Genomic DNA, 1,078,206 nt, shown 5'->3' on the forward strand with positions numbered 1-1,078,206 from the left:
TTTTGTGGTCTTTTCCAGAAGTACCATGTGGTTTACAAGCCAATTCTGTGCCGAATGTGCCATAGTTTATTAACAAATGCAACAAAAGGCTAGAACTAAAGACTACATCCTGCAACTATTTTATTATTGTGGCTAGTCTCAGTGACCTAAGTTTCCATGCTCAAATATGGAATCAAGATGAAAGGGCAAAGAACAAACAAGTAAACATAAGTACATGATTCCAAATGTTATGTGTAGGAACTATAGCTAAATGCAAGAGTGACCTTAAAAATGTCACACATCCTGAGGAAATATTACCAACTACCATCCACACCCTGACCAATGGATCTCTGTGGTTCACCTACCATAATAGTCTTAGCTGGTGCTTACAAGGTCACACCAACAGATAGCTCCTCCTTGTTCCACTTCTAAGAGCTCAGAAGAGTAGCCAAGAAGCTATCAGTATCCTACAGTGGTGCTTCCCCAACACAGAGCATTCTTCCATGCACCTATGCAAGACAAATTGGATATTCAACAAATCTAGTACTATTTTGGATGCTGTGGCAGCCAATATCTACTCCCTTGCCTAAAATGCATGCCCCCTCCCATCCATCAGTGACTGTACCTACTCATTTGCATAGTCACCAGCACCAGTTGTTCCTCATGGTCATCATTGTAACCATTTGCTTGCTTGGCAGGAAGAAAGCAGGCAGGCGGTTGCACTTATTGCTCCTCCTTCATGCTACCATTGTTGTTGATGATGATATGTGCTTTCAAGTCTTTTCTGATTTATGGCAAATCTAAGGTGAGTCTATCATGATGTTTTCTTGATAAGTTTCTTCAGAGGGGGGTTGCTATTGCCATCCTCTGAGGCTGAGAGTATGTATGCTTGAACAGGGAATCCAACCCTGATCATCTGTCATAGTCCAATACTCAAACCACTACACCATGCTGGCTCTCACTACCATTATAATCTGTCCCAAAATGAACAAAGGAAAAGCAAGCTGAGATGGTGAAGAGGAGAAAGAGGTCCATAGGCCAGTGGGCCCTGCAGGAATCTTCCCAGATTCCTACTGTTGCCCAGATCTGCTGCTGGATAGAAATTATTCTCCTGCAGTACTTTGCCAACGATTCATATATTTTCAAGCCAGAATCGTAGGCCTTTTCACAATGATCAGACATCAAACCCACAAGCTTTGTATGAGTCATTCAGTAGTCATTTGAAAACTATTCAGTCATGGGGATAGGTTTTGAATGTGATCAGGGACAGAACTGGACAGAGGATACAAAAGAGGAAAAATGGTTGTGAGCCAAATAGGAGACCCAGGACTGCATGCTGGCTAAAGCAAGGATTTTCCAGAATGAAAAGAAGATACCACTGCAATAAGTAGTTATACTGAGGTAGGGATGACTCATGATTTTACATGAATGTGTAAAATTTTGGATCAACAACACTACATTGTGACCACTTGTCAACCCCTTCAGAAGATTTTGTCTCTGCCATAAAACCAAGTGCAGAAATTAATAATAATAATAACAAATGTTATTTTCTTATATATTATATACTGTATATATTTCTTAAATAAGAGAAAGACTAAGAGTGTGGAGTGCAGCTATGAAATAACTAGAAAAGAACCTAAAGATATCCAACTGAGCACAAATGTTAGTATTGCATAAGCCATTGTTTTCCTATCACCAGAGAGCTGGACAGTGAGGAAACAGATAGGAGGAAAATCAGTTCATTCAAGAAGTGGTGCTGGAGAAGAATGCTGAAGATACCATGGATAGGCAAAAAGACAAACAAATGAGTCTTAGAACAGATCAAGTCTGAAATCTCCTTGGAAGACAAGATGATAAAGGTGAGGCTGTCATACTTTGATCACGTCATGAGAAAGAATGATTTATTGGAAAAGACAATAATGCTAGGAAAGGTGGAGGGATGTAGAAAGAAAGGAAGACTGCATGCTATTAAGGAGGTCATGGGTATAAATTTACAGGAACTGAGCAGAGCAATAGAAGATAGGGAATCTTGGGGGGTTTATCCCATGTAATTTTAATTCCCGCCTGGGCACAGGACAGAATCAGGCTGGAACAGGTTAAAACCGATTTTACTACATGCAAAATTGCTGCTGCACTGCCACCTGACCATCACCTGTCCTCCAGCAGTGCTCTGGCAGCCGATTCTGGTACTGTACTACAGAAAGCTTCCATAGTATCAAAATCAGCCACCAGAGCATTGTTGGGTGATGGTCAGGTGGCAGTGCAGCAGCAATTGTGCATGTGGTAAAATCAGTTTTAACCCATGTCAGTCTGATCCCATGCAGTGCCCGGGTAGGTGTGAAAATTATATATGATAAACTCCTTGGAGATGTCTCATCCACAGGGTCACCATGAATCGGAATTGACTGAAAGGTAATTAACAACAACAACAAACTACTATTAACAACACAGTAGAACAATTTTAATTTCTTCATAAGCCACAAAGAGTGTTTTCCCAAAGATATTTATTGACCTCTTGATTTGAATTTGTTTTCAGGCAAAATTATAGTCAAATGGAGTTTAATGTTTCATTATTTATGCTCATATTTACCTTGGATTAAAAATCCAAAACTCCAAGCTGTTAAAATTATGGAAGAGACTTTTTTTTCAGGATCCTGATGAAATAACTAGCTAAAAATGTCTGACAGTTGCTCAGGAACACAGTGTACCTATGGATCTACGACTACCAACAGGTATGAAAAATCAATAAACCAACTTTTGGTTTATCGGATACCTAGGCTGCATACATACTGTAGAAATAATCTGGTTTGACATCAGTTTAACTGCCATGGCTCAGTGCTATGGAAGTCTGTGAACTGTAGCATGTTGTGGCACTAGAGGCTAGAAAAAATAAAATTCCCAGAATTCCATAGCATTGAGCCCAGGGCAGTTAAAGTGGTGTCAAACCATACTATTTCTGCAGTGCAGGTGCAGCCCCTGCTAATGAAAATGTGCTTCCTTCATCTGTATCAACATTTTGCTTTTGCTGATTATAAGGAAATATGACATAAATTGTTGCTGAAATTCATTAAAACTAATATTCCCACCAATAAAGGAAAGAGAGCACAAGCCATCTGTGCATGGTACCTGCTACATGAAATGTTTCATGTCTGCCTATTCTTCTTCCCTTTGAAATCAAGTGACTATTTATTCATTTTCCAGTAAAGGAATGTCATAAACACAAGAATTAAACAAGTGAAAACCACTCATTATTACAAAGGAGAAAGAAAATGAACTAATGCTCATCTACTCATGCTGCCTACAGCTCCTTGACAACAGATAAAGCAGAAAAATTAAAATTACTGTGACAGAAGTAAGCGTGTGGAAATCAGTGATACACACAAAGAGGCCTTCAAGGAGATACAGTTTCAATCTGATATAAAGTACCATATGTTATCTATAAAAATAACACTCAGCACATATGGCTACAACACATCTGATAAGAATCAAGCATTTGCCCAAGATTGGATTTTGGTTGATAAGAATAATAAAAAAAAACCTGAAAGGGAGGGGGCAGATGTAAATCCTGAGTTAAATAAACTTCCCAGAGACTTCCTAGACACTGTTATCAGATTGATGTAGTGCAAGGGATAGTCTGAGCCATATTGCCCATTCCTTGCATATTTCCATTATAAGAAATGGGAGTATTCTAGTTCCAGGAAACTGCATGAAAACAGCACCAAGCATGAGAAACTAAGCACACTTCCTTCCAGAAAGGCAAATATGGTCAGTATCTATCACTTCCAGTTCCAGAAAAAAGCACCCTTGTCCAGAACAGACACATCAACAGGGAGATGCGGCAGCCAAAAAAGTCAATGTGATTTTAAGCTTCATCAACAGAAGTATAGTGTCTAGATCAAGGGACGTAATAGTGCCACTCTATTCTGCTTTGGCCAGACCCAACCTGGAATATTGTGTCCAGTTCTGGACACCACAATTCAAAAAGGATGTTGAGAAACTGGAGCATGTCCAAAGGAGGGTGACTAAAATTGTGAAGGGTTTGGAAACCATGTCCTATGAGGAACGACTTAGGGAGTTGGGGATGTTTAGCCTGGAGAAGAAAAGGTTAAGAGGTGATATGATAGCCCTGTTTAAATATTTGAAGGGATGTTATATTGAGGAGGGAGCAAGCTTGTTTTATGCTGCTGCAGAGACTAGGATCCGGAACAATGGGTGCAAGCTACAGGAAAAGAGATTCCACCTCAACATTAGGAGGAACTTCCTGACAGTAAGGGCTGTTCAACAGTGGAACAAACTCCCTCAGAATGTAGTGGAGTCTCCTTCCTTAGACATCTTTAAACACAGGCTGGATGGCCATCTGTTGGGTATGCTTTGATTGAGATTTCCTGCATGGCAGGGGGTTGGACTGAATGGCCCTTGTAGTTTCCTCCAACTCTATGATTCTATGATATGTAAACTTCCGCCTGCAAAGATACTAAAAAAAAGCATGCCTTTGACTGTGACATGTGAACATTATTATTTTTACATATATTTCTGTCTTGCCTTTATCCCAGGTTGAGACTTAATTAAAGAACAATTAAAAACAACAATAAGCAACAATTAAAAAGCATTACTGAGAATCACAAAATACAAATGTTACGTCTGCAAAACAAAAACAGAAGGGTACTAGACTAATTTCTCTGGGAAGTGAGTTACAGAGTCTGGGAGCAAGCATTGGAAAGGCCCTCTCCCATGTTCCTACTAGATGTACATTTGAGGGTGGTGGGACAGAGATAGGCCACTCTCTCTTTCTTTCTCAAAGAAACATGTTTCTTAAAGAAACATATAAAGTGTGTCTGTTCTTGACAAGGGTGACTTCTTCTGGAACAGGAAGTGATAGATGCTGCCCGTATGTGCCCTTCCTGATGGTCCTGTGCTTGTTCTGCTTCCACTCAGTTTTCTAGAAGTGGAATACTTACATCTTCCTCAAAAACATGAATTGGATAGACTGATCATTGGCAATCCGGTCACTGGAAAGAGGATGTGCTTCTTCAGTAAAATCAGTTCATGATTTAAAGCAGGGGCTTTCCAAACATTATCACAATGAGCCTCCCCAAGTGAAGAAATAACTCACAAACCATAAGCCAGCCTGAAGTCAGTTGCTGTTAGATCATCTATTGAAAAATGTTCTAGGCTACTTTAGATGTTTGTTTAGCAACAGGGCTGAAGCTGATCAAAAGCAAGGAACAAGATGTGTATTAATTGCATGAGAAGCCTTATTTGTTAAATGGTTTATCTATAGGCTTGCCATTTCCCGGTTTGGGGCGGGGCCACACAGCCCCGCCCCGGTTTGGCCCCTCCCCCGGACCTCCCCCCCCCCCCAGCAAGGCCCTGGAGGCAGTTCCAGCCCTCCCCATGGCTGTGTGCCACCTTCCCCGCTTCCCTGCCTGGCTTAGCCTAGAGAGCAGGGCTTCAAGACATCTGCCACTCAGAGCTATTGCCAGCCCACTTGGTATATATACCCTGCAAAAGGCATTACTTTCAGGTTACAGTGAGCAAAGAAAAAAAGGCCATCAATCGTTCCTGTTTCCCTGGGAGTCTAAATGCCTCATCTTTTAAATGTATAGCACTCAGTGTTGTTGTAATTCTTTATCACAGGGTCGTTTTTGAGGCCCTAAACACCTTTACTTGTTTACTAGTTTGACCCCCCCCCCTTAAACATCCATGGCTCAGTGCTATGGGATTCTGGGAATTGTAGTTTCTTGTGGCACCAGAGCTCTTTTGACAAAAGGAGACTGAATGGAGGCGTTGCCTGGCTGGGGGCAGAGCCTCTTGCCAGCAGTGAGAAGGCTGCGATGATGAGGAAAAGCAGGGGCTCCTCTGGTGGTCCTGGCCACTTCCCTTGGCTCCCTCCCTCCTCCTCCTCTCAGAGCTCATTCACACTCCCTGGCTTTTCTCTCTCCCCCCCCCCCCCCTCTGCACTTTGAGACCCCTTTAACTGCCAAAGCTCAATGCTCTGGAATTCTGGGGTCTGTGAGGCATTTGGCCTTCTCTGTCAGAGAGCTCTGGTGCCACAATAAACTACAATTCCCAGGATTCCATAGCACTGAGCCCTGGCAGTCCAAGCAGTGTGTTTTGGACACAGAGATCCTCCAAATGAATCCAGTCCCTAGCTTTTATATCTCTCACACACACTGCAGGAATAATAACCCACTTTGAGACTGCTTTAACTCAGTGCTAGGGAATCCTGGGAATGCGAGTGTTTGGGAGACATTGAGACTTCTCTGTCAGAGATGGCTCTGAGGCCACAATAGACTACAATTCCCAGGATTCCCCAGCACTGAGCAGTCTCAAACTGGACCATTTCCTCAGTGTGGATGCACCTGGGGAGGAATTCTGGGCACTGCAGTTCAACTACATTTGGAGGGTTATGGGACTCCCTGTCAGAGATAGCTCTGGGGCCACAATGTACTACAATTCCCAGCATTCCCCAGCACTAACCCAGGACAGTTAAGTCACTCTCGAACTGGATTATTTCCTCAGTGTGGATGCAGCTTTGGTGAGGAACTCTGGGCATTTCAGTCCAGCATTGTTTTATTTCTGCAGTGTATTTTGGACCAGAGACAAGGTGACCAGGCATCCTCCTCCTTTTCCAGGACATGTCCTCTTCGGTCAAATTTCAAAGTGTCCTCCATTTGGATCATGGCTAAGAAGCATGGATTTATAATTACATGGGTGTTTTTAGCTTTTATTTACATTTTTTTGCTTGGGTGCCCTACATTTTGGGGTGAGGGCATTGGTCACCTTGGTCAGAGAGCTTTCCAGGGGTTAACTGCCATTCTGCTGTGGTGCTGGAACAAACCACCATTCCCAGAATTCCATAGCATTCAGCCAAGACAGTTAAAGTGGTCTCAAACCAGATTATTTCTCCAGTGTAGATGCAGCCCAAGCCTTTTGCCTCTCTTATGCCTGAGATTTCAAAGCCCAGCCTTGGCACCACAACAAACTACAAATCCCAGGATTCCATAGGATGGAGTGATGAGAGTGAAACCAGTGTGGCAGCAGCCTAAGTGTGCTTAATGCAGTTCTTAACATCGTGCACCTCTTGCCTACAGAGTCTCACAAGACTTTTTTGTTTAACAACTTGTACCCATTAACTCCATTTCATGTCTCCTTTATTTAGTGGGGAGGAATACAGACAAAACAAGTCAAAATGAAGAAAAACCAAAGTCCCTTGACCAAAGGGTTTGGTTGTGGAATAAGCCTCTGAAATATGCAAGAGGCAATGTTAAAATAAAGCCATGTTCAATGCTCAAATGTGCTGTTTGGAATGGGGAGAGGGGGTGGCCAGAAAAGGAAGTACATTTCCGTGATCTGTCTACGAATAATGTCAAAATGTCCTCCATTTTGATCATGCCTAAGAAACATGGATTTATATTAACATTTCTAAAAAAGCCTCAATTTTTTTGCGTGTCCTCCATTTTTAAAAAATGTGTCCTACATTTGAAAATGTTGTCCTGCATTTCTCCTACATTTGTCCCGGTTTGGAGGTCCTCACTTATGGCAACCCTATATAGGGCTCCAGTTTCTCTCTCCTCCTCCCACTTTCCCCTTTCATCCTCAGCTTCCTCCCAGACCGGGAGGAGGAGGAGGCTGCTTCCCACCGCGGCAATCGCCACGACGAGGGGCGGCCCCCGCCTCCTTCTCGGCCTGGGAGCCGGCCGCGGCCTCCACCCAAGCCGGGAGGAGGACGAGGCTGCTTGGCACCACGGCGATCACCGCGATTCCAAGCCGCCCCGCGCCCCTTCCCGGCCTGGGAGCAGGCCTAGGCTTCCTCCCAAGCCGGGAGGAGGAGGAGGAGGACAAGTTTTAAAAATGTAGGACCTTTTTTTAAATTTCCTAGCCAGGAATTTTTTTTTGTAAAAAAAAGTCCTACATTTTCAAACCTTGTCCTACATTTGTCCCGGTTTGGAGGTCCTCAGTTATGGCAACCCTATTTATCTACATAATTTAAACAATCTCAGACATTGATCACAGAAAGCAGATAGAAAAGACCATCAGTTCTGTTTACACTAACTGGCTCTTATCTCAAGCAAGATTCTTGACAGGTTTATCTGAGAAGATCAGTGGTGACTGGGGTGATTTATCTGCTCAGATTTTAGTTCAGTTTTTAAAGTAGTTGTCTAAAACCCTGTCCCCAAAATGGTATGTTTAAAACAGATTAAGACTCAAATGATCCACCACCCCACTATTGAAGCCAAGAGTTGCAACTGCTAAAGATGCAACCTTCTATGTGCAAAGCATGTGCTCTGACATGGAGCCTAATGGTTTCCTGAGTGAGAATTGCACTGGCATTTGAGAAATCATTTGAATGTCATGAGAAACTAATCCACCTTCAACCTGTTTTTATATGTTCCAGAAGCCTTCATGCGTTTTATCACCCACAGCATGTTTTAAGGCACTGGAATCTCCCAAAAAAAATCACCACTCTGACTATGGAATATGAGGAGTTATTGGCAAAGGGGAAAATGGAAGAAGAACTTTCTCTGTTCATATTTTGCTTTGCTTTTCACTGGAGCAAAAAGCACAGAAATCAAAAAGCACATCACTGCTCTGCTTGAAAGCTTTCCAGCTGATTTCACAGCATGGGAAAGCCCCCCCCCTCTCTTTACTACAACCTTCAGAATCCCCTAACCAACATAGAATTCTGAGAGTTTATAGTTCTAAAAAGTCACTTTCCTAAACTCAAGTAAGTATTTGAATCGGACACACTTGAAAATAGAATAATGGACTATCAAGCAAAGTTCTTCTTAACGCTTTTATATTTTTAACCCGGCAGATCTGTCTTGTTCTTGAGTTGGTCTAAACTCTAGCCAAGGCTGGCACATCAAATGCAATTCTTGGTCCCTGTCTTTTACATGTATTTATACAAACAGAGAACATTTTGCTTTTATTGGCTGCTTGTAATAGATGTCAGTTATTCTCTGGAGGTATTATGTTGAGCAGTGCTCAGCATCCAACACAATGCACATTCCATTCTTTGATTGCTTGCAGTTTGCACCTATCTGACAAAAATGACATATTCAAATGTGCATAATGTTTCTTGATTAGATAAAGGTTAGGCTACATAACATAGCCATCTGGAAGAGCATGGCAGTGTGCAGTCTTCCTTTAAACTCTACACACACACACACACCCCCGCCAAGGCTGATTGAAATTCTTTGAATTTATCTTGTTTATTTTACACAATCCTTATTTTTTTCCTTACAGATGTACATGATCTTTCAAAGTCTTGGAACGTTTTTTCCCATACCAAAAAACAAACAAACAAAAAAAAAAAAAACCACCCTATTTAAACTACCATCTGTTCTTTCTATAAGGGCACAGAAAGAGCAGAAACCATTTACAACTACATAAATTAAGAACAGAAATGTGTGTGAACAGTTCATTACAAAATTAGGAAAGACATGGTTTGAAATCTGATGACAGACCCTTTGCTGGGATATTCTTCATGAGGGAGTATCAAAGATGGTCCTTTCTTGGAGGCCTATGAAATCAAGAGACAGCCTCAGTTACTTTAATGGAAATACACCTGAGCAAATTATGTGCTTCAGTCTCCAGCTAGCCCTTAATCTATTCTGCACTGGATAAGAGAGCCATATTAGTAAGAGATAACATATTTTGTATCTTCAGCTAAATGCTGCAGTCCAAAATTTGGCTGCCTATTTCATATCAATATGTAGACTGTGGGATCTTGCAGCGTTGCTTGTCTTAGTCACATGATCTGACCGTCAGTGTCAATTCCCTCTTTCAAATTTCTTCCTCTCAGAAGGTCTTCCCAGACTTTCTCTTCTATCCTTAATTCTCCTGGAACTTTCAGTTAACTACATCGGCCTCATACAGACGGGCAAAAAGCGCTGTCCTGGAACCAAAATTAGGGCTCGGGAGAGCAGAGTGACGTTCCTGAGGCCTACTGGGCCATAATGGCATGCCCCCATCTACATGGGGGCCACCATGATGGTGTACGCGTGGTGCAGTATCCAAATAGCACCGCACTGCACGGACGCCAGCAGTGTGCACGAGGGCACCAATGGCGCTGCGCGCGTGCCGTAAGAAGAATATGCTGGGAGTGGTTTCTTTTTAGGGCTCCCAGAAACCACAGTTTGGTTTCTGTGGCCTCCGTGTGGGGCAGAAAGGGGTGGCATCTCGGCACTCCTTTCTGCCCCTGTGTATCATGCCTTACTCTTGTAAAAGTTTATTCCCTCAACATACTGTGTTCTTGAACCAATTACTTCTTTCTTTCTTAGGCCTTTCTTTCTTTGACCTTTTGTTCTGCAGGCCTTGCCTTGCTTTGCTTTGCTGGTGTCTAGAATCTGAGGAGATGAACCAAAAACCTCTACAGATATTATTATCTGCCTAGTCCACCCTTAAATAATATGGCAGATCAAGAGAAGCACTGTTGTTGTTATTAACTGTCATCAAGTTGACTTCAATGCATGGCAACGCTATGCATGAGAGGCTTCCAAGTAACTCTACCAACAACAGCCCTACTCAGGTTTTTCAGACTCAGGGCCTTGAGTCTATCCATCTGTAATGTATGTCTTCTTTTCTTACTGTCTTCTGCCTTACCAAACACTGTTGTCTTCTCTAGTGAAATGTCTTCTCAAGATATGTCCAATGTATGACAGTCTGCTTAGTCATCTTGTTTTCTAGAGAGAGTTCATGCCTGATTTACTCTAGAACCCATTCATTTGTTTTCGTAGCAGTCAGCAGTATCTGTAGAACTTTTTCAGCAAGACATTTCACATGGGTTAGTTTTCTTCCTATCAGCTTTCTTCACTGTTCAATTTTCACAACCATGCATAGAAATTGAAAATATCTGTAATGTTGTCCCAAGTGCAGCTTCCAGTTCACTTTCTAAAGTTGTAGGTTCATCTTCAAATGGTTCTTTCTTGAATGAATCTCTTATCCTTCCATTTTTTAAACAACTTTATAGTATAGTATTTTAACAACTAGTTTTATGTGTTTTTAATTTGTTTTGTATTTTAATGCAGAATCCCACTCTAAGCCTTGAGGAGAAGCAGGAAATAAATGTTGTTGTTGTTGTTATATTCAGTATATTGTTTTCATCATTTTTTATTTCTACTTGGTCATGTAATGCATTGCCTTGCTGGCTGTAGACACTAGTGCATCCCTACTCTTGATTTAAATTTCCCTTTGATTTCTCGAATCCTGTGAAAGAGGCCCTTTTCTTTTATTGCCATTTTCTGCTTCTCTGCATTAATTTAGAAGTTCTCCTTGTCCTTGCGCAATAATCATTGAACAATTGCATTCAGGGTTTCTGACTACTTCTGACACTTTTTACTTTTGTGTCTCATATCTCCATAACTGCTCATTTCATCTGTCACCCATTGAGGCTTCTCTTTCTTTTTTGTTTCTTTTTCTTTTCTTTTCTTTTTAGCTGCACATAGCATCTTTTTGCATTTCTCCCTGTTAATGTCCCTGATTTTAGTCCAGAGTTCTTCTGGCTCCCAGTGAATTAGGCTTAACAGTGCAAATCTATTCTTGCCTTTATCTTTGAATTCCACAGAGATGTTCTTCAAGTTGTATTTTGACATTATGATTGGTTTAGTGTCCTTCTATACCATTCCTTTACTTTTTTTATATTAACAGTTCATGGTCTGTGCAGCAATCTGCTTCTGGTCTTGTTTTTGTAGGGAGAATGGAGCTTTGCCATCTTCTGTTTCCAATTGTATGATCGATAATTTTTTGTATTGTCCAACAGGCGAAGTCCATGTATACAGTCACTTCTTTGATTGCTTGAAGAATGGGTTTGCCATGAAAAACTGTTGGCCTTGCAATATTAAATCAATCACTCCCCTGTTTCATTTCTTGATCCTAGGCCAAATTTTCCTACAGTCTGATTCTGCTCTGTTCCCTATGTACACTGCTAATAAGTGTTAGTTATGGTGCCACTGCCATTGTTTCTGAAAGATCCTCTGCCAGTATCACCCTCCACTCAGACACTATTGCTGCTGCTCTGTAGGTGTTTCATATATTTAGGCCCGGTATATACCTCTCTAGAAGTCTGGGCTGCAGGCACCCAGTTTTTTTCTAGAGGGATGCCGTGGCAGCCAAACCGCGCGGCATCCCTCTGGACCAAAAAGAATCTGAAAAAATGGGCACGCATGGACGACATCATCAGTGTGCTATTGGCACACTGTGATGCATCCATAACGCAAGTGCAGCAGCTAGAGGTGTGGATGCTGTGCCACGCTTACATCATGTATATGTGTTCCGTATGGACGGGAGCCTGGCATGATGGTGGCGGCAGCATGTTCTAGGGTTCCCGAGCATGCGGTTGCTGGGCACTCCACAACCCTAGAATCAGCGCAAGATTGCCACTTCTCCTCCGTCTAGGGTTGCCATAATTCTCTACTAAAAACTGGGACAAAATGTAGGACAAAATTTAGACCAAAATATAGGACAATTGTAGGATAAAATTTAGCCCAAAATGTAGGACATTTAAGGCCTCATCTATCTTGGGCCTTAATCTGATTCATCAGCAAAAGCCTGTCTGACATGTCTACCAGCAGCATTTCTGCCATCAGCATAGCCTCTTGTCTCACCAGAGTACATGATCCCACTACTGTAGAAAGATAGTACCAAGGTAGAAAGAAGCTTTATCAACACTATAAAATCTTCAAATGCACTTCAGCATAGATGACAGGTTACGTTATGTAATGCATCTGCTATACAGTATTACATGATTTTAAAAGAACATATGAAGTAACAACAGCAAAATACTTAGGTGCTATACAGACCATCCTTTTGGGGCGGTTTGCAGCTGCCCCTTTCCTGGCCAGATCGGGGCTGCGGCAACCTCATGCCACAGCCTCAATCCAGCCTCCAGAGAGCGCAAAAAGGAGCCACAGAAAGTGGCTCCTTTTTGTGCCCTCCAAGGGGTGCCATAGCCATGGTGGTTCAGCTTTAAGATGCCCCTTCAGTGCTGCATCATGTGGATGCAGCACCAGGGGGGTGTCATCATGGTGCATGAGGACTGGTGGTGCCAAAATGATGCTCTGGGGGTGGGGTTAGGGCATGCAGTGTGCAGACACTGCACCCTAACTCCATCCACAGGCTGGCCCAAAGTGCCAGTCTGTATTGGCTCTTTGTCCCTATGTTGTGCAAATTGCTGCAGGTTTAGGGGAAGCCAAAAAGCAAAAAGCAAAAAGATACTCAAATGTATTTTGACTATGTCCTAGAGGCTTCATGACTAACCAGCAATAGAGCTGGCTAAGCCATTCTTCCATGGCCACAAATATCTTTTATTGGTCTTCTCTGTAGTCCAGAGAGGTAATATCAAGATCCTGCTTTGAGCAAGTGGTTGGAATCAATGACCCATTATGCCCCTTCCAAATTCATATGGATATAACTCTGTGACTCTGTCAGATCGGAAAAGAACCTATACATCAAAATCTCACTTAAAACCACCATGCACAGACACGAACACCCACTGCCTGAGGGTGGAAGTCTATTCACTGTTGTAGACAACTGTTCATCATAGTCAATATGCAGTTTCTGTTAGTAGTGTTAATAGGAGTCGTGTGAGCCACATTCCATCACATGCCACAGAGAAAATGTAATCCTTATTAAGAGAAGAGTGATGCTTGAAGAGAGTTATACCTCACTCTGTATGTGTGTGTGTGTGAGAGAGAGAGAGGTTGACTTTAAGGGAACAAACCATAACTACTTTTTTTAACTGTGATGCATTACTTTTAAAATACTGTTAATTTTGATTGATTAGAAATCATCTGAAGTCACGTATATAATTAGTCATATGCCCTATGAGCAGTAAATGAAGATATTGCACTTTATTTGCTACCTTTTGCAATTTACAAGATATCTTAATAGTTCACACCAATGTAAAGGAAATTCTGTGAAGGAAATATGGCTATTCTCAGGCATTTTCCATCACACAAGACAATGGAATTAGAAAAGAAGGAAAGGAAAGTTTTGAAGGTGCAGACGCCGTCAGCATCTAAATTATTCTCTGATATTTTGCAACACACACAATCTGCTTTTGCAAGGGCTTAACTCTGTACAGTTTCATATGGCTTGCATTCAATATGTCACATTGAATCATGACTCCTTGACTTCCACTCAAGAAAATAAACTTCACTTTCCCTAAATATGTGAGGTTAAAAAAAAAGTTCCTTACTTTACAGTCATAGCCCAGAAGCAGCTTCTGAACTAACTGCTTCTCATTTGCAAAAAAGGGATAAAACATTTCATTAAGACACACCTAATAATATGATTACTTTTTCCCCCTTTTCTGTTTCTTTTTTTAACCTATTCATTTGATGTAGTAGGCAGGAAAACAGATTGCAAAGAAATTCTGCACAATGCAACCTCCTTATATTTAGTTGTTAAAAGAGTGTCCAATAAATCCTTATTATGACATCTACATTTAGAAGTTTGTCAGACAGAAGACACTTAGCAACAATTTAAATTGTGGAGAGCTAAATTTTAAGAGCTAAGTCAAACTGTAGCAGAGCAAGATAAAATCTTTAGAAACAGGAGAGCACAAAAGGAAGGACAATTAAAGATAAGCAACATATTTTAAAGTTTATGTATGTAAATACTAAAACATCCACTGGAAATATTTAGTCAAGCACTGCAGTTAATATGTAAAATTACAGACCTGTAAATGTAGTTAATGTTTCTTATAAGCTTTTGTCTCCAGTCATATTACTGGTGCTGTTTCCAAGGGCTGCTTACAACTCACAAGTTTCTTTTCCCAGCCCTGTCCAAAGGAACAGCCCAGATTTTGTAGTGTAATCTGAGCAGGGAAGTACCATGTGCCTATGATATAGTTAATTCACTTTTTACTTCACTCTGATGTACAATAGGTGGGTGGATGAAAATGAAAAGACTGTTTTCTCTCAAGCAGGCTCTAGAAATTAACAGTAGCACATTTATATGTGGCAATTTATTTATTGACTATGCATCAAAATACATTCTCTGCCTTGAAATGCCATAACTTAAACATTCAAAAAAGTCTAGCTCTAATCCTTCATGCTTGCCAGATACACATATTTTTCTAACTTTTCTAACTTTACTTGGGGGAATGTGGAGGGGACGTGGAGATCAATCATACACAAAATAACAATCATACATTGCACAGCAAAGCTCAGACTTTCTTGTTTGAAGAACAGCTGAAAAATATAATAATTTATTTTTTCCCTCTGCTTTTCAATAACTTCTACATCCTAACATCTGTAGTGTTTGTTTACTTCTTCACTGATACCCCCTAATTGGTCATAACAAATATATTGGGAAAAAACTTTATGAAACATCAACATACCTTCCAACATTTCACAGATGAAAAACAGGATATATGTGGCCAAGCAAAATCAGAGTGTGGTCAAAGTAAATCAAATCAATAACAACAACAATGAAGACGAAGAAGAAAACACAAACTAGGAGAGGATGCAGCAGTTTGCTTTTCCCTGAGCCTACGGGGAAGGGAAATATTGCATCCTCTCTCCTCTTCCCCTGCTGAGTTAGTTGGGTACAAACTACCCAATTACTGCTACTGAAGTAATATGAGGACAAAGCAGGGAAGGTAAGAGGAAAAAGAAAGAAAGTAAACATTTTAAAAGCAGCTGACAATGTGGGACAATGGAGATTTAACCAGGACTGTCCCTGCCAAATCAAGATAGTTGGAGGGTATGCACAATGTGCTAAATAAAATCAGAATTCCTTGCAAGCAACTGTACTTTGGATAAGTTAAAATATCAACATAAGTAATAAAAGCACTGGATTTTGAGTTAAAACAGAACTTCATGCAATTCCTCTGCAACTCAGTTAAGATGGCTATAATAAGTTTAAGGACCATCTGCTCTCAAATCAACCTTCTTGATCACGATAAGCTTCAGATCATCGATCACAGTAAGGATGCCCTTACTGTCAGAGTTAAGGAAGAAGAGTGATGAACAAGAACATGACCGTCTCAGTGGCTGTTCCCTCCCTCCCTCCCTCTTCCAAATGCCCCTTCCTGAATAGTTCATGACAAACACATTACTAACATTTTTATATATCTGTAGCTCTTTTTTGAATAGTACATAAGAGGCTATTGAAACTACCATCCCCAACCAGCAGCCAAGCCCCATGAGGCCACTGCTACAGGGAAGGGAGAAAAAGGGATGGAAGCAAACAGGCAGCTGAGAAGATTTCTTATCATCATACAGTCTGAGAGAGAGAGAGAGAGGAACAACAATGTTATTACTCTGCCTCTCAAACTACAGAGGGGTGAGAGGCAGTCACAACTCTCCAGAAAACAACTCACATCTCCTACATGGCTGCTTAGTGACTAAGGAGCAGCCCCATGGGGGAAGGCAAGCAGGCATGGAGCTACAAATATGGCAACTCTTAAAACTCCATGTGTGCCATCTAGGATCTTGGCCTATATTGTCATTTATATTGTTGTTATTTGCTGTCAACTTGACTTCAATTTATTGTGGCCCTATGAATGAGAACCCTCAAAGAGACCTGATTATCGGCTACCCTCCTCAGGTCTTGCAAACTCAGGGCATGTGGCATCACTTGAGGGGTGCAGGTGTGTATATACAGAGTGCACATAGTGACACCCCAGAAGAGGGATGATACCCAACTGAGTGTGCCACACCTCCCTGCCACAAGTGCCCAGTGCAGCTCCTTCCTGCCCCGCACCACTTTCCTCGCAAGTACTCAGCTTTCACAACCATACATGGAAACAGAAATACTATGGCCTGGACAATTCTGACTTTGGTATTTCATGCTATATAGTTATACTTGGGGATCTTATCTACTTCCTTTGTAGCTGCCTTTCCAAGTCCTAGTCTTTCTCTGATTTCTTGACCACGTTCTCCATTTTGGTTAATGAATAAACCAAATAAAATAGTTAAAGAAAATATTTAACTATTTCACTATTTCTATTAACCACTTACAAGTTACATAAATTATCTGTGGTCATTATCTTTTTCTTCATAATTATCAACTGCAACTCTGCTTTTGCACTTTCTTTTTTACTTTCATCAGTAGTCACTCCAAGTCTTTGCCATTTTCTGCAAGTAAGATGGTATTATCAGCAACCTACAGTGTTGATGTTCCCTCCCCCAATTTTCAGATCTGCTTCCTCTAAATACAATCCTTTTATCCATATGATAAATTCTGCATATAAATTAAACAGACAGGTTGATAAGATGCACCCTGGACTGATGCCCTTGCTAATGGGAAACTGTTCTGTCTCTCCATATTGTGTCCTGAGAGTGGCCTCTTGTCCAGACTATAGGTTATACATCAGGACAATCAGAAGTTATGGCACAGCCATTTCTTTTAGAGCAAACTTTAATTTCTCATCATCTACACAGCCAAATGTTTTTGACTGATTGAATTTCTTCTGATTCTTATGTGCATTCATTTATTTAACATATGATGGGATTCCCAGTGCCTCTGTTTTTTGAACCCAGCTTGAACATCTGGCATTTAATAATCTCTCTATAGTAAAACCCTTTCTGGAAAAATCTTGAGCATCATTTTGCTTGCATGTATATTGCAATGGTCCAATGGTTACTGCAATAGCTGATGTCCCCTTTCTTGGGGACTGCAATATATATTGAATGTTTCCAGTCTGTGGGCTGTTGTTTTGTGTTCCACATTTGTTGGTAGATTTTTTGTTAGAATCATAGCATTTGAAGCAACCTCAAGGGCCATCAAATCCAATCCCCTGACATGCATGAATACATAATCCAAGTACCCCAAACAGATGGCCAACTAGCCTCTGTTTGAAAAACTTCACAGAAAGAGAATCTAGCACACTCTAAAATAGCATATTCCACTCTCAAACAGTTCTTACTGTCAAGAAGTTCTTCCTAATGTTGAGGTGGAATCTCTTTTCCTATAGTTTGAATCCATTTGTCTGGGTCTTATTCATTGGAGCTGCAGAAAACAAACTTGCTTCATCTTCAGTATGGCATCCTTTCAAATCATATCGCCTCTTAACCATCTCTTCTCCAGGCTAAACATACTCAGCTTCCTAAACCTCTCCTCATAGGGCATGGTTTCCAGCCCATTCACTATTTTGGTTGCCCTTCACTTTGTCAAGATTCTTTTTCAATTGTGGTACCGAGAACTCGACACAGTATTCTAGGTGAGGCATGACCAAAGCAGAATAGAGTGATAGCATTAGTTCCCTTGAACTAGACACTATACTTCCATTGATCCAGGCTTGAATTGCACTGGCTTTTCTAGCTGCTGGATCACACTGCTGACTCATGTTCAACCTGTGGGTTACTAGGACTCCTAGATTCCTTTCACATGTACTGGTGTCAAGTCAGATGACACCCATTCTATGCTGGAACTAGAATGGATTCCTTCTCTACAGCCTAAAACAGCTGTATTGGAATGCCATCTGTTCCTTGGTGACTTATTTCTCCCAAGTGATTTGAGAGCTTTTTTCACTTCATTTTTTTTAAGATTATGGGTTTAACTTCAGCTGGGTCTTCCTTGAAGAATATGTCATAATTTCAACTCTTCTATATAGTTCCTCAGTTTACTGCTTCCATCAACTTTTTATTTTGTCCTGATCATACAATGAATTCCTCTATTGGTCATATACCAACCCTATTGTTGGTTTGAATTTTCCATTATTTTCTCAGATCCTGTGGAAACTATTTCTTGTACTACCTTTTTACTTTCTCTCTTCTATTTCTTTGCACTGATTACTGTGATAGCTCTCTGTGATCCTACGCAGAAGTTGTTGAACAGTTGCATTCAGGATTCTGCCACTTTAAACTTTTGTTACTCATCTGTCTTCATCTGTCATCCAATAAGGCTTTTCTTTCATTCTGGCTAGAGAAGATGGTTGAGATTCTAGATGAGCTGCTTAGTTAACTAGTTAATTAACTAAGTAGCATCTCCTGGCCCAACCCCCTTCAATCCTGCCATAACAAGCATCAGCCTCTCTGTGCAATGGAAATCTGTTCTTCTGTTGATTGGGAACAGACTGACATTTCCACCTCCTCCCACCATCTCAGTTGCAACAACATGAAGCAGAATCCTTCTTCAAATTCCTCTTCTCACCAGAGATCACTGGTGGCAGGAAGGGTTGAAATGTCAGTCTGCTGTGTCCTGATCAGCAGAAGGGACTACTGTCATTTGCAAAGGCTGCTGCCTGGTAAAGCATGACTAGAGATTTTTATGATCTCTACATATTCCCTACACTATTGTCATTATTGTGAATACACAGTGATCATTAATAGGATCAAAATTCAAAATGACCTTAATAGATTACAAAGCTGGGCCAAAGCTAACAAAATGAATTTCAAAACGGAGAAATGTAAGGTACTACACTTAGGGTGGAAAAATGAAATGCACAGATATAGGGTGGGTGACACCTGGCTGAACGAGACTACATGTGAAAGGGATCTGGGAGTCCAAATAGACGACAAATTGAACATGAGTCAACAGTGCAATGCGGCAGCTAACAAGGCCAATGCAATTTTAGGCTGCATCAATAGAAGTATAGTGTCTAGATCAAGAGAAGTAATAGTGCCACTGTATTCTGCTTTGGTTAGGTCCCACCTGGAATACTGTGTCCAGTTCTGGGCGCCACAATTCAAAAAAGATGTTCAGAAACTGGAGAGTGTCCAAACGAGGACGACTAAAATGGTGAAGGGTCTGGAAACCATGCCCTATTAGGCACGATTTAGGGAGCTGGGTTTGTTTAGCCTGGAGAAGAGAAGTTTAAGAGGTGATATGATAACCCTGTTTAAATACTTGAAGGGATGTCACATTGAGGAAGGAGCCAGCTTGTTTTCTGCTGCTCCAGAGAACAGGACATGGAGCAATGGATGCAAACTACAGGAAAAGAGATTCCACCTCAACATTAGGAGGAACTTCCTGACAGTAAGGGCTGTTCGACAGTGGAACAAACTCCCTCGGAGTATAGTGGAGACTCCTTCCTTAGAGGTCGAAGGATGGCCATCTGTCGGGGATCCTTTGATTTAGATTTCCTGCATGGCAGGGGGTCGGACTGGATGGCCTTTGCGGTCTCTTCCAACTCTATGATTCTATGGCAGGTTACAGACCGCCCAAAAAGGGTGGTCTCCTGCCGCCCGTGTTTGCTGCACGAGGGAGCCACAGCGGACAAACTGCATGGCTCCCTCGCACCGTAAAAAGCACCCGCAAAAAGCGGGTTGTTTTTGCAGTGCGATTATGACACTGCAAGGCGCCAATGGTGCACTTGTGGCATCATAACCACGCCGTGACATGTGGACGCTAAGCGTCCACCACATCAAAATGGCGGCGCCCATGTGTACTGGGCGCCGCTTTTTGACGTACCAAGTACGTACTAGGGGTGAGGCCTGATTGGATTCTGCTTCCTCAGCCAACCACTACTACATAATGGGGGTGGGCCAAAGGCCTGTGTGTAAAATGCCTATGAGTCTATTATTCATTCCCAGTAGGCTCAGGCAAATACAAACTGCTAGAACCTTTCCTAGCATGTTCTTCATTAATACATATTGACACCAAATGGTTTCCATCTCCTTGTCATACCATTAATTTCATGACTAAGCAGAGGTTACACCATCCCTGGCCTGAAGACAGATGGACCTTCATTTCAACTCCCACTGCCCTGGAGAGAAGAGGCAGGCACAGCTCCACCATGCCTAGCCCAGACGAAGATGAAAGGCTCTCCTTCCATTGCAGCTGCCATCAATTTGACCTCAGAGGGAGAGAAGAATTGGCAATATCTGCTGGACTTGATCCCCTTCTCCACTACCGTTCCCTTCTCCTTTTGTGTCATGATTTTTTAAACTGTAAGTCTGAGGGCAGAGAACTGTCTAATTAACAATTTGTAAGCCGCTCTGGCCAAAGAGTGAGGTATAAATACTCTGAATGAAAAAAGGAATGAATGAATGAGATGAACTTGGGTCTTTCTGTCCCAAGTCCAGCCCTTTAAACATTACTCTATGCTGGTTCTTTCAGATCAGTTATAACTGTAAAAAATGACATGAAATTCAAAATAGAGTGAGGAAGGGGTAACAATTAAAAGTGCTTAATTTGCATAATTAGAATGTAAATCAGTAACTTGTATAATTAGACTACTATGCATAATTTCAACTTTATATGACTGTATTTGAGTGAGTAGAATATGGCAAGCCTAGTGTAACACACCAATTCAGACCAGCTCCCCCATCTGAGGTGGTTGTTTTCAGACTGTTTTAGATCCAGGAGTTTTTAAAGAAACACAACAGAAGTGACCCCTAGTCACTAGCCTAAAACACAAAAATGTACTTGAAGACCTTTGCTTTTTGCTTTTCCAACATCTGAAACACTGATATGCATTGGGCTTCATCCAGTCTCTTCTGCTTTTAATATGTGGTGAACTTTAAAAGAACATCTTAGAGATAAGCTGCAAACTCACATTCCACAATGATATGGGAGGAGCTCATGTTCTCTTTAACAGTTTGGCACTGGACCTGCCTTCATGCTTATGTTATCTCTCCCCTTCCCTCTCTTTCTCTCTTTCTTTCTCTCTCTCACACATGCACACATACACACACTCCTAGTATTTATGAATCACTTATATTTAAAAAATTCTGAGCAAGGGGGAGGGAGGGAGATATTGATGATGAGGAGGAGGAGGAATATACTGTTTCTCACTTAGATTCATAGAGTTGGAAGATACCACAAGGACCATCCAGTCCAACCCCATGCCCTGCAGGAATAGATGTGGACTAAAACTGTTATCTTCAACACCAGAACAAAGCAGTTGGAGGTAGCTGATGGCTCCTGTGTTAGTAGAACAATAAATCTACTCAGGATTTTAGTATCAACTATCAATATTTTAGCTTCACCTATTTTGGGTTTATGGTTCAGTACCTTGGATAGCTCCTTGGACTAATACACTAAATGGATCGATCACCCTGTTGACATGGGAGCCCTAAGGCAGAAGACACCACTGATAGCTATTCAGTAAAGACATAGGCAGGTTACACACCGCCATAAAGTATGTGCGGAGCGCGTACTAGGGTTAGGAAGGGGCGGTGCTTCCGCACCCCCCTAACCCTAGTACGGGCTCCGTGTGCACAAAATGGCAGTGGCCGTTCCACACGGCCACCGGCATGATGGCGTCACGAACGCGCCACCTCCAAACGAGGCGGCGCGGACGTGACGCCATTGCTCCGTGTGAGGGCGCTTAATGCGCCCTTTCGGCGGAGCAGGAAGGAGCTCCGTTTCGGAGCTCCTTCCTGGCTTGCATTGCTGGTGCAGCTGTGTGAAGGCTGCACCAGCGACGCAAATCAGAAAGGGTCCGAGCGGCCCCTTTCTGAGACTCCCCGCTGCCGTTGGGGTGTCCTTGGGGCTTCAAGCCCTAAGGACACCCCTTTCCAGGCTGCGGCGAAGGGGCCTTTTGCCACTTCCCCATGGCCCGGAAAGCGGCGAATCGGGGCCTCAGCGGCTGCTGTTCTCACCGCTGAGGCCCCAATGCACCGGGGAAAGGCATGCCTACAGGCCGCCCCAAAGGGGCGGTCTGTAACGCACTATAGTAACCCAAAATAAGAGGGGGGTCCAAATCACTCATAGCTAAGGGTGTTGTTATTACTGTTATCTAACATCAAGTCAGCTTCAACATAGGACAACTCTATGAATGAGAGACCTCCATAAACCCTGGTAATCTATAGCCCTGCTCAGATTTGCAAACTCAGGGCAGCCATACCTTCCTTGATTGAATCAATCCAACTGTAAAATGGCCTTCTACCTGTTTGTGGCCTTTCCTACTGCCACTAAGCTAGTTCAGCAGAAGATTTTGTTGTTGTTGTTTATTTGCTGCACAAAATGCCACATATTATTGGACTTCTTTTTGGTAGCACTGCTTGCTGCATATCCACTGTGATGCTATCACAAAATTAACAGGTGGGGGACACTAGCAGGAAAACCACAGAAAAACAAGATATGAGGCAATATTCTACCTCAGCTATTTAGATAAGTATACATGAATACAGAACAGTTTCCTAGATTTACTCATCTGTAATTGTTCTGTATTCACTATTACAACACTATTTCCATGGTTGTAACTCCCTGCTCTCACCACTTGGCATTAGCTGCATAGGGGGAAGGAGGTCCATTCACCCAGTGGATGGAGTAAGTGTGAATGACATTTCTGTATCATTTGTAGGAGTTGAGCCAGGAGTGGCTACTTACTTTTTGTTGTTATTAACTGCTCTTGAGTTGACCCTGACTCATGGTGACCCTAGGGATGAATAATCTCCAAGACCCACTATCCTCCACTTTTCTGTGTAGGACCTGCAGACTCAGGCTTGTGACCTCATTGATTGAGTCTATCCATCTGGCATGCAGTCTGCCTCTTTCTACTACCTTCTACCTTTCCTAGTATTAATGTCTTTTCTAATGAATCATATCTTCTCATGACATTGCCAAAGTGTGACAACCTCAGTTTAGTCATCTTAACTTCCAGGGAGAGTTCTGGCTTGATCGGTTCTAGGACCCATTTGTTTGTCTTTTGGACCATCCATGGTATTCTCAGTACTTTTCTCCAGTACCACATCTCAAATGAGTTGATTTTCTTTCTATCTTTCTTTATTGTCTAACTGTCACATCCATACATGGTGATGGGGAATGCAATGGCCTGGATTATTCTTATTTTAGTGTTCAGTTGTATATTTTTAACACGTTACCTTTTCTTGCACGTTCATAGCTGCCCTTCCCATTCCTATTTTTCTTCTGATTTCTTGACTGCAGTCTCTATTCTGGTCGGTATTTGATCCAAACAATGGGAAATCTTTGACTATTTTGATTTCCTCATTATCTGGGTTGAATTTATGTAGATCATCAAGTATACTTAAATTGGTAGCTGATGGAGAATACTGGCCATGAAGCCTACAAAAAGAATGATTTGGCAGTGACTTTCTCTGCCTCCTTCTCAAATCTGAATGCAGACATGTTAAGAAGATAATGGCGGGATACAGACGGGCAGGGGAAGACATCTTGGAGGTGTATTCTGCTGAATACGGAGCCTCCAGACCGCCCGCCCCGGGGGCGTGGCTCAGGAGATGGGGCTTCCACATGGGGGGCAGTGAAGACGCCTCACCTGGGGCCGTTTCAGACCCGGAGTTTCCAAACCGCCGCCTCGGAGGACGCTGCAAAGAGAGAGGCAGCTTCCTCACGGGCGGCCAAAAACGGGGCTTTTTTTTTCTTTTGCCGGCTGGCGGGTGCGCAGCTGCGCAGCTGCAGCGCTAAGCAGCGGCGGCAGAAAGCCTATGGGCACATTTAAAGTGCCCAAGCCCCTTTAAAACTTTTTCCCCCGCTCTGCCCAAGAACAATGGTGGTCTCCTGCCAGCTGGTGATCAGCTGGTGTTGGCATCCTTGCCCGCTTGCACTTTGCCAGTGTCACCAGCATCATAGATGCCTCCTCTCCTTTGGTCCCCGCGCTCCTGCTGAATCTGCAATGCACAGCCACAGCTGTCGCCGCTGCCACCGCTGTCCCCCTGCCATCCCCCATCACCTCCCTTGTACATATGTAAATATTTACAGTTTTAGGGGTTTTTATTGTTAGGTGAAAATGGCACAGGAATGTGTGTAGGGGCTCACTTTAAAGTCCAAACTTTCCAAGCAGCACATGCCTACATGTTGCTCTAGGGTTAGGGTTAGGGTTAGGGTTAGGGTTAGGGTTAGGGTTAGGGTTAGGCTGTGCTGCAACTTCCACACCTGCATGGCAGCTGACGCTGCAATTAAAGCCTGACTGCAAACTGCGCATGTTCCAGGACCCCGACTCATTATGCGACGCAGCAGACACGGAGCATTTAAATGGGCAACTTAAATTAGCGGTGTAGCAATTCTGGCGTACCGGTGCAGCAGCTTACAGACAGAGCTGTGCAGCTGCGCATCAAACGGAAAAGAAGCGGAGAAAAGCAGCACCTTTTTAATGCCGCTTCTTCCCGCTTGGGGCGTGCGGGGGGCGTGTTCATGGCGGCATTCAGGTAAGGCCTGTCTGAAGGCTCTACCTTCATGACGTCATGAATACACCCCTTTTTGCCCGTCTGTATCCTGCCAATAATTCATTTGGCTTTTGTTCTGGACCATTGATTCTGAGAGACAATCTTATGGGTTCAGCCCCATGAACTCTCTTCCATTTCATGGAGATGTGTCAGCTTCCCAGTCTTGGGTCAATTTTACTGCCTTTTTGGATGAAATCAAGCGTAAAATCTAAGTAAAATGAAAGATATTGATAACTTCCATTGCCTTGCCATACACCCTTAAAGAGAGAGAGAGAAAACACCTGGAGAGGAAAGTTACATGACAAACAGCTGTAAGGAAAGATGAAAGAGAAGCAAGAGCAAGAAATCTCACAAAAAGGAGGAACAGATATAAACCCAGATGGCACAGGAAACCTAAAACAACTGATTACAATTAATGTGCAAACTCGAATCTTTAGAAGTTAGCCTTTAAAAACCCCTTGCTTATACAATGGACTCTTTAGGGCCCATACAGACAAAGTAAAGCTGCTTCGAGTCACTTTGGAGGTATGCTGTTTAAATGCTGCATGTGTCCTAAGAGGCCAGAAGCCACGCCAAAGCCACGCTCCAGTCTTAAGGACTACAGCATAGCTTTGGCGCAGCTTCTAGCCTCTTAGGACGCATGCAACATTTAAACAGCATACCTCCAAAGTGACCTGAAGCAGCTTTATTCTGGCCTGTCTTTATGGGCCCTTTAAAAAAACACTGCATTGTTTGCAATGTATAGTGTGTAGGAATGCCATGGATAGAGTATTGGACTATCACTGGAAAGATCTGAGTTCAAATCCCCTCTTTGCTCTAGTTCACTGAGTACACTTGCTCAGTCATCAGCTCTCAGATTAGTCTGCCTCACAAAACCATACACTGTCTTAAGTCCCTGGAAAGAAAAGTGGGATATAAATGCAATTGATTGATTGATTGATTGATTGATTATTTAATAATCTCTTACACACACTCAAAAATTCTGTTATGAGTAGAAGCCTGAAGAAAATGGTTCTTCATTCCCTTAGATGAAGAGTGCACAATCCTTATCTTTCCCTCTACTTTATATACTTCCCTATACAGTCCTATTTTTGTCTGTTTCCATCAAGTAGCTCCATTCACTGATGACATTCCATTACTTGCTGCTTGGAAACCACTTGCTATTACATTACATAAGCTTGCTGATGAAATGTGGTAAGAAATATGGTATATAATTATTCTTGTTGTTATGTGCCTTCAAGTTCATTCCAACTTATGGTGACCCTCTCATGCAGTTTTCTTGTCAAGATGGATTCAAAGCCGTTGCCTTCCTCTAAGGCTGAGAGAGTCTAATACCCAGTGGGTTTCCTTGTCCAAGTGGGATTTGTGCCATGGTCTCCCAAGGTCCAACACTCCAACAATACATCACACTGGTTCATATAATCATTGTTGTTGTATACCTTCAAGTCATCTGTGACTTATGGCAATCCTAAAGCAAACCTATCATGGCAGAATTTGATCAGTGTGGGTTTGCCTTTACCTTCCTCTGAGGCCGCATTACCCAGTGGGTTTCAATAGCTGAGCAGAGATTCAAACCCTGATCGCCCAGTGTCCTAGTCTATCACTACTACACCACGTTGGCTATCCTTCATGTAGCCATACCCTTTAACATTGCACAGATGAAAATTAGGATGTATGTACCCAAGCAGCTTCAGAGGGTGGCCAAACCAGAAAAAGTTATTAATGAGGAAGAACACACAAGCTAAGAGAAGCTGCAACAGTTTGCTTTTGCCCAAGCCAACTAGGAAGAATACAATACTATCTCCATCTCTCCTCTCCTCTCCTCCTGCTGAGTTAATTGAGTGCAAACTACTTTCGCACTTTGAATTCAGTTTTCAGCAAACTGACAACAAAGGGGGGAAGTGAAAGGAGTGAGAAACTTGAACATTTTAAAAGCAGATAAAATAGTGAGATGACAGCGAGTTAATCAGGACTGTTTTTGCAAAGTCAGAACAGCTGAGAGGTATGTTTAACAACTACAAATAAATAAGTGGCCGTCAGAATTTCAGTGTATATTTTATGCTGTTATAGCTAACTGGCCAGTATTTAGGCAGGCACAGAAGGGATAAGAAACCAGTACCTTACACATTAAATGTAGAAGATTCAGAACAGGAGCAGAGTGGGGTGCATATAATTTACTTGGTATACAGTTGCAAAAGTACAGAAAGAACACTCTGTCAGTGTGTAATCTTGGGGCATAGAAACAGTGTGCACCTACCAGTCATATGTATGCCAATGTTGTGCATGACCTCTCCCCAAGTGGAGAGAAAAAGCACTGACAATTCTTCAGTTGAGTAAGTAACCCTTAACTGTATTCCAAATATTTTATCTATGCCCTCTCCCCGACTTTTCTCACTGCTTTTTGTAAATTTGCCCAGTCTGGTTAGAAATTATGTAGTCACTCCATGGTGGTTCCCCCCCCCCCCACCCCTTAAATCCTTCACTCATTGTGTTATTCTTGTATTAGGAGAAAGGTTCTACTGGCCTCGAACATTGATATTGCCTTCATGTTCTTTTGATTAGAATGACAACATTTAAATTCAAACAAGGATTCCTTTTGGTAGGTGGCACTGTTTTCTTTCTCATTCACTCCACTGCCCATGACTCCCTCACATTTCCTTGTTTACAGCGGTTAAAGCATTAAGGAAACAAAATATCTTATCTTCCTCCCATTATGTTGTAAGTTGAAGAATTTACACAGTTCAAGATGGATAACAGTGAATTCCTATGCAAACATTCTGTTTCAAACTTCATTATAGTTGTTCTTCAGCCAGAAACTCTGGTCAGAAAACCTTTAGAAGGACAACTGATGAAAAATGTTGCCTTCTTGAGGGAGGAGGTCATAAAACCTAATTTACTATTGGGCTATCTCACCACACTACTACTTATCTCACTTCCATGGGTCATTCCATGGGTTTTTGTGAAGGAAATTGTCAACATTAATAGAGCATCCCCCACAAGGCTCTCTCTCTCCCTCTCCCTCTCTCTCTCTCTCTCTCTCTTTAAAAATACAAACCAATAGCACTTCTCCCATATTTGTCTTGGATCCCAGAAGGATGCAATCAATCACTGTATGTCACTTTTGGTTGTTGCTGTGTGCCTTCAAGACGCCCTAAGGTAACCTATCACAGAGTTTTCTGCAGCTGAATGTGACTCACCCAAGGTCATCCAGTGGATTTCTACAGCTAGGCAGGGAATTGAGCCCTGATCTCCAGAATCATAGTCTAATGAGGAAACCACTGCATTATGTTGACTCTATATATATCACTACACACACAGTGATTAACAAACAGAACTAAAATATAAAATGAGCACAATGTCTCACTTTCCCCCTTTTCCAGTTGCTAAAGATGAAACTGGGCTCAGTTACCTCTTTAGCAACTGAAGAAAGCAGGAGCTGAAATTTTTTTTTGCTCATTTTATTTCATTTCATTTTATGATTTGTTCTATTAATCACTTCAATAAATACAGTCATATGTATGTATATACATATGCACAATACAGAGATAGATAGAAAGACAGACAGATAGATGGACTTATGGATGGACGATGATAGGTAAATCAATATATCTATAGGTCAGACTCTGTATTGGGGGATGGCAAGCTATCCAGGCAGAGAATTAGTTCAGCTCAACATACTGCTGACAGTGTATCTATGATCTTGGTTGGATTCACCCATACAAAGCTTACACAAAAAGAAACCTCATTGGACATCCATATTCATAGCTCTAAGTGGTTAATATGTGCAAACTACAGGTAAAATGTGCAGCAGTGTAGCAGCTATATAGTTAGGCTGCAGAAGAAGCTTTCATCTGGTTGAGTGCTGCTCTTTGTTTTACTGATTTTCCTTGTTGTACTTCTAATTTGTTTTGTGTTTTAATGGTTTTTTAAAAAATTTAGTAATTCATTGTTAGGCATCTAGAGTTGCCTGGTGCATATCCAAATAAATAAGTGAACAACATGGCTCCTCAGCTCTTATGAGTGGATTTCTGCTGACAGGTCACTGCTACTGCTACTGTCATAAATGGAGAAGAGGATTTTCAATACAATTCCCAGTTCTTCTTGTAGCCCCTTTAGTATCTACTCTGGAAAATTCTGGAATCCTCCAGAGTAGCACAGGATGCTGCAAGGAAAAAGATAATCTAGTGGAAATCTCTCTCCCCCCTCCCTCCCCCTCTCTCTCACACACACAAGCATACAAACAACTCTAAGAGCTGGGGCTGCTAGTGGAACAAATGCTTTTCCACAATAGAGTTACCCTGGAAAGGTAATATTTAGTGCACAGATCAACATCACAAGTAGCAGTAAATTTACTTGCTATGTTTGGGCTTTTCTAAACATGTTAATTTTACATACACAGTGAGTTAGTCTCCTGCTCTGTCAACAATTAATTAGATTATTATTAAATAAAAGAGTGATGTGCCTTTATTATTCTTCAGCATTAAAAACCACTCTGCAATTTGTAGACTACAGGCATCATGACTAAATTAAAATAAACATTCTAGCCTATTAATCTAGTCCATAAATCCATTAATGGAGTGTTTCTGAAATTATGCCTTTAAACATTCTTGGTCCCAAATTGTTCCAATTAACCTCATGCTCCCAGGCTCCAAGCTACAAAAGTATGTTAGCCAATTAGTAAATCGGAGACTTCCAACTCAAACAGAATTGGTGTACTCTGTTTAGAGGTACATAAAGGTTACAACTGACTTTTCCCATTGAAATAGACAACAAAGGCCCTATTGATTTTAGAAGAGCTGCATTTTGCCCCCTGCTCCAAAATCTAAATATGTCAAATATTAAGTCAGTAGTTGATCACCTGAGAAACTAATGGTTTAATCTAGGTAAATACTTGCCCTATTCAGTCATTCAAACAATTATAATAGTGTGAACAGCAAACAAGAATGCACTTGGTGGTCCTGTTTCTTGGTAATTTCATCACTGAGTAGCCCTATTGTTTCCTCCTCCTCTGAGGTGGTGAGTCAATGATAGGTGTATAGGCTCCCTACAATGTGTACAACTTTATACAATCATAGTTCTGTATAAAGAGATACCTCTTCATATGGAGGAGGACTCCTATTTCCTCATAACACATTGAAGGTGTTAGGGCAGGTAAAAAGAAGTATGTCCAAGAGTGTGATGTCAGCAGATATGGCCACATTCTGTTTCTTCTCATGACAGAACATTCCTCACTCTGGATGTTACAATATCTAGAACATTCTATGAAAATAAAATGGTGGCATCAGGAAGACCATGGAAAATAGTTCTGCTGGCAGAAATCCCCTTCCCTAATACTGGATTTAAGGACAAGTCAAGTAGTCTGCAGTTCAGGTCACAGATTCTGTGAGGCCTCTAAATAAATAAAGAATATGCAAAATATTATACTCCTTCCTCTCCCTAAAAAAAAAAAAAATGGTGCGATTAAGGCACTTTCTTTTTAGTTGTATGGAGCTTCGTAAAACGGACACAGCTTAGGGCTTCAACATATCTCCATTTGGCCGTGTCTTCATCTCCCTTAGCACATCTATGGGGTTCTTTCACACTACACAGTTATATGACAGATTGCACTAACTGCTATGGTTCTGCCCTAGGGAACCCTAGGATTTACAAATTCAGAAAGGGATATTAAGAATTCTGGAACAAAAAATTCTAGAGCTTTCCTGAACTACAGTTCTCAGGATTCCATAGGATGCAGCCATGGCAGTTAAAGTGGAATTATAGGCCTGTTACAGACTGCCAAAATAAAGCTGCTTCGGGTCTCTTTGGAGGTATGCTATTTAAATGATGCATGCACCCTAAGAATCCAGAAGCTGCACCAAAGCTGCACTCCAGTGCTTAGGAATGGAGTGTGGCTTTGGTGCGACCTCCGGACTCTTAGGACCTATGCATCATTTAAATAGCATACCTCCAAAGAGACCCGAAGCAGCTTTATTTTGGCAGTCTGTAACAGGCCATAGTGTTGTAGTTTTATAGTTTCAAAGGCCCGCAGTAAAGATGTGAGTACTGAACAATAAACACATTTGTGCCCATTCATTCTGGAACAAATACAGAAATGAGCTAAACGGAGTTCTTTGAGTTCACTTTTTATTTAATGATGAAACAAATAAAAACCCCTTGCTATTGAGAGCTAAATTCTGACAGGCATCATGCATTGCTCCATAAGTTCTTGTCCCAGCCCTGTGATTGTTTCACCTTCTTTGCTGAAAGAAGCAGAAGTTTCGGTTGTGTCTACAGAAGTCTCTCTTTTTTCCTAAAACAAATATAGTTTCTAAGTGGATACACTGAAATTTTATTTATTTTGCGGTCTCAAAAGAAGAAATGACTATTAATATATAGTTTCCCCTCCTCAGCTCTAAACAAGAAAATTAGTAACTTTATTATTTATTTATTTATTTATTTATTTATTTATTTATTTAGCGCTGTAGATTTGCACTTGGTGCAAATGGCTGTTTTTACACTGATTAAGAAGAAAGTAGCATTGTTTGTTGTCAAGGGGAAATGGCAAAGAATAGAAAAAATAACAACATGTTCAAACTAAACCTTTAAAACAGGAATTTCCATTGCAGTTGCCAACTCTGAGAAATCTCCCAGCTCTAATATAACTTTCAATAGCAAGAGTGGGTTTTACTAATTCTGCCCCCTTCAGAATCCTTTATGAATGAAAAGGATATAGGAGTTCTCTCTTGCACAAAATATATACCAATGAAATCAATCCTGATGAATATAAAGCCATGTCATTTCATGAGGGGAAGATAGTTGAAAAGTTCTGTGTGTTTAGTTATTAGACATTCTTGGTGGTCTTTATTAGACTTTACACAATAGGTAGATACATGCATTACCTGTTTAATACAATGGAAAAATTAATCTCCTCACCACCACCACCACCACACACACCATGGGTGTTTGTCTCACTGGCTGCCTCTACACTGTAGAAATAATGCAATTTGACACCAGTTTAACTATTATGGCTCCATCTTACAGAATTTTGGGATTTGTACTATATGGGGCACCAGTACTCTCGAGCAGAGAAGGCTAAAGACCTTGTAAAACTACAGATTCCATGATTCCATAGGATGGAGCTACAGCACTTCAAATGGGGTCAAACTGTATTATTTCTACAGTGTAGAAATACATCACCCACTGGGTTTTAATATAATTTTTAAAAAAGCTATCCAAGGTGCTCAATCCTATCCCCAAAACTGGATCTGAAACTTGGATATAATGCTTTTAAAGTTCAGACTGTAATCCAGAGTAGATTCAAACCACCACCACCCTACACATACACCAGGCATCAATGATGGGGTACCAGATATGCATATAAACCATAGATATAAAAGGCATTATGGTTAGAAAATATCAAATTTTGCTGCCGTGATGGTGTTGCACATATAGTATTTAAAAAGATCTGTCTTTATATTGTTTAAAATGTTATAATTGGTTATAATTGTAAGCATGCTGGGCCCATAACCTGTAGAAAAGTAGTGCTGTTTAATTATGTAGGATGTGCAGCATGTCCTCAGTGCCTCTGAGCTATTTTTTTTAAACCAGAAGTCCAGATGTACTGGGGACACACTGGACATTATGCATAATTACATACAATCTAAATACTTTCCTACAGCAATCACACTGGTTATTCATTACTAGGGTCATGATAATTTGTCATACAGGTCATTCTTGTTCTAATATAAGGTTACCTGATTGCTATTTATATCACAATCAATGATGGGGTGCCAGACTATTGGAGCCCACATTGATATCCAGATCTGAAGTATAGATATTTTGAGTTGTTTGTTTTTTGTTTGTTTTTCCTAATAGTCTTAACATGGTGGAAAGAATCCATGGCTTTTGCACTGGCCAGGTCCTGTTGCTGGGAAGCAGGATAGATGCTAATCAGCACTCCATGGAGCTTGGTATATGAAAGCAGCCTCATCACATGGATTTGATGGAGTGGGGAAGCACAAATCCTTTTGGGATTAGATAAGGATGCATTGCTATCTTGCTATAAAACCTCAGCACATCAAACTGCTGATAACACTGAATTGATTATCACAAGCTGCAAGCCTGTTCTGTATTTTGTTGTACTTACATTAAACCAAAACCATACAAAGTAAAGAACAGATAAAGAACTTTCAGAAAGAAAGCTCTTTTTGGTATTATATATAAAATCCTTTCCACATGCCAAAAAAAAAAAAAATCCCTATAGATTTCAAACGAAGTTACACAAGTAATTTGGAATGGGAGCATTACATTTAAGAGTGTAGCAAAGGAACATTTATTATGACAATATTGAGGATATATTACACCTACAAATAAAAGATTTTTTTTACAAACAGAGAAGTTTTAGAACATTTACAATATCATTTACTATACTAAGAATATCACAATAAAAATTAAAGTAGACTGTTAAAGGAATTGATAAATGCACACTTTTTGCTTCTTTTTTTCTTGCTGTAGAGCACTGTATTATAAGTGACACAGTTCATGCTCATTGTGTTTCACTTTAAATCCTATTATATGCACAGGATATAAGCTGACTATTTAATTTGCTTTGGATGTTGCAAGTTTAGCCATTATAACCATAATGTAAAAACCTTAAATTCGGTGAAAAGGAACTGATAACAAATAATTAACACATAATTTTATATACTGGTGTTCCGGTGACCAATCTGGCTGCTGCATTTTGAACCAACTGAAGCTTCCGAATTTGGTACGAGGCTAGCCCCAAGTAGAGCGCATTGCAGAAATCTAACCGAGAGATTACCAGTGCAAGTACTACTGCTTCAAGGTCCTTTCGGTCCAGGTAGGGACGCAGTTGGTGTATCAACCGAAGCTGATACCAAGCACTCCTGGCCATCACATCTATTTGGGATGTCAGTTGTAAGGACGGATCCAGGAGTACTCCTAAACTGCGAACCTCGTCCTTTAGGGGCAGTGTGACCCCATTCAGGACTGGGTGACAGAACTCCATCCCTGGACTTGGGGTACCTATCGCGGGTACCTCCGTTTTTTCTGCATTCAGTCTGAGTTTGTTTTCCCTCATCCAGACCATTACTGATCCAAGATAGGCATCCAGAGGAGAGATGCCATCCCTAGTCACGGCAATAGTCGGGGACATAGAGAAATAAGTTTGGGTGTCATCAGTGTACTGATGACACCACGCCCATGTCTCTGGATGATCTCTCCCAGCGGCTTCATGTAAATGTTGAAAAGCATGGGGGACAGAATGGCGCCCTGAGGGACGCCAGATGTCAGCTCCCTTTTGGAAGAGCATCTGTCCCCCAGCATCACCATCTGGAATTTGCCCCAGAGGTAGGAACGGAACCACTGGAGCGCAGTGCCCCCAATACCCAACTCCCTCAGGCGTTCCAGAAGGATACCATGGTCTATGGTATCGAATGCCGCTGAGATTTCCAAGAGCACCAGCAAGGTCACACTTCCCCTGTCGATGCCGAGACGGTCAGAATGGTCATATACTATGAATGGGTAATAAAACCACATGAAGCTCATACAAATCTATGAAATCTATGAAATAATTTTAAAGTTAAGTTTTAACATGTGTGGAATGTACACATGGATGTAACTTTTTTTAAAAAAATTGGATTAGTATATCAAAATATACAATTTCAATGTGTTTCACCTTGGGTCCTGTGCTAGCAGAAAGTGGAATATAAATAAAATAAATATCATATAAGCTCAGGATCATTTAGAATTGTGTAATCAGATGTGAAAACTATCTGTTCTCACTACTCCACCAATGCAGTAAATTTCTGTTAAGACATTCATGAGAGTTGACCATCCAAACTGTTTAAAGCCCTCCAATGGAGGAGAGTCCATCATCTTCGGAGATTGCTCCATTGTCAGACAGCTCATATTGTCAGGAAGCTCTTCCCAATGTTTATCTGGGGTCCCATTTATCAGCCCAATGCTCCTAGATCCAAAATGGCTAAACATCATAAAAACGATATCCCAATACCACAAAAATCTTTGCTGCCCACTACCCCCAATCCCTCAACCTGAAAAAATCAGCTACATTTGGGGCAATTCCAAGAACTGGAAGTGCCACAGTGCCACTTCCTATCATGCCAGGAACAGCTATGTGGTGGGGGAAGTGAATTCTGCAGTTGTCCACCCTGGTCTAATGGCAGAGCCCACCATACTTATTTCTCACTCAACATATTTTGATCAATCTACCAGGCAACATATTTTGATCAATCTACCAGGCAACACTGTGTATGTGCCACTAATCCAGGATGGTCTAAATTTCAGCACGGCCAATGACAATTCTGGAAACTGCAGTCCAACATCTGAAGAGCTGCACATGACACACAAACCTGTCAACTGGACCATCGCAGCTTCTAATTCCTACTTTCATTCATGAAATGAATGTTGGTTCAGAATTTTTTTAAAGCATCAAAACAATTATTTCTAATCACACTTACATTCTTTTCATCATATTTCATCACCACCAGCATGGAATCTAAGCTGTTTATATTTTCTCTGTGCTTTTTTGGACTCAGTCCAGGAACAGAGTTCATTAGCAAGTAGGTCAAAAAGGAAACAACCCTCTAGAACAGCAATTACTGTAAACTGGACCTTCCTTTTAAGAGAACAGAAAAAGCAAGTAGGACAGGTAACCAGAAGATTAAAAATACTCAACAGAACATCTGCTTCTTTTAACACCATAAAAGTCAATCTAAATCAAGAAACGTTTGACCACCTCTTTCAAATTTGACTGGAAAATACTTCTGGAAACTTCAGCTTCAAGAATCCAACAGCCAGCGGAGACACTGACCATACATCCACCAAATATTCTGATCTGGCAGGAACAGTCCCAGTTAATCCACTGTCATCCAGTTTTTCCAGTTGCTTTTAAAATATTACAGTCCCTCCCTTTTCCTCTCATCTTCCCTCTTTGTCCTCAGCTTACTTTAATTGCTGAAAATTGAGTTCAAAGTGTAAAAGTCCTTAATACTCAATTAAGGGGTGAAATAGACCGTCCTGAAGAGACAGCTTCAAGATAGCAGTGACAAAGCCGGATTGGGGCTGTGGCAACCACACGCCATGGCCCCAATCTGCCTTTTTACTGGCCAAAAAAGGAGTAGCAAATAGCCACTCCTTTTTGCACAATCAAAAAGCTGACTTTTCCACCCCGCCATGGTGGGAAGCCGGCTTTAAGGTGCTCTGACAGCATGCAGCGTGTAAATGCCATGCCACCAAAGTGCCCGGAAGATGGCCCACATATGGGCTGCTACTGGGCTTGAAGCCAGCTTCTGGGCATCTTGGGATATGCATCATATGTATGCCACAGTCCCAAGAAGCCTGGATGCAGGCTCTTTATGCCGTTCTGTTTTACCCCTAACTCAGCAGGGGGGAGAGGAGTTGAGGAGAAAGAGTCTTGTCCTTCCCTGTAGACTCAAGCAAAAGCAAAGTGTTACAGCCTCTCCTGGCTTGTGTGTTCTTCCTCATTAATAACTTTTACCATCTTTACCACACACTGATGTTACTTAATGACCCAGTTAATGGTTAGGCTATTCTAGGAGTTGTCTTCCAAAAAAGGATTTTTCCCAGCTCTGAAAAAGGTCTTATCTTTTCATTGGTCAACCAATCATCAGTCAACCATTTCCTGAAAATCAGAAATGCAGTCTGTGTATTAGTGATGGGGAAACAGTGGCCCTCCAGCTGTTATTGGATTCTAACTCTTCCCACTTGCAGCCAGCAACATTAGCCACCAGAATGATCTAACTTATAGTCTAAAACAGTAATTCCAAAAGATTGGTCCCCTGGATGTTTTTGGATTTTTGCTTCCTGAATTCCTAACTATTGACCAAGCTGGCTGGGGCTTCTGGTAGTTGATGTCCAAAACACTTGGAGAACCAAAGTTTGGGAATCCCTGGTCTAAAATTACAAATGGGGGGGGGGTACATTTTATCTAAAATCTAATAGTTTATTGCTGAGCAGGTAGGAAATTCAGAAGAGTATGACTATCAGGAAATATTCAGTAATAGAGAGAAGAAACTGAAAGAAAATATTTTGGACTCACACAATGACAGTGTAGCTTTAACAACTCTCACTGGAAGCCAAAATGATTAAACCAAAGTTGTTGCCCTGTGATTATATATTTTGAAACATGTTAAGGGTCCAGTGTGCCCCACTGGCAAATAGAAAGAACCCCTTAATGAAATTACACACACATACATTTTAGAAAGTTAGGGGCAAAACAGACTTGTTAGAAATGCCAGCATCAGGGTGAAGTGGGAGCTTGGCAGCTGCATGCCGCACACCCTGACTCCACCCTGATGTCACATCATGCCACATGCCCAACTACATGGTGGAGGGTGTCACAGCACTCCTTTGGCACAGCGTTTATACGTGCTGTGCCAAAGAAATGCCAAAAAGCTGCTGCCGCCACAGCAAGAGCAGCTTTTTTCTGGCTCTAAAAGGAGAGACATTTTGCCATTCTTTTAAAAGCTGGCAAAGCACTGGATCAGGGTGCAGCATGCAGTTGCCATGGCCCCAATCCAGCATTGAAAGGGGTGGCAGGAAATTTCTCCTTTGGGGCCATCTGTCAAGCCCTTTAATCAGATCACTGGATTTATCAGTACTTTAGAATGAGCAAAAAATGGGGAAAAGGCGAACTGCCATCAGATCTCCGAGATGCAGTCATCATCACCCGATACAAGAAAAAAGGAGCAAAATCGGATTGCTCAAACTATCGAGGTATAACACTGCTCTCCATTGCTGGAAACATCCTTGCAAGGATACTGCTGAACAGATTAGTCCCTGCTATTGCAGAAGAACTTCTCCCTGAAAGCCAATGCAGCTTTAGAGCTAATAGGAGCACTACAGACATGGTATTTGCCCTTAGACAACTGCAAGAGAAATGTAGAGAGCAGAACAAAGTACTCTATGTAACATTTGTCGACCTCACCAAAGCCTTCAACACTGTGAGCAGAAAAGGTCTGTGGCAGATTCTGGAACGACTAGGATGCCCCCCCAAATTCCTCCAAATGATCATCCTGCTACATGAAGGCCAGCAAGGTCAAGTCAGATATGGCGATGCCCTCTCGGAGCCCTTTCTAATAACTAATGGTGTGAAACAAGGCTGTGTTCTCGCTCCAACTCTATTTACAATCTTCTTCAGCATGATGCTCCAAAGGGCTATGGCAGATCTCAAAGAAGAAGACGGCATTTATATACACTACCGTACAGATGGTAGCCAGTTTAACTTAAGCCGCCTGAGGGCCCGCACTAAGACTCTAAACTATCTAGTCCATGAGCTGCTTTTTGCTGACGATGCTGCCCTCATTGCCCATACGGAAGCAGCTCTGCAGCATCTAACATCTTGTTTTGCAACAGCTGCAGAGCTCTTTGGACTGGAAGTCAGTCTGAAGAAAACGGAAGTTCTCTACCAGCCAGCACCTCAGGAAGAACACTACCATCCCCACATCACTGTAGGCACATCTGTGCTTAAATCCGTCCAGCAGTTCACCTACCTGGGAAGCATCATCTCTTCAGACGCCAAGATTGATAAAGAGATCGATCACAGACTGGCAAAGGCATATAGTGCATTCGGAAGGCTTCACAAAAGAGTCTGGAGTAACAAACACTTGAGGCGAAGCACAAAAATCAGTGTGTATAGAGCCATTGTATTGTCTATTCTCCTCTACGGGTCTGAAACCTGGGTCACCTATCGCCAACACCTACGACTCCTTGAACGCTTTCATCAGCGCTGTTTACGCACAATTCTAAATATACACTGGACTGACTATGTGATGAATGTTGCTGTCCTTGAGCAAGCAGGGATCACCAGCATTGAGGCCATGCTATTGAGGACGCAGCTGCGCTGGGCAGGACACGTTTCTAGGATGAAGGACCATCACCTCCCAAAAATAGTATTCTATGGTGAATTCACCATGGGTCAGCGTAAGAGGGGCACCCCAAAGAAGAGATACAAGGACTCCCTGAAACAACATCTCAGGCTTGGTCAAACTGATCACCAACAATGGTCCTCCCTGGCCTCGCATCAGGAGGCATGGAGACGCACTATCCACGATGCTGCAGCCTTTTTCGAAAGCTCATGGCGAACGAGTCTCAAAGAGAAACGACAATGCAGAAAAGAACCACAACCTGGAAACATCACCCAAAGAGACTTTCTGCTGTGCTTTCTGCAACCGGACTTGTTTATCTCAGATTAGCCTTTTTAGTCACCAACGCGCTTGTACAAAGCGCGGGATGAGTCCTTCCTGAATCTTCATTCGCGAAGCAAAGCCAGAGAGAGAATGAGCAGAAAATTCTGTTTTCATGCATGCAATGTCTTGGCTACAATCCTGTATGGCTCAGAGTAGTGTAATTGTTCTCCATGCAGGCCTATGCTAAACTGAGCCATATACAACCCCCAACTTACTAAACAGCCACTGAAGCTACCCCATGGCCATTCATTGCCTTGCAGGAAGTAGGCAGGATCGGAGGAGTGTGGCTATGTCCCTGAAAACACATACAAAATGATTAGTTCAGTGCTGAGATCCATCAGCATCGTCTAGAGGTATCAGCACTTCTGCAATCATTTGGTTTCAAGTACATAGCCAGATGCTTCTTCTACCCTGCTTGCTCCCTACAAGGCATAGACTACCCATGTGGGGGCAGAGTTTCAAAAGCTGTATAGTAAGATGGGGGTACTTACTGGGGAGGAAGTGAATACAAACTGCTTCAGCATTTGAATAGGTAATATGCAGGTATATCTGCATATGCCATAGACATGTCAGCCATTGGATGGGAACTCCATATTTTGCCAAGCCACCTATGAGTGGCTGCATCAGATTATATTCTAATGTGTCTCTTCTTGACATTCATGGGAGACTCTTTGGGACCATGAGAGCTATAGGAACAAAAATGAGATTGGAAAGCCTCACCCTACAGATAAAATTCCATTCGCATTTTTCAGATTCATAGGAGTTTGCAAACTTGGAGGGGGGGGGGGTGACATGTTCTAGAATTCCCAGCCATCATGGTGTTTGGTGAATCCATGGCTTGTTTGAGTTCTTTCGCTGTTTTGTTTAGCCATTTCCATGGCAAGTGGAAGTAGTATGAACAGCATGATGCTCTTTCATCACAAGGCCCCCACAAGTCAGGGTTCCCATTTGTTGTGCCATGCAGATATATCTTGCGGTTTGATACTCAGTTTGTTTCACAAGACATAACCAAACTTCTAAGCCAAGAAGAAAGCCAATAAATTTCTGCTCTGAAATAATTAAAATCATAATTAGCTAAAGATGTAACAACCACACACAAAGTATTGTAATTGGTTTTATTATACTTGGTTATAAAAAAATTTAAAAATACATATAGGAAGCTCTGGATTAGCAGTTTCCAGCTCGACTGGAATCTGGACCCATTTCAAACCGGCTTCAGGACAGGATACAGAGTTGAAACTGCCATGATCGCCTTAGTCGGTGATCTCCATCTGGGTATCGACAGGGGAAGCGTGACCCTGTTGGTACTCTTGGACATCTCAGCAGCATTTGATACAATAGACCATGGTATCCTTCTGGAATCCTAAGGGGGTAAGGTACTGGGGGCACTGCACTCCAGTGGCTCCATTCCTACCTCTCAGGCAGATTCCAGATAGTGATGCTGGGGGGCACAGAATCATAGAATCATAGAATCATAGAGTTGGAAGAGACCGCAAGGGCCATCCAGTCCAACCCCCTGCCATGCAGGAAATCACAATCAAAGCATCCCCAACAGATGGCCATCCAGCAGCTGCTCTTCTAAAAGAGAGCTGACATCTGGTGTCCCCCAACGTGCCATCCTGTCCCCCATGCTGTTCAACATTTACATGAAGATGTTTGGAGAGCTCAACCGGAGACATGGGGTGTGGTGTTATCAGTATGCTGATGACACCCAAATATGTTTCTCTATGCCTCCGACTATTGCAGTTACTAAGGATGGCATCTCTCCTCTGAATGCCTGTCTTGAGTTGGTAATGGGCTGGATGAGGTAAAACAAACTCAAGCTGAATTCAGAGAAAACAGAGATACTCCTGGTCTGGGGAAGGAAATTTGTCAACCTGTCCTGGACGGGGGTCAAACATAATAATAATAATAATAATAATAATAATAATAATAATAATAATAATAATAATTTCCGCTTAATCACTTGAATTCAAGCGGATTACAACAGTAAAACAAGATACAGTTAAAAATTCTAAAAACCGCTATCCCCCCCCAGGATAAAAACATAGTAATACTAAAAACAGATAAAACCAGAAAGACAGTAAAACAATAGTATAAAATAACAGTTAGAATCAATAGAAGATTAGTAAGAAATTTATAGCAGGGTCCAGATCGGATGGAAAAGGGAATGGAGAAAAGGGGGGGGGGGGGGCAGGTAAATAGAGGTGGACCTTGTCTGGAAAGCCTGCTGGAAGAGATCCATCTTAATAGCCTTCTTAAAGGTTTCCAAAGTGGTAATCTGACTGGTCTCATCCAGCAGGTCGTTCCAGAGTCTAGGAGCAACTGCTGAAAAGGAACACTGAGTCACTACCAAAAATCGAGTCCTAAAAGAAGAAGTTTGCAGTTTGGGAGTACTCCTAGACCTGTCTCTACAGTTGTCATCTCAAGTAGATGCGACAGCCAGGAGTACTTTGTACCAACTTGAAACAGTGGTACATGCTCTGGTAATCTCTCATCTTGATTTCTGTAATGTGCTCTACATGGGGCTACCCTTGTACCAAGTTCGGAAGCTTCAACTAGTCCAAAATATGGCAGCCAGACTGGTCACCGGTTCTTCAAAGTTTGACCATATAACACCTATCCTAAAAGATCTTCACTGGCTGCCTGTTAGCTTCCGGGCCCAATACAAGGTGTTGGTTATTACTTTTAAAGCCCTATATGGCTTGGGGCGGAGTTACTTGTGGGAATGACTCTCCCTACATAATCCGCCCCGCACTCTCAGGACATTTGGGAAGAATTTGCTGGAATTACAAATGACCGGACTAATTTCAACTTCCCAAAGAGCATATACCACAGCCGCTCCAAAATTGTGGAAAAATTTCCCAGAAGAGATCCGTCTCACTACCTCCTTGGAGGCTTTCAAGAGGGCAGTTAAGACAGATCTCTTCCTTGTAAAATTTTAATTTCTCTTTGTATTCTTTCTTTCTCTTTTTTCTTTTTCCTTACTAGTAGCTCTTGCTCTTTTTCTTTAAGTTCCGCTTTTAATTTTATCTCTTTTTGTTTTTCAGACCTGTTCAGTTCTATCATTCTTTGTATGAATAAACCCCTTACAAATGCTTTTCCAGCGTCCCACACCACTTTCATTTTGGTATCCTTATCGCTATTTTCTTTAAAGAAAAAATTTAATTCATGTTTTATTTTATTAACAAATTCCTCATCTTCCAGTATTCTTTTATTTAGCTTCCAGCTTCTTTTCCCATATTTAACTAAATCAAAATCCACTTCTAACATATTATGAACTGAAAAAATTCTTGGCCAAATTTCCATTCTTGTTGCTTGTGTCAGCAGCCTTTTGGAGGTTAATATTAAATCTATTCTAGAGTGCGATTTATGCACATCCGAAAAAAAAGTGTATCCCTCTTTAGACCCTTTCAGATGTGTCCATATATCAAATAAATTCAACGAATCTTTCATTTCAAAAAAACTCTTGGGTAATTTGCCCTGAAATTTTTTGGCTTTCCTTTTAGTGGTCTTTCTATCCTTTATGGGGTTTAGAACTCCATTAAAGTCACCCAACACGATCAAATTTTCAGTTCCTATAACGTTTAATTGCGCATGTAGTTTTTTGTAGAATTCATCCTTTCTCTCAAGGGGACCGTAAACATTACATAACATATATTTTGTATTACCAATTTTGATTTCTACACAAATCCATCTACCGTCTGTATCTTTTGCCACAAGCTTCGGTTCGCATTTTTGTTTAACAAACATTGCAACTCCTCTTTTCCTTTTATTAATGATGGCATGAAATAATTTTCCTAATTTATTATTCCTCAAGTATTTCACATCTCCATCTCTCATTTTAATTTCTTGTAAACATAAAACATCAAAATTTTTATTATTTAAAAAGTGCATAACTTTCCTTCTTTTTCTTTCCTGGCTAATTCCTTTAACGTTCCAGGTTGCTATCTTGAATCCCATTCTTTATAAATTGGTTTACTTTTAGTCAAAAGAAAAATGGTAGAATTATATTCTGTAGAGAAAATAATGTGTTAATCCATGGAGATTAACCCAATCCTCCTTCTCCTCCTACCGCGCCTGAGTCTGGGGGCGGCGCGTCTAAATCCAACAAATCCTGGCTACCGCTTTCGCCCGGTGTGTTACCTAAACGATTTTCCTTCCTTGTACTTGAACCGTTTCCCTCCTCCTCTCTATCCCTCTTCTCTCTTTTCTCCTTTTCCTTCTTCCTCTCCTCGTGTTCCCTAGTTTCCCTGGTTAGCTTTTCAAAAAAATTTTTGCCTGATCAATTGAGTTAATTCTGTATCTTCTTTGCTGGTAATTAAAGATTACACCTTCTATTTTATCCCAACGGTATAGTATCCCTTTTTTCTGCAGAAGCGCGGTCAAAAATTTATATTCCTGCCTTCTTCGAATTATTTGAATTGGCAAGTCTTTATAAATTATAACTCATATAAGAAACACTATTCGATCTCCTTGATTAGAATTGGAGTTTTCCCATCACACCACCACTTTTGATGCTTCGTTTTTAATTGTTAACTATGTATTTTATTGTTGGGTTTTTTGTCTATATTTTTATATTGGATTGTAATCCCACCTCTATCCACCAGGGAGAGGTGGGAAAATATAATAATAATAATAATAATAATAATAATAATAATAATTATTATTATTATTATTATTATTATTATTATTTACTCTTCCAGACTGGTTAAGTTAGCAGGTGGTTAAAAATATGGAATCTAGAGCAAACTCTTGAGTCTAGAGAGTATCATAGAGAGTATAATCAAATGTGGATTTACTGATACTTTTGAAGGCTGAATCAGTACAGTATATACCAGGGGTAGGCAACCTTTTTGAGCCGGGGGGTGGGTTGCTGTCCCTCAGACAACTGGGGGGCCAAAGCCAAAGAATAAATAATAAAATAATTTTTAAAAAATTTAAATAAATAAATAAATAAAAAATAATTCCTACATACACTGCACACATCATATTTTGAAGTAAAAAACAAAATGGGAACATATACAATATAGGCCCGCTGCGGCCGCTGGAGCCCTGCTGCAGGGCTCCGGCGACCACAACAGGCCTCCTACAGGCCCACCGCTTTGTTCTAAAATGGCAGCGAAGTCTTGCGCAACCTTTCCCGTCCTGCTCCGCGAGGGGAAAGGTCACGCGAGACTTCGGCCGCCATTTTAGAACACAAAATGGCGTCCAGAGTGGCGCGGAAACTGTGGCGAGGGCGTAGGGTTGCCATAAGTCAGGACCTCCAAACCAGGACAAATGTAGGACAAAATTTTCAAATGGAGGACATTTTTTTTAAAAAGTGGAGGACTGAATTTTTTTAAATGTTAATATAAATGCATGTTTCTGAGGCTTCTATAGACAATTGCCCCCCCTTGCCCCCCCTTGCCCCCCCCTTGCCCCTGCTTGCTTCCCCTTGCCCCTGCTTGCTCCCCCTTGCCCACCGCTTGCCTGCTTCTTGGCCCCCCTTGCCCCCCCCTGCTCACCGCTTGCCCCCTTGCCCCCGCTTGCCCCTCCTTGCCCCCGCTTGCCCCCCCTTGCCCACCACTTGCCCCATTTGTTCCACCTTGCCCCCCTTGCCCACCGCTTGCCCCCGCTTGCTCCGTCTTGCGCGCCGCTTGCCCCCCTTCCCCGCCGCCAAAGGCCCCGCCGCTCATGCGAGAGGCCAAAGGCCCTGCCGCTTGTGCAAGAGGCCTAAGGTCCCGGGATTGGGGAGAACCGGGCTGGGGCAGGCAGGGGGCCCCCAAAAGCGGGATTGTCCCGGGGCTGCTGGGATAGGGGCGGCAATCGGCTGCAGGATCAGGCTGGGGCCGGTCCCAAGGCCTCGGCGGGCTGGATCCGGCCCACGGGCCGTAGTTTGCCGACCCCTGGTATATACTATCTTGCACTGGCAGCTGGTGGCTGCAATGTCAGTGGGGTGGTGAATCTACTCCAGGTCTTAACCTGGACATTAAAGGACCTATCTGGGTCCTGAACTACTTCTGTGTGTAGGATTCAACATCTAGAACTACTCACAAGATGCCTGACAACTTATGGCAACCCCATGCATTTCATCAGGTTTTCTTAGACAAGAAATATTCAGAGGTGATTTGCCAGTCCCTTCCTCTGAAATACAGCCTACAGCACCTGGTATTCCTTGGAAGTCTCCCTTCCAAGTACTAAGTAGGGCTGACCTTGCTTAGCTTCCATGATCAGATGGGAGCTGGTACTAAAAGCCAAATTAGATTCAACATTTTGCTAGCATGGAAGCCATCAACTACCACTGCTCATTTCCAATTTGCTTGAGGGGTTTTCATGCATTTTCACTGCCCAAATGAACCTTTCTAAAAGGAAATGTTCTTTCATCAGAGCAGAACAAAATACCACCGTGATGTAAACCAGTCACATTTAATTTTCCTGCATACAAAAAAGTCGATCATTATACAAAATATCATAGTAAATTATACTATATTATGGACAAGACATTATTTAAGTAATTAGAAAATGTGGCCTTGGAACCCTGGATAATATTCTTGTCTCCACAATGCTACACCACACCTCTTTGAATTTTCAGTTTGTTAGAAATGGGGCAGAATCAAAGAAAAATGACTCAGAAAAGAACATCTTTCCTCCTCACACACATACATGTTTCTTCACTAGGGAACTGTCCAACAGAAGAAAACAACAAATGCAAACAGTACAAATGCCAGAGGCCATTTTTATTGGGATGCTTCCATTTGAAGGGCTTTCCTTTTGTCCCATGAAAATGAGTGTTCTTTTTCCCACAGAACACCATGGGTTATTGTCACATTTCCTTACAGCTTAAACCATTCATTTCATGGCCAAAGTGTCTCTTGATCATGGATATCTGATCTTGTTGATTTAGGAATTTGAACCACCCAGAGGACTACAATATAAATATCATACACAGTGTAAATAAATGCATAATTCTTCTTCCTTGCTACAAAATATGGAATGAACCTTTCCATAGACCTAACTACAGTACCATGAAGGAGATCAACAAGTTGCAAAGTGTCCAGAGAAAGGCAACCACGATGATCAAAAGTCTGAAAAATCAAGCTTTATATGAAACAGCTTAGGGAGTTCGATATGTTTAGCCTGGAGAAGAGAGAACTGAAAGGTGACATGAGAGCTATCCTTAAATATTTGAAGGGATATCATATAGAAGATGAAGTAAGCTTGTTTTCTGCTGCTCCAGAGACTACAACACTAGCAAAAGGGAACAGAACCAAGGGTAAATAAGGTGCTGCAGGTGCATGTTGCATCTGCATGATTTACATTACAGCAAGGTAGCTAGGGATTTGAGCCAAGAGCTTCACATAAATTGTGGGTTTTAAGGAGTGGATTGAAGGTTATAAGAGAGGTGGCAACATGGAGCTGTTGTAGAAGTCCGTTCAAAGATAAGAAACAGAAATGGTGAAAGGGCTGAATATTCTGAGGGGAAAAAAGAGGATAAGGCAGGGAAGGACAGAAAAGTGAATATCACAGACTGGGCTGATTTAGAATATAAGCACAAAGTGACAGGAGGAGTAAGAACATGGAGGTAGGTACCAGAGCTAGGCCTGGGTCCTAGTGCACAATCCACTTTAGGATTGTCTCAAAGAGTATAAAGACACCAGATCCCCTCTGATCTTGAAAGCAAAGCAGGGTAAACCCTGGTGAATACTTGAATGGGAGACCACCAAAGAATACTGGTGCTGTAGGCTATATTTCAGAGGAAGGAACTGGCAAGACCACCTCTGAAGATTCCTTGGCTAAGAAACTATGGGCTCCCCCTAAGGTAACCTGAAGGCATATATAAACATAGACACACACACATCATTTGACAGGAAAAAAAATGGAGATAACATATTTTGGCAGCCCAATGGAGAGTAGATTCAGGCAAGATTATCTATTGTATAAACAACAGTGCACATAACAGTATAGACATATATGCTCTCTTTGGATAGTCATCCAAGTGACAAATGGTATTGAATTCTATCCTTGTATTAATTCCCAGTACAGGATGGGGAGACTTCAGCCTGCAGGCCTCATATGGTCCAAGGACCCTGTTTACAAACCTCAAGGCATTCCAGAAAACCCCTAAAGTCCCCAGATCTCCCCAAATACTTTAAATGAACCCAACCAGCACATTTTTTAGATGAAAAGCACCTCCAAACACCACAAAAATGATATTTGGGATACCGTTTCACCATAAACTCCATCAAAACCTGTAAAATTAACTTCTTTCAGTGGTGCCAGGATTGACACTGTGGCCCGTGGCGGGGGGGGGGGTCATGGGGAAAGACTTCTGCCCAATTTACAGTTGCCCATCTAAGTGTTAGCACATTGGATCATGAATTAGTGCCATGACATTATTGGATACAGGCCCTAGACTATGGAGGGGGAGGGGAAATTAAGGAGCTGAGACTGCTGAGCTGTATCAGAAGCAGGAAAAGATTAAGGAGAATGAGGGTAAAATAGAGGCCTTTTCCCTGTCCTGGTAAGCTCAGCTGTAATCTTTGACAAGCTGTACAATTAGGGTTATGGGTCATCAGCCTGCCTCTCCCTGAGATTTCAGGGTCAAGCCTTAAGAGTAGGGGGCAAGTCCTTGTGATGCCATAGAGGTGGAAAGGAAAGAGGAAGACAAGAACTGTAAATACGTCAGTCAAGAGCTAAGCAAAATAAAACAGAGCTCGGGAAAATAAGATGAAACAAATGAAAGTTAATTGCTAAATAAGCAGCAACGGGCAACCAATAGCTGCAGTAGTTACCGTCATTGTCACTAAGACTGACATCTGTGTGGCCTTCCTTACAGCACAATAGGAAGTGTCTCCAAGTTCTGTGTTGCTCGAGGGGCTTGTGGGAGGCTTGTTGGCCAGCACACATCCTGCTCATTGGAACTTAGATTGCCACATACCACTACTACACCCCAGACCCACACACACACACACACACACACACACACACACACACACAACCTTAAAATGGTTCTCAGTATCCTCTAGGATGCCAGTTTTGCATGAAAGGCCATTGTCTTTTGGTCTCTTATTTAAATACCTTTCCTTTCCTGGGCCTAAAAGAGCCTGGAAGAGGGGTCATAGTGTAATTGCCCTTCTGTGACTTTTAGAAGGCCTGGGAGGGATGTTGAATTATTAACAAATAAAAACTGGGGCCAAACTTTCCCTAGCCCTGCTTTAAATGTACCCCATTCACCAAATTAATTGCCTTCTCCTCTAGTGACACTCATTCTGAGATTTGTCTCTCTGCCAGGAGTACTGGAAAAGCATAACAATCCCTTCAGATTTTGGTCAGTGCCCTGAGGCTTGACAACTTTGAGTTGCCAGTTTCAACACAGTCTGCTCTTCCATTTATTTCATAGCCTTGGTTAACCATATTCCACTCCCCCACCCCACCATGATTCACTATATATAAATCTTATGTGTTTGCTGTGGTTTGTTTTATTTTTATTCAGTTATCTTCAACAGGGATTGGATTTTTTTTAATCTTCCCCATATTACAGTGGCCATATTCAGATTACTTTTCCGAAGCAGTCGGTAAATTGGCTGGGTGTGTGTGCCTATCAATTTATGGCAACCCCATGAATTTACGGAATCTTGGGCGCGTTACAGATCACCCCTTTGGGCACAGAAGGAGCTCCTTCTAGTGCCATGGAAAGGGTGCTCTATGTGCCCTCGCACGACGCAAAGACGTCACGTTCGCGCTGCCCCGTTTGGAGGCGGCGCATTCATGACGTCATAATGGCGGCCTCTATGTGTATAGGGTGCCGCCATTTTGTATGTCCTGGGGACGTACTAGGGTTAGGTGCATGCATAAGGCACGCACTTTCCCTAACCCTAGTACGTCCCCAGGACGTATTTTACACCTGTCTGTAACGGGCCATAGAGTTGAAAGAGACCTCAGGGGCCATCATGTTCAACCTCCTCCTATGCACAATGACACAATCTATGCACCCCCAACACACGACCAATTTATGATCCACAATAAACCCAAGGTCATTTTCACATGTAGCACTGCAGAGCCAAGCACCCTTCATTCTATACCTATTAAAATGCAAAATTCTACATTTAGGCAACAAATATCCAATGCACAGATATAGGATTTCATAGGGTTTTCTTAGGTAAGGAATACTCAGAGTGGTTTGTCACTGTCTTCATCTGAAATATAACCTTCAATACCTTGTGTTCATGGTATTCCCATGCAATACCAAGCATAGTTATCCCTGTTTAGCTTCTAACATCAAAAGGGATATTACCTTCAGGATATTTAGGCCCTGATCCTAGAGACAGAGTCTCTATAAATGCTGTGTGTGTGTGAGACAGAGAGAGGGGGGGTATATTACAACTCTTTTTAAATGACTCCCATTCATCTATAGGCTGTCAGCTTCTATTTGCTGTCCTCCTGGTGAAGTTGTCAGTCATTCTGAATGTCATGCTTTAGGGATGAGTCATGCTACACTTATGCTTTCCAACACCTGCTGGCTTCCTCCAGGTGCATTCCTAAGCCCAAAGTGGTTAACATCCATGTTAGACATGGTGTCTGCTCAGCTCTATTGTTTCAGGAAAGAGTTTTGAAAGGTTTCATAAAAAAGCAGAGGGAGAAGATATAAGAAGTACCAGAGGTCTTTTGTTTATTACATGTGGTTTGAAGTCCAACTATTATATCAGTAGCCCAAAGGATGTAATTGTGTGGGAATGGGGATGGTACTTGGACACATAGGTTCCCAATCAACAACAAAAATAATCCTTCTTTTCAGGTGCAAAGATTCATCCCTGTATCCAAAATCAGAAGGTGTAAAGTGGTATAGTCAGCCGCTCTAAGATAGCCAATGCCAAATATTAAAGGGCCTATTGCAGTCCCACTCATCTAATTTCCCTTTTTTCTCCTCCTCAGACATGGCAACTGGGAGACGTTCCTGTCAAAAGACTACTTTTAATGACAATGAAAGTCAGATAAGAAGCAGACTGTGAGGTTAAAAGCTCATCTTCTTGATGGCACAATGATCCAGACTCCTATAATGCTGCTACTTAGAATTTAGGTAGCTCTTTCAGCAGTTCAAACACCTTCACATCCATTTTCTTGCAACCTGTACAACTATCTGACAAGGTGAGTCAATACTATGGGTGTCATCCCAGGAGAAAATCAGGACATCTTATAATATATAATAGAAATACTCCCTTGGGAATGGCTTGCCTAAAGACACCAAGTGATGGTAGGGCTCAGATAAGACTTCTCTTAACTTATGTCCTGCCTGCTTTACTCACAATGTAAAATAGCGTGAGATGTGGTGGTAAAAAAATAAATCTCTCTTATAATAAGGTTCAGAGAGATAAAGCCAAGCAAATACAAACTGCAAACTTCTTCCAAGGGTAATGTGTCTAGACTTTAACTGAAATTCAGGAAGACTAGTGGAAGAACTTTTGGTGGGGTGGAGACTGTTTTTGCTGTCCTAGCACCCCGAGGCTCCTGGAAGCATTCCCTCCTCCAGCCCCAAGAGTTGGCCAAATCTGTCTGCTGTCCTTGTACACATGGGCTGAGGTTACGGTTGTGAGGTGAAATAAGGGACCTTGTTCCTGTCTCTTTCATGGTTGGATAGAAACAGGAATTCAGCAGGTGCAACTCTTACTGAAACTCTGTCTTCTACACAACCATTAAAGGGACAGGAGCCCTATCCCTGGCAACCCTAGCTGAGGAGAAGAAGAACTGGATGGCTCCTGGCCAGATAAAGGAGCTGTGCCTGAAAGCCACTGGCACAACTATGGAACAAGGTGTGGCGTAAGGAGGTATGGGAGACCTCTTTCAACTATGTCCTTTAAGGCAGTTGGTCCATACACGTTCTTATGATACAGTATGGCTTCTTGAAGACTGTATGTTTTTGCTGATTGTTGTCATGCCTGTGTGCACTTGTTTCATTCTGGGGTGGGGGCTCCTTGTGAATATTTCTTTGATCTTTACCAGGGTTCTTCCAGCATTTTTTTTTTTAAACAAACATGATATTTTGCTGAGGTTGCCTTATGGTTCAAAGAGCTCATTCCTTCTCTATGAATTATTTTTAATTTCTGGAATTATAGAGCAAAAGCTCTATATTATTATTTTAAGTGAGACAACTGAGAAGAGAGGGATGTTTTGTGTTCCAATATGGTAGGAAATTAGAGAAATCTACTCAAGGTGGGAATAAAACCATGCAACTGGTGCTAGAAATTGCCAGAAAACAGTCCAGGACAGCAGAAACATCATTTAGGTATTTTAAAGAAACCCACGAAGTACAGAAACAAACAGCAGTACTTCTTGACTCATGTCTAAAGGAGCCCCCAGAGCTCCCAAATATCACCATTAAGTCACCAGTAGCCTAAGACTCACTTTTGTATTTGATGTATCCAGCCTGGTGTAGTGAGGGCCAGCCTGATGCAGTCTGAATGTTGGACTAGGCCACTGAGAGACCAGGACTCGAATCCTCGCTTTGCCATGGAAACCCACAAGGTGGTCTTAGGCAAGTCACACTCTCACAGAGGATGGCAGTGACAAACCTCCTCTGAAGAACCTTGCCAAGAAAACCCCACGATAGGTTCACCTTAGATTCTCCATATGACTTGAAGGCACAGAACAACAACATGCTAAACAGACAGCAAGTGTACTAATGGTTGGATTAGGTTATTTGGGAGATCCGGGTTCAGGTTCCCACTAGCCCTTTAAACTCACTGGGAGTCCTTAGGTCTCCCTCATGCTCACTTTCCCTCTCTCCCTGGTCTACCTCACAGGCTGCTGTGGACTATAAACATTACTGGAGGAGAGGTGGCATATCAATGAAACCAATAAAAAATAATGAATGGCACGCAATAGACAGGATGCTACAGAATGACAACCTTCACACCCTTTTCCATTTTGCTCACTGCTGGGACTCTTACAATATTCTTTCTTTGTAATACTTTCTCTATAACCTCACAGTCAAAACCCTCACTTGGGAACCACTACCTTGAAGCCAAGTTTTTTCCATAAAAGTCTTGATACAAGTAAGTTCTGAAGCATCTCTTGGGCTGTAAACCTCCACCCAGGAACACTTTGGATGCATTTTAAAATGGGTTTTGTTTTGTCCTCCCCCATGCCTGCAACTTGCTAATATAATGTAACATCTTGTTTTAAAAATAATTAATTCATTGGAACCTACAAACTATCTTTCCTGGCTCATATAATCTCATAATCTATGGGCCAGTGGTGGATTTTACATGTGCTGTTACAGTTTCCATCACTTCAGGAGGGCCACATGCTGTTCAATCCCATTAAGGGCACTAAAAAAAATTCGTAGAGCCTGAACTTTCCAGAGTTCAGATGGCGCTGCGTGGGTTTTCTCAGGAAAGGTTTACAAAAGGAAGCCCCCTTTCACATCCCAGGAGCCACAAATCTTGGCCTCTCGCCCTTTCATTCCTTTGCAAAAAATTGGAAGTGCCCCTGCCTTCTTTTTAAAAAGACAAAGTTGGTTTCTAACAACAACAACAATAACAACAACAACAACAAAAAAGCTGGAGAAAGATTTCAGGAGATCCAAGGCTGACATAACAGCAGTAAAACACACACACAAACACACACACTTGTTGGAAACCAACTACACCCAACTAGTTTGAGGGAACTAATGGGTGGTGGATCTCCATGGCACAAGACATTGGGGATGATGGGGATTGCTTTCCAAGGGAAGTTTGGACCAAGTCACCAGAGAGGTCAACTCATCCCTTTTTGAGACACAGGGAGAAACGGGGGGGGGGGGGGAATTACTCTCTTTGTTTTGGTCTCCAGGCTTCCAGAATGAGTTTTCCCCCAGTCATCCAAATTGGTTTCTGATGCATTGTGTCCTAAGTGGAGAAGGAAGAAAGTCCCAGAGCCTTGCAGAGAGGAGGAGAAGAGGGAGGGATGGGGGAAACCCAGGCAGGGCACAGAGAGGCTCCCTGTTTTGCAGAGGGGAACCTGGGCTCCAGTGGACTCTTCAGCTGCCTGGCCTCCCCCTCCAGCCGCCTGGATCGCCCCTCTTTTACCCACCAGAGGAGACTTACCCCCAGACACCCTCCAAGCAAGCGGCCAAGCGGAGGAGGCAGCGGCTGCTCCTGCCTCTGATCCAGCTCCCTTGTGCAAAAGGGATTTTTTGGAAAGCAGGAGGAAGGAGGTGGGAGGAATGGAGGGAGGAACTTTGGGGGGGAAAAGTTGCTGTGAAACTGACCAACTGCGTCAAGTGTTTATCTAACCTGACACCCGGAGGCGGTGGTCCATCCATCATTGTTAATGACACTCTGAAGCCAAAGCCTTCAAGGCACTCCTCGATCTCTCGCTCTGATTGCATCCGCACTGCAGAAGTAATCAGGGTTGACCCCACTTTAACTGCCAGGGCTCCAGATGGAGCCCTGGCAGTTAAAGTGGGGCCAACATTCTGCAGTCCACCTCTCAGTTCTGTGACCCAACCCACATATTCCCTTTACCTTTTCATGAGAAACACCAATGTGATCCCTTGCCTTGTCCCATGGCTATATCTTTGAATTCTAACATATGAGAAATAGTTGTTGCTTTAAACAGCAACCAAACTCAGGTCAGCTCTTCCTCTCTCTGTTCTACATCAACACTGTGGATGCAGCAATATTGTTTCTCTATGCCCAATTCCCCCAATCATGAGAAAATGAGAAATGTGACTATCAATCGAGGTCTGGCACAGGATGGGCTTGGGACTTTGCTTCTCTCTGAGGCTCACTGGTCCAGCTTTATCTACAGAGGTAGGCCTCCTCCTGGGCTGGACATAACTTTGCAGGAAGATTACATGCAAGAGAGAAAGAGAGAGGAGAGAGTTGGGGAGGCAGAAATGTTAGGAAAGAACTTGGAAAGGAAAAGACTGGGGGAAATTTGGAAAGCTTTCATTCTGGATTGAAAGAAGTTGAGTCTCTTCTCTGCATCATCGTCCCCTTCAAGACAGCATAGCATCCTATCCCAATGAATACACCATAAGCGCTCCTCTCTTTCTGCAGCCAGAGGGAGAATTGGGCACAGAGAAACAATAGTGTTGCATCCACAGTGCTGATGTAGGAAAGAGAGAGGAAGAGCTGGCTTGAGTTTGGTTCTGTTTAAAACAACAACTATTTTTCATATGGTAGAATTCAAAGATATAGCTGTGTTAGTCTGTAGAATCATAGGGTCAGTATGTAGAGAGATCTTGTAGCACCTTTGGGACTTGTCAGTATCAGCTTTCTTAGACTTTCATTCCTCCAAATGCATCTGAGGAAGTAGACTTATGTCTGTGAAACCTCATACCGTCAACTTCTTTCTTTCAGTTAGTCTCAAAGGTGCTACAAGATCTTTCTACATATTTTTCATATGGAGCAGCTCCAATTTGTTGTTTAATGTGTCACCCAAATAACAGATGCTGTGTATAAAAAAGCTGCCTGGTAGTTTCAACCAAATTAAGCACACACAGAGACACCTGTAGACAGATATATATATTTTTATTGTATATTTTATTGTTAACAAAACCAAACTGAACAAAAATGAATACAAATAGTAAAAACATAGACAAATTCCAGACAAAGACAAATATATCTATAGAAATATTTTCCATATACAATACAATCTCATATTAAACTTCTATAAGCCAAGCTAATAAAATGACTTCCTTGCCTCTATTCTCTGAGCATTGTTGATATATGAAAGAAAAATAAAGTTCTCTTTTCATTTTAGTTTACTATAACTATTTACATATTATTTCCCCATGTTCTTCTTTGAATTCTTTCCCTTGCATAAATTCAACTATACACAAATGTTTCATTTGTTTAAAAGAAGTAAGAATCATTACTGACCTCCACAATCCACAAAAAGAATGATAACTCTATTGCACAGCCAAAATGCATAAAATACATCACGCAAGCTTCTGAAGCTTCATCAGACAAATATGTTTAAAATCATATATGATTAAAAAAGGGATAACTTTGGAGCCACAGGCTTACATTATGTACCATATATTACTTCTGTTGTCAGTTAAGATGGTCTAATCTCAATGTAGGCAAAGGCTGCTCACCTTTTTGGTTGAGTGGGGACTGGGGACAAAGAGCAGTACATTAATGTTGTTTGCAATGAAGAATGTTTACCCATTTTATTGGTAAAGGTATGTTTATAGGAGAGTCTGTATTTAGAAAAATTCTGTAATTTTTCTCAACTTCACCATCATCTTATTAGCATTAGCCTTAGCATTAATATGAAGGTTCTGGAAACCATGTCCTATGAGGAAGCAATATATTTTTAGCATGGGGAAGGGAAGGTTAATAGGGGCATGATAACCATGTTTAAATCTTTGAAACAATGTCATATGGAAGAAGGAGCAAACTTGTTTTCTGTTGCTCCAGAGACTAGGACATGGAACAATAGATTCAAGCTACAGAAAAAAAGATTCCCCCTGAACATTAGGAAAACTTCCAGATGGTAAGAAATGTTCAACATTCCCTTGGAGAGTGGTGGACCTTCTTTGGAGGTCTTTAAACAGAGGCTGGATGGCCATCTGTCAGAGGTGCTTTGATTGTGCGTTCCTGCATGGCAAGGGGTTAGAATGGATGACCCTTGTGATCTTTCCCAACTCCAGTTTTATGATTCTGAAAACAAGTCCCTACCTCAAGAACTTACAACTTCAAATTTGGGGAGAGAGGTAGCCAAAGTACACCCTACAGATTGCAAGCTGCCTTCCAGGTCTGTTTACCCATACCCCGATGACACCTGGAGCCTCTTCACCAGCCATTTAAAAAATGAAGGGGGCAAGGAATGGTCAATTCCACCACCCAAAGTGTCTCAGAATGCAAACTGCCCATTTGGGGGCATTTACAGAGAGATCCAGGCCTGTTTAAGACCCAGAATCTAAAGCCATTATATAAAAACAGGAAGTATCATATACTGTAAAGGAAACAGAGGGAGGGGAGAGGAACTGTGTCAGTGATGAACAGAGAAGGGGTATGTAATTCTTGAAGTAAGAGGTACTTATGTTTTGTTAAAGGCTAGGTTATAGCAGGACATAAAGCAGGGTATAGATAGATTTTTAAAAAAATTGAAGGGAGTTCTATCCCATTAATAATGTATCTTTAAGGAACTTGGCAGATAATTGCTTGCCATTCCATGCCCTATTTTCTTTTCTTTTTCTTTGTACTGCTCAAAGACTCCTGAAATCAAAGCTGTGGAGTGGTTCTCAACCTTGGTCCCTGTAGATATTTGAAATTACAATATCCAGAAGCCCTCACAGCATGGTCAATGATAAGGGATTGCTGAAGTCTAAAGCACTTGGAGAACCAAGGGTTGGAGGGGGGGATAAATAAATCCATAAGTATTGGCATTATTTTGAACTTGGATGTGGAGACCTGAGTCTGAATCTCAAACTTGGAGGAATCACTCCTTTCCAGCCTAGTGTATATATAAGTTAAAACAGGTATGGGGGTTCTGTTGGCTCTCCAGATATTTTGGGTTACAAGTTCCAAAGTCTGTTACCATTGGCCATGCTGGTTGGGGCTTTTGGGGGAGAAGTCCAAAACAACTGGTGGCCAAAATGTGTGATAAAGTATGGTACTAAAAGTGGCTTAAATACCCTGAAGGTACCATCTGATCTGGAAGCTAAACAGGATCAGCCCTGGTTAGCACTTTGATGGGAGACTGTCAGTGAATACCAGGTGCTCTAGGCTATGTTTCAGAGGAAGGAACTGGCAAAACAACCTCTGAGTATTCCTTGCCTAGGAAATTCATGGTGTCACCATACATCAACAGGTGACATGAAGGCATACACATGTGCACACACACATAATACAAAATGTCCGTATGTCCTTTGCTGAACCACTTCTTGACCTTGCTATCAAAATGCATTCTTTTGGCTGAAAGTGTAAGGAAAAAATGGTGGGGAAATCTTTAGACAGAGTGTGTGATCTCAACCTCCCTCTAAGATTCCATGACTAAGACAAGGTAATTGTGTAATAATAGTCTCACCTGGGAGCACCCACACAGGATAGATGGGACAGATAAATGAATTCATTTATTACATGTTCACTTCCACACAATTGAAATCTTACTACCTGAGAATACATTATTTAAATGCTTTTGAAGCTGAAACATAATAACCTCCTTGCATCCATCTGGAAAACAGCAGTGATGCCCTTTTTTGTGAAAGTGCTTCAAAGGGCACAAAGTTGAATCATGACATAGAACAAACACCCACTCAAATTCATCTAAGCACCAATCACTCAAAATAAGTGGCACAAATCTCTTAAGCATCTCACCAGATCACCATCTTGAGAGTAAAACACACACACTGGCTGAATCCTGGACATCTTTTCACTGTACTTGGGCCAATTAAGAGTTACCTTTTAAAAAATGCCCACTACTTCTACTGACCCATTTCTGCTTTCCATATGCTGTTATTGAATCAACTTAGTCCCAGACACTGCTGAACGTACAAGAAAAATTGCCATGTAATTATAGGCTGCTGTCACTCTATAGAATTAATGCAGTTTGACATCGCTTTAGCTATTATGGCTTCTATGGAATCCTGGGATTTGCAGCACCAGAGCATCGAGCCATAGCAGTTAAAGCGGTGTCAAATTACATTAATTCTGCAGTGCAGAGGCAGCCATAGAAGATCTGAAATGAAAGGGTTTCCATATTTCAGAAAGATATATCCTGCTTCTCATGTTGTCAATGATAATTTTAAAAGTATTATAAAATGAATAATAGACTTAAAAATTCATTGTTTTTGTACATTTTCCCCTTGTGCCTCTGGTTATCATTACTTTTTGTTATTCTGTTTTTTAAAGACAATTATACCTGGTGATTGTAGAATGACAGTCTAAAGAAACACATTGCTTTTTCCTGTGTGTAAACATTACAATGTAAAGGATGTTTGAATGATAAATAATGAATTAAAATAGGATCTCCTAGTCTGAGTCTCTGAATTTGTCTTTTGTATATGAAGGAAAACCAAAAAATGATCAAATGAAAGTACTGTACAAAGTTTTAGTTCTGCTGAGCAGTAGTTTTATAGTGTCTCATTAAAGATTAAGTACTGTTGTAACTGGCTGTGTGTATGATAGAAAGAAAATGTAGTATAAAAATTAAAAGAAAGTGCATTGGAACATGCTTAAATGCCACTGTGACTAATGTAACTAGCATTAGAAGTAATACAGTATGTTGCAGCCCATTATTGACTGCATGCAGCCCAAGAGTCCTTTTGTTCATCAGCAGTTTTTAATAGGGGAAACTGAATCCAGCAATGATTTGTATTTTAAGAAGGTCTAGGCAGATCCAGGGGGAGATGAAGGAATGGAAAACACACCCAGGTGGACTGTGTGGAGAGTTAATATGATCAAATGCGATCTAGTTTGAAAGAAATATGTCAATGACAAGAAGGTTAATGTGAAATGTATCATTATTTCTTTTGAGAAATCTAATATATGCAACTACATTCGCTCTCTCTTCCTGTTCTCCAAACATAGTTTGCCTGTCCTGGGCCATCTTCAGTGTCTTTTTTCTGCTACTGGTGCTCCTGAAATTAGTGGTAATGGCATCTGATGCTTTGACACCTTCCGGATAGGAAAACATTGATGCACATATGTTGTTTCCCATGCCATCTCATCTGTTTTCTGCACTATTTGTTTTTACCTCTTTCTGTTGCAACAAGGGCTCAAAATTTACAGATGGCAGGCAAGAGAGACCAATGGTTCCTACAAAACAGAAATAAGCAATCCTAGAAACAAATCCTGCCAAACCAACTGTATATTCTGAAGATGCCAGCCACAGATGCTGGCGAAATGTCAGGAAGAAACTTTTCTGGAACATGGCCACATAGCCTGAAAAACCCACAAAAAACTATGGATGCTGGCCATGAAAGCCTTCGACTTTACAACTGTATATTCATTTTTTATTGGGTCACTAGTTCAGTAGATGGTGAGAATGATGTGGATGTCATTTATCTCGATTTCAGCAAAGCATTTAATAAAGTCCCCCATAATATTTTGATTAGCAAACTGAATAAAAATGGAATAGATGGAAACATCATCAGATGGGTCCATGATTGGTTGGAAAATGATGTTGAAAGTGTTGTGATCAGTGGCTGTAATTCAAACTGTAAGGAGATTTTGAGTGATGTTACTCAGGGTTCTATCCTAGGGCCATTATTGTTCAACATTTTTATTGATGAATTGTATGATGGGGTGGAGGGAATCTTATCAAGTTTGCAGGTGTTACAAAACTGGGACGAGTAGCTAACACATTGGAAAAACAGAATTTATAAGTACCCAGATAAACTTGAAAAATTGACATAAATTAATAAAATGAAATTCAATAGAGAAAATCCAAAATTCTACAGCTAGGCTACAAAAACCAAATGCATAAGTATAGGATGGGAGAATCTTGGCTCAGAATTCCCCTCCCCCCCCCCAAATTTTCTTTCAGTTTCCAAATTTCTGGCATTTCAGAAATTAAAACCTCAATTGATCATTTAGAAATACAGGACCAAAATAGATGGCCCTGAAGCCACCCCTTCTGAAGACAGATTGGGGCCACAGCAACCACACGCTGTGGCCACAATCTGCCTTGCAGCCAGATGAAAAAGAAGCAGCAATTAGCTGTTCCTTTTTGGGCTGGCAAAAAGGCTACTTTTTCCACCCTTTGTGGCCCATGGGCAGCTTCAAGTCACACCAATGGTGTGAGGCATATAAATGCCATGCCGCTGGAGTACCCAGAAGTTGGCCTACATCTGAGCACTGGCACAACTTCTGGGCATCTTGGGGGCTTGCAGCATCTGTAGGCCACTCCCACAAGCTGGAAGCAGGCTTTTCTTGCTGGTCTATTCCACCCCCCCCCCTCCAGTCTAGACATTCAAAGTAATGGAGCAGGCCAAGTTATCAAGGGAGTGCAAGCACAGCATTAAACAATCTTCAGTATTTTACTTTTTGCAATGCTAAAAATTTGAAGTGTAAAGGAAAAATTTGTTGAGGGGGGATTGCTATTGTTGGGCAATGCCTTCATTCCCCCCACTCCCTATAGCTACACCCCTGGGTTCCACCCTACCATGTGTGAAATGAGGAGTGGATTTGTTTTTTGAAGTAAAAAGATTTAGTGGGGCAGAAAGCTGTGCCTCATCTCTGTCTGCTGTTTATCTCTATACCCCATCTCTGCCTGTCATAGTCAACCACTTTTCTGAGACCATGGCTTAACTGAAGGAAAAATGTCTAGAAGCAACAGATTGAGAGAATGTTATATCTCTCATCTGTACACCCCTTTCTTTTTGCTCTGAAACTTGAATGCCACTCTTTCCTTTATGTGTGACTGAAGCAGAGCCCCATTAGTGACAACAAGCTCCCTGCAGCAGTATAGTCAGCACATGTTTATTTTTGTATTATTGCCACAGATGTCAAGTAATAGAAGAAAGGTCATATTATAAAACAAATCTAAACAAAATCATGATCTTGTAAGCTGTACTAGCAACTTATGATAAAGTGCTCTTATCTGCCTTCAGGTCAGCTCTGAGTTTTGGTGACCCTGTGCTAGGGTTTTGTTTTGTTTTTGTTTTTTGTAATACTAATTCAAGGGAAGTTTCCCTCCTCCAATGCTGAGAGACAGTAACTCACCCAGTAGATTTCCAGGGATTCAGAGCATCATCTCCCAGAATCCTAGTCCATGTTGGCTCTCTAAACAGTAGCTATGTAGTGGCATCACTAGGAGGTGCAGAGGGTGCAGACAGCATCAGGTGACACCCTAAAAGGGGGTGACACCACTGCTCTTCAAACACCTAATTTTTTGCCAGAAACAAGCTGTTGCATTCACCTGCTTCCTTTTAATATGATTTAAGAGATGGTGGGAGTGGGGTGAAGCTCAGTGGGAGGAGAAAGGAGAGCCCTCAGAATTTTTTTAAATTAAAATTTCAAATTTCAAAATTTTATTTTTAAAAAAATGAATTCTTTTTTAAGTTTTCTTTAAAAACATCACATTTTAACCAAATCTTCACTATGTATATGTAAATACATTTAGGTTGTGCATATGATACTATAATTTGGAGGTATAAGTTTAATTTTGCTAGTTGTTTATGTAGCTATGTAAGATAAATATAAGACAGTGTATAATATTTTGCATCATATTAAAAGATGATAAAATATGATACACAATCAAAGAGTTCTAAATGATTTACAAGTAAAGAGAATACTCAAGTTATCCAAGAACTCTTAATGTACCCCTATATGTTAATTCTTAAGATGTCAGTCAGAATAATATGAATGAAAAACATCCATTGCTATGCAACTGTTCTGCTCATATGACAGAACTTTTTCCTTCTCTCCTCCCCCCTCGCCTGCTGTGCCCCTTCAGATCTACTCTACACAATTCCTCAATCCTACAGGGCTGATTCTGAACATATGTATTAGACCACAAAGGGGAGAGGAAATCCCCCTCAAGCAGTTAAATCAGAAGGATAACCTCATTGGATTTCATCTTGTGTTGGGAACAGTTGTACACACAATAAACTTTTTCTTCCTTGTCCTTCTTTTCTTTTCTGCAGCTCTCAGCCTAATTTGACTGTCTAATGCACAGCTGTCTTGATGCACTGTTGAAATTTAATGTAGTTTGCAAAATTGCAGTACTAGACAAAAATCCATTACTGTTTGTGTTCGCATCTCCACTGACACTTTTTTTTACACAGTACATCTAAAAGACCTGCATGAGTATGATTTTTAAACCTACATTTAAAACATAAAAGTGTGGATGCAACTTGCTTGGGTGAGTGTATCCCTGAAAGCATGGTGACTAGCTGAAGCTCAACCTCCACCCTCCCCAGAACTGTAGCTCAATGTTTAGTGACAAATCTATCACCCTTAACAGGAAACCTAGGTTTAACAGACAACTCTTTACATCATCTTACAGAAGAAAGAGAAGCATTTGCATCAGTAGCTATAAAAGAATCAGAACAATGAAAACTTATATTCATTGTCTCATTGCTGTCTGTGTACCCTCCCCCTTGTACTGGAAACAATAGTGCAGATCCAGAAAAGTTTTGTTGAAGTGAGAAAATGTATCTTCTTTTTCTCTAGGCAGCCCCTTTACTCTTCTCATTTCCAATTCTCCTGCAACTTCCCCCATACACCTGGCACTCCATTTCAAGCCTTTCCCATGTGGGCTTCTGTGAAGTTGAAAGGGGCTATAGGAAGGGCAGGAAATCCCCATAACAGGAAAGGTGTGTAATTCCACTTAACTGGATCCAGCCCCAAACTTGCAATTTGGACCCCTATTATGCATTTGCAGCAAAAGAGGAAAGGGACAAACTCCAAGAGTGCAGCCGTGTTAATGTATCCATTTTTATTGAATTTATATATTATTGTGAACCGCCTTGAAAGGGCAGAAAAAACATTCTCAAAGGCCGGATATAAATATATGCTGAATGAATGAACAAATGAAAAAGAGGCAAATGGAGCAAATTCAGATTGCTCACTGGCTTGAATAGAAACTAAAGCTGGTTGAATAAGCACCAGTCTTTGCAGGGCAACTATCTGAGCCATGTTTCTAGAAAAACAAAGTATGGAATTCCATTTGTCAAATTATCTGTTTGATGTCAAGAAAGGATTTTATTGTGAAGTTGAAGAGTGCTGATCCTGCTGAGGTAATGATTCTTACAAGGTCAGCCGTCTCCCTTTCACTTCCTTAATCTCATCCGCTGATGCTTGGTGTGATCCATCTGCAGGTAGCTTGCCTAATACATAGCATCTGGGAACCAACTTTCAAGGAAATGGCTTGGCTGGATGGGGTCCACATGTCAAATGTCAGTCGAGAAGAGGTTGCTCATTAGGGAGCAGGCAGCTTAAACCTGACACTGATACAAATGGTCAGATGTTAGTTGCAGTTTGATTTTTCCAGCAATCCAGCCTTGGAATTTCCGCTCACCTCTTTGTAAGCATATTCCCCCTCTCTCAAAAAAAATGGAGATCTGTAAATTAAGTCAAGTGAAGTTAGGAACAAAGACTTTGCAATCAGCATTTTTAAAATTCATTCATTTACTTTTATTTATTTATTTCTGTTACATTTTTGCAAAGTCTTCATCATTTGCAGGGCTTTTTTTAAAAAACTCAAAGCCTCAAAATATTGCTACATTTTAAAAAAAGGAAGAAAGAAACTTTTTTTGGGGGGGAATACTAATGCTTCAGTACATTGGGAAATGGCATCTTAATTAAATAGACTTTGAACTTAAATCTGAGAAAGATGCTGAATAAAATACACAATGCATTATCAGCATTTTGTTGGGCATCAACTGCTGTGTTTCTTTTGGGAACAGAGCCTTTCCTCTAGTGATACTTACTTACTTTCTAAAGTAATTTTTATTGTCCAGAGGCATAAATATAGTACATCTTTACATGTATTCATTTTGTACATACAACTGGATTTTTCAAGAAATGTTATCCCTACACCCCATCCCACTTCTCCCCCCCCCCCCACCCCAAATCATTTGTATTTCATTGCTGGTCCAGGCTTTGACCACTCTCTTGTTATTTATTCTTCCCTCCATACAAAAATTTCTATCTTTCGGCCTCCTCTAAATCATCCTCTGTATGTTGCTTTCCAGTCATATTCATGCTCCTCTAAATGAGTGTTCTTATTACTTTCTAGTCATAATTAGTTGTAATAAACAACAGATATTAACATAAATAGTCATATAAAATATAAATTATTTTCATGTACTGTCATATGTCATTTTGTATGTTTATATTATATTCTTAAGTTTAATATAAATTTGTGAAGTTACATCCTGATAACTAATTTTCTTGTATACATATATATGTTTATTTTTAATATCACGAATTATCTGACCATCTCTTTTAATAAAAGCTTATTATCCGATCTAGTGATACTTTCAAGTCAAAGGCAACTGACTCTTTGATCTTTGAGTTATGGCCACACAAAAATTTACCAGAGAATTTTGCTCTAAATCAATTTTGTACTAACCCAATGAAAAACCAAGCTCTAGCTACATGTATCGTTTACTTTGCAGATGTAGCCTAGGAAAATTCAGGATATTCACCCTGTGGTCTAGACATGTACAGCTTCTAAGGATTTGGCCTCTGTGCAGAAGCTCAAAGGAGTCTGGAAACCATGCCTTATGAGGAGAGACTTAGGGAGCTGGGTATGTTCAATATGGAGAAAAGAAGGTTAAGAGGTGATATGATAGCCCTGTCTAAGTATTTGAAGGGGTGACATATTGGGGATAGAGCAAGTTTGTTTTCTGCTCTTCCAGAGATTAGGACACAGAGCAATGGATGCAAACTACAGGAAAAGAGATTCTACCTCAACAATAGGAAGAATTTCTTGACAGTAAGAGCTGTTCAACAGTGCAAAACATTCCCTCAGAGAGTGGTGGAGTCTCTTTCTTTTGGGGGTTTTAAACAGAGGCTGGATGGCCATCTGTTGGGGGTACTTTGATTCTGTGTTCCTGCATGGTAGGGGTTGGACTGGATGGCCCTTGTAGTCTCTTCCAGCACTAGGATTCTATGACATGTGGAGAGCAAGGATATTAGATATGATCCTGCTACCCTTCATCCACACACTGACTGCACACAGATTGTAATCTGCATTAAGATATTGACTTCCAACATACCTGCTTTGGATCTAACCCGTCCAAGATATTTTGCTATCTGTGGACAAGATGATGTTTCCCACCATTTCACAAACTGAAGGCAACTGGATGGGTGGCTGAATCTGAGAATCTTTTACTGCACCTGAGAACAGCACTCATGTTTAAGAGAGGCAGGGATAGCAATGTAGCACACAGTTCTGGCTTCCAAGAGTGACCAGATGGCTCAAAAGTTGTTATGCTCTGCTGCCACATCCCTAGTCTCTGTTGCACGAGGCAAGTGGCTCAGTCTCCCTAATGGTAGAGCCAACCCTAAGTCCAATAGATAGTCCTTATACTGTTTTTATACACATTCATGGTGTGATCACATCTGGAATATTCCACAAAATTCTGGAATATCTTCTAGAATTCTGGAATTCTGATCTTCCCACCTTAAAAGGATATTGTAAAATCAGCAAAATCTATAGAAGTGGCCAATAAAAATGATGAGAGACTGGAACAACTGACATACAAGGAAAGACTTGTAACCTTGAAACTGTTAGCTTAGAAAAAAATAAGATAGGTAAACAGAAGAAATGATCAAGGTACATAAAATTACATGTAGTATGGAGAAAGTAACATTGTCATGACACTACAAACTAGAGTCATCCAATAAAGAAGAATGGATTCATATTCAAGGCTGATAAAAGGAAGTACTTCTTCACACCATGCATAGTTAAACTATGGAACTCATTGCCACAAGATGAGATAATGGCTTGGAAAGGGAGCTGAATAAATTCATAGAGGAGGGGACCACAATGCAGTTAGATCCATGTCCTATTCATGGGTACCTGACTGACCACAGTATGAACAGAGTGCTGGACTTCATAGACCTGAGATTCATCCAGCATGACTCTTCTTACATTCTTATGTTCTAAAAGTCTTTAGGACAGCTTTGCATGACATCGCACAGGTAGTAAATAATGTCCTTATAAGGCTCAGCTCAAGACAAAAGAAAAAGATGCACCAACAAAGTGAAGTTTGTCACTTTTGCTTTATCTTTTCCTAGAAAATCAAATATGTCTACATATTGACAGTTTGTTCAATAAAATCACAATACTATCCACTTGAGTTTTCAATGTAAAGACATTTTCCTGCAGGGAAAAGTGAGGGAGGGGAAAACAAGAATACATAATAAAATCTTTGTTATTTTCTTGCACACACACACACACACACACACACACACACACACACTTTACTGATTTAAGGGGATTTTTTTTTTAAAAAAAAATGGAATACTCCAGGCTGGGAGAGAATATTCAAAGCATTATGCACAGCAAGTGATCCTACATCCAGTGATGCTTACAAATTTTCCAAATTGGTTTTTGCATACTGTATATAATTTTTCTAGTTCCATGTACAGCAATCAACACTTTACTCAGAACATTCTTCTCTGCATGTGTTTAGATCCTGAATTTTCTTATTTGCTTCTCATTAAGATTATTGGTTAATGTAAATATAGCTTTTAAGGGATCACTGCACACCACAGGAGGTGTGGATTCACCATTACCAATTGATTAGAAATAGCACAGTGGTGCACCAGAATTTGGACATCCATGACCAAACCTCTCTCTTTTCATCAATTTTTTTCCTTTTCCTCTCTCCTTTCTCTTTCACTCTTCCTCTCCTCTCTTTCTGAATCTGGGTGAGACTAGAAAATAACAATGTAATGGCTCTATTCTTAAGTATAAACTATGTATTTTACAGGTTACATTCAGCTCTACTATAATAGAATTATCTAAAGACTGCCCCCCTTTTGCCTTCAAATTATGTGTGTTCAGCCACATTTTTCATACAATTTGTTCTACTTTCTATAGAACAAATCTTCTATAGAAATAAAAGAGTATTCCCCAACATAAGCTTTCATGGACAATAGTTCCTCTTATCAGATGCATGAAATATTATCTTCATTTGGCATAAATAGACACACATGGGTGTAAAGGGAATGTTGTAAACAATGGGGTCAAATAGCAAGGAGATGCAGAAAAATGTAGCCTGTGACAATTTGATTAAATCATAGCTAAAGCAAAATTACCAGTTACCACTGGGAACAACAGTAGGTGGTATTATCAAAACTATCCTAGATTTCCTGTGTAAATGAACACTTGTTGAGAGCCAGGATGTGTTTCCTCTATGCCTTGCTGTACTTTAAAAAGTGTGAATATAAAAATATAACCAAACAGAGTCAATATTGATTATTCCTCTTGACATGGCATCTTGGGGGAAAATGGTAAACCAGTAAGAGAAACCAGTATGAGACATCAGTAGAAAATAGTATGCCAATAAAACAAAATGGAAAATGTATGTGAGAGTCTGTCTCCTCTTTGCTATAGTTTAGTAAGAGAATACCAGTGACCTTGTAAGTGTAATTTTGACAGAAAAATAGAGAACTTGAATGCAGTGAGTGAGTAATGGAGCTTAAACTGTGTGATCTAATGCAAAGATGCCTGATAGAGTGGTATCTAGATACACCTAGTTATGACTGGTGTCTGGAATACAACCTGTACACTTGGAGGCATCCCAAGTTCATACAGAGTTCCTGTATGAAGTCAGAACACACCTTTCTGTCAAAAGGTATCCTCCTCAATTTTCAAGGTGCTAGGCAATGCAGGATCATTATGGTATAGTAATACATGACCAGTTGAGTGCACATGCTCTAGAAATGTTACCTGCTACTTAGTGACACTGTACCTAGGTAGAGATAGGATGCTCTGCAATTACAGTGGGACTTGAATATCTGCAGACTTGCCATCTACAGATTTGAGTATCTGCGGATGGCAAGCCTGTGTTGTCTCTAATGGTGGTGCATGCATGCAGCCATACCACCATTGGAGACAACTGCACTGAAGTCTGTCATCCCTCCCTCCCTCCCTTCTGCCCTGGGCTTGGCTTCTGCCCTGGGCTTGGTGGTTTGGAGGCAGAGGTTGGAGCCCTGTCAGCCGAAGGAAGCTGAAGCCAGTGCAAGGCCAGAGCTTGGGACTCGGAGCCTCCCCTCCATCCCTGGGATGGAACCTCCAGGCTCTGAGATCCAAGCCTCGGCCTGTGATGGTTTTCTCTGCTTCCTACCCTGTCTTTAATTCCCCCTGCCCCCAGGAATAAAACAGGAGCAGAGGAACCCAATGCCAACATAAGAAGGTTCTCTATGGTCCTAATCCACTCTGCTGAGCTGGATGGGATCCCTTGAGACCACTTTAATCCCCAAAACAACTTGCTCCCACCACACAATGATTAACCTGTTATACCCCAGCAATGCACTGGGACATTGCTGGGCCTTCTACTGGTAACCAACAATCAGTAAAGCACTAGCCAGTCTAAGGCCGTGGAAAAGAGTGAAGAAAGAGGCAGAGTACTCAAGAAAAGTTTATTATGAAGTAAAGAACATCAAAGAGTAAGACATGAATGACAACTGGCCCTCCAAGCACAAACTTAAAAGATAAGTTACAAAATAATAATCATTGCAGCCAAACATACTCCAAACCTGATTCCCTAAGACCCTGTGCAGACCAGCACTTTGGGCTGGCCTGGAGGCAGAGTTGGGATGTAGAATCTAAATGATGCCCATCCCAACTCTGCCCCAGGGTGCCATGACACCACAAACCACACCACATGGTGCACAGCATCACAGAGTTTCTCCAGTGCTGTGTCTGCACGATGCAGCAACGAAGAAGTGCCGTATAGCCACAATGTCTTCACTGTTGCACCCTTTCCAGGGTGGAAAAAGGAGCCGCTTTTATGGGTCCTTTTCGTGCCCTGGAAAGGCCAGATTGGGGCCATGCTGTGCAGTTAAAAGGGGCGGCTGGAGGCACAGCCCCTAAGAGACAGGCCCATAGGCTGAGGCCCTGCTGTCCCTCAAGCCTTCTTCCTCTCTCTCAGCCACCATCTAGAAGGCTCTCCCTCAAAGCCCATCTGATTGAACAGTTGCCCTCACATGACAAGTGACATCAGCTCACCTCACAAAGTCACAGTACTTCCTCTCACAATCAACCCTTTGTTTGTAAGGGAGAAGACTCTAATAAATGGAGGGACTCCCATTTATCACACAGCACCAGCTCCAGCTCCCTCTGGCCAACAGAGCTCTGCCTCTGAAGCCAAGCCCAGGGCAGAAGCCTCAGAACAGGAGAGAGAAAGGGAGGGAGGGAGGAAAGACAGACTCACTCTAATTTGTCTCTAATGGTATAGCTGCACTGCCATTAGAGTCAATGGGACTTGAGCATCCACAGATTTTGGTATCGGGGGGGGGGGGGTCTGGAACGGATCCCCTGCCGATACTGAGGGCCAACTGTATTATATGGAAGAGTATATCTGCATGAATGCTTTTTTTTCTTTCATTTGTGTCAGTCTTGAGGTGGGATATAAAAGATATTCAGATAAGTTGTAACAGAATGTAGAAAATATATATACGGAATTATGTATTGTATAAAATTCATTGTATGAACTTTAGTTTTAATACAAATTATTAAGTTAAAAATGTGACAGTCTTTTGGGGTCAGGAGACCACTGGCACCTATTTACTGCAGTTAAATAAATCTTTTTATTCTCTTCCCTGCTGTGTGGAAAATTGGCTTACATGCACCTGGCAAGGACTTTATATTTTCTTGGTTATCTTTACCATGCCCTATACCAGCACCAATATACTAGTGTCCCAAACCTCTGAATTGTTTTTTGGGGGGAGAAAGTTCAGATGCCGTTGAGGGATGAAGGGCAAGGAGATCTGCTTTCTACCAGTCCAGCAACAGAAACCTAAACCTGGAACCAACCCATAGGCTTCTTGATTCTGCAGTGTAGATGTACCTGTGAGATAGTTTCTTTTGTTATAGAGGAGGGGGGGGGGGCGTAATACGCCATTGGACCTGAAGAAGAAGGCCCTCCCTCCTTGCCAACTGTCATCTTCTGGCCTGGAGGGAGTAAAAAGACAGGCCCAACATCATCGGGCCTGGTTTCAATTAAGAAGAAGAACCCTCCCTCCAGTCCATCTACCTTGGTCCAGGCCTCAAAGGAAGAGAAGAACTACTGGACCTGATCCCCTTTTCCACCGCCATCCCCTTCTCCTTTTGTGTCGTGTCTTTTTAGATTGTAAGCCCGAGGGCAGGGAACCGTCTAATTAAATAATAATTGTAAGCTGCTCTGAGAGCCTTTAGGGCTGAAGGGCAAGGTATAAATACTGTAAATAAATAAATAAAATAAATACAGCTACTGAGAGTCTGGGATAAGGACATTTTCCACCAGTAAAATTTTTGCTTCCCAGTGAAATTTTCCTTCAGTCCTCACATTTCTAGCAGAGAGTGAAATACTGAAGATTGTCCCCACTCTCCCCCACGATTTCTTCTATGTGGCATGTTAACTTTCCCTTGGTATCTTTCCCTGGAACTTTTACTTGGATGTCTGTTTCTAAATGCTCAACTGAAGTTCAAGTTACTTGCATTTTGGGGACTGAAGGAAACTTGGATTTTATAGGCCCAAATGCTTATTTTGGGCCTCTGTATTATACCCCTGATGTGAGATTGGTGTGGCTCTGTGACTCTTTTGGTAGCCCATAAAGCCACTGGGCCAACATTTTTTAAAACTCCTAGCAACCCCAAACAGTGCAGTTTACCCTATAGTAGCCCCCAACGCCTCCAAAACACAAAACCCTCAAAATGAACAAACCAGAAACAAAGTGCCAGTACAACACACCAAGAAGGATTTGAGAGTTTTTTTAAAAGGACCCCTAATACCTCTGCTTTATGGAGGGGCTACAGTGCCCTTTAAAAATGTTATGACTAACACATTTACCAGATAGGGCTTTCCCCATCATTGCATCTCTATTTCTCACAAAAAATACTGCCTGAAATGTTTTACCCTGTGTTTTGAACAATCAATACACAGGTGTGCATTATATACTAAATGTTATAATGCAATACAGTTCATAACAGCTGTTTTTTGCCTTCTAGATTACTGGATCCATCATGATTAATAGAAAATTCTGGGTGAGAAATGCTGAAAGTTGGAGCGCAAATGGGTAATTGTTCCAAGCTCTCATTCATAAAGACTGGCATGAGTTATTTAAAGTACTATGCATGTACTCTCAGGAGGAACAAGAAGCCCAGTACCATCCATTCCTAAAGAAAACACTGCAGACCTGAAACAACTCATGTTTTGTATGTTCTCCTCAGTATGTTGTATTTCACATGGTACTCTTGTATGCCTTACTAGAAATCTGGTATACAAGGTAAGCAAAGAAATTAGAGAATATGTACCAACAAGGCCTCAGAATTAGAAGAATGTGGACTCAGATACCAAGGGGATCTGGTATCATGAGTACCTGGCTCATGCATATCTTCAACACATAATTTTGTTTTGTTTTGTTTTTACAATAGGTTGTTGCTACTGTTGCTGCTGCTGTGTTATTGTTGTTGTTCTCAGGGAAGGGAAGGAAACAATTCATTTTTTTTCGGTGCATACATAAAGACATTTGTCTCTGAAAACTGTCCCAAAGGGATTGCTGTGTTGTTGCTGATCCTTCCAATAAAAGTAGACCAAACCCAGATATTACTGAAGGCAGGTTCTTCAAGAAAGGGCAGTAGCAGGAAATAGTTTTAGCTCTAAAATGGCCCATCCAGTGCTTCAGAAAATTATTGTGGGGGAAGCTTGTATCATAAATGTTCCTGTTTAATCCTCCCATTCCTGAATGCGAATACCTTTTGAGTTTGAATTTTCTTCACTGGCAACCTATATGAAAATTCATCCTCTGGTGCTGACATCCATGTGTTACCACATTAAAAAAAAAAAGCATGGCTCTTATGATTGTGTTTCTAGAACTGGATCCTATTTAAAAGCCAAATGTGTTGAAACATGTACTATTATACTGAATGCTGCTCTCAAATTTCTATAAAAAGAACTACATGATCCTCATAGAACAGAAGTAAGGCTTTTTTTGCAGCTGTCTGGAATTTTATTCCTAATTTTTCACCAGATACTCCCTTGTAGATCCAGATCATAAACACAAGGTGCATGGGAGGAGGTGAAAGGTGATTTATATTCCATTTTCATCTTAATGGTACTAAAGAGGATGAAATGTGGTCTTGTATTTTACAGTTTCATTAAAAACACTAAAGATTACAATTATAGCAGTCATCTCTGTTCCATTATATGCCGATTTGGGGGTATGTGAATTACTGTAAGTGGTCGACGGTGGCCTGCCTAAGGGTGGTCTTTCATGTACATCAAGTAGTAGGCTCATGGAACCTTAGGTTTTCCTTTAAGAAATCTATTTCAATGCCTTTTCACTGTTACATTACTGATACGTATTAAAGGTCCATATGTTTGATTGAAAATAAACACTCCAACATAAAATAATTTATTTTATGTTACATATAATTAGGACCAGGGACATTAAAGGATTCTTGTTCTGCAAATGGAGCATTGGGGAGAAATGAAGCTACAAGTTTGTATTATGACTGTTCCAGTCGATCACACCAACACATCTGAATCCACAACTTTACATTATTTTCTCTGCAGCTCAGAGTCCTAAAATGGTTCTTGGCATTATAGAACTAGGCTGCAGTGGGCATCTATGAATGAGCTCATGATTTTTTTCTCTCTCTTCTTTAAATGCAAGGAACGTGCTAATTTGATGTAAGAAACAACATGCTCTATAGAATAATATTTGTGTGTGTGTGTGTGTGTCCCACCTCTGGATGGATCTAGGTGGGTTACCATACATTTCAATAAAACACAGAAATATACAAAATATACAGAATACAAATTATAAAACAAAACTAACCCTACATAATCCCCTAACCCTCCCCTATAAACAAAAACAATAGCAATAAAAATACAAATTAAAAATAGTTAAAATCAGCGGACAGAAGTGAGGCAGCTTGGGGCAGAGAGGAACCATCTATATTAGTATAATGGGAGGTCAATCTCAGTCTGGGAAGGCCTGCCGGAAGAGATCCGTCTTGACAGCCTTCTTAAAGGTATCAAGAGTGGTCATATGATGGATCTTCTCCAGCAGGTCATTCCACATCTTAGGAGTGGTGGCTGAGAAGGCCCTCTCGGAAACCACAGACAACTTGCTCTTCTTTGGCTGTAGGAAATTCTTCCCAGAGGACCTGAGTGTGCAGGGTGGATTATATGGAAGAAGGCGCTCCCTCAAGTAATCTGGACCCAAGCCATGTAGGGCTTTAAAGTTTATAACCAACACCTTGTATTGCACCCAGAAACTAATTGGCAGCCAGTGGAGATATTTTAAGATTGGTTTATATGGCTGTCGCTGGTTTTACCGGCGACCAGTCTGGCTGCCATATGTTGCACCAGTTGAAGTTTCTGAACTTGGTACAAGGGTAACCCCATGTAGAGTGCATTTCAGAAGTAGAGTCAAGATTTTACCAGCTCATGTACTACCATTTCAGGTAGGGTCACAGCTGGCGTATCAGCTGAAACTGATAGCAAGCACTCCTGGCTGTCACATCTATCTGTGCTGACAACGAGAAGCTAACATGACTAAAGTGAGGCTGGCATGCATTTGGCATATCATACAATGATATTACTCACTAGAAAGTATTATAATGCTTGGCAAAGTGAAAGGTGGTAGGAAAGAGGAAGATCACATTGCAGGTGAGTAGATTCAGTCAAGGAAGCCACAACCCTGAGCTTGCAAGAGCTTAACGTTAATAATAAGGTGTCTTAGAGGTCTCTCATTTTAGGGTCACTATAAGTCCAAGTCATGTTCATGTCAAATAATAAATGAGAGTGGAATGATCTCGGCTACAGTTTGCTGGGAGGAGGGATGCCAGCATGATATATACATGATGCTACCCCATTGTAGATGCTACTCATGTGTAAAATGTATATCTGGGAAAGGGGACAATATGACTGCTCTCTTACTCCAAAGATGAATTTCCTTAATTATTATAGATGGAAACTTAGGTAATGAGTCCTTGAGGTTACAAAGGGTACTACATTTTAGATCTTAGCTAAAATGTAGTGCCAAGGTTTCATCTTTTGTTTCCTCATTTATCTTTTATCTTTAAGAATGAACACCAAAAGAAAAAGTCAGACATCAAGAGAAAGAAAAGGACAGGCATACATCATTTAAAATTAAATTAAAAATTTACAAATTGTGTCATGCTGTAAACTAGACTTGGAAGTTGAATACCAAGGCTATTATAAAACAAGGCAATGTTTATTCAATAAGCACATAAAGCCAAGTTTTTCACAAAATCATTATGATTGCATTAGCAGTGCAACATACAGGAATATCAACCAAAAATGGAGGGGGTGACCTGCTGTCATCTTACTCTTTTCTGAGTATGGAATAAGTTATAGATTCACGTATGTTGGAAAAGTCACTGGATCAGTGTAAGGAAGGTTGAGCACAAGAGAACACACCAGCTGAAAAGCCTAAAACAGAGGAAACCTATTAATTGCAAATGAAGCACATTGTGTATTGTCCTTTAGGGTGACCTTTATTGCACTGCAGAGCATGAAAAGGCAGCTTTAATTTTAAAATTCTAACAAGCAGGTTGTACATAATCAATGTTTTCCAAGAGAGGCAAAATGCTTAAAAGTTATTACAAGTTAGACTTTAAAATGTAAAAGAAGCAAGGCTTTTAATTTAATTTGTGCACAAAACTATTACTAATATAAAGAATTTGCAAACTCAGCTGAGAGCATTACTAGTTACAGGATGTGGTGAGTGATGATCATTTGATAGCTGCAAGCCACATAGTCACAATATCGCTGTAGCAATTGGTAGGTGGCAAATGGCAGCAACAGAAACAGCACCCCCATGCAGTTCATACACTGGCCATTCTTTTCCTCCCTGTTTTACAATCCAGTCACTGGTAAAAAGAAAAAAAGTATGTTAAGCACAATTCAGATTATTTGAAGTTTAAGGTATGGCAATATGCATGTAAAGCTAAAGTGCAACCACAGATTTTATCACACAAAGCTAGAAAAGCAGAATTTTAACATGATAATAGCACCTTTAGCTGGTATTGTAACATCATGTTTGTCCATGCCTTGCATTCCATGCCTTGCACCTTTGTCACTAGGCTTTCAATCTCACTGCTATGTCATTATTGCCTTCATGAAATAAGTTCCTTCCACTGCAGTTCTATCTCTCAGGCAGCCACATGGTGTGAGTGGACATGATTCTGATTCTCTCCCCCATCGCACCATCAACACCTTCTCAAAGCAAGCTGCTGTATGGCCATTCACACAGTAGCCAGCTTCAGGAGACACCTGGTGGATGTGACAGTTCTTTCCCACCCTTCCTCCCAGAAGGCTGCATTTGGCAGTGCAGAAAAAAGATCATGTGACTATGGCTCACCAAAGCACTATTGTGGAGAAAAATGTGATCAGAAATAATGCCAAGCTGATATGCTTCCATTCTTAAAATAATGCGATTGTGGTGGGACAGCAGGCTGGCATGATAAAGTCCTACTATCCAGCAGCAATTGCAATGCAAATTGCCAGCCAAACCCTGTTCTCAAAGCATTTCAGATCTCTTTGTGACTCTCACTCTAGTATACATTTCACATAAACCCTCACCAGTGCTCTCAGGTTGATCTAGCACTAAATATCATTTTATCCACCTGATTGATCCTGAACTAGGCAATGGCCTAGCTATCTCTCAGGAACTATGGTTTCTTCATGCTTTGTATATAATACCCTGTTGGGAACAATTAGCTGTCATTGTTACTATTGCTGTCATCCCCTCTTCCTTCTCCTCATCCCAATGGATTTTTAACCTCCCTTTCAGGAAAAATAATTCATCCAAATTGTCTTTCAACAGTCTATAAAACAACATAATAAGAATATACAATGTCCTGAGAGCATTCCAACACTTGTCAAAGACCTTGGACTGCATCCAGCATCCATTGGTGGGTCATCTAGAATTTTATTCCCTTCTTTTCAATTGAAATCATCCATGCTTTCTGGAAACCATCTCTGACAGCCCAGAGGGGCATAGAGGAGGCTACAGTAGGGAGGGGGCATTGCTCCACTAACATTTCTACCGGGACTCAGGGGCTGTACAGGCCACCCATTTTAGTGCCAGATCAGGGCCGTACCACTAAAATCAGCTGACAGAGCATGCCCAGGGGATGGGGGATGGTTGGGAGGCAGCACAGCAGCAATTTACTGTGCGATAAAACCTGTTTTTCTTCATTCCAACCTGATCCCATCCAATTCACATCCAGGGCAAAAGATAGGCTTGTGATAATCTCCTCTAAAATATTCTATCAGTTACATCTATTTAAAATATGGCATTCTATGCTATTTCCACAAACGAAGATGTCATATGTACATACAGCCTGTGTACAAGGCTTGAGTAGAATAGTTAGCATGATGTCAGCAAGGCTGTTTAATAAATCCTATTTAATACTATAGATTTAGACCAGGGTATGCAAAGTGTCTCCTTTAGACATTGTTAGACTGCAGTTCCCAGCAACTGTAGACAGCATAGCCATTGGTGAAGAATTCCTGGAGATGCAGTTCACCCACCTCTGGAGAACTGCACAATCCACACACCCAATTTAGATTACAAAAATGTCCTGAGGTCTGTGAAAGTAATCCTATGAATATCTACCTTCTCAGAAATAGTTTTATTTAGTTCCACTAAATTCAGTGAACACCACTGACTTATTGAGATTTATTCCTATTAAGTATGCATCAGATCAGATTTCATACTTAATGCAGGTGGATACTATAAACTATTAACTAGTTTTAAAGCAATATATCTGTCGTAACGTCTCTTAAGACTACTCAAGATTTTAGTTTTACAAGGATAGTGAAAATTAGCATCCTTGTAAATTAGGGAGAAGGGTAAGCCAGCTCCATCAGGCCTTCCCTGAAAGAGGAGCCCACCCCTCCATCCACCATCATCCGGAGAGGGAGAAGGGGAAGCCAGCTCCATCAGGCCTTCCCTGATAGAGGAGCCCACCCCTCCATCCATCATCATTCGGAGAGGGAGAAGGGGAAGCCGGCTCCATCAGGCCTTCCCTGATAGAGGAGCCCACCCCTCCATCCATCATCATTCGGAGAGGGAGAAGGGGAAGCCGGCTCCAACAGGCCTTCCCTGAAAGAGGAGACCACTCCTCCATCCACCATCATCCAGAGAGGGAGAAGGGGAAGCCAGCTCCATCAGGCCTTCCCTGATAGAGGAGCCCACCCCTCCATCCATCATCATTCGGAGAGGGAGAAGGGGAAGCCGGCTCCAACAGGCCTTCCCTGAAAGAGGAGACCACCCCTCCATCCACCATCATCCAGAGAGGGAGAAGGGGAAGCCATCCAGCCTGGGGGGAGTGAAATGGCAGGCCCAACGCCATCAGGATTATCCTTAAGAAACCAAGCCCTCCTTCCAGTCCATCTGCCTTGGTCCAGGCCTCAGAGGGAAAGATGAACTCCAGGACCCGATCCTCTTCCCCACAAATAAATAAAATAATAATAATAATAATAATAATAGTAATAATAATAATAATAATGTCTTTATAGCCAACATGGCTACTCCTGGATATGTTTACTGAAAATTATGTTTGAAACATGAAGACTTTCAAATTTATAATTCCCTTCATGGTAGGAAGAACCAAGACAAATCAAGCAATTAAGACTTGCTATAGAAACTCAGCTGAAATGCAAGTACGTACTTTGGGTTAAACTTTTGTGGCTCAATATGCAAATTTCAAGAATAACCAGTTTTATGCATTTTTAAAAAAGTTAGAATCTTGGGTTTATGTATGTAAAATTTATAAAGGATTTTATAAAGTATTCAGCTCCATTTCCTTTACAGCAACTGCCTCTTATTGTGACTCACAGTTTTCCTGCAATTTGAAGCTATTCTGCCAGCCTATCGTTATTTTACTCAAATCAATTTACTTTCATTACTTTGAGAAGGAGTTCAAAGGCAGTAAGCTGTTCTTACCCACCAGATGCATTGCTTACAGGTGATTTACATGAGAAAAAAAAGAGTGCAAGGAATAATCAACACTTGCATTTTTAGCATTATTTCAAGATGTCTGCTCATTCATTTTTTTCTACTTTCAGTATACGTAGAAAGCTCACTTTGATTTTACTATAATAGCACATGAGTCTCATTAGCTTAATGATGTGCTTAGATATTCTTCATCAAAATGCTGCTACCAGGATGATTTCTTTAACTGCAGCAAAAGGCCAGATGAATTACATTTGTTTTCAAGGGTCCAGAACGATTCAGTCTGTAATTGACTTAAGAAATGACCTAAGCCAGTGATGGAGAACCTTTTACAGACCGAGTGCCCAAACTGCAACCCGGACCCCACTTATTTATTGCAAAGTGCCACATCCCTCTGGCTTTCTAGTAAGAAACTCTGGCAAACTCTGTGCTAGGGCAATAGCATGTGTGCCCACAGAAAGGGCTCTGAGTGCCACCTCTGGCACGCGTGCCATAGGTTCGCCATCACTGACTTAAGCAATATCAGATATCAGTTACTAGATCTACGTACTTTGTCATTTATAGTTACTTATTTCGTTGTTTTTAAAGCAAGGTATTGCAACTTAGTGATTGAGTTTACAATCTTTCTTCAAACATTCTTAACCTGTTGTTTCTACTATATTTTGCATCTGCACAAAACAGAACTCTGGAACACACCTCCCCCCACCCCCACCTTCCTCATAGTGGTGCCATATGCTTATATGAGAAAACAAAATACATCTTAGTAGAGAATAGGGGTTTTGGGTTGATACATTTTTGGTATTCACATGTAAAAGTGTGGCTTGAATCCAAGTTCATCTTCTTTCAGAGAGAGTGTCCCTTCATCTGCAAAAAGCTTTTGACTGAGTTGATCACTGGATGCTAGGAGAAGGATACCATCTTTGCCTGGTTTTTTTCTCCCTTTGCAGTCTTCTGCCCTTTGTCTGCTCTCAATATCTGGATGTATGAGCCAGAGGACCTTCTAGAACAACATGGGTAATGGCAGCAAAGGCTTTATAAAGAAGAGAAATCAGCAAAAATTACTCTACCTCCCACCCACCCACCCACCCACCCAGATACACACAGGCCTTCTTTCTGCAAGTTGGAAGGCCACGAAGAGATGTCTGCTGAGGAGGTGTTACGACAGACGGGCAGGTAACCTAGATACAACTTAATGAAATGTACATACCCTGAGCAAGATAAAAGCTTCCCATTCCTAGCTGTATTCAGTCCATAAAGTAAATTGTTTTAATGTAACTTGAGTGCCACTGATTTCAATTGTCATTTTAATATGATTTCTTCTCATAGCCATGAAGCAAGTAGCAATAGCAAGCACATTTCTATACCACTTATCAGTACACTTAAGCACTCCCTACGTGGTTTACAATGTGTAAGCTAATTGCCCCCAACAAGCTGGATACTTGTTTTAGTGATCTAAGGAAAGATGCAAAGCTGAGTGGAACCTGGAGACCTGCCTCAGGTTGAACGCACAACCTTGTGGCTGGGAATGGCTTCAGTACTGACTTTTATAATTTAACCACTGTAGCACCAGGGCTCCTATGAAGTACATAGCAAAAGCTTTCAGAAGTTAACCATAAACTACTATGAAATTCAAAACAATAGAAATGATTGGGAAAAAAGGGCCAGTAACAAAATGAGTGGAATTCCCACTCATGCCCACAGCCCCCGTTCTGTCTACCAGGAGTTGTTTTGAAATATAGGCCAGATCCGTAGGCAGGATTCATCCATGATATTCTGCCTATGTGTTTTGCCTCCTTATCAGTTGCAGGATCTGAGTCCCTTAGATTTCCCGCCATAGCTGCTTAAAGACTTTGTGTGTTTATGGTATTATTAAGAATGGATGATGGATGGGATGTGCTTTGTTAATAATGTAGACTGCTCACTTCCTGGGAATGGTTAATGAACAGCTGTATGGTGAGTAAAGATAATGCTGGGAGTTTGAAGGCTGGTCTCACGAGAACAGCTGATATGCAGCTGGAAGGAGAGGAAACTGTGGGAAAGGGGAAATGCAATATATGTTTTGTTGAAGAGGCAAATGGGATACAAGCTCACCAAAAGTATGAACTGTTATGCTTTTATTATGCTCAGTAACTGCCATTATTTTAGTCCTGACAACATAAGACTGCTGTGAACATCTCTGGTTTCTGAATAAAATTGTCCTCTGAATGGGATGCGCTGCCTCGCACGCCCTGCACACACCCCGTGGCTTGAGCGAGTATGCTCAAGACCACGTAAAGCGCGCCCGCGTATAACACGGGCGCACTGTATATTTGTATATAGATATATCTGTGTGTGTGTGTGTGACCTAGAACATAACTACTTCTCCCCTCAAAAATTTGAGTACCAACCCACACTGCAAGTAGAAACAAATTGTGATGTAAAAAGCCTAGAATTTGATTACTAGAAGGAAGACTATCTATCTACACTGATGAAGTAAAGCATTTTCAATCCATAGGAAACATCATCAGTTTTTAATTATCAGTATATCATCAGTATATCATTAGTAGTACATCATACAAATTTCAAATGGACTTTTTTTCTTTTCTTTTCTTTTAAAAATGTAATACCACACTGTTCAAGGAAAGAAATGTAATGATATGTTATGGTATACCATCAGCAATCAGTGTGATGAAACTGAAAATAAGTCAGGTGGCTAAAGTGTATTGAATAAACAAATGCAACAGGCAAAACAACCAAGAAAATATAAACCTTTATTGTAATGAGAAACAAAAGCACCCATTCAAAGGGGGTGCTGTGCGATATAATGTGTTCTCGTTACGTTATCATCCCGTTATTACTTTTCAAATGCGATGAGTCCTGTTCCCAGATTGTTCTGTCATGGAACCTTTTTGGAACTCTATGGGAACGTTACAGGTTCTGATGGAATAAAGTTCTATAACTATAGACATTTTATTACACACTGTTGGATTTTCTGCAGAAAGAATAAAATAGATTTTCTAGAATAGAGTGGGCAAATATGACTGTTTTATTTTATACTATATTCAAATTTTGGAAATGTTATCACGTTCTGATAAAAAAAAAACAGAGCTTGGAAAAAGGCACAGGGGACTTAGGCAGAGCAATTATGTGACAGGGGCCCGTTAACAAACGGGCATAAAGTACGGACTGGGTCCCTATTAGGGTTAGAAAAGGGCGTCCCTTCCGGACGCCCCTAACCCTAATACAGACCCAGTCCGTACAAAATGGCGGTGACCGTTCCACACGGGGGCCGCCATTGCTACGTCACCACCGCGCCGCCTCCAAACGAGGCAGCACGGTTATGATGTACTGGCGCTGCGCCAGGGCACATAGAGCGCCCTTTCGGCGGTGCCATAAGGAGCTCCAAAATGGAGCTCCTTCCAGGATTTGCATCGCTGGCGCAGCCTTTAGACAGCTGCGCCAGCGACGCAAGGGAGAAAGGGGCGAGCGCCCCTTTCTCTGCATCCCCGCTGCTGGCGGGTGTCCTTGGGGCATGAAGCCCCAAGGACACCCCTTTCCAGGCCACGGGGAAGCGGCCTGGAAAGTGGTGGATCAGGGACTCAGAGGCTGCCGTTCTGGCAGCTGAGGTCCCGATCCGGTGGGGAAAGGGCCAGTTACAGGCCGCCCCAAATGGGCGGTCTGTAAACCCACCAGGGAGATCAGTGTGAAGCCAACCAAAAAAGTGAGCAAATAAAGCATTGCAATTCTGAGAACAGCATCTAGTGATAGATCTACATTTAATCATATGTAGAGTATACTTATTGAGATACATTTAATGCAATTCCTGCTGCAGAAATGCCAGATATCTGTAAGTCACTCAAGGAGAAATTTCATCAGAATACTCACCTGAATGCTGCAGCTACAGAGCGAGTGAATGTCAACTCTTTGCTGCTCCACTAACCCAGACTTTATGAACCTGGTTACCTCCATCTGGGAAAAATTGAAGACATGATCCATATAATCTGAAGGGAACCTAGTTAGGTGTAGCTGCAAATTTGTATGAAATTTTAATTTCATTTACCAATATGTAAATGAATTGTAATTCATTTAAATATTGTGTATAATTGTGTGCATTATATTGCTGCATGTATGGTATGAAAGCGGAAATGTGTGAACAAGTGTCAGGGTATAAAGTTAAGAAGGTACTTTGTACTGGATAACATTTACTTTTGAAAGTCTGAAAGAGTGCAATAGAACAAATGTGAAGTACAACTCAGTAGCAAATAACAATAGTATTCTGTAGCAAAGCAGTACAGGAAACAGTTTTATTAGTAGAGGAAAAGAACATGTGATAGGAAACACCTTGCTAGCTAGCCATTTATAATGGAAAACCTTTCAAGACTAATTAGTAACTTCTGTGCTGATAGCGCTTTATAGCTTTTTATACTAAGCTTTGTGCAGGAATATATATCGTAGAATTTTGCACAAGTTGTGGGAAAATTTTCATTTCCCAGGAATTGTTTTAGATAATGGGTTTCTACATTGTTCTAATAGTGGAGAACAGATTATAAAACTAGACATCAAGAGATATTTTGGACTGTTTTATATGTACTCCAGGTGAAATCAAAACTGAAGGACCTTGTGTCCAGGTATCTCTTGGAACCCGGCAAATTCTTAGACAAGAGGAACAAAAAGGCTGTAGAGAGAAGGAAAGAGATTGCATGGAGAATTAAATAAATTAAACAGACTGTCGAGTTCCCAGTCTCTTTACACTGGTAATTAAATCAACCTGGGCATGGCAAATATATATTTTTAAAATACTTATATCTGGAAGAACAAAGATGAGTCTTGTATCTTCATCATTGTTATCAACATATTCATCACACACACACACACACACACACACACACACACACACACACACCTCCTGACCAGACTGGTATACAAACAATTTTAGGAAGTAGTAGGCGATCTCCTTCACAGACTTACCCCCAAGCCAATTTAAAATTACACTGTGAGAAACCCATCAAATAGTTCTAAGTAAGTACAGTAGTTGTATTTGCTGGTACGCTTTGAAATTTTATTCCCAGAACAGTTTTACAAAAGGGATTTTAAAAAGTTATATGTAAATGGAGGGGGGAAGGAATGAACATAAAGCCACACCATTACAAAAGCAATGCAAAATAGTAAGAAAGAATAAAAATGCATCTTAAAGGGTTTGGGAAAGCAAAAGATTTTTGTTGGGTGCCATAAAGATAATAAATAGGTGCCAGGGAAACATAATGCCCAGTGCAATTTATGCCTGCATATGTCACTAACAAGATGTCAATCAATGACAGCATCACAAAGATTCATCAAAGTTGTTGTTAACAGCCATCAAATTAACTTCAGTTTATAGTGACCCTATGAATGAGTGGCCACCAAGTAACTCTGGGATCAAACAGCCTGGTGGCTTGGCATGGCCTCTGGCCACTCCAGCCTCAATCGAGCCCTGAGCAGGATGGGACTGGACAGCCCACTCTGAAAGCAGGGTTGCTACCATGGTCAGGACTCCAGTAAATAATGGACTTTCCTCAGTCCTTTTTGTGCTAGCTTTTCCTGGCTGGGTGCACTGTCCACGTGCCTTCCAGTCACTCTGGGGGCATGCATCATCTGCATGCCCTGCCTCCAAAGTTGCCAGAAGCCACTCTTTCCTGCCTATCTGTTTTTGGCCTCTATGAACAGCCTTGCTCAGGTCTTGCAGACTCAGGGCATGCACTCTTCCTCTGGTCCTACTATTTTCTACCTTTTGAAGCATCAATAACTTTTCTAGTGAGCATTGTCTTCTCATATATGTCCAAAGTACAACTGTCTCAGTTTAGTTATCTTGGTTTCTAGGGAGAGTTCAGGCTCTAAGGTACATTTATTTTCCTTTTTAGCAGGCTTTGGTATATGTAGAAATCTTCTCCAGCACCACATTTTAAATGAGTTGATTTTCTTCCTATCAGCCTTCACAACCATACATAGAAATTGGAAATGTGATAGCATGGACCATCCTTACTTTAATATTCAGTGATATTGACACTTCAGGATCTTGACTAGTTCCTTTATAGCTGTCCCTCCAAATCCTAGTCTTCTTCTGCTTTCTTCACTGCTGTCTCTATTCTGATTAATGGCCAAGCCATGACTTGGGGTTGCAACCTTACGTAGCACTTTTCTTTTTGGTAGATGAAGCATGTACCCACAGTATTTCCATCACCTCTGGACTAAACTAAAGCTTATTACTCCTCTTCCAATCCATTATCACGGTTAAGTGCCACTTTACCTGAAGCATATTAAGTTTATTTTTTAAATAACTAATTAGCTGTCATGTACTTACTCCAAACTCCTGGAAGTCAGGAGATTCAATAAGGAAGAAGAAATAGAACCCATGTGGGTCATAATCTCATAAAGGCCAAGGAGATGAGGAGTGCAATGCTTACTGTTTTAGATTAATCTTTCAAAATAATGTTTTAACTGGACTTCATGTTTTTGAAACCTTTTATCACATACTGTTTTAGCTATTTTTGTTTTAACTGCTAATGTAAGCTCCTCTGAGTTTCATTCTAGGAGAAAGGCAGGATATAATCAATCAATCAATCAAATTATATTCTGGAACTGCAGGCTCCAACAAAGGACTCATTCTATATATAGCATAAGACCTACACTCCTCACCCTATTCACCCCACCCAAAAACATACCTTGATTGATTTGAGATGTCTCAGTGAAACAAAAGGGCCACATCTCCCATCTTTCTCCCAGCCCCACTGGGACAACACATCTAAAGCTCCCCTGATACCAAAACCAATCTGGAATTCTAGTTGAAATAGTCTAGATAGGCAATCCCTTCCAGAAGTGCTTGAAGCTTCTTTATTAGTCATTCCCAAGTATGTATCTTGTTACTGATGATGTGTGCAGAAGTCAATATTCCTGTTTATTTTTAGTTTGGGAAACTCATCTTAGAGAAAACGCTCATTAACCATGTTAACAGAGTGCTGTGTTGAGTGTTATTTGAGACTGTTGAAGATCAAAGGAAACCAGCGAGTATCGTCTGCAATCGCTCACTCTGCTATCTGAAGTGAATCCTTCTGGAAAAAGGTTTAGTTAGTTCTTGTGGGTTCACTGAGACAGTGAGACCAAAGAAGCAAGTTATTTCCTGAGTATAAGACAAAAAGTTTAAAAAAAAAAAACCCTGATATACTGAAAAGTTTTCAGTAGTCAGTTGACAGGAGGGCAGTAGACACTAAGAACTTTAACTACTCATTATGTCATACTTACATTATAAAAAATAATGAAGAGGTTAAAACTCCCCCCCCCCCCCCCTTAGTAGGTTTTTAGCAATTGAGTAAATGATGAAAAAGGTTCGCAGGGTGGGTTGGATGATTGGGTGCTGCAATTTTATGACAATGTTTTTTAAACTGCTTTTTAAAAATCAGCCATGTTTTCATATCATATTTTTGAAAATTGTGCCTTGGAGTTGTAACTTTTTTCTGATTTTTACTTGCAACTTTTTAATCTCATGAGTAATCTTCCTGTTTTAGTTTTGGGAGAAATAAATCAATAAATGAATTTTAAAAATACATATTTAATTAGAATTTTAGGAGAGTGTGTCTTTGTCTATTTACCCATCCATTCATCTGGCTAATACTACCTTGACTGGGGAGTGGGTGCATGGCTATGAGGGTGAAGCATTTAGAGCCGCAGTGGAATTATACTCCCATTTTAGGATGGAAGCAATAACAAAAGTCAAGCAAAGCTGGTAGAAGAAAAGCCATGTTGAACTCACAATTAAATAGTACTGGCCCCTTGTGAATAACTGATTAAGATAATTCCTCTGTCGTCTATACTGAGAGCTTCAAGTGAGATAAAGATCCCTGTTCTTGAGTAAGAGCATGGCCTCTCCTCTTCATTTGTTGACATTAGATAAACCAAAGACAAGTGACTTGATGATAAGCAATCCATTGTGCATGCTCTCCACAGAATAAAAGCTATTTGATATTCCAAGACACCTAAAGAGGCTCAAAATAGCTTTCTTTTGCCTTATAATCCCACTGAGCACAAGTTTCCACATAATGATTGGATTAATTTTCTTTATACCTAATGAAATGTTAGAAAGAGCAAAACAAATTACCCAGTCTAACCTATTAAGATGATAACAAATAGAATCTCATTAGTATGTTCGAATGGTGATTTAAGAGCCCAAAATGGATTAAATGGCATTTAAGAATTAGATAGCAATTAGGTTCAATATCCTCAAAGTCTGTATTATCGCACTTGTGGTGACAGAGCACAATGAAATATTCATTCGAGCCACAGCTTTTTAATTTACAGGGAACAGCAGTTATCAGCATTTTAGGATCTACTCATAAGCTCCTTTATTTCAAACTCGGGGCTGTGAGGTCTTTAATGCATGATATCTTTCCCACTGCATGCTGGTATGATAAAATTGCTGTGGAGAGAAAATATTTCTCAAGACATGACATTAATACTTCCTCACATATTCCACTAATATAGACTCAGACCCTGAATATTAATTTCTTTTTAAAATTCAGCAATATATATTTTTTAATTTTAACCATTAATTTGGGTGGGCTTTTTTTAGTAATAATTAACAGTTCTTGCTTCTTTAGGAATCTAATTTCTAGTTGTTATTGCTTTTTAAAAAGGGGGGTGGCATTCTGTTTAGTAATTACAGTGTTGTAAACATGATTTATGTCATCATAATTACACGAATACATTTTATAGCTTTAGCACCATTGCAGTGCAGAAAGTGTCCCCCAGCCCAGACTACCTTTTTAGACATGCAGCCCACTGAAATAGAAAATGTTAAGGCCCTGAAGACTAGAGTGGCATCAGATGCACTTCAACAGATTGTGGCTTAAAAGTTAGGTTTGGGGGGAATACTATTGGTATGTTGTCATAGCCATGTCCCCTGATGCAGGATCTTGGCCAAAATTTAAGAATATTGACATTTTAACAGGTAAACTAACAAATCCCATACAACCCTAATAGAGAAGTCTCATTGAACACATGTGTGGTTTGATGTGTTTAGAACTGTACTTGATTAATTACAATCTTGTGAAAAGGGATCTTGTAGCACCTTTGAGACTAATGGTGCAAAAGAGGTTGTAGCATAAGTTTTCATAGACTTGGTTGACTTCCTCAGATGCATGGAGTAAACTGGTGCTCACTGACGAATACATCTGAGGAATGCATGTAAGGAACTAGACCAAGTTGACAAAAGCTTATGCTATGACTTCTTCGAACAGCTAGTTTCAAAGATGCTGCAAGATCCCTCTGCATACTGATCTTACAGATTAACCTGACCATGTCTCTGAATCTTGCTGAAGTAAAAGGAATGAAAGAAGAAAAGCTTTTAAATTTTATTTTCTCCCTCTGCTTTGCATCTTGATTCCTTTTTAGAATCATTCTGAATCACTGGGCTGCATGTAATATAAATTATTCAATAACATATTGTTCAATTACAGATTAAGAATTAGTGAATCATTTATATGTGATCTAGAAACTGATTTAATAATAGAGACATTTGTTCAATTAATTGATTCAGCATAAATGCAGGAAATATTCATTGGATTTCTTATTTGCCATTAGTATTCAAGCATATCTAACTGAGGAATATTTAATCTATAATTTGGTATGGAAAGAAGTACACAGGAAAATTCTAAATGCAGTTGTGGCTTTCTGTTCAGCATGCAGAGCAACAAACCATTCTCTCAAGGGCAGAAGAAAAACTACTACAAAAATAAGCACATCTTGATGTTTAACAATGTCAAGGAAGTGTATCTCCTGTACTTTTTTCAAAGCAGGAACACGTACAAGCATGACAGACCCTCCTGGATCTGGTTGGTGAAACAGGAGCTAAAGAGGCTTTCAGGTTTCTTCTGTTGTTTCTGATAAATGAATACACAGGAAAGTCAGAAAATGATTGAGCCAAAGTGAAACTCTTCTTTTCTTTGATGCAGTTCTTACTTCAGCTAGCCTTTGAAATGGTAGCACTTTTTTGCAAGACATTTTATGTTTCTAATAAAAAGCGTAATGCTGCATTTAACTGGATGAAGATTTTTTCCTAAAGTTCAATGTGGTATACAAGTTGAATCTATACAGTCAGAGATAGGCACCAGTGATTTCAATGAATCTAGATCTGGAGTTCTATGGTCCATGCAAAGTAGAGACTGTCTCCACCTCACTATGGCAGGATGAGCCCTACTCCTTTTGGACCAGAAGTTACTCATGTTCCAGGGTAGTTATGTTTACCAGTACTCTCATTGAGGTTTTATTAGTTTTCATTTATTTAGAAAACCAATGGAGCTATTTTGCACAGAATGCTTGCTCTTTTGAGTGTGAGTGTGTGATTTGTTTGTGCTTTTACTCTGCAGATTCTTCTTGGGGGCATGGGGGGTGTCACAAATGAGTTCCTATACTTCTAATTTTACCATTACACCACCAGGGATTGGCTATTGTACCCAAAAGTTTTCATTGCTAGATCTATGGTATATTAGACAGATGGGAACTTTGAATGAGTGATGCCAAGGGAAGTGTTGCTATACATATAAACTAATTTGTTTGATCTAGGGCTCCAACAGGCCAGGGTTCAAATCCTTAATCAATCAGGGAATTTCTATTGGATGATTATGGGCAAGTCATATGCCCCAAAATGGTAGGTTGGACACTGGCCTGATTCCACTTTAAAGTATGATTCTATTTTAATCACACTGGCTACTTCCTGTGGATTCCTGGGATTTGTAGTTTGGTGAGGCCAAATTCTCTTGCTGAGAATTTTAAATGCCTCTCAATAAACTGCAGGATTCCAAAGGAGGGCGACTAAAATTGTGAAAGGTCTGGAAACCATGCCCTATGAGGAATGCCTTAGGGAGCTGGTTATGTTTAGCCTGGAGAAAAGAAGGTTAAGAGGTGATATGATAGCCCTGTTTAAATATTTGAAGGGATGTCATATTGAGGAGGGAGCAAGCTTGTTTTCTGCTGCTCCAGAGACTAGGACCCGTAGCAATGGATGCAAGCTGCAGGAAAAGAGATTCCACCTCAACATTAGGAGGAATTTCCTGACAGTAAGGGCTGTTTGACAGTGGAACACACTTCCTAGGAGTGTAGTGGAGTCTCCCTCCTTGGAGGTCTTCAAATGGAGGCTGGATGGCCATCTGTCGGGGATGCTTTGATCTGGATTTCCTGCATGGCAGGGGGTTGGACTGGATGGCACTTGTGGTCTCTTCCAACTCTATGATTCTATGATTCTATGTTGCCACAGCAGCTTAAGCAGAATCATAGCACTGTAGTTATGCAATGTGAATGTTTCGCAGTATGAAAAGTGAAAGTCAGGAGACCTGGCAGCACAGTGGTTATATGCTGGTACTGCAGCCACAATGTTGTAAATTCAATTCTAGAGGACTGCTCCAACGTCCACTCAGCCCTTCATCCTTTTGTAGGTCGGTAAAATGAATACCCAGCTTGTTGGGGCCAATTGGCTAACACATTGTAAAATGCTTAGGGAGTGCTAGTTCACTGATAAGCAGTATAGAAATGTACTTGCTATTGCTATTGCTACTGAATATTACAAGGGGGCAAAAGGCCAAGATCATATTTCCAAAATTCAGCTTTCAGTTAACATAATTATACATTATATTAACTGTTGTTGTTGTTTTAAAAAAAACCCAACAGCTACTGTTAGTCCCTACTACAGTAGACCTATTGAATTAATGTAGCCCACCAATATGTTAACTGACCAGTCAACAATTGATTGAATGCTCCATAGGATGCACAACTGAAACCAATTTTTTCCAAGCAGTTGCCTTAAAGGAGCCTTGATGGTGTAGTGGTTAAATGCCTATACTGCAAGCCACAAGTTGTGAGTTCCATCCCAGGCAGGGGGTCCAAGGTCCACTCAGACTTGCATTCTTTTGTAGGTCACTAAAATGAGAACTCAGATTTTGGGGGGCAATTGGCTTACACATTGTAAACAGCTTGGGGAGTGTTAGTTCACAGATAAGCAGTATAGAAATGTACTTGCTATTGCTATTCCAGCTGTTTTGCACTGCAATATCCAGTATCAAATCCCATTAGCATGGCCCTGATGGGAGTGTTAGTTAAGAGCTTGGAAATGTAACTTTTCCAAGCTCTGGTTTTAGTCCAACACATCTGTAGATTCCAGCTTTGAGAAAAATGAGTTAAACAATGGAGGAAATTTCAACTTCATTCAGTCATTTCCAACATTTCAGCAACACTCCCAACTCTTGGACCACCTCTTAACTTCTGTTTAACTAGCATCTTAAATGAGGTGCCATTATACTCCAAAGTAGTAATTCTTTGGCAATTACAAAAGTAAAAGGTAGCATAAACCAGGTCATTGTTGCTAAATCTGTCTACATACCAAGTGTTAAGGAATGGGAAAATGCCAACGGGAATCCTGGGAAAAAATTCTTTAAAGGACTTGGAAAGGGGATTTAAAACCTGTAAAAGAACAGAATAGCTGGCAATATCATCACCTATAAATAGAGTAAGAGTCATAGGTGTCCATGAAGAGGGAAACTTCATCCACCCACAATTCTACATTTATTTATTTTAATGTATACCCTAAAGGCACCAGATTGTGTCCGATCTCTGGAAGTTAAGCAGGGTCAGCCCTGGCTAGTAGTTGGACAGGAGACTGCCAATGAATACCAGGTGCTATATTTCAGATGATGGAACTGGTAAAAACCACCTCTGAGTATTCCTTGCCTAAGAAAACAGAATACAGAAATACTTTAAATAAATAAATGCAACCGGTCATCATAAACTGACAGGCAATGTGAAGGCACATACAGGGAGAGAAAGAGACATACAAGCAGCAACTGAACAAGAAGTTTAGAATGATCTCTGAGATGACTCCTCCTGAGAGTCTAACAGACTTGAACTCCCTGTGTTGTTTGGAGTCAACAGCAGCTAGAATTAATGGTGAACATTCTGATGCTGTTTCTGCAAATTTGACATGATTGAAAAGATGCTGTTTCTGGAAATGTGACATGATTGAAAAGAAATATATTCCTAGAAATACAATGATAATATAAAATAGTGGGGTGAAGGTTTGCATAAATATGAACTTTAATGTTTTTATAGCTTTTATAGTTGTTTGTAATAACATTCAGGCTTCCTTTAAAGTATCATATATATATATAATACAGGAACAGTGGGACACAATCTGTGGTATTATATTTGTTAACTATATTTGTTCACGATATTATCCTGGCAGTCATGGACATCTGCAGGTGTGAAAGCAAAAGAACGGTTCTCAGATCAGCCATAATTCCCTAAATCTAAGCTGTTGTGGTGATTGTAAAGCAAGTCTCTAGAGTTTGTTGAAACCATGATATGAGGCAAGATGTGCTGCCAATATTTGTAAGCAACTAGCCTAATCTTGAAATATTTCTGTATTTTTACTTAACAAATCAAGGGTGTTTTTCAGACTGGTCAGATATCTCAGGAAGTCATAGTTTTTTACTGTTTTTTGTATCACTTTTTAAAAATCCCATTAATCCAACATTTTTTTCATCAAAGGATGATTACGACTTCAGTGACATCACTAGGGTTGGCATCAGCTCATGCAGTAGCTTTTCAAATGGACACAGGTGAGCTCCACATTCTGTTTCTGCCAAAGTATAGATGTTTGGGGAGCATGATGTCACCCAACTTAGTTATACCCCTGTGTTACTTTCCTGACATTTTTTATCCATGGATGAAACTGTTTCTTCCTGATATTATGTGGCACCATTCTGTCTCATTGGTGGGCTGTGGCAGCGTCTGTGGGTTTGTCTCACCCTCTCTTCATTTTTCTGCTGAATTCATTTTGTTGCCAGATTCATCTCCTACCTCTTTTTCTCTGCAACAAGCTATTTACATATACAAGTCTTTCACCACCCCATCTAAGGGAAGAGTGAGCTGGGAGAGTGAAACCAGCTTTGTAAATGCCCTCCCTGCTTTTTTGTCATTCATGCCATCACCTTCTTTTCCTAGCCTTCCTTGAGAGTTTGAATATTCTTTCCACCCCTACCTCTCATTAATTGGAAGACTCAGACATGGCTGTTGGAAAGCCCACCCTTTACACAGTTGTTGTTATTATGTGCCTTCAAGTTGTTTCGGACTTATGGTGACCCTAAGACAAACCTATCATAGGGATTTCTTGGTAAAGTTTGTTCAGAGGTTAGCCTTCCTCTGAGGCTGCTGAGAAAATGTGACTTGCCCAAGGTCAGGCAGTGAACTTCCACAGGGGATATGAATCCAAATCTCCAGAGTCCTGATAACAGGCTATAAACATACAGCATAGCATCGGGGTTTGGGTGCTCATTTGGATGGTTGTGGAGGACATCAGAGATGACCACTGTCTAAGCTCTGGTCTGCACTTGGAAGTCTCCAGTGCAGGTTAAAGATTAATCAAATTAATAAATAAATGTGGAATTAATTTATCCCATATCTTTATTTTTAGTGAGTGTACAGTCTTCTTCCCCATCTGCTTCTTACATTGTTGTTGTTTTAAAGGTCCCCCTTTCCACATAAGGTTTGATTGCAATTCATGGTACCTCATTTACTACCAAATTGAAAGTCTAAGGATTTTCTTCACACAGTTTGAAGGGTTCTGAATGTCACTGGAGGGAATGCTAAAACACACAGGGGTGTCATAGAAGTAGACTATGCATACAGATCATGCTCACATGCCACTAAACAACTTTACATCCCATCCGTCAGGGCCTTGTAGAAAGATTTTGATGATTTCACATGCCATTTCTGAACATATGTTTTGATATTATTGGAACCATTTGAACTACCAATTAATTATTCTGAGAGAATCCTGTCACATTATAACAACTAGCAGAATCTGTTGTCACATCCTTGATGGCATGCTTGCAAATTTCTTGGTCATTCATCTTAACTAAGAAATACTAGAACTTCCTTTCACTGCCCTTTTGTTTAAAAAAGAATTTAACCTTAATTCCATAAATGGAAGGGAAAAACTCAAGTGAGAAATTCATATGGACTATGCGATGTAACATGTTTGCAGTGATTAAATAATACACTATGGAGAATATTGTTCTATGAGCTGGAGGAGAAGTAAAAGAAACAATGATCTCTTTAAATGTTCATTTTTCTTTGTAAAATTGCCTACGGACTAATTCCATTATTAAACATGACTGAGTGGCTTTAATATGTTAATGATAGATTATGTCACAGCAACCTATTTCAGTAATTGGGTTCCTTTCAGCTCCATATAGACTAATGGCATACTTATGGCAATTATTAAATTTCATTGGAAGAAGAAAAAAAGCTATTTTAAAATTATTCCAAAATGATGAGAGCAGCTACAGTTGGCTAAGAGTCAAGCTTGATATGATGGGGCAGACGTGTGTCCTTCCCATTTACACCCATGGGGCCAGAGAGGGCCTTGGAATCTGCTAGTACATAGTTTGGATATCATGAAAGCAAAGTCATGGAAGATAAGGGTAATATATTTCCTCAAATATTCAAGGCAATCTGCCCCTCCATATCAGTTGCTGGGCAAAAAGAATGGAAGGATGCTGTTGCCCTCACGTCCTATTTGTGGGTTTCCCACAGAAAAGCAGTTTGTCCCTGCAGGAACAGATTGTTCAAGTCTTGAGCTTGATTGAACATGGTGTTTGGTATGTTCTTAGAAATAAATAAAACATTTAGGAAATGGTTGATAGGCATTTCTATCTACCCTCCTTGCCTCGTTTCCCAGATGTTTGAAGCATATTTGTTTGTCTCTGGCTCACCACATCCAGGAGTATTGCTACAGGGGAGAGGGGAAATTAGGACATTGCCCCCCATATAGGATTCTGCCACCCTGGATGAAATTTGCCTTAAATCACTAAATGTCTAGTATTCCAGAGAGTGAGACATTGAAAAATGTGAAGTCCAAGGCTTTTATGGCTGGCATCCATAGTTTTTTATGTTTTTTTTTTAGGCTATTTGGCCATGTTCTAGAAGAGTTTATTCCTGATGTTTCGCCAGCATTTGTGGCTGGCAGCTTCAGATAAGATCTCTGAAGATGCCAGCCAAAGATGCTGGAGAAAGGTCAGGAAGAAAATCTTCTAGAACATGGCCACATAGCCCAAAAAACCCACAAAAAACACTGGAAATGTTCTTACTTAGAACAGTTATATTTGATGTGTTTGCATTCCCTTGGTAACTTTTTTCTTTGGATGTCTAAACTCTATTTCTAAATGCTCAATTCAAATTTTATGTTCTAGTAAATGCTAGAAATTAGGGGACTGAAGGAAAATTTCATAAAAGGACAGGATTCTTACTTGGAGGTAACACGCTCATCCTCCCAGCCCACCTCACAGCTACACGCCTGGTCTCATCTGGAAATGGAGCAAAGTGGTAATGGACTGAAGGAGGCTAGGGTATTACTTTATTTATTTATTTATTTATTTATTTATTTTTAAGGGTAAGACTGTCTTCCCATGTAGTCTATTTACTCTTAAATTAATTCACACACCAAGGGCCCGTTCATATTATAGAATTATAGCAGCATAATCCATTTTAGCAACCATATTTCCATCTAATGGAATCCTGTGATTAGCAGTTTAAGGAGGGGAATATAGAATTCTCCACTAAAGCATTTATAACCTAAGGATTTCATAGGATGTAGTCATAGTAATTAAGTGGAATCATAACACTATAATTGTGTAGTATGAATTGGCTCTAGGCAGCCATCCTGTTAATGAACTGTGCAGATGTAGGTCCAGCTTGAAGAACTGCAGAACTAACGTGTATGCCCAACTTTTGCATGCTACTTACTTCCAACACCAGGGGCATCACTAGGGGGGCACATGGAGTGCAGGACACACCAGGTGACACCTGGGGGGATGTGGCACCACTTCTCCTCAAACATCTATCTTTTGGCAGAAACTATTATTATTATTATTAACCTTTATTTATGAAGCGCTGTAAATTTACACAGCGCTGTACATACAATCTTTTTAGTTAGACGGTTCCCTGCCCTTGGGCTTACAATCTAAAAAGACATGACACAGAAGGAGATGAGAGTGGTGGAGGGAAAGGGTAAGAGGTCCAGCAGTTCCTCTCTACCTCCAAGGCCTGGACCAAGGCAGATGGACTGGAGGGAGGGCTTGGGTTCTTAATGGATGGTTAATCATTTTCAAGGGAAAATACATACTCTCAAGTTGGATAATGCATATACAGTACATAGCAATACAGGAAATGGTTTGATAAACAGACAACAAAAGAACACCAAATAGCAAGCGACAATTATGCAATGCCTGGGAAGGCTACTCTGAACAGGATGGTTTTCAACTCTGTTTTGAAGCTGGTTAAAGAAGTGATGGCTCTTGCTTGTGGGGGAAGAAGGTTCCAGGAGTGAGGGGCAGCAAGTGAAAAGGGGCAAATCCAGGATGGGGCAGAGGAAATCCTGGGCTGAGACAGCAGATCTTGACTACCAGAACGGAGGGCCCTGGTGGGAAGGTGAGGAGAAAGAAGATCTGATAAGTAAGGAGGTGCCAGTCCATGGAGGGCTTTAAACGTCGACAGCAGGAGCTTGTACTGAATACGGAAAGGGAGGGGGAGCCAGTGAAGGGATACCAACACAGGAGAGATGTGGTCAGAGCGGTGGGTGGAAGTGATAATGCGTGCAGCTGAATGCTGAACAGAGATTAAAGGACGGAGGTGAGAAAGAGGAAGCCCAGCCAGGAGGACATTACAGTAATCAAGTTGTGAGATCACTAGGGCATGGACCAGGATCTTGGCAGTAGAGGCGGAGAGATATGGTCGGATTTTGGCAATATTGTACAAGAAGAATCTACAAGCCTTGGCTGTGGTCTGGATCTGAGGGATACACGACAGAGAAGAGTCAAAGATAAAACCAAGACTGCGGGCTTGCTGGACTGGTTGAATAGAAATGTTGTTCACATAGACAGAAAAGGAGTGTTGAAGGGTGGACTTAGGAGGAAAGACAAGAAGCTCCGTCTTGGACATGTTGAGCTTCAAACGCCGATGGCGCATCTGCTGCGAGACAGCTGTGAGGCAAGATGAGACTTGCTGTTCAAGCCTTGGAGAAAGGTCGGGGGCGGAAAGATACAGCTGGGTGTCATCGGCATACAGGTGGTAGGAAAAGCCAAAAGAGCTAATGAGTTTTCATAAGGACAGTGTGTAGAGAGAAAAAAGAAGGGGACCCAGAACAGAGCTCTGGGGAACTCCAACAGATAAGGGAACAGGAGAAAAAGTCTGACCCCCTGCAACTACTGCAAAAGATCTGCCAGACAAGTAAGATCTAAACCAGTCGAGAACAGAGTCTGAGAACCCAAGGTTAGAGAGTATGTCAATTAGGAGAAAGTGATCAACAGTGTCAAAGGCTGCAGACAAATCAAGAAGGATGAGAACAGAGTAAAGGCCATTAGTCTTGGCCTGTAAAAGGTCATTCGAAATCTTAGTGAGAGCTGTCACTGTAGAATGCCTTGGGCGGAAACCAGACTGAAAGGGATCGAGGATGGACTTGGCTTCAAGAAACTCAAGACAGTGCGAATAGACAACCCATTCCAAAACCTTAGAAAGAAAGGGGAGAACAGAAATCGGATGATAGCTAGACAAGGAGGAGGGGTCAAGGGAAGGTTTTTTCAGAATTGGGGAAATGAGAGCATGTTTGAAGTCCGATGGGAAGGAGCCTGTAGAGAGAGAGAGACTGAAGATAAGGAGAAGCGAGGGCAGAAAGGAGGGAGCTATAGAGATTAGAAGACGAGTAGGAATTGGATCAAGAGAACAGGTTGCAGGTTTGGAGGAATTCAGAAGTGTAGAGAGTTCATCCAAACAGGCAGGAGGAAACACAGAAAATTTGTTAGGCGAGGGCGATAGAAGATTAAGAGCAGAAGAAGAATTGGGGGGGGGGGGGACTATCTCAGAGAAACTGCATCCTTTTAAAATGCTGGCGCTCAGTGAAAGAGATTATTTGAGGGGGGGAGGTTCAGTGGGAGCCCTCAGCATTGTTTTTTTTAAAAAAGAAAACATTATTTTAAAATTTTCTTTAAAAACATCACATCTTGCCACTTTAACCCTATGAAACTGTGCACATGTAAATATATTTAGGCTGTGTGTATGATATTGCAATTGAAATGTGTGGTTTTAATTTTGCTAGTGGTTTATGGCACAACTATTGCCATTACATTCAGTGATATGCAGCAATTACAATTTATGAGTAACATTTCTGTAAAGAACATTACTAAGGATTCTGTATGGGAGGAGGACAATCGGGGAGGTGACACCATGAATTACTGCACTGGGTAACACCAATCCTAGTGACGCCATTGCCTCAGTAGCATACTTACATTTGGTATCAGCCAGTGCGATGGGAGTGGGGCCAAAAGCAGAGGGGCAGGGCTTTCATGAGGAGGGATGCTTTGGCCTTGCTTTCCCTCAGGGGTGGGGCCAAAGGGGCCCTCTCCCTCCCTGCTCTGAGCAGCTTTACTCACAAGTAAAGCCACAGGGACAGGAGTTCCGAGGCCTCTCCCTCACTGCCATGTGCCATAGCGAGTGGCAGAGAGGTGGGGGCCGCTCACTGGGTGTCATCCCCGTCAGTGGTGTCACTCAGTGTGGTCTGCACTCCCTGCACCCTCCTAGTGATGCTACTGCATTGCCTAATGCATAGTTGAGGATGTGTGAGATCAGACATACAGGGGAATGTCTGAGAAGCATCTCGCTTTTCCCCTATACCCACATCCATGAGGATGACACCATCCTCTAAGTTCTCCAGAGAACCCCATAAGGACATACCGAATTGCTTCTCTGATTTCTGCTACTCTCCACCAGCCTTTATATGGCCATGTTGGGGGTGGGCAGCATGGAATGGAAAATGGAAAATGGAAATTGAAAATGTGGGTTTACAAGGAGAAGTGACTGGTGACATGGCCTAGTTCTGCCTGTGGAATCTTTATGAAATGTGCCCATGATACAGGATCTTGGCCACTCATTTTATATATGAATGGAACAAACACATATATAATTGTATGACCACAATGTGTTTGACTTTTAGAGGTTACAAATGAATGCACTAATAATGAATTCACAAAGAGGCACTGTGGCTACTGGGACAATGGATTCCTTGGCTGAGATTCATTCTCACTCTAGCAGGATGGTGTGGTTGCTATGGGTTTTCCCTCATAGAATTGCTGACTTATCAAGTGCCAGCATACCCATAAAAATTATTCATTACTCACTCTTGGCTTCCCACACCTGCAAAAACAGTCAGAGGAGGCAAAAGATTGTGAATAAACCTTGCCCTGTTTTTACATTTTTATTCAGTCATTACAGCAGCAGCATAGCCTAACGCTTATTAAAAGAAAGATAATGGCAACTCAAAGCAGTGTATTTAAATTGAAAGTAAGTCCCAACAGAATTTAGTCTGAGCTAAATGTGTGTAGGAATGTAGTCTTATTTAACCATCAATTAGTGGCCTATGGTCCATTTAATGGGAAACAAACAGAACATATCTTGCTTTTGTCCTAAAGTAGAATTAATTTTAGCATTCTCATAACTGCAGAATTGACTAGAATTTCACAATGAAATGCTGCACCAGGCTGTGCTTTAAAAAGTGCTGCAACTAGAAAATGTTATTCCTATATTATTAATAAATCTTAAGAGCATATGTTAATTGAATTCCATAAAGCCAATCCACCAAAAGAATGAACACCCCGGTGGAATGAACATCTTCTTCCCTGTGCAGATGCTTACATACTTCCAAAATCTGCTCTGAAGGATCAAGGAAGTATTTAGAGAAGATTTGGGGGCACAAGGGAAGATGGAAGGGGAAGGAAAGCAAAAGTAAGTCATGTGGCACCACTAGGAAACCCTTTGTATGACACTGGATGATGCCCAACATGAATTAGTTTGAATAATGCCAGCTCTATCAATATGCAAACTGAAATTATTCAGAATTAGAAGGACTGGCAGAATTTTTAATATTCTGACGGGAATGAAATGAGTGAAAATGAAGCAAAATCATAGAACTGAAGTGTACCATATGACTATATTTCTTTATCACATTGGCAGACTTCATCTCAGTGCTAGCTACTGGGCTTTTTAGATGCTGCTATTAAATCTGCAACATTGGTACCAGAAAGGGAATTTCCCAGACTGTCTACACACCATTCTCAAACCCATCTTCCATGAGCCTTTGATTCTCTTTAAGGCATGACCATGACATGAGAGGGTATCTCTTCATTTTCCACAGAATGGATTTCTCCTGAAGAGACTACTTCATAGTTACCTCTTCCTTCCCCAAAACTCTCCTTCTCCATATAAGCAAAGCAACTGTTGCCTTGGGAGTGAGACACTACTGGAACTTTCCCAAAGGCCGTGCACAATAGCCTGTCTGCATCTCCTAAGTCTTTCAGATCAGATATCTTGTAATTTGACATCAAGGAGTTCATTGCACTGAGCACACAACAAACTGTCCAGCAGTTAAATTGTCACTCATGTGTTCTTCTGTACCTTTCATCTGATGACTTTCTACCTCATGAATCTTATCTTCCTTTTCTTAAATTCAGGGATAATTGACAATTGGGTATATTTTACTGACAAAATAAGATCCAGACTAGAGATCATTTTTCTATACTTCCTATTTATCATATTAGCAAAAGCTACAGTAGCAAATGATGATTATCTGCAAATTTCTGAGAATATAGCGGAAACAGATAAGACACAATAATTACTGCGAGCTATTTAATTGTGAGGAGTATAAAACACAATAACTGATATAAATATCAAGACTGAAAACTTTAATCAATTCTATCAGTAGATCAATCAACAGGAGCTTTAATTGCAAATTAAAATTGCCCCCCTGATTAAGCAGTGGGGTCAGGACTGAAGGGCATACTATTATTCAAGCTGCACAGTGCACCAATTCCTCTGTGTGAGTAGTGTGATTAAACAGCACCATTAAGAATGGCTTCTCCTTCCACTTTGCATCTAAGACAAGAGCATATTTTATCCATCTTAACAAAGAGTTGAGCAACTATGGCCCTCCAAATGTTTGGGTTTTTTCTTTTTCTTTACTGGAACTCTCTTCATCCTTTACCATTAATTATGAGCTAATGGCAAATCTAGACCACAAATGGCAAACCCTATCTTAATATAAGTTCCTTTGTAGCACCAAAACTGATTATACAAAATTATACCTTTGTTTCCAGTTGATGCCAAAGAACCTGTAAAAATCCTAGATCACTACATGGATGCAATGGGAGATTAGATGTGAGTGAACAAACTGAACAACAGGTTTAATATATCATTTCAATCTGGCTGTTATGAATATATATTTGTTTTTAATAGTGGGTTTATTTTATGTATGTGCATGCATGCACATACATGCACACACACAAACACAAACTCCGCTTATGGAAGCCAATAGTATTTGTTGTTTCTTGTTAGATGCCTTTGAATCAATCTTCACCCATGGTGACCTTGTGAAGGAGATGTCTCTAAGTCTCCCTATCCTCTACCTTTCTGCTCAGGCTCATGGTCTCTCTGACTGAGTCTATCCATCTGGCGTGTGGTCTTTCTCTTTCTACTGCTTCTAATGAGCTGTGCTTTCTCAGAATGTGGACAAAGTATGACAGCCTCAATTTAGTCATCTTGGCTTCCAGGCAGAGTTGTTCTAGGACCCATTTGTTTATTTATTTTTATTTTTTTTTGGCATCCACAGCAGCACCTTCTCTAGCATCACATCTCAAATGAATTAATTTTCTTTCTTCTTGCTTTCTTCACTGACCAGCTCTCACAGCCATACATTATTATTATTATTATTATTATTATTATTATTATTATGCTTTATTTATATAGCACTGTAGATTTACACAGTGCTGTACATGCAAACAATAAAATAGCTAAACCTGCCCATGGTATACAATCTAAGAAATAATAGCATAATACATATAAATAATACATAACAATACAGGAAAGGGTGCAATAAAGTAAAGCAGGCAACAAATTAAAAATGTCAAATAACAAATAATAGTCACTCAGTGCCTGGGAATGCTTTTCTGAACAGGATGGTCTTCAACTCAGTTTTGAAATTAGTTAAAGAAGTGATGACCCGTGCTTGTGAGGGAAGGAGGTTCCAGGAGTGAGGGGCAGCAAGTGAAATGGAACAAATCTGGGATGGGACAGTGAAAAACCTAGGTTGAGACAGCAGACCTTGACTACTAGAACTGAGGGCACAAGTGGCAATGTGAGAAGAAAGAAGGTTTGATAAATAAGGAGGGGCCAGGCCATGCAGGGCTTTAAAAGTCAACAACAGGAGCTTATACTGAATACAGAAGGGGAGGGAGAGCCAGTGAAGGGATGATAATAAAGGAGAGATATGGTTGGAGCGGTTGGCAGATGTAATAATGCATGCAGCTGAATGCTGGACAGAAATTAAAGGATGGAGGTGAGAAAGAGGAAGCCTTGCCAGAAAAATGTTACAGAAATCAAGTCGCGAGACCACTAGGGCATGGGCCAGAATCTTGGCAGTAGAGGAAGAGAGAAATGGCCAGAGTTTGGCAATATTGTATTTAAAAAATGTACATGCCTTAGCTGTGGTCTGGATCTGGGGGATACACAACAGAGAAGAGTCAAAAATAAAACCAGGACTATGGGCTTCCTGGTCAAATAGAAATATCATCAACAGAAACAGAAAAGGGGTATTGAAGAATAGACTTAGGTGGGGAAATTAGAAGCTCTGTCTTGGACATGTTGAGCTTCAAATGCCGATGCCACATCCACTGAGAGATAGCTGTAAAACAAAATGAAACTTGCTGTTCCATACCCGGAGAAAGTCAGAGATGGAAAGATACAGCTGAGTGTCACTAGCATACAAATTATAGGAAAATCCAAAAGAACTAATGAACTTTCCTAGGGACAATGTGTAGAGAGAAAACAAGAGGGGACCCAAAACAGAGTTCTGAGGAACTCCAACAGATAAGGGAACAGAGGACGAGGTCTGACCACCCGTCACCACAGCAAAAGATCTGTCTGACAAATAAGATCTAAACCAATCAAGAACAGAATCCGAGATCAACGCTGTCAAAGGCTGCAGACAAATCAAGAAGAATGAGAACAGAGTAAAGGCCATTAGCCTTGGCCCGTAAAAGATCATCCGAGATCTTAGTGAGAGCCATCTCAGTAGAATGCCATGGGCAGAAACTGGACTGAAAAGGATTGAGAATGGAGTTGGCTTCAAGAAACTCAAGACAGCAAGAGTAAACGACCCATTCCAAAACCTTAGAAAGAAAAGGAAGAACAGAAATCGTATGATAGCTAGACAAAGAAGAGGGGTCAAGAGAAGGTTTTTTCAGAATAGGGGAAACTAAAGCATATTTAAAGACCGTAGGGAAAGAAACCATAGAGAGAGAGAGAGATTAAAGATATAGAAAAGTAAGGGGAGGAAAGAGGGACCTAAAGAAATTAGAAGACGAATAAGAATTGGATCAAGAGAACAAGTTGCCGGTTAGGAAGAGTTCATCAGTGTAGAAAGTTCATCCAAAGAAACAGGAGGAAACACAGAATTTTTTTTAGCCAAGAGCGATAGAAGATTAGTAACAGAAGAAAAATCAGGAGGGACTACTTCAGAGCGAACAGTGGTAATCGTGAGATGAAATAGTTAGCAAAATCATTAGGAGAGAATGATGAAGAGACAGGAGGAGAAGGAGGTTTAAGCAAAGTGTTGAAGATGGAGAACAAACACTGCGGGCACCTCTCGTTGACGTAGATCAATGATTTATAATAATTCTGTTTTGCAATGGACAGGGCGTGTGAAAAGGAAAAAAGAAAAAAATTGTAATGAATAAAATTAGCCCACTCCTTGGACTTTTTCCAAAGGCGTACAGCCAGTCTAGAGCAGGACCGGAGAAACCTAAGAATGGGAGTAAGCCAGGGGTGAGGCCTAGTCATAGAGGAAGATGCATGTACAGAGAGAGGGGCAAAGCTGTCAAGCGTTGAAGAAAGTGTGGAGTTAAATGAAGACATTGCCGAATCAGCAGAATCCCCAATATTTAGAGGAGAGAGAGATGAATTCAGGGTGTGACAGATGGTTAGAATTAACAGACTGAAGATCGTGAAAATAGCATTGAACAGTATGACAAGGGGGTGGAGTATAAGTAAGAGCAAAAGAGATTAAATGATGATCAGATAATGGAAAATCAAATGCCAGGTAGTCAGAAATGACAGTTTGCAGCAAGAACTAGGTCAAGACAGTGACCGAGAGAATGAGTTGAAGAGTTAGAATGTGGTTGAAGACCAAATGGGGAATACAATGGCTTGGACAATTCTAACTTTAGAGTTCAGCTGTATATCTTTGGACCTCAGGATTTTGTCTAATTCTTTCATAGCTGCCTTTCCCATTCCTAATCTTCTGATTTCTTGACTGCAGTCTCCATTCTGATCAATGTTTGATCCAAGTTATGGGGATAACTAATTTGATTTCCTCATTATCTAGGTTGCATTTATATCTGTCTATGCATGCCACTTATTTTGGCCTTGGCCGGGCTGAAAAAATGGCTTTGTAAATTGTAGGCATGTCATGGGCTACATTTTGCTGATCCCTACTTATAAGAATGGTCTGAACTTTCTATTATCTCTCTAAAGACCCTGCCAAATTTTAATATTTTAATAATATTTTCTAAAAGCCTTCACTAATGATCACAATTCCTTTGTTTGAAAAAATGAAATAACAATAATATTTATTTATACCTCGCTCTTCAGCCAAGGCTATCAGAGCAGCTTACAGTTGGCCAGGTTATAAGAGGAGAAGTAACCTTTTTTTATTTTGTCTAAAGTTTAATTGGTGTAAGCACTCCTAATTTTGTTAAATATATTTATCTCTCTTGGGTTAGCTGCTGAATAAAATATTATTAAGCAAAACAGGCCATGTTTTGGAACACAAGAGAATTTATTATTCAGAGTAGCTAAAATTACATAGCAATTGTTTGCATAGTTATCTAAAATGAGCTTCTGGGGAAAGGTCCCATGGCCTGTGTAAAATTAATCTTAAATGAAGCATATTTAATATGAAAAGTATTCCCAGTTCATAGTATCTTGGAATAAAAAATTAACTTTTCAAAATATATACAAATGGATTTTAGATTACATATTACTGAAGTACAATGAAACTATGCCTTGGATCCAAAATTCTGGACTGAAGCTGGGGACACTGTGAGAGAAGAATGCAGAAAGACACTGTCTGTAGTCAAAAAGAAAATGAAGCATCAATGGATGGGACATGAAACTCTTCAAGCAGTTAAGGACAGAAGAGAAACAAATGTAAAAGTGATAGAAATAAAGTCAAAACTGTGAATATAACTGTTCAATGACTTTTGCGAAGGGACAAAGAAGACTAGTATAATACTCGGAACAGAGAAATAGAAGATGACAACAAAAAAGGGAAGAACAGTAGATCTCTTCCACAAGAGTGGGGATGCTCTTCAACCGGTTGTGGAGCACATTAAATGACCAAGTACAAATAAATCAACAGTATGGCATACTGTTGTAGAAAAAGGCAGGCAAGAATAACTGCAGAGACCAACTGAAGTTCAGAAGCCTCTAGCAGCGAAAGGTGCCAAGAGAGCCCCGATCCAGATATTGTCAAGCATTTATAGAAACTTTCACAAGGACAGGAAAGAAATTCTCCTCTTATTCCCCCCTTCCCTTAGTTAGCTTTTGCAATGCATAATTTTATAAAAACATTCTATAGTTTAAGCAACTTGTTTATGTTCCAAGTAGTGCAGCACAACCGGTTCAGGGAATGTTTTTGGAACATAGAAGATGTTATGGTTTTTGAAGGAACATGAAGCATAGAGTACAGCACTATGACACAAATTAGTCAGAGGGAACATTTCTAATATTCTCACTCTGAGTCTTGTATGGTTCTCTAGTCTGACCTCAAAAAGCATATCATAGACAGTCATAGTCAAGCAAATTCAAATGCATTTCTTTAGCTATAGGCAATTGCACCCCTTCAATACCAATATAGATGGCATACCAATACAACTCTTCAAACTACAGAGACAAAATCTACTCTAGTTAAAATCTGTTAACAAATATAGAAAACAAAACAATGGTCCACAGATTGGAAATGCTCAATATAAATTCCAGTCCCCAAGAAAAGGCACATTAGGGATTGCAGCCACTACAGGACCATTACATTAATTTCCCATGATGCTCAAAATTCTACACAAAGATTTGTTGTTGTTGTTGTTGTTTACCATATGTGGATTGAGAAGTGCTAGATGTTCAGATTGGGTTCAGGAAAGGAAGAGACATTAGTGATCATATTGTAAATATGCATTGGATAATGAAACACACCAACGAATTTCAGAAGAAAACCAGCCTGTTCTTTATAGCAAAGCCTTTGATTGTGTAACTCATGAAAAACTTTGGTTTGCTCTTAAAGAAGTAAGTGTGCCACAACATTTGATTTTCCTGATGCATAACCTGTACTCAGTTCAAGAGGCCACCATCAAGACAGAATAAAGAAAAGCATAATGGTTTCCAATTGGCAAGGGGGTCAGACAAAGCTGCATTTTATCACCCTATCTGTTTAACTTGTATGCTGAATATATAATATGTAAGGCAGGATTAGACATGGAGGAAAGAAGTGTGAAAATTGGAGAAAGGAACACCAGAAATTTAAGATAGGCAGATGACACCATACTACTAGCAGAAAATAGATAATACTATATTTGCTTTATCACACTAGGGTGCAAACAGGATTTAAACAAGAGTTAAACAGGAAATGCTGTGTGATAAACACCAGGCATTTCCTGTTTAACTCCCGTTTAACTCTCGTTTAAATCCTGTTTGTCCCCTAGTGTGATAAAGCAGTTGGAATGGTTACTGAAAAAAGTATAAGAAAAATGTGCAATGGCAGCTTTGCAGCTGAACATGAATAAAGCAAGCATAATGGCCACAGATGATTTACGTAACTTTAACATTGACAATGAACAGGACAGGATCATAGTTCAAAATAATCTTCATAAATTGGAGAGAGGAACTAAAACTAACAGAATTAATTTCAACAAAGATAAAAACAAAATGACATGTATACAAAATGGATTGTATTCATACAGGATGGGTGACACCTGGCTCAACAACAGTACATATGAAAAGTATCTGTAGGGCTTAGAAGACTTCAAGTTTAACGTAAGTCAACAATGAATGCAGCTGCCAAAAAGAAAAATGCAATTTTGGGCTGCATCAATAAGTGCATAGTGTCTAGATCAAGGGATGTAATAGTACCACTCCAGTCAGCTTTGATCAGACCTCATTTCAAGTACTCTGTCCAGTTCTGATCCAGCTCAAAAAGGCTATTGGCAAACTGGAATGTGTCTACAGTAGGATGACCAAGATTATAAGGGGTCTGCAAACCAAGTACTATAAGTAACGGCTTAGGGAACTGGAGAAATTTGACTAGGAGAAGAGAAGATTGAGAGTTGATATATTAGATAGTCTTAAATATTTGAAGGGATGGCATGTTGAAGATAAAGCAAGCTTATTTTAAGCTGCTCCAGAGACTAGAACACAAACCAAGTTGCAAGAAAGGAGATTGCACTTTAAAATTAGGAAGAACTTCCTAACAGTAAGAGCTGTTCCATAATGGAATAGACTGCCTCAGAGAGTGGTGAATCCTCCTTCTATGGAGGTTTTGAATGACTCTCTCAGGCATGCTTTGGTTGTGTCATTCTGCATGGCAGGGGCTGAATTGGGTGGCCCTTGTGGTCCTTTTCAACCTATGATTCTGTGATTCGGCCTGCAGTTGTAGGAAGGGCAGCTATAGGGTCCAGAGTCCACCATCTGCCCTTGCAAGATAATAGGATCATTGAATTGGGAAAGCATGGAATCATAGAGATGGAATGGAGCACGAAGGCCATCTAGTCCAGCTCCCTGCCATGCATGTTGAATAGGTCCAATACCTTGGATAGCTCCTTGAAGTTTGAGCTAACATCTGGAAAAGATTCACTGCCTACTGTCACTGGGTCCACCAGCCACCGTGTGTAGAAATGCCACCAGGCTTTTTTTCTTTGGGAGGGCTTCATCTGGCTGGATGTTCATTTCAAACTTTTTAATCACTTGATTGTGACATAACATAAAAATCCCAGCATTCTCCATTGTTAAACACTCAGTGAAAATAAACTTCAGTGAATTTAGTCGAAGTATTGATAATGCCCATGAACCTTCCAAGGGACATTTACGTTTTTGCATTGGCATCTCTCACACTTCTTCCAGCACTGAGCACTTACAGTTGTGCACATTATACTCCTGCATAGTGTGTGTACCACTGAATAGAGAGGACAGTCCAAAGCCTGTGTTTCTTCTCAAAAAGTTTTGATACTAATCAAGTACTCAGTATGAGAAAGTTGAAGGGAGGCAGAAACTAGTGTGTGGATGACACTGATTGCATAGCTGTTTCCTAGTACTATGAGAGTGTAGCATAGTGGTTTGAGTTTGGGATTAAAAGTCCAGGAGACCAAAGTTTGAATCCGCACTCTGCTATGGAAAGAAGAAAGCAATGTTATAATTTCTCTGAATAAATCTTCCCAAGAAAACCCTATAATAGGTTCTCCATAAGGCAGAGCTAAACTGAAGGCACATGACAACTCCAATAATAATAATAATAATAATAATAATAATAATAATAATAGGATTTATTAATATACCGCCCAATCACTGGGAATCCGAGCGGTTTACAACAGAGGGGATAATAGACGGTTCCCTGTTCTCAGGCTTACAGTGTAAAAGACATGACACAAAAGGAGAAGGGAATGGGGAGGGGGAGGGGATCAGGTCCAGCATTCTTCTCTCCCTCTGAGGCCTGGACCAAGGCAGATGGACTGGAGGGAGGGCTCTTCTTCTTCAGGCTAGCCCTGATGGAGCTGGGCCAGCCTATTCTCTCTCTCACAGGCCGAAAGATGACAGTTATGGAGGCAGGATCCTCTTTCTTCAGGCTAGCCCTGATGGAGCTGGGCCAGCCTATTCTCTCCCTCACAGGCTGAAAGATGACAGTTACGGAGGGAGGAGCCTCTTTTTTCAGGCTAGCCCTGATGAAGCTGGGCCAGCCTATTCTCTCCCTCACAGGCTGAAGGATGACAGTTATGGAGGAAGGAGCCTCTTTTGACGGAAATTTTAGTTCTTTTCAGTCTGTTTTCATTTTTTGAAAAAACAAATATTTGGCCCAAACCACATTTGAGATTTATACTGAAATGGACAAATGTGAGCATCTAGGTCCTGGACCTAGGCTTTTGAAACTCTGAAAACTCTGGGTTTGAAACCTTGTATTTTCAGTATGGTTAAACAAGGGTTGCCGTATCGTCTTTTTCATGAGAAGCTCTTCATTTTGAACATTTGTTTGTCAGGTAGGTACAACACAACACTATTCTATGCTAGGATAACTGTAACTATTGGATTTAGCCACCAAAGTTGGGGGGGGATTAATTCAGTTAATTTTAGATTTCACTCAGATATGACAATTTCTTATAATAAAATAATAATAAAATTTATTTATGTCCTGCCTCTCTACAAAAAGCAATCGGGGCGGCTTCTTCATCTCTGAAAGAAGGTTTAGAAAATGTGAACATTCTAAATGGAGAAACTAGCAAAGGCCCTGTGCAGATGGTCCAAAAAGCATGTACTGAGTACATGATAGGGTTGCCTGGAAGTGTCCTTTTCAGACGCTCCCTAACCCTAGTACGTCCTCAGTACATCAAAACGGCAGCACCCTGTCTACATGGGCGCTGCCGTTTTGACCTGACAGACACATAGCATCCACATGTCCTGTCGTGCTTGCGGCATCACGAGTGTGCCATTTGTGCACTCAGGCATCGCAAGTGCGACACAAAAAGAACCCACTTTTTGAGGGTTCTTTTTCCACCACCGGGAAGCCTCGCCATTTGGCAGCTGAGGTTTCCCGCTGGCGGAAATGGAGGCAGTGGCAGGCTGCCCTTTTTTGGGTGGTCTGTATCCCACCCAAGTTTCTGATCTGCCAGTATTAGGTCTCTGAGTAAATGAGTAAATCTGAGTAAAAAGTAAATGAGTTTGAAGTAAATGAAAAACGCCATCACTAACAGCTGGATCCCTTCTCTGCTTTAACTTAAGGATCTATTACTGCACTATATGGGATATCGCTAAGCAAATTCTATAATGAATGAATTTGTACAATAAGTATGCAAAAGCACAAAGCAAAATGAGATGAAAATCATTCCTACTCCTGAAGCTTAAAAAATAATAATACAGTGAGAAGCCAGTGGTAGCAGAAGTTTTAGCCCTAAAAATGTGCTGCTGAAATGTGCTTTTGCTGGATGGTCATTATATTTGCCACTTACAGACTAGCAAAATTTAACAGAGTGTGGGCTCATCCCATGCTTTCATCTTTTTTCTGGCACTGGTTTATAGGTGGTGATCTGTGCCTAAATTGCAAAATCATCCCTGACATAATGAATTTTTGGTATCCACTCTGTTCTTTCCATTTCCTGTTAAGCAAATTTTCTCTATTCAGCAGCTAAAAGGTGATGCTGAGGTTGAACTGTGGATTGCTTGTTCTCCTGAAAGGTCCCAGTTTTCACAATACAGTCTAGGTAAAAGATTTCCTCTTTATCTTTTCACAACTCCAGAGGGAATTGATATCACCATTTGGCACTCAAGAGAGTCACAAGCTCTTAGTTTTTTGATGCTCATCACTACCATGGAGAGGCAGCCATGGAGAGGAAGAAGCTTCAAAGAGGAAAAGAACAGCAACAAAGCTTTTCCTTCCTTTCCTTGCCAGGAGAAGCATTGGCTTTGCAGAGTAATACAAAGACAGAGGAAATTCAAGATTTTCCATACCTTAGCTCACTTACTAACCAGAATGGAGACTGCAGTCAAGACAAATAAGACTAGAACTTGGGAGGACAACTGTGAAGGGACTATGTAAGATCCTGAGGTGTAAAGATATCATTGAACACTACAGTTCTATGAACACTAACTCAAGTTAGGATGGTCCATGCTATGGTTGTGAAAGCTGGACAGTGAAGAAAGCTGATAGGATGAAAATCAACCCATTTAAAATGTGGTGTTGGAGGAGAGTTCTACATATATCATGGACTACTAAAAAGATACATAAATGATCCCTAGAGCAAATCAAGCCTCAACTTTCCCTAGAAACCAAGATGGCTAAACTGGGAATGTTGTTCTTTGGACATACCATGAGAAGGCATGACTCACTAGAAAAGATAATACTTGGTAAGGTAGAAGGTAGTAGGAAAAGAAGATGATTACTTTCCAGATTATGAGCCTGGAAGACCTGAGCAGGGTTGTTGAGAGTAGGGTGACTAGAGGTCTCTCTTTCATAGAGTGACCATAAGTTGAAGTCAACTTGATAGCAATTAACAACAAAGAGGAAGCAGCATTGTCCATTAAAAAATCATTTTCCTCATGCGCGCCCTCAAACAATCCATACTGTGATGATACTTTTGTTAACCAATCAGAAATAGATCTTTTCATTGGTCAAAATCGTACAAAAAGTACACAGTGAAAGGTAAACAAAAGAGAGAAAGAAGAAGACAGTCTTAAATTAATTTCTTCTGCACGATGCCTTGAGACATAAAGAGGTGCCTACAGCCCTTCAAATGAGGATCATCAGTGATGCAACCATGTTGGCTTTTCCCCAGAGCTGGAGTTAGACTTGCTGGAAGAAGAAAAAGAACAGTTTGGCCCCCCTGGAAATTCAATACCCCAGGATAAACTTAGATTTGTCTCCATCCTGGGCAAAGTTCACAAGCTCCTTTGTTATGTGGAATACAGAGAGCAGCTATGACTTCATATTGGTTGATTGCTTAAGTAGTGATTCAATTTGTTATACGCATTTAACCCTATTTTTCTATACAAGATATTCAAAGCGGCTTACAAAATACACTACTAAAACGTAGTGGAATATGTCTAACAGCCTACATTTGACTCAGCTCTAACAAAGTATCTTAATACTGATTGTCCTTCTTCCATGAAGTCTACATACCCTCCAATTTTCCTGATTTGGCAGAAAAAGTCCCCACTAACCCTGTCACCCTACTTTTTCAACTGCTTTTTAAATATCCCACTTTCTTTCTCTTTCTCTCCTCCTCCCTTTGTTATCACATGACTTCTTTGCTGTTAAGTTCAAAGTGCAAAAGTAGTTTCCCATCAATTAACTCAGTAAGAGGAAGAGAAGAAGGGGGGGGGGGGGGGGGAGAGAATCTTGCCCTTGAGGAAGATGAGGCAAAAGCAAACTTTTGCAGCCTCTTCTAGCTTGTGTGTTATTCCTCATCTATATGCCACACTCTGATGTTACCTGGTCACACATTTCCAGTTTTTATCTATGTAATATTGGAGGGTATATTCCCTATGGTCTGGGTAGCCCATGAGGCAGTGGTCTCAGAAATATGTGCAGCACAGCACTTTTAAAAACACTCTTCCACCTTTTTTGCAGGACACCATTTTAAGTGAAGCTGCAGAATGTCACCAACATGCATCCCATGCTAACCTGGCTGTAAACTCTTCATAGTCACTTCCTTGCAGATTACAAACACGTTCTTATCTCCTACACCAGAGTGAGATATTTAAAACTTAAGTGACTCCCTAACATTAAAAATCTAGACATTTGCTTGGATTTCTTCATGAAATATAAATTCATTTCCTTTTTCTCAACTTAACAAAAGGTATGATTTAAAATTCAGAAACAGCAGGTGCTCCATAACTGCTTTATAATTTTCAGGTTTCCCCCCTCAAATCCTTTAGCTATATGCAGGAGTATTTATCACTGGGAAATGTGGATGCATTCCACTTAGCAGATTTCATAGTTTTATGTTTCCATATGGGAAAGAGAAACACTGCATATGCAATGTACAGGCTAGCTCATTCAATCTATCTCATTACCAATTAATACCTAGAGAGATATCCCATCTCATGTTCATTTGGCTTCATTTACTTATTGTTAGTCACAGTAGATCAGATAGCTTTCGTTTAAGAACTCACAAAACATACTTCTTCCATTAATATAATTTGTGGTGACCTAGCTAGAAACCTACCACTGACTGACTCCAGCCTCGGCTGGATGTCACAGTATATATGCACGCCTCATAAAAGCTCGATGATGCCATTATATTAAAGTGGTGCACTTCAATTGCCCTAAAGATAGGTCATTACTTCACTCATTTAGAATTTTTTTTAAACCCTCTATTTTGTTAGGTTGTAACTCAGGTGTAAACATTCAATGCAGTGATGGAAATCTACTCTGAAATACCTTGGTCCTTGAAAAATCTTGGTCCCGGACACTTTAGGATCTTAAAAGTAATTGAAGTGAGCCTGGAAACAAAATGGTATCTAGTGATGATTACTGGGCACGTTCCAGAGAGTGGTACTAGAAAATTCTTCTCCTTCCTATGCCTCCTAGACAATTGAGCCGTGGGGTGCCCCAAGGTACTATCTTGTCCCTCGTGTTGTTTAATGTCCATATGAAGGCATTTGAAGTGGCCATCAGGATTTCTAGGAAGTGGTATGATGCCAATTCCAACAGCTCCACTTCTCTTCCACATCTGAATGAGATACAGACATGCAAATTTTACTACCGTTTTAAACAACTTTGAAATCTTTGGATATCAGTAGTTTATAAATATTCATTAAAAATAAACAAAATGGATTGGGGTGGCTGCCATCTCCCCCAAAACTTTCTCAGGCTCTGAATGAAAGCATATTAATAGTTCTAATAATACTAAGGTATTTCAAGGTTTACTTGAAAGTCACATGGGTCAATAACAGAACCCCATCCTTCTTTATGCAGGGGGGGGGGGCTTCTTGGTCAGCACAAGTGCTACTATTAAATGCAAATAATATTGGATCTGGAAGGATTAGCAAAGGCCATCGAGTCCATGCAGGAATTCACAATTATAGCACATCTGAAAGATGTCCATACAATCTCTGTTTAAACACACACACACACCCCCCCCCCAAAAAAAAGGTCCTTAAAGGCAAACCTCTGAGGCAGTCTAGGCCACTGTCAGATAGGTCTTATAGTAAAGAAGTTTTTCCTAATGTTTAGCTGGAATCTCTCCATGTAATTTGAATCAGTTGGTTCAGGCTCTAGTCTCTGAAGTAGCAGGAAAGAAGTTCACTCTGACTTCTACATGAACTGAGTAGAGAACCAAGATGGTAAGTAGTGAAGATGGTACAATGCTGGAATAATATACTGCATTTCAAACAAAGGCAACACTAAAAGAGCTGCACTAATAATGCAATTTGTTAAGGCATGAATCACAGAGACCAAATGTAACATGGAAGGGCTTACTTAGATTTCTATTTTTTAATGGTTTTATGTTTTTTTAAAGTAGTGATGCTTTAATGTGATAGATTCTTTAACTAATTTTTATTCACTAGATTTTAACTCATATAACATACTTTAATTTAGATTGTGAGCTTCCATGGGTCCTGTACAGTCATTTATAAATCAATCAAACAAACTCTTTCTCCTTATCTATTCCCAGAACTACATTTTCCTGGCTCTTAGGTGCATACAAGTATTATTAAAACTATGTATTGCTGAACATTTTGCTGAATCTATTCATATGTGACCGTGTAAAATTCATGTCATGTAGATTTTATAAAGCATACTACAAGGCCAAATATATATATTCTTATACATTTACTCATAAATAATGAAATACTACTACTGCGTACTTCCCTTTGCTAGCTGAATAGGAGTGTTCTGTAAATCCAGTTACATTAGGGGAAGTTTCTTCATTTGGATGAACACATGATACACATGAAACTGCTTTCAATGGAACTCCATCTGCTCTTGTTATTTCCAGCTTTGACTAGCTCTGGCTGTACAAAGTCTCCATTCTTCTTAGCTAAAGTCCAAGCTGCTTGCCACTGGCTCCCATTGATCAGAATTAATCTATAATTTGCTACATTCCAAAGCTTACTTATTTGAAGCACCAAGTTCTGAGCCATAGTAGCAATCTCTTGTTTTGTTTTGTTTTGTTTCGGCTCATTACATCAATGTAACCCAATGGGCCAAGTCTGAGGAGTTTCCAGAGAGTACAGTGGAAATTTTGACAATGCTAGTTTGAATCTCACCCAGCTCTTCACTTTATTTTCTTCATGGAATGCAGTGGTTAGAATCCAAAAACACATCCCTCCCTCTTGGCAGCCCCCCACACAACCCCCCAAATCTGCCCAGGATGGTTTCCTATGCCCCCCAGAACCAGTTTGGAAGGTATGTAGCAGGCTACAGGAGGAGGGGGTATTTTCCTCTCCCAGTTCTATTGCCAGAAGCCATTCCTTTGGTGGAACAAACCTACTGGCCAATATAGACATTAATTACAGTTGCAATACATTTTGTTCACATGATATCCATTGGTACTTGACCTTTCATAATGCTACTGTGGATGTCTCTTTATTAACTTTACAGCTTGCCTCAAGAAATGTGCCTAAACCTGCAGCAGCAACATAATAAGTGTTGTTTTTGTTGAACATCTCCCAAAATTTTGCATTGCGATAAATCTAATGTCATTCTTCCTGCAGGCTGAAAATCCAAGTGTAGCCCTTGGGAAGTGAGTCATTTCCCCATACATTTCCATTCTGCTGCAGCTGCAACACTCCCAGTCTTCAGTTGTGCTCAGTGAAAGAGAGAGATTCATTTAGAAACCTTTAATCACACTATCTGGCAATGGAAAAATCTTATATAGGGAACGTTAAATATTCATACTCAATCTCATAGAAAGGGCAATTCAATAATGTTACTAGTGACGTATGTATTAATAGCCTGGAGTAAGGCTATTAAGTGGTATCCCTGCTACAGCCTTACTTAGAGGCAGAAACTGATCAAATTCACCTCTTTTTTAATATACAGATATCATCAGAATCAAACAAATTGTCTCATTTAATAGGCCCATAGTAATATATCACTTGCACCAACCCTGAATACAGAAACAATTCCAACTAGATACTCTTGCGAGGAGGAGGTGTGTTACATAAAGGGGGCATACGCTTATAACATGAGGTAGACATCTGCTGTGTTTACAACAAGCCAGCTTTCAAGTTCTTTGGGAATATGATTCTTTTTTCTTTTTTTTTACAAACCAGGCACACCCCTGCACTTCTACTATTGATGTTTTCAAAAGACTTCATTGTAGGGAAGTTAATTTCTGAACAAGAGTAATGGAAAAATACATAGTCCAGAAATGTTACTAAACTAAAGAGCCAACATTTTCTCACCATTTGTGAATTGTGAATTGAACAGATCTCTAAAACAATATGCAAAGAAGAATAAAGATTTGAGAAAGAACATGTGACAGACTTCAAAACTGTTATAATCAAGTATTTGGAATCATTAGTGGAAACAGAACAGCAGCTGATAAAATATTGAGAGGCATTGCTACCTGAAGCCAAAGCCATTGCCTAGGAAGAAGACTTTCAAATATGAAGAGTCTCTGGATGTTTGTCTCAGGCTTCATTCCCACTTACAGATAAATCAGTGTGCTATCTAAATCGATGGATCGATTCAACAGTGGAGCATAGTTCCCATTACATTTGCCCTGATCACATTTTCTCCCACTACATTTGCCCCAATTACATTTTCCACTTGTGGTTCCCATTCATGAATGAATTGATTCCAAATGATTTGGATCCAGATGGCCGAAGGGGAAATTTAATCGATTCTGATTCGGACGTGGTTCTCACTTGCACAGATTCAACTTATTGAAAAAGAAGTGGAAAAAATCAGTGTCAAAAAGATGTGGATTAAATGGGTCTAGTGCATGGCCCCCTCTCAGAATCGCTTCAGCGATTCGGATTAAGTAGAAACCAGGGTCCTTTGAACGGGTTCAAACCAATTCATGATCTGATTTAAAAGGTAGTGGGAATGAGGCCCCAGTTGAGATAAATTCCACAGTGAAATCACTTTGAAATCATCCAAATAAACTACTATATGTTTTATGAATTTACCATGTTGCTTTTTATATACTATATTTGGCATTTACATCTGAGTAAACTTGATTGATATCCTGAGTATACAGTGAGCCTGTGCCATACATGGGCTTCACTTCTGCGGCTACTGAAGCCCCGGGAGAAACTAATGTCGCTACGCCGCATGCACGTGCCCCATTTTTTTCAACAGGGTGCGAGCCTACGCAATTTTCCCCTCACGCAGGAGGATCCAGAATGGATCCCCGCATAAGAAAAGGGAGCACTATTTTTGATTTGGTCTGCAAGTATAATTATATTCTGAGTGTCATCTCTGGATTAATCAATTTAATTAGGGAAAAACTGGCAACTTCATTTTATTTGGGACATTTTTTAGAGGAAATAGATCCATTGCTAAAATGCAGAGTGTATTGCACATTTCTCCTATTTTCTGCACTACATAAGAGAATAATACATAATTGCCTGTTAAATTGTTGGCTTTACTCTCTTGACAACACAATGCACTAAAATGAAAATTGGCTCAATAAGCAAGCAATGTGTGTACAGTCCATGCTTTCATGTGGATAAGTTGTTCCAGACTCATATTTGCTACTTTGTCCAGCTGAAATAATATGCAGACCTGTGTGAACCAAATGTTCACAGTGGGCACATTTTTCCTCCTTCTGTTTGCAATTTTTTAAAAAGAGGAGGAGGACAAATCAAACATAAATAGTGACACTTCAATCCATCTGTGCTGATGGAAGATGGTGTGAGAACATCAGTGAAGCCTTGACCAAGGGCATGGCTGTGTCTCACATTAACATTATTATGGAGTAAAGAAAAAAGAAAAAAAACTTGTATGCATTTAAAAGAGTTTACATTTTGATGCACACATTATGGTGATGAAGCCAGCATAATTTTATTTTTTATATAACACTTAACAAATGTTTCTGTTGCTGTTGTGTGTCTTAAATCATTTCTGAATTATGGTGACCCTAAAGCAAATCTATCATGCAGTTTTCTTGGCAAGATTTGTATAGAGGATGTTTGCCTTTGCCTTCCTCTGAGGATGAGAATATGTAACTTGTTCAAGGTCACCCAATGGGTTTTATTGCTGAGCAGGGAATTAAACTCTGGTCTGCTGTGAAGTCAAAGGATTTCATGGCCTGCATCCATAGTTTTTTGTGAATTTTTCAGACTATGAGGCCGTGTTCTAGAAGAGTTTATTTCTGATGTTTCACCAGCAACTGCAGCTGGCATCTTCAGAGAATGCTGGCATTGAAGAGAGTGGGGTATATATACTGTTGGTTGAGAGGAAGTGATTTACATGTTAATCTGTGTATTGCTTTGCTGTTGAATGGCAAAACCTCAGGGTGTCTATTTAATTAATAATGTGCTGACCCTGGGTGATTTTCATTTGCATTTGCTGGGTCTTAATTTTGGTGTTTTTCAGGACTGGTAGTCAAACTTTGGTGAAGGATGGACTGCCCTAAAAGAGCGGCCTGCTGGCGGCCTAATTCCCTCTGGAGGCAAGTCGCAACTGCCAAACTGCGCAACTTCCCTCTGGTGGAAAAAGAACCCAGAAAAACAGGTTCTTTTTGTGCCACAAGTCTGACGTCACGAGTGCACCAATGGTACACTCGCGATTTAAGCGACACATGATGCAGTGCGGATGCCGCCGCCATTGTTACACCATATACACGGGCCTGTGCCATTGTTACGCCGCCATGCTGTGCTAGGGTTAGGGACCGTGCAGCTGCTGCACGGTCCCTAACCTTAAAATCAGTGCCAGCATGCTGCAAAAGGGCGATGCATACTGCACCTTTGTTTACTTTAAAGATTTCTTCTTTACTATTGAATTTGTCCCGGTGTTTATGTATTTCAAGGGCTTCCCTGTGCATTCTAACCGGATAGTTATTGGCATGGTCCAGAATATCAGTGTATTCAAACGGCATTTCATGCCCAGGATGCTTTATAACGTGTTCTACTACTACTGATTTTTCTGGCTGACTCATTCTGCAGTGTCTCTCATGTTCCTTGATTCGTGTTTGAACACTGGGTTTGATGGTCCCTATGTAGACTTGTCTGAAGCTGCACAATATGTGGTAAATTCCTGCTGCCATGAGAAGGTCTCTCCTGTCCTTCACTGAGTGCAGCATTTGCTGGATTTTCTTGGTCGGTTTGTAGACAATTTGGAGGTTGTGTTTCTTCACCAGTTTCCCTATTCTGTCTGTGACTCCTTTGACACCTTGCCTTTGAGTGTATATATACCCCACTCTCTTCAATGCTAGCATTCTCTGAAGATGCCAGCCACCGCTACTGGTGAAACATCAGGAATAAACTCGTCTAGAACACGGCCTCAGAGCCTGAAAAAACCTACAAAAAACTTTGGTCTCTATAGTCTAACACTCAAACCATTATGCCACATTTACTCCAGCAATAGAGCATCTTGCCTTCAGTAAATCATACTACAACAACTACTACTACTATGAGTACTACTACTACTACCCCTCTTCCTCATCCTCCTTCTCTCCTTTTTTCTTTCTTCCTTTCTTTTGCATAACTTTTTAAATCTTAACTCATATTCTATAAACAATGGCCTGGACTCTGTTGCTAAACCTACCTACGGTAGATCCACTGAATCAACAGGATTTACTTATGTATTGACTTCATTGATTCATTCAAGGGGCATACTCTATCTATTTTTAATTTATTAATTATTGGATTATTTCTGATGTGGTTCATTCTCTCTCTCAACTTTTTTTTCATTAGCAGTGCGGATATATGAAGCAAAGGAATACAAGTGGACAAACTTGCCTATACAGTGAGCCCTTGTCATACGTGGGCACAGCTTATGCTAGAAGCTGCACCGGAAGGAGCAGCGGTGTATGCCAGAAAAGGCAATAGTGCAACGCACCCAAGGCATGCGCGCCATCGTGCACCTTCATGAGCACAAGCCCCATTCACTTGCATGAGGCTTGAGCATCCGCGTTTTTTCCCTTACACAGGCGTGGGTGGGTCCGGAACGGATCCCCGCCTAAGGGAAGGGACGACTGTATTGCATTTCTATTTGGAGTCGCAAGAACATTTCTGTTGCTCTTATTTTTAAAAAGTAATGACTGGTAATTTCCTGACCTTTTGGTGAAACAATTAATTGTTTTATTGATATTGAGTGAAGGGAGGGCTAAGTTGTTTTTTTCCAGGAATTTGGAAGGTTTTTTTTCCCCAACTTTAGGGTAATTTTTATAGCTTTAAAGTAACAGGAAAACAAAAGCAGTGGAATGAGAAGTGTCATGGGTTGCTTTCTTGCTGATGTTAATGGTAATGAAACACTATACACAATCTACAAGTTACACAATTAATTATTTCTAAAATGTAGCATTCCAAACTGAGCATTGCGATGTTCATCCACCCCCAATGAACAGCCCATCCACTACCATAACTCACATCCAAGTGCAGTAAGGATGTACAGACAGGCCATTAAGGCCGGCCTGGGGGCGGAGTCAGGGTGGGGTGACCTCAACTCCACCCACAGGCCAGCATGACACTGCACCACACAGCAGGCAGCATCATAGCACTCCTCTGGAGTGTCAAAAAGCCACAGCGCTGGCAACTATGATGCCCTTTCTGTGGCTCAGTAAGGAGCCACTTTTGCCACAGCCCAATCTGGCACTAAGAGGGGTGGTCTGTACAGCCCCTAAGTGTTTGGGGAACTTCTGCTACATGTTTCCCCTCATGGTACTTCCAAAGCCATGGGGGTTGCATCTATAGTATAACTGCTCAACAAGAATGGTTGGCAGCTGGACCAAAATGAAAGAATCCTTTGCTCCCAGCCATTGGAAATCCAGCAACCTACTATCACCAATTTGGGTGAACTCCCAGTTTCTGCTTCAAAGTTTTATGATTTAGGGCTGTTCTCCAGCATCTAGGAAAATTCTGCTCACTTTGTGCCTCCAAGGTGGACTTCCTTCCTTCATAAATAAGGTCCAGATGGAGAGGTCTCTGCCTGAGCAAGTACGTACTAGCTTTTTCTCTATTTCCCTCACTTATTTTGTATGTTGGTTGGTCGACATTAGGTAACAGTAATAATACTGTGTGAATTGAGTAGTATTTGAATTTGAAATAGAACTAAGATAGAACTAAGAACTATGATGAAAAATCATGCCACTTCCAGGAATTTAAAAGATACAATTCTGTGGCCATGTGCATTGGTGGATTTCAGTGGGACTGTACTTCTGACGTATTTGAAAGATCATCATGTTACCAAACTGCGAGAATCTGATTTTTCATCAGAATGGCAGTTTTGCCAGTAAGTTGCTTCTCCCACCCACAGTTATCCACTGTAGAATAACTAACATATTTGAATATAACCCTGGCAATCAATGGGGTTGCAGATGTCGCAGCCAGATCGCCCTCACAAGGTAATGTTAGTCTGGAAAATCAATGTGATAAGGAATCTTGTAGAATCTTTGAGACTAAGTGATGCATCTGAGGAAGTAGACTCTAATCTATGAAAACTCATGCTACCAGTTTCTTTCTTTCAGTTGGGTACTACAAGATCCCTTTGCACAATATTTGAATATACAATGCAAAAGCACCTCTAAAATAGTTAAACAATTTGCCTGTGAAGATTTCTCTTGACATGTCAGTCATTCCAATACAATAGTATTCTGCTTAAGAATTATGGCCCTTGATTACTCCATCATTCCTCTGAACCCATGACAGCAAAGTATCCTTGACATTTTCCTAAGTTCTATTCCCATTTCATGAGAGAGATCTATAAGCATGAAAAATGGCTTCCACAACAGCTTTATTGAAAGAAAAGGAAAAGAATGCCTGGCATAGAGCAACAGGAATGGCATAGAGAATGTCTTCACTTTTCCACAAAAGTAATGGGAGAAGAGAAACCAGCTCTGAGCTGGCACTCTTGGGTGTGCAAAGGAGTAAACCTTGTCAATCAAAGCCCAGAGAAACCATCTGCTGAGATAGTATGTCTTGCCTTGTCTGCCAAGAATCATTACAAGAGAGCAAATAACATTGGAATTGAATGTTGTTTTTTTCCATTAAAAAGGAAATGTGTCATATATATGCCAGTAAACAGTATGTAGAGAGATCTGGTAGCACCTTCGAGACTAACTGAAAGAAAGAAGTTGGCAGCATGAGCTTTCACAGACTGGTGCAATCTACGAAAGATCATATTGTCAACTCTACATATTGATTCTACAGACTAACACGGCTATGTCTTTGATGTGAGTAAACAGTAATATTAGCATAATACAAGGCTTGTAAATGGGGCCACCTGACTTACCGGGCCAGCCCAGTTGGTGGGGAGGGGAACCGTTGGGTCCGCACTGCCTCCTACTCACGGTCCAGGCCCCAGCCCCTCCCCCTTCCAACAGGCGCCAGGGCTTTTCAGAAGGTGCCAGTTGCCTACTGAGGCCTTGGGCGGGAGGGACTTCTGGTTTGAGCTGGGATTACATTTCTCAGTGTGCTGTGGGAGCCAGAAGCACCTCCCCACTGGCCTGACCACTGTTGGGGGGGGGGGGGGCGGCTCACTGGTTGACTGGGTAGTCAGAGGGGGTGGGACTTCCAGCCTCCCCTTCACTTGATTGGTTGGCTGGCCTATTTAAGGCCATATGGCAAGACAATTGGCGCCATTGCAGCTTGGTTCTCGCCCAAGACATCAACAGCAGGGAGGCTCGGCAAGGCAGGCAGGCAGGCAGCAGAGGGGAGATCCCGAGAGGCAACCAGACCCAGCAGCAGGCAGCAGCAAGGGAGGGTCACAGAGGCAGCCAGGCCAAGTGAGGGCAGCGGCAATATTATGGCGTGAAAGCAGGGGGGGGGGGAAGAGGTATGATCTTGGTCCCCAGAGATTCTACCAGCCTTCTCTGCTCCTAGCAGGAGAGGCTGTGGCGTAGGCTACAGCTGTCTGGGAGCAGGCCCACTTTCTCAGAGAGGCCTACCTGCATGGATGCTCATCCCACCCCCTCATTAGAGCACCAGACATTTCTTTTTTTAAAAAAAATATATATATTAATTAAAAATACAACAAAAAGAAAATCACAATATATACAAATGACCATATATCTACTAATTACTAACATATACATACAAAACGTATACATTCATCCTAATATCTCTCAATAATCCTAGAAAAGAGAAAGGTATACTCCCTCCTACTTACCCTATTCCAAAACTTTAACGTTCTCCACTTTAAATCCTTTCTTAATCTCTCTCTTGCCTCTACATTTCTACTTCTTTAGTACCATCTTCTTTACTACCTTCTTTCTTCTTATCCTAATATACCTACACTAACCTTCTCTTCACCTACTTCTCCTTTAAACCTAAAACTCTATCCTTTCTTTAACCTCCTCTTCTCTCTTATTCTATTTCTTTCTTACATCTGCCTTTACCTTCACTTACATACATACGCAACAAACAAATTGACTTCCTTTCACCAGTATTCGCTCTATTCTTGTTAGTAATGCCTTTCTTATAATTGTATGTTTAACCATAGATCCGTCTTCCCTCAAATAAATTCCTTCCCTAACTCTTAAGTTATCCCAATTAACTAAAAAGTATAATCCTTTATAAATTCATTACTGCTACTTTGCCCCATCTTGATTCTAAAAATTTGAAAACCTCGGTCCATTCCTCTTTTATCTGATCTTTTGACTTCTCTTTAATTATTTGTGTCAATCTATCCACTTCAACTCCTTCATACAATTTATGTGCCCAGTCTTCAATTGTTGGACCCATCTTACATTTCCATTTCTGCGCAAAGCAAACCCTCGCCAACACAACCAGAGCACCAGACATTTCAACAGGAGCTGTGCAGCCCCTATCATGCTACCCAAAAGTACTAAGAAGGGGCAGGGCTTTGGTCCCTGACCTTCCATCCTGGGCCGTCAGGCACATGACATGGTGTCCAGTACTTGGGGGGGGGGGGTGTTGGGAGGATTGTCAGACTTCAGCTTTCCCCACCTTCATTGATGTTGAGGATCCCCCAGGCATCCATCTTAGTAAAAAGATCAGGAACAGACTCCTCAAAGGATATTTTGTAGATGTGTTCACCTTGCTTAAACTTGAGGGTGAGGAGATTTGTTCCCCTAGGTCCAGCAGGAAGGGAAAACAGGAGGTCAAGGTGGACCAGGTTGACTGGTCCTTCTCCTACTGGCTGCTGAGATATTCCATTCTCATAGGGGTGGTTAAAATGGTGTATCTTGAATGAGACTGACACCTCTCCAATCACATGGCCAATGTCCTTAATGCTCAGGCCATAGCAGAGGAGGCAGTGGCCATTGCATATGATGTTGCTTTCTGCAAGTGGGCACCCCAGAGCAAAAAAGCAAGGTGGGACTCCATCAATGATAGGCTCTGGCTGGTTGAAGTGGGCTCACACACCACAGGGAGGGGGCACCCTTCATGGTACTCAAAATGGGTGGGGGAAAGGGACCCTCACAGGCTTTTGCGCTGGGAGTTCAACTTGGGTAAATGTGTCTGTTCCCATTGTAAATTTGAGCAGAACTGTGAGCTTTCCTGGGGCCCACACATTAAGTTTTCATGCTCCCACCTGACCAGCACCCAGTAACCCTTTCAGACAGTATGCCCCAGCCCAGCAGCCTCTAGTAAGAAGGAGGGAGCCCCCAGTTCTGGAACCGGAGAATTAGGGGGTCCAAAGTAAGTCGACTGAGGCTGCCTGGCCTAGTTTTATCCTCACTCTCATGCCTGTGTAACCTTTTGTCTTGCTGTCACTCTTCCGTAATTACCTTGACAGGAAGGCAGCAACCCTTTTGCTGGAGGGCTTCACTCAGAATCCCTGCTGCAGACCTCAGGTGGCCTCTGATGCCCAGAACCTTAAGTCTGCCAAGGACATGCCACAGGTTCTCAAGGAAAAAATAAAGGAGTGTGAGGCAGACCAGGTGATGGACCCCTTCTTCTTCCTGCCCATGCCCGACTTGCAAGTTTCCCCCCTTGGTGAGGTTCCCAAAAAAGTGTCAGGTGAATTCCACCTCATGGGAGCATCTGTTAATGATGCCATCCCTCCTGAGCTTTGTTCGGTGTGTAACACCTCTTTCAACCATGCTATCCAGCTCGTTCGGGCGTGTGGTCCTGGTGCCCTTTTCGCCAAATGTGACATCCAGTTGACATTCTAACTGCTCCCCATCCACCTTGATGGTTTTTGCCTCCTTGGTTTCGCTCTGCCCCAATGCCGGCCTTTGATGCCAGTCTGTTGAGGCTGTTACTGTCTCTTCCAACTTGACCAACTCTGGATCCAACCCATAAATTAGAACTGTGGGCCTGAACAGACAGGCCAAAATAAAGCTGTTTCGAGTCACTTTGGAGGTATGCTGTTTAAATGACACATGCATTTTAAGAGGCCCGAAACTGCACCAAAGCTGCGCTCCAGTCCTGGTCGCTGGCAACTGACCAAATTAAAAATTATACCTTCAAATTACAATATCATGTACAAAACCTAAATGTATTTACATATACATAGTGGAGATTTGGACAAAATATAATGTTTTTAAAGAAAAGTTTAAAAGAATTATTTTTAAAAAATCAATTTTATAAAAAAAATTAAAATTTAAACTTTGAAATTTTAATTTTAATTTAAAAAAATTCTGGGGCTCCTCCTTTCTTCTCCCACTGAGGTTAACTTCACTCCCAGCATCTTTTAAACTATTTTAAAGAGATAGAAACAAATGCCACAATGGTTCTGCCAAAATACAGGTGTTTGATCAGAAGTGGTGTCACTCCCCCTTAGGGTGTCACCTGTTGCAATCTGGACCCCCCGCACCACCTAGTGATCACACTGAGGAGGGAGCAAGCTTGTTTTCTGCTGCTCCAGAGACTAGGGCCCAAAGCAATGGATGCAAACTGCAGGAAAAGAGATTCCACCTCAACATTAGGAGGAACTTCCTGACAGTAAGGGCTGTTCGACAGTGGAACAAACTCCCCCGGAGTGTAGTGGAGTCTCCTTCCTTGGAGGTCTTCAAGCAGAGGCTGGATGGCCATCTGTCAGGGATGCTTTCATTGTGATTTCCTGCATGGCAGGGGGGTTGGACTGGATGGCCCTTGCGGTCTCTTCCAACTCTATGATTCTATGATTCTACCTTATGCTTTCTGAACCCTCTTTGCAACACTACAGAGAGCACTTCCTCTGTTTGAAGGAAGCAGCCAGCTCAGGAAAACCTGAGTTCTGGAAAGGGCATTGGGGAAGTGCTGTCTTTTTCTGAAGATCTGGTGGGGGTGTCAGTGGATGTGGCTTTTTGTTGGAGTTTTTAAGGTGCACCACAATGTATGTTTATAACTTACTGCAAATGGTACATATCACTAATAAGACTCCAGTTACACCTTTCCAAAGGGATTCAGACCTTGAACTACTCATCAACTGGAAAAGTGTGCTGAGTATAACCATATGTCCTGAGCCAATATATATTGAGTTTCATGAAAATAAGATGGTTCTTATAAAGGAAATAACTAAGTAAATATTGTAGCCAGGTATTCCCATACTGCATTAGGAATGGGATCAGGAAGTTTGAAGATGGCTGTTTAATAGATTACATACTGACTTGACTTCCTGGCTTGTTGTTTCTACAAAAAGTGCAGGCAAGGGCTAAGAGGATAATTGCAGGGGCTAGTAACCATGAAAGCAGCAAACTTTTGAAAGTCTGGTCACACACAGCATCTCCAGCTGCTTCCACACTGCAGAATTAGCACAGTTTGATACTACTTTAACTGGCATGGCTCCATCCTATGGAATCCTGGGATTTGTAGTTTGTTGTGCCTCTAGACTGCTTCTAGATCACCTTCCCTGCCTGCAGTGGAACCTTCAACAGGAAGAGAGAGTCCGCGACAGCTTTAACTGCCACTAGACCACCTTCCCTGCCTACAGTAGAACCTTCCTCAGAAGGAGAGTCAGCAACAGTTTCAAAAGCTGCTTCAACACCTCAGAAAGAGAGAGCCAGCAACAGCTTTTTCTTTATCTTTTCTGTTTTTGTCATTGTCACATCTTGTCCTGTTGATCACTGGGTAGTGAATCCATTTCTTCCCATGGCTCCACACATTTCTCCTAACCTGATCCACATTCAGCCTCTTCCTATCTCCCAGCTTCCATTCTTCTATTTATTTTGCAACTGTCTCTCTGCTGCCCCTAAAGCAGCAGCAATTCACAACCTTTTCCTCTCTAAATCATTTAATCTCCTCGCTCTTACAGAAACCGGGCTCCCAGCCCATGATACTGCTACTTCCGCTGCCCTTTCTTTTGGCGGTCTCTGTTTCACCCACACTAGCCGCCCTGAGGGTAGAGGAGGAGGGGTTGGTATCTTACATTCTAACTCCTGCCAATTTCAAGTTCTGTCTTTTCCGCCCAGCTATCGTTTCTCTTCGTTTGAGTTTCATTCTATTAGACTCTTTTCTCCTTTACAGATCCAGGTTGCAGTTATCTATCACCCTCCTGGTCCAGTTCCTCTCAGACTTTCAGTCATGGCTGACATTTTTTCTTTTGGATGCAGTCTCCACTTTGATCCTAGGTGACTTTAATATCCACTTTGACGATTCCAATAATCCTATAACTTCTCACTTTAACTCTCGCTTAGCTTCTTTTAGCCTTCAACTTCATTCCAACTTTTCAACTCATTCTCTCAGTCACTGTCTTGGCCTTCTTCTTTTTCTTTCTAAGGTTTTGGAATGGGTTGTTTATTCTCGTTGTCTTGAGTTTCTTGAAGCCAACTCCATCCCTTTCAGTCCGGTTTCCGCCACGGCATTCTACATAGACAGCTCTCACTAAGATCTCGGATGATCTTTCACGGGCCAAGGCTAATGGCCTTTACTCTGTTTTCATTTTTCTTGATTTGTCTGTGGCCTCTGACACCATTGATCACTGTCTTCTATTTGATTTACTTTCTGATTTGATTTACTTGAGTTCTCGGACTCTGTTCTTGACTGGTTTAGATCTTATTTGTCAGATAGATCTTCTGCAGTGGTCACGGGTGGTCAAGTTTCATCTACTGTTCCATTATCTGTTGGTGTTCCTCAGGGCTCTCTGTTTTGGGTCCCCTTTTGTTTTCTCTCCACACATTGTCCCTAGGAAAGCTCATTAGTTCTTTTGGCTTTTCCTATCATTTGTACGCCAATGACACTCAGCTGTATCTTTCCACTCCTGACTTTTCTCCGAGTCTTGAACAGCAAGTTTCATCTTGTCTGACAGCTATCTCTCAGTGGATGTGGCATCGACACTTGAAGCTCAATATGTCCAAAACAGAGCTTCTCATTTTTTCACCTAAGTCTACTCTTCAATACTCCTTTTCTGTTTCTGTTGATATTTATATTTGGCCAGTCTAGGAAGCCCGTAGTCTCGGTTTTATTTTTGATTCTTCTCTGTCATGTATGCCCCAGATCCAGGCCACAGCCAAGGCCTGTAAATTCTTTCTTTACAATATTGCTATAATCTGACCATTTCTCTCTTCCTCTACTGTCAAGACCCTGGTCCACGTTCTGGTGGTCTTGTGATTAGATTATTGTAACCCCCTTCTGGCAGGGCTTCCTCTCTCTCACTTCCGTTTGTTGATTTCTGTCCAGCATTCAACAGCACACATTATTATATCTGCTCGCCACTTTGACCATGTTTCTCCTCTATTATCATCCCTCCACTGGCTTCCTCTCCCCTTCTGTATTCAGTATAAGCTCCTGTTGTTGACTTTTAAAGCTCTGCATGGTCTGACCCCTCCTTATTTATCTGAACTTCTTTCTCCTCACATTCCCACTCGTGCCCTCCATTCTGGTAATCAAGGTCTGCTGTCCCAGCCTAGGATTTCCACTGCTCCATCTTGGATTCATCCCTTCTCACTTGCTGCCCCTCACTCCTGGAACCTCCTTCCCCCACGAACATGGTACAACACTTCTTTAACCAGTTTCAAAACTGAGTTGAAAATTATATTGTTTAGGAAAGCATTCCTAGGCATTGTGTGATTGTTTATCCGATTGTTATCTGAGATCTGATATTTGATTTGATATTTGATCTTTTGAATTTGTTGTCTGCTTTTTTATCTAATTCTATCTTGTATTATTATCTATTGTTTTATATGTATTTTGTAGAATGGACAGCATTGGCAAGTTTCATTTTTATCAATTTTATTGTTTGTATGTACAGCGCTGTGTAAATCTACAGTGCTATATAAATAAAGTATAATAATAATAATAATTGTGGCACCAGAGCTCTCTAACAGAGCAAGTGAAATATCTCACAAAGCTGTTGCTGTTGTTAATCATGCTCACATCAATCCTGACTCATAGCGACCCTGTGTATAGGGCATCGCCAAAACTCCCCCTCCTCCATCTTCTGCTTAGAACCTGAAAAGTCATACACGCAAGCTCCCTAATAGAGTCTATCCATCTAGCATGTGGTCTTCCTTTCTTTCTACTACCCTCTACCTTCCCTACCATTATTGTCTTTTCTAATGAATCATACTTTCTCATGATGTGGCCAAAGTATGACAAGCTCAATTTTATTATCTTGGTTCCCAAGGAGGTTTCAGGCTTGATCTGGACCTATTTTTGGGGGTTTTTTTGCTCACAAAGCTACAAATCGCAAAATTCCATTGCACTGAGCCATAGCAGTTAAAACAATGTCAAAGTGCATTAATTCTGTAGTATAAATGGAGTCATAGTCTTTTTTTCTCCAAGCCACACAAAAAACACACAGATACACAAAGACACATACAAGTAGATAATAGAAGAAATTACATTGTTTCCCTGTCCCTTTCATTTTCTCCCCCCTCGCACTCTCTTTCTCTCATTAGATCCGACATCTCCAAGACCCTCTGTCCTTCACTGCTTTGCTCATGTCTTGCAAATTCCTGCCCATTACATCTCTGATTTAGTCTATCCATCTAGCATGAGGCCTCCTTCTTTATCTTATGCCTTCTCCCTTTCCTAGCTTTATTGACTTTTCTAATGAGCCATGCCTTCTCATGACATGGCCAAAGTATGACAGTCTCAATTTGGTCATCTTGGTTTCCAGGGGAATTGATCTGTTCAAGGACCCATTTATTTGTCTTTTTAGCTGTCCACATTCTTCTCCAGCATCATATCTCAAATGCATTTATTTTCTTCTTATCCGCTTTCCCCACTTTCCACCTCTCACATCCGTACCACCTCTCACATCCGTACATGGTGATGGGAATTCAATTTGTACGATTCTAACTTTAGTGCTTAGTTGTACATCTTTACTCCTTAGGATCTTTTCTAGTTCTTTCATAGCTGCCCTCCCTGTTCCTAGCCTTCTACTGATTTCTTGGCTGCAGTCTCCGTTCTGATCTATGTTTGATTCATAGTATGGAAACTCTTTTACTGTTTTAATTTCCTCTTTTTCTAGGTTGAATTTAAGTATATCCTTCATGGTAATTATTTTTATTTTCTTTATATTCAGCAGTAAGACTGATTTTTCACTTTCTTCTAGAACGTTCCTTATTAATTGTTTCAAATCTATGATGTTTTCTGCTAGTAGTATAGTGGACACCAGAACTTTATTTTTAAATGTTCTTATCCTCACCTGCGTTGACATTCTTGGTCCATGATATTTAATGTTGAATAAACATATAAATCTTTAAGGTGCCACAAGACCTATTGGTTTTGTTTATGTCCCAATCATAGGCTCACACAGGTCTCCTAGCCTATGCCCTCCCCACTTGGGGGTATGCACTGTCCGAAGAACATGGAGCCACTGATAAAAATAACTTGTAATATTTTGTGAGTACTGCATGCACAGTTTACAGGATGACTATTTTACACAAGAGGGTATTATTTTGGTGTTGGGCAAATGGAATTTCTTCTCCCAGAAACAGCCTGATGTTTGAAAGGATGTTTGGTACCTTCTGGGCACAGACATCTGAAAATATTATTCTCAGCATCTCTACATGAAGCCCAGCAGGAAATATAATTCCATGCATGTTGCTAAACATCTAATGTGTGTGCATAGCCATGTGGTTCTCATTCATGGACTGTGCAGATGAAAAAACTAGAAAGGAAACTCAAACTCGGTGCTTTGTTCAATGATTCTTGATTCATTTATACCCAGTCATGTATAAAGCAGGAAAGGCCTGATTTCTGAAACCCATTAAAGTTAATGTTGGGGGGGGGGAGGCTGTGAATCAAATACTGGTTTAAAATTTGTCCCTTTGATCCAAAGTTTCCTGCTTATATTTTTAATAGGTTTCATACAAAATTTAATCATTCTACCTTAACATAAAACTTGAAAAGTTCCCCCTCCTCTTATCTTGCCAATCAAGGCAAGAAAGAAATATATATATACAATTAAGATTATCCTTGAGCCCTTCCCAACAAATGTCTATAACCATTTGCTAGTCCTAATTAGACCATTCAACAAATTGCTGAATGGCAAATAAAATCAATTTATCTACTCTAGCTGGTAGTAGAAGCTGGATTTAGGTTACAGATTTATCTGTCTATCCTTATATTTATCAGATTAAATATTCTGACAAATTTGAAATTCTAAATATAAAAAATCACCAGTTAAATATTCATGTCAGATATAAAGAGCATGCACAGAATAAACTGCAACATACTGAAGGCTTCTGAATTTCAGAATCTAATGTATACTCATCTGATAATACCTAGCATTATGTGCTCACAGTTGATGTATATTTATCTTCTGTGCATTACGCTGGAGTATCAAAAGCATGTGGACATCAAGAATGTCAGCTACCTGTGATAACTGAATGTGAATTTCAGGGCCAAGAAAAAGAAAAGCTGGAGATTTCTGAGCAGACTTCTCTTTCATCAACTGTTATGCAAAACTTATATTTTATGCATGTATCCTAGATGCTAGAACAAGTCTGGGCAGCTATCAGGGTTTACTGTGACACATTGCCCCCACGAAGTACTCAGAAGGCCATTACCTCCCTGCTGCAACCCCTGGAAAACATTCAAAAACACTTCTATCTCCAAACAGCCTCCAACACCATCTACAGGTCATGGGGCATTTTCTCGATTTTTATCTTGTCCTCTCAAGCCATTTCAGGCCCAAAGAGGTCTTTTGCATAACAGGAAATGACCAGGAAATTAATGTCTGGCTCATTTCCTATTAGAAAAAGGCCTCCTCTTGGCCTGAACATGGTGAAAATGCCCTTATGCCTTCTAGAGGAAATTTGGAGGGGGGAAATTGGACCATGGGGCTACAAAAATGGCCCTGGGAGCCACACTTTCCACATCTCTGCTCTAGTTGAACTTTGGACAGATAATTTACCAGATTACAGTTCCTAGAATGCTTGGTTAATGTTGATGCTGGCTGAAAAATTTCAGCAGTTATAATCCAAAACAGTTGCCTTCCCAAGATCTACTCAGAGTGTATATATAAAACTGCTGGTTTCAATGCAGGGTTAATTTATATGGAGTACCTATTACACCATTCCCATTCAGGTGCTCTACTCAAAACTCACATTCTGTGTTATAAACATACCTTGTTGGTACATCTTGATCCTCTCCAAAAGGAAATACATGCTTTCCACTCTTGAACTCCTCTGAAAGGAAATACAAGAGGGCCCCATTCTAATTTCACATCAGCAGCATGAGAACTGCTCCCATGCAACTGCAGTTGGACACACTGGCACCTAGAACACTGCCAGCAATTTTCTGAGATGCAGCAGATGATAAAAGCAACTGCAATTCAAGTGACTGGGCTCCATTAAAAAGCTAAGAAAAGTTTGCAGACGGTCCATTGTATGTCTTCCTGATGCTTTGCAACAATGGCAGTGTCAACAGCACAAAGAGAGGATTTTTAGGCTAAGTTTTGAAAGAGGCTTTTATTACCAGTTGCTATTTTACTCCAGTGGGATATCACAGATTCTGCTAAGAGAGGCTTAGGCAAAGCAATCTGACATAAATCTCTATTATGCTTCTCAGTCCAATGCTTCCACTGAAAGAAGCACTAGGGACTTTGACCTGTGTAAAAGCCAAGAAATCTAAAGGGAAGAAGGCTTTACCTAAACCTTATCTGAGGTTAGACTCCAATCACAGATTGTAAAAGTGACAGAAAAACAAAACAAAATGAAATCACCACTCTGAACTAAATGCAGTGCAATAGTTAATGGAAATGTTAGTTAATATAATGGAAACATCGAAAATAAATCAGGAGGGAGAAAAGGGGGATGGCTAAAGCCATACTGTGAAATGTAGCATTAAAGATGTTAATAGACAAAAGTGATGATCCTCTGCAAAAGGTCTAATAATATTTTTTTAAAGGCACATATTTGGAATGGACTATATCTCATTACAAAAATCTAGAATGATTGATTGATTGAATGAAAGATTTTATGCCCCTCCTTTTTGCCGGTATGGGATGCAAGACAACTCACAATAAGGAGATTGTCGCACTTCATTTTTCACCCAATTTGGGCATGGGCTGGGCACGGGCTTGAATGGGTGAAAACAGGTGTCATCACACAGCAAAATGCTGTCGATGCCTCTGGGAGACTACAAGCCATCCCCAGCTGCACTTAACCCACCCATTTTGCAAGTACAGAAAGCTTCCGTACTTTAAAATTGGTGGGCTAAGCATGGCTGTGGAATGGCTTATAGTCTCCCAGCTGCATCAGCATGTGTGGTGCACAGAACACCCGGCTGACCAATCAGAAGGCAGCTGAAGACTAGCCAATAGGATGTGAACTGGAACTTTTGCAAATTCCGTGGGGATAGAGGAGAGATTTGGTTGGGCTGACAGTTGGGAGACAGTTGGGAATCGAGTGGAGGGAACAGTTAAGTCCAAGAGAGGACTGGGTTCCAGAATTTCCTGAGGGAAATGTCAGTTAGGGTTTGGTTTGAGACCAAGAAGGGTCTGTTATGTCCAGTGAGAGACAGTGAGAGAATTAGAGTCTGAAATTAAGAGACTCAAGAGATAACTGAACTCTGGAAGAGGGTTTAGTTAGCTATTATCCTGCGGGATCCAATAGCCTTGATGGCTGAATTAGTCAAAAGAATTGCCTAAAGAGGGACAGGGAAGTCCTGAGGTAGTTAAAGAGAATCTGGGAAAAGATGAATATCAGTAACGAAGTAAAGAGTGCAAATGTAACTAAGTAACAAAAGGAAAAACTATGGCCCGTTACAGACCGCCCAAAAGGGGCGGTCTTGGGCCGCTGCCGGTTGCAGCGCGGAGGAGCCGCAGCAGCCAAACCGCGCGACTCCTCGGTGCTGCAAAAAAGGAGTGCAGAAATCATATTCCTTCCGGCAACCCGGAAGAGCCACTGCAAGTGCCAAAGTGCGCACTCACAATGGCTCTTCTGGGTTTAGACGTCCGGACGCTGCGCGTCCGTTACGTCAAGATGGCCACGCCCGTTTGCATAGGGCGCCACCATCTTGCCGTATGGAATACACGCGAGGGGCAAGGCGCATCCGGAAGCGCCGCCCCTCGCGCGTATTCCTGGTGCAACGACGGCGCCGCTTAGGCCCGTCTGTAAGGCGCCCAAGATAACAACTTCAAATCATTCAAATCAAACTATATACAATTTTATTTTTAAATAAACTTTTGTTATTGTTTAAAGAAACACATGGCCTGAGTTGTAAAACACAAAAACACGCTACTATACCTTGAAGGCAAGAATAGGACGTCACATACTTTGGTGGTGGCTGCCACAATAGGAAAGCTTTGTTACATAATTTGGTGGCAGTGGTGGGATAACAAAAGTTCCAAGCGCCCGACACAATAGAAAGGTTATTCGTTACAGCAGCATTTTTCCATGTGATAACATCTGTTCAAGCATGTTCCCAGCTTGTGTGTTGATTGGGCAAAAAATGAAATACAATAATCTCCTAAAATAAATTAACTGCAGCATTAGGTAAAATTTACTTTTTAATGTCTGACTTCAGTAAGTAATGAAAATCAGTGATGCTTTGACTGTGATTTCCTGCATGGCAGGGGGTTGGTCTGGATGGCCCTTGTGGTCTCTTCCAACTCATATGATTCTATGATTCTATGATTATCTAGACCATTTTCTCCCATATGTTGAAATGCTAGGTACTGGGGTGCTCTGGGTCATGTATGCTATTGGGTGAGAGTGAGAAACATAGCATGGCCCTGTTCCCCACTTGTATAGTAAGATAACCAGTTTTGTAAATGTTTGAACATGGCTTAGGCATCATTTCTGGTAAAGAGGTTTCTCATAGGCAAAGAGGCATTTTCACAGAACTCTCTGGAATGCATCAATGTGTTTGAAAACAGATTCCAGAGTAAAGTCTTTAAGATTGCTGGCACAAACTAAATCAAAAATAGCAGTTATAGCATCCAAATATGCAAAGCCACCCTCCCTGTAAGACATTTTAGGGCTCCATCTTGAGATCTGCATCTACTGAGGCTTGATTAGATCATTGTATTGGCTGCCACCTCAAAGTCTTAACTTTGTACTGTAGAATCATTTAATTACAGAGACCATAATACCCATTCAAAGTAATATCTGAAATCAAAATGTAAATATACATGTAAGCTTGTCATATCTTGCAAACGTCAAAGGGAGGGATCTTTCCCTTAGCCCGGATAAAAGTCCTTAAATTTTATCTCCTGACCAAAGGAAAATTGATATCCAGACTGTTATTCACCAAGACATAAAACAGAATTTGTATGAACCAGGTAATATTTAAGAGTTCTTGGTAAAATATCTATTCCAAAGACAAAATTAGAGCCATGTGACATGGTGATAAATAACCAAGAGAGAGAGAGACCCCAAACATGCATAATGTGAAAATGCAAGAAATTCATTTTAAATAATAATAATAATAATAATAATAATAATAATAGAGGTTATTTCATTAAAATGTAGACTCAGAGGCAATTTTGAACAAAGGAAAATAAGAAAGTCACAAAATAATTGATAAGGTATTGCTCTGAGCCCAGTCCACACAGAAAAACATAATAAATCTCCTTGTGGTGGACATAGCTTGGAAAAATGCCTTGGATACGTACAAGCAAATTCCCAGTGCAGTCATAACGAATTATGGATATAGCACTTATTCACACATTTGAAGATGCCAGAGATTCAGTTGTAGAAACATGAATATAGGAGAAAAGATTACACAGGAAATATATTACTGCAAAAAGAAGAAGAAACCCTTCAGCATCTTGGCAAGGAAAGCAAAAAAGTTATAATGGAAAAGATGGACTTTATAAAATGTGCTGCTTATATGTCTTGGGATTTCACTGTAATGCCTTGGCTGCAGTTCTCAAACCATTAGTGCTAGAGTAGTCCCACTGAATTCAATATGATTTGTTCAAAGGCTTAAGGAATAGGATCCTTTTTCAGATCAAAGGATGCAATATGACCATACTGTATGTTATGGCCTGATGATGATGATGATGATGATGATGATGATGATGATGATGATGATTTCTGAAATATATACAGTGTCAATGTCTGATTAGTGATATGCAAAAATTTCAAACCCAGTGGTGATATGCAAGAGTTTCAAACATTGTGAAACGTTTAAAATAACAAAAAGACAACAGCACAGTAAAAAACTACTTACAAAAACAAATTCAAAACAAGCAATTCACAAAAACAAACAAGAAAAAATAAACTACCCAAATTAGCTGTTGCCAGCCTACAGACCAGGGCCTAAATATCCTACAGGCAACAGATCCCACCTGATCTTGGAAGCTAAGCAAGGGTCCAGTGCTTGGATGAGAGACTGCCAATGAATACATGGTGCTGTAAGCTCTATTTCAGTGGAAGGAACAGGCAAAACCACCTATGAGGATTTCTTGCCTAAGAAAACCCTGTGAAATTAATGAGGTTCCCATAGCTGAATAGGTGACTTGGAGGCACATACACATGCAGAGCTTGCAGACCAATTGTATCTTGCTAATATAGTGAGGAGCCCTTGCAATAGTCCATGTCATTTAATAAATGAGAAGGAATTATTTTGTGCTTCAGAAGCACATACACACGTAAATATTTGTGCATGTTTATTGCAAGAGACAGGAACTGACTGGCTCATATCAAGATCTTAACGTGTATAATTATATCCCAAGTTAATAGCTTGAGAGGGGCTAATCTTTGTTTTCACTTTGACTATGTTTTAGTAATAGCATGCATTTAAAGGTCCCAGGTTCAATGTCTGTCTAGGAAAGGCCAAGAAAGACTTTTATCAGAGAGCTCAGTGAGCTTTGTCACAGTAGGAATGGGGAACCATTTTCTTCTAGGGGTGTTGACTTACAGTTCCTGTCACCTCCATCCCATTTTGATAATGGTAAGGGACTATGAATCTGTAATCAAAAACATTTAGAAGACCAAAGGTTTCTAGCCACTACAGCAGACATTTTTGAGAGAGTTGATCCAAGGGTATGGCTAAGTTTAAATCATTACTCAATGTTGCTAGTTTGAAAGAATGACAGAGAGATCTTGAATTTTTTTTTAATAATGATGAACAAACGCCTACTTATGTTGTACTGTTATATATTCCATTCTTTCCAAACAATACTGTGTTTTTTCTCCCATGTTTTGACCTTAGATGCTTTAGAGCCTCAAATATAGTGCATCACTCTGTCAAAAATATGTGTCCCACCTGGATACCTTTCAATCAAGGGTAAATTTCAAGAGACCTCTGTATTAAATGACTGTCAGTTGACAGCGTCTCCTTTTCAACTATTGTAATAAGGGATTTAAACTAGAAAATAGGTAAGAATCTATATGAAAAAGAAAACAGACAATTGTATTCATACATATTGTTTATTTGATGCACTGCTTCCTCAGTGAAGAGTCCTTAGATATAAACTCAAAGATGATTCCTACACTATATTATCATTTAGGTTGATTTACCTTCAAGACATTGTTCTTCTTGGCTGTTTTCCACCAGGATCATATTTTGTGGATTACGTAAATTCTTCCATCTCAAGAGGACTATGTTGTTTTTCTTTCTTAGTCAAAACTTCAGACATTATTTGCCTATGGATTTCTAGCATAGCCACAGCAGATTTTTCATATTAAATATTTTCTTCTAAAAAAATTATGACACTGTATATTTTATGGAGTGCCAAGGGTATTCTGATTATTAACATTATTCCAAAGGGAAGCTGCTGCATATCAACAGTGGAGGATGTTACAGAAAAACATAAAAGTACATTTGATGCAATGCACATGGCTATCCCAATGCAATGTACTATCTGTATTGACTGCTCAAACCCTTTGAGGTATCATGTTTCCCCATGATCATACCATCACTTATTGGAGTTGGCTTCAAATGTGCAGACCCCCTCAGCAACCCTCAAGGACTGCACAAAGCCAGCTCTCAATAATTCAGACCAGTGAATGGCCTATGTCTGAATAACAAAGTCTTCAATGTGCAGTATTAGCAGCCATCAGTTAGGAAAAGAAGAATGAGTGTAATTCATCAGAGTTTCCAAAAACTTTGGAGTTGTACATTTAGCACAGCAGTTATTCAAAATGTTTAAGTAAATGGTTTCATTGGCATGCCCAGTGTCTCTCTGGTTCTAAATGTATTTCAGTGCCAAGCTAGCTGAAACACTAACTATATGTATGTATTTAATGGGATGGACTTTTATTTAAATAGCTACAGCTCAGGGCGATCAGTTTTAGGAGCATACTGCACATAGAATGGCACCCCTTTCATTATGCCATGGGCTCAGGCCAGATCCCACAGTGTTCAGACTGTCACTAGGAGTAAAGGGGGCTGACAAGATCCAGACTGAAATCTACGCTCATCTATAAAAATTAGGACAGTGAGACCAATTTGTTCAAATACTGAATAAAGTACTTGAGTTAATTCTAATTTATCTCACCTCTGAACTGAATCAAAATCACCAGATTCAGTTCTGGAGCAAAATAGCAGATTCCAAAATGATTTGAACCCATCTGGAGATCTAGACATCAGAAATAATCAAGAAAAACTCAGAATGTGTTTCTCCAACATGACTACAGTAATCTACATTTGCAGCTTTTGTTAGAACATTTGCGTGACCAGCAGTACACACCTCTGAAGCAGTATGCCTTATATATGTTTGTCATCCCTAGGCATTTAGCCCAGCCTCTTTCCAGTGTGTTACATCTATACAAGTCCCCCATGTGGCATGATTTTGCACTTTCTGCCACTTGCTGATTTTATTTCCTGCCATGATTGCACAATACCCCATTGCCTCATCTTGGTCTAAATGCTTGGTCATCATTGCTTCCTATGACCCACAGTAACCTTGTTACCTTTGTCTCACATCAATACATTTTCCAGGATACCTAAATCCTGACAGCTTTGACTTTTAAATAATAAATAAATAATAAAACTTTTATTTATACCCCATTTTTTGTTAAAACAATCAAAGCAGCTTACAACAGTTAAAATAGTACATACATATATACAAAGTATCCCCCCTTAAAAAAAGATTAAACTTTTGCAGATCTGATTATATCATTTGCTAAAACTGCTCAACAGCAACAGATTGAAAGCTGTGGCATGACTAGGGGGTGTGGGGGATGCAGGCTGTACTAGGCAACATCCCAGAAGAGGGGTGACACTTGGCTGAGTGCCCCTCCACACACAAACACACCTCCCTGCCATGCATCATAGCACTCGGAAGGGAGGGAGAGGCTCAAGGCACTCCTTTCTCCCTGCCAGGTGTGGCTTTACTTGGATGGAAAGCTGCACTGGGCAGGGAAGTGAGGGTGTGCCCCTTTGGCCCTGCCCCCTGAAGCCCCATTCCCCACATCAGGTGACACTCCAGCATGGGACGTCACTGATTGAAAGAGCTGTAGCAAAGATTTGAGGTAGGTGGTTGTCAATCAGCATCTCAGTTTGGTCTTGTTGTGTCTCTCTATTAATTTTCCAGTCTTTTGTCTTGTTAAATAGCTTAACTTAATGTGCTTTTTTGCCTTGCTTGTTAATTGGTTAATTTAAGTAGCCATCATTTTATGAGAGAGAGAGAGAGAGAGACAGAGAGAGAGAGAGAGAGAGTGGAGATTGAAAGCTGTGGCAAAACCTTTTCTCTCTGCCTAAATACCACAATTGCCCTGATTGTTACGAGTCTCAGTATGCATATGTGTGGACAACTTTGGTCTCCTAGCAAGCACATTTATTTAATTCACAAAGTTCATATATTGTTTTGATTATATCTATATTTAATCCATATTGGTAAGCAAAGCAAAATACAAATACTTTACAGGTCCTTTGGTCAAACAAGCAAAGCACTAAATTTAATTTCCTCTAAATCTCCAAATTAGTTAAGATAATATATCTCCTGCACTATAGAATTTAGAGTTAAAATTGTTATTACTATGGATTTTATCACATGGGAGGCTTACCATGAGTAAACCACCATGAAATCATCAGAAATTGTGAAAGAAGCATGATCGGGGTTCATCCCCCCACACGCTTCTCCTGTCAGTAAATCTTCATGGAAGATCCCATTATTACCAAATGGCAGCTCCGGAAGCCCTTTACTGACAGGAGAAGCAAGCCCCGATGCTTCCATGACGATTTACTGATGGGAGAAGTGTGAGGGAGTGGGTGGACCCTGATCACGCTTCTTTCATGATTTCTGACAATTCCATGGTGATTTACTCATGGTAAGCCTCCCATGTGATAAAGTCCTACGATTACATCTGAACATTAGTTTGACTTAATCCTGAAGCATCTCTGCAACAATAATATAAATCCACATGGTGCCTATAAGGACCCAGGAGGCAGATTGTTTCCTCTCCCCTGACACCCCCTTAAAGCTCATAAAGGGCAGAGGTTTGACAACACTCTTCCACATCATTTCCCAACCTGAGCCCATTATATAGAGATACCATCAATGGAACCTGTAAAGCTCTGCATGCAAAGCATGTCCCATATCACTGAGCACAGTCCAGTAACAGCACTTTGGTACCACTTTAACTACTATGGATACATGCTATGGAATCTTTTGGTTTGCAGTTTAGGAAGACATTAAAGATTTCTTGGTGAAAAATTCTAAATACTACTCCCTAGAATTCCATACATGGTAACACTGGCAGTTAAAGGAGAATTATACTGCTATAATTATGCAGTGTGAAAAGATCCCTAGATTAAATGAACAACCTAAAGATGACTTCAGACACATCTAGAGTTCTTTGTTCTACCAGCTAAGCTAAATAAATAGTTGTGGTTTTTCTGAGACATAACATAGAAATCCTTTATAAGATGTTAATAACTGGCTCCAGCAATCCTGTGTTCTGTTCTCTGCTGTTTTGATTTATCTGGCAAAGCGACTCAACTTGGGGAGTAAGGGCCTAAACAGACAGGCCAAAATAAAGCTGCTTCGGGTCACTTTGGTGATATGGTGTTTAAATGACACATGCATCTTAAGAGGCCAGAAGCTGTGCCAAAGCGGCGCTCCAGTCCTCAGCAAATTAATCTGGGAAATATACAACCACATACTTACCAGTTCATACATGCCAAAGCCTGTACCCTAAAGACCCTTCACCACTTGAAAAATGACTGCAGACATTATAAGTTCAAAGGTGAATTGTCACTTATGTTTATTGTCATTAGCTACAATCCTTGTGCTCTTTGTATTCTAATCACAGAGGTAGAGAGGTAAAATCTGAGGAGCAGGCCCTCACCAAGACAATCTCTAGCAACAGTCCCCCGGAGAGTCCAAAACTGCAGGTGGCTATGTTAAAACAATTTCTAGTAGTTTTCATTTGTAGTTTGTAGTTTCAACTCCTATTCTTTTGTAAAACCAGCCCAAGTGGCTACATCAGTCCTGGGAAAATTTGTTTCTCCTACACTTACTTCTGGGATTGCTGCTAAATTCAGAGGGAACAGAGGAGTCCAAGGAGGGTGTTAGATGATTTCATAGTCTCATCTCATCAAAAAGTCCCGGGTGTTTGATGCTGTGACCCCTAGCTTCACCACACCTGTGTGTCTATGAACCCTTGTGTTTGATATGTTGTTAGCAGTTCTTCAGAATGCCAAAGAAATTAAATGGGTCCACAAGCAAATGAAATATGTTTTGAAGTGACTATAATAATAACCCAAGTCATTTTCTTATTCTAAGTGAAGATCAGGCGCCTTGGTAGGATGGCCTGCTAAACCTGGCTTGAAAATCCCTAAAGACAACAATCAGAAAACCATCAGAATTCACCAATCTCCAGGGGCAGACTTAGAACACCACTGCTTTGGAGATTGCAGAATACCTGCTCAGTTAATAATTTGCCCACTACACTGGAGTCAACATGATCTCCTAGAGCGATCAATAACTGTCCCCTACACCAATACAAAAAACCAAGTTTAAAATTGGCTCTAACGTATTTGCCAAGTATGTTATATTTTAGACAGATCCTGTTGTGACCTGCCTCCAAAACCCCAGTGCAGACTTTGACACTGGCAGTGAGTACTCAGGTGGAGAGACAGAGCAACAGGGAGACCTGCCAGTACCAGAGTCAGATTATGAGGACCTTACCCCCAGCAGCCACAGCCTGACATAGAAATAGATGGAGATATAGCTGGTCCTCCATATCCATGGATTCTTTATCCATTGATTCAAGCAACCATGGTTTGAAAATATTCATAAAACATATAAATTCCAAAAGCAAATTTTGATTTTGCCAATTTATATAACGGTCATGATTTTATTTTCCATTACATTTAATGCAACCTTCCATTAAAATACAGAAACAACCCACATGTCAGCAAGAATCAAGAGAGAGCAATACAACCATTTTGTTTTCTTATGTATTCTTGAGCACCAGATCCCAGTCAGCAGAATGTATTATAAATTAATCAACAATCTGAATATTTCAACTGGGGGAAAGTCACATCTTTTCCTATATCTTGTTTCATTTCTTTGCAAGAGCTATAATTTAAATATATTAACATGAACATTTGCTTTAATAGCACCTTTCTTAATTCCCATGCTTGGCGTTCCTGAAAAAAAAGAAAAGACCAGTTACAGGTTTCTAAATCCGCTTCCATTTTCTATTATGCTTTTAAGAGTAATCTCCAGTTACAAGTTAAAGGACTTCTCTGTAACCAGGTGCATTCTAGTCCTTGAGCCTGAAATGAAATATCACATTTTTATGCCTCCCTCTGCAGGCACAACAATCTATTTTGTGTTGATTTTTTAAGGCAGGGAAATAAAGAGTTTACATAAAGTAAGGTGAAATACACCCAAATGGTGATACATCATAAGAGAACTTATAGGCTGTTCCCATTATTGTCAGATAATAAGATCAAGGATTTTTCAAAACACCATTGTAAATAATGTTGGTTTTGAGATGTGTCAGTTATAAAGTTTAGCATAGAATTTGACAGGTTCAGAGCTAAGATCTGCAGAAGTACTTACATAATAGTTAATGGAGGAGAAATGAAACTTTTCAAAATACATGCAGAATCAGACTCCACACATTTAATGTAAAGTTTAAGAAAACCTTTTAGTGCAATACTGGGAGAAGCTCACAGCATGAAACTGGAGAAGGTGAAACTTGGCCTAGTTTAATATTGTCCATGCTCAGAGTACTGTATAGCATGTATACTTGAAATTAATACCCAAACTCATCGTAAAATTGGTAGTTTTCCAAATTTTAATCAGGTTGCTATACTAGAAACATATTTCTATGGAATTCGATGAAAGGTAATATTCCAGCTATATATATACTTTTTTAAGACACAGTGGGAGTCCTGGAATTTTTCAGACCATGGCACATATTTCCACATTACTATTTCAGCCAAAATCAGCAGGCTTCATTCATTGTTAAATGGTTCTCCTGGGCATTTGCAGTGGAGACAGGAGTTCTAATCTCTTTCAACTAAGCCAGATCAGCCCAAATTCCACACAGATTCAACAGAGTTTTCCTCCAGTAAAAATACAAATTCACAGGTCTCCCTAACAAAGTCTTTCAGAAATGGCTTTAAAAAAAAATTATTGCAGGACCAAAACACACCATAATAATAGTATCATGGCAAAGCATTCTAGGATTTTTGGCTGCCAAAGTAAATGTTTTAGACAGAAGAGGTAGCTTGACAACTGTGGTATTCATTATCTCTGGTATTCATCATATTCTAGAGAAGAATCCCTCAGCAACATGGGACAGCTAGTTTAGCATGGTGGTATCTGAATCCATCACACATGTTGGCCTCAGATTAACTAAAAGCATCATCCTACTTATGTCAGATCATAAGTAAAATGCACTGCATTAAATGGGGCTTGCTCCCAGGTAAGTGTGCATAGAACAGCATGGTACTATTAAATAAGTCAGTACTGGGAAAGCTGCAAAACTCTCCTTCCCCTGGTTTTTAATAGTGAATAATATGAATCTTTTCAAATGTGGGTAGACTTCAAAGACATAGCCATGTTAGCCTTGAATAGCAGTATGCAAAGGAATCTTGTAGAACCTTTAGGACTAAAGTAGACCAAGGGGTGAGGCAGACAGCCCTTGACCTGGGCTGCCACTGCAGTCCTAAACAGGGAGCCAAAAAGGAGCAGTATTTTACAACTCCTTTTTGGGCCACTTCTTTGGGAAAGAGCCATGCCTAGGGTGGCTTCTGGCCATGCTTGGGGCATGCGTCATTTGAATGCCAAGCCCCCAATGCAGCCCAATAGCAACTCTTTTGGACTGCCTGTTTGAGGCCTATGTCTACAAATCTGGGGAAGTAGACCAAGTCTGTGAAAGCTTATGCTACAACTTATTTCACACAGATAGTCTCAAAGGTATTACAAAATAACTTTACGTATTGATTTTCAAATGTGTACTTGTATTGCATTAAACAAAATTACCCAGTTCAAAGGACATTATTCAGCCAAAGCAAAGCACATTTAATTATCATTTTTTACAGCGGACTCTCAATATCCGCAAGCTTGCCATCCTCAGATTTAAGCATCCACAGATGGCAAGCCCCATTGCTTTCAACGGGTGTGTGGCCACATGCACATTGCACCTGCCATTGAAGAAAATGGGACTTGAAATCCCATGTTTATCCTTATCCATGCGGGTGTTTGGAATGGATTCCCCCATGCATATGAAGGGCAGACTGTATACAGTATGCTTTCAAGTTGACTCTGACTTATGATGGGCCTATTCTATGGTTTTCCTGGCAAGATTTATCTCGAAAAGGTTTGCCACTGCTTTACTCTAAGACTGAGGGAGTATGTCTTGCCCAAAGTCACCCACTAGGTTTCCATGGTTGAGTGGGGTTCACACCCTAGTCTCCCAGAGTTCTTATCCAACATTCAAACCATTCCATTACCTGACTCCAAGTAATGACATTACATTAATAGAGAGAAACTTTATTTGTCAAATTTAAACTGTGGGGTGCGGGGAGTGTTAAGACTGGGATTCTTGTATTTGCAAGAAGCATAGGCCCTAGCTCTCAGGATGGAATCTCCAAATGCCAGCAAGCACTTCCTCTACACTGGGATAACAATTTGGTTGGCATGTTTTGTAGAGCTTGGAAAGGTTACGTTTTTGGACTATAGTTCCTAAAATTCCCCTGCCAGAATTTTTTTTTATTTTAAAAAGGGAACTAAGGAGCTGAACAGACCACCCCTTTCAGCACTAGATCAGGGCCGTGGCAACGATATGACGCAGACCTGATCTGGCCTTTCCATGGTGCAAAAAGGAGCCACAAAAAGTGGGTCCTTTTTCTGCCACAGAAATGGTGCCATAGCTGCTGGCGCCACGACTTTTTGGTGCCTCTTTGGCACTGCATCATCTGGATGCAGTACCAGAAGAGCGCCAGGATGCCACCCGCCCATATGGATGCTGCACCCCCACTCCACCCTGATGCTGGCCTTTGATGTGATCTGTCAAGGCTCTAGCTCTTCAAGCTCTGTTGATTTCCATCAACCCTGGAAGACAATACCACATTACTAACTACACTCTTATTGTGCTGCTATTCCACTTTAACTGCTCTAGCTGCCTCCTGTTACATTCTGAGATTTGCAGTTTAAGGAGGGGCATTTAGAATTCTCAACCAGAGAGCTCTTTGGGCTCAAACCCCAAAATGCAACAGGAAGCATCCAGAGCAGTAAAAGTGGAATAGCAACACTATAAGAGTGTAGAGTGGTAATGTGGAAAGTCAACGCCACTTCCTGCACATGTGGACCCAACTCTGGTCATCCACCCCTCTTTACCTTATTGATGTTACAAATAAGGCTCATCAATTGCATTGACACAACAGATTGTCAGACCCTAACTCTCACTGATTTTACTGTCAGAATTAAGCATAGATTTAACTGTCACCAGCTGAAATTAACTGTGGACAGAATTCTGCCAAGGAATTTTATTTTGTTATCATTGTATCTATACAAATTGCTTAGAAATAATGAAATGATATAGACAAAGCACTGAGGGCAGTAGTCTTTTCTTTGGACTCATGTAGCTAATTGTCACAATATGTGCTTGGAAAGAAATGAGAGAGAATCCACTGAAGCCAGCTGAGAGATGCTGGTATCCATTTGGTATCATTTGCATGCAGACCAATGACCACAAAGCCAAAGCTGTAGTTTAGTTTACAAACCCAAAGGTACAGTTTACAGAGAGATGTCCCAGTATGTCTAATCACTGCTCATAAACAGACTCTGCATTCCAACATGTGTAGACAACATATGTTTAACTATTGTATTATTCTCATTCACGTCCGGTGATAAATGTTTTTAAAATATTATTATTCTCTGGATTCCTTTTCTACCAAAACTCAGGATTATAAAAATGGGTTAGCACTAAACTAACTTACCTCCAGACTGAGCCAAATAAAACAAATGTTTAATCGTGCATTTAGATTGATGTTGTGACTGCTGGAAGTGGTGGAGGTGGGGAGTTCTATAAAGGAAGCTTTCTCAGTACATGATTCTATAATCCTCTACCAGCTGGAATTCATTACAGGTTGCTTTGTGTCAGCCAAAGGTGACGTGCTCTGAATTGTGTTGCATATGTTTGACTGGGCACTAGAATAACTGAATTGCCACAATTGTTGCTCCTAATGTATGAAAGGCCTGCTTTGCATGTTATACCTATTCTCATTGCCTATTGTGTGAGCTGTGCTAAGCAGCCACTAAATGCATACCAAGTAGCTGCAGAGTAGTTTTAATTGGTTCCTGGCTCCTTCTTGTTTAGTCCATTCCCTGGCCATTCAGCCTCATTCCTGGTAGTGAAAAGGTTGGCACCAGAAGGTTGTAGCCACACAGGCAGAGGTAAAGCTTGAGATGTTTGATGATTTCTTGCCTCTTAACTCATGCAACAAGGCATTTATAGAAAATGAAAGAGCCACCCTTGAAATTACACCCCTCTCTTCTCAAACTGAACTGAAATGCAAACAGTAGTTGGTGCCCAGTGCTACTGAGGTATGAGGAGGCTGGAGAGGTCTATGAAAATTGAAAGTAAATTATCATTATCTAACTTTTTTAAAAAAACAGACTTATCAAATTTGTGATCTGCAACCCTGTTAAAGAAAGTGCACATATATCTCTTGGGTTCTTGTCATCAGGAGGGATCATGTCTGATATATTTCCAGTTCCCCTTCTTCCAGTTTCCAGTTTCCCCTTCTTCCTTTTCAAATTATACACAAATAAATGTGCACACAACTAAACATATGCAACTCTGAATAATGTGCACAAGCACACTTTAGATAATGGAATGAATTACTAAAAATAAATGTGTACATCAAGAAAAACAATTAAAAGGTAAGTGCACTAGGAAAAGTGTGCACCACATTACTCATGATGTTCTACCTAAGATATAAAATCAAAGGGCTCTTTCCAACAATATACTTATAGAACTATGATTTTATTTTAACTGTCATGGTAGCATACTGGGATTCCAGGGGTTTGCAGTTTAGGGAAGAACATTTAAAATTCTCAACCAGAGAGCTGTAATCCCAGGATTTTACAAGATGTTGCCACTTCAATCTACTTGGATATTCTATTTTGATCTTGAGGACAAAGAAACTTATTCTTGAACCAAAAAACAAAACAAAACAAAAAACTTCAAAGGGAGATTGGAAAGAGAAACAGCAGAATTGGAATGTATCCACAAACTCCAGTCCATCAACAGTGTGTTGAACAGAGACAGTGGTTTCCTGGCACACTACACAGATTATTGCACTAGTTAACACACCAGCCTCATAGGGCTCTCTTGGCCAGTTCATCACATCTCTTTTCTAATTCACAGCCAGTATCATACTACACTCCAATAACTCTCACCAGCATTCATATGGATAACTACTCATCCTGGCCTTTGTCCTCCAAAAATAATCATTAAAATTGATCTAGTCATTTATATTATATGACAGCAGTGTTTAGGATTGTATGGGGGGAAAGTTCAATACTATCAATAGAAGTTTGGCTGTTAAAACTAGTAGATGGCACGGAATAAACTGACTGGTCTCATGAAAAATGAAAAATTAGGAAAATAGGCAAAAGATTGGGAACAGATAATGATTTATATAAGTAACCAGTGGGGTACATTGAAAACATTTGGGTTTTTTGGATTAATTGATTAAACTTATATAATTATAACATATTAATCCTTTCATGAAAGTTATAATTAGGCTGTGTTTTTTCTATTGTAATTTAGGAACAGTTAGAAAGAATTAGTTGTACGTAACACTATGTATTTTTAGCATTGGAAGTTAAGATTAGAAGATAAATTATAAATATGGAATCGATAGTGAAGAATATAAATGTAAATTAACAACATTTTTATTATTTGTTTTTTATTGTTTCTTAGGTTTTTTAAATGTTTTTTTTTAAACTGATCTAGTCACCCCATCACCATCACTTGTTGAAGATAAGTTTAAGAGCTAACGTGATAGCTATGGTGCTTTACAGACCACCCAAAAAGTGTGGTCTGCCAGCGCCATCATTTGCTGCATGGAGGAGCCCCAGTGGCTGCACGGCTCCTTCGCGCAGCAAAAAGAAGCCGCAAAAAGCGGCTTCTTTTTGCGGCACGGAAATGGTGTCACAAAGCACCAATGGCGCACTCACGGTGTCATTTCCAATGTGCGATGTGCGGACACTAGGCATCCACAACGTCAAAATGGTGGCGCCCATGTAGAATGGGTGCCGCCATTTTGTACGCACCGAGCACGTACTAGGGTTAGGGGGGTCCGGAAAGGCACGCACTTTTGCCCATCTGTAACGGGCCAATGTTTCAGTTTTTTGAAGGGATGCATCTTAAGGATGGAGGAAGCTTGTTTTTTGCTGCTCCAGAGACTACAGCATTCAGCAATGGATTCAAACTACAGGAAAAGAGATTCCACCTAAACATTAGGAAGAATCTGACACTAAGAGCTATTTAGCAGTGGAATATGCTACTTTGGAGTGTGGTGGAGTCTCATTCTTTGGAGGTTTTTAAACAGAGGTTGGATGGCATCTGTCGAAAGAGCTTTAATTATGTATTCCTGCATGGCAGAGGACTGGACTGGATGATCTTTGTGGCCTCTTCCAACTCTATGATTCTTTTCCCACAGGTTTTGCATTTCTATTATTATTCACACATACAGCCTGCTTATATAGGTCAGCTCCTTGATATACACCACTTCATGCAGCTGAGAAAGTAGACTCAAATCTACCAAGGATACCAGCTTCTGTCTTTCAGCTAGTCTTAAAGATACTTTTGCATACTGATATTCTAGACTAACATGGCCATGTCTTTCAATTTTACTTTAAGACTGTTTTGTATAGGACCTTGAATGCTGTGTCAGGAGAATGGCAGGAAAATAAATAAAGCAATCCATCTCAACATCTCTTCCTAGGGATAAAGGTCAGTGGCTAAATATTTCTATAAATCTATCTATTTATAATTATATTCATATCATAGAATTGTAGAGTTGGAAGAGACCACAAGGGCCATCTAGTCCAACCCCCTGCCATGTAGGAACTCTCAATCAAAGCATCCCCGACCGATGGCCATCCAGCCTCTATTCAAAGACCTCCAAGGAAGGAGACTCCACTACACTCCGAGGAAGAGTGTTCCGCAGTCAAACAGTTTTTACTGTCAGGAAGTTCCTTCTAATGTTGAGGTGAAATATCTTTTCCTGTAGCTTGCACCCATTGTTCTGGGTCCTGACTATCTTCCAAAAGTGGGCCTCAACAGATACCACATACAGCCAAATACAGTACACCTTTGCCATATGCTGGCTCACCATACATGGACTTGAGGTCACATGGATGGTGAGCCCTAATATGGTGAATGGAATACGCGTCTGTATTCCCCACGTAAGACGGGGCGCACTGTATATACAAAACATTAAGAATTCAAATAATAGTAAGTTGTCTATAGAATTAAAACCATGTAAAACTTTAATTTAAATGAGTAGATTAACAACTCCTGACTAAAAGACAGTATTGTAAAATGCCCACTACGCTTTGAAACAAAGGACAGCTCTATGTGAAAGTACTCCCTTCTCTCAAAATATCAAGCTTTCTGTAAGATGGTTGGAATAGGAAAGCATGCATTTGCCCACAGATTTTTATTTTATAAACATTTCAGATTCAAAAGCAGACTAAAGCAAAAGCAACTCCTGAAATTAACTTTGATATATATTGTCTATTCAAGAGGTTATTTTAATTTATCTTATCTTCTCATTCATCTGTTATCCACTTTAGAGGAGTAAATCTTAAAATGACTGTATCATTTGGTCAAGCAATATATTGCTATTTCCTCTTGGAAAATGGAAACACTAAATCATACATTTTTTTTCCTCTGCCAATATTTTGAAAGGTCTGCATTCTTACAATCAGCCTCAAGTTTTCCCACATCTCAAAGCTATTACAGAGCCACTCGAGTTCAGAGGGCATTCCTACTCTAGCTAACTAATTAATCTAAACACAGAGCTGTTTAACATGCAGACTTGGTAATAACACACTTATGCAAAATAAATAATCGTGCCTTCTCACAAGAGATTTATTATCATAATGCACTTGGCTACATTACTGGCTTTTGAACAGAGGTCTGTTTTTTAAAAAAATGCCCATACTCCAGAAAAGAACATTCTAAAGCCCCTAGAGTTACAAAATTCTATTAAGAAGCAGTTGGAAGTGATAATCATCCTGCAATTAAAGCATCATGTTACTGATTGCATAGCCTCTTCACATTACATTTGCTTTTTTAAACATATATTTCTTATTTTCCATGTTATTCATTATTAGTAGTTAACCTTAGAACTTCTGGACTATACAAAGAGTAGAGTCAGATATTAAATTAAGGTTCTTGAAATTCATTTTTCTCCATTATTTGCATTTATTCACTTAACAGTGTAGTATCATACATGCTCAGAAGTAAACCTCACTGAATTCACTAGAAGTCACTGTTAACAAAAGTGAGCCTCAAATTACAGCCTAAATGACATGAAAAGACTACTTCAGAAAACATTACATTAGCAACAGCACAGATTGCTCCAGAGGCAATGGTATTTATATATTCATTATACCTTTTGGGTGCTGGAGGTAATAGCTTCTGTTTCATCACACACACCCTGTGTATAATGATACAGGCTCTCAGATAAGAAGTGCAATTATTATTATTATTATTATTATTATTATTATTATTATTATTCCGCCCTTTCCCCCAAACTGGACTCAGAATGGCTTACAAGTTTAAAACAGTACAATTAAAAACATAGAAAAGTGTTAGATAAAAACAGAATTAAATTATTACAACATTAAAACAGATAGCATATGAAACAATAAAATATATTTTAAAAGACACAAGTGTTTAAAATACATTTAAAAAAATACAACACCCAGCCAACGTTCTTTAAAACCCTTCTATTTGAAATGCCTGTCTAAATATGAAGGTCTTTGCTGGCTGCAGAAGGATAACAAAGAGGGGGCCATTCTGGACTCCCTGGGAAAGTAGTTCCAGAGTCTAGGGGCAGCCACAGAAAAGGCCCTCTCTTATGTCCCCACCAACCATCTTGTGATGGTGGTGGGACGGATGGAAGGGTGTCTCCTGAAGATCTCAGAACCCAGGTCAGCTCATATAGGGAGATACAAATGAATTGTTATTTGGCAGACTGTATCACCACCTTTATATTACCATTTTATGTTGTTTTTTAAAAAAAATTCACTCCTGGAATCACTCTCTGTGAGTTAGCAATTACAAAGACAGTGCCTTGTGTTATAATCTAACAAGTATAAATTCTTCAGATTGAAACTTTAATGGCCTTTGTTGCCTAAAAAGTACCTTGAAAGTGTAAGTGAAGTCTGCTGTGATAACGAGAAGGATATCCCGTGTCAATGGAGCAGCAAATCCACTCCACATTGTAGCTGGAACTTTAAAGAAGTGAGCCAGCATGACAGACTCTATCCCAAAAAGGGGTTCAGGACCTTAGATAGTTCCTTTCTAGTCCACCCATTGAAATAAAAGCCACAAGTCACCAAGCAAAACATGTGCATGTTTTAGAGAGCCAGGCACAATTATCTTTAAAAAGAATAGGAAAAGGGCACTATATGTTTTTGTCTTTCACAGTTCACAAAAGTGTTACTTCACCAACTGAAACACAAGGAAGTTTTGTGATAACGACAGGATTAGTTCCCACGTATGTGTAACTTGTACTACCAAATCAGGAGAAATAGCCATCCATTCTTTTCAACACTTATTATCTCTAATGGTCTTTTTGAGAAGTGTGATGGAATTGTATATCATCTTTTGCTTAACATTACTTTATATATACAGTATAACCCTCGTATTTAGGGAGATAAATTCCCAGACTTACCGTGGTTAGAAAAAAAATCACAGATAATAGCAAACCCTATATTTCCAGTGGAAACTGTCTATAAAGTCATGCTGAAGGACCTCCAGATGTTTAGAGACCTTTATTCCCAAACATGGGTAAGTAAAGTGAGCAGGTACAGGGGGTGTACTGTACTTAGCTAAGTAACAGAGGTGATAAGAAACACTATTAGCGAATTGCAAAGATGCATATCAAGACACCACCAAGAGTGCCCACTGTGCATCAGGATTGATGCACATCAGGCACATTGGGTATATATTGCATTGGGAACATTGCCAGCTCAGCTACTACAACTAAAAGCAGCCCTCTACTGGATACAGACTTGATGAAACTGACTAGTTCTGATTCCTGCACATACAAGTCCACACACAAAGACCTAACTCCCAAATAAAGGGTTCCAGCTGCTATTTTTGACATATACCCCTAAATAACCTGGACTCATCACACTCACCTGTATGCTCCCCACATCTCCATTACAAACTCTATTATTTATCCATTAAGAGAAATGGTTTTAATATCACCTTTTTCAGCTATGAAATGTCTTCTGAACTTTAATGCTGGAAATCTGTGTGGTAATAGTTGACATTTTATCTCAGTGATTGGGACTGACTCTGCCATTAGGCAAAGTAAAACACCCAGTTCAGACAACTGATCTGATGATTATATTGTGTTTGTGAGTCTTTTTTAGATTTCACTTCATGAACTGTTTTATAAACTGAAACTATGGCTAACATTCAGTACTATATTTTTCTGTGGGTTTAGTAAGGCCATTTCATGGCTCCAGGTAGCAAGGATGATCTTTCCACCACTATCTGCTTCTAGCCAGTGAATAGGACCCCTGTTGCAAGTAGGACCAGAGTAAGGCCCCTGTTGCATGTCCTTGTCCTAGCCTCATGGATGCAGCTTTGTTTTCTATACACACATGTAACTAAGTAGGTGATCAAGAATTCTGGCCTATGTTTTGCAACCACTTTGGTAGTGATGGAGCAAAGATCTTAGCAGGTTACCTTTTCCTGCCACCAAAAAAGACATGAAGGACATTCTTTCAGACAAAAATCCAAATAAGAAATGTTTTAAGCAATTATGGATGATACAATAAACCAGCATAGGCATATCAGGGGTTATTCGGTTTGGAAAGGATGTAATTAGAAGAAGTTTTCTACCAAAATTTCACTTGCCCAGTAAAACAATGACTTGGTATATTTCCTACTAAACAAACAATAAATCCTGGTTGGTATAACTATTCTGGATTTATCATAGATCCAGAATGGCTTTATAGTGAAATCAATTTTATTCTCCCTAGCCAAAAGCTGTATTTCCAAGAAGGCTGGTAAATCATATCCACCCATTTGAACATTGCTCTTGCTGAATAATTGTTCAATAAATCATTACACTCCAGGTAGAGCTGAAGTGTGTTTTCTGTGTTCCACCTTTTACAAAGGCCTGAATACAACCACGACTCAGATGGACCAAGTCTTCTGGCCAAGTGGTGCAAGTGATACAAGTGCAAGTGATACAATTGCACAGGATGTTGAGAAGCTGGAGGGTGACCAGAATGGTGAAGGATATGGAAACCATGACTTCTGAGGAGAGACTTAAAGAGCTGTGTATGTTTCGCCTGGAGAAGAGAAGGTTAAGAGGTGATATGATAGCTCTGTTTAAACATTTGAAGGAGTATCATATTGATGGAGCAATATGATGGACCCAGAGCAATGGATTCAAACTACAAGAAAAAAAAATCCATCTCAACATTAGGAAGAACTTCCTGATAGTAAGAGCTGTTGTTCAGTGAAACACACTGCCTTGAAGTGTGGTGAGGTCTCCTTCTTTGGAAGTTTTTAAACAAAGGCTGGATGGCCATATATTGAGGGTGCTTTGATTCTGTGTTACTGCATGGCCCTTGTGGTCTCTTCCAGCTCTGTGATTCTATGAAGAGAACTGATACAAGTGAAACAAGGCCTAACAGCTCCAAAATGGCCAGTCGGCATTTGTTCCCAGTGCCTTTCTTACTCCCAGTGCTGCATTTTTTTTGCCAGCTTCTTTGCTTCCATGTCCTTGCATTTACTCTTACTCGCTGCCAACCCACCCACTCACTCAGCATACTAAATGAGGGACAGGTATGAGCAACAGAGAAGGAGCCAAAGTGAGCCATCCACCCAGGACAGTAACATCAAAGAATTCAGTGAGAGGCTGACCTGATAAACAAAGAGGAAATTGGTTCAAATAGCCAACAGGAATACAGTTCCTTTACCAGTGTGGTGCAGTGGTTTGAGTGTTGGACTGTGACACTGGAGACCAGGGTTCGATTCCTACATTGGCCATGAAACCCACTGGGTAAATCACACTTTCTCAGCCTCAGAAGAAGGCAAGGGCAAACCTCCTCTGAACAAATCTCGCCAGAAGTCGGAAACACCATGAAGGCACACAACACACACACACCTCAAACTCAGACACAACTTTATTATCAGGAGACAAAAGCCCACTCCCTTTCCATGCATTTTCTGTTTTGCTCTTTAGGAACTGAAGCTGAAGGAAAGGTTGTTTATCCATTCCTAATCTGATGGTGGTGGGTGCTGTACTGACAACATATGCAGACCATTAAGGTTGCAAACCTAAGTGCTTGTCAGGATTAAATGAGCTCCATTAAACTCAACTGGTCTTCAACACCCAAGCATGAGATTGTAAAACCAACAGCATAATTGTATACATAGCAGACTGGAAGTTAAGCCCCATTCTGTGCAATTGGACCTTATTTGAATGGATGTGGATATGTGGTGTTTTGGAACATGACAGGCCAAGATTCAACATGGCTGCTTGTTCAGGATAAACAGCTGCATCCCCCCAACCCTCAGCAATTTTTAAGCAAGGAAGAGCTGTAGATGTTTACTGGCCAATGGAGGAAGGAGGGGAGAGGCAAACTAAGGCCCTCTCCAGACGGACCTTTGCGGCACCCCCATCACGTGCTAGGGGTTGTCCAAGGGTGTACCGCCCATACGTGCCTCACCCCTAGCACATGATGAGGGTGTCAAAATGGCAGTGCCCTGTACACATGGGCACCACCATTTTGATTGGTGGATGCCATTGGCGCACTGCGGCATCACAGTGGGTTCTTTTTGTGGGTTCTTTTTGCTCCATGGGGAAGCCCCGCAGTCTGGAGGCTGCGGCTTTCCCATGGAGCAAACCAGGGCAGCTGGAGACCACCCTTTTTGGGTGGTCTGCATCCTGCCTAAGCCAACAAGAAATAGTCAATCCCTTCTGCAAGTGCAATGAAATTAAAAGCATCCACTCCTTTTCTGTCTGTCATTTTAATGAAGATTTCAGCCTTTCATACAGTTAAGATGCATACTTTTCCATTTTGTGTTGTTGTTGTGTGCCTTCAAGTAATTTCTGGCTTATGGCAAGCCTAAGGCAAACCTGACACAGGTTTTCTTGGCAAGATATGTTCAGAGGGATTTGCCTTTGCCTTCCTCTGAGGCTGAGAGAGTGTGACTTGCCCAAGGTCACCCAGTAGGTTTCCATGGCTGAGCAGGGATTCAAACCGTGGTCTCCAAAGTCATATTCCAGTGCTCAAGCACCTACATCACATTGGCTCTCCTTCCTCTTTATATCCTTCTCCAAATAAATGCCTTGTGTGATAAAAGCCTATTGTTTGTAGGCTTGTAAATCTCTCTCTCTCATTCTCTTTCTCAGAAATAGGTCTGTCAAGACAGCAGCCCAATCTACCTCTCCACCCACATACTATCTGCAGTATAAGTTCTGGGTTGCATACAGCTGCAGACTAAGATGGTACTGTACAGTCCTGAGATGATAGAATGAACTGCCAATGAGAGATTCCATTTATATTTCTACATTTAAAAAAAAAAGCCCTGGAAGCAAAAAACTAAATGGAGCATGAAGTGGGCTGGTTAGAATATTTTTCCTATTATGCATTAGATTTTACTTGCCAACAGGCTTTTATGTGGATAAGCATTTTTAAGAACTGCATTCATTATTTAGCTCTTGATGTGGAATACACTGTCTATATCTTGAGCTTGTGCTGAATGTGTAAACCAGGAATGTATTGACATGAATAAATATTTCTTCCTTCTAAAAGAGCCTACCCTCCCACTCCTTTTAACTCAGAAAAATTTATAGACAGACTTTTTGGCAAAGAGAAGGAGGAGCTGCTAGTCCCACACCCATATTTCATGAATTGGTGGTTCATTGTAATGCCTCTTCCAGGAAATAAACTCCTAGCTTACTGAAATGAAATCCCCATTCCTATTTGTTGGATCACATTTGCTGTGATTGTTTTCTGTTTTATTCTATGAAGATATTTCAGCCCCACCCTTCTTCAATGGTCCTCCCGCATAATTATGTCTAGTTTTGTATTTCCAGCAAGCCCTTCTCAAATTCCCCTTTAGAGTTCAGAGACATCGCTATGTTAGTCTAGAATCTCAGTGTGCAAAGGGATCTTGTAGCACCATTGAGACTAACTGTGTGGAAGAAGTTGTAGCATAAGCTTTTGCAGACTCAGGTGCACCTGAGGAAGTACACAGTCTACAAAAGCTTATGCTACAACTTCTTCTTCTTCTGTACCATTAGTCTCAAAGGTGCTACATGATCCCTTACCACTACCACAGTACGATGAAAGTTTAAGGATTTTGTACCAATGTCATGTTCCCAGTGGAGAGAAGGAACCAACTATCCCTTTGGCCCAGTACTGCAACTTTCATAAGCCTGGAGGGACAGAAATCTCTTCCCCTAACTTATAAGAGGGTGAAAACCCACTTTTCTTTCCCCCCCCCGCCCCTGTTCCTTATTGATGTGTGTGAAATAGTTCAAGATTTACCTGCCTACCTCACAGCCACTGCAACCCAAGCCATCATTCAAAAGCCATCCCACCAAGCTGCCTACATGTATTTGGGGAAGATCATGTCATGATTCTTGGTCTGAGAGAAAGTGGTATGAAACAATTTCTAGTAAAAGCATAATAATTTTTGACAGCATCAAAGCAAGTCCTACTATGCCAAATTTTGTAGCACTATTTTTTAATGAAACATTAAGAAATTTTCATTATAGTCATGTTGTAAAGAAGAAGAAAGCAGAGATGAGGCTGTATCTGCACTGCAAAGATAAAGCAGTTTGACACCACTTTAACTATCATGGCTCAATGCTTTGGAATTCTGGGATTTGAAGTTTTGTGAGATATTTAGCTTTCTCTATCAGAGAGCCTTGATGACACAATGAACTACAAATCCCAGAATTCCATAGCACTGGGCCATGGCAGATCAAGCATTGTCAAATTACATTGTTTCTGTAGTGCAGATAAAGCCTGAGAGACAGATGGCTAAATTGTCAAAAGTCATGATTTCTTTTTAATAAAAATGATAAGAGCTAAAAATCAAAACACCAAATCCAGCATCATTCATAATGATGGATGCACATGTACATTCAAAGTAAATTAGGGAAGGGGGGTATATTTTGTACCAGGGTCCACAATTAACTATGGCTGCCACTTGTCCTGGCCACAGCACTTTAGTGATAATGAAGTCTAGTGTTCAAAATGCTATTAGAAGTGTATTTAAAGTAATCATATATTATTGTATCTGTTAATCACTTCCCAAATAGTGGCAATCTGTAATACCAATGGCAATGGATGGGGTCAAGCATGAAGAAAATAGCTGTTAAATTAAGCCTATACTGCTCCTTCTACATTGGCTGGGATATAGAGAAAATATTAGTCAGAACTTCCTTGTGGATACATTAGTTCATATAATATTTGCTACATGGGCTACAACTGTATAACAGAATATACATTCAGTACACCTTCCAATAAATATATGACTCGCGTAGTACTTTTAAAATCTATACTTTACCTTTGTATTAGAATCCCATAGGTACCTTAGTAAAATTTTGATATGTTTTAATGATAAATTAAAATGACAAGAAAAATAACATTCATATTGGTACTAAAACTTGAAGATGCATTTCAATATATTACTTCTTATTATAATAAGACTGATTTTTCTATTGCAGTTAATATGTTAAAAAACCTAGAGACTGGACTACTGTAGTGAAAGCCAGCATGGTATAACGCCAGTTTGAGTGTTGGACTAGGACTCCAGGGAACCAAGGTCCAAATCCCTCCTCAGCCATGGAAACCCAGCAGAGAAATGGCAAAACACAAGAAAACCCCATTTGCCTTAGCGTTACCATAAATCTGAAACAACTTGAAGGCACACAACAGAAACAACAACATCATACGTTGAAGTTATCCCACATAGCTACTTTGGCTACTGCAAAAGTCAGCATTGTCATATAAAAATCTAAACCAAATTTGCTTAAGATCCTGCTGTCATTATACCTTGTGTAATAACTGTCTTTTTAAAAAATGATTTTAAAAGCTTACAACTAAATACAGCCTGTGTTTTCTGTTTATCCATAAAGATTCTTCAAGCATGTTTCAATTGTAATTCAAAATCACTGTAGCAGTGGGTGGTTTGTACATGTGTGTGCATATAGATATGTACTGAGCCAAATATACACCAAGCAAAAATTAAAAAATGACTCATAGAATGGATGGGAGGAAGGCATGTGTTGGTTTATTTCTTTCCTAGCATGTTTTTGCCCATGGAATAGTGTTCTTTGTTAGCTAATAATATACCTAAAGCATCAAGAGAGCAAGAACCAAGGCAAATTTATGATAGGACTGCATCAGGGAGAATCAATAATGAGAGAAATGAAACTCTGGGCTGCATGATGATTTCAGCTGCTTCTCCAAGAGTCAAATCTGTATGGCTGTTGGGGAAAACTTACAAGATTCTGCCCATAATAATGTTTACAATGGAGATATAACAATGGAGATATAAAATCATCACCACATTATACACATATGCATATTTATTTAAGAGGACACTGAAGCAAACTTCTCTCCCTATTTCTATACATAGCCATAACCAGAATGCAACACCAGCAGAAATGTAGCTATGAAGGCTTTTGATTCTCTTGTTTCAAAAATCATTTGGATTTTATGATTTTTAAGAGTAACCATATTCATATCATTGTGTCTGATGTCACACAGAAAATTCAATTTCTGAATATCCACTCCCTAAAATATAGCTATTTAAAAGTCTAGTTCTACAACACAGGCAGAAATATAATAGAGGAAAATAAATAGATAGTTGTTTTCTAAACATTGGTTACTGTTGCTAATTCAAGTGAACACATACAGCGCGCCCGCGCCATACGCGGGCGCACCTTACGCGGCCTTGAGCATACGCGCTCAAGCCGCGGGGTGCGCACGGGGCGGAAGGGGCGGCATGTCCCATTCAATTGAATGGGCGCGTGCACCTGTTGTATCCTGCGCGCGCGCGCCGCCGCCACACACAAGCCCCATTGTTTCCAATGGGGCTCAAGCATAGGCGGAATTCGCCTTACGCGGAGGGATCCGGAACGGATCCCCTGCGTAAGGCGAGGACGGACTGTATTTGCATGAAGCTGAATCCATATGTCACAACAACCAAACTGCATTCAGAGGTTAAAAACTGTTAAGACAATATAAAGGTTTTTAATAAAATTACTGGCAGTATGGGCAAATAGGAGTGTACAATGACAGGGACTCATTTTGGATTTATGTTCTCTCATTTTATCATTGAAGTTCACTGGTTTATATGTAACTGTTTCCAGAGCTCAGAAGTAGCAAAGATAATTTTGTAAAGTCCAAGGCTTTCATGGCTGGCATCCATAGTTTTCTGTGGGGTTTTCTGGCTATGTAGCCATGTTCTAGAAGAGTTTATTCTTGATGTTTCACCTGAATCTGTGGTTGGCATCTTCAGAGAAACTCTGAAGATGCCAGTCACGAATGCTGGCAAAACGTCAGGAATAAACTCTTCTAGAACACAGCTACATAGCCCGAAAAAACCCACAAACCACTAAAGATATTTTAGTTTTTGAGTAATAATAGTTATTGTTGCTACTCTTAAATGTTTTAATGAAAATAGGGGAATGTTAAGGCATTTTCACAATTAGTAACATTTACGTATTACTACCAAAGTGTTCCTTTTTAGGAGGATTTTTAATTTGTATCATTTTTTCCATTTTTGGTGAATTTTTGTTTTTAAAAATTGAGGGAAAAACATTGATAGCAACTCTCTATCTATCTATTGGGCTGTACATATGAATGGCAAAACACCACCTCTCCCGGAGCAGCCAAACTGTGCGGTAACGATATGCAGCCAGGACGATGCTGTCTAGAGCCTTGCGGCATCATAAAAACTGCAACACAGCCCTATGATGCCGCTTCCTGTGTGCGATGTGCAGATGCTGCACATCGTGTACATCATCCTGACAGCCCCCGTGTGGACAAGAGGCCGACATGATGGCGGTGGCAGCATGTTCTAGGGTTCCAGAGCGTGCAGTTGCTGTGCGCTCTGGGAACCTAGAATTGGCACCGCCACGCCACTTCCTGCCTGTGTGTACCAGGCTTATCTATCTATTTTTATGTCTGTCCCACAATTTTGCCTTCTGGGACACAAGACAGCTCACAATATCAATTAATAAAAGGTATCTGAATTAAAACCTAATAATAAAAGGTTACAAAACAATTAAATAAACTGCTATATTAAAACACAAAATATTCTAACACAATATAAAATTCATTTAAAAACATGACAAGACCAACAAAAAAGCAAGCGCACGCACTGCATTAAAGACTGTTCCCCACAGCCACAAAGGTGCATCTACACTGTATAAATAATGAAGCTTGGCACCACTTTAAGTGTTGCAGCTCCATCCTATGGAATCCTGGGATTTGTAGCTTTACAAGGTCTTTAACTTTCTCTGCCATATAGTGCTGCTGCCTCAGAAAACTACAAATCCCAGGATTCTGTAGGATGAAGCCATGGAAATCAAAGTAGTGTCAAGCTGCATTATTTCTACAGCACAGGTGCACCCTTAATCACCAAATATTTGTTAAAATAAAAAAAGTCTTTAGCTGTCATCAGAAGGAAAACATAAAGGAGAGCAGTCTAATCTTCAATGGCAGAAAGTTCCACTTGCTGAGGACATTGGATGCCTCCTATGTCCTTAGTAAATCTTCCTGTAAAGGCAGTGAGACTAAATTAAAATATACATTAATAATGTGTTCATCATTACTTGTAGTGACAAAAACACACCGTGAGTAACATTAATGACTGACAGACAACACATTGATTTTAAAGAAACAATTCCAAGTTCTGTCTGTTTCTAACATGAGGTGATTGGATCAATAAGTACAATCAGATACATCCATTTCTAAACAGATGAAAAAGAAAATGACAGTACTCCATTTGTTTTCTTGAGAAACACATGTAAATACAAGAAATATAAGGGGAAATGAATTAAAGTTCCTTTCATTCTTTTACTCCTATTAGTTTTTCATAGGAAGGCTTCCTGAATATGACAGGAAGCAGTGTAGTCAGTATGAAGAACAATGTGATCTATAGCAACAGTGGGAGGTGATCTCCCAGTGCTCTAAGTAGGACAGGAAAATAACAGTAGCAATAGCATTTACATTTCTATAGCACTTCATAGTGAACTCAGCACTCTCTAAGTGTTTTACAATTTGTAAATCAATTGCCCCCAACAAGTTGGGTACTCATTTTACAAACCTATGAAAGGATGGAAGGCTGAATCAACCTTGGAGGCCAGGGATGGAACTCACAACATCGTGGCTGCAGTAATGGCATTTAACCACTGTGCCACCAGGGCTCCTTGAAAAGGCTACAAATTGAATCATAAAGCAACTAAGAGGGTCAAACATATCCTTCTTAACCATTTAAATGAAAAGCTTTTGTTCAAGCTGTCTTTCACAGATTTCATGTGAATAGTATGTGAATACAGTAAGCCCTCCTTATCCATGGATTTTTTATCCATGGATTCAAGCATCCACGTTTTGAAAATGCTTTAAAAATATATAAATTTCACAAAGCAAACCTTGTTTTGCCATTTTAAATCTTTTCTATGCCATTGTATTAAATGGGGCTTGAGTATCCATGGATTTTGTTATCCACGAGGGATCCTGGAACCAAACCCTAGTAGATAACAAGGCCCCTCTGTAGTACCATTCTGGAAATAGAGCCATTTGGCATCAGAAGACAGCGTGAGTTGCCACTACAATGGATGGCTAAAGAAAACAAAAAATCCCTAATGCCTATCTTACAAATGTGGTGAACTAAAATTCTTCTTGGTTTCATGCTACATCCTATGCAGAAAGCCAGCCTGCATCTCTAACACGGCATGGTGGTGTTGAGAGAGTTGCATGATTAAGTTCACCTTTCTTTCAGCCTTCTTTTTCACAGCTGCCTTTCTATGGGGAGGAAAATTTTCAAATGAGAGAAGCTTTCAGCCATGTGATTCTCGCTTTCTGCTCTACAATAATATAGCTCAGACAAAGGTATCCCACCTGAGTGGGAAGTAAGCCTTTCACAGTGAATGCTTATGGCATTTCTGAGAAGTGAGGAAATTGCATACCAACCTACTGTGAGCATGATTAGATGTTTTGAGATCAATGGTCAAGTGTCAACAATAAATTGTTTTCTATAAATGTTCTGCATCAACGCCAGTGCTGAGACAGTTATTGAAAAAATGAAATTAAAACAGTATCACTCGATTTTTTTTTACTACTGAGTATTCCTTTCTAACTGTATGCTTCTGCCTTACTGCATCTTTTTATTCACTGTTTCTTAGAGCAACTCATGATAGTAACAGAAATGCCTCTTTATGGTGACTTTTTATATGTCTGTGCTTCCAGGTTTACTGCAGAATATATAATCAGCTAAACATCGTGTAAAATGATGGGGATTAAGCTCTGGAAACCATTTGAGAGAACCACAGTATGTTCAGGGTGACAACTGCCAAATCGATTCACTTCCCAGACATCTGTAAAAAAAACCAGTTACTGTCTACAAAAGCTTATTATTGAAACTAAAGAGGGGTGTTTTCTCTTCTAAAAGATAACAATGGATACTAATGTAAAACACTATGCCGAGAGAGAGCGAGAGCGCATGTGCTCATGCACACTCTCAAGTCATCCCCTCAAGTCGACTCATATATCAATGTATGGCAACCCCATGAATTTCCAAAGTTTTTCTTAGGCAAGGGATATTCAGAGGTGGTTTTGCCAGCTCCTTTCTTGGAAATACAGTTGACCCTCCTTATCCACAGATTTTTTTACCTACAGATTCAAGCATCCACAGCTTTAAAATATTCAGAAAAAAGCATAAATTCCAATTAGTAAACCTTGATATTCCATTTTATATAGGAGACACCATTTTGTTATGTCACTGGATTTAATTGGACAAAATCCACAGATTTTGTTATCCATGGGGGATCCTGGAACCAAACCCCAGCGGATAACAAGGGCCCACTGTGTAGTCAACAGCACTTGGTATTTGTTGGCACTGTACCACCAAAGGAGTGCCTATTGTCATGAGTGTGTGTGTGTGTGGAGGGGGGGGGTGCTGTCAGGGGCAGATGTGGCCAAAAGACAACCACAACTCACCCTTCTTTGCCACAGTGGAGGTCACTACTGAAGCACAGCCTGGAGGGGAGAATTTGCCCTTCTCTTTTGCCACCACAACAGCTCCCTCTTCAAGAAGAAGTCACTATCATGGTGAAGTTGGGAGGGGTGCCCTAACCCCTTCTCACCCCACAACAGGATGAGGACCCCATTGTGTGTCACCCCACTTCTGAGATGTCACCCAGGGCAGTGTGAACTCCCTTGCACCTTTCTGTACAAACCAGGGGTGATCATGCTTAGCTTCCAAGTTCAGAAGGGATTTGATGCCTTTAGATGCACACTTAAAAGCATCAGTAGGTACTGTATTTTATTTTTGTTGTTCTGTGCCTCCAAGTTGTGTCCGACATATGGTGACCCTAGGTTGAACCCATCAAGAGGTTTTCTGGGGCTGAGACTTGCCCCATGTCATCCAGTGTGTTTCCACAGCCTAGAGGAGACTTGTATCCTGATCTCCAGATGTATAGTCCAGTGCTCAAACCACTACACCATACTGGTTCTCCAAGACCGATTTAACTTGATGTATTAAAGCACTGCCTCTGCTGGCTGGGGGTTCCTGGGAACTGTGATACAACCAGTAGCTTTTCCAGTCTTTTGCTCTCATCCAGCTATTGATCTGTCCATCTAAAGGTGATAAAGAGATTGGCAGGGAGATTGCTAGCTGTATGACAGGTCCAGCTCATCCAGAGCCAACTTTGCAGTGAAAATTGGCAAAAGGTTTGACATGAAGGCAGATATAGTATAGCCATAAAATTAAATAAGTCACGCCCTTCCATCACTAGCTTTTAAAATGGCCAAATGATTTAGAATAAACATTTACTTGACATAGCAAATGAAACTACAAGATCTAGCAAGAATGTAAGGAGAACACTGCCAGAACATGCTAGCACATTACAGAGCAGTACTGGTATATGTTTCCTGAACTTAATTGTGTGGTTCAGCATACAGCTTATAAAATATTACTGTTGTTGACTATTCTTGTGTGCCTTCAAGACATATGGCAACCCTATCACAAGGTTTATTTGACAAAATTTGTTCACCGGAGAAGGGAATGCCTTTGCCTTCCTCTAAGGCTGAGAGAGTGTGACTTGCCCAAGGTCACCCACTGGGTTTCCTTAGCTGAATGGGGATCTGAACTCTAGTCTCCAGAGTTGTAGTGCAACACTCAGACCACTATACCATAGAATCATAGAATTGTAGAGTTGGAAGGGACCACAAGGGCCATCCAGTCCAACCTCCTGCCATGATGGAATGTAGAAATATGAAAATGGTTAGATCACATGTCCTGATTTTGTTTTTGCTTTCAAAGAAATGTAACTCATTATTTTCTTACTTAGTGCATTCATTGAATGAAGGGATGGAGAAGACATGGCGTCCCTTGGGGTTGCATTTCATAGCCACCAAACCCCAATTTTTATAATGTGGAATTTTGGCCAAAAATACAGTAGCTAGAAACATGACATGAAAGGGATGGTGAAAATAGTCAAACTGACATAGAGGAAATAAGAAAAAAAGTGCAAGGACCCAACAGTTGGAGGGGGAAAAAACTTGCACAAGCAGCAAGTAAATGGGACCCATGATCTGCGATGTCTCTACACTAATGCACAGAGCATGGGAAATAAGCAAGATGAACTTGAACTCCTAGTACAACAAAGCAAATATGATATAATAGGCATCACCGAAACCTGGTGGGATGAGTCTTATAATTGTAATGTGGAAATAGAGGGGTATAACCTTTTTAAGAGAAATAGGCCAAACAGGAAAGGAGGAGGAATAGCACTATATGTCAGAGATATTTACACCAGTGAAGAGATCCAGGACATCAATACTGGCAGCCAGGTGGAGAGCATGTGGATAAAAATTAAAGGGGAGGGAAACAACAAGGATATTATTGTGGGAGTCTACTACAGACCCCCAAGTCAGACTGAGGAATTGGATGATGCCTTTCTAGAACAGATGACCACACTCTCAGAAAGGAGAGATGTAGTAGTGATGGGCGACTTCAACTATCCTGATATTTGCTGGAAGTCAAACTCAGCAAAATCCTCAAGGTCTAGCAAATACCTCACTTGCCTGGAAGACAATTTCATTGTCCAAAAGGTGGAAGAGGCAACAAGGGGGTCAGCTATTTTAGATCTGATCCTAACCAACAAGGATGACTTGGTTAATGGGGTGCAAGTGGTGGGATCATTAGGTGGAAGTGACCATGTTCTCCTGGAGTTTGTTATACAGTGGAAAGGAGAAGCCAGGCATAGTCAAACACACATTCTAGACTTTAGGAGAGCGAATTTCAGTAAACTTAGAGAAGTATTGAGGGCGATTCCATGGTCAGAAGTACTAAAAGATAAAGGAGTTCAGGATGGATGGGAATTTCTCAAAAGGGAGATACTGAAGGCACAATTTCAAACAGTTCCAGTGAGAAAGAAAAACGGGAGAAGTCTCAAGAAACCAGGATGGATGACTAAGGAACTTTCAACGGAGCTAAGTTTGAAATGGAACATGTATAAGAAATGGAAAAAGGGGGAAATCACAAAAAAGGAATTCAAAGAAATAGCAGGCATGTGCAGGGGTAAAGTCAGAAAAGCTAAAGCGCAGAATGAACTCAGGCTTGCTAGAGAGGTTAAAGACAACAAAAAGGTTTTTTTTTTATATGTCCGCAGCAAAAGTAAGAATAAGGAAATGGTAGGTCCACTGCGTCAAGAGGATGGCAAAATGTTAACAGGGGACAGAGAAAAGGCAGAATTACTCAACACCTTCTTTGCCTCAGTCTTCTCAAAAAAGGAAAAGGGTGCTCAACCTGAGGATAATGGAGCAGAGGACAGAATAGGGGAATTTCAGCACAGAATAAGTAAAGAGATAGTAGAGGAACACCTTGTTAATCTAAATGAATTTAAGTCTCCAGGACCAGATGAACTCCATCCAAGGATATTAAAAGAACTGGCAAATGTAATATCGGAGCCATTGGCAATCATATTTGAAAACTCCTGGAAAACAGGAGAGATCCCAGCAGACTGGAGGAGGGCAAACGTTGTCCCCATCTTCAAAAAGGGGGGGAAAAGACGATCCCAACAATTATCGTCCAGTTAGTCTGACATCAATACCAGGAAAGATTCTAGAGCAGATAATTAAACAGAGAGTCTGTGAACATCTAGAAGGCAATTCCATAATCACAAAAAGTCAACATGGGTTTCAGAGAAACAGGTCATGCCAGACAAATCTGATCTCTTTCTTTGATAAAATTACCAGCTTGGTAGATGAAGGGAATGCTGTGGATATAGTATATCTTGATTTCAGTAAGGCCTTTGACAAGGTTTCCCATGACATTCTTGCATACAAGCTTGTAAAATGTGGGCTAGACAAAGGAACTGTTAAATGGATCTGTAATTGGTTGACCAGCCGAACCCAAAGGGTGCTCAACAATGGCTCCTTTTCATCCTGGAGGGAAGTGACCAGTGGAGTCCCACAGGGCTCTGTCCTGGGCCCAGTGTTATTCAACATCTTTATCAATGACCTGGATGTCAGAATTGGGAGCATACTTATCAAATTTGCAGATGACACCAAATTAGGAGGAATAGCTAATACCCCAGAGGACAGGACCAAGATTCAAAATGACCTGAATAGACTAGAAAGCTGGGCTACAGCTAACAAAATGAAATTCAACACGGAGAAATGTAAGGTATTGCACTTAGGGCGGAAAAATAAAATGCACAAATATAGGATGGGGGACACCTGGCTGAATGAAACTACATGTGAAAGGGATCTAGGAGTCCAAGTAGACCACAAGTTGAACATGAGTCAACAGTGTGATGCGGCAGCTAAAAAGGCCAATGCAATTTTAGGCTGCATCAATAAAAGTATAGTGTCTAGATCAAGAGAAGTAATAGTGCCACTGTATTCTGCTTTGGTCAGGCCCCACCTAGAATATTGTGTCCAGTTCTGGGCACCACAATTCAAAAAGGACATTGAGAAACTGGAGCGTGTCCAGAGGAGGGCGACAAAAATGGTGAAGGGTCTGGAAACCATGTCCTATGAGGAACGACTTAGGGAGCTGGGGATGTTTAGCCTGGAGAAAAGAAGGTTAAGAGGTGATATGATAGTGCTATTTAAATATTTGAAGGGATGTCATATTGAGGAGGGAACAAGCTTGTTTTCTTCTGCTCCAGAGAACAGAACCCGGAATAATGAATGCAAGCTACAGGAAAAGAGATTCCACCTCAACATTAGGAGGAACTTCCTGACAGTAAGGGCTGTTCAACAGTGGAATGCACTCCCTCGGAGGGTGATAGAGTCTCCTTCTTTGGAGGTCTTTAAACAGAGGCTGGATGGCCATCTGTCAGGGATGCTTTGATTTGGATTTCCTGCATGGCAGGGGGTTGGACTGGATGGCCCTGGTGGTCTCTTCCAACTCTATGATTCTATGATTCTATTACTGTTTTGTCCCTACATCCTCCCCAGCCTCCCACAGTGCAAAATCACTTCCCAATTCAGAATAAAAAAAATCTAATGAAAACTGGCCCAAAACAGAGCATGTCAGCAATGCCAATGAAACCCCTGTGAGGCAGTCAAATATGGCCCATATCCCCTCCACAGTTTCCTTTACCCATTTAGCCTATCTATAAAAGGTAAAGGTAGTCCCTTGACATGAATGTCTAGTTGTAACCGACAGTAGGGGGCGATTCTGATCTCCATTTCTAAGCCAAAGAGCCAAAATTGTTCAAGGAATGCTCTGGTGGTCATGTGGCCAGCATGCCTCCACTAAAAGCTGTTACCTTCCCACTGAAAAGTGGTACCTATACATTTGCACGCTTCTGAACTGCTAGGTTGGCAGAAGGTGGGACTAGCCGCTGGGAGAGATCATCTGGAGACTGGGTCATCAGTATGCTGATGACACCCAAATTTATTTCTCTATGTCCCTTAATATTGCAGTGACTAGGGATGGCATCTCTCCTCTGGATGCCTGTCTTGGATCGGTAATGGGCTGGATGAGGGAAAACAAACTAAGACTGAATCCAGAGAAAACGGAGGTACTCACGATAGGTACCCCAAGTGCAGGGATGGAGTTTTGTCACCCAGTCCTGGATGGGGTCACACTTCCCCTAAAGGATGAGGTTCGCAGTTTGGAAGTACTCCTGGATCCGTCCTTACAATTGACATCCCAAATAGATGCAACGGCCAAGAGTGCTTGGTATCAGCTTCGGTTGATAGGCCAACTGCGTCCCTACTTGGACTGAAAGGACCTTGAAGCAGTAGTACTTGCACTGGTAATCTCTCGGTTAGATTTCTGCAATGTGCTCTACTTGGGGCTAGCCTCGTACCAAATTCGGAAGCTTCAGTTGGTTCAAAATGCAGCAGCCAGATTGGTCACCGGAACATCTAGGTTTGACCATATAACACCAATACTGAAATCTCTTCACTGGCTGCCAATTAGCTTCCGGGTGCAATACAAGGTGTTGGTTATTACCTTTAAAGCCCTACATGGCTCGGGCCCAAGTTACTTGCGGGAGCGCTTCTCCCTACATAATCCACCCCGCACTCTCAGAACATCTGGGAAGTTCTTACTAGAATATTATAATACCAGGTTAATGACAACTTCACATTCACTGCCGTGGTCCCAAGATTATGGAATGACTTACCGGAAGAGGCCTTTAAGAAGGTACTAAGTGTCTTTTAAGGTTGTAATCCCGGCTCGATCCATGGGAGTAAACTATATTATTATTATTATTATTATTACTATTACTATTACTATTACTATTACTATTACTATTACTATTATTATTAGTGACAGGAGCTCACCTCATCATGCAGCACCCAGGCCTCAAACTGTCAACCTGCCAATCTTGCAATCAACAGAGTCAGTGTCTTAACCACTTGGGCCACTGCATCCCGATCAGTCTATACATTGCCTTTAAAAAGAGAAAAGAAAAAAGAATGTCATTCACAGCATTAATATTGATGTACCCATGGGAAGAAATTTATCTCTCTTATTGTAAACTTCTTATAGTTGACATTCAGCTACGTACCTGCTCTCATTCATTCTTGCTTAATGAGAAGAATGGATGAAAAATGCTAATTTTTGAAACAGAGGTGGCACACAGGAGAATATCTGAGTTTAACTAAGGCAGCATTTATCTACTGTCCTGTTGAGATGCCCGAGGTACCTCTAAGGAGGCTAAAATTTGTATTCTCCAACTCTCAAATGGTAACTAGCTTGCAAGTTAAGAGAGGAGGTGCCAGTGCTATGAATGGCTCTTTCTAGCAACACAAAAAGTCAATCCCCTATTTCAAGGAGAAAACTATTCTAAAACCAACATGGGACAGTAATGAAGAGAAGATGGAGATAACAGTACAGAAGAAATTAATATCCATGCAATTCAGCTGTTTGTGCATTCAACTCACTTCCAACTTAATGGTGATGATCCTATCACAGGCTTTTCTTGGCAAGATTTGTTCGGGGAGAGGATGGCTTTGCCTCCCTCTGAGGTTGAGTGTGTATGTCTTGCCCAAAGTCACCCAGTGGTTTTCATGGACAGGCAGGGATTAAAAGCCTCCACAGTTGTTGTCAATGCTCAGACCACTACACTGGCTCTCTCAGCTGTACATACTAAAGCATAATTTTAGTAGACACAGGTGAATCTGCCCCTACTTGCCTCAGATTAGTTTGGAAAACATAATCATTTTCTGATTTTTGTCAGAAATAACTGTGATCATTGTTTGAGCCTCAACCAGCCAGTCTAGAATAACATAATATGATCTGGGGTTGTGGTCACATTTGTGGAATCTCCGTTCTCAATCCAGCATTAAAATAAATGGCAGTATTTGGATGTGAGCAACAAGAACATTAAAGTAATATATCGGGCTTTTGGAAAAAATCTACTGTTCATCCGTCCCCTGTGTCATTATCCAATGTTTCCCATAAATTACTTTTCATATTAAATAATTGCCACTTCACACTGGTTGAAATCAACTTGTTCTGTTCAGATACTTTTCTACTAGAACAACTACAAGCATGACAGAGGGCTGGGCTGTGTCAGGACCTGCAGAAACCCAAAATCCTAGAGGGGGCCACTGTCTCTGAAGTCCTCATCCCTCCCTGTTTCTCTCCTGTTGCTCCAGCTATGTGTATTCTATGTTTCAGAGCAGTGTGGAAGACATAGGCCATTTAGGAAATGGAGTCCATGGAATGCATCTTGCCCAAGCCTTTTTCCTTCTAAAAACACTAGAACAAGCAAAGGGACTTCAGATGTGAAAAGCTGTCATTCTGACTTGTAAGAGCTCCATTGTGGGAAAAGTGCTAGACATGGGGGATTATTGCACCACTGGTTTGGTTGGCCCAATAACTCATTGTTTGGATGTTATTGGATTTACTATATGACCAACATGGCTACCCCTAGATGTTTTTTGGATTTCAAGATACCACATTTTAGCTGTCACAGGGGAAGAGAGAACCAGTGCACTGGGACTTTGCCATCTGAGGCTTCTGCCTCCAACAAAGGTAAAGCAATTTTTTTCCATATTGGGACTGATTGGCATGCTTTACCGCTACACCACCTAAAGTTTTCCTGATGCAAAACATGAAGACTTCTTGAGAAATTCAGTGTTCTCTACCTGCATAGGATCCTGTGACTTAAGGAGGAGACATGCTGGATTCCAAGAAACATCTTCTTTGAATTGCAAATGGACATTAAATTTCCTTGAATTCGAAAATCTACCAGTGATCATATGGCCAAAGGGGAAGGTGCCAGCTTGCAGATAGCCCTCCCTACCATCTGAACTAAGACCTGAAACAGCAAATGCAGTCCTATAACTAACGTCTTCAATTTCTTTCTCCTGTTTGCCTGATGCAGAAGCCCATGTGCCTTCAGAAACTTGCAACATGTAATTGTGCATTTTGGTTGGCCCAATAAAGGTATCATTGTTTGGATGATATTGAACAACAAAAGAAATTATTGTTGAAAATGGAAATGGAAGATGAACAGGTGAAAGGATGTATGATAAAATGTGTTCAAAATATAGGTCATCCTACACAGGTAGATCAATGGGAGAGAATGTGAAGGGTTTAGGTTTTACTTTAAGCTATGATATTAAGGAGAATTTTTATAAAATGATATATTGATGGTATTTGACACCAGAATGACTACTAAGATATATAAAGGTATCACTAACCTATGTTGGAAGTGTAATCAAAAAGAAGTAACTTTTTATCGTATGTTATGGACTTGTGCTAAGGTGAGAAAATATTGGACTCATATAATTGTGCATTATATGATGGAGGGCATTCTGAAATTTAAATTTAAATTTAAATCAGATTTCTTTTCTATTGGGTTTGATGGATGAACAGATGGAGTAGAAATATGGAAGTATCACCCTATATATGCTCACAGCTGCTAAAATACTCTGTGCCCAGAAATGGAAAAACACAGCAATTCCCTCACAAGAAGAATTGTTTTATTATTATTACTATTATTATTATTATTTTGCTAAATTGGAGACATTGATGCATTTGATTAAAGAAAGCTCACTAAATAATCTTTAAAAGGAGTGGGAACTAAGGGGCAAAACAGACAGCCCGAAAGTCTGGCTGTACGCCAGCTTGGGATCATGATGTTTAGATGCGCTATGCCCCCAAGCCAGACAAGTTGCACTGGTGATTACACACTGGCCAGCTTCTGTTCAGCTTCAGGACATGGCATTTAGATGTCATTTGCCCCAGAGCCAGTGAAAATAAGAGCTGGATTGGGGCCACAGCATGCGGTGACTGCGGCACCCATCTGGCAGGGATGTAGCGAAGGGGGGGGGGGATCCGTGGGGTCTGGACCCCTCCCCTTCCATTAGATACAATGAATGGTGTGCACTTAGTCTGGACACCCCCCTTCCCAAAATCCTGGCTACGTCCCTGCACCCGGCTGTTCCAGGGGCAGCATCACACTCCCTTTGGGCCGGTCTGTTTTGGCCCTATGTTGGTTTTATGAGAAAATATGGGGGGGGGGGGGGGAATAGGCTTTTTAGGACTTGGGAGGGAGGGAGAGAGAGAGAGAGAGAGAGAGAGAAAGGAAGTAGAATAATTTAGTAATTATAACCATGAGCTGGCAAGTTGGAAGTCATTTGTTTCCCGTTTTCTCCATTTGTTATTTAGTTATTTTGTGTAATTGTTCAGTTTGTGTAGTTTGTAGAATTAGTTACGTAGCTTAAATTTGTAGTTTGGACATATTTTTGCAGTTTCACCTTATAGAATCATAGAATCATAGAGCTGGAAGTGACCACAAGGATGATCCAGTCTAACCCCCTGCCATGCAGGAACTCACAATCAAAGCATCCCCAACAGATGGTCATCCAGCCTCTGTTTAAAAACCTCCAAAGAAGGAGATTCCACAACACTCTCAGGGGATTTGTTCCACTCTCAAACAGTTCTCACTGTCAGAACGTTCCTCCTTATGTTTAGGTGGAATTGCTGCTCTTGTAGTTTGCATCTGTTGTTCCAGGTCCTATTCTTTGGAGCAGCAGAAAACAAGCTTGCTCCCTCGTCAAAATGACACCCCTTCAACAGGGAGAGGAAGTTACAGACTCATTTACTTCACAACCCTGCTCACAATGTAGTCACATCATTTCCACTTAGTGACTTTAATAAGAACTAAAAATTGTACTCCAAGGGACACCTCTCTGTGTCATTTCCTCTCAGCACATCTTTGTTGCTATGGTATGTGTACAAAAGTATTGAGTCCAAATAACAGGAGAGAAATAAGAAACAGCAGTATCCAGTCTCTCTAACACATTGTCCTGGCAACCTACTCCTCAGCAGCTGCAAGGATCTAAGCAGCAGCAGTTAGTTTGTCTGAATTCATCCTTTGCCAAGTCTCAGCTAGTGGTACTATCCCCTTGTGCGAACAAAACTGTGTATGAATGGAACATCCAAAAAGAATGTGTTGCCAATGAAAATGTCCTTTGGGAAACAACTGCTTCCTGTCTAAATCTTTTCCACATCACTTCTGCTGTGTTATGGTAGACCAGCGCTGATTCCGATTCAGGGACTTAAAATAAAGGCCTCAACTCTACTGCATTTAACATTATAACCGTCTAAATGGCCCATGGTCTTGCTTAACAGTGGTAGCAAAAAGCCACAAAGTCCTGCTTTAAATAATAATGCAAGCTATTACAGCTGTTTATTATTCAGTTTAAAAACTTAAGTACAAACAATGTCTTGTGGACCATCTGGATTAAACTCTGATTAATTTGTATAGTGTTTTAAAATACATTTTAATTTTTAATATGTAATGTTTTTCTTTTAAAAATGTTTACTTGTTTTTTAAATTTTATATCTACATTTTAATGCTTTTGAATTGCTTTTAAATTGTACTGTTTTAAATTTGTTGTTAGCTGATTAATTTGTATAGTGTTTTAAAATACATTTTAATTTTTAATATGTAATGTTTTTCTTTTAAAAATGTTTACTTGTTTTTTAAATTTTATATCTACATTTTAATGCTTTTGAATTGCTTTTAAATTGTACTGTTTTAAATTTGTTGTTAGCTGTCTTGAGTCCCAATATTAGGAAAAAGGTGGAATATGAATAAAATATTAATCCTCTGCCGTTCTATTTCTTAACTGCCTTTAAAATATCAAAGTTCCTCTCTTCTCCACCCACTTTCAACCTTCATCCTTGTCTTATTTCAGGTGTTGCAAACTGAGAGGTAAAGCAGATGGCCAGGAAGGAGTGAATTCCAGCCGTAATCGGGCCAGGACTGCAACGTTTGCATGGTCTGCTCCCAGAGCAGGCTGCCACTTGCAGCCCCAAGCCTCACCAGCCAGGAGTCAGTTTGAACTGATTCATTTTTGCAGTAGTTTCAGTCTCCCTTTGGCGGTCTTGGATCAGCTCCCAAATACTTTGGGAGCATGCATCATGTAAATGCCATGACCCCAAAATGGCTGGAAGCTGCTTCTTCTGGACCATGTGTTTTGGGCTGTCCAAGTGCTGAGGTAATTTGTGCTCAGTCAATTCAGCAGGATAAATAAATAATAATAAAACTTTTATTTGTATCCCGCTTTTCTGTGACAAGACAAAGAGGCTCACAACACATTAAAATCCACATTTACAAAATTATGTCCCAAATTCCCCCCCCTCCCTTAAAACAGGATTAAACATGTTACAATTAAAATATCTATTAAAAACACAATAAAAAATACAACAAGGACAGAATGGTGGGCTAATACATGATGTGGGGGGCAGTCATTCTGTGGACAGGCACTTTTATTCAGGAAAGGCCTGCTGGAAGAGATCTGTCTTGAGAGCTTTTTTAAAGTTGTCTAAGCTGGCAATTTGACAGATCTCATCCGGCAGCCCGTTCCATAGTTTGGGAGCAATTGCAGAGAAGGCCCTTTGGGAGGTAGCAGTTAGTCTGGTTTTTAAAGGCTGCAATAGATTCCTCCCAGAGGACCTGAAGGTGCGGGGCGGATTATGTGGGAGTAGGTGATCCCTCAAATAGGCTGGGCCCAAGCCATGTAGGGCTTTAAAGGTTATAACCAATACCTTGTACTGTACCCGGAAACTAATAGGCAGCCAGTGAAGAGATTTTAAGACGGGTGTTATTCGGTCACTACTAGTTTTTACAGCGACCAGCCTGGCTGCCATATTTTGCACTAGTTGAAGTTTCCGGATTAGGCACAAGGGTAGCCCCATGTAGAGCGCATTACAGAAATCAAGTTGTGAAGTTACCAGTGAATGTACAACAGTTTCTAGGTCCTTTACTTCCAGGAAAGGGCGCAGCTGGCATATCAGCCGAAGCTGATAACAGGCACTCCTGATCGTCGGATTCACTGATTTCTCATGTGAAGCAACAGATCTAGGAGCACCCCCAGACTGTGAACACAGTCCTTTGTGGAGAGTGTGACCCCATCTAGTACTGGAGGTTGCAACCCTATACCTGGTTTGGGGGCCCCTACTGTAAGTACCTCCATTTTGTCTGGATTCAGCCTGAGTCTGTTTTTCCTCATCCAGCCCATTGGAGAGGAGGTGGGATGGGAGTCTTTTCATTCCTAAACTCAGTACCTAAATCCAGAGTTTCTCAGCTCAAAATAGTTTTGTGTGATTTTTTTATTAATACCTTCTGCCCCATGTTGCCTAGCCACACCCCTTTGACACACTCTGGTGTGGTTTGGCCACATGTGTCCTGGTTTTCTCTGTGAAACGTTGGACAGCATAACACCCTTGTAGATCAAATTAATCTCAGATAACTATCACTATACATTCTCACAATCTTGTGGTTTGTGAGTGAGTGGCTGCAGTACAGGCATTTAACCACTTTGCCACCAGGGCTCCATGTTAAAGAGAAAATACTGCATGTTACAGAAAATTGCTCCAGATTAACTAAGGGCTGGTACAGACCGGCATAATACGCCAGCTCCCTGGTGGCATTGGGGCGTGGCATATGGACGATGCACGCCCTGAAGCTAGCATCATGCCACCCTGCTGCCCACATGGGAAACAGCTTTCCAGCACTCCAGCGGGGTGACATTTAGACACCGCAAGCTACAGGAGCATCAAAAGGCCACAGGGACGGTGGAAAGGACAGCATTTTGCCGCTTCTTTTTGGGTCAGAAAAATGCTGGATTAGGGCTGTGGCATGTGGTTGCCGCAGCCTTGATTCTGAGATCAAAGGGCTGGCATCTGTACCAGCCCTTACCCTCTATAACTATAGTGGTTTCAAGGGTCCATGTTTTGCCTTTGGGACACATATCCCAGACTTTTTGGAGGACAGAAAGTAGGACTACTGGGGGGGGGGAGGTTAAATAAGTAATGGCAATTTCTGGTTTTGAAAAATTTGAAATATTTTCTGTTAAGTCTAGAGCAGGGATTGCAAGCTATTTCGAAGGTTGGATTGCTTCACCTAGAGCCTTTTACCCTCTTGTTTTGCCAGAAGAAGGAAACTGGAGAATGGTTGCAAGCTCAGCCTTGATGACAGTGGCCCTAGGGCCATGCTTTGTCCACCAGTTTTAGAATCTTGTTAAGACAACAACAACAACAACAACAACAATGTTGTTGTTGTTGTTGTTGTTAAGACAAGGAAAAACATGTCTTAGTTATTTCATATACTGAACAGACATTCAAGAATATGGCATTAAAAGGTTTATGATATATATATATATATATATATATATATATATATAGTACATTTCCCACCTGAAATGTATTTAATTATAAGTGCATTCTCAATAGTTATGTAATAACAAGCCTAAGAGCTCAGTAATACAATGTTACTATTTTGGCACACAAATAAGGAAGAGTAGTTAAAATAGATTGGTTCCTTGTTATCTCATCAGAAGCTTTTATCTCACAGAGCCAAGTAATGCTGCACAGTTAAATATTAATCAGGATCTGACTGCAGATTCTTTGCATTTATTTATTTGTTTGCCTTAAATCGCACTGTGAAAGAGCCTTGTGCTCTTGTTTTCCATCTTGCCCCTAAAACCTTTAAGCCTCTCCCTAGGTTTATTATTAGGAGCACTACAGTGGTTACAACAGCAGACAAGTTACTGTAACGCACTCTATGTGTGGCTACCTTTGGAAACTATTCAGAAAGTTCAGCAGGTTCAAAATGCCACAGCTAGAATGCTGACTGGGGCCAGTTACAAGGAGCATATTGTTGAAACAGCTTCACTGGCTACCACTTCATTTCTGGGAACAATTCAAAGTGTTGGTTATGACCTATAAAGCCCTATACGGCTTTGTTATTGTTAAATGCCCTCAAGTTGATTTTCACTAATGGCGACTCTATGGATGAGACATCTCCAAGACCTTCTGTCCTCTATTGCTCTGCTTAATTCCTGCATCCCCATACCCATGACCTCCTTAATAGAGTCCATCCACCTGGCATTTGGCCTTCCTCTCTTCCTACTTCCTTCCACCTTTCCTAGCATTATTGTCTTTTCCAATGAGTCCTTCCTTCTCATGATGCGTCCAAAGTACGACAGCCCCAGTTTGGTCATCTTAGCTTCCAGGAGGTTTCTGGCCTCATCTGCTCTAAAACCCATTTGTTCGTCCTTTTGGCTGTCCATGGAATCCTCAGCACTCTTCTCCAGCACCACATCTCAAATGAATGGATTTTCTTCCTATCATCTTTCTTAACTGTCCAGCTCTCATGTCCATACATGGTAACAGGAAAAACAATGGCTTGTATGATTGTAACTTTTGTCCTCAGTTGTATATCTTTGCATTTTAGAATCTTTTCTAGTTCTTTCATAGCTAGGGCTGCCATAATTGTCCACTTTTACCAGGGACAAAATGTAGGACAAATTCAAGACCAAACTGTAGGGCAACTGCAGGACAAAACTCAGCTCAAAATGTAGGACATTTAAGGTCCACCATTTTTCTTCAATGTCCTACATTTTGGGCTGAGTTTTGTCCTGCAGTTGTCCTACAGTTTGGTCTTGAATTTGTTCCACATTTTGTCCCTGGTAAAAGTGGACAATTATGGCAACCCTATTCATAGCCACCCTCTCCATTCTTAATCTTCTCCTGGTTTCCTGACTGCAGTCCCCATTTTTATCAATGTTTGATCCCAAGTATGGAAATTCTTTTACTATTATTATTTCTTCATTGTCTAGGTTGAACTTTTGAAGGTCCTCAGTGATAATTATTTTTGTTTTCTTTATGTTCAACATTAAACCTGCCTTTGCAGTTTCTTCTTTGATCTTCCTTAGTAGGTGTTCCAGGTCTGTGAGGTTTTCTGATAGTACTATAGTGTTATCTGCATATCTTAGATTGTTGATATTCCTTCCTCCTATTTTCAGTCCTCCTCCTTCTGTTTCCAAGCCTGCTTTTCTTATAATATGTTTGGCAGACAAGTTGAACAGATAGGGTGAAAGGATACAGCCTTGTCTGACCCCTTTCCCAATTAGAACAATACTGTCTTTTCGTGTTCTGTTCTGACAGTAGCCTCTTGTCCCGAGTATAGATTCCTCATCAGGAGTATCAGATGTGTTGGCACTCCCATGTCTTTAAGGGCATTCCATAGCCTTTCATGCAGGCAAAGGCTTTGCTATAATCTATAAAACACATGCTGATTTTCTTTTTGAATTCCCTTGTGCACTCCATTAGCCATTATATGTTTGCAATGTGGTCCCTAATGCCTCTTCCTTTCCTTAATCCTGCTTGAACCTCTGAGATGTCTCTCTCCACAGATGGTTGGCATTTATGTTGCAGAATTTTGAGCATGATTTTACTTGCATGGAAGATCAGTGTTACGGTCCTATAGTTGCTGCAGTTTCTTGTGTCTCCTTTTTTGTAGATGAGGATGTATATTGATTGCTTTCAATCTGTTGGGCATCATCTTGTTTTCCATATCTCTTATACTATGTTGGTTAACACTAGAGTTGACTCTGTCAATGTGAATTGCAGCAGTTCAATTAGAATATCATCTGTTCCCGGTTTTTTTGCTGTTTCTCTTATTGAAGTTTCCACGTCAGTTTTTTAGAATTTGGTGTTCATCTGTCAGGATGGCAGCAGCCAAGGAAAATGTCCCAGATGTAACAATATGAGACAAAGGTGAGAGACTGCTCTGGTTCAAGCAGAAGTTTTTGAGTCTTCTAATAAATTCTTCCCTGTTCTGAGAGTGCGGGGTGGATTGTGTAGTGAGAGGTGTTGCCTTAAGTAACTCGGGCCCAAGCCATGTAGGGCTTTAAAGGTAATAACCAACACTTTGTATTGCGCCCAGAGGCTAATAGGCAGCCTCCCTCCTCCCCCCATGGGTGCTACCAGGGGTTGGCCTATTGTTACCCCTGCATACATTACCCAGAAACTGGAAGCATTGCGATGATGACTGCCACATATACTGCATCAGTGGTCACACTTGCACACCTGTCTCTTACACTTGCCTGCACTGAAATCCCAGCAGACAGCAGTGCCCTTCTTGTCAGCAGAGGCAGCCCTCCTATGCATCTCTTTTGACTACTTACCCACTGGCACACAGAAAGCGATCTGTCTCAACACTTGGAAGAGGAGATGTGAAACCATATTTTTGGTTGCTTGCAGTTCCAGGGGATAGAAGGGTTCAGAGCAGCCTTCATATGGAACTGCTCACCATATTGCAACCAAGCCAATTCCCTGGAAGTGGCATAATCCCTGATTATGCTATCCTGTTACTTGGCCAGATTCTTGCATTCATGTGACTGTAGAGCTTATAGCATTGCACTTGCAGGAATGGGAATGGAACAGGGGGAAACGGGTGTTACCACATGGGAGAAAGCTGCCAATGCTGCTGGGAATCCCAGCCATTCCATAGCACCTGATTTTGAAGAACGGTTCAAAATCATCCTTCAAAATTGGCTGCCAGGAATGGCTTGGGAACTCCTGATGGCATAGGTGACATTCTCCCATGTAGTAACACCCATTCCCCCCATTTCCATTCCCATTCCTGCAAGTGCCGTGTGATAAGCTCCTGTGTCTCAAATACTATCCCCATGTTAATGGACCAGACTGCTAGCCTATAAATAAAGTTTTCCTCCACCTTCAGACTCTTGAACTGCTTCAACATCCGGGTAAGGATGAGCAAAACCCTGTCCTTCACTAATATGCTGGACTCTGTCCCAAAAGATTAGGGTAAAAGCATGTACATACTTTCCAAGGCACTCCTTGGTAGTAGGTGGAGCCCACAGAGACAAAGACATATCCTCATATGGGTTACACTGAGAGGAGCACTCTTACTGTCACACTTACTGCTGTGACTGCTGGTGGTACCAATGCAGAAGAGGGAGAAGGAGCTGCTAGATCACCTTCCAGCCATTGATAAGAAGGGATAGCATCGACACCCATCGCTTACTTACTTACAAACTGACACGGGGCAAGTTGAGGTAGAAGGAGCCACCTTCATTGTTGTACCTGCAGACACTGGCTCTCCTTAAGGTTCCTGTGCTCTGTTGTCACCATCAGAGCAGTAGGGAACTGGCAGATGTGTGTAGCTTGACTGGAAAGGCAGTGGCACCTGCTGTTGGGGTGGGATGTTGCAGTGGCACCTCCAACAGGTGATGGCAGTCCAAGCAGCAGCAGCAGCAGTGTCTGAGTGTTTCCTGTCTTTGATTTGAGTCCCTACAATAAAGTTTATATTTGCTTTGTTTCTCCTAAAACAGTTTCCTGCTCTTTAACTGGATCCTGCACACAGATTCTGCACTCACTCTTTTTGAAATGTAGCTTAAAACCACAGCACAATTGTCCATGAAGGCTGCTCTCTTAAATTCTAAACAACAGTGTGAATTTTAGCAAGTGAGAACTGAGTCCACAGTCTTAAATATCCAAATATGTAGGTGACTAAGCATGGCTTGCTACTATTTCTCTTAAATAGGTTACACAAGGAAGTGTCATTCATTGATTTATAAGCACCGAGCACATTTTTACATCGATACATTAGCTTTGCATCCTTTAATTCAAGCTTTATAACAAAAGTTGCTTTGCCCTTTTGGTTTAATAATTATACTAGAAGTGTTAGAAGACACACATTTAAGATAAAATTGGTAGGATATGGCATGTATACTTTCAATACATGGAGCATTTGTGCGTGGTTCTGAAAGATCAATAGATGTTAATTTGTTTTTTTTTTAAAAAAAGCATGACATTGTTTCCATCCTTCTAATGACTCATTTTTCTTACTTTGTGAGTGTTGTCACTTCCTAATGTATTTTTATATTGCAAACCTTTGTATTTAATAAAAGAATATTGGTGCAGGTACTTATTGCACTGAGTAGAACCTGGTCAAAAATTAGCTAATTGTCTTACTGGAGTTATTGAAATGTAGTCTGAAGCTGGCTGAGAACCTGAAAGGATTCACATTCCAATAACTCCATCCACATATGGTTTAGCTACTCTCCTTGCTTTTAAGAAGTATCTTTCATCCCACCTTTGTCCTCCAACCATCATTGTTAAAACTGAACATGTCAGCTTCTCATCATACCCACAGGTTTTGCATTTCTTTTGCTATTCAAAAACACAACCAGCACATTCATGGGTATAAATGTCTTTCAATAGGCATTCTACTCCATGTATCTTAAACATTACTAATGGGCCTTATTAAACTATAGACCCCAGAATTCCACAGAACGTTGCCATGGCAGTTAAAGTGGAATATAGCATATAACAGTGTGCTGAGGTACATCCAAAATGCACTGCAGAAATAATCCAGTTTGATACTGCTTTAGCTGCCCTGGCTCAGTGCTAGGAAATTCAGGGAACTGTAGTTTAGTGAGACATTTAGCCTTCTCTGTCAGAGAGCTCTGGTGTCACAATAAATTACAATTCCCAGGATTCCCTTTCACTGAGCCAAGGCAGTCAAAGTGGTCTGAAACTGCATTATTTCTCCAGTGTGTTTTGGCTCATAGTTAAAGCAATTTAAGGGGACATATTAAATGCATTCTGGACCATAGACTAATTAGTCTATGGAAATTTATGCTACCAACTGCCTACTCTCAGTCTCAAAGGTTCTACAAAATCCCTTTGCAGGTTCCTATCTTGCTTAAATTATTTATGGCAGGGTTTAAAATTGTTTATATAGAGTGAGACACAGAGAGCCCACAATATAGAATAAAATATACAGTATGAACTCTGTATCTGCAGGACCACTAATCATAGTTTCACTTACCTATGTTTGTGGGGAGGGAGGTCTTTCTAGGCATCTGGAGATTCCCTGGTGTGACCCTATGATCAACTTCTGCTGGAAATATAGCATTAACTGTTAACCACAGTTTCACTTATCTGCAATAACCATAGGAATGAGTCCCCTATAGATAAGGTGGGTCATACTGTAAATATTTAAATAGTTTGATCTTCAACACTAGCAGCAGGTTCTGTAGCTATACACTGGTACCCCGGGATACGAAAGGACCGGGTTACGAAATTTTCGGGATACGAAAAACGCCGCTTGGAAAAAACTGTCCCGGGTTGCGAATGATTTTTCGGGTTACGAAATTCTTTTCGGCGCGAAATTCAAATGATGCAAAGTGCAGCGATAGGCTTTCCAGGGATTTAAAGGGCTAACGGCTAACCCAGGGGGCTGGGTTAGGGGTTAGCTTTGGCGCGATTTTTGAATTTCGTTAGCAGCAGTGATTGGCTTGCGAAATCAAGCCAATCAATTGCATTGGCTAACGAAATTGGGGGGGGTGGCTTGCCTTGAGAAATAAAAGCCGGCTTCCATCGATCTGCCCCCTTTGTCTGGCCCTGCGGACTGGTGACAAAGAGTCTCTTTGGAGCTCTAGTCTTGGTTGCGGTTCAGACTTTTCCTAGCTTTCTGCCTTGGGACTTTTGGACTTTTTCTGGCTTTGCCATATCTTCGGATCAAGACCGGCCATCAGCAATTTCTCTACCGGTAGGTTGATGGATTTTTACCTTCTTCTTGTGGGGTGGGGTGGGCTGAGACAGTGTGACCATGCTTTTGCTCTGGGGTGCTGGGGTGCTGTTTATTTTTTTTAAATTTTTTTAATTTTTTTTTAATTTTTATTTTTTTTATTTTTATTTTTTTGGTGTTTTCAAAGTGTGGATTGTGGGTTTTGCTACTGGCATGTTCAGATTTGTGGATGATGGGCTAGAGCTGCTGGGTTGCATTTTTGGGGGTTTTTTGCTGTTTGGGTAACATGCTCTGATGTGTGGATGATGGGCTAGAGCTGCTGGGTTGCATTTTTGGGGTTTTTTTGCTGTTTGGGTAACATGCTCTGATGTGTGGATGATGGGCTAGAGCTGCTGGGTTGCATTTTTGGGGTTTTTTTGCTGTTTGGGTAACATGCTCTGATGTGTGGATGATGGGTTAGAGCTGCTGGGTTGCATTTTTGGGGGTTTTTTGCTGTTTGGGTAACATGCTCTGATGTGTGGATGATGGGTTAGAGCTGCTGGGTTGCTTTTTTGGGGTTTTTTTGCTGTTTGGGTAACATGCTCTGATGTGTGGATGATGGGTTAGAGCTGCTGGGTTGCATTTTTGGGGTTTTTTTGCTGTTTGGGTAACATGCTCTGATGTGTGGATGATGGGTTAGAGCTGCTGGGTTGCTTTTTTGGGGGTTTTTTGCTGTTAGTGTGGCATGCTCTGATGTGTGGATGATGGGCTAGAGCTGCTGGGTTGCATTTTTGGGGTTTTTTTGCTGTTTGGGTAACATGCTCTGATGTGTGGATGATGGGCTAGAGCTGCTGGGTTGCATTTTTGGGGGTTTTTTGCTGTTTGGGTAACATGCTCTGATGTGTGGATGATGGGCTAGAGCTGCTGAGTTGCTTTTTTGGGGGTTTTTTGCTGTTTGGGTAACATGCTCTGATGTGTGGATGATGGGTTAGAGCTGCTGGGTTGCATTTTTGGGGGTTTTTTGCTGTTTGGGTAACATGCTCTGATGTGTGGATGATGGGTTAGAGCTGCTGGGTTGCTTTTTTGGGGGTTTTTTGCTGTTAGTGTGGCATGCTCTGATGTGTGGATGATGGGCTAGAGCTGCTGGGTTGCATTTTTGGGGTTTTTTTGCTGTTTGGGTAACATGCTCTGATGTGTGGATGATGGGCTAGAGCTGCTGGGTTGCATTTTTGGGGGTTTTTTGCTGTTTGGGTAACATGCTCTGATGTGTGGATGATGGGTTAGAGCTGCTGGGTTGCTTTTTTGGGGGTTTTTTGCTGTTTGGGTAACATGCTCTGATGTGTGGATGATGGGTTAGAGCTGCTGGGTTGCATTTTTGGGGTTTTTTTGCTGTTTGGGTAACATGCTCTGATGTGTGGATGATGGGTTAGAGCTGCTGGGTTGCATTTTTGGGGTTTTTTTGCTGTTTGGGTAACATGCTCTGATGTGTGGATGATGGGTTAGAGCTGCTGGGTTGCTTTTTTGGGGGTTTTTTGCTGTTTGGGTAACATGCTCTGATGTGTGGATGATGGGTTAGAGCTGCTGGGTTGCATTTTTGGGGGTTTTTTGCTGTTTGGGTAACATGCTCTGATGTGTGGATGATGGGTTAGAGCTGCTGGGTTGCTTTTTTGGGGGTTTTTTGCTGTTAGTGTGGCATGCTCTGATGTGTGGATGATGGGCTAGAGCTGCTGGGTTGCATTTTTGGGGTTTTTTTGCTGTTTGGGTAACATGCTCTGATGTGTGGATGATGGGCTAGAGCTGCTGGGTTGCATTTTTGGGGGTTTTTTGCTGTTTGGGTAACATGCTCTGATGTGTGGATGATGGGCTAGAGCTGCTGGGTTGCATTTTTGGGGGTTTTTTGCTGTTTGGGTAACATGCTCTGATGTGTGGATGATGGGCTAGAGCTGCTGGGTTGCTTTTTTGGGGGTTTTTTGCTGTTTGGGTAACATGCTCTGATGTGTGGATGATGGGTTAGAGCTGCTGGGTTGCATTTTTGGGGTTTTTTTGCTGTTTGGGTAACATGCTCTGATGTGTGGATGATGGGTTAGAGCTGCTGGGTTGCTTTTTTGGGGGTTTTTTGCTGTTAGTGTGGCATGCTCTGATGTGTGGATGATGGGCTAGAGCTGCTGGGTTGCATTTTTGGGGTTTTTTTGCTGTTTGGGTAACATGCTCTGATGTGTGGATGATGGGCTAGAGCTGCTGGGTTGCATTTTTGGGGGTTTTTTGCTGTTTGGGTAACATGCTCTGATGTGTGGATGATGGGTTAGAGCTGCTGGGTTGCTTTTTTGGGGGTTTTTTGCTGTTTGGGTAACATGCTCTGATGTGTGGATGATGGGTTAGAGCTGCTGGGTTGCATTTTTGGGGGTTTTTTGCTGTTTGGGTAACATGCTCTGATGTGTGGATGATGGGTTAGAGCTGCTGGGTTGCATTTTTGGGGGTTTTTTGCTGTTTGGGTAACATGCTCTGATGTGTGGATGATGGGTTAGAGCTGCTGGGTTGCTTTTTTGGGGTTTTTTTGCTGTTTGGGTAACATGCTCTGATGTGTGGATGATGGGTTAGAGCTGCTGGGTTGCATTTTTGGGGTTTTTTTGCTGTTTGGGTAACATGCTCTGATGTGTGGATGATGGGTTAGAGCTGCTGGGTTGCTTTTTTGGGGGTTTTTTGCTGTTAGTGTGGCATGCTCTGATGTGTGGATGATGGGCTAGAGCTGCTGGGTTGCATTTTTGGGGTTTTTTTGCTGTTTGGGTAACATGCTCTGATGTGTGGATGATGGGCTAGAGCTGCTGGGTTGCATTTTTGGGGGTTTTTTGCTGTTTGGGTAACATGCTCTGATGTGTGGATGATGGGTTAGAGCTGCTGGGTTGCTTTTTTGGGGGTTTTTTTGCTGTTTGGGTAACATGCTCTGATGTGTGGATGATGGGTTAGAGCTGCTGGGTTGCATTTTTGGGGTTTTTTTGCTGTTTGGGTAACATGCTCTGATGTGTGGATGATGGGTTAGAGCTGCTGGGTTGCATTTTTGGGGGTTTTTTGCTGTTTGGGTAACATGCTCTGATGTGTGGATGATGGGTTAGAGCTGCTGGGTTGCTTTTTTGGGGGTTTTTTGCTGTTAGTGTGGCATGCTCTGATGTGTGGATGATGGGCTAGAGCTGCTGGGTTGCATTTTTGGGGTTTTTTTGCTGTTTGGGTAACATGCTCTGATGTGTGGATGATGGGCTAGAGCTGCTGGGTTGCTTTTTTGGGGGTTTTTTGCTGTTAGTGTGGCATGCTCTGAATTGGGGATGATGGGCTTCATTTGCTGCTTTGATTTCTTCATGGCTGTGCTGTTTTCAAAGTGTGGTGTGAGACTTTTAACACTTTGCCTATGGTCACATGTGGCCAGAGACTCTCACCATAGGGTGGCATTTTCTGATTTGGGGGTTTTGGCCTTATGGGCTTGTGTTCTTGTGTGCTTTGGCCATGGCTGTGATGATTTGAGAGTGTGGGGTGGGACTTTTGCAAGTTTGGGCCAGAGAGTGTGACCATGGGGGTGGGGGTGGTTTCCAATTGTGGCTTTTGCTCAGTGCCTGTGCCTTTTGTCCTTTTTAGGCTTGAGCTACAGTATGGCTCCCAAGCCAAGCGGTGAGAAGAAGAAGAGGACTCCCTTGTCCTTGGAGGACAAGAAGGACATCATCGCAAAGCACGAGAGGGGCGTGCGCTTGGTGGACATTGCCAAGGAGTATGGACGCAACCCATCGACGATTGGCACTGTCCTCAAGCAGAAGGAGGCCATCAGAGCTGTTGTGGCTCCAGCGAAAGGCGTGACGACCATCGCCAAGCAGAGGACACCGAAGCATGAGGAGATGGAGCGCCTGCTTCTCCTCTGGATCAAGGAAAAGGAGCGAGTCGGGGACACTGTGACCACCTCGGTCATCTGCGAGAAGGCCACCGCCATCTACGAAGACCTGGCCAGCAAGGAGGCAGGCGAAGGAACTTCTTCGCAGGAGGAGCCAGCCACCCCGGACTTCAAAGCATCACGTGGCTGGTTCGACAGGTTCAAGAGGAGGACCGGGATCCACTCTGTCGTCCGTCACGGCGAGGCGTCCAGCGCAGACCACCAGGCCGCTGAAGCATTCGTCGTCGCGTTCAAGGCCATGGTGGAGGAGGAAGGCTACGTCCCGCAGCAAGTCTTCAACTGCGACGAGACGGGCCTCTTCTGGAAGAAGATGCCTCGCCGCACCTACATCAGCCAGGAGGAGAGGAGACAGCCAGGCCACAAGCCAATGAAGGACCGCTTCACACTTGCGTTGTGTGCCAATGCCAGCGGGGACTGTAAGGTCAAGCCCCTGTTGGTGTACCACTCCGAGAATCCCAGGGCCTTCAAGGCACACAACATCCAGAAGGACAGGTTGCCAGTGATGTGGCGCTCCAATGGCCGCGCATGGGTGACACGCCTCCTTTTCGTCGAGTGGATCAACAGTGTCTTCGCCCCGACAGTGAAGCGGTACCTGGAGGAAGAAGATTTGCCCCTGAAGTGCCTCCTCCTCTTGGACAATGCTCCTGCGCACCCGCATGGCCTGGAGAAGGACATCCTTGATGAGTTCTCCTTCATCAAGGTCCAGTTTCTGCCACCCAACACGACCTCCCTCTTGCAACCCATGGACCAGCAGGTGATCGCCAACTTCAAGAAGCTGTACACCAAGCACCTCTTCAAGCGTTGCTTCGATGTGACCGAGAGCACACAGCTGACCCTTCGTGAGTTCTGGAAGCAGCATTTTGACATCGTGGTGTGCTTAAAGATGGTGGACTTGGCCTGGCAGGCGATCACCAGGCGCAACCTGATTGCTGCATGGAGGAAGCTGTGGCCTGATGCTTCTTCCTTGGAAGGGTCACAGTCCGAGGGTGCTGAGCCAGGTGAAGAGGAAGAGGTGCACGAGATCGTGTCCATCGCGAGGTCCCTGGGACTCGACGTGGACAACGAGGACGTGGAGGAACTCCTCGAGGAGCACAACGAGGACCTGACAACAGAGGACCTGAAGGCCTTGGCGGCGATGCAACACTCGGCCGTGGACGAGGACGTGCTCCACTTCGACAGGGGCCAGCAGGAGGAGGCTGCGGGGGCATCTTTGCCAACGGCAGACATTAAAGACATTCTGAGGCAATTCCACAATGTGGCTTCCTTTGTGGAGAAGCACCACCCTGAGCAGGTGCTCACCAGCCATGCCATTGCCCATTTTGATAATGTCTGCCTTAGCCATTTTAAGAACCTGCTTAAGGGCCGGCAAAAGCAGACATCCTTGGACCAGTTCTTCCCTAGAGCGGGAGAACCGTCATCCAAGAAGGCAAAAGGTGACCCTTAAAAAAAAGGTGACCCTAAAAAAAAACACCAAATTCTTTTTAAAAAAATGGTTAACTTTGTTAAATTGGTGGCATTGGCTAAATTGGCTGAATTGGTTAAATTGCTTGAATTGGCTAAATTGGCTGAAGTGGTTAAATTGCTTGAATTGGCTGAAGTGGTTAAATTGCTTGAATTGGTTTAAATTTGGCTTTTTGGGCTGCCCCTCTCCTCCTCCTCCTCCTCCTGCCTCACTCCGAGATGCCAGGACCAGATGCCAAGACCAGCAAAGATAAGAAAAACACTTTTGTACTGTATGGTCATGGCTGTGATGTTTTCAAAGTGTGAGATGTGTTTGGCCTTGATTTGATGTGGGCCAGAGAGTGTGACCATGGGGTTGCTTTTTTAGATTTGGGGTTGCTTTGGTCATGGCTATGATGATTTGAGAGCTCCTCCTCCTCCTTCTCCTGCCTCACTCTGATGCCAAGACCAGCAAAGATAAGAAAAACACTTTTTTTCTTTATCCTTTAGAATGGGCCTGACCATGGGGTGGCATGTTCAGATTTGGGGTTTCTGGCCTTTGAGTTTGGGTTCTGGGGTGGCATGGTCATGGCTGTGATGTTTTCAAAGTGTGAGATGTGTTTGGCCTTGATTTGATGTGGGCCAGAGAGTGTGACCATGGGGTGGCATGTTCAGATTTGGGGTTTCTGGCCTTTGAGTTTGGGTTCTGGGGTGGCTTGGTCATGGCTGTGATGATTTCAAAGTGTGAGATGTGAGGTTTGCATGTTTGGCCTTGATTTGATGTGGGCCAGAGAGTGTGACCATGGGGTGGCATGTTCAGATTTGGGGTTTCTGGCCTTTGAGTTTGGGTTCTGGGGTGGCATGGTCATGGCTGTGATGTTTTCAAAGTGTGAGATGTGTTTGGCCTTGATTTGATGTGGGCCAGAGAGTGTGACCTTGGGGTGGCATGTTCAGATTTGGGGTTTCTGGCCTTTGAGTTTGGGTTCTGGGGTGGTTTGGTCATGGCTGTGATGATTTCAAAGTGTGAGATGTGAGGTTTGCATGTTTGGCCTTGATTTGATGTGGGCCAGAGAGTGTGACCATGGGGTGGCATGTTCAGATTTGGGGTTTCTGGCCTTTGAGTTTGGGTTCTGGGGTGGCATGGTCATGGCTGTGATGTTTTCAAAGTGTGAGATGTGTTTGGCCTTGATTTGATGTGGGCCAGAGAGTGTGACCATGGGGTGGCATGTTCAGATTTGGGGTTTCTGGCCTTTGAGTTTGGGTTCTGGGGTGGCATGGTCATGGCTGTGATGTTTTCAAAGTGTGAGATGTGTTTGGCCTTGATTTGATGTGGGCCAGAGAGTGTGACCTTGGGGTGGCATGTTCAGATTTGGGGTTTCTGGCCTTTGAGTTTGGGTTCTGGGGTGGCATGGTCATGGCTGTGATGTTTTCAAAGTGTGAGATGTGTTTGGCCTTGATTTGATGTGGGCCAGAGAGTGTGACCTTGGGGTGGCATGTTCAGATTTGGGGTTTCTGGCCTTTGAGTTTGGGTTCTGGGGTGGCATGGTCATGGCTGTGATGTTTTCAAAGTGTGAGATGTGTTTGGCCTTGATTTGATGTGGGCCAGAGAGTGTGACCTTAGGGTGGCATGTTCAGATTTGGGGTTTCTGGCCTTTGAGTTTGGGTTCTGGGGTGGTTTGGTCATGGCTGTGATGATTTCAAAGTGTGAGATGTGAGGTTTGCATGTTTGGCCTTGATTTGATGTGGGCCAGAGAGTGTGACCTTAGGGTGGCATGTTCAGATTTGGGGTTTCTGGCCTTTGAGTTTGGGTTCTGGGGTGGTTTGGTCATGGCTGTGATGATTTCAAAGTGTGAGATGTGAGGTTTGCATGTTTGGCCTTGATTTGATGTGGGCCAGAGAGTGTGACCTTGGGGTGGCATGTTCAGATTTGGGGTTTCTGGCCTTTGAGTTTGGGTTCTGGGGTGGCATGGTCATGGCTGTGATGATTTCAAAGTGTGAGATGTGAGGTTTGCATGTTTGGCCTTGATTTGATGTGGGCCAGAGAGTGTGACCATGGGGTGGCATGTTCAGATTTGGGGTTTCTGGCCTTTGAGTTTGGGTTCTGGGGTGGCATGGTCATGGCTGTGATGATTTCAAAGTGTGAGATGTGAGGTTTGCATGTTTGGCCTTGATTTGATGTGGGCCAGAGAGTGTGACCATGGGGTGGCATGTTCAGATTTGGGGTTTCTGGCCTTTGAGTTTGGGTTCTGGGGTGGCATGGTCATGGCTGTGATGTTTTCAAAGTGTGAGATGTGAGGTTTGCATGTTTGGCCTTGATTTGATGTGGGCCAGAGAGTGTGACCATGGGGTGGCATGTTCAGATTTGGGGTTTCTGGCCTTTGAGTTTGGGTTCTGGGGTGGTTTGGTCATGGCTGTGATGTTTTCAAAGTGTGGGCATCGATTTTTGCAAGTTTGGCCTTGCTTTGATGTGGGCCAGACAGTGTGACTTTGGGGTGGCATTTTCAGATTTTGGGTTTCTGGCCTATGGGCTTGAGTTCTTGTGTGCTTTGGCCATGGCTGTGATGATCTGAGAGTGTGGGGTGGGACTTTTGCAAGTTTGGGCCAGAGAGTGTGACCATGGGGTTGCTTTTTTAGATTTGGGGTGCTTTGGTCATGGGTGTGATGATTTGAGAGCTCATCCTCCTCCTCCTGCCTGACTCTGAGATGCCAGAACCATCAAAGAGAGAAAAAAACTTTTTTTCTTTATCCTTTAGAAAGTTTAGAATGGACCTGTCAGTCATTGTTAAGATCCTTAGAAAGTTTAGAATGGACCTGTCAGTCATTGTTAAGATCCTTAGAAAGTTTAGAATGGACCTGTCAGTCATTGTTAAGATCATTAGAAAGTTTAGAATGGACCTGCCAGTCATTGTTAAGCTCTTTAGTGCCTCAGGCAACTTGTATTACATTGTATTGTAGGGTACTTAGCTTAATAGGCCTCTATTGTGACTTTGTTTTGACTTGCAGGTTCAGTCTGAGGTCATGGAACGCATTAGTTATTTTCAATGGGAAAAGCGTTTCGGGTTACGAAATTTTCGGCTTACGAAAGGAATAGCGGAACGAATTAATTTCGTAACCCGGGGTAGCAGTGTATTAGTATTAGCTTATATGTGTAGCATATATACCTCTGGTTTCTAAAACTGGATATTACTGGTGACTGGAGAAAGGGGGCTGCTTCTGCCCAGGGCAATCGCATCAACCCCCTAAATGCTGGGGCCAGCCCAGGAGGACTACTCATTCTCTTTAACTCTGCCTATACAGAGTCAATGAGAGGTAGAATGGGGAGACACAATTTGTGAGGCATAGACCTCTAGAGGACCTGGGCTTCTTAGGGCCTAGACAGGGAGAAAACAAGCAATACACTGCAATATAAATACTGGTACATCAACAGACCAAAAAGTGGCTATAGGTTCTGTTGCTAAATTTCAGCATATTCATTTCTTCTATTTTCCAGCAATTACAAATTTGATTTCTATATGGCAAAGTGCAACATAAACCAAAGTGCAGCAAACTATTAGCCCCAATAGTAGTTTAGAGAATTATTACCCCCCCCCCCACCAACTTTTGCTCAAAACACAGTTTTTATAGCTCTCCTGTAGGGAAAATACACAACAAAGTGAGATGATGAAGAAGCTAACACAGGGGAGCATGGGCCACCTCTTTTCATTCAGGCTATGACTAGAACTTGTTAGAACAAGTCTATGGGAATTTTGGCATTGCTGTACTTGAAATGAAATTAAAATTAAAGCATACAAAAATAACTCTGGAGCACAGAAGAGAAAAATAGGGAAAAAGCAATGAGTGGTTTTCATTCAAATATACTACTAAATAAAACATATTGGCACAGTACAGACCACCCAAAAGGGTGGCCTCCTGGTGCCTGTTTTTCCGCTGCAGGGAAGCCACAGCCGCCAAACTGCGCAGCTTCCCACCAGTGGAAAAAGAACCCTCAAAAAGCGGGTTCTTCTCAAATATATTTTTTAATTTTATTATTTAAGCCACAGTGGTGGCATAACAAGTGCACCATTGGCGCACTCATTATGTGAGTGCCACATGTATACAGGGCGCCACCATTGTTATGCCCTCGTCACATGTGAGGATTGTGGGGCATGTGGGCACTCCGCCCTCCCAGGCAACCCTAGCACGTGACGAGGGCGTCGGAAAGCCCATTTGTACCAGGACATTTTAATGTAGTAGTGCTTAAAATGTAAAATGTATTTATTTTCACTAAAGTTTGGTAACTGTGTTCTTTTTAATCAACATATTAACAAAACCATTCTGGAAATTTTTTGTTTATTTTTAATCTTTCTCAGTTTAAGTTAAACCTAAGTAACTTGTTGAAAGAAAGAACTAACATCTGGTTTGTATGAAGAATTATGGAGGTAGACCCAATCTTGTACCAGACTTCAGATGTGCCCATCTTTCCACTTTATTGTCAACATGGGTAGTGATTCTTCATTTTCTGAGATTTTTCTCAGGGTATTATTATTATTATTATTATTATTATTATTATTATTATTATTTATATAGCGCTGTAGATTTGCACAGCCCTGTACATAATACAATAAATATATAAGAGTAAGCCTGCCTATGGCATACAATCTAAGAAATAATAGGATAATACATATAAAATATATAGCAATACAGGAAATGGTTCAATAAAACAGGCAACAAAAAGAACATCAAATAGCAAATGAGAATCATGCAATGCCTGGGAACGCTTGTCTAAACAGGATGGTCTATAAATCATGCAGCATGATTCTGCTTCTTTCTCTCTGCTGACATTGTAAAAAGAGGCAAAAAGTGTCCCAATTTCGCAGAATTGGTCCCAATGAATCCTCTGTTTTACCAGCTGTTTTTAAAATGTATGGTCCTCCCATTTTCCTCCATTGTCCTCAGCTTACTTCAATTACTGCAAATGGAGTTCAAATTGAAAAAGAAGATCACACTCAATTCCTAAGCAGGGGGAAGAGGAGGGGTCTAAATCTTGCCCTTCTTTGTAGGCTCAGGTAAAGCCAAATTACTGCATCCTAGCTTATGTCTTCTTTCTCATTAATAACTTTTGGCATCTTGTCCCGGTTTTGTTCTATGAGATGTTGGAAGGTATCACAGAGCTGGAAGAGAACATCTTCAACATGACATCTCTTCAAATACTTAAACATGGCTATCATGTCACCTTTTAGCCATCTCTTCTCTAGGCTAAACATACCCAGTTCCCTAGGTCACTTCTCATAGGACATATTTTCCATACATTTCACTGTTTTGGTCTCCCTCTTTCTTGAATTGTGGTGACCAGAACTGGACATAATATTCCACATATTAACCACCAATCCTGCCTCCATCTATTCTAAGCTATGAAAGTTGAGTACATAAGAATCCTTTCTTTCTTGATTACTATTGAACCTAAAAGAGAGGTTGAGAACACAAGGGTTCATCAAAAAAATGATAAGCAGAAAGAGCCAAGCAACTGTTGTTTTATTTTCTTTACAATATTTTCACTCATCCCTCCACATTAGCTGGGATTTCCTGTGAATGTGGAAAAACCACAAATAACAAAAACACTATGTTTTTACCAGAGAGAACACTTTTCTAAGAATTTTAGGTCCTCCCGTGAACTCTGTGGTCAACATCTGCCGGACATTGACTATAATATTGTGCTGCAGAAGCTACAAATGCCTAGTGGAATGTTCTCGCTAGGAATCTCTAGGTCTTTCAGTACTATTTTGGTTAAAGTTAACCAAAGAATTGTGCTGGAGGACCTAGAGATTCCTAGAGAGAACATATTAATAACATCCTTGAATAATAAAAGCCACAAAAGTCAACGTCGCAAATGTGGAGGGACGAGTTTATATAATATTGAACTATCAAGGTTTTCTGGGCAGTTTGTAGCAAAATGAAGTATTTAAAATGTTTAAAAAAAAGCCCCAAACCATATAATGAAATACTATAAGGCCAAAGTAAAACAAAGAAAATAACATTACTGCAAAGACTCTTTTAAAAATGATTAAACAATTGGTGTTTAAAAGCATTAAATAGTCTTTACCTGGCACTAAAAAAAAGCAAGAGGAACTAACATCTTATTATTATTATTATTATTATTATTATTATTATTATTATTATTATGGCTCCCTTAAAGGATCTTTATTCAAGCACTTAAGAATATGATCTAAATAAACATTCATGTCTCCCTTTGTTTTCATTATCAGTGAAACAGGGAGGACTTTGAGAGCATGGAGAGGAAATGTTGTTGTTTTGATTTTCAAAAGCTGGCAAGCATGATCGTAATTATTTGCAATCAATCCAGTTAGCAAACAGTATGCAAATACTTCCTCCAACTGAGTGTTAAATATTCTGACATTAAAAGATTTAGGGTGACCTTCAACATTTTCTGCTGCTATTTGGTATTCTCTCTATAGCCCTATTGGAAGCTACTCGTGTGAGTGCTAAAACTGGGGAAGGAAAGACAGACATGCACTCAGTACAGAAAAGGTACATTTGTGGACTGCAACTGCCCGAATCCCCTAGGCAACAGGGCCAGTGATTTCCCAAATTATGACACATGACCCATATTTCCATCCAGCCCCTGTGCTATCAGGAATTATGTTACCTTAGGATTCCCAATTCTCCTGAGAGAACAAATCCTAGTAGGCTGACAAGACCTCTGCTCAACATAGGTAAAGTAATGGTTATGCAAGTGTTCAATTGCATATTCACCCTCACCATTTTTAGCCTTCCGACGAGCAGAATAAATGCCTACATAAGGCGTAAGCCCAGTTGCTATCCACTTTATATTCATTGCTAGGGGACATCTGCAAGTGAGGATATGCCAGATAGTACATTTGTAAACAATGAGGACTGAACACAAAGTAAACCTGTGCTTCAGTAGGCTTAGGTGTTTTCTACATGGGTGATTTACACAGGGCAAAATCCCAAAATTGGGTCCGGACTGTGTTTCATGATGCCCGTATCCAATTTGGGGCTTCTTCCTCATAACCTGCATTTGCTTTGGAATTTTGTGAGATTTCAGCAGCAATAGCTTTTTCATTTGTGGCCTCTGTGAGTTACCCAGTGCTGCCACTATGGATGCAAGTCACTCTGAGGTCAGAACAAGGCACCCAGTATCGATAGCATGGCTGGGTGCCTTGTTCTGACCTCAGCAGCTGTACTGGGAGACAAATAGGTACTGCTTGGAAGGCAGCTGTGCATCATCACAGAGGAAGAGAGTTGAAAATGCACAAGGTAAGGGGCAAATCTTGGGAGAATTCAGGCCAAAATACTCTTGGAGTAGTCTGACAAGTGAAGACAAGCCCTTATATAAAATTTCAAAGCAGTCTACAAAACCAGTCTATACTGAACCATGTATTGCTCAGTTTGGGAGCAAAGCCACATTCAGTGGTTCTGCAGGGTCTATAGTATGATATTACACTAAACCTTTCTTAGCTCTGCATTAAGCATGCCACAATACAGCTACTAGCATGGCACTTCTGTGGAGATTAGGCTGGCCGTGGGGTTCTTCCTCTGACTTTTTTCTCTAGGAGCTCTACCATCTGAGGTAAAATAGGTTACAATAAAGAAGGAAGCCTTTTCAATAGTTCTGTCTTGTTTTTGGAATGCCCTCTCCATTCAGCTGCCATGCTGTCCATTTAGACATATTTCTTTCCTCCAATTTTTTAATCCCTTTGAAACAGAATCTGTTCTGGGGTGGGGAACCTAACCTTGTTGTTATAGCTTTATTTTGTATTGTGCTATTGAGCATTTTTATTGATACAGTAGATTGTTAGTTTCTTCAGGGAGGGGATGTCACATTTTCTACAGAGATTTGTCACTCAGCAATTGCCAATGTGGCATTGGGAATGTGAGAGATTCCAGGCCCTGAGCCAAGGGAGCTCAATCAAAAGACCTAAAATGTGGAGGAAATGGTCCAATACTTCATATTAACAAGAATTTGTACTGGTAGGAGAGTTTAGGAGTTAGTATTTTAGCCTATTTAAAGTTACGTTTTTAAAAAAGTTGCTAATTTGAAAACCCAGACTAATGTCTTGTTTCATTGTCTGGATCCAGTTGCAAACACTGTAATTAACATCTGGAATACACAGACTTCTAGTCTCAATAAAGGCACTGTGTAGCCATAACCCAATAGGAGAATTATAAGCAATACAATTTGAGCTATTTTAAACATCAACATGTATAATGTAGTTTTGTTTTTGCATTTTTATCCTGTAACTGGGGCTCATAGGAGCCCACAGGTTGGTTTATTTCAAGGTAATGTAACAATAAGAACTTTATATATTTATACACATGTTTACACTTAACAGTCATTCTCAGATTATTATTTTTGGATCTTCTTTAACCTCAGCATTTGCACTTCTGAGGGTATCCACAATAAAACTTATATCAAAATAAAACCTTTGAAATATATTCCTTCTCCTTTATCTTTATTTCAGGAGGAAATAGAGAAACTGATTCTGACTTATTTTTATAATACACAGAAAACCTAACATCTTATGATATTTTCTCATCTCCTCAAAGTCTTATCTTTATTTCCCAGAAATTTTCTATAACGGCAGATACTTCAGGCTTGGCTTGAGCTTTTCTAACATCATAAAAATTCTGAAAGTTTAAATTTCCATAAGGATGACAGGAATATCCATTTTATAGAAAAAGGAAGGTATTTTTCTATCCTAGTTGGTGCATTTATGCTGTAGAGGTGCCTGATTAAAAATCTAGTTGTAACATCATTTTAGATTCTAGTATATTGTTTTATTGTATTGGTTTTCTCATCTGAATTCACTTAATCTATACAGTATAGGGTACTACACCTCTTAGAGTATAAGTCATTTGGGAAGTATTTTAATTAAAGATGACTTGATACTTTGTAAAAGAGAATTTTACTCCCAGAAATCCACATAGATGTTTTCCAATTTAAAAATAAGGATGTGTAGAATATTTTGAAATGGGTTTTATTTCTGGGATGCTTTAATTTGCAAAGAAGGAGGTGACTCCTTTCTATCCTTCCTGCTTTTTTTCTTTTGGTTTTCTCCGTGTTATTAAAGTCCAAAATGCTTCAAAAGTAGTTTCAAATAATACAAAACATCAAATGGCTAATTAAATCAGTATCTGTGCATTTTTTACTTTCCAGACCTTTAACCATTTTGGTTGCCCCCCTCTGGCAAGCTGGAGCATATCCAGAGGAGGGTCACCAACATCATGAAAGGTCTGGAAACCATGCTCTATGAGGGATGGTTGAGGGAGCTGCATATGTTCAGCCTGGAGAAGTGAAGGTTAAGAGGTGATATGATAGTCTGGTTTAAATATTTGAGGGGAGGTGAAGTTGATTCTGAAAGTTTCATGGTTGGCATCCATAGATTTTTTTGGGGGGGGAGGGAGGGTTCGGGCTATGTGGCCATGTTCTAGACGAGTTTGTTTCTCATGTTTCACCAGCATCTATGGCTGGCATCTTCAGAGAATGCTGGCATGGAAGTGAGTGCGGTAAACACAGTATATATCTGAAGATGTCAGCCACAGATGCTGGTGAAACGTAGAAACAAACTCTTCTAGAACATGGCCACATAGCCTGAAAACCCCACAAAAATATTTGCTGAGATGTTAAACTGAAGATGGAGCAAGTTTGTTTTCTGCTGCTCCAGATGATAGGACAGAGAGCAATGGATTCAAACTACAGGAAAAGAGATCCCATCTAAACATTGGGAATAACTCCCTGACAGTAAGAGCTGTTCAACAGTAGAATACATTGCCTTGGGTGGAGTCTCCTTCTTTGGAGGTTTTTAAACAGAGGCTGGTAGATGGCCATCTGTTTGGGGTGCTTTGATTGTGTCTTCCTGCTTGACAGGGGATTGGAATGGATGGCCCTTGAGTTCTCTTCCAACTCTATGATTCTATGAAACTGAACAACAAACCTCTAGAAATTAGTTATAAATATAGTAGAAATATAAAAATGTAGAATGAAGAATGGGATTCTATTCTAGCTGATTCTACTGTAGCTGTCTCCTTACAAAAGTTACAGAAGGAGTAACTGTCTCTAGAACCCATTACTAAGCTTTTGTGAACAATCAAACAGAGAGAAAGGGGAGAAGTGAATGCCAGCTCAGAACTATCACCCCTGCAACCACATGTTTAAAAGCAAATATTTATAAGCATGTCCACCAAAATGGAAACCAGAAGAAAAAAGTAAGAGTGATGAAAGAAAAAAAATAATCCTTGCATACATTTCGGAAGAACCTTTCAAGTGTTCTCTAGGAGGTTCAACATGTTTTTTCTTTACTTCTGCAAGACTTACTTGACTTTGTTGTTTCATTTCATGTGTGCAGTTTATTACTTTTGAATAAAAACCTTGCTGAAACATGTCAAACTGTTCTTTTTTTGTGAACTGCTATTATCTTCTGTGTTATTTCTGCCTTTCGCACCAAATTTTCTGTAAAAGACATCAGGGCCAGGAGCACCTGCTTTATCAACTGAGGTATACCTGCACAACTACTGGATTTCATTTCATTCCACAGGATGCATTACAAAATAGTGGGCTTACTATTTGTGCTTTAGCCTAGCAGTCCTTCTCCTATTCCAGTATTAAAGGTCAAACTCATCTGTCATAGAAAGTGCTACAGTGATTATGCATGCTGAGCTAATTAGAATTCTCTTTAAGAGTCTCTGTTGTTCTAAAGTCTATCAATAATGCCTAAAGTATTGCAATGTTTCTGTTAGTAAACTAGAATATATATTTACATTCCAGCCACATGAGGGAGCTACAAGGCAAACTAAATTCAACATACACAGTCTTTATTTAATTAGCTGCAACCGCACAGTCAAAGCTGTAAGGAAATATAGCAACGTAATCTGTGGATTTAAGTAATAAAATGTGATAGCTGATTATTTCATAATTTTCTATGCCCAGTGAATGATGTCAACACTGTTTTTGCACTTTTTTGGCACTCAGCTCTAGTAACAATGATAAACACTGTGTGTTCAATCTTGCCCCTCTCAGTTTTGAAGGCAGTTCATCAAATAGAGTCTCTCTGAGAATGCTCTGGTAAAAAGAAAGGGAGATTTTTAAGGGGTCAATAAAGAGCTGGAAAGTACAAAAGCAGGGTTACAGTTGAACATTAACAAAAACAATGCCCACAGATTATTCATATAACTTCAAAGTGGGTGATGAAGAAATTGAACTAAAGATTTTGTATACCTTGGTTCAGCCATTAATCAAAATAGGGACTACAGTCAAGAAATCAGAAGACTAGGACTTGCAATGGTTGCTATGAAGCAAGTAGATAAGAACATCAATTGCAAAAATATGTAGTTCTATGTATGGTTGTGAAAGCTGGACAATGAAGAAAACTGCCAGGAAGAAAATCAACTCATTTGAAATAAGGCGCTGGAGAAAAGTTCTGCAGAGACCCTGAACTGCACCAAAGACATATAAATGGACCCTAGAGCAAAACAAGCCCTAGAAGCCAAAATGGCTAAAATGACACCAAAATATTTTGGCCATATCATGGGACAATGTGACTCATCAGAAAAGACAATGCTTGGCAAAGTGGGTGGCAGTAGAAAAAGAGGAAGACTGCATTACATGTGAGCTGGCTCAATAATAAAAAAAAGCCACAGTAGTGGTGTCACTGGTGGGTGCAGTCCACACCAACTGACACCATAAGTGGTGGGGGGCACCACTGCTCCCCAAACACCTACCTTTTGGTAGAAACAGGCTGTGGCAGTCACCTGCTTCCCTTAAAATTCCCTTAAAACAACTATTAGCATGACATTCCGTGGTATATGGGAATTACGACTGACAAGTAACATTAGTGCAAAAAGCATTACCAAGGGTTCTGTATGGTGTAAAATGGGAGGAGGTCAATGGGGGATGACCAAATGAGTTACCACACTGGGTGACACCAACCCTAGTTATGTCACTGAGCCACAGCAGGACTTTAGCAGGACTATTGCAGGACTTTAGCAGGACTATTGATGTAAATTTACAGCGCTTCATAAATAAAGATTAATAATAATAAAGTTGTCTGTGAGGTTTCTCATTCATTGAGTTGCCATAGGGAGGTAGACCAGGACCCTCATTCTATCAGTGGCAGATCAAAAGCCTTCAATAGGCAGATGAGATCCATCTTGGGTGCATCTACACTGTAGAAATAATGCAGTTTGGCACCACTTTATGTTTTATACCTCAGTCCTATGGAATCCTGGGATTTGTAGTTTCACAAGGCCTTTATTCTTCTCTGCCAAAGTTTGCTGGTGCCTCAGAAAATTACAAATCCCAGGATTCTGTAGGATGGGACCAGTTAAAATCATGTCAAACTGCATTATTTCTACAATGTAGATGCACCATCTTTGCAAGAAGCATATTCTGGGTCCAGCCCTGTGTTGTTTTATTTATTTTTGCTCTGAAGAACATATGGAAAAAAAATCCTGCTGGGTCAAACCAAAGAGCTATCTAGTCCAGTGTTCTGTTCCCCACAGTGGCTAAGTGGATGCCTAAGGGAAGTCCACAAGCAAGACATGAAGATAATAGCCCTCTCTTGCTGTGGTTCCCTAGCAACTGGAATTCAGGCAGAGTCTTTGAACAAACTGTTTGCAAGACCACTTTACAGTCTGCTTGAGATTATATACTACAATCTGTGCCTTCCTTATTCACCATGCATCTCCTCCTGTAATAAATCTCACCTTCAAATTTAAATTGTGCTACTGCACTGCAAGAAGTCATCTTGTGTTTGTTTTTGCTTGTTTTCAAATCAAAGCTTGAATGGGGGGGGGGGAATAAAGCAAGAGGGCACTTTGGAAAGCCAAGATATTTTTTAAACAAAAGATTGTGTGTGTGTGTGCACCTTCAAGCTGCCTGTCGACTTAGGGGAGCACCGTGTTTTCTTACGCAAGAAATACTTAGACATGGTTTTACCAATTCCATTCTCTGAAATATATTTCAATAAATATATGTTAAAACATTTTAAATGTCATTCATCCTTACAAACAGAAGAAGAGTGTTCAAAGAGTGTTTAGGAGTATGCAGTTGGTGCATGTTCCTGAACCCTAGAATTGGTGACGGTACACCGCTTCCGCCCCATGTGTACTGGGCCTGAGTTTCCCCCTACACATGCTGGCTATTTGTTTGAATTCCTCTGGTGATTTTTCGCTTTTCCATTTCTTGTACATGTCCTTTTAAATCTTAACCCTGTTGAAAGTTCTTTAGTAATCTTACTAAATATTACTTAATGCACATCCCCTTTTTCCTCTTCATTAGAACTGTTTGAAATTGTGCATTTAATATCTCACTTTAAAGAAACTTGTCCATCATGAACTCTCTTCTGTTTTAGTACTCCTGACCAAGGAGTCACAAACAGTATCACCTCAAGTTCTCTGAAATCAGCTTTCTTAAAGTCTAGAATGCATGTCTGACTAAGCTTAGCTCCCCCTTTCCATTATATAACAAACTCCAGGAAAACATGGTCACGCCCACCCAGACATACTATGTGAACACCCTTACATGAAAGTATGGACATGATCATCCCTTTATACACCGCACTCAATCTGGATTGGATTTATGTTGGATCTTACATATTACTTACTATTCAGCCTCTTCAGAATAATTTATTACTGAGGTTTTAGCCTCAGGAAATCAAAAGTATTAGATAAGACAAAATAAATCTGTCTGCTTTGGACATATATAAACTGACAGGGGTAAAATAGGTTTATAATGGTCCTTTTCCATATGTAGGGTTATCTGACCTAATAATAATAAATCTGGACCACTGGTTTTAGACAGGCACTAAATATTTGTGTTATCTACACAAACATGCTCACACAGATTCGGGCTTTTATCTTTATCACTTGCTCAGTGATGAAAACCACTGCCTAGTAGGTCTGAAGAATAAGGAATGCAGTGCTATGTATGTATACTCAGAAATAAGCTTTATTGTTTTTAATGGGGCTTACTCTCTAGTAAATGTGCATAGAAGTCCAGCCTTATCTACAGTTCCAGCATTTGGAAAGCACTTTCATTGTCTTGTCTCCATACCACAAAATCCTTGAATTTGTTGTTTGGTGAGAGACTTAATTTTTCCAAGCCAGTGGTTCTCAAACTGTGAGATGGGATGCGAGATGATCAAGGGGTGTGTGAAACTTGGATGGAGGCCCTGATTTCCCCCCCGCCCCCTCCTTTTCTCAAGCTCTTTCTGTCCTGGAGCAGGAAAGAAAGGCAAGCAAAGGCTTGGGGCCTCTACAGGAGGAGGATGAAGGTTTCATATGTTTCATATGTTTCCTTATAAAATATTAAAATATTAAATATTAAAATATGAGTATACATGAACGTGTGGATGAAATCATGCACATTAAACAAACAAAATACTTTTGTCCATATGTTCACATGTAAATGTAAAGGGAGTCACAAGGGTAAAAAGTTTGGGAACCACTGTTTTAAACATTTCCACTAAACTCACACACAATTCTAAGTAATTCACCAAACTATAAATCTCAAGACAGGCTGAAGCCATGACAATTGATATGGTACCAGAATCCTATACTGTGAAGTTTAGGTACAGTCTTAGGAGCCAAGTATTTCAGAGCCTCTAAGCCATCAAGATTCCAAGCAGATTGCTTCATTAGTAAGGCTCCATTAGCCAGGATCATACAAATACTAATGGAGTCCCTGAAGATCCTGAACTGTCTTTCTTATATCTATCCATAGCCAATGTTGTTCCTGAATAAATGTTGTTATTTATTTATCTTCCTTGATTTCTATGCTGCCTTTCTCCCAGAAAGGGACCCAAGATGGCTTACGAGACAGGCACATCTAAAAAACAAACATCACAATATTTTTTTTAAAAATCCTTTTCTTTTTTAACATTAAAATCCTTTATTTAAGGCAATATAAAGTTAACATTAGACATACAAAATTGAGCCATGGCAATTAAAGTGGTGTCAAAGTGCATTATTACTGTAGTGCAGATGCAGCCAAAGATGTCTGGAATACTGTGTTCAGTTCTGAGCACATAATTCGAGAACCCATCAAAGCTGGAGCATGTCCAGAGGACGGTGATCAAAATGGAGAAGGGTCTGGAAACCATATGCTGTGAGCAGAGACTTAGGAAGCTGAGTATGTTTAGTCTGGATAAGAGAAGGTTAAGTGGTAATATGATAGCCATGTCTAAATATTTGAATGGGTGTCATATTGGGGAGGGAACAAATTTGATTTCTGTGCCTCCAGAGACTAGGGCACAGAGCAATGGGTTCAAACTACAGAAAAAGAGATACCACCTCAACATTAGGAAGAATTTCTTGATGGTAAAAGCTGTTCAGTGGTGGAATATTCTGACTTGGCGTGTGGTGGAGTCTCCTTTTTTTTTTTTTTTTTTTTTTGAGGATTTAAGGCAGTGGCTGGATGGCCATCTGTCAGGAGTGCTTTGATTTTGTATTCCTGCATGGCAGGAGGTGTTTGACTCAATTGTCCTGGTGGCGTCTTCCAGCTCTGTGACACTATGATTCTATGTCACTTCAAAGTACTTGTGAGAATGTAGAGTGGGGTATTGCCAGAAAAAAAGCAATTTTGGTGATGCCTCCAACTCATGACTGCTGTATCCCCTAAGTGAGGTTTGGGCATCCTTTTTCATCGACAGGAGAAGCCCATCACAATTGCTTCAGTCCCGACGATGAAATGTTGCTACTGGAGCAGTTGTGATACTGGCAGTCAAGTGGTGTAAGTGTCTCCCCTATCCCCCTGTGCTCCCCCCCCCTCAATATACCCAAATATATTTATTTATTTATTTTCTGTTTATCTTCTTTATTTTTTTCAAAAACTAAACTCACAGTAGATAATCACGTGAATTGCCTGGATTCGAATTGACCCTGCTTCCCCTTCGCTTCGGAATGGCTTCAGATTAGAGTTCCAATTTTCATGTGTGATAAGGGCCCTACTCCCACAGGGTTTTGTGGCAAAAGAAAAATAATTAATTTTTTTTTGTAAAAAATATAAAAATAGGTTTACTTACCAATTTCTTCTGGAAAATCAATAACACAGTCTTAGGAAGGAATGAGAGAGATAAGAATAGAAAAAAAATGACTGCAGGTTAAAGTAATGTAGGAAAGACAGAGAGTGGGATGCAGGGCAGGGGACTAATAAACAGGAAGTTACCATAAATACATTCTGCACCTTTACTTATAGAGAGTAGCATGCAAACTAACAATTACTTAGTATAGACGCACAAAGGTTGTTAATTAACAATCATGGATATCACCACACAGTAGACCTTTCAGAAGTCCTAGAAAACATGTTAAGATAGCTCTTTACACCCAATTTTCCCAGGCCACTTCAGTCACAAGCCTATAAAAGTTATTAAATATTTAAATTTTTTTGTAGCAATACATAAAACTAACTCCAAAAGATTAGTTTTAGAAATTAATGAAATGCAGACTGTGTTCCTTTTAGGCTATGTAAGAAAAAATGATATTACAGCATGCTTTAAAGGGTAAAAAATTTCTACATCATTCTATACAATCAAACCAATCTCTTTAAAAGCATCATTTATGTGAATACAAAACATCAACAATTTGCAGATTGGAACAGTTTGTATAATCTGTATATCACAATGAAAGCAATTTACTTTTTGTGCTGTTTATTCATAAAAAGCTGAATACTTCAGAAATGCAGCATGGGGGGGGGGGGATTAAAAACTTAAATCCTGAATGCATTACTCCAATGTTCTGCTATAATTTAAAATATTAGGCCACAGTCCAGGGAAGCATTTTCAAACACTTTACATGAAGGAAAAGCTTTATTTGTCTTATTTCCAGTCTTCTACAACACTCTGGTTCCCATTATATATTACCACACATAATCAGACACAAAGATGAATGCCAGTGTACTTGTTAGGGGCTAGCCTTCATTTTAAAAAGTGTGTTCTGTAGACAAAAGCCAGACAATGTAATGCCCCAATGTATAGTGACCTAATGATGTCTTGTCATGTTTCAAGCTTCACCCATGCCTGAATTACCTGCTTATGATTCTTGTTTATCACAATTAAAATAAAACACAGTCAAACTCATAATTTTATTTCATCTTCCTAGGTTGCTGAAAGGTACTAGTGACCTCTGGAGATACTCCTTTGCCTACATGTTGGATGTGCTAGATCTCAACTGTCAGAACTTTGTTCCTTGACTAAGCTCAGGTCCATATGGCCATATTTGATTAGGATACGTTCCTCAACTCTTTCTCTTTACTCTACAAAGTATTGTGTTTTAGATAGGTGGTTCTCATGCCTTGAAATAGTCCTCTTTTAGAACATTTACTCTAGGTTACTTAAAGAATTCCTTGGAATAATGTTTAAAATTCTGTCTGTCACTTTTTTCATCCAAGGACAGCCTAGCACCACATCAATTTTCTGCTAATAATTTTGAGCTCGTATCAGGGTCCTTCCTACACTGCTCTGAATGGCACAGATATTTTGTTTACAAAAACGTGATGTCCTGGGCAGTGGAAAAACCAACCAGCCACCTCATAGACAGTTGTTATATGCTGTTATACTCTGGGGACCCTAGTTATATGCTGGGGTTTGGTTCCAAGATCCCCAGTGTATATCAAAATCCGTGTTTGCTCAAGTCCCATTAAATATAATGACATCGCAAAATGGGGTCCCTTATAAAAAATGGAAAATCAAAGTTTGATATTTGAAATTTATATTTTTTGGAACATTTTCAAACCACGTATGCTTGAATCCATGTATAAAAAATCCATGTATAAGAAGGGCCGACTGTAATTAGGGCAATATTCCTCATTTGAAATGGGTAAGTTTTTTCTTTGGGGTTGTTAATTGCTGTCTTATGAGTTATGGTAATCGTATGGATGAGAGACCTCCAAGAGCATTTTGGATTCTCTCATTATAAGGTTTTCAAGGTAATAGGTATTTAGAAATTGATTACCATTGCTTTTTTCCATGCAGTCCTAATCCCTTTAGAGTTAGCTATGGTATCATTGCTATTGTCTCTGAGAGATCCTCTGCCAGTGTCAACCCTAACTACTGCTGCCACCCAGTAGCTGTTTCGAATATTTAGTCTGACTCCTTAGCAAAATTCTGCCTAAACTGGAAGACTGTACTAGTAGCAATAATATCATGAGCATATCGTCTTACCTCACAGAGTATGCAATCCTACCACCACAAAAAAGCAATACCAGGGTTAGGTAAATCACTGCCTGCCAAAATAATAATAATAATAATAATAATAATAATAATAATAATAAGTAACTCTGAAGTCATTGCATTAACTTGAAAAAGGAACATCAGTTTCCCTTCATCATACTGTTGTGTGCCCTAAAGTATTTTCTGATTTATAGTGACCCTAAGATAAACCTATTGCAGGGTTTTCTTGGCAAGATTTGTTTGGAGGAGCTGTGCCTTTGCCTTCCTCTGAGGCTGAGAGAGTGTGAATTGCCCTCGGTCACCCAGTAGGTTTTCATGGTCAAGAGGGGATTTGAACCCTGGTCTCCCAGTGAATCCAACACTCAGACTACTACACCATGTTCATTATTTCTCACAGTAATTCATTACAGGTAAGAACTGTTACAGGATGCAGTTACCTCCATGTTAGCTGCAATTTGACAGCTTCAGCACAGCTGACTTAATCCACAGGGCCTTCTGATTGTTATACTGTACAATACTTTCTCCTAACTTCCAAAGGTATTTGTCAGTGCCAAGGAGACATAGCTGTGTATCAATTTCTATTACTTATTTCTTTCTCTTCCCACTTACAGGTCCTGTCAGGTCCTACTGCTCTTTCCTCACAGTGTTTTCAGAATTGGCCATTTTCTCTGGCTAAACATATTCATTTTTCCTGTAGTCTCACTGGTCCTCTGGTTACATGTTTTTTTCCCATATTGCCTTTTTAAACACTCAACATTTATTCTTTAATATGCTGCTGCTTCTCACTCTCTCTCTCTCTCTCTCTCTCTCTCTCTTGTATGCTGCTCTGGGCAGTTATTAGTAGGATATTAATACAGTATTAGGTATCAAAAACCTTTCATTTTGATCTCCCATTCTCTTTCATGTAAATATAAAATGATTCATATCAGTCATTTCCTAAGATCTTACTTGGTTTATAAATCCACTTTGAAATCAGGCCAATTGCATTGAAACCCATTCTTGGAGAAAGTAGAATATAAATAAAATAAATAATATAATTTAAACTTTAAGCATCTAATGTCTGTTCATTGAAAACTGTCCCCCATTCTATTATTAATTATCTCTCTCCTCCTTATATTTGTCTGTAGCAGGCTAGCCGGTTTGCTCAGTTGGCACCTTTTTGCAATGTACCATCTTTTCCCAAATACTTGAAATATTCTTTCTCTGTATTGGTCTATTTCATTCTTATTACCTCATGGAAATGGTTTAGTCACCGTAACTAATCCCAAGAGATAAGCAGAGAGAAAGTGCCCTACTCATGTTCCTGCATATCTAAGCAGTTTCCAGTATCATCATTGGTCTTTCTAGATATTTATTTATTTATGATATTTATACCCCACCCTTCAGCCCTAAAAGCTCTCAGAGTGGCTTATTATTATTATTATTATTATTATTATTATTATTATTATTAACCTTTATTTATAAAGCGCTGTAAATTTACACAGTGCTGTACATACAATCTTTTAGTTAGACAGTTCCCTGCCTTCAGCCTTACAATCTAAGAAGACATGACACAAAAGGAGAAGGGAGTGGTGGTGGGGAATGGGATCAGGTCCAGCAGTTCTCCACCTCCGAGGCCTGGACCAAGGCAGATGGACTGGAGGAAGGGCTTGGCTTCTTAATTAATGGTTAAAAGGAGGCTTCCTGGGTCAGAGAGGGGCTCACCTCTGGGAATGCTTCTCTAAACAATATAGTCTTTAACTCAGTTTTGAAACTGGGTAGAGAAGTGATGAGGTGTGCATGTGGGGGAAGAAGGTTCCAGGGGTAAGGGGCAGCAAGCGAGAAGGGACGAATTCGGGAGGGGGCAGTGGTAGTCCTACACTGTGACAGGAGACCTTGACTACAAGAGCGGAGGGTGCAAGTAGGAATGTAAGGAGAAAGAAGGTCAGATAAATAAGGAGGGGCCAATCCATGGAGGGCTTTGAAAGTCAATAATAAAAGCTTGTACCGGATGCGGAAGGGGAAGGGGAGCCAATGAAGGGAGGATAAAAGAGGTGAAACATGGTCAAAGCGGCGAGCGGATGTGACAATACGGGCAGCTGAATACTGGACAGAGATTAAAGGATGGAGGTGTGAAAGAGGAAGCCCTGTCAGAAGGAGGTTCCAATAATCTAGTCGCGAAACCACTAGGGCATGGACTAGAGTCTTGGCAGTAGAGGCTGAGAGGAATGGACGGATCTTGGCAATGTTGTGGAGAAAGAATCTACAAGCCTTGGCGGTGGCCTGGATCTGGGGAATAAATGACAGAGAAGAGTCAAAAATGAAGCCAAGACTGCGGGCTTGATGAACCGGTTGAATAGAAGTGTCGTCGACAGAAACAGAAAAGGAATAGTGAAGGGTGGGTTTAGGTGGAAAGACAAGAAGCTCAATCTTAGACATGCTGAGCTTCAAGCGCTGAAGCTGCATCCACTGAGAGATGGCAGTCAGACAAGAAGAAACTTGCTGTTCAAGGCTTGGAGAAAGGTCAGGGGTGGAGAGATACAGCTGAGTGTCGTCAGCATACAGATGATAGGAGAAACCAAAAGAACTGATGAGTTTACCTAGGGACAGTGTGTATAGAGAGAACAGAAGGGGACCCAAGACAGAGCCCTGGAGAACTCCAACAGATAGGGGAACAGAGGATGAAGTCTGACCACCTTACATTTATTATTATTATTATTATTATTATTATTATTAATTACAGTGGAACCTCGGGATACGAAATACCCGGGTTACGAATTTTTCGGGACCCGAAAAAATCCAATTGGAAATTATTGATCCGGGTTACGAACGTTTTTTCGGGTCCCGAAAAAACTTTTGGTGCTTTTTGCCGCGATTTTACACCAAATCGCGGCTTTTCCCCATTAGCGGCTATGGGGATTCGGCTTGCGAAAGCCGTTCGGGTTACAAAAGCGGCCGCGGAACGGATTACTTTCGTAACCCGAGGCTCCACTGTAGACAGTTCCCTGTCCTCAAGCTTACAATCTAAAAAGACACGACACAAAAGGAGAAGGGAATGGTGGTGGAGAAGGGGATCAGGTCCAGCTGTTCTTCTCTCCCTTTGAGGCCTGGACCAAGGCAGATGGACTGGAGGGAGGGCTCTGCTTCTTAATAGAGGCCAGGCCTGATGGCGCTGGGGCTGCCTTTTCACTCCCTCCCAGACTGGAAGATGACATTTGGCAAGGAGGGAGGGCTCTTCTTCTTCAGGCCCGATGGCATTGAGCCTGTTTTTTCAAGATAGATAGCCTTCTATACATTGGGAATTGGGCTTCATATTTTGTAATGATCTGTTCTTAGTTGGATAGTTGCTTCCAGAAGACTAAGCCATATCATTATACTGGATATCAGTATCAAATGTTATTGGGTTATATCGTCATTCTTAATTAAAAAGAGAAAGTGTAAGTTAACAAAGCTTTAAATGACATATTCTTGTGGAATACAGAATTAAGGCTAAGCAACTTTTACACTTAACTCCAGTATAAACCCCAGGGATGGGTGAAAAGCAGCTCCATTTTTAATTCTGAGAAATGGTGCTTCAGTTACAAGAAGTGTAAGAAGCACAACGTTTTAAACCGATAGCTTCCTGGAGTAAGGACATGGTGTTTTGCTAATGCTATGAATTACCAGGTACTTCGACAGAGCTACATAAATAATATGAAAGCCTATTCTAGAAGTTGTGTGAATGTTATGAATTTGGCTGTGTTTCTAATTAGTAAATCAGGTTGCACAGAACCAACTACTGCCAATGCAGCAATATCATAGCGCATTAAGACCTAACAAAATTATCAGTATTAGGAGAATTCTGGCAGTTGTTGTCCAAAAAGTAGTTTTACCAAGTTCTGCATTTCACTGTGACTCCACCTTTCTACTTGGAAGGTTGCTTGTGACAACACACACATGCACTCCTCAATGGCCTCACCCCTTTGCAGAGCCAACAACTGATTTTCATTTCTGTCCACTAAGCATCTCTCCCCCATACAACCATGTTCACATGGAGTACTTTATTCTTAAGAGAGAGAGAGAGAGAAATAGAAAATTCTATTGTAAGCTGCCCATCCCTGAGTTGGGTGGTAGTGGGTTGAGAAACAAGAGAAAGGAATGAGGCAATTTTGCCTGCCAGCCAGGACTTCCTCACCAGAGCATGGAACAGATCTTTAACTTGGCCAAGAGGGAGAGAGATGGGAGAGAGGGAGTGTGTGTATATATGTATGCTGAAAGCAGGAGCAGGGAGGTAGCAAGCCAAGAATATCAGCAAACAATAGGAAAGCAAGCCGAGGATGTCGGTGACAGCAGTAGGAGGGATTCTACCAGTATTGTTACTAGAGTTGTTGTCATTTCAAACTCCTGGTGTAACCTGGTGCAGTCCACAACCCCTGCACCCCCTGGTGATGACACTGACCTGAAAGCCTTCCTTGAATAAACAGTTCCAAAGCTCAGTCATACACAATTGAATACTATTAATTCCCCATCAGTCTGGAAATGGGGTATTTCAATTCAGTCCCTGTCCACAGAGCTAAGAAGCTATGTCTGAGTTACCATTTCTAGTCATCAGTTTGTCATCAGATTGTCACTACCTGTGCATTTCTAGAGAAAGAGTTTGCCTTTTTGTGGAGTTACAGATGGTGTCCTGTTTTGTCCTTGGGAGGCTAGCCAAAAACTCACTCCAAAATGTCAATGTTTCAAGTGCTGAGGGAGAGAGAAAGGGGGAGCTTGTCATTGGTAGCAAAAACAGTGGTCATAGAGTCCAGTCCAGGTTTATCAGAAGGCTTGAGTTAGTCCAGTGCAGCAGGTTCAAAGGGAAAATCCGAAAGCATAGTCCAGGTCAGAACAGAGTCCCAGCAACAGGCAATCAGTCAGGTTTCAAGGCAACAGGAAGATGTTTCCCAAGCACGAAGGTTGGTTGTCAACCATGGTGAATTAAGGGAGGTGTACAGCCCATCTGGGTCCTGCAGGTACTCCCTTTTAGCAGCCCACCTCCTACAAAACCACAGAGAAAGCCCTTGTCTCTCTTTTCTCTTTGTGGGAGTAGGCACTGATAAGTCTGGCTTGGGTGGAGGGAAATTGTGCTACTGGGAACTTGGTTACAAGTTCCAGAGGCTGCTGGACTGTCTACAGTCCTCGCTTGCCCCCTGAGGTTTCAGCCTCTTCCTCAGACTCAGAGGACATGCCTGGGTCCTATAGGTAGCACATGACAGATGGATGGATTCATTGCATCCAGTCCCTAGCACAGTGTTGGCTGCAATGAATACCGCTGATGAATCAGATCACATGAATAAAACCCTATCTATGTATTTCTATTACTGATTTTGAATATTAATTCCTAGCCAGGTACTATAAAAACAAAACAAGTATAATGTGAATCTACTGATACTTATTAATGTTAATTCTTAAAAATTGGCAAATAGCCAGTTGTTTTTAGTCTTTCTCTATTATCTTGCCATAGCCTACCCTTTAAAAAAAAAGAACAACAAAAAAGATAAATATGGGAAGATGGGAACATGAGAAGGATGAGATTGTGCCCCTCAATAGAGATACTTCTAATTATCCTAAACTGAATCCAAAAACCTGGCAAAAGTGAATTATTCAGGATACCATTCAAAAATCTTCATTTTCAGAGATATAATAATTTGTTATTTCATAATTAATATTACATTTGTTATGCAAAGTTGAACACTGACCCCTAGTAGTGAAATTGAAAAATGCATTGTATATAATTGATTTAAGATTTGCAAACTGCTAGTGCATGCATATACTTAAATAAATTTAAGTTCATAGTGGAAGTAATAAACTAATGAAGATTTTGACATTTTACCCAAAGTATCATTTTGTAGGAAATTGTTTTATAGGGAAATACTAACAGTTCCTGCATATATTTAGTAAGAAACAATGAAAGAAATAAAATGTGGGGGGGGGGGGGAATAGCAATCTAAAATTAGTTTTTTTTATTTTAATAAAGGTATTTAGGCTTTCATACCATGTAAGCAGTATCAGTCAGAACATTACACTTATTATTATTATTATTATTATTATTATTATTAACCTTTATAAAGCGCTGTAAAGTTACACAGCACTGTACATACAATCTTTTTAATTGGACGGTTCCCTGCCCTCAGGCTTACAATCTAAAAAGACACGACACAAAAAGAGAAGGGAGTGGTGGTGGGGAAGGGGACTCTCTAGTAGGATAATACATATAAAATAAAACAGGCAACAAAAGAACATCAAATAGCAAGTGACAATTATGCAATGCCTGGGAACGCTACCCTGAACAGGATGGTCTTCAGCTCCGTTTTGAAGCTGGTTAAAGAAGTGATGGCTCTTGTTCGTGGGGGAAGAAGGTTCCAGGAGTGAGGGGCAGCGAGTGAAAAGGGGCGAATCCGAGATGGGGCAGAGCCTTGCTATTACTATGAAAGAAATTCAGTTATCATACTCAGAAATGTATTTAATGTGGTTACACTTTCCCTATGTGTCACCCATGAAAATCAATAAAAAAAGTCATTCTAGATGGCTAGAATTTCATACAGCGGTGTTCTGTCAAAAGAGTGGTATGAAATATGTGTTGGACACATACTAATGATAAAATCATTGCATACTTTTATGCCTCTTCCACATCAAAAAATCTTCTTACAACATGCCCTGCAAATATTGACATTCGTATTTAAGTGGATTGGCAACTAAGGCTAGGATTTATCACTTCTGGCAAGATATAAAATCAATTCATTCCTACCATGATCAAGAGAGGAATTGCCCTTTCTTAATAGACAGGTCAATTGGCATTTATAATACAACTAATAAGGGTGAGGTTCTATTGCTCTTGTACATTTAAGGCAATTAGTACCACAGTGAGAGGAAAATAAGATAATGACCTAAATGTAACATGCTTGGTGCCACAGCACCAGCGTGACAGAAATGTGCCCTCTTTGTCTTGGTTTCCCTAAAATCTGGCAGGAAAAAGGAAGGCTCAGCTTTCCAGAGCCAGTTTTGGGGATTGCCTGCTCCAGGAATGTGGCTAAGGGTGAGCGGAGAAAATGAAGTCAATACCCCTACAAATAAGCATTCTACCTACCCAAAAAGAAATTTCCCTTTTGTTCCCAAAATTTTGGCATTGGAGTAACTTAAAACTTCAGCTGAGCATTTAGAAATACAGTTTAGGCATCTGAAGAAAAGAGGCCAGCAAAATGAACAAAGGTGTATGAACACAAAGTAAATATAAGAGATGTGAATAATTTTCAATGTTTCACTCTCTGCAGTGTAAGAAATTTAGGAAGTTAAGGGCAATTTGATCTGTGAGGCCAGTGGTGTCACTAGGGCTGGCATCACCTGGTGCAGTAAACCATGGTGTTACTCCTCCACTGACCTCCTCCCATAGCACACCATTCAGAATCCTTAATAATGTTTTTTGTACTAATGTTGCTCATAAATTGTACTTCCCATATATCACTGAATGTAATGGTGACAGTTGTAACATAAACAACTAGCAAAATTAAAATTATACCTTCACATGACAATATCATATGTGGAGACTAAGACCTGGTACAAATGGATGGGAAGCACTTCTTAATTCAGCATTGTGTTTGGGGCTCAAAAATAAGATCATTGAGACACAGGAAGTGCAACATGCCCTAGAGAATTACTCTCAGCTCCTCACGACATTGGCAATATCACTGAGGTGCCTAGAGAGGAGGCCTCGAAATTTTAAGCATAAAGGAATGGCCCCTTGGTTTGAAAAAGCTTGTGTTGGTAAAGTAAGTGTTTTTCTTCTTCGTCTTGCAGCCACAGCAGTGCCTGGTATCCTAGGTGTGTCTGTCTGCCAGTAGCCACAACATTTAAAGAATAGGTCTACCTGACGTTTAATGCAAATAAGTAAAAACAGTAATGCACGGTATGTGGGTGTGGGTGTCCCTTTCATATTGGTGTTGTTCATCCCCTGCATTGATGATGCTTCAAGGAGAGCCGCATACTGTTTAGAGAAGGCTTAAACAACTTTGATAGCATATAGAGAGAATAGTTACTTCTGAATTACAGGCTACAGGATCAATACAACTTTCCAATAATGCTTTCCCTGCTTACAAATCCAGATGGGAAGCATCTAGATCCAAACCTTAGGGAAATGTTTTCTGCATCACTCTACAGTTGCATTAACTGGTTTAATTTGTTCATATGATATAATATTTCAGGAAGAAGCCTCTCCAATTAGCTGGAGTCAGCTAATGTTTTCTATCCAGTTTTAATATGAAGAGATCTGTCAGCTGGTTTCTCAAGCTTTTCAAATACAGATGGCATGCAAGATTATAATTAAGGACCGTCTCACCCCTTGGGCAGTCACTTTAGTTTTCCCTTGTTTTGTATTCTGATGCTGCTTGTGTGTCTTGAAGTATAAAACCTTTCTTTTCAAGAGACAGGCACAAAGTATTTTCTGAACAAATGTCTGTCTAAAATTACATAATAATTGCTTAATGGTTTCAGGTTTTGTATTTTTAAAAGAACATCTTGTGTGGCAGAATTCTATTTTTAACATTGTATTCAATGTCTCCGCAACCCACCCCACTATAATCCTCACTATAATCCTACACTGCGTCTCTAACCTAACCTTTTCCAAAAATTATCTTTGGATACCAAAGCCCTAAAGCCAGGGAGGAAATTTCTTGAGCTCTGATATCCTCAAATTTGTGGGATGGAGAGAGGATTCTCTCTTCCTCCCTCTCTCCCTTCTTTCCATGCATGTACACACACACACACACACACACACACACACAGGAGAAAGAGGGATGAGGAGAGAATGACATCTTTAACTTATTCAACTAACGACTTATGTGGATCACTAGGGCCTTGTCTACACTGGCTATGATACTCCAGGGGCAACCCAAAGAATCTCATAACTTTGGCCTCCATTTCCATGCCACAGCAACTATCAGACCTTACATCACCACAGAACGAGTGACCTGTGGTGGCATTGAATATGCTAGGCAGTCTAGAAATGGAGGGCTCTGGACTTTCCTGGAGCAATAGGTAATTTTGTTTGTTTGTTTTGATGTAGAAGCTTATCGCACACATCCCCCCCCCCCCCCATTATGAGAACAGGAAAGGGATGCTTGGGGCCGTGCATGACCAAGAAAAAATGGATTTTATCACACAGCAAGTCATTCTCAAAATGGCCCCTTTCCATCCCCCAGCGCCAAGCTGCTCCCATTCAGTGCTGAGGCACGTCATTTTGCTTGGCCGGAAGTCCTCTAACCTGAAAATTTGACATGCCTCAGCACTGAATGGGGATGGCTTGATGCCGGGGGATGGAACGGGGCCATTTTGAGGATGATTTGCTGTGAGATAAAATCCGTTTTTTCTCGGTTGCACATGGCCCTGAGCATCCCCTTCCCGTTCCCATAATGGGGAAAATAATGGGTGCTATAAGCTTTGTAGTTATACCCCAGTTCTGGTGCAGAACATACCAGATGTCATCTGGACTGTCCACACCAGAACTGAGGTTTGGGACATGCATAGTCTAAACCGGATGATGCAAAATGGGCAGGGAGAATGGGCCCTTTGGCCTGTGCAGACAAGGCGTAAGAGGATTTAATTTGTTTTTCCAATTTATACAGTCAAATCCTCTGTGATTAGGTGTTGTTGTTTTTTTATTCTGATTGCAAAAGTAATGATCAATAATATGCCAGCAAGATTAATTTTTAAATACTAAGAATGCTAAGGTAAGACTTTCCTTTAAACCAGAATTGCCATACTTTATCAGCCTCAGAGGCCGCATTTACATATTCTGGGAATATCCATGAACCACAAAAGCATCTCAGTTCTATGCAGATGTACTCAGAAATTTTACATATACAAAGCACAGCTCATTTCTATTCTTAGCTATCTGGACATTTTAGGTGTGCAAAGCATAGTTCTGCATTGCAAGTAACGTATAATCAGCTACACACATCCCTTTTGGACACGAGAGCATAAAATTACATTCTGAAAACATGGTGATGAAAGTGAACATTATTTTACTGGTACAATGCATGCTATTTCTAATGACTTCTGCAAGTCAAATGTTACTTTTAGCCTTTTTGAGGCTAAAATCTTCCTGTTTTATGTCAATGTTTTGATGTAATCTTTCTGTTATATGTCAATCCCATAACAATCTTGTGTGTTTTTCAAATAGAAAAATAGCAAAACAAGTTCCTTTATAAGAACGATAAAAGGTAGCAATAAAATGCTTTTCAAATGCAATAGTAACAGGAATAAAGAAGACATCTCAGTACTGTACATTTAAAATGTTAAAACAATTGCAAATTAGGTATACTTGTGTTCCAACAATATACTTTGTATACAAACATTAAAAGGTTCAGTATGGTTGTAACAGTGTATGAGTGTTGTTGTCTGTTCAGTTCAAAGTAGTGTTGGGAAATATTAATGAAGAAGGAGAACATGTGAGGTTAACAAAAGAATAAATATCAAAGGGCATTTCTCTACCAAATACAAACTGAAGATTCTAGCCTCATGTCATTAATTATTTACCTCCATTCTTTATTGTGATTTAGTGTAAAAACCCACAGGCAACTACTAGTGTTTAATTCACTAAATCATTAGAGCAGAAAATGCCAAAATTCAAAGAACAATAATTACTTAGAGAAGTGTGATAATACATGAACACTTAGGATTAATTGGAACATTTAGCATTATCAACCTCCTATTGATATTTAATTTGCAAAAGCTTGAAAACCACTATCAACAGGTAGCTTAGCTGCAACTTCAACTGGATTCAGATTATATGTTTTCAAAACACGGAAACGGGTTGTTTTATTACTCATTTGGTCAGGTTTTACGTGGAATCTAGACATGCCACCTGGTACCCTTTCATTTTATTAACTTGCCCAGGTTCCAAACTTTTTTTAAAAAATGCACATCTCTAGACTTTCTGGAGGCATAGTAGCAGACAGGATTTGAGGTTCAAGGTAGAAGTGGCAGTGACAAAGAGGTTCTACGAGGCAGGAAAAGAAGGCTGGAGGCAAAGTCCAAGGGGGAGAAATGCAGAAATGTGAATGGTAAGGTGATGAGAAAGAGAAGGCCTGCAGGTATCTTTACTATATTAAAAAATGCAACGCACTTTTACCACAGTAAAGTTCAGTAATCTTTAGAGCAAACATAATCTGGAATCAGGTCACTATAGGTATTTTGTACTTTGTAGCAATGGATATAAAGCTAAACATGGGTGCAGACACATATGTATGCATTATCCTACCTTTCTCCCAACATGGGACCCAAGGCAAAGATGTACAAAGTTTGCATATTCATAGGTTTTTGTTGGTTTTTCGGGCTGTGAGGCTGTATTCTAGAAGAGTTTATTTCTCATGTTTCACCAGCATCTGTGGCTGGCATCTTCAGAGAATGCTGGCATGGAAGAGAGTGGGGTATATATACTGTTGGTTGAGAGGAGGTGATTTGCATGTTAGCCTGTGTATTGTTCTGTTGTTGAATAGCAAGGCCTCAGGGTGTCTATTTAATTAATAATCCATTGTCTGCTAGGTGGTTTTCATTTGCATTTGCTGGGTTTTGATTTTGCTGTTTTTCAGTACTGGTAACTAAACTTTGTTTACTTTAAGAGTTTCTTCTTTCCTGTTGAAATTGTCCAGGTGTTTATGAATTGCAATGGCTTCCCTGTGGATTCTGACCTGATAGTTGTTCTGCCACTGCTGATTTTTGCCACTGCTGATTTATTTGGCTGACCCAGTCTGCAGTGTCTCTCATGTTCCTTGATTTGTGTTTGAACACTGCATTTGGTGGTCCCTATGTAGACTTGACCACAACTACACAGTATGCAGTAAACTTCTGCGATTGTGAGAGGGTCTCTCCTGACCTTCGCTGAGCGCAGTATAAACCAACCAAGAAAATCCAGCAAATGAATCAAGGAACATGAGAGACAGTGCAGAATGAGTCAGCCCGAAAAACCAGCAGTGGCAGAACATGTTATAAACCATCCTGGGCATAAAATGGCATGAAAACAATGAAATTCTGGACCATGCCAACAATTATCAGGTCAGGACTACAAATTCCATCTGAGCTGTGAGTAAGGTTAGAAACATGTACTAATCAGTGGCATTAGGGTTTTTGATTTGATTTGCTAGTTTAGCTGAAATGATTGTACACTATAACTTACTTTCTGTTTGTTCTGCATATAGTGGTCTTGCATATAGTTCTGCATATAGTGGTCCTGCATATGGTCCTGCATATTGTGAACTCCTTTTGCTATAGAACTCCTTAGTTAGAATAAAGCTTTTATTTAAAGTATTCTGCTTCCTTGCACTCCATTTCAAGTATCTTGGCTTGGCTAGTTCTTTCCTAAGTTGGCATGGGAAGGTATCAATGGAATACCTTCCCGGCTTTGAAAGCCTTTGACTTTGCATGTAGTTTGCCCCATAAACTCGGGCCTGGGGTGGCAGGAAGCTTGTGCTACCAGCAAGAGAGAAATGTCAAGAAATATATTGGGTATGAACTAAATACTGCAGTCCTATTCTTCCCCAAAGATTAACTATGAAAAGATAGCTCAGGGCTAAGAAAGGTCCTTTTATTAAAGGCACAGATAAGTACCAAGTCAATTTGCAAACGTCTGTATTCTGCTGCTGCTGCTGCTGCTGCTGCACGTTGCCTGTCGTTATAAAACTGAACATGTCATTCTTGTACTACGACAACCAACCAGACACATTCAGCCCAAAGGTAACCTCAGAATGATCTACATTGTCTCCTTTTTCTTGAATACCAAAGAATGAAGAGCAAAGATGAGTCTGGGATGCTAATGAGTACCACTACAATTTCAGTTTTCATTTTTAGTTTTGATTCTACTGTAATTACAAATCTAATCAAAAGAGTAAGTTTTTGACAATTAAGAACTGTATAGTTAGAATAGGCCCTGACAACCATCTAATTCAACTCATATGACAGGCAACAAGAGCAAGAGAATAATCAGAACTATTACTTATAACAATAAGGATACATGAATGAAATGATTTCATGGAAATTATCTTCATAGAGAGCATTAGCCTAGGAAAATTTGCACAAACTTCAAGAGCTTCTGCTTTCTTATTGTTTTAATCTTAAATAAATGTATGATTTTCCTCAGTTTCTAGAATCAAGTGAACATAGTGTCTGAAATCTCATAGGTTTAATTTTCCAGTCTCAAAAATTACAGTTCTCATGTTGTTCAGTCCTTTGAGCCTTGAGCTTTGACCATTTCAGAAAAAGGAACAGTGGCACTACAGACCTAAATTATTGATGGGAAAATAAATGATGTGATATGCAAATGTTTCCAAAGCATGTAAATATTATTTATAAATGTAGAAAAAATGTTATTTGCAGATGAAATAAACTGAACTGTTGTACTCTTTCCCATATGATTATGATTTTGTCCTTTAGGACACCACAGGGCAAAGGAATGAGGTTACATACAAGATGGTGAGAAAATAGGCATGATGGGGGAGGGGGGGGCAAATATGAAAGAAAAAAGTCATGGGGCTTTTGTAAAACTTCTCTTAAATGTATTTTTACAATACATTAGTTTCCCCAACAAAGGGTTTTCCTTAATGTGCTTTACTGTAGAGAAATATCCATCACTTTTCAATATCATTTGTAATAGATACTTTCACAATTCATCTGCATTTATAGCTTTGTTTCAGTAATCTCCTCTTACATAAGCTTCCAGCAGTGTTTGTCCAGAAGACAGTACATCTGCTTACAAGCCTAGGGAAATCCAAATATCATCCTATCTTTAATGGGAATTTTTTTAAAAAAAATGCTGTCCTATATTCTTTATAACAACTGCCTCCAAAAGAGACTGTCAGAGCAATCTGATACACACTGACTCGGGGGTTCAGTGAGTTCAGTAGGTCTTACTGCTAGATAAGCATATACAAGCACAAAGCCTGAATTTAAGATCAGTACTTGAACCCCTGCTCAAATGCACATGATACACCACTGGAACACTGACAACGCTGACAGTAATGTTCTAGACTCCACAGGGCTACTTTCTTTCTCTCCCTCAACTTTCATTGCTTCACAGAGTTGTTGTGAGGTTAAATGTGGGGGGGATGGGGGGGAGGGGCCCATAGATACCACCTTGAGCTCACTGGAGTGAAGGCAAGAAATAAATATAACAAACAACAGATATAGCTCAGTACTGCCTAATGTAACTAATGGGCATTATTATTATTATTATTATTATTATTATTATTATCCTTTATTTATAAAGCGCTGTAAATTTATAAGAAGCAGGACTCTCCCACATTTGCCATCTGAGATGTCGATGTCGACGACGACGACGATGATGATGACGAAGCCAACAACAACGACCAGATAATCTTTATCTATATCCCACCTTTTCTCCAAACATTTAACTGGAAATGCTGGGGCCTGAGATTTTTACATGATTTTTACGTATTTATTTTACATGTCTTGACAAATTGTTTTTAAGGAAGGTCTTAATTATTCATTGCGTTTTCTGAAAGGCAGGTTCGTGCAATTCCTGAATAGTCATTCCCTTGTTTTCTTTAGATCAGGACAGTGGATTCCTATTATATTATTTTATATGCAAATCTGTTTTTGAACAAAAATCACTAAAATATATTTAATACATACTTTAGTTACTGTTCATTTCAGAATGTTTCAGTACAGTAACTGCAATTATTACAAAAGAAGGCTTTTGTCCAGTATAATATTACTACAATGCATGACCCAATAATGAGTAGAACTAGACCATTTTATCTCCAACTGTAATAGTTTGTTGCATTCTAGTTCTTTTGGTGAGTGTTTCCATTATTCTGGTTAGGTCCAAGTATTTTAATAACTCTTTCTGGACTTGTGGGGGAGGAGAGTTTTTTCATTGCCTAGCTCAAATAGTTTTGGCTGCAGTCAATACTATTATAGTTTAATGTGTAAGTCTCTTAGGAAAGTTGTTCTCAACAGTACAACTGGTTCAATGACTTAACAGTCAAACCTTTCCTATTTATTACAGGGGGCATCTCTTTGATTTTTCTTGTTTGTGTAATGTATCTGTTTTTTGTGACATACATCTTTTTTTCTTGAAAAGACAGTCTGAAACAATTTGTGTTACAATGAGATGTTATAAATGGTTTCTGTGTTTATCTCACACATATTTAAGTAAAATTGTCAAACTGCTTTTAGAATTTTACAGCTACAGGACCCCAAACATTTACAATCCTCCTTCATAATATATAGATAAGGATAGACACGATGATAAACTACTTGGTACAGCTGATGAAGCAGACTGTAGTAATAAATCTATTGAATATCTGTTGTTATGCCTGTACTTAATAGATGCATTGCCTTTAGCCCTCCCATTATAAATCAAGTATATCCATCACTTCATCTTTTCCTCCCTACATGCAAAATCTGCCTTTCCACTTCCACTGAAGATTGCAGGCTGTCTTGCCATCTAATTATTGAGCATTTCCAGTTGACCTAATCATGCTCAGATACATCAGATGAAGGCACCTGGAGCCTGCTTGCCCTAATCTGCTGCCCTGCTTTGTACAGGCACTGAACAGAGAGCAGGGATAATCCCATATAGAATTTATTTGGGGGAAAGGCCATGGAGCAGAGGGAATCAGAAACAATGTGATGAAGATCATATTGCCTTATTATTGTTGTTAACTGCTGTCAAGTTGACTTCAACTTATGGCAACATATGAATGAGAGACCTCCAAGCCACCCGGTCATCAGCAGTCCTATTCAGGTCTTGCAGACTCAGGACTATGACTTCCTTGATTGAGTCTATCCATCTGTAATGCAGTCTTCCCTTTTTCTATTGCCTTCTACCTTACCAAGCATTATTATCTTTTCTAATGTCTCATGTGTTCTGAGACTGTCTTCTAATGATATGTCTAAAATATGACAGTCTCATTTTAGTCATCATGGCTCCAGCCAAGATAGGGAAGAGGGACCCTGCACTTGCCTCCTTCTCCTCCCACAATTCCAACTTGGGACAGCTGGAGGACGCTCAAGGAGACCAAGGCAAGGACTTGAAAGCCTTGGTGTTTGCCTCCGGATCATCACTCCTCCAGCCAAGAGAGGAAAGAGTGTGCTCGCCTCCTTCTCCTCCCACAATTCTAATAATTTAGTTTATTTCACTCTGAGAGGAAAGTTTATTGTTGTTAATGCTAGTGGAAGTATAGGGATAATGGTTTTTAGTTGTTATCGATTATCATTGTTTTATACCATATTATGATTTTTGCTGTCAGGAGAGAGTTGTAAGAGTTAGTTAGATTGATATGTTATGTTGTATTTTAATTACTATTATATTATTGTATTTTGGATTCTGTATCTCGTATTGTTATGTCTAGTATTTTGGATTATGTTTAATTTAAGACTGTAAATTATCTAATTATTGTTTATTTCAAGATTGGGATGGGGTGTGAAGGAATTAATTTGCATTTTAATTGGTTTGTTATGTTACTTGCTATGTATTTTGTATTTTGCATTGCATTTGATATACATTTGTATTGCTATTTTTTATTGAAACTGTTATGCATTTTTGCTGTTGTTGCAACCCGCCCAGATTCTACATGACCAGCCTATAAATAAATCCTTATTATTATTACTATTATTATTATAGGGAAAGTTCACACTAGGACCCATTTATTTGTCTTTTCGGCAATCCATGGCATCCAAAGAACTCTCCTCCAACACCACATTGCAAATAAGTTGATTTCATTAATTTAACATTAATTTCATTTCATTAATTTAACATTAATTTAACATTAAACATTAATTTACAAAAGTTAAAAAGGAATTAAATACCAGTGTTATTAAGAATATGCTTACAATAGTTAAAAACGCTTAGGAACTCCATTTTGCCCCTTAAACAATATTTCAGGTACACATACAAACACCCTTGCAAGATAAAATAAAGCACTCTTTTAGTTACCAAAAGTAGCGTCCAGACACTGAAATGTCACTTCTTGGCACAGAAGTAGCAGAAGAAGACCTTTAGCCATTTTTAGTACCATTTCCCCATTGAATCATAGTTGCGGGGGGGGGGGGTTCTTATGGGCCATCAGGTCCAACCCCCTACTCAGGATAGGATCTCCAGCTAGATATAAAATCATGCCTTCTCCTTTATAATAGTCAAATTTTAGACGAAGAGAACTGTTTATCTAGGTGGCCATCCTGAGCACACATACTTTGGAATAAATCCCCTTGAATTCAGTACAATTTAATTCCAGGTAAAGATACCTAGGATAGGATTGCCTGTATCTGCATTACTGAGCTCAGTAACAGGGGAAAGTTTGTCAATTTTTCTCTGTACTTGCTGACTCATTCACTCTTTAGGAGGAAAAAATGTTCTCTTTTTAGTTGTGATAGGACACATGGTGCAATATCAAATTACTAAAATATATCATTATACTTAAATTGTTAATATATAATTCCCTTCACATATGCACACATTGCTGTGTGATTTTACTAAAACCTTTAAACAGTTACTGCATCCTGTTTTGCCAAAAGGTTACATTTATTCTCTACCGAGTAGACAAGTATATGAAGCATTTCAGGATGATAGATGCTCCATGTCTTTATATGGAGGTAAGTGCTAACATTTCAGAGACCCAGTTTGCTGGGATCATTGACATTCTTTCACAGTACTCACTGCTGCTAGGGAATAATGATGGACATGCATAGTGTCAAAATGATTTATACCTCCTCTAATTATATTTAAATGGACTTCCCTTCTGTTATATGTGAGAGCATATTACACAGTGAACAATGCTCTCACTTTCCAATGTAAACACTTTTATGTGATAGCATGTTCCACTGATTTCACTGAAACGTGCTTTCACTACTTGAGCTGAGCTAAGAACTGACTATATTTCTCTATAATTTAGATTGTAAGTCTATGCTCACCTGTAAGTAGGCCTCACTGAAGTCAATTGGGCCTATGTTTAAACAGACATTATATGATTGCATCATTCATGAATTGTGACATTTTAACTGACTGCTAGACACCAGGTGGATTAGGATGAGGATGGTGACATTACTGATGGAAATGTATTCATCACCTTTCAGCCACAAAGGCTCCAGAGGAGCTGCAAAGTAGACAAAATCATTTTCAGAGCAATTTTTTAAAATCTAGCTGTAAACAAAACTAATTTAAAAGAACCCCAGCCCAACCAATCCTGGTTGTAAACACCAAAGGCCATATAAAGCAGTGTTGTCTTAGCAGAGCACCAAAAGCTCAGCAGGGGTGGAACCAACCTGAATTCTCCTGGGCAGGAGTTCCATAACTGAAGTGCCAGAACAAATAAAGTCATCTCTTGTGTCCTCACCTACATAGCCTTTTGCAGTGGTGGGCAACAAAAGCTTTCACTGTGGACCTCAAATTCCAGGCACATTTATATGGAGAGAAGATGGTCTTTCAGGAGTATTAGTTCCCAGATGTTTACAGATTTGTGGGTCAACATCAGGACTTTTAACTTGAGCCCAGGACCAAACTAGAAAGCAGTTCAGTTGATGCAAACATGGTAATATATAATCTTTAAAGGGTACATCAGATAATAATCTGGCTATCACATTTTATCCTACCTGTAGCATTCAAATACTTCCCAAGGGCAGCCCCATGTACAACCCATTAGTTTATCATTGTAGTTAGAATAAAAAATGTGTTTTGTTCTCTGTGTATGTTTGTGTGTTTCTGACCTGAATTAGGCTATAAATATAGAAATGTACGAACAGCAGAGGGCAGTATAGCCTAGAAACACTAGGCAACATTTGAGCAATATCACAATGTCTTGACCAGGTATGTTACTGAAATATATGACATTACAATTAGGTTAGTTTTTTTAAAGTTTTTAGCAACTCTTTCCTACACACATGCACACATACAAAGGTGAACTACTCAATTCTATTATTAGCTGTACATACTGGGGCATATCTGTGTAAATAACTGAGTCCCACGACTTCAGAAACATGCATGAGCCAAACAAAGCAACACTTAAATCAGGGTTGAAGGCCCCTCAACCTACCAGATGTTGATGAATTGCTACTCACATCATGCCTCACCATTGGCAAGTTGGCTAGAGCTGATGGGGTTAGGAAAGAAAGCATCTGGATGATCACAGGTTCTCCGGTCCTGATTTAAATCTTTCTAGTCCTCCTCTTTCCATAGTCATTAGGTAACACAGGTGGATATCTACAGCCTTTAGAAATCTATGACAGGGATAAAGACAGGCCAGCCTGAGACTGCCAGAATTTTACCAGTTTCTACAGTGTTAAAACAGCAATCTGACATAGAAAATTAACAGACCATACTTTAATGGGAGATAAGGTGATATGAAAATTTGCAACTGGTGTAAACATTGTTACAAATAAAGGAAGAGGCAGAAAATCCCACTCCTGAAAATCTCTTCCATTGTTTGCCAAAGTTTGGATTTCATTAATTCTGGTGTTATGTACAAAAGGTATTTCCTTATGCCAAAACAGAGACGTTAATTCTAAACTTCACACAATTAAGTCTGGCTTCATTAGCACAATGCACTTTTTTAACCTATAAGGAAAATATCAGTGTTACTTTGAACTACAGCTCCTCATATCTCCTAAGAAGCATGGGCACTGACCATGGTGGCTCAGCAATTCTGAGAATTGTAGAAGAACAAAGTAACTTCAAACATAGCTGGAAAATATATAAAAATATATGCTTCTGTATGGAATACATATCTTCAAATTGGAATTTGTACAGGTGTTTAAAGAGTCATGGGGTGGAGGAGGCATCTGAAAACTGAGGAGGGAAACTTAAAATTATTTAGAGTTAATCAGCACAAGTTGTGAACTTTTATTTGATTTTTTTAGTGAAGATAATCCAAGGGGAGGAGTGAAAATTAAAGTTTTATGACCAGGTAGCTACCCAGTTTCACTTGAAAAAAACAAAAACCAAACACAGAGTAGAAGGACATCTCATTTCTGCATACATTAGGACAGTAGAACTAACAATATCAGCAGCAGCACTGAAAATTTAAATGCATTTGTTTAACCTCTCACATATATACTAAAAAAGGAAATTTCTCTTCTATAAGCACATCTAATCAGTGAAACTATAACCAGAAACAATAGACGTGACAATATCAATCAAAATAGTGATTGGAAGGCTTTATCATTTTCTTTCGAGAACATAAAGGTTGCCCTGCCATGACAGCACCAGATAAATTGTTTCCAATTTAAAAACTCTTTCCTTTGTGTTAATGCTTCTTTTGATGGATGCCTGGATTTCACCTTGGCATTTATTTGGCAATGGGGGCAATTATCCTCTAAATAGATTCTGTTTCTTTGACACTATCTTTTAATTAACATCTCTTTTTATGGCATCTTTTAATGTCAATACTTCAGAAAGTAGCCAATTTCTATGGACACAGGATGAGGTTTTTTACTGCTGGTTGCTTAATCTGATTGCTAATTAGGTTTAATTTTATTAATTGTACTGCAAAAATAACACAGTATTGCACAGCCTTACAGACTGTCACATTTATTATGGTGTTTCATAGACTATGGACAATTTTGTTAATTGTTAAGATTCCCTAGCCTCAGATTTTCTATTTTTGCTGTGACAAAGTAGCACTGCTGCCCTTTTGAAAATTATCACATGGTATGTATTTAATATGTAGCTACTCTGCAGCTCATAAAAATTGTTTGCATTTGTAAAATTTATTGTATATCTATAGTTAAAAATAATATCTGCATGATATTGCAAAGTTACTCACCACCAAGTGTCCAGTAGTCATGATGGCAGCCATATGCTCATCTACTTGACTCTGAAGACCTTCCTACACCCAGACAGAAAAGAGAGCTGTCCCTATATTTCTAACTGATCTGGGTAAAAAAGAATACAGGTAGCTCAGGGAGACTGACAGACACTAGTAAGAGCTTTATTGGAAAGGGAAGGGAGTAATTTGTGCTTTTGGATGGTGGGTGCCCAGAAAAGGGAATGATTTCAACTCCTAAAATGATAGGGTCCTGAGCCCCTGGTGGAGTGAAATTTGTCACTGCCCATGTTTTGCCAATCTCTGCTCCTTTGTCTCTCCTCGGGAGCACCAAAACATTCTTCTGCTTCTTCTACTGCTACTCTTCTGTGCTTCTGTGTTGTCTTCTGCTGCTTAACATTTTCTGCTTCTTCATCACCAGAAGAAAAGTGGTCTAGGGGAAAAAAACAGAAGCTGAAATAGCAGTCAGAGTGACTAGGAATGGTCTTATCCCTCCCACAAGTGAACCATAAAAGGAACCTCCTCTCTGCAGTCAACCTGTTGGTCTCTTGTGGCTCATCAGCCCCACAATCACTTTCATGGGGCACAAATTCCAAGAGCCTATGTTTGTTGTTTAATTAGCACTACACTATTAAATGACAGCTATGGGGCTGGATGTCAATGTATACCATACTGTAGTAGGATAACTAAAAGAGAACAATCCCATATATGTATATTTGTTACTAAGTCCGACTGAGGTCAACCTAAACTAACCACAGATAAGGTTGTATACAGTTGCAGCTCAAGCCAGCAGCTGAACACTAAAAACCTAGGGCTGTGGCAAAGGTGGCAGAAAAAAATGTAGAATTTCTTATAAGATCAGGATCCAAAGTTCTCCCAATGCAGAGAATTACACAAAGAAGCCTGACTAATACTTGGCTGTCTGGGTGAGGGATGTTGTACAGTTTTGGAGAATGGAACCAACAGGAGAGCCTACTCCCTACTGACTGCACAGAAACATATAACACTTGACAGGGGGTTTAATATGTTACATGCAATCTATCACATGTATCTGCTGTTCATAACTGCTGAAAGTGCTAATCCTTCGAGCAGTTCCCATGGAACTCTTTCTGAGTAAACATGCCTATGAACAGACTACATGCTTTCAGTCCCATGGAAACTTACTCGTACTTGCTTGTAAGGTAAAATGTAATACTTTCTTTAGAAAATTACTGGGGTGATGGAACTGATTCCCACAAGAACCTGATTAGCTGGAGGTTTCTAGACATCATCAAGTAAGATTGCTTGCTTGCTTGTTTGTTTCCTTTGTAGCTCAGTCTGTCAGCTTTAAGCAGTCATTGACTAGAGAACAGCTGGTCAACAAGATGGAAGTTAGGAAAACAAGTAAGAAAAGACTAGAAAAAAGCTAATTGCTTCATACTACCAGGAGAAGCTGGAGGCCTTCTTGAATGTAATTCTTTTAGAGGAAGGCAGGATATAATCCAAGTAATAAATAAATAAATCACTGAGGAGTAAAATAATTTGCCAGACATCTGAAGCAGTTTTGCATTCCATTATCAATTAGAGATGTTTTTTTAAAGTGATTTCTTCTGCCATGCACATTAACAATATGACTGCACAAGGATTATGGAGAGAAAATAAATGTCTTGCAGTATACATAGAGCTTCATTATATGAATCTGAAAGGTATCTTTAATTAGTATTTTTAGTGGAAAACATTTGGAGAACCTGCCCTGTTTAAATCCCTTTGATCCTAAATGCCTTTATCTCTTCCGAGATGGCATGATTGAGATCAGAAACCTATTTCCACCATGTGAGGAAAATGTACGACTATTGATTTCTATAATCCAGCAGTGCAGGGGGAAAAAGCTGTTCTTTTTATAGCACAGAAGCTGCTTTAGTTTTCATATCTTAGTGATGTTCTCAGTTGCTGGGAGCACAAAGCTTAGTTGCTCCGGAAATGTCCCATATTACAATTATGTCAGTCTCAGTGTAACCAAATGTGGCTCAGGCTCACATCCCTGTTAGTAATGAATGTACTGGAAATTCACCTTTTTTAAAAAATGTATTGATTGTCTCTATCCTACCATTTCCTGAAAAACTTAAAATAAGGAACTCATAGTCGGACCTAAGTGCAGAAAAATTCCACTGTGTCCAAATGAGTGTATTCATTCCTAAATGGGTTTACGATTGCAACCTATGTGTGTCTACTCAGAAGTAAATCCAACTGAATTCAATATAATTTATTCCCAGGTAAGTATGTATAGGACTGCAGCCTCAAGGTCAAACTAGAGATTAACAGAAATATTCACTTGCTACATTTCACAAATGTGAACTATTAATCCCAATCAGTTGTGAACCAGAAAAACTTTGGACTGAAACCAGAGTGTGATCAGGGAAGAATGCAAACATACTCTCTCTACAGCTGAAAGTAAAGAAAAGTCTTGTTGAGTGGCAGATGAAACTCTTCAAATGCTTAGAGATATATCACAAAGGGACAGAAATAAGAAAGTGATCTGCTACATGCACTATTCTGAACATTTGTGCAAAGAAATGGAAGAAAATAACAAAAAGCTAGAACAAGAGACCTCTTCCATAAAAACTGAGAAATCAAAGAGAAATTTAAATCAGGAATAGGGATGCTGAATGTTCAACAGAAGACACATTATATGGTCACGACAAAACAGAAAGGCAATGGCAAACTCCTTCAAATCTATTTAGTAAGTGAAGTGAAAGCTGTTCTCAAAGCATTTGAGAGGGGAAAAAATCAACAGATGGCATAACAATAGAACTGTTTCAAGCTATACATTGTTAATTTTGGGTGGAAAAAAATTGCTTAAAGGTGTTAACTACTCCTCTTTTTTTGTAGTGTAGCAATCTATCCTTTCCTTTCCATGTTATTTCTGCCTCTGGTATCAGACTTTCTATTAAAAAATGCAATGCCCAGGAACACAAGTTAATTAATTAAGATATAGCAATATATGGAGTTACAAACACCAGACATTAAATTTGGATTCAGAAAAGTACAGATCATACTGATTATAAAATTCCCAGACTTCTGGATGGTGATCATGGTGAGTTGACATCTCTGCTTCACACTCCAAGGCAGAGGAAGCTAAGCAGCAGGATAGTCAGCAAATTAACAGCTAATTAGTTGGCAGAACTGTCTCCAGATGAGGAAGACAGTATGAGATTGCTGAGTTGTGCTCAGGACTCCTGCTCCTCATGAGGACACTGCTGAATTTGCAACAGTGAAATTCAGTAGCAGAAAGCCCTGGGAGAAATAGTAAGCTTAAGATGCTAAGTGAGCCCTAAAAAGACAATCAACCCATGATTCTCTACTTTCTTATTCACCTTCAGTTACCCAGTTTACAAATAAAGATAGTTCTTCTGTCTGGTGGTGAAAGATATGAAACTTTTGAGAAATGAGTTCATGGATTTGAAAGAGACACTGAAGGAAGATTGGAAAAATGAGGTTAAGGAATTTAAACAAACAGTGAACCAACTAAAACAAGGTGAAGATAAAGTAGAAAGCTTGAATGAAAGCAAAGCGAAGGGAAATGATCTGGACAATTTAGTTTTGGTCAATAAAGAAATGGAAATGACTGAGTCAATGGATGGCCCAGCTCTTAAGTATGAGAATAAAGTTGAATATGGGAATGATGTTAAGTTGACTGCAGATGCAATGTTATTTCAAAATAATTATGTTTAGGTTTGAAATGGAACTGAGAAGGATCTGCTTGAATGGGACAGATTGAATCTCTTGTTGGTAGGGAAAATTTTGGGATGGAAAAAAGTTTTATGCTTGGAGCAAGGTTTCTATCTGAGGCAATGTCTGTTTTGATAATTGATTTTTCACTTAAGCAATGGCAAGGGGAAGTTCCCAGGTTTGTAAGACATGGGGGGGGGGGGGGAATCAAAAGTTAAATATAAAGTGAATATGAAGCTACAGGCTAAGTGTTAAAATGGGTTAAGAACTCTGGCTGTAATATACTGATGGAGTAAAGGTCTCCAAAGGAGGAGACTGCACCATATTCTGAACAGCATATTCCACTGTAAAACAACTCTTACTGTCAGGATGTTCTTCCTAGTTTAGGTGGAATCTCTTTTCCTGTGGTTTGAATCCATTTTTACATGTTCTAGTCTCTGGAGGAGCAAAAAACCAAGCTTGCTCCATACTTAATAAGACATCCCTGCAAATATTTAAACAAGGATATAATGTTAAACATTAATCTCTTCTCTAGCTCTCTCCCTCCTTTAGACATGTTCCAATATCTTTCTTGAAGTGTGGTACTGAGAACTGGACACAGTATTCCAGAGGAGATCTTCACCATTTTTCTCTCACTTTTTGTGCTGTGTCCTTCAACTAGGAGAGACAAAATGATAACCTGTGCATGAAAGCCTTTCTGCTTCTTACCCAGAACCTTGTATTCCACGGTGATATCCTGAAGCCTATGCCTTGCAGTGTCTTTGCTTCCACAGGGACCAAAAGAAAGAGGTAATGGTCAATGACTTGTCAGTCTGTCTGTTACATCATAGATTTTTTACCCCAGGGATACAGTACACCTCTGAAAACATCTGGTAAGGCCTGCAAACCACTTCTGCGGGGAGTCTCCTCCCAGCACCACACATCTCCTCTGCAAATTGGCAGGGGCCATTCCAGGTACTGAAACTTCCCAGGTCACCTGCATGTTCTCTGAGGACTGACACAGTCACTGTTGTTGCTGTCTCTCATAATCACTGATAAGTGAGAGTGCTGTGTTTGCCTTCATTCTATGAAAGTAGTTAGTGTGATAAGTATACCCTGCTCGTTTCCATTTGTTAAACTGTTTTATTATTTGTTAATATTTTATTCATTTATGTCCTACCTTTTTGCACAATACTGTGACTCAGAATAGATTGCAAACTATTAAACCAATATAGTTTTAAGATACAAATCATGAGATTTCGATTACTGCTTAGGAAGCCCATTCAGATGCTTCCAAGGCTATGTTGCAGCTTTTCACAGTGTTTTGTCTGGCCATGTTTCATGGTTTCACACTCTACACTCATCTACATTTCCTTGGTCTACCTGATCAGGGCCCGCTGGGCTGGTTGACAGTTTTATGAATACATTCTTTTGGAATGTATTTTTTATCATTACCACAAGATATTAAATTGGATATACAGAAGGTTCATCATGTTGCTGTCCTACTAGTAGATCTGACAGATCAAGAGCTGCGATACTGTAGCACTTACACAGTTCAGCCAAGAATGATCTCCTGCACCATGCTAGGCAGATGCCTGAGCTTATCTGGGATCAGACAGAAATTGAATCATGCATTTCCTAGATTATATGGGGACACAGTGAACCAGCATGGGGAATGTACAAAGATATATAAAATTGTAAAGGATTTCCAGCTTCAGTACCACTTCAAATATCCAGCCATCTTTTGTGTCAACTATCAGGGGCAACTTAAGAAATTTCAGACTCCTCCAAAGTCTGAATTAATCCAAGCTTGCACTGGATCTCTTTCTAGTCATTGATATTAAATAAATTTACTGTTGTGTCTGCTGGGTCTTTTTAACTTCCTTAGAAGGATGATTAAATGACTGACCAGTTATTACAATCTTAACCTTGATTATTATTACCATACTCTTACAATAGTGATTAGACTTACATTGACTCAATAATTATCTTCTGTGTGGGAATTAGACTACCTTCCAGATCTCATTGGACTACAGATCCCAGCAGCTCTAACCAGAACAAGCAATGTCAAAAAATTCTCAGAGCTGCAGCCCAACAACACCTGGAAAGCTGCATAATTCCCATGCCTGATTTAGTGACCTCAGCACCTAATTATGAAACAAGAAAGTACAACTTGCTTTAGAAGACGTATTGCAAGCACACTATTTTTATTTAAATAAATAAAATCTATCATATCCCTCCCCCCCCCTCCAACTTGGAGTTTAAAATATGCCTTTTTATTTAATGAATTCAGTATTCTAAGATTTAGAAACAAATGGCATGATGAATTAAATTGCTCTGTTAGTAAATAGTTTAGATAGTTTTGTCAAACTAGTGGGTTGCAGCTCCTATCATTATATCTATGTGCTTCATATCCTTATGAGCTTTATACCCCAACTCATACAACAAAAATCCTTGTTCTGCATATCTTGGATACCACAAAGTCTATTTAGTAAAGGACTGAGTACATCTGCTACCTGCTGATACCATATTTCTCCTCAAGCATATCTTAAATGTTTGATATGGTGGTGTTTGTGGTATTTTCATCTGGATAACTCATTGTTAATAAAATCAATTTTGTCTTTGAATTTTACATACTTTCATGTAATAATAATAATAACAATAATAATAAATTTTATTGATATTTCCCGCCTCAATCCACAGGGAGCAAATTACAGCAAAAAATTCAACAATACAAATGCAAATACAATCTTATCTAAAAATACAAACAATAAAATGGTCAGCAATACTGCTACCAGTCATTAAAATATCCAAATCATCATCTGTTCCCATGCTCTTAAATCGGAAATGGGGATGTTCTTTAGGATCAATCATAGCAGATCAGACGGACAGGCCCACTGGAAGAGATCCATCTGAAGTGCCTTCTTAAAGGCTTCCAGTGTAGCAATAAGGTGGATCTCTTCCGGCAAGTTGTTCCATACTTCAGGGGCTGCGGCTGTGAAAGCTTTATGGGAAGTTGTAACTAGTCTGGTTTTCATGTATTCCAATAGTTTCTTCCCTGATATTCCCATATATTCAGTATACTTGAGCACTGGAAAGACAAATGAGTACCCTAGTTAGCCAAAGAAGAGAAGATATCATACCCTTTTCAATAACTGATCATATAGATATATACATATCAATTTAGCATGGACCTTTGGTCATCTTTTCTAGAAATTTATGAACAAATGATTTCTTGATGTATTTTCACACTGTTACATCCTGCCTAAGGCCCAGTACAGATGGGCGCTTTGTGCCAGTCTGGGGCTGATACAAGGGCTCCATAGGTCTGGGCATCCATACACGCCCAGCCCTTCTAGCAGAGCCTGTGTGCCATCTTCCCAGTGCCCCATCCATATGGGGTGGGCAACAATGATACATAGGTGTCCGTGTGCCCAAATGTCTCTGGCCAGAAGAGGTGTGATATTGACATGTGCATGTCACTATCGCACCCCTTCTAGGAAGCTGCTTTTTGCAGCTTCTTTTTGCTCCCAAGAGGGAGCGCATCATTGCCACACCATTTTGTTGCAGCAGCAGTGATGCAGGGCAAAGACAGGCAGCACAGAGCTTCCCATTTGTCGAGCCCCTAAGTCTTTGATTAATTCAGTATCATTTTTAATGTATTTTTCTTGCTAGAAATTCCACTTGATAAAAATAAATGGAAAAAAATATTCATATCTGGCTGGGACAGACTAGTGTGGAAAGATTAAATAATTAATCTTTTTGTTATGGTTTTCATATGGTAAAGGTTTAACTGCAAAAAAAAAATTTGAAAGGAAAAAAGCTTTAAAATTATTTTTCTGAAAGTAATTACAAAGTTGTTTGTTTAAAAGTAACTTATTTTTTTGAAAAGTAATTTTTTTTGTTTGAAAAAAATATTATTTGAAAATGGGTAAACCAAATGTAACTGACTCCTATATTTTGATTCAAGGCTTTTACATTAATTAATTTGAGCCTAGAGGCAGAAGATACAAGCAAATAGAATTTTTTAAAACATCTTTAAATAATCAAAGATTGAGCAATTATAACTGTGAAAAGTCAGTATATTTGTTAATGAGAACTAATCACAGAGTTGGGTGTTTTTTCCACCCGAAAAGACTAAACTGTTCCACAAATCAAACTTATATAGAACACATTTTCCATTGGGAACCTACATGTGATTACATTTCACAAATGCCAAGTTAAAACTAGCATCTTGTAATTAATTTTGTGAAATTAATGCATAAAGTTCATGGAGAAAAAAGGAAACCATACACTGCCAAGTAACTTTGAAACCTTATTCCTGTTTTCCATGAATTAGCATTTCAGATATCTGTTTATATAGATCAACTCTGCAACTATCTTTTAATCGGAATAATTTAGAATAAATTATATCTCTTGCCTAGCGTGTGATTATCATTGTTGTGATAAGATGAATAAAGAGAATGAGATTTTCTTTTTGATTGTTGAATAATATTACTTAAAAAGAAAAAGATTAAATTGTGGGTCACTTTTTTTCCTCCTGCAGTAGAAACCCTAGGTTCAGACCATGATAAGATTACTCCAATCTTGCTATATATCCAACAAAATAAAAAAATAACAACACTTGCTTTGCATTTTCACTCCAAAGGACAGCAGAGAAGCTACAGGATTAATAGGAAGGGAGAAATAATCCCCTTTTCCTTTCTTCCTTCTTCTGCGGAGGACTAAAAACTCTCTTATTTCCCACCTTGCTTTGTCCAAATTAAAATTAAAGTTCAGCACTCCATCTTTGCATGATGCAGTGGCTTAGTGGTTAAGACACCAATTCTGACGATCAGATGATCGGAAGGTTGATAGTTTGAGGCCCAAGTGCTGCACAATGGGGTGAGTTCCTGGGAAGGTAATAGCATTCAGTGCAGTCATGCTGGCCACATGGCCACCAGAGTAGTCCTCTGACAATGCTGGCTCTTTGGCTTAGTAACGAAGATGAGCACAATCTCCTATAGCTGGTTACGACTAGACATTCATATCATGGGACTATGTTTACCTTTACCCCCTCTTTGCTCCATTCCAAAGAGCAGGACTTTAGATGGGCAGGTTCCAGCTGTTCTAAGGGCCAAGCTAGATGTCAAATAAATTGTGATTTTCAGCAGAGGAACATACTTTCTTATTATGGCTTTAAGACTAAGAGTTTGCTTTTTTACCATCCCAACCTTTATTAGGCATCTCAATAGACAATATACAACAAACAATACAATACAAATTAAACTAAAATAGTTTACATGAATACTTTAAAAATTTAAAAATTTATAAAAATTTTATCGTCCTTAAAATCATGTGCTTCGGCAGCACATATACTAAAATTGGAACGATACAGAGAAGATTAGCATGTGCTTTTTTACTCAGCACTAAGAATCTTCACTAATTTTCTTCTTAAAGGCCGCAACAAATAGATTTTGGAAATGTTCTTTTTCCTGCAAGAAAATAATTAAAAACTGCAGTTTTCAATGGCTATTCATAGTTCTGGACTCATTCTGCATAATTTTCATGTTGTTTTGTGTAGTTTTCTCTTCTCCACCAAAATGTTGCTTTCTGCACAGAAAATGCTGTTTCCTGTACAGAAAAAAAATCTATTTCATGTGCAGAAAATGTTATTCTCTTTGAAAAGCAACCACATGCAATGTTTTGATAGAAAAAGTCCCGGACTGTGAAGGCCCTCATAAGTCAAGGTTTATTCTCATCAGAGTCTCTTGACACTCAGAGAGGAAAATTTTACACACACACACACACACACACACACACACACAATATTTTCAAATGTTCTTCCCATCCCTATTCATAATAAGGATTTTCAGTGCCATGTTCATAACCAGCTTCTAACCTAAAGGTGATGAAGAGGTGGTGGGGGAAAAAGCATGGAATGAAGAGTGAGCTGTTAATCTAGAAAGTATATATAAAAGACCACTGAAAGATATATTTAATAATAATAATAATAATAATAATAATAATAATAATAATATCATTCCTGAAGCTTGTCCTATGCTCATTAGCAACTGACCTAGGAGTCAGATGGTTGTAAGGCAAGAGCTGTTGAGTAATTAATCTAGTCCAGGTCAGTTACAGGTTATCCAGCAAGGTAAAGGAAGAAATGAGTGGAATTATAAACTAGTGTAGAAGTTCTTACAGCAAGTCTGTAATCCAGATAAATGAAGCTAGCAAGGAGGAAAACACTGTAAAATATAGTATCATTAAAAAAATAACTTGTCACAAAAAACAATGATGAAAATAAAGTTAGAAAATTCATACTAATATTCCCTTGGTTGTAATAACAACAACAACAAATTATGGGGTTATGTTATCTTGCAGAGAGCTGAACATTACCCCTTATAAATCAGCAGAAATGCATCTGGGAGCATATCAATAAATGGAACTGTATATAAATAATACAAGACATGTTATAGCTTCAATTTAAACATGATTTGGAATAGGGGAAGAGAAGGAGAGAGAGAGGAGAGAGAGATAATGGGAAGGTTGCAGAACAGGAAAGTTTCTCCCCAAAGTGACATTACAACAACAGATTACAATGAACTGTAACAACCCAACATAAGAGAAATGGTGTAAGTAGAGCATTGGAAGTAATAAAAGGTGCTGAATCATGAAAGGCCCTGACATTACTATAACATTCCCAACTTTGATCTGATCATGAATTGCTCTCTTTCAGTAATGCAGTAGAGTCAAAATAGTGCTACTGTGAAATAGGAAAAATACCTGTGGTTTATGAAAAGGAACAGGTATTTCAGACCTGATTGAACATCTCTATGCAAATGATATCCCAGTAATGAATCTAGTAAAGAAATTATGTACCATACAAAGAAACTACATCAGTAAAGACAATCACTTCCAGTGAACCTTGAAAAGATACTTGGGAGAGGGATTAATCGAGAGTTAGTTATAAATTGGGTTAGTTTTGTACTCTCTGCCTATAGAGAAAACCAGCAGTATAGAATGTTAGGAACAGCCAATGACACTTAAGATAGGAAAAGGTGGGGGCTGCTCCCAGGAGCAAGTATAAATAGAGAGCAGGGGCTGTGTTTGAGAGGTGTGTGTCATTCTACCCTGTGGGGTTAACAGCCAAGGAGGCTGAGTGAGGTGCGGTTTGAGGGGTTTTAGGCATGTTACAGACCACCGAAAAGCGGCGGCCTGCACCCACCCCTTTCCCCGCCGGATCGGGGCCTCAGTGGCCAGAGCGGCAGCCGCTGAGGTCCCAATCCGCCGCTTTCCAGGCCGCAGGGAAGCGGCAAAAGGCCGCTTCCCTGAGGCCTGGAAAGGGGTGTCCTTGGGGCTTCAAGCCCCAAGGACACCCCGCGGCAGCAGGGAGGAGAAAGGGGCTGCCTGGCTCCTTTCTCCTCTGCGTCACTGGGCGCAGCCACCTAAAGGCTGTGCCCAGCGACGCAAACCTAGAAGGAGCTCCGAAACGGAGCTCCTTCCGGGGCCGCGGAAAGGGTGCACTAAGCACCCTCACACGGCCCCACTACGTAACAACCGCGCCGCCCTGTTTAGAGGCAGAACGGTCATGATGTAGTAATGGCGGCGGTCGTGTGGAACGGCCGCTGCCATTTTGTGTGCGCTCTGCGCGCACTAGGGTTGGGGGTGTGCGGAAGCACCGCCACTTCCTAACCCTAGCACGCGCAGAGTGCGCACTTTTAGGCTCATCTATAACGGACCTTAGTTACACAAATTAGCAACAAGAAAGGTCCAGAATTAAAGTGTGTGTTGATATTCTGCAGGATTACAGCTGGGAAGGCTGTGGAAACTATTAGAAGCTGCCTGAGGAGCAGATGAAATTAAGAGTACTTAAACTGAGGAAGTTCAGATAGTTACAGTTTGTTGTTGTTAACTGCCCTTGAGTCAATCTCAACCCATGGCGACCTTGCTGATGAGACATCTTCAAGACCCTCTGGCCTCCACTGCTCTGCTCAACTGCTACAAACTCATACTCTTTAATAGAGTCCATCCATCTTGCATGCAACCTTCCTCTCTTTCTATTTACCTTTATCTTTCCTAGGGTTACTGTTTTTTTCCAATGATTCATGCCTTCTCATGATGTGTCCAAAGTGCGACAACCTGAGTTTTGTCATTTTGGCTTCTAGGAGATTTCTGGTCTGATCTGCTCCAGGACCCATTTGTTTGTCTTTTTAGCTGTCCATGGAATCCTTAGCTCTCTTCACCAGCACCACATTTCAAATGAGTTGATTTTCCTTCTATTCTCCTTCTTAACTGTCCAACTCTCAGATCCATATATAGCAATAGGGAATACAATGGCTTGTACGGTTCTAACTTTTCTGCTCAGTTCTACTTCTCTAGTTCTTTCATAGCTGTCCTTCCCATTCTTAACCTTCTTCTGATTTCCTGACTGCAGCCTCCATTTTTATCAATGTTTGATCCCACGTATGAGAATTCTTTTACTGTTTCTATTTCTTCGTTGTCTAATTCAAATTTGCATAGGTTTTCTGTAGTAATTATTTTTGCTTTCTTTATATTCAACAACAGGTTGCCTTTGTACTTTCTTCCTTGATCTTTCTTAGTAGTTCCAGGTCTTTGAGGCTTTCTGCAAGTATCATGGTGTTATCTTATTTATAAAAATATCTTCAAACTGTGGATGGTTGAATCCATGGATAAAGAATCTGTGGGTACTGCATACTGACTGTACACCTACTGTTTCCTCTGTTTTCTAGTGAAATATTAGAGTGCCTGTAATCAAAGTCCAAAATAGCCAGTATCTCTACTGATACCTTTCAATGAAACCTGAAAGGTTTTGTATTTTCTGGATTTTAAAGCTGTAAATTAAAATCTTTTAACAAATTCTAGCTCTGCTTCAGCCTTGCCCTTATGGACATACTCCTAGACCCAAAGAATCAAATCCCAGTAACCGCTTAGCACAGGAGTTGGACTGGATGACCTTTATGATCTCTTCCAACTCTATGATTCTATGAAACAGCACTTACCTAACCTGGTGGTGACATCCTGTACCTTATCACAAATAATAACAAATGATAATTAAAGAAGCAAAATCAGCCATTCTGGAGCTGGGAGTTGCTACTCCATGCCCTCAAGTGCTTGGTTTCACCATTTATTCATTTATTTCCATGCTTTTCTCCCATGAAGGACCAGTGTTAATAGAATAATACTTTGGACATACTTCCATACATTAGAGGCCCAAGCTGAACATAACTAAACAACTTCCAGTCCTCGCATGTATTCTCTGCTAATCAAATGTGGATTTTCCATTGCTTTCATCTTGAAGGAGTGTTACCCAGCATCCAAAACATTCAGAACTCTTCACACTCTATTTTATTGCCCTTTCCCATCCCTTTGCCTAGTGCAGAGGGGAATAAGCACACTGTCAACAGCTATGTTAATATGGCCCCTTAAATTGATTTCACCAAGGTCCAAAACACATTGGAGATATAATCCTCTTTGAGATTACTTTATTGTGGCACCAGAGCTCTCTGACAGCGAAGGCTAAATGTCTCATAAAACTACAGTTCCCAGAATTTCCTACCATTAAACCAGGGCAGTTAAAGCAGTCTCAAACTGGATTATTTCTGCAATGTGTTTTGGATCATAGCTGCATAGTTTCAGAAACAATAAGGGACACAGAAATAGTTTCAGGCACTGACAACACAGCATGGAAAAATAAATGCAGCGGTTTCTAGATGTGTGAATCATGCCGGCATGTTCCTAAAAGTGTCCTGGCTGTCCCCAAACTATTTGTATGAGATAACTCAATACTTGTCATTTTATTATTTATGTATTTATTTATTTTTGCAATCGACTAGGACCCTGTCTCTAGGCTTAGGTGCAAAGCTGGATGTTTTCTGCTATGGCACTCTCAAAGTAAGCCTGTCTGTACTGTATTCTTTTGTAATGTAAATGAAAATTTTAGTTAACCTGGAGGAAAGGAATTCATACCTCTTGATTCTGGTTTTCTGAACTTTTATTGTAGTTATGTTCTATTTCTACACTAGCTTTTACTGGGAATGAAAATAAGTGTAATGCTGTTATTGTTATGGGGTGCACTGAGGGGTTGCTCCACTTGTACTGCAAAAGATAAAACATACAGTATGGGATACTGGCACATTACAATGTAGCCTGTAAAATTACTGAGCTCCAGAATGTGTGTGCCAGGTATCACTACATCTACAATCTCTCTCTCTCTCTCTCTCTCTCTCTCTCACACACACACACACGTTAAAGATACAGCAAGATAAAGTTTCTTTTCAATTACCATCATTTCATCATTTCCATAATTTATATAACTATCACTGCCTATAAGACTTTAATTGTCTATAAGACCTTATATTATATAGATCATCATAATTTGTCTATGAGCAACTTTTATGCACACCATCTTAACTTCACACGTATTTCTCAGCAGTGTTAAATGAGAAATGTCAGTAATAAAACTGAACTCTATAAATCCTACCTTGGTTTTCAAATATATATTGTAATATTAATGCAACAGAGTGATATCTGAGTTTAAAACAGAAATTTAGAAGCTCACTACACTAGGATAACATAAAAATAAAAAGGGCATCAAATAAGTTATTGAAATGATAAAGTTCTCTTCTTTAATCAATATAACATAAATGTAAAGAAGTATGGCTGTGCAAGGAAATAATTAAAGTTATATTATCAGGTGAAAGCCAGTGAGCTACTTGAAGGGTTGAGCACTGGACTATGACTCTGGTAAACCCTCACTCATCCATGGAAACCAACTGGGTGACCTTGGGCAAGTCACACTCTCTCAGCCTTAGCGGACAGCAAAGGCAAATTCTCTCTGAACAAAGCTTGCCAAGAAAAGCACCCTCTTCCAACTCTTCTATATGATATGATTCCTCTCTTTGAGGGCGAAACAAGTCGGGCAGGAAGGAGTGGCCAGAGGCTGCTTCTGACCCGACTGTCCTGGGGACCACCATGCACCACAGTCCTGAGGGTGCCTGCTGTTGTGGTTCCAAATGGATCACAGAAAGGAGTGGAAAATATCTCTTCCTTCTGAGGCTGGTTCTGGGCTGCCTTAGGCAGCCCTGGTGCAACCCTATTTCAACGCGTCATATAAATGTCACACCTCTGGAGCGGGCCTTGGTTGCTAGTCTGAATTTTCTCCATATTAGGGGTGTGATAGAAGCCTAGGAGAGCAATGGATGCCATGTAACAAGAACCTCTTGCAGTATACCCACCCACAATTTTCTCAGTAATATCCCAATAATATCAGAGCTTCAGAGGCAAGAGCTGCTGGTTTTTTGTGAAGGCAGGAAGAGGGGGATCTGAGATTCAATTTCTTCCTCTTACATCAGAACTCTAACCCCTCCCCACTGCAAACACACATTCAGAAATTGGAAAATTAGTCGTATAACACAGGACAAGAGGCCTTACAGTGAGGTAAAACAGATTCCGTATCATTTGTTTATGTACTAATCTCAATGAGAAAACAGGCTGGTATCTGCATTAAAATTGTGGTGGTAGATTAATATAACACTGTGTCTAGTGACATCAGTAGGTTACAAGAAACAGGAATAATATAATATTGAAATACTTTCAGATGGCATTCATTTGTAAAATCTCCATCAATTGTTTTTCTTGGAGGCTTCTGTTTTTTCCAGTGTGAAACTGTGTGTAGAGAGAAAGAAAGAGAGAGTAGGTTAAAACATTCATATGCTTTTGTATACAGTACTACTACAGGATGAATCTACCTTATCCAAAATACTTGGGACCAGAAGTGTTTCGGATTTTTTATTTCTTTGGATTTTGGAATATTTGCATATAGACAATGAAATATTTTGGAGATGAGTTTGTTGTTAACTGCCTGTAAGTCAACCACAAGGACTCATGGCAACCTTGTGGATGAGACATCTCCAAGCCTCTGTATCCTCCATTACTTTTCCTTTTGCTTAGTTTGGACTATCTCATCACAGAGTTTAAAGGGTCTTGCAAGGAAGTTTTCTTTTGCCTCCCACAGTGCTAATGTGTTAGCTATGGTGTCACTGCTGTTCTGAGATCTTACATCTGTGCACCCACCACTACTGCTGCTGGAGATAGCACCAAAGTCTAAATACAGAATTAATTTATATTTTATATGCACCATATACACATAGCCAGAAGGCAATTTTATACACAATATTTTTAATAATATTTGTGTATGAAACGGTTTGTGCACATTGAACTAGAAAGCAAAGATGTCACTCTCTCAGCCACACATGTGGACAATTATGGATTTTGAAGTTCTGGATATGGGGGACCCTACCTGTATTAAACCGCAGCAAGTATAAAATAAATACTGGTAACTATCACACAACATATGCACATAATTTCAAGTCTGAATATTGGTGATAATTATTGGGGGGGGGGGGGGATGTTGCAATACAGTACTGACAAGTATTCCAAGAACAAAACCTAAAGTAAAGCCAATACTTTTGATCACACCACAGCATAAATCTGGGGGGGGGGGGGGGGGGAATATGTCTTTGTAAAATATTATCAGTGACAGACTGCAGGGTAGCATGAAGCACAAGCATTTGATTTTTGTGACATCCACAGCAGGCCTATGACTAACACTGTCATTTTTTCTTTCTTTCTCCTGTATGATTTTTAACATCTTTGCCTGACAAAGAACTTCAAAACCTTGCCACATGTATTTTGTGCATTTTGATTGGTCTCAAAAAGGTATTGCTGTTTTTGTGGATTTGGGGTGCTGTTGTTCTTTGCTAAATGGCCTTAGGACAGTTTCACACAAGGAAAATTGGAAGATTATTCCAAGGCAAATCCGGGGTCATTTCGAAGGAGATTATCAAATGACGTCAAAGGCAACTGAGCGTCAATCTGAATGGAATCACTACTCATCCCCAAAATAGGTAAATTCGGTAAACTATTACATTTACAAATCCTCTACTACTGCAAATTTGCTGTCAATTCGAATTTGTGGTGGTATGAAATGCATCTCTACTTTTACCCTGGGATCCCCCCCCCCCCATTGGAAACTACAATTCCCATGATCATCTGCTGCAATTTTCCCTCCTGTCCCAAGATTGCTGCTGAGAAAAAAGGAGCTGAAAGAAAAGTCTTGGGCAGCCTCCGTAGCCATAGCCATATGAGAGCTGGCATAAAGTAGTGGCTTGAGTGTTGAACTGGAGACTAGGGTTCAATTTGGCCAGGAAAGCCACTGGGTGACCTTATTTATTATATGTTAGATTTTATTCCACCTTTGTGCCAGAAAGGAGTCCATGGCAGCTCACGCATAAAAACATTAAAAAACAAAAACACTTTGCAATAAAAATGTTAAAGCAATTAAATACGGCAAAATAAAAACAGTATACAATTACATACAGTGCACCCACGTCATATACGGGCGCGCCATACGTGGCTTCCAGCATATGTTGGTAGCTGTGCCGGAAAGATTTCTCCTGCGCTCAGGCAGAAACAATGGGGCACGACGGGTGCGCGCTGCGGGAATGAGTTTACGCACATTTTCCCTTACGCGGTGGGGTCTGGAATGGATCCCCCATGTAAGGGAAGGACCAATTGTACGTTTTAAAAAAGCCATAACTACAACACACACCCCATATAAAAGCCATCCCATTATTGTGTCTTAAAAGCCTGCCTGAGTAAAAAAGTGTTCTGCTTGCTGGGGGAAAGGAAAGCAGTTCCAGAGGGTGGGAGCAGCTACTGAGAAGGCTCTCTCTGGTGTCCGAAAGGACTGGCAGGCAGACAACAACAACAGCAACCACCCCAAGAAAAGTTTTAAGAGCAATTACTCTGGTGTCCTTCTTAAAAACACCTTTATTACACAAACCCCAACAGTTTTAGCTAGGGAAAGCAGAGTATAGGCAAGGAGACACAAAAGGGAAAAACACCACCCCTTCCCTCACAGCGCCTCTGCCCCGAGGCCCTCCTTTTCCAGGACATGTCCTACCTTTCAACCCTCTGTCCAGAAGGCATTCCAAAACGTCCTCCATTTTGAGCAGGACTAAGAAGCCTAAACTGATACTCATGTGTTTTGAGCTTTCAATTTGGCCATGCCCTCCATCTTTCCTGCAGGTCCTCCATTTTTGCAGTGTGTTTTGTCCTCCTTGACATTGAGGAGGACCTCTGATCACTATATGAGTGTGGTGAGCTTTTAATTTGGTCATGCCCTCTGTCCTTCTTGCTTGTCCTCGATTTTTGCAGTGTGTCTTGTCCTCCTTGACAGTGAGGCCCTCTGGTCACTATGGACCTGAACAGACAAGCCAAAATAAAGCTGTTTCGGGTCACTTTGGAGGTATGTTGTTTAAATGAAACACTCACCTTAAGAGGCCAGAAGCTGTGCTCTGGTCCTTAGGATTGGAGCATGGCTTTGGCATGGCTTCCAGCCTCTTAAGACGCATGCAGCATTTAAACAGCATACCTCCAAAGTGACCTGAAGCAGCTTTATTTTGGCCTGTCTGTTTGGGCCCTATATGAGTGCGGTGTGCTTTTTAATTTGGTCAGCTTCCCCATATTTATTTATTTATTCATTTATTATGTTGCCCTCCATTCTCCAGTGAGCCTTTGTGCTTGTAAAACCTCGGGTGCCCAGTTCCTCGGCCTGAGAAGCTGAAGCCTTTCCAAACGGGGGAGGCTGAAAAAACCAAGCCACCCAAACATTTCCTCCCTGAGGAGGAGGCGGAGGAGACGGGGGAGGAAGAGGCGGGAGGGTTGCAAAGAGGTCTGGGGGCAGGCTGTCTGTCCCTCCCCGGAGGCCTCCTCCTCCTTCTCCTGAGGCGGGCTCTGCTGCACCTGCTCCTGCCTCTTCAGCTTCTCTCGCCTTTTCTGGGCGCTCTTTTGCGCGCGCGCTGGGGGCTTTGCGCCTCTTCTTCTTCTTCTTCTTCCCCTGTGAATGCGAGGAAGGCTAGTAGTAGTAGTAGTAGTAGTAGTAGTAGTGAGTGCTGCTGAAGCCGCCTCCCCTTTGCCTTAGGAAAGAGCTTAGAGCAACAACAAAAGGCAGCCAGGAGAAACTTTTCCCACGGGGAGGACCTTCCCTTGGGCGCCTTCCTCCTCCTCCAAGCAGCATGGCCCTCTCTGGCCCTCGGTGGGCCCCTCGGCCTGGCCCCCTCCTGCTCCTGCTCCTGCTCCTGCTCTGGCCTTTGGCCGCCCTGCCTTCCAAGCTGAACATCCCCAAAGTCCTGCTGCCCTTGGCGCGGAGCACCAAGATCCACTTCACCCTGGAGGCGAGCGAGGGCTGCTACCGCTGGTGAGTGAGCGAGTGAGCGAGTGGCAGAGAGAGGATAGGAAAGGAAGGAGCAGCAGCAGCAGGAGGAGGGCGGCTGCTGCTGCGGGCAACAAGCTGCCAGGAAAGCGCGCCTTTTACGCCTGGACCAAAAGCCAAACAAAGCCTGGAAATGTCTTGGGCACAAGGGAAGCTGTACATCCTAGAAATCTGGAAGCAGCCAAGCTCTCTCGCCTTTTCCTCACAGAACTTCCCCCTGCCATGTTTTAGCTGGCGAAGCGTCACCAGGGCTGCATCCACGCTGCCGAAAGAATCTGCTCTGGGGGGATTCTGGCACCTGTAGTTTTGGGATCTCCTTAGCCGCCTCTGGTCCTGCAGGGCTAGTTGCTGCAAAACATGCCGTGTGGAAACAGATAAGCCTCAGGGGTGGTATTGGAAGAAGGCCTGCTCTGGTGCACCAGTGAACTATGGTTCCCAGAATTCCATGGCACTGAGCCATCCTGGCAGATACAATAGTATCAAGCTGGGCTATTTCTGCAGGATGCAGCCAAAGGTCCAAAACGCATGGCAGAAATAATCCAATTTGAGACCACTTTGACTGCCCTGGCTAGGGAATCCTGGGAACTCTAGTTCTGTGAGACATTGAGCCTCCTCCTCCTCTGTCAGAGAGCTCTGGGACCACCGTAAACTACCATTGCCAGGATTCCCTGAGTCCAGGGCAACTTAAAGCAGTCTCAAACTGGATTATTTCTGCAGTGTGTTTTGGACTCTTATGCTCCTTCTGTTTCTAGGGTGGCTGCGCCACTGTCCCAGGCCTTAGCTGTGGTTCCTAAATGAAGGTGGGAAACATGCATCTCACAGTCATGCAGAGTTAGCTGTGTCCCCTCACACCAGCCAGGGATCTCTTTCAAAGTGTGGGCCATGAAAAGTTAACGTGCGTATGCATTCGGTTTCCCACCACAAGTCACAGTGTGCCAAAGTGTGGTATCTTAGGTTGCATCACACTAGAGAAATAACCCGGTTTGGCAATGTAATTCAGAGTTTTTTTGTGGGCTTTTTGGGCTATGTGGCCATGTTTTGGAACAACACTTTAGTGAAAGAACACTTTAACTATTTCAATTTTATCATTATCTGCTGGGATGAATTCTTGTAGCTCTTGTTTGGTCATTATTTTTGTTTTCTTAATGTGCAGCATTAAGCCTGCCTTGGCATTTTGCTCCTTGACCTTCTTCAGTAATTGTTCAAGGTCTTTATTGGAGTCTGCTAGTGGTATTGTATCATCTGCATATCTGACGTTATTAATATTCCTTCCTCTGATCTTCAGTCCTCCTACCTATGATCTAAGCCAGCTCTCTGTGGTTGAATAAATAGGGTGATAGTTTGCAACCTTGCCTGACCCTTTTGCCTTGTTACCTGTGCCAAGTAAAAATTGCTACTCACAGACAGGCAGATGAATTCTTGTAAATGAGGTGAGAGTGATGCATGGAGCTCCATGTACTGTTGGACCAAAACTCCTGTACTCCTTTACTATAGCTAGAGTTGATCAGAGTTACCACTGAGGGTCACTGTTTTATTTTATTTATATTCTGCCATTCCTCAAAAAGTGGGAGTTAAGGCACCTCATGGCAAGATTAAAGGAGCTAAAAATTTAAAGCACACACACACACACAAATTAGGTTTAAATTATAATTAAACAGGTCATTTTAAAATCCAACCAAATAAAAGTTTTAAAAGCACATTAATAAAAACTTTAGAATGCATGCACAGGTTAAAAGCCCCTTCCTCAGCACCTAATCACTTGCCTAACCTGTCTGAACAGAAAGTTGCTTTCCCATCTTTGGAAGGACAACAGGATATGAGAAGCAGCCTAGTTTCCCTTGGAATGAAGTTGCACAGTCTGGGGGTTGCATACCCCTGTCAGGCCAAAACAGCTGGTTCTTTTTGCCTCTCCCCCTTTTTCTAAACTGCTGTGTGCTACAAAAAAGCAAAACAAAACAAACTTTTATCAGCAAAGAGACTAGCAAAAAGAATTGTGGAATAAATTAAATATAAATAAATAATGTAAGTTACAAAAGGCCAAAGTCTTTGTTCAGGTTTAATATGCATATTTTAAAAATATGAATTGCAGCTCCTAGAGACTTTCATAATTATCAGGGAAGCAGGCGGGAAGGTGGAGTTTAACCACTTCCTTCTCTGCTTCAGTCTTGCCAGCAACCATGCTTTCAAAACTGCATGAAGAGAGATTTAACATGTACCTTGATGCACATTTGCCTAATAGTAACAGTGAGACTTAGTTTACTAACATCTCTTTCACACTAAACAATTATAGCATTTTGATACCACTTTAAAATATGCTCTAACTGTCCCAGTCTTGCAGGAACAGTCCTGATTGTCCCACTTTTTCAGCTCCTTTAAAAATGTCCCAGGTCTCTCTCTCCTCCTTTCATTTTCTCTTGTTTCCCTCAACTTACTTCAGATGCTGCAAACTAATTCCAAAGTGCAAAAGTAGTTTTCACTCAGTTAATTCAGCAAAGAGAAGGGGCATGTATAATTTTCAGGCAGAGAGCTCTAGTGCCTCACCAGATTACAAAGGCCAGAATTCTATATGATGCAGCTTTGGCAGTTACAGTGGAATTACAGCACAGCACTTAAATAACGGTTGCATCTAACATTTGGTTCTGCCTAAGCACTGTAAACCTTGCATGTAGTTTGGCTCTATGTTTTGTGAACACAGCATGCAAAACTTGAAAAAACAAACTGATTGTTTGTCATAAATCAGCCATAGCAAGATAATTGACTGATGATTTTGTACCAGTACCCATATTACAGAAGTGTTATACTAAACTGACATATCACAGGCATTTAACTGGGACTTCAACTGCACTTACTTTGTAGAATTTTTTTTCCTGTTTTCCCCTTATGTTGATGTACAGGTTAAGTATCCCTTATCCAGAATTCTGAAATACTTCAAAATGCAAAATGGTCCACGTCGGTGGCTGAAATAATCACACTTGTACACTGATGGTTCAGTGTACACAAATTTTGGTTCATGCATACAATTATTAAATATATTATGTATAAAACTACATTATGTATATGAAAAATAAATTAATTTCATGCTTAGACTTGGGTTCCCTTGCCAAGATACTTTGTTATGCATATGCAAATATTATAAAATGCAAAAAAATCTGAAATCAAAACACTTCTGGTCCCAAGCATTTCAGATAAAAGAGACTCAACCTGTATTTTGGTATTTGGTATATCTCCCTCCTCCCCAGCATGGCTTAGTAATGTATTTTGGAAGAGTAGGTTTTGATTAGATAATTTATTGAAACAGCTTGAATCTAAGCTTTGGGACATTGAGTAAAATTGGGAAGATATCCTAATAATAATAATAATAAAATTTTATTTGTATCCCGCCTCTCTCGCAGAATCAATCAATAAATAGATAAACTAACTTCATATGGCCATTCTAATGCCATTTTTAAGAACTTCCTGACAGTAAGGGCTGTTCGACAGTGGAACACACTCCTTCCTCGGAGTGTAGTGGAGTCTCCTTCCTTGGAGGTCTTTAAGCAGAGGCTGGATGGCCATCTGTCAGGAATGCTTTGATTGAGAGTTTCTGCATGGCAAGGGGTTGGACTGAATGGCCTTTGTGGTCTCTTCCAATTCTATGATTCTATGATTATGTTTAAGCCTTTAAACATGACTGACTGGCATAATTAGATTTAATCTGCACGGGACATGCTCAGTACAGAATAACAAATATGTGAACAATAGTGACTATGTTCAGATCATCCTACTGTAAAACCTGCTGGACATTTGGCATTTGACATGTGTGTGGGAGCAATTGTATGCAGCATTGGTCTTGGCCTTTGTCCAAGAAGCATTGGCAGATCAGTTGTTGCAGGCCTTACATAATCAACATAACTGAGTGCCTGGGCTAATTCCTTGTGAAAGATAATTGACACAATAGTATTATTAACAAACTATCCTTCAGAGAAACATGTGTACACTGGTGAATGTACACATTTGTAAATCTAGAACAGTCAGAGCAGATGTTTGATCCATTAGTGAAACTGAATCTCAAAGCCAAGAGTTTACTGACAGTCATGATTGCATGTGAACCTTGATCCAGTCACACCTAAGCAACTGAAGTGCCATTCATTCAATGGGAGAGGGCTAAACATGTGCTCAACTCATAGCATTCACCACCTGACAATCTTGTATTTAGTGAATACAAGAAGCATAATTAGCTCCTGTGAATTTAGCAGGCTTCAGAAATGCGAACAGATGTTAGTATTATTTCAGCCTGTCAGGATTTTCATAGCAGATGAATATTCCCAATGTACTATGTGTAGGCTTAAAAAAAACCCTTTCTTATTAAGCACAACCATAGATATGAACAATAGACTTAAAGAGATGTGAAATTCTGTCCACAACATCTAGATCTGTAAGGATTGAAGTAAGTTGTGGAAATCATATGTAATTAAGTGAATCTACTTAATATTCAGGCCATATTCATCTTAGAATTTTGAATCTCCTTTTTTTTTAAAAAAAAAAATCTAAGCAAAAACTCAGAGATTAAGATTACTAATTGTAAAAAGTGTGTGGAAATAGAACTATTGGTGAGACTGTGTTGAAGGAGCCTGTATGTGTGTGCCTTCAAGTTGCCTGTTAACATACAGCCACCCCATGAATTTCACCAAGGTTTCCTAGGCAAGGAATACTCAGACATGTTTTTGCCAGTTCCTTCCTCTGAAATATAGGGCCAAAACAGACTCCACCCATTTGAGCACTGGATTGGGGCCACAGCAACCTCATGCTGTGGCCCCAGTCTGACTCTTTCCCAGCTGAAAAAGAGGTGACAAAGTGCTGCTCCTTTCTGACCCAGCAATACGGCACCCTTTCAGCCGCTGCCACAGCTTTGCAGCGCTCCTGCAGCATGTGGCATATAAATAGCAGGTGCCACTTCATAGCTGGTGCTGTAGACTATGGTCCCAAACAGACCGGCAGTAAGTGCTAGCTTGTCGCAACACTGTCTGCCATCTGGTCAGGTGGGCAGCATGACACTGGCTTTGGGCGGCATTGGGGCGTGTGTCATCTAAGCACCACACCCCCATACCTCCTCCAAACCAGCACTTACTGCCGGTCTGTTTGGGACCATAGTCTACAGCACTTGCTATGAAGTGGCATGTGGAATATAAATGCCACACTGCCAGAGTGTCGCAACACTGCCCACCATCTGGTCAGGTGGACGGCATGACACCAGCTTGGGGTGGTGTTGGGGCATGTGTCATCTAAGTGCTACACCTCTATGCCACCTCCAAGCCAGCACTTACTGCCAGTCTGTTTGGGACCATAGTCTACAGCACCTGGTATGAACTGGCAGTCTCCCATCCAAGGGGCTGTCCGCACAAACCAAATGGTCCATCCTGTTTGGATAATGCAGGTTGTTAGCCCCAGGCTGGGGTTGAGCCAGGATCCCACAGACCATACATGGATTTGATGGATCTGACCTGATCCTAGGTCAGAAGGGCTTAACACAGGTCTAAATGACCTGCTGTTTTCTGTGGAGTTTCTCCAAAACTTGGTGACAAGCTCCACAAGCCCCTTACCTCCTTCTGCCATTGCCACTAGTGAGAAGACCCCAGTGAGAAAACATGCCATGCCTGACATGGAAAGGGGGTGCCTGACCATGTGGGTGCAGCCTAGTGCCCCATTTCCATGTCAGATGGGAGACGAAATACTGACCAGCACTGATTAGTTTCCAAGATCAGATGAGATTTGATGCCTTTAGGGCATTTAAGCCCCCTTGTACCCCAAAACCAAACCAAACAAAAACAGAACCACACTACAATAGCAGATCAGATTACTGCTAATTTCAAAGTTAAGCAAAAATTAATTCACAACTTCAACATTTTCTCAACTTTAAATCTGTTATGAATTTTCCAGGACTCAGTTTAAAGGTTCTGCTGAATATATCTGATTTTGTAATGGGATCCATGTTTGGCATTTTGAAACCTAATATCTTTCATGTGTATTATTCCCCTTGGACCATTTCGGACCCCCCCTCGCATAAGGGAAATCCCGCGTATAGTGGATTATTTTTATTTTTAATGGGGCTTGTGCCCCATTACTTCTTCTGGGGGGGGGGACTTTCAGTGTATGCTGAAAGCCGCATATATCATGCCCGCCTATGACGCAGGCACATTGTATATTGTTGGCATTTATACCAGTTTTTTTTTTTTTTTTTTTTTGTGGTCAGCTCTAGTTATGTTATATGTTTTGTCATGTTACATGTAATGTCACAGACAGATGCATCTCCCAATGACTTTTTGTACTCTGCTCAATAAGCCTAGGCCACTAACAAAATTTCTAAGCACTAGTCTTATCTTGATGTTCCTTGCTTCTTAGTCTGATGTTTTGTTTATAAGTGTTTCATAAACCTACTTAAAATATCTTGCTGCACAGAAAAACAACAGGAAGTAGAGTTGTTTCACAAGTGTGTTTAATCTTATATTCTCTGTGTAGGAAAAAACAGACATAAAATTATGGCCCCATTCAGACTGGCATCAAAAATCTGGAAGGAACTGGGCTGATTTGGATGCCCCTCCCCCGAATCTCTCCGTTAGCAAGTGCCCACTACAAAAAGAGGGGCATTTTAAATTGAATGCATTCTGTGCCTGCTGTGAAGGTGCCTGCTGTCAATCAAGCGATCGTCATGGTGACGTTTTTGCAGGGGCATCGGAGGTGTTCTCCCCCCTCCTTTTTTTTTAAAGAGCCATGCAAAAAATGCCCTGGTGTCAATTTTTTTAAAACCTCTTTTTTGTGTGTTGCGTGTATATGTGGGCATTTGGGTCAGATCTGCCCCTGTCCCCATTTTCAATCCCATGCAAGCTAATGCATCTCCCACTCCTTGCCCCCCAGAATGCCTCTTACACATGAAATAATAATGATGATGATGATAATAATAATAATAAATTCCTCACCTCAGAAATGCCAGTAAAAGATGCAATTGCCATGCATTTTTTTTCTTTTAAAAGCAATTCAGGGCTGCCTCTGAATTCAGTAGCAAAAGCATGTATCATTGCCTAATTGACAAGAGCAAAAAATGTAACATTTGCATTGTAGGATTGTAACATTTGCATTCGCAACATTTCCCCTTGAAGCTAGCAGAGAAACCCCTTGCACAAGCTGCTAGCCCTGCTCTATCTGCCTCAAGAAAAAAAACCATGTGCATATTTGGTCAAAAATAATTTTAAAAAAATATGAAAAGGGGGGGGGGGGTGCCTGATGTGGGCTCCGTTCATGCCCTGCCTTTGACCTGACCTGACCCTTTTTCTCCTGCTAGAGGAGCTTTGCCATTGCCTTCCACTGAGGCTGAGAGAGTGTGACTTGTCAGTTCCAACTAAAGTAGACCCATGGAATGAATTGGGAATAAAATGGAAATGCAGCGCATACATTCCTGTAGCATCCTCATATAACACAAATAATAATAATAATAATAATAATAATAATAATAATCCAGGAGCAACAGGAAAGTAGAACAAGCAAGCACCCAAAAAATAATGCGCATAAGTTGTCAAAAGAGGCTGATTTCCCTACATGCCCCAGCTTGGACCCACAGCCCTACTTTCCTGGGCAATCCTCCTTCCTTCCGACCCTGTCCTCCCTTTCAGCTTTCTCCACCACCCCCCACCTCCCTCTGACAATAATCCAGGCGCAAGAGGGAATGAAAGTAGAACAAGCGGCCTGATTTCCCTACATGCCCCAGCGCAGCCCCACAACCCAATTCCCCCTGGAAATCCTCCTCCTCCTCCTTCCTTCAGACCCTCTCCTTCCTTGGGGATGCCCACTGACCCTTTCCTCCAGCTCCTTCATCCTCCTCCTCCTCCTGCTCCGTTTTAGGATCACCTCCATGGCTCCCTTCCTCCCACAGCCCCTTTCTCCTCCTCCTCCTCCTCCTTCAACACTTTCTCCACCCCCACCTCTCTCTGACAGCCTTCTGCAGCCCAAAAGTCACCCCTGATTTCCCCCTTTCTCCTGTCATCCTTTGCATCCAGTGATTCCCCTTTTTTCGGCTCTTTCCTCCTCCTCCTCCTCCTCCTCCTCCCTCCCTCCCTTCTGATGATGGGAGGGAATGCTCTGACCTCTGCCCACCCCTGCCCCTAATCCCTCCCTAATTTGCCCCGATCATGATCGAGGGCAAGTTCAAATTTGGCGCAACCCGAGTCTTTTGAGAAAAGACAGTTTTTAGCCCGAATCTGGATACCCCGGGGTAAGGGGCATTTCCTTGTGCAAGTCCTGACTTGGATTGTGACAGAATCAGGCCCAATATGAACTTCACATGGAAGAATCGATTTCAAACCCATTTTTTTCTGTAGTCTGAATGGCCCCTATGACTGTGACTTCACACACAGAGAGACAATTTAGAACAGTGACATATGTTATCTTACTTTTGTGTTGTGTTGTTTATTGTCCAGTTCTATACAATTTATTCAGAAGTAGCCTATTGTTCCCATCCAAGCTAATGAAAACATATGCATGAATATTTTTCTTATTATTAGATCGATATTTGGCTTTCCTGTCTTCAAAATGAGAAGTATGCAAAGCAGGCCTAGGCTGGATCACACTCATGTTGACTGAACTTAACATTATTGTCAGTATGTGGATGCAAGGCAGACCTTAGGTTGACTCAACCAGGAGATGAGTAGAGGCTTGGTGTTTTCTCACTGTGTGATCTACCCATATTAAGGATTCAAAGCCTCTATAAGTACTATTCTCTCTGTGTGTGTGGGGGGGGGGGGGGTAATTAAAAAGGAGAAAATTGGTTGAACTAACCATGCATCACAGTTAAGAAAAACTATTAACCTAAATCATTTGCTGCCAGTAAATATTATAATTAGGTTATTACCAAACTATGGTGTATTTGAACTGGATCACTTTGTACTTATTTAATATTGTAGCTTGCTTCTGCTTCACAGTAAGTAATATCATATGTTTTAGCACTCAAGAATAAAATAGAGGCAAGCTACAATATTAAATAGAGGGGTGTGTGTGTGTGTGTGTGTGTGTGTGTGTGTGTGTGTGTGTGTGTGTTTATCAGCCATTCAGTCTCTCAGAAGAGTTTTGGTTCCAGTCAAGGAAGCAAAAGTAGATCCTTATATTTCTGAAAATGTCAGATTGTGATTGGGTTCATCACCATTTATTTTCTCAAGTTGTTTAGCCCAGCAGATGTTGAAGAACTCATTTATAACAATGAAGAGTGATAGCTACTAGTAGCCACAAACCTGTCAGCAGTCATTTTAGTGCCTTTTTCCTTCCTGTTTCCATCTTCAAGTCAAGTGCATTTTAGCACTTCAAAGTTCAGACTGAAGTTGTTCTTTCAAATATAATGTAATAAGCATTCTTGTCCTGTCTTCAGGTTGATTTCTAAGACACCATAGCAGGATGTGTGGGTGAAAATACTATTTTTATTTTAAAAAATTGAAATATTTGGGGTCACTGTTTGTGTGTACAACAGATGTTAATCTTACTGTTGTGCATTGCAGTTTATTCCAGTTTGCCATTTCATTTCCTCATTTTTGTTTTAAAAGACAGAAAAATGAGAGTAATTTGACAGTTAGACAAATTGAGTTAAATGAGTACAGAGGATATTGATGATTAATTCAAGGCTTCCTGACACATTTGCACAACAAGTTTAAATCTCTTTTATTTCAGTTAACCTTTAAGGCTTTCTTTAGAGGATCATGAGGATTGAAATCCAGTGTGTTGCTCATAATTTTCTGTTAGTGATTCCTAATGGCTACAGTTTGCAGAGCTATAGTGTTACCAGTTTTCTAGGGGAATGGAATGGCTTTGGTATTACAAATGAATTAAGCCACTGAAGTATACCACACCCAACTTACTCTGCATTTTGTTTTGTTTTTTTAAACAAGACTTGCATTGCCTATCTGACTGTCCACTCATCAACTACCAAACATCCTAGCTCTGTGCACTGGGCTCTATATTTTCTGCTGCATAACAAAGCATTGGGCTAAAATCTTGAAATGAGTTTTAACAAAACTACTGCATTGTCGGACTTCTGTACAGAGGAAGTAACCCATGTTAAACATCAACACACTGTTAATCTTCTATTGTGCATATGAGAGGCAAAATAGGGCAAGGAGTTTCAGGTCATGTTCTCGATTTTTCCCCCCTCTTTAATTTTTGGTTGGAGGTTAAATGTTCAGGATGAAAGAACTATTGATTTTTCATTGCCTAATGGTACTATTCCTACTCAGCATGGACTTAGAAAGGACTTGAGTTGAACTTTAATCCTCTAGTCCAGCTCTATAGAATACTGATTCATGAGCAAAAGAGAATTTATTTGTTTATCTTCTTGAACAATTCTTTGAAAAACTGAACCAGTCTTTTGAGTAGCACATGCCAATGGAGGCACAAGAGGACTCAATGGCTCAGAAGGCTAGGGATCAGCTTCAGTTTCTCTGCCAGCTATAGCCTTTCATGGACAGAGCTAATCTAGCCACAGTGGTTCATGTAACCTGCCAAGTATATTACTATGATGTGCTCAATATGGGGTTACCCTTGAAGATAACGGTGGTTGCTACGTCAGGGAACCGCAGCGGACAAACCGTGTGATTCCTGGACGCAGCAAAAAGAACCTGTAAAAAGCGGGTTCTTTTTGCAGCACAGAAATGATGCCGCAAGGCACCAATGGTGCACTCGTGGCTTTATTTCCGACGTACGGACGCTAAGCGTCCGTGATGTCAAAATGGCAGTGCCCATGTAGAATGGGCGCCACCATTTTGTATGCACTCAGCGTGTACTAGGGTTAGGGGCGTCCAGAAAGGATGCCCCTTTCTAACCCTAGTACGTGCTGCGCACGTACTTTCTGCCCGTGCGGAACGGGCCTTAGAAACTGCAGCTGGTGCACGGCAGCTAGACTGCTGAGCAACATATCACCTAGACAGAATTGCACTGTCTTAAAAGAACTACATTGGCTGTCAGTACACTACTGAGCTGATTTTATATACAGTGACATTTAAAGCCCTAAATGTTGTGGGGCTTCAGTACTGAAAGGAGTACTCCCTGTGTATAATTGCCTGAGGACTGAGGTCTGCTGGAAGGGCTAGCCTCTAGTTCCCATCAGTGGGGTCTATCATTTCCTGCTGACATGATCTTTGAGAATATGTGGAGTCTCCTCAGCTGTGGCACCCTGATTGTGGAATGTCCTCCCCTTAGAAGCCTGATGGTGCCAGTGTTGAGTTCACTGTGGCACCAAGTCAAAGCATGTCTGTTTACTAAAGCCTTTGAGTCCTGATTGATTCCAGATGTTTTTGTGCATGAATTACATGTTTTTAGCTTTAAATTTTAAAATAATTTTTAGTCTGTTTAAACTACTTTTATTGCTTTAAATTGTTGCAATCTGCATTTGTAAATTTTACTTGAATCATGTCCTAAGATCTCATGTTCAGTATTTAGTCATTGTTGTTGTTAGGTAAATATGTCATTAGTGCAGTTCAACTCAGTGGCTGTTTAGCATAACCCTCCCCAACCTGTTCCCTTTTAGATTGTACTACATCTTCCATCATCCCCAGCCAACATGATCTTTAAGTGAGCGTTGAATTCATGAGTTCATCTGCCTCCTTCTCTCTTCTGACATGGTCCAAATGAAAGCAAAAACCTTTTATTCCATTTTCAATTAATAATTCAACTTTATGTCCAAACCCAAAATTCTGGTTATGTTTATCTTTGGTTTATTGAAACACGTTGGGTGCAAAAATCACACCTTGAAGCTTGTTTCAATAAACCAAATTAAGAAAATCATGCTTAGGCAGGAAAGCTGCACATCAGCTGAACTGGGTTGCTGGGGAAACCTGTAAATTTTGAGTGAAAATCTGTGTCCTCTAGTTCTGAATGGCATTGACAAGGGTTATTGGCCCTCTTTGGAAATACTGCAGATCTGATTGATGTCCTGGCAGACAGGGGTGGCTTCATCATTTTCAGTACTCATGGTGTGTTGATTTATTTCTTAGGTGGTGTTCGATTTATTCTCTTCCTTGTTGTGTGCACAGCTGCTTCTCCACAGAGTATGTTTCACTTCTCTGTCCCATAACTATCCCTGTCCTGGGCTCTGAGAAACAAAAGAACATTGGGGGCCCCATCCTGAGAATATATTAATTTCAAATGCCTCTCAGAAAATGGGTTCCTGATGTTTCATTCAAACTGCAAGCATTTTAAAAAAAGAAAGAGAGAGGTTTTAGTGACTTGAGTTGGTAACTTCAAAACTCCCTTCTTCCATTGTTTTATCCTCTGCAGGTTAATTAAGAAACATTTTTAAGACAATGTTGGAAGGTGAAACTGCTGCAGGGAAGACAGAAACACCTGGAATTAATTTCTTTGGGATAGAGGGAAAGACTGGATACATTCAAATTACATCACAAGGGGAAGTTTTATCCCAATGCAAACCAAGGAAAGATTCCAGATTTTGCTCTCAGGTTGTTTCTTTGGTTTGTTCACAAGGAACAAAAATGAGAAGAGATGCTGGCTTCTGCCACATAATACAACAGACCAACAAGCCATGGAGCCATTCCTGTTGTGAACAGAAGTTGATACTGATCACCTGATACTGATAGATTAACTACAGTCTACCAGAGAAAAACTAGAAAATGAATTAATCATCCCATTAGAGCAAACAATGAACAACATATTAAAAAAAAGAAGTCCCAGGTCCTGGGAAAATGCCCACATAAAAATAATACCAAAAGAAGATCAAGATGTTACAGATTCAAAATAAATTAGACCAAAAAATTAGACCAATATTTAACATGACTGTAAAATTTTAGTATCCATATTGGCAGAGAGATATTGAGGGGATGGATTGATCAATATCAAATGAGTTTCCTACACCAAAGACCAATGAAAGATAACATCAGGTGCATAATGGAGTATTACAAAAAATATACCAGCTATATTTGAAAACATTTTTACTATTTTTGAATGTGCTTCTTCAATATAACTTTAAAAATCATGAAAGCTTCCAGTTGTTACAATGAAAAATGAAGGAAAGAGTGTTTAAAAACATGAGTGCCTACTTAAATTACTATAACTCTGCAGCAGAGATGAGCTCTAAAGCCTGCTCTGACTCGGTGAAGACCAGCAGACAGGAAGCAGTGGGATTGCATCCTCTTTCAAATCCCTTTGTCTTTGTTTACTGATGAAGGAAAATAGCAAGAAGAGAAATATGGAGGAGGACAGTGGAAGGGAGGGGAATGGAATGGCAAGTGTGGGATGCCAGAGAGGGAAATGGAGAAGGGCATCAGCACGCAGGGTAGCTGGAAAAGCACATATGTAGTTAGAACAGGAATGGAAGGGAAGAGAGTGGACATGGATGATACATTGTAGGATGGCAACAAACATTCCATGACATTATGAAATGCACTATAAAACCATCTGGAAATCACAAGAAAGCTCTACAACATTTAGGAATGATCAGAAAATTGAATACAATATATTAGTTAAAGAAGTAAAGAAAATATAAAGAATTATCATAAATTCTTAGAAAAAAATCTTTAGATATTTTAGAAACCATGGATTAGAATAATTAGAGGTCTCCTAGAGACTTTGAGTTTAAGTCGGAAGAACATACTGGGTGTGTGTGGAAATCTCTTGCCGTACTGCTGTCTCCCCTTTCATCATTAATGCCATTACAAAACTGATGACATTATTTTGTTATACTGTATGTCTATCTTAGGAATTTGAATGATGGCAAACATTCCATAGTTTTACAATTCATGAAATTACTGAATTCTTAGTCATTCAAAATCCCAGAATTTTAAGTTATATTTTTATGTTATAACAGGGATTTTCTAGTTAATGATATATTTGAAATTGATGGGAGATATTGATGCTATATAATTAACCATAGCATGGTTTTATTTAATAAAGTTAAGCAGCTTTTAATGAAATTGATTGATTTATAATCTAATAATTTTAAAAGAATTTTTTTAAAAAAATAGGACTTCCACCAGACCAGAGGTTGCGAGCATAGAAGCTATAGAACAAGACAACCGCCAGTGTTCACAAAAGGCTATTGTCCAAGCGAAATCATCCCAAGTATCACGTCTAACAAGCATTATTTTGGCTGAAGATATTTGTGAGTACAATATTGAACTCCCTTTTTATATGGAGATGTTTTAGTGGGTTTTATTCTGAGACAGTTCTCTAGTATAATAGAGTCTGTACATTTTGCACCCATTCCCATGAGAATCTTAATGGATACACTCACAGTGTGCTTCTGTGCATGGTTACTTAGAAGTGTTCAGTGGGGTTTATTCCCAGCTGTATATAGGATTGCAGCCGAAGTGTAGAAATGAATGATCCTACTTCTCACTCTGTATGTGTGAGGTTTTAAACTGTCAAGGAGAAAGAGAAAGAGCTAGAATTCAAAATGACATATAGTTCACCTGTGCTTCCTGTTCATTTCTTCCAGCAAGTATGACCTTTTTCTTAGACTGATTGGGTTTTTCCCCTTAGAAGGACTCTCTTGCACCAAGGTTTTCTACTATTTGATAGACAATGTGTTAGTAACTACATACAAAAGCATCCCACAGAGATGTGAAGGAAAAGGTGGTTTGATCTATACACATGGTGGAGGGAAAAGCAGAGAAGTATTACTAGGGAACAGGAAGGAGTAAAATACCTGTTGTCTGCTAAAAGAAAAGGCATGGAAGGCAGGGAAAGAATATAATACCTAAAGTCAGATGAAAGAGTGAAAAACAAAATGAAAAAAAAATGGATTAAGGTGAAAAGGTGAGATTTAAAATATCATCTTCAAATCTTGTATTTAACCATTTTTAACTTACACATAGCAGTTATATTGCTAGAGAAGCCCAAAGAATACATTTGTGAATGGACTACTGTAGTCTATTTTGGACTAGTTTGTTTTGTGACAATTTGGGGAAATACAAACAGAGGTTAAGAGTGGTAGCTGCTGCTGGTTGTTTCTGGTTAGTATGCATTTCAGAGAACCAGTGCCTGGGACTATGTACACCTCCATTCTCTCCCCCTCTCTCTTCCCCCCTCCTCTCTCTCTCAGACACATGCACATACACTAGCAGCAAGTTCAGCTGCATGTAGTATGATTTATTTTGAGATGGGTACAAAAAACCATAAAGGGATCTTGCTGATCATTGAATTGATCACAAAAAGAGTGTTGTGAGCTAGATTTTAGCCCTGATACTTCTTTTTTCCCTAAACATTGAACAAAGTGACTTGGATCCAGAGTAATACTGGGGAAAGGGGTTTTCCATAGTGGTAGAATTCAAAGATATAGCAGTGTTAGTCTGTGGAATCAGTATGTAGAGAGATCTTGTAGCACCTTTGAGATGAACTGAAATAAAGAATGCTGGTGAAATGTCAGAAAGAAACTCTGCTAGAACATGGCCACATAGCCTGAAAAACCCAGAAAAAACTATGGATGCCAGCCATGAAAGCCTTCGATTTTACATTGAAATAAAGAAGTTGGTAGCATGAGTTTTTGTAGACTTTAGTCTACTATATGCATCTGAAGAAGTAGACTGAAGTCTGCAAAAGCTCATGCTGCCAACTTTTTTATTTCAGTTAGTCTCAAAGGTGCTACAAGATCTCTCTACTTAGGGAAAGGAGTGTTGATAGATAGTGACTTAAACCTCCTGTCAGCCTCCAAATTTTCTTAACAGATCTCTGCTCAGGATCGAGCGGTGTAGTAGGCTATGTGGTGTGTTGTGTGGGCAATAATCTGTTAGAGACACTTTCCAGTACCAGAGCTCCCATTTACAGGCTGGGGATTTCATCCTCGGTCTTCTGCAACACAGTGCACCCAAATTAAGAAAATTTCTCAGTCCTCATGAGAGGCCTTTTAGGGGTTCAGGTGGTGGTGAACAGGAATGTCACTTGGAGTCTATTTTTTCTTCCTAAATCTCCCTTAATCCAAGCCTGTAAGTCAAAGGAGAACATTGTTATAGGAAGTAGCATGTTCTTTATGTTGAATTAACAAGTGACTCTTCTTGCTGAATACATATTGAAAACCATGCCCCTTCATTTCCATTACTCTGCTATCAGGTTATAATTGCCTCTGTTGTGTGTTGAATAAAAACCTTAAGTTTTATTACCTGAGAAGATGGCTTGTTACCTCAACACATTTAAAACAGACATAAAGCTGTCAGATTTCTTCAGGCCAGTAGGATTGAGTCATTGATTATTTTCCTGTATCTTATCCAGTGACTGGTCAAGTGCTTCGCTGTGATGCTATAGTGGACATAATTCATGAGATCCACATTGTGTCCACTACAAAAGAATTGTATCTAGAGGATTCACCACTGCAATTGAAAATTCAAGCATTAGATTCTGAAGGTAAGAGTCTTTCTGAACTATCCACTTAGCTCTAAATGAATTATTAATTATTAAATTCCCATTCTGCTTTGGTTATTACATATGATCCATACTGATTTTTTTCTTTTATAAATCCAAAATCATGAGTAATATTGGGCAAATGATTTTAAAATAGCCGTTTTCCAAATACATTTATTTCTATGTGCATTTCCTGTATTACTGCTCACCTAATCAGATGAAAGTACTTCCACTAAATATCTTAATTTGGGATACTTTCTGAGCACAATGAGAATGCCAATGTTCTAGTATTACAGGGCATAAAAATGCCTCATGTCTGCAAGAGTGTTTCTTCATGTTGAAGCAAGGGCATTCTCATGCAGAATAGAATCATAGGATCATAGAGTTGGAAGAGACCACAAGGGCCATCCAGTCCAATCCACTGCCATGCAGGAACTCAAAATCAAAGCGTTCCAGACAGATGGCCATCCAGCCTCTGTTTAAAGACCTCCAAAGGAGACTCCACTACACTCTCAGGGAGTGTAGTCCACTGTCAAACAGTCTCACTGTCAGGAAGTTCCTCCTAATGTTGAGGTGGAATCTTTTCCTGGAGATTACATCCTCTGGATCCTATTCTCTGCAGCAGCAGAAAACAAGCTTGATCCATCCTCAATAGGGCACCCCTTCAAATCAGGGCTAATCATATCACCTCTTAACATCTCTTCTCCAGGCTAAACATCCCCATCTCCCTAAGTCTTTCCTCATAGGGCATGGTTTCCCCACAAAAAGGGAGGGGCGACTGTACTTTGGTTGATGCAGCCTAGAATCCTATTCACCTTTTTATCTGCTGCATCACACTGTTGACTCATGTTCAGCTTGTGGTATACTAGGACTTCTAGATCCTTTTCACATGTAGTCTTGTTAAGCCAGATGTCCTTTCATTTTTTATTTTTTATTTTTTTTGCCCTAAGTGCAGTACCTTACATTTCTCCATGTTGAAATTCATTTTGTTAGCTTTGGCCCATCTTTCTAATGTATTAAGGTCATTTTGAATTTTCATCCTGCCTTCTGGGGTATTAGTCATTCCTCCTAATTTGGTGTTATCTGCAAATTTGATAAACATGCCCCTTATTCTTTCATCCAATTAATTGAAAAGGATGCTGAATAGCACCGGGCCCTGGACAGAATCATAGGATCATAGAGTTGGAAGAGACCACAAGGGGCATCCAGTCCAACCCCCTGCCATGCAGGAAATCACAATCAAAGCATACCCAACAAAGGTGGAATCTTTTCCTGTAGCTTGCATCCATTGTTCCGGGTCGTGTTCTCTGGAGCAGCAGAAAACAAGCTTACTCCCTCCTCAAATATTTAAACAGGGCTATCATATCACCTCTTAAACTTATCTTCTCCAGGCTAAACATCCCCAGCTCCCTAAGTCGTTCCTCATAAGGCATGGTTTCCAGACCCTTCACCATTTTAGTAACCCTCCTTTGGACATGCTCCAGTTTCTCAACATCCTTTTTAAATTGTGGTGCCCAGAACTGGACAAAGTATTCCAGGTGAGGCCTGACCAAGTTGTCACATAATGTGGAATCAAAAAGTAAAAACTTCCTTTGATAGAAATCAGCTTATGGCTACTTTGGATGAGAGGGATTCTTACTCATTAATTAATTTAATGGGTGTATTCAGGTATGAGTTAAGTAAAGCTGCTTTGAAGAGTATTGCTTTGGTTTCAAAGAATCAAGCTGGTTCCTGAACATGATGTGCTTGTAATACATGTGCTCTAAGACTGCTGTGGTCAATATCACAGCAGGAATTTCAGTTTTGCTTGGTGTTTGCTGCAAAGCTGCAGCTTCAGCACTATTGAAATTCTCTCTACTTAAAAAACTATTCTATTTGCTTTTCCTTTGTTTCAGCAACATTGTGGGAAGATTTATCTTAGCTGTGCAATATGGAATCATATGTCATGAAAACGACCAATTATGACTCTACATCTTGTATACAATACCCCCAGGCACTTAAATCTATTTTTTTCCTGTATAGTACATTGCGTTTTTGAATAGGAAGTTTTTGGATGGAAGAGCAATGCACAGTAGTTTATACTCTATTTTAGTCACCCACAGTTTAAAAATGTATAAAATCACAGGGAAGATATAAATGCATCACTCTTTAGAGGGACTAAATGAAAGTTAAAGTGTGTCTTTTTATTTAGAGTGTGGCATTAACAGTTTAATTTTAGCAACTGGGGAATGAAATTAAAATATTTTGTTTCAACACCAGACACATAGATGGGAGTTTTTAGTATTACAGGCTGAGCATCCCTAATTCAAAATCTGAAATGCTCCAAAATCCTAAACCATTTGAATGCTGACATGACACCACAAGTGGAAAATTCCACGCCTGACCTCAATTGATGGGTCACAGATGCTGAAGTCCTTATATCTAAAATGGCATGGGGAGCAACAGAGGTGGTGGTAAACTCCAGCTGCCAGGCCTTCATCTTCAGGCTCCTCCACCTCTGGGGAGCTTGCCATCCACCCACATCCACCTTTGAGAGAGGTCTTCGGTGCTTCTGCTTGATTCTTTATAAAAATTTCCTTCAGACTATGTGTATAAGCTGTATATAAAAGATAAATGAACTTGTCTTTAGATCTAGGTCCCATATCCAAGATATTTCATTATGTACAGCCGTCCCTCCGTTTGTGCAGACTTCAAATCATCAACCCTCAATTATGCGTGAGGGGCAAATGCAGGGACATAAATTGTAGTGTGTGCCTGTGCAGGCATGTTGCCATTCAAGCCAATGGGGCTTGCATATTGGCGGATTTCTGTTTTCATTGGGGGGGGGGGTCCAGAATGAATCCCCGCAAAAACAGAGGGATGGCTGTATATGCAAATATTTCACAATTAAAAAAATCCAAAATACTTTTGGTTCCATTTCACATAAGGGGTATACAAGTAAAACAACTAGAAAATAAAAAGTAATTTATAAGGTTAAGAAAAACCTCTTAAATCCCCAAATCTATATTATCGGTTAATTATAAAACCCTGTGACTGAAGCATTAATTTCTGGTCTGGAAGAAGTCAATGAACAGGGTAATGTAGAAAGTATTGTTAGGAATGGAGAGAAACCATCTATGAATATTCAGTAATATTCAAAACCAAACCACTAAATTGCTTTTGTTTAGGTTAATTTAGATTAACAGAGCAATTCTTTACATGCTTACTCAGAAATAAGTTCCACTCAGTTCAGTGGGTTATTCTCAGCTTACTGTGTGTATAGCAGGAGTACGAATCATGCAACCCTACAGATGTTAGATTACATGCAAAGCCCAGGAGCCTTAGCCAGCATAACCAGTTGGAAGGACTGTTTTGAACTGCAGTCACACAACTTCTGTGAGCCACACAGTTCACACCCCTGAGGATTACAATCTCAGTCTTGCAAGTCATTTCTATTCTTCCAGATTTGAGGCAGGAAACATCAAATTATCCCAAATTATAATGTGGTAGTCTCAAATAGAGAGCCAGCATAGTGTAGTGGTTTGAGTGTTGGACTAGGACTCTCTAGAATAGGTTTTGAATCTCTGTTCAGCAGTGTAAAGTCCCTAAGTGACCTTGCACAGGTCACATACTCTCAGCCTCAGAGGGAACCAAAGGCAAGCCAGCTTTGAGCAAATAGTGCCAAGAAAACAATGTGATAGGGTCTCCACAGGTTTGAAAGGACTTAAAGGCACACAACAACAAGCCCTTCCTCCATTCTGCCTTGGTCCAGGCCTCGGAGGTGGAGAAGATCTGCTGGACCTGATCCTATTCCCCACCACCCCTCCCTTCTCCTTTTGTGTCGTGTCTTTTAGATTGTAAGCCTGAGGGCAGGGAACAGTCTGACTAAAAAATTTATGTACAGCGCTGTGTAAATTTACAGCGCTTTATAAATAAAGGTTAATAATAATAATAACAGCCTCAAACAAAAGTAACAGGGAAGTTACTCCATTATTCCTTTTTTAAAAGTTAATTACTGGTAATTTATTAATTAATGATATTAATTAATTAATATCATAACAAATTAATATTAATCAAATTAATATTACTGGGATATGAACTGTGTCAAGACTGACTTTACTAATAGCTCGTTCTGATTAGGCAGGGTTCTGTCCTGGGCCCAGTACTATTCAACATCTTTATTGGGGGCATACTTATCAAATTTGCAGATGACACCAAATTAGGAGGACTCACTAATACCCCAGAGGACAGGATCAAAATTCAAAATGACTTGAATAGACTAGGAAGCTGGGCCAAAGCTAACAAAATGAAATTCAACATGGAGAAATGTAAGGTATTTAGGGCAGAAAAATGAAATGCACAGATATAGGATGGGAGACACTTGGTTGAATGAAACTATGTGTGAAAGGGATCTAGAAGTCCAAGTAGACCACAAGTTGAACATGAGTCAACAGTGTGATGAGGCAGCTAACAAGGCCAATGCAATTTTAGGCTGCATCAATAAAAGTATAGCGCCTAGATCAAGGGAAGTAATAGTGCCACTCTATTCTGCTTTGGTCAGGCCCCACCTGGAATATTGTGTCCAGTTCTGGGCATCACAATTCAAAAAGGATGTTGAGAAACTGAAGCATGTCCAAAGGAGGGCGACTAAAATGGTGAAGAGTCTGGAAACCATGCCCTATGATGAACAACTGAGGGAGCTGGGGATGTTTTGCCTGGAGAAGAGAAGGTTAAGAGGTTATGATAGCCCTGTTTAAATATTTGAAGGGATGTCATACTGAGAAGGGAGAAAGCTTGTTTTCTGCTGCTCCAGAGACTAGGGGGTTGAACTGGATGACCCTTGTGGTCTCTTCCAACTCTATGATTCTATGATTCTGTGACCAAGGAGGTTAGTGTAATAGAATTTAATTAATGCTTATGTGATAGTGACTCTTATGATTTCAGAGACAAAGCCCAGACTTATTGGGTAATTTCGAACAAAAATCCACCAAACTCAAAAAAGGTCACTAGTTACCCCACAAATTCACTAGTAGTGGGGTAATTTGTACAATAAGTTTCTCAAGAGAGTTCAAATGTTACAAGTGTGGGACACTGGGCAAGTATCCTTTTTCTTGAAGTATCTGATTTGTTTTCCATAAGTAGCTGGGAAACAAAGTAACTACTCGCAAATAGTTGTAAGTAGCTAGGGAAATGGGAACATTCTGAAGTACTTACTTTCTTACTAACTGCATACTTATCAAAACTTGGAACAGAATTTGGTTTCTAAAAGCCAGATATCTGATGTAGAACATTTGCATATTAGGTTTCATTGATTCCTGGAATGCCTCACAGTCTGTAAGGCTCTGCAAGCAGTGCTGAACAAAAAGGAGCTGTACTTTTAAAAAAATCATACACTTAATATTTCAGTCCTTTGGATTGATAGGTGTACTGATGGCATCAGGCCGCATCCATGCCACTGTTAATTTCCCACAGTTGCTATTTCAGTTCTGTCAGGTTTAATTTAAACCACGCTTCATGACAAATATAACCAATATGTATATGATTGAACTTCACAGGTATTAACAGTGATTCCCAAAGTGGGTGGTACATCCCCCCCCTTGGTGGGGGTAGTGGAAAGATTTTGGGGGGGGGGGTGAAGTAAAAAGGGAGCAGCAAGGGGATGTTGAGGGGAAAGGGGGTGGCGGGGGGAGCTTCAATTAAAGTACTGATGTGCATGAAAGACAAGAGGAACCAACAGCCTTTAGAGCTGTGGTGGAGATGAGGGTTGCATTAAACTTCTTTTCAGGGGCCTGTTACAGACTGCCAAAATAAAGCTGCTTCGGGTCTCTTTGGAGGTATGCTATTTAAATGATGCATGGGTCCTAAGAGTCCGGAGGTCGCACCAAAGCCATACTCCATTCCTAAGCACCAGAGTGCAGCTTTTGGTGCAGCTTCCGGACTCTTAGGATGCATGCATCATTTAAATAGCATACCTCCAAAGAGACCCGAAGCAGCTTTATTTTGGCAGTCTGTAACAGGCCAGGGTCCCTTAAAACTACCATGAAGCCTCACTTCCTCTGGTGATGTCTTCCGCTCTTCACCTGCCTGCACAAGCTCATTGTTTTAACCACTTCTTTTACTAGTAGTGGCAAGAAACTCCTATGAGGCTTGGATGCAGGACATCATTTTTGTGTCTTGGAGTGGCACCATTTTAGGACAGACAGAGTGAAGCAATTTTGGAAGAAGTGGCAGCAAAAAAGAGCTTTAAAGTTTGAGTCCCTGCTTAAGTTTTCTGCACTCCAGCCTGCTTCTGCTTTTTTTATTGGACAAGCTGAGAGAAGAGACAGCAGAAAAAGTAATGTCTATGTGGAGAGTGAACACTTGAAGCTGTGTGGGGGAGACATATCTTTGGGGAGGAAGAGGAAGCAGTTTCTGGGGTTGATTCTTGGAAAGAGTCCTTTGCCTTGGAACAGGTCCTGTAGATAAAAGATCTCCTTTTCCCTTTCCGCAGCAATTTCCAGTCCAGAGGATGTGGTCTCTGTAAACCCACTATACACACACTGGCTGCAGCTCTCTTCACCCCAGCTAAGAGTGATTGAGAATCCTTAATTGCTAGAAGAAGTTTCTCCCTTTGCACCTGGTCACCTTGGGAGCAGCAAAGGGAGATATTTTATCTCAGCTGGTTGAGCAATGATCAAGAAGCTACTTGGCCACAATGGCCTTTGCTACAGGGTTGGAATTGGCAAGATTCTTCTTGGTCACTGCTCAGATGGCTTCTTGGTTGCTGCTCTGGGGGGTGTGACCAGGTACAAAGGGAGAAATGATCAAGCCACTAGTGAAAAGCTTCTCGCCTGCGCATACCTTTACCAAAAGACTGGCATGGGTGAGAGACTTCTTGGTCAGTGCTCAGCCAGTTGCTTGGTTGCTGCCCCCAAGGTGATGGGGTGCAAAGGGAGCAGTGACCAAGACCAGTTGTTTTGATGTGAAGTCAAAGGCTTTCATGGCCAGCATCCATAGTTTTTTGTGGGTTTTTCAGGCTATGTGGCCATATTCTATAAGAGTTTATTCCTGACATTTCACCCGCATCTGTGGTTGGCATCTTCAGAGAATGCTGAAGATGCCAGCCACAAGACGTTGGCGAAATGTCAGGAATAAACTCTTCTAGAACATAGCCCAAAAAACTCACAAAAAACTACAGTTGTTTTGAATTTGCAGTAGAACAGTAGGCCTAATATCAACAAATGGGCTTTGGGGGCTCTAAGGTTGTTATCCAAGAGGAAAGGGGGAAGTGGTCTGAAAAGTTTTGGAGACCACTTCCATAGCCTATTAAATGGAAATTGCTACCTTCCATTAGGTAAGGAGTTAGCAGTGCTCTGACTGGATCAAAATAATTTCAACTCAGTACTTCTGCTGTAGGTTAAATTCATTCTTCTTGTTTTATAAAAGAGTGATTCAGTTTCATTCTGCTTGTGATTCTCAAGCATTTGTGATGTGACACATGGAATATTCTGAGGTATGAGAAGTACATACTGCAATTCTGACAATTGTTGGTACTCTGTTTCTTGAATTATTTAAAGGAAATACTTTTAGCACTTTGGCGGGGCTTGCTTTTGAGTGGATGGTCATGAAAGGTCCAGAAATGAATGGATTTTCAGATTCTCACAATGCACTCAGGTAAGCATGATTTATGTTATTTATTCATTTTATGCAGTAGCCTGGCTGCATCTGAGTTAAAAACCTCACCTTATTGTCTTTTCCACCACCTCTTTTTCTCTGGTTTTTCCCCTTCCCCTTCCATGTAGCCATAATTAACTGATCCTTTCATAGGCTTCCACAACTGGTTGGTGGGCTGACTTCAGCTAATAGGTTATGCTGATTGAACTACCAAAAAATAGCCCTTTGTCTTGCTAATCTGATGTTAACATTGGGAATGTGTAAAGCAGTGAATATGAGTTAATTAACTTAGATTTATAAGAGTTGCATTTTCCATTTTGTACTCTCATCACAGTCATATTCATTAAAAATTGCCCACAATTAATGTAGAATCAGCTCAATAAATACATAGTCCATGGGTTTAATCCACAACATAGCAATAAACTAAAAAACATTTCTTCTACATATTGTTAGCTAATTCAAGGTATAATTATGGGGTCTAGAAATAGTTTGCAGCCTGATAGTTCTTTTTGAGGAATTTGAAATATGTATGTAGATGAAGATATAATTATAATTTTATTGCATAATGCAGCTTGCATAATTCCAGTAGCTTCATTGAGAATTCAGAATGTTCTTTTGTCTGTGTTTACATCATTTTAATATTGCAAAATACATGAAAGAAGTTTATTAATAAATTAACTTCATTAATTTCGCCCAACATTTCCTTCTAAATTCAACTTGCACTTAAACTCTGGGAAAAGTAAAGAATATATTTTTGCCATAGCTTCAGAGACATTATTTATTTATTTACAGGGTTTGTATGCAACTCAGTAATGCATGTTCTCTGGACATTTCTGATAGAAATTAAAATAAATAAATGAAAACCAAAATCATAAAGCTATAAAACATTATGCAAAGGAGTAGAATATCTTTTCTTCCATTTTTATCTACTGCTGTTTCTATAAATTCAGTCAGGCATATCTTACCAATGAAAGGGGAAATAATTATTATCAGTATTTCCCCCACTGTTCTGCAGAACATACATTGCAAAATTCTTCTTTCCAAATGTCATTGTTCCCTTCCACAAGGAATTTTGTTTCCTTCCTTCTCAGCATTCTAGCTTTAAATCTCATGGGCATATTAAGATTTTAAAAATAACAGATACATTGAAAGTTTATTGGTTTTATTTGTATATATTTTTGAAATACACAGCTAGTTTTAAAATGTATGAATTCTGACATAGAAGACCCTCTGGAGAAAAGAACTCTTACTTGTTTCGAATTTAGCACAAATAATGGTATAAAAGGAGTAGGCTTTCCTGACTGATGGTATGAGATAACAATGAGATGTAAGGAAAGCAACAGCCTCTGTAATACATAGGGTGTAAGCCACATTAACTTTTCATGCCTGGCTCTCCTAGTGTATTGCCCCTGCAGTGATGAGTTGGAAAATTGATTCTTTTTTTCCCCTGGTAGGTTATCCAGCTTGACAATTGTCAATGAGAAGAATTGGACAAAAAGTCCAAAAATAGGAAATTGTTTCCTCTAATTGCTTTGAAATATGGGACTGCACCTGCCATGGGACTCACAGATATAGTTATTGAATAATATTTATAAAACTTGTTAGCAGTGAGAATTGTAAGCCCCAGCTGACCTTTGTAACTCATGTTTTCATCATGGATGAGGTTCAATTGCATATATTAGCTATGCACAATTGACAAAAGGAATAATATATTTCTGCTTTTCTCTCCTGGAAAGAGCCACATTTCACTGCTTTGAGCTAGAATTTTGTGTTCGATTTTCCATTTTGGTTAAAATTCATCAGTTTTAAATGGTATTCAGAAGCAATGTCTCTTTGAATATTTTTCACATCAGTCTTCTCATGTCTTGCTATACCTCTGTTATTGATACTGACTCTTTAAAAATAGGTCTTCAATGAACTTGAATCTCTTTGTATGTCCCAATTTGGTTACTCTCCATCATAATAAATGAAAACAATGGGCATTCCATTTGTTTAAATTTAATGGACTCTCTAAACTACTTTTCTGATATATTTGGGGCTTTCTGGCCACATCCAAGAAGTAGAACACGAAATCATTTCTTTTCTTGTATAAACAGGTTTTCTAGATTACAGCCAAGCAGAACATTAAGTATATTGATTATTAGGAAGCAGATATACAGTACATATAAAATCCAATTGAGGGTCACAATTTGGTTTTTAAATGAGGAAGATAACAGTTGAAACTAAGCCCGTTTTATTCCTTACAGTGTGAAGGCTGAACATTTACCCAGACCTCACACACTGAAAAAATAAAGACTTAAATCTATTTACATCTAGGTGTGTTATTTATCTGAAACATTTTTGTCTTGTATTTCCATCAAAATGCAGTCTTCAGGGTTGCTCATGAAGATGTACCTCAGACAGTAAAATAGTAAAAAGAAAAGAACTAAAAAAATACAGATTAAAAGACGAGTAGCTATTTATGGGGTTGTCATAAATCGAGAGGTGATTTGAAGGCCCTTACACATACAGAGAGCTTAATAAAGTGAAGGAAAAACAAACACAAAGATGCCTACACTGAATCATAGAAAAGCTTCAGGGGTATAGATACATTATCAGCTGGTGCTTATGGAATAGTGAAGTAAGCAGCTAGACAATATGCTTGCAGAACAGGGTGTTCTGCAGTAGGCACATCTTTGTAACTGGCTGCCAAATTGTAGGTTACCTCATTTTTTAAGGGGGTTATTAGGATTCTCGAGGACAGCATTGTTCTAATGTATGTTGATAAAACTTTATTTTATACATACTGTTCCTTACATCACCACATTAATTGGTAAGGTGTTGCAGGAATTTTTGCATGGAGAGGGTTAGAAGAACAGCAAATTAAGGTTTGGGAATACTATGGGCTAACATGCACTTTTGAAAGAGGGGAAGTGGAGGAAAGAGAGCAAAGCTAGATAGAAACATTGTAGTTCGTTTGAGAAGCATCCAGGAACCAAGCTTTCTGGGACTTTCTGGAAGTTTTTTAAAAAGTGGCATTGGGAAATCAACTACCAGTACATTAAAAATAAAGAAATAATCTGAATAGTTTCTTGGCTATCATTTTCTGAAACAAAGTACTCAGACTTTTCTCAGGGAGCTCTCCATATAGTGTACTAAAGTAATTTAATTTAGGCATTGCCAAATTATGGGTAACTGTCAAGGTCATGGTGGCAGTGGTTCAAGATGTTCTGGACCACAGATTTCAGAACACTGGACATCTCCTTAAGGGGAATGACATCTTCATCTAGAGGAGGCCTACAATGCTGCCCCACTATTTGCATTTCTTAATCTGCATCTTGTTCATAATATCAAATCTATTTTTTTTTTTGGTACAACTTGGGCTGACAAGTTAATGTTATATTCCTTATGAATATTTTAAAAACTAATTTCAGGCATGTTATTAATAATTTCTACAGGATCTTGAAGTTCTCAGAATCAACATATACACCACCTTCCTATATATTAGAGATGGAAAAAGTCGCCAAACAAGGAGACATTGTTTTAGTGTCTGGAATGAAAACAGGGAGTTCAAAGCTAAAAGCAAGAATCCAGGAACCTGTTTATAAGGTAAAGTGGACCTTATAAGGCTTCCAGGACTCCCTTCAACATTTGTGACTTTATCTTCCTCCTTCTGCTGATTGCCAGAGTTTGGGGAAACTCCTGTTGAAGCGCACACCTATTTTCCCCCAGAAATGTTTCTAGAGACAATAGTCTTTATTGACTGTTGATTTAATGATTTTTCTCAGTAAAGGGTTTTTCTAAGTAGAACATTAAGAAAAAATTGCATTATATCCCACAGACTAATATGAATAAAGACCCAGTTTGATCTACAGCAAAGTGAACCACATCTATTTCCAGGTTTTCAGTCATTGGGAGGTGGAGATCTCCCTGACATTTTTCATTGTCAGTGATCTGCATTCTCCTGTAAAGTCTGGGTTTATTGGCATGATTTTATTCTGCAAAAGTCAAGACTTATGTAACGGTTTGTGGAGATAAGGCAATGAAGATTCAAGACTCCTTAATGAAAAATAATGCACTCACTTTTATTTCTAGGGTTTGCTTCCTTTAGGGTGCATTTTGGAGTTCCTTTGTATCCATATACTATAAAGGAAAGATTAATATAATTTGTTATCAGGTTTATTTTTAGCCATCTCCAGAAGCTCGTTATTTTATATCAGGAAACCTTTTTGTTTCTAAAGGCCACATGTAAAGCTGCAAGCATTTGGGTACTCACTAACAGAGAGGTGCAGGAGAGAGAGAAATCATTGCACAAACACAGAAACATATAGGGGCTCTGCAGACTGCCCCTAAGGGACGGCGGGAGGCCACACCTTTCCTGGCTAAATCAGGGCCATAGCAATCTCATACTGCGCCCCCTATCCGGCCTTTGGAAGGTGCAAAAAGGAGCTGCAAAAAGCTTAGCGTGGCTATATGGTGCCCCTTCGGGACCGCGTCATCTGTTCACAGCACCAGAGGGGCGCCATGATGCCATGTACCATCTGGAACAGTGCGCAGCATCATGGTACCCTGGGGGAGGAGTCAGGGTGTGTGTCATCAGGATGCTGTGCCCTGACTGCCCACAGGCTGGCCTTTTTGGCTGGTTTGTATAGGGCCATACTCACTCATTCTCCCTGCTCCCCCCAACAATTCCCAGGATGAGAGGACAGAGTGGTTTAAACCACTCTTCCCTGTCCACTGAGATCTCATTGAACCTCCTCCCCTATCTAGAGGAATGGTGCTAAAAATTACAGTGGGTCCTTGTTATCCACTGGTGTTTGGTTCCAGGATCCCCCATGGATACCAAAATCCATGGGTGCTCAAGTCCCATTAAATACAATGGCATAGCAAAATGGCGTCCCTTATATAAAATTAAAAAATCAAGGTTTGCTAGTTGGAATTATACTTTTTAAAAAATGTTTTCTAACTGTGGATGCTTAAATCCGTGGATAAAAAATCCATGGATAAGGAGGTCTGACTGTACTAGATGAATGACACCAGGCTGTAGAGAGTTTGCAGGCTTTAAATGGGGAGTGGTATGTGAAGATGGCTCTCTCTGTACTTCATGCTCCCTGTTTAAACTTGCACAAGGGCTTCCATGGATTTTGACATTATTTATAATAATTGAATAGCATAGATCTCTTTGATAAGTCTGTCTTTTGAAAGAGGAAATAAAATGAGAAGGGGAGTAAAAAGAATGTGACTCGCTGCTGTTTTCTTCTGCAGAACATTAAGAAATCATACATTTTCTTTCTTCATTGCTTAATACTTCTGTATTTGAGTGTGTGCAAGTACATATATATGTACATGCCTTTACACATTGTGTTATACACATTTTTCAGTGTCTGCTCTGTATTTTCTTCATGATTTTAAAGAAAACAGCAGCAGTGCATTGCCAATCTGTTCTAGTTATTCTGGTTTCTTTTCTCTCTCATTTAAGGAAATATTTTGAAAGTTACAAATTTTCAACCAGTGAGTGTAAAAATTGAGATCATGAGGTAATGTGTTAAGATGTCAAAGGAAAATAAGTGTTACAGGATTCATAAACCTACACAGAGAAAGTAGTGCACAGGTGATGGAATGAAAAAAAAAACCCACTTTCTGCTCTCATTTTCCATTTCACCTGGTGGCCTATTTTAACTCCATTCTCCCATTAGTTGTCCAGAGGATTCTTCTTTGAACTTGGCTTCATGTTTATGTTCCACTAAAAATGATCTAGGATCAGAATGAGATTTTGAGAACAAAGAAAGCACTGTATTAATTACTTGTTTCTTCACACTAAATTTACCTCATTCATGGATTGCTTGATTGCACACACTGGTTCAGTGTTTGGAAAATTAGAAAGGCAATCATTTTGATTGGTATGTGGCAATAGAAAGTAATTGTACTACCTCTAAATATAGAAAGGGATGCTGTGTGACTGCTATTGGGCTCTCTCAGTCAATATATATGTGTATGCACATATATGTATCTCTGCGTACAGTCAGCCGTTTAGTTTTGATTATTTGCGAGTTTTGTCCACGGCTTTTCCCCTTGTGTGAAAAAAGCCTGGAGGGAGGGATTAACCAGGAAGGGCACGCAGGGGGAAGTCGGCCAAAGCATGGGAGAAGGCAGGAGGCTTATGTGTGGGTGCTCCCCTCCCCCTATGCTTTAGCTGGCTGAAGGAAGCTGGCCAAAGCACAGGGAAAGGTGGGAGGGGTATATACGTGCATTCCTCTCCCCCCATATGCGCATACACTTCCCACCTTCCCAAACATATTCATGTTTTTCCCACTTTTGTGGGGGGTCTGCTCCCCTAACCCCTGCAGATATAGCAGACCAACTGTATTTGTTCTTCTGATGGAACTTTTTTGAACGGATCCCTTGGCTGCTCAGGGGGGCTGTGAAATCCTCTGGAACAAGTTGGAAGAGAAGAAGGTGTGATGAGATCTTAACAAATAATAACAATAATAATAATAATAATAATAATAATAATAATAATATAATAATAAATTTTATTTGTATACCATTTTTCCCTAGATCAAAATGGTTTACAGACTATAAAACTATTACAAATATCTCATAAAAATAGATAAAAACAAGTAATACAATTACACAAATAAAATCATTCATAGGGTAAGGCAGAGAATCAATGGCATCAAGAGCGCTCAACTTCATTCCTCGGGGAGGGGAGGGGGAGGCTTGGCAAAAAAGAAAGGTTTTAAGCCTATTTTTAAATGTTTCTAGGGGGGTCATGAGACGGAGCTCCTCAGGGAGACTGTTCCTTGAGTATATTTATTCTGCATTAGATAGAACAGAAAAAGTGTTTACTGCAGATCACTCCTGTTTCCCTTTCATCCATAATATAGCTTTAGAGCTTTAAGAGAAGAACTTAACATATGGTCAATTTCCTATGGGGCATAGGTTTCCCTTCAGATATGGTGATCTCAGCCTGAGTGTTCCAGGCACTCAGGTCCAAAACACATTGCATAAATAATCCAATTTGAGACTGCTTCAGCTGCCCTGGCTCAATGCTAGGGAATTCTGGGAACTGTATTGTGTCCAGTTCTGGGCACCACAATTTAAAAAGGATGTTGAAAAACTGGAATGTGTCCAAAGGAGAGCGACTAAAATGGTTAAGAGCCTGGAAACCATGCCCTGTGAGGAATGACTCAGGGAGCTGTGGAAGTTTAGCCTGGAGAAGAGAAGGTTAAGCGGTGATAGATAGCCCTGTTTAAATATTTGAAGGGATGCCATATTGAGAAGGGAAGCTAGCTTGTTTTCTGCTGTTCCAGAGACTAGGTCCTAGGACCTGGAGCAATGGATGCAAGCTCCAGGAAAAGAGATTCCACCTCAACATTCAGAGGAACTTCCTGACAGTAAGGGCTGTTTGACAGTGGAACAAACTCCCTCGGAGTGTAGTGGAGTCTCCTTCCTTGGAGGTCTTTAAACAGAGGCTGGATGGCCATCTGTCGGGGATGCTTTGATTGAGAGTTCCTGCATGGCAGGGGGTTGGACTGGATGGCCCTTGTGGTCTCTTCCAACTCTATTATTCTATGATTCTATGAGACATTTAGCCTTGTCTGTGAGAGCTCTGGTGCCACAATAAACTACAATTGCCAGTTTTCCCTAGCACTGAGCCAGGGCAGTTGAAATGGTCTCAAACTGGATTATTTCTGTGGTGTGTTTAGGACCTAAAGATTACAGCCACAATTTGGGTTGCACTGTGGAACAACAGATTACATGCAGAGATCTTTAGACACTGGTAGAATGTAATATGCTCTGTAGACCCAGTTTATAACCTAGCATCTTTTATAATCGTTTTACAATGCTCTTCAGAGGTAACCCCATAAATGCACTTCAGTACTCTAACTTTTACATCAGCTGGATCTGCACTCCAGAAGTAATCCAATTTGATACCACTTTAACAGCCATGACTGAATGCTATGGAATTCTGGGAACTGTAGTTTGTTGTTCATCTCACAAAACTATAATTCTCTGTAGCGTCAAATTGGATTAGTGTCAAATCAGGGGGAATTCTATCCTTGATTTACAAAGAAAAAGAGAAGGAGCAGGTTCTCACATAGGCAATCATTTGAGAATGTATTGTCATAGCCAATCTGAGGGATCATCTTTTGTTCCAGAATAGCCAGCACCACCATCTTGTTTTGTTGCACCTTTCTCAGTTCATAAAGATCATTGCTAATGGCTGCTGGTTATTTTCCTAATAAAACTTGGTTTTTATTCCTGTCACATCCTCCATGTCATAAAGCCCAGATGGAAGATTTCCTAGCATAACTGTCATTCACAGAGGAGGAAGCCAGGTGGCTATTTTGATGCTGGAACATCCTGTGTCACCCTTGCTAGCATTTTGAATAACAAGACCCAGATGCAAAGATCTCGTGTCTTTTTTTAAAGGTTCAACTTCAGTGCTGCTCAAATGGGCAAATTAAAAACCATCATAAATTAAAAATAATTAATTTACTATTAATTAAGTTTCAAAAATTACTTTTTTAAAAGTAAATTAAAAATGCAGTTTTGCATTTAGCAAGCCTGATTTATTACTTCATATATTCCCCCTTCAATTAATTCTCTAGCACATTCCTGCACATGTCTTCCTCATCTTTCCTATATGAACTTATTGGGCAGTGGAAATTTTTTCTTCATAACCATAACCTAGTTTATAGCTCAGAATAAATAGAAAACTATATTTAATTCACCCATATGATAGTACATAATATTCATGTGGCAATAGAGAACACTATTGCTTAAGTTATCTTACAACATTCAACTTTCTTTGCAAGTTGACATCAGTTTTTTTCCATGAAGTGTCAAACCTTCTGCTTTCAAGAAAATGTAATTACAGTGGGCCCTCACCTTACGCGGGGATCCGTTCCGGATCCCTCCACATAAGGCAAATTCCGCCTATGCTCAAGCCCCATTGTAAACAATGGGGCTCGTGCACGGTGGCGCGGGGGACACAACGGGCGCGTGCGCCCATTCAATTGAATGGGACGCACCGCCCCTTCCGCCCCGCGCGTGCCCCATGGCTTGAGCGCATATGCTCAAGCCGCGTAAAGCACGCCCGCGTATGACGTGGGTGCGCTGTATAACTATAGTATTTAACAACACGTATCTGGTTCAAAAGTTACAGTCAGTAATTTGGACATGGGAAATTTCAGATGTTCATTTAAAGCATGGCGCTCGATAGACGGGCCCTATGGGGCGCCATCGTCATATGCGAGGGGCGGCGCTTTCAGCCCCTCGCACGTGACAAGGGCGTCAAAATGGCGGCGCCCTGTACATTCCGGCACCGCCATTTTGATGTGATGGATGCCTAGTGTCCACACGTATCGGCACGGTTGTGGTGCCACAAGTGCGCCATTGGCGCCGTGTGGCGTCACAACGGCGCTGCAAAAAACCCACTTTTTGTGGGTTCTTTTTGCTGCGCGAGGGAGCTGTGCGGTTTGTCTGCTGCAGCTCCCTCATGCAGCAAACTAGGGCGGTGGCAGACCGCCCTTTTGGGTGGTCTGTATCCTGCCTATCTTTTGCATTAAGATATCTCTTCAACCTTTTTAAAACAGATTTTAAAGAGATTTGTTTGTTTTAAAAAGGCAGAACCATATATTACGGGAAACACTGTCTGGTGCTCCACTTCAAGTAGATTTCACAGCCCTAATTACCAGATTTTGATTTTGTTAGAAGGACAAATCACTGGAGAACTTAACAGTAGTTTAACAGAGCTTAACTGTAGCTCTGTTTTCTCTTTCTGTAAATTTCAATTACATTTGTTTTTCAGTAGATTACATTATTCTTGGTTATAAGGGAGGCACTCATCTAATTCAGGCCATCAAAAAAAAAAAAAAAAGAAAGAAAGAAAGAAAGAAAGAAAGAAAGAAAGAAAAGAAAAGAAAAAAGAGGGACTGTCTATAGAGATAGACTGCCCAAAATGGGGATAAATGCATCCTGGATCAAATTGAGACTGAAATTGCATTAGAAGCCAAACAACTGAAATAAGTCTACTCTGCTTTGGACATATGAAAAAAATTGGAAAATACAATAATGTTGGAAAAAAATGAATGGAGTAGAAAAAGATGAAGACCATATTACAGATGGATTGATTCAAGAAAAGATGCCACAGCCCTAAATTTTGAAGACCTGAGCAGGGTTCACAATAATAGGATTAATTCATAGGGTTTCTCATTGATAAGACTGCCATTGATAAAAACTGAATTCATAGCACATAACACCAACAAACCAAAGGACAGTTACGCAGATCCATCATATGCCCAGCCACTTGCCTGATAAAGGATAAAGAATCCAGTGACTGATGATAAAGGAACTTTCAGCAGTCATCCTGATCTTATTAACCCATTATATTTAGTTGTTTAGTTGAATCTCAAAATTACAAGATGTAAAAAGTGGAAAATATCAAATTATAATTAAAAACAATTATATTGTATTTATTGTAATTTTACACTGTTGCTTAGCTATAGAGTAGCCATGACCACATTTTATATGAGAAGGACTTCTATAGTTTCAATTTTCTCTTTTTAAATTGCTTGTATCTGTTCCCTAGATGTTCCCATTTCTCAAACTTTAATAAATTAACTATTTATGAGGAAACTAATTATTTATTTTGAACCACATGTATGTTTTTATATTTAAAATTTCATTTTAATCAACAGAATGTACCTGCTGCTGAAGTCAGATTGTTTATTTTGGAAAACATCATTCTAAATCCAGCTTATGATATCTACCTGTTGGTAGGAATGTCTGTACAATATAAAGTTGAGAAAATAAGACGAGGGAAGATTACAGGTTTGTCTTCTTTCCATCATTTATATTATGTATATTCATAGACCCATGTACTGATTTAACCATATTTAAATCAATAATATTTCAATAGAGACTGTGAGGTGCTCACTGACTAAACTTTTGATGTTTCATTTGCTACTCAGTCTGGCAGACATATCCTTGAAACTGCTGTAAATGGAAATAAGGTTTCAGTTAGATGGCATCAGAATGATGAACATAAAATAGTTACTAAAAGGAACAACATTTGTTTGTGTGTCAATGCAAAATAAGTGCCTCAGGCCCCATTCCCACTCACCCATTTGCCCTGGATGGAACTGGGCAGATCCGGGCCCCCCAGATCGAATCTCCCCGGAAAGAAGTGCCCACTACCCTTTACCTCAATCAGGGCAATTTGCCCCTCTGAAGTTCACATTTGCGGTACCGCTTTAAAATGGAGCCTCCTTTGCTGTCAATCAAATTCACTTCCGCTTTTGTCAGAGGTGACGTCTCCTACAACCATTGGCCAACAGAATGGGAGCTTTTCCCCCTCCTTTTTTGAAAAGGCTGCTTGGTTGCTCAGGCCACAAGCCTCCTCTCGCTCTCTGCCCTGGTCCTCTCCTTCCCTTCCTTCTCTCTTTTCCCTCTGTTTTGCCCTCCTCCTTCCCTCTCTTTCTCGCTGCTTATCCCTCCTTCCTTCTCTCTCCCTCTTTCTGTATTCTCCTTCCCTCTCTCTTTCCCTCCTTTCCTCTTCTCTCTACTGTCCCACCTTCCCTCCCTTTTTCCCTCTCCCATTTGCTTCATCTGCTTTCTCTCTCTCTGTTTCCCAGAATGCAATCCCTCCTTCTCTCCTATTTGCATCCTCTGCTTTCCCTCCCACAAATGCAGCACAAAGTATTCGCATTGTATCCATATATGTATCCACATTCACATTCTATCCATATATGTATCCATAATTTGCATAATCTGTCAAAAATAGAATCAGAAAAAAAGAGGGAAAGCCGCTTGCAAAGCAACCTGCGAGAGGGGAGGCATGATCCTCCCACTGCCCGCCTCTGACCTAAATCCCTCCCTGAACTTGACCCGATCATGACTGGGGCTGAGTTCTCATTTGCCAGCAACAGGGAAGAGCCGTTTCCCCCCCAGAAATAAACAGGAAATAGCCCGCTTTAAAAAGAACCGCGCTAACGGGGATTTGCCCTGGATCTGGTGTGCAAACCCCTGATCAGTTAGTGTAAAAATCAGCGTGAGTGAGAAGTTCCAACTTTTAAACCAGTTTAGGAACCGGGGTAAAAGGTAGTCTGAATGGGCCCTCCGTAGCAATATATATATATATATATATATATTAATATATTTTAATAACTTTAATTATCCAATAGAATAGCTGGTGGCTATTTCTCTCAATGCCTAATATGCTGTTGGTTAGCCCCAAGAAATGCAGACCCATTCTAGCAATTGCTGAATTGATTGGTAATTGGTAGTAAGTAAATCCCATTGATTTAATGAGTCTACTCTAGTCAGGACTAATAACAGCATTTAGGCATCTGGGTGTGTCTTAAGCTGTATCGGCAGTGCAGAAATAAACCAGGCTGCAGCTGCACTGCAGAAATAAACCAGTTTAACACCACTTTAAATGCCATGGCTCAATGCTATGGAATTGCATAGTTTTGTGAGACATTTAGCCTTCTCTTTCAGAAAGCTCTGGTGCCACAACAAACTACAGTCCTCAGAATTTAATAGCATTGAGCCATGGCAGTTAAAGTGGTGTTAAACTGGTTTATTTCTGCAGTGCAGCTGCAGCCTTGATGTATTAAGGGAGAGTATTAAGATTTCCTTTCTGTCTTGGTCCAAAACTACAATTTAAAATATCATTTTAAATCCTAGCTACCTCTCCACTGCACTGTTGTCCTAAAAATAACATTTCCAAGCTGTGATAAGGAGTTAGTATTAGTAACCTACAGAGGCTGTTACATTTGCCATCCAAAAGCTTAGAGGGAAAAATATCCAAATGTATCAAAGAATAAAGTTTTCAATATTTGAAAATAGTAAGATGTCTCCTTGTTAAGAATCAGAACATGGCATATTGACTCTGATGCTGAGAAATTGAATGTGAATCTATTTATTCCCAACTCATCATATCCAAAAGCCTATTGCTTTATCAGTAAAAAAAAATTGATTGCACTTATGAAAAATACACATTACTATAATTCAAGATTGTTCTGCTATCAATGTCTCATAAACATTGTTTGAATTTAGCACTTGCAGTTTCTCCTAAGAACTAAATTAAGAAAAGTGACATTTTATAATGTGATACAAATGTTTTATTTTTTGTTAATCACATATTTATTGATGACTCATTTTTTTGTATTGATAGGTTCCAAATACTGACACCGTTCTGCTTTCATTGCTTCTGTCTTTTTGTTTTTTGTACAGAGCTTCTGATGCCTTCTGATCACTATGAACTACAGCTTCAAAACAACACATTCAGTCCTGGTGGAGAACCAGCCTGGCCTGTTGCCAGGCTGGATCAGGCAACATCCACAGTTACTGCACTACAACAGGGACAATCTAACATTATACTTTCCCACAAAAATATCCTTTCCACATAGTGTTTCTCAGATCAGCTGAATTTCTGCCCTTAGCCTTGAACTTGATAAAGTGTAGAGTTCTGACTCACACAGCAGCCATCGAACCAGCCACCATGTTTCCAGAAGCCTCTAGCAAGTGTCAAAAGCAATAGTTCCAATCTGCAGACCTACCCTGCTTTAAATTGCCAAGAGCATTATGGATGCTACTGTAACATCCTTCATTGTGCTTTCTTTTATCCTTTCTGCATGAGAAAGGATGTGTCAGAGAGCTGGTGAGCAACCAGGTTGTAGCAGGTTATATAGTATCTGCTGGGGTTTAGTTTCAAGACTGCCCATGGACACCAGAATCCATGGATGTTCAAATCCCATTAAATACAATGGCATAGTGTCCCTTATATAAAATGGCAAAAAACAAGCTTTGCTTTTTTGAATTTTTTAATGTTTTTAAACCATTGATGGTGGTTGAATGTGTGGATAAAAAATCAGTAGATATAGAGAGCCAACTGTAGTGCCATTGATAGGATGGAAAGGGAGATTCAGCAATTGTTATATATGCTACAGTGGAGAACTCTAAAGAGAGGCTTTTATATCTAAACCATCATGTTATTTTTACACTGCTTGAGTAAAGCTATATAGCATATTGAAACACATAATTCTACATTGTTGTGAGTCAGTGCAGTCCCACCATGCCCTCTAGTGTTTTTCAGCCTAACTGGTTACTGTTAATTGTACACCCACAGATTAATTTTTTCATTTGCATGTTCCAGTTATAAATGTTATTAGACATAATGGAATTGTTCACTATATGAAGAAACCATGGCAAACCTCAATCTTGCAAAATCACAACTATCCAGTTATGAAGAGCTCAGAAGCAGATACTTCCCTTTTTAAACAAACAATACAGTGCACCCTTACACAGGGGATCCATTCCAGACACACACACCCATATAAGGCAAATAGCACGTATGCTAAAGCCCCATTGGATATAATGGGGCTTGTGCATGATGTGCGGTGCGCGCACCAAGGATACACACACCATCCATTCTCCTGTTCCCTGGCTTTCAGCATAAGCTGAAAGCTGCGTTAAAGGCACTGTAGTTGCCTGTTGTGTCCATACTTAGGGAAACTGTGGTTTCTTCAAACCATGGGTCAGCTATGATGCTTCTATAAACTTTGTGAAAATAGACCCTGCTATGATCCCTTGCCGTTGGGTGTGGTAACTAAGTTATCTAGGTAGAGCACAGATGCCTGTCTCTGATTAAACTATAGTTCATCAGAAAAGATCAGGATGAAGGAAAGTTTATTAAAAGTGTTATCCCCTCAAACAGTTAATTTCTAGTACTTTTATTTGAGGGCTTGTCCACACAGAGTGAAAGAAACTGCCCCACTCTGTTTCAGATCCCTCTTGGCCAGGCAAGGCATGTGGCTAAAATGGTCCCAAGCTATGCTCCAAGACTTAATACCAGAGCCAAAAAAATAAAAAACATTGATTGCTCCAATTTAAGCAAAAAAGAGGAAAATATCATGTGATGTGGACCTGGAGGGAGGCATGTGAAACAAAATGATGATAAACACATCAGATTACCAATGATGGATTTAACAAAAACAATAGTTAACTGGATACTTAAACAGGGGGCCATGGGGGAGAAGAAAAACTTGTTGTTCCAGGATGGCTTTAAGGCTGCCTTCCATGGCTCTCCATGGTGGCAAGCTTTTGCACCAATTTGCAAGCTGCAGGGGGTGATGAAGATAAAGGGGGCTGCATGATCATGCTGTGCCAATGTGTCACTGGGCACACTGGTGTGCTGTATGGGCAGTAAATTGACCATACAGTCCAGTATACATTTACATGGGGTAACCAATGGGCTGGATGAGGAAGGCAATTGGCTGCTACTAACAGAGCATCCATGCATTCGTGCATGCAAAATAGAAAAAATAATAATGGTACAGCTTGTAACTGATTAAGTATGGCTGAGCCATCCTTACTCTGAGAGGGAGCAGACTGCACATCACTTGTTAGTCTATTGTGGGAGCCAGTGCTGCAGTCAGTGCATTCTCCCCACAAATCAGCAAACCCTGAGGGAGAGCCATCTTTCTCCTGTGTCTGCTTTGACCTCAATGTTTCTTTATAAAACTCCCTTTTCCTTGACTAATTGTTAAGCATTTCAATGCAAGGTGCTTCCAAATTACCAAATGGCACCATTTATGTTGTGCACCCCGGATATTTAGGTTGGTGTTGGTTGGTTGTTTATTGTTATTCTGAACAAGTTTTCTTTGAAAACGATAAAGTAAATATCATTAGCCATCACACTTTGGTATTAATTTATATCCAGTGTTACTTAAGTATTGTGTCATTATAATATTATATTATTAGATCCAGAGTTTATAGTACTGTATCCAAAGTTACATGTTGAATTATTATTTATTTATTAAAATATTCATACCCCGCCCTATATCAAATAGTCTTAGGGCAGTTTACAAATTGCATTGAAACAAATAGTTTAAAAAGTGTAAAATAATTTAAATAAGGTAAAAACCTATTAAACATTATGAATGAGTTAAAAAACAGATTTAAAAGTTTTAAAAAATATGCACAACAGTTTTGGATGAATTAACGAGGCCCAAAGACCTTGATGAACAGGCGTGTTTTAACTTAGTGCATAAGAGAGTGGTGGTGATGATCAGATTTCCAGGAAGAGGACATTCTATAGTGCCATGGCTTAGAAGACCCCTGACTATGTCCCAATAAAGTGTATTGGTCTCATTAGTGGGACATAAATATGGGCACACCCAGCAGACATTGATCCTCAAGCAGGCAAGAGTGTGTTGACATTCATTTATCATAATTCATACCATTAGGAGTTGATAATTATTGGATAGCAACCATTACAGTACATTCCATTCATTCAAATTCTCAAGTACCTAGTATCTAATGTGCAGAAAGCAAATTTTCAGTATTATCAGATCAGTTCATGAGCTGTCTGATAAATATTGACATGAGCTGTCTCCCTTTCTTAATTCTTTGCTTTCCCGTGTCTCCAAGTGTCCTCCCCAACTGTCTTATACCTGGACATAATTTTTATGGCTCATTAGTAATTTCCCATGTGTTCTTGTCTTTTGATATGCTGAAGATCGGATTGATGTCATTTTAACTTATAATTCTCTTTGGTTAATCTTCTTTCTCTGGCTGCCTGAAATTGTATTCATTGGGTGTAGCTACAGTGCACAGTTACAGTAATTTGATACCACTTCAACTGTTGTGGCTCCATCTCATGGAACTGTGGGGTTTGTAGTTTGATTGAAATCCATAGAGCAATTCACTACCTTCTCCCACATGAACCTGTCCATGTATGAACCTATAAGAAGTGCCAGTAACGGAGAGCACTGGGCCCTTATTCTTCTTTTAGGGCACCAGCTTTGGAATACTTTCTCTAGGAAGTTTCCTCTGATATTTTGCTACTAAGAGTGTGTCTATACTACACAGCTGTAGTAGTTGGATAGCTGTTTAATTATGATGGATACAGCCTTTACAATCTTGTGATCTGTAGTTTGGTTAGGTACTTTGAATTCACTGCTAGAAAGTGCTAGAGGAGGGCAGCAAAAAAAAAAAAGAGAGAAAGAGAGAGAGAGGGATAGGTTGATATGGGAGAAGGTAGATACACTACTCAGTGAAAACCTATTTATTTGTGCAGATCTTTTAGATATTTTTAGACCTTCTAGATCTCTGACTTCTTAACTCTATAGATATTATGTCCTCTGCTTTTAGTGCTTGATTTATTTATTAAAAGCATATTGTTTAAATGTTTATTGTGTTCCTCCTAAATGCCTCTTTTGTGCTGATGAATATGGTAATAAACATTAAAACAAATAACAAAGATAAAGCACTTTATTTCACTCTCAGAATTTGATGACTGCTGAGCTGATAACAGGAAGCTGCTTTTTAACCCCCAAAGCTGTATTTTTATAGAAAACAATTTTTATAGAATAACTGTTAATATTATTCTGATCTTACTCTGTTTTGATAAAATATGTACTATGTGGGAATTTATGATTTCAATATGCTTTGCAGGATTTTTAATTTGTCCAGGTGACAGTTGGGTCTTGGAAACAGAAAGGCTTTATGAAATCACTATCGAAGTATACGATAAATCAAGCAATAAGGTGTATTTATCTGATGTAAGTAAAATAAGGGTACAGATTTCATCTTAAATGTGTTTTTCTAAATGTCTAGTGAAAACATCAGAACTTAATTTAAACCAGTAGAAAAATCACATTCCAAATTAAGATTAAAAACAAGGAAACTCAAATGAACAAACACACAGAGAAGTAGAGAAGCAGACCTCAAGCTGATAGTTGAGGTAGTAAATTGAAATCTCAATCTTTTTCTCTCTGTGTATGTTCTTTTAAGGTTGCTTGGTTATTACCTTCTTTATTTTATCTTTTCACCTTGTCTTTAACAAGAGGTTGACATGCTTAAATTCAAGCAGTGACATTATCATAGTTTTTTGTGGGTTTTTCGGGCTATGTGGCCATGTTCTAGAAGAGTTTCTTCCTGACGTTTCACCAGCATCTGTGGCTGGCGTGTTCAGAGAATACTTGCCTGGAAAGGACTTGGGTATATATATTGTGTGACCTGGAAAGGCAGGAGTGATTTGCATGTGTATTGTTCTGTTGCTAAGGGCAGGCCTCAGGGTGGGAGGGTCTGCAAAGGAGGATTAGTGTCTGCTCATTGTCTGCTGGGAAACCCCTGACCCTGAGACATTATCCATTGTATCAGACTCCTGCAAAAGCTACAGACAGCTGTAGCGAAGTGGGGATGGATGATGGGAGAGTTCGGAGGGACGAGATGGGTCAGGTGGAAGGAATGAAGGAGCAGAGCCCGGGGGAGGGTCTAGGGGCGGAGGAAAGGAGGACCCGGGGGTATAAGAGGCGAGGGAGAGGAGCGCAGGGAGAGGAATAGGACGCGGAAGAGGGGGACGCGGAGAGGCAGCTGGACTAGGGAAAGGCCAGGTCACTCGGAACCCCCGGAGACAGGGTCGGCCAGTATCCCTGCAAGGGCGACATGGGACGCTGAGAGTGGGACCTCACCTGGAGGTACGGTTGCATGACCCTAAGGATGAGGGGGACTTCAGATATCCCAAGGAGGGAGAGTGGCGAGAGAAGGAAGGGGGCAGCCTGGAACAGGAGTGGTGGGACGCCAAAGGAGGGTGCTGGCAGCAGGCCCCGGCCCCTACTGCCTGGGAGAAGTCGGAGCGGGAGTCCCTGGAGAAGCACGGAGGAGGCCAAAGCGGGAGAAAGGGCAAGGACGCCGAGGAAACCTAAAGGGGCTGGAAAAGCCTGACACACTGGGGATGGGAATTGGAACTGGCGACGGGTGTTGTTACTGTTAAGGTTGTGTTCAAGTAAAGTTTAAAAGCATTTCTCCAGTGCCTTGAGTAAGTTTGTTTCCCACGTGTTGCCAATTAGAAGATTCTGGGCAAGATGCAGGCTGGCGTGCAGGCCCCACCCACAACAGCATAGCAAATAAAAATGCAAGCTGCCTTAAGTGAAAATCAGGACTTGTGCTCCTTAAGTATAATGAATGTACCAACATCTACCATATATATTCATTTACAAGTTGATCTCGTGCATAAGTTAAGGGAAGGTTTCAGGTCAAAATCCTGGATTTTGATATGACCCATGGATAAGTCAAGGGTAAAACTTAGTGGGTTATAAGGAAGGACGGAAAGGGAGAAATAGCACTTCGGTCCCTCCTTCTCTGGACCTCTCCCAACCAATTCCCAGATGCTGGAGGAGAGGTTTTAACATCGGATTGAGAAAGGAAGCAAGTAGTTTTAAATGGAGAGTTGTTTTCATAGGAAGCAAGGTCTTGCAAAAGGGACCGGAGAGAAAAGCAAGTGGATTTAAATGGAGAGGTTTTTCTATAGCAAGCCAGGGCTTGCAAAACAGATCAAAGAAAGAAGCAAGTGGATTTAAATGGAGAGGTTTTTCTATAGGAAACCAGGGCTTGCTAAACAGACCAGAGAAAGAAGCAAATAGATTTAAGTGGAGAAGTTTTTTCACAGAAAACCATGGCTTGCAAAATGGACTAGAGAAAGAAGCAAGTGGATTTAAATGGAGAGGTTTTCCAATAGGAAGCAAAGGTTTGCAAACAGACCAGAGAGAGAAGCAAGTTGTTTTAAATGGAGAGTTTTTCTGATAGGAAGCAAGGACTTACAAAATGGACTGGAGAGGGAAGGAATTGGTGATCAGGCTTGCTTGCTTTAGGACCTTTCTAAGCACTACTGATGTATTGACCCTTATATAAGTCTACTCAAAATTTTAGGGTCAATTTTGGGGCATAAATTTCTCGACTTATAGTCGAGCATATATGGTAGTCCTGATACTTTGTCGTTACAAGTTGGTTTGCATGTTGTAATAGTTTCCACATTTTGAGCATTAATATTGACCATAATGAAATATATTTAGCAGCTTATTTGCTGTTGTTGTTAACTGCCCTCAAGTCATCCTTGACTCATGGTGACTTTTGTATGCGATATCTCCAGGCCTCCTTATTCTCCACTGCTCTACTTAGGCCCTGCAGATTCATGTCCTCTCTTTCTACTCAGTTTCTGTAATACATTCCACATGTGGCTATTCTTGTGCTTAGTTCGAAAACTTCAAGTAGTACAGAACATGGCAGCCAGGCTGGTCTCAGGTAAAACCAGGGGAGACCATATTAAACCAATCTTAAGATTGCTCCACTGGCTGCCCATTAGTTTCCAAGCACAGTATAAGGTGTTGGTTATCACTTTTAAAGCCCTAAATGACTTGAGTCCAACCTATCTTCAGGACTGTCTCCTCTCATATAACCCAGCCCACGCACTCATGTCCTCTGGGAGGAATCTGTTGCAACCCATAAAAACTAGATTGTCTGCAACTGCCCAGATGACCTTTTCTGCAACCGTTTCCAAATTAGGGAATGGCCTGCTGGATGAGATCTGTCACATTACCACCTTAAATAGCTTCAAAAAAGCTGTTAAGATGGATTTCTTCTGGCAGGCCTTTCCTGAATAGATACCCAGCCACCAAATAAGTTGAACTTGTTATTCCCTGATTTTGGCAACAGCCATTGTTGATTTGTTATTATTTTAAGATATGTTTTAATCTGTAAACTGTTTAATTGTGTTTGGGGAGGGGGTATTGAGATACAGAATCATGTAATTTAGTGTATAAGCTGCTCCGGTTGTGTTGCATAGAGAGGTAGGATATAAATATTATTATTATTATTATTACTCTCAACCTTTCCCACCATTATTGTCTTTTCTGATAAGTTGTGGCTTCTCATGATGTGGCTGAAGTATGACAGCGTCAATTTGATCATCTTGGCTTCCTGGGGTATTTCTGCTTTGATCTGTTCAAGAACTCATTTGTCTATTTGGCTGTCCATGATATCCCAGCTCTCTACTCCAGCACCACATCTCAAATGAGTTGCTTTTCTTTTTATCTGCTTTTTTCACTGTCCAGCTCTCACATCCAAACAATGGTTTGGGCATTTGTAAATTTGGTGCTCAGTTGTATATCTTTACTCTTTAAAATAGTTTCTAGCTATTTCATGTGCCTTTCCTATTCCTAGCCTTCTCCTTCTCTCTTGACTACAGTCTGTGTTCTGTTCAATGTTTGATCCAAAGTACAAAAAAAATATTTACCGTGCAGCTTATTTATCATGTAGGGAAAAAATGAGGATAGTTGTAGTGATTCATGGAGAAAACAATCCACAGCTGGTTACTGGCTTTCTTAGAACCATCCAATGTACCACAAAAATGTTCACAGTTTTTAGTTCTTTAGAACGTTTTGTGAAACTTTTTGTGAGATAGCCTTTGTGCTTTTAGAAACTAAAGCACACCTTTGTTTCTTTCCCCCTAAAGGCATTGCTAGGTATAATCTTGGTATAACATGATCTCTGAACAGATAGCAATGATTCATTCAGTCTGCAGTCTTCATCCAGAAACTAAGTCTAATGCAAGACTAGGATTGTAGGATTGGGCCCAAAGAAGGAAGGTCTGCTTGGATTGAGAAAACCAAGGTTGGGATGTTACTAAATGCTGGATCTCTAAAAATTCACCAAGACTTTTGTAGCCAAAGTGGTTTCACTAGGAATACTTAAGTACATTCTACCCTCGTCTTTCTCAGGACATTGATAAGAAGAGGCAGAGCAAGGTACAGGAATGGAATACAGATCACATTAGGACATTCTGACTTCCTGGTTGTGGACACCAGTCCTTCAGGAAAAACCTTTGAAGTCTGCTGTTTTTAGTGATGCCCTCTAGACCTCTTCTAGCAGACCCAACCATTCTTGAACCTGACAAAATATTTTATGATGAAGGCTCCATTCCCATGAATGAATTATGTTCATGATCAGGTTGTCTGCCTCCACATTGATATAGGCCTGTACAGATTATGCCAAAATTGACCTTATTGACCTTCTGGCCCAGCTGAAAAGATTATCTGTCTCACCGAATAAGTATTGGGACCTGGAGCGTCCTTGCTTGCTTCTTTAAGATTGCATGATGGCAGTATCTGTTCTGATTTGGAGAGATATTTATGCTCAGTGAAGCCAGAGAAGTGCGAAGACTTCCATCCAATTTGTCATGTGGCTAGCCTTCCCAGGTCGATCAAAACCTCTGAGATGACAAGTCCAGGACTCAGGGGGTTCCCATACCATGAGAGTAATCAGTATTATTCTACAAATGGATTTCCCTGCTCAAAATTGGAACTTTGTATCCACTAACAGGAAGAAGATTTCACCTCTTTGGACATGATGAGAGAAAAATGACTGCAATCCCATATATGGTTGAAAAGGCAGAAAAGGCTATTGTAGTTGTCAGTTGGGCACCTAAACAGAGGAGAGGGAAAAATCAAGAAGAAAACAGACTGCAAGGTCTAAAAAACTAAGCAAGAGAGAAAACAAACAATAGCGAAGAGTTCTTATTATTTAAAATTTTATTAAAACAAATCATAGAATGACCCATTTCAGTAAGTAAATAAATTGAATAAGAAACATCAATTTTAGCCATAAGGTTGGTAATTTTCAATGAAATGACTATAGTAAATGAATGAACCATATGTCCATCATGTTTTTGTCAGTCAGGGATAGAAAGTAGTACATCATTCAATGACACTTTGGAGGATTAACAACATCAGATTTATTATTAACAAACTTGAAGTATAGAAACCAAGTAATATGACAGTTACCTAATAAAGTTGCATTTTGAAGCAGTTTTACTGGTGTTCTTCGTGTGTTCATATACAGTGATATCTCAGATAAATGTGCATCACAAACGAATGATAGTCCCTGAAGATCTTTCCATATTGAGACAATTTCAAATCTCACTGCTATACATAGTCATGTAATAAGAGCTTTGTGTGACAGATGCTTATAGTCTTGGAGAAAAAGAGATAAAAGACATATTGCCAGTGAGACAATATCTTCCGGGCTTCTGATTTTACTGATTTCAGAGTAAACATCTGACCAAAATTTTGCTGTACAGGGACATTTCTACCAAAGATGAATGTACCTATCAACCTCTTTACACCCTCACCAGCAAGTAGCCTTCAAACTGGGTGTAGCATTCCATCAATGTACAGATGTAAGTTACCACATGTGAATGGTTTTTAGACATTGTTCACAATGGACAAATTAAAAAGGAAGAAAAATTCAAAATTTAGAGTCTTAGCAAGAACCAGACCAGAAATATGGAGGAAGCACTCAAAGCAGATGAACAATTTAACCAGTACAGCATAGATTGTTTTTTGTGGGGTTTTCGTGCTGTGATGCCATGTTCTAGAAGAGTTTTTTTTCCTGACATTTCGCCAGCAGCTGTGGCTGGCATCTTCAGAGAATGCTGGTATGGAAGAGAATGGGGTATATATACTGTTGGTTGAGGGGAAGTGATTTGCATGTTAAGCTGTTTATTGTTCTGTTGTTGAATGGTAAGGCCTCAGGGTGTCTAATTAATTAGTGATCCGTTGTCTCCTGGGAAACCCCCCTTACCTTGGGTGGTTTTTATTTGCATGGGCTGGGTCTTGATTTTGCCGTTTTTCAGGACTAGTAGCTTAGCTTTGTTTACTTTAAGGGTTTCTTCTTTCCTGTTGAAGCTGTCCAGGTATTTATGGATTTCAATGGCTTCCCTGTGCATTCTGACCTGATAGTTGTTGGCATGGTCCAGAATTTCAGTGTTTTCAAACAGCATTTTATGCCCAGGATGGTTTATAACATGTTCTGCTACTGCTGATTATTCTGGCTAACCCAGCCTGCAGCATCTTGCATTCCTTGATTCGTGTTTGAATGCTGCATTTGGTGGTCTCTATGCAGACTTGTCTGCAGCTGCATGGTATGTGATAAACTCCTGCAATTTTGGGAGGGTCTCTCATGTCCTTTGCTGAGCTGGATTTTCTTGTTTGGTTTGTAGATCGTTTGTAGGTTGTGTTTCCTCATCAGTTCCCCTATTCTCTCTGTGACTCCTTTGATGTATGGTAAAAATACCTTCCCTTTGGGTAGTTGTTTGTCTTCACTCCCATGGGTTTTTCTGGGTCTAGAGGCCCTTTTGATGTCTGAGCTGGAGTAAGCATTAGCCTGTGGAGCCCAGTCTAGGTGCTTCAATTCATCTTCCAGGAAGTGGGGTTCCCAGATCCTTTTTGCCTGGTCCACCAGTATTTTTATTGTGCTTCTTTTTTGTCCTGGGTAATTGTTGGAGTTCTTGTGTAGGTATCTGTCCATGTGTGTAGGTTTTGTGTATACTGTGTGGCCCAACTGTTGGTTCAGTTTGTGGGTGACCAGGGCATCCAGGAATGCAATCTTCTTTTTCCATCATGAATTGGATGTTTGGGTGGAAGTTGTTCAGATGTTTCAAAAACACGGTCAGATCTTCTTCTCTGTGGCTCAAGATGGTGAAAGTGTCATCCACATATCGGGACCATGTTGTGGGTTTTTTTGTTGTTATTTCCAGGACTTGCTTTTCAAAGTGTTCCAATCTCAGAAAAACCCATAGAAGTGAAGACAAACAACCACCCAAAGAGAAGATATTTTTACCCTACATCAAAGGAGTCAATCCTGATTCCATAGGATGTTGTCATGGCAGTTAAAGTGGAAATATAGTGTATGGTTGTGTAATGAGAAAGAGTCCAAAGAAGCAATAGCTAGTCTTCATTTCCGAAATTCCAAAGGCCAATTGCAACTCAGAAAAAGTTATCAGAATCGCAAGTGGCCTTGTTGTTTTTCAAAGTGGACACCAACTAGTTTTAGTTTTTCCTGGAGTGAGAACTGGAGGTGATATTATGGTCGCTGCACCTCTGAAAGGTACCATTTCATCTCACTGTGAAAGAAGAAGCTGTAGATATCTGGTGTTTTGTCTTTGGGTGGAGCCAGCATGATGCAGTGGTTTGAATGCTGGGCTGTGGAGAGCAGAGTTCAGTTCCCTACTCAGTCATGAAAACCCACTGCGTGATCTTCAGCCAATCACACTCTCTCAGCCTCAGAGGATGTCAAAAGCAAACCACCTCTGAAGAAATTTGCTAAGAAAACCCTGTGATAGGGTCACCTTAGCGTCATCATAAGTCAGGAATGACTCGAAGGCACACAAAACACACACAGTGGTGATAGACTCCTTGAACGGGAAGAGTAGAGTGTTCTACTGCTAATTCTTTGACAGTATTACCACTTAAGAAAATTTGAAAAGCTTTCCTTCTTCTATCTATCCCAGTTTCTTTTTTTTCTTTTTTTTGAAAGAAATATTATGGCTATCTAAAATCCTAGTTTGCATTTTTATTTTCCTTCTGTATAGCACAACAATCATATTAATGTGTTGTTTAAAGATTGTTAAATTTTATTGGTCTTTTGAAGTATTTCAAGAAAAAATGAAGGGAAAAGAAGGGGTTCATAGGATACCGATATTTATTAAGTGGATATTGGTGATTAGTGCCACTAATTATACTGTATCAAATCAGAAGTGTGATACAGTATTTTGCTGTTGCTTTGTTGAGAGCATATTCTGATACTTTTTCATTTCAGAATCTCCGAATTGATGTGCATTTCCCAAAGGAATACTTCAAGATTCTCCAGTCCTCTTTGAACGGTTCATATCATTATGTGAAAGTGATGAAGGAGGGTCACACTGTTATTAGTGCTACATTAATCTCTATTGTAGATCAGGTATATCTCTTTAAATAAAGAATTTATTTGGAATTTGTTTCAGATTGAACTTGGTACTTGCATTGTTTGCAATGGATAATAAATTTAAACAACAGATTTCAGCAAAGTATCTGAAAGTAAATAAAATTAATTTCAATAGGACTTACTTTCCATTCTTTAGTTGCATATTTGCAATGTATCCTAAAAATTATACTTGGAAGTACAGCTGAATTCATTTGCCAAGAACCAATGGCATTCTTCCATATCCAGTGCTAGCAGAACCAGGTTTTATATCTTCCTGTCTCCCTCTTGAACTGTAGTGCCAAATACCTGCTCCAGAAGATTTCCCAGTCTTCCAGATCGGTTTTGTAAGGCATACAGAAGCCTGCAAAGGGAAGGAGAAGTGATGATTGTGACAGAAAGAATGACATTCACCATAAATGTACCTTTGGATTCTGACCAGTGAGACTTAGTTTAAAATAAATAAATTTAGGACTGAGTGATAACAGCTTTTCTCACATCACTAGGACTTATTTCTGAGGGGGAAATTTAAATGCAAGTAGCCAATGTGTACAAAATAAAACATCCAATTTAGGAGAAGTTAGGACGCAATTGTAATCTAAAGTACTAGCTCCAGATATGCAAAATAACCACCATAAACAAACAACTTTAAACTCATGGGTGGTAAGTATTCAAACATAGAATCCTTGCTTTATCCTCAAATGCTGTAGCTGCAGCTCAGAAGCACCTCACTCCAGTTGTCACCTGCCAGATTTGAAGAGACTATGTAGCTGTAGCAGTAGCAATAGCATTTACATTTTTGTATCACTGATCAGTGAACTCAGCACTCTCTAAGCGGTTTCCAATCTGTAAGGTAATTGCCCCCAACAAGCTGGGTACTCATTTTACTGACCTACGAAAGGATGGAAGGCTGAGTGAACCTTGGAGCCACTGGGATCAAACTCACAACCTTGTGGCTTAAATGTTTGTGTATATGTGAAGAATCCCTGAGTATCTTCTGAAATAGTGTATTTTAAGATAAGGATAAATATTTCCTTCTTTTTGAAAAATAAGCACTGCATATTTGCTTTAATAGGATGGAGGTGTACACACATTACCTGTTCCAGTACAAAACTCACAAGAAGTAGACATCTATGTTCCAATTTCACTTTTGCCAAGCATTTTGACATTTCCATGGCAGCCAAAAGCAGGAGAATATCAGTATACAATAAAGGTAAGTATTGAAGAAAGCCATTATTTTTTTAAAGACTAGGTACTGATAATTTTATGATTCTAGTGTGTGTTAACTTTTGATGCTACAATTGAGTTTCTATTAGAAAATAAGATTTTGTTACTATTCATCTGCAATATGACACTCTCTTCTTAAAAGCTGCATTTTGTTTTCCCACAAAGCTTTATGATTAAGGAGCCTTCCTCTTAAATTAAGTATGATTGCAGAACATAATTTTGGTTAGTAGCAAGTGACAAATGGAAAACAAATAAAAATGCTTGTGGCTTACTGCATGTGGGTTTCATAAGTCAAAAGCTTTATTGACTACCATCTCCAGAGAAGAATGAGTATCTCCCTGGAGCATTGGCAGTTGACATACTTCGCTTCTTCTGCTTAATTCACTGTTGGAGTAACATTGTTATTGGAAGGCAAAGGCCATGGCTTTTCATGTAGTAGATCTTGCAGCCCTGGCTTTTCTTTTGTACTTTTCACACTTTGTCCCTTTCCATGGCTTCAATTTAACAAGTCATCTTATCACAGAAATACCTCAGAATAAACAAATTCTGTTACGTAATTTTTTTTCACAATATTAATTAAGGCTGTAAAATCCTTTGAATTGTTTACAAAGCTGTTCATCCTCTCCATATAAGAATTATTTCCTTCAAAAGAGAGAGATATATAATATGAATTATGTTTATCAAAAATGGCAATTTTTTTGTTTTGGATGAAAACTTCTGGTTTCTTTCATTTACTTAAAGATGTTGGAAAGAAACAGCTTTACCTTTAACTATACAGTCTGAAATCCTGTGTGGACTTCCTTAGAAGTAAGTCCCATTGAATATCACCCTTCTTGTTTCTGAATAAACTTATATCAAATTCCAGTAGATTAAATTTTAAGTACAGTCAACCCTTGACATTCACGGGGTTTAGGAGCACAAGACCCCTTGTGAAAGTCAAAATTCAGAGCACATGTGTGTGCCCCATCTTCCTTCTGAAGTCTCAAATAGCTCTAGCAAGCCCTCTGAGGCACTGGAAAGGCACGGGAACATGCATTCAAAGCTTTCTCCTTCCCTCCCAATGCTTCAAGGAGCTTTGGTGACAGGAGGAAGTTTGCTTTCCCCAAACTCCTTCCCAAGGCAGAGAGCTGCTTGAAGAAAGAGGCAGCTCTCTGTCCTGGAAAGAGGCAGGATTGGTACGCACACTCTTACCAGCTTCTCCCTCCCGTGCTTTTTCCTTCCCCAGGGGAAAAGCCTGGGAGGGATGAGGAAGAAGAGTGCATGAGCAGTGGCTTTGACCTTGCGAATAATCGAAACCATGAGTGTCAAAGTCGCAGATGTCAAGGGACAACTGCATAGTTAAAATTTAGACCTACAGCATTGAAGTATTCCTCTTAAAATCAAACCAAAACCCAGAGTAAATTGTATTTGTACCAGAAATACTAATCAAAGGATCATTATGCTGCTAATATGTCTACAAAGTGGTAGGCAGAAATTAATCCAGCCACTGTGTTTTTGACCCTTGTCCTTCTACCTTAATTGAAGTTGATTTATGTATCTTAGCTGATCTATATGAGATTTATATATTTCAGTTGATTTTTATGTCTCTAAGTGATCCAGCTCCAGGGTGACGGGGCAGAGAAAGGAAACAAATGGGCAACCATTGGTTGTGTTGGAGGGGGCGGGGCATGTGCCCAGTGGGAAAGGAAAACGGCATGGTGGCCAGCCAGCGCAGCATGGATTACAGGCCCTGGCAGCTGCCACAGGCTAGCTAACTTCCCCCAAACTGAGGGAAGGCCCCCTCCCAGCCTGCAAGGCCGTGCTAGGCCCAGTGGGGGGCAAAAGAAGGAGGTAAGGAGGGAGTGGAGAGAGGGGATTGAAAGGAGAGGGAGGGAGGGAGGGAGACAGAAGCGGGTGGCAGCAACCTCCCGGATGATCAAAACCACGAGTTCCAAAGCTGCGAATTCGGAAGGACGATTGTACATAATACTGTGGGCACTTGGTATTTGCTGGGTTTGAAATGTAAGGTACTGCACTTAGGGCGGGAAAATGAAATGAACAGATATAGGATGGGGGACACCTGGCTGAACGAGATTACGTGTGAAAGGGATCTGGGAGTCCAAGTAGACCACAGATTAAACATGAGTCAACAGTGCACTGCGGCAGCTAACAAAACCAATGCAATTTTAGGCTGCATCAGTAGAAGTATAGTGTCTACATCAAGGGAAATAACAGTGCCACTCTAGTCTGCTCTGGTCAGGACCCACCTGGAATACTGTGTCCAGTTCTGGACACCACAATTTAAAAAGGATGTTGAGAAACTGAAGCGTGTCCAAAGGAAGGCGACTAAAACAGTGAAGGGTCTGGAAATCATGCCCTATGAGGAAAGACTTAGGGATCTGGGGATGTTTAGCCTGGAGAAGAGAAGATTAAGGGGTGATATCATAAATACTTGAAGGGATGTGATATTGAGGAGGGAGCAAACTTTCTGCTGCCCCAGGGACTAGGTCCCGGAGCAATGGATGCAAGCTCCAGGAAAAGAGATTCCACCTCAACATTAGGATGAATATCCTGACAGTAAGGGCTGTTCGACAGTGGAACAAATTCCCTCGGAGTGTAGTAGAGTCTCCTTCCTTAGAGGTCTTTAAACAGAGGCTGGATGGCCATCTTTCGAGGATGCTTTGATTTAGATTTCCTGCATGGCAGAATGGGGTTGGACTGGATGGCCCTTGCGGTCCATTCCAACTCTATGATTCTATGATTCTAGGACCCAGTATGGATACCAAAATCTGTGGATGCTCAAGTCCCATTAATTACAGTAGTATAGTACAATGGTGTCCTATATATAAAATGGCAAAATCAAGGTTTGTTTTTCAGAATTTATATATTTTAAAAATATTTTCAAGCTGTGAATGCTTGAATCCATGGATAAAAACGTCTGTAGATATGGAGGGCTCATTGTACTACAGATAAGGACTGTCATAGATCCTGGCAAATTTGTAATGCACGTTTTCTTGCAGTGCACAGTATAGGATAGTTTTTATTTATTTTAATTTATTTTACAACTTAATACAATGATGCAATATAATACAATGATACGCATAAAAATATATCTAGAAATAACTTCGCCAACTTAGTACCCACCCCTCTTACACCCAGAATCTTCTTTCCTTTGACGTCCTTCAATCTCTTCAGGTTCACAGTTCTATTTCGGTTGAGTCTGATTCTGGAATTATTCAAGTGTTACCAACTTCCATCATCATATTAGTACATCTAATTGACTTTCTAATATCCTTCTCTATTTTATCCAAAATTCAATACATTTAACCATTTCTAACACATTTTCTTCTATAATAACTCAGGCGGGTTATAGACCACCCATTTGGGGCGGTCTGCACCCGCCCCTTTCCCTGATGTATCGGGGCCTCAGTGTGCAGAGCGGCAGCCGCTGAGGCCCTGATCAGCCGCTTCTCAGGCTGCTGAGAAGCAAAAAGCCCCAAGGACACCCCGCGGCGGCGGGGAGAAGGAGAAAGGGGCCGCTTGGCCCCTTTCTCTTTTAGTCTGCTGTGCGCAGCCGTCTGAAGGCTGCGCCCAGCGGACTAAACCAGGAAGGAGCTCCGAAACGGAGCTCCTTCCTGCTCTGTGTTCAGGGCGCATGGCGGTCGTATGGAAGGGCCGCCGCTGTTTAGTGCGTGACGAGCATGCACTAGGGTTAGGGCGGTGCTTCCACACCGCCCTTTTGTAACCCTAGTGCGTGCTCGTCATGCACTAAAGTGCCGGTCTGTAACCGGCCTCAATCATTCTACTAATATCCTTAATAGTCTCCTAGAAAGATGTAGCTATCTCTGAAGTGTGTGTGTGTGTATAATAATAATAATATTTATTTGTATCCCGCCCCTCTGAGAACAGTCAGGGTGGCTAACAAAGTTAAAAATACAGAACATATAAAATCCCTCATACCCTCCCCTCCTTAAAAAAGTATTAAATACAATGAAGAATTTAGAAAGTAATAATAACAATAAAAACATACAACTTAAAAACTGACCAGAAGGTCAAGAACATCACATCAGCAAAACAATCAATGGCAGCAGCAGTATCTTATTCCGAGACGTTTTTCTGAGGCCGGGTTCTCTATTCTGGGAAGGCCTGCCAGAAGAGATCCGTCTTAACAGCCTTTTTAAAGCTGTCTAAGGATGGAAGTAGACGGATCTACTTACGTATATGTAAAATGAAAGAGAATACAGAAAATACATTGTTACTATCATACAAAATTGGAATCAAAACCAAAATCTGCAGATACACTGTTTTATGAACTTTTACTGTAAATTGTATTATTTGTGAAATTCACTAGCTCAAAAGAGATCTCATTTTTTTTAATTAAAATTATATATATGGATTCTCTCAAATGATCCTTTATAAATTGCTTCACCCATTCCCATTCTACTTTGTAACCTTCTAAGGTGTTGCTGTTAATCAAATAAGTTAATTTATCCATCTCTAAAATATCAAACAGTTTAAATAAGTATAGGATAGTTTTAACAGTATTCACTGACTTACATAAATGTAATTCTTTCAGGGTTTTGACTTGGAAAATGTAGAGGACAATAAATTCTGAAAAATAAAGTTATTTCCTCTTTGAACTCTGTTTCTCTTTTCTACAGTGTAATACTGCTCCAGAATAATTGTATAGTACATTATTCTTGATGTGTGCAAACCTCCCCCTCCCTCCAATATGTTCCGTTCTCCACATGCAAGAAGGAGTTAGGGCTGGCACTCAGGAAGCAATTCTGCATTCTAAACATTGCAGTGAGGGATGAGGGGAATTTGCAGAGAAAGATGTTGGTACTGGACTGTGCTCTCACAGTTTTTCTCTTTGCCATAATTAATTACACAGATCTGATAGACATTGGCAGACTGCTACTTGTGGTGGTGGGGAAGCTCTGTGGAGCTGAAACAGATGGTATATATCTCTGATATCCATAGCATACAGTGCTATCCTGCTGCTACATGTGCAAGATCATTCATCTTTCCATAGTCACAGGCTATAAAAATTGTGTCAATCGTATCTTTATACTTTACTCACAGAATGAAATAAGTGTTAGATTTCTATGGTTTCTGTAAAACAATTTTTATTTTTAGGAAAGGGCTTAGATGTGACAACACAGATTGTATAGCTGCTGAATCCTTGGAGATAGGAAGGGTTTTGTGAACAAAAGTGTTTAGACCTTTATGAGAAGCATGGTAAATGCAGGCACTCTTCATTGTTGTCAGTGACTGACTTTTGATGAATTCTTGGAGCCATGAGTATACACAGTTCACCTCCCCTTAAGGCTAAAAATAAAGACATGATGACAGCAAGAAATCAATTTCTCCCTTTTCTCTGCCCGTCTTTACCATTTATATTTCTTAGCAATTCCCATTGGTAGGGGAAAAAATTCAGTAGTGCACAGGTTAGCTGCACTGAGGCTTAAAACATTCAGTTGGCTGCCTCTAGCTTTCAGTAAAAGGAAATTAATCGGAGTTCTAAAAAACACAGCAGTTCTATCAGCTAGGCCTCTTATGTGCTGACTTGCGAAATGATATGCTGACTACAGGCACTATTAATCACTGAGGCATTTCTGAGTATCAAAATTTTTTTTGCAGGAGATGGGCAACTAGAGGTGGAGCGATTTCTTGTAGTATCAGACAAAAACATCTCTGCGAGGAACTATGGAATTAACATGCAATAGTCTGTGGATCTCTAATGTTTTGACTTAACAGAAGGGTTTTGGTTTTGTTTTGGGTTTTTTTTGGCAGATTTCTAACTAGTAATGCTATATTTAAAACATTCTTTTTGTCAGTGTAATTTTCAGAATGATTAATTTAAGGGTATACCTGAGAGTAAGAATACTTTAGTAATATAACTAATAATTTAATTTTATTTGTTTTTTGTTTGTTGTCTAGGCTTATGGGGGAAGTGGCAACTTCACCTGGTCTTCATCTGATCAAAACATTGCAACAGTAACAGTTAAGGGAGTAATGACAACTGGAAATGAAATTGGTGTTGGTACGATACGTGCCATTGATGTTCAAAATCCACTACATTATGGGGAAATGAAGGTAAACAAGACTTAAACTTTTTTTCTCCTTACAAGAAGATGTTGTCAGGTGTTGCAAAGTATACATAAAAGTCAAGAAATGGATGTGCTCCTAAACCATTAATCTTTCTGTGATTAATCATGCAGTGGGATTTTCTCATAAGAGGGACTTTCTTACATTATTTATGTTTATTAAGCAGGCACAGTTTAGAGTGAGAACTTAAAGCTAAACTAAAAATATTTTGAAAGTTATTTCTTTTATATAAGATACCATAAAGTAGGATGTGCAGTATAAAGTTCAAAAATATAGCAGATTATGCATATTGGAAATGCAAGTTCTTTGTGTAGAAAGCTATAAATAAATAGATGATGCTGTGTTTTCTCATTAGCAATTTTACATGTTAATATCTAGATGAGAGAAAGGGAACATGTGGTGCTCCAAATGTTGACTAACTACTTCATTCATCACTTATCACTGGCCAGATTGACAGGGGCTGATGGATATTCGACTCCATCGGCATTGAGAAGGCCACACATTCAATAGCCCTGTTATCTGTCACTGATAGAAGACTAAAACCCTAGAGAAGTTACTGAATGGATGCTGAAAAATCTGCTTCCTTTCAACAGACCTTGCAAAATTCATATTATTGAAATAAAGGCACAAACATAAAGATTGGCTTACATGAAGCATTCTTTGGTCAAAAAGGAAAGCAGGAGGTTTCTCAATTGGTTTACCAAATGATCTATATTTCCCCCATAGCAAAACCATAAACTTTTAATGCTTCTGCAGAACCAGAGTTCCCAATTCTCAGTTGTATTTATATATAATGACTGATATACCTTGCTGTGCCTGGATATATTTTCGTATTCACATGCCAGACAGATGGTTAACTGTACTTATCACCTGTTGAGAAACTGGATTCTTTTCTCTTATACTCCCTTGTAATTTTCTGAATAAATTATTGGCCTTGCCTGAGCTTCACATCAGTGAACAGATGCATGTGCAAAATCCCATAGTGCTTTGTGAGGCTTATTTCCAGGTAAGTGAATGTATTCTTGTTATTATTATTACTATTGTTAGGAAAGGAGGCGCAGCAGCATTATATGTCAGGGATGTCTACACCTGTGAAGAGATACAGGACTTAAATCCTGGAAGCCAGGTGGAGAGCATCTGGATAAAAATTAAATGGGAGGGAAACAACAGGGATATTATTGTGGGAGTCCACTATAGACCCCCAAGTCAGACTGAAGAATTGGATGATGCCTTTCTAGAACATATGACCAAACACTCAGAAGGAAGGGATGTAGTAGTGATGGCAGATTTCAGCTATCCTGATATTTGTTGGAAATGAAACTCAGCCAAAACATTAAGGTCTAGCAAATTCTTCACTTGCCTCAAAGACAATTTCATTGTCTAAAAGGTGGAAGAGGAAACAAGAGGATCAGCTATTTTAGATCTGATCCTAACCCACAGGGATGACCTGGTTAATAGGGTGTAAGTGATGGGATTCTTAGGTGGCAGTGATCATGTCCTCCTGGAGTTTGTTATACAGTGGAAAGGAGAAGTCAGGCATAGTCAGGCACACATTTTAGACTTTAGGAAAGCTGTTTTCAATAAACTCAGGGAAATACTGGGGGTAATCCTGAGGTCAAAAAAGAAGGAAGGTCAGGATTGATGGGGGTTTCTCAAAAGGGAGATACTGAAGGCACAATTTCAAACTCTTCCAATGAAGAGGAAAAATGGGAGGTGTCTCAAGAAACTGGGATGGATGACAAAGGAATTTTCAATTGAGCTAGGTTTTAAACAGGATATGTATAAGAAATGGAAAAGAGGGGAAATCACCAAGGAGAAATTCAAACAAATGGTGAGCACAAGTAGGGGTAAAATGAGAAAAGCAAAAGCACAGAATAAGCTCAAGTTTGATAGAGAGTTTAAGAACAACAAAAGGGTTTTTTTTGGGGGGGAGGGGTATGTCAGCAGCAAAAGTAAGAGAAGAAGGATATGGTAGAGCCACTGCGTGGGGAAGGTGGCCAAATGCTGACAGGGGACAGAGAAAAGGCAGAATTACTCAACAACTTCTTTGCTTTAGTCTTCACAGAAAAGAAAAAAGGTGGTCAACCTGAGGAAAATGGAGCAGAGGACAGAAAAGGGGAAATTCAGTACAAAATAAATAAAGAGATAGTACAGGAATACCTGGTTAATCTAAATGAATTTGAGTCTCCAGAACTAGATGAACTACCTCCAAGAGTATTAAAATAACTGGCAAATGTAATCTCAGGGCCATTGGCAATAATCTTTGAGAACTCCTGGAGAACAGAAGTAGTCCCAGCAGACTGGAAAAGGGCAAACATTGTCTCCATCTTGAAAAAGAGAAAAAAGGAGGATCCCAACAATTATCATCCAGTTACTCTGACATCAATACCAGGAAGGATTCTGGAGCAGCTCTTTAAACAGAGTCTGTGAACATTTAGAAGGGAATGCCATAATCACAAAAAGTCAACATGGGTTTCTGAGAAACAAGTCATGCCAGACTAATCTGATCACTCTCTCTCATATATATATATATATATATATATATATATATTCATTAAGGCTTTTGACAAGGTTCCCCATGACATTCTTGCAAACAAGCTTGTAAAATGTGGACTAGACAAGGTAATTGTTATATGGATTTGTAATTGGTTTACTGGCCGAATCCAAAGGGTGCTCAACAATGGCTCCTCTTCATTATGGAGAGAGGTGACTAGTGGGGTGCCACAGAGTTCTGTCCTGGGCCCAGTGCTTTTCAACATCTTTATCAATGATTTGGATGAAGGAATAGAGGGCATGCTTATCAAATTTTCAGATGACACCAAATTAGGAAGAGTAGCTAATACGTCAGAGGACAGAATAAAAATTCAAAATGACATTAGTGGATTAGAAAACTAGGCCAAAACTAACAAAATGAATTTCAACATGGAGAAATGTAAGGTACTGCACATATTGCAGAAAAATGAATTGCATAGATGTAGGATGGGGGACACTTGGCTTAAAGAGACTACGTGTGAAAGGGATCTAGGAATCCTAGTATACCATAAGTAGAACATGAGTCAACAGTGTGATGCAGCAGCCAAGGCCAATACTATTTTAGACTTCATCAATAGAAGTATAGTGTCTAGATCAAGGGAAATAATAGCTGCACTCTATTCTGCCTTGGTCAGGCCTAACCTGGAATACTGTGTCAAGTTCTGGGCATAACAATTCAAAAAGGACAGTGAAAACTGGAGCATGTCCAAAGGAGGGCGAAGGGTCTGGAAACTATGCCTTAAGAGGAAAGACTTAGGGAGCTGCGTATGTTTAGCCTGAAGAAGAGAAGGTTAAGAGGTGATATGATAGCCCTGTTTAAATATTTGAAGAGATGTCATATTGAGGAGGGAGCAAGCTTGTTTTCTGCTGCTCCAGAGACTAGGAACCAGAACAGTGGATGCAAGCTGCAGGAAAAGAGATTCCACCTCAACATTAGAAGGAACTTCCTGACAGTAAGAGCTGTTTGACAGAGGAACACACTCCCTCGGAGAGTGGTGGAGTCTCCTTCCTTAGAGGTCTTTAAGCAGAGGCTAGATGGCCATCTGTCAGGGATGCTTTGATTGTGATTTCCTGCATGGCAGGGGGTTGGACTGGATGGGCCTTGTGGTCTCTTCCAACTCTGTGATCCTATGATTTTATGAAAAATGTACCAAAATGCCCCCACATACCCTAGAAGTTATTTGGTGGGGGGAATTTTTTTTTTTTTTTAAAAAAATACCTGGATAGAACTGGGTTTCCCAAAACTAGCCTTGGGCCACATGCATCCTACAAGCTGCACTTTGCAAACTAACATGCTATGGTAACATCATAGTTTTCATTTTACTACCATACATATGCCAGACACCTAGTACTTCTTTGCTTCCTTACAATGCACCAACTGTTGGAGAGTGATCTGATTACATCCACTCTCTTATCAGTAGTGGGAATCCTTCAAAGTCCATATTACATTTTTGGCTTCTAAAAGCTTTTTCGTTATGTTATAGACATTAAATTTTGCACAAAAGTGGTGTGAGTTCTAGAATACTGTGTTCCAGAACATTGAATTTTAATTTTGAAAAAAGCCTTATGTGTTTCATTAAATAGGTTTTCAAATTGATTAAGTTCACCTTTACTACTCCAGAAATTGCATCTCTGGTGTTTTTGAAGTTTGAAACAGTTTGCTTTCCATTTAATTCAAGCAGTATATCTATCTTCCCAAAAGTAGTCTAAATAGACATTAAATGCAGTCATTACATATTAAATTGAAATATTATCCTGCTTGTTAAACCATTATTAAACCAAGACAGAGGTCGGCTTACAGTCCCACACTGATGTACCATGCAGTAGCTGTGTCCCAAATGACAGCAAATGACAATTGCCTGCATGAGGCTAAGAAATGATGTCTTTAATTAAAACGTTGCTTTCAGATTCATGATTCAGAGCACTTAGCGATAGGCGTGCTTTTCATCCATTTGAACTTGCAGGAACAAGCATTAAATGAAATGAGTGGCTTCAAGTTAAGATTTTAACCGTCTCTGCTCAAGCTTTGCATCTTGCATTTGAAGCAAGCATCTGTCTGCTGACCTTGATTATCAGGTTATGCAAGTAGTCTATAAGTTTCATGAGGATTACAATTTTAACACTGTACCATATGGCCTATAATTTAACCTGAAGCAGTAGACAGATGGCTGTAAAAGTTAGACATGCCAAATGAAATCTTTGATCAAGCAGTTGTTATGAAATGTTGCTACCCATCTGTGATGGTGTCTTTAATGATAGCTCAGAATAAAATACAAACATACAGTTCAAGCATCTGCTTATCTCCGATTTGAGATAGAAATTACACACAAAGAAAATATGTCATAGAAGGTTTCCCCACAATCCATAATGATCTAGCATGCATGCATGAATCCTGCTGTTCATTCAAGTATCCTCATTCACTTCAACAGGTAGGACATTAGTGGACATAGCAGTGCCACAAACACTTTCCCTTGTGTACAGGAAACTTCAATTTTTCTATTGGAAGGAAAAAAACCTTATATAGGTGAGCACCATGCAGCCATCAGAGAGACTGTGATTCACTTTGACTTTATCACTGTTCTGCCCCCATGTAAATTTCTTCAAGCCCTATTTCATGAAGTAATAATTTATCATCTTATGTAAATATTGAAGTCACTATATGCATGTTACTCTTTGATGAGATAAAAATTCAAACATGGGGGAAAGTTACAGATCTTTTGAAGGTTTGCCTGCACTCCTCCAACCCTGTCCTGCAATTTATACCTACACTGAACTGCATTGCACTGAAATCCGACATATGGATCCATACATTTGGTCCACCAAGTTGATGGGACTAGAAAGATGAACTTCTCACTGTTGTCCCCATCACCATGTAACTCCTTCCCATAAGTAATTCACTTATCCTTCTTTGCAGTGGGTTTTAAAGAGCTGCTTGTTCACATTTGCATTTACCTGATTCATTTGAAGTTAGCCAAGGCTTTAAATGTGTGCATGCCATCTTCATAAATCCAGCTGCAGGGACACAGGCAGATGTTGCTTGGCTGCTCCTCTCACATGCAATTTCACCTTGTATAGAAGATTGCAAAACTATTTGTACATTCCCTAGAAATTGGTGGTTCTTCCATTATCTGCTCAGTAGTTTAAGGTGTTTGCTTTATATGCATACAGAAAATAATCCTGAAACTTACCTATCTCTGCCTTTGGGGTGTTTTTAGGATTCACATTTTTTCAGAGTTTGGAAAATTTCTCATAAGAAATATGACTATAATGATAATGACGTATGGAAGTGATCCACCAGAAAATCCTCTCACTTCTTGTCTGTTGTGAATTGCTCATGTATGTTACTGTATTTCTTCTTAAAAGTAAAAAAAATTCTCTTCTGAGAGGTTGTGGGCTGAAAAGAATGAATATGCCTCTTTGTAATCAAAGATATATGCATGAAGTGCTTGGATCAAAGAGTGTCTCCGGTGTCAGGGATGATGGGAGTTGTAGCTCTTCACCTCTGGCTCGAACTCACCACCTTGTTGCGCACCGACGCTGACCAGTTTTGGCCAGTGGATAAAGCTTTGCTCTAAAGCAGCAGAGTTACAGAGAATAGGCTGAAGACCCTGACAAACTCTCCAAGCCTTCTCACTCTTGCTTCCACAGAAGTCTTCCCACTTCTTCAGGATCCAGCTGGCTCTTGTATCTTCACCCAAGACACCAGACAACTCAGTAGTCTTATATAAAAGATCTACTTTATTCTACTATATACAGCTCCAAAACTATCCAACACAACACTACTCCAATACTACCCAACTACTACCCACACAATACATTGGGATTCATAGTCATTATTATAGTCCTTGGATCATACCACCCACTCTTGTCAGTTTCCACCCAGTGAGCGTGTACATCCACTCTCATTGGTTCTCTTGTTTCTATCCAGAATGTGATGATTTCATCATCTCAGCCTTGACCACTTAACAATTCTCAGGTGTTTTCAATTATCCACTTTACATTTCTGTCCTTGGCATTCAGGCCTTGTTAATTGTATTACCATATACACCTGTGTGGCTTCTGATTTGCTTCTGCTGAGTCACTTTGACTCTCACATACATGTTTTATTTCAATCACTGTAATTCCCATGTTGCTTTTTCCTTAACATCCGGAACTTTGAGATACTTTTGTATCGTACTCACTTCTGACCATAATGGTGTTTTCCACACTTTTCAAAATATACAGGTAAAAACATTTTAATACCAAAAGTTTTGTCTTGAGGCAATTAATCACTGGGAAAACTAAGATCTTTTCAGTTCTCAAATTTTCCAGTTTGGGTTTTGTTTTGTCTTGTCTGACCTCTGTATCTTATTATTGTTTCTTAGGTCTATGTGACAGAACCCAGTGGCATGGAGTTCACACCTTGTCAAGTTGAGGCACGTGTGGGTGAGATATTGGAGCTGCCTCTGAGGATTAATGGCCTAATGAATGAGGAAACCAGTCAGATGGTCACCTTGAGTGATTGCTCACATTTTGATTTAGTGGTTAATATTGAAAACCATGGTGTATTCAGGCCAATTGAAGGTGACTTAAACTAATTCATTCATTTCATCTTTTAAGATAAACAATAAATAAATAAATATGTAATCTACTTTCTGATATGTCAAAGTTCATTTTCTCAACACCATATGTTGATAAATCTGTATCAAAAATTTCACAGATTATTTATGTTGAGGAAAACATGCTGAGACTTTTAAGATGGTTGAATGGAGCATTGTTTTCCTAATAGGGTCGGGGGGGAATGTTCCTTAAAAAAAAAAGCTGTGGCTCAAGAAGCAATTAAAAGTTATATAACAGAAGTAGATTATGATCTCATTGCCTAGCTATACCTTCTTTTCCAAGAAATTGCCTACATAGATCTGCCTCATAAATACCTTTTTAATGGTCCTGCTTTTGTTATACCAGGCAAAAACTATTTTATTGATGTACAGAAGTTGAGGACAAAAGTGATTGACAATCATTGTACATGCATTATGTGTATATATAATGAGATATATGTATCTACTGAGATATCTTTTGAATGAATGCATGAATTTTTCATATGCATCCTCTTGTCCCTTTTATTTAGGCAATATTTATGTACCTTTTTGTTTTTCCCTTTATAGCCATGATGCAGTCTTGTTATGACCTAACTGATCATACAAGAAAGAGAGCCTGAACTCAGAACTTTTCAATGTCACCATGAGACGTATATATGTCTTGTTCTGGCTTTATCTTTTTTTGAGTGTCATCATTATTTTATTATTTATTGTTTGGTTTTCAAACTTCCCTGAAAGTGTTTTAATGACAGGCAGTGTGTGATTTCTTAAAATAAATTAATGGAAAATTGTAATACAAAAGTGTTGTACATTTTAATATTATGTTCATGATAATTTTTTTATTGACAGGGAGGCTGAAGCCAACCCCTGAGTTCTGCAGTGGGGTCAGAGTTAAAGCTGAAGGCCAAGGATACACTGAACTTATAGTCAGTTATACACATGATCATATTCACCTCAGTGCCAGCATCACTATAGCTGCCTACCTGCCACTGAACGTAAGCCTGGATTTTACAGTAATCACTGTAGTTACACTCAACCCCCCAAAATTAGGTATCGACTCAAAAGAAAACATGTATATAGATGGGAGGAGGAGTTCCATGTACAATAAGTTTGGCTTCAGTGCAGTGGTCTTCTCACTCATTCCACCATCCATTATGCTTTTGTCTTTCTCTGTTCCTTTGTTGTTTGTATCTTGGTAACTCCTCAGTTTCAGCCAAAATGTTCTGGGTCCTTTAATAAAGGGATATGGTTCATACTTCTTTACTAAACAGGTATGAGTTTTGATTGCTTACATGAGTCCTAGCTATGTTACCTTTGTGTACTGGAAGTAGTTGTTTTGGCATGGGAGAGAGTCTTTGGAAAGAAGCTTCTGAAGTTTCATTCTAAGAGCCTCTCTATTAAACTCCATGGTGCAACTTCATATTGTTCTCACCACTACCACCACCACTTCAGGCCTCCAGGATGTTCATCTCTCCTTCATTTACACACAGGCCTACTGACACTCAGTATAGCAGAGTCAGATCTGCATTTCAAAGGTGTTATTCTCTCAGAGTCAGCCGTCTGGTTTCAGATGGTTAATGTGTTGCATTTTCTTAATGGATTTTTTGTCATTCCTAACACAGAGAATGGTTAGCTAAAATCATATAAACAAAGTTAGCACAAATTTGAAATTACAAAGCATAAATTCCCAGATGTTATATTTATTACATTGATTACATAAGCATTGATATTGTGTATATGATAAAGTGTTAAAAAGAAAAATAGGAATACAATGATATATTTCCTTTTCTGACTTCTGTGTTGAAAGTTAATTTCAACATTGATTAATAGTTATGTGTCTAATCAGAAGCAAGGCTGAATAGATCACAAAATATTTTAGGTAATTTCAGAATATTTTGAAGGTCAACTGATGTTGGAAGTATAAGTACAAAATGCAGTGGTAATAATTTCTACTCAAAATATAAAAGTAAATAGATGCCATCTGCCTGCACCCATGTATCTAGTCATTTTAGGGGTATATATATTAATTAAATTTGATAGAAATATGGTGCTTTTATAATCCATTTTTACTTTGTTTCCAAATTAAAAGTATACTAAAATAGATAAGATTCTCATCTTTCTAGCTTTAATAATGAAAATGTTATCAGTTACTTGTTCTTGATCTTTATCAGATCATACTCCTGTTTGTTTAACTATGAATCTAAATGTAAGGCACAGTATTAGAAACTTCACACTTTTTTAAAAAAAGGAAAGACAGACCTATAGGCCTAAATCTAACTAGTGTAGGCCTATTGAATCAATGGAGTTCACATAAGTGACAGTATATCTATTTTCCATTAATTCAGTAGTTGTAGTAAGGACTAACAATTATATTCAAACTGTTATTCCTAAAGACAGAATTCAAAAACCTAATAGCCATGTTGGACTGGAAAGTCAATATGCAAAGGGATCTTGCAGCAAAGGGCTTAATGATGTTACCCATAATATTAAAGGGACTTTCACTTGCTTATAACTTCGTTTAACACAAGCTGTATCTCTATTCCCTGATCTGCCTTCTGTCTAACAAGGAGCACCTCTGTCTTGACTGGATTAAGTTTGAAATTGTTTGCTCTGATCCAGTCCATTACTGATGACAGACACTGATTTAAGGCCAGGACAGCCTCCTTGGATTGCGGTGGAAAGGAGTAGTAGAATTGAGTGTCAATTGAATATCAGATATTAGGAATGGGAATATACAAAAACAAGTTGCAGAACACTTCAGTCTTCCTGAGCCTTCCGTCTTGACCTCAGAACAGCTGGTCCTTGAACAAAAAAGAGTACAAAGGAATATTGGAAAGAGAAACAGCAGAATTGGAATACAGTGGGCCCTCCCCTTACAAGGGGATCCATTCCAGATCCCTCCGCACAAGGGGAAATCAGCATATGCTGGGGCCCCATTGTAAGTAATGGGGCCTGTGCCTGTGGCACGCGGCCATGGGCGAACACCCCATTAATTCTTCTGGGGCGCACAAGGGGCTCCTCCGGCGCAGCTTTCAGCACATGCTGAAAGCCGCATATGGTTTACGCGGGCACACTGTATATCAACAACAGCAGTCCATCAGCACTGGGTTGAACAGAGATAGTGGTTTCCTAGCACCCTAAAGACATTATAACACTAGTTATTATAACCTCCATCATGGGGACTCTTCACCAATTCATGTCATCCTCTTTTGCCTTCCACACTAAATCTCAATAATTAACATGGTTATCTACTAACCTTGGTTTTGGCAACATCCTTGCCTTGTTCCCCAACAACCATTGTTTAAAAATAGACTTGTCACCTCATCTCCACATCCACAAAATTCTGCATTCCTTTGGATGTTCCCATACAGAGTCTACTATATATGTCTGTCCCTGGGCTTTTCACTCCATCAAATGCATCTGAGGAAGTAGGCTCGAGTTTATAAAATCTCATGCTACCAACCTCTATCTTTCAGTTAGTCTCAAAGGTGCTGTAAGATCCCTTTGCATACTGTTACTTATGAGTTTAAGTATTTTTAAAAACACTACTTTACATTTGATTGTACTGTAGCAATCATATGTAAAACAACATGGGTGGTGCCAAAGCATATAAAAGAAAATATTGTTCTTATTTTCTTATTTTTCAGTTACTCTGAAAATATTTTTCTTATTACTATCTAATTAAAATAAAACTCATATTGCTAGGTTTAAAGAACTAGATTTAATGTGTCAAAAGAATCTTGATAATGTAGATGGACAGGAGCAACATAGAAATATGCTATCCTTAACAAAATATGTATAATATTTGAAAGCTTTCTTATCATCACATTCCAGAAATGCTCAAGACAAAACAGCCAGGCAACATAGGAAAATGAGAAAAATCATGTTAGGTTAGATGGCTTAAAAACATGGATAAACTATTTTCCATTCCCACTCAGAAGTAAGCCTCATTTGTTAAGTGAGGGTCATCAAATAAGTGAGTATAGAATAGCTGATTTACATTGCAGAAAGATTGTTTAGTGGCATAGGTTTCAATGCAGGTTTCATTCCAATATTCCATTAGGTTTCTGATATCACCTCATTTTCAGATCTCATTCCAAAGCAATTGCAGGAATAAGAATTTAAGTTGGTAATGTGTTAAAATGATAAAGAACTTGTTCTAGCAGGAGTCAATTCAATATGAAATACTATTTTGTTTGTGACAGCTAAATATGTTTTCGATTGGATGAAGTATACTTGTAGTGGAAATTTCTTTTTTTAATGGTTTTGTGCCATAAGTTTGAAGCAACTTGGAGGCACACAATATATGCACACATTGCATTTAGTTTGGAAGAAGGAGGAGGAGGAGGAGGAGGTATTTATTTTCATCAGTATGATGTATCATTTGTAGTATTTTAATCAGTTTATTTTTTTCCTTTAGACTGTTGATCCTGTTACTGCTGCTTTGGTAACTTTGGGATCCTCCAAAGATATAATGTTTGAAGGAGGACCCAGACCTTGGGTTCAAGAGCCATCAAAGTTCTTCAGGGAAGTTAGTGCTGAACATCCAGAGGATACTGGTTTATCTTTAGTAGGACCACCAGCAACTAGGAATCCTTTTCAGCACTGGGTCAGAGCATCTTGCAGAGCCCTGAGTGAACAAGTGAGTGAGACTAAAGCATGTGACAAATATTGTTGGACATTATTATACATAAGGCCACAACAACGGAGATAAATTCTTATAGCAGACAGCTAAAAATATAAGCCTTTGAAAGGTCACAGCACAAATAGTAATAGCACAATATTATATAATTTAAGAATGCTTAATTCTCAATAGTGATTCCAAACTCATAAGAATACAGAAAGAGCAGCAACTAATTCATGCCTGAATTATGTATTCTTATGAGTCTGAAAACACTATTGAGGATTAAACATTCTTAAATTATGCTAAAGTTACAAATATTTTTTCACAGTATGCTAATGTCATAGAAAGGTATTAAAAAGTTGAGTGGATTTCCTGATTATGGCCTGGGAAAGATGGGCAGAAAAAAGTGGCTCAAACCCTGGCTGCCTGAACGGTTCACTCCCAAAGAAGGCTGAATGCACATGGCACTATGTCAAGCCACACTGCTGGATAATTTTTTTTTGTTGCCTCTCCCACCATAAATGTGCACCATTGCAGAAACACACCACCTGCAACCTCCAAGTACCTCCCATGTACTTGGGAGCTAAAAAGGCCAATGCAATTTTAGGCTGCATCAATAAAAGTATAGTGCCTAGATCAAGAGAAGTAATAGTGCCACTGTATTCTGCTCTGGTCAGGCCCCACCTGGAATATTGTGTCCAGTTCTGGGCACCACAATTCAAAAAGGACATTGAGAAACTGGAGCATGTCCAAAGGAGGGCGACTAAAATGGTGAAAGGTCTGGAAACCTTGCCCTATGAGGAACGACTCAGGGAGCTGGGGATGTTTAGCCTGGAGAAGAGACAGTTAAGGGGTCATATGACAGCTTTGTTTAAATATTTGAAAGGATGTCATATTGAGGAGGGAGCAAGCTTGTTTTCTGCTGCTCCAGAGAACAGGACCCGGAACAATGGATGCAAGCTACAGGAAAAGAGATTCCACCTCAACATTAGGAAGAACTTCTTGACAGTAAGGGCTGTTCGACAGTGGAACACACTCCTCCCTCGGAGTGTAGTGGAGTCTCCTTCCTTGGAGGTCTTTAAACAGAAGCTGGATGGCCATCTATTGGGGATGCTTTCATTGGATTTCCTGCATGGCAGGGGGTTGGACTGGATGGCCCATGCGGTCTCTTCCAACTCTATGATTCTATGATTCTGTGTTTGGATGGCTTCCCATTTGAACAGCCACACAGTCACATGTGCAATTCTTCACCCATACAGGGCATCAGAGCAGCGGTATGTGAGCAATACATTGGCAAAAGAAAATCATGGAGGCCCCCTACATGCACTCTTAACTCCTCCCCCCCCCCCGCCCCGTTGGACTGCCTGGTTTCTGAATGTTGTAATTACATCCATTGGAGTTGTTACACTTTCATTTCTTTGCTTTACCACAGCCCCACACTTGCCTCAGGGTGTTTATATGCAGACGTGAAGTTGCGCATCTTCTGCTCTAAACCAGACTTTTCCGGGTTCTGTTTGCTTCGGTTTTTAGTCCCAGAGTGCAGCTTCAGCCCAGTTTCCACCCACTTTGGAGGCATGTGTCATCTGAACAACCTGCCTTTAAAGTGGGCATAAACCACCTTATTTTGTCTGTCTCTTTCACCCTTATAAGGCCACTGTTTATTCTCACAAGACTGTGAACTCAACTGATGGTTTTTTTTAAAAAAAAACGCTTTAACTTAATTATTGGATTTTGTTTCCCTCCAAAGTTAGGGACTGGGGAGAGAATAACCACCTTGCTTCTTCTAGACATTTAAGGAATTTACAAATAGGTAGTGCAATTCTAAGTATAATTTCAAGAAAAGGCAAAAGAAATTCATGGTCATCTAATATATATGAACAGTTCATCCAGTATTGTTCAACAATATTAGATACTGATTTCGATATGTTCAGTTACAGGAGTGTCTCTTAGTTTTAGTGTTCTGTGTGGGAGTATAACAAGCTGACTGGAGGAAAATCAGCACATTTGAAATGTGTTGCTGGAGAACAGATCTACAGATACCATAGCCTGCTGAAAGTCAAATGAATAAATCTTATTGCAAATGAAACCTGAACTCTCACTAGAAGTAAAATTTACCAAACTGGGGCTGTCATACTTTGGATATATTATGAGACAAGATGACTCATTGGAAAAGCTAATGAAACTTGACAAGTAAAAAGCAGTAGGATAAGACAAAGAATATGCTACAAGCAATTGACTCAATGAAGGAAGACCCAACCGTGAGTTTGCAAGACCCGAGGAGAGCAGTTGATGACTTTAGCTCTTGGAGGACATTCATAGAGTCACTATAAATTGAAGTCAACTTGATGGCAATAAAACAGCATGTGAGAATTTGTGTTTGTTTGATGCTGCATGCTCTAGAAAACTATTCTGCAGACTGCAGCACATGTCTTCTGCCATCCATAAATATCTATGGTTATTGTTGGTTTTTACCTGATGATGGTTGATCTAGCCATTATGTGAGAACAATTGCACTGTATCAAATAATATTTTCTCATCAATAAACAACTACCTCCTAAAATAAACAGAAACAAAATCAGTAGAAATAAGGCATCAGTGATTATCTGAGCACATAATTTTGTCTTTAGGTTAATTATATTGAAAGCTAAGCAGAATAACACCTATTTGACCTAAATCCTTTAAGTAAGCCCAACTTAAAAGAGACCCATTGAATCCATGATATTATGGCAACGTTGAATGACCATTCAACAATTAACCCCGGGGGGCTACTCTAGTTGGAACTGTTTTACACCATGCACGCAAGTCTTTTTGGCAATCATGCATATGTTTCTGGTGCAAGCATGATTGAAATGATCTGATGTTGCACATCAGCAGTGTTTGGAACACTACCCCAATGAGTTCCTATTTGTAAAGGAAATAAAAATCTTAAAGCATAAAAAGAAAGTCTCTTAACTTAAACATCAGTATCTATATGAAATTTGCTTTTCTAGAAGAAGAACGAGAAAAAGAAGAAAAAGAAGAAGAAGAAATGAGTGCTCTGCCATCTGTTTCAAAGGGTTTTGGGGTTGATTGCAATATTAAATTGGATAATATAGGGAAAAGAATGGGAATTTGTGTCTTGATAATGGGCTGGTTTTGTTTGTGAAGAAAGGTGCATCATACTGACATTTAATCTTTTAGCAGTGCAGGCTATTAATGAAACATTATGTTGACTTATTTTTTTTGAACTATAAATAAAAAAGGAAGTTTGCATTAGATTATGTGCTACTGTAAAAAAAATTCCTAAACACAACCTCCATTTTCTCTTTTAATTTATTTCTCATATTTTTTATGCAGGTAATATCATTAACAATTGGAAACAAGCCCACTGTTACTAATCCATTTCCAGCTGTTGAATCTGCACTTATGAGGTTAATCTGTGCCACTCCTTCCCGATTCACTTTGGTACCTATATATGCAAATCCTGAACTAGGTCTCTCCTGTCCCTTTCTTCATCAAAATAAGCAAGGGGTAAGTTAGTGAAAAACGATGATAAACTTTGGTTCATAGCTATCCTTTAGATATTATGGTAGCAATTTCTATGGTTTTACCTCATAATGTTCCTGAAACATTCAAAGGACATGTAACTTAGGCCTGGAACAGATGGGAAGAAAAAGTGACTCAATCCTGCTTTTTCCCAAAGTGGGTCGAAACCCACTGCCCACAGCCCATTCGCAAGGCAGGCGGAATGCATGTGGCCTGACCCCATGGTGGGGTGTCAAGCCATGCCACAAGGTAAATTTTTTGTTGCCTCCCCACCATACATGCACATCATCAAACAAACACACTACCTGGAACTCCTAGATATATTCCATGTTCACCCAGATGTCATCCCATTGGATGGCTGTCTCTTTGAATGACCACACAGTTGCACATGTGAGTTATACATTGGCAAATCACAATCAAGGGGGGGAACCAAATGCCCCCTTCACCCCATTCCCCCCCCCCCATTGGATTATCTGATTTGTGTATGTTGTAGTTACATCCATTAGAGTTATTGCACTTTCAGCTCTTTGCTTTGCCACAGCCCCACATTTGCATCAGTGCATTTATATGCAGGGACAGAGATGCATATGTTCCATGCTAAGACAGACTATCCCAGGTTATGTTTGCTCCAGTTTTTAGCCCCAGAGCATGGCTTCAGTTTGGTTTCTGCCACTTTGGAAGTGTGCGTCATCTAAACACCTCTCTTTCAAAGCAGCTGGAAACCACTTTTATTTTGCCTGTCTGTTTCTCCCCTAAGACTGTTAGATTATAATACACTATGGACTGCTTTTATACTACACATTGATGAAAAATATTTATCTTACAGATTCCTGTCTCAAATTATCGCAATCCAGTATTGGAGTTGGAGGTTTATGATCAACAGGGGCGTAAATTTGACAATTTTAGTTCTCTTAATATCATCTGGGAATCAACAAAATATTCATTAGCCAACATAGAGGCCAGTATGCTGCTGGAGATGACTGTGAAAGATCATGGAAGCAATGAGAAAAAAATGCGAGGTGCAATTTCACGCTGTTATGCATTCAGTTTGATTGTATGAATTTATTATACTTTGATAGGTTTAGTACCAGGTCCAAAAATTTTGCTTTCTATAGTTCTGTTTCCCCATCACAACCTTTTCTGTTGTACAGTGATAATTTTGGAAGAAATTTTATATCTTGCTAAAAAAAATCTGTTATTTGTACACATTTAAGAGTATATGAAATGTAAAGGGAGGATTTACTTATGTGATGTGTAATTTTGAAAATTTAGTCTCTGTGCTTCTGTGTGCTGATGAATAGTGAAACTATAAATGCTGCTTTTCCAGTTTTGTTTGTCTCTTTTCTTAGGTTTGCAAACAGTTTTAGTTCAGCATAAACCTGGAACAACGACGATATCTGCTACTGCAGTTGGATATGAACACTTTCAACTTGTTACCAACGAAGTGAATAAACCAGTAATGATATTTTCTTCAAGATTTTCCTCTAACACCTTAATGATGTATATTTGCCACTACCATTTCCTTCGTATAATTTGATATAGTTTAGTAACTTTTTAAAATACTCATCATAATACAAGCAGTTGTGGGCATGAAAGGACTTCTTTTTGAGCACCTATATTTCAGTGCTCTATTTTTACCCCACCTTAACAAAATTTATATAAGTTATTGTACATTGAATTCTGGTTATGCATATAAGAAAGTCTTTGGTCTGCATTTTCATTTATACCGAAAAAGTGACCTTGTTGCTTTTAATATTGAAAAATCAGTAATGCAGATGTTACTGGGAAGGAAATATATTTATGATTTTACTGGAGAACAGAATAAGTGATTTCAGTAATGCACTCCCAAACACAATGACCATTATACAGAAAGCTGCAGTATGTTCAATAAAGATCTTGCTTGACTCCAGTAAAATTTTGGATTAACATTTAACCTCCTGTCCTGTCCACCTAATCATTGCTGTATCACTTAGGCCTGTTACAGACTGTCAAAATAAAGCTGCTTCGGGTCTCTTTGGAGGTATGCTGTTCAAATGATGCATGGGTCCTAAGAGTCTGGAGGTCGCACCAAAGCCATGCTCCAGTCCTAAGCACTGGAGTGCAGCTTTGGTGCATCTTCCGGATTCTTAGGATGCATGCATCATTTAAACAACATACCTCCAAAGAGACACGAAGCAGCTTTATTTTGACAGTCTGTAACAGGCCATAGTTTCTTTAACTGATTGCCCTAGGTAGGTTACTATTGCAATGATTTAAAATGTAAATAATTTCAAGTAGAGATTTGTAACAGCAAGCTAATAACTGAGAGGAACAGTTGAATTTAGATGCTTTTCTGAAAGGATATGGAACTCCACAATATGAACTTTAACCATAAAGAACAATGGCAAAATGTTATATTTGCTTCCACACAGTTTGTGATGTTGTTTCAGCTTTGAGCAATGGTATGCATTTTCCCTAAATTTACAGAAGAGTTGGTCTCTAAACATAATCTGTAGATTTTACATGTACAGTATTTAAAAGAATTTTGTCCACGGCTTTTTTTATCACAGACAGTGGATGGAATTGGTTAATTGAAGAAACTGCTCTAAATCGTTTAGTTGAAAAAAAATAGAAGTCACTCATTAATAATTATCCTTGCAGGGCAGGGTTTCACTTTACACTATTTATTTTTCTTTTTCAAAAAAGTGAACATAGTTTAGTATCTACTATCTTCCTTACATCATTAATGTAAGTAACCTGTTGGAGGGACATGTAGTGAGAACTCTGTTTCTGCAGCCTTGTTTCTAGTTTCATATACAACAACCAACCCATCACCCTTTTCTACAACCCAACAAGCCCTGTTCCACTGTTACAATCAATTTCACTAGAAAGGAAGATAGCAACATCCTTTCTGCCACATGAAGCCATTGATCAATCTAGTTCAACATTATTGACACTGGGGTGAAACTCTCCAAGGATACAGGTGTGAGCCTTTCTAAGCACAACCTAGAGATTCCAGGAATTGAACCTAGGAACTTTTATATACAAAATAATGTTTTCTGGTCCTGAGCTTGTGTGTATGCACAATGGAACTCTCTGGACCTTGTGATTTTGTTTATTTAATCAATATGTATATCACACTTCGTTAAGTATTTCCAAGGAGCTTTACAGAAGAGTTTATAACCTATTCAGTAGCAAGTGGTTTCCCCCCGACACATGGAAAATCTGTGTTCACTACTGTAAAGTTTTGCCCCAACCAAGTACTAACCAGAGATTCCCCTGCTTAGCTTTCAAGATCAGATGGGATCTGGTGCCTTTATGGCATTTAGGCCCACCTTGATTAACACTACTGAACTAATATGAGGAATTTATAAAGTCTAAATTTCCTTTATGGCTTAGATAAAAAAAAGTTTGATGTGATTTAAGTTCCATCATTCATATATGACCTCAAGAATTGTTCATTTCAGGAGCTGAGCAGGGTCAACCCTGGGGTTAGTACTTGGATGGAAAATCACCAACAAATACCAGGTGCTCTGGCCATATTTCAGAGGAAGGAACGGCCAAAAACACGTCTCAGTATTCCTTTCCTAAGAAAACCCTATGAAGTTCATGGAGCTGCCATAAGTCAACTTGAAAGCATGCACGCACGCGCACACACACACAAAATGAGGCATACTTCAATAAATAATAGCTATAAACATAATGCTTTCCCCTGAGAGCATGCGACTCATCCAGGGTCACCCAGTAGGTTTCATGGATGAATGGGGAATTGAACCATGGTCTGCAAAGTTGTGTTCCAACACTCAAGCAACTACACTACATGGGAAGGCAATGGCAAACCTCTGAACAAATATTGGCAAGAAACCCTTTTGATAGATGCACTTTAGGGTCATTATAAATCAGAAATTACTTGAAGACACATAACAATAATAAAGATATTCTGTGGAAATCAAGAAGTCAGGGATGGCAAGCTGGCTACAATATACGTATCTTGTTTCAAGGAAGCTGTCTGTTGCTTCCACTTCCATTGTCCATCTACCTGTATGTATATAGCTATGTTTCTCACAAAATATCAGATTTAAAATCTTAGTTTTTAATTTTCTGCATTACGTCTTGCAGTATGAACCTCTTATACCTGTATCTGCAACTATTGAACTAATACTTGTGGAAGATGTAAAAGTGAGTCCTAAAGAAGTGACCATTTATAATCATCAGAACATCAAGGTAAAGGACTGTCATTCTTTTCTTTTCTTTTCAAAGGTAGAATAAAATGTAAAAATGTGACTTACATTGCATATGCTTTCTTTGGCAGGCTGAACTGCTCGTTATGGAGGGCTCTGGATATTTTTCAATTAATACCAGTGTTGTCAACATTGTAAAAGTAGCTTATGAAGAAGTTCAAGGTGTTGTTGTGGTAAGTCTCATCAGGCAAACATATTCTTCTCACTATAAAGAATAATCATGTAGTAGTCAGATATATTTGTAAAGTTGATTTTGAAGAAGCACTAAACCATGTTTTATTGAACTCGCCTTAAAATTTCCACTGAGGTTAACTTGTACAAGTATACCTCAAAAACAAAGTAGATGTGTTCCTGATTATTTCTTCAGCAGTGAATTTGGTACCAGAGGCAAAAATAACATGGAAAGAATAGGAATAGGTTCCTACACCACAAAAAAAGAGAACAATTAAATGTATTTCAACATACTTTTTTTTCTAGAATTAACAGCATTCACAACTAAGCCTTGTATAAGTAAACAAAGACATTTTCAATTTTCTAGAACTCACTTGAAACCCTTTTTCCAAAATGCAACCAGCCATGACCTTTTCTTTTACCAGTATTCACTTTTCTGTTTCCATCTTTCGCAAATTTCACTTCCAGACTATGCTGTGTGTTCCGATAAAATTATCTCCTTTCAACTTCCAAGTGCTTGACAGAGCTGCATTAGTTTATAAGAATCATGAATCAGCCAACCTGGGCATTGATTTGTTGTTTTCTCTTAAGAACGGTGGTTCCATTTTAAGTAGGAGAAATTCCAAACTGTTAATAATTGTATTTTGTACATTTTAGGTGCATCCATTACATCCAGGTTCAGTATCTATAATGATCCATGACTTGTGTCTTGCTTCTACTATGATTGCCAAAGCTGAGGTGTATGTTTCTGATATACATGAAGTACATCTGGGAGTTGTTGACAAGGTCAGTATTAATTTCTCACTGCATTTGTGCTCGTGAGATATTCTGCCCATGTAGTAGCCCTCTTTAAGGGTTAATCACTCAAAGTTACCAGATTGGAGATTCAGCTAGAGCAGGAGAGGGTAACTGGTGGGAAGAGGTCAGTCCTTCCCTGGGCCACACCAGCATGAATAGAAATGGTGTCATGTTACTTTTAGTTCCAGGATTCAGAATAAAAGCAATAGTTTTCCCAGCCTTTTTAGGGTTGTGGAGGGCAAGGTGAGTCCATGCATCGTGTTTTGTAATTTGGGACTTTTTCAGCTGTAGGGAGGAGGCATGAGTTTTTTTCAAGAACCTGGAGGGCTACAAGGGTGTCAGAGTCCACACTTCCTCTGCCTATAAATTAAAATTTACCTGCACCCCATATATGTTGAAGAGTCATATTGAGAATGGAGCAAGCTTGTTTTCTGCTGCTTTGGACACTAAGAGACTGAGAAATGGATTCAAATTACCGGAAAAGAGATGCCACCTCAACATTAGGAAAAACTTCCTGACAATAAGATCCATTCAAGAGTGGAACACATTCCTCAGAGTGTGGTAGAGTGCCCTTCTATGGAGGTTTTTAAATAGAGACTAGGTGGTCGGGAATGCTTTGATTGTATATTTCTGCATGGTAGGGGATTGGACTGTTCCAACTCTGCAATTCTGTGATTCGAGTCCTGGAAGTTAGAATAACATATGGTCAAATAACTGAATTGTTATTTCACTAGTGCAATCACAAGTGCATGGATTGCTCTAAGCCTTAGATTCTAAGGGCTCCCAGTGCTTTCAGTCATAGCCTGACCAAAATAAGGATTTAATGAGATGGAACTTCTGAGAAGTCTTATCATTTAACAGGTGGAAGATTTCTGAGGTTTCTACAGAAGCTATTTTAATCAAAGGGGTTGTTCCCACTAGGTGAAACCCCGCGTTCTGAATCGAATCCAAGGAGTGGCATTCCTATTAGGATCCGATTTAAACCTAGAACGGTTCTAGAGCAACCCGCCATCGTCCCCACTACAAATCGAATCGTAGAGCGGGATAAAAATCTAAATCGAGTTTTCCTCATTTAACGCGTGTTAAAAAAACACTAGGGTCCGACCTACGTTTTTCCATTTATTAGAGTTAGGAACCGGAGTATTTAAATAGGAACGACAGCCTTTGAATCGGGTTAGATGGATGGGAGGAGCCGAGTGCGATGGGGCTGGCCTTGGGGGAGTTGCCCTTTCTGTCCCCATCCGTCATGGCTGTCGCCATTTTTGCTTCCCTCACCCCTTTGTCCGCTGTGGTCTTTCAACAAGAGATAAGGATTATTTTTATTTTTTATTTTAATGGTTTACAGGCGCTTAATCTCTTCAGCGCTTTAAGCGCCTGAAGTCCCGGCTGCTCAAGCGCCTGCATCTGCCGGTGGATTGCAACCTCCCCTCTGTGTGGGGAGAGCCCATTTCTAACGGAGGAGAGGCAGGAAGGGAAGGCTCCTCTCGAAGAGGCATTCCCTGCCCGCTTGGGCTCTGATCTCGCCCAGACAGGGAAGGGAAGGCTCCTCGCGAGGAGGCATCTGATCTCGCCCAGGCAAGGAAGGGCTCTGATCAATGGAGGGGGGGGGGGATAGAGCCTTTCTCCCTCCATTTCTCAAATGGAATCTGCCTTCTCCTCCAACCCTGGAAAGAGAATCTTTGGGAAGAGTGCTCCCTCCCTGCTTTTCCAGCAGCCTCCTTCATTGATCTCTGGGCTCTCTGAAGGGATTCTCCCTGGCTGTCTTTTGGGAGACATGAAGAGGGGATGCTGTCATGCAAAACCTATCCCATAGTTCCTCTGGAAAGAGCTTGGGTTTCTTAAATTCGCTTTGCCAGAAGCCTCCCCCATTGATCTCTGTGCTCTCTGAAGGGATTCTCCCTGGCTGTCTTTTGGGAGACATGAAGAGGGGATGCTGTCATGCAAAACCTATCCCATAGTTCCTCTGGAAAGAGCTTGGGTTTCCTAAATTCGCTTTGCCAGAAGCCTCCCCCATTGATCTCTGTGCTCTCTGAAGGGATTCTCCCTGGCTGTCTTGGGAGACATGAAGAGAGGATGCTGTCATGCAAAACCTATCCCATAGTTCCTCTGGAAAGAGCTTGGGTTTCCTAAATTCGCTTTGCCAGAAGCCTCCCCCATTGATCTCTGTGCTCTCTGAAGGGATTCTCCCTGGCTGTCTTGGGAGACATGAAGAGGGGATGCTGTCATGCAAAACCTATCCCATAGTTCCTCTGGAAAGAGCTTGGGTTTCCTAAATTCGCTTTCCTAAATTCGCTAAATTCACAAACAGTCAATGAAATGGAAACGATGCCAAAAGATAAATCGCTTCCAAATATTCCGGATTAACGTTACGTCATTCTGACGTACTATTGATTGACAGCTCCAAATAAGGTATGGAGGAGAAGAATCGCTTTATTTAAACACCGATTTCATGCCAAGTAGGAACGCTTGCAGGTAAAAACTTCGATTTAAATAACCAGATGGGAACAATGAACAAAGCGATTCGGATAGCGGGATAAGAACAGTGTTATTTTGAATCGATTTTATTAAAAACGTTGTATTTTAAATCGTTTCAAATCTTAAGTGGGAACAACCCCAAAGTGCTGCTCTCACCTAACCATAGCTGTGAGTTCATAATGCAGAATGAATTGTTTCCTTCCTCAAAAATCTTCAGCCACAATTCAGTCCACCAACTATCCCACCTAAAATGAGCATGTAAACTGATTTGAGGCAAATATGACTTCAGACTGCAGGGAGGAACAAGGCTGATAGTCTTTCTTGATTCCATAATACTGGTTCTGATCCATAATACTAGTTCTTAGTAACTTGATAATGGAAAAGTTTTAACTAAATTGTCAATAAACAGAAGAGGATTTCTTCAGAGGAAAACTGAATATTTGAAAACAAATGTATTGCAGGTAGAAATTGGTAAAAAAGTTAAAGCTTTCATCAGAGTGATAGATGCTTCCAAGAAATACTTTCCAGCTAAATACTTCACCTTCATGGACTTAAACCTTAACTCAGCATCTCAAATTGTTTCCTTAAAGTAAGTTTTATTTTAATTTGTTATTCCCTCTTTTATACAGAAGAAACAAAAATAATATTATAAGTATTTTGTAAAAAGGTAATAATAACAGTGTACATTCAAAAAGATAAAGTTGTAACATGTACAGTCATAATGCATCACTAATATATATAAGATAATATGATTTAGTAATATATTGTGATACGCCTGAAATATTATTTCATTATAATAATCTGCATTGTTTTTTCTTGTTACATTCATGTGTTTTCTAACTAATAAGCCTGCAGTAATTAAAAAAACTAAGCAGAAAAATGCATTCCTTTAGAACACTACTAATAAAAGCAAAATAACACTGATAAAAGTGTATAGATGCCAGTGGCTTGATTAAAAGAAGTCTGCATGAAACAATAACACCTTTATCTACCAGCAAAAAAAGCTCAGAGTGAAGACAAGGTCGGCTTTATTAAAGAAGTTTCTTAATTGGAGCACTAGTACTAGTACTGAGGAGCTCCGTCTCATTACCTCCCTTGAACTGTTTAAAAAGAGACTTAAAACCTTTCTCTTTAACCAAGCATTCACCCATGTTCAGTGAAGTTATGTTCAATCCCCTTTTCTCCCTCTCACTTACATACACCTATGAATTGGATTTTAATTGTATATTGTAATTAATGTAATGTGGTTTTAATTTTACGTTGTTTTAATAATTTATTATGTACATGGCTTTGATCACTGCGGAAAAGCGGTATAGAAATAAATATTATTATTATTATTATTATTATTATTATTATTATTAAGCACCTTGTCTCATATTCCTACAGATCTCACTTCTATAAAGGAAGAAATGTTGAAGCCACTTGTTTTTTGCCATTTTTGTCATAGACTTTTTACCAATGTCACAAAAGCAAGGGGCATAACCCTCAAACACCTCCAACCAATTTTTAGTTGTGTGTTTTATGAACAAGCCAGTGTAGTGGTCTAGTGGTTTGAGCAATGGACTATGAATCTGAAGGTCAGAGTTCAAACCCCTGCTCAGCCATGGAAACCTACTGGGTGACTTTGAATAAGCCACACTCTCTCAGCATCAGAGGAAGGCAAAACTCCCTCTGAATAAATCTTGCCGAGGGTCACATTAGGGTCACCATAAGTCAGAAATGACTTAAAGGCACACAACAGCAATCTTATAGAAAGAGCTCCCAAGTCACCCTTTGCTTCTGGGCTTCTTACTGGGCTGCATCCACACTGCAGAAATAAGCCAATATGACACAACTTCAGCTGCCCTGGCTTAATGATATGGAATTCTGGGAACTGTAATTTTGTGTGGACCAGAGTGGATGCAACCTGTGACAGCACTCTAAACCCTTTTATAAATTCGAGGTCCAAAGCCTCTTACAAGTATTTGGATTTTCTTCATTGCAGAAACTGTCAACTTCACAATTAAGCCTCTTGTTTTGTAAAATCATTTAATTAAATCATTTAGTATCTTTAAATTCACTTAATTACAGCCTCTGGCCTGAGTTATTGAATTCTGAGAAGCAGAAATAACTGGAAGGCTTGACATGGCAATCAATTTGATATAATCATAACAGTCTAATAGACATTTTTAAAAAAATATATATCAAGTTTTATCAAATAAATCATGTTTTGTTCTTGCTTTATATTGTTCATATTCTAATGCTTTCAAATGCTTTAAGTATATGTGGTGTTCCAACAGATCATAACCTGTCTATGAAGCAGACTGGAATCAATAATGTTGTTTGCTGAGATACCAATGCCTTATCCTTGATTTAAAAAAAAACTACTTAAAATTCAGCGAACATTTGTACAACTAATTTGAACCTATTGTATATTATGCTGCTTAGGACTTAAACATTAGCCAGCAACATCTAAAAGAGCAAGATAAGACTTTTGCTACAGAAGGTTCTGATTATTCTTTTTTACATTAATCTGTTTGTCTAATTAATGTATTTTCTTACTGCAGAGCTCTCAGTGAAGCTTCTGATGATCACACTGCTGTTTTTCTAGTTCATGGCATTGCCATAGGTCAAACCAGTCTTACAGCTGTTGTCACTAACAAATATGGAGAGAGAATCAGTTCAGCTCTACAGCAGATTGAAGTAAATATTTTTATTGTTATTAGAAAATAATTTCTGGTTACTTACAATGATTTAATCAAAATTATTAAAATTAATGAAAATAGTATTATCATTTTAAATAACCAGTATCAACAATATTAAGCAGAAATATTGGTATTGTAGATTTCTAGGTGCTCAGCTTGCTGAAGCTACAAGATATATTTTATTAATAAAGTAGAAGCAGTAGCAATCTAGGTTTTGTATAAATTTAAAGGGTAAAAGTCACAGCCAGTGTCCAAGAATTTCATTCTGCCACCCCTTGCAGACACCTAGTTCTGGATTAAACACCGTAATTTTATTTGTCCCTTCTGTTGTACACAACCAGTTATATTAACAGTAAAGACCCCCAAACATACATGATACTGCTTGTGTAGCTGGAAAAATCTGACCACTAACATTATATTGGCATGTAATAATTACGGTTTTTGTATTCAGTCAATATTGGCATGAATTGAAATGTCACTGGAAAGAAACTTCTTGCCATCTTCCTATCTATGCAGTACATTAAAACTAAAACAGGTAGGCAAGGAAGGCACTCGCAAAACTATCTCTGAATAGACCTTGCCTAAGAAATTTGAGGAGTCGCCACATGCTGACAAAGAGTATACACACAGAATCACTGACAATCATGCCCAGGTGCCCCACTGTCTTTATCTTCAGAAACAACTGAGCCTGAAATTGAGGAACAATCTATTTTAAAAAATATCTGGCAAGCATACTGCTTTTAAGTACTCCGTGTAATTAAGGTATTCAAAATATATAAAGTGATTTTTTTATTATACAAGTTTCCATTAATCTTCAAGGATATGGCAAGTTAAAGAATTCCAAAGATATAAAAGAAAAGCACATATCTGTGTAAATTCACGTCCCAGCATTTCAGAAAGAAGAATTAGATGGCTGACTTTTGGTAATCTACTTGTTTTTTATGTTTCTAGCACAGGGAGCTAACAAATAATTTTGTATGACGCTGGCCTACTGAGGAATATTCTGGGGAGGAGGGGAAAGGTGGTGAGGTGTGTCTATGTTGTGCCCAGATCCTCTGTAATTTATAAGTAGGAGATAAACTAGTACAGTATATCTTACTTGTAACTGTGAATAATTCATTTTATAATTAACTACAGATTACCTCTGAGGGAGGACCACAGCCTCAATCCAACATAGTCTTCTCCATCAGCGATACCAGTATTGCCTCTGTGAACAACAGTGGCCTTATTACAGGCACATCAGTTGGCAACAGCACTGTGACAGGGATGGTTCAAGCTGCTAATGCTGAGACTGGCCAAGTTGTGGTGGTTTCTCAGGTAACTATTTGATATACATTATGTGGTTGTATTTCAGGTTATTCTTTGTTCTCACAGTGTTGGGAAAATCGAGACTGCTATGTGAAAGTTAAAGCTCCCTAAGACTGTGAATCTGTCAAGATATGTTACATAACCCTGAACTAGAACCTGTTATTACTCATGTTTAAAACTTCATGTAAGCACCATTTATCAGTTTAAAGCAAAGTAAGGGGCTCTACAGACCGGCATTTTGTGCCGACCTGTAGGCGGAGCCACTGTGGATTTCCCAGCAACTTACAATTAGTATGTTACGCTGGTGAGGGGAGCTCATGAAATTAAACAAAGTCCCATACATGCATTGTCAGGTATGTGCCAGATAGACAGGCAGGTAGACTGACTGACTGAAAGAGTCACTGTTTCCTTTCTTTCTCCCACATAAGTATAAAATGTTCACATCCAGGACTGGCAACACTGATGTGTGATCTCTGTAATGCTACACATGATAGTAGGAGAACGTCCCAGAAGTGCTTCTGGTGAGATTTCTCCCTCATACATCAGGCCTGAACTGAACTTTCAGACTGGCTGATGTGCTTGCAGATGTTCAAACTGATGGTGATATGCTTTCACATTTTCTTGCAGATCTCATTTACAAAATATTTCCAAAATGTTGTTTTCACATTTTTAAACTCTTCTGTTCATGAATTGGCATACTTGTCATATTTTTTGTCTCTAAACAAACTATCCATTGTAGCAGCTCTGATTTTTATGATCATGTGTTTTTGAAACAGATGCCTAGAACACAATACAAGTAAGACGTTCTGCCTTTCTTTTCAGGATAAAGTTGAAGTCGAGGTAATTCAGCTTGAGGCTGTTAGAATCCATGCACCCATTACACGAATGAAAACTGGCACTCAGGTAAATCAAATCACTGTGTTTTGGATTCAGTTCATTTTTATATGTGGTATATTGAATTAGAAGACAGCTGACATAATCTAATTGGTGAAGACACAACAGCTTATTGTTTTATATTTTTCATGTTTGTAAAGATGCACTCAGCTTTAATTGTGGGTACTTTTCAAAATCAAAGTAAAAATGCTTCTGTTCCTCCAGATGCCAGTGTATGTGATGGGTATCACAAGCAATCAAACTCCTTTTTCATTTGGCAGTGCAGTGCCAGGATTAACATTTCATTGGTCTGTCACCAAGCGGGATATCCTTGATGTCAAATCAAGATTTACTGAGGTAAACTTTAAACTGGAATTTGTTTTCTAAATTTTGTCAAGAAGCTAAATTTGACAGGGTGAGATTACAAGAAAATGTGAGTCACACTTTGTGTTCTTTGTTCATGGATGTATTTACTTCAATGCATAGTTTTCTGGTAGCTGACCTAATATGTCAAAGATGCCCACTAACAGCTTTATCACACGAGGCAATAAACTATAATAATAGCTAGTTAATAGTGTTTGTTGCTGGGACTTAGCACATGATATCACCTCCTTTCTGTTGTTATCTTGGTGGGAGAGTGTTTGCCATTCATTTCTTTTCATTCATACAAAATGTCAGTGAATGACCTGCTTTCCCACTTTTATGGTGCTAGCATTTGCAGTGTGATGAATTAGTTCTGCTTTAATCCTGATTTTGGATGGCAGACTTTAGGTGTTACTTACCCTTTGCCTGCCAGTGAGTTCCTGAGTTAGGAAGACAAGATTAATCACTGGCAGAGTAATCACTTTCATTTGCCACTGATTAGCCTACCCTCATTAGTTTCTCCATGTAAGACTGCTTTTAATTTATATTTTATATTTATTTGGGGGGTATCTGTCTGTGTGTGCCAAACTAGGCACACACTGGGTTGTACTGGGTGGACAGTGTCAAATGTTGCATGTGATAATATATTAGTGCAAATGAAGGCTGTAGGGCCAGAAAGATTATGAAGATTACAAAGGTGTGATAAAGAAGAAGTAGTCTTGAATACATAGCACATTTGAAAAGAATGAGATTTTAGTAGCAGAACTCTCTGGTTTGATGAAGTCCTAGGTCAGTGCCGATGTTTCAGACTCCCAATTCCATTGTGTTTGTAAGTTATCATTTCCTTCAGGGTTTTTCCCCATTTCAAAAGTTGTCATTCTTTCCTGCTGGCAAATGGACTGGTTCTTGGTCTTACCAGTATCCTGTCCAAAGTCCTCATTTTGCCACCTGTTAATATTGGTCATGTTTTATTGCCCTGTATACCTCCAATGCACGCTTCCCATTTTCTTTTATGAGATCACTTTCTGCATAGAGACATTCTGTGTCCGCCTCCTAATTTCATATTATATTGTCACCAGGAATCATTCAAACACCATAGGAATATTTCTTTGCCTGGCATATTGTTGGGGCAGATATCATATTATACCTATAGATTTCTGGACATGTTGTGGCCTCCTTGCGGATGGCTCTTGATTAGGGATAACAAGTGCCCCCTTGCCTACAAGAGGTGGTGATTTTTGGTGCTCTTTACCTGAGCACTTATACAACATCATGAGATTTGCTGTTCTTATATTTGAGGTTATCACAGTGATGCACAAACAGCATTGCTGTTAACTGATGCTAGGAGAATTGCTGTACTCAATGGTCGCCTGTTATAATCACAATAAATTCTGAGTTTCCACTGGTGGCAAGAATTCAGTACAACCTCAGTATCAAGCAGAGGATGAATATCCACCTGTATTCTTCTGCACTGACAAGGATTTGGACAAGATGAATCTTTGTCCTTTCCTACTCCATGATTTAAGATCGTTGCACATCTGCGACTGTATGAACAGAGTGGATTTGAGAAGAGTCTAGACAGTTTGAGAGCATAGATATGAAGAGCAGGCTATTGGTCCATGTAAGATGTTGAGGTAACTTCCTTCAGAGCTAAGACTACTATTTTGTCTTTCAGGCTTCTGTTCAACTCTCCATCCAGAATAACTTTGCTATGGATGTTTATGGAAAAGGGAAAGGAAGAACAGGACTGAAGGTTGTTGTCAAAACCCTTGATCCTTCAGCTGGACAATTTTACCACATGTCAAGAGAATTATCTGATGAAATCCAAATACAGGTATCACATTGGTAGTTCATACTGTAAAATCCTGTTGTCTTTTGTGAGTGGAGCAGAGTGTATGTGTTTCTGAATATGTTTTACAATTCCCCCTAATTCCACATGCCTGGTTACAATAGGGCACTGGATTAGAGTTAATAAACTGAGAATACTGATAAAACTGAGGGACTGAAGGTGGACTATAAATCTATTCGGGTGGTATTCACCTAGTTGTGAATAAAGCTGAATTCTACAGAATGGATCAGAACAATAGTTTAAGAGTGTTTAAGTGATGTTTCTTGGTTTTATGCATAGTTTAATGTGTGTTTAATGTGTTATTATATGTGCCGTCACAAGAGCTTTGGGCTGTAGGCCCAATATTACAAGGTGAATCATTGGTGAAAATGATAAATAACTTATTGTTGTGATTGTTAACTGCCATCAAGTTGTCTTCAACTTACAGTGACCCTATGAATGAGAGACCTTAAAGTCACCCTGTCATCAACAGCCCTGCCCAAGTCCTGTGGCTTCTTTGATTGAATCTATTCATCTGGAATGCAGTCTTCCTTTTTTCCTAGTGCCTTCTACCTTAGTAAGCTTTATTGTCTTTTCTAGTGAGTCATTTCTTCTTATTATATTTCCAAAGTATGACAGTCCTAGGCTAGCCATCTTGGCTGCTAAGGAGAGTTCACTTGATTTGCTCTAAGACCCATTTATTTGTCTTTTTATCAGTCCACTGGATCCATAGAACTCTTCTCCAGCACCACATTTCAAATGAGTTTATTTTCTCCCCTTCATTGTCCATCTTTTCACAAGCATACCTCGAAATTAGTAATATGATGGCATGGATTATCCTAACTTTAGTATTTGATAATATATCTTTACATTTCAGGATCTTGTCTAATCCTAATCTTCTGAGTTTTTGACTGCAGTCTCCAGTCTGATTAATTATTGAGCCAGGGTACAGACAGTATTGAACTATTTCCTTGTCTTCATCATCTAATTTAAAGTTATGTAAATCATCTGCAGTCATTAGCCTTACCTGACCCCCTTGCCAGTTGCATACCATTCTGTTTCTCTGCATTGTGTCCTGATGGTAGCTTTTCCTCTGGAGTGCAACTTATGCATCAGGACAATCAAATGTTGTGAAACACCAATTTCTTTAAGAATAATCCTTAGTTTTTTCTCTGATGTATGCAGTCAAACCCTGATTTTCAGCAGAGACTAGTTTTCTTCGAAAATTCCTTTCTGCAGAAATTCTTTAGTGCACTCCAACATTTGTTTTCAATATGATTCCTAGGGCATATGCTTTTCCTGAGCCCAGGTTGGACATCTAGCATTTCTCACTTTGTATATGGTAAAAATCTTTGTTGTAGAATTTTGAGCATCATTTTGCTTGCATGGGAAATTAATGCAGTCGTCCTATGGCTACTGCAATCCCTGATGTCCCCTTTCTTGGGGATTGGAATGTATATTAAGCATTTCCAGTCTGTGGGTCAGTGAAAATTAAAAAAGTACAAATTTATAATTAATAAAATCAGCCAATTCCCTGGTCTTTCCCCACAACTGTTCAACAGCTTGAGAACAAGAACGGAGAACCTGAACAATGGGAGTGAGCCAGGGCTGTAGTTTATTAGAAGAGGTCATACATATCAATAAAGTGGCAAAACTATTGAGGGTTGCCAATGAGATAGAATTGAGTAAGGAGATCGTTGGATCCATGGAGTCTCCAAGGTTTGAGGAAGACAAAGAAAAATCTAGAGCCTGGCTAAAAGAATAGAATCAATAGAATGAAGGTTGCGAAAGTGGCGTTGGACAATTTGACAAGGAAGTGGATTATGGACGAGGTCAAAAGAGATGAAATGATGAGCAGACAACAGGAAATCTCTAGCCATGAAGTTGGAGATTACACATTTTCTCATAAGGACAATATCAAGGCAATGACCAGAAGAGTGAGTAGGTGCATTAGAACATAGTTCGGGACCAAAAGAAGACAACACAGAGCAGAGAAGTACCCCATAATCAAGGAGGGAACTTCATCTACTAAAAATAAAGTCAGCCAGGTCTTGAAATCTGACAAAAACTTAGTAGATGATCATGGTGGACAATAGATAACTGCAACCCGAAGCTGAAGTGGTAGGAAAAGTTTAATAGCATGAAGTTTGAAAGAAGAAAAACAGTGCTGTTGAGGAAAAGATAAGAGTCGAAACCGACAGGAGTTGGATAGCAAGACACTGACTCCTCCTCCTCTGCCCTCCAGGCGACTAGTGTGAGAAAAGAAAACTCCACCAAATGTGAGAGCAGCAGAGATTACGGTGTCATGAGCTGGAAGCCAGGTTTCAATGAGAGCAAGATGAAGAGATTTAGTAAGAAAAAGGTCATGGACTGTCATTGCTTTTGAGCCAACTGATCGGTAGTTCTAAAGAGAGCAATTGAAAGGGAGCTGAGAACAGGGAAGACAACTAATGGAAACCAAATTAGGAGAAATAGTAGGAGCCATAGAAGAAAATAAATTATCAAGAAAAAGATCAGAAACAGACAGCAAAAGAAAAGGAAATATAAAAAGCCTAGAAAAATCAATAGTCTCTAGCATTGCCAGGCTCAAAATATCTAAGTCAATAATAGCCATCCAATATCAAAGAACAATAAGCTGTTAAATTAGCTCACTAGGAGGCCAACTTGAGAAACCAAGTTGCCTTCAAGTTCATCATAATAACTAATATGAATGATGTCAATAATCACTAAGATACAGTATATTTGATTGTGAAATCAATCAATCAATCCACTACAGTTCCTCTTGTTGTTTAAAATACTGTAAGCTGGGATTGTTGCAAAAGAGAAGAAAAGAAAGTCAGCACTCTTCAACTGCTATAAATGGTAAATCTAGCACCCAGACTAATGGAAACCTAGGTGGAAGTAGTTTTAAAGCTCCCACCACCACCGCCAAACGCTCCTCCCGACTGTTGGAGTGGAGTGGTTTTCAAGCCAGACACTCCTCCTAACTGCTGGGCTGATGGAAAGCTGGGGTGGAAGTAGTTTTCAAACCAGACACTCCTCCTAACTGCTGGGCTGATGGAAAGCTGGGGTGGAAGTAGTTTTCAAACCAGACACTCCCCCTGACTGCTGGGTTCATACAATACTTCAGGTGAACAAAAAAAAGCTTTTAATTCAGTGCATAAAATTGAGAAATTGGATTCTAATTTATTCAAAAAAATGAGTGATCACTCAAGGACACAAATCACTCTTTCTTGAACCCCCTGAAGTACCATCTTGCACCCAGATTGGGAACCTCTGATCTAGGACCTCTGGAATCTGAAGTCCAACAACATCTGGAGGGCCACACTTTGTCCACTTCTGCTTTATTCTCATGTGAATTAGGTAAATAAAAGAAAATGGCAGTACAAAATGTACTAAATATACTCTGTAATCCTGTACACATCAAGAAGAGACTCCCAGTCATAACCGTTTTTCAGATTTCTACAAGTATTAGCTTGAATTTAGAGTTACAGTTTGACAATAACCTCCCAAGCCTGTATCAGACTGACATTTAGCACATATTCTGAGGCTCTCTGGTTATTCAGATAGTAATCCGGTTATATTCAGCAGCTAAGTCTTCAGTGAGTCTGGCACCTCAGTCTTAATGCAATTAATACCTTTTAAGTCCCATTGATTTCATTGAATATTAATTTCAAGAAAGCATGCTTAGGATTTCAGTGAAATGAATGAATATGAAATGACATTTTCACAGTGCTAAATAAATTGAAAAATTAAAGTTGGCTATAAAATTTAAATGCAAACTGGATAGCAGCCATCATCTTAAAGGACAATACAGATTTATCAAAGTTAGTCTTGAAATTATGTACATGTCTATTATTTGAATTGGATAAGGTTTTCATGTATATATTGAACTATCAGACTTCTGCAAATACAAGGCACAAGTCAGGCTTATTGCTAGACATAAAAAAGCAAAAATAACTACCATCTACGTAAATTCAGCCTAGACAATGAGAAAATTGAAATAGTTAAAGAGTTCCTGTATCTTAGATCAAACATTGATCAGAATGGAAAGTGCAGTCAAGAAATCAGAAAAAGACTATAAATGGGAAGGGGTGCCATAAAAAAAACTAGACAAGATCCTGAAGTGTAAAAGTACACAACTGAGCACTAAAGTTAGGATTGTCCAAGCCCTGACTTCATATGTGATAGCTGGGCAGTGAAAAAAGCAGATAAAAAGAAAATTAATCCATTTGAGATGTGGTGCTGGAGAAGAGTGCTGAGGATTCCATGGACAGCAAGAAGATAATCAAATGAATTTTTGAACAGGTGAAGCCCAAACTCTGCCTAGAAACCAGGATGTTCAAACTGAGGCTGTTGTACTGATGAGTCTGCAGGACGTGAGCAGAGCAGTAGAGGACAGGGAGTCTTGGAGAACTTTCATCCACAGGGTCAGCATGAGTCAGGACCAATTCAAGGGGGGTTAAGTATGGACGACAATAAAAAAGTATCTTCCAGGGAGCCTGGAGTTTTGATTTCATTTCACTCTTTATCCTCAGCAAGTGCACTTGATTTTACCAAATATTCTTTAGAAAGAAATAAGGCATTAAGATATCAAAGAAACCTAGAAACCAGTCATAGGAACAATACAAGATAAAGGTTAGCATGGTATAAAATGGAAAATGCCTCAATTGTATTTCATATTCAGAGAATGCTTTTTAAATTCAAAGCTAATTCTGAAGACAAGTTCTTAACCATAACTTTCAGTTCTTTTGTTGTTAATGTTTTAACATTTGCTCTCCAGGGTGCTATGTACCTGGCAGAAGAAATACCAGTTTTTCCTAGGAAATGGGCAGGTGGTATTTGTAAAAGATGCTCAGTTTGAAACCCTGAGTGGATGGGACAGGGTTCATGCCAACCAGGAAGTGTTCAAACACATGTCCCAAAAGAGCAGTCAATATCCACAGATGGATGGGCAAAAAATGCTGACAGTATGTAGCAACCCCAGGCAAGCAAAAGATGGTGAAGATGTTATAGGTCACCTGGATAAACTAGGGGCTCTGTTCAATGACTTATTAAACAGAGGAATGAGTTTCCCAGAGGCACAGAAGGCTTATGTTGTGATAGAAAGCCTGAGTGAGAGTTGGGACTTTTTGTTCCACAGCTTGCAAAGTTTGCCAGAAGCAGAGCTGACCTTTAACCGGGTCTCAGCTCATATCTTGGAGGAGTAAGAGCAGAGGAGCTTTGAGGCTGGGAGTTGTGGTCAGTAGTGTGCCAGGAAAAAAAAGAAAAGGAGCAACACCCACGCTCAGCACCTCTGGAGCAAGGCGAGGCTATGTGCAGCCTGGTGATAAGGTGCAACACATGTGGAAGGGAGGGGCATTTGAGGAAATATTGTCCCTCCAGGTTTGGCCACAGAAGCCTACAGACAAGTTTTCCCAGACAGCTTCCCCGCGTAAGCCAAGTAGCGCGTATGCTCGGGCCCCATTCACTTGAATGGGGCTCGTGCATGTGGCAGTGGTGCGGTGGCGCACATGCGCCATGGGCGCATGCCCCATTCATTCCAATGGGGCGCGCCGCCCCACACGCCCCCGGACGGCTCTCCACAGGTATGAGCATGTGCTTACACCCTCATATAGCACGCCCGCGTATGACGCGGGCGCATTGTAAATGCATCTCTTACGAAGGACTATTTTCCATCATGTTTAAAAGAAGCTATAGTATGGCCACTTCTGAAAAGGCCCTCCCTAGATCCCTTGGACATGAATAATTATAGACCGGTCTCCCACCTTCCATTTTTAAGCAAGGTAATTGAGAGAGCTATTGCTCTCCAACTCCAAGCAGTCTTGGATGAAACAGATTATCTAGACCCATTTCAGATTGGCTTCAGGGCAGGATACAGAGTCGAAACTGCTGTGTTCACCTTAGTAGATTATTTTCGCTTGAACATCAACAGGGGAAATGTGGTCCTCTTGGTGCTCTTGGACCTGTCAGTGGCTTTTGATACCATTGACCATGGTATCCTTCTGTAACGCCTGGGGAAGTTGGGGATTGGAGGCACTGATTGCAGTGGTTCAAGTCCTATCTCTCAGACAGATTTCAAATGGTGATGCTTGGAGACAGTTGCTCTAAAAGGGAGCTCAAATCCGGCATCCCTAAGGCACCATCTTGTCTCCAATGCTATTTAACATTTACATGAAACCACTGGGAGAAATCATCCGGAGGCATGGAGTGGGGTCCTTTCAGTATGCCGATGACACCATCTCTCCGTGCCCTGGACCATAGTGTCAACGAAGGATGGCATCTCTCCTCTGAATAAATGTCTTAAGGCACTAATGGGCTGGAGGAGGAAAAACAGACTGAAATCGAATCCAGGTAAAACGGGGGTGCTTGTTGTTGGGGGTCCTAATCCAGGAATGAAGGTTTGTCAACCAATCCTGAATGGGGTCACACTTCCCCTAAAGGACTGTGTTTGCAGTTTGGTGGTGGTCCTGGACCTGTCACTCCAGATGTCCGCTCAGATAGATGTGATGGCCAGGAGTGTCTGTTCTCAATTTCGGTTGATACGCCAACTGCACCCCTTCCTGGATCTTGAGGACCTAAAAACTGGTCCTAAAGTAACCTCCAGTAACCTCATGACTTGACTTCTGCAATGCACTCTACATAGGGCTACCCTTGAACCTAGTCCAGAAACTTCAATTAATTCAAAATATGGCAGCCAGATTGGTCACTGGAAGATCCAGGAGTGATCGCATAACCCCTATATTAAAGTCCCTTCACTGGCTACCTATTAACTTCTGGGCACAGTACAAGGTATTGGTTATAACCTTTAAAGCTCTTCATAGCTTGGGTGCAACTTACTTATGGGATTGCCTTCTCCCATATAATCCTTCCCGCACACTTAGGTCTTCAAGCAAAAATTTACTGCAGCCAGCAAGAACTAGCCTGGCTACAGTTACTCAGAGGACCTTCTCTTCTGCTTGCCCCCAAATTATGAAACAGCCTGCCGGAAGAGATCCAACATATGACCAGTCTTGAATGCTTTACATAGGCGTTCGAGACATATCTCTTCCAGCAGGCCTTCCCAGATTAACATTCTAATAGTTTTTCTATTAATTCCATCAAGCATCCACGACTGTCTGGAGCTGCCTATGCCTTGTTTTAACAATTGTTTAATATTTAATAGTATTTTATTGTGGATGGGTGGATTTGGGAGGGCTGGGATATAATGATGATAATTGTTTTATTGTATTTTAAGGATGTTTTATTATTGTTACTCAATCTGCTTGGAGACGTGGGAACAAATAAATTTTATTATTATTATTTTAAACATGGCATCTTTTTTTAAAAAAATTTTTTTACAGATGGCTGCATGAAACCATATATATTTAATAACAACCACTTTTAGGTCATCTAGGTGCTACTGTGGGTAATGACTCTTGAGCCAGAAATCTTGACAACTGAGAGCTAGTAACAATAACATTTATGATTTTATAACCCATTTTTAGCCCATCTAGATAAAAATCCATTATTGGGGGGGGGGGGAATATGTTTTTGTGTTGTGCAACTAGAGTTGTGGTTTTTTGCCTGTATGGTACATAGGAAAGAAAAGTGAGACTCCAGGCCACATCCCAAGAAAATTTAGGGAGGGGTAATGCATGAGTGCATGCACATGCACCACACAGAAAAAGAAATAAGGAGGAAGGCTTTAAATGGATGTTACCTTAAATGAGTCAACTGGAAATTCCCTCCTATCAAAAAATCCCCAAAACTAAAATTTCAAAACTGTAAATGAAATTTTCTTTTTAAAAACATCAGGTTTGCTGCAGGTGCTGAAAATTTGCCAGAGTTGCTTTCTTCTACTGTCATGCTGTATTTTTAAAGTACATTCAATTTAGAAATTATATGGATCAGACCACTCTGCATAGTCTTACACTGGTTTGTCCCATTGATTGAAATGCCTATACAGTGTCAAAAGCAATGCAGAATTATTTTATTTATTGTATATATTACGTGTTACAACATGGCCAAAGTGGGCTTCCAGTGAGCCTAGTAGAACATGTATGCATTAAAAATGTGTGTACTTCCTTGTTCAAGGTTTCCAAATAATAAATACTAGAGGACAAAAGTAAAAGGATAAGAGGACAATCCAATAATACTACTATTCCTTTTTTTTTTTTTTTTTACTATCCTTTCCCTCCCTCATGGTGGCTCTGATTTAAGTGGGGCAGTGAATCTACTCCAGGTTTTAATATAAATTCAAAAGAAGCTATCTAAAGTGCTTCAGCTATGCAGGGGGACTTTAGTATTTAAAGTTCAGATTAAAGGTTCCACTGCATGAAACCATAGATATTTCCACATATGTCCACCAAGCCCCTCATAGTTTGTTCCTAATGGCTATGGCCATGCTGGGTATATAGAGCACCAAACTCAGTGATGTTCATCCCACCAAGATGAAGACCCTGACTTCTTGGGCTATATCTAAAATTAACTGTCTAGTCTAGTGATGGTGAACCTTTTAGAGATTGAGTGCCCAACTTAATGGTGTTCCCACACCAGGTGTCACCCAGTGTTGGGGGTGGGACTTCTAGGGGTGGGACTTCTGGAGGTGGGATTTTCCCAGAAACAGAGACCTCCAGGGATGGGATCCCACTTCGATCCATGGGGAGAGGCGGGAAGATAGAAATAAAAATTATAATCATCATCATCATCATCTCCCCAGAGATAATTAAAGGCATGGAAGGGTGAGAGAAGAGGAGGAACAGGCACACACCTATTCCTCCTCTTCCCCCCACCCTCCTGTGCCTTTAACTGTCTCTGTGTTCAGAGAGGGCACGTGTGCCACAGGTTTGTCACCACAGGTCTAGTCTATGGTCCAAGGGATTTGGAAAGAAATCCTATATAATGATATGGGTGTCAACAGAGAAGAATATAAGCTAGTACCTAACAGTTTTGATGTGCCTATTTAATCATTATCTATGATGGTGGGGGGGGGGGTGTTCTGACAAAGTTCTGTGCATATTTTTATCATACAAATAGGTCAGCTGATAATAGGTGACCTGCTCTGTCTTTTCAAAGTTAAGAAATTCATAATTCCTTTGCAGTTCCCACCTGAACCAAGTCATCTTTCTGTGTTTAAAAAAGTGTTTTCCTTTTAGCATGTTACACTTTTATCAATAGTTTTTTTTATGCTTGAAGATGAAATATAGTAGATCTGCTTTATAAAAACCTAAATGAAATTATTTTATTATCTAGGTATTTGAAGATCTAATTATTATGGGGGTAGAAGTAGGACAGATCTTAATGTCACCCAATTCCTTTTATAAAGTCCAAACCAACAGGTAAGTGATGACTACATACTTCACACTGCAAAATATTATAAATAATCTAAAGTATAAATAGATTACCAAAGAGTCTGTAGCAAAATCTTATGTAAAGATGGTATAAGAAAGCAACAAAATCATGGATTAAGAGCTGAGATACAAAAAAGTCTTATAAGTGAGTTGTCCTTTGCTCATCTCTTCATGGTGCAAATGAACAAACCAAAACTTAGCTGTGGTTTCCTGCTAAGTCCATAATTAATAGCATCAAAACAAGCCAGGATACGAAACCTTTCTCAGGTCATAGCTTCATAGCCATGGCTTGTACAAAGCCATTAACAAGAGTTTCTTATTCCATTGAAATGAGATAGAAAACTATAGTCAATTGTGTACTAGCTATTGAATTGAAACACAATCAGCCAAAAGCAGTGTTGGAATCTTGAGTCTTGTGGCACTTAACATATTTATTGGTGTGTAAACAGTAATGTATTAGATCTTACTTCCTAAATTATGTGAGAAAGTGAATTCAGGTTACAACCTTGGTGGTGATAATGGTAGCGTTACAGAAAGACTAATATGGCTGCCCCCCTGGAATTAACACACAAGTTAAAGATAACATTCAATTTTAACAAAACTACCTTACCCCACAAACCCCTCAGTTTGGGTGCATTGTTTTGTCTGTGATGGGCATGGAGAACTCAGAGACACTTGGGCATCTTTTCTGGCAGGAATTCTTATGCCATAATGAATGTGTTTCTATTTACAATATTCCAGAAAATGAAAAGCAGTCTTATCTGTAGAGTACTAATAAAGAACAATTCCAAAAGAAGAATGCAAATTACAAATAAGTGGGTGGTATTATTATTTGCAGCATCATACATCTGTGGACAAGTTAGGTTAAATAGCCTTCTATAAATAATTCTAGATTTCAGAAAATAGGAATTTTGGATGACAGCATTTATATACCTCTAAGGAAGGACTAGTTAAACATACAGAAATTTATAAATGAATCAGACAACCACACAGTGTTCTACTCAGGGAATAAAAAGACAAGAAGAAATGGGGTAGCTCTCATAATAAGAAAAGATGTTGCAAAAGCAGTCAGAGGATGCAAAATCAGACCGAATCATCTCAATAAAGCTCCATGGGAAACCTATGAATATCACCATAATTCAAGTATATGCATCAACCACTGAGGCAGAACAAGAAGAAATTGATAGATTCTACAAAGGATTACAGGGGGAAAAACTGACAACACACCAACACAGGATGTCAAGCTGATCATTGGAGACTGGAACACAAAGGTTGGAAGCAAAAAAGAATAAAACAGAATAGGCAGATTTGGACTAGACAAAAGAAATGAAGCAGGTGAGCGTCTGATAAATTTTTGTGATGCCAACAAACACACACATTTTTCATCCAACCAGAGAAAAGATTATACACACGGACATCACCAGATGGCCAACACAAAAACCAAATAGATTATATGATTGGACGTAAAAGATGGCGAAGCTCCATACTGGTGGCCAAGACTAGACTAGGTGCTGATTGTGGCACAGATTATGACCTACTCATATAAAAAATAAAAGTAAAACTCAAGAAGAAAACAAAACCAGTCATCGTACCAAAATACGATTTAAACAACATTTCCACAGAATTCATTGACAATATAAGGAACAGATTTGCAGTACTAATTATAATAGATCATGAACCAGAAGAGCTTTGGTCTGAAGCCAGAGACATACTAAAAGAGGAATGCACAAAGACACTTCTAAAAGACAAAAGGAAAGTGAAGAAACCATGGATGATAGATAAAATGCCACAAGCAATAAAAGATTGAAGAGAAACAAAACAAAAAGGAGATAGGAATAAACGAAGAACTATGAACGCAACAGTGCAACAGCTAGTGCGCAAAGATAAGGAAAATTACTACAACGACCAATGCAGAGAAATAAAAGACAACAACAAAAAGCGAAGGACAAAAGACCTATCCCACAAGAGCTGAGAAATCAAAGGAAAGTTCAGACTAAGGCCCGGGATGCTCTATGACAATAACAACATAATTCAAGACCAGGAAGGAATAAAAAGACATTGGATGCAATACACAGAAGAGTTATATAAAAGAGATGACAACATGAAGGACACATGGAATGAAGAACCATATGAAGATAAAACCCAAATTCTAAAAACTGAGCTGGAAGTTGCAATAAAAAGGATGACAAAAAACAAGTCCCGAGGAACAGATGATATTCCAATAGAACTGCTACAATGACTACAAATATGTGTTTGCAGGAGCTGGGCAGAGCAGTAGAGAACAGGGGGGCCTGAAAATGTCTTATCAGCATGGGTTGAGATAGACCCGAAGGCAGTTAATAACAGCAACACCAATATTTTTTAAATGTAGACTACTCTGTGTAGTGGCCAAAACAATGCCTGAGACATTCTCTGTCTAATTACCGTATATACTCAACTATAAGTTGACTTCATGTATAAGTCAAGGGCAAGTTTTGGGGCAAAATTATGAATTTTGCTATGACCCATGGATAAGTCAAGGGTAAAACTTAGGAGCATATAGCAAAGGATCTAAAGGATGTAGCAAAGTAAAACAATGTCAAATAATTTACAAAATTCCAGCAGGCATAACTCTATGTGCTTAGTCTTAAGGCTGGATGGATGAGAGAGTAGAGAGGGTGAGTGATTCCAGGACAGATTATATTCTTGCTTTTCACCAGGGAATAGTTTCTTATTTTAAATAAGAGTTAAGATACTCTACATATATTGACCCATGGATAAGTTGACTCACGGTTTTGGGGTCATTTTTTTGACCTAAATTTCTAGACTTATACATGAGTATATACAGTAAATCCATTGTTAAATTTTGCTTATATGAAAGGAAAAACCAACAGAAATAATAGATTTCACATAATGAAATACATTGATTACGAGTACAATATAACTTTCATTTACTTTGGTAATCCCCCCCCCCCCCCGAAGCCTTCCTTTATTCTCTGTCAGAGCCGTGTCTATCTGATTAAAGATATTGCCACTTTCTATTTTTCTCTTCTTTTATTTCTAAGTCTTCTTTGCATGTATATTTCTTATAACATTTGCTTTTCCCCTTCTTTTCAATTTTTAACAATGTCGCTTTTTACTTAATTTTTATATCACATATTTACATATAAAATATGTAAAATAAAAAATAATTTTTTTCTATTGAAGATAGTATAAAGGTTTCTTATTTGCAGTGTAGATGAGTCATTTATTAATGTGTAACAGGAAGGGGAAAGCAAAGTCATTCTACGAAATTGTAAATGACAGTTGTGTAATCCAACCAGATTTAAAATCACAGCAAGAATCATCCAGATGTTCTTGTGCATTACACAGGTATATACAGCCCTTCTGAATCCTTTTCAAATGTTTTGAGGGAATTGTTGCCCATTAACTGTATAAATTTGTGCTACTACAGTAGTCCACATAGTCATTGTTTGATTTGGTAAACAAGACAAATCCTCCAGTATGGCCTTAATGTGTCTTTCTTGCTATATTATCTTTGTTACTCTGACAAGATAGGGCCTGTGGAATTACTTGGGGAATACTCTAGACATGGGGAGGAAAGTTCTTCCAGTACTTTTTGTAGAAATGAAAGTGCTTTCTAAAACAATTTTTTTTAAACAAAAAGCTCTTTGTTTCTGTTTGATAAAATGCCAATACCTCCACCAATTGCACTGTCTGTAGGATTATGTAGCACTGTACTGACAGGTAGTTACAGTACTTACATTTATAAGAAAAACCTTTACTTCTAGCTGACTAAAACAGCTGGTGCCATTATATGTTTATAGATTATGTGTCACTCATGTTACTGGTCTGTTTATTACTTATGTTTTGTGTGTTCTTAATACAGCAGTCCATGGAGAGGCATTATTTTAAAAAATCAATCTTGTATACAAATTATTTCCAAGAAGCAACTGAGATCTGCTTAGTCATGTCCTCATCTGTATCTCTGACACCTACATCGAGCCTGACAGACTAATCTCATTCTGATGACGCTTTATAAAAGTATTTCTGAAGCCAGCATCTCATAGTCTTATCCATTATTAGCATACTGAATCAAGTTTGCATCAGCGAATGATGCTGATGCAGGACAGCAAGTATATTGTATTATATGCACAACCATAGACAAGACTATTTAGAAGGAGGTTTCAGTCAAAATTTAAACCTATGAATTTTGGATAAAAATGCTTTGGGGGTTTATAACAACAAGGTGGAGGTGTGTGCAGTTAAATGGCAATGCACTTTATATAACAGTATGCCATAAACATTGATGTTTGCATTTGAATCTTAAGGTGATTTTATTTATAATCTTTTTTGTCTTTGCCTTTATCAAGGGACAGAGTTGCTTCTCTGAGTTACCGTGTACTGAATGATCAAGATACTTTCCCTGTGGTTAAGGTTGATGAGAGTGGCTTTCTTAAGTCTAGATCTCTGATAGGGCTGTCAACTTTAGAAGTAATTTCACAAGAACCATTTGGAATCAACCAGACTCTTATTGTTGCTGTCAAGGTAGTATTTTTTTCAATTCTTTTCTGTGAGCTTAGAATGCATAAGAGAGAATTCCATTTGCGTTTTTTGTACAACTGTAATTTCCCATTATTACTGCAGGAAAAAATAATGGAAGTTTCATTTCTGGAAAGCTTAAAGTGTAAAGAGTACCTATTAATTCTGTTTTATTAGGATGTCAAAATGCTAGTTTTACTCTGTGATAAAGCCTTATACAATTGTATATGTGGAAAATATCAAATATGATGATGGTGGTCAAAAAGTAAGAAAATATACATGACACTCATAGATACTTGAACCTGACTTGTGATACACACATGCAGTAAATGATGGTAGAGGATATATGCATGCAAGATACACAATGCAAGCAATTCCTGAAATGAATGTGGTGTGTGACCAATGCTTGTTCTTGAAAACTGTATACACTTAATGGACAATGGTTCTTTTTGATGATCCTGTAAATTTATCTTGATGCACCATCTCTGAAAAAGCACAAAAAGTAATCCTCATGCTTGTACTATTATTTCCCTCTAAAACTGCATGAAATCACGTGTAGGGTGTGATATTGCAAGATATTTATCACATATGCATATACAACACACAGCAATCAGGGCTTGGGAAAGTTATTTCTTATACTTCGTCTCCCAACTAGCTGAAGATTCTGGCAGTTGCAGCCCCAAAAAGAACTTTTCCAAGCTCTAGGAATAAGCACAATAAGGAAAGAACCTTGCATCTATATCTCTCTTGGATCATGGAAAGAAATTAAAACACACTTAAGCAATGTTAAAATGTGTTGGAGACATTTGAATTGTGTACTATAAAGCAGCAAGGCTATTTTCACAAGTTCTTCTTTTATTTTATATCTGTGTGTGTGCATGTGTTTAAATCATATATATTTCCCTGAGCCTGGTTCTGGGCAGAAAGACAACATACATATGTAAGGAAATAAATGCATCATAGATTCACTTACATTGTTGTGAGAATTGTTGGAGCCAATCTACAGATAAGAGACAATACTCACAGTTGTTTTCTAGGCACTGTACACCTTCATCCCCAGCATTTTATCCTGTACTGTCATAACTGGCTTGAGGGTTTTTTGTTTTTTTTGCCACATTAGTGGTTTCCTGCAAAACAAGCAATTTTAAATTGTATTTCTTTCCAGTGTCTCCTCAAGGCGGGGTACAGCAATTAAAAACATAAACCACAGTTAAAATACAACACAATAAAATCATTAAAATATACTCATAAGAGAACATATGCAATTAAAAAGTCATGATTCAAAATTGACTAGGCAGACCTGCTGGAAGAGATATGTCTTTAATGCTGTTTTAAAAGCAGTCAGCATTTTCAGCTATCATATCTCCTCCAGCAGACCATTCCACAATCTGGGAACAGCAGAGGAAAAAGTCCTCTGGGAAGCCATTGCCAGTATAGTCCTGTCCAGTTGGAGCAAACATTTCCCAGAAAACCTGATTGTACAGGGCGGATTGTACGAGAGAAGGCAATTCTGTAAATAACCTGGACTCAAATCATGTAGGACTTTGAAGATAATAACTAACACCTGGATACTAATTGGCAGTCAGTAGAGTGATTTTAAGATCAGTGTGATGTGATCGCTCCTGGATGTATCTGTAATCAGTCTGGCTGTCATATTCTGAACCAGTTGGAGGTTCCCAACTTGGTACAAAGATAATCCAATGTAGAGCACATTGCAGAAGTCCAGATTTGAGCTTACCAGCGCATTCATACCATCTTTACATGCCAGAGACTGAGCCAAAAATATTGTGATAAACTGTGGAAGGATACAGAGACACAGGTCAGGCTTAGTCCAAATTTCCATCCCACGCCATCCATTCCTTTTCTCCCCAATCCCCCATCTGCCTTTTTATTTATTATTTTTTACAAAGAGGGAGATATTAATTATGGAACGACCTTAATTCTGTCACAGCTGTCAACAATATTATACAAAGAATGAGGGTGCCTGTTTCTAGGAGACAACTGTTATGAGTAAATTGTGTGGAGTCCCATATTTTGGAGTCAAGCTGTCTTTCTTATGTGTAGCTGAAATGTGGAAGAGACACAGGGCCAGAGCAGATGGGCAGGAAAAAGCAGCTCAATCCTGCTTTTCCCCCAGAGCAGGTCAGAACCCTGCTACTCACACAGTCCACTCCTATGGGGAGCCGAATGCTCATGGCCGACTGCACAGTGCAGTGTCAAGCCATGCTGCTGGGTCATTTTTGTTGCCTCCCCACCATGCATATGCACCGTTGCACAAGCTCACCACCAGTGACCCCCTTCACTCAGTGTGAGAGTGATACATTGGCAAAGCAGAACAATGGAGGCCCCCATACATGCCCCCTTCATCCATGCCCCCTGCTGCACTGTCTGGTTTGTGTATATTGCAGTATATTGTAATATCATACATTGGAGTTGGTGCATTTTCATTTCTTTGCTTTGCTGCAGCCTCACACTTGCGTCAGGGTGTTTATATACAGGAGTGAACATGTGCATCTTCTGCACTAAGCTGAGCCATCCTGGGGTCTGTTTGCTCTAGTGTAACCCCAAAGCGGCTTCAATCTAGTTTCCACCCACTTTGGAGGTATCGTCTAAATGCCCTGCCTTTAAAGTGGTTGGAAACCACTTTATTTGGTCCATCCGTTCCACCTCACAGATCCTAGTGAAGAAGTAGGAGGAGAAGCCTCCTAGTTTGTCTGGAACTGCCTGGGCTTCAATTTGGAACTTTTTGTTTCTGTGTATACTAGTTCTATATAGTGATGCACAGAACTTCAGATTGGGATTTCTCAAGTTACTAAACAGAGAGCCTTCCAGTTTGGACTGAGACCTCACCTGAGCAATAAGGTTGTCCTTTCAATGGTATGCTTCCATGTGTTACTCCAACCCACAGTATCTGAATTCACACTTGGCTCTTGGTTTCTTGTTTCTGACCCATATTGACCCTATGGTTCAGTTGTGACCAGAGGTTGAAATATTGCTTTCTTAGAATTCAGCTCTACTGTCTTGGGGATTCAGGGAACTATAGCCCAAATAAATAACTTTCCCAAGATGTGGTGCTGCCATAGTCCAACACCTGGTAGATAGAGAAGACAGAACAACTTTCTTAATAGTGACATGTAGCATTTAAAAAAAAGAATTCATAGTATCCTTTGAACACCTGAGCACCAAAATTCTTATTCTTATGTTTTGGTGGGTAGGAGGCTGCCTCAAAGTGTAAATAGTTCTGTTTATTCCATAGCATAAAGTTTGCTTCTAATTTGAGCATAGAAAATGTGTTACCCAGCTATAGGAAGTTTGAAATACAGTGACATAGAACTAACACCATTAGAAGTGGAAAGAAAATATAATGCTGATAAGAAAGTGACATCCTCTGCTTCTACAAAAATAGTCCCAGTCTGGATTTTTTTTTTTATTTCAAGGAAAAATTATATCATCTTTGTCATTTGCTCAAGGGAGTTAAATGTAAAACTAACTTTATAATATTATTGGAAATGGTGGTTTACTAGTTGCCTGGATCAAATATGTACTGGTAGTTCAGCTTGTAATATCATCTACTAGAGAAGAGAGCTGTATTTACCAGTGTTTTAGCCATATTTTCTCACTTCTAAAATGCTGTTTGCCTCACGCCAAGCAAACTTAGTTTAGAGTAAGTGTTTATTTTGCAGTAAAATATCACAGGCTTTTCAAGATGGGAGAGAAGGGCTTACAACACAGGAGGATTGGAAACAAGAAAAAATTGCCAGTTATTTTCCCCTTTACTTTTTTTCCCCATTTGTTTTCCTAAATATTAGTTTAAAAAAAAAAACTGTTCCCCCTTTCCATTTTTAACAGTTTGGATTCCTGCCGTTTAAATTTAGTAAATTTAGTAGCACCCATGGACTATCCCTAAACAAATTAACCCTGTGTGGTTGAAGTGGATAAATCAGGCCTATATTACCCATGTCTTCACTAAATAAAGGGTGGAAATGATGCACCATACTAGATGCTGTTGGATTGTTCTCAGCATTCTTTCACATTGGCTCTGTTGGATAGGTCAACTGAGTCCAGCAACATTCAGAGGCCCCACATTAAACCATGCAGTCCCTTGAACTACACCAATCCCAAGGATCTCCCAAATTGAAAGAGAAGATGGAAATTCTGGATACTATCAGGGAATAGTGGAAGCAGCAAACCTGCATTCATTAAAAACAAATTCTGTTCTGCCCACTGGAGAACACAGCTGCTTTCAGGACAATGTTATGAAAGGGCACCACATTATTAGTTAATTTGTTGTAGTAATGCGGTAATGAGGCAGGATCATAGAATCGTAGAGTTGGAAGAGACCACAAGGGCCATCCAGTCCAACCCCATTCTGCCATGCAGAAAAACCCAATTAAAGCATACCTGACAGATGGCCATCCAGCCTCTGCTTAAAGACCTCCAAAGAAGGAGACTCCACTACACTCAGAGAGAGTGTGTTCCACTGTCGAACAGCCCTTATTGTCAGGAAGTTCCTCCTAATGTTGAGGTGGAATCTCTTTTCCTGCAGCTTGCATCCATTGCTCCGGGTCCTGTTCTCTGGAGCTGCAGAAAACAAGCTTGCTTCCTCCTCAATATGACATCCCTTCAAATATTTAAGCAGGGCTATCATATCACCTTCTTTTTTCCAGGCTAAACATCCCCAGCTCCCTAAGTCATTCCTCATAGGACATGGTTTCCAGACCCTTCACCATTTTAGTCACCCTCCTTTGGACATGTTCCAGTTTCTCAATGTCCTTTTTGAATTGTGGTGCCCAGAATTAGACACAATATTCTAGGTGGGCCCTAACCAAAGCAGAATATAGTGGCACTATTACTTCTCTTGATCTTGACCAGTGATGGCAAACCTATGGCACGCGTGCCAGAGGTGGCACTCGGAGCCCTCTCTGTGGGTACATGTGCTGTCGCCCCAGCACAGAGTTTGCCAGAGTTTGTTACCAGAAAGCCAGAGGGACATGGCACTTTGCAATAAATAAGTGGGTCTTGGGTTGCATTTGGGCACTCGGCCTCTAAAAGGTTCACCATCACTGATCTAGACACTATACTTTTATTGATGCAGCCTAAAATTGCATTGGCCTTTTTAGCTGCTGCAACACACTGTTGACTCATGTTCAACTTGTGGTCTACTTGGACTCCTAGATCCCTTTCACATGTAGTCTCGTCCAGCCAGATGTCCGCCATCATATATCTGTGCATTTCATTTTTCTGCCCAAAGTGCAGTACTTTACATTTCTCCATGTTGAATTTCATTTTGTTAGTTTTGGCCCAGCTTTCAAGTCTATTCAGGTCATTTTGAATTTTGATCCTGTCCACTGGAGTATTAGCTATTCCTCCTAATTTGGTGTCATCTGCAAATTTGATGAGTATGCTCCCAATTCTGTCATCCAGGTCATTGATAAAGATGTTGAACAGCACTGGCCTCAGGACAGAGCCCTGTGGGACCCCACTGGTCACTTCTCTCCAGGATGAAAAGGAGCCATTGTTGAGCACCCTTTGGGTTCAGCCAGACAACCAATTACAAATCTATGTAACAGTTACCTTGTCTGACCCACATTTTACAAGCTTGTTTGCAAGAATATCGTGGGAAACCTTGTCAAAGGCCTTACTGAAATCAAGATATACTATATCTACAGCATTCCCTTCATCTACCAAGCTGGTAATTTTATCAAAGAAAGAGATCCGATTTGTCTGGCATGACTTGTTTCTATGAAACCCATGTTGACTTTTTGTGATTATGGCATTGCCTTCTAGATGTTCACAGACTCTGTTTAATGATCTGCTCTAGAATCTTTCCTCGTATTGAGGTAAGACTAACTGGACGATAATTGTTGGGATCCTCTTTTTTCCCCTTTTTGAAGATGGGAACAACATTTGCCCTCCTCCAGTCTGCTGGGATTTCTCCTGTTTTCCAGGAGTTCTGAAAGATTATTGCCAATGGCTCCGATATTACATTTGCCAGTTCTTTTAATACCCTTGGATATAGTTCATCTGGTCCTGGAGACTTAAATTCATTTAGATTAACAAGATATTTCTGTACTATCTCTTTACTTATTACGTGCTGAAATTCCCCTTTTCTGTCCTCTGCTCCATTATCCTCAGGTTGAGCACCCTTTTCCTTTTCTGAGAACACTGAGGCAAAGAAGGTGTTGAGTAATACTGCCTTTTCTCTGTTCCCTGTTAACATTTTGCCATCTTCTCCATGTAGTGGCCCTACCATTTCCTCCTTCTTCCTTTTGCTGCAGACATATCCATATTGTTTATTTTTTTTAATCTCTCTAGCAAGCCTGAGTTCATTCTGTGCTTTAGCTTTTCTGACTTCACCCCTACATGTGTTTGCTATTGGTCTGAATTCCTTTTTTGTGATTTTCCCCTTTTTCCATTTCTTATACATGTTTAGTTTAAAACTTAGGTCAGTTGAAAGTTCCTTAGTCATCCATCCTGGTTTCTTGAGACACCTCCCATTTTTTTTCTCACTGGAACTGTTTGAAATTGTGCCTTCAGTATCTCCCTTTTGAGAAACTCCCATCCATCCTGAGCTCCCATCTCTTTTAATATTTCTGACCATGGGATCGCCCTCAGTATTTCTCTAAGTTTACTGAAATCCACTCTCCTAAAGTCTAGAATGCGTGTCTGACTATGTCTGGCTTCTCCTTTCCACTGTATAACAAACTCCAGGAGAACATGGTCACTTCCACCTAATGATCTCACCACTTGCACCCCATTAACCAAGTCATCCTTGTTGGTTAGGATCAGATCTAAAATAGCTGACCCCCTTGTTGCGTCTTCCATCTTTTGGACCATGAAATTGTCTCCAAGGCAAGTGAGGAATTTGCTAGACCTTGAGGATTTGGCTGAGTTTGACTTCACCCATCACTACTACATCTCTCCTTTCTGAATGCGTGATCATCTGTTCTAGAAAGACATCATCCAATTCCTCTATCTGACTTGGGAGTCTGTAGTAGACTTCGACCATAACATCCTTGTTGTTTCTCTCCTCTTTAATTTTTATCCAGATGCTCTCCACCTGGCTGCCAGTATTGATGTCCTGGATCTCTTCACTGGTATAAATATCTCGGACATATAGTGCTATTCCTCCTCCTTTCCTGTTTGGCCTATTTCTCTTAAAAAGATTATACCCCTCTATTTCAACATTCCAATTATGAGATTCATCCCACCAGGTTTCAGTGATGCCTATTATATCATGTTTGCTTTGCTTATTTCCCATGCTCTGTGCATTAGTGTAGAGACATCACAGACCATGTGTCCCCTTTACTTGCTGCCTGTGCAAGTTTTTTTTTACCTCCCACTGTTGGGTCCTTGCACTTTTTTGTCTCCCTCCCCCACGAAACTCAGTTTAAAACCCTCCTGATCAAATTCTTGACACTGTTGGCAAAGCATAAAATAATATGACCACTTATAAACATCTCCTGCAAGAGGAAAAATAATGGTATATTCTTTTCTTTCCTGTTTCCTTCTATATTATATAGGTGGCTCCTGTTTCTTACTTTCGAATATCCATGAGCCCAGTTTTCCACACTCACAACCATGAAGCATTGATGACATTGCCATTGGGTATGACACTGACTTTGATGATCCACTTCCATGACAACTTTGGAGATACTTTCCACTCACAAAATTCTGTCCTTGGATTTGCAATAAACAGGTAGTTGATACATGTATAATTTTACAGAGGCTATGGATAGATCAATATTCAATTAATTCACCATATTGGGACATGAAACTGATATGTACATTGGACCCACTTTCTAAAGATGCTGAATTAGCAGACTGAGAAACCAAAGAGGACAGTGGTAGTGATGGCACTACATTTCATTTCCCCATGCAATTATTTCTATACTTAATTGACAAACTTGTCCATACAGACTGGATCTTCCTAATCCAGAATTCCAAAATCTGAAATATTTCAATAATCCAAACTTTTTTCATGAGTGGCGGAGATAGTGACACCTTTACATGGTTCAGTGTGCACAGACTTTGGCGCTTTACAGACCACCCAAAATGGGTGGTCTTGCGCCGCTGCCGGTTGCTGCGTCTGGGAACCACAGCAGTCAAACTGTGCGGTGCCTGGGCGCAGCAAGAAAGAAGCGCCAAAATGGGGCTTCTTCCTGTGCCCTGAAAAAGGTGCCGCAAGGTGCGAGGCGCGCACTTGCAGCGCCACTTCCGGGCGCAACGTCAAAATGGTGGTGCCCATCTGTATGCGGCACCGCCATTTTGACATACTTATTACGCGCAAGGGGCAAGGCGCTTCAGGAAGCGCCGCCCCTCGCACGTAACGACGGCTCCTCATAGGGCCCGTCCGGAAAGCGCCTTAGTTTCATACACAAACTATTTTAAGTATTGTATAAAATTTCCTTCAGGCTATGTGTATAAGATCTGTATGAACTTAAGTGAATTTTATGTTTAGACTTGGGTTCCATCTCCAAGTTATCTCATTTGTTACGTACAGTCGCCCCTTCATTTTTGTGGACTTGAAATCTGCATCTGTCACCTGTGGGAAGCAAACTGAGAGGGACAACATTGGGCGCACGCCGCCCTTCAAGCCAGTGGGGCTTGAATATCAGCGAGTTTCCATTTTTGTGGGAAGGCCCAGAACAGATCCCTTGCAAAAATGGAGGGGAGACTATATATGCAAATACAAATACTCCCCAAAAAAAAAAAAAAAAAAATCCAAAACACCTCTGGTCCCAAGCATTTCAGATAAGGAAGTCTCAATCTGTTCTGGAAAGCAGAGAAAGTATTGCTTAACTTCCTTGCTTTAAAGTTATGTTCTTTGCAAAAGATAATTTCCAGAGCCTAGAAATTATGCTTTGGGCTTTGTAACTCCCAAATTCCATCAGCTGATCTACTGATAGCTATGCTGGATGGGGGCATTCTGAGAGCTGCAGTCCCAGAAAATAACTGTTTCAAAAACTCTGTTTTGTTCCAAATTCTTTCTTTTTAATAGTTTCTATTCTGAGTGGGATTTCATAGTAATCTTTAACATATTTACTTGGAATAAATATGTAGAACTGATATATAGTTAGAGTCCAGTAATTTACAAATTATTCTAATCACACCTATTTATAAATGACTGATATATAATCATGTGTATATTTTCTTGGACGTTCTGTATAAGAAAGATTGGTAAAGAACTGTTAGAAAGATTAGCTTATTAGTAACTGAGTACTACACACATCTGCCTATGCTATTCTAGACATATGTGAGATATATGGCTATTCTGATCTGCTGTCATTTAACCTTGTCAGGAGCCATGATATTCAGAGATATAATGAAGTGTTATATCCAGAAATGTAATAAAATCAGGCACCTTTTTTTTTAAAAAAATTATTTTTGTTTACAGAGATGATTTTGTACAGGTTGGGAAAGGAGTCTCCAACAACACTTTGATAATCCGAACAATGAATGTAGGCCTGAGTTTGCTTAAGGTCTGGGATGCAGAGCACAACAATATGGCAGATTATGTGCCTCTTCCTGTGCAAGATGCCATCTATCCAGAGCACATAGATATTATCATAGGTGATGTTATTTGCTTAACTTCCTCACTGGTAAATCAAGAAGGTAAGAAATCATTGAATGACAATTGATTTTAGAGTGAATAGAAGAGTCTTCATCAGTGTTAAATTGCCATGAAAACTTTGTACTGTTGTATGCATAGTTCATCTTAAAACAACCAACTGTATTATTCATTATGTTGTTACTATTAAATGTCAACCCCTGTTCTTGCTAACAAGATGAAGTGATTTAATAATCTCCACTATGTATCCATATATAACAAGTTATATCAAAATTATATACCATTTGTTTTGAATTGTGATTTCTATTGATCTTTAAGATAATATATTTAATTTATTAAATATACATTTAATAAATTGCAGTTTCATTATGTGTATGAAAAAGAATAAACTGACCATGATTTATACTTTGTAGGTCACAAGGCAGAATATGTGATTTAGCCTAAATATTTATTTTATTATATATTGAAATGTTTTTATCCTGCCCTGTATCAAGAAATCTCAGGATAGAGTACAGGTAAAATAAAATCTAACAGGTTAAAATAATATTTTAAAAATTTAAGTAGAATAAAAACATATTAAATAAATTTTCAGAATAAAACAACTTAAAATATTAAAACAGGTTAAAAACCTCATGCATAGCATTTGAGGTTAATCAGAGACTGGCATTATATGATATCTGTATGGTATTCCAATCAGCAGTCAAGCCATTGCATTTTGAAATAATTGTGGTTTCCACATCGCTTCAAGGGCTGTCCCACGCAGAGTATATTACAGCAGTCTAATCAGGAATTTACCACTATGGGCACTTTATCTCTATCCAGGAAAAGTCATAGCTAGCATACCAGTCAAAGCTGGCAGAAAGAACTCTGAACTGTCCCTATGCTACATAATGCCCTTATATAGTAGCTCGTGCAAATTGGAGCACCAGGGTTTATTATAAATATAAAATTTACTAATAGCCTCTTTCTTTCTTTTTACAGGTTTGTCAGGAATATGGAGTTCTTCTTTGAACAGTATTCTTCAGATTGATCCAAAGACAGGAGTAGGAGTAGCAAGGAATTTTGGAACTGTGACAATATATTATGAGATTCCTGGAGTACTAAAGACATACAGGGAGGTAAGGAACATCTGAAGTCCACTTGAGTGGTTGATATTCTGTGTTGCATGCACTGTCATTCCATACTGTTCTCATTGGCTTCCCAATGCTGTTTATGAAGATCTGTAAGTTTAAAAAGCATCTTGAGATCTGAAGCTCTTTGGCAAAATGATTTTTCCCCTGAATGTTCTACCAATGTATGGTATACCAACACATCTGCAAGCCAAAGTGTATTTTTAGATGAAATGTGTATGTGCCTTCAAGTTGCCTGTTGACTTATGGTGAACTTATGAATTTCAAAGGATTTTCTTAGGCAAGGACTACTCAGATGTAGTTTTGCCAGTTCATTCTTCTGAAAAATAGCTTGTAGCACCTGGTATTTATTGGCTGTCTACCATCCAAGTACTAGCCAGAGCTTTACCATGCTTAGCTTCCAAGATCAGACAGGATCTCGTGCCTTCAGGGTATCTAGGCTTTTAAATGAAAAACTGAAGTGAGAAGCTTTTTAAAAAAATTATCATCATACATCTTCTAGATACCAGCCATCATTAATATCAAAAGTAGCATGTCACCTGGTTTGTTATTTTTTTCATTTATACTTAAGTTTACTCTTATGTCTCTTATATCTTAATAGGTTTCAGTTAAATGGTATTTTGGTATCATCTGTTCTTGATGAAGCAGAATATTTAAATTTATATATTAACTAGAATGAGCAATACTACGTTAGTCTGAAATTACCTTTCTATAAGTATGTCACCAAATCTTATGTGACATGCAAGTTTCTCTTGTCTTAGGCCCAGTACAGATTGGCACAAAGTGCTGGCCTATGGACACAGTCACAGCAGAGCATTCACACGCTGGATGTTATGACTCCGCTCCCTCACACCATGACGCTGCGCACTGTTCTAGACGGCACACAACATCATGGTGAGATCCTGACAGTGCATCATAAAGCCACGCCGCTGCAGCTGTGATGCCCTTTAGAGGGCACAAAAAGGAGCTGCATTTTGTGGCTCCTTTTTCCGCCCTCCAGATGCCAGATCAGGGCTGTGGCATGCGGTGGCCGCAACCCCAATCCGGCCAGCAAAGGAGCAGCTGCATGCCTCTCCTTAGCGGCTCTTTGTACAGCCCCTTAATGAGTTTTTCATCCAAGTAAGCATGCACGCTATCTTCAATAAGTAATACCATGATCTTTTCCCTTTAAGGTGTCAGTTAATGTACCTGAGAGGATTGTAGCAACTCATATGAGTGGGCTAAAAACAATTTTGCAGGGCACTTCAGCTTCTAAAGTGATCATTAAAATTGGACAGAGAAGTACAAATATGAAAGGTATGCTGATTAACTTCTTTTTTTTTAACCAAAACATCATTTTCATCTGTGGATTTTTTATGTAATATTAATTTTGTATGTAAATATTACAACAAATAATGCTGTGTACAATGTATTAAGTATCATTATGAGAAGTTGTCCAAAGAGCTATTTTTAGTATATCTCCAGTTTTAGTAAGCTAGATCAAGGAAGGTTTTAGTGAAGTAGTTTTAGTGGAGCATGGGCATCTTGTGGAAGAAATATCAAAATTCTATTCCAACTACAATAGATTCCACTGATTTAATAATTCCTACCTATTCTAACTCTGCAGTCATATACGTTTGCCAGGAAGGCAGCAATCAAGAAAATATGAGGAGAGGGGTTCCAAAAACATTGTTGAGGTTGCATGTGGCCCCAGGGATACACTTTGTTCACCTAAGGAAAGAAGATGATTAAACTGGGACTCTGGCCCTTGCGGCCTCTTCCAGCTCTTTGATTCAATGATTCTATACACTTTTACATTCTTTTCCCCTTAAATATCCTCATTTAATGGCACCTTTTTATGCTCAGTGGAGACGAACAATCATCGGTTCCTTCACCCATAGTGAGGCAATTGTTACGTGAGGTGGCCAAACTCATGACCTTTGTGGGGGGGATCCTTTAATGTCCCATAAGTTACTGTTTGAGAACATAAGTGTCTTAAATGGAGAGCTTCAGATTGTGACATCAGTAATAGTTTTTGTGATATGACAAATTTATAATGATTTATAAGTAAGTATATTTTAACAAGAAAAATCAGAGGACTTGGCAATTTCTTATATACTGAAAATATTTCTAAGGGAGCTAATGCCCCATTTTGGTCCAGTAATAAATGACACAATTTATCTTCTTGGCTACCTCTGGAAAACACACTAGTGACACTTCCACAGTATTCTATGCTTAAGGGTTTTCAAAGCCTTCATCCAAAGTTTAAATGAAGTGAAATCACATGCAGTTCAATATGACCTCTCACCTAACAACACTTTACACCTCATTCATTCTCAGTAATGATTGTTGTAAAGCTTTCAGTGTTAAAGTATTTCATCAGTGAGGGAAGTAATTCTGTAAGTCCTTGTGCTCTAATCAACGCCTCTCATTTTTTTAAATACTCAAAATCAAAAGAAAATTACAGTTGTACATGAATTTTCTTACCACAGTGCATTATTGGACTAATGTTTGTTTTTGTGATATTTCATCTCCCTTACTCAATTTTCCTTAGGAGAATGTTCTCCTGCTCAAATTGAAGTAATTGAAGAAATGAAACCTCAGTCTATTATCAGCTGCCAACTTCATTTCAACAATGATATATTTGATCTCCCAGTCTCGGAGGTTTTTACAGCAGAACCTGGGTTTGATGTAGCTTCAGGTGAGATAGAAGCACCACATTGTATTAATTGTTCCATTGCTCACCTGCCAGGAAGCTCAAGCTGATGGGCACAATTTACAGGCAGGGATGAAGGGTGAGGTGTAATGCTGCAGGTGCACACACACTCCTGCAAGATAGTAATAGGCCTTACCTACTCCATAATGATTGTAGTGAGATGCAGAGGGAGATTTGGTGGTGTAGATTGATTCTCTGTTAGGATGATACGATCTCACATGTTTTGAACCACATTACTGTATAGCATTGGTCAATTTAGTCATCTCTACATAAAAGGGAAAGGGGGGGGGGAGAGAAGGGATTTAGTATAATCTTTAATACTAACTAATTTGTTTTAGCATAAGCATTGGTGGATTTCATTACACTTCTTCAGATGCACTGAAGAAGTCATATCTGGTCTATTTTGTCTGTTAAACATTAATGCTGGGCAAGTTTGATTTAGTCACATTTGGTTTGTTAGGAAGGATTGGTGAGCACCCATGGGCATTTACAAAGTGTTTGGTGGTTTCTGATTCCAGTAGCCTTAGATTAATTGGTAAGGTAGGATCCCTTTGGGATTCTTTCTTCTACCATCCAGAATTCATAGGCAACAAGTCTGGAGTGACATGAAGGTATCCCTACCTGGCATATATGTGTATATTTGGCATCCCCATCCTTTGGGTCTGGTTGGGCTTAAAGGTAAAGGTAAAGATACTCCTCATTGACAAGGTTGTCGAGGCATGCCCAACCATAGGAGGGTGGTGCTCATCTCCATTACTAAGCCAAAGAGTCAGCATTGTCAGAGACTACTCTGTGATCATGTGGCCAGCATGACTGCACAGAATACTGTTTACCTTCCCACCAAAGTGGTACCTATTTATTTACTTGCCTTTGCATGCTTTCGAACTGCTAGGTTGGCAGAGTCTGGGAGCTCATCCCATCATGCGGCACCCAGCACTCAAACTGCCAACCTGCCAATCTTGCAATCAACAGAGTAGGCGTCTTAACATGGCTATTTATAATAAAAGTTTTCCTAGAGTATTCCTCTACTGCTTTTGCAGATTATAGTTGTCAGTCTTCCTGCTTATAGGTGGCCGGCCAACCCCTGGTACTGCTGCCTCTCCTCTTCTCTGCCACTTAGTCTCAATGTCCTAGGCTACAGGAATCAGAAACCAGCAATCACTTTATATAAGTGCCCATGGATGCTCACTAATCCCTCCTGACAAACCAAATGTGACTGAATCAACCTTAACCAGCATAAAAGTGTCACATTAAATAAGAGACTGAGCAGCCTAAATCAAAATGTTACTCTTGGGTAGACCCACTGGATCAATAAGAATTTGGGAAAGCCATAATGTTAGTCCCATTGATTGAATGGTCCAGCTCTAACTATTTAGTCTGGTGAATTTCGTTAGTTCCATTTTGAATGTGTCAATGTTATTGCCACATCTTGTGGTAGCAATGTATAAGTACTTAATTGTATGTTACAATTTATTTTTAACTGTTCTGAATCTACTGACAGTCAATTTCATTGGGTCATTCAAATTCTATTATTACATTACAATCCTTAAATCTCCTTCATAATGATTATGTAGAAACTATGTAGAGACTGAGGATTTTGTTTGTATGAATCAAATATTTCAATTGTTTTTTGTAGGATTTTGGGGCTATCTGGCCATGTTCGAGAAGAGTTTATTCCTGACATTTTGCCCGCATCTCTGGCTAGCATCTTCAAAGAATGCATTCTCTGAAGATGTCTGCCACAGATGCTGGCAAAATGTCAGGAATAAACTCTTCTAGAACATGGCCAGATAGCCCGAAAAACCCACAAAAAATATGGATGCTGGCCATGAAAGCCTTCAACTTCAGATATTTCAATTTTTTCTTAAACACAATTCCTATTTTATTAGCAATTTGTTTTTGTCTGTTCTGTGTAAATCAAAGCACTTAGCATGGAAATATATCATCTCCACTATTGAAAAGGAATATAAATAATGCCATTTCAGTTTTACTTTTAATCTTATATTTTCTCCATATTCCTGTTTGTAAGAAACTACATTCTGAGACCCTTTCATATTACACATTTATAGCACTCTGATTCCTCTTAAACTGCCATAACAACATCCTGTGGAATCCTGGGATATGCAGGGGGGGGGGCATTTCGAATTCTTGGCCAGAGAGATCTAGAGCTTCACCAGATTGCAAGCCCCAGGATTGCATAGGATTTAGCCATGGTAATTAACATGAAATCACAGTGTGTAGTTGTTTGGGTGGTTTAGTTTATTTTTGATAGTATATAGAAGTGAAAAATGTGGTATGCCTTCATAGCAATTTCCCATTCTATTCTGATTTTTTAAAATCCTGTTTCATGACTAACAAGTTGAGAAAGCAAAAATAATAAGTTGATAAAAGGTAAAGTAAAGGTTTTTCCTTGACATAAATGTATAATCGTAGCCAACAGAGTGTGTGTGTGTGCGCGTGCACACGCTCATCTCCATTACTAAGCTGAAGAGCCAGCGTTGTTCAAATATGACTCTGGTGGTAGCAACTAGCAATATGTCTGTTGATATCACACATAATCCAGTGCCTGATAGAAAACTATATTACTCAATAAGCTGGGCCAGCAAATAAATTCACTGGGAAGTTAAAATGGGTGAAGATGAAGAAGAATTTCAAAAATGTGGACCAGCCGATGTAACCCACTGTTTCAAGAGCCTTCTTCCTTAGATGAGAAACTGTCGAAGGCACCTAAGTGTTGGCCCTAGGCTGCTTCCTCACTGCAGAAATAATCCAATTTGATACCACTTTAACTGCCATGGCTCAGTGCTGTGGAATTCTGGGAATTGTAGTTTTACTTTTAATCTTATATTTTCTCCATATTCCTGTTTGTAAGAAACTACATTCTGAGACCCTTTCATATTACACATTTATAGCACTCTGATTCCTCTTAAACTGCCATAACAACATCCTGTGGAATCCTGGGATATGCAGTGGGGGGGGGGGGCATTTCGAATTCTTGGCCAGAGAGATCTAGAGCTTCACCAGATTGCAAGCCCCAGGATTGCATAGGATTTAGCCATGGTAATTAACATGAAATCACAGTGTGTAGTTGTTTGGGTGGTTTAGTTTATTTTTGATAGTATATAGAAGTGAAAAATGTGGTATGCCTTCATAGCAATTTCCCATTCTATTCTGATTTTTTAAAATCCTGTTTCATGACTAACAAGTTGAGAAAGCAAAAATAATAAGTTGATAAAAGGTAAAGTAAAGGTTTTTCCTTGACATAAATGTATAATCGTAGCCAACAGAGTGTGTGTGTGTGCGCGTGCACACGCTCATCTCCATTACTAAGCTGAAGAGCCAGCGTTGTTCAAATATGACTCTGGTGGTCATGTGGCAGCATGAGTGCACCAAATGCTATTACCTTCCCACTGAACTGGTATCTATTCATCTACCAGTACTTGCATTTGCATGCTTTCAAAATGCTAGGTTGGCAGAAGCTGGGACTAGTGAAAGGAGCTCAGCACATCATGCAGCACTCAGGCCTTGAACTGCCAACCTTCTGACTTTATGATCATCAGAACTGGCATCTTAACCACTAAGCCACTGCATCCCCTGTAGACTAATATAAATAATAAATAATAATATAATTAACTGGTAGATAAGTAATAATACATAGATGCAGATATGGCAAGAAAGCTTGATGATGATATGATGATGGTAGTGGTGATGATCATGATGATTAGGATTGGCTAGAATTGCTGTGTTAAAGATAACACAACACCTGTTCTTTCTAGCAATTCCAATCATCATCATAATCACCACCATCATCAAGCTTGCTTGACATAGCTGTAGTAAACTGGTGGTACTAAATTTGGTTGTCAGTATCAGTAAACACTCTCCTATCTCAGTGCTACAGACCATGACAAGGGTCCAAAACACAGCAGAAATAATCCAGTTTGAGACCTCTTTAACTACCCTGGCTCAGTGCTAGGGAACCCTGGGAGTTTGTGGCACTGGAGAAGGCTAAATGTCTCACAAAATGACAAATCCCAGAATACCCTAGCATTGAGACAAGACAGCTAAAGAAGATTATTTCTGCGGTGTGCTTTGGACCAAAGTTGTACCTGGCAAAGGTATTCACCGGAGGAAGTAGTTTACAGCAATGCATCAGCAGGAATTTGATGGGGGGTGTCATAAGCCAGAAGAGTGAGCCCTTTCTCCATAGATTCAATCACCCACGGCTTGAAAATATTTTAAAAATACATACATTCCATAAAGTAAGCCTTGATTTTGCCATTTTATATACGGGATACCATTTTCCTATGCCATTATATATAATGGGACTTGAGTATCCATGGGTCTTAGTATCCACAGGTAGGAGTGGAGGGTCCTGGAACCAAACCCCAGCTGATACCAAAGGCTCACTTTACTGTATTTGTGTCCATTGGCTACAACTGGTTTGTCTCTTTTTTCTTTTCTGCAAACTTGCAATGGGCTGCTGCACGTGGCTTGGGGACTAGCACTAGTCCATAGCCCACCCCTTTTGAATAGTGCTGGCTTAGACAGTACTGTTCCACATAGTGTCTGGTAATTCTAAACATGGCATTAATTGTGGTGATTTCACACTCAGGCTCTCCTACTGGCATTAATAGGACATCTTTCTGAATGCTTATATTGGTGGGCACAACATTCAACTGCATATCATCTAGACAACTAAGAAGGTGGGAAGAAGCTATTAACATTCAAATGGGTTTTGTGTTTTTTAGGACACTATACTTGTTCCATCACAGTACAGAGACTTACTGACAAACAGCTAAAGCAACTCAGCATGAGCAAAACCACTATAATTGTTACAGCTTCAGTCCTGGACAACCATTTCTCCATGGAGCAGATCAGCACTGAAGTGCCATTTAATTCAGGATTTTTTGCTAATCAGACTGAAATTATCCTAAGTAATCATTACACAAGTTCTGATGTGAAGATCTTTGGAGCCATTGAGATTCTCGAGAATCTTGAAGTGAGTAATGACAAGTATTTACTCTTAACATGGAGCCATCACTAGAAAATGTTGATACTCTCCAGTCTAATCAATATGATAATATGAGCCGAGACAAGAGAAAATCAAAGCAAACTGGATTTCTGCCAAGTATAAAAACTTGTACAAAAGTAAAAAAGACATTATCTCACTCATCCTGGCAGTCTTTGTACATAAAGTTTAAAATAAAATTGCAAGTACTTTGAGATGTTTTCTATTCACTAGAGAGGGCACTGAAATAAGAGCAAAGCAGTTGTTAAGATGGATAGATTCAGGCTTTCATCTACACTACAGCATGCATACATATATCTCACAAGCTTGCTATTTTACTGGATGATTTTAGGCCTCCTACCACAACTTTGTCTTCCGTTAATTATATTAGCAAGCTAAAAAAATGTAACATTAATTAATTTATTTTCTTTAAATGTACCCATGAGTATAAAGTAGACATTCAAACATTTGTTAGGGGAAACAAATATTCAGACTTCCATTCAGTTTCATGAACCTGGCAAAAAATTATCATTGCCATTTTAGCTGAGCAATTCAGCTGCAGAATAATAGAGAAAAGTGAGAGTTTTCAGCAGGCTGGGACAAAACAGGGATATGATACCTGAAGAAAGAGAGGAGGGAGGGAGGAAAAGAGAGAATATCATCCTACATCGTACTCATTAGTCACATGTACACATTAGTCACCACAATTGTACTATGAAACTAGTTAGACTAAATGACAAAGTAAATCAGGCTGGTTTGTACCTGTCTTAAATCAGAGTGACCCAGTGTGGGGCTGGCATGGAATGACACAGTCCAAAGCACTTTAAACTAATCCAAATACACAAATGTTAAAAAAATAAGCAAGGAGAAAAGTAGAAAGTGTGTTTTCAACATAAACACTAAGGTGGTACGATGTGGAAGGGGAAAAGGAAATTAAGGTTTGATAATTGGTACAGTTGGCTCTCTTCTCCCATGGGCTTGCCATTCATGGAGTGGATGACCCCACCCCATTCTCCAAATTGGCAGCGTGTGTACACAATCGCGCCAACACGGTTGCGCACATATAATGCCACCACTGAGAACAACAGGGCTAGAACTCACATGGATTTTGCTATCTGTAGAAAGGGGGTCTAAAACAGAACCCCCGTGAATACAAAGAACCGACTGTACCTCTATCATGCAATGTAAGACAAGAATTTCACTACCACTCTCCACCCATACTGCTTATGGGTAGGGACTCTGAATTTATATGCAGTTATAAAGCCAGTTATTTCCATCTCTTCATTCATTTACTGACTGTAATAGTATTAGTAGCATATCATGGAAGAGCTGGGGTAAGGAGTGGGTAGTTTCCTATTGTCTTGTCTAATATCCTAAGTTAACGTGCTGTTTGGCTTTCTTGTTAGTTGGTCTGTTTTCTAGTTTCTGTGTGTTCTAGCTGGCAAAACCTATTATTCCCAAACCAACCCACTGGTCTGGGACCAGTTTGCCATAGTAACAAATCTCAGGATTGCTGTCTGCCTCCACTGCAAGCTACAAATGAAAAGGCAGCACCAGCAGCCTACTCAAGCAATTTAAGAGGTAGCACCAAGTACTCTTGTTGAAGACAGAGGCAGAAAAGTCCTAGCATCCAGGAGTAGTGTGAAGACTTGTGAGGCAGGACCAAAAAGTACTAAATCTCCTAAAAGCAGAAGCAAGTAGTCCTCCCCTGTTGGGCTTAGACTGGCAGCTGTGGAAGAGATGAGGCAAAGGAACTGTGGTGCCGTGAAAGGAAAATTTCCAATGTCAGCTCAGATCACCAAATGCATGAAGGAAGATCAAAGGGATTTGTCAGGTGTCTCTCAACAGTTGGAACTGCTGTTAAAGTATCTTGTCATCACCCCCTATTCCTTTATGCTGCATGTTTGAATCTCAGTGATTGGACTGGTGATAGCATAAAACAACAGTACCTTCTCCTCAAGTTATTTGTTGTTTCATTCATATGTTTGATCTTAGCTAAATGTTAACAGATACAGCTGACTGATGCTCTAGGGAGAGAGTGCAAAAAGAAAAGTAGCATGAATTGCCAAAACTGCTGTAGAAGACCCTTGTCAGAATAAGATTACATAAATTACCAAGACTGAGCAGTCAACAGCTTTTTAACATTGTTTGTATTTTCTAAAAGTAGCAACCTTAACAAGTGCCCATCTTAGTGTTTATTTATTTGAAATTTGGCTGGAGTGAACCTTTCTTTAGTGTATCTCATATACATAAAACTTATGTAGATCTGCAAAAAAAATTTAAAAGTTGTAGTCATTCGCTTTCCCAATGCAAGTCAGTGGGGGAAGACTCACAGTCTGGATTCCTGAATCTATTTTGATTCATAGTCCAGATTGGAACAATTTGGATCTAGATGAATTTAGGCTCAAATCTGAATCCCCAGTCTGGACTCTGAACTAAATCAAAAGGTCAGTGTACTGTTCTATTAATTACAATACTCTAGGGCATCAAAATACAGAAATTCAAAAATAATATAATAAGACCATTTGCATCCAGGTTGTCATGAAGAGAGAGTGGACACTGAGCAGTTGTTGCAACATCCATGCAAATCCAGAGGTGTGGCATCAAAAGAGAAAGGAGAATTTGCACTGAAGCATCCAGATATATCTGTCTTATTTTATCAAGTGTCAGGCAGGAGCTCATACAGTGGAACCAGAGATGGAATGGGGGCTTTAGTGCCATTTTTATCTATCAGTTCAGGAAGAAAGTTTTATCTATACTGTATACTCAGGAAGAAATGTCTATTAGATGCTTTTGGTACATAATCCAGATATCTCATTTTACAGGTGAAATCTGGCTCGCCAGTTGTGGTGGCATTAGAGAAGGAGAAATCCTATGGATTGCCCAGTTATGTGACATATAATGTTGCGTTATCAGACCCCAGGCTCACAAGCAGAGGGTCTTTATCTACTACGCTTACTGTATCCAGCACAGTGACTGACCAATCTATCACTATCCCAGTGACAATTATCTATGTGTCTGACAGGATTCCATCATTGAGACGTAAGTTTCTCTTTCTCTATGTTCTTTTGTTAACATTTAAAATATTCTTTTAGATTTTGGCATCTTTAGGATAGCATTCACGTTCTAATGAATGTGTGTAGTTTTATAATGTGCTAACATGTTTGTTTGCTTGTTTGTTTGTTTTATATGATGTCTTTCACCTGGAAAGAGACGGAAGGCAGCTCACAGATAAAATAGACTTTAATAACTTTAAAATAAAAAAATAAACATTTAAAAGCATTTTTCTAAAATGGTATAAAAGTCACATAAATCATACAAAAGTTAAAAACATAAAAAACCCATGCGCCCCAGATAAAAGCCTCCCCTAGAAGGAGTATATATTAAAAGCTTTCTTGATGCCTGCCGGTGAAAGGAAATCGGGGAGGAGGCCAGCCTAGCCTCCCATGGAAAGGAATTCCAGAGGGTGGGAGCAGCCACCAAGAAGGCTCTATTTCATGTTTTCACCAAGGTTTACCCCATAGATCTTAGGACCCTTGCATGTTCATGTGGGGAGATGCAGTCTTTCAGACTGTCTGGACCTAAGCCATCTAGGACTTTATAGGTCATGACGAGCACTTTGAATTGTGCCCAGAAACCGTTTCAACAAAAGTTTTATTCTCCCTATAATTGGCCCCAGTCAGCATTCTGGCCACCACATTTTGAACCTGCTGAAGTTTCTGAACAGTTTCCAAAAGCAGCCCTACATACAGTGCATTACAATAGTCAAAATGGAATGTAATAAGGCATATGTCATCGTAGCCGCATCTGACGTCTCAAGGAAAGGGCACAGCTGGCATACTAGTTTTAGCTGTGCAAATTCATTCTAGGCCACTGCTGAAATCTGGGCATTTAAGTTTCAGAGTTGCTTGGGCATCAGGGTTGAGTCCAAGAGAACACCCAATCTACAAACCTGAGATTTCAGGGAGAGTGTAACCCCCTCCACACAGGCAAAATCACTATTCCCTGATCTGCCTTTCAATTGACCAGGAGCACCTGTGCCTTATCCTGGATTAAGCTTCAGTTTGTCCTCATCCAGTCCATTACTGACAGCAAATGTTGGTTCAGTACAGAGATAGCTTCCTTGGAGTTGGGTGGAAAGGAGAGATATAGTTGGGTGTCATCTGTGTATTGGTGACACCACACCCCAAAACACTGGATGACTTCTCCCAGTGGTTTCATATAGATGTTAAATAACATGGGAGACAAAACAGAACCCTATGGGGCTCCACAGGCCAATGGTCAAGGAGATGAATAAGAGTCCACCTTCTGAATTTACCCCTCCAAGAAAGACCAGAACCATTATGGAACAGTGTCCCCACATCCCATCTCACAGGAGCAGCCCAGAAGTGTACTATGGTGGATGGTATTGAAAGCTGCCAAGAGTTCCAGCAGGACTGACAGGGACACACTCTCCCTGTCCAGTTCCCTGTGTAGATCCATCTACAAAGGCAACCAAAGCTGTCTCCATACCATAGCCAGACCTGAAGCCAAACTAGAGATTTTTAAGCAAAGGCTGGATGATACTTTGAGGGTACTTTGTCAGGGGTACTTTTATTGTGTTTTCCTACATGGCAGGGGGTTGGACTTGAATACAGTGGCATTCTTTGTATTCCTTGCCTAAAAAACCCTATGAAATTCCTAGGTTCTCTTTAGCCAACAGGCACTGCAGACACACAGTGGCTAAAATAAACATTCAGAGCAGACAGTAGCAAGTTGTAAGGAAAGTTTCTGCTTACATTTCATTTGATTAATTAGTGCTTTGAAATCATTGATAACATTGTTTTACCTTTTCATTTTCTCAGATGGACCAGGTGTATTCCAGTATTTCCTTGACTCCTATCAAGCCATGTTTTTTACTCTTTTTGCCCTGTTAGCAGGGATGGCTGTTATGATCATAGGTAAGAATTCTATGTGAAACAGGGGGAAATTCTGTCTAGATTTTTCAGAATTAGTAACCATAATTTTAAATGAATATCAATGCTGTAATTTCCTCTGTAATGTCTTTCAGTGCATTATGCTATATTCTCACCGAAAGAACAGCAAACCCATCCAGCTTTCATCCCAAGGACAAGTCCTCAGCACAGACAATGTAAGCAGATATTAGCCATAGGGTTTTTTTGTGGTTTTTCAGACTACGTGGCCATGTTGTAGATGAGTTTGTTTCTGACGTTTCACCAGCATCTGTGGCTGGCATCTTTAGAGAATGCTGGCATGAAATTGAGATATTAGTCAGTTTAAAATACAACAAACTTTTAATATATATTTTTAATAAATGATATTGTGGGTCTCTTGTTCAGAGATGATCACCTGAGTTAAGTGGCACTACATAGTTACGTATCCATTTTATCTCAAGGGATTACGCACAACCTAAATGTAAATCCACAGAACTGTTTTTGATCCACCTCAAATACCCCTGAAACCACATCATAAACATACATTGCAAGTCTGAATTTTATCATAAGGGAAGAAAAACATTGAAATCAATTTTTGCTTGCTTTAATTGACATGCAATGTTTCACTGAAATTTGGATGTGAACTACTAAAGCAACAAAATGCTCGTGTTAAATGGGCTTATCTTCATTGACCGCTAAAATTGTAGAGGATAGCCTACAGATTTGACCCTCAAGCCTACCTGTATTGCCTGCCATATGCCATATTCTATGCACTGTCTTGTTAGTTACATGTAGCTCCTCTGGCTTCATAGGAGTGAATCGTCATGATCACTCCATAGCAAGAAAATAATAGAATTGGATGAGTAAGCCAAGTCCTCTCTTTGTGTTAATTGTACAGTTTTCCTATAAAGTCAACAAGCTCATGATGAGATGTTTTGAGACTTTTCTTTCTTTAATAGTGGAAAGAAACAGAGGCTGATGATTAATACAAGTATTTTTTTCCCTAAAAGGAATAGTTCATGGTAATTTCCACCCCCTTATCACATGATTGGTGAATCATTGTATAATATTGATATTTAAAAACTGATTCACAATTTCCCCAATCTCAAAGTGCATGCATAAATCATCAGTGCAAATTGTTATCAGGTTAGGGTTCCTAAGATACATTTTTAAAAAATCTGTCAATTCCATTCAAACACAGTTTCTTATGCTTTTTCTTCCCCATTCCCATTGCCTACCTTTCTCTCTGTCATCATGGGTGAGCAGAGCGCTGTATTCTATTGCAATCTGGGAATTGTGAAACTGGAAAATAACCCCAGGGTAGGCAAGGGCTGGATCAACTATTATTTACTTTACTTCATTGTCACTGCATTTTAAGGCAAAGACTAGCTACTGGGGTGGCTACTCCAGTGCTGAGACAAGATTCAGTTGAAAACCTGAACCTTTCAGGCCCATAGTGGAAATATTGGCCATCACCCTGTTGTTAAACAGCATCTCTCAGACTTCCTTGTCATTCGCTATGCTGCCAACTGGTAGTTGCAGACCACCAAAATACCTGGAGGGCTGTGGAATTCTCACCCCAGGTTTAATAGCGTATTCACTGCTTTCAAGTAAATACATGGACATCTATCTTGTTTTTTCTCTTCCCATTCTTGGGGCATGCTGATTCTAAGAATTGTTCTGCTTCCTAAAGTTGTATGATGGAAGAGTGTACCAGTTCTCATGTAAAAACCAAAGCTATAGCCATAGAATATGCAAGACAGCAGCACAGACTACAGTGACCTCCTACTGCAGTTTCTGTTATCTTTCACCATTGACTGTGCTGGCTAGGGCTGATGGGAGTTGTAGGCCAAAACCATGAATAGGACCACAGTTGCCCACCTCTGAAACAAGTCATCATCTAGAATTTGGAGAATATATCCTGAATCTTCACTAATTCCTTAAAATTTAATCTTCAGCTTACCTGCTTGTTAGAGGTTTGCTATGCTTGCATTGCAAAACACAATGTGCATAAGAGATTTTTAATATGTAAAAAATATTCCCCTGTATTGATTTATGTGCACTTTGCACATAACCACCTTGTGAAGTTTTGCAATCATAATAGTTCTCAAGGCAGTTGTTTAGTTTTAAATTTTGCATCCTAATTATAGTTCAAACCCAGCCTCTCAAGCTCACATTGTATGAAAAAATGTCATTATTTTAAAACAAAACTGCAAGCTTACAACCTTACGCATCTCCCATATAGAGGACATTTGATTAAGAATATATTTTATTAAGAATATTTTTTTAAAAATCACTTGCTCTTTCTTCTTTAATGGCATTCTTTTCCTACCTCACATGAAGGGGAAAACTTTAACTTTCACCGACACCCACTTTAAAAAATTCCCAAATCTTTGCTCACTGCTCTATCCTCCGACAGTGAAAACTGGAGAATGAAAACTTTGCATATAAAATAATTAGTAGATATTTATACCTGATAGGTAAAAATGCAGAGAGAGGTTTAGAAGTGTGAATCCATGATCAGCAATCTGTTGTTCTGTAGTTACTGCCATGAATTATCCTGCAGTTTAGGACTTTGTGGAAATCCAGATGGGAGTCATTTTTCACCTTCAGGTTTGCTTGTATTTGGGAAATGTCATTTCCCCTTCATCTTAGTCCATGGTCCTTCACGTAGCTGGTAGTATCAAAAAGAAAAAATTGTTGATGTCCCTATAATTGTAGGCGTCCCAACCATGTTTTCAGAGAGATTGTATTCCCCCTCCCCCTAACCCTTTCTCTACACCTGTTTTCCATTGAGTTTTGGGATTCCAATTTAATTTTTTTCCTACCAGTAGAGAAACACCTTTTCCAGAAAGTGAAAGAAGCAAAAACACAGAGGCAAGGGTAGGGTGGCCTCTATATATGTAAAAACCAAACCTACAGCCATAGAAAATGCAAGACAGCAGCACATCATGCAGACTGCAATTAGCAATCTTTGGGGAGGGCCTACAGGATCAAAATGGCACAGCACTGCTAAAACTAGGAAGTGTGGGGCAAACAAAGTTATGCAGCAAGCCACAGTGCTGGTATGGCAAACAATTTGTGCTAAATCTAGGAAGAGTGATGAGGAAACAAGATTACATGGCAAGGCATCACGTCTGTATGGTAAATAGTAAAATACCCCCCATCCCTCCCACCAGCAAACAAACCCATGAGAGCATCTGGCCAATATGCTTTTAGTCCCTATGATGTTTAAGCACAGAATGTCATGAAAGAAATAAAATCCAACAACAACTCAAATAATTACAAGTAGAGTTTGAAAAGGAGTAGTGAAAATATTCGAGTTATGTCATCCTTACTGAACATAGCCATTGTCTGGCAACAGAGGAAATCTGTAATTCTGAAAACTGAGATGGGGAAAGAGAGAAGGGGACAGGGATGAAGAAAGGTGCTGCCCAAAATCATGCATCCATCATGCACACCACCAGGCACACACCTCTCCAACACCACCCTAACATAGCAGAACATAATGGGCAGGAAATCCGTAGGCACAAAATCCAAAAAACTTGCTAGATTAATTTTGAAGCATGCAAAAAAACTGGGACACCCCATGCATCATTGGGAATGTGCCACAATAAACCACACAGCTCCATGAGCAGCCGACCCATAATATGGACTATTATGCCTATATTGATTTCTACTTTCTCTCCACTACTTTCTGAAAATTCCAGATAATTTTAAATAGACAGTGCCTACAGACAGATAACATAGCCTGAAATAGCCTCCTTATCTACTAGTGCTCTTGGCTTACATATATGCTCGTCTTGATTGTATATTTATACAAGTAGTAGATTGTACCTCAACATTAGGAAGAACTTCCTGACAGTAAGGGCTGTTCGACAGTGGAACACACTCCCTCGGAGTGTAGTGGAGTCTCCTTCCCTGGAGGTCTTCAAACAGAGGCTGGATGGCCATCTGTCGGGGATGCTTTGATTTGGATTTCCTGCATGGCAGAGGGTTGGACTGGATGGCCCTTGCGGTTTCTTCCAACTCTATGATTCTATGATTCTACGATACTGTTTAGATTGTAGATTGTATCTAATATTTTCCAGTTACCTTAACACCAAATTTCCTGTGATGGAAAGCTCAGTGTGTGGAATTAGTTTGTAGAGACTGTACATCTTTTTCTGCCTGTCTACATTAGAAATACTGAATCAAATGTGTGTGTTTCTACAAAGAGTTGCAACATCAAACCTACACAATAACTGGTAATATCACTATTATATATCTAAAGAATTGTTCTGTTCTTTGTAGATGCAGGAATTCATCTTACATCTGTAGGTTCTAACAGTCCTACATCTTCAAGCAATAGAAACATGTCTCCCACGAGGTTATGGAGTCCAGGATATGCTTCCCATTAAAGAAGCCTATTTTCTACACAAAGACTCTTACTTTGATTTTTAAATGCTAATGCCTTTACTAGTTGTTAGTTGAATGTCAAATGGAAGTTGTTAATGCTTAAGCTTATGAATATATTTCTTTTTCAAGAATGCAACATAATTAGGGTCTATGCCTTAATACACATGTCTATAATACTTCAGTTGTTTAAGATCTGTTCCTGTATGATCAATCATTGAGTGCATGGTCCAGTATTTGTGCTGAGAAAGCTTGACTCCCTCCCCCCTGCCCCCGATTTACAAACTTCAGTTCATTTGAGCTATGTCTTTTGTTTGTCAGTATAGATGCATAGTACTACATTTGTCCATTTACGTCCTGTGGATATTATAGTTTTATAATGAGGCTTAAGGCTGGCAAAGAATGGAGGCATAATAATTAAAACATGAGCCAAAAAACATGAAGGAGTATGCCTTCCTAAAGGATTAAAATTTTAGCTTAGCTTCAAATTTTATTAATTTATTTTGAGACTCAGGAATGAACTTGCTGCACTGACACAATTTTGCACTGTTTGGCCTTACAAATATTTGAATTTCTCAGTTCTCAGTTTAGAGAGTAGTTATGCTTGTAATAACTATGAATGGCTGTGCCGTTTTTGTAGGAATGGGAACATAATAGCTGGTGGAGCACAAAGATCCTCTGCCGTTTGTTGGTAAACTTTCTTTTAATTATATGCTATTATAATACTATGCAGACCAACTTTTTTTAAAAAAAAAAGAATTTATTTTAAGCATTTTAAAAAAAGGTTAATATAAAAATAGTTCTTGCAAATGTTAAATACCTCAAAAGAATCGAATCTCTGTGTACATCTGGTGATCATTATCAGTTACAAGGATCAGCAACATTTATTCTTAAAATACTGCACAAATCTGAATACCATTGAAATGTGAATTAAAGACTGCACACAGAAGCATGGTCCATTTGGTGTTGTTTATCACCAGGTAATTCATATAACAGTTAATATTTCATTTTTGTTACATTTTCTGTAATGTTAAAAACTATGTGCATATCCCAGCTTTACTTGAAGTTAATGCAAAGTTACTGCCAGTTGTTAGATAGCACAAACATTTACCTAGAGAATACACACTTCAGTGATTTATATATACAGCTGATCCAGTCAGTACCTCACCTAAATATATACTGAAAAAATTATATTATAAAATTTATATTATAAAATTGCAGCTGTCTGCTAAATTTAAGTCACAGAAGGGATTTCTTATGGACTTTTACTTTCTTTTCTCCTGCCATTGCTGCACAGAGCTGCAAGCTTTTGTTCAGTGGCTGTAACATAGCCACAAACACAATTCTCAGATCTTGTAGCAATAAGGAGCTACAGGTTCAATGGGGAATAATTGTTTCTAAATTCCAGTTTACTAGCCTGTATCTTTGGAAATGTATGGATATCCAGTAGTTCAGAGGTGCCCTTATGGCAAAAGCAATAAGCCCTTCTGTGAATCCATCTTTACCAACTAGCCAGAAAATAAGGCTGACAATAAAATACAAAAATAAAGTGTTTGGAGAGGTTGGAATTTTTAAAATGCAGTGTTACCAAGAGACTGTCTGCAGTATGTAGTCTTAAGATAGAAATATTTCCTAATTTCTGATATAAAATAGTATTGTGTGCTGAAATTTCATCAGGTACCTTTCCCATCAGCCATAAGTAATAAGAAACAGAAAATATCAGGAACTCTTTAAGTCAGGTAGATCAATCCTGAACAGAACTGGAGGGGAGCACTGAGGTGTTGTGTTCTTCCTGCCCACTCCCTGTTTTTCCCAGAGAAAGTGTTTGCTTCCATTGGTTAAAACGTATGACATACCTAGGACTTACTCCAAGTTGACATAGATGAAAGGCTACAAATCAGGTCCTTCTCCTGGAAACAGTGGCTCTGAATCCAGCAGATCTCAATCTGGCCCCAACCAGCAAACAGACCACTATGTTGCACAATTTTCTACTCATTCTCCCCACCAGTGGGAGAACACTGATGCTACAGCTTTCCTCCCAGGAACAACTGCACCACGTACACAGAGGTAGTGCTTCTCTTTGCTGTTGAGGAACTGTCATGGAGGCACCAGTGCAAGCTCCTAACTACCTTAAGCTAACAACTTTGAGAAGTTAGGACTCCAATATAATGATATGAAAGTTTGACTGAACAATTCACTTAACTGTAAATTCTACCAAAAAAAATCTTAATTGATAGTATGGAATTTTAAGTTGCACAAAAGGTCCTGTGAAAAAAGTTGTACATTTCTCTTAAGAAGCTGTTTTGTACTTTGTTTTTGCTGTTTAAATTTGCCTGGTGCTTGAGAAATAAATATGTGCTTTAAACACATGAGAGTTCTTTGAAAATCATTCTGTAGAAGTAAATGTCAGCATTTAACATTAAATGTTTCCATAATATAATGACAACTAGGGAGAATGAATATAGTGGAGGTCAGAGGGGAAAGGACTGTTGGAAGTGCAACAACACTTTGCACTGAAGTCTCAAGAATGTCTCACAGTGGGCAGTAGCAAGAGTTGGAAAGTCTGACCTTGTCTACCTATTCTGTGATGTAAACAGATACTCTTAAGGATAGTTTTTTGTGGGTTTTTGGGGGCAATATGGCTGCGTTCTGGAAGAATTTATTCCTCATGTTTTGCCTGCATCTGTGGATAGCATCTTCAGAGAGTGCTGGCATGGAAATGAGTGGTGTATATATACTCTTAAAGATGTTTCCACCTTTTCTTCCCAGAGTTTCCTCAGCTCTTCCCTAGAATGCAGCTAGTTTAGGTTAGCACATTGAGTAACTTTCCTATATTTGGAATGGAGTTCCTATAATGAAGCCTTTACTTCATTTCTTTAAGCCATTGTTGTCTTTGCTCCTTAAGTCAGGATCTCTAACCACTGTTCACACTCTGTATCTGGGACAATATATAACAAAAGGGGGGAAGCAATGTAATCTTTGTCTTTTGAGTGGAGTATCACAAATTGAATATTTTACAACGTGAAGAGAAACTTAGAGATAAAGGCATACCTGAGTTAGCAAAGCCTTTGAAAAAAGAAGCTCCTGTTTATAAAGTCTTTTCATGACTGCCCAACACTCACTTGGCCACCAAATTGAAAACTGTTAAGAAACATGGAGACAGAGAAGCATAGAATCGGAAGAAACCTCAAGGGCCATGCAGTCTAACCCCTTGCTATGAAGGAATGCACAATCAAAACATTCCTGACAGATAGCCATCCAGCCACTGTTTAAAAGCCTCCAAAGAAGGAAACTTCACTACTCTGTGAGGGAGTGTGTTCCACTGTTGAATAGCTCTTAATGTCAGGAAGTTCTTCCTAATGTTTAGGTGGAATCTCTTTTCCTGTAGTTTGATTCCATTGCTTGATCAATGGAGAGAAGGGGTAAGAAAGTTTATTTGTTTGTGATCCTGTCTCTGGTACAGCAGAAAACAAGCTTGTTCCAGCCTCAATATGATAGACTTTTAAAGATTTAAACATGGATATCATGACACCACTTAACCTTCTCTCCTCCAGGCTAAATATACCCAGCTTCCTCAGCTGCTGCTCATAGGGCATGGTTTCCAGACCTTTCACCATTTTGATTGCCCACCTCTGAACACATTCCATCTCATCATTCCCCTCAGTCTTGATGCTATAATTCTATTGATGGACCCTAGAATTGCATAGGTATTCTGAGCTGCCACATCACAAACAAACAGCTCCATTTATATACTGCTTCATAATGAACTAACAGTGCCTAAACAGTTTAAACTGTAAGCTAATTGCCTCCACAATCTGGGTACTCATTTTCTTGACCTCGGAAGGATGCATGCCTGAGTCGAGCCTGAGCCCTTTTGCTGGGATTGAACCTTATGGTTTTGAGTGAGTGGCTGCAGTACAGGCATTTAACCACTGCGCCATCAGGGCTCTTCATGTTGGCTCATGTTCAGCTTGGGGGTCTGCAAAGACATCTAGATCCCTTTCACATGTATTGTTGTCAAGCCAGGTGTTACCCATCCTGTAGCTCCCTTAATTTCTTCCTGTTGAAATTCATTTTGTTAGTTTTGGCCCTACACTCTAGTCTGTTAAGGTCATTTTGAATTCTGAATCTGTCTTCTGGGGTATAAGCTACTTCCTCTACTTTGGTATCATCTTCACATTTCATAATCATGCCCTCCATTCCTTCATTCTAGTCATTGATAAAAAATATTGAATAGCACTGGGCTTAGGACAGAACCCTGTGGCACCCCACTAGTCACCTCTCTCCAGGATGAACAGGAGCCATTGGTGGACACCCTTTGCATTTGGCCCATCAACCAATTAAAAGTTCACTTATCAGTAGCATTGCCTAGCCCACATTTTACTAGCTTGCTTGCAAAAATATCATGGGAGACCTTGCAAAAGCTTTATTGAAATCAAGACATCCTACATCCACAGCATTCCCTTCATATACCAAGTTTGTAACTGTCAAAAAAAGAAGAAGAAGAAGGAGGAGGAGGAGGAGGAGGAGGAGGAGGAGGAGGGCAGGAAATAAAAATATTAGTCCTTGGAAGATGTTGTCACATGGTCTCTAGAAGGCTCTTTTAATATACACAATGATTCCCTGACCTGGTTGTTTCATTTCACATGTGCCAATTGTTAGTTTTGGATAAAACATTTGCTGAAAATTGTTGAAGTTCTGTTCCCTGTTCTAGTGTAGGAACCTATCCCTTTTCCCCCATGTTATTTCTTCCTCTAATATCAATGTTTCTGTTGAAAAAGTAATGCCCAGGAACACATCTATTAACTGAGGTACACCTTTACTGAAAACACAGTAATATTGTTTTGTGTCCTCAAGTCATTTCTAACTTATGGAGACCCTAAGATGAACCTATCACGGTGTTTTCTTGGCACGTTTTGCCATAGCCTTCTCTGAGGCTGAGAGAGAGTAACTTGCTCGAGGTCACACTGTGGGTTTCCAAGGCTGTGTGGGAATTGAAATCATCTCCCAGAGTCCTAGTCCAGCACTCAAACCACTACACCACACTGGCTGTCACATAATACTTTACTTTGCACTTCATAACAATAAGCACAAATATTTTCTGGAGTGCAACATGTTTGGTTTTGCCATGCAGTTAATACTTGATTCTGTTTCAGTCTCTTCCTGCACAGTTTATAGTTCTGAGCATGAAACTGGGGGGGGGGGGGGGGGGAATACAAGCTGCTCTGCTTAAAGCACTTTTTAGAAACTACATTGCCTCTAGTAAGCAGCATCATAGTTTAGTTCAGGCTATAAATCCTCTGTGACAGATTTGAACCAATTTGCCAGAGGGTTAGGACGAAATCCTGTACACTAATTCTGTCATGGTATATGTGCATGAAAAGCACAATAAAAGCCTAAGAGTAACTTTAATTAGGCAAAATAGGAATTTGTGGAGAAAGAACCCTGTTATGTTAATTTCATTCAGGTTATGCTTCCACTGTCACCTTTCTGAGAACCGTTCATTAATTACTATCTAGCCTTGTTCTGCCTTGACTCTCTGCCAGCTATAACTCAGTAAATATCTTCAGCTTTACTGCCCTGACGTTCCCCTCCCTTTGAGGAAATTTGTTCAATGGCATATGCCCCAGTTTGCCTATGACTTTATCAGACTTATTCTGAGATCTTCCACTGCTGTTTCTTTTGTAATCCTTTCTAATGCTGAGCAAATAAACCTGACCCCAGAAGAGTCGTTTTTTATGCATGCTGTGACTTTCATACCTTTAACATTTAAAAAGTAGTGCATGGGGATGATTTTTGGAATACATTGGTATTGTTAGGGAAAAGACAATGAAACTCCTGCAGCACTTCACAACACACAATACAGAAGACATACTCACAGTTGGAAAATGTACTGTATATTTCAGACATTTTGTGGATTAATTTAGATCATCATCCACCCACCCATCCATCCCTTTATTTATACACCACCTTTCTCCCAAGTTGAGGTTCAAGGCAATTTACAAAAAGACAGAGAATACAATAAAACATATAGTTAAAAACATATCAGTTTAAGATTAAAACAATATTAAATAACAGCCAAATTAAAACTAAACTCTTTATTTTAAATCATTTAAACAGTACAGCAACATAAAAACCATTTTTATCAAAATCAGTTTTCAAAAACTTGCTGGAAAAGAAGGGTCTTAATCTGTCACTGAAAGGAAAAGAAAGGAGGAGCCACGCTATCTTTCAGAGGGAGGGAGTTCCAAATTGTGGGAGCAGCCCCAGGAAAGGCCTGTTGGAAGAAATATGCAGAGATAAATGCAGAGTAATCTTGGAAGCTTGTGAGTAGATAGACAAACGGGCAGACTGGAGCTTTGCCAGAAAAAACAGCTGCTAGATTAAAGCACCGTAGGCTGGCTTTTCTCCAAAGAGGCACAGTTTATTCTTGGTTGCAAAACACACACAAGAACTATACCCAACACCATCCACCAACTACAAAACCCACACTGTACAATGATGATTTGAGCTTATATACACTTTTGCCATGTGGCAATCTAGCTCAGTCCCTTCCTGTACAATTTCCTGTGTTACCTGGATTACTGTCCACCACTCCAGATGACACAGCATATTTACATAAGTGCTATGTGCTCTCTGGCACACTCTGCGACCTTGGACAATCACCTGCTGTCTGGAGCCACAGCTGCAACCAATTCCTGGTTAAGAACAGTGAGTGTCTTAGCTTCTCTGCCACATCTGAACATTTTCAATGCTGCTCCATACCTCAACAAGGCCTTTGATCTGCAAAGGAAAAGCGGGATACAAATAAACAGTTTATTATTATTATTCTCCCAGTTTCCTACCAAATCTGCCTGTGAAGGTGGTAGGATAGAGAGAAGGCACATCTTAGCACTTGGGCAGGTTCATGGGGGAAGATATGGTCCTTCAGCAGGACTCTTCCAATTAAATGTTTTAATTACATAATTACAACTGGAGGATGCATATATTGGATATAAGAGATGGAACAATGTAGAAAAGGGGGACAACAGTACAATCAGCCCTCGGTATCCATGGAATTGCCATCTGCAGATTCAAGCATCTGTGGACAGCGAGTCCATGTTGTCCCCAGTGGTGGTGCATGCACATGGCTGTGCTGCCATTAAGGACAGCCCCCATTGTCCCATGGTGGTGCATGCACCACCATTAAGTCCCACTGCCCCTAATGGCAGCACAGCCATGCCCACATGCCACAATTTAAGTTCCGTTGTCCATAGGGCGTTCACTGCCGTTGTCCCAAAATTATGGAATGGCCTACTGGAAGAGATCTGTCTTATCACTACCTTAGAAGCCTTTAAGAAGGTATTCAAGACAGATCTCTTCCAGCAGGCTTATCCACTGGACTCCATATAAAAGGTTATGACAATCGCCCCACTCTTGACTATGATTGTTGGCTAATTGTTGAATTGTTATTTTAGAGAACTAATAGGAATGTTGGTGAATTCAATATTAGTGTTTTATTGATAGTATTTTGTACTATGTATCATTTTAATGATGTAATCCTGCCTCGATCCATGGGAGAGGCAGGAAATATAAATAAACATTATTATTATTATTATTATTATTATTATTATTATTATTATTATTACTATTATTAGCGGTGCAGTCATGTGTACATGCTGCCATTCAGAACAACGGAATTTGAGCATCTGTGGATTTTGGTATCTGCAGGGGAGTCTGGAATGGATCCCCTGTGGATACCAAAGGCCGACTGTATAATCTTTTGGGAAAGTTAAACTCATTAAAAGTAACATGGGAGCACACTCCTAGGCAACTAAATAAAAATGCATCACATATATTATCCGTCAAAGTACCATTGGCATCACTAGGGTTGGTGTCAGGGTGCCCACACAAAGAGAAGGTGATTTGTGGCACAAACACACAAGAGCGGTGAGGACGATGGCACAGACATCACATACCAAAAAGTGCACTGTGCGCTGGCCACAGGATCAGCTGCCTGGAAGCTGTGCAGCCACCTGGCAGGCCTAATGGGCACTGCTACAATCAGGTGGTAGATTAACCAGCCACTCACAGTCAGGGAGAGTTCAGGATCCAGAATCTGAGCTTAAGCTGCCCAAACACAAGCTCTATTGATGACCATGTGACAGCATTGAAAGCCACCTTCACAGTTGTCCTAGATTACTTGTGTGAGGTCAGAACATAGAGCAGCAGTGATTATCCCATGTCATCTGAATCATAAAGCTACAGCACAACGATGCATACCACACATATGCATGCACTGCAAACACAACCAGCAGCCATCCAGATCCCTCTGGCTGCTCAGCGAACACAGCAGCAACCTGCAACAGCCAGAGGACAGAAGATATGGGCATCAGGGTGCACCCACTAGTGGTCAGGCACTGATCATCCAGGCTGTGGAAGCCCTTGTGGTTTTGGTATACAGCCAGGCAGTGCAACATTGGGTATGTGGCTGCAGTCCACAATCTTGACATCATTGAGAATGCCAGCAATAGCCAGCAATAGCATAGAACTGTAGTAGGAAACAGGAGGTATAAATCCAATCAGTAAATAAGATATGCATCTTATAACATCTCTGCTTCCTTCGGGAGCAAAATAAACTCAGGCCTGTTACAGACAGCCAAAATAAAGCTGCTTCGAGTCACAGTGGAGGTATGGTGTTTCAATGATGCATGTGTCCTAAGAGTCCAGAAGTCACACCAAAGCCACGCTCCAGCCCTAAGGACTGGAGCATGGCTTTGGTTTGGCTTCTGGACTCTTAGGACGCATGCATCATTGAAACACCATACCTACACTGTGACTTGAAGCAGCTTTATTTTGGCTGTCTGTAACAGGCCTCAGATTCAAGCAGACTACTTTGTGAAACCAAATCCTACACCAGTCTCCTGGGTCCATCATCCTGGAGACAGAGGAATCTGTCACTACTTGCATGCCTCTGTAAGTGGGTTGTAGTCTTCCTCAATGTACTGAGCTCACTTGGTGGCCAAGCCCTGTACTTCTCCTTATGTGTGCATGGGGATTATGTGTGCTTTGTTAGTGGGACTGCTGCCATTTGTGGCTGCAGTCCTGTATCACTGTGGGCACCCACAACCATGTCTTCCTTGTCCTCTGGAATTTGTCAAGTGCAGATAGTCCTGATGTATTTATGGTAGAAAGTCATGTCCGTTCACAGCATGTCGGTGGCACTTGTCTGGGAATGGGCAGCTTGTCAGTGAGACTTATCTTGTGACTGACCAGTTGTCTATACCTTCCATCTACTTGGCTCTCCACCTATTGGCTGTTGGGCAGTGGAGAGGTGGTTTTGCCTCTTGGTCATTGAGGGGAAGGGTTACACTGTGAAGTGCTGTGCTTGCATTTTGGAGTGGGAGTGGGGGGATTGAGTATGTTGTTCACTTCCACCTCCCCCCCTCCTCCGGTCCTTGTGTCGATCAACCTTCCCTCTCGTTTGTCTACTCACGTATCTCTGGCACTTTATTTCTTTGCAGACATGCTCTGTTCTGTTATGACAGGACATTGGTCCCTGATACCTGGCCATGATGGACTGGCTTCTCCCACCACCATTGCTCTAAGGGTCCCCATGCTGCCATCCCTGTTTCTCCATAGCCTTTGTGCATGATATGTTGCACATTGCACAATGGTCACAAAGTTACAAAGTTGGAAGATACTAGGGCCATGTATTCCAAACCCATGCCATGCAGGAATTCAAAATGTAGACTCATTATTAATGTGTATTTTGCAATATCACTATTCAACATGGGAGTTGCGTAGTGCTGACATAAAATAACTGTGTGTGGATATTTACACTACACTGAAGGGGTGATGGGTTGCAGCCTATATTTGGTTTGGGAGTTTTTTTACACATGGGGAATCTGATAGGGCATTTGTGCAGCTGGGGGAAAATCCCCTTTATTGGAAAATAAGAGCAAAGACCTTCTGTTAATACCTGGGACCTTTCTCTGCATTTGATTATAATGATTCTACAGCTAATTTTTACAATACTTATTCAAGATTAATGACTCCACACTGGAGGAGTCATACTGATGTAAACTAATCCACAAAATGTTTGGGATACAGGCTACATTTTAAATGCAGAACTACTTCTCCTGTACTCTTGCCATGTGAAGTGCTCTCAGAAATATCACAGGAGTTTTCATAATCTCATATTGGTACAACGCCCCTGGAAAGCATATTTGACACAGAGACACAGTGGCAGATTATAGTTTAATAAATCCTCTCCCAGAATAATGCTGACCCACAGATGCAGTGAGGGAATTTGATTAAAGAGATCTCAGTCCAACAAATCTGGTTGAGGGAAGGGTTTTGGTTTTTTGTGGGTTTTTTTTTTTTTTTTTTTTGGCAGTTGTCATTATCTTCGTGGGTGCCATGGAGTGAAGGGCAAGGAATTAAAGAGATGAAAGTGGGGGGGGGGGGTTAAAAGAGCCAGCATGGTGTAGTGGTTTGAGTATTAGATGATGAGTCTGGAGACCAGGGTTCAAATCCCAGTTTGGCCATGGAACCCAATAGGTGACCTTGGGCAAATCCCATGCTCTCAGCCTCACATGCTCTCTTGCCAAGAAAATCCCATGATAGGTTCACCTTAGGATCACCAGAAGTCAGAAATAACTGAAAGTCACACAACAACAAAGTGAGGTTAAGGGAAAGGTTACATTAAAAGCTGTAGAAAGAAAGACAACAGTATGTTTTGCAAGAGAAAAGGAAAGAATATTTGAAGAAAAGCAAACATTTAGATAGCTGAATGCTCAAAAAGACCTGTCTCTGGATGACACAAGGAGGGAACTGGATGGATCCTGTGGACAGTTCTCTTTATTCAACTGTAATTAGAACACTCTGCTGTCCTGGGAGGCAAATGAATCTCAACACATTCTCTGGGAGGTCTCTTACATGGCCTCCCAGAGAATTGTCATCACATCAAAAATAGGTCCAAACATGAGTCAGGACAGTGGCGAACTGTTGCATACTCAACCCACATCCCTACGTGACATGAAGGCTTTCTCCTGGAGTTTATCCCAAGCATTTAGTATTTGGAAGCATACTTCTCCTAGGACATGCCAGTTCCATTCAGCTGTCATGACTAATAGCCGTCTGTAGATTTATCTTCCATTAACTTCCCTTATCTTTACAAAGCCATCTTGTGACAGCACATTAATTGTATGAAGAAGTACATTCTTTTGTCTGTCCTGCATCTATTGCCAATCAATGTCACCACATGTCCCTGCATTACTGCATTATGAAAGAGAAGGGAATTGTCTCGTTCACTTTTCTCCACTCCATTCGTAATTTGACAAATCTCTTTTCATGTCCTTTCTTAGTCATCATCTTTCTAAACTAAAAAGCATCAAATTTCTTAGCTGTTCATTCCATATTCTTTTAAGGAAAAAAATGAAAGCCACTATGCAGTGCATCTTTTTCTATTGCTTCTGTCAAAGTACAAAGAATTATTTTAAAATACATTGAGCAGAAGAGCCCACATGAAGATAATATGTTAGAGATAATGATATGGAGACTGGATTACAACCGTTGGAACCTGGATCCAAGGTAAGATAGGTTTGCTGCTTTTGAAAGGGTTCTGAGGAAGGAAATAATAACAACATCAAAATACCTTTGACCAATGCTGCCCTTAACAGGTACAGTGGGCTCTTCTTATCTGTGGGGGTTCTGTTCTGGACCCCCACGTGGATGGTATTCAAAATTTTCAATGGCGGCACATGCACATGTGGCCATTGAAATTAATGGGGCTTGCCATCCGTGGATGCTCAATCTGCGGATGGCAAGCCTGCAGTTGGACAGGTGTGCTGTACCAAGCAATAATTACAAATTGGACCTAATTAAAATCACGAAGTGATATCCAAATAACTGTTAGGTAATTTAAGTTTCTGAAGGCTTCAGCATTTAGTAAGGAAACAAAAATATTGGAATATTAAATATGTCAAAGCCAAGCCTGTTAGGGTCTAGCTTTAAATCAGCAGAGTACCAGAAATGTGCCTTTGTCTAACTATACTTCACTGAGACTCAAAAAACAACACATGTAGCTTGTAGTTCAAACAAAGGTTTACTAATAGCTTTAATCTATATTTACATAGAAGCTATATCCTAATCTTGCTAGTGAATAGTTCATGTCAAAAGAAATGTTTATCTCACCATCTTTCCAAAGAAAGTTGAGAGATGAGGAAGATGGAAAACCAAACAGTATAGTTGAAAATCTTGAGAGAATGTCAGTTAGTCCCAAAGGGGGAGTGACCTAAATCGCATGGTTAGTTTAAATGAGAGACAGAGTGAAAGGCAGGAAATCCCTATCTGTCCAAAGAGGTGGGAAAAGAATGCAAAAATCTTCCAAAAATAATCCAACCCACTATTGGAATGGCTTCCTTCAACAGAATGGGAAGGGATGATCACACCTCCCCTGCAGCTCAAATTCTGCTTCAGATGGGACAGAGAAGGAAAGGAAAGTTCTGCTTGTTAAGCAGATCATGTAATACTGGATTTATACAATGGCAAAACCTTTAACTCTTGGTCATGGGCAATGGACAGTTCCATTAAAGTCCACACATTGGCAATGAACCAGTTGCCTGTAGGAATAGTATCTTAACACATGCAAATATTGAGTTGCTTTATAGCCTCTGGTGACTGAAGTATCTAACGGGGCATGTTAAAATCTTGCATTTATTGATGTATCTCATGCATTATAAGTCACTTAGGGGACTGGCAACTATGCTCATCTTATTTCAAATAATGACCTAAAGATGTCCTCATGTGTCCTTGGTCTGAGTGCAAGGAAAACAAGCCAGAAAAGTGAGGGGAGAAAGAACAGGAAAAAAAACAGAAGGCTCTGCTGAGAGTGATCAGAGATCGTACAATGGCCTAGAATCTGGAGGAGGGAATGGGTCAGGGATGTGTGCACCACTACTTCCAAAAGGTTCAAGTTAGCACCCAGCTAAACAACATACTGACTGTAGATCTAATCCCTGGAATCCATTTCCAGTGATTTCTTACTTAAAGGAGTGAGTGAAAGGATCTTTCTTTTTTCTCATTTGACCCCAAATCTTTCTCTCCATCACTAAGAGAAAAACATCTGGAGAATTCCAGCTTTGCTTAGCAACAGTCATCTGAAGATCATAATCTATTGTAATTATTAGTGTTCTGTGGTATAAAATCTACCTTCTTGAAAAGCAGTTTATGATTTATGTGCACATAACATTTTGTAATGGAAAGAATTTTGTTTCAATTTGTGGCAGACAGATAAACATTTAGCATCCCATTATTATATATTGAAAGAGGATCATGATCTTGGGTACAAGTGAGTATTGTCATTATCCAGCAGCACTGGAGTTACAACTGTGCATTATAGGATTCCTAATGAAAATTCTTGTTCATTTTGCCTCTGGTACAGATGAAAACTATCTTGTACTATAAGTATTTTCCCCCTGCAGCTTTTTCATATGATGCAGCTTCTGAGAAAACAGCTGAAGGCTGATTTTATATGTGATGCTGTGCGCACACACAGACACACACACACACACACATATACAAGAGTGGTTTTCATCGAGCACCATCTATAGGAGAATAAAAAAAACAACAATACTTTATAAGCTTCCCAATCTATTTTCATTTGTATGTTGTGTCTTTTATACTATAAGGATTTGGACGAGGCCTTTTCTGAGGCTTCTAAGAGGATGTTATCAGCACATGGTAGATTATGCACTGACTAAAGCAGATGAAATACTTCAAGCAGTAAACAAAACAAGAGAAGCAAAAGAAAAGGTAGATGAGAACAAAAGCAGAACCATGAATGCAACTGTTCAACCACTAGTGCAGAAGGATAAAGAGAACTACTACAATAACTAGTGCAGAAAAAAGAAGACAACAACAAAAAAGGAAGAATGAGAGATCTTTTCCACAAGATCTCAGAACTCAAATGGAAGTTCAAACCAAAGATTGTGATGCTCTATGACCAGAAGAAGAACATACTACAAGATCAAGAAGAAATAAAAAGATGATGGATGTAATACATAGAAGAGATGCAACACATAAAAGAGATGAAAAAATGAATGACACATGTAATTAAGAACCATCCAATGATGAACTCCAAATAGTAGAAAGTGAGGTGGAAACTGCAATAGAGAAATTGGGAATAATAAATCACCAGGAATGGATGATATTCCAATTGAACTGATACAATAAACAGAAACAGAATCAACTACAGTGTAAACGAAAATATGCCAACAAGTATGGGGGGAAAAATGGTGACTAAGGGCAGACAGGCCCTTAGGACTGGAGTGTGACTTTGGCGTAGCTTCCGACCTCTTAGGATGCATGCAGAATTTAAACAGCATACCTCCAAAGTGACCTGAATCAGCTTTATTTTGGCCTGTCTGTTTGGGTCGTAACAGATTGGAAATGATCAAAATACATTCCCATCTGCAAAAAAGGAGGCAGAAAAGACTGCAACAACTAAAGGACCATGGTATTAATTTTCCACGCAAGCAAAATTATGCCCACGCAAGCAAAATTATGTAGTATAGATTCCAACAGGAAGAGAAATCCCAGAAGTGCATGTGGGGTTCAGGAAAGGATGAGGTACTAGGAACCACATTGGAGTGCATCAAGGAATTCCAGAAAAAAAATCAGCATGTCCTTTATGGACTACAACAAATTCTTAGACTGCACAAATCATGAAAAAGCTATGGAATGCACTTAAAACACTGAAATATCACTACATTTGATAGTCCTGATGGGAAATCTACACTTTGGATGAGAGGCTACTATAAGAACAGAATACAGAGAAACAGAATGGATCCCTATTGGTAAAGAGGTTAGGCAAGGCTGCATTCTATCACCTTATTTGTTCAACTTGTATGTAGAAAATATCATAGAAAGAATAGGTTTAGACTCAGAAGAAGAAGGAGTGAAGATAGGAGGAATAAACATCAGCAGACTAAGATATGCAGACAACACCATACTACTAGCACATCACAGATTTGGAGCAATGACTAAGGAAGGTCAAAGAAGGAAGTGCACAGGCAGGCTTACTTTAATTAAGATTACGATTAGATTTTACTTCATAACAACAAAATACAGGTCATAGTCATCAAATTACAAAAATAATTACAACCCTTTAAAACTTCCACAGTCAATTAGTTCTATAACATATAGAGCAATATGTTTACACTAAAATTAAAAAATATTTCATACAAAAACATCACAATTTTTCATACTCTTTTCAAATTAATATAATCTTTTTACTGCAGATTCCCATGCAGACCTTTATCCTCAAAGTCTAATCTAAGTTTAGCTGCTTTCACAGCAAATCTAGCAGTGTTGAATATGACAGACTTAGTTGTATTAGCTAACATGTAAGCGATTTTCTCCAAGTCATTTTGGTTAGCTACAAGTTATAAACTTCTCTTCAGAAACTTATCTCTTGGGGTTTTATATATCTTACAATGTAGCATATAGTGTATGGTGTCTTCAATATCCTCACTTCCATAAATGCAAAGGCAGGCTTACTGCTAAACATAAAGAAAATAAAAATAATGACCATGGAGGATCTACATAAATTCAACCTAAACAATGAGGAAATTGAAATAGTCAAGGATTTCCCATACAATGGATCAAACATTGATAAAAATAGAGACTGGGATCAAGAGATTAGAAGACCAGGAATGGGAAGGGCAGCTATGAAAGAACTGGATAAGATCCTAAAGAGCAAAGATATAAATCTGAACACCAAAGTGAAGATCATCTGAGCCATTGTATTCCCCATGACCATGTATGGATGTGAGAGCTAGACAGTGAAGAAAGCTAATAGAAAGAAAGTCAACTCATTTGAGATATGGTACTGGAGAACAGTACTGAGGATACCATGGGCAGCCAAGAAGACAAACAAATGCGTCTTAAAACTGATCAAGCCTGAATTCACCCTAAAACCCAAGATGATTAAATTGAGGTTGTTGTATTTGGGCCACGTCATGAGAAGGCCTCAATAATTGGAAAAGACAATAAAGACAATATTTTGCTTCAATTTAATGTTTGTTTGTTTTTTTAAATAAGTTATTGGCCCAAATCTGACACTCCACAAGCAGAAAGTTTGAAATGTTCTTTCTCTACCTTCTACAAACTTCCCTCCAAGTAGCCTAAAATCTGACCCCAGTTCAGCCCTTCAGAGTCAATTCTGGGGTGAAGAGGGAATGCAGACAGGAGAAGCAATCATCCCCTGACCTGTCCTAGATCTGCTGATTCTTGCTATTCCTGCTGTGGAGGGATCCACCATTGGGTCCTGCTTGTTGTCATTTGAAATCCATCCTCAGATGGACCTAGGCACCAGAAAGTAACGAGAGAATTTCCTACATAAATATAGAGATGAAATAAGGTTAAACAGCAGAGGGGGCATGTGTAGTTTGCTTTTGGATTGTACACTGCAGCTCTAGATACACATTAGCTACTGACCTTGTTAAAAATGGATTTTGCTCTTATCACAAAATTTATCCAGCTTTGATGTGATTTTGAACAGAGTCCTTGTCTGCACTGTAATCAGCAATCAGCCACAAAAGATACAAGCAAAGTTAACTCTGCTGAACAAGAATCTCTTTCCCCATAATGAGGTCAGACAAGCTGGCACAATGGCAAAGCCTCTTTGGCTGACTTCTTTTGCAATCCTTATGCAGTATCTCAAATATTAAGTAGGTGGTTTTTCCCCCTAAGAATACTTTCATTCTTACATTCTTTACATTCTTTATTTTCTCAAGTCCATGGAAATGAACCCAAACAAAGGTATATGTTGGGGGGGGGGGGGGGGGATGGATGGATGGATGGATGGATGGATATATATATATATGAGACAAGATCTCAAAAAATAATGTGCACTACAAGGACTGTAGCACACAAACATGAATTAGTTTCTTGTAGACTGTAATTTTTCTCTGAAAAAGCTCTGCTATGCTGTTTTTGCTCTTTGTATAAACCACTGTGAGGTTGTGGATCAAATGCCATCAGAGTAGGATCCCTTTTACAGTATACAATTATAGCAGGGCTGTGTTTTATGGAATCCTAGGGATTATAGTTTGCTGAGGAGCACCAGAGGAGCTTTCTGGCTGAAAATGCTAAATGCCTCTCCCTAAACTGCATATCTGAAGATTCCATAGAATGGAACCACAGGGTTAAAGTGGAATCATAGTACTATAACTGTATCGTGTGGATGGGCTGTGGGTAAATAAATCATCATAGGTTTAGTGACTGGGAAAACTGCTTCTGAGAAAGACAATGGGTGGAGAAATATTCGTCCCTGTGAATAGCTGTCTACGTCTGGCCAAACCCAATATATGTAAGAGAAGCCTGGCTTTCTAGTCTTTGTGTGTCCTACCAAGCAGTGCCTTCTGCCTCCAGCTCAAGACTTCACTTCCAGCAGTGAAATCCATGTCAGCCATGCATCTTAGTAGAGAACAGATGACATGGCCATCATAGTAATAAAGTAGTGATGAGGTACTTTATCACTTTTTTTTAACCTCTCTGTGGTTTTGATCAGGGATAAAAAAAAATTGGACCCCACACAGAGGGGATCAAAATCAGTGGTGGTGAGGGGACTATAAGATAATATGGGGCTAAGTCTGCCCAGTTAATTTATATTAACAAAATATGTTCAATGTATTTATATTAACAAAGTGTCTTCCTAAATTCCTGAAGGGGTTGGATGTCCCTCTCCACCACCACAGAGGAAGGTGTGCAGGCAGAGAAGGAGGTACATAAGCAGCAGCAATGGACCTGTTTGGTCCTTTGCCACCATTGATCTTCTGCCATGGCTGCTGTGACAGCAGGAGGAGTGAAAATGAGTGTGAAGATTTTCACACCAGCGCTTACCGTGAGTTAAGCACCAATAAAATGTTCCTGAAGTGTGAAGGTGTGAAAGCTGGCCACACTTCTGAAATGTTAGTGAAGCGTTCCCTCACCTCTACCATCCTTAAACCATTCATAAAGCAGCCATTTCCTATTAATGCAAAGTTCCTGTTAATAGAAAATGGCTGCTCCACGAACAATTCAAGGATGGTAGAGGCATCACTGACGTTTCAGAAGTGCGACCAGCTTTCACAACTTTGCACTTCAGGAACGTTCTACCAGCACTTTACCAGCACTTAACTCATGGTAAGACCCAGTGTGAAAATCTTCCCTGCCAGGAAAGGTCTTGGTTTGACAGGAGTCAAACCCTGCCCCACTGCGATTCCTCTGAAATAAGGATAGAAATTTCTGGAATTAAAAGTAACATTCATATCATATTCCAGATACATGGGAAGCCAGGTCGGGACAAATAATACAGTGGCAAGAATTCTGCATAGTTTTTGCCCAGTATTCACATATCTCAAGGTGTTTCAGGTAATTATTCTGTGCAGAAACACTTTTTTGCATGGTAATTGTGGTTTATTGTACAAGATTGCTGTTCTCCATGCAAAAAAATCTTGCTCAACAAAAGTCTAATGCTATAATGTCTCTTTACTATGATTTATTATGCCTCTTTACCATTTACTATTTACTTTCCAAATATTATTATGCCTCTTTCATTTCTCCATATTTGTCATTTCCAAATAGATTTCCCAAGTATCAAGATGAAAATAACTTTTACTTGGGCAAGATTAAACATTCTCCTTTTAGCACAATGGACTAGTCGGCAAAAGTGAACAACTAAGTGGGATAGAGCCATCATATGTTTGCAATGTGGTCCCTAGTGCTCTTTCCCTTCCTGAATCCTGCTTGGACCTTTGGGATTTCTCTCTCAATGTTGCAGAATTTTGAGCATAATTTTGTCTGTGTGGGAGATTAGTGCTATGGTCCTATAGTTGCTGCAGTCTCTTGTGTCTCTTGTGTACTGACACTTCCATTCTGTTTTCCATAACTGTTTACATATATTAGCACTAGAACTGACTATAGTAGAGGCCTATGAGACCATTAAGTCCAGGGTGTAAAATTATTTAGATGCAGCACTGCCCTTTCTCATTAGTGGTGTCAGCCTTATGGAGTTTGTATGTAGGGAGGGTCAACAAACTCTTTTTCTCACCACCTTTAGAGCTGGTCGAGGTAGTGTCACTTTCAAAGGCCTTTGGAGGAGCTGCTGCTTAAACCATTTCATAGATTTTAAGCTCTTTGTTATGGCTTCTATGGGTTGTTCCTATTTTATCAAGATTTTCAATTGTATTGGGTCTGATCTTTAGGTGAAAAAAATAATGATTTTTTAAAAATAAAAATACAATGACCCCTCTCCTTATGCAGGGGATCTGTTCCGGACCCCCCTCCCTGCGTAAGGGAAAATCCACATATGCTCGCGCTCCATAGAAAACAATGGGGTGTATGCACGCAGTGGTGGCATGGCGCATGTGCAGGCACACACACCATTGTTTATATTGTCGTGCAGCTTCCGCATAAGCAGAAAGCCGCGTATACTGTGCCCGCGTATGGCGCAGGCACACTGTAACAATAAACACACTCATTAAAGTCAATTTAATCTAGCATCATTCTCAACATTTCAGTGGATTTTTTAAAAAGCTATATTTTCTCACCCACCTCTGCACATCTTGTAAAAACATAATGATTCAGATTGTTTGTGGAGGTGGAGAAAATCAGAAAATAATGTACTGTGCAGAGATGCACGTAATTCACCTTCAAGAAGAAATAAATGACACACTGGTCAATCTTTTTATGATTATTCCACAGAACAAGAACACAGCTAAATGGTTCTGCCACTTCTGAGTAACTGTTAGTGGTAGCTATAAATATCATGAGTAGCCAGTCTTCATTTCAATGATAGTTTAAAACAGCCGACATGCAGTTTACTGTTAAATTTCCTTGAACATTGGTTGGAAAATACATATTTATTTCAAGTCTCTTAAAGTTTTAAATATCTTAGAAACTTCACTGAAGGCTTTGATTACAGTCTTTTAACTTTTAGATCAATTGGTTGTTGTTTTTAACCACTTTCAAGTTATGGTGACCCTATGAATAAGAGACCTCCAAGTTACACTGTCCTCAACAGCCCTGCTCAGGTCTTGCAGACTTGGTGCAATTTGTTCCTTGAGTCTATCCATCTGGAAAGCAGTCTTCCTCTTTTTCTGCTGCCCTCCACCTTACCATGCATTATCATCTTTTTAGTGAGTCATGTCTTCACATTATATGTCCAAAGTACAACAGTCTCAGTTAAGTCATCATGGCTTCTAGGGAGAGATCAGGCTTGATTTGCTCTTCAACCCATTTATTTGTCTTTTTAGCAGTCCATGGTATTTGCAGAACTCTTCTCCAGCATCACATCTGAGTTGATTCTCTTTCTTCTTGTCAGCTTGCTTCACAACCATATACAGAAATGGGAAATACGATGGTGTGGACAGTCCTATCAGTATTCAATTATCTCTCTTTACACTTGAGTATCTTATCTAGTTCCTTCATAGTTGTCCTTCCAAGTCCTAGTCGTCTTCTGATTTCTTGACTGTAGTCTTCATTCTGATTAATGAATGAGCCAAGGTATGGAAAATCATGAACTATTTCAGTAGTCTTCATCATCTACTTTAAAGTTATGTAAATCGTCTATGGTCATCATTTTTGTTTTCTTAATGCTCATCTATAAACCTGCCTTTGCACTTCCTTCCTTTCCTTTAGATCAATACCTTAATGAATTCCTAGAAGTGTCTGGCCTACATTTGGATCCTACAAGAATTTTGTATATTTCTCTTAATGATACCTTAGATTTATTACTCCAAATGATACCTTAGAAAACTACATATATAGAAAGGCAAGGATAAAGACTGGCTGTAGTGTAAATGAATTCAGTGCACAAGGAAAAGCCCATATGTCCTTACGTAAATTACCTTATGTGTCATGGCCAGCCTGACTGAGAACTCGGAGGAGGAGGCTGAACCAGGCACTAGCTATGTGATACCAGCTCCAGCAGAGCCTGTGACTTAAGCCCAGCCTGCCCCCAGGCAGAGATTTCAGGCTTGGGAGACATAGAGGAGCAGGACAAAGTCATACCTACCTTCAACCAAAGAAGGTCAGAAAGGGCATGCCTCCATCGATCCAGGAGGTTATATGAGAAATGCTCAGTAATCACAAAACAACTGTGATTAGGAACTGGGCTAATATAAACAGCTGCAAGACGCTGAGCTGCTTTGTCAGACCTTGTCTGTATTCCCCGGCAAAAGTGTCTTGCTCTGACTTCCTTGGACTTTGTTGCCTGAAATTTGCCTCCTGAATTATGGATTGACCTGGAACCCTTGACCCTGGACTGGACTTGCTGACCTGCTCTCTGGAATCCTGGACCCTTCGCTTGCCTCTGATGCTACTCTATTGGACATTGGATTGGTACTGTGATACTGGACTTGGTTTTTTGCTGCTGCAAAAGCCTTGTATTTGTTTGTTTATAAAGTTGGCCTCAGCTTTTTCAGCAGTTCCATTGGCTGCTTTCCTGGACATTATGTCGACCAAGAGTGACAGTCACTACAGAATGTAGTAACTGGGTGAGTCTTCCATGGGCCCCATCCCACTGGTTAGCATGAAATAGAGTACATCTACTGAGTAGACTGTTACATTGTGAATCAATATATTGTGAATAAATTCTTTTGATTCAATGGGTCTAGTCTATTTAAAATTAACAATAAGAATTATTTAAATAAAGATAGCCTCCAAACACATGGCTGAAAGTGACACCACCAATAGCTAACAGATATTGGCCCTGTAAGACTTATGTAAGTTGAAACAATGAATTAAATGTCTCATTCTTTATGTAGAATGGGTGTGGGGCTGCAGGGTAATTTAGCAGAGTGAGTTTTCTTGAGTCTTGGCATGGATCAGATGTTTCAGCAATCATGGCTCAACAAAATAAGGATAGTTTTCTGGATTAAGCCAAATAAAAACTATCATGCAGATCAGGCTATAAGAAATTATACAAGGCAGTACAGCTTCATCTTTCATCATTCTCCTTCATACCATCAATGTATAAGGTACCTTAAGGTAATGAGTCCCAGTTCTAGCAGTGAACGTGAGAAAAACTTGTGTGAAAAAGATGAAAGGAAATGGAACATCAGTGATATGTGGGTGTGGGATTTAGAAATAATAATTTATACCCAGATTTGTATCCTGCCAGCTAACCTAGATATAGGTTCTTAAGGCAACCAACCAAGAAGCAAAACAAATACCTCAGGAGAGATATTATTTGCTGGGTTAAGAAATCTCTCTTCAGGGCACAATATCACACCCATGACAATGCATAATATTTAGTCAATACAGAAAGTGGTGTTGGTCCTGTATACCATGGATGGAAAACTTGTAGCCCTCCATATGTTATTCAAGCGTACCACCCAGGATTCATCACCATTGGCTATGCTGGTTACTGCGGATGGGTGTTGCAGTCCAACATCTGGATGGCCATTAATTGCTCACCTTAGTGTACAGATTTAGCTGTGAGTAGATCCCAAGTCAAGAGAATGAACATCTCAGTGGACGTATATAGGGCTCCACTCTAAAATCCTTGCTTATTCTTTAAGGAAAACTTAATACATGAGGGTTCAGACAGAGAGAGTGGCAGGCAGGAAGGGACATGGAGACTGAGGCTGCATCTACACTGCAGAATTAATGCAGTTTGACACCACTTTAACTATCATGGCCCAATACTATAGTATTCTGGGATTTGTAGTTTTGTGAGATATTTAACCTTCTCCAGTCGAGAGGTCTGGTGCCATAACAAACTCCAAATCCCATGCTGATTTTCTTCAAGAATTCTCCAGTGTATCCAACATATGTTTACAATGTGATCCCTAGTGCCTCTTCCTTTCCTGAATCCATTTTAAAACTTAGGAATTTCTTGCTCCATATGATAGGAGTCTTTGCTACAGAATTCTGAGCATGAATTTACTTGTACAGTCAGCCCTTGCCTTACGCGGGGATCCGTTCCAGACCCCGCCGTGTAAGGCGAATTCCGCCTATGCTCGAGCCCCATTGGAAATAATTGGGCTCGTACGCGGTGGCGTGGCGGCGCCTGGGGTGCCACGGGCACGCCGCCCATTCATTTAAATGGGACGCGCTGCCCCTTGAGCCCCGCACGTGCCCCGCTGCTTGAGCGCGTATGCTCAAGACTGCGTAAAGCGCGCCCGCGTTATATGCAGGCGCACTGTATGGGAAATTAGTGCAATGGTTCCATAATTACAGCAATGTTTTGTGTCTCGATTTTTTTTGTAGATGAGAATATATATTGATCTCTTCCAGTTTGTAAGCCACTGCTTTGATTTCCATATTTGTTGGCACATTTTAGTTAAAACTAAGCTTGATTCTGTCTCTATGGATTGCAGCAGTTCTATTTGTATATTATCTGTTCCTGATTATTTATTCTTTCCCATTGCTTTGAGTGCAGCTTTCATTTCACTTTCAAAAATTTGGCTGGTGCATAACCAGTACTGAGGACAAGAGGCTGTGGTCAGAACAGAATATGGAGAAACAGAATGGTTCTCAAAAGGCAAAGGGGTCAAGCAAACCTGCATACAATCAACCTATTTATTCAGCCTGTATGCAGAAAATATAATGCACAGATCTGGCTTGGATTCAGAGGCAGGAAGAGTGGAGATAGGAGGAAGGAACATTAGCAACCTAAGATATGAAGATGACACAATATAAACAAAAAGCAAAGAGAAACAAACAAAGACCTGGAACAAGGTTGGGTTAAAGCTGAACATTAAAACAACAACAACAACAACAACAACAACAACCAGGGAAGAGCTACAAGAATTCATCCTAGACAATGAGAAAACTGAAATAGTCAAAGAGTTCTATATGTTGGTTGAAATATTGATAAAAATGGAGGCTGAAGTCAAGAAATCTGAAGACTAGCAATGGGAAGGGCGGCTATGAAAGAACTAGACAAGATCATAAAATGTAAAGACATAATTCTCAACACTAAAGTCAGTATCATCCAGTATCAGCAGCTTCATTTATATACTGCTTCATACCTCCTAAGCAGTCTCTAATTGGTTTACAATTGTAAGCTAATTGTCCCCAACAAACTGGGTACTCATTTTAGCAACCTTGGAAGGATGCAAGCCCGAGTCAAGCTTGAGACCTTTCACTGGTATTGAATTCACAATCTTACAGTTGTGAGTGAGTGGCTGAAGTACAGATATTTAACCACTGCACCACCAGGGCTGCTCCAAGCCATTGTATTCCCCATCATCTTGTATAGATGTGAAAGCTGGACAGTAAAACAAGGTTGTTAGGAAGAAAATCAACTCATTTAAGATGTGGTGCAAGAGAAGAATACCATGGATGGCCAAGAAGAGAAACAAAAGGGTTCTAGAACAGATCAAGCCTGAACCAAGAAGCCAAGATGACAAAAACTGAGGCTTTGGTCACATCATGAAGAAAAATGAATTATTAGAATAGACATCGATGCTAGGAAGGTGAAAGATAGTAGAACGACAGGAAAACCACATGGCAGGTGGTTAGACTCAATCCTGGAGGACCCAGGCCTGGGCCTCCAAGACCTGGGCAGAGCAGGTGGGGATAAGGGGTTGTGGAGATGTCTCATCCACAGGGTTGCCATGAGTCCAAGTTACCAACACCAACAAACCCATATTGGCTAGGGGAGATTGAGAATTGCAGCCCAAAAGTAACTTTTTTCTCCTCTGTATAAGAGACAGTGCTGTTCTTTCATATGACTGCTCAAAATAATGTCTTTGCCACAGGCACTTGACTTTTTTGTTGAAAACTCAGATGTATTGCTATTTTCTAGCAAAAATCCAGATGGAGACATTATCGTCAAATCTAAGCTTGCTGATATTGCTTCTACAGTCATAGTCCACCTCTTCAAATCCACCTGCTGTTTTGTTTGACATCACTGTATCATTCAGTAAACATTTTCAGAATGATTTATCAGTAATTTTCGCTGCATAGGTCCTGTTGCAATTAAGTTACATTCTTGCTTGCTCAGGTGAGCTGTTCCCATGATGGAATCCTATATGGAATCTTCCACTGATTCACTAAATTACTGTTATATATTTATGCAACAAGATAATATTACATTTGAGGTAGTTTCTTTCTCAAGCACTTTAAGGTATGGTACTGTACAACAAAGCAGAAACAATTACAGTGCAAATTAACTCCTGTGATAAAATATGTCACAACATTATTTTGAATATTGAATATTGATTTATCTTTGGATAAAGACTTGCTTTGAAGACCAATACTTGATGTCATCATCTAAAAAATGCTCTTGTTCCTCTAGTAAAATAATTGGCTAGAATTATGTTGGGGCCTTACATCATCATAAGTGGAGTTATATATGTGGGAATTACAATTAGTAAAGGGCTGCTGTTATATTACAATGTAGATGAGTCAGTGAGGTGACTGATTTACATTGGTCCCATTGTGTATTGGCTGCATTGTGCATTGAGACGGCAGCTAGGGAGTATCAATGTGCATCAGCTACAGTACAGCCCAATGCACATCAGAACACTCTTGCTGGTGTCCCGTTATGCATTTTCACAATTAATTAACAGGATTTCCATGCACCTCTGCTCTGCAGCTAAGTATATATAAAGGTACGTAACATACACTATGATAGAGGATTCCAGCCAATATTTTATATGGAAGTGTAGATAAAATTCTACATAAGCTTTTCTACATAAGCAGAATGACCACAGTTTGCATTTTTAAATAAGTACTAATTTAAAACTGAAAATAGGTAAACAACAAATGGCTGGTAATTTCAGATGTCATCAGAGCAGCATGAAAGCTGACTTCATGAAAGCAGCAACCAGACCAGTTCCTACCAGCATCTTCTGGTGTCAAGGCAGGGAGGGAGAGGGAGATCTTTCAAATCAAATAATCTTGTGTTTCCTTTTGAAAGCTGTGAAGGCTGATTTTCCACTCTGGTCTTTGAGTGTAGAATGTTGGGCTGTGGGAAAACAGAACTCTTGAGTAGCTCTCGGTAGCTGACTTCACTGCCTGAAGTATAAGCACAAGGCCCTCCCTTCTCATAATACCATCATCTCTTCTTTAAGAAGTGATCTCAAATTTGCAAACAGAAAGAAAGTGCATGGATCCACAATTGCTGAGTGTGAGAAGAACTACAGACAATAACTTCTCTGAGCAGGCAGCTTAGACACTGAAATAAAGAATGTACAGTACTGATTTATCCAAGGAGCCATCAAACACCAAAATAAAGTTATATTCAAATTGCATCTAACTAGACATTGTAAGCTACCCACACCTGTAGATTTTAGTCAGCAGTCCCTTTTCAGAAGGGTTGGGGGTGCTGGACCAAAAATTTAATGGGGTGGAAGCCACATTTTGCCCCTTTAAGAACACACACAACAGATACACTTGTAAGTTGACATATTGGCACAGTTTGTGTTTCATGAATGTTTGCCTTTTTGTTGTAAAGTATTACCTAATTACAATTTGTTTTTTGCATTGGCTGCAGGGGCATCGCTAGAGGGTGCGGGAGATTTGGGCAGCACCGGGTGACACCACTGCTCCCCAAGCATCTGCCTTTTGGCAGGAATGGGCTGTGATGCTGTGTCCCTTTAATACAGTGAAGAAATGGTATAAGTGGGGTGAGGCTTAGTGGGAAGAATAGAATACAATAGAATAGAATCCTAGAGTTGGAAGAGACCACAAGGGCCATCCAGTCCAACCCCATGCCATGCAGGAACTCTCATGCAAAGCATCCCTGACAGATGACCATCCAGCCTCTGTTTAAAGACCTCTAAGGAAAGAGACTCCACTACACTCTGAGGGAGTGTGTTCCACTGTCAAACAGCCCTTACTGTCAGGACATTCCCCCTAATGTTGAGGTGAAATCTCTTCTCCTGTAGCTTGTATCCATTGTTCCGGATCCTATTAAGGAGAGGTTTTTTTAAAAAAAAAAAATTGAAAAATTGAAAAATTAGTTCTTTTTAAATTTTCTTTAAAAACATCATATCTTACCAAATTTTCACTTTAACCATATGAATCAATGTATATGTAAATGCATTTAGACCATGTGCATAACATTGTTTTTTAAAAGTATAAGCTTAGTTTTGCTAGCAGTTTATGCCACTGTTCCCATTATATTCAAAGATATGTGAGAATTACAATTTATGAGTAACATTGGTACAAGAAAACATTACTAAGGATTTTGTATGGTGTGGTATGGGAAAAGGTCAGTGAGGTGGAGTGACACCAACCCTAGTGATGCAGCTGATTGGCTGTAGAGAATAGTTTCATTTTATTTTGGTGTCACATTCCATATACCATTCCATTGTTGTATCATTATTTTTTAGTTTGTGTATCCTTCTCTTCTGTTGCTGTTGCCGCACACTACCAATCACTAAGTGTTGCCAATAACCAGAAAGTGATGTCATGTCATTTCTGTCTTTGTGATTTTGTATAAGTCAGCTTTTAGCCATTTTATTAGAGTTTGGATGAGCTTGGAGACCATGGGAGTTGTTAGACCAGCCCTCTTATTTTCAGATTTGTGTGTTTGTGTGTGGCTTTAAGTGACCAGGGTAAGGGATGTGCAGTTATTAAGTGTGCTATTTTTAATATGTCATATGCATTTCAATAGTTTTGATTGTTTTTAAGTTACTGTCTTAAAAATAGTATTTTAGTTGGAGTGATGATTTAATGCTTTTTGAACTTTTGAACTCCAGATTATTTTCTCTGTTTTAGCTTGTATTGTAAGCTGCTTTCTGTTTGCTAGAAATGTGGAATACAAATTAACTAACTAAATAAATAAAATAGCGGTCCAGAATAGGAAGGCAATCCACTCAGACTTAGGCCTGTTTTCCTGGTTTGTTTGTTTGTTTCTGTGTTTGTTTGTTTGTTCATAAAATAGACTGTCTTTCTCATAGAGTGGGACCCAATGCAACTTATTTTTGTTAAGGGGAAGTATCCACAGTGATCATAGTGTAAGAAATATTGAGATTGTACTATTCACTTTATTCTTCTTAATATCACAAAGGCTGTGGTAAATATGTGGTTCACCCTAAGGTGAACCTATCTCTGGGTTTTCTGGGAAAGATTAGTTGAGAGGAGGTTTGCCTTTGCCTTATTCTGACATCTGAGAGTAAGAGATTGCCCAAGGTCACCCAGTGGGCTTCCATGGCCAAGTGGGGATTCAAACCATGGTGCCCAGAGTCATAGTCCAACACTTAAACCACTACACCATGCTGGTTTTCATGGGATGTATACCAGGGCACATGTTGAGGGTCAGTGGATGCCCTCATGGGCCACACATTTCCAATCCCTGTTATATATACATACTGTCCTGCACATTGCAGTTAATTTCTTGGTGAGTACCACACTGGACAGGTTTGAACAACAATATTAGTAAGTATTTTTGGTGGGTTTTTCAGGCTCATTCAGAGTTCATTCCTAACATTTCACCAGCATCTGTGGCTGACATCTTCAGATGCTGGTGAAACATCAGGAATAAACTCTTCTAGAACACAGCCACATAGCCCAAAAAACCCCACAAAAAAGTATGGATGCCAGCCATGAAAGCTTTCTACTTCACAATATTAGTAAACTTTCTCAATGATTCATATATCCTAAATGATTACAATGATTTTCAAATGAGGCCATTACATGAAATTATTCATAAATAATTTATTTATTATATAATCTTTATAGCCCTTCACCATAGCTTCTCTTGTGTTTTCTTTGTTGGTTTTATGTAGCAGACATTAAAATACTAACTCATGTGTGAATTAGCAATATGATATTAAAAACTATCCATTAATTTTCACAGCCAAACTAAAAGTTGGATTGTTTGTACACATGCAGCATATCATGTTTATTTTTTATAACCTATTTCAAAGAAAAGATTTAAACAATGGACCATATGATTATACCTTTTACTTTGTAATGAACATAGATAAACTGGTCCAGCAGATGAGATCTGAACATGCAAGCAACCAGGCCTCTGTACATTTATCATTTTCTGAATTAGCCATACAAGACAGAAATACTACTGATCAATCAGAATGGCAGATCAGGGTGGGATTACACTCCCTCTGAAACTTCTGGTTTCTAGCTTGGGTGTACTCTTGAATCATCCCTGAACCTGGAAGCCCAGGTTTCAGTGGTGGCCAGGAGTATATTTGTACAACTAAAATTAGTCTGCTAGCTGTGAGTTCCTCAAAAAGTCAGATTTGTCCATGATAACATGTCTTTACATTCTGCTAGGATTAGTGTAACACACTGTACAGTACATGGAGCTGCCTATGAAAACTATTTGGAAAAATTCAAGACATCTAAAATACTGCACCTAGGCTGCTGACCTGGACTGTTTATATGGAGCATATAACTGCCTGGCTAAATAAGCTTCACTAGCTATCTATCCATTTCCAGGTATAATTTAAAATAATTGGTTTCTTAAAAATAACTCATGCCAGACTAATCTATTTTTTTTAATAGAGTTACATGCTTGGTAGATGACGGTAATGCTGTGGATGTAACATATCTTGATTTCAGTAAGGGCTTTGTCAAGATCCCCCATTATATCCTTGCAAAAAAAGCTAGTAAAATGTGGGCTAGACAATAATAATAATAATAATAATAATAATAATAATAACAATAATAATTTATTATATACCGCCTTTCCAGAGATCAAGGCGGTTTCACAACACAACAGATATAACAATAAAAACCATTAAAAACATCATAAAAGCAAATCATACAGTAAACAGTCTTACACTAGTTCAACAATGCTGCTGAGAGGAGAGAGGAAGGGAGTACATCAGGGGTCATCAGGGGTCAGGGTATGCCTGCTGGAATAGGTGTATTTTTAACCCCTTTTAAAATTGTTTCAGCGAGGCGGCCGAGCGGAGCTCGCCAGGAAGCGAGTTCCAGAGCTTGGGGGCCGAGGTAGAAAAGGCCCTCTGCGTGGTGGTGACATATCTAGCCTCTGGAACCCTTAACAGTTGCTTCCCGGCAGACCTGAGTGTGCGGGGCGGATTGTATGGAGAGAGGCGGTCCTCCAAGTACCCTGGGCCCAAGCCATTTAGGGCTTTATAGGTAATAACCAACACCTTGTATTGCGCCCGGAAGCGAATAGGCAACCAATGAAGGTCTTTAAGGACCGGTGTTATATGACTGGTCCTGGAAGTATCAGTGACCAGTCTTGCCGCCATATTCTGCACCAATTGCAGCTTCCGGGTATGGTACAAGGGTTGCCCCATGTAGAGCGCATTGCAGAAATCCAATCGAGAGGTTACCAGAGCATGTACTACCGTTTCAAGGTCCCCCGGCCCAGGTAGGGGCGCAGCTGGCGTATCAACCAAAGCTGATAACAGGTACTCCCGACTGTCGCATCCACCTGAGATGTAAGGTGGAGCGACGAGTCAAGGAGCACCCCCAGACTGCGCACTGAGTCCTTCACGGGAAGCGTGACCCCATTCAGGACAGGTGGAGACACAACCATTCCTAGGCTCGGAGAACCTATCACGAGCACTTCCGTTTTCTCTGGATTCAGGCTGAGTCTGTTTTCCCTCATCCAGCCCATTACCGACTCCAGACAGGCGACGAGAGGCATCCTTGGTCACTGAATCAGTTGGAGACATAGAGAAGACTATCTGGGTGTCATCAGCGTACTGATAACCCCGCGCCCGTGCCTCCGGATGATCTCTCCCAGAGGTTTCATGTAAATGTTGAAAAGCATGGGGGACAGAATGGCTCCTTGAGGGACACCAGATGTAAGGGCCCTCTTGTCGGAGCGCACGTCCCCCAGCTGCACCATCTGGAACCTACCAGAGAGGTAGGATCGGAACCACTGGAGCGCAGTGCCCCCCATTCCCAACTCCCCCAGGCGCTCCAGAAGGATACCATGGTCAATGGTATCGAAAGCCGCTGAGATGTCCAAGAGCACTAACAAGGACACGCTACCCCTGTCCATGCCCAGACGGAGATCATCGACCAAGGAGACCATGGCGGTCTCAACCCCATAGCCCGCCCGAAAGCTGGTTTGAAATGGGTCTAGATAATCCGTTTCATCCAAGATCGATTGAAGCCGGATTGCAACCGCCCTCTCGATCACCTTCCCCAGAAATGGCAATAGCGATACTGGCTGATAATTATTATGCATCAGGGGATCGAGGGAGGGCTTTTTTAGCAGTGGTTTTACAATGGCCAATTTTAAGCTAGATGGAAATTGCCCATCCCTCAGTGATGTATTAATTATACGGTGTAACATGGAAGTTACCACCATCCCCCCCTGAGCCACTAGCCACGAGGGACAGGGATCGAGAGAGCAAGTTGTCTTCCTAACAGTTCTAACAATGCAACCGTTAGGTGTGGATCTGTAGTTGGTTGACAAACTCAACCCAAAGAGTATTCAGCAATGGATCCTCTTCATCCTGGAGAGAAGAGACTAGTGAGATGCCACAGGGTTGTATCCTGGGCCCAACATCTTTATCAATGACTTGAGTGACACAACAAAGGGCATGCTTATCAAATTTTCTAATACCTCAGAGGACAGGATCAGAATTCAAAATGACCATAACAGACAGAAGAGTTGGGTGAAGACTAATAAAATGTATTTCAACAGGAAAAATGTAAGGTACTGTTAGCCTTCCTTATTCACTGATTTTTTTTATCCACTGATTCAAGCATCCACAGCTTGAAAATATTCAAAATATATGCAACACTGGCATCAACTGAGATATTTCAAAGTTGGGATGTCACAGCAGAGAAAGCCCTGTCCTGTGTGCTCATGCATGAGACATAGCAAAGGGGCCCTCCAACAGACCTCATTTCTTTGGGTAGGCATAGATAAGGAGAGACGCTACCTAAGGTACTGAGGTCTCAAGCCATTTAAGACATTAAATATTATAAATAAAAAATAATATCACCAGCATTCAGATCAGAATTCAAATCAGAAACTCAATAGCAGTCAGTACAATGCCTGGAAAAGAAAGCCCATCAGAAAGATGCTGGTAGAGATTTATACTCTGACACAGATCAGACAGGAAGATTTCATCCATAAGGAGTTGTAGTTTGGAAATGTAACTTTTTAAAACTCTTATTTACCTGGCTTCTATGTATTCAGAGGCAGTGTAGAAAAGAAGCACAAAACAGCACAAATATAAAACATTCAGGGGACTCAGGGCAAAGTCCAAGACAGTGTAAAGGATTTTTAAATCATTCTTGAAATGCTTCCATCTCCTATGAGGCTTATTAAGCATTTTGCAGGAGCCAGCAACAGATCAGCAAGAAAAAGCCTAATGACTGGACAGCTAGCTCTTGCCTAGTAGTTTGGAGCCAAAAATGAACACATTTTGATTTAGGCTCAGATTACTTCAGCAGAAGGAAAGGTGACAGGGGGATGCAGAAACAACAAGTGAGGAAAGCTCAAAGGATATTTATTTTAGTGAGCCCAATGCTTTTTCAAAAAGTGGCTCATCCTCAGATGTGCTACAAAAATAAAACTGTATATAATCCATTCGACATCCTCACAGGACAGTGTTTGAATTCTCTTACATAAAAACGTAAATAGAACATAAAAATAAGCACCAACATAGTATAAAATACTAAAATGCTACAGCAATAAAACGGGATTTATGGAATATACAAATGAAGACAGGGAGGTCTTTACAAAGGTTTTAGGTACTATCAAATGAGTGCCTTGCTGCTGATGGAAGGTACCCATCAGTAGAACTACAAGGGATTGTAGTCAATTTCTCCTCCCCCATAGCCGCATGCCACTTCCCATGCAGTTCTGAAGATTGTGGGAGCAAAAAGGGCTGCAGTGGGATCTTCCAGCATCATCTGTGGTGAGGAAAGTCATAACCAGACATAGATCTTTTCAGTTGGCAGCACCTCAGTTTTGCCCTTTTTTCTGTTGGTAGGTTTGCCTGCCCTCAAGTCTGTAGTCTTTTCAGTGCCAGGTGAAAGAGTAATGCCTCTTAGATAATTTTTTTTAAAGTTACTTGGTATGTAAAGGGACCGTGTAGAACCTTTGAGGCTGTGTGAAAGACGTTGCAGTTTCCTTTTGCTGAGAAAGTAGATCAAGTCTACGAAAGCTTATGCAACTTCTTTTGCATTGTTAGTCTCAAAGGTGCTACAAGATCCCTTTGCAAACTGTTATTCCAGACTTAGTCTTTGAATCTTTGAAAGGCTAGGTCTTTGAATTCTACCTCTTTAGTTAACTGGGTTACAATTGTTGTGGGTTTAAGCTTCTTGCTTCATATTTTGGGTTAAAAGGTACTTTGGAGATGTTTCCCTGCAGAGTGGGAAATGAGTAGTTTTGCATAAATAATTGTTACTTAAAACATTCACTTCAAGAAAGGAACAAATGCCACCCTCCAACACAGTGATTCCCAAAGAGGGTGACATGCCTCCCCAGGGGTAATGGAAATATCTAAGAGGGCAGTGAGGGGAAAGGGGTTTACACTGGGACATTCAGTCAGAGTATTGGCACACAAGAAAGACAAGGGGAAGCATCAGCCTTTAGTACCATAGTAGGGATGAGAATTGCATAAAAATTCTCTTTTCAGGGTCCCTTAAAACCCTATGGTGCAGCCTCACTGATCACTTTGTGTACTGCTGTCTTCTGTTCTTCACTTATCTTTCTGAGCTCATTCGCTTAGATAGGCAAAGGCAGCAGTAGTTGGGAAAGTTTTGTGAGACATGGACACAGGGCATTGATTTTGTGACTCTGGGTGGCACCATTTTAGGTCTGTCTGACTACAGCAAGGATTACAGGATGCGGCAGCAAAGGAGAAGTGGTGGCGAAAAGGACCTTTCAAATTTGGGACCCTGCGTAAGCTTTGTGGCTGGCAGACTGAAGCTGCACTATTGCTCATGCTTCATTTCATCAGACAGTCTGAGAGAAGAGGTAGCAGAATAAACAATGGGTTTTTTGGGGGGGCAACTTCAAGCTGTGTGGGGAAAGCATGCCTCTGGGGAAGAAGCAGGAGGTGTATCTGGGGTCAATTCTTGGAAAGAGTCCTTACGGTGGAATGTGATCTGGGGAAAAACCGAACAGCTGGCCAAACAGTGACCAAGAAGCCTCTCTCTATAGTTAAAATCCCCCCCCCCTTTCCTCATCCACGCCAGTCTCCAGTTCAGAGCATGTGGCCTCTGTAAACCCCCTATACACACACTGGCTGTGCCCCTCTCTGCCCTGGCAAAGAAAGATTAAGAGTCCTTCCTTGCTGGGGAGAAGCTTCTCCTTTTGCATCTATTCATTTTAAAGCAGCAGCCAAGAACCTGATTGAGCAGTGACCAAGAAGCCTCTCGCCCACACCAACTTTTACCATAAGGTTGCCATGGGCGAGAGGCGTCTGGGTCACTGTTCGGCCAGCTGCTCAGCTGGTGTTCCCATTGCGACTAGGTGCAAGGAGGAAGTGACAAGAAAAAAGAATATATAAAGGCACATAGCAACAGATAGAGAATGGAAAGAAGAATAAGTCACTAAGGAAGAGTACAGATGTCTATCCCAAGTTTGCAGGAATAGTATAAAGATAGCTAAAGCTCAGAATGAGCTGAGGCTGGCTAGGCAAGCAAGGAGAAACAGCAAGTGTGTCCCACCCCCAATACACTTGAATCAAAAGAATTACTTAGGAGACAATGGGGCCACTGTTCAGCAAGGATGGTAAAATGCTAACAGATCACAGTGAAAAGATAAAACTACTCAATTCCTATGTTGCTTCAGTTTTTTCCCCTGAAATGAAGACAGCATGCTTCCATGCAGCAGTAGAGAACTTGGCAAGGGATCTGGATTGCAAAACAAGTTTGATAGGGAGTTAATCATGAATCACCTAGCTAACAAAAGCAAGGTCAAATTTGCAGGGCCAGACAAACTGCATCCCAGAGTACTGAGGGAAGTTGTTCATATACTCTCTGAACTATTGGCCATCATTTTTGAGAAATCTTGGGAAATAGGTGAAGTGGCAGAGGACTGGAGAAGGGCAAATATTATCCCTTTCTCAAAAAAAAAAAAAAGAAGAAGAAGAAGAAGAAGAAGAAGAAGAAGAAGATCCAGAAAACTACAGACCAGTCAGCCTGAAGCAGGAAAAAATATGAGATTAGATCATGCAGGAATCTGTCTGCAAGTATCTTGATGCTAATGGGCCCAAACAGACAGGTCAAAATAAAGTTGTTTTGTCCAAAACAGACAGGCCAAAATAAAGCTGGTCCAAAGTGACCCAAAGCAGCTTTATCTTGTCCTGTCTGTTCAGGCCCAGTGGAATGATCAGGAGCATCCAGCATGGGTTTGTCAGGAACAATTCCTGCCAAACTACTCATACCTTTTTTCAATCAGGTCATTAGTTTAGTAGATGGCAGGAATGCTGTGGATGTCATTTATCTGACTTTCAGTAAAGCATTTAGTAAGGTCCCACTTAATATTTTGATTAGCAAATTAATTAAATGTGGAATAAATAGGAATACTGTCAGATGGATCCATAATTGGTTGGGAAACCATGCTCAAATAGTTCTCATCAATGGCTGCACTTCAAATTGGAAGGCGGTCTCCAGTGAAATACCTCAGGGTTCTGTTAAAGTGCCACTACTCCTCAACATTTTTACCAGTGACTTAGATGACAGGATGGAAGAAATTCCCATCAAGTTTACAAATGATACAAAGCTGGGAGGGGTGGCTAATACACTGGAAGAAGGAAATTGAATTCAAAATGACCTAGATAAACTAGAAAACTGGGCAGAAAATGAATGAAATTAAAAAGAGACAAATACAAAAGTTAGAGGGTAGTAACAGGTCTAATGGTTTTAAGTTACAGGAGTGCTAATGGTTTCAAGTTACAGAAATTTTACGTGTGGAGAAGCTTCCACCCTTTAAATGTATGAATTGGAGAAATGGATGCCCAGAAGCAAAGTCTTTTCAAATGCCCTGCTAGATACAAACTTTTTGAAGTTTTTGCTGTTCAGATACAACGACTAACTCTTCTTGGTCTAGCCATTAATAACTATGTTGAAAAGGCAGCATGATTTCTGACATAAATCCTGTAGTTTCTGAACTCCATCTGATAAGTTATCATGGCTCTAACCTAATAGCAAGAAGTCTCACATCACATTTCAAAACAAATTCTTTATCAGGTAGCTCAGGCAAACATCTAAAGCCTATAACAATAACTCAGTCCTTAAATAGTTTTTAAAAAAAATAAAAATAAAGAAAATTTCACAAATTTAAAGCAAGTTATACAGAGGCCAGAGAAATCTTACTAAATTAAGCGCACAATTTCTGTAGCCCGATATAATCTCAGCTCAGACACATCCTTAGTGCTTGCACTTTCTAAACTGGCCTTGTTTTGTTGAAACATTGTATCTACTGTATATGCACATATATTACTTATGAGACAAAAAAAAAAAAACCAAAGAAAGGAGGGACCCACTTTTTCTTAATGAGAATGCCAATACTCTCAAGTCGATTCGAAACTACACCTACATTTTGAAAGGTATGACTCTTCCACATAATGTGTCATCAATATAAACAGACAAACAGAATGAAATACTCATTAAAGTGGTTCCTAATATTTTGAGATTCTTCTGAACATTATGCACACAGTTGAATCTTTGTGTTCTGTACTAAAAGTGACTGTCCAGGCTTCTTCAGGTTTCAGTACAGACACATGTGAACCTCAATACACAGGTAACATTTTCTATTGACATTCAGATGTTACTTTTTTATTGTTTATGTGTGTAAATGCCTTCAGGTCATCTGTGGATATGGCAACCCCTATTTTTGTTTGCTTGTTTGTTTGTTTTGTTTTTAGACAAGGAATCCTCTGAGGTGATTTTGCCATTTCCCTTCTCTGAAATATAGCCTACAGAACATGTATTCATTGGCGGTCTCCCATCCATGTATTCACCAGAGCTGGCCCTGCTTTGCTTCCAAGATCAGATGGGACCTGGTGCCTTTAGAGTATAAATACAATACAGTATAAATATGGCTGCCTTTTTCCCCCATTTATATCTCAGACACATGGCCAATAAGACTCCCCTACCCAGCCCTCAAAGAGTAGTGGTCTTGCAGTGGTGTAGGCTTGCATCAGTTGACTTTGACTCAAATTGATTCAAGTCACTAGAGTGACTTGATGTGGACTTGACTCAGCAATAATTGATGCACTGATTCAAATCAACTCAAAACATGTATATCTTTAGTGATCTATTTATTGGCCTTGGTTCAGTAATATAACACATTCATAACATTTCTTGAATGTTAGTCAACAGTCTTGAGGCAGAAGGATTGTTCTAAAGCTTTTCAAGACTTGAGACTTGACTTGAGACGTGGAGTAAAAGACCTGAATACATCACTGTTTAGTTGGTGATACTTCATTTTCAGATAAACCTTTTGTCCTTGATCTCTTTTTAAAATCGGATTACAAATAATTATTTTCCTTCCTGTCTTTGATCTTACTAAAGGAATTCCTTTTATTTTTAGTAGGTATTCATCCTTACCTCTGGATCATTTCTCCGTGGCTATTCATGCTTACTTGTGAGTGATTCAGACTGAACAGTGTCCAGTCATTATTTTTAAAAGATAAAAATAGTGAGTGACCACTGTGCTTTTGTTCTGTCCACTACCATGGAAGCCTCACTCAGCCAGCACTTTCAAAGATGAGATCTGGTGCCTTTAGGGTATTTAGGCCCTTAGGTTTGTGAATACATAATAGTCACAACTGCGTAAGTCTAGGTTATGCATTCATAACTGCCATAGAGGATTCTGGACATAAACATATTATTGCTTAACAGTATTTTAATTATTATTATTCACATCTTTATTATTACATGTTCACATCTAAAAGCATAACCAGATTGTTCCAATTTACAAAGTTGCCAGAGCAACATGGGAGTAACAAAACAGCAAGTTGCCCTATTAGCCTATTTAATCAACACATTCATCCAAACTTGTGTATACCTGAATGGTCAGCTAGCTGTGAACTCACTCTGAATCATGTGTGTGTGCATGCGTGCGTGTGCGCACCTCCAATCCTGTGTTGTGAGATCTCAGGACAGTATACATTCAAGACAATGTAAACACTTTAAACAATTCCAAAATAAAAACAATAATAAAATAATTTAAACAGGCTAAAATTTATGAAAGAACAAGTTAAAGCAACTTAAAAGGTTGAAACAGTTAAAACCACATATACCTTACTGGTCAAGGAAAAGCCATTACTCAGGTATGTTTTTAAGATTAGATGAAAATGCAGCCATTAAAATGGTGGGAAAATGTGATGTCAAAAATTATTCAAAGGGATTTTCAAGGTGAATGCAGCCTGAGAGACAAAAGGGCAATAGTATGCCATAGAATTTCAGCTTTACTGCTATGTAATGCTGCACATGATTAGAATTTTATTATGCCACTTAGACTTCAGTGTGTCTCAGCTGGATGAAATTCAATATGGCTGTGAGATGCAATAAGTTTGGGGATTTCAGGCTGTGCTGATAATTTAAATGACCAGAAGCTATAAATAAATCCAGCTGTCAAGAACAGGCTGTGTTCCTTTTCCTTTATTCTAACATGGTGTTCCTGATGTGGTAGTAGTATCTCCTCTAAACTATTAATATGGCTTGCTTTATTCTAGTAGACCTTTCAAAAGAAAAAAGAGAAAAGCTCGACTCAGGCTTGCATCCTTCCGAGGTCGCTAAAATGAGTACCCAGACTGTTGGGGGCAAATTAGCTTACTTGCTAATTAGCTTACTTGCTGTTCACCGCTATGATCTTTGGAATAGCGGTATATAAATAAAAAAAAAAAAAAAAAAAAAAGGAAGAAAGGCTAATTTCTTCTTTGAAGTAAGTATCATGGTTGGACTTAATGTTATTGCCACGAAATTCTTTCTGTAACAGAAAAGGGAAAAGAATAATACAGTTACTATGGGGCTGATAACATATCTCCATTTCAGAGCTTGGAAAGTTACTTTTAAATAGATCAGATATGCTTTGCATTCTAAATGCATCCATAACTGAATAGTAATAGGATCATGCTTCGCTATCCAAAGCATCAACCTACTACTTCTTAGCTGTGAAGAGATTGAACATGTCATTATTTTAATTCTTAAGAGAGAAGACCATAATGTAATGTTCCATAGATAATATGGTCAATGAAACACTGATGATACAAATGATCTCAGAGTATAAGATGCTCTATTTTATTTTTTAATGGAAGGCGTGTGGTTAAGGGTGATGTTTATTCTATTTATTTGTTTGTTTAATTTCTATGCCACTTTTCTCCTAGAAGGGAGCAAAGGCAGATAACAAAAACACATTAAAACTTGTTACAGTTAAACAATTAAAACAGCACATAAAACCAATATAAAATTACAAACATTAAAACCACAATAAAACACGATATCCACTCCATCTAAGAAACATCCCATATAGAAAGCCGTCCTATGATCACACATTATAAGCCTGCCTGAATAAAGCTGGTTTTGCTTGTTGACAGAAGGCAAGCAGGGAGGGGTCAGCCTTCCTTCCCATGAAAGGGCATTCCACAGGACGGGAGCAGCCACCGAGAAGGTTCTCTCTTGTGATGGGGGGTAGGGCCAAGAGAAAGTCTTCTCCTGAAGTAGGTCTGGTAGGTCCATATGGGAGATACAGTTTCTTGAATAGTTTGGACCTAAGCCATGTAGGGCATTATATATTATGACCAGCACTTTGAATTGTGTCTGGAAATGAACTCATAGCCAGTTAAGTTGTTCAACAAGGGAGTTACAGTATATGCTCCCTGTAACTGGCCCTGAACAGTTTCCAAAGGCAGCCCCACATACAGTGCATTACAGTAGTCCAAAAGGGATGTAATCAAGGCGTGTGTCACTGTAACCAGATCTGACATCTCAAGGAACAGGTGCAGCTGGTGCACAAGTTTTAAATGTGCAAATGCACTCCTGGCCACTGCTGAAACCTGGGCATCCAGGCTCAGAGTAGAGTGAGCTTGAGATTTCAGGGGGAGTGTAACCCCACCCAGCACAGGCAAGGTCCCTATTCCATGAGCTGCCTTATGACTGACCAGGTGCTCCTCTTTCTTGTGTGGATTAAGTTTCAATTCATCCATTGTTTAGTTTAGGACAATCAAGAATGAAATTTGCACAACTCAAGACACTAATCTTGAGAATAGTCTTCAGACACTAGTATGTTCATTGCTCGTTAGGAATAGTGTAACATGGTGAGATCTTAATAAAAGTAGACTTTTTTTCATGAAGGTACCAATAGAATCTGATTTGATCTTTCTGAGCAGAGTCAGGCGGGTTACAGACCGCCATGAAAGTACGGAGTCAGTCCGTACTAGGGTTAGGAAGGTGCGGTGCTTCCGCACCCCCCTAACCCTAGTACGGACTGAGTTCGTACAAAATGGCGGGTCCCCTTCCTCATGGGGGCTGCCATGACGACGTCACAACCGTGCCACCTCTATACGGGGCGGCGCGGATGTGACGTCGTCGCTCCACGCCAGGGCGCTTAGTGCACCCTTTGCGTGGAGCAGGAAGGAGCTCCGTTTTGGAGCTCCTTCCTGGTTTGCGGCGCCGCTTTGCATCACTGGGCACAGCCTTCAGATGGCTGCACCCAGCGAAGCAAGGGAGAAAGGGGCCAAGTGGCCCCTTTCTCCTCCTCCCCGCCGCCGCGGGGTGTCCTTGGTTGGGGCTTGAAGCCCCAAGGACACCCCTTTTCAGGCTGCGGGGAAGCGGCCTTTTGCCGCTTCCCCGCAGCCTGCAAAGTGGCGGATCGGGGCCTCGGAGGCGGCCGGTCTGGCAGCTGAGGCCCCGATACACCGGGGAAAGGGACAGGTGCAGCCCGCCCCAAACGGGTGGTCTGTAACCCGCCTCAGACTACATTTATTCTTTGGTTGACTCAAGTATTTCATGTACACAAATGATCTACTTGAATTTCTTCATTAAAATGCAGTTCTATGGTATGTGTTACTGGCAAATACTATTACTTCTGTAGGGGAACAAAAATGGTTTGGCATGTACTAACCCCCCAAAATTCTTGCAGCTCCATTATTTGTGTGTCCTGGTGTCAAGGAAATTCCTCCAAACAACAAGCTGACACTGTGGAAGTTACATAGCATATTTTATTTACCTTACAGAATATGGTATATGACCAAATGACACCTAGAAGTTTTAACTTCTATCTTGATTGTTGACTTGGAATTTTCCTAGTACTTGTGCTTTGCAGTAGTGACTTGGTAACTGTGGCAAACTATGGGCCTGAACAGACAGGCCAAAATAAAGCTGCTTCAAGTCACTTTGGAGGTATGCTGTTTAAATGATGCATGTGTCCTAAGAGCTCGAAAGCCATGCCAAAGCCAAGCTCTAGTCCTAAGGACTACAGTGTAAGTTTGGCGCAGCTTCTGGTCTCTTAAGCTGTGTGTGTCATTTAAACACTATTCCTAATGGGCAATGAACATACTAGTGTCTCAAGACTAGTGTTTCAAGACTAGTCTAATGCTGCCATGGCAGCAGCCCATGGATACCAAAACCTGTAGATGCTCAAGTCCCTTTGTATACAATGCCATAGTAAGACAATGTCTCTTTTATAAAATAGAAAAATCAAGGTATACTTTTAAAATATTTTCAAGCTGTGAAGGGTAGAATCATGGATACAGAATCTGTGGATACAGAGGGCCAAATGTATGCCTAAAACAAACTATACATGCATACACTACAAAAATATATATTCATAAATCCTGGTAGCGCAGTGGTTAAATGCCCATACTGCAGCCATTCACTCAAAACCACAAGGTTGCGAGTTCAAGACCAGCAAAAGGGCCCAAGCTCGACTCAGGCTTGCATCCTTCCGAGGTCGCTAAAATGAGTACCCAGACTGTTGGGGGGGCAAATTAGCTTACTTGCTGTTCACCGCTATGATCTTTGGAATAGCGGTATATAAATAAAACAAATTATTAATTATTATCCTTGAAAAGGGAAAACATTATGCTAAAAGGAGTAATGACAAAATGCTATTATAATAATAATAATTTGTTTTATTTATTTGTTTTATTTATATACTGCTATTCCAAAGATCATAGCGGTGAACAGCAGGTAAGCTAATTAGCAAGTAAGCTAATTTGCCCCCAACAGTCTGGGTACTCATTTTAGCGACCTCGGAAGGATGCAAGCCTGAGTCGAGCTTGGGCCCTTTTGCTGGTCTTGAACTCGCAACCTTGTGGTTTCGAGTAAATGGCTGCAGTACAGGCATTTAACCACTGCGCCACCAGGGCTCCATTATAGTCGTTGCATCCACTAAGGTTGCTGTGGATTAATTGTTTTATTGGATTCAGTAAATTCTGGAGTGTATCTACATTAGACAGTTATAGCAGTTTGACACTAACAGCCACAACTCCATTCTATGGTACCCTCAAGCTTTTAAATGTGGTGGGGTCCTTAGAAATCCCTTCGATGGAGCTTTATTCTATGTGCCCTGAACTTCTTGTTGTCCCCACCAACTGTCACTGTTAATTCAAATGCTGGGGAAGTTAGCTTTGCAAGAGGATTGTGTAACATTTGGACCTTTTGCACCAGTGTATACCAGTACTAACTGGGGAGGACTCCAGGTTTGGGATGAATTAAGAAGGTTTTATTTAGAAAAATACAGAGTGTAATTACACACACAGGATAGCAATTCTAATAAACATGGCATACAGAGCTAACTGACATGGAAATATGGGAAATGTATAGCCGAGTTTTAGGGGTTTGCAGTGATGTTGTAATTGTCTGTCTAATGAGAAGACCATGGAAAGCTGAAGTGACTGGGAGGTCTAGGGGCGACACAGAACATACACAGAGTGTGGGGGTATATGCCAGCTGTGTGTGAGGTTTTGGAAAACATATTTATAACCTAAAACTAACCCGAGGCTGTAGGCTACCTGGTCAGGTAACAAAGGCTTGTCCTAGGAATCAACAATGGGATTCCAGACTGTAGATGGCTTTAATTTTAGTATGACAAAAACAGTGATTGGATCAGGACATCCCTGAGATGGATGGATGGATGGATGGATGGATGGATGGATGGATGGATGGATTGGGAAGTTTGGCTGGGGACACAACACGGGGGTAGGCAGAGAGTTTTGCTGCTTTGGGTGCAAAGAAATCCTTTATCTCAGGTTTTGTGAAGAAATGCAGATTACTTGGGAGAAGGAGGGAGCACTATAGATGTGATGGTTTTGTTTACCTTGATGTGTACATGCTTCAGGGGAAATTATCCTTTTTTCCTGGGTATCTGACCTGATGTTCCTGAAAGATCATTATATCTCCAGATATGAGCTATAAAATATGAGTACCCCAAAGTACAGTGCAGGGTATGCAGGGGTGCTTAACATCTCCAAGAGAGAATTCAAAGGACTCCACCAGTGCACACTTCCAGGTGTCTACAGGTGGAGCTATACAGGCAAAGGGTGAATCCAGATGCTTAAAAAGAACCCAGACTCCCAGATTTTGTTCCTGTTTGTCTGACTTTATTTTGGAAACTCATACACATTTTGTTTGTTCCAGAATATTTTCTCTCAGCTCCTGGTACAATCAGAGATTTTTATCAGCAGCCCAAGTCAATTTATTTTAACCAAGTATAAAATCAGAAAGAAAAAGAAACAGGAACAAAATATAGGACTTTTCAATCAGTCTGGATTTGCTCAAAGTGGTATCAAACTGTTATAATTGTGTGATGTCCAGATACACTTTTAGGCCCGTTACAGACCACCCAAAAGGGGCAGTCTCAGGCCGCTGCCGGTTGCAGCGCGGAGGAGTCGCAGCAGCCAAACCGCGTGACTCCTCCGTGCTGCAAAGAAGGAGCGCAAAAATCGCGCTCCTTCCGGCAACCCGGAAGAGACGCCGCAAGTGCCAAAGTGCGCACTCACGGCGTCACTTCCGGGCTGCGACATGTGGGCACAGAGCGCCCGCTACATCAAAATGGCGGCAGCGGTGTGGAACCATTTGTTACGGACTCTGTCCGTAATAGGAGTAGGGGCGTCTAGAAGAGATGCCCCTTTTTCAAACTGGGACATCCTGAGGACGTCCGAAATGGCGGTGTATAACGCGCCTTAGTCATCTCTGAGACACAAAGAGACACACACACTGGAGAGAATCCTGTGAACAGCCAGAGAGTCCTTTTATTTTCAACACAGAGAAGACACTGTTTAGTTTTAAAAGTAACTTCCAGTTCCTGAAATAGGAACTACTGTTGAAAAGTGACAGCTACACTCCTTGTCACAGATCTCTTTTTCTTGCCCTTCTTTGAGCTGAGTTTTAAAATACAACCTTATGAGAACTGATGTAAATTCAAAGACAGATGGAACAACATGACCAAAAAGGTAATTGGGATAATGTTGAAGCAGAATGTTGTTCTTGTTAGTGTGTGCCTTTAAGTCATTTCCAACTTAAGGCAACTCTAAGTTGTCTTGGCAAGATATGCAACCTCTAAAAGGCTAACTATCTAAAAGCAGAACCTTACAATTAGTTTGCAATGTGTTTACCTCACAGGCGTACCCTTGATCCAGGTTTTTATCATGTGATGTGGAGAAATCCTTTACATTTTTAATTTTATGGTAGATGGCAGAGATGGGACTGCTGACATTTTCTTAATGGCAAAGCTTTAACTGCTTGTAGAAGACATGGCAACAGTATTTGATGAAAATTATGTGCTGTGTTCTTTCAGGGATGGTAAACCTAGTCCTTGGCCATGTATTAAGAAATGTCACATAAATTATTCAAATGTGTCAGCTCTTGTCTTTTACTTTTTGTAGTATATCACTTAAAGGCTAGGAGAGACACCATAAATAAATAAATATTGTTAATAACAAAACTATGCATGGCATCAAATTGACAAAAGCCCAACTCTATTTCATAAGGAGGCATGGCTGAAACAGATTGTTTAATCAGTAACACAGAATGAAGAAAAGCAAAGAAAAATTTTCTGAGGAAAGTCATTATTTAATTCTTATATATAACAAGTGCCTCCACTCCTGTTTCTTCACCTTCATATAAATTGATGAAGCCTTTCCTGCATAGCAATGGAACAAATTTATCTTCATAAATGACAGGAAATATATAACATTTTTCCAAACTCTTTTGGAAACACTGTGTTAGCATTAGAAACACTCTGGTGAAGCCAATCATGTTAAATGCTGACAGAAGGTTGCAGAAATGAGAAAAATTATACATACAGTAGTATTTTGTCCAAAAGATGCAGTACAAGCAAATGGTTTTCTTCAGCTGTGACTTTGAAATGGGTTTAATATTTACAAATTGCCATTGTTTCTCATGGCCGCTGGCTATATTTGGCTATCTACTGGGTGATATGCTAAAAATGACAGAATTAGTGTATTACTGTTCCAGTTAAAACACATTTATGGGTGTAGTCTCATTACATAGCTTAGTGTCAATTAGGACTTTGTTATATCTGGGCACAGTCAGAAGTTTCCTACATCTTTTCTGTCACTGTTTGCAGAGAAAGGAACATTCTTATCTAATTTCCTGGCTGGTGTGTCCTTTAAGCTTTCCATTACACAGCATAGAAATTAAAAGTCATTGATTCACAAGTAAATACTCGTAGCTCTATAACCTTCACAATCTTTACCAGCTGCCGACAAATGAACATCCACTACTCATCATCATCATCATCATCATCCCCCCAATGGTTTCTACAGTTCTATACAGAGCCCTGGTGGTGCAGTGCTTAAATGCCTGTACTGCATCCACTCACAAAACCACAAGATTGTGAGTTCAATACCAGCCCAAGGGTTCAGGCTCGACTCAGGCTTGCATCTTTCAGAGGTGGCTAAAATCAGTACCCAGCTTGTTGGGGGCAATTAGCTTACACTTTGTAAACCACTTACGGAGTGCTTAAGTGCACTGATAAGCAGTATAGAAATGTACGTGCTATTGCTTTTGCTGTATTGTTGTTTTGAGTCTTCGGGTCCACTCCAAGTTATGGTGACCTTCTCCTAGGGTTTTCATGGCAAGATGTATTAGAAGAGGTTTTCCACTGCCTTCTTCTCAGGTGGAAAAATTTGATTTCCCCAAGGTCATTCAGTGGGTTTTCATGGCTAAACAGGGATTCAAACCCAGGTATCTCAAAGGCCTAATCCAACCCAAGCTACTTCACCATGCTTACTCAGGGTTTGTACACTGTCTACATATTATGGTAATTTTATACAGAGCCTGCACTTTCAAGTGTTGCCATTTTGAGCCTCCCTAAATGAAGAGATAGATGAAGATCTCTTCCAAGCATAACTAACAGCCTTAATAGATTCATTTCAGTTACCAATACAGTCGCCCCTCTGTTTTTGCGGGGGATCCGTTCCAGACACACACCCCACAAAACAAAAACCACCAATATTCAAGCCCCATTGGCTTGAATGGTGGTGCATGCCCCACTTTGTCCCCCCCCCCCACCATTTGCCACTTGCACATAAGCGAGGGACACGGATCCCAAGTTTGTGAAAACAGAAGGACGACTGTATACTATAATACTATTAACACTATTATTAATCTTCTTTGTCTCCCACCCGCTGGGGACTTCCTTCAGGGCAATGTAGATTTATTTTATTATTTATTTTACTTTTTTCTCACCTTTCTCTTGGAACAGGTCACAAAGTCACCCTCTTTGTCATTTGTACACAGACAACAAAGTACTTTTCCTTTCTTTTGATGTCTCCTTTTTAGTTTAAAAGCATAAAAGCGGAAAACAAATAAAACAGAATAACTCAGGTACATAAACATGTTGACAACCAAACATGCATTGGACTGAAACATTGCTGGCATGGTGTTGATGTATGAGTGCTGGACTAGGACCAGGAAACCAGGGTTCAAACCCCAGTCAGCCATGGAAAGCTTCTGAGTGACCTTGGCAAGTCACTCTCTCAGCCTAAGAAAAAGGCAATGGCAAACCTCCTCTGGATAAAATCTTGACAAGTAAACCTTATGATAAGGACAGCATAAGTCAAAAGTCAACTTGAAGACACATAGCAATAAGAAACTGAAATAGTTCTGGCCTGGCTTCAGCGGAAAAGAAGAAGAGGCAGGCACCGCTCCACCAGGCCTAGGCCCAGAAGCAGATGAAGGGCCCTTCCTCAATCCCAACTGCTACTTCCCTGGCCTTGGAGAAAGAGAAGAAGAGCCAGGCATAGCTCTTGTGTGCCTATGCCAAGAAACACTAGATAAGCCTTCCCTTCATCCAATGACTACTGCCCTGGCTTCAAAGGAAGAGATGAAGAGGTAGACACAGCTCCACCATGCTTAGCTCCACCGTGCCCAGAAGCAGATGACAGGCCTTCCGTCCATCCTAAATGCCATTGCTCTGGCCTCCAAGGAAAATATAATGCAGCAGTTTCTGTTGGGCCTAATCCCCCCCCCCCCCCCACTATCTCCTTTTGCTTTTCTGACTGCTCTTAACTAGATTGTAAACCTGAAGTCAGGGGACTGTTTTGTTGTTCTTGTAAGGTGGCATGTACAGTGATGATACTATATAAATAGATTATGGTGATGGATAATAATAATGATGATGGAGGTGGTGGTGTAATTTATATCCATAGTGAAGTCTAGGTTCTCCAGGCCAGCATTGTTACTTCAGTAGTACTTTTATCAGCTGTTCCGTTATGGATTTTTTTGGTGGGTTTTTCACACATTCTTCCCTGTCCATCAGTAGGCAGCAGCCTACCAGGTTTTAACAGCTGTGGGAAAAGAGAAATTTTCATGTTGCACAAAGGGTTACAGAACAGCATCTTGCACTCTCTCCAAAAAAAGGTAAAGGTAAAGGTTTCCCCTTTAACAAGATTGGGAACTCTTGTCTAACTGAGGGGGCGGTGCTTACCTCCATTACTAAGCCAGCATTGTCAAAGATGACTCTGTGGTCATGTGGCCAGCATGACTAAACATTGAATGCTGTTACCTTCCCACTGAAGTGGTACCTTTTTATCTACTTGCACTTTTACATGCTTTCAAACTGTTAGGTTGGCAGAAGCTAGGACTAGTGTCAAGAGCTCACTCAATCATGCAGCACTTGGGTCTCAAACTGCTAATCTGCTAGCCTTGTGATTGTCATTGACAGCATCTTAACCACTGAGATGTCCAAAAGAAGACATACAGATAGGTAAATCACACTTGTGTACACACATGCCATTATAATAGGAATTCTGGCCAAGGTGTGACAAATGCAATGGTAAATAATAGTAGCTACCTCTTCATTTGTTGCTTCCATATTAGTCGCCATGCTGATTTTTTACCTACTTTATTAAGGTTTTAGCTACTTGAGGCTCATAATTCAGCAATACACTTCATCATGTAGTTAAATCTACAGGTACTAGTGGTACAGGCCAATATGAAGCCGTACCATTTGGGCAGTTTGTCACCTCAGCATTTGAATAAAATAAAACCTACCTTCTGGGACTCAGGAGTTGTTCGTTTGTCACTTTTATCATGGTCAAGTTAAGTTAAAATTATTTGTCCACAGAGGTCCCATGCAGGAAACATAAAACTGCTAGACATCTTAGAATATAATCCTATTAGCAAAAACTGGATGCCTGGGCTGTCTAGGAAATGTTCAAGCTCTTATAATTCTATTGTTAGCTGGTTTTTAAGACACATATCTTTCCTCTAGATGGAGATAACCTCTATGTAGAAGAAAGATGAGCACCCCATAATATATGATAATTGCAAAAGTGTCTAGTTTACCATGATTACATATGTCTGGAAGCTGTAAACTAGTGAAACAAAACCTGATAACAGTTCTGCAGCTGCTGCGTAGTTGATTCACTTCCTAATCTTCTGACTATTATTGTCTGACTTCCATTTGTTATCCTGATTGTCTGCTATTTCTCTGCAGTATCTTTTACATTTGGCTGCATGTTTTGTATTGTTTATTTGACATTTTAGAAAGATAGACAATAAGAGAAAAGAGGAAGGAACAAGCTGGGCAGAGGGAATAACTGAACAGGGCCAAAACAAAAAGACATAACACTCATTTTTGATGAAAAACACTAGATGAGAGTCAGGTAAAAGAAAGGAGTGAGTTGAAAGGGAAAGGATTGTTAGAATCAGACCTGCTAAAACAGTTACCAGAAAGGCTGGGTGCCACAAGTTTGTATTTCTGCTGCAAGCCACAGGCTGTAAGGACTATCTGTCTTTTTGGAATACCAGTCCAGGACATTTTACTTCCTGATATGAAAATATCAGAATGGCCTTTCACTCACCCTAGTCAAAAAGCATACAGATTGAGTTTCCCTTATCTGGAATTCCAAAATCTGAAATATTTCAAAACCAAAACTTTTTCATGGATGGCCTGTGGCTTGACACCCTTGCTTTCTGATAGTTCAATGTACACAAACTTTGTTTTATACACAAAATTATTGAAAATATTATATAAAATATATTCAGCCTATGGGTATAAAGTGTATATGAAACATAAAGGAATTTTGTGTTTAGACTTAGCTCCCATCTCCAAGATATCTCATTATGTACAGCTATTCCAAAATAAAATGTAAAAATCCATAATAATGATGATGATGATGATGATAATAATAATAATAATAATAATAATAATATAGTTTATTTATACTTCCCGCCTCTCTCACGGATTGAGGTGGGATTACAACCTTAAAAGACACTTAGTACAATTTACAATCAATACAACAATAAATTACTAACACTGAATTTACCAAGAATTCCTATTAGTTCTCTAAAAATTACAATTCGTCCATTAGCCAACAATCAGAGTCAAGGAAGAGCAGTCGTCATAACCTTTTTAATCTTGGGCCACGGCAGTGAATGCCTTATGCGAAGTTGTCATTAATTTGATATTATAATATTCTAGTAAGAACCTCCCAGATGTTCTGAGAGTGCGGGGCGGATTATGTAGGGAGAAGCGCTCCCGCAAGTAACTCGGCCCCGAGCCACGTAGGGCTTTAAAGGTAATAACCAACACCTTGTATTGCACCCGGAAGCTAATTAGCAGCCAGTGAAGAGATTTCAGTATTGGTGTTATATGGTCAAACCTAGATGTTCTGGTGACCAATCTGGCTGCTGGATTTTGAACCAATTGAAGCTTCCGAATTTGGTACAAGGGTAGCCCCAAGTAGAGCGCATTGCAGATATCTAACCGAGAGATTACCAGTGCAAGTACTACTGCTTCAAGGTCCTTTCGGTCCAGGTAGGGACGCAGTTGGTGTATCAACCGAAGTTGATACCAAGCACTCTTGACTGTCGCATCTATTTGGGATGTTAGTTGTAAGGACGGATCCAGGAGTACTCCCAAACTATGAACCTCGTCCTTTAGGGGAAGTGTGGCCCCATTCAGGACTGGGTGACAAAACTATCCCTGGAATTGGGGAACCTATCACGAGTACCTCCGTTTTCTCTGGATTCAGTCTGAGTTTGTTTTCCCTCATCCAGCCTATTACCGATCCAAGACAGGCATTCAGAGGAGAGATGCCATCCCTAGTCGGGGACATAGAGAAATAAATTTGGGTGTCATCAGCGTACTGTCTCCCCATGTCTCCAGATGATCTTTCCCAGCAGCTTCATGTAAATGTTGAAAAGCATGGGGGACAGAATGGCACCCTGAGGGATGCCAGATGTCAGCTCTCTCTTGGAAGAGCAGCTGTCCCCCAGCATCACCATTTGAAATCTGCCTGAGAGGTAGGAATGGAACTACTAGAGTGCAGTGTCCCCATACCTAACTCCCTCAGGCGTTCCAGAAGGATACCATGGTCTATGGTATCGAATGCCGCTGAGATGTCCAAGACCACCAGCAGGGTCACACTTCCCCTGTCGATGCCCAGATGGAGATCATTGATTAAGGCGACCATGGCGGTCTCAACTCCGTACCCTGAAACCAGTTTGAAATGGTCTGGTCCCAAACATTTCAGATAAGGGGGACTCAACCTGTAGTACCCAAAAGTGGAAAAGTTATTTGGTACATGAAACATGAAGACCTCAAATAGAAGGCCCAAAAGGACCACTGTTGGGCTGTATTGGTGGTGGGGCGTGCACATAATGCATGCCCTGAATTTGGCTGGAAGCCACCCCAGGCAAGTCTCTTCCAAACAGCCAGCCCAAAACCAGCCTGAAAAGGAGTGGAAAAATCTGTTCCTTTTCAGTAGGCCAGTTGGGGACCGCAGCAGCAGCCTGAATCAGTGCTGGGTGCATGTGGCTGATACTGCCCTGACATGAACAAGCCTCGTGCAGTCCCAGGGCAACTCTTTTGGCCCTCCTGTTTCACCCGAAGATCGCATAACTTAATTTCTAATAATATAGCTACAATAGAAACAAATCAAATATTTAACATTTTCTCCCTTTCATTTCACTCAAAGTCTTGAATCCTATTGGATATAGAATAGACTCACTGAATCAACAATCGAATCAACAGTTTTTAGTTTTTTGTGGGGTTTTGGGCTATGTGGCCATGTTCTAGCAGTTTCTTCCTGACGTTTCACCAGCATCTGTGGCTGGCATCTTCAGAGAATGCTTGCCTGGAAAGGAGTTGAGTATGTATATACTGTGTGACCCTGGGAAGGCAGGAGTGATTTGCATGTGTATTGTTCTGTTGCCAAGGGCAGGCCTCAAGGTGGGAGGGTCTGCAAAGGAGGATTAGTGTCTGCTTTATTAGTGCTCATTGTCTGCTGGGAAACCCCTGACCCTGGGAGATTTCTCATTTGCATTTGTTGAGTCTTCATCTTGCTGTTTTTCAGGACTGGTAGCCAAACCTTGTTTACTTTAAGGGTTTCCTCTTTTCTGTTGAAATTGTCCAGGTGTTTGTGGATTTCAATGGCTTCCTTGTGCATCCTGACATGGTAGTTGTTGGCATGGCCCAGAATTTCATTGTTTTCAAATAGCATTTTATGCCCAGGATGGTTTGTAACATAATCTGCTACTGCTGATTTTTCTGGCTGGCCCAGTCTGCAGCTTCTCTCGTGTTCCTTGATTCTTGTTTGCACACTGCGTTTGGGGGTCCCTATGTAGACTTGTCCGCAGGTGCATGGTATGCAGTAAACTCCTGTGGCTGTGAGAGGGTCTCTCTGGTCCTTGGCTGAGCGAAGCATTTGTTGGATTTTCTTCGTCGGTTTGTAAACCATTTGAAGGTTGTGTTTCCTCACTAGTTTCTCTATTCTGTCTGTGACTCCTTTGATGTATGGTAAAAATACCTTCCCTTTGTGTGGTTGTTTGTCTTCCCTCCTCTGGGTTTTTCTGGGCTTGGCAGCCCTTCTGATGTCTGAGCTGGAGTAACCATTAGCCAGTATAGCCCGGTCTAGGTGCTTCAATTCAACTCCCAAGAAATGGCATTCGCAGATGCATTTTGCCCGGTCTACCAGTGTTTTGATTGTGCTTCTTTTTTGTCCTGGGTGATGGTTGGAGTTCATGTGCAGGTATCTGTCAGTATGTGTAGGTTTTCTGTATACCGTGTGACCCAAACATTGGTTCGGTTTGCAGATGACTAGGACATCCAAGAATGGCAGTGTTCCTTCCTTTTCTTTTTCCATAGTGAATTGGATGTTGGGGAGGATGTTGTTCAGATGGTTCAGGAACACAGCCAGATCTTCTTCATGGCTCCAAATGGTGAAAGTGTCATCCACGTATTGGAACCAAGTTGTGGCTTTTTTCGGTGCTGTTTCCAGTGCTTGCTTTTCAAAGTGTTCCAAGTAAAAGTTTGGTATCATCGGGCTTAGAAGGTTTCCCATTTCTACCCCATCTCTCTGTTCTTAGAATCCATTGTCCCACTGGAAATAGCTTGTGGTGAGGCAATGTTTGAACAAGTCTGTGATGTCTTCTGGAAAAATCTGTTGGATGAGCGTCATGGTGTCCATTATGGGGACTTTGGTGAACAGGGAGACCACATCAAAGCTGATTAATATGTCTCCAGGTTTTAGTTCAAGGTTATTGAATTTTCCTATGAAGTGAGCTGAATCCTTGATGTAGTGGTGTCCATTATGGGGGAACTGAATCAACACTTATGTAAATTGGTTGAATGGACTGACTCTAATTGGGATTATCAATAAAATTTAGACCAGATTCCACTACCTGAGCTAGTTTCATCATTGTGCCTAATTATACTGGCCCTGCTGAATGTATTATAGTTCAGTTTTCCTGTTGTACTATGTATTTCATTGTTCTCAGCTCAACACATGATCAAGCACAGCTATTTTTCCTATACATAACAGCATTTTGAAATAGAGATGGAAAGAACATTCAAAAGTATTTGGGAAATGATTTTAAAAAACATGTTTTTCAGGTGTTGACAAACCCTGATAAGAAGAATCTTGAACTGACAAGAATCTTCAAAGTTCAGGACTTAATTGTGCAAAATTCACACATGGTTGTTTTGTGCAGAAAACAATATTTACTGCACAGGAAATATCAATCTCTCTGTGTGTGTGTAAATATTTTAACACAGAAATATTAAATCTTGTCCAAAAATGCTCTTTTCTGTGTTGAAAATTATGTATTTGGGAATTTATTCTGTATAAAATTCAGAGATGGCTGATTTCCATGAAAAAAAAATTGTGCACAGAAAACAGAAAATGGATATTTCTTCATTGAAACAACATGTGAATTTGGTGCATAATAAGTCCCAAATTATGAATACCCTTTCAGAAGCTTAATTTTCAAAGACTTCCTTGCAGCAAGAAAATCATTGCTGAAATTACTCATCACAATCATTGAGAAGAAATGTAGTGAAGAATTACATCCTTATTTTGGAAAAAAAATAGAAAAAAGTAATACACTAGACCAGTTCCAAGACAGATTTTCCTCCTCCCCCTCGAGCACCACATTTCCTTCAGTTTAATTCAGGGAATCTTTGGCCCAGTGCACACAGGCCGTTTACAGTAATAGTAGGGCTCGATTCAGCACAGCATTCATATGCACCGAGTCCTACTATTGGCGCCATTATGTCAGAAGATTGCGGCCCCATCCATACTGGGTGAAGCCTCGTGACATAAGGGCGCCCGAGCGCCCAAATGCCTCTGGGTGGAAGAGCCATCATAGGGCTGCCCTTATGACAGCGCAAAAAAGGAGCCACCTAGTGCAGCTTCTTTTAGACAGTGCGTCTGTCCTGCAACATGTGGATGTTGCAGCACAGATGCGGGGCAAAGATGGGTGGCATAGAGCCGTCTGTCTGTACTGCCCCTTTGTAAGTATATCTCCAGACTTATTTAAGAATGTTACCAATTATCAATTCCCTGAATTACCATATTAATTCCATATTACATTTTTGTATTATAACATAATAAAATTTTCCAAGCAGTTTTATTAAGCTTGAATTAAGTCAAGCAGGTAATAAAATTAATACACAGAACAAACAAAAAGGACTGGATTTTTTAATTTAAAAAAATCAGCAAAAAAACTTAATTCAGTTAAAAACTCATTTGAAAGAAAATGGTGTTTAGTTACTATCCAAAATCCATTAGTGAAGGACACCAAACAAATCATTGAGAACCACTATTGCACCATCATCAACACTGAGAAAAAGAACTTCCTCTAACTATTTCAACACGTGGAATGTAGTAGGGACATTCCATCCAAAAAGCAGTTTCCTTTCAAAGTTCTTTTAAAAACAAACAGTACTTTGAATTCAACCCCAAAATAAACAGCAACTGTGTATAGATCTTTTCTAGATGGTTTCAATATCAGAATGGCTCCACACTGTTCTGCATGGCAATGAAAACGCCTAAGGTTCAAGCTTATCATCAAAGCCTGCTGATGAAATCTCAGTGGGATGGATTTACTAGATTCTAACACAACACATTCAATCAAATATCAAATACACCTGCCTGCAGTGCTCACAATAAGCAAGAATGTGCTGACAGAACAGATGTGTCTCTATACAAAGAAGGAAAGGAACTAACACTCACTTTAAACCTCTTCTACTGTCCTGTTACCCTCAGATCTCTCTTCCTCTTTCTGTGAGTTGGAATCCTATTATTCCCCATGAATTTTTATTAAAAAGAATAGCTTATACTGCTGTAGGGCCTTTTGATTCCATTTTCTATGGTCTCTCTTGTAGCATCATCTGCTATGGAAATAGTTCTGCAGAGCTATGTACATTTACGTAGCTTGGAGGAGAGAAGACTGAGGACCAGTATGGTAGCCACATTTAAATATGTGAAGGCATGTCATGTGGAAAATGGAGCAAACTTGTTTTCTCCTGTTCCACAGATTACAACATGGCCCAACAGATTCAAATTAAAAGAAAAGAGATTCTACCTAAACATGAGGAAGAATTTCTTGACCGTAAGCTGTCTGACAGTGAGATACACTGCCTCAAAGGATGGTAGACTTTCCTTTTTTGAATGTCTTTAAATAGAGGTCTCCCTTTGTTATGTCTTATCATAGGGTTTTCAAGGTAAAAGCCATTTAAGCATTCTGTGCAGTATTAATTCCTTTAGAGTTAGCAGTGGCACCATTTCCATGATGACCAGATGTTCTCCTTTTCCATGAAATGTCCTACGTTTCAATATTCTGTTCAGGAAGAATTCCAAAATGTCTTCCATTGTGAGCATTACTAAGAAGTCTAATGAATAATGCCATGTTCACTATTCCCTTTTGAGAAATTTGTCTACTTGACAGCTTGTCTTCTCTGCATATTAAAGTGATAGCACAGTAGCAGCCAATGTGGTGTAGAGGTTTTAGTACTGGACTCTGGAGGCCACGGTTCAAATGCCCCACTCAGCCATGAAACCCACTGTTTCAGCTTTAGAGGAAAGCAATGGCAAACCATCTCTGAAGAAATCTTGCCACAAAAACCCCAGGGTCAACGTAAGTTGGAAATGACTTGAAGATACACAACAACAAATATGGTAAAACAATTTAATATTATATTAGAAACATCACAATAACACTGCTGTCTTCCTTTGTTCCATAGCAAGGAGCTAACTGCTTGATCTTGAGCTTTAGATTTAGGACTAAATGCCCCTGTTATTGTAGAAAACACAACAGGGAAGGAGATTTATAGTGTTTTCTCTTTCCTTGTGAGCATGGCTATCTGAAAATTTTTCATAATTTGATATATTCAGCAAGTCTTTTGCAGAGTAGTAACATCACAAGAAAGAACATGTGAGCTAATACCTAACGAGGAGATATTCCACATTTGTCATACTGAGTTTTTAAAGAAGTATTGGGCTGCATTTTCTTCCTTCTCTAATGGCTTGGGACTATTGTAAGAGAACTGAAATTGGACCAGATTCTTTTCTTTACACTTTCTTTCATATTCATCCACTTTCTGGCAAGTAATATGCTAATCTCACTTTAAACTTTCTCCTGTACTTCAAACATACATTTAGGATATAATTCTACCATTTTAAAGGGAGAAGCTCTCAGGCGATGGGTCTCTGAAATAATCAGATGATATATTCAGCAACCAAAAGCACTTCATAATATACAAGCCCTAAAGTCGTGAAGCTTTTTCTCAGATGCATTTCCTTTTTGCCAGTAGTTTGTTTGATTTCCATGGGAACTACTTCTATAAGGGCAACTGCCAATGATGAAAGCTTCAAGTTTCAAACGTTTGTTGGAAATCTGAAGAAAAAGGAAATATTTCAGCTTCAGTTTTCATCCCATATTCTTTCCTCCTCCACTCACAGTTCATACCATTTAACCAAGCCAATCTAATGGAGAATCTATCTTAGGCACGGTATAGACCACCATAAAGTGGCGTACTCACATCAATTTTAGGGTTACGGAGCACGCACCAACCGCACGCTCCCTAACCCTAGTTTGTGTGGACAGCGCTGTCATTATGTGGCGCTGTCCACATGAAGTGTGTGATGATGACATCATGCATGTGCCATGTCCAAACGGCACGGTGTGTGCATGATGTCTCCACGGCACCCCAGGCCGCTTACGGTGGCCTGACTGTGGTGTGGGAAGGAGCTCCGAAACAGAGCTCCTTTTCACTGCATGCATCGTTCCCGTGGCAACCATACAGCTGCAGGAACAATGCCAAGGAGCCCCTTTCTTCCATGGCTGTGGCTCCCTGGGTGTCCGGGGGCATGAAGCCTCAAGGACACCCCTTTTCCAGACCATGGAGAAGCAGCATTTTGCCGCTTCTCCATGGTCCCAAAAAACTCCAGATTGGGGCCGCAGGGCTGCCAGTGAGGCTGCCCTGGCCCCAATCTGGTGACAACAGGGATGGCTTCAGGCTAGGTAGTCTGTACCACACCTTAGTTAGGTAAGTTACTTTCTGGGCTACAACTCCCAGGGCAGGTTGTCGAACTGCATTAATTCTGCAATGTAGATACAACCTGGGATAATACTAGTCCCTATCAGATATTTTGTACATGAGTGAAGAAGGTAATTCAAGAAAAGTCTCAGAGAATGTCTGACAATACTATCTCAAGCCGCCTTGAGTCTCTGTAATGGGGGGGAAGGCAGGATAATAATAATAATAATAATAATAATAATAATAATAATAATAATAATAATAAACAGAGTACATCTACAGAATATTCTCAACACATAGTGAATATTCCTGGAGGTCAAGAACACGTGGTGCTGCAATCTTCCTTGAATCACATGCTCCACTTAGAGTTCAGTTAGTAAATGTTGGTCACTGTAAGACTGAAAGATATGGGTGTCTTTCTTCACTGATACACTGATTTACCTAATGGGTAATTCAGGTACTAAGACCAATGGCAAAAATCATCCTTGATGGTGTCAGAGAATATAGACAATTATCCTCTCATGCCTTTCTGCCATGGCATTTATTGGCAAAACAACCCATTATAAATGTCTATTTTTTTCATAAAGATGTTCCAGCCATGTAAATCAACGTCTCAGTAGGTAAATGTCATTGCCACTCAAATGTCTCATTAGCTTGAAAGTCAGTCATCTTCAATTTTGGTAAAAGACTTTGTATAAACCCAATAAGAAAAAGTCAATAAACACACCTGCATTTAAGGCTCCTGTACAATTAACAGGCAGCTGATTATACATAACAGAACTTTTATGATTTCTGGAATCCTGAGCTAATTTATTTTACCATATATACTTGTATATTAGTCAACCTCATGTATAAGTCAAGGGCAGTTTTTTGGGCCAAAAGCATGGATTTTGTTATCACCCGTGGATAAGTCAAGGGTCAAACACTGGGGCATGTTACAAAAGATCCAAAGGGGAAAACAAAGCACCACTTCCCTCCCTCCTTCTCCTCTCTGGAACTCTCCCAAGGGTCACAGTCTCGTCATGGAAAATGGGGAAACAAACCTTGGCACACTCTCTCTCCTTCCCCCTTCCCTTCACCACCAGCATTTCCAAGGCTCATGGCTTGCAAAACAAAGTACAGATCTCTCCCTCTCCCTCTCTCTCTCTCTCTTCCCTTTAGCCCCAGGATTTCCAAGGCTCATGGCTTGCAAAATGGGGCACAGACCCCTCTCTCTCTTTCTCTTCTCTTCACCCCCAGAATTCCCAAGGCTCATGGCTTGCAAAACGGGGTATAAGCCTCAGCATACTCTCTTTATGTCCCTTGCCTCAGCAGCTGTTTGTTAGTTCTGGCTGAGAGGGAAGGCTGAGGGATAAGGCACACACAGAGAGACAGGAGAGTGCACAGGGACTCAAACAGGGAACAGCAATCTCTGCTATGTATTTTTTCCCTAGTCTTTTTAGCAGCAAGAGCAAACAATGCTACGTGCCAGGTCACATATTTATCTGTTTCCATAAGGAGGTAAAGTACTTTTTCTTGAGGGTTTGAAAATATTTTATCCATTTGTTTTTCGGGACTTTTTTAAGCATTCCATCTCTTTCAGCTGAATCAAACATGTTAAGCCTCAGTTCTGTGAAGGCTCTACGCAACTGGACAAAAGTAAGATTGTCAAAATAATCCGGATGATCACAAAATTGTCTGAGGCTATAATATAAAGGGGCACATGGAGATTCATGGACAGTATGTAAATCTGCAAGGACAGTAACTTCTAATATTGTATTATTTATTTTTACCTTCCTTGCAGGATAATCTAACCCTGCCAATTCACTCATTGAAAGCCCATGCTTAGAAATTAATTGGGCTGCCCCATGAACCCAATTATTAACAGGTAATCCATTATTAAGTTCCAAAAGACTTTTTTTTTTTTTTTTTGGTAATCTAGAGGTTGGCATCTCTTGGATCTTAAACCAATAACACAAGATCCTTTTATCTATTTGGCTTTCTAAAGTTGGAACAGAGGTTTTGAGACAAATCATAGCAGTTAGAGTGTCCCTAGGAAGTCCTAGTAATGCCCTTAAAAATACTTCTGAGGCACTTCCAGACCTGAGGCCTTAGGTATGCCCCAGATCTCTGCCCATAAAGGATTTGTGCCAGAGGTTTAGCTTTAAAGACCATTAGAGCAGGGTTTACTAAATTGCCTACCTTATTAACAGCAAAGCTCAAGGTTGCTTTAGCCGATCCATGAGCTTGGATTTTAATGTTTGTCATGTGTTGTTTCCAGGACGCTGATTCAGAAAAGAGAATTCCCAGATATTTAAAGGATTTAACTTGTTTTATTATATGTTCATCTAAATGCCAAGAGTGTGTTTTGGGGCACCTGCCAAACACCACAACCTGAGTTTTATTATAATTCACTGTCAGGACATTTTTTACAGTATAATGAAAATCTGGCAAGCAAACATCTTAATCCCACCTGGGTTCTGGATAAGAGAATAATATCGTCAGCATACATTAACAGAGAAAGCTTTTGATCCAAAATAGTAACTGGGGCATACTGTAAGACCTCTAACTCCTTGACAATATCATTAATATAAAAATTAAATAAAAGGGGGGCTAAAATACAGCCCTGTTTGACACCAGTATAGGTATTTATTTGGGGGGAAAGATGGCCCTCCAAATCTACTCTCATGTCTACCATTCTGATTACTAATTACAGTAACATGACTATGGAGAATACTGTACTACACTCTTATAGTCCTGCTATTCCACTTTTACTCTTCTGGTTGCCTCTTTTGGCATTCTGGGGTTTGTAGTTCAGTGAGGACAAAGAGCTCTCCGCCTGAGAATTCTAAATGCCCTTCCCTAAATTGAAATCCCAGAATGCAACAGAAAGCAGCCATAGCATTAAAAGTTGAATAGTTTTTAAAAACTAACAAACCTTACCAAAAAAACCACAAATAAACAAAACTGGAAGCAACAACTGGGGTGGCATGAGTGTGTTGTCTGATGGAACTGTCTATCTTAGGAGAAAAGGTCAGCATGACAGAAAGGTTTAGAACTTATGGATGGTGTGGAAAAAATTGGGGTGTGTGTGTGTGTGTGTGTGTGCGCCTTTAAGTCACCTATCAACTTTACAACTACCCGAGCAATTCATTGTGTTTTCTTAAGCAAGTTCCTTCATCAGAAGTATAGCCTATAAAAAGCTAAAGGTTTCCCCTTTGACAAGATTGTCTAGTTGTGTTTGAATGAGCAATGCTCATCTCTGTTACTAAGCCAAGGGAGCCAGCGTTGTCAGAGATGACTCTATGGTCATGTGGCCAGCATGACTGCTTGGAACACTGTTACCCTCCCACTGGAGTGGTACCGTTTTATCTACTTCACTTTTACATGCTTTCAAACAGCTAGGTTGGCACAAGCTGGGACTAGTGAAGGGAGCTCACTCTGTCTCCATTATGTGCCACTTGGGTCTCAAACTGCCGATCCGCAACCTTGGGATCATCAGAGTAAGCATCTTAACTTATAGCACCTAGATGGGTGCTCTCCCATCTAAAGTAGACAAGGACAGGTTTTTAACCCTTCTGTCATAATATTGGACCTCAAGACCACTCCCTGAAATTAAATGGTTGGAAATTTAGGACAGATAAAAGGAAGCATTTCTTCACCCAGCACACAGCTTAACCGTAGAATCCTTTGCTAGATGATGGCATGAAGACTGACAAACTGGACAGCTTTAAATGAAGATTGGACAAAACCTTTGATGGTGGTGCTATTATTATCTATTTATTAAGATAGATTTTAATAAATAACAGGATGTAATTTAATGCTGAAAGAAGAAATATAAGAATGATAATACAGAGAGCCATAAACCAGTGTGGCACAGTGGTTTGAGTGTTGGAGACAAGAGTTCAATTCCCCGCTGGGCCATGAAACCCACTGAATAACCCTGAACAAGACACAGATTCTCACTCTCAGAGGATGGCATGGCAAACCTCCTCTGAACAAATTTTGCCAAGAAAACCTTATGATAGGGTCACCTTACGGTCACCATAAGTTGGAAACAATTTGAAGACAAACATCAACAACAATGCACCACCACCCCTCTCCTCTCCCCATTGGTGAGTTAACTGAAGTCACACAGCAACAATAAATTTACTGCTTTTAGTAAAAGTGATTAATATAAAATAGTATTTGCAGGTATATCCAAAGAGTATAGATTAGGAAGTCATTTTACTGTTATTTGTGTGGTTGTTGCTTTATTGTTGTGTTTTGATTTGTTTCAGTTGTGTCAATATGCAAGTGTGTGATAAATAAATTAATAATTAAAAAGAGGATGGTGCCATTATAGGCTAACACTTGCAACAAATCTACATTCATTTATTTTCCAGGGACAGCATGCTTCTTTATATCAGTAGCTAGAGAACATGAATGTGAAGGTATAGTTATACTCAAATCCATTCAGAAGCTGTCCAGTGTACAAACAGAATGTTAGACTAGATAGGCCTTTGGTCTGATCCAGAATGGACCACTCACGGTAAAAACATGAGTCACTCAATGCAACAGCTTCTTTCTTTTCTTTCTTTATTTTAAAAAAGCTTTATAGTTATAAGAAGCCAACCAGGTAAACACACAGTTACAGATTTTTAGTTTACTATTTTTAATTAATATAGTACCATTTTCTCTTATAACATAAACTTATTGCTAGATTAAAATGTTTATCATTAGGGAAGCTCCATTTTATTCCCTATGGTCAGTAAGCTTTAAATGAGTCAAAAATGCAAAGGCAAACATGCTGATGGTATTTCTTTAAAAGGTAAATTTGATCTAGTCTTTTAAAAATGTTTGTTTCTTTGTTTAGCTCTAACATTTCAGGAATGTAGAATTAGCTGCAAAGCGAAGAATGGTGGATGTGGGGGAAAGAGTAATGTTAGCTTTGTGCTTCCCAGTTGAAATAACACACACTGTCTTCTATCTTCCACCCAACTCATAAGATCATTAAACCCTCCAAATTGCTGCACTACTAGTTAGGAACTCATTAGCAAAAACAATAATGTCTGGCAAGTTGAAAAGCAGTAGGGAAGGAGAAAGAGTGCATTCCAGCTGAGTCGGCCCTGGGTTTGTAAGATGTGAGCAGGGTTGTTAATAACAGAAGATCCTGAAGGCCTCCCATTCATAAGGTTGCCATAGGTGTAAGCTGCCTTGAAGTCAAATAACAAGTTGGAGAGCCTCTGGAGTGTCATGGGATAATGTGTAGGCAACGGCACCCAAAAATCAGTCAAGAAGCACTATAGAACAAAGAGAGTTCTGCTAATGAAATCTATTGGGTGATTTAATTTGGGGTTTTTTTCTGACTACAGTGAGAATTGTGGGATTTAAAATATATATGGTGGGGTATAAAAATGTTTGTAGGTCCAGATTGAAGGGCATTCTACAATACCCAAACACCAGAGTCAGAAAATTCAAGAAGTGAATATTTTAGTTGCTGTCAGCCCTCCCTGTTTACAAAGATTGTAGCCAATACTCATGCAACAGATTTGGTGGAACATTATTATCCCTTCCATTTTTCTCTCTTAAAAACTGTGCATGTCAGGTGGCTGAAGTGTGGAGACATAGTTTAAAATTCTTCAGGGGGCAATAATATAAAATGTCTAACTTGTAGGTCTAGCTCTCTGTTAATTCTTCAAGAAAACATGACTCTGGGGAAATAAATATCTCGTCTGCTTTGATGAAGATTAAAACAAAACTACAGACTCCACAATTATTAAATATTTTATTTCAATGATTTCCCATTTCCCGCCTCCATGATTCATTGTTACACATGGATTTCTGACAGAAACAGGTAATCATATGCCTGAAGCATCCCACACCTCTGCCTCCCACCCTCATGCCCCAGTTCCAGGTCCATGACATTTTTAAGTGCTGATAACAAATGGTCTTGGCAAATGGCAGTGTTGGTGTTTGGGAAAGCAGCAGAAAACAAATGTCTAAGTTACATAGAAGCCTGTATGGCCCACCTGTGCCACCCCCCAACAATGCTCTATAAGCTTGTTTTAGACAGAACTCATTAAAAAATAATGACAATAATGACAATTGAAATGTCTCATAGTTGAATGCAATCTGTTCTTTTTCAGCAGGAAGAAAATAGTAATTCTGTGTTGCCTCCATTCCTTCATGTGCTCAGGGGGGAGACAAAAGTGAGTAAAAACATGGCAATTATGATGCTCTCCAGCATTATACTGAGTGCATTATATTACAATTATGATAATCATTTTTGTCACATGAGAAATTTGCTTTCGGGGTGGGATCCATCTGTTTCTTGCACATCTTTGGCTTGCTGAAGCAAATTAAAGGTTTATTTAAAGCAAGTGATGGACATGGAATTAAATCTCATGGCATTGTAGACCCCCACCACCACCACCACCATTCCCTTCTCCTTTTGTGTCATGTCTTTTAGATTGTAAGCCTGCAGGCAGGGAAACGTCTATTATCCCCTCTGTTGTAAACCGCTCGGATTCCCAGTGATTGGGCGGTATATAAATAAATCCTATTATTATTATTATTATTATTATTATTATTATTATTATTATTATGCTCCAACATTTGCTGATTGAAGTTTAAGGACACTGCTGGACTAAGATGGGGCAGAATCAGTTTTACATCACCTAGTATCAAGAAGGAAAAGGCTACTCTCTTTTTATGTTATCCTGAAGAGAGACTCATGGGAAAGTGGTGTGACATATTGTAGGTTCATGACCTCCATTGGTTACATAACTTTGATAGCATCAATCTGGTGGGAGTCAGACATGACTGCAATGATATCAATTGTACACATTAAACCTACACTAAAGTATTTATTTATTAAAATATTTAATATTTTCTCTACTAAAATATTGCCCCTGTATTTTGAGATCTTCTGGGCAGGCCCTTCTTTCTGTCCCACAACTCTCACAAGTGGGAACACGGGAGAGAGCCTTCTCAGTGGCTACTTCCAGGCTCTGGATCTCCCTTTTGAGAGAGGTTAGATTGGCATCCTCCTTACTATCTTTCCACTGGCAGATGAATAACTTTTTCTTTCAGCAGCACATTGAGAACTGATATTTTGAAGGAAAGAGGCCTGGATCTTTATTTGATGTTTTTAGTGGTTTATATTTTAACTGGCTTTATTAATTACTTATTAACTTTTATATGCTATGAATTTTCAACTTTGTTTGTTTTACCTGATGGAAGCCACTTTGAGGCCTCAACTGGGAAAAAGGTGGGATGTAAAACAAAATCGTCATTATTATTATTATTATTATTATTATTAATTTTCATTTAGATCCCACCAATTTTAAAAATTGAATTTAGCTCTTGGACTGAAAGGCATTCTCATCCTATCCAACACTATCTTTTGCATTGTGCTCTCTGTGCAGCCCCTAGACAAAAGTTTCCAAATTATATCCTCCACTGTCTTTCCAGTCAACCTCCCCTTGAGCAGATTTGTGTCCTATTCTATGGTAACAATGCATATACCACTGTTATGGTCGCAAAAATTGCTTTGGCTGCAAGTAAGTTAAGAGGTAGGCATCAAAATGATTCGTAAGAATTTTACAGGGATGATGAAGATACACGGTTCCCATCTGGGGATTTTTAACCTATATTAAATGTGATTTTAGATTTCTGTATTTGTATATTTTCTGTATTACTTACTTGTTATCTGTAATCCATTTCAAATTTATAATTGTTACTGTATTTTACTTGTTTTTTTACCTTATCTTAATTCTATCAAATTGTGATGGCATATAGGTTTTAGCAATAAACACTCATTCATTAATAATTTGAATCAACTGACTTAAAAACAAGAACAAGGAAATGCAGAAGCCCCTATATTTAATCTCTCTAAGTATTGGTATCACTTGCCAGTTTATTTCTATGCTACTCAGTGCTGCTGCCCCTCAACAATACAGTAGGGGTGAGCACACTCTGGAAGAATATAGGGCAACGTTCTGGATGCTGCTCTGGCCATCTGGAAGTAATCACCACCAGTATATTTTATCTTAAAGTAGGTGGGGTTGGGTGAGCACATACCTTCAAGTCGCCTGTCAATTTATGGTGACTCCATAAATGTGGTTTTGCCAGTTACTTCTTCTTAATTATAGCCTACAGCACCTGGTATTTATTGGTAGTCTCCCATCCATGTGCTCATCAGGCTGATGCACTTAGCTTCTCAGATCAGATAGGATATGATGCCTTTTAGGGTATTTAGACCCTTTTAAAAAGTATTTAGTACCAGTAGCTAAAACAATTACCAGTCACCTCCTGAGCCATTTGCTGAGTGGGACTATGGCTGCTTTAATGTGAGCAGACTCTGTTATGAGTTATGCTCAGTTAGATCCAGGGGAACGGATTTCCTATGAACGCAAAGTTTGTGTTCATAGGAAATCTGCTCCCCTTGGGATGATTCAGGGATGCTAGAGGGAGCGACGATTGCATGACGATTGAGGAAGCGCACCAGGCTTTCATACACACGCACACTTCCTCCATGTTTGAGGGACTTTTGACAGACGTTTTACCAGCGATTCAGCTAGGTATGAAAATCTTCTTTGATGCATGAGGCAGGAAAACTGTCTGTTGTTAGATTCAGCACAAATTGTTAAGAAAGCATACTGGACAGCTAGGGCTGCTGATACTTGGACCCTGTCCATCTTGGAAAATCTTTCTAAAGTAAGGAAAATGGCTCCATGGATGAGGGCTATCAAGGTTTAACTTTCTTGTCTACCTCAGCTGAATAGAGACCTGGAAAACTGCTTCAGACTATTACACCTCCACCCCAGCCCACCCTTTGTGAGATATTGTGCAGCCTCCAGAGGTTGTGATCACCAGGTTACACACAGGATTCCTCTCCTATCTTATCCTAAATAGTTGGAGGAATCAAATACCTCAGAACTATCTCTCTAACCCTTGGTCAGTTTCTCTATTATTAAGTGTTTTTAATATTCTTGGTAGCATGTTTTTGATGTTGTTACTTATAAATCACTTCAAGCCACTCCTTTGTGAACGAGAAGGAAAAAAACTTTTATTTACAGACAGAACTTATGATAGTAACTCTTTTGGTAGTTGGTTCTCAAGGCTTGTTGTTACAACATGTACATAACTTCATTTGTTACAAATTATCTTTGTTCCAGTAGTCTCAGTGACTTCAGTTACATTTCATACTGTGTTTTATTTCTTTACACACACACACACACACACACACACACACACACACACACACACACCATCCACTAAGACTCATTCATTCGGAGTATAAATCCTATGAAAGTTTAATTCTATTTATAAGTCACAATTCCACAGAATAAGGTGGATATGCGCTCCCCCTGAACTGGCTCTCCACTTCTCAAATAATGTAATACTTTACCTAATTTCATAGATCTTTCTTTGTCCTTTTAAATCTTCCTTCTTTAAATGGGAGTCTGGATCCGATTAAGGATCATCTCTTTTCTACTAACTGTACTTCTGGCAGTTCTAACTGCACTCCTGGCAATTTCTGACACACTCTCCTAACTTCACTGGACTTCCTTTGTCCCTTTAAATCTTCATTCCTTACATGGGACTCTGAATCCCATTAAGGCTAATCTCTAACTTCACCTCTGACAGTCCATGATACACTCCTCTTTCTTAATGGCTCCTGCTCCTTTTTATAGCTGCTCATCTGGCAGGCCCCCACCTTTTTAACAGCCCATCTCCAATTGGTTGCTCTGAACATTGTAAGAATGGTGCGGAACAGACCGCCCAAAAGGCCGCTTCCCCACGGCCTGGAAAGGCAGAAAGGGGCCTCTCAGTCCCTTTCTCTTTGTATCGCTGGTGCGGCCGTTTAAAGGCCGCGCCAGCGATATGCGCAGCCAAAGGAGCTCCAAAATGGAGCTCCTTTCAGTGCCGCTGAAAGGGCGCCACAAGCACCCTACAGTGGCGCCATGACATAACGGCCACGCCACGGCATTTGGACACGGCACAGCCATTACATCAAAATGGCGGCACCTGTGTGAAAAGGGCACCACCATTTTGTACGTACTCTGTATGTACTAGGGTTGCGGGCATCTAAAAGAGACGCCCCCAGGCAACCCTAGTACGTACGGAATGCGTACAAAATGGTCTGTTTGGACAGGGCCTTAGACTGCTGAGGAATAAAGTTTTAAAGTCCTCATCACCCCCCTTTTCTCTGAGAAACAGCTTGGATTTAGTATAGATTGTTCTGCTGGTTTCTTCTGCTATCTTTTTCAGTCTTTTAATAAAGAAATAATTGCCTTTACTGAAAAGTTAGCTTGTCCTGCTAACTCATTCTCACTTGGAGCCACCCTGATTAATTGTCCATCTTTAAAACCAACTGTAAGGTCCTACATACAGTTCATGCCTGGAAGAGTTCTCTCTCTGAAATCAGTAAAACCGGCACATTACTCTTAACAACCCCTGAAACAGCATATCATAGCTCTGCAAGGGAGATTTTTTCTTTTCAAGGTGATTTTCAGTCATTGGAGGTGCCAGAACCTTTGGGACTCCTAAAATCTATTATTCTAGCCTACAATCTCCCTCCTTCAATTTAAGCCTGTCTACAGACTAAATGGCTCCAATATTTATCCAGAATTTTTATATATTGTTTCTCCCTTCCTTCCTCCCAAGCTGTGTAACATCAGTCTGATGATGAGTTGTAAAGATGTCTCTTTCTTAGGCACCCTAATAAGAGTATTTACACTTTGGATTTTTGTTTTCAGACTCCATGTTTAAAGGAATCTGACTATTGTTTACATTAGTATAATCTAGTCCTCAACAAAGAACCAATTCTACATGTGCATAGGACTGCAGTTTCAATGTTTGTCAATATAACAATAAAAGGAGGAACCTGAGGAGTATGGGAAGATTCTTGTGGTACCTTTAAGACTGATTTATTTTAGCATGAACTTTCAATCCACTTCTTCAGATCACTAATAAAATACAATATTTGAGGTCCAGGTATTTAAGTAACAGTTTAATGTTTTAATGAGTGGGATGAATTTGAACATCTACTTTCCAGTATAATGAAGAATATACACTGTAAATGGAGAAATGAAGAGTTTGTAAAAGAACAGAGGATAGAGAGATGCTATTTCACAAGTCTGTAAGACCAAATTTGAAGATGTGCTGACATTTACTCTGGCTTGCAGGAAGGACATCTTGACACACAAAAGTCATTCTTGACACAGAACATACTTTTTGACATACAAATCTGATGATCTGGGTAGAAGCCTATTTTGGACAAAAAAGCATAGTTTGACAAACAGCTTTCTTCTTACGCTTATGGTTGCTTCTACTATTATATCTAATAATAGCTCACACAAAATTGACTAGAAATTACAGCATGCTTATTATGATCATAGACATCCATGGGCTATAATACACAATCTCACTTTATGGTGTCCTCTGCTCTGACGACCAGCTCAGTGGCACAGTTATCTTTTTAAATAATATTTGCATGGAAATCCCTCTCATAGGAGCCATTAGTTCCTGGTCCTGCAAGGGCTTATCTTTGGGCTATCACATGAGGTAGCAATTAATCACAGGTATCCATGGTCTGAAGAATATCTGAGAATGATCACAGATGTCTTACACCCATGAAAACTATTAGCACTTGTTGTTGCTTTAGTACAGCTTTGCTGAACTTGATGCCTTCCAGATATGGGGGACTACAAATCTCTTTATTTCACATAGAACCTGTCTATCTAATAGCCAGTGGTTGAGTATCAACAAGACTGGGGCCTGTATGGGATCATTGAGAAAAAGAGGTTAGTATCAACATGGGTGCAAAGTATAATATATTTATAAAAGAAATAAAAATGGGAATGGGAATAGGAATGAGTGAGTTGGCCTGTTTGATTTTCTTATCCTGAAACACAGCATGGCTAGCTGAAACCTTGAAGAGGAACATAGTTCTTAGAATCTGAGGAATGTTACAACATTTGGATGTAGGTTCTACTTGTCATCCTTCGGCTTGGGCGGGAGTGAATAGGCTGACCCAGCTCCACCAGGGCTAGCCTGAAGAAAGAGACTCCTCCCTCTATAACTTTCATCTTCCGGCCTATGACGGAGTTAACCAGGCAGGCCCAGCTCCATCAGGGCTAGCCTGAAGAAGAAGAGCCCTCCCTCCGATCCATCTGCCTTGGTCTCAGAGGGAGAGAAGAATGCTGGACCTGATCCCCTCACCATTCCCTTCTCCTTTTGTGTCGTGTCTTTTAGATTGTAAGCCTGAGGGCAGGGAACCGTCTATTATCCCCTCTATTGGAAACTGCTCGGATTCCCAGTGATTGGACAGTATATAAATAAAACCTATTATTATTATTATCTTCTATATATATAGGATGGGGGACACCTGGCTTAACGAGACAACATGTGAAAGGGATCTAGGAGTCCAAGGAGACCACAAGTTGAACATGAGTCAACAGTGTGATGCAGCAGCTAACAAGGCCAATGCGATTTTAGGCTGCACCAATAGAAATATAGTGTCTAGATCAAGGGAAGTAATAGTGCCACTATATTCTGCTCTGGTCAGGCCCCACCTGGAATATTGTGTCCAGTTCTGGGCACCACAATTCAAAAAGGACATTGAGAAACTGGAGTGTGTCCAAAGGAGGGCGGCTAAAATGGTGAAGGGTCTGGAAACCATGTCCTATGAGGAACGCCTTAGGGAGCTGGGTATGTTTAGCCTGGAGAAAAGAAGGTTAAGAGGTGATATGATAGCCCTGTTTAAATATTTGAAGGGATGACATATTGAGGAGGGAGCTAGCTTGTTTTCTGCTGCTCCAGAGACTGGGACCCGGAGCAATGGATGCAAGCTCCAGGAAAAGAGATTCCACCTCAACATTAGGAGGAACTTCCTGATAGTAAGGGCTGTTCGACAGTGGAACACACTTCCTCGGAGTGTAGTGGAGTCTCCCTCCTTGGAGGTCTTCAAACGGAGGCTAGATGGCCATCTGTTGGGGATGCTTTGATCTGGATTTCCTGCATGGCAGGAGGTTGGACTGGATGGCCCTTGCGGTCTCTTCCAACTCTATGATTCTATGATTCTATAATCAGCATGGTGTACTAGCTACTTGGACAATTTAGACTTGATAGTATGAATAAGGCTGTGAACTTTTCATCTGGCAGATGTAACCAACTGCCCTTCCAATCCGCTATAGCAAAGTGTATCTTATAACAGGGCTGGCTTAATGTTGTGCCAATGCCTTTTACGTGGTGGGCAAAAATTAATGGTACAGCCTTTCCTGGCATAGCAATGCAGTGTGGACTAAAGTGGCATCTATTCAGTTTGGAATGGTAACACAAGTCCTATGCCCCCAGCCCTCTGTAAGAAAAATATTAAATTAATATTGTTTCCTTACATCTAAACTCTAACAAGCCTTTATTCTCTTCTTTTGTTTCTGCTAAATAGAAGTACCTCACTACTTCTCACAAGCTCTCTGATCTGCCCTACAAGGTGCTCCAATAATAGGAAAAAATGTGAACCAATATTTAAAGAGAAAGACAGAAAGCCTGCTGTTATAAACTTGCATTTGGTACAGCAAGAGGCAAATACAAAGGTCGGAGAGGCAGGTGACTATCAAAGTTTATGGGTGGTGAGGAAGATCCTGTAAAGTTCACAGAAATAGTGAAATGAAACTAAAGAGACTTGAGTTAGAATATATGTTTGGAAGAGGAGAGCACTAAAATCTTCCTGACCAGAAAATTTAAAAAACATGAGTATAACCAGCATCTAGTAACAGCCCTTGTTCTAGTTGTCAACCCTAATCCAAAATGGATAAATCCTTCCTAAACATAATTTTCCAAATATCAGCCGTTCAATTGTACTACACTGTGGAAACAGAATTAACATTACTCAACAGAAAAATAAATTTTAAAATATATCAATGCCTTAGATTTAATTTAAAGTGGGGGTAGTTAATCCTATAGTTTAGCATCAAAGGCTGCATCCACACAGAAGGAATAATGCAGTTTGACACAACTTTAACTGACATGGATCAATGCAATGGAATCCTGGGATTAAAAACATTCCAGAAGAATTCAAAGAAAAAGTCAGAACAGAATATGGTTCCCAATAGGAAAGTGGATCAGACAAGAGGCTGCATTCTATCACCCTATCTGTTAAACTTGAATGTAGCAAATATTATATTCAGAGCAGGTTTAGACATGTAGGAAGGAAGAGTAAAGATCAGACGAAGTAATATCAATGATCTATGATATACAGACAACACCATATTATAGCAGAAAATATGAACGACTTGAAACAATTTCTAAAGAAATCCAGAGAGGAAAGTGCCAAGCCAGGTTTGCTGTTAAGAAAACAAAATTAATCACCATGGAGGAGCTACTGGAATTCAATATAGACAATGAGGAAATCAAAGATTCCCCATACCTTGGATCAATCATTGATCAGAATGGGGATTGCAGTCAAATCAGAAGAAAACTAGGGCTTCATCTGGACTGCAGAAATAATCCAGTTTGACATTGCTTTAACTGTCATGGCTCAATGCTATGTAATTCTGGGAATTGTAGTTTTGTGAGGCATTTAGCCTTCTGTTTCAGAGAGCTCTGGTGCCACAACAAACTACAATTCCAGAATTCCATAGCATTGTGTCAAACTGGATTATTTCTTCAGTGCGGATGCAGCCTAAGATTGGCAGGGGCAGCTATGAAAGAACTAGACAAGAGCCTAAAGTGCAAAGACATAAGGTGAAAATTAAAGTTACAATCATCTAACTCTAAACCATTGTATTCCCCATCACCATGTATCAATTGAAAGTTGGACAGTGAAGAAAACTGATAGAGAAAATCAAGTCATTGGAGATGTGGTGCTGGAGAAGAGTAATAATGAGGATACTATGGATGGCCAAGAAGATAAACAAATGTGTTCTAGAACAGACCAAGCCAGAACGCTTCCTGGAAGCCAATGTGACTAAACTGAGGTTGTCATACTTCAGCCACATCATGAGAAAAGATGTAGAAAGATAGGAAGACAGCAGACACGATGGATAGACTCACTGCCAGTACAGAGTAGCAAAAAGAGCCGGCTTCCTGGCGGCTTGGGAGTGTGGTGTTTGCATGCCACACACCGCACACCTCGACTCCACCACCAAGCCAGCATCATGCTATCCACCCAACCACATGGCAGGCAGCATTGCAGTGTTTCAGTGGCGCAGCATTTAGACACTGCACACCACTGAAACGTGGAAAAACTGGTGCTGTGGTGGCAAAGGTGCCTTTTTCCCAGTGCAAAAAGGAGTGGCTTTCTTCACTTCTTTTTGCACAGGGAAAATGCTAGATCAGGGCTGCAGTGTGTGGTTGCCACAGCCCTGATCCAGTGCTCAAAGGGGCAGCCAGAAGCCTCTCCTTCGGGGTGGTCTGTTTCACCCTTCAGTCAAGGAGGCCACAGCCATGAGCCTGCAGGCCCTGAACAAAGCAGTTAAAGATGGGGGGGGGGGGGAGGATTAGACATTTCTTACTTATAGGATTGCCATGTGTTGAGGTTGACTCAACAATATAGCCATTTCTTTTGTTGTTGTTGTTCTTTTTAAAGAGCACTACAGTAGCATTTTTTTTTGAATTCCACACGTTCTGTGCATCATCTTTGATATTTTCAGTATGCCATAAACTAACTGTTGGATGCCCCTTAGATCTTCAACTCTGTTATTAATAAGAAACATGAGGTAAATACAAAGGTAGATAAAAGTGCTTTTAGTTTTGATGTTGGTATTTGGTATTTGGTGTTGCATTTTTAATAGTATGCTGGTGATGAACAGTGAAAAGAGAATACAACACCACTATGAAGAAATAGATGTGCATTATCTTCATTCACATAGACTGACATGAATTCCCACAATGCTTTTGGGCTGTGATTGTGAAACATTTCTATTTCCACTTCCAACTTCCTCCAATTGTTATCAAAGAAAGGTGATCTATGTTAGGAAGGATCAAATTAGGGGAATTTAATTAGCTCAAATTTACGAGAGGCGTGTCCTAACAATGCACACAGTGGATCGGGTCCCTATGTGTATACCAGAGGTCATCTAGTCCAACCCCAAGAAACAGAGACTCCAATGCCAATGAGTTGCAAACAAAATATAAACATTTATTAAAGCCACACAACAAAGGGATCACTCTCTCTCACACACACACACACACACACACACACACACACACCTCCTGCCTGATCTTGGAAACTAAGGTTAGCCTTAGTTAGCAATTGGATGGGAAACCACCAAGGAATAGCAGGTGCTACCACCTCTGGGTAGGTTTTGCCTAAGAAAGCCCTATAAAATTCATGGAGATCACCACAAATTAACAGGTATCTTAAATATGCACTTGTGCATGTGCACACATGCGCGCGCACACTTGGCAAAATATCCTGTTCTACTGACAAACTCCTGAAGTCATTTGTTCACTCCCTTCTCACTGTGCAGCAGCAATATTTTTGCCCAGTGACTGGATAACAAACTTTTAAAATGTAGGAACAACATGGGGAAGGAATAAATTCTCCTTCGGGGGATATTTTTTGTATTTCCAGAAAGATAAAACATATGTATCTTCATCAGTTTGGTTGCCATGGAAATGATTATGCTGACCCAGATGATTGCAGCTTCTGAGGATGAATAAGCAGCTGCGCAGACGGTGTACTCTAAAGAAACAAATATCTCATTCTCACTTTTCTATATATGGATAAGTGTACAGGAAACAACAAGATAAACCTGAAATGCCCCGAAGAAGAAATCTTTTGCTAGTTTTAGATAAAATTGTTAACTTTGGATTGTGAGGGAGGAGCCTTTGCAAATGCCATGGGCTGAAACCTGTATTTTAAATAAGGAAATGGACACTTTTTTTAGAATATATGTGCAGTAATAAAAGTGGCAATAATTTACATTATTCCTTCTTTTGCTGACATTTCAATAGCTGGTGCTTACATGGCCAAAAGAGCCCCATGGATAAGAGGGAGGGAGCCATGTGTTAAAGGAAACTTTGGTGGGGGGGCTTGGAAGTAAAGAAATAACTTTTTAGGCACTTGTCCCCAGCTGCAAGCTAGCAATGTTTAAATTCTACTGGTTCTGCATCAGTGGAAGTTGCTAAGATAGGGATCAAAATTTGCTCAACTCCCCCATTTAGTTTCAGCAGACAGCACCCTGCTCAGATGGCTAGTTTCTGGACATCAGACCCAGAGAAGAAAACTTTTCTTTTCCGAGACATTATTTTGGATGAAGAATTCTGCATGTGGGTTCATAACTCAAACGTACATGACTGGAGCTTAGTGAACCTCTACAAATGAGCACAGATAATGGTGGAATTAGCAAAGTGTTTCTGATGGCTATTGCTTTTTTACTATAGGTGAACAGGGCAAGGAACAATCTAGCCATCTATGTACCTACCTATCAGGACAAAGCTTTTCCTTAAAACAATGACAAATTCTTTGAGAATATCTTTATTGATTTTTAGAATGTACAATATCACTTTCAAAGTGTGACCACAACAAATAAATAAATTCTTTATACACTGTATCTTTGGTGATGTCTTCTTCCATTTTTTACCTCCTCTCTTCTTAAAAGAATAAACAATCCTGGTGTTGCTTTTCTGATTTTCATTGATTCTTGCCTATAGATAATACACAATTTAAACCAATAGCAAATAAGTAAACCCAGCCTGTATAAAGACACAAAAATTCCAATAAAGAAACGCTAACTGAAATTGTATATTGCTTTTTTTTTTCCTTCACAGATATCAGACCACCTAACCGTGTTTAAATCCTAGAGATCCCTTATCTTTATTCACAATTCCATGAAGCCTTATTTTTACATTTAAATAGTCCAATTTAACAGATTTGTGTCTAAATCCCACCTTGCTTGCAGGAATACCATCACTTGTGTCCATTCCTTATCCATTTTTTCTTTCCTTTTATTATCCAACTTATATGAAAGCAAGTCCATTTGCCTAATATTCATTAGTTGACCTAGCCATTCCTCAATTTGTATCTTACTTTCGTCTTTCCAATGTTTAGCTACTACTGTTCTCGCCAGTGTAACCATATACAGTAAAATTTTCCACACCCTTCTTTCATCCTCCGTATTTAAAAAATAAGTCATATTCAAAAGATAAATTTCTGGTTTTTTCTTAAAACTAATTCCTAATATTTTTTGTATCACATCATGCACTTCATTCCAGTATTCCTTAATTTTCCCACATTTCCACCACATATGGACTGTCGTACCTTTCTCTTTATGGCATCTCCAGCAGCTATCCGACTCTTTATTAAACATCTTCTTGAGTCTGGCTGGGGTGTAATACCACCTGTTACTAACTTTCAAGAAATTCTCTTTTAAATTCTGGCTACAGGTAAACGATTTTGTTCTCTTCCAAGCTAATTCCCAAGCGTCCAGTGGTATTCCTCTACCGAAATCCTTCGCCCACTCTACCATAAATTGTTTGATCAGTTCTTTTTCATACTCCAGTTCTCTGAATAGGTTATAATATTTAGAAATCTTCCCACTACTGTCATCAAAGATTATTTTGTCTAACTCAGTCGGCTTTAGTTCCAAACCTGGATTTTTACTATCTTCTAGAAATCTTCTCTTTATCTGATAGTATGTATACCAGTTTACATTTATACCCTCACCCAACATTTCCTCTCTAGTTTTTATTCGCAGGTTTTTAGTTTGCGTGGTTTTTATTAACTCCTCATATCTTATCCATTCTGTTCCTACATCCCACCTATTCGCATACGCTTCTTGCGTAGACACCCAGCCAGGAATCCTGAGATAAAATTTATCACGTACAATCTTCCAAACTTCCAATAAAGCTTTCCTGATGGGGTTATTTGCGAAAGCTTTATGCACATCTGCTTTCCTGTACCATAGGTAGCCGTGCCAGCCGTACCTTAGATCTTCCCCTTCTATATTTAATATATATCTGTCCTTTAATTTTATCCAATCTTCCACCCACGTCATTATGCAAGCCCATCTGTATGTTTTGAAATCTGGTAATGCACAACCTCCCCTTAGCTTACTTTCTTTTAAATTATTCCATCTGATTCTTGCCTTGCCCCCTTTCCATACAAATTTCCTCATATCCCTATTCCACTGTTCCATTATTTTATTACTAATATTTATTGGGAGATTAGAGAATAAAAATATTAGCTTCGGGAGAATGGACATCTTAACCACATTTATTCAATGACAAATTCTTAAGTAAACATCTTAAGGACAATTTCAGCCATTATAACCAGTTTTAATTTCCTGCCCATTTGTCTTTATTCTTAGGGCCAAACCAGACATGTTGTTAACTGTAACTAACATGTGTGTTACATTACACTAACTAAGGCCGGTTACAGACCGGTAGTTTAGTGCGTGACGAGCACGCACTAGGGTTACAAAAGGGCGGTGCTTCCGCACCGCCCTAACCCTAGTGCGTGCTCGTCACGCACTAAACGGCGGCGGCCCTTCCATACAGCCGCCGCCGTGAGGACGTCACGGCCACGCCACCTCTAGACGGGGCGGCACGGACGTGACGTCCTTGCTCCTCGCCAGGGCGCTTAGTGCGCCCTGAACACAGAGCAGGAAGGAGCTCCGTTTCGGAGCTCCTTCCTGGTTTAGTCCGCTGGGCGCAGCCTTCAGACGGCTGCGCCCAGCGGACTAAAAGAGAAAGGGGCCAAGCGGCCCCTTTCTCTTCTCCCCGCCACCGTGGGGTGTCCTTGGGGCTTGAAGCCCCAAGGACACCCCTTTTCAGGCTGCGGGGAAGCGGCGTTTTGCTGCTTCCCCGCAGCCTGAAAAGCGGCGGATCGGGGCCTCAGCGGCTGCCGCTCTGCACACTGAGGCCCCGATACTCCAGGGAAAGGGGCGGGTCCAGACCGCCCCAAATGGTTGGTCTATAACCCGCCTAAGCCACACAAAATCTTCTCCCTCAGCTGCTATTTACAGGGAAGCAACGGCAAGCCTTCTCTGAACAAATTATGCCAAGAAAACCCCATGATACATTTGCCTTAGGGTTGCCATAAATCAGAAATGGCTTGAAGGCACACAACACACAAGACACCTTCATTAGAAACAGTGCAAGTTTTCCTTCCAGTGCAAACAGCAACTTGGAGAGAGGGATAGTTTTCATTGAGACCACTGCAGAAAAAGCCCTCCCTTCAGCCACCATCTTGAGGGAGAGAGAGCCAGGCTAGCTCCAAGAAGCCAAGTCCTCCCTCCAGTCCATCTCCCCTGATCCAGGCCTCAGAGGTAGAGAAGACTGCTGGACCTCATCCCCTTCCCTACCACCATTCCCTTCTCCTTTTGTGTCGTGTCTTTTTAGATTGTAAGCCTGAGGGCAGGGAACTGTCTAATTAAAAAGATTGTATGTACAGCGCTGTGTAAATTTACAGCGCTTTATAAATAAAGGATAATAATAATAATAATAATAATAATAATAATAATAATAAATAAATAAAAGATTTCCCTTCAGACTCCTTTCAAGGTGCACTTTAATAGGGGAGAGTCCCACACATGTAAATTCATTCACAAAGTTAATTCATTCACAAGCATCTAGAAGGCTTGAAGTAGGAAACATCTGGGGATCCATGGAGACAATAGGCATGAGATCCCTGAGGCACACCCACCGTTTCCTGGAATTTAACTAATCAGCAAACCTTTTTGGCAATCTTGGAGCCAGTTCCTACTCACAGTGTATCTTAAATGAGGGTTGTTGGTTTTTTTCACACCACAAGTGATTTATATCAGGAATTTAGTCATGAAGAGGCTGTTAGTGCCCTTAACTACCAGTGAGTTAGGAAAGACAGTTGATTTTGGCAGCAACCTTTCTTGAGCTGGAGTACAAAAAAGGCAGCCTGCCAGTTAGTAGGATAAGAAATATATACAATCATTAAGTCATACTGAAATGGTTTTACTGTAAACAATATTCCTGCTGCACCAGTATCTCTGGAAGTAACTAGTTAAGAAATCAGAGTGGAGCTAAAGATAAGAGCTGAGAAAATATCAACAACTATATTGGGATGCTATGGCAAATTAAAGCTGAATAAAGAGTCAAAAACCTTCAAGTTATTTTGTTGTGGCAGAACTTTTACTGAATCCATCTGCAATAACATTTTATAATATTGCCCATAGCCCATATTCTTTGTCAAATCATTGCCTCTCTTAAACCTCTGGAAAATGTATAATGGGATTAAATCTGTTTGCTACTCTAGAGTTATATAGTACTATGGAATAAAATTTGGAAGAGCTCAAGCAAATAGACTCTCAAAGCCTGATTACTACTTTACATGAGAGAAGGTCACAGATGTATGTGTCTTATATCCATCTTATTTCCAAAATATGATTTTGAATGTATGTATATGTTTTCTAATGAGACAACTCTAAAAAGGTCTTGTGCTGAATACAATGTACTCCCATAGGTTAGAAAACATTGTTCATAACACCATTCTGCACAATATGCAACATGTAACAACATATCAAGTGCTTTAAAACTTCTCAGTTTTTCTATTTATCCAAGACTGCAAGTAATTTCTCTGGCACCCAGCAGACACAGTGCATGACTAGTGGGCTGCATTCACACTTAATAGATTTAAAATTGTGCAAGTTTGTAATAATAATTTGCACTGCTTCATCTGACAACCAAATGAAATGGTAAGAAGTAGAGGTAAGGAACTGATGCATATTAATTGGTTGCTTCATGGTGTATGTTTTAAATTACTGTCCCTTGGCACATTTTATTGCAGCTGCTCTGCACCTGTAACAAAAAAAAAAATCTATCAAAACAGCTATTTTTAATTTTCATGTTTGTGTTTGAGAGAAGAAGCTAATGCCCTGTCCATGAAATCAGCTACCACCAGCAAGTTAAAGTCCCAGTGATTTTTAAATCATTGTCACAGGCGAGGCGTTGTCATTCTACTTCCTTGAGAGTCTTATCTCTACATCAGGAATGGACACTTGCCTCTAAAGCAGAGAACTGAGTGTGTGTGTATGCATGCACACCCCTTTGTTCCCCATCCCTGGAAAAAAATGGAAGCCTATTTTTATGTTCATTGATTAAGCACTTCAGGAACAATGGATCTGAGGGGATTGTTCTAGGTGCCTCTTCCCTCAATGGCTACATTCACACTGCAGAAATAATCCAATTTGACACCATTTTAACTGCCCTGGTTCGGTGCTATGGAATTCTAGGAACTGTAGTTGGTTGTGACACCAAAGCTCTCTATCAGAGAAGGCTAAATGTCCCACAAAACTACAGTTCCCAGAATTCCCAAGCATTGAGGCAGGATAGTTAAAGCAAACTGGATTATTTCTGCAATGCAGATGCAGCCTTTGTGGTTTGCCTTGGCTTTCTATTTCATCAATTGTCCCACATCTGAGGAAAATATCACAATACTTGCTTGCTTCCTCTCAAATATCTCCGTATTTTTTATTAAACTAGAAGATGTTCTGATAACAAGACTTCACTTAACCAGAAAGCTGAAGTGGTGTCAACCTGGATTATTTCTGTAGTGAGGATATAGCATAGATGAAAAAAGGACTGCATAGCCAAACAACAACAACAAACCCAAACCAAACAAAAACAAAAACAAAAACATCCCCCCTACCTAAGTTTCTTTAGTGAAAGGAATAAGCATCCAGTTATTCAGAGAAACAATTGGGAGTTATTAAGCACAACTGGACAATACAGCAGACTCTTCTGATGTCACGGTGTGTTTTGTTTAGGTGCAGAATTGAAATGGATCCAATTACAGCTGAAGAAGAGGAGGAGTGAGAAACAATGAATAGTAAAAATCCTGCACTGCTTTTTAGCTTGCATAACACACTTGGACTGTGTTTTACCCTTCTAGTGAGGGCTCCACTGTTTAGTTGAGGTTAAAGAGTTCTTGTGAACAAACAAAAGCACATTACAACTTCAGGCCTATCAATAATTTAGAATCTTGGACAGCATTAATTAAAACACAGTCATTGTGCATCATTTATCAGTGAAAGCACAATACTGAAAGTGGGGAAGGTGAAGCATGCAGTGCAAATTTCCTTTTAAAATCTAATCTAGGGAAATTAGATCCTGAATTAATAAAGTGGCAAGCTTTATTATGAGTTATGAAACAATGCAGGTAAAAAGAGCAACAAGCTTACATCAATATAAGTCAATAACACAGTACTTGACCCTGTTTTATAGCAAGCGGGGACATATTCAGTGCTGACTGTCTTATCTACCATATTTGATTTAGCAAGTAAAGGTTATGACCTAACAAACCACAGCCATTATAGCCAAGGGACTTCCCATCTTCCACATAATAGAGTACTGTGAAAGAGAGAAATTCTTAGATTTACACATATTTTTACCTGAATATGTTTGTGATTTTGAAACTAATATTTGCCCAAGAAAATTCACAAAGGAAAATTAACAAGAGGACAAGCTTCCAAAAATCCTAAATTAGTAGGCTGTTAAAACAGGAAGTAAATCCCTGTTATCATTAAAGTTCCTTACTTTTTGTTGTTGTTGTTGTTAACTGACCCTGAGTAGACCTCAACTCATGGCTACCATGTGAATGAGACATCTCTTTAAAAAAACCTGTCCTCAGTGTCTCTACCCAGGTTCAAGGGCATGACCTCCCTGACTGAGGCTAACCATCTACTATTCAGACTTCCTTTCTTTCTACTGTCTTCTACCTTTCCTAGCATTGTTGCCTTTTCTAATGAGTCATGTCTTACCATTTTTACCCTTTCTCAAATATATTTATAATATTGTTCCTGCAGGGCTATAGTATTTATTTCTGGCTTTTCTTTTGACTAAAATTATAAAAATATTTTAAGTGTCGATTATAATTAATTGCTGGCTAATTAGGGGCCCAAATAGACATGCCAAAATAAAGCTGCTTTGGGTCACTGTTGAAAGGCTGCATGTGTCCTAAGAGGCCAGAAGTTGCACCAAAGCCACGCTTCAGACCTAAGGACTGGAGGGCAGCTTTGGTTTAGCTTCTGGCCTTTTAAGATGCGTGTGTCATTTAAACACCATACCTCCAAAGTGACCTGAAGCAGCTTTATTTTGGCCTGTCTGTTCAGGCCCTAGGTTATCTATATTTTAAAGGAAAAAGCAGCCAGTTTCCTCCTGACCAGAAGCATGAAGTTGTTTTCCTTTTTCAGGCAAGCAAACACTGCTTCCCGTAGGAAAAAAAAGAAATGTTTTACGTTATCCATGCTGCAGGAGTTCAGAAGGCCTTCATACATGTTTCCCTTATCCTATCCAGTTAACAGATGAACTACAGTTTTCCATCTATATATGCTGACTAGTACCTTTCCCCCTAATTGCCTTTCCTTTGAACCAAACTATTCAAAACACCAGGAAATGAATGTAGGAGCCCTGCTGGATCACATCAAGGCCTATCTAATCCAGCATCCTGTTTCCCAGAGTAGCCAAGCAGAGCTGTATCTCTGAGAAGCCTGCAGTGAGGGCATGAAAGCAACAGCCTTCTTCTGTTATTTTTCAGCAACTCACAATCAGCAACATTTAGTAGTAACCACTGATAAGTTTTATTCTCCATCCCTTTGTCAACTTCCCTTTCAAAGCCATCTAATCTGATGGTTATCATTACTTCTTAGAGGTACTGGTTAATTCTGTAGTTTAACTATATATAGTATGAAAACATTTTATCTTCCTGTGCTGAATTTCTTTCCATTTAGCTGCACTGGATGATTCTATATTATGAAGATGAGGAAACTTGCTTTGTATTTCCTTTCTCCACAGGGCAAATGACTAAGATATCATATACTTACTCCCCATTGAAACCCCAGGTATTGTAACATTTTCTTACAAGGTAGTTGCTCTAGTCTCTTGAATGTAATTCATTGCTATTTTCTGTCCCTTTTCCAGTTTTATAACTGCTAGCAACCAGAACCAGGCACAGTATTACTCTCTGACAGCACTATACACAAAGACATTAAAATACTGGCAGTTCTATTTTCAGACTCTTTTCTGATGATCACCAACATGAACACAATCCAAACATGAGGGATTTAGTGTGAATATTCTTAGGACTCAAACAATGAGTGGACTCAGCCCAATCTGCAACTTCAAATAGGGGAGAAATAGAAGTTAAACATTTAATACTTAAGAATATTTATAGAACATTCCCCTCCATAGTTAACAACATATTGTGAGATTTGCTGGAACCATAGAATCACAGACTTGGACAAGACAAGGGGGTTGTTCTCACTGGCTTATACTCCGGTTTTCAAATCGAATTCAAGGTGTTGCGTTCCTACTGAAACCCAAATTAACTCTAGAACAGTTCTAGATTAACCCGCAGTCGTTTCCACTACGATTCGAATCTGTATCGGTGTATTTTATTTAATCCGGGTTAGAGGCTTATAAACTGGAGTAAAAAAATAGAAGGGTCGGCCCTTCTATTTTTCCTTGATTCGGGATAGGAATCGGAGTATTTAAATAGGAACTGTTCAGCCTCTGAATCGGGTTAACTGGATGGGAGGAGCGGAGCGTGATGGGCTGGCTCGGGGGAGTCACCCTTTCTTTGTCCCCATCCGTTGACCGTTGCCATCTTTGCCTCCCTTGTGTTATGCCCAAGATTGTAAAGGCAACCTGTTTATCCTGAGAGCATGTAATGAAAACCTCTCCCTCCGTGGACCTATTCACAGCAAGGCTGAGAAAGACATTGAGACACCAAATTTGGTTTTAAACACTATGCATGTAACATTTATTAAATCACACAAGTAACACAAACATTGATTATCAAGAGCTCTTTCACTTACACATTCATACAATACTCACACACACTTTCCTTCCGCCGAACATTGATCAGTTGTTCTCGAAGGCTGGGGATGACACCGTTGCCGCGGATGGTGCCAACAAAATGGAGATGAAAGTCCAGGGTCTTTATACTTTTTCTTCTCTCTGGCTCTTGGCTGCTGAAGTCTTGCAGTATTGCAGCCCATTACTCAACTTCCTCTTTTGGGAGGACAGACAGGTTGTTCAGATCAGTCCATGTTCAAAGCAACTCGTTCTGTTCAAAGTTCTCCATTGTCCTGTCAGTTCCTCATCATGGCGACTCAGGAGATAAGGTTCTTCCCGGTCATGGTTTGTCACACCTGGACAGCACCCCGCTTCAGCTTCCAAGTTTTCAGACTTTCCTCGCCTCGGTTGCCAAATACCTTCGTCACATCAATGCTTTGCGCGGAACCATCTTGTTTGTTCCTTTAGCTATGTTTAAAGCACAATTCCTTGGTTCTTCGGTTCTTCAGCTCTGGGTTTAAGTCAGAACTCACTCATTCGTCTTACACTTGTCCCTTTGTCCGCCAAGGTCTTGCGATAAGAGAGCAGGAGCAACAGGAACGCCTCCTATTTGCTCCTGCAGGACATATCCCCGCTTCATGGCTTAAAAGATAGCTCAGGGAGCAATCTTCCCCAAAGATTCTCTCCCCATGGGACAAGCAAAGCAAATTTGGAAAACCGAGGCTCTTTCCAGAGGAACTATGGGATGGGTTTTGCAGGACATATCCCTGCTTCATGGCTTAAAAGACAGCTCAGGGAGTTCTCTATAAGCATGAATATTAACACAAACATCTGCTTCAGGTGAAGGTAAGGAAAGCAGTAATGGCAAAAGAAGGAGGGAACAGACAACCGGAGGACTCTTAAAAGCTTGGGCGCTTATGACGCATAATAGCTTAAGCGCCTTCTTATTGGTCCTTTAAAAAAAAGCGCCAAATTAAAAACGAATTACAAACGGTCAATAAATGGAAATGCAGGAAACAGCTAAACTGGTTGATGTTACTCCGGTTTATTGTGACGTCACGATGACGTCGCTTTGATTGACAGCCAAAAAAGGTGAGTGCGAACGAAATAACGCTAAAACTGGTTTATATATACACCGATTCATTCTTGAATAGTAATGAAAGTGGATCATTTACAGCGAATCAGTTGGTACATGAGAACAAAGAAAAAAAACTGATTTGGAACATGGGATAACACCCGTGTTATTTTGAATCGGTTTTACTGAAACCGGTGTATTTTAAATCGTTGTAAATCGTAAGTGAGAACACTCCCCACAAGGGCATTGAATTGAACCCCCTGCTGCACAGGAATACACAATCAAAGCACTCCTGAGAGATGGCCATCCAACCTCTGTTTAAAAAACCCCAAAGAAGGAGACTCCACCATGCTCTGAGGCAGCGTAGTCTACTGTCCAACAGCGCTTATTGTCATGAAGTTCTTCCTAATGTTTAGGTGGAATCTCTTCCTGTAGTTTGAATCCATTGCTGCTTTCTGTTTTCTGGAGCTGTGGAAAACAAAACTTGCTCCATCTTCAGTATGACATCCTTTCAAATATTTGAATAGGGCTATCGTATCTCCTCTTAACTTTTTCTTCCCCAGACTAAACATACTGAGCTCTCTAAGCATAGTTTCCAGACCTTTCACCAATTGTTTGCCCTCCTCTGGACACACACCAGCTTGACAACATTCTTCATCAATTATGGTGCCCAGAACAGATGATTCTGTATTCCAGGTGTGTGACCAAAGCATAATAGAGTGGTACTATGCTATTACTACCCTCAATCTAGACACTATATGTCTATTAATGCAGCCTAATATCATATTGGCTTTTTTAGTTGCTGCATTTCACTGTTGACTCATGTTTACCTTGTGGTCTACTAAGACTCTTAAATCCATTTTGAATGTACTACTGTTGAATCAGGTGTCCCTCATGCTATTTCTGTGCATTTCATTTTTTTTTCTGCCTTAGTATCTTGTATTTTTTCCCTGTTGCAATTCATTTTGTTAGTTCTGTCTTAGTTTCTTAATCTGTTAAGGTCATTTTAAATTTTGATTCTGTCCTCTAGGGTATTAGCTACTCCTCCTAATTGGATGTCATCTATAAATGTGGTAAGCATGCCCTCTATTCTTTCATCCAAGTAATTGATAAAGATGACAGGACAGAACCTGTGGTAATGTACTTGTCATTCTTTTAAAGGATGAGGACGACCCATTGCTAGGTTCAGTCAGTCAACCAATTACAAATCAACCTGACAGTAACCCTGTCCAGCCCACCTTTAACCAGCTTTTTTGGAAGGATATCATGGAGGGGACCTTGTCAAGGGTCTTGCTGAGATCAAGTTATACTGCATCTACAGCATTCCCCTCATCTACCAAGTTTGTAATGCTATTAAAAATAAATAAATAATATCAGTGCACTCAGAAGTAGAGCAGAACAAGTAACATTCTGAGCAGTAAATTACCTGGCCATAGACTCTTCATTAGAAAACTGAATGTTTGTTTGCATAGTTAAAACTGTGGTTCAAAATACTTGGCATTTGAGAAAAGAGACAGAGAGATTTTGCTTCCAAATGTGACATTTACTATTCTCTGAACAGTCCCAGAATTCCTTATTAATGGCAGGAGGGACAACTGGAAGGAAAGAACACTATAAAAAGCAGAGACACCACTCCCAGGAACACTCCCCCCTCAAAAAAAAAAAACTCTATTGAACCAACTTAGAAACGGCACAGTAAGAAAGTGTCTGATGTTTTATTAAAGAACTGTCATTTCACTTTGCAGTTTCCCTGTGTGGTTTGTATGGTGATAGACCTGAATGTAGAAATTAAGGCATAATACTTTGACACTTTTGAAGAGGCAATCACTAGGCAGAACTCAGCTCTTGTAGACTGTACAAGAGCTGTACATGTGCAAATTTTACATCAAGATGTCAAACTACTTAAGCATATTCCATGGATATGGGGTTCTCATTTGTTTTCTGAAGGGCTAATAAGTGCTGCTGTAGGGAAGGACTTGAGTGTTGTATAACTCAACACACTTCCAACACCTATCTAGTGTCTACTTGAGTTCTCTGTCTTTTGAATTATGTCCTCACTCTACTAAACTAATTTGTACTGAGGGAAGGCCAGCTGCAAATTCTCTTAGGGGCTGTGCACACTGGCCATTAAGGCTGGCCTGGGGGTGGAGGGTTGTGGTGTCCACATGACACATGCCCCAACTCCGCTCCCAGGGTGACATGATGTTGTGTGCTGCTCCACACGGTGCATGGTGGCATGGCACCTCCTCTGGCGCTGTGCCCTGGAAAGGCCAGATCGGGCCCACAGTGTGCAGTTGCCAATCCGGTGCAGATGAAGACAGCTGCAGGCCGCCCTTTAGGGGTGGTCTGCATAACCTCTTAATCATCCAGTCCAGCATCTGCTTTCCAACAACGGCTAACCAAATGTTTCTGGTAAGATCATGTCTGTGGTCTAACTCAAACAACTTTTATTCAGAGGAAAACAACCTTAGAACACAAAAGAGCTATTTAGTTGATCTGAAACCAATTACCAGAATTAAAACTTGCAGTTTCCATAAATTACCAATGATGCAACAAAGTACGTCTGAGTCTAAAGCCTGAATGGCCTTCCAGATGTTGTTCTACCTCAACTCCCATAATTCAGCAACACTAGCAATCCTGACTACAGAGCAGAATATCCAGTCGAGTATTATGACATGAGTGCTTTCCCCCTTTTCCTTGACATGCTCATTCTCACAAGCTGTTGTGCACATGGCCTTAAAGGCAGAAACAAACTTTATCCAGTTACTTCTTACAGAGATCCCACTCAAAACACAAAAAAAGAAGCAGATCAATTCTCCTTTTCTCCATATTCATGAACATTTTCCTGTCTGGAGATGGGGACACTCCCAATTTCATTATGAATACACAGGCAGGAGCATCTAATGCCATACTGCCTAAGGAACATGTAAAACAGAACACAACTGCACTCATAGGCTTATTGATACAATCAATACTTCTTCTTAGAATGTGTGTATTTGTCTCACTTCCAGCTAACTGAATGACAAAGTCAGAAGTGCACAATTAAAATGCATTTAAATGAGCAGTATGCTACCTATGCCAATACATTTTGTTTTGTTAGAAAAAGATATTCTTGGTGGCAATACTGTTGTGCAGAAACATTTCCCCCCTTGACAATACACACTGATACAGTTGCAGTGTGAATGAGCTACGGGGATAGGATGAGGAATATTCTACAGCCTCCTTTTTTTTTTATCATTTTGTACCCTAAAAGCATTCTGAATATGAAAAGTATGGTGGGTGAGCTTGGTACAATAGGGTGATTCAGAAAATTGCATAAAAGGCAATTGTTGGCATCCACTGAAGAGCATGGCATGACTCCATCCCTTAGTGGTACTGACACAGCATATGGTTACTTTATATAAGCCAGGGTTTAGTAAAGCATTCACTTTTATGCTAATCCAATATCAGTGCTTGTCATGAGGACTATAGAACAGACTCATGTTGAGCAGCTTTTCTCTTGCTGTCTCTTGTATTGGTTTCACAGTTATACATATATAGAGAATCATAGAGCTTTTGTCCTTAAAGTCACAGGTATGAGTGACATGATGATTTCCATGGGTACAGTGTTCCACAAAAAAGCCTGAGCATTTGCTTCAGACTCAGATAGTGATGCTTGGTTTCTTTTGTCCTTGGCCACTGCTGATTTACATCTGGAATAGAGAACACACCATAATAGAGTGGTGTTACACATCAAATTACACATCCCAAGAAATTGCAGGCCATCTTTTATTTTTATTTTTATTTAACAAAAATCTGTTAATCTGTTGAATTTTGTTGTTAATGGTTGTTACACATTCTGTGTAGAATTTGTATGCTGATGTATACCATTTTGATAAAATAAATAAATAAAATACATATGTAGACAAATATTAATTACCAGGCATTAATCTCAGATGCTGGTAATAGAGATTTTAAAAGTACTGTATATACTCGTGTATAAGTCAAGAAATTTAGGTCAAAAATTGACTCAAGAAACCTGGTCAACTTATACATGGGTCAGTATAGTACTTGACCTGAGAAAGCTCAGCTGGGAGAGACTGGGAAGGGCCCTCCAGCTGAGCTACCTCCTGAAGTCTGACCCTCAACTTATCCATAGATCATACTAATACCAATAATTTTGACACCAAAAGTTGACCTTGACTTATACACGAGGTCGATTTATAGTCATGTATATACGGTATATACGGTAAGCAATTCACAAATTATACTGTTACCTTAACCAATCAACATGGTCTGCGTCCAGTCTACTTGAAGGAACGCCTCCTCCCATACAATCCTTCCCGTACACTCCGATCCTCTGGGAAAAACCTCTTACAATCTAGAAAGATGAGACTGGCGGTGACCTCCCGGAGGTCCTTTTCTGTCACCGCTTCAAAAACTTGGAATGGTGTGCCGGAAGAGATTCGCCAATTATCCTCACTTGAGGCTTTTAAAAAGGCGACAAAAACCTTTCTCTTCCGGCAGGCCTTCCCCGATTGATAATGTCCAGAAGCAATTGAATCCCCCTTTTATTATTTTTATTATTTGTGATTTGTTTTTAACTTTGATGTATTGTACTTTTTAAACAATTTTACTGTTTAATTTTATAGTTGGGAGGGAGGGTTGGGTCGGGGTTTTGTGGGGCTTGTTGTTTTTATTGTTGTATATTGTATTTTCTTTGTTGTTACCCACCTCGATCCTCAATTGGAAGAGGCGGGATATAAATAAATATTTATTATTTTTATTAACAGTAAAGGAGCTGCAAATGATTCTGGAAAAGAATCAGCAACACTAGGTATTGTGACTTTTTCTTAAGCAGAACAACAATTATGAGTCAATAACTATGGGATGGGCTCTCCAACATAGCACATTTTTAGCCAGCATCAAACAGATGATTAGAAGATGTCACTAAAACCAACCATTTGGCTTAAATACATACATAATACAGTATTTCCTCAGGTAGTGTGTGTAGATTTTTCCATGGTATATCTGTGTTTTATGAATACACATACACACTCTGAAGAAATACTGTATTACAATTGGCCCTTCATATTCATGGATTATCCATGGATTCAACCACATAATAATAATAAAATTTATTTGTGTTTCCCCGCTTCTCCCAGTGGATCGAAGCGGGGTTACAGACTATTAAAATCAATACATATCAAAACATAAAAATATTACATCAACACTAATCAATACAACAGTACAAAAATCCATCAACCGTCCAGCATCCGGGGCAAGGCAGAATATCGTTGTCAGCAGGGATATTGGTCTTCATTCTTGGGGAGGGGGGAAGCTTGACAAAAGAGTACCGTTTTAAGTCTCTTTTTAAATGTTTCCAAGGGGGTCATGAGACGGAACTCCTCAGGTAGGCTATTCCAGATCCGCAGGACCATTATAGTAAAGGCCTTTTGGGATGAGGAAACATATTTGGAAGATGGTGTTTCCAATAAGTTCTTACCAGATGTTTTGAGTGAAAATATCAAAAATTATAATAACCTCAAAAGCAAACCTTGATCTTGCTATTTTTTAAAATAAGGGACACCATTTTACTACCCCATTATATATAATGGGATGAGCATCAAATAGAGGAGTGGGTGGGTTCCTTTAACCAAATCTCAATGGATACCCAGGGCCCCGCTCTATGATGTATATCTGGTTAATGAGCTTTCTCCAACTAGGTACCTTCCAACAACATATATCACCCTTTTAGCCATGGGATATGCTTAATAGCTATAATGGGAGTTATAGTCCAGCATGTTTGGTGGCATCATGTTGAGGAAGACTGATATAAGCATCTGTTCCTCAATCTGCTATTTTGTTGCCCTTTGAATCTCTCTTGAAACCACTTGAAAGTGTTCTCAAGTTCATAAGTTCAAAAGATAAGATTGTCACACTAGATGAGACAAGTGGAATTATTATTAGTGAAATTTACTAAGAAGTCCATTGCAAGTGTGATTTACTGTAGTATATAGCAACAAAAGATGTAAGTGTACCTTCAAAACAAACTGCTTCCAATAAACTACTAAACTTTAGCCAAATTAATACCCATATAACATTCTTGTTGGTCCAGACCAACATCCACCCAATCTTCCCACTGTTTTTCTAGGAGCAGCCAGTCAGATACATTTCAACATCCAGCATAGTCAGGTGATTAGCCACTCATAGCCTCTGATATTGAAGGAGATGCTGCCTTTGCACATATAAATTCCCTTTGGCTACGACAGCTAATAACCTTTCACCTAATATCTGTATTCTGTTTCTGCCTATCAAACAGCTATACAAAACACGGAAAGGATCCCAGAACTTTGAAAAGAAATGTTAACACAGAGAGAGGTCTTGTATTAATCATGCCTAAAATTACAGTGAATTCAGTTGGTCTCCTTCTGTAAAGTCAACTTTGATTTATGGTGACCCTATGTGTAAGAGACCTCCAAGTCACCCTACCATCAACAACCCTGCTCAGGTCTTGAAAAATTCATGTCTGTGGCTTCCTTGATTGTATCTATCCATCTGTAATGTGGATCCAACTCAGAAAAAACGAGTTACGGAAGCTCCCTTGACTTTGGAATACAAGTGTGTGTGACGGGGGGGGGGGGGGGAGAGCTTGCATCATCATGGAATTGTTTCATTTGTGTCATTTAGGGAGAGGAGAGAATTGAAAAGTATCCTTTTGAAGGTTCTGCCCAAATACTAAGGAGATGACAAAATTAACATGCAAAAACATGGGATGTTAATGCAGTAATACATCTTGGGATGTTAATGTAATAATGCATCTGGGTCTTTATCTACACTGTAGAAATAATGCAGTTTGATACTACTTTTACTGCCATGGCCCCATCCTACAGAATCCTAGGGTTTACAATTTCTGAGGCACTAGCACTCTGTGGCAGAGAAGGCTAAAGACCTTGTAAAACTACAAATTCCAGGATTCCATAGGATGGAGCTACGGCACTTAAAGTGTTGCCAAACTGCATTATTTCTACAGTGTAGATGCATCCTAAGAAGTATGCATTGCCTATAAACATAACTTGAACTTTACCATATTACAACTGACAGAATTAGGACTGTATAGGCCAAGTATTTTAAAACCATTTGTTTGTAGCTTATTATCACAATTCAGACTTTTAAGATCAATGTAAATGTGGCTACTGTTATCAGACCATTCATTTTGGCATACTAAAAGATAAGAGGGCCTCAGTCATTACATGTACATATGTATGGGAAAGACTTTGAGAGAATTATTCCCCTTTAAGTCAAGATGTTTTCTCATTTCTCACCTCCAAGGAATTCTCTCATCTGAGCAAGCTTATTTTATTCAGCCTAAATCAGCATTCTCCAGCCTGGAGCCTTCCAGGTATGTTGGCCTAGAACTAAACAGAGAGTGAGACCATTCTTAGCCATGAGCTGGGCTATGTAATGAATTCCTGTGGGACCAATTAAGGAGCATAAATAAAGAGAAAGTAAACCATATTCCCTCTGCTTCATAGTAGTGAGATTCAAATTACAATGATTTCAAGAAGGAGACCCAATATATTTTGCTTCAATTTGGCCTTAAATAATGGACTTTTAAATATAATGGACATTTAAACCTAAGTTCATGTGGATCCATCTATCTCATTCTTTATCAGAAAACCACCTATTGGCACAGTTATGCTTTATAACTGAACTAAACTAAGTTATTTAAAGAGTCAGCTTCCTTAAATTCTGAGTTGTTTTCTGCTTGTGGTTATAAAACTGGAGAGCCAGAAAAATAAATTTTCCATGTGTTATTGGAAAGGCTTAGCTATAGCAGCACTATTACTTGTAATAGAGTTGCATGGTTAAATCCCTGTGCATTATGCTGGAAACATACCACATCACATTACTTTAATACACCTTCTTTGGTGATTTAATTTACTTCTGCCACCAGGTGGCACTTTCAGTGGATTTATTACATTCAAAAAATACATTATATTCAATACTGTGAGGCAAAAGGCCAAAATCGATTAAAGGATAGAACACCATTTACATATACGGTTCTCATAAAAGGCTTCTCAGCTTTGGTAAGGATTTGCTTGTGCCAAAAAGCAGCACAGTGTGTGTGTGTGTGTGTGTGTGTGTGTGTGTACAAAATAATCATAATCGTAATCATGATGACAAATATTGCTTTTATTGCAATTCATAATGCAGGCTATCAAAGAGTGAGAACTGCAGTGAAGTGATTATCTCATTATTCCCATCCAATCACATAATGATTATCATATTATGAATAGTAAGAAAGAATCTACAAGGTGTCTCTCTTTCCAAACTCAAGATGAAGCATTTAAATAATATAATATGATTTCAAAACAAAGAGTAGCATCAATACACTTACAAAATCATTAAAAAATAGCAGCATAAAAATAAAACATCATAAAACTTCTCAGCTTCATCCCTGAACATCTAATGGCACTTTGCCTCAGATGTTGCTGTCAAATAACCACAATACAACAGGTTGGAAGTAAGGCCACAACTTTATTTGCAAACAATTGGCAGGGTTGGCACAAAGCATAAGGTCAGGATCTGTGAAATCAAACAACCCGATGTTGTCTGATTATCCAAACCTGGCACCCACCAGGTGCTTGGGATGACCTAGGGGCTAAGGAACATAACTTGACCGCAAACATTGTCTTGCGTTCACAAATTGACAAAGCCCCTAGTCACCAGGAGGCGCTCCTGCGTTCTGGCCCCCGCAATGGCCAAACGCCTGCCCTATTCGCCCCCGGGTACCTATTGACTCCCAAACCAGAGCTCCATAGCCCTGGTACAACAACGTGCAGACCCTGGCCTATGCTGCCGCCACAGGCTATCAAAGAGTGAGAACTGCAGTGAAGTGATTATCTCATTATTCCCATCCAATCACATAATGATTATCATATTATGAATAGTAAGAAAGAATCTACAAGGTCTCTCTCTTTCCAAACTCAAGATGAAGCATTTAAATAATATAATATGATTTCAAAACAAAGAGTAGCATCAATACACTTACAAAATCATTAAAAAAATAGCAGCATAAAAATAAAACATCATAAAACTTCTCGGCTTCATCCCTGAACATCTAATGGCACTTTTAAATTAGATTCTAATCTAGACAAATACTGTAGCTAATGTTTACCAGGACTAACCTGGGAATGAACTTTGATTCAAAACATGCCGTAACTAAACAAGAAATATGAAAAAAATCAAGATTTGCTATTTCTGCAAATTCATTTTATGTGAGATGATTATAAGTGAAAAATTGAATTTAATCTTAATAGCCATCCATTTCCCTCTATTTTTAAGTTATCATGTGCTGTAAGAAGGAAGCATACAGTGGTGACTGTTGGATTCTGTGTCAGTGGATCAGTGAATTGGCTTCATGATTTAATCTCAATTATAATTTATACAGGAGATACACAAGTTGTTGGACTTTTTAGGGGGCAATGATGGGGTACCCCCATGGATAATTCCTTTGAAATCTGTTCTACAGTCTAGAAAGATTCACTGCCCTACTGATGCGGAAGTTACCAAATCAGATATCAATAGACTCAGGATAACTTCAAGGTATGAAGAAATAATATTAAACTGTATCCAGGGATGGAAGTGACAACTTCACTTGTAGACATCAAAGGTGAAATTAAAGATTTCAGTGTGGTTGGGATTGGGCACAATGTCTCTCTACCCACCCACCCCAAAAACCCAGATAGAGGGGGGGGAAAACCCAAATAGGGAAGAAACCTTCACTCCCAACTAACATTTGGACTAAACATGATCAGTGAGCATAGAATGCTGGATGACTATTGGAGAGGCAATAAAGGAAAAACAGAGAAAGCTGAGATGGAGTGTCTAGAAACCCCCCCCCCTCACAGCCATGTACTCAGGGGGGGGGATCCAAAATGGGAAAGAAAGCCCTAAACTAAAATGAAAACTAAACACAATCAATGTGCACAGAAAGCTGGCTGCTTATTGGAGAGGGAATAAAAGAAAATGAAAGGAGGGTGGAATGGAGTGGCTGAATTCCTCAATAGAAAGCATTCCATGTGGCAATATTTTGTTGTAAGGACCCACAAGGATCCACCTGTTAAACTGGCAGAACAGCAATTCCTGTTCCCATGGCCTGTTTTGCTATTCAGCAGTGCAATGCTATGGATTTCTACACAGAAATACACCCAGCAAGTATGCTTTGTAGGATTGCAGCCTCAAAGAATCAGTGGGTAGTCGAAAGCATCGGACTTTCAAGGTCAGACACTATGATGTATTTTATTCACTACTGTGGATATACTTCATCAATGTTTATTAGTTTGTTAAACAGCCAGCATGGACATTACTTTTCCAAGTTGTGAAGCATGTTGGTTTTCCCAGTAATTACCATCCTCAAAAAGTTTTCTGCACTTATCTCACAATCTAACACAATAGTTTTGTTCTTATCTTCAAGCAGCTGATCTGTGCCCTTGTGTGGGCACAGAAAGGGTCATTCAGTAAGACTACTACTGTTTCAACAACCTGGACTCTCCTAAACAGAGTAGAATCCAAGTGATAGTGAACAAAATGAACCAAGGTTTTGGACTGTGCTCTTAGATCCTATAATGGCTCAGTCCAGTATGTTTCATTACAACAGCTACTGCCTTTTTTGAAGAAATGCCTGAATTACAGAGTGGGAAACTTGACATAAAATTGGAGATTTTGAGCTATTTATGTAACTTGATTAGAATTAATCCATGTTGTTCCCTGTAAGTATTATCTCATAGCTTTACAAAAATAATAATGGAAAGATGCAGAACTAATCAATCTTGTATACTTAAAAGTTCTCCTAGTTATATAAAGTGCAGCTGCTGCTATTTGTGTTGATTCACATTAGAAACCAGATACAGACCTATGGTAAACACAGAACTCAACACACACTGACTGTCTGCATGTTCTTGGAAGAAAGGTTCGGGCTAGTTCTCTCCCTGCCTATGTGGAAAGGATTAACATGAGTTAACTACACCGAGTCAACAAGTTTATTTAGAATCAATAATTATAATTAACTATGGAACAATTTCCATGACTCCCCTTGGTGCAGAGATCTGTCAAGGAAGCAGTAATGTGCCGGGACAGAGCAATGCTAGAATTAACTTCTCTTCAGTCATCCAAACCCTGCTGCACTCCGACCCACCATGGGCCTGTGTAGAACTCCCTCTTCATAGACTCAGGCGTATCTCCGAAGGCAGTAATAAAAATGTACCCTCTATTCCATTTGCACTTAATGAACAAAGCACTAATCATTCAAAAGAACTGAAACTAATACTCCTTAATGCCTCTGTGCATATACTTGGGATCAGGTGTGTCCAAGTATTATTGTTTTCTTTCTCAGGGATAGTAATACATATTAATTCTTTCTGCAGAACACTTTTTAAAAATGGAACTGATTTGCATTACCATAAACTATACAGAGAAAGCACTTTTCAGATTGCCACTGTAATCACCAAAGCTGTAGCAGGAAACGACTCTATACACAGATTAATCCTTTTTCTCTTAAACTATAACATTCATAGAAACAAAGAAAAGGCATTTCAGAATATCTATGCAGATCAACACACACTTTAGATGAAAAACATTATGTACTGGAAATTGGATTAAAGAGCATGGATCTCAGTAGCACTGTTTCAGGCTATGTACTCGTATGCAGCTAACCACTTGAGGGTATGTTGAAAAATATGGCAGTGGATGGAAGAGTTTCTTGAAGTAAAAAACAGAGATGCTAACAAAGTACTGTACCAGCTACATATGGTAAAGTGCAACAATGCATTAATGCTTTTAGCCGTCACCTAACACTGGCAAAGAAGGTACAGTGCATTTGTACATTATAGCTATATTTTACGACTTGACAGGAAATTGTGCTTTAAAAAGAAATGTATTTTATGGAAATAAGACATCCAAGACAGATGTTTCTTTGAAACTGGTGGGAGAGGGGGTATGATTTGTAACTACAGTGATTCTTAGTGAACTGGTTTTCCAATATATTAGGAAAAAATGTATATTATAAGCCATGGCTTGAACTTAAAGAGGAAAAATGCTGCAGAAGAATCAGTCAACTCAAGTTATTTTTCACAATATCTTTAACATAAATCCAGGCACCATTGATTGGATTCATCTGCCTTCTGTATTCCAGGGCAAGCCTATCTAAATTATACAAAAGGAACAGGAGATATGTTTTCCACACATTTCTTATATAATTTTACCCATGGAAAGAAAATATACTAAGCGTTCTAAGTGATCCAAAAGTGACCCCTCAAAAAACAACAGGAAGATGGAGAAAAACAGGAGAAAAGGATCTTTTCTTTTGTTGCTGTTGGCAGTGTTCCAGTCAAGCAGAACTTTGCTCACAGGATGCTTCTGCTAGTGGCATAAAATGCAGGATCCAGCCCACTGCTTTAAGCAAAAGTTAATCAAACCATACCAATTTTCAGGGAATTTACAGGGCCACAGCCTTTAGAATGCCTTATTGCAAGTAAACACAATGTTAAAGCTTCCCTTATAAAGCAGGCTTAGCTTGAAATTTCCTGTTTGTCTAACTGGGCAAATTTGGTACTCTGCATCTTCATTCACAGGCAGCTTGCAACTGGCTTTTATGCATACAGAACTTGAATGTGATACTGATGCTATAAATATGCTCTCCCTCCCTTCTAGTTGGCAAGCTTTCTTAATTCATCTGGTGCAATGAAGTGAATAGGCTGTTTAAAGCTCCTGGGAAGAATTGTGATTTCTCTCTCTAAACACTGCAGGCAGGATCCCAGCAGCATTCAGCAAACTAGAGGCTGTTCTTAGAGAATCTTTAAACCAGCTTACGCAACACTTGAATTTTTGTTTTTTCCTACTTTACGGAAAGCTTGCGTCTTAAGAAACGAGTTTTGGAGTGATTCTATCCAGCCAACGAAAGTGGCTATCCTTGACTGACAAGTTAACCAAATTAACCTGTTAATGAACTCTGCAATGTAGATACTATTCCTGATACTCTCAGAAGGGAAAAAGGGACAGATACTATAGAGAAACTCCTAACAGACAGATAGGATCTATCTAACAGAGTTTCTTATCTTAACCTCTCTTGAATTCTCTTACAATAAGGCAAATTTGGAGGCTCTGTGTGTGCAGGATGGCCATATGTCCTCCTTTTCAGGACATTTCCTACATGTCAACCTTCTGTTCAGGAGGAATTCCCAAATGCCCTCCATTTTGAGCAGAGCTAAGAAGCATGAATTTATACTTACATGAGTGCTTTTAGCTTTTCTTTTGTCGTGTCCTACATTTTGCTTGAATGTCCTACATTTTACTGTTCCTTGTCTTCCTTTGCATTTAGGAGACCTGGTCAACCTGTGTGTGTACAAATAAGGACAGCACCTGGGGAAATGAAAATGTTCATGTGATTAAGTAAGCTTATTAAAGTCACAGGAGCCTTGTCAAAAAACAAACCTCAAACAAGATATCGGCTCATCAGTATTTATTTGCAATATTTATACATCATCTTTCAGCCTGCTCTAAGAACTTTCAAGGCATTTTACAGCTGGAAAAAAACATGCAGTAATTGAAATCTAGAAAGAAATACAAACACAGTACAGATGTCCACATGTTGTTGATGAGCTTCAAAACAGAACACCAGGATGAGCATAATAGCTGAAGATAAAGTGAATTAAAGTGAAAGGTAAGTTTCTTCTCCCATCCAAATAAAGCGTGTGAATTCTGAACCTCCAATGAAAAAGAATCTCAACTTCTTGTCTACATGTGATTATTCATAACCCATTTTTTGAGAAAGTATAGGGCATATGCCTCCCAGTAGTAATTACTATTATTGCAGATAATTTTGACAGTGTAAAAATTTATATAACTAATTCAATGAGTATTACAGATTAGAATAAAATAAGGAATCCACAGAAATGAACATCTAAATTATATAAACATATTGACAAACCAGAGCAAATTAATCACATAAAGCTAATGAAATGTAGAGCTACCATGGCATAATGGTTTGAGTGATGGACTAGGACACTAGGAGATCAGCTCGGCCATGGAAATCTCTGGTGACCTTGGGTAAGTCACATTCTCTCAGCTTCAGAGGATAGCAATGGAAAAACCCCTCTGAACAAATCTTGCCAAGAAAACTCTGTGACAGGCTCTCCTTAGAGTCACCATAAATCAGAAATTACAGTCACCCCTCCTAACTTGTGGATGTAGGATCCGCAACCTCAAAAATCCATGGGGGGCGACCTGCTATTTTCAATGGGTTGTGTGCATGGGTGCATGCCCCATTCTAGCCTATAGGGCTTGAATATGCATTAGCCCCCATTTCCATGGGTGTGTGTGTGTGCGTGCGCGTGTGTGTGTCTGGAACAGATTTCCCATGAAAACGGAGGGCCAACTGTATTTGAAGGCAAATATCACCACAATAATTATACAAAAAAGAAAACCTAAAGCATTTTGTTAGTAGTTAGGAATAAAGGTAATCTCTCATTGTATGAAAACACCACAATCGTTTCCTTGAAGTCTTGGGCACATTTAACTAGGAGTTGAGAGCCAGTGTGGTGTAGTGGTTTGAGTGTTGGACTACGACTCTGGAGACCAGGGTTCATTTCCCTGCTTGGCCTTAAAATCCACTGGGTGACCTTGGGCAAGTCACACTCATGGCTTCAGGGGATGGCAATGGCAAACCTCTGAATAAATCTTGCCAAGAAAATCCCATTATACGTTTGTTTTAGAGTCACGAGAAGTCAGAAACTTGTTTAAGGCACATAGCACAAGTTTAGCAAAGTAAGCAGAGGGCTTACTTTGGAGTACGTAATATTGAGGATTACTGCTTCACCTGATTCTTTTCAGGTTTGCTCAAGAAAAAAGGCCCCTGAAATCTACTGTACCCTAGGGAACTTTTAAAATGTAGATTTCAATTCCTTAAAAGATGTTTTGACACAGTTATTCAGTATGTGAGAGTTACCCCCAGTGAAATACGAGAGCTAGCGCATGAGTACTAACTACTACAACACTATGGGGCCATGTTTTGTTTTGTTCCTTTTCCGCCAATCAGTCCCCTTATCTGCACCAATGTCTGCCCAGAGCTCACCAGAGTCAGGGAGGGAGTTCTCCTGGGAACATCATTAGATGGGCTTTTTAAAAAAAAAATTGACAGCTTATGCACATATGTGCTATTGCATGGCCACAGGAGGCTGCACCTTAAATTTTCACACCATCAAAGGTGAGCATGATTTGCTTGACATGTTTTTTTTTTTAAAAAAAGCTCACAGTGGGGCTGTGACTTAGGGATTATTTTTTCCTCTTTTCCAAGAAATAAAACCACAACAGATTCTGCTCCCAAGTTGGTGCAAACTATAGCTCTTGCACACATATATTGCTGGGAGATGATATTATTATATGGCTGAGAGAGTGTGACTTCCCCCAAGGCAAACCTATCCCAGGGTTTCTTGCTAAGGGTTGTTCCAAGGGGCTTTCCATTGCTATCCTCCAAGGCTGCTAGTTTTTTAAAATAATAATAATAATAATAATAATAATTTATACCCCGGCTCTCCAATGAGATTGAGGCAGCTTACAACAGTATTAAAAAGCATTAAAATATAATAAAATACAATAGCACATAAACCCATCCATCCACCATAACCAATAAATCAAAACAATAACAATAAAACAATACAGTTAAGATTATTAAAATGGACAAGACAGGGTAGTCAGTGGGAGATGACTAACATGCTAATCTAGGAAGGCCTGTCAGAAGGGACAGTTAAAGCTGTCAAGATTAGTGATATAGCGGGTCTCCTCTGGCAGCTTGGGAGTGGCAGAGGAGAAGGTCCTCTGGGTAACTGCAGCCAGTTTAGATTTTGCTGACTGCAGTAGATTTTTCCCAGAGGACCTAAGTACATGGGGCAGATTGTATGGAAGAAGGCGATCCCATAGATAAGCTGGGCCCAAGCCATGAAGGGCTTTAAAGGTCATAACCAACACACTGTACTGTGCTCGGAAACTAATAGGCAGCCAGTGAAGGAACTTTAAAATCGGTGTTATATGGTGACCCCTAGATCTCCTGGTGACCAATCTGTCTGCCATATTTTGAACTAGTTGAAGTTTCCAAGTTAGGCATAAGGGTAGCCCTTTGTAGAATGCACTGCAGAAATCAAGTCATGAGGTTACTAGCGCGTGTACCACAGTTTTTAGGTCCCCAGGCTCTAGGAAGGGGTGCAGCTGGCGTATCCTGGTAATCACATCTATCAGACCTGACATATGAAGCAATGGATTCAGGAGCACCCCCAAGCTGCGAACACAGTCCTTTAGTGGAAGTGTGACTCCGTCCAGGACCGGTTGATAAACCTTCATACCTAGGTTAGGGGCTCCAACAACATGCACCTCTGTCTTATCTGGATTCAGTTTCAGTCTGTTTTTTCTCATCCAGTCCATTGCCTCCCTAAGGCATTCATTCAGAGGAGAGATGCCATCCTTAGCTAATGCTGTAGTTTGAGGCATGGAGAGAGATATCTGGGTGTCATCAGCATACTAACAGCACCCTGCCCCATGCCTCCAGATGATCTCTCCCAGAGGTTTCATGTAGATGTTAAATAGCATAGGGGACCGTATGGTGCCTTGAGGGATGCCATATTTTAGCTCCCTTTTGGAGGAGCAACTGTCCCCAAGCATCACCATCTGGAATCTGCCTGAAAGATAGGACCGGAACCACTACAGTGCAGTGCCTCCAATCCCCAACTCCCACCACTGAGAGGTCCAAAAGTACCAACAGGATCACACTTCCCCTGTTGATACTCAGGTGGAGATCATCCACTAGCCAAACAGTGTGACGTAGATGTGCATCATTTGATTGACAGTGTAAAAAAATGATTTTTGCAATGCGCTCTACATGGGGCTACCCTTGTGCCTAGTCCAGAAACTTCAACTGGTACAGAATATGGCAGCCAGATTGATTATAGAAACAACTAGGAGTGACCATATTATACCTATATTGAAATCACTCCACTGGCTGCCTATTCATTTCTGGGCACAGTACAAGGTGTTGGTCATTACCTTTAAAGCCCTCCATGGCTTGGATCCAACCTACTTAAAGGATCGACTCCTTCCGTGTAATCCGCCCCGTATCCTCAGATCCTCTGGGAGGAATTTGTTGCAGTCCACAAAGACCAGATTGATGGCAACCTCCCAGAGGACTTTTTCTGCGATCGCTCCCACTTTATGGAATGCTCTGCCGGACGAGATCCATCAAATTGCTAACCTAGAGAGCTTCAAGAAAGCTGTCAAGACGGATCTCTTCTGGCAGGCCTTCCCGGAATAGAACCCGGCCATGTAACGCTCCCCCCATAGACATATATAACTGTTATTTTATTATTGTATTATTGTATTTAGATTTTATCGTTTGTAATTTTAATGGATAGAATTGTTTAATCCTTTTTTTAAGGGGAGGGGAATTGTATATATTGTATTTTTTAAAGGTTGTACACCGCTTTGATTGTGGTAACAAAAAGCGGGATATAAATTAAAGTTTTATTTATTATTATTATTATTTTTTAAAAAACCTTGAAAATAAGCAAAATGGCAGCTCCATTTTAAATCAATACAAATGGTAATGTGAACTTCATCAGGGTTAAATTGCCATAGAGAGATTCGATTGGGGTGGGAACTTTGATTTGGTATTGCATCATCAAATCTCCCTGGATCTACTCATCACAAAAACGCTAGTGTGAATGGGGTCTATGTGGAAATTGTTTCAAGCAGGTAACACCTACCGTCACAAACCTGATACCACCACTTTCCTCTCTAGAACAGTACAGTTGAGCCTCGCCTTACGTGGGAGATCCGTTCTGGATCCCCTCCCCCCGTGTAAGGCGAATTTTGCCTATGCTTGAATGGGGCTCATGCGTGCGGTGGTGTGGCAGGGTGTGCACCCCATTCATTCAAATGGAATGCGCCGCCCCTTGCGCCCCGTGCGCTCCCCACGGCTTGAGCGCATATGCTCAAGTCCGCATATAGCGCACACACGTATAACACGGGCGCACTGTAATGAAAAGTATGCAGTCCCCTAGATATTGTTTAACAAGTCATAACTGCCCCAGACAATATAGCCAGTGGTGATTAATGCTAGTTGCAGTCCAACGTGTTAAAACATCCTTTCTCTAGGAAGGCCATCTAGAGGACACTTTGCATGTTACTTACGCTAGGGGCAAGTCGCATGCTCTCAGCCTCAGACGAAGGCAATAGCAAACCTCCTCTGAACAAATCTTTCCAAGAAAACCCCTTAGGATTGTCATAAATCAGAAATGGTTTGAAGGCACATACAACAACAACAGCAACATTTCATCATCACTTCAACATATTCCAATTCTAAAACAAAAGTACTTAAAAGTTAGGAATTCCTGTCAGTAAGGAAATTGTGCTTGACATATCCACTGGTTAGCATCCCGATCCAATTATGTTATTCCCAGTTATCTCTCATTAATTTGAAAAATGGGCAAAAGGCTAGTGAGTGAGGGTGAGTCCTATTGCTGGGCAAGAACTTAACCAATAACAGAATTCAGATTATGCTAAAATAGACAGGATTATTAAAAACAGGATAAAGGATCAATGTCAAAAATAAATAAATAAAAGAAAACTTATATGCATAGTCTGACCTATGTAACATCTATGCTTCCAGAGATGGCTTCTATTCTGCAATTTGCTCACCCTGGCCACGGAATTTCACAAGGGATTCAGAGAAGACAGGCCATATTTCAGTTTCTAATCCTCCCATGATTTCCTGCTACTACTCCTGTCTTTTATCTTATTAGGAAAAATAAATCAGGGCTGGGTAGCATAATGGCAGCAGAGACAAAATAATGAAATAGCTACCCAGTTCCTTTTGACTGGCAGCACCTGGAGCTGTCTGCTTGGAAGCCCCAATCCATCTCAATGACTCAGAAGGGTCACCTTAGACAATTTGGAGAGAGTGAAAAGAACATCTGGAATGTTCACTCTTTATCTCTGGAGGGTTGCAAGAAGGACTGTGCAAGGAAGGGCATATCCGGCCTCTCAGGGAGAGTAAACATGTCTTGGCATACCTAAAGGACATCACACAGTGGGCTAGAGGATGTGAATAGGAGCCCTCTCCTCTTACTGAGCTAAGTCTAAGGACTAATGTCTTCAGTGGGCTCATACAACTGTCTGAACCTGAAGCTCTGTTTGGAGGCTCATAGACAAAGAGCAGCTCTGGGCAGAACCAAGAGGTGACAGATTTTGATATTTACCCATCTAGGGTTTTAGGGCATTTCTGATCACACAGATTTATTCTCTTGATCTGCCTTATTAAGCTGGAGACTACACAGATCTTGTAGGACAAGTCATCAAATCCTAATGTAAACAGAGCAGATGTTCACAGCAGATGATAAGAACATGCATCTCAGCTCTATTTACAGAATGCTTTAAGAAATCTATGGTTTGTATTTGGAAATAAACAATAAGGGTATAGCAAAATTGTCTAACTCAAATACAACCCTTTTTCTTTAAGTCTCCTTTCCAGTGCTAGTGAAGCAGAAGGAACAAGCAGATGTCGTGATTCCCAAACTGTGGTCCTTTGAGTTCAAGCAGTGTCAAACCACGCTGACTCTGCAGTGTAGATGCAGCCAAGGATGATAAAAGGTAGACAGAACATCCGTTCTGGTGCCACAACAAACTCCAACTCCCAGAATTCCATAGCCTTGAGCCAGAAGAGTTCAAGCGGTGCCAAACTGGGTTATTTCTCCAGTGTGGATGAAGCCTCGGAGTCAGGCTTTGCAAGAAGCGCACTGGCTCCTCCTCCCTTAAAAACTCAATATTTTATGAAGCCGAGGAGGAGGAGGAGGAGGGCGGTGGGCCCCTGGCATCCATCGCGGTCCGGTCCTTGGAGGCCCCTTTGGAGACCAAACTCCGTGGATGCTGAAGTCCATTCAGTAGACTGGCAGAGGGAAAGGGGGGAAAGGGCAAGGCCAAGGCTCGCTTATTAGCATTTCTATATGTTTCTCGGAACATTTTGAAGCCGCGGAGGCTTGACTCGGCGGGGAAAGAATCCGTGGATACCGAGGGACGACTGCTTCGGCGCTAATATTAGAGAGAGAGAGAGAGAGAGAGAGAGAGAGAGAGGGCCTTCCTGAGAAGCAGGAGGAGGGAGCCCCCATGGCTTGAGTCTCCCAAACTCCCCACAGACGTGGCGTGGCTGGCGGGAAGGCTCTTACCTGTTCTGGGTTGCCTGCCTCCGGTCCAGTTTCTGGGGGGCTGCGACTCAGGGAGGGAGGGAGGGGGGCAAGCCCAGTGTGGGGACATGGCAGGGCGCCCAAGCAGCAGCCAGAAGTCTCCCCCACACTTTCTCCACACGCCGAGAGGGAAAAGGGCCTTCTCCGGCTGCTTGTGGGGCTCCCCATCCCAGCCCCCGTTTGGGGGGTGAAGAGGAAAAAAGGCTCCCCTCAGGGCTCCTGACACCCAGGAGGACCCCTTCCCTGTCCCGCCCAGAGAGGAGCCGCTGAGGAGCACTCGGGGCTCCTCCTCCTCCTCCTCCTGAGGGCAGGGAAGCCTCTAATTCAACATCCTCATGGAAGCCTTTCGGGCTGAAGGGCGGGGTAGAAGTACGCTAATCAACACAAGAAAGCAAAAGAAGGCTCGGCCCTTCCCCTTTCAGCCCTCCTCCTCCTCCTCAGCTGTGCTGCTGCTGTGTCCACTCTCTGTCTCTCTCCCGGAGAGTGTGTACGCCTGCGTGCGCGCGCCCCCGCCTGTCCTTGCCTTTGGAGGGAAGCGCTCTCGGCTGCTGCTGCTGCTGCTGCTGCTGCTGCTGCTGGGACTGACTCCGCCGGCGGTCAGGGGAAAGGGCTCTTCAGGGGGAGAGCGGCGGCAGCAGCAGCAGCCTCGCCGGGGGAAGCGTGGCGGGAGCGGGCCCTCCTCCTCCTCCTCCTTCCTGGGGCCACGCAGCCTCCTCCACCGGAGACGCCGGGCAAGGAGCACTTTCCAAACTCCCGCGCAGCAGGCAAGAGAAGGAAGGAAGGAAGAGGGGCTCCGGTCCGGAGGAAGAGGAGGAGGACCAGGAAAGGGACCCCAAAGGAAGGGCTGCTTTGGGGAGCAGGACGGGGTCCAAAGGGCGAAGGGGGACTTGGCAGGAGAAGAGGGGCTCCATGGCTGGGCTCTCCCTGGCCCAGGAGTGGACTGCTTCCTAGGGCCGGAGGGCGGGGGAGGCTCCCGGCCGGGCTGGCGCTGGGGCTGCTCTGCCTCGCCCTCCTCCTCCTCCTCCTCCTCCTCCCTCTCCGTCTGCTGCTGGGCTTGCCCTCCTTCTGCCCCGCGGGGGCCCGGCGTCCGGCGGCGGAGGTGGCCCCCTCGCTGGCCCTGCAGCCTGGCCCGGCCATGGAGCCCCCCGCCGCCCCCTCCTCCTCCTCCTCCTCCTCGGCCGCCGAGAACCCGAGCAAGGCGGCGGCGGAGTACCTCCAGGAGCTCAACAAGATCATCGAGACCCAGCAGGAGCTGCTGGAGAAGCAGAGGCTCCGCATCGACGAGCTCGAGCAGCAAGTGGCCCAGCTGCACCGCGACAACGCCCGCCTCCACGACCAGCACCGCCGGCACCTGGCCGCCTGCAGCCTCCTCCTCCGCCGCCAGCCCCAGCAGCCCCAGGCCGGCCCCGCGGCGCCCGCCCTCCCGCCACCGCCGCCGCCGCCGGCGGCCCCGGGGGACAGCCAGGACCAGGCCAAGGAGGACAGGTAAGGCTTCTTCGGGGGAGGCTCCCCAGCCCCGGCTCATCCCTCTGGAAACAGGCCGGGGGTCTGGGCTGGTCCAGGCGGAAAGGCTCCAGAGCTCTTGGGGTGGGTTTGGGGCACTCTCTCGGCCCGCAAGGTGCAGCTCTGGGGCCAGCCAAAGCCAGTCCCTGTCTCTGGAGTGAACTAAATCCCATCTCTACCTCAAAGAGTCCTTTGGAGGGCTTTAAAGAGAGGCTGGCTGGCCCTCTCTCCGGGGCGCTTTGACTGTGTATTCCTGCCTGGCAGAATGGGGCTGGACTGGATGGCCTCTGGAGTCTCTTCCAACTCTAGGATTCTGGGATGATTCTCTGGCTCTGGGTTAACGATCCAATCTCTACTCCTGGGGCGAGTTCAACCAAATCCTTCCCTCTAGGGTTAGCCAGCCCAAATCCCGGCCTCGGAGAGTCGGGGAGCCTTAGACAGAGGCTGGCTGGCCCTCTCTCAGGGGCGCTTTGACTCTGCAGAATGGGGTTGGACTGGATGACCCTTGGGAACCCTTCCAACTCCCGGATTCCCTGGGTTAGCCAGACGAAGTCCCTGTCTCTGGGGTTAGCTACATCCAAGGCTCTCCTTCGGACCGAGGATGGTGGCGCTGAGGAAGCAAGGAGGGAAAGGGCCGGCGCTGGAACAGCTCCTTCTAGCTGCGGGAGGAGACCTGGCTTGCGGCCGAAGCCTTCGAATAATAACCAGCTCCCGGTTGCCCTCTCCTTTCCCTTTTGGTCCCCCGGGGGGGGGGGTCTCTCTTCTTCTAAGAAGGAGAAGGGAGTGTTTGGTGAAGAAGGGCTCAGCTGCAGCGGTGGCCCCTTTGGGGCTGGAGGAGAACAGCTATTGGGCCCCTCTGCTGCCAAGGCCAAGGCGGGATGGGGAGGCAGGCAGGGAGGGGGCCAGGAAACCTTGTCCGGGGGCCCCTGGGGCCAAAGGTAAACTTGCTCTCCATCCCGGATGGCGCTATTTCCCGGGCGCTTCACTCGTGAATGAACCCTGGGCTGCTTCCTCGGAATGGGGAGCTGCTTAACTGCATGACTGCTTCAAGGGAGGCCGATTCGGGCGTCGTTAAAGGGCTACAGCTCCCTCTCTCTCGGGCTTGTGTATAAGCAGGGATGGATGGGGAAACCTCTTCCTCAACTGAAGCTCACCGCCTGGAAGGGTTGGCGGCTGCTTCTTGGCTCTGGAGACTGCAGAGGAAAAGTTCTGGAGACTTTATACCCAGCAGCTTATTTAGTGCAGCAAAGCGAGTAAGGTTTGGGTCTCTCATCTACAGCTGCAGGAGTTTCCTCTATTGTCTTTACAATTAATAGGATGACAGCTCTAAGGTTACTAACCACAAAGTATTTAACCCACGGATAGCATCACTGAAAACCCCACTCGCCAGTTCAAGTCTCATTTTTCTTCAGCCTATGCATTCAATAGGATATGGACATGTGTGGCAAACAGGGGTGGAGTTGATGAAGGTGTTCATTTGTATCAACACACAGTATAGGAGCAGTTGCCCTTGTGTGTTCAGTTAGTATCTGCAAAGGAAAGCGAAAGGATTGCTTGCCATTCTGTTTATGTGCCCCTAGCATGGACTTCTTAAGGGCAGTTTTTCCCATTTATATTTTGTATCACAGTAGCAGAGATAGTTGCTGCCTGCTTATAGGGGATGAGAAGCCATTCTTTCTCTTCAGTTTGTTTGTTTTTCACCTGCTATAGTATCTTCTTGAGCCCCCCCTCCCCCCCCCCCATTTAATTACAATTGAATGCAAAGGTCTGGAACTGGACTCTATGGCTGGTGCCGGTAGCTAGAGCTTCATTCTTGCAGCAGACAAACTTTGGGATAAAACTGAGGTGCGCAGATGTGTTGCTACAAGTACTATATATCTCACTTGTAGAGTCCATCCTTTGGTGTCTGCTTTTAAAGGGGAAGCTTTCAAGCATTGCTTCCAAAGGGGCATCATCAACTGATTATATGCAAAGCTGTTTTTCAGCCAGGGAGCTTACCTCATTGCGGATTACAGAGAACCATGTTTTTATACTTGCTGTCATTCATTACTCAGTGTGGCATCCAAGAATGACAACTCTGTGCTTGACATGCTGTTTCCTCAGTCCGCACAGTGCAGAAACATGTTCAAGTGACTTCATTTTCCATCTTGTGTCCGTTCCATCAAAATGCTGCTTTTCTTTCTTTCTTTCTTTTCCTGTGGTGGTGCTTTGTCTGACGCTATCTGTTCAAGAAAGTGTGACTTGGGAGAAAGTGTGTGGCCACTAGCTTTAAAAAAATGGGGGCTAGAAAAACATATTGAGGATAAATCCTTTGAAATAAATGAGCTTGTAAAAGGGTGGTTTATAGGGCATATGCTGCTGTTCAGGAAGCACATCTCCTGCTTTCATAACAAGTGGCCTGGCTTCAGTAACCCATTTTTTAAACGTCTGGTTGTAGACAAGAATTCTGTGAACAAAGTCTGAGAGCTGATCCTGGATGTGTGCTGAAACAGCCCTCCTTTACACTCCAGGCATTGTCTTTCCAAGTGACATACTTGACATAACACAAATAGTTTGACATGTTTTGAAAAGGTGTTTCTCTTGACTGTTTGAGGGAGCAGTCTATCAGCCACAGCCTTGACGACTCAGTCTTTTTAAGTCACTAAGTGGATTTGATGTTGGGATCAGAATTAATCTGGGATATTTATGGAATAGTTATAATCGCTCTGAGGTATGGTCTGAAGGGCTCGTTGGGAAAGTTCAGATTTACCAGGCTTCTGCAGTCCTGTCCAACACGTAGAAGCTGAGCTCGATGGGGGTGGGATGTAGCTGGCGAGGGCTCTTTGATGCTCTGAGCGCATGATTAGAAGATATAAAGATTTAGGCAAGAAATGCCAGCTCTCCTTCTAACTGTCAGCAAGCCATCCTTGTTGAGCTATCATAAATTGCTAGGAGCTGCCCTTTCCTGTCTCTGCATGAGGCAACCTGCTGAAATTAATGCATCCATCTGCTAGTGTTTTGTACATAACATAACTTTTCTAGTCTAGTGTATATAATGACAACAAGAGCCACTGCAACACCTCTCCCCTCCCACCACCAGTAACTGTAATAAAAGAAACCTTGGCTGCTTTTGCCTGTGCATTTTGCCATAGACGTCACACTTAGACTTCCAAGTTGTCTTCCTAGTTAACTAGTTTTATTTAAATTGATTAGGATCATATTAACTTAGGCAGTAAGTTCCCAATGTGGTTTTGTTATTCTTTGGGGACTATCTCTGTCTACATGTTTGGTTATTCAGAGTATTTTCCCTCTCCGCTCTAACAGTAATGTTGGAATTAGTGTACATGCCATAGTTTCCTGTTCATTAAAGCATCCCTTCTCCTTTCTGGCAATGCATTCAGACAAGCAAGCATGCCCACTGAAACACATGGCACATTTTAGCATTCAGAGATGCAACAGGAGCTAGGGAGGGAAGAAATGAAGAAACAAATTTGGGTACCAACTCTTCCCTGTTGTTATTATGTAATGGAATTATGTAACCATGAACTGCTGAAGACCAGATTTGGGGGGAGTAATCCAAATGTGAGTTGATCATAGAAGGAAGCATCGTGCTGTGATGTGGCTAGGTGTACAAATGGTTGTTGATGGATACAGCAACCCTCTGTTTTATTATTATTATTATTATTATTTTAAAATTCCTCATTAGTTTATATTAGCATATCCTCTCCTAAGCGTAGTTCATGCTGTTCCCAAATTCATTTAAAAGCATGACAGTTCTTTAAAATGTATGTATTAACAGCTTACATTAAAAAAAATAGACATAAGACTTTTCCAAACACAGAGAAAGTGTTTATTTTTTTTAAATGCTCCCTACTCAGCTTCTTGCAAAGTTCTGGCAAAGGTTTATAGATTTTACAACCATTGCAAAAACTTTATGATTTGGCAGAATCAGTAATTTTGATGTGCACATCCATGGCCTCATTCACCATAGCGGTGAATAGCAAGTAAGCTAATTAGCAAGTAAGCTAATTTGCCCCCAACAGTCTAGGTACTCATTTTAGCGACCTCGGAAGGATGCAAGCCTGAGTCGAGCTTGGGCCCTTTTGCTGGTCTTGAACTCGCAACCTTGTGGTTTCGAGTAAATGGCTGCAGTACAGGCATTTAACCACTGCGCCATCAGGGCTCCTGCCACTAGTAGTGACGGCTGCAGTTGGGAAACTCTTGTGAGGCTTGAGTGCAGGGCACTGTTTCTGTGGCTTGGAGTAGCACCATTTTGGGACAGACTGACTGATTGGAATGAGGAGATAGAACACACGGTGGTAGGGAGAAGCAGCGGCAAAAAGGAGCTTTCACAAATGGGACCCTGTTTAAGCTTTGTGAGCTTTGCTGGAACTTTCCTGGAAGGCTGGAGCATCACTGCTGCCCCTGCTTTCTTTTCTCAGAAGGTGTGTGGGGAAGCCAAGTCTTTAGGGAAGCAGGGGGAGGAGTACTCACAAAAACAAAGAGCAAACACACTGTGCTAATAATCATCTTCCTATGAAAAAAATATGCACAGTATTTCATTGCACATGAGTTACACACACCTTTTATCATTATTTCATGCAAAAGTATGGGATGCATAACCTCAAGAGTGATAGATGCAAGAGAATTTCTGTCTCAAGTCCCCCCCCCCCCCCCACAGAAAAATTGATCTTTCTCTTTCTGCAGGAAGCCACACTAGAGAACTATGTGCATATCAGCAGAATGTGTTCTTAATTCCAAGATAAGGAAGAGAGCCTTTCATTCTGTTCTTGGGACCAATAATGAGATGGTGATTTTCTTTTTGACTGACCTTTGGTTATACAAGGGCCAGAGCAGGAGTCAGTGAGACCCATTCAACTTTCTCTAGACATTTAATTTTCATGCCAGTTAGAATAGTCTCTCCTAATCCCCATTGAGGTATAGAGAACTCTGATTAGAAAGAGATGGATAAGAATACTTGTAGTGCCACTGGTGTTGTTCTTGATTTGTTTGTGTCTGCTGTTTTGTTAAATCTTAAATGCCATTTTAGGATGGTTTTAATGGGAAAACAATATGTCTCTGCTATAGCCGTGGCTGTTTCAGGTTAGCAGTTTTTGGCAAGGAGTCAAGCGGGTTTGCAAGCAAAGGAAAGAGATAGTGAAGCAAGCAAGCAAAGTATAGAAAACCCAACAGGGGACAACAGGCATGCAATTAATTTGGACAACTTGTCTCTTAACCTGTACTTGAAAATGATAAATGGTTGAGCAGGGTGTTCTTGTCCTTGATCACCTTGGCTAAGAGGAATCTTCTTCAATTGAGGGTGTGTTTGTCTTCATGAGCTATAAGCAAGATGCACATTTGTTTTTTCTTTCGAAGATTCACCAAGTACCAGCATTACAACTAACATTTGTATGAGAAAAACAGACCTGGAACTTTGTCTAGTCTTAATAGTCATTATGTTAAATATGGATGTGCTGTATGTGAAACCAGCTTGAATTTCAGCAAATGCATATTTGGAGTGTATGTATTGGCATACAGCTTACATATTTACTCTTTTGACATGGGCTTTCTCTCTCTTAACACAATCTCTTGGGTAAAATAAGGCAAGTAACCACACACTTTCTGAGTCCCCTTTCCTCCAAGTAAGAAGCTCACATGGCTTTATTGCTGGGGAAGAACATAGAAGCATGATTCTGTCACTTAAAGCTATTTATTAGAAAGATGTTTGATATATACTGATTCCCTATTACAAGGCAACAGAACATCTAAGAGAAAACAAGATATAGGTTAAAAACACACTGTAGAAATAATCCAGTTGGAGACTGCTTTAACTGTCCTGGCTCAGTACTAGGGAATCCTGGGAATTGTAATTTATTGTGGCACCAGAGCTCTCTGACAGAAGGCTAAATATCTCACAAGACTACAGCTCCCAGAATTCCTAAGCATTGACCCAGGGCAGTCAAAACAGTCCCATACTGGATTGTTTCTGCAATGTGTTTTGGACCATACTGAATAACCCCTTTATATTTAAAATGTATTACTACATAATGCTAAATAATACTGTTCAGTACTGTACTTTCCAAACAGAAACACTTTAAAAGTAGAAGTCTCCCTTTTCCAGACATTCAGGCTGCTGTTTCAACATCAGAATAATTCAGCAATATTGCAGATTTGATTTGATTTGATTTAATTTTTTTCCATGTAGATAGTCTAGGTTAAGCATGTGCAACATCTCAAATTAAAAGGGTCTTTGTTTACCTAATCTGAGGTCCTGCAGATACTAAACCTAGGTTATTTACAGCTCCCAAATTAATGAACTGTAGAAATTTATCTTATTCTCTAATCTAATGTTGGCTAAAATAATATTGGAAGCCTTTTAGTCACCTGAGATTATATAAAATGTTCAGGTCAACAAAAGTTGCTTTAAGTTGAAAATGTGAAGATATAAGTAGGGCTCCTAGTGTTGAATCTCCAGGATGTTTTGAAGAGCTAGGACTAGGATATTATCTGCCACTTTCTCCACCCTCCACCCCACCCCATGCACCTGTAGTAACTGGAGCGGGGAATGTAGTTTCCTGCCAATTATTTATTGTTTCACAAGTGTTTGAGGCCTTTAGAAAAGACTTGATTCTGGTAATGATTAAAATTGGTAGAAATTTTTTTAATTCAACACAGCAAGATGCACTTTTGGACTCTCCATGGAGGTGTTGCTATAGAGACTGTCTTGCTGAGGGCCTGTACTTCAAAATTCACCACTGCACCACTGGGCCTTGTTTCCTCCAAATGGCAACAAAGCAATTTATGAAATAATAGAATTTCAGATAAATTTTTATGACTGTTTAAGAATGTTGATAGCTGCATTTCATAATTTCCCAGCTAAATATCGGATGGTTTGCCAAGTATCTTGTTTTTTCTTTCCTTGGCAGGAGGTTCTAAGTTGGAAGTACTTGTTTAGTTTAAATGACAGAATTGAATTGAACACTTAAAAAGCTGATGACACATTACTGATTATGTTTATTGAAATAGACTGAGTTGTCTCTTTAGTGAACATGAAAACAGTATGGAGACAACTTAGACTGCCTGGTCATATGAGGTTCTGTAATCAACAGGCTATTAGATGTTGATTTTACAAGCCACAATAAGCAACTTGGTCTCTAGGGAATGTTCCACACATTACCTTTTTCAGTTATGCAGATGTTTTTGATAAACAAGGCTTGATAACATCTGATAATTGTTTTGTGTGAATGAGCTGTCATAGATCTTGATACAATCATGCTATTCAGTGTTAAATCTTATGTGACTTACTGAAAGTATTAGTTCACTTGTTTAGCTGTCAGTCATAAAGTGTAAAGTAATCAAGAGAAATATGCACATTTACAATTAGTTGAGCTAAATTATTGTCTTTATGTTGTTGCAAACTGATTACTTCTCTGAAACTTGATTCTGGTGGCATAGTGGTTAAATGCCTGTACTGCAGCCCCTCACTCAAAACCATAAGGTTGCGAGTTCAATAATGAAAGGACTCAAGCTTGACTCAGGCTTGCATCCTTTTGAGGTTGCTAAAATGAGATTGTTGGGGGTAATTAGCTTATAGTTGTAAACCGCTTAGACACTGCTAGTTCAGAATGAAGCTATTTGTTTTTGTTTTTTGTTTTGGTGAGTTGTCTCTCAGTGTATTCCATTCCAGGCTTTATAGGTGAGTTTTCATCAACCATTCTCACAAATCTCACAGTGACCAAAACACCCATTTTCTTTATAAACACCATTACCCATAAAAATCAAGATCTGAAAGAAATGCTCAGAAAAAAATTAAGCTTGGCCTATAAAATATCTTAAATTTGATACTAATATACCAAAACCTAGTTAGTACATTCTTTTCCTGTGTGGAGCACTGCATTTGAAGATATTAAAGCTCAAGGTTTTTTTAACTCAAGGGTAAATAATTCTTGCTACTTCCATTCTTAAATGATGCGGGATTATTACAGATGCATCAAATAATAACATAGTTAAAATGGGTATTCAAATAGATGAAACAAGACAGTTTGGAAGAAAGGTCAATTACTGTATATACTCATGTATAAGTCAAGAAATTTTAGTCAAAAAATTGACTCCAAGAACCTGGCTCGACTTATCCACAGGTCAATGTAAATCCTGTACTTTAACTCCTATTAAAAAGGGAACCATCCCTTGGTGAAAGGCAAGAGCATAATCTGTCCTGGAAGCACTGACCCCCTTTTATTCTCTCATCTATTCAGCCTTTAGTGCAATCACAAACAGTGATGCTTGCTGGAATTTTTGTAAGTTCTTTGGCATTGCTTTCATTTGCTTCATTCTTTAGATGCTTTGTTACACACCACTAAGTTTTACCCTCAACTTATCCATGGGTCAGATCAAAATTCATAATTTTGGCCCCTAAACCTGTCCTCTACTTATACATGAGGTCAACTTATAGTCAAGTATATATGGTATTAATGCATAAATGATGTTAAAAATGCAAGGCATACATTTAAATAAATAATGTGCTTAAAATTTTATTAAGGTATTTTAACTGATTTTATTTGGAAGCTGCCTTGAGTCCCATTCTAGGAGAAAGACAGCACATAAATAAAATAAAATAATAATTTTTTGAATTCATTTTTAGCAGCATGCAGAGTCTGGTTCATCAACCAGGCTGCTTATTTTTAAAGTTAGAGGTCTAAATCTAATGCAAGTTAATGAACTTTATACAAGTGTTGAGTTACTTATTCAGCACTTGATTCAATAGGTGTACTCTAGTTGGGACTAACAGCTGTTTGGCCAGAATTAAAATGAGAAGAATGGTACCAGGTATGGGCCTGCTAAAGCACTACTGTCAAGAAAAAATATTGGAATAAGTTTACAATTAACCATAGGATGCAGTTTAGAAAGCTTATATTCATGCAGTGCTAAAATAACTAATTTAATGATTATCTGACTGAACTTTACTGTCACTGTATGAAACATCATACTTTTATTTTAAGCAACATTGTATAATTGCATCATATTATGCATGTAATAAATTGTGTTCCTAAAGTAACAAAATTATTTAAAATCTGTTAATGTCACTTTTTTTCAACATTCCTAACAATTCAATTTTTTTAAATCAAAAAAGCAGAAAAAAATCTCCGCTCTCGCCACAGTTTGAAAATGTATGGAAATTTTGCATCCTCCTGGAACTGGATGGCTTGATTATGTTATTCCAAAGCTGTGAACTTTAAGTTTACTTTCAGTTTACAGTGCTTGTTTTACCTTAAAGCCTTTTTAGGACTCAAGATCATGTTATCTGTAACACTCTTGTTAACTGCCCTCAAGTTGATGGTGACCTTATGAATAAGAGACATCCAAGTCACTCAGTTTTCAAGAGCCCTGCTCAGGTCTTGCAAACTCAGGGCTGTGGCTTCATTGATTGACTCTGTCCATATGGAATGTAGTCTTCCTCTTTCCTACTGCCTTCTACCTTGCCAAGCATTATTGTCTTTTCTGCAGAGTTATGTCTTCTCATGATTCGTCCAGAGTAAAACAGTGTCTGTTTAGTAATCTTGACTTCTAGGGAGAGTTCAAACTTAATTTGCTCTGGGACCCATATATTTGTCAGTAGTCCATGGTATCCTTAGAGCTCTTCTCCACATCACATTTCAAATGCATTGATTTCCTTTCTGTCAGCTTTCTTCAGTGTCCAGCTTTCACAGCCATACATAAAAATGGGAAGTACAAAAAACAACAACAAGAAGAAAGAACAAAAAAAAGGGGGGGGATTACAATGGCATGCACAAAATTTTCCTACAGTCTTTGATTCTGCTCTGTTTCCTGTTTTTGCATTCTGATTGCCTATGATAACAAAAAGTCCTGTTTTGGTGTGTGATCAATTTCCTCCTAGGCTCCAGCGTATAATTTTTCAGTTTCTTCTTCTTCCTCTGTAGTTGGAGCATAAACTTGGATTATGGTTATATTAATGGGTTTTCTCTGAAGTCTTATTGATATGATCCAGTCACTCTTTGCATTATACCATTTGACTGTTTTTGCTACATCACCCATTATAAATGCCACCCCATTTCTTTTTAGATTTTCATTTCTTGAGTAAAACACTGCGTAGTTATTTGACTTAAAATGTTCCATTCCTATTGACATGGGCTTATCCACCCAAGTACAGGGCACCTTTTCCTTACGCGGGGATCTGTTCTGGACACCCCCCCCCTGCATAAGTGAAGTTCCATGAAAGCCTGAGCCCCATGCTGGTGGCAGCATGGCGCGAGTGCATGTGCCATTGCCTTTTATGGCAAGCGGCTTTCAACATAAGCTGAAAGCCGTGTAAAGAGCATCCACATATGATGCGGGTGCCCTGCATTGCAATATTTATATGTTCCATTTCCTCTTTTACTATATCTACTGTATTTTCTGGCATATAAGACTACTTTTTAACCCAGGAGAATCTTCTCAACAGTCGGGGGTCGTCTTATACGCCGGGTGTCATCTTATAGGGCAGGTGCTGAAACTTCTGAGCCAGACTGGAGAATCTGCGGTCACCGCATATAGTGGGGGAAGCTTAAAAACGGCCGCAGACACATCCCCACCATATGCGGCGATCATATGAAAGCAGCTACCACTCTGATAGTCTTGGAGACAGGGAGGACTGGGCAGGCAAGGAGAGCTGACCAGTCCAAGCAGGCTTTGTATACAACAAGGTTTCCTGCTAAGTACTTGCATGACGTTTGAATCAAAATTACCATATTGAAATCAAATCTGATGTTTTTTTAATTTTTATTTGGTGTGCGTTGGAAGAGGGGTAGTCTTATACAGTGAGTATATCCCAAACTCCATATTTTAACTGGAGAAGTTGGGGGTCGTCTTATATGCCTAGTCGTCTTATACACCGGAAAATACGCTAGCTTCCCCCATTTCATGCATCTCACCTTCCATGATCCTATAATATGTGTTGTGCAGCTTCGGACTTTGATTTTTCCTCTGAGCATATTAACAGTTGTACATCATTTCAACATGAGTCCAGTTTCATCATTAGCCAGAGCACTACTTGTCCTTGTCCTCTGCTCTTCCCCAGTAGCTCACTGAGTGCTTTCTGACCTGGAAGTCTCATTTTCTGGCACTATCTTGTTTCATTTTGGATTGTCTCATCATAAGGTTTTCATGGTAAAAGACATTCATAAGGGTTTATAATGCCTACAGTATTAATAGGTATTAGCTATGGTGCCACTACCATTGCTGCCCAGTTTGACACACTTAGTTTGGTTCCTCAGTAAAAGACTGAGAATCTTCCAGCAGCACTGCTGCCATCAGCAATAGCCCCTTGCCTCACAGGAGCACATAAAGTGCCTCACAGGAGCACATGATCACAGAAAGGAAGTTTCTTTATTGATGGGACCTGTAGCATTACTAATTCCTATGTGTATCCTCCACCCAGATTTTGAGATTATCCTTAGGGATTCTTCTCTTGTTGGTTATGTCAAGTGTGCTACGAAGAATAGTGACTGTGGACAAGACTGTTTTGGTAGTGGCACCATAGCCATAAAGTAATTTCCCCAAAGAGGCACAAACAATGACTATTCCAGTGTCAGATGAAGACATTTTTATTTCCCCATGCTTTCAGACAGTGGCATCCCGCACCAAGGTTTTACCTGGTGGGGGGGGGGGGACTCTGGGGCGTGGCTTTGAGGTGAAGCCAAAAGGGCCCACTCCCAACTCCTTGCCCTGTTCAGCTTTACTCAAAAGTAAAGCTGCATGGGGCAGTGCCAGGGGTGCTTGCCCTCTCCCTATCGTGTGCTGTGGCACGCGGCAGGGAGGTGAGAGAGTCTCACCAGGTATCATCCCCCCTTCTGTGGTGTTACTCCCTTCAGTGGTGTCACCCCTGCACCCCCTAGTGATGCTTATTGCCTTCGGATCTCTTATAAAATTTTAAACACTTGTTCTCTCATATTCATATTAGTAAATATTTCTTTAGATTGTGAAGTTGAAAGCTTTCACAGCTGGCATCCATAGTTTTTTGTGGATTTTTTGGGCTTTATGGACATGTTCTGGAAGAGTTTATTCCTGACGTTTTGCCAGCATCTGTGGCTGACATCTTCAGAGAACTGAGTGGAGTATATATACTGTGTGACCTTTGGTTGCAAGGAAGTGATTTACCTGTTAATCTCTGTGTTGATCTGTTGAATGGCAAGGCCTCAGAGTGTTTATTTAATTAGTGATCCATTGTCTGCTGGGAAATCCCCCTGGTAGCCAATCTTTGTTTACTTTAAGGGTTTCTTCTTTCCTGTTGAAGTTGTCTAGGTCTTTGTGGATTTCAGTGGCTTCCCTGTGCATTCTGACCTGTTGGCATGGTCCAGAATTTCAGTGTTTTCACATAGCATTTTATGCCCAGGATGGTTTATAATGTATTCTGCTATTGCTGATTTTTCTGGCTGACTAAGTCTGCAGTGTCTCTTGTGTTTCTTGATTTGTGTTTGAACACTGCATTTGGTGGTCTCTATGTAGACTTGTCTGCAGCTGCATGGTATGTGGTAAACTCCTGCGGCCATGAGAGGGTCTCTCCTGTCCTTTGCTGAACGCAGCATTTGCTGGATTTTCTTGGTTTGTAGATCATTTGGAGGTTGTGTTTCCTCACCTGTTTCACTATTCTGTCTGTGATTCCATTGATGTATAGTAAAAATATTTTGCCTTTGGGTGGTTTTTTGTCTGCACTCCTATGGGTTTTTCTGGGTCTGGCAGCTCTTCTGATGTCTGAGCTAGAGTAACCATTAGCCTATAGAGCCCACTCTAGGTGCTTCAATTAATCTTCCAGGAAGTGGGGTTCACAGATCCTTTTTTCTTGGTCTACCAGGGTTTGTATTGTTTTATTTTATTTTATTACTTTTGATTGTTTGGAAAATTATCCTTTTCTCTGCTGTGTGGGTTTTCTATTTCACTTTTACTGTGTTTACAGTTGTATTGTGATATTTTATTGTATATTGCCCCAGTATCTTGCTTTTGGTCAGATTATAAATATAGCTAGAACTGTAAATAATTACTTGACCCATCCTTGAAACACCCAACACCCTTAAGAAATGAACTGAGTTCTCATTTCATCTAACCAGGCAAAAGAAACCACTTCAGAATTCCATAAAATGAATCTGATAATCACTGAAGCTGTGCAGTTCACATGGCACTTTGTAAAATTTGCTTTCTAGGGTTGTCATGACTTTTAGCCAAAGGTGGAAATCATATGGTTTGTAGGCTGAGCACAATCGTTTCTCCTCCATTCTCACCACCAATCCAACTTGTTATTAAAAATGTACTTTAAAAAATGAAAATCGTGCCTCCACTGTGCACAGTTCTGTAATAAAACAAATATTCCACTTTATTTTGGACCAGAAAAATCCAAACCAACTCAAATATATCTCCCCCCCCCCCAAAAAAAAACCGTAATTGGCCTTCTGGTCACTTCTGGTTTTGACAGAAGGGGTAGGGTAGCCATAACCCGGCTGCAACCGGGTTTTTCCCTGTTTTGGCGGCACCTGCCCGCTCCCGGCACGGGTGCCATCCAAAAACCGGGTAAAGCCCGGTTGCAGCGGGGTTGCGGAGCAACCCGGGGGGCCTCGCTGCCCTCCTCCTCCTCCACCGTGCATGGCCGCACGGAGGAAGAGGAGGGCAGCGAGGCGTGGGGCGGAGGAGGCTGCAGGGAGGTGGCGCCTCCTGCGCGCAGCCGCGCCAACCTCCCCGCCTCCCTGCAGCCTCCTCCTTCCTTCCTGGCCTCCGCGGAGGCCAGGAAGAAGGCGAGGCCCCGGCGATCACCAGCAGCCTCGCGCCTTCCTCCTCAGCCTCTGCAGAGGCCGGGGAAGGAAGGGAGGCCTCGGCGATCGCCCGAGGCCTGGCCCTTCCTCCGCGGCCTCTGCGGAGGCCGGGGAAGGAAGGGAGGCCCCGGCGATCGCCCATGGCCTGGCCCTTCCTCCGCGGCCTCCGATTGCGGCGAGGCCCGGGGCCCAGGCGGGGAGGGAAAGCCTCCTTAAGTGGAGGCTTTCCCTCACCTCTTGGCCTCTGCTCCCCTCCGCGGGAAAATGTAGGACAAAATTTTCAAATGTAGGACACAGAAAATGTGTCCTACATTTGAAAATTTTGTCCTACATTTTTCCCATTTTGGAGGTCCGGAGTTATGGCAACCCTAAGAAGGGGCAGGTACAACCTTCAGGGTGCTAGTTGAGCTACCTCTGTCTTAAGCCCTTAGTGGTGTTCTGGACATTAACTTCCTTTTCTCTAATATAGCATATCAGTCTACTCCTTCCCTTATAATTAAAACATGAAGGTGGTGCCATAGTGAAAAGTCTTTCTGCTCTCTGGACAATTTCAGAATCCCCATGGGCAAACCATATACCAAGCAATTTACTTACAGTCCTGCTTCACTTAGTTCAAATGTAGTAAGTAAATGACTATACAATTAACCTTAGAATAAACAAAGGGAGTGCGTTGATTGTGAGCCCTTTATTAGGACTAATGATCTAGTATAAAGCAATAACAGGAGATGTTACTTGCAAAAAAGAGCTGAAGCATTGTTTCCTAAAGTTAGGAAACCAAGATAACATCTTTCTTGGGTTAGCTTCTATTTTTGATTACAACGCACAGCCAAAAACTGGAAAATAGGGGATACTTTGTATTAAGAGAAACTGTCAAAAAGGCTTGATCTTGGTCCTAAAATCTTCCAGCAATTGCAAGGGGGAGACGTTGGAATGATAAAGCTGTTGTTTCTTGTTGTAACTGTGTGCTGTGATATTTAACTTCTAAGCACTGCTGATGATTTTCTGTAAAGCAAAGGAGGCCAAGTATAGCCCTCCAAATGAAGCTCCCAGCATTCCTGACTATTTGCTGTGTTGGCTGGGGCTGATAGAAGTTACAGCCCAACTTTGCCCACTCCTGCTCTAAAGTTGAAAAGGTACTGGAGCCCTCTTCAAGTGATGTAGAGAGTCTTCGTAAACAAAAAAATGAAGACACACAAATTGGTTCTACCTAAAAGATTTGAATTAAAATGATGTCACTACCTTGAAAAAAAATTTTTTCTTCACTTTGTACCTCCCCTTTGTCCTGCTGTTTTTTCTGAATAAAAAAAGAAGCCATGGTCATGATTGAAGCTGGTAACACATTTATAATGCATACAAATGAAAGCATAATTTTAGCAGTGAATGTACTAAGAGCCACAGCATATAGCAAAATGACACTTACAGTGTTGGTATTGTCTAAGTCAATTGAGGCTAACAAATCAGTACCTTAAAATTAATTTAACAGTGTTCTTATCTAAAGAATGCCTTCCGGCTTATGAAATTAGTTTATGGTTCACATGTCACCATTAGCACTAAGTGCTAGCCTTACTGACAGTCTAAGAGACCACACTGCATGAACAGAGAGATGGCAGAGCCAACTCAGGAACTGGATGTTCCTACTGTTTTCTTGATTTTTTTTTAAATGGTGTCAGTATCACAGATGTCATTCTGCCTCATATCTTTTCCCCTAAGAGGTTGGACATATTCCCCTTCAAGTACTGTGTGTGCATGTAAAGACATGCCTATATTCCCTGGAATCCTTGTTATCCTTAACAATGCCAGTACATCAAACCAGAAACATCAGAAAATGGTCTACATTACAAATGCAGTGTAACTAAATATAATCTTGCCTAATATTCCTGGTTTTGTTTAAACAATATGGGCATAATCCAGTGAAGGGGAAACTAATATGACTTTGCATGGGCTAGCCCATAAAAATGCTTGTTTCCCAGGCTGGGGATGAGGGGAATTTGTTTTAAAGACAGCAACCAAAAACTTAATCGTTTTTTGTTTAAACCAGATTTTTTGTGTTAATGTCTTAATAAAAAAATGGATCTTGTTTATTATATTAATACTGTGAAACTTGTTTTATTGAATACATTTGGCACTGATATAATTTACACCTTTTAATAAAATTAAATTCTAAAATAACAGATCAAAATTAATATCATACCTTCATCATCACTGTTGTTTTCTTTGCATTTTTCTAAATGATTCTTCATTCTTGGCCTTCCAATTCTCTCTCTCTCTCTCTCTCTCTCTCTGTCTCTCTCTCTCACACACACACACACACACACACACACACACTTTTCTTGCATTTGGCTTTACATCTCTTTCTTTCATTTTTTTTATCTCATCAAAAGAGAGCCAAACTAAGTCTTTTTCCTTTCACTCATGTCACTGAATTGCTTCAACTCACTCAAATGAAGACCATAGGAAGCAAGGAATAATACCTTTATAGTTATATAATTATTATAGTAATAATAATTACTTTATAGTAAGTGAACTGGGAATTCCCCTACACAGGGAGATTTCCCAACCGCTGACTTTTGGAATTATATTGACAAGTTGGTAGCTTATATTGGTAGCGTATATCATTGGAGTGTAGAACAATACCAATATAGAACTAAATCAGAAAATGAAGTAGCAAAATGCAGTTCACATTATGGTCACTAGCATAAATAATTCTTTAAAAACTCCTCTTTTAAAACAAGTTGTTTTGATTGAACTTACATTAATTGAAGGATTTATTTCTGAATGACATTTTTTTTGCACCATAAAATAAAGTGATTCTTAAAAAGAAGCAACTGACACTGGATACTCATCTGAAAATGAACAGCTGCCATTAAACTATTAAAGTTAAAATGCTTAAATTCAAACAGTCATTAATGTTCCCAGTAAGAGAATTGGAAATTGGTAATAAAGGTAATAGCCAGATAAGAAGCCGACACTGAGACAGTTACATGGTATATCTCATTCCATATGATATCAAGGGACTGTGGAATGGTTGTTTATCTTAAAGTACCAACTGATACGTAGGCTGTCATCAAAACCTCTATCATAATGGAAAGACTTTGGCATCCACTGGGATTTGGTTCCAGGACTTGCTATGGATACCAAAATCTGTGGATGCTTAAGTCCCATTATATACAGTGGCATAGTAGTCCCTTATATAAAATGATAAAATTAAGATTTGCTTCTTTGGAATTATTTTTTTTTAAAAAAATTCTGTGGATGGTTGAATCTATTGATACAGAATCCATGGATACAGAGGGATGACTGTACTGTGAGCCTTTCAAGATTTTTAAAAATAAAATAAAATGGAGTTTTACTTATGGTTCCCTGCTGCCTGTGGTTCCAGTGTTTAGACACTTCTAATTTGCTTTCCTAATGCCAGTTTGCACATTAGCTGGTTGCTGCCAATATGCTACTCCTGAATAGCTGACTTGTGCACCAGCAAGGTAAGATTTGTAATATGTGGACAAACAAATCACATGCCCCATCTTTTGGGCTTTCTAATGGTAATAAACACATGATTTAGACTGCATATATAATGCAAACATTCCTAATTGCTGGTATAGTATCAGAAAGAGTCATTGGAGAGCAGACCTGCAATAGCTATCCACAGCTGAGAAATAATAAATGTTTTGGGTTCTATATTTGGTAATGAGTGGTTGTGAAGTCTGTATTGAATAAAGTGTCTCTTTATAAGGGGAAAAGAAACTGGTGTCAGGGGCCTGATGTCTTGGTTTTAATAACTGAGTGTAATTGGAATTCCTGTACAGAGATGCAGACCTCCAAAGCCATTTAGGATGAGGCCTCATAGCAAAAGGAAGCTCAGACTTGTTTCTGAAAACTCTGTAATCAGGTTTTTTTAAAAAAAAAAAAAAAACACATGTCTGACTCAAAGGAGGCTATCTTTAGGGAGACATTTCTTTTAATGGCAGATGGTGGAAGCATTGCCAAAAGTGAGATATTTGTGAAACTAGTTTTTAAATTGATACTTCCAAGGGAGGTAAATTATTAAATGAAAAATGTGATAAATTATTAAATTCTTGTCATAAACACACATCAAAAAATGTGATTTCAGGCAAATACTATTTGAGGATAAGAATGTTTTATCTATGTAATGGCAAATGGTTTTACTATAATCATTACAAGGGTGATGATGGAGATCCCAAAAGGCACAAAAAAAAAGTTTCCAGAAAGATTACAACATCATGTGTAGAGAGTAATGGAACTGCATGCTTGCCTTGCCAAGTACCTTGCATAGGCTAAAGTAATGTGCCCAACTTTTAGCCAATCATTTGTTCAGGACTGAAATCTACCCACAAATTATTAATGAACTGTATGTGTGTCAGGGAGGTGTAAACAGCTCCACTCGCTAATAGCAGCCAGAATTACAGTCAATGCACTTCCTTGAGGCCTCTATGGAAACAATGCTGCTGTCATCTTCATTCAGTATAACACAGCAATAAACTGAAAGTTCAGTCTGCAGTTTCACAAAAACAGAGTTTTTTGTCAAATTTTCTCTTTAATTAAAAAAAATCATTGCATTTGTCTGTCATTCCAGAAATGGAACTCTTCAATTAAGTTTCAGAGTAGCACTTCTCTGTGAACTCCCTCCACATTCTCAGCTCTTCAAAATTCAAATTTTCCCACTTTCCAATACCGTTTTTCTAATTGACCCTATCTAACTATATAACAGATATACTCTAGGTTATAGCCTTTCCCCAATAGACCCCTCTTTACAGCATTCCATGAACTGTGGTTAGTAGGCTCTACCCACGCTTGGCCAGCTTCTTGCTTCACAATTCCTATTGGTTTGCTTATCCAAAAAGAAAAAGAAAATCCTGCTCAGGTTTAACATGACATAACAGTTTGTTTTCTCTCTTTTTCAGTAAATAGCACTTAAGTAATATAAGTAAAAAGACTTCGAAGAGTTTTCATAAGTAGCCTTTGCTCAAGTGATAATCAGAACCTTTATATGTTCTGGCTTCAGTGACAGTAATGGTATGCTAAAATAAACTGTCTTCATTATGCAGTGGGATCTTACAGCATCTTTGAGACTAACTGAAAGAACGAAGCTAGTAGCATGAGCTTTACTTTTTACACCCCAGCCTTGCCACTATCACTTATTACCACACATGTTACTTTTGAAATATAACTTTGTTGTGACCTCATTTTCAAAAAAGGAGAGAGCAACTCATTTACTTGTAATTTGTTACTTCAGGACTATGGATTTGCATTAACAAACAATTTCTGGATTTGAATTTTGGTAATATGTAAACTTAGTTTGTAACATATGCTATATGATTTATCAAGCAGTGGTTCACACTCCCTCTGCTGGTTCATTAGCAACAATCTACTATTTTGAAGACTCCTCTGATTTATTGTAATGTAAACATGGGACTGTTATATTTTATTTCTGCTTGAACAGTATCTAGCCCACTGAGGCATTTAGGTGACAGGTGGGAAATATTTATATCTTTCCAAAGTGTATTTATTATGATGCCAATTCAGAGTAGGATAATGGAAGATAAAGCATATTGCCTCTAGCTCAATTTGATGACTGGGAAGAAAAGCCAACTTGGCACAAGAACACAGCCTTCATTTCAATCAATTTAAAGGAACTGTATAACACACTTGGTTTATAATATTCAATAATGCTGGTGCCTCTGCAGCTACGCTATCACTAATGTATCTTTGCACAATTGGGAGGTTTCTTCAGATTTCATGGATTCCACCCTTGAGATATATACACAAGTAAGAAACTGTTATTTTTTCAGAAAGTCCTAAGGGTAATAAAATACAACAACCCACAAACAAAAAAGGGGAGCTGGACATGGTGTGGTGCTGCTGACCTGAGGCAAAGGGGCAGAATGGAATTTAACAAGGATAAGAGAAATAGCTAAGGACCTTCGTGGACTTCCACAAATACACACACACAACTACATCTTGCTTCTTGCTACATCTTGCCTTGGGCTAATGATTATTTACAGTAGTTTAAAAAGTCGTATTATTTTTTTATTATCTAGATTCTAGCATCACACTGCGTTCTATTTATATAAAGCCCTCTTTCTTAGGGAAAAATATAGTTTATACAAGCAAATGTAAGAGATAGTGATGCCCCAAGACTGCATGATGTATTTCATAGCTATATGGAGATAGCTTGAATATTCAGCTTGCATGTGGGAAACCTGTTGTCCCACACTGACTTTCTTGAACATTTCTTCTGTATATGTCTCAGTAAAACACTCGTCTGACTTCTCCTATTTTCCTGCTACTAAATGCAAAACACAAGATTTTTGACATTGTATGAGCCATGATTTCAAAAGAAACGTTTTGTCACAACTGTTACAAAATGTAGTAGTTTTAAAAATTATGGAAGATACATGCAATGCTTTTTTACTACCATTTTAGTAGTTTGCCAAATGACACACCATAGTAATCTTTATGAAACTAATTGTCTGTTGTTACTATCATTTCAAGTAAGTCTAAAATAGTATCCCTTTGTTCCTTTTTATAGTCCCTTAGTTTCGTTCACTTTTTAAAGCATGTCTGATCATTGGTATCTACTCTGGTGATGTCCTGTGGCTGCCCTCCTTATCCTTTCTGCATCTCACAACCATATTTCCTTCATTGGAAAAAAAAAATTCTCCTCTCTGCAGGGTCCTTCTAAGTCTTCCGTACCACCTAGCAACTGTTCCCTAGTACCTCTTTCCTTAGCTCTCCCTGACTTGGCAAGATTTATTGAGAGGAGGTTTGCCATTGCCTTCCTCTTAGTCTGAGTGAGTGTTTTTTCCCCCCCAAGTGGGTTTCCTTGGCTGAGTGGGGATTCAAACCTGTTCTTCCAGAGTCCTAGTCTAACGCTCAGGCCACTATAACCCACTAGCTCACCTTGTAGATATTTTCACTTCCCTAACCAGCTTTAAGGCTGAGCTGAAAACCATATTGTTTAGGGAAGCGTTCTCAGGGAATTTGTGATTGTCATCTGGCTGTCTGATAACATTTGATGTGATGTGATTTGTTTTATATTTGATGTTTTTAATTTGTTTTTCTTTTCTATATGGTAATTTTATCTATTCCCCTTTTAATTGTTATTATCTTAGAATGTACGCCTTGGGCAGGCTTTTATATACTCTTTAATTTTACCGACTTTGTACAGCGCTGTGTATAATTACAGCGCTTTAGAAATAAAGTTTAATAATAATAATAATAATAATAATAATTAAGGAAGGATTTTATATCACTTAGGGTGGCTGAGAACATCACTAAAAACAAATTATATGATAAAACCACATTACCACTAGAAAAGATAAGTAAAAGTATTAAAATCAGTGATCAATAAACACCATAACAAATGAAAAGGTTTGTTGAAGAAAGGTGTCATCACTTTCACCCTAAATTCAGTGAAAGTGAGACCTGTTGTCATGATTCTATAGTCAGAGCATTATACAGTCTGAGGAAAAACATTTTTCCTTTGTTGGTTCAGCATGTTCTGGGTTTCACCAGTCTCACAAGCTTTATCCAGATTAGTATCTGACATGTGCATGATCCTCAAACTGCTTTTGCAGGCATTTCCACTGTGTAAAATTCTAAAGGAATAACTGTTCTGTTTTATGTACACTGTCAAAGTACAGCTGCCAATGACAATTAATGCCTGCCTGTCCTATTAAGGATATATGACAGTAGTGTCTACTTGTATATCATCAACCAGCTTACTGTGGTACATTTGTTTTGGTATCATTTATCAACTCCTCTTCTGACCTCTCTTTGAGGTCTAGTAGTCAGTTTTCCTGCCACTTTCCTTCATTCATTAACCTCATACACTTTCTTGTGATCTATACTTCCATATTTTCATTTGTGCTTGGGACATCTCACATGCTCTTAGTATTTTAAAAGGTTTTTGTCCTGAGTGATTTCTCTGAGATCTCCTTTGAGTTGGATTTCAGTCATATTTTGATTTTGGCCATCTCATTACTGTCCAAAAAAAGCACAATCTTCAGCTACTTGGTGTAATTGTGACTTACTCATCTGCTGTTTCCTTATCCCTTGCTCCCTTTCATAAAATCCTTTGTGTTGAATGGAATAACTTCTTTGAGTTTGTAATATTCCTCAAATAATCCAAATATTACCACATTTTTCTTTCTTTCTTCTGCAGATAGTTTGCTACTATCACCCTGGCAGGGCCAGCTTTTCAGTGGTTGAACTGTTACAGTTGCTCCAGAGTCCCCACTGGCTAGAGCTCAGTGCTGAAGTGGGGGAAAAGAGCTATTGATCTTCTTCTTTGCTAATCCCTTGTTGGATCTTCACAATGCTGAAAGCAGAAGGAAGCACTAGGGAAGGCCAGGCATCAGGAAGGAATAGGATTGCCAGGTTTTCTGAAGATCATATAGAACAGCCAAGGTAGTTCAAGACTGGCTGATATGTGTGAGGCAGGTATGTAATTTATGTGTTGTGAGAGGAGAGACTTTAATTGGGCCCGCCATGTGCTGCTGAGCTCATAGCCTGGATGCTGGCAACTGAGAGCAGAGGGAACATAGAGCAGCCATATTCATAACAGACTGACCATTTCATAAGCAGAAAAATGGCCCCTAGCGCGGGTATATCTGTTGGAAGTGTGACAGCCACTATCTCTTCATGCTCTTAGCTCTTGGTACTCAGGTGATTAAGTTGAGTGATATGTGAGGCAGGTCTATATAAGGTGTGGCTTGGGTTTTGCAGCATGAAGGCCCCTGGTACACTTCCAGGCTCCTACAACATTAGAGATCTTATCTCTCAGGGCTCAAACTGGCTGGAGAGGAACAAGACTTGTGTCACATCAGCATTGATCCCAAATAGCAGACATTGAACCATTTGCCATAATTGCAATATACCACATGCTCAATGGTTGGTTTGTTGGGAACATGGCACTTCCCAGATATGCAATTTGGGGCACCCCATACAGCACCAATATGGGATCAGAATTCATGCCCCTAAATATAGGATGTCCCATATAGAATGGATCCCAGGGAATCCTAGGGAGGATTATTCTCCCTACATTCCATACATGGTTATATTTGAGTCTTCAGCAGCTGTGCAGGACCCAGAAATTTGTTTTGTGGAGTAGGCAGCCACTGAGCATGCCTATAGGCATTCCTGACAAAGCTAAAATATTCATTGCATCAGTGACTGTCCTGTATATAGGACATTAGAGTGATGCAGTAGCAGGCAGTATCTTTAGTAGACACTGTCCTGGTAGAGAGGGCTGGGGTGGAGTTGAGAAACGGCAAATCTGAGAGTAAAAGGTTTGGTTTTGTATGCTTTCTGTGGGAACTGGATCAGTTTGTGTGTCTTCTGTTTGTGTCTTCTGGGGGGCTGTGTGTGTGTGTTTGTGTGTATATACAGTGTGTGTGTGTGTGTGTGTGTGTGTGTGTGTGTGTGTGTATATATATATATATATATATATATATATGGGAAAAATTCTTAAGAGCCCTGAGAAGATCAGAACCAAGACAGTTGGTGGGCTGTCCTCTCCTGTACAGCTCCTGCCCACTTCTTGAGAAAATTTTCATTGAGCCTAGAACAACAAGATTAGAGGGTCTTCTTAGTGGTTGCACCTAGACTTGAAAACTCTCATCCAAGGGAAGTCCACTTTACATGCTCAGGAAAATGACATCCTGCAAGGTGGTGAAAACATTGCTTTTTAGGAAAAGCATTTAGTGTGAAATCCTTGTTTGCTATAATTAAATGGATTGGTATTAATGTACTGATACTGTGTTGTGGCTTGCTGCTATTTTTGCACTTTGTTTTAAGCTTTGTTTTTAATTGTGAAATAGCTGACTTTGTAAGCTTCCTAGAACTCCTGGAAATAAGGCAGGATTTTGTTGTTGTTGTTAACCACCCTTGAGTTGATCTCGACTTATGGTGACCTTGTGGATGAACCATTTCCAAGACCCCCTATCCTCCATTACTCTTCACAGTTTCTACAGATTCATACCTGTAACCTCCTTATTTGAGTCCATACATTTAACATGTGATCTTCCTCTTTTCCTAATTCCTTCCACTTTGTTCAACATTATTGTCTTTTCTAATGAGTCGTGTCTTCTCATAATGTGATCAAAGTATGACAGCCTCTGTTTAGTCATCTTTCAGGTTCTAGGACCCACCTATTTGTTCTTTTTGCTGTCTGTGGTATCCTCAGCACTCTTGTCCAGCACCACCTCTTAAATGAATTTATTTTCTTTTTGTCCGTTTTCTTAATTTTCCAGCTCTCGTATCCATACATGGAAATGGGGAATACAATTGCTTGTATGATTCTGACTTTCATGCTTAGTTGTACATCTTTGCTCTTTGGGGGCTTTTCTAGTTCTTTCATAGCTGCCATCCCTAGTATTAGTTACCTTCTGATTTCTTGACTGCAGTCCCCATTCTGCTCTATGTTTGATCTCAGGTATAGGAACTCTTTTACTATTTCAATTTCCTCCATGTTTAGAGTGAACTTCTGAAGATGGTCTGTGGTCATTATTTTTGTCTTCTTAGCCTGTCTTTGCACTTTCTTGTTTTTAAATAAAGTTGGGGATGACATTTTGGCTTAGTCCTAAAAATATTTAAAGCTTCACATACAGTATTACACCCAGGGTTTGTACAATGTTATTTAGAGCCATAAAAGCTAGAATAAATGGTAAAAGTGAGAACTGAGAGCAAGTCCCAGATCTGTAACATGGCAGAAATAAGGTTCTGGATGACTGCCCAAGCTGTCTTACTGCTGTTATAACCTGTCAGATAAAGTTGCATTCACAGTGATGCAGGAAAGATAAAGTATCATAAATTTAATCATTTCTAAAGAAGAAAAGAAGGAGGAAAGAGAAAGGGACAACCTTAGCAATAAATGTGGAACTTATTTGTAACTTGGCAGGAAAATAAAACAAATCTAAGCATCCTACCAGTATTTAAGGCTTATACATTACTTAAAGTAAAAGGCGACTTTACATTTGGTGTTTTTTTATCTGTGAGGTTTAATCTGCCTAGATTAAAGGACGATATTAATTCCTCTAAGTCTTTCAAAGAAAAGCATGTTTTATCTTGTGTAACACTTGTAAGAAAATATGTGCATTTGGCTTAGAAATATAAAGTTTTAGTATGGCCAATCTATTTTAGGTGCTGCTTGAATGAAGTGATTTTATTGTTTAAAGCACTTCTGGAAAATATCAATTTCGAGATTAGAAAAATTAATAGTTGTGGATCAGAAAATGGGCAAGAGGGGAGAAAAGGTGTCTTTGTTTTCTTTCCACAATTACATTTTTAAATGTAGTAACGGTCATTTAATACCAGTTCAGTTATGTTCTTCAGGAGGCTAAATTACTTAAACGCAGGTTATCAATGCTTATACAGGACTTAAAGAAAGTGTCTTATGCTCTTGCAGAACAGGGATGTAATTCTTCTGTAAGAATGTATTGGAAAACACAGTTTTCAAGGCCTATTTGCAGTCTGGGACTAACTCAGTGTAAAATTGGCACATAGTTGTTTTGCATAAAGACAGCATTTCCTGTTCAGGAAACTGTTTTTTGTATGGGATGTAAAATTTGTATACATAAAATATAATTTCCTGTGCTGCTTTATGCACACAACAACCATATTTTGTTTTGTGTTGTTTGTTGCTGAATTAGCTCAGAACGACAAAGATTCTTGCCAGTGCAGGATTCTTCTCATTAAGATTTCTCAAAAACATGCTTTTGACAATTTTAAATATTCTTTTATTATTATTATTGAGAGTATTTATACCCCACTTTTCAGCCACAAAGGCTCTCAGAGTGGCTTACAAAATGGTTAATTAGCTCTCAGTCTTACAATGTAAAAAGACACACACAAAAGGAGAAGGGAATGGTATTGGAGAAGGGGATCAGGTCCAGCAGTTCTTCTCTCCCTAGGCCTGGACCATGGCAGATGGACTGGAGGGAGGACTCTCCTTCTTCCTTTAGGCCAGGCCTAATGGAGCTGGCAGGCCTTTCTCTCCCTCTGAGGTCTGATGTCAGATGACAAAGGGAAGGCTCATCTTCTTACTCTAGGCCAGGCCTGATGGAGCCTTTCTTTTCATTTGTATTGTGGTTTTTCCCAAATCTGGACTATTTATTTACACAGGAAGGCAAATTTACACATTGGTTCAAAGAAGCAATAAATCTTAATCTTTGGTTTTCCTTTACAGTCCAGAGATGACAATAGTGTACTTTTATGCAGTACATAATACTTAAGTTGAGAATTATGTTGTGAAATTGTTTAATAAAAAGCATACCCTAACTTTAGGGGATAACACAATTTTTTTGAACAGATTTCAGGAGGAGCAGCGAATACAACTGATAGTTTACTATTTCAGTTTACTATTTTTAGAATCCTAAAGGCGATGCTATCATGGGGTTTTCTTTGCACGATTTGTTCAGAGATGTTTGCCATTGCCTTCCCCTGAGGCTGAAAGCGTGTGACTTGCCCAAGGTCACCAAAGGTTTCAGGCAGAACCTAACACTGGTCTCCAGAGTCTCAGCCCACACTCAAACCATTATGCCACACTGTTCGAATTGGAGTACGAGAATGTGTAGCACTCAGTACACCTTGAGTCCAGTTTATTTTAAGTAGGTGTGGCCCTAGGGTAGGGTTGCCATGTCCTGCCCCCCGGCGGGACAATCCCCCTTTTTTACCAGGCGGGGGCGCCCCATCCCGGTTTCTTCCTGGACCCGGGATTGTCCCGGGTCTGCTGCCACCGCTGGTGCCAGCAGCAGCTGTGCTGGCCATTGCTTGCGGTGTTTACACAGTGCGCACAGTGCGCTGTTGCTGCTGCCGCCGCCGAGGCCTTTGCGCCAGCCGGCAGCTTCCTGTAGCCCTGCGCGCGCCTGCAAGGCCACGCGCAGAGCTAAATAGGAGGAGTTTCTCCTCCTGGGGCTGGCTGGCCAATGGCTGCAGGCAGGGGGTGGGCTGTTAGAGCTCCAGTCTGCCCCCATTGGCCAGCCAGCCTCCAGAGGAGGAGCTCCTCCTCTAGTCCCCCCACGTGGGCCGGCCCAGGCCCAGCGAGGGTGCAGGGGCCAGCGGAGGAGGAGGAGGAGGAGGAAGGAGGGAGGAAGGAAGGAGGAGGAGGAGGAGGAAGAGGTAGCAGGAGGAGGAAGAGGGAGGAAGAGTAGCAGGAGGAAGAAGAGGAAGAGGGAGGAAGAGTAGCAGGAAGAGGAAGAAGAAGAAGAAGAAGAAGAAGAAGAAGAATAGCAGGAGGAGGAGGAGGAGGAGGAGGAGTTCCAGTCCATTTGTACAGGTCTGCTTTGTTTTAAAAATAATAGTGGTAATGATGATGATGATATCAGTCAGTTTCTGAGGCATGCACTCACTCTTTCTGAAGGTGAGACAGTGTGACTTTCCAAAGTGCATTTCTATGTATTTTCGGTACTTTTAATGCTAAAAGGTCTGCTTTAACAATGATGATGATGATGACAATGGTGATATTGATATCAGCCGGCTTCTGAGGCATGGCCAATGTAAGTTGCTCTGATTTTTACAAACTCATGCGCAGTGAAGAAAAACGAAAGTACCTTGACCAAGTACACAGTTCTGAGAAGTATAGTTGGTGTAAGACACCTGAAACCAAGGGCAAATCCACTTCTTGTTAAACCACCTTGACATGTTCAATATGCATAGCCATGTTCACCAATGTTCAGTGTGAAACCCAAAGAGTTTGGTTATGCAATAAGCCTCTGAAATATGCAAGAGGCCATGTTAAAATAAAGCCATGTTCAATGCTGAAATGTGCTGTTTGGAATGGAGGGGGGTGGTTTGGCTAAAAAGGGAAGTACCTTTCTGCCATCTGTGTAGGAATAATGCCAAAATGTCCTTTATTTTGATCATGCCTTAGAAACACACATTTATATTAACATTTTAAAAAAAATCATCAATTTTTAGTGTGTCCTCCATTTTAAAAAGATGTGTCCTACATTTGAAAATGTCCTACATTTGTCCTGCATTTGTCCCGGTTTGGAGGTCCTGATTTATGGCAACCCTACACTAAGGTCACTTTGGGCCAGGAGAATGCAAGGTGAAGCTGATTTGTTTCTTTTTTCTGTCAGTGTAGACAATCCCTAGAACCATCATTGTAATGCTGTAGTTGTTCATGTTGAAGTGCAGGCTTTCATCAGGATGGTATCCATAGCTGTGCATCCCAGTCTGCAATCAGTTATGTTGTGCCATATCCACAAAAGAGCTATAGAACTTTTAATCTCTACCACAACCAAGTCTTTTGGTAAATTGCATATTCAAGATCAAGCCACAAAATATTTGGTTGCAGGGGAAATCCATTCCCTTCTCATAGGAAGGACTACTGTGTGGGGGTGGGGTGGGGTTGTAGATTACATAATTGTCCTCTTTGTCAAGAAATGCTGGCACTTTTACTTTGCAAGTACTGACTACTTGGAGCCAGGTTCATTCAACGATTGCCTTTCCTTCCTGGGAAACTAGAGAACAAAGTGAATTAGTCTTTTTTTACTCTATATAAGCTTTTCGAACTTGGAAAATCCTCAGCAGTACATGAAGGCTTATAATAAACAAAACTGCTTAGTGTTATAAAGCAGTGCATTTCTGAGAGAAAAACAGATGTCACAAATCTCCAACAAAGATACAAGGTTCTGTATAAAGTTAGCAGGGGGAAATTTGGCGGGTTATAGACCTCCATTTCGGACGTCCTCAGGACGTCCCATTTTAAAAAAGGGGCGTTTCTTCTAGACGCCCCTTTCCCTATCACGGACTCGGTCCGTTACAAATAGCAGCGGCCGTTCCACACGGCCGCCGCCATGTTTACGTCTTGGACGCATAGCGTCCAGATGGGGTGCGGCGGTTATGACGTCGCGGGTGCGCCATGGGTGCCTTGCGACGTCATAACGGCGCCGCAGGAAGAAGCTCCATTTTGGAGCTTCTTTTTTGCTCCGCGAGAGAGTCACGTGGTTTGTATGCTGCGACTCCCTCGCGCAGCAAAGAGCAGCGCCGGCAGACCGCCGCAAAGCGGCAGTTTATAACGCCTCCCAGATAACATTTTAAAATGCATTTTTATTACATGGGAAATTTGCAAAGTTTCCAGGGGGAAAGAAACAGTCTACTGAGACTATACTGATATGATACAGAGTTCTGTATAAAATAAATGTATCTTACATTTATTTTTAATTAAGACTAATTTTGGATGACATATCTAAAAAATAACTGACACATCTAAAATACTAGACCTTTTCTGAATGTCCTTTGTTTCAAACTCAGGCAGATTTCTGTTCAATTCCAGTATTTTCTAGAAAGGTTTCAGTATTTTCAATTACATGTCAAATCAAATAAATATTATTTGCTTATGCCCCATGTTGGTTTGACTTAAGCAGCTTTGCCTTGAATCACTTCCTTAAACCGTATGACATTATAATGAATCCTGTTAGGGATATTCTACTTAATAAAAGGCATCATTATAAATACGTGCCTACTGTCTGGGACTAAAAATGAAACAAAATCTTCTAAAGCAAGAATAGGATGTTGTTGATCTGAACCTCCCCACAGCTCTGTCCAGCATACCCAGTGGTGAAGAATGCTGGGAGCCGCAGTTCAGAAATATCTAGAACTGCACAATTTCCACCACAATTTCTAGAACATGGCCACATAGCCCGAAATACCCACAAAAAACTATGGATGCCGGCCATGAAAGTCTTCGACTTTACAATTTCCACCACTGTTCTAAACCCATTCCAAAATTCGAGAGCAGCCATTTCACAAGGTTTAGACATTTGTACATCTATAATCTTAATATATTTTATCTATAGTACTCTGGCAAGGTTCCTAATGGAATTTTAGCACCACCATTGGTGAGCTAATGCTCTTGCTACCCTTCATACACTGAACTTTAAATAGGATGTGTAGTGATAATAACACTGGAATATTTAAGCATATTGTAGTGTGAGGTTTTATAGTATTGTACTGTAGTTGTTTGTTTTGCTTTTTAATATTTTACAAATGTTAAACTCTTCACCTTTTATTGCCCATTATCCGTAACTGGGTTAGGCAGAAGAGATTTCAGGGTAAACATTTTTCTAATTTCAGAGGGAATACCTGCTGTTTGGGGTTTGTTGTTTTTAAAATTATGTTGCAACCTATGGTAGTGAAAGAATTCTTGGTGACATCCAATGGCAGTTATCATGGCCCAGAATGCCCCAAGAATAGTATAAATGCCTCTCTGGGGCATTTTAGTTGGCAGTGAATGTGGCAAGACTGACACAATCATCTGCAGAGAACTGCTTGATAGGAATTCTCTTGTGTTGCTCCCAGTCTGTGGAAGAGTCTCTTCAGAGTTGTGATCTGCTTTCACTCTTTTTGCTGTGGGGAAGGATATGAAGGAATGCCTGTTCAAATATGTATATAAAATGCTTAGATGCTTATTTGTTTTTTTTATTATTGTAATTGCTTTATATGATTTGTTTGTTGATGTTAGTTGGACATCTTCAGCTGGAAAGGTAGGATAAAATATAATACATAAAATACATAATAAATAATAATAATAATAATAATAATAATAATAATAATAATAGGTTTTATTTATATACCGCCCAATCACTGGGAATCCGAGCGGTTTACAATAGAGGGGATAACAGACAGTTCCCTGCCCACAGGCTTACAATCTAAAAGACACGACACAAAAGGAGAAGGGAATGGTGAGTGGGGGAGTGAATCAGGTCCAGCATTCTTCTCTCCCTCTGAGGCCTGGACCAAGGCAGATGGACCGGAGGGAGGGCTCTTCTTCTTCAGGCTAGCCCCTGGTGGAACTGGGCCAGCCTACTCTCTCCCTCAGAGGCCAAAAGATGACAGTTAGGGAGGGAGGAGCCTCTTTCTTCAGGCCAGCCCCTGATGGTACTGGGCCAGCCTTCTCTCTCCCTCAGAGGCCAAAAGATGACAGTTGGGGAGGGAGGAGCCTCTTTCTTCAGGCTAGCCCCTGATGGTACTGGACCAGCCTTCTCTCTCCCTCAGAGGCCAAAAGATGACAGTTAGGGAGGGAGGAGCCTCTTTCTTCAGGCTAGCCCCTGATGGTACTGGGCCAGCCTTCTCTCTCCCTCAGAGGCCGAAAGATGACAGTTAGGGAGGGAGGAGCCTCTTTCTTCAGGCCAGCCCTTGATGGTACTGGGCCAGCCTTCTCTCTCCTTCAGAGGCCGAAAGATGACAGTTAGGGAGGGAGGAGCCTCTTTCTTCAGGCCAGCCCCTGATGGTACTGGGCCAGCCTTCTCTCTCCCTCAGAGGCCAAAAGATGACAGTTGGGGAGGGAGGAGCCTCTTTCTTCAGGCTAGCCCCTGATGGTACTGGACCAGCCTTCTCTCTCCCTCAGAGGCCAAAAGATGACAGTTAGGGAGGAGGAGCCTCTTTCTTCAGGCCAGCCCTTGATGGTACTGGGCCAGCCTTCTCTCTCCCTCAGAGGCCGAAAGATGACAGTTAGGGAGGGAGGAGCCTCTTTCTTCAGGCTAGCCTCTGATGGTACTGGGCCAGCCTTCTCTCTCCCTCAGAGGCCGAAAGATGACAGTTAGGGAGGGAGGAGCCTCTTTCTTCAGGCTAGCCCCTGGTGGTACTGGGCCAGCCTTCTCTCTCCCTCAGAGGCCGAAAGATGATAGATAATAAAGGCACAACAACCCCTTTTCTTCATTTTTGTCACATGTAAATGCCATCTGCTCTCATTTTATTTATTTATTTGACTTACATCCTGTCTAATATCTCTCAGAATTGAGACTGACAAAAAGATAAAAATAAGTGCAGATAAAAGCAGCCAAAAGGTATAATGTTAAACATGAGTAAACAAGTTTCAATATTAAAATACTGTTGAGTTCAAAAGCAATTTTCAAAGAGCATTGCCTGCAGGGGATGGAACAACACATCAACCAACCTAGATTCCTGGCAGGATCAAGACAATGTCCTCCCCTAAAGCACTCAGTGACTTATCAAGCTCATATAGCAGAATACAATCTGTATTCTGCAAACTCTATAGCTGGAACCCAAACCATATACAGTCTCCCCTCCAAGTCCATGGACTTGAAATCCACGGACTTGAAAATCCGCGAAGGAGTGACCGCCATTAACCTTAATGGGGTGTGCACCCACGCAGCGCGCACCACATGCATACGCCCCATTGAAGCCTATGGGGCTTGAATATGCACAAGCTTCAGAACTCGCAGGGGATCCGGAATAGATCCCCCGTGAGTTTCAAGGGGTGACTGTAGTTCTAAACTCTAAAAAGATAGTAACAGAAATATAATATTTACCTCTTGGATCAAAAAATCATGACAAATGAGTTGAAAAAAATGGAGTGAAGGACCTGTATGAGCTATAAATAAATAATGAGGCAACTTACACTATAGAGCAAGGACAGACAAACTGTGACCCTCCAGAAGCGATCAGGCTTCAGCTCCCACTATCCTCACCCAGCACAAGTATGAGGGATGATGCCATTTCATCAACATTTGGATTCCTACAAAATGCTGAGCTCCTTATGAAATATGCAGAGAATAACAGAATATATGGTGAAAATGACACATTCTTTCCCCTTTGCCTTCCATCTCCACTTCTGATCATGTTTTGTTCATGGGAATTTCACCATAGTTCTTATGGGGCAGAATGTCCCTGAACCTAAACAAACTGATCTTCTCTAATTATTTCTGACCAAAACCTGGTCATCTGCATCCTGAGTTTTTGCCCTTGGAAGATGTGAATGATCTAACAGCCATAACAAACTGATAATAGCAGAATACATAATCACATTCAGTGGCTGCGCTGGGACATGTTTTGAGCATATTTTAAAAATACCCTATGTGTATTTGTTAGAAAAGCAATGTGTAAATAGATGGCATCTGTCAACTTGATTCTTGAAAGGATAAGCATGCCCAAGTGACAAACCTGGGTTTTAGAAGATGAAGTGCCTTGTTATTAACTGCCCACAAATCAACCTCAACTCCTGGCAACTCTATGGATGAGACATCTCCAAGACACCCTGTTCACCTCTGCTCTGCTCAGAACTTGCAGGACCAGGCGTGTGACCTCTTCAGTTGAGTGTAACCATCTGGCATATGACCTTCCTCTTTTTCTACTGCCTTCTACCTTTCCTAGCACTGTCTTTTCCGGTGATTCATGCCTCCTCATGATAAGGCCAAAGTACAACAGACTCAATTTAGTCATCTGGCTTCAAGAAAGAGTTTGGGTTTTATGTGCTCTTATAACCTATTTTTCTGTCATCATGGCTGTCCATGGTATTCTCAGCAGTCCTCTCCAGCACTACATCTCAAATGAGTTGATTTTCTTTCTGTTGGATTGCTTCATTGTCCAGCTCCTACATCTATACATGGCAATAGGGATATGAGGACTTGGATGATCCTCATATTGGTGTTCAGATTTATATCTTTACCCTTCAGGATTTTGTCCAGTTTTTTCATTGTTGTCCTTCCCAATCCTAGTCTTCTTCTAATTTCTTGACTGTATTCTCCATTCCAATCAATATCTGATCCAAAGTATGGGAACTCTTTGACTATTTCAATTTTTTCATTATCTGGATGAATCATTATATTTTTTGTGGCCATTATTTTGATTTTCTTGACAAGGATATCACTAGACTAAAGAGCCCTGGTGGTGCAGTGGTTAAATGCCTGTACTGCAGCCACTCACTCAACAAACCATAAGGTTGTGAGTTCAGCACCAGCCAGGGGCTCAGGCTCAACTCAGGCTTGCATCCTTCTGAGGTCACTAAAATAAGTACCCAGCTTTTTGGAGGCAATCACAGTTGTAAAACATTTAAGGAGTGCTTAAGTGCACTGATAAGCGGTGTGTGTGTGTGTGTGTGTGTTTGCTATTCCTATTGCTAGACTTTCCAAAACCCCTGTCTCTTAAAAAGCTGCCAAAATGGAACTGGATAAATTTATGGAAGATAAGACCATCAGGATGGCTGTATATATTACCCTCAGTAGATACCCAGTGGTAGTGAGAAAGAGCATGATGTAGCAGTTTGAGCACTAGATGACAACTGTGGAAATCAAGATTTGCTCTCCCCACTCAGCCATGGAAACTTTGGGCAAGTCACACACTCTCAGCCCCAGAAAACCCTATGATAGGTTCACCTTAGGGTTGCCATAAGTTGGAAATGGCTTGAAGGCATACAGTAGCAGCAACATCAGTCAGAGGCAATATCAAAACTGCAAGGAATAATACGATGGAAGGGACAGTTGCACTCATGTCCTGCTTGTAGAGACCCCCTAGACCACTGTTTGAATGCATTGTGAACAGAAATTTGAACTAGATAGGTCTTTGGTCTGATCCAGCATGGTGGTTATGTTCTTAATGTGGATTGTGGTTGTGGAATTGGATGGGGAAGCTGTATGTGAAATGCAGATTATCATAGGAACCAAGTTAATTTCTTTGCCTGATCCTAAATGTTTAGTTGTATAAGAAAGAAGTCATCTGAATCAACTGCATATTTACTCAAAAGGAAAACCCACCGTGTTCAGTAGAGTGTTTTCCATAGCTTACCACTATTTCTCTGGTGGTGTAGTGGTTAATATTGGTACTGCAGCCACAAGATTATGAGTTTAAATTTAGCAGTTTTCTTCTTGGCACAATTCACAGTCTTGGCAATTCCGCTTTAAAGCCCTAAATACCTTAGGCCTAGTGTACTTCCCCCCATATTATCTTGCCATCTCTTTGAACCATTTACTGTGTGTCATGTAGGGTGGAAGTATGTTGTAGTAGAGTGAGAGAAATAGTCATCCCAGTGTCAGTATTCAGATTATGGAATGCCCTGCCTTGTAAATTAGAGTGGGCCTCTTTACTAGCTATGAAGGGCTGCTTTATTTTAACAGGGTGTATAATGGACTAAATTTAATTCAGTGTTAATTCTGCTTAGAATCATTGAAGTGATTGGGACTTATTACTTTTGCCTAACATAAGGGCCATTAATTCCAGTAGGCCTACTCTAAGTAAGACTGATGCTGGATTTATCCTCAACCAGGAGTAGGCCTGCCAGATATTACTCAATTGTATCTCCCAACAGACCGAGCCAACATGGCCAGGGATACTGAAAGTTTCAGTTCAGTGACATCTGGAAGGCTGCATGATTCCTACCACATCACTAAAGCCATTCAACAATTCCCAAGCTGTTATCACTCTAGGGTTAGACTTTTAGAGTCCCCAACCCTGCTTTAGGCTAAATTGTAAAATCTGTATATTTTTATTTTGGCTGCTGACCATGTGTCCTTAATTAATTGCTTTGCATTGTTATTTTTAGAAAACAGAATTTTCTCAGTGTTGATAGTCATGTTGCATCAGAAGGGCTGGATATAAAGTACATTTGCATCAGAAGGGCTGGATATAAATGTTTTAATCATGAGTAAATACATGTTTATCTTGCATTTTTGTAATTGGATCATAGACATGAATTTCCTTGCATAATCTCACAATGTCAGAGCTAAATAACATTTATGTAGATTATTGTGTAAGTCTGGCTAGTTGTGGCTGCCAAAAATCATTTTATTCCTGATTACCCTGTGTTTTTTCAGAGATGAGCTAGAGTTTGTTGACATCTACCAAACTGGACTGGTAGGTCTGAAAATTGTAGAATTGTTTTGACAGTCACAAAAACCGTATTGTTTTCAGTATTTTCAAGGGAAATGCCAGGGCTTGTTAGTGTCACTAAAAGGGACTATATTAACATTCCATGGTTTTTAGCAGAAAAATTAAGAAAATATTTGATCTATATTAGAATTCAAAGTATCTCTCTAAGACTGTTGCTATTGGACTTTTGAAGAACAATATAGCAGTGAATGTACAAATAAATGTCCACGACCATTTTGGCTGCATGTCAGCAGTCCCTGTTGTACTTAGGACAGGAGGCTACTGTTAGAACAGAATACAGAGAAAAATAATGGTTCCGAGTCAGAAAGGAGGTCAGATAAGTCTGCATTCTATCACTCTATTTGTTCAGCTTGTATGCAGAAAACATCATATGCTGAGCAAGTTTGGACTTGGTGGAAGGAAGACTGAAGGAAGGAATATCAGCAATCTAAGATTGCTACTAGCAGAAAACAACAAAGACTTGAAACAATTGTTAAAGAAAGTAAAAGAGGAAATTACTAAGGCAGGTTTAATGTTGAGCATTAGCAAATCAGAAATAACGACTGCTGAGGATTTACATTAATTCAAGTCAGATGATGAGGAAATTAAGTAGTTAAAGATTTCTCATACTTTGGATCATTGGTCAGAACAGATTGCAGTCAAGAAGTCAGATGAAGGGATGGCTGGGAAAGGCAGTGATGAAAGAACTAGACAAGATCCTAAAGTACAAGATCCTAAAGTGCAAAAAGTGAACACTAAGATCAGGATTATCCAGACCATTGTATTCCCCATAACTATGTACTGATGTGAGAGCCAGACAATGAAGAAAGCTGTTAGAAAGAAAATTAACTCACTGAGATAGTGTTGAAGAAGAGAACTGAGGATACTGTGGGTAGCCAAGAGAACAAACAAATGGGTCTTGGAACAAATCAAGCCAGAACTCTCCCCAGAAGCCAGGATGACTAAACTGAGGCTGTCACACATTGGCCACATCATGAGAAGAAATGATTCACTAGAAAAGACAATAATGCTAGAAAAGGTAGAGGACATTAGAAAGATGGCATAACAAATGGATGGGGGGGGGTGTTTAATTTGAGTTGAAATCAACTCAGAGGCAGTTAATCCCACTACCACCGCCATTCCCAGGTGTATTTTTTGAAAATGTGTTTTTCAGAATCTTTGGAAAGAAGAGTTGTTCCGCCCACACACGCATACTAATTCATTAGCATGTATTGATGCTGGGTTCTTCTGATTTTTATGACATCATTTTAACGTATGATAAAATAGTAGTCCGCATTTGTTTCCTTGTTTACTTTATTTGCTTTGCCAGTAAACACCTTGGCAAGGAATCCAGATTGCAAATCAGGATTGATAAGGAGTCAGTCAGAGATCAGCTAGGTCCAAAAAACACTGCAGAAATAGTTCAGTTTGAGACTGCTTTAACTGCCCTGGCTCAATGCTAGGGGAATCCTGGAAATTGTAGTTTATTGTGGCACCAGAGCTTTCTGACAGAGAAGGCTAAATATCTAACAAAACTACACTTCCCAGAATTCCCTAGCATTGAGCCAGGACAGTTAAAGTGATCTCAAACTGGATTATTTCTGCAGTGCATTTTGGACCCTAGTTAACCTAAGTGAGTTCAAATCTGCAAGACCAGATGGAACTACATCCCAGAGTACTGAAGGAACTTGCTAATGTGCCCACAGAACCATTATCCATCATTTCTGAGAAATCTGGGAGAATGAATGAGCTGCCAGAGGACTGGGAAAGGACAAACATTGTCCTTGTGTTCAAAAAAAGGCATAAAAGAAGATTCAGGAAACTAAGAACAGTCACCCTGACTTCGATATCAGGGAAAATATTAGAACACTCTCCAGAGGAGTCTGTCTGGAAGTTTCTGGATGACAGAAGGAGCCAGCATGGGTTTGTCAAGAACAAATCCTGCCAAATTAATCTTTAAAAAAATAAGATAAAGAGTTTAGTGGATGGTAGGAATGCTGTGGATGTCATTTGTCTTGATTTCACCAAACATTTGATAAAGTCCCTCATAATATTTTGATTAGCAAACTAGATGTAAACACTGTCAGATGGATCAATAATGGGTTGGAAAACCATGCTCAAAGACTTCTTTGAGTACTCACATGGGGGGGGGGGGAAGCATTCTGGCTTGTGTTATATTTTGATATATTTTGTCATATTGCAACCCTGTTGAAAGGTTTTCTTGGCATGATCAGAGACAATTTGTCATTGTCTTTCTCTGAAGCTGAGAGAATGTGATGTGCCCAAGGTGGGTTTCTAGGACTAGAAAAGAATTAAATCTCTGGTCTCACTTTAGAAGTTGTTTATGTCTTTAGTCCATCTTAGTGGAACAGGCCAGAGGTTAAAAAAATACCCTGCTGGGACAGATGGTCTTTTTCCATCTGAGTTGCATCTATGATGGTGGAGGGTAAAGAAAGCAAAGAACCACTTATCCAAGTAAGATATGATTAGAAGAGTTTCATTTATTCCATAGGAGCCAGACTCTTCATTCTGATATGGCAATTACTACAACCTCTGCAGCTCATAATTATTGTCTGCCAAGAAGTACAATATAGCCTGGCTTATAAAACAGGTGACGGCACTATTATAGCTACATGCCTTAGATCTAATTTACAGTTGGATCTTTCTAAAAGTGCAGCCATTGTATTGATATTTGTTTGCTACCTATATGTAAGTTAAAAATAGAATTAACTGCACATACTTTTATATAACATCTTTCTCATTGTACCAGCTGTTCAAGTGGGTGAATGGTTAAACTAAGTGCCCTTAAATCATCCACCCGCATTCTCTAAGATCAGCCAACAGCTCCTCTTCACTGTCATCTGTATGCCAAGTTGTATCATGACAAGATGCAGAGTGGGTTGAATGGTTGCTTTGCAGTTATAAGGGTCACCAAAGCTCAAACAATTTTAAGAAGTAGAAACAACCGATTGTTGATGCTGTCGTGTATCCAAGATTTAACAGATTTTTCTTTCCAGAGCAATATCTTTTGGTGTGGTTATACTTCCCTCATTCCCTCAGTGTGAAATATACTTAAAACACAAAGAAATGTGTAAAATCTCTACCAGTAATAACTAGAATTTTAACACTGTTTAAGCTAACCCGTTGAAGACGTTCTGTGTAATGACAGGCCAACTTGTGCCAAGTGCTTGGCAGTAATGAGTGCTGATTTCAGACTAATAATAGTGAATGACAGGAGCAAATTGGCAAGGCTTCCAGGCTCAAATATTGCAAGATGCTTATAATTCTCTTTATGACATACATTTTAAATGTTGTAATCTATATCCTGGGATGTAAAGTAATTTGAAAGAACAAAAGGTTGCTGCCAGAAAAAAAGTTAGCAAGCTGAATGCTGTTGTTCACAAAGCATCATTTACTGCTAGCTAGTGGGGAGTGGATTCATGTGTAATGTCTGATTAGCTAAGAACAATCATATTCTTTTTATTTGTAGCAAGAACTGCAGGCAGGGAATGTTTGAATTGCTCATTCAAAAATAAAACCTGCTTTTGTTTGGAGTTATACCAGGTTTCTAGAGTAACATTTTATCATCTGACATTTGTTTTTAAAAATGCAAAGGGAAAAACCAAGTAAAACTTCTATTTTTAATTATTTTTTACAAAGGAAGTGACTGATTTAATTTTTTTTTCTTTTTGGATTACAGGCTGATTGTGCTTGGCCTTTGTATATCATTACTGAGGTTCAGAAACCAAACCCACTATCAGTTAGGGAACACACAATAATTGATTTATTTACTTATTTATTGTTGCTGTTACGGCAGCCCTAAGGCTAACCTATGGCTCACTCCCTTATATCATGTATCATGCTACGACTCTGCCCATTGTTTATGCTGTTATTAATAGTTTATTTTAAATTAATTTTAATTGTAATATGTTTAATTCTTTTTTAGAGGGGGATGTTGTAATATGATATGTAATAAGTATTGTATCTCTGATGTTTTTTGACTATCTTAGCCACTTTGATTGTTTTATTACAGAAAAGCAGGGTATAAATAAAAGGTTTATTTTATTATATTTATGATTAACCTATCACAGGGTTTTCTGCAACTGAGTGCATGTGACTTGTTCAAGGTCACCCAGTGTCTATGGCCAAGTGAGGAAGTGAACCCTCATCTCCAGAATAATCCCAACATTCAAACCACTATACCATGGGCTGGATCGATCGATCGATCGATCTATCTGTCTGTCTGTCTATCTATCTATCTATCTATCTATCTATCTATCTATCTATCATCGCTATTATATTCATTTATTGATTTATTATTTATCCCCTCCCCACCGACCAAGCCCTACCCCTGCTGTGAGATTTCCTGGCATGTTAGATGGCAATTAATAGTTCTCCCTGATTGGCAGGGATTTGGTTCAGTATGTGTTCCAGTTCCAGTACTGGAGGCGGGGTGGGAGATTATTACTTATTGTGAATTTCTTTTCATGTAGTTAGCAAAAATGTGGTATCTCTGTGGCAGTTATTTTATTTTTATGTTGTAGTTTTTGTTTAAGCTCTTGTTTAAGTAATTTTACATGCACTTCTTATACCAGAATTCTGTTACCAGTTCCCTGTCCATTATTTATCAGTGCACACAGGTTTTATAGACCAGCACAATATTGTCAGTCTTAATCCTTACAGGACACAATCTTCATCAAGTGTGAGGAAATGTATATAGGATTTCACAAGAAATTGATTATTAAATAAATCATTTTTGTGAACAACACAAATTGGGATCATTTTTAAGGAAGTCATCTAGTTGGTGCTTAACACAGTGAAGATGCTAAACATTGGAAGGCTAAGGTGCATTTTTCTTGATCATATGAAAAGTCTGAATTGTGTGCCCATAGTGGCCAACCTCTGGAAATACCACAAGCAAGACATGACTGCATTAGTGCTCTACTGTTCATGGAAATAAGTGACCTCCTTTTAATATGGCTGTACGCCTGAGAGTGCACATTTCAGATAATACGGTACTGACACTCACAAGGATCTTTTTAAACACTGAGCATTCCAACGTTTAGCACCTTGCGGTTTAAGGGAATTTGCAGATTAAAGACACTGTTGCTTAACCAAGGATTAATTAATTGAGAAGAATTAAAGTAAACATTCAAAAGGTCAAACTCAGGTTTCCAAATATGCATTGGTAGAATTTGAATTACACATCCAAAAGACATTAATGCTAGGAGAAGAAGACAGAGAGTCAATTGAAAATCAGTGTTATTGCAAAACATAGAGAAATGCACTGCAAATTGTATAACTAGCCCTTGAAGCAAATGTTGTAGATTATCTGTGGATATATGTGTGGCTAGCCATGGAGAAAAAAGACGTATGTGGGAAGGCTCTGGTATGATTTGAAAGGGAAAGAAACAGCGTTTGGGGGCTTGTGAAAACATTTTTGAGGAAGAGAAAAGAAAAGCAATATTCTAGAAAGAAGTAAATGGCAAACTTTCCACAAAATTCCTCAAAGGCATTTGGGGAGTGAAGGGGTTTAAGGTGAAGGGAAATGAGATTTCAGAGAGAAAAGCAAAGAGAAGGGAGCAAGAAAGAAAACTGTTGGAATGTGGAGAAAGGGGGAGCCACTAAATAGAAGAAAAAAAAGCTCTAATTGGCTTAGATGTTGTGATGGAGCATAAAAAATTACCCCTTCTTAAATAATCTTAGATCCTAAAGAGGGAGCCAATGGACTGGAACTTTACTATTGAGGTTTCTACCTCCAACAGAGGTAAATGTTTTACCAAAACAGCAACAAAAATTTTCCTAATGCAAAAGCATGGGTGCTTCTCTTAAAACAGCACCTAAAATTGTCTTAATGCATAACCATGGAGGCTTCTCTTGCAAGATTCAGTGTTCTCTGTCTAACATAGGGGGGGCTGTGACCTCAAAAGAAATGGAAACATCTTGGATCTCAGAGGAAGTACCTTTTCTCATTGCTAATAGAATTCAGATTTTCTCTCCAGAATTTTTAAATGCATTGTTCCCAGTTCCCCGTGGCCAGAAGGAGGCGGGTCCTGCCTGCATAGCTATCCCTCCATACCATCTCAGCATAGAACAATACATCTAGACAAAATGGAGGCCTGTGATTAATATCATATACACACAGTCGGCCCTCCATTTTTGCGGGGGATCCGTTCCAGACACAAACACCCCTTAAAAACCGAGACTTGCCTATATTCAAGCTACATAGGCTTGGATGGTGTGTGTGCCCATGAGCATGAGCATGAGCAGGGTGCATGCCATGGGGGCATGCCCCATTGAAAATAACGGATGTCACCCCTCAATGAATATTCAAGATTGTGGACCTCATGTCCACAACACAGAAGGGGCAACACTCTCTCTCTCTCTCTCTCTCTCTCTCTCTCTCTCTCTCTATATATATATATATATATATATATAATTTTGATGTATGATATTTAACATCTTTGCCTGATGAAGAAGCCAGTGGGGCTCCAAAGATTTGCATCATGCATTTTGTCCGTTTTGGTTGGCTGAATAAAGATATAATTGTTTGGTGGATTTTGGATGTTACTGTACTCTTCTTATATAGGAAGCTCTGCTGTACTCCTTCAGGAACCAAGGAGATGCAGTATGAGGCTCTTTCTGACCTGAAAGCTGGCAGAGAATCTAGATGAGGAGTGTCCAAAACACACTGCAGACGTAATTCAGTTTGAGGCTGCTTTAATTGCTCTGTCTCAATGCTAGGGAATTCTGGGAATTGTAGTTTATTGTGTCACCAGAGCTCTCTGACAGTAAAGGCTAAATGTCTCACAAAACTATAGTTCCCAGAATTCCCTAGCACTGAGCCAGGGCAATTAAAGCATTCTCAAATTGGATTATTTCTGCAATGTGTTTTGGACCTAGATTCCTCATTAATGGAATAAGAAGCCCATCAGATTTGGAAGCAGATTTTGAAGTGTCAGTCAGAAAGATGAGAAAAATGGAAATGGCTCTTCTTCTTTTATGGTATAAAGAGGAATGAGAAGTTGAACTTTTGTATTGGTAGTTCAGGAAATAGCTGGGCAGATTTTGCAGGTTGGGGAGGAAATTCATGGTTGCCACAAAGAACCTCACACATGCCACAGAAATAGTGACATTGGCTTGACCTGGGCTTTAAAGAAGAGCATTGAAAGTGTTTGAAATAAAATTAAAAGGTTAAGGAAAGTGAATTTGGGTCATAAAATTACACTAGGGTATTTTAAAATTTTATTTTGATGTATGTTTCTGGGCTGTAGCCTTTAGTCAAGATAATTTCCAAGGGAAGGAAGAGATTATGAGGCAATGGCTCACCCACAAAGGTGCTTGCAGAAAGTCACGTATGCAGTTTTGTTTCTGAAGCATGCATGGCCTATACAGTCCTAATGGAGATTGCATCCATGGAACTTTTTTGTCCTTTGTCTAGATTAGAATACATTTCCAAATATGTATGATATCTCCTTCAGAATTTCGGGGTGCATCCATAAATTACATTGGGAGTTATACTGAGAAGCATATTGTTTTTGATAGCAGAAACTAATCCTGTAGAAATGAATGTCTAGTTAAAATATTCAGGAGTAGCTCTGGATTTTCTGTCACTGTTTATGGATTTTGAACTTCTAATAAGCACACTTAAGATTACAACATTATGTATAATCAGAGTGATTCTGTACCTCATTCCTCAGAAGCCAATCCCAGGATGCTTTTGCCATCTTCTCCACACAGTGGCCCTACTATTTCCTCCTACTTCCTTTTGTTATGGACATCCCTCCCCCAAGCCCTTTTCATTGCTCTTAACCTCTCTAGCAAGCCTGGAACTCATTCTGTGCTTTAGCTTTTCTGACTTTACCCCCAACACATGCTAGTTATTTGTTTGAATTCCTCTTGGGTGATTTCCCCCTTTTTCCATTTCTTATACATCTCCCATTTAAAACTTAGCTCAATTGGAAGTCCTTTAGTCAAAGAGAGATGTTTCCCCCTGGCAAGGAAGGACTCTCAATCCTTCTTCATTGGAGCAGAGAAGGGCATAGCAGTTGTGTGTGTAGGGGGTTTACAGAGGCCACATACTCTGGACGGGACACTAGCATGGATAGGGAAAGGGAGAGATTTTACCTTCAGGAACCACTCGAAGGTGAAGGACTTTTTCCAACAATTGATCCCAGATTCTATTCTTCCTTCCCAGAGACATGTCTTGTCCACACAGCTTCAGGTGTTCCCCACATACACCAACATTGTTTCTTCTGCTTCTCTCAGCCTGTCTGATGAAACAAAGAAGGAACAGCAATGCAGCTCAAACCTGCCAGCCAAGTCCCAGCAAAGCTCACAAAGCTTAAGCAGAGTTCAGAATATGAAAGCTTCTTTTTTGCTACCTCTTTCCGCATGCCACTACATGCTCTAAATTCCTTGCTTCAGCCAGTCTTTTCCAAATGGCGGCACTCTGGGCCACAGAAGCAATGCCCTGCATCCAGCCCTGCAAGTTTCCCAACTGCCACCACCACTACTAGAAAAAGATGTGGCTAAGGGAGTGAGCTCATGTGGGCAGGTGAAGAGCAGCAGACACCACGACATGAAGCGATCAGTGAGGCTGTGCAGTGGTTTTCAGGAACCCTGAAAAGACGTTTCATGCAACCCTCATTCCCACAATGGTCCTAAAGGCTGCTGGTTCCCCTTGTCTTTCTTGAGCACCAGTGCTTTGAAGACCCTCCCCACTGTCCCTTTTCCACCTCACCGCCCCCCTGGATCTTTCCTCTTCCCCCAAAGAGAATAACTGATTTAGAATATTTATATCCCACTCTTCAGCCACAAAAGCTGTCAGAATGATTTACAGAATTTGACAGTTCCCTGCCCTCAGGCTTGCAATCTATAAAGACATGTCATAAAAGGAGAAGGGAATGGCAGTGGGAAGGCAATTAAGCCCAGCAGATACTGTTGGTTCTTCTCTCATTCTAAGGCCAGGGTGGTGGCAATTGGAATGGAGGGAGGGGCCTTTATCTGTCACTAGGGCTAGACATGGTGGAGCTATATACGTCGCCTGAATGTCATTTTATACAATATTTTAAAATAATTTTCTGCATGAAACAAAGTTTGTGTACACTGAATGATCAGAAAGCAAAGGTGTTACTATCTCAGCCAATCATGGAAAAAGTTTTGGATTTTGGAGCATTTCAGATAAGATACCCAACCTGTATATACTTAGATAGGTTACTAATAGCTAAGTAATGTAAGTAATTTGGATAACTTTAGAAGATGATGTACTCTACTTTTTTTTTTCAATTACTGTACTAAGAACCAAGGGCAGGGGAATTGTACATAATGCATAATAGAACGCAGTGCAAGAAAAGTGTTCTAACTATTTTTTTGGAATACTGTGGGTAAGATTTTTGACAGAAGAACCTAGAAAGGGGGGAGGGTAATCTATCTTCAACAGAATTTCTCATGTGTATCTCCTGTACACAAGTTGAGTTACTATGTACAAGAGGTCCTGATGTTTTAGGAGAATGGGACTGTTGTGAGGAAAAAGTCTAATTCTGTTCCGTTGAGTCTTCTTGCATAATAAATACTTCCCAAATTATGCAAAAATATTGTACTTTGTGTATTCAGAAACGGATATGGAAAGGATCAGGAAGTAATTCAGGATGTAATTCATGCCTCACCCAATAACTAGTTCTTCTCTCTTTAGGGATGGCTATCTTGCAAGAAGACTGGATTTCTTTTCTCATGATTTTGTCAAAAGTGCTGTACTGCATGTGTGTCTTCATTGCCTATGTTTAATAGAAAATATTTTTTCTTAACAGATTTTGAACAGAAAATTCTTCTGTAGACAACATTAAAAAGACATATTTAAATTCAAAATCTATAAAACAGTGATAAGATAAACATTTTAAAACATGGGGGAAGTGGCTTTACCACATATTTGCTCCATTTTCCTAAAGGTGGAGAATATGCTACTTTTGTGATGTGAAGTGTGATAAAAGTAGCAGATTCTCTGCTCTTAGAAGAAACAGAGGAAGTATGTGTTCATCTGTTTTCACTTCAGTGTCTTTAGCACCAAGGCTTGAAATTAGTTAGGTTAGTGAAATCTGGGGTGAGGTGGTGATTTTTAATGCAGAACTGTAGTTTCTTAAAATTAATACTCTGACATTCTTAGATGATATTGTATATTAGAAAGTTGCTGTAGTCTCAGTAACGGTGACATGTTTGGATGCTTTTGTATGTGTTGGTGTTTGTATTGGTATCTGTTGTGGTTTTTGTTGTATGGATCATTCTGACAGCCATCACTTAGATGAAAACTTCCATCCTGACTACTCAGATCATCTTATGGAAATGTACTTCCATTATGCCAAATGTGATGTCATAATATTCAGTCAGGATAATTGTACAAGCAGGATTGGGTGTTACTATGCTCCAAAACTCCAAATAAAAGCTGAAGAACAACCATAGGAGCTTGATCAGAGAGAAAATCTAGCCCTGTTTGGGCATTCACAAAAAGAAACCATGTTAAGGAGGACAGTGTACTAGTCCATCATCTTTATCATTGCTCTCTCTGTGTAGGAAGTTAAATTTTGAAGAGAAGAGCTACATGTGGAAGTTCTGGAACATTGAATAACCTAGATAACCAATTCTGTGGATAGGCTGAATTTGTAGGGGGCATTTCTCTCTTCAGACTCTATTTCAAAGGTCTGGCATACTACCCTTCCTGTGTATTAAACCATTTTTGTGAATGCCTGAATGGAATGTTACTGGAATTCAAAAAGTGATGTGGAATACAAAGTTTGGTCTCATGCATGTTTTTCTCACACCTAATAATGGAACTAACTGATGACAGAAATGTGCTTACCCTAGTGTACTAACTCTGAAACATAGGATGTTCCAGCGCTTTCATCAGAAATATCTCAAGAGTATTATCTTCTAGTTTTATGATCCCTAACTGTAAGTGGTGTCCAGTGAATACTCTCTCAAGGCAAAATGGAGTGATATAGCCGAACCTGGAGGTGAGTGATCCCCATCCCTCATCAGGTCCCAATGCATCCCCTAAATCAAACCCTAAAAAGTTGGGGAACCCTTTGGAGACTGTGTGGGATGGCATAGAGAGCTGATGAAGGAAGGAGAGCAGAGGGAGATTCTGCTGCATCTATCAGCAAATGTTGAATTTGGCCCTCTGCAGGGTTTTTATAACTCCTGCATTTCTGTTGGAAGTCAAGTTATCCACGTACAAAGGGGACATTGCTGCAGAACGTGACAGGGTAAAAAATGTGGTGGCTGAAATAGCAGAGGCCTGTTCCAGCTTTTTAAGGTCTCAGTGGTGACCTTGTGAGACCTGTGAGTGAGGTTTAATTGTAATCTAAGGATTCCTAAGGTCAACTGAACAGAAGTAATGGATCTCATAAAGCAGGCTATTAAGATTTATGGTCTTTATACAAAGTCTTGAGCTTGTAATTTTGAGCTCCTTTGGTGATACATAGAACATGCCTGAATTATCTTTTACCTGTATTGAAATAATTGGTGTTGAATTTTATGAGCAAAAATAGGAATCTTTGTAAAGTAAGCAGCACTTCAGAAAGCTGTAAATACCATTTAAAACTGCTAATGGTATTTTCAAACCATGTTCTTCTCTTTTATTCTAAGATATTTATGACATACAGTTAATGCATCAGTCCTCTGATGGACGGTGTTTTCAGTTCCTAGAAATTTGATATTATCAGTATACATGCAGTCATAGAAACATCAACATTTCTTGAATGAAAGAGCCACTTTTCTTTAGATCAACATTATTAATTTTTGGTAATCCAAATTTTCTTAGATATAATTATTAATTGTTAATTCTTCAGTCTTTGTTCCTTCTAGTCGAAATGTCATAATATCAGAGGCAAAGCAGATAGCCCTATAGAAGTGGCCTCTGGACGCTCCGATTACAATCACGCCAGGACTGCAGTGACCACATGGCCCTCTTCCAAAGTGGGCCAACACCACAGTCCTAAGCCAGGAGTCAATCCAAATCTAACTCGTTTTAGGTCTGTCTTTTTGCCCCCGAGTAAAGTCTCAATGTGACTTCTGGATGCTTTGGGAGGGGGGGTCATGTAAAGGCCACACAACAAAGCAGCCAGAAGCCGCTTTACATGGCCCATGCATTTTGGGCCTCAGTTTTTCAAAATATAATGTCTTTTACTCTACATGCCATCATGAGTTACTTTTTTTTTGGAATATCTAATATCTATTAAATGTGTCTTTGAAATCCTTTGAAAGATATCAGTGTGTACCTCTCTCTCAAGATCTGTGCAGTTTTTTTTCTTTATGAAGATGGCTAGCAAAATTGTAAACTTGGCAAATTATATTCTTAATGGTAATACAGCTAGAAAATTCATAAACACAATTCACAACTGGATTATGTATTCAGTGCAAAAGCAAAAAAAGGTACAGGTGTTGCTTAGGGAAGAATCCAGCAATTCTTTTTACTCCCCAAATAAACGAAATCAATCTCAAAGAATTCCATTCCCCCAAAAACCTCTCTGGTATAATCTGACACAAATGATGTAGCAGCTCCAACAGCAGTAGCCCCCCCCCCCCCTTTCCTGAAGCTTTACAAGCATAGCCCCTTCTTTTAGTATCACCCACCAACTGGATATGTAAATAGGTCTTATAGCACCTTTGCGACTGAGTGAAAGAACTGTAGCATGAGTTTTTGTAGACTCAGCCTACTTCTTCAGATGCACAGAGTGAACTGTTGCCTAGGAAGACTGGAATATAATAATAAGACTGTATGAATAGGCATAGAAATGCAGAACTTGTAGGCATGGTGATGAGGTGACAAGTTCAGTTTTAGCTATGGCCATCCTCTGTCAAAAATGCCCTTCAGCACTCTACATTGGGCAAACAGGCCAGTCTCTGTGCTGGAGGAGAAATGGACATAAATCAGACATTAGGAAAGAGAATACACAAAAACCTGTTGCAGAGCGAAGTCTTCCTGGGCATTTTATCTCAGGACAGCAGTCCTTGGACAACAAAAAACTACAAAGGAAGATTAAAAAGGGTAACAGTCAAATTAGAATATATTTACCAACTCCAATCCATCAGCGGTGGATTGATCAAAGACATTAGCTTCCTGGCACATTACACATATTATAACATTGGTTAACACCTTTAATATTTGCAATTTTATAATTTTTTTAAGCTGATGTTTTAAATTCTTTATTGGAATATGTTTTTAAAATTGTTATTGTGATCCATTTTGGATCCCTTTGGGGGGAAAGGCAGGATATAAATTAATTAACTCCCCAAGTAAACACCTCATGAGGATGCTCTTGACCAGTTTATCACTTCTCCTTTCTGGTTCCTAACCTGCACACACCACATTCCAAAACTCCCTCCACCATACATATGGTGCATGAATATCTTGAGAATATATAGCTCTTTTTAATTAATTGTATACTTAGGAGAAATGTGGGAGAATTCAGAGACATAGCCGTATTAGACTGGAATATCAGTATGCAAACGGATCTTGCAGCACCTTTCAGACTCTGAGCAAAAGAAGTTGTAGCGTAAGCAAATACCATGATCTATTGCTTCTAATATAAGAATATTCAACTTGGAATTTGATGTCCTCACGACTTGCCTAATTGCAACCAGGCATTTCACAGAAGCAATCTAAATGGTTTGTGTGAAAAGCATGTTGGACAGTATGTAACTGTGGGGCAAACTAAGGTTGTATGGGAACATAACATATATAGCATCTTTTTGTTCTTCTTGTTGTTGACAACTCTTCGACATTTAAACTGAGTATTGTACATTTAGGAAGATGAGAGATGCTCAGTTTACCTGAACGTAACCAAGTCTTTTGTATTCATTTTTCTCTCTCTAATAGTTTTCTCTTTCCATGAAGAAAATAGGAGCTGTATTGTCTTCTCTTGGATTCCCCTCCCACTTTTAGGACAAATGCTCATTTGTACTAATTTGTGCTAAAGATGCTGCCAATTTGCTGCAGGATGTTCTGCCAGTTCCATAAGCCATCTGTGGAACATTGTAAACACAACCCATCCCAAACCCCCTACCAAGTATATTAACATATCTGAATGTGCTTTCTATGAAATTCTTTGGCATTGACTCTATAGATACAAATGCTCCTTTAATCTACGTTGCTCCCTTTTCTCCCATCTGCTTGTTTAAATACAAACACTCCTAGGACTCGAGAGTGAGTGAGTGAGAGAGAGTGAACCCATGATACTACATTTGGGGAGGGAGAAGATACATCCCACTGGCAACCATTCTACATTGTAGGGTTGGGCAAATCTGTGTGTTTTGGATTCTACAGGCTTCATGCTGACTCACAAAGTAATTCATTATGTGTCCATATCAGTTTGCAAATGTTCATTAAAAAATCCATGTGAGTGCTTGTCTATATGCACCACCCTCCACACCGTGCATTTCTGTATGCATTGCCTCTCCTGCAGCTATGTATTTGTGATTCTCCTCTTCTGAGAGATGCATTTATATATTATTTATTTATTCATTTATTTATAATCTTTATTATAAATCATTATTATACTCCTTCATATAATCTAATCTTAAATCAGTATACATTTCAATTTGCAAAATGTAAGAACAGTTGAAAAATGTTGGAAAAGTTTATGACTGAAATACTCCTTGTTCTTCCAACATTAGTATTGTTCAAACACTTGCATGAGGAAGGATCAAATAGCCCTTCATGTAAACCATTGCCACATTTGCCTGCAGTGAGTAGTATATGGGTGGTGGGCACAGCCCTACCTGTCCATGTCCAGAAAGCCACAGGAATATCCCTATTAAGGTGTCCAGCATGGCCAGGAAACTCTTGAGCCACAACAACCCCTACTGCCACCAAACTCATCTTCATAAGTAAACTGGTAGAACTTTAACTTATGTTGACATGAACCAGGATCTTGGCTAATAAATCCTTAAACAACCTAGCTACAGATAAAGAATAGTTATCATATATGGAGTTAGACAACTGAAATTGTAATCTGTGTATAGGAACCATCCACATGGTCCCTTTTCATTTAGAGTGCCAATATGGTGGAGTGGTTTGAGTGTTGGACTAGGACACCAGGATTTGAATCCCCACTCAACCATGGAAACCCACAGAGTGTCCTTGGGTCACACCCTCTCAGCCCCAGAGAAAGGCAATGACAAACCCCTGCTGAACAAATTCTGCCAAGAAAACCCTATGATACGTTTCTCTTAGGGTCACCATAAGTCAAAAATGGCTTGAAGACATACAGCAACAAGAGGTTATAACCTATTAAACAGATATGTAGAAACTTATAGGTTTTCAGCTGGTTGTTAAAGCTGAATATGGTGTCTGCCTCTCCAAACATAAAGGGAAAAACCTATGCCTTCCAGCACTTGTGTGCATTTTCTCTCTGACTCCAGAGAAGATTTGACATATGCACTTCCATTACACAAAGGGATGTGTTCAAGAATGCCTTCTCAAACACACCTGTGCATTTAGGGAAATGCATGCATTCTTTGATCACATTTCTTCTAAGGATGCATATTTGTATGTGCTTTGTTGACTGGAGAACTTAATCACAAAATTCAACAAGTTAAGAATAATTATGTTCATGTATTAATTCGGGAACTGTTGACTGACATGTTTCATATTTAAAACTGCCATGCCAGCAGCATGTATAAAGTTGACATCAGTCTCCTGGAGAAATCTGTTTGCTCTTTGAGATGTGAAGCTAGCACTATCACAAGGCCAATCCATTAAATACCTGCAGGCAGGTCAGCAGCATTTAGAATTTTGTCGTCACACATCAGTATGAAAGCTAGGGAATATACATACTGTGGCTGAGTTAAGATGATATGAATGAGTATAATTAGATACTATTGTAACTTTGAGCTAGATTAACTTCATATGTCTAAAAATAGTATTCATGGCCATGAAAAGCAAGCTACTCTTTTGTTAGAGTGAATTAAGTACTTCACATGAACTAAATGAGAAAGTGAAATGTTTTCTATGAGATTACCCCATCAGACCTGGAACAGAAGTGGATAAATAAAGATGTATACTGTGTGCTCTTGGTATCCACTGGGGTTTGGTTCCAGGACCCCCTGTGGATAACAAAATGCCCAAGTCCTATTAAATACAATGGCATAGTAAAGTGGTGTTGAAAAACGACTATATATTATTAGTAATGAGTATCAGCATAGTTGTTTGAATGTTGGACGTGGAGTTTGGAGGGTTGGAATCCTTGCTCAGTCACGGAAACTTACTGAACAAGCTTGGGCAATCACATTCTCTCAGCCTCAGAGGAGGACAATGGCAAAACTCCCTCTGAACAAGTTTTGCCAAGAAAACACCATGATAAGGACACCTGATGGTCACTACAAGTCAGGAACAATTTGAAGGCACACAACAATTTATTATTAGTAAAGTATTTTAGGGAAGCCAAAATATTTTATAAAAATGTCATATAAGAATGCTAGATAAACTTATATTTTATGTTATGAGGATACAGCTTTATGAAACGTCACTTAACCAAAGTCAGTCAGTACTCCCCAAAACACATGAGGTAAAGCATTTCCCATCTGCATACTTGCCAAGATTCTCCAGCAAACTAGATACAGCTGTAGCATTTTAATATGGCAGAAATGCATAAAATTTTGTGTTGTGGGGCCTAAACATTGCAGCCAGACTGCTAAGGTGGGTTTTATGTGTAAACTCTCTCAAAATATGTTAATTGTGCACTTGCTTAGATGTCTAGTGGCATTATATGTGGGATAGCATAAGTAGTGAATGTGAAGAGAAGTTCAGTCTCCTATGCATAGCTGAGGAGGGAATAATTTGATCTGGATTGTAGAAAACTGCATGGGAAGGAGAGGAGATGTTGGAATCATTTCCCCTGACAGTCTTTTTCTGCAAACAACATTTTAGAAGCAAAATTCAGTGTTAGGATTATAGACTGTGAATTGGTGGATATATGAGATTTGTTTGAATAGGCATGGGCAGCAATCTTAGATCAGAAGACATTAATATATTTTCTTTAGATAAAGTGAGCTATTCTTGAGCTAGGCACACTTCAAAATGTGGCAAAAACATCAATGTCACATAATATGCAAACTTACATTCCGCCTTAGCCAGAGCAGTTCCAGTAAAATCAATAGTACATATTATTCACAATGAACTTGAAATCAGGTCTCACAGATTTCAATAGGTCAATCTAAATATAAATACAACCCACTGTGGACAAGTGTCCATATTTGCATTTGTACATGTAATATATTATGATAGTGATCAATAATAAAATCAAGGACCAAACTAAAAATCCAAGCTACACTATTTTCATAAACGTTCTTGTGAGATATAGCCATTGATGGGTATAAGGGAATCTAGAGGTAGGATTAAACTGTACTTAATGTAGTTTTTCTTCTCAGTATGGAATAAAATGGACATATTAACCATTAACTGTTGATGAAGCTATTGCTTTTGTTATTCTCGTTTGAAGACTAATTCAAATAGTCTCTTTCAATAAAGTCTCTTTCATTTTTTAAAAAATAAAATATATTCTCAGTTAATGAGATTTTGAATTCAGACTATAGAGATAGACATGTGTTTATTATGCATCTGTCAACTGGCAAGTGTAGTGACTTGTGCCACTTGTAATTCTGAGGTCCCTCTTCCCCCGTTAATCATATCATGAAAGGATTTTAGACTGAAAATTAACTTCTTCATTTTCTTTTCTTTTTTCACAAACTCATTAAGACCAGAAAATGTCTGAAATAATATTTAATTTTAGGCATGAAAAGTTTAACAGAACAGTGTAGTGAAGCACGGGGATTTAAAATCAAATTTAAGTTTTATCCACTTTTGCTTCTGTTTAAAAGTCAGGGAGAATAATTGTTCAGGGAAACTGTTTCTACAAAATAAAGTATGATTGCATCAAGAATTGTCAAACCACTGAATAGTGGACTGTTCATTTTCAAAGAAGATGGGGAGTCAATAGGACCTGACAGTGTGCTGAGAAGGGAAAAAAGATTGACTCCTCACTTCCCAGCTTGGTTCCTATTGTGTCTAATTAATAATTAACTGGGATAGTGGCATATCACATGAAGGTTGGAATGTGATTCTAAAAGCACTAATTATCCTGCAAACCTCCTCTTTGAGTAGGTATTAAACATCACATGTATTTACAAATACAACAAGAGTTTGTGGTTTTAAGTACAAGATAGCTGAAGATATATCACAGAACCTATTACTAATCGAAAATATAGTTTTAGGATATAAATGTAGAATCTCAGCTTGGTTATAATGGTTTCAAAATGTCCAATTCATGGGAAGAGAAAAAGTGAATAGTGGGGGATGTTAAGATTTGTAAGGTTCCAGGGTCCTATCTATGTAGGAGTAAATTATAAGGAAGCAAGTAATTATATGATACATTTCCTTGTGCCTCTTCTGCTTTATCTGAAGTACCTAGAGTTTGTCACTGCCAGTATGTGATACTTGGTTAGATGGATGATTTCTGTGTTCAAGTAAACTATTGTGTGGGTTTATAGTTATTTCCTTTTGGATTAATAGTTATTTCTTTTGTTTCTTCTGAGTCATTATTCTGCTTACTGTAGCATTTTTATAAATTTAAAGTTACAATGAGGAGTAAAATAAGTTCAATCTGCTATTATTTTTTCAGATGCCCAGAAAAAAAAAAACAACCAAAGAATAAAGTTGTGAGATTGGCTAGATTATGTTGATCATGTCATTCTTGTAGAGCTTCACAAATTTTTTGTCTTTTATCAGTATTGAAAACTGTATCTTTGGTACTCTTTTTTGCTTTAATAGTTCCTTATATTTATAGGTTTTATCAGTTTATGTTCTGATCTAGTAGCTTGTATGGTTCAGTGAAAACGATAGGCAACAAAGGAATTAATGTCTTTCCTCTATAATGGGTTAATTGACTCCGACCCTCCTTCTGATCATTCACCTGTTCAGCTGTCACTGCGGTGCACAGTCCACATACACAAGTGATTTCTGGATTTCCTGGTAAATCCTTCCTTTTTTTGGCTCTGGATTAAAGCCCTGAGGAACTGAAAAGGGCTGGATTCAACTCAATTATCCTGTACATCATCTCAAAGCCTGTTGTGAAAACGTGAGACCACTTCATTTGACCTGTGTAGACAAGCCCCAAATTTATATTTATAAGGATTCAGTCCCTTCATATACCTAAGGCCCAAAGTAGATGGGTGTCAAGGAGTGGCCTCCAGCTGTAGAATCATAGAATCATAGAATCGTAGAGTTGGAAAAGACCACAAGGGCCATCCAGTCCAACCCCCTTCCATGCAGGAAATCTCAATCAAAGCATACCTGACAAATGTCCATCCAGCCTCTGCTTAAAGACCTCCAAAGAAGGAGACTCCACTACACTCCGAGGAAGGAGTGTGTTCCACTGTCGAACAGCCCTTACTGTCAGGAAATTCCTCCTAATGTCGAGGTGGAATCTCTTTTCCTGCAGCTTGCATCCATTGTTCCGGGTCCTGTTGTCTGGAGCAGCAGAAAACAAGCTTGCTCCCTCCTGAATATGACATCCCTTCAAATATTTAAATAGGGCTATCATATCACCTCTTATTCTTTTCTCCAGGCTAAACATCCCCAGCTCCCTGAGTCATTCCTCATAGGACATGGTTTCCAGACCCTTCACCATTTTAGTCACCCTCCTTTAGACATGCTCCAGTTTCTCAATGTCCTTTTTGAATTGTGGTGCCCAGAACTGGACACAATATTCCAGGTGGGGCCTGACCAAAGCAGAGTACAATGGCACTATTACTTCTCTTGATCAAGACACTATAATTTTATTGATGCAGACTAAAATTGCATTGTCCTTTTTAGCTGCCACATCACACTGTTGACTCATGTTCAACTTGTGATTGGCCGAGGACTGTGGCAACCGCATGGCCCACTCTCAAACTGGGCTGCTGCCACAGTCCCCAAGGGGCCACCGCCAGGAGCGGATTAAATCTACTCCTTTTTCTGGCCGGTTTGGGCCACCTTTGGCAGCCTCGGAGTGGCTTTGGGGGCATGCATCATCTGAACACCATACTCCCAAAGCTGCTTCTTTTGATGCGTCTGTTTTGGGCCTTAGTGGAAAGGCTGTTTCTTCATTAATTAAAATAAACTTTATTGGATAGGGGCATAATGTGTAACCTGCATACATGCTTACTACTTTTTAAGAAGCTTTTTTTATTATTAAATTACATTTGCTAAACACACATAATAACTCCAGGTTTCTTATGCATCTGCTGTGATTGATACTTTCTCTCATTACTTCTGACACTTTTTGCCTGTTGAAGAAACCTGCCAGCTGTAGCTATCCATCTGGATTAGACACCTGCTAGTTTTTCTTTTGTCTCTTCCCTTGCTGGCAGAATCCTTAGCAAACCTTGGTTGGGATAGAAGCAAATGAAAGTAATGAAGGGACTGGGACTAGATGATCTGGAAGTGGAAAATTGATTGAGTGGAGGATGACTGACCAGCACACTAATGCTTTCAAGAAAAGTTACTCTTTTGATACATGGCCACCAAGATAACTAAATTAGAAAATGAATAATTATATGTTAGTATATTAATAATAACTCATAGTAGAGCCTGTGTTTTTATGTTAGTGATAAAACAAGAGCTTGTGAAGAGGCCATATTTTGTACTAGTGTGATTGCATATCAGACCAATGCACTTGGTTGGATATGAAAGAGGATTTGAATAATTTTTTAATTGTACATTTAAGTGAAATTCATTATAATATGAAAGTTTAGTAAATAAAATTGTTAGTCTTCCCAACACAAAACTCTTATTTTCTTTTTATATAAAAAAAGTAATTAGTCTTCAAATTCAATCTAATTTGTCATGGAAAACTCATTTTGTTGCTACTAAGCTAAAATCATCCCTCTCTATAAATTCTCTGTTGAAACTTCATAGACTTCAAGGAGGTCACTTAGTAGCACCTACGATTGAGGTTTATCAAAGAAAAATTGTTCCCCAGTTATTATATGAGGCAGAAATTTGGGGATACAACAGTGTCTCAAATTTAGAAATTGTTCAGAACTTATTTCTAAGATACCTGTTGGCTGTCCCTAAGTGTACCCCTGTTTCCTTTCTGAGAGCAGAAACAGGCCAATCTACTCTTCTAGCTGCTACACATACTGCTCTTCCCTTCTACTGGTTAAAGCTGTTATCCATGAGTGATTCTAGGCTCCCCAAAAATGTTTTTCAGAGCAAATATCTCTTAATTCTCCAAACTCCTGGGTATCTATAGTTAGAGCAATATTACAGAGCTATGAGATTAATGTGGGCTCACTTCCAAATTATGCCACCCATAGAGTCAAGCAACTGATTAAAGAGAAAAATTATCTTGCTTCTAAATGGGCCGATGTTCTTTCACTTTCGAGCTCTTCTTTTTCTCTTTGGTACCCATTGTACAAGACTTCATTTGGGTTAGAGTATTACTTTATTAATCTTTCTCTGGCCCCTGCTAGAAAAGCATTTACTGCTCTAAGATTCCAATGTATGCCTTCTGCCTATTTGACGGGCAGATATAACAACACTCCTGTCCATTTAAGACTATGTATCTGCAAAACTGGGGAAATGGAGAATATAGAACATTACCTTCTACATTGCCCTCTGTATATATCTCCTAGACAAAGGTTTCTTGATTGTATTTTGAAATCCCTTTCCGGTAGATCTTGCATTCAGGAGACTTGTGTCCTTTTGGCTGGCAACAATGCATTTGTTACTTCTATGGTAGCAAAATTTGGTTTAGCTGCTAGCAAGATTAGAATTAGCTTTCTTGATGGGAATGATGGCTAGTTCCAGTCTTGTTTTATGGTTATATTATTTTATCTTTTATGATGTATTATTGGCCTTTTGTTGATGGATCTCTTTTATTAACTTTACCATGTTGTTTTTGGTGATTTTTATGCTTTTTTTTTTAAACTCTGTTTTTGTATTTACTGTTTGGATATATTTTATATTGTGACGGCTTTTAGCTTTCAACAATAAATTTCTACTACTAATATAATGAGTCTTCAAAGAAGCTCTCTTCTGGTAGGAATGACATACAGTAAAATATGCATTGCATTGAAATATTCAAATATTTGCACTGAAATAATCAAAAATTTAAAAGGTTTCTTAAATAATTCCCACACAAGTTTAGTATGTCAAATGAAGGAGATATTGTGATCAGAACACTCTAAATTGTTTGTGTCTTCAGGGTATTTACTGTATTGCATAGTCTTAAAACGGAGGAAAGACATACAGAAAAATGTGTAACTTGCATTGAAATGTTCAAAAATTTAAAAGTTTTATGGCGGCAGTTTCCCAGAGGATGTTTTCCTCCACTGCTCCGAAAGTGTGGAATGACCTGCCAGAAGAGATCCGTCATATCACTACCCTTGACACCTTTAAGAAGGCTGTCAAGACAAATCTCTTCCGATGAGCCTTCCCGGACTGACCTCCCATAAAGGATAACCCCATCTGCCCCTAGCTGTCCCATCTTCATTCTGTATGTTTTAAATTGTTTTGGGGATTTATTATTTAAAACTGTAACTGGTTGTTATTTTTATGTATGGTGGAGGGTTTGGGGGGATTGTGTTATATTGCTGATGTAATACTATGCATTTTTATTTCTTATTGTAATCCTACCTCAACCCATAGGAAGAGGCAGGATATAGAAATTATTATTATTATTATTATTATTATTATTATTATTATTATTATTATTATTAGGGATGTCCATAATCGTCTGTGGCATCTTGAAGATGCCAGCCACAGATGCTGGCGAAACGTCAGGAAGAAACTCTTCTAGAACATGGCCACATAGCCTGAAAAAGCCACAAAAATCTATGAACCCCTGAGTTCTATAACAATGAGCCATGACCATTAAAGCAGTGTCAAACTGCATTATTTCTGCAGTTTAGATTCAGCCTTAGTCTTGCTTGATGATGGGAAGTGTTGGAAACATCCTACTCCTGTGCACCATTTGCCAACTGTCCTCATCTCTAAGGAGATCTTAGTTATGCATTTCTAACTAAGTAGGAGAAGTAGAATATGGACTGTCCTGTTGTAGACTTCTTGTTTCTTGACCCTTATTATGCTGAAGCTTGTGCAGTATGCAATATCCTAAAGTTTTGTAACTTTATGAACTTTATTACCATAATGCATTTAGCAACATTTGACAGATGGCATTTACACATGAGATACCTAGAATATATGAAATCTGGGAGCATTAGCAGTCTCTGAAACACCAAGTTCTTGATTCTGAACAACCTAGTACAGGTTGGGTATCTCTTAACTGAAATTCTATGTACCAGAAGTGTTTTGAATTTTGGATTTTTCCGGAGTATTTGTATATACCTAATGAGATATTTTGGAGATGGGACCCAAGTCTAAATATGAAATTCATTTATGTTTCATGTACATATTATACACAAAGCATGAAGGTAGTTTTATACACAATATTTTCAGTAAATTTGTACATGAAATAAAGTGTGTGTACATTAAACAATCAGAAAGCAAAAATGTCATTATATCACTTTTGTGGAAAGTTTTGGATATTGGTGTTCTGGATAACAAATACTTGTATAAACAACTGAGTGTAAATACTAATAAGATTGTTGTTTACTTACACAGGTGAGTAGACATTATAACTCTATGGAGGCTGGTGTCACCTATGGATTATACAAATTAACAGGATTGTACTTGTATGGTTGAAACTGTACAAATTAGTTATGCATGTAACTGAGTATTTTTGTCCTATATGAAAAAGTGATATTGATGTTGGCTGCATAAATGGAGAAATCATAGTGATAATTCTCTTTTTATAGAAACGTCTTTGAGGTGGTTTATCCATCTGCAGAAATGAAAATTTGTCTAAACAGAGATAGTCACCCTTTTTAGTGATCCAGATGTGTGTGGATGACTACTATAGAAGAACACAAATCAGGAAGCTAGAATTGTATGTGCTTAAGAGGTGGTATGCCAGCAGCATATGCATCACATATTCTCTGGTGGCAAGACACACCGTTTGTTTTCTCTGTGCGAAAACAATATGAATAGATAGTTCCATGCTGTTTGCCTATTTGGTTGCTAGGATAGGATCTGTAACAGAAACAGAACGTTTGTATCCAGAGCAACTTGTTTACCTTTTGACTTCAGTGCATCAAAAGATAATTACTTTCTTCCTGTTATGTTCATGGTTTATTATAGCAACGAGTGACAGATTAAGTATTCCCTGATTGGCAGTGATTGGCTGGACTTGGCATCTGTGGCTGCAGTCCAGGCTCTTGGTCCCTGAATCTGGACATTAATACATAGTGAAGGGCAAATAATAGGTGCACAATTTAAATGACTACATGGGTTGCTAATGAGTTTTCATCACAGACTCCAAAAACACAATTTGAAACCGTGCAGGAAAGTAATACGTATGCATGACATTGCAAACCTAAAAGGTTCCTTCTTAGGGTGAGTGTTACTGGCCAATGCTGAATCCAGGCAGAGAAAATCACTAGTATAGGATTAATTCAGCAGGCCATCATGTTACATTTTGCCCTCAGAGAGATGGTAAAACCTTTTAACCGCCCATTGTTATTTAGTTGCAAATCTGAGCTTTGAAATTTGTTGTATACTTGAAGTGGTGTCCCTGGAGAGTAGAAACGTGGCAAGGGGTACCTTTTCTCTCCTTGAAATATGGCTATATATTACAGGGCCAGAGTTCTTATTGCTCAGCATACACCTTCCCAATCCTATCACGTACATACCATAAAGTCTGTTTTTAATCCACAGGCCTGTATTTTTCTCTACAGCAGGAGAGTTCACGAAATAAATAGAGACCAATTTCATATTGTAGGGTGATACAACTTCCATTCTAGTAGCACTTAAAGGACCCCTGGTGGTGCAGTGGTTAAATGCCTGTACTGCAGCCACTCACTCACAAACCACAAGGTTGTGAGTTCAATTCCAACCAGGGGCTCCAGGTTGACTCAGCATGGTATCCTTCTGAGGTTGCTAAAATGAGTACCCAGCTTATTGGGGGCAATTAGCTTACACATTGTAAACCACTTAGGGAGTGCTTAAGTGCACTGATAAGTGGTATAGAAATGTACTTGCTGTTGCTGTTGTTAAACTACTGAGTTCATTTTTTGAATGAACAAACCATACCGGCTACAAAATGTTCTCCTCTTATCTTCTGTATATCACTCCAGTGCTCTTGCACGGGATTCCATTTAGGCATGCCTAACCTCAGGACTGTAGAGCCAGCATGGTGTAGTAGTTTGCGTGTTGGACTAGGACACTGGGAGACTAGGCGTCAAATCCATAGTTGGCCATGGAAACCTATTGGGCAAGTCACACTCTCAGCCTCAGAGAAAGGCAAAGGCAAACCCCTCTGAACAAATCTTGCCAAGAAAACCCCATGATAGGTTTGCCATAAGTCTCCATAAGTCTGAAAGTACTTGAAGGCATATACAACAATAACTCCAGGACTAATGGTAATTCATGGTAATCTGTAACAGGTTGAAGCAGGCAAGTTCATCTCTGTCTTCCCCAACACTGTTTTATCCATTGTTCACTTCTGTTGGGGAGTGGTGACAGTGATTGCTAATGTCCTTTTAAACTAACTCCAAAGCACCGTCATTTTGTAAAGGGTTTAGTAGCTTCTTTAGGTCCTCTGTGTGTCTGAACAATATGAGTTTGGTGTCCCCCCCACCACATACAGGAATCAGAATAAAGCATACACAGATACTATCCTGCTTGTTGACAGATCCATTCAGCAATGCAGGTGTCTCAAGTGTTGCTGCCTGTTGAATAGTACAAAACTTAAAGATCTTTTCATACTCTTAAAGATAAGTAACAAAAAGTTCTATTTTTCATGCTTTTCTTTGGAGCATAGCAGACAGGTTTGTTTTCTTAAGCTAAATGTGAATTTTAATTATTATTATTATTCTTACTTCAAGTGGGATGTGCTTATAATTCTTGCCTCTTAAATATCATGATATATATTTCATTTAACAATTCTTTGTTTCTTTGTTGAAAGGGGTGGTACCTTTTGTCTGCCTAAATGATGGGCAAGAACAATGTTCTCAGACCCATATTCCATCTAGAATAACTGGTGTTGAAGGTTGGGATATCATTATTTTTGATCTGTGTGTCTTTTCTGATGTAAACCACAGAGTCCATGTCCTTTTTGCATTACCTCTAAATCTTTTAAAATCATCTCCAAATTTGTATTTTAATGGAAAGGAATTGCATTACAATACTGTGAGAACTGCAAAATCCAGTGAAGAGCTAGGTTTTGGCCTGAAGAATACAAAGAATAGGAAGAAATAGTCAGAATAAAGAAATAAATGGTGAGATATAATCAGTGAAGTGCCCCCAAGTATTTGTTTTTTCACTTGTTCATGAAATCTAGATGAATAATGAGCTGGCCAAGCTTGATGATGATGCCAGATGCCACTGTGGACACCTCCAAAAGGATCACTCAGGATTTGGGGAAGTGAGAATCAACAGGGCAAATGCATTGTATCTGAAATGGCATATTGCCTAGATGGAAAAGCTGCAGTAAAAAGTCGACCAAAATGATCATGGTCCTGCATAAAAATAGGTTACAACTTTGGGTCTTTTTAGCTCAAGAAAAAGGTGACATGATAGATTTGTATGCAATTGTGCACCTGTATGTTGCAAGAAAACATTTTATATTTCTCTCCTAGTATCAGAACACAGAATTGTCTGGGAAAGTTGAATGGTAGAATATATCATTTTATTTATTACGATAAACTGATCAAACATTGGTAGAATATAAAGGAATGACAAACCTAACTATTTGTTCACAGAAGGCATAGTTAAATTATGGAATTGCTACACTATGTAGTGGTAGCTACCAATTTAGATGGCTGTAATATGAAACTAGACAAATTCTTGGAGAAAATGGTTGCTAATGGCTACTAGCTCAGTGGCTGTATATTAGCTTTAGTGTTAAAGATAGTACAAGTAGAAGGTATTGTTGCACTTGTAGCTCCCTCTTTCCTCCCCTCGCTTCTCTATATCTTTAATCGCTCTCTCTCTCTCTGGGTTCTTTCTCTACGGTCTTTAAACATGCTTTAGTTTCCTCTATTTTGAAAAAAACCTTCTCTTGACCCCTCTTCTTTGTCTAGCTATCATCTGATTTCTGTTCTTCATTTTCTTTCTAAGGTTTTGGAGCGGGTCGTTTACTCTCGCTGTCTTGAGTTTCTTGAAGCCAACTCCAGTCTAGATCCCTTTCAGACCTGTTTCCGCCCATGGCATTCTACAGAGACGGCTCTCACTAAGATCTTGAATGATCTTTTACGGGCCAAGGCTAATGGCCTTTACTCTGTTCTCATTCTTCTTGATTTGTCGGTGGTCTTTGACACCGTTGATCACTGTCTTCTAGTAGATATAATAATAATAATAATAAAATTTTTATTTATATACCGCTTTTCCAAAAAGATAAAAGCTGTTTATATAGAGTTTAAAACCAATTACAAAACACATCATAAAATAGATAAAACCAAGCGCACTAAATACGATATACAATTTAAAAATAATCATTCAATCAATCAATAGGGTGGGGTAGAGAGTCAATGGGATCAGAGTACACGACTTCATTTTCCAGGGGGGAAATTTTGACAGAAGAGGAAGGTTTTAAGCCTCTTTTTAAATGTTTCCAGGGGGGTGATAAGACAGAGCTCGTCGGGAAGACTATTTCAGATTTGCGGGGCCGCTACTGAGAAGGCCATCTGGGAAGTAATAACATATTTAGAAGGTGGAATTTCCAACAAGTTCTTCCCGGTTGTTCTGAGTGTGTGGGGCGGATTATATGGGGAGATGCAGTCCCTCAAGTAATTTGGGCCCAAGTTACTTTCTGACCTTGGGTTCTCGGACTCTGTTCTTGACTGGTTTAGATCTTATTTGTCAGATAAATCTTTTGCAGTGGTCACAGGCGGTCAGATTTCGTCTTCATTATCTGTTGGAGATCCCCAGGACTCTGTTTTGGGTCCCTTTTGTTTTCTCTCTACACATTGTCCCTAGGAAAACTCATTAGTTCTTTTGGCTTTTCCTATCATTTGTATGCCGATGACACTCAGCTGTATCTTTCCACCCCTGACCTTTCTCTGGGTCTTGAACAGCAAGTTTCATTTTGTCTTACAGCTGTCTCTCAGTGGATGCAGCATTGATGCTTGAAGCTGAATATGTCTAAAACAGAGCTTCTCATTTCCCCACCTAAGTCTATTCTTAAATACTCCTTTTCTGTTTCTGTTGATGACATTTCTATTCGACCAGTCTAGGAAGCCCGTAGTCTTGGTTTTATTTTTGATTCTTCTCTGTCTCCCAGATCCAGGCCACAGCCAAGGCCTGTACATTCTTTCTCTACAATATTGCTAAAATCCATCCATTTCTCTCTGCGTCTACTGCCAAGACCCTGGTCCACACCCTGGTGTTCTCAAGATTAGATTATTGTAACCACCTATTTTTTTCCTTTATTATCATCCCTTCACTGGCTCCCCTTTCCCTTCCGTATTCAGTATAACCTTCTGTTGTTGACCTTTAAAGTCCTGCATGGGCTGCCCCCTCCTTATTTATCTGAACTTCTTTCTCCTCACATTCCCACTCATACCCTCCGTTATGGTAGTCAAGGTCTGCTGTCCAAGCCTAGGATTTCCACTGCCCCGTCCCGGATTCATCCCTTTTCACTTGCTGCCCCTCACGTCTGGAACCTCCTTCCCCCACGAACACAGCTCATCACTTCTTTTACCCGTTTCAAAACTGAGTTGAAGACTATATTGTTCAGGAAAGCATTCCCAGACATTGTGTGATTGTTTATCCGATTGTTATCTGAGATATGATATTTGATTTATTTGATCTTTTTAATTTGTTGTCTGCTTTTTTATCTAATTCTATCTTGTATTGTTATCTATTTTATAAGTATTTTGTAGAATGTACACAATTGCAGGTTTCATTTTTATCGATTTTATTGTTTGTATGTACAGTGATGTGTAACTCTACAGCATTATATAAATAAAGTATAATAATAATAATAATAATAATAATATCAGAAGGTTGGCAGTTTGTGGCCCAAATGTCCCATGGTGGGGTGAGCTCCTGTCACTAATACCAGCTTATTCTAAACTAGCAATTCAAAAGCATGCAAATGCAAATAGATAAATAGGTACTACTGTGGTGGGAAGGTAACAGCATTCGGTGCAATCTTGCTGGCCACATGACCACCAGAGTAGTCCTTGGTCAATGCTGGCTCTTCAGTTTAGTAACCGAGATGAACACTCCCCCCTACAGTCAGTTATGACTAGACATTCATGTCAAGAGACTATCTTTACCTTTACCTATTGTATATTGTGAGAGGATGTAGGATTTAGGTGTTTAAAACTAAGGTCAAAATCTTTAGTGTTTATGACATCTGGAAAGAAATGCATGCCAGAAATCTGACACCTTTGAAAGACACAAAATTTTATTTAAATTTTATTTAAAAAGCAAAGAAACTATGCAGCCCACAAGTAGTAAAAGAGAGAGAGAGAAATGCTTTTTTGTTAGGATTACTCAAGTGCTATAAAAATTGTTCACAAGTGGCACAGCCTTCCAAGTTTTCCAGACATTTTTGAGAGTGCAAGAAACTGATGGAATTACACAAAATTTTCAAACTCAGCAAGACCAGACTTAATGTTTGAGGGAACTTGCAAAGTCCCTGACAGAAGACAGATCTATTTGTGGGATCAGAGAACATAGAAGAAGCATTCTGTATACATATTTTATCAGTTTCACAGAAATGAAGATACACACTTAAAAACTGAATGCATCTGCATTTATGGTCCATGTAGTTAACAACAGGAGCCTAAATACCCTAAAAGCACCAGATCCTCTCTGATATTGCAAGCTAAGCAGGGTCATCTCTGGTTAGTACTTGGATGAGAGACTGCCAATTAATACCAGCTGCTATAGTCTATATCTTTGCAGAAGGAATAGAACAAAAGAAAACCCTAAAAAAAAAAACCCATGAAATTCATGGGGTCACCATAAGTCAACCGGTGACTTGAAGGCACATGCATACACAGTAAATAGGAAATAATATATATTTTAAAGAAATATCAGCTTATGAGAGGCTCGGGGGTAAATGCAATTACAAGCTACTATAGTTATGCCTATAGTAGAGGTGGAATGCATCATGGCTCCAAGCAGTGTTTCCCATTTGAAAAGACTTTCAATAATTAGATAAAAGCAACCACTTTGCAGTGATTCTCTGAAAAAAACAGTTTGCAAATGGATTTAAAAAAATTAAATAGATCAATTAATATATGTATACAGATGTAGTGGATCCCAATGGAGTTTCATGGCACAGTAAGAGAGGATAATGCCTTTTAATATCTTGTCAACATAGGTCTCTTAAAAAAATCTAGACCCAGTATTTAGCAACTTAGTAATAGTTTAGTGCATTAAATGAAAGGCATTCAGCAGCTTTTAGTAATGATGATCTGCTATAGCAAACCAATACAGAAAAGGCATATCTGTTCAGAAAGTATATATGAAAATTAAAAAGGAATACTATGAATTGTCTAATTACCATTTTATTTAATGTTTATTTATACTGTAATGGACGCTTATCTAATGACTCAATGGAATATGATTCTTGACTTTAAAAGGATTTATCAGGCTACTTTTCAATCAACAATTTTTGCCCCTTCTGGGGAAAAGGAAGCATTAGCATGATGGAGTCTTTTCATTTAACACTCCTTTTCCTGTTCCATACAGATAGTGTCTGTTCTGATAATTTGTTCCTTACAAAATTATTTGCTGCTAGTTTGAGATTTCAAGTGTCAAGAATTGCCTATCTATCAGATATTAAGGCAACATATATAGATATACATGCTCTAAGTGAATTGTAATGTTTCTGATAAATCTCAAGGGTAACTGTTTTAAAGCTGTATGCCATACCAGTTTAATGGAGGGCATTTTCTGAATAGCTACACAATTCCCATCCATCTATATAGTCTAACTATACCACTTCAAGAAGATATGCAACAATGTCCAATATCTATTCAGAAAAAGTCCTCCATTAAATTGGCAATTCTTGAGGCTTGAAATCTCAAACTAGCAGCAAATAATTTGAGTCATTAGATAAGAGTCCGTTACAGTATAAATAAAATGCTTTTATTTATACCCCACCCTTTTCCCAGGCTGAGACTTGGGTCTAGGTCTGCTCTCTTCCCATCCTGCCTCTTTCTCAAATACCCCATTTCTGGTTAGAATTATTATACCAATAAAATGTCAGGAATTATTTGCTTAACGTAACAGTTTATGTAACATGAATTTATGTTTAGTTTATTATTAAAGCCATGGTGATCAGTGAAGATAACAGTAAATTGTCAACAGAAATGTCATGAATGCTTCTGATTTTTAAGTGGCTAATGCCTGTGTGGACTAGCATATAAGTCAGCAATCTTCTCTGGAGGTACAAATTGCCCTCTACTAAGGAGGAGGCATAAGGCCCTGACTGAGTTCACTACAGCTTCACTTGGTACTTCAAATGTGGCTTTTCAATTGGTCTTTCAAAAATTGGTCTTTTAATTGGTCGTTCAAAAGATCTTTCAAATGTGAATGGTGCAAAAGTTCATTGTGTCCTGGGAAGTGTCCCTTGCTTCCTGCAGCAGTTTTTTTCTACCACCATTCACATTGCAACACACAAAAATAGCAGCTCCATTCCCTTATCCTTCCAGCACAATCTTTAAACAGGCATCCCAGAATCACCAAATCATCTGAAAGACTATGAAGATAAAATAATTGTATGCCTATTCTAAAGCTCATATTCTTTGTTCAAGCAATGCTTAAGTATAAAAGTTTTGAAATCCTGGCAGTGATTTCTTAAACTTAACTTGGGAATATAAATACAAGCTTTTATCCATTTGAGAGGATGGGGAAAAACACAAATCAGAAATATTTTAATCAAGATATGGGCTCTTGAGAGAGCATGAAGGTGGCCAGCTTGAAGTGGCATCAGAGAGCTTTTCCAATGCATACTTGCATTTCTGTTATGGATGTAGGAGCTTGCCTACACACTCTCTGACAAACACAGCAAAGCAAAATGGTTTTAACTATTGGATACCTCATTAAGCTATTTCAGAAAAAGGTAGATCAACTAAATGCCCAAGAGGTAAGATAGCTATTAGATACATTTTTTCCAATGTGAAGGCTTTCATGGCCAGCATCCATAGTTTTTTGTGGGTTTTTTGTGCTATGTGCCCATGTTCTAGAAGAGTTTATTCTTGGAGAAACATCAGGAAGAAACTCTTCTAGAACATGGCCACATAGCCCGAAAAACCCACAAAAAACTATAGATACATTTTTTTAAATAAATCAACAGACCACATGAAAACCAGACCATATAAAAATTACCAAGTACATACAAACTGTATGAAGTGTAAAAGAAATGTGAAAGAAAACCCCAAGAAAATTCGGAGTGATATTTTTCTCTTTATGGTAGAAGAGTTAAAGAACGAAGTTCCACTTGCTGTTGATGGTCTGCAAACTTTATTATCTTAAAAAGTCCAATGCCTTCCTTCAATACTCAGAGTGTCCACTTTGTTGTTTTTTTTGTTTTTTTTTTTTAATTTTTATTTTCATTTTCAAACAAACACAAAAACATTCATACAACATTATACACATTATACATTGAGGCGCGTAACCTTATATACAAACAACATATTTCACATTGACAAAACAAATAGTTCCTTGACATGACTAAAATAACATTTAACATAAAGGTGCTTCCTATTACTCAGTTAACTTCATCTTCCAGTATTGGATTCTTATGTTATGTCTTATTTCCATTTTCCCTTTAAGACATTGATCTCCAAACAAAGGGTGGGTATGAAACTTCCCTAGGTGTAATTCTAAGAAGAGTGTACCTTTACGTTTTCTCGTCTCTTTTTGGGGCGCCTCACTATAGTTTAGTTATAATTTTGTTTAAATAGACTGTTGCTATGCAAACTCCTCTCTATCTTATACAATATGTAAATTCTAAATGACTTTCCATATGTCTCCCCCTCCAGTATAAACAGATAGCTCCTTTGTATTTACAATAAAGCTTCTAGTTTTAACAAAGTATATTTGTTTCCATAATTCATATATTAAATAAAAGCGGCAAAAGGAAAGAGAGGGGTAAAAATCTCTTCTATTACACTAGTTAACTTCCAAGGAAGAATATATTCTGCTTCCAGAGCAACTTAGATATGGGAATGCTTATTTAGTCCCGTCTTCCAATGGTGCGTGATTTTTAATCAGACTAGCAAAATATTTTGCCATCTTCTCTTAATATAGTCCTTAAATGGTAACCATTGTTCTATTACTTGTTCTTCACTTTTCCCTTTGATCCAAGAGGTCATTCTATCCAACTCCGCCATTTCGAGAGTTTTCATTAACCATTTCTCTATTGAAGGGGCGGAGTTCTGTTTCCAGAAGCTAGCAAAGACAATTCTTGCACATGTAAATAGGTAGAATAATAATCTTCGGTATCTCACAGGTGCAGTGTCTTCAAACATCCCTAATAAACACACTTCCGGGGAGAAAGGAATTGAAATTTTAAACTCTTTCACAATTATTTCATATACACATATCCAATATTTTTTTGCAATCTCACAGGTCCACCACATGTGGTAGTAAGTTCCTGTGGTTTTTTGACATTTCCAACATATAGGACTAACTTTCTTATAGATCAGAGAGATTTTATGAGGGGAAAGATGCCATCTGTAAACCATTTTGAATACATTTTCTTTCAGGTCCTGATTAGCAGTATATTTCAGCCCCCTGTTCCAGATGTATTCTGGAGTGTCCACTTTGTTGAGAGTGCAGACTACAACTCCAGAAATTTCTGGTAACAGCCCATGAAGAAGGCCAATTTGTGGCAAGGCTGAAATGCCTCCTTCAACTCTTCTACTGTGAATATGTGCTTTCCAGTTTTTTTGTTCTATTTTTCTCTTTTGGCCATGAAAAATGGAGAAATGTTGCATCAACAAGTGAGGATACCACTTTTTCTTATAGACAACATCTTCCTATTTCCAAGTCCATTATAATTTAATTGAGGGTAGTATTTAAGTATTTAAGTTTTTCCACTCCAAACTGATAACTACAGCCCCCCTAATAGGTTCTGGGTACTGAGGAGTTGATAAGAAAAGTAAACACAGTGTGCTAGAAAATAATAAATGTGATATGGTACTTTAGCAGTATTTCATACTTTTTATCTGGTCCTGGGACTTAAGGTAGGATTCCCTAGCATTATTTCCTCCGGGTTGTGTGTGTGCGCGCGCGCATGTATGCATGCCTTCAACTCTCCTGTTTATTTATTTATTTATTGAAATATTGATATCCTGCCTTTTACCCAAAGATCTCAGGCTGGCTTACAATAAAATCAACTGTAAATAACTACAAAAGTTTAAAATATTAAAAATATATTAGTTTTCAGTTTAGAAACAGTTAAAAAGCAGTTAAAATGTCACTGAGTAATCAGGTTAGCCTATAGGCTTTAATAAAGACTTTTGGTGACCTTGTGGATTTCATAGGGTTTTCATAGGCAAGGGGAATATTTGGAGGTGGTTTTGCCAATTCCTTCGTCTAAAATACAGCTTACAGCACCTGATATTTATTGGCAGTCTTCCATCCAAATGCTAACCAGAGCTGACCCTGCTTAGCCTACAAGATCAGACTGGATTTGGTGCCTTTAGGGGTATTTGGACAGATTTCCTCCTTAAGCAGAATAACTGTACATCGAGGTATTAGTAGCTATATGACACTTTAATGTTAAAAATGCTTAGCATACCAATACTATCTTACTGTAAAACTGAGACTGAAAGAGAGTGGTTTGTTTAAGACCCCAGGGTTCTCCCAAGAATAAAAGGAAGGTTTCTTCATAACTCAGACTGTTACTAGCTTTCCATCAAAGGAAATCATTATAAAGCAGTAGGAATACTTCTCTGTCCTTCTGAATTGGAAGGTATCTTCTGGTGATATTCCATTATGTATATTTATCCACAACAGTATCCTTAATACAGTTGTTAGTTCCAACTAGAGCAAATCAATAGGAACTGAGTAATTCCACAGTTACATAAATTCCATTGATTCTGTGCATCTACTTTACTAGGGACTAATAGATTTAGGCCAACAAGAATGCACCAGGAGGAGGCAAAAGAAGGGTTATCATATGAGAGAGAAGCTCAGTAAACATTGTCTATGTCTTAAGCAAGAATATCTTTGTCTAAATCTCCAACCAGCTGGGCTGACATGGTGTAATCCTCTCTGTCAGTGCCCCTGAAGTGGATGTAATTGAATCTTGTGGCTGCTTAGGTTATTGGTTTTTAAATTTTTCTCTTGACAAATTTCTTCATATATCTTCAATGTATTTATAAAGCATCTCAAGTAAAATCTATGTCATTAATTACCCTTTCGCATTATGCCAAGTAGTTTTGTAGTATGGTTTTGTGTACTGAAAATTCCTCTTATCTCAGTATTTTCCCTAGTAATTTCTTTAGGCAAAATAATTTGCTGATTGTTTTAAGCCCAAAAGCTCTTTGACACTTAAGAGATTTGCAGCATGGATTATAAAGTGTCATTTAATCTTCACCTGCGAATCCATTGTCTATGGATTATTGATGCAGTTAAGTCATTATGGTTAAGTCTCAACCTTTTAAATGTGAAGACCTGAGAATGAGAATGCAAATTGAACCTACAAATTGAAATACAGAAAACTCCTATTATAGGCTCCTCTAACACTGAGCTTTCAAAGATCTCCAGATATCTTTATTTGTATGACCAGATAGTTCTTGAGTTAAATCATGCAGCTCATGTAGCAATTTAGCTGCTACCAAATAATAATTACTTTCAAGTTTTGAAGAGGTCCTTCTGCTTTTTAGATAAGCTGGATAATACAGTAACCTTCTGTAGACAATCAACTTAAAATTTTAAATATCTTTCATTGGGAATCAGTGTCCACATGGTCAACGAATAGCCATATTCACAGAGATCACACCATGGAATATTATTAGAAATAGTTTTGTTTTGTTTTTAAGAGGAAACACAGGGTTTTTTTTAATGAAATAGATAAGATGTATGTTATTATAACACAGATTATGATGACAATAGAAAAGAACATAATTCAACCTAGTAATTTCTTACTGATTTTTCACTGTGAATGGCCTAAATCTTCATTGTCTTACTGAAAGGTCCATTGTGTTAGCTGAAATAAATTTCTGAAGTGAAATCCTTCAAGGGAGAGATCCAGCATAGTTTTCCATTGTGCAACCATGTACGCAGTGCAGACCAAATCTGTGCACATCCAATAATGCAATATTTAAATTCAGTTCAACAGTGCTAGCAATTCTCATTCCAATTTCAGGACTCAGTTTCAACAGAAAAATAAACTCAGTGAAATGATGGGAGAGAACCTCAAATAGCTGTATGAGATATCGGCAGTGGTGGATGATCTTTCTTGCAGTGAATATGGTCTATGGCTCATATATCCATCATATATTTGTTTGCAACTAAAACTCACTGGTGTTTATTTGGGACACTGGTTATGAAGAACTTGTTCCCAGTGATTGGAACATTAGATTTGAAAATTCATTTGACCACATTAAATATTTAAATAATTCATTACAGCAAACACTAATGATTGCATTTATTTAATTCATTTAATTTTCATTAATTAACTCATTGATTTAAAAAAACTATGATGTTTTGGGTAATGGAATTTACAGAGAATGGCATGGAGGCTGTCAATCTTGACTTTAGGGAAACACATTTTATTATTAGCTCCCTCAAAAGGGCTCTTTTTGCCTATTAAAGCTGCCACCCTCCAACCTGGAATATCTTTTCCTTATGGACTTTAAAGCCCATAGTATCATTGTTACCTGGAAGATATGGAACTCCAATATACCTGGAACTGTCAAGTTGGGAGAGGCTTTTCCATGGTGTGAGATCTCCTTTTGTCACCTGTCTGCATCTCTATTATATTTCTGTACCACCAACATGTACACTTCACTCACACCTCAAATGCCTTCTTGGTTAAAGGTTAATAAGTTGTTTTATTTCAGTTAGAAGGCCCTGATCTACTGCAAGTACAGAAGTAAGAATACATACAAATATCAGTCACTAAATGAAGGGTGGAGAATTCTTCATTAGGAATCTTTTGAGAACCTCTGAACATAGTCATGGCTGAATCCGTTCTTCTACCTCACTCTTAGAAAGAGTAATCTGCAAAGATTAGTGGTAAAGGATATGGTCTGCATGCAGGAGCTAGATTGTGGCATCTCTAGTTTAAGATCTAACAATCCCATTCTCTGCACTCATCTTACTGTAATACTTATTTAAATCTCAGAAGTCTGTATTGTAAAGCTAATGAAATATTGAAATGTTTGCATTTATCTTGAATGAATGAATCTTGGCTTGGAAGGAATATACCTGCAGATCTAAGAAATTTGCTGTTGGATATGGAAAAAATTGGCTTATTGGAAATGGAGGGAGCAATCCTGTGCTACATACCTGGGAGTAAGTGTCACTTGATTAAAGTTAAGACTTACTTCTGAGTAGTCTTAGGCCTGAAAGAGACAAGCCTCAGGGAGCTGCATGAGCGTGCTGGCACCATTTGTGCCAGGACCATGGCAACCGCATGTGTAGGGGAAAAAAAACGAGGGGGGTTGTGAGGAAAGAAGTCAAGAAAGCAAGAAATGGGAGGGGAAGACTTTTGACTTAATTATTAAAGATCCCAGCACTGTACACCACAGCGAAGAAATGCACATATGTTGCAGGTCACCCCATATAATATTACATAATAATTGTATATTTTAGTAATGCACAGTAGAGACCAGTGAGGAATATGGAGCCCAGGTGGCGCAGTGGTTAAAATGCCTGTACTGCAGCCATTTACTCAAAACCACAAGGTTGCGAGTTCAAGACCAGCAAAAGGGCCCAAGCTCAACTCAGGCTTGCATCCTTCCGAGGTCGCTAAAATGAGTACCCAGACTGTTGGGGGCAAATTAGCTTACTTGCTAATTAGCTTACTTGCTGTTCACCGCTATGATCTTTGGAATAGCGGTATATAAATAAGACAAATTATTATTATTATTATTATTATTATTATATGACCAATAGAGGAGAAGTTACTGAAGCAAGTCATAATTCACCACTGTCCCCATCCCCAGAAAGTTTCCAAACACTTTCCTCCCATCCAGAGGTAGGGGAGACATCAACCTTTCATGCCTAAATGGTCTTACATTCTGAAAGGACCTTGGCTGATTAAAGGTCTTAGTTGGCTACAATTTATTATTTATTTATTTGATTTTTAGCCTTCCTTTCTTCCAGTATGGCATCCAAGGGAGCTCAGAACATAAGTTACAACCAAATACAGTTAAAACAATGGACACTACAAAGGTTGAAGCACAATTAAGCAACTGAATTAAAAACATCAACATAAACCAGTTAAAAAGGCAGTTAAAGCATGATGATGATGATGATGATGATGATGATGATATGACTTAAAAAGACAGACCACACCAATTAAAAGACCTTTTGTAGTGTCCAGTTAACAGCCAAAGTCCTGTGTAAATAAGTTCTTTGCCTTCCAGCAAAAAAAGAGCAGAGAGGGGAACAAAGAAATCACTACTCCATCCAACAACCATTCTAATAAATTATTCACTTTTTTGTTCTATCCATTCTCCCCCGCCCTTCTTAACCCAGCTGTTCTGCAACTCCACAGATTCTGCCTCCCATGCTCCTCCATATATGTTACCTAACAACAGAGTCATGTGATACATTCCCTCCATTTCTAATATTTCTTCTCGAGAGGCAGTAGACCTTTATCTTTTCCTGAATAAGACAGAGGTAGAGGCACCCACTCTAATGAACTCTAATCTATAGTTTTTTGTGGGTTTTTCGGGCTATGTGGCCATGTTCTGGAGGAGTTTATTCCTGATGTTTCGCCAGCATCTGTGGATGGCATCTTCAGAGAATGCTGATCTGGAAGAGAGTGGGTATATATGTATATGTATATGCACGTGTGTGTGTGTGTGTATCCTCCTACCCTGAGGCCTGGCCAACAACAACAGAACAATACACAGATTAACATCACTCCTCCTCACCCAGGATCATACAGTATATGTGTGTGTGTGTATCCAGTCTCTTCCAGGTCAGCATTCTCTGAAGACGCCAGCCACAGATGCTAGTGAAACGTCAGGAATACAGTCCTTTAAAACATGGTCACATAGCCCGAAAAACCCACAAAAAACTATGGATGCCAGCCATGGAAGCCTTCAACTTCACAACTCTAGTCTACTTCACTAAAGCATTTTTTAAATTCAGAGTTAATTTACATGAAATCACTAGTAACATTAATTCAACCCGTAATTCTAAGAATTAATTCTGAGCTCTGTCTGTTCCATAGGCAGAGCTTGGATGTGAACAGGATGAGTAACCATGGCACACTGTCAATAAGGTCAGTCTATTTCGGGGTCATAGTGTTAGAACAGTATGAGGGCTGCAGGACTGTCAAATTACAATATCTGTCAGAATAGCTGGAGGCCCACTCCTGGTAATTTGAGACAGAACTGTCTGGTGTCTTCCTGTTTTTTTAATATGAACACTATGGTATAAAGGGAATATTTAAGGCTGACTGTTGAGGACATTTTGGTAGAGATAGGAGTAAACTGTCGTTTACAGTCGGCCCTTCTTATACACGGATTTTTTATACACGGATTCAAGCATACATGGTTTGAAAATGTCCCCAAAAAGTATAAATTTACCTTGATTTTTCATTTTTTTATAAGGGACACCATTTTACTATGTAATTATATTTAATGGGACTTGAGCATACACGGATTTTGTTATACACAGAGGATCTTGGAACCAAACCCCAGCGTATAACAAGGGTCCACTGTATTTTGTAAGGAAACGAATGCAAACAGGCTTTGGACCAACCTAGAAAAATGTAACAAAGGGTGTGAATGCAATGATATGTCTGGAAGCTGGTTATAGTAGAGGTTGACACCTTCTTTTATAAAGTCTTTATGCATTCATCCTTCACTATTGGTTATTTTCTGTTGTTTCAACATGAAAATGCTACACTGTGGTTATTTGATGGCTTCTCACATTAGTACCAGATTTAATGAGAACATTAAATTAATGTGTCCAGAGGTACACTGTGTGTCCAGAGGTACACTGCCTTTCCAGTAACAGCCTCTTCACCATAACATTTTGCAGAGAGAATGGAGAACTAATTTCTACAAAGCCCCTCTTCTCTAGCAGCCGCCTACCTCCCTCTGGAATACATTTGGGGTAGGTTGTTGCGTTCTATTCCCAGACTGCTATCAGATCCAAAGAGCCTTTCATAAATCGAGAGTAGTTAGAGAATTTATACCCCACCCTTTAGCCAAGAAGATCCCAGAGTGGTTTACAAATTGTTGATTTGACAGTCCCCTGACCTCCAGTTTACAATCTAATAAGACAGGACACATGTGCAAAAGGGGATAGTAGTAGGGGAGGGAATTGGGTCTGGCAAGATAATGCTTGTTCTTCTTTACCTCTGAGGCCAAATCAGTGCCAGTTAGGATGGGGGGAGCAATTCAAGGCAAGATGGAACTGTGCCTGGCTGCTGTTCTGTTGTAGCAGTTGGAATGGAGGTAGGGCTTCTCAAGTTAGCTAATCTTAGTGAATATGAATAAGAATAAATTACCAAGATGATGGAATAGAGAGCATGCTTGTCAAATTTGCAAGTAACACCAAATTAGGAGGGGTGGCTAATACCTGAGGACAGGCTCAGAATTCAAAATGACCAGGCTCAGGTTAGATAGCTGGGCTAGAACTAACAACATAAAATTCAACGGGGAGAAATGTAAGGTGCTACACTTAGGCAGTAAAAATAAAATGCAAAGATATAGGATGGGTAACACCTGGCTTGGCAACAGTACATGTGAAAGGGATCTAGGAGTCATAGTACACCAAAAGCTGAACATGAGCTAACAGTGTGATGTGGCACTAAAAAGGCTAATGCAGTTCTAGGTTGTAACAATATATAATGTCTACATCAAGGGAAATAATAGTACAGTACCACTCTATTTTGCTTTGGTCAGACATCAGCTGGAATACTGTGTCCAGTTCTGGTCACTACAGTTCAAAAAGGATGTGGACAAACTGGAGGGTGTCCAAAGAGCAACCAAAATGGTGAAAGGTTTGGAAACCATATCCTATGAGGAGTGGTTTGTGAGTGGCTTAGAGAGACACAATAGCTATATTTAAATATTTGAAAGGATGTCATATTGAGGATGGAGTAAGCTTGTTTTCTGATGCTCCAGAGACTAGAACACAGAGCATTGGATTCAAACTGCATGGGAAAAGACTCTACCCAAACATTAGGAAGAACCTCCTGATGGTAAGATCTATTTGACAGTGGAATATGTAAAATAAATAAAATAATAACACTTTAATTTATATCCCATTTTTTGTTTCCACAATCAAAGCGGCATACAACCTTTAAAAAAATACAATATATACAATTCCTCCCCTTAAAAAGGATTAAACAATTCCATCCATTAAAATTACAGACGATAAAAATCTAAAAACAATACTGCAATAATAAAATAATGGTGGGCAGTATTCACTTGTAGATGACTGTGGGGGGAGCATTACATGGCTGGGATCTATTCTGGGAAGACCTCAGAGAGTGGTGGGGGTTCTTTGGAGGTTTTTAACGAGAGGCTGGATGGTTATCTGTTGCTTTTGTATTCCTGCATGTCCCTTGTGATCTCGTCCCACTCTAAAATTCTATGATTTCTATGAAATAATAACAACCCGGATTAGGTTATTTCTGAAGTTTAAATGAGCATTTAAATAAATTGAAGAAAAAGTTTTTTGAATATGCAAGATTTCTTTTGCCTTCTGCTTTTAGTTATATAGTGTGCCTATGCTATATGCAGGTGCACCTTACCTGTACACTGAAGTAAACAGCATGCATGCTACACCACACCACAAGTGTGTGTCCCATTATTTGCAATGGGGCACAAACATACATGGAATTTCCCTTATGTGGGAGGGGGGTCTGGAATGGATCCCCTGCATAAGGGAAGGACCCAATGTATGTATTCAGTATTCATAGTAATTTTTTTTTTTGCAATGTCCTGAATATTGTGCAAAACCAAGTGTTATACTGAAGTACCAAAAGGAATCCAAATTCCACCCCCCCCCCATTTCAAAAGAACGACTACACATCAGCAATGAAATTAGGGTTGTATAATGCCACCACATTCACATCTCTCTTTATAGCTATGTTTAAGCATGACCCTCTAGAGGGCAAAGCTTGGTTAAGCAATCCATATATTGAGCTTTAAACAAATGCTACTATAGTTATTAGCTTTGGAGACTGGCAGTTATTGAGCACTATTTAAATGGTGTATTCAGTTCCCAACAGTAGTTAAATAAAATATTTAATATTCATGTTGGATTATGGCAAAATCATGGTTGTGCCTATAGTTTTCTTTGGCTACGTGGCCACGTTCTGGAAGAATTTATTCCTGATGCTTCGCCTGCATGGGTGTCTAGCATCTTCAGAGGGCTGCGGCATGGAAATGTGAGATACACACACACACACACACACACACACACACACACTCTCTTGTGTGACCCTTAGTTGGGAGGAAGTGATTGCGTATTAATCTGTGTGTTGGTCTGTTGTTGAATGACAAGGCCCAAGGGTCACACAAGTGTGTGTGTGTGTATATATATATATATATATATATATATACACACACACCCCACACATTTCATGCCACCACCCTCTGAAGATGCCAGCCACAGATGCAGGTGAAAAGTCAGGAATAAATTCTTCCAGAATGCAGAGGCATAGCCCAGCAACAGAAAATTATGGACACCAGCTGTGAAATCCTTTGATTTCATATATTTGTATCATTTACTAAACCAGCCACCTTGGGTCCCTGGGAGAAAGGCAGGAAATAAATAAATAAATAAATAAATAAATAAATAAATAAATAATAAACACTGTAACTGAGAATGTCAGATAAAATTTCCCAAGCTTTTGCTGAAATAATTTGTGTCTTCTGTTTTCTCACTGTTGTACTTTGTACTCCTTTAACTGGTTTCTTCATTTGTAATTACCCTTATTGAGCCTATTGCGTATAACCTTCTGTTGAATAAAATGGAGGTCCATATTTCCAGTATAAAATTATTAACTCAGGAAATTCTAACCCAAAAATAGAAGTGGTTAATGCAGTGTACCTACAATGAATGATGTGTGTCAAAATATATTTTAATTTTTTAAAATTTGGATTGAAAGGTTCACATTAGGGTTGCCCTAAGTCAGAAATGACTTGTAGGCACACAACAACAATTGAACTGAAAAGGACAATTGAAAACAATGCAGGATTTTAGCAGCATGCCCTGTTCCCAACCTGTAGGATACTCTTGCTGGTGGTTCAGTATACTGCTGTTTGTTTGCTATTGTTTTAAAGATTGATTTGGTGTTGTGAGCCACTTCTGAGCAGTTTAGATGATGAGTAGGGTGGAAATATTTTTATGCAATTAAAAATAAAAGATACTAAGCTTATCAGAAAGAGTTTCAACTGTGAAAGAGTAAGTACAGTGTGCCCGCATCATACATGGGTGCCTTTTACATGGCTTACGCTGAAAGCTGCGCAACGGGGTTGGAATGACACACGTGCGTCATGCACGAGCCCCATTATTTTCAATAGCATACATGCTATTTGCCTTACACAGAGAGGTCCAGAATGGATTCCCGACATAAGGCAAGGGCGCACTGTACTCCTGTGCTTCATTTTAAAAGATGAAGATTGTGCAACCTGACGTATAGCTAACCTGTAACACCAGCAGCTACAGCCAGCATAGCCAATAGTGACAGATGGAGTTCAGCAATGTCTAGGGGAGTGATGGTGAATCTTTTAGCTGAGTGCCCAAACTAAAAGGTCTTCCAGCACTGAGTGTTACCTGGTTCTGGGGAGTGGGACTTCCACCTTCTGAGGGCGGGACTTCTCTTCCCACCCTCCTGGGCTTCTCCAGAAACAGCTGAAGGCTCGGGGGGAGGGGGAGGAGGAGGCGGGAAGGAGGTGGAATTATTATTATTATTATTATTATTATTATTATTATTATTATTATTAAGCTTTATTTATATAGCACTGTAAATTTACACAGCACTGTACATAGAATCTTTTAATTAGACGTTTCCCTGCCCTCAGGCTTACAATCTAAGAAGACGCGACACAAAAGGAGAAGGGGATGGTTGTGGGGAAGGGGATCAGGTCCTGGAGTTCATCTTTCCCTCTGAGGCCTGGACCAAGGCAGATGGACTGGAGGGAGGGCATGTACTTCTTCTACTTACTCCCCCTGCGCCATCCCCCACCAGCAGCTGCCTCTGGAGAGGCAGCTGGAAGCCAGGAAGAGTTGGGAAGGAGGAGAAACAGGCCCGAGCCTCTTTCTCCTCATTCCCCCACACAGTCCCTGGCCTCCAGCTGCCTCCAGAGAAGAAACTGGGGAGGGTCGGGAAGGAGGAGGAAGAGGCGCACACCTCTTCTTCGTCCTCCCCCCACTACGCATCAGGGAAATAGCATTGCGTGCCAATTCTGGTACACGTGCCATTGGTTCACCATCACAGGTCTAGGGGGACACCCAGTTCTCACCCCTCCTCCATGGTAACTTCTGAAGGCTACTTGGAGTATGTCAGCTACTGATTTTCCTGTTTTTATTTGTTGTCAACTGCCTCTACATTTTAAAGCGTGATCATGAAAACATACATGAGCTTTAAATTTCTGGTTTTATTTGTGATTTGATGAACAATATTTTTATGCCTTCTGCTATCATTGATAAGATTTATTTATGGTAAATTGTACTGTGTGCCAATGAAATAAAATATAATTATGTGTGTGTGTTGCTATTGGACTATCACTGTGCATGAGAGTTTGTAGCATATAAGGGATGGGTCCCTGCCTTATAGTGCTTGCTGTGCAACTGGAAAAGGATGGAAAGCAAAGTTAGGAAAACACAGAAAAATAATTCTATGCTACTATAGTTGCATACGCTGCAAATTGTTGTTTTTTTACATTATGGCAGGGTGTTCCAAACATTGGACTATAAACCTCATCAGCCATAGCAAGTATGAGCAAGACTGACATGTAATTGGAGTTGCAGTCTAACAACGTTTGGAAGGTCAAAACTGCCCTCCATTGGAGTTGGACATGGAAAGGTAGAAGTTGTGCCAAAGGCACTGAGAATAAAATGGGTTTTGGGAAGCATTTGAAGGAAATAGGCTTGATAGTATCACAAGTGTTCTGTCTCTTTTAAGCTTGTGTGACAGAGAATAAAAGGCAGAGTCCTTTGAGACAGTGGAAAACCTTTGGACATCTGATGTTGTCTGAACAAAGCTTATGGGTTGTACTATACTGGAATATAAAAAGAGAGAAATCCAAAAGTCAAGCCAATGGAAGGCTTTGAAACTACTGGTGCTGGATCAAGTATTGGACAGGAAGCCATTGTAATGATTTAAGGAAGGGCACCATACAATCCAGTCAATGAGAGAGTTGGGTGATTTTGGGAACAGGATGCTGGATACAGTGGATGGGACTGAGAGGAGACAGTGGAACACTAGAAGTATGTACCAGCATTCTCATCCCAATTGACAGTGAGGACTGGCAGTGGTGTGAAGAAAGTAACATAACATGGTAGATTGCTGAATACAGAGGGGGGAAAGGTCAAAAAAGAACACAACATCAAGGCTTCATGGCTTTTGCAAGAACAGGAATTGTTTACAACTAAGAACATTAGATTGGCTGTGAGTAAAGATGTAAAATTTTGGATGTATTGGTTCTGAAATGCCAGTGAAATTGCCAAGTGGAAATATCAAACAACTATTTGATGATGGTAGATGGAGGAAAGTGCCACTTACTCTGTTTCTGTGACCAGTTGAACAGTACAGTGAGTTAGTGAAGGTTAATAAAATGCAGTGAGGGTTCATAAAATAGGACAAGAAGAGGTTTAGCAGCCTGAAACATATATATAGTATGTGGAGGGTGGTATTTAAAATTTCAAAGAAAGTCTTAAGACTCATGTGCCAGCAGAAGGCTTTGTACAACTGTCATCGTGCCCTATTTTTGCTAAGCAAAACAGAATCTTTGGGGTGCCAAGGTGCTGGAGAACTCACAAAATAGTTTGGGAATTGTACTTTAAACTAATCATTTTTTCTTTCTGAGGTAAACATTTATAGCAAATTTCAATATTCTAGAAGGTACATTAGAAGCTTATCTACAAAGAAAATATTTGTTTCTTTTTGTTCCTGACAAGTCAAGGCTCGGATTACTGTACATGTAGTCTTTGTACTTTAGAGACTAAGCATTTAACTTTAGTTTCAAGGTTGTTGGCATTATTGTCTTTATCCTGTTTTTATTTTTTGATCCTTGAGACATCTACACTTGAAATGGCCTTAGATTGTGCTAGGAGAATAATGATAGCTTTGGTGCGACTATCACTGTAATATTATATTTTGCTGCTAACGTGGCTCCTGTCCAACTGAGTAGACATGTCAAAAATGTGTTCTGTTCTAAAGGATGCCTGTCAGTAGCAACTATTTAATGTACAGTTAAAATGCACTTTACTGAATTTAATATTTTCACATTGGTTCTTTCTAGACTAGAGAGTTGGACAGCTTGACTGTGAATATCTTGATATAATATATAGAAAATATTTTTAAAAATATAAGTGATGGTTAAGAGGTAGTAGAAGGAATAAATAGATGACAGTGCTGTGAACCTGGACTTCTGAGGGAGTAGAACAGCAAGATTTCAACTTTGAGGAATCTGTATCAGCAGGACCATGGACAGCTCTAACCTAGCAGATAATTTGCTTCATTTAGTTGCAGACCACAGCTAAGGTAAAATACCCCATCATAGTTATTAATTTCTCCTTGCTTCTAAATAAAGAACAGACTGGATCTACTGGGATGAAATCCATGTGAGATATATGGGGTTTTCAGATGTTTTATTGCTGATATCCAGTTGGATATCTAGTTGCATCATTCAAACCATGTGCCATGTGTGGCATACTGGTAAAGCGGAGAAAGTTAGGGTTGCTATTATTTTATTTTACTGTAATATAGTGTGACAGGAAAGAACCTGCAGGAAGTATTAGGAATATGTATTTTAAAAAATAGAAGAATGAGAGGGTGACAGCAGCAAAAGCAGGGAAGGGAATTCCTGGAATTTAGCAACTGGTTAGTAGTATCTAAAGAGGAGGAGGAGGAAATCTGGAACACCCTTTCTCACTTACAGAGTAAGCTGAAAACAGTACAGTTTTTTTAAAAATCCAGATTTCTATAAGATACAACCAGTTGGTACCTCTCTTTTTTGTGTGATATTCTTCCTGCCAAATCTGTTTTTTTAAATTCTACTCCTGTTCAAAGTATAAAAGGAAGTAGTCAGGAATAAATTAATATATGTTGATCATACTGTCTTCAGAAGTTGAAGACACAGATACTTGCCTACTGTGTCACTAATAATGTATACAATTTTAATATTTTATGAGTGAGAGGAACATCCAGTGGAGGAAATGTAAGATCATTTGCCTGATTCTGTCAAATGGCTGCATCAGCATTCTATTTTTATTTAGGAACATTGAAGTTTTGTTGGTTTGAATGATGTTAATCTCACTATTCAAAATTATGAACATAGAACAAAAAAGAGGTCTCTCTGGATCAGGCCTGTGGTTACCTTTGGAGTATGCTGCCATAGTCGAAGGCATCCCCCTTTCTTCTAGCTTGAACATGAGCTTTGGATGCAGCCAGGGAAGCTGCTGTAAAAGGACAGGAATCAAAAGCTCTCTGCATGTTTACAAAACCCTGTGGAGTTTGGTAATGGAAGTCTACATTGCTACCTCTTTGTTTTGAGGGGAGAAACATATTTTCTTTCACTTAAGTTTGATTGTAGTGATTTGAGAAATATAACTGTTTAAAATCCCAATTTTTGTTTGAGATTATTTCATTATTTCATTGTATTATATAGTGATTTATATTTTTATGTCTATTGTATATGGTCCTGATACCAAAGGATCATAGAATCAGAGAAGATTGGAAGATACCTCAAGGCCATCCAGTCCAACCCCCTGGGCATGCAGGAACACAGAATGTAAACACTCCCAACAAACCTGTTTAAAAACCTCCAAAAAAGGAGATTCCACCACACTTCTTCAAAAGATGAAAGAAAAAATAAGGAAATAAATAGAAGTTTGGTGTATCTTTGTAGACACTTGATAGCCTTCCAGAAGCAAAACAGAGGAGTAATGAAACTGTACATATTTAGCTGTGACCCATTAATGTTCTCCATTGGGAAAGGAGACAGACATTTACAGTTTATAGAAGAACCTTGTGATGTTACATGATGTTCTTGGACTTCAGCTCCCAGATTACCTAGTCATTATGATTTATACTAACCCTGTGTGCACTGTGTGAAATTAATGTTTTTGTTCAATAAATCTGAATTTATTGACATCATATAATGTAGTCTGTATAGATTATTAAGATGACATCTGTACAAACATCAATTACAGGATCAGGAACTACAGAAATAAATTAGATAAACATTAAATAGCATATCCTGCAGTGGATGCTTTCATCTAACTGCATTGCATTCAGCTGGTTGCTTATTGAAATGCATATCCCACTCCAACTAGTCATGTATTGCTAAACTACACACATTTCAAAGTGTTCACCATGAGCATTTCTTTTTAGTTTTCACTTTCTTTCTAGTGTCCATATCTTTGCATATCAGTACTGGCAATCATCTGAGAGCAAATATATCAAAATATAGCAACCAATAAATATTGAGATACAAGCTACCCCCTTATGGGGGATTTCAAATTAGTATTCTAATTTTATTTATTTATTTATTTATTTAACAGGTCTGAAACTGAAAGTTCAAGAAGCATCAGGTATGTTCTTCAATTCTTCACACTTCTTATATGGTCTCTGTGTAAATAGTTATAAATAAAAAGGATTTTTTAAATTTTGCAACATTTTACAAAGACAGTTCTTTTGACAATACAAGATTACTGTCATCTAGTTTCTTAAGCATGCCAAAGTCATTGTGCTTTAGCTAGGAATAACAAGCAAGCTTATTTTAAGATTTATTTTTTTTTAAAAAATGTATATGAATGGGATTTACTGTACTTGAGGGAAAAGAAAATTCTGAAGTTATTTTAGAGAAAAGTGCACAGATAACATCCGGAGATGTGCATATATCCCTTCCCTGTCGTATACAATTGTTTTCTCTGTGGCTTAGATTTGAGTTGCCTGCTGCTGGAAAGAAAGAAAAGGAAAAATGCTTTGCTCTTTAAAAGTAATTTGTTTTCCAGAATACTGATGCTTGAGATATTTTAATGTGTTTACTTCCAGTCAGAGATGTGTGTTGGTGTTTTTGTCCCAACTGATAGCATTTAGCATAATTAGTTACTTTCAAGTGAGACTGCATATTAAGGGCTATGTGATAATCAAGCTTGTTTTCTTCTATAAAGTCATCCCAACTTTGTTTTTTGCTGTCTGAAGTGAGATTCTTATGTATCCTCTTCAAATGAAATATAACTTTGGCTGCATCCTCACTGCAGAAATAATGCAGTTTGATACCACTTTAGCTGTGATGACTCTATACTTATGAATTCTGGGAACTGTAATTTGTTGTGGCACCAGAGCTTCCTGACAGAGGCTCAAAATACATGGGCCTTTCAGGCCATCTGATTTACTCCAAAGAAAGCTAAATACCTCCCAAAACTACAAGTTCCAGAATTCCATAGCATTGAGCCACGGCAGTTAAAGCGGTGTCAACTTGGATTATTTCTACAGTGCAGATGCATCCTAAGGTGAATTTATCATAAGGTTATTATTTGTTTCTTTGTTTATAGTTTTTTGGGCTATGTGGCCATGTTCCAGACGAGTTTCTTCCTCCTGTTTCTTTGTTTATTGGATTTGTTTCCTACCTTCTTCCAAAAATGGAATTCAGCATCTTCTTGGCAATCTTTGTTGAGAGGTGGTTTGTTTTTGATTTCTGAGTCTCAGCGAGTGTGACTAACCTAAGGTTACCTAGTGGGTTTCCATGGTTGAGTAAACATTTGAACCCTGGTCTCCAGAGTTATAGTCCAGTGCTCAGACCATGGTACCACTCATCAAAATCTGCAAGCATTCTAATGTGAGGCTTAAGCATTTTTATATAGGAAATGTTAATATGTGAGAATAATGATTTACAGAAGCTAACAAATTATTTTGTAATTTACAAGGTACAATACAGAACATATTGGTTAATTTATAAAATGTTTGCAGCTGTGAGAAAAAGAAAAATGCTTTGTTAGGACTAATCCAAAAGTTGCAAAAAATAGTTCACAAGCTTTGAAGTATTCTCCTTCAGGTGGGATGTTATGTGAAACCAAAATAGCAAAAAGGAATGTGCTAGAAGGGACTTAAAAAAATATACCCAGAATTATCATGGTGTGATTTCAGAGATGTATAAAATGTGATTCCACAATTAAAATAGAAAGTTTTATTTTGTGACCTTTGAAATGACTTGTATGTTATGAGCTCAAGTCTCAAGTTTGTAGTCTGTTCCCCCCGCTCTCAAGTTTGATACTTGAGAATATTGTATAGATTACCTGCCCTTCTGATTGAGTTGTTAGATAAGTACCACTATCCTACCTTGAATATGTCCAGTTTTATCTGATTTTGAAAGCAAAACAGGGCCAGGTCTGGTTAGTATTTGAGTGGGAGTTGGTAGCACTCCCCATAAGTCAGGTACCAATGTTCCTACCAATGCAAATTTACATTAGCTTACTTTCAGCAAAGTAGTTTTAAAATGAGCTGTCCTTGACATTAACAGATTAATAGTTGGAAGTTGTGATAATCTATCAGTAAAATGAACTTGTAACTTTTAACTGGCAATATCATCCAATACAGATTGGAATTTAGAAGAAAAAAATAGTTACAAAAGAATTAAGTATTTGATAAAGTGATGTATTAATACTCAGAACAGTCATTCTGCCAGTCATGCAGTTCTGTTCTCAGAGCCAAAATTTGTAAGTTTCTATATATGTTGGAATGCTTATGATTTGTGTGTGTATGTTTTACTTATAATCGATGGTTCAGATAACGTTAAGCAATGTTTTAAATGAGATAAATGTGTGCTTCAATTTCCGCCACACAGGTCTTAATTGCTTTATGGTGGATAGATTATACTCCAAATGACCAGTCTGGCTGCCATAAAAAGAAAGGAAATGGTATAGGAAATTACATAGAAATACTCTATCAAACAAATTCTTGAAATGACGGTTTAAGCTGTCTTTAAAAATGACTTAGCATTGTCATCTTATATAATATACATCCATAAAATTGCACTGAGACTTTCCTAATGATTTGTGATATTTTTTTAAATGATTTTTAATATGCAAAGTCACATAATTATTCCAAACACTATCATTATCGGGGTTTTGTGGGTTTTTCAGGCTATGTGGCCATGTTCTGGAAGAGTTTATTCCTGACATTTTGCCAGGATCTGTGGCTGGCATCTTCAGAGAATGCTGGCATGGAAGAGAGTGGGGTATATATACTGTGTGACCCTTGGCTGAGAGGAAGTGATTTACATGTTAATCTCTGTGTTGGTCTGTTGTTGAATGGCAAGGCCTCAGGGTGGGAGGATATGTGAGGAGGATTTGTGTCTATTTAAATAGTGGTCCATTGTCTGCTGGGTTTCCCTGACCTTGTTGATGTTCATATGCATGTGCTGAGTCTTGATTTTGGTGTTTTTCAGGACTGGGTTTTTTTCTTTCCTGTTGAAGTTGTCCAGGTGTTTGTGGATTTCAATGGCCTCCCTGTGCATTCTGACCTGATTGTTGTTGGCATGGTCCAGAATTTCAGTGTTTTCAAATAGCATTTTATGCCCTGGTTGGTTTATAATATGTTATGCCACTGCTGATTTTTCTGGCTGATCCAATCTGCAGTGTCTGTTGTGTTCCTTGATTTGAGTTTGAACACTGTGTTTGGTGTCCCTATATAGACTTATCTGCAGCTGCACGGTATGTGGTGGACTTCTGCAGCCATGAGAGGGTCTCTCTTGTCCTTCGCTGAGTGCAGCATTTGCTGGATTTTCTTGGTCGGTCTGTAGATCTTTAGGAGGTTGTGTTTCTTTATCAGTTTCCTTATTCTGTCTGTGACTCCTTTGATGTATGATAAAAAAAAAATACCTTCCCTTTGGGTGGTTGTCTCCACCTCTATGGGTTTTTCTGGGTCTGGCAGTCCTTCTGATGTCTGAGTTGGAGTAACCATTAGCCTGTAGAGCCCAGTCTAGGTGCTTCAATTCATCTTCCAGGAAGTGGGATTCACAGATCCTTTTTGCCCGGTCTATCAATGTTTTTATCATGCTTCATTTTTGTCCTAGGTGATTGTTGGAGTTCTTGTGTAGGTATTTGTCCGTGCATGTAGGTTTTCAGTATACTGTGTGGCCCAAATGTTGGTTCAGTTTGCAGATAACCAGGATATCCAAGAATGACGATGTTCCTTCCTTTTCTTTTTTCCATCATGAATTGGATGTTCAGGTGGATGTTGTTCAGATGGGTCAGAAACACAGTCAGATCTTCTACATGGCTTCAAATGGTGAAAGTATCACCCACATATTGGAACTATGTTGTGGGCTTTTTTGGTGCTGTCTCCAGGGCTTGCTTTTCAAAGTGTTCCATATAAAAGTTGCTAACACAGGGCTCAGATGGCTTCCCATGGCTACCCCATCTCTCTGCTCATAGAAACATTGTCCAACTGGAAGTAGCTTGTGGTGAGGCAATGTTCAAGCAGGCCTGTGACATCTTCCAGAAAAAATTGTCAGATGAGTGCTTTGGTGTCCATTAAGGTTAACAGGGAGATGCTCCTTAGCCAATTGGCTCTCAGGGCTCTGACTCCTCTGTCTAATTTGTGAGAACGGGCATTCTGAGAGCAGTGCTGATGTCACAAAGGGGATGATAGGAAGCCATATCCATTTTATTGGAGTGGAGAAGTACAGAGGGAGCTCACTGACCAGTGAGAGCAGCTTGCCCATGGCATTCCTGTTACCCCCTCTTGGTGATTCCTGGTGTGGTCCACACCCACTGCATCCCCAAAGTGATGCCACTGGCTCTTAATGCAAACATTTTGCAGTTATGCATTAAAAAAACCCTGAGAGTATCTGTGTTCTTAGGTTCTTTAATTTTGTTTGTCATGTTGCTTAAAAATTCAATATTTTTTTCCTATTATTTGTATAGGGAAGGGCAATTTGGTTATGGGGGGATCAGTTTTTTGTCCCTGAGACCGTGTCCAAAATAACAAACAAATAAAAACTGTGCAAATAGCTGGAAATTGACATCTGGTTCTGATCTATGCATTTTATCTGTAAATGCTGTAATCTGCAATATCTATAATCACTTTGTCCCAGGGACTTCAAGTCTGCTCCTCAGGTAGATTAGACTGGGAAATGCAACTGACCCAGTATCACCCAGTGAGCATCACTTAGTAGTTATTTTGTCTTCTAGGGAAGGTTAAGGGCTGTTTTTCTCTAACATCCATTTATTTGTCTTTCTGACAATTCATGGTATCTGCAGAATTCTCTTCCAGTATGACATTTCAAATGAGTTAATTTTCTTCCTATCAGCTTTCTTCATTGTCCAGCTTTTACAGCCATACATAGAAATTGGAAATACTATGGTCTGGGTGATTCTGACCTTGATATTCAATTATATACCTTTACACTTCAGGATACTGTCTAGTGCCTTCACAGCTGCTGTTTCAACTTCTAGTCTAATTTCTTGACTAAGGTCTCCATTTTATTGACTGAGCCAATGTATATTTGAATGTCTTTATCATCTGCTTTAAAGTCATGTAAATTGTCTGTAGCCATTATTTTTTTTCCTTAATGCTCAACAGTAACCCTGCTTTTGGTAGTGTAGCTTCTCTTTTTGTTTTCCCTCTTCACTACTATTCTGTTTGAATTGTGGACTTCTTTAGATTTTAAACTTGCAGATAAGCACAGCAGTTATCTTTTATAAAAGTTTTCTGGGAGCTTTTTAAGGAGAAAAGTGTGGCAGGTATGTTTCAAACAAATTCATATTATTTTCTAGGACAAAAGAAGTTCATTGCATTTAAATATTATCTATGATATTTCCTTTTAGTCATGAAAATTTTTATGAATTTTGGTTCTAGCTTTGACATAGTAAGCTGTGAAACAGTTTCCTGTAAAAGCATTACTATCCATCTGTTGCCAAACAATGTGCAAAATGCCTGTGATAGTTTTAAAAATGACCTTTTCACAAAGATTACACATTGTACTACTTTCTGTTAAAGAGAGATGAGTGTAGCTAAAATAGCCTCTTAAGTAAGACCTATTTTGAAATGTCAATGTTGCCTTCAGATACTGTATGCATCAACAGCCATGCATGCAAATGGTAACTCTTTATAATAATTAAAAAAGCTATTGTCAAATTTCCAATCTGTGTTCATATTCATAATCCACAGTTTTCCTAAGCAAAATTATTTTTGTATATCTTAAACTGTGCTTTCCTAATGTGGAAATAATTGTACAGGTGATTGGTGTCACTTATTCTAACATCAAAAGGCAGAGAATAATTTCACATTCTTAAAGATGTTTAAGAGCATGTGAAAGTGGCCATGTTCAAGAGTATGAGAAAAGGAGGTTTGATATCACTGATATGAATTACAAAATAGTAATCCCCAACCCCCCAAAAGTGAGTGATCAACCCATTAAAGCTAGAAGTAGTGAACGTTGCTTGCTAGATGCCAACATGTTGCTTTAATAGTGTGGCTACTTTTATTTGGTTTAAGTTAGTGGAATTTTAATTGTTTTGTAAACCTTTTTATCATCATTATTTTTTAGTAGTACATTGTTTTAATCTGTGCTGTCAGCTGCCTTGGAACCCATGTTGGAAGAAAGATAGGATAGTAAGTAAGTAAGTTAAGTACAGTAGAGTCTTGATTATCCGACATAAACGGACGGGCTGACAGTCGGATAGCCGAAAATGTCGGATAATCTGAAGGGTCCAAGAAAAGCCTTGAAATCACTATGAATTGCAAACGTATTGAAATTTTATTGCAGTAACAGTAAAAGTAACGTTGCAGTAATGTTACAGTAACAACATTTTTTGTGTGGAGACGTGTCTGATGGCGTGGAAATGCCTACAGCCATATCCACAAGCAGTCGCAACGTTGGATAATCTGGAATGTCAGATGACCAAAGGACAGATAATCGAGACTCTACTGTAACTAAATAAGAAAGATAGGATATTAAGTAAGTAAGTTAAGTAACTAAATAAGTAAGTAACTAAATCTGTAAGTAAATAAAATAATTTCTGTTGTCTTGACACATATGCCAGTAAAATTCAGCAGAAAGTGATAAACCAACCGTATTTTCAACGTTCCCAAGCCCTCACGCCACTTTAGTGTTGTGGCAGGAAAGTGCTGTCTTTCCTCTGTATCTGTCACTACAGGTGTGTACCTGGGAAGGGGGGCTTAGAGATACTGTTTTACAGTGGCTCCTCTCTTTCCTCGAGGGATGCTCTCAGAAGATAGTGCTGGGGGATACTTGTTCGACTCCTTGGCCATTGCCCTGTGGGGTCCCTCAGGGCTCAGTCCCTATGGTTTTTAACATCTACATGAAACCACTGGGAGAGGTCATCTTGAGTTTTGGAATAAGGTGTCTCTTGTATGCTGATGATACTCAGCCCTATCACTCCTTTCCACCTAATTCCAAGGAGGATGTTTCTGTCCTAAACCAGTGTCTGGCTGCTGTAATGGACTGAATGAGGGCAAACAAATTGAAACTTAATCCAGACAAGACAAAGGTGCTCCTAGTAAGTAGAAAGACATATCTGGGAATAGGGATTCGGACTGTGTCAGATGGGGTTACACTTCCCTTGAACTCTTAGGTTCGTAGTTTGGGGGTATTTCTGGATTCAGTGCTGAGCCTGGAAGCCCAGGTATTGGCAGTGGCCAGGACTGCCTTTGCACAGCTAAAACTTGTGTGCCAACTCCGCCCGTTGCTGGAGAAGTCAGACCTGGCCATGGTGGTACATGCCTTGGTTATATCCCGTTTGGATTATTGTAATGAGCTCTGGGTGGGGCTGCCTTTGAAAAGTGCTCAGAAACTTCAGGTGGTTCAAAGAGCTGCAGCCAGGTTGTTTACTGGAGCTGGTTACAAGGAGCATACAACTTCCTTGTTGCAACAGCTCTATAGGGTGGCCCAGTCCATTTCTGGGCACAATTCAAAGTGCTAATTTTGACCTATAAAGCCCTATATGGTTTGGGTCTAAGCTAGTTGAAGGACCATATATCCTGTGCAAGAATATTAAGTTCATCGAGAGAGGCTGTTCTCTCTGTCCCATTACCCTCTCTGGCACGTTTGGTGGGAACAATAGAAAGGGCCTTTTCAGTGGCTGCTCGCAAGCTCTGGAACTCCTCCTTAGGGAGGCCAGGATGGCTCCATCCCTGCTGTCCTTCTGGTGGCAGGTAAATATGTTTTTATGCCACCAGGCTTTCGCATGACATGGAGGCTGTTTGGTTTTTGTTTTTAAAGAGTTTTTAAGCTTTAAATTTTAAAAATGTCATGTTTTTAATTGTTTAACTGTTTTTTAAACTTGCATTTTGCATGTTTTATAGTGTTTTAACTTGGACTGTTTTAGATTTGTTAGCCACCTTGAGCCCCTGTACTGGGAGGAAGACAGGATATAAATAAACATAACAACAACAACAGCAATAAGGTGGCCTCTGAATATAACCTCAATATTCTGGTAGGCATTTGATCCTCAGCCATGATGGGCTTTAAAATTAAGATTGCCCTTGAACTGGGCCCAGAAACAGATCAAGAACTATGTAGCAACATGAGGTCTCCAGGGCCGGCCAGTGCCGGCTCTAGGTATTTTGCCACCCTAGGCGAGAAATATTTTGGCACCCCTGTCACCCCTCATAATTATTTTCACCCCTTGATGTCCACTGTTTTGTTTGTTAAAGCAAAACATGACATAAAATTTAGGTTCCAATCTGTCATCACAGTATTGAGAATTAATCAAAAAGCTAATTAGGTTTTCATAGGTTAAAGACTTCTGTGACATTTGGAATGGAGACTAATGCACACATATTCCTTTTGCAAGCTGGAAGCATTATTCATTCTAATGATGTGGAAAAATCTCAATCCCATCCCCAGGAATTAATTTGTGGGGTGGTAGTGGTCTATCTATGACCCCTAAAAACTAAAAATCTTCACCTAAGGGGCAGAAAAGGGTGTCAGAGAAGAAAACCAGTAGGGTCACCAGGTGAGAGGACCAGGGCTGCTGTCACACTGCAGAATTATTGCAGTTTGACACCACTTTAGCTACCCTTGGCTCCCATGGTGACCGGCTGTCCTAACTGCAAAGGAGGACAAAGCACCACAAAATGTAGGACTTTCAAGTAAAATGGAGGACATGACCAAGTAAAAGCTGAAACCCCTCAAAAAATATAAATTCATGCATCTTAGTCATGCTCAAAAAGGAGGACATTTTTGGAATTCCTCCTGGACAAAAGACTGAAATGTAAGATATACCCCTGAAAAAGAGGACATCTGGTCATCCTGCTGGTTCCATGCTATGGAGCCCTTGGATTTGTAGTTTGTTGTGCCTCCGCTGCTCTCTGACTGAGAAGGCGAATTCTCCTCCAAAAATCCATATACCAGGATTCCATAGCATGGAGTCAGGGCAGTTAAAGTGGTATCAAAAAACGGTCGCCTGCTAGTAGGGCAGACCGTTTTGCAGCTAGAGGTGGCAAAAACTACAAGCCCCAGTATGCACTGGGGCTTGCCCCGGCTCCCTATTGGTGCGCGGGGTGGAAGGGGCGGTCCTTATGCCCCGCGACACTCTGGGAGTCAGGCTCAGTGGTGCGGACCTTCCAGTCCTCCAGGGCAGCCCATTGGTTGGGCTGCCTTGGAGGAGGAGTTCCGCAGCACATGTTGTGGGGGGCGGGGCTTAGGCCTATATAAGGCCGTGCTGCAGGCCCAGGCCCCGTCCCCCAGTCGGCGCTTGGCTTCGCACGGTGCGGAGCCAAGCTAGGAAGGGAGGAAGACAGGAGCAGCTTCCCCCGCCCACCGACCACTGTTTTGTGGGTTTTTTGTCACAACTTGGGGCGGCAGCATAGGCCAGGATCTGCACGGTGTGGTACCAGGGCTATGGAGTGCTGGTTGGGAGTCAATAGGTACCCGGGGGCGAATAGGGCAGGCGTATAGCCATTGCAGGGACCATAACGAGGGAGCGCCTCCCGGTGACTAGGGGCTTAGTGAATATGTGAACGCATGGCATGTTTTGCGGTCAAGTTGTGTTCCTTAGCCCCTAGGTCATCCCAAGCGCCTGCTGGGTGCCAGGTTTTTGGATAATCAGACAAACGTGGGGTTGTTTGATTTCGCAGATCCTGACCTCATGCTTGGTGCCAACCCTTTCCAATTGCTTGCTAATAAAGTTGTGCCCTTTCTTCCAAACTTGTTGTTATGTGTGGTTATTTGCAGCAGCATCTGAGGCAAATTGCATTATTTCTGCAGTGTAGATGCAGCCTATGAAACAAGGATGGGAATGGCTCCAGGGCAAGGAAGAAAAGATACATAGTAGGGACACCATTTACAGCACTTTAGAAATAAACTATAATAACAACAAGAACAAGAACAAGAAGAAGAGTGGGCAAGCCACACTCTCTCAGCCTCAGAGGAAGGCCATGGCAAAGCTTCTCTGAACTCATATTGCCAAAAAAACCCATGGTAGGTTCACCTCAGGGCAGGGCAGCCCTCCTCCTCTTCCAGGACATGTCCTCCATTCCAACCTTCTGTCTAGGAGGTATTCTAAAACATCCTCCATTTTGAGCATGACTAAGAAGCATGCATTTACATTTCTAGGAGTGTTTGGAGCTTTTCTTGAGTCCTGTCCTCCCTTTTTCTTGAATGTCTTCCATTTTGTGGTGCCTTCCTTTGCGGTGAAGACATTTGGGAAGAAGACCAAGCTTTTCAAGTGTATTGTTGGAGCCAGTGTGGACTAGTTGTTGGAGCAGTGGACTATGATTCTGGGTTCAAATCCCAGCTTGGCCATGGAAACCCACTGGGTGCCTTTGGGGGAGTCACACTCTCTCAGCCTCAGAGGAAGGCCATAGCGAGCCCCCTCTGAACAAACCTTGCCAAGGAAACCCCATGAGAGGGTGGCCAGGAGGCAGAAAGGACTCGAGGACACACAGCAACAAATAACAACACAAAGTGGGTCTAGGAATCAGAGAAAAGGGTGAGTGAGTGGAAAGGGAGGGAAAAGTGGGTGGATAGGGAAGGAATAGGGCCAAATTCTGGGAAGAAGAAAGAGTTATGGGGTGGGGGGGGGGAGAAATGGGGCCATGGAAACCCACTGGGTGGCTTTGGGGGAGTCACACTCTCTCAGCCTCAGAGGAAGGCAATGGCAAGCCTTTCCTGAACAAGTTTCTCTCTTGGCAAGAGAGAAAGAGAGGGAGGAAGGAAAGAAGGAAGGAAGGAAGAGAAGAGGGAGGGAAGGAAGGAAGGAAGGAGAGGGAGGAACAGGAGGAAAGAAAGAGTGAGGGAAGGAAGGAAAAGGAGAGGAGAAAGGAAAGAAGGGAGAAGGAAAGAAGATTGAGGGACGGAAGGAAGGAGAAGGGAGGCACTCTGGACTCCACAACAAACTCCAACTCCCATAATTCCATAGCCTTGAGCCAGAAAGAGTTAAAGCAGTGCCAAACTGGGTTAATTCTCCAGGGTGGATGCAGCCCAGGAGTTGCAGAGCGCAGCAAACTTCTTCCCCCTTCCAGCCTCAGCAAGCAGCTCTCTCTCCCTGCTTCTCAGAGGCTGGCAGTGCTGCTGGCTGCTCTGCTTGCCTGATTCTATGATCCTCAGGCTAAAGCCACTCTCTCTCTCTCTCTTTCTCTCTCTCTCTCTCTCTCTGGCACCCCCTGCAGTTTGGCACCCTAGGCAGCTGCCTAGTTCGCCTATATGGACGAGCTGGCCCTGGGGCCGGCTCGTCCATATAGGTGAACTAGGCAGCCACCTAGAGAGACAAAATTTAGGGGTGGTTTAGCAGCTTTTTTGTATAATTGGTTTGCGTAATTAAGCAATATTAAAGTGAAAACTCATTACATTTTGACTAATTCTTAGTACTATGACGAGAGATTGGAACCTGAGTTTTATGTCATGTTTAGATTTAACAAATGAAACAGCGGAAATCAAGGGGTGAAAATAATTATGAGGAGCGACAGGGAGTGCCAAAATATTTCTCGCTTAGGGTGGCCAAATACCTAGAGCTGGCCCTGGGGGTCTTAATGCTTGGCTCCAGTTAACTTGATATGTGGAAACTTGTTGGATTCCACTTTGTATCTTTATGTTATACAGTCATTAGTTTTGTTGTTACTGACATTTGATGACCCTATAAATGGGAGACCCTATGAATGAAAGACTTGCAAGTGCCCTGGTCATCAAAAGCCCTGCTCAGTTCTTGCAAATTTAGGCCCTTGACTCAATCCATGTCAACTTTCTCTTAGACCAAATTAGGATTGACTCAGTTTAGTCATTTTGGCTGCTAGTGCAAATTCAGGCTTAATATTCTTTCAGACTCATTACCTATCTTTTGCACAGTCTGTGATAATCTGTAGAATTCTCTTCCAGTATTTCAAATGAATTGATGTTCAAATAAGCTAAATTTCTTCCTGTCAGCTTTTTTCACTGTCTACCTCTCACAATCATACATAGAAATCAGAAGTACTATGGCATAGTTGATTCTGCCATCATTCATTTTATTAAAGAGGAAGCCTTCTTATCTAAATGTTTTGTTTTTAATGAATGGGAAGGCAATCAGACTGGCAGTTAAAATTTACAGGTGGACCTTCAGATCCACAGCGGTTCCAGCCCCCCGCCCCATGTGAAAAAATGTGGATAATCACAACCCATATTATAAAATGGTGGCGACATGAACGTGCACACATAGTATTATTTTTACTATATGCTGGTTTAAAAGTGCCTGTTGCAGTATAAGTGATTTGTTTTTCTACCTCCCAGTTCTTAGCCCAATTTAGTTATGCTCTCTGTTCAGGGACTACATGACTCTCTACCTGTGTGTCATATTGTAAATAGACTTAATGGGATGATTTTAAAATAAATTTAGATGAAGAAAGAGTCTTCGTGTATTTCAGTTCTTGCTAAAATGTTTAATGATTACTGGTTTCATAGCAACACAACAGTTTCTTCACCACTTAACTATTCATTCTATTTAAAATAGACTTCCTCTAATAAAAAAAAAAGGTTTAAGGTATATAGGTCGAGATCCAAAGAAGTGTGCAACTAAGCATATGCAAGAGCTTACAAACATTCAGAAAGGGTTATAAATTCTTGATATTACAGACTGCTGTCATGATACTGCTGGTATGATACTCATAACATCTTTCCTGTGTGACACCTCATTTTAATAAAATAAAATTTATCTGAAAAGTTTTTTTAAACATTTTTCCTGGGTGTTCAATATAAAATTTTAAATGCCCATTTCTACGTACTATATAAATACTTATTAGTCTGAGATATTCATGCTGTTGCCTTCATTCAATATTTCCCTCCCTGTCTGTCTAACTATCTTCACCCCTCACTGTTCCAATTAACAGTCTTGAGACTTTACTAAGGATATTAAATGTGTGTAGTTGAGAAGAGTTATAATTATGTTGCTTATTAAGGGCAAAGAGCAGAATGCTGTTTCTGAGTAATGGCAGGACAATAGAGAAGGTTTCATTGCAGGTGCTTTTTTAAAATTGATTTAGCCTGTGGCTAAATTGATATCAACTCCCCTAAAGGAAGTAGAAAACTAATGGCTCTGAACCAAAGTAGAACAAAGATACAAGGTGATGTCAGAATAGCTTTGTTAACATGTAAAGAAGTGGCAACTCTCAGTTTTAAAGAGGAAAATGAGAAGAGAGGATGCATCACAGATCTACACCAGGGATGTAGCCATGGGGGGGTTCTTGGGGTCCGGACCCCCCTTCTGTTAGATAAAATGAATGGTGTGTGCTGCTGCGCTGCCGCACCCAAGCCCCATTATAATGGTGGCACTTAGTCTGGACCATCCCCCCTTCCCAAAATCCTGGCTACGTCCCTGTCTACACTATGGCACTCCTACACTATACTTTTAGCATGGTGTCAGATACACAACTGAGCACTAAAGTCAGTATCGCCCAAACCATTGCATCCCTCATCTCCATGTATGGACATGAGGACTGGATGGTAAATGAAGCAAACAGAAAGAAAATCAATGCATATAAGATGTGGTGCTGGAAAAGGCAAATAGGTTCTTGAACAAATCAAACCAGAAATCTCATTGAAAGCCAAGATGATCAAATTGAGGCTGTCAAACTTTGGCCACATAATGAGAAGTCATGAATCACTAGGAAAAAAAATAATGCCAGGAAAGGCAGAGGGTAGAAGAAGGAGGGAAAGACCGCATGCCACATGGGTGGAGTCAATCAAGGGCATCACAGGCATGGGTTTGCAGGTGGTGAGAGGTGAAAGATAGAGAGTCTTGGAGATGTCTCATCCACAGGGTCTTCATGTGTAAGAGTCGACTCAAGATAGACTCAAAAGTATACACCAGCATAGTTAAACTGGCTTTCACATTGTGCACCCAGTTGCACAATGGGTACTGCAGCCTTGAGATTACCAGTTAGGCAATAGGTGATCAGTCTTCCACATCACCTCCAAGACAAAAACGGACTCATGTGAAATGGCTGGCTACACTAGGGACCACACTTACAAAACAAAGGGTAAGCATTTGAACAACTATTTTTATATCAGCATAGTGCTCTGGTAGGATTCTGGCATGTATCTTTTGCGCTGACTGCCAAGTATCATCTAGTAAAAACTACTCAAGTTGAATCTATGTTGCTCTAAAGCTGGATTCAAAACTGCATAGAATTGAGCCTTGAAAGGTATAAAAGCCTCCCACTGCAAACATTTGCCATCTACATCTGGGAGTCAATAAAGAAAGTAATGAATCAGTGAGGAACAGAACTAGAACATTCATCCCTGCTCTGTCTTCTTATATGCAGAACCTATGCACTATTAAAAAACAAACAGAGGAGGATGTTTGTGTGAAGCCTGGTTTAGTTCAGGTAGCGAACTGTAGGCAAACCCTAATTGAAGGAAAGAATGCCATTTAAAAGGCAGCAGGAAGGGAGCAGATTATAATTGTGAACAGGTACAAAAATGTGATTACAAACAATGGATTTCTTCTCTACTTCACACTAGAAATGTGTTTGGTACTTTCAGGGAACTACTGCGTTTGAAATTGAAGTGTGTACATAGGTAACACATTGTGTTTTAGTTATTTGCAGGTTTTCCACATTCAGAGGGGTCCTGTGCACCTAACACCAGTGAATGTGGAAGGACAAGTGTATATTTTGATAAATTTTAATACAAAGAGATGGGAAATCTTTCTAATAACCTTCCTAATAAACTGGAAGTTAGATGCTCTGGCCAAGAACAACTGGGATTACCCTACTCATGCAACACCTCTAGCATTGAAACTTGGAGGGAGTGATTCCACCCCATCTGGGATTGCCAGATCAAGATTATTCCAGGACCTGGGATTTTCAAACCAAAGTTTGAGACCTAGGGAAGGCCCTTGGTGACACATGGGGCTGGGACATGGTGACAGAGTCATAAAGTTGCAAGAGACCTCAAAGGCCATCCAGTCCAACCCCTGCCATGCAGGAATACACAGTCAAAGAACTCCCAACAAATGGCTGTTTAAAAATCTCCAAAAAAGGAGACTCCATCCCTCTCTGAGGCAGTGTGTTCCACTGTCAAACAACTCTTACTGTTACAAAGATCTTCCCAATGTTTAGGTAGAATCTCTTTTCCTGTAGTTTGAATCCTTGCTCTATGTCCCAGGACTTTATCACATGGGATGCAAGCGCCCTCCTCCTGTGATTTAAACCACCATTACATCCTGTTAATAGTGCTATCGGGGGAAAGATTATCACACCTCTGTGTGCTTCTCCCATTCTTGTCCCATTTGTAAAGAGTAATGGAGGCCTCTATTACAAATGGGACAAGAACAGGAGAAGTGAGCGGGGGTGTGATAATCTTCTCCCCAGTCGTGCTATTAACAGGATTTAATGATGATTTAATCACAGGAGGAGGAGGCTTGCCTCCTCCATGTGATAATCTCCCCAGTCTCTGGAACAGCAGAAAACAAGCTTGCTCCATCTTCAATATGACATTCCTTCAAATATATAAACATGGCTATCATGTCACCTCTTAACCTTCAGTTTTCCAGGCTAATATACTCAGCTCCCCAAGTTGCTCCTCATAGGGCATGGTTTCCAGACCTTACACCAATTTGGTCACCCTCCTCTAACACAGTCCAGATTGTCAATATCTTTCTTGAGTTGTGTTGCCCAGAACAGGTTATTCTGTATTTCAGGTCATATCTGACCAAAGCAGAATAGAGTGGTACTGTACTATTACTACCCTCAGTCTAGACACTATACTCCTATTGATGCAGGTGTATTATTAAGCATTATGCAATACACAGCAACTACAGTTGTTCAGAGTTTGTCATTCAAACACACAGATCATATTTTCCTACCGGTAGTTGGAAATTAACAGTCTTTGCAAATTGCAACACTTGATTTAACTCAATTAACCATTGCAAAGTACAGTGAACTGCACAGTCAGCTAGAAGTCTCCTTTCTTGGCTAGAGATTTGCATGCAGCCTTGTGTCTTGACTGGCGCTGGCTTCCATGGAAACTGAAAAATATGAATCCCCACCTGTCATGAAACTGGTAACTCAGGATGGTTCTCTGAGATCTGGCAAGCCCATCCTCTTCACACTATTCTTTCTATAACACTGCAAGACCTACTGAGCAAGGTTTAGGATGGGGAGAGGGCAAGTGACACTAGTAGGCTTGAATGTAGGTCTCTTAATATACCAAATAATAATTTACATAGGAGATCTTCCCTGCCTCCAAGCAAAACTGTGACTGTTTCAACCTTCACTATTCAGTGGTGTTTTGCTCACTAAATTCAGTAGATCAAATATTTGCATGCACTACCAAAGAAGAGATGAGTAAGCATTTTCACTTCTTTAGGATGCAGTTCAAGGATGTGAAGGCACCTTCATGCTGCTTGAAAATCTGGTCATTCATGTGTGAAATAAACAGCAGTATCACATAGCCAAGATACAGGTTGAATATTTTGGAATGCTCTTATTAGTGAGTTCTCTTGAGAGCAGGATAGATACAAGGTCACAGACTTCACATAAAACATTCATTAATACTAATAATCCTGAAGTGGAAGGCATGGGCATTTCCTCTTGTTAATACCATGTGAGACTGAGTAGAAATTTCTCCAGATATATATTTTTCCAGTCTGAGCAACCTACTGATGGAAAGAAATGCTTCAGTTCTTTAGAGCTGACCCATTTCCTAACCCATGCAAAAATTCCTCTGAAAGCAGAATTTATAGAATAGAAAGAACTTAAAGTAAGTAGTTCTTTCTCAGATGAATTGATGTTTTATGAAGCATAAAATCTAAACTATAGAATCATAGAGTTGGAAAGGCCCTATGAGCCATTGATTCTGACCCCTGCTTCATGTAGGATCTCTAGCTAATGCATACTTAGCAGATAGCTGACCAACCTCATTTTGGAGATGCCCAGAGAAGGAGGCCCCACCACCTTTCTAGGCAGTTGGTTTCATTGCCAGACCGCTCTTACTGTCACATGGTTCTTTCTAATGTTCAGTTGAAATCTATCCTTCTATAACTTCAAACTATTGAACTTGGTCCTACCCTCATAGAGAACAGGCCTTTCCCTGACACTTTGTGGTAGCCCTTGAGGTATTTAAAGAGTGCAATAATGTCAACCCCAGTCTCTTCACCAAGCTGAACATGCCCAACTCCTTCAACCTTTTTGTTTTGTTCATAATATCTCTTACAATACTTATTGACCTTATCTAAACATGTTCCAACTTGTCTATACCCTCTTTAAAATGAAATATCCAGAACTGAACACAGTACTGCAAACAAGGCTTGATTCGTGCAGAACTATTATTTTCCTTGGTTTGGAAAATATGCTTCTACTAAAGCAGAGCAAAATAGCATGCACCTTCTTTGCTGAAGCATCACATTGCTGGCTCATTTTCAACTTATGATCAACAATAATCTCAAGGTACTTTTCACATGTAGTACTGCTGAGCCATGTATCACACCCCCTTCTATATCTGTGCATTTTGTTTTGGGGAGTAAATGTAGAATTTTGTATTTGTCTCCACTGAATTTCATTTCATTAATTTCTGTCCAATTTTCTAGTTTATTTAGGACTTTTTGAATTCTATTTCTTCCATTGTGTTAGTCACTCTTCCCAGTTTTGTGTCATCTGCAAACTTGATAACGATTCCCTCTAGTCCATCATGTCAGTCATTAATAAAAATGTTGAGGAGTAATGGCCCTTTGACAGAACCCTGAGACACTCCAGTTTGAAGAACAGCATGGTTTTCCAACCAATTTTGGATCCATCTGACAGTGTTCCCATCTATTTCACATCTAATCAAAATATTATGGGTGATTTTATCAAATGCTTTGCTGGAAACCATATATATGACATCCACAACATTCCTGCCATCTACTAAACTACTGTCCTAATTGGGAAAAAATGTAAAATATTATTTTGTCAGGATTTGTTCCAGATAAACCTATGCTGCCTTCTACTGATCACTGCAGTGGCATCAAGATACTTGCAGACCTCCTGTATAATTTGTTCTAATATTTTCCTAGGTATTGTCAAGCTGACTGGTCTGTAATTTCCTGAATCCTCTTTTTTGCCTTTTTTGAAGAATGAGACAATGTTTATCCTTCTCCAGTCCTCTGGCACCTTGCCTGTTATCCAAGATCTCTCGAAATAATAAAGGTTGTTCAGTGAGTAGATCAGCAAGTCCCTTCAGTACTCTGGGAGTTCATCTCTGGGAGATCAGTTCATCTGATCCTGCAGATTTGAACTCATTTAGGTTAGCTGCTGATTCCTGACTAACCCCTATCAACCTTGATTTGCAGTCTAGATCCCTAGCCAAGGTCTCTGCTGCTACATGGAAGCCCAGAGTTCTCTTTTTTGGGAGAAAACTGAAGCAAAATAATTATTGACTAGTTCTGCCATTTCGTTATGATCCGTTAGTATTTTACCATCATTACAGAACAGCAGCCCTACTGTGTCCTAGCCAGTCTGAACTTTAGCACTTTATACTATTCCTGTAAGATTGAGCTATGGACAGACTTTAGAAAACAAGATTATTCTGTTTTCTCCTGTTCTGTTAATTAGAAGGGATGTGAACAGCAGGTTATTGATTTTGCCTCTATAATGGATATATGGCACAACCTAACAAAGGCTTTCATTGGTTTCAGTGGCAGAGCAGGGGAGCTACACATGAAGATCTGACTCACAGAGGCCACTAAATAAGCCAGGTTGCTAACTAATCCTCCCATAAGGATTAGCTCACCACTAAACCCCTATGTTTTAGATATCGTGTGCCTTGATTTTATGAAGCGTGCATGTTAAAGGATTAATTTGGGAAAACTAAACCTGCTGCAGTAGCAATACCATATTATTCTATAATAAATACAATGGTCAGCATTTTAAAAATGAATTATTAATTAAGTAATTATTTGGATAGCAGTACAATATTATTACATAGGCTGGACAGGTTGGATGACAACTAGAGTTCAGGTGGAGTACGTCATGGAGTGAATATAACAAAAAATTGGAGAAGAATCTTTGCTTTGCCTGTTATGCAGCAGTGAGAAAATTAAATGAATAGATAGATAAATAAATAGATAGGTAATTCTATGCTTCAACTATTGTATCCTTGACATACCATCCAGCAGAGTTATTCCAAATGGTGAGGAGGTTAGTGGGATCAGGGAGAGGCAAGGAGTATACTCCTCAATTGCCTGCTGTGGCAAATTCATTAGACACTTGGAGGAAAAGTGGTTTGTTAATCTCTCAGAACTTGACACCATACTTACTGCAGAGTTCAAGGAAGTGTCCAGTGTTCCATTTGGTCAGTTTTACTGAGATACAGTTGCTGAGTACTTATGATGTAGATGGATGCTTGAATCAGTTTGTCATGCCACATGTAAACTTGACTCTTACCTATTTGGCTGATAAAATCTAGCAGAACTGGGTGGGTGGGTGGGTTGGTTGGTTGGTTGGTTGGTTGGGTCAGGGGGTGGTCAATACCACACTGTGCCAGGGGGCAGTGCCTAATGCTTTGAAGGAAGCTGTAGTGCATCCATATGTGAAAAGGGCCTCCCTGAATCTTACTGAACCCAGAGATAGATGAATACTACCACTCCATTGGTGATACCCCTTTTTTGGATAAGATGCTGCAGTGTGTGGTGGCTGGGCAACTTCAGACAATCACGGGGGGGGGGGAGGATTATCTGGACCCATATTAGTCTAGTTTCACGCCAGGACACAGCACTGAAATTGCCTTAGTTACTTTAATTGACAGCCTATTATGAAGAAAAGACAGAGGGAATGCTACCATGCTGATCTTTATGATCTCTCAGCTGCCTTTGATACCATTGATAATGGAATCTTACTGGACCAGCTGTGTCAGATGGAAGTAGGAGACACTGTGTTACAGTGGTTCCATTCCTATTTGTGGGGCTGGTCCCACAGAAAAGCGTTATGAGATTTCTGTTCCCCTCCATACATATTAATCTGTGGTATGCCACAAGGTTTCATCTTCTCTCCCATACTGTTTGCTATCTATATGAAGCTATACGAAGGATACAGAGAAATTTTAGTGATATCAAATCAATGAAAAAATACTGTAGTTTTTTAGTACTAAGATGAAAATTCTTGTAAGCCAACCTTCCTCTCAAAATGTGGTGTTGGTGTGAAAGAAACTCCTTAAAAAAACATGAATGGAAAGGTTGAATTTGGAATAGCAAATCTTACTACCTACCTCTTGATTGTTGACTAAGAGAAGGAGTGCTGGAATCAAGCAATATACATTCTCTGCACATGGACTTAAATGTCCCCTTGCTATCCATGAATCGGGCAACAAAATGACAAGCTGTTTTATGTTGCCTATTGCTAGCCATCTATATTATTCATTTAAATTGTCAAAATAAAAAATATTCTTAATACTGACACAAGTAGTTCTATGACTTCTGTTAAGGCTGAGTGATTTTTTGTTGATCAGTTGATTGATCCAAGATAATGCACAGAGGGATATATTCTATAAAGCTATCCTAAACCTCATGTCCCTTGTAGCTAAACCCACAAGTGGAAGTCTGTAGCTGATCTGATAGTCCAGTGCTGGTTGAAACGTTCATTGCATTACTCACCATGACATACATCCTACAGAGAGCTTCAGGATAGGTTTATTTCATGGCATTTGTTCAGTCTTTACATTTCCTTTCTACATCAGTTTGTGAGCTTCTAATTGAACATGTACACAGAGGAATATTCATATGTGCCTTTTGTTTTTACATACTTTTTGGTATGTTTCCATTGTTGTTGGTGTTGATGATGATGATCATGTTGTTGTGTGTCTTCTAGTTGTTCCTGACTTATGGTAAAATGGACCTATCATTCCAAGATCATCCAAAGGATTTCCACTGCTCCATTCTGGCTCTCAACCAAAATATATTTTGGTGTATTTGTGAGCTGAAAACTATTGTAATATTTCAAGAAGTATGTATTGCACACCCAGTTGCCTTGATTGATTGAGTGATTGCATTTTTATGCTGATTTTTTGCCAATGAAAGATCCAAGGCACCTCACAAATAATAAAACAAATTTGGCTAAAAAATAGTAACCAAATTAACACAGCTAAATAATCACCATTTTAAAAATCATACATTGAACAATATAAAATAGAAACATACAAAAATTAGAAGTAGACTACCCCCACACACGATGGCCAACAAATTGGAAACTATCAACACACATTCCCATCTACACAAAAAAAGAGAAACAAGAGACTGCAGCAACTATAGGACCATAGCACTAATCTCCCACACAAACAAAGTTATGCTCAAAATTCTGCAACATAGACTTCCAACTAAACATGAAGAGAGAAATCCCAAAAGTCCAAGCAGGGTTCAGGAAAGGAAGAAGCATTAGAGACCACATTGCAAACATATGATGGCTAATGGAGCTCACCAGAGAATTCCAAAAGAGACTCAGCATGTGCTTTATAGACTATAGCAAAGCCTTTGACTGCATGGATCATGAAAGGCTATTGAATGCCCTTAAAGACATGAGAGTCGCAACACATCTGATAGTCCTGATGAGGACAAGAGGCTACTATCAGAATAGAACGTGGAGAAACAGAATGGTTCCCAGTTGACAAAGGGGTCAGGCAAGATTGTATGGGGTCAGGCATCTTTGACCCCATACAGACAGGCCAAAATAAAGCTGCTTCGGGTCACTTTGGAGGTATGCTGTTTAAATGATGCATGCCTCCTAAGAGTCTGGAAGCCGCGCCAAAACTACACCCTAGTCCTTAGGACTGGATTGGGGCTTTGGCGTGGCTTCCGGCCTTTTAAGATACATACATCATTTAAGACACATGCATCCAAAGTGACCCAAAGCAACTTTATTTTGGCCTATCTGTATGGGGCCTTTATTACCCTACCTGTTCAACTTATATGCAGAATATATTGTAAGAAAAGCAGACTTGGATGCAGAAGAAGGAGTGAAAATAGGAGGAAGGAATATCAACAATCTAAGATATGCAGATGACACCATAATACTAGCAGAAAACTTCCCAGGCCTGGAAGAAATGCTAAGGAAGATCAAAGAAGAAAGTGCAAAGTCCAGCTTACTGTTGGACATAAAGAAAACAAAAATAATGACCACTGAGAACTTACACAAATTCATCCTAGACAATGAGGAAATAGAAAGAGTAAAATCTACAGCGCTATATAAATAAAGCATAATAATAATATAATAATAGAATACTCATATCTGGGATCAAACATTGATAGGAACAGGGACAGCAGCAAGGAAATCAGAACAAGATTAAGAATGGGGAGGGCATTTTCTAGGTACTAGAAAAGATCCTAAAATGCAAACATATACAATTCAGCACAAAAGTCAGAATCACACAAGCCATTTAATCCCCTACTACCATGTATCCTGTTGTACACCGCTTTGATCTAATTTGGAAAAGCGGTATATAAATAAACATTATTATTATTATTATTATTATTATTATTATGTATGGATGTCAGAGCTGGACTGTTAAGAAAGAAGACAGGAAGAAAATCAATTCATTTGAGATGTGGTGCTGGAGAAGAGTGCTAAGGATGCCATGGACAGCCAAAAAGTCAAACAAATGGGTCCTAGAGCAGATCAAGCCAGGAATCTGAGGCTGTAGTACACATCACGAGAAGGTATGAACTATTGGGAAAAAACAGTAATGCTAAGAAAGGTGAAGGGAAATAAAAAGAGAGGAAAGTCACAATCTAGACGGATGGACTCTATTAAAGAGATCATGAGTATGAGTTTGCAGGAGCTGGGCAGAACAGTGGAGGACAGGGAGTCTTGGAGATGTCTCATTCGCAGGATCGCCATGGGTCAAGACCAATGCAAAGCAGTTAACAACAATAAACACCACCACCCCCGCCCTCCACACACACTTGTTTCACTGATTTCAAAGAAATCAAGCAATTTCAAAGAAATTAACCTACTTTTTTTTAAAGCTAGCATTTTATGAAACTCTCAGCATTTAAAACACAAGCATTACACAGTGTCTCATGATCAACAGATTTCAGTTTGTCGAAAAGGGTGAATGGTGATGGTGGCCGCAAATAAAAAAAACTCACTTCATTCAATATTTCTAGAACTAAAAATAGATTTTTTACAACTCCACTGACACCAGATTCCATCTGATCTTGGAACCTAAGTAGGCTCAACCCTGTTTGATACAGTCGGCCATCCTTATCCATACATTCAACCATCCACGGCTTGAAAATATTCATACACACGCATTGTTGTATGCCTTCAAGTTATTTCTGACTTATTGCAACTCCAAGGTGAACCTATTGTGGGGGTTTTCTTGGCAAGATTTGTTCAGAGGAGGTTTGCCATTGCCTTTCCCTGAGGCTGAGAGCATGTGACCTGCCCAAGGTCACCCAATGGGTTTCATGGCCAAGTGGGGAATCAAACTCTGGTTTCCAGAGTTGTAGTCCAATACCCAAATCACCACACCATGCTGGCTTTCTCCCTCCCTTCCTCCCTCTCTCTCTCTCTCTCTTTCTCTCTCTCTGTGTGTGTATTCAAAAAAAGAAGCCTTGATTTTGCCATTTTTATATAAAGGACACATTTTATTATGCCACTGTATTTAATGAGACTTGAGTATCAGTGGATTTTGGTATCCATGAGGGATCCAGAAAACAAACCATACAGATATCAAGGGCCCACTGTATTTAAATGGGAGACAACCAACAAATATCAGTTGCTGTAGGTTATACTTTTGAGGAAGGAACTGGCAAAAACATCTCTGAATATGTCTGCCTACTTAAATGCAAAATGTCAATGAACAAAGGTTCACATTGGCCAGTGGAAGCAGTGGAAAGGAGGCTCTCTCTTTGCCTCTTTTACCTCTTTTTCTTTCCATTCATTGTCTCATCTAAATGGTAAGACATGATATATTATGGAAGAAGTAGTTCTTCCAAGGGACACTTCCTAAGTGGCAGTAACGCCTTTCAATGAATTTTATAATTTAATTTAACTTTAACAATAATATTTCAGAAACTTTGTAGTATGGGAAGTTTTAAGATAATTTTAATATTTTTATAATGAATAAATAATGTCTTTCGTAGTCGCTGACTGATATTATGATGTGAATTGAAAATGGGCTGCCAATATTTAATAACTCCCTTCTTGTGGGAAATACCTAGCAGAATAAGAGTTCACAAACTTGAAAAATTATTTGAGCAAGTGTAAAAAGAATAAAACTGCAGAGTCAGTATTATTACTGTAGCACCACATGTGCACTGTTTCAAAAGAACAACTTAAACTTTTTTCTTTTCTCATCTAATAAGTCTTACTGTTTTATCACACTAGGGGAGAAACAGAATTTAAACAAGAGTTAAACTAGAGAAAAACAGGAAATGTTGTGTGATAAACATCAGGCATTTCCTGGTTTTCTCTAGTTTAACTCTTGTTTAAATCCTTTTTGCCCCTTAGTGTGATAAAGCAGTTAGAGAATAAAATGAAGTTGTAATCATTAGTCCACTTCACATCTCTAGCCCAGTGTTTTACTTCCGAGAGTTGGCAATGATTCTGACAAGTCATGATGATCAGATTTGTAACCAGACACTTTCTTCAAGAATCTGACACAGAGAGGAACACTGCAAGTGAACATCAGTTTGTGTACATTGAATGATCAGAAATTAAAGGTGTCATTATCTCAGTACCCATGAAAAAGTTTTGAATTTTGAACCATTTTGGATGTTCGACTAAGGGATACTCAACCAGTGCTTGCCTTTAAACCCTTGGAATCCATGAGAGTGCTTATTATAAGTGCCACGAGACTTTATGAGCCTTCAGTTAGAACACTAGTATTACAACAAGAATTCAAAGATATAACTGTGTTAGTCTGTAGAATCAGTATATAGAGAGATCTTGTAGCACCTTTGTGGCTAACTTAAAGTGTCAGTAGTATTACTGTATTCAGCGTATTACAAGGCATGGATTACATTTTGGTTTCTTTCAATGTCAACTTCACCCTGTCACTTTCCTCAGGCACTTTAATATCTGATGTATGGAGAATAGAGAGCCAGTGTGGTGTAGTGCTTTGACTGTTTGACTACAACTCTGGAGACCAGGGTTCAATTTCCAGTTCACCCATGAAATCCACTGGGTGACTTTGGACAAGTCACACTCTCTCAGCCTCAGAGGAAGGCAGTGGCAAACCTCCTCTGAAAAATTATTGCCAAGAAAACCCCATTGTACGTTTGCCATAGGGTCACCATAAATTGGAAACAACTTGAAGGACACAACAACACACATTTGGGGATAGCGATACTGCTGTCATATCCCCTTTGGAGGAGAGCCTCTTCATTAGATTCAACATGCACATATTTTATTTATTAAAAATATGTATATGTTACCCTTCTACTGCATTAGTAACATGCAAGGTAGCTTAGTTTACAGTAGTTCAATATGGCATCATTATTTTGTATTCAGCCATAACTATAAATATAACCAGGTTATAGTTCTCACTGACCCTTGTAGCTCATTTGGGGTGCCCCAAGCCAGTCACACTCCCTTAGACTCATGTCACAGGTTGTCTGATGAAAACATGGACAGAACAGCAATGTGTGCTTCTTCCCTTTAAACCTGAGCTTTCTTTTTCTACTACAGAAATGACCAAAACTTTCCTTAACTTTTTATAAGAAAATATTTCCGTATGTAGAACTCAGGAAAAACAGTGATTTCATAAAATGTAATCTGAGTTAAAACCCTAGGTTTTGTTCCCCAAAGGGTACCAAAAGGGTGAGTTGAGTATACAATAGGGATTGGATTTTCTTTTTAAAAACATATTTCTTTGGTATACATTTTCACGCTATGGACAGGTTCCTAGAAAAATTATTTTTGGAATGTATTGTTTTTCACACTCTTCAATTTGTTCCAACTTTGTTCCATTTTTTTCAGTTGCAGTTTTGGAATGCATGATCACATTGACTAAATCATCTTTATGCATATTTTAGAAATGATTGTGTTTCTTTTTGTACATTTTAAAATATATGCACACTGGTAAACACAATTTTATCTTCTATATTGTTTGCCCAGAAATGCACTGCTCTGCAATCACATCTGAGACCACTGTCTATTTCAAAAAGACAACTCTATCTCCTTTAAACAATGACTCTGCAATTTCATCATAGATTCCTTTATTTCTGGAAAGTGGCTATTTTTTTCATTTGTTATTAATAAGTCATCAGAATGTGATGTAGAAGCAAAAAAGTGGTGGCAGAGTGCTAGGAATTCTGGGAAAAGTACCCTGCCCATAATGATGGGGGAAGATGCTGATATCATGTCAGGAAGACATCAAGACTTCCTTGGAGTCTTATCCCAAGTTTCTGAGGACTGTCAACAAAAGTATTCCTCACAACATTTCAGTAACATTTTTCATCGATAAACACTATTATGTTGCTTTCTGGTTATGTGTAACTTGAAACCAAAGAAAGCATTACCAAAGCAAATGCTTTTGAGTGATGACTATTGATCTACTGTTTGGGGACAGAGAGTTGCTTCAATAATCTCTGTAGAGTTTTGTATCTTTGTTCAGCGGGGTGCTTTGATAAGAATGGCTTTTTCATTCTGTGTACTGAGATATGGTACCAAAGTGCCAATTATATCTGTTCCGAATCTGGTGTAAGGACCGAACCAGCTGTGCTATCCCCAGCTGGCTGGCATTTAGTAGGTTTATTGAAGTTCAACACTGAGTGTACAGTAGGATATTTCCCCCTATTTATTGCATAAGCTGGGGTGAGACTATCAAGGGGTGTGTGTAATATGGATAAATTTTCTACAGCCATACCATTTACCGGTACATGAACAATAGGTCTAAAAACTTCCTTTAGGAATTATTTGCTTATTTTACTGCTCTGCCAAAACCAAAATTTGCATGCAATTCTGCTATTTAGTGTGTTAGGTCCATTTTTGTTTCTTTCCCTCATGTATATATAAATGCTCAGCAAGCGTATCACTAAAAAAACCTTGGACTTCAAGAAAGCTGTTGCTTTGGATGTACGCTGTTATCAATAGGTAAAGGCATTCCTTTAAAATAAAATATACAATGTCATGCAAATTATCTTCCACCCCTATAACCCTAGTCTTTATCTTTTCTACATTTGTTTGTTGCACCCTGGAATTGAAATGGATCTAGTGGACATTGTAACCACTTGATGTATATAAGATACTCAACATTGTGAAGGTACAAAAACTTGTATTATGATACAAGTATTATGATCCAAATTTAAATAAACCAAATCTAGCATTTGTGATTCCATAAGTATTCAACCCCTTTGCTTTGACCTGCCTCAATAAATTCTGGTCCAACCCACTGCCTCCAGACGTCACATAAATAGTTGAACTAAATCCACCAGTGTGCAGTTCTAGTGCTGTGTGATCTCAGATTAAAGATAACTATTTCACAAAGACCTAGGAAATATCAAAACAAAGACAGGTTAGTATTGAGCAGATATAACAATCATGGTTGGGTTACTTTAAAAAAGTTCCTGGATCTTTGTTAAATCGCTTACTACAAAATGGAAAGAATATTACTCAACAACAACACTGCTTACCAGAACTCTCTACCAAAACTCAGTGACCAGGCAGGGAGGGCATTGCTCTATAATTGGGTCAAGAATAGAGAAGTGAAGTACAATAAGAGAAAGAAATGCAAGTGCTGTGATGAAATTAATGTAGGAATAGTGTTAGTCCCTGGGACAGGTTTGTCAGGTGAGGGTATAGGGCACTAGTTGACTAGGAAGGTCTCACAACAAATTCTGGAAGTTGTACAGGATGAAAAGATAGAAATAACTTTTAAAATACTGGTACTTCTGTTGCTGTTACCTGTTCAGTCCAATGTTTGGATTGAGTCCTATATTTATCTTTTTAAATTTTTGGGACTGAAGTATGTTGATCACAAATATTCAGGGTGTAGAAGAAGCAGGGTAACCTAGAGTTCCTTTCAAGAATGATAAAAAGAATAATGCAGAATCTTTATGTTGTGCAAAAAAATGGATTTGTGCTCTGCAAAATGGGACCCTGAGGGCTTGCCTTGTAAATTAAAAGTGGTATGATTCACTCTCTGTTGCTAAATATAAATGTGAAGAGAACATGGGGATATTAGCTGCCTGTCCATTCATATAAAGCTAATGATTCTTAGAATGTTCTGAGTGCAGTGCAAACACTTTCTGTCCAGTTGCCGGGGGGGGGGGGGGGGGATAGGAGTAACTAGCACTGATTTTTATGACTTACTGTGTCTTTTTCTATTACCACTAAGCATTTCTTAATATATTCTGGATGCTACTTGTGCCCATACACAAAACCTCGTGTAACTAAAAGCTATGTAACCCTGGTATACAGGTGCAGTAGAAGAGTGAAAGAATGGATGTCATAGTGAAGGTGGTGAATGTAAACATTTTGGAAAGAATTGACTTTGGCACCAACTTTATTGATTGGATAAAAGCAAGATATGGGTCTCAAATAGGGTTACCATACATCAGGACCTCCAAACCGGGACAAATGTAGGGCAACATTTTCAAATGGAGGACACATTTTTAAAAATGGAGGACACATTAAAATGATGATTTTTTAAAAATGTTAATATAAATGCATATTTCTTAGGCATGCTCAAAATGGAGGACATTTTGGCATGATTCCTAGACAGATGCCAGAAATGTACTTCTGGTTCTGGCCAAACACCCCCCCCCCCCCCCAATTCTACAACAACATTTCCCACTCCCAAGCAGGCACAGCATTTGCAAGACCACAGGCAGTCCCTTGTGCCACTGCAAACTACATTTCCCACTCCCAAGCCTTCTTAGCAATCCCCCTTCCTCCTTCTCCTTGCCCTCTCCAACCCCCCCCCAAAAAAAAAACCCTCACCCCCTCTTTTTCCCCAGGTATGTCTCAACTTAGGGGGGATTTATGGGTCATATCCCTTGTAAAGTATTCTTTCTTTTCTAATGGGGGCCAAGCCTTGAGAAGCCCTGGACCCCTGAGAAGAAGAGGAGGGGGGCAAATAAGAGGACTAGAGGCAGGGTTGCCATAAGTCAGAAAGGAGTTGGGCACACAACAACAACAATACCAACAACAGCAGAGGAGGAGGGAGGAGGAGGAGAAAAAAGGGGAAGGAGAAAGAAGAAGAATAGAAGAAAAAGAAAAGGCGGAGGAGGAAGAAAGGAAGAAAAAGGAGAGGAGGAAGAGTGGAAGAAAGGGAAGAGGAGGAGAAGAAAAAAACGGAATAACAAGAAGAAGAGGAGGAAGGGAAAGAGGGGACGAAAAAGAACAAAAAGCAGCTTGCCTGCAAAGCCCTCTCCGCTTGGAAGTTGCAGCATGCCCAAATAAGGAAGCAGAGGGCTGGCTCCTTGAGAGGGCTGGCCAATAGAGGCAGGACAGACCAGCAGACCCCGCCCCCTGCTAGCTCCAGCCCTGCTGCTGCTGCACTCCCTGGGCTCAGCACTGTATAAAAGGGAGGCAGCAGTGCTGGTAGCACTGAATCGGGCAGCCACCCAGGAATGGGGGGAGGGTGGGGCAGGACCGTGCACGCCCCCCAGAAGGCGGGAAAGTCCCGCCCACTGCCGTGAAATGGCAACCCTAGTCTCAAAGGGTACAAATATTGATAAATTGAGATAACAACTGTGATATCACAGAGGGCCTAGCAAGATTGTTCATTGTCCTCTCTTTTTTAATATACATACATACATACTTTGGAAATGTTGAATAAAGCTATCAGAAAAGATGACGCTATCCAGGGAATAAATATTATAGGTGTTATAAACTGAGAGCTTTTCCTGATGCCCTGGTAATTTTCCTTAAGAATCCTTTTGATAGTACTGGAGATTAGTGAAAACTTGGAAGGATTGTAGTGAACTGTCTGGTTTTAAAATAAATAAATATGGCAAGGTAAGAAGCCATCTTGTAAAATATTTACAAAATGAGAAACAAAGGAGATTAGTACTGCCACACTTGAAAGTGTATTTTTCTGCCTGTTGTTTAGTTTGATTAAAGGACTGGATAGCACTACAAAATAAGAAATTATTGTAGTTGGAAAGTTTTGATCTAAGATTTGGTTGGCATTGGTTTCTTTTGTATGATAAAAACAAGGCAAATGCTGATTTGTGAAGAATATGGAATATGCACAAGGCAAGAATTTGTTCAAAGATACCTTTGTGGACTTTGCCACCTGAGTCCTTTGCATGTAAATGGATTAAATATAGAGATCCTTTAGTACTAGGGGAAATGGATATAGAATGAAGTCTATAAAACGAAACTCAATGGGCAAGGAATAAGCATCCAATGGTTTTTGTACAGACAGCTGTTTGAGTGATTCAAAATGGATAAGGAACTGTATTGTTTTCAGTTTGCCAGATCAGGCTTTGAAATGCAATTACATTTGAAAGATGATTACTTAATAAGCAAAATGTGTTAAATGCTTTTTAAAAATGAAAATAAAATAAGGCACAAGAAAATGAGCACAAAATATTGGCCACAAAATACAAATGGACTAACTGGAAAATATGTGGGGGGGAAAGTTTGAAATTTACATAGAGTTATGATTTAAAAGAATTTTTTTATCTAATGATATATCGTTGGTACTTAACCTCAGAAAAAAATTCTATGCATATTTCTAATTTATGTTGGCTATGCAGAAGAAAGGATTTTCTATCACTTATGGTGGACTTGTGAAACAGAAAAAAATGGATACAAATACATAAAGCAATGGAAGACATACTAAAAATTAATATTCAATTGAGACCTGATTTTTTAATTGGAATTTTGGTAGAACAAATGAAAAAGAAGAATGGCAACTTTATACAATAATATAACTGCAGCTAGACTGTATGCACAATGTTGGGAGGACGCAGCTATTCCATCTCAAAAAGAATGGTTTATAAAATGCAATGTATAGAGATGGATAAATTAACTAATCAAGATGAATGGAAGATCATACCTTTTTAAATGTAAAATTCTTTGGTGGAAGATAAATGTCCAAATGTTACTCTAATAGTTGCCAAATTTCTCTCTGAGGCAGCTAGGATTCAAACCTACTGTGCATAAAGTAGTGTTAGAGTTAGAGTTTGAGTTAGAGTTACATTTAGCAGCTTCCTCTCCTGTTTTATTGTGGGGGATTCTATTGTGGGGAATTTTGAGAACTTGACTGAATGCCTAAATTTTGGGTCTATAGACTGTAATAAATTATGACTGACTGATTGGCTGACTGACAATTAACTAACCTGCCTGAGGCCTGCCATCAGCACAGAACTATACACATGCAAATCACTCCTGCATTCCCAGGCTCACACAATATATATATATATATACACACACACACACACACACACACACACACACACACACACACACACACACCCATTTTTTCCCAGGAAAGCTTCTCTGAAGATGCCAGCCACAGATGCTGGTGAAACGTCAGGAAGAAACTCTTCTAGAACATGGCCACATAGCCCATATACCCACAAAAAACTATAGAATCATAAAGTTGGAAGAGACCACAAGGGCCATCCAGTCCAACCCCCTGCCATGCAGGAACTCTCAATCAAAGCATCCCCGACAGATGGCCATCCAGCCTCTGCTTAAAGACCTCCTAGGAAGATCACACAAGTATATTTTTCTAAATGAGACAGATATTTTTAATAAGTGAATAAGAACAAGGCGATGATGTAAACTCTTGCCTGTACAAAAAATCAAACTGCACATTAAACAATATATATGTAGTGTGCAACTCCCTGTTTGGATTTATATATTCTACTCCGAAGTAGCCACTATGGTGTAATCTGGTTTGGGACCACACTATGTGTGGAGAGGAGGTATAATATTTATTTCCATAGTTATAGACGCCTCTGCTGAGATGTCTGCACTAGGGACAAAGGGCTGAAATGATTCCTGCTCCTGCATCTACCATGGAGCTACCCTGCATACCTTTTCCTGCAGGGACATCGGGTAGGTTTTGTACACTACCTGACTGTCCTTGCAGAGTTTGTGCTGCTCCCACCATCACCTCCACTGCTGCTCCCATCTTTCAGAGCCAGGACAGATCCTGGGAGATGCCACCATTTTTTTTTTACACTCTGGAGTTTTCACTGGAGTTTGCTCTGACAGGTACCAGTTCCTGGCCTGAATGGTGAGGTTTTTCTCTCCTCCCTCCTCACTATCACTGGTGCACCCATCATTTGATCAAGGCAAATAAGGTGCCAAGCATGTGATCTGGGTGCCTCATCTAACCTTAAAAGCAAGTGGTTGAAAGCTGGCAGTGGCAGTGCTGCTGAGGAAGGAGAGAAAACCTCACTTTTTGGGTCCAGGAACTGACCTGGAGATTTAAATGGTGGCTCCTGTTAGCGCAAACCCTGGAGAAAATGCCAGAGTGTAAAAACCACACAATAAGGTAAGATACCACAAATCTTAGACAGATAGGGCCATGTGTTGGCCTTTAAAATATCTGCCCCAAATTCGCTGGGAGGGTGGTTTCTTAGACTTTTTTTAAAAAATCATATAGACAAACCTGCTGTCTCCCCTGCACAGGAAGTTTCTGATAGTGAAAACACTATGGGTTACTCCTGTTCAGTGACTCATCTGGCCATTGGTTTCTTATCACTATTTAGTAAATGTGGCCATAACCTAAAATGCCCATTGTCAGCAGTGTGGCTTGGATTTTTTTACAGAGAACGTGTGTGTGTGTGTGTGTGTGTGTGCGCGCGCGCGCACGCGTGCACACACACACTGTCCAGTTATTCTTTTTTTAAAAAATGTGTAATATTGTTTTCTATGTGATCTGCCAATTACCCATTTGTTGTTCATTAGTGAAAATGAGGGAAGCATATCAAAGGCTGAGTGAGAAAATAGCTTTTCAGCCATCTGTGATACTGTCATATTGCAGCAGTACTTCATACAGAACAATTTATTATTTGTTTTCAAGAAATTCTTACATCCTTACTGTGTATAGATGTCAGTATTTTTCAAGGACACACTGCCAAGGTAAACTACCTTTGAAGAATCTGAAATAATCCATATTAATGCTAGCAGGTCAAATGGATCAAAGATGATGGGCTATGTAAAAATTATATAATAAAATTGTTCCTGAGAACAGTAAGAAAGACTTTCCTGACATTATCAGAGGATCTTTCATTCCTATCTTGTGTAAAGTTCTGTTTAGTAGCCTTCTTTAGGGGATCCCTAAAACTCCACACTCCATCTGTACATTCTGAAGTAGATGCTCTCATGATCAGTATTTCTGATTGGACTTTTGTGTAATACGTATTCTTGTACTTGTACTGCTTTTTACCAGAGGTCTGAATTCATTTTATGGCATGAAAAGGTTGTTTGTGAGATGTCCACCCCGTCTCCTTCCCCCTTTAGCAACTTTGATTCTAAAGATTCAGATGGCAAAGATTCTAAAGATTCAGACTGCAGTGCATTAAAGTTGTATTGTCTGGCAGCCTCAAACTACACTCTCCTGGGATATAACTTACAGGAGACAATATCTGAGCATCCCTGACAGAAATTCAGGTTGGGCCATGTAGGGATTTCCAAAACACTAAAAACAATTAGTTTTCATCTCTTCAGGTACTTACACTGGAAAATGTAATGTACTGCACACAGCAGCATCATTCTTACATTGTTATTAACTACTGTCAAGTCAACTTTGAATTATGGTGACCCTATGAATGAAAGACCTCCAGGTCCCTCTATCGTCAACAGCAATGTTCAGATCATGCAGAATCAAGGCTGCAGCTTCCTCAATTAAGTCTCCCCATCTGTAAGGTGGCCCTCCTCTTTTCCTGCTGCCTTCCACCTTGCTAAGCATTATTCTTTTTTCTGGTGAGTAATGGCTTTTCATGATATTTACAAAGTACGACAGCCTCAGTTTAGTCATCTTTGTTTCTAGGCTTGATTTGCTCTTTGTTATTTTTGCGCGCTTTTAAGTTTGACTGTTGGTGACCCTAAGCCGAGCCTATCAGGGTTTTCTGAGGCAGAGAGTATGAGATTTGTCCAAGGTCACCCAGCTGGTTTCAATGGCTAAATGGGCATTCAACCTTGGTCTCCAGAGATATAGTCCAATGCTCAAACCACTACACCACACTGGTTCTAGGATTCATTTGTTTATCTTTTAATGGTATCTGTAACACACTTTTCCAGTACCACATTTCAAATTAGTTGACTTTCTTCCTGACAGCTTTCTTCATTGTCCAGCTTTCATAACTATGCATAGAAATGGGAAATAGAGTGGCGTGAATAATCCTGATTTTGGTATTCAATTATGTATCTTTACATGTCAGAATCTTGCCTACTTCCTTCATAACTAAGTGCTAGGCCTCTTCTGATTTCTTTACCTCTCCTGATTTCTTTATTCCATTCTGATTAATGACTGAGCCAAGGTATGGAATTTTTTAAACTATTTCAGTATTTATCCTCTTTTTATTTATTTTATTTTATTTTTATTCCACCTTTCTCCCAAATTGGGATCAAAGGCAGCTTACAACACACACACACACACACACACACACACACACTAAAACAACACTTTAAAACAATTAAAATAATCCAATTAAAACTGTAAAACATTTTAAAACATACAAAATTTAAAACATACAATGTTAAAAATAGTCTAAACTAACCCCCATCCCCTGATAAAATCCAGCCTATATGGTTTTAAAATGCTTGCTGGGATAAAAATGTCATTGCTTGCCAGCAAAAGGCCAGCAGTAAGGGAGCCAGCCTAGCCTCCCAATAGAAGGGAATTCCACAGGGTAGGAGTAGCCACTGAGAACGCTCTCTCTCATGTCCTCACAGGCGATCCTGGGATGGTGGTGGTACTGAGAGAAAGCCTTCTCCTGAGGATTTTAGGGCTATAGGTGGTTCGTATGGAGAGATATGGTCTCTCAAATAGTCTAGACCTAAGCCATGTAGGGCTTTATAGGTCATGACGAGCACTTTGAATTGTGCTTGGAAACAAATTGGTAGCCTGTGAAGCTGATTCAATACAGGAGTTATATGCTCCCTAAAACTGGCTCCGGACAGCATTCTAGTCATAGCATTTTGGCCCGCTGAAGTTTCCGAACAGTTTCCAAAGGCAGCCTCACATAGAGCGCGTGACAGTATTCCAAATGGGATGTAACCAAAGCATGTGTCGCTGTAGCCAGATTAGTCGTCTCAAGGAATGGGCACTGTGCAAATGCATTCCTGGCCACTGCTGAGACCTAGGCATCTAGGCTCAGAGAGTCCAGGAGCACACCCAAACTGCAAGCCTGAGATTTCAGGGGGAGTGTAATCCCATTCATCTCAGGCAAGGCTCTTATTCCTAGATATGTCTTTCTACTGACCAGGAGCACCTCTATCTTGTCTGGATTAATCTTAAATTTGTTTGTCCTTCCAGTCCATTACCAAGAGCAGACACTGGTTCAGTACAGGGACAGCTTCCTTGGAATCAGATGGAAATGAGAGAGAAGTGTCATCTGCATACTGGTGACACCACACCGCAAAACTTGAGATGACCTCTCCCAGCAGCTTCATATAGATGTTAAATAATATGGGGGACAGAACAGAACCCTGAGGAACTCACAGGCCAACATCCCCCAATGCCACCTTCTGAGTTCGCTCCTCCAAAAAAGACTGGAACCGCTGCATAACAATGCCCCCAAGTCCCATCTCAGAGAGGCAGCTCAGAAGGATACAGTGGTGAATGGTATCGAAAGCTGCTGAGAGATCCAACAGTACCAACAGGGACACACTCCCCGATCTAGCTCCCTGCGTAGGTCATCCACCAAGGTGACCAAAGCTGTCTCCATACCATAGCCAGGTCTGAAGCCAGATTGAAATAGATCTAGTTAATCCATCTCATCCAGAAAACCCTGGAGGTGGGAGGCCAACACTCACTCCAGAATGTTGCCCAAGAATGGAATATTAAGAGATTGGCCAATAGTTACCTAAAGTATTGTGTTCCAGGGAGGTCTTTTTCAGCACCAGTCATACCACAGCCTCCTTTAGGTACAATGGAAATCTACCTTGCTACAGTGAAGCATTCACCACTCTTTTTACTCACTCAACCAACAGCTTTTAGAAGCCAGAAGGGCAAGGATGCAGTGGCCCTCACTTCTCTAAGGATCCTGTCAAAATCCTCAGACCACATGAACTGAAACTTATCAAATAATATAGAATAAGTAGATGCCAAGGTTAAATCCACTTGACCTGTTTCAACTACAGTATCCACACTGGAGTGAATCCAAGTGATTTTGACTGCAAAGTGTCTTGCAAATTCTTCACAGCAAGGTTGTCTTTATTTTCTTCTTGGGGGGGGGGGGCAGAATGTAAAAGCAAACAACAAACAAACAGCAAGCAGGCAGTAAGATGATAAACTCTATCCTGGGATGGTGGGGGTGCCTGTCTCTTCCTCACACGTGCTGGCTTCCCTCAGTCCTAGCAAACACCCAGCTTTTATCCCCTTGCAAGGGGCAGGTAGTCCTCCCTATCTGTTTAGCCAGCTGGGTGCCTAGACCTTGATTCTGAAGGGAGCAGTTCTTACAGACAGCTCTCCAGGAGAGTCCAATAACAGCAAGCAAGCAAGCAGCAAACAAGCACAATGAGATGGTAAACTCTATCCTGGGATGGTGGAATGGTCTGTTCCTTCCTCCCATGTGCTGACTCTGTATACTGTGTTCTTTCAATAAAATGTGTAGGCTATTTAAATCCAATGATTGGTGGTTGCTTCATTCATGTTGAATATTCCTGTTATATTTGCTTCTTATGTGCTTGGCAAGTACATAGGGAGCAACCACAGGCATGCCTCAGTTAACAAAGCCTCTGACAAAGAAACTTCTTTTTACAAAGGAGCCCTGTCGGCGCAGTAGTTAAATGCCTGTACTGCAGCCACTCACTCAAAACCATAAGGTTGCGAGTTCAATACCAGCAAAAAGGCTCAAGCTCGACTCAGGCTTGCATCCTTCTGAGGTCGCTAAAATGAGTACCCAGATTGTTGGGGGCAATTAGCTTACAGTTGTAAACCGCTTAGACACTGTTCAGTATGAAGCTGTATATAAATGAAGCTGTTTTCATGTCTGTTCATCCCACCCTGCCTTTTCCTCTTTGTCCTTTGTCTAGCTGGAAGTTTGTTTTTTAGCAACATTGGCTTGAGGAGGATGGTGCAGAAGAGTGACAGCAACACAGTGTTTGGATGCAGCAGTGTTTCTGCAGTAAACAATGCAAGAAAAACCTGAACTGGGAAATAATAGCGTTCTACTGTCGCTGATCATAGTGTAGCCACAAGTGCTTCCCTATAACAGGCAAGGTAAATAGCAACTGCTTCCAGAATCCGAAGCATGCATGAACAGCAAAATAGAGAGAAAAGGGAAAAGAAGATACGCATGCCTTACCATTTACCCCCAGGATGTTTAAAAAGAAAAGTGTATACATTTGGCCACCAAAATTGAAATCATAAGAAAAGTGGATGCTGGTGAAATTAAAAGTCTTCCCCAGCTGGATTTTGGAAAAAACCTTCAAGTAGTCTCTAGAAGGTTCTGATATTTTTCTTTACTTATGCAACACATGCCTCACCTGGTTGTTTCATTTTACTTATGTATAGTATTAATTTGGGATAAAAGGTTTGCTGAAACATCTTGAACTGCTCTTGCTTTTTGTGAGTCAGGCATTTATTCTTTGCAGGTTATTTCTGCCTCTGATGCCAAATCTTCTGTTAAAGAAGTACAATAATGCCTTTGTTAACTGAGGTACACCTATAGTTCTTCTATGTGGATTTTTTCCATGTAATGCTTCTATTCTCCCATTTCCTTTCCTTTCTTCACAGTCAAATAAATCAGAGAGTGTTTTGCAAATCAATGAAAGGTTATGATAAGTCGTTTTAATATCATTGTAAAGCATCTTGTGAAATAGCTATCATATTCTCAGAAATCTGGTGTTTAAAAATGAACCACAATAATCTCAGAGTGCATTCTTATTTCATTTCTGTCCTATCAGTAGAAGGAACAAGATTTAGGAAGATTATTAAACTATAAATATGCTTCCACAAGACATTTAATAGATTGTCAGTGCACCAAAGTATAAAGTTCATGCCAGTGAAATTGAAAAGAAACTAGAGAGGAAGCAACTGTTCTTAATGGCTTTGTCTTAAATCATAATTCCCTGCCTAATTACTTTGTGTCAGTCATTCTTTACCAATCAAGCACCAATGCACCCTGAGAGGGTTTTACTATGATGCCTGTGTATGTGAAGACATGTGGCTTTCTAAAATGTCCCTTTTAAAACATACGCTACTGCATGTTGTATGTAGCAGTGACAGTTTGTGGCTTCATGTCAGTTGAAAGGTGAATCACCTCCTGGCTTTAGTCTGATCTTTAAATGAATGTCTAAGGGGGGGACAGAATTTAGCATCTTGGCTAGCTCTTTTGATATTCAGACAAAAAACCAGCACTGATTCACCACCCCAATATAGTCATATGCCTGTTCATTTCCAAAATGAGCAAGATCCAGAAATTCCCTTACATGTGGAAAACAGAACCAGCCAGCTCCTCTATCACGTCTAATGTTTTTGAAGGCCAAAGAAGAGTTGTCCTGGGGCACAAGGTGCTGAAGTGAGAAAGACAAGGGGGATACAATCCCATTGCTTATAGAGACTTCTGTTTGCATCGCTCCAGAATCAAGCCTATGTTACGCACTTTTTCTTGGAATGTTGGTAGTCCCCAAACTCTGTCCGGCAGAGCTATAAACAGATCTAATTTTGATGGAATAAAATATATTTATAAGTTGTTTTCATTTGTAACCAACTAGCTGTACAGTGGATCTTTGGTACTCACTGGTGTTTGGTTCCAGGACCCCTAATGGATACCAGAATACATGGATGCTGAAGTCCCATTATATACAATGGCACAGTAAAATAGTGTTCCTTATATAAAATGGCAAAATCAGTGTTTGGTTTTTGCTGTTGCTACTGTTGTTGTTGTTGTTGTTGTTGTTGTTGTTGTTGGAATGTTTTAAAAATGTGGATAGTTGAATATAGAGGGCTGACTGTAACAGCCATATACAGCTAAACTAACTTGTGTCAGTGTAGCATGCCACACTCTGTTGATTTGTAGGCACCTGTGCTCTAAAAGTATCATAAGAACAAAGAAGATGGCTCAAATTAAAATGCACCCAAAGGCAACACAAGGTAATAATAATGGCAGAAATGCAGAACAGTTTTGTTGATATTTGTTTACTTACTCGTTAATATGTGGGCTGTAGTGCTGGAAAGCTGTAAGTCATTAGCCTGCCTAGACATAACATTAAAACATTCTTTTGTGTTGATGAGAACAGACTTGCTTATGTGTCAAGTATAACTGCTCCTTCCTGCCCTAATAAGAAGTAAGAACTACTGTCTTCCTTGTTTAAACCAACTGTGGTTTGCCATTACGTGTGAACAAGGCCAAGCTATGTTTAGTTTAAACTGGACTTTATTGAAATAATTCCAGATCAAACTGTGGTTTCTGATCTTGAAATGTTTCTATCAATCATGGTTTAAACTAACTTACCTGAGTTAAAAAATTCTAAGAGAGACTTAAAAAAAAAATGTTTGTTCCGTCAAAATTGGAAGTACTGTAAATGTGCATGGACTTTTCTTAACTATTGCTGAATCACATTTTTCTCCTTCCTTGGTTGCACTGTATTCCTGCTTATAACTTTTTAAAAAATCAACAGCTTTGTTTTTGGTTCTGCATATAATATCCATCTCAGTATATAATATATTTGAATTTGCAGCCTCCATCAATTTGGTGTTATCTACATGTATTAGACTGCAACTCCCATTGCCTCTAGACAGCTTGGGATGATGGAGTCTGGTACAATTTTACCACATTCATTTGAAAGCTACTTCATTATAGAACCCAAAAGCTGTGTTCTCACAGGTGTGAATTAGAGCACTTGTTTGTATGAGATGCCAATTCACCATCTATTCCAATATCATGTTCTGTCATTATTTCAATTTTATTCTATAAAGCTTTGATACTAGTTAACTCCCAATGGGAAGAGATATTCTGTACCTTTCTGTGACCTTCTTTCCTTTTTTACTTTTGTATAGTCTAGATTAATTCTACACAGATTTTACAGTAGCTTTGGATATTTATTTGCTAGAAAGAAAGGATAATTATATTTCTGTTCAGTTGAACATCTTCCAAACCAGGTAGAATTTCTTATATCAAGAACAGAGGTCTCATTTCACTTATCTTTTAAAAATATCTGTAACAATTGTACAACAAAATATATGTGGAATAGCAAATGAATTAAACATTAAAAGGGAGGCTGGGTTCAGATTTAAAGTTGTAAAGCTCTGCTACTAATATTAAATTCTGCTTGGAGGAAGGAATATGAACAATCTAAAATATGCAGATGACGCCATAGTACTAGCAGAAAACTTACCAAATCTATTATAGCAATAGCAAGTACATTTCTATATCGCTTATCAGTGCACTTAAGCACTCCCTAAGATGTTTACAATGTATAAGCCAATTGTTCCCAACAAGTCGGGTACTCATTTTAGTAACCTTGTAAGGCTGAGTCGACCCTGAGTCTCTGGCTGGTACTAAACTCACAACCGTGTGGTTTGTGAGTCAGTACCTGCAGTACAGGCATTTAACCACTGCCCCACCAAGGCTCCATTACCATGTATGGATATGGGAGCTGGACAGTTAAGAGAGAAGATAGGAGGAAAATAAATTCATTTGAGATGTGGTGCTGGAGGAGAGTGCTGAGGATACCCGGGACAGCCAAAAAGACAAACAAATGGATGCTAGATCAGATCAAGCCAGAAATCTCTCTGGAAGCCAAAATGACTAAACTGACGATGCCGTACTTTGGACACATCATGAGACTGCATGACTCATTGGAAAAAGCAATCATGCTAGGAAAGGTGGAGGTAAGTAGAAAGAGAGGAAGGCCACATGCTAGATGGATGGACTCTATTAAGGAGGTCACGAGTATGAGTTTGCAGGACCTAGGCAGAATAGTGGAGGACAGGGAGATTTGGAGATGTCTCATCCACAGAGTTGCCATGGGTCAGGATCGACTTGAGGGCAGTTAACAACAACAACAACAACAAATTAAAATCTCCATTAACCTGCACAATTTAACTGTTCTCTGAAGTAGTTGTCTTGGAACTGTGCTTTGACTGTTAGAGTTAATAATTTTATTGTTTTTCTTGAAATGAAATGGCATGTTGTAGACCATAGTTTAAGTATTTGGCAAATATTTTCTGATTATTTGTTTTATCTAGGGGAGATATGCATGCCAGTTTCAAAGATGCCTATAACACAAGAGCAAAGGGCACAACAAAGAATAAAAAAATAGGTTTGACAGTATGTATACACAATAATAGTTTAGCCAGTATTTTTAAAAAAGAAACAAATGACACAGGAATGATTATTACTAGCAAGTAAACTGAAACAAAGGATACTAACACTTAGTTTTACATCATTTAGAGGAATTCGATGCATTTATTCTAGATAACAATTCAACTTTGTGCATGGTTTATGCAGTAGCAATTGTACTAAGACAATTGAGACAGAAAATTTGCCAACAAATATGGAAAACAAAACAATGATCCAGAAGTTGGAAGCGATCAATATACATTCCTATGCACACACAAAAATGAGATACAAAAGATTACAGAAATTGTAGAACCATTGCACTGATTTCCCATGCAAACAGTCATGGTCAAAATTCTACAGCAAAAAAGTCCAACCATTTAAAGAGCAAGAAAACCTAGAGCTGCAACCTGGATTCTGAAGAGGAAGAGGCACCAGGGACCACATAGCAAACATACAATAGATAATGGACAGCACCAGACAATTCCAAAAGAAAATTTACATGTGCTTCATTGATGCCAGCAAAGCCTTTTCATGCATAGACCATGAAAAGCTATTGAATGCTCTCAAAGAAATGGGAGTGGCACTATATCTAATTGTCCTGATGTGTGACCTGTGTTTGGGACAGGGGGCTGTCATCAGAACTGAATATGGAGAAGCAGAATGTTCCTCTTCAGCAAAGGGATTACGGAAGGCTGCATATTATCTCGTTATTTATTCAACCTATATATAGAAAATACTGTTTTTACATCAGGCTTAGAGTCAGAGGCAGGAGGAGCAAAGATTGAAGGGACATTATCAAACTAAGATAAGCAAGCAAAATAGTACTACTAGTAGAAACCAACAAGTACCTGAAACAATTACTGAAGAAAGTCAAGGAAAAAAGCACTAAGATAGGCTTTCTTAAACATTAAAAAACCAAACATAATGATCACAGAAGATCTACAAGAATTCATCCTAGACAATGGAAAAAATTGAAATAGGCAGAGAGTTCCCATACCTTGATTCAAATATTGATCAGAATGGAGACTACAATAAAGAAATCAAAAAGAGACTATAATTAGGAAGAGCAGTTATGAAAGGATTAGACAAGATCCTAAAATGCAAAGATATACCTCTGAACACTAAAGTGAAGATAGTCCAAGCCATTTTATTCCCCATCACAATGTACAGATGCAAGAATTGAACAGTGAAGAAAGCCAATAGAAGAAAAATAAACTCATTTGAGATGTGGTGCTAAAGAAGAGTGCTGAAGATACCCTCGATGGCCAAGAAGACAAACAAATGGGTCCTAGAACTAAATTGAGACTGTCATACCATGGCTACATTATGAGAAGGCATGAATCATTAGAAAAGACAATGATGCTGTGAAAGGTAGATGGCAGTAGAAAGAGAGGAAGAGAAGCTATATGGTTAGACTCACTGAGGGAAGCCACAGGCCTGAGCCTACAGCATCTGACAGAAAATCCTGGAGATGTCTCATCGACAGGGTTGCCATGAGTCAAAGTTGACTCAATGACAGCTAACAACACTACTAACAAAATTGTACTATGACTATAGAGGCCTAGTAAATCTTACAGGACAAGTTGTAGAGTAAATATTCCAGTATTGCTATGTACCACATAATGGAATATAAACATAATCCTTGCTTAAAGAGTGACTGGATTGAATACAATGCTTGTGCATTTATCAGGGTCAAATCATTTAAGGCAATTTTGGTTGATCTTTCCTACTCTTTGCAACTCTCATGCCCTTGAAATGTTCCTTCTCTTGGTTGTTTGCCCTCGTCCAGTCCATAACAAGGTATGATATGAAACAGAGTGCTACAGGAGGTAAAGACAGGGGACTAGGGAAAGTCTGGATGTCTTGCCTTCCATAGGTGGAAGCATTGGTGCCAAATTACCATTGACTACAACTGAGTGGGTATATGTGGATAAAAATAAAAAGTTGTTCTCATCTACAAAAAGCAAGATAAATGTCATAGAATCATAGAGTTGGAAGACATCACAAGGGCCATCCAGTCCAACCCCTTTCCATGCAGGAATCAAAGAACTTCTACCAGATGGCCATCCAGCCTCTGTTTAAAAACCTCCAAATAAGGAGATTCCACCACTCTCTGAGGCAGTTTGTTCCACTGTTGAACAGCTCTTACTATCAGGAAGTTCTTCCTAATGTCTAGGTGGAATTTCTTTTCTTGTAGTTTCAATCCAATGCTCCATCTTCCATGTGACATGCCTGCAAATATTTAAAAAGGCTATCATATCATTGCTTAACCTTCTGTTCTTCAGGCTAAACATACCCAACTCCCTAAACTGCTCCTCGTAGGGCATGGTTTCCAGAACTTTCACCATTTTGATCTCCCTCCTCTGGACTTGCCAGCTTGTTCACATTCTTCTTGAACTGTGATGTACAGAACTGGACACAATATTCAGGTGTGGTCTTACCAAAGCAAAATAGAATGGTACTATTACTTCTCGCAGTCTAGACACTATACTCCTATTGATGTAGTATAGAATTGCATTGGCTTTCTTAGCTGCTGCATCACACATGGCTGACCCATGTTCAGCTTGTTGCCCACTAAGACTCCTAGATCCCTTTCACATGTACTTCCATCAACCTAGGTATCACCTATCCTCTATCTGTGCATTTCATGTTTGCTGTCCAGGTGTAGTATTCTACATTTCCCCCTGTTGAAATTCATAGTTTTGGCCCAACTTTCTAATCTGTTGACATCATTTTGAATTCTGATCCTGTTCTAAGAGCCATTAGCCTCCCCTCATAATTTGGTATCACCTGCACATTTGATAAGCATGCCCTCTGTGTTCACAACATTACAGAAAATTGCAGAAAATACTATGTAAACTTGTTAACTATTACCAAAATGCAGCTATTAAAGAAATTTGGAAAAAATATGATTTTTTCACAGGTTGTATATTTGACCACTGTTGTCTTTATAACAACTGTATTCACAGTAACTTCTTTTTAATCAAAATATACTGTGCACAACTTAAGTGTCAATATATTGAGAAATGATAGTTTCTAAAAATTCCGGTTTTCTGCCAATGCTGGTTTCTCAAAATATGAGGCAATAATAATGCACTGCAATTAATTATTCCTAACTTAGAATGTGTAGTAGGTCTGAAAATTGGGCAGTCTGGCTTAGCACACAAGTCTACAGGTAACAAGCTCACATGGATGTTTCGTTTTTCATTCCCTTGTAGAGACCAACCTAGTTCAAGCAGGGGCATGTATCTCATTATCAGGCACTTTGCTGGTGGCTGGTTTTTTATCTTCTTTTTTCCCCCTTACTCCTGCCAGTGGTGGCATGAGGTATATATTCTAGTTAAAATATTTAATAAAATAACAATTATCACAGTACTGTAAAGGAAAGCATATTTTATTTCAATGTTTTAAATGATGACCAACAGAGAGAAGCTTACTGCTAATTAAGTTTTTGTCATTGGATTGGATTCAGCCAAAGCTATATTATCCCATCATTATGGCTAGAGAGATTGAAGCACCTGTTTAGCTATCCTGTCAAAGTCAATTAGATGCTTAATGCTTTAAATGCATAATTTGGCTTTCTAATTTTTGTCCCTTTTATTTTTACTGGGTCAAAACAACCAGGACTTTCGTGACACCTTGACTACTAAAACATCTCATATGGCACAAGTTTTTGGGGATAGCAGCCCATTCCACCAGATATAAATTCTCTTATCTTTAATAAAACATACTAGTTTTTAAAGTCTTAAAAGACTTTTTACAGTTTTTGCTACAACACAGTAACACAGCTATTCCTCTGAAAATATGTCCCATGTCAACATGCATAATTAGGGAGCCATAGTATAATAGGATCACTCTGTGGTTTTTCACTAAATGAGAGCTACTTCAGTCATCAGTGGAAGGGGGGTTTTTCACTTTGATTTTAATGTCAACATCAAAACTGTATATTGTTTTAAAGATATTGACTTTTCTAATTAATATTGTAATTATTGAACAGAACTGGTATTGTGAAGTTGAAGGCTTTCACGGCAGGCATCCTTAGGTTTTTGGGGGTGGGTGGGGTTTTGGGCTATTAGGCCATGTTCTAGAAAAGAAACTCTTCTAGAACATGGCCTCATAGTCCGAAAAACCCACCAACCCCCCCCCCCCTCCATAGAACTGATATTTTGAGTTTGTGTTTTTTTTAAATAATAGTTTCAAATAATAGTGCCAAAAACTGTATACAATATAATAAGGAATATAATTCATACAGTAGAGGATTGAATTTTTCCATTTGTTAATTCTACTGAAATTCTTGGTCCTTGGACTGGTGCCAGTCTGGGAGCCATTGGCTAATGGTCCCTGGTTAGTTTCCAGGGACTACATTTTTCCCAGATGAGTTTGCAGGGCTCCACCCCACGCAACACCGCATGGAAAAAGCATGTTGAGTTTCCTCTCCCAAATGCTCCCAACAAGGTATGTAAGCACTTTTGCCACATTTTTGGTCAATTCTGGGCCATTTTAGGCCCAGGTGAGGCCTTTTCCCCCCAAAAGGACATGAACTGGAAGTTGACTTTCAGATTACTTCCTGTTGAGAAAAAACTCACTTTATCTTAAAATTGGGGGAGAGAAGACACTGAAATACGTCAAGATTTCTCCTTCACACTTTACAGGGAATATTGTTTTTAAAGGGGGATCCTTGAGGGGTCACAGAAATAGCCCTGGGAGCCTTATTTTCCCCACTCTTCCCACAGATGATGAATATTTAGTCCTACTGCCATCATATATTCCGTTCCCATAAAAGCAACTCTTGTTAGTTTTCTATGCACAGCCTTACCAGAATGAAGCCATATTGGTACTACCTTTTTGCAAAAATGTGATGCAGTTAGGAGGACATAGCTGTGCTGTGCCATTGACAATTTTTAATGTTCTATAAAGCAATCTATACCATTGTCAAAAATAATAGAAATTATTCAGATTCTAACCCTGGTATTAAATATAATTAAATATAATATAATCCCCACCCTCCTCTATTGCTCAGATGGCATTAGTATCCACATTAATCATATAGCCTCTAAATAAGAAGGTGACAGATCCACTGAGGCTTTAATTCATGGCAACAAAGCTAAAGTTTCTTCAGTCTGATTATTTCTTAATTCAGCTTGAGAACATACTCGTTTTCTGATAATTTTAGTCCATCATGCTTTGATCCTTTCAAATATGCATAATAAATATTCAGTCTTTTATCCTTTTATTGTTTTCCCCCTTGCTTTAATCATTGTCTTGGTTCTGACATGATGGCAATTTTGGTTTGTTTGTTTTTCTAACTTGATCACATTTACTAACCATAATTTGTTTGGGGCCAATAAATCAAGTTCATTAACCATGGCTGGAAGTTTTCTGTGAATTTCATTGTCCTCATTCACACTTGTTCTTTTGCTTGCTTGCAAATAAAGTTTTAGTAAAAAGAAAAAATGTTATCTTCATTGAAAGGGTAGCCACAATATTGGGTAGAAATTTGGTGTTTGTTTTCAGGTGTTTATTTATTTGGTGTATGTGTGTGTGCGTGTGTGTGTGTGTGTGTATACACGCTGAGGGATAAGATACAACTTGGGTCACAACATAATTAAAAAGTTTCCAATAAAAGCACCATAAATTATACACACTAAAATACTCATTAAGCCAATTACATTAATAAAACCCCAATTGAAACAGTTTAGCAACACCAGCCAAATAGTAAATAAGCAGTAAAATATTTTTAAAACTCAGCAATGCCTTTTACAGTGTCCGAGTCTATCACATTTGGCATATTTGATTGTAGAAAGGAAACAGAGAGGAAGCTAAAATTCTTTGGAAGGAAATTCTATAATCTAGGAGAAGACAACAAGACGTCACTCTGTTCTGTCTGCATCAAACATACTTCTGAAGTTGATAGGACTGAAAGAAAGGATTGCACTCTGGATGCATATGGTCTCCTAGGGGCTAAACAGACAGGCAAAAAGAGGTGCTTTCAGTCTGACTTGAAGGTGTGGCATTTAGATGACACATGTTTGAAGCCAGCAGGAAAGTGCCCTCTAGGCACCTTGTGCAGAGAAAGCCCGTTTCAAAAAGAAGCAGCTTTTTTCCCGCTTCTTCCTGCCTTGAAGCCATATAATGTGGTCATGACTTGAGCACTCCAGCTGTCTTGGGAGCTGGTGGTGCGGTTGGTGGTGTTTCAATGTGGCTTCAGAAAAGGCAGCTTCAAGCCACTTTTTCCTGCCCATCTGTTTCGCCCCCTAGATAGCCTGAATCCAAACCATATAGGGCTTTTTAGGTCATAACCAGAACTTTCAATTATGTCTATAAACGAACCAGAGGCCAGTGGAGCTGTTGCAACAGTGGTTCTATGTAACCGATCCTACTAAATACTGTATGTTGGGGCATAGAGAGATGCGCTATGTCCACTACGGCCACATGCAGAGTTGATCCACACAGACAAGATGCCACAAAAAGGGTCTTGGAGAGACGTCTGCAAAGGCCTCAGGCTGAGAAGGAAAAATTCCTCCCACACAGGCTGACCAGCCTTGATCTCCCAGCTTGAAGAAATAAACACTGCTGGACAGCAAGGCTCTCTCAAACAAGAGGGCTTTAATCATTTGTTGCAAGCTATTTACAAGATCGCACAGAGTACCAGACAGCTGTCTTGGATACTCACAGCTCTATATACAAACAGACAAAGTGCTTTGCTAGTCACTGACCACAACAACCCAACAACGGAGACAGTCACCTTCTCCCTTATATAGGTGGTCTTCTCTGAAGTCATGTGATAGCCATGCCACCAATGAAACCTTGCTGGTTTCATCCCCAGTGCATGTTGCATCATACTGTATCCCAGGATGCACCTCTGGCTGACTTCACCTACTTTCATGTTACATCAGATGTTCCATGATGCACAGCTTCCAAATGCTGACTCATGCATGCCTGCCACTTGAACTGTAGTTACCTCTGCTGCAGTTCCACCTAGTGGCCACATCCATGTCATTTCCAGGCCAAGTGTGCCACATGGTCCTGACAAAATAGCCTGGATGCAACATTCTGGACCAGCTTCAGTTTCCAAGCATCCTTGTAAGACAGCCACGTGTAAATTATGTAAACAAGATCATTGTGGCAAGGGGGAAGAAGACAGCTGATACACTGGCATATACTGTATTGTGTAAATGTACTTGTAACTCCTGCCAAGATCTAGGAATCCTAGTTCAAGGTCAAAGTCATGAGGACTCCCAAACTGGGAATCTCCTCTTTAGTGCAAATATTACTTTGTTCAGGACAGGTTAAGTCTCTGTATCGTCATCTGGCTTCCAACCGACCAAGAAGATCCTTTCTGGATTACATGTCAGTTTTTTTCACCAGCATCTGATCCATTAATGATGCCAGACTATGGTTTAGAACTAAAACTGCTTCCTTGAAATAGAAAAGAAAAATATAGTTGTGTGTCATTAACTTATTGGTGCTACCATAGCTTGAATATCCAGGCCCCTTTTCCTGGCAGCTTTTTATAAATATTAAATAGCATGATGAATAAGAGAGAGCCCTGAGGGATGTCACAGGATAGCATCCAGGAATCCTGCAGCATCATCTTTTGGACCCATCCCTCTAGCAAGGATCAAAGCTATTGCAGAGCAGTACCTCCAAATCCCACCCTACAAAGGCAGTCCAGAAAAATGATCAGTGATATCAAAAGCTATTGAGAGATCCAGAAGAACCAATGATATATGTTGCCTAGGGTTATGTCAAGCTATGTTGACAGAGTTTACTGATTGCAGAGAAGAACAGATCATTTGGTTTCTTCAGTGTGGCTTATATCTGGGGAGGATGATGCACATTTGCAGCTACAGTGTATCTCTTGAGTCAGTTAATAGTAAAGAGACATTTGAGGTTCCAAGTGATCTGTTGGTTTTCTTTTCTATTAATTCCTCTTATGCACTGTGTACATTGGGTCATGGAACATGTTGAAGACATGTCCTAGGATCCAAATGTTCAGAGTAAGTAATAAATACCACGGTGAGGAATCTTTTGACTTCTGGATTTATGGTGTATAACCACCACAATCCTCACCCAGCATGGCTAGTGGAAAAGGATGGTTGTACTTGTAATCTAAATCCTCTGAAGTTTCCCATCTAGTACTCCTTCTCTGTGAGTCAAGCAAAAGTTGCTTTTTATGTTTAGATGATGGTATCGATCATTTCAGTGTTTGAGAGAAGGGTGTCTAGTATGGGAGGTTTACAAGGAAATGCTGGGATGGAAAGGTCGGGAAGCTTTGGGGGAATATCTGCAAAGGGCAAAAGAAAGAGATTTTTGGGGCATATCCACTGTCTTCCAGGTCAGCATTCGCTGAAGATGCCAACCACAGATGCTGGCGAAACATCAAGAATAAACTGTTCTAGAACATGGCCACATAGCCTGAAAAACCCACAAAAAACTATGGATGCCTCACATTTTTGGGACAATTTTTTTGTTTTAGAATGTGTTAAGAGTGGCTGGAAATTTCCAGTATCTCTCCCCACTCTTTACTGGTCAAAGGGAAGGGAAGTGAGAATATTTCACAGTCTGTTTATATTATAAGTGGCATCAGGGCAGCAGATGGAATGAACAACAGTAACATTGAGTGAAACAAGTCATTTTGAATATCTGTGACCTAGATCTGAACCTGTTCAACAAACCATGATTGAAATAAGCCTTGCCATAGTGTTATATGCAGACACAGCCATTCTCTTTTGCCACAAACATTATTTGTTTTAGGTTAACCAGAATGTGCTGTTGTGAACCTTATTTCACAAATTGCCATTTGCCTTCTCCCTTGCACTTGAAATTTAGTCTGGAAGATTTTAGAAATAGCCTTCAGTTTCTCATTTTGTACAAATTTAGGAAACTGGCATGTTCTAACTAGGATCCAGTCTGATTATGAACTAGCTATACTTTGTACAAATCACATGTTCATTGCTCCTGGAAGCTTTTATTTTATTTTTCTTTCTTTATGCAAACGGAAAAGAAAGTCATAAGCAAAGGCTTACACAGCACTTTCTCATAATGCACATGGTCAGCTTTTTATCTGTTTCAGCCCAAATAGAACTTGCTTGTGATATTATCTTGGTTTATGAAACACACCTCATGTGACAGTTGTTGCTGTCCTTGAAATATGTGTTTCTTCTGTATTTCACACAGCTTAACCAACTCTGTTTGTATTAAACTTCCAAAGAATTTATTTTTCCTTTTACTTTGCATCCATAAATAGAAATCTTGAACATGAGCACTGCTACTACATTGACAACTCCAGTGTTAGTACACAACAGTTGGGGTTTTCCAGGTTATTTTTGTACATCTTAATTGTTGGATAATCATAGTAGGATGTAAATAGACTAGATCAGGGGTAGGCAACCTTTTTGAGCCGGGGGCCGGGTTGCTGTCCCTCGGACAACTGGGGGGCCGAAGCAGTGGGGTGGAGCTTCCACCCTCTGGGGGCGGGGCCACGTGCTGGGGGTGGAGCTTCCACCATCCAGGGGCGGGGCCACATGCTCCGCCCCCAGAGTGATGATAATAATAATAATAATAATAATAACGGTTACTAGCATGGAAACTACTAAAATGAAATTCAGAATAGAAGGGAGAAAGCATGCACCACTGTCTCAACCCAGAAAAGCACAAGGAGCTGAAAGGAGTTTTTGCAAAGAGACCACCAAGGGAAAATAAATAATAATAATATTAACAAGTTACTACTAAAATGCAATTCAGAATAGAAGGGGAAAAGCATGCACCACTGTCTCAACCCAGAGAAGCACAAGGAGCTGAAAGGAGTTTTTGCAAAGAGACCACCAAGGGCAAATAAATAATAATAATATTAACAAGTTACTACTAAAATGCAATTCAGAATAGAAGGGGAAAAGCATGCACCACTGTCTCAACCCAGAGAAGCACAAGGAGCTGAAAGGAGTTTTTGCAAAGAGACCACCAAGGGCAAATAAATAATAATAATACTAACAAGTTACTACTAAAATGCAATTCAGAATAGAAGGCTAACCCGCCCTCCCCTAAAGAAGCAACCAACCTCTCTCTGGCTTGCTCTTGCTCTTGCTCTTGCTGGCCAGCTGGCTTCTCCTTCTTCCTCCTCCTCCTTTCCCTGCTCTTCTATTCATAGGGAGGAGGGCAGAGGGCAAGGTGGAGCCCGATGCAGGCCTGCTGCAGCCCCTGGAGCCCTGTTGGAGTGCTCCAGGGGCTGCACCAGGCCTAACGGGCGCCGCCATTTTGTTTTTCAAAATGGCGGCCGAAGTCTCGCGTGACCTTTGCCATCCTGAGGTCACGCGAGACTTTGGCCGCCATTTTGAAAAACAAAATGGCGGCCGCAGCGGCGCGAAAATGGGGGAAATCGGCGGCAATCGGCGGCAGGACTGCGCAGGGGCCGGCAGGAAGGCCTTGGCGGGCCGGATCTGGCCCGCGGGCCGCAGGTTGCCGACCCCTGGACTAGATAGTGTGAAACTTGAAGAAGATTCTTAATGTTTATTCCATGTCCACTTTACTTTTAATGATACTTACAAGTATCTATACTTGGGCTTTCATCCCAAGGCAAACATATGCAGTTAAGAGCAGCAAACCCATATGTGAACAGGCTGTCTAGCATCCCAGTGCATCAAAGAATAGATAAGCTCCCTAAGTATGTGCAGGATTGCACAAGAGGTGTCTTGTAGACTATCTTTCTTTGGGTACTCTTTTCATTGTAACTGGGAGAGAATATCACACAAGATACCAGTGCTAGGCATAGCTTTAAAAACAAACAAAAAATGTTTAAAATAAATACTTTTAATACAGGACTATAAATATTTACAATATTTTAAAGTTTTAATATAAATATTAATTTATAATATAATGGGTTAATGGTTTTTCATATAAGTTACATAATGTCCCAGGTAGTGTGTGTGTGTGTGTGTGTGTTTGGGTTTCTGTAATAATTGTCTTGTATAAAAGACACTCTTGATTAATTAGATAAAAGTGATATCTCTACAGCAATAATCATTATACAGTACATTGATATAGATGGCAGTAACTTGTGCTGTTTTTTGCATGCTACTCCTCATTTGAAATGATAAATCAGTATACAGTTGCAAACATAACCCTCTGCCTTCTTAATAGTGCAGATGGGCCCAATGGTATTTTAGTAAATCCTACAAATCCTTCTCCCCCTCCCCACTTTCATAATACACCAGATTTATCAGAGTGGAACAAGCAGTAAGCTTAACCATTCCTTTCCTCCTCTTTTTCTCATGTTCCTGCTTTTAAAGAAAACTTCCATAGTTGATCAAGCATCAGTTTCTCTGTGAAGGGCAAACTAAACACTATCTACAAGTTAGAACTGCAAAATACAGTTCAATCACGTCTTGCAATTTCTGATTTATTGCAATACTTGCATGATGGATTCCTGGTTTTGATGTGACATAAAAATGGTAGTTTAACAAACTAGAAGGTTTCTTCTAAAACTTACTAGACTGTTCATCTTTCAAAATGAGGTGTCATGTTTAATATATCGTTTAAAAGGAATTTGTTTGTGAGGTGACTGCTCTTCTGTAGTGGATGTCATACAGCATGGGGAAGGGAGCAAGTGTAAATGATCACTGCCATCTGTTGGTAGAGAGAACATTTTAAAAAACTGCTTAGATGGAATTGTGTTTCTTGATACCATTACACTGATAAAGAAAGTGGAAAGGTTTAAATGCACATGGTTTTATCTTATACTTTTCATCTTGTAGGTTCAGCAGCATTTTGTTTTGTAAGTTATATAAGTTGTACTAGTTTTATAATATAGTTATCTTTGCAGATTGTGAGAACATAAAAGATTCTTTGAACATAAAAAAAATTCCTGGAGGTACTTAAAAACACCAAACTAGATACCCCCAAAATGCATGCATGTGTACATGCACACTCACACAGTTTAAAAAAAAAACTTAAATGAAATTTCATTTGCAGCTTATGAGCTGGATCAGTTCTTTATTCTGTTGACATTCAGTCACTATATTTCCATACTTTGTTGTTGTGTGCCTTCAGGTCATTTCCAATTTATGGCAACGCTAAGGCGAATCTATCATGTGGGTTTCTTGGCAAGAGTTGCTCAGAGGAGATTTACCATTGCCCAAGGTAATCCAGTGGGTTTCATGACAAGCAAACAGCTTCATTTATATACCGCTTCATACTAAACTAACAGTGTCTAAACGGTTTACAATTGTAAGCTAATTACCCCCAACAATCTGGGTACTCATTTTAGCAACCTTGGAAGGATGCTAGCCTGAGTCAAGCTTGAGCCCTTTTGCTGGGATTGAACTTGCAACCTTATGGTTTTGAGTGAGTGGCTGCAGTACAGGCATTTAACCACCAGTGGGGAATCAAACCCTGGACTCCAGAGTCATAGTCCAGCACTCAAACTACTACACCATGTTGGCTCTCACTATTTCTATACTTTGTTGTTGTTAACTGCCCTCGAATCAATCCCGATTCATGGTGATCCCATGGATGAGACATCTCCAAGTCTCCTTTCCTCCACTGTTCTGCTTAGTTCCTACAAACTCATATTTGTGACTTCCTTAATAGAGTCCTTCCACTTAGTGTGCAGCCTTTCTCCCTTTCTGCTTCTCTCCATCTTTCCTAGCATTATTGTTTTTTCCAGTGAGTCTTCCCTTCTCATGATGGCTCTCATGGAAATTTCTGGCTTGATCTGCTCTAGGACCTACATGTTTGTATTTTTGGCAGTCCACAAAATCGTCAGCACTCTTCTCCAGCACCACATCTCAAATGAATTGATTTTCCTCCTATCTTCTTTCTTGTTTGTCCAGCTCTCAGATCCAGACATGGTAACAGGGAATACAGTGACTTGTATGATTCTAAAGTTTGTGCTGAATTGTATACCTTTGCATTTTAGGATTTTTTCTAGTTCTTTCATGGCTGCTCTATTATCAATCTTTTTCTGATTTCCTGACTGCAATCCCCATTGCAATCAATGGCGCGTTCCAGACGTGCAAAAAGTACGTACTAGGTATGTACTAGGGTTAGGAAAGAGCGTCTGGAAAGGACGCCCTAACCCTAGTACGTACCTAGTACGTACAATATCGCGGTGCCGTAAACACATGGGCACCGCCATTTTGACGTGCCGGACGCTTAGCGTCCGCACGTCCCCCTGCGCTTGCGACATCATGAGTGCTCCATATGCACACTTGTATGTCGCAACCGCAACGCAAAAAGAAGCTGCTTTTTGCAGCTTCTTTTTCCACTGCCAGGAAGCATCCCCGTTTGGAGGCTGAGGCTTCCCAGCGGTGGAAATGGAGGCGGCAGCAGACTGCCCTTTTTGGGCGGTCTGTAAACCACCAATGTTTGATCCCAGATATGAGAACTCTTTTACTATTTCTATCTCTTCGTTGTCCAGGTTGAATTCTCCATGGTCATTATTTTTGTTTTCTTTATTTTCAATGGTAAGCCTGCCTTTGCCCTTTCTTCCTTGATCTTCCTTAGTAGTTGTTCCAGGTCTGTGAGGTTTTCTGCTAGTATTATGGTGTCATCTGCATATCTTAGATTGTTGATATTCCTTCCTTCTATTTTCACTTTTCCTTCTTCTATGCCCAATCCTGCTTTTCTTACAATATGTTTTGGATATAAGTTGAACAGGTAGATTGGTAAGATGCAGCCTTTTCTGATCCCTTTGCCAATTGGAAACCATTCTGTTTCTCCATGTTCTGTTCTGACAGAAGCCTGTTGCCCTGAGTACAGATTCCTCATCAGGACTATCAGATTTGTTGGAACTCCCATGTTTTCTCACCCATTGGACTAAACCATTAATTCACAGAGTAACATTATCATGTTCTCAGAAAGAAGAAGATATAAGAAGTAATGCAAGAATGTATTTTATTTTCTGAGGGAAACAGTTACTCAGACTGCATTCAGATGTTGTGACACTCCCACTGTAATAAGCACAAATCATAGTACCAAACTGCAGTGTTTCTGCAGTGCAGAGGAAGCCTACGTTCTCTCCGTGGCTGCATCTGCACAGTATAAATAATCCAGTTTGACATCACTTTAACTGCTATGAATCAATGCTCTGTGAACTCTGAGAATTGTAGTTTTGTGAGACATTTAGCCTTTTTTGTCAGGGAGCCCTAACAAACTACAGTTCCCCGACTTCTGTAGCATTGAATCATGGCAGTTAAAATTAGTACAGGCATGCATTCACCCTTGCAAAGCAGCCTAATTCAACCCTGGTGCCCTATCCCTTACCATTCAGGTTGGTCCTTCAAGCCTCAGAGGTGGCTTTTGGGGACAGAACATAGTGGACTGCAGAAGAGAGAAGGAAGCAAAAGTCCTGTTGCATGAGAAAAGTTCTGCCACTGCTTCCCTGGATTCAAATCATTGTTGGGGCGGGGGATTAAAACCCTTAGTAATAAATTGTATCTCTAAAAGTTCCATGCTCTTTGCACATTTAAAATATTGGAAATCTGATCCTACTGCAGGCAGGTCTGTTCTGTGCTGTAAGGGGGCTTTTGGCCATGATATGATTTTATTTAAATGGCTGCTGGTTAAAGGCAAAAAAGAAAATTGCTAAAGGCCATTAAGAAGATCAAAAAGATGTTATGTCTCTGAATCCTTTTGAATTTCCACAAATTTGTGCTACAGTTTTATATTAATGAATCTGTAATTGGTATATATTTTAAAGTCTTTGGCATGCCTTAGAACATTTTCCTATGTAAGTCTCTAGCAACTTTTAGAATGTCTTGCACAATTAAATTGTTAATGAAGATTATAAGATTTATTTTTGGCCAAAATAGATTATTTTTTATAAAGTGACTCAAACAAGGTGTGGTTTGGACATATGTCTCTCGTTATTAACCAGATACATGCACAACCTTGTACCCAGGGCCCAACCTTGAAACCATGGCCTTTACACCTTCGCTCCTGCCTTCTTGGTGTGTGGTGATGGATGCCTTCTTGGGTCAATTAACCATAGTTTACTACTGTGGCAAAACTATAAAGCTATAGTTAATTAAAAACAAAATTGGTTTTGAAAACAGCATTTGTAATTGATTTCAGAGCATGGTTTATTTTAACACTGATAATCAGAGTTCCCTACATAAGACATAATGGGACACTGTGATTAATTAACTTCAGAAGCTTTCTCTCATAAAATAATAGACATGAAATAGGTGTCATGCATGCACACATGACCTTCGTAGTGTGTCTTGATAAACAGACTATATATAATCTCAGAATTAAGTTTAGGTCTCACAGGAAACAAAGGTCTTAAGCATTTTTCCATATTAGAATATGGCATGTTACATAAATAGAGACATGGTGACTGAGTGGTTAAGATGCTGACTCTGATGATTGCAAGGTCAGCAGGTTGGAATATTTTCAAGCCATGCAGAATCCATGGATATTAAAGGCCAACTGTAAATAAAATATACATCGAATGCAGCCTGCTAATCCATGTATCTTCATAGATTAGAATGCCCTCTTTAAAAATTCTTTTTATATCCTGTTTAATATGCCTTAGGCCTCTTGTTCTTTCTAGGCCTCTTGTTCCTTCTAGGTTTGCTTGTTCCACTGTATTTTATTTCTAGCAATAAAGCCAAATGGTTCTCTTGTTTTGTGAGGCTTTCTAATGGATATTGCACTCTGGTAGCATGGTAGCTGATTGCATATTCTCCTATGTAATCAGCTGTTTGTGCTTCTACATCTGTAATTTTTATGCAAATTTCTGATATAAATATACTCTATCTCTAGATGTTTGCTTCTAAAAGTTAGACAGCTGATTCTTTAAAGATGTATGACAAGGTACTGACACTTACAAACATATTTTTTGAGTTTGCAAAAAATAAAATAAAATAAAAATATCATATTTGATTATAATTGTTTACATTATGCCAGAGATGGTTATTGTCACTGTGGCAGAGGGGTTTATTTTGTTTCTGATGAAGTTGTGCTTAAGACCAAGAAAATAAGTTAATTAACTGACACTTCATTTTTGCAAATGTTTGTGTTGCTCCACATGTGTGTGAGAAAGTGTGTATGAGCAGAAAAAGCCCTCTACTATAGGAAGAGTACCTTTGGATCTGATCCAAACTCATTGACATTTTCCTCTAGCCATTTGTTTAAGTCATTTTTGAGCAGAGTGTGTTGCCTGTGTATAGCATATTTATCTCTTGAATTTTCTTCTGAAGTATTAACAGAGAAACCTCAGTATGCTTCAATGAAAAGATTATCAGATTTCCCTAGGGCTCAAAATCTTTTCATTCAGAAGAGTAGTTACAATAGATTGTTTCCCCAAGTTATTGTTCTTCTTCTGTTTGTTTTGAATAGTTTCAAATTAGTTAGCAAAGGGTCTGATAGATATAAACCAAATGCTTTTTATTTGTTCTTTTAGTATTCCCCCTTAAATAAGGTTTATAGTCTGGAACTAGTTATTTGTTGTTGTGAACCACAAGTCGATCTCGACTCATAGCAACCCTGTGGATGAGACACCTCCAAGACCCCCTATCCTCCACTACTCTTCACAGTTTCTGCAGATTCCTTAATTGAATCCATCCATTTAACATGTGGTCTTCTCTCTTCCTAATTCCTTCCACTTTTCCCAACATTATTGTCTTTTCTAATGAGTTGTGTCTTCTCATAATTTGACCACAGTTTAGTCATCTTTGCTTCCTGAGAATTATTTCAGGCTTGATCTGCTCTAGGACCCATGCATTTGTTATTTTTGCTGTCCATGGTATCCTCAGCACTCTTCTCCAGCACCGCATCTCAAATGAATTTATTTTCTTTTTGTCCATTCTCTTAATTGTCCAGCTCTCACATCCATACATGGTAATGGGGAATACAATTGCTTGTATGATTCTGACTTTTGCACTTAGTTGTATATCTTTGCTCTTAAGGACCTTTTCTAGTTCTTTCCTAGCTGCCCTCCCCATTCTTGGTCTTTTTCTGATTTCTTGACTACAGCCCTAATTCTGATGTTTGATCCCAGGTATAAGAACTGTTTTACTGTTTCTCTTTCCTCATTGTCTAGATTGAACTTGTGAAGATCCTCCATGGCCATTATTTTTGTTTTGTATGTTCAACAGTAAGCCTTCCTTTGCACTTTCTTCCTTGACCTTTCTTGGTAGTTGCTCTACCTCTCCAATTTTTTTTCTGCTAATAGTATGGTGCTGTCTGCTTATCTTAGATTACTGATGTTCTTTCCTCCTATTTTCACTCCTCCTCCTTCTTCTCTGTCCAAGCCTGTCTTCGTATAATATGTTCTGCATACAAGTTGAAAAGATAGGGTGAAAGGATGCATCCTTGTCTGACCCCTTTGCCAGTTGAGAACTATTCTGTTTCCCCATCTTCTGTTCTAACCATTGCCTCTTGTTCTGAGTACGGATTTCTCATTAGGATTATTAGATGTGTTGGCCCTCTCATGTATTTAAGGGCATTCCATAGCCTTTAAGGATCTGTGCAGTCAAAGGCTTTGCTATAGTCTATGAAGCACATGCTGATTTTCTTTTGGAATTCCTTGGTGTGCTCCATTAGCCATCGTATGTTTGCAATGTGGTCCCTAGTGCCTCTTCCTCTTCTGAACCCCACTAGGACCTCTGGGATTTCTCTCTCCGTGTATGGTTAGAGTCTATGTTGCAGAATTTTGAGCGTGTCTCCTTCTTGTGAATGGAGATCTAAATTGATTGTCTCCCATGGATTGGCCACCATTTTGTTTTCTATATCTGTTGACATATGTTGGTTAAAATTGGGGGCCTGGGCCTGCGCAGCTCTGGCCACAGCTGTAGCCCACTACATTGGGCTACCCTTAAGGCAACCCGAGCACAGTGTGGATGCCAGCATTGGCCTGGGGCCTAGCCCAATGGCCCTGCTTTGCACAGATTTTGGAATATTTCGGATGTTGAAATTCCAGATAAGGGAGACTCAACCTGTAATTAGAAATGTAGTTGAAAAGAAAACCACCAGTGTCACACCTGAATCGCTCTTCCATTAAGAAGTATAGTTCTGAACACCATAGCAGAAATAAATATTATGCAACTGAAGAAGGAACAGAGAAGAACAATTTAAAAATCAGGGGCTAGAACAATTGTCTTATGGCTATAATACCTGGGGATGCTTAGCTTAGAAAAAATACAAGTACAGAGAGACATGATAGGGATGTATAAGATTATATACAGAATGAAAAATATCGACAGGGAATGTTTTCATAATACTAGGAAATTCTGGGCAGACAGAATAATCTGCATAGCCATAGTAGCAGCATACCTCTATTGAAAATCCAGTTGGTGAATGCCTAACCAGTGAATGGAAAGATAGGTGCCATCCAGGACTTCATCCTGAATGAACATGCTTTCTCCTCCCACTGAGCCTCACCCCACTCACCCTATTTCTACAGCATTTTATGAAGCCCATTTCTGCCCAAAGACAAATTTTGAAGAGCAATGGTGTCATCCCCCTCCCCTTAGGGTGTCACCTGGTGCAGTCCACACACATCACATCCCCTGATTGTGTGTAATCTGTGGAATATTTCAAGTGTTCGTATGCTTTTTTGTTTATTAAATCTGATTCTGCTTGAATCTCCTGAAACAGGGAGAATATCAGTTCAGATTCAAATGTATTTGTTGCTGTGGTACATCCTAAATGATCTGAGTGCTCCTGTGCAACATTTTTCACAACTACCTGATAACAGCATCTTAGCTACCCACATAGAATCAGGAGGTTTGCTCTGCAGAGTTTAGTATTAGAGCCCATATTTGGATGATGAGGCCAGGAGTCCCAAATTCAAACCATGCTGTCTTCACTTTCTAATAATTCAGGGATGTCCAATCCCCATCCTCCTGTTAAGACTGTCCCCTACAATGAGTAGGGAGTGCAAACTCTTATTCATTAAACTATGGGAATAATACTGTATATATTGTTAGCAAATTTACTTTTTAAGCCTCTTTGGGAAAGGAGAGAAATAAATCAGCATATATGTAGTTAAATTTAACTAGTTATTCCTAAACTCCAAAGACTGCATAGCATTATCTAACAAATAAGCTATTAATGCTTCATTGAGTTGAAGGAGATAGCTAATTTCTGCATAACTAGTTACATTTAGCTTGTTTCAAGCTCTGTTACACATAATAAGAAAAACATCAAATACAGCAGTAGCAGGAACTAAATTAGTGACATAAACCTCCTTTTCTACTATGCATTTCCTATACCTGTTTTCTTCAGCATTTTACTTGGTACTTTCATTCTAATTTGACACATCTTAATTGGTAGATGTTATTGTAATTTCACTTGACAATTCTGTCATGAATGCTTTTCCTTCAAATATCTGAAGCAGAAATGAAAAGAACCCATTATTTTTAGTGACACACAAGAATGAGGCACATTTTAAGATGAAGCAGAAAGTTTAAATTGGTTTCAGTTTGTATGGATCAATCACATAAGTTACAAGTATTTAACTCTTTAGTATTCTTAGCACTTATACATTATGCTAATACTTATGTGTATGCTATTATGCTATAAGATCCCAAAATTATATTTTGCCACAAATATTCATATTAATGCAGGTTATTTCTGTTATTTACATTATTTGATGTATTTCAGAAGAAAATAGTGGAAAATTTTCTGTATGCTCTTGGCAGTACTAGCTGCTTTCCCTTTCTGCTTGTTTACATTTTGCTTATGAGAAAGTGTGAGTAAGCACTTCTGTCTTTCCATAGGAAATGGCTGCCCTCATGTGGATGCTTGATGCATTTCATAAAAGGATTTATCTGCTCTTTCTAACAGATGCTTAGCAAATACATTAAAAAGTCAAAATTCTTTTAAATTGTTTTAAAAAATAACTATGATAAATGAAGTGTGAAATCGAAGACTTCCTCCATAGTGTTTTTTGTGGGTTTCCCAGCAGACAATGGATCACTAATTAAATAGACACAAATCCTCCCACCCTGAGGCCTTACCATTCACCAACAGACCAACATGCAGATTAACATGTAAATGAAGATTTCCATACCTGGCAGAATTGCTGGTAACTCATCCCTGAAACGTCTGTCAAACGTGGAGGAAGCACATGTGTCTGAACGACTGGCGCACTTCCTCAATCGTCATGGAATCATCACTCCCTTTAGCATTCCTGATTCGTCTCAAGGGGAGCAGATTTCCTATGAATGTAAAGTTTCCATTCAGAGGAAATCTGAAAGACGCTAGAATCCATGACGATTGAGGGAGTGCTCCAGGCATTCAGACATGCTCTCTTCCTCCATGTTTCAGGGACATTTCAGGGACAAGTTACCAGTGATTCTGTCAGGTTTGAAAATCTTCAATCACTTTCTCTTAACCAACAGTCACACCCCACACACCTCCATGCCACCATTCTCTAAAGATGCCAGTCACCGATGCAGGCGAAAGGTCAGGAATAAATTCTTCAAGAACACAGCCACATAGCTCAAAAAATCCACAAAAAACTATAAATGAAGTTATTAATTTAAAACCCTTTCATGCAATTAGTCTTAGTTAAATGCATCTGAAGAAGTAGACTTTAGTCTACAAATCTTCATACTGCCAACTTCTTTCTTTCAGTTAGTCTCAAAGTTGCTACAAGATCTCTCAACATTCTGATTCTACAGACTAACACAGCTAGATCTTTTAGTCTTATTTATTGTTAGAATAAATATTGTGATAGATAAATATTGCTAAACTAAATAACTTTGAGACTAACTGAAAGAAAGAAATTGGCAGCATGAGCTTTCGTAGACTTCAGTCTATTTCCTCAGATGCATTTGGTGGAGTGGAAGCCAGGTACACCCATATATATGCCATTGGTATGTGAGGATCTCAATTCAAATTACAAATCTTTTGTGTATGGAAATGAAGTTGCAGGTCCAATTTTAATGATGGTCATTAATGCACAAAGACATAGGAAACTGGTCTTTATGCATGGAGATGAACTGGTAGATCCAGTTTTGCAATGGGATTCACAGTTTATCACTGTCTGTAGAGGATATTCTACTATTCAACTATTTCACACAAAAACCAAAGGCGCATATATATATATATATATATATATATATATATCTGTACCTGGCTTCCACTTCACCAAATGCATGAAACTAGATTAAATTGCCATCATCCTGTAAATAACCAGGCAATAAACAGCAACAACTCATTTACGGGATTTTCCTGTGAATGAGTTTTTGCTGTTTATTGCCTGGTTATTCCCTGGTTATTTGCAGGATAATGGCTCTTGTGTTAATCACATTTTAATCATGTTTTATTCTCAATTGTGCATTTTTTGATGGGGTAATCACCCAGTTTCCCCCCATGTGGTAAACTCCTAAGTGTGACCTATAAAACGTCTTACCCCACCCTATGACTACTCAGTTTGCTCAGAGAACATAAGATGTTATTTATGGAAGGATGAGGCAGAAAATCAAGGAAGAGATGTGAAATAGAATGACTGACTGAGAACAGGAGCTGTCTGCTTGAAGTGGAAAAATATTTGATCGTGTTCCTCCAAAATAATCAGAAAGCATGTTTTCTGAGTGCTGAGTGCTGGGAAGCTATGATAAGAAGACTCCTGGACTACTACTACTTCTTCTTCTTCTTCTTCTTCTTCTTATTATTATTATTATTATTATTATTATTATTTTGCACAGGAAACATTCTGGGCATGGAAAATAATATTAATACTAATTCCTGTGCAGAAAATGCTATTACATGCATACATATTTTAATTTAATACAAAATAAATCCCCAATTACAGCATTCTCTGCTCAAGAAACAGTAGTCTGGTGAAGAAATAAATATTTATGCATCAAAAAATTGATATTATTTTGATGCAGAAAATAATGTTTACTACACAGAAAAATGCTATCTTCTACACAAAACAACCATGTGCAAATTTTGTCGAGAATAAGTCTAAATGTGAAGATTTTCACTGATCCAGGATTCTTCTTGTCAGAGGTTCCCATCACCAGAAAATATTTTTGAAATATTTTTGAATATATTTTGCATCTCTAACAACATGCAGGTTGGCATTATGCCACATGTCAGTTGATCTTGGCAGGGTGGGGCAAGGTGGTTTGGAGGCCTGCAACAAGCCAGGTTTGCACCTCCAATTCCATTGTAACAGCATAATCCCATCCTTTGCTGACCCACCTAACCTGATCCATGCCAATCCATTTCAATGTTTACATTTTTTACATTTTTGCAAATAAAGATGGTTGTAGCAATCCTATCCAGTTTTACAAAACAGAAAAACCAGTCTCTTAGCAGCTTGAATACTTTATTGTCAATAAATAGGACCCCAGAGCAAAACAATGCAACCCCATGACTTTATTGTATCATACTTTTTCATTCTCCCAGCTGTAGCTGTACACCTCCATCATCAGCAGACAAGCACTGTTAAAAGTGACCAATTTTTTTTAGTCCTTCCTAGAAATACAATTTAGCTGATAATGTTCAACTCTTTCATAGGAAGGCTTTCTTTCTTCTCAGACAAAGGGATCGCAAAAATTATTTCTACATACAAACTAGCATTTGATGTGTTGCATAAGGAAATGCCATGTTTTAAGTTAAAACTGCTGAACAGATGAATGAGTCATTACAATTATGCATGCAAATATAGCTAGTAAAGCTTCCCAATGTGTCCTTGGCATAGTAATAAAATAAACTCAGAGAGAGCAGAATCATTTGTGTGCCATTTATTTAGCTTAACGCCCCCCCCCCCTCCCAATTTTGGGGATGCTGCATTATTAGTCAGTGACTCAGCTCTCTATAAATAAATGCTAAATATAGGCAATGTAGTACCATCTTATATCCATGTTTCAATAAAGGCTCAGACTCAGAATCCTAGTAGAAATGCCAGTGGAAAAAAAGTAAGCAAATTAGCCATGTCAGCTCAAAGCATATAGAGACATACTTGGGAAGGCGTTATTAGTTTCTTTGAATTATCTTGTGAAATAAAATGCAAATGATAATCAGAATATCAAATCGGATAATAATAAATATGAAACAGTGAAATACTAAAATGCTTTCCTCTTATTGAAGAACAGTTTTCATTTCATAGCCATCTGTCAGGTAAAAGCTCACATCATTCCTTATAAAGAAGAATGTGTTACTATAGTGGGCCCTTGGTATCCACATGGGATCCATTCTAGACACACACACACACACACACACACACGCCCATGGATGCCAAAATCCGCAAATGCTCAAGTCCCATTCACTTCAGTGGTGGCGTGGCCACATGGCCGCACCACCATTGAAGACAATGGCAATTTGGATGAGCTGCCTCCTCCTCCTCCTCCTCCTCCTCTCACCCACCATCTCTTTCTCCTCCCTTCTCCTCCACCTCTTCCCTGTTGCTCTTCCTCCTCCTCCCACGTCACACTGCACCATGCCTTCCTCTTCCTCCTCCTGCCTCACCTTGGTGCACCTTGTTCCTCCTCCTGCTGCACTGTGCCGTCTTCCTCCTCCTGCTCCCACCTCACCTCACCTTTCTCATCTTCCTGCCTCATCTCTCTCCTCCTCCCCCTCTTCCTCCTCCTCCCACCTCATGTCGTGCCTTCTTCCTCCTTGTCCTTGTGCTGTGCCTTCCTCTTCCTCCTCTTCCTTGCACTGTACCTTCCTCCTCCTCCTCCTGCCGTGCAACCCCTTTCTCCTCCTCTTTCTCCTTTGCCCCCCACAGGCTTGCCATCCGTGGATGCTCAAATCTGCGGATGGCAAGTCCACATATAGGGAGGGCCCACTGTATATATGACTTAAAACATAAAAGACAATTAGCATGGCTTCTATAGAGAAAGTCCTTCCTCAAGGATCTTTTAGAGTCTGAGAAGTTTAATAATGATGTGGACAGGGGTGATTCAGTATACACACCACATCTGGACATTTTGTCTTACCAAACGATCCTGACTAAATTTAGCTAACATGGGATAAAAAAATAACTTTCTTATAAATCAACAATTGGTTAAAGAACAGGAAGCAGTTTTCAAAATGGAGGATGAAAGTGAATGTTTCCCAAGCATTTGCATTGGTACTCGTGCTGTTCCAATTATCCTAAATTTTCTGAAGTTATGGATGCCAAGTGTAATGGCTAGGTTTCATGAACAGCACCATATAATTGTGAAAGCAGACTGAAAAGACCACTAAAATGATGCTTTAAAAGTGAATGAATACAGGACAGAAGAAAAAAGATACAGTATTGGATTCATGATAGATAGATGAATGAAGATATCAGTCAAGCTGTGTCAGCTGGAAAAAGGCCGATTTGGGAGTTTATCACATACACTTTTCAGCCTGATCCAGGCATGGGATAGGATTGGGCTGGAATGGGGGAAAACCAATTTTAGCACGCACGAAATTGCTGCTGCGCTGCCGCCTGACCATCACCCAGTCCCTCAGCTGTACTTTGCCAGCCTATTTTGGTACTACAGAAACTTTCATGTGTGTTTCCCCCCCATTCAAGCCTAATCCTATCCTGTGCCCAGATCCGGCTGAAAAGTGCATGCGATGAACTCCTCTGTGTTGGGCATTATTAAGCCAGCAAGCAAAACAGAATGTGAGTGTATTTCAGTGTCTTTTATATAAAACTGTGCAGAGTTCTCTAACTGCACCCAACAACAGCCACTATGTCATCCAGAAAAATACTCCATGTTCCATTCAGGTCAGGTTTGCAAGAATTTTGTGATTATTTTACTTCCTAAACTATTTGTCTGTGATTAGGAACAGGTTTGAGATTTATAAAGGTGGTATAATAGAAATGTTTTCCATTTAAGTCCTTCATGGGGAAATACATTAATATTTTATACACTAGAACTAGAGCTTACAGTAATATTACTGGACAAACCAGATGGAGCAGGAAAGAGTTCAGCAGCACATATACACACAACAATAATTTCCCACTGAAGACTTTATATATAGGTCTGGGGGTGGTTGAATTCTTAACTTGTTATACAGGGTACATAACCTGCAATGCAAGATGTTTTGTGCTCCACCATTACCCCGTTTCTTTACCACTTTTTCTCCATATAGAGCTCCTGTGCCTCTAAGAGCTGTTGAACATGCATATATTCAGCAGGTATACATTTCCCAGTAATGAGCACTCCACAAAGTTTGGAATATTGCTCAAGGCATCCAAATAATTTAATTGCACCGCTGCTTAGTCCCATGCCTGGAAATCAGAACGTTTATATTTACTTGCAGATCCTGGCCAAAAATTGGAACATTCATGCTATCCTGACTCAGGATGACTATATGTTTTGCTGAACTAATGTAGGAAAAGTGCTTTCTGTGCACCAAAAAGAAAGAAAGAAAGAAAGAGGTTTGGGCTATAATTCCAAAGATTTCCAAGCCAGCATGTTCACTGTAGTGCAGAGATTCTGTGTAAGAGAGTCTAATTCCTTCCACTGAACTACAGTTTCAAAGACATTTTGAATGCCTACTTTCAGTACAGAATTAAACTGATTTCATCCTCAGCCTATTTTGACAAGACACCTTGCTATCTTCTAAATACCTCACAAAATAACACAACCCAAGGTACTTTAAGCTAAGCTCAGGACCATCACTGCTATTAAACTGATATAGTTGCATAATACAAATACACCTTTCTAAAAAGGATATAAAATCTGGGATCTAGGATGATAAAAAAAAAACATTTTTTTAAGTGTCAGTTTTTTTAGTGTCAGAAACGCTAATAAGAAGAATCCTTCACTGATAAGGCTCTTTCCATTTCAGAATTTATTTGTACATGGTAGTTTTCAAAAGAAAGCATTGTTTTCTGTGTAGGAAACAATATTTCCATGTTGAAATATTATTTTCTGCACAGAAAAAGCTGTTTCCTGTTCAAACAATTTTGTGACACCACCATTAGATTTTATAGAAATAGCAAGTACATTTCTATACCACTTACCAGAGAACTAGCACTCCCTAAGCAGTTTACAATGTGTAAGCCAATTGCCCCCTACAAGCTGAATGCTCATTTTACTGACCTATGAAAGGATGGAAGGCTGAGCGGACCTTGGAGCCCTACTCTAGGATCAAACTTACAGTGTTGTAGCTGCAGTATCATCACTTAACCACTGCACCACCAGGGCTCCATTTTATGCACGGGAAACAGCATTTCTGCAGAGAAAAATCTGTTTCCTGTGCCAAAAATGCTGTAATTGGGAACTTGTTCTTTGCAAAATGTGCACATAGTTGTTCGACATGGAAAAAAACATTTCTGACTTAAAGAGACACTAAGGCAAAAAGCCATCATGTCTTTTTCTTGTCTAGGTTTGCACTGAAAGAGAAAAATAGTTGCTAATGAAAAGACTCCGCACATGGCTTGCATGGTAGCAGATCGAATGTGAAGAAAGGGGGGCTGTCATGAGGGGAGAAAAGAGAGAGCAGACCGGCAGTATGGCAACACCAGGCAGTGAGGAAATGACAGGAGAGAGGAAAGAAGAAAGAAGCCAGGAAGATGTGTAAAGAGCAATGATAGAAACAAAGGGGACGTGGGAATTGAGGAAGTGGAAGAAAAGAAGAAAAAAGCAAGCACTCTGGCCACCATGACGGGAGGGCAGATGATCCACCATAAGAGACTATGTGGCTCATGTGGTGGTAGAGGGCAGTGAGGAAATGGCAGGAGAAAGGAAAGAAGAGAGGAAGAAATGAGGAAGGGGGGAGAAAGAAGATGACAGACAGACAGGTATGTATGTATGTATGTATGTCAGGGATGATGGGAGTTGTTGCTCTTCACCTCAGGCTGTAACTCACCACCTTGTTAATGAAGCTGAGCTGACCAGCTTTGGTCAGTGGTTATTGCTTTCTCCCAAAGCAGCAGAGTTTTCTGAGAATAGGCTGAAGACCCTGACAATCTTCTCCAAGCCTTCTCACTCTTCTTCAGATGTCTCTAAACACCATCAGGATTCTGCTGGTTCTTGTATCTTCACTCAAGACACCAACACAACTCAGTAGTCTTAGATAAAAGATCTACTTTATTCTACTATATACAGTTACTATCTCTATATGCCCAACAATCCACAATATCTCTACACTCTACCAATACTCCTCAACTACCCACAAGTTACATTAGCAAAACTGGCAATTATTATAGCAAATGTTTGTTACCACCCACTAGACAATTACCACCCAGTGGGTGTGTACATTCACAATGATTGGTTGACTTTTGTTCATCCCATACTCAAGTCCAACCCATGAACATCATCTGATCACCTTGTACATGTAACAAGTCTCAGGTGTTACCAATGTACATTCCTTAATTTTGTCCTTGGCTCTCAAGACTTCTAAATTATATTATCCTTTACACCTGTGTGATTTCTTAATTGTTCATGCTTAGTCATTCTGACTCTCACATACATATTTTATTTCTATAACTGCATGTCCCATGTTGCATTTCCTTGACAAGACAGACAGATCTCCCCCAACTGGCCAGAGGACTACCTCCTGCTTCCCCCTGGTCCCCCTTCCCAAGGATCATTGTGGAATAGAGGAAATATAGGGTGGGGGAAAAGGTGAGGAAAGACAGGAAGGAAGCCCAAGCCTATCTGCACTCCTTCACTCAGGCATGCCACATGATGGAAGGATCAAAGGGAGGGACCAATTGCAGCATGATCTTCTCATGCTGAAGGCCTGGCAGGCAAAGCTCACCATGTTTGTAGGCCTATATATAGCCCTGCCCAATCTCTTGTGAAGCCACTCAGGATTTGTAGTCCTTCAAGACCTCCCCTGATATCTGATGCATTACTCACATTGGATCTCACTCTAAGTTTTGCACCTCGTGCTTGCTGCAAACAGTCGCTCAGAACAATCTGAAACAACAGTGCCCACTAATGAGCTTGCTACAATACTGCCTCCTCAAAGATGGCCTCAGGGTATTCCTTGTTTATAGTGGTTTTGCCATTGCCTTCCTGTGAGGCTGAGAGTATGACTTGCTGAGGGTCACTGAGTGGATTTCCACAGCAAGTGTGCCTTTGCTAGCTTGTGTCCTGAAGTTCTTGTCCACCACACAAACCACTGTACCATGCTGGCTTAATTTTAAAATACACTAAATAAATAAATATCTTTTCTAACTACAACTTGGACACTTAGTAGGGCTGTTTTGCCCTCTTGATCTTAGGCCTTTGTCAAAACCACTAGAACAGATATTTGTTTGAAATGCTGTCTGGGTCTGTGTAGTTACCTGAAAACTGGACACCTGCTCCAAGACCTGTCCTGTAAATTGCTCACTGTCATACTTCATAAAATTGTAGTTTTGCCAGAAGAGATTAAGCAATTGTGGGTGAGAGATTAATTCCTCTCTCTGAAGCATCCAGGAATGCATGTATATATGGTTGTTCTTTACTGCTAAATAACTATAACTAACACACACTACTTATTTTAGTTTGGATCTACTAGCGTTTTTGTTGTTGTTTAAAAATGATTGGTTGGATCCCTCCCAACCCTTCAAAAATGTTGGCCAACATCTGTCAGTGCCAGCTTGAAATGATGGGAGTTGTGATCCAGCACATCAGGAGAACATCAAGTTTGGGAAGGCTGGTTTAGATGCTGTGCTCCAAACAATGTTGTGCTAAGCCTGCTAATATCCTTCATATTGAATGAGATCTTACTTCTTCAGATGGAAGGATAAACCTCTGATTCCATTCTTCGTAACACTAATATCCCATCAACATTGATCCTGAATCAATTATTGGTCTTTTATATAGGTGAATATTACTACAGTAAATATTTGAAGGGCAATTGCAGTCCTTCAGATATTTAAAGATGTCAGTTTCATCACTTCTCAATTATCTTTGGCTTAGAGAAGAAACTATTAAGAGGTGAAATAATTGTCATCTTTAAACATTTCAAGGTCTGTCACATAAAAAGCAGAGTATATTTTTTCTTGTTGCTTCACATTCCTTGTTGCAAACCATGCATGGGTTCAAATTGCAAAAAAGCTTTAGATTCAACATTATGAGGAAGTTAATGACAGTCCAAGCTGTTTGATCCTGTAACAGATTTACTTAGAATGTGGGTTTTTCTTCATTAAAGGTTTTTAAGCAGAAGCTGGATGGCCACCTATTGGACATTCTGTAGTAATAGATTTCTTAAATTTAGAAGATAAATGATCTCCCAGTTTCTTTCTAGTCCATGATCAGTCTTCAGCATTTCTACTCACTCACAGCAAGGAACAAGAAAGTATTTGAAAGTAGGAATCGTAAGGAAAAGAGGTTGCATTAAAACTGCTAAATTAGGTTGGATGGGGAAAAATGAGAAGAGTAATTCTCAGTTGCCTTGCCAGGATGGGGGGAAATGCTGGAAGCTGCAATTCAACAACATCTGAAGGGCTGCATGATTTCCATCCCTGACAGACAGAGGACAAAGAAGAGTTGCTGCTGCAGGAAAAAAAGAAAAATCTAGAATAGATTTATTTGGGAGAGACAGAAAGGCTGATCTTTCAGCCATTGTAGAAAATGTATGCTTGCTGTGCTGTGACTTACAAGGGAAATGGGAGCACCTTTCTTTTCTCTTTTCTCTTTTTTTTTCTTTTTTTTTTTTTTTTCTTTTTTCTTTTGGTGAGTGGACGGGAAGAATTTCTAGTTTTTCTTAGGCTATTGGTAAACAATGCCTTCTCCTTATTTTTGTGGGAAGATCAGGCTACCACTTGTGTTCAGAAATAAACTTTTGTTGTATTTTTTGCTAGCTATTAAAAATTATTTTTTGGGTTCTTAGCCTAGATATATATATGGAGCCCTGTATATGATTTTATTATTAACCATAGGTGAAATGTAGAAGTTCTCATATTAATTCCTAAGATAATACAAGTTGAGTCTCCCTTATACAGAATACAAAGTATTCCAAAAACCAAAACTCTTTCCATAGGTGGCTGAGATAGTCACACCTTTGGTTTCTTATGGTTCAGGGTATACAAACTTTGGCCCCATACAGACAGGCCAAAATAAAGCTGCTTCTGGTTCACTTTGTAGGTATGTTGTTTAAAGGATGCATGTGTCCTAAGAGTCTGGAAGCTGTGCCAAAGCCACGCTTCAGGCCTAAGGACTGGAGTGTGGCTTTGGCATGGCTTCCGGACTCTTAGGACCCATGCAACATTTAAATGGTATACCTTCAAAGTGACCTGAAGCAGCTATATTTTTGTCTGTCTGTATAGGCCCATGGTTTCATGCACAAAATTATTTTAAATGCTGTGTATGAAATTACCTTCAGACTATGTGTATTAGGTGTATACAAAGCACAAAGGAGTTTCATGTTTAGACTTGGGTCCAATCTCCAAGGTATCTCATTATGCACATATGTGCAAATACAGATGTTCCAAAATCCCAAATCCAGAATTCAAACCACCCTTGGTTCCAAGCATTTCAAATAAGGGAGACTCAACTTGTACTTTAGTTTTTGTTAGAGATCATAATGTGAGTTTCATATAACCATTCATCAGAGCAGGCATACATGAAAAAGCAGTTGCCAGAGAATCTGAGACAGGTCTAATTTGTTTTCTGGGCAAGTATGAAAATTGTTGTGAAGACAGATGTTCACTGCTCAGCAGTCGCTGCTTGGTAATATAAAATGGTAACTTCTTAGCATAAGCAAGGTTAAGTAGACTTCTTAAAATAATATAAGTTTAAGAGTGAAGGCGTTCGGTTCATTTCTTCCATTCCACCTTTTGTTAAAGTTTCAGTGTGTGTGTTTAAATACAATAAGCATTGTGAACCTTTAATAACATTGTCTTCTGGAAATAATCTGCAATAGTTAACCTACTCATGAATCCTGTTGACTTTTCTAGTTAATAGAAGAAATGCTATTATCTGTCAGATATGAAAGGTAAAGTAACACATAGATCTCTCTCAGTGGTGTTGGTTGTCCATTCTGATAGCAGCTGCAGTAAGATGAATTTTGAATTCCTTGTAAAACTGATTAGTCACCTTTGACTACTGATCAGGTTTTAATGGTGGTATTTGCCAGATGCTTGCTCAGGACACAGGATTCATGTATCTATGACAAGTTCAGGAGCAGTAGATAAGTGGGGAGATTTAGCTTAGTGCACGGAAAATCTCTGTCCTTTGCAGCCTTTGATTCTGTTCCTAGAAAAGGACATGCAGTGATGTCTCTGACTCAGAAAACGATATTTTTTGGCAGTTGGAACAGACGTTAGTATGGGTAAGTTAGGACCACTGGTCTGCAGAATCAAATGTCACTGTAAGATTTTTAGGAGACAAAAAGAACAAAAACTTCAAGACTTAATCCCCACCCTCAGGATTTTATTAGAGGTATGACTAAGTAAGAATTCTTTTATGTTACAAGTGTGATTTGAAAGGCTATCCCAAAAGAAGAGAAAGGGCAGATTGAAAGGTAAAAATAAATTTAGACATACTGGATTGCAAAGAAAGTATCTGTATTGCAAATGGATGTTAACTTTCCTGGACTTTGAGAATCTCCCAGTTGCCAAATGGCCAGAAGGAGGAGGTGCCAGCCTGCAAGAGATACCCCTCCATGCCATCTGAACTTAGAACAAAAACAGCAAAATGCAGCCTATAACTAACATCTTCATTTTTTTTCTCCTGTGTGGTTTTATCACCTTGCCTGATGAAGAAACCAGTGGAGCTTCGAAAGCTTGCAACATGCATACTGTGTATTTTGATTGGCCTGATAAATGTATCACTTTTTGATGGATTTTTATGCTATTGGATATGTGGAGAGTGTTACTAAAGCTGTGTAAATCTACAACACTATATAAATAAACTATAATGATAATAATAATAACAACCTCAGTTTGAAGTTTAAAATATCAGATAAAGTATCATAGTGTGTCAAACACCATAGTTTGAAGGTTGTAGTAATTTGAGAAAACCACTAAAGGAGTGTCCACCAAAAAACAGTATTGCAGAGAGATTGATGCCAGAATTGTTTTCTGGAAAAAGAGTTCTATACAGTTCATACATTAACAACAACTATTGTTTGTGCAGAGGAAAAATAGTACAAAGGGTGAGTTAGTGTTTATTCGTGAACTGCAGATGTTCCACTGCCTCAGTGAGCGTATATAGGAGACTGATTTAGCATGTCCAGTTCCATGGCCAAAAGCATCCATATGCTATGACTGTCTCCTCTTTATTTCTATAGAGAGTAGTCCCAATAATCAAATATAATAATCAGTAACTATTAGCTCGCATCAGCTTGACAACTGCAGGCAGAATAGAGTGCTCCTTGATGGGACATAGAAAATGTTCAGCTCATTAGGCCTAGACGCTAACTAAGGACTTTGTCCATGGTATATGTCTTTGTGTATCTGATCCCTATTTGGGTTTTTTTTTAAAAAAAAATCAGCCTAAATTTAATTTATTAAAACTTAGATTTTTTTGTAGACAATATAAATTCTGGTTCATAAATTGAACAAATTAAATGGTGTGTGTGCGCTTTAATCTATCTTTTAAATTCCCTCCCATACACACACACACTTAAACAGATTGTATTTGATTTAGATGAAACAAAATAAAGTGGCTACAGCATATATACCTTCCCACCCATTCTTATGATAGGTTGAATCAATCTAATACAGTATATTGATTTTACTAAAATTTACTTCTTTCATAAGTAGACTTGGGAACTTAAAATTGAAGTCTACTAACATAAAGAGAAGAATTAATAGTTTATTTCAATATTTAATTGTACCAGAGTTTAAATTGATTTCTTTTCTTCCAAAAATATGGCAATTTATTCCAAAAAGGATCCAAAGATTTGTCCAGTGTTTTAAAGATGATGAACTACCTCATTAGTGTCTGTTTGTCTTATATAGGTATCAGCAATAAACAATGTTGTTCTAAACATGAACAAGGAAAAGTCAATATTAGAACAATATTTACCTACCGAAAATTTATATACAACATAAAAGATGCCAGCAGTGAAAACTGAGCCTGCTTCCTTTCAACTCATTTGAAATCTGGGCTATTTTGTTTTTTACAGGAATTGGCTTCCTGCACATGTTGAGTTCTCATACTTGTATTATATGTGGGGTTTGAATAGAAATAAAAAAGGTATTTTACATGTTAAAAAGCCAACTTTTTGAACAATTCTTTTTGTTGTTAACTGCCCTTGAGTTGGCTTTGACTCATAGTGACCCTGTGAGTGAGACACCTCCAAGTGCCACTGGCTGTCCTTAACTGCTCTGTTCAGTATATAGAGAGATCTTGTAGCGCCTTTGAGACGGCTCGAGAGACAGGCAGCTCCGTGCCACCCCTTTTTGCCCCACATCATTGCCGCAGCAACCAAATGCCGCAGCAACGATGCACTCCCTCCTGAGAGCAAAAAGAAGCTGCCAAAAGCAGCTTCCTGGAAGGGGTGTGATTGGTGTGTGCGCCCTGATCATGTCACTTCCTGCCAGTGCCGTTTGGGCACTGCGCGATGCTTGCACCATCGTGGTGCTACCTGTGTGGATGGCAGCGAGCCATGATGGCGGTGTCCTCATGGATTAGGTCTGCTGGGCATGTAAATGTCCAGCCTCATCTAGCCCTAGTTCACAGTGAGGACGCCACAAAACGCCTGTTTGTACTGGGCTCAACTGAAAGAAAGAAGTAGGCAGCATGAGCATTAGTAGACTACTTCCTCAGATGCATTTAATCTGCTCTGTCAGGTCCTGTAGGCTCAGGTGTCATTTCCTTGGTAGAGCCTATCCATCGTAATGCACAAAAATACTGTAATGCGATCTTCCTCGCTTTCTACTGCCATCCACCTTTCCTAGCATATTGTATTTTCTAGCGAGTCATGCCTTCTCATGATGTGACCTCAATTTAGTCAGCTTAGCTTTCAGTGAGTGTTCAGGCTTGACCTGCTCTAGGACCCATTTGTTGTTGTTTTTATCCATAGAATTCTCAGCACTCTTGTCCAGCACCACATCACAAATGAGTTGATTCTCCTTCTGTCAGCCTTCTTTACTATCCAGCTCTCACATCCATACATGGAGATGGGGAATATAATGGCTTGGACAATCGTAACTTTAATTTTATGTCTTTGCATTTTAGGACCTTGTCCAGTTCTTTCATAGCTGCCCTTCCCAATCCTAGTCTTTTTTGATTTCTTGACTGCAGTTTCTGTTCTGAATTGAATATTTGAACCAGGGTATGGGAGCTCTTTGACTATTCCAGCTTTCTCATTGTCTTGGATGAATTCTCATGGATCTTCTATTGTCATTTTAAAGGGTTTTTTTAACATTCAGCATTAACCTGACCTTGGCCTTTCCTCCTTGACTTTCATAACTAATTGCTCCAGATCTTTTTCTTCTGCTAGTAGCATTGTGTGGTCTGCGTATCTTAGGTTGTTAATGTTCTTTCCTCTTATCTTCACTCCGCCTTCCTTTGAGTCTAAGCTTGTTCTGCGTGCGATATTTTCTGCATACAGATTGAATAAATAGGGTGATAGTATGCAGCTTTGCCTGACCCTTTGCTGATTGGGAACCATTCTGTTTCTCCATATTCTGCTATGACAGCAGCCTCTTGTCCTAAGTACAGGTTACACATCAGGACAATCAGATGTTGTGACACTCCCATTCCTCTTAAGTGCAAGCCATAGCTTTTTGTGATCTGTGCTGTCAAAGGCTTTGCTGTAGATAATAAATTACATGTAGTCTTCCTTCTGGAATTCCCTGATGTGTTCTATTATCCAACATATGTTTGCACTGTGATACCTAATGACTTTTCCTTCCCTGAATACAGCTTCCCATTCTGGTCTTTGCTGCAGAATTTTGAGCATGACTTTGCTTGCATGAGAAATTAGTGCAGTGGTTCTGGTTCTGTACTTGCTATACTCTTTTGTGTCTCCTTTTTTATGGAAGGGAATTTATATTGATCACTTCCAGTCTGTGGGCCACTGCTTTGTTTTCCATATTTGTTGGCATATTTTAGTTAGAACTAAACTTGACTCTGTCTCTGTGGATTTTAGCAGTTCTGTTGGTGTGTCATCTTTTCCTGGTCACTTGTTATTTCCAGTTGGTTTGAGTGCAGCTTTCATTTAACTTTCCAAACGTTGGGGTTCATCATCATAAGTTTCTTCTGCCATGCGTCATTCTTCCTTTCAAATTTTTATATAGCTCTTCTGTGTATTGTTTCCATCTTTTTTATTTCATTGTATTCATGTATTATGTTCCTCTTCTGATTGTAGAGCATCTCCACTCTTCCCTTAAATTTCTCTTTGAATTCTCAGATCATATCCTTTTTTGTTGTCTGCTTCTATTTATTTTTTTTTGCATTGATTTTTGTAGTAATTTCCTTTACCCTTATGCACTAATCATTGGACAGCTTCGGTTTATCTCTGCCACCCCCATGAGACTTGGCTTATGGGTACACACAGTAGGGCTTTCTCTCTATAAGCACCCAACTGTGGAACTCCTTTCCCAAAGGAGGTCTCACTGGCTTTCTCCCTTCTGCAGTTCCAACAGGCAGTGAAGATTATGCTATTTTTGTTGGTCTTTGGATCTTAAAATTAGGGATGTCTAGCTGTTTATTAAATTGTTTCTAGATCTATTTTAAAAAGAAAGTTCAGGTGTTTCATTGGGGCTTTAGTCATCAAATGTTTTAAAAGTGTTTTAACTACTATACATTGTTTCGGGTGTCTTACTATTTCAAGAGATTATTTTAAAAATGCCACAAACAAGCATATAATTGAAATTAAAAGAGGAAAGTTTTAAAAGATCTTGAAGAACAAAGGAGTTTTGACTAGTGGTGGAACAAAAACCAACAACCCAAATGTTGAATCCAAACAAATTAAAATATAGTATTTTTAAAAAAATAATTAAAATTATTAATTATTATTATTATAATTAAAAGTAATTCATCCAGTATCAAGATTATTATATCTGAACCAGCACAGCAATTTGCACTTCCAAGCTTATTTAGGACTTTATTACATGAGGCTTGAAGACTGGAATTAAAGAAGAATAGTAGTGTCTCTGACTGTACCTAATCTCATGATGCTGTGTCTGTCCAGTTGCTGGTTTGTAGTTCATCTATTGCGGGAGTTTTCCTTTTCATTCATGGGAAAAACCTGTCAATGCCCCCCAAGTCACACTGGTTTGTTTGTTTTTTTGGTTTTTTTTACTATTGAGTGAGTGTGATAAGTTCCTCCCAAACTAGTTCTGATATGTAGGCAGTCACATGGTGTGAGTAGGCATTATTATGTTCCCCTACCCTCCTTCCCCCCACTATTCCCAAGCAGATTTTTTTTTAAAGAAATAATTTTTGAAAACTTAATGTGCAATTGCACTAAAAAGAAACATACGAACTGAAAAGCATACTGGGAAGGACATGGGGCAGGGTGGTGGGGATATATGGATGTTGGCATGAGGAACAGAAGCACCACATACGGATTTGGAAGAGACATGTGAAAACAAATGTCCCCAACTTGGTATGTTTGCATTTCCTCTACTAACACATTTGTGGTGCCTTATGAGCCTATTCTGATAAAGTCCTTGGTCCTGCCCCCTTCACAAACACGAACCACTTCCAGGTAGCACAAATTACATTTAGTGTTTGGAGCTGACTTATAGTTGTTGGGAATCTGAAAATAACATCACTTCCTTAAAGCTAGATCTTTTTTTTTTTTTTTTTGGTCTTTATGTTTCCAGTTAAATTTGTTTAATTCATTTACTGGTACTTTTGCAAAGGCGTAGCGTGTCTGAGTTGGCAATACTAGCAAATAGAAGTGGTATGGCAGATGAAGAATAGCTAGAAGAGATCAGGGGTTTTTACATTCAGAATTTTTATTTGACATAGGTAGCTCAAGTTCTGTCAAGTTAAACATTATTATTAAGTTATTTCCCGCCTTTCTTCCAATAATGGGACTCAACGTGGCAGAGGCATGGTTCAGACCTCCCAAAAAGGGAGGCTTGACAGCACCTGTTTTTCCTTTGTAGGAAAGCCGCAGCCACCAAATTGTGCTGCTTCGCTGCAGAGGAAAAAGAACCCGCGAAAAGCAGGTTCTTTTTGCCCTGCAGGGCAGATGTTGTAAGTGCACCAATGGCACACTTGTGACATCATAGACTTGGCACGACGTGCAGACGCTATGCGTCCGTCATGTCACAATGGCAGTGCCCGTATACACAGGGCACTGCCATTGTTACAGAGACACGCCGTACTAGGGTTAGGGACCGTGCAGTTGCCGTGTGGTCCCTTAACCCTAGTATGCTGCCAGCACGACACTTTAGTGCCATGTGTACCGCACCTCAAACATTTATAAAGTTAAAACAAACATTAAAACATTAAAATTCATGAAAAGAGAATACAAACCATAAAACAGCACAGCTCATTAATTAAAGCCCATCCCATTCAGTTGGCAAAAGCTTAGTGACACAAGAATGTTTTCAGTTGCTGATGGAAAGAAAGCAAGGGAGGGATTCATTCTGGCCTCTCTGGGAAGGGCCCATTGAGAAGGCCCTCTCCCTTGTATCACCTAATGAGCCTCAGAAGATGGTGAGAAAGAGCAAGGAGCTTCTCCAGGAGATCTTAGAGCACTAATGGGCTCATAAAGTACCAAATATCCTGGAATTATTATTGTTAACACACACACACATATACACCTATCTTTCCTGATGGATCAAGGCAACAACAACAGATTTAAAAATACATAACATCAGTTAAAAACACAACATCTGTTAAAAACATATCAGTTTAGAAGAACAAATAACACATATCAACAGTCATCATTTAAAATTAAAAATTAAAAATCATCTGGATAGGCTTGCTGAAAGAGATCGGTCTTTAATCTTTTAACAAAGTTAATCTTTTAACTTTGGACAACATATTCAGCTGTTGAATCTCTTCTAGAAGGATGTTCCACAGTTTGGTGGGGGCTGAAGAAAAAGTCATCTGACAGTAGCCAACCTATTCCTGGGTTACTGGAGTAAATGTCCCCCAGAAGACCTGAGGGGGAGGAGGAGTTAATCCTATAGGTAATCTGGACCCAAACCTTTCTAATTTGTCTAGAAACTAATTGGCAGCCAGTGGAGTGATTTTAATATTGGTGTGATATGATCACTCTTGAATGTCCCAATAACCAATCTGGCTGCCATGAGCAGTGCACATCAAAACTCCAGTCTTGAAGTTACCAGCATATACACTACCATCTTTAGGTCCTAAAGTTCTAAGAAGGGGCACACCTGGCATAACAGCCAAAGCTGATAGTAAGCACTCCTAGCCTTTGCATCTATCTGAGATGTTAATTTGAGAGATGGCCCCAGAAACAGCTAAACAGTCATTCAGGGGAAACATAACCCCATGCAGGACTGGCTGAAACACCGCCAAATCCAAGTTAGGAATACAGTAAGTATTTCTTGGATAGAACAGACCACTGAAAATGGGTGGCTTGAAGGTGGCCATGGCAACCATACGCTATGGCCCCAATCCACCTTTTTGCTGGCCCCAAAAGAAGTGGAAAAATGCAGCTCCTTTTTGCATTTGCAAAAAGCCGGCTTTCCCCTGTTGCAGCTTTACAGCGCTCTGCTGGGTGGGCAGCCAGGTGGCATGAAGCCAGCTTATCGGTGTCTTGGGGGCATGCATTGTGCATACGCCATGCTCCCAAGCTGGCTGGAAGCCCGTTTCTCATGCAGGTCTATACTGGCCCTCTGTCTTGTCAGGATTCAGCTGCAATTTGTTTTTCCTCATCCACATCATTACCTTCTCCAGGCATTTATTCAGAGGGGAGACACTATCCTTAGCTGAGGCTGTTTTTGAAGGTATGGAAAAATATATTTGGGTTTCATCAGCATACTGAAAACACCCTACCCCTTGCCTCCGGATCATCTCTCCCAGCAGTTTCATGTAGATAATGTGGGTAAAGAGACACATACAAAATGTATGGGTAAATTAAGGGCCGCATTAGCTATTTAAATCTAATTTCCAGAAGGGCTGCATAGTGTGCTGTATGTTGAAGCGAGTGTATATTTCAGTGATAGCGAACTTTTTAGAACCCGAGTGCCCACATTCAAAGGTGTTACCGCACAGGGTGTTACCTGGTGCCAGGGGCGGGACTTTTGGGTTGTTGAGACAGGACTTCCAGGTATAGACCTTCCAGGAGCAAGACTTCCCCAGAAGCAGCTGAAGGCCTAGGAGAGCAGGGGAAGAGGAGAAACAGGTGTGTGCCTGTTCTTATTCTTCCCCCCACCTTCCCATGCCTTTAAGCTGTCTCTGGTGTGCGCCTGTTCTTACTCTTCCCCTGCCTTCACCTCTCTCCGTGTGCCCTCAAAAATGGCTTTGTGTGCCAGAGTGGGCATGTGTGCCATAGGTTTGTCACCAGGGGTATATTTACTACCTCTTCAGCATATAAATGGTCAAGGAACCCAGGCTTAGAGCCAAGAAAATAAACATAACTTCCTCCCAGATGACCTGCTCCCTGGAACTCTGTACATGTTGACTTCGCACTCACTTCCCAAGGCCTAAATGAGAAAGTTTTGTTATATCTTTATTGTTATAAACATTAAAATATATTGTGAAAATAATTAGATTAACGAAAACTCCATATTACTTAAAATTTAAAATATCAGGAAAAAAACACACTCAGATGAAATGGCTCAAAAAATGGACAGAGGGCGATGACATTAACAGGTCACTAATAGTTAGATCTCCTAATGTGCAGTCAGATTTCAGACTACCTTTCCTTACATCCTCCTGTTCTCCAGTTCTGGTTCTAAACTGTATTGAAAAGTACAAGAAACCTGAGCTTGTTTGTCTTTCCACTTCTCTCTTCATTGAGAGGAAGCTGCAGTCCTATAGCAGTACTGTATATTGGGTGAAGATTGAAAAAGAGGATTCCTACAAAATGTTTCTCAATGCTTTACAATATATACAATGTTTATTAAGAAACATAGGAAGAAAAAAGGTACGAGTGCTTGTTCTTACCTTATGTCAGAATGTGCAATTAACTATCTAAGATGTGAATTCTCAGATTCATACAAGACCAGTAATATTTCAACCATTTACTGTTAAAATGCTAGGGTGATTGCACTCTTCTGCTGCAGGCTACTTTATTGCATTATACTACAAAAGGGTAATATCTAGGTTTAATATATTGTGGTAAACAATATACTACAAGCTTACAATTCAAGCCGGAGTATACTTATTCCTTTTACCTAATATTTCACTAAGATTTAGTGGAGTGACTATTTCTCCACTTCATTACATTTATACTAAATGGAAAAATGAGAGTTCACTATATCACTGTTCCATGGTATGTGCTAAGTACCACTTATGGGATGCCTATTTTAACATATTCTAAACAGAGTACATTTTGCACATCTAGGAAAATTTCTGCTTTCATACTTTGATTTCTATGGCCAATGGATAGCATTTCTAGGATCTTCTTGTCTTTTCCATTTGTTGACACCTTTGTTTGAGACACATGCATCTACGCTTATTTTTTAAACTACTTGTATGTTTGATTTTTATTTGAAACTATTCTAGAAGATGAATGACAGAGGAGGAGGGGTTAGAATGGTTCTATTTTGCTGAATAAGAAACTGCTATGTGTTACCAAGACCTGGCTCGTAAAAGAGCGCATTTTAGAAATGCACAGCATTTCTCATTTAGACAAGGAAACAATGTCCTTGGGAAACAAGGAAATAATAATTGAAAATATTTTAATGTTTTAAAAAGGATTGAAGAACATGTTTCTCAGACATATAGATATCCAGATGAAAGGAATTCTTGACTGAAGAGAATCTACACAGTTCAGAACGCCTACTCCAAAATTGCACATAGATTTGTCCAGGAAACAGCATTTTATGTTCAACAAAATATTTGTGTGCAGAAATATTATTTTCCACACAGAAAGAACTTTTTCCTGCAGAGAAAATGTTTTCTGTGCAAAACCACTATGTGTCACTTTTTCACAGAATGAGTCCTGAATTGTAACAGATCTCACGAACTGTGCAGTTTTGAAGACTTTCTCTCAACAGAAAGAAATTTGCTAAAATTACTTGTTGCTTCCTTCAAGAATAAAACTGGTGAGGAATTGTATTTCCATCTGAAATCAGTAGAGGTGTTGAAGCATGATAAAAATATGAAAAAATATAGCTACAAAGAGCACTTGCAAGCCAAAATCTCATGCAGAGATTATTGATTACCTTTACATAAATTGAGTTCAAGATGTCTGAGAGTTATATTTGGATGAATTAAGACGCTCAACAGACAGCCCCTGAAGGGGTGGTGAGATGCCGCCACTTTCCTAACCAGATCAGGGCTGTGGCAACCTCACGCCACAGCCTTGATCCGGTCTTTCGAGGTTGCAAAAAGGAGCTGCAACAAGTGGCTCCTTTTTGCGCTCTCTAAAGGGTGCCATAGCCGTGGTGGCACGGCTATATGGTGCTCCTTTGGTGCTGTGTTGTATGGACACAGCACCAGAGGAGTGTTATGACACTGTGTGCTGTGTGGAGCAGCACGCAGCGTCTTGGTGCCCTGGGGGCAGAGTCAGGGCATGCATCATCTGGATGCAAGCCCTGACTCTGTCCCTAGGCCAGGCTTTCAGGCCAGTCTGTACAGGGCCTAAGTCAAGAGTAGGGAGGAGTATCCTATAACTGCTATTTCTAGATACACAGTTTATCCTGACTGCCCAGAAGGATGCTGTTACACTGGGTATCCCTGGGAACAGCACTGGAGATTCGCAAGGGACTCCAAGCAGCTGCTCAAAGTCTGCTCTATATGATCTAGCAATGATGACATCATGACATTTGATGCAAGATCTCAGATCTTTCAGGAAATCTTGCAGGACTGGAAATCCCTTGAGATTTGGGGCAAGACTTTGCAGGTTTATATGAGCCTGCAGACATGGAGGCTGGCCATTTTTGGGCTGGCTTTCATTTAAGCAGGTCACATGGCAGTGGTTGCCTTTTATTAGGCCTTTTCCATGCGGCTTGCCCTTCGGGACAGATGTTCAACTTCTCTTGCTTAACAAGACGAAGGGACATTTCAGTTTCAGTGGTGTTTGAAAGACTAAAGGGAATTTTAAATCATGGAGCTTTTAATAGTCAATTGAGAGGTGGTAACAGTATTGCTTTGATTTTATTAGAAATGGAGAGAGAATGAACACTAATGTTTTCAGAAGGTCCTGTGCCAGTTTATAGAGAAAAATAGGAAGATGTCTTAATATTAAATAAGATATTTGTTTGTCTAGTTCTGCATAGTCAGCTCTGACAATGTTTATAGTGCAGACGCAGGCAACGTCTGTGGACTGTGACCACTGTCCACCCAGCAATACTTTGGAGAACACATTTTCCCTCTATCATTAAAATTGCCACTGCTACCATACTTGGCACGAAGATTTGGCAGTACAGCTTGAGTCTCCCTTATCTAGAATTCCAAAATCCAAAATACTCCAGAACAAAAATTGTCCACATGGCTGGCTGAGATAGCTACACCTTTTCTTTCTGATGATTCAAGGTATACAAACTTTGTTTCATGCACTAATTATTTTAAATATTGTGTCTAAAATTACAGTGATCTCTTACTTTACACGGGGGATCCATTCCAGAACACATACCCCCACGTAAGACGAAAAGCTCGTATGCTCGAGTCCCATTCAATATAACGCACGCTATTCCTCCTTTTTGTTGTGCGGCTTCAGCATAAGCACTCTGTACATTCAGGCTATGTATATAGGTGTATACAAGGCACAAATAAATTTTATGTTTAGACTTGGGTCCCATCTTTGAAATATCTCATTATGCACATGCAAATATTTCAAAATAAAAAAAAATCCAAAATCCAAAACATTTCTGGTCTCAAGCATTTAGGATAAAGGAGACTTAACCTGTAACAGCAACATCTTTAGAGCACAAGAAATGGCACAAAGTTCTTCTTTATCCCAGAACCATCCCATATATACGGTCCATAGCCTCTCACACTTTCAGAGATGGAAACAACACAGAACAAAATAACTTGTTTACAACTACTTCATTCAAAATTAAGACGTTTGTTTGGTGAACAAGAGCAGAGACCAACATAAAAAGATTGGTGGCATGGTTTGGGCAATGACAGTGCAATTTGGGCAGTGATGAGTGGGCACAAACACAGTCTTAGGATCCTCATATGGAACAAGTGTTGCTCATCCTTGCAATATAACGGCCTCATTACCACTACAAAATTAAATTTTTTTTAGTCGAATCAATGAAGCAATTTAGTGCTGAATAGATGTTCACACAAGCCATGATCGAATTTACCCATTTCAATTTAATCCACTTTGCTTTCACATTCAGCAATGTATTGATTCAACATGGAGTTGCCTCACAGGGGTGACCGCCCCAAAGGAACTGAATCAAATAGTGTGTTCACACTTGTGCTGAATCAGTTCATTTCAAAAGAAGCGGGGAATGCCACAGATCCAGAAGAAACAGTTTAAATGGTTTTAGCACTGCACCCTCCTCAGCAAACTACACCAGAAATTTGTCGAAAGTGTGAACAAGGGCCATTTAAACCAGTTCAGATCAGTTTGAAAACCAGTTTATTATGTAGTGGGAATGAGGCCATGGTTTCAGGGGGAGGCTTTCAACTTCACTTAGTTCTAATTTTCTGGAACCATACTAGCCCACATCCTTACACAAAATGAAGTCTTTTGAACCTAGGTGTTTCTGAGGAGATGCACAAAATCATAGGAGAATAGTGTTCTCTAAAAACACAGCCATGTGATGTATCATAAGATGCCAAGCATCCTTGAATCTGAGAAACCATTTGGTCACCAAAGTTAAACTGTTGCTAAAGGGGAGGAGAGAAAATAAGGAAGCCAAAACGTGTATGGACTGCTACGTTTTAATTAATTTTTAAATTAGATTAGTTCCCCCCCCCCTTAATATATCCCTTCTCCTGGGGCCCAGAGGTATATTTCAGGAGGTAATTCCTCATGGAATTATCATTAGGATTTTTTAAAGCTACATATAATTTTGGGCTCATTCTAGTTGTTTGACCCAACTAAAATAGACTCTTTGAATCAGTGGAACTTATGAAGTGAATACCTGGGAGGGGTCCCATTGATTTAGTGGTTCTATACCCTAGTTGTGACTAACAATTGGATTTAACCTACTGTCTACTTATTAATTACTCTGTCACTTTATGTAAAAATGTTAATTGTTCCTCTTTTTTACCATTTTAGTGGCTGATGGATAAAGTAGTATCAGTGAAGGGGAGGTGAAACAAACTTTAATAAAATAAATTTATGAAATTTCACTTTTCAAAGGAAAAGCTTCAGTTGTGATATGAATAATTTTCAACTATTTAATTGGTGATAGCATTCTCCAACGAGCTAAACAGTGTATGAGGAAAGTGGTCAATTATTTGTAGTATGTGTAGTAAAACATTCTGTGGACCGGAAGGAATGGAGTAATTCATCAAGTTGACAAGTTGTGATTTTGAGACTTCTTGCTTGGTGTTTTTCAAGCAAACCCCTTTATTGTTTTAAGAATGCTAACAATTACACAAATGGTTTCAGTAGGATGTGAAGTTAGAACAATGTCTTGAAGAAACTGCTTTTTGCCAACAACGGTTTCCCACAGAAGCATATCTTTCCTGCAAATAAACCTGCAGCTCTGGTAAAGGCCATGGCCCTGCTGCTTTGCCTGTGTTGCTCATCTGCCTTTAACAGTCATTATAAGGCTGTTGTTCAAGGAAGTGTCTGATAGATAGGCTGCAGCTGTTGGACTGCTCAGCATCTGTCTGCACATGTCCTCCTCCCATGGGCTTCCCCATCCTCTTTTGCCTCAACCCACTTACTCTAAATTGTATCAACTGTTTGTTATTTCACCGGAGCTAGTCTGAACCGTGGTGTATGAATTCAACTTAGTAAAGTCGTGCCCCTGCTTTGCTATTTTTGTCCATTAGAATTTGTGCATCAGCACTTAGATGGAGATTGCCATTTTTCTTTCCCTCACACTGCCTCTCACACAATGCTACATCATGACAGCTTTGTTCAACAGAAGCAATATGGAGGTCATAGTGGCCCACAGGGCAATTCATTAAAGGAAAAGCAAAAAATCAGGGGGGGGGGAGGAGGAGACTACCACTTATCTCAGCAAGGAAGATTGAAAATAATCAGAATTCTGAATGTGGAACAAATAATTTAGATGTATTGTGCAAGGTATATCTATTTTCCCCACATGCATAGGGGTAGCCTATTGTCTCAATGTTGGTAGGGAAAGACTAGCTAGCACATGTGTGTGATACTTGCCAAAACTGTGAAAAGGCCAATTCATTTGGAATGAACTCAGAAAATTTATTCATACTCTTTATTTTCAAGGATTGTCCTCTTTCAGCTTTAAAGAGGTAAAGATAGCTAGCACTTGACTTGTATTTTCACAACCTATGTCCCTGGTTTCCCATGGGATCCTTTAAACAGTGACACCTTCTGCCCCCTGCCATTTATAAAAGCATGGCCCTAAATGAAGTGTACATCTAATTACATTTATACTGAGTGTGCATGTGATCTGTACTTAGTGCATTCTTCTGTTTTGGCATGCCTCACATCTGAAGGCTCTAAGAGACTGCATGCTTCATAGTTCTTCTATTCTGAAAATCCAATGACCAAGAGGGCCATGAAAAATAAAGTGAGGGGCATAATAGATGTGAGAGAGCACCTATATTTCCCAGTATCTGTGATTACTAAGAAGTCACTGAAAGGACTGTATCATAATAAGGGACCCATTTATCCTTGTGGTGGCAGAAGATTAGGAATACGTGAAAGAGGGGAAAGATTGTTGTGCAGAAGACAGTGTACACTTCAAATAGACAGGAAGGTAGGACTGTGAAATGTGTGGGAAACTGAAAATTCTTGCCCCACAAGATATTATGTTCTCTAAGCTTTTCATCTTAGGAACATCTTCACTAGCCATCTTCAGTGTAATTATTCTTTGCAAAATATTTTCAACCAAGAAAATATTTTAATTGTTCTAGGGTGTTTTGCTGTTCATTGTCTCACATAACAATCAGTTAATAATAAAAATGCTTTCTTGTGACAGTTATGAATTTTTAATGCTTTTTTAATGTCTGTGGGCTTGTAGACCATCTTAAGTGAAATTTAGGTTACAAAGCCAGTGAAGAAAAATGTTTTCCTTTGAACAAGTTGAGCTTCTGTGCGGTATTAAATATATCAATGGCTGTAACACCTTATATATTTATGCTAGTTAAGTAATTTATTAGGCTTGCCACAATAGTCAACATTTGTCTGATAATCTTCTACTTGGCTGAAATCTTTCCATCCTGTAGGATAGCCTTGAACTCATAACTTATCCACAAATATGAGCTGTCCTTGTAATATATTTAACTTGCTAATGGGAACAGATGGTCATCACAGTGACTCATCAGCCAAGGGAGACAGATTGGCCATCTTAATTATATTGAAAGAACGCTGAATCGCTCAAAAATTGAAGTGACAGTCAAAGTTTTCTTGCTCATAATTTGTTAAGAGTAAATTGATTCTTCAGCCTTCTTGCTTTAGAGGAGATGCATCTTTAGAGGTGTTTCTTCAAAGAAACTTGCAAAGCCTGTCCGCTTTCTGTTTTAGTAGAGGGTTTAAGAAAAAGGTGCAGTGATAGGAGTGCTACTCCCAATTGTACATAGGCAGTATGGCAAAGTAAATGTTAAATGAAATTTAGTACAGGTAGTAATCTTCTGATATATAACATGTCATATATTTGCAATATGGCCTTAATGCATATAATTTATAGTATACCCCTTTTCCACAATGAAGTATATGTTTAGTTTCCTTAAAGGCTTTCATTAAAAGCTGTGGATAAACTGTCAGGATAAAAGAGGAACACTTGTACAGTGGGGAAGAGGGAGAGGGGAATAATGTCAGCAGTTCTATAAAAGTCTCATTTTGAGTACAATGACTAAAATATATTTTTCTTTTATTTGTTTTATGCATTTGTATGTCAAAGCAGTTTGTATCACTGTACATATTCACTATATATTGACTTTGCAGTCAAGGAGGTATAGAATTTGCCTCCACAGAGGCTGCTGTTACCATGGAAATAAAAGGACCAATGGCCTTTTCCTAGTTTGGACTGTACTATGCTGTTCATAAAAAGATGGTGAATCCTAAAACTGTATCTATGGATATTTTTAAAATACAAAACTAAATAATATTCAGTAATGCAATTGGAAATTTATTTTAACACTGGGATGCAATTATAAATAGATAACTTCTCAAGAGTCAGAAAGTATCCATGCAGATACATGTGAATTTTGTGCTAGTGGCTTACACATTTGCTAATCCTCCTCCCTTTGAAAAACCTTTTGCCTTGCAAAATATAACCCCTTGGAGTCTTTGCATTCATCTGATGCAGCATTTGATGCTGGTTACATCACAGGTTCCCTTATCTGTCTGTGGTGTGTCTCTGTGACTGAGAGTGAATGAGCATGTGGAAGCTGTGAATGTAAATTTGATTCTTAGAAGGGAGAGGTGCTCTACCTTAGATTTCGGTACAGAGGAAGATAATTCTTTGAAAAATCAAGAATGGCTTGCAGAAGGTGTCATTTGTAAGTATATTTTTTCTTTGTTATAGGCTGGAAATGCACATTGCTGAAGACAGAAATAGATTCCATATTGCTGAAGGTAGAAATAAGAATAGTGACTAATTCACTGTGCAGCAGCTTTCTCTTCATGAACCATTTTATGGGTGGTACCTCTCAGCATCACAGTAATGTCTGTATTTTGGAAATGTACAGTTGGAAGCCTTCAGAACTGCACAAGAAGAAATAATTCAGTATTCTAATAAAGAGGAAGAGACTTGTTAGAAATTTGACCAAACCCTCCTGTTTTTTCAACAAACAGGGACTGAAAGAGATTCTAAGTCTTTGTTCAGTAACTATTATATATACATATTTTTGCTAAAAGCTTGTTTGGGAAATGATTTTGGTTCTTTCAGACATTATTTCCATGATGCTGATTGTGGCACAGCAATCTGTGATTTTCATACTGTTTGTCATGGTGTTTACGTGCCTGATAGGCTATTGCTATTTTATTAGCACTGCAGGAATTTAGCTGTCAGAGTAAGGTGTGTGCTTTTAGTTCAGGGTTTCGTTTGTTTGTTTTATGTTTTGGTCTGTAATAAGATAGTAACATTTACACAGTAACAACATATTCCCATTTATATCAGACAGTTGTTTTAATCAGACAATTTTCTTTTGAAGGACCCCAAAAGACTTGATTCTGGAGTTGCAGTCTGGTTACATCAGTATGTCCCATCAGTTTAAGTAAAATGAAAGCAGGAAAATGTATGAATGCATGGAATTATGTTTCACTGTAATTTGTTAACTCCACCATTTTGTTTGACACGTACAATTCAAAAGATTTGACTCTCTAGATCTGTTATTCCTTGTTCGTATACAAAATCTTGCCTTACATCATCAGAATCTATAGAGGTATGAGAATGTGGCTAGTATTCAAATACACTATTGTAAGTCTTCATATTTTGCCCTTCTGGTTCCCAATGAGTGATCCTTATTCTAGAAATATACCTCCTGAAATCAGCCACTTATGAGAGAAGTGCTGTGTAGCATGGACCTTTTTATAATTCACCTGCATTGAAGGCTGATTTAAATAACTCACCTGAAATTAAATCTAAAGCAACATTAATTCCTTTTAAGACGTAATTGATTTCAGAGTTGTTCACAGTCATTACACAGATGGAAAGAAGGGTTCAGACATTGTATTCAGTGGGATTGAATTGGAATCACTCCAAGCATCTTGGCTTACATGGCTTATGGATCACTCTGTTAGTCTGCAGCCCATTTCAATTAACTTTAATGGAATTGTTGTCAAGAAAATTGTCATTTGTAGCATTGAACTTCTTACTCTGGAGTAGTATCATAATGAGATTACTGCACCCCGAGACTGTATCCATAGGTTGAAAGTAGGAGGAAGCTCTTCATGATAAAATTGTGATGAACGTACCAGTTTTATTTTGCTGAGATTCAGGTAAGAACGTAGTTACTGTGCTCTCTTGTGTGTGGCACACTATGCAACATACAGTAATTTGTCAATGAAAAGATCTACCTGTGAACTGGATTCTACTGCATTGAAACTGGATTCCACTTGAATTAGTCTGTGGGAGTACCAATTTTTGTTGAAGTCAGCAAGTATCACATAGACTTTGGCTATGGTTAGCTTCACTACATGGATTGTGTGAACTGGTACCTAACACAGAATTATTATAATCATATATTATGCTGATTGTTTTCACAAGGAAGATGTTATCAAGAATGTTATAATTTATATAGAAATGTTTTTAGTAAATGAGATATGGCTTCTGATCATTGTTTTAATCACATGGAACACTACATTTCTGTCTTATTATAGAAAGATTTACATGTAGAAGTTACTTCTTTGGTGAGCAATGCAAGTTCATCATTTTAAAACCCGAACAGTACTGCATCCTTTCAGTTCGTGACAGTGTCACAATGTCAATTCTTCTGTGTGCATTTAAAAATAACTCAGTGCTGCATAAGGTTTTCTTCTAAACATAGATTAAATTAAAGATTCACAGTCTTATCTATTGATGCTTGGAATAATGTCTAAGTATTTTTATGGTGTGTGGATTTCTGAGAACCACTCGTTCACTCATTTACCGTGATACTACAAATTTCTGCATTGCTAACTATTTCATGAAGATTATTGTATGGGAATTATTGTTTTTAGTTCTAGACTGGAACTGTCCATGAAACCTATGATTTAGCAAAATATATGTTTCTAACATACAACATGGAATATGTATTATACATACAGGGCAACAGACTTTACTTCCACCTAAATATTTTCCTTTTGTTTCCTCAGTGTAACTATTTTTCCTTTTGAAAGTCAACACAATCTCCATATATAATTGTTACAAAAACACAAGCTGATCTTTTCCTGTGCTTTTTAAAATAGTGATGCATTGACTAATACCTATTGCAAAGAATTGTGATAGAATATTTAATTATATGGGATATATGCATGCCACATTTTTAAAATTTCCTTCACAGTAGTTCTGTTAATTTTTAAAATCTACTTTTATGAAGCTCAGTGCCCTTAAGGCTCCTTTTACTACAGCTGAGCTTCTTGATTTTGAAAATTGTTTGGAAGCATATGATTTCTTATGGAACTGAAATGCTCCAAAGAATAGGTGACAATCTATTAATAATTTAATTAAATTGGCCTTAAAACTGTTAATTAGATTGGGTTTCCCCCCCCCCCCACCACTTGCATATTATGCTAATGTCTCTTCTGCGTACTGATGAAAAATCACGCTGATACTTTGAGGTAATGGAAAAGAAAAGGATGCTTTGTGTTGTCAGTAGTGCATTGTTATAGTACTCTTCAGGTGTTGTATATATTCAGAAATTGCATTAGGGAAACATAATAGGTAAGGTGATATCTGCTATTGGATCAACCTATGATTGCTTTATTTTGGGGTTTAAACATAGCATCTGTTTTCATCTCAGATGTGGCTGTTTATGGAAGGTTTTCAAAGAGTTGTGACCTATTTAAAACTGGTAGATAAAAATAACCTCTTCAAATATGACTCATAAATAAATGTGACTAATAAAGATGTTGCTCAAATAGCGTGCTATAGAAAAGCTAGTGTTCAGTTTGTGTCAGCTGGTGATAAGCACAACAAAAAAATCCTCATAACTGATTTTTTTACTGATGATATATTTCTCATTTGTTGTTGTTGTGTGCTTTCAAGTTGTTTCCAACTTATGGTGACCCTAAGGTGAACCTATCATGAAGTTTTCTTGACAAGATTTGTTCAGAGAAGGTTTGCCTTCCTCTGAGGCTGAGAGAGTGTAACCTGCCCAAGGTCATCCAGTGGTTTTCCATGTCCAAGCAGGAAATCAAACCCTGGTCTTCAGAGTCATAGTCCAACACTCAAACTGTTATGTCATGCTGGCTCTTTATTTCTCATATGTACAGTATAATGTTAAACATATTTCTTAACCCTTGCCCAAGAAAGAGCTTTAGAGTTATTCACATTAAAAAAGCCACGTACACCTTTTAAGGTTTGTGATGTACTGTAATTGTAAGTTTCATTAGAAAGCTTTGAAAGATGTGTTCTACAGAAAGAGCTCTAAATATCGGAAAGTAACTTCTCATGTTTTGTCAAAAGGCATTTAGATTGGTTCCCCTCCCTACTTTTTAACTATGCTTATGGGCAGGTCTGTGATTAAACTCACTTAAGAACATGCTCTTGGGGGAAGCAGAGTGATTTGGCTAATTAACCACATTTCAGTCTCTTTGTGATGTGAATGCTGCTTTATCTTTAGCACTTCATGCTATCACAGTGTATCATAAAATATGCCAGTGTTACGGAATATGAATTAAGTCAAGCTGCTGTACCACAGAATTTTTATCTCTGATAGAATCATAGTTGTATAGAATCAGCGGGTGATTTCTGATTTAGTAGTCAGGCCAAGAAACAGATAATGTTTATGTGAGTAAAATAGGATCTAAATCTTATAATTTCTACTCATATGGCTTATTGGAAAATGAGAACTTGGGGCACCATTCAGTCTTTAATATTTTGGCTCTTGCCAGTACTGCTGCACCATGGTTGCCACACTAGCCCAGTTCCTGCAGAAGCATGCTAAGCTAAGTTGTGTAACCCTTTCCCCACAACTATTATGGTAAAACCACTGCACTCAAGAGGGTTGCACTAATCTACTAGCTGGTTTGATCTACACAGGGGCCATGTACACACATTCTTGACACTGCCAAATCAACACATGGCATTTGGAGTGGAGCTGTCCTACCCTTCTCTCCACAAATGGTGGAAATTATTTTGCAGATAAGATTGAGTATTGGGAAGACCCAGACAATCACTGAACATCTGTACAGCTCATCGTGCCTTGTAAACACCAAATTCCCTGTTATTACTGAGATGTCGTTTCCCAGTACATGGGCTTACCCACCCACTTCCATACACTTGCCTTACAGGCATCCACTAGAGGAAGGCAGATCCTTCATGTTCACAGACAATATCCTTCCAAGTACCAGATGGTGGTGACAATAGAAAACCTTAATTTAACTTCTCTATTCAACAGCTTCCAGAAACATCTAGATAGTGGGATATTAATAAAACTGTGGTCTAGATGGATTTTGATCTGATCTTGGAAGGCTATCTTTATGTTTTATGTTGTCAGTGTAGTCCATGTATTAGCAAATGGTATGAAAAAACCATAGGCTGCTTGATACTGGGATGGGAGTGAGGTGGAGCCGTTTGTCCATAAGTTGCCATTTCAAGCTGGCCCTATTATCTGAAGGGCTATGTGTGTGCAGTTAATTTGGGACTTGGAGTGTGGCAGTTCAATCTGTTTGCTCTGTCTTTGCCTCCTGAAGTTTGACATGAGTCTCATCTCTATAATCACATTGTGCATTCCGGATCATGTTTATTCGGTCTAAATTATCAGTGTCTAGCAATGGAATTGTAACCTTGATTACTGTGGTAATTAATGTGATTGTAATGTGTTTCTAGCAGTTTTCTATGGATTTATTGTATGTTGAGATGTCCTGCTCTGAACCAATAAATTTAATAAAGGTAACATATGAAATACTGATGGACAAATAGTAAATTTATTTAGTTGTCCTTGGTGATTTATTTTAACCATTGTTAATATACACTAGAAAGAATGAAAACCTTCTGTAACCTAACTGTGGTCACGAATTCATATTTGTTGTTATGTGCCTTCAAGTAGTTTCCAACTTACGATAAACCTAAGGCAAGCCTATCACAAGGTTTTCTTCAAATATATCTATTTAATTTGTTTCAGAGAGCTTCATATATTTTCACTCCTAAATGTTAATGTATTTTCATGAAGATTTGTATGATTCCGACTGTATTGGCCATGTTCTATCTATTAAGACATCAGACTTCAAGATCAGGTAATAGCTCATCTCTCATCTTCTCTCAATCATATTAGACTAACTTGGTTTAAGAATGGCTCAGTCTTATATCTCACTAATCTTTTTTGTATTTTAGGATAACCTGGGTCCCCTCCTAATCAGAGTTTTAATTAGAGTTAAGTTCTGCACTCAATTCAGTCTTAATCATAGTTAGGTCAAATGAAGGAGTATATGATCCAACAGAGCACTTTCAAATCCTTAAGTATTGTTAAGGAATAAATACTTCAGGCAGCTGCACAGATTCTGTCAAAACTGTGGTATTGTAGTATGAAGTCTCCTATAGAGGGAAGAACTCTCTATAGGACATGCTTCTGCAGTAAGCCCTTAGTAGCCACTGTGGTTTGGTTCCAGGACCCCCCATGGATACCAAAATCCATGGATGCTGAAGTCCCATTATATACAGTGGCATAGTAAAATGGTATCCCTTATATAAAATGGTAAAATCAAGGTTTTCTTTTTGGAATTTATATATTAAAAATATTTTCAAGCTGCAGTTGATTGAATCAGTGGATACAGAATCTGTGGATGTGGAGGGCTGGCTGTATCTGAATAGAAAGAGAAGCAAGTGATTTTTTACAACTGAAATTCTAGTAAATAACCTGTGCACTTACAATGCAGTCTTTATATCATTTATTCATCTCATGTACCAACTGACTTCAGAAAAATACATTTGTGTAACTAAAAGCAGAATTGCAGTTTTTAATTTTTGTTTACTATAGTAAGTGCATCATAAATGATATGAATCCATATTGAATTCTACTACAAAAATTATCATGTACTTCCCATATATAATTTCAGGACATCATCATTTAGCAATCTGATAATTGCTATGCTTTATTTTTCTGTTTAATTTTTTAGTACTTAACCTGTTTGCTAAATGCAGTATTCTCAAGCAAAAAGCAGTTCCCCAAAAGGACTTGTCATTGTCTTTGAAAATAATATTCCTACAAGTTTAACAGTTTACCTGACTAGCCTGTCAATGGCTGAGTGTTAGGGACTTCGGTAAAGACGAGGGAACCTGATTAACTACTTCAACTGGCTCATTTATGGAATACCAATTAATCCTATTCAACATTCTATAGAAGGGGTAAATATATATGCTCCCTCTATTGTCCCTTCATTCATGTAAAAAATTAAGAAGTTTGACGAAGTGAGCCTCTTGTATCCATTGATGCTCTTCAGTGTAGCCAGAATCCTGGAAAATTAGGCTCCAAAATCTCAAGGAGAGTCATTACAGATACTAGACATTCTCAATTTCAGATTCACTGCTTTTTACACCCACAAAGCTAGGGTGAAGGACCATATAATGTGTTTTCATTATATGGTATGCAGTGTGCACATCTTCCAACATCACTAACCCTGAATCAGAACAGAACCTTCTATAAATATTGTAGCAGTGGTTTTCAAACTCTAGTCCTCCAGAGGTTTGGCACTACAAATACCTGAGCAATGGCTATACTGTCTGGGACTTCTGGAAGTTGAAATCTAAAACAGGTGGAGGACTAGAGAACCACTGGTTTACACAGTGCAGCATTTAGAAATGGGATGCACATGAACAAACATATGTAAAAGAATTTTGCCTCTCCAGAAATTAGGCAAAGCTCCGGGAAGGGAAGAAAATATCTTGTGTGGATTACTGGAAAGAAGGGGCAGAATGCACAAGTTCTTAAGTGTTTCTTTTTTGACAACAGAGGTACACATTATTGTTTAATTTCTAAAGAAACAGGTGTGTGTGTGGCAAGAGTAGCTGCTATGGTTTCTCAATAATGATTTAAAAAAAGGACCCCACACGTGCTTGCACAGGTTTGGAGATTTGTCCACCTGTCCTGAACGGGGTCACGCTTCCCCTGAAGGACTCTGTTCGCAGTCTGGAGGTGCTCTTGGACTCGTCGCTCCACCTTACATCTCAGGTGGATGCGACGGTCAGGAGTACCTGTTATTAGCTTCGGCTGATACGCCAACTGTGACCCTACCTGGGCCGGGGGGACCTTGAAACGGTGGTACACGCTCTGGTAACCTCTCGGTTGGATTTCTGTAATGCGCTCTACATGGGGCAACCCTTGTACCAAACCCGGAAGCTTCAGTTAGTGCAGAACATGGCAGCCAGACTGGTCACTGGATGTTCCAGGTCCAGCCATATAACACCTGTTCTGCGAGATCTACACTGGCTGCCTATTCGCTTGCGGGCACAATATAAGATGTTGGTTATAACCTATAAAGCCCTAAATGGCTTGGGCCCAGGGTACTTGGAGGACTGCCTCTCCCCATATAGTCCGCCCCGCACACTCAGGTCAACCAGGAAGCAATTTCTGAGGGTTCCACCCTCGAAACGCTCTACAACTGCACAGAGGGCATTTTCTATCTCAGCCCCGCAGTTATGGAATTCGCTTCCCGAAGAGCTCCGCTCGACCCCCTCCCTCGACCAATTCAGGAAGAGACTCAAAACCTTTCTCTTCGAACAAGCTTTCCCCCAGTTGTAATCACTTTTTCTCCCCCCCCCTCCTTTTGCACCTGCACTTTGGCTAGTTTTTGTAAGGTTTTTAATCTGTGTTTTTAATTCCTTGTTTTAATCTCTGATTTTGTTTTATATTGTATTGTTGATATTTATTGTTTGTTGCTCTACGATGTTGTAACCCGCCTTGATCTCATGGAAAGGCAGGCTAGAAATAAACGATTTATTATTATTATTATTATTATTATTATTATTATTATTATTATTACCTCAATAGGTTATAGCAGTTATATGGTCTCATGACCAATCTTACTCATGTCTTGCTATGGTTCAGTGGTCTCTAAATGGTACAAATGTTATATAGTGCATTTTATGTATATTTTTCTACTTTACATCTGTGGCTTGCCTCACTGCTTTTGTTGTCAGTATCAATCTGCTTACATGCACCTCTAATTCCCACTGCTCAATCTCTGCCCCATCCACTCATGCAAGGAGTGTTAAAGGGTGTGACACTTATGAGGCAAGCCATGCAAATGCAGGATAGCATGATCTGCTATGAGGATAAATGAAAAATAGAAACTGATGCTGGACAACAAGGTTGCAATTATATGCACACCTTTTGATGAATATTCCTGAGTTTAAAATGAACAGTTTTACAAGTATAATGAAATATTTTTCCATGAAGTTTTGCAGATTCCTGTCAACTGTAATGGTCCTTAATTATCAGTATTGCATAGAAATATTTGCATTTTATCTTGTGCTTATGTCTTGTATAGTTCAAGATGAATAGTCACATTTACTCGTTCAAGAAGTTTCAGCTGTAAAAATGCTTTCATTCAAAATCCAAACTATGTTTAATTACATTTAACATCAAGATGGTGTCTCACAGTTAGGAAGTATTGTTTGATTTACTTAATAGGATGACAAATATGTATATCATTAATTTGGCATGCAATATGATGGGAATCACAGCAGTAAAAGAGGGATAAAATGTACTCTTTTAAGTGGGAATGATCTTTAGCTTCTTAAAGCTACAGTGCTAAATGCCTTTATATGCAATGTATTAATTCAGTAATGAAAAATGTGTGGTTGTCCAGAATGGTCTTTGACTGCAACTTCCATAAGTCCTTGCCCCAGCCACTGGTGCTGAAAGGTGAAAAGATAGAAGTCCAGCAAATCTTGAGGATCACTCATTCCCCCTCTCCATTCTGTTTCTATTCCTCTCCCGATGAATGCTGGTGTGTGGGGATGTGTGGGAAAGAATGGAGGTTGAGGGCAGAATATGAGTCAGGCAGATTGGCTAGTTGTTGAAGGCAGGCATCTGTGATTTGAATGGAAAAGGGATATGCTGGTTGGGAAAGAAACCAGGAACAGATATTTTTATGGACAGGGAAGGATCATAGGTATCATGTGCTTGAATACAAACACATGCTTGAAGATTATCTGGTCCAGCAGATAGATGGAGGAGGGAAATACAGGAGTATATCAGCATACATACCTTTTGATAGGCAGTTTATTTAAATTCCCATTCTTTGGGCTTAGGGGTTTGGCCAAAATAAAACATATGAATTCAATACATGATTGAGCAGTGGGTAGCTTTCCCAGGATGCCACTCTGAAGTCCAAACTATGTCTTACACTGGAAGTCATTGTTTGGATAAAGCCTATAGCAGACTGAAAAGGGGTTAGACCACTGAGCAAAACAGGCAGTTTAAGCTTCCCAGCCACTCATTAACTGAAACATTTACAAATATAACGTTTCATGGGTTTTTTATTGGCGTCTTTCCATTTTGAGTAAACAAGTAGATCTTTGAATGAAATACAAGAAAAAAGATTGCCTGCAGGAGTGGATAGTTTAGCATACAGTATGAAAGTACACGATATCTAAAACTGTAGATAAAGATGACTAGAATAAGGGGAAAGGAGCTCATTGTGCAACATGATGATATGTGGAATTAAAGGTGAAGGAAAGGTTATTTTAAAATTGAGGTTGCTTTTCTGAAATACAGTTTTGCTTGTAATATAACAAGTGATAATAATTATATGATAACTCTAAGTAATTGTACAATAAACACAAAATTCTTTTTTGGATAGCTCCTTTCCACATGGTAAATTAATAATTTCTGAAGCCCCAGATCCCAAAACAACATATTCTAATTTTTCAGCAAAGACTGGTTTGTTTCTACTGGCCAAGATGCATTTAACTGTTCCCAGTGGGAAGGAGTTGAAATTAAAGGATGTTTCATGGAAATTCAAATTGAAATGAAAAATAAACATTTTGAAGCATATTTCAAAGCCTTCAAATAATATTATGAATGAAAAACTGAAAGTCTTTTCAAAACAATCCATCAAATTTCAAAATGTGGCTTTTATTTTGATATTAGTGCCAAGATTATGTTGCTAACTGCTACAAGCTTACTTTGACTTATGGCATCTCCATGAATGAGAGACCTCCAAGTCCCCCAATCATCAACAGTTCTGCTCAAGTCTTGCAGACTCAGGACTGTGGCTTCCTTGGTTGAGTCTATCATCTGGACTTCAATCTTACTCCTTTCCTGCTGCCTTCCACCTTAGAAAAATTATTGCTTTTTCTAATGAGTCTTGTGAGTGTTCACATGATATGGCCAGAGGATGATATAAATCTCACGAGACACTTACCACTCTTGCCTGTTTATTATAAAATTTTGTCTGAATGTTTGGGATTAATAATATTAATGATTTTATATAGTTGGCAATTTCTCTTTGACATCAGAAATACTGTTAGGAGTACAATGCTCATCTTTCCTCAGATTTCATCTTCTTGCACCACAGTCCACCCCATTCAACAGGGTTCTCTAAACCTCCTTGAAGGTCAAGAGAAGAGGGTGAAAAAGGTGGCATGCTTCTACCTGTCTCTTTCCACAGACATATATAGTTCCAACCCTCTAGCCTGCCAATCATGATATATATAGTATTATCATACTATATTGTGTGCATTTTACCTACATTAAAATAGCCAGGAGATATCTGTTTTCATTTTAAATTTCATGTATTCGGTGATTTAGGGAGTCACATGATGATAAAGTATTTTTCAGAATAGACATTTGTCTTCAATTTGATGGAGGGAGAATATTATCACCTTGTTGCGGTGTTGCTGATGTGCTTTTTGGTGGCAAGAGTAAGAGAAATTGGGCCTTCATTTTAAAATGATTAGATTGACTCCCTCCTATTTTTGGAAACAGACAGCGTGATGTATTTCTGTTTAACTCCTCTTTTTGATATTTTAAGAGGATGACTTCTTTTTAATCATCTGAAAGTACAATGTTCTTTTGAAACTCCTGGAAAATTGTGATGAGAAAAAAGTAGAGAGCAAAATAGGGTACTTTTATATTTAATACTTTAATCTTGTCACAAACAGTCTCAAGTATATATTTTTTTCAGAATGGGTCACAGCTAATGAATACAACTTTTATCAGAACATTGGTTTGGCTTTGAATCATTGCTGTCAAGTAATCCAGATTGCTGTATACAGGAAATTTGATTTTATGCTTTCATCACATAATATTAATTTGACCTAACCAACCTGAAAATTTGTACTTATTTGTTTATTTATTTATACAATTTGTGTGCTGCTCTGTAGTGGCAAAGACTCTTATGTGAGTTCTCTTATAATTAAAAATTAAGATAACAACCCAAAGTCAGTGCCTGTCCTCAGACTTATAGTCTGATTTATAGTATGAAAAAACACAAAATTAAAAACAGTTTTAGAAGGACAGGTAGATAACTTAGGCAAAAGTCCTTAATGTTATGAGATTTCTTAGTCAAGTCCAATGGCTCCTGGATGTTGGTGTGGCAGAGGAAAAAAACTGATAAATTTTGCCTGACTGTTGCCAAAGATTAAATATACTTCTCTGTGTTTTACATTTGTAAATGCTTTTCTTTTGCTATGATTCATTATTAGAATTTTCCTATTCTGTTGCTGTTATCCATTAGCAGTATTCTGCTGTATTCTGTTGTTGTTTTTTTCAATTAGTTGTGGATGGCTACTGAAAAATTGTGTGTAAAATAATTTGTCATAGTTTAAAGGCTTATTAAACATACATTCATACTTGAATTGGTGGAGTTTATAATGGGGAAAATATGTTGCATAATTACACAAGTAGTTTACTCAGAGAAACTGTCACAGGCATTTTAAAATGGTATACTTTTTTTAAAAAGTATTTTGGTGAAGTTTGAAAGAACAGCTAGACTGGTGCAGAGTAATACACTGATCTTGTTTCACGTTGGTGCAGAAACCCTTGCCTATAGCAATAGCATGTACATTTTTATCCCTCGTATCAGTGAACTAGCACTCTCTAAGCAGTTTACAACATGTAAGCCAATTGTTCCCGACAAGCTGGGTACTAATTTTACCGACCTACGAAAGGATGGAAGGCTGAGTGGACCTTGGAGCCCAGCCTGGGATTGAACTCACAACCTTGTGGTTGCAATACTGGCATTTAACCACTGCACCACCAGGGCTCCTTATTACTGTTACTTTGGCTACTATGGTTCCACCTAAGCACAGCAAAGATATCTATTTAAAATATTGTACACATTGAAGGCTTCACTCCCCACCACTACCACCACCACCATCACAACAACAGCATTTAAACTCTTCATTAAAATCACTTACCATACTCATGTCTGATGTATACATAAATTGTATGCCCCTTTATTTCCAGGAATTTGGAGTTTTCTGAGGATTTAATTCATTTCTGTTCTTTAAAAGGACAAAGTTTTTGAAACATTTCAGATCTAACCATTAGTAACAAACTTTCCATTAGAAAGCCCCTTACTAGACACTCAGTGTGTTGACTTTGTTTTTCCTTGTGTCGTAGGTCTATAAATACTCTGCACCAGTTTTGCTGTCCAGCTCCATTGTACCATACCCAGCTAACTGTCCCTGCCACACACTCAGAGTACAGGTAAGAGTAGTTATGCTCCACCCACTTGTTCCTGTCAGAGAGAGATCTGACCATTTTAAAATCTTTTTTGCTAGCTCTATATGATAAAAAACCCCATACCACTAGAATAAAAACACACTTAAATATTTTTATTTCAAAAAAAGGAATACATAAATAAAATTAGTCTTTTATCATGTTGGCCTCTGTAGCCTTTGCAAAGAAATTAGGCTAATGTAACTATTTTCCCCAGTGTTTACATTAGAAGTGTTGTGCCCATACAGACATCAGTGGAGATGCTTCCTAACAACAACAAAGGAGAAGCCTGAAAATGGCTTGATCTACTATTGTCATACCATAGTATATGTTATGACACACACACACACACACACACACACACACATTTTCCCAGCCTTGGAAAGAGGAAAAGAGAAAGCACAATCAGATGCTGCAGGTTTTCCTCCCCCCTCAGTGGAACATCTACTCTTAACAAGAAATGACAATGGAAGGTCCCTCCTACCAAGTAAAACGATCTGGTGTCCCACAGGAGCATATTTTTTTAGAGCCAAAGTAGTATATACAAGTGAAGTTGCTTCCCCTGAGAGATTACTGAGACTATTAGAAGATTATCATACTAGGGCTTACCATCTATCAATCGTCCCTGGATTGTTGGGGAAGGGCGCATGAATGAACGTCTGGTGCGCTTCCTCACCATCATGGAATCGTCAGCTCCCTCTAGCGCCATGGAATCTTTCAGGGAGAGTGAATTTCCTCTTAATGGAAACTTTAGACTTTATCACACAAGCCCGGGGGACATGATTGGGGTGTGACAGAAGGGGGCAGGATGGGAACAGAATGGGGTCTATCACTCATTTTATTGCATGCCAGAGCGCCGCTGCCAGAAATTCCCCTTCTGTTCCTGATCCCTCCAAGAGGAGACAATTTTGAGGAACTGATCAGAAGTGTTCCTGAAAATTGCCCTCTCTGGGACGGATGTAGAACAGAATGGGCACTTCCAGTGGTGATGGCAGCAGTGTTCTGGCATGCCATAAAATGAGTGATAGTCCTGTTCCATTTCCATCCTGCCACCTTTCGTTCTGCACTGGGACCATTCCCAAAGGACCATGCGATAAGCTCCATTGCATTAAGAGGAAATTAACTAGAGAGAGCTGACAATTCCATGACGCTGAGGAAGTGCACCAATGATCCAGGGATGATTGACAGAGAGTAAGCCCTAGTGTGACAAACAGTCGCAACAATGTCAAGTGAGAACTGATAATACCCATAGTAACTGCCCATGCCTAACTCAAAGTAAATTTCTTTGGATTAAGGTAAGGGAGTTTGTGGGATAAGATTGAGCACAGCTCTGCTCTGCCCTTGTACCAGCATCTTCTCCTGAAATGTCTGAGTCAGACTTGAGGTCTTTTTCCCTGAGACAAAGAATTTGTTCCAGGGAAATATAAAGCATTATACCACTATTCAGTAAGGTACAGTCTTTAAAAAGCTGGAGCACGAACAGTTCTCCATTACAAAGCAAGGTTTAGTGTCTGGACTGCATGTAGTTTCACTTTGCAGTGGGGAACTGGTTGGGCTTCAGCCATTAAGGTTTTATTTGCCAAGAAGTACAACTTCTTGGCAAAACTACAAAAAATGATATGGAGTCCCCTCAAAAATAGCTATCTCCTACAGACAGTTGTGGAAGAGATTTTAGAACTAGAACATATTTGGATTTCTATTCACCATCTTCCAGACTACTCTTGTACTAAATAAATAAACATCCATTGCATGAGTTAAACTGGCTTCCACTGGCAGAGTAGTGTCTTTAGATGCAAGCCAATTTTTTTGTAATGGTACAGGAGGCCAAAGCAGCATGCAAATGAGAGCTGGATTGGTTTCACTCTCTTATGAGACTCATATAAGTTTTGCAGGTGAAAGCCTGAAATAGAGCACAATTTTCAGCATGGAGCAGTTTGTTGCAAATTAAACCAAGGAAGTGAAATGGGCTACTTAACCTTCTTCCATGATGATGATGATAACTAAGAATAAAACCACCAGTTGTGGTGGTGGGTCTTTTCCCCCCTACATTTAATTTTGGTAACTTGCCATGGCTTCCTCCATGTTTTATCTCCCAGAATGGTGCTACTGTCATAGTAATGGCAATTCAGGCAGTATTCTGGAGTGAGAAAATGCTGGAAGCAGAGTTCTTGCTAATAATGCTAGAAAAGGAAAAATATGAGGTGCTTTGGACTTTGCCTAAAATAACCTGAATGCCCACCCCACCTATCATTTGGGTATTCTGACTCATTCTTAAAGTAGCTAACTGTGCACTGGGACCGCTTACTGCTGTTTATTTTAAATCAGTGCGAGAGACAAGAGAACAGGCAGCTTCTCACTTATAAGGATATGCTATGAGACCTTCCCTCTTTCTACAAAAGCTACACATCCTACAGTTTTTCCCATTCCTGATGCAAAATAGATGCACAAAATTTAGAGCCCAACATTCTTGAAGTAACAAACTGATGTAGTGTCAGGCATGTCCTTCAAATTCTTAACCACACCTGCACCTTTTGGACAACTTTGGAGGACCCTCACAGGGGAATCTCCTCCATCAAACATACACATTAAACCCTTTTAGAGTGCATTACTGCCCCTTCCTGCAAAAAACAAAATTAAAAGCCTGGAAGGTCTACTTCCTACTTCAAAATTACATGATTTTAAATACTTTTGGCCAATGCAGGGCATATGGAGATGCCTTTCTTTCAACAGTATTTGCACATGCTGGACCAGCATTTCCTATGTTTCAAGGACAGAAGGCAGGGGCATTTCCCAGGGGCTGCAAAATTGGCTTGAGGCCACATGTAGCCCACACGCTGCAGTTTGTGTTGCCCAATGCTGATACATCATAAATATTTTCCCCTCTTTCTCACACTGTTGTGTCACTTAATATTTTACAACTCACAACCTTATTTAAAACTAATTATTAATTTCACACAAAACAGCTGTTTGAGTCTTAGTATTCTACATGTACTCTGGTATTCCTTCAGACTGAATGTAGGATAAAATACTTGTTGAATATAGGATAAAATGCCTATTGAGAAACCTGAAAATTCCATATAAACTTGATATCTAATTTCTTTTGTTTCTCTAGTAGTAAAGTGTTAATTTGCCAGCTCATGAATAGCACTTGTGTGAAATCTTGGTAGGTTTTGTACTTTTCTTGTATTAATGAAGAGAGGAAAATAAGCAATGACTCCTAAATCTGTAAATGCTTACATGTTGTTTATTGATTTCATAAGATATGTGTTTCCTACATTTCACATACCGCATGTTTATTTTCTGCATTTTCAGTGTTTTCTTCTGTTTCTCATTGTTTTTGGCTTTTTCCATTATAATAAAATAAACCATTTGGAGACAGTGAATGTGTTACTCATTTATATGTGCTCCCAACAAAGTTTATCTAGCTTTCCCAAGCCAGTAATACTATTCTAAAGTGCACATTGTTCTTTGTTGTAGAGCATGAAAAACTAGCAAGTTGAAGGTTATCTATATAAATTCATCTAGTACATGTTTAATACATATTATAGGTTTTATTTTATTCTTGCATGCTTAGATTGCAAAAAGAAACGGTTGTCAGGCGCTTTATGCCTAGTGATCATCCTTTCTGTACAGCACCAGCTGCAGGACTGCTACAGCCAAAGGATGTTTCTGAAATAGTTGAGGATGAAAGCCATGTTTGGCTGAAACAATTCAAAAACAAAACAAAAGCCTAACAGACTCTTTGCCATGTTATATCAAAGGGCTTTATTACAGACAACGTGCAGTCTCTTTGGGGTTGCAACATTATGATTTTATGGACTATTAAAAGCAAATTTCATAATGAAAGTAACAATATATAAATTACTTTTGTAAATTTCACTGCATACAAGAAGACTATGATTTATCTCTGAATTTATTTTGTCAGTGTTTAACTAGCAGTTATTATAATCCCTAACAACACATTGCACTGTTTTTAGTGACTGAAAAAATAGTATTTTTAGATAATTTTATTATATTTATTATATTATATTATCATTTATATCCTGCCCTGTTTCCAGAGACCTCAGGATTGAGGCACAGGCAATAAAATAATGTTAGAGATTTTAGTAGTATATTCACTGTTTGTGACTATAGCATGATACAAATTCAGAAATTCAAACATGTAATGAAATACATAACAAAATATGCAAACTATACAAATATTTACACAACACTTTTAAAAAAAGATACTCATCCAAGAGACAAACTTCAAGCCACCCAAATGGGTTAAACAGATATTAATCATAAATTTGGATGAAATATTTAATTTAATTTGTTTTATTTATATACCGCTATTCCAAAGATCATAGCGGTGAACAGCAAGTAAGCTAATTAGCAAGTAAGCTAATTTGCCCCCAACAGTCTGGGTACTCATTTTAGCGACCTCGGAAGGATGCAAGCCTGAGTCGAGCTTGGGAATCGTGTCAGCGCAGATCACAGATAGGCTTTCACAAAATCCTCAGACTTTTGCTGCAAGGGCAAAGCAGGATTCATTTTAGGAGACTGTGGCTGCAGCCACACTGCAGAAATAATAGTTTCTTGTGCTGCAGCAAACTACACTTCCCAGAATTCCATAGCATTGTGCCATGGCAGTTAGAGTGGTGCCAAACCACATTATTTCTGGAGTGTGGATGGAGCCTATGATCAACATCCCACAGTAAAAATAACAAGTTTTTCTGTACTGGATTGTCTGCCAAAATTGATCCATACTGAAGGGAAAAAATATCTGGGGCTAGTCTATAATAAACAGGAAAAGGAGAGTAACAGAGGTTTTCAATATGTTCAGTGAGTCCCTGGTTATGCAGGTTATGCCAATCAAAAGTGCTGATGGCATGATCTGAAACTTTAATTTGGTAAATGTTTTATCTGCACAAGGCTAATTGACTATCAATAATTAGATTCCATATGATTCTCTATAAACAAGACATATAACCTAGAACAGGGGTAGGCAACCTTTTTGAGCCGGGGGCCAGGTTGCTGTCCCTCAGACAACTGGGGAGCCGAAGCCAATAAATAAATAAATAAATAAATATTTTAAAAATTAAATAAATAAATAAACCGGGACAAATGTAGGACAACATTTTCAAATGCTGGACAGTTTTTTTTAAAAAGTGGAGGAGACGCAAAAAAAATCTGCTGATTTTTTTAAAAAATGTTAATATAAATGCATGTTTCTGAGGCGTCTATAGACAATTGCCCCCCTTGCCCCTGCGCACGAGAGGCCAAACGCCCCGGCGGCAATCGGCCCACGGGCCGCAGGTTGCCTACCCCTGACCTAGAACAACCATCAGAATGAACTATATTGAATCATAGAGTTGGAAGAGACCAAAAGGGCCATCCAGTCCAACCCCCCGTCATGCAAGAAATCTAAATCAAAGCATCACCGACAGATGGCCATCCAGCCTCTGCTTAAAGACCTCCAAGGAAGGAGACTCCACTACACTCCGAGGAAGTGTGTTCCACTGTCGATCAGCCCTTGCTGTCAGGAAGTTCCTCCTAATGTTGAGGTGGAATCTCTTTTCCTGTAAGTTGCATCCATTGTTCTGGGTCCTGTTCTCTGGAGCAGCAGAAAACAAGCTTGCTCCCTCCTCAATATGACATCCCTTCAAATATTTAAATAGGGCTATCATATCACCTCTTAACCTTCTTTTCTCCAGGCTAAACATCCCCAGCTCCCTAAGCTGTTCTTCATAGAACATGGTTTCCATAACCTTCACCATTTTAGTCACCCTCCTTTGCACACACTCTAGTTTCTCAATGTCCTTTTTGAATTGTGGTGCCCAGAAGTGGACACAATATTCCAGGTGGGGCCTGACCAGAGCAGAATAGAGTGGCACTATTACTTCCCTTGATCTAGGCACTATACTTCTATTGATGCAGCCTAAAATCGCATAGGTCTTTTTAGCTGCTGCATCGCACTGTTGACTCATGTTCAACTTGTGGTCTACTTGGACTCCTAGATCCCTTTCACATGTAGTCTCCTTAAGCCAGGTGTACCCCACTGGTCACTTCTCTGCTGGATGAAAAGGAGCCATTGGTGAGCACCCTTTGGATTCAGTCAGTCAACCAATTACAAATCCATGTAACCGTTACTTTGTCTAGCCCACATTTCACTAGCTTGTTTGCAAGAATGTCATGGGGAACCTTGTCAAAGGCCTTACTGAAGGCATTCCCTTCATCTACCAAGCTGGTAATTTTATCAAAGAAAAACATAAGATCTGTCTGGCATGACTTCTTTCTCTGAAACCCATGTTGACTTTTTGTGATTATGGAATTGCCATCTAGATGTTCACAGACTCTCTGTTTAATGATCTGCTCTAAAATCTTTCCTGGTACTGATGTCAGACTAACTGGACGATAATTGTTGGGATCCTCTTTTTCCCCCTTTTTGACGATGGGGACAACATTTGCCCTCCTTCAGTCTGCTGGGACTTCTCCTGTTCTCCAGGAGTTCTCAAAGATTATTGCCAATGGCAATTGCCAATTGTTATAAAAGCATTTTCTGTAAATGAACATATGATCCCTCATATTTATTCTTGTATTTTGATAAGCTGTAATTGTAATTACACAATTATGGTCATTGAGCTTTCAAACTTTGATGTGCAGCCAGTGCTTTAACTTGGTGCCAAAGTGCAAGATATCCAAGAGCGGGTATTGTGTAGCCTTGAAGATTCTGTGATATAGTCTTTTAAGTATAAAATCTTTGTACATGCGAACAAAGGTTATGTATAAATGTACCACTATATTGATCATCCCCCTATTCTATATCATAATAATATAATATATAGCCTATCTCTGAATCCTCCTCTGCCAGTGGTCCTGCCAGTGGTTTACATTCTAAAAACTGTCATCTTGTCAAATTGTGGCTTACCCAGTAGTTTCTAGTTAATTTTAATATTCAATCAACATTGTGTGTTCATATTTGAAAAGAGGTTTTATTTTATTAGCTTGTGCCTTGACCTATATCATAGCATCCCAGTACTGTACAACCCACAGTAAAACCATTGTTAACAGTTTAAAACAATTTAAAATATGTTTAAATTATTTTTAATTAAAAGACGAAAAACACATTTTAAAACTGGACATGTTAAAACAAAAATGTTTAATATCAGCTAAAGACAATTGGAAGTCATACACATATGGATGAAATTTGGATGCAATCTGTATGAGAATAAGAATTTATTTATGTGCCACCTTTTCCCCTCAAAATTGGCTAACCCATGAACCTGAAGAAGATAGAATATAGATTTTTAAAAAACATGCACAAAAGATTATAATTAAAATGTTACTAATAAGGATTGTCATTTGATTTTGCTATTAGCTAGTTGATCCACTATTATTTACTACTACAACTTTTTCCCCTAACAGATTATTCATAATTTTAATCATTAATAATATGGCTCTAAATTCTAACACTGACTTCCTTTTTCGTTTATTGTGATCTGCAAAAATTGAGCAAATGCAATGGAGCCCTGGTGGCGCAGTGGTTAAATGCCTGTACTGCAGCCATTCACTCAAAACCACAAGGTTGCGAGTTCAAGACCAGCAAAAGGGCCCAAGCTCGACTCAGGCTTGTATCCTTCCGAGGTCGCTAAAATGAGTACCTAGACTGTTGGGGGCAAATTAGCTTACTTGCCAATTAGCTTACTTGCTGTTCACCGCTATGATCTTTGGAATAGCGGTATATAAATAAAACAAATTATTATTATTATTATTATTATTATTAGTATGTTTAATTTTGATTTTACATTTTGAGGTTATTATTTTTTTAAAAAAATAGCCAAAGGGATTAAATATTATAAGCATGAAATGAAAGAGAGCTAGATTAGCAAATTAAATAGCACTTTTGCTGCCTTATATCTAGAAAATTATTTGATTTTTGCTTTTACCTAATCAGTAGATATATTACTTATTACAATGATTTTTTTTTCCTAGCAGAGAATTCCAAATTCTTAATCCTTAATAAAGACTTTGTAGAGTTCTTGTAACTAACTGTTATGGCAAGAAGGCCTTCCTTGGTTATTTATACTTTTCAAAATTGACTAAACAGAGATAGTTCTTTTATGTCCAGGCATGGTCTGCTATGATGCAGCCATTTTGCTGATCCTAAGCAGATATAGGATAGGGCTGGTCAGTGCCTACATGAGTGATAACCTGAGAACTTCATGTTCTGCAGATTCTGTAATGGAAAGGGATGCCTATTAAAATTTTACTTATGTATGTAATAGAAACATACAGAGGAAGACATTCACTTATCTCATTAGACATCTAATAAATGCATTTCCCCAAATGTTTATTTAGTTTGATATGCTCTCCTATTCAGTAGCTATTGATTTATTTTTGTTTTGCTGAATAGGGAATGACATGATAATTCCATCACAATCATGCTTACCATCCACCATTTTTTACATGATTTTCCTGATGCCTCTGAATGCTCATGTCCATTTCTTAACATATATTATCTGACATCTGTGGTCTAAACATCTTGAAACTGGAGACTTTCTCTCTTCTTTTCCCCCCCAGTGATGCCTGTGAAAGCAAAAAGATATTGCAAAGGATGTTATAGTACCAAAGAAACCCCTTCATTTTCTTGCAGTACCTACCTGCATAATGTTTGTTCGACACCTCTCTGAGGTAAAATCATTGTTCTGAGAATATTGTTATGCTCTTAATGGCAATTTTAAAAAAACAAATCATGGTGCTTAATAATTTAACATTCTGATTCTGAAGCAGTGGAAGGATTGATGATGGTCAGCCAGATTGCTTATCCTGGGGGCAAGCAGTGTTTCCACATTTATGGTCACTCTTATGATGGCAGCACACAGTCTCTTGTATAGCTGTGCAAAGATGCACTTTGGTGATAGCAGCCACTTGGGCAGGACCACATGGTTACACAAGTGACCATGTAACTACTGTAACTTAAAATGATGTGTAATTTCACTTATCTAGTGATATTTAAAAGAATTTGTTTCACATCTTCACATAACCAGAGGACTCTGAAATCAGTAGAAGATAATAGAATTTTAAAAGCATTTCCTGTAACACAGAAGAATCTCAGTAAGATGGGCAGTGATATAAGCTTGTTTAACAAACTTTATTAGATCTGTTATTAAAGCTGCGTGGGCATAACTGTTCCTTTCCCACTTTCCCTACCTGCATATTTTCCTTCTCATTACTGCTTTCTTAGAAGACCAACATCCCCATGTAGAATGATATTTCAAAGATTTTTATGATGCTTGTAAAATGGAAGCAACAATGGTAAGAATGGAAATTCGACGGGACTTTGCAAGGGAAGATTTTGTAATGGCATGAATAGCAGACAGTTGGTTTGCTCACCTGTTGATTGAGGGAAAATGTGCTTACCTTTGACACACATACACATGCCATCTATTAGGGAAGCTTTCCAAAATGTATGACAGCAAGGACTATTAATAGCATTGTTCCCATGAGATACAAATGGAGAAGCTACATGGCTAGTCTGAGATACTCATCTGTGCTTTTGTCTTGTGTTTCTCAAACAGTATATCCCCATCACTGGGAGCAGGCTGTTGTTCAAAGGAACAAAACCGTTAAAAGTCCTTCTTGAATATATACCAAGTACATCATAAACCTATTTTCTCTGGATTGCTGCTGAGTATTAATATAAAGTAAAGTATCATCAAGTGATACATAAAATAAAAGTGTTTGATTAATGTATATTGCACAGGAGCTTTGTTGAAGAATTGTTCTAATTCTAAAACATTTGCAATTGAAGAAGAGAACAACTCAGTGTGTTTATTGGCAGCTTTGATTTTATAACTCCTGACAAATATCATGAAGGGGGTGTTGTCTTTAACTTTAGTATTGTCCTTTCTTTATCATATTCCTTTCCAGCCTTCTTCTTTAGCTATTTAATTAAAGGAAATGGCCTCTGGTGTTGGTACTGATAAAGAAGTGACTTCATGCAAGCTTCCTGCTAAGCCGACATCCTTCCCATCCACCTTAGAGTACAATGTAGCTTTACAGATGTAGGTATTCCACATTGCTTCTGAAATTTGGGCATTTAACTTCTGATTTGTAGCATTATTCATGATGCTGGCAACTCAGGAGACTTTGGAAGAGCACTCGCTGACCTGTATTTTTGTAGAGCAATTACAGTCGTATCTGTCAGAAACAACTCTTGGTGGGTCTCAAACTCTAGAAAAGACCTAATTTAAATTTGTTTTTCAAGCACCTTTAAACAAAAGGCTTGCACGGTTGGTAGCCTTGAATTTATCGATGTATTACTTACAGAGGGGTGTAATGTTTTTTAAGTGTTTACTACCATAACATTGTCCCTTTATGATTCTGTTCCTCTATCTCTTTTTTCCCCTCCTTGGCAGGGAAGATAATGTTCTGCACCAGTTCTGTTGTCCACCTTCTGGGTCTAGTAGTCCATCTTCAAGATAACAGAGAACCTCTGAGTCGCTATACTGTGCAGTCAGATTACCTCATCTGTACATTCCACTCCCTCTTCTTTCTTTGGCTGGTGTGTATGGAACTGACACTAACTTGCATGGATACATTAAAGATTCTGGTTTATATCAAATTCAGATATATTCAGAAGGTTATAGGTCTGCCTGGTATTTTCTACAATATGTTTTCCCAATTCTCATTCTCCCTGACCCCCTTATTCTCTTATGTGACTTTGAATGGACGTGGAATGTAAATGGATGTGTAAATTTCACAATTTTCAAACTAAAATAAAAAGTATTATAAACCTGCATCCTGTACAGCTTTGTTGTATGTAGTTCTAATTACTTTTAGTCCACAATTAAATAAGCAAATAATAGTACATTAGTAAATTTCAAAATAAATTTCATTCTGTGTCTTTGCCTCTCAACATTACTGAGCATTTTTCTAGACCTTCATAATAACACCAAAGTGGTATTTTAGTAATAGCTCTGAATTTCTGCACTTTGTGGAAATGAGGCACTGATTTTTCACATTTCATGAGAGATTTCAATTAAATCAATCAAAATCACGTTTCTTCAGTTTGCAATATATGTTTTGCTTCTGACTGTTAGTTGCATATCTGCTAATTGGATTTCTGAAACAAGACATATTCTAGGTGTGATACTGATAAATCCACAATATTTTACAGCGCCTATGGTGTTGTTGTCTTCCTTCACGTCGTTTCCAACTTTCTGCAATCTAAGGTGAATCTGTAATTATGTGGGGGGGGGGACTTTTGATCAGAGGAGGTTTGCTATTGCTATCCTCTGAGGCTGAGAGAGTGTGACAAGCCCAGGGTCATCCAGTAGGCTTCCATGGCCAAGCAGAGATTCAAACCCTAGCCTCAAGAGTCATAGACCAGTGCCCAAATTACTACACCACACTGCAAAATGGAAATTACTATGAAGTAAGATATCCTTATGAGTATAGGATTTTTCCACTTTGAAAACAAGACCATGCAATGTCTTTGTGCATTTAATTTCACTAAACCCTTTCCTGGTTTACAGTAGTTTTGTATACCTTCTTTTTACCTAGGAAAAGATTCCTAACTGCAATATTGTACTCTCTCTTTCCTTTACTTTTTGCAATTATTCCTCTATTGTCTTTCAGACCAAAGATACTTTTTTAAAGAGGAAAAAAATGATCATTTACTCAAATGTTTTGTATACTGTATGCAGGCACAGGTATAAATTTCAAAATTTTCATGGTTTTCATGAGCAGTATCGCATTCTCAGTATTCTCATTATTGCATTCCTGTCTTTAGATGTTAAATAGATATGTTATTATGTACATTAATTTTCATCTTCTGGTATGCATACTTTTGCATTATTAGGTAGGCTAGTTTGGTTTGGTTGTGTTGGGGGGGGCTGGCATTTATTTAGTTTTTTGCTTTTTTAGCAGACAGCACTTCAGAGAGACTAAGGCCGGTTACAGACCGGCACTTTAGTGTGTGACGAGCACGCACTAGGGTTACAAAAGGGCGGTGCTTCCGCACCGCCCTAACCCTAGTGCGTGCTCGTCACGCACTAAACGGCGGCGGCCCTTCCATATGGCTTCCGCCGTGAGGACGTCACGGCCACGCCGCCTCTAGACGGGGCGGCACGGATGTGATGTCCTTGCTCCGCGCCAGGGCGCTTAGTGCGCCCTGAACATGGAGCAGGAAGGAGCTCCGTTTCGGAGCTCCTTCCTGGTTTAGTCCGCTGGGCGCAGCCTTCAGGCGGCTGCGCCCAGCGGACTAAAAGAGAAAGGGGCCAAGCGGAGTGTCCTTGGGGCTTGAAGCCTCAGGGACACCCCTTTTCAGGCTGCGGGGAAGCGGCCTTTTGCTGCTTCCCCGCAGCCTGAAAAGCGGCGGATCAGGGCCTCAGTGGCTGCCGCTCTGCATGCTGACGCCCCGATACACCGGGGAAAGGGGCGGATGCAGACCGCCCCAAATGGGCGGTCTATAACCCACCTAAGAGTTTATTTTGTTGTGACTTGGATATATTTTTCACAACCATAAACAATTGCTTTTGCTCTCAGTGCAGTGAAATAGAGTAGGGTTTTGACAGTAGCCCTTCCCATCCCACCTCTCCCAGCCATATATAAGGGGCTGCCGCCATAGACTGCCAGTTCCATTTCATCTGCTACTGCAGCTCCCTCATCCCTCTGGAACTGTGTGCTTGAACTGTAAGATAATTTCTTAGCATCAATCATGTGGGCCACACTATCCTACAGTAAAAGTTGATACCACTGGCTTCTTTTAAGTGCATTGAATGTAGCATTAAGTTTCTACCCCACAAACAAACAAAGCCCTTCTCTTTCTTTTTCTTCCCTTATAATCTGTCTCACTAGTCCTGTTCTTTCTTTAGATTATTAAAGAATGGATACCAGTAGTGAATAATAGCAAAAGTCCTGTATTAAGAGCTCCAAAAGATCAGTTTCTGAAGCAGATAAGGAGCCTCTATGCATTATCAAGTGTAGAACACAGGAGAGCAAAGAAAATTATTCCCTTTCAAACTGTGCATCTTAATTGTTGGTTTGAAATCTTTTAACCATGCAATTAACTAAACTGTTGTACTGTAATCATTAATTAAAGGAAGGGGTTTGGATCTTGTGACCTAAACACTGTAAATTCCCCAATGTTAAGAGATTAACAACAACAACAAAGCAATCCATTTTTCAAAAAAACTGACAGAACATTTTGGGTAAAGAACCAGATGGGAAATGTAAAATCTGTTTGCACCCCAGCACTATCTCTGATTTAATTAATTAATAACTTACTTAATAACTTAATTCTGGAATTCAGTATATTGTGAAGTTCCGTTTTAAGTCAAGCATAGTTGAAAAACAAATTTAATTACCATATATACTCAACTATAAGTCAACCTCATGTATAAGTCAAGGGAAGGTTTGGGGGCCAAAATTATGGATTTTGATATGACCTGTGACTAAGTTGGGGGTAAAACATAGGGGCATGTAACAAAGAATCTAAAAGAGGAAGCAAAGGAAAACCATGCTAAAGAAATTCCAGCAGACATAACTGTTTGTGCTCACACTAAAGGCTGGATGGATAAGAGAACAGAGCGAAGTCAGTGCTTCCAGGACAGATAACACTCTTGCCTTTCACCAGGGGATAGTTCCTGTTTTTTTTTTTAAAAAAAAAAATAAGAGTTCAAGTACAATACTTACATTGACCCATGGATAAGTCAACTCAGTTTTTTTGGTCAATTTTTGGACTTAAATTTCTAGACTTATATGTGAGTTTATACAGTAAGTTACTTGTTTTAATTAGAAAATTTCTAACTTAATTGATTTTACCTAGTTAGATTTTATCGATGGATAATTATATAGCATTTGTACCCTTAGTCAAAATGCTTTATAATCCTTATTTTATTTCTTTATTACTTTAACTCTTTGTTACTGCTATCCAATAAAAATCTCTTTGTTTTCTACTGCAGTAGAATCTGAGCAGACTGTACAAAAAAGTGTTTGAAACTTTCAGTTTTGTATAAGTATGTTTCAGCACAGGACCTAAATACCCTAAAATAATTCTTCTGATCTTTTCTGATCTTGAAAACTAAGCAGAGTCAGCTCTGATGAGTACTTGGATGTGAGACCACCAATTGATACTAAGTGCTGTAGGCTGTATTTCAGAGTTGGCAAAACCATGTCTGAGTATTCTTTGCCTCAAAACACTATGCAATTAATGGGGTCTCCATAAGTTGACAAGCAACATGAAGGTACATAAACACGTTTCCAGATTATTTCTTGACCAACTAATGAAAGCTCTGTTTAGAAGCAAAAAGAAAAAAAATGTAGCCTACTTCCATTATGTATCCTACTCATGTTGTGAGGTTGAAATATAAGAAAAAGAAGTTCTGAAAGTCAGAGGATAGCAGTGGCAGCTGAGTTCTGTTTGAGCTTCTGAGTTTCATGGCAAGACTCTAATTTACAGAAGTCAGTGATAAATTGCCTTAATCTCTTGATGTAAATAAGTTTGTTTGCTATCCAACCTTCAGTTCACTCCATTTAGCCAGAGATGGATTAGTCTATGCCTGAAGCACCTCAAGTTATCTGTAGTTCACAGACTCAGTGTAGGCTGAGAACTCAATAGTCTTACCTGAAAAATAGCTTTGCCGCTTGCTTTAGATCTGATCTCTAGAAGGATACACCTATAACTGGACTTAGAGGTTCATAACTAGGCTTATGTATGACAGGAATGTAACATGTGCATTTTGTTTCATTCAGCTTTTTAAAAACTAGTGCACAGTCCCATTAAATTTGAGTCATAGTAAATTCTTGCTTTTAACAAACAGCAGGGCTCTTCAATGCTCAGCCATGTCCAAAGTATACAGATACTGTGTGAATCACAGAAAACAACAAATGCAGATGGATATGAAAAAGTTATGAATAGGCTAATCATGAGTAGTTTTCATTATGGGAAAATTAAGGCAACTTGTATTAAATAAGGATATCTGCATACGGAAGCTAGAGGGAGCTCTGATGCAGCAAATTTCAAAAGTGTCTTTTAGTTACTTACCATGGATTTTTCAGGGTGAAATTGGTATAATCAGAGCTTAGAAGATATCATGGCTAGAGACCATTCTAGCTGGGAGATTCTGGAATTAGTAAACCAAGCTTTTCCAAGTCCTGTTTTTTATTTAGTTTTATGTCTTTAAATAAATAAAAATGCTAGCCTTCTTTCATATATTTTTTGAAATAGTTGTAAGATCATGGGATGTAGCAAAAATGGGATGTCATTATTTATTCCATATCATGAATTTCTACTGAATATTGCATTGTGTTGCAATTTATAAAATGATACATTTTATTTGTTTTCAGATGCTACCAGCATTTGTATTAATATTCAGATCTAGAGTTGATCTTGTTCTTGTTAACCACTGTCAAATTGACTTAGATTTATGGCAATCCTATGAATGAGAGACCTCTGCATTACCCTGTCATCAACAGCTCTGCTCATGTCTTGCAGACTCAGGATTGTGGTTTCCTTGATTGAGTCTATCCATCTGTAATGTGGCCTTCCTCTTTTCCTACTACCGTACCAAGCACTATTGTCTTTTCTAGGAAGTCATGTCTTCCCGTCTTCCCATGACATGTCCAAACTATGACAATCTCAGTTTAGTCATCTTGGCTTCTAGGGAAAATTCAAACTAAATTTGTTCTAGGACCCATCTATTTTCCTTTTTAGAAGCCTGCAGTATCCATAGAACTCATTTCCAGCAACACTTTTCAAATGAGTTGATTTTCAGCTTCCTTCACTGTCCAGTTTTCATAACTACACATAGAAATTCAGGATAAAATGGCATGGACAATCCTAACTTTGGAATTCAGTGATACATCTTGACACTTCAGGATCTTTTCTAATTTCTTCACAGTTGCCCTTCCAGGTCTTAGCCTTCTTCTGATTTCTTGATTGCACTCTCCATTCTGATTAATGAATGAGCCAAGGTATAGAAAAGTATTGAACTGTTTCAGTATTTTCATTGTCTGCTTTAAAATGAATCATAATGTGGTCATTTTTTTTTTCTGTAATGTTCCACTATAAACTTGCCTTTGCACTTTCTTCCTTTCTTTGCAATGTTTATATGTTCCATTTCTTGTTTTATTATGTCTAACTTCCCGCGATTCATACTTCTCACATTCCATGTTCCTATAATATGTGTTGTGCAGCTTTCAGACTTTTCTTTCACCTCTGAGCAGATGAACAGCTGAATGTCCTTTTCGCTTTATTCCAGTTGCATCATTAGCCTCAGCACTTCTTGTAGTTGTCTTCTGCTGTACCTCAATAGTTGGTTAGTGCCTTCCATCCTGGGAATGTCATCTTCTGGCACTTTCTCTTGATTCATTTTGAATTGTCTCATCATAGGTTTTTCATTATAAAAGGGGGTTTACTATACCTCCTTCTGTGCAGAGCTAACAAGGGATAGCTATGGTGCCATTGCTGTTGTCTCTTTAATATCCTCTGCCATTTTCACCCCACCCCCACTACTGCCACTGCCCAGTAGCTATTTAACACATTTAGTCTGATTCCTCAAATAAAAAAGCATGTCTGACATGGGAGACCCTACCAGCATCAGTGCTACCATCAACATAGCCTCTTGCCTGACCGGAGCACATACTCCCACCACCATGGAAAAGTTGTGTCTGGTGGGAGAGTTGATCTTAGTCCATAATATTTCCCAGAAGTATACACAAAAAAATCAAGGAATGACAGAATTTTCTATATTGTGTATCTGCAGACTCCAGAAACAGGCAGCAGTTATGCACATATTAAATATACAGGAAGTACCCTGCGGTCACAAGCACAGACATCTCTTGTCAGCTAGCAACACAGATGTAATATGCAATGTTGAATAATCTTAACCCAGAAAAAAAGTCAGTTGAGTTGAGTCATGTTCCTTTCTTTCTCCTAGACATTTAACAAATACGGAATTAATTTCATAATCTTGAAATGACATTATTTTTAACCTAACCAAGATGCTTGATTGTATGGGGTAGAATCCAAAAAACGGAGCTACTGTCTGTGTTGTATGGCATCAGGGACTAAAGTAATCTGTGGAATATTTTTGTTTGTTTTCTGTAACAGCAGCCTTCTTAACATTATGTATGACAATGTGCTTTTGAAGCTAAGACGACGTTCAAAAGCAGAATGTGGGTCACAGCAGCTGCTGTTAAAAGAAAAGGATTCAGAAATGCCTCTGGGTGTGCATAAGCCCTTGGGTAGACTAAAATACCTCTTTGAAACCTGGCTTTTAATTTTCTATCTAGACAGTAGAATTTTCTACAGTAGTAGAATAATGCCAGATGCTTCCAATCAGGCAAAACTGGCAGATATATGGGGACAGGACAAGAATGTTTAGCTGTGGTACAAAGAGTGATCAAGGCAATGACAAATACAGGGACTCTTGTAAGCAAAACATAGCCTTTATACTATATGAAATGGATGGTTTTACATGTCTCTTGAGGCGTTTTTTCACACTGAGTGAAAAAAATAGTCACTGGGTAAAATATTGTGCTGTGCAATCATTAGACAACTATTGGACAGAAAGAAGTTTTATTTTTATTTTTATTGCTACCCTGTGAGCTGCACTGGTGTTCCAAACCTCCAGATCCTCTGAATAATTTTAAAAGAAATTTCCAGGTGATTTTTCTCCCCCAACCTCTTCCCAGTGGTTCAAATCTGCCATAAAATTAATCAGTTTTGGTATCACAAGCATCCCACATACCTTAAAAACCTGCCACATGCCAAAAACCAGCCAAAACTGAAACATGAAGTGAGCAACTACACTTCCAGTTTTTATTCTTACTTGATTTTTTTTTACTGGGGGGGGGAGTGGGGCAAGTTTTTAAGTTGGGGGGCAAACTTGCTGCATTTTGAAGTAGTTTTGAGCTATTGGGGGAGTGTTCCATGAACAATTTCTCTTTTTCAGGGGTATGGGGTTTGGAGAGGGTTTTCAGAGTCACACTTTAGAGCTCAAAGTGCTCCATACAGCTACATTTTGCCTACCATCTACATACAAAAGGTATGCCTGGCTTCTCCTTTGCACTGTATAATAAACTCCAGGAGAACATGGTGACTCCCACAACCTCCTAACTTAGGTGGGAGTCACCATGTTCTCCTGGAGTTTATTATACAGTGCAAAGGAAAAGCCAGGCATAGTCAGACACACATTTTAGACTTTCGGAAAGCTGTTTTCAATAAACTCAGGGAAATACTGGAGGTAATTCCATGGTCAGTAATAGTAAAAGAGGTGGGAGTTCAGGATGGATGGGAGTTTCTCAAAAGGGAGATACTGAAGGCACAATTTCAAACAGTTCCAATGAGGAGGAAAAATGGAAGGTGTCTCAAGAAACTGGGATGGATGACTAAGGCCTGTTACAGACAGCCAAAATAAAGCTGCTTCGAGTCACAGTGGAGGTATGGTGTTTCAATGATGCATGCGTCCTAAGACTCCAGAAGCCACACCAAAGCCACACTCCAGTCCTTAGGGCTGGAGCGTGGCTTTGGTGTGACTTCTGGACTCTTAGGAAGCATGCATCATTGAAATACCATACCTCCGCTGTGACTCAAAGCAGCTTTATTTTGGCTGTCTGTAACAGGCCTAAGGAACTTTCAACTGAGCTAAGTTTTACACGAGACATGTATAAGAAATGGAAGGGGGGAAATCACCAAGGAGGAATTCAAGCAAATAGCTAGCATATGTAGGGATAAAGTCAGAAAAGGCAAAGCACAGAATGAGCTCAGGCTTGCTAGATATGCTAAGAACAACAAAAAGGGCTTTTGGGGGGCATGTCCGTAGCAAAAAGAAGAAGAAAGAAATGGTATGGCCACTGGGTGGAGAAGATGGTGAAATGCTAACAGGGAACAGAGAAAAGGCAGAATTATTGAACACCTTCTTTGCCTCAGTTTTCTCACAAAAGGAAAACAGTGCTCAGCCTGAGGAAAATAGAGCAGAGGACACAAGAGGAGAAATAAGTAAAGAGGAAGTACATGAATGCCTGGTTAATATAAACAAATTTAAGTCTCCAAGGCCTACATCCTACATCCAAGGATATTAAATGACCTACATCCAAGGGTATTAAAACAATTGGCAAATGTAATCTCAGAGCCATTGGCAATAATCTTTGAGAACTCCTGGAGAACAGGAGAAATCCCAGCAGACTGGAGGAGGGCAAACATCACTAAATGTGCCAGTGAATATGATGGGATTGAGAGAAGCATCTTTCCTGAAGATCTTAGAATTCAGGCAAGCTCATATGGAATGACATAGTCCTTCAGACAGCCTGGAACTGAACCATATAGGGCACTGTGAATTGTGCCCAGAAATCAGCAGCAAATGATGTTGTTGTAACGATTGAGTGCTATGCTTCCTGTATCCTGTACACAGTCAGCTTACTCATTCTGCATGCAAGCAAAAAACAAAACAACTTGGTCAGATACCATAATAATCCTTTCATAAGAAAATTCCTTATATAGGCTAATTACTGCATTACAGGTAAAGTCAGCTGATGTGGTTCCCATTCTGTTTTTACATAAACCTTGCAGCCTTTATTGATTACAAGCTGACATGTACTATTAAACTTGGTGAATATGGTTGTCACCCTGAGGACTCTTCCTAAATATGGCAGATGTTCCTGACAAGTTTGTTTGGTCACTAGGCATGAGTCTCATTAAAGCAATTTTAATCTTCTTTGTCTTTAGTTAATCAATGAGCTGTCAGCAGAGTCCCATCAATGCCAGCTGCCCATGAAATCAGCAAGATTGCTACTTTCTTTCCCCCTTCCAGCACTATTAATTTATTTAGATTTTTAAAACTGATCTTCATTAAAAGACATCAAAGAAATTAGCAATTAACATAACAAAACAGTACTCAAGAAACCACAAAACTGGATGATTATAAAAATGCAACTATAAAATATCAATGAAAGAGACTACAAAGTAATAATGTAGACAGTATAGGCAAAGAGCAGCCCCCAAATCTGTTTTTAAGAGGCCTGTATCTGAAAACTACCTCTAATACCTTCCCTTGAGTTATCCCCATCCCCGCCCACCCCACCACCCCCTCCAATAAAGCTCCATTATTCCTTGCCATTCCTTTTGGGGGAATGGCCTCCAAAATCCTGACACCTCTGAAAGCAAAGAAGGAAAGAAAGAAACCAGAAGTAGTACAGAAGTCAGTTTTGGTTTGAGGTTTTCTTCCTTTTGGGGTCTAGTGCAGGCCATGGAGAGTGGCGGATCTTCAAACAAACCTCATAGATTGACCAGCTTAAAAACAGACCTGTTTTGACTTGTTAACACAATAATTTGCAAGGCTGATCTATTTGTTCATGGCTCTAAATCTAATGTAATTTGACTGACAATTCCATGATTCAGATGTTCTCTGTAGTCACATTATCAAAATTGTGAACACTCGTCTATTTAAGTAGTTTATTTCTGACCAAGTTTGGGCAGATTACTGAAAGGCAGAAAGTGAGTCCAGCTATGGTTATATACCACTTGAAAGTGCTACATGTACAAACCAGCTGATCTTTCTCCAGCCATACCCTGCTATCTCCTCATTAATATTAAGCTACTTTCCTTCCAGCTATCAGAGATTCAAAGGTTTCCTTGATGGAGCTAAATCATACACTGATGGCAGTATTTAAGCATCTGGGAGCCATATAAGAACCTTTCCAAACAATTTAACTACTTCAATATAATTTTCTTTTTCATTTCTTTTAATGTTTTTAAAATACAAATCAGAACTGAATAGGTTCCCTGTTGTGAATGTGTTCTAAAATCTGTGGGTTGTCAGCTAGGGGGAGCCTTTGACCCTCTCTATAGGACAGCTGCCTGCCCTGATACTCTTTGTTTTTCCTTTGTCTTAAAATGCGAAACACTTTTAAAAGATCTTTCTGAATATATTAAATTGTTTCTATTGTCATGAATAAATATAGAATTCTGACAATAGAACTGTAATCAGAATTCTTTAATTTTAAAATTTGATTGTGCTCTCATTTTATCTCTAATCTTTTATATAAGGGAGTTGGTCTATGAATTCAGTTGGGTGGCTGGGAAAATGCCAGGTGCTACAATATAATCATTCTCAGTTACTGTTTGCTATAAATTACAAGGCAATTTTCCTTCCTGGATTCTGCATACTATATGTTTTCTCTCACAAAGGGAAAGACCAGGTCCAACACTGTACCTTTCCCCTTAATTTCTGTCTCTAGCATTCATATTGCTTTGTCAGCTATTTTCAAACCTTTGTACTCAACATGACATGATGGTATTTTGCATTTGCTGTTTCATGAAGCAATTTGTAAGTTTCATGTTTGATTCTGCAGTTGGTTAATCTTACACTGTAATGCTTTTAGTAAAACTGCAATCTCTTTCCATTGGTTTCACCTGTGTTTAAACATAGGACAGTTAGTAAAGAGTTTGTGTATTCATCAGCTTCTCCTTACTAGCATTTCAGAGATTTGATAAAACGCATTGAGTAGTTATATTTCTAGTATAAGCATATGTATCTCATCTTTTCTATTGTAACATCTGTTATTATGGATTAAGTGTATACTGTATGTAGTGTATATATTTGTACATTTATGGTTAGTAGTGCACAATTTATTATATTTCTCCCAAGCATCATTCAAAACAACGGGTAGAAAGACATCGATTGGCATAAAACAACCAACTAAATTCATGGAGAATCAACTCCTGAGGTCATATAAAGGATGCTTTTCTGGATAAAGCTGTGTGTAAACTGGACTTTGATATAGTAGTAACGTATCAAAATAATGTTGAAAGATAATGTTTCTTTTTAGCTATAGTTTGCACTTTGAAAAGTTTGTTCTAGTTGAGGCTCAGTAGGAATGGCAAGGGGTCAGCTCATAGCTAGGCTATGCTAAATAGATATATTTCCCATTATGATTGTAATGGATACCCATTGTGCATGTTTATAGTATGTAATAAATGTTGCGAGATATAGCACTGTTCAGGGATATTGACCATTTAGATGCCTGTGTTTTTCACAGATGCCTGTGTAGAGATTTGTAGTACCTACACAGTGTTCCCTTTAGTTGTAAAGTGCTATGTTATATTAAGATGGAAATGTTCTTCTCTGTTATAACTATAGAAAGCCCTTGATAGCTAAAGAAATTCAGATGACATTAAGCTTCAGTCATCATAAAAATGAAACATCTTACATTGTTTGAATATCTACGAATGTGTATGATGCCAAAAAGACTGATAGACAGCCTATTCATCCTCCATATAAATATCCTGAGATCCCAGCACTTAGGAATTCTTAAATGGAGTGTTGATATTAACTCTGCTTTTTGGGAGGGTGATAATTTAAGGCAGATAAAATAATAGTGATAAAATAAAGACAGATAAATAAATGAGCTGACAAATGGCAAAGAATCCCTCAGTATAAAAAGATAGGGGTAGGGAACCAAACCTGTATCAATCTTTGCACTTTGGGACTAATGCTGTCTACAGTTTGCATATGAGGGTTTGGCAGAACAGCATTATCTGCAAAGGAATCGCCATTTTCTGTGCAAAAATAAGATTTCTATGCAGAAAATGCTATTTTACATATATTAAGTCCTCAACTGTGAGTAGTCTTTGAAAAGAACATAGTTTTCTAGCTACACAATTTTCAAAGACACTCTCACAACAGGAAATAAATAGCCAAAATTACTGGTTGCTTTCTTCAAGAACAAAATTCATGAATCATTACATCCCCAGGTCAGATATCATTGTGCATTAGGGCAGCTGTCATTTTCAGAACCCAGTTTAATATTCAGTTAACTAAATTAACTAGAAGTGCAGAAAGTGCATCAAAGTTTGTTTTCCAAACTGCTTACCAAAATCGCATACACAGTGCTGTATTTTAATATACATTTCCTTATGAATGAAGTTAGGAACTGCAGTTGTTGATCACATATTTGTAAATATCTTCCTGACTAAAGCAAAAAACAAAAAACAAAACCTGATATGAATGGCATTCTATTAAATACAGTTAGTGGATTTTCTCATTAAATTTCTTTTGAAAAGCATCAGTTCTGAATGTGAGTTTGTGTTTCTGCTGGATAGTTTGTATGCTTCTCAAGTCCATTGAGATTTGGGGGTGGGCCGGCAATGAATTCATGGTTGAAATGGAAGTTGGGAAGGAGGTGAGAAAAATACATGCTTCACCCATTTTTAATTTTCTGAAAAATTACATCAATCAATGAGATCACTAAAATGTGTTCTTTACTTTGTTAATTGTGCTGCTGGACCAGATAGGTCCACAACAAAGAAGCAAGGCCTCTAATTGATAAGAAATGAAATATTACCAAGGTGCTGAACATACATAAACTGCCAACTTAATTGTCCTTTCCAAAGATGACAAATGTCTCTTTAATTATTACAATATGTTATTGTACACCACCCTGAGATCTTTAGATATGGGACAGGATATAAATATTTTAATAATAAATATTTAAATGTGTATTCATTTTGGCAGCACAACCAAGACGTGATAACATGGCATGTTTACATTAGGAGTTGACATCTTAGAAGGTGGGGGTAGAGAGCCATATTGTGCAACCTCCAGTGGCTGTACCTAATGGAAAAGGCTAGTGGTGAATGGAGTAAGTAAGCCAATGAAGTGAGAAAGGGATAGTGATGCAGATCAATGCATGAGAGGAACAAGACTTTAACCTTGACCTTAAACAGGGTCATTGGAGCGCTTTTAATGCTGTCTCCAGCCCAGTAGTCCCACTTGAGATTGATAGGGTGTGATAAAAGTTTTACCCCATTTGTTCCCTGACATTTTTACCAAACTGGCATATTATCAAAAGAGTAGCAGAAAAGAAGACATGAGGCTTCTGGGTTTCTGACTGCCACAGAAAAAGAAGGCAACCAGGGGCGATGTGTTGTTTCCCATTGTTTTATGGAAAAATGTATTTTGTTTTTTCTCCAATAGCTGATAAAAGTTCCACAAGTTTTGACAAAGCATGTAAACTTCTGAGGTAGCTGTGTCGGCCATTTAACAAATATAAGCCAAAATTCATCAGTGATACCTTTATTGGCCAACTTAAGTTCACCATATACTTGTTGCAAGCTTTCGAAGATCCATGGGCTTCTTCTTCAGGCAAGATGTTACAAACAAAACAGGAGAGAGAAAAAACAATTGAAGATGTTAGTCAGATGCCTGCATGTTGTTTCAGTCCTTATTAAAGATGTTATGATAGGGAGGATATCTTTTGCAGGCATGTCCATGCAGCAATAGGGAGATTTTCGAAGTCCAGGAAATTTAAAGTCCATTTGCATCTCAGTAGGGACCCCTCTTTTGCAATCCAGTATGTCTCCATTCCAGTGAGGTCACAGGCCTCTTTGCAGGCAGAGAAAAAGGGATTCTTCAAGAAGTCTCCATGTTTTTGCATAGGATCATTTTGATGATTTGGAGGTAAAATAACCAAGGTAAAACATTTTTTCTTCTTCTTAAATTTGGTCTGCATTCACATGTTTTACCTCTACATAACCAAAATGATCCTATGCAAAAACATGGAGACTTCTTGAGGAATCCGAATGTCAATTGTCTATTGACAATATGAATACACTGATTAGATATGACAGAATATGCCAACTGTGTTTATAAATATTTCCCACAGCATACATTATACAAAGCAGTTGCTATGTGCAATCTATAAAGCCATGGCTTAACTTTATACCAGGGACAAAACAAAATATAATTGCATTTAAATGAAATACAATGTTAAAACTTTTAAATAGCCATAATTGTTCATTTTATAAAGAAATACTGAATTCCATGGGACGTACCTAATAGAATTGCAACCTAAATCACAACAGCTCTGGTTAACACAGTTATCTACATTTTTAGATTTATTTAGACTACCTCCTTGTTCATGTCAAGCAGGTGGTCTTCCCTTGCTTCTAATTCTAGCTGCATTTTGTACCTTCAGCTCACAGAAACAATAGCAGCTCTTGACAGGGTATACCTTCTTGCTCTGGGGGCAATTCTGCAGACTGTGCGGTATGCCTACACTACCAACCCCTACCACTCTGGAGGCAAGCCATACAGCCTGACCTACATTATCCCTAGAAACAGTTTTTGAAATCGAAAACCAAAAGAAAAGTGCCCATAAGGAAACAAGAATTTTATTTCTCTGCAGGGGTGTAATTGTTTAGACAGCCTACTCTTCTCATTCTCTGGCTTTAGGAAGACTGTGCTGCTTTTAATACGTTCTTTTGTATATCTTCTTGAAATCCCTGAGGCCACAAAAATGCATATTGTCACTCTGAACAACCAAAGATCCACTGAGGTGATCAGCTAATCAGTACAGCGTGGTGTCTCATGATCACATCTTTATTATGCACAATAAATTGTCAGTCCAGGAAGGGGACTGTTTAAATATTACAGTAACAAAGCAGAATAGTCCTAATATAGTTTTAAAAATATTATGTTGAAGTCAAGACAGTCCTGTGTTCACTGGCTGACACTTCCATGCAAAATCTGTGCTAAATGAAACTTAATTACAAGTAAATTAAGCTCGTCCTTTATAGTTGTCAACTTAACAAAGAGCTTCAAGAAGACATATGTAAGACACCTCCTTAAAATTCATCACTATTCACTTCTACTAGACTGTGCTGAAAGCAAACAAAAGGAGGGGGGAACCATTTGAAAGCTGTTTTAAAATTATATATGTTGTGTCTCTACAGGATATGTTAATACATTCCATTTTAAATATAAGGAACATGGCTTTTGGATTCTTCATTCTCTAAAATGCATATAGATTTATAAGTGAATTATACATCAGGGGAAAAACCCTAAGCACTTCAAAAGCATGTTAGTAAGCTATCTTTTCATTTAATTCATAAACATGATTGAATTAAAATAAAATTAATTCATTTTTTCAACAGATTTTGGTTTCTGTGGTATAATTGTTATTAAAGTGTTTCACTGTTGTAAAGGATGGAATAATTTTCATACAGCTGAAGCACCAAATTGTTAAGTATAAAGTGGTTGTACCTTTTAACTAAAGTGGCTTCCCTATTCATTTTGTCCTTGTATTTGCTTCAATAAACAGTGGGCATGTTACTGAATATACTGTAATTAAGAAAAGTTCTTGTGCTTTATTGTCATGGCCAGCCAAGAACAGCTCTCGGAGGATGAGGAGGAGGAGGACAAGCCTCCTCCAGAGCAAGAGCTAATTGAGGCTACACCAGGTGATAATCCTGCTCTGCCAAGTTCCCAGCTGTGATCTCCCAGCCCCAGAGGAGGAGGCCCAACCAGAGGAGGAGGTCCTAGTGCTAGTGAGATGCCTCCTGTGGTGCAACAGCCTAGTGGTGACTCTGGGGAGGAAGCTTGCCTGGATGTGCCTACTTACAAACAGAGAAGGGCTGAGAGTGCTTGCAGGCGCAGATCCAGGAGGATCGCAGAGAGGCAATTAGCCAACCAGCCTCAGGTGGCACGGGGAGAGTTTCCCTTACTTAAGCTGTAGAGAGGCCTCCACTCAGTGTCAGAGTTTATTGCATGATCCTTTGGTGTGATTGCTGCTGGCACTGGCTCCTTGTATCTTGACTCCTTGTTGCTTTGACCTTGGAATGGACTGGACCTTTGTTATCTTGTGGCTGCTTTGACCTTGGACTGATTTGACTACTCTGACTCCTGGTATCCTGACTTTGGCTTGGCTTTTGGACTGCTCTGACTTCTGGTATCCTGACTTCGGCTTGGCTTTTCGGACTGCTCTCATGTTTACTCCTTGCAAGGTCTGTGTTCTGCTTCCACTTGCTGAGCTAAGCCATTCTTATTGGCGCGTGTCTGTGTGTGCTGGCTGCAGTCCAGGACATTTATGACATGGAATTTTTAATTACTGGAGTCACATAATCTTTTTTTAACAGTGCAGTTTTTTAAAATTTTGAAATTAGAGGATTTTCTGATTGGACACAGAAAATGACTGATTGGTGATCAAATTATTTTTGAAAAATACTGACCCTTCTAAACATGAAGCAAGGGAGAAAAACTGTAATGAAAAGAGAATCTAAGGTGTGTTACAGACCACCCAAAAGTGGGCGGTCTGGCACCGGCTCCATTAGCTATGCTGAGAAGCCCCAGCGGCAAGACTGCAAGGGTTCCCGGCGCAGCTAAAAAGGAGCACTGAAATGGCGCTCCTTTTTGGCCCCCGGAAGTGGAGGCGCGAGGCGTGCACTTGCAACATCACTTCTGCTGTGCCACGTCTGGACGCTGTGCGTCCAAGACGTAAATATGGCAGTGCCCATGTGGATGGGTGCTGCCATTTAGTACGCGCTCCATGCGTCCTAGGGAGAGGAGTGGTTAGGAAGGTGAGAACCTTCCTAACCCTAGGACGTGCCCCTTCCTAACCCTAGGACACACAGAGCACGTACTAAATGGTGGTGTGTAACCCGCCTAAGTAAAGTTTGTGGAGGCCTTTGCTGAAGGAAACCTAACCAACAATTATAAAAGGATCCTTGCATATTTGTTGTGGCTTATGGAAGAACTGTTTTAATGCCACTTCCAGATCATAGAATCATGGAGTTGGAAGAGACCCCAAGGGCCATCCAGTCCAATCCTCTGCCATGCAGAAACACACAATCAAAGCACCCTGGATAGATGGCCAGCCAGCCCCTGTGTAAAAACCTCCAAAGAAAGTGACTCCACCACTCTCCAAGAGAATGTATTCCTCTGTTGAACAGCTCTTACTGTTAGGAAGTTCTTCCTAATGTTGAGATGGCAATCCTCTTTCCTGTAGGCTAAATCCATTGTGCCATGTCCTTGGGCTTTTCTACATGATTAAAATACTCCTCAGTCTATTTGAATAGAATGTGATTTGGAGAAACTGGGGCTTTTTGTACCCCACCCCCGTAAAAACTCCCCAAACTCTGCAGAAATAGGATTTGCAGTATTTCCCAACATATAGCCGTCCAACTGTTTTACATGGACTTGCATGGCATACTTTTCCATTTCTGAAAGTTCACTAAACACTTATTTTTTTAAAAAAAAAAAACTTTGTGTGACTATAAAAGTAACAGAATGGTAAAACTGTATCACAAAAGGAGCGAGGTTGCAAATTTAAAACTATGAAGTTAAACTCATAATGTGATACACTTATACCTCAGTTGTTGGGGAAAGAAATATATTGCAAGCAACTAGTTATTTTGATGTTCTAGTTATAGGGGGTCTACGTGAAAATAGAATATTTACATGGAGCCTATGAAGCAGTGGCCTATATTGCTTTGTTGAAGAGGAGAGCGATGATTGCTTGACTAAAACTGACTGAAGTGCACAGGTTGCTGTTCACACAAAGAGCCTTCTATGTGAACCTTTGCTTCAGAGTGATGCCATTTGTAGAGTATTGGACTAGCACTAGATAGACTCATGTTCAGATCCCCTTTCAGGCAGGAAACTTATGAGGAAATAAACATGAGAAGGAAGATCGTATATGCTGCCTTGAGCAGTTTGGAGAAAAAGTGGGATATAAATCTAATAAGTGAAAATTTCTATCAAAATCCTGATGAGGCATGATCAGTTTTCATCACAAGATAAATTGCAAAAGCTTGTAAAGAGACGTGGGTTCAGAGGAAAGTCCGGCTCTGCTTCTAAATAACACTGTTCAAAAAAAAAATTAGGCCACAAATTTTGATGATTACCTAGGCTTGGCATCCATATTGGTCCAGATCTGGGTATCAAACAACTTGATTTTTTGTTGATGAGCCTCCCAAGCTAGCTTGCTTGCTGGCAGCATCTGCAGTTATATGGGATTCCACATGGGTAGTTGCTACTGTGTGGTTCCCTCACCACCTGGGGATGTGACAAAAGACAGATGCCCTCCCCAGTTTTGTGTGACCCTTATTGGTCAGAACCCCAAAGTCCCATAAGGAGACTCCCAACTATTTTGGTGTGGTATGCAAGCCAGAAATACCTTCCTCCTCGACCCAGATACCATCCTCAAACCATCCTAAAGACAAGAGGAATAAATTTAAATACAGAATCAGCCAAAAACAAAGGTAGTGTGGATGGGACAAAGCTCCAAAACCAACTGAGACTGGCGGTCTAGGGAGCTGACTTATGTAAGTGATCAGCTGACTGGAGGAAAACCTTCAGCCAGGCTCCTCCAGTCCCATCCACCAGCCAATGAATTTTAATTTAATTGGCTGGAATTTCCCACTCCCTCACAGGGTCAAAACCATCCAGTCCTATAGGAAGCAGATGCCACTCTGGATCCATTGTTTTGAGGGTACCCACTGCTCTGCACTGCCCCACAGCCACCACTTCTGCTCATGGTAATTTGTGGAGAACCCATTCCAGTGTAAGTGGGAAATCCTGCAGTACCCATTCAACAGTGAAACAGAAACCATTGGCAGAACAGATTCCCCGCCCTCTGTACACCCACAAAATCTGCTCTGGAGGACTGAAGGACATTCCAGGACTGGTTGGAGGGTGTGAGAGTTACAGGGGTAAAGAGGAAGGGAAGGTTCTATTGCATGAGTGAAGATCCATTCTTGTGATCTTGAATGTTGCTTAAATGTTATATCCAAAGAATAAATGTGTTTTTATGGAAGAACAAGTGAATAGGACGATAGCTATTTATCACCATTGATTAAAACTTTAATTTAAAATGCATTTGTACACCGTTTTGCCATATCACTTCAAATATAGTAATCTATATAAAAATTGATTAAATGTATAAATATATATAATATTATATTTAAATAGATAGTCATGTATTTGACATTATACTCTGAGCTGATACACTTCTTCAAACAAGGCTAGCCTGGAGCATTATGGGACACAAGGTAGAATTTGATCACCCAGTTCTGTTATCCCTTTGAGAAGAGCTGAAAGAAATATCAAAGCTATTCCTGTGAGCAACATTTTTCTCTTGGCATCTCTTTATGCCTTTTCCCCTGGAAAGCCTTGTACTCAATAAAACATTCTTAGAAGAAATTAAGCTCTTTCCTTATTCTGTGCAACCACTCTTATTCATATTGGGTATATTAAAGATGAAAGGAACAATTTACATATATGCCTGTGTGTAAACCACAATGATCCCAGTTAACATTTTTCTTTGATATGATCAGTTAATTCATATTGTGCTCCTGTCTCTTGTCTTTCTCTCTGTTAGAGAAAGTCCATTGAGATTACTGTGCATCGAAGAGTTACACAGCTGTGACTACAAATGCTAATAAAGACTGTAGCTACATTGCCTTGTAGCCAGACTACAAGTCTGCATTTTTTTTTTTAAAAAGGAGGGATGCTGACCATTTGTCCAAGTCAAAAATTATTTAGAAGCTCAGTTCTATAATCTCTGTGATTATTTTATGTATTTCTGGCATGCTATGAATAAAAATACATAAGAAAACCCAAATATGTTGTAATTCATTGCGTCATATAACAATATCATAGAAGATAATTCCCCTCTTATGAAGGGAAGAGAGTCAAATCTAATTTTTTTCAGATACTGTATTAGAACAGAATTGCATATATGAATTATCTTTTTCAGAAGGGGTATTTTCAGTGCCATGTGATATTTATCTTCCTGTTTTTATTATAATATTTCAAAATGTTCATATTTTCAATGCCAATGATTCCAAATATAAGGACATACCCGTGAATATTCCCTGCTCCCCCATTTTCATCCTATATGTCTGTTCCTCCTGGGATGTCATTTTACTATTGATCTGGACTCAGCCACTGTTTCTGTATAAGCAGTGAACTTCTGTACTGTGGCAGGTGAGAAAGAATGCAACATTGGGGCTCCCATCTGGTTGTCAGTCCTCAAAGGAAGCATCAGCCAAAGGCCATGCTGAACAGCCACTTTAAAGGGCCTTTGATGTGTGGAGCCATGGGAGGGCAAGGTTTTATCTAGTTTTAATCTCTTATCGTTTTACTGGCCTGTAAACTGGTTTGTACCATAAAGGCACCAGATCCTATCTGATATTGGAAGCTAAGCAGGGTGGTTAAAACTTGGATGAGGGACTGCCAATGAATACCAAGGGTTATAGACTAGATTTCAGAGGAAGGAACTGACTAAACCACTTTTGGGGATTCCTTCTCTAAGAAAATCCTATCAAATTTATGGGATCGCCATGGGTCTGCTTCCCTGCAGAAGACTATTTATTCCTGCCCCATTTTATAGATAACAATACCCACTGTAAAGCATCTTTAGTTAGTTTCAGATTTAACCTATAACTTCACCTATTGCAATATTTTAGGCAAGTTTGTGTTCTCCATTATTACACATTTTTCATAATTTATATCAAAGACAATTTATATATTTCCCCTGACACTCCCCGATCAAACTACCCCCCACCAGCCTAAATAACTCTATATAGTCCTCTTCAAAATGGTGACAGGAAGTGATTTTGATAGCAACCACAGAAGTATTATGGGGTTCCAGTATGCTTATAGAAGTGGGTGCAGGTATTTCTGTGTGTTTTTATGCATTTGGGATGGGTATGGATGGTTTGGGGGGGGGGGGAATACTCAAAAACTTCACTTTTTAAAAAAACCTGAGATTCAGAGGCTTTGGAAAACTGATGGGGGCATCATAGGTCATTGAAAAGTTGGGTCCAGAGCCACATGACCCACAGACCACACTATGTCCATTTCTGTGTTAAAGCATTCATGTTCCAATGGCATATTTTTTTAGTATTTAAAACAATAGATAAAGATAAATGCCTTGAAGTCGTCAAGAAAAATATTAAAGTCACCTGACTCTCTCAAGTATGTTACATAGAATGCAACAATAGTATATCACCTAATCTGTATTTGTACACCATTAAATGTTTTGTAGTAAGAATTTGTGTCTGTTGGGCAGGATAGAAATGAATAAATACTGGATATTCAGACTTTGGATTTGTAGAAAAATATAAAGCAATAGAACTGATTTCTCAAAGCACTACTTTGGCATGTTATAAGATTTCTTAGTATGGCATTTAGATATACATTATTTTTTTTTAAAAAAAAAAAAACCTGATTTGTCAGTTTTAAAACCATGTTAAAGTCACATTATTCATTCTATTCTGATATAAAGGTGGTAATTTTCCAAAATGTTAAATCGCCTGTTAAATCATTGTTATGGGCCTTTCCCCCTCTTTCTTTCTTTCTTTCTTTCTTTCTTTTTCTTTTTGTTTTGTTTTTTGTTTTGTTTTCGTGTTTTTTTGTTTTTGTTTTGGCCAGCTTGTCAAATGCTGTGTGTTTAACATTGTTAATTTTATTCTTTTGCAACTATCTCAGGACTTCCTTGGAAACAAGAAGCAGCCTTTCAACTGATCCGCTCAGGTAAAATATGCTGCATATTTTTAACAAATGAGAGTAAAGGGGTTGCCTTAGTATTACACATTTGCGATATAATTACACAAATTCATTTTGCTGTTACTAAAACAAAACAAAGACTTGTGGGATAATTGTCAGTATTTAAAACATGAAATAGGTAAAGAGACAGAGAAATAATTACCTTCCCCATGAAACATGAGATAGATGTTTCCTTTGTTTTCCTCCACCGCCCCCTAAACAATATTGAATTTGTGCCAGGCAAGAAGACTCATTAAGTGTTAAAACAGGGAAGGTGCCACCACCAGTTTTCTTTGGACGAACTTAAGAATTCCAAGAATATAAAGTCAGTCGACCAGATACAAGTGCAAAATATGAACACTTTACGGATACAGGGATTCAAATAATGTAGATTATTCCCCCCCCCCCCAATAAATGCATGTCCTCTTGAATTATGGATGATTAATTTGTGTTCTTTGAAGAAAACTAGGAACTGACCTTAAGCATGGTGTTTTCAGTGCAGTCTTAAACTACAAACTTGGATGAAGGGCAACAATGTAACTTTGTAGCAAATGTCCAGATTAAAAGAAGGCAACAGAAAATGCTGACACAGTTGATTCTGTCTATTCCCACTGTTTTTTACATCCAAGATGTATCTTTTGCCAAGCTGGCATGAAGTTGGCTGGATCATTATGCTACTTCCATCAAACCCTTCTTTCTGCCAGCTGTTAATATGACATGGTGATAGTAGGATGTGACATGGCAGCTTTTTCCCCCAACTACTTTGCAAGCTGATTGAGGGATCTTGAATTTAATGTGTGGGTTTACTGCCAATCTGTTTGCTTATCAGGGCAATAAATGCTATTTTTAATGCATTTGAAAAAATATTATTTGTATTTCATGGTTTGGGCATCCCTTGAAATACAGACAGGTTGTACAAAAAATGATTGAATGTACCAAACATACATCTCCTGCTAGTGGCAGGAATTTGTATGAATGTAATTGGCGCAATTTTCCACTGAAACACTTGTCCCTTGTAATGATTGCATTCAGCATATCTGTCCTGAGCTAAAAATGTCCACTGGATCTAAGATCAGCTTTGTGCTGTTTCCAGAAGTGCCAAACACAACAGTATGGGACTGTGTTGTAGAAGAAGAAAAATAACCCATCTGCTTAAAGATTTATTCAAGTTAGAATAACATTTGCTCTAATCTCTGCCAATGGTGACTGCTTCCCTCTGAATGTATCATACTGAAGCGCATGATGCTGTAAACTAAAATAGTTGGCAGCAGTTGGGGGAAAACATGACACACGGGCTCTGAGTGACTGTACAGTCTGGTAAATGTTGCCTAACAAAAGGTTCAGAGATTTAAATGCAACTAGAGATACTCACATTTCAGTTCTTGGTGATATGATAATGTTAATTTAGTGCTGATACAAAATCTGGGATGGGGGGATTTTCACAAATATTTTTTCCCTTTGCAAAGCTTGGTGTCCCAGGACTTTATAAATTGTGGTTTAGTTCTAGTAAAGTCTTTGAATTTCAGTGTAGTTCAAAAAAAGTTTCACTAACTCACATCCTTTCTATCAGACATGCACATACACCGCATCAAGATAAATATGGCATTTGTGTATCCTATGTATAGAAACAAGTGATAAACTGTAGATTGGAAAGTCACAAAATGTGACACCCAAAATGTGACACCCTTGCTCAATATAATCAGAATGCACCTTGGTTTGGAACCACAGATTTCCTTTGCCTAGAGTTGCCATTTGTCCCGGAAAACCTGGAAAATCTCAGATTGAAGTAACTAAAAATGTCTTGGCTGACTCGGTAAATCCTGGATTTCTCCTTCATGGAGGATGATGGATAGGTTGAAATGTGGCACTGGGAATAAAGCAGGAAACCCGTGCAAGAAGACTGACACTGGCATGAGCCTCATCTCACCCTGCAGGCTCCGGTTGCTTATTGCACAGGCATAGCATTGCCATTTTATTCTTCCATACCCTCCATCTTTCCCTCAACAGGCCCAGAAGGTAGGAAAGGAAAAGAGGCAAGCAAAGATGGCCTTGTGTTATGTGATGAATGTCTCAGTGACTTGAGCCTAAGACTGGGCAGCATGGTGGAACTTTGCTTCTAAACAGGCTTGAGAAAATAAAAGGATTCCTTTTACTCTCTGGGACTACTTGGATGCCTCCCTCTCATCACACCAGCTAAAGTGAAAAAGAAGGAAAAAAGACTCTTAGCTTGGTATTGGTACTGGGGTTGAAACATAATAATATGCATAATTAAAATAATTTGTGTTCACTGTATCAGATTATTGTCTTCAGCAGCTGCATTCCCCCCCATTTCCATCATATATTAAACCTATTAAGCAATAGCCCTTTGTTTTTTGTTTTCCTGTCAATCTTACCACCCACCTTGCACTCTCATTGGATTACTCCCCCATCCAATCCCATTCTCCCTTCATTCCCCATTGAGTAAGCAAGGGAAGTTTAAATGTCTTCCAACACAGACAGCCTTGAGGAAAAGGAAAAATAATAAATAGGCTTCTCTCACTTCCTTTTCTTCTCTGAATCCTTAATTGAGTTAAGATCTATATCTACATAGCAAGCTTTTTTTCTTTGGCTGGTGTTGATTTTCCTGCCCTCCTATGGATCTCCAACCCCACACCCAACCCCCTCTTTCCAAGTGCTTCTGACAGCCAGGACTCTTCAGAAGCAGGGAATGCAACCCCTGGCCTTTGATGTGAGACAGAAACAAAGTATTCCTTGAGCCTCCCTCCCTGTTCTACTGTCAATTAAAAAGACATTTCTCACAAGTAGAAATCACAATCAGGGCAGCTACAAATCATACCATAATTCCACTGCTCAGAACAGTGATACTGTACACTGAATGTTAGAAATAAAATGGTAACAACATTCTTGCCAGATTGAGGATGTCACCCACCAATCCGTCTAGTCCCCCAACTACATCCCACCTTTGATGCCACACTAACAGAGCGGAACACACATTGCAAAAAACTCAGGAAATGCCCATTTTTCCTGGAAAATGCAGAGTAGAAAAGTGATATTTTTCTAAATCAAATTCAAGCTTAATATGCTTCTGTGGATCTGACCACCAGGCAACGGCTGGGTGGAGCTGGGAAAGAATACTTCCTGAGGTCCAAAAGACAGGGCAGACAGAGTTGACAGTATGGGTTGACTTAATGGTCTGATTCAGATAAGGTAGATTCCTCTGAGCTTGACCCCTTTTTCAGATACATTGGATGCACTGTTCTGGAAATCTGTTCTAATAAACTGGGAAAATATGTTGTCATTCTACACAGTCTGTCTACTGACATGGGCAGAATTAGGAGTAGGGCAGGACAGGACCTAAAAGTTTAGTTACTATATATTAACCAAATCTTTTCAAATTTTAGTTAATGAACATTCCATGAAAGAGGAAGGCTGGTTTCTCATGCCTATGCATCTGTAAAACTTTTCTATGTCTTTCCCTAAATGTCTTGAGGTGTTCATTGTGATAGCCTTCAGTTCTCTAAAATGTATATTCTGTAGAATCTGGTGTGGCTAATAATTCAGACACAAACGCTTATCCCAAATTCCCTTCCTTTTAATGTCCACAATTCCTTTATTTTTATCCCATGGATTGGATTCATACATTCTTTCTCATGCATGATAGAACTGCTTCTGTTTCCAGAAGAGACTGGGATTCAGAGGAGGCAGTAGGAAATTTTTGTCAATTTCTCCCCACCAAATTTTGGAGGCTTCCCCCCAAATCATTTTTTCAGTGAGTGCAATAAAGGTAAAGGTATTCCTCATTGACGAGTTTGTCGAGTTGTGTCCAACCATAGGAGGCAGTGCTCATCTCCGTTATTAAGCTGAAGAGCCAGCATTGTTAGAGACTACACTGTGATCATACAACCAGCATGATTACACAGAACTCTGCTTACCATCCCACCGGAGTGGTACCTATTTATCTGTTTGCATTTGCATGCTTTCGAACTGATAGGTTGGCAGAAGCTGGGACTAGTGATGGCAGCTCATCCCATCATGTGGCACTTGGGCCTCGAACTGCCAACCTGCCGATCTTGCAATCAACCGAATCAGAATCTTAACCGCTTAAGCCACCACATCCCTAGGGAGTGCAATAGGAATTAGGAATTAGTGAAAATCACATTACCTCCATCTTTCAGTGGGACCATCCAAAGAGCAGAATGCTTCTTATAGGAAGTCTGGAACCAACCCATAGAGAGTGGATAAGCATGTAATTGGTCTACCTTTGCTGCTAATATAGTCACTTGATGTTTTAAAAGAATGACCAAAGTGTAGTTTTGAAAGTTCTGTAGCCATACACTAAGAGGTAAGCAATGAATCATCATAACTTTTGAGGTCAGTGTTTGAGCTGATGGAATATATGTCATATACTTCATTTTAGATTTAGGATTAACCAGCTAGAGTAGACCTACTGAAATGTGAGAACCTAGTAAGTCAACAGTTATGTCATTTTCACTGGTTCTGTGTGTCCACTGTTTTCTTCTCTCATTGTTTTTCTATTCTATTGACTGTAATAAACCAATGGATTAAATGTGCAGTTTTGGTCTTGAAATAAAATTAAAGAACATGTATCTCTGTCCCTATCAACGTAGATCTATCTGAAGCTTAACTACATTCAACATTTGCATTTTATGCCAACATCTGTGAGGATATTTTGCCTGCTTCATTATTCGCTTTCAAGAATATTTCATTAGCATGTAAGCCAGTATACACCAACTCTAAGCTTATGCTGTCTTTAGTTCACGGTGCATTATCTCACCAGAAGTGTATTTTATAGAAGTCTTGCTTCTGCATCACCGATTGCTAAGGCAACCATTCTTTAAGAGGAGATGTACTATACTTTTTCATTCTATTCATAGCTTCTTCTTAATGGCCTCTCGGAGTACTCTACTCTCGTTTGCTGCTGGCCACTGAATTCCATAAATGAATATACAACAGCTGAATGCAACTCAGTGAACATCACAGTTCGGAAACTGCGCTACATCCAAAAGTTACTATGCTATTTAAGCCTCTGAATTTGGAGACAAAGGAAGTAGCAGGAAAATGCCTTTTGAAAGAGTACGCTTTATATTCAGACTGATCGTGAGATGAAACTTAATGCATTTTACTTGTTTGTTTTCCAAGGGAAAAGGGAAAAGATGGAGAGCATGTATGTTGAGATTGTTGCGCCTTTCATTCACAAAAGTCTCCATTAGCATTTTCTTTGAACACAGTACAGTATAATCAGTATGAGAAGCTGTCAAAGTGTTTGGATGAGTAGCCCTTTAACCATTAAGCACTTTCATTGAAAATACAGAGTGGCAAACTATTTCTTTTCCTTGCTTGAAAAGCACAGTGTGTTGACCAGATCCAAAGTCCCATGTGGAACCTCTTCACAGCACATTTGAGTGGACTTGAAAGCTTGCTGAAAATTCTTGTACACATTGGGGTGGGAGGATCACTTGGTGGGTGGAAGCAGAACGTGGGCATGGAAGGAACACGTTGCTTACAAAGTGGAGGCATTGATGTAGCCATCTCTCCAACCTTATACTACACTGTTCCAAAAGTGGTGTTACATTGTCATATAGGATATTTTCCAGGAATATTTTTGACTCACTTTGCACAGTGCGAGATAGAATCTATCCTTAGCTGGAGAGATGAACAGCTTTTACCTATAAAAATGATAAGATGTTTACTAGTCTACCTTTGAACCCCTTCTCTGATAATTGTCAACAAATTCCCAGCCTTAGCTGGAAAGTAAAGTCCACAGATGTCAGAGTTGTGGGCTTGTTAAGCCAAAGGTTTCTGAAAAACAAATCTGAGTCTTCTACAGAATGCTTCAGTAATATCCTATTGCTTGTCTAGTTATTAGCTTTTCCCTTTGCTTCTTTTTCCTCAAAAAGAATTTAATTTTAGTCTTTCACATTTGATTTCTGTGTCTGTCACATGCATAGATGTAAATATAAATACAAAATATTGCCCACAGCCAGACAAGGGTGGAACAAATGAATATACCATACATATTTCTATGTATTAAATTTGTTTCCATTTAGATACAGCTAGCAATTTCCTTTGTATAAGAAATATATCTTTGTATAAGGAACAGTTTGCAAAAAGAGATCTACGGCAGATGCCAAGCAGGAAAGAGGATACACTCATGAGATGGAAGTGTGCACTTTACGCTTTACTGCAGGCCTCCTCAATTTGGCCTGGATGAGAACTTGCCTGCCTTGGTTACTTATGCTCAGCAGCAATGCTAACGATTATCTTCATAACAGAAGCAGCTAAAGCTTTATAAATTATTATTTAATTGGAGCAGGGAAAATTTAATGCATCACATTTAACTACAATAAACCGTTGAATGGAAAATACATTCAAATTGCTCCAAAGCTTTTAAGTGCTGTTCAACATCTTTATCAGTGACTTGGATGATGGAATAGAGGGAATGCTTATAAAATTTGCTGATAACACCAGATTGGGAGGGGTAGGGGGATAGGATCCTAATTCAGAATGACTTTCACAGATTAGAAAGCTTGGTCAAAACTAACAAAATGAATGTCAACATGGAGAAATGTAAGGTACTACAGACATAGGATGAGTGAAACCTGATTTGATAGCAATGCATACGAAAGGGATCTAAGAGTCTTTCATAGGTGCTGGCAAATGTTGTAGTTATTTTTGGAAGATGCAGAGCATTGGTTCATGTTGGCTCCTTGCCAATTTGATTATAGTAACTTTTTTTTTTTTAGAGCAAATGTAATGTCATAAAATGATAGAAGAGATGTGGGCTTTCAATTTTTAGGGTGTTTTTTTTTTTAAAAAAATTCTCTGCTGGCTTCTTATAATCTGTTGCCAGTTCCTGAACAGGTAGACATTTCAAAGGATTGCAGCAGTGTATGGGCCATGGAGAGTGAGCAGACATGACAAAACAAATCCAGCTATTACTGTGTGAGCTGCCTAGCTGAACTGTTTGGTACTTTATCCATAAATAAAGCTAATTACAACAGTAAAAGTATAATGACCTGGAAAACCTGCTTTGCTAGTTTTCAGCCTTTGAAGACCATTTATGTGAAGAGAGATCAGAATATGTTGAGAATGATGTCCTTCTCAAAGGTTCTGATATGTTTGGTGACTCCCATTGGAGAAGTAGGAGGAACAACTCTTAGAGTTGTTTGAATTCAGATTGCAGAGCAGATGCTAAGTGTGAGATCAATGACTTAAGTTTCTCAGCCATGTTCTTGCTCTCAGGCCCCATTCACCCTACAAAAATAATCCAGGATTAATCTTTGTTGAATCCTTGTTGTTTATACACATCCTGAATGTACTCGATGCACAATTTGGGGGGTTGGCAAAAAACCCACTCCTGGCTCCTCCACTCTAATTTACTCTGACATCACAAGATTTTAGTCTGATCTACACTGCAGAAACAATGCAGTTTGACACTGCTTTAACTGTCATGGCTCAATGCTATGAAATCCTGGGATTGATAGTTTGGATCTTATTGCACCACTTCAATAACCCAGTTTACCCCTTCGGAACTGAAGTCTAATTCAGGAGGCAGCTGGGTCCTATTGCAAGGATTTTGCTACCAAAGCTGTCAGGCGAGTCCAGCCCAGCTGCATCCTAGGTTCCTGCCCCATTTCAGCAGCCATTTTTTGCAGTTGGAAAGCTCCCAGTTTCGAAATAAGGCTGTCGGATCATGCCTGGGACCCAGGCTGCAGCCAGGCTGGACTCACCTGGCAGCGTTGGCGGCAAAATCCTTGCAATAGTTTCCTGCTACCTCCCAAATTAGACTCCAATTCAGAAGAGGTAAGCCAGGTTATTTAAGTGGTGAGATAAGGTTCTTTGTTGTGGCTTCAGAGCTCTCTCTAAAGGGTTCTTTGAACAGACCAAAATGTCAGGAAATGACATTGGTGTGGCCACTAGGGGGAGCTGTTGTGCAGATAATTTACAGTTCCAGTGGCAGCTAATGTGGCAGCATTCAAAAAGTGCATCATCGGAATGTTGATGCAACTGTCAACTGTCAGTTCTCAGCTGTCACTAAGAGACAGTTGGTGCCTCAGAGAGTGGGCTGTGTCTGTTACTGAGAGGCAGTGAGATAGTTGTGTGTTAATGTGGCTGTCTCAGAGGTTGTGTTATTGTTGGTTGGTGTAAATAGTGTGTATTAGAGACGGATGTCCAATACACTGTGTATATCTATAACGTAAATACTGCAAAGGAAGATTAAAGCCCTCGTTTAGATGAAGACTTGTAAGAGTCATTATTAGTTGAAGACATCTTCACAGATTCCTTCTTCTTGGCATCCTGGCAACGTGGTTGAACTCTGCAGGTGGTCGTGGTGGACACTGCACGTCATTTCCATAGGTCCCAACAAAGGTTATGGGCGCAGCACACGAGCCACAACACAAAAGGCCTGGTTTTACCCCAGTTTCTCATCCTCAAGATTAGGTAACACAGGACAAAATAGCCCAGGCAGTATTGGGCCCAATCCTGCCTGTCCAGACACAAATCCGGATAATCAGGCCTGCCCCTGGGGTAAAAAGCCTTTGTATCGAAATAATTAAACCCTGGTTTTGCACAGAGTTTCTAAGAAACTCCACGGTAAAACTGGGCTGTTCAGATGCCTCTTCCCCATGCTCTTACCTTGCCAGCCATTGATCCAACTGAGAAACCCCCCCCCCCCCTTACAGTTGCCATGTCTGATATGTGTGCAGCCTGGTGCTTGGCCCGTGCTTTGCCTGGCTTATTTGCTCAGGCCTCACAAATTTACAAATCCCAGAACTCCATTGTATTGAGCCATGACAAAAGCAGTGTCAAACTGTATTATTTCTGCAGGGCAGAATAGACATTTGACTTAAGAAAAATAAGTCACAGCTTTAGTAGCTTTTGGTACATACATTCTTTTGTTAGAGAAAGATATGTCATACGCTACTCCAATAGGTTTTAGTGACCTCACACATTCCCAGATTGTTCCAAATTGTTTGCCACACAATGCCAGGCGCTCGGACTGTGACTTCATAATTAATTCCTGCCTAGGCGTGCAGTACTCCACCATCTTAGTCACTTGTATTTACCACCTCCTCCTTTCCTTCATAATGTTCAGGTGCATAGAGTGGAGTTGCTTGTGTTTGACTGGCTGAGCCTAAATATATATCTCTAGCTATATGTATAGACAAGCGCATACACATAAATAGTCTTTTAAAAATCTTGTTCTGCATGGTACTTTTCTAGAACTGCCTATATGCCTAGTACATGGATTTTTATTTTTATTTTATATAGTATAGTTGTTTTATACTATGTCTATAAATGTTAAAAGATTTAAGTTGAAATATTAAAATGATTTAAGTTGAACTGTATTATAAATAAGGTAACATTCAAGAATCTATTAATGAAGTGCTTTTTTTAATAACAAAAATAATCCATTACAAATTTCAAGATTTTAGTTTTACATCCTCTGAACCTAAGTTGAGAGTTAACTTGGATTTTTTTTTCTTGAGTAGTTCACTTCTAACCAGTGGGAATACGTGGGAAGGAACTTACTGCCAAACTTAATTTTTTAAAATGCAGAATTGTGCAGTAGCCTCTCTCTTAAAAGATAAAGAGACCCAAATGGCTCAAGATTTCAAAGGGCCATAAATGAAAGCTCCTTTTTATCATCCCTGTTTCACCCAAAGGATTTAAATAGAAAACGCTTCTAATTTTAAACTTCCTTTTTCTCTGAGCATCTCTGGGCTAATTGCTTCTGTGCTCCCCTTAGAATAAAAATGGTTTGCATTTCCACTGTAACTAAATGAGGACTAGCTGCAGTTTTGCACTGCTGTTAATTAGCCTGGCTCAAAAATTCATCCTCCGCTGATGAGATTGCTAAGTGAGTGCCTCAGCATTGCTTGCTACAAATGCATTATATCCCAGGAAGCCAATGAGAAACTGTCATCGGGGCTTCCATTTTAGATTTTATCAATGTGTTCTTGTTGCCATAGAAACTGGAATCAACCTATTTGGGGGAGGCTTTATCTTGCTGGCTTTTATAGCTGGGAGCATGCCCCACTGTGCACCATGTGGTTCAGATGATTAGGTTTTGTTTGGTTTTTTTCCCCCTCTTTCCACAGAGACCTAACTGGCAAAGTGTGCTGGGATTAAGATAACTGTAATTTATTTTGTGAGTGGGAAGGGTCCACACTTAGGCTTGTCACTTCCCACCTCCCTTCCACTCCCAGTCATCAGGGAGCCAACATTTTTCATAGGTGCTGGCAGACAATGGAGCAGATGTGATTCACACCAGAGGAGCCGCCTTTAAAAAAGAAAACGAGGGAGAAAGAGAGAAAGAAAGTTGTATTCAGCTTACTTGCAGAACCCAGGAGTTTCTATCTGATGCAGTCTTAAGTCTTTGTGGGTCTTAAGAGCTTTTATACTCAGCTGACTGGAATATCTGTTCGTCATTTTCCTGATGATTGTGAATAATAGGAATGTTTCCAAGGGTGGGGAATTGAAGAACCTTGACTGGAATATATACTAATTATCAGTTAGCTTCTTGAATGGCCTGAAAAGACAAACTTTTTATTAATTTTTCTTGTGGCGGTGTTTGTATAATAGCAGTCCCTGGTTGGGTATTGAGAACTCTGAAGATTAGCTGAAATCAAGAGGAACAAGCTCAGTAAATGAATTTGTAGCCTTTGTGCTACTGTCTCTTTGTATTAAAGTAGTACACTGTAGCTATGCAGGTGCAGTGCCATGTGGATAAAGAGCTTGCATACATTGGCAGCAACAAGAAAACACACTGCTGTCTGCTTAGTAAAGGAGAGGGGGAACTGCATGTAATACTATTTGGTCTTTTTTTTCTCCTGTAAGAAGTGGGATATTCCTCTGTTAAATATTGCAAGCAAGACTATTTGCTGCAGATTGAACTCATTTAAAATGCTGAAGTTAAAGGCCTTCTGCTTGGATTATTGGCAGTTTCTGTGTCTCCAGCCTCTACATGGTTTCTATAAAAGGTAAGGAAATATTAAATCTAAAATGCTTCTCAAAACTGAGTGACTGCAGGCTGCTGCATTCACTTGCTGTAAGGCACATTTGCATGGAGAGGAAAGGGGTGTGGTGGGGACATTAATGCAGATTTATTACAAGGATTGGAAAGCTCTGTGTATGTGTTTTTCATTTTAATTGTAGTAACCACTGCTCTTTCCATGCCAAAAATATGATTGATGCTATGTTTGATACAATTTAATTTATATCAATATTGACCAAACAGTAAATGATCTTTCGCACAGGCAACATAGCTGCTAATACTAATTTCTATCAGACATACATGGTTCATAGATCTTGTTGTCCAAAGGATATTTATGCCATCTGTATTTATATAATATTGCTACAAGTACAAAGTTTTAATAGAACAATTTGTTTCATATGGTACTGAATCAATTGCACACCACAGCAGCTCTGACAGAAAGCTGAAATGATAAATGATGAGGGATGGTCAAACGTAATGGGACTAGTTGTCAGATGCATTGTTCTTGCTAAAGTAACAGGACTGTAAAATAAACAATTTAATTTGACACATATGCTAGATTTTCCCTGATATTTTATCTAATTTGCAGAAATCTTACTGTGCAGAGCATCTTCATAATAAACATGTAGTTTAATATTCTCAGTAGCACTCAAAAGCTGTTTTATTTTCCTACACTATCTTGCAACCCATTAAAAGCACTATGTTTTTTTCCTTACTGAAAGTGCTTTATAGGAATGTAACTGTAGTTTTATTTATTGTAGAAAGATGGTCCTCTTTCATGCATTTTCTGCCATTTTATTAATGATCTCTGAGTAAACAGAAATAGTTGTGAGTCTCATGACTCTTTGATTGCAGCAAAGTGAGAAAAGTATTTGAATGCCTTTTGAAGTGAGGTTTCCAAATGTTGCCACACTGTGGTGTAGAAGATTTGACATCACTTTTAATTAGGACACGTAGCTCCTTTTTTATTTACTGTGTCCGTATTAATTTTTAGGTATTCCCTTTATGGTAGAAACAGCTAAACTGTAAGATACCTTTTTCATTCCTGGTTAACACCTGCCTAATTAGCATCATCTCATATGAACCAGAATAAATTTCCTCACATTCTACACATAAAGGAATTTCCTATTAAGTTTTACTGTATTTGGAATTTACTCTGCAATTGAAAGAGGCTGGATGTACATACAGAAAGATGTATACATCCTGTATATGTAATAAAGAAAGAAACAAAGCATTAAACTCTTACTATTCTAAAATGCAGATATTATTTAAACCTTTTTTAAAGGTTTGAAACACTGTGGAAAAGTTGTGCGAAGATTAGATGACACAGAATGCACAATTTGAAAATAGATCTAGGCACTTTCAGGTCTTCATTAGAGTTTTTAAAACATTGATCTAAATATTTTGTGGAATGTGCCAGAGTGGGGGGCGGGGAAGTATGTGTGTAAGTGAGAGAGACAGAGAATGTGAGAGATCATTACATGCTCTGGAGTGAAATTTGCATGATGTTATATGTAGATATTTGACAGTGACACTGAGACTTTTATTAATCTTTCATGCTAAAAGTCTGCAGGAGGAAGCTACAGTGACTGTCAAGATAAACAGAACTTGCAAGCCACTAAAAGGTGACAGAAAATGAGCATGACACTGTCAGAATACTTTGTCCAATGTCATGAGTACACAACTTGAACTTAACTTTGATGGGAAAGTAATTGAGAAAGCCAGTGTGATGTAGTGGTTAGACTGTTGGACTAGGAACTGGGAAATCCATTTTCTAATATTGACAGAAACATGAAAATTACTGGGTGATCTTTGGTCAATAATTTTCTCACACTTTGGTCTACCTGTGACAGTGTTGTGAGGATAAAATGTGGAGGATGAGAGCCAGGTATGCTTCTTTGAGATGATTGGAGGAAAAGCAGGATGTAAATGTAGTAAATAAATATTATACAACTGTCAAATCTATGTAAAATATAATATATGTCGTTATGCTTTGCAATGTAGCCTCTGTATAGATACTTTTTTGTCCAAAATATACAACGTAGGGGGTTTTGTAGGTACACTGATACTACAGCCAGCATGGTATAGTGGTTTGAGTGTTGGACTAGGACCCTGAAGACCAGGGTTCAAATTCCCACTTGGCCATGGAAGCCCACTTGATGACCTCAGACTCAGAGGAAGGCAATGGCAAATTCCCTCTGAACTTACCTCACCAAGAAAACCCCATGATAGGTTTGCTTTTGGTCACCATTAGTTGGACTTGAAGACACACAACAACAAATACTTAGATTGCTGAAGTGGAATCTATTTTACTTGCATATGGCTTTTTAAGAAATGCTGGAAAGCGACCACATGCCCTACAGTTAAGAATAGGCAGTGCCTTTTGAGGACCCCTGAAAAACTGGCTAAAGGTCAAAGTCAGCTTTATGATATTTCTGTGCACACTGTGATGCCACCCTTTTTACAGGAGAAGACCTTACAAATACATAGTAAGGCCCTGTTAGCACAATCATTCATCCTTAAATAACTTCTGGTCTACTGATACATTTGAACAGAGAAATAAAGATCAGGGCAAGCTGAACACAGAAGATTAGTAGGATCATAGACACTGGGCTCACCTCTCCCTTTTCATCCCAAGACATGTGATCTTGGACTAGACATGAAGCAGGGTGTGAGGGGGTGAACTCTGCAAATCTTTATTTTCATTGACTTTGGTTGCCTCAGAATTACAATCTTTTGTTAATATCCTTCATGCAGTTTCCAAAACTAAATAACATAAGCAGGTTCTCAGTCAAGAACACTTCCAGCATGCACACACTCACATACTGTTTTAAAGTGCTATCACTATCCCTTTCTTTACAACTGCTGGCAAAAATAGTTTTGATCATTTTAATCATGATATGTAAATGACTAAATATCATCATCCTTTCAAAATAAAAGAGCTGTGGGGTTTCTGGATAGCTCTTCCTTGGCATATTGTAGCCCAAATGAGAAAGTATCTTCATAATTTCCCCCTATATTTTCAAAACTTCATATGACTATTTAGAACTTTATCACACCAGCCTTTTGTCATGCAGCAATCTCATTGTTTAAGCAAACAAGAACATGCTGGTTTGAAAAGAGTCACTGTCACATTTCTCAGCAATTGCACTATTATGCTGCTTTGGCGATCCATGGTCCTAACACTTGCTGCTCCACATCACCTAGCTAACCACACCTTCTTCCTTGTGTATGCCTTACCCAGCACATGCGTACCTTTCAATTGTTTTATTTTTATTTTCCCCTTTTCTATCACATAGAAAATAAATTTACTTAAACTGGCACCCCTCCCCCATTCAGTACATTAAAAAGAAATAGAAAAGGAATAGAAAGTGAAGTAAAAGCAACCTCAGGGGAATAGCAAGGAGGAGAATCACACCAACTCACACCACATGGCTGCTGAATATTGGAACTTCCATGGAATGGACCTATCTCACCTGGAGCAGTAGTGGAAAAGCAGCAATATTGTGAGCCATTGAAAGGGTTTCCCTGCCAATGAAAAAGTGCATTCCACCAGTGCAGAGTGCCAACAGGAGGGACACAATGTTGTATGATAAGTAGCAAATATACTCTTATCCAGCTTTAATTTCAGTTTACTAGCTTTTTGTGATAAAGTTCTTCATCTAGAGGACTAAATTGCAGGGATCTATGACATTGCTGCAGTTTGTGTGAAAAGTGACTCAATCATTTTCTTTATTTTAGCAACTTTTATAATGTATGTCCTACAGCTAGTTCAAGTGAGAAATATTGTTACTAACACTGTATTAAAAATAAAGCAAAGAGAAAAACATGTTCCCACCAATGGAAAACACTGAAACGTTTTTTTCAAGGACAGTGCTTGCATTAAAGTTGAAAGGAGCATTTCCCCATAAATTTTGTTGTAATTTACTTTTCCATATCAAACTATACTCTTTTCGTTTACGCAGGGTTAGTTACTGGGGAAATTACTACCATCACGTAAGAGTTTCCCAGAATATGGTGCAGGAGCGTGGAAGTCCATGATGTAATGGCAACAATCCCTGTAGCAATCATTCTGCCATATAATTACTGCCACATAGATTTCTCACAATGCAGAGTTTTTTGCTGCCTCTCCATGGTGACTACAACATTCACTCTGTCACTAAGACTTTTGAGGTTGGCATGTACTTTGTAACATGTATTCTGTAAATAAAAAACTGTTTATATCTTTTCCACAAATGAGTAATGCAGCTGACACAGAGGCATGGTTCGGTTGATTTGCCAAGCTGGAACTAAGCATTGGGTCCCTCCCATCTTCCCATTGTGTTTTCACTTTGGAACAAAGCTCCTGGCTTGTCTTACTGGAGAATTCTGACTTAATGTTATTTAACAAAGTAAGGAATAATCCGAGATTAGAAATGAAATGCTAATTTAATTTGTCCTCGTGTGGTAAACAACGGAAAAGGTCATCTCAAAGCACTGTAGACCTTGGGGATAAAAGTACTGGACTACCATCACGTAAGAGTTTCCCAGAATATGGTGCAGGAGTGTGGAAGTCCATGATGTAATGGCAACACATGTGGTTTTTATGCAGTTAGATAAAATGTACAGTATAAGAAAATGTGATAATAGTGTTCTTGTGATCCATCAGTCTATCCTGTTGTGCCGTCTGTGTTTATGTATGCTCATAACCTCTGAAAAAGAAAAGTATACTAGTTTTGCAGAGACACTGACACACTGAACAAAGTATGTTTTGTGCAAATTACAAAAACCATGAGATTTCATGTTGGACACAAGATCTCACAAGGGAAATTGAAGAATCTTTGACAAATCCTGGCAACTGTGAGATTTCTTCACATGTCTACGCAGTATTACATCTTCCTATACTTCCTATGTTCACAGCTTCCTAAAGCATGGCTGAGGAAACAACAAACAATTATGCAAACAAGTTTTACTTAGAAAGGTTAGAAATCACTTAGAAAGTAACTGGTTATTTCCAATAGCTTATGTTGCACAGCACTGTTCAGCCTATATTGCTTTTCTTGACTATCTTCATCATATTTACACTGTATTTGAACAATGGAGGCACTTGAGGCCTCACTAGACTTAATATAGATGAAGTTTGAAAGGAAGAAGCAGATGTTATAGATAGTGTCTGTCATGATCATATGTCTTTGATTTTGCTTAGATCCCTATTTGGTGTCAGTGGCTGATAACAGTGTTACAAGATTAACCACTTTTAACTATGTCAGTTGGTGGTACTTCTAAAACAATGGCTGTAGGAAACAGTTATATAGCATTGCATCATTGAACACTCAGCACAATTTGGGAAGACTCAGTTTGTATGGCAAAAAAAGTAATTTGTATTATGCTACTTCAGTAATATTAGAGAAGCAGACTTGCACATGCATGGAAATGCATACACTTTAGAATCATAGAGTTGGAAGAGACTGCAAGGGCCATCCAGTCCAACCCCCTGCCATGCAGGAAATCCAAATCAAAGCATCCCCAGCAGATGGCCATTTAGCCTCTGCTTAAAGACCTCCAAGGAAGGAGATGCCACTACACTCCGAGGGAGTGTGTTCCACTGTCGAACAGCCCTTACTGTCAGGAAGTTCTTCCTAATGTTGAGGTGGAATCTCTTTTCCTGTAGCTTGCATCCATTGCTCCGGGACCTGTTCTCTGGAGCAGCAGAAAAGAAGCTTGCTCCCTCCTCAATATGACATCCTTTCAAATATTTAAACAGGGCTATCATATCACCTCTTAACCTTCTCTTCTCCAGGCTAAACATCCCCAGCTCCCTGAGTCGTTCCTCATAGGGCAAGGTTTCCAGACCTTTCACCATTTTTGTCGCCCTCCTCTGGACACGCTCCAATTTCTCAATGTCCTTTTTGAATTGTGGTGCCCAGAACTGGACACAGTATTGCAGGTGGGGCCTGACCATAGGCTCTTTCACATAGGAGGCAAGCATTAATAAAACGTGATTAAATTGTGGTAATAGTGCGATCGGGGGAAGATTATCACACCCCGTGTGCTTCTCCCATTCGTGTCCCATGCATAAATTGTAATGGATGTGTCATTAGGTAAAAATGGAAATTCCCATTATTACCCAATGACGAGTCCATTGCAGTTTACGCATGGGACACGAATGGGAGAAGTACACTGGGGTGTGATAATCTTTCCCCCAATTGTGCTATTACCATGATTTAATCACATTTTTAGTTTTTTGTGGGTTTTTGGGCTATGTGGCCATGTTCTAGAAGAGTTTAAATCACATTTTATTAACGCCTCCTCCATGTGAAAGAGCCATTTGTTTTCAATAATAATGAATAATGCAAAACATTTAAACAATGGGCCAGGACACCCCCACCCTATGGATACCAAAATCTATGGATGCTCAAGTCCTATTATATACAGTGATGTAGTAAAATGGTGCCCCTTATATTAAATGGCAAAAGTAAGATTTACTTTTTGGAATTTATATATTTTTTAATATTTTCAAGCCATGGATGATTAAATCTGTGAACTGTGGCGGGTTACAAACCGCCATAAAATACGTATTGACTACGTATTATGGTTAGGAAGGGGCGGTGCTTCTGCACCCCCCTAACCCTAGTACGTAGTCAATACGTATAATATGGCGGCGGCCGTTTCACACGGCCGCCGCCATATTGACGTAGCGGACGCTGTGCGTCCGCACATCACACAGCGCTTATAACATCCTGAGTGCGCCATTGGCGCTTCGCGGTGTCATAACCGCACCGCAGGAAGAAGCTCCATTTTGGAGCTTCTTTTTTGCTCCGTGAGGGAGTCTCGCGGTTTGGCTGCTGCGGCTCCCTCGCGGAGCAAACAGCAGCGCCGGCAGACCACCGCAAAGCGGCGGTCTGTAACACTCCAAAGAGACCATGGATACAGGGGGCTGTCTGTGCTTCCTGTTTATCTTATCCTTTGCAGTATTTTTTTTAAAAAAACAAATTAAACTATGCCCCCGTTTTGCTTAGAACATGAGTCATCAGTCTGGAGGTAAAGGACAAAATGGCTTAATGTTAAGGAATTCCTGCTTTTATGGAGCTCCTGTGAAACAGAGATCATCTGCAGGGACAGCAGACTGCAAGAAATCTGTGGGGCTTTCTAAACAGCCCTTTGGGACGTCCTCCGGACGTCCCATTTTAAAAAAGGGGCGTCTCTTTTAGACGCCCCATGGCCTAGTACGGACTCCGTCCGTACAAGATGGCGGCGCCCCTTCTACATGGGCGCCGCCATCTTTACGCATCGGACGCACAGCGTCCAGACGCGTCGCGCCGCTGCTGACGTAGCGAGCGCGCCCCTGGCGCCTCGCTACGTCGCAAACGCGACGCAAAAAGAAGCTCCATTTTGGAGCTTCTTTTTTCGGTCCGCGCGGGAGTCGGGCCGTTTGAAGGCTCCGGCTCCCCCGCGGACCTTCTGGCGGCGGTGCCAGACCGCTGCAAACCGGCGGTCTGTACCCCGCCTTAGACTCATAGAATTGTTAAAGACCACAAGGGCCATCCAGTCCAGCTCCCTGCTCTTGAGGCTGTGGGGTAGCATCATTGTTGGTCCCAAAGTGGCTCATGGAGCTAAAAAAATATCAGCTAAAAGCCTAACAATAAAAATTAAAAGACAATTAAAAATCACAATAAAACCATTATGATTTTTTTTTTTAAAAAAACACACTATAGAAAAACATCCCAAAACATAAAGGTTAAGCATAGAACACAGACACACCTACAAAAAAAAAGAAAGAAAGAAAGAAAGAAAGAAAAGAAAAGCTCCCTGCAAGCAGTAACTCATTAAAAGCTTGTTTGAACAAAAATGTGTTTCAGGGATGTTGCCGGGGGGCGGAGATCCATAGGGTCCAGACCCCCTTCCATTAATATAATGAACAGGCGCACACCTCCACACCCAAACCCTGGACTCCCCTTCCATTAACATAATGAATGGCATACGCCACCACCGCGCTCAAGCCCCCCTCCCTTCGCAAAATCCTGGCTACATCCCTGTGTCTTTGCCTTTTGGCAAAAGGAGAGCAGAGTCAGGGCCCTTGGAAAGCAATTACACAGGGTGGGAGCAGCTACAGCGAAGGCTCTTTTTTATGTCATCATCAGATGGGCCTGTAATAATGGCAGGACCAAGAGAAAGCCCTCCAAAGGCTTATATCCAACATGAAGCAGCAAAGAATTAATGCTCTCTTAACATACAGTACAATGTATTTATCATTTTTGAGATAGTGACCAAATTTATCCATTCTTGTAATCTGATACTGTACATATAATATTAATATTAAAATAAACTCTGCTGAGTTCAATTGGGACCTTTTCCAAATAAATACATTTAGAATTGCTTCCAGAGAAATTACTGTCAACTGGATCGCTATCTGTAATACTTCATAAGGTTCTACTTCTTGAGGTGTCTATAGTGTGGCAGTATGTTATAAATCAAAAGGGTGGGACGAAATAACTGACGATGAACTTGTATGTAGAGTTCATGCCATGGTTGTCAGGAACAAATGGTTTGCTTTCACTTGACAGTGACTTCATCCAGAGCACGCTTGTGAGTCATAGTGCCTGCAGTACAGCTCTCTGAGGAAGCAAGCTCTGAATAAATGTGCTGGAAGTACAAAGCAGCTGAAAATATACATTCTCTCTTCTCTCCTTTCTAGCATATGCTGTAGTTAGATAGGATTTTAACAGTGTGCCCAGTACATTCTACTGTATTCTGCTTTATAATAAAATGATGGGAAACAGCCATCCGAAACACACTTCCAAACATCATGCACACTGCAAATGCATAAATAATATAAAAGCTTTGAGCGTTGTTCCATGCAAAACTGTTAGTACATGTAGTTCTTGCCATTTGTGACCCTGTAGTTAGTTCTCAGGTTATGAAAGCAGCAAAATGCCATTATCCATCTTGTGATGAAATGTACCTGCATTCTCAACAGTGCAAGAAATGGCTGTCTGAAGTTTTGGGTTCTCAAGAAACATTAAAGTAGTTGGCACCATTTCAGCTTCCTTACTACTTTTGCATGGGTTGTGAAATTAAAATGCAAGCAGCTGTATGTCTGTGTATGCAGTCAAAGAACTTGAGGTTCTAAGATTTCCCCTGTATCCCTTAGTTTTAGATAGTTTTAAACCATGATTGTGGTGGCTGATGTTTTAATGTTTTGCCGCTGCCAAAATATTTCTAGTGAACTCCTGGTACTACCAAAGACTTTTGTTTCCATACAACCGGTGTTTTATTTTTAATCCCAGTACATTCTAAAATGTAATAGATTAGTTACTTGACAGTGGGTTTTGTTTTCCTGAGTCAGAATTAGTAAAGATGGCCACATAATAACAATTTTTAAAAAACCAGCTATTATTTTCATGACACACATTCAAGTGGGATCAAATGAGGGAAAGAGTAGTGTTATCACTAAAACAAAATTATCCTAAGGCTTAACTGGCATAAATTGTTAAAGCACATTAGTACACTAACTGTAAGTGCTGAATAATAATAAAAAGGCTAAGTGGAAATTGGTGAAAATCAGTGATGCCAGTGTTGCTTGAGACCAAATGTAACAAATGGTCTCAGGGAGGGGAAAGAGGAAGGACACAAGGGAGGGAGACAAACCTGAGATATTTCAAGAAAAGATTAAATGGAAGAAAAGAAAAACCCATATATATACAGGTACAATCAAAATAGAAAGAACTATAAATTCACAATATATTCATGCAATCTGACTGAATCCCAAAGCACCAGTGAGTGTAGAGGTGGAAACGTCTCTTTTAGCTATATGTCTGTTTGAAGGAAAGAGCATTATATGTGCTATAAGACTGTTTTGAGACAAAAGTAAGTGGTACTCTACAGTTAGTTTCCCTTTCTTAGGGAACAGTTAGTGGAATCAGGAAACAAAATCTTACTGAATGAGAAACAACCTAACATAACTTTGCAAAATAGTTGGGGAAATGAGAGCTGCACTCTGGATCTATTCTGGAATTCAGGAAAATGTTGGACACAGTATACAAATGGGGTGTGGCAAAAGGTAACGAATCAGGGTAACCTGCGGGTCTTCCCTGAAGTGGTGGGGAAAACTGAGAATCATATTAATGGAAAAGAACAACATGGATGGGCACACCAAATTCAGCATAGGAAGATATCAGTATAGGTGTGGAGCAACAGTTTGATGTATCCATCTCTATCAAGAAGTAGCCAAACAATTTAGCAATGTCCAGCATGTCCAGAGGATGGTGACAAAAATGGTAAAAGGTCTGGAAACCATACCCTACAAGGAGCATCTTAGGGAGCTGGGTAAGTTTAGTCTGGAGGAAAGACAATAAAGGGGTGATATGATAGTCATGTATAAATATTTGAAAGGATGTCATATTCAGGATGAAACGAGATTGTTTTCTGCTGCTCCCAAGACTAGGACATGGAACAATGGAAAAGAGGAAAAGAGGGGGAAAGATTCCACCTAAACAAAAAGAGATTCTACCTAAACATTAGGAAAAACTTTAATATTAAAAATATTAAATGGCTAATTGATCATTCAGGGAAATATGAAGAAAGACACTGGACACCTTTCATTCTTTCTCATGTTCCTCCATCTCCAGGAAGATCTAATGCCCAGCTTAGATGGAAGTCAATTCAGAGCCAAGAGGTACACCACTGAGGCACAGCTATCTGTAGTTCATGGGTTCACCACCAAGGAGCACTGCGCACCAGTCCAGCAGTGCCTGAAATTCAGTTTAAACTTTCCACCCATAAAGCTTGAAATGTTCCGGAAAAGTTCCATCTCATGACCAACAATGAACTTCAGTGAAGAGGTTTTTAGAGCTAGGGTGTGCTGAAGTATTTGTTGCTGTATTCTACTGCTTCATGCAGGCAGTTTTCATGCACAGCTTTCACTTCTAACAGGACATAACAGGTCAGTCCTAGGTCTTTATGCATGTGTCTTCCCCATTCAGTTATAAAGTGAAAGGGATGGTAGTCCACTCTACAAGGAAACCTTTCCCTTTCTTTATCTGGCAGTGCTGCATTCAATTGCTTTAACCAGTTTACTTCCTGCCCAGTTCACTCCCAACTGGAGGAGCTTTACTCTGGAAAAAATGCTTTAAAAATCAAAATGTGTGGAAGAAAGTTTGGAGACACACAATCCAAGGAATGGGGAAGGTACACTTTAATGAAGCTTAGAATTAGTCAAGGTATGACTCCATTACCATGGCGGGGAAGGTGGACCAAATTAAATAGTCATTTGTGTTTGATAATATTTATGTAAAATTGTTTCTCTTATCTATACACTAGTTGATGTGTTTGTGTGAGATTTTTTGAAGTCAGTCAGCCTTACTTAGTATCATGCCAGAATGAACACTGTCAGAGAAGAACAAACAAAAAAGTCTTTACAGTGCTTTGGATCCCAAGTTCTGGTCTGCCAGTAGGCGTGTTCCCAAATGGAAATAGCTCTTCCTAACAGAAGGCTGGTGTGATTTTCACCATTTTCCCCTCTTGCTTCCTCTTCTGGTGCCCATCTCCTTTTCTTCCAGAGAGTTCTCTACATCTGCAAAAATTTTTTTACAAAGGGAGGTAAGGGATTTAATGAGTCTCCTTTTCCATTAGCCTAGCAGAAATAATAATAATAATAATAATAATAATAATAATAATAATGATGATGATATAATAATAATTTATTTATATTTCCCACCTCTCCCTGCGGATCAAAAAGGCTTGCCACTGGAAGAAGGAGTACTTCGATTCCACAGAGAAATGCCTGATCCAGTTAAGTTATTTACGGCATTAGGCCCTTATCTGTAACAGAGAAAGGACATGTTTCTGCAGTTGATATTCTTGAAACAAAGAGAATTGTAGACATGGTTTTTTTGATGATATGAGATGCTTAAAATCGTACAGGAATCATGTTTTTAAGATTATTCTGTTGCAGAGGAGGAGAGGCATGAGATGGAAAGGGTTCATAATGAGACATCAGATTTTGCTGTATCAGAAGAAGAAGCAGAGCCTAGAAGAGAAGTTACTGAGGTTGCTTTGGGCAGTATTATCTTTGAATAAGAGCATAGATTCAAAGCAACCATTGAGATTTTGATTACAGTCCAACTAGTCCTAAAATATGTGACATATTTTACACAAAATATGTAAAATAGATCTTAAGGAACTGGAAGAATCTTCTAAGTGTCGTCTTCACAACCATTGTATCCTTTTCTCTGCATTATGGCCCGGTACAGACTGCCCAAAAAGGGTGGTCTGTCGGCACCCTGGTTTGCTCTGTGAGGAAGCCACAGCAGACCAATCGCGTGGCTCCTCGCAGAGCAAAAAGAACCCACAAAAGTGGGTTCTTTTTGCGGTGCCATAATGATGCCGCAGTGCACCAATGGCACACTCACAACATCATTATGGCACCGCGATGTGCGGATGCTAGGCATCCATTGTGACAAAATGGCGGTGCCCATCTGTACAGGATGCCACCATTTTGATGTATGGAAGATGTGGTAGGGTTGTGGGGCATCTGTAAGAGTCACCTTGAAGCAACCCTAGCACATCTCATGGCATGCTATGGCGCTGGTCTGTACCCATGGACACAGGACCCAAGCCACACTGCCAGGAGTTGAATTCTCCCAGGTCCTTTTTTTCTACAGTCCAAAGGACCACAGCCCCGCCTTGGTGCAGCTTCCAGTCACATTGGAGGTGTGTGTCATATAAACGGGTTCTTTTGGCCTGTTTCGGGCTTTTTTACAAGAAATGTTGGGGCTTTTTTGAGTACAAAAGATCTGCCAGCACAAAAAATATAGTGCAAGATAAACTGCATTTTATTGAAAACATAATGTTTCCTGCAAAAATATGCTTTGCGCATAATACATTGCTGTTGATGGGGAAAGAAATCCCAGTTATTTCTCCACAAATGCATTTTCCATACACACACAAATTCAGGAAGGTCAAAAATCTCACAGCAGTTGATCCTTTTATTTTTTTAAAAAATTAAAAATGGGGAAACCATTTCTCACTGAGGATGAGAATATTTGTCCAAGTTTCATATATCCCTAGGCAAGCACATTTACACCATGTAGCTAAAAAAAAGTATTCTCTGTGCACTGGGAAAAGAAACTGATTTTGCAAAGATAATTTATTATTTTGTAATGAAGAGTCAAGCCTGAAGGTAAACTGATTAATTTATAAAATGCTTGCATTCATATTGTTCTACTTGAATTTTTTAGAAGATTAAATTATCACCATATAAATGCCTGTGTTAGGAAAAGCGAAAACATTACACACTGGAATGTTACAAAGTAAGCAGCAGGCTTTGAGGAGGAGAGAGCTTTCACTTCACTTTTCTCTGTGCATATTTTGGTGCAAAGAAAAAAACCCTTAACCTATTTTATAGGATGAATGAGCTAGACACGTTTGAGGCAATGTCAGCTTAGTCCCCAGGAACAGAGTGCCGCATACTACTTCTCTGTTTAGTAAAAGATTTATACGATTTGAAGAGAAACTGGAATATATTTCTCTATTTAGCTGAATGTAGATATGATGTGACAGTAGTGAAACAAAGACTTTTATTAGCAGAGTGAGGTGCTATGCCGTAGGCTTTCTCCCCGAGATAATTGGCATCAAAGGTGATAGCTATCTTCTGTGAAATATTTCTTCTTGGGTGACATTTGATCCAGCATGATGAGACTTAATATAACATCTGTAAAATGGAGATGGTATGCCATCATAAATCACACAAAATTGCTTGAAAGCATAGAAGGTTCAATTGCACTATGTTAATTAGGTGTAGAGGTTCTTAGGATGTTTGTTCAGGATTTTCCTAATCCTCTACAATGTTTGTTCAGGATTTTTCTTTAAATGGGTAGGGGTTGTTAATAGATAAATATACTTTATAACATATGGACTTTTAAATTGAAAAAAGGATTAGAATTTGTGTCCATGTCTATGCGAAAGAGAGAGCAGGATTAATTACCTGAATCAATTAGAGCACCTAAAAATGAATATAGTGGTGTTAAAGTTATTAATGAAAATTTGCCAAGCATTTTTTTATTTTATTTTGGCATTATCATTGTCAGTATAAAAATCTAGTTTTAGCCTTACTCAGGCTGTATATAGTACATTGTTTGACAGAAAACAAAACAAGGATTAAAGCATAAAAGCATCCTTGTTTTGAAAAATGGCCTGAATTTGGCTCTTTGTTTTCCAGCAGTGCAGTGTTACCAATACTCATCATTTCTTTCATCCCTAAGAATCTGGCTGGCCTCTCTGCCTTGCCTTGCATGGAAGCTGTCCCATGAACTCAGAGTGAAGCAACAAGAGATGAATTTATGCCCTAATAAAAATCCTGACACAGTCTGCCTTTGGTTTTGATCCTTAGATAACCATCAACAAAATAAAAATTATTGCAGTTGCATATATGGTAGATGCATTCTGAAGAAAAAGTCATCTTAACTGAAATGCAGTCCGTATATTGCAATACATGTTGAAAATATTTACATTCTATGCTGTCAGTAACTTGTTCTATATATAGAAATAGGCATATAAAATCAGCCAGCCGCTATACAAAGCTTGATTCTCATACATAAAGGATGGCTTCTTTTTCACTGAAGCATTTCCATTTCAGGTACTTGAGTGTCCTAAATGACAGATAAAATGTTTTATATAATTGGGAATTTAGACAGTCATTCCTATACTGTGCGTTCATGTACACTCTGGAAAATGACTCATTTACTTGAAAGTTTATTACACCAGACAATTTTTTTAAAAAAAATCCAACTGTAGAGTTGTTTATACAGCTTTCACTGTATGAAAAAAATGCATTTTGTGAGCATTTGCAATTCTAGTGAATTATATTACAGTATCTTGCAGATACATGTTTTTAAAACCTGTATTTTCTTAACTTGATAGTCTGAAACAGTGCTGAATAATCTTTCCTAGTTAGTGAATAATGTAAATTGTGAAGAAAGCAGTAATTTGAAACCTCAGATGGGAAAGCTGGCTTCCTTCTGTGACTTGCACAGTTTTAAGTCAGTGGAGGTTGGAGGAGTCGTTTTGAGATCATGAATCAGAGCTTGGCTGCCTCTTGAAACTTGGATAACTTTTGCTCTGCGCCTGCTACTATTTGACTGTACTTTTGACTGGTTTGTTCGGAATAAGTTGATTTTTGCAACACTGCTGAGGTGGTCATGAAGGGAGATGGCAGTGCAGTGTGGAATCTGATGTGGAAATACTGCATTTCGGTCAGGACCATCAGGTACTGTTTGAAACTTGTACTGTTTGAAACTCTATAGGCTTAAGGCTGTTAAGTTTCTCTATACCTATATTCATTCTGGCTGTCTCCTCCCAACCGTATAGCAGATACTGATTTACAAAGAGGATTATTCTTTCCTTTAGTTGGGTGTGATTAAAAATTACATGTTAATCTGAAAAAGCTGTTGTTGCTGTAACTGTCAAATACTATAATGGAGTTTTATTAGTATTTCACCATTTCTTTTTGCATCTCTGAATCACAGACATTGTAAGTTAATTCTATAGGATACAAGTAAATCAGCTAAAAGAGTGTCTGAATGTGAACATGCCTTTCTGTTCTAAAGTTAGAGTCTTACCTGTATGTTCTATGTTTGAAAGGCCATCTGCTGCAATACAATGATAGACTGTGGCTGCTCTACAACAAGCAATTCACACAACTTGTATTTGATATTTTGTATTTCCCCCCTTTCTCCAAGCTCTGATCTTGTAGTTTCCAATTATGACTATTAAGGGAAGGGCACTATTAGGCAAGTTAATTGTGTGTACTTGTAGTGACTAAGGGAGTTTACTTCCTTGCTCCTTTCATGCTATGACTTCTTTATATAGCAAAGCTCCTTGTTTTGAATGTGGTGTTTTGTGTGCAAACCTCCCTCAAGGAAATGCATAATCTGAATAATTACTGCATTTCACACTATGTAATTATTCACTGTGCCAAAGAAACAGTCTAGTCTGGATTTCTCCATGAACTTTCACAGTCAGTTAAAAATAAAAGGGGCTTACCATTTGCATTAGAAATGTTTTTTTTTCCTCTTGAATCTAAGACTCTGATGAGGCAATGGATTCCAAGATAACCATATGACAAAGAGGTGCTAATTCGAAAAAAGTTTCACTGATTAATCTTTCTTTCCCGTGAAGTATAAATACTGGTTTGAAGTCAGAATGAAAGATATTCGTGTAGGAGCTTCATAATGTCACTTTTATATATAGAAGTCTCTATTCTTATGAAAAAGTATTCATCCAGACTTTAAGGCCACTGGAAGATAGTAATCCAAACCTCAGAATATATGCATCAAAAGTAAATATTGGTGATACAGAAAGACTACAAGTGTGTTACAGACAAGAACAACATGTTTGGAGTTTGTTACATAGTTGTTCATTACAAGTGAAATATTTTTATTTCTGTTGTTTGCTACAAAAATGGTGTTTTGAGCATGTGGATTGAGCTTTGCATTCAGTTATGTTTGTACCCTAGCTGTTATAAATAAATAAATAAATAAATAAGAGAAATAGCTATACCAAATAGGACATCTGAAAACAATTTATCTCTGAAGATGCCAGCCACAGATGCTGGCGAAACATCAGGAAGAAACTCTTCTAGAACATGGCCACATAGCCCAAAAAACCCACAAAAAACAATTTATCTTTGCTTTTGTACTGAACTTATGGTTGGACTGAGTTAATAGTTTGAAGTATTAACTACAAATCACATCACTTTCTGGAAGGTAGTTTTAAATTATGTTTTCCTTATGTAAAGCCATCACAATGGATTCTCTGTGAAGATACTGACAGTGTCTCAAGGTTGATGAACAGTCAGATTTGCTAACTCATTTCTGAGGTCTCTAGCATACCCATACATAGATTCCCAAAAGCCCTATTTGTGTTTTGTGTAAGTAAACAAGTGAGGATGGGATGAGTGCTGTAACCCCACCCTACTCCAGTGTTGCTCTTTTCATGTTGTGAATGGCAGTCTAAAGTAAAAAGTTTCATTCAAGGATGGAGGCTTTCCATGTAATTCTGAATATTCTTTTTTTTTTCTTGGTTCTACGATCAAATGGAGAGACAGTGACATCATAAGAGGGTGTGGGGAGTGTGGACCAAACCAGATAAAACCCAGAAAACGGGTGACATCTGGTTGGGCCCTCCTCCTGGTACAGGGTGAGAAGGGGCAAGTATGCTCTACTAATGAGGAGAACGGTGCCACAGCAGCAACATAGGGGCTAGTGCACCCTTTTGGCCACACACACATATCCCAGAATTGCCACTGTTGCCCCTGTAAGCCCTGCCACCCACATTGAGTGACACCAGGGGTGGGAACACCACTGTCCCAGAAGTGTCTTTGAAAGAACAAAGAAAATAGAAATTAATAATTGTATTTATTTATTTATTTCCTTTATTTGCTGTCTTTCTCCCAGAAAGAAACCCAAGGCAGCTCATAGATAAAGCAGTTAAAAACTTTGCAATAAAAATGTAAAAACTATTAAAATCATCACTCTAAAACAATGTAAAAATACTTTAAATATACACAAATTTTAAAAACATAAATAGAATACACATTCTATATAAAAGCCTTCCTGACAATGATTACATGTTAAAAGCCTGCTTAAACAAAAATGTCTTTGCCTGCCAGCAAAAGGCAACAGGGGTGGGGGGGTCCTCTGGTGGAAGAGCATTCCAGTGGCTGGGAGAAGCAACCAAGAAGGCTTGCTCTCGTGTCCTCACCAAGGAAGCCTGTGATGGTGGCAGAATTGAGAGAAAGCTTTCCCCTGAAGATCTTGAAATTCTTGCTGGCTTAAATGGGGAGATGTGGTCTTTTAGATAGTCTGGACCTAACTCTTCTGGAGTTTATGTTTCCTGTCAAAAGTTTCAGTGTCCTTGTTTTAGCTAAATCCTTGTTGTTGTTGTTGTTGTTGTTGTTGAAAACTGGACATGATCTAAGAACTATAATTGGATGCTACATTGCACTTTATTTTCTGTGGAATATGTTCATTCATTGAATTAAAAAAAAAAGTGATTGGGTCAGAATAACTAATTCTTTTCCTACAAGTAAACACAGCTCTGAGAGCCAGCATAGTGTAGTGGTTTGACCATTGGACTAAGACTCTGGAAACCAGGGTTCAAGTCTCTCTCAGCTATGGAAACCCACTGGATATCAGCCTCAGAAGAAGGCAAAGGCAAACCCCCTCTAAACAAACCTTGCCAAGAAAAGGGTCTTCTTAGGGTCGCCATGAGTCAGAAATTACTTAAAGGCACAAAACAACAACAAATCCCATTGTGTTCTATCAGGTTTAGTCCTAGATAAATGTCATGCTCAGGCCCTCATAAGTACAATTTATAAAATCTGACAAGAAAATTCCATGATATGGTTGCCTTGGGGTTGCCATAAGTTGGAAACTACTTGAAGACACACAATCAACCATCATTTGGGGGGGGGGGTATTTATTGCTGCTTTTGTTAAATAAATAGGAGTCAAAAATATTTATCAATCTACTGCAAATCCCTGAGAGATTTACCAACAGATCCAGAAGTGACGTGTACGCACACAGCAACAACAAACACAGCTCATGTTCAAGAAATACAGTAGAGCTATAGTAATTAACAAGAAATTGTCTGTACTAGGTTTATAGATGAATTTGGTGTTTTTTCCATTTTCATGATAGATCAATTTGTTTCTCTGTCTAAGACCAAACACCACATAATAGGGAGAGTTCAGGCTTGATCTGATCCTGGACCATGATTCTGATTTTCCAGAATCATGTTCTACCTGGAATTGGAACTGGATCCAGTAACCAATGAGTAACTTAATATGGACAATTTAGTATGTGAGACAGGTGTTTCTTGTTGGCTGGATTTAGGTCAGGGAGTGAATGGACGCATTCTCTGCTAATAGTAGCTTCCAGAATCTCTCAAAGGACAGACCAGTGTTAAATACAGGTACAGTTGGCCCTTCTTATACACGGATTTTTTATACACGGATTCAAGCATCCACGGTTTGAAAATGTTCCAAAAAAAGTATAAATTTCAAATATCAAACCTTGATTTTCTATTTTTATAAGGGACACTATTTTGGGATATCATTATATTTAATGGGTCTTCAGCATACACGGATTTTGTTATACATCAGGGATCTTGGAACCTAACCCCAGCGTATAACAAGGGTCCACTGTATATAAGTTAGGTAGTGCAGAGAAGGATGATGACTGATAAAACATCTTATAGCACTTTACATTTCTATTCTGCTTCATAGTGAACTAAGCACTCTCTAAGTGGTTTACAATGTGTTAGTCAATTGCCGCCAGCAAGCTGGGTATTTATTTTACCAACCCATGAAAGGATGGGAGGGTGAGTCAACCTGGAGCTCTGTGGCATCGAACTCACAATGCTGTGGCTGCAGTAGCGGCATTTGACCACTGCGCTACCAATGCTCCTTATTCTAGAAAAGGATCCACTATATGGATTAGATAGCCTTTCTTACTGTTATCACCTTCACCCTCAACAACATTTGTTGTTTAAAGGACTAACAGCAGGAACATTCTGTAAACTACAGACATTTATTCATTTATAGCATATTTTTGTCACCAAGGCTCCCAAGGTAAGATACAATAAAATAGATTTTAAAAACAGTTTTTGAAACAGGTTAAACTAGTTTTAAGAATCAAGTTTATATGAAATAATATTGGTTCAGTTGCTCACAACCCATCTCTCAGCCTGTCACTCAACAACCAAAATAATTAAGCTACTTCAATGCCAGGCTGTAGGGATGTCCTTAGCCATGACAGTATAGATGCCCCTTATTTTGGGCCCGAATAGACAGGCCAAAATAAAGCTGCTTCAGGTCACTTTGGAGGTATGCTGTTTAAATGACACACACATCTTAAGAGACCAAAAGCTGTGTCAAAGCTGTGCTCCAGTCCTTAGGACTGGAGCGTGACTTTGGCATAGCTTCCAGCCTCTTAGGAAGCAAGCAGCATTTAAACAGCATACCTCCAAAGTGACCCGAAGCAGCTTTATTTTGGCCTGTCTATTCGGGTCCTTTGTCAGCTTAAATGTGATGTTTTAAAGACAAATTGGATTATTCTAGCTACTCTGGGCGAAATCTTTTTTCAGCCATGATGTTCTGCAGCTCCTTGGCCTGACAGAGCCTCAACAGATATTCTGCCTTGCCTTGGGTAAGGCATACTTCACCCTACTGACTTTTTACAATTTTTCTTTTATGCCTTTTGGAAAGTACCAAGTCTTGATAGATTTGATCTGTCAGGTTACCTGCTGAACTTCTCATGTCCTTTTTTCACCTACCTCTTTGGTTTCTGATTACCATTCTAACCTCTTTCTTTTTTCCTTCAAAGTCTTCCCCTAACTCCCACTCCAGTAAGCAAGAGCATGTGTCCCTATCCTGAACTGAGAAGGTTCCCTTCAACTGCTATGCCAAAAATAGTCTCATTTGCCAGGTATTTTCTAATGTAATTATGTAAGATAGTGCCTGTAGAAAGTGTCAGTATGTCTCCCTGATGCAGACATGTTGTCTCTATCTGTCTGTTTTCTGTGCTTCAGCAAATGTCTGCTTGACTCTGCTTAGGACCCAGTGCAGGCAAACAGATGCAAGAGCTTTCAAACATAGTTTTGTACCTGCAAATTCTGTTGAAAATGGCAGTTGAGACCATGATAAGTTTCAGAAGTGGTTTTTTGTGAACTGTTGAAGTCTTTAACATGCCAGTAACACCATTTGTTCTGAGGATTTAGGGACTATACAGGCAGGGTGAGGGCTGAGGTTCTGCACACTCCAAGCCCTAATGATGATACCAGGGTGCCATTTTGGCGCACATCCTTCTAGATGGCACACATCCTTCTAGACCAAAAGGGCGTCACTATGGCACACTGGCACGCCTATTATGCCCCTTCCAGGGAGCAAGAAGAAGCCACTTTTCACAGCTTCTTTTTGCTCCCTCAAGGAACCGGATCGGTGCCGCTGCGTGCGGTTGCCATGGCACCAATCCAGGGTGAAAAGGGATGGCTGTATGCTGCCCATCTGTATAGCCCCTTAGTCAGACTGATTGGTTTTTGTCTCCAAAAGTGGATAAACCCTTACCATAGGACTGTGGTTGTTCTGGTTACCATCATGCACAGAACTAGCATTCTACTAATAGGGAATGTGCCTATAAAAATCTGTGTAAATTTTAAAATTAGCTTTGCTAAAATGGTAATCTCTACTCCAGTCGTAATGAAGGAGATTTTTAACATTCACTTCAATAGATGGATTGCACAGCATGTCTGTTGTTTATCCTTACTGCACTGGGCATTCCAAAGCTGCACAACCATACAAGTACAAAAGCAGAATTATATACACTGTACTAGGGCAGGGATAAAATCAATTAAGTATTGAATTGCCAATGTTTTAATAGCATAGCCTGAAGTAGTTTATTCTCAAGATTTGGTTTAGTGGTTAGAAAAGTAGACTGGAACTTTCTTAGTCAGCAAATCCACAACCCACAGGGAATAAATTACAGGGTTTACAAGAGAGTAGTACATAGCTTTATGCTTGCATCTTAAAGTTCCATTTGTAAGGAATGGAAGAAAAGAGTTGATGGCTTTCAGTTTTCCACGCATCTGGAAAAAGTAAAACATACCTTCCTTCAATATGTGAATTGTTGTCATGGTGCTGTCTCCACTCTTCTATGAACTTTCCCCATGTTGTTTCAGTGATCTTCCTTTGTATTAGGTATGCTGCATTTTTGGTAAAATACTCTTTGTTGTAGACAAACAGAAAACTAGTATGTTCCCTGTAGCAATGGATGCCAACTGTATAACCTAAATGGAGAAAGAAGACTTTTTAAATATAATTTTAAATTTAAAAAAGAAAAGAAAGCAGGATGACTCTGGCCACTACAAAAAGAGGAACTAGGCTTTGACAGTTTTGCAATGGAGTCATTCCATGATGACTTAACAGGACGGGTCATTCACTCTAGCATTAGGTTGGTAGATTTTTGTACTTGCTGTAGGGGCCCTTGATACTGATGGGTTAATAAAACACTGTACTTTGCTGTTTCATGGCTGCATAATTCTAAGCCATAGTGGGCTGGAAAAGCTTTGGTCCTGGGGGCTCTGATGGTGTCTGGTTCCCAAGGGTGAGGTGAGATGGAGACGGTTGCCCTGAGGACCTCACCTCTTTTTGGCTCCTGGCAGTGTTTTCCTCAGAGTCTGGTTATAGGAAAGGTAGAGAGGGGCAGCAAAAGAGGAGAGACATCCAAGGGGAATTGGGAACTGGCATCAATTCTTTTAAAGAAGAAGAAGAAGAAGAAGAAGAAGAAGAAGAAGAAGAAGACACCAGAAGTCATGTAGGGGTTGTAAGAGCCAGTGTGTTGCAGCAAATTTGAGTGTCAGACTATGACTCTGGATATCAGGGTTCGAATCGCCATTCATCCATGACAACCCACTGGGCAAATCACACTTTCTCAGAGGAAGACAAAGGCAAATACCCTCTAAACAAATCTTACCATCATGATAGGTTCATCTTAAGGTCACCATAAGTCGGAAATGCTTTGAAGGCACAGAACAGCAACAACAGCAAGACCAGTCCTGTTCAGGCATTCTTAATCCCGAGAAAGCTAAACACATCAGCAGAAGGATTGCATCAGCCCCACCCCTATCATCACTACTATCACCCTGTACACAACTTCCTCGTCCCATGGAAATTCTTACATGTGAATTTCCATGGATCTGAGGAATTTTTCTGTTTCAAAATGTTTCCCTCCGTGAATGGAAGATGACAGAATTGACAATAAAGCCTACCCAATGATGCTTTCATATATGCGGTAGTAAACAAGATTATAGTAGGGAAATGAATGCAAATTGCCCTGGTGGTTTTATTGTGTGTATTAGCCCTTGTTCCACCCCTACCAAACACTGAAGTACCATGTTCATTCTGCATGTATCAGATCACTTGCTGTGCCACTTTACCTACCGAAAGAGAAATAGACAGCTATGTCCATGGCTGTTGAGCAAAACATTGTGTTTCACATGTGGGGCCGAACAGATGGCTCGGAAAAGCTAGCTTCCGGGCAGCTTGGGGGTGTGGTGTTTTGATGCTGCATGCCCAGAAGATGCCCAGAAGCCGCCCAGCTATTCAGACGGGGGCAGCTTGAAGCTGCCCTGGGGTTGTGGGAGAGCCTCTTTATTGGCCCAAATCTCATTTCTTTTCCGCTTCCTTCTGGGCCAGCATCAGGGTGGATTGGCGCTGTGGCATGGGGCTGCCACAGTACTGGGGCAAGAGGCTCTGGGGTGCCCTCAATCTGCCCTTTTGGAGTCTGTTTCACCCCTTAGTTTAAAACATATTCTTAAGATAAATTTAACAATGTGTTCCAGGAGTAAATTTTGTTTCAAAATCATCTAGTGATAGAATGTTTCATTTGTTTTAATAATAATAATAATTAATAATTTGTTTAATTTATATACTGCTATTCCAAAGATCATAGCGGTGAACAGCAAGTAAGCTAATTAGCAAGTAAGCTAATTTGCCCCCCAACAGTCTGGGTACTCATTTTAGCGACCTCGGAAGGATGCAAGCCTGAGTTGAGCTTGGGCCCTTTTGCTGGTCTTGAACTCGCAACCTTGTGGTTTTGAGTGAATGGCTGCAGTACAGGCATTTAACCACTGCGCCACCAGGTTTTAATGACTTTAACTCCCTTTAGAATCAATGATATATAAAAGTGTTGAACAACGGTTGGACTGTGCTCAACCTGACTTGAATAGAAAATCATAGTTATTCACAAAAAGTTATTTATGCAGGTTTATATTTAACTGAACTGGGCTCATGCCTCATGTGTTTTTCTCAACAGAATTATCTAGTTTATATGGCTAGCCTTGGTCTTTCAGCTGTGCTGAAGATTCGCCTTTTCATGGAACAGAGAACTGGCAGTATGCAGTGAAACACTAGACATTAGAAACCCAATCTAGTATAGCTAGAGAGACTAATAGAAACAGTTCCATTATTTATTTACACAGTGCTGTGTTCGTCTTCGCAAAGAGCTTCTTGATGCAAGCAAACAAGTGCTACTGTACTGGTAAAAGTGTTTACTTGAAACAGGATAATTATTTTTATGATATTTTCTACACCAATACTAACTCAACTAGGTGTTGTAAGAACTCACCAAATTTAAGTGATCTTTTTGTATTCCATTCATCAACACCAATGCAATTTTGGGGTGTTTTTTTTTTTTGTTTTGTTTTTTTGTAGTATTGGATGTTATTATTCCTTTGCTAGTTTTATTGCTTTGCATGTTTTTCAGTTTTTGTAGAATAAATAGGTTAGAACCTGTGCTGACACAAGACTACTATGTTTTTTAGTATTTCATCTATTGAATAAGAGAAGCCATAATTACAAATGTTTTTTTATTGTGACAGTTGATAGAGTTTAAGTATGTATATGACAAAGTAGACCTGATTTGAGTAAACGTAAGAAACATGAAATTGTTGAAATTGGAAATGTATAGTAAGACATCTTGATTAAGATGCTTTCTTGAGGATACTGTCTTTTAAATAGCAGATGAATAGGGATGAGTCTCATTTATAGTATTTGCGAATATAAAAATGTAAGTAATCTTTCACTTTCTGGAAATTAACAGTGTTCTTAAGAATATTTTATTACTATCTTTTAAAATAAGCAATTGTAACTTTATGCAATATTTATATATTGGCATGTCTGGTCATTTCAATTTTCACTTTAAGAAAGCGATAAGGTCAGATATCTTGCAAGTCATCTTTAATGCTACTTTTAAAAAGGTCAGTGCTTCTATTAAATAAACATATTATTATTATTATTATTATTATTATTATTATGCTTTTCTCCCAAAGGGACCCAAGGCAGCTCACAGATTTAAAAAGCATTACCATGAAATTTAAAATGGCTAAAATCACCTAAAAACCATATAAAATTATGTTAAAAATACAATAGAAGTTAAACAACAACACACATGAAGAAAAGGCAGTCTTTACAGTTTCTGTGAAGAGCATCTATTCTGATCCTAGATGTGCTTAAGTCCTGTTGAGCTCAAAGGTAAACTACTGACTTCTGAGAAAACTACAGTATTTATAATGTTGAAAAATGCTGTTTGGTATGTAAAGACAAGCCTACCTCTATTTTCTGTCTGAAAGGTCTTTACCATTCCTAGAATCTGCTATCAAATAAAATAGTTAATATCTATACCAAAAGCACATTTCCAAATGAACAAACTTAACTTTTGTATGCCAATTGCCTGATCTTAATTTTTACATACATTAATTATTCTGGAGCACAGTTATAGTCTAACTCTTGTTAAGACTTTAGGCTCACTTAAAAGTCATGCATTTTCCCTTTTTGATTAGATAGTACATTCATTTTAAAATGTTGAATATATTTCAGCTTTGGAAATATTGTCACTCATAGTTGCTAACATTTTAGTCATCATTGCAGGGGTACTTGTATAACATGTCAACAAACCAGTATACTGTGACACTCTTTCCCTTTGGACTTTCAGTCACATTAACCTAAGAAGTGCTTGGATCATATTGTCAGCATGTCTAAATTATATTCATAAAAGTATTTTTAAAGGTATACCTGTTTATTGACACAAGTAAGCTTTCTTTAATTATATGGCATATCGTGCCAATTTAAGCACATGTAGTATTAGTATTTTATCAATTCCAATTGTGCTGACAATTTTCCTAACAGTGATAAATTACCTAGAGTTTTCCTCTTGGCATTAGAATACAAATATTTGCTCAAGCCATTATTTTTCTGTTGAGTGAGTTCCATATCAGGGGAATTTACTGGTGATGTGCATTCCAAACCAATGCATCTCAATTGCTTGGAAAGACTTGGTATAATCAAATCCTAGAGACAGTTAATTTATATAACACTCCAGGTTGCATGTTTAGCTCTTGAAAGTGAAAAAGGCTAAAACACATGGCAAGGTCTCAACGCAGAGCTTGCTTTTTGTGTGTGTGCCTTTTTTAGTGTTTCCTGCTCCTTTGAAGCATAGATCTTGCTAATTAAACAATTAGGACAACAAACACAGTCCAGCCATGGGTCAGGTAGAAAGTTCAAATCCCAGATGGTCCATATCTACACAGGACCTATCTACCAGATGAGTCCCCACCATGATGTGTTTTTTTTTTCAGTGTTAAGCCAATTTGTCATAGTCATAATGAAATATTTATGAGTCTTGCAGCTTTCACTTGGAAAAATTCAGTTTGTGCTTCACTGACAGAGCTGTCATGTATGTGTGAAACTGAATGATGTTTTGCAGAAAGAAATAGAGGGGGGATGCCAGACTTTAGCAAAGTCTGAGGGTGTCTGGTCCATAATATTAATAAGAAATATTCATAGTACAAAAGTCTACAGCAACGTACAACCATGTGAAAACCTTCTGAACTATGCCTAAACTAAATTTGACATAAAGCTTAAGCCACATGTAATTGTTCATGTGCCCACCTCTGTTAATATTTAAAATGGAGGCAAAGTTATATTTTTACATAGAATCAAACATATTGGAAAATGTTTGAAACAAAGGAGCGGTGAGCAGACCAAAGTGCAGCTGTTACCGTATATACTCAACTATAAGTTAACCTCATGAATAAGTCGAGGATGGGTTTTTGGACCAAAATTATGGATTTTGATATGACCCGTGGATAAGTCAAGGGCATATAACAAAGAATCTAGAGGATAACACAAAGGAAAATTATGCCAAATAATTTACATAGTCCCAGCAGGCATAACTGTGCTCACACTAAAGGATGGCTGGATGAGAGAATGCTGGGTGGTCAGTGCTTCCAGGACAGATCCCACTCTTGCCTTTCATCAGGGGATGGTTCCTTTTTTTAAAAAAAGGAGTTAAAGTACAGTACTTACATTGAGCTGATGGCCCAGTGCCATCAGGGGCTAGCCTGAAGAAGAAGAGCCCTCCCTCCAGTCCATCTGCCTTGGTCCAGGCCTCAGAGGGAGAGAAGAATGCTGGACCTGATTCCCTCCCCCCCTCACCATTCCCTTCTCCTTTTGTTTTGTGTCTTTAGATTGTAAGCCTGTGGGCAGGGAACTGTCTGTTATCTCCTCTATTGTAAACCGCTCGGATTCCCAGTGATTGGGCGGTATATAAATAAAACCTATTATTATTATTATTATTATTATTATTATTATTAGTCAACTCAGATTTTTGGGTCAATTTTTTTACTAAAATTTGGAGACTTATATATGAGTATGTACAGTAGTTCTCTTGCCCTCTATCCTCCCTTTCACATAATAAACTTCTACCTAGCCTGACTTTGCATTTTATGTGGGAGCAAAAAAAAAAAAAAAAAAAAAGGTGGCTTGTCTGCAATATGTAGCTTGGTCCTAAAATTTAAAATACTAAATGCTATCCAAATGTTGCCCAGGACTAATGTATCACCCCAAAATCTGGAGGTGCCACACATTCCCCAGCCCTATTACAAGTCTTCTTGTAATACAGTCTACTGACATAACTATAGCAGTTTTGTTGTTGTATGCCTTCACGTTGATTCTGACTTCTGGCAACCCCAAGGCAAAGTTACCATGGGATTTTCTGGGACTAAGGGTGTGACTCCTCCAAGGTCATGCAGTGGGTTTCCATGGCCAAGCAGGAAATCTAACCCTGATCTCCAGAACTGTAGTCCTGGCATCCCAAACCACTATATGATGCTGGCTGTAATAGCAGTTTTCCTTATAATGTTACCTGAAAACTTTTCCTTGAACATTTCTAAAAAGGGAAGTTTCCTAATATATGTAGGGAACATGTTCAGTTGCTGTAAAGTTCTCCATTACATTTTCTCATTTGTCATTCAAGTACATCTATAACTATAAATCTAAAGATAGAAAAGGGTGAAGAGAAATTTTTTATTACAGTTGTTGTTAAGGATTTACTGGGAAACCCCCATTTTTTAAAATATAATATTGGCTGGGGTCCTTATGGGGCACTATGATAGCATAATGGTCCGTTACACTAGCAGGATGACTTTTTTCACACTCACACAAGGGGGAGGAGATGCCAGAAGGAGAAGGCTGCTCGGTCCTAAACTCCTGCCATCCAGGTAAGTGCATGAGTGTGCATTTGTGTGTGACAGCACTTGTCCAAGCCCATCCTTCAAACTGCCTTGGTTCTATGTACCTTTTCCCTGGAAGCCACGCATTTGGGAAATTGGTGCCATAGAGCCAGCAGCCTTCTTCTCCCTCGGCAATTGCTGCCATCTTTCTTCTCCTTTCCTCTGTGCCATCATGGTCACCATCACCTTTCAAGGGGCAATGCTACCAGTGGAGCCAATAAGATCTTCACCATTGATCCTACAGCTGAATTATGAAATAAGTGTGGCATAAGAACATGAGAAGAGTTGTGATTGATAAGATCCAAGTCCTATTTCATCCAGCGTTACGTTCACAGCAGTGAACCAAGTGCCTATGAAAAGCCCACAAGCAAGACATGTGCAGCTTTTCCCTCCCCTTCATGCTCCCCACCCATGGACATTCAGAGGCACACTGTACCTGTTACTGGAGAAAATATATATCAATTGTGACTAATAGATAACTTCATCCTCCATGAGGTGGTCTGCTAATGTGTTAAGATGGGGACTGACTCCTAGCTAGTTAGATACAGCTAATATCATGGCAAGCCTATTCAAGAAAAACTCAGCACATTTAATGAAAACAGCATTTAATGTAAGATGTTTGTTACTACGAACACACATTCTTCTTTTTTAAAAAGGCAGAACAGTAGTGTTTAATTAGATTTTGAGATGTTTCGAATAAGTGTTGATAATCCTAAGCATCATTTAAAGTAACATCTTATAAAAGAAAAGGGTGAACTTATTTAGAATTTGGGTGAACTGGAAATTTAAGTCGACTGTAACAATGTTGTGATGTGCCTCAAAGCATTTTGATCTGAAATATTCATTATGCTGTATCTGATTACAGAGTTTACTTCATAAAAGCTCTATTAAGCTGCTTAAGGATACAGCTGTTTTTCAGCTACCTTTATTCATATTATTAGCTGTGGTGAAGTGAAATGAATAAGCTGAACAAGTCTTGACAAGCTATGCTTCCAGTTTGAATTTCATGTTCATTATTTTTTACAATATTATTATATTGCAGTCTTGGTTTCAAAGGGGTTTGCAGTATTCACAAAGCTGCTAAATCCTAATAGCTAATTAAAATAAGTTTCTAAATTTAATTTTAGGTGCAGTATTAAAAACAAAAACAAATATCTCTTGTAAAATTTGCTTTAGGCTTCATTCCTATAGACCCATTAAACTGAATTAGATTTTTGACAGACATACAAAGGATTACACTGTAAATCTTTAGTTCCTTGAATTTTAAGGGATTCCAGTAGGATTTTGGAGTTAGTTGTACAGTATTTATTTATTCTTAAACATAAAATCAAAGTGTCCACAATATTACAATATTTTATTAGAACATTTGAAACCAGGTAATAACAGGAAACTTGGTAAGGTCTGATAAATTATATAGGTGACTAACAGAACAGATCCTTCTGATGAATGTAATCTGCAGACCAATTTAGTGTGGGAAGGGAAGTCCGTTGGCTGGCATAATGTCACAAAGAGCCTAAGGAAGCAGAGCGAGAGTATTTAAGCCTCTAATTTCCACAAGATATGTTGCTTGAAATTAATAAAGAAATATTATTGTGTGTGTGTGTGTGAAGATGTGGTATTTTCTAAGGTGTGTGTTACTAAATGAAACTCAAAAGCATACTCAAGATGCATGGCTAAATGTGTGTGTGTGTTAGTGAAAGAGCTTCACCCTGTGACTGTTATATTCCTACTGGCTTCAAGTACGGTCTTAATCCATCTATCCTGTGCCTTTTTAAAGTCATGTGAAAGTGCTCTGGCAGTATCTCTGAATCATCTAGAGAACCTACTAAAATAGATATTAGAGATCCTCAATTAGGGGATTTCCTTCAGTTTGAAGATCTCTTGAAATAGAAAAATAAGCATTTTCTAAAAGAAGAATTACAGTCAGCCCTTGACTTTCGTGGGTTTGACATTTGCAGATTTGATCATTCACAAGGTTCTCAGTGACACAGCCGGAAAGGGTGCACATGTGCTCCTCCACATTCTCCCCGCCCTTGGGGGGGGGGGGGGAGCCCAGGAGGGAGGGAGCAGCCGAGAACAGCATGTGCATGGCCCTCCTGCTTCATCCTTTGTTTTGGCTGGCTAAGGGAAGCTTCCCTCAGCCGGCCAAAGCACTGGGCAAGGTGGGAGGGGTGTGCACATGGGAGGGGGAAGAGGCGCATGTGCTCAGACACCCCTCCCACCTTCCCATACATGTTCATGTTTTTTCCACTTTAAGCAAGGATCTTGTCCCCCTAACCCCTGCAAACGTGGAGGGTGGGCTGTATACCTTTTCCCCCGCTCCAGGGGATAGGAGAAATAATGTCCTGTTTTGGGACATAAGCCAGTCGGAAGCATCCCATGAGTTTCCTAGAGAGAGTCAGAGCTCACCAAGAATCAGAGGCAGTCTAGTTTGGTCCAAGCCATCCACAGTTCAGTACACAGTTCAGTCAGCTAGTCCAAAGGGTAGTCCAGAAGAGTAATCAGGAGTCCAAGCAGAGTGCAAGGCATACAGGCAGTCATGGAACATGGCATCAGCGTTGCTTCAACCAAAAAAAGGTTGGTTTAGGGAGCTTGGTATTTTTAGCCTGGAGAAGAGAAGGTTAAGAGCTGATATAATAGCCCTGTTTTGAAGAGGTGTCATATTGGAGATGGAGCAAGCTTCTTTTCTGCTGCTCCAGAGAATGGGACCTGGAACAATGGTAGAACAATGGATGCAAGTTATAGGAAAAGAAATTCCACCTCAACATTAGGGAGAATTTCCTGACAGTAAGAGCTGTTTGACAGTGCAACACACTGCCTTGGAGAGTGGTGGAGTCTCCTTTTCTAAAGGTTTTTAAACAGAGGCTGGATGGCCATCAGTCAGGGATGCTTTGATTGTGAGTTCCTGCATGGCAGGGGGGTTGGACTGGATGGCCCTTGTGGACTCTCCAACTCTGTGAGTCTATGATTCTATGAACACTCATCCGAGGGAGGTGCTGGGTTGTTCATAGCCCATCCAGGTCTCATAGGTGCTCCCTAATTGCGGCATACATCCTATATAAGTGTTCTGAGTGTCTGCAGCTTTCTTTGTCGTAATGACACTTGGCTCAAGTAGGTATAGGTAAGTCTGCATCTTCCTCTGAGGGTTGTGGCTGCTGGGGATTTTGCTCTTGTGCCTGCAGGTCTGACATGTCCTCTGGGTTCTCAGGCTCTCTATCGGAGCCTTCATTCTGTGACTAAGAGTCCATCCCAGGCTCCTCGAGGCAGGGCATGGCAGATAATTAGATTTTATTTGTCAAGATCAACCTGCAAATAGTGAGATGTTAAGTCTGTAGAGCACCTTATTTTTATGGCAGTTTTGTTGTTTCTTTGCTTGCTTGTTGTTTCTTCCTGTTAAAACCTAGTTATCTTATATTCTTTCATACAGCGAGATGATAAGATAACAGGTAAAAAAAAAATCAATATATCCTTTGTAGATGGAAAAAATCAACATAGTAGAAAGCAAAATGGAAAGAAAAGCATTCTTTACTGGTCCAAATTAGCATAAAAATATAACTTCAAACTCAGTTCTGTACATTTATTCAGAAAGACATGCAATTTTCTCATTCAAGAAAACTTTACCATAGTGTTATATTTGAATACATCTATGTTGTATCCAGTCAGAATGAAGCATACCTCTTAGTGTGACCTGTATTTTAACAAAATGCCTTTTTATAGATAAGTATAGGCCATGAAAGTCAGTTGTAATTATAGCTAATACTTATAACTTAAATATAATGGTTACTGTATTTACTGCCTGGCATTGAAATACTTCAATAGTGGCCCCATCTGCAGTGTACAAGCTTTCTCATATACGTCCAAAATACATTGTGAGGGAAATGGAAGAGGGGGAAGAGAATCACCCAAATAAAAACTACAAAAAAGGACACTAAAGAACAAATTGTATCATGCCCAGTGGTTTTTACCACATTTTTTTCTAGGCTGATGAAATAGTAAAGATGTTGTTGACTAAATCAACTAAGCTTTAACAGCTTCTATCCTTGTATAGGTTTCAGTGACTTAATTAGATACTTTTAAGGCTGATTGACCCAGATAGCAGCCAAAGGCTCCTATATTGGTTCAGTTAAAATCACATGTAAATTATGATTATCCTGCATTTGACTAGATAATTGTTTTCTTGCAAATTAATCTATCGATATTTTATTCACATAAAACCAAAAGCCCAACATTTCATACATTTAAGTTTAATCAGTATCAGTCAGACCAGAAGGGACTGGGCAAAGGGGAATGTCAAGCTGACTGGACAGCTGGTACACCCATTTACTCATTCAGTGGTCCCCATACAACACTCTGCCTTCTAGGACTAAATTAAAAGTGAATTTAGCATATAATTAGCTGTAAATTGAGACCATCCAAGAGGTGTGCTGAGCAAGCCACTCTAGGTGATAGAACAATATGCACATTCCTATATTTTGTGTAACATGGTTCCTAAAGGAACAGTACATTTCTAAAATGTGCACTGGATACAAATAACAATATTATAGTTTGATGATTAATCATTTACTTTTTAATAAATCTTTTTATTAAATTGGAAAAACAGAACCATATAAATACAAAATAAAAAAATATACAATGCACTCATAGCATAAACATTCCAAACCCTAACCAAACCCACATATAAAACACTAGCAGCCTTATTCAAAATAGCTAAACTACCCCACCCCTAATCTCTCCAACTCCTTCGTCCATTTAAGACTATGAATATAAAACTATACAAACTATATAAACCATCAACATAATATAAATAATACAGCAAACCCAAACAAAAATTGACTTCCCACTTCCTCAGTCTAAGAATGTTAATGTTCAGTACACACACACACACACACACACACGTGTGTGTGTGTTTCCTCAAAAATGCTATATTTTTTTCTACTTCTAACCTAATGATTAATCATTTCTGCACAGTCGTGGGCTACGTAACTAAACTCCCTCATTCTTGGATATATGAACTCAACAACAGTAATTTGGATTCTATGTAATATATGAGTTTGAAGCACAATGACACAGATTTTAAAAATGATATGGGGCCTGTTCAGATTCTTGCCTTCATGTAGCATAATAATATCTTCACCTTAACCCCAGTGGTGTACTGAGGGTTGGTGTCAGCAGAGGGTAGCGGAAGGAGAAGACTACCTCAACACCTGGAGGACCATTTGGGCTCTGGCATGGCTACAACCACACCAAAGCTCAAGTGGAAGGGCTAGGCCCACCAGCAGCCCCTGCTTCTGGAGGGGGCAGTGCCAGGACCGTGGAGGTCCATTTGGGCTCCGGCTGTACCCAAATGGAAGGAACTGCCATGGCTGCTGGGCAAGCAAGCAAGAGATACAACCCCCTTTCTCACGCACCTAGCAGCTGTGTCAGGTGTACCAGCCTGATGGGTAACAGCCCTCTTTGGAGTGTCACCCTGTACAGTCCATACCCCTGCACCCCCACCAGTGACACCACTGCTAAACCAGTATCATTAATTAAAAAAAGATTCAGTATCCCAAATCACAAGCTTTTGATGCCAAGGCCCCAGAATGTTCAGCAACTGTGGTTGGTTCAAATGCTATTTCACCCTCTGAGGTGTTTTTGGAACAATGCCCTTCCTGGAAGAAGTAACAATTAAAAAGTGTTCATTGCTACCCTTGTGGAACATACAATCCACTAGTGACCAAGTCTTGTTGGAAAACCCCAATCAGGAAAATTATGTTATAATTCTCTGGCTCAGATATGGAAGATTTGCACACGGCATCGCTATATTGTTCCTTTAACATCCCAAAGTGTCGTGGAATCGTCATAACAGATAGATGATTCCAAAAGATTTTTACATGCGGCTATTAGTGTTCTTAAAACGTTGATATATCAGAATTCAGCAATAAATGATTACAAAACGATTTCAAAACAGTTACATTCACACACTGGACACAGTAATGTTTCAGCAATGATTTAAGAACACTAACAGCCTCATGTCAAAATCTTTTAGAATCGTCTATCTGTTATGACGATTCCACTACACTTTGGGATGTTAAAGGAACGATATAGCGATGTCGTGTGAAAATCTTCATTATTTAGAACATTATTTTCTATACATCTAAATGGTTTGTTTTGACAAGGATTCCCTCTCCTTATAGATGTTGATATCCTGTGTTTTCTCACATAAAACAAGAGGCGGTGAGGAGAGGGAGAATTTGATTGAAATTCTATAGTATTTTTCTAAATTAGTATTTTAAAGAAACCAATATTACCAGCAAACAATGCATCTTGAGACTGCCTGTAGAGAAAATCTAATTGTTTTTCTTGTACTACATCACATTTGACCTGCCATAAATGTAAATAAATGCATTGCCCTTCAAATTCAGAGATCTGAATGTTCAAATACACTGAAAAATGAAACTGGAAAGGAATAAAGTACATAAGGAAATTATGGAAACAATAAACATTGCAATAACAGTTCTGTAGCTATAAAAACTGAAGGTGGTGCCATTTCCCCAATAACCTACCTTGTATTTCTAGTTAAAAATTCTCTGTCAATTAATTCACTTCTGGAACTTAAACAAAGGGCGTCTGTTCCATTGGATTTAACCAGAAGTGCCATCTGGTTGCCAATTAATGGTAATAATAGATGAACAAAGAATGTTAAAATATTTAAGCAATAGGACAGTTAAAGTTATGGGAGCTCCTTAAAATCTGGCTATTGAACCAGAGAAAGGACAGTAAAAATGGTGACATATCTGTGTTCGGTAAAAATGTATATACAGTAATCTTGTATGATATAATTTAAAGTACTGCAGAAAAGCTTGTCTGCTTGTCCACTAAATGTCTCCTAAAGCTGAGATAAATCTTCTGTATTTCCAGTGTTTCTTGAATGCTTAGGAGTTGGGAAGTAATTCTTCACTCATTTTCTTCTTGGAGAAAATAGCAAATGCACACCCTGCTGTGAAAGTCTTTTTTAAAATGCCATTTTTAAGGCCTATTAAAAATGTAGGACTTATTCTGTGCAAAATTTACATATGGTTGTTTTGGAGAAGAAAATAGCATTTTCTGTGCAGGAAACAGCTTTTTCAAGAGAGAAAATACTTACTTGTTTGTCCGTTTGTTTATTGGATTTATACCCTGCCTTTTCCTTGGGATAAGATCATACAGTACAGAAAAATAAAGATAAATAGAAATAATTTTTCTGTGCAGAAAAATAAAAAAATGTTATAAAATAGAAAATATCATTTTCTGTACACAAAATGCTGTTATATTAATGATAATAATACTTTATTCTTATATACCGCTATTCCTTTTTCAAGATCATAGCGGTGTACACGTTAAAAAGACAGTATAAAAACAGCAAAAAACAGCGTTAAAACATCAAATAACAATCTAAAAATATTGTGCTGTTTTCTGTTTGAATTTTGTGCAGGATAAGTCGCAAACTGTAAAGATTCTCATCAAGCTAGGATTCTTCTTAGCAAGGTTTCTCAACAATCCAATAATGTGTTTTTCAGCCATTTGGGTCCCCCCCCCCCCCAATACAAATCCCATTCCTATGTAAGATCCCCTCCTGCATTAATTAAGGAGAGCATATCTGTTCCCCCATTTCTGTCCCACCCCCTTTCTTGCTTGCATGCATTCAAGCACAAATATGCATCCCTATTAAATCACTGAATATACATAGTGAAACTCCCTCCTAAAGGGAAACATCTTCTGTTTTCATTTTACCTGCAGGCAAAGACATTTTTATTCAGATCAGTCTGACAGGTGAGTTGATGTCCTGCTGGAAACTCTTGTGCTGGATGTATCTTTTATTATTGTGTTTTAAACTGATTGGCTCTTATGTTATCATTTAATGAAGATTTTATGTTATATTTGAATCAAGTTGCTTTCAGCTCTAAAGCATACCTTCCAACTTTCCCAGTCTGGCAGGGACAGTCTCAGTTAATCTTCTGTCATCCCACTGGTTCACCTATTTTTAAAGTGTTCCAGTTTCTCTCTCTTCCTCCCACTTTTCCCCTTTGTCTTGTCCTACTTTAGGGGTGGCAAACTAAATTCATAATGCAAAAATAGTTTGCACTCAACTCAGGAGAAGGGAGACAAGAAGGGAGAGGACATGGGGTGGAGTCTTGCCCTTTCCTGTAGACTCAGACAAAAGCAAACTGCTGCAGCCTCTCCTAGCTTGTGTGTTCTTCTTCACTACTAACATTTTGGTCACACTCTGATGTTGCTTGTCTATTGTGTGCCATTTTTTTATCTGCGTGATGTTGGATAGTATGGTATTGCTAGCTATTCTGAACACCTTTGGGGAAGAAAGGTGAGTTATACAGGATACCAGAACTTGGCAAAGCAAGGATACCAGAACTTGGCAAAGCCTACCCCAACATTGTTTTCCTTGTCCTTTGGAATTGGAAAATGGCAGGCAGAATAAATAAAAAGGAACATTGGCCTGTTACAGACAGGCCAAAATAAAGCTGCTTCGAGTCAGTTTGGAGGTATGGTATTTCAATGATGCATGCGTCCTAAGAGTCCAAATGCTGCACCAAAGCTGCACTCCAGTCCTTAGGAATGGAGTGCGGCTTTGGTGCAGCATTTGGACTCTTAGGACGCATGCATCATTGAAATACCATACCTCCAAACTGATTCGAAGCAGCTTTATTTTGGCCTGTCTGTAACAGGCCATTCTTTCCTGGAATGAGAAAAAACCAAATGCACACGTATACAGTGGAATCTTGCCTTACGCGGGGATCCATTCCGTAACCCCCATGTAAGGTAAATACCACATAAGCTTGAGCCCCATTCAATAGAATGGGGCTTGTGCTCGCGGCATGCGCACCATTCAATAGATGGCAGTGCGGCTTCTGTGTAAATGGGAAGCTGCCTATGGTGTGCCTGCATATGGAGCGGGCATGCTGTAGTATGAAGGATACGTGGCTCAGCAGTACCACATGCAAAAAGGACTTTGGGCTTATTGTTGATCATAACATGAGTCAGCAGTCTGATGCTGCAGCAACAAGACAGATTTTATTTTAGCCTGCATTAACAGAAGCATAGTTTCCAAATCAAGGGAAAAAATAATCCCAGTACTTTCTGCACTGATCAGACCTCATCTGCAGTACTGTGTCCTGTTCTGGTTGCTTTATTTTAAGGATATAGACCAGTTGGAGCAGGGTCATAGAAGAGCAATTAATGATAAGAGATATGGAGATCAAAATATATTAAGACAAGTTGAAGGGGCTGGGCATATTCAGCTTGGTGAAGAGAAAGACAGATTGGTGATATGATTGCACTTTTTAAATAGGTTTGTTCTCTGCTGACCCACAAAGTCGGACTAGGTCTAATGATTTTAAGTTACAGGAGATGGATTTTGATTAAACATTAGAAGGTACTTCTTGACATTAATAATGGTTTTGCAATGAAATCAATTGCCTAGAGGTGTGGTGGGGTCTCCTTTTATGGCTGTCTTCAAAAAGTAGCAGGACAGATAACTTCTGGGGATGCTTTAGCTGGAGATCCTGCATCGATAGACCTTTCCAACTCTACGATTCAAGTCGATTCTATTATTCTATTGCCATGTGGTAGCTAGGAGATTCTAGATGGAAATCTACCACAAAGGGAATCTGTTACTTGGCTCATGTCTTTCATGGATAAGATTTTCTCTCAAAATAATGGCTGCTTTTCTCATGTTGTCATCAATTATATGAGAAAGGTGTCCCCTTTGAAGTAGATGTTGCTTTGGTTTATTGGTCCTTTCAAGGTAGTTTTCTTCAGTGTTACAGATGTGTCTCATTTTTAGAGCCGTAGACAATACTTCATGTGCTGTGGTGGCACGATATCCAGCCCAGGTAAGCATGAACACCAGCCTGGAGATCTGAGACAATTTTGTGATTCACATTGGTGAGGAGGACACCCAAGTAAAGGGATATATGTAAGGATATTCAATTGTGTTACTAGATATAAACTTGATTGTAGGATGGATAGAATAGATAAATAAATATTCCTTAACATTCCTTTCTTTGTTCCAGCCATAAAGATGTTGTAAATGTATCGCCACCATGTGTAAGGTTTTTCACTTGCCTCATTAAGGATGTTATTTTCCAGTTTTGCATAAGAAGGAACCATGCAAGTACCCATAACTGTACCCTGTAGTCATAAATAGTAAGGTGTGTAGATATAAAGAGAGGAGGGTGGTACTAAAATGAAAAACCAAGAAACCACCTTCACTTTGGGTTGGTATAACAGAATATGGAAAACACTTATAAAGGTGGATGAGAACTACTGAGCTAAACATATTTTTCTCTTTATCTGTTTCCCTTTCATGCACACATATGATCATTTGCGACCCTTGTGCACACTTTACCTCTCTCTTTTCCTCTGTTGCCAGCAACATGAGCTAAATATTCTAAAAGCCTCTGCAGCCAGAACATTCCAGATGGCAGAGGTTTCACAGAAATGTTTTAAGGTAGCACAATACTGTCTAGCCATTCCTTTTCCAAGATGCTACTCTGTTTCTTTACAAGTAAGTGTGATTTAGGAAAGATTTGTTGTCGCTGTGTGCCTTCAAGTAATTTCTCACTTATGGCAACCCTGAGGTGAAACTATCATGGGGTTTTCTTGGCAAGGTTTGTTCAGAGAAGGTTTGTCATTGCCTTTCTTGAGGCTGAGAGTATGTGATTTGCCCAGTGTCACCCAGTGGGTTTCATGGCCAAGCTGGGAATTGAACCCTGGTCTCCAGAGTCATAGTCCAACACTCAAACCACTATGCCACAGTAATATTAGTTAAAAGTTTCCTCCGTGTGATTTCAGTCTCTTCCTCATAAGTGCTGAGGTTTACAGGGATGGACATACTGTGGGATGACATAATCACTGAGAAAGATGATAATGCTTAGAAAAGTGGAAGGCAGCGGGAAAAGAGGAAGACTATATTAAAGGCAGATTGATTAAGATAAGGAAGCCATAACCCTGAGCTTCTAAATCCTGAACATGGCTGTTAATGGCTGAGGCTCATGGAGATCTCTCATTCCTAGAGTCACCATATGTCAAAGATGGCTTGACATAAAATATTTATTTATTTATTTATTTATTTATTTATTTATTTAGAGTATTTATACTCCTGCTCTTCAGCCAAAAAGGCTCTCAAAGCAGCTTACAAATTGTGAAGTAGAAGGATTTCATGTCCGGCAGCCAAAGTGTTTTGTGGGTTTTTCGGGCTATGTGGCCATGTTCTAGAAGATGGCCACAGCCTGAAAAACCTACAAAAAAGCTTACAAATTGTTAATTAGACAGTTCCCTGACCTCAAATATGAATAACAAAATGAATCATGTGCCACAGAAGCCAGTTTTTGCCCTGGCAGAAACATTATCCTGGAATGTCACATTTTTCTGCTCCCATTTGGTCCTATTTTGGGCCATTGGGGGAAGCCAAACCACCTCATTTTTAGGTAGTTTTTTCTGTGTATAAGTGATTTGGGATCAAAAAGAAATAGGCAGTCTGGACTCTGGAGGTCCCTGGAAATAGCTTAAGGGAGCAGAAGAATATCTTGAGGGGGGTAACATTTTCCCCACCCTTGGCCTATTGTTTTTCTCTGCAGTAGTTTTTCTCTTAATTGTCTATTTCTGTATCTACCAGTTGTGGGAGCTTTTAATTACCCATTTTCTCTCAATTTTTAAAATCTTCATTTTATAGTAAAATAGCACAGTTTTTACTACCAAAAATGTAATTACGAGAGAGAAGACCAATAATTAAAAGCCCCTGCTTGAACAGGCAATGAAGAGCAGCTATTAAGCAGGGAAAGTGATTAACAAAAGCAAATGAAAAGAATGCTGCTCTGGTTGCTTCCCAGGTCAAACAAGCATTAAGAATACAGAATGGAGAAAGCAAATCTCTATGAACTCAGATAAAAAGTATGTATTCTTATAGATGGTATACTTTTAAATGAAACTCCCCCAAGAAAGCATAGGTGTGTTTTAGCTGTTCAGCAGTTGTCCCCCCCCCCCCCCACAGCAGCATAATGGAAGATCTAAAAAAAATTATAACTATCTTCAATTTTATTTTCTGAAGGAGAGCTATAAAAACAGAAGAAAGGTTTGCAAATTCAGCTTGCACAGGGGTACACTTCATGGTGTGAAAAAGTAATTCGCTCAGGCTGACTTCCAACATGCAAATCATTATAACAGTAGATGACTAACAATGAAACATTAAGCCCAGCATAATGAAGATAAAGTCAAACAAAATTACAATAGTTAAAACAGCACTAAAGCAAACAATGGCAGAGTAAAATAAATGCAAAGGTAATTCTAACTAAATAGGTCTTTAAAGCTCACCTAAGATGATGTGGCCAAATAGACCATTTGTGGCAGAGGTCCACAAGCCTCAGGCAAGCACTAAGAAAAATACAGAAAAATCAGAGACATATAATAGCAGAAGAGAATCACCTTTATATTCAGTACCACAAGATTACAGCAACTAGATTGTAAATGATAAATTGACCTACAGATTCATTGTATGTTTGTGTGTTGAGTATATGTGTGTGTGTGCGTCCGTGCACACACACACACACCTTCAAGTCTCCTATTGCCTTATGGCAACTCCATGAATTTCATCGGGTTTTCTTAGTCAAGGAATACTCAGAGATGGTTTTGTCAGTTCCTTCCTTTGAAATATAGCCTACAACACCAGCTATTTCTTAGTGGTCCCTCACCCAAGTACTAACCATGGGTGATTCTGCTAAGCTTCTAAGATTAGATGGGATCTGGTGCCTGTAGGATGCCCTGGCTTGAATCCAACATGACATTTGTAGTAGCACTGGAATTGATGGCCTACCTCTGCAGTCATCTATGGTGCTGAAAACATGTTCTGGTCAATTTTCCTGTCCTGCAGAGCAGTTTTGGAAATTGCTTGTGGGGTGCACTAGGAAAAGGAAATTGTTATGCTGAGTTATACTCTTGTGATGCTGGGCTATACTCTTGTGTGAGAGAGATGGTCCAGTTTTGGATACACTGTCTGATTTTGAAGCTTATCACATGAACTTTAAAACCAGCTCCAGCCTCCCAGGCTGGATCTGGGACACGGGATGGAGGCAAGGATTATCACATGCTAAATTGTCGCCTAATTGCAGCCCACCATCAGCCCAGGTCCAAGCCAGGTCCCAGCTGTGCTCCGCCAACACTTTTTTGAAGTCAGACGCTTTCTGACTTCGAAAAAGTGCCGGCAGAGTACGGCTGGGACCTGGCTTAGACACAGGCTGATGGCAGGTAGCGATTAGGCATCAATTTAGTATGCGATAATCCCCGCCTCCATCCTGTGTCCCAGCTCCACCCTAGAAGGCTGGAGCCAGTTCTAAAGTTCATGGTCCTTACTGTAATCTAAAGCAGGGTTTTCCACACACCCTGATTTTGGGCCATGGATCAGCCAGATTTGGAAGTTACTTCTGAGCTCACTGAGAATACTTTGGACCTTTTCTGGAGAATTCTGGACAATGCATAGAGATAAACTATTGGGGACAAATTTCAGGCAGTTTTCCACATAAACACCACATTGCATTGTATGAGGGGTTGGGAGGGGGTTGTGTCAACCAAAAAATGGATAGGGACCACTAAAGGTAGATAGATGTCATGCCTAATCAAAAAACATGTTTTAGTTCATTCTTGGTGTTCTTGGGCATCCCATATTCCTACTCTGCTATTCTGAAGGGGACTTGTAGAGAGAGTGCTTTAACTCTACAATAGAAAGGCACCTTCATTGTATCTTGATTGATCTTCAGCCTTGATCCCTTGTCTGTTTCCTTCTGTTTCCATTACCATGCTCAGTATTAAATTTAGCATTTTACTGCCTCACCTACATTAGATGGAAATGAGAAACAGAGTTCAATGTGTCACTTACTTGTACTCTTTACTCACTCATTTTTTTCATGTAAATGGAACAAGATTGATAAACACCAAAGTGTTGAGGAGCAAGTCACACTTTGGAATCAACCATCCCATCTAGGAACAGATTCACTATCAAGTGTTACATCCCATTTATAATCTGGAGGGTCCAAAACACACTGCAGAAATAATCCGGTTTGAGATCACTTTAACTGTCCTGTCTCATTACTAGGAAGTCCTGGGAATTGTAGTTTATTGTGGCACCAGAGCTCTGTGACAGAAAAGGCTAAACGTCTCACAAAAGTATAGCTCCCAGAATTCCCTAGCATTGAATCAGGACAGTTAAAGTGGTCTGAAACTGCAGTGTGTTTTAGTCCAAGGAGAACTTGTCTAGAGGTATACCATGGCTGATGGTATTGAAAATCCCTGTGAAATATAATTGAAATAAAGCTTCATTAATGGGAGGCTATAGCATTGTTCCAATGTTTTTCTTTTAATCATTTGCTGAAAAATTTGCACTGTTCTGAAAGTCATTACTATGAGGGTTTTTTTTTAAAAAATTTGAAGTGAGAAAATAAACATTTCTTTTTTTTCTCCTGCCTATCCTATCAGGACTTCCTGCAATCTCTTCCTGTTTGCGGATATAGTTAATGAGATCCCCTGAGATGTGTAAAGAATGATATTGCAGTGTTCCATTTGTTTCATCAGTTAAAAGCATAATGAAAGACTGTCAGTAGTTGACGTGAAGTCCAGATGTGGTGCCACTTATCTACTGCTATTTGACTTTTAATGCTCACATATTGTATCTGGGCTGTCTGTTGAGGATCAGCTTGTTACTAACAAATGAGTACAAAATAATTTCAAATGTAAACTAGATGTCATTGGGAAACTTCATGAAACTCATATACAGTTCCTATCATGCTAATGAAAAAAAATGGAATATAGAGTTTAGTTCTTTCCTTCCAACGTATTTCATATTTTGAAAATATACTGTCATAGAGCTGTATGGTTATAAATTCACACACACACACACACACCTGCTCTCTTTTTCCTTTCTTGTAATTTTCTCAAAAAAGTGACCATTAGCAGACAATTTGTTCAGGTTTTGGCAAGCTCCCTGAGTCACATGGGTGAAGATACTATAGAAAACTGGAGCAGGCACATAGGTCAGAGCTATCTTCCTTCACTGTCTGCTGGATGAGAGTACACTTAGGATTGTACTTCAAATACAGGATATTACTGGAGTATTTTAAGCTCCCAGGATTCCAATATTCCCAGCTAATAACAATAGGGGGAAAATAAGGATGAAAGAGGCAAATGAAAGTATTCTCCTAACATTAGCCATTCTACCTGGGATTTTAAGATGATTTTTAGATTATTTTTTCACATTTTGTATTTTGTAAGGCTCCCCTGGGTATCATGTGGCCCTTCCAGAATTTCTCCCCATTGAATATGCTGCTGATAGTTGTAGGCTAGTACTTTCTGCAGGGTGGGACAGTTCCTATCTATAATGGAAGGACTTCGGAATATCATACATGAGGTGGTCTCTTCTAACTCTACGTTTCTATGATTCTGTTCTATGATCCTAAAACATTCATTGGAGACCAACATAAGTACAGGTGCTCAAAATAATAACTTACCCCAAGTATAGATATTTGCATTATTTTCTCCATGTTGTTTTGTATGTGCATACTAATACCTGTACATAAAAACATGGCATTAATAATCACTCCCTGGTGAATAGTTAAAACATAATTAACTATATTTTCTGTTAAAAATTCAGTTTTCCCAGTATATTCAACTCTGATTACTTTTGGGAAGTAGCAGCTGTCTGGGGGTCTTACCTGGTTCAGGAATGTATCACATGCAGAGAAGGAATAACCCTTTCATCCGCATAGTTGTCATGCTAAAAGTTGCTCTATTGATGCAGAAGGTGCATTTACTGTAAATAGCAATGATGGGGCCTTATGATATTTGGCAAGAAAACCCATGTGGAGTGGTAAGGATTAAGTGTATCCACACAGCTGTGATTTTTTTTTTTTTCAAAACAAAGTGATCCATGTAAAACACATATTTGAAATTTAATGCTGGGCAGAATTTGCTGTATATCTCTATGTTCTCTTTGCATGCACCCTCTTCTTCTTCCTTGGGACACTGGTCTTTGAGGATTGCACACCTCAGTCAGGTAGACTGTAGTGCTTTACAATTGTTCATTTTGTATAACATAATGCTAGTTTAAACAATGATTCTACACACTTTTAAGAAATTCTTAAATGTCAACTGTTAAAAGATTAGTGAAACTATTAAGAAAATTACTTGCAACAGCAAAGAGGGAGTAGTACATGAAAGCCTTACATGAAGTTAACAAGTGAACAGTGTGATGAGAAGGAATTGGTCCTGGGAGATCTTTAATGTTCAGTGTTCTCTAATGTTAAATGTTGAAAGCTTTCAGGTGAGGGACTATTTTATTAAAACATACTTAAGGTAAAGTGCGCCAGCCCCATTTTTAGAACACTGTAAGATGGTGCATTATGTAATGTGCTTATTAACCCTGCATGCCAAAAAAGAAAAAGAAAAGAGGATACACCCATTCAGTTGAAAGTAGGATCTGATTGCATTAATAATGTTTTGAGATGAAGAACATGAATCTAAAACAATCTATCTTAAAATTTAAAGACATAGCATTGTTAGTCTGGATCAGTATGCAAAGGAATCTCGTAGCACTATTGAGACCTTTAATAAATTTGAATGAGCTGGTTATACTGTATGTGTGAATAGCAGCAGAAATGCAAAATTGGTGAGTATCAGTTTTAATTATGGTCAATGAGAGGAAAAAGCAGTCTTTGGAGAGAGTAGGAATGGGAAATGGTCACATTTGCCACATATTCTCTTGTATTACTTTTGGCTCTGAACCAAAAATAAAACTGGACTGTTTGGGGGCCAGCCATAGAGATTCTGAAAAATCCTAGACTGTTTCCTCCATCTCCAGCCATCAATTTTGGGTTTCTGAAGTCTAGCTAAGCGCAGAGCATAATCCTCATCCTTAGCCAGTCCAAATTGCCTGAACCTCAGAGGGCAGCATAGAACAAATCCTTTATTCCTGAGTAGAATGGATCTTAGTGGTCACTGAGTGACTGTTATTATTCCATCTGATGCCCCTTGGCTCTGACTAGAGCTGTGGCTAATAAACCTAATGCCATAACAGACTATGTTTATCACAGCAAAGGCCATTCAGGTACTAATGGAAAGTTTCGTATTCTGCATCCCAGGTGAATTGTTATGGGTAGGTATTAGCTTACTTAAGGTAAGGAGTTGCTGCACATGTTGTTTTGGACCCCCCGTCTAGAAGCTTGTTTATGCTCATGACTCCATTGGTTTGGGGGAAATGATTTAAAAAAACAAACCTATATTTTTAAAGAAACTGTGACTATCATAATTCCTCATTCATGATGAATTAGAAACTGTTGAATGATTTCACAATGTAATAGATGGCAAAATAACAAAGTATTGAAGTATAATTTAATAATAATAATAATAATAAAGAATGATTCCCAAAATGAGAAAGACACATGGAGTAGATGTTTACCCTCAGATACCCAGAGAAAGTTTTCTGTATGTGGATTTGTATTCAAATAACATTTTAAATATGAATAAAAGGTAACTATCATCCAGCACTATGGCAGAATGTTTTGACAGACAGAATATACATTTGGCCCTTGTTATCCACTGAGGTTTGGTTCCAGAACTCCCTGTGGATACCAAAATCCATGGTTGCTCAAGTCCCATTAAATACAATGGAATAGTAAAATGGCATCCCTTCTATAAAAAGGTATAATAAAAAATTCAAAGATATAGCCGTGTTAGTCTGTAGAATCCGTTTGTAGAAAGATCTTGTAGCCGCTTTGAGAGTAATTGAAAGAAAGAAATTGGCAGCATGAGCTTTCATAGACTTCAGTCTACTTCCTCAGATGCCTCAGATTGCTCAGGTATAATGTCCATGGATGGCTGGGGGAAAAAGCACACACACACACACACATTCAGTCCATGGATGGTGGAATCCATGGGTACAAAATCCATAGATGGGGGGGGGGGGGGGGCAACTGTAATAAAGGGTGCATGTAACTAAGCTTCCCAGTAGCACCTGACTGTATGTAGGAGCATAGATCAGTTGGATCCTTGTATGGATCAGCCAGGACTGCCCCAGCTAGTTTTTTGCATTCCCAGATGGTCAGCTAGTGTTAAAGAGTCCTGATTTCCCCATCATTCTCCCACATGTTGCTTGTTACAGCCTGAAAACTGATTTCAAGGTACAACATTTTGCATTCATTTGGTTCAGTGGCAGGTAGATTGTGCTCTGAAGAAGAGAGAAGGGGGCAGAACCTTGTTTTTTCCAGCTGGATCAGTGCAAATGTCCCTAGATGGATCTTGGACCCACTCTTTACTTATATTTCATCTAAAAGGTGGGAAATTGTATTTTTTAATGAAAATATGCATGACAATAACATAAATTTAAATTAGTACGAGCACCAGTTACAGATTCACCAAAATACTTTTTCAAGATTTTTCAAACCGTTTACATACGTAGGAACAAATGACACCTAATTCCAGTGCCCAATAAAATATTCTTACTCTCCTTTGGATAGGAAAAAAAATATCCTCTAAATTATATGTGAAAGTGCCCGTTATTTAAAAGCTTACAGTAATAAATTCAAATTTATAATGCAACACTACCATGTACAGTAAATTTGTCTGAACTTTTTAGAGCTCTGGCATTTCATCCAGATAAATCTAATAAAAATATAAATTCATCAGTGTAAAGTAGTGTTCTCATTTCATTTTTTCTAAATAAATAGGAAAGAGCTGCATAGTTTTTGCATTTGTTAATAGAAAATATTTTGCATTTTCTAATACATGAGTTTCCCCTAGATTAAAAAGAAAAATCCTGGTACATCAGCTTATATTAATTGTATAAAAGGTTAGATATCCTAGTGCAGAGTGATAATGGCCTTGTAAGCTCACATATAAATATGGGTAGAAAACAAGATTTTGGCAAACAAAATCTATGAAAGAAGAACTTGTATGTGCATAATTTAGATTTAATTATGTCAGAGATAATCTATGTGGATTTCTAGATACTGGAGCAAAGAGATGAGATGCCATGGCCTGTCTGTCATGCGTTCCTTGGGGCATCTAGATGGCTGTATTTGGAGACACACTGATGGTCTATGTTCCCCTAGTTTGATTCAACAAGCCAATTCTTACATTCTTATAACTAAAAGGGACATTTTATGCCAGTAAAAAAAGTTTTATTCAATAATACCACAATAGGCTCATCTACATTAGCATTCTTCTGACAGAATAATTATATATCTCCAATCAGTCAGTAAGATGGCTATAAAACTAATTGAAAATAATGTTATAGTAGAATAAAAGTTTCCTACTTTTAAAATAAGCATCCCAGGGCAGCTTTTTTTAAAAAGTGATTATGTCATGTGGAAGAGCAGCCTCTGGGAAGATGATTGGAACATATTATTTCAAAGATGATAAATCCTGATAGTTTATTTTGCTTTAGTCAATATGGTCCTTCTGTCTGATTTTTGTTGCTGAGGAGCAATAGTTGTCAGTGCCTCGAGAAATGTAACTCTGCAGGAGACATGGAATTGGAGTTTGTAGTCGTAATTTTAATTTAATTTCATGACCAAACAACCAGATGTAGAAAAGTTGCAGAGATATTATATAGTAATTAGCAGATATTTAATCTAACAATAATAACAACTAAAACTGAGCTCCGAAAACAAATAATGCTAATTAAACTGCTTTTAATCAGCTTCCTACTGCTTTCTGTTAGCTTTCTACAAAACAAATTTTAAAACCTAATCCATATTCAAGGTGATTCATTATTTTTAAAAAGGCAGGGGAAAAAATTAAACAGTTAAAAGAAAGATTGCTAGCAATTAAAGAATATGGTGCCTGTCTGCTCTAAGGAATGAGTAACTGTATAAAACAAACCAAAGCAGCCTTCAAAGGCAGTTTTTTCCAAATACACCCCAGTTCAAATACACCTCACCACAAGGACAGGAAACAAATTTTTAAATGGACTTTTCCATTTTTGAAGGCCACAAGCGCAACGTATTTCAAGAATCGTGCATAGGTCTTTTCAAATCGGCACTTTCAAAGTCAGGGGAAAAAAGAAGTGGCCCTCTGGCTATTTCCAGTTTTTATTTTTAATTAAATCTGGAAATACCTTCCTAAAGTGCCAATCCTAGCATTCCATGGGATGTTGCAATGGCTGTGAAATTTGAATCACAGTGCTATAACTGTGCTACCACCTGTGCAGAACCCTTTACTTAACCCGGCAATGGCCTACTGTGATGTTTTTAACAACTACTTTGCAGATAAAATCTCTCAGATAAGAGCCGACATGGATGCCGGGATTGCAGCAGAATCGACTGATGAGGTGTCCAGTAAACCCATTATTGAAGTTAAACTAGATCGGTTTGAGTTCGTGAGTACCGATGATGTGACAAGATCCTTGGAAATGTGAAGAAGACAACTTGCCCCCTTGATCCCTGCCCATCATGGCTGGCCATCCAGGGGGTGATGCCTTGATGGCATTTCTTAGAGATGTCATCAGTGCATCCCTTAGGGAAGGTTGTGTTCCAACTTTCTTAAAGGAGGAGGTTGTTAGACCACTCCTGAAAAAACCTTCCCTGGACCCCCTGGATATGAAGAATTATAGGCCTGTATCCCATCTGCCATTTTTGAGCAAGGTGATTGAGAGGGCTGTCACCCTTCAACTCCAAGTCATCTTGGATGAAACCGATTATCTAGACCCATTTTAAACCGGCTTCAGGACGGGATATGGGGTGGAGACTGCCATGGTTGCTCTGGCTGACGATCTTTGTCTAGGCATTGACAGAGGAAGCGTGACCCTGTTGGTACTTCTAGACCTCTCAGCGGCCTTTGACACAATAGATCATGACATTCTCTTGGAACGCCTGGGAGAGTTAGGAATTGGTGGTACTGCACTCCAGTGGTTCCGGTCCTTCCTCTCCGGTAGATTCCAGAGGGTGATGCTTGGGGACAGTTGCTCCTCGAAAACGGAGCTTAAATGTGGCATCCCTCAAGGCGCCATAGTGTCCCCAATGCTATTCAACATTTATATGAAGCCGCTGGGAGAAATCATTCACAGACATGGGGAAGGGTGTTATCAGTACGCTGATGACACCCAAATATATTTCTCCGTATCCCGATCAGCAGCTGTGACAACAGATGGCATTTCTCCCCTCAATCAGTGTCTTGAAGTGGTAATGGGCTGGATGAGGAAAAACAAACTCAGGCTGAATCCAGACAAAACAGAGATACTTACAGTAGGGGCCCCCAAACCAGGTATAGGGTTGCAAACTCCAGTCCTAGATGGGGTCACGCTCTCCACAAAGGACTGTGTTTGCAGTCTGGGGGTACTGCTAGATCCATTGCTTCACATGACGAACCAAGTGAATGCAACGATTAGGAGCGCCTGCTATCAGCTCCGGCTGATACGCCAGCTGCGCCCTTTCCTGGAAGTAAAGGACCTAGAAACTGTTGTACATTCATTGGTAACTTCACGACTTGATTTCTGTAATGCGCTCTACATGGGGCTACCCTTGTGCCTAGTCCGGAAACTTCAACTAGTGCAAAATATGGCAGCCAGGCTGGTCGCCGGAAAAACTAGGAGTGACCGAATAACACCCGTCCTAAAATCTCTTCACTGGCTGCCTATTAGTTTCCGGGCACAGTACAAGGTGTTGGTTGTAACCTTTAAAGCCCTACATGGCTTGGGTCCAACCTATTTGAGGGATCGCCTGCTCCCATATAATCCGCCCCACACCTTCAGGTCCTATGGGAGGAATCTATTGCAGCCTTTAAAAACCAAACTAACTGCTACCTCCCAGAGGGCCTTTTCTGCAATTGCTCCCAAATTATGGAATGGCCTGCCGGACATCTGTCAAATTGCAAGCCTAGACAGCTTTAAAAAAGCTGTCAAGACGGACTTCTTCCGGCAGGCCTTTCCTGAATAAAAGTGCCCAGCCGCAGAATGACTGCCCCCACATCATGTATTAGCCCACCGCTCTGTCCTTGTTATATTTTATTGTGTTTTTTTAATTGTGTTTTTAATAGATATTTTAATTGTAACATGTTTAATCCTGTTTTAAGGGAGGAATTTGGGACATAATGTTGTAATTGTGGATATTTTAATATATTGTGAGCCGCTTTGATTGTCTCATCACAGAAAAGTGGGGTAAAAATAAAAGTTTTATTATTATTATTATTATTATTTAGTAATGTGAATGAGACCCCTCTGAACAGATAAACAAAAGCATGAGTGGAAAGTAAGGATGCAAAGTATTAATAATATCTGTACTGGGAGTATAGTTAACATGAGCCTTGGTAGCATAAGATAAAAGGCAGGGAATCTGATTTAGTCCCTGAGAACATTTATCATGCACTGCAGTAGAAAAGACAATCAAAGATGTAGTGTAAATTGGAGTACAACAAATGAATGGAGGGTGGAGGGAAAGAGGTACACGCATCAATTGTGTGTAGACATTTTATTCTCAGATGATATTCTTGGACATCAAAGCTGCTGAGCATTCCAGTTTTTGTCAAGAGAGCAGTAACACATATAGACAGAGGCAATAACATGCTTAAACTATAAGCGTGCCAAAAGAATACAGGGTTTAGCAGAGCATGTCTTACAGGCAAGATTATGGAGGCAGTCAGGGTGATGAACTGTTTTCCTCCTCCTTTATTTAGGGCCAAAATAAACATGATTTGGAGGTCCATGATCAGAAGAACTTTGAAGCAGCTTCTGAGGAGTCTGAATGAGATTTGGACTGTGGTGTGTGTGAATCTTTCACTGTTTGCCATTTCCCTAACCCTGCCCCTCCTCCCACTTGCTTCAGTTTTGTGTGAGGCGTACAATTTACTTCAATTCAGAATAATTTGTGTCAGCTACTGCTATTAGTTCATTGGATAATAAGAGCTCCCTTGTTAGAAATTAAAGTATCAAAAATTCTCCTATGATTTAAATCAAAGTTCTGCTTTTACTTATAAAAGATTCTTTCTCTGAATTATTATTAACTACTTAGGTTCTCCTATAGCTACCCTGATTTTCATTCTCATTTAAATCTGCCTAATCGCCTAATGTCTGCATGCTACAATGAAAAATCAATAGGAAAATTAATTCTCACCTAAAGGTCAAACTGCTCGTTGTGACATCACAGATTATAGATGTGGGGATGACTAATTTCATGGGGTGGTGAGTTTAGGAGGCTTCAGGTAGAGCAATAAGCAGCAGGAGAAAATGAATACTTCTGAAATAATGATTATGTTTTTATGCAAATATGCTCAGTGATAAAGGACTAAAACTCTAGGACATCTGTAATATCTGAACAAGTCAGAATGTAAGAATTTGTGAAATTACATACGTTGTTTACCAGACTGATATCATGCTTGTGAAAGAAACTGCATACATGTCCACTTTCTTTTAGTAATGATGCTCTTTTGTTCCCTGCTGTAATTATTCACTTCCAAGATGGTTTCTACACTGAACCAAAACGACAGCTTTCACAGTAATAGTAGAAAGAAATTGGTAGTTTATGCTATTGCAGCTATTAACCTTTACCCACTCTGGCCACAAATACATACTTCATACATCAAATGATGCCATGCATCTTACCCATACAAGACAAAACAGTCCTTAATAGCTCCATCGCTTGGAGCTGGAATTTGGACTTCACTTCAAGGTAAGAACTTCTATCTAACATCTTTGCTTTCTCTTCCACCAGTGAAAAGGCCCTGGTGGATGGGAAGGCTTCTAAGTCCTTCTATCCATGGGAGTCTGTCTCTGGATAACCTCCGGTGCATTTAATCATGCCATCATGGAGGTTAATGGAGAAATAATATTTTATTAACCTCTGACTAACAGCTAAAGCTGTAATTCCAAAGTGTGCCATTACAGTGGTAGAATTATAGCGAGAGAGAAACTAGAAATGGAAAGAATAATTGCCATTACTCATTTTTTGCTTAAAAATGGTCAGAAAAAAATAACACAATAGCAAGAATTCTGTGCAGTTTTCACTGTTTAGAGATCTCAAAGTGTTTTAGGAAATTATTCTGTACAGAAATAATGTGGGAGAATGCACACACACACAAATCTGTTTTTCTTGCAAAAAAGTCACTTTTGCCCACAAAAAGGTTTCCAGATATCCATATGGGTGTGGGGTGGGTTTTTTTTTTTTAGCAAAAGTGCTTATTTTTACATGAAAAAAACTGGTAGTCTTTCACCAAACCCCCCCCCCCCCCCGCAAACTCATTTATGTGTTATTTCTGGAAACATTTTTTAATACAAAAACCCAAGCAATTTCCTGATGATCACATCCTATTGTTGTGTACAACACCCTTTTTCCTTCTTTCCAGAAACCAGAAATCTTACACAGAGAAATTATGGAGCTATTTGTAAACATTATTTTGTGAGGGGGGGGGGATTGTTTATAAAAAAACATAATTTTGTACAAAAAGTATTCCAGATAACCACTTTTTGTATAAGATTGCTGGTTTTTCCCACAACAATTTCACAAATCTTGCAGAAGAATGTGGCTATCTAGAAACAGTGTTTTTGCATGAAAAACATGGTTTTTCTACAAAACCGCCACAATTTTCATGCAAAAATCGAATACTTGGGTATTTACATCCCTATGAGATAGAGACTATTTGCTTCAGTTTATGATTCTATATACTTCATAGGATGTATCTGTGAAAGAATTGTCCAGGTCAGATACTGTAGAGCTGAACACTTAAAATTTTTCTATCCACCACTTTGTTTTCCAATTTGGTGTATATGTGAAAAGAAATGGGGCACAATAAGATGGGGAGCAAAATATGATCAATCTTAAAGAGTGTTAAATGGCCAAACGTACTCCTACATACGTTTTAAGTTTTCTAAAGCACCTTTGCATATGAAGAGTGGCATCAAACTCTTTACACACTGTAGCGTCATTTGGAGGGTGCGAGGGTGCAGACTGCACCGGGTAGCACCCCTGATGGGCAAGTGACACATGCAGCAGGGAGGCAAAGGGCCCAGTGCTCCCCCATCCCTGCTCAGCCTTACTTCAGAGTAAAGCCATGCAGGACAGGGAGAGAGAGGGCCTGGTGCCCCCCAGTCGCTATCCCTGTTCTGAAGTAAGGCTGGGAAGTGGGCCCTTTTTGCTCTGCCCCAAAACCTTGCCCCCAAAGCCCCCACCCCTTGCACCTGGTGACACCTTGGTGCAGGAAGCTGCTGTTTACAGACTTTCAGCTCAACATCACATCCTGCAATAATTTTATTGCTACTGAAAGAAGCAATGGGATGAAAAGTTGCATTTTTAAAAAAAATGTAAAATGCATCACATTGTTTCCCAAGTTTAAAAGTTAAATAAAGAAGAATTTGTATTCATCACTACAGGAACAGAACAGACTGAGGAGCTGTTAAGCTGAAAAGATGTCTGTGAATCATCAGCAAACCTACTAATTCTTTGGGTGATCCCAAGAGTATGTATTTGCAACACCTATGTACATGTGGCACAGGAAATTTCAGATAAATCACAGGTTTGCACCACTTAACCTATGTAGAAATAAGCTATGTGTGCTGGTGCATCTTGTTGTTGTTGTTCTTGTTAACTGCCCTGAGTCGACTTCAACTAATGACAATCTTGTGGGTGAGACATTTCCAAGACCCTTTGTCCTCCACTGTTCTACTTGAGTCCTGCAGAGTCATGTTCATGTTCTCCCTAATTGAGTCTAGCCATTTGGCAGGCAGTCTTCCTCTCTTTCTCCTGCTCTATACCTTTCCAAGCATTATTATTTTTTCCAACGATTCCTGTCCTCTCATGATCTGTCCCAAGTACACCAGCCTACATTTTGACATCTTGGCTTCAAGGGAGATTTCTGGCTTGATCTGTTCTAGGACCCATTTTGATGTCTTCCTGGCTGTCCACAGTATCCTCAACACTCTTCTCCAGCACCACATTTCACGGAGTTGATTTTCTTGTCTGCTTGTTTCACTGTCCAGCTCTCACATCCACGCAAAGTGATTGGGAATACTGTGGCTTGGACGATTCTAACTTTGGTGCTCAGTTGTATATCTTTACACTTTAGGGTCTTCTCTAGTTCTTTCATGGCTGTCCTTCTCATCCCTTGTCTTTTTCTTATCCCTTGACTGCAGTCTCCGTTCTGAACAATGTTTGATCCCAGGTATGAGAAATCTAACTATTTCAGTTTCTTCATTGTCTAATTTGAATTTGTGTAGGTCCTCAGTGGTCATTATTTTTGTTTTCCTTATGTTCAACAACAGGCCTGCTTTTGCACTTTCTCCTTTGATTTTCCTTAGGATTTGTTCCAAGTCCATGCTGTTTTCCACTAGGGATATTGTGCTGTCTGCATATTTTAGATTGTTGATGTACTTTCCTCCTCCTTTTTCTGATCTAGCCCAGATCTTTGTATGAAGTTTTCTGCATACAAGTCAAACAAGTATGGTAATAGTACGCAACCTTGGCCTCTTGCCTTGAGTATAGCTTTCTCAACAGAAATATCAAGTGTACTGGCACTCACATGTCTTTGAGAGCCATCCATAGCTTTGCTATAGTCGATAAAGCATATGCTGATTTTCTTTTGGAATTCCTTTGCGCACTTCATTAGCCATTGTATGTTTGCAACGTGCCTCTACCTTTCCTGAACACTGCTTGCACCTCTGTGGTTGGAGTATGTGTTGCAGTATTTTAGAGTACTTTTGCTTGCATGGGAGATAAGTACTATGGTCCTATAGTTACTGCAATCTTTTGTGTCCCCTTTTTGGTGGATGGGGATATATGTTGAGCGTTTGCAGTCTTTTGGCCAGTGTTTTGTTTCCCATATTTGTCGGCATATTTTAGTTATCACTAACGTTGATTCTGTCTGTAGCACTGTATTGTAGCAGATCAGTTAGAATGTTATCTGTTCATGATGATTTATTTTTCCCAGTTTCTCTTAATGCAGCTTCCACCTCACTTTCTAGAATTCTAGAATCATATGATACTTCATTCCATGTATTTTTTTTTCATCCCTTTCATATTTTTTTTCATTTTTTTCATCCCTTTCATATAGCTCTTCTATGTACTGCATCCAGCATTTGTTTTAATTCTTCTTGGTCCTGTAGTGTGGTCTTATAGTGGACTTTCACAAATGACCTGCACTTGACCCCTCAGGAAAGCATGACTGAAAGTAATTGCGTGAACCACTTTCACTCGCAAGTGTGCTGAACCCATCATGCTGAACACAGCAGACACAAGTGAAAGTGTTAGCGCAAATCACTTTCACATGAAAGCGGGCTGAAAAGCACTTTCGACCAGCATTTCCAGTCTTTTATACTAATGGAAGAACCTGTTATTACAATGATGACTGAGAGACCTCTTTAGCAAGATAAGGAAAATAAAAGGAAGCTCAGATCAGAAGTGGGAATGCTATATTGCAAGAACAGGAACGCTTTCAGCTGTCATTTCCAGTCTTTTGTAATAACAGAAGAATCCATTATTACAATGATGGCTGAAGCTCTTTTTAACCCACTTTCATGTGAAAGTAATTTGCACTATCACTTTCACTCGGGTCACAGATGGGATAAGGAGGGGGGAGCGATCCCATTCTTATCCCGTCCCTGTGTGAAAATCTCCTATAAATCAGAGGTGAGCAACTGTGGAAGGCTAGGATGGCACATTAGGCCTTCCTGCACATCCATTTTACCCCAAATGCCCCCTAGGGGAGTTGGGGATTTTGTAATTTGTTAGTCCCCTCTCCAAATCGTCTTAGGCCCAGGAAGGGGCCTTTTTTATCAACTTGGTTTTTTTAATACAAATCCCTTGCCTAGACCTAAATTGGTTCAGCATGGTGAAAAATGTGTTGAAAATACCACCCCACCCTAAATGGCCTTTGGGGGCATTGGGGGAGGATTGGAAACCCTGAGGAAGAAGACCCCTTGGGAGCCCTAGGAGGCACATGGATGATCCTAGGGACTGTACTTTGCTCACCCTTACTCTAAATCAAGTAAGTTAACTTGTGTAAATGCTATTATTAAGTTAGTGTATCTTAGTTGGATCTAACAATTACCTTAAAGCAGAGATTTTAAGGGTCAAGAGAACTTATTTTATGTTTATTGCATTTTTGTTCTTCCTTTTCTCCAAAGAGTGTGATGTACAAAGAGCTTGAATTTATATTCACAACAACCCTGTGAAGTATATCAGTCTGAAAGAGAAAGTCATTTCGTGAGGTTTAGTGTTAATTAGACTTTGGCTCTCCCTGTACTACAGTAACCACTTCACTTAGCTAACTGGTGAATCTTTTTGCATTTATACTGAATTTATGTCATATGGTATGTTTTACGTGTGGAATTGACACAAATTATCTAGTAGAATGAGGGCTAGGTAGGAAGAGCCAGTGTTGTGTCGTGGCTTGACTATGACCCTGGAGACCAGGGTTACAACACTGGATACATTTGGTCTCAGTGGCCATGGGTGACTGCCATTTGGTCAGCCGTTATCCCCACACAGATCTGGCTAGGTGTGGGGGACCCTCAGCATATTGATGTGGCTCACAAGAGGGTAAATAGGGAAATGAGAAATGCCATAGCCAATAGGCTGAGCCACTTTCTTCCTCATCCAGAGATAGTGTTCTGCCAGCCAGAACTCTATCGAGTGGACAGTGATTACCATTCTGAAGTGGGGAACATTTGTTTCCACTGCAGCAGTGGACTATTTTGGCCAGCCTGGTGGGAGACAAGGGCTAAGTAGATGCTTGTGCCTTATCCATGGCATGTAGCAGTGGGAGAAAGGAAGACTTTGGTGATTACCTATGGCACCCTTTTGGTGAAGCATATGCCTCTAGAACTGCTCACGCAGGTCAGGTGACTATGGGGGTGAGGAAGGAGGCTGTCCTTGGGGCAGGCCAGGGATCTTGCCCTCACCAGTTTGGAGGTTGGATCCTCTGGTCTATCTTCCAGTGCTTGGCTGGCCAGGGAGCAACCCAGTTTTGGATTCTCGTCAGGGCTCAGGTGTTTTGCCCAAGGGAAGCTGTGGAAGAGGTCTAGAAGAGACCAACTGTCTCAATTGGTCTGGCATTAGGTTGCCCCCCCCCTTTTTTTTTTTTTTGTTGCATTTCTCAAGAAAAAAAAGTTTAAATGGGTAACATAAAGTTTTACACATTTTATCCCAAGTTTATCCCAAGTATGGTCTCGTTATTTTATGGATTGGTCATCGAAAACAAAACAAAAAACAAACAGGCACAAAATATCTAATAGACATGAAAAACCAACATAGGCTAGAATGTATTCTTGGTAGTCTTCCTAATTTTATTGTGAAGTAACAATCTTCATACCTGGCAGAAATAGTGCTAAGGGTGCTCAGATGTCCTTTTTAGTACCACATATGAAAACAGGCTTGTGTTTGTTAAAAATTTGTTTGTTGTGCTCCTGCATTTCCTATTTTCTGTGCAGTGTTCCTACATTATAGTGTCTTGGTTCCATAGGCAGGAGAATAGGAAGATATGTCAGAAAACTAACAAATCTAAAATACTATGTTAGAGATTTTACCTGTGCATTTTAGATTTGCACAGTTCTGGATCACATTAAAATGTTGCACCCAAGGAGTGAATATGCCTTTGTTCCTCTAGAAAAAAATGCATATATTTCTAATTTATTATTTTGACATCACATTCATACTCACCCTCTCACAGGCACTTTAGCACATTTTCTGCCTCCTCCTGTATAAGCTGGAAAAGGCCACTGACCTTCCAGTGCGATTGTTTTAACGGTCAGAAGCACCATAGAGATTAGGTATTACTTGGGTTACAGTGGCTTTGAAAGCTGCTGAGCAGAGATAGGACAAGTCCAGCACATCATAACAGCATTAGGTAAATTTGCTGATCAGCACAGAACATCAACGAAGAACTCGGCACACTGCTCTACAGCAAGGCACTGTCCTGGCTTTATCCTCCTAAGGACCTAATAGCTTTCTCCACCCTTCAACTATTGTGCTTCCATATTCACTTCAAAGGGAAATATTGACAGAGCTCCACCTGGATGTTTGTTTTTATTTTTTCATGGCCTGTGGAACAATGAAGTCAGAGGTAGGTGAATGATGCAGTGCAGGAACTTACTGCAGCACTAGCATTTGCTAGGGATGTGATCTAATGAGCAAGCATAGCAGTAGCAGAAAATGATGTTAAATTCTGTTTGTTCTGTCTGCATCAGACCGGAGCACAATAATAGCTGCTTTCTGTATTTTCCTTGTTTTGTGTCCTTCAATTGTACTCAGTGTAGTACTAAAAAAACCAGTTTGGTCCCCCCCCCCCCCCCAATAGAAAACAGAGTTTGCCTGTTTGAGAGAACAAATGTACTGGTCAAATTAACAGAGCAACAAGATTTTATAGTTTGTTTCTCTATGTTGTCATAAGATATTGTGTAGAAATAAAGCATGCCTATCGTTACCGCTGATGCACTGTTTATATGGATAGTTTTTATTGATTCTCTGTTCCTGTTCAGTCTTCATATTTGCATTCAGTCAATTAAGTATATATGCACATCCTGAATCACTTCTGGTGAGTTTCATTTTACTGATAGATAAAGAAAATGTGGGATTGTTTATTCATTTTTATTTCTTCTTAAAACCACTACTGTAAAATAATGCTACTTCTTAAGTCAGTAAAAGTACTCAGCTAATTAATATGACAAAAGTGTGATAGGTAATAGCAAAGGTTAAGGAATTTTATTTTCTCGTATCTCTCAGTACCTATTGATTTTACAAGAAAGAGCTAATTTTTAGTTCACAAGCCAGTTTCTTTTTAAAATGTATTTTTATGTTCAAGTTATGTTGAAGGAGAGGAGTAATTTAAGACACAGACCTGTAAATAGATTTTTTTGTAGTTTTCAAAATGCATTATTGCTATTGGTTAATATATCAAGATGCTTTTTATAGCTGGGATAGATTAGAGGCCATATGTGTGGCTAAGAGGTAATGATCCTATGTTATTTGATTTATTAAAGGTAGAGCCTACGTTTGTATTTATATACTTGTCCGACAAAATGTCTTGCTAAGGTCTAACTATGCAATTGGGCATGAGGTAATACAGCAATACAGGCAGAATGCTCTACAAGAAATAAGTGTTCAGTTTTGTTGTTAGGTTTCATTAGGTACAGTCATCCTTGGTTCATGATTCAAAATTATATTTCCCCCCAACTGTTACTTTTCACAGTGTTGCAAAACAAATGCAGAATGTAAGACAGCTGTTGGTTAGTTTAAATAAGAGATGATCAAATATTATCTCACAATTATCAAGACAAGATAATAACTCATTGCTACCAGGGGTTTTGTCTTTCCATAGCTTTTTTTAAAAAAATTAAGGTTGCAAATCATTACACACCAGGGATAACAATTTAGTGAAATGGAACATACATCTGAGTAAATATGCATTGGATTGTATTATAAGTATAAAATTTTAGAAACCTGAAAAAAGGAGAAGGAAGAATCTATTTAAATAATCATTCAGTGGCTTTGACATAGCCTTCATTAAAATTCATGACCAGGTAAAAGTTTTATGAGAAACTCAGTAAATAGGATGAAATATGACCTTTGCTGCCCATTGCCTCTCTAATACACAAGGCAAAAATATTTATTAGGTACTGCATGGATTAATAGGAAAATCCAGATCCTGATTACAGGCAGGTAGAAATTTCAGCATGTTCCTGCGTGGAGTTTCAATTCCTACACATATGCCTTTAGATTTTTTGCAGATTATGTACAATTCTACCTCTTTGATAGGGATGCTATCTGTGTATATGTAATTATGCTTAGGAAACTAGAAAAAGGTTATTTCATATCTTTCTCAGTACCTCCTGTATAGATTTATGGTGTACGTTGGATGGGTGCTGGGATGGGGAGAGAGAGTGACATATTGAGATTAGGAGGGGAGGGGGGTATGTAAGTGAAAAAAGCAGGTGCATTGGTATTCCCTGCATTTCATTCTTAATTGTCTAGGCTGTAAAACAGTCCAAAGATATTTTTTTCCTGATATTTTGCCTCTTCCATTTAGCTCAGTGTGTTGCACATTGCTCATCAGTGAACAGGTTGGTTATGAATAATTGAAAGCACATTCCTGTCACCTGCTCAATATTCTGTGTTCATGGAGCTGGTAGGCAATTAAACCTGGTAAAGTATTATTTTTGTGAGAGATAAATAATTATCATGAATGTGGGCATTATAAGAAAAAGTTTTATGGTTAAGTGGCAACCCTTTGACAACAACCTTGGTACTTAGTCTCCCTTTGTCGTCCATTTGCTTTACTGCTAGGCACCATAACATTCATGTTGACTTCAGTAACTCTGACTAACATTTAAAATGAGTCTGCCTTTTTGGTATTGTAATATAAACACTATGCAAAAACTACTCCAGACTTTTAGTGCCCATTTGGAAGATGGAAGGAGAAACCTCAAAGTTTCTCTTCACTAAGCTTTGGATTAAAAAGAGAACTGGGAATCCTTAGATCTAGTTGAGAAAGCACTAACTTTTATAAAAGTTGCATCTCTCCCCATGCTGAATAGTCACAAAGTAATAACATCTTTAATATTCATATGCTAATTTTTAGATTTGGAACTTAGTTTATCAAGGGTACTATTGATTTTGCAGATAAAATTGTTTTGGAGTGGCAAAATAAGAATCCATATAAGGGTTGGTCTGAGAGTGGGGCATGAAATTTTTGAAAACTTAGGGGGGATACAGACTGGCACTTTGTGCCGGCCTGTGGATGGAGTCATGGCAGAGTGTCCACACTGCTTGATGCCGTGACTACTCCCCCAGGGTGCCATTTTGGTGTGTGCTCGTTTACACGATGCAGCACCAAAAAGGTGTCATCGTGCTGTGCTGCGGTGGATGTGATGCACTTTAGAGGGCAAGAAGGAGCAGCGGATGCCGCATCGGGACCACGGTGTGTGGTTGTGTCTCGCCACCCCTTCAGGCTAATCTGTATAGCCCCTTACTATATATTGCAATGTTAGGATTGCAGTTAGAAAATAATAATAATAATAATAATAATTATTATTATTATTATTATTATTATTGGATTTATTTTTATGCCGCCCTATCACTGGGAATCTGGGTGGCTTACAACAGAGGGGATAATAGACGGTTCCCTGCCCACAGGCTTACAATCTAAAAAGACACGACACAAAAGGAGAAGGGAATGGTGAAGGGGGGGATCAGGTCCAGCATTCTTCTCTCCCTCTGAGGCCTGGACCAAGGCAGATGGACTGGAGAGAGGGCTCTTTTTCTTAATCAAAGCCAAGCCCAACGATGGCGTTGGGCCTGTCCTTTCACTCCTTCCCAGGCCAGAAGATGACAGTTGGAAGGCGGGAGGAGATATACTGATCTTTCTTAATCCTTCTCTAGGTATTATTTCCACTCTGAAAGCTGTATACACATTCCAAGCTTCATTTATACATTTTGGAGGAACTATATAGTTTAATTTTTGAAGAATTTGTAAAAAGCAATCTTAGGGCTATGATTTTCAGACAGCAAACAATTAAGAGCCACTGCTTTGGTTAGAGTTCCTCTTAAAATGCAGGTTGAGCCTCCTTTATTCAAAATGATTGGGCCAAAAAATGTTTGAGATTTTTTATTTTTTCATATTTTGGAATACCTATATTTGCATTTACATATGCACTTAGATATCTTAGAGATGGAACCCAAGTCTAAACACAAAATTCATTTATGTTTCATTTACACCTAATACACACAGTCTGAAGGTAATTTTATACAATTTTATGAAACGAAGTTTATGTACACTCAAGCATCAGAAAGCAAATTTGCACTGCAGAAATAATGCAGTCTGACACAGCTTTAACTGACATGGCTCTGTGCTATAGAATTCTGGGATTTTTAGTTTTGTGAGATCTTTTGCCTTCTTTGTCAGAGAACCCTGGTGCCTCAAGAAAACAGAAATCCATGGCATTAAGCCATGCCAGTTAAAGCAGTGTCAAACTGCATTATTTCTGCAATGCAGATACAACCTGTTGACATGTCTACTAATTTTTGAGGTATTTTTTAAAAAAAAAAAACCCACAAATTATCACTTAAAAGGATTGTGGAACTAGAGTAGGACCTTGGTATCCATCAGGGTTTGGTTCCAGGGGTCCCTGTGGATACCAAAATTGGTGGATGCTCATGTCTCATTAAATACAAAAGGAGTAGTAAATTGGTGGCCCTTATAATAAAATGGCAAAATCAAGATTTGCTTTTTAGAATTTATTTTTTGAAAAATATTTTCAAGTTGTGAATGATTGAATCTATAGATACAGAATCTCTGGATACAGAGGGCCAGCTGTATGTACAATTTGTAATCCAATTCTAAAATTGCCAAGAATGTTGGTGATTACATAAGCACATGCTTAAATGGGGAAGGAATTTGAGCAGTTGTTACTTGTCATGGAAGACTGTTAAAGGTACTGAAGCTCTGTCCCTTTTTTTACCTGGCAAATCTGCTTTTAAATAATGTATGCTACATTTTGCTTAACGGTGGCCTGTTACAGACAGCCAAAATAAAGCTGCTTCGAGTCACTTTGGAGGTATGGTATTTCAATGATGCATGAGTCCTAAGAGTCTGGAAGCTTCACCAAAGCTGCACTCCAGTCCTTAGGACTGGAGCATGGCTTTGGTGCGGCCTTTGGACTCTTAGGCCGCATGTATCATTGAAATACCATACCTCCAAAGTGACTCGAAGCAGCTTTATTTTGGCTGTCTGTAACAGGCCATTGGTTCAGATTTTGTACAGATGCAAAAGAATGCATCTGTGGCTCTGGGTCACCCACAAGAGCTTAAAGAAACAAGAGTGACATCACCTAATATTACATAACATAGAACAAGAAATATTATCTTGAGTCCAGTGAAATCAAATTATGTAAGGTGATGAAGAGCTACTTGTGACATACTGGTTTGAGCATTGGACTATGACTCTGGAGACCAGGGTTTGAATAACCACTCAGCCATCGAAACCCAATGGGTGACGTTGGCCAAGTCACATTCTGTCATCCTCAAAGGAAGATAGAGGCAAATTTTCCTCTGAGCAAATCTTGTCAAGAAAATTCCATGATAGGTTTGCCTTAAGATCACCCTAAGTTGTAAATGTCTAGAAGGCACACAACAATAACAGACCTAGAATCTGTTGTACATGCTTTGGTAACCTCTCGATTGGACTTCTGCAATGCGCTCTACATGGGGCAACCCTTGTACCAAACTCGGAAGCTGCAATTAGTGCAGAATATGGCAGCCAGATTGGTCGCTGGTAGCTCCAGGTCGGACCATATAACACCTATTTTAAAAGATCTTCACTGGCTGCCTATTCGCTTCCGAGCTCAATACAAGGTGTTGGTTTTGACCTATAAAGCCCTAAATGGCTTGGGCCCAGGGTACTTGGAGGACCGTCTCTCCCCACATAATCCACCCCGCACACTCAGAACATCTGGGACTAAATTGTTGGAGGTCCCTAGGTCTAATCTTACCCGGACCTCACAGAGGGCTTTTACCACTGCTGCCCCTTTACTTTGGAATAAGCTCCCTGCAGAGCTTCGCTCCGCCGCCTCATTAGATGTTTTTAAAAAACAGCTGAAAACATATCTATTCCGGCTGGCCTTCCCACCTTAATTTGTTTGTTTGTTTTTCCTGCCCCCTTTTCCTTTCTGACCCTGGATTGATGAACGTTTTGCATTTTTCTTCTGCCCCTGATATATGTATTTTTTATCTTATCGTTTCCTGTTCCTGTCTTTGTAATAATGGTTTTAATTGTTTATTGAATTTTTAACCTGTATTGTAATGTTTTTATAATTTTGTAAGCCGCCCTGATCATTTTTTGGAAGGGCGGGGTAGAAATAAAATTTATTATTTATTATTTATTATTAATAACAAGGTGATGCAATGTATGGCGTAAGATACAGATACGTTCTTATGCAAACAGCAAAAACTCCTTATGTTTACGGAAATGGCTACGGTCTATGAGAGGAGCTTGCTGAAGGAAAGGCAAGAAGTTAACTCCACCTTCTCACTTCTTCCAACAGCACTGCCTTCTATGCTGTTCCAGAGAGGTCCCTCACCCTTGAAAAAAAGCCATTGTGGAACATGCTGTGTGCCCCACTTTTCATCCTTTTGCGAAAGGGAATTTTACTTTTTCTAGTTTGTACCAAAAACAAACCCAGAAACTCAAAAAGGTTTGATTTTGAAGCCAGACATGCTATATAACAGGTACAAAATACCCTGAAATCTAAAAAGGTGCAGAGTCATACACAAGAACACAAAATTAGTTGAAGATTTTGCGAAGGAAATGCATTGAAATGAGGAAGAAGTAAGAGTAAGTCCATCAAATACTCTGTGTCCTGGTAGTGGATCTTTAATATTAGCTACCATTATGAGGTTTCATCTGAATAAAGCAATCAGATGATGTAGCTTACATATTATTCATCACTCAGTGAAACCGACAGGCCTCCACAATGTGCATAATAATTACAAACTCCCCCCAAAAAAGTTTTTATGAAGAATTTTTTGTATAGATTGACTTCTTTTCTAAAAATTCTTAGAATCTTAAGACTCTCATCTTTCATTAAACATTTTCTAATAAATTCTTATGGTGCTTCTATCTACAATAGATTCCAGTGTGTAGAAACAGAATGCTTTTTACTCTCCAGCTAATTTGGCTGATAAGCTTATTTTACAAACATAACTTGCTGAAGAGATCTAGAATGTGGTTGGATGAGAGAAGGCAATTATATACGTATGTATATTATATAATTTTATTTATTTATTTATTTATTTATTTATTTATTTATTTATTTATTTCTACCCCATTGTTTAGCCAAAAAGGTGTATGCTGAAAGCCGTGCCAGAAGAGCCCCTTGTGCACCCCAGAAGAATTAATGGGGCGTGCGCCCATGGTGCGTGCACTGCTGCATACCGCAGGCAAAAGGCCCATTAGTTCCAATGGGGGTCCAGCATAGGTGGATTTCCCCTTACGTGGAGGGATCCACAATGGATCCCCGCGTAAGGGAAGGGCCCACTGTACTGCTTCTTCTTCTCTCCCTTCAAGGCCAGAGAAGTGGCAGCTGGGATGGAAAGAGAGCCTTTCATTTGCTTCTGGGTCAAGGCATGATGGATCTGTGCCTGATTCTTTTTTTTTTTTTTTCTTTGAGGCCACAGCATGGTCAACTGGGATTGAGGGAGGGTCTTTCATCTGTTTGGGGGGCTAGGCATGGTATCCATATAGCATCAGCCCATATAGCAGCCAGTTAATATTTTCAGAAACATGCATGACAGAAACTTTAGAATAATGACATAGCAGGGGAAAGGAGAGGGATTGGAGGAGGCTTTGCATTGAAGATCATTGAAAGTCAGTGTTAAGACAGGAGCATCGATGTCTGTGGACTACAAGGCCTTGTTAATTTAATGATTAATGTTTGATGACATCTGGCTTCTCCATTAGTGTGGTTGAACTAAGGATGGCAGTCCAGCAATAATAGAGTTGGAAGAGACCACAAGGGCTATCCAGTCTAACCCCCTGCCATGCAGGAATACATAATAAAAGCATCCCCGATAGATGGCCATCCTGCCTCTGTTTAAAAACCTTCAAAGAAGGAGACTCCACCACTCTCCAAGGAAGTGTGTTCCACTGCTGAACAGCTCTTACTGTCAAGACGTTCCTCCTAATGTTGAGGTGGAATCTCTTTTCCTGTAGTTTGAATCTGTTGCTCTGGGTTCTATTCTCTGGATCTGTGGGAAATAAACTTGCTCTATCTTCAGTATGACATCCTTTCAAATATTTGAATAGGGCTATCATATCCTCTTCTCCAGACTATATATATATACCCAGTTCCCTAAGCATCTCCTCATAGGGTATGGTTTCCAGACCTTTCACCATTTTAGTCACTCACCTCTGGACACACACCAACTTGTCAACATCCTTTTGGAATTGTGGTGCCAAGAACTGGACACAGTATTCCAGTGACCAAAGCAGAATAGAGTGGTACACTTGGCACTTCATATCAATAATAATAATAATAATAATAATAATAATAGTTTTTTGTATCCCACCCCTCTGAGAACAATTGGGGCGGCTAACAAAGTTAAAAATACAGAACATATAAAATCCCTAATACCCTCCCATCCTTAAAAAAGGATTAAATCCAATACAGTATTTAAAAAGGCACAAAACAAAAAATACACAAACATACAAGTTAAAAACTGACCAAAAAGTCAGCAACATCACACCCGCAAACAATCTGTGGGAGCAGGAGTATCTTTCCCAGACATTCTTCTAAGGCCGGGTTCTCTATTCTGGGAAGGCCTGCCGGAAGAGATCCGTCTTAACAGCCTTTTTAAAGCTGTCTAAGGATGTAAGTAGACGGATCTCATCTGGCAGGCCATTCCACAGTCTGGGGGCGACAATGGAAAATGCCCTCTGGGAGGTAGTCGAAAGCCTAGATTTTTGTGGCTGAAGTAGGCCCCTCCCAGAGGAGCGGAGTGCGCGGGGAGGATTATAGGGGAGAAGGCGGCCCCAAAGATAGTTTGGACCCAAGCCATTTAGGGCTTTAAAGGTGATAACCAACATCTTGTACTGGGTCCGGAAGCTAATGGGTAGCCAGTGGAGGGACTTTATAACCGGCGTAATATGGTCCCTCCTGGATGTTCCAGAAATTACTCTGGCTGCCATTTTCATTTTTTTTTCATCCATGGATTCTGTATCCACAGATTCACCCATCCACAGTTTAAAAATATTCCTCCAAAAAAGAATTTCAAAAAACCAACCTTGATTTTGCCATTTTATAGAATGGACACCATTTTACTATATAATTGTATATAATGGGACTTGAGCATCCACAAATTTTGGTATCTATGAGGGGTCCTGGAACCAAACCCAGTGAAGACCAAGGGTCAATTATTACTTCCCTCAATCTAGACACTATACTTCTATTGATGCAGCCTAGAATTGGCTTTTTAGCTGTAATATCACCCTCTTGATTCATGTTTAACTTGGGGTCTACTCATACTCCTAGTTCCCTTTCACATGTCCTGTTATCAAGCCAGGTGTCTTCCATCCTATCTGTGCAATTTATTTTTTCTGCCTAAATGTAGTACCTTTCATTTTTCCCCGTTAAAATTCATTTCATAAGTTTTGGTCCAGCTTTCTAATCTATTAAAATCATTTTGAATTTTGATCCTGTCTGCTGGAGAATTAGCTACCCTCCTAATTTGGTATAATCTAGATATTTCATAAACATGGCCTCTATTCCAACATCCAAGTGACTGATAAAGATGTTGAATAGCAATTTCTCCAGGACTGAAATCTGTGGTACCCCAAGGGTCACTTCTATTCAGGATAAAGAGGAGCCATTGGTGAGCACCCTTTGGGTTTACTTGGTGAAACAATTACAAATCCACCTAACAGTAGCATTGTCTAGACCACATTTTACTAGCTTGTTTACAAGAATATCATGGGGTACCTTATCAAAGGCCATACTGAAATCAAGATATGCTACATCCACAGCATTCCCTTTATCTACCAAGATGGTGATTTCATCAAAAAAGAGGTAAAATTAATCTAATATGACTTGTTTTTGCAGAAAGCCATGTTGACTTTTAGTGATGATAGCATTCCTTGCTAAATGCTTACAGACTCTGTTTCATTATCTGCTCTAGAATCTTTCCTGGTACAGTGGTCCCTTGTCTTACGCGGGAGATCCATCCCCCCCCCCCCCGCGTAAGCTGAAGAACGTGCATGCTCAAGTCACATTCAGTTGAATGGGGCTCATACTCATGGTGCAGGAGAGCTCAGGAGCCACAGGCACACCTGCCATTCTTTCTCCCATCGCGCAGCTTCCGCATAAGCAGGAAGCTGTGTATGGGGTGCCTGCCTATAGCGTGGGCACACTGTATTATTGTCAGGCTGACTAGGCAGTAATTATTTGGGTCCTCTTTTTTCCCCTTTTTGAAGATGGGGACAACATTTTCTGGGACTTCTGGTCTCCTGGAATTTTCATAGATTATTGCCAGAGGCTCTGAGATTACATTAGCCATTTCTTTTGATACCCTTGGATTTAGTTCACCTGGCCCTAGAGACTTGAAATCTTTTACAGTAACAAAGGCCCTATACAGACAGGCCAAAATAAAGTTGCTTCGAGTCACTTTGGAGGTATGCTGTTTAAATGATGCATGCGTCCTAAGAGTTTGGAAGCCGCACCAAAGCCATAATCCTGTCCTAAGGACTGGAGCACAGCTTTGGCACAACTTCTGGACTCTTAGTATGCATGCATCATTTAAACAGCATACCTCCAAAGTGACTCAAAGCAGCTTTATTCTGGCCTGTCCGTATGGGGCCAAATTATTCCTTTACTACCTCTTTACTTATTCTGTGCTGCATTTCCCCTACTTCATCCTCTGCTCCATTTTCTTCAGGTTGAGCACCATTTTCCTTTTGTGAAAAGACTGTTTATGCACAATTCTAAATATACACTGGACTGACTATGTGACAAATGTTGCTGTCCTTGAGCAAGCAGGGATCACTAGCATTGAGGCCATGCTATTGAGGATGCAGTTGCGCTGGGCAGGACACGTTTCTAGGATGAAGGGCCATTGCCTTCCAAAAATAGTATACTACGGTGAACTCGCCATGGGTCAGCGCAAGAGGGGCACTCCAAAGAAGAGATAAAGGACTCCCTGAAACAGCATCTCAGGCTCTGCCAAATTGATCACCAACAATGGTCTGCCCTGACCTCGCACCAGGAGGCATGGAGATGCACTATCCACGATGCTGCAGCCTTTTTTGAAAGCTCACGCTGAACGAGTCTCGAAGAGAAACGACAACGCAGAAAGAACCACAACCCAGAAACATCACCCAAGGAGACTTTCTGCTGTGCTTTCTGCAACCAGACTTGTTTATCTCAGATTGGCCTTTTTAGTCATCAACGCACTTGTAGAAAGTGCAGGATGAGTCCTCCCTGAATCTTTGTCCGTGAAGAAACGAGAGAGAGAGAGAGAGGAAGCAAAGAATATGTTCAGTAGTTCTGCCCTTTTATCTGCTCACTGTTAGCATTTTGCCATCGTCCCAATACAATGGCCCTACTATTTATTACTCTCTTCCTTTTGCTATGGATATAACCCCCAAAAGGGCTTGTATGAATGGATTTCTGCCTGATGGTGTGCTGGTGGAATAGAGGTGCACCCAAATAGTAGCACTGTGTTTGCTTGACTAACAGCGATTAAAGGCAAACAACAACTACAGTCTTCCCTCTGTTCTCGCAGTTTTGGAACATACATCCTTCACTTAGGCGTGTCTGTAGGGCTTGAATATAGGTGAAACTCTATTTTCATGAGGGGGTCTGGAATGGATCCTCTGTGAAAAAGGAGGGGCAGCTGTAATTCCTTTTTGACCCCTCAGAGTCTACTAAAAAAATTTGGTGACACTGTTGTTTAAGCATGTCAAAGGTCAGATATATGTATTATAAATATGGTGAATTGTTGAGCATTTAATTCTGCACACCTTGCTTGTACACTGGAACACAAGGGCTGCAACCTAGATGCTTTACTTTCAACAGTGGCATACATGGTTAAATTCCACAAACCTCAGTACAAAATACTGCATTTTAAGAATTCAGTACTGAATACTTGTACCAGTAAATAACATTGCATTTCATACAGAGGCTTGTAAAATGGGTTGTATTCAGGTTTCTTTTTCAGCCCAAAGACTTATTTGCTCGTCTAAATTACTGCTTTTGATTTCTCTTTGCTGTGTCATTTTAGAAGTCTACTGAACTTGTACAGATAAAAGGCATTACTTAGGAGAATTGCTAGCCTATTCACTTGCAGCATACAATAAGGCAATTTTTTTTATGGATGGAAGTGTTATAGATTTCTGTTTGCAAGTTGCTGCTTAATATTGATGTTATACATTCCAACCATATTTTTTCCATAATTTAACATCTAAATTGGTTAACTTTATACAGTCCTCAAGGAAGCAGTCAGTAGGGATCAAAAGAGACCTGTTTTGAGAACTGTCCCATCGTGATACTATGCTTTTATTGTGTTATTCAGGAAGTGTAATAGAAGGTGTTAGTTCAGCTGCAATCACTAGCCCTGTTCTGCTTCATCTAGAGATTCTTAAAACTTTTGCTAGAAAAAGGAAACATAACATTGCTTTTGGGGCTTTTCTTATTTTTTTCCCTTTTTATCAACATGAGTTACATTCACATATGTTTCTCTCCAAGGCCCAAAATGGGGAAAACATTTCCTCTTTTGGTACAGAGAAATAGACTCAGATTATCTTTAATGTAGTTTGGAAATGACTTACACAGAATTTGTTCATAGGTTGTAGAGTCAGGTGAATAAAGAAAAACTATTTCTGAACAGAGGCACAAAAGTGAGCCTGATTTAAGCTTGTCAGCTTGTTACAGTATTTCAGTGTCTTGAAAGAGACTTGCAAACTTGGATAGGCCATGTACCAGATTTTTTGTATGTACAAATCTTTGAAGGAGGGAAAACACAAATGACCTGCTCATTCCTTTTGAAAAGCCATATAAAGAAATGGTTGTTTTCTCTTATTAGGCAATTACATGGTCAAATTGAAATGCTTAACAGAAATGAGGAATTTTCCTGTAGCATATAGTTGTATAGCAGTGTAAGCACTAATCACAGTGTAGTAAAATTATCAGTTCAGCCATATTGATTAATTAGCAGTAATTTAAAACTTTGGGTGCATAAAAAGAAAGAAAGGGGGAAATGGCAGGGGCAATCTTTAACTTAGTCAATATAGTATATTTTAGACACAGAAAGATATCTGGAAATATTACGTATATACAGCATACTGTTCATCACATAGAACTTCATTAATAAATCTGCATTCCTCCTTTTTTAGTTCTTTGACTCCCATGGACTGTTAATCCTTAGTTTTACTTGCTGCCTGCACATTTATAACAGAACAGAGTAGTCAGTGTTGTAAACTGCAGCTCCCGCTGTCTGGGCACAAAGTGTTCTAGGGACCTAAACGATTGAAGCAGCACACTAAAAAAAAATTAAAAAATTAAAAAATAACCAAATAAACTGGTATGCCGGGAAGCAGTGGGCTGGATCCAAAGCTGCCTTGCAAAGGCAAAGCAGTAATGCAGAATGTGCCCTCTTGAATTTTGCTGATTCTCTCTCTTTCTGCACACCATCACCCAGGAATTGTCATACTCTAGTCTCTCAAATTGGAGCATCTAACTGGAATATTAAGAAAATTATCTCAACCATACAGACATGCTATTAATTTGTATTCTGATTATGCAAATTCAAGACAAAAATAGTTGCTTGTTATTTTCTACCACATGTTTCAGCCTTTGTACCATTCTTAATAGTAACTACTCTTCCAAGAGAACTAGCATAGAGTAATGTTTAAAGTGCTGGACCTGGAAGAGAGAGAACCAAGTTCAAATCCATGCTTGATCATGGAATTTACCTTGTAAATGTGTGAACGTCAATGCAAAATTATGTAAAGTGCCTATGTACATTCCTTTTGGTAAACAGTTATGATTATGGCATTTCATCATGTATAGGTTTGCATTTTGCCTCACCTTGAAACTACTTCTGTTGTATCATGCACTCTACCACTATTGCAAATCCATCCTCATTTTAGGTGTTCCCAATGCCTTCCTATGCAGCTACACTTCTTGCTCCATTCTTGTCTCACTTTTCACTAGGCACCCTCCCTTATTTCTTACATTCCAACACTTGCATCACCCACCCACCCTTCCTTCCTTGCCCCATTTTGCACTGTCACTCCTCTCTGTCTTGCACTTTCCAGATTCTTATGGCTATCTCTTTGCTTTCTAATACATATCTCAGGCCCGGAGGAGATGGGTGAGAAGGAGTGGCCCAAGGCAGCTCTGGCTGTAAATGGGCTAGGACTTCAGTGACTGCATGGCCTGCTACCAAAGGGGGCCGCTGCCATAGGACCCAACCACCAGGAGTCAAATTATTCCAGTTCTTTTTTGTTCCAGTCAGTGTTGGAGCAGCTTCAGGCTCTTTTGGGGTGTGTGTCATGTATATGCCATGTCCTCAAAGTGGCTGGAAGCTGCTTCTTTTGGCCTCTCTGTTCCAGGCCATACTTTCTTTCACCTTATACCTTCCTTTCTTACCACTGCACCTCTTACCCTCGTTGCCCTCTTCCCCCTTCCTTTGCCTCACCTTTGAAATGCCTCCCTTCCTTACTTAAGCACTCCACCACTTGCATGTCTCATCTTCCTTCTCTCCTCCCTTCCTCTCACCTTCTGCTGTTTTACCTCCCTTCTCTTGTATCTTGCATCTACCTGCTGTCCCTCTGAACCTCCATCCCTTCCTGCAGCTTGCTTCATCTTGCCTTTGTACCAGGATTCCCTCCCTTGCTGCACCTGTAACCCTCTTTTCAACCTGCTTTTTTAACTTCATGCTACTGTCCTGTATTTTAAAGAGGAAGAAGCTGTATGAAGCTGCCACTTCTGTTTCAAACATAAAGACGAGAATCATTCAGGTAAAGGCAGTGGCCCCACTGCTACTGCAAGGCAAGGAGAGGGAGAGAAAGCAAGGGGTGGTGGTAGCTGGGACCCTTGGGGTAAAGCAAAATGAGGTGGTGTCTGGGAAAGCAGCTAACAGCTGACAACAAGTCCAAAACAAAAAGACTCAACAAAAACAGGCTATTTGAAGGCCCGCATCTCCCTTTATGAGCCCATGAGAGCTCTTAGATCATCTGGAGAGGCCCTTTGCTCTCTCCCACCAGCCTCTCGGGTTTATTTGTTGGGAACAAAGGAAAGAGCTTTCTTAGGGGCTTCTCCCAGACTTTGGAACTCTGTCCCTGGGGAGCCAGGATGGCTTCATCTTTGCTCTCCTTTCAACGGCAGTAGAAACTAACTAGAGTTGGGCTTTTAATGTTATGCAGTTCTAGCATAAAGTCTTTTAATGCTTTTTAATATTTTTATGGTTAGTGTCTTGACGTCATAAATGAATTCTTTTTAAAATCTTTTATTTACACTTTTATTAATTATTTTGTATTCTTTTTAACCTTGAGTCATATTTTTGGGAGAAAGGAGGGGTAAAAATGAATTAAATAAATAAACAATAGGTAGGCTGTTTAGTGCCATCCTGTTTAGGATTCATGTCATATGCTGGTGCAGGCATGATATAATTATAAATAATGAGTCTGAGTCCTCTTTGGATCCAGCCATGTCATGTCTGTCCCCACTGCCTGCACTTGCCCCTTTAGGTCCACAATGGATAGCTTCTGCTCACTTCGTAGATTCTGGCCTCTGTGTTGCCAAGCGTTCACATAGACAGGTATATTGGTTAGTATCAGGTTGGTTTGCATTTGAGAGTACTTATCTTTCAACAAAACACTTTGAATATGACCTAGAACTTTGACTAAATTGTGGATCCTGGTTTCTAACATTTAGAGTAATTTCTGTCTATAACTCTGCTAAAAGGAAAGTTACAGTTTTAGGCGAAGTCACACTTTGGTGGTTTGCTTACTTTTCTCTTTTGTGGGCCTTGATTCTAAAACCAATACTTATTTATTTTAAGGAGAATTAAAATGTTTGTAGCCTGCCAAAATACTATATTCCATTTATAGCCACTAGTTCTAAAAGTATGTTGAACTGCACACCTGTACCGCTGTATCCTTGCCACCTGCAGAACCTACAGGTGGCAGGACTAAAACATGTCACTTTACAGTTATTACACAGATTTTTTTTTTAATTAATCGCACATTGAGTAAATGAACACCTCTACAAAAAAGGTAGTTGTGTTTAGCTTCACAGGGTAAACATTATCTACTTCTGCCAATGAAGCCCATCAAGACTGTGCTGTCCTGTTTGGTTTTGTTCTGTATTGTAAGGAAGTGTCTCACTTGCATTGGGTGCCCTTCAAAAGATGACCATTAGCACTTATTGCTAATGTAAGTGTATACATTTTGGTGCATTCTCTTATTTCAATGCAGCATTTTTTTCTGGAATAACGGAACTGGGACAACCAAAAGTCATGTAGTCAATCCTCTGCTCAAATGAATACAGCACCCTCTGTTCGTTAATATCCAATCACTCTGCACAGTCCAAGTCAGGAGATTCTGCATACCACATTACCATCCCATTTCTTCTAAGACTGACTGACCATCACTGCAGTGGTGTTATAGTGTTACATACCAACATTGCAAACCATTACTTTTGCAATACCTCATATCTGCAGATAAACTTCATTGATTAAATGTTTGCTCTAGGAAGGGATTACAGAAGCACAGGCACTTAAATGGCAAGTTGTTTTTGTTGTGTGTCTTCTTATTTTAGATGTGTACGTATGTGCCTTCAAGTTGCCTATTGACTTATGGCAACTCCATTAATTTCATGGTTTTCTTAGGCAAGGGAAATTCAAAGATGGTTTTGCCAGTTCCTTCATCTGAAATATAGCTGACAGCACATGTATTCAGTGGTGGTCTCTCATCCTAGTACTAATGAGGTTGAAGCTGCTTAGCTTCCAAAATCATACTAGATCTGGTATCTTTAGGATATTTAGGCTGGCATATTATATGTGAGCAGTTTAGCTGCTGCATTTTGCACTAGTTGCACCCCCATATGCAATGCACTGCAATAATCCAATCAGGAAGTTACCAGTGTATGGACTACTGTGGCTACTTTCCTCTCCAGAAAAGGTAATAGCTAGTGGACCAGTCAAAGCTGTCCCCAAGCACTCAGAATTCTCAAGCCTATCTTGGCCTCCAGTGATGAGGATGGATTTAGGGGTAATCACAGATTATGTACCTCCTCTTTCAGGTGGAGTGCAACCCCATCCAGGACAGGTAACCTACTAAATTCTTGGACTCAAGAGCCATCAACCCACAGAGCCACTGTTTTATCAGGATTCAGCTTCAGTTTATTCACCTGCATATCCCCCAATACAGCATCCAAGCACTCCTCCAGACTGTCATCAGGATGTTGACTGTCATCAGGTATAAAATCCCAGAACTCCTAATGACCTCTCCCAATGACCTATTTCCAATTTTAGGGGCCATTCACACTACCTTTTACCCTGGTTCAGAAACCAGATTAAAAGCAGGAAGTTCATATTGGTCCCGATTCTTTAACTCCCAAATTTGAGTTTTGCACATCCATTGAGGGGCAAATGCTCCTTGGCGCGGGTCTTTTGAAAGCGGAATTTTTCCTGTATCTTTTGAGAAAAACCGGGTGCCGGCAAACATGAACTTGGCCCCGGTCATGATTGGGTAAGTTCAGGGGAGGGATTTAGGTCAGAAGGAGGGCAGGGGGCAGAACATGCCTCCCCTCTCACAGGCAGCTTTTTCTATCTCTCTTTTTTTTGGGGGGGGGGTAATTTTTATTTTTGACAGACTATGCAAATAGTTCTACAGGTTGATATATGTTGATAGAATGTGTCTGCTTGTGCTACATTTCCCTTTCTGCTTGCTGCTGGCACGGCATCTCACTTTGCAAGAGACTTTTTTAAAAATTATTTTTGTGTGTGTAATATGCAAATGCTACAATGCGAATGTTTCCCTTTCAATTTGGCAAATTGATACAATATGTGAATTCTTTTGCTACATATGTGTATTGTAAGGCATTCTGGGGTCACAAGGAGGGAAAGCAAAGCAAGAGGATGCAGAGATGGCATTATGAGGTATTATTATTATTATTATTATTATTATTATTGTGATGGGAAGAGGATGGCATGGGGGGAGGCAAGGGCTTCAGGGATAGCATTGGGCTGGAAGCTAGAGGCTGGCATTCAGAGGGAAGGCTGTACATACCCATGACTTTGGGGGAGTCACACTCTCTCAGCCACAGGGAAAGGCAATGGCAAATCTCCTCGGAACCAATCTTGCCAAGAAAACCCCTGGATGGGGTCGTTTTAGGATTGCCATAATCTGTAATGACCCAAATACACACACACATACACACACACCTGGAGGTTTTTAAATTTGACAAGTTGACAGAATATGTGCACACTGCCGCCAGGTTGTTTTTTTTAAAGGAGGGAGGAAAGGACCCATTCTGTTGGCCAATGGCTGTAGGATACGTCACCTTTGATGAAAGCGGAAGTGAATTTGATTGACAACAGAGGAGGCTCCATTTTAAATCGGTACCGCAAATGTGAACTCTCAGAAGGGCAAATTGCCCCGATCGAGGTAAAAGATAGTAGGCACTTGTTTCCGAGCAGATTCAGCATGGGGAGACCCGGATCTGCCCAGTTCTATCCAGGGCAAATGGGCGAGTGGGAAAGGGGCCTTATACTGGGTTAAAATAAACTGACCTGTGAAGCTGGTATAAAAAGTCTCTGATTGTACGAGAAGCTGACAAAAAATATTCTGGGATAAACAATAAATAATATCCAATATATGGCTCTCCAAAATAAAATCTAAAAGAGGGGGGACAGATCTGAGATTTTATAATCTTTTTAATCAGTCTGGATGCATACTCAGGAAAGTATCTGGGCCAGCTCTGTTTATAAGCAGATTTGCCAGTGAAATCTCTCTCTTTCTCCCCCCCCCCCTCCTCTCTCTCTCATCTGCCTGGTGTTTGAGCAACAAAACAAACTATGGAGACTATGAAAAGTGTAGTCATCAATAGATGGGCATTTTAATAGTTAGCTAGTACTAAGTGGGACACTTTTAAAACTGTTGTTCAATACAACCATTTTAGGATGCTGTTAAGTTTTATCTTTCCTGGTATCTTTTTGAAAGGTAGCAGTAGTAGTATGCAGATTAAGAATGTAAATATTCACTAACTTTATTCTAGAAGGAAGCAACAAGTAATTTTAGCAAAAACTGTATGATTTTCAAGCACTATTTATAGATCAGGACTTATTCTGTGCAAAGCTCTGTACATGTGTGTAATTAATAATTAATCAATATTAATTATTAACTGATATTTAATTAATATGCTTTATATGTGCATTGTTAATTATTTAGTCTATGCATGTTGTTGACTTATGCAGAAAACATTGGGTTTTTGTGCAGAAAATACTGTTCTCTGCACAAAAACCTGTAAATTGTTCACAGAATAAGTCCCAATCTTCAGAGATTTTCATCAATCCTAGATTGTGCCCATCAAGGCTTTCCAAAACTCAAGAATCACTTTTTTCAAGTATTTTTCAAATACTTCCAAATATTATTTCTGTTCCTAATGCAGGTGCAGAATAGTCAAGTGTGTTTTGTTTCTGTGAGAAGGATAGAACACTAAATTGCTAACACAATCAGATTGCAAACCTGTAAGAAAATATGATATCCCCATCACTTCAAATGCCATCTTAGCCCATATTACATGTATTGGTAAAATACCTGTTCTTACAAAACTGAATTATTTAATTTAGCTTATAAAATTAATATCCTGCGCTGAGGGCTTAAACTGTGCCAAGTGATCTTATAAAACAACCAGTAAATGCAAAAAAAGGCACAAAGTCCCATCTGATCTTGGAAGCTAAGCAGGATCAGCCCTGGTTAGTACTAGAATGGGAAACCATCAATGAATACCAAGTGCTGTAGGTTATATTTCTGAGGAAGGAACTGGCAAAACCACCTCTGAGGATTCCAAAGAAAACCCTATGTAATTCATGGGGTCACCATAAGTTGACTGGCAACTTGAGGGCACATACACATACATCTAAAATAAACTAACCATTCCTTGTAATTTTAAAAGATTTAAATACTAGACCAACACAGCATCTCAGAATAGACCTTACTCTTTGAAGAATTGATTGTATTTTGATTTACTGATATATATACTGATACAGAGTCATGTTAGAAAAAACAAGAATAGGTTAGCAAGATGAGAGAGAGGTTACATTTTAGCTACAGATATAGAGGGCAGCTAAGTGCTCTCATTTAATTGGCATGGCCTGTATTATTTGGTAAAAACTGTTACTATTTAAAGGACTATTTAGTTTAACATAAATATAGGTATAACCTGCGATATACTTGTTAAATAGGAAGAGAAAAAGGAAAGTATGGCAAAAACAAATAAAGGACCTACACAATCTCAGTTGGTATTAACGACAGCTAGAAGAGGATCAATGGAAGATACAATTAAGATTATTGATCCGAATATTCGTATCCTGGATGAAATACGGAAATTACAACAAGAGATAAAAGACGCAAGACTAGAGACCAAAGAGGACATAAGAAATGCTTGTGTAGAGCTAAGAGAAGAAATAAAAGATACACGATCCGAAATAAGGAAAGATGTTAAAAAAGAATTGGACCTCTTTGGGAAAAAGATAGACAAATTAACAACTGATCTTAACAATACTCAGAAAGAAGTCGAACAGATAAAGGAAAGGACTACGATATTGGAAAAATCCTCCAAAGATCTTAATCAACAACAGGAAGAACAAAAACGCATGGAATGGAATAATGAACTGCGTTACAGGGAAAAATGTATGAAGCTAAGAGGATTAACAGAAAGAAATAAGGAAGATTTATATGAGAGACTTATACCCGCTCTGGCTGTATACATTAAAATAACACCAGAAGAATTAGAATTAGAAATTGATAAAATCTTTAGAATTAATTCCTACCAAAACAAAGATAAAAATATTCCCAGAGACATAGCGGTTTGTTTCACAAGATCAAGAATCAGAGATAGATTTATCCAACAAAATTATCAAACAAAACTACAGATCGAGGATACAGAGATTAAAATATTTAAAGACATTCCACCACAGATAATGTTGAATAGACAGAAATACAAACCATTAACACAGCTCCTAAAAAATTTGGATATAGATTTCAGATGGGAAAGAATTGAAGGATTGTCCTTTTACTATCAACAAAAGAGATACAGAATTGACACATTGGACAAAGCTAATGAAATAGAAATAAAATTGAAAAGAGAATACAAAGAGAATGGAGGAAAAAAACAAGGAAGAGAATATCCAGCAAGAGAGTGGAAACCGAGGAAACATAACGAAAAGGAAAAAGACACAGAAAAACAGGGACAAGAAGAAAAAGAAATAGGAAGATTTACTCCTTTAGAAAGAACAGAAATAGACTTGCTGTCTTGAAATCAAGAGATATCATAAGAAAGAACTGTTAAGATTACTAACAGTTATTTTAGAAACTTCTGGAAAAATAAGTGTATACTTTATATCACTCTGTAATTAAATATACAAAATAAAAGGGGTGGAAGGGGTGGAACAATCACAACACAACAATGACAACTAAACTAATTTCGTGGAATGTGAAAGGAATAAATTCTAAATACAAAAGGAGCATCATTTTCCACCAGCTCGAAAAATTAAAAGGTGATATTATTTGTATACAAGAGACAAAAATTAAAACGGAAGAAATAAAATATTTAAGAAATCCAAAATTAGGTGAATGTTATACAGCCACTTTGGATAAGAAGAAAAAAGGGATAGCATTATATATCAGTAAAAAATATAATTCTAAAGAAGTATTTCATGATGAAAATGGATCATGTATTGCAGCGGAAGTGAAATTAAGGAATTGTACAACACTGGTTGTAGGAATTTACGCGCCACATGAAAATAAAGAGAAATATTTTGATAAATTACAGGAGAAAATTCAAGAGCTTGACTATGAAAATATTATAGTACTAGGAGACTTTAATGGAGTAATAAATCCGATTATTGATAGAAAATCCAATGACGGGGATGTATAGTTTTGAGATATCTTTAGCCTTCTCTGTCGGAGAGCTCTGGTGCCACAACTAATGCCAGGATTCCATAGCACTGAGCCATTGGGAGTTAAAGCAATGTGAAATTGCATTATCTCTGAAGTGCAGATGCAGCCTTAGTCATGATTAGCATAAGGTGTCCTTAACATATTCTAATAAATACCAAAAAATTAATTTAAAATTTCTCCAAAACATTATCTTAGCTTTTTTGGACACTGCATGTTCAGTGAATATTCTGTACTTAGTGCAGGGGTAGGCAACCCTTTTGAGCCGGGGGCCGGGTTGTTGGCCCTCAGACAACTGGGGGGGCCCGAAGCCAAAAAATAAATAATTAAATAAATTTTTAAAAATTAAATAAATAAATAAACCGGGACAGATGTAGGACAAAATTTTCAAATGGAGGGCACTTTTTAAATAAAAAATGGAGGACATGCGAAAAAATTTGCTGATTTTTAAAAAAATGTTAAGATAAATGGATGTTTCTGAAGCTTCTATAGACAATTGCCCCACCATGCCCCTCGTGCGAAACGCCAAAGGCCCCAGCAGCAATCGGCGGCAGGACCGGGCTGGGGCTGGTCCCAAGGCCTTGCGGGGCTGCATCCGGCCCGCGGGCCGCAGGTTGCCTACCCCTGACTTAGTGCCTGAGCTGTCCTTGGTTTTCTCATAGCTACAGTTTATGTTTTGTTATTCTGTTCATGCTAACAGAATATTGGACTAGAGAGACTTCAGACTGATCCAGCATGGCTCTTACATTCATTGCTGACTTGAGCTCATATTAAAACCATATTCTTGTTTGCACATATAATTATAAGGCAGGAATGAACTGAAACTGAATTCTGGTTCATTTATCTTCCTAGTCATGTGACAGGAAGATGGAGAAGTATGCAATTCTAAGGCTTCATACAATCTATTTTTTGCACTGAATATTTTCTCTTGGCACTTTTTTAAATGGGGAGAGCCATCTGGTCCGTCTCCTTATGTCTCATCTTCCCTATGGAAACAGTCAAATCTCAAACCTGTAACTTCTAAAATCTGAAAGTTTTAGAAATAATAAAGTTTTAGAGATAATAAGGGATCATTAAGTACTAACAGTACAACTTTCAGGTTTTAGAAGCTATAGGTTTAAGATTTTCACTTCTGTGGAACTTAAGCATGTATTTAAGATGTAATCTTGGTTCTGTATATTTTTCTACCAGAACTGAAGAACAAATCAAAAGAATACATACATGGGCACTATTAAACAAAATAACATTAATTTTGAAACATTTCATAGTAATTATTGATTTAAAAAATCAGCAAATGTGAGCTTGTTTCCATATTTAAAACTACCAAAAGCTTTACAAAATGCAAGAAAACTGCCACGACTTTCAAGAATAGCCTTATGCAGGACTTCATAATGGATGTGTCATCTGACTTATTGTAAAAGGCATCAGCTTTTGGTAAAAGTATTAAAGTCCGCATTTGGTCATGAATACACTTAGTGACCTATGACAACACAAAACAAAATGTTCTGGTTATGTGTTTCTATAAAGCTACTCAGAAAAGCCACCAGCAAGTTTCCAGAATGTGATGAAATGTGTGTGTTCAGAAAGTTTGCATATTTTGTTGACTTTGGGCAATATGTTTTTCTTCTTGGCAAATCTAAGGAATGTCTACCACAGGCTGAAGCTTGGCACAGATCAAGCTGAACGTGTCCAACAGAAGAAGTCTAATCATCAGAAGGAAACTGAATGAACTATTTATGGATCTGTTGCATAACTGGTTCAGACTTTCCTGGACTGAGGATTCCTTTCAAAATACTTTTTAGAAAGCTGCTGTTCCAACAGGCTGCTGTGAAGGCACTGAATTAACCCCTCAACTAGTTTGTTTTTTTAAGTAATTCTGAAAATATCTCTAGTATAATGAGAACCTGTAGCATAACTTGGGTCCATGTTATGTTGACTGCTTTAGGTCTGAAATGCAGTTGTATCTAGTTTTGAATAAGGCAGAATCCTTCTTTCTAAGAAAGCCCTATGAAATGCATGGAGTTGCCATAAGTTGACAGGCCAAGTTGCCCACACCCACCCACCCACAGACACACACACACACACACACTGACTAGAGCTTAATAGCCTGCCCTCCCCAAAATGACAGTGGACAGACATCAAACTATTGCTAAAGACCCTCTTCTCCCACTGGGTCTTGATTGCTTCTATGGACAGATTGTGAAGATATGAGTGGGGGCAAATTATGTAAGTGAGGCAAGTCTTTGCAAAGCCCTATAAAGATTTGTGTGCATCCATAAGCAGTGTTCATAAATACTTAATCATTTTGTTTTTGTTTTTGAGGCAAGCAGTTGACTGATTGTTCTAGGAAAAATAATTCTTCTATAAATTACTTAATGCAAATTAAAACAGGCCATTTAGCATGGACCAACAGTGGTGCCTGGTCTTAACAGATAAATGCTGGTCATTCCAATGCAGAAGGAGATACATAGTCAAAATATCTCACCATGAACTGTGCATTGCTTACAAATATTTGGGATAGGATTGTTTAAATATAAAATCAATTTTGAACAGCTAAGTGCCTCGAAATCTTCTTTGACAATGAAGAATTAAACTCAGAATTAAACTGTATTCTGTCTAAACACACTGCTAAATGTTTTTCCTATGATGTTGTGTTTTCCATGCTTTCTAAAAATGACTCTGTTTGAAACATTTACAAATCAATCCAGAAGAGCTTGTTAACTTATTTGCTCTAAAATATACATGTACATAGTTTTAAACTGGTTTAATCTTTTTAACTTGTTTTACTCTAGTAACTTTTAATATCCTTTTAGTCTGCTTACATTATTTTTAAGCTAAAAAATAAATTGTTATAAACTGCTTAAATTTATTTTAATTGTATGCTGCCCTGAGATCCCAAGATATAGGGCAGGATATAAATACCTTAATAAATAAATAAATTCTAGTATGCTGTAACATTGGCCCAAGCAGCACAGCTTACTACAGTATATCCATACAATTAATATCATAGTTTTGAGTGCACATGCCCATGGATTTATGGAGGTTTACATTTTATCAATAAGTTTATATAAATAATCTTTGATTAAGCTTCCTTGAAGATCTAGTGCTTCCCATGCAAGAACAGCCTCTTTCAGCTCTTTGTCCCCATTCCCTTACAAAGACACTTAAATCCTTTAATATCCTGGATTAAATCTAATAGGGTTTCTCCTTATCTGACCCCTGAGTGAGTCAGCAAAAATAACAGTGCTGCTATGCAGAACCCATCACCTGACACAGAGAAGTTTCACAGAACACCAGTTAACTCCTTTCGATGTCTGAATTTACTACATAGCCCTAGCAGTAAACATCTCATGGAGTTTACCATACACTTAATAGATCTTATAACAGAAACATAATAGATGTCTGATTAGGATCTTAAATGTATAGGCCATTTACATTAGGAAAGTATCAGAGTAGTTATAGCTTTATTATTTCTTTATTGCTTTTGTTGTTGTTAGTGTTATTATTTTATTTACTTAGATCCCGTCTTTCTCCCAATGTAGGAACTCAAGACAGTGCACATCAAATTTAAAACAGTACTATTTAAAAACAATACAAAAGCATTTTAATGTATAAATATAATTTTTTTAAAAATTAAACAGTTTTAAAAGTTAAAACAGTTATGCATTAAAATTTTAAATGTTTTAAAACCTCTTTTTAAAAAACCATTTTAATTGTTGTTTAAAAGCCAAACATAGGCTTAAAATACTCGGGTCTTCTGAAAGTATTGCTAGACAGTACAAAGTAGCCAGTTACTTTTCAATCTTTATTTACAAAGATTTAAATCAAGGGCAAGATCCTGCATTAGGAGACATAACTAGAGTGACAGAGTCCTGTAGTTTTAGGGCCGGAAAAGATGGGCATGAAAGAACGGCCAGAGTCCACTCCGGCTGGAAATGGGCTGGAATCCTGTTGTCTGCTTGGCCAGCTCTGAAGGTGGGCTGTGGACACGGGGGCCAACAAGCGCCAACTGGAGTGCGGCTTCAGCGCTGCTTCTGGCTGTTTTGGAGGCATGTGTTGTTTAATCAGTAGCTTCCAAAGTGGCCATAAGCCACTTCATTCAGCCTGTCTTTTTCACCCTTCAGTTACATTTCTTGACATGACCACAAAAATCTACCTTAGAAATAAGGCAGCACCACTAATGAAAGGGTTTCTAAAGTGCTGGAAATATGGAAAGTTAAGGAACAAGTATTGCAAACAAACAAGGTATTGCTAGATGGAAAATCATACACTCCAAAGAAGTGAGTCCATTTGGAAGAAATTTAATTGTCACTGTTAAAGTGCAAAGGAGAAGGTGCTGATGATGTTACAAATCTGTTTGAATCATGCCAATAGAGAATTTAAGTTGGGAACACAAGTATATGATCAGGTGCAGATACCATAAGTTTTGCCTCATTTGGATTCCTCCAGTTCCTCATTGTCTTATTGACCTTAAAATTGAAAGTGAGGCTTTAGTGTGTGAGTGTGTCAGTATGTACCTTGGGTGAGAGCCAATGTTGCTGTAGTGGTTCGAGAGTTAATTTAATTTAATTTAATTTGTTTTATTTATATACCGCTATTCCAAAGATCATAGCAGTGAACAGCAAGTAAGCTAATTAGCAGGTAAGCTAATTTGCCCCCAACAGTCTGGGTACTCATTTTAGCGACCTCGGAAGGATGCAAGCCTGAGTCAAGCTTGGGCCCTTTTGCTGGTCTTGAACTCGCAACCTTGTGGTTTTGAATTTGGGCTAGATCTCTGGGAGACCAAGGTATGAATCCCTGCTCAGCCATGGCAACCCACTGGGTGACTGTGGGCAAATCACACTTTCTCATCCTGAAAGGAATGCAGTGGCAAACCTTCTCTGAATCAAGTCTTGCCAACAAAACCCTATGATAGGATAAAGGATAAGGGCCCGAACAGACAGGCCCATACCTTCAAAGTAACCCAAAACAGTTTTATTTTGGCCTGTCTGTTTGGGCCCTAAGTCAGCTTGAAGGTACATAGCAACAACAATGGACAGTCGTGCACATCTAAAAAAAATACTAAGGCCTACATTTATAACTAGTCTTGATTAGAGATGAGTGTGGTGTAGTGGTTTGAGTGTTAGACTATGAGTGGGAGAGTTCAAATACCTGCTTGAGCAAAACAAACAAACAAACAAAAAATCCACTGGGTGACTTAGGGCAAGTCAAACTTTCTCAGAGTCAGAGGATGACAATGACAACCTCCCTCTGAAGAAAGTTGCCAAGAAAATCTTAAGATAGGTTCACCTTAGGGTTGCTATAAGACAAAAATGAGCAACAGCAACTTGGTTAGACTAGATCATTAAATCAATAGGATGTACATAAGTGATGAAATACCATTCATCAATTGTTAGCTGGGATGAGCAATTGGATTTAGACCAGTTTCGGCATGTTTTCCATAACTTATATGTCTGCATCTTGTGCAGACATATACTTTAATTTTAAAATAACACAGCTATGACTGTTTCCATATCAGAAATGGTGGGAAAAGATACGAAAAAACTCATTGTTTAAACTTAAGTCCTTTCTCAAGGTGAATAATAAAAGTTGAACATTTTGTTTATCTGCTTCTCAATTGATATGAATAAAGCACTGATAGCCCAATTTGGGGTATAACATTTTCAGTAAAAGGAATAAAATCCTATGTATTTTGAATAAAATATTGGCACATTTGTTTGCATGAATTTTGAGAAACATTTCTTAGCTTGTTGTGCTAGAAACTGCATACTAATAAATTATGAAGACACTGTGACAATGTAATTATAACACTCAATTATACAGCACTTTCATACTGGCGATGTGCCAGAAACTCCATCCAATTTAAAAAATGGCAGTTTGATTACCTGAAGAGGTATATTTTCCTCTCATTTCATACTAAACACGCCCAATTAAGTTTCAGTGGTTGCACCTCATATTGTTAGAGAAGATTTGACTTCTCAGTCTGCTCTCATGGCTGGGAGGTAGTAAGAAGCTAGGAACTACCGTGAAGTGTCTGTAGTTGATTATAGTGATTTGTTTGCTTTCGGGGAAAGAGTCTGTCATGAATTAAAATGACCTGTGTGCTGTGTAATACCAGGGAGTAGTATGCTTCCACAGTCTGGTATGATATGATAGCTTTACAATCTTCTTGAAATGCTCCAATCTTTAGTTAGCCTCTATTATACCTGATGCTATTTTAAGACCTCCACAGACATAAGCACTCTTTGTAAATGGGGTGTTAGTTACTTAACATTGAAACATAGTGAAATTTGTAAAATTAAAATACAGACTCAGAAATTGTATGTAGGAAAGTTTATAAAGTCAGATACCTGAATAATTTTTTCTTGGATTACTGCCTTGGAATGCATTATTGCACATGATATTCGAAAACACTATCTAGGAAGATTCAGCCTCCAGTCCGGTCACCCAAGCGGGCCAGTTGGCCTCTCTCAGCCCAAACTACCCCAGAGTATTGTTATGAAGATAAAGTGGGCAGGGGGAGATCAGGTTATGCTCAGTTTATACTGATCTGGTGATCACTACATCAAACTGGCTCTCATGATAAACAGAAGAAAGACCAAGATCCTTCCCCAACCTCTATTTATTTATTTATTTGTTTGTTTGTTTGTTTGTTGCCTTAATACCAGTCACTTCTCCTGCTTCCCACTTTGTTGCTTGGGCATATTTTCAATCCAGATCCTTATTATATTTTGCTAAGTCTAATTTACCTCTTCATCAATGAGATAATGACATATATTTTAACTTGCAGATCATTTGGCACTTGTGTAAGATATGCTGTGTGTGTGTGTGTTTTCTCTCTGCAGCTTACTGTTTTATCTGCTCTCGTACTATTTGTTTTCAAAGACAGACATCAGACAATTCTTACAACATTGTTCTATGGTCTGCATGTTTCAGCACTATCTTCCTTTGACAAACTATGAATAAACTAAGTGGTAAAAGAAAGGAAGGTGAGGGGGGGAAAGTGCTTTGTCGGATGTCATGGTGGTTCGTTTCCCCACTACAGTCACAGACGTACATAAAATGGAATGCTGAGCACCTCAACTGATTTTAAATTCTTTCAGATATGGAAATTAGCAGCTTATTCAAATGAAGAGCAGAAGGAGGGACTGCTAAGGACATATGAAGTGCCAAAATGTTGATGCCAGGAAAGTGCTTGGCATACTTGCTTTAACTCCTTTAGGCAGACAGGGCCATGTGCTCTTTAACAGTGTCACATATGATAGTATTTAGTCTGTTCTAATCTTAACATGTTGATGATGAAAGAAAAAATATTGCAAGGAAATCAAAAGAGAAAAGCAACGATTAAAACATTTCACAAAGCCAAGTTTGCTTCAGCTGTCATCAAGTAACGATTGTACAAGAGCATTAGAGCTGTTGGAAAGTTTGGGTAAGACGTAGCTATAAACATTGTAACTGTCTTTGTTAGGAGTTTCAAAGGACCTGTCCCTTTTTCTCACAGAAACAGTTCTAGTTATTACTTTCATCCCAAAAGAGAAATATTCTACTTTCCAGTAGAGAAATATTTTATATTAGTTTTATCCCTGCATCATCAATAACAAAAACATTGGGGGGTCCCCTGCTTCCCGGTTTTATTCCCCTGATTTAAGCTTCAATCCTTTACAGACCTATCTGCAAGTATGTTCCAATTAACTGAGTCTTACTTTGGAATAAAGATAGATAAAGGTATAGGTATAGGTATAGATATGTTGCATAGACCTAGACTCATGGCAACCCTGTGGATGAGACATCTCCAAGACCCCCTGTTCTGCTCTGCTTAAGTCTTGTAGATTCAAGTCCGTCACCTCACTTATTGAGTCTAGCCATCTAACATACAGTCTTTCTCTCTTTCTACTACCCTCTACCTTTCCTAGAGTTATTGTCTTTTCTAGTTTTCTGTTCCATCTCATGATGTGACTAAAGTACAACTGCCTCAATTTGATCCAATACCAATATATCTGTATCTAATGTTTTTGGTCAAATAGAAAGAAAAATACACCTTCTAGCAACTAACAGTGCATTCCTATATTTATATCTACATAGATAAATATAGGAATGCACTGTTAGTTGCTAGAAATTGTATTTTCTTTCTATTTGACCAAAAACACTAGATTTGAGTATTTGTGTTCTCTCATGCAGCAACGTAGAAGTGTTAAATAGAAAAAAAATGCAAAATCCTGATGATGACGACACCATTATCATGCACTCTCACAAATGCATATATATGCATCCATGCACACAGAATCATCATTGGTGAAGTACATGTTTAGTACATGTCCAGACTCTATGCACTAGCTTAAAGGCATGGTAAAGAGAAAAGAACACTGTTTTTACTGTGATGACTTTAACAATATTAATCTTTTGGCAACATCAAAGAGCTGTAAAATATTATGTCTCTATGAGAATCGGATTTTAAAGCATAATAGCAACTTCTTATCTACTGTGCAGTGTGCTAGTTTACTCCAGTTAATTTGTTTATCTACTCCACTTAGGTAGCACTGAAGACATTCTGTAATGGGATGTGTAGCTAGCAGTAGGTCCCTCTAGCACGAATAGGAATCATGCAGCCATCCAGATGCTGTTGAACTGCAACTCCTGGAAGCCCTAGCCAACTTATGAAATGATATAGTATGTTGGGAGGGACACACAAATTCCAGCAACTGGAGGGACACACAAATTCCTATCCACAGTTCAAACACAGGAAAACATCTGTAAACCAATACTGTAAAAAAGTTTTACACCAACACTCTGCTTGTTTCTTAGCTAGGGGAGGAAATGCTATGGTTCCCCTATTTTACTACTCATTATGGGACATAGAAAGAAGACAATCCAGGGTTGCAGCTTACATTTGATTGCAGCTATATACTCTTGGTGATATATAGTTCTGGCTTAAATATATTATTTCTAGTACTATGAACATCATAGCTGTTGATTTCAACTCACACACATTCTATACAGGAAAACTGCCCTTCCTGGATTGCTGTTTTATCCCTAGAAATTGCCAATATCAGAACTGTCTGACGTAGTCAAAGATTTGTTACATTGCAATATCTTCCAATCTGGTTTTGACCTCCACCTACCTACCTACTATCTTGGACTACAATTCTTTAGATCAGGGTTCAATTCCCTGCTTGGCCATGAAAACTCGTTGGGTGACCTTGGGTGAGTCACACACATTCAGCCTCAGAAAACCTTGTGATAGGATCCCCTTAGGGTTGCCAGAAGTCGGAAGTGACTTGAAGGCACACAGCAATAGTTGTGGTTTTCTCAGTCCATCCATTTGAAGTACCATAGTATACTTCCAATGGAAGAGAAAGCACATGAATTCTTGCTTTGCATGCAATGATGCAGTGCAAGATAAAGGTACAATCATGCCTGTGATAGGAGGGCAGGAGAGGGCACCGAGATTTAGACATCTTTCTCATGTTTTTCTCACAGTTTTGAAGTAAACATTTGATCATGATGCGCACAAGAGAATTCAAAGAGGGGCATTTCTAATGCAAATGAGCACCCTGGAGGTCTTACATTTGCATTACAAACCGAGTGGACCAAGAACCTCTCTGGGACAAAAAACACATAAATTATTAACAAGTGTGCTCCAGCAACTCCCCCACTCCACCCCTTCCCTGTCTGAACAAAGCTGCTGTGCTAACTCCAAATCCAGACGGGAACTGTGGCACATCCGGGGGGCAGGGAAGATTTGGAAGGGTCTGCAGGTTTTGTTACTATCACTGTGATATCCATCTGGAATAGTGCTGGGAAGGGACTTGGAAGCAGCATTTCTGTTGGCTTGGAGGGGCTGTTTCAGGAGATAATTCTGCCAGGGATGGGGATTCCTGCTTTTAATACCTTAACTGTTTGTCTGCATGGTTTCCCAGGTTCCATCTTATCCTATGTGCTGTTTAACAATCACATGGCAGGTGAGGCTGTTTCAGGTTTGGAGGTTCTATACCACAATTATGCAGAGATTGGCCAAGTATGCTTCTTTTCCATCTAAACCCCAGAAGGTTGTTTATTTTGTGAATTAGCATTGTGACATTAGTAATGAAGTAGCTGAAGGTGAACAAATGGAAGCTTTATCCAGACAAAACAGAAGTCGTTCCTAGTCAACAAAAAAGGAGTTTTGCCTCTCTCAGATGAAGTTACATGTGTTTCCCTGAAGGCTCAGACCCTGTCATGATCCAGATCAGTATGGATGTTCTTTGCAGCTCTTCTCCCCTCCTTTGGAAAAAAGAGTACCATAGGAAGTGCCAAGCACACCTTTAACAAATTCTACTTATGAAAATATGTACTTTGGCGCGTTACAGAGCACCCAAAATGGGCGCTCTGCTGGCGCCGCCAGTTGCTGTGTCCAGGAACCGCAGCGGTCAAACCATGCAGTACGCGGATGCACCAAAAAGAAGCCGCAAAAAGCGGCTTGTTTTTGGGCCCCGGAAGTGGCGCCGCAAGTGGCCAATGGCGCACTCGTGACATCACTTCCATTGCGGGACGTGCAGATGCTATGTGTCCGTGATGTCAAGCACGCCCTTTCCTAATCCTAGTATGTCCTGGGGACGTACCTTACGCCCGTGCGGAATGGGCCTTTGTTTCTTTGTGAAAGCACCATTAATCCCAGCCACTGTGTCCTCCACAGTCAGATAAAAGTGATAAATTAGTGCTAGTCCTAAGGTTAGTACATATAGGGGTGAGGGTATGGAGAAACAGAACCATTAGCTTTTCCATTAGAATATGTTAACATGCATAGCATGTACGTGTATGTGTACTGTCCTTTTCTTGTAGCCTTTGCATGATTAAGAAATCCATATGACACAATAATTCTGCAGGTTGTCTCACACATTTCACAGAACTGAAAGAAAAAGAAAAGAAAGGGGGGGAGGTACTAGCAAGATGTGGCAGCAGTGCTTCTCCACTTCTCTCCATCCTGCCTGTACTGTTATCAAATAATTCTATTCCAGGTTATTCAAATGATATTGGTGTCTTTTCAGTTATTGTAATTTGTACATACAGGCAGGGACGTAGCCAAGGGGGGGGGTTCTTGGGGTCCGGACCCCCCCTTCCATTAGCAAAAATGAATGGTGTGTGCTGCTGCGCTGCCGCACCCAAGCCCCATTATAATGGTGGCACTTAGTCTCAACCCCCCCTTCCCAAAATCCTGGCTACGTCCCTGATACAGGTATAAGCCCAGTGCTCAAGCAGGTAAAAGAGTAAAATGGAATGCAGTCAAGACTGTGGCCTGTTACAGACTGCCAAAATAAAGCTGCTTCGGGTCTCTTTAGAGGTATGCTATTTAAATGATGCATGGGTCCTAAGAGTCCGGAGGTCGCGCCAAAGCCACACTCCATTCCTAAGCACTGGAGTGCAGCTTTGGTGCAGCTTCCGGATTCTTAGGATGCATGCATCATTTAAATAGCATACCTCCAAAGAGACCCGAAGCAGCTTTATTTTGGTAGTCTGTAACAGGCTGAGTCTCCTGAGAACTCTCTGTTCTGAACTACCAATATAATGTTCCAAAAATAAATACAGTGGTCCCTCCACATTCATGGGGGTAAGGGGTGAAGGACCCCTGTGAATGTGGAAAAACTGCAAATAATAATAAAAAAAACCCCACTATTCTTTTTACCTAAGAGAACACCTCTCTGGGGATCTTCAGATCCTCCACTGCAACTCTGTGGTGAACATCTGCCAGAAGTTGATCACAGAATCATGGTAGAGGACCTAGAAATGCCTAGAGAAGTGTTTTCTCTAGGGACTTCTGGGTTCTCCAGCACAAGTCTATGGTCAACTTCTGGCAGAGTTCTGCCAGAGGACCTAGAGATTCCTACAGAGAACATATTAATCACCACCCACAAATTAAGTCCACAAATAATCAAAGCTGCAAGTCAAAGCTGCAAATGTGGAGGGCCAACTGTATTCTATAAAAGATCAAGATTTCCACAGTTCTACTATTCATTGTTCCCACCTCAGACCACAAGAAAGAAGGAAAGAAAGAGAACAAAAAGAACAACAAAAACAAAAGCACAGTAGGTAATACCAAAAAAGAGGCCTATTATCTATAGGAAAAGAGAAAAAGAAGTTTGTAGCATGAACTTTCACAGTCTATGTAAGCATAGCCTTTTCATAAATGTTCTCAGTCTTGTTCATCAAACTCAGTTAAATCCCTTAGTCTCAAGGGTGTTACAAGATTCCCTTGTATACTGATATTGACCTCTCTGTTAAGGAATTACTGGGATACAGAACTAATATTTTGTTTACTTTCTACGTTTGACTTATTTTGTACATGCATTGAAATACTACTCTGCAGCTACTTCATGTACATGTAGTTCACAGATTGAACAACAGGTGGCATACTGTTCAAGCCTAACTGGAGTAAGGGTTATAATAGCATTCTGGATTTTATTCTTCGCTATCTATTTCATTCCGCTTGAAATGTGAAGATCTGGTGTAAGCAGAGAGTTACAGAAAATATGCTTTCAATGTTATTTCAGCTGTGGAATTTGTTTTCTTCTTGCTTTAAATTCCAGTGGAAAATGATATTTTTATCAATATACAGTACATAAAGAATAGAAGGTAGGCTTTTATTTTTTATTTCTAGAAAGATGAAAGATTTACTAAATCCAATTTTTTTTTTTAAAAGATTGTCTAGTCAATGTGCTAGGTGTTGTTGTTGTTTGCTTGATTCTTTGTTTGTTTTTGTAGATGTTGAAACAAGCCATTGCCTTAGTACTTTTTAAACTCTCTACCTGCTGCTTATGAAGTTTCTGGAACTATGCAACTGAACATGAGAGAAAGATTTTAGTGTGATAAGAGGAGAGGACAAGAAGACAGCTCAAAATAAATGTTAGAACAAATGGGTACTTAAGGAGATACTGTGGAGGGGGAAGATCTAACATAAATAAGTAGATGTGTTATAATTATTTCTGAATAAAGTAAAGATACGTGTGTGTGCGTGCGTGCGCATACCCACATACATAGAGTTGACACATTAGATGAAACAGGACTAAATGTTGTGCAAGATGTTGTAATTCTCCTCATGCTTATCTCTGACTTCCTAGGAAAATATTTTATACTCTGTAAATAGTTCTTTTGAACTGCTAAATATGAGTCAATAGTGTGATGCAGTGGTAAAAAGAGGACAAAATATTTCCAGGTTACGTCAACAGATACATAGTATCAGGATCAAGGGAACAAATGGTACCACCCTATTTGGCTCTTATCAGACTTTACTGGAGTACTGTATCAATTTCTGAACATAATGGTTTAACAAGGATATCAGCAAGCTGGAATGTGTCATGGGGAAGGTGGTAAAGATAGTAAAGAATATGGAAATGGAGTCCTGTGAGAAATGGATGAGGAGTTAGCTACATTTAGCTTGGAGAAGAGATGACAGCTATTATATCTTTGAATGTTTGAAGGATTATCTGTAGAAAATGAGCAAATGTGTGTGTTTGGCTATTCCAGAAAGTAGAACTTAAGCCAGCAAGAAAGGAAATTCTGACTGAGCAATAGGAGTACATTCCTGAAAGTAACTTCTGTTCAGATGTGGAATAGACTCTCTTTGGGAATAGTAAGTTCTCCTTCATTGGAAGTTTTTAAACAAAGTTGAATGGCCATCTATTAGCATGCTTTAGCTTTCTTTCCTTGGCAGAGGTTGAACTAAATAACCCTTGGAGTACATTCCCATTCTACAATTCTATTATTCTGCTAATTCAGTCGAACCCTCATTATGGAGTACTGTAATTATAAGCAAGACTGGAGTGATAAGCATCTATACAACCACCTTCTTGCCCTATACCAGTGTCTTAGCAGCTTGTGACTTTCGCCCTTGAAGGCCCTATTTGTATGTTTGTTTTAAAGCTATGGTCTGGCTTTCTCAGTGTTGGAGTGTACTTGTGTCCTCCCCCTTTGTAAATGCAAATTAATAACACTTATTTTCTGCACCAAGTACTTGCCTTATGCCTGGGCTGCCAGCAGCACATCAGAGAACAGCAGTAACAATAACATCTTGGAGTTGTAATCTCTAGGAAAGGGAAAGGTCAGTGTGATCCACATTACCCAGAAAAGAATGCCCAAGTGCTTAATAATAATAATAATAATAATAATAATAATAATAATAATAATTTTTATTTATATTTCCCACCTCTCCCTGTGGATCGAGGCGGGATTACAACAATAAAAGAAATTCCATATAAAATACAATCATTAAAACAATAACATTACTATTCATTCACTAAAATAACGGATCATCAACTAACATTCACACTAACATTCATACAATCAGATCAGAAGTGGAATATTTAAGATGTCTTAATAGGCATGCAATGAAAACCAGAGTTGCTGTTATGGCTTTAGGGAAGTCAGAGTAGACATGTTATCAACGAAGAGAATAAAGGAGGATGGAGATTTGCAAAAAACCCAAAATATATATGCTAAGCTATATATGTATAGATACAAATTTAGCAGTAAGTGTTTATCACACGGGGGACAATTGGAAGTATAAATGGTGATTAACCCATGATAATCCCGCAATTGTTCTAATGATTTTCACACAATGTCATGTTAAAAGTGATATTATCCTGTGAATAGTCCGTTATTATTGCACTAATGGTTTTCACACAGTATAGAGGTGAAAAGTGCCACTAACCCGTGAATAACCAGGGACGAAACAGCAGCAAATCATTCTTTTCCATTAATGACTTTTTAGTGTTTATTGTCTGGTTATTCCCTGGTTATTCCCAGGGTAATGGCTCTTGTGTTAATCTCATTTTAATCGTGTTTTAATGTCAGTTGCTGGATGACCGTTTTTGCACGTATTCTCCTACAGTAAGCTACAGTTTTAGACAATATTTTGCATAGTATCCTGGCTGGCTTTTCCAAGGACCAGTTTACACTATAGAATTATAGTACTATGATTCCACTTTAAATGCCAAGACTGGATATGTGGAATTCTGGGTTTTGTAGTTTAATGAGACACAGTCCGAGTGAGGATGATAAATAACTCCCTCTAAACAGCAAACCCTAGAATTCCACAGGGTGGAGACACAACAGTTAAAATGGAATCATAGCACTATAACTGTGTAGTATGAAAGGTTCACAGGTCTTCATAGATGCTAAACAAAATACTGTGAATGCACCACGGTCATATTGTGATGTATAGTTCTTTATGAATTACCTTTCTATAAATGTTCAGTGTTATAAAAATCATACTATATAACAATACCATCACTACAATTACTACTACTACAAATAAAATGAAATTGAATTTTAGAAACTGAAAAGCCAGCCAAACCATGATTCAGGGGGATTTTGTAGCACTATTGAGAGTAACTGAAAGAGGGACATGGGTAGCATGAACTTTCATAGGCCTTTTTCACACGGGGACCTGTGTGCTTCCATCCCGAAAATGGTTAAAGTGTTGGCATCCCGGAAAAGCAAGCAAATTTGCTAATGCTTATCACACAGAGAGCACAACAAGGGGTTAAAAGCACATTCTGTAGTCAAGAAAGTGAGTCAAATGTGAATTTGGGTTTCAGACGGATGAGGACAAATCCAGTTACTAGCTTGGAAATAACATTTTTGCGCATGCTCCAAACTGTCATTTCCACAAGTGCACACAGACACATGCTCCAGAGAGAGAAGGGAAATGGGGAGAAAAATACTCTTTTCCCCAAAACTGTTTCAGAGGAAGGAAGGCTGAAGTTTCCCTTTGCAAACTCCCATAAAACCACACACACACACACACACACACACACACACACGAGAGAAAGAGGACAGGGCTGGTTCATAAACCTGCCTGATTTCAGCGAGGGCTGAAACTCCCAGATGCCCTCCTTTTCCAGGACATATTCTTCACTTTGAATTCATGAATGAACTGGAAATGAAAACATGGTGTTTTTGCAAAAATGCTTATTCCCCAATTCACCACACTTTCTGTCTGGATTCTTACCAGTTTGTGCACGGCATTGTCTGAAAAGCAACTGCGAAATTGTCCCTAATACCCTAAATGACCTTGCATTGTAACCAGTTTAACCTTCCAATTTTTCCCATGTGATAAAGTCCATAGACTTGTCTACTTCCCATGCATCTGAGGAAGTAGACTCAAGTCTGCAAAAGCTGGTGTTACCAACCTCTCTCTTTCAGTCAGTCTCAAAGGTGCTACAAGATCCCTTTCAATACTCATTTTCCAGACTAACATGACTCTGTCTTTGAATCCTAAAACCATGGTTGATACTAAAAGCCAGAACACCCAGATGAACGAAACACAGATTAAATCAGGCTGGAAATGCCTTTAAAATAGAAAAGTTTTTGTCTTCTAATACAAGACCTTTGGCTATGGTGGCTGGCACTATAATGGTTGGTGTCTCATTTTTATTTCTCCCCTAGTACTATCATCAGTTTTATACACTATATATCAGCTATTAGCAACTGATCAGAATTTACTTCTATCACAGTGCATTTATAAAATTAACAGCCTAATACAGAATTAGCTTACTGTTTGGCAATTGGCAATTAGTGATATATTTGTAAAGCATTAGACAAAACCTTTTAGTATACCACTGTGGGGAAAAACAGTTTGGTGGAAGACATTGGTTTCTTCTGATTCTTTTAAATACCACAAATTTGGACTTAGCTGCATGATATATTAAAGACAGAAGATAATGCTGATGTAGCATAGTCATCTGATTAAATTTACTGTGGATGCAAAATCTATTACCATATTAAGGACAACAGCAAATTTGCTTTCAACAGTTTCATTAGCCATGGTTCACTTTAACCTTACAGGACAGTAACAAATAGTGCTCATCCATCAGTGGAGCGAAGAGAGGCCTGGGTGCATTCTGATATTTTTGTTGCACAGAGCAGTTCTGTCTGCCCTTAGACATGCATGTGATGTGGAAGAATGTAAAATATTAACTGTGCAACTGGAGGAAGATACAACCACCAGCAGTTCTTGAAACTGCTGCTGCACTTTCCCCTCATTTCCAAGAATGATAAAGCAATTTATAGCCTTTGGAAGATAAATGTATGCACATCCTGAAATGTTTTATCTACAGTATTTTTGTTTTAACCTCTGATTTGCCCAAACCATATTTTTTTCAGATTTCTGAGGTTTCTTTATAGATGGAAGTAATAATCTTTCCCAAGATTAAGTCTGGTTGGTTAATTAACATAATGTCTTTCTGATTTATTTATCTTGCATATGCAGTGGACATGATTTAACGAGAAAAGTCAGCTGCAACACAGCTGATTAAATAATTTATTTCTGTATAGCTAAAGGGGTCTAAGTATAAGTTTAACTATTTTTGGTTTTGAAAGCAAACACAGTTACACAAACTGTAGCTTCTGTCTATTAAATTCTCCTGACACTCTACCAGTTAGTTATTTGTGAATGAAAAGAACTTTTTCATTCCAAATGAAATTGTCACTTTTGTATAATCAGACAGTACAAGTGAACATTGATTTCCCTCCATCTTTATATGCAAGAGTAAACAACAGTGCTGTTCAGAAATCCCTTTATTCATTTTTATTTATGTATTTATTCAGCAAGGAGAAATTAGAATCTGTCATTATTTGTGGTTTGACATCAGTATAGACATCAGTAATCTTAATTGCCTACCTGCCTTTAAAATATCATAATTCTTTCTTGTTTTCAGTGCCCAACTGTGGCTAAGTATAACCCACAGATAGAAGAAAATATTTCAGTTAGATATGTCTTGAGTCACAACTTAATTAAAGCTCAACTGAGAAAGGTTACCTGGTTCAATCCTATTAAAGGAAAAGAGAATCACACACTCATTAAGTCTGGCCAAAGAATATCCCAAGAGAAGATCCTCCACATATCATCATCAGCCTTTCTCTTGCCAATAGCCATACAGTACAGAAGTCACGAGCTTCAGTGAAAGAAAAAGTGTGCCTTAAGATACAGACACAGTATTATCTAATTTTGCAGTTAGTCTGCTAGTAACGTCTAGACATTATTAGTGGCTATATAACCTATATAGGAAACATGTAGTTTTAGTTTCAGTCAGTGGGACCTCTGTGCGAAACACCACATATTACAGCCTAACCTTTCAGGAACATTTATCAAAGCAAAACAATTTATTGCTATGCATTCAGGACATTTTATTGGAGATCATACTGTTACATTTGCCTCACTTGACTTTGTAATCCTCTCACTTCATTCTGTTTAATCTTTTTGCTTGGTGAGTGGAGTACAAAATCATTACTGTTGTGGTTTCTCGTGCATGCTTGAATCAAGATGCAGTAGTATTTAGTGGGTTCAGCATCCGTTTTTTAAGGATGTTTAGTAATCATGTGGATAATGGCAGCTGAAGGTGTAATGTTATTGAAGTGAGATTTTCTGATTTTGGACAAAAGCTGTTACACTGTGAGGTTAATTGAAATATTTTTATACATTTTAGACAAGGAAGGAAGGCACCGAAGTGGTATTATTAACCTTGTCTTTTCTACTGTTAAGAACACAGGCTGACATACTCTGGTGCTTTTGTAAGATTTACTGGCCACAGTCACACAGCACAATAAGCAAAGGGTGTGTTAAAAACCTGGCTTATCAGTTGTTAACAGCATCCTAGCACATGCTGCCTGAAGAATCCCACTTGCTGGGGGAGCAGTTAAGACAAACCTCAGAATTTTGCTGTATGGTTTGTTTCACATTTCATCCCAACTCAGTTACAACTAATGCTCTGACTTGTCCCCATGAGAAGCCACATGAAGATACTGGGGTATTACTTTTTTTTCTGGCTTGTTCACTCCATGGTTTGTTTATCTACCTGCAGTGCAAGTAGGCACATAACCAATAAGCCTGGCTTCTTGTGTCTTGCAGCCCATAAAGCTATAGTGATTAAGAGTGTATGTGAAAGTTCTGTAAAATTCAAGTTGTTAATAATATGAACAAATTATGTTCATGTTAGTCTTGCAAGCACATTCTCAATTTAAATCAAGTGCCTGCAAATGTTCAAGTTGACTCAGACACTTGCAACCCAGCTAAATAATTTGCTGTATTTAAATTCAATTGTATTTAATGGGACTTGAGGATTCATGGATTTTGTTATCCATGGGGGTCCTGGAACCAAGCCCCAGCAAATACCAAGAACCCACTGTACTTCTTTAAATCAGTTGGAAAAAATATAATCTCTCGATGAATTGTTTCATCCAAAAAGTGGCACTATTTATCTGTTTGATTTGCCATATAAATAACACTATTTAGAAGGTATGATTTCAGGCCTTACCCTGGTGGCGCAGTGGTTAAATACCAGTACTGCAGCCACTCACTCACAAACCACAAAGTTGTGAATTCAGTTCCAGCCAGGGGCTCAGACTCAACTCAGCCTGGCATCCTTCCAAGGTTGCTAAAATGAGTATCTAGTTTGTTGGGGGCAATTGGTTTACATGTTGTAAACCACTTAGGGAGTGCTTAAGTGCACTGATAAGCAGTATAGAAATGTACTTGCTATTGCTTGCTATAATTCCATCATGTTCCCTTCCTTCCCCCCCCCCCCCCCCATAACAGGACATGGTAAATTGGAAATCTCATGATAAACTCCTGTGGTATTTTGATTCACGTTCCTTAAGACTTAAAAATTTACTGTTCCTTTCTGCTCATAAGCATTTACACATTCTATTTTAGCTCTACAAGGACACAATTAAATCTGTAGGTATTCTAAGCTTTTCTGCTTTTGTGAGAATGGATCCTAGATTTTTACCAGAATCCTCTCACTTCTTCAGCCACCCTCACCACATCCCTAAAGCTCATCCTCCTTGCAGGGAGGTCAGTAAGAAGGCAGAGGAAAGGAGGAGAATGGACCCAATTGTGAAAATGAAATTCTCCTCACAAAAATTAAGGAAACCATCATAGTAACCAGGAATCCTTTGCTGGCTAATAAACTGAGTAGAACTGAAGATCTGTTTAAGGTAGAGCAATTCACCACCCATTTTCAAGAACCCACCCCTCCCCCTCATATCACTCTTACTCCATTCAGGGGGTCCCTGGACGGTCCATTTGGCAATTTGAGGGGGCAGGTAAGGCTGCCATAGAAAGGAGAGGCAGGGAAGGCAATTTCTGTCAGACCTGTTGCATGAAGCTAAACTGAGATCCAACCAAGTGCATGGCAAATTTTAGAGAATGCTAAATATCTTGCATTTCTTCCAGATGGGGCTTGGTTGCAAGTAGGGTTGCAATAATTAATTGCTTGAATTAATCAATAATACAAAAAAAAAAAACCTTTGGCTGCAGTCCTAAAAACCAATTAGACTACATTGGATATACTGGGCGTTACTTCTGAATAAACATACATTTCTACTATTAATCAACTTGATAAGTTCTTCTGATATAAACACACACATACAGACACACAAACTGGAAATAGCAAGCTCCATCCTACAAGATGCATTCTCACATACACATCTAAGATGATTCCTGTTGCAGTATATGGACACGTCATTTTAAAATTTAGGACGCTCTACAATCCGGAATCCAGATTATACAAATAAAAAGACCTTAACTAAATAATAATTTAGTTAAGCTTTAGTCATAATAATTTAGATAAGAGATTACTTGACTAAAGCTCACAAGATAAATCAACTGATGTTTATTTAATCAGGTTGCACCTCTAGTTGCTGGAAATATTTATGCTGAAGTTAAACTGTATAGCTCCTTAAAATAAGACATTAAAGGGCAGATTCCCCAAAACATTGAAACTAGTTCTGTGAACTGAAGCAAGAACCCTGCACTCATTCCCTATTCTGGCCATTTGATGAACTGCTTTTGTAACTAGAGGGAGTTTCAAAAGACATGGAACACACTCCCTCGGAGTGTGGTGGAGTCTCCTTCTTTGGAGGTCTTTAAGCAGAGGCTGGATGGCCATCTGTCAGGGATGCTTTGATTGTGAGTTCCTGCATGGCAGGGGAGTTGGACTAGATGGCCCTTCTGGTCTCTTCCAACTCAGATTCCATGATTCTACATTTGTGGTACAGACAGCCCTCCATATCCACGGATTCTTTATCCACAGATTCAACCATCCATGACCTGAAAATATTCTAAAAAGATACATTCCAAAAAGCAAACCTTGATTTTTTCTATTTTATATAATGCACACCATTTCATGACACCATTATATTTAATGGGATTTGAGCATCCATTAATTTTGGTATCCATGGGATTGGGAGAGGTCCGGGAACCAAACTCCAGCAGATACCAACAGCCCACTGTTTGTTATATCGGTGGGCTACTGCATCTTACAGTTGCAGTCTGTTAGTATAAATCACCCTTTGTATTAATGGTATATGGAACCTGGCTATGGAGAATGATTACTTACCTGTGAGAATGCTGGTGGGATTCAACCTCTGTGGACTGCAGTTTGAGAACTAGACCTTCATCAGACAGGCAAATATTTGCATTTGAACACAGTTATCCCTTAGCTTTACAAATGTCTATTTTCAGATAAAGTAATTTTACAATACTATATTTGCAGTACACAGTTTTATGAGCCAGCGTGGTGTAGTGGTTTGAGTGTTGGACCAGGAACCTGGAGACCAGAGTTCAAATCCCTGGTTCTCATGGAATCCCACTGGGTAGCCTTGGGCAAGTCACACTCTCTCAGCCTTAGATGATAGCCATGGCAAACCTCCTCTGAAGGAACTTGTCAAGAAAACCCCATGATAGGCTCTTTTTAGGGTTGCCATAAGCTGGAAATGACTTGAAGGCACACAACAACAGCAAAAAAATTCACATACATATTTAATTATGCATTTTATTACATTTACTTTTTAAAAAAAACAGCTTAATGCAGAAATAGGACAAAACTGTGCAAAACTGACACTGACCAGAAATAGACAACCTGTTGCTACCTACAACTGTAGCACATGAGATTTGAACTGTAGTCATTTATTTTACTGTAAAATACATTGTAGATACAAAATCGTACAATCACACATATATTCTTTATTTGTAGTTTGAATTATTGAAGATTTAACACAGATTAATATCTCAATTTATATTATTTCACTCTCAAAGTGTGCATCTGTACTGTGGAAATAATGCAGTCTGATGCCACTTTAAGTGTTGTAGCTCCATCCTATAGAAACCTGTGATTTGTAGTTTTAAAGGGGCATTAGCCTTCTCTGCCAAAGAGTGCTGGTGCCTCACAAAACTACAAATCCCAGGATACTTTAGGATGGAACCAAGGCAGTTAAATTGTCAAACTGCATTACTTCTACAATGCAGATGCATCCAGAGCTAACTAAATGTCTTTTTCATATTACTGTACTCAGAAACTCTTGTAGATGCAGTGATTCTTGGTGATTCCTGTTGAGAGTTTGAACTTTACAAATGTTAACTGAATAATTCTCTAAAAATAGAGAATTACATTAGCATGTTTATTTGTCAATATAAAACAAAATTGAAAGAAACATTTCACTAGTAAAAGTGCAAATATGGTATGTCCCAGTGGTAAGGTGGTTTTCTCCCCTCAATTCAGTTGGATATTATCTCCACATTAAAAGACTTAAAATTGCAGACAAATACAAAAAATCCAAAAACCCAAAATATTTACTGTCAAAATGCAGCAATTTAGATATACTTTAAAAGTCCGGTAAGGCCCCATTTAAAGAAACCATGGCTAGAGTTTTGTTTATTCAGCACTTCACATAAATCACTGTAATTTAACACATTAATAGCCAAAATACCAGTTTTTATAAATTCCCTGGAGTGCAACTAATGCAATTTGTAATTACAAGCACAAACCAATTTGGACTATGTGTCATCTAAATCACCAGTAATTGTTAGCTTGGCAAAGAATAATTCCAAATTTAATCACATTTAAATATATATGAACTCACACACCACTAAAAAGTGAGAGAGATTTATTAAACAGGTTTTCTTTTTAGTTTGAAAAGAAAAGGCAATTTAAAAACAACAGAAAAGAAAAAGGGCAGGATTATCCCTAAGAATTATTATTAATAGCATGTTTGAACATTAATATTAATATAGTGACACTTGGATCAGAATTGCATTCGTAATATCAAAAAACATTATTTGAGTTAGCATTCATTTTTATTTCTGTAATGTGAACATAAAGGCATTCATTTCTAGACTAGAAGAAACAATAAACATTACAAAGGTATCAACTCATCTCCAGTTTTGGTATGGCTCAAACATAATCCTAAAGAGAAGAAAACTACTGAATAGATTTTAAGTATTTATTTATTTCTAGCCCAACCTTCATCATGAGACATCAGGGTGGCATACAGTAACACAATGCAGTATAAACAGTTTAAAGCAGTGGTCCCCAAGCTGTGCCCTTTAAGAGACTTTGGACTTCAACCCCCAGAAGCCTCAGCCATGTTGGCCAATAGTCTGAGATTCTGGGAACTGAAGTCCAAAATCCCTTATAGATCACAGTTTGGGGACCACTGGTTTAAAGCAATTCCAATTCAAATAGATCAGCCCTAGGTATTGGCTGAGGTTTGGTTCCTGACCCCTCACCTCGCAGATACCAAAAAAGTGGGACTTTTATCATCAATAGATGTTGACATGTGCGTCTCTATATCTGCATGGCTGCTTGCATGTGCTGCTATTGACCGTAATCCATGGATTCTTCAATCCGTGGGTGGCTAGCCCATTTATATGGAGGTTCAATTGTACAAAGATATTAAATAAGTTCCTAGGTTAAAACAGCAGAAAAGGCTGATATGGGGGGAAAAAACCATGAACATATATATATATTAAGAAGCAATAGGATTAGGCTTTAAGAAAAGGCCATGTTTTAATTTGGCACCTAAAAAGAGACCAATGTTGACATCAACTAGGCCTTAAAAGTGAAGGCATTCTATAAATGGGGTGCCATGGGGCCCTCTCCCATGTTCCTGCATGATATATTCCCAAGTTTGGGGTGAAAGTGAAACAATAATAACAATAACAATATTTAGTGAGACATAGAGCAGAGCTGCACCAAGAGATTGCAGTTCTTAGGCAAGTATATATAGTGAAAGTTACCTTTTGAAGTATAAAGGTCACAAGATGTTTAGGGCTTTGAATGTTATCACCAGTGCTTTGAACTTAGTCCAAGTTAATTGACAGCCAGTGCAACTACTTTAAGACTAATGTTATGATTGGTGGTTGTCTCTGGTCAACAATCTTGCTGCTGAATATTGCACTAGCTATGGCTTCCCAATCATTTACAAGGGCAACCCCCAGTAGAGTGAATTGCAGTAGTCTAATTGAGAAGTTACCAGTGCATGGATTACTGTGCCTAAATAATTTGTGTCCAATAAAGTCATGGCCAGTGCACCAGTCAGTGCTGGCACCAAGCACTCTGTGCTGCAGAGTCCATTTGGGCCCCCAATGACAAACATGGATCTACCCATACTCCCAAGCTACGCACCTTTAGGAAAGTACAACCCCATAAAAAGTAGATTGCTTACCCTGAACTGAAGAACTATTAGTCAACAGAATCTTTGTCTTATCAGTATTCAGCTTCAGTTTATTGGCTCTCATCCATCTGTTCACTGTAACATCTAAGTATTAATCCAGCACCTGCACTGCTTCAGGCAGCTCCGACAAGGAGAAGTAGAACTGGGTGTCCTGGCAGCCCATCACAATCCCCCATGACCTCTCCCAACAGCTTCACATAGGTATTGAACAATTAAGAGAAAAGATGGAGCCCAGTGTTACCCCACAGCTTAATAGCAATGGAGCTAAACAGGAATATCCCCAGGGCTAAATTCTGGAAGTGACCCTGCAGTTAGGGCAGAACCACTGTAATACTGTTCCCACCTCATGGAGCCAGATAAGTGATACCTCAGTCCGATTAAAATGGTATCAAATGCCACTGAGAGATCTAGGAAGATTAATCCTTTCTTTCATCCATATTAGGTTGTCAGTCAGAATGCCTACAGCATTTCAGTACTATGTTTCTTGACCTGAAATTGATTCAGATATTGTCTTTCCTTCAAGAACTATTGAACTTGCCCTGCTACCACACACACAAGCAACTTGGCAAATCTCGAGGATATTAGTAATAAAGTGGCAATTCTTACACATCTTTGGGTACAGGGGGTCTTTGCCAGGTAGAGATTTTTTGAAGGCAGTAGGCACCTTCCCTGAACATAGGCAGTTATCCCCCCCCCCCCCAATTCCAATTTATCAATCCTCTTCTGTTACATTTTAATAGCCAAGATGAGCAAAGGTTAAGTTTCCATGTGATGGGATTGATTAATTCAAGCATCTTGTCCGCATCATCAGGCTGTAACAACTGCAACTGGCCCTCCAAAAACCTGACCAAGAACAATGGTCATTGCATCAGACTCTGTTGCTTCTGTGGTGTCAAGTTATGAGTAAATTCAAACTCATTTCTCCTCAGAGAGCCTGAAAAACTTGTCATAGCTGGCATCTGAGGGCTCCACTGCTGGTTTCTTCTGAGGCTGATCCAAACAGGCCTCTCAGCACTCAAAATATCTCTGCTGGGTGGCATGTCGAGGACACAATAGGAGAGATATAGTATGACTTTTATCACTTTCACTTCTGCATAATAGGCACAACAGTGAATTTTGGTGATCTATAACACTACTTTCTCCATGATCTGCTGTTCGTTTGTTTTTTCCATCTCCCTTTATATCAATGTATGATATTTATTTATTTCTAGATCTTTAAATATATTGTCTATTTAAGTGAACATTTAGCACGTAGAAGATAAAGCTTTGTTTTGTTGCTGTGTGCCTTCAAGTCATTTCCAAATTAGGTGACCCTATAATGATGTTTTCTAGGGTTGAGAGTGTGTGACTTGCCCATGATCACCTTTGGGTGAATGGGGAAATCAAACTCTGATCTCCAGAGTCATAGTCCAATGCTCAAACCACTACACCACACTGGCTTAAAAAGTTGTATACACATATATATTTGTTAGATTATAGATAATCTTGTATATATTTGTCAGACTGTAGATATTTGGAATATTCAGCAAATTTAATGGACTTAGATCTTGTTATACACAGTAAAAACTGCCCGTCTGTGTATATTATAAACTCCATAAACCCCTATTTATTTACAACATTATATGTCCGTGTCTAATCTGTTAGAAGCATTATTCAGCCTAAATGACCATGAATGAACCGATAACATTAATCATGCAGCTAAGAACTTTGAATCACTAAAACTAAATCCCATAAATAAGTAATTTGGCATATTAGAAATAAATAAAAAATCAAGCATGAAAATAATACAATATTTTTTCTTTCATAATTTTTGTGTTGTGTGCCTTCAAGTAATTTCCAATTTATGACAACTCTAAGGCAAATGTATCGCGAAGTTCTCTTGGCAAGATTTGTTCAAAGCAAGTTTGCCTTTACCTTCCTCTGAGGCTGAGAGTATGACTTGCCCAAGGTTGCCCAGTAGGTTTTCATGGCCAAGTGGGGATTCACATCTTGATCTCCAGAGTCCTAGTCCAATGGTCTAACCACTACACCATGGAGAAAGTATTGTTTCATTGTGTTAGGGGCAGAAAAATGTTTGGGTGGTTCAAATGTACAAACAGATAAGTGAGGTATATGGCAGCAGTCCACTTGTCTTCTTTGGTTGCTAGGCTGGACAAAGCAGATGATGAGACAGAAACACTGGAAGGACTGTATTGCTTGGCATTAGGAAAATCCCAATAACTGCATTACAAGGTGGACCAATTTCACATAGTTCTAGAAAACTGATAATATGTGGTCACCACCCCTGTTTCTCTAACTCTCTATAAAGGAATTGCAGAGCTATCAGCCAGTAGCTATTAGTAATTTAGGTGGTGACTGGTTGAGAGAATCCTAATAGTAGTCTAAGAACTTCTCTCTTGGGATTTTGTCTGTGATTCACACGTCAAACTTGAAATGCAAATTACTACGAGCTGTTTATTAGAATAATATAATTATTGGTGAAGGTTACCCCCCCCCCCATCTTACATAACCCTTTGCCATCCTAAGCAATAAATTAGCCACCTGTTAATTGGATGCAGCTTGATTCATAGCTACTAGATAATGTATCACATCCTCCTAGGCTCAAATTTAAACCGTTGTTGTTGTTGTTGTTGTTGTTGTTGTTGTTGTATATCACAGAAACTCCAGTGAGAGACCTCAAGTGTAGGAAGGCTCTTTCTGGAGGGCACTCTTCCCAGCCTGCAACATTTTGGACATTTTGTTGACAGTAATTCATGCTTATATGTATAAACACCAAAGCCGAAAGCCATTTTCTTAAGCAAGAAAACTCCCAGATCTGAAAAGAGCCGCGAGGAGCACTCTTGGAAGCGAGGATGGACCCGAGATGTATTTGGGTGGCAAATTTGGCAGCAAAAACTTTCTGATAACTATAATAATAATAATAATAATAATAATAATAATAATAATAATAAATTTATTTGTATCCCAACCCTCTGAGAACAATCGGGGCAGCTAACAAAGTTAAAAATACAAAACATATAAAATCCCTGGTACCCTCCCCTCCTTAAAAAAGTATTAAATTCAATGCAATATTTAAAAAACAGAACAAAAAACAACTACAAGCAAACAAACATACAAGTTAAAAACTGACCAGAAGGTCAACAACATCATACCAACAAGCAACCAGTGGGAGCAGCAGTATCTTTCCCAGACGTTTTTCTGAGGCTGGGTTCTCTATTCTGGGAAGGCCTGCCGGAAGAGAGCCGTCTTAATAGCCTTTTTAAAGCTGTCTAAGGAGGTAAGTAGACGGATCTCATCCAGCAGGTCGTTCCACAGTCTGGGGGCGACGATGGAAAATGCCCTCAAGATACCACCCAAATTAAGCTTTAAGTCCGATAGAGGTAAATCGATTTAGAACCCAAGTGAAGAACCAGTTCCATCCTGTTGTCATGGGGCATGCTGGGCCTTGGAGTCTTGGATGTGGCCAGAGAGGAAGAAGATGCCCACAACAGGCTGATCAGTGCCAGGTGAGGCTCCAGGGGTAGAAGGAAGCAGGAGTGCTCTGTTATTTTATGCATTTATTACTTGGGTCCAAAACACACTGCAAAAATAATCCAGTCTGAGACTGCTTTAACTGCCTGGCTCAGTGCCAGGGAAACCTGGGAATTGTAGCTTATTGTGGCACGAGAGCTCTCTGACAGAGAAGGCAAAATGTCTCACAAAATGACAGTTCCCAGAAATCCCTAGCATTGAGCCAGGGCAGTTAAAGCAGTCTCAAACTGGATTATTTTTGCAGTGTGTTTTGAACCGTACCGAACTTATAAAAGTTTTCTTGACATTTTTTAGTTTATGCATATCCTCTGCAGTTTTCTGTAATAGACCACAAAACACTGGGGGTGGGGGGAGAATCCCATTTAATTATTGATGGCAAACTCACAAATAATGAAATCTACATAAGTCAAAGGTCAACTGTATTCTGAACTGCTTTGCTGATAATAGCGATGAAGGAAAACGATGGTGAAATACCCCCAACTGTGAATAGGCTAGTGCAAATTGACTTTGCAGGAATAAGACTCTGTGTAAGTAAATTTTAACTGGGGGTAGGTGGGAACTCTTCCCCTAGCTCCAGTGACCCCATCCTATCTTTATTAAAACAAAATTATGTTTGTGGGTTGTTGTTTTTTAGTGTCATGTGTACTTTGGCCCAAACATTTGTATGTGTGCTTTGTCCCACAGTGGGGTAAAAATACATATTTCCTTGTTCAGCATGGTAGTAGCATTTTAATGTTTGTCTGCAAAGCAAATAATCTATCAGAGAAAATGTTCTATTTTTTGAGACTGTGACCATGAAATCTAACAATGCCCTGAATAATAATCTGGAACATTTACAGTGTTATTTCTGGAGTTACTATTCTAACCAAACTGCAGTTTTAAAGGCACGTGCTTGGAACAAGTGTGGAGGATGAGAGGAATTCTTTGTTAACCAGCCTTTGCACAGTAGCTGACACAGATGAACTTATTTATATGGGAAACTTTCAGTCTCTCTTCCCCCACTCCTTAGCCTTTTTTAATGTAAAGGAGGAAAATACAAGTCCTTATTTTAGATTTTCCCCCCCTAGATGATAAGTGTCTCATAATTGTAAGGTTAAATCCAAAAAAAACCTAAAAGATATGTAGTCACTCAATTAAGAAACTGAATAAATTTGCAGAGGCTTTTAGCAGATGTGTACATCTGCTCTTTAAAAACAAACAGCTCAAAGGAGTTCAAAAGATAATTGGGAAAAGTGGATTTTTAAGCAGAAGCAAAGAAATATCAATAAGTCAGTCAATGTAAAGTGAGAGATCAAAAGACTAAATAAAGTGTATGAATATGCCCTCATAGAATGTATAGTGAATTTTATTCCATTTCTTTGTGCTTTAAATCCAAACAGAATGAGATCATTTGAGTGAGCCCTGTTGAGAAAGTAAAATAAAGGCATAGGGCTGGTTTACATAAACAATTATTTTGATGTGTCAGCAATGGGGCAGAGAATAACAGTTTCCTTTTGTGGGATGGGGAAGGCTTTGAGACAGAGATGGTGATTGTTACAGTGTGATTCAAGGTCAGATCTTTCCTTGTCTTGCAATAATCCACCCTTAAAAGTTTTCCAGTCTCTGGTGGACTAAAATCTATCTCCCCATTTAACAAGGACAGACAAAACTAGTCATCACTTCATAAAATCTCATATAAGTTATCAATGCTAGCCAAGTTTTCTTCTGAGTTTCAATATAAATAGGAGACTAATTCTAAACACATTTATTTTGTGTAAGGTCCAACTGCATAAATAATCCAGTTTGAGACTGCTTTAACTGTGCTAGGTCAGTGCTAGGGAAACCTGGGATTTTGCTTTGTAGTTTGTTGTGGCACCAGAGCTCTCTGACAGAGAAAGCTATATCTCACAAAACTACTATTCCCAGAATTCCTTAACATTGAAACAGAGCAGTTAAAGTGGTCTCTAACAGGATTATTTCTGCAGTGTTTTTTGGTGCTATGTCATCCTTGTAAGGGATAGTAGCCGTTGCTGAACTTCTGATGGCTATTTCTGTGTTGTTGGGGTGTGCCTGTATTTCCCCCTTTAAAGTCTGACAGCTTTCCACCTATCACAGCAAGTAGGCTTCTGTATGGTTGGTTTCTAATATGCATGACATTTCAGCCAATTTCAGTGAGGTTCCAGAAGTCTGAGAAAGTAATTGCTCCTGCTAGTAAGAAACAAATGACATGGCCTACACCTACACTAAGGACTTTGAGAGGGCAGAAGTGTGTCATCACAAACTGGGCAGTTGTGTAAACTGGCCCTTGGTTTGGGGGAAATATAGTCTACAAAGTTTAGTTTAACTGTTCTATGGTATAGCTTCATTTGAACCTGGCTTCTAAGCCATCTACACAGTAGTTGGGGCACCAGTCAATAATAACCTCTGCCAAACCTCCTAGGGCAGTGTTAGGGTCAAGACTGACATGTCCAGGTAAGCAGTGCTAGTAGATCCAAGGAGGGGGTTGTGGCCAGATGATATCTTGGTTTTAGCAAGACTTTCAGAAACTGTCTCCCCTTCTCAAGATACTGTAATGATTCCAGGGCCCTAATCCACTCAGTTCCCAAGCCTACCCAGATCTGATGGCCTATCAAAATTCAACATAGTCACCAATGCACCAAAGCAATGGTTTATTGATTGCATTAAAATTAATAATAATAATAATAATAATAATAATAATAATAATAATAATAAAATAGTATTTATATCCTGCCTCTCTATCAAAGATAATGACGGGATAAGATATACAGCAAAAAACTAAAGTTAGAATCATCCAAGCCATTGTATTCCCTATCACCATGAAAGGATATGAGAGCTGGACTGTTAAGAAATCAGATAAGAAGAAAATCAGCTCATTTGAGATGGGGTGCTGGAGAAGAGCGCTGAAGATACCATGGACGGCCAAGAAGACAAATAAATGGGACCTAGAACAGATCAAACCTGGGATCCAAGATGATCAGACTGAGGTTGTCATACTTGAAGACATGATTCATTGGGGGGGGGGGGGGAATAATCCTAAGAACGTAGAAGGCAGTAGAAAGAGAGGAAGAATGCACGGCAGATGGATAAACTCAATAAAAGAGATCTTAGTGTTGAATTTACAGGACCTAAGCAGAGATTTCTCATACACAGGGTCACCATGAGTCAGGATCTACCCAGAAAGTTGACAACAGCAGTAAAACCCAAGGCAAAGTTACCTCATGTCCCTTAGCTGTCCCTTCACCACAGCTGCTGTTCACCAGGATGTCCATGGTGAACTAAATGTGACTCCAACAGAATGGTTTTCACCTTCTCAAAAATGAGGTGGATTATCTGAACTTCCCCAATCTTTAAAGACTGTTTTTACTTATTCTAGAAGATGCTGACTTCCAGACAGTGGGCCTCACCCATCCTAACTAGGGATTTTTTCACACGGGGAGCTATGTGCATCCAGTCCAAAAATGGTTAAAGTGTTGGCATCCCAAGAAAGCAAGCCTGTTTGCTAATGGTTATCACACACAAGAGCACAACAAGGGCTTGAAGGCACATTACCTAGGGTCCTTTTGGTGATCAAAAGGAGACAAACAAATCCCCATTGCCAGCTTACAAATACCTTTTCTGCGCATACTCATTTCCACAAGTGTCCCCCCCCCCACATGCTCTGGGGAGGGGAGGGGAGGAAATATGGTGGAGGGGAATCCTCTTTGCCCCAGATGCTGTGTCAGAGGAAGGCAGAATGAGGCTTCCCTTTGCAAACTCCATAAAACCACACACAAAGATACACACACACACACACACACACACGGGAGAGAGAAAGAGGAGGGGCTGGCCCCATAAGCCTGCTTGATTCCACAGAGGGCTGACACTCTCAGATGCCCTCCTTTTCCAGGACATGTCCTCCATTTCTCCCTCCTGTCCAGGAGGAATTCCAAACGTCCTCTCTCTCCCTTCTCCCACCAACTGTTCCCTGAATTAGAGCCTCCATTAGAGAAGGAGAGAATGGGGTGAGGGAAGTATGTGTGTATTCCTGTAAGAAGAAAGCATTCTCCCTGCCTAATCTGGAGACTGGAGGCATCCGGAGGCATGGTTTTCAGACGGGTGGCACTGCGTGAAGGGAGTGAATTTGCAAGCAAAATGGACATGCAAATCCAATAGTTTTGCGAATTTGCTCATTTCTTTATTCACCTCAGATTCTCCCTGGATTCTGTCCTGATTGCATGCATTTCATGTGGAAAGCAGCTGCAGACTTGTCCCTAATACCCTGGATAACCCCACATTGGCCCCACTTTAACCTTCCAATTTTCCCCGTGTGAAAAAGTCCTAACAAAGGAACAGTTTCCCAGTCATTTTAGCATGGAAACATTCTTATCTATCTCTTCAACAAGAGCTGACCTCGTTCAGCCTTCTAGACAAACCTGCAACTACTGAAAGTTACATTATTATTCTTTTTTGCTACAAGTAGCAAATGCCCAGTAAATATTATACATCCCTTAATCATATAAAACACACCTATAAGAGTGAAAAGCTACCTATATGCCTCCCCAGTTCTTCCAGCAATTTGAAACTCCTACAAATAGGAAGAGAAGTGAAAACAAAACTGCCAATATCATAATGCCTTTATATAAATTGACTGTGCAGCCACATTTGGAACACTAAACAGATTTCTGAAGACAACATCTCAAAAAATATACTGCAGAACTGGAAAAGGTGCTTCTCATCTGTGTCCAAAAATAAGATTTGGGGATCTTTACAAAAAGGCACATAAACGATGATGTAATAGAATTGTATAAAAATATACATAATGTGGAAAAAGCGAATAGAAGGAATATTTCGTCATCTAGTTGAATTAAATGGTGGTGGATTCAAGTTTGATGAGCAGGAATATTTTATTCACATGGCGTGTATTTAAACTACTGAAATTAACTACTGCAAGGTGTAGTGATGGCTACAAAATCAACTTAAGGTTCCATAAACCAAAGTGTTAGAATAATGATACCACTCTGTTTTCCTTTGGCCAGAAGGATACTGGAGCTGCAACTTGTGCAGAGGAAGTTGACAAAAGACCGTGGGTGACATGGGGACAAAGGGTCATGAAAACAAACTGAAAGAATTGAGTGTGTTTAAATTGGACGCAGTCACAGCTAGATAACCAAACCTTTATCTTTATCTTTACCTTTAAATTGGAGAAGAGCCATTTTAAGAGATAATTGAGATAGCTCATCTTCAGATGTTTGAAATACTGTTTTGTAATCAGTTGGTTTTTGATTGCCAGAGTTGCTTAGTGTTGGACTACGACTCTGAAGAACCAGGGTTCAAATCTTCATGGGCATTGGGCAAGTCACATGCTCTCAGCCTTCTCAGGGGAAGGCAATGGCAAATCTCCTCTGAACAACTCTTGCAAGGGAAATCCCATGATATAGTGGCCTTAGGGTTGCCATAAGTCAGAAATGTCTTGGAGGCACACAACAGCAACAACAAAGACTAAGGTAGGATCAAAAGGGTAGGACACCTCATGTGAAGAGTTCAAAGTACAAGAAAAAAGATGTACAGTGCGCCCGCGTTATAGGCGGGCGCGCTTTACACGGACTTGAGCATACACGCTCAAGCCGCAGGGAGCACGCGTGGCACAAGGGGCGCCGCACGCCCGTGGCGCCTTGCACGCTCCTGCACCGCCACACACGAGCATAGGCAGAATTCGCCTTATGCGGGGGGTGGGTCTGGAATGGATCTCCCGCGTAAGGCAAGGGCCCACTGTAGTTTTAAAATTAGAGGAAACTCTCCGATGGTGGGATGCTTTTTGTCAGTGAGCAGACTACTTCACAAGGTGGTGGCCTCTTCTTCACTAGAAGTTGTTTTTTAGGATGTGGAGGCTATATATTCCCTATGAAATACACAGTTGTAATAACTTTTCTTGCATTAGGACAGGGCTGGACTAGGTGACATTTGAGATCCCTCTCAACTCTAAGGCTTAATTCTGACCACATAATCCCAGAGCTGTCTAGTGTTTCTAGAGCTGTACAGTTGTATGATGGACACAATTGACACCTTACATATCTTATCTATAAAAAAAGACTCATTTTTTTTTATTCATTTCTGGGCCGAAACCAATTTGTACTTATTTCAATGACACCCATTTGGTTTGGAGACGTTAATTTGAAGTTAACAAGAGTTCTGCAGTCTTTTTATCTTAAGGTTTTAATTTTAATTAACTTTGAGAACAGTTGTGGCCACAAACACACCCTTCAGAGAGATAAGGGACTTAATGCTTATATATCTGGAAGCATCATAGCTGGAGGAAAACGGCATGAGGGAAAACTGGTGGGGAGAAAAGAACTAAGGGGGAAGAAGAGGGAACAGCAGTCTCCAACGCTGCATCTGCACTGGAGAAATAATCCAGTTTGATAGCACTTTAACTGCCATGGCTCATTGCTGTGGAATCCTGGGAATTGTAGTTTGTTGTGGCACCAGAGCTCTCTGACAAGGAAGGCTAAATGTCTCACAAAAATGACAAATCCCAGAATTCCATAGCACTGAGCCATGGCAGTTTAAGTGATGCCAAACTGGCAGGGTGATCAAACGTCATAGCTGTAGAGGAGGACAAGGCACCACAAAATGTAGTCCCATCAAGAAAAATATAGGACATGGCCAAAGAAAAGCTAAAAACCCTCATAGAAATATAAATTCATGCTTCTTTGGCATGCTGAAAAGGGAACACATTTTGGAATTTTTCCTGGACACAAGGTTGAAATGTAGGATGTGTGGTGGAAAAGGAGGATGTCTGGCCACCCTGCAAACTCAGGCTGACCAAATGTCCTAACTGCAAAGGAGAACAAGGCACTGCAAAATGAAGGATAGTCAAGAAAAATGGAGGACCTTAAAAAATAAAAGCTGAAAACACTCATATGAGTGTAAATTCATGCTTCGAAGGCTGCATCGGCACTGCAGAAGTAATCCAGTTTGACACCATTTTAACTACCATGGCTCAATGCTATGGAATTCTGGGAGCTGTAGTATTGTGAGACATTTAGCATTCTGTCAGAAAACTGGGCGCCACAACAAACAAAGTTCCGAGGATTCCACAGCATTCAGTCTGGGCAGTTAAATGTACAAAACACATTGCAGGAATAATCCAGTTTGAGGCTGTTTTAACTGCCCTGGTTCAGTGCTAGGGAATCCTGGGAAGTGTAGGTTTGTGGGACATTTAGCCTTCTCTGTCTGAGAGCTTTGGTGCCACAGTAAGCTACAATTCCCAGAATTCCCTAGTATTGAGCCAGGGCAATTAAAGGGCCCAAAAGACAGACCAAAATAAAGCTGCTTTTGGCTCAGTTTGGAGGTATGCTGTTTAAATGACACATGCATTTTAAGAGACCAGAAGCTGCATTAAAACTGCCCTCCTGTCCTTAGGACTGGATTGTGGCTTTGGCGTGGCTTCTGGCCTCTTAGGACACATGCAGCATTTAAACAGCATACCTCCCATGTGACCTGAAGCAGCTTTATTTTGGCCTATCTGTTCGGGCCCAAACAGGTCTCAAAGTGGATTATTTCTGCAATGTGGATGCATTTAGCCAGAGAGAGAGAGCAAGAGTTTTCTCCTTTTTTTGCCTTCTCTCTTGCTGGGAATGTGAGGATGAGAAGGAGGAGAATGCCAGTCTTCTTCCCTCCCGGCTTCTCTTCACGTGAGGCTCTCTGGCGGCGCTATTAATAGCCACATTCAGACGAGGAAAGGCTGCCTTCATTGCTATGCAGAGGCTGTGGCCACACTGGAAGCCGCTCCTTCCCCAGGCAGGCAGGCATACTATACATACACATTGGGCTCTGATGTTTGCCTTGGCTTTTTAAACCTCATGGATTTGCTGTTTTGGGGCTGCATAATCCAGCCTCCACAGGGTGACCAGGCATCCTCTTTTTCCACAGTAAATCATTCCTTTCAACCTTCTGTCCAGGAGAGTTTTCAAAAGCCCCCCTCCATTTTTGAGCATGACTTAAAGGAGTTTATCACACTGAGACTGATTTTGGCATTAAAATGAGAGATTAAAGCGCATTTAAAGCATGCTGCAAATGAAGCGGAAATGGCAAGTGATATCAGAAATGCATTGTTGCTGAAATCCCGAAAGTAAAAATATGTGCATTAATTTTTTGGTGACCACTTTAATGGCGGGTTTTGTGCAATGTCGTGTGAAATCATTATGTGTAATTACGCGATTTCCCCAGGATGTTCACGGGATAAATTCCCGATCTCCTTAGTGTGATAAACTCCTATAGCTTCATCCGCACTGTAGACTGCTTTAACTGCCCTGGCTCAGTGGTAGGGAATCCTGGGAACTGTAGTTTTTTCTGGCACCAGAGGTTTCTAACAGAGAAGGTAGTTTTGTGAGACATTTAGCCTTTTCTATCAGAGCTCTGGTGCCACAATAACCTACAGTTCCGAGGATTCCCTAGTGCTGAGCCTGGGCAGTTAAAGCGATCTCAGACTGGATTATTTCTGCCATGTTTTGAGAAGGAGTGCTCCTGAGATAATTGTGCTATTGCGCTGAATGATTTCATGATGTGGTGGGAAATCTATACTTGTAAAGAGGAAACGCTCCAGGAACATTTCATTCATGGGGAAATGTTGTGAATGCTTTTGTGATATTGTGTAAATCGCACTATTGCAAAGGTGTAAAAGCTTATTGTAATGCACTCGCACAATTGAACTTTTGTCATCATCAATTTTTAAATTTTAGCTGGATTTCCCAGGGTATTGTTCTGCAACTTTCCTCCTTGTGTTGCTTGGCCATCCCAATAGAATTACATCACTGGCTGCTGAGAGAGTCGCTACCCTTTCTTTTAAATACTGTACTGTACTTGTGGTTTAGTGTTGCTAAAGTTAAGTGGAGGTTAACGAACGCAAGTAACCTGATGTGACGCAATTGAAATCCATGCACACATACGTGAACACAAGCATTTCCTACACAATCACGAAAAACAACGCCCAAGTGTGAAATGCTAAAGCGTGAGATTGTCGATGTTGCACTATTGCTTGGTGGTGCAAAAATATATGGCACCATATTACGAAAGTGTGTATTGGCGGGTAATGCGTTAATTGCAGGAGGGTGCCAAAAATGAGCCCGGTTTGATAATCTATGGCCTGTTACAGACAGCCAAAATAAAGCTGCTTCGAGTCACAGTGGAGGTAGTGTGTTTCAATGATGCATGCATCCTAAGAGTCCAGAAGCCACACCAAAGCCACGCTCCAGTCCTTAGGGCTGGAGCGTGGCTTTGGTGCAACTGGATATGAAAAAAACCCACCACACACTGTTGGTTCATAATGTGGTAGTAGCAGCCACTATAGCCGCCCTCTTGTGTCTCTTTGATGTTTATCACACAGAGGTTTTTGCAGCTCAGATCCGTGGTGACTCCTGGTTCAGCTATGCAAATTCATGTTATAACGCACATGTTTTATCACACCTGGTTGTCCTTCCGTTGCCCTTCCGAATCGATGGGGAATTGAATCCAAGGCAAGTCATGTGATGCGGATTCAGGCAAAGCGGAGTGAGTGCAAATTGTATTACCACACCAGTGCATACCATGCGGATTCAACTATTCGAATTGGGACCCTTTCGCATGCTCAGTGGGGGTCTGAACGCATCGTGAACCTTTGCACTTCCGGGGTGAAAATGGGGCCACTTCCTAGGTCCACTTTCACATGAATGCTAGCCTCATGTGAATGACAGCTTCAAGTTCTATGGGCTTTAGAGTCCATTTTGGCACCCAAATTAGCACTCTTTTTCTGGGAGATATAGTCCGTTTTTTCCAGCCGCACAAGGAGCCTTTCTATGGGAGATATGGTCCCTTTTGGCACCCAAACTAGCACTCTTTTTCTGGGAGATATGGTCCGTTTTTGCAGCCACACAAGCAGCCTTCCCCAGCGGCATCGGAAACAGCCGCTTTCCCCCTCCTCGCCAGCATGTCTCCTGTCCACGTTAAAACATGAATACATTAAGTTCCCAGTAACTCTCTGCCCTTGCCCCAGCGGCATCAAAAACAACCGCATTTCCCCTAGGCAGCAATGGAGTACCAGAAGCAAATGGGGCAAAATTGCAGCATGGCATCATGGGAAATTTGGGACCCTGGAGCGTTTTTTTTGGGGGGGGGGGGTACCAGGACGGAAGCAAAGTTGCATTCCACACCAGACTAATTCAGAGGGAAATCGAAGTGAGCTTGAATGAGAATTCTGTGAATTCACTTTTCACCGAATTCACCAAAATGAGGCGTCACTTTGGATTCACTACGGAAGCGCCACGGAAGGAGCCCCCATAGAAAGGAATCACATGTGATAATGCATCACGTTATCACGTGAATTAGCATCGTTGGACCTACAGTCACGTCAGATCAGAGCTGCAAAAACCTCCGTATGATAAGGGCCTTTTACTTCCACAGCTCCTCCTCTGGGCTCCCTGGTGGAAACAGGGGTCCTTCTTTTTTAGGACCTGTCCTACATTTCAGCTTTCTGCCCAGGAGGAATTCCAAAATGTCATCCATTTGGAGTACGACTAAAGATACATGGATTTACTTTTACATGAGTGAATTTAGCTTTTAATAGGCCCATGTCCTCCATTGTCTTCATTGTCCTCCATTTTGCGATGCCTTGTCCTCCTTTGCAGCGAGGACATCTGGTCACCCAGAGCCAGAGACATGGCTGTTACAGTGGTGTCAAAATGGATTATTTCCAGGGGGGCCAGAGGTCCTCCTTCTCCTAGACATGTCCTCCAGTCCAACCTTCTGTCCAGGGGCAATTTCAAAATGTCCTCCATTTTGAGCATGATTCAGAAGCAAGAATTTACATGGATATGAGGGTTTTTAGCTTTTAATTTGTTCATGTCCTGCATTTTTCTGGAATGTCCTCCATTTTGAGCACGACTAAGAAACATGACATCACATCTCTATGAGTCCTGTGGTTAGCTTTTACGACCTCCATGTTTTTCCTTGAATGTCCTCCACTTCAAACAGGACTGAGAAACATAAATTCACATTCCTTTGAGTGGTTTTAGGTTTTAAATTTGGACACATCTTCCATTTCTTCCCCTCAAGGTCCTCCATTTCTTCACGTCATCATCCTCTGTTTCGTCCCAACAGTGTCCTCCATGTATTAATTTCTTCCCCTCAAGGTCCTCCATTTGTTCATTTCTTCCCCTCAAGGTCCTCAGTTTGTTCATTTCTTCCCCTCAAGGTCCTCCATTTGTTCACTTCTTCCCCTCAACGTGTGTAAAAATTTCTTCCCATTAACACCCTCAATTTCTCCCTCAACGTCCTCCATTTCTTTCCCTCGTCGTCCTCCATGATCTCTCTTGTCATTTGGTCGCGTCCTCCGTGCTTTTCCCGGACGCCCTCCATTCCGAACAGGACCGAGAAACACACACGATTCGAGTGGCTTTAAGCTTTTCCACTTAGTCCTCCATCCCCCCCCCCCCCCCCGGTTCCCTCAGGAGCCTGAACTGCCTTTCCATTCCCAGGAGACCGTTTTTCCCTTTTGAATTCGGCCGCCCCATTCCCTTCCCTTCCCCCGCGTCAGCGTCCTCCATTTTGCGGTCCTTCTCAGGACCCTTCTGGAACATAAGCCAACCAACGCCTCATCATAGAAGAAGACTAAGAATAAGACTAAGCTGCTGCCCCCTCCCCCCAGCGCCATTGGCATTCCGGGCTCGCAGTGTGTTGTGTGAGTGTTGTATTGTGTGTGTAAAAAGAGACTGTGAGGCGGGAGAGCGCTCTGTGGCGCTGGCTGAGGCGGGAGGGCCTCCCCCTCCTTCCTCTCCTCCTCCGGCGCCTCCCTCTCTCCCTTCCCGCCCAGGCAGGAGAAGAGTGGGGCGCCTCAGGGGGGTTCCCCCAGCCCCACGCGGGGTTCTGGGTCCGGGGAGGCTGGATGTGGGGACCCCCGTCCTCCTCCTCTGCTCCTGCTGCTGCTGGTGGTGGTGCTGGCCCTTTCCCGCCTCCTGCAGCCATGTGGTGCTTGCACTGCAACTCGGAGAGGACCCAGTCCCTGCTGGAGCTGGAGCTTGACAGCTGGTAAGCCATTCCCCTTCTCCTCCTCTGCAGCAGCAGCAGAAGAAGGAGGAGGAGGAGGAGGAGAGGAAGAAGAATAAGCAGCCTGGGGGGCCTGGGGAGTAGGAGTGGAAGTGTGCACGGCGTGTGTCTGTGTGTCTGGAAGGAGGCTTTCCTTCAACAACACCCCCTTTTCTCTCTCTCTCTCTCTCTGTGTGTTTTTTCAGTCTGACATCTCACTCAGCACTGCTTTGTTCAGTCCTGGATGTTGTTGTGTGGAAGCCCCAAAGGAAAGGAAAGCCCACCAGTGTGGGGGAAAGGTGTCTTGTAGTTGAGACTAACTGGTGGTGGGAGAAGCTCGGAGAAAGGGGTGTGTCTGTGTGTGGTTGTGCAAAGAGATCTTGTAGGGACATTGAGGAGAAGCTGGGAGAAAGGGGTGTGTGTGTGTGTATGGTTGTGGAAGCCCCAAAGGAAGGACAACCAGTGTGTGCAAACGGATCATGTGGCACCATTGAGACTGACTGGAAGAGAGCAATTCATAGAAAGAGGTGTGTCTGTGTGTGTGGGGGAAGGAAGGAAAACCATTGTGCAAGGGGATCTTGTACCTTTGAGACTAACTGGAAGAGAGAAGCTGGTGGAAAAGAAGTATGTGTGGGGTGTGTTTGTGTGGAAGCCCCAAAGGAAGGAAACCTGTGTTTGTATGAACACAAAGGGATCTTGTAGCACCTTTGAGACTAACTGGAAAAGAGAAACTGGGAGAAAGGAGTGTGTGTAGGGACGCAAAAGGACCAGCGCCACATACAATACTAATCCTCTGGCACAAAAGCTTTTACAGTGTTCACACTGGATGATTACACCGTGTGTGTGTGTGTGTATATGTAAAGAAGAAATCCTTTTCTGCAGGAATGCATTCTAGCCCAAAGACTGGTGTGTAGAAGTGACAGCTTTCTGTCACACAACCCCCCCTCATAAAAAATCCACAGTGGTGTACTCTCTTGGCTTCCCCCCCCCCCCCCGTATCATTGTGTGCACGCAAGAGTTCAGTTTTCCTGTTTCCCAATGGAATGAGTCATGTTGCAAAGTTTTCAGTGTTTAGCAAATGTGTCTTGATGACAACCAACTGTAGCTTTGTTTCCAGTGTGTCTTCTTATGTGCTTGTATATGCCATAGCTCATTTACTTGCTCTTCAGAAAGAAAACACTACTGCAGTGCCATCTGTCCTTCACAGAATTCAAATTAACAGCTTAGTCATTTGAAGACAGAATCAAAAGTTGTTTAAATCTTTAGTGGTGCTGCTACTCAACAATATGAAACTGGAACCAGCCTGTCTTTCTAAAATGTGTCATTTGTTCCAGGTATTTGCAGTTTCCCACAGCTGTCTCCATTTTTCTCTCATACCCTGTCTTCCTATTGCATTCTCATTATTTCTGTTTTAAAAAAAACACTGGGCACCTTGAAGGTAAATACAAATCCTTCTCTCTTTCTCCTTCATTTAAAAGATGCAATTCTAAGCAGACATATTTGAGAATAAAAATCCCTTGAAAATCAGTAGTTGAGTAAACACAGGATTTATTTTGTACTGCTCTAATGAGTGGCTGCCACTAGTTAAATCCACTGTACATGGCATTAAGCATGCATCTGGAAAAGAGTGCTTAGCAGTGCTATCTCTATTTTGAAGGAGGAGCAGGGAGAAGAAGGGAAATATGGGATCAAAGGGCAGAATCACTACTACTGTACTATTGTACTGCCCACTGTTGGAATTCATGTGAATAAGTGAAAGGATTGCTCCACCCATTCTCTTACTCTGCACCATTCAGAGTAAAATTGCAGGTGAGAAAGCTGAGGAAGCTGCTCACTCTTTGTCTTTGGGCAGCATTACAGTCTGAGTGATCCTTGCTACCCTTGTATTCTCTTGCATGCATTTTTGTCCCCTTTAGAAAGATTACCCTCTCAGGAGTGTGCATCCAGATGGAGGGAGGGAGGGAGAAGAAAGAGGCAGTGGTCTTGGGGCTCATTCCCACTACAATTTACACCCAATCACAGATCAAGGTATATGACCCTTGTTCTCACTTCAAATCAATTCCGATCCTTATTGGATTGATTTCAGGTGGGATAAAGCGGGGCAAACGCAAAACCCATGGGTTTTCCTGATACAGTGCGCCCTCAGCTTACGTGGGGATCCATTCCAGACCCCTCCTCCCATGTAAGCCAAATTCCGCACATGCTCCAGATCAGAATCGATTCATTCTGAGGGGAGGGCCAAATGGCAGAGGGATGTGTCCCATCCCTCTCCCCGGCCTTTTCTCCATCCTCCCTGGCCTTCTCTCTATCCTCCCTGGTCTTGCCTGCATCCTTCCCAGCCTTCTCTCTGCCCCCCCCCCCCCCGGCCTTCTCCATCCTCCCCGGTCTTGTTCTCTGAGCCTCACACACTCTCAATCTCAAGTGACACTCTCTCAGCCTCCAACCCCCCCTCCCCCCATTTCCAAGCTGACGTCATATATGATTGCCAGGGGAATTTGGAAGCGGCGCTACCAGTTGGGGATGACAATCATGGCAAAAAAACCCCAATTACACAGGTGTAAGAAAAAAATCCCCTTTCATAGTGGGAACAAAGGATATTTTGGAATTGCTTTCTAAAATGGAGCAAGGGCGAATCAGAAATCACTTTAAACTGCCAGTGGGAATGGCCCCTTGGTGTCTGCCAGTTCATTCACTGAGTGATGCAAAAGAGAAGGGACCCTTTCACACTATACATATAACACTGATTCACTTTAACTGTCTTGATGATGGGAGCTAGTATGGTGAAGTGGTTTGAGCATTGGACTATGACTCTGGAAAATAGGGTTCAAATCCACCCACTGGCCAGGTCAAGTGCTCTCAGAGGATGGTAATGGCAAACTTGCCAAGAAAATCCCACAACATGTTCGCCTTAGGATTGCCATAAGTCAGAAAGAACTTGAGGGCATGCCACAGTGACAACAAGCCTGAATAATCAGTGAATCCCATTGTGGGAGAAAGGTGGGATATAAATCTTTGAAATAAATAAATACATACATACATACATACATAAATTTGGAATTGCGGGTGGGGGGGAGTTAGAATTCTCAGCCACAGGGATCTAATGTGTGACCAAATTACAAAACCCAGGAATCCATAGATGTTGCTATACAAATTAAAATGGAGTCATGGTGTTATAATGGTGTGATGTGAAAGGACCCCAGGAGGGGAAAAGCAAAAGGTAGAAAATCTTTGGAGGAATAGACGCCACCTTTGTCTCAGACATTTTCAGTAAGTGGTTAGAGGAGTAGAGGAGTGCAACTGACTGACTCAGAATGAGGACCCTCTGTGCAACTTCACCCAAAGGAAGGGAAAGTCCTAACTAGCTAGGTAGTATTGTAGGCTAAATCCCCCTTGCCATGGTAATTACAGAGGGGACCTACTGGGGAGTCCCTCACTTCTGTTCTTCTCCAGCTTCACTTGAAGGGATTAGAAAGAAAGGGTTGTTGTGTGCCTTCACGTCGTTTCTGACTTCTGGTGACCCTAAGGCAAACCTATCCTGGAGTTTTGTTGGCAAGATTTGTTCAGAGGAGGTTTGCCATTGCCTTCCCCTGAGGATGAGAGTGTGTGACTTGCCCAAGGTCACCCAGTGAGTTTCATGGCCGAGCTGGGAATTGAACCCTCATCTCCAGAGTTGTAGTCCAGCACTAAAAACCAATATGCAACGCTGGCTCTGTAATACGCTTTACTCTTTACCATTTAATTGATTTTCTTTTTCAGTTGCTTTTTCTTCAACATGAAAGTGGCACTGTTAGGAACACCTTTGCAGATAACTGTTTCCCCAAATGTGAACAGTGATGGCAGTTTGATATTCACAGTTAAAACTTCTAAGGGCCAGTAACTTATCTTTAAGGTTGAAATAAGGGCAGGGTTTTTAAATCCCCTACTCCCTATGTAGAGTCACTAATCTCCTACAAAAGTGGAGTATTTGGGAAAAATTCTAATATTTTGCATGATAGGTATGAAGTGGAAGAATACAGTCTCCCACACACAAATGGCAGCAATATAATAATTAGCAGCCTTCTTCATTCAGAATGTACTAATGGGAATAATTAAATGTCATGGTGTAGTGTTCCCAGAGGTAGTCTTAGGGTTAATCTACAGTAAGGGCAAAAGTCTAAATGTACTCCTGCCCCTGCACCTACCCTGGAACCACTTCACATTTTTTTCTCTGCAAGCACATTACCGTACATGCTCATGTACATATTGACCTCAAGGGCAGGTTTGGGGGCCAGAATCATGGATTTTGATATGACCCATGGATAAGTCAAGGGTAAAACTTAGCAGCATGTAACAAAGCATCTAAAGGGGAAACCACCGCTCCCCTCTCTCCTTCTCTGGACCTCTCCTGACCACCTAGCACCACTTTCCTGGTGCTAGAGGATAAGGTTTTAACATCAGATTGAAAAGGGAAGGAACTGGAGGGAAGTGGGTTTTGGTGCTCAGAGAAGGAGGATGGGATGGGGAGAGAAGGTTTTAACATCCGATTGAGAAGGTTAATCACCTCTTCAACATTCCCTGCCTCAGCAGCTCTTTCAGAAATCACTGATGAGGCATGGACAGTGAGGCATAGGGTGCTGCTTCTTTCAGGACCTTTCTAAGTATTACTGTACTGACGCATGTATAAGTTGACCCAAGAGTTTAGGGACAATTTGGGGGCATAATTTTTTTTAAAAAAATTATTTACACTTATCCCTCCACATTTGCTAGGGTTAGGGGCGCAGGACCCCTGTGAATGTGGAAAAACCTCAAATAACAAAAACACTATGTTTTTCCCTGAGAGAACACCTCTCTAGGAATCTCTGTGTCCTCCAGTGCAACTCTGTGGTCAACATCTGCCAGACACACACACATTTTTGTATTGGTGCTGTTGCCAAGGCACCAAAATTACATTCTGAGCAGCTTGTTTGCCTCAAGAGCTATGATCGTGCCAGCAGAGGTAGGAGGAGAGAAACCCCCATTTGGGCTGGGAACTGAAGGAGGCAATGGGGCAGCGCAAAGGGCAAAAAAACCCCCACCATGTTTTAACATTGTAAGATGACAGCAGGGGTAGCGGGGGCAGCGGGAGGAAAAGTGCCTGGGGCACAATCTAGAGAAAACTATAGAGTTTAAAAAGAGTGCAATAAAGGAGCATACATCAAATCTGGAGTGGATAGGGACATGTGTCTTGTGGCCTTAGTGCCCCAGATTTGGGGGGAGGGGGAGTTTTAAAGGAGTTTTTCTGTAGACAAGACTTTAGCTAAACAACAAGAACAAACAAGATGGTTGTCCCCACTGGATACTAGATCTTCCCAGCCCCTAAATACACAAATTTAAGATGCTTTTGCCATGGTTCTTAAACCTGTGCAAGCCAAACACTTCAGCTTAGTACTGTTGGGAACTATAATCTTTGGAGCATCCCTTCAGACATTTGTGTGGTACTTATTTTCAAATGGATATACAGTACTGTAGATTCTTCTTTTCTTCACATAGGCTTTTACTGTTGTTCACCTCTTATGGTTGTATTATAGTAGCGTGGTTGCAGTGTAATAATTGTGACTGTGTCTTAGTACACATTCGGGGGGGGGGGTGTCAGTAGAATTAGAAGAAGAAACAGCACAATGTCTGGGAAGAAGAACAGTGTGAAATTTTTGTACAGACCTATGATGAGATGATTTGGAATGTTCCTCCTTAGGTTTATGCTTTTTAGAGGAACTTATTGAGAGGAACAAAGCCGTAAACAGTGATAGATCACTGAAAGCACTGTGCATTCCACTACCACTTCTTTATGGGAATTTGACGTTTACTTTACACACACAGACACATACACTCAAGTTACCCACAGATTTTGCATTTCTATTAATATTCACACACATACCTGCTCGTTCATGGGCATAAATGTCTGTCCTTAGGAACTTCACTCCATGCATCTGATCAAGAAGACTGTTTGTGAAACCTTATGTTTCTTTTGCCCAATTAAGCCTCCAAGATGCTACAGTATGTCTTTGCATACTGAGCCTGACTAACACTGCTGTGTCTTTGAATTCCACACATTTTAGTGCCGTGTTCTGAATCTCATCCACTTCAGATATATATTTTCTACCATATGATTAGGTGGTCATGTACTGTTTAAGCTTTGGATAGGTAGCCATGGAGAATCCATGGATCTTACTTGACCCATTTTCCAGGGCCAGGCAACCCACACATTTCCCCCAAAACCGGGTTTTCATACAGTCACTTCCAGTTTTTAAGAAAGGGCTATTTTGGGTTGATGAAGGTGAAGAAGAACAGAATAGACTTAAAATCGCATGTCCTTCAAGGCATTATTCTCTGTTTGATCTGAATCTAGGTTTGGACCAAATGGAAGCCCTTGATTGCATTGAAATGTTCTGTTATGCAATTCAGACTTCATATATTTTAAATAACATTTATATACAGTGTAATCTCAGTATCTGCTGGGGTTTGGTTCCAGTCCAACCCGCACTCTCCAAGGATACCAAAATCCAAGGGTACTTAAGTCCCATTATAAACAATGATATAGTAAAAAAAGGTTTGTTTTTTGGATTTTTTTTCCAAAAATTTATATTGAGAAGTAGTTGCTTAAATCTGTGGATGCAAAACCAATGGATATGGGGCGGGGGGGGGGGGGGGAGAGCAGGAGCTGTACTGTTTTTAAGAAGGATTTCTCTGAGGTGGACTTTCATTAAAATGCATTTGATGAATAAATAAGATGACATTAGATAAAACCAAACCAAAACAAATTCAGAGAGAACGTGATAGTCCCAATCCTGTGAATTAGGGCAAGCTGAGGTAAATTTTTGTTGTACTGTATATTCCAGAAGTAGGGCTATTGCCACATACATTATTAATACTCCATGCCAGAACACGCGACAGTCCGAACTTACAGTATGCATTGATTTTTTTTTTTTAAAAAGGCACTCTTCTGAAACTTTCTTCATTCTCTTTAGCGCTATTTAGATTTTATTAAAAATAATGAAACTAACACAAGGACTAAATTGGATAGTATTGAGCAGCTCCACCACTGGTGTGTATCCCAGGAGTCATTCAGACTTTTTTTTAGTGGAATGATGCACATTCTATGTTTGTTATTCATACTATAGAACCACATCTACAAGACATTACAATAGTCCGGGAGGTTACTAACATATACATTACTGTGGCCACAGCTGGTTTACCACCCTCAAACAGTAGAAATCTTCATGCCAGAGAAGGCATCTAGGCATCTAATGAGGAAGATGGATCATGGATCCATAAATCATGGAGCACCTCAGAGTTGTGAACCAAACTTTTCAGACTAGGGCTACTCCCTCTGGAATAGGTTAAACCAGAGGTCGGCAACCTCCGGCCTGCGGCCCAGATCCGGCCCAAGGAGGCCTTCGTTGCGGCCCCCGGGAGCGGTTGCCGCTACTGCCGCACAAAAAAATAACGGTGCCCATAGCGGCAAAAAGCTGCGCTGGGCGCTGCCATTTTTTCACCCAAAACGGCGCCAAAGTCTCGCGCGACCTCAAAGAAGGTTACGCGAGACTTTGGTGCCATTTTGGGCGAAAAAATGGCGACGCCCAGAGTGGCTTATTGCCGCTCTGGGCGCCGCCATTTTTTCGCCCAAAATGGTGCCGCCCAGAGGCGAAGTCTCACGCGACCTCAAAGAAGGTCGCGCAAGACTTCGGCCTCCAGGAGGCCCGATGCGGCCGAGGGAGCCCTCGAATAGGGCTTCGACAGCCACATCGGGCCTCCTGGAGGCCCGATGCTGTCGCTGGCGCCCTCGAAGAGGGCTCCAACAGCAGCATCGGGCCTCTGGAAGGCCCGCTGAAGCCGTCGGAGCCCTGTTCGAAGGCCCCGGCGACGGCATCGGGCCTCCTGGAGGCCCGATGCTGTCGCTGGCGCCCTCAAAGAGGGCTCCAACAGCCGCATCGGGCCTCTGGAAGGCCCGCTGAAGCCGTCGGAGCCCTGTTCGAAGGCCCCGGCGACGGCATCGGGCCTCCTGGAGGCCCGATGCCGTTGCTGGCGCCCTCAAAGAGGGCTCTGACGGCTGCATCGGGCCTCTGGAAGGCCCGCTGAAGCCGTCGGAGCCCTGTTCGAAGGCCCCGGCGACGGCATCGGGCCTCCTGGAGGCCCGATGCTGTCGCTGGCGCCCTCAAAGAGGGCTCCAACAGCCGCATCGGGCCTCTGGAAGGCCCGCTGAAGCCGTCGGAGCCCTGTTCGAAGGCGACGGCATCGGGCCTCCTGGAGGCCCGATGCCGTTGCTGGCGCCCTCAAAGAGGGCTCTGACGGCTGCATCGGGCCTCTGGAAGGCCCGCTGAAGCCGTCGGAGCCCTGTTCAAAGGCCCCGGCGACGGCATCGGGCCTCCTGGAGGCCCGATGCCGTCGCTGCCGCCCTCCAACAGGGTGGCGGCAGCGGGCCTATGGAAGGCCCAATGCCGCCGTCGCAGCCCTGTTCGAGGGCTCCGGCAGCGGCAGCAGGCCTCCTGGACGCCCGATGCCGTCGGTGGCGCCCTCCAACAGGGCTCCAGCGGTGGCAGCGGGCCTCCAGGAGGCCCGGGGCTGTCACTGGGGTCCTGCAAGAGGCTTTTTTGCTGGCCTCTGACAGGGCCTGGGGCCCCATCAGGGGCCTGCAAAGATGGGGAGGCCTGGCCCCCGGAGGGTGAAACTCCACCCCCGGCACGTGGCCCCGCCCCGGAGGGTGGAAGCTCCACCCCCGGCATTCGGCCCCGCCCCCGGAGGGTGGAAGCTCCACACCCGGCTTCGGCCCCCCAGTCGCATGAGGGACAGCAACCCGGCCCAAAAAGGTTGCCTACCCCTGGGTTAAACATTGCCTTCCTGTACAGGGGAGCCACCAGCAGGATGCTCATAAAGCTGTTAAGAACTAGAGGAATGAAGCAGAACTTTTGTGAAGCGATAAGTAATCTGTCAGCACTGCCTTCATGAATTGGCTGTCCAAATTAATATACCATGCAATTAATTTAGAATTAATAAAATGGATTTGTTATAACTGTTCTATTAATTAAATATTTTGAGTAAGCATTAAAAAGTATCCTAGAAACATTTTTAATTATATTTCAGGAGATATAACTGAGTCTTAAGGATGCTGTTGGTGTCCCACATTTCAGTCCAAAGCTCTCAAGTTTCTAGTTTTGACAATTTATAGGGGAAACTATTGTAATTTATACATTTAACAGCTTCCAGGACATTTTAAGACATGCAGTACACAAATATATTAATTAAGTTTGCTAAAGGCAGTCTGAAAATAGATTAAAATATAAGGAAATTAATTGACCCTAGAGGGAATGCAAGAGTGCTGTGCTTCCTGTAGAAGAGATGTTATAAAAGCTTCAGAATGTAAATTATTGCATTCCATAAAGCAATTATAATGATCACATCTATTTACACAAAATGTATGGAAATGTGTATTGGAAGGCAGTGTAAGAGGTCTTTGGAAAGCTCAAATCTTCTTTGAAAATTGCCATCTTGAAACAGAGAAAATAGATTTTTAAAAAGTTAACAATAATTGCTTAGAGGACTGATTTTTCTTGCATTTTAGCTGTGTTTTGATTCAGAAAGAGACTTGTGCCACAACACTTAGAGCAGTATCGTGTGTCAGGCAAGACTATTTCATTAATACTATTTCACAGACAAGAGGAGGCCATGGTAATCCAGCATCCTTCAAGTCTATGAAAGCTTATGCTACCAACTCCTTTCTTTCAGTTAGTCTCAAAAGATGATACAGGATCCCTTTGCATACTCAGCACCCATTAGGCAAAACTGGTTGTTTGGTTTCTTCTGCATCCATTCATTGTTCCACATTGTCCCTTGCACATCACATTCATGGTTGTACAGCAGCCAATACAGTTTCAAGCACAGCAGCCAATGCTGGTTTGCATTCTAGGTTGGTCTTCATTCACCCAAAGAAGAGGGTGATTTTCACCAACCTCATTCTCCAACTGTAGTCTCATTCCACAGCCTTTCTCAAATATGATATTCAGGAGTGATGTTTAGGTGATATTCAGGGGTACAGGGTACAGTGAAATGGAGAGGCACTGGATGAGCTCTGATTGAACTCTGTCCAAAAAGAAAAACATGGGATACAACCCAGTGCCTTAGTGTCAGAGTCATGGGGCAATTAACTATGGCAGTGGGGACTCATGACTGAGATCCAAAACACACTGTATAAACAATCTAGTTTAACTGCCCTGGCTCAGTGCTAGGGAATCCTGGGAATTGTAGTTTATTGTGGTACCAGAGTTCTCCGACAGACGGATAAATGTCTCACAAAACTATAGTTCCCAGAATTCCCGATCATTGAGCCAGGGCAGTTAAAGCAGTCTCAAATTGGATTATTTCTGCAGTGTGTTTTGGACTTGAATCTCTCTATTCATTAAAAGGGTAATAGCAGTCACAGGGTTTGGAAATGGATTCAACTGGTGGAGTTGTATCAGTAGAAAGGGAAGATGTAACTCCCCCTTTTCCCTGCCCCCCCCCAAATTATATGAGAGAATACAAGTACCTTATAAATACCTGTATTTTTCTCTGCAGATCAAATAGATGAAAATTATATGAAGGTAAGGGTTAAACCATGTCTTGGCCCAAGTCCACTTCCTCCCCTTCCAGTGTCATATCTAATTTGGCTCTGAGATCTCTTCTTAGGAAACCCAGCCTGGATAGGGTATTAACAATTGCTATTTCCTTTTTGGCTTTAAGATTATTTTATTTAATAGGAGAAAGAATTTTGGGGTGGGGTGAGTAGAGCTTGTCTTGTAAAAAGCATAAAATGCATCTTATATTAGAAGATGGTTAAAGACATCCTGGAGATGAGATACTGAATACAATTATATTAGCTAATGCTCCTATGTTTAATTTGTCACTTGTAATATTTCCTTTAACTACTAACTCAGGTTTTATGTTCCTTTTGATAAGTCTGGATTATGTTAAGGTACCAGATATAAATTGAATTGTAGAGGATTTAATTAATAGTGATCATAGTTATTTATACTTGAGGAATTTGCTCCACTAAGGAAATCTCTTTTTATTACATCAAAGGATTGGTTTTAACCAAATTGTGTTGGCATAAAAATATGTATATTTTTGGTTTAAATGGTGGCTGATAGGAGCAATCCCATGCTTTCTGTTTAAACAATAACAAATATGTAGTGGGATCATAATATCTTTTTCACTATTGGGGTGAGAACAACCTAGTGATCTGTAATGAATAACATAATAAAGCCTGAGTTTATTCAATTAACTGCAGTTTATTTGGAAAAACACTTTCTGAGTTAGTATTTTGGTCATTTATACTTAAAACAACACAGAAACAGCAAAAAACTAACTACGGTAGTTTTATTTGACATGAATATTCATAGACAGCAGACTGCAGCCCACTTCTTAAAATACGCTAAAAATAAGTGGTATGCAATTAACAAAAGCTTATGTTAACTAAAACCAGTCAGTCCTTAATGGGACCCCAAACTCTGTTGTTGGTTTTTCGGTGTGAGGTTAACAATGGCTATTACACTGAAGATGTATTTAGAAACAGGTGATTTTGTTTTGGTAAATTTAGGTACCTTACTCAATGCCTTCATACTGGAAATGCTTTTAGCTATGTCTGAATGATATCTGTCTGTCTATATTTCTGTCTATGATAAATATAAATATTTATTTTTTTTATAAATATAAGGGATATTGTATATACTCAACTATAAGTCAATCTCCTGTATAAGTCGAGGGCAGGTTTGGGGGCCAAAATTATGGATTTTGACATGATCCATGGATACGTTGAAGGTAAAACTTGGAGGATCCTTCAGTGTGTGTATGTGTGCACATAGCAAGAGGCACCCTAACTGAGGCTTTTTGCTTCAGCATTTCAGCTTTGATTTCCTTCACTCCCCAGAAAGTCATAGCTAGTGGACAGGAGACGGACTCTGTTTGTTTGTCGAACAGCAATCAGTCACCCAGGACTCTTTCTGCTTGGCTCAGAAAATGGAAAGAGCTGCCATCACATTACCATACTGACCCATAAATAAGTTGACCTGGGATTTTGGGGTCAGTTTTTGGACATAATTTTTTGGCCGTATAGATGAATATATACAAGGTAATTATTTTATTCCATATGTGTAAAGATGTTTATTTTATCAGGCTGGGTGTTTTCTAAAATTCTTAACCCAGTTAGTATTTTGTTTAAATTGAAGACAAAATTTCCATTCCTATCATTTTTAGTTGTCTTTTGGACTCTTGGCCTGAGGTTTTTGTTATTGATATCTCATTACAGATGGCTAAATACACATCACACTATATGAAAGGCTTGCAGTGTCTCTTTTAAAATATTAAATAGCTGGAACATTTTTTTTCAAGATTGGGATTTGAAATTTTTGGCTTGACTGGAAAACTCTGCCTCCCATCTGAACTTATTCTTGGGATGGGAGGGGTTGCCTGAATTACTGTCTGTTTTATACTGACTGGGTCTCCTCAAATCTGCAATTTGGTGTTTAAAAAGCATCCACACAACTGCAAATGATGTATTTGTGCACAGTTCTATTCAGGACTGTAATGTATATCAATGAGAAGATGCTACACTAAACATTAATAGCAAAACATGCTAGGTGACTGTCTTGGGCTGCATCTACTCAATGCTATGGAATTCTGGGGTTTGTGGTTTTGTGACATATTTAGCCTTTTCTGGTGCCACAACAAACTACAATGCCAGAAATCCATAGCATTGAGCCATGGCAGTTAAAGTGATCTCAAACTAGATTATTTATGCAGTGTGAATGCAGCCTCAGTTATTTAATCCTGGGTATTTAGAATTAAATGGAAGCTGCTGCTTTAATATTTGGTGTCAGGAAGATTAGGTTTTCAGGGTGTTTAAGAGATTACCTAAAATTCTGATATTTTTTTTTAAAATTAACTCCTGTATTTATGAAGAAGTCTCAGATTTCATATTTTACTATTTTGTAGGAAGATTTAACAGATAAAGCAGCCCTCTTTTCATATGGTAGAAAAAGATTTCCAGGAGCTTAGCAAGTCTAATGTCTGAAAGTTGAGTTCACAGTTACTACATTTCATACTTCTTAATAAAGGCCATATAGAGCTGGTTCAAGCACAGTAGTCTCAGTTTAATGAGCTCCATGGCTGTGCTTTCCTTCTTGCTTCCACATGCATGTCAAAATTGAAGACTTCCAGCATCTTATATATTTAATCTGGGTTTATTAACCAATAAATGAAATTGGAAGAGATTTACAAGATTTGATATGTGGCTGATACTGAGTCATGATTTAACAGACAGGTTTAAAAAAAAACCTGAGGTCATGATTTCTGGACTGAGCCACAATCTCTCACACTATCTGCTAATAATGTTGGATAGTAGGCTGCTGGAAATAAAGAATTTGTAATAAATAGCATGATCAAAACACCCTGCTACTATGATTTTGTACCCTTTGAATCTATGGTACCGGGCTCATGTTAGGTTTTTGTTTTTAATTTCAGAATAATAGTTTGTGAAAATACGAAATAGAAAACTGGGGTTGAGAAGTCAAGTGAACAAATATGACTTGTGTTTGTGTACATATACAATCTCAACTTATATTACTTAGAAGTTGAAGTCAAGCGTCCGGAATACACAAGTCGGGATAATAACAGCCAAAGCAGCCTCCCTGGCCTCAATTTTTGTATATACGGTATCTTTATTGGCTTGTGAACTGAAGCTACATAGGTGCATGTTTCTTTTAGTTTTCTTTTTGAAAAAACCCTTTCATCACAATATTTGGAAGTAAGGTTAGTGAAGTAAGGCTACATCATAAGGCCTTGTAGTGGATTTTGAAGAGCACTTAGACCTCAGTTCACCCTGCATATTGTTATTTTTCTTCAGTCAGAAAACTTACCAGTTGTTGCACGTGCTTTTGGAAAGGCTAATAAACTTCTCTTTTTAAGCTGATGACCTTTAGTGAGAACCAAGCGTAAGAATCTATGAGGTAAAGGGTATATACTTTTAACTTCTCTGTGACTTCTTTAAAGAAGTAAAGATCATATCAAAAGTGGACATAGCTTAGAAATCCACACTTGATGCAAGTTCTAATAAAAAGTGGAATAAAAATTGCAACTAAAACTTTTGGGAGTTCTACATGGATATTAGAGTCTGAGCTTGGCATGTTTCACTATACAGAAGATGTGTTAATATGTGCTTAAACGTGTAGCCTGTAGCTATAATAGCTATGTTGTGATGATCTTGCAAGTTAAGCAGGGTCATGCTAGGTCATCACACGTGAACAGGAGTATTTTGAGACAAAGCTGCCATAAGCAATGTGATGATTCAGTTAGCAGCGATCTTCCTTTTGAGTTAAAATTGAATTGCAATCAGAACTTTATATTCTTCCTCTTTTTGGAAAAGCCTCTAGACTGACTATTCAGTATTGTTCCTGATCCTCTGTTCTTGCTCAGAATTTGAAGGCGCTGTCTGTAAAGGTAGGAACTTTTAATCTGAGATTCTAATCAAGTGCTAGTTTGTGTAGTTACTCTTCTATACTGTACTTACAGGATAGATTTGACTCGCAGCTCTGTAACTATTTGGTGGTAGTATCCTGTGACATTAAAGAACCACAGTATGTTGTATGTCTTCAGTATTGTTGCATTCCAAAAGAGAATCTTGGTTAACACACTTATGCTACTGGTAGTTATTAATTGTTGTTCAGCCCTTGCTTTTTGGTACTAAGTACCAAAGTACCAGCTTTGATACTAAAAGTACCAAGACTTTGAAATGGTTTGACATCCCTTTCAGAGGATTTCCCCTCTTAGTTCTAGCAGTAGCTTTTGACAAGAGAGTGCTTGAGCAATCAGGGCATTTGATTTCAGATTATGCCAGGAGAAAAGATTTTCGGTGACGGTTTCAGCACTGAATGAAACGCTTCTAGCTGCTCAGAGCTAAATGTAGTCTCTTTGTCTTTTCTTTGATAATTTGTAATAAAAACAGTTCTTCTGAGTAGGCAAGAAAAAAAACATGAATAGAAATGCATTGTGCACCTTCCTGCTATTAAGGTATTGTTTGCATCCCTGTGACTCAATATGAAACATGGATAATTTGTTTAATAGTTGCAGTGATGCCAAAAAAAGAAGAAAGAAACGAATGTTCCCATTTTTATTTTATTTTACTTTAGTTTTTCCTTTTTGGCGGGGAAGGATTGGTCATTCTGAAGAAAGACTAACATTCAGTCATGGCTCACAACCAAATTACTTTAAGTAGGTTTTATTGATGACACGGAGAGCTCCTTGTATGTTCTGACACATGTAAACTTTTCAAGAAGAGAAATCTATTTAGGACTATACACTAAAGTAGCTGGCTTGAATTCAGAGCTCAAAATATTTATTTTGAAGGTGAATTTCTTACTCTGTTCATTGGTTCTCTCAGTTAAATCATTAGCTTTAGCTCAGTGGGTTTCCTTTTGGTTTGTTTTTTTAAGATGCATCAGTACTTTTTATGTTACTTGTTATTTGAGAGTGGTATAGTATTACTACTTCCTTTATGCAAGATGACTGAGAGGCGGATGTCCTCTGATTTTTACTGTGACTGAAGGGCCACATTATGCTGTGACTAAATCTGGGATATTTTCTGACCGCAGTGAAAATTCCAATGTGTTAGGAACTTTGTGATATAGGGGAAAGGTATGAATATTTTAATAATAAATACAGGTTGAATATTTGAAAAACATATGACTAGAAGTGTTCAGATTTCAGATTTTTTCAGTTTTTGGAATATATGCTTATAAACAATGAGATATCTTGGAAATGGGCCCCAAGTCTAAACATTAAATTATGTTTATATACACCTTATAGACATAGCCTGAATGTAATTTTATACAAAATTTTAAATAATGTTGTGCATGAAACAAAATTTCTATACATTTAACCACCAGAAAGCAAAGATATCACTGTCTTAGCCACTCATGAAAAAAAGTTTTGGATTTTAGAGCATATCAAATTTCCAAATAAGGGACATTTAACATGTAAATGTTCCTGGAGATAAATATCTCCTATGTCCACGGGATTGTTTGTGAGTGCAGCATCAAGGTATGCTACAATACTCAAACATCAAGAGACAGAAGACACTTTCTCACATGAAGTGAGATATTTGTTTTGAATAGCTATCGGCTCCCCGTTTGTAAAATAGATTGTATCCAACACAGTTTCTGTATGTTAAGAATGCTACAATTTCCAACCATACAAAACAAATGGCAGATGACTCAAACTTCAAGGCAGTGTTTACAACCCTTCAAGTGACAATTTCATAAAATGCCTGTCTTTCAGTTCTAGTTCTGTATTAGCTCTGCAACAAAATGTGACACAGTGAAACAGATTGGAAGCTATCAACATACCGTACATTTCCATACATAAAAAGGAGGCACAAAAAATTGTGATTACTATAGGACCATCACACTGTCTCCATGCTCTGGAATTCTGAAAATTGTAGTGTTGTGAGGCATTTAGCATTCTTTGTCAGAACAAACTACAGTTCCCAGAATTCCAGTGCATTGAGCCATGGCAGTTAAAGTGGTGTCAAACTGGATTATTTCTGCAGTGTGGATGCAGCCTAGGTCTCCAGTGCCAAAGCCACTCCATCACACTGGCTCTGTCTTGTCAAGATGTTTTGGAATATGGCTCAGCATATTTTGTGCATGTTTAATTTGAAACCTACTAGAAATTTAAATTTTCTATCTGTAAGCAAACTGTTTTCTTCACCATGGCTCAACATGATTTAGGCCTTATGGTCACTTTCTGACTTTCCTGCTTCATTGTCTGTCCCAGGACTGCATATGCAGCCTATCCCAGAGGTTCTTGTCATACACTTGGTTTCCCTCTGATATGCCAGTGGTTCCCAATCTTGGGTTCTTCAGATGTTCTGGACTTCAACTCCCATAAGTTCCCGCTAGTATGGCCAATGATTGTGGGACTCTGGGATCTGGAAAACAAAAATAACCAGAGAACCATTGATCTAGAACCACTGCACTGTTGGCATATAATTTGCCATATGATAAATGCCAGTTGTTTGACAGTATTGTGCTTGGATATTTTTTGAATCTGAAATGAAAATCAGAATGTTACCACTTGCTCTGGGACAAGAGTTCCTTTTTCTGTGTGTGTGTGTGTGAGAGAGAGAGACAGACAGACAGACAAACAGATAGAGGATAAAAGTTTTAGGATCAATTGGCCAACGCAACTTACCTTACCATTCTTCATTGTTAAGATTGCTCTCTCCATTGTTTTGTTCTGCTGTGTTTGTTCATACTGGAATACTTGTTTGCTGTGTAGGATTAATCATTTGTTCAGCAAATAATGCAAATAATTTCAAATAGCCTAGTATATCATTATAGAATTAACTCTGTTAGAACAACATTTTATTGTTCAGATTTTAATGCAGCAAATTATTTTAATGATCATTCTTAAATCTAGTAATATAAAAATTAAATTCAGAATTAAAATAAATACAATGAATTATCAGAATTTTGAACAACATTAGGTAAGGTTGTAAGAGAAAAATCCACAGTCCTTCTCTTGGCTTTTTTTCCCCAAGCTAAACCTTTGGTTGACATATTTTTTAAAAATGAAGAGAAATAAAGTAAAATGGCAGCAGCTTTTAAAAAGTTTTAGTCTCTCTTTTTTAAAGCCTGTCTTCTAACTAGGCAGCAGGCCAATTTTTCCAGGCTTTGTCAGCATCTATTTAATGTGGAGGAGATAGCTCACTAGTTCCTCTGGCCAGCAAACAAGAGTTATCAATTCACAATCAGTCCCTTGACAGTGACTTTTGCCTCTAATGCCTCTCCTTGTATTCCTGTTTGGAAAAGTCTGCAGCTACAGGGAGGTAAAGAGAAAGCTTTGCTGTGCTGCTATTTCACTAAGTGCCTGCTGCAGGGCAAGCCTCCTTCACTCCTGTCCTAATGAAATACAAAGAGGCTGGCTATCATTTCTACAGGGTCATTCTTATCTTCATTGAATGTTTGACCATATTTGATATAACAGGCAGTCATTTGAGGGCATGTGACTAGTTAGTTAACTGGCATGCCAACTGTAGTTGTGCACTCTCCTGCCTTCTTAGGAATGTATGCAAAGTCACTGTTTTCTTTCTCAAACAGATCAAAAGTGCATGTTGTGTGTCTAAAGGGAAAGCATATTTGGGAGAAGGGCACCTTATACTGGAGAAGCTACTGGCATGTCCTTTGCCTATTACTTTCCCCTATACAGTGGGTCCTTGGTATCCGCTGGGATTTGATTCTAGGACCACCCATGATTACCAAAATCCATGGATACTCAAGTCCCATTATATACAGTGGCTTAGTAAAAAGGTGTCCCTTATATAAAATAGCAAAATCATGGTTTGCTTTTTGGAATTTATATATATTTTTCTAATATTTTCAAGCTATGGATGGTTGGATTCATGGATAAAGAATCTGTGGATATGGAGGGATTACTGTATTCTGATGTTTCATTGCAGCATATAAATCTTTCATTTTGGGGGAAATGGCTGTTGTTAATTTTCTCCCTGTAACATCTCCTTCCTCTCTTGTTGGTTTTTTCTTCTTCTTCATAGGGTCCAGACATTATTTGTACCTTAAACACTAAATCCAAATCTTCATAGCTGGAGAAAGGGAAAAGTTATAGTGGTGCACTTTGACTTCCCCTCTGAAAACTGAATCCTCCCCAAACTGCTTTGTATAGAATTAGTTGTATGTTTATTATGTGTATTAATTTGTAAACATGTCCATTTGTAATCATGTCATTCTGCACGAACTGCAAGTCTTCCATCGCTATTGTTGTGATAGGCATTTCACTAGAACTTTATATGAAAACTTCTTGAGTTTCATAAAGTTAAAAATAAGTTTTTACTAGTATGTTTGTTATTAAAAGGGATTTCCTAAATGTATCCTTTGCTAGTGAATGGTTGAATAAACATTTCAAAGGCAGATATAGAACTATGTAAAGTTTTATTTCTTTGTGACATATTTATAACCAACAGTTGAATTGTGCTGAAGTGGTATTTTTGTCTGTGGCTTAGTGGTTTTTGAGACTATGAACTTAATCCTTTTATTTTTAAAATGCTGTTCTCTCCTTTATCTGTTTTTTTTAAATGATTTAAGTCTAAAGCTGCAGTTCTGTCCACATATATTTGGGGGTATGTGTCAATGAACGTAATGGAGCTGACATGCATGGGATCAGAAGTATACTGTATATTGTACTGAAGTAACTGTTTCTGTTTTATATGCTATGTGCCTTTATCCAGTATAACATTTATTGTTGCGTGATGCCACTGGTATGTTGTTATTCTGCTGGCTTGTTATTTATATTTCCTTGAGCCTATGAATATGGGGTACTGGTAGGGGTTGTATGGTTTTGGTCAAAAATTATTCCCAGCTGTTTGTGCTGTACTTTATTAGTGTTTGTTTCAGACAGCAGAGGAGAAAATACTTCCAGAACAAATCAAGTGGTTTTATTTTATTTTTATCCTGGTGTAATTACATTGCCTGGGATGGTACCTCAGCACATGAAACATTAAATGACATTTAATTAGGGCTTAAGTGGGAATTCTCTAAAGTACAGTAAACAAATCAACTAGAAGAAGGACATTAGTGTTAGGAACTGAAGGTTGCTTCAGAACAGGAACAGAGCTTACAGTATAAACAGTGTTCAGAAATTGTATATTCTGTGCACGGGGTGTCTTCATATTTGCCCTCCCGCTCCACCTGGCTCAACACAGCAGCTGGGTTCACAGTCAAGTGGAAATACTGTGTTGACTGCTATGAGGAAAAGGATTATTCCACTATAGCAAGTGCTGCTTCAGCTACATGTGCAGATCATTGGCTTTCTCAGCTTCAAAGAAGCCAAATCATTCTCCTTAAGTTCAGGGAAAGGTTTGTGTGTGAACTGCTTCACTTGCCACAAAAGCAAGAGCTTGAGGGTAAATTGTTTTGCCAGTTGAAATAACTAGACGTTACTGAATAATGCAACAGATCCCTAACTTGTAGAACACAAATGAAAGCTCTTTGCTTTAAAATAGTACATAGTAGTAGAAATTAAACACTAGTATTGTTATGTTACCATCCTTCTGTATGCAAAGCAGTTGCCTTACGTTATATCAATAATCTTTTCAGTTTCTCTGAGAATTAGGCCACTTTTTTTTTTTTAATCCCTACATTACTGGGATGGAAAGGAAATGTGAAGAAGAACTGTTGGCAATTGTGAAATTTAGTTCATGTGTCCTTAGGAATTACCATAATGTCATTGAGTATAGCCCAAATGGGTGCAAGATTTCAACATAAAGAGACTGAATACAAATCAGAATGTTCCTGCTTTGTATCCTGTTTCTGCCATGAATTCCTGAGGTGGCTTTATGCAGATTGTGGCCTCTATATGCTATCTACAGCAGCCATGAACAACTGTGCCACTGCGAATCCAAACATCTCTATCATGGTTGGAGTCCTTTACAAAATAGCAACAGAATGTGACATCATATTGTATCCTGTTGTCATTTCAAGAAATACTCTGACATAAGCTTAGGAAATCTGTGGGGTTGTCTGTGGAGTTGGGGGTATTTTTGCATGTTTTGAGGAATTTCCATGTGGTTTACAGGCAAAAGACACTGAAACATTACTTTTTTCGTTTTAATGGTGGGGTTGTCTGGAGCGGCAAAAAAGGGTTTGGGGGTCACATGTGACCTATAAGTTGCACTTTGCTCTCCCTGGCCTACAGTATAAGCAATAACAGTACAAATTTAGATCTCAGGGTTGTAAGAATTACATGAATTATAATGTAGATGATATACATGAAACATTTAGAACATTTTAAAGAGTCATACCATTCCTAAATGTTATTGTTGGGCATCAACTCACATAACAGTACTTTCATATCCCTCCCAGATTTCACCTGTTGCTTTTGTTGTTGTTGTTGTTGTTGTTATAGGCTAAGCTAAGATTTAAATAAGGACTTTCAACTCAAAATTCAAAATTTTAACTACTGCATTGTAAACAAGTAATAATTCATATACCTATAAATTTGAACTGGAATAATTTCTTGGCTATATAATTTGTTGGTTATAAAATTACCAACAATTTGCTCCTTGTCTGTGTTGTGGGTTCAGTGCTGATGGATAGTTGTATGTCCCCTACATGTGATTACCGTAATTTACACAGTATGCTTAGACTAAAAATACACTTGTAATTTTGTGAATGTGATAGTTAGCACAAATTTATTTGTTAGACATAACTGTTGACCCTCTTCTATTAGGACTGGAAAATATTAACCCAGGAATTAGCTGTATTTGCAAACAGATGTATAAGACATGTATTGTATGGCAAATGAACAGACTCATACTTCCTTTTTACTCTATGACTTTTTTAAAAGCACCTTTTTCTTTACATAATGTTCTTTCTTCTCATATCTGCTCTTAAACGATCCATATGTAATGCCTTCAGATGCATATAACTAATGAATTGCTTGGTTTTTTTAGTGAATCTCACTAGACCAAGACCCAGGTTGAAAATTTGGAGACCTCAAGTGCTCTCTTGGCAGAATTACTTTTCTCAAGTGTTTCAGGGGCTTCTCTTGCCAGTATGTTATCAGTTTCTAGAAATGAAGAGAAAGGAGAGAGACTGGATACTGTGGCTGGAGTTGTGCTCATAATGGGTCAGTGTTGTTTAAAGGAAAGAAAACTTGGAGGGAGTCAGAGGAGAAGTGGTTTGGGATGTCAGAGTAGAAAATAAAGTAAGTTCTTATTATTTTAATAGTCTGATATTACCCAGGAGAAATTACTTCCATGTTATCTCCTGCCCATCGTTGGAACAGTGCACACCATGCCTTATCACAAGCTGCTTTTGAAAATCCCCTCCAACTTCACAAGCCGTCTGCCATGTAGCATGGGAGGCTACTGCCTGAGAAACATGCCTTGGAAGCCCTCTTTGGCATGCCGGACTGTTTCCATGTTCTCTAAATACTTGCAATGTTTTTATTCCTGCATAAATATCCACAACACACACACTGTGAGTTGTACTTCCCTTCTTCATGCTTGTCACAATATAAAAATTTTATTTCTTTTTATAAAACTTTTCAATTATTTTTTACTAATTATTTTTTTTAAAAAAATGAAAGAAAGGTATTATATGTTCTTGGTTCAGATTATTTCTGATAAGATGGAAAGACAAGTGATTTTTTTTTTGCCAAAGTAAATGTAGTAGTATTGGCTCAAGTATTTTATAATCAATACACATCCTGTCTTGTTAAAGTACACAAACAGTACAGTTATTTTAACTGTGCCATTATATGCGTACTAATAATACTGCTATTGCACAGGATGGTTTACAGCAGGATATAAGCTGAATGCCTCTGGGATCCTCCTTCCCCACCCACTCACTATCACGAGTTTCAAAAAGGCAATTAAATCTAGTCTTACACTATTCAGTTTGTGAGTTACATGATGTTTAACCTTCACTGTCTCACCTGGAATCTGAGGGTAATCTCAACTAAGCTCTTTTTAGATGGATATTTTTAGTACTTAAACCTAAGATCCAAAGCATCTAAAAATGAAAAGTTAAGGGAAGATCACCCTCCCCCCCTTTTTTAGCCTTCTCTCCTTAGGCGTATTCTTCTCACACTCCAAGTTAGAAACTTAATGTCTCTTTGGTGCCTGCTTTTGGTTTTTCACTGATGCTCATGTTGGTTGAAATCCATGAAATGTTGCTGCATATACTGCATCTGATTTACTGATTGATAGTCCTTTGCAGTGCATATGCAAGCTCTCTCCTCTGGAATTTTGGATTCTACATTTAGGGAGACATTTGTGTGTTGCCAATAAAGAAAATGGAAATTCTATTATGTTCAACCGTATGGTCCTCAGATGTAAAAATACCATAAAACCATCTGGCATCCTGTGAACTTCATTATGCTTTCATCTCTCAGAACAATGTTGGGCAACATGTGTCCCTCCAGATTTTTGGATTTCAAGTTACATCATCCCTCCCTATTGGTCATCCTGATAGTTCTGTTTGGAGTTGTAGTCCAACAAAACATAGAGGTCCACAAGCTGTCACCCTGTTGTAGAAGCACTATACCTTCTTGGAATTTGGCCATAAGCTATTCTTACTTAAATTACTTACCTTGTATTGTGGTGAGGCTTTGATGTGATTTGAAGATTTTTTTCTTTTCTTTTGACAATAGCATGAACAGCTGAACTTGTGCATTTGTCAGGAAAAACTGTCCAGCATTCTTTTTGCTTACCTAAACATTTTTGGTTATACATGGCAATGACATTTAGTCATCCTCTGAAGTCTGAAGTAGGTGTTGCCACAAATGGATACAGTTGTCTGATAAAATGGCTGAACTAAATAAACCAAAAACATTTCCCTTATGTGCTCAAGACCAGGGGTCGGCAACCCCCAGCCCGCGGGTTACATCCGGCCCGCCGAGGCAGCAGGACCGGCCCCAGTCTGGTCCTGCCGCCGATTGCCGCAGGCGGTACCATGGCGGTGGTGCCGAGGAGGGCGGGCTGCAGACAGTGTGCTGCCGCCGCTGCCCACCAGCAGTTTCCTGTAGCCCTGCGCGCGCCTGCAGGGCCACACACAGGGCTAATTAGGAGGAGTTTCTCCTCTTGGGGCTGGCTGGTCAATGGCTGCTGGCAGGGGGCGGGCTGTTGGAGCTCCAGCCTGCCCCCATTGGCCAGCCAGCCTCAAGAGGAGGAGCTCCTCCTTGGGCAGGGCAGGAAGGGGCGGGGGTCCTCCTCCTCCTTCCTGCCCTTCCCACGGCTGCCTGACAGCCGCAGGCAGGGCAGGAAGGGGGCGGGGGTCCTCCTCCTCCTTCCCGCGGCTGCCAGGAAGGGGGCAGGGGAAGAGGAGGAGGAGGAGGGAAGAAGGAAGGAGGAGGAGGGAAGGAGCAGGAGGAGGAGGAGGAGGAGGAAGAAGAAGAGTAGCAGCAGTAGGAGGAGGGTTTCCATTCCATTTGTACAGGTCTGCTTTGTTTTAAAAATGATAGTGGTGATGATGATGATGATGACGATGATGATGATATCAGTCAGTTTCTGAGACATGCACTCACTCTTTCTGAAGGTGAGACAGTGTGACTGTCTGTGCATTTCTGTGTATTTTCGGTGCTTTTAATGCTAAAAGGTCTGCTTTAACAATGATGGTGGTGGTGATGGTGGTGATGATGATGGTGATGATGATGGTGATGATGATGATGATGATGATATTGATATCAGCCAGCTTCTGAGGCCCAAGTGTCCTCCATTTTGATCATGCCTAAGAAACATGCATTTATATTAACATTTTTTTAAAATCATCAAATTTTTTCGCATGTCCTCCATTTTTTAAAAATGTGTCCTACATTTTAAAATGTTGTCCTATATTATTTAATTATTTATTTTTTTGGCTTCGGCCCACCAGTTGTCTGAGGGACAGCAACCCGGCCCCCGGCTCAAAAAGGTTTCCTACCCCTGCTCAAGACAGTAAAAATGAGAATATTTATTTAGTACACGTTGAGTCTTCCTTATCCGAAATGCTTGGGACCAGACACATTTTGGATTTCAAATTTTTTAAGATTTTGGAATACTTGCATATACATAATGAGATATCTTAGAGACGGGGCCTAGGTTTAAATTTGAAAATCATTTATGTTTTGTATCCACCTTATAAACATAATGTGAAGGTAATATTATACATAGTATTTTTTAATAATTTTCTGTATGAAACAAAGTTTGTGTACCATTTGAAAGAAAAGGTGTCACTATCTCAGTCACTCATGTGGACAGTTTTGGATTTTGAAATATTTCAGATTTCAGAATTCTGCATAAGCGAGAATTAATCTGTATATAAAAGAATTTCCTTACTCGTTGACTAGAATATGTGGTCCTGTCATTGAAAAGCTTATTGTTTCGTTCAATTGTATTACTTTATCCTAATAAGAGAATTGTCTTCACCATAGTTAGCTGTAACCTTGTACACAGCTGTTTCAAAAAAGTAATTTTCCTACTTGTAGCAGAAGGTCCAGCATTCAAAATGGGCTTTGGGCCAGTAGATGTTGTAGTCTGAGAACTGGCTCAAATAAGACCTCTGTACAGCAAAAGAATGAATAAAATTGCATGCTGAGTGAAGCTATGATCCTTGAAAAGATATTCCAATATAAGCATGAACTCTTCAAGTGTGAACTACTTCTGAAATCTACACACGGTTATCTAATAGGTAGACCTGAAATAGTCTCTACATATTGATGTCATTTTTCAGTAGTGTGTACAGCACATCACTTGAATTCATTTTATGTCTATGTCTGCTACTGGCAATTATGTGTATTGGAATGGAGCATCTCCACATAGCCTCGAAGTACATCATGGTGACTAACAGTGTACGTTAATGGCAGTGGAAGTTAGGTCATCATAGGAATGTATTTCAAGCATTCTGTCTACAAGAACTACAATGTGTTGGGCGTTTTAGCAGAGCTTGAAACGTTCTCTTTTTAAATTAAAACACATTAAAAATAGCACTTTTTCAAAAGGTAACATCTTACTCATTTTAATAGTGACAGGTTATGTTTTGAAATTTTTAAGTAATATGTTCCTAAATGCTGAAATTGCTAAATCCCTGAAGGCACCAGATCCTGACTGATCTCAGAAACTATGCAGATGTGATTAGTATTTGGAAGAGAGATCACCAAGGACAATCAGTTGTCATAGGTTATATTCAGAGAAAAGCAATGGCAAACCACGTCTGACTGTTCCTTGTCTAAAAAAAAAAAAAACCTGTGAAGCTCATAGCACTGTGGGTTGACAAAGTGATCTGAAACTATTACAAATGACATGTTACTTTGAAGCTCTGTATTTACAATTCCAGTTGGCCTTATCTTCTGAATATTTCCTTCTATAAATTTTCCTGGTCAGTTACCTCAGTTAAAGTAAAAAAAAGTTCCTTGAATCAGTCAAGTAACATGGAATCATATGTTAAGGATGGCAATTAATAGGTCTTTTCTGAGTTAGTTCGGGTGTGTATGATCATACCCAGGAGCGATTAACTGGACCCAGTAGGCAAAGATGACTCCTTTTTTGTCAAGTTTGCTACTTATTTGGTAGAAATATGGTCTAAATCTAATTGTGGGTGAAAGATATCTGCTGACTGATTCCTTCAGTGCAGTCAGGAGGGGGCCAGTCTCACCTTTCTACCACAGCCCCCACGTACATCAAAACACTGCTGTGGAGGAATGGGGAAACCTTTTGAAGCTGGTTTTTGCTGAGGTTTGCTGAGGGATGCACAAGAGAGGGGCGAGAAAAAGGTTTTATCCCATTGGCACTGCAGCATTTAGGTCCAAAGAAAGAAAATTCAGGATGCATCTACACTGTAAAAATAATGCAGTTTGACACCACACTAACGTCCATGGCCGCATCCTGTAGAATCCTGGGATTTGTAGTTTTGTTAGGCACAGCACTGTTTGGCAGAGAAGGCTAAATCCCTTGCAAAACTACATATCCCAGGATTCTATAGAATGGAGCTACAGCATTTAAAGTGGTGTCAAACATGATTCCTACATTGCATATGCACCCCAATAAGGCTTAACCACTTACATGTTGCAATTTATGGAAAGCATCTTGAATACAGTCTCATAGGATGGATGACCCACTCATCAAGCTGAGTTTTCACCAAATAATGAATGAAAACTTTAAGCTCCGTTTATCTTGGTTTCTATTTATTTCTGGTGCACAAGTACTCTCCCCCTAAATTTGGTTATCTTGGAAGCTTCTAAATACAGTAACAGCTGCCTTTACAGCTGCCATGCTATTTCTTTCAAGCCACTTCAAGTTAATTTCATTGCTGGTCAGTGACATCACTGTCATTTCCTTGAATTATATCAGGTGAGAGGTCTTGAATCTATTTTAGAAGTAGAATTTAGAAACAATATGACATTTTGTGAAAAGTGGAACACTACTGGAAATCTTTTGGCATTTGCACGTAAGGCTGAAATAAATGTTACTTGTGAGCCATTGTTGCAAGCAGATATGCTTTTTTAACATGGGTTTTAAAAGCCCTGGCAATCTGACCAGAATGCCTTTAGTTTGAGCTGGCAGTGACTTTTCTGTTAATAGGTTTGTGTTTTCTGTACAGTTTTCACTGTTGCACAATGTGCACGTGGTCATTCAAAAAAGCAGCTTGGCTTCCTTCCTGAGTATTTTTAATAGACTTAGATTATCTGAATCAGCTGGGAGATATTAAAAACTTCAACATACCAGAACTTTGAAGAAAGAGTGCTACTGCAGAATTCATTGGCAATATAAAGCAGATAGAACAGCAGTTCACAAAGCAGAGAAGGAAATGATCATGTTTTCCCTGCTACTGGACACTTATTTCCCCATCATTTGCCAAAAAGATTGATTTTCCCTGTCTGGGGAATGTAATGTACCTACCAGGTGGATCGAAAAAGACAAAAACCAGACATTGCATAAAAGCACAGATTATATGGGCTTTATGTCTTTTTCTGTAGTTGACAAGCAGTGTTTTCTGTTTCTACCTGCGTAGTCAGTGCTGTGCACAGAAGGAAGATAAGAAAGGGCAGCTTGCAGGCTCTGGCACTCCCTACCAAAGGAGGTTAAGTCCTCCTCACTCAAGGTCTTGTTGATTCAGTTGGCTTGCAGAGTATGAGGATTCTCTGTCAACTATTGAAGGTAGTAACTTGGAGGAATACCCACACTTCATTTAGCAAGCTAAAAGTGGGATGACTGAGGTTGTAGTGATTGAGGCTGTAGTGATTGCAGCCACAATGTTGTAAGTTTGATCCTAAAGGAGGGTTCCAATAATAATAATAATAATAATAATTTTTATTTATATACCGCTTTTCCAAATTAGATCAAATTAGATCCAAGGTCCTCTCAGCCCTCCATCCTTTCGTAGGTTGGTAAAATGAATACCCAGCTTGTTGGGGGCAATTGGCCTACACATTGTAAACTGCTAAGGGAGTGCTAGTTCACTGATAAGAGGTATAGAAATGTACTTGCTATTGCTTAAACTGTTTATATGTGACTGGTGGTTGGCAGGGATAACAGACAGGAATTTTATAATGACTTTGGAATATTTTAGCTTTCTTTAGGTTTCAGGATGTTTTTGATCTTTCATGGGGTACCAAAGAGCAGAAGTGAGTTCACACTCATGAAACTGTTTGCTTCATGGAACTGTTTGATCCATGGAACAGAATTATACTGGGGAAGATATAAAATGTTTGAGAAAACAAGAAATTTGGGCACATTAATGATTCGGTATGCTTTGTTTTTTTTTCTTCCTGATTTTGCAGACAGCAAGGAGTCTGGACTCCCATTTTTGGCAAGTGAGGTCAAACCACAGCCATGCTTTTAAAAGTGGTCTGATTCCTATGAACCTGAATGTGAATATTGTCATAGATAAAATGTGCAACAGTTTTATTGCCTGAGTGCTGTCAACAGGAAGACATGCCTGTTTTTCCCCCCAGGAGGCTGACATACCTTTAATCTGGAAAGCAATCCATTTCTTTACTTCATAGGTCATTAAACTTCGTTCTAGAGTGCTATTTCAGCTGTTCCAGTTAAAGGAGAAGCTTGACTTGTAGCAGTTAAAGTAGTACTATGTGCTTGACGAGAGCCATTTAGCTCGGTTGTATATCCATTTATTGTTTCCGTTTCACTATTTTTGATATTAAAATTTGCTTGCACAACATTGTATTGGCATGGGAAAACTTATTCTGGTACCCTTTGGATGGCCTGGTAGCCTTTGGTTGATGTACAGGGTCTGAACTATATTATTGTTGGGAATATGGGAGAGAAAGAAACCTTGCTCTGACTACTTTTTGATAAACTGCTGTTAATATAGATTTGGCTTTCTTCACATCTTGTTCTACAAAAACCTAAGACATACTCTTTTTGAATTAGCACCTTTTAGTTTGCTATTTAGCATTATTGTAGCCCGGAGATGGGCAACAGCACAGGAGGGAGGTGAGGGCCCCTTCACCTTTTGTACACCACATTGGTGCATCCAGGCACACATGAAGTTACTTCTGGTTGTCATTTTTCAGCTGAAATCCAGCCCAGGGGGTGTCCTGGGAGTTGGAGAGAGTAAGCCTATGTATTTTAATGTGGTTTGGAATGACACAGCATGGTTTTGAGGTAGACAAATTGCCTGAAAATACTACTGACTTTTAAAATCAAATTTGGGAAGTAGTGCCAGGAGGGTTTGGGTTCTCAAAAATGGGGAGTGGGGGCTGAATACCAAAACATGGTGAAAGTGCTCCCTGCATGGGTGAACAGTGAAATGTTAATAATTTTTTTAAAACAAGTTTTGAAAAATTTGGAGGGTGGAGATGTGATGGGATAGCGCTCTAAGACTGAAGTTGCAGTCTAACAGATTCCTGGCAGTTGACAGCCACCATGTAGATCACAGTTGGCCTCATCTAACTGACACAAGTTTGGCTTTCCATCTGTTCTTTTCTGCTTTATGCCCCTTCATTGTTCTGGGGATAGGGGCACTCTCAGAGGTCTGAAGGTTAACAGAGTGTTACAACAGAAGGAGAGAATTCAATAACAGAAGAAGAAATTCAGGGGCGACAGCTTGCTGTAGCTAGAAACAGGGTACTGGTTTAAATGAATCCTGGGTCTGATCCCATGTTATTTGTTACTGTTAACTGGCTTCCAGTTGACTTTGACTCATGGCAATCTGGAGGATGAGCCATCTCCAAGACGCCCTATCCTCCACTGTTCTGCTTAGATCCTGCAAATTCAGACCCATGACCTCCTTAATTGAGTTTATCCATCTGGCATGTGGTGGTCTTCTCTTTACAATTTCTTCTACCTTAACCAGCATTCGTGTGTTTTCTGATGAGTCATGATGTGGGATCCCATACTACTACTTTTGTGCTTGTACACTAGCTTTAAGATAATGCATCAGGTTTTTAAATAGAGACTTGCAAGATTACCTATGACACTTTATAAAGATTTCTCTGCTTGTTCCCCTGGACACACATCACAAGTATAGATTTGCATCAGCAGGAGGTCTGTTAAAATAAGTGTTGGTTTATAGTTCCTTAGACATGTTTGTCTTTTTTGAAATGTTTGGAAGTTTATATATGTTTTGTTCATCTAGGCAGAAAAGTGTTTAATTTGTTGCTTTTATTACAGTGTTGTATTGATGATAACACTATTTGAAATGGTTATGTATGTGTGAATATCAACTTTAAGAACTATTTTTTATGGAGAAATAAGCAAAAAAATAGAAATAAAGCCAAATACCTCCATGGAATACATCTGTTGAAAGCAACAGAACTTAAGTTAGTTGCTTTAGTTAGTCCCCTTAATTTCAGTGGTTTTGTTCTAATTTGGAGCAGATAGGTTTAGGTCCAAACACAGTGCAGAAATAAACCAGTTTGAGAGTGCTTTAACTGCCTTGGCTCAATGCAGGGACGTAGCCAGGAGGGGGGGTTCTTGGGGTCTGGACCCCCCCTTCCGTTAGATAAAATGAATGGTGTGTGCTGATGCGCCGCCACACCCAAGCCCCATTATAATGGTGGCACTTAGTCTGGACCCCCCCCCCTTTCCAAAATCCTGGCTACGTCCCTGCTCCATGCTAGGAAATTCTAGGAATTATAGTTTTGTGAGGCATTTAGCCTTCTCTGTCAGAAAGCTCTGGTGCCACAATAAACTACAATTCCCAGGATTCCTTAGCACTGAGCCAGGGCAGTTAAAGCAGTCTCAAACGGGATTATTTCTGCATTGTGTTTGGACCCAAACCTCAACCTCCAACAACTGCATGGGGATCAGGGGCTAATTTCCTTGTTCTCCAACCCGCTCCCCCAAGGCCACCCCTCAAAAATGCTTCCAAATACAAATATCTTCATCTGAGTCCTTCCCAAAATAGTAATATCACAACATTTCCTGTTTCCAATTGGAGAAGGAAAAAGGTGTGGGGGTAGGCTTTCTGTGTGGGATTGTAGTAACACTTTTCAGGCAAATAAAATAAAATGCCCCTAGATGTATCAGTTTTTTAAACTTGGAGAAACTGGCAAGAAGCTTGAGGAGCTGCAAAAATGGACTCCATGGGCAGCATGTGGTCAATGAGCCATATTTTGACCACCCATCATCTTAAAATGTACATAACATTTCAAAATGGTTTCTGATTTCCCCTTTTAAAAAGCTTTTGTTACAGTACTAAAGTCTTTAGGATACCGGGTAGATCAGATAAATTAAGAGAGTAGCTGAAGAGAAGCCAGAAAGCCACAGTTACCTCTCTGTCTAGTTGTTGGGGCGCACTTAAAGCTGCAAGCAGTGTCTTTTGTTTTGTTGTTGTTGTTGTGTACCCTCAAGTCCTTTCTGACTTATGGCGACCCTAAGGTAAACCTATCATGGGGTTTTCTTGGCAAGGTTTGTTTGGAGGAGGTTTGCCATTGCCTTCCCCTGAGGCTGAGAGAGTATGATTAGCCCAAGGTCACCCAGTGGGTTTCATAGGCTAGCAGGGAATTAAACTCTGGTTTCCAGAGTCATAGTCCAACCCTGAAACTACTATATCACAGTATCTACCCTGTCTTATATCTTTATACCACCAAGTGTGAGAATTTTTCTCAACAAGTAGAAAATTATTTTTAAAAGAGAACAAAAAAAACTCCATTATCTCACACGAAACATCTGGTTTGACTCTGATAGTATGAACATTGAGTGTTTATATCTTGAGTGTGCAAGCTAGAATATAAGATACAATAGATTTTATTTGTAATCAGCTTCTGTTTGCATATTGTTAGTTTTGTTTGTTAGTAACAGAGTCCTTATCTTTTTCTCTTTCTTTACAGTCAGAATTCAATATCCCTTAGGAGTTAGCTGACCTTTTATTACTGTTCTCTGGTATAAAGTTGCACTTAAATTATCTGATATAGGAGACCAGTGGGATGTTTCTCATAATGTGCCAGGATCCGGCAGTATATTTGTGCCCATTGACTGCAGTTGCTTCTTTCTTTCCTGGAAACTCACCAGGGACTGGCTCATGGTTCGCAGATGACCATTAAGAGTAGTTCTGACATAGAGCACACAGTGATGGTTTTGCTAGTCTAAGGTCAAAACCAGAAAATGATGCATGAGAACTGTTATTTTTATCTCCAGCCAGTGACAGCTACTCTTCCATTTGGCAAGCAGCCTATGAGGGACAGGTCAAACTCTGGGTATGTAAGAACTAGAACCCTGAAGCCAGTCAGCCAGTTGGTATAATAATAATAAATAATAATAAAAATTTTATTTATATTTTCCCGCCTTTCCCTACGGATTGAGGCGGGATTACAGCCAGTATCAATTCACAATACATCACAATTACAATTAGATAAAATCAGCTCATATAATAACACATCCCTTAAAAACACGCAAATCACAATACGATTTAAAAAAGAGAACGTCTTGAGGTAGATATATATTTGGGGTGATTTTCTCTAAAGGGGTTGTTCTCACTAGGTGAAACCCCGCGTTCTGAATCGAATCCAAGGAGTGGCGTTCCTATTAGGATCCGATTTAAACCTAGAACGGTTCTAGAGCAACCCGCAATCGTCCCCACTACAAATCGAATTGTAGAGCAGAATAAAATTTTGAATCGAGTTTTCCTCATTTAACGCGTGTTAAAAAAACACTAGGGTCCGACCTACGTTTTTCCATTGATTCGATTTAGGAACCGGAGCATTTAAATAGGAACGACAGCCTTTGAAATTGCGTTAGATGAATGGGAGGAGCGGAGTGCGATGGGGCTGTCCTTGGGGGAGTTGCCCTTTCTGTCCCCATCCGTCTGGCTGTCGCCATTTTTGCTTCCCTCACCCCTTTGTCCGCTGTGGTCTTTCAATAAGAAATAAGGATTATTTTTATTTTTTATTTTAATGGTTTACAGGCGCTTAATCTCTTCAGCGCTTTAAACACCTGAAGTCCCGGCTGCTCAAGGCTTCCCCCGGTGGATTGCAACCTCCCCTCTGTGTGGGGAGAGCCCATTTCTAACGGAGGAGAGGCAGGGAAGGGATGGCTCCTCGCGAGGAGACATCTGATCTCGCCCAGGCAGGGAAGGGCTCTAATCAATGGGGGGGGGGGGGATAGAGCCTTTCTCTCTCCCTTTCTCAAATGGAATCTGCCTTCTCCTCCAACCCTGGAAAGAGAATCTTTGGGAAGAGTGCTCCCTCCCTGCTTTTCCAGCAGCCTCCTTCATTGATCTCTGGGCTCTCTGAAGGGATTCTCCCATAGTTCCTCTGGAAAGAGCTTCGCTTTGCCAGAAGCCTCTCCCATTGATCTCTGTGCTCTCTGAAGGGATTCTCCCTGGCTGTCTTGGGAGACAGGATGCTGCCCTCCAAAACCTATCCCATAGTTCCTCTGGAAAGAGCTTCGCTTTGCCAGAAGCCTCTCCCATTGATCTCTGTGCTCTCTGAAGGGATTCTCCCTGGCTGTCAATGAAATGGAAACGATGCCAAAAGATAAATCGCTTCCAAATATTCCGGATTAACGTTACGTCATTCTGACGTACTATTGATTGACAGCTCCAAATAAGGTATGGAGGAGAAGAATCGCTTTATTTAAACACCGATTTCATGCCAAGTAGGAACGCTTGCAGGTAAAAACTTCGATTTAAATAACCAGATGGGAACGATGAACAAAGCAATTCGGATAGCGGGATAAGAACAGTGTTATTTTGAATCGATTTTATTAAAAACGTTGTATTTTAAATCGTTTCAAATCTTAAGTGGGAACAACCCCAAAGAGGGTCAGGAGGGTATGCTTGCTGGAAGAGATAGGTTTTCAGCGCCTTCTTGAAGGCGTCCAGGGTGGGAATGAGGCAAATCTCTTCTGGGAGGTTATTCCAGTACGTAGGAGCCGTAGCAGTAAACGCTCTTTGGTGAGTGGCTGTTAATCTCACTCTGGGGTGTTCAAGTAGGAGCTTTCCCGTTGTTCTGAGGGTGCGGGGCGGATTGTGTAGGGAGAGACGTTCCCTCAAGTAACTTGGGCCCATTCCCTCAAGTAACTTGGGCCCAAGCCATGTAGGGCTTTAAAGGTGATGACCAACACTTTGTATTGGGCTCGGAAGCTAATTGGCAGCCAGTGTAAGGATTTTAATATCGGTGTAATGTGGTCCGATCTAGGTGTTCCCGTGACCAACCTGGCTGCAGCGTTTTGAACTAGCTGAAGCTTCCGAACTTGGTACAAAGGTAGCCCCATGTAGAGTGCGTTACAGAAATCAAAACGAGAGATTACCAATGCATGTACTACTGTTTCAAGGTCCTTTCAGTCCAGACAGGGACGCAGTTGGCGTATCAGCCAAAGTTGGTACCAAGCACTCCTGGCCATCGCATCCACCTGGGATGATAACTGTAAGGATGGATCCAGGAGTACTCCCAAACCGCGAACATTGTCCTTTAGGGGAAGTGTGATCCCGTCCAGGACTGGATGGCAAATTTCTCTGTCTGGAAATGAAAAGTTATGAAAAGGTATACAGTAATTCTACAAAATATATAGACTTAAAAGTATTATATCAAAAAGCATGTTTATAGTACCAGAAATGAATTAGGGCCTGAATCCACCAGCTCACCATTTAGGTTTTTGGAAAGAAGTTATACAGCACCAGTTCCCAAAGTTTTGTCCGCAGGTATTTTGGATTTTGGCTCCCAGAGTTATTTACTGTTGGTCAAGCTAGATGGGGCTTCTGGGCACTGAAGTCCAGAACACCTGGACAACCAGAGTTTGAGAACCACTGTTGTACAGAAAGACTCACAATCATTATGAGAAACAGAACAACAGAAGAACACAATTTCTTCTGTTTTTTCAGCATCTATGTTACCTGCTCTTACGTTACATATAATAATCATAATAAATTTTTATTTATATTTCCCGCCTCTCAATCGAGGCGGGATTACAGCAATAAAAATATTCCAACAATAAAAACATATCAAATACATACAATAAAACAGTAGCATTCTAATCAGTATCATTCAATTAATTAAATCTTCATATAAAAACATGTAATACTAATGGAGGTGGAATATTTTATAACAGATTTGGTGGATAGACTCGCCGGATGAGATCTGTCTTGAGTGCTTTCTTGAAGGCATCTAAGGTGGTAATAAGGTGGATCTCTTCCAGCAAGCCATTCCGTAACTTAGCTACGGCAGAAAATGCTCTGTGGGAAGTTGTTGTTAGCCTAGTCTTTACATATTCTAATGATTTCTTCCCAGATGTTCTGAGAGTACGGGGCGGATTGTGTAGGGAGAGGCGTTCCCTCAAGTAACTCGGGCCCAAGACATAAAGGGCTTTAAAGGTAATAACCAACACTTCGTACTGGGCCCGGAAGCTAATCAGCAGCCAGTGAAGAGATTTGTTATGTGGTCAGACCTGGATGTTCCGGTGACCAATTTGGCTGCTACATTTTGAACCAGTTGAAGCTTCTGAACTTGGTACAAAGGTAGCCCCATGTAGAGCGCATTACATAAATCTGAACGGGAGATTACCAGTGCAAGTACCACTGCTTCAAGGTCCTTTTGGTCAAGGTAAAGACACATTTGGCTGTCAGGAGACCTTGTAGCACACTTGGCCTGGAAATGACATAGATGTGGCCACTAGGTGGAACTGGAGCAGAGGTAACTACGGTTCAAGTGGCAGGTGTGCATGAGTCAGCATTTGGAAGCTGTGCATCATGGGACATCTGATGCAACATGCAAGTAGGTGAAGTCAGCCAAAGGTGCATCATGGGCAATGGTATGATGCAACCTGCACTGAGGATGAAGCCAGCAAGGTTTCATTGGTGGCAAGACACCACATGACTTCACAGAAGACCACCATATAAGGGAGAAGGTGATTATCTCCGTTGTTGGGTTGTTGTGGTCATTGACTGGCGAAGCACTTTGTTTGTATATAGAGCTGTGAGTATCCAAGATGGCTGTCTGGTACTCTGTGCGATCTTGTAAATAGCTTGCAACAAGTAACTAAAGCCCTCGTGTTCGAGAGAGCCTTGCTGTCCAGCAGTGTTTATTTCTTCAAGCTGGGAGCTCAAGGCTGGTCAGCCTGCGTGGGAGGAATTTTTCCTTCTCAGCCTGAAACCTTTGCAGACATCTCTCCAAGAGCCTTTTCATGGTGTCTTGCCTGCGTGGATCAACTCTGTATGTGGTCGTAGTGGACACAGTGCGTCTCTCTACGCCCCAACATTGGTGTATCAACCGAAGTTGGTACCAAGCACTCCTAGTTGTTGCATGCACTTGAGATGACAACTGTAGAGACGGATCCAGGAGTACTCCCAAGCTGCGAACTTCATCCTTTAGGGGAAGTGTGACCCCATCCAAGACAGGTTGACAGATTTCCTTGCCTAGGTCTGGGAATCCTATCGCTAGTACCTCCGTCTTCTCTGGATTCAGTCTGAGTTTGTTTTCCCTCATCCAGCCCATTACCGACTCAAGGCAGGCATTCAGAGGAGAGACGCCATCCTTAGTCACAGCAACTGCCAGAAGCATAGAGAAACATGTTGTTGACTGATATGTTCCGATTGTTATTATTAAGTAATGACAATAAAAAAAATCTTTCCTTTCACATACGCTAAACTTTTTTCCCCATGATATCATTTAGAGATGCTTTGGTTAACTAAAAATGAGTCAGAAATACTTGCCAATGTACCATAAATCCCTGCAAGATTTACTAGCAGGCCCAAAGCTAGCTTCTGCCCAATCTTAAGGGTTCTTCAGGATTCCATCTTATGTTAAAACATCTACATAAAACTGCTGAGTGATATCATTCATGGAAGGCATCAATATTTGTGGATGACACATGCACTTTCTCTCTCGTTTACATTTTATTTTAGGAAGGTGGTGTAAATCTTGAAATGCTTTTTCCCAGTTGTCAGAAATTAAATGAGACAGAAGAAATTGAATCCTATTGAAGGCAAGAGGAGCATTTTGTTTCTCAGTGGACCCCTTCACTTCCTATCTGTAGTATGAACTGCTTTGGATGGAGATGCATTCTTCTTAAAAATCATCATTGTAACTTGGGGTTATAACAGGTACTTCTCTTGGCTGTGGAGTTGGCATCAGTAACAACCTTCAGTGGGTATGTTAGCTAAGATAATTCTTGATTAAATGAGGCTGTAACCAGTGGCATCTGCATCAGACTTGTAAGGCACCCTACAGTATATATTCAGAAAATAAACTGGGCTAAGTTAAAGTACAGTATATATAATTTCTCTCTAAAATCTCTGTGTATGGACTCTAAGTAGATTTCCCCTATTTCATCTCCTTGCCAATTAGATGCTCCCCGTTCATTGTTATCCCTTCCCAAACTTATTCCTTAGGAAGGTAAATTAAATACAATTACCAGTACTTAAAAACAAAAACCACTTGCAGTGCTGTTTATATTCAGATAAATTTGTCTCACTTCCTTCTGAGAGTCAGAACAGTGTTAACAGTAAGGCATATCTTTTCAAAATCTTATTTTGGATAAATAGCATAATTATCATGGGTTTGCTTAACATTCACCTAACAGCAGCTTTCTGTGTCCTCTGTTTATTCATCTCCACAGAGACTTGGAAGGGACTGCTTCCGACTCTTTTGAGTTGGTATGTTACTAAATCCTGTCCCCATGTTAAGGCATCTCAGTGCCACTAAATGATTTTATCTGTCACTAGTAGGAAACCAGGTATATGTGTGCTACTACTTTATGGAGTGCTGAAATGCAACTTGCAGCAGAGTGGAACAAAAAAGATTATTAAAATAGGATAGGTGGAGGAAACTATGCAATTTTCTTTGTCTTTGCTACCATTGTGGTTTACCAGTTTCTGTGATGCCTACAGCATCCTCATTATTATACTGTCATTTCTGAAAAAAATATGGTTTGTTCTCTCCCCACAAACATCTTTGATAATTTTGGTATGAGTGTAGTTACACAGCATTACATAACAAAGATCCTTTTTGTAGTTCTCCATTTTTAAACTTAATCAGATGACCAAGAGGTGATCTCAAGTGTGATCACAAATGCCAAAGAGTTATAATGCTGGTGATGTCTACTGGAGTTGTTATATTAAACTTATCAGCAGGAGAAAACACTCCCCAAAACTTTAAAATATTTTTTTAAGTGGAAGCTAATGCTATCTGATCTTTAATAATCCATCCCTAAAAAATATCCCTTTAGAATCAGATACAGCTAGGTTTCATTTTAACCATGGACTTAAATATGTGGGACTCTGGGATCTATTCTTAGATCATTTTCTAATGTCACCTTAAAGTGCTGAACTTTTTTTTTAATTGGAAATATTTTTATTGAAACTTGCTTTATTGATTTTAGGTTTGTTTTCCTTTTTTAAAAAGGAAATGCACTAGGAAGGGGCTTCAGTCAGGTCAGGCATACAGAATTGGTCTGTTTTTGGCAGCTGTATCACTTTGCTGAAATATAGCTATGCTGATGTAACCGATTGAAAAGCTATTCCAAATTATGCAAAGTCAGTATATTCACTTGTTTTGTTTTTACAGAATTTGGAAGAAAATCTATTTTCATGATACATATGTTATAAGAGATCCTTACCTCTTCAAAACTCAGACAAGAAATGGGTTTTTAACCAGCAGAGGCTAACGTAGGCCCGGAACAGACAGGCCTTTGAGGCGCCCTTGTCACATGTGAGGGCTGCCTGGTGGGCGGAGCGCCCACACGCCCGGCAGTGCTTGCACGTGACGAGGGTGCCGCAGCTGCAGCACACCCACCAGACACGGCACATACTGGTGACGTTGCAGCTGCGCTGCCTCCAAACGAGGTGGCGCAGTTGCGATGTCACCGCGGCGTCGCTGGTGCTTTAGGGCACGCAAGTGCGCCACAAAAAAGAGCCGCTTCCCGGTGCTCCTTTTTTGCTCTACAGGAATGCTGTGCAATTTGGTTGCTGCGGCACTCCTGCGGAGCAAAGAGAGGGGCCAGGGACGCGCCTCTTTCTGGCGGTGTGTACTCCGCCATATTTTATTATACCATAAGCATTTGTCAGATGCAGGAATGTTAAGTAGAAATTACTGTACACATGCCAGGGTCTGGGTCTGGGTGTGTATTGTAAACAGTGGGGTCATACAGAAATAATTACCTTAAAAGTACTGTATCCATTAACAAATCAAATGTTGGGCAGTAAGATAGACATCTTTCCACAGATGAGGTGTTTAATAACAACATTATGACAAAAAGCCTTTATCCCTACTCCAACCATGGGAAATACAGTTGAACTTCTTGATAAACTCTTGTGTCTGTGTTCATGAATGGCCACTTTGAGGTCAAAGAATGATGCCTTGGAAACAGAAGTGTTCCTTCACTGATGGAGATAGGCCCGAAACACACGGCCCAAATAAGACGCCTTCTGGCCTCTGTGGCGGTGCAGCATTCAGATGTCACACACCCCAAAAGCGGCCAGAAGTTGCTCTAGTGCTACGATTTGGCCCTTTGGACTAGATCAAAAAGGAGTGGAAATAATACGACTCCTGGCAGTGCCAGTTTGGTGAGAACAGGCCATATGTTCACCATGGTCCCAGCCTGATTACAGTCAGAGTGGCCTCTAGCCACTCTTTACCAGCCCTGTGTTTTGGCCCATTGATTGATTGATTGATTGATTGATTGATTGATTGATATTTCTGATGTCAGAATTGTGACAATTTATCCTTTTTGTGAAAGTCTGGCCTGTTTCTATTATGTAGACTGCAAAGTAAGGTATTAGTTGAAAATAATGGTATATTATACAGTGGAAGTGAGTTGGTATATATAGATATATACGTACCTGTTTTGTTGTTGCAAGGTCTGTCAGAGCTGGTCAAGAACCATTTAAAAGTATACAGCTGTTTGTAAGCAAGTAGGCATATTATCCTTGTGAAAATGGTGTCAGTGTCCAGGAAGGGCTACGGGTCATTGATGATACCTTGTTTTAACTCAGATATCCTTTTAACTGAGAACTGCAGGGGACAAGAAGTGATATTCTGTTGTTTGCTTTTGTGATTTTGTCCTGTATTAGGTTATACCTGGCTATCATTCTGTTGTTTTGAAGGATGAATCAACTGTTTTGAATTCCTTCAGTGAGAATTGTTGTCAGAGAAATGTCTGATTTAAATTCTTCATTTCTGGAAAGTAGAGGGAATCAGGCAGGAAAACAAATCGGCATTTGTGTTTGATACACCTCTGAAGCAAAATGGGAACAGGATATTTTTTTCAGTCTTCCACGTAAAGGGATTTTGACACTTTCAAGGGAATGCACATTTCAGTCCATATTCTGTGTGCATTCAAAACAGGAATATGAAATAGTTCAGGTATAAAGCTTGTAAGGGAAGAAGGGTAGGTTATATGATATAATAATAGTCTATTCATTTTGGTTTCACAGTTAAAAGTAATTTTGTGCAGAAAGACATACAGTCGGCTCTTCTTATACACAGATTTTTTATACACGGATTCAAGCATACACAGTTTGAAAATGTTCAAAAAAGGTATACATTTCAAATATCAAACTTTGATTTTCCATTTTTTATAAAAGACACCATTTTGCTATGTCATTATATTTAATGGGATTTGAGCATACATGGATTTGTTATATACGGGGGATCTTGGAACCAAACCCCAGCGTATAAGAAGGGTCCACTGTATTGGTAGTTTGGAAAAATTACTACTCTTAATGAGAATTCCTTTATTAAGTGTTATATGAGCCACAAAAATTATTTAAAATTGCTACAGAGATTTAATGCTGAAAATCTCTAAATCATTCCTTTCCCTCCTTTTTTTCTTAATATTTTCTTTTTTCTTTTACTTCCCTCCCACCACTCATTGCACTAGAGAATCATACAATTTTTACCTAAATCTCCATATGTGTTTATTATGATAATATATAGCTTCCTGAAGCAAATTATTGCCAGTGACTAAGACAGCTAAAATTAATGAAATCAAGATTGTATTTAGAACCTCATTTTTATTTTATGGCTTTGTCTCTTTCTTCTCTCTTTGTTTAGTGTTGAGGGTGAGGCTCCTGGAAGTGAAACAGGAACATCATTGGACAGTCCATCTACCTACCATCAAGGAACTATTACTCACACCTCAGCTATAAGCCCAGACCATTACGACCATTCTCCATATGGGCTGTATTCCATCTCTCCTGGTCAGCAAAGACCCCGGAGACCAAAGCTTCAGCACTCAACATCTATATTGAGAAAACAAGCAGAAGAAGAAGCTATTAAAAGATCAAGGTCCCTTTCAGAGAGCTATGAACTCTCATCTGACTTGCAGGATAAGCAGGTATTTGAAATTGATTTTATATGAATCAGGGTTGTCAGAGTAAATGAAACTACTGGTTATTCAGATGTACCTCAGAATAATAGATTTGTTGATGAGATTCTAAATTTGGCCCACAGTTTGGCACATGTGAGCAGTATTTACTTTTCTCTCTGTTCCTTTTTCCCACAGCTTCCTAAAGCAGTGACAGATACTTATGCTGAGCTAACATTTCCAAATAATTGCAGTTTATCACATATGACTTGTGGAGATTTCACAAGCTAATAGGCCATTTACAATCAAGAGGACTTTGTAAATATGAAAAAAGGGTATTTCCTGGGCCTCTGTAGTATCTAGTTAGCATTTATCAGTTCAGTGTAACTACTATTCCCAGATTTCAGTCTTCAAATCTGAGACTCAGGTTTTGGGACTCATTTTTGAGGCTTCAGGATATTCCATTGAGATGCATTCAGAAACCCACTTGTCTTTTTCATTACCTCTCATTACCTCACAAGCTCTTGAATGCCTACTGCTACTGGAATTCACATATTAACAACTTGGCTATTCTTTTTTTGCTTTTGATGAATGATTGCAATGTGGTATTTATTTAGTATGTGGAACACTATAGATTGGAGCCTGAGGGAAGAACACAGTATATGATACAGAAATTATGTTTCTAAATGTAGATTCCTTCCCAACATCTGCTACAGAACTTTTCTATCTCAGTCAGTGATTTATTTAACTCTAAGAAGAAGAAACAAACATATCCTTCTATCCTGTCACAGGTAATGTAGGTTGGTACTATTTGAAGAAGTAGCCCTTGGACTGAGCCTAGTTCATGAGCCATCAGCTGCCAGACTGTGGAGAGTTCCCAAAAAGAAAGAAACATTCATAGCCAATGGGCACAAATATGGTTCCAGTCCCTGTTACGTTGGGGATTATTATTATTATTATTATTAATTATTATTATTATTATTATTATTATTATTATTATTATTATTATTATCAACCTTTATTTATAAAGCGCTGTAAATTTACACAGCGCTGTACATACAGTCTTTTTAAATTAGACGGTTCCCTGCCCTCAGGTTTACAGTCTAAAAAGACATGACACAAAAGGAGAAAGGAAAGGTGGTGGGGAAGGGGATGAGGGCCAGCAGTTCTTCTCACCCTCCAAGGCCTGGACCAGGCAGATGGACTGGAGCGAGGACTTGGCTTCTTGGAGTTAGCCTGCCTCTCTCTCCCTCAAGATGGTGGCTGAAGGGATGAAACTCTACCAGTTCCCCACATCAAATAGCTTAGTAAGCAATGGTATGGGATGTGCCATTCATCCATCCCACCTCATAAGCTATCCTATATTGTGGCAATGTTACCAAAGCATTTCCTGGGAACAGCAAAGTGCAGCCCTCCATCAGTTGTAGCCAGCACAACCAATGGTGGGAAATGCTGGGAACAAAAATTCTAATAACATTTGGAGAGTCACTGTTTGCCCAGTTCTAATGTTGGTGGAAGCACTTTACAGTGTGTAAGCAGTAGCCTCTGCTGAAACTGTATGTATGCACAGAATGTTTGCTTATTATTATTACTGAGGATGTATATGCTGTTGACTATACAGATACTCTGAGGTTTAGAAAGTAGTTCAACAAGACTTCAAGCTTGTGATATCAAGCTTGTGAGATTTTTATTGGACCCCACCAAGCAGAACTTCATACAAAAGACACACATGTAGAATTAAAGACTTCTGAGCCTAGAAATTTGTGTGTGCCGGAGCTGAGTGGCACTCATAGTCTTCTTGTGCATACAAATCCATTCGAGTTTAATGTGAAGTCGAAGGCTTTCATGGCCGGCATCCATAGTTTTTTGTGGGTTTTTCGGGCTATGTGGCCATGTTCTAGAAGAGTTTCTTCCTGACGTTTTGCCAGCATCTGTGGCAGACATCTTCAGAGATGCTAGCCACAGATGCTGGCAAAGCGTCAGGAAGAAACTCTTCTAGAAATTGGCCACATAGCCCGAAAAACCCACAAAAAACTACACTTGAGTGTATTCCAGGTATTCTTCATTTCAGCAGTATTATTCTGGTCAAGGGATGGGGAGCATCTGTTGCCGGCATTGTTAATTCACAATTGAGAGCCAGAAAACTTTGCTGACCTACTGCAGATCACACAGAGATTTACCAATGGATCTAAATATTAGATGATAGTTTGGACATATTGTTGTTGTTGTTATATTTATTATATTTATTTATATCCCGCCCTTTTCCCAAAACTGAAACTCAGAGCAGTTTACAATACTAAAAAAACAGCAAAATTAAAAACATACAAAATTGATACATTAAAAACATGTTTAGTAGACAGGCTTACCTTTTCTTCTACCTCTGTACTTGATTTTCACTCTGTGTTGTAGTCTTTACCCTGCAGAACTATTTCATTAGGCACATCTTAGATAGTTATTATTATTATTATTAACCTTTATTTATAAGTGCTGTAAATTTAGTTCCACTTGTCCTTCAATTCATCATTTTGGCTCAAAATAGATGGGCCAAATGAAGCGGCTTCTGGCCATTTTGGGGACATGGCATTTACATGATACATGCCCCCAAAGTGGCCGGAAGCTGCTCTGATGCCATGCTTCAGTCCTTTGGACCAAAGCAAAAAGGAGCTGGGATAATCTGATTCCTGGCAGCATGGGTTGGATTCTGTGGCAGCAGCCCGCTTTGGGAGTGAGCCATGCAGTTGCTGTGGTCCCAGACCACTTTCAGACAGAGCAGCCTTGGGCCACTCTTTTCCACCCATCTACTGTGGTCCCTTGTCTTCATGTTGTTTGTATGAGTGATATATATAGAGAAACTGGGTGGAGGGGGTAAAATTGTTATGGAAGGACACACCCCTTACAAAATATCCTATGCATGAGCATTAAAAGTTCAGGGAATAGGATGCCCTTGACAACTTCCTGTGCAATGTAGTACGAGAAAACAATTTAAAACATCCAAGGAAATATAGGTAAAATTTATTGGAAGATATCCTGTAATATAATGCTATTCGGACTATGCGTTTAAAAATGCTTGAATAAAGTGGATCTGAAAGAGGCTTGACAGTCATGTTTGAAGTCTGTCAAGGTTAACCATGGCATGAAGCTCTAAAATATAATTTGATCAATATGAATTTCAACTTTATTCTAATTTTAAGATCTCATTTGTATTACTATTATTAATTGGGTTTTTTGAAATTCCATTAATGAAAATCAATGTGCTAGATTAATGTAATCAAGAATTTTCATAATTGAAAATGCACACTAAATTGTTGGTTGAAAGAATAGAAAATAGATTAATTTACTTTGTATTAACACTTGTTAAATCTCTTTGGAGAATCTGTGAAACAGACAAGTTTTGTCCCACTTCACAGAAGAACCTGAGGGAGAAAAATTGAGCATAGAATGACATCAAAAATTGTTCATAACTGTTGAAGCAAAATCTGACAAGAAATTGATTCAATAAGATTTCAAGGCCACTCAGAATGTCATTTCTTGCTTTGTTTTTAAAAAAGATCATATCTATAGGGTACTTAATTGGAAACACTGGTGAATGGATAGTTTGCATAAGAAATGTAAAATTTAATAACTTTTATAATTAACTCTGTATGTGTCAAAAGACCCTCAACCTAATTCAATGCAGCATGAATTCCAATATGTTTTGAAATGTTTTGACTTTTGTTTTGGGATTTTTTTCAACATAAATTAATTGTTGACCCTTACAAAATATTTCTGCCTTAAGCTGTTCCTTTTTTGAACCATTAATTTAATTCATGTCTAGATGCTTACTGCTTGGATCAAAATGATAAAAAAAAAATTCTCTTTAAATCATCTTCCACATGTTTGATTAAATCACTGTTCATGATTTATCTGGAAGTACATTTCACTGTAATGACATTTCTCTTTCATGAGAAGTATTTCTAGCAGATATTAAAATTATCTTCTATCTAGGTAGATAATTTTATGGGCAGCTATATATGGAGTTTCCCATTGTTGTGCTATCTTTACATGCTGAGTACATTTCCATCTTGGAAAACTTTTTAGATCTTAAGACTATCATCAGATACTTTTTTCTGTGGTAAGTTAGAAACAGCTCGGTATCATGTTCTAAAATACTTGTATCTTTATTTTAGGTTGAAATGCTAGAACGGAAATATGGAGGCCGTCTCATAACTAGACATGCTGCTCGTACTATACAGACTGCTTTCCGCCAGTATCAGATGAACAAAAACTTTGAGCGGCTTAGAAGTTCTATGTCTGAAAATCGTATGTCAAGACGCATTGTACTGTCCAATATGAGAATGCAGTTTTCATTTGAAGGACCTGAGAAAGTCCATAGTTCCTACTTTGAGGGGAAACAAGTTTCTGTTACAAATGATGGATCAAAATTAGGAGCCCTTGTCCAGTCTGAATGTAGTGATCTTGGTGAATCAGCTGCAATGAAATCTCCAGCAGCATCCACTGACTTTGCTGATGCTATAACGGAACTTGAGGATGCTTTTTCAAGACAAGTAAAATCTCTTGCAGAGTCTATTGATGATGCACTGAATTGTCGTAGCCTGCACTCTGATGAGGTACAAATACCTGATCAAGTAAGGAGTCGTGAATTAGAGCGGGACGGTTGTGGGCAGAGTAAACCAACAAGCCATAATGTGGATCATAGGAAACTTGATGAAATGACTGCATCTTATAGTGATGTTACATTATATATCGATGAGGAGGAACTATCACCACCACTTCCCCTATCCCAGTCTGTAGATAGGCCATCGAGCACAGAATCTGATCTAAGGCTTCGGTCAATGAACCCATCTCAAGAGTATTGGTCTATGACACACAAGGATCATAAGATAGACACTGACACAAGTTGCAGGAGTACCCCTTCATTAGAGTCCCAGGAGCAAAGGATGAGGATGGATCACCTGCCTTTGCTCACCATAGAACCGCCAAGTGACAGTTCAGTGGACTTAAGTGATCGTTCAGAGAGAGGATCCTTAAAGAGACAAAATGCATATGACCGAGGAGTTACTAGTCAGCAAGGTAGCCCCAAACACATCTCACATGGTATCCCTACCAAGATAATATCTCGAGAAGACCAGGAGACTAGACATAGACCAAGGCCCATTGATAGCCACTTAGCCATTAATGGCACAGCAAACAGACAAAGCAAATCAGAGTCTGATTACTCTGATGGAGATAATGACAGTATCAACAGCACTTCCAATTCCAATGACACAATAAACTGCAGCTCAGAGTCTTCTTCTCGAGACAGCCTAAGGGAACAAACATTGAGCAAGCAAACATACCACAAAGAGACTCGTAATAGCTGGGATTCTCCTGCCTTCAGTAATGACATTATCAGAAAACGTCACTACAGGATTGGACTGAACCTTTTTAATAAGTGAGTACAATGCTTTTTTTTCTGAATCTCCTTTCAGTAAAATGTATCTGGAAATCTTATACCTGGATAGAGACGTAATTATAGCGTGAGTACAACTGGGTTTGGACCTATCTTGATATTTACATGTGCATATTCACTGTCTCTATCACTGTTACAGGGATGGGGGGAAGAGATGGCAGGGGCCATTTTTCACCCCCTTAACCCTCACAAGGGCTGCACTGGTGCTTCCAATATGAACAGAAGTAATGCCATGTCTGCATCCACACTGCAGAAATAATCCAGTTTCACACAGCTTTTACTGCCTTAGCTCAGTACTAAATAATCCTAGGATTTGTAGTTTTGTGAGGCCCCTGAGCTCTCTGACAGAGAAGAATAAATGGCCCACAAAACTCCAGTTCCCAGAATTCCATAGCATTGAGCCATGGCAGTTAAACTGGTAACAAACTGGATTATTTCTGCAGTGTGGATGCAGCCCATATCACATCCAGTTTTCTTTTTGGCTCATTTTGAAGGGAATCTGACAAATGTTTTAACCTATTTTGAAGGGTTTGGCATTTTTTTAAAAATTCACTATTATCATCATCATTATTATTATTATTATTATTATTATTATTATTTTAAATGGGGACTTCAAAGGGAGCAAACTGGAGTTTCATAGGCTGCATCCTGTGAGCAACCATGCCTTCCACATCACTACACCACCAGTCAGTTGACATACACTTTTTTAAAATCTTAAGGGGTGTGTATGTGTGTGTGTTTAAAAAAGGCATTTTCATCTCTGAAGAAAGTTTGAACGGAATTGAAGGCTTCTTTAAGAAAATCATGGAAACAAGCTGTGTAAGATATTGAAAAATTGGGAGGACCAGTTAGGATGTTTTCTCTATTTTGGAGTGACTGCTTCACTTTTCCTCATCTAGCTTTGTTGTCATGTGCAAAACAGTTATAATTAATGTTTGATAATAATTAGCAGTTACTAAGGTCCTTTACCAGAAAGTCAAATAATTTCCTTTTCAAGAAGCTGGCATAATAAGAAGGAGCATAATATGTGTTTAGAATTAATTGACAGCACTTCTTCTGTCTATCTAAATATCTAAATACAGTGAGCCTGCCATATCTATGAGCTAGCCATCCATGGACTGGAGTTCTCATTTATCAACTCACCCCATATTAGCCAATAGTAGCATGCTGGTGTAGGCATGCACACTTCGCCACCTGTTGACTAATATGGGCTTGGTCTCCTGCGGGGTTTTTTTCATTGGTGGGGGCAGGGGAGACAGAAGTAAACCCCCATGGATGGGAAGGGCCCACTGTAAAAAAAAAACTGACTATCTCTGCAGTAATCCCAATTTATTTAGTCATATCTAGTAGAGAAATGGATCGATGTCAGCATATCTGTCATGTTATACATCCATTTTATTTTTCTTGTAATACAAAGCATAAGCATTGTTCATTTTCGATTGATAATTTCTTCTTTTGAGGTAACATGAAATTAACACAGATGACAGAATTCCTTTTTAAAAAATACTGGCTTTTTAAATCCATATTCAGTCAGCCCTCCATATCTGTGGGGATTCTCTTCTGGATCCCCCGTGGATACCAGATATCACCTCAGGTCCCACTATTTTCTGTAGATGTCCGATTATGCACTACCACATTAGCACAGTCACATGCTTGTACCACAATTGAGGATAATGAGACAGGGCCCTCCACAGATGCTCTAGTCTGTGAATGTCTAGCCTGCAGATATGGGGTGTGTATGTGTGTGTTGTTGTTTTTCTTCTTCAGGCTAACAGTAGATGTAATTAATCTTGTGTAATGTGATGATAATACATCCTTTTTAATCCTGTTCATTGGTGTATTCTTGTTTACAATTCAGTTGCACCTACATGTCTTCCATAAGCACACTCTTAGGGCTAAATCAGTGGTTTTCAACCTTGCTAATACTGCAATCCTTTAATACAGTTGCCAATGTTGTGGTGACCCTCCAAAAACACCCTCAAGGTCTTCATTTTAATTAGAAAGGAGTCTAAATAGGATTCCTTGATGTCACTGTATAGCTGACATTTAACAAGGTAGTAGGGTTGAGGATGATTAACAACAACAACAACAAATGCCTGGGCATCCAGACCTTTTCCACAGGTGAACAGTAGCTTGTTTTTCTGTTTGATGTTAACTATTCAATACTGTTAATTAAAATAAAATCAGTATACCTTATAGCAAGGGTGGGGAACGTTAGCCCCCAAAGGGTTAGACACCTAGGGGACCTTGAAGGATTTGTAAGACAAGAAGTTTTTTCCCCAAAAAGTGTGGAGCGCCTGTGGCAGGGGCCCTTACAGATGTGGCGGAAATGCCCTCCACAACTCTTAAACTACATGTGGGGGGCATCTTGAAGCAAATATTTTTGATTCCTGGGAGCTTCAAAATTGGCCCTAGGGAGGCTGCATGCAACTAGAAGCAACACTGTGCTCACTTCTGACTTATTACATAGCATGAGGAAGGCCCCAAGTTCAATTCCTGGCATCTCTGAAACTGTGCAGATATGCTGCCAGTCAGGGTCAACAATACTGGGCCAGCAAGACCAAATGTCTGACTCAGTGTAAGGCAGGAATGTAAGGAATGCATTCTTGCATTCTTAACTGTTTGAATTAAAAAAAAATCAAGGTTTTCCTGCTTTGAAAAAAAAAAAAAACTTTGAAGGTTTCTATACGTTTTGATTCGGTTAAACATTCACTTTAAAAATGTAATTATGATTGTGTTGTTTGTCCAGACAAGTATGTGATTACCCTTTCCTATTGGAGAGTTTACTTCAGTCATATCTGTATTGTAATCAGAGTTTTGTTGTTTCTAATGTGTCGTTTTAGCACAAACATACCCTTTTTGTGGTTTCACAAGGAAAAGACTACACAGATAAATAACCATGCCTTATGGGGAATTATCAGATTATTTCCCTGCCTTGTCAGCATGTGACTGTTAATGAAAAGTCTATCCCAAGATAATATCCCATATAGTGGAGATAGGTCTTACTGAATGGTTTTGATTGCACTGATGGCTATTAAATAGAAGAAACATGTGCTTTTTGCTGATGATATAGTAGGTTTTAAAAAGATAGACTAGGAACATTTATAATAATCTTGTTTGAATACTGTTTAAATTTTGTCAGTTCATTCTTTCCAGTTCAGTTTTCCTGTCTAGTTACTTTCCTTAGTATTGAACACATACTAAGTTATGCATACTCCAGGAATCGAATAGCCAAGTAAGAGCTGTGAATAGGCATTTTGTTTGGTGTTGTAAATCACATTGGACAAACCACATTGGGCAATTCAGGTATCAGTTATTTATTTATAGCTCTGCCGTTGTGAAGTGCTTTTTAATAATGAACACTGGAGTTCTCAGTATTTTTACAGTAGGGCTCCATAAAAATAGAACCAGCATTAAAGTGATGTATCACAACAGCCAAAGCAGAATTCTCCCAACCCAGTCAAGCTGAGCAAGCATTCACTCTGCTGCACCTGCCTCTCAGAATAAATATATAACCCATTAACATGGCCTTTTCTTGATTCATCTGTACTGGATGTTTGTGCACTGCACTGAGAGTCCTTCAGGTACTAAGGAGTACACTTAGTTCATTATAAAAGATAAATCAGCATTTCTGGTTAGAAAATGGTGTGACTAATTCATGCAACATGTTAAGTAGTGTGCAGCAGTGAGCATCATCTAGGAGCCATGGGGTAAGATGGAAAACAAAGAGCTGTAAGTGGTGGAAGGAGCAATGTGCAGGCTTTATTGCTCATATCAGTAAAATCAACAAACCATGCAAATTCATAGGAAACATAGAGCCATCATCAATTTGGCATTCACAGTGGATGTGAGTATATTATAAGTTCTCTACAGTGTTGTCCAAAATATGGTTTAACATATGTCTGTAAAATTGTATTGTGTATTGTGTAATAAAGACACAATACATTAGGGGAATATGCTTTTTCTTTCTTTTTGTACATATTTTCTAGTATTTTATTATTACTATAAATTACTGGCATTAAGGCTTTAGTAACTTCCCTGAGGAGTATAACTGAGATAACAAGTTTTAGACTACAACTCAGAACTGAATCTTTCTTACAGCTCGCCTTTTTTTAAAGTTGACTCCTGCAGTATAGCTGAGCACTAAGTCTCTGCACAGTCTCCTCCTCACCTCTGACTTCAGAGAATAAATGTTCCCTCTCTTAAGGCTTGCCATGGCAAACTCATGAAACCAAGACCTGGGATTGAGGGTATGGGATGAAGCCACCTGGTATAACTAAGCAGGTCTGGAACCAATCAGTTACCTGGATGGGAGGCAACCTGGATGCCTTTGAGCTCACAGGTTGCTATGTTGAGTGGTGCCTTAATCTCCCATAGTGTTTTGCACTGTGCCTTCTATCTACCAGTCACAGGAGTCAGTATCTTAAATTTGTTTGTAACATGACAAATGCAGTTCTGTGTAACTGTAAAGTGATGCATATTGAAGCAAAAAGAAAAAAGCACCTGACAAACACAACTTTACATGTACAGTGATGGGGATGGAAACAGTGAGGGAATACATTGGTGAAAATTCTTGCCTGATGTGTACCTCCTGTGACTTGGGCTGCTTTTGCTTCACACTCTTTCTAGTATATGTCAGCTTTGGTCTTCAGTAAAACACATAGGATTATATAGACAAATAAATGGTAGGAGCTTTAACATTTTTAAGGAAAAGACAATTTATTGGGAGCTTAGTAAAAAAAAAAGAGAGAGAGAGAGAATGTTTACAAGGTCTGGAGTGCTGATCATGCCTTAACAGCAACATTAAATAGAAACACTACCTGTTATTTTTTTTCTTTTAAATAACTAAGGATCTATAAATAGATGGAATGGTTCATAGCATGAAACAGTTCAGGCAGTATTTGATTAAAGACTGACTCCATTCAAAATGAGTGTAAGGGTTCTTCTTCCACTCATTTATAGAGAGTTATAAACCTTTCCAAATGTTGAAAATCTAGCCTTCAAAAGGCTGCAGAGCCCAGGATTAGCTGCTTGGAAATATCCCCAGAAACTAGAAGGGAATCATTACATCATTCCTAGCCAATCAGGTCTACTGAGTATTAAATATTCCAGGCACACCATTTCCTAGAACAGAACGCCACGCTAGGATTAAACAGAGTTCTCCTGTAACAATACTGAAAATGCTGATCGGGATATAATCTTATTCTGAAATGCTGGGGGAGGAGAGTTTGGTTGGCTATCACAGCCAAGCAACCCTCTAATGATAATTATGCAAGTCAGGATTTGCCAACTCATTTATTGTTCCTTGGAATGCAGAGTGGGTGGACCATCCAAGTGAAAAGCAGAGACAGCTGTCTTTTCAGCTATTTAGAGAAAGGCAGTTTATTAGTAGTGAGCACATAGCAAAAGCAGGGCTGAGGCACGTAAGGAACAATACTGGTTAAAGGAGAAGAATGTCACAAAAGTGTGTGTGTGTGTATGTATACCAATCAACATATTGAGCAAAAAAAGTTATAAGACTCTATATAATGAAGGAAAAGAATTTATATACATCAGCAACTCTTTAAAATCTCTTAAATTATCGTTATCAGAAGATTGGACACAAGGAGTAAACTAGAATTCCAGTGCATAATGTCCTTATAAGAAACACCACTTCACCATTCAGTTTCTATGTTGATTTCAGTAAGGAATTATTACAAACTACCGCTGACATATTCTGACAGATTGATATTTTGTGGCTGCCAGCCTTACTGCTTGTTTTAATGGTGGGGAGGGGAACATTACTCTTTCTCCATCCCAGTAGCTCTGGGCACAACACGAAATCATTTATCCATTTAATAGAGTCTAATCTATTTCATTTTGCAGAACACACCTCCAAGCATTCTGTTGTAATGTTTGGAGGCTTTTCTTATCCTCCCTGCTGCATGTGTTGTAGTTTTTAAAATAGAACATCCTTCCAGACTCTAAAACAGGCCTGCACAACATACAGCCTGTGGGCTGCAAGCAGCCTGCTGAGCCCTGGTGGTGCAGTGGTTAAATGTTTGTACTGCAGCCACTCACTCACAAACCACAAGGTTGTAAGATCAGTGCCAGCCAGGGGCTCAGAGTCAACTCAGCCTTGCATCCTTCCAAAGTTGTTTGTTGGGGACAATTAGCTTTCACATTGTAAACCATCTAGGGAGTGCTTAAGTGCACTGATAAGCAGTATAGAAATGTACTTGCTATTGCTTTTGCTGTTTGCACTGGCCCGTGGCTTGAGGCTCACCCCCAAGCCTCTCCTCCCACTCAGCCTTCACCTAGGAAGACAGCTGGGCTGTGGAGGAGGAGTTTGTCCATTCCCCCTCCTCCACAGCCCAGCCATGTCTTCAGGATTGTATTTGTGTCCATTGTCTACAAGTGTTTCCTTCTTTTTTGAAAGGTGGGACAAAGGTGGGCTGTGGCTAGGGTTGCCATAATGGAGGACCTCCAAACCGGGACAAATGTAGGACAAGGTTTGAAAATGTAGGACATTTTTAAAAAACAATTTCCTCGCTAGGAAATTTTTAAAAAAAAGTCCTAGATTTTTAAACCTTGTCCTCCTCCTCCTCCTCCCGGCCTGGGAGGAAGCCTAGGCCTGCTCCCAGGCCGGGAAAGAGGCAGAGGCTGCTCCTCATCGCGGCGATCGCCGCGGTGGGAAGCGGCCTCCTCCTCCTCCCGGTCTGGGAGGAAGCCTCAGCAGGCTCCCAGGCCGGGAAAAAGGCGGGGGGCGCTCCTCATCGCGGCAATCGCCGCGGTGGGAAGCGGCCTCCTCCTCCTCCCTGGCCTCGCTGGGGCCCGGGAGGGAGCGTCTCCATGGCTGGAGCTCCAACCGCGGAGAGCCTTCCCAGGCCTCAGCAAGGCCTTGGAGCCGCCGCAGGGGCTGAGGTGGCCGCGGTGGGCGGGGCCGTCCCGGTTTGGGCGCCAAACCGGACCGGGACCGGGATGGCACCGCCCAAACCGGGATTGTCCCACCCCCCGGCGGGATATGGCAACCCTAGCTGTGGCGTTGCTAGGTTTGGTGTCAACCAAATTGATTTTTCCCTTTCTTGCCTTGATATATGTAATTTATTGATTCCTGTTCTTATCTCTTGTAGCTATGTTTTTAACTTCATATTGTCTTGTTTTATCTTGTATTGTAATGTTTTTAACTTTTGTAAGCCGCCTTCATCATTTTTTATGGAAAGGCGGGGTAGAAATAAAAATTATTATTATTATTATTATTATTATTATTATTATTCAGTGGGGGGTGGGACTGCTTTGCCCCACCACCACCCAGCCAGACTGCTTCCCATGCCTTCTGAGTCCTATGAGGCAGCTGCTGCATGGGGCTTGGAGAGCACTACCTCACCCCCATGCCCTCCAGGTTCCTGGGACTGGGAGGGCACCACTTCATCCCCTGCAATGCCCTCTGAGTCCCTGGAACTAGGATAGCAACAACTCAATGTTCCCCATGCCCTCCGAGTCCCTGAGACTGGGAGACCTCACTCACACCCAATGCCCTCCAAGTCCCAGGGACTCAGAAAGCACCATCGGCCCATACCCTCCGAGTCCTGCGTAGTGGCTGTAGCACGGGGGTCTGAGGGCATCTCCATCCCACCCCCATGCTGTAGGCCAAGAAGTCTGCCTATTTATTTTGGCCCCTGCCTAAGTTTTTCAGGTCTGCTCTAAAATAGGGTTGCCATAAGCCGGCTGGAGGCGGGACAATCCCGGGTTTTGACCACTAGGGGGCGTCCCTGCACGGTTTCCTCCTTGTCCCGGGTGGACGAGGTTTGCCTTTGCTGGCCCTTGCAGAGCCTCGCACATGGCTAATGAGGAGGACTTCCTCTTCCTGAGTCTGGGGCTGAACAGCCCGCCCCTTCTCCAGGCCTGAGCCTATGAGGGCTGGCAGGGGGCGGGGCTGTTCCAGCCCCAGTCTGCCCCCATTGGCCAGCCAGACTCAGGAGGAGGAGCTCCTCCTCTGTTGGGCTGGGCTGCAGCCAGAGGGGAAAGGAAAGGGCCATTTCCTTTGCCCCTTTTTGGTGCCAGGGAGGAGGAGGAGGATGAAGAGGAGGAGGAGGATGAAGAGGAAGACAAGGAGAAGGAGAAGGAGGCAGTACTGTATGTATTTTTTAAGCTGTATTTTTTAAACTGTATTATTAAAGTGCATTTTAAAGTGCCTTTTCTGTGTATTTTTGATGCTTTTAATGCTAACAAGTCTCCCTTGCTTCGACAATGATAGTGTGGTGATGATGTGATATGAGTCAGCTTCTGAAGTTGAGAGAGTGTCACCTTCCAAAGTGTGGTTTTGGTGTATTTTTGATGCTTTTAATGCTAACAAGTCTCCCTTGCTTCGACAATGATAGTGTGGTGATGATGTGATATGAGTCAGCTTCTGAAGCTGAGAGAGTGTCACCTTCCAAAGTGTGGTTTTGGTGTATTTTTGATGCTTTTAATGCTAACAAGTCTCCCTTGCTTCGACAATGATAGTGTGGTGATGATGTGATATGAGTCAGCTTCTGAAGTTGAGAGAGTGTCACCTTCCAAAGTGTGGTTTTGGTGTATTTTTGATGCTTTTAATGCTAACAAGTCTCCCTTGCTTCGACAATGATAGTGTGGTGATGATGTGATATGAGTCAGCTTCTGAAGTTGAGAGAGTGTCACCTTCCAAAGTGTGGTTTTGGTGTATTTTTGATGCTTTTAATGCTAACAAGTCTCCCTTGCTTCGACAATGATAGTGTGGTGATGATGTGATATGAGTCAGCTTCTGAAGTTGAGAGAGTGTCACCTTCCAAAGTGTGGTTTTGGTGTATTTTTGATGCTTTTAATGCTAACAAGTCTCCCTTGCTTCGACAATGATAGTGTGGTGATGATGTGATATGAGTCAGCTTCTGAAGTTGAGAGAGTGTCACCTTCCAAAGTGTGGTTTTGGTGTATTTTTGATGCTTTTAATGCTAACAAGTCTCCCTTGCTTCGACAATGATAGTGTGGTGATGATGTGATATGAGTCAGCTTCTGAAGTTGAGAGAGTGTCACCTTCCAAAGTGTGGTTTTGGTGTATTTTTGATGCTTTTAATGCTAACAAGTCTCCCTTGCTTCGACAATGATAGTGTGGTGATGATGTGATATGAGTCAGCTTCTGAAGTTGAGAGAGTGTCACCTTCCAAAGTGTGGTTTTGGTGTATTTTTGATGCTTTTAATGCTAACAAGTCTCCCTTGCTTCGACAATGATAGTGTGGTGATGATGTGATATGAGTCAGCTTCTGAAGTTGAGAGAGTGTCACCTTCCAAAGTGTGGTTTTGGTGTATTTTTGATGCTTTTAATGCTAACAATTCTCCCTTGCTTCGACAATGATAGTGTGGTGATGATGTGATATGAGTCAGCTTCTGAAGTTGAGAGAGTGTCACCTTCCAAAGTGTGGTTTTGGTGTATTTTTGATGCTTTTAATGCTAACAAGTCTCCCTTGCTTCGACAATGATAGTGTGGTGATGATGTGATATGAGTCAGCTTCTGAAGTTGAGAGAGTGTCACCTTCCAAAGTGTGGTTTTGGTGTATTTTTGATGCTTTTAATGCTAACAAGTCTCCCTTGCTTCGACAATGATAGTGTGGTGATGATGTGATATGAGTCAGCTTCTGAAGTTGAGAGAGTGTCACCTTCCAAAGTGTGGTTTTGGTGTATTTTTGATGCTTTTAATGCTAACAAGTCTCCCTTGCTTCGACAATGATAGTGTGGTGATGATGTGATATGAGTCAGCTTCTGAAGTTGAGAGAGTGTCACCTTCCAAAGTGTGGTTTTGGTGTATTTTTGATGCTTTTAATGCTAACAAGTCTCCCTTGCTTCGACAATGATAGTGTGGTGATGATGTGATATGAGTCAGCTTCTGAAGTTGAGAGAGTGTCACCTTCCAAAGTGTGGTTTTGGTGTATTTTTGATGCTTTTAATGCTAACAAGTCTCCCTTGCTTCGACAATGATAGTGTGGTGATGATGTGATATGAGTCAGCTTCTGAAGTTGAGAGAGTGTCACCTTCCAAAGTGTGGTTTTGGTGTATTTTTGATGCTTTTAATGCTAACAAGTCTCCCTTGCTTCGACAATGATAGTGTGGTGATGATGTGATATGAGTCAGCTTCTGAAGTTGAGAGAGTGTCACCTTCCAAAGTGTGGTTTTGGTGTATTTTTGATGCTTTTAATGCTAACAAGTCTCCCTTGCTTCGACAATGATAGTGTGGTGATGATGTGATATGAGTCAGCTTCTGAAGTTGAGAGAGTGTCACCTTCCAAAGTGTGGTTTTGGTGTATTTTTGATGCTTTTAATGCTAACAAGTCTCCCTTGCTTCGACAATGATAGTGTGGTGATGATGTGATATGAGTCAGCTTCTGAAGTTGAGAGAGTGTCACCTTCCAAAGTGTGGTTTTGGTGTATTTTTGATGCTTTTAATGCTAACAAGTCTCCCTTGCTTCGACAATGATAGTGTGGTGATGATGTGATATGAGTCAGCTTCTGAAGTTGAGAGAGTGTCACCTTCCAAAGTGTGGTTTTGGTGTATTTTTGATGCTTTTAATGCTAACAAGTCTCCCTTGCTTCGACAATGATAGTGTGGTGATGATGTGATATGAGTCAGCTTCTGAAGTTGAGAGAGTGTCACCTTCCAAAGTGTGGTTTTGGTGTATTTTTGATGCTTTTAATGCTAACAAGTCTCCCTTGCTTCGACAATGATAGTGTGGTGATGATGTGATATGAGTCAGCTTCTGAAGTTGAGAGAGTGTCACCTTCCAAAGTGTGGTTTTGGTGTATTTTTGATGCTTTTAATGCTAACAAGTCTCCCTTGCTTCGACAATGATAGTGTGGTGATGATGTGATATGAGTCAGCTTCTGAAGTTGAGAGAGTGTCACCTTCCAAAGTGTGGTTTTGGTGTATTTTTGATGCTTTTAATGCTAACAAGTCTCCCTTGCTTCGACAATGATAGTGTGGTGATGATGTGATATGAGTCAGCTTCTGAAGTTGAGAGAGTGTCACCTTCCAAAGTGTGGTTTTGGTGTATTTTTGATGCTTTTAATGCTAACAAGTCTCCCTTGCTTCGACAATGATAGTGTGGTGATGATGTGATATGAGTCAGCTTCTGAAGTTGAGAGAGTGTCACCTTCCAAAGTGTGGTTTTGGTGTATTTTTGATGCTTTTAATGCTAACAAGTCTCCCTTGCTTCGACAATGATAGTGTGGTGATGATGTGATATGAGTCAGCTTCTGAAGTTGAGAGAGTGTCACCTTCCAAAGTGTGGTTTTGGTGTATTTTTGATGCTTTTAATGCTAACAAGTCTCCCTTGCTTCGACAATGATAGTGTGGTGATGATGTGATATGAGTCAGCTTCTGAAGTTGAGAGAGTGTCACCTTCCAAAGTGTGGTTTTGGTGTATTTTTGATGCTTTTAATGCTAACAAGTCTCCCTTGCTTCGACAATGATAGTGTGGTGATGATGTGATATGAGTCAGCTTCTGAAGTTGAGAGAGTGTCACCTTCCAAAGTGTGGTTTTGGTGTATTTTTGATGCTTTTAATGCTAACAATTCTCCCTTGCTTCGACAATGATAGTGTGGTGATGATGTGATATGAGTCAGCTTCTGAAGTTGAGAGAGTGTCACCTTCCAAAGTGTGGTTTTGGTGTATTTTTGATGCTTTTAATGCTAACAAGTCTCCCTTGCTTCGACAATGATAGTGTGGTGATGATGTGATATGAGTCAGCTTCTGAAGTTGAGAGAGTGTCACCTTCCAAAGTGTGGTTTTGGTGTATTTTTGATGCTTTTAATGCTAACAAGTCTCCCTTGCTTCGACAATGATAGTGTGGTGATGATGTGATATGAGTCAGCTTCTGAAGTTGAGAGAGTGTCACCTTCCAAAGTGTGGTTTTGGTGTATTTTTGATGCTTTTAATGCTAACAAGTCTCCCTTGCTTCGACAATGATAGTGTGGTGATGATGTGATATGAGTCAGCTTCTGAAGTTGAGAGAGTGTCACCTTCCAAAGTGTGGTTTTGGTGTATTTTTGATGCTTTTAATGCTAACAAGTCTCCCTTGCTTCGACAATGATAGTGTGGTGATGATGTGATATGAGTCAGCTTCTGAAGTTGAGAGAGTGTCACCTTCCAAAGTGTGGTTTTGGTGTATTTTTGATGCTTTTAATGCTAACAAGTCTCCCTTGCTTCGACAATGATAGTGTGGTGATGATGTGATATGAGTCAGCTTCTGAAGTTGAGAGAGTGTCACCTTCCAAAGTGTGGTTTTGGTGTATTTTTGATGCTTTTAATGCTAACAAGTCTCCCTTGCTTCGACAATGATAGTGTGGTGATGATGTGATATGAGTCAGCTTCTGAAGTTGAGAGAGTGTCACCTTCCAAAGTGTGGTTTTGGTGTATTTTTGATGCTTTTAATGCTAACAAGTCTCCCTTGCTTCGACAATGATAGTGTGGTGATGATGTGATATGAGTCAGCTTCTGAAGTTGAGAGAGTGTCACCTTCCAAAGTGTGGTTTTGGTGTATTTTTGATGCTTTTAATGCTAACAAGTCTCCCTTGCTTCGACAATGATAGTGTGGTGATGATGTGATATGAGTCAGCTTCTGAAGTTGAGAGAGTGTCACCTTCCAAAGTGTGGTTTTGGTGTATTTTTGATGCTTTTAATGCTAACAAGTCTCCCTTGCTTCGACAATGATAGTGTGGTGATGATGTGATATGAGTCAGCTTCTGAAGTTGAGAGAGTGTCACCTTCCAAAGTGTGGTTTTGGTGTATTTTTGATGCTTTTAATGCTAACAAGTCTCCCTTGCTTCGACAATGATAGTGTGGTGATGATGTGATATGAGTCAGCTTCTGAAGTTGAGAGAGTGTCACCTTCCAAAGTGTGGTTTTGGTGTATTTTTGATGCTTTTAATGCTAACAAGTCTCCCTTGCTTCGACAATGATAGTGTGGTGATGATGTGATATGAGTCAGCTTCTGAAGTTGAGAGAGTGTCACCTTCCAAAGTGTGGTTTTGGTGTATTTTTGATGCTTTTAATGCTAACAAGTCTCCCTTGCTTCGACAATGATAGTGTGGTGATGATGTGATATGAGTCAGCTTCTGAAGTTGAGAGAGTGTCACCTTCCAAAGTGTGGTTTTGGTGTATTTTTGATGCTTTTAATGCTAACAAGTCTCCCTTGCTTCGACAATGATAGTGTGGTGATGATGTGATATGAGTCAGCTTCTGAAGTTGAGAGAGTGTCACCTTCCAAAGTGTGGTTTTGGTGTATTTTTGATGCTTTTAATGCTAACAAGTCTCCCTTGCTTCGACAATGATAGTGTGGTGATGATGTGATATGAGTCAGCTTCTGAAGTTGAGAGAGTGTCACCTTCCAAAGTGTGGTTTTGGTGTATTTTTGATGCTTTTAATGCTAACAAGTCTCCCTTGCTTCGACAATGATAGTGTGGTGATGATGTGATATGAGTCAGCTTCTGAAGTTGAGAGAGTGTCACCTTCCAAAGTGTGGTTTTGGTGTATTTTTGATGCTTTTAATGCTAACAAGTCTCCCTTGCTTCGACAATGATAGTGTGGTGATGATGTGATATGAGTCAGCTTCTGAAGTTGAGAGAGTGTCACCTTCCAAAGTGTGGTTTTGGTGTATTTTTGATGCTTTTAATGCTAACAAGTCTCCCTTGCTTCGACAATGATAGTGTGGTGATGATGTGATATGAGTCAGCTTCTGAAGTTGAGAGAGTGTCACCTTCCAAAGTGTGGTTTTGGTGTATTTTTGATGCTTTTAATGCTAACAAGTCTCCCTTGCTTCGACAATGATAGTGTGGTGATGATGTGATATGAGTCAGCTTCTGAAGTTGAGAGAGTGTCACCTTCCAAAGTGTGGTTTTGGTGTATTTTTGATGCTTTTAATGCTAACAAGTCTCCCTTGCTTCGACAATGATAGTGTGGTGATGATGTGATATGAGTCAGCTTCTGAAGTTGAGAGAGTGTCACCTTCCAAAGTGTGGTTTTGGTGTATTTTTGATGCTTTTAATGCTAACAAGTCTCCCTTGCTTCGACAATGATAGTGTGGTGATGATGTGATATGAGTCAGCTTCTGAAGTTGAGAGAGTGTCACCTTCCAAAGTGTGGTTTTGGTGTATTTTTGATGCTTTTAATGCTAACAAGTCTCCCTTGCTTCGACAATGATAGTGTGGTGATGATGTGATATGAGTCAGCTTCTGAAGTTGAGAGAGTGTCACCTTCCAAAGTGTGGTTTTGGTGTATTTTTGATGCTTTTAATGCTAACAAGTCTCCCTTGCTTCGACAATGATAGTGTGGTGATGATGTGATATGAGTCAGCTTCTGAAGTTGAGAGAGTGTCACCTTCCAAAGTGTGGTTTTGGTGTATTTTTGATGCTTTTAATGCTAACAAGTCTCCCTTGCTTCGACAATGATAGTGTGGTGATGATGTGATATGAGTCAGCTTCTGAAGTTGAGAGAGTGTCACCTTCCAAAGTGTGGTTTTGGTGTATTTTTGATGCTTTTAATGCTAACAAGTCTCCCTTGCTTCGACAATGATAGTGTGGTGATGATGTGATATGAGTCAGCTTCTGAAGTTGAGAGAGTGTCACCTTCCAAAGTGTGGTTTTGGTGTATTTTTGATGCTTTTAATGCTAACAAGTCTCCCTTGCTTCGACAATGATAGTGTGGTGATGATGTGATATGAGTCAGCTTCTGAAGTTGAGAGAGTGTCACCTTCCAAAGTGTGGTTTTGGTGTATTTTTGATGCTTTTAATGCTAACAAGTCTCCCTTGCTTCGACAATGATAGTGTGGTGATGATGTGATATGAGTCAGCTTCTGAAGTTGAGAGAGTGTCACCTTCCAAAGTGTGGTTTTGGTGTATTTTTGATGCTTTTAATGCTAACAAGTCTCCCTTGCTTCGACAATGATAGTGTGGTGATGATGTGATATGAGTCAGCTTCTGAAGTTGAGAGAGTGTCACCTTCCAAAGTGTGGTTTTGGTGTATTTTTGATGCTTTTAATGCTAACAAGTCTCCCTTGCTTCGACAATGATAGTGTGGTGATGATGTGATATGAGTCAGCTTCTGAAGTTGAGAGAGTGTCACCTTCCAAAGTGTGGTTTTGGTGTATTTTTGATGCTTTTAATGCTAACAAGTCTCCCTTGCTTCGACAATGATAGTGTGGTGATGATGTGATATGAGTCAGCTTCTGAAGTTGAGAGAGTGTCACCTTCCAAAGTGTGGTTTTGGTGTATTTTTGATGCTTTTAATGCTAACAAGTCTCCCTTGCTTCGACAATGATAGTGTGGTGATGATGTGATATGAGTCAGCTTCTGAAGTTGAGAGAGTGTCACCTTCCAAAGTGTGGTTTTGGTGTATTTTTGATGCTTTTAATGCTAACAAGTCTCCCTTGCTTCGACAATGATAGTGTGGTGATGATGTGATATGAGTCAGCTTCTGAAGTTGAGAGAGTGTCACCTTCCAAAGTGTGGTTTTGGTGTATTTTTGATGCTTTTAATGCTAACAAGTCTCCCTTGCTTCGACAATGATAGTGTGGTGATGATGTGATATGAGTCAGCTTCTGAAGTTGAGAGAGTGTCACCTTCCAAAGTGTGGTTTTGGTGTATTTTTGATGCTTTTAATGCTAACAAGTCTCCCTTGCTTCGACAATGATAGTGTGGTGATGATGTGATATGAGTCAGCTTCTGAAGTTGAGAGAGTGTCACCTTCCAAAGTGTGGTTTTGGTGTATTTTTGATGCTTTTAATGCTAACAAGTCTCCCTTGCTTCGACAATGATAGTGTGGTGATGATGTGATATGAGTCAGCTTCTGAAGTTGAGAGAGTGTCACCTTCCAAAGTGTGGTTTTGGTGTATTTTTGATGCTTTTAATGCTAACAAGTCTCCCTTGCTTCGACAATGATAGTGTGGTGATGATGTGATATGAGTCAGCTTCTGAAGTTGAGAGAGTGTCACCTTCCAAAGTGTGGTTTTGGTGTATTTTTGATGCTTTTAATGCTAACAAGTCTCCCTTGCTTCGACAATGATAGTGTGGTGATGATGTGATATGAGTCAGCTTCTGAAGTTGAGAGAGTGTCACCTTCCAAAGTGTGGTTTTGGTGTATTTTTGATGCTTTTAATGCTAACAAGTCTCCCTTGCTTCGACAATGATAGTGTGGTGATGATGTGATATGAGTCAGCTTCTGAAGTTGAGAGAGTGTCACCTTCCAAAGTGTGGTTTTGGTGTATTTTTGATGCTTTTAATGCTAACAAGTCTCCCTTGCTTCGACAATGATAGTGTGGTGATGATGTGATATGAGTCAGCTTCTGAAGTTGAGAGAGTGTCACCTTCCAAAGTGTGGTTTTGGTGTATTTTTGATGCTTTTAATGCTAACAAGTCTCCCTTGCTTCGACAATGATAGTGTGGTGATGATGTGATATGAGTCAGCTTCTGAAGTTGAGAGAGTGTCACCTTCCAAAGTGTGGTTTTGGTGTATTTTTGATGCTTTTAATGCTAACAAGTCTCCCTTGCTTCGACAATGATAGTGTGGTGATGATGTGATATGAGTCAGCTTCTGAAGTTGAGAGAGTGTCACCTTCCAAAGTGTGGTTTTGGTGTATTTTTGATGCTTTTAATGCTAACAAGTCTCCCTTGCTTCGACAATGATAGTGTGGTGATGATGTGATATGAGTCAGCTTCTGAAGTTGAGAGAGTGTCACCTTCCAAAGTGTGGTTTTGGTGTATTTTTGATGCTTTTAATGCTAACAAGTCTCCCTTGCTTCGACAATGATAGTGTGGTGATGATGTGATATGAGTCAGCTTCTGAAGTTGAGAGAGTGTCACCTTCCAAAGTGTGGTTTTGGTGTATTTTTGATGCTTTTAATGCTAACAAGTCTCCCTTGCTTCGACAATGATAGTGTGGTGATGATGTGATATGAGTCAGCTTCTGAAGTTGAGAGAGTGTCACCTTCCAAAGTGTGGTTTTGGTGTATTTTTGATGCTTTTAATGCTAACAAGTCTCCCTTGCTTCGACAATGATAGTGTGGTGATGATGTGATATGAGTCAGCTTCTGAAGTTGAGAGAGTGTCACCTTCCAAAGTGTGGTTTTGGTGTATTTTTGATGCTTTTAATGCTAACAAGTCTCCCTTGCTTCGACAATGATAGTGTGGTGATGATGTGATATGAGTCAGCTTCTGAAGTTGAGAGAGTGTCACCTTCCAAAGTGTGGTTTTGGTGTATTTTTGATGCTTTTAATGCTAACAAGTCTCCCTTGCTTCGACAATGATAGTGTGGTGATGATGTGATATGAGTCAGCTTCTGAAGTTGAGAGAGTGTCACCTTCCAAAGTGTGGTTTTGGTGTATTTTTGATGCTTTTAATGCTAACAAGTCTCCCTTGCTTCGACAATGATAGTGTGGTGATGATGTGATATGAGTCAGCTTCTGAAGTTGAGAGAGTGTCACCTTCCAAAGTGTGGTTTTGGTGTATTTTTGATGCTTTTAATGCTAACAAGTCTCCCTTGCTTCGACAATGATAGTGTGGTGATGATGTGATATGAGTCAGCTTCTGAAGTTGAGAGAGTGTCACCTTCCAAAGTGTGGTTTTGGTGTATTTTTGATGCTTTTAATGCTAACAAGTCTCCCTTGCTTCGACAATGATAGTGTGGTGATGATGTGATATGAGTCAGCTTCTGAAGTTGAGAGAGTGTCACCTTCCAAAGTGTGGTTTTGGTGTATTTTTGATGCTTTTAATGCTAACAAGTCTCCCTTGCTTCGACAATGATAGTGTGGTGATGATGTGATATGAGTCAGCTTCTGAAGTTGAGAGAGTGTCACCTTCCAAAGTGTGGTTTTGGTGTATTTTTGATGCTTTTAATGCTAACAAGTCTCCCTTGCTTCGACAATGATAGTGTGGTGATGATGTGATATGAGTCAGCTTCTGAAGTTGAGAGAGTGTCACCTTCCAAAGTGTGGTTTTGGTGTATTTTTGATGCTTTTAATGCTAACAAGTCTCCCTTGCTTCGACAATGATAGTGTGGTGATGATGTGATATGAGTCAGCTTCTGAAGTTGAGAGAGTGTCACCTTCCAAAGTGTGGTTTTGGTGTATTTTTGATGCTTTTAATGCTAACAAGTCTCCCTTGCTTCGACAATGATAGTGTGGTGATGATGTGATATGAGTCAGCTTCTGAAGTTGAGAGAGTGTCACCTTCCAAAGTGTGGTTTTGGTGTATTTTTGATGCTTTTAATGCTAACAAGTCTCCCTTGCTTCGACAATGATAGTGTGGTGATGATGTGATATGAGTCAGCTTCTGAAGTTGAGAGAGTGTCACCTTCCAAAGTGTGGTTTTGGTGTATTTTTGATGCTTTTAATGCTAACAAGTCTCCCTTGCTTCGACAATGATAGTGTGGTGATGATGTGATATGAGTCAGCTTCTGAAGTTGAGAGAGTGTCACCTTCCAAAGTGTGGTTTTGGTGTATTTTTGATGCTTTTAATGCTAACAAGTCTCCCTTGCTTCGACAATGATAGTGTGGTGATGATGTGATATGAGTCAGCTTCTGAAGTTGAGAGAGTGTCACCTTCCAAAGTGTGGTTTTGGTGTATTTTTGATGCTTTTAATGCTAACAATTCTCCCTTGCTTCGACAATGATAGTGTGGTGATGATGTGATATGAGTCAGCTTCTGAAGTTGAGAGAGTGTCACCTTCCAAAGTGTGGTTTTGGTGTATTTTTGATGCTTTTAATGCTAACAATTCTCCCTTGCTTCGACAATGATAGTGTGGTGATGATGTGATATGAGTCAGCTTCTGAAGTTGAGAGAGTGTCACCTTCCAAAGTGTGGTTTTGGTGTATTTTTGATGCTTTTAATGCTAACAATTCTCCCTTGCTTCGACAATGATAGTGTGGTGATGATGTGATATGAGTCAGCTTCTGAAGTTGAGAGAGTGTCACCTTCCAAAGTGTGGTTTTGGTGTATTTTTGATGCTTTTAATGCTAACAATTCTCCCTTGCTTCGACAATGATAGTGTGGTGATGATGTGATATGAGTCAGCTTCTGAAGTTGAGAGAGTGTCACCTTCCAAAGTGTGGTTTTGGTGTATTTTTGATGCTTTTAATGCTAACAATTCTCCCTTGCTTCGACAATGGTAGTGTGGTGATGATGTGATATGAGTCAGCTTCTGAAGTTGAGAGAGTGTCACCTTCCAAAGTGTGGTTTTGGTGTATTTTTGATGCTTTTAATGCTAACAATTCTCCCTTGCTTCGACAATGATAGTGTGGTGATGATGTGATATGAGTCAGCTTCTGAAGTTGAGAGAGTGTCACCTTCCAAAGTGTGGTTTTGGTGTATTTTTGATGCTTTTAATGCTAACAAGTCTCCCTTGCTTCGACAATGATAGTGTGGTGATGATGTGATATGAGTCAGCTTCTGAAGTTGAGAGAGTGTCACCTTCCAAAGTGTGGTTTTGGTGTATTTTTGATGCTTTTAATGCTAACAAGTCTCCCTTGCTTCGACAATGATAGTGTGGTGATGATGTGATATGAGTCAGCTTCTGAAGTTGAGAGAGTGTCACCTTCCAAAGTGTGGTTTTGGTGTATTTTTGATGCTTTTAATGCTAACAAGTCTCCCTTGCTTCGACAATGATAGTGTGGTGATGATGTGATATGAGTCAGCTTCTGAAGTTGAGAGAGTGTCACCTTCCAAAGTGTGGTTTTGGTGTATTTTTGATGCTTTTAATGCTAACAAGTCTCCCTTGCTTCGACAATGATAGTGTGGTGATGATGTGATATGAGTCAGCTTCTGAAGTTGAGAGAGTGTCACCTTCCAAAGTGTGGTTTTGGTGTATTTTTGATGCTTTTAATGCTAACAAGTCTCCCTTGCTTCGACAATGATAGTGTGGTGATGATGTGATATGAGTCAGCTTCTGAAGTTGAGAGAGTGTCACCTTCCAAAGTGTGGTTTTGGTGTATTTTTGATGCTTTTAATGCTAACAAGTCTCCCTTGCTTCGACAATGATAGTGTGGTGATGATGTGATATGAGTCAGCTTCTGAAGTTGAGAGAGTGTCACCTTCCAAAGTGTGGTTTTGGTGTATTTTTGATGCTTTTAATGCTAACAAGTCTCCCTTGCTTCGACAATGATAGTGTGGTGATGATGTGATATGAGTCAGCTTCTGAAGTTGAGAGAGTGTCACCTTCCAAAGTGTGGTTTTGGTGTATTTTTGATGCTTTTAATGCTAACAAGTCTCCCTTGCTTCGACAATGATAGTGTGGTGATGATGTGATATGAGTCAGCTTCTGAAGTTGAGAGAGTGTCACCTTCCAAAGTGTGGTTTTGGTGTATTTTTGATGCTTTTAATGCTAACAATTCTCCCTTGCTTCGACAATGATAGTGTGGTGATGATGTGATATGAGTCAGCTTCTGAAGTTGAGAGAGTGTCACCTTCCAAAGTGTGGTTTTGGTGTATTTTTTTGTGCTTTTAATGCTAACAAGTCTCCCTTGTTGTGACAATGATGGTGATGATTATGATGATGGTGATATTGATATCAGCAAGCCTCTCAGGCATGGCCAATGTTAGCTGCTCTGATTTTTACAAACTCATGTGCAGTGAAAAAAAATCAAAGTCCCTTGACTAAGTACACACTTCTGAGACGTAGAGTTGGTGCAAGAAACCTGAAACGGCAAATCCACTTCTTGTGAAACCACTTTGACATGTTCAATATGCATAGCCATGTTAAACCATGCTAAGTGTTAAGCTCAAGGGGTTTGATTATGGAATAAGCCTCTGAAATATGGAAGAGGCCATGTTAAGTAAAGCCACGTGAAGTGCCCAAATGTGCTGTTACGTGTGGAATGGAGGGGAATGGAGGGGGGTGGTTTGGGCAGAAAAGGAAGTCCATTTTTGCCATCTGTCTAGGAATAATGCCCAAATGTACTCCATTTTGATCATGCCTAAGAAACATGCATTTATATTAACATTTTTTTTAAAAAGCATCAATTTTTTTGCATGTCCTCCATTTTTATAAAATGTGTCCTACATTTGAAATCGTTGTCCTACATTTGTCCCGGTTTGGAGGTCCTGACTTATGGCAACCCTACTCTAAAAGAAAGCATGGAAACCTCAGAAACTTGCTCACTGATTTATTACAGTTTATGTGAGCCTTAACAAATGCATTGTCCAACTGTGGCTTTCAACTTATTTTTTATTTTTGTCTAATGGACCAATATTTATGAGTTCATTCCAAGGTAACTTTGATCATCAGTGTGTACAGTAAACAGAAGGCTGTATAATCGACATTTCCAGTGTGCTAGCTATGTTAGTCTGCTGCAGCAAACCGTCCTCTGGGATTATATTCCAGTTTTCTGAGTAACTATTCAATATTCATTGTTTGAAAAAAGTGCATCTGTCATTGCCTTTGCCAGTATCTAATTTCCTGCCTTTTACCTGCTGTTTGTGGTTCTTTATTGGAAATAATTCTTCCAGAGTTGTAATTGGTTTTTATTTCTGCAGCCATTGTGCTGCAGGCAGGGTCTTCTTTTTTGAACAATTTAGAGTAAGCTCAGCCATATTCTATCTTCAAAAAAGGAAGCTGCTGTTCTGCTGCACTAAGTAGGGCAATGTAAAATAACAAAAGAAGTCAAGAAAGTAACCAAAATGTAGCTGTGCTGCTAATCTGAGCATTTTATTGTTGTTCAGCTTTTCTGGCAGTAATAAAAGGATAGGATTAACTATTTCAGGTTTCTAGCCAGTTCTTGGTTAAATAATGTCAAGGAGCCCTGGTGGCGCCTGTACTGCAGCCATTCACTAAAAACCACAAGGGCCCAAGCTCGACTCAGGCTTGCATCCTTCCGAGGTCGCTAAAATGAGTACCCAGACTGTTGGGGGCAAATTAGCTTACTTGCTAATTAGCTTACTTGCTGTTCACTGCTATGATCTTTGGAATAGCGGTATATAAATAAAAACAAATTTTAAAAAAGGAAGACATTTTTAGTAGAGAAGTAGGAGAGAATGCTTTCCCTATACCAATTAGTTTCCTTTTTTGTCTTGTAGACCAATGCTTATCAGGCTATCTGATATGGGTGGTACTGGCTTTTTTCTCCCTAATATGCCAAGAATCAGGATTGTATTTGTGCCCATTGTCTACAAGTGTTTCCTTCTTTTTGGAAACTTGCTGTGGACCGGCAGCCGATGGTTCACAGACTGGAACCAGTCCAGAGATCACCACTTTGAATAGCACTGTTCTAGGCCACACAGACATGGCCAGAATTGGAGTTTATGTTCCCATCTTGAACCCCATATAGGCTCATAATAAGCTGGGAGGAGGGGTGCAGAGAAGTGATAGGTAAAGGAAGGGTTAAGTACCCCCACATTAGCCTGCTGCTTTTCCACTGAAATTACATATCCTACATTATTATTAACTGTTACTCAGCTCAGTTCTCATATTGTCTGAGGAAACAGGTAGCTAGGGCCCACATCTGCCCTTAGTGAAGGCTAATTGTACCAAGTACAATCTGGAATGTCACTATTCCCTTAATGGCTTTGAATGGCACTATGGGCTTTGTCTACACCAGAAAAAATAATCCAACTGCAGTTCAAAATATTCTGCCCCAGAACTGTCCCAAATTCACCTTGTTCATGCCACACCTACTTGTAATATATCACACTGAAACTGAAATGATGTCCACGCATTTCACGTACCCAAATTCGAATTGGCATCACTTTTTTTCTCCTTCTTCTTGGGGCTGCCATTGCTGCCTTCTCAGCCAAGCACCTCCCCAGCAGAGTCCCACTGGCTTTGAGGTCAGAACAAGGCACCCAGCCATGATTTCAATGGTGAAGTGACAGTTTGATTAGAAACATCACCCCAACCATTGATCACATGGCTAGGCACCTCGTTCTGCCCTCAGACTTTGCCAGCTGGGTTCTGTGGTGGCTCCAAGGAGAAAGAAACATTTTTATTTTTCTGTGTGGATGGGCTCAGCTAGACAGTGGGTGGCAGCCCTGATGCTCAGCAAGTAACATTGCACTTGTTTTTAAAAAAATTGTGACACTTGCCATATACCTAATCAATAATAAATAAAATAATAATTTTTTTTATTTCTATCCTGCTTTTTGCCAGGCAATCAAAGCGGCGTACAATAGGTTAAAATACATCCATATATACATAATGCCCCCCTTAAAACAAAATTAAACAACGTAAGATTAAAAACTACATATTAAAACCAACTAAGCTAAATAAAGATAATCATGAGCAGAGTTCACTGGATGGGAAGTCTTATTTGTGGCCGAGCATTTTATTCCGGGAAGGCTTGCCGGAAGAAATCCGTCTTAATGGCCTTTTTAAAGCTCTCTAGATTGGTGATTTGACGGATCTCGTCCAGCAGGCCATTCCATAAGTTGGGAGCGGCTGCAGAGAATGTTCTCTGGGAGGTCGCCATCAACCTGGTCTTGTACCTGTGTATCCCACCGCCCTCTCGATGCAGACAGACACATGTAAAAAAAGACTGTCTTTTCCTGAAAATGGCAAAGAAAAAGCTGAGTTTTTAAGAGTTGCAGTAAATCCTAAACGAAGCACTTTTCACTGTTAAAACAGCCCTGTGTCATGTGTTTCTATATGTGTATGGATTTTTCCCTGGTGTAGGCAAGGCTTATGTTGGAAGCTCTAGGGTACTATGGGAAGTTTTAGATGAAGGGCTCTTAGTTGCTCACTGCTGATAATAGGTAATCTACCAGTCAGCAGAACCCACTGCCATTGGAGGGTCTCCATGAAAAGGTGCTTTCAAGAAAAATCATTTTATTTTTAAACTCTAAAGACTATCGTAAATCTTTAGAGTTACATAGTCCCCCATTTATTATTTGTTTCTAAGTTGATAATAATAATGATGATAATAATGATAGGATTTATTTATATCCCGCCCAATCACTGGGAATCTGGGTGGCTTACAGCAGTGGGGATAATAAAAAGCAATAACAATAAACATGAAAATAATAAAACAATATAACATAGCAATACATAGTAAATCATAATAATAATAATAATTTCATAACAATTCAATAATAACAAAGGATTATTAATTCTTTCCACTTATCCATAAAGTGGAATGGATGAGTAAATACACACAACTACTAAGCTAAACTAACTTCACATGCCTTGCATCTAACCAGTTTGTCAGTTGGTTGTGTATATTATCATGTCAAGTGGTGTAGTGAATCTTGTGATATCTCTAGTGGATCCTGGGATATTGGATTATTTTTGTCATTTGGCAGAATAATACAGATGAGTGATTATACACATAGATCTAAATCCTGTTTTTAGCAGTGCTTAGAGCAGACACATTAATTCAGTGGTATATACCTCATTCAACAGTTGATTGGGTCTACTTTAATTAGAAATAACCAACGGGTTGCCAGCCATAATACATCAAATTACCATTTAGTAATCTATCTAATCTCTTTGATCATCACAGAAAAGACAACTTGTTCCAGTATGAGAGGCTTTTGTTCTGAAGTTGACCAGCATTAATAACAGATTTACCAGAATCCACAGCAAAGAACTACCATACTGTTGCACATTTTGAATGCCTTGTTGCAAAATGTATGGAGAAGTAACGTATCTCCTTCCCTTGCAGATTTACCAACTCCTTTGCCTTTATTCATATGATTGCAGTTCAGTGTGTGTCAAGTCGTCAGTTTGCTTTTGTTGTGACTGTTCTCTTCTCTCCTCTAGTATTTTTCACATGGAAATAATTCCATTGTGTAACGCTTTTTCAATTCCTGTATATCAAAATATTCTTCAAAAATATTTTTATATATTCATTTTTAAAGCAGACATTTTTGAAAGGATAAAAGTTGTGCTAATAAAAATATCAATTTCTAATTTGGTCTTAGCCTTTTAAATTCCCCTTTCCTCTTGACCATTGATTTTTTTCTTGCAAATGCAGTTTCCAAACAGCCTTCTTCCTATTAATCTTCCTAAATTAGAATATAATATTCAAAAGATGAATCTAATTAAGGAGCATTTTCCATTATTATTTTTTTTATTGGTAAGCTTATCCATCAGAATTTGTGGTCTTAGATTATTACATCGTTCACACAAAACAATTAATTGCCTTTAGCCAAAGGCCTTTCCAATATATGTAGTATTGTACAAACCAATGAAAATAAACCAGATATACCATGCAGATATTAAGGATTCTAAAAACTGACAAAATTAATTTCTATAGGGATAAAATATTGTATTTGGGCAGGTAAAATCAGATGCAAAAATGTAAGATGGGCAACATCTTGCTTAACAGCAGTACAGCACTGTGCAAATCTGCAGTGCAAAATAAATAAATAAATGATAGATGGATACATATAAATAAGAATCTAGGGGATTGGGTGGACCACAAGCTTAACATGAGTCAACATGTGATTTGGCAGCAAAAAAGGCCAGTATAGCTGGCCCTTGGTATTTGCTGGGGTTTGGTTTCAGGACTGCCTGTGGATACGAAAATCTGTGAATGCTCAAGCCCCATTAAATACAATGGCCTAGTAAACTTGTTTCCCTTATATAAAATAGGAAAAAATAAGGCTTGCTTTTTGGAATTTATATCTTTTTGGAATATTTTCAAACTGGATGGTTGAATCCATGGATTAAAAAAAATCCATTGATATGGAGGGCTTAAAGTACAATTCAAGTCTGTATCAACTATGGCTGCATTTGTACTGCAGAAATAATCCAGTTTGACACCACTTACTGCCACAACTCAAAGCCATAGATTTCTGGGAATTTGCAGAATTCCATAGCATTGAGCCATGGCAGTTAAAGTTGTGTCAATTCAGATCATGTTTGCAGTGCAGATGCAGTCTATACTATCCTGACCAAGGGAAATAATAGTACAACTCTATTCTGCTTTGATGAGACTGAAATTCTGAGTCTACTGTAGATACTCATGTATAAGTCTAGAAATTTAGGTCAAAAAATTGACCCCAAAAACCTAAGTCAACTTATCCATGGGTAAATGTAAGTATTGTATCTTAACTCTCATTTAAAAGAAACCATCTCCTGATGAAAAGCAAGAGTATAATATGTGAAGCACTGACCCCCTCTACTCTCACATCCATCCAGTCTTAAGAGTAAGCACAAAGAGTTATGTCTGCTGGTTTTGTAAGTTCTTTGATGTTGTTTTGCTTTGCTTCATCTTTTAGATCCTTTAGTATATGCCCCTAAATTTTATCCTCGACTTATCCACGAGTCATAGCAAAATCCATAATTTTGGCCCCAAAACTTGCCCTCAACTTATACAGTGGACCCTTGTTATACGCTGGGGTTTGGTTCCAAGATTCCCCGTGTATAACAAAATCCGTGTATGCTCAAGTCCCATTAAATATAATGACATAGCAAAATGGTGCCCCTTATAAGAAATGGAAAATCAAGGTAAATTTATACTTTTTTGGGACATTTTCAAACCGTGTATGCTAGAATCCGTGTATAAAAAATCCGTGTATAAGAAGGGCCGACTGTACATGAGGTTGACTTATAATCGAATATATACGGCAGTTCTGTGTATAGTTCAGGAAGGATATTGACAAGTTGAAGTGTGTCCAGATGATGGTGACCAGGATGGCAAATGGCCTGGAAAAAGAGACTGGATATCTTTAGCATAGGAAAGAGAAGATTCACAGGTGATACAAATAATCATTTTTAAATAGTTGAGGGGCTGTCGTGTATAAAATGGAGTAAACTTATCTTATCTGGGGAGGCCTCCTCAGATGAGGAAGGGGAAGAGGAGACCCAAGATAACAGGCTCCAGTTTGAACCAGAGGAGTCAGGCAGCCCTGCCCTGGAAATGAAGCCTGGACCTTACCATGTAGAGCCATGTGGGAACAAGAGTCAAGGCCTGAGATGCTGCTTCTTCTAAATGTCATAGTCTGAAATGGAAGCAAAAAAAGATCTGGAAAGACTTTGGCCTGACTTAAAAATAAAACACTGAGGAAATTAGGCCAGTGTTGCTGATTTACAGCTAGCTATAAATGAATACAATCAAAGTTTTCAATGGGTTTTCCAGGCTATGTGGCCATGTTCTGGAAGAATTTATTCGTGATGTTTCACCTGCATCTGTGGCTGGCATCATCAGAGGGTGGTGGCATATTCTATGCCACCACCCTCTGATGATGCCAGCTACAGATGCAGGTGAAACGTCAGGAATAAATTCTTCCAACGTGCAGCCACGGAACCTGGAAAAGCCACAGAAAAATATGAACGCCAGCCATGAAAGCCTTCAACTTACACTGAATACAACCAAGTTTATTTCTTTGGTGCAAATTCTTCATTTGGCATCATTTGATGTTCCTTGTTCTCTCATTTAATGAACTTTGGCTTGCTTCTTGGTTTTTCTGTTGCTCATACTGCTTTCATACTTAAACACATTACTGGTTTTGCTCATGCTGGTGTGTATGACTTTGCATTGCTTTGGTTTCTTCACTATTTGTTTTCTTGGACTATAAGTGCACTCACCTGAACACTTGCCACACTCAAACAGATCAGCTTATATTATACTTGTCCAGACAAAAGGGGCTGAACTGGTGGATTCAACTTGCAAGAAAGAAGATTCCAACAAAACATTGTTGGAGATGTTCTGCAGTAGAATATAATGCTTTGAAAAGTAGAGGACTCTCTTTCATTGGTTGTGAAAAGTAGAGATGGCTGTATTTTCAGCTGTCATTTTTACCTTCTTAGAGTGAGCACACAAAAGGGGGAAAGGCAGGATTCCTGCATTGGTGGGGTTGAACCAGATAATCTTTTGGGTTCCTTCCAATTCTATGATTTCATGTCATGGTTTATCACCAATTTTGGTCAGAACAATACAAACTCATTAGTTTAAATGGTCCCCTACATTGTTAGTTATCTCTCCTGAGATATATAATTTCCAAAAAATTCGAAGCCATTGGGGGTGACTGTGTTGTTGTTTTTTTCAGATAAGGAGAGCAGGAATTAACATTTTTAGAAAAATTGAAGAATACAGTATTAGCACTCATAGTAGGTGGAACATTACTTTTTTGCTTTGGGAACATAAAAGGCATCAAATACTTCATTTGTGATATAAGTATCATGTATAATATATGAGAACCACATTTTATTCCAAATATAATTATAAATTGAATTTACTATTCAATTTCTAATTTAACTTTTTCCCATATGGGAAAAAGGATTCTGAACTGTATGGAACACATGAACTATAAGGAACCTATTTGGTTTCTTCAGTATTTCATCAGTATTGGTCAGCAGGCAACTCTTCCCCAATACAAACAGAATAAATTGTCATCAGTAGTAAAACAGAGTAAACTATTTCATCTCTCATAGTCCTTCATAGTGTCAAGCAGATACGACACAGTGATTCCTGTAAAAACAACTGAGGAAAAGAAACCAAAACAAGGAATTGTAATGATTGGAGAGCATAAATATTCTCACAACAATTTTTTCTTAATTCATTTTTGGAAATTATTTTGAGGTAGCAAATATATGAGACTATGTGTCCGTATGTGTGCATGCTTTCAGGTCACCTATCAGTTTATGGCAACCCCATTAATTTCACAGGGTTTTCTTAGGCAGAGGTGGTTTTGCCACTTCCTAAATATATGACTACCTTGTCTTAAACATTTTGTTGATCTTTTGAAAATAAAATATTCCATAACCTTCACTCCCCTCTTCCCCATTTTACTTGTGGGGGGGAGGCAGAAGATTATGCAAAATTTTATCTTACAGAGAAAAGTTCAGGGGGGGAATCCCCAATTTCCTTATTTTCCCCCAGCCTTCACACCTCTAATCTCTGCTAAATCCATTTCTTTTTCTGTGGAAATAGCAAAGCAGACCATACCCCAGGTGACATGTTTATATGTTTTTATATTATTTAGAACATTTTTTAAAAACCAATTTGATTTTTTAAAAAATCTTAGAAGTACAAGAAACACCTGCTGAGCTTTATAGTATAAAGGACATTGTAATGATCGAGCCTTAAGATCATCAGGTTCGGGGCAATCCCCAGAATGTTGACATGCTGCAGAATCCACTCTTTTCAAATAAAGTTTTATATTTTTTTTTCTGAAGTTGCACAGATAGAAAATCTATGAAGCAATCTGCATGTTGATGGGCTTAAGACTAGGGTATAAAAATGCTTATATAGTTAAATAAGCTAAATATAAATCCTTCTCCAAACCAGCCTCATCTACCTGCCTTTGAATACACTCACATTTTTGTAGGGGGCATTAATGAGCAATTGAGTTTAGGTCATCAAAGTCCACATTGAATTAAAAGCTGTGTAGCATGGTGTATATCCAGAACTAGTCCACCAGTTGATGTTCCAGAACGAAAAAAATTCAGATAAGGAGTAAAAATTCTGAACTGTAATTAAGAAGCATCGCTTTTGTAGTACAATCCTAAGTATGTTATTCAGAAGTAAATTTTACTGCCTTAATTCATTTTACTCCCCAGAAAGTTTGTTTAGGATTGCAGCCTTGTTTTCTTCTGCTTACTCAGATGAAAGTTAATGTTTGATTTGAATAAAGAAAATATTATTTCAGTTTGACCTTGGATTAATAGCATATTCTTTTATTATCGCTTGAGAACTTCCAAGCAGGCTGATTTTCAGACAAGATAATTTTTTTCACTGAGAGGAAAATGTATATTTCTTTTACTTATCCAGCATTACATTTTTACTACTGTAGCAGAGCAGACTAAGCACACAGAACTATTTGGTAATGTTATTTTTCAATAATTGCATGAGGGAAACATTGTGGCTGCTTTACTATCTTAGTCTAAAAATAGAAAGGTCACCTTGTTCTTGGAAACTGATTTCACTTGTTTCAGCAAGAGGCAGCATCCTTGATCTGCAAAGCTGGAAAGCTTTTTTTAGAGAACTGTAATATGTTAGGAGATGGAAAAAGCAATGAAAATATTGAATTGTGGTCACAGCTCTACTATACAAACCTTAGGCAATTGTATGGGAGCAGATAAATCCATCATCTGTATGCCCTTGTTACTTCTACATCTTCTTTATTAAACTGAAGGCACTGGCTGCATTATTAGACTTCATATTTTTGTTCACCCAAAAAAATGTCTTAGAGCAGGGATGGGAATCATGCAGATGTTGTTGCAGATTTATTGAACTGCACCTCCCAGCATTCCTCACCAGTATGGCCAGTGGGGAAGAAAGCATGATAGATGCTGGAAACAAGGCATGTATGTATTTTCCCCTTTCTCTTGCTCTTTTGGCTTGGTAAAACATTACTATGATGTCTAAATCAGCACACTGTGGATTAAGTGATCCCTGCAAACCAAAATTCTGATATGGTTTTCAGTCCTGTTTTAGTAAGACCACTCAAATCACAGTTTACTCATTGAAATATCAAAACAAGCTAATGTTTGACAGCCCACGAAATGTTGTATTAAGCTGAAGAACACTCAAAATATTCCTGATCATGTCAGTTATTCTGAGACTGAGGATCTGATATCTGAATTCAGAGTATAAATAAGGAATTAAAGATAAAGTCAATATATTATGTATGCATGTATGTATATCTTTATATCCTGCCCTGTATCCAAAAATGGACAACAATGACGCTTTGAATATGTTTTTGGCCAACCACTCCCATCAGTATACCAGTGGTGGGGATTATAGGAATTAAAGTCTGGAGGGTGACCATTTCCTACCTCTGTATGATGTATCCAATAATTAACAAGCACCCAAGAGGCTATCTAAGGCTGAACTCACACTGCAGAAATAATCCAGTTTGACATGACTTTGATTGCCATGGCTCAGTGCCATGAAATTCTGGGATTTATAGTTAGTTTTGGCAGCAGAGGTCTCTGACAAAAGTCCAAAGCACACTGCAGAAATAATCTAGTTTGAGACCACTTTAGCTGCACTGGCTCAGTGCTAAGGAATCCTGGGAATTGTAGTTTACTGTGGCACCAGACCTCTCTCTGACAAAGGAGGCTGAATGTCTCTCAGAACTACAGTTCCCAGAATTCTCTAGCACTGAACCAGGGCAATTAATGCAATCTCAAACTGGATTATTTCTGCATTGTGTTTTGAACTAGATAAGGCTAAATGTCTCACAAAACTACAGTTCCCAGAATTCCAGATCATGGAGCCGTGGCAGTTAAAGTGGTGTCAAACTGGATTATTTCTGCAATGTGGATGGAGCCTAAATACAATTGGAAAGAATGTGTTTCTGCTCCCCAGTTATATGCATTTGTGATTTGATGTGGGAATAATTTGTGAGTGTGTACTTGTATATCTAATGTTTGAAATATGTCTTCTTCTTTGCATTAGTAAAGCATACTGTAAAAATAAACATTAAGCATGATTCATAAATCCTATAATCCCATGCATGAAATATTCCTATGGCTGTAGTAATTTGGAGGAAATAACAGAAGAACCAGCTAGTGAGACCATGCAGCTTACCAGAGGCAATTTTTTAAACCTCACCAGTCAGTGCAAATCTCTGCAGAGAGCCTTTGTTGTCTTGTTTGATCCTAAGCTGCTTCTGCACAGAACTATAGTCATGGGATTGCTCTGCATTGGGAAGTTTGGTGGATATACTGTAACTGGGGCTTTAGTTCTAAGTGATAATTTATGTCTTTGCTGCAGAATTTGAGAAAGGCAGTTGTGGTGGTTCTCAAATTGAGCCAAATAAAAGATAAATGTGACTTCCAAATGTTGCAGAATTTCCATTTTACATGCAGCCTGTTTACAAGGTGAAATTCAAAAAGGCAATTCATTCTCTCTCCCCCCCCCCTTTTTTTTCCCCCACTAAAAAAAGATTATTCTAAAGGTTCTGGTGTGGTTGAGAGTCATACAAAGAGCTCTAGGGGAGGCAAGTGTTTGTAGACCTTTGGCTGCACTTTGCACACCCCTTCCTTAGGGATGGATGGATAGATAGATGGGGATAGAGAAAGAGTGAGAGACTTACTGAGGGTATGGATTTCTTAGTAATTTTATCTTTGAATGGTGATTATAGGCTTCACCTGTGGCAACACTGATGGTTTTTTTCCAAGACAGTGCATTAGCTGCTAAAATGACTGTTATGTTATGTGAAGTTAGATCCTTATTTCCAGAAAACTAGTTCAAAGTCTATGAAGTCCTACCACATTCTAAGGCCTAACTGTGAACGTTTCCCTCACTATAGAGCCTGAGGGAACTCCAAGTAGCTATGATGTGGCTCAGGGTGACATGAACAGACATTTGTGATGGTGGGTATAGAGGATTAGTTTGTTGCAACCAAAAATGAGGAGCCTCATTGGACTATAAAGACTAACTAGGATTTTTGTTTTTTGGTAGAAGTTTTTGTGCACTATAGCCCATTTCTTCCTTTGCGTCTGAAGAAAATGGCAATCCACCAATTCATCTGAACTTTTTAGTCCTTAAGGCAGCAGTGTACAACTGTATGGGAGTCAGGGACCAATTTTCTCTCTCCAGACCTCCCTGATGCCAGAAGCCCCCACAGTTGGCACAAATACCTCAATTTTCTTCTGCAGTCCCTTTCAAATTGGCTTGTTGTAGCTCTTTTTGAGAGGGTCTGCAGGAGAAAATCAAGGTATTTAGGGTTATATGGGGTCTACATTACTTGTGGGGTATTTTTCCCTGTTTTCACATGTGGTGGGAGACTTTTTGTGTGGTTTGGGGGCAAAACCTGCCCAAAAATTGTGCTAATTTTTTTTAATATGGGGTTGGAGGTTTTGAGGGGACTAGTGGGGTGATTTGGTGTCTACATATGTGGGCTCCAGGGGCTGCACAAGGGCCACAATTTGCCCATTACTGCTTTAAGGTGGCACAAGACTGTATAAATTGATAGGACAGAGTAACTACATTGGTTCACATGTAATCTAGGGACATTGTTTCTCTTTTTATAATAAAAATTAAATGCAGTCTGCGAGAACTGAGTACTGTCCCATCACTGTGTTAGTTCTTCTCTGAGGGGATCCATGGAGCAAGTTGAAGTAATTCAAACAAACCTTTTTGACTAGCAAGTCACATTCATTTTAGTGTTTCTACTCTAAGTAAGACTAATATACATGCCTTTTTAAAAAAGGGTTTAAAATGTTGCTCACTTTTCCATAGTCAATTGTGTACTGTAGCACTCTTGCTTCTTAAGTTAACCAAATATAAGAAGTGTCTTCAAAATAATTTTAGACCTTTGCATTAGAGACTAAATTATATTGGTTAGATGTGCAAAAATCTTAAAACATTCCCAATACGCCTTGACCATAGGATGCTTTGCATAGGTGGTAGGAGGGAAGAAAATGGGAATTTTGAACCTGTTATCTTCCTTAGAAAACCCGAAAAAGGAGTCCAGTACCTGATTGAGAGAGGCTTTGTGCCAGATACACCTGTTGGAGTTGCCCACTTTCTTCTGCAGAGAAAAGGACTCAGCAGACAGATGATTGGAGAGTTCCTCGGAAATCGGCAAAAGCAGTTTAACCGGGATGTATTGGAGTAAGTACCATGTACTAAGCATTGCAACTATTACATGTTTTAGTATGAGCCACGAGCTTCTAATTGAAGTGATGTTTACTGTCTCTTTTATGCATAAACTGAAAGCAATTGCAGAGAAGAACACCAAGCTGTGTAAGAATTAAGCAAAAAAAAAAAAGGTTTTTTTTTTAATTCCCATTATTTTATCACTGTGCACACAACTCGGCAAGACTAATCTAGAAGAATGTTCTAATGGCTTCTCAGCTATACTTTAATCCCTGATTACTTAGAATGCATAAGACAGGTTTACCCAGATGGAAGTTGTCAATTAATTTTGAGTCATTTGTTGTTGCTTGAAAGATAGCATAAGTCATTTTCTACGACAAAATAGCATAATGTGGTATGCTAGGTTCTGCTGCTATTGAAGAATGAGATACTACTGTTTTAAAGTTTAGTAGTCATTAAGTTCCTCCCTTAGTCAGAAATATTATTCATTTCTCATTTAAAAAGGAACTCTCCAAAAGTTAAGCAAGCAATATAGAAGTACAATAGCTAATGAAAACATTGAATTGTTGGTGCATTGTGGTTTGTTTTTTTTAACTGATGTGCTATTAGTATATACAGCATACTTGCTTACGATACAGGTTAAATTCTGGCTCAGCCTTATACAATTACCTGTACAGTATTTCAGTGAGTCACTTTTGGATGCAAAGGTTCTTGTTGTTGTTGTTGTTGTTGTTGTTGTTATGTTTATTTATATCTCGCTCTTTTCCCAGAACTGGGACTCAGAGTGGCTCACCGTATTAAAAGAACAGTGCAATTAAAAAGAGAAAAATGATATATTAAAATAGAATTAAACTATTGCAATATAAAAATAGATTTCTTGTTAAAATAATAAAACTGTTTAAAACACTTTAAAACAATACGACACCCCCAGCCTGCTTTTTTAAAACAGCCTGTTTTAAATGCCTGTCTGCGTAAGAAGGTTTTAACATGCCGGTGGAAGGACAAGAAGGAAGGGGCCATTCTGGTCTTTCTGGGAAGAGAGTTCCAGAGTCTAGGGCCCACTCTTGCATCCTCACCAACCATGCTTGTGATAATGGTGGGACTGAGAGAAGGCCCTCTCCTGTGATCTCACAGCCCAGACCAGCTCATACAGGGAGATACGGTCTGGACCGGACCCATATAGGTCATAATCAGCACTTTGAATTGTGCCTGGAAACAAACTTGCACCCAGTGGAGCTGTTTCAACAGGGGCATTGTGTGGCCTCTGTAGCCTACCCCTGTTAACAGTATAGCTGCAGCTCTTTGGACCAGCTGAAGTTTCCAAACACTCTTCAAAGAAAGCCCCAAGTGGGGCTCATTACAGTTGTCCAAATGGGATGAAACCAAGGCATGTACCACTGAGGCCAGTTCTGGCATCTCAAGGAAAAGGCACAGCTGGCACACATGTTTTAAAGATGCAAAAGCACTCCTGGTCACTGCAGAGACCTGGACCTCTAGGTTCGAAGTTGAATCCAAGAGTACCCCTAAACTGCAAACTTGCATCTTCAGGGGAGTGTAGCCCCATCTAACACAGGCTGGATCCATTTTCCCTGATCTGCTTTCTGACTGAACAGAAGCACCTCTGTCTTGTCTGGATTAAGTATGTTGATCAGTAGTATTCATTACCAAACCACAGTTGCATAATGTGTTTAAATTCAAAGTTCTGCATTTGACAGATGGAATGTTCTTTTCCTGCACACACAAAAGAAAAGTGGACATTTTCATTAAAAAGTAAAATAAAAGTATTCTAATTCATGGGTTCCTGAAAGAATTACATTGATCTTTAAATCTAGATCCATGTTTTTTCTGAAAACAATCCTGTAGATTAGAAGATTATGTTGGAATCTTGCTTAAGTATATCAAAGAAAGGCTTTTGTACAGGAAATTTTACCACATATTAATACTGATGAAGTCTGATGTGTTGCCAAAGTATATGATCTACAAATAAATTAGAACCTTTCACCATCTGCCCTTCACATTTGAGTCAGTTATTAGCTCTTATAAATATAGCATTGAATTTTCTATTTTCTGGTCTTAAAAGGTTTAGAGAGATTTGAGTGCACTTAACTAAGCATTTTGGAATGCAGCCATGAAAATTAAATATGCCAATCCAGTACTTAGTTAAAACAACCAATGTTAAATAATATAGAAACTTTTCTTATTAACTGACAGTATGTCAGGTAAAACTATGTAGTTTATTTTTATACATTGCTCTGTATGTTGAATTTATACAGGGTAGGAGAATAATGACATGTTGTTGACAGACCCATTGCAGCCATTTTTTAAAAAAACCATGTTTCTACAACACAACATGTGAAAGAAGTAGATGATATTTTATTTTTAAAATTACACGTTAAATATTAATCTAGATGACAGGTTTCACTGCAGAATAGTATCTAATTTAAACAACTACTAAGTAGTAGTACTACAGAATGGAATCTAACCTCTACTTCTGTTAAGTAGTCATCTACATCTACTAAGCTAGTAGATGAAGTCTTGGGATTCATTTGTTGGATATTTGTAATTATTTTGTGAATATGTGTAATGCTTAATCAGCTATGGGACAGATTTTTTAGTAGAGCCATAAGTCTAATGATTAAAGACACAACAGCAAATCTCAAATACTCGAATCTAATTGGTGGACCATCAGTTTGGCTAGCTGTGTGGTTCATGTGTTAATACATGGACTCTACCATGTCAAAGAAGCTACATCAAATTTTACTAATAACACCTCTGATGAGATCTTCTGTGTGGAAGACAAAAACAATTCCCCCTCCTTTTCTCAGAAATTCCCAGCTCATATTTAGGATCTCTGGTCCAGCACAGGTCCACTTATAACTATAGTTAAGAGATTTTGAACAGGAAAGTTGTAGGCTCATATAGACTCTCTTTCCATCTCATCTCAACTATAGTATATTATTCTTCTGGCACCAATCCTAACTGTAATTGAGAATGAACAAAATTTGAAATTAAGGCTTGGATCCAGAGAAGCTCAGATAAAAGATAGTCTGTGGAAGGTAATTGAGTGTATAATCACATAGCAATGTATTTAATAAAAAGCCTTTTAATATGGGAGGTATATTCTTACTGCATCAGTCCATTCTGCTTTGTAGCAATTGCTCTCCAGATTGAACTTTGCAATCTTAAAAACCTAATAAGGTAGAAACCTGCACAGTTTTTAAAATGTACTGTAGACTTTACAGGCATCAGAATAGACTATTAGACCATAATTTCACAAAACATAGCCCTGCATCAGCTTTGCAGAGAAACCTTTTATCCTTCTGTGGCCTCCCTGACTGCCTCCTGCATATCTTTTTTCTCCTTAAATTGTTAAAATAGATTACTAGTGTCTCCCAAAGCAGTTTTAAGGAGAAGACAGTGCAGTGTAGTGCTTCAGTAAGAAAAAGGGCCAGGGCTCTTCATTCGGAATCATTCTGGAATTGGGCAGTGGGGAAGAAAGATGATTGAAGGCTGTTCGCCACCCTTTTCCCAGCATACCTTGGCAAAGAGAAGCCTGGTATCTGTTGACTGCCAGAAGTGGGATGTAATGCATTCCTATTTGAAGTAACAAAGCTTAATGATGTTGTTATTGGGAAGTACAGTCACAACATATGCTTCTGTTAGTATAACAAAGAACATTTATTTCTAACTTCTAAAACATTCTAAAACATAAAACACTTTGGAGCAGTCTAGGCTACTAGGGGCTATTTTTTTCTATTTTTAAGTACATTTTTGTTTCAAAATATATTTAAAAATGAAAAAGTAACATATTAATAAGATGTTTGGAATGCATGACCCTTAACATAACAAGTAACATGTTGCATTTTAAAAGAAACTAAAGGATTGTTTTAAAAAAAAACAGTTCTAAGCTCTGCTACTTAATAAAACAGTGTATCAAAATAATACTTTGTTTTCTAATGAAAGTCTGGAATGGGGGGGGAGATTTCCCGGAACACGTAAAAGTGGTGGTTAATTGTGCTAATTTATTTTCTTCTTCTCTGATCATTATTCATCATTTGTTGTTCTTGTGCACCTTCAAGTTGTTTCCAACTTATGGTGACCTATCATGGGATTTCTTTTGAGGCTGAAAGTATGTGAGTTGCCCAAGGACACCTAGTGGGTTTCCATGGCCAAGCAACAAATCAAACCCTGATCTCCAGAGTTGTAGTCCACCCACTACACCACACTAGCTATATCGTAAAGGCATAACCTGTTTACATCAGCTCATTCAACTATTATATAGAGTTATAATTACTTTCAAAGCAGTTGTATATCTTTCTTTGTCCTAGCTGTGTTGTGGATGAAATGGACTTCTCGGCTATGGAACTGGATGAAGCACTCAGGAAATTCCAAGCTCATATCCGTGTTCAAGGAGAAGCTCAAAAAGTAGAACGGCTCATTGAAGCTTTTAGGTATGACAGAAAGACCTATCTGCCCTTCTTTTAGTTATGTTCTCATCTGTTAAGCCACAGGGGTAGCAATGGTGAATGCAGCCAGATGTACCCTGTTTTGTTTGTTTCAGTGTTCACAGTCACATTTTTAGGTAGTCTGTTTTCAGTATACAACATATTGTACATTTGTTGTTTCTTAGACCATCCATATTAAGCTGAAAGAAAAAGCTGCCTAATTGCAACTTAATTCTTAAACATAAGAAAATAAGATGTATCTTCTCAACTCTCAACTTGTTGGAATGAAGATTATGGCGCGGGACAGACCGTCCAAAAAGGACAGTCTCCCGGAGCCTAGTTTTGGTCTGCGGGGAAGCCACAGCCTCCAGACAAGTGGGACTTCCCCACAGACGAAAAAGAACCCGCGAAAAGGGGGTGGTTCTTCTGATGCCATTATGATGCCGCAGTGCGCCAGTGGCGCACTTGTGACGTTGTAATGGGGCTGCGACATGCGGACGCTATGCATCCGGTACGTCACAATGGCGGCGCCCATCTGTACAGGGCGCCGCCATTTTAACGCCCTCATCACGTGCGAGGGGCGTCTAGAAGTGCCGCCCTTGCATGTGACAAGGGCATCCTTTCCAATCCGTCTGGACCAGGCCATTGTCCTTTATAGTATTTTACAGTGCACTTTGTTGACCTTTAATTAAGCTGCTTAACTGAGCTGAGTAAAGAGCATTAACTTATTAAAACCTAGATGAAGGTTCCTTTTCATTGGTGGGAAAAGGAATTTATCCTTGCTCTCCAACTCTGGTTGGAATGTGGGAAGAAATTTTATAGCTTCCAATGTTCTCAAAATAAAGGGAATTATCTTCGGAGTGTCCGCTGAATCGCTAAGGTCCCAAACACATTGCAGAAATAATCCAGTTTGAGACCATTTAAACTGCCCTGGCTCAGTGCTAGGGAATCCTGGGAATTGTAGTTTATTGTGGCACCTGAGCTCTCTGACAGAGAAGGTTAAATGTCTCACAAAACTACAGTTCCCAGAATTCCGTAGTATTGAGCCAGGGCAAATAAAGCGGTCTCAAACTGTATTATTTCTGCAGTGTGTTTTGGACCAAAGTCATAAGACTATTTTAGAAATGTGTGTACTGTACATACATTCCAGGTGAAGGAAGTGTGCTGCCTACTGCCTATCTCGTTGTATAATTTGACTTCTTTGCTGCCATATTTGGACCACGTTTGCTTGTAAGCAAGCAAGAATTACTGCCACAGTCAGCAATGCAGTTCATATGAACAGTAGTATTAGGCTTGGAAAAGGGTGATATTTTCTTTACATATCCTGCTGAAGAACTTATACAATAGTGTGTAATATTCTGCTGTGAATTTTATGGCAGAGGATTAATCACAATTTCTGGTTTTTAGTTATTAATCCTCTTTGTTCTACATGGCAGCATAGTGCACTACGTATTAGACATATGTGCTCCTGTGCAACATGTAGAGTTTGAAGGACTGAAGGGATGTATTTTAATAGAGTTAGCATAGATTTAACTGGAGGAATATCTAGACCAACCAGTAGTAATGTGGATGCAGACATGGGGCATAACAATAAGCCATCTGAATTAGAGAAGCTATAATTAGCTAAAAGAACAGAATAAAATAGTAAATAATGTTAGAATACTGAATGTCTCTGTCATGAGTATAATAAACTGAATGAAACCGTTTATTAGTATGTTCTAAGTGGCCAACTGATTCATTCTTGAATCTGACTCATGTTTTTTCTTCGCTGTCTTTCCTAGCCAGAGATACTGCATCTGCAATCCAGGCGTTGTGAGGCAATTCAGAAATCCTGATACTATCTTCATTTTAGCTTTTGCAATTATATTACTAAATACAGATATGTATAGTCCAAATGTGAAACCAGAACGTAAAATGAAGCTTGAAGATTTTGTCAAGAATCTAAGAGGTAGGGTTAATTTAAGAATCTATCAGTGTTTAGAGTCTAGATGTGTTGTGTTTTTCCTGTTGTGAACATGAGCCAAGTATAGAGAGCTCTGACATTCTTAAATAGAGAGAACAAAATTATTCCAATATTTATAGTGTGATTTTTGGATGCTTAATAGACAAAGACTCCCACTTTCTAAAGGGGCCTGTTCCTAAACATCACTGTGGTACAAGACCAAATAGGTCTTTTTTAAGTATGTAGAGAGATCTTTTTGCACCTTTGAGACTAAGGCAGGTTACAGATCGCCGAAAAGCGGGAGCCTGCACCCGCCCGTTTCCCCACCGGATCGGGGCCTCAGCAGCCAGAGCGGCAGCCGCTGAGGCCCCGATCCGCCACTTTCCAGGCCGCGGGGAAGCGGCAAAACGCCGCTTCCCTGCCGCCTGGAAAGGGGTGTCCTTGGGGCTCCAAGCCCCAAGGACACCCCGCGACGGCAGGGAGGAGGAGAAAGGGGCCGCTTGGCCCCTTTCTCCTCTGCGTTGCTGGGCGCAGCCGTCTGAAGGCTGCGCCCAGTGATGCAAAGCCAGGAAGGAGCTCCGAAACGGAGCTCCTTCCGGAGCCTTGGAAAGGGCGCACTAGGCGCCCTGGGGCAGCCCCAATATGTCACAACCGCGCCGCCTCGTTTGGAGGCGGCGCAGTCGTGACGTAGTGATGGCAGCAGGCCGTGTGGAATGGCCGCCGCCATTTTCTACGCGCGGAGCGGGTGCTAGGGTTAGGGGCGTCCGGAAAGGACGCCCCTTACTAACCCTAGTACGTGCTCGTCGCGTACTTTAAGGCCCATTTATAACGGGCCTATCTGAAAGAAAGAAATTGGGAGGATGAGCTTTCGTAGGCTTCTGTCTACTTCCCCAGATGCCTTAATTGCTAACACGGCTATATCCTTGAGGTCTTTTTTGAATGAGTTGTACAAATTGCAGACTAGGATTGAGTCACATTGAACACAGTCAAATTTATTTTTAAGTAAATATGCATGTAGTCGCACTATTGCTGCATTTATCTGACTTCCACAGAAGGTTATGACACAAAGGCTGGAATCATGTTAGTTATTTCCATCTGGAAGTGAACCATTCTATCAGTTGTTGAAGGAGAAGTCACGACATTGGTAAATCCCATTGAACCAATGGCTCTACTCTAGTTGAGACTAGCAATAGGGTTTAGGCCAAAGTAATTTGATAGAAGCCATATTTGTGTAGTCCAGAGTTTCGAAACCCTGAGGTGGCTTTCAAATGAGACTCACATTCTGAAGAGAAAGTAACATCAAGTTTTACAGTAGAGCCACCAGTAATAAAGAGATGGCTATTTTTATAATTACCTGTGACTATTATTGCATTGCAAACCAATCCTTAGGAGTGGAAATTAGAAATTTGAGGTTTGTGGGCTTCCCTTAGTCATCAAATAACACAGCAAGGAAGCATTTAGTTTTAAAGGATTCAGTTCGGTAATGTTCTTTAAACACTCTTTTCCAAGGCTTCTATATTTCTAAATGTACCAGTTGGAGGACATAATCATTTCTTGTTTACAATTCTTATATTTAATGTTGTTCTGTGTGGTACCATACTGATATATGTGTTGTAAATTCTACTATCACTTTAATTAATTTACATTGGTCTATACTCTAGCAAAAGTAAATAGCAACTTTCCAGCATTTGTCAGTCTTAGTTCTGTGCCCTAATATTAGAATGTTCAGGAACAGAGGGCTAAATCTATCCATAGCAATCAAATATGACAATCCCAGATATGGGTATAGGTATGCTCAGAATCCATGATCATCTCACTGTATTCTTACAATGAAGCTCTTCTGGTCAGTTGTCTTATATCCAGAATTAGTTAAAATATAATGTAAAAGAGGAGTGGGCAAAATGCACTCCATGATCCAGCTTCAAGCCCTCTTTGTGGCCAAATAATGCTCTCCAGAATTTTAATTTTGTAAGAATTTCACATCACAGTCAATTATAACATTCAGTGTCATACCACCAAATGCGTTACACTCAACAGGGAAAGCTGTTGTCCATTGAATAATCAATATCACTGCTAATTTAGTTATTTTAGTTCAGTGTCAGTAGTAAATATCAGCAATTTAATAATATTAATTGTCATAATTTTTTAAAATATTTTCACCTAACTTTTAATCTCTATTACATTTGTGTTACTAATTTTAAGTACAGTTCACCTTACACATTTGTGGTTTAATCATTTGTAGATTTGATTTGCTACCTCCACCACTGCTGCCCTTTGCCACTTTTAACAGGGGCTTCAATGATACTGGTGTTACTGGGAGGAAATCAAACTGGTGGTGTGGCTGGGCCTGGCCACATATGAATTCCTTCACTTGTTTGTTCACTTGCACAGGCAGACAGTTTTAAGGTGGTGGGATGGGGAAGTTTAGTCTGTCCTGCAAAGAGGGAGGACACATGCTCACTCACTTGTCCATTCAGGACAGGATGACATGAGGAGGGAGGGTGTGCAGATTCCCTTGCTCACTCTGACACACAGGCATGGGAAGAGGATGGGATGGGTATCCCTTTTCTTCCTCCCTCCCCTTCCCTTCCCCCTCCCACCTGAATGAGTGAGTGAGTGAGTGAAGGACTGCGTGCATGGCCAGGTCCAGCACACCACCAGTACAAGCACTTTTTTGTGTATTAAATACGGTTTAGGGATGTCTAGACAATAGCAATAGCAAGTACCTTTCTATACCACTTATCGGTGAACTAGCACTCCCTAAGTGGTGTACAATGGCCCCAATCGCCCTCAACAAGCTGGGTACTCATTTTACCAGCCTATGAAAGAATGGAAGGCTGAGTGGACCTTGGAGCCCATCTCTAGGATCAAACTTACAACATTGTGGCTGCGGTACCAATATTTAACCACTGTGCCACCAGGGCTCCTGGTAGACATACAGTGGGCCCTTGATATCGGCTGGAGTTTGGTTCTAGGACTCAACCCCACCCACTCCAGATACCAAAATCTGTGGATGCTCAAATGCTGTTAAATACAGTGGCATAGTAAAATGGTGTCCCTTATATAAAAAGGCAAAATCAAATTCTAAGGGCCAACTGTATTTGCAGTTTTTCTACTTTTGCAGAGATCCTGCACCGCTAAGCGCTGTGAAAGTTGAGGGCCACCAGTACTTTAATTTTACTTTGAAATCTTCCCCACACACAAAAAAGATGACCCTGAAGCAATTAGCCAACATAAAAAGTGGCCACCAGTCAAATGGAAGTTATGCATCTCTACACTTACATGGATGTTTTCTTAACAATTGAAGTTTTCAGTTGTGTTTACTCCATTTTTAAATACTTCAATAGTTTTTTAAATGACATTTCCTGATACTCTCCAGTTTCAAAAGTAATGTTAAAGTTGATTGCCAAATTGATAGGAAACACAGCTTTTTGTCATACCGAGGATATATAAAAGAAGTAGAAATGCATACATTTGGAAAATATATGGTCATACCAGGTTGCAGTTATTACTGAATGATATATAATTGAAAAAAATGGCACATAATACTTGCTCTAAAATACAGACTCTATAAACAGATGTAAAATTGTAAATACATTTTTAAAATTAATACTGTGTTTCTGAAAACAATAATCTCTGAATAGCTGCTCAGAGTGTGTAAATATCAGGTCTTTCACTTCCAACTTCATTCATTTCCATGTAGGAGTGTAAAGAATATTTGCAAATGTTTTCATGTTTCATTGCTGTGACAGTTTTTACACTTAAGGACTTTTTGTGAAAACAATATTTTTTTCACAAAACATTGTTTTGTCTTCTGTACAAAACAGACTGATTTCTGTGCATATTTATGTCCTTGACAATGTTTTGTATGTGAACACATTTTTATAACAGAGTTCCCAAATGAAAAATATCATTCAAAAATGAACAAAATAAGATATAAGATATACATCCCTAGTAGCAGCTATTTTCAGCTCAGTATTTCAGCTGATTAGTGGTAATTTTTTATGCAATTGTTATGATTAAAAATAACACAAGAAGGATGGTACTTTCTCAACTTCACTTCATATCCTATCCCTGTATAGCACTAGACCTTCTCATTTTAATTCATAAAACTAGTGTCCACATAAACAGGTGGTATAAGCAAGTTGTCTCATAGGTATCCCCATCTCAGCCCTAGTCCCAACTCACAATTTTTACTCTTTAACCTCTTCCCTTTTTACCACATTTAAAGACAAAGAACAGGATCAATTAACCTTTGTCCTATAGAGGTATCCCATCTGGAGCAGCTAAATCCTTCTCCCTGGAGCCTAGCAAAAAGGATTAATTATTGTTGTTATCTTCAAGCAGTGATCAGAAATAACATCAGTGCTTCCTCCAGGGAGTAATCCCCCTTCCTAGCTGGTATGTTTCTGCAGCTGGCTTTGCAACAAAGGAAGCAGAAAATTGGGAGCACCCAATGGAATCCACAGAAGAAACTAGAGTCACATCTCAAGATGAGTTTTTATTAGTGGAAAAGCATGACGTGTTTGAGCCTGTGAGTACTCATAAGGCCTTCTTTTCAGGCTGTTTAGACTGAAAACTCATAAATGTGGGGCCTAGGAACTCTCAAACAATTTGCTGGACAAATGAAAAACACTGGTCCAGTGACACTCTCCGCAACAAAACCAGCTTCCTAGCCAGAGTATTCCTTTAGCTGGTGCCTAGATTGAGATGGGTTTTCGCTAGCTGAGCAAAGGGCAGGGACTCCAGCCATTGATTCACGGGGAACTGGTATCATGGATTGTGGCCCAATATCCTGAACTCATTTATAATAGAAATAGCCTGTTTGGAGTGGGGACAGTCAGAGAATCTGTCCTTTTTCCAGTAGAAATTCCCCCTTCTGTCGTCAAGGCTTTCCTGAGATCTTAATGCTGGTACAACTTTGCACAAGCTCAGTAGTGAGGCAGCAGGATTAATTTATTAATTCATTATCTTGCCCTTCTTCACAAGGAATCTAGCATGGCTAAGATTTTCCGTTAAGTTTAAGTACAAGTGAGTAGAATCCTGCTTGTCTTGCAAAACATTCTGCAGCAACTGTGGCAATTCCCTACATTGATGTCATTATGGTGCTGGTAGAAATCTGAACTCTTTTATTGCTCTGCAGTTCTTGTATTGCTCTTTTTTAGATTTTGGATCATGCTGCTTTTTATTCTATGGTGTAGTAAAGAGTTTCTAAATGCTTTTCTTATAGTTTCGATGTAGTATTGGAAGACACCTCAGGAATCTATTTCAAGAAAGCAGCATAAATTACTACCTCCTGCGTGTGCCTCAATAGCAGCAGAGGCTTCCAGAATGCTTATATACATACATACATATATATATATATATATATATATATATATATATATATACACACACACACACACACACACACACACACACACACACACATATACATATACATATATATATATATATATATATATATAGTCCAATTGGCCCATAAATGAAATTACTAGCAAAGTTGTTATAGCACTCTTGCATGATGGGTCCTTACATAGCAAATTATGTTAAGCACTCAGAATTTTGTTGTAAATTGGCTGGTAGTGACACAACAATAATAATAGTAAATGGCATGTTCCAGCTGTTAACTACTATTGTGGGCTTATTTCACTTTTAAAAATTGTACAGTTTGGACATAAAGAAATCTAAGGTGTTATATACAAAGAAGCTTCTGGTTTGTGTTGCTGCTGGAAACAAGGTGCTGAACTAGATTCAGATCCAACAGATAGATGGTTATATATTCAATAACTTCTCAGTTTTCAAACCCACAATTCTTGAATTGGTGAAACAATATTCTTTTCATTTTTGTATCTTGATATATTACATAATATATAATTAAAATGCTACTAAAATCAATATTCAATGAAAGCAGTATTTTTTCTATTTGTTGAATTTGTATTGTTGTCTAAAACAACATTAGAGTAAGTGAGAGGATAAATTAATTTGTTGTGTGCCATTTAGTCATTTCTGACCTGGCAACCCTAAGGCTGCTTTCTTCATAAAATTTGTTCAGATCAGGTTTGCCTCTGCCTTCCTCTGAGGCTGAGAGAGTGTGACTTATCTGAGGTCACTCAGTGGGCTTGCATGCCCATGTGAGGATTCATACCCTGATTTCCAGAGTCGTAGTCCAGTGCTGAAACTACTACACTACGTGGGCTCTCATATGTATTATGTGAAATTTGTATAATGAAAGATTGTAACTACTGTTCACTAACCTATAATTTATTAGGAGCTCAGCCCAGTCAATGTTTGCCCAGATGTTGACTGGGCAAAAAGAAATATTGTATTCCCCCATGACATTCCTGACTTTGAGTTGGGAATAATATATTTCTAACCTACAAGTGCTTCAAAAAAGATTTTGCCCAATTAGTGTATTGTACTTGGGCTTGGAGTTCAAAGGATTACTGTAACCATGGCCCACAAGAAAAAGCAGCAGTAACAGTGTACATCACATCTGTTTAGAATTGTAGTGACACATTAAAGCTATTGGTGGTTGTTTCATCGCAGTAACACTGAAAGTTGGTTCAGAAGGTCTGTGTTCTAGAATAAATATATTATAGAACATATGTACAATATACTGTATATACTCATGTATAAGTCTAGAAATTTTAGTCAAAAAACCTGGGTCAATGTAAGTACTGTATAACTCTTATTTTAAAAAAGAACCATCCCCTTTTCTGAATAGAGTGGCAAAAGGCAAGAGCTTAGTCTCTCCTGGGAGTATCAAAAAATAGCACCAGCTTCCTCTACTTTCTCCACCGTGGTGCAACTTCTGACCATATTGAATGCCTGGACAGGAAAATGGTGACCGGGGCATCTCTTTTGCATTTCCCTTCAAAGGAGTGCCAAGAGGAATCAGGCTTTGAAGGATTCGAATGAGACATTTGTGTATGTTTGTCAGCTTTTCTGGGTTAAAATCAGTTCCTACCCATACTTTATTCTAGAAAGATTAATATAACATTTATGATGAAATATTAATGTATTGCTTCTAGCCCATTACTATCATGAAATGATTTCTAAGCACACACAGGAAATGGTGTCAGAAAGGATCTTTCAGCTGTTGTAGAATCAAAATCATATTTCTGTATGGATTCATCTTGTACCATGATGACACGTTCTTTGCTTGGTTCAGCCTCTCACGTCTTAACATTCCCTCATCTTCTGCAGCATGGGAAAGAAAGTGTCCTGTGTTTAGGATTATTCATAATCAAGAAATTAACAGACATGTGAAAGGCCAGAGAATCTTTTCTCACTCAAGCAAACTTCAGTCTATGAAGATAATAATAAGGAAAGAGGAGAAAAAGAAAAAGACACTAATATGAATAGCTGAGATTAGAGTAATCAGGCAGAGTTTCATTTGGGAAAATAAATATTGAGTTAAGATCTTCCCACTTCTTTTCCTCCCCAGCTCTTTCTCTAAAAATGACTGTTTTTTTGTTTTTGCTTGACTTCGGGAATTATTTGTTTTACTCTTATATTAATGGTTCCTATTGTTTTCACATTTGATCTTTTGTTTAATTATCATAAACTGACAAAAGTTAAGAGCTCCTAGATTTCTCATAGTTCACTGCCTTGTATTTGTAGCCACAAAAGTTAATTCAATTAGTAAATATGTAGTTCTTGCAGGAATAAACTACATTTCTAAGTATACCAAATATCATACATTTGCAAATGAACCAGATTATATTCAATACATCTTAACATTTCTAATGTAACGAATTTATTCTAAATGATGATTTATTTATTTTTTTAAAAGGGGGGGGGTATTTTTTCCCAATTTTCATTCTCTCCGTTGAACACTAAAATACTCTGGGATAAATCATTTATTCCCAAGTGGCTTAAAAATATCTGGAAATGTGCATCTGTCAATTACTTCTTCCTTGGTTACATAGCAGATTGGAAAGATTTATCATGACAAGCAGTGATTTAGGCTCTCACCTATCAGTAGTGTTAATAAATAATACCTACATTGGAGCTGATTTGAACAAGCTGCGCTTGTTAGTGTCCTTGCTTTTCACCTTGATGAGAAGAGCATTATTGAACTGTTAAGAGTTAGTCTGTCTGAGTTGGTAACAATCAGTTTTGGGTTTTGCAGGTGTAGATGACGGCGAAGATATCCCAAGAGAGATGCTTATTGGGATTTATGAGAGAATCCGAAAGCGAGAACTCAAGACAAATGAGGACCATGTATCACAAGTCCAAAAGGTTGAAAAACTCATAGTAGGAAAGAAACCGGTAAGTTGGATGAATCTGCATCCAATTTTATATTATGTATTGGAGAGTTGTCAGGGAAAGGATTTGTCTACATAACTGTAAATATTTAGGACTTGAAAGAGTGGCCTAAAAGCCAAACCATAATCTTGCTAGACCCAAAATGCTTGGGTGAACAGCCAGATTTTTAACTTGACACCAAAATGAGGCCACTGTCAGGACCAGTTATACCTTCACAAGAAAGGCATTCCACAGATAGGGTGCTACTAGCCTTGACCTGTCTGACAACAGATTACATTCTGTACACTTCTCCAAGGAGGAGGCCCTCCACCAGATCTTAATGATCAGGCAAAGAGATAGAGAAACAGGTCTTCCTCAAATATTTCATGACAGGTAAGGCCATCACCAACATCTTAAACATGGATTGGTAGTTTATGGGCTTCCAGTGTAATTCCTTTAAAATTGATATAAAATGGTTTCTGGGCAGTGTTTCTGATCCCAATCTAGCAGTCTTCACTAACTACAGTTTCTATGTCACCCTCAATGACAGTCTTATATAGATCAAATTACAATAACATAAATAAGAAATTATCCTTTCATGAATTGCTGTGGCCAAGTTAGCTCTGTGCACAAATTACCATAGGAGCAGGCTCACCAAAGCTGGTCAAAAGCCCTCTAAGCCACCAAGGGCACTTGAGTCTCCAGTAACAAAAATGAATCCATAAATATGTCTAAAATGACATGACTTGACTTCATGTCATTTTAGAAGTATTGGCTAAAAGTTCCGGCAGTCCAAGAGAAATTTGAGCAAGTAGATGAAACCTCTTGCCACTGATACATCAGTATAGCCCTCCTGTGTTTGAGGAGATTTACCTGTTCTTGTCATCTTTTTTTACCCAACACTTAAGGGAGAAGGAGGGAATTATAAACATCAGGGCACACAACAACAACAAGGATTGTCTCTATGTCTGATCATAGTAGATCTGTCATATGCTATGATTCCATTGGCTTAACTATCTTAGTACTACTTGGTATCAAAGGCAAAGAGAAGAAATCCTTTTTACCCATGTTCTTCTTCATGGTCTCTGTGCTTCACACAATAGGGTTTGCGCCTACACAGAGACTCCATTCGGAAGCTCAAAAGCTGAGTAGATTGACGGGTAGCCCACCCACTCCCATGTACTGAGCATGCCCAACCCTGCCAATCTAGCTCCACCTTCAGTTCTCTTTTGTCTGCCACAAGAGAAGCTTCTTTCAGTCGTTCTCTAGCTGAGCACCCCATGTACAGTCAGATTCATTCAATTTATTGTTTTATTGTTTTATTTTTGTTAGTATTTTTTCTTAGTTTTACTTCTCCCAAAAAAAGAGAGAAGGGAAAGGTTGGTCTATTTTCCCGCCCAGCTGGGTGCCTTTTTCTGGGTCTTTTATGGCCTCCACCTCTTTTTTCAAGCTTTGTATTTCCTGTAACAAAAAAGTTGCACTCTCTTGACAGACACTCTCAGTGCCATTTTTGTCTTGGCAAAAGCTAAATTGAGCAATGTTCTGTTTGTCCTTCTTTTACTAACCAAATGCTCTGTAATAGAGCTCAACATTTGAAGGTTTTTTGTTGGGAGTGTTCCTTGCCTGTGGCTGAACACTCAAACTCCTTGCAGGATCCTTTGACTCTCTTGCTCATTTCCATACTTCCAAAGATTTCAAAGAAAAATGGCTTCTGTCACCTTGATACCGACCCCCTTGTTATTGACCACCTCAGTATCGACGGCCTTGACATCAATACCTTTGGGATCGAAGGCCTTGGTATCAGCAGCAGCCAGCCTGGATCACACATCATCAATGGTGACTCCTGCTGCTTCCCATGTTAATCTGTATTATTCTTTTGTTGATGGCAATGCCTCAGGGTGGGAGGATATGCAAAAGAGGATTAGTGTCTGCTAATTGGTGATCATTGTCTGCTGGGAAAGCTCCTGGCCATGAGTGGTTTCTCATTTGCATTTGTTGAGTGCTTATTTTGCTGTTTTGCAGGAGTGGTAGCCAAACTTTGTTTACTTTGTTTACTTCCCAGCAGACAATGATCACCAATGATCATCAACAACAGAACAATACAGATTAACATGGGAATCATTCCCCTTACCCACGGTCACACAGTATATATATACCCACTCTCTTCCAGGTCAGCATTCTCTGAAGATGCCAGCCACAGATGCTGGCGAAACATCAGGAATAAATTAGAACATGGTCACATAGCCCGAAAAACCAACAAAAAACTATGGATGCCATCCATGAAAGCCTTCGACGTCAACAACAACTGTCTTCAAAAAAGTCCTCCTCTTCTTAAAAAAATCACGATTTTGTCCTGTCTGTGAGGGCAACACATGTACACCATCCCATCTTCTCACTGTGATCTTCTTTTCAAGCATCCAAACTCTCCTGCTTTTACAACATCTGACAGCACATCACCACAGATACCTGGGTCTTAACCATCATTTGCCTTGGCTACGCCATAGAATTCTCAAGTACTCTGCCTCTTGGTGTCTTTCGTTCCACTCCATCTTCACTTCCTCTGCAAGAGGAAATTACCTCCCTTCTCAACAGAGGTGCTATCCAATGCATCCCGGACAGGTGCAGACTGGACCTCTGAAGAACTGAGAGGAGTCAATCACTACATCACTCCACTTTAAGTCCATTCTGCCTTTCCTCTGTCAGGGACACTGGTTCAGGTCTATCAACCTAAAAGACACTTATTTTCACATCACAATTCGACCTCAACATTTCAAATACCTTTGTTTTGCCATTAGCAGAGCCTTGCCCTTTGGCCTCTCTACTGCCCCCAGGGTCTTCACGAAGTGCATGGCAGTGGTGATCTCACATCCTAGGACCCAAGGGGTAAAAAAAATTTCCTACCTAGACGATTGGCTCCTGCCGTCATCCTCCCACACCCAATTGTTCTAGGACATCCATGATACTTTCTCTCTCCTCACAGACCTGGGTCTCACTGTCAATTGCTCAATGTCCATATTGGAACCAGTTAGAGTAACAGAGTACATTGAAACATTTCTGGACTCCATCATGGCTTGTGCCTATCTCCCTACACAAAGAGCCAAGTACTTCTAATCTCACATTCAAACTGTCCTCCGTCTCTCCTTCCCATCAGCATGGAGCATCCAGCGACTTTTAGCCCTCATGGTGTCAACCACAGCAGTCACCTAGCTAACGCATATGAAATTCTTTAAGAATGGTTCCTATCTGTGTTCAACCACCTCCTTGATCAGCAATCCAAAAGACTAACTCTCCCAACAGAAGTACAGGCCTCGCTCCATTGGTGGACTGTCCCTCAGAATATTCCTGGGGGATGCCATTCCAACCTCCACAGCCCTCCAAGATGATCACCACGGATGCTTCCATGACAAATTGGGGAGCCCACTATGAACATCTTCGAGATTAAGGACACTGGTCTCCTTCCAAATCACAGATGGACATCAGTGCTCTAGAACTCCTGGCTGTTATCAAGGCTTTCAGAGCATTCAAGAACCACCTTTGCCCCAAGGTAGTCCAAGCGGTCACAGACAATACTACCACCGTTTTCTATATTAACAAGCAAGTTGACACTCCCAACTGCTTCTCCACCTCGTCCTGCAGCTTTGAAGATAGTGCACCATTTGCTCCATATACCCAGTGGCGGTTCACCTAGCAGGGACCTCTTCACCTCTCCAGAGAATGTGAAGTGCCCACTTTTTTGCACCAGGGCCAGACAAGGAACAGACTCCTTAGGAAACACCTTCCTTTTAAATTGGACCAATTGTCTCCTCTATGCCTTTCCCTCACTTCTCCTAGTGGTGAGAGTAGTGGTCAAGATCCAACACAATATTGATTATGCCATACTGGTGGAAGCAACTCTGGTTTGCCCCTCTAGTCCCTCTGTCCAGGGGCTGCTACTTCAAGTTTCCAGGTTGGCTGGACCTTCTCTCCCACTTCAGTGGGGCAGTCCTCCACCTGGATGTGCACAGCCTCCACCTAACAGCCTGGAGGATCCATCATTGACCTCCCCCGAACTGTTGAGCATTCTCTCTGCCTCTCATAAGGACTCTACCAAGTGCTTCTATTCCTACAAATGGAGGTGCTTCTGTGCAATTGCTGAAGCACGTGCAGAGCCCTCTTCATCTCTCTAGCTGTCCACGGCTCTACACTTTCTCCTTCATTTACGTGACTGAGGACTGGCATTCTCTTTTCTGAAGGTTTATCTGTCTGCCATAGTGGCTAATCAGCTTCATGGCTCACCCTCTGCTAAACTATTCACTTCACCTATTGTAAAGAGATTCTTCAAAGGGTTACATCACCTGTACCCTCCAGTTCCTCCATTAGCACCTGCATGGTCACTTTCTCTAATGTTCACACAAGACCTCCATTTGAGCCCCTGGGATCAACTTCACTAAGGCTCTTGTTCTTCAAGATGGTGTATCTAGTTACTGTCACTTCAGCCAGGAGGTCTTCAGAACTCACCGCTTTACGTTCAGGTGAACCCTATCTGATTTTTCACAAGGCAAGGCTGTTCTCAGACTTGATATCTCCTTTCTCCCCAAGGTGGTCTACTCTTTCCACCTTTCTGAGGGCATTATTCTACCTACCTTTTACCCAGATCCATCCACTCCTTTGGAAAAGACTATGCACACTATGGATGTTCGCTGCGCCTTGTTTTATGTTCAACATTCTGCTGAGTTCAGGTTGATCAGTAAGTTGTTTGTTTGTTATGGTGGTCCTCAGAAAAGCCACCTTATTTCTTCACAAAGGTTTGCAAAGTGGATTGCTCAAATTATTAACCTAGCCTATGAACTGGCTAAGCAACCTCCTCCTTTTGGTGTATGCCCACACCCAACCAGGTCTGTCTCCTCATCTGCTGCCTTCCACAGGGGTGTTTCCCTGCCTGACCTCTGCAAGGCTGCTACATGGTCTCAGCCTTCCACATTTTTCCGGCATTACAGGCTTGATTCCAGGTCTCGTCAAGATGCCAATTTTGATCATGTGGTTCTGTCATCTATTCTACAGTGACCTTCCTACCATCCTTTGATAAACTTTTTAGTCATCCTATTATGTGAGACGTAGGCCCGTTCCGTATGTGCCTTTGCGGTGCCCCCGTCACGTGCTAGGGGTTGGCCAAGGACCTAGCGTCCATACCGGCCTCACTCCTAGCACATGACAGGGACATAAAAATGGCCGCACCCTATACACACGGGTGCGGCCATTTTTACGTGCCAGACGCTTAGCATCCGCACGTAGCGTCGCAAAAATGACATGTCGAGTGCGCCATTGGTGCCTCATCACATCATTTCCGCAACGCAAGAAGAAGCCCCATTTTGGAGCTTCTTTTTAGCTGCGCCAGGAAGCCTCATGGTTTGGCCGCTGGGGCTTCTCGGCGCAGCTAATGACAGCACAAGCAGAGCGCCGCTTTTCGGCACTCTGTAATGCACCGTAGAGGCCACAAAGACTTTAACTGTGGTTCTTCGAGTGGTCATCTGTGCCCACACACAAACCCTCTCTACCTCCCCTCTTTCAGGTCCCTGTAGCTTTGTGATGGACTTGAACTGAAAGTGAAGCTAGTTTAGCAGGGTTGGGCATGCTCAATACATGGGAGTGGGTGAAGCTCTCTGCCAATCTACTCAGCTTTTGAGCTTCCAAATGGAGTCTCCACATAGGCGCAAACCCTATTATATGAGGGCACAAATGACCAGGAAGCAACCTGTTCTTACCTTTCCACTGGAGATGCTGAGAACTGAACCTGGAATATTCAGTGCGCAGAGCATGTTTTACCCACTGAATCATTTGCTCCACATCTAGTACTTTTGAGGGTAATAATTGCTCCAGAAGTGTCTTTTTCTGGAGATCTTTTTTTCTCTTCACCCAATGCAGTGTTATTTCATCTCCTCTATAGTAAGTATTTAAAGGTTCTGATGTATCTCTCTCAAACACCACATGCTAGTTTAATCTGAAATAACAAGAGCTGGCAGCAAGAAACAGAATATGGCAAGGCTCCAAAGGAGAATTCTGACATGGTTGGGCGGAAAGTTCAAGTACTACCCAGTTTCAATCAGCAAGTGAACAGGGGAGAGCACCAAGCCCTGACTCAGTTATCACTTTCCTCTACAAAAGTTGACATGCAGTTCCTGTTTGTGTAGAGCAGAGGTGGGCAAAGTGAGGCCTGCAGGCTATGTTCTGCCTCCCAGTGCCATTCCTTGGCTCCCAGGGGTAAAAAGATTCCAAAACATTTTTTTCCCCAAAATTTTCTTTTGCTCTCAAATGCTTCTGGGAACATTGAAGGCATTTCTACTATGTTTAGAAGCCCTCTGGCCTACCGAGTTATTTTTAAAATCATTTTTTGTAATAATAATAAATTTATTTATGTTTCCTCACCTCTCCCAATGGATCGAAGCAGGGTTACAGACTAAGTAAAATCACAGAGTTTGTATCTCAACATTCAGTTAAAAACTGCTAAAAACAATGAGATATCAACAGCAGACAGTAACGATAACATCAACAAGCAAGGCAGGAATCATACATAGATAAGGGTGTATCCTTCATATCCGGGGGATATGCTCGACAAAAAAGCTCAGTTATAACTGCTTTTCTAAATGTTTCTAACGAGGCCGTCAAGCGGATCTCCTCAGGAACACTGTTCCAAAGTCTCAGAGCCATTGCTGAGAATGCTCTTTGGGAAGTGATAGCATATTTGGAGGTTGCTATTTCCAATAAGTTCTTGCCCGATGTTCTAAGGGTTTTTGGCTAGGCAATTTTACCATGTTCTGGGGCCCGTCTAACCTGCTCAATTCCTGTTTTTGTTGTTTTTTAATATCTATGTGTGGCCACAAATGGCCCAGAAATGTCCAAAAACAATGACAATATCTCCTAGAGGGCATTTGGTGACCAAAAGGTTTTTTTAGGGGGCACTTTGGCTCTCCCTGATCTCCAGGTGGAGTAATGCAGCTCCTTAGCCTTTCACAGTTGCCCAGCCTGGTATGTAAGATAGCCATGCAAGCAAAAATTCTGAAAAAATCAGGTGGATATTCTCCATGAGAAAAAATTCATTTCTCTTCAGATGTGGATATTTTCACATGAGGAAAGCAACAGAGGGACAATGCTAGGTACTCCCCTCTTTGTATGTTGATTGAAATAGAACAATTAATGTATGAATGGGGCTACTAAGAATTTCTTAATGCAAAATGATTCTGACTGTACACATGGAATGGGGAAATACTCAGTTGTTTGTTTTCCGACAACTGCTCTTCTAAGAGGAGGTGGTAATATAAAATTGTCATGTGCATATAAAGTGGAATTACAAAAGCAGCAAGATCACCCTGCTATATACATCATTATAAAATCATTTAGAGTGGGTTAGCATTTCTCATCACAGTATGTTTGGTTTGGTGACAATGTAATTACACAAAAGAGAGTTTAGAAAGAGTTACTTATCATGTAGGATTTTTAGTCATGGTAAGACTATGAAGTATTTACTTGATATGATGCAATTCTATGTTTCTCTGAAGTTTAATGAACTTGCATGTGTCTTTCTACTGTAGATTGGATCTCTACATCATGGACTTGGTTGTGTAGGTATTTCCTTTCACATTAATTTGCATTCTGTAAGAAAAGTTTAACAGGATATGCTTAAGAACTTAACCTTTCTGATGTTTAACATTTTAAACTGCTTTCATGTCCCAGTTTAGCTGTGCTTTTTCAATCTAAATATTTAATTTACAGCTGTAATAACTGATTTAATCAAGTCTTGCCATTATGTAAAAGAAGTCAGATTGTATTTCCTTGTGGAATTCAGAGACAACATAGAGTAAAATTAAATGCAAGGGTGATATATGTGAAAAACGTAACTGGAGCTAAGGGCTATGTAAACCTTGCTGAGAGCAATTTCGCTGAGCTTGTCTTAAGATTAAAAAAAATATATTTTTAAAAACCACTCCCCTTCTTAAGATAAAACAAACCTCTCCCTATAGGGTTTTTTGTAAGCTGTATTGCTTTAAGGAGGGAAAGAATATCATCTATATATGCATTCTCATTTATTTCATTACTCATTTGTCACATTTGTATTCCAGTCCTACAATTAATAGTGGCAATAATGGGTTTATCACCATGGATCCTGTGCAGGGAGAAAGGTCGGAAAGAAAATAAATAAATAGCCCCATTTTTCCTTACAAGAACCCTTGAGCTTTATTGATGTGTAGGGATGCTGAGTGTGGTATTTCAAGAATTATTTGGAGGCCTAGTTCAGACATAACAGGAGAACCATGATTTTTTTTCTTAAGTTTCTATTGCCTCTTCTTATCTTCCTCATGTGCCCATATTCTATCTGTATGTCCTACATCTTTTAATGTCCCTTTATATTTTTTCTATTATTACTATTTCATTTCAAGATATTTAATAAATGCATTACACTTTCTTGCCTACATTACTTTCCACATCTCCGACATAACCAGTTAATATGGAAATGTAACACAAGATTAAAGTAGCTTAAAATTTAAAAACAAATGTAGAATATATGAAAATATATAAAAGTATCATTGAAAGGTAACAAAAATATCAATGATACTGAAAATTCCTCAAAACATTTTAATTTAAAAGTTGAAAAAATAATACAGCACCCTTTTAAAACCATTTAAAAAAGAAGAATTCCCCAAAGCCTGTTGGAATAGAAATTTGTTTTCTTGTTAATGTAAGAACATCAAGAAGTGGACAATTCCAGTCTTTTTAGCAATTGTATTCCAGACTAGGAGCAGCCATCAAAAAGGCCCTCTCTCACATGCCTATGACAGTGGAAGGAATAAGAGAAGGGTTTTTCCTAAAGATCTCAGAGCCCAAGCAATTTCCTACATCAAATGACCTGGATCTAAGCTTCATAGGTCAACCTAGCACTACATTGTGCCCAGAAACACACTATTGTCCAGTGGAACTATTGTATGAGGGAGTCATAGGCTCCATTTAATAGCCCAGGTTAACAGTATGGCTGCAGCTTTGTGGGACAGTTTTGAACACTCTTCAATAGTAGCCCCATATACATCACATTACTTTTATCCAAACAGAATGTAATTAAGGCATGTGTCAGTGTGACCAAACTTGACATCTCCAGCAATGGGCACACCTGGCACACTAGTTTTAACTCTGCAGATGCATATACGTATACCCAAACATGTTGCATGCTGAGAATACTGAGCTGCTGCAGTGCTCTTATATATTTTCTGGTAAATGTGAAGGGAGGCAGATGTGGTATACTGAAGATAATCACATTGTCACACACAATAAACTTTGGAATATTGCAGTGCATGACCTTGGTGGGAGCTTTCAGCATGAGCATCCAGGCCTCTACTTATTTATTAGTTATTTATATTAAAATTTTCTCATGTAAACCTCATTACTATATTTAGTTACATAGAACATTAAAATTCTAGTTTCATGGTTCTTTGCTCAGTAATGTAGTTCAGCAACCTCAAGCATTAAATAATGAAGTTACTTTTAGAAACAATTAACTGTCCACCATCTAAAATTCATGTTAAAGAAGAAATGAGAATTCCTCTTTTCCTAGTGCCTAAGGTTATGCATAAAATTTAAGTCTTTTCCTTTGAGAATTTTCTGTGGTTAAAAATATCAGGAATAGTAAACTGTAAATCTGAACTAACTTGCTGCAGTTGCAAAGGAGATTTCCGGCTTTCGTCTTTTGTAATAAGTAGGTTTGGATCTGAAGTTGTGCGATGCAGAAGGAAAGTAATTTGCCATCTGTCTCTCTCACACACAGTTCCTATTCTGTTCAATAAGGGGCAGTGGAAAGGAGAGCTGGAACAGCTCCATTTCCTTTAATGTCATTAATGGCAAGAGAATTAAGATCCCAGCCTAGTCTGAGTAAAACTTTAGAAGTCCATTAAGCAATATCTTTATTTTATTGCTAAATAAGAAGTTACATATCAGGATAGGATGCTGTAGGTTACTGTAATCTCAAGTTAGAATAGTTGATCGACAAGATCTCATGGGACCACAAAAGTACAGAAAAAGGTTTTCCTTTTGTAGCCCCTTTATCCCATATACACCACCATAGTCGCAATTGGGAAGTTTTCCTTCATATTTGTGGCATATCATTGTAGTGGTCTCGACTCTTAGAAATTAATAACTGGTGTCCAAATGATGCTGACAAACTTGTTTTCTCTAATAATTAATGCATGGGAAGTGAAATTGTTTTATACTTTTCTGCTCTTGAGGGTAGAGGAAAAATAATATCATAAAAATGTAATTGATCTGAAAACTACCATAGTTGTTCACACTCTTTCATTTGGCCAGACAATTGTGTGTAGTCCAGGATCTCTTCTTTATTTTAGTGAAACATGATTGACTCTGAAGTACAGTAACCTAATCTCCATAAAATATCTGTCATGGGTCAACTAATAGAGGGTCGGTACAGCAGAAGTAACTGGTCGCAGTCAGAGTAGGGGAGGCAGTTCTTAGCAGTTTCACCTGCAGCCTCTGGGATCACCTCACACACTGTTCCAGAGGGTCATCCAGCCCTCCTGAGCAGATTTTGGAGTGGAGGGGCGAGAAGGAAATTAGAAAAATCCTCCCTGCCTTGCTGTGAGTATCAAGTTCCACACATGAAATTTCAGGATCCATTATGCATTTGCTGCATTACTACTCTATGACTAGCAGGTTTTTTCTTTTTGCAAAACTGCTCATTCTTTCTGACCGCAGTATGGTTTTACTATAAGGATCACAATGTTGGGCAAAACATTTCAAAAAGTAAAGTGAAATGTTAATACCAATAAATAAGCATGACAATAAAAGAAGGAAAAATCCTAGGCAGTGCTGAGAAGAGTGATGAAAAGATTACTTCACTAATACACACACACACACCATTTTGATTTTTTTTTCTTCTGTGTTGTGGTAAAAAATTAGAATTAAGTTTTTTATTAACTAAGGGTAGCATTTTACTTTACCTCTATCCCGTAGGTTCTCTCTCTCCCTCACCGGAGACTTGTTTGCTACTGTAGGCTTTTTGAAGTTCCAGATCCAAATAAACCTCAGAAACTTGGATTACACCAGCGAGAAATATTTTTATTTAATGATCTCCTTGTGGTATGTATCTGACAGGCATATTTTTATAGCCTATTACAGTACCAAAGAGAGTCTGTTAGGTAAAAACAAAGGCTTCCTTAAGTGCAGACAACTTAATCCAGCTAGAGGCACTGTGTATGCAGAAGTCAGTTTCTGTGTGTCCATTTCTAGGTGGGTGGGACCCTGCACGTGTAATTACAGTTGCTCGTAGACTATGGTTCCTGCCTCTGATCTGGCAAGCCAGGGTTGTGGGCATCAATGCCTTTTTGTTTTGAAAAATGAAATCCAGACTGTTGGCTGTTTGATGGCCTTGATTCTCTGTAAAGTATGTGGAAAATATGCACAGTAGTGCTGGCTCAAAAATAAACACATTGATCTTTAAAGAAAGTGAGCCAAGGCATCCTGAAACCTTCAGGAAAAGATAGGAGGTTGCAGCCTTTCATTTAGTGGGAAGAGATTTGCCAACAGATCAACCTGTGAAGGAATTGCAATAGGATAGGCAGCAACTGCCTGGTGGCATTTCTAATTGAAAATGTCCCATAGAGAATGATGATATGCATTCTTAAGTGTTGGGGAGGGGGTGATGGCAGGCTCTATCTTAGTAAAAGTATGTATCTAATTTAGGCTTATTTCTTACTGTGCATTTGTGGTATTTTAGGCAGAATTAATCTTTAGGATGGCTGTTGGTGCAATATTGCAACTGTTTGCTATATATAATGTGGATTGTTGGAAAGCTAAAATCCCAGTTACAGCAAATACTTTGATTTTTTTTTTCCTGTTAATATTCTTAGGTCACCAAGATCTTCCAAAAGAAGAAGAACTCAGTCACATATAGTTTTCGACAGTCATTTTCCCTATATGGCATGCAGGTCCTTCTTTTTGAGAATCAGTGTAAGTCTATTTTTAGCTTTCCATAGAAGTCAAGATCAGTTATTAAGCCTGACTGTACCTCCAGCAATCAGCAGATGCATGTTTGATCCCTGTTCTTTTACTTTGTTGCTCCTGCTGCTGTTTTCATTTTCCTAACATCGTTTTACTTTGGCCTCAGATTTGTGATCTGGATCATGATGAATCAACAACAACTATTCGTATCAATGCAGAATGTGATGAGTGGCATTCAAGCTCCTGCTTGAGTGTTCTTGCTTTCAAAAATGAACATTTGAAGTTAGAGTGTGTAAAGAGGTTTCCATAAGATAAGTGACAGCACTTTAAAAAAAAACACATTTTAAAAAAGATAGAAATATTCATGAAAATGTGATTGAAAACTGTACATATCAGCATAATGATCTCTGTGAAAGAATTCTATATAGCAACATACAAAGGTGATCAAGAGGAGCAGGGCGTTTGGTTTAGCACAGCCTCTAGTGCTCATAATCCTCCTGCCTCATCAGCAGTTTCCTTGAAAGTAATGCAGAGCTATTGTTTGGGAAGTAGCAAGCTGCAAACAGCCCACCCAGCATATCTGCACGTGGCAGCTGTCACATTCAACATTTTTTTCAAGCCATAGAATTCATCACATACCTTCTGAGAATTGTGTCAATTAAAGCAAAAGCATCCAAAAGCATTCGATTTAGAAGTTGGCAAGGTGATGGAAAAGATTGGCAATGGAGAATGCAAGATAAGAGTAAAATATATTTTGAACATCAGTAAATTTCAGGAAAAGAAATGAAGTATTTTTCTCCAATGCATTCGTAGGTCATGAGGGAAAGGCAAAATAGATTCTTTCACTTTTTTACAAGAACAAGCCATATTAAAAACTTGAAAGTTGGCAGTTGCTTTTCACTTGAGACTAAGGGGCAAAACAGACCACCCAAAGGAGCGGCTCTGCGTTGCCCTTTTCAGCGCTGGATTGGGGCCAAGGCATCCGCCCCGATCTGATCCAGTGCCCTGATCCAGCGCTTTGCTGGCCCTGAAAGAAATGGTAAAATTCTGCTTCTTTTAGAGCTGGCAAAAAGGTGCCCTTGCCGCTGTGGCGGCACTTTCCGGCACTCCTTTTGGTGTGTGTCATCTGAATGCTGCACTAAAGGAGCTTTGTGATGCCACTCACTAGGTGGGCAGGCGGTGTGACGCCAGCATGCAGGTGGCGTCAGAGTGGACGGCATCCAAACACCTCACCCTCACACCGCCCCCACGCTAGTGCTTCAAGCAGGTCCGTTTAGCTCCTAAGTAACAATGAAAATGTGCTCGCTAACCACTTTCCCCTGCTGAATCCAAGCCTTTAAAAGTCTTCCTAACTTCTTTTCCTTATCCTTTCCTGAGAGCTAAATAAATATTCAGGTACTCACCTGTTAAGTTTTATATTTTATATACAATATACATTGATTTTCTTTTTCTTGCCTTTTATCATGCAGATAGACAGCTTCAGAAAGTTATAAATACAGATGCCAAACTGTGTTTGTTTCCCCACAGTGTGCTGAAGAAATAGGAATAGTGACAGGGTACAGTGCGTCCTCGCCTTACGCGGGGAATCCGTTCCGGATCCCTCCGCGTAAGGCGAATTCCGCCTATGCTCGAGCCCCATTGGAAACAATGGGGCTCGTGTACGGCGGCGCGGGCGCATGCGGGGCGCAACGGGCGCGCGCGCCCATACAATTGAATGGGACGCGCTGCCCCTTCTGCCCCGCGCGCGCGCCGCGGCTTGAGCACATACGCTCAAGTCCGCGTATGGCGCGGGCGCACTGTATTAGGTTTGGTAAATTTACAAGAAGTTATTTCTTAATATAATACAGTACAGTGATCAGTATAAAATTCAGTTCACTGGTCAGTTGGGGAAAAAAATACGTGTATGAATGACCAGGTCAAGATGCAAAGTTCTGTGCTCAGTGACTTCTTTTAAAGGAATTTCTGTCTATTTAAAAGCGGTCAAACTGCTTTTAAAAAAGCCCTCCCTAGATCCCCTGGAAAGAAATAATTATAGACCGGTCTCCCTATTACCATTCTTGGGCAAGGTGATCGAGAGAGCAGTCGCCTTCCAACTCCAGGCTGTCTTGGATGAAACTGATTATCTGGACCCATTTCAAACTGGCTTCAGGGTGGGATATGGAGTGGAGACAGCCATGGTCGCCTTAATCGATGAACTCCATCTGGGCACAGACAGGGGAAGTGTGACCCTGTTAGTGCTCTTGGACATCTCAGCGGCATTCAATACCATCGACCATGATATCCTTCTGGAATGCCTGAGGGAGTTGGGTATAGGGGGCACTGCACTCCAGTGGCTCTGATCCTATCTCTCGGGCAGGTCCCAGATGGTGAGGCTGGGGGACAGTTGCTCTTCTAGGAAAGAGCTTACATCTGGCGTCCCTCAAGGTGCCATTCTGTCCCCCATGCTATTTAACATTTACATGAAACCGCTGGGAGAGATCATCTGGAGACATGGGACGCGGGGTTATCAGTATGCTGATGATACCCAAATATGTTTCTCTATGTCCCCAACTGCTACAGTGACTAAGGATGACTTCTCCCCTCTGAATCCCTACCTTGAGTCAGTAATGGGCTGGATGAGGAAAAACAAACTCAAGCTGAATCCAGAGAAAACAGAGGTACTTGCCATAGGTTCCTTAGCTCTGGGGAGGGAAATTTGTCCACCGCTGTTTGATGGGGTCACACTTCCCCTGAAGGATGAAGTTCACAGTTTGGGAGTACTTCTGGATCTGTCTCTACGTTTGTCATCTCAAGTGGATGTGACGGCCAGAAGTGTTTGGTACCAACTTCGGTTGATACGCCAACTGCAACCCTACCTCAACCAAAGGGACCTTGAAGTTGTAGTACATGCTCTGGTAATCTCTCGTCTCGATTTCTGTAATGCGCTCTACATGGGGCTACCCTTGTATCAAGTTCGGAAGCTTCATTTAGTGCAAAATGCGGCAGCCAGGTTGGTCATTAGTTCTCCGAGACTTGACCATATAACACCTATCTTGAAAGATCTACACTGGCTCCCAGTTAGCTTCTGAGCACAATACAAGGTGTTGGTTATTACCTTTAAAGCCCTACATGGCTTGGGTCCGGGTTACTTACGGGAACACATCTCCCTATACAATCTGCCCCGCACTCTTAGAACAAGTGGGAAGAACCTGTTGGAGATACCAGCATCCAAACATGTTTCTACGTCCAAAAAGGCATTCGGTATAGCTGCCCCTAGACTATGGAATGGACTCCAGAGGAGACCCGCCTTGTCACATCCTTGTAAACTTTCAAGAAGGCGGTAAAGACAGACCACTTTCGCCGCACATACCCTCCTGACCTCCTATGAAGACCACTAGTATGGAACAAGACCAGCTGACCCTTGTGATTTATTGATGGTTTATGTTTTTATGTTTGTATGCTTTTATGTTCTTATGTTCTTATATTTTTAGCTGTGGTTTTAATTGTGCAATAACTAATGCTGCAATATTATAAGTGTAATTTTAACTCTGCTGTGATCCCGCCTCGATCCATTGGGAGAGGCGGGAAGATAGAAATAATAATAATAATTATTATTATTATTATTATTATTATTATTATTATTATTATTTTCCTGCTTCCTGACTATTGGTGACCCTCTTGAGTAGCAGCCTATATTATGTGAAGGAGTATTGCTGGAAAGAAAAATCAGTCTACACACATAGGTGTTATATGCAGACACACCCATCTTATTTGACTATTCTTGGGATTGTCAGCTTCTCTATTAAAATCTGCAGAACTGCCAAGCTAAGCTTTCTTGGTTGATTGACAGGTTGGCAGGTTTTATGTTCTATTCACTTGTTATGACCATGCCATGCCCCTGTGTCTTTGCATTGTGCAGCTGAATATTCCTTCACGATCCTGACCATCCTGAAAGGAAAAAAGGCCAGCTGTTGAACATGATTCATCTCAGGAATTTGTTGTTATTATTTCTCATCAACTTACTGAAGCTCTCTGTTTTATTTTTCATGGTCCTTTATTTGTTTCAAAACTTGGGAAAAGCTTGAAGGCATTTAACCATTCTTCTTACTCCAGTGGTGGTGCTTACATAATGACCATGAAGGGATTTGTTGACTGATTCATAACTAGAAAAGTACATACTGTTTGCTTCTAAACAACATTTTTAAAGGGCTAGAGACATTATGCATGTAAATGTTTTTCCTTTGCTTCCAAGTTCAAACATTTATGTGCATAATGTCCTAAAGTCCTTGAATACTTAAAAAGCCTTACATTTGATACTGGTGACCTTTTCCTGATCAGAAAGACCGCATAATGGCTTTATGAATGCTTTCTTGTGAATTCTAGGGTTTTGTGGTGTGGTTTTAAAAAAGATTTTATCTAGATTTTATTACTTTAATTATATTTTAAGTATATTGTGATGTAATGGGGTGCTTATCACCCCAAAATACTGAAAGTGCAAAAGGTAATAAATAAAAGTTTTACATTAGTTTTGAAGGAATGATTCTGAAGCAGACATTAAGGACACATTGGTAACTACAGGTCCAGAAGGAGGACTCATTGCCTCCTGATTCCACTGATGGACTTGCTTCCAATGGAACTTGGCCTTAGTATTTAATTTTTTTAGTGCAGAACTAGAGGTTCATCTAGGGGAATTTTAAGGAGTGAGGGGGATGAAAGCTTCCTAGAAACTATCCCCCAGCATACTTATTACTGCCACAACCACAGCTCTTCTGGATGAATAATAGTTGTCTTGTTGTTGTTGTTCTTATGCTCAGAAGTTTCCTATGCTATTATGATGACATAGTGTTGTTCCTGAGGATGTCAGGTTCATCTCTAATCTGCACATACACATATGCACACAAACACACACATTGTGTCCCTACACCGTTGAATGGAGGGGAGGATTGAAATTTATTAGAAATTTAATTCTGTTTTGAAAAAATCTGATCCAATGTGACACAAGATCTCATGTTAATTTGACATGGAGGCAAGGAAATGTTAATATGGAAGTGGAAACCTTTGACTTACTGAGATGAATCTTTTCACAGTTTGAGATGAATGTGTCATGAAATAAAATATAAAGATTTCCCTTTTATTACCTCCTAGATTATCCAAATGGCATACGACTCACATCGGCTGTTCCAGGAGCAGATATAAAAGTTCTTATAAATTTCAATGCACCAAATCCCCAGGATAGAAAGAAATTTACAGATGATCTGAGGGAGTCTATTGCAGAGGTGCAAGAAATGGAAAAGCACAGAATAGAGTGTAAGTACAAAGGTACATATAGTAGAGCACTTAAAGTTAATTACTGTGGATAAATACATTTTGACATATGATTTTTCTGTCGCATTAAAATTAGGCCAGGAAGAATTATTTAGGTTATATTCAAAGATTTTTAGAAATGTATTACACTTGTCACTCCACATTTGCGGCTTTGGCTTTTACGGATTTGATTATTCATGGATTTTATTAATATGTTCTCTCAAGGAATATCTAGGTCCTCCTGTGCAACTCTGTGGTCAACATCTGCCTAAGTCACAGTGAAGGACCTAGAGAGAACACTCCACCAGGCATTTGTAGCTCCTCCAGCGCAATTCTGTGGTCAGTGTCTGGCAGATGTTGACCACAGAGTTTGCACTGGAGGATCTAGAGATTCCTAGAAAGGTGTTATCTCAAGTAAAAACATAGTGCTTTTGTTATTTGTGGTTTTTCCACATTAATGGAGATCCTGTGTCCCTAACCCTAGTGAATATGGAAGGACAAGTGTACTGAATTGTTGTGTGCCTTCAAGTCATGTCAAACGTATGAGGTTTTCTTGGCAAGAGGGTGTTTGCCTTTGCCATTCTCTGAGGCTGACAGTGACTCGTCCAAGTGTCCAAGCTGGTTTCCATGACTGAGTGGGAATTTGAGCCTAGTCTCCCAGTTTCCTAGTGCAGTGCTCTAACCACTGTACTACCCTTGTTCTCATATTTCTAAATAATAGGAATATTTTACTAGCTGCTGAAACATTTCATTTTCTTCTTGACAGCTACATTGGATCACAGGCACACATTTCAGTATGTGGTCACTGAACCCACTTTTAAACTCTGTATGGCTGCTTACATGTGGTCATGTAGAAAACTCCCCCCTAATTTGAAAAGAAGGTCTCCACTGTTCACCTCCTGTGATGTGATTATATATGGAGGCTTTCCACAGCTCCATAAGCTTGTAGGGAAGCAGCAGGGAAAACACAGCAGTAATATTTTGGTCAATACATCTTTCAGATAATATTGATTTACTTGTTTTAAAGTTTTTCTCCGTTCTTTCTTTTGAAAACAAAACAGAGAGAGAGATTGAGATATTCTCATGCTGTCCTACAAAATAAAAACAATAACTGATACCCTGAAGGCCCCAAATCCAGAAGTTAAGTTTTGATCTCAGAAGTTAAGCAAGGTCAGTCCTGGTTAATACTTAGAAGGGAGACCACTAAGGAATAACAGATGCTGTGGGATATAGTCAAAGGAAGGCAATGACAAGACTCCTCAGAATAAATTTTGCCAAGACAATCCTATGAGAAGTCAGCATAAACCAGACTCAAACAAAGGTACATAAAAGTACCAGAAAAGACAAAGCAAACATTGAGTACTTTCAGACTGTGCAGTAGCAAAATAAAATGTTTCTGTTGGTAAAATGTTTGCTGGCTTCTGGATGCCAGATAATATTGAAAATAATGCAGTGATGGTGGTGGTGGGGAGTACCTTGAAGATTCCCTAGCATTGAAATGGAAAAATATTACTCTGTTCATACAGAGCACTATCTATGCTCAAGCCCTTGGATTGTTTGTGTGCCATAGCCACTAGGTTGTGGCACCTTTTTGCAAGCAAAACATTCTTTATTTTTATTTTTACTTTTTCAAAAAGCTTTCCATTTGCTCTCACTATAACTATTGATGAGCAAACTGAAAGTATCCCACACAAATTGAAAGTGCCTACAGAGTGTTGTGACAAATCCTCAACCATACATAATGGAGTAGGACTCCCATCATGTAACTGACTTTTGTCCTTTCCCCTCCCCTCCACCAGCCGAATTGGAGAAGCAGAAAGGTGTGGTACGGCCAAGCATGTCTCAGTGTTCTAGCCTGAAGAAAGAGTCTGGCAGTGGGGGCCTGAACAGAGCCTGCCTTGATGATAGTTATGCCACTGGAGAAGGGCTTAAGAGGAGTGCCCTCAGCAGCTCTCTTAGAGATCTCTCTGAAGCAGGTAAGCTTCCCATTTTTCTTTGTTAGATGAAAATACACCATGAAGACCCATTATGTGTGTCTTAAAAATGTATATGTATGTATGAAGTTCTAAAAATGTATCCTGGGGATGTTAAATATGTGGATTTGTTATTGTTAGTAGTGTGGGTTTTTTTTCTTTTTTCCCCTTCTGCTGTATTCAAAAATTCCATTTGAAAATATTGAACTGTTGTAGCTTTCTATATATACTTTTAAAGGAGAAAGAAGACAGAGGAAAATTGTAAGTTTATAGTAGAGTAACAGTTAAGTAATGCTAAGTAACAATGCTAGGAGCAATCTGTTTAGTTTTGCTTCCTTTTCTCATTATCCCCCCCCCCCCCCCAGTAATGTCATTAGGAAAAAACCCCACCAAAATCATTGTGTATTGGCTGCTTCTTGTGCATTTTGTGCTTATGTGTATCTGTGTAGTATACTGATGAATGAAATTGAGTGAAGCCCGCTAAATTCTATCTATAGAAACGTAAACCAGACATTGCTGTGTGACTGATGGTACTTTTATCGTATTGCTCACAAAATAGACTAGATCTTGCTGAAACTGTGGCTTTTGTATAACTACACTACTATTGCCATCTGAATGGGGAAGAACCATTTTGGCAAAGTAGTAATTTCACCACTGCTTTTGGGCCTAAAATTTGAGGTGATCTGGATGACAATAACAAGTTTTACATTTGGGGGTGAGGGGAGGAATAGAGGCTATGTACCTAGTTTTGAAATGTATGCATTTTAATGTTCACACACTACATTTCACTTATGTGTGAAGAGTTTAGATAAATGTCTCTGCCAATATGATTGAAAATCAATCCCCTGGTGTATTCTGAATGTCAAACAGTACATTTCAGCCCTGTATGCAGAACATTGGACACACCATTACTTTCTGCTACTAGTACTGCTCTGCTGTTAGCACCATGCACACCATGCTTAAGTATAATATAATAATAACAAATAAATAATTTTGTCTGTCTTTTACCCTATTTACTATTTTGATATATGTAAAATGCAGTATAGCTATTTCATCAAAATATTGTATGGTTACTTTAATAATGCTAGTTTTTGCAGTTAAGGTAGCAGAAAAGCGGTGACCTTTATGCTACAATATCTGTAAATTTAGGTATGCCATATATATGCACATGTGTATTTCTGTATCAGAATATACATGTAAAAATATCAGCAGCTTTATTTTTACTAGACAAGTTGATCTTCAGTTTAGCCATATTTTTTTTTAATCTGTCCGGTCTACCATAAAAGATTTAGGGGGCTATTCAGTGGCCTTAGTTAGTCCATCACATGGATCAGCTATGTAAAGGTTCAGTGAATTAATTTTTAGGTTTTTATTAAAAACGTGTACTTGGTAGGCTTTGCTTTGATTGATGTCTCAGTCATATGGTTTCACTTTTTTGTTTTTCATTCAGGATGGCAACATTCATTCTTAGAAATAGGAGTTTTGCTGATATACTTATCCTTTATTATAATTAACACTTTCCATCCTACGAGGAGCTTGCATTCCCTTATTTCAGACATTGTCATGTAGATAGATTCATTTGGAGCATTCTTTACAATAAACAAAATGGATTTTCATGATCATGAAACATTTCATACCTCAAAAACACATGCCTTCTGTTACTATAATCATCACTGACACTTATTTTTCTGTAGTTGAATATAGGCATCATCAACCTGAAGGGTTTAAGTGATTGATATGTTAAACCCAGCTAAACTTAATTTTAATATTTTATCAACTTATAATTATGGAGAGTTTCTGTTTGGACCTGTGCAGTGCAGTAGATTTTAGAAAAACACAAATGCAGATAGGTACAATTGCAGGTGCAGGTTAGTGCAGTGCATGTGTTCCTTCTCATTTATTGTTTATTTAACTGACAAAGCACAAGAAGAATCAGGACATACTAGATGCTTATAAGTGATCTCATGGGTTCAGACATAAAAAATGCTCCAAAGAAAGTGTCATCTGTGCAGTTTCTGGTATGAAGGGGGAAATCCTTTGCGTGGTTGCAAATACTATGCAAATTATGGATGACAATCATAAATAAATCAAAGATAATCCCATAAATCAGATCATATATTTCTGTATGAATTCTGTTCATTGACTCAAAGAATCATAGAATTGAAAGAGACTGCAAGGGCCATCCAGTCCAACCCCCTGCCATGCAGGAAATCTAGATCAAAGCATCCCCAACAGATGGCCATCCAGCCTCCATTTGAAGACCTCCAAGGAGGGAGACTCCACTACACTCTGAGGAAGTGTGTTCCACTGTCGAACAGTTCCTCCTAATGTTGAGGTGGAATCTCTTTTCCTGCAGCTTGCATCCATTGCTCCAGGTCCTAGTCTCTGGAGCAGCAGAAAACAAGCTTGCTCCCTCCTCAATATGACATCCCTTCAAATATTTAAACAGGGCTATCATATCACCTCTTAACCTTCTTTTCTCCAGGCTAAACATACCCAGCTCCCTAAGTTGTTCCTCATAGGGCATGGTTTCCAGACCCTTCACCATTTTAGTCGCCCTCCTTTGGACACGCTCCAGTTTCTCAATGTCCTTTTTGAATTGTGGTGGCCAGAACTGGACACAATATTCCAGGTGGGGCCTGACCAGAGGAGAATATAGTAGCACTATTACTTCCCTTGATCTAGACACTATACTTCTATCGATGCAGCCTAACTCTGACAAAGTGGCAGGAGGAACATCTTCTACAAAAACAAATGTTTTGTATTTGTAGGACTCATGCAGGATACCAAAATATCCTATACACAAGATATTGTTTTAATGCCCTCATTGTAATGAATCCCAAAGTGTTTGGCTAAGAGATCATGATTATCTTACCATATTTAGTTAAAAGACACTATAGTATTGCTCTACTATGGAGTACAGGAAAAGTAAGAGAAAATAGTGTATATCCTCTGTTACATATATCTGTGGATAGGATCATGTTTTTTTTAAAAAAAATGTGTTTGACTTTTAAAGATTTGATTCACACACACACACACACACCCCTCTTGAATAATGGATGCAGTTGCTTTATACCTTTTGTGTTGGAGCTTAGCCAAACATGCAATACAATCTTTTCCCCCTTGTTTTATTTATTTCTAAATACTGGTTTCATTTCTTCATATACAATTTGGATATTTGAACCTAAAACCACCAGCAACATATTAACATGGAATGTATTTAACATCATAAAATAGCTGACAGGCTTGCTCCGTTTCCCAAAATCAGGTTACTTGGTTTGTTAGTGAGACAGACCAACCAACTTTCAGAATTTGCTTCTTCCTGTGCTAAGGAAATAGTAACAAAATAAAAACGTTAAAGATGTCATCTTTGCAACTGTAATAGGGACCTCCAATAAAATTTCTTGGTAGTTTTGACAAGCAGTTTTGCTGCATAAATAACCAATATTGACATTAGTTGGAGCTGTAAGTACTTCAAAAATCTGGCAATATTAACCACCTTCAGGGTCACTTTTTCCACCTGCCAAATGTAGAAGAATGAATCACAGGGATAGCTATATTTTCCAGTAATACTGTGCTTACTTAAGAGTGCATTATTTAATAACTTTTCTAACCTATAAGTATAGGGGTTTTAGCCATCCTGGAAAATACTAGGTTCCCTATAACAGCATCATAAGCTCCAAAAGACAGTAAAATAATAATCAAGCTGTTTACAGCATATTTCATAAATATTCTATGGTCCATTGATAACTGACAGTAAAATTAAGATTAATGTAGCAGATAGTTGATTAATCTTTTTTTTCTTATTCCTTAGAAATATTTACTGTTGCCAAGGATAAATGCAATAGGTTGCGTTTAAAGTTAACCATGTTTAGAGAAAAACTTCAGAATCAAAAACCCATTGATATATGAAAACATACTAAATTTATTGTCAAGCCTACTTCTCCTTACAGCAGTGTCCAGTTGTACTTCCAGTCAATCTGTTTCTCCTGATTGTATTCTCTAGAAATTATGAGCAGACAAGCACCATAGCCTCACTCAGGAGCTGATCTTGACAGTAACAGCTCACTTTATGAGGTTTTCAAAGGTGCTATTTATTGATTAATGGTACAGAATCACCTGACTTTGTACTGTGTTTGAAAGGTATTTTTCAATCTCTTTTATCTGTTCCTGCCTTTCCTCTGAGAAGCTTGTTCCTTCCTCACCTCCTTTTTCACAATAACCTTGTGAAAGTAAATTTGAGGATAAGCCCTGTTTGGTTATTAGAAAAAATGTTCTGTAAACAGATGGGCAGAGAGAACAGGAGTGAGCACACACTAGCTATCCCTTCAATCCTTTACAAGTTTTTCAGGTTTGCAATAAAGAATATTCCCTGTCCAAGAACACTCTCTGTGCTGTTTAGAATTATGGAAAATCAGTTCTAAATTATATGGGAATTCCCTATTAAGCAGAGGGTTGCTCATAGCACAATCTAGGGTAACTAGGATGGCAAGGGAGGAAGGGTGGAATTAGCATATTCATCACACCTCATGTCTTGAGTCCACCCTAAACACATCAAAACAAGGCTAGCCAGAAATGACCCAGGTAGTTTTATGGCTAATTAGGAATTTGAACTTAGGCCTTCTTGTTCTAATTTAAAACTCCATTCCACCACACTGGAACCCATTATTCAAATGCTCAGAGAAGGTTATGGGATGGGGGTGACTCAGCTCTTTTTGCTGCGAGGAGGAAGAGTTGGACCATTATTCTACTATGCACCAATGGAGTGTAATACTTCACTGGCATAAACATCCAGTAGTGTGTCAAGAACAGAGGCTGCACCCAGGGATCAACCACAAGTGACATTGGTTCTGTACCACAAGAAAATATCTCCACTAGGGAGATAGTGAATACCTCTGTACACAGGCTTGGAGACAGTACAATCACTGGTGGAATGAGGAGTTTTGTTGACTTTATGCCCCAAGAGTATTTTGACCTTGGTATATGGATGTCATTAAAATGAAGCTAACTGAGAAGAAGGGGTTCTGGGATTTATAATTCTCCTGCTAGGCGCTTCTTCTCTCAAATGATGACAAATAAATAGCTAATATTCAGCTAAATTACATATCAATTTAATATAATGTAATTCCATTTCCAAGTGAGTTGGTGAATAGAATTGAATCAGAAACATCTGGCTGAGTCATACAATAACTTTGAACCACCCTTTAGCAAGAATGGGGAATGGATGAGGCTCTCCAGATGTTGTTCTATAGCATTTATCACCCCTCACAGTTAGCTGTTCTGACTGGAGCTGCAGTCCACCATCTGGAGGGCCATGTACTTCCCACCTGATTCCACATATGGGAATTCCAAAAAACAAAGCAGTGTGCTAAATCCAACACATTATCTGCAGTAATGGCAAAAGTTTCCTCCCATCCCATTTCCCTCTGCCTCACTCCACAACACTGAAAACTTGCTCCGAAGGGGTTTCTTGCTCTTAGAAGCAGATTCTAAGAACTTGCAGGGGTATGGAGGAAGAAAGGTTGAAATGGCCATTTATAAAAGGAAGATAGTTCTCCCAATAGGAACACACCTTTGGATTCTGGTTATTCTTGATTAAATGTGAGCCAACCATCAAACTGATTCCTGCCAAGATCATTTGCTCAATACACATGATAATCTGTACTACTTTCCTCAAGTTTCATAAACTGTGTAGTCTAGTTAGCTTTCCTAGACAGTGTAGGTCCAGAACTGCAGTGCCACATGGCCTGATAAATGTGATCTCCCACAGGTGAGAAATCCCTTGAAGAGTCTCCTGAACTGATTTTGTTGATCAGATATTTTCCTGTCTTCAGGATAAACATTTGACAGACCTTACACTTGGTGCTTGAGCCACTTAACACTGTGTTATATAGTCTCTACAAGATTGATGAACTTTGCCTTTATCATAATGAGTGCACAGTATTAGGAATTTATTTCTTTTAGGAATTTACTCTCACACAAAAGAGATTCTCTGTGTCTGGTCATACCATCATCTCCCTCCTCCCATATCTTCCTCTGGAGAAATGGTCAGATTAAAGATTTCTTCTTTTACAGGATCTATTCATTAACCAGTATTAGGATGTAGGCTCCCCATGCATTTGTATATTCAAACTAAGCTACTTGTTTTTGACTCAGTTCTCAGAGAAGCATCTTCAGACTAGGACACATTTTTGTTACTCTACAGATCAAAAAATCATCTCTAGCAAGCTTAGCTTTGATATTTTTTTAATATGTAAATCTTTTGTTTCCCGAACAAAGGCTGAAGTCTTAGGAAACTTGAATTGTGCAACAAACAGTAGTTATCACATTAATCCAGCATCTTCAACTGGCTTATTGAAAATGGCTACATTAAAACATTGACACCAGAATAGTTGGATTAAGCGGACTTAATCATTTGGACTGAGGCCACTATCCTAGACATACTTAGGGCCTCAACAGACTGGCATAAAGAGCCAGCTTCAGGGCAGAGTAGGGGTGTGGTGTTTGCACACTGGACACCCAAATGCCACCCCATGCCACCCGCCTGACCAGACAGCGAAAAACCACTGCCACTGTGGCTAGAGTGCCCTTTCCATGGCGCAAAAAGAAGCTGTGGAAATGCCAGATTGGGGCTGCGGCGTGTAGTTGCCATGGGCCCAATCCAAAACGAAAGATGTGGCAGCAATCCATCCCTTAGGGGTGGTCTGTTCAGCCTCTAACTTGCAAAACAAACTCAGTTCCATTTGTTTTGGATACATATCTCAGTTGACTAAAACTGAACTGGTTACCTCAGTTTAATTATATGGATTGGCTTTCTTCTAAGCAGAAATTGTTGAGATTGTCCTACCAAAACCTGTGCTACACCCAAATCTCAATTTATATACTTCACAGTAACTTTCCCAAATTTATTTGAACAATTCAGGAGCATTTGGCAATGTCACCTAGCTATTTTAGGGTATGACACCAGCTTAATGTATTGTTTTATTGTTGTTGTGTCCCTTCAAATCATTATAGTGATCCTAAGGTGAACTTATTGTGGGTTTTCTTGGCAAGATTTCTTCAGAGGAACTTTGTCATTGACTTTTTCAAAGGTTGAGACAGTGTAACTTGCCCCAGGTCACACTGTGGAATTTCATGGCTGAGCAGTAACTTGAACCTTGATCTTCCACAGTCCTGGTCCAGTGTTTAAACTAATGCACCATGCTGACTCTAGTTAGTCTTTTGTTTTGTTTGTTTGTTTTTGGTAGAGGCTAGAACATATACAGTGGTGCCTCGGGTTACGAAATTAATTCGTTCCGCTGTCAATTTCGTAACCCGAAAGGCTTTCGCAAGCCGAATCCCCATAGGCGCTAATGGGGAAAAGCCGCGATTTGGTGTAAAATAGCGCCGAAAAGCACCAAAAGTTTTTTCGTAACCCGAAAAAACTTTCTTAACCCGAAACAGTTTTTTTAAATTAATTTTTTTCGTAACCTGAAAATTTCGTAAGCTGGGTAATTCGTATCCCGAGGTACCACTGTATGTGTTTCTCACCCAGAGATTTTAAATAAGAGAGCTAGGAAATGTACAGTAATTACGTTCTTGTTGCATGAAAGCATATCTAGTGATGTAGGGTTGTGCTGCTCCCACAAAACCTAAGTCCCACAAAACTTTTAACGCACCATACTGAATAAATAATCCGGGTTGACACCACTCTAACTGCCATGGGTCAGTACTATGGAATCCTGGGATTTGTAGCTTGCTGTGGCATCTTAGCTCTCTGACAGAGAAATATCTGAGAAAACTACAAATCGCATTGAGTGATGGCAATTAAGGCGTTGTCAAATTGAATTATTTCTGCAGTGCGGATACAGCCTTAATGGTTTGTTAAATATAAATTCCTCTACAGAATAGTAGGGAATGTATTATAGGAACAAGATGCTGATAAAGAGCTGCATTGTTTAAGGAGCTAGCTGTATTGTTAGGATATTATCAGGAGGTAAATATGAAACACTGTATAACTTCAGTATCCACAAAGTTTGATGGATTGTATCCAGTGGTATAATTCTGCTAGCACAAAGCTTCTACCACTAGTAGAACCCTTTTTTCCTTGTGCATTTGTCAGATCAAATATTTTGACTACGCTTGCACAAGTACTTTCCCAATTCATTATGACTTCATCACAATCTGTGTTGCTTGTGCTAGATGTTTCACTTGCACAGCAACTAGTGGGACAGCACTAGTGTTTTTTTGTGTTAGTCTCTTACTTAGATACAGCTAAAGACTCCATTAAGAAATAAATATGATTGTGAAACTCTTGTAAACCTTCATGAGCAACCTTCTTTTATTTTGTCTACTCTGAAGCATCTTAGTCATTTGGAAGACAAAAATCTTTCTGATTTTTCAAAACATAAATCACATATCAAAACGTATTTGCTAGTACACCAGTAAAAGTGCTTAGAACATGCGTCTAAGGATTTAGCATTCCAAACCAAAGTACTTCCTTTTGATTTAACCACCCATGTTGTCATTTCATTACACAGAAGATTTGGCATTTGATATGGCCACCCATCTTTATGAAAACTGGACCCAATGCAATAACCTGGCAGTTAGTTATATATTTAAATGTGTAAGCACTGCACAGGTAACAAACAAAATCTAGCCATAACTATGACATATTATATATTTTATATATAAAATTAAGTTTACTGTGTCATGAAAGAAGGTTATATGAAATCCACTATTGTACCTCACATAATTATAATTTCACAGTAGCAAAACTTGGAAATAAAGATGTAATGCCCACCCAGCTTACCAAAACCTTGTGCCTAAAATATTTTTAAACAGTTTTGAGAAAATACATAATTGTAGTGTGTTGTTAAAAAAAACTTAGGAAAGGCCATTATTATATAAAGGTCATTATTTTATAAATATTACATAGTCATTTTATATGTGTATATATATAATATTAAAAAACCTGCTAGATGCTACATGTATATTACAGTTATAGGTACACATTAATATGTGTAATCAGATTAGTAGTTGTAAATAATGGTTCTCTTCTGAACCATGTGTTGAATCCAGATGAAGTCATACTTAGAGAAGATTCATTGGAATAAGTGGGACCTAGTTGTCACTATCTGAAGTTCTCATATATTTCAGCAAAACTGATCTCAGTATGGCAAAGTCTGGATCCAGTTTTATTAAACTGAATGGGAATTTCCTCCCTTTTGTTCAGTGGGATGTGAATGACATCCTTACACCCCAAGCATGCCTACTTGTGAGCAAGGGACCACTGAACACAGTGACAGTTCCTTCTGAGTAAACATCCACAGGATTGCACTTTAAGCATGTACTGCTACCACCATGGTTCCTTTACTGTCCCAACAAGTTAATCTCCAGACCCTCCCCAGAGAGAGGATCCTACAGTGCATCCAGTAAGGTGGCTCTTGATCACCCAGGTCTTGTCTCAGTCTCTAATCTATGGTATTGCATGTCCTGGGCAGGCAAGCGTGGGCGTCGCAGCAGTGCAGGATCGCTAGACAGCAATATGGAAGTAAGTAGGAAGTTACTGATGTCTAGCTGGATGTGATGTGCATTTCAAACCTTTCTTTTATATACATTTTTGCTCTTTTTTCTTCTAACATACAACCTGCCTGCCTCAGATAAAATGCATGCCAAGGCTATTCACTTTGTATTTTTAGCATTTTAAAAACAACAGCAACACTATTACTATTTCTGGCTTGCTTTAGATCAAGCACATTTTTTTTTCTTATTTTAATTTCAGCTAACCTTGTCCCCTTCTGTTCCTGCAAGCATGGTTAAATGAATATGATGTGCCTCTTGCCAGCATTTCAGCCTGGTCCCTGCTTAAAGGTCCAGTGATATACAGTGCACTGTTGGTGCTGTTTGAGTTTTAACCTAACTATTGACTTCATGCTCAGCCATTCACATTGCTTATTTTATAGTTAAATTGTGAAATGTATGCAGTCATGACACCATGGAATTGCATAGGTAGGGCATGGGAGGAGAAAACAAATAAGACGGATGAATTCAATGTGGATTTCATGAGATTTCATTCATCTTCAAACCATTTATATACTGTTCATGTCTTTGAATTCAGCCTGCAGATTTGTGTGTGTGTGTGTGTGTGTATACCTGTGTGTATGTGTGGTGTGTATGTGTGTGTGTTTGAATTAGGTAGACTACAGTCTACATATAGTACCCAATGCCTCACCATTGCTTATGTCCCTTTAAGTTGTCTGTTTAGAAAATAAAAGGATCTACAGTAGCTGAAGACTAAATAGTTGAAGACAATGGACCGTAGGTCAGGAGATGTATACAGTAAATAAAACCTTGAAAGGGAAATTGAAGAGAGATACCATCTGAACATTTATTTCCTACAATTCAAAATAAAAACAAAAAAAAAAGACTTTTTAATTTTAATCTTGAGGGGAGAGTCAGCATGAAAACCATGCCAATGACTTCACTTTTATTCAACGTAACTACTATGTACATTGATCCTTGAGGGGGGAGACACACCACATAACTATTTTTTTAATTTTAAAAATAGCTTAAAACAATATCAAAGGTTTTACAGTGTATCGATGGTTAGGGATTACTTTTTGTTGCTTAAAATTTTATTTTATTTTTTAAAAATATCACTGATCTATATAATTGGGTCATATTTGGCAGCTCCCCACTTATTTTGAAGAAATAAATTGGCAGAGAGAAAGAAAGGGAAAAAAAGAGAAAGATTCTTCTGTAGTTCAAACAGCAGTTTATCCATATGAACTTCTAAGAAAAACATGATGGTCACTGTGAACTTTTTTCTTTTTCACATATTTTAAGATTTTTTTTAATTTTTATTTTCTATTAATTTCTTTTTAGGGGTCCATCATTAGCAGTCCTCATATGCGCCGAAGAGCTACATCAACCCGAGAGTGTCCATCTCGCCCTCACCAGACTATGCCTAACTCTTCCTCACTACTAGGGTCCTTATTTGGTAGTAAAAGAGGAAAGCCTTCCCAAGGACATCTAGCGTCTGGCCCATCACAACAGCCTCAGCACCCTCCCATAATGTCACATCAGCAACACTCTCAGCACCCTTCCGCCATGCATCATTCAGTGTCAACTGAGGGGCAGACCCAGGCGCAGGTGCACACTCACCATTCCCAGTACTGCCACATGCAAAACCCACCCCCTTATCATCACCACCACCATTATCACCCTCCCCAGCATATCCAGCACTCCCATCAGTACCACCACATGACACATTCGCAGCATATAGCTCATGCCCCACATTCTTACATCCCACATTCCCACTCACAGCATTCCCATGCTCCTCATCCTCCATTGCCCCCTCCTCACCCAGCACACTCTTCTCACATTTCACATCACCATGGACAATCAGTGCCCCCATCTACTTCAGCTAGTACTAAGTCCAAGCATAGCGGCATCAGCACAATAGTCTAAAACCAAACCACTCTGACTGTAATTGTAGCTCTAGACATAGATGTAAAGGCTCTTACAGGAAATGGAAAGCAGCCTGTAAAAGTGGATATATATATATTTTTTTTAATCCAAGCCAGAAACAACTTAATTGACTCCTTTGCCTTAAGGATTCAATAGAACTGTTCGTATTAGCCTGGTCTTACAGTTGAACTCAGTGGTGACCTTCTCCCTACTTTTTTCCCCCCCAGTAGCCTTGAAAATATGCTGCTTGCTGAAAATGTTAAGCTACCTTTTTACATCCCTATGACAATTTTTAATGCATAATGAAAATATAATCTGCTCAGAATAAAAGGGGAAAAAATAGGAAATAGAACCAGGTGTTGCATTCTTGCTCCTTAATTGTCAATGGGCAAAAAAGTAGACCTCATATGGTTGATGAAAGTACGTAAGTAAACTTTATATAATATAAATATATAAATATATAAATAAATATATATATATATATACACATACACACACACACACTGTATAGTTAACATTTATGCTTAGAGTAAAACTTTTGCAGTCCACAAAGCTAGCAATATATACTTTACCAGGAATTCCACTTACTGATAGAAGGGCAGTATAATAGATAAACAGCATATGAAAGTATAGACCAAAAATTAGAACAAATTCTAGGCCTTTCAGTATTCTCATTAGAAGTTCTCTGGAGTGGGGAAAAAGTCTCTAAGCAATCATTGCAAAATGTGCCAAGTAACATAGCATTTAGCTGTTGTAGTTAATTAAGGCTTTGTACAAATTCTTATTTTATTAACATGATAATATACCTAATCAGTATTACAACTGCTCTGTTATTTCAGGTAAGCAACTCGTTAAGATGCAGTAACTATACAGTAGCAACATGAGACAGCCTTTATTATAGGTTGTCTCTACTTTTTAGTTACTCAAATTCTTAGACACTTTAAAGGCTGTGATAACTGTGAACTTACACAATCAACATTTCTTTTCTATTCATATATGTTTTAATAAACACACATGAAGATTAATATGGAAGGTACTTGCATACGCAGCATAAACATTCATCTCAGACCTTAAAATAGGAAACATCCATCCCTTTCAACCACATTGCCTCTTTGCCATAAATTCCTCAGATTATCACAATTAAAATAGACTGCAGTTCAGACTTTTTTCCATATGAAAGCAATCTGAAACTTGAAGGCTTATTTTAATATTAAGTGTAGATTTTTATAACGGTAATTCCATGTAGCCATGTGCTGGTAACAGGATTTTCTCACCATTTTTGTCATCACATTCGTTAGTTTTACCCAGCACTCAGCAGGCTGAGTCTATGCTCAAACTGTCATAGTCCAGTTAGTCGCAAGACATTTCGTAAAATCCCACTGTGCTGTTGTTGCTTATGTGTTGTAATGAGTCATTTGCAAAACCATATGAGATTCTTTTTGTATCCCTAAAACCTATTTTTTTAAAAAAATAAATAAATATCATACATGGAGCATACTTTGTAGTTTCAGCATTTTGAGCCACCTCAGTCACAAGGACTGTACATCTAACTGGCAGAAAAAAAGGACCTGCAGAACTGCACCAGCAGAATTGTGAATGTAGTTTAAAAGAAGAGGAGGAAAAAAGTTCCAGTGAGAGATGGGTAACACAAAACAAAACAAAACAGACTGTTGCTTCTGAATGTAGAAGTGATGTGTGAAGATGACTTTAATATACTGGTTATTATTAATGTCTTCAGTTTGGTTTTTCTTTCTCTCTCCCTCTCCATACTGTGGATTATACCATAACTACCAGCAAAACTGAAAAATGTGTATTTATGTTAACTCTCACTTAGCAGAAACTCAGTCCACCTAGAGCTTAGCCTGTTTAAATTTGTTTGTTGCTTCCAATGTGTGCAATACCTTGTTTTATTTTTATTTCTATCCATTAACTTCATATGAAATGGAAGTAATAAAAGTAAATTAAATGGTCAACCAGGCTGTCCTAAATTGTGCAGGGGACATAAGAGGGTTCATCTTAGCCCCCTGAGGCTCTGTTCCTCACAATTTAAATTGCTTTGTACTTATAAGGGATAATAGAACTGTCTGCATGTCATCTAATGTTAATAGTGTTGAAGCTACACTTTACATATTGTATATTTGCAAAATATATCAGTGTTACTGTTGATATTAGTTGAAGTAAAGTGATAACATATTTAAATATGTAGGCTTTTCTTCAGACCTTTGTACCAATAGTAGAGTCTAACTGTAATTTATAAGTTGTCCCAAAAAAGATATGATTGGTGGTGAGCATTTCTTTTAACTTGTTAGTTGTATATTTTGCATGAATCAAGCTCAAAGCACAGGCATTAATAGTCACATTTTTGAAATGTGATGCATGAATCTCTGCCACATCTAAACATGTTTTCAAAATCTGTTACCCATCCTTTTATTCTGTTTAATTTATGGCCCCAGGTAATCTCATGAAAAAAATTAAGCTTATGGCTTCTTAAGCGTTTAGGATGACACAGTTTGTGTTCCATTTATATACATCTGTAAATGGAAGATATAAACATAGAGAATGTACTGGAATCATAAGTATGCAACTATTAAAGCACATGTAAGACTGCATAATCTGAGAAAGTTCTTTCATTTTTTATTATAATTATTTTCTGTAAGTATGTTCTGTTACATATATTTGATTTCTGAGCCTAAAACCAACTTGTCACAGGCAGACAATGGAATTTCCTTCCCCTTCCCTCCACATGGAAACTCTCCATATCACCTGCAAACTGACTTTGGTATTATTTGGGAGTCGTGAGAGGCTGCTGTGGAGAGCCAGGGTTTCCCCTTCCTATTTCTGCTGTCTTCTGCTGTTCCCTCAGGATTATTCTGTCCCAAATGCCATTACTTTTCTAGGAGCAATTTAAGTTGCCAGAATACCTTTGAGTCCCAAAATCTGTTTCTTCTTATTTAGGTAAAGGACAGTGATCACAATTAGCCTCAGTATAAAGTTTATATTGTACTCAGAAAGGAAAGGGTAGTTATTAGAAAGCTTTTGTTAATCTTTTCTTATTAGTTAAAATCAGTCCTGAGTATTATTAATCCAGGTGGTTTCCTTCCTGTCCATAATTTGGCTCAGTAAAAGCAACAATCTGAAGAAAATCCAACTAACCTTGCCAAAATATCTTTTCTGGGACAACAGTCAAATATGTATTTGTTTTAATCCTTTTAAGTTAAAAATGAAATGTACAACAATGTAAAAAACAACAACAAAGTAATCCTAATATAATGTACATGTCTTGTATTGCTAAAAAGAAGTCTTCAAGCATAACATTGTAGAAAGATTTTTCCATCAAGCACTGCATGCAGCAGAAGCCTCTTGTTTCTTGATTTTAAAATGAGCTGAAAAACAGTCAGCAGTTATTTAAACAATGACTCTCTACATGTTGACTTGCTGTTCCATATAAAGCTGTGCGTTTCCTGCAATTAAGCATGCATTTTGCTGTTTCCATTGTTAAATATCATCACACACCTTGCCTGCAAAAAGCGTAATTGTGTATATAGTTAAAAGGGAAAAAATGACCAATAATCAGATAAAATTTTGAGGGAGGGAAAGAGGTAGTAGAAACAGGACCAAGTAGGGGAGAAAGCAAATTCTCTAAATTGTATATAGTGTGTAAATTAGTATTAATATAAGTCTGCAGTCACTTTCAGGTTGCATACAGTACCTGTCTCCTGCTAGGAACTTTAATCCCAGCTTTGAGTTGTATTAAACTGTTAGAATTAGGTCTTGAATGCAGACTGTTAAAAGACTTCAAGAAACATCATGCTCATGAGAAGCTTCTGTTATGGGAGATTCAAACCCCATTTTGTAACTGTTGGGAAGGAAGGAGTGCTTTCATTTTAATATGCATTGTTTGTAAGTAGTATCAGACCTTATCGTTGTAAAACTATAACTGTGATTATGTGGGAAATCAAATAAATCACTTTGAACTGACTCAGTTTCTCATCCTTTGTAGAACTGCTAGCACTGATACTTTTTCATATAAATATGAATAAAATTAATATTCCACCTTAGTTCTTGGAAATCTCATTTTGTTTTATTTTTAAGGGGAACCATCATATGCAACAGATGGAAGCAAATGGTACTATCAAGCTTTACACAGGTGAGGTGTCAGACTCAGTTTGAACATGTTTTTCTCTCAACTAAAGGTTTATGGTGCACATCAGATGTCATTGGCTGCACCCACAGAGCAGAATTAATGTAGTGTGAAACCACTTTAACTGCCATAGATCAGTGCTGTAGTATTCTGGGATTTGTAGTCTCAGCCTTCTCTGACAGTGAGCTCTGGTGCCACAACAAATCCCAAGATTCCATAGCATTGAGCCAAGGCGGTTTAAACTGGGGCCAAACTGCATTAATTCTGCAGTGCAAATACAGTAATTGACAAAAATAATTCACATGCAGAATTTTCCAGTGCTACCTGAGTCTGCCCCTCACCACCTATTGGATTCACAAAAGATTTATGAGAAACCAGTGTTAGTTGCTACTGTCATTTAATGTCAAATATTTCTCCTTGCACCCCCCTGAGTTTATCAAATGGGAGGAATTTCTCTTAAATTTGAATGAAAAGAAAGTGGGGCCAGAACGCATTCACTTAAAATCGCTAGTTTCACACAATTATGTGAATACGCATTGCATTCAAACTAGCTCCCCATTGCCCGAAAATAGCATCCCATTGCCCAAATTTGCATGTGGCAGTCTATCATGCAATAATGTGAAACCACATGATTGCGTTCGGACTGACTTCCCATTGCCTGAATTTGTGTGTAGTGGGTTATCACGCAATAACGTGAAACCCCATGATTGCATTCAGATTGCCATCGGATTATACTTCCAATTCCCCTTGTCAGATAAACTCTCCCATCATCTTGTAGTTCACTGTAACTATAAAATAGGTAGTGTCCTTTCGTCAATGTACACCTTGTGGTAATCAGTGTTCTGGAATGCACATCAAATGTCAGAGTTACTGATCTAGAAAAAAACTGAACCTTTAATGTTTCAAACATAGGTTAATTATTTTTAAAAATGCCTTGATTAGTTTTATGTATTTAGTTTTATGTATTCATTTATGCCCAGAACAAGAGGGAGAGGGAGTCTTAATATCAAGAAAGATGTTGGTATGCAAGAGCATCCATATAATTTGCTCATCTTTGCCCAAAAGCAGAAATCCAAGAGAAAATTTGGTAAAGAACCCAAATTCTCTTCTTTTTTTCTTTCTTTTTTTTTAAATTAAGTTTAATATACAGTGCTACCTCGGGTTACGAAATTAATTCGTTTCGCGGCGCCGTTCGTAACCCGATACATTTCGCAACCCGAAAAGGCTTTCCGTTAGCGCTGGAAAGCCGCTAGCCGCGCTTCGCATTTGAATTTCGCGCCGAAACGCGCCAAAATGAATTTCGTAACCCGAAAAATCTTTCGTTACCCGGAACAGTTTTTTCCAATCTAACTTTTTCGTACCCCGGAAATTTCGTAACGCGATCAATTCGTATCCCAGGGTACCACTGTATTTGACATTGGTGGCCTTCAGCTATTCTTTTCTTTCTAAAACCCTCTACTTCGAACCAGCTTCTGTGCTGTTAGACATAAAGGGCCTATACAGACTGGGAGAAAGAGGTGGACAGAGGCTGCCCCTTTCTCCCCCAGATTGTGGCCACGCCAACCAAACGGCGTGGCAACAATGCACTGGGGAAGAGGAGCCACAAAACGCAGCTCCTTTCTCTTCCACTGCCAAGGCATCATAAGCGCTCTGGAGCAGCGCTGTGACATCCCTCATGTGCCATGCCATTTGGATGAGGCGCACGAGGCACATCATAGTTGCGTGTGCCATGTAAATAGCAGCATGCCAATATGGCGCCCACGGTGCACGGTAGGGCTCGTGAACATGCGGACACTCTGCAAAGCACCAGTCTGTACCGAGCCTAAGAATCAACATTTTTGCAAAAATAAAAAGGAGGAAAGGAAAGTTAAAAAAAGGTCTAGATAAGAATATGACATATATAACAAAATTGTTGCCAGGATTACATCAGGTACTGAAGAAATTGGTGAGAAGGAATAGGATACAGCAAATCCTAAAACCAACAGTAGGACAACTAGTGTCAGAACTCCTCTTGACAGGAAGAGGTTTGGGGTGCATCATCAATACCTTTCTTCAGGAATGTTCAGAGGGACTTTGACTTAGTAAACTGCAAAGCATAGGTATCTCCCCCCAAGAACAGACACATTGCAGAGAAGAAAAAAAGATGTTCTGACTTTCTGAAGAGGCTAATCCATTTGGACATCTGAGTGTGAAGCTCTATACTCTTGGCAGGACTTAGATGTGCTGTTAAGATATTATGGCAAAAATAGAAGAGTCTTGTGGCACTTTAAAGGCCATAAAATTTTATTTGTAGATGCCAGCACACTTAAATCTGACAAATGACTTGGAGTCCACAACAGCTTATGCCAAATAAAACTTTTTTAGCTTGTGAAGGTACCATAGGATTCTTAGGAGGTATGTAGTATTCCCAACAGAATAAGCTGTTAAATCAGTCATTAGTACAAATGAGTTCAGTACATAACTTCAAAGCAATCAATAGATAATCCTGGCAACAATTTTGTTCTATATGTCATGTTGTTAGCCAGATCTTTTCCTTTTTGGTACTTGACTCCTATGCAGAGGCAAGTAAACCTGTTGTGGTTTTGGAGCAAATCCAAAATGTGGTGAGTTTTCTTGTTTAGATGCCACTCCTGCCCAGATAAGTGCTTTCAAACATGGACACAGTAGACCAATAATGGCAGAATCGCCCCTCTGGCATGTACGCCATTCTGCTGATTAAGGGCTTTTTGGCACATCCGTTGGAGTGAAGTAAGAAATAGCTGTCAAGTTAGGAGCTAATCATCAAGAAAAATAATTTAAACATTCTGGAAAGTGAATTGGATGGTCCCTGAACTGGAGTGATGGTTTTATTTAACACCCACCCCCCCCCCCCCACACACACACATTGCTGCCACCTTTCAGTCTTTGTGGTGGCTCCATTTTGAATGGCACCTCTGAACAATTTCTGGCTTTTAAGTGTCAAAGGGATTTTACTACACCTTCGACAAACTGCTGAAGGGAAGCATTCCAGCCTAGCAGGGGGATGTTTTAAGCCCTATGCATCTGTAGCACCAAGATAATTGCATCACTGCAACACTTCAACTATTTTATTTAGCTTATAGTAATAAGCTCACATTATCATATTGGAAAAAATGGTGCATTATGCAAACTTTCAGTATGTTTTTTAAACTGAATTGCCAGGGGAGGGGCTAAGGGGGGTATCATCATAATCCTGTACGATTTGGACATTATATTAAACAACCTAACTGTAGATTCATTTGGCTGTTCTTATGGAAAATATTAGTGCATTTATAATTACATCAATATCTTCAGAAACTGCAGTGAAATCATCTCATTTCCTTTTCATGTGAAGAGAACTGTTTTTCCAAGTTGTGTAATGCCCACAAGAGACAAATATTAATTCAGTATATGCTATTACCCGCCCTTCTGTTTAATTACATGTTTTTCCAAATATTTTTAATAGTTTCCTTTGGTTCATTCTTAGCTATAGTCTGTTTTGTTTTGTTTTTAGGGAAAATGGTATGTATGTCTGCAAACATCCACACACAAAGAGCTGTCAAAGCCCCTTGAACCTTGTTCTATAGTGATGCTGCTCAGATTCACAGTGATTTAGAGTAACAGTGCTGGGTCACTTATTCGAAGACAAAAGGGGAAAAAAAGAAATGTAACCAGAGCAAGGGACAGAAATGTGCTGCAGGGGCATGTATTAAACATTGAATCAAGTTACACATGGCCTCCTGGGCAAGGTCAAGTCATTCAAAACCACACCAAGGCTATTCATAAGCACAACAATGCATGTCTTAACATATTTGGTGGCAGCTGGTGGATTGTATATCAGTGTGTTGGTGAAAGTACTCTTTAAGTTTAGTGTAACTTTAAAAGAGCTATTGAAATTGCTGAATCTATTTAAGGGACAGGCATCATCACCTTTGATAGTTACTTTAACGTGGAGCAGATTCATTCACACACACACACTGTTGCAAAGGCTACCACTGAATCTACAGTCTATAGTGGTCCACAAGCACAGCTTTTTGCCCCCACTAGTTTACAATTACATCTTTCTTGAGGGGGAATGGGTTCAAGGCTTCATTGTGGTAGGGCTTAAAATATTGGTGTTACGTTGCATTTATGTAATGACCAATGAGAAGAATAATTCTCCTTTACTTCAAAGTTTGCTTCTATATGCAGCCTATTGCTGAGAACAGAAATATTTGCACCAGTTCTCAAAGCATCCTCAATAATCCCTTCCAGGAGATCTAATATATTTTAATTTGATAAAGGGACTGTTAACCCATTTCTGAAAACATAGTTTAAAAGGGTAAAATCCATCCATATCCTGACCATGTGAAGAAATTTTTCACATAAGTCACACTTGCAAACATCGATGATTTGCACTTGTGTTCTCTCACTGTGTGTGTGTGTGTATACAGGCGACGACAAATCCTGTTTTGCCATTGTGGCTACAGGGAGAGGGAAAAGGAGAATACAATAACACTTTTCATTATAGCACCTAACAATGTCAACCCAATGTGATGGTGGTACGTAAAAAATATGAATTTCATTTTTGGCATAATTAGAAAAGGAATCAGAAATAAATCTACCAGTATCATGTTTGCATTATACAGACCCATAGTCGACCACATCTGGCATACCATGCACCGTTCTGGTCTGACTGTTTGTACAGCTGGAGAAATGAATGGAAACAGGCAACCAAAATGTTCAAGGGGCTGAAGCAACTCCCCTCTGACAAAGTAACCGCATTAGGGACTTTTTAACTTAGAAGACTCATGAGTAGGGAGAGGCATGTTAGAGGTGTATAAAATTACACATGCTAGCGAGAAAGTAGAGAGGATGAAGTATATACTCTCCTGACCCAGTAGAGTCATCCACTGAAGCTAAATAGTGGGAGACCTGGGACAAATAAAAGGATGCACTTTTTCACATAGTTAAACTAGAATTCACTGCCACTGCTGTGAAAAAAAGGAAAAACTACAATGCAATAGGGAGGTCTGTTTCAACAGCTTAGTACATGCTGGCAGATATAATAATTTCTATTTTAAGTATATGCAGTATTTTTCCCACTGCAGAAAATATTGCTGCACGGAAAACAATTAATGAGAAGAACCAAAGATGTAAACCTATTTGTCCTCTCTCAATCATTGTTCAGTTTAATCCTTGTGGAGCCATTGTTTGGGGAAATCTCCAGAGCTTTTTCACAATGCAATAATATCTCCTTCTGTAGCCTGATGGCTTGTAGAACCCAGATTGGAAATATATTTCTCAGATTACAGCTCCCAGTATGGTGGCTGAGTGATTCTGGGAGCTGCAGTCCAAAAGTAACTTTTTGAGTTCTGATGGAGATTTGGGAAAGAGAGGTCCCCATATCACCCATATAGTTATAGCCGTTATTCCTTGCTGGACCAGTTCAAGAAAGGCAACAAATGTATAGACAGTATTTAGAAATTCTGATAAATCTTTCCTGATAAATTCCTTCCTTCAGCAATGGGAGAATAAGCTTTCAATTATATTTGAATTCTGGGGACAATTTGATTTAGACTTGCTGTTCACACATTAGACTTATTACAAGATTTTGGACTCAAGCTGCATAATTATCAGCACATAAGAGTCTTGCAGCAAAATATAATTAGTGTAACCTATCTCTGGCTTATTCTTAATTTATCTTGGCATTCTTTATTCTGCTTTTTATCTGAAGCATGGTAATTCCACAGTCATGTATTTTAAAGCTTTGAGCCTATTAAGGAAAAATAGTGAAGCACTTTATAAAACATAGGAGAAGAAAATCTGTGCATGTGGAAGGAGGGCAGAGAAGAAAACTATATTAGACAGTTAAAGATGATTTGATAGGAACTGTTCAAATAAAGGAAAGATCTAAAATGCCAAAATATGCAGTCAGACTCTCCTAGGCTTCATATGAGTAAGAGTAGCTATTATTTGTAGCCATTACCCTTAAAAGTGCAATGAATTTTAATAATGTGTACAGCAGAGATGCAAGATGACTGGCAGAAGCAGATTAGATTGTAGGTGAAGGGTTTTTAAGTTGCTGGCTATACATTGTTGAAAGTAAAAAGGATTATTACATGTGGGGAAAATGTATACGAAAGAAAATATTTATTCATAAATGATTTGTCATTCAGCTTTTAAAGTGCACTTTTCTCAAACAGAAGAACAAACAGCACTCAAGTGTATATAAGGAGATTCCACCACTTTCCAATGCAGTCTATTCTTAGTGAATGGTAATGTTCTTCCTAATGTTAAGGTAGAAACTCTTGCAATTTGAATGCACTGGTTCTCCTTCTAGTCTCTAGACTAGAGCAATAGAAAAGAAATTTACTTTATCTTCTATAAGACATTTCTTCAAATATTTAAAGGTGATCATTATATCACCTGTCTAATCTTCTCTTTTCCAGGCAAATCATACCCAGCTCCCTAAGTCATTCTTCATACAGTTGATCTGGACATGCTCTAGATTGTCAATATCCTTGAACTGTGATGCCCAGAACTGGTCACAGTATTCCAGATGAAGTATGGCTAAGGCAAAATAGAGTGTACTACTATTTCCCTTGAATGAGTTGTGATTTAACATCACTAGTTGTGATATGACATAGAAAGCTGCAGTCTAGTCTAGCTGCAGTCCCACACCATATTCCATTGGGCATTTCCTTATTGGCAGGTCATCTGTTGCTGCCTTCTAGGTAGGCCCCTACAGTGACAGGAGGCCTCCATTGATCTCTTGCACCTTCATTGCCAAACAGGTTAGCTGGATTTTCATGTTAAACTGATCCAGTTTTACATCTGTGCAGTGTGGGCAGAAGCAAACTTTCCTATTCCCTCCACACCACAACCCCTCTGGGACTTTAAAAAGGCTAGACAGAAGCTCTGTGTGTGTGTGTGTGTGTGTGTGTGTGTGCGCGCGCACGCACATGCACACACTGTATTGGGTGGGCTCTGAAGGGGATCCCTGAACAGTGGGTCAAACTCATCTTTAGTGAACAAAGCCCTTCCGTCCAAGACAAACAGATCCTGGCTCAATTACATTAAAAATTAAATATATGAGATAGCTCTATCTATTGACTGAAAAGTACACTCTGTCTGCAAGAGTTAATGGGTCCTTGCATTAACCAAATTCACAAGAGGCACTCTGTCTACTTGAAGATATAGGTCTCTGAGCACCTTTGAGGTGCTTTTCTCCATTAGGAAACAAGAGTGATGTGCTGAATTTTGTGTGGTTTGGGTCACAGGCTTCTTGAGCAATTCTTCATAACACTTAAGTCCTGCCAACTAAATGCCAGTGCAGGCTCCCTTTGGCACAGGCCCTGTTGAAGACAGTGGCACTGAAATGTCTGTTTTCTTGTTCTACCATTTGAAAAGTTGTAAAGGCAGAATAGTAAGCAGAAAGTTGGGACTACAGAAAACAATGCAGGCTAAACAATATCTCAAACCCCCCCCCCAAAAAAAAAAACTTTAAGGGTGAATGTAGCTATTTCCACCTTCTATTTATTGTATAGATGGGCAGGTAGGGGATAAAGCCCCTTGCATGTTTGGTGTTTCCCCTGCATTCCATCAGGACTGGAGGCAAAGTTCTATGAAACGTTGGGGGTTGTGCTGTGAATTATTTCCACATGTGGAGATCACTTTGTTGTTAACAGCCTTCAAGTCAACTTTGACTTGTCAATGTGACATCTCCAGAAACCCCATCAACTACTCTGCTCAGGTTCTGCAGGTTCAGATCCATGCCCTCCCTGATTGAGCCTAACCATCTATTCTGGCGCAGTTTTCCTCTTTTCCTACTGCTCTCTACCTTTCCTTGCATCATTGCCTTTTCTAATGAGTCATCCATTCTCATGATGTGGCCAAAGTACATCAGCCTTAATTTAGTCATCTTGGCTTCCAGGGAGATTTCAGGCTTGATTTGTTTATCATTTTGGGTGTCAACGGTATGCCCAGCACTCTTCTCCAGCGGCACAGCTCAAATGAATTGATTTTCTTTCTATCCGCTTGCTTCACTGCCCTGCTCTCACATCCATACATGATGATAGGGAACACAATGGCTTAGACTTTGCTGTCCAGTGTCACATCTTGTACTTTCAGGTCTTGTCTAGTTCTTTCATCGCTACTCTTCCCATTCTTAGAGCTTTATCACACTAGCGAGATCCTGCAGGAAAACAGGATTTAAACGAGAGTTAAATTCGCATTTAAACAGAACCCACAAATTCTGGAAGTTTGTCACTGAATTGCTGCTAAAGTGAAACGATATGAAGTTAAACCAAAGTTAAAGCAGATAAAAACACCACCTTTTTACTTTCAGAAGTAAAAAGCTGTCATTTTTCTCCGGTTTAACTTCAGTTTAACTTTGCGTTATTTCACGTTAACAGCGACGTTGTGTGATAAACTTCAGACATTTCTGGGGTTTCTCTAATTTAACTGTCGTTTGAATGCTGTTTTCCCGCAGGATAAACTCCTTAGTCTTCTTCTTCCTGATTGCAGTCTCTGTTCTGATCCTTGTTTGGTCCAAGTGTATGGGAAATCCTAGGCTACGGCTATCAAAACCCCTAAAACATAAGGTTCCAAAGTTTTTAAAAAGGCTTTTCTTGTTTCAAATAGAAGGTTTGAGCATTAAATTGAACTTATTTTTAAAACATCTAAAAACTGACCTAAAATGCAAACGGTCAGAGTGATAGTCCCATTAATCGCAGCAAAAACAAGAAAGAGGTCTGTCTGTGGTACCTTGGAGCCTAAAAACGTATTATGAGTGTAGTGGCGGCTTTTGCACAGCAAGAGCTCTTCATGACTATAGCCATGCTCTCAAAACAAAAGAGGCCGAAACTTAAGGCAGCTGTGTGGTCTAAAACACACTACAGAAACAATCCAGTTTGAGACTGCTTTAACGGCTCTGGGTCTGTGCTAGGGAATCTTGGGAACTGTAGTTTATTGTGGCCCCAGAGCTCTCTGACAGAGAAGGCTAAATGTGTCACAAAACTAGAGTTCCCAGGATTCCCTAGCATTGAGGCAGGGCAGTTAAAACGGTGCCAAACCGGGTTATTTCTCCAGTCTGGATGCGGCCAAAGATTGCATTACTACTGCACTGCTGTATTTCCTATGGACAGCCGCCATTTTGTCTCTGAGAAGAGAGGAGGCCGAAGTGGACCCGGAAGGTAGCGCGCAGGCCGTGCATCCTTGCTCTCTACTACATTTATGAATCTATGGAAGAGAAAGACGGCCAATGGAGCTGGCGGTGGTTACAGTCGCCACCTCCTTACGTCATCATTGTGCGCCTGAGTGTTTTTCCGGTGTGGGCAGGGCAGAGTGAGCCAGGCACAAATAGAGCTCCATACGTCATCAATGTGCGCCTGCTCAGAGGAATAGATGAGCCGACTGAGTAGTGGCCGCGGTCGCCGCCTTCTTACGTCATCATCGTGCGCCTGAGTGTGTTTCTTCCTGCGGGGCGGCAGCAGCAGCAGCAGCAGCAAAAAAGTATCAAGGAAGGAAGGAGCCATGAGCCGCCTGGGTCTCCTCTTTCGGGCGGCGAGGTCCGCGCTGCCTTCCGGGGCCAGGCATCTCCGCACCGGCTGCCCTCGGCCCGCCTTCGCCAAGGAGCTCTTCCTGGGGAGCTTCCCAAAGGTAGGCCTCAGCAGTAACGCTTTCTTGGCCTGACTTGTTTACAAGGGCTTTGCCATTGCCTCCCTCTGAGGCTGAGAGAGTGTGACTCCTTGCCCAAGGTCGCCCGGTGGGCTTTTATGCCCGGACCCTGCTCCCCAGAGTCATACTGTAGGAGCATTCTTGTAGAGTTCAGAATGTAATTTAACCAGGGAGACCCAGGAGCGCCCATTGGGAAGGAAAAGCATGCCGTTGTTTTGTTCTACCTGCAGCTGTCCCCAGTAGGAATTACATCCAGGATTACTGGGACCCCAGTGTCAAAGTGAACCAAGCTCTGACAGTCCTTTGAACAAAGAAATTACAAATCACATAGAATCATAGAATCGTAGAGTTGGAAGAGACCACAAGGGCCATCCAGTCCAACCCCATTCTGCCATGCAGGAAATCACGATCAAAGCATCCCCGACAGATGGCCATCTAGCCTCTGCTTAAAGACCTCCAAGGAGGGAGACTCCACTACACTCCGAGGGAGTTTGTTCCACTGTCAAACAGCCCTTACTGTCAGGAAGTTCTTCCTAATGTTGAGGTGGAATCTCTTTTCCTGCAGCTTGCATCCATTGTTCTGGGTCCTGTTCTCTGGAGCAGCAGAAAACAAGCTTGCTCCCCCCTCAATATGACATCCTTTCAAATATTTAAACAAAGCTGTCATATGACCCCTTAACTGTCTCTTCTCCAGGCTAAACATCCCCAGCTCCCTGAGTCATTCCTCATAGGGCAAGGTTTCCAGACCTTTCACCATTTTAGTTGTCCTCCTTTGGACACGCTCCAGTTTCTCCACATCCTTTTTGAATCGTGGTGTCCAGAACTGGACACAATATTCCAGGTGGGGCCTGACCAGAGCAGAATAGAGTGGCACTATTACTTCCCTTGATCTAGACATTATACTACTATTGATGCAGCCTAAAATCGCATTGGCCTTGTTAGCATTTCCATTGGTTACGTGTCAAATAAAACATTTACATCCCTGTATGTTCAAATAGCACACCGTCTCTACCCCTCGTGGGGCATATCCGTCAATCAGATTGTTATCTATATATGTTTAGTTTCATTGTCCTCAAACTGCCCCTTGCAGTACTTAATTTATTCGGGTTATAATCCTGAATTAGGAGACATTTCCAAATTAGAATCACAGAGTTGGAAGAGACCGCAAGGGCCCTGATCCAGTCCAACCCCATTCTGCCATGCAGGAACTCTCAATCAAAGCATCCCCTGGGACAGATGGCCATCCAGCCTCTGTTTAAAGACCTCCAAGGAAGGAGACTCCACTACACTCCAACAGCCCTTACTGTCAGGAAGTTCCTCCTAATGTTGAGGTGGAATCTCTTTTCCTGGAGCTTGAACCCATTGCTCTGTGTCCTGCTAGATTACTACTCTACACTCTTATAGTGCTGCTATTCCACTTTAACTGCTCCTGGATCCTGTTTGATCTTGGAAGCTAAGCAGGGTCACCTCTGGTTAGTACTTGGATGAGAGACCTCAAAGAATACCGGTGATGGAAGCTATATTTCAAAGGAGGGAACTGGAGAACAACCTCAGAGGAATCCTTGTCTAACGAAACCCTGGGAAATTCAGGAGTCATCCTAACTGAAGGCATCACACCAGTGTGGCATAGTGACTTGCACTGCTATTCCACTTTAACTGCTCTGGTGCCTCCTGTTGCATTCTGGGATTTGCAGTTTAAGGAGTGGCATTTAGAATTCTCAGCCAGAGAGCTCTTAGGCCTCAATGAACTACAAATCCCAAAATGCAACAGGAAGCAGCCATAGTAGTAAAAGTGAAATAGCAGCACTGTAAGAGTAGCAGAAAACAAGCTTGCTCAGTCCTCAGTGTGACATTCCCTCAAATATTTAAACATGCCTAGTATGTCACCTCTTAACCTTCTCTTCCCAAGATTAAACACTTGATCACAGAAGTGATCAAAGTTGGAATATCCAAAGAAGGACTCATCTAATTACTTAAGAAGCCTGTTGCATTCTGAGATTTGCAGTTTAAGGATTTTGAATCCACAGCCAGGGAGCTCTTAGCCCTCACTGAACTACAAGCCCCAGAATGCAACAGGAGGCAGAGCAGTAAAGTCAAAACTTCCAGCACCTGGTATTCTTTGCAATCTCCCATCCAAGTACTAACCAGAGGCAACCCTGCTTAGCTTCCAAGATCAAACAGGATTCGGTGCCTTGGGCTCATTTTTTCCTTCCAGAGCAGGTTTGTAAAGAGGTAATTCCAACCTGCTTATGTTTTAAAATGCTTGGACATTGTCCCTGGAGTGTAAACATCTAGTTCAAGGACATGACCATCTTGTGCACGTTATTATGTAGACAACTCATGATGTGCTGTTCTTTTCTTTGAAACCTGGCAGCTCTGAACAGAAATATAGTAGCTAGCTCACAACAAGATTCATTCAGAGGGATTTTGCCCTTGTCTTATTCTGAGGCTGAGAGAGTGTGACTTGCTCATTTCCCTTATTATTGGATTAAAAATTTATATCCTAGAGATGAAACGACGACTTATTTAATTTAGGAAGCCAGAACAACTACACTTTTATAGTGTAAATGTGCTTTCTTTAGTAAACAAATGTTACTTCTTACAAGACTTGTAGCAAATCCTGTGTACTTTTATGTAATGTTGGTCTTTAAATAAGTGATAATAGACCAAATGGAATTTCTTGACATAGGTAACAACAACATGTATATCATCCACACTGTGTGTGTTCACCGTGGAAGACATCTGTATACACTCGCTGAATATTTGCCACAGGAAGGAGCCTTTTCTTATCAAAACTTATATTTCTTTCCAAGGATGTTACATTGAGCTTGTTGAAACTTGGTTCTTTGTTTCAAGTAGATTTTTTTTTATTAAATGCTTAAGAGGCACAGAATAATAATAATAATAATAATAATAATAATAATAGGATTTATTTATATGCCGCCCAATCACTGGGAATCCAGGCGGCTTACAACAGAGGGGATAAAAGACAGTTCCCTGCCCTCAGGCTTACAATCTAAAAAGACACGACACAAAAAGAGAAGGGAATGTGGGGAGGGGGGCAGCATCTACACTACAGAATGAATCTAGTTTGACACAGCTTTAACGGCCATGGCTTATTGCTATGGAATTCTGGGATTTGTAGTTTTGTGACTACTTAACCTTCTATCTCAGAGTTCTGGTGCTACAACAAACTACAAATCACAGGATTCCATAGGATGGAGCCATTATAGTTAAAGTGGTGTCAAACTGTTAATTCTGCAGTGTGACAACAGCCAGAGTTTTGTCTGTAACACAATGTTACTTTGTTCTGTTTAGTAGTTTTCCAGTTTGGGGATTATTTATTTTATTCATTTTGAGATATTTCTGTATCACCTGCTAGCCCACAAGAGGACTCTGGAGGTGATGAACAAATAAAAACCATTTAAAAAGAATACAAAGATTAAAACATTTTAGAAACATGTTAAAACACTCTTTCGAAACTCTTAAAAGCAGCCTAAAAACAATATTAGAATCCGGTTTTCAGTGTTGTTGGACAAAGCATTATGGCAGCGCTGTTACTCTAAAAGGTCGGAGGAGGGGTGTTGGGAGTCCCAAACAGCACCAAATTGCCTATCACTACTATACTGTAAATTAATTTCCACCAAGATTTAACCTTTATCCCATCCATTTCAAGAGGAGTTTAAATAACACTACTTCATCTGAAGGGCTGCTAAAAACCACTTGGTTTTGGTAATGTTTACACTCTTCTGGCCCCATTATCAGCTATAATTCATGTAAGTATTTCTGTGCCTGTGCTACACATCCAAGTCAGTTACTGGCACATAAATACTTCACATGTTCTGATTAAATAATGGAGCAAGGGGATTGTAAATGTCCTAGCAATAGGTGCTGTTTTTTGGTCTCTGTGCAGGAGCTTTGGCTACATTTGAAACTCTACCACAGGATTTGTTGAAAGCAAACCATTTATGTTTTTATGGTTATTTTTAGATACATCCCAAAAGTTTCATTTATAGAGATTAATAAGTAGTCAGAGAGCAAATGAAGAAACATAAATGGTTTGCACATAAAACGCTACCATCCTGCATGTGAAGTGTCCATTTCTGAGTTAGGATCTTTCAGAAAAAGTGACAGTGAGAATGCAATGCTACTTTAGTCAAGAATTCCCTATTATGATTCCAAGTCAGTTAATCTGGATGGATTTCAGATAGGGCAGGTCTGGGAAAAACCTACTTCCCCTCCATGACTAAACAAAGCTTCCCTGTCTTCCCTGACTTTTAATAAAGCAGTTTTATGTGACAGTGGATAGAGGTCACATCAGACTAGTGTTCTGAAAGTTTTCCCCAATAATTCTGGCAAAACCAAAGATAAACTCCATGCAGGATGGACATCATCCAACAGAAATAATGGATTTTGGTCTGCAACATTCGGATTTGGCAAAGATACAGAGTGATCACTTAGAGATGGAAATGAAGAACCTGGCTTTGTCCTTCCCCAAGTCTGATTGGTGTTTTTTTGCTTATAGTTCCATGTCTGCATGCAGTGCATGATGGGTTGGTGATACAAGTGTTCACAGGAATTCTTATTTTTGGTATCAAGGAACACACTGTCTTAAGTGTAGATCTTGAATGTTCTTGTACTTTGCTACTCAGCAAACACAGCTACCTGCAGATATATTTACTGTCTAAGTCAGTTCCAGTATGTAGAGAGATCCTGTAGCACCTTTGAGACTAACTAAAGAAAGAAGTTGGCAGCATGAGCTTTCAGTCTACTTCTTCAAATTCAGCTCATGCTGCCAACTTCTTTCTTTAGTTAGTCTCAAAGATGCTACAAGATCTTTCTACATACTGATTCTACAGACTTAACATGGTTATATCTTTGAATTTTAAGTCAGTTCCAGTACAACCTGTGAGACAGACACCAGTTGAATGCCTTCTAGAATAGTGGAAGATGTGATATTTGTTGAAATGTAATAGGTATTATTGAGATACCACCACATAATTTAAAGTCTTGCAGGTGCTTTTGTGCAGCTGCCCATTGCTGATGGGCTTCTCAGGATTTAGAGGTTGGCTATCTTGATACTGCAACTGAAAGACATTTATGATATCCTTCACATAATAATACTAATAGTCTGCTGGAGAAGGGGAGCAGCTTAAGGACCAGAGGGGAGGGGAGGCTGGTCCCATAATATAGGGATGGATATCTGTCCTATCTGGATAACTAATACCCAAATCTGTCTCATTTTGGTGAGCATCTTGTATTTGAATAGTGTGTTACTAGTCAGAGCTTTACAAATCTTCATGATGCCCATGTGTGGATCAGTTTGAGTAGATGGCCATTGTAGAATGCTCTCTTGATACCAAAGCTAAAGACATGGATATTGAATAGGACCATCTGGACTAACATGGTAGTGACACCTGGCTGATTGGGGATGTACAAGCCTGATGCAGAGAACAGTCTATAATTTCCCCTTCAGAACAGGAATAGACATATTGGATGTTGTAAGGTGATATTCTTTCAAGAGCTTGTGGCATCTTTTCTATAATCAGCATGGGTAGGTGCAGTAAAGCATGTCAGGCAATGAAGAGAGGATTGCAGATGCTGTAAGTAAGAGCTCTTACCTGTGGAAGGGACTGTGCAACTGACGTAGTAAACAGGCAGTTCCTGGTGGATACTTGAGAAGCAGGAGGTACATGTCTATTGGGGGTAGGTGGGACACTGCACAGGTCACTAATATGTGAGTTACATGTTGAGACAAGGAAGGAGACTGTTATTTTACTATGTATGACATGCTGAGAATGCTCTGTTGGGGAATGGTCTACAAACAGCATAAATGAATACATAAAATGTATACATGGCTGTTCCAACATATCTTTTATTCTGTACATTTAACCCTTTCTAGACCTATCCAGAAAAAGATAACACAATATTACAAATAATACTGCAAAAATACTCCAGCCTTGGCAAGTTTCAAAAGTTTCAGGGAGCTCCTTCATTTGGGTTTAATCACAAGACTATCCTTCTTTGTGTGTGTATTTACCTTTTTTACAGTTGTGGGTGTTCAAAAAAATGACTAAGCAGGATTATTTGATAACAGAACTTCTGACCTTTGATACCACTTTGTTTGAAGTGGCTTTACTAGCTTTATATTATTGTTCTGTTTTGGACGTTCATGGGTTCACTTCAAATTTCTCAGTATTCTGAACAAACAGAAGATTTGATAGGCCTGTACAGTCTGCTGCTTACAGCAGGCCCCCTTGCTGAGTATCCACATGGTTATTTGTGTTTATTGGGTGACTGTAGTGGCTTAAATGCTTGTGTAACAGATCAGCTAAATCATAACAGAGTTTCCGCATGCAGCCTCTACTTGCACAAGATATCTAAGGCCTGGTTTCTTTTTTCCCAACAGCTCTCCATGCTGTATTATGTGGTATTCTAAAAGAGTCCTTTGACTATCATAGGTGGCTTTTTGCAGGGCATAGGGGACTGTGTGACAGAGTGGTTTGAGTGTTGGACTATGACTCTGGAGACCAGGCTTTGATTTCCAGCTTGGCCATGAAATTCACTGGCTGATCTTGGGCAAGCCACATGCTCTCAGCCTCAGGGGAAGGCAATGGCAAACCTCTGAATAAACTTTTTAAAAAATAACCCTTAAGGTGAAAGGATCACCTTAGGGCAGGGGTAGAAAACCTTTTTGAGCCGGGGGCCGGGTTGCTGTCCCTCAGACAACTGGGGGGCCGAAGCCAAAAAATAAATAATTAAAAAAAAATTTTAAAAAAAATTAAATAAATAAATAAACCAGGACAAATATATGTCAAAAATTTCAAATGGAGGACACTTTTGCAAAATGGAGGACATACCAAAAAATTTGCTGATTTAAAAAAAATGTTAATATAAATGTATGTTTCTGAGGCTTCTATAGACAATTGCCCCCCTTGCCCGCTGCTTGCCCCCCTTGCAAGCCGCTTGCCCCCCCTTGCCTGCCTCCTCCTGATAGGCCAAAGGCCCCACGCCCTCACGCGAGAGGCCAAAGGCTCCGGCGGCAATCGGCAGCAGGACCGGGCTGGGGCCGGTCCCAAGGCCTTGCCGGGCCGCATCCGGCCCGCGGGCCGCAGGTTGCCTACCCCTGCCTTAGGGTCACCTTAAGTCAGAAATGACTTGAAGGCACACAACAACAACAAAAACGGCAACAGGGACAGAAGTATGGAAAAGAAACTAAAATAACTCTTCTAAGCAGGGTACTTTTTGTTTGTACTATTCAGACCATATACTCTCAGCACTGTAAAATTCCCTTAAGATGACACAACATATTTCAATTTCCTAGGATTTTATTGATAAGGTATTCTAAAATTCTGTTTCAAATGGATGATGCTGGATATTTCAAACAAAGTAGTCCAGTTGAAGTTAAAGGGGTGTGTGATCCCTTCCCTTCCCTCACCTTCCCTTCTTATTACATAGTTAAGAAGTGTTCAAGAAACATGTACTTATAATACGGCTTAAGATATTTATACTAGTATGTTGGGATGGGGGAGGTCCAGGCCCAGCTAATACTATTCTTGTCCTTAGTAGTTTTTTCACATGCCTACTGTATTACTTTGTTTTAAGGAGCTGTTAATCTAAAATGAAATTAACAAGAGGATTGTAAATAATGATCAGAATAAAGAGTTAGTGCATGCAAAACTGACACAAACCAAGAATGACAGACTCACTTGTCCTTAAGTCACATTAAGGTTGAGACATTTGGGCCAATATTTGGTTGTAGGGGAGAGAAGTGAAAGCAAGGTTATTTTCCCCAGAAACTGCCCATGGACAGTTCCCAAACAATCTGACCACTTGTGAAGTAATATTAAAACTAGTGTCTGAGAGTTTTGTATATTTAAATCAATACAATTCTGAAAGAGACCAGACTAGTTTAAAGAGAAAACTGAGGAGGGGATGAAGCACATACAGTTACGTGTCTTTTTTAAGCTGTTCTTTTGACAAAGCCCTAAATCACTTCTGATCTCAAGAGTTCAAAGACCAGTCGGAAACTTCTGAGGGTTCAACTTCAAAGAAGACAAAATGGAAGAAAATGCAAGGATGATAAATAAGGATTGGTATATAAGAGTAAGTGACCTTTTTCGTGTTTCAGATGGACACAAAATACCTGTGCCAAGGCAAATGTTATCTAACCACTTGTGAAGTAATGTTAAATCTAGTGTCTGAGAGTTTTGTATATTAACAACGTTGTTGTTCTTTTAAGTCTTGTTAAAATCTGTCATTCTAGGAGGAGGTTTTTCCATATCCTGAAATTAGCAATGAAGAATTGGAAGAAATCAATCAGTTTGTGGGGCCAGTGGAAAAATTCTTCAGAGAAGAAGGTGCACTGCTGTTTTCTTAAGCTCTTTTTCTGTGAAGTTCTTCCATGAGTTCATTTTCTTCTGTAACAGAGGTTCTTAACCTTTTTTAGAACATAGATCCACCTGACAACCTGATGAAAGCTTCCTGCCTCTTCCAATGAAAAATGCATGTAAACAAATTTCAAAGAAACAAAAAGAAAATTGAAGAGGGGAAGATCCATCTCTTTTTGTTTCTGCTTTACAGAAACTCATGTGGTCTGTGGACTCCAGGTTATGAACCACTGATCAATATAGGTAGTATTACAGTGCTAACAATAAAACACTGGGATTGCACCTTGTTGCCTATCTGCATTCTTTTCATGTCCGATTGTGTTAACAGAAACATGAAAGCAGCATTGATCAAAGAACTGTCAATCATGCTGCCACTGTGCATCTTAAACTGCTTTCCTGTCTTTCTTTCTTGTATTATTGCTGAGAATCCTCTTGCATTTTTGTACTCTAATGGAAATAAATTATACTTCAGATAGGATTATGACATAATGTAGCTGATCGCTGAAATCATTTAAAAAGGATTTCACCTACTGTTTTGCCTAGGTCAAAATGATGTCACATTTCCCTGTTAAGCTGTCTGGTTAGCTCCTTACACACCATGAATATTGACCTGTGGAGAGCTAAGGCCTAATATGAAAAAATAATTGGGAGAGTGAATTGAGTGGCCACATTACACATTTTGTCACACTGTTAAAATGACCTGATGCTGCACACTTCAGTTTCCTTCCCCCTCTAAATAAATATCACCTGTACTTCCTGTTTACTGTGTATTGATATGTCATTGTCTTTTAGTGGATTCTAAGAAAATTGACCATGATGCTAAAATTCCACAAGAAACTCTTGATGGACTGAAGAACCTGGGGCTCTTCGGCATGCAGATTCCAGAGGAGTATGGTAAGTAAAAGTGTACAGAAAATTGACCTTCATGGTTCATTCTTCCATGACAAGCACACCTTGGGTTGTATCTCTCCTCCCCATCCCCATAAGATAAAGTGAGAAGTAAAAGTATGTGTTTCCTTGTAAATTTAGAAGCTACTATGTGTATCGGAATATATAGTGGTGCTGTTTTTAAGCTGGATATTGGACAAGGCGGGGAAGAGAGTGGATGTCCTTTTTAAGTGAGACCATTTTTCTTTCATTCAAATCCCAATGCACATCATTGAACACATTCCTAGGACAGAAGAAGCTAGTCCTTTTTATGAACAGTAAAAATAGCCATAATTGAAGATGTTGGTTGGAATCCTGTTGGTTACTCCCAACTAGGGTAGAATGAATTGTTGAATGGTAAGTCAACACATAGGTAAATCTCATTGATTCATTGGGTGTACTTTAGGCAGGACCAGAATTCAGGATGGTATTCCCTCCTCCCTTTGAATCCATGCTGAGGCCTTACAGAACTGTCTCCATATATATATATTGATTTCTGTGTTGGGGTCTGTTTCTTGCTCATTTGAGCCTGTAATGCAGAGCTGTTCTGTTTAGAGTACATTCATCCCTCCACATTTGCTGAGGTTAGGGGCGCAAGACCCCCGTGAATGTGGAAAAGCCACAAATAACAAAAACACTATGTTTTTACCTGAGGTAACACTTCTCTAGAAACCTCTAGGTCCTCCAGCACAATTCTGTGTTCAACATCTGCTAGACATTGACCATAGAATTGTGCTGGAGGAGCTACAAATGCCTAGTGGAGTCTTCTCTCTAGGAATCCCTAGGTCCTTCAGTACATCCTTTGGTTAAAGCTGACCACAGAGTTGCATTGGGTGACCTAGATATTCCTAGAGAGAACATGTTAATAAAATCTGTGAATAATCAAATCTGCAAAAGTCAAAGCCACAAATGTGGAGGGACGACTGTATTGTCTTCTTCAGGTATAGGAGTTCTTTTTTCAAACACTCTAGGGTGCCAACAGGTTTGAAATAAGCTATTACATTTTGTGATGGAAAGAAAACAACATCCCTGTGCTTGGTTAACCTATGTGGGACCACCAATTATCTCTTCATTCTTAAAAGGCAATAAACTCTGCAGTACAGCTGTTGAGCAGTGGTGGTGAACCTATGGCACGGGTGCCAGAGTTGGCACTCAGAGCCCTCTCTATGGGCACACATGCCGTCACCCCAGCACAAAGTTCTTCAGAGCTTGTTCCTCAAAAGCCAGAGGGACATGGCACTTTGTGATAAATAAGTGGGTTTTGAGTAGCACTTTGGGCACTCTAAAACATTCACCATCACTGAGTCAGCAGGTAGGAGGATATGGGGCTGAAATTCCTTAGGACAAGGGTGAGCTGTGGCCACTGGGCCACATACAGTCCTCCAGACCCATTAATGGGGCACCTAGGCTCTGAAGACTCCACCCAAAAAATTCAGAACCTGTTGTTGCTTGTTCAATACAAGACGGTGATTTGCAGTATCCACATAAATTCTTATGCTTTTGCTTTTCCTCCTCTCTAAAAATTGGTCTCTCCATTTTTACTCTCTTCTCAAGGCCACAAAAACATGGCTGATACCTCCTGCTGTTCCCCTCCTCTTTCCTTCTCTTACCACCACTAAAAATGCTGCTGCTTTCTCTTTCTCTCGGCTCATTCCATGTGCATCTCCTCTCCAGTCGTGTTCCCACTTCCCTCATCTCTCTTTCTCTGTGTTTTCTGCCCCAGTCCTCCTGAATGGCTTCCTCCTCTCCTGTGATCCTTTTCAAAAGAATGCTATCTCAAAAGTCTTGTTCAAATATGGGCATATAACTAATATTCCTGCTTCTTATTAAAAATTGCAGGGGGAGACTTTGTGGGAAAGTATTAAGTCAACAGATGCTTGTAATTTCAGAGAACAATTCCGAGGATGCATACTTAAGATCACAAGTTGTTGTCATTACAGAAAAAATGTTATTATTGTTTTTGTTGTTAAGGAGAAAATGCTGAAGCAGCAAAATGCTATGCGATCATCAGAGTTCTTTTGTTTTTGTTATTAAGGTGGCCTTGGTCTTTCAAATACAATGTATGCACGTTTAGGAGAAATCACTTCTCTGGATGGGGCTATTGCAGTAACTTTGGCAGCTCACCAAGCTATAGGGCTAAAGGTAACTCCTATGTTACTAGTTATGCATTATTAGTGTTTGTAGTAAAGAGCTCTACAGCTGGAATATATCAAAGCCATGAATTTTTTTGGGTACACTCAAATATGTGTCTAGGCAGAAACAACATGAGGTAACTCTAGTTTTATTATTCAAAGATAAAGCCATGTTAGTCTGTAGAATACTATGTAGAGAGATCTTGTAGCACCTTTGAGACTAACTAAAGAAAGAAGTTGGCAGCATGAGCTTTCATAGACTTAAGTCTACTTCTTTAGATGCATTACGAATGCATAATTTGATTATTGAAGTAGAAGCACTGTGGTCTTAACAGATAGGCTTAATTCAGTTGAATATTTACAATGAAAACACTGAAAAAGTGACAAATTTGATTTGAGGCATTCAATCCTCTTAGACTTTTTTTTGTCCAGGAAATTGTATTTTTGATACCACTGTTCAATGTGGATTAAAACTATTTGCAGTCTAGCGCAGAACTATATACAATCCGTATTGTGCCATATGGTTTCAAAAAAGTATAAGATTGGCACATATTTCTTTAGATCAGTGCTATTCAAACCGGTGGTCTGCAAACCGACGATGGTCTACGAGACATTAGCTGTTGGAACATTAAAGGGGAAGAAATCTCAACTTTCTCTTTGCTCTAAACAGAAGGATTGGTTCACCCAGTGACCGAAGTTCTTAATGACTGTAGAAAAACAATCCTGCATGCTGCTTTAAAGTGTTTATACCTATGTAATGACATGTAAAGAATAATGTGGTGTTCACCTTTAAATTAGTAACTGAGATATAGATATATTTATTCATTGGTATGAGATAGAACATATAAGTATAGATGTATATAGGTAACCTATAACTATATGTGCATGGAAAAGATACACACACACACACATATATATATATATTTAAAAATCATTAACTGAGAGAACTTCTGCTTCACAGGATGAAATATATGGTAGTAAATGGTCTATTTGCTATTGTTTTTTGGGGGTAGGGGATCCTTATTGCAGGCACTAAGGAACAAAAGAAAAAGTATCTACCCAAACTGGCTTCGGGGGAGTACATTGCAGCATTTTGTCTCACTGAACCAGGAAGGTAACACATTTACCTTTTACAACTGAATGTACTTTTAAGTGCTGGTCAAGTGAAGTCACTGACAAACTGAATAAAAAATCAGACAATCTTTATGGAAGGCTTCCCTCACAATTAAAAAAAAAACAGGGAAGATGAGACAGGAATTTCGGACTTGTATGTGGATTTTCTAAATTTGTTCAGAAATATTACAGTCCGCCTGCCCCATATGTGATCTTGCCATATGAGGACTTGAGCTCACATGGACGGCAAGCCCAGGGGGACAAAATGGCATGCACACCAACAGGAGTGTGGCACCATTGAAATCAATGTAACTTCCCCCGCGTATACAAAGGGCACATTGTACTTATGTTTTAAAATTGTATTCATCAACTGCCAAATTCTACTGTTGGTGTTCAACATTAAATGGAACCCAAATGTTACTCAGTTCATTTCATGTAATTATAGTTTAGAGCAGAAATTTTAGAACAATATGTTAAGTAAAATATTTTGGAATACTTAGAACAATGAGAATATCTTCATCTTTAGAACATGCACATCTAAACAATTTTTATGTCTGACACATTTTTTGTTGCTAACTTCCCATTTCTTTGATTTGTTCATATTGCAGTGGAAGTGATGCTGCTTCCATCCAGAGCAGGGCTACTTTGAGTGAAGATGGGAAAAATTTCATATTAAATGGCTCAAAGGTACTTACTTATTCACAGTAGATATTACATTTAACTCCCAACTCCCATATCAGTTTACCAAGTATCTTCGTTTGTTTTCCTGCCTTGTTGACTAATGGCAGAAGGAAAAGCTGGCTGAAAAGAATCCACAAACAGCCAAAAGTGGCTCAGATACTTTAAATCCTGAATTAACTGGGTACTCAAGAGACAAAACCTCCCAAAGGTGTGTTTACTTCACTGAGGTTTCCAGCTGTTTAGCAATTGAAAAGAGTCACCTTTTCCAGTTCAGAAGCCAGTTTTCAGTTCTCTGTTGAATCTTGGCTGAAAAACAGTTATAGGCCCAAAGCTAAAGAATGCATACTGAAGCAGAGGGTTGTATTTAGCAGGAAAATATTGGAGAGGCTGAAAGAGTTTGCCTATAAGTTTATATGTGACAATAGTCACTTCCAAACAGAACAAGTGCCTTTCTTTTTTCATTGTAGATATGGATCTCAAATGGTGGTATTGCAGATATCTTTACTGTGTTTGCAAAAACAGAGGTTGTTGACAAAGATGGTGCAGTAAAAGACAAAATCACTGCTTTCATTGTGGAAAGAGCTTTTGGTGGAGTGACTCACGGAAAACCAGAGGACAAGCTGGGCATTCGAGGATCTAATAGTAAGAAATGACAGAAGCACTGCTTTGGGAAGGATCCTGTTGGATCCAAGGGCAGATCCAGATTCTTGTGTCAGCTGCATTTTTAAAATTTTCAGAACATATTGTTTAGTTGGGCATAAATGTGATTCTCACAGGTTGGTCAGTTGATGATCATTTATCTTCTTTCCAATCTGTACATATTTACAGCTGCCTGGAAATGGTTCAGAGGAATACTTCCCTGAAACACCATGGCATCTAGGTGAATGGTAAAAATTGTACTCCCACCTCAGCATTCTTCTCAATTTGCAGCCCTTAAAGCTTAATAGTTATCAGTGGTTCTTCATATTCCCTGCTTCTCTTCTTGTACTTCCATGATAATCATTATCCTGCTGGAGGGACACTACATAAGAAACCCAATATAATGAAAACTTGTAGAGCTGTGTGTGCTATACAGGATGGACAGGCAATATAGAAGTGCCACCAAGAACTTGCGTAGCAGCAGTTTCCACATCAGTAAGGGTTAGGAGCCCAAATTTCATACCAGCCTGGTCACACTTAGCTGACCATACTAGATTAACATATTCTTGCATGAGATGATAAAGAAGTGGCTGTCTTTCCATTTTGCTTTAATATATCATAGCCTCAATCCTAAGTACCCTCAGACTAGCATTAATATCCACATGCAGATCTATGCTATGCTGAGCCCATACCATCCCCTTCCTCTGCATATTGATAAGCCCTGAAGCTGGCCCGCAGAGCCATTCCATGCTTTGCAGTGAGCAGGCAGGCAGGCTGCTTGGAGAAGAAACCAGCTACATGTCCATAGCCAGATGTGAAATGATCACAGCAGCATGAGACTACTGGAGGGCTCTGGTGGATCTCTGTACTGATGTCATAATTTCATGTGGGGCTGTGGCAGCCAGATGCTTCTCTAAGACTGCCTGCTCATTGTGAAACTGAATAGATATGTGAGGCTTATCAGTAAATAGAGAACATGGGGAGGGGGCTTTGGATGCTGTGGAAGGAGGAAGGGAATACCATCACCACCCCAGTAACCAAAAAAGGATATCCACATGTGTAATGCAAACATACAAATGTGGATGTCCCTAATAATACTGGCTTATGTTTGTTAATACTTTCCAAATAAAATACGGTTTCAAGCTTCACAGATTAAACAAAAGAAATCTGATTAGCAGGGTTTAGGGTCAAACCCTCCCCAGGTTTTTATCATCCTGAAAACCTGCATCCAATTGGAATTCTAAAATATCTTAAGATTTCATTTCCGCTTAGGTTGGTGATAGACGCTGGTGGTGTCATAACTGAACATAGAGGTAAAAGAAGGTGAATAAAAGGAAAGTTTGGGGGATAGTTTGAAAGAGCAAAGTGGTGGAATTCTTTTCTTTAGTCTCTAGTCTCATTTCCATTTTCCTGAGACTCCTAAAACACTTCAGAATTAGGTTAACTCTCTTTGTGTTACAGCTTGTGAACTTCACTTTGAAAATACAAAAATTCCTATGGAGAATGTTATTGGAGAAGTTGGAGGAGGATTTAAGGTAAAATGCAGATAATAAATTACAACGATTGAGCTATCAAATTTAGAAGATCTGTTTCATGGCAGGGAAAGATGGAAAGTAGGACTAGTTAGAAAGGAGAAGAATTCTAATAGGTAATCATAAAAAAGCAAGCAATTTGAAGACCACTGAAGTAGCATGTTTCCTAGCTGTGAATTTGTCTGCTTCTTTAAAATCTACTGATGGATTAAAATTCAAGGAATTAGTAAGGGTCACATCTGTGCTTCAGGTTCAGCCTCAATGTAGTGACTGCAGAGAGAGTGCAGCAGACTTCAGGCTATGAAACAACATTTCCCTGGCAAATTACCAGAGGCCAAGCATTTCATGGAAGTAACAAGGCTAAGTCAGCTGCCAGTTCTAGTGTTTCTTGTAGTTTACCTGTTTATATACAAATAGATATTTGCCTCAAGAAATTGTTAGCCAGATTAACCATCATTCAGAGTACTATGCGCTAGAAATGTCAATAAAGCTATGTTCTGGATCCTTTGAAATACTAATTGTGCAATGTTTGTCAAGTAATTACTTCTGGTAGCTGAGGTGTCCATAGTTTGTAAGGGCAGGCAGGTATGCCTGCAAAGCCAATCAACTGGAATTGAATTGCATTTATACCTGTGGCAATTGACATGCTGATTAATAATGTTTTACATTCTGTAGAGGATTGTATGAGACTTTATGCTGCTTCTAAAAGGCAGCAATTTCTGTAAATGATGTTACTGAAGTATATAAAGAAGATGTAGGAATGGACAATATTTGTTCTTTTAGTAATACCCCTATAATCCTTTCCTATATTGTAGCCCACTGAGATTCAAGTTTTGTAGTGACAGTTTTACACTTAAGTCCATTTACTAGTTCTAATTTAGACCCACTGAGTCAGTTACTGAATGGTAAGTCAGAAATCATGTAAAACCTTTTGATTCCACTTCCCCGGTTGGGACTAGCAACTGAATTTAGGCCTAATTAGCTGAGTCAGTTTGCCTACATTTAGATAGTGGAAACTGGCAGATATGTAAAATTACAGTGTGTTGGGCTGTATATGGTTAATTTCACTTCATGGTTTTGTCTCTCCATCTCTCTCTCCCTCTGCTTATATTCCAACATATCCCTCCCTGTGACCTTTCCATCAGCAATATCATGTTCAGCTGTCCAAAGAGCTTATGTTCCTTGAAATAATTCTGCCCATTTTGCCTTGCTGCTCTTTATATTTGTAACTGCTTCCAGAATGTGTCCATATGGCCATCTCCCTTTTTAGATCATGTCCTAGTCCCTGTAGCTTATTGTAACTAAGCCAAAGAACATGTAATTGAAGCAGTCTTCCTCTGCTTATCACTGCTTCCATTTTGCCTGCCCTCTGTTTCCTTAGATTTTATATTATAATCCCCTTGGGTATGTACCTACTATACCTCGTCACCGTGAAGCACAAAGATGGATTTGTGTAAGTGATAATAATAAACATCATTGTCATCTTTGTTGTTGTTTAAAAACAACAGCGTATTGCAGTCTGTGGTTTAGGACACAGATATATGCCTGCTTAATTCCACAGTGAATTGAAGGAATCTCTGGAGAAAAGATAGCAAGGACACTACCATGTCCTTAGTCACTATAAGGTGACATGATATAAGGTGAAGCAGGCTAACTGAGTAAAATTTACTGGTGAATCTTCAGTAAAACAAAATGTATTCCCTTGGTGGACATTTTGAGTCTGGTTTCCTGGATAAGGTCTACTTCTGCTCATTGCAGGTTGCTATGAATATCCTAAACAGTGGAAGATTTAGCATGGGCAGTGCGTCTGCTGGAATGATTAAAAAATTGATTGGTAAGAAAAAGCTTGTTCTGTTGCTGAATGGGATGAAATAATGGTTCTGCTTCTAAGAGGGAACCTTATTTCTATGTCAATATTACTGCTACATTACTATAAAGATTATTGCCACTTACAAAATTTGTTCCTGGTACTGGGCAGCTGAAACCTTTTCACTCTTCATCATTAAAATGCCCCAGACCATTTTAGCTTAACAGACTGGGAAAAGGTCAGTTGTGTAATGAAAAAACACTGTAAAGCACAAATATGATAATTTAAGAAGCAAAGAGGGCGACACTTAGCACAGCCTATTTGCATCTCTGTCATCAGCACATGTGTAGATCTCCCTTTCTCCAGCAACAGATTTGTACTTTTACAGGACAAACATCTCTTAGTAAATAGTAATAGTCAGAGGTAAGAAGCAGGCATAAGCAATTCCTAAAAATTTATATGTAGTGTGGAGAGTAAGCATTGTTTGGATTTGTGGTGAAAAACTGTGCTGAATATAGTTCATTAATAGAGTGCAAGTACTCAGGAACTGTATTCAGTAGTATTCCTGTTCAAAAACACTGCCAGATATGAGACAGAGATTACTGCATATATGTGAATGGCATTTGTACAGAAGAGCCTTTTGTGTAAATAAAATTGAGGAAAGAGTGTTGGGGTGATATGGAGAGGAGCTCCTGGGAATATTGAAGGGCCCCTAGGGCCACATGCCACACCCAGTGGTGCTCCTGATTTTGAAAACGCCCCTGAATACCTGAAACACCTGAGAAGAAGCAGAATGAAATTGCTGTTTTGCCCCTAGAGTGTGTGAAGCAGCATTTGAGTACAGGAAATTAGAGGGGTGATGGCACAGTGAATGTGTGTGTTGGGAGGAGGGTTGCATGCCACCTGTGAGTTACCCTTTGTCCACCCCTGTTCTGGTGTGAGGTGCTCTGTCTGTTACAAGCATTTGTCTTCACATTCTACTGTGTGTCACCCCTGTAAAGTCCAGTATATAGCCAGGAATCTTGCTTGCCACACTGTGTGCCTTTGCTCATCCCTCACTAGCCATTGGTGAACATGCTGGAATAGAATGTACCCTTCTCCCACTGTTGAATGTTTTTGCTTTGTAGGAGAACTCTTTAATTACTAGCATCACTTGGCAAAAATTGACTAGGTGTTCTTGTGTTCCTCTAAATTGGACTCAGTAAAGCAGACAAGACATAATTGCCAGCGCTTCAGGGCTGAAGGTTTTTTGTTTTTTGTTTTGTAATTGTTGTTGTTTGACTTAAGAGACCTGGCAGCCTAGTAGTGAGAGAGCTTCAGCAGCACAGAAAGCTACACCAGGTGGAAGATCACAAAATAGATACAGTTGATGTGGCAGTAATGATGCAAATATGTTGCAAATAGAGGCAGAGACTGTTGCCTTGCACTTAAGTAGTAGGAGACATTCATTTTCATTATGAGACTTCATTTCAGTTCATTAAAGTAATTGTAAACGGGCCTTGTCGTTTATGTTCCCATTGGAGTCAAATATATAAGAAAATATTTTATTTACAAAATCAGACCTAACGCTTACAAGCTAGTTAATAGTTATTCTTCTCTTTCTCTTTATTTAAAGAAATGACAGCAGAGTATGCTTGTACAAGGAAACAGTTTAATAAGAAGCTGAGTGAATTTGGATTAATTCAGGTAACTCAAGAGACTATATAAATGTGATCTGTTTCGAGACATTCAGGGTGAACACTTTCATCAGTCTAGAACTGTATGCATAGCACTGATCTGGCCACAGATGTGGTAATATTTATATAAGAAATATATGACTAGTTATTCTTTAAAATGAGGCAGAATAATTTACTAAATACTGGGTATCTTCCATCTGAGAATGAATTATAATTAAATATTATGCAACAGTTGTAGAAAGTCACATATGAATGGCATCTCTTTGTTGCTTTTTTTTAAAGGAAAAGTTTGCCCTTATGGCTCGGAAAGCATATGTGATGGAAAGCATGGCCTACCTCACTGCAGGAATGATGGACAAACCAGGGGTCCCTGACTGCTCAGTTGAAGCTGCCATGGTTAAAGTATGTTTTACTGAAACATTGCTTTGAAGCGTATGCATCTTTGTACAACTGCTTCAAAATGGAAACAAATATTATTGTCATCTTCAAACTATGAAACTCTTAGAAAGAAATGGGCTTTACATATGCATCTTTTCCACTTCTTAGTTTATGGGTGATCCAGTTGATTGAATTACATTTTTATATATATTTTATTGACTGTCCTATAATCATTAATGCTTACATACCTAATAGATTCTGAAGATATTGGAAAGGAAGTGAAAGCAACAAGTAGACCACTGCTATTCAAGAGGTAGAAAATGCTTCTTGTGTATGTCCAATGTATGGCATAGGTCAGGCCGCGGCTGACACCTGCTGAAGAGAATCCCTATTGCTACTTCTACCCATTCCTTGGAGGCAGCAGGGAGTCTTCTCGCTTTGGCAGGAGCCTTTGTGGGCCTCTGCCCTTTCCTCTACATAGCCCCAACTTAGCTTCCATTTCTTGACCTTCCAGACATTTGAGAACATTTAGATAAGAGGACCTGACTCTTTATTGCCTAGTTTAACAGATTTGAGAATGTATGTAAGAATAATGGGGATGATTTCAACTGTTATTGGCAGGTGTTTAGTTCTGAAGGTGCTTGGACTTGTGTAAGTGAAGCTTTACAAATTCTTGGAGGCCTTGGCTACATGAAAGACTATCCATATGAACGGTATCTCCGGGATAGCAGAATACTTCTGATTTTTGAGGTAATAAAAAGAAATATAATTGTATGTTACAGTCATAAGGTTGTTAGTCAGAAGTTAAAGGGTTTTTTTAACCCAAACTGTTCTTGAAACGTAAATGTGGATGTGTGTAATACAGTGGGTCCTTGGTATCCACTGGGGTTTGGTTCCAGGATTCCCCCCATGAATACCAAAATCCATGGGGATTTAATTTACCCATTAAATACAGGAGTGTAGTAAAATAGTGTCTCTTATATGAAATGGCAAAACAATAGTTTGCTTTTTGGAATTTATATTTTATTTTCAAGCCATAGATTGTTTAATGTGTGGATTAAGAATCCATGGATACAGAGGGCTGACAGTATTAGAGTAGACCTGAACAGGGTGGTTGGGTTGACTTGGGAGGTCCGTCATTCATACTGTCAACATAAGTTAAAGTTGACTTGATGACAATTAACAATAATACTGGAATAAATATATTTAACATATTCCAACTAGGACTTGGTGATAAATGCAGTGTTACTCAATGTAGAGGGAGAAACAGCAATAAAAAGAGTCCTGTCAGGGCAAATAGAGCATGAAAGATGGGTTCACTCTTCCTAGCTTTGCATAGGATGCCAGTGGAACAGCCGTGATACCAACTAGTATTTGCTTCCTTGTAACAGCCAGGCCATGCTATTTAGGAATGGGGTGCCTGGCATTCTGAAGTGGCATCTGTGCATTTCCCTCCAGCCATCTAGGCTGAACTGGTCACTTTGTAAACCTTCTGCCTTACTTGTCAATACAAATAAAATTAGGCTCACAGTGGAAGTTTCCATTTTAAAATGTTTGCTTTGTGAACTCAGTAAGACTACATAGATATAAAAGAATGTGTAATATAAATTTATCTTAGGCAAAGCCTGAATCAAAGAGTTAGCCAACGATGAAATCTCATGGCCAAGTGAAATAGCCCTATTTGGCCTTGATTCAGTCCACACAATGATGAGAGGTCACGTTCAGTTGCCCTGAGCTGGGGATTTGTTAGTAAAGGAAAAGTGTGCTGAGTGCTGATTCTCCCTTGTGGAGAACCCTGATCTATTGAGAAATTAGCCCACATGGAGTGTTCATATATGCACATAATGGAGAAAGAACAACACCTGAGAAGGATCGGATCACTTTAGAAGATCCCAGTATGATCTAAAGATGACTCGTGCCTGACATCACTTTGTTTGGGAAAGCTGAAAATCAGAGCTAAATCTCCTCTGCTTCTTTTTCATATGCACTCTTCTGTTGGGAAACAACAAAGTCAGGAGCAAGCAGTGAGGAATCCAACAAAACATAGAAAATTCTAGATTCACTTCCATCGCTGCTCCTTATATTTGGACTGACCAGGAGGAAGTCATCTGGAAAGTCTGGTTTCACCTGGGATCTCTATTGAAGCAGTAAAATGGACCTGAAGATTCTGATCAGTAGCTTTAGTGGGTCTTTGTTTCCTATCACCTTTCCTTAGTTCTGAGTGCTATTAAGCTCCACTTGCTGCAGAGCTGTGTGCTATAAAGAATGGGCACTTATAATCAAAACCAAGTGTGTGACATGCATCTGTTTAATTTAGCATCCCCAGTCAATGTATGCAGTAATTTTAATTAGCTTGTTGTTCAGCCATCTGTTCATTCTGAAAGCTTTAATTGCCAAGCAGCACCTGCTTAAAATGTAGTGTAGTCATAGTCCATCAGCATTTTTCCCTTTCAAATCAAGTGCTTCAAAAATGTGAGTGCTTTGCTTTCAGAACATTTACAGATGTCAGATTTTTGTTTCTTTTAGCCTTCAGAGAGGCATGTGTAATATTGGTATGCTTCTTTTTCTACATATGAATTTCAGTTCTTTATGGATAGTACTGATGGAACTATTGTTTTTGAAACACTGCAAAAACTGCTTTATTTATATTTTAATCCCTTCCATAACAAAGTTCTTCTGGAGGATTACAAAAACTATGCAGAATTGTTGGTTTGCAAACTATGTAATTAATAAGCTAAATAATTAATCACCTTTTGAGATGCTGAAGACATGTCTAACCACACAGCGCTATATAAATAAAGGATGATGATGATGATGATACTCTGTCATTTATATCTGTGTAAATAAAGTAACAAGACTTTAAAGTCAAAGACATAGCCATGTTACTCTGGAAAATCAATACGCAAAGAGATGTTGTAGCACCTTTGAGACTAACTGAAAGAGAGAAGTGAGAAGCTTTTGTAGGTTTGAGTCTACTTCCTCAGATGTAAGACCTCCTGAAGAATACACAGAACAAGCTCATATGTCCCTGCAACCATATTGCAACTTCCTGGAACACAAGGACTCCATCTGCACTGCAGAAATAATGCAGCTTGGCACCACTTTGACTTCCATGGCTTAATGCTGTGGAATCCAGGGATTTGTAGTTTGTTTTGGCACCAGATGCCTTTCACAGTATCTCACAAAACTACAAACCTCCGAATTCGATAGCATGGATACTTGGCAGTTCAAGTGTCAAACAGCATTCTTTCTGCAGCACAGATGCAGGCAAAGTGAGATAACTATAACCAGCCCCAGACTATTAGGTGAATTATTGGGTGAAGCTTAGACCTGAGACAGCAGGACTTCATCAGGAAATATTTTTAATTAAATTAAGAGAATGCTGTAACATACATCAATCCTGTGATATTGATGTGTTCTAATTGATAATAATAAGTTTTATTTATAAACCGCTTTTCCGCGATGATCAAAGCGGAATCTTGATTGTATAGGGAATAGAGTTCTACTATCTTTAAAAGCAAATGCTTCATTACTTATAGAACCAGTCCCAGTTTTATGACAGTAAGGCAATAACAATTTTTTTCAGTTATCTAAATCGGTTTCTTTCTTAAACTATTAATGCAAATAACACTTGAAAATGGGACCATACAGATGATGTACTTCAAGTCCCATAAGTCCCAGTTAGCTTGGTCAGTAGCCAGGAATGATAAGAATTGTCAGCAAAAACTAGAGAGCAAAAGCTTCCCCACCTAAGCTCTGTAAATGTAAAGCCTTCGACTTCAGTCTGTAAATATAGTTTCTCTGTCTTACTTGCCTAAACTAAACTTTTCTCTGTTTCAGGGAACAAATGAAATTCTGCGAATGTATATTGCTTTGACAGGCATGCAGTATGCAGGCAAAATCTTAACTGAAAAAATAAAGTATGTGTTTCTTGGAAATAACCATCTTAGATGACTAAACACTGAATAGATTGAAAGTTGGTAGGTGGGAATAACATAGAAACAAAGGATTGCATCTAGACTAAATGTTCTTAATGGTGTTTAACCAGCCTAAACTGGAAATAAACCTTTCATTTTTACAAATTTAAAGTGCTATGTAAACCCTAAGTTGAATTCATTTTAAATTGAAATTGAATTTACTTTTCTTTTAGTGTCTTGTACATACTCCATTACTAAAGGGAAGCCTATATATTGTGGACAGTTAAATCACTGCTGTTCTTTATGCTTCATTGAAATCTGAATTTTATGGTTTACATGCCACAATGATTCCAGAGATTTTAGGGATTCAGTGCTGTCTGGATGGTTAATGCCAATTGGTGGGTGTCATGTGTCAGGATGTAGTTCAGACCATGGCACCCTTTTATATATTACAACCCATCATCATTGGGTACTTTAATCCTTTAGTGCAGTGGATTGGGGAGCAGGCAATCATCTTCTTTTAAAGTGTGAAAAGCACTTTAGTGAATATCTCGAGTAAACAGAAAAGACGAAGATAGAATGACAGCATCTAATCTAAGGGAAGAGGGAAATTATTCAAGAATTTTGGTGAATGCTACAGCATGAGATAATCTTGTAGAAACAGCCTAATGCTAAAGCAGCATCTCTGTCTTTTTTAATTCTACAGGGAAATTAAGAAGGGGAATGTGAATGTGGCATTGAACATATTTGTGAACAAGTTCCGTGACAGCATAGGTAGAAAAGTAGATCTAGGATTAGTTGGAAAAGATGGAGTGGTGCATCCCAGTCTCGAAGTAAGTACTCCATGCAACCATTGTCAGTATGCCTGAGTGATTTCTTGAATAAAAATGACATTTTAGGGGCTTCTTGTTGCTGGCTCATACCCTCCATGTAGGAGCCAAGGAAGCTGCCTCATAGCAAACCATCATCATGCTCAGTATAATGTACACAGTCCACCAGTGGCTTGCCAGAATTTCAGACACAACACAGTCTCAACTGAAGATGCCAGAGATTGAACATGTACTCTGCCTCTGTTGTATGGCCCTTTAAACTCTACGTTTTAGGAAACAATAGAGGCTGTAGTAGTTATTTTCTTGCTGACTGCTGGTATGTTTTCCACCCAGGTAGGTTGGATGTAGCTTAGTGTTTACTGGAGGGTCATCACGAAAGGAGCAGACAGAGAGTCATTTTTTTTTAGTTCCTCCTTCCTCTTTGACTCCCTGTACATCTCGAAAAGTTGCTCTTGAGGGTTAGGGGATTCTGTGGAGTAACATGAGAAGTTATATGAGGCGCTCAGGGAGTGTGTGGGGCTGATCACTTTCCACTCTTACTCCAGTGGAAGTTTTCTGCTGGATTCTTCTAGCTTCTCTTAAACAGGAGGAGTCAGTCTGGATCCAACCCCACTGTGTTTAGAGTTAGTGTATTGTCTTACTTGGGTTGTCCCCATTAATCTTTTTTTTTTTAATTTTTTATTTCAAATTAAATGAAACAACCACCATTATATATCACATAACATACATACAAGTATACATACAAGTACAAAATAAAACAACTTCCTATCATAATTTGCTCTGCTGGATGAGTTAGCTAATTACTTACAACATTCTCTTATCTTAACTTAATAAGCTTCTAAAGGGTGCTATATTTTACCTTATCTTATCTTATGCTGAACTTACTAGAGATGCAGTTTTTATGAGTCTTACCGTGTTTCTATAAAATTAGCTGTTAAATCTTTAAATACAGTAGTGATAATTAAAATTCCTCCCTTTTAATGTAATCGGTTACCTTTTCTCCCCATTGCTTAAATATCTTTATAAATACTCCAATTTCCCACTTTATTCCACTAGAGCTATCCATCTTGAACTTATCCCCTCTCCCTTAATATAGTTCACCCATAGTTCCCATTAATGGTCCCCATTAATCTTTTGAGGAAAGGCAGAATATTAATGTTTTAGATAACCCTGATCACACAGCTCTAACTATCAGGCTTCATATTAGTATTAAAGAAGTAGTTCCTAAACTGTGCCCTTTAAGAGATTTTGGACTTCAGCTCACAGAATCCCAGAATATTGGCCAACATGGCTGAGACTTCTGGGAGCTGAAGTCCAAAATCTCTTAAAGGGCACAGTTTGGGGACCACTCACTAGAGGCTCAGGCCTCAAGCTGAGGTTGTGCCTGTGGGATTCCTGGCAGAGGTACACTGGCAAAGCTTTATGTTCTGCAGACAGGGAGCAGCATCTTGCCCAAAGTGATCTGCTAAAGAAGCAAGTCACTTGCCATCCTTGGGCCTGAACAACTGAAAGCCTCAGGCTGAAATCCTGTTCCTTGAGGAGAACCAGCTGGCTCTCCAGGTGCTTGGAATTTTAAAAGATGGTGTTTATCTATAATGTATTTGTTTGTGTGTATAGAAGTGAGAAGGTAAACATGCAGAGCACTAGTTTTTTTTTTTATGTTGCAGGAAAGTGCCAAGAAACTTGAGCAAAATGTTTATTATTTTGGCGTTACTGTTGAAGGCTTGCTGAGAAGGTTTGGCAAGGTAAGCAGGGCTTTCTTAGTGAAAGGAGACCTAGATCCCATCCTTCACCCTGCTACACAAAAAAGCCCTGCCAAAGTGAATGTTTCAAACCAAACTCTCTTCTAAAAGCCCAATAAATGTCTTCATAGAGCAGACTAAAGAGCATAGAAAACAACTGCACTTCTTTTCAGCTTCTCATTGAGTTACAAAAACACCTTAATGAATAAATGAGCAAGTGAATCAATTGAATTTATTTTTTTCCAGTCTGAACAAGTCTAATACAGCCTAAATTCAAGAACATAACAAATTATTCATTTACATGTGCAGTGCTAGCAACTAAAGGCTGCTGTCTTTAACATTTTTCTGAAGCACACTGTACAATTCACTGGGCTGTTCAGAATGGTGATGGAGAAAATTCATGAGGACTCAGAGGGGAGTGAAAAAGAGTTGTCTTGAGGACTGGGAAACCCTGATGAGAACCCTGTAAAGCCACCCCCGACTCAACATCCAGAATTGAGGCAAATTTGGTAAATCTCTCCCAGACCCATCATTTTGCTGCTCCCACCCACCCTCACCATGGCTCTGCAGAAGATGGCAGCAGCCAGGGATTGTCCATCTGTGCTCTGATAACTGGGTGCATGACAGTGGTCTCATCTTCTAGGACAGTGGTTCCCAACCTTCGGTCCTCTACAGGATGTGTACTTAAGCCCCCATAATTCCTGACTGTTTGCCAAGTTGACTGAGGCTTCTGGGAACTGAAGTCCAAAACAAATGGAGGACCAAAGGTTGGGAACCACTGCTCTAGGACTGGCTTTAATGAAGAATCACATCCCTGTTGTTAAGCTACTAAAACATTTGGTTTTTATCAGACTATTGTAGATGAGCAGATGGTTCTTAAAAGAGTGGCAGACATCCTCATTAATCTGTATGCAATGACAGCAGTCATATCCAGAGCTAGTCGATCTATCAGCATTGGTTTGCGTAACCATGATCATGAGGTAAGTTTACATAGATTTTATGTAATTGTTACAAAAATGTGGTGGTGACCATGAATGAAAACTGTATTAAGTAGACAGGTGGGGGGAAATCCTAATTGCTTTTGAGAGTTTCTTGATGCGTTTTTGACTACATTGTCAGTGGAGAGGGGAAAATATACAGGTTTAGAAGTGTGTGGTTGAAAAAAGTTTTTTATAAAAATCCAAATCTTTCCTTTTTTTGTTGTTGATAAGAAGAACATTTTCCATAATAATGCCAGTTATGAGGGTGGTGAAAAAAATGAGATCCTACATCAGGAGATAAAGTTCTTCTGTGGAGACTATGACATGCCTCCCCTCCTTTACTGCCAGAACATCCTCCCCAAACACTGCCATTTACTGGTCAATGGAGGGGGAGAGTGCAAAGAAACATCCAGGTATAGGAACATATCTGGACCAGCACCAGGCACCCTGTGGGGCCTCTTGGTGATCTTCCAAAAGTCCTGAAGGATGATGTCAGTACTGAGCATCCAGCTATAGGAAGTCAGCTGGACACTTTGCCCGCTACCCCCTCCACTAGCCAGCAAAACATCTGTGTTAGGTGAGCACTGCAGCACCTAAAGGTGGGGTGGGGTGGGGGTTGGTTGGTTGTCGCACCACAACAACTGAAAAAGTGATTTATGTTGATGAAAACTGAAGTTAAAACTGTGTAACAGGATGCCAGCTGAAGTGAGATGCATTCCAGATTAGTCTGTCAATGACCTCTGTGTTGATCTCTGTATTGAAAGCTTGTTTGTCTGAGCATCAAATGGTGGGGGACTAAACAAAAGATGGCTGCTACTCAGCCTCCAATCTGTTTATGAGCCACAGTGTGCAGTTGCTAATGGGAGATATTAAAACAGCCTAGGCTGGCTTCTGGCCTGAATCACTGAGGCATTTCTTCTAGCAGCATCTAGATACGCGTAAATATTAAACCTTATATATCAAAACATATTATACAACACCAAATATACATATATAGTTAAACCTAAACAAATTCATATTCTAAAGCACAGTACTGAGCCAATAGCTAAAAGTATAAACTGAGGAGGCTCTTTGAAAAATCCGATTCTGTTTCAATTATTTTGGGATGACATTGGAAAGATCCTTCTGTTAATGTTTACAAACTTCAGTCACTGAATCTTTTCGCTGTGGGTGGTGGTCACTGTGAAGGGTGAGGGGAGAGATGGTTATTTTCTGTTTTCTCAGCAAATCATATGGTATATGTCAAATGGATATACATGGGTTAAATTCTAAAGAATATTTAAAGAAAAAATACTTGAAATTGCTAATGGTTCAACTTACTTTCTAGGTACTGCTTACAAATATTTTTTGTACTGAAGCTGGTTTCCAGAATAATTATGCAATGGCAGAACTGGAAAAATGTAAGTAAAGCAATTGAGCCAAATACTACCATTTTATAATTCCTATTGCAGTGCAAAATAAATACTGAACATATTGCTAAAATATAAAAGATGTAGAAAACTGAAGTCAGTACTACTGACACCATTTCTGTTCACAGGAGATGTCTTTAAGTCTGTACTAACAGTCTCAATGCCAAAGCAGGCCTTTGATACTCCCCCATTATATGCTCTTTCTCATAATTAGTACTAATGTGACATCTGCTGTTACCAGCTCAACAGCTTGTGTTTACAGTCTTGGATTTCAAAAATTTTGTTTCTTTCATTTATTTGTGGCTCTAAAAGAATTGTTACTTCTGTTTCCATTATTTCTAGTTGCTCCTGAAAACATGGATGACAGTATTAAAAAAGTGGCAAAGCAAGTGCTGGAAAAAAGATCCTATATTTGTTCCCATCCACTCGATAGAACATTCTGAAGTTTGAGAAATGGTGATTCAAGTGCTTCTTAAATATACTGAAACCAGGTTTCCTACAGTGCAAGTGAATGTATGCAAATTAAATCCTTAATTTTAATTGTGACTGAGACAAACTGAATGAGAGACAACAGTCTTCATTAAGATGAGGTGCAATTTTAATAAAATAAACTATATTAAATTCTGTGTGCCTGAATAGATGAGACAAATACCCTGACAATCCATACAGTGCCTACTGCAGTGGTAGGTATCAGATGGCCCTCCGGAAGTTGGAGGACAGCAATCCCCATCAGCCCTAGTCAGCATAGCAAGTGGTGAGAAATTCAGGGGATTGTAGTCTCAACAACCTTCAGAGGGCCACATAAATCCAGCCCCTGGCCTGTTGTGTATAGCAGAGAATGACAGGTACAAGAACTTAGGAGAGAATAATTGAAAACTGAGTATGCTCAACCTGGAGGAAAGGCTAGTAAGGGGAAGGGTAATAACGGTCTCAAGGGGAGAGCTTGGTTTTTGTTTTTATTGTTGTCCCAGAAGCTAGAAGGTTGAAACCCATCAAGGCTTAGAGAGGAGAAAGAGAAAGATTTTTACACCATCTTCTACTGACTACAGCACAACCAACACTAATTCATCCCACAGTTTACCTTGCACATCTTGTGTTAAGATTTCATTATCCTTTAAAACTGATTGTAGTGGGGACTGCCTCTTATACCGAAATGAATGTTTATGACAGATTGTTCTGAAAAACAGAATAGATTCTTAAACTGCAAACACTTTAAATATACATGTTCATTAATTAAGTTCTTATTTAAATTTTCATAGTACAAAACATATGTGCTGTGTACTGTACAGGGCAGGAGGAAAGATTAGCTTTCTGCAGAAAGAAATGCAGAGCTCACTTTCAAAATCTCAAAGTTATCTGAAGCAAAGATGTATATTTAATTTTACAGAGGTTTTGGAATTACAGATTGTCTATATGGTAAAAGTCTTGGATTTTTACCCTTCTGAAAGGGGTGGCATGATGCTTTGACTCAGGGACTTTGGAGCAGCCTGCTGCCACCCCTTTCAGTGCTGTATTGGGGCCATGGCAACTGCATGCCACAACCCTGATCTGGCATTTCCATGGAACAAAAAGGAGCCACAAAAAGTGGGTCCTTTTTGCATCACAGAAGGGGTGCCTTTGCCACCGCCACAGCATGTTCTGGCACTTCTTTTGGCGCTGCATCAGGGCAGCGTTGGAGTATGGAATTTTCCTGCAATTATGTTTTAATGATTAATTATTGCCGGTATTTAAGTCAGAAAGAAGCATTTGTAACACTTTACATACATCAATAAACTTTTACAGTTTGTCATAGCAGTTTGTTGAGTAACTCACCTGAAGTCTGCTCCTTTCAGAGATTTAAATACATTGTGTTTCCGGTCATAGCATGGAATTATGTTGATACTTGACTTCAAACTGAGATGAGGGTCATTGCCAGGAACAAATGCTTTACCGGAGCTGGCCATTACCACAGTGTCTAATATTTTTGCAGCTGGAGTAGGCTAACAGAACAGAAGCAGTAGGTGTCACAACACAGCTTTTTGACTTCACTGGTGTTTTTGCAACAACTTGGAACTAGACATTCATTTCACCCTAAAACAGTTTTTTGAACATGTTTTTATTACAAGATTGTGGCTGCAGGTTAATACCAGGAGTGAAATGGACACGGAATGTCATGAAGCTAGAATTTTGTAGGGAATGCTTCCACTGATTGAATCAAAGCATTAAGGAAACCATACCAACTCACCTTTAAATAAATTCTTGTCATATGCCGAGAACAGTCCAATTGAGGATTGTTATACTTGTAATTTTTAAAAGATAAACTTTACCTGCATCTTTAGGGACAATTTGATTGGCTTGTCCTTTAGGAGTCCTTGGCTGCGTGCTAGCTGGCAACTAGCTTTCGGTCCACTTGAAATGAGCTCTGTTGCTGGACAACATCTGTGGACTTTCATTGCAGTGTTGCAGCATATTTCTTTCTTGGGTTCTTTTGTTCAAACATGTCCATTGGCCATGCAAGAAAAGAAAAGGATTAGGAAGCCGCTACCAGATTATTTCCAGTATTTTTAAAAAGCTATTAATAAAATCTTATGCCCAAGTACTTCCCCAAATGTCTTTGAACATATGTAATTTTCAATCTGTTTTGCTGATACCACAGGTTGAGATCAGACTATTAGACCTAGTACACGAAGACGAATGGGGCAAGACTGCTGTAATACATTAATAGTGAGTATGCAACACCTCATCCTGGTAGTGCTCTTCATATTTTGGTCCCCTATATTTTAGAAAGACCAAAAGAGAAATGGTAACTCTGTGGCCCTTGAGATGCTGCTGCTATAACTACTGTCATCTCTCACCATTGCCTATGAGACCCTCAGGGGGCTACATGACATGGCCTAAAATCTTATTTCTGAAACCAATCATCACACTAGAACATTCCAATGTTCTGCACAGGAACAAGCCCTATTTGTGTGAGGCACAGAAACCACAGTGAAAGGGGCAATTGTTCCAATTTCAGTAAAAGAAAGATGGACACCAGCACACATGGACTCAGGACAAAAACCAGTAGTTTTCACAACCAACAGAAAGAAAGAGTTCTCTTCATTTATTAGAAGTGCTGTGGCACTGTTTTTTTTCTGTTGGCTAATTCTATAACATTATTATCCCAAACGAAACACACCTACTACTATGAGATCCAGAAGAGTAGACAAAACTGTTCAGGCCAGTCTACATAATTTTACCTTTACAGCAGTGTTTAGGGATACATCCAATAAAATATGAGATTAAAGAAGACAGCCACCATGGTATAATGGCTTGAGTGTTGGACTAAGACTTCTGGAAACGGGGGCTCAAATCCCCATTCAGCCTTGGAAAACCACTGGGTGGCCTTGGGATAGTTACACTCCCAGCCTTAGAGGAAAGCTGGGACAACCTTCCTCTGAAAACATGCCAAGAAGACCCTTTGATATGGTGATCCAGTGATGCAGTTAAGTTGGAAACAACTTGAAGGCTCACAGCAATGTATTTTTTTTACATTCATTGCAGAGGTTGGTATGGTCTTCCTCCTTGTGCAATATCCAAAGCATGCACACACACAGATTCCCCACTGCATTTCAGTTTCCTCTGGAGCCAGTTGCTGCAAAGGGGGTTGTAGAAGTATTTGGCTATGTTTCTATAACTAGATGTAGACCAATTGCATCATCTGGTGGGACCTCTGGGGACTGATAAACACACAAAGGTGTTTCCCTAAACCAAAAGGTCAAATTTGTAAAACAGAAAAGTTTAGGGTAAAGTGATAGTAGAAAAAATTATAAAAAGGCTTTATTAACCAATGTAATGGCAAAATAATAATGTAAGATATCAGTTTTGCCAATAGGCATAAAATGCTGAAAATTGGAAGTCCCAGGTGACATACAAATGTACAAATCCAGATAAAACCAAACACGTTTCAACAATTGTCTTCCTCAGTGGAAAAATATTATTTGTTATATCATCATTATTTGTTTGGAATCATCCAGTATAAGTATGAAGAAAATTATATATTGGAATCAGTGTCCTGGATACTCCAGTGCATTACACTCAACCATGTAGAATAATACAGTAATAATAATAGTTTTTATTTGTATCTTCCCGCCTCTCCCAATGGATTGAGGCAGGATTACAACAGAGTTAAAAACACTTGTAATATTACAACATTAATTACAATTAAAACCACAGCTAAAAACATAAAACACCAATCATCAATCATGCGCAGAGCATCTGCTATACTACCCCTTCTATTCCCTGCAGAAGACAACACCACAGCACCATAGCCTTAGTGGCCAGGGGATATCTGGGCAGTGTCCAGCTCCAGTTCAACTACTGACAGAAAGGTACTACCCTCCTGGAACTGTCTTCTCCCAGCTGCAGAATTGCAACTGGATGTTGCCTGCCTGGAGTGGACACCCCATGCCCTCCACCAGTCACTAAATGGTTGAGGGGTCATATTCTGGTGTGAAGTTTACTGATGTAAAATGTGACAACGTAACTTGAGAGCATGTGTGTTTCCTGTACACTGAATAGAAGCCCATGTTGTAACTGGATGAGGAGCTTGTTATTTGGAAGAATTCATCAAGCTCAAGTAATGTGAGCCAGGTAGTGCCTATGATGGAACCAATAAATATTTTCCATATATTTCATTTGCAGCTGTATGAAATCACTACTTCTTCAGTATTTAAAGCCACCTTTAATAGGAGTGTGAAATATAGTACATACCTTCTCTGCGAGTGTCAAGGATCACAACAGCACATGGTGGTTTTTTGTAAAGCTCAAAATCATCATTCCGTTGGTCCCAACACCATCTGTCTCGATCCAGAACTGGCTTTAATTGGCCAGCATTGAAAAAGTTCTCCTGCCATTTCTAAATAAATTACTTTTTTAGCCATCATAAAACATGTTCCGAAAATTTGCACAGCAATATGATAAATGTAGGAAATGTACCATTTAGTGAAATAAAGGCTATTTCCACTCAGCAATTTTATTATATTAAATAAGAAAAGAACAAATTACTTGCTTTGATTCTGGCCTTTGTGAGCTGAAATAATACCTTAGAACAAATCTCTTTATCCAAGTGTACTAGTTCCAAGATACCAGTCTAAACTTCAGTTACTCAAACAGTAACTTGTCACTGCCATATAGCAAATATATTTTGAAATTTGAAGGTACTTTTCAAAGTAGTTTATACGATGAGAAACAGCAGGTCAAAGCAAACGTTTTGTTAAAATGCCTGTGCTTTGGGGGGTTTACTGTGATGCGCATAGTGTGGTTTTCTTTTAATAAACTCATAAAAAATACTGGAGGCAATGGCAGCGACACTGGCTGCTACACACTCTGGAGTGTGAACACAGTTACATTGATAGGCAGTATGCTGATTAAACTGACATGATAGTTCCATTAAGTTCCTATGCTTATTTCACTTTCATAAACCTTTTCAGCATCAAAATATGAGATGATGGCTCTTTTTTCTTTTGTCCAGAATACCAAATGTCAAGGAGTTTGAAAGAGATAAATTGAAAAACATTTTCAGATATGCTGTCCAACCTCAGCTCCACCTAATAAAATTGGTTCCCACTGACTAGTCAATTCAACCATGTATTCTCATCTTCTGTTCTCAAGTCAACAACTATAGTGGGTCATAGTCTTTTTTCTTTCTTTCCAAATTTAAAATCCTACTTAATTGTCATTTAAGGCAGGAGAATGGTGGGACCATTGCTTTATTTTCAATAGTTATAGTCTGCCTAATTACAAATAGTTCTTTGGTCAGTTTACAAAATAATAAAGTTAAAAGCAACAACAGTAATTAAGTCAGACTCCAAATTAAGATCAGAAACAAACTAGTATAAATGTAAGAGGTAAAATGGCTTTTAAAGGCTATAACAGAAGAAAAGGTATATAGCTGGCTCTTGAAAAGCATTAGAGGAAACTTAAAACATGCCATCTGGGAAAGGTGTTTCTTAAACAGAGCCACTCGCACGTAGCAACAACTAACCTGACCTCCAATGAAAAACTTAAGATCTGTATATGCATACACAGAGATACCATGAAGTCTCTCTCACACACTCTCAAATACCTTTATCATGGAGTGGACCACTAGGAGTAGATGTGAGAAGAATAATAAAAAATGAAGTTCTGATACCTCGCTAAGCTCCATCACCCGTGCCTCATCTGGCATAAGAGGATGCAAATTGGATTCAATGCTGCTTTTAAATCCAGGGTATACAAATCCGTCTGGTGAGAGCCACAGCTTCTTTGACTGCTCTGTGGATTCCTTCTTTGCGCTATGCTCATCCACTGGATCAAACATACTGGATAGATATTTATGACCATAAGCAAACCTCTGTCCTGGTGCCTAGGACAGATCAATGTTTTGGAATATTTCTGTTACCATGAACTGTCATCTTTTGGAGTTTACCACATAGGCCTATGAACTTAAAGGACTATAAAAGAACAAGACTTCAGTACTTTTCAGCCCTACTTTTACAACACAGTTTTGAATACACTTCTAATATGGCTGTATAGACAGTGATGCAGCCTGAATGATTAAAGTGCTAACTGGCTTCCTACTTTCCTGTGTAAATTTACTGTAACAGTTTACTGACAATAGTTTTTATTTCATTCACCACTTATTTTCCTGAAGTGGTTGGATCCAGATTCAGGTACATCTGTGTTGGCAGAAGCCCATTTCTTCTGCCCACTGAAGATGGTATACAAGGGATGTGGGTACTCTGTTGAATGGGATGAGCTGTTGTAGAACAGGGGAAGAGTGATTCCTGAAAATGAGCAGAGGCACCTTTTGTCCACAGAAGGCAGATTCTGGGTCCAACTTTAGGTACTCAGCAATGAAGTTGCAGTAAACCCCCCAGTAATTATCCACAGAGACCTGCAGATATTTTAGATGTATCTGGCTACTTAGTACATTCTGAACACACAGGATAATACATTCTCCTCAAAGAGGAGAAGAAGCCAGAGAGAAGGAGAGAAGGAGCTGGGCGACCATTTTGAGTGGTGTTTGATTTTTTTAAAAAACCCTTAGGAGAGTGTGCTTGTTGCTGAGGGGGTGGAGCTTCTGTGAATCACATCTGTGAGTCACCAGTGGGCGGAGCTAGCAGACTAGTTCCTGCATGGCAGAATGGGGTTGGACTGGATGGCCCTTCTTGGGGTCTTTTCTGACTCTATGATTTTATGATTGATTAATTAATTAATATATGGAATCAATCTAAGATGAGGAATCGGGGCTGTGGAGTCCTATGGCCCTGCTTCAGGCAATGCTAGACTGCAGGCCCCATCATCCAGCAGCACCACAGACTGCTGGGAACTGCAGTCTAATAAGGCTGCACACTGCAGAAAAAATCCAGTTTAATGCTATGGTAAATCCTGGGATTTGTAATATGTTGTGGCACCAGAGCTCTTCGACAAAGAATGCTAAATGTCTCACAAAACTACAATACCAAGATGTTGTTGTTGTTGTTATCATTATTTTCTTATATCCCGCCTTTCTCCCAATATACGGACTCAAGGTGGTGATCTTCCATAGCATTAATCTATAGTATGTCTTTCTACAATGTAGATGGACACCCCCATTACATAATTTGTTGGGGATGCTTTGACTGGCAGTTCCTGCATGGCAGAATGGGGTTGGACTGGATGGCCCTTCTAGGGGTCTCTTCTAACTCTATGATTCCATGATTCTGTAGCACTCTGAGCCTACTGTGATTTTAATTGTTTTTAAAATTATACAGTTTTAACATTATAAATCTTATAGTGCAAACCATGCACTGATGGACTATTGCACTATAATTTTGTATTGATTGATTTTATATCCTGCCTTTCTCCCAAAATAGGATTCTCTTAAAGGGGTTTGTTTTTCAGAAAAAGAAAGGAAGGTATAACGTCTTGGAATTAAAAATCGTGTGTGTGTGTGTGTGTATGTCTTAGAATTAAAAATCCCTCTTGGAAGTGGGAATGAAATGTTGTGTGGATGCAGCCTGGGTTCTTAGCTCAGCTCAGAAGTTGGAATGCAGTGCCTCAAAGCATGAACAGAGTGTCTCAGAGCATGAACAGAGTGGCTGCCGCTCATTGCTTGAGCAGCTGCACTTTGCTTTATTGACCTGAATTTATCTGATGTAAACACCTTCAGAGGAAGGACTCAGTTTGCATCTGCACTAAAAAAATAATCCAGTTTGATGGCACTTTAACTGCTCTTGGCTCCATGTTGTGGAATGCTGGGATTTGTAGTTTGTTGTGGCACCTGACAGAGATGGCCAAACAGCTCCTCAAAACTACAAATCCCAAGATTTCATAGCACGGAGCCATAATGGAAGTTAAAGTAGTGCCATCCTGAAGTAAACGCTTGACCCTCTTTTTGTGTCTTGGGGGGGCTCTTAGCCTCTCAAAGTGGTGGCACTTAGTCTGCCCCCCCCCCCTTCCCAAAATCCTGGCTACGTCCCTGAGAGAAACAACAAGGATGTTATGGTGGGAGTCTACTACAGACCCCCAAGTCAGACAGAGGAATTGGACGATGCCTTTCTAGAACAGATGACTACACGCTCAGAAAGGAGAGATGTAGTAGTGATGGGTGACTTCAACTATCCTGATATTTGCTGGAATTCAAACTCAGCCAAATCCTCAAGGTCTAGCAAATCCCTCACTTGCCTCAAAGACAATTGTCCAAAAGATGGAAGAGGCAACAAGGGGGTCAGCTATTTTAGATCTGATCCTAACCAACAAGGATGACTTGGTTAATAGGGTGCAAGTGGTGGGGTCATTAGGTGGAAGTGACCATGTTCTCCTGGAGTTTGTTATACAGTGGAAAGGAGAAGCCAGGCATATACTAGACTTTAGGAGAGCGGATTTCAGTAAACTTAGAGAAGTATTGAGGGTGATCCCATGGTCAGAAATATTAAAAGAGAAGGGAGTTCAGGACGGATGGGAGTTTCTCAAAAGGGAGATATTGAAGGCACAATTTCAAACAGTTCCAGTGAAGAAGAAAAATGGGAAGTGTCTCAAGAAACCGGGATGGCTGACTAAGGAACTTTCAACTGAGCTAATTTTTAAATGGAACATGTATAAGAAATGGAAAAATGGGGAAATCACCAAAGGGGAATTCAAACAAATAGCTAGCCTGTGTAAGGGTAAAGTCAGAAAAGCTAAAGTGCAGAATGAACTCAGGCTTGCTAGAGAAGTTAAGTACAATAAAAAGGGCTTTTTTGGATATGTCCACAGCAAAAGGAAGAAAAAGGAAATGGTAGGGCCATTGCATGGAGAAGATGGCAAAATGCTAACAGGGGACAGAGAAAAGGCAGAATTACTCAACACCTTCTTTGCCTCAGACTTCTCAGAAAAGGCAAAGGGTGCTCAACCTAAGGATAATGGAGCAGAGGACAGAATAGGGGAATTTCAGCACAGAATAAGCAAAGAGATAGTAGAGGAATACCTTGTTAATCTAAATGAATATAAGTCTCCAGGACCAAATCAACTACATCCAAGAGTATTAAAAGAACTGGCAAATGTAATAGCAGAGCCATTGGCAAGAATCTTTGAGAACTCCTGGAGAACAGGAGAAGTCCCAGTACACTGGAGGAGGGCAAACGTTGTCCCCACCTTCAAAAAAGGGAAAAAAAGGATCCCAACAATTATCATCCAGTTTCTGACATCAGTACCAGGAAAGATTCTAGAGCAGATCATTAAACAAAGAGTCTGTGAACATCTAGAAAGCAATTCCATAATCACAAAAAGTCAACACGGGTTTCAGAGAAACAAGTCATGCCAGACAAATCTAATCTCTTTCTTTGATAAAATTACCAGCTGGATAAATGAAGGGAATGCTGTGGATATAGTATATCTTGATTACAGTAAGGCCTTTGACAAAGTTTCCCATGACATTCTTGCAAACAAGCTTGTAAAATGTGGCTTAGACAAGGTAACTGTTACATGGATTTGTATTTGGTTGACTGGTCGAAGCCAAAGCTCCTTTTCATCCTGGAGAGAAGTGACCAGTGGGGTCCCAGAGGGCTCTGTCCTGGGCCCAGTGTTATTCAACATCTTTATCAATGACTTGGATGACAGAATTGGTAGCATACTTATCAACAGCGCTGTGTAAATTTACAGCACTTCATAAATAAATGTTAATAATAATAATAATAATAATAATAATAATAATAATAATAATTTTGCAGATGACACCAAATTAGGAGGAATAGCTAATACTCCAGAGGACAGAATCAAAATTCAAAATGACCTGAATAGACTAGAAATCTGGGTCAAAGCTAACAAAATGAATTTCAACACGGAAAAATGTAAAGTACTGCACTTAGGGCGGAAAAATGAAATGCACAGATATAGGATGAGGGACACCTGGCTGAATGAAAGTACGTGTGAAAGGGATCTAGGAGTCCAAGTAGACCACAAGTTGAACATGAGTCAACAGTGAGATGCGACAGCTAAAAATGCCAATGCAATTTTAGGCTGCATCAATAAAAGTACAGTGGACGCTTGTTATATGCTGGGGTTTGGTTCCATGATCCCCCATGAATAACAAAATCCATGTATGCTCAAGTCCCATTAAATACAATGGGACAGCAAAATGGTGTTCCTTATACAAAATGGAAAAATCAAGGTTTGATACTTGAAATTTATACTTTTTTTGAACATTTTCAAATCATGGATGCTTGAATCTGTGTATAAAAAGTCCGTATATAAGAAGGGCTGACTGTATAGTGTCTAGATCAAGAGAAGTAATAGTGCCACCGTATTCTGCTTTGGTCAGGCCCCACCTGGAATACTGTGTCCATTTCTGGGCACCACAATTCAAAAAGGACATTGAGAAACCGGAGTGTGTCCAAAGGAGGGCGACTAAAATGGTGAAGGATCCAGAAACCATGATCTTTGAGGAACAACTTAGGGAACTGGGGATGTTTAACCTGGAGAAGAGAAGGTTAAGAGGTGATATGATAGCCCTGTTTAAATATTTGAAAGGATATCATATTGAGGATGGAAAAAGCTTATTTTCTGCTGTTCCAGAGAACAGGAGCCAGAACAATGGATGCAAGCTACAGCAAAAAAGATTCCAACTCAACATTAGGAGGAACTTCCTGACAGTAAGGGCTGTTCGACAGTGGAACACACTCCCTCAGAGAGTGGTGGAGTCTTCTTCCTTGGAGGTCTTTAAGCAGAGGCTGGATGGCCATCTGTTGGGGATGCTTTGATTGAGACTTCCTGCATGGCTGGGGGTTGGACTGGATGGCCTTGTGGTCTCTTCCAACTCTACAATTCTATGATTCTATGATTACAAATTTATAACTGCAAGTGTATTATTCACACACAAAAATCATTTAGAAACACTGGGAATGCTCTGCTTGGGTCATATTGAACTGTCAATTAGAAATCTCACAGCTTAAGGAGAGCTTCATAAATTCCATACAATGAGAGCTACCTCTTCTTAATCCACTGAAATACATTTCTGGGTGTTATATAAATATAACACCCTAATCCATAAAACAAGTACAGGAATCAAGTGAACAAACACAATTGTCTCATCTTTATTTCAATATGCTTTTTGAGGTGGGGGAGGACTTTATTTTCTACCCAACATATTTGAACCAGATCTATCCTGACTGGTAGTAATGTTCAGTTTTGATTATCATGCATACACTGCATCTTCCAGACTTTTTCATTTATTTATGTTTTAATTTGTTTGATTAACATATTTCTTATGGAGGGGATGCAATAAAATTTAAAGAAAGCATGGTATATGTCTGTTCTCTCACCTGTGCCATCTCCTGTCGAAGTAGCCTCTTAGCGATTTCTGCAGAATTCAAGGTCTGGCAACTGTAGTTAAAGATGGACTTGCCATCAGAAGGAAAGGCTCTGATGGTTCTAGGGACTTCCTTTTTCACCATCTTGCTGAGCAGGTTCAAGTTCTCAATATTAGACTGGAAGAAACATTAACACATGAAAATATTTTGGTCCTATATAACTCTTATTAGATAAAATAATACAGTTCTGAAAATTAACACAAGGCCATTACTATGGAAAAAATCAGTAACCAGACTGCCAGGTAAGGCAGATCCAGAATAATCTCTAAAACAGTGAGGCAAAGCCAAGTCTTCACTTTCCACATCTTTTTAAAATCATCACCCAAGATATTAACATGACATAACTCTTAATGTCCCCTGATTAGGTAACTGGACAGTAGAAATGTGGATGAAAATTAGTTGGTGCTAATGGGCCAAAGACCAAATGTTTTAGCTTGTCCTGTAGTTTACCAATTGCCAACTATTTTTCTGTTGAAATAACATTTACCTCCCCTTCCCACACTCCTTAGCAGCAAAGATCCTTTAAGCAATTACGATATGTTAGAAGTGGCTGGAACTTTTAGGAAGTTTAAGGAACACTAAATGCAGTTTTTTTGGAGCCTTTCCTATAGTTCTACCTGCCTAGCTAGTGTCTGAGCCTCAGAGATCACAGAATCCAGGTTCACTGCCCCATCTGAACCAGGTTTTTATTAACCTTTAAGGTTTACCATCATCATACAGAAACAAAACCAAGAAACTCTGAGAACCTGCAGGTTTGGGAACAGGTTTATCTCTTTCGTACAAACAAAAATGCATGTGGTTCTGGCTATATTTACATAGAATAAAATGCTACCGAATTCAATAGCATGAACATCTTAGTAAACCTGAGGATTGTACATATATTTTCTGACAATTCACATACAATAGGGACGCTCTTCAGAGACATGACTGTGTTCATCTGGAAAACCAGTATGCAATGGGATCTTGCAGCACCTTTGAGAGAGGTTGGTAGCATAAGCTTTTATAGGCTGGAACCTACTTTCTCAGATGCATATTTGGAGTGGAGAGTCCAGAGACAGATCTATATAAGCTGGCTGCGTGTCAAATTCAAAACCTTGTGAGCATTGCAATAAAGTGACACGTTCAGTTTTAACAATGGTCATTGGGGGACAAAGGCAGGAGGAAGGCTGTTGGAGCTTTTGTTAAAACTAAACGTGTCACTTTATCGCAATGCTCACAAGGTTTTGCCAATTCCTTTCCCTGAAATACATCCTACAGCATCTAATTTTTGTTAGTCTTCTTCCATCCAAGTACTAAGCAGGACTGACTTTGCTTAGCTTCCAAGATCAGATGGGATCTGGTGACTTTAGACTCTATCAAAATTATAAGGCAAATCAAAAGAAAAAAAAGACACATTCAGCTGCATACATTTTCATAGGTGAGGTATGCTGATATTCAGGTTAACAACCCTCCACACACAGGCTGCAGTAGCACATTTCCCTACGATATGTATATTGGGATGATCTCAATCTTTCCCTCTTGCAGCAAACTCACCTGGATATAGTCTTGTGGAGTCAGATTTTCCATTTCCTTTTTTTTCATTATGTACTCTTCATTATGGTTATCCAAATGGCAACGCATACCTCGCCTCCTGTGCAAACACTTGACTGGAATATTAAATTTGTCTAAGATCTTTGGGGGCTTCTCAATAAATAGGTCATCTGTACTCAATGGAATGCCAAACTCTTGGCTCAGCATTGTAATCATTTCTGCGGAAGGCAAAAGATTGTGATGGATCACATCCCTTAACTTTGTAACTTGGCAGATGTAATCAAGCCTGTAGAATAAAAACATCAAATAGGAGAAGTTAACATTTTGGATATGCATTTTCACAAAAATACAATATTTTATTTTGGACTAATATAAAAATGGATAGAACTATCTATTCAGCACCACATGCTAATAATTCATCAATGACCAATACTCCCAGAGGGTAAATAGAAAGGCAGAAAGGTCTTACTCTTCTTAAATTGCCAACTTTATAGCCCAGAAAAGATCAAAGAATCTTGTCATTTGGAGCTATCATTGTCATTTGAAACTATTACAGCTTGAGTCTCCCTTACCCAAAATTCTTGGGACCAGAAGTGTTCCGTATTTTGGATTATTTCAAATTTTGGAATACTGGTTGAGTCTTATCTAAAATGCTTGGGACCCAAAGTGTTCTGCATTTTGCCTTTTTTGATTTTGAAATATTTGCATATACATAATGAGATATCTTGGAGATGGGACTCAAATTTAAACATGACATTCATTTATGTCTCATATATACATTATACACATAGCCTTAAAGTAATTGTATATATAATATTTTAAATACTTTTGTGCATGGAACAAAGTTTGTGTACACTGACCAATCAGAAAGCAAATGTGTCACTATCTCAACCACCCATGTGGACAATTTTGGATTTTGGAATTTTTCAAAATTCTGGATAAAGAAGACTCGACCTGTACCCCCCCCCCCCCTCTCTGTGTGTGTATGTGTATTGAGACTACTGAGAGAGCCATGGTGGTTTGAGTGTTGGACTGCAACTCTGGAGACCAGAGTTCAATTCCTTGCTTGACCATGAAACCCACTAGGTGACCTTGGCCAAGTCACATGCTCTCAGCCTCAGGGAAAGGCAATGCCAAAGCTCTGATCAAATATTATCAAGAAAACCCCATGATAGGGTCACCATAAGTCAAAAACAACTTGAAGGCAGACAACAGCAGCAATGAGACTAATGAGGCTGAAGAGAGAATGAGGATCTGTGAAAGGATGGGAAGCATGGATTCCTGCCATTTCACAGATCCTTGCATTTCTCTCCACCTGCATCTCCCTCCAGCCTGGCAAATACAGAACAAACAGGTACTATGCTCAAAGAGTTTTGGGGTTTTGGAGTACTTTGGATTTTGGATACTCAACCTGAATCTGGAAAGCAGAGAAAGCAGCACTGTTGCTATTGTACCATTTCCCTGGGACCTCAGAAACATCTTGTCCTGGTATGTATTTTGCTATTTTATGTTTGTTGTATATATGTTGTTACTTATATTTTAGATTTTTATTTTGAAGAAAAGAAAAAGAAACATCTTGTCCTAAGGAATACAGCATCTGTAATGGCTTCATCCTCCATTCAAAAGATGTGGTCAACTGCACCCTGACAGCACTCATATGTCATAAAATTTGGAAGGCCAATCTTCCATATCTGCATGTATTCACACTGTTGCTCAGCTATGACAAGTTGTGAAAAAGTAAATAAACAATTTTAAGCAGTACCTGACTACATATACTAAAGATATACTTATATAGTAGAGAAATTCAGCTTCATTCCTTAACATCACTAATCACTCATGTGCCTTAACAAACTGCCCAAGGTCAAAAGTTCCTTATGGCCCAGCAGAACTGTGTTTCAACTTTATTGCACCTAGGCTTTTGGTGACAAACCTACTAATTTAGTTTTTGAGACATTTTCCCCAAATTGTGAGAATCTGTCCCAATGCTTCACACTATATAGAAATGACACAAATAATGAATGATGTCTTTCGGTATGCAGTTGGCCCTTGGTGTTCAATGGGGCTTCTTGGTTCCAGGATTCCCCATGGACAACAAAATCAGTGGATGCTCAAGTCCCATTAAATACAATGAGGTAGTAGAATGTCTGTCATATAAAATGGCAAAATCAAGTTTTTCTTTTAGGAATTCATTTTTAAAAAATATTTCAAAAGTTGTGGATGGTTGGATAAAGAATCTGTGGTTAAGGAGGACTGACTATAGCATACCTATTAAGACAGTGTATGCCTTCCAAACCCTAAAAGAATTACATAACTTTCTGGCTCTGGTAACGTTCCTAAATTTCAGTTTGTGGAGCTGACATAGGAAATGGGTTCCCCAAGCAGCTTAACACATAGGCAAGCTGTGGACAATAAACTAACAGTACATTTACAGGGGCCTGGCTGAGGCATAACAACTGATCTTTTTATTCACTAGGGTGCCACTAGTACATAAATTTATTAGAGTAAACCTAATCCAGGTTTGCAAACTGGAAAATCAGACATTTTCATAGCATACCTTTTTCAGTATTACAATATATGATAAGCAGCATTTTGAGTTTTTAAAATATTTATAGACGCATGCACACTCATTAGGCAATTTTTTAAAAATTCCAAAAATAGCTTAAAATGCCCTCTAGGAGTCTGGAGCCCATTTCCATCATGTTTAGAGACCTCCTGAGATCTCCAGGAGTGAATTTTCATTTTGCAATATTTTTCAAATTCTATTTTGCCCCCAAATTGCCTTCTAGGCGTATGGGGAACATTTCACTACATTTTGGGATTCCCTTAGGCCAATTTAGGGTCAGAAAAGGCCTGTTAAAAAAACCAGGACATGACTTCCGCTCATTTCCTGTTGTTTAAAAAGGTCCCTCCAAAAACAGCCTAGGAAGGCACAAAAATATGGCAACAATGCCCTCATATCCCCCATCTAGTCTATAGTCTTGTCTATGATCTACACTGGGAACTGGACAAGGGAAATATGTCCCTGTCGGTTCCACTGGTCCTCTCAGCTGCTTTCAGTACCATCAGTGATAATCTTCCGGACTATTTGATTGAAATGGTGACACTAATCCTATTTGAATGTTTCCAGAAGGTGGTATTAGGGGAATAGCCTCATGGATTTTAGTTTGTGGACCTATGGTTTTATAGGTTTGCATAAAGCCACTTAGAAAGGGCACCCAGAGCTTGGGAGCTGGGTCTTGTTACAAGAATGATAATATAATTTTATTCCACTTTTCCAACTAATTCCAAGGAGTCTGTGAAAGTCCTCAGCCACTGACTAAATTGTGGACAGTTGTATTGGACTGGCTGTAAGTGAACAGCCTGCGGCGCCAACCAGACAAAATAAAGAATGGTACAGCTGAGAAGCAACCTCGTATTGGGTTCACAATCTGTTCTGAATGTTGTAAAATCAAAGGGTCTTGATTGAACTGGATTCCATTATTAAAGCAATGTGCTGATAATGAAAATCTACAAAGATCCCCCCTACATATTATTTCAGTTGTGATATCAGATATCACCCTTTACTGAGAATTTCAAAAATGATACAAACATTTCCTCCAGTGAAAACTAATAGAGATATATACATACATATAGGGAGAAAGAGACCTTCAAACAGTATGTTAGAAGTCCAAAAACACACTAACCTGACCAAAGCTTCAAAACATGGCTGAGGAACCATATCCCTGATATACAGCAAAGGCTGCTTCATGATACTAGTGAGTGGCTTGCAGAGGCGAATATGAAACACAATAGCTTCAAGATCTGCATACAGCCGCTGATGAAAAGACAGCTGTGAGTTATAAAATATTTGTAATCTTCCAGTTTTAGATTCTTGCAATCTGTAACATACAAGAAATAGGACTGTGTGATTAACCACATATTCTGTAATCTTCTGTTTTTGAACTTGTGTATATTTTCTTCCCTTTTAAGCTTTCTAATAGAGGTATTTTTAAATCCAGGCAAACCTCCTACAAAATAAAGAGAAGCAAGCACCACATGGCCAACAATTAATGCATCTGATAATATATTCTTATACACTCAAGCCCTTCATTCAACATAATATTCAACTACACTTATTATTCATCCACACTTATTTCAAGATTGCAGAAATTGAGTTGTACACAAAGTGAAATTCACATTTTTCCTTAAAAAGTAAGATTCAGTTATTTGTTTTGTGCACTCTTGGCTGAACAGTAGTCCCAATTTAAGTAGACCTCCCTGAATCAACTGTTGAATTTTCAATGTCACATATAGGTAAATCCCCTTGAATTCAGTGGGTCTACTCTAATTAAGACTAAAAAATAGGCTATTCAAAGACATGTAATAAAAGTTCTTTAAAGTGTATACCTGCTTCATAGCAAAACTGGTACATCTGAGAAACAATTTGCTGCCTCTGGTTATAAGAAATTGAACTGGTGGTCAGATGATCTCAGTTTAGCCCAATGGGTGGGTGGATATGGACCGCACCAGGTGTCACCAGGGGTTGATGCTGTGGGCAAGTCACTCTCACTGCCCACTGAGCAGTGCCCATCCCTGCTGCATTACGGTGGCTGTGATCCCGATGCTGCCCCAGGCTGCAAGTCTCTTCCAACTCTATGGTTCTATGACTATATGATTGTCTGTTTCAAAGAAATGGATGCACCTCCTTTGCAGTGTCAGCATCACCCTCGGAATACTTTCCTTGCCAATTGGGCACAGGAGACAGAGCCCTGGCTGGGAACCAAATGGCTGAGGGTCCTCCCCCCCCCCCTCCATCTCTACTCCTCACTCTCTGCATGGTCAGCTCTTTTTTCTTTTTTCCATGCCATTTTAAAAAGTAGTTGGCCCTCTGTATCCATGGATTCTTTATCCACAGATTCAGTCACTCACAGTGATTGATTCCAGTACAAAAAGCTGTCTCATTATCTTAATGCCTGCTTTGTAGGAAATAACGTTAAAGAAGCATTCCTGCTGCATCAAAGAGATATGTCTCTTATAGTGGGATTTCCAACATATATTTTAAAGATGCTTTTCAAATTATTTGTGCCATTGATTTGGACACTTACGTCAATAGGTGCTGTTTTAAGATAGTAGTATAATCAATTCACAATTAAGTGCTGGAGTGTACTGAGTATTCTTCCAAGAATGGTGCTTTCAGCCTTGGCATAATAATGTCATTATGATACACTAGGGTAAAACCTACCAGTCTCACAATAGTCTATTTCATCACCATTGATTTTAATGGAAAATGAGTGTGTTTGTCATTCCTTGTGCAATCGTCCTTTCATCCTGTTGGTGTCTTACACATGTGCAAGTTCCCCTACAGAGGTGGGAACATACTTGTCTGATGAAGAACATCCACACTTATTTCAAGATTGCAGAAATGGAGTTGTACACAATGTGCCATTGCCCATGTGCCTACAAATGATCCCTGCAATTTATGCACACAGATTTGACTGTGCATTCAGTTTTGTAACACTGCAATTCACTAACCAGACACCTTTGCCCAACAGCTACATAAATCCATAAACATTAAATTACACTCCACCTCCTCAATGTAGACTCTCAGTCATTATTGTTTGAAAAAATTGGGAAAGATCTAAATAGCAGATTCCAGCATGGTACAATTCAGAAAAAGTGAGGTTTCATGAAATTGTATTCCCATATACACTGGCAGACCAACCAGTAGTAAATACAATAGACAGATATGAAGAAAGTACAAGACAGACTATCATGTCAGCTCAGTATTTAGTCATAATTAGAGTAGGCCCATTGCAAGCAGTGGACATAAATAAACTGCCCAGGAGATAACTAAATCTAAATGCAAATAATCCAAAATCTTAAACAGATGATCACACTCATAACTGTAAATTACCTGGATTTACTTTGTAGGTAAGGAAAAAGAGTAAAACAAATCCTTAGATTCTCAAATGGATTGGCAGAAAAAGCTGGTTCACTTCAACACATATTTGGACTATAATTATTATTTTGGGTTAAAAGGGGGGGATGTCTTTTTCTTTACTATTACAGCAGCACTAGTTTGTCCTAACATTAGTATGGTGATGTATATATACTGCCTTCCCACACCCAGAAGTGTCATCTCTGGGTGCTCTCCATTTTCCGAAGTCCTAACAGTTTTAAAACTATAGTTGCAGATTTTATTGTAGTAATATATCATACTGTAGACAGCTTCTATTTAGCTAATTTCATTTCTGAAGGAACAGTGGTTCCACTTCTCAAGAAAGGAGAAAATGCCTGACTACATATTTTAAAAATAATTTTAAAAGCTACGGAGGAGGGAAAACTATGGTATGCATCATATATACTGTCCAGTGATGCCTGTAACAGTCCCACCAAGTTGTCCTGTGCACTAATCATGATGCTGAGAAACTTCCAGAAATAATTCCAGCATGATTTTTTGAGTGTTGGACTATGACTCTAGGAGACTTGGGTTTGAATCCCTGCTTAGCCCTGGAAATCCACTGAGTGCCCTTTGGCAAGTCACCCTCTCTCAGTCTTACAGGAAGACTGTAAGGCAATGCCCAAACTCCCCCAAATAAATTTTGTTCAGAATGGCCTAGAGAACAGGGTGGCCATAAGCTGGAATTAATGTGAAGACACATCATAACAACAAACTTAATACCAAGGAGGAAAGTGCAAAATCTACTTGAAACAGCAAGCATAGAAGGGGGAAAATTACCATACAGACCATTGGAAATGACATCCTTTACAATATTGCTTGCAAGTCTCTGAAAAGCTATCACCCATATTCAGCCTTGGCCTTTAAAATTTCCCCTTCATCCTGTATTCTGTCAAAACAACTCTCTTTTAAAAAGGTGCAGAAGCTAAGACTGTCTTTGCGACATTGGTACATTAGAGTGTTAGCATGGAAGCATGAAATTAAAGTCCTTCATGACTTCTTTCTATTATCTTCTGAACGCCAGGGTGGTTTAGCTTAGGGAAGATTACTGAAGTGAGAGAAAAATAACAAAAGAATTACTGAAAAATACTGGTTTATAATAGTAAAATGAACAGAACAGAAACCCGTTGTTTCAAGACATTTGTTTACAAACAGGACATTTTATCAAACTGATAATAAAAGCTTATAAAGGTTCAAGAACATCAGATGTTAATTATGTTTTTAAAATGACTTTTAAAAATTAAGTGTCAAAGCCCGAGGGCAAAATCTGATTGGGAACGCTGGCGAATAGTGTGGTGTCATGTTTTTGTTTTTAACCTTTTCCCCCCACATGTCATATCTGCATGGGAAGAAAAGATTTTATTGGGGCAAATGGGAAATGTTCTTCCACTTTATCACACAGGGGATAATCAGGGGTTTAACAAGGCATTTTCCTGGGACAGTCACGTGATCATGGCAAAGATTTTTCCATACATCATGCTTAGAGAGGGCTTATTCCAGGAAGAACCAGGAATGCTCCAGCAACAAATAATTCGCAAGATAATTTAAAAATAAAATAAAATAAAAATACATCGTCTCTGTTTGCGACGTCATGGGAAAATGTTTGTCATGATCGCACAACTGTCCCAGGAAAATGCCTTGTTAACACACACACACACACACACCCCGATTTCTCCTGTGTGATAAAGCCCATAGAAAGTAGTAACAGGATCTTGATCAGGCTTGCCCTGGGAGGAAAGCATTAATGTCTGTCCACTACCACTGCCAACATCTCAACTCTCCAATTGTTTGAAAACCCTTTAATGAATTGTCATATGCTTGCCAGCAATTTTGGAAGCCATAGTCCAAAATTTAATTTTTCCATAAATAGCATCTATATTTGCTCCCAAAATGAAGTTGAACACCAAATTCAAGATCAATACCATGTTGAAACCAAGAGAGCATGGCTAACAGCACAAAATGATAACGATTATGTACTAAGGAAGGCTGTGTCAGACTCTCATTATTTCCCTATACTTAATATTTCATTGATATTTAATTAAAATACAGCATAAACTCCAATTTTTGCCCCATATTGGCTGACCAGACCTCAATTCTGGCAGCATCCAGCACCTAGCATCCTTAGGTGTTTCATCTTCATGCATGGGTCCTGAAAGACCACCTCCTACTCCACCACATAAACACCTTGCTACATGATAGGGATTTGCTCTAAGGAGGGTTAGTGATTATTGCAGAGTGGGAGTACCAGGTATTTTTAAAAAAGATTCTAGGCTCATTTCCTCTCCAATATATTCATTTTGCATGCACAAATACTTACAATCAGCCAATCAATCAAGGAGGCATTCGAACAAGAACCCCCCCTCCCGCCCCCAGTTACCTTTTGAAGTAGTATGGCCCGACAAAAGCTCTACCATGTGACAGATTTAATAATTTAAGAGATTGATCGATCTTAATTTTCTGCTATATGAGAATCCATTGCAGGGGAAAAAGAGGTGCTTTAGTATACACCAGAGAAATCAAACTGATATTCCTCTAAAACAAATGAACAATGCATCTGAGGAAGTAGGGCCAACTCCACGAAAGCTCATGCCACCAAGTTCTGTCTTTCATTTACTCTCAAAGGTGGTGCAAGGTCCCTTTGCATACAGATAGTAGATAGCTATATCTATATCTATATTTGATATGATATCTACCTATAGAAATAAATAAATAAAAAGAGATAAATATATACACTATAGCATATATCCACCTATCTACAATGGTTGGTATCCTGTCAGTCAGTTATGATGTCATATGTTATACATACAACCTTGTAACTGTTTCCTGTTCACATTTATAAGTGTAGTACTATGGTAAATGTCCCCAGTGTCAGGGTCCCCTTAATGTTCCCCTGCCATGAATTTGTTGAAGTTAGGTAATATGAAGTTGTAGGAGAATGATGTTATAGCTAGAGAATTCATTGTTGAGAGCTAGCTGTTGAGAATGAGAAGTGAGGCTGGTGGAGGGAAAAAGAAGACACTGGATGTTCCTAGAGACTCAAGGTTGTTTATCTAGGAACAGAATGCAGAGCAAGGGAGGGCTAGGGGTAGAGGAGGGTTATAAGCCTATGACTGGTTTTTAGTTAATTCTGACAAACACTTGTTTACTGTGCTGAGCTTCTCAATTAATCCTTTATGGTTCATCCATGAAGTCTGGCTATTGAGTCAGTTAGAGATGGGGGCATCATGCCTACCTTTAAATTCAGCCAGCAAGGGATAATGCTTTGTGGCACTGTGAGCAGGGTGCTGAAAAGTGATACATCCAGCCCCCTCCTACCAGCAAGGTCCAGTGTGCCAAGGAGCTGCAACAGGACATTGCAATCTGTTTCTGATCCTTGCACTGCAGCTCATTGTTGGAGTTTTCCTTCAGCACCCCACCTGCCAGCACAGTAGAACTCCATCCCTTGGTGAAGGCAGTGGGATTTTAAGGTGGGTTTCGAGGATCAAATCAGGAGACAGGGCATAGTCACAAAATTATATTTATGCCTCTGCTACAGAATCTTGGCTAGTATGTTAAAATATGAGGTCTCAATAGTTTACCTTTGTTAAAGGTCACTATAGAAGAAAATATGTTTATTAGTAAAATGGTTTTGATTACCTATCTATTTTTTTATTCCACAACTTCTTAAGTCCTTTGTTCTTAAAGCCTTCCAAAATAAGCAGATGAATAGCTCCATCTAGTATGTGAAATCCAGTAATAACATCCAGTGGAGAAATGTCTTCAAAAGGAAGCTTGCGATTTAGTTGTAAAGTATTGAGAGATTTTTGCATTGTAGGTAAAGGGTAAGAATCAAGATGGAGAGCCTCTGCATTAATTTTTGTAATCTCTTGCAACAAATAATTTAAAAGTGATGTATTTTTATAGTCAAAAATATAGATGATACAGCCATATGGACAATGTGCAGCTTCAGAGTCCTCTAATTCCTCCTTGGGATGTAATGGTACAGTTATTTCAACTCTCACTTTAAGATGTGACTCTGCAGTCACGTAATGCCCCATTGGTAGCTGGACAACTTGAGAGCCATCTGCTCCCCTATCAGCAATATTTTCTCCCTGACAGACACTTGTATCTTGAACTGAGCAGTTCTGAATGGGTGCAGTGAAATTCAAGGTCTTCTCACCTAGCAGTAAGTCAACCAGGCTGATTTTTGCTATGCCATAAGGATGCCAAACTTCCTCTGAAATAGGATTCTGGAGCATAGATCTAGAAGTGATGTTATTCAAATTACTTAGTTTGCTGTCTCCTGGCTCCTCGCCAAATAACGAAGGCTTTGTCCTGATAGCTTCCATTTTCTTGTCTCGGTCATGAACTTCAATTTCCAGGGGTGGTCCTCTTAGATATTCATTCAGTTCTCCAGGTTTTAAAGTTCCTAAAAGAATCACATTCATATCCTTAAAGAAAACATCAGTTCCATGATCTCGACCCTGTGTTTGATGGGGAGGCATATTATGGAATTGGTATTTGCAGTAAACTGGAACACATGAACTCTGCCAAAAAGAGAAAGAATATTATTTTGTAAATACAGTACTTAGTACTGCCCAAACCTACCATACTACACAGTAGCAGCTAAGTCATTTTGCAATGAAACAGCTACAAAATAATAATTATGAACAACACTAGCCCAAGAAAACCAGCTAAAACCTCAAAGAGGCTATATTAATAAAAGGCTTGGTGGAATCAAATCAGTAGTGAGGAAGACATACACACATGCCAGGCTGAGAAAGTCCCAGCTGGAAAAAAAAGTCCCACTTTTTCATAACCACTCTTCATACCTCTTATGTCAACAGAAATTCCACAGGCTTCCACAGAAAAATAGAATGGTCTCACATTAGAAGAGTCATTCTGCAGTTGCCTGGCTACAGCCTACATATATTGGCCCATTAAGAGTCTGGTTTCTAGTTATATTTTAGGACTAAGATCTTTGGTTGCTCTGAAGAACTATTTATCAGGAAACACAGACAGACAAGAGGAACTGTGTGCTTCCACATTTCTCCTGAACCTGGTGTTAAGCACACCATCAATTATGCCATTCCTTAGATATGAGATCCAGGACACTACTACTCCGGTGCATCTGCTGTTTTAAGACAGATGATCTTCAGAAAGTGAAGACAAGGGACTTCTGTTCAGCTCCATGATATCATGATATGGAGCACCACAAGGAGGAGGAAGAATGGAAAGAGAACCTCTGTCTTCTTGAAGCTGATGGACTGAAAGCTCAAGGCTGGCTGTAGGGAGAACATTGCCATCCATGCCTCCAGCAAGGAGTAAAACATGAAGAGGAGGACATGCCCTATTTTTTTGCAGAGGTCTTCTTTTTATGTTTGAAGTCCAGCTTCTCATCCATCTCTTTGTTAAAGAGGCCTGAATCATCAAAGGGCATGTCCTCAATTACAACTCTGGCTTGTTGGGAAAGGTCAGAAGCTTGCAGCTAGGCATGGCATTGAAGGGCTACTGATCCTGCATGGCACTGAAGGGCTACTGATCCCAACAGTACCTTCACCGCACAGTCAGCTAAGTGGCAAGCAGAACTGATTTGTTGGGCTCCAAGAGAGCTGGCCTCTGTTTGAAGAGCCTGGGCCAAACATTTCTCCTCATCAGGGAGCATATCAAACAGGGGAAGGACTCTTTCCCATAGGTGCTGTTGCTAAGGTCCCATACAGACCAAATAATTGGCTACCTGGAGCTCCAAAGGGGCCACAGAGTACAACTTTTTGCCAGTCCATCTTATTTTTGGCTTTCCTTGTCCATTGGACTCGAGGAGGTTTGAGGGGTTAGCTTCAGTTGGGAGGCTTCCACGTCTGGTGAATTTGGCTTTGAATATTCAAAAAGCCAAGCGGAATTGGACGGTGTAATGCGACAGATGTTGGTGGCTTGGTGACTGGTGCAGGTTAAAAACACTTCACAATTTGCGACATGGAAGGAAGGATGCAGGAATAGGGACCTTGAATTGAATCCGTTCATAGAAGGGGTCCAAGGGATCAAATTCATGATGGACTATGTCTATTTGAAGGGCATTAGTCATACAAATCATCTGCTCCAAAAAGGAGTGGATGTCATTGGTAGCCAAAGCCAACTTGTGAGCCACCAGGATGTTGAACGGAGATCTTTCATATAGCTGGTCTGGTGAAGATGACACAGACTTGACAGAGACTGGTAGTTGTTGTGAAAGACACCTTTGAGGAAGTTGTGATAAGGGTCTATCAGCCAGGGATTTGTGACAAGGTGGAACTGGAGGAGTGTCACTATGGAGTAGTCTGGAAGGCAACCCAGTCTGGTGAGGATAGACAAACAACACGCAAAGGAGACCTTTGGGGCTGAGAGAATGGGGCCGACTGCAGAATCACCATCACCAATCTCAATGGAGAGATGTGTGCATCCCATGGGTACTCAAGCACATAGTGTTGGAGATGAAAGTCCAGTTCCACAGGGATGTAGTAGCTGCCTGTGCCTCTTTCAAGGACTAGTGGTCTGGCTGGCTGGTAATGATGAGTACCTGGAGAGGTCTTCATTCTGACAACATGCTGGCCTCGATTCTGGTCTAGATGAAAGTCCAGTTGGGACCATTAATTGGGTTTGTAGTCTTCTTGGTACCTATGTTTGTGTATGGACCATTGAGGTTGAACAGGCTGGCAGGGATCTTAGTTCTACATTCCTCACATCTTTTAAAAGAAGTAGATTGGGAAGCCATACTTGAAGTTGGAAAACACAAGAACCAAATCGAAGCCAAAAAAAGTCGTCAAAGCAGACCCCATCAAAACGTGTAACCACTACACCAGAGGCCAAATCGCAAGACAGAGTATAGTCAAGAAGCCAAAGTATGTCCAGTTCCATGAAAACCCTATGCCAAAGTCCAAATCAAGAAGAAGAAGAGTAATCCAAATGTCAAACACGTTTTGAGAAAACCACTGGAATCAGAAGTGAAAGCACTTGCAAACAGTTCCTTCAATGCTGCTAGTGCAGCAGACAAAAATGAATGGAGGTAAATGAGCAGGAAGACTCAAGTTCATGTGTGTGTGTGTGTGTGTGTGTGTGTGTGTGTGTGTGTGTGTTTGTGTGTGTGGTGGGCAGAGTTATTGCCAAAAGTCTTCCCTGGCAATTATAGAAAGTTCTGAGTATATGCTTTGGCACAGGAAAACCCATTTGTGTGATTCACAGAAACCATAAAGAAGAAATGTAAGATACTACAAGTGGGAAGTAAAAATGAAATGCACAGTTATAGGATGGGTGACACCAAGCTTGACGCCAGTACATGAGAAAGGGATCTAGCAGTCTTAAGTGGACCACAGGCTGAACATGAGTCAGCAATGTGATGCAGCAGCTAAGAAAGTCAATGCAATTGTAGGCTGCATCAATATACCTAGAATATTGTCTAGCATAATGTCTAGATGAGGGAAGTAATAATACCACTCTTTTCTACTTTGGTCATACTTCACCTGGAATATTGTGTCCAGTTCTGGACACCACAATTCAAAAAGGATGTAGACAAGCTGGAGCATGTCCAGAGGAAGGCAATCAAAATGGTGAAAGATCTGGAAACCGTGCTTTATGAAGAGCGGCTTAGGTAGCTGGATATGTTTAGCCTGGAGAAGAGAAGGTTAAGGGATGACATAATACCCATTTTGAAATATCTGAAAGGATGTCATACTGAGGATGGAAAAAATATTATTTTCGGTTGTTCCAGAGACTAGGACTTGGAGCAACACATTCAAGGCTACAGGAAAAGAGATTCCACCTAAACATTAGAAAGAACTTCTTGATGGTAAAGGCTGTTTGGCAGTGGAATATGATGCCTTGGAGAGTGGTGGAGTCTCCTTCTTTAGAGATTTTTAAACAGAGGCTGGATGGTCATCTGTCGAGAATGATTTGCTTGTATATTCCTTCAGGGCCGGGGATTGGAATGGATGTCCCTTGTGGTTTCTTCCAGCTCTATGTTTCTATGATTCTAATTTGGCATCCAAGGCCTATGCCCTTACAGCTGGCTGGACCTTAGCACATGGAAAATGAATAGGCTTAGACCCTTGGATCAGGCCCCAAGCAATACAATGAAGTTACTGAAATGCTGGGAGAGAATGTCACATGGAAAACAAGACAGGCATTTCCATGTGGAAGAAGAGATCTAAAATTCTTCAGTTGGCTAGTTATATCCTAGCAAACTAGTGCCCCTTCCCTCCTTTTTGTATTTTTTAAAACACTAAAACCTTCTCTCAGTATAAGTACAGCTACAGTATGATTGGAAGACAGAGTGACGTAGTGGAGACCAGGGTTCAAATCCCTGTTTCATCCATGAAAATCCACTGGATGATGTTGATCGAATCACATTCTCTCAGCCTCAGAGTAGGGCAAGAGTAAGCCGCCTCTGAACAAATTCTGCCAATGAAACATCTTAGAGACATTATAAATCTGAAATTACTTGAAGGTACACAACAACAGAAGTCTATATTAGAGACTATTTCAGCAAGATAACTAGTTTTTCACCAGTACATTATGTAAACAGAGAGATCTAATATGTCCATAAGTCCATTTCACAGCATACAACTATTCTACATAGCAAAACTCAGCAAATTAGAAATGCACAAAGCATTTTTTGCTATTTTCTCCAAGAATGTAACTTGTTATTTAGATATGTAGAACCAAGAGGAAGAATATTGTGAATTACCTGCAGCACTTCAATTGGAACAGGAGTGGTTGGTAAACATCTTGCAGACTTAATCCTGATAACTAGTGGGTTTAATTCTTGTTTCTGTTTCTCTGTCATGAGAGCCTTTTCCACTGATAAGCTTAAGTATGCATCCAAAATTTTAAGGGACTTCTCTTTCAGTTGACTTGCCACATAGCGTTCTCCTGAAGAAGGAGGAAGGGAACTGAATATTAATATAATATAATGTAGAAACAGCTGTGCTTAAAAAGAATGATGTTCTGTGTCACTGCTCAGTCATTTGTCTTTCAACTGGACCACACCAACATCCTCAGCCACTTTAGCAACTTATGCAAATGACAAGAATCTCAAAAATGAGGAAACTGAGGACAAAACAGCCAACTGTAAACCCAAAAACAGTTGCAAAGAAGGAACCATTCCAGAAAGCATTAAAGAAGGGGGTTGGACTCGATGGCCCTGGCGTTATCCTACAGAATCTTGGGATTTGTAGTTTGGTTGGGAATTTGAATTAGGTAACGCAATCATTAGAATACAGCAGTAGATCCCTCTATCAGAGAATTATAAGTGCCTCCTGAAACCTCCAGTCTCAAGAGTACATAGGTTGGAGTGCTGGCAGTTAAAGTAATCTCAAAGTGCTTTAACTGAGTAGTGCAGATACACCCATCAAGAGCCAGCGTGCCATTTCCTTACTTCCTAACTAGTGGATCTCAGGAAATTATGTACATTTGTTCCCTAACATGTCTAGTAAATGGCAAAGTCTGGGATCCCTGCCTTATAGATTTATACTGCATAGCCTCTTCCTCCCACCCAGCTCCCTTTTCTGTAAGGAAGCACTTGCTAAGGGCAACAAGCCACACTTGTCCTCACTTCATATTACAGTTGATGTTTTATCATCTGCCACTCAATCTAGTCCTACATTTTAACATCCTCATAAGTATTTTCTCTAGGTGCTTTATCTTCTGATACCTTAGATTTCTTAGTCATCATAAATTTTAATCCAGTCTTCCCCCACATTTGCTATGATTCCATTAACAATTTCCCCATTATGCAAGCTTCCATGTAATTTCCCAGTGTCTCCTTCTCATTTAGATCAAGGCTGGGCAACTGGAGTATGAGCTCCCCAGCCAGTTAAGGCTCTCTTTGAGCTAATTACAAATTCCCCTAAATAAAATATTGGTTTTGGGGCATCCTCCATAGCATAACAATGACATGTTACTCAAGGACACAAACCATTCTTTGTCGCATCCCTGAAACTCTGTATTGCACATTCTGGGGGTGTGGGTACCCCAGGTTGGGAACCCCTGGCATAGAGGGATCCTCCAGCCTATTTAAAAGGTGCATTGCCCCACACCCTTAGGAAATGTTTGGTTTCACCCTTTTGGGAATGGGAGGTAGTCTGGGGAGTGTGTAAGGTTGGAGGGCCATAATTGTTTCCTTGTCAAGGACATGTGGCCCTGGAGCTACACTTTGCCTAACCCCACTTCAGATCTTTAAAATTCTCTCTTCCTTTCTCATAAAATACTACTCCCCTATGTGCTGAATCCATCAAATGAATGGAAAGGGGGACTAGAATTTAAAAGGCAGTTCAGTTTGTCAAGGGCCGGCTTTTGAAGTTGGCATCTGACTTGGACATTCCATAGGTCACCAGCAGGGGGAGCCGAAAGATCAGCAGGAGAAATGTTTGTTATGGAAATGGGTTGCCAGAAGAAGTGGCAATTGGAAGGAACTGTTGTGTTAAAGAATTATTTCCACATGTGGCCACACAAAAAAGGAGAATATTTTTAGAATTCATCTTAGAGGATTTTTTACAGGCATGCTTTAACACAATTGGGGGAGAAAGCTTGTAACTTTAAATATCAGTAGCATTTGCTGAATAAAATTACACAGTACAGGAGAAAATGAAAGACGCTCTGAGTGCACCAGACAGCCATTCAATTAATTTATCAATGCCCTTAAAGCTTCAGCTTCAATTGAGAGCGAAACATCAGGAAAGATGCAGCAGAGAGGTAATTTTGTATGCAAGCTGTCAGCTAAACCAGCAAAGCAGCGTGAGGTCTCAGGGGGCTGCTGCTTCTGCTGCTACTGTGTACCCTTGCATTTCTAATGGAACTGAACTTATCGGGAGGTTTTCTTTTCTTTTTTTACCTTTCAAGTGTCTGTGCTATGTTCAGCAAAGATGTCAAAAAGAATGTGCTCAAGGCCTGAAAACTTGTATGAGCTGAGGCTCTTCAACAGCGTAGCATGCAGGGAAAAGATCCTTATGAAGCTTTTAACAGGAGTCAAAACTCTCAAAACATGTTCTACAGACAGAAGAATGTCCTTTTTACCTCACCAGGTACTTTAAAGTATTTTCCTTTTCAGCGACAATCTCTTGGCATGCAATCTTATAAAATGTTACTGCTGTCATTAAGTCTGCTATACATATTAGGACAATTCACACGCACAGCAATGGCCAAGCATCTTCTTATGGTTGTAGTGATTTTATTTATCATGTATTTATTTATATCCTGCCTTTCTTCCAAAAAGGGATCCAAGGCCGCTCACAATGTAAATAGATTACAAATAGTTATTGTGTGTATTTCATTAGAATATATGAATCCTCCTTTTCAAAGATTCATTTAGGAAGGAAGCTTAATGGGCACCGTTTAATCTGCAGTGAAACTTCAGGCTTTTAATAATTATAAGCAAATAATAATAATAATAATAATAATCAGATATTGAAACATGCCTCTGTCACTTCATTTTTTCCAGCCATCTAATGCAACCTATTTTATGTGCCAGATATACCTTACGTAATAAGGTCACATTTACAAACATTAAGAAATGTTGGAATGACTAACTTCAAAAATCAGACTGCTTTTCTCTATCTGCTTTAGGATGACACACTGAACCATTCAAGCACACTTTTTCATCCTCTGTCCTAGACCCATTACAGGTGGGCGTAATAGTACGGACTGGGTCCGTATTAGGGTTAGAAAGGGGCGTCCCTTCCGGACGCCCCTAACCCTAGTACGGATTGAGTCTGTACAAAATGGTGACGCCCGTTCCACATGGGGGCCGTCATTGCTACATCACCACCACACCGCCTCCAAATGAGGCGGCGTGGTTGTGACGTACTGGCGCCGCGCCAGGGTGCATAGAGCGCCCTTTCCATGGTGCGAGAAGGAGCTCCGAAATGGAGCTCCTTCCAGGATTTGCGTTGCTGGCGCAGCCTTTAGACGGCTGTGCCAGCGACGCAAGGGAGAAAGGGGCCAAGCAGCCCCTTTCTCCTCCTCCCTGCCGCCTTCAGGTGTCCTTGAGGCTTGAAGCCCCAAGGACACCCCTTTCCAGGCCGCGAGGAAGCGGCCTTTTGCCACTTCCCCACGGCCTGGAAAGCGGCGGATTGGGGCCTTGGAGGCTGCCGTTCTGACAGCTGAGGCTCTGATTCGGCGGGGAAAGGAGTGCCTACAGGCTGCCCTAAAGGGGCGGTCTGTAACGCACCCTAGATAGGTTGTTCATATATACATTGTTCACTACAGAGCTTCTTATCTTTCACACTGAGCCACCATTTAATTTTTCCAATAAATATGAAATAGGTTTCCTAATCACAGGCCCATCTTTCTATTACTTTGCCATCATCAAGTGCTTTAACATTCACCTTTTTGTTTTGCACACTGATTTCACTATATGAACCAGCCAGTTCTCAACACCACAATGCCTGTGGCTGATTTGAGCCCAGACAGAATTGTGTTCACTAGAAAACGGAGAAATGGTCCTCTGAAATTTAGATCCATAGTTCTCCTTCTCACTATCCTAGTACCAATGCATCACTGCCAGCTACCTACAAAAGCTGTCATCTTTCTCGTTTAGACCTTCAGTATCCATGATGTAACCTCTGCACATAATCTATACACTGCTGGCACTGACTGAATCTTAAAGAGTACTGAGAGTAGCACTCCTAGCTTCACATAAAGAATATGTCACACACAAACAGGCTTGGTCACAACTTAAGAAAAATATTACCCAGTCTTTGCCTCATGAAATCATCTACCTTCTCCTCAGGTCCTATTCACTAGGGGCAAAGATATGTTGTTGTTTTTATTTCTCTAGACTGCAATAAGTGTGCTTCCATGCAATGAGTCAGGCAAGATGCACACAAGGTTAGAATCATCCACCCAAGGCTTCCTTGGTTTGTTTCTTACTCCCAGGCTGATAAAGAATTATGTAACAACACAACCAGTAGTGAACCTTTTATGAATTGGAAGACAATCAGCCCTTTCTCCCCCCCCCCCCCCCATAGGAAATTGATGACTAAACATTAGCAAGTGTAGACTGGTGGCCTGGTAAGTTGTTGGTAATGTTTTTACTCAGGATAGCAACTTTTTTAGATTTATTTTCTTTTACAATCAGCAGCAGATTCAGTATCATTAGTTCCTCAGCAAGCTGTTCATCAGCTGTATCCCAGTCACTACAAAATACCACCCAACACTTGATGTATATTCTGAAGTAGGATCAGAGATCTTCTGCTTCTGCCAGATTGAATGTGTTGTATCCACAACGTGAAAGCCTCCTGAGAAATCCCATCAACACCTTTTCATCCTAGAACTAAAATCCTCACAGCAAAAAGGAATGCACCTCCCTATAGTCACTTTAATGCAAAGCTGCTTCAACATGTTAAATAAACAAGTTATGTTTTGACCCCTCCCCTTACCTAGTACTGAAAGGGGGAAAGTACCTGAGAGTAGGGGCATGAGGCTGAGCTGCAAAAATGCTATTCCAAATTTCCTTGCCAGTGCTGCTTGAGCAGCAGCTTCTTTAGTAGACGATTTGTGGTGGCTTGTTCCACTTTTCTTTTCTGGAGCAGACATAGTATTTTTCTGTGCTGTTTTCTTCCTTTCTGATAACTGGAGGAGAACTGGAAGAGAAGATGGCAGATAAACTAGATTAAGGCCTATTCAGACTACACTTTACCCCAGATCAGGAATCGATTCTTCCACATGAAGTTCATATTCATTCCGAATCTGTCACAATCCATTTCGAGGCATGCACAAGTTCCACGGCAAATACCCCTTAGCCCAGGACATTCAGAATCGGGTTAAAAGCCGTTCCTTTTGGAAAAACCTGGGTTCTGCTGAATATGAACTTGCCCCCGATCATGATTGGGTCAAGTTCAGGGGAGGGATTTAGGTCAGAGGGCGGGCGGAGGGCAGAGCATTCCCTCCCCTCATCAGAGAAGGAGGAGGAGGAGAAGGAAAGAGCCTGGATGCAAAAAGGGGAATCTGACAGGAGGCAGGGTGACAGGAGGCTAAAAGGGGAAATCAGGGTGACTGACGGGGGCTGCAAAGGGCTGTCAGAGGGAGGGCGGGGGGGACTGGAGAAAGTGACGGAGGAGGAAGAGGAGGATGAAGGAGCCGTGGGAAGAAGGGAGCCATGGAGGGCATTCTATAATGGAGCAGGAGGAGGATGATGAAGGAGCCAGGGCACTCGGAGGGAGGAGAGGGTTGGAAGGAAGGAGGAGGAGGAGGAGGAGGAGGATTGCCAATTGAGCTGCAGGGCCAAGCCGGAGGAGGGATGTAGGGAAATCAGGCTGCAGAAGGAGCCTCTCTCTCTTTTTATTTTTTATTTTTGACAATCTATGCGCATGATTTTTTGGGTGACATAGAATGTGTGTGTGCTTGTGCTACTTTCATTTCCTCTTGCTCCTGGAACTTAAGAGCCATTATTATTATTATTATTATTATTATTATTATTATTATTAGTGTTATATGTGGATACTACAACCAGAATGCCTGCATTACATTTCCCTTTCATTTCCTCTTGCTCCTGGAACTTAAGAGCCATTATTATTATTATTATTATTATTATTATTATTAGTGTTATATGCGGATGCTACAGTCAGAATGCTTGCGCTATATTTCCCCTTTTATTTCCAATTGATTCCATGGGTCTACTTGAGTTGGAACTGACAGGTCACTCTCTCTCAGCCTCAGTGGAAGGCAATGGCAAACCTCCTCTGAAGAGAATGTAAGCAGGAGGGAAGGGGTCAGGTCAGGTCAGGTCACAGGCAGGGCACAAACAGAGCTTGCACCAGGCACTCCCCCCCCCACCTTTTTTATGTTATTTTAAATTATTTTTGACAAAAAATGCAATTATTATTTTTTTTGCTTCAGGTAGTAGATATATATTAGATATATAGATAGATAGAACGTGGCTAGCTGCTTGTTCACTTTCCATTTCATTTCCTCGCTTCCAGCAAAGGGGAAATGTTGCAAAGAGTACTTTGCAAAAAACTTTTTTTCCTTTGCGAATGAATGCTACAGTTTGAATATTACAATGTTTCTCTTTCCAAGTTGGCAAATTGGCAATTGATACATGCTTTTGCTACTGTCTCTAAGGAATTCCGGAGTAGTCTAAAGAATGCATGGCATGGCATCCTTTTCTGGCATTCCGAGGTGAGGAATTTAATAAATAATAATAATAATAATAATAATAATAATAATAATAATAATTGTGTATGAGGCATTCTGGGGTGGAAAGGAGGGGGGATACAGGATACAGAGATGGCATTAGCTTGCATTTTGGGGTTGAAAATGGGGCCAAGGGAAGATCATAACCTGCACTGACCCAAATATCCACAACACACTCACTCACACACACACACACACACACACACACACACAGAGGAGGTTTTTAATTTGACAGAATCTGCGCATTCTGGCGCCTTGCTCTTTTTAAAAAAAGGAGGGGGGAAGCACATTTCTGATGCCCCAATGAGTGCTGCAAACATCACCTATGACGATCGCGGAACTAAATTTAATTGACAGCCAGGCACCTTCATGTTAAACCCGATTTCTCTAAGAGAGCATTCAGATTAAAATGCCCCTGATTTGTAGTGGGCACTTACTTACAGAGAGATTCGGGAGGTCCCCCCTGAATCTGCCCAGTTCCTTCCAGGGCAAAAGTGAGAATATAACATCTGAAGACATTTGAGTTTAGGTAATCCTACTCAGTAAGAGACAGCCAGCATAGTGCAGAGGTTTGAGCATTTGACTATGACTCTGGTGACCAGGGTTCAAATACCCACTCAACCATGGAAACCCACTGGGTGAAGTGAAGTCAAAGGCTTTCACAAATGGCATACATAGTTTTTTGTGGGTTTTTCAGGCTATGTGGCTGTGTTCTGGAAGAGTTTATTAAGATTCAGAGGAATGCAAATTATTGTCCAAATATTCCTGCATGACAGGTGTCTGGACTGGATGGCCATTGTAGTATCTTCCAATTCTATTACTCTATGGTCCAAAACACACTGCAGAAATAATCCAGTTTGAGACTGCTTTAACTGACCTGGCTCAGTGCTAAGGAATCCTGGGAATTGCAGTTTGTTGTGGCCTCAGAGCTCTCTGACAGAGAAGGCTAAATGTCTCACAAAACTACAGTCCCTAGAATTCCAGGGCAGTTAAAGCAGTCTCAAACTGGATTATTTCTGCAGTGTGTTTTGTACCTGTCACCTGTTGATTTATGTTGAATCAGTGATCCCATGAATTTCATAGGATTTTCTTAGGTAAGGAATCCTCAGATATGATTTTGCCAGTTCCTTCCTCTGAAATATAGTCTACAGCACCTGGTATTTGTTGGTGATCTCCCATCTAAGTCCTAACTAGGACTGACCCTGCTTAGCTTCCAAAATCAGATTAGGATTTTGTGCCTTTAGGATATTTAGTCTTAAATTATTGTTACTATCTACTTCTTTTTTAAAAAAACTGTTTTGAAAAGAGACACAGGAAAAAAAAGTAAAGCAGCATTCAAAATATCATGAGACAGAAATCCAGTCATTCCACATCAGGCATGAATATCACAAGCAAGCAAAGTGTGCCCCAGAAAGTATTAAATGCTTATGAAAAATGTATGGAAGAAAGAGCTTCAAATGCCTTAGTTGTAAGGGAATTGGCAACTTGAGGATTAAGATGCAATGTGTGAAACTGTTCTCATAATTCATGGATCTTTGGAGGCATGGGAAAAGGGGACGTAAAGCAGAAAATACACAAGGCAGAGGTGGCAAAGAGTTAAGCTCCTCAAGGAGAGCCTGTTCCCCCTTTTCAAGAAGAGATGCCTGCTCCCAATCTGTAGGCAGGAGGGCAGGTTAGAAAATGATCCTTATAATTCTCCCCACTTTTACTTCCATTAAAGGGAGGGCCACATCGGTAGCAGCACTGAATTTTCTAAAGGGCCAGCAAGATTTGAGGAGAGGATCCTCAGGGCCAGACTATGTTGCTAGATAACAGAAATTGCTGAGAGACAACACAGAATATACAACAGCGAATACAACACAGAGAATATATTACAGGGCAAGCACAAAAGTGTATCTAATTATAATATAGAGGGAAAAACTGATGATATCTTTGTAATTCAAAGCTGTCTTATCAAGCTATTTCTCTATTCATGTAATGGTGTAGACATAATCCTAAAACTAATTGCTAGTCCCAAACAGAACATAGCTATTAAACTAATGAGATTCACACATAGGTTGATTTAACATTTAACAACTGATACAGTCCATCTACTCAAATTATTACTCTGACCTGGATTTAGTAAACTTTCACTCACAGGATTATACTACCCATCGTTTCTGTACTCACGTCCAGACGAGTCTTTCTTCCCTGCATGGCTTGCTAACTTTCCCAAAGTAGACCTTGTAGCACCAGCAAGTTTAGCAGAAGATTTTGAATTGCGCTTTTGCTTTAAAAATTTGGCCTCCTGGATAGTTCTGTCTTTAAGTGAAGAAGCAATGCTCCCAGAAAAACTGATAAAGCTTGAAGAAAAACAAACGAAAGTGAGGGGGAAGGTTCATGACATTTGAGGAAAAAATGTTACACACTGTAAATACATGGCAACAGTAAAAAAAATGAAGTTACATTTTAACATAGAAAATCATAAACAGAAGGATTTATATGCAGTGAGTAAACCATATTAATTCTTCATGCAACTGGGCCTAGATTTTCAAAAGCAAGACAGATGTTAATTATTGTGCATGATGGACACACATGTCTAAAACATGAGGAGAGGTTGAAGGAGCTGGGTATGTTCAGCCTGGCAAAGAGAAGACTGAGGGGTGACATTATCAGACTAGATAGATAGATAGATAGATAGATAGATAGATAGATAGATAGATAGCTGTCACAAAGACTCATTCTCTGTACTCAAGGGTCAGACCAGGTCTAATGGTGGTCTAATGGTTTGAAGTTAAAGGAGGGCACATTTTGATTGAACATCAAAAAGAACATCTTAACAGTGAGAGCAGTCTGACAATGGAACCAATTGCCAAGAGAGGAAGTGGACTCTGGATCCCGGTCTTCAAAAAGAGGCTGGACAGCTACCTGCTGGGGCGCTCTAGTTGGAGCTTGCACTGAGCAGGGGGTTAGGTTCAATGACCCATGGGGCCCCTTCCAAATCTGTGATTCTAAGTGTGGATCCCTGTGTGATAATTCACATGCCCATTACTTGAGCAAAGCAAAACAAGAAATATGATAATTTTGACATGAACAAGAATAAGAGCAAAGTTAATTTTGACATGTGTTATCTACTATAATTAGTTTCAAAAAGTTGCACATTGATAATTTCTAAGGAAATTAAAGAAACAGGTGGCAATATATCTTAAGTTGCATTTAATCAAAATTCAAGAAAAATGGGAAATTTTAAAAACTCACTGAGCACATAATACAGAAAAAAAAAGTTTTCTGAAGCAAGAAATTCTTACAAGCAACAGTCAATAAATGGGGTTCCCTCACTGGTTATATCCCTTCATACACTGGAAATGAGTTGTGATTTTGTTTTTCATGTATGAGTTTTTAGCATATGTTATTCTTGTTGCTCGAACCATAAAAAAACTTGTACATGTCCTGTATATTTTAAATACTCTTTTTATTAAATTATTTTCTGGTTATGATCTATATCCTTCCCTTTCTAAACAAAAAGTACTCAAGATGATTTCAAGGTATTTCAAACTGTAAAAAAAAAAAGAGAGAGAGAGGGAGAACAACATAGAATGCTGTATTAACCACAAACACTGAGTATTTGAAACACCCATAGTAGCAAAGTTATTAACAAAGCTAGTATACCATATATACTTTCAAATACAATAAATAAATAAATAAATATCAAATATTGTGGCATCACTAAGGATTGTGTAGGGTGTGAACCACATTGGATGACATCCTTAGAGGGGTGACACTAAAATCACTGTCTATAAAATTATTTTAGAGTTAGTCATTTACTAGCATTAAGCCAAAGCAGCTAAAGCGGTCTTCAACTGGATTATTTTGACAATGGGTTTTGTACCACGGAGATAAATCCCATGGAATCAATGAATATACTCAGGGATGAAATGAACAGAATTGAGGCTGAAGGTACTGTATCTGGAGTGCATTCAATGCAGGAGTGTCCCTTCTTCAGTTGCAAGTGGGGAGGGGATGCATTGGAGACGCCTACGGCAAATGAGGGCTCAGGGAGAGGAATGGAAAGGAAAACAATATATATTGCAAATCCATGATTTGGATGTAATTTTTTACCCACAAGGATGACACCATGAGTTACCGCACTGGGTGACACCAATCCTAGTGATGCCACTGTGGCCACCATTTTGAAATGTTTCAATTCATGCTTCTACAGACCTTTGGAATAAACTATACATGATCTTGTCCCCAAAATTTCACCAAAACTGGCTAAAAATCATGGCTTCAGTGGCATGCTTATGCTGTTTGGGCATTATGAGACATCTTGGCTACTACCTTTAGGGTCAGCACAAAGTCTATTGCTTAAATACTGACATGCATTAAAATTCAGCAGGTCAAAACAAATTCTGTTCAAAACTCCTCAAAAACTGGTAAATCTATCTGACTGTATTCAGAAATTCCTAGGCACGAACCATGGCACCTCCAGATAAGTATCAATGAAATAGGCAAATCTATGAGGTTTTAATATCCCAAAAGTATTTATTTATCTGTTTATTCATTTAATTTATACCCCATCTTTCTCCCAAAATGAGTCCTAAGGCAGCTCACAGCATATGTTAAAACAGTGTACAACTAGAAACAATATTAACTAACCTATCCTATTAAAACCACAACTTTAATATAGTTTAAAAGCATTTAAAACCATAACAATAAGAACAGAAGTACACCACATTGAAATAACTTTCTGTTATAAGTTGGATCCTGACTCTCCTTCCCTTCAGGGAAGGTGTTGTGATCCCTTCCACTAGGTCCTTTCCTGCAGCCTCCCTGCACTGTGCTAGAGTCCCTCAGTGCTTCATAATATACTGGGAGGGATATAAGGTGAAGGAATATATAGCAAATGGTGCCTCCCCTCATTTGCTTTGTAGGAGTGTCCTGTAAGTAGAACTCGAGTCAAAGAATGTTGCCATCTATGCAGAGGGTGGAAAGAAAATCTCAGGATCCAAGCACAATAGTGCCTCTAGTTATTTTCGCAGCAAGACTGTTGGAAATGAATATGATTGGATGCAGAAAAAAAATCTTTCAGTTCAATCAAATAGATCTGGTAGCAACCATTAGGAAGAAAAGATACAAGGCTCAGCACTCCATTTTTTTAACCAAGCAAAGATATAATTCTGTATAATGTTAAGTTAAAATAAAGACTCAGAAAACTCTCTCCTCCTTGCCTGTTGGAAGGTGTATGTATTGCTGGGATGTAATGATACACTTGATGAGAAATACTGCTAGTAGCCTGTTCAGTTCTTAATTCATCTGTGACTTAAATCATACATGTAAGGGAAGGCTTAGCTTAAAATCATGCTTTACAATATTTTGTGGCAGCCACGACAAAGGATAATTTAAAGGATTCTAGCAAAACTCACTAAACACTGCAGTATTTGTTGGCAAGAATTTATTATGTAATTAATCATCACTGAATACTGGTGTATGCCATTAACTAGAAGAGTTGTATAATGCAGATGAAATATGACCAGTGCAATGAGATTTTACAGAACTTGACACGTTGAATAATCATGTGAAATTGATTAATATTAACATCACTCAAGCAAATAATTATGTTCCAAACTGTGTTGAATGGCCCATATAAATGAGGTGGCCCAATGCTAAAACCTAGCAAAATTTTCCTTGCAAATGCCCAACCAAACCTGTCAAATTTCAGATTTCGAGCCAGACTGAAATTATGTCTAATGTGACTATAAATTCAACTGGCTGTAAAACTAAACAGTTATTGAAAAGACTATCTGATGCATGGAGACAATTCAGTTGCCAGATCCAAGAAACAAGGAACTGTGTAAATTTGTTAAGAGCCAATACTTTTCAACTGCCAGGGTGCCTTGCCCTGTTCTAGGGGGGTGCAGAATGCACAAGGTGACATCTCAGAGGGTGTCCAAAACACTTCTGGACTCAAACTTTTTGGATAAGGGAGACTAAACCTTGCTTAAGTCATATATTTTCATTCACGCTTTTTCTAGAGTTCAATCAAGTATTGTTTTAATTTTTTTGCATTTCATACTACTGTATGTTTTATGCAGTACATCACTGCGGTATTTTTCATATTCACTGGAACATAAATCTGTAGCATAAACAAATAGATATTACAGTGAAATTCCATTTATTTCCTCTTATGCCACTGTAGTCCAGCAGTCCTGCAGATTCTCAAACAGAAAAGTGCTAGAAGAATTCAAAAGCATAGCTATATCAAGCTTTTGTCAGATGAAAATTGATAAAACTAAATAATCTGTGCCTCAGGAGCAGACTATTTTGTTTAAAACAAACTACAGTACATTTAAGAGTAGATATGAACTACAGCACAAGAAGGAGTAAGGAAACATTAACATTCAAAGCTGAAATCACTATGTCTATTTCATTTCTGTTAGTGACAGAAAACAATTTTTTCCTGCAGCAGGATAGAATCCTTCGAGGTAATCAATTAGAATAAAACATCTCCAGGTGTTGGGATTAAAGCAAGAAGCTAATAGATGTACGTTCCATGTCTGCCATATTTCACGAGTTATTGTTTGGTCCTTGGAAACAAATTCTCATCTGCTGATTGCAAGCAGAACAACAGAGAACATGCCTTGCCATCTGTGGAAGTTTACAACCCCACTGAGGCCTTTGCTGGAGTCAAAAGAAGGAAGGATGAAGTATTATGGCCATGTGATTCTTCTACTCCCCTGTGTCCACCCCCGCATGACATATGCTAAGGAGACTGTGTACTAGAGAAATATTATTTTTCATTTTGGAAAGCTAAATTCTTCTTCTGATGGGGCACAACCACACACTTATACAACCACACCCAAAAGGAAGAGACAGATCCCACTTTTTAAAAGCCACAGACTAATCCTGATCCTTAGCATGTCATGCTCTGCAGGGAATAGACTCATTTCTTGGATTTTCACTGCACTGGTCACTTACCTACAGAACAAACCATTGTACCACAAGGCCTAGAGGTCTTCTTTTTAGCTCTCTTTATGCCTCAGCTAGGCTAAAGCCTCTTTTTTTTGAAGATGAACAAAGATGTACCACATGCTTTGTGTTGTTGCTGTGAAGGCAGCAGGTTATGCACCATGGCCCTATAGAGACCGGTGAAAAGCTCCAGTCTGTGGGTGGGGTGAGGGCTGAGCATCCGCATGCTCCAAGCCCTACCAGGGCGCCATTGTGGTGCACGCCAGTCTACACAGCATGTGCCATGATGATGCACCTCCGGTGCAGCGCCCAAACAACACAACACCAAAGGGGCATCATCACGCCGTGAGATGGCAGCTATGGCGCTCCTTCAAGGACACAAAAAGGAGCCAGTTTTTCCAGCTCCTTTTTGTGCTCTACAGAGGCTGGGCCATGGCACCGATTCTACCAGTAAAGAGGCAGTTGCAGACCACCTCAAAAGGATGGCCTGTATAGTCCCCATATCCAAATAATTATCTCAAGGAAGATAATGGCAGGCCAGACTAGATCAGATATATTATATAAACAAAAGGCCATACTTCTCTTAACCTAGGAGTTCTCCACATTATACTGTCACCCTCTCATTATTTTTCAGAGGCCTTATTTTGGCTCTAATCTTGTACCATTATTTACCAGCTTGTTTGCTATTGCTACCTAGACTAACATTCCAATAATATTTAAAATGGTCCTTCTGCTCACAGATGGCTTTTGAATCAGTGAAAGAATACCAGGAACTGAAGTAGGCAAGAGTTTGACTGATTTCCTCCTTTCCTCTGCAGTTCCTTGCTTCTTTCCAACATTTGTTCCAGCAGGTTGGAGGTGAACCTCTGGAACAGTATGACAAATTGAATGACAGGCGACAGGAGATGTGCAGAAATCTGCAAAGTGCTGCCACCACTCTTTCATTCACCGATTTTATTGGGTCAAAGAGCTTGATTGGGAAGATCAGCATGGCATTAGATGCAGCCCCAGGCAGTCAGTTAAAAAATGCTACTAAGAAACATTCTTAACCTGCATGTTAGTGATTTGTGGCAAATCAAGTATCTGAGCGAAAAAGAATTCAGCGCTCTCTGGTTTATAAAAAGCCACCCTGATAGTTATCACAACTTACTAGGCAAGGTAAGTGTTTAGAGATCTCAATTAAACTGCCCCTACACACTGGCTGGCAATGCAAATGTAAGTTCACTTTACACTTGTGTATGTATTTTTTGATCATTGCAGAAGTTACTATTCTTCCCTCTACAATGTCCAAAGCCCCCTTAGGACTCACTACTGTGCAACAACAGTCTCATCCTTCCACTAAAATTCCCCTGCTCGTGGAGAGAGGAAAAGACCGGAGAAGCATCTGGCTATGTTTTCATGAGAGTTTTCATGAGTTTTGTGAGACATTTAGCTTTATCTGTCAGATAGTTCTGGTGCCACAATAAACTACAGTTCCCAGGATTTTCCAGCACGGAGCCAGGGCAGTCAAAGAGGTCTCTAACTGGATTATTCCTGCAATGTGTTTTGGACCTGTGTCAGTTTCCCATCCTACAATGCTCTGGTCTGGGTGGATTCTATAATATTAACTCATCTCACCTCACACAATGGTTTAGAAATTCTAAACTATATTAATAAAAATGAGAGTCCCACTAAACATAAGATGCTAAACATGTGAAAAGCTGTACTGGATCACACTGAAGGCAGATACCTTCATCAGAAGTCCACAAGGAAGATATTAATGCAACTGTATTTGTGCTCACCACCAACTGACATCACAGTCTCTGATACTCATAGGTCTATATAAGGATCATGACTAGTAGTCACCCATTTCAGTGGATGTCCCCTTTTAGAGCCATTACTATACCTTCTGATAGCAAACTCTACACTTTAACTATGTGCTGTGTAAAGAGGTACTTTTTTCTATCCTGAATCTCCAACTGTTTAGTTTCAAGAGATGACCCTGGGTTCTGGTAGCAAGAGAAAGAACAAAATGTTCTCTCTATCCACTAGATGCATAGTTTTACCCCTCTATATGATATCCACCCTATGCCAAGAAACAGCAACAATGTGAAATGTAATAGGAAAGCTGACCACATGAACATGAGATGTCTGCCTGTGCTCTCCCAGGATAATGATACGGCATAAGTGGAATTTATCACATGGGAGGAATTTCTCTTTATTTCAAATGAAAAGAAAGTGGGGCCAGAACGCATTCACATGAATTCGCTAGTTCAGTGAATTTACGTGAATTCAAATTGCGTTCGAACTGACTTCCCATTGCCTGAAAATAGCTTGCCATTGCTCAAAATTGTGTGTGGTAGTCTATCACACAATAACGTGAAACCCCATGATTGCATTCGGATCACGCAATAATGTTAAACCCCATGACTGCTTTCGGATTGCCATTGGATTATACTTCCAATTTCCCTTGTCTGATAAACTCCAGTAAATCCAAGCTATGTTGTTTAAAGTTGATTCTATTGATTAAAAATATAGAGCAAAGCAAACAATCAGGGACGTAGCCAGGATTTTAGGAAGGGGGGGGGGGGGTCCAGACTAAGTGCCACCATTATAATGGGGCTTGGGCGTGGCGGCGCAGCAGCACACACCATTCATTTTTCTAATGGAAGGGGGGGTCCGGACCCCAAGAAACCCCCCCCCCTTGGCTACGTCCCTGAAACAATGGCCCAAAACAGATAGCAGAAATAATCCAGTTTGAGGCCGCTTTAATTTCTAGGGAATCCTGGGAACTGTAGTTTATTGTGGCACCATTACCCCAAGCACCATTACCTTATCTTCTGGGGCCTCAGCTGAGGCCCCAAGTGTGACACTGCCTCCTCCAACCCTGGGGAGGCTTAGCCGGCCGTGCTGGATCTTTTGGGGAGGAGGCAAGTGGAGGTGCAAGGACCAAGAGTCCATCTTGGAGGAGAAGGAGGAGGTCATTTTGAATTTTAAATCTGGAACTTTTTGGACTTTTTCGATCATTCAGTGGAGAATGATCTTACCCATATCCATGTTCCTCTTAGCGAAACAAGTGTCACTGCCCAACTGGTTTGCATATTTTACATACTATTAGAATAATGTTGCTTGGCATACATTACCATTAGGGATATGAAAAACAGATGTAAATTACAGCTTGGATCAACCCATTTATAAGCCTTTTCTGATATACACAAAAGTTAACTATCTGCCACCATATTCTAAACACAGCAGGCCCTTAGTATTCACTGGGGTTTGGTTCCAGGATCCTCTGTGGATAGCAAGATCAGTGGATGTTCAACTCCCAGTAAATACAATGGCATAGTAAAATGGTGTTCCTTATATAAAATGAAAAAAAATCAAGGTTTACTATTTAGAATTATACTTTTTGGGAATATTTTTAAGCAGTGGATGCTTGAATTCAAGGATAAAGAATCGGTGGAAACATAGGGCTGTCTGTAATTATATAATTATTGGTATCCTGCCCTGTAAAATAGCATAGGAGCTGTTAAATTAACTTTTAATTACATTTCAGTTTCTTGCAGTCTGCTCCAAAAATTTGTGCCAGCAAATCCGTTTCCAGGGAGGGGAGACATCTATGTACTGACCAGGATAACATCATGATTTATGTTCTTGCTCTGATAACGAAGTCGTTTTATTTTGTTGCAAATCTTATGACTTCATTATATGATTGTTGGAGATGCCAAATCCACTCCACCCAAAGTATAAGCTAATAAAATATGGGAAGTCTTTTTTCCCAGTACCAGTCAAATATTACATGACATATATTATAAAACATTTAATTCAGGGGGAGTAAAGAATTGTCAGGGGTTTCTTTAACAAGTTTATGATCCTCCTCAAATAGGGTTGCCATAACCCGGCGGCCCCCATGCCATTCACGGTTTCGGGGGGCCCCTCCCGGTCACGGTCCGGTTTGGGCCCCCACCCGTGCCTTGTTCCCGGTTTGGGGGTCCGCTGCGGCCATTGCCGCTGCCGCTAATGCAGCTGCTGCGGTGCCGACCCACCTCCTCCTCCGGCTCTGCCTTCCTCCTCTTCCTCGGCGGGCGGCAGAAGCGCCGCTGTCACCACGCCCCCACTGGGAGGGCTTGCGCGCCGCCCAGGCCTCAGCAGGGGCAGGGGCAGCGCGCGTGCCTTCCCCACTTCCCTCCCCGCACGCGCGCGCCTCTACCTCACTTCCCTCCCCGTGCGTGCGCGCCTCTGCCTCACTTCCCTCCCCCCCGCGTGCGCCTGCCCTGGTTCCCCCTCTTCCTCAACGGGCCGGCGGCAGAAGCGCCGCTGCCACTGCGCCCCCACTGGGAGGGCTTGCACTCTGCCCAGGCCTCAGTAGGGGCCAGTGGCAGCGCGCGCGCCTTCCCCATTCCCTCCGCGCACGCGTGCGTGCCTGCCCCACTTCCCTTCCTCCCGCGCCAGCCATCCTGAGGAGGAGGGGGGAGAGGAGGAGGTGAAGGAGGAGCTGGAGGAAGGGTGCCTGAAGGCCAGGGCAGAATTGGGCCACAGAAGGAGGAGGAGGAGGAGGAAGAGGAAAGCTGAGTCAGTGGCCATTAGGTCTGCCTTGGTATTTTGGGGTTTTTTAAATTATTTTTTAAAATATAAAATACTTATTTTATTTTATTTCATTAATTTTTATTATTGCTTGTTTTTATTTTATTTCATTAACTTTATTATTGCTTGTTTTTGTTTTATTTTATTAATTTTTATTATTGCTTGTTTTTTATTTTATTACATTAATTTTTATTATTAAATATATACACCCCTGCCTTGTTTTTTTTTATTATTTTTTATTATTAAATATATGCAAGTGCATTTTCTGTGTATTTATGGCGCTTTGAATGCTAACAAGTCTGCCTTTCTTGGCCAATTATAGTGGTGATGATGATGATGATGGTGGTGATATTGATATCAACAAGCCTCTGAGGCACGGCCAATGTAACTTGCTGTGATTTTTACAAACTCATGCGCAGTGAAGAAAAACCACAGTCCCTTGACCAAGTACACACTTCTGAGAAGTAAAGTTGAACCCGAGGGCAAGTACATTTCTGCCATCTGTCTAAGAATAATGCCAAAATGTCCTCCATTTTGATCATGCCTAAAAACATGCATTTATATTAACATTTTTTTAAAAAAAACCTCAATTTTTTGCGTGTCCTCCATTTTTATAAAAATGTGTCCTACATTTGAAAATGTTGCCCTACATTTGTCCTACATTTGTCCCGGTTTAGAGGTCCTCACTTATGGCAACCCTATCCTCAAAAGAAGCTGTTTCCCTATTGATGGAATATAAGAGGAAACTATTAAATTAACAAGGACTTCAAACAAATGATCAGGAAATGTGTGTTTTGTCTACAAAACAGGAACTAAGAACTGTTTAAAAGGAAACAAAACAAATCAAGAAATCTTAAAATAGCAGATCCAGAAGAATAAACACACTATATTCTCAAAAAACAAAAAATGCTTTGGACCACACAACAAACATTTACTAAAGCCAACACTGTAAAGCAATCTGCGACACCAACACCATCATCCTACAAATTATTAAACTACTTCCCAAAACTGTTTCCAAGTTTCAGTGGAAAGCTGAAATCCATATTCCTGTACACACAGTCAAGCACTGCCTTGTCTTTCTGAATTAAATCTTTTATCAAGCAGTCTTTATTTCAAGTTTCTGTTCGTTAAAGAAATCCACAGTGCAGGAAAGGAAATACCACACAAATAAATTTACAAAGACCCAGATGCACTTGTACAACATCTTGTGTGCACATTGGCAACTCTGATGGATAGAAACTGAAACTGTAATGCAAAAGTGAGATGGAACCAGAAGTGGGGGAAAGGGTGAGTGCTAACAGAGAAAAGTACATCCCTGGAATTAATAGGGGTAATTGAAGATTTTGGTAGGTAATTGAAGACTTTGAACATGTCTGTATGGTTCAGTTATCTAATATTGTATGGGTAGAAGAGAGAAGGCAAATGATGGCTTGGCTGATAGAAAGGTGGAACTTGTTAGTTATATACTGGAATAATAAAGAGCAGATTGATATGAATACTTTGCTACAACCAGTCTCATTCATAGTCATTCAGTGGGCCTTGGTATTCACTTGTGTTTGGTTCTGGGTCCTACCCCCCACCCCTGTGGATACCAAAGTGTGTAGATGCTGAAGTTGCATTATATACAAAGAGTAGTAAGATGGTATCCCATATATAAAATGGCAAAACCAAGGTTTGCTTTGGGGGGTAAAAAAACCTGAACATTTTCAAGCTGTTCTTAGTTAAATTCGTGGATGCAGAATCCGTGGATATGGAGGGCCAATTGCATTTGCAACTATTTTCCAATTTTTTGTTACTGATAAATAATAATTTTTGTTATTCATGAAAGTAACAGATGTTATTTTGTAACAGAGATTTATTTTTGTTTGCTTTTTTAAATATTAAAGATGCCTCTTTATTCCCACACATCTTATAATAATAAATAATAACAAATTTATTTGTGTTTTCCCGCCTCTCCCAATTGGGTCGAAGCGGGGTTACAGACTAAAAATAGCATCATAAAACTGAAACTTTCTGAGACTTATGTGACAATTATTAAGTGAAATGTACAGCCTCATATCATCTGGGTGGCCAAAAGTGTGAAGATGGAAAATTAATTTGATGTTCAAAAATGACCTTAAAATGGATAATCTTTTGAAGTCTTCAGGTTTTGTAATTTTTCAAACAGGTTAAAGGTCACTCCAAAACAGTGCATAATTATCTTCAAAGTCAACAATTGTTAAAGGGCTCTATAATCTAGTAAAAGATATAATAATTAGAAAGTGACCATCTCATGGCTGTTGCATCTGCCTTTCTTTATGTAGCTTCTGACAAAGATATTCAAGAAGCACTTAGACTGAATGTAATCCTGCCTGTTTTCATTTCTTTCTTTCTAGCTACTCTAAAAATCCAGGATTGTGGGAAAACCTGAAACAGAGCAGCACTGAAGTTCTGTTCTGGTGCAGGCAGACCTCAAAAACAAGAGGCCAGATTTTGTGCTCCTGCACAGGGGACAGCAGAATCACATTCTAGATCAGGTACACAGCAGCCAAAAAAACAAGAGACAGGAGATCTAATAATCAAGACATAGATTGGACAAGTGAGAAGAGGGAACAGAATGCAAGAGGGACCATCTGTGTTGCTACTTCATTCAAAGTGAGGAACCATGCCATATTATATAGGCTCAGCCAGGCCCCCACTGGTTTAATACCCTGGAACTAAGAAAGGACCTGAAGACATGGATGGGAGAATAGAATGAGGAAAACAGTGAGGCAGAAATGAGACAGGATTCATCTCAGGGTCAATTATTCTGGACTCAGAAATGACCTCTTGGATTCCCCATGTTACATCTGCATTCCATAGTGATGCTGGATGGCTGTTTACACATGTGCCCATGTGTTTACACAGTTAATAACTGTTCCACCTGGCACTGCCATTACTGGTGCAAATTGTTCCCTCTGAAGTCAGAAACGAGGTGTTCCGCATCAATCACAACATTGTGACCACAAAGGGAGTGACTCACACCAGCGATGATGGTACAAGGGGGCACATAAGTGTAAAGAGCACCCACTGTTGCTACAGAATGCTCCAGATTTTCCTGCAAAACCAAAGCAAAAGATGAAAATTTAAAAATCTGATTTAGTCAGAGATAAGGCAGATGCAATGTGCAACTGGCCTTCTCTCATGAAGGAAGTATACACTCAAAGTAGGGATTTGGCCCTGCATCATGTATACAGTATGCAGTGAAGGCAGGGTGTAATTGCCCTGTGTAATTGGCCCACATACACATGCACTCAGTATCCTCTGGGTACGGATTTACCTTTAAAGCAGGTTTAAAAGTGCTAGATCATCCTACAACTAAAATATGTCTCATTCTTAGTACAAAGGTGTCTCTAAAAATAGCATTGATCATCAGCTACAATCCATTTGAACTTGTTTTGTTCACCTTTTTTGTAATTTTTTAAACAGCTGACATCAGACACTTACATATACACAAACACAGGCACCATACTCTCATAATCAAACAGTTAAAAAAAAAACCTGGATGCTATGCTTGCAACAAAAACTTCTCTTGCTTTCTTCCTTATGCATAATCAACACACATATGTTTTGCAGAATATTTTAATGCTTTTAATATTAATTAAAACAATGTTTTTATGCCTCATACTCAGTAGATTCTACACACTAACAAAAAAGGAATTGGCTAATTCACAATCTTTTTTCCTTGCATTTTCCAAGCAATTGAGCTTACCTGAGCTCAATGGTATGATATCATGGGTCGAAAACTAACTTTTGGAAGTGAGAAATCTGCTGGTCATTACCTAAATTTACAGAAATGGGACAAATCTGCCCAAGAGAGTAGAAACCTGTCAACAGTTGTCTGTTGCTGGAAAAAAAGTGCAACTATTGCATGATAGCAGGAAGATACATCTGATTTCAGTTTCATTTAGAAGAAGTATGTATATGCCCCAGTACAGATAGAAATTATTCCAAGAACAATACAGCCTGGGTCACTTACCTCATTGATCGGATATTTTCTTCAGATTTTGTGGGAATGTTGGCAGAACTTCCTCTAGGGAAAGATCTATGCTCATCGGCTTTAGATTCCTCCTCTAAATGCTTGCTGGTAGGTGAATTAGGAGGAACTGTAACATATTGGACATTAATTAGGGTTTTGCAATGTGTGATTAACTGGTCATTGATTAGAAGCATATGTAAACAATGTGATATATATCTATTGTCCACTATTTTGCTTCTGTCAACAAATGCATTCCTTAAACAATGTTCTAATCAGGACATTCAGACCAAGTAAAGGTACTCTAAGTGGGCTCCAATATACTGTATTCAATGGCTCCTCCTTCCAAGTTTTTGGATAGAGAATGTTATACTTAATAAAGTAAAAAGGTACTACTGAGTATCAGAAAAGTACTTTAAAATAATTTAATACAAATACTTATGAAAACCTCAGATGGCAACAACCATCTTAAAAATTTCATTTTCCCATTCCTTTCACAAAAAAGCCTATTTCAAGTAGACACTGGGTACATAGGTGGTGCATTTTCAAAAAAGAAAGGAAGCATGCCTCTTGTTTCAGAATGAATCTAGAATTTGTTTCCCACAAACAGGAGAACTTCTGATCACAGAAGGCTTCTGATCCAGCAGATCACTCGCTGTAGTAGAAGAAGGGCAAAGGAAATTATTGTTGAATCCCTATTGTAATGGGTATTCTGCTAGTAATCCCAATGATTTTGCCACCTTTTGTTCTGCATATTAAAAGCAAGAGTTAAAATGAGTTAAAACCATAACTCTAAAAGGTGCTGTCTGTATAACAGACAAGAAAATATTAAATGTACAGACTTGAAGTTTCTGCCTGGGCTTCGAGCCAACTAAATCAAAATACAGATAAAAGACTCATCTGTTCCCTTAGAAAAAACAGAAAAGGAAAGTGATGGTGATTCTTGACAGAACTGAAATCTGAGATGGCATCTCAGAGGCCTAGGAAATGAGTGGCTTCCCAATATGGAAAAGCAAATGACCATGTTAAGGTAGCAGAAACCATAGTGTGCTCTTAAAATCTCTGTTTCCCAAGGGCAGTACATCCATACCCTTATTGAATAAGGGACCTGTAAACAAGTATCTCCCATAAATTGGGGGGGGGGGACAAGAAGACAGCAGCCACAACTAAGAGAGAAGACAATAGGATTACACAGGACATAATCTTCTCCATTGAGGCTATGGAATGCCCTCCTCTTGGGGGTCTGAGTGGCACTGACATTGGTTTCATGCCAGAGCCAAGTTAAAATGTTTCTCTAAAGTATTTGGGGTATAATAATTTTATGAAAACCAGAAAGCATGTATGATTTTAGAGTTTTAGTCTGTTTTAACTTTTAAATTATTTAACTGTTTAATAGGTTTTTAAAATGTTTATGTGATGTTTTATTGTTTTAAATTTTACATTGTTTAAACTGATTTTAGTGTAAGACACCCAGAGAAATTACAATATAGGATATGTTGGGATAGAAATATTTTAATTACAAAATAAGCAGGTACAAAATATTTTAGAATACAGTGAAGGGGGGGTTGCTATAAACATTACTTGATTGTCAAAACATAATTTGGATCTAAATATAAAAGAAGTATAGCAACAAATACTTCTACTTCCCAACACATCTTTTTATGTTGAAAGAGAACTGAGTTTCCTGAATAGAACGGATTCCTGTCATTATGATGATTACTGCACCTATATTAAACGTAAAGGTAAAGGTTTTCCCTTGACAAGTTTGTCTAGTTGTGTCCAACTGTAGGAGACAGTGCTGATCTCCATTACGAAGCCAAGGGATTGTCAAAGACAACTCCATAGTCACGTGGCCAGCATGACTGCACAGAACACTTACCTTCCCACTAAGGCGGTATCTATCTTCTTGCACTTTTACATGCTTTCAAACTGCTAGGTTGGTAGAAGCTGGTAGTAGTGACAGGAGCTCACTCTGTCACATAGTACTTGGGCCTCCAACTGCTGACCTGCCTATATTGCAGTTGTCAGAGTCAGCGTCTTAACTGCTGAGGCACAACATCCCTGCACCTACACTAGATTTTCTTTAATCAAACTTCAGGTTATCAAAAATACATTTCTGCACACAACAGCAGTTTAACATTAGCAAATATTATGTAAATTTATGAGGCTGTCCAACAGACTTGGCTAAAAGGATTGCTTTTTACAGATAAAAAGAACAGCTATCACAATAAAGATTGAAATAAGGAAAACAAAGGCTTATATAAGATCACACATAGCTTGTATAAATGCAGAAGGGTCCCCTATGCTCATACTCTCATACCTGTTAGTTTCTCCTGCATATGATGTTCTTCTGTTACTTTACTTTTTGTGCGACTGGGTTTAGGTTGACTGCGTTCTACAAATTCTCTTTGGCACAAAACTATTTGCTTCACAGCACCTTGGGGGACGCAACAAGAAATTATATTCAATGCTCTTGAATACAAGCCTACCTCCTCTCCTGGATCTTTATATCATTATTACTTTTTTAGGTATCTTACAAAAGGGGGCAACTTTGTCCTTACAGTCCAGCCCTTTTACAAATATGAAGAACACAGGAGCAGCACACCAAAGACTTTAAGAAGCGGCTGCCAGTACATACCAGGAAAGCCTCAAAGAATCCTTGACTGATAATTGTATGGAAGGCAGGAGTCCTGAGAACACTTGACCTAGTGACATATAATCTCAAATATGGAGGATGAAATGTTTAGGCATTTCACTGCCTACAAAGTTAGAGTCCACATACAAATTCAATACTTAAAAAGGGAAATCTTGAAGAACAGAAATACCAAGTGTAAAACAAATCAGAGACATCAAAAAAGGATATTATAAGCATGATTGTTTTTAAAGATTCACAAGTGAAAATACCTCACTCAATGTTTTTAATTGTTTTATTATGCAATTTCAATTCAACATCATTACTAGGGTTTGAAAAATTTGAAAATGACTTGTTTCATCAAAAGACTAAAGGCTGTGGAATCACTTCTTTCTTAAGAAAATTTGAAAACACTGGGACAAAATCTGGTGGGGATGATTTACAAGCTCCAACTAGTTTGTATGGAGTTTCTAGGGTGCCTACCCAAGAATAACTGACTAAATTGAGATTCCAGCAATACTCTGGAATCTATGGGTACATTCTCTGGTTCCCCAAAAGTCACAAGCAAAATGGTGGTAAAAACTGTTATTATAGCCACCTAATCTGTTACTAAAACCCTGCATTTAAGGTTTCAAAAGCTGTTAATCCCTTTATCTGAGAAGAGTTTCTCAGAAGTTTGGTTATTTCTGAATCTCTGAGGAGTTTGGTCAACTCACCTTCAAAATCTTGATCCAAATGTGGCACAGCAACCTTATGTTTACCAAATCTGGCTTTTGAGCAAACTTTTTCTTTGAGATCCCATAATCTCAATGTTATGTTGTGGTCTCTTAGCTTTAATAGGAAGTCATTGGTAACATTAATTTCAACACTATGATTCCATGAAACCCAGATCTGGTCATTTTCAAGCCATGGTTTCACAACCTGTTTTTTTTAAAAAAGATGTTTTTTAAAAAACTAGCATTACTAAAACAGTATATTCTCATAGCAATGGCTGCAATCATTATTGTTTTGCGTTTTGAAAGAAACCAAGATGTACAAACCAGTCAGTTTATACACACATATTGTTTTAAATGTCAAGATCACAGAACATTAAACAATCTTGTGGGGGGGGGGGACAGACTGTAGTTAAATGGGGGGGATATTCTTACAAAAGCACCACAGGCAGACTGGAATAATGGATTAAAATCATTTTTCTTCATTACCCACCATCAAATGTCAAGATATAAAATTATGACATACTTAAGATTTACATTAAAATAAGACACGGCTGCAGACACCGAGCCACTTTTTTAAAAAAAATCAGTCAGCTCTTAGTGTAAATACTGTATTATGATGAAAGTCTTCACTCAAGATTCTGAATAATCTGTGCAAAAGATTTTTTCTTACTGTAAGTCCCATCATTTGTGCATCAAACCAATTAATGTCTCTGCCCTGACTGGAAGCAGTTCTCTGGCTTCTCTGGAGGAGAACGTTTACATCACCTGCTAGCAAATATCATTTGAACTTGAGATGTCAGGGAATGAACCAAGGACCTTATACATACAATGCATATGCTCTAGCACTATGCTGGTGTCATTCCCTATGAAATACAGGAGGGACAATTTTGGAAAAAAAGTTACTTTGGCCTGCTATATATATCCTCGGCATTTTATCCTTTCAAAACCAAAACAGAAGTTCATGGGGTCATTATGAGATATCACTATCCAGGAAACCTGAGGCTTATGGGGCTAGGTCAAATTTGCTAGCTGAGATGAAGAATACCCATGAGGTTATATATTCTACAGAAGGAACAAGAAGAAGCCAAGCCCAACGTGTATTACTTTGTTAGAATCTGTATAGTGTTTGCATTATGTCTTCATCTATTAACTGTGGTATCCTGTTAACTATGAATTTCATTATATTGATTTGCTTAGCTTCCAAAAATAAATCTTGATTTCTTTGAATTCTCGAATAAAATCATTTTATAATGAAAAGAAAACAAACTACTTCAAATGTGTGAAATATGAGATGTTAACAAACGTCTACATAGTAACCTAAGGCCTAACGTTATTTCACAAGAAAAAGATGTCAGCCTAGCTCCATGTCTATTACCTCTCCACCAGCAGGTAACAGCATTTTTATTCAGGCTTTAAATATCTAAAGTTTCACTGTAGAACATTCTTAACTTGTTGACTACCAATACCCACTTTTTCTTTCCTTTTCTTTAACTGACATGATTTTATTTGATGTTTTATTATTATCTGCCTTCACTATTATTTTTAATAGAACACTAAAATATAAACTTAAGGGCTGTACATACAACCCCTAAGAGGCAGCGAGACACTGCCCCTTTCCTAGCTGGATCAGGGCTGCGGCAACCTCATGCTGTGGACCCAATCTGGACTTTTGAGGGCGCAAAATAGAGCTACAAGAAGTAGCTCCTTTTTGCACCTTCGAAAGGGTGTCATAGTCACATTGCTGTAGCTAGACGGCGCTCCTTCGGTGCTGTGCCATAGGAGCGCCATGATGCTGTGTGCCATGTGGAGCAGTGCACAGTGTCAGGGCACCTTGGGAGGTAGAGTTGGGCTGTGAGGATGCTACGCCCCAACTCCGCCCCCATGGCAGCATTAATGGCCACTGTGTACAGGACCTTACTAAATAAAAAAGTCCCATTTTCTCTTTTATTGAATTTTCCTACCCACTTTGTGCCCCAGGCCTAATCTGCACTGTAGTATTAATGTAGTTTAACAACCCATTAACTGTCATGGCTCAATGCTATGGAATCCTGGGATTTGCAGCTTGTTGCAGCACCAGAGCTCTCTGAGAGAGAAGGCTAAATATCTCACAAAAACTAAAAATTCCAAAATTTCATAGCACTGAGTTCAGATTAGATCCCAATTAGAAGAAGCTGTAAGCTGCCTTGGATCTCATCCAGAGAAAGCTGGGGTATACATTAAATAAATAAAAATAAAAAGAGGAAAAGCTCAACCATAGCTGGCATCCTTTTGGTGACATACACAAGTGTAAATTCAATTTACTCCTGACTATGTCTTGTTATGGTCACTGCAGCAGGAAGTGTTCACTACCTCTCTTGTATAATGATCCCCTGACCACTAAATTCCTGCCTCCTGTTCTCCTCCTCCTCAACCTTTTATTGACCAGGGGAAGGTGAGGGGAAGCCTCATAGCATCCAGCAACAGCTAGACATGCACTAATGACTTCACCTTCCATAAGCTCCAGAGGAAGTTTTGGGACTACAACTTCCATCAGCTTCAGCTAATGTGAAGTCCAAAACATCTAAGGAACATCAGGTTGAAGAAGGTTGACCCAGAAAGTCACTAAATGCCAGACCTGAGACTCATTAAGAAGCTACTGACTTTTAACTATTCAGGATAATAAGATAATTGAAGCCAGAGTTATGTCCATGAGAGGACATATTTTTTAAGTTTTATTATGGTCTAGTAATGGCTGGTTGCTTTGCAATTACAAAATGCTAACCCTAATGTGCTGTGTTACCTGTCATTAAAAAAATGAATGAAATCATGAAAAAAGGTAATTATAGTTTTGCGAATCTATGATGCTCCCTGGGTTGCCCGAAACTATCCAAATTCCAAATGGAATGGAGTCTAGTGCTAGCCTTGTACCTTTCTAGTTCAATCTGTACATGTATGGAAATATCACAATTAATTGGAGGATACTCCTCCTCTGGAATGTGGTTTGCCATTAAACTGGAAACCTTAATCTCTCTAATCCATGATCACAGGACAACAGAGTAGCAGGCGCCTGCATTTAGAAGGCTTATAATTCATTCCCAGCTTTGTCTCACAATCTTATCTACACTCACTGAAGTATGCAGTGTGGCTGTCTTTTTCGACCTGGGCCGCTCACCATCTTTTGGAGTCCCTGGCTGATGGCAAATGGAAGAAAAGATGCAAGGGCAGAAAGTGACAATGACAAAAAAACAGAATGATGACTCAAGATACAACAGCTTGTTTCAATTATATATCTCACTTAAAGTGCTATATTTCAAGAACGTTTCTCACCAATTCATAGGTTATTAATTATTTTAAAATCTACATTTAAATAATATTTTTTTAGAAATTATGACATACAATCATTTGGAAGTGTTCTCAAGAGCTACAGCTATACAAATAATAAACAAAATTCTCTAAGAGCTTCGCACCAAACTCTTTTTCTTGGTCAGGATCCAATGGAATGGCTCTGTTAGATGCCAATGATCCCCAGAATCAAGAGGGGGAGGTTCCCTTTCTTTCCTATACCCTACCATGTACTTTAAACGTCTCTTGAGGACTGGAATAGAATTTTATTGTTAAAAGCTAAAAGCCGTCACAATATAAAATATATCCAAACAGTAACTACAAAAACAGTGTTTAAAAAAACACCAAAGCATAAAAATCACCAAAAACAACATGGTAAAGTTAATAAAAGAGATCCATCAACAAGAAACCAATAATACATCATAAATAATAAAATAATAGAACCATAAAACTAGAATGGATCTAGCCGTCATTCCAATCAAGAAAGCTAATTCTAATCTTGCTAGCAGCTAAACCAAATTTTGCTACCATAGAAGTAACAAATGCATTGTTGCCAGCCAAAAGGACACAAGTCTGCTGAAAGCAAGATCTACCAGAAAGGGATTTTAAAATACAATCAAGAAACCTTTGTCTATACAGAGGGCAATGTAGAAGGTAATGTTCTATATTCTCCACTTCTTGAGGACTGGAAAAACTCAAGAGCAGAGTTTTTGCATTATGGAGAGCTGCAGAGTGGAAGGGAACAAAGCCCCAGTTGCACTGGATGTATTTTGTGCTTTTTAGTTGGCCGTATAAAAGTATAACTGTTTTGTGGATTCTGAAATTTGCTGTACGTAGTTTGTTGCATGACCAAATAGCTACCCCTGAATTTCTTCTCACCAAGTCTTTTCATAGTACACAAACTATTCATTTCCTTCTCCACATTCCAGTATTTTCCACTACCATCTCCTGACCCTTCTTGGAGCATCCATCCACCTTCTTTCCAAGTTTTATTTGTTGAAAAAGGACAAAACACATTGCTTTGATAGGGCTGGGGCGAGTACTAACCTATTCCTCCATGCCAATCCCCCAAAGCTCTTATTAGCACTGCTGGGGAGGCATGGGGGAAGACAGATACCATAAAAATACCTACTGTTTTTCTTCCCTCCACAGCAAATAGCAATTGAAGGAAGAGAGGATTTAAAAGTGACAAATGATGGGGTCAGCTTCATTTGCAATGCCACTGCTCTAAAGAGGTTGTTAAGCTCTGAAAGCAGTGTTTTGACAAACTTAAGACTGAATAGCAAGTAATATAATCATTTAGTTGCTGTGTGCCTTCAGGTCATTTCCAACTTATGGCAACCTAAAAGCAAACCGATCACGGTGTTTTCTTGGCAAGAATTGTTCAGAGGGGGTTTGCCTATGCCTCTTTCTAAGGCTGAGAGAGTGTGACTTGCCCAAGGTCACCCAGTGGGTTTCCATGGCTGAGCAGGGAACCAAAGCCTGTTCTCCAGAGTTGTAGTCCAGTGCTCAAACCACTATTTCCATGTTGGATCTCAATCATTAAGGGAACTTGATTCAAAGTATCTTATTTGTTTTTGATTCTCAGCATGATCATGGTATTGGATGCACAATAATGTGTATATTTCAGTAAAGTCTTTACAGAAGCTATACATGTATGCATATGAAAGAATGTTGTTCTTGTATCATATAGATACTTTAGTTTTGTATGATTTTTAAAAATATTTATTCCATTTATTTTCTGGAAGTAGGAGAGGTATTTTCACAACATATTTAGGGCCAAAAAGCCTTTAAGGATAAGAATCCAATTGGGACTTTCCTTATGAACATTTACTACATTTGTTACTGTGCTGAATGATTGATATCATCCTTATTTCTTACCAAATGAAGACAATTTGTCCTTTCAGGCACAAATTTGCTATGAAGGATGTCTTGGCATCCAGTAGAGGTGTTCCAAATCAACCAGAGACTGGTGGAAAATGGACATGTATGCCTCAGTCATTTCAAAACTGGAAACATTTTTCAACTGGTCCTCCACATGCCATAAAATCTGTATTTTAGTGGGAATGCAATCTATAAAGGAGGGATTCTGTTGGAGGGACTCATAATGAGACTCACTTTATTGGCTTAGCTGGAACCAGCTACCATTTGAATTCTGACCTCCTAGACCTCTCCTCCTTAGTGTCAATTCTTGGTCATTATGACAGTAAGGCCTAAATTTGTTTTCTTCTTTTTTTGCCATTGCTTTGCTTTTGGTATCAAATCTATTAGGCCAATTTTTAACCCAAACCCATCCAATGCCTTCTGGAATCTATGGCGTGTTATAGACGGGCCTTTAATATGCCCCCGTCATGTGCTAGGGGTTGGCCGAGGACCTAGCATCCATACCGGCCTCACCCCTAGCACGTGACAGGGACGTAAAGATGGCAGCGCCTTATACACACGGGCGCCGCCATCTTTACGTGCTGGATGCGTTGCGTCCGCACGTGTCGCCCCGGAAATGACGCCGCAAATGCACCCCTTGCGCTTTGCGGCACCTCTTCCGGGGCCTCAGAAGGAGCGCAATTTCCGCGCTCCTTCTCGGCAGCATCCGGGAGCCGTGCCGTTTAAAGGCTGCGGCTCCCGGACGGTGCAAGTGGCAGCGGCAGCAGACCGCTGCAATCCGGCGGTCTGTAACGCGCCTATGTATCCAGTTTTGCTAGGTTCCACCCTCCAGAAAAGCTGTTTCAAAACCAGAACCAATGTTCTATCACCCTGTTTGAAAAAGTGATCTCTCTCCAAGGCCAAAAGATGGACAGAGGCTACCCAAATTAAATGAAAATGGTCCCATAGACCTCAGAGACCATGGGAGGCTTGTTTTTTTCGGTTAAAAATAACTGTTAAAATGAATTTGAAAATAGGGAAACACGGTAAAGGCCCAGCTCCAGATTCTGGACATGCAAAATTTGCCCACCCCTACATTACATTATATAAGGAGGACTTGCAACAAGATATGGAGTGCTTCTGTTCAAGATTCATCTAACCAGCCATGCCCTCTTCCAAGAAACTCCATTCCATTTCCTCTTTTGATCACCTTTCCCACCCCTGCTGCCCCTCCAGCCATCAGTCTCCATTCTGTAGCTGCTATGCATGCTCATTTTTTATTGGACTGTTTCTTGGGCTGCATCCACACTGCAAAAACAATCCAGTTTGACACCACTTTAGCAGCCCTGGCTCAATGCTATGGAATCCTGGGCATTGCAGTTCTGTTCTAGGGCCACCACAAACTACAGTTCCTAGAATTCCATAGCATTGAGCCAGGGCAGTTAAAGTCATGTCAAATCACATCATTTCTGCAGTGTGGCTGCAGACTTGGGTAGTGTGCTTCCACTTTTCTATCATTCCCCCCACCCTCTGGCAAATTCTGCGATTTCCCAAGCATGTTAATATTGCTTATTTGTTGGCGATGCTATTCTGGCTAAACAGTGGAGCCTGCAATAAAATGTTGTAGTTTAGAATTTTCTCATTAATGTTTCCAAGCATTGCATTCCATTCTCCCCTTGTTCATTCTCATTTATGTGCTGCTTGCCACATACAATATATACGGGCCGTATGCAATGATAATACTTTTAACACAAAAATACAATATTCTTAAAACAAGACATAACTATACAATATGATTAACAAAAAATCAAAATGACAGGTGTCATAAACCAACAAATACCAAGGAGAATTACAAGATCCAACCAACTGCACATGTAATCCAATTGCCCCTTTCCTCTGGGTTCAAGAATATTTTATATAGTAAATAAATGTAGTTTTTCCTTACCTTAGATTCAGTTTCCAAATATAGTTTAGCCAATGGACCAAATAACACCAAATCTAATTTTCGAGGATCAGTATCATCTGGCAGAAGAAAATATTCCATGTGATAAAAACGTAGCATTTTTGGAATAAATCCTTCTCGTGTTCTAGACGGTGTTTGGATTTCATGTCTAGATGATGGCCAAGTCTTAAGTGCTGGAAAAATATATTTATTCCATTAGAAATTTTTAAAACCATCCCAAAGATTGAAAGCAATCATTTGTCATTTTATATAACAGCATACAAACCTACATAGGTGGCAGAAGCTCCATAGCAAAACATTGCAAGGTAACTCACATGAGAGGATTAGAGTCTGTGCTCTAAATGAGGTATTTCATAGTTCATGAGCTTTTACTATTTTTTAACATTTAAGAGTGGAACCTGCAGGTAAGCACATTGATGAAGCAGGAGAACAGTTTAAGTTCTGGGAGGCGTGGGGGATATTTAAAATTATTTCAAGCAATGCTATTTACCTACTTGGAATTACAAGTGGAAGAGCCAATGAGATAGAGAATGTGCAGGTAACTATATGCTGAGAATCAAGTTCTTCACTTTTTGCAGAAGGACATAGTGTCATGCTTTCGTCTTCGGGAGTGGGGTGACCCCCTGCACATGTCTCTGGGAACTCAGATTCATAAGTGCTCTCTGAATGTGGAGATATTAAACCTGTTGGTTTTGCCTTGGCTCCTTCTTCTTCTGCACACTCCTTCTTTTCCTCAAGATCTGGCAACTTACTTGCCATCCTGGAATGGAAAGGTCAAATAATCTGATTTACTATTTACTTTTCTCTCACAAATAAAATAAGCAATCCGCATATTCCAGCAACACTAAGGAAAGCTCCCCCAAATGTCTCCTAATAATTTTATTTATATATCACTTTCTACCACACAGCCCATAGCCAAACACACAGTCACTAAGAGTATGAGTTGTATGTAATGAAACAGCTGGTATATAACAAAACATTGTCACTACATGTTCATGGTGAACCTTGAGAATCTGTTGTTAACAAAGATAAAAGCATCATGCATCAAGATCAATAATTTTGCTTTATATTTCTACAAGCATTTTCATAAATGCTCTAAAAGTGCTACAGACACACTATCCTAGGGCATGTTCACATGTGCATGTTGCACACATTCTTGTTAATTGCCATCAAGTCAATTTTGACTTATGCTGATTTCATGAATGTGAGACCTCCAAGTCACCCTTTTATCAACAGCCCAGATCAGGTCTTGCAGACTCAGGGCTGCGGCTTTCTTGATTGAGTCTAACCCCCTGTAATGCAGTATTCCTCTTTTCTTATTGCCTACCACCTTACCAAGCATTATTATGTTTTCTAATGAGTCATTCCTTCTCATGTCCAAAGTATGGCAGCCTCTGTTTAGTCATTTTGGCTTGATTTGTTCAGGATTGATTTATTCTTGGATGTATTTATTTGTCTTTTTGGCACATAAATACCCCAAAATGTTTACAGAACTCTCCTCCAGCACATTAAATAGCAAAATGTCAACATCAGTGGCAGAGCTTTTCATCCTGCCTCAGTTACAATGTTCTTTTAATAACTGGGCTTCCAAAGGGATACATCATGTAAGTTTATTATAAGCAAAACAGGAACATGAGCAACAGTCACTGAAAACCCATGCCATAATAAAAGCTGAGAAATTATCAAGAAATTATCATTCATTGCCCATGTTCATTCATCAGAAACACATTTATAATTTGACACAGGAGTCTTTCTTCCTCAAGGCTGTTAACATGTGTTAACATCGACTCTTAATTCTTAGCATGTGCTAGTAGGAAGCCTGGTTGATTAACTAACATCCATGCAAGCTAGTGACAAAAGGCTGATGAAAAATGGGCCAAAACTAGCCACACAGGTCCAAGGGTACCACCTGAAGGTGCATGATGCAGCAACTTTGCTGCAGGTTGTGTCTTTGGAGAAACCCTGGAAACCCTGTGTATGCTGTCTTGAGAGAGATAATTAAAAGAGAGAGAGAATAATTTCTCTGTAACCACTTCCAGAATTGAGCTGCCACTGGGACTATCTAGCTGATAGCTTCCACTGTGCTAGGAAATGTGAACTGTGGCAGCAGGGTTTGAATCCCCAAAATCTTGGTTTTAACCTTTAAAGCTCTACATGGTTTGAGTCTAGATTACCCCACAGGATTGCCTCCTCAAGCAGCCTTCAGTCCCAGTGTTGGGAGAAATCAGGTAGGACTAGGTTGGTAAGTGTCACCCAGAGAACTTTTTCTTCAGCTATCTCAGACTGTGAAATGCCCTGCCAGAAGAGATGTGACAGCTGAATAGACTATCTGAATTTGAAACAGCATCAAAGGGTAGCCTTTTCTGTTAGGTTTATGTCAATGATTTTTAAATTATCAAATATGAGCTGATCTTTAATATGTACTAGTCTTATATGCTCTTTTGGACTGATGTTATGTGCCTTTAACTGGTTCATGTGTTTCTAAGTGATGTTATGTGTTGTATTTTAATTTGGTGTTGTTCCCAGCCTTAGTCTGGATGGAGAGGCAGTTAAGAAAGAAGGAGAAGGAGAATTGTTCAGAGAGGGGTTTGCTTTTGCCTCCCTCTGAGCCTGAAACTGTGTGACTTCTCTAAGGTCACTCAGTGGATTTCCATGGTTGAACCAGTATTCAAACCCTGTTCTCCAGAGTTGTAGTATAACTACGGTACTCAAACCACTACACCATACTGGTTAATCCCTACCCATACTTTTCTTCCCAAGATTTAAACTGGCATTGTCCCAAGCCTATTAATATTTTTGCATGTGCTCTTTGTAAAATGTGAAAAGACAAACTGGAAAACTATAGAAGCACTGAGTACTGCCAATGCATGTACTCATACTGGATGGCATCCAGAGAAAGTTAAGTAAATTTAACTTTGAAATCAATGGACCATTAGTGAATACTCTGACTAATTTTAATGAGTGTCACGCTTGACTTTACTTAGCCTGGATTGCTCCCAATATATGTATCTGCAGTACTTAGCTTTCCCATCACTCTGTGCAAGCACCATAAAATAAAAACACTGCCTAATCAAAAAACACCATGCTTCCCATATTAACAATGTGCAGCTGCATGGGAAAATCGGACCACCACAAAATGTAGTGGAATAGCAGAAGTAGACATTTCCTCAAAGTTGCCTTTCAGGCATTGCTGCCCATGGGAAAGCTCTCCCTCTTGACCTTTTAGAGCGGAAAGGTTTACTGTTCGCAGATAAATGTTTTATTATCAGCAACTATCATCAGAACACAACAATATAATGATAGAAAAGAGCAAACATAATTTACATTTAAAAACTTGGGGGAAGGAAGACCTAAGCTATAGAACCTAAAATAACATAACTATTTCTATACTAATTCTAGGAGCCCAGGTGGTGCAGTGGTGAAATGTTTGTGCTACAGCTACTCATTCACAAACCACAAGGTTGTGAGTTCAAGACCAGCCAGGGATCCAGAGTTGACTCAGCCTTGCATCCTTCCTTAGGTGGCTAAAATGAGGACCCAGTTTGTTGAGGGCAATTAGCTTACACTTTGAAAACTGCTTAAGGAGTACTTAAGTACACTGATAAGTGGTATAGAAATATACTTTCTATTGCTACTTGCTATTGCTACTCTTTTCTCTGTTAGGAAGGTACAATGCTGGAGGACAGTGATCAGGCATGCCACAGGTATTTCATCACCATGTGATGGTTACTTAAACTGACAGAACATAAAATAGATTTGATTTGGATATAAAAATAAACATAGCAATAATCATAAAACATATAAATATATTTGATTGAAATTTCTGAACAAGTAAACGTTCCTAAACTCTTATGTTCTCTTAAGTAAATATTTACTTTTCCCTGCTAAACCTTCCTAAACTCCTCCTTGCTGTTGTTAGCCACCTTCAAGTCGACTTCAACTCATGGTGATCCTGCGACTGAGACATCTCTAAGGCCCTCTATCCTCCACTGCTTTGCTTAGGTCCTGAAAATTCTATCCATATAGCTTGTAGTCTATATGTTCTCCCTCTTCTCTCTTCTCTCCACCTTCCCCAGCATCATTGTCTTTTCTAATGAGTCATGACTTCTCGTGATGTGGTGGAAGTACTATATGAAACAAATCAGGCATTTAATATTATCTTTTTTTTATTCTGAAGCCAATGTCAGTATATTTTTTCCAACTCCACCCAGAATTGCTTCCAAATCTAGAACTCCATAGCCCTGATGTTTTGTTTGTCATCTAAATAGACAGCTATGATATCAACTAGCCAGCATTGGTGCTTTTTCCAGTGTCACTCAGAGAGGGAAAACAGATTTTGGGCCCATACAAACAGGCCAAAATAAAGCCGCTTTGGGTCACTTTGGAGGTATGCTGTTTAAATGAGACGTGTATCTTAAGAGGCCAGAAGCTGCCCCAAAGCTGCTCTTCAGTCCTTAGGGAAAGCAAGGGAAAGTGTTTTGAGGAGGGCTGTCTCATCACTCTGCATCCGCACTACAGAAATCATCCAGTTTAACACCGCTTTAACTGCCATGGTTCAATGCTATGGAATTATGGCAAATGCAGTTTATAGTGGCACCAGATCTCTGTGACAGAGAAGGCTGAATGTTTCACAAATACTACAAATCCCAGAATTCCAAAGCATTGAGTCATAGCAGTTAAAGTTGTGTGAAACTGCTTTATTTCTCCAGTACTCAACTTCAGGCAATGGCTAACCTGCTCTTTCCAAAGAAATCTTATGTTTGAGTTGCTTTGTCTTCATGCCTTTTGGTGTGAGTTAGTACACACAGGCCCATTACAAACGGGCATAAAAGTACGGACTGGGTCCATACTAGGGTTGGGAAGGGGCATCACTTCTTGACACCTCTAACCCTAGTACGGACCAAGTCCGTACAAAATGGCGGCGCCCTATGCACACGGGTGCTGCCATGATTACATCACGACTGCGCTGCCTCTAAATGGGGCGGTGCGGTTGTGACGTAGTCGGGCTGCGCGAGGGCACCTAGGGTGCCCTTTCTGCGACCCCGGAAGGAGCTCTGTTTCGGAGTTCCTTCCAGCTTTGCATCGCTGGGCGCAGCCTTTACATGGCTGCGCCAGCGACACCTTCTCCCTGCCGCCGCTGGGTGTCCTTGGGGCTTGAAGCCCCAAGGACACCCCTTTCCAGGCCACGGGGAAGCAGCCTTTTGCAGCTTCCCTGCGGCCTGGAAAGCGGTGGATCAGGGCCTCAGAGGCTGCCGTTGTGGCAGCTGAGGCCCCAATCCAGCGGGGAAAGGGCCGGTTACAGGCCGCCCCAAATGGGCGGTCTGTAACGCGCCCCAGTTAGGCACAGTTTGAATGTCATTCTGTATGAAAAAAGAGTATATCTATTGAAATCTATTCAGTTTTTAATCAATATGCATGACAGGTTAAAGAAAGGGAGGTGTGTGGGTTTCCCTACCCTATAAGCAACACACACTCATGGGAGAATATGAAGAGGATTTTGAAAGATTAATATGAATATATTCATATCAGAGATGGGTATGAAAGATTTTGGGAAGATTTTCATAGAATCATAGAATCATAGAGTTGGAAGAGACCACAAGGGCCATCCAGTCCAACCCCATTCTGCCATGCAGGAAATCCAAATCAAAGCATCCCCAACAGATGGCCATCTAGCCTCTGCTTAAAGACCTCCAAGGAAGGAGACTCCACTACACTCCGGGGGAGTTTGTTCCACTGTTGAACAGCCCTTACTGTCAGGAAGTTCCTCCTAATGTTCAGGTGGAATCTCTTTTCCTGTAGCTTGCATCCATTGTTCCGGGTCCTGTTCTCTGGAGCAGCAGAAAACAAGCTTGCTCCCTCCTCAATATGACATCCTTCCAAATATTTAAACAGGGCTATCATATCACCTCTTAACCTTCTCTTCTCCAGGCTAAGAGACTTCTGACTTCTTCCTTTTCAGTTATTACATTTTATTACTGTTTTATATAAATACATTACATCAGTGACACAATATCCTGATCCTCTAACACATCTTAGTCTTTAAGTGCCATGAAGTTCTTTATTTGTTTTTATTCCTTGCAACAAATGAACATTGCAAACCTCTCTAGATATTTTTTTTTCTAAATTTCCACAGAAATATATATCACTCCAATAAATACTATCTCTAAAACAGCTGCAAAGTCTGGATGACCCTGTTTTGTTAGTTTGATTGCTCTTTTAATATGAGTTGGTTGGATAGCCACAGTCCCCTCCCAAGCTTGAAGAAAGATGTCCATCAGAATTTGAAGATGATAGCCCTTCTAGCTCAGATTAAGGATGTAAACAGACAGCAGAAAGTATTTTAAGTTGAGGTGAGGGAAACATACATTTCTGACTTATGACATTACCTAAAATGGGTGTGCCTTGGTTAAGAGTTGTATAAATTGTACATATGTGCTGTACTTGGAAATATTACAAAGCCACTGGTGTCTACCATACTCTTGCCTAGAAGAAACAGAAGACTTGGCGGTTAGTCCAAAATGTATCACTCAACTATGGAGAGTTCATATCAGTGTTTTAATCTATAGCAAACTGGTCTATTTGGGTTCAAAACATCTCAAACATTTCTTGATCTATATGGAAAGAGATCTTGTAGCACTTTTGAGACTAACTGAAAGAGAGAAGTTGGTAGCATGAGCTTTCATAGTCTTGAGCCTACTTCCTCAGATGCATCAGGTGCAAGCAAGTGCATCTGAAAAAGTAGGGTCAAGTCTACAAAAGCATGTGCTACCAATTTAGCTTTCAGTTAGTCTCAAAGGTGGTACAAGATCTCTTTTCATATTTTTACAGACTAACACAGTTATATCTTTGATTTGTTGATCTACTGTATCTTGGGGTTTTTCTTTCTCTTTTGGCGCTTCACTGAAATCAGACTTACTGTCACATTTATGCTCTTTTGTCTTACTGTGAAAGGGATTCTGGCTCCTTTCTTGTCTTGCATGGGAATCCTGGCTGGAACAGTGTTTCCACTGTGTGTTAGTGAGAACAGGCTATACTCATCAGCTACACCCTTTTTTATTGTCTTTAAGTACTTCCCATCTGCAAGATCTGTGGGACTCAGCACAAGGGCTTATGAGCCAAGAGAAAAATCACAGCTGTTTGTAATATACATGACAGACCTTTCTTCTTCTAGCTAGTGAATAGAAAAGAAACAGAGACTGAGAAAGAGTTACATTATTCACCAGAATACTGATGTACCACAATGAAATACTTAAATAAAGATTTTGATTGGTATGTCATTAATTTTTGTGTGTGTATTGGGTTCAGCTTTTAAAAATAATATTTAATGTTGAATGGTTTTAGAAACGTGATAGCAAATTTTCAAGACAAGTACTCTCTGAAGATGCCAGCCACAGATGCTGGCGAAACGTCAGGAAGAAACTCTTCTAGAACATAGCCCGAAAAACCCACAAAAAAACTATGGATGCCGACCATGAAAGCCTTTGACTCCACAATATTTCAATTTCCTCATTGTTTTTAGCTACATGTGATGTAGTATATATTTTTATCTTGTAATCTACCTTGAATCCCAGTCTTGGGGAGAAATGAGGGGTATATATAAAGTAGTTAATTGATTAATGAACTGATTGGTAACAAAATGAATTTCAACAGTGATAAATGTAAAGTATTACATTTAGGCAGGAAAAATGAAATGGACAAATATTGGATGGGTGATTCCTGGCATGACAGCAATTGATGTAGCTATGATCTAGGGGGTCTTAGCAAATTCACCATGAATCAATAGTATAATATGGCAGTCAACAAATGCCAATGCAATTCTAAGCTGTTTTAACAGGAATATAGTGTCCAAACAGAAGAAATTATTAGCCTCACTCTGTTCTGCTTTAGTGAGATGTCACCTGGAATACTGTGTCCAATTCAACATTTCAAGGAGGATATTTATAAGTGTTACATGTTCAGAGGAGGGTGACCAGGCCGGGATACAGACCGCCCCTTTGGGCCAGCCTGCACCTGCCCCTTTCCACGACAGATCGGGGCCTGAGCTGCCACAGCAGCAGCAGCCCTGGAGGCCCCGATCCACTGCTTTTCCTGGCCTCTGGGAAGCAGCAAAATGCCCCTTCCCCATGGCCTGGAAAGGGGTGTCCTTGAGGCAACCCTAGCATGTATCCAGGCCTGGATACCGCCCAAGATAATAAAAGGTGTGGAAGTCAAGCCCTATAAGAAACAACTTGTGGAGCTGGAGCTGGTCGCTTGGTGAAGAGAAGACTGAGTGATATGAGAAGTGATATTTGAATATGTGAAGGGATGCCATGTAGATCATGAAGCAATTTTGTTTCCTGCTGTTCCAGACTTGGACACAAACCAATGGATTCAAATGGCAAGAAAAGAGATTCCATCTAAACATTAGGAAGAACGTCTTGATGGTAAGAGCTACTGAACAGTGGGATAGACTGCCTCAAATGAGTCTCCTTTAAACACAGGTTGAATGGTCATTTGGAGTGCCTTACAACTCTATAATTCTTTGAGAGTGGAGTAAGGACAGAGAAGATCCAGTCACATGATGCACTTTGATCAATCCATCCTTTTTTTTTTTAAAGGCACCTGTATGAACAGATTCTGTCAAATTAAAAACCTCCTCTGTGTGTGTGTGTTGTGGGTATTTGGATCTGTGCAGGTTATGATCTTCCCTTGGCCCCATTTTCAACTCCAAAATGCAAGCTAATGTCATCTCTGCATCCTGTATCGCCCCTCCTTGCCACCCCAGAATGCCTCATACACATGTAATAATAATAATAATAATAATAATAATAATAATAATAATAAATTCCTCACCTCGGAATGCTAGAAAAGGATGTGATGCCATGCATTCTTTGCTTTCTAGGCTATCCCTGAATTCCTTAGAGACAATAGCAAAAGCATTCTGTGTATCAATTTGCCAATTGGAAAGAGAAACATTGTAACATTCGCATTGGAGCATTCATTCGCAAAGGAAAAAAAGTTTTTTGTAAAGTGTCCTTTGCAGCATTTCTCCTTTGCTGGAAGTGAGTAAATGAAATGGAAAGTGGACAAGCAGCTAGCAACATTCTATCTATATATATATCTAATATATATCTACTACCTGAAGCAAAAAACATGCACATTTTTTGCCAAAAATAATTTTAAAAAATATAAAAAATGGGGGGAAGGTGCCTGGTGCGAGCTCCATTCATGCGCTCTCTCTGACCTGCCCTGAATTGACAATTCGTCCTGCTTATGTTCTCTTCAGAGGAGGTTTGCCATTGTCTTCCACTGAGGCTGAGAGAGAGTGACCTGTCAGTTCCAACTAAAGTAGACCCGTGGAATCAATTGGAAATGAAAGGGAAATATAGTGCAGGCATTCTGACTGTAGCATCTGCATATTGGTGGATTCCATCTATCCAGCCATTTGTATGGGGTTGTTTCGCATGGTTTTAACTGTTTTTAATTGTTAACTGTTTTATTGTTTTTTGTAATTGGGTATTGTGTATGTTGGGGAACTGGGTTATGATGATTTAATTGTTTTGTTTGCTTGTTGTGCACCGCTATGATCTTTGGAATAGCGGTATAGAAATAAATTATTATTATTATTATTATTATTATTATTATATAACACAAATGATGATGATGATGATGATGATGATGGCTCTTAAGTTCCAGGAGCAAGAGGAAATGAAAGTAGCACAAGCAAGCACACAAACAGTCTATGTCACCCAAAAAAATCATGCGCATAGACTGCCAAAAAAAAAAAAAAAAAAGCGAGAGCGGCTCCTTCCGCAGCCTAATTTCCCTACATCCTTCCTCCGGCTTGGCCCCACAGCCCAATTTCCCTTGGCAATCCTCCTCCTCCTCCTTCCTTCCGACCCTCCCCTCCCTCTGACCTGCCCTGAATTGACCCTTCCCCCTCCTCCTCCTCCTCCTCCTCCTCCATCACTTTTTCCAGACCCCCCTGCCTCCCTCTGACAGCCCTTTGCAGACCTCGTCAGTCACCCCGATTTCCCCTTTTTGCCTCCTGTGACCCCAATTCCCCCTTTTTGCCTCCTGTCACCCTGCCTCCTGTCAGATTCCCCTTTTTTCCATCCTTCCTTCGGCTCTTTCCTCCTCCTCCTCCTCCTCTAATGAAGGGGAGGGAATGCTCTGACCTAAATCCCTCCCCTGAACTTGACCCAATCATGATCGGGGGCAAGTTCATATTCAGCAGAACCTGGGTTTTTTCAAAAGAAATGGCTTTTGCCCCAATTGCAAATGTCCCGCGCTAAGGGGCATTTGACACGAAACACTTGTGCATGCCTTGACATGGATTGTGAAAGATACGGAGCCAATATGAACTTCACATGCAAGAATCGATTTCTGATCCATGGTAAAGTGTAGTCTGAATGGGCCCTCAAAATGGATTATTTCTGCAGTGTTTTGAACCTAAGGCCTGTTATAGACAGCCAAAATAAAGCTGCTTCAAGTCACAGTGGAGGTATGGTGTTTCAATGATGCATGCGTCCTAAGAGTCCAGAAGCCACACAAAAGCCACACTCCAGTCCTTAGGGCTGGAGCGTGGCTTTGGTGCGAGTTCTGAACTCTTAGGACGCATGCATCATTGAAACACCATACCTCCACTTTGACTCGAAGCAGCTTTATTTTGGCTGTCTGTAACAGGCCATAGTCTCTTTTCCACCCTTAATACTGATTTCAATAAGTGAATATTTAACCTATGTTCATGAGCAAGAGACAGATGACAAGTTGTCCCTGTGCTGAATGATACTTCAGTCTAAGTACAAGTCTAGGGTTTACTGCAAATCAGGTTTTTCCAGTTTAAAAAAATAATAATTTGGTACAACCAAATTTATTAACTTGTAACCAACCTATTTAGTCATGCCAATGTTCTGAACTACAGGTTTTTTGGATTAATCTACATTGCAGTTTCTAATACATTCTTTTCATTTGTATGAACATTGATGTAATCATACTGTTGGGCATCAGTTACGTATTACAAAACACTAGTTCAGGGAAGTTGCACTCTACTTAGCAACAATAGGAATTGTTACACCTAGGACACTTTATGTTTGTGTTTTTCAAATCCTCTCTCAGAAGATCTCACTTCCTCTAGACACAACGGACAATCAGCAGCTTAAGCCAGTTTGCTAAGAAAAGCCCTCACATCCTCTAAGAAATCCTATCTTTGTCCAGTGATTGTCTGCTATAATATAGTAGAGAATATAAAATATAGAGAAAAGATACATCCCAAAAATTACCGCTGTAAGTACACTAGATGGTGTTTCCTTTTAAAGCAAGGGTGGGAAATTTTATCAAGGACTGGAGAGCGTTTTCCAGGCTGACAAGCTGCTCAAAGGAGATAGGGCATAAGGAGCAGGGGTCAGGGCTGAATAGAAATGTTTTATAAATGTTTTATAAATAGATAATAGTAATTATTATGTTAATAGGTCAATTTTAAGCCATTAAAGATTACTTTATCACTTCCCCCAAACCTCCTAAGATAAAAAGATCAACTGAAATGCATTGAAGATTTTAAAAAGTAATTATTTGTACAATAAATTTAATCCATTATAGGATAACTGACAATGAACTTTTAGAACCATGCACATTAAATTTGCTTAATGTGGCAGACATGCAGAAAGCAGCAACTGGTTGAAAGTCTGTGGTGTAAATGTTGTACATTTGTATCTATGGTGCAGGAAGAGAGAGTCCCAAAGGATACTAGCAAGTGTCTTTCAGGAATTTACTGGATGATATTTCAGGAAGAGTTGTTGCAGAAAAGAATGCTGGGGAAACAGACTTGTAATTAAAAGTTTTCTTTTTACATAATCGGTGTGAGTAAGGTGGCCAAAAAGGTTTTCCCTTTAGATAAATGATTATAGAGCAAGCAATGGAGTTAGCAGTTTGTTGATCATTTTTGGCAGGAAACTGCACTGCCAATTTTTTGTGGCATTCTTAATGAAGAGTTTTGAGGAGGCAGCAGCAGAAAAGGGCTTGGCAAGCCACACAGGGCCTGTGGGCTGCACTGTGTTCACCAATCCTATTTATCAAGAACCCAAAAATGAGATCTTCCAGATGTGGCAGATGGTCAGCTGGTATCTCCCTCATTGGGCTCCGTGGAAGAAAAAATGACAGCAGTGCACTCACTTGGAGGAAAATTCTGACCCACATTTTTCCCTCTGGCCAAGAAGGGAATGAGGAATGTGTCTCTGCTAAGCTTCCAAAGGCTGTTACAGTCAACTGGAAAGGAGATGTGGGACAAATCCATCAGCTCTTCCTGCTGCTGTGAGCTCAATGGACACGAAGCTGCAACTGCACTTTCTTTTGCAACCACTATTTCATTAATATTAACATCTGGATTTAAGGGGTTAAAAGAAATTTTTGACTCAGTGGTTAATTAATGCTTCAATGAGTTCTTTGCCTTTCTGATGCTTTTGGGAAATGCTGAGGATTATTTTTAAGGAATGTCAGGATTATAGGCTGAAAGCAGAAAGTCTTATAAATCTATGTGAAAAGGGGGTGGGGAAGAATAAAGTTTGTAAATACTGTAGATAAAGATACAGATACTGAAATGGTGAAAGTAATATTTTAAACTGAAAGAATGGTTGCTTTTGCATATACTTTACAATTAAAGTTGGGTTTTATAAAGAAAGGGAAAAAAAGAAAAAGAGACTGGATTGTTTTGAGAAAGTGAAGTTTGTTTTGACTGGAAGTTGAAACAAGAGAAGTTTGACATTGTTACATCATAACAGAGGTGCTGCTGCAGGGCAGCGAGGCTAACACTTTATATGCCAATATTTTGTTAAACAGAAGAATGAAAAAAATACAATTACAGTTAGCCCTCTGTTTTTGCGGGCGATCCGTTTTGGACCCCCCCCCCCCCTGCAAAAATGGAAGCTCGTGCATATTCAAGCCCCATAGGCTTGAATGGGTTGTGCCCCTGTGCACGTGGCCCGTATGCGCGCACCAGGCACACATGTCATTAAAAATAGCAGAGGTCGCCTCTCAGTGGATATTTAAGGTTGTGGATCTCACATCCACAAGTTAGGAGGGGTGACTGTATTCAGTGAGGAGGAAGAAAGTGTGATTTGGCAATTGTTTTGGGAAGAATGCAACTTTTTCAAAAACTCCTTTAAGAAAAATTGTTTAGGGCATTATCACACCAGCTCCTTTCTCACTGCAGTCATGCACATAAAACGGCAACATACCAAATATGGAGCAGCTACCACCACACATCTTCCAACCATGTGACTGGGGCCGCTATCTCCATCGCACTCTCTTCCAGTCCTCTCCCTTAACCCCACCCTCATTCCCTTATACCTTACCCAGCATGCCTTTGGGTTTTTAAATTTATTTTTAAAAACTTTCTGCATGCAGTTATGGAGCCCAGCAGCACTGACTCAAGCTTTTAAAAAGCTTCAAGGCTTCAGAGCTCTGAAACTTTATGAAAAAGAGGTTGTTGGTTTTTTTGTGAGGAGGAAAGCAATGTGTGATCCTCTCCTTAGATAACTTGTCTGAAAAAATGTACATTTGAAAAACATAATGGGAGAAGCAGAGGAATCAATGGATTTCTGTATGGAAGAGTGTTTCTCTTCAGGTTCTGTATGGAAGGATATTTCCTTCCCATCCAGTGCAGTCCATATGTTCTGTATTCTGTATTCTCTGGCATCTCCAGCCTGATTCAAAGTAAATGGGGACACTTTTTACTTCAGAGAATCACCCTCACACATGGATTGGACGTGTGTTTCACCCATTTTGGCCCTGTGCATCATCTAAACAGGTCAGTGCAGGTATGGGGCAGGAATGTTTCCTTTCCTCTGTGAAGACAGGGCCCTTGTCTCAATGAACAGAAACAGCTCTTAAACCTGAAGTACATTATCTGCAATATGGTGGATGGTTTAAATGTTAGGCTTAGGCTGAACTGGCCTAATTGCAAACCAGTGCGATCACTGCCTTTTCATCTCCATCTGCTAAGCAGAGCCTGATATGGTAAGAATGAATGCGTCTTGGCAACTAATAATAGAAATACCATATGCTCAGATGGTTAAGGAACAGTTCCTAATATCAAAAAGAAACAAATACTGTATACACTTTTTGTCTTTCTGTTTTAAATTTGCTGTTGTTTTAAATATAGCCAGTGACCTGAAGCAAATATGCATTGTACTGAACTGAGTCATTTCAGTTACAGAAGCATCTCATTATCGAAAATAATGGCATTTTCAGAGGATAAGATTGACTATACTCAAACTGCCATATCAATTTATTTAATTATTTTACTGCATGTGAAAACCCTGTGATAGGTTTGCCTTTAAGCTGGAAACAACTTGAAGGCACATAACAACAGTTATGTTAACTACTACAATTCCTTTTTATCTCAATGAATTTTTAAAAATCAAAATTTTACTTTATTTGTTCTCTGTTTTTAAAAGAGAAGAACAGCAGATGGGCAGTAAACAGTTCAACAAAGGCCTAGTATCCTTCACCACTGTCCAGATTCTTTATTCCAGCAAGAGAAAGGACCAAGCAACTCAATAGCCACTCATGTGGAAACTGCAGCTGTTGTGGTAAAATTTATGCTGCCACTTTTACAATGTGGTAAAGATTTTGTGAGTCTTTAAATCAATTATCTCTACTTGGGGACGTTTTTACTATTTAAAATAGCTGACACAAAGCAAATGCAATTGTTTCAACGTCTGTCCCTCTGAGATTTTTCTCCTGTAGCTCTTGCTCACATGCATTCAGTTACTGCATGAAAGATAACAGATGTAACTTTGCACAGTGTTTAGTAGAAAAATTAAAGATGGGTGTGCCTTTGTACTTATTTTTCTGCATGCTTAATCATTACATGGATGTGGCAGTTAGCTTTCTGTAAGAATCAAAAAATACAGGAATGTAACTAGTGTGAATCTTTAGGGAACAATTAGTGGTGGCCTTTAATAGGAATGGTCGGCCCTTCTTATACATAGATTTTTATACATGGATTCAAGCATCCATGGTTTGAAAATGTTCCAAAAAAGTATAAATTTCAAATATCAAACCTTGATTTTCCATTTTTTATAAGGGACACCATTTTGTTATGTCATTATATTTAATGGGACTTGCGCATAGTGGCTTGAGCACTGGTCTGTGACTCTGCAAACCAGGGTTTGAATCCCTATCGAAACCTACTGGGTGACCTTGGGCACATCACACACTCTTAGCCTCAGAAAACCCCATCATAGCTTTGTCTTAGGATTTGCATAAGTCAGAAACAACTCAAAGGCACATAGTAATAACAAGAGTGTTCAACGGAAGGAACTGGCAAATCTGCCTCGGAGTATCTGTTGCCTCAGAAAACACTACAAAATTCATGGGGTCTCCATATGTCGACAGGCTACTTGAAGGCGTGCACACACACACACACACATACATTCATTACAGAAGATACTTTTAAAGTGCTCTCCACATTTTGTTCCAAGACTAAAAGGACTGAACTATGTTTTCATATGAACGAAACAAGAGATTGCAGGCTGGAATATAATTATTCCACACAGTGTATTTACTTCAATCAACCGATGGTTATGCTTTGCTTTGTTATATTCATGTAATGCTTTGTGACTCTAGTCTCTATTCTTATGGCAGCAAAATAGGAACGAAAACAAAATCCAGTATAAAAAATAGATACTGTACTGTAGTAATAATGTCAGCCACTCACTACCATGCCAGCCCCTGGTGCAGCCAGTGTGGCATAGTGGTTTGAGCATTAGCAGTGGTGGAGACTAGGGTTTGAATCCTGACTTGGCCATGGAACCCCACTGGGTGACCTTGGGCAAGTCACACTCTCTTAGCCTCAGAGGATGAGGATGACAAAACCCTCTGGATAAATTGCCAAGAAAACCCTTAGGGTCACCATAAGTTGGAAACAACTTGAAGGCACACAGCAGCCTGTATGTAGCAGCCATTTTTCCAGTAGAAAATGACTGGGGTACCCATGATCCCAACACAGGTCTTGTCCATATATCCAATGGGAAATGTTGGGGTGAACACACATTTTGTAAGGGAGAGGGCCAGATGCACAGCAAAAGAGGAAGAGTCCAATTCTAGAATCATGAAAAACATCCATGGGAGCTGCCTGGTTGCTCAATGGGACACCAAAACACAGTAGGGTGCAGAAAATGTGATTGTGCAGAGTTTCTGGGATGGCAAAGCTTCTGGGGGATTTCTGTCAGTATTAGATGCAGGAAAAGAACATTGGGGCTTTAGCTAGAGCAACTCCCTAACTACACAGCAGAAAGACTCACAAGGGAGGCTAGTCTCCCAAACACCAGTAAAAGAGCCACTCCTTTGTTATCTCTCTCTCTCTCTCTCTCTCTCTCACACACACACACACACACCAATACCAGATACTTCAATGGGCCTTGAAATGGTCTGGTAGTACAAGGTATTGAAAAATACATGCAATATAATGATCTGGCTACCATAACGGAAGAAGAGAGGGAGATGTTAAATCACCCAATAACACCAAAAGAAATTCTTGATGTAATAAAGGAAAGTAAGAATGGTAAGGCACCAGGCCTTGATGGCTTAACGGCAATATATTATAAAACATTTCAAGATATTCTAATCAGCCCAATGACTGACTTGATAAATAATATTAAAGAAGGAACCATGCCACAAACTTGGGAAGAAGCAAACATAATATTGATTGGTATAGAAGGAACAGATCAAACAAAAACAGAAAATTATAGGCCAATATCCCTTTTAAATGTTGATTACAAACATTACACCTCGATACTTGCCCACAGAATGAAGAAGGTGCTAAAAAGATGGATCCACTAGGATCAAAGAGGTTTTCTCCCTAGGAGACAAATAAGGGATAACCTAAGATGTGTATTGGATATTGTTGAACATTATGAGGTACATAACAAAAAGAAACTAGCTTTGATATTTATAGACCTCAAAAAAGCATTTGATAATGTTCACTGGAATACGATTTGGGAAATATTTAAAAAAATAAAAATCAGGGATAACAGAATGGATTTTGGCAATTTATACAAAACTAACTGCAAGAGTAATTGTTAATGGGGAAAGAACAAAACAAATATAGATCTCAAAGGGCACAAGACAGGGGTGCCCTTTGTCCCCTCTGCTATTGATATTAGTCCGGGAAACCCTAATGAAAAATATTAGAAACAATAAAGAACTTAAAGGTGTAAAAATCAAAGAGACAGAAGTAAAAACCCATGCTTTTGCAGATCACTTAGTAATTTTCTTAAATGACCCAGGTCAAAATTTAGACATACTATTGAAAGAATTAATGGATTTTGAAAAGGTGTCGGGTCTACAGGTAAATAAAAACAAGTGAACAGTAATGACAAAAAACATAAATGAAAAAGAAAAACAAAAATTAGGGGAGAGTTCAGGATTTAATTTGGAAAGCAAGGTCAAATACTTAGGGATAACCCTGACAAATAAAAACTCGGACCTCTTCGAAAACAATTATAAAAAGATATGGAAACAAATTCAGAAAGATCTAGAAGAGTGGAAAGAATTTAAAATCTCTCTACTAGGAAGAATTGCCATTATAAAAATGTCCTTATTACCTAAGTTACTATTTTTATTTCAAAACCTTCCCATAATCAAAAATAAAAAACCATTTATAGAGTGGCAAAAAGAAATCACCTCCTTTATATGGGGGCACAAAAAACCTAGAATTCAATTAAAATACCTTCAGGATGCAAAAGAAAGGGGTGGACTATCACTACCAAATCTTCATTTGTACTACGAAGCTAGCTGTTTAATAGATATACTAAATCTAGAAAACTCAAATCTACGTTATGGATGGCATGCATACTTGTTCTATAATCATTTCATTTCATACGTAGCGCATTATGGAAAGTGTGGGTGAAGTATACAAAACTTATTTGTCCTAAAATACCCATGTAGGCTTCACCCGAAGAAGCACTATTTAGAACCAAAAGCGGTGGGAGGGATAAATGGATTGAATATAAACAGATTATTAAAATACAAGAAAATTAATTCCTTATAAAACCAAGAGAGGATTTAGAAAATGAAGGATTAACAAATAACCGGTTCCAATACCTGCAACTCAAAGAAAGATTTAAAATAGAAAAAAAGAAGGATTTCAAGAAAAAAAAACCCACTGAATTAACTGATATTTTGTTTAAAGATGACAATAAAGCATTGTCAAGAACGTATAAATATCTCTTGAAACTGTATACAGAGGATGAGATAATAAAGGAAAACATGATAAAAAGGGCAGAAAATTTTGGATACACTTTAGAACTCGAACAATGGGGAAAACATGGGTTAAGAGAATAAATTATACAAAATGTCAAGATTTAAGAGAAAATTACTATAAAATTTTTTATCGCTGGTATTTAACACCAGATATTATAAATAAAAGGACAGTAAAAGGAGGACAGTAAAAGCTTACGGTAATATGTCAAATCACTGTTTGAAATGTAAAAAAGAAAAGGGGACCCTCTATCATTTATGGTGGAGTTGTGATATGATGAGAAAATACTGGAAAACAATCCAAGAAGCAATCAACAAGATCCTTCAGATAAATTTAAAATACAGACCTGAAATTTTCCTATTAAATATGGTGGATGAATGGAATGGGAAAAAAAATGGCAAAGTCCTTTTTCATTTGATTGTGGCAGCAAGAATAATTTTCGCTAAACATTGGAGAAAAGAATCAATTCCTTATGTAAAAGAATGGGAACAAAAGATATACGAAATAATAGATATGGACAGACTATCCAGAAGTTTAAATTATGACAGTTCAGAAACTTATTTAGAAAACTGGGGCAAAGTTATAGATTATTTAATTTCCCAAAGGGGACAAGTGTGTAAATATATATATAAGAAGAATGAATCACAAAATAATTATAGAAGTCAATGTTGTTCAATTAGAGTAAGAAATTATGGATTATGTTTTATAAAAAGATCACGAACTATTTTCTATTTTATAATCTGGAGTTAAACCAACATAAGGGTTTAAGATATAATAGAAATGTGATATTTATAAGTTAAAAGAAATATTTGTGTTATAAACTTGAATAAAGAATATAGATAGTAATAGATTTAGGAAGGCAGAAATCAGGGATTTGCAAACCACGAAAACTTAAAAATATTAACTATTTTCATGGAATGGCTGGAAGAAACAAACAACAAAAGTTAACATTGTGAATTCTAAATAAAAACAATAGAAAATTCGTAGTAAGCCTTTGAAATGTAGGAAAATAAGGAAGTCAATGTATATATTGTTTATCTCATATTTGTAGTTATGTTATTATATTTGTTTTTGTCAAAGGGTTATGACTGAGATTTTATTTTGTGCTAAGTATGGATGTATGTAATTGTTGTATGTATATTTAATAAAAACAAACAAATAAATAAAAAGAAATGGTCCAGTAGTGTGCTGCTTCATCATATTGTAGCACTGCATACCACTGGTGCCATAAATCTCATACATCAGCCTTCCATTTAATTCCCTTGTCATAATGGATATAGTAGTAAACCTTTGCAAGTTAGCATAATTTAAGGTTAGGTGCACACTGCAAGTGATGAGTGTGGGAGCTATTACAGTTGCCTTCAGTTGCATAGTTAAGGTCTTGAAACAAAGGCTATAAGTATATCATATTAGTCTCAGGGAATACAGGATGACAAGAATGTAATCCTGCAATTTTTTTCTCTTCGGGAAATAATAGAAAACCCTGAAGGAGTTCTTTATGTTGTCCACATGCACATTTCATCATATGAATAACCAGAAATCTGAATTTTATTAAAGCAGACAGATCAATGGGTTCCTTTGTTCCTCAAGAACCACTTGCCTGGATATTCAGAGTCAACTGAAATTCTGTAACTATTCTCATCTCACTATGAAAGGAGGACAGTAATTTTAATCAGCAAATATTCCACTGTAAACTGCCTGCCCTAATTGGCCCAGGAATCCCTCACAATTTGTTGCAACTTCTCATGTGAAAAAAGAGGAGAGATTTAAAAATTGCATAAGTCTGCAGAAAACACAGACTACACTGTACTTTGACAAACATTTGTTACAGTTAAGGAGAAGGTTGCTTCACCAGTGAAATATTTTGCTGCCTTTTTGCCTTTTGGTTCTTTTAATTATACATTAGATAGCAAACAGACATATTTTTAAGTTACATCCAGAAAATTGCAAGCTAGGTAAATGTTGCCACAGGACTGTGGAATTAACAGGAAGACGTAGAGGAATCCATGGCAACATTAAAAAGAAACAGAGGCCCCATTCCCATTTACATTTAAAGTGGTTTGTGATTTGCCTTCGCTCTGTGTCAGTGAATCGATTCCAAAAGGTCCGTTGTTCCCACTATGAAAGTGGATCTTTTCATTATCCCCTTGTAATCGCTGCTTTTTTGGAACGATTGTCATCCCCACTAGTTTGTGTCACTTCAAAATGCATGTCAATTATCTGCACATCATCGGTGACTTAAGTGGCAGCCCTGCTTGGGAACTATATATATATATTTTAAATGATAGATTAGATTCATTGGTTTTGCAACTATTTGCCTCACTGAGCTGCTGTCGGCCCGATCACCCAGCTTGCTGCCTGAGTACAGTAACTGCAAATAGTTGCAAAATCAATGAATCGAACCTTCTATCAATTTTTTAAAAAATCATGCGCCCATAGGTCTCACCAGCAGCACAAAGGCAGTGCTGAGGGGGTGGATGGGAGGTGGATCTACTAAAAACTGAGGAGGGATGATAAACACCCCTCTGCCATTACTTCCTCTCCTTCAAAATGATGTGATTCAGATCTGTCGTTCCCACTTGTTGAACATGCTTCAGAATCTATTTTTTTCAAAAGAACTGTCAAAGAACTAGTGTCAGGAAAGAGCAGGTTTTTTGCATTTGGTTCGCTTCATCACAATTTAAACTAATCACAGTAGGACTGGAACCAGTTTAAAATGGGAACAATGGTCATATAACCCGATCAGCAATTCGCTTTAAATCATAGTGGGAACGTGGCCAGGGTTTAGTTCAGCAAGGTACTTTTACTCCATAATCCTATACATACAGTGGTCCTTCTTTTTGCGTGGGGGATCCGTTCTGGACTCCCCTGCATAAAAGAAATTCTGCATATGCTCGAGCCCCATTAGAAGTAATGGGGCTCATGTTCATGGCGGTGTGGTGGTGTGGCAGTGCGCACACACCATGGGCACGTGCACCATTGCTCCTTCCGGTACGCAGTGGCACTACTTCCATCGCTGCTTTCAGCATATGCTGAAAGCAACGTATAATGCACCCGCATATGACACGGGCACACGGTATTTACCTGATAGTAAGCCCCATTGGAAATAACAGTACTTATTTCTGAGTAAACATATAGCCTGCAATCCTGTCGATCAGTCCCCACTAAAGTGAACCCATTGAATCAGTTGTTGAATGGTGCATCAACACATA

At 39.7% G+C, this 1,078,206-nt stretch overlaps 4 protein-coding genes, 1 long non-coding RNA gene and 1 pseudogene across 16 annotated transcripts; 4 read left to right on the forward strand and 2 right to left on the reverse strand.

Moving 5' to 3' along the window:
• Positions 1-235,658: 235,658 nt before the first annotated feature.
• LOC149321491 (U6 spliceosomal RNA) lies at positions 235,659-235,751 on the forward strand (annotated as a pseudogene).
• Positions 235,752-245,220: 9,469 nt separating this feature from the next.
• LOC149321492 (nuclear pore membrane glycoprotein 210-like) lies at positions 245,221-376,408 on the forward strand. The gene is made up of 39 exons (XM_089523152.1): positions 245,221-245,586; positions 259,587-259,723; positions 261,829-261,960; positions 269,493-269,589; positions 273,027-273,177; positions 280,275-280,407; positions 282,814-282,988; positions 285,130-285,197; positions 287,038-287,144; positions 295,018-295,158; positions 296,234-296,371; positions 302,308-302,463; positions 309,372-309,570; positions 310,434-310,579; positions 314,005-314,226; positions 317,545-317,718; positions 318,560-318,752; positions 319,083-319,189; positions 321,832-321,936; positions 322,025-322,126; positions 322,782-322,910; positions 325,859-325,986; positions 327,944-328,079; positions 329,219-329,398; positions 330,212-330,292; positions 330,488-330,619; positions 332,301-332,459; positions 341,688-341,773; positions 346,138-346,312; positions 353,830-354,005; positions 355,704-355,921; positions 356,859-356,995; positions 358,180-358,303; positions 359,541-359,687; positions 364,451-364,701; positions 367,536-367,752; positions 369,555-369,650; positions 369,761-369,841; positions 373,938-376,408. The coding sequence occupies exons 1-39, from the start codon at positions 245,405-245,407 to the stop codon at positions 374,042-374,044; spliced, it is 5,625 nt and encodes a 1,874-aa protein (XP_089379278.1). The 5' UTR covers positions 245,221-245,404; the 3' UTR covers positions 374,045-376,408.
• Positions 376,409-459,529: 83,121 nt separating this feature from the next.
• Positions 459,530-478,723, reverse strand: LOC149321493 (uncharacterized). Its single transcript, XR_016281063.1, has 3 exons — positions 478,240-478,723; positions 471,265-471,394; positions 459,530-461,685 (listed from the first exon to the last, which is right to left on the reverse strand). It is a non-coding gene; the product is annotated as an uncharacterized LOC149321493 (long non-coding RNA).
• A 52-nt stretch (positions 478,724-478,775) lies between these two features.
• Positions 478,776-958,426, forward strand: IQSEC1 (IQ motif and Sec7 domain ArfGEF 1). Of its 8 annotated transcripts, none has more exons than XM_089523108.1 (16): positions 478,776-479,742; positions 564,160-564,189; positions 698,000-698,044; positions 869,886-870,168; positions 874,305-875,569; positions 908,902-909,063; positions 913,377-913,499; positions 915,275-915,441; positions 923,573-923,712; positions 931,254-931,283; positions 934,675-934,800; positions 935,571-935,670; positions 940,786-940,959; positions 942,744-942,920; positions 952,400-952,449; positions 953,784-958,426. In XM_089523108.1, exons 1-16 carry the CDS (start codon positions 479,393-479,395, stop codon positions 954,366-954,368), a joined length of 3,807 nt encoding a protein of 1,268 aa, XP_089379234.1. In that variant the 5' UTR covers positions 478,776-479,392; the 3' UTR covers positions 954,369-958,426. The 8 variants fall into 8 exon arrangements, with proteins under 8 accessions (XP_089379234.1, XP_089379242.1, XP_089379237.1 ...); XM_089523111.1 differs by having other exon boundaries at positions 478,781-479,742; positions 940,786-940,947; XM_089523116.1 differs by lacking the exon at positions 698,000-698,044.
• A 9,466-nt stretch (positions 958,427-967,892) lies between these two features.
• Positions 967,893-1,001,269, forward strand: ACAD9 (acyl-CoA dehydrogenase family member 9). 5 transcript variants are annotated; one of them, XR_016281065.1, is made up of 20 exons: positions 967,893-968,148; positions 976,433-976,526; positions 977,349-977,450; positions 979,519-979,625; positions 980,629-980,729; positions 981,337-981,415; positions 981,877-982,051; positions 983,510-983,583; positions 985,339-985,414; positions 987,003-987,073; positions 987,346-987,465; positions 988,063-988,191; positions 991,282-991,361; positions 992,065-992,191; positions 993,856-993,933; positions 994,782-994,910; positions 996,238-996,310; positions 996,662-996,775; positions 998,955-999,022; positions 1,000,982-1,001,269. XR_016281065.1 is itself a non-coding variant. In XM_089523178.1 (19 exons), exons 1-18 carry the CDS (start codon positions 968,023-968,025, stop codon positions 996,760-996,762), a joined length of 1,842 nt encoding a protein of 613 aa, XP_089379304.1. In that variant the 5' UTR covers positions 967,893-968,022; the 3' UTR covers positions 996,763-996,775; positions 998,955-1,001,269. The 5 variants fall into 5 exon arrangements, 4 of the variants coding, with proteins under 4 accessions (XP_089379304.1, XP_089379298.1, XP_089379312.1 ...); XM_089523178.1 differs by having other exon boundaries at positions 998,955-1,001,269; XM_089523172.1 differs by lacking the exons at positions 998,955-999,022; positions 1,000,982-1,001,269 and having other exon boundaries at positions 996,662-998,108.
• CFAP92 (cilia and flagella associated protein 92 (putative)) lies at positions 997,363-1,057,512 on the reverse strand. Its single transcript, XM_089523165.1, has 18 exons — positions 1,057,248-1,057,512; positions 1,056,736-1,056,926; positions 1,052,714-1,052,776; positions 1,049,607-1,049,811; positions 1,048,579-1,048,695; positions 1,046,262-1,046,388; positions 1,032,926-1,033,098; positions 1,029,025-1,029,204; positions 1,024,311-1,024,495; positions 1,019,252-1,020,141; positions 1,013,361-1,013,555; positions 1,009,681-1,009,963; positions 1,008,100-1,008,264; positions 1,002,471-1,002,683; positions 1,001,051-1,001,195; positions 998,626-998,783; positions 998,132-998,298; positions 997,363-997,495 (listed from the first exon to the last, which is right to left on the reverse strand). The coding sequence occupies exons 1-18, from the start codon at positions 1,057,510-1,057,512 to the stop codon at positions 997,363-997,365; spliced, it is 3,855 nt and encodes a 1,284-aa protein (XP_089379291.1).
• Between the last annotated feature and the right edge of the window lie 20,694 nt (positions 1,057,513-1,078,206).

The sequence above is a fragment of the Sceloporus occidentalis genome, unplaced genomic scaffold, assembly GCF_023333645.1.
Source record: "Sceloporus occidentalis isolate IW3139 unplaced genomic scaffold, rSceOcc1.0.p SCAF_1, whole genome shotgun sequence".
NCBI classification, from domain to species: Eukaryota; Metazoa; Chordata; class Lepidosauria; order Squamata; family Phrynosomatidae; genus Sceloporus; species Sceloporus occidentalis.

Coding starts and splice junctions, on each gene's coding strand:
- LOC149321492 (XM_089523152.1), top strand. CDS start 245,405: ATGGCCCTCTCTGGCCCTCGGTGGGCCCCTCGGCCTGGCCCCCTCCTG. Junction 282,989..285,129: donor AAAAATATCCTTTCCACATA/GTGTTTCTCAGA, acceptor CTAATTGTTAAG/CATTTCAATGCAAGGTGCTT. Junction 359,688..364,450: donor TGGGTTTGATGTAGCTTCAG/GTGAGATAGAAG, acceptor TGTGTTTTTTAG/GACACTATACTTGTTCCATC.
- IQSEC1 (XM_089523108.1), top strand. CDS start 479,393: ATGGAGCCCCCCGCCGCCCCCTCCTCCTCCTCCTCCTCCTCGGCCGCC. Junction 931,284..934,674: donor TACATCATGGACTTGGTTGT/GTAGGTATTTCC, acceptor TCTATCCCGTAG/GTTCTCTCTCTCCCTCACCG. Junction 935,671..940,785: donor CCTTCTTTTTGAGAATCAGT/GTAAGTCTATTT, acceptor ATTACCTCCTAG/ATTATCCAAATGGCATACGA.
- ACAD9 (XM_089523178.1), top strand. CDS start 968,023: ATGAGCCGCCTGGGTCTCCTCTTTCGGGCGGCGAGGTCCGCGCTGCCT. Junction 968,149..976,432: donor TCCTGGGGAGCTTCCCAAAG/GTAGGCCTCAGC, acceptor CTGTCATTCTAG/GAGGAGGTTTTTCCATATCC. Junction 993,934..994,781: donor TGCTGAGAAGGTTTGGCAAG/GTAAGCAGGGCT, acceptor GGTTTTTATCAG/ACTATTGTAGATGAGCAGAT.
- CFAP92 (XM_089523165.1), bottom strand. CDS start 1,057,512: ATGGCAAGTAAGTTGCCAGATCTTGAGGAAAAGAAGGAGTGTGCAGAA. Junction 1,048,696..1,049,606: donor TTTGGATCAAGATTTTGAAG/GTGAGTTGACCA, acceptor GCGTCCCCCAAG/GTGCTGTGAAGCAAATAGTT. Junction 1,024,496..1,029,024: donor CCTCATGCCCCTACTCTCAG/GTACTTTCCCCC, acceptor CTCCTTCTTCAG/GAGAACGCTATGTGGCAAGT.